Raw genomic sequence first — 993,648 nt, forward strand, 5'->3', positions numbered from 1 at the left:
AACAAAATCCTGAGTATTGGACATGTAAATTGGAGGAGAGGCTTTCATATTATTTTAACTGACGTTTTCTTATTTAGTTCCAAAAATTTCAATTCAATGTACTATTCACATAAATTTTAGCTGTTTAATTATGCACTTAAAACTAGTCATATAGCACATAAGTAATCAATATAACCATGTTATGACCAAGCCATCCCACCTAAACATGGTCATTTAAAAGTACCCCAAAGATATCTTCACCCCTTTGCAATTTGCCTCGTTCACACCCTCATCTTCCTGGAGAATTACTTGGGATGGTCCAGGAGTCTAGAGGGATTCCTGAAGTGTGTGCCTGACATATTTATTGTACATCAAGTGTAATGTGGCCATAGCTAATAAATTAGAGCATCAGCGCATTCACTATGTTTCCCCTCGCTTGACTCTGATTATTATTATGAAGCCAGGGAGGGAATGGGAATTCCACATAGAAGACTATGTTGTCGTCAACATCACTACCAGTACAGGCGATTTGTCCAGAAAGGGCGCGAATCATGGGTGGAAGGTCCATTGAAAAGGGTGTTTTGGTCAAATTGCGGTTTTATTGGTGATAATTCAATTGGATTGACCACGAAAAGAGATGTAAAGTGTTGAAAAATTACCTAAAACGCCACAAATATTATAAAATAGTGAAACAGTATTTGAAATTACCAAATAATATCAAACAAGACGAAAACAATAAAATAAACATTTTGATACTTTAATTTTTTTTTAAGTTCATATTCCCAAATTTTTGGACTCGCTCTCAATTGGGCAATTGGGGCAAAATGTCATTAAAATTTTCGAGAGATTTGGTCGTTAAAATCATTTTAAATTAAACAAAAAGCGCTCAAATATAAAGAATCATGATAAAACAATAGGCACTACAGCGAATTTAAACAAATTTGCTTTAAAATCAAATGTAAAAATTCTCAACAAAATTTTGCGCCCGATTGAAAAAGAGCCGATTGAGCGAGAGTCTACTGTCAACATTTTTGAAAGATAGTGGTAAAGTATCCCATGTTTTGCATAAGGACCTCGATAGACCTGAGGATTAGCCGAGAGACGGCTTAATATATTAGAAATAATCGTCAAACTGGTCAAACTACATTTCTATCATTTTCCACTAAGTCGTCTCTCGGCTTAAGTCGTAAGTGTGTCTAGGGCATAACGCTCAAACTTGTGACTTCACTTGATACTACATAATTATCTCAAAAGAACTTGTGCATCACTTACAGCTTATTAGTTTACAACCGAATTAAATCGATTCATAAATCACTGAAAAGATCGTCCGAAGTAGCTTATTAGTAATACAATTAATTTTAGGATGAAAACTGCTTATCGGTTGATACCCGATTCAAAACCAATTGAAAGTGATTCAAACTTGCCATAAATTTCAAAACCTTTCTAACAAGACAAGCTTGACCTTATTAGGTTGAAAAATATGCTGTCTATTAGTCTTTTTAATCTTTGACCTTGAAAATATGTTATTAGGAATGTTTCAACGGTGTTTTCGTATATAGACAAAATTTTCACCTATACAATCTATAAACTAAGTAAATTTTTCTTCTGTAAATATAAGATGTTCCGGTGAAGTAAGAAAATTATTTGAGTATTAATTTAATGTGATCATGTTCATTGAGTTCAGTATATGAGACGGATCAATAGTTACGTAATACGGATATGTTCAAATCTTTTGGGGCGCAGTGTCAATCCGGTATCTTTAAAAGCACACCATGTAGCCTTGAATAATTCCTTTCTATTGATTTATTTTAAGTAAGAAGTTAAGACCTTTAATGTGATTTTCTAAATCAATTGGAACAAGTTGTAACTTAAGACTAAAGGCTTTGAATGTCTCTGACAAATATGATTTTCAATTGGTTATCAATCGGTAATAAATCGGTTAAATCCGTTGTTTTTAAATTGAAATTTAATCTACTCTGGATTATTTGCATATTTTATAATCATGTCGAATTGACTGTAAACCGGTAAATATAAAAAATGACATAGTGAAAAAACCATGCAGATAATGGTACTATTCCAAAGAAAAATGAAAAAGAAAAATCCTCTTCCAGGATATTTTTTTATCACTTTCCTGTTCTTAAGAGCTTTTGCATTATCGACTTTTCTTTGTATGGTTTCTGTCTCCACTATTTTTCCCAGTCCTTGCCGTATTCCAAAATCTTAAAACAATCATAATAAGAACCAATCAAAGTCGTTTATGTAAAAGTAGAGGGGAGACTGGGGCAAAAAGTCACAAACGGATATTTTATTTTTTACAAGCTATCCTTAGGAAATTTACTGCTCTACTACTTTGTGAAAGTCATTTTCCTCTATTTTGATAGAAAATACATTTATTGAGCTGTTTTCTAAAAGATAATTTTGTGACCATTCTCAAAAATGCTGGGGCAAATAGTACCAGATATGGGATATTATAACATTTTGATTTGCTTTATTACGGGCTTTCGTAAATTAAAAAAAATAGCTAGGTGACATGTTTTCATAGGAAATTTATTCCTCTACACCTTTCTAAAACACAGTTTTCTCTATCTGAACGAGAAAAGTGCTTTTCAAGCTATTTTAGAAAAAACACACAAGAGACAGCTAATCGTTTGACCAATGCAAACAAAAAGCGGTGAGACGCGAAAATGACGTTTCTTCTCGCCGTGAGACATCAGAAATTGCTTCGGTCACTTTTTGTTCCATACGTTTTGTTACTTTTTACCCCAAGTGGTCATTTTTAATAAAATCATTTCTGGAAAAAAGAATCTTTATAAAAAATTCTAAAATAGATAGTGGTTTCATATTCACAGAATCCAAATCATTTAGGAAATATTTACCAGGGCATCAATTTTGGAAAATAAGTAGGTCAAAATTGATATCTATTGTAAGGAAAACATTTCAAAAATAGGGCTGAAAATTTCGATATTTTTTATTTTCTGAATTCCTTGCTCGAATTCTAAGAAACTTACGACTTTGAAGAAGGTCTATTTAGGCCATCTATGGAAAAACAAATTCAGCCGCTATTTCTTTTATCTTGGAAGATATTGAATTTTCAAATTTTCAATTTGTGACTTTTTGCCCCAGTCTCCCCTACTTGAGATCTCTAAGTATATGAGTTAAAAGGATAAGGAACTTTCTGAGTTTTATACTTCGTTAAATGGAATTGGGGATCTACTTAATGAAATCGCGCACATTACCACAGAAATTACTCCTACCGTACCTATATATAAATAAAATCCTAAGTTGATCGAGTCTACGAACTACTTACACCACTAACTTCATGAATTGAACTAAATTGAATTCTGGAGGGTGTAGGATATCTGACTGACGCGCTTTAAGTATTCTGCAAAGCTTTGAAGCTTTGTCATCCCTTTTCACTATCTACAATTTGGACCAATATTACATTTTGAAATCATACTCAATCCCCACGGCTTTAAATGCACTTTTCTAACACATATGCCCCCATTCATTTTTTTTAAACTTCCCACGACTGTCACACAGGGAGGTTTCATCGGTTCACATGGAAAATGCATTTTGATGCATTGGTCAGTTTTCCATTAATCCAATGATAAATTATCAGTCATCAATCAATGTGACAAGTTTGCACACGGGATATTTATGAATTCATGGGGCTTTAAATGCATCCTCATATTGCACACACTCGGAAAATTTTACCAACCACCACAATATTGGCATAATGACAAAAGTTTTCCACGAAGCCACCATTGTTTGTTAGTATCTAATGATGAATTTTCCATGTAGCCAAACTCTATTTATGCGCTAATCTCGGTATTATTTTATAAAGTCACAACGGGCGCAAATTAAATTTAAATCAACTTCCGTGATAAATTCGTCGAGGTGGAATAATCAAATTTTCCTACCACGAGATGAGGAAACTTTTTACTTGCTAATACAAAATGCACGCCATTAAGGGGGTTTTTAAAAATTAATGTGGAACATCTGCGGATAATATTTTATTATTACTGTCAAGTTTTGTTGCAATTCCAAATCTTTTGAAAGCATTTGCGGAATCCGCTTCCCACCAGGTCTAATTTCTTTTCACTCAAATTACTCAAATACTCAAATACAAAAGGGTAAGTGTGCCAAATTTCGTCCGGCTTTATATTTCGGCCACCTTGAATGTTACTTCGGCCAAACAACTATATTAAATAAAATTAATCTTCGAATAGGCAATGAATTCTCGTTTCTTTTAAATATTTATTCTTTTCAGAATTAAAATTGTGCTGTAGAAATTTCGGTGTGGAAAAAGTCTTACAAAAAATGTGACACATCACTTCTGTTACTAAAAATCTTGTAGTTTGCAGTGAAGTATACAAATGATTTTTCTTTTAGGTTTTTTTATTAAAATTTATTATTGCACAGCACTTTTACGATTATTTTTATTTATGGTAATAGTGAATCGTCCTTCAAATTGCGAGTGAAATTTCCCAGCTGGATCATGCATTTTATGTAAAAAAAAAATAGATATTTCGTGAGAGTCTCTCCAGTTAAGTAATGTTTACTATTTTGGCAACATTTTATGCTTCAAAGCCGGAAATCGTCGGGAAATGGGATCTCTCAAGGAAAACTCATCAACTTTTCTCAACGCTTTCGGCTCAGGCTCCCGAGCCTTCATCAATGATCAAGTCTAATATAATATTTCTCTCCTGTGATTCGTTTATAATAAATCAACGTCAACACTATTGGTTTGATTATTAAGAACGAGTCTCAAGAGAGAAATATTAGACTTGATCATTGATGAAGGCTCGGAGTCTAAGCTGAAAGCTTTGAGAAAAGTTGATGAGTTTTCCTTGAGAGATCCCATTTCCCGACGATTTCCGGTTTTCCCCATCAATATTATTATCCTTACGTCGCGTCGGTTTTTGCTTCACAATTTTATGCTTCTCTAAAATTCTTATTTATTTTAGTTATTTTTCAATTTCTATGTCCTAAAATGCCCAAAGAAAAAAAAATATGATGTGAAAAAGGCGTTGGAAAAAGTCAGAAAAGGCAAGTCGCTCGCTACGGTAATCTGCGCGTAAATTTTGGATGCCAAGATCATCTCGTGAGGTCTTTAGAATAAATTACAAGGGAGATCTCAAGGATAAAGTAGTAAACTCAATATTAAGTTCGTTCCGCATGACGTTTTGAAAATTTCTATCCATGATTTCACAATATAGGTGGTCACAAACAAGGTGGCCGAAATTGCGCTCAAAGTGGCCGGAATATTATCCAAAGCAATGTCAATATTTTTAATTATTTTTAAACTTCAATTTAAATTTATTAAAATCAACTGCTTCTTAACATAAACTTTTGAAGCATACCTTACATACACACACGTACAATCATAAGGTCAGAAAGCGTTAACTTGCGTCCACCTTCTGAATCCACTGAAACCATTTCACTTTGTCAGACTTTCATCTCCGGTTTTCAGCGCTTTCTGACTTTTAGTAAATTGCCCTAGTATACCCAAAAATAACAGTTTAAAAAGTTACAATATAAGGTAAAGTACCCTTTAGTCGGCCGGTTCCTCAACTCGGCCAGTTGAATTATTTAACCAATTTTTTAACGTATTATAGTCAATTTCTATGAAATTTTCACTGATTTACGTTATATATAATATAATACACCTTATAATGTTAAAACGGTAAGACTATATTATAACAAATCTAAGTACATTGAATAAATAGTCGCACTGGCCGAGTTGAGAAACCAGCCGACTACAGGGTACTTTACCTTACCGATTAAAATGAGAAAATATTTATCATTAAAAAACACAGTGACAGCACAGTAAATATTTACGTAAAGCCTTATACTAACATAATTTATTCATACTAAATAATCCGCTTTCTCACTTCAATGTCTTTGTCTTTTGCGTTGGCACTGCAACTGATCCAACTAAAGACTTAATTAATTCAATGACGAGCTCTTGTCACCTTTCAACCTTGTTACCAGAATGGCATCATAAAAACCTTCCTTGTATGATTTGGTGAAGATTTTCTGCATCACTATTCCGCCTCTTTCATGGAACGGACAGAGATGCCTTTTCAGGTGAATTTTAATGAACTAATTCAGTAATTGAATTGCATTTGGAAGGCACCTGGTACGGGAAATGCCGATGCCATGACAACAACCGAGGAGCGCACCATCCTCATTGATGGTACCGAGAGTCTCTTGCTGCTAGAATTTTGCAACAGACACAACTGCACTCTGCTCATTTCCGAAGGTAAAATCTAATGTGTCATATTATATGAAAAGCCATTATCTTGCTTTGAACAATTCACCGTCCATAGTCGATTTATGAAAGTTTTCCATCTTAAGAGCCAATATTATGATGTCAATTCCAAGATTGTACACATTGCCATCAGAGTTATTGAAGGTACGAAGAATTTTCCATAGATAAATCATGTAATTGAAAACAAAATTATTTAAAATATTAAATGTTCGTCAATAAATAGCGTAGAAGTAAGGCGCTGTGAAGCACCTTTCAAATTTGGGCTTTTGGGTTTTATTTGCCCTACTTTGAAGTAGAACTACCTAGACATTATCATAATGCAAATTACTTTCACAATTGGGTTCTGGAACTAAATTATTATAGGAGTATTAGGGTAAGATCCAGTTCCATTTAGAAATAGGAGAAAAAACCGAATTTCAAAGGAGCTCAAATTTAAAGGTACCTCACTTTCTTTTAATAAGAAATCCCTTGAAATAATATAGAGATTTTAAGATTTTTCGTAAGTTCTTTTTTCTGTTTCCAAAATAATTTCACTATGAACTAGAAAAACCTAAAACTGAAAATAAAAAACTCCTAAAATATAGTTAACCATATCCTGTTATTAATTTCTAAATAATAATTAATATAAATTGTCTATAAATTATAACTTAAATTGAAAAAGAATATTGTACTACAACCAATATATGATAAAGAAATAGAAGACTAAAATGTTTAAAATGTATCTTTTTTCTAAAATTTACCCACTCTGTAACTCGTCAATGTGTTTGCAGTACGACAAACTAAGGGATAGATCATACAACTTTGAAGGATTTATAGATCAAACTCAACTCACTGCTGCGTTTGAAAATTCATTTATATTTTTTTAAAGCTCCTGTCTCCATCCATAATATACAGACGAATCGATCTTCAGAACAATTTAATTTTCTTTTAAATTGAATCGTCTTCGGAATATTTTCTGTATCATATTTTTCTGGATTTTCTTTTCCACTTCATGTATTAAATTTCATGGTTGAGGTAAAAAAAAATAAATAAAATTTTGCTTGCAGATGAAGAAGGACAATGGGGCGTAATTTATGAGAATCGCACTGGGAATGGACTCACTGGAGCTGTTGTGGAGAGAAGGGCCGAAGTGACAGTTGGAGCAATTTACATGTGGTAATTCTACACATCACAATTATTTTTGCAAAACGACTTTGAAATAATTATTATGGAAAAGTTCAGCACGTAACGTGAACAAGATGACAAATTAAATAGACAAATGAAACAACATAGGGATACTTGTGATAATATTTGACAAATTGGGAATTTTAATAATTTTAAGAGCTGTATAATGGCGTTATCACACTTGCACATTAAAATTTTAATGTGATTCACATTAATTGTCACTTGTGAGTGTCCAAATATGTTATTTGTGTCTTTGAGTCACTTAATATTTGGGGTTTTTCTATTTATTGATAAAGAAGTGGACTTGGCCTGCAAAAATAAGTTTAAATTTACCTAAAACATAAATATTTTTCACATTAAAAAAATTAAAGAGAAAATCGCATTAATTTTTCGCATTAATGCTATAAATCAATTTATATCAAATTTTGCGGGCCAAGTCTACCTTTTTATCAACAAATAGATCAAATTTTGAATATAAAATGATTCAAACACACAAATTACACATTTGGACTCTCACCAACGACAATTAATGTGAATCATATTAAAATTTTAATGTGAAAGTGTGATAACACAGTAAGACTCTTGAAAAAAATTTAAACTACCTCATTTTTACATAAAATTTACTTTATAAAGGCTGTCCGAAATTTTTTTTTTTTTTGATTTCTCGAAAATGTTTCATCCGATTTAGTCCTTTTCGGATATGTTTTAGAGCTTACCGCCGACATTTCGTCCATATACGAAAATGTCATTGACTAATTCCTAATAACGGGTGTTTTCTAGGTCAAAGGTTTAATTTTAAAGGCTCTAGAGAACGTATTTCTCAACCGAATAAGTTTTTGTTTGAGCACGTTAGAAAGGCTTTGGAACTTCTGCCAAGTCTGAACCTATCTAATTCGATTGTGACCCATTAATAACCTGGTTATAAATCGCTAGGTGATTTTTGACTCAAAATAATCAATATTATTACTCCGAAGTTAATCAAAGCGAGCAATTTTGTATAGTGTAGAGCGTATAATACAGCCTATTCGACACATGTCAACCCAGTCTATGGCCGTATCCCACCAATCCCAAACCTTTATTCCTTGAACACGCCCAACATCAACCATCCTTATGTGTGCTGAAGGTTGTTATATGATGCTCTTGTTGCTTATCGCAATTAACATCAATACTTCAATGAGTGAGCATCAGTCGCCGTGGACAGTTCACTCTCAGGAAGTTGAAATAAGGCTGCACGTGAGAGAAATCCGAAAAAGTTAAAATAACATTCCGGAAATGTTTATTTTACCCTGCAGTATTGATCCGAAATTGGTGTAAATATTACGCATTTTAGGTCTATTAGGGATTAAAGTTACCCTTTTTCATGTTAATTGTACCCTTAAAAAGATGTAAAATCAACATTACAAAATGTTGATATATTTTTACACCTAAAAAGTGTTAAAGTTATGAGGAAAAAAAGTTAATAGTACCCCTGTTTTTTCTCAGTGTGGCAGCCTCAGTTACCCAATTTTTCTTTAGATTTTGTATATTTATGTAGGTGAGCCCCATACACAATACAATAGCTTTTCAGTAAACAACGGATAATTATGAAACTTTTATATTTTCTACAATTATTCTACGGTTATAAATTAATAGAGAATTAATAATACCGCGAAGAACTTAATACTCCAAATAAAACTTGAAAGAGGATTCATTTCAGAAAAAGTGCGTCATCTTGCCTCCCTCCTCCCTACCGCACTGTCAATTAATTTCTGTTTATTTGCAGAAAGAGAAAGCCTCCAAAATACTATCAGTGATAACTCATATCATTGGAAAATTGCCCTATCGCGTATATTTTGGGCACGAACAATATTTGAAATTCAAAGGAAAATGTTCAAAATAGAAATCTTATCGGCAACTGATATAGTTTATCAGAGAATATGAGCAGCAATATATAGTATCTTAATTATATTAATAAATTGTTAATTGCTTCTGGGAAAGTCAACTTTCCCTAAAATAATATAAAGACGAGAAACTAGTCACATTTTATATTATATAAATGGCATCTTGTATCAGTATAGATTTTTTTATGTTTTCAGGATCTTGCATATATCGTCGGTTGAATCAGCAACTGCGTTAACTACATTTGCTTTGTGTCTGCAGGCACAAAGCAAATGAAGTTAGCACAGTTGCTGATCCAACCGACGATATTTAAAGTTCCACTACGGACTAAATTTCTAATTCAATAAAAATGTTCAATTCTCGTAAAAGAACTTTTTAAATCTTAATTTGCCGATTTTTACTAAAACTGAGAGATTTTAACAACAGAGTTTTCTTTTTGTTTATTTTTTTTACTTTCTTATTTAGGTTACTGCAACGTCCCTAGGACCCAGGTTCTTGAATTCACTAACAAAATGACAATGTCATATGACAAATTCTGGTTTAACAGGACAAGATTAAGACTCAATGAGCATCGAAAGGTTATTGCATGGAGTTCTATGAAGCTCTTTGTAACTAACAGGGCATGACATTTCCTATGCTTCCCGTATATTTCTAGCGAGCCGAAAAAACTTTTGAGTTTATTAACTATTTTCTGTCATTGTAGAATGAATTAGCAAAACATACTAATACGAAATAAAAGCCAATTTAATAATGAAGAGGCAACCGAAAACCCTAAATTGGCAACCTACGTAGTTTTGGAGATATCTCGTGAAATGTGTACGAAAACAGGGAAAAAATTACACTAAAACCGGTCGTATTTTTCAGAGCTAATGTGACCCCCTTGGTAACTAACATGAATTCGATTTTCGATAGGTATTTGCTGAATTTACTACATAAAAAATTCAATTTGTCATATGACATTGTCATACTGTTACAGAATTCCCCTACTGGTGATTTTCCGAAACTTCTAGAATCGTAACACTGGCCGCTGTCAAAAAGTCCGTCATATCGGAGGGTCCTTGCGAGTTTTCGTAACAATCTTGCTTTTCAGTGGTCTAGGTGAATATTTCGTCCAAACATACCTATGACCTAAAAAACCCACCATCTTGAATTTTTGAGGGAAAAAGTTTAATTATGTGAAGGGCCTATTTTTCAAGAGATTTGATTAAATTTTGATTTTTTGAAATAGTCTTGAAATTTCCAATCCGACTACATCGGTCACAATCGGTAATGAATCTGTAAAATATCTGTTAATTTAAAGAGATTATTAATTAGGGTTGTAAAGACAGCTGTTCGGCAGGGAATGCTTACTAGCCTTCATCAAGATATTAAAATTTATTTAATGTATCTATAATAATGCTAGAAATATTATGTTTTTCATTAATTTACCATTTTATATGAAGATAGGTGTTCAAATTTCCTATCCCAAGTGGTACGATGTATGGTGCCAATAAGTCCTGACATGAGTACTTAAACTTCCAATAAGTGTACCTTCGACCCTATATCGCAAAATTTATCCAATTAAGCGTACTGTTGTTAAGTCCACATTATCATGACCAATTTTAACCGACTCACGATCTTTCGAAGTAACCCAAAGTAACATAAATATTTTAATTGAATTTCGAAAATTAGATAGTATGTAAGCTGTTCATTATTTTTTTAAGGTTATCTAACTTTTTTTTTAATTCTAAACCTTCCAAATTATTTAAAACATGAATGCTTTATATCTGTTTGGCAAAATATTTCAAAATATAAAAATTTCATTATTTTTTTTGGCTTTTAATAATCTGTTTTATTTATAACTTGGTTTTTGTGGGACCATAAAAAATATTACAAAATGCGGCCTAGTACTTCAATTTAGGGAATGTTTGTTCCCTCCATTCGCTGTCTTCGATCACCCATACGCTTCCATTCTTAGCTTCGTCTAAAAGTCTCACAAGACCAACAGCAATAACTTCAGGGCTGAAAAAAAATATTTGAAAAAGAATCATTAAAACGTATAGTTATAAAGAAAATATTTTAACTTATTACGTTTGTTTCTTTATATTGGCATCCTTCATCATTTTGAGCTTCTCTTCGCCAAAATTAAAATAAAATCCTGGCTTTCTAGCATTCTTGTACAAAGGAGTAGCTGTAAATCCTGGACAAATGCAAATAAACTTGATGCCCATATTGTCATTTCCAAAAGACACTGATCTATGAAAAGCAATGATCGCATGCTTTGTAGCACTATAAGTAGGAATAACACTTGCTGGGTCGAGTCCTAAGATGGAGGATATGTTGACAATCACACCACCGTGTCCTTTAACGTCCTTCCTCATATTTTCAATTGCTCGGAAAGTGGATCCAATTACACCACCAAGATTAACATTGATCATTTTTACATAATCACTCTCATCTAAGATCCCAGCACAATTTATAACGATGTCTAATGTACCGAGATCCTTCGCAATGGCTTCGTAGCATTGCTTAATTTCTTCATCAACGGCAACATTAACCATAAAATATTTGATACTAATTTTTGGATATTGTTCCTTCCAATTGTCTATGCATTCAGGTTTTGAATGAATATCAAGCACAACTAATGTTTTAAGATTGTTTTTGAGCAATTCCTGTGCAATTGCGTAACCTATGCCACTGCAGGCTCCTGTTACCAACACTGCCTTATCACAGAGAGACATTTTTTCTAAAAATATTGATTAACTTCATCAACGACTAGGGCGAAACTGTCTAATTTTATTGCTCGTTCTCTTATGAACTTCACTCAACACTCAACGCGAGGCTTAAGATAATTTTGCAAGATACAGCAGACAGCTTAAATTTAAAGCAACATAGGGGAACGTCGAGCACTCTCATGAACTATTGTGGAGTATTTTTTGAATAGATTGTTTTTCGATAATAATTCTTATAAAATGCTAATTAATAGTATCTTATTTGCCATCTACTAGACTTATGTGAAAAGTTATCGATACAATTTAAATTAAATAAAAATATATGTAGGACAACTACGGATAACTATTACTCTTTAAAAGTACAAAATGTTTTCGCTCAATACAAAATCGAACTTTTTCAGCACTTATTAGAACCTTGAAAACACTTAAACTCTCATACCTGTGTTCCCCTGCAATTATTTAGCTATCAAGTATTTGCAAAAAATAAATATATTTCTTATCAGTGACTGCTAAAATCCTGAAAGAGAAAATCCTGTATCTGTTGAAATCTCGAATGATCAAAATGCAGAAAAGGACCAATCTATACGGAAGATAATAAATAAAAGTGCCCATGCTTCGTACGATCCCAAGCTTCCGAATGACTAATTTTTTCCTATGTTTCTCAATAAATGTAATTCAAAGCACCCATATTTTAAAAACCCGGGGGTAGTAGGAAGCATGGGCGCTTTCCCCTAATTGATATAGTTTTCCAAAATACCGAAAGTTACCCTTTGCCTCCAGCAAGCCCGGGGACAATCGTAGGCCTATGATATTTTTAATAATTCGGGATTATGGCTTTCGGAGTTTTGGCGTTCGGGATTTTGAATATTCGAGATTTTGACTGATTCAGAATATGGCTTTTACAGATTTTGACCCATTCGGGATTTGGGTTTTCGGGATTTCGACCCATTCCGGATTTTGACTTTTCGAGATATTATTATTATTATTTATTAATTTCTCAAACAAATAGGGTTCGCTCCTTTTACAATGTTTGTCAAAAGAATAAAAAAAGGAAAAAAAAATATTAATAAAATTTAAGTAAGTGGATATAAGGTAAAGACAATATTAGAAAAAAAAAATAAAAGTAAATTAAATTATTAGGACTGAGATTGGAAGTAGCCTGTTATTCCGTCAACGGATAGTCTGGCAATGCCTATATATGAATTATATAAAACTATCCCTTTGAAAAAAGTCGTGCGAGAGAGCTGATTCGAGCTAGCTCTAGGAACTAAGAGTCCGCGGACCCTGGCAGCCCCAAGAATCAGGAGTGAGGCTAAGTATTGCGGTCTCCCAGAAATTATTAAACGGAAAAAGAATAACACCGCTCTCAGACGGAGAAGTGACAGGAGATCACAACCCACCAGGATATTACGATGCTCAGAGATATGATCACGGATCATGGCCGAGGCCACAAACGTACCTGACACAACCGTGGAAGGTTACGGATAGCCTCCGCAGCGTCTCACAATCCGCTGCGAAGAACAGTTCAGCCCCGTAGGTTATTGATATGGGTATAAGCAACGCCTTAACCAAAAGTAGTCGAGTATTTTTTGGCGTGAGCTCACGATACCTACGAAGCGTCCGCAGAGTACAATAAACTCTTTGGTTGATATGAGAAATGTGATCTGACCAGGAGAAGGACGAACTGAAGATGACGCCGAGATTGCGTGCTTTCTCAACAAACGGAATGGATTCCCCGTAGATTGTGAGAGGTGGAATCGGACCACACACAGGCCTTTTAGATATTATAAGGGCCTGTGACTTAGAGATATCGGCAAATTCGGAATTTAGCCTTTCGGGATTTTGACCGGGACCCATTTCTTACAAAGATTTTACTGACGATAAATATTTTTTTGCTGAGTAGAAAGATTCAGTTTTTTGAATATACATGTAATTCAGTATAAATAGGTTTATAATAAAAGATTTTGACTCAAATCTGTGACATTGATATTGAAAGTTGTGAAATACATGTTTTATTTTAAGATTACTGCCGTAAAATACGTAAACTTAACGAACGAAATGTCCACTCTAAGATGAATGAGTTTAATATGGGGGGAGGCTGAATTAAGTTTAGGAGTCCATAAATTTGCTGTTTTTGCAATTTATTTTTCTATTATTTTTAATTTTATTTTATTTCATTTTTTATTTATTTATTTACTTTTTTTGAGAAGAAGGAAACGACTAAGTTTTATGAAATTATCGGCAAATTTTTATATATATTTAAAGGGCTAAATTTTTTTTTCAAAGAAAATGATCTAAAATATTGCAATTTTCATAAGTGTATTTCTAGGTAAACCAAGAAACAAAGGGGAAAATCGTCAAACTCGAAATTTTTAACTGGTTTTATAAAATGTGTGTTTTAGGGCAAAATTTTGACTTCAACATGCTATGAAAAAGTATTTTAAAAAATAACTTCAAGACAATAAATCTGAAAAAATAAACCCTAACTCCTTTGAATCGGTTCAAATGGTTTTTTTTTTGCTTTTTTCCGCTAATTCAAAGAAACTGTAAAAATAGTATAAACTGGAATAACACTCCATAGAGTTTTGAACGTACGCTCAAAAGCTTTTGCAAATTTACTCGGCGATCCTTTACTTCCGTCTCAGTATCTTCGAAAACATTTTTATCTCACGTTTTAAGTAATAAAATATATCGCTTTTTTTAACCTAGGCACCCCCTAAATTACATAATTACAATTCATTATAACTTTGGTACACATTTTCTAGAATGATAATTTCTTTAGTAATTTTTGATTTTGAAATACATTTGTGTCTTATGAAGCAATTTATTCGCTACTAAATCAAAGCACCAAAAGACCATGCTGAAAAATAATTCACTGAGAGTTCTATCTGTTTAAAAATACTATTAATATGATCTCTAAAAAATATGTTAAAGATCCAAATTATCTGCAAGAACCACTAGAACTTTTATAATAAATATTTATTAGAATCAGATATTTTTAACATTGGTGTATTATAACCCAATAATAAAACTAACTAATTTTATAATAGATAATCTTAACCAATAATTTTTTCTACATACAACCTACTATAGTCGGGCACTCAATGTGTCAAGTGGTAGAGCACTCGATCTATGATGCAAGTGTCCCGGGTTCGAATCCCCTTTAGGTCACCAGGAATTTTTCTAGTGTTAAAGGTGTTCGAAATAAATCCAGTGGGCTTCACTGCACTTGATTTCACGGATCAGCGGCCTGCCAATCTCATACCGTATAAGAAAAATAGTAATGGATGTTCCGAACTCCCCTTGCGGGAAGGCCTAAGTTTTTCTATGGAATGTTGCCTATAGAATTATTATTATAACCTACTATAGTCGCTTTTTATTCATAATATATAATTTTTATAATATTTTGTAATTACAGGTTCTACGAATCTACTTTTCTCAGTCTTTCAACAATTATTTCTCGTACCGGAATCACTTGTATTGTACCTAGACCGGCGTAAGTTACCTAAAAAAATGTTTTTTATGATTATAAATTTTAATAGCAAAATTTTTCCAGACTGCTTCCTGGTTGGCTGACACCAATCCTTCCATTTTCTGGAAAACTCTGGATGGCTGTTTTAGCATCACTCATCGTGGGAATAATTATCTTACGATTTATTGCTAATTACCGTTCATCTGCAATTGTCCATTCATCAGCTAATCACACCTTTGTTGATTCAGTTGCCACAATGATGGGAATTTATGTTCTTCAACCGACAAAATTCATGTGAGTTTTTATGGAAAATTCCCTAATGATTTTCTAATAAACTAATTTATTTCCTCAGTGACAGAAAATTTGTTGAAAGGACATTATTTGGATGTCTCCTGGTGACTGGATGGTTTATTGGGAACATCTATGGAAGTGGATTGTCAAGTGTTATGACTATTCGTAGGTATCTGGCACCAATTGATACACCTCTTCAACTGGCTGAAAGTAATATGGAATGGTCAGCTACTCATGATGCCTGGATTTTCTCAATACAGTCAGCTACTCATCCTGTTCTTATGACTCTTGTGCACAACTTTCACATTCGAAACCACGAAGAACTAAGATGGAGATCAATCAAGGGGGACATTGGATTCTCAATCGAAAGACTCCAGTATGGGCATTTTGCTATTGGTGAATATATTCAAGAGGACGTTCTTGACAATTATCAGATCATGATTGAGGATATCTACTGGGAGTACTGTGTAGCAATGAGTTATAAAACTTGGTCCCTGATGCCCAGCTTCGATCTTCTAGTGATGCAAGTCGCAGAATCTGGTATTCAGAAATACTGGGAATTGATGGTAGTCCAGAGACACCTCAACAACAAAGTTCAGTTAGGAGTTGCACAATCCCGACATCACGACAATATTGGACCAATACCTCTCGCACCATCCCATATCCTGGGTCTTTTTGCTGTTTGGGGCTTTGGATTGACTCTGGCAACTATTGTTTTTATCATTGAGATATCTTGCTGTAGAAACAAAAGATAATGTGTAACATGTAAAGTTAGACTATTTATTCTTTAAAAAATAGAACAAATACAAATAAAAGCAAAGGCACTGAAGATTAATTGAAGACTAATAGTTGAAATGTACGAACTCGAATCATCGTAAGATTCTTCTCTAAAATCATCTCCGTAATCAGCATTCTTTGCCGTAGTCGTAGTATGACCCGCTAGAACGACAGTTGATCGCTTGAGACTGAAATCTGTACCAGGAATTGTAAGAATGCAGTCCACTGGAGTAGGTGTATCAAGTTTCATCCTGGAAATTTTCCCCACGACAGACACATCATAGAGTCCTTTGTCGGTTCGCCTGACATTTCCATATGTTCTCCGGATAGTTTCGCCTATAACAAAGAGAAATTCTTATACTAATCGTAACAGTTTTAACCCATTTAAAATCTCAACAATTTGTAATAATTCGCGAGGAATTTTTCTTAACAAGAATTAAACTTAAAAGCTTATCTCGGACCACTACTGTAAAAGCGGACAAGAGAAAAAAAAGTAACAGAGAATCCTCCCAACGAAAATACGGTAAGTTGCCTTAATGCTCTTCAGAGTGTTTCTTTTTTCTCTTAATTAATGTTAAGCGGTATTATACTCCTCTAGTTATGTTCCTGTTCACGGGAATACCTAACATCTTCTTTAATATGATTTTGCTTCGGAATAAGATAAAAGGGATAAAAGTGATACCAAAAAATGTACGGAACAATCCTCATATTTTCATTCATTCTTTTCATTCATTCATTTTCAACCGCTTATCACTATTGGGGTCTTGGGCCCATGAGACAAGCAATACACGCTTGTCAATCCTCCGCCACTTCAGGAAGATGTTCAGGTTCGATCCCAAGGCGTTCCAAGGCAAGATTCTGAATTTGATTCAGCCACCTTGTCCTAGGTCTTCCTCGAGGTCGACGCCTTCTCACAATGGATTGCATAGCTTTTCTGGGGAATCTTTTATCCTCATATTTTCATATCCCGAAATTACCGGTTTTAAATATCTAAAGCTCAGAAAGGTTTAAAACATTAAAACCATAAAGAATTGAAAAACAAATCAAATTTTGCTAGTCCATAATCCCTGATTAAGAAACATACAAGCAACTATTGTACACTTATAATCTTTCAATATTATTTTATCTACGGGGACTAGCTATAAAAATGTAATATTCTTATATAATGGGCTACATTAATTTAAAACATATTGAAAAAAAGAAATTGTTCGAAGCTTGAGTTTTCCGAAAGTAGCGCTCTGAGAATCCTACACGAATTAGGGAATATCATGTTCAAGTTAAAATTCCCAGCCAATTTTGAGTCCCTTTTAGAAGTTACTTAGAATCACAAAGTCTAAAAATTTTGATTTTTAAGCAGGAAAAACTTTGTCAAGTATCGTAAAAAAAACTAAAAATCATTTTATTCTTTCTTTTAAAACATGTGACACATTTTTTGCGAAATATAATTCGTTAATAGTTACAAATAATTTTTAGAAATAATTGAATTTTAAGCTATTTAGGGGGAGGTGGGCCTAGATTGATATTCGATTTTTCGCATATCAAATATCAATATCATATTTCTCAAGGGAAAAGAATTTTTATAAGTAGCACAGGCTCTTCACAGAAGTCCTAGAATGCCTAGAACATGGTAATGATGATTCTCGATCTGGACATCAAAAACCAATGAAAATGTCGAAGTAGTGAAGACATTTTTTATAGAAAATTGTGGAATCGCTATTAAAGAAGTGTTTGAGCTTATCGGCATATCAGTGCGTTTATTCCATCCAATTCTTTTTAGATGTTTTGGGCATGAAACATGTGGTAGAGAAGTTTGCTCGGAAAGCTTCTTTATACAAGCGCCTGGCAAGTTGGCCTTAGTATATGAAGCTATTTGAAGCCAATTCCTAAATTGATCTCGGACTCAGCTCACAGTGCTCCAAGGAAAAAATTTATTTAAACAAAAATTTAGTATATTTATTCCTCCATACGGAAAGGCATCTTATAATACGGAAAAACTTCTTTTTCTTTAAATATTTAGCATAACGATCACGAGTGCAGAAAAATTCCCATACGCATTTGTATGTGAAAGTAAGAAATTGGCTTCAAATTTGAAGGCCACTCGCCGGGGAATAGTTTTTATACATCCCTGTTTGTTCGTGATTTTTTGGCCAAAAACAAGGTCTCAATTATACCTCCGTCATTGTTTTTACTAGAATTGATCCCTAGAGACATTTTCCTATTCATAGAACTGAAAAGCCGAAACGGGAACGGGTGGTAGGTTCCAGTGCCGGATACAAGGTGAAAGGCCTAGACAGTAAAATGGGTTAAGGTGGGCCCAAAGATACTAAGATCGAATTTGTGAATACAAAATTGTATATACATAGATTGAGTTTCCCATCAATCAGGATTAATAAGAGACTCTATTTTAGTGTTAAGGGTGTAGCCAAGATTTTAGTAAGAGGAATTATCATATTGGATAATTATCTCCAAAAGAAAGGTTTTTCGAACGCAAAATAGAGTTTTCTCGAAAATTTGCAGCAATAAGTCCAATTTTTACGTATTTTACTTTATTAAAAAATCAATAAAATCTTTAATAAAGACATTTAGGAAAACTAAATCCACTCTTATGCCCTAGACACACTTACGACTAAAGTCCAGAGACTACTAAGTTAGTTTATAGCCAAGTCAGTTCCTGACACACTACGAACGAGGATTAGCGTTCATTGGTATCCACAAAACATAACTTTCCTGGGTTTTTATGCAGATATTTCTACTGCAATGCACTAATACTCCTCTGAAAGTGAAACTATTTGTAATATCATGTCTCAGTACACGTCCAATAATTATTGTTAATTACAACTATTTGTGAGGTGGAAGCTAACTCGCGACTTAAGCCAATTTAGGCGATTGTAGTGAATAATTCTTGTTGTTATACTTGAATTGTGAAGTAAATTTAAAATTAGTTTCATTTTCAAAGGAGTGCTAGTACATTTCAGTAGAAATATCTGCAGAAAACCCACGAAAGTTATGTTTTGTGAGTGTCAGAAAATGCTAAGCCTCGTTTGTAGTGTGTCAGGAACTGACTTGGCTATGAACGAGCTTAGTCGTCTCTGGACTTTAGTCGTAAGTGTGTCCAGGACATTATAAGAACTGTTTTTCGAGGAAACTGTTTTTGTACTGCTCGAACTCAAAGAGAGGGCAGTTACATAATCGACTTTTTTTCAACTTGTCACTGTTCTCTAGCTTAAACGGTAAGAGATATCGACTTCCAGTCTTCGATGGCCCCCAATAAAAAAACAAAATCTCTCGACGTTTGCTTTTCCCCCTCTCCACCCCCTCTATCCCCTCTATCCCCACCAAAAACCATGTTTTTTTGTTTTTCTCAAAATTGGTCCATGCTTTTTCAGTGATTTTCGGATATGTCTTAGAGCTAATCCAGGCGAACATTTCGTCCAACATACCTATGACCGGAAAATTCGCCATTTTGAATTATTGAAGGTCAAATGTCAACCACTTGGGAGGCTCATTTTTCAACCCATTTGGTTAAATTTGGATTTTTTGGAAAGGTATTGCAATTTCGAATATGGCTGCATCGGTCTTTATCGGTAGTGAACCGGTTAACTATCGATTTTTTGATTTTCAAATGCTTTTGTGATTTATTAATCAATTTGATCTCTAGTAGATCAGTGATACCAAAACATTATGCAAAAAAAATAATTCACGGTGAGCTCTATCTCGAGAGTTCAAGCATTCCGTTTATTTTATTTCTGCCATTATTTTTATGGATTTAGACAAAAGGGTAGAAAAACGTTCTCATCGATCTGGAAAGCTTTTTTTTAGAAAAAAATTATATTAGAAGGTTTTGAAAATGATGTCTAAAAACGATATTTCTGGACATTTTAGGCTTTTCGACTCTTTATCGACATAAGTCTTATTTTAATTCGATTTTGATGATTTTAAGTGGTTCAGATAGTTCATAAACAGTCTTCAAATAGTTTTTCAAAAGTAAATATTAGCCAACTTTAGTTTTTCTTTATCGAAACTACTTTAGGAAGATTTTAGCCAGATTTCCGTTTAAAATACACCATCAAACCCAGGCGCCCATCAAGCCCAAGAAAAAGTGAAGATATTTTTCATTTTCCTTGTAAAAATTTTGAAGCTATTGCACCGTGACTTCAACAAATTTCCTCGTAGTTCTTGTATTATTTCGGCGAGCATTATGAAATATGTAGTTTTAGATAGCTTTTAATGCACGATTTCGAGATATATCGGAGTGATAAGTTAATTCTCTTTAGGAAAAAACTTGTCAATAGTCTTCAGTGCCTCTATGCAAAAACGTATGGGAAAATGAGATATCGATAGGCCCCTGATCAAACCACTATTGCATCGTTTTTTTATGATCCCATTTATTTGCAAAGACAAGAACAGTTCCTCAAGAAAGTGTGTAAAACTTCTAAAATATCTTCAAAATGGGCTATATTTGGTGGAAATTGCGATAAAGAAAAGAAGTGTTCTTTTTGATGTGTTTTAAATTAAAAATTTAAACAAGAAAAATTTAATCCAAGACAACATTGTGACTTTTTTTGAGAAAACCCAATTTTGAAAAATTAAAAAAAAAGTCTGATTCGTTCGCTATGCACCTCTTCAGCGTATAATTAAAATAGAATAAATAGTAAAGTCGAACATTAAAACTTGTAATATCCAAGGGACCGAATGGATAATTTAAGTGATATAAAGAACAAAAGATGATATTACTATACTCCTATATGCAGCAGGTAAGAAAAAAATTTCTCTTGATTTTCATTTAAAAAATTTAATTTTTGTGTGATTGTTATATACTGATACACGTTTGTAAAGTCCACACATTTTTGTGTGTAGAAACGATTTTAGTTATGGCGTGTGTATTTGGTCAAACAAAAACCGCTTTGGGGCATTTTGGGAAAGCACAATATCTTTTGTCAAGGGAGAGGATGAGCAGAATACTTCAAATTAGATGAAACCGAAGGAATTCAGAAGATTTTCAAGACGTTCAAGACATCTTTGAGACTTCACTTGCCTCCCTGAACTATTAGTTATCCCCTAACAATAAGTAATTCAAATATTGAATATCTGATATCTGATAGCCAAATTGTCCCAATTGAATGATTAAATTAGGAAATTAAATACCACATGGAGCTTGTCGTTCCACTAGGGTTAAATTTCTCCATTTTACAACCCCACGTTCATACAAATATTTTAACAGAGCTTTTTCTTTACCTGATTTCTTATTATTATCACCTTTAGAAGTATAATAAATTAGTCGTTAGCAATAAATGCTGAACTTAGAACTGTCATATTGAGAAAACGAAGAGATAAACATAAAAATAAGAACATACTGAAGCACAAAACAAAAGCTTGACTTTGAAGAACTTCCTTGTAGGTCCTTTTAATTAATTTACAAAGATTGATTAGTAAAGACTCACCGTTTCGGAATTGAAGGCTAAGCTGAGGTTCAGGATATGCATCATCAGCTTCACAAGTGACTTCCGCCTCCTCTTCATTCTCAGTTTCTGCCTCTTTCTTCTCCCTGATGGAAAGTTCCTCTGGCGGTACGACAATCTGCAAAATGGAAGATTTTCTGGCACTGCTCTGGAAAGAATCCACAACGCATGTGTACTCCCCAGACATATTCCATGTGGGTTTGGCAATCACGAGAGCCCTATGAGCCTTTTCGGGTTCCGTAGAAGCCTCGTGCTTCTCATCAATACGATTCCGCATTACGTTTAGCGAATATGGTCGAGATCCTGGAATCCACTGATACACTTGTTGCTCGTTCAGCAGCCACTTCACCACCAATTTTGTCTCATCCGGTGCCAATTCATACACACAGTCCAGCATCAAGGGATCACCGTTGACGACATGCGTTGCTGGCACGCGCAGATCGGTGATATTGACGGCCGAGCAGGTGCCTGCAATACGCGAAAATAAAACGCGGGCATCGTCTGATTTATTTCCGGAATGGAAAGCGCGTGATCTCACTGATGCTATTGCGTAATATCAAAGTGTTTTTAATTCTTCAAGGAAAATTTGGCGGGAAATCTGTGACAAATGATTTCAATTGCAAAAATCAACAAATCAATTGCTCGATGAAAGATTTAGAGACTCTGAGCAATTTTACAAAACTAAACAAATCTTGAATTAATTATTATTACAAAGCAAAATTTTCTCAATTTTAATTTCAACTAAAATTGATAAAATAAATGGAATTTAAGAAAAGAACATTAATGTCTTTTATCAAAAACTTATTTCGAATGCTGCTAAATGTTTGGCCTCTCAGAATTGAAAGATTTCAACACTTTAAACTTTTTTGGGTCATTTGAAAAAAACCTGAGTTCAAAAGGAATTAGTAAACAGACCAAAGAGTAAAACAATCTTTTAGAATAATTTCACACATTGTATATTTATAGTCCATCAACTTTTGTAATTTACATGATCTCAAAACACTTCAAAATGTCATGAAAATCGTTTTACAGCCACCACGGCATTTCTCAATTGTTTGCAACATTAGATGCCACACTTGAATTACAAATTTTTATTTTTAGAAATAGACAAATAATTCCACTTTTTGGCCTAAACAACTTTAACAATAACAGTTTTTCTGCAAATTTTCACTCCTCATGAAAGGATAATTTACTACAATTTTTTTTTTCAGTTTCAACTTTTAGCAATAATTACCTGCAACGAAGAGCCAAAATGTGAAAAATTTTATCAAAATCTTATCCATTTTTTTTTCTCCTGGACCACTCTTTGATTTGTCACAGGAAAAAGGCAGAGAAACGAAAAACTTTTACTCCTTTTCACAACAGATCTAACTTAAGGTGGACGTCGATACTAACTGAGTGTCCCTTCCTAAACGTTCTTCTCCACTCCACAAAATCACAAGATCGTATGTGGTTTAAATATAGATCAAGTTTAACAAATCGACCAGATGCTTTTGGGTCATCTGCGGAACAACACGAGGGTTATAAATAGATTCAAAATTTGCCTGTTTGATCGCGAATGAGTCTCGATTTTGGCTTGGTGTGTCCTCAATGCACTCTCACTTTCCGAATGACAAACACCGTAATCACAGCTACAACCGGAACTGAATAGACCAGGTACTTCCTCCATCTCTCCTTTATGCGCTTTCGCCTGAGAGCTTCATGATCAATGTTGAGAATGGGTTTGGGATTGAAGGATTGAATCTGGAAAGACACAGAGAGAGATCACCACAAAAATGAGCGTCAAAACACTGAAAATTCTTGGCACTCATTCTAGCCAATTTGTCAACGTTTTGTGAATTGTGTGCCAAAATCACCTCGCGGGGCAACATTTTGACTTTTTCAAGACACTGATCGGGCACACTGGGAGATCATAAAAATATGAAAAAAGAGATGACAAAGTAGAAAAAGCTTTGCAAAATACTTGAGCTTAAAATTATGAAAATATGAAATATTTCCTTTATTATCCTCTAACTTCCCCTTTTTTAGGATAAAAATTTTTTAAACCCAGATAAAAATCTCGAAACAGATGAAGAAGTATCAAAACCACAATAATAGATTAACGTCGTTTCAAAAGAGATGGTAAAATTGCAGAGCGGAATACTTCAAAGATTTACCAATATGAAATGGAAAATGAATCACGTGTAAAATGTAAAACATAAAGCTTCATAAAAAGTTTATTACACTGCTCGCACTCCGAAGAAAGAACCATATTTCTCTATTTTTAACCCCTCGAAATTTCCACTTCCCACCTCGAGTGGATTTTTTTGTTAAAGCATTTTTGATGCTTGTTCATCTGTACAGTACCAACGATTAGGGATAGTGACTTAGATTCTTCGAAGACCCCCTACATAAATCAACGAAATCAACCTTTGCATTACTTTGATCCTACCCGACCACTTTCACTCTAAAACCGCACATTAGAGAAAGAGCAATTATATAATAGGCTTTTTTGTAACTTATCACCGTGGGGCCGGATCCTCCAGATGTGAGAATTTGATTTTGTGGGAAAAGCCAACTCTCCGTGTGGAACTCGCGTATTTGGTATCCATGAAATTTTCGATTGGAAATTTTCTCATGAAAAACCGGAGAGAATTCCCGAGTGATATTCCCGGTGAGAGATTGATTAATTTTCATAGAAAATAAGCAAATAAAATAAAATATCGCGTTTTTTTAAGTTTTAAATTGTTTTTAAATGATTATTTCACTTAATAAATACAGTTTCCGTATATTAGGTGAGATTCTTAACAATCTCACCTACTATTTATAATAAATTTCAATGAAGTGTTTTTCTTAATAAACTGGGCAGGAATTTTAATGTTTGATACCAATAATTTTCCAAATTATTATTATTTTAGTTTTATTTTGTTTCAGCTCTCGTGAATAAGAAAACGGTTGTGGTCATTTAACGATTAGATCTTTGAATAACCTATTTATATTCTTAATAAATACGAAATTGAACAGATTTTTAGCAGTTTACTTGGCCGTGAACTCTTTAAAATACTTAATTTTTGTTTTAAATAAAACCGGAGAAAAAAGATCGCATAATTTATAGGAAGTTTATCAGGAAAAGGTTCTTCTTTAGTAAGTTGAATTGAAATTGTTAAATCTCAAGAACCAACAAAACAAATATTTTAAACATTTTTTTTTATTTTTTATATTTAGATGTTCTTCGTTAAATTAGGAAAAAATATAATGAGTGAGATTCTTGATATTCGCATCTATATTATCCTTTTATATTCGACATAAAATCTAAGAAAAATTGTAACTTTTCTATTGAAAAACTTACAATACCTGAAACGGTTTTCTTTCGGTTAATAAAGTTTTTATTTGAGAAAATTCCTTTAAATACTGCATGTAAAATAGAAAATAAAACGGATAATGTCTAGAATTTTCCGCGGAAAACATCAATTTTGTTCTCAAATTGACTATAGTTCTTATATTTGTTCTTATATAGATAAAGCCGGATTCTGAAAGGGAATAAAATTCTATATCTAATTCTATAATAATAGAAAAATCAAAAAATCCTCAAACTGCCATTAAAATAGCGGAAGTGCGAATTGATTATTAAACATTGCGAAAATATCATGAATATGTATTTGTCGTGGTTCTCAAGTATTGCAAAAATGTTACAAAAATACTCGTCAAATCTGAAAACACTACCAAATTAGCGACTAGAAAACTTTTCTTGGCAAAAACTCGTAACCTCTTAACATTTAATATGCCTTTTCGCTTGAAAATTGGTTCGAAAAATCACAAAAAAAATACAAGAAAATGTGAAAATATTGAAGATAATCCTTGTCAAATCGCTTAAAAAAAGAAAAATTAAATGGAAATTGGCTTTTTGTTACAAAAATCTCTCAAAATTCATTTTAGCAATATTTGACAATTTTCAGAAAATTTATACAAAACCACAAGAAAATGAAACCACAAGAATCTTTATACACATACGTATAAATACGTGAATTAGTACAAATGCAAAGGGTTTTTTTTAAGTTTTTTTTTACTGTAGCAAAATATTAAAAAGAAAAATTTGGCAAAAATTCCGTTGCAGTCATTTAAGTGTTAAGAGGAGTCGCGATGAATAAATCAAAGTTTATAACAATGTTATTTAATGGTTTATTCATTCATTGAATGTATAATTACTTCAGTATTAAATTTTTTTTGTGACCAAACACAACGAGCGGAATGTAAAAAAAACAATTTCCACAAAGAGTTCCACACGAAAATCTCACCTGATTCTCTCCGATATTCGTGGATACGGAGAACGGGCAGGTGGGAAAAATAGGAGAAAATGTCACGGAGAGAAGCTCGCGTAAAGTCTTCTCTCACAAAATGGAGGATACGGGCCCTGGAACTTAAACGGTAAAAGATATCAACTTCCGGTTCATCAAAAGATATCCATTACTCTTTATCCCATCAAAAGCCACGTTTTTTTTTGTGTTTTTCTCAAAATTGGTCCAAGCTTTTTCAATAATCTTTGTACATGTTTTTGAGGCACCCCCGGGGAACATTGACATTTCGAATCCGGATGCATCGGTCTTTATCGGTTCGGTAATGAATCGGGTAAGTACTTACAAGTATTTGATTCATTTTTCGTGGAAATTATTTTTTTGTTTCACCTTACCTAGGTTTGTTCCCCTAGAGGTCTAACAGTAAAGGATATAGGCCTTTGGTCTCAGTGACTCCCCCCCCCCCCATCACAGTGTACATTATCTCGTAGAGTATTTTTTCCGTTTTCCTCTCACTCCCCTCAAAAACCAGATTTTTGGCTGTTTTTAGAATTGGCCCAAATCTGTCAATAATTTTTGGATATGTTTTAGAGGTTTTAGAAGTGCCCCAGGCGAAAATTTCGTCCGTACATACTTATGACCGGAAAACTCATTATTTTGAATTATTGAGGGCAAAATTTTTCAATCGATACGGTTAAATTTGGATTTTTTGGTAGTCTTGATATTTCTTATCCGGCCATCCTTATCCAGTCCATATTCCATTCTGTAATGAATTGGTTAAGTAACCTTACTTTAACCTTGCACGTAAGCATGTTACTAATGTCAAGAAAATATTAAAATGCACACTTATACTTTTCAGCCAATTTTCTAGTTTAGAATAGTTTTCCGATTTCTGAATGAACTGGAACAGTATAAATCGGGGATACACAGAAAAAAAATGTACAAAAAGTTAATTCACGGATAGTTCTATCTCGTGAATTCGAGCGTTCTGCAAATCTGGGACGCTTTACTATCCCTTTTTTGCGAAAACAAAAATATCGTTGAATCACTCCTAATAACGATTTTCCAAGCTAAAAATTATTAAAGAGCTTGTCATACGATAGCTCGTTTTTCAATAGATATGGGTAATTTTGGATCCATTGGGAAGATCTTCAAATTATTGATTGTGTTTAACTTGTTTCTAACCGGTTATGTATCGATAAAAAAATATATTATAAACAGATTAAAAATTAAATATGAAATTAAATGCAAGATAAAAATGTGAAAACCGCTTGTCACAGGTTTTCGTCAATACGAATTAAATTCAAATAGAACAAATTAAATTATCTTTAAAAGGATATAAATTATTGAACTAAATGACACAAATTTATCGTAATTGTATTAATCATAACTTTATTAAGCATAACGTGAAAAATGCGGAAAATCATGACAAATCAATCATGGACAAAAATTAATTATAGATTAAAAGAAAAAAATTGTATTATTAATTTAAAAAAAAATCAGTTTGAAAGCAAGCAAAAATATTTTAATAACATACTTTGGTGATACGCGTACCGATGCTGGATGGAAAATCGACCCTTTTTCTTGCATTTAAAATTGAAGAATTCCGAAAAAAAGCCAAAGGCAAATCTCTGGGAGGCTTTGAACTTTCGCATACAAAAATGATGTTCAAGTTCAGTGATTTTTTCTGACTACCATGCAAACTGTATGGATTCTCCAACTATGCCAAAAAAATGTCTTACTTATAAGGTTTATAATCCCACCAAACAAAATTCCAGGAAATCCTTAGATTTTCCTCCAGAGGAAAATGAAAATTTAATGGCGATTTATCCGATAGATGAATCAAGTTTCTATTATCGCACACGATTCACGCCATCATTGAACACCCCATTTTCACCGTAAATTTTGCACCGGACACTAAAAGTTGCACATCATTGTTTAAAGGGAACTCTAATCTACTTGATTAAACCATTTTTATATAGAATAAAACATTTTAATATCACTTTTTTGGAACTTTTCTGAGAGATGTTTTATTGACATTAAAAACCATTTTTTTGATTGGTTCTACGAGAATTTCACTCCGGAAACGGTTAAATCTGATGAATACTTTCTTAAAAAGTCCAAATATCACCAAATTTACACGAATCAATAAGTTTTTAAAGCTAAAAATTGACTAAAACTCTGCAAGCGAGAAGACCACACAAGATTCCACCATTCCTCCACGGAGCCGGATATGCACAAAAACGTTTGAATGCGCATCATTGAAGATTTCTCTGTTCCTGCAGCTGCAGGAATCGGGATTTAGCACAGATATTGAGCTTCAGCAGGTGAACAAGCTAAAATTTTCACAAAACATCTTCTTACGGACGCAATTTATTTTCCTTGTCATGCAAAACAACACAATAGTGAGGTTATGTCAAAGATTGTCAAAAAACCAGTTGTAAACTGTATGAGCTTATTGCAGATGTGATTCTTTCATTGCACATTCAGTTTGTGCAAGCTTGAAAAATATTTTTATATCAAAGAAATGCAAAATTGCTTAATAATTACTCAACTGCAGCCTATTTGAGTCAAATTACTTCTTGTTTATCAGCTTTACGATTTTTAAGTTTTCCTTTTTAGTGGTGGATCAAATCGGTAGATTACAATAGATGTGAATATGAGGGATCGTATCTAAAATGAAGTTTCCTGGAAAATATCTGAAAGAAGCAGTCTTCTATGTGCGATCGATGAATCTGAGTCAAGTTTGTGAATTTTGTTCCACCCACAAAAAGTGCCTGTTCAGCCTAAAAGATTTTTACATAAATCTGATTCCTAATAACCCTTCTACCCTTTGTGATAGTAGTTTTTCAGAAAAGTGATATTAATTCTGCACAATCGTATGAAATATTGCACAGCAAAATTACAGTTTTGGACCTGTTTTTATTTTTTGTTTCCTGAAACTAGGAAAAAAGGATTAGACTCTCAATTTTTTCAGGAAAGATGGGATTTAAGGTTAGCTATTACAATATATAGCCATATGTGAGATTCATAAAGGAATATGGGAGAAATATGAAGTATCTGAAGGTAGCGTATGTGCGAACGATCAAAGCTTCCCCCATAGAGTAGAATGGGGTAGGAGGTTCCACTCTTAAAATTGTAAATTGGATAAAGAGATCGTATTATAAAAAAAAATGATGAACAGAAAATAAAACTTGATATATTCTTTAAGTTACAGTTAGTTACAGCTTTTTGTTTTGACCTTGTAATTAAGTACAATTGGATTTGGGGATAATAAAATTAGTGTTGTCAATTGTAGGGAAATGGCACAATGCGTGAAAGCCCCAAACATCAGGCAACTTCACGCACACATGGATCAGTTCATAAGAAATCAAAATTTTCATTCATTTTAAACTTGAGATACCAAAATGGATTTAAATGACTATTTCAAAAATTTATAAGGCTTTAAAACACAAAAATATAATCGAGAAAGGATTTCTTTTAAATAGTTATAAGCGTTATAGGCTTTTCAAAAGTTCGGAAACTTAAGATGTTGTCACAGTTCCTTATACGTTCCTCAATTTTAATAATTTCGTCTGTGAATGCACTGCCTTTATTAGTGCAAAACTATTTTTTAACGTTCCAAGATCTATATAACGCTTTATAAGTTGCCCTTTTTCAGTATAACAGTCATTTACCAACATTCTAAATTGATGAGTCCTTATACTACTACCGAAATTGCAATATAATAATAATTTGCAAAATTATCCTCTAAAAAAATATTATTATTATTAAATTATTAACAATTTAACTTTTCGGAAATTTAATCTATTTAATCGATTAAAATAGCTAACAAAACCTTTTCCATTAAGATTTAAAATTGTTTTTAATTGAAATAATTTATTATTGGTCACAGAAAAATGCTGAATAACTTTGCACGGAACTGCCCCTCACGTACTGTCTGAAACTAGAAACTCTTTCTCAGATAAAGAATGAAGCATTTTAATAGGAAAATGCATGCAAAGGAGGCCACTCTTGCTTTGGGCGCCGCAATTGGCAAAACAATCATGTTAGAACTGTTAGAATTTATTCAATAGGTATTAAATACCTTAATATTACTGGTGAAAACGGATTAAGACCTCTTTTCGCTTGTTTCAATTTTTATACGCTATTTTATTCTGAGCTGAGAATAAAAATTGAAAGAAGCGAAAAGAGGTTTTAATCCGTTTTCACCAGATATTGCACTCCACCAGACCGTAACATAGTGAACTATTACAATTATCTTATTCATCTTATTACTTCCTTAGATAACTGCAATTGTTCATAAATTGACGAAAATATGACATCCCAAAAAGTTTCAATTTGATGCAACTTTGTAAAAGCAATTGCAGACCTTGAACGAGAAGCCTTACGAAAAATCTATGGAATTTCTTAATTTACCGCGTAATCTATAGATCTATAGGAAAAATCCCGTTTTGGTATTTAATAATTAAATTTTCTTTTAATTATATGAGAAAATTATCTTAAAATTGATTCAATACATTTTATATACATTATTCAATGGATAGGTTTCGTTATCTTTCTGAGTAAAACTCGTGTAATTGGTTGCGGAAGTTACCGCGTCTGTGTTGCGCCGAGTTTTCACCTTAAGGCTATAATTCTTGCGAGCAACACAAAATACTTTTATAGACTATGTAGTGTCAATCCCTTTAACACTTTAGAAGGAAAATCTGTGAGACTCGCTATTCTTCCGTGTTTCCGCGAAAAAACACTTTTAAATGAAACTACATTTATTAAACATTCTTTTAAAATATATAAAAGGTTTTTCAGAAATAATAATGTTGATACAGAATATTTTAAGAATTTTTCATTGATAGATTTCGATATCTTTTTGGACAAGTTCCGCGAATTCGCGTATGTTGCGCACAGTTTTCACCTTAACGCTATAATTCTTGCGAGCAACACAAAATACTTTTATAAACTATGTAGTGTCAAGCCCCTTTAACACTTTAGAAGGAAAATCTGTGAGACTCGCTATTTCTCCGTGTTTCCACGAAAAAAAACTTTTAATAATTGATATTACATTTATTAAACATTCTTTTAAAATATATAAAAGGTTTTTCGGAAATAATAATATTGATACAGAATATTTTAAGACATTTTTCATTAATAGATTTCGATATCATTTTGGACAAATTCCGCGAATTCGCGTATGTTGCGCACAGTTTTCACCTTAACGCTATAATTCTTGCGAGCAACACAAAATACCATGAAAGACAATGTAGTGTCAATCTCTGAAAGAATCAATATGATTTTTAAGAAGTGTTTATAGTTGAACACTCCAAGAAGTTATTGGCTAATTTATCAAGAACTTATTTCAAGATTTTTTTTTATTTTATTAATTTTATCAAGAATTATTATAAGCGAATGTTTCATTACAAAAATACATGAAAAAAAATATTGGAAATATCATGCAATTCGGACAATTTATTTCTGAAATCTGCCAAATAGGGAACAGTTAAGTAAATTAAAATGCAAATAAAACTTTACAGCCTCTGGAAAAAAATCTTGGATAAGACTTATATTATCAGGGAATAAAAGGATTTATTATTTAACATCTCTGTATATTTTTCCCCGGTTTCCCCTAGTCTTGGAAATTTTTACGTGATATTTTTCACTTTTCACTACAGAAAAAAAATTGAAGAATTAAAATTCTTGCACTTACATATGTGATCCTGTCCTTGAGGATGGATACGGCTTCAATGAGCTGATGTATAGCGTATCTACATCTTGCCACAGTTTGTGCATCTGGTGCCTGTAACTTCATCTCCATGGCATTCTTGATGTGTCTTTGAGTAGCCTTAAGAACGACCAAGTGCTTGAGATTACTCGCACTTATCCGGAAGAGATCAAGCATGTCAATCTTGTCTTCTTTCTTAAATTGAGGCACACTGGTCGTCTTCCACTCGCGCATGTGAAAGAGAAAGATGCCCCTCAGGATTTTCTTTCTCTGGAATGGCAGTTTTATGCCCCACTCCTTGAGCTGCACTTCATCGGCTGAGAGAAAATCCTCGAGGCTGACGCTGCGGAGAGCAAAGATGGGCAGCAGCTGATCACAGTCCATGCCAAAGAGGATAGTTTTGAGGTCTGGAAAATATGCGGGAACTTTGGAATCTCCCACGAGACCAGGAACAACATCCTCCAATTTTGAGTATGTCAGGAAATTGGTGGGAATGTCAATGGCAATTCTGCTTCGTGGAATGAGATCTAGGATCTCAGTATGGCCACAGAATTCTGCAAGACGTTTTGGCGTGAAGCCCTTGAAATCTACAATATCCTTGCATACTCCATGCTCCAACAAAGCTATTACAACTTCCTTCTGCTTCCATTCGATTGCATGAAAAAGGGCAGTTCTTCCGGAGCTATCGATTATTTCTGGATCAGTGATTTGCAGGAGCTTCAGGACAACGGACAAGTGACCCCTCTGACAGGCATACATGAGTGGTGTGAAGCCATATCTGTCAGATACCGCAGCAGAAGCTCCTTTTTCCATCAGCAATTCCACGATTTTCAATACAGCTTCCTGATCACGATTCTCCGAATTACAAGCCATTAACAGAGGTCTCATAGATTCACCCATCAAATGTACATCAGCTCCCAATGTCTCCACAAGAAACTGGACACATGGCAAACTCCCAACATGACAGGCCCAGAATAAAGGTGTCCAATTACTCCTGGGAAATGCCTCATCAACTCCGAATGATTGTTCTTCATCTTCAAAACATTTCTTCACAGTTTCAAGGTCTCCATCCCTCAGTGCATTCTCCAGAGTTTCCAGAAAGATTTCCTTGGCACTTTTGCTAGGAATCTCTCGAGGAACTGTTGCCTGGAAAGATCACAGAGAGTCAATGAGACTTGAAAATGAAAGCTGAAAAATACATTTACTTACTTTTGGAAAAGCAAAATCAAACTCAGAATCAGAGTCTGTGTAGTCTGACTCTGGACATGGATGGTATGCCATCTTCCAAAGGGACTGACCTGTGTTGGAAAAACTCTGCCCAAGTTCAAGAAAAAATGCACAAAATTCGCGACTACCCTGAAATTTTTACCCAACTCAAAAATCATACCCAAAAACAGCACAACTGAGCAATTTCAAAATGACAGTTAATACAGAATAAAATACCTCCACAAAAAGAAGTGAAAAAAGATATTTAATTTCATAATATAATTAAAATACTTAAAAAAATATATAAGAATAAATATTAGGGAATAAAAAAATTGATCCAGACCACAATATTGAGAATTTTATATATAATATTTGCTCTAGGAAGTTTATTTGGTATGCAGGCAAAATGGAAGTTGGGGGTTTGGCCACGAACCGTAAAAACTTACTCAATGATTTCAGTGCAGGATGATAGTGGGATAGATACCGAATCTGATGCACCACATGAGAATTCCCAGTCAACCGTCAAAGTCTCCCAGATCCTCATCCCAACTTCCAGAATCCCCATTTTGTATGTAAGCATTTTGGAAGTTAGGTAGCTGGTCAGCACCAGCAAAAACTTACTCAATGATTTTAATGCAGGATGATAGTGGGATAGATACCGAATCTGGTGCACCACATGAGAATTCCCAGTCAACCGTCAAAGTCTCCCAGATCCTCATCCCAACTTCCAGAATCCCCATTTTGTATGTATTTGGAAGTTAGGTAGCTGGTCAGCACCAGCAAAAACTTACTCAATGATTTTAATGCAGGATGATAGTGGGATAGATACCGAATCTGGTGCACCACATGAGAATTCCCAGTCAACCGTCAAAGTCTCCCAGATCCTCATCCCAACTTCCAGAATCTCCATTTTGTATGTAAGCATTTTGGAAGTTAGGTAGCTGGTCAGCACCAGCAAAAACTTACTCAATGATTTTAATGCAGGATGATAGTGGGATAGATACCGAATCTGGTGCACCACATGAGAATTCCCAGTCAACCGTCAAAGTCTCCCAGATCCTCATCCCAACTTCCAGAATCCCCATTTTGTATGTATTTGGAAGTTAGGTAGCTGGTCAGCACCAGCAAAAACTTACTCAATGATTTTAATGCAGGATGATAGTGGGATAGATACCGAATCTGGTGCACCACATGAGAATTCCCAGTCAACCGTCAAAGTCTCCCAGATCCTCATCCCAACTTCCAGAATCCCCATTTTGTATGTATTTGGAAGTTAGGTAGCTGGTCAGCACCAGCAAAAACTTACTCAATGATTTTAATGCAGGATGATAGTGGGATAGATACCGAATCTGGTGCACCACATGAGAATTCCCAGTCAACCGTCAAAGTCTCCCAGATCCTCATCCCAACTTCCAGAATCTCCATTTTGTATGTAAGCATTTTGGAAGTTAGGTAGCTGGTCAGCACCAGCAAAAACTTACTCAATGATTTTAATGCAGGATGATAGTGGGATAGATACCGAATCTGGTGCACCACATGAGAATTCCCAGTCAACCGTCAAAGTCTCCCAGATCCTCATCCCAACTTCCAGAATCCCCATTTTGTATGTATTTGGAAGTTAGGTAGCTGGTCAGCACCAGCAAAAACTTACTCAATGATTTTAATGCAGGATGATAGTGGGATAGATACCGAATCTGGTGCACCACATGAGAATTCCCAGTCAACCGTCAAAGTCTCCCAGATCCTCATCCCAACTTCCAGAATCCCCATTTTGTATGTATTTGGAAGTTAGGTAGCTGGTCAGCACCAGCAAAAACTTACTCAATGATTTTAATGCAGGATGATAGTGGGATAGATACCGAATCTGGTGCACCACATGAGAATTCCCAGTCAACCGTCAAAGTCTCCCAGATCCTCATCCCAACTTCCACAATCTCCATTTTGTATGTAAGCATTTTGGAAGTTAGGTAGCTGGTCAGCACCAGCAAAAACTTACTCAATGATTTCAGTGCAGGATGATAGTGGGATAGATACCGAATCTGGTGCACCACATGAGAATTCCCAGTCAACCGTCAAAGTCTCCCAGATCCTCATCCCAACTTCCAGAATCTCCATTTTGTATGTAAGCATTTTGGAAGTTAGGTAGCTGGTCAGCACCAGCAAAAACTTACTCAATGATTTTAATGCAGGATGATAGTGGGATAGATACCGAATCTGGTGCACCACATGAGAATTCCCAGTCAACCGTCAAAGTCTCCCAGATCCTCATCCCAACTTCCACAATCTCCATTTTGTATGTAAGCATTTTGGAAGTTAGGTAGCTGGTCAGCACCAGCAAAAACTTACTCAATGATTTTAATGCAGGATGATAGTGGGATAGATACCGAATCTGGTGCACCACATGAGAATTCCCAGTCAACCGTCAAAGTCTCCCAGATCCTCATCCCAACTTCCAGAATCCCCATTTTGTATGTATTTGGAAGTTAGGTAGCTGGTCAGCACCAGCAAAAACTTACTCAATGATTTTAATGCAGGATGATAGTGGGATAGATACCGAATCTGGTGCACCACATGAGAATTCCCAGTCAACCGTCAAAGTCTCCCAGATCCTCATCCCAACTTCCAGAATCCCCATTTTGTATGTATTTGGAAGTTAGGTAGCTGGTCAGCACCAGCAAAAACTTACTCAATGATTTCAGTGCAGGATGATAGTGGGATAGATACCGAATCTGGTGCACCACATGAGAATTCCCAGTCAACCGTCAAAGTCTCCCAGATCCTCATCCCAACTTCCAGAATCTCCATTTTGTATGTAAGCATTTTGGAAGTTAGGTAGCTGGTCAGCACCAGCAAAAACTTACTCAATGATTTTAATGCAGGATGATAGTGGGATAGATACCGAATCTGGTGCACCACATGAGAATTCCCAGTCAACCGTCAAAGTCTCCCAGATCCTCATCCCAACTTCCACAATCTCCATTTTGTATGTAAGCATTTTGGAAGTTAGGTAGCTGGTCAGCACCAGCAAAAACTTACTCAATGATTTTAATGCAGGATGATAGTGGGATAGATACCGAATCTGGTGCACCACATGAGAATTCCCAGTCAACCGTCAAAGTCTCCCAGATCCTCATCCCAACTTCCAGAATCCCCATTTTGTATGTATTTGGAAGTTAGGTAGCTGGTCAGCACCAGCAAAAACTTACTCAATGATTTTAATGCAGGATGATAGTGGGATAGATACCGAATCTGGTGCACCACATGAGAATTCCCAGTCAACCGTCAAAGTCTCCCAGATCCTCATCCCAACTTCCAGAATCCCCATTTTGTATGTATTTGGAAGTTAGGTAGCTGGTCAGCACCAGCAAAAACTTACTCAATGATTTCAGTGCAGGATGATAGTGGGAAAGATAACGAATCTGGTGCACCACATGAGAATTCCCAGTCAACCGTCAAAGTCTCCCAGATCCTCATCCCAACTTCCAGAATCCCCATTTTGCATGTATTTGGAAGTTAGGTAGCTGGTCAGCACCAGCAAAAACTTACTCAATGATTTCAGTGCAGGATGATAGTGGGATAGATACCGAATCTGGTGCACCACATGAGAATTCCCAGTCAACCGTCAAAGTCTCCCAGATCCTCATCCCAACTTCCAGAATCCCCATTTTGCATGTATTTGGAAGTTAGGTAGCTGGTCAGCACCAGCAAAAACTTACTCAATGATTTTAATGCAGGATGATAGTGGGATAGATAACGAATCTGGTGCACCACATGAGAATTCCCAGTCAACCGTCAAAGTCTCCCAGATCCTCATCCCAACTTCCAGAATCCCCATTTTGCATGTAAGCATTTTGGAAGTTAGGTAGCTGGTCAGCACCAGCAAAAACTTACTCAATGATTTCAGTGCAGGATGATAGTGGGATAGATACCGAATCTGGTGCACCACATGAGAATTCCCAGTCAACCGTCAAAGTCTCCCAGATCCTCATCCCAACTTCCAGAATCCCCATTTTGCATGTATTTGGAAGTTAGGTAGCTGGTCAGCACCAGCAAAAACTTACTCAATGATTTCAGTGCAGGATGATAGTGGGATAGATAACGAATCTGGTGCACCACATGAGAATTCCCAGTCAACCGTCAAAGTCTCCCAGATCCTCATCCCAACTTCCAGAATCCCCATTTTGCATGTATTTGGAAGTTAGGTAGCTGGTCAGCACCAGCAAAAACTTACTCAATGATTTCAGTGCAGGATGATAGTGGGATAGATACCGAATCTGGTGCACCACATGAGAATTCCCAGTCAACCGTCAAAGTCTCCCAGATCCTCATCCCAACTTCCAGAATCCCCATTTTGCATGTATTTGGAAGTTAGGTAGCTGGTCAGCACCAGCAAAAACTTACTCAATGATTTCAGTGCAGGATGATAGTGGGATAGATACCGAATCTGGTGCACCACATGAGAATTCCCAGTCAACCGTCAAAGTCTCCCAGATCCTCATCCCAACTTCCAGAATCCCCATTTTGTATGTATTTGGAAGTTAGGTAGCTGGTCAGCACCAGCAAAAACTTACTCAATGATTTTAATGCAGGATGATAGTGGGATAGATACCGAATCTGGTGCACCACATGAGAATTCCCAGTCAACCGTCAAAGTCTCCCAGATCCTCATCCCAACTTCCAGAATCCCCATTTTGTATGTATTTGGAAGTTAGGTAGCTGGTCAGCACCAGCAAAAACTTACTCAATGATTTTAATGCAGGATGATAGTGGGATAGATACCGAATCTGGTGCACCACATGAGAATTCCCAGTCAACCGTCAAAGTCTCCCAGATCCTCATCCCAACTTCCAGAATCCCCATTTTGTATGTATTTGGAAGTTAGGTAGCTGGTCAGCACCAGCAAAAACTTACTCAATGATTTTAATGCAGGATGATAGTGGGATAGATAACGAATCTGGTGCACCACATGAGAATTCCCAGTCAACCGTCAAAGTCTCCCAGATCCTCATCCCAACTTCCAGAATCCCCATTTTGTATGTATTTGGAAGTTAGGTAGCTGGTCAGCACCAGCAAAAACTTACTCAATGATTTTAATGCAGGATGATAGTGGGATAGATACCGAATCTGGTGCACCACATGAGAATTCCCAGTCAACCGTCAAAGTCTCCCAGATCCTCATCCCAACTTCCAGAATCCCCATTTTGTATGTATTTGGAAGTTAGGTAGCTGGTCAGTAGGGTGTTTCAAAAAAAATAGATTCTTTTGGCCCGGCCGGAAAATTGTTCTATATGATGAGACAATAAAATGCTTCTTAGACAAGAATAAGTTTGGACGCTGTTTAGAGGTTCCTCAACGGCAATCTTTGTAGTGAAAAATCACGAAAATTCACAAATTCGCCAGGAATAAATTTCTCTGCGGAAGACTTTCTTCTCAATATTTTAGAGGAACATTGCTCATTTAGTGGACAATGTTTTTGGAAAATTTCATTGAAATCGGATAAGAAATAGATTTTTAAAAAAAAATTGGTAAGTTCAAAATGTTCAGAAATTAAAATGTACCAACTCACATATTCGCTTCTAATTCATGTTCTAGTGATCAGAAATTAATCAATGAGGGCTTGTTGGAAAGCTATTGAGTTATCCTACAAATTTAAGAACATATCAACTATCAATTGGAATTCTTTAAGGGGTCTCCTTAACTCTTTCGTCTCTTTTGGGACCCAAAGCAGCATATGAATGTTCTGTGAAAAACAATGTTTTTTTTTTTTAATTATTATTTAGAACTGAGAAAAATCCGATTCTTGTGGATGATTTACAAACTATAATAATGTCAAAATGTAAGATATTTTTTGTAGGACCTCAATTATTTTCTGAGCTTAGATATTTTTGATTAAAAAATTATGAAATTGACTTGCAGCATATGCTGCGTGCGGTCCGAAAAAAGTTAATATCTATTTACAAAGGAAATTTCTTGATGAAAATTCTGGCGTTCCAAAAATGTTCATTTCTTTTTTTTGGTTCTCTTTTTAAACTGCTCTATATAAATAAAGAGTAAAAAATGGCCTTCAAGTTGGTTAAAAAATCAGGAAAATATGAAGATTGTCAAGAAATAAATTTTTATACTGGAACCCAAACAAAATATTTAAGAAGTCTCTTTTTCTTCTTATAAGGAACACATAGAACAGCATTTCGTCTGTACCTAAACTCCTGCTTTGATTAATAGAAAGCCCTCATTTCAGTGATTCAGGCATGGATAGAGTCACCGGAGTCACCTTATAAAAAAAATTATATAAAAATCCAAATCTGTCCTCTTCTTTTTAGATAAATTATGTTCCACATTATTTGAAGATATCTAAAAAGAATCCCTTAATTTCTGATTGTTTTAAAATCACATCTATCGCTATTTTTATTGATTTGGATTCCTCAGGAGACCCATGAGTTAAATCAAGTACTATTCATTATCCTTAGCTCTTTTTATCTCACCAAAACACAATAAAAGCAGAAAATACCTAAAATTTAGGTATTTTCTAAATAAAATTCGGTAAATTTACCGAAAAACTTAGATTTTTCATGATATTTTTTTGTGTTTAGCTAAATCGCAAAATTCTTTTCTCAATTTTTTTATTGATATTTTTTTGCCATAAAACTCCATTTTTTCTTGCTTCTACTTTGTTTTCGCTTCAGCCCAAATCACAAAATCCTTTCCTCCTGACACATTTTTTTAGCCTTCAATAGACTTTCACGTAAATTTTTCACGAAGCTTTTTTTAATTTACCCAAGTAGCGAAATTTTCTTTTTTCGTTTTTAATTTTTTTTTGACCCTGTTTTTATAGACTTAAAACACAAAATCCTTTCCTCGTAAGACCAGTCCCTGACACATTTTTTTAGCCCTCAATAGACTTTCACGTAAATTTTTCACGAAGCTTTTTTTAATTTACCCAAGTAGCGAAATTTTCTTTTTTTTTTGTTTTTAATTTTTTTTGACCCTGTTTTTACATAGACTTAAAGCACAAAATCCTTTCCTCCTAAGACCTCTCCTTGACATTTTTTTTTTGCTCCCAAAATACTTAGATTTTTCACGATTCTTCGAATTCACTCAAAATGCAAAATTCTCTACACTAAATTTTCTCTTTGACATTTATTTTTTTTCGACATTGTTTTTGCTTCTACCTGGAGAATTCGACAAATTATTAGTTGATATAAGTCATTTAATTTAGTTATTAGAGATATTTTTCAAATTTTTCCTCTTTTTTAATTGCTTATGCAATTAATAAAGGAGCATGAATTAGTAATTATCATTCATATTTTTATGAAACAAAAGGAACTAAATAAAGGAAAATGTTCCCTTATCATTCTTATTAAGGCCAATCCATCTCACGACGACCATAGAGGTACCCTTCATGGTCTCAGATGTTTCTGAATTTTACATATGGTTAAATACACGATCAAATGCAAGATAAAAATAAATACAATACAATACAATACAATAATATACCGTTATTTTTTTTCGACCAAAAATTTTCTGGCCGGAGATACATGGCGCCAAAGGTGGCGTCTCGCGCTTCATTCGTCAAATGAGATTTTTGGCAAATATTTCAAAATGCTCTATCTCGTGAACGGGTTGAGATTTCTTCTTCTTTTTTTTAACTGCTCGAACTCCAAGAGAGAGCAGTTTTCACAATCGACTTTTTTTTTCAACTTTGCAACATCCTAGCTGCTAAACGGTAAGAGATATTGACTTCCAGTCTTCGGTGACCCCCTAAGAAGTCAATACATTATATCTAACTAACTTACTCAAATTACCCCCTACCCTTTCTAACCCCTCCAAAAAACATGTTTTATGACCTTGTAAAAAATTGGCCTTGACGATTTACTTCATTTTTGGATATGTTATGGAGGTAGTCCAGCTGAACATTTCGTCGTTTGACATCTATCACCGGAAAATTCGCCATCTTGAATTATTCAAGGTCAAAGGTCAACCACCTTGGAGGGCCTAATTTTCAACGCATTTGGACAAATTTGGACATTTTTGAAAGATCTGTTAATTCTGAACCCGACTGCATCGGTCACAATCGGTGATAGATCGGGAAAGTAACTGTAATAGCCTTATTTTAAAAATACTGTTTTTTGCACTTTCTCAGTCTTTTGTCTCATATAAAATTCAAACGGTAAGAGATATCAACTTCCAGTCTTCGGTGACCCCTCCTCAAACAACATTATCTCGAAAGTAATCTCTTTGTTTTTACCCCCTCCCCCTTCATGAGTTCCCTATCCCCCAAAAATAGGTAAAAAATGAGGTTTTTCTAATTTTGCAAAAAATTGGCCCTGACGATTTCCTTCATTTTTGAATTCAAGGTTATTCAAGGTTAAAGCTTAATTTTCACCTGATTTGTAAAATGAAATTTGTTTTTAATTCTAGGTTAAAAGAAATTCAACATTTTAACACGTGTGTTAAATCGTCAGTTAAATCAGCATTTGTCGTAACTTCCTTTTGACAACTTTTCAGGAGACGAAATTTTCAATTCAATATTATTTTTCTTAAAAATGAGCCCCGAATGCGATACTTTTGAGTCAAAATAATGAAAGTGGCACTAATAAACTGTAAGTTAACTCGAGAAAATCTTTATACAATTATTTAAAAGCTGCAATATTGAGAAATATGTTAGAAGAAACACAATAATATTTTATCGTAACTTCCATCGTTTATAAAGCCGTAACTTCCAATGTATGGAGATCTTGGAAGTTACGACAATTTTCAAAAACACATTATATCAATTTTAATTACTCTAGTGATAATGAGTGCCCTTATTTCACTAAATTAGTCAATTAAACTGTGGTCCCTGTCCCTAAAAGCTTTTATTTCATAAGTTTTATTGAATAAATTTTGTGCGCCACGTCGCTTGTTTTGTTTTGAATTAATGGCAGATAGGTAGGGGTTTTTTCTCACTTTTTTCTCGCAAATATTGAATAAAAATGATTTCATGTTACACTATTCGCACTGTCTTTCGATATTTGGAAGAGTTTATAAACGTTTTATTGAGAAATATTGCAATTTTGCTGCAAATTACAAGCCACGCAAGTAAACAAAAGAAGTTACGGCAAATGCTGATTATTGAAAATTTTGTATGGAAATTTGTCGTAACTTCCTCAAAAATGGAAGTTACGACAAATTCTGATACATTTTTGTTAATTAAAGGCACTTACGATAATTTTTATTTAAAATAATTTTTATTGGGCTTATAAAAGTTTCTTTTTCACAAGTGCGTTTGATAAACAAAATTACGCTGATTCCTAATATGTATATATCTCAAAATCGCAAAAATGAAGTTACGATAAATGCTGATTTAACTGACGTAAATGTATCTTAAAGATGTAAATTTGTCAATAAAAGGCATTTTTATTTGAAAATAAGAAAAATTATTTTTTTCAAAAACGATAGATTGAAAATTTTTGATTTTTTAACCCTTTAAGGACGATTGGAACACCGGTGTCCCATAAAGAAAATAATTTTTCCTGACTACCTAAAGTTATTTTTTTCTTATGTCTCTACGTAATTGTAAAGTAGAAGGTTGAAGGAATCTAGAATATTTTTTGCAAGTCGCTAGCTATTTGTTATGTAGTATATATTTAAGCTCAAAAATGGCGAATTTTTAAATTCTCAAATTCATAATTGATTTTATTCATTTTTTTATACTTCCAATTTTTTTAAGCAAACCCCTTTTGCCAATAAAAACTACAAAACTCATACGTAATATTTTTCATTAAAGCGAAAAATATTGTTCATTGGTATTGTCAGAAAAATACTTAAATTTTTAGGCTATTTTCGTTCCTATCATTCATAGATGCAAGAAACATACCGAATCAGACTCTGTTGGACTTTCCAAGATTAGATGTAAGATTTATCATTGATTATGTTTCCCAGATTAACTTTTATTGTTGATTTTCAGTCCGTAAAAAGTGTCTCGTCGTTAAAGGGTTAATTGTTTATAAGTATTGTGGAGTACTGTACTCCCTGAAAAAATTGAACTCAAAATTTTGAGTTTAACTGGTATTTTTCCTTTTCTGAAAAAATTCAAAAAATCATTAATCTTTTAATAAATTAATTGAGCAAATCGGGTGAAAATTAAGCTTCAACCTTGAATAATTCAAGATGGCGAATTTTCCGGTGATAGATGTCAAACGACGAAATGTTCAGCTGGACTACCTCCATAACATATCCAAAAATGAAGTAAATCGTCAAGGCCAATTTTTTACAAGGTCATAAAACATGTTTTTTGGAGGGGTTAGAAAGGGTAGGGGGTAATTTGAGTAAGTTAGTTAGATATAATGTATTGACTTCTTAGGGGGTCACCGAAGACTGGAAGTCAATATCTCTTACCGTTTAGCAGCTAGGATGTTGCAAAGTTGAAAAAAAAAGTCGATTGTGAAAACTGCTCTCTCTTGGAGTTCGAGCAGTTAAAAAAAAGAGTAAGAAGAAATCTCAACCCGTTCACGAGATAGAGCATTTTGAAATATTTGCCAAAAATCTCATTTGACGAATGAAGCGCGAGACGCCACCTTTGGCGCCATGTATCTCCGGCCAGAAAATTTTTGGTCGAAAAAAAATAACGGTATATTATTGTATTGTATTGTATTGTATTTATTTTTATCTTGCATTTGATCGTGTATTTAACCATATGTAAAATTCAGAAACATCTGAGACCATGAAGGGTACCTCTATGGTCGTCGTGAGATGGATTGGCCTTAATAAGAATGATAAGGGAACATTTTCCTTTATTTAGTTCCTTTTGTTTCATAAAAATATGAATGATAATTACTAATTCATGCTCCTTTATTAATTGCATAAGCAATTAAAAAAGAGGAAAAATTTGAAAAATATCTCTAATAACTAAATTAAATGACTTATATCAACTAATAATTTGTCGAATTCTCCAGGTAGAAGCAAAAACAATGTCGAAAAAAAATAAATGTCAAAGAGAAAATTTAGTGTAGAGAATTTTGCATTTTGAGTGAATTCGAAGAATCGTGAAAAATCTAAGTATTTTGGGAGCAAAAAAAAAATGTCAAGGAGAGGTCTTAGGAGGAAAGGATTTTGTGCTTTAAGTCTATGTAAAAACAGGGTCAAAAAAAATTAAAAACAAAAAAAAAAAAGAAAATTTCGCTACTTGGGTAAATTAAAAAAAGCTTCGTGAAAAATTTACGTGAAAGTCTATTGAGGGCTAAAAAAATGTGTCAGGGACTGGTCTTACGAGGAAAGGATTTTGTGTTTTAAGTCTATAAAAACAGGGTCAAAAAAAAAATTAAAAACGAAAAAAGAAAATTTCGCTACTTGGGTAAATTAAAAAAAGCTTCGTGAAAAATTTACGTGAAAGTCTATTGAAGGCTAAAAAAATGTGTCAGGAGGAAAGGATTTTGTGATTTGGGCTGAAGCGAAAACAAAGTAGAAGCAAGAAAAAATGGAGTTTTATGGCAAAAAAATATCAATAAAAAAATTGAGAAAAGAATTTTGCGATTTAGCTAAACACAAAAAAATATCATGAAAAATCTAAGTTTTTCGGTAAATTTACCGAATTTTATTTAGAAAATACCTAAATTTTAGGTATTTTCTGCTTTTATTGTGTTTTGGTGAGATAAAAAGAGCTAAGGATAATGAATAGTACTTGATTTAACTCATGGGTCTCCTGAGGAATCCAAATCAATAAAAATAGCGATAGATGTGATTTTAAAACAATCAGAAATTAAGGGATTCTTTTTAGATATCTTCAAATAATGTGGAACATAATTTATCTAAAAAGAAGAGGACAGATTTGGATTTTTATATAATTTTTTTTATAAGGTGACTCCGGTGACTCTATCCATGCCTGAATCACTGAAATGAGGGCTTTCTATTAATCAAAGCAGGAGTTTAGGTACAGACGAAATGCTGTTCTATGTGTTCCTTATAAGAAGAAAAAGAGACTTCTTAAATATTTTGTTTGGGTTCCAGTATAAAAATTTATTTCTTGACAATCTTCATATTTTCCTGATTTTTTAACCAACTTGAAGGCCATTTTTTACTCTTTATTTATATAGAGCAGTTTAAAAAGAGAACCAAAAAAAAGAAATGAACATTTTTGGAACGCCAGAATTTTCATCAAGAAATTTCCTTTGTAAATAGATATTAACTTTTTTCGGACCGCACGCAGCATATGCTGCAAGTCAATTTCATAATTTTTTAATCAAAAATATCTAAGCTCAGAAAATAATTGAGGTCCTACAAAAAATATCTTACATTTTGACATTATTATAGTTTGTAAATCATCCACAAGAATCGGATTTTTCTCAGTTCTAAATAATAATTAAAAAAAAAAACATTGTTTTTCACAGAACATTCATATGCTGCTTTGGGTCCCAAAAGAGACGAAAGAGTTAAGGAGACCCCTTAAAGAATTCCAATTGATAGTTGATATGTTCTTAAATTTGTAGGATAACTCAATAGCTTTCCAACAAGCCCTCATTGATTAATTTCTGATCACTAGAACATGAATTAGAAGCGAATATGTGAGTTGGTACATTTTAATTTCTGAACATTTTGAACTTACCAATTTTTTTTTAAAAATCTATTTCTTATCCGATTTCAATGAAATTTTGCAAAAACATTGTCCACTAAATGAGCAATGTTCCTCTAAAATATTGAGAAGAAAGTCTTCCGCAGAGAAATTTATTCCTGGCGAATTTGTGAATTTTCGTGATTTTTCACTACAAAGATTGCCGTTGAGGAACCTCTAAACAGCGTCCAAACTTATTCTTGTCTAAGAAGCATTTTATTGTCTCATCATATAGAACAATTTTCCGGCCGGGCCAAAAGAATCTATTTTTTTTGAAACACCCTACTGACCAGCTACCTAACTTCCAAATACATACAAAATGGGGATTCTGGAAGTTGGGATGAGGATCTGGGAGACTTTGACGGTTGACTGGGAATTCCCATGTGGTGCTCCAGATTCGGTATCTATCCCACTATCATCCTGCACTGAAATCATTGAGTAAGTTTTTGCTGGTGCTGACCAGCTACCTAACTTCCAAATACATACAAAATGGGGATTCTGGAAGTTGGGATGAGGATCTGGGAGACTTTGACGGTTGACTGGGAATTCTCATGTGGTGCACCAGATTCGGTATCTATCCCACTATCATCCTGCACTGAAATCATTGAGTAAGTTTTTGCTGGTGCTGACCAGCTACCTAACTTCCAAAATGCTTACATGCAAAATGGGGATTCTGGAAGTTGGGATGAGGATCTGGGAGACTTTGACGGTTGACTGGGAATTCTCATGTGGTGCACCAGATTCGGTATCTATCCCACTATCATCCTGCATTAAAATCATTGAGTAAGTTTTTGCTGGTGCTGACCAGCTACCTAACTTCCAAATACATACAAAATGGGGATTCTGGAAGTTGGGATGAGGATCTGGGAGACTTTGACGGTTGACTGGGAATTCTCATGTGGTGCACCAGATTCGGTATCTATCCCACTATCATCCTGCATTAAAATCATTGAGTAAGTTTTTGCTGGTGCTGACCAGCTACCTAACTTCCAAATACATACAAAATGGGGATTCTGGAAGTTGGGATGAGGATCTGGGAGACTTTGACGGTTGACTGGGAATTCTCATGTGGTGCACCAGATTCGGTATCTATCCCACTATCATCCTGCACTGAAATCATTGAGTAAGTTTTTGCTGGTGCTGACCAGCTACCTAACTTCCAAATACATGCAAAATGGGGATTCTGGAAGTTGGGATGAGGATCTGGGAGACTTTGACGGTTGACTGGGAATTCTCATGTGGTGCACCAGATTCGGTATCTATCCCACTATCATCCTGCACTGAAATCATTGAGTAAGTTTTTGCTGGTGCTGACCAGCTACCTAACTTCCAAATACATGCAAAATGGGGATTCTGGAAGTTGGGATGAGGATCTGGGAGACTTTGACGGTTGACTGGGAATTCTCATGTGGTGCACCAGATTCGTTATCTATCCCACTATCATCCTGCACTGAAATCATTGAGTAAGTTTTTGCTGGTGCTGACCAGCTACCTAACTTCCAAATACATGCAAAATGGGGATTCTGGAAGTTGGGATGAGGATCTGGGAGACTTTGACGGTTGACTGGGAATTCTCATGTGGTGCACCAGATTCGGTATCTATCCCACTATCATCCTGCACTGAAATCATTGAGTAAGTTTTTGCTGGTGCTGACCAGCTACCTAACTTCCAAATACATGCAAAATGGGGATTCTGGAAGTTGGGATGAGGATCTGGGAGACTTTGACGGTTGACTGGGAATTCTCATGTGGTGCACCAGATTCGGTATCTATCCCACTATCATCCTGCACTGAAATCATTGAGTAAGTTTTTGCTGGTGCTGACCAGCTACCTAACTTCCAAATACATGCAAAATGGGGATTCTGGAAGTTGGGATGAGGATCTGGGAGACTTTGACGGTTGACTGGGAATTCTCATGTGGTGCACCAGATTCGGTATCTATCCCACTATCATCCTGCACTGAAATCATTGAGTAAGTTTTTGCTGGTGCTGACCAGCTACCTAACTTCCAAATACATGCAAAATGGGGATTCTGGAAGTTGGGATGAGGATCTGGGAGACTTTGACGGTTGACTGGGAATTCTCATGTGGTGCACCAGATTCGGTATCTATCCCACTATCATCCTGCACTGAAATCATTGAGTAAGTTTTTGCTGGTGCTGACCAGCTACCTAACTTCCAAATACATGCAAAATGGGGATTCTGGAAGTTGGGATGAGGATCTGGGAGACTTTGACGGTTGACTGGGAATTCTCATGTGGTGCACCAGATTCGTTATCTATCCCACTATCATCCTGCACTGAAATCATTGAGTAAGTTTTTGCTGGTGCTGACCAGCTACCTAACTTCCAAATACATACAAAATGGGGATTCTGGAAGTTGGGATGAGGATCTGGGAGACTTTGACGGTTGACTGGGAATTCTCATGTGGTGCACCAGATTCGGTATCTATCCCACTATCATCCTGCATTAAAATCATTGAGTAAGTTTTTGCTGGTGCTGACCAGCTACCTAACTTCCAAATACATACAAAATGGGGATTCTGGAAGTTGGGATGAGGATCTGGGAGACTTTGACGGTTGACTGGGAATTCTCATGTGGTGCACCAGATTCGGTATCTATCCCACTATCATCCTGCATTAAAATCATTGAGTAAGTTTTTGCTGGTGCTGACCAGCTACCTAACTTCCAAAATGCTTACATACAAAATGGAGATTCTGGAAGTTGGGATGAGGATCTGGGAGACTTTGACGGTTGACTGGGAATTCTCATGTGGTGCACCAGATTCGGTATCTATCCCACTATCATCCTGCATTAAAATCATTGAGTAAGTTTTTGCTGGTGCTGACCAGCTACCTAACTTCCAAAATGCTTACATACAAAATGGAGATTCTGGAAGTTGGGATGAGGATCTGGGAGACTTTGACGGTTGACTGGGAATTCTCATGTGGTGCACCAGATTCGGTATCTATCCCACTATCATCCTGCACTGAAATCATTGAGTAAGTTTTTGCTGGTGCTGACCAGCTACCTAACTTCCAAAATGCTTACATACAAAATGGAGATTGTGGAAGTTGGGATGAGGATCTGGGAGACTTTAACGGTTGACTGGGAATTCTCATGTGGTGCACCAGATTCGGTATCTATCCCACTATCATCCTGCATTAAAATCATTGAGTAAGTTTTTGCTGGTGCTGACCAGCTACCTAACTTCCAAATACATACAAAATGGGGATTCTGGAAGTTGGGATGAGGATCTGGGAGACTTTGACGGTTGACTGGGAATTCTCATGTGGTGCACCAGATTCGGTATCTATCCCACTATCATCCTGCATTAAAATCATTGAGTAAGTTTTTGCTGGTGCTGACCAGCTACCTAACTTCCAAATACATACAAAATGGGGATTCTGGAAGTTGGGATGAGGATCTGGGAGACTTTGACGGTTGACTGGGAATTCTCATGTGGTGCACCAGATTCGGTATCTATCCCACTATCATCCTGCATTAAAATCATTGAGTAAGTTTTTGCTGGTGCTGACCAGCTACCTAACTTCCAAATACATACAAAATGGGGATTCTGGAAGTTGGGATGAGGATCTGGGAGACTTTGACGGTTGACTGGGAATTCTCATGTGGTGCACCAGATTCGGTATCTATCCCACTATCATCCTGCATTAAAATCATTGAGTAAGTTTTTGCTGGTGCTGACCAGCTACCTAACTTCCAAATACATACAAAATGGGGATTCTGGAAGTTGGGATGAGGATCTGGGAGACTTTGACGGTTGACTGGGAATTCTCATGTGGTGCACCAGATTCGGTATCTATCCCACTATCATCCTGCATTAAAATCATTGAGTAAGTTTTTGCTGGTGCTGACCAGCTACCTAACTTCCAAATACATACAAAATGGGGATTCTGGAAGTTGGGATGAGGATCTGGGAGACTTTGACGGTTGACTGGGAATTCTCATGTGGTGCACCAGATTCGGTATCTATCCCACTATCATCCTGCACTGAAATCATTGAGTAAGTTTTTGCTGGTGCTGACCAGCTACCTAACTTCCAAATACATGCAAAATGGGGATTCTGGAAGTTGGGATGAGGATCTGGGAGACTTTGACGGTTGACTGGGAATTCTCATGTGGTGCACCAGATTCGGTATCTATCCCACTATCATCCTGCACTGAAATCATTGAGTAAGTTTTTGCTGGTGCTGACCAGCTACCTAACTTCCAAAATGCTTACATGCAAAATGGGGATTCTGGAAGTTGGGATGAGGATCTGGGAGACTTTGACGGTTGACTGGGAATTCTCATGTGGTGCACCAGATTCGGTATCTATCCCACTATCATCCTGCACTGAAATCATTGAGTAAGTTTTTGCTGGTGCTGACCAGCTACCTAACTTCCAAAATGCTTACATGCAAAATGGGGATTCTGGAAGTTGGGATGAGGATCTGGGAGACTTTGACGGTTGACTGGGAATTCTCATGTGGTGCACCAGATTCGGTATCTATCCCACTATCATCCTGCATTAAAATCATTGAGTAAGTTTTTGCTGGTGCTGACCAGCTACCTAACTTCCAAATACATACAAAATGGGGATTCTGGAAGTTGGGATGAGGATCTGGGAGACTTTGACGGTTGACTGGGAATTCTCATGTGGTGCACCAGATTCGGTATCTATCCCACTATCATCCTGCACTGAAATCATTGAGTAAGTTTTTGCTGGTGCTGACCAGCTACCTAACTTCCAAAATGCTTACATGCAAAATGGGGATTCTGGAAGTTGGGATGAGGATCTGGGAGACTTTGACGGTTGACTGGGAATTCTCATGTGGTGCACCAGATTCGGTATCTATCCCACTATCATCCTGCATTAAAATCATTGAGTAAGTTTTTGCTGGTGCTGACCAGCTACCTAACTTCCAAAATGCTTACATGCAAAATGGGGATTCTGGAAGTTGGGATGAGGATCTGGGAGACTTTGACGGTTGACTGGGAATTCCCATGTGGTGCTCCAGATTCGGTATCTATCCCACTATCATCCTGCACTGAAATCATTGAGTAAGTTTTTGCTGGTGCTGACCAGCTACCTAACTTCCAAATACATGCAAAATGGGGATTCTGGAAGTTGGGATGAGGATCTGGGAGACTTTGACGGTTGACTGGGAATTCTCATGTGGTGCACCAGATTCGGTATCTATCCCACTATCATCCTGCACTGAAATCATTGAGTAAGTTTTTGCTGGTGCTGACCAGCTACCTAACTTCCAAATACATGCAAAATGGGGATTCTGGAAGTTGGGATGAGGATCTGGGAGACTTTGACGGTTGACTGGGAATTCTCATGTGGTGCACCAGATTCGGTATCTATCCCACTATCATCCTGCACTGAAATCATTGAGTAAGTTTTTGCTGGTGCTGACCAGCTACCTAACTTCCAAATACATGCAAAATGGGGATTCTGGAAGTTGGGATGAGGATCTGGGAGACTTTGACGGTTGACTGGGAATTCTCATGTGGTGCACCAGATTCAGTATCTATCCCACTATCATCCTGCACCAGAATCACTGATTATGGTTTCACGGTTCCTGGCCAAATACCCAACTTCCATTTTGCCTACATGCAAAATGCCCCTTCCTAGAGATTGGGATGAGGAGCTGAGGGACACTTACTGTCGACTGGGCATTCCCACATGGTGCACCAGATGCGGTATTTATCGTACTCTCATCCTGCACCAGAATCACTGAGTAAGGTTTTAGGGTTCCTGGCCAGGGTCTCCTGAAGTAATGTTTCTGGAGTGGAACTTCCTTGAGATTGAAATGGATATCTCTTTGTCTCACACTAGACTCTTCGCATATTTACCTTAGATGGTAATAATTTCCTGGTTTTACAACTTAATTGATTTGTATTCTCATCATTTATTCGTTTTTTGTTTGTTTTTACACTCACTATTTTTTTCTGTGTAACTTTGCTCAGAGTTGCTCAAATGGGTAAAATCTGTCAAAATTTTTTGGGTAATTTTTTCAGGGTAGTAAATTCGCGGTTATACGCACAGAGATTGACATTCAGGCAGGCAACTGTTGCCACTAAAAATACACAGTTACAAACAGTTTGTTGTAATTTTTAAAAGTTTAAAACTTAAAATTTTAAAACTTAGAGAAGAAAGTTCAGATAGGACAAGGAGTACAAAAATATAATAGTATCTGATCCGCTATCCTGCAGGATAACAGAAAATGATCTAAGAAGACTGTTAACCCTTTAAGGACGACTGGGTCACCCGGGTCACCCGTATGACATGATTCAGAGAAAATAATTTTTCTTGACTACCTAAAAGTAATTTCTTTCTAATATTTGTGCGTAATCGCAAAGTAGAAGATTGTAGGAATCTAGGATATTTTTTGCATATATCCAACTACAGTGCCCTCTGTGTAATCCGAATGATTGGGAGACAATATGACAGATGTCTACAGTAGACTCTCTCTCAATCGGGAATATGGGGCAAAATGTCATCCGGTTTAGCGATAGAATTGAGCGTCAAAGCCTTTGTAAATTCCACAAAAAGCGCTCAATTATAAAGACTCACGATAAAATAGGAAGAACTATAGCGAATTTGAGCGAATTAGCTTCATAATTAAACGTGAAAATTGTCAACAAAATTTGTCGCCCGATTGAGAAAGAGCCGATTGAGTGAGAGTCTACTGTACTTCGTAATCCGGATGGATTTTTTTGAATTTGTTCAACGTCTTGCAAATATAATACAAGTTTTTTTTTGTAGAATTAGAATAAAAGTTTTAAAAAAGATCAAAAAGACATAATTAGAGAATTCTATGCTATTATACCTCATTTATTAAACAAAAACATCACAGGACATCACAATTAAACAAATTAAACAAATTAATCACAATTAAACAAAAACATCACATTTTCATTGCTGAAAGAACACACAAACGTTAAAAAAATGTACGGATACACATCTAAAAAATTACTCAAAAATTACACATTTTCCAAAATTACAACTATATTAGTAATGTAAAAAATTATCCACTATTTTATGTTTTTTTTTTTCAATACCCTTAAGGAGTAATATAAATCGAATTTCGAATAAAAATTAATACAGTAGAGTCTCGCTATAGGCCATCGCTCTATAGTCCACAATTTATCGACCGTTGATTTCAAAACACTGATTTTAAGTTAGGTTATGTTTTTTTGTATGCGACATGCATAATTATTTTAATATTTTTGGCAAACTTTATTAAGTAGTTGTGATAATTGTGATCCACAATGAAGAGAGCAAGGACAAGTACCACAATCGCAAAGAAAGTGGAAGCCGTCGAGCAAATTTCAATACTAAAAGTCGTTGATAATTTCAAAAAATGACATAGACTATAGTGTGCGACCCAAGTGTCAAATTTGAAACCAAATATGGACTATAGCGAGACTCTACTGTAATTGTTTATGAACCGCTTCATAACCAGTTCATGATCGATTGGCCTCGATTCATGCTTGTCAGGAATTCCAAGACCTTTCCAACGACCCCATATATGACACGATTAGTTTGAGATCTATCTAGAAAGCCTTTTAAACTTTCGACCTTGAAACGAACAGCGTGACATGATTTCTTAGAAACCATCTAAAACACGAAGATATATGTTGAGAAAAGTGATTCCCGGGTCGTGGAAGGTGAAAAATCAAGCATTCCACATATTTAATACTGCTATATCTGCACAGTTAAAGCAGTAAAATAAATTTAAAAAAAAAACATTTTCTTGTATGGGGAATGATTCCACATAGACTCCCGACCAATTTTGGGACTCAATCAATGAGAAAATGGCATTAATTTCTTATTAGAAAATGTGCAATGTCTTCATATATATCGCGATATTACTTACAGAAACTCAAGAATACCCTCCATTAAACCTTAAATAGGTGGTATACTAAACCTTAAATAGAAAATATATAGGTGGAAGTGGAGTACCTTTGAAATAGGGCAGCTTTGAAATTGGGCTTTTTCTCCTAGAAACTGGACATTATCATGATATAATTTAGCTCCACAAAGCAATTCCGAAGATAAATTGCATTATGATAAGGTTCAATTCCGTTTAAAAATAGGAGAAGAAAGCCCAATTTTAAAAAGCTGCCCAAATTCAAAGGTACTCAACTTCTTCCCAGAGAATAGAGAGATTCTTCGTGAACATTTTAAGCCATCCCTAAGACTTAGTCTGAGTGGCCCCAAATGTATTTTACAAATTTGATTTTTTCTAAAAAATTTATTTTTTGTATTTACACGTTCCGTAGATATTTTTTCTATTATCCACTTAGTGTGTATTCCCGAGGGCGAGGACTTGGAGAGGACTGAGGCTAGACAACAAGGGGATATACGTATGTGCAATTCTAAACAAAGAAAAGGCGTCTAGCACTTTGAATTAGTATTTGATGTACTATTTGATTAGTATTTGATGATAGCAGATAGATTCAGATAAAGACACGGATTTTGACCCAAATCTTTCTCCTTTATTACTGAAACAAGCTCCGAAACGTTGTTTCAGTAATAAGGAGAAAAAGGATTTAGGTCAAAATCCGTATCTTTTTAACTGAAATAATTTGAACTTTACGACAATAAAATAATATTATGGCTTATAATGCACCAAGTTGCAATTTTCACCCCATAACCTTTGCCGAACACCGCAAGTAGATTATCATTTTTAGTTTAAGAGCTATTTATTAAGCTTTAAAAAAACGGCCAGACGGACGGGAACGGTTTTTAGCCATCCATATGTTCGTGATCAGGAAGTGGCCAAACACATTTTGTCAAAGTTTGGGGCCGATCGGTGGGCATGATATTTTGTTAAGATTATTGTAGGAGAGATTGTCAAGAATCTCACCCAATAGAAGCAAACTGTCTCCTATAAGGTTAGTTTTTTAGGGAATTGTGTTTTCGAACAAAGTTAATTCTTTGTCTTTGGAGTAGGGGAATGTACTCTACCTACGAACGTTCATACTTTCGAATAATGTGAATTTTCTTTAAGTTTTTCTAAGAGACTTAAACATTTCTATTAAATATTAGTTAGTAAAACAAATTCTCATTATTCAAAGGCATGAACGTTCGAAGGGAGAGTACTTTCCCCTATGGACGACCAGATGAAAAACTACCTAGAGAAGCTGGAAACTGTGAAGAAGTCAAATAGTCAATAAATTATTTGATTTTTTAAGATTAATAAGCTCTTTATGAAAATTATAGTGGTCCTGAAAAGGATCGTTTTTGTGGCCCTGAAAAGGTCCGTTTTTTGAAAAGAAATTTTTTAATGACTTACAAAATGTAAGTCATTGCATGGATCTTTTGTTTCACATCTTGTTTTACAAGATATGCTTGATCGGGATCCATGGTATTGCCTTCGATTGCATTGAGAAGATCTTCACACATGGCTCGAACGACCATTATTTTTTCCAGGTAGGGGAAAGTACTCTCCCTTCGAACGTTCATGCCTTCGAATAATGTGAATTTTTTTTACTTTTCTAATAGATTTCCACATAATTGTCACATAATTATCAATAATTTGATAATAAGCTAACTAATATTTAATAGAAATGTTTAAGTCTCTTAGGAAAACTTAAAGGCAATTCACATTATTCGAAGGTATGAACGTTCAAAGGGAGAATACTTTCCCCTATAGGTCCCCCTAGCTAGGCTCTCAATTCCTCCAGCGGTTCATCTGCGTGTTGTTGGAATTCCCTCATCCTCGTAACAATCTCAGCTGTTCCTTCCGCCATGTTGATTTCCTTCGTTGGGCGTTCTTTACTGTATCACTTTCTGTGTTCAGTTGTCTACTGCCCTAACGTCACAAGTACAGCAGTATTATTTATATCAATATGTGAATGCAAGTGTGAATGCACGATATGTTTCGGGTCACATCCTAAAAAGTTCTTGCTTCAAGCTGAAAAACCCGATATATTTCGGATCTTAGAGATTCAAATGTAACACAAAGAATAACTTGAAAAAAAATCTACCCAAATGAAGAATTAAATTGGATATTATCCAAAACAATTAACCAATTTCCCAACAGACAAATAAAGAATACAATTAAAGAACAAATTAAGACAAATAAAAAAATACATTTATGAAAATTAAATAATTTTGCGGAGAAATATAGGAAAAGCTTGATCAAATTTAAGGTTAAGAAATATGGCTTAACTTTTTTGATTTCTCAACAGACAAGATTAAAAAAAATGACTGGAGTTTGAATAGGGCAATTACCATCCATTAGGTTTTGAAAAACCACTAGAATTGTGCTTGTTATTCAGTATTTTGAGATCTTTGGGAACTGAGATAATTTCCAGTCTGATACCCGTGTAATTCTATTTTTTTAAGGTTCATCCAAACTCTTTAAATATTGTTTTACAGACCTAAAAAGGGCTGTTTTTTGTTTTTTTATTTTATTTCATTTCAGTTTCTTCAATTCAGCCAACTGTCCATTGTATTTTTTGTCAATGCGACTGTACTCTGAAAACAAAAGAAAATTATTTAAATAGTTAATAATTTTTTTTACTTACTATCTTTAGTGTTGTGGTCCTTATCATATTTAAGGAACTCGTTGACTGCCCTCTTAGTTTCACGGTATGATTTTTCATACTCTCTCTTCTCTCGCATTATCTCACGGTAGTTGTCTTCGGTCTCTTGAAAATCATTCAAAACTCCGTCCGCATTCATCCTTCTGCTGTTTGTAGTCCTTCTTAAATTGTTGAGCACTGAATGATTTTTGAAATCAAAACGTCGGTGTATTTATAGATAACTTGCATATGAAATCCATACAAACATTTCGGGTCACAGAGAAATTGATCTTGACTGGAAATTAATTTAGTTTCCAAAGATTTCAAAATACTGAATAACAAGCACAATTCTAGTGATTTTTCAAAACCTAATGGATCACACTTGCTCTATATTTCAAGTCCCAGTCAATTTTTTTAAATCTTGTCTGTTGAAAAATCAAAGAAGTTAAGCCATATGGTTTAACTTCTTAGTTAGTCTTAGGATGCTATCTAAGGGCCTCGACAGACCTGAGGATTATCCGAGAGACGGCTTAGTGTAATTATACTCGACATAATGGTTAAACTTCATTTCCATCATTTTCCACTAAGTCGTCTCTCGGCTTAAGTCGTAAGTGTGTCCAGGCAGGGCATAAGCCCGCGAGCGTCAAGATCGTACTCTGCACGATTATAGTGGACAAATGTATACATCATCTTACAAAAAACGGTTCTTCTTAGGGCCACAACAATTCAAAGAGTGAAATTAAATCTTTGAAGTAAATTTCTTAATTTTAATGAATAACTCTTTATGGAATAATTGTTGTGACGTAAAACCTTATACTTCTTCGGGGTATTCTTTTTTTCTGGATGATTCCATTACGTTTCGTTATTGCGTATTTACTATTGGAAACCTTATGCTTTTATTTCACATGCAAGGGTGATGTGGCATGATTCGCATGCAGATAATACAGTTAACCTTCGAAAGATGCGAATTTTCTCTTTAATTGCAAAGAGCTAGTTCATTATTTATCACTTTCATGCGTCAGGTTTATGATTACCTGGCTCAGAAATGACAAACCAGCTCCTTGCAATCAAAGGGAAAATTCGCATCGTTTGAAGGTTCACTGCGAGCGAATCATGACTTATATTTCTTTTTTGATCACAATTAGGGCATCCGGTAAATGCTTCATGACGAATTTTGAAATGTTTCAGAGGACATTCTTTTCTATCGCATATATACAGTGAGTGTCAATAGTTTGTTGCCTAATGGATGTTTGAGAAATCAAGTGAAAAAAATGATAGAAAAAAATACTTTTCCAAATTTTTCTTTTTGCAGATGAGTTCCTTGTAATCCGTAGATATTATTTATAGTTTTCAAAAAAAATAATTAATTTTATTTCATATCAAAAATAATTGTTTTCCAAAAGTTGGTCATTTTTGAAAAATCAAAAGTTTGTTGCCTCATTAAAAAAACTAATTCAAAATGGTGAAAACGTGCAACCAACTTTATGTAAACCGGTTACATTTTGAGCTTATGTCATTTGATAGGCAAATGGTGGATTTGTACATTTTTAAGGCTGTCAATGTTAAATATATAGGTTTAAGAGTGATGATAAATAACAAGAAATAATCAGTTTTTTGATAATTCATAATTTAGGTTATAATGGCAAATTACAAAAAGTTGAAAGGTGGGATATTGTCCAGAGATACTGCTGGAAGGAATCGGCGTCGCTTAATTGCCAAATTTTATGGAAATTCATGAAAAGTTATACATAAAATGGTCAAATATTATAGTTATGAGGCACGAGTACATCTGAAACACGCTACTGGTAGACCCAGGGTTTCGACTCAGAAAGTCGATAACCGCATTCTAGGTATCTCTGATAGTAACCCCATGATGTTTGCTTCAAAAATTCAAAGTCGGCTGGTTACAGAAGGCATACAGGCTTCAAATGCTTCGAAAATCAAACTCAAAATGAAAGAAAATATAAGAATAGGTACTTGGCTCGCAAGATTCCATTGGTAAGCAAAACCAAACTGCGTAAGAGGTTGTATTTTTACGTTTTTAGCATGCTCCAAGTGAATTTACAACCTTTTAACCAGATTGGTTTTGTTTACCAATGGAAACCTGCAAACCAAGTAATTATTCTTACCACTTTCATTAAATTGCGGTTGGTTTTGAAGCCTGTATGCCTTCTTTAACCAGCCGACTCTGAATTTTTGAAGCAAACATCATGGGGTTACTATCAGAGATACCTAGAATGCGGTTATCGACTTTCTGAGTCGAAACCCTGGGTCTACCAGTAGCGCTTTTCAGATGTACTCGTGCCTCATAACTATAATATTTGACCATTTTATGTATAACTTTTCATGAATTTCCATAAAATTTGGCAATTAAGCGACGCCGATTCCTTCCAGCAGTATCTCTGGACAATATCCCGCCTTTCAACTTTTTGTAATTTGCCATTATAACCTAAATTATGAATTATCAAAAAACTGATTATTTCTTGTTATTTATCATCACTTTTACACCTATATATTTACCATTGACAGCCTTAAAAATGTACAAATCCACCATTTGCCTATCAAATGACATAAGCTCAAAATGTAACCGGTTTACATAAAGTTGGTTGCACGTTTTCACCATTTTGAATTAGTTTTTTTAATGAGGCAACAAACTTTTGATTTTTCAAAAATGACCAACTTTTGGAAAACAATTATTTTTGATATGAAATAAAATTAATTATTTTTTTTGAAAACTATAAATAATATCTACGGATTACAAGGAACTCATCTGCAAAAAGAAAAATTTGGAAAAGTATTTTTTTCTATCATTTTTTTCACTTGATTTCTCAAACATCCATTAGGCAACAAACTATTGACACTCACTGTACATCCTTTGTGCCATCAAAGCATTTAATTCCTTCACAAAATCACACAAGTATCGGTTTTGGGGACACTCTTTAATAAAGATCTCCTTGTTCATCGTGCCCGTTGAGAAGAATTCAATGCTGTGATGGCCACAAGAACATGGCTTTCAATTTCAAAATCAATCCCTATAGCTAAAAACAATATCACGATCTAATCGTATTGTCCGCAGTATGTCTCAATATGAAGACCTATCGTCGGCTGGATCAACAACTGTGGCAACTGCATTTGCTTTGTGTTTGTATTCGTTGTAAAAAAAAATACAACGCTTCGTGGCATTTAAAACGAATGCAAATACAAAATAAATGCAATTAGCATAGTTGTTGATCCAGCCGATGATGTATTTTGCATTTAATTCCCCTACTTATTGAAATTTGTTTGACTTACCTTGGTACTCTATTTTAAAGAACCCACAGGAAAATAATTTTAACATTACTTTCTTTGATTTGCTCACAGAGGTGCTTCGTACGCCCGCGATGAACCAGTTTTGAAAATTAAATCTACTCAAGATCAGAAGCGCTCGATTCAATTAAGAAAATATTATATATACAGGTTTACTATTAAAGAACCATTATTTCTATTAGAAGTTACTTCTGCTCTGGAATCACCAAAATCTATCATTATGGTTTTCAAAATGTAGAGCTTATTTTCAAATTTATTATGTTGAAAATCAAATAGGTCTATAAAGACCTATAGAAATATTCCAAAATTATCAGATCCAAGCTAACAGTAGTCTCTCGAGTCTCTCATACTACTAGAACTACTACAACATCAAAATTTCATATCATATATCAAATCTAACAATGAATGTCCGATTAGATTTATTTGGAAATACATTGCCCCTATTGAATTGCAACATATTGGGACTATACAATATTCAACAACTATTTTTCAAAGTTGAAAGACAGTGCAATATGTGCAACAGGCTTGCAAAAACATATTCATTCGCATATAGCATTCTCATGCACTTATGAGTTATCTCATTCAACTCAAAAATTTCAAAATCGCTACTCGTATCACTCTCACCCGGTGGCAGCCAAAATCCAGAAAGCCAAAATCCCGAACGCCAAAATCCCGAATGTTCAAAATCCTGAAAGGGATGAAATTATGTGGCGGAAAATGTTTAGAATAATTTCCCATCAAGACACAGAAGATTTCCCTTTGCCTCCAGCAGCACACGCGTGCAATCATGGGATTAGCTATGACACTTTTAAGAATTCGGGATTTTGGTTTTCGGGATTTTGGCCCATTCGGGATTTTGGCTTTCGGGATTTTGGCTTTCCGGATTTTGACCGAGACCCCTCTCACAATTATTGAATCTACTGGATAATCAAAAAAGGGTTGTCGATTTGTATATCTCTGAACAACAACAAACGTTTCAATTGACTCTTTTCAAAAAACCGAAAATCTTTGCCGGTATTTTCTCATAAATTAAACCAAAAATTATCGCGCTAATTTACTTTGAAGTTAAAGTCGGTAAATGTGCCGGTGCTATTTACGAATTCACAATCCAAAAACTTTTCGATTTTAATGTTTCATTAGAATTCTCGTCATTAGGGAAAGGTTTTCATGCTTTGCAAACACACTGGCTTGGAACACTTCATATTTTCCAATATTCCCAGAGGCGTGCAAGAACCGTTGAAACCGAATAAACGTCAAACGAAACATGTACGGCAATGGTCAAAGCGCTACTAGAACAAACTTATTTTGACGTTTATTCGGATTCAACGGTTCTTGCACACCTCTGCTTTAATGAGTCTGACCTATTTTATTTTTTCAGGAAATACGTGACTTAAGACTAGCTATTAAGTAATTGCCATAAATACGTCAGATCCATTAAAGGAATATGGGAAAAATAAAAAAATACTCTAAGCCAAAGTACGAGCGAAGCCTCAAAGCCTTTCCGTATTTGAGTTTGCAATCCCTTGCTCTAAGAGACGATTACTTATTAATTTGGTTTAAGACACTTTTTCCTGAAATCTGAGGGAGGTTCTGTGTTCTCCTCAACTCTTTAAAATTTCGCCAGAATTTCTTGTACATATGACCAATCGATGTCAATCTTCATTATTAAAGTATGTAGTAAAATACATAAATTCTCTTGTAACTCAGTCTTTTAATTGTACCACTCTTTGGCGTTTCGCGGCAGACTTTAATTATCTTTCAAAATAAAATATTCATTTTTTTCTCCAGAGCTTTGTAGAAAGTGAAGGGGATAAAAAAATGATCCTCAAATAAAATTTATTTTCTCAGTACACCTGTAAAAGACCCACATCAAGGATCGAAAGCTCTGGAGAAAATTACAATTTATTTTGAAAGAAGAATAAATTCTGACGAACACCGAAAGAGTTGAGGAGAACACAAAACATTTTAGTTCGTCTTAATGATTTTTTTTTAATATCACTAAGACAATTTTCAGATTTGTACGCGGAAAATGAATTTAAGTGCCCAAATGAAAAAGCATTGTGATCTTTATGTAACGGAATCTGGCCCATAAAAGTTGAATTAATCCTTAGCAAAAATGTTCAAACAATTGTGGGCAAAATTTATTTAATTTATTCAATTAAATTTTTGTGCAATGAGAAAACCCAGATAACGGTCAATATAAGACAAAATTATGTTGCCTTAAATTGCTTTACTTCATCAAAGCTTCTTGGTTTACTTTTGAAATCATTGGTCACCAAAGTTCCCAGACGAGAAACGTAGGGGGAAGTGGGGCACCTTTGAAAGTGGGGTACCTATGAAATTGGTATTTTTCACCTATATTTAAATAGAATTGAGCCTTATCGTGATTTAACTTAGCTGCACAAACAGATTAAGAAGCTAAATTACATTATGATATGGCTCAGTTCCACTTAAACGTAGGAGAAAAACCCCAATTTCATAGGTGCCCCACTTTCAAAGGTACCCCACTTCACCCTATTGTTGTTCGTTAATCTTTTTATCATAGCAGTGCGGACATCGCCCTTTCACTTCCAGAGCCTTTTCGTAACGCCAAAATCACAAACATGCATTGGCTCCACATACGGACAACTCTACTAATGGATAGTATGTAGAAATTTCCATGCTCCAGTGCACCCAGGAATAATGCAATTTGATGATCAGAAATTTAATTCAGCATTTGGAAGGCTCTCGAATTTAAGAGTATCAAAATCTAAAAGGAGGAATGGGGTGTCTTTGGGAAGAACTCTCCGCTAGGATGGTTTCTAAAGCATATCTAAAACTGAAAGAAACAAATGGTTCAGTTCTTTGGCCAAGTACCTCCATCTCCTGAAAAATATCTTTTTCAGACATATCTGAAGAACTAAACCATTTAATCCGTTCAGTCTTAGACATATTTTAGAGGCTATACAAGCGGAATTTCCTATATGTCCCAGAATGCCTCATTCCTCCTTTTTCATTTTTTTGAGTCTGAAAGCTTCCCAAACACTAATGCATATAATTTCAGGACATCAAATCCCATTAGGGAGAAAGTGGGGCACCTTTGAATGTGGAGCAGCTTTGAAATTGGGATTTTTCTCCTGTTTTTAAATAACATTGAACCATATCACAATATAATTTAGCTACACAAATAGATTGTGAAGTCAAATTACATTTTGATTTGGCTCAGTTCCACTTAGACATAAGAGAAAAATACCAATTTCAAAGGTACCCCACTTTCAAAGCTGCCCCACTTCCCCCTATTACTGAATGCACTTTTATTTGCCTTGTTTGCACTACTAAGAGACACGGAAATTCCTACCCACTATCCATAGTAGAGTTATCCCTGGTCAATAGCAATTTGTGTGACCAGCTATTATTTTTCCCAACCCTGAAGCGGTAATGGAACGGTGATCATTTGGATTTGTACGTGAACGAAAAGACCCATCAGTAGACATTGTACCGCTTGCATTCGAAAAAACAGTCACGCTATTAATTTTCACCCCCACTTCATCGCAATTAAGGCATTCATCAAACGCTCCATGACCTTTGATATTCATCACGAAAACGTTTTCGGGAGCATTGCGAAAATTATCGCGAGAATTTTAAAATGTTCGAGGATGTTCTTCTCCGTCACATAAACATCACTTTGTTCAAACCGCTCTATGAATTCATTTCCCAACGAACACAGTTAGCTAAAAAATGCAAAATTTTCAGCACAGTGGGAAGTGGAGCACCTTTGAAAGTGGGGTATGTTTGAAATTGGGATTTTTCTCCTATGTTTAAGTGGAAATGAGCCATATCAAAATATAGCTTCTTAATCTGTTTCTGAAGCTAAATTATATCACGATTAAGGCTCAATTTTATTTAATAATAGGTGAAAAATCCCAATTTCAAATGTGCCCCACTTTCAAAGGTGCCCCACTTCCCCCTATTTTTGCTGAAAACGTTGCCTTTTTTTAGCTAACTGTGCTCGCTTGACAAAATTGACAAAATTGGTTAAATACTTATCCACATTTAACGGTTTAGAAAATCCTACACATAACAAGAAACAGTTGCTGATTTAAAAAAAAAGATGCCAAAATTGGCCACACATTCAATTTTGATCTCTTGCTTAATGGCAATCCATCAATCTCAAAATCAAGCTCGACTATCTCAAGATTTGCTAGCAATGAATCGTGATGGAATTACCTCAAAGTATCTTGAGATCCAAAATGGATATATTCGTCAGGATTGCAAGATTGCGCTAGAATTTTTCTCGTGGAGTTTTCAAGAAGGTTTCTTTTCTTTGGGAAGGTTTGGATGACCATTGTTTCTCAAGACATTCAAAATGGCATTAACATCTCCAAGTGAAAAATCCGGATATACATTACTATTCTTGTGGGTGGAATTTTCTCAACCAAGCAATCAGTCCAGCACTTTTTCCATAGCTCTGGATTTTTATGATTTTTATGATTTTTAGCTCCTTCTATCCTGGTGAGAATTCTATAATGTCGGCTGTATCGTCGCACGGATAAGCAATTACCGTAACTTTCTCGTCGTCTAATTCAGCAATTCTCGTAGAAACTATGTATTTCCTCTTAAGTTACAAGAATTGCTGATTTAGATGCCGAGTAAGTTACGATAATTGCCTATTCGGGTAATGAAATTTAAAGATTTTCGCTGGCAGTAAAAAAAAATATGCGAGTTACGCGAATGACTATTATTACGTTATTATGCTAAGCCTATTCACCAGCACTAAGGTAGTAATTCTTTGAGGGATTGAGTTATATTATTAATGCATATGGACCACAGCACAATATCTTTCTGACGATTTCTTTATTAAGGTCTCTACACATTGACAGCACTTTTCGTCAAAAATTGTATTTTTGACAGAATTTTGACGTTTCCACCTACAACAGTGCAGACAAATTTCTTAAAAAAAAACAATTTTTGATGAAAAGTGCTTCCAATGTGTAGGCGGCTTTAAGTATCATGGTGTACTCCAAATGTTTTTCAAGATCCTCATCTTTCCTTCTTCGCATCAAAGCGATTTGCAAAAGACCTTTAGTCTACGATGCGACAGATTTGCCCGTGTCTTAGTTTTTGTCTGTCGATAATGGAAAATCCAGCTTCACATCTTTATGTTGTCGGGAAAATTGACATGTAGCTTCTCAGTATTGCAGTGTCCTCATTGTCTTCTTCCGGGAGCAATTTAGGAAATTCAGGATATTTCCGTGAGATATTCCTGATTTTATTGTATTTGGCAAATCTTTTCTGAAACTCATCATGAAGATTTTGAACTTCTCTGGCAAGGCGAGAAAATCTCCAGACAACAACTTATTAGAGCACGCGAAGTCACCAAAATCATTGGTGATAAGATCATTGTTCAAACAGTTCAACTTATCAGAGAGGAGAACCTTATCAATTTTTTCACGTGATTGAAAATATTTTGATTTGGACCCTGAAGCTGAAGGTTTAGCTGATTGAGGTAATTCGAGATATTGCGTAAAAATGCATCACCTCTTCCCTGAATGTCGTGCCAGCTCGCAAGTCTTCCTTAATTTGCTCGTCGTGTGCAATTTCTGTGTGCAATCTCCTGACACAGGCTAAAAAATCTCGAAATGTTTTGTTCTTTTGACAGCCATCATACTTCTGTGAACATTTTTAGATTAATAAATTCTGCACCGCATTCTGTTAGGAAGGTCCGCAGTTATCGTCGTTGGATCTATACGTTGTCTCTTCTTGGAGTCTGTTGATAATCTTAACGACTATTGTAAATGTGTTATGGAAAGAGAAAACCATTAAGCAACGAGAAACTATATATCTCGACGGCTACATTCCATACTATTCTATGTCAACTTAAAATTATATTACTCCAAGATATATGTTATTCCTGGGACCGAGATCTACAACTGATGAAAATTTGGTGGTCATCCAACGCTCGGATAACGAGATATTAAATTTTTTCGAAAAAATTATACAGGCAGCATAGGCAATCACTCACTTCAAATAGCTCTCCTAAAAAGTTGTCATTTTGAAATAGAATAGTATGGAATGGAACCGTCGATGTTGCATATATATATATAATATATATCTTCGATTAAAATACTTTTATTCACGTACCTCGAACATTATTATTTATTGTATGGTGCACTTCTTTGTTGAGGGCTTCTTAAGGTTATTCGGATAAATGTCCGATATGGCCTCTACACACTAAAGCAATTTATGTCCATATTGAAGAGTTTTTCCTACACAAGCGTAGGGAATTTACTTCAATGTGGACATAAATTTCTCTATTGTGTAGAGGCCAATAGAAAATTAACTCTTCTCAAAAATTTGATGCCCATGAAATACAAGTTTGTGAAGCGTTGGAGCCATTTTGAACCAACCATATTTCTTTACAAAAATTCAGCAGTTTCATAGGACTATTGCTTTGACTTTCTCTTGATCCAAGAATTTTCCACATGATATGGCCATGAGTAAGTTACGAAGTCGGGTTATAAGCTCTTCTTTAAATCCGTGATCTCGGAGGAAACCTGATAATTGGTTTGGTTTAAACATAAATGTCAGGTTCCGGAGATCCTCGGACACTACTGATGCCAACACGATCATAGACCTGGAAAGTAAGTAAATACTTCACCAAGTACTTTACTTGCTATGTCAATAATTATTCATAATACCTTGCATAATACCTATAATAATTCTTGTTCCAGATTCTGAAACAAGAAAATAGATTAAAAAAATAGTGAAGGATATAAAGATAAAATAAAAACTAACATGCTTTATTGATGTTCTAAAAATATCAGTAATAGCCTCTACACATTAAAGAAATTTATGTCCATATTGAAGAGTTTTTCCTATACTAGCGTATGGAATTTGCTTCAATATGGACATAAATTTCTCTAGTGTGTAGAGTCCATAAGTCTCCAAGTCTACATAGAGATAACGCATTTATACAAAATACGAATTACACAACCTTAAATCATTTTGTTTTACTTAACATCGGGTTCTGACACTTAGAAATTTCGCTAAAGCTTTTCATTCCGACGACATCACGTACACATTCACTCAAATCTCGAAGATGTATTTGCCTAACTTCCCCCTTTTCAATTTTTTTCGCGTTCCGACGTTTAATAATTTCGCCATAGTTTCTCGTTCCGACGACGCCAACGTTACGTATGCTTTCATCCAAATTTCGAAACTACATTTCCTTAACATCCCCCATTTCAATTTTTTTCGCGTTTCGATAAAATTGAATAAAATCAAAATGGATTATTCTAGCCCGATCACTTTTTCACACAGCACTTCATTCTTGTCTATAGAACAAGAATTCTAATTCTAGTTTTATGTTTCTAGGAGAATTCTTCAATGATATTAAACCACACACCAACCCGACAAGAAAAAGAAAAACAATGATAAATTCATTGCTTCAGAACACTTGATTGCATTTCAGTTTTTGAGGTCGCTCCACTGTCTCCTTAGGAAAATGTTCATCTTGTTCTATCCGTAGGTTTATATCTATGAGTAGAGATGGTAAAATTTCAGAAATTTCACAGCAGTCGCCACCTACTTTAGGCGCAAATTCATGAAATTTCTTGAAATTTACCAACTCTATCTATGATCCAGATAAATTTAGAATCTATCGAACAAATTTATTAATGTGAAACCGCTTTTAGAATTAGATTTTTATCACAGAGCCGTTTTTTTGGCAAAATACCTATAAGGTAATGTGCCTTCACTCGACCGGTTCCCCGACTCGACCGGTAGAGTTATTTATTCAATTTATTTATATTTTCTATAATATTTAGCGTATTATCTAACATTAATAAGTCAATTTTTCCATAAATATAATAATACGAATCAATGACAATTTCATAGAAATTGACTATCAAACATTCAAAAATTGACCCACCGGTCGAGTCGAGGAACTGGCCGAATGAGGGCACTTCACCTAATATGCATTTCATAGATTATTATTGAAATTGGATTAGATTGGATTAGATTTCAGTTTATTTCATGCCTTTTAGATCTACAGATCTCTTCTTAAGACTATATTACAAATATCCTTTTGAGGATCTTTGTACCCTATTTGGTACGTACCATATCCCTATGTACTTTGACATTGTAAACTTAGACCAACTCAGCGAAGATCATTAATAAGTGCTAGAATTAAATGGAAGTCATAAGGACAGCAGAGTGCAAAGTCATCCCCCAAATGCAAAGTCACCCGCAACGACGCGACGGTAGATCAATCATTTTTTGTTGTTGCCTTTCCCTGTTTTCAAATTTTCACGTTTTTACTGCGTTTTGCTACATTTTGTTGAAAGGTTCTCTAATATAATTCAACAAAATAGTTTAATTTACCTAAAGATACGTCTGTTCACTAATGTAAGACTATTGGCATAAAACCAACTTTTCACATGTCATTATTTTATTTTCCGATAGAGGCATTGCATACGATTAACCTGAACTTTGCTGTGGTTGCGGAAGCTTAAATTAATCAAGAACAAACTAGTGGTGCCCTTGCATGGGGCAGCTAAGTATATAGGGAAAAGTACCATCCCTTCGAAAGTTCATGCTTCCGAATAATGTGAATTTCTTTTACTTTTCCTAAGAGATTTTCACATAATTATCAATAATTTGATAATAAGCTAACTAATATTTAATAGAAATGTGTAAGTCTCTAAGGAAAACTTAAAGAAAATTCACATTATTCGAAGGTATGAACGTTCGAAGGGAGAGTACTTTCCCCTGCCATTGTAACATTCATATCCTACCATTCAGATGTCATTTTCGTATTTATCCAGCAAATTGGTGTCTTTCCATAAAATAAAAAGGCGGCCCAATTCATAACAGTTTCACCACCGAAATTTTGGCTAAGCGTAGTATTTTTGTCCTTCCACATGTCATGCCAATATAATACTTAAAACCATCTAGCCCATCCAGGTTTAATTTTTTTCATCGGAAAAAATAACTTTATTCCAATTTAACTTTATGTATTGATCTCCATTGCTTAGGAGCCGTAAATCCATATAGATTTACTTGATAATACCTCTAGGAGGAAGTGGGCACCTTTGAATGTAGGGCAGCTTTGAAATTGGAATTTTTTATCTAATTTTAAATAAAATTGAGCCTTATCTTTATATAATTTCGCAACACAAACAGACTGAGAAGCTAAATTACATTATGATACGGCTCAGTTCCATTTAAATATATGTGAAAAATCTTAATTTCAAAGCAGCCCCACATTCAAAGGTGCCCCACTTCCCCTAATGTTAAAGATATTATCATTTTCAAAAAAATTGTAATTATTTTAAACGATAGTAAATCACATGAAAATTCTTTTTTTTAGCTTTTGATATTATCAAAAATTGGCAAATTGACAATTGGCAGTAGGGGAGACTGGGGCAAAATTTGTCAAAACGAAAATTTCAATATTCACTATTTTCTAAAATAAAAGAGACTGAGGCTTAAAATTTTTATTATAGATAGCCTTCATGAACCTTCTTAAACTTACAAAGTTTCAAGGTATTCGAGGAAGGATTATGTAAAATAAAAACTAATTAAATTTTGAGCCCTATTTTTGGAATATTTGGCTTACAGAAAATATCAATACTGATTAGCTCAATTTAAGCACATTTATCGTTAAGATAGACAAAAATTATCTTCGACAAAGTTGTAGAGGAATAAATTTCCTATAAAAATATGTCTATTTGATATTTTTAACGTTTGCGAGAGTAAAACGTCACAAATTATCCGAAGACTAACAAAATTTTCCCCAGCAATTTTGAGAATCTCCACAAAATCGACTTTTAGAAAATGTTTCGAAAATCACATTTCTTTCGAGATAGAGGAAAATAGTCTTCTGCAATGTTGTAGAGCAGTAAATTTCCTATAAGAATATGCTCATTATAAAACGTTTAAGTCTTCTGAGAGCTCGTTAAAGAATTAAATATGCGTTTCGACAAGTTTTGCCCCAGCCTCCCCTATTTTAGCAATTTGCTATAAATAAGTTAATAGAATCCACATAAAAAAATTCAAAAGATCATAAAAATGTGTCTTTGGAAAAAATTATGAAAATTGTGAAAATTTCAGGAAAAAATAAAGACTTAAATTAAATGTTTTCTGGTCAATTAAACGAAAGGTATGTGTATTAGATAAATACATTGAAGGGAAGTACCCAAGCCATTCAAACTGAACACAACGAAAGGATGGAGTCGCCTGGTTTTACTCCACAAGGGATGCAGCGCTAATCTGAGAGAACGTCTCTCTCTCTCTCTCAATTTTTCTCGATTTTCCGACACTCATTGAGACTTTTCCAGGCTCGTGCCCGTCAGTTCTCCGAGTCATGGCAGGCTGTTCGGAAGCACAGCTAAGCTCCTGGTCGTCACTTCCGATTTGTGCTCCAGAGTGAAATTGAGAAGAGTAAAGTAGTTTCCGGGGCGAATGGTCTGTGTGGGTGTAAAATTCACTGAAATCATATAAAATAAAAGTTCTTGATTTAAATAAAGTCTAACGTGCCAAATGGATCCCAGGGGATGCTCCCAGGTAGTGAGGGGCCCCTGCGCCATCGATCGACAATCGAGGCGCCCCGGAGAGTGGTAAGTTTTGGCGTGGGTAACCACAATCAGTGAGATAAATCAGGGAGATTAGGTCACAAAACATATGGACGCCTTCTCACACCAGGCGCCGCCACTGTTATGATACGTCGCGAATTTTGGACTTGAACTCTTCAGCGGCTTCCTCGAGAAGTAGGTATAGGGTTGAAGAGGTGAAGACTAGATGCCAAAGGAAGTAGGTCAACAATGAAATTTTCCAATAATTGGGATATCATTTCGTCTGGAAGAGACGAATTCTTCCTTATCCACCAACTTTCTATTCCCTTTCAATTTTTTTTAAAGGGGCGTTCCACTGCTGTTATTCGATGTTCTTAACAATATACTAACAAGCTAATGTTAAAATTTAAATAATAAAATAGATCTTCTTTGTCGTAGGAAAAAACTGAAATCTTTTGCGACTTAATTTTAAGCAATTCTTACTTCAAAGTCAGATACTGAGCAATTATACAATAATATTTCTATGAAATGAATTACTGAATACCTTATGTTATTCCTTGATCACATATAAGAAGTATTTAAAAACAAAAAATACAAATTAAAGTTTTCGAATGCGCTAAACGATCATGGTATCATCTACTCCAAACTTCGCTGTTAATTTTATTTTGGTAAGATATATAAATATCTTAATAATTCTTATAAATCTACTCAATTTCGATAAACATTGATTAACTTAAAAAGGGCCATAAATCTTAATAAGGACTGCATGTTATACGCAAATTTGTTGTTATACATGCAAACAAACCTTAAATAATATATTAGGGCTTAGTACAAAACAGAGTTCGAATATTCTATGATGTCTTATACCCTTCTCCACTCCTTTAATCTTAATGTATTATTCTTTATATATTTTTTTTATTTTACCAATTACAATAGCAATGAATAAAAAAGTTCCTTTACCTGGAAAACAAAAAAAAAAGAAAAAAAGCTTTATATAAACGTTTAAGATACGGCCGTTAATTTTTTCAATTTTACAAATGCAAAGAAAGCTTCCAACACAGAATTAAAAAAAATTATTGTGAAATAAATTGATTTAATGCTGATTTTCTTTTTTCTAATAAACACCAATTTTTCAATGATATATCATTCATTTAATTCATTTCCCACACCTGTCTTGTGACGTTACTGTAAATTCGATTTTGACAAAAGATTTTATGTTCAAATCTTCATTTTTATTCGTCATATTTATTGTGAAATTAATCTTATCAAAAGTATTTTTCTGTATACACAAAATCTCTGAATAATCAGCTTCTGTGTACAAGTTGTTCAAACCAGCTTATCAATATTCGATAATATTTTTTATTACACTGCCAATTATCATGTTAAGTACGAAAACAAATCGTAGAACAGTGCAAGAACATATTTTAATTTCACTCTAATTCAAACACATGAACTCAGGGACATCTTCATCCTCATCTCCCGACTCATGTTTACACTCTGTGCTCCTGCACAGATGGATGCACGGCTGACGGTCTCGACCTTGTGCACTCATGGATCCGTGTGAGCTGTGAGCGTGTATTTGGGAGGGATGAGGTTCCCTCATGAAGAAAGGCTACAAGGACGCAAGCGCACAAATGGCTAGATGAATCTCTACAGTCGGCCAATTTTCTTCAGAATAAGAACGCTCCTTCAAAATATTCCAAAGAACCAACAGAAATGTTTGTAAGCGGAACAACATTCCGGATACCGATTCAGTGTCGCATCCAAAATAAACTTAAAGAAAATATTGTCTTTGCAATCAGTGCCAATTTTCACGATCATCAAAGAATTATTATGTGTTTGTCTTACCTTGCGCGGCATCATTATTCAATTTCAATCCTAAAATTGCAATGTGGAAAGTTATGCTCTAAGAGGCAGACAACTTTATTAATAATAGTAGAAAATATTTTTTCTTTATTTTTAAAGACAAATTTACAGATTTTATTTCTTTATAAATGTATAAACGAATGAAAATTATCAAGTTTCTCTTAACACTCGGAAAAACATTGCTTATTGTAATACGATTAAAATCTCTTAATTAACAGTTTTAACTTACTGTATATGTCATGTCACCCACATTCAATCCTCCTTTGTCCTTGTTCATGTGCAGGGAAATGTTTTCCTCTGAAAATTATTCGCAATAAAATCCTCGTAAACATTACCTTGGGTGCAATTAAAATTTTCCAAGGTTACGCGAAAATTCATACTCAATTGTTAAACAAAGTTTTTGCGGATGCTTGGAGTTGGATTTCTGTTCTTTCACGAAAGGTGCACGGATTCCCAAGATGAAAGAAAACTAATTGTAAATTTGTAAAGTTCTCGGAATACCATCAACATATATAAGTATTTTATCATTCCTTTTTACAATAAGTGCATTTCTTTTCTTTTTCCAGAACATTCTAACTCACTAATATATTTTTTGTAAAACTGATTCAAGTAGGGGGAAGTAGGGCTACATTGAAAACGCTATTTTATCGCAACTTGTACTGGACCTAGCTATAGAATGTAATATAGATACACGATTATAAAGCAAAAAACTATTATTGAAAATACCTAATTTTTATGGATTCTTTTTCTCTTTTGTAGTCCGTATGTTTGTCATATATATAATGTAGTGGCTTAAGAGGATATATTGAATTCGACACTTTATAATAATAATAATAATATTAATGGTGGCACAACATTCCATAGAGGAACTTAGGCCTTCCCACAAGGGGAGTTCGGGACATCCATTATTATTTTTCCTTATACATGGATGGGGTTGTCAGTCCCATGCCCCGTAGAATCAAGTGCAGTGAAGCTCACTGGATGCAATTCAAGCCCCTTTAACGCAAGAAAAATTCCTGGTGACCTAAAAGGGATTCGAACCCGGGACACTTGCATCATAGAGCGAGTGCTCTACCACTTGACACATTGAATGCCCAAGTTGACACTTTGCTTTTATATATTTTCCTAAAATTGTATTAGACAATTTCTTAATATTGTTATTTATTAATTTCTTGATGTTGTGGGCTCTTTCGTCACTTTGTGCATTATTCAGATTATAAAAACTTTTTATTTAGTTTAGAATGTATCATGAAAGGTAACCCTCTTCAAACGTTTCAATCTCTTGCACCGGGCGAAATTTGAACTCATAACTGTGGCAGATCGAGTTAGAGACCACCTCGCCCAAGGGCCGTATATCCTTACAAATTGCACCACAGAATACTTTTATAGTTAGAAATTTGGGTAGAGGAGTTTCCGTCTAAGTAACAATTGAACAATGGTGAACCGACTACCCCTAAGGGATGAAGAATCCCATGTGAACTCCATGGTATTAAAAATATTGTAGCTTTACTTAGTATAGTGTTTAGTGATACTTTATTGTCTAATTTCTGAACTCCTGAGGAAAAATCCAAAAGATTTCAAGGGTGATCCTCATGTCTCATCTCTTTATAGAAAAAGCTCTTCATCTTAAATCCAAAGAAACTTAATGCCTGACAAAATCTTTTTACTGTAGGATTTAACGATCACCTGTTCGACAGGGAACCTCTAATGACACTTTTGTCAAAATGTTGAAATTTATTAAATGTATTTAATAAAGTCTAAGTAATATGGCGTATTTTCATTATTCCACGTGTTTCAATAAGGATAAGTGTTCAAATTTCGTATTACAAATGGTACAGATAGAGTAGCATAAAGTATCAAAAGGTGTTCCTTTCACCCTATATGCAATATCAACCTAAACCTCAAAATTACAGAAAAGGATTTTCTCTCACACTGGAATAAAGGGTATACTCGTGCCTGATGAGGGTTGAAAATACCAAGCGAAAATTTCATCATGAACACGTTAAGATGCCTGTGGGCGCATATATTTGAGGTCTGCTTCAAGAGCTTATGTTCAAAAGTAGTTGATTTTAATAAATTGAAATCGAAAACAAGTGGACTGTATCACAAACAAGAGTTACAGCTGGTTCATAGAGGAATAAATGTTACCTCCTTTCCTTTTCTCTCTGAACTTCACTGGCATTCAATTCATTGCCAATCAAACGCATATTCTTTGACCTCCCGAAGTATAGGCTTAAGTATAAAAATTTTTATTCCAGCTAATATACTCAAATTTTCGCCCCAAATCGGGTATTTGGGGCTATGAGTTATACAAGGGCACATCGTTGACGAAGGAGAAATCGTCTGTCCTAAACCGCACTTAGGCATTTATGGCATTTATGAGGCAAAATTCTTCAGAATGTAAATATTTGTTTTATTTGGGATCATTCAATAATTTCAAAATCCTGCCAGTGAGACCTGATTCCCGGAAATCCTTTTATAAAAAAAACTATTATTGCAATTGTCAGCATAATTAACTTTTTGCTAACAGATTTATGATTATGAATTATGATTTATAAAAATTAAAAAGCCAAATATTTCTTGGGATTAAGTAAAAGAGTTCTGAAAAAATCGAAATATATTTCTGAAAAATATAACAAAATTTATCAAATTCAATATTCCTTTGAATGCGAATATTTCTTTGAAAATAACACTTTATCCTAATATTTTTGTGAATGTTTGTTTTAAAGTTTCAATTTAGATTCTATTTGATATCACACTAGCATTAAACACAGTATTCAAAGTACTTTACAAAATATTCTACAAAAAGTGAATCTGGGTCATATACTTTTGCATATTGCTTTTCTGAGAATTTTATGCATCAGTATATTTTCCCAGGACTTTACAACAAAAACAATATAAAGCTATGTATATAAAGGGAATTTGATGAGTAATTTCACCAATTTATCTGTTTGATTGAACTGTATCTGTAACACCAAGTACTTAATTAAAAGCATTTAACCGAACTAAAAAAGCCCAAACCATTTAAGTCATTAAAATCCTACAGTAGATTAAAACAGACTTTTTCTGGTCTGCAAATAAAGCTGAAAAAAAATAAAGAGAGGATTGTGTACACAACCCACTCTTCTGGACAATTTTGCTGAGACTGATGGTCGGTAAATCCCACCCAAAAAGCTTATAGAGGACTTTGCGTTGGTGCGAGTATTTTGCTGAGAATCCCCTTTGGCTATTGTAGAAAATTCTGGGGAAATGTAAAGTAATACGGGAAGTTATGGAGAGGATGGAATTCGGACAGGATAGGTTTAAAATAAATTCTAGAAATTTATCAACCGAGATAAATGGAAAAGTGTGAACATGGAGAGCTTCCAGTGAGATTTTCACAAGAATTTATAAGAAGCACTTTAAACAAATCTTAAAATTTCATTAAACGCAATATCTTGAATATTATAGTATAATGATTTTTGGCAGGAAATTTCCGGAAGATACCTGAGTAGACATCTAATTAATTTCAATTTAATTACTTGTAAATTATCTAGCGTATAAATTTTCTTTTAACTGACCTACTTTTTCCCCTAGACTTTCCCTTTCTTATTCTCCAGGCGAAGCCCCCCTATCAAGGAAATTCCGCGAGATTGTTGTATGGAGTGCTGAAAAGTGCCAGATTAATCGTAGGACTTTACAAATTGTTTTCCAAGTCGAAGGAAATTATATATGCAAATAATGTTGAGGAACCTATTTTTCAAGCTACCCTCATACTCCACGCAGCGTGAATTCCTCTGCATAGTATAATAAAAAAATTCTAACAATAACTGCGCCATTAATGCTTTATTAAAAGATTTGAGATTTGAATTCTGTAGTACTTTTTACAACCATCATTTTTCGTGCTCTTGGTCCGCTTATTAAGATGTCTTCAATCACTAATCTTCATGATGAAATCTTTCAATAAATGATTTAAAAAAATTGATTCCCCAGAAAAGCCATGCAAGCCATTGTGAGGAAGCGTCGACCCGGGGCAGACCTAGGGTAAAGTGGTACAATTTGGAGAATGGTACAAGTTGAACAGGGCTTTTTTTCTTGATAAATTTAGTACTTCATTTTTATTTGTATATTTTTAATGCTTTAGTTTTATAATTTGGTTTCTTGTGCTTAAAAACAAATTCTGTACTGTATTTATCAAGAAAAAATCCCTGTCCAACTTGTACCGGCGAATTGTCCAACTTGTATCACTTTAACCTAAGACAACATCGGTTAAACGGTTGAAAACAATTATGAATAATGAAATGGTTATGGCTGAAAGAGCTCTTCATTCATTCAATGTTAATTAATTAATATCTCAAGAAAACATGCTGAAATTATTTGTGAAAAACAATTTAGAGGAACTGTATTCACTTTAGAACAGCCTGCAAAATTGGACATTTCTTTTTTTCTTAAAATTCCATAAAGTTTAGTTTTCTTATGTTTGTAACTTACGTTGTCAAAACAAACTGTCGACCCAAAAAGAAAACAGGGGTGGCAAAGCGTCCCAGACTTTGCGAAATGCTCGAATTCGTGACTTAGATGCTATACCTCAAAAGTACTTTCGCATCATTTACCGTTTATCGGTACTCAATCGATTTGAATCGATTCATACGTCACTCAATAGATTCCACAAAATAGTTTAAAGAGTAATAAAAATTATATTCGAACAAAAATTACTTATCGGTAAATAACCGGTTTACAACCAATTTGAACCGACTTATAAATCACTCAAAATATTTTCCAAAATACACCCCAGGAGTAATTTAATTTAATTTCGTATAAATATATATATATATAGGTTATGAACCGGTTCATTACCGATTCAAAACTGATCGGAACCGATTCAGTTTTGTCGGAAATTCCAAGACCTTTCCAACGATCCCAAACATGACCCCATTCGCTTGATAAATGCGCTCTCTAGTGTGTTTTTAATCTTTGACTTTGGAAAACCGTTATTAGGAATGATTTAACGCTATTTTCGTCTAAAAACGAAATGTCCGCCTGGGTAATCTCTAAAACATATCCAAAAATGAAAAAAATCGCACGATGCGTTTTCGAGCAATCCCAAAAATAAACATGGTTTTGGAAGGGAAGGGAGGGGTGGGGGAAAATGAGGGGCATGTTAACGATCCTTGGGTCGACTTTTGGGAGGTCGTATAAGAGTCGGTAAGAGATAGCCAAGTCGCTATCTCTTACCGTTTGGTCTCTAGAGCTGGCGACAGCCGGACGAACAGACGGACAGACGAACAAACAGCGTGACGCCAAAAAACTCGAAACTTCAAATTTCCAAAATTCTACCACAATCTCCTTGGGGGGGGAGGTAAGGAGTCGAAATATATATAACTCAAAATCGAGGTATTATATACTGCTCTCTCCGTGGAGTTCGAGCAGTAAAAGAAATGAAGTCCGAAAAAAAATAGGGGAGACCGGGGAGTTTGGGACACTTTTTCATGTTTTGACTTTGAGACACTATTCCAAAAAATCACAATAGTGTATTACAATTTTATGCGGTCTATAGGGATACTTATGGGTATTGACTTTATAAAAAGTACTCGATAGAACTTGGAAAACAAATGGGTTTTCTTGGAGAAGATAAAACATTTAACTTGACGCTTTGTCCCAAACCTCCCTGATACGGGGAAGTATGGGACGCAAAGGGGATGTTTGGGACGTACTTTTCTCGCATAATTTGAATCACTGGAGCACGTTAATTAATTTTAAATACTAGACTAAAAATATTTCTGATAGAAATAAAAATGTTTCATCTTTTATTTCATACTTAAAAATTAATATCAATTTTGTTTGTACAGTAGAGTCATTTGTTGTCAATCAATTATTTAAAGAATTTTCTCCTTATTTTCCATCGACATTTCTTTGCTTTTTTTATTCTAAATATTGCAATTATGATAATCAAATTCCTCAGGCGAGTGGATTCTCTTAACACTTTTGGTTTTAAACTCATTGGCGGATTCATGTTTGATTTTTCGACAACTGCATGGTACCTGTTTTTCCTTATTTCTCTGAATTAGCTCTCGCCTTACCTTTTCTGGAAAACTTTTTTTTCTGGAGAAATTTTCGAGAAAATAGTTTTTTAAGAGATTGGGCAAAAATCGAATATCCTCTGAGAAGAAATTATTGATTTCTAAGATATTGATGGTTTAATTATCCCTGTAGTTAGAGAAATCTGCTCCACTGGTAAAGTTTGCACAAGTCTGTTTAACTGCCTATGTAATTCTTACGTCAAGAATAGATTTCCAGTTTTGAATATAAGTATCAACAAAAATTCTCACCACCGCAATGTTAAAATCGTCATTAAACTTGTCGATATCAAAGTCAATGTCAATGATGTTAATACCATAAGCTATCTAATTGAAATTTATCAGAAACCTCTTGCTAAACTGTGATTTCTTCTCTTTCACTTAAAGGTCTCACCAACTGGAATGAGGAAGTGGAGCCAAAGTGTCAGAGGACTCATCATTTGCTGTTTCTTTCATGTGCTTCAAAGTGCTTATAGTGAATGATTTAAAAAAATATATACAAGAAAGACTGAGTGAAAAACTTTTCCTCATACTTTTCTCAAATTCAGCTCAATTAATTTCCCAAATATGGATTAAGTGTAAAATGCCATTGGAAATTTTTAACAAAGCATCATTATTTTGATGATGTTAATAAGTGTTATGGAAATGAAAATAACGAAAGTTTGGTGCTTCGAATGAATAGAAATTGTGGGGAGAGTTAACGTGAAAAATATATAAAATAATCCAAAGTTAACGCGAAAAGTAATTTCCGATGGGAAAATGTGTTTAAGGTGCTCAAACTTGGAGAAAAATTGAAACACTATTCTCCAATAAAAAGAAATTAATAATATATTAAGGTGCTAAAAAAAAATTATATTTCGAGATAACAAACGAGAAACATGGCGAAGACACCAAAGGAGTCGAAAAAGAAAAATCAGGAAAAGAAGCGGAATGAAACCAGGAATATGATGACAGATGTTGATCTTGATATGTGGGAGGTGAGATTTATTTTCTTGAAATTTTTCAACTTAAACTCATCGTAATATGGTTACTCGATACCTTCACCATGAAAAGGAGGAAGGCAAATTCACTGCAGTCAGCTCTCAAGTACCACTATCGAGTGCAGACAATACCAATGCCGAGACTGATACTTTTCCTGAAAGAGGAAATTGGACGGGAAGATTTGATTTTCTCCTTTCACTTCTTGGATACTCGGTCGGACTGGGAAATGTTTGGAGATTTCCCTATTTGGCCTATAATAATGGTGGTGGTAAGTTACTTCCTTAAAGAATTTCCCTATCATTTCAGATTTTTTTTTTTATTTGAAAAAGAATTTCCTAGGATTTTATTAAAAAAAATCAACTTAGCAAACGAAATGTTCTTAAAAAATCAGACGAAATTCTTACTTACCTACTCAGGCTACACGGAAAAAATATATTTCGTAAAATTATTCGTAAATTTTTATGAATTCCTACTGAGGACTTACGAAACACTCTTAAATCGTATAACCTGTTAATAAGTTCCTAAAAGCTAGTACCTTTTCACAAACATTCTTCGTAACATCTTCAATTGACTAGCATTTTTGTTCTTTTAAAAACATTTTTCATACTTTCATGTGTATCTTGCAAAACTTTACGAACAAATGACAAAATTTTACGAAAATTTGTGTGTTTACGAACATTTACGAACAAATGTATCTTGTTCGCCACATCTTCACTGAACGAGCATTTTTGTTCTTTTAAAAACATTTTTTTTCATACTTTTCTGTGTATCTTGCAAAACTTCACGAACAAATGACAAAATTTTATTTAATTTTAATTTATTTTTTTTTGCTGGAGTGCCTTTCTAGCCCCGCCTATTTCTGGGGTCTCTTTCGGGCCTTCTGCCTTTTCTCTACCCAATATTGTACATATGACGGGTTACAACGGAGTATCCGGATATGAGATTCTATTTTTTTTTTGTCTCCGACTCTACCGCAGTTCCGGATCGTCCCTTTGGTCCGGGTGTCAGGGTCTCCTTGTATATTATCTCCTAAATTCTTTTTCTTTATCTTAATTCAGAGTATCTAAATTTTTAAATTTTTATTTTTTAATTTTCATAACTACGGCAACAATATGTGCTACATCCTAGCCTCGTTGTCGTATCACCCATGTGTCTTATCTGATTCCTTCCCACCTTCCCATATAACCCAGTGAGTTCCACATACTTGAATTTGTGTGTTTACGAACACACAAGTACAAAAAATGCTCGTCAAGTGATCATCTTACGAACGTTTGTGAAAAAAAGTACAAACTTATACGAATTTCTTTGTGGATTATACGATTTACGAGCAATTAGTAAGTCCCCAATAGGAATTCACAAACATTTACGAACAATTTTACAAAATATTTTTTTCTTTGTATTCTACGCTGATTTAAATAATAGAAAGGACAGGAGGATACAAGACAGAAAAACGTTGAACTTACGACGTTATTGGCTGAGACTTCCGACCATATATGGACGGTTCTATTCGTTATCCCAAAATAAAAGCCTTTCAGGAGGGCTAATTGAAAACGGGAGTTTATATTGTGCACTTATACTTTAAATCAACAGGATTACGAATTGACTACTGTGTAATATGTTTAATTTGTTGTAGAAAAAGATCCTCAAGGCTCGAATAAAAAATAATGTTTGTCAGTTCCTTGAGTTTCAGCATCTCAGGGACTAAAAATACCTCACAATAGTTACCTAACATCCTTTAAGAGTCTCCTGACGACTGAAATGTTTTTTTTTTTTGCTTTGAGCGTTGCATAAAAATTTTCCACTTCAATTTTCCTTCGCGCAAAACATCGAAATGCTCTCAGTGTAAAAATATTTTAGCATGAGGAGCTGCATAAATTTCCAAGACAGACTTGTGCTATAAGATTGAAGATTGCTATAAGAGAAAGTTAAAAGATCTTCCCTAATTAGTGCTTTGCTTACCATAGAGTGGAAAATGCAAATAGGCGTTGTGATATCGTCTGTAAATTAACTATATATTAAATTTAATTAGTTGAGGATGTTGAATACCAAAATGAATGTGATGGTGCTTCAAATCCTCCCACACTTGCAAAAATCTTCCCACTTTTCCTTTCAATCGCTGAGGTAAGCTTCTTCAAGGAAAGTTAATCTGCCAAATGAAGATGGTAATGACTACTTTGGGGATTTACTTACTCCTGAGAACTGAGTCTCATTCATATTCCCGCGATTTAGACATATTATATTGAAAATCAATACGACAGTGAGCTTACAGTACCAAATGAAAGCTGGAGTGTCCTTATATGTAACAATCGGTGGTGTTTTATTTAAAGACACCCTCTCAATCTATATAATAATGTGAAAATTAAACACATTCTCACCGTCGAATATCACTGATGCTGGTTTTTGTGCGATTTTCACGTCTCATGAGCGTGATATGAATGTGATTGATGCGGTGTGACTCACTTCTATCTAGTCTCCTCAAGTCCTCCCAGAAAAAGATTATGTTATGGTGCCACATAAAAAATGTATGAGGTGAGAAAGTGGAAAATATCAGTGATAAAATTCCAGTACGCTTCTCCAGTTTCACTCTCTCATGGAAAAATGAGACACATCACATCCCATTTTCTTGCCACATTTGCCACTTCTTCTTGCTAGACACCTTCGCCCATTTACCCAGTATTCCGAGTCTTCCCCATGAAAAATTCTGGGAAATCGATACAATCGTTCTTTTGTCATGTAAATCAGATATGTACTAAAATGGTGCGGGAGTCCTTTTATCTCTTCAACACATAGTTTTAATAAGGAAATATTTGTGTTTATAAACATTTTTCAATTTGAAATTTTAAAAGTTGTGAAGCTTAAACGTACTCGAAAAAAAATTAATAACTCGAATTTTAAGAAGAAGCAACATTAAAATTTTTGTGAACTTTCATTCTAATTCATAGAAATTCTAATAATTGGTTAAGAAAATATCGTCATTAGTTTTCTAAATACGTCGTTTACCCTATTTTCGTTTTCTTGTACTTGTTGAATCCATTGTTTCCCAAAAAATATATCTTTCAGATTTGCAGTGCGCCCTTGAAAAAGTTCTAAAGGGTGCAATGTCAGATACCAAAAATAAGGACCTGTGTCTACATCTGAAGATTAGCCAAGAAACTATTCAATGGAAAGTTTTTTGAATCTAGTTTAAACATTATTTCGATTACAATTACACTAACGCTAAGCTATCAGTCGCCTAATCCTCAGATTTGAATGAATCCTAACAACCCTAACAACATTTTGTGTGATTTTTCCCCATTCTAAGGAACTAGGGGAAACTGGGGCACAACCGAACATGGGGTAGTACCGAACACTGCAATTTTTAGTTATTGGACTTCCGAGGACGAGAGACCCATATGAATTCATAGATACTATAGGGATGTTATAACATAGTAGTTTAGGAACGAACACCTATTGACACTTTAAGAATTTGTTGTAAACATACCTATTGACACTTTCAGTACCATTTTGGATATGAAATTTGACAGATTGTGTGTCGGTAGCGCGTTTGTGACCCGTCTCCATTGCCTGTTTTTTCTTAGTACTTTATTATGCTTGCGCTTGTTAAGTTGGTAATTTATAACATCTTTTGACAAATTTTGCCACTGAAACAACATTTATCAATGTAGGGTTGAAGAAACACCTATTGCCACTTTAAGAAATCGTATCCTAATCTATTGGCACCCTATCTTGTACCATTTGGGATATAAAATTTGAGTATCCATCCTTATAGCAAGTAGTAGATTAACTAAAAAACACGTCCAATTAGTTGCATTTCATTAGATACATATTGTTACGAATATGGGTAGAGGAGCCCCCACCCCTGTATCAAATGCACCCTGGCGGACCGACTACCCTCTGGAGGGTGAAGAGCCCATCCGTGGACTCCAACGGGTAAAAACATCGTGGCTTTACTTAGTGATAATTTATTTCCTAACTTATAATCTTGATCTAGGCATGAATTCCAATCCTGGGGCTGCCGTAGACGTAGTTAGGGGTTGATAGAGAGCTCTCTGTATTGCTGGCGGCAGTCATTGGGGCATCTTCAGTGTCCTCAGAGGTTAAGGGGTGGTTCCACACGTTAAATCCCCTTATGGAAGAGGTTCTTCATCTCAACTACCGATGAGCCCCAAGGCGACTCGCTTGACTAAATGCTTTCACAGCAGGCGGATTCAACTTGAACCGTGGAATTGTAGACACTCCATTCACAAGAGCAAGTGGATGAGCGTGTCTGGTAAGGGTTGACACGGCTATTGCAACCCAGGAGCTTCCCATTCACACGGCAGGCGACTTCAGCATGAACTGTAATTGGTACCACAGGCAATGAATTGCCTGGGTCATAAAGGGACAATTTAACCCTTTAAGGACGATTGGAACACCGGTGTCCCATAAAGAAAACAATTTTTCCTGACTACCTAAAGTTACTTTTTTCATATGTCTGTACAAATTTGTAAAGTAAAATGTTGAAGGAATCTAGAATATTTCTTGCAAGTCTCTAGCTATTTGCTATGTAGTAAATATTTAAGCTCAAACATGGCGAATTTTTAAATTCTCAAATTTATAATTGATTTTATTTATTTTTTATACTTCCAATTTTTTTTAAGCAAAACCCTCTTGGCAATGAAAACTACAATACTCATACGTAATATTTTTCATTAAAGCGAATAATATTATTCATTGGTATTTTCAGAAAAATTACTTAAATTTTTGGGCTATTTTTGTCCCTATCGTTCATAGAAGCACAAAATACACCGAATCAGACTCTGTTGGACCTTCCAAGGTTAGATGTTAGACTTATCATTGATTATGTTTCTCAGTTTAATTTTTATTGTTGATTTTCAGTCGGTAAAAAGTGTCTCGTCGCTCCCCCCTTCTCTATCTTCTCCACAGACAATGCGTTCCATGTCTTATAAAGGCATATGCGTGGCCCTCCCGAAGTATAGGGCTTAACTGTAAAAATGACACCAAAGCTACTATTCTGCAATTTTCGCCCTAAAACGGGTAGTTGGGGCTATAAAGGGCACAAGGGCGCATTGTGGAAGTAGGGGGGGGGGGATCTTTCGTGAATAATTCACTGCCCCCAGCCATTTGAGAGGCAAATTCGTCACAATATAATTAAGGGAAGAGCACCCCGGATCGGAATGTTAAGAGACATGCTCGAAATTTATTTGAAAATATAAGCCTTAAAATCCTATTTGATATTTTTGTGTTTGCTAATCGGCATATTAGTGATCCATTTAACTACATATGTGCATTTGAATTTTAAACTTTTGCTGTAAATTAATAAAAACAGGTGTAATTGCAACTCTGTACTCTGTACCTCGGATCGTCACGAATTTGATCAGGTGTCTTATGGAAAATTGCTTTTATAAATTAAATCTGAGTTAAAAATCACTCGAATTGGTGCAATAATATGGTAATAACTTGACGATCCGAGCAACACTACCGATCGCTGGTGCTCTTCCCTTATATATGTATAATATTTTTTTTTACAAAATTGTCAATAGATATTCCTTGCCGAATAGGTATATAGGGGAAAGTACTCTCCCTTCGAACGTTCATGCCTTCGAATAATGTGAATTTCTTTTGTTTTCGTAAGAGATTTTCACTAAATTATCATAGAATTATCAACAATTGATGATAAACTACCTAATATTTAATAAAAATGTGTAAATCTCTTTGGAAAACTAAAAGAAAATTAACATTATTCGCAGGCATGAACGTTCGAAGGGAGAGTACTTTCCCTTATCACGTTTCGAATTTATTTTGAAAAGATCACTGCCCCACATCAACATGGATCAACAACCATCTGGATTTAGTTTGCTTAAGCATAAACGTTAGAAATTTCCCGATATTAATAATAATAATAATTTGTAAGTTTTTTTTGTAAACTAGACTTAGAACCTCTATAGTCAGAGTAGAATGTTTTTGCAATTAATACAACAGTTAGAGATTTTTACAAGTTTGAATTTTTCCTGAAAAAACATTCTGAGCAATAGCTTTTTAGGGATAGATAGAGAGAAGTTGGTGAGATATCTATTCCTCTCTCTACAACAAAATCTTATAGAATGGATTCCCGGTAAAGAACTGAATTGGGTTACGATTTTGATGGGTGCCAATTCCCAAGACAAAGAATGATCCTGAACATAATTTCAAGAGTTTGCTAAAACTTCTAATTTAATCAAGTATTTTACTTATTTATTTATCCTCAGAGTTTATTACTTTTTGATGAGCCACTTCTGCCAAATAAAGTTATTTTGACGGCCAATCGAAAATACTATACAAAAGAGTCGATGCTGAAGTGGGTATTAAAAGTTCAAAAGGCTAAGCCACAACCTTTCGATATATACGCAAATAGCAATTTTTGACCTCAATGTCATCATATAACTCAATTGTTATATCAAATTGCAGGCTTATAATGGGATTCCAACCACATTTTAATTTGCATATGGCTATTGCAGGTGCGTTTCTCATCCCCTTCTGCATCATGCTCATCATCGCAGGTCTTCCGCTCATGTTCATGGAGTTGTCATTTGGTCAATTTGCCGCCCTCGGCCCTGTTGCCATTTATAAGCGGTTCTGTCCACTAATGCGAGGCCTCGGGTACGGTATGATCATTGTATCAGCCGTAGTGATGCTGTATTACAATATCATCATCGGCTGGACCATATTCTATATGGTAGCATCATTCACCATGGGCGAACTACCCTGGCAGAGTTGCAAGTCTGAATGGAGCACAGATTGTAAGTTTGATTATGAATGTAAATTTATATAAAGTTTTTGAAACACACAATATTCACATGTGACCATTATGCAACTTAGACTATGACCTTGATTTAAATGAGAACAAAGGGGCTGCAGTTCTAACAATGCCAATCTACAGTATAGAGTAAAATTAACACAAGAGAGTTTTCATATAAACTAGGGAATGAAGAGAGGTGTATATGTCCATCATGAGAAAATCTCTTGTCATTATTAATGCAAATTAGATTCTCTGAAAACAAGTTGAAATGCAGTGTCCTTCCTCATCGTCAAATAGTTCCTGCAAATGGCAGGTGGACATATCTGACAAGATTTAATTTATTCTTTAATTCTTTAGATTGCTATTCCTATGCCAAGGCTGATCTGTGTGAGGCAATCAATGGGACATACTACCTTAGGACATGCTACAATGGGTCAATGCTTGAAGAAAGAAATATCACAAAATTTGCTACTGATGTACCAAAAAGACCTCCAGCTGAGGAATACTTCACGTAAGAATACTTCATTACTGAAGTATAGTCATAAAATTTAAAAAAAAAACATTTATTTTAAGGAACTACGTGTTAGGATTGTCAAGTGGAATTGAGACAACGGGAAACATAAAAATAAGTCTGGCGTTGTGCCTCCTCGCAGCATGGATTATTGTATTTCTCTGCCTCTGCAAAGGTGTTCAGTCATCAGGAAAGGTAATTTTCCCATCAACCACCTTTTTACGCATTCTCAACATTCAGTGAATTTGATTTCGGTGTCTCTGACAAATATGTTTTTCTAGGTCGTTTACTTCACTGCACTCTTTCCATACTTGGTTCTTGTTATACTATTTGTGAGGGGTGTGACACTGCCAGGAGCTTCTACTGGTATTCTATTCTATTTGACGCCAGATTGGACACAATTGTGCAACGCCCAAGTATGGGGTGATGCAGCCGTTCAAATCTTTTTTGCTTTAAGTCCAGCTTGGGGTGGCCTAATAACGTTGTCATCTTACAATAAGTTCACCAACAACTGCTACAAGTGAGAAAATATTCAATAATTCTTGCAATGTAGAAGAAACTGGTGCAGTAGTAAACATGAGGTACCGTAAGTGCGGGTAATTTTGTCCCCTGCGGGTGACTATTTGACACTGTCCTGTTCGTAAGCTTTTCTTTACTTCTAGAACTTAAGGATGATCAGTGGAAATTTTCGGAGGGAAGTTCTGTCCGGACGCGGTAACACAAGCTCTGGAGTTTTCAACCCAAAGAGATCAAAAAAAAACTCACTCTTATCCAGAGCTTTCGACATGCTCCGTATGTTCCTCAGTGGTAGAGTGATGTGAAAGATCACTGGATTTCGTTAGTTGGGAGATTTTACAAACTCGCCGGGAGGGTTCCAGATCTCACACAAAGATCTCGGAGTCAGAGCACCAGACACTCTTCAATCATCAGGAGACCAGTTGTCTCCTGAAGTCTCCTGATGATTGAAGAGTGTCTAGTGCTGTGTCTCCGAGATCTTTGTGTGAGCATCCTGGAACCCTCCCGCCAAGTTTGTAAGATCCTCCAACTAACGAAACCCAGTGATCTTAGACATCACTCGACCATTGAGGACAAGGGGTGAATAAGTGGTTCTCAGAGTGCACCGTGAGCGGCAGTCGGCAAAATTGTGCCGATCTGGAGCTAAAAATCGACAGACCGGCATTATTTTGCTAAGCAATTAACAGATCGGCACAACTTGGTCAGAGAGCGACTAATCGGCGTGTTCATTAGCAAAAATCGGCAGATCGGCACGATTTTAGAGAAGCATCGGTTGATTTAAATGAAGTATAGAATTCGTTTAAACTTGTATAACATCATAAATTTCCTACAGACAATAATACCTCTGCAAATTATGTCTAGAAGACCCTAATCTTTTAGAGTTACTCGGCAGACCGGCACGAGATCGACAAAATTCGTGCGAAATCGGCAAATTGGCACAATTTTTACAAAAGATCGGCACTGGAGTGAACCCTGAGCGGCACAGTCATCTACCCCTCGATTGAGGAAGACACGGAGTGTGTCGAAAGCTCTGGAGAAGAGTGAGTTTTTGATCTTTTTGGGTTGAAGACTCCACAACAGCTTGTGTTACCGCGTCCGGACGGAGCTTCCCTCCGAAAATTTCCACTGAAGCAGAACGGCAATTTCCCCCACGATAGTTAAGGATGATCTTTACCATCTTTACCGATCCGATCTACCATGTCTGATTGCTAAGAAATGTTCTTAAACATCAGAATTAAAGAAAAGCTTACGCACAGGAGGGGCTTAAAGTCACCCAAATATTCGGTAGTTGTAAACAGTGCGATTTTTAATTGGATAATTCACTTCTAAGGACGAACCTATTTAAATTCATAGTTTTTATAGGGATCCTTGTCCACCAAAAAGATTGTCGACATAAGTCTAAGATAAAAACAAAAATGTTGTGTTTACAACTACCCCATGTTTACTACTGCCCATAGTTTCCCCTACTCTGAATAAAATCTTTAATTAAAGTTTATATCCTTAGTTCAATTGTAACTTCCTAACCAATTCGGAACCATTTCAGGGATTCTTTGATTGTTGCTTTTTCGAACATCGCAACATCATTCTTTGCCGGACTCGTTATTTTTTCCATCATTGGCTTCCTGGCACATGAATTGCACGAAGATGTTAAGGAAGTAGTTGACCAAGGAGCGGGATTGGCATTTATTGTATACCCTGAAGTGGTTACACGTCTTCCAGTGGCTCCTCTTTGGTCCATCCTATTCTTCGTGATGCTCCTGACACTGGGCTTGGATTCACAGGTGAGCCTTAAACATAACTTCAAAATTATCTCCAAAAAAATAATTACTTCCTTCCAGTTTGCACTGATGGAGACTGTAACCACAGCGATTCTTGACAAATTTCCCAAATTGCGTCAATTGAAAATATGGGTAGTGCTAGTCGTGGCGATCCTAGGCTATTTGGGTGGTTTGGGATTCACCACAAATGTAAGTATTTCACTGAAGCTAATTGCAAGCTATATACAACCTAATTATTTGTAGAGTGGCATGTACTGGCTTCAATTGATGGATAAGTACGCTGCCAATTGGTCAGTTCTTTTGATTGCCATAATGGAATGTATCCTCATATCCTGGCTCTACGGTTCAGAACGCTTTCTAGGAGACATCCAAAGTATGATTGGCAAAAGATCTAGAATGTGGAATCTCTTCTGGTCCTGGATGTGGAGAGCAATAACTCCACTAACTCTACTTGTAAGATATTCTTCACTTTATCAATTTCTTTCATAACAAAATTTTATTCTTCAGTTTATCTTGTTCTTCAACTGGGTTGAGTACAAACCAGCGTCCTACGGCCATTACGTATACCCATTGTGGGCTGATGCTATAGGATGGATCGTGGGATTACTTCCAGTTCTTGTGATTATTGTTGCTGCCATCCAACAAATTATTCTAGCACCTCATAATCTAACTTTTCTTGAGGTAATAAGTTTTTGCATTTTTAATGTTCAACCGAGAGAAGTATAATATGATATCTGTTTTTTTTTTTAATTTTTGGATTGTTTAGGATTTACGTTTTTCGTACATAGGCAGAAATTTTCGTGAATCCTTCCTAGTAACGGTTTTACAAGGGCAAAGGGTAAAAAGACATTAGATAGCGTATTTATCAACCAATTGGGACAATCGTAAAAAATTTGGAATAGATTCGTTGAAAAGGTCTTGGAATTCCAGATAAAGCGTGTCCACGATAAAATTGTTCCCAAGAATAATGCTTTAAAAATGAAGTCTACATAATATTAAAAAAAAGAAAAATAATTTTTTGAAACTTTAATACATTGTAGATTTATTAGATATATTAGTTTTTCATTCAAGTATTTGATTGGCGAAATCTCAAATCTTCTTCTTGAGTCCTCTCATTAAGGTCTGTACAAGATCATCACCGCGGTTCTTGGTTGTTTCATTCCATTTTTTCTTGAAGTTCTCGATGTTCTCGACGCGTTTAGCCGTCTTCAGATCGTATTTGATAATAGCTTAATATGTTTCAACTGAATGGAGATTTAAAGTGTTTGGCGGATTAATTTCCTTGGGTACATAACGAACGTCTTTCACCTTGTACCATACTTTGGTTGCTTTTGAGTAATGGCACGACGCCAAATCTGGCCAAAAGATCGGGGGTATGTCATGGCATCTGTACAGAGGAAACAGGCGTTTCTCGAGGCACTCCGTGATGTAAATTGACGAGTTCATATTGCCCTGCATGAAGAATTCCTTGCTCTGACGTCAACATGAGCAGATCGCCATCCAAATTATGCATTGTTTTGGAAACTTTTCATATTTTTTGTACCTGTACTCTTTCTTACATCCTGTGCGAGACTTTACGGTGTAATATTGCTGTCCTGGTAATTGTTTGAAGTCTCCATTTACGTATGTTTAATCATCCATCAAGATGCACCCACTAAAACCAGACATCATCTTATCGTGCAGCCTTCGAGCTCGTGTTTTAGCTGACTGACTTTGTGAATCCGTACAATGAGGGGCTGTTTGGGCCTTAAAAGTCTTCAGTCCATTCCCCTGTTTGATTTTGTGCACAAGACTGGGAGATCATTTAAGTTTTTTAGCCATATCCCTCACACATGTCGAAGATAGTTCTTGTAGCGTATGATCACCTTTTCCTCCAAATCTCGATCTCCAATATCCCGATTTTTTCCACATTCAGGTTTCTGGGCAGTGGTTTTACTCTCGAGGAATCGAAGAATCACCTTCCGGACGGTCTGGCGTAAGGTTGTTGTGAGTTTTACAAGGTCCGCGTAATTGACTCCAGGATTTTTTAAATACGTGTATACGATCAGTTCCCTTCTCTTTTCCATTATTATTTCGTATCTCAGTGAAAAATAAACAGAATTTGATGAGAGTTTCACCAAAAGAAAAGTAACAACACGTGTTACAATGTTTACATACAACGAAAATGCTGAGCTAGTGACATCTGTCTCTACGTCTGTCATTTGGTACAATCTTATCGTGGACACGCTTTAGAAGCATTCGACTCTTGGACAGTAATATGGGCTTCAGACTTAAGGCTTAAGCGGTCTTCATACTAGAGGTTTAGCCCAGTTCTTGAAGGTCTCTATATCCTAAATAGCTAATAGCTAAATAGTTTAATTGGTAATTACAAGCGGTCTTCAGACTAGAGGTTTATCCCAGTTCTTGAAGGTCTCTAAATCCTAAATACCAACCAATTTTATTGATTTTTCAGAATCTAATAGGTTATTTGTCCATAATAATCCAATCCTGAGTTACATTTTCCCAAAAAATATTGATTGAAAAGAAATACACTCAGTCCCGGCATTATGCACATTTTCAGGACCGAAAACAAACGCGCGAAATGGCATTATGCATCGAGAAAATTTGCCTTTTGAATAAATCTGGCGTAGAACGAATTTTGCGCGGAGTATAAGTAGTCAAAACAAAAAGATTCAACTGTTTAATAAAATGCATTAACAATCAGTAGTTTTTTGGCCAGAGTTTTTCAATAAATGGTAAGAATATTTAAAAATTTTACCTTATTAAAAGAAACTAAATTTTTATTCTGCTGAAGAAGCACAGTGTTTTCAAATTTCCCGCTTCGCAAAATAGTATACATTCAGGCGTATTTCAAAACCGATTTCATAAATTGACTCTCAATTGTAGGCAAACTTGCATTATTGTATGTGCATAATTTCGTCAGGTGCATAATCCCGAAGTTCATAATGCCGGGACTGAGTGTAAGACCAGTTAAGCCATATGGCTAAGTCGTAAATCTGAAGCCCGTATTAACCAAATGGCTTAACTTCTCTAACTGTCGTAAAGGTTTTTATGAAAATTTTGATTTAGGATTAAATATTGAAAGCAAATAATAAATGAGATTTTCAAAAACCAGTAAAAGCGTTTGCTATTTAAGATTTAGAAACCTTCGGGAACTGGGCTAAACCTTTAGTCTGAAGACTACTTAAGGCTCCGTTTCGATTGTCACAGTTTTATGAGTTTGAGTTACTCCCGGTGGAAAAATTAAAACCTCTGAAGGGTAGTTTTTCGCGATAAACAAGCAGTCATAAGTTTAGGGGAAAGCCCGCTACCTTCGAAGATCTATACTTCGAACGATTAATTTTTTTCAATGTGTTATAAATTAATTTGGCTCATTATAATATTATATTTTACATAGAATATTTCTGAACATAGAGAAAAAATTGAATTGTCTGCCGAATGTAGCGCGCTTTCCCCTATAATGATTAATTCTGAAAACTCAGAAAAACATAACTTAAAGTAATAAATTTTAATTGAGACAAAAAATTATTTCACAGAAAATCAAATTGCTGATCAAACCTACAGCCGAATGGGGTCCAGCTGGGAATCCAAGGTACATGGACCCATCTATGCAGAGGTATGAAAATGTCACTAATACGGTGGTGCTGGTGAATGGAATGCCAATCGATGGTGATGAGACTCAAGTGACGTTTGAGAACGAGGACGAGGGACTGCAGCTCTGAGAACGGGCTCTGGTCCCATCATCCTCAGTGGCCCACAAAGTCACAGGTCGTTCCTGCGGTAGCACCTCGAGTGACTTCTGCCCAAGTGATGGTGACCAGAGACGAGAACCTAAGACATTAGAGAAAGCGTCTGATCCCGTAAGTATTCTCAAAAATGTAAAATCGGACAATAGTCCCAGTAAACAGCCGTTAATCAAGAATGACGACAAAGATTCAAGTTCGCCCAGTCGATTGCACTTTAAGAAAAAGTAAACTTGGGCTGAAAATATATAGATAGGGTTTAATAATCGCGGATTCGGAAAGCCATAATTAAGAAATTTACGCAAATAAAACACGAATTGACACGTGAAGCGTCATCTCCTCAAATCTTAAAAAAAAAAACAAACTGTCAATTTGATGTTCCTCGTTTACTCGGAACGTTAAATTGACTTCCTAGGCACTTTTTGATGTATTTTGGATGTTTTATCAATGGGACAGAATTTATGTTCTAATTTTTTAGATGAAAAAAACTTATTTTGAAAAATATTGTGTACCTATATATACAAAGAAGAAATATATTTACTAATGAATGTATTGTCCAAATGTACCTAATGTTAAGATAAATTTATTGTTTATAGTAACGCAGTGACAAACGATTTAGAGTCTGTGTTAGAAAATTGTACCAATTATAAACAAGCATAAATGAAACAGATGCTGTAGAATGAGTTGAGAATAACAAGCTTAATTCTCAGCTCAAACCTATCGTAAACCCATCAAAAACCTGTAAAATATGTGTACCTGCATCATAGAATTTTCACACAAGTTAGAATCTTGAATATATTAAAAAAAATATATTATCCAAAAGAGAAACCAAATCCAATAATTTTAAATGAAATGGAAAGAATTTGGCTTAATATGAAGTGTGAGGTACAAAAATCCAAAGCTTTTTCAGTATTAGAAAAAAAATGATAAATAGAAGAAATTGGTTAAAATGGGAGGACGTTAGAATCTTATGAGATGAATAGTCAATGTTAACAAATTAGAAAAAAACTGGAAAGTTGAGATAAAAAAGAAACTAGAAAGACAAAATTAAAATTTGGCAATGATTTTGAAAAAAAATTCAAATATGAAAACTTTCAATTTGAAGACAGGGTGTAATCTGAATATCAATTTGATAAAATGCAGTCAATTTGATATCAATATCAAGAAGAAAACATATTGGAAGCCACCAAGACGTTATCAATTTTATTTTTACAGAAAATGTTACTATATTTTAAACCAAATATACTAAGTATTTTTTGATATTCTATATAAAATGTATTTTGAAAGAGATATTTTTTCTTAGAAAAAAAAATAAATAAAAATATTTTATAGTAAGTTTTTTTAGGAAAACTTTTCACAACAGTGAATTTTTCAAAGAAAATATCAACCAAATGTGAGGGTATATTTTATTAGGACAATAAATGGAAATTGAAAGTATTTTAAAAAGTATAAAAAAAAAGTTTTAGACAGAAGCAAATACCCTAAATGAGTAGTTTTGACAAATTGTTGAACTTAGATGAGCTTATAGTGTAAACTCTAGTTGTAAATCATTAAGAACTGACTTATTTTTGTAAGCTGAAAAGAATGGAACTTGAGTAGGAAACGTCCAAGAATCAGAGAAAGCTAAAAGCATGTTAGTCAAATTTTATTTTCTTATTTCCAAGAAAAAGAAGCATTGTTAATAACATAACTGTTAACGAGATGAATGTTCTAACAGTAAGTTAATACCCTAAAAATTCTATTTGAGAACGTTAATAGTTGTTCCATAAAACAGCAACAAGTATATATCGTGAACAAAATGTGTAAAATATTTAAGTAAATAAAAAGTATGAAGGAAGGAGATTTGTTTTTGCAATCATGCCATAAAGAATTCCGTAATGAACATCTTTCTCCATGAATGAATTTTTCCATCGTCCCACACTCATCAACAATGCTTGCAAAGCTTCGAGAGACTAGACTTATGAACATTGTACTAAAAGTCAAGATACGAACCGGCGTTCAAAGCTTACGTAAGTTAACTCTTCAAATAAGCTTTGCTATTATACACTGTTAAAAATCAAACAAAAGTTTATAAACCAAAAAAATAAATTTATAAATAAAAAAAGTCTAGGTAAAAAGATGTATCGAAATGATTTATGATTTCTCACAATGCCTGAACTCGAGTAAGGATCCAAATAGATTCAGGCTGATCCTCGAGAATATTGAGCCTGTAAATATTGGCAGTAAAGGTTTATTCCAATGTGCCATACATTAAGGACTTAGCTTAGAATCATAGATTAGATGTCCTTTACATAAATATCGTGAACTTAATCCTTTACTTTCTTTAGTATACAAATCCTTTATCCTTTACTTTACAAATTTTTTAGGTCAAAGTTGCGAGACCAAGTAAGGATGGTAGTTGGAAGTTCGACCACTATCGATGTCCTATCCATCTCAATTTAGTCCCCATTAGGATTAGAAGTGTGAAATCAAAATAACCGAGGACTTAGGAAAGCGGTTAGAGAAGCACAACTGGTGGTGGTGGACCGACAAGATTTCTCTTGTTAATGATATGTTCGTGTTGATGTACACATAGCTCAAGATCGACTGACTGTCTGTTGAGAACGCACTATCTAAAGCACATAAGCTCTCTTTTTTAAAGATGCACGCACACCCTTCACCTCCTACTCAGAGGGCTGGCCCTAGGGACGAGATTGGACGAGATACATTGTGTGTGTACCCAATCAATCTTTAGGGATTCAAAATAACGGCAGGGATTAGCCGCGGAACCGGTTAGTCTTATAGAATCGTTAAAAATTTTCATCTTTACGGAATTATGACATTTCCCATTACAAGTAGTAAAAACAATTTCGGCAATTTCTTTCAAAAAATCAATTTTTAACTAAAATTGCTTTAAATGTGTCTGATGACCGGATAAGTGTATCTTTATCTAAATCCAATGTTTTCCCGATGTATCCTTTTTACACACAGAAAAATTTTAACTCTGAATTGAAAAATATAAAGACCCTCGACAACTTAAATTGGACGTAAAGCCCCGTGGCGTTTAAGTTTAGAAGCTCTGAGCGAATAACATGAGCTAAGAAGAGATCGGTAACTTAAGTTCAGCATTAGCTGAAAAATGTCTTGAAATTTGCAAATTCCAACTGAGACTAAAAGATCAAGGATTAGAAATAGGGCATTGGCATTCATCGGATTGGATTTAAAATTCAATTTCTGGGTATTTCTGTTTAACAATTTTCCATCTTTCTGTGTGTAAGGACAAAGCATTCGAAAACGAGAAATTTCAGAGGCTCATAACGATTTTTACTACTGGTAAAAGAGTATTATAAATAGAAATAATATTCGTGTTTTCATGTCCTAAATGGCTAAAAATACTCCTGACAGGGTCTCAGTCAAAATCTCCAAACCCTAAATCTTAAATTCTTGAAAGTGTCATAGCTACTCCCAGATTGCAAATATGCTTACCTACTAAAGGCAAAGAATAATCTACAGTGTATAGGAAAATAACTCCACACATTATCCTCTAATATAATTTCCACTCTTTCAGGATTTGGGCTTTTCGGATTTTAGTATTCGGGATTTTGGCTGCCATCGTTCCTGACGTACCTGAAAGAAGCTTATCTCCTTACAACTCTTTTTGAAATTGTAGACAGAAAACAACAAAATAAATAAATAAAATCTCACTTAATAAACCCTCTTTCGATAATCCCTCAAAATCCAGCTAATCACATTGGTTGTCTTTTAAGAATATTTAAATAAATATTTTGACTTCTAATTTTAACAGATAAAACAATAATCCCAACAAAATCCTATTACTAATAGCTCAAACAAAATCATATTTCAGGTGAAAATTGCACGAAATACCACAACAAAGAAACTTAATGAAATATTCGTCTTGTATAATTCAGAGTTATGTCGGCATGTTTAATAATTTCCTTCAGTACCTTTAAAACACCATTGAAAGTGATGCAACTTTTCGGAAATTTAATATGTAATTTATAAAAATCCATTTAAATAATCATAATTAGGCGAGAGTTACACCATCATTAGCATTTACTACATTGAGTGATTTTTTCGCTAAATCTCCACCCTATTTTCTTCTTTGCCAAAAAGAAATTTATGTAATTGTATAATTGATTTATTGTTACTTTAAAGTTAAAGTTCAGTGCTTGTTCTCAGAGCATCAAATGTGGGAGATTTCCCCGGAAATCGCTTAAAGGTTGACCTCCAATTGATCATTCATCTTTCTTGATTTCTAAATTATGTTATTCGCATTTCATTATATAAAAAAAAAACAATTTTAACATGTTTAAAAAAATGATGGTGTTGAATATTCAAATATAATATACATCAATTCAAATGTTTCTTTAGGGTCTAATGTCACGTTAAATTATGTATCACAAACTACAACTTTAATATGTTCTTTGAGTAGTTTATTGTTTACAATATTTATCACACCTTTATAGCAGTAATTAATTTAAATTCTGATAGACTTGCAGTTCAATTTGATTGAATTGTCATCAATGTCACTGTGACATTTCTTTTTTTTCAATTTGAATATTCAAATGCGACGGATTCACTTCAGTGAATAGGGAAATGCAGGCACATACTGCTACACCATTAATATTATGTAGAGTATATTAAATACCTGCGAATTTCTACCAAACAATGATCACCACAGTTATGCAAAATAATTGTGAGTGTTACCTATTGCGCTCAGTTAGATAAAAATATTAAGTATGTTTCATTTTTATGACTTCATAAGAAGGCGGAAAAGTGTGATAGATTAATTTGTCTAAAACTGCACTCGCAAAGTTTAATGGTTCACCGAGACGCTGGAGCGCATGAGCCTTGTTATACCTAACAGTGAAAAAAATCAGCGATAAACCCAGTTAAGCATATTGCAGCTGAGATTCTTACATACCGCCTCGGAATGCTTGGAACTGGGTGTAACAACGGTAACAACCCTATAGGGGAAATGCTCATAATTTTGTCCAGTTTCTTATTTTGGACACTTTGAGGATAACATTGGACACTAAAAATAAATTGATTAAAATGATGGATTTTTATTCCAATATTTGATGAATAATGAATTCTATCTAAATATTTGTTCATTTTGGAAGATTTTAACACTAAATACGTTAAAATTTGAATATGATTTGAGTTGAAATTGCTTTGTTGAAAATTCAGTGTGATCAATTGTTTACGAGAAATATGACAGAACTTCGTGGCTTACTTCAGTCTTATTTAGTTTTGGTGAAGTACTAACAAAGTTTGTTCGCTGTTTTTGAGTGATATTATTGAATATTCATTGAATATTGTGTTGATTCACGTTACTGATGATTTGTACATTTGACCTGAAGTGAGATTTGCCCTGTGAATTATATTTTTCGTGTGAAAAATGGGAAATTTTTTAAGACATTCACCAGTGAGGTGATGATTCTTATTTTGGACAGGTGTTTTTCTCACGAAATTTCGTGAAGTTTTAGCTTTTGTGATGACTAGGTTGGACAAATGCTTGGAGAAACAAAGGAGCATCATCTCTACGAAAGAGATGTAGCGAGAAATGCCTTGAAAGGCTCCCGGAAAGGTCAGGGAATGAGCGAATCCGCACGTACTTGGAGCACCGAAGTCAACTCACTTTAATGAATGATATGGAAAGTTTCCGGGCTTCTTGTGACATTCTACGTTTCCCTTACATGAACAGGAAGAGGACTTGGTAAGATTGGTTCATCAAATGAAGAACAATGGGCATCCTATTGAGGCGGATTAGCTGTCCAAATTTACAGCCAAGTTGGACAAATTAATAAACAAGTTGTCCAAAATAAGAGCCAAGGTCACCTCTACTTATCAATTCATTTTTAAACGTATTAAAACTAATTTTAATAAAAATAAGACGATAAATAGCTTGCTAAGTTTCTAAACAACCCTTCTGAAAAGAGAGTAACAAAAAATGTCAATTAGTATAGAAAATATCGCACTTCAAACTTGGAACTTCGATGCTTATAAGCAGACTGTCCAAAATTATAAGCACTTCCCCTACCTCTCTACATTTACAAAGCTCTTACGATTAATGCAGTAGGGTTATTTCACGCGGCTGAGAGTTTTTTAAAGACGCATTCGCCAAATATTTATGTGTTATATCTATACATGCTGATCAAGTTCAATTAATCTGTCTTGTAGGGTAAGGTGGAGTAATTTGGAATCATGTCTAATTTGGAACTTTGGGATTTTCGAATAGTTTTAGATGGTAAAGTAAAAAACACCGAAGACGTAGTCTCGAATGTAAAGTCTTGCACTTTTTCATAATTTTCTTTTTCTCTTTGACCACCTGAAACAGTGAGAAAATCACAAAATTCCAAAATAGACGTGATTCCGAATTACCCCATCTTACCCTATATACCAAGAAAAATTTTGATGGTATTTTCTATAAATCGTGTCTTCAGATTCTACTGCACCAAAAAATAGTAGAAAACCATCCTCCATAGACACTTTCCTTTATAATCTCTACCTGGACATTTTACAATTCAATATTTTATGGATAGTAAATTCTAATATCCGGATGGTAAAGTCTACTATCCTCCTTTAGATATAACCTCAAGCTTCCCCTAGATACTAATATCCGGATAGTAAACTTTACTAGCTTCATAACAGATTTTAGAATTTAATTGGAAGAGCGTAAAACTTAACGGTTTGAAAGTAATTTGGATTGAAATTACTATACAAGCTAGTAAAATTTACTATCCGGCTAGTAAAATCTACTATCACTATATTAGAAGCTAAGAGAAGCTTAAGGTAAAGTGTACTAAAAAGTAAAAGCTATTAAAATTTACTATCCATTTGATAGTAAATTCTACACACAGAAAAATTTTGACTCTAAATTTAAGAATATATAAGACTCCGGGAACTTAAATTGGACGTAAATCCTCGAGGCGTTTAAGTTTAGAAGCTCTGAGCGAATGAAATGGACTAGAATCCGTACCTCTTTCACGTTAAGAGAACGAGAGTTTAAGTTCAGCATTAGCTGAAAAATGAAAAATGTCTTGAGATTTGAAAATTACAGTTAAATCTAAATGATAAAGGGATTTAGGATTAGGGCATTGGCATTCATTGGATAGGATTTGAAATTAAATTCCTGGGTGTTTCTGTTTAAGAATTTTCCATATTTCCGTGTGTAAAGACAAGAACGTATATTCTACAATATTTGACTGTCCGATCTAATATCCCTTTTGCTGGGTGACTTTTTTACTATCCGGCTATAAAAATTTTGTATGGAGAATGGTAAATTTTATTATCCTAGTTTTCTCGGTGTATTAATAATTATGCTTGCACATCATTAGATAGAGGATCTTAGAACTAGGCCTTCTCGCAAGCGGGAGTTCTAAATTATTTACTATTATTTTTGTTATGCAGAAATTAGGTTGTCAGACTCATGCCCAAAAATATCAAGTGTAGTGAAACTTACTGGATGAAATTCAAAGACTTTTCAACACCAGACAAATTCCTGATGACCTTAAAATGATTCAAACCCGGCACATTTGCATCAGTGATTTATTAAGTGACTAGGTCTTGGGTATTGGATCTTGGATTACATATAATATAATAAATATACAGAAAAATTTTAGTAAAATAATTATCAAACCAGAACTTTGTACTTTCGAAAGGTATGCATGTCTAAAACTGCCCCATTTCACCATCTTGGAACAAATAATTTTCTATTTTGAATTAAAAAGTGACGGAAATGGTGAGATTACAGTTGAATCTAACATCACCATCCGATTTTTTAAAATCGCTTGTCGATACGTCTTTCCGTTTACTCTTAAGAAGTATTTATGAAACGGCCGGTCGGACAGTCACAAAACTCCAATTTTTAGCGCATATCATATTCGTTATCTACAAGCGTCAAGAAGTATTTCTACAAGGTTTAAGCCAGATCAAATGAAATAGTATTTCATCCCAGACCACAAAAGCTCAGTTTGTAAAGAACTTCAACTGAAACTGTGATAATTTTCGTGTCAGGAACATGAAGAAAAGGTGAGAAAAGAGAATTGGAGAAATGAGTTAGCTCATAATAATTGCATTGTAATTATTCATTCTTAGAGGTATCTATTTCATAATCACAGTGAAAGAAAGGTGTATAGATGCACACAAAATTCCATTTCCGCTCTAAAGACTTTGCTCAAAAGGTAAGTACTTGTGAGGTGAGAGACTTTCTTTGCTCACTATTGTTGCATTGTGAGAGACTGCGAGAAGAAAAGTAAAAGTGATGGGCTCGGTATGGGAGGTTTCATTAGCTTTTAGCGGGTATTATGACATGAGCCCCCATATTTGTGCCTCGGTCTCTTGGCTGCTTTCTGGGACGACCTTGACGATCGCCGTGTTGGGCCAACAAATGCTCCACGCAAAAGTAAGACAAAGAGATCTCTATGATGCCATTTCGAAAGTAAGCCATCGACCATCTACTTTCTGATCATCTTGGCCAAACACACTGACGAGATCAACCAAATTATGCGTTTGATATGTGCATTTTCGAGAAAATTTAGATATTTTTAAATAAATTAAAATTCACTTTTTAATTAAAGATAAGTGAATGTGAGCGTACTTTATAATGCGAAGTTTTTACACCAGTTTTGTGTACAAAATAATGTGCAATAGGTGGACAAAATTCAATTGCGTACTTTATGGACTCTTATATAAAAGTTCATTGGTTTCTTCAAATTATTTGTTTGAATGATTAAGATTTTTTTAACAGCAATAAGTCTTAGTATAGCTTTGTGCTTATGAGTAAAAGCATTTTGCAAACTCTCTTCAATTTCGTATATTTTGTAATTTTTTTCGTATAGTAAGTAAAACTAAATACTTCAGTTTCACATTGAAATCTCGAAATTTTCTTTAAAAAAACATTCAAATTTATCCTAAAGAAAACAAAAATAGGAAAGGTTTTTAGTAATTATCTGGTCAGATACCTCACTGAGAGAAATCTGAAAAATAACATTGCAGAAATGTTAAGTTTACTCTACGCAATTGACACTAAATCGGTGTAGATATTCCTATCATATCCTAGATATTCCTATCCCTTGTGACTGCTTCCTTCTTCCTTACCAATCCAAATGATATAATGCTATATTGGCACTTATTCATTTATTTTAACTTTAGGTAAAGTGCCCTCAAGTCGACCGGTTCCTCAATTCGACCGGTAGAGTTATTTATTCAATTTATTTATATTTGCACTAATATTTGGCGTATGATCTAACATTAATAGGTCAATTATTCCATATATATAAATACGAATCAGTGACAATTTTATAGAAATTTACCATTAAAACATTCAAATATTGACCACGGGTCAAGTCGAGGAACCGGTCGACTCGAGGGCACTTTACCTTATGTATATTTATACTCAATTGTATGAGTTGACATACAAGGTCTGTGATCCAGGGTTTCTGTCGTTTACCTGGTGGGGCCGATTTTAGTAAGTTGGCGGCACTCGAAACGACCAAATAGATAGGGTGCCAAATTCCGGCCAGCTTGCAATCTCGGCCACATTCTTTATTCCTCAAATTTCCATGAATTTTTTAGTTTTCGCATACTCTAGAGATTATACAATGCAAGGAAATAACAAAAAATATCGCTTCGACAAGGAAGATGATTTGAAAAAGGCATTGGAAGAATTCCGGAAGGGCAAGGAACTACGAGAATAAAGGTGGCCAGAATAGGCCACCAATGCCCTGTCTACATTTTTATTCATTTTGAAATGTATTAAGAATAATTTTAGTGAAAATAGGGACGATAAACTGTCTACAAGGTTCTAAGCAACACTCCTTATAAAAAAGTAACAAAAAAATCAATTTGTATTGAAAATATTACATTTCAAACTTGAGACTTTGGCGCTTGCATGAAACTATGCCGAAATTTGGCACACTTACCCTATATGGAAAAATAAATATTTTCATATATTACCCTTTTCAGGTGTATTAGAGGTTAAAGTTTCCATTTTCCATGCTAATTTTACCCCTAAGAACGTGTTAAATTAACGTGAAAACATGTTAAAATTATTTTTACACTAAAAAGTGTTACCTTTTCCAATACCGCCATATAAAATTGAAACTAATTTTACTATATATAAGCTGCCTTAATACTTTAAAAAAGATTGGAACACCGATGTCCCAAAAAAAATCCTACTGCCTTCTAAAGTTTTGTTTTGCTCTAAGAAATCAGAAAAAGTGACTTTTATGTCCCCCAATTTTTGACACTCTCATCCTTAAAGGGTTAAGATGCTTACCCGTATTTATTATTTTCAAAATATTTAAGCAAAATACTGCTTTTGTACTTATACAGATTTTAAGTTAGCCATATTTAACTAAGTATGACCCCTACCGTCTTATTTATTGGTTTTATGTAATAAAATTTAATATCAATAGCATTTTTTTGCTGCGAGTGCAAAAGTTCAGTGAGAAGTGTGAACAAGGTTAGAATTAAAACAAACATGATGAAAAATGTGTTGAGCAGAGATCAAAGAAATGACAAGAATCAGTTATGTGTTTGGAAACAGAAGGAAGCACTCATCTTTATGAAAATTGAAATAAATAATAAAAAAAAGGTGTTGAGGAAGAAAGATTGTATTATTGTCTGACCTTGCTGCTCTTCCGCAAAATTGATTGATCTCCATTTGATTTGCTTCACCCGCGACGTCTGCAGATTATCCACAAAACACTCAGCAGAAATTACCAATAATCATCATAATTACCTCAACGAAACAGTTAAGTGTCGAAGACGATAGCAATCAGTGTGCTAAAAGCACAAAGTTGCCGCAAATTTAGAAGAAAATCGTTTGAGTAGGTGTCTTCCTTGAGGGAAAAAACTAGATTTCTCACATAACCCCAGCTTTTTGAAGACAATAAACCTGTGAGATTTTTTTTAAGATACCAAAAAGTGCCTGATCAAGCACAAAAATTAAGCAAATCACAACAATTTTCGATAATATGTTGACTAATAGCACCTCATTAGAACAATTAGCTTTTAGCTTTGTCTCAATTCCCTTAAAACACGGCAGAAAAAGTAAATTTAAAACATAATGTCCTATCAACATTGTTGGAGAAAAAAACATATTGAGAAATAGCATTGAATGTGAAAATTATTCAAATGAGAAATTAAACGTTTGAGCCAATTAAAGCTTATTATTCTGCTTCAATTGCTGTTCTGTCTATGTAATTTTGTATGTCGATATTACATAAGGAAATAAAAATTCCCTAAAAGGCGTATTACATGGTTCATAAGTGATTATTAGAACGTTACTGAAAGCTGTAAACTATGAAATTTTACTAATAAATCTTCAAAATATATTGAAATTCCCTCTTGGGCTGAAATCCAGCTGAAAAACCTTGCCTGGACAATGAGTACAATTGCAAGAGAGCGGAAAGATCCTTCTGACTTCCACTCGGTCGTGGATCGCGTCCAAGTTGAAGTACTCAGCATTGACCCTATGAGTTGTTTGATTGAAATTAATATTGATGCTGAATGAATCAACGTCGGATGTTGAAGTTATGAAAAAAAAGCTCGTTGTCATTCATGTTTTCAACAAATACTTCTTAAGCCATCTGAAATCTAAGGCTTTTGTTCCGTGCTCATCAATAAATCAATGCTCAGCGAAAATATTTTCTCACAATTTCAGCCCGGTGTGAAAAGTTGATGTACTCGAGGCAATAGGAAGGAGTTGATTATCACGGTAATTTAATTAACGAGAATACTCAATTGATATGACAAAGTCTGGGCACAAGGCAAGTGTCAAGAATCCAGGGTTCACGGTTTTCCATCACAATATATGTAAATATTGACTGTCCTGCAAATGCAAACTCAGCATTTTTAATCACTTGCCGATAGCAATCTCCCACTTTTGGGGAATGAAGATTCACAACAGTTTCTTTTTGAAAAAAAAAATTGCGCCAAGATGAACGAGTTCAATGGACATTGAAGCTGCGGTGCGCAATACTTATTTCAAAGGCACAAGTGCACTGTTTTTCGAGGCTGCCAACAACATAAAAGACTTGATGTGAATCACCATTCTCCTGTGCTCAAAGTATTCTCTAATTGGGAATTGAATGTCTCTCTGGACAGGAGAGTTTATGTAAATATTTGGATGAGGCATTAGCGCAGCAGAATCTCTAAAAGAATTGATTCTTTGTTGGCTGAAGGCGCGCAGATTTGGCCAAAACAAAAAAAAAACCAGGGAGATGGATAAATATTTGCATGGATTAATTTAGGTCACATGGTAATTATTTGGAAAAATCCAGAAAAGACGCTAAATCAATAGAAAACAGTTAATGAACAACATGCGCAGAGCTTTTGAATGAATCTACCATAAGTTCGGGTGACTTTGACACTTGACACCCCCCTGTTCGTAAGTTTTTCTTTATTTCTAGAACTTAAGGATGGTCTTTACCGATCCGATCTACGTCTGATCGACAAAGACCATCTTTAAGATCTAGAAATAAAGAAAAAGCTTACGAACAGAGGGGTATCAAAGTCATCCGCACATACGGTACGTTGGTATTCTACGAATGAGTTGCTCCAGCGAAGTTTAACTATACGGCGAAAATTTATAAAAATATATAGGGGAAAGGCTCATAATTTTGTCCAGTTTCTTATTTCGGACACTTTGAGGATAAAATTGGACACTAAAAATAAATTGATTAAAATGATGTATTTTTATTCCAATATTTGATGAATAGTGAATTCTATCTAAATATTTGTTCTTTTTGGAAGATTTTAACATTAAATAAGTTAAATTTTGAATATGATTTCAGTTGAAATTGCTTTGTTGAAAATTCAGTGTGAGCAATTGCTTACGAGAAATATGACAGAACTTTGTGTTTACTTCAGTCTTATTTAGTTTTGGTGAAGTACTAACAATGTTTCTTCGCTTTTTTTTAGTGATACTATTGAATATTCATTGAATATTGTGTTGATTCACGTTAGTGGTGATTTGTACATTTGACCCGAAGTGAGATTTGCCTTGTGAATTAGATTTTTCGTGTGAAAAATGGGAAATTTTCTAAGAGATTCACAAGTGAGTTGATACTCCTTATTTTGGACAGGTGTTTTCTCTCGAAATTTCGTGAAGTTTTAGCTTTTGTGATGACTAAGTTGGACAAATGCCTGGAGAAACAAAGGAGCATCATCCCTACGAAAGAGATGTAGTGAGAAAAGCCATGAAAGGCTCCCGGAAAGGCCAGAGAATGTGCGAATCCGCACGTACTTAAAGTACCGAAGTCAAGTCACTTTAATGAATGATATGGAAAGTTTCCGGGCTTCTGTGACATTCTACGTTTCCCATGAACAGGAAGAGGACTTGGTAAGATTGGTTCATGAAATGAAGAACAATAGGCATCCTGTTAAGGCGGATTAGCTGTCCAAATATACAGCTATGTTGTCGAAATTAATAACCAAGTTGTCCAACATTCCAGTCAAATTCACCTCTACATATCAATTCATTTTTAAACGTATTAAGACTAATTTTAGTAAAAGCAAAGACAATAAACCCTTGCCAAGTTTCTAAACAACCCTTCTGAAAAGAGAGTAACAAAAAAAGTCAATTTAGTATTGAAAATATCGTACTTCAAACTCAATAGGGTAATTGTGCCAAATTCCGGTCAGCTTGCCATTCCGGTCACATTTTTTGTTCCTCGAATTTCGATGAACTTTTAGATTTTACGTACTCTAGAGATTATGCAATGCAAAAGAATAACAAAAAATGTAGCTTCGACAAACGAGATGACGTGAAAAAGAAATTGGAAGAATTCCCGAAGGGCAAGGAACTATGAAAATGAAGGTGGCCGAAATAGGGCACCAAAGCTATGTCTAAAATGTATTAAGAATGATTTTAAAGTAAATAAAGACGGTAAACTCTTTACAAGTTTCCAAGCAACATTCTTAGAGAAGAAAGAATAAAAAAAATCAATTTGTATTTAAAATATTACATTTCAAACTTGAGACTTTCACACTTGCATGCAACTATGCCGAAATTTTTAGGGCACACTTACCCTATATTGGTGCTTATAAGCACCTTGTCCAAAATTATGAGCCCTTACCCTACAACTGATTAAGCAATAGCAAGCAAAAGCTTCTTTTCTAAAGTTGATGTTTTCTAATAAATCCTGCTATGCCCTTCAACACTGTATAGATTGATGTTCATCAAATATGTTCACAAATCTCAAATTGATTGACCAATTATTCTGCGATATTCTGTTACATAAATAACGTCAAAATCGGACGAGATGAAAATGATTAATAGAATGTTGTCATGCTTGTAACTCCGGAAGTTAAATTGAATAACATACGCAATTAGTTTTTTTTTCTACAAATAAAGATAAATAATTCCAGAAAACTCTTAACAGAATCATTTTAGTAATAGGATGAAAGAGAAGTGGATTAAAGTGCGTGATTTTCAAGTGTTTTGATGTTGAATTGTTATTGCACCGTTTCTCACTTCTTGGTGAGAATTTATGCTTTTCACTTCCTCTCTTATATCATCTCTGATTAAATTGTTACGTTAGTTCTTTTCCTCAAATAGTTAAAATACTGCATACATAGAGTTGTAACTACAAAAACAAATCCCATTCAAAAATAATAATAATGCTAAATAAAGGGTGGAGTAACCACTTACCGCCACTTTCAGGAAAAAGTGAAATTAACTGTATTATAACTTTTGACCCCTTATTATCAGATAACTGAAATTTTACACATAGTTACTTAGATATATTGGCTCTAGATTCGTCAAAACTATAGTCCTACAATTTAACGCTGGAGTACATAAAAAACTGATTTTTATTAATAATGCAAAATTAACCACTTCGTCGCCACTTTTTACCACTTTTCGTCAATTTTGTAACCACTTCTCGCCACCCACTTGGAAAGGTTCAAACTCGATTATTTTGAGCAATACTATGCAAAGAATACATCCAGCATTTCTTTTTACTCATGATCACCTTATTATTACTCACATTAAAAGATTTTTCTTCACTTTTGTTTGAGAAATCAAAGTATTAGATTATTGTAGAAAGTAAACAAAGCAGAGTGCAAATTATTGAAATCGTACTCGCAGCCGTCAGCTCTTTGGTGGCCGAGAGAAATCCACTCGCACAACCCTCAGATTCTTGAGTACGTGCAACAAGTACTTCATATTATAAAGAAGTCATTACAAAAGGATTTGAATCTGAGTGGTGTGCGAGTGGATTTCTCTTGGCCTCTAAAGAGCTGACGAGTACGAGTGTAATTTCAAGAATTTCCCCTCAGATTTGACAACTGACAATCTGTGAAGTGAAGTTAGCGTCGCCTATTGAAAAGCTTTGGCGACAGGTGGTGAATCAATTTTAGAATATTGCCACTTTCCGCCATGGTTCATTTTTACATAAAAATAATATAAAATGAAACATTAACTAACTAAATACAAATTGTATGTACTCGCCGAATGTAATTAAATGTTCAATAAACAAATTATTTATTCAAAATCGAAATTTTTATTCGATAAAAGTTTCATGACACTTACTATATTTGGTAAGAAATATTGGATTCGATGCACTTGCTTAAAATATTCCTCTAAAAAATGCTCAAACATTTAAATTCAAAACAAAAAATAGTGTTTTTCGACTATATAGGAGAATGTAGACATGGTTCGCACAGAGTGAACCTTCAAACGATGAGAATTTTCTCTTTGTTTGCGAAGAGCTGACTTACCATTTCTCATATCGTTTCGTTAGCTTAATAATTATCTATTTTATGGCTAAGAAATTACGAACTAGCTCTTTGCAAACAAAGAGAAAATTTGCTTTATTTGAAGGTTCACTCTGTTCGAACCATGCCAACATTCCCCTAAATAACAGCAGTAGAGATACAAATTATTTCATGGCTAATTAATTTCACAAATAATGGAAAAATAGCAATGTCAATACAAGTGGCGAAAAGTGGGGTACTGGCGAGAAGTGGTGATTCCACCCTAACTGCAGAAAATTCCAATTCTAACTAATTAGAACTCTTTCTTGCATGTGATTTTGTAGAACAGAAGAAAAAAATGTTAAGCAGAAGAAATGTTTAGAAGATTTTTTGTTCTGATCTATTACTGTTAATTTGTCTCACCTTGCGACGAATTTACGGGCTATAATTGCTGATACGTTAAATGATATCATTACTCTTACGTCTGTCCAGAAGATATAATTATAGTGTCAAATTTTCCAGACATTTTGTGGCCAGTTTTCTTCCTCTCCATGTTCGGCATTTTGTTACTGTCTTACATTACGTCTGTCGAAAAATTTATTGCTCCAGTTTTGATTACGAGACTAGTCAAAGAATACTTCTTTGCTGCATATTATTGTTTAAGTTTGAAAGATAAGGAAATAAAATACGAAACTATAACAATAAAAAGTCTCACTTTTGCCCTTCCAAACATAACTTTTCATTTCTCTAACAATAATTACCATTATTGAGCTGGGGGGGTCTGAGAATTATAAAGCAGCAAAAGAGACGGGGGGAAGTGGTGTAAAATGGGAAATATTCGCGTATTTGTTTCATGTCTGTTCCATTCAGTTGATGCCACATCCATTGCTCACGTTTGTGTGTAACAATTAGTTTTCTATGATGCAATTGTAGCAAATTGAAAGAAGCAAATATTAAAAAAAAAACCTAAGAGAGCAAAAATCATAGAAGAAAAAATTTTCAAAGATGAAGAAAGAGAAAAAAGAGATAATTAAGTTATTTCGGAAGTTGCGGGAATGGAAATCACTTCTTGCACAGCTTATGTAATTTCATACGGAGGTGGACTGAAGGTGCACATTTTCACATCAACATTTCGTTGGACTGCATCAGAGCTATGCTTGCATAGCATTTGGGCTTCAGACGTCGGGGCATTGAAAGTGAGTTAATGATATACATCAGGAAGTTTTAGGTAACAGGCCGAATCGGCCTAATCTCCGCTTTAAATGAAGCTATAACTTCCATGGAATTTCATACGGATAAAATAAAAGAAATTTCATTTACAACAAAATCCAAGATAATACATTGGATAGTTTATTATTAGTTTATTGAAGCTTTTAAGATTTTAGAAATAATTCCGCCAATTATAATGCTATCTATAAATTTAATTTCCCTCGCTACTTTAAAAATTATTTTCCAGCAATAGGATTAGACCGACTATACCAAAATTTATCCAAAATCTTCAAGATGTCTTGAGCACCTTTAACTTATATTTTTGTAACTGTGAATTAACAAAGATATATATATATAATACAAAAAAATATAGAAAATTGCCCAAGCGAGTCTGAATAATGAAATCTTCACAAAATTTTAATATTTCTCAACAGCCTAATCTTGGACGAAACGTGAGTATCATTTCTCTATTCCATGGTCCATTTGTCTTGTGTCATAAAGGCCAGAAAATAATTGAATTAAATTTTTATACAAAAAGTCTCTCACCTTTCTTCCAACAAACGATTGTGATAATCTGTGCAGAAATTTGTGAAAATTTCCCACACAGCAAATGCGTTATTTTCACATGAAAAATATCAGAATCACCAGGTGATTTTGGACGATTAACATGATTTATATTGTGCCCTGTCCTCCAGCGACTCCCTCAGACTCACAGCTGGACAATTCTCTGAAATACCTCTGCATCTCGTGAATTGGGCACATTCAGCGAATCACGAGGAAAAAAAAAGATCAAGAAGGTGTCCAGGTCGATGACCATTTTTGAATCTTCAGTATGCATTTGTCTGTATTTGCTTTGTGGTTCTTGCACGCTTAACTTTCGCTGTGGGATTCAGAGAAGGATAAAACTGAATGCATTATTTTATTTTATTTTTTTTTATAAATATACTAATTGAATTTTCTCGTATGCTTGGTCTGATTGCCTCAGCCGTAAAAATCTTCGGGAATTTATGGGACATGTTTTTGATTTACATGAAACCTACTGATTTACAGGATTACTCCTTCAGGAAGTTTTAGCACTTTAGCTGTATTTGTTAGTATTGGATAGTTCTGAAGAGACTTTTCAAAAGTATTGCAAATGAGTTTTTAAGCTGATCATTTAAAACAACAATAAATCACATATTAGTTTAATGCTGATAAATTGAACAGATTTACTTTCGGCATACGATAAAAATCGCAATTAATGATTTACATATGAAATTTTATTATTATCATGCTTTACTTATCAAATATATAATTTTTGTTTTACATTTAATGCAAAACTTAGCTATTTCACGTTAAGCGTATAATTCATCTCAGCAACATATAGGGCACTCAATGGGTCAAGTGGTAGGGCACTCGCTCTATGATGCAAGTGTCCCGGGTCCCGGGTTCGAATTCGAATCCCCTTTAGGTCACCAGGAAAGTCTTCAGTCCAGGCGGTCTTCACAAAAATCACATTTACAGCGACAATAAAGGTTTTATTTATTTAAAAGTGCTATAGTGTCCTCGGTAATAGTCTTATAAACATCTCTTGAAAGTTTGAACTCATTTTGACTCTTCGTTTTGTTGCTATTACCAGTTTTGTGTGACAATTCAGAGAAAAAGCAACAAAAAATATTTGTGCAAAAAAACTCATTTCCAATTTCCATAAAAATACCGATTTAAAGTTATCTGACTAAAATAAATTTATTTTTTGCTGAAAGATATGTTATTCTACTTTATATATTTTATTTAAAAAATTTGGAAAAACTAAAAATGTGAATTTTAGAAGCAAAAGGAGTTTCAAAAAAAATTTATATTTTCTCACCTAGCGCCTAAACTAAAAGAGATAATGAAGAATGGATGGTTTTTTCGACTTTATTGGACCATAATTATCCTAGAAAACATTGTTTTAGAACTTTTTCTCGCATATTAAAGAAAACACCGTTAGAGGGTTAAAGAGAATCATAAAATACATTTTTTGTCCTTCTTGTAATTGAAGAGATTTTGGCTTCGTTCAGTAATAACCTTTCGAAGAGGCAAAGCCGTTCCAAAGCCAAGCCATAACCTAGCCCCCGGCGAAGTGTTTTTTTATATGGAGCTGTTTGAAGCCAACTCAAAAATTGATCAGAAACTCAGCTTACACTTCTCAGAACAAGACCGCATTTAGACAGATATATAGTTATTTATCCCTCTTTATAAGAACCAGAGTCTTTTACACAAGGCCCTCCTCAATTTTGACATATATCGTGCAACGCTCACGAGTGTAGAAAAATTCTCATACGCATTTGTATGTGAAAGTAAGAAATTAGCTTCAACTTTGAAAGCCTCTCGCCGAGGACTAGGCCAACCCTGTTCGAACATCTACTGAAAGCCTAAAGTGCAAGTTCATGTTATCTCCGTTTTAGTGCTGATTGTTCTTTCATTTCGAATTTCGGTATTCTTGACACGTCATCAATCATCAACAATTTCAACAACAGTATGTAAACGTTTGCTGGGAAAAGTGAATTTTTGTGTAGTTTTGTAAAAATGTAGGATGGCAGAACGTTTAATTTGCAATTTCATTAAAATAAATGTGGGAATGATTTTGGAATTTGGAATGATTTCACTGGGAACGTAGTACCCGATCAGTAGAACAAATAACATTATAGAGTTCTGTTCAAGGGAGGAGACGTGATGAAGTTGCATAGTACTGAATTAAACCATTTATTAAATTAAAAGGAGAGTTTTCCCTCGACATCCCCCTTTCCCAAATCCTACATAAATGTCCTTTTTGCTCGACTTAACGTTACTCGTCGGTATAAACGTTCGAACTTTCAAGATGTTTTCAGGTAAGTTCTCTCTGATATACCTTCGAATTGGTAAAGGAAAAAACCACAACCGTAGAGAGCTGTCAAATCAAGAAAACTATTACTGAACAAGAGGTTTACAAATTCGATTCATTATTTCATCTTTTATTTCTAAAAATAAAAAAAATTGGTAGAGCATATTAACAAAAAATCTTGATAAATAAAATGATATTTAGATGAAAACTAAAAAATCCATAATTTCATAACTTGAAGGTAAATCGTACTGAAAAGTAAACAGTTAGTGCTATCCTCCAACATAATTCGCACATGATAATGAAGACTGTTCAGCGAAAATATTTCAGCTGTATGATAGAACTACATGAGGACGCAAGAGTGTTGTTCGCATGAAGTATATCATGAGTTGTAAAAAGCATATTTTACATGGCCTAGCAACCAAATTAATTTTCTTACTCCACTAAATAATTAAATGTTGCTCTCATGAATTATATCTGCAATGTAAAAACCCGCGATTTTTACTCAAATCTATAATTAATTAATTTTAGACGATAATATCACGTGATATGGAAGAGGATAGTGCTGTTGGAGAGTCCCAAATTAACATTTCAAATTCAATCAGGAATATTCTATTGTTACTTTTTGACTTTTGATAACACCATGAATTTTAAATTATTGATATATCTTCACACTTCGGTTTCTCTTTGGGAAATCTCGATTTTTTTTTGTAAAACAATAAATTGAGATGAAAAGCAAGCTTTTAATGTGATTTGAAATTAATATTAAAATATATTTTAATTTATTCTTTAGCATAACATTCGGCTGTTCTGTTTTTTTCTCCCAAACCAATTGTTGAAATGCGCAGAAATTGGGATTGATATTTTTAAATCTTTTCTTTTGATCAATGTCGTTCACTTTGACAACAGTTTTAAGAAGATCACAGGTGAGAGGCACACCTGTTCCTGCCGACAGTCTACTCAGACAATATCTCACCATTCTTTGGTTTTTTGGTAATCCTCTGAAAGTTGGAAATTTGCATAAAATTTCCAGAATTTCTTGATTTCCCACAGTGGTTGAATTTAATCATCCAGCTCCCATCACAAATACCATCAAAATCATCAAAGAATAGCTCGATAAATTCTTTTTCATCTCAAATAGCGCGCAATTATTGTCTATTCACTCTTGATGGCAGATTTTAGCATTTAAGAGTGAGCTCGTAAACTTTTATGTCAGGCCATTGGCATTTTCACCTTTCTTCTTAAACTCTGAATTAATCTTTTGAACAGAAATTAACCTCTCAACATGACTGATTAATTCTCAAAAATTCAATGTCAAGTGCACGTGGATTTGTTACTTAAAACTTTTTTGATACTCTGACCTTTCTTTGAAGTTTGTCTCTATTGTCAGAAAAAACGAAATTTCAGATATTAGAGATGGGGATTTAAGAATAAAAAAGAATAAATTTTGCTTTTATTCAAATTAGCACCTTTTTAAGACGATATGATGAAACCAAATTTACAAGAGATGATTTTACCTCTTTGGTCTTTTCTCTCTCATGCAAATTAACTATCAGTGTTGGAAGGTAGTGCTCGAAAAGGCACAGATATAGCATATGGTTGGTAAAAATGTTTCGTAATTAAAATAATAAAAGAATTTTAAAAAAAATCTAACTATAGAAACAGGATCGTGATTTATAGCACGATATAGTCATTGCTTATTTGGAGTTTTTTTTTTAAATTAAGAACACTTGGCATCTTATCAATGACAATAACTATTTTGCCTAATTGAGTAATGACCAGCGCACAATAACTTTTGTTTGTAAACATGTTTTCAAAATTTCCCATAAGAGTGAGCGAGATGACTAGATCTACATCTCACTCACTCTCATTGAAATGTCAAAAACATGTTTACTAAACTAAAGTTATTGTGCGTTGGGCATAAGAATTAAAAAAAAAATCAAAAAATATATTACAATGCCTGAATGACAGGTTACGATTTTCCCGAATTTATAACAGGCGATTAAAAATAAAAAGTCATAGGGAAAACTGGGGCAGCAGTAAACATGGGATAGTTGTAAACACTGCGATTTTTTTTTAAATCAGATATTAGGCTTTAAAGGACGAGACTTATATGAATGCAAAGATACTGTAAGGATCCTTTGCCCACTGAAGAAATGGTTGACATAAGTTCAAGTTATACAGCTATAAAAGTTAGAGAGAATTTTGCGAACTTTTTGTTAAATGTATTTATGAACATTTTATTTGTATTTATGTACAGAGGATCGTTAAGCAGAGCAATTGCAGTGCACAATGCAATTGGTTAAGGTCGTGTAGCAAGTCAAGCAGAGCATGTGATCTCTAATAGCTCAGTTGGTAGAGCACTGAGAGAAATCCGAAAAACTCAAAATAACATTCCGGAAATGTTAATTTTACTCTGCAGTATTGATCCGAAATCGGTGTAAATATTACCCTTTTTAGGTGTATTATGGGTTAAAGTTACCCTTTTTCATGTTGATTTTACCCTCAAAAGGTGTAAAATTAACACTAAAAAATATTGATATATTTTTACACCCGAAAACTGCTAAAGTCATGACGAAAAAAAGTTAATGGTAGCCTCTTTTTTTCTCAGTGAAGTTGAGGCAAGATTTTTTCCTATCTCCACTGAGAAAAAACTGGATGATTTGAGTGTCACTTATTCTATAAAAGTAAGTGTTTCCAAGTACTCCGTGTTTAATATTGCCCCAGTTTCCCCTATACAGTCGTCATCGTATGAAGAATTACAAAGTTAAAGAATTTTCAACAAAAACGCTTTAAGAATCTTTTTGACGTGAAAGCATAACATGTATCATTAGTTTTTGGATATTTCCACTGCGAATCAAAAAAGCGATACCTCTCTTTCGCACATCTCAGCATGGTGATAAAATTTTTGTAAGTCGCGCTTCTGCCTTATTTAAATCGATGAGAAGAAACAAAACTCCAGCCAGACACACCGGCTATAACACTAATCGGATCCATTAATTATTTATTTAATTGAATTCAATCTGAGACCTTTTTGTGCGATGTTTCTTTCTTAACAGCCTCTCTTTCGTCCCTCCCTAATTTCATTCATAAATTTCAGTTTCTGTACAAAATATCACATGAAAAACATCAAATTTAATCTTATGGAGTACGCTATTCTGCTGAAATCTCTGGGTAAAAATATGACAATAAAATTAACGCAAAACTACAGATGTTATCATTAAGCTAGGCAGGTTAGATTTATTATATGTGAATTTTTCATTAAAGAATTTCTTTTCTAAGTCTTAAAATCTCGTAACTAAAGTTCCAGCAACGACTCCTGTGTTAAAACACTTTTAAGAATCCTTGATTCCAGGCTAAAAGAAGAAAGTTATAATAATAAAAGTACTAGCCTGGCATGAGATTTTAATTCATTTTATTAGATTTATTAATTTCCAGAAAAATTAATGAAATAACCTATTAATTTTCGATAATTTTTTTCGAAATTTTGTTCTTTCCTGGGAGAAATGTTTTAATTAATCTTACTTCTGTGAGAAAAAAATGTAATGGTATTTTTCCATTGCCATATGTTCAAACATTTCGAAACTAGTTAGTTGTTCTACAACGACTAATAAACTATAAGATATTACAGTATGATATTAATTTAAGTACTTACATTTAAGGATAAGAAAGAAAATACAAAGGTCATCACCGTGTATCCATTCCTGAATCCATTTCATTGATCGACCACACTTAAAGTACTTAATATTTAAGAATATTGTAACATCCCATCCTTGAAAGTTCTTTGAGCCCAAGGAGCTTATTCCGTTTTTTGCCACCAACTTTATAACGAGAGGTTTAAAAATTTTCTTTAAAAGTGTACCAGATAAATTTGAAACATGAGAATTTAAACTTTAATTCAAATATGTTGAGATATTCATCAGTATTTTTTAACAATCCTTATTTATTGGACATTCAGAAAGTTATTAAGCGAATTCTTTTCTGACTTCAAAGATCATTTACACAGGAAGTTAAATTGCCAAAAGAGAAGCCAAAGAATTAAATTTGTGCCATTCTGAAAACCACCTGAAGACGATCGAGTCGTGGGCGTTTCCCCAACGATTAATAGTCAACCTGTTCGAAAATTCTCAGAAGAGGAAAGTCCAGTGATTCCCTGGTAAATAAAAAAAATGTGATGCTTACGACGAACTGGTTGAATTTATAAGATTCTAAACAAAATTCTCCCCAAAAGAATTCTTATATTTTAGCGAATTCCCAAATTTCAAATGACTCAGACATATTGGCCCCATTAAGTGCAATCGAGTTGGAAGAAGAACTATATTTTAGATATTCCCAGCAATTTATTTCACAAAGAGATTATTCTTCAGAGTCCAAAGTTTTCAAACGACAAAATAAAGTAACATACACAGATATACTTCTTAAACTTGTAAATTTAAAGTTTTATTCCCATAAGATCATTTTTTTTTATTTATTTCACTGCTGGATTCTTATATCTGTACTCGCAATTTCAAATCAATATTTTCTGCAAAAACTAAAACATTTTTATAAAAACGATTTTTTTATTGCATAAAGCAAAGGAATGGAATTTTCCATTTGTAAGATTAAACTTCAGAAGTTATTTAGCTAAAATATTAAAACTGACCCAGCTGAGAGGTGTTTCATCTCTTTAAAGCACTCAATGAATTTCTTCTCAGACATCCAATCGGCTAATCTTAGGTAATACAATAAATTTGGTGTAGCCAATGGTCGTTTTTGGAGCATTTTGTCTCAACACAATGTAACTCAGGCACGTGGTCAGCAAAAATCACAAGTCATTTGAGTGATACAAAAAAGAAGTCCTTTTCTAGAGAACCACTTAACGCCCCACAAATGGCCAAAACAAATTAAGTCACTATCAATTTAGCATATGGGTTTGGCTCGAAAATCACACAAATTATGTCGATCAAATGGCTGTAAAAAAAACAAGCTGAGATAAAATAATAAAAAAAAGAAATAGATTGATCACTGGAATTGATTGTGGGATTTGGAAATAGAGATGAATCACCAACAAGAATGTCAATACCTTTTGGCAAAACCATTATCGTGATTATATTAAAAAAAATTCAACGCTTAATCGATTTATGCGAGCCACTCAAGAGTCATTTATGCCGACAAAAAGTCTAACATGTTGTGGGTTTAACTACCAAGTATCATCAACACGTGGATAAATCATGATGGTGTTAAGAAGAGAATCCACAAGTAAATTCAATTAAATCTTCTTTGCTAGCTAGATTATTTTATCAATCAATTGACTTACTGAATCTACTAATTGTATGCAAACAAATTGGTGGATATGCTTAAAATGGACTCTAATTGTATTCTGGTTTTCAAAACGACAGGAATTGCCTTAATCAAATACACGATATTCACAACCAAAAATTATTTTCTGATCAACCTTGACCTCTACTATCGAAGCACTTGTTCAAAAATCTTTACAGCCTTTTTTTTTATTTATACTGGCTATAAGATAGTTAATACTTCTAGTCTGACCAAATAAATAGGTTTTTAAAATAGTTATTGTGTGTTGATATTATTACAATATCAGTTTCATAAATCCCACTCTTCCACCTTTCCGTTTCTCTGTTGTTTTACCACTAATTAAAAAGAAGAACGGGAGAACGTTACGATCTGCAATTTTCGGTTAAGGTAATTTATTAGCCAGTTAATACATCAAGAAAATCCCTTTCAATTTCTCAATAAGTCACTTTTTAAAGTATGAATTAAATACAAATATTAATAAAAATAATAATAATAATAATAATATTGCTGGCACAACATTCCATATAGGAACAAGGCCTTCCCGCAAAGGAATTTCTAAAAAGACATTATATTTTTTCTTATACGGGACGAGATTGTCAGTCCCATGCCACGTGGAATCAAGTTCAGTGAAGTTCACTGGATACAATTTGAACACCTTTAACGTCAGAAAAAATCCTCGTGACCTAAAGAGGATTCGAACCCGGGACACTTGCATCATCGAACGAGTGCTCTAACACTTGACCCATTGAGTGCCCACACAAATATTAATATTTGTAGGAATTTAGATTGAGGAGCACATATCCTTGTAGTAAATGAGGTCTGGTCTGGCCTCATTGAATAAAAACATTGTATCGGGACTTTGATTAAAGAAGGTACCTGTGTAGGCAAACGGATATGTGTTCACATCCTGAAGTTTAGGCTTAATTGTAAAACTCATGCTTCAAGCCCTTCAAACCATTACAGGGTGCGTGCTTTAAATTGAGACTGACTGTTGGCGGTCATTCCTTTGCTCGATAGATGTCTCTACTTAGCTTTCTTACAAGGTAGGTACATCAACTGATAGACTACTCTCTGACTATGATTTGTGAAGATCCAATTTGAGTGATCACACGATGCGTCAGAGTAGCGTCCACGAAAATTTGTCATAAGACATTGTCATATCGTTACAGAATTCCCCTACAGGATGTGTGAATGAATTTTCGAAACAAACTTTGTCAAACTTTGCTACTATACGTTTCAAACGCAAAACATTAAAAATGTATTTTCAATACAGTTATTAGACAGTTTTCCATAATAATTGTCCGCACTACTTCAATGTTTTAATCGGTTTTTAATGTCCAGCATTAGCATTGTCAATTATTATGTTCTAGACTAGACCTTTTGTGAAGAGCTCATACCAATTTTAAATTTTATTTTTGCTCAAAATAGACCCTAATGCAATACTTGTAACACTTTAGGATGTTCGAGAGTTTAATTTTTTCGCAGAAATTTAAATACAGATTCTTTTATCCATTTTTTCAGTAAAAAATCGTCAAAAACTCTAAAACAGTCTAACGTTTACAAATCTGTAGAAAACAAATTAAAAACACGAAAGCTGGAATAATCAAGAATCGAATGTACGTAGCCCTTAAAGCTTGAAAATTAACCTTTTACCTTTTGAACACAGTGTTACTACTGCTATATCCATTTTGTTATTCGAATTTCAACCAAAGACAGAGAGCAATAATATTTAAGAAAGCTGTATTAGCAAGCAAACATAATGAACACTGACAAAATTACTTTAATTAGTTATTTTTAGATAAATTTACTTGTGCGTAAAATTGAAAAAAAAATGCAAAAGGAATCACACCTAAAAATAATGCATATATTATATTTCGCTAAAAAAACTTGAAAATTAGTTAAGTATTATGCTTTAAATTGTTTTAATTTTCAGTAAAATTTATTACCTTATTTTTATTGTCGCTAATGCTAACCATTCCCATTTTCACACTTTAGCTTAATACTTTTTCTTTGAGGACTGATGAGCACTAAAAGTATACGCATTTAGCAAAAAATAAGCTAAAGAACCCGCTATTTAAGTTGTTGTATTAACATTAGAACATTCTACTTCTAAACCATAATAAAGTTAAACTGGATAGAATAAGTTGATCATTAGCAATAAAAACTTTATTTTATATCAATTTTCTGTAATCAAATGTTCAAATTGACAAATCATGGAATGACGCAATATTTGTATATCACGAAGAAAGTATGACTAAATGGTTCATTGATTGGTGAAAAGAGTAAGCAAAATCAAGAAAGTGAAATGCCATTTAATTGGCAGGCTGACATAGGAGAAGTGGACAATTATCTTGTACAGCCGCGTATATTAGTAATTATCTCAATGCCACTTCTGGGGCTATTTGGTGGGAGTCTGTAAAATTGAGAATTGCTTTGTTATCGAAGGTTGAGGTCACTTCATAGCAAAAAAAAAATTACCTGTGGTGTTTGCATGATGTTTGTTTAAAATAAGAATGCATCGAGTGTTTTCTGAAACAAGGAAACTGATAAAATGTTCAATTTTTCCTCCAAGGCATCTTCTGCGGACAGTCTGCAATTTTTTTGCATTATTATCTCGTGCGGTTTAGATGAGAAAAACAAGATCACAAACATCATAGATTAGAAAAAAATGCTCAATGTATCTAATTGCTGTAGCATTGATTCTACATTACAATTGAACATCCCACAATATTTCATAATTGCACATCCATTTATGTTTAATTAATACTCACAATATTTATAATTAGTTAAGAGTAAATTTGCAAATTCAACAGCAAGAGGAGACTTTTTGCAAGGTGACACGTGATTCAAACATTATCACTTGAAATTTCGTGAGTATTACAATCTGCAAGGAGAAGTCAATTTGTTGAAATTTATCTTGAAAACACATTCTAAATTTCTTTGCTACATCTCTAAATAAGTATACCTATTGAATATCTAACAAATAACATTATTTTAATAGCAAAAAAAATCCGGAAAAGGATCCATATTCCTCAAAATTTAACTTATTAAGAACTTATCATCTTTGCAGCTTGGAAATTTTTCTACGGAAATAACTCAATGAATTTAGAGAACATTTCTCTCAGTGTAGGGAACTTTTATGAATGAAATCCCTCTCTATATTCTGACACCCATTATCCAGTATTCACCTCAAATGTTTGAACAAAATCACCTCCCATAGTTTAGAATGTTATCCCGAGTATTGATTGCATAACACATGGACGGTTTTAGTGCTAAGTAATTGAGAAAACATGATGCGGGGAACAAAAGACATCAACGAGCTGCGAGGCAGCGAACCCGCCGAATAGCACTAAAAGCCATTTACGTCACAACCACAGAATAATGCCCAAAAATTTCATTTGCCGCAAATATTATTATTATCAATTACTGATGTAACTTGATCAGAATCTTCGTGGGAAGACACACCGGAAATTGTGACGACGTGGTCAAGAGTGCGCAATTCTTCCAACGAAATCACACAAATAAATCATCTTGCAAGTCCAAAGAACTCCCCAAGTGGTTTAAGAAAAATAATTCCCAGAATATCAATCATATAGAAATTTGTTTATGCGCTATAGAATCACTTTCAGACGAACTGGCGACTTTATGGATGTTTTATTATCACCTTGCGTGTTCTTTCAAACTTTCGGAGAAGATTGGAAGTGTTATCTGATCTTAAAAAAAATCTTAACGGTGGGGAGTAAATCTCTTAAAGAGGTAAAAAATGAGAAAAATATGGGAAGAGTGTTTTGAATGAAATGTGGGCATAAAAGTGCGTGATTAATAACTTTAGTGGAATCACATAAGAAAACAATTAAAACTCAATGATTTTCCCAGTGAAATATTTCCTTGTGATTCACGCTGAATTTCGCAATAAAATCTACAAATTAGATTTGTTTATGAGGTAATTTTTAATAATTGAAATTTAATTATTTTAATTATTTGGATGTATCAAAAAGTTTACAGTTTCAAATAAAACTCTAAGTAATTTCTAAAATCAAAGTGATTTACATCTATTCTCAAATACCTAAAAATCACAGTATAATGGTTAATAATTTTTGCAACTTATGTAAACTTATATAGGGTCGAAGGAACAACTGTTCGGCATGGAACACTTACTGACAAATTTGAAATTTATTTATTGTTTCTAAAAAATCAATACTATGACGTTTTTTTTTTAATAGAGTGCTAATAAGTCCTGACATGAGTTCTTAAAGTGCCCATAGGTGTACCTTTAACCCTACTATAAAAATTAAATATTTAAATTACATTGCACTCATAAAAATTAATATTGAAATTCAGATCAATCATAAATATTTATTGGATCACCTTTCTTTAACTGGATATCTAAATGCATTGACAGCTTAGTAATAATTGGTAATTAGTTAATAAACTAAGTAACATTTATTTAGTAATAAACTGATGCAACAAATATTTATTTTAATACATAATTTTACAAGATACTTTTTATATAGTACAGATATTAAATTTTCTTCAGGCTCTTTGGGGCACTTGATGTGAAAGTAGTGTAGCTGTTAACATTAGTTTTATGGGTCCATCCATGCCGATGTACTACCGCTTTAAACTATTATATAAATAAAAAAAACAATTCTGAAATAGAGAATCAATCGAGAAGTGAGAATTTTAGAATACACTTATCTTGAAACGAAAGAGCAACCTTAAGCCTTTAAGGACAGATTATCCACCAGTAAGAAGATATTCTTCATAAAATTATTTATATACTTCTTGCCGTTTTAGAAAAATTAATGGTTTTGGGAAGGCAAAGGAGGTAAGGGAAGAAAGGTGAAAATCTCTGTAGTTAATATTGTCACCGAAGACCCAGTGACCAACGGGGGTCACTGAAGACCATAAGTCAATATCTTGCACTGTTTGGCCTCTAGCACAGTAAGAAACAAATAAATTAAAAAGACAATACTAAAAAAAACTTAAAAACTAATTAGGGGGAAGTGAGGCACCTTTGAAAATGGGGTATTTTTGAAATTGGGATTTTTCACCTATTTTTAAATAAAATTAAGCCTTATCATGATTTAATTTAGCTGCGCAGATTGAGAAACTAAATTATATCACAATAAGGCTCTATTTTATTTAAAAATAAGTGAAAAATTCCAATTTCAAAGGTGCCCTACTTCCCCCTAACGGTACTTTATAGATTCATTGCTGGTTGAGGCCGACAAGGGATTACAAATTTCAAAACCTTTAAATTAAAGCCAAATTTTACAATCGGGTGAGAACATAATTCTTGAAAAATTTATATTGAAAAATTCAAAATTAGGAATGTTCTGGGCAATGGTATCTACACTGAGAGAAATCCGAAAAAGCTGAAATAACATTCCGGAAATGTTAATTTTACCCTGCAGTATTGATCCGAAATCGGTGTAAATATTACCCTTTTTAGATGTATTAGGGATTAAAGGTACCCTTTTTTATGTTAATTTTAGCATTAATAAGGTGTAAAATTAACATTAAAAAATGTTGATATATTTTTACACCTAAAAAGTGTTAAAGTTCTGAAGAAAAAATGTTAATCACACCCTCTTTTTTCTCAGTGTATGGACGAAATATTTACCTGGGAGATTTCCGAAATTGTATATCCGAAAATTTAATAAATCCTCGGAGGCACTTAAGAAACCAAAACCATCGACCTACTTTTAACAAAAAACTGCGGCAGATTAGACAGATAGATAGAGATATTTATTAAAATTTATTAAAAGCGCAACAATTTACAGGAACGGATTTTCGTTCTATTGCGTCCGCCGTCGTCTTACCATTGGTGATCAACCTCTAGAGGTAAACGATGGAAATCCTCTTTCACAGATTTTATAAGCCGTTGCAAAAACTTTTTTTTTTATGTTTCACCTTCCTTACACAATTACACTTTAAGAATTTTGTAAAGAAAAGGCAAAACAGTCCACTACTTCTCTGTTTGTTTCCGCAAATTAAAACATTACGGGAGTAGGATTAGCTGGCTGTATACCAAGAGCTGTATACCAAACGGGCATGCACCCAAGTGTAGAAATCATACAGTTTAGAAGTTAAATTGTGCGAACGAAATATGAGAAACACAAAATGAAAAGGACGATTACGGTAAGTAATTTTGTAAAAATCACAAGTAAAAATTTAAAAAAAAAATTGTAAGTACCGTAAGCGCAAGTGACATTTGTCCCTTGCGAGTGACTTTGACACCCTCCTGTTGGTAAGCTTTTCTTTACTTTTAGAACTTAAGGATTATCTTTACCGATCCGATCTACCATGCTTGATCGGTAAGAACCATTCTTAAACAATAGAATTAAAGACAAGCTTACGAACAGGAAGGTATCAAAGTCGCCCTCAGGAGACAAAGTCACCCGTACTTACGGTAGATTAGGGGAGACTGGGGCAAAAAGTCACAAATCGAAAAATTCAATATATTCCAAGGTAAAAAGATAGAGGCTCAATTTTTTTCTATAGATAGCCTCCATAGACCTTCTTCAATGTCGTAAGTTTCTTAGAATTCGGACAAGGAATTTAGAAAATAAAAAATATCGAAATTTTTAGCCCTATTTTTGAAATATTTTCCTTGCAGAAGATAACAATTATTACCTACTTAAAAGCGTTTTTCTCGTTTTCTCACTTTTCTCGTAGAGAAAACGGTGTTTTCCAAAGATGTAGATGAATAAATTTTCTATGAAAATATGTCCTCTAGGTATTTTTTCAAATTTACGGAAGCCTGTAATGAAGCGAATCAAAATATGATAATACCCCATATCTGGTACTATTTACCCCAGCATTTTTGAGAATAGTCACAAAATTACCTTTTAGAAATTGGCTCGATAAACGTATTTCCTTACAAAATAGAGGAAAATTACTTTTACAAAGTTGTAGAGCGGTAAATTTTACATAAAACTGCGCTAATTATAAATTTTTGAAGCACTCGAGTAGCTTGTAAAAAAATGAAATATCCGTTTTGTGAATTTTTGGCCCAGTCTCCCCTAACAAATTTGATTAGTAGCGATGGCAAAGGAAAAATAAAAAAATGAACTATTTTTAAATTATACTTAACAAAACGGACTTTTTTACTTATCAAAATTGAATTTTTACTTACCAAAATTGGTAATTTATGGCTCTGCAACACCTTTATAAATTCTTGAAATTCAGTCATTTGAAATTTTAGATCTTTCTCTTTCAAACTTAAATTAGATATAATTGTGTCTTTCTGATAAATGAAAAATTAAATTTTAATTTCATTTTCAGTTTCAAATTTAATTTCATTTGACAGTAAAAGACAATTGTATTTAATTTCAGTTTAAAAGAGTAAGAGGTAAAATGTCATTCGATTAAATTTCACGAAAGGTGAGAAGGTGTGTCTGTGCCATTACTTACCATTTTGATTTTTTATTTACCAAGATTGCTAATTTACTTACCAAAACTGTTTTACCCCTTATCAATATGCCCAATCTTCTAAAACCTTTAAAAACAAAATATACAGTAGACTCTCTCAAATTCGAGCATTTGGGACCAAAATGTCACACGAATTAGAGAGAAATTCGGACGACAAACTGTTTGAAATGCAACAATTTTTTATATTTTTCATATTTATAGTAAATTTCATGAAAATCCCTTAATATTGCAAAGTCACCTCAAAACTAAGGCAATACCATGGCAAATTTGAGCATATTTGCTTCATTTGATAATGGTAATCAAACTTGAAAAATAACAACAAACTTCTTTCCAAATTTAACTGCTGCCCGAATCAAAAAGTAGCCAGATCTTAAAAGAGCCGAATTAGCGAGAGTCTACTGTACATATATATCTCATTCCAGTAATATACTTTAAAAACTTAATTTATTGTAGTAATTTGTTTTTTTTTTTCTTTGAAAAATCAGTTTTCAAAGCGAATATGGTAATCTGGCAAAATTAAGCCCAACAGCACTAAAATTTATGTAATTTCTCTATACAATGATCGCTTCACATTGAAAACTTTCGTTGAGAAATTTCGAAAATTTCAACTCTGTGCCAATTTCTCATTATCCAATTAAGGTTTTTACGGGAAGAAAGAATAAATTGAGCTTCCTGTTGATCGGACATTATAGCATTATTTAAGCCATTTATTGAGTAACAGCAAGAATATAATCTTACGTGATCTTTTGGTGAATTTTCACAAGAACACTGCCCGACAGGGAAATGTTACTGTTGGCTAGGTGCAAGAAAAAAGTCAGTGAGGTGTTTTCCTCTCACTGTTTTGATGTGAACCCTGTTTGGTTAAAATGGTAAATTGGCTGAAAGAGTGGGAAACGACGCGATTCCCCACTCCGTGTGATTGTTCCCCTGCCACAAACCTTAAGAAATACCTTGCAATTCTTAAGTTTTCAATTTAGTCTATGCCGACCTGTACACGAAGACGGTCTCTGCCGTCGTCTTTCGTTTTTAGTGGACTTGAGTCAAGTTTTTTTTTCGGTGAAACGCGAGAGTTTAGTTACTGAAAATCATTTCCATCTTTTGCACAAAACCATCTTTTTTAAAATAATTCCTTTTCAATTAATCTAAGTGCTTATTTTTTTCTGATTTTGGAAAAGTGCTTTCATTTTTCACGGATAACAAATTTGAGAATATCTCTCAGTGAAATTGCAAGTGTTTCGTTTGCCTGAATTCATGGGAAGATTTCTACAACCTTGGACAATTGTGAATGTGCAGCATTTTGGAGCTCATGAGATTTAAAGAAAACGAAAAGTTCACGCCAGTGAATACAAATTTTTTGACCATCAACGAACACCTCGCGATATCTCTTAGTGCTTCAATTTCGGGACAAATTTATCGAATTTAGGAAAATTGTCTGAGGAACGAGAGGTGGAAAAAAAAGAAGTTTGTGAAGCTTTCAAATACATTTCAATAGATTGAGGTGTGTTAGTGCCTTGAAAATTTATCCACAAATGTATAGAGTTCACAATATCGTTCGAGAGAAAGTGAATTTTCATATCAGACACGTATAAGAGCTGCCTGGGAGTTTTACACTAAGAAAAAAGCCACCTCACAACTGCAAATGCCAAGTCTTGTGCCTTTTCTTTCCACCCAACACACTGCTTAATACCATTAACACCATCAACTAAAAGTACTTGTGAGGTGACTGAATAGATTATATTTTTTTTTTCTTGCCTCAAACACTTTTAATTCCTCAACTTTTGTGTGTTTCTCACTCTATAAAAAACTGATATTGGGACCCCTAAAACCCATAAGATAATCTAAGGATAAACCCTCATATATGACCTCCTGAATGGATGTAGCTGTTGGAAAAATAGGGATTACAGTTCAACATTAAATGACAAAGTTAACCAGTTGCAAAGGTAAGATTGTCACTTTGAATAATTCAAATTGTGTGTGGTTTAGTTTTCGCGTGCAATTTTTATTCACTTTGAGATTGATTGTCATGAGGGATTTATGTTAAAATTCACATGGTGAAGGAATTGGCTTTTTATTTACCATCCACGACGCAAAAGCCATTCGAAGTTTGCAGAATTTATAACCCCTTACCTGTTTTCCGGGTTGTTTTCAGTCACAGCTTTAATAAAAAGTATTCTATCGCAAAATCTTTAACTCGAAGTACATACAATTTCCTTACAATCTTTCAAGTTGTTTTTTCTCAAAAAGTTTTAATATCGGGAATAAGTGATCCTCGATAGTGATCATTTTATTAACAAGAGGAAATTCACCAATTTCCTTCAGTTTGAAAGTTCCATTTGGCGATCGCAAGAAAGTGTTGAAATCGCAACTTAGTTGATAGTGATCTTCATGGAATTGATTTTTTTTTCTGAAAAAATATGAAGTTAAATGAGTTATATTCCTCCCCAGCGATCTCATCAAATCTGCGAGTTGCTCACGATCACTTTCGATCTTGTTGATGGGTGAAAATTGAAAGAGTGCCAGTGACACCATCTGAAGATGTCTAGTAAAATCAAACAAATTTTTTTTTCTGTTAAATTGAAATTTCACGATCTTATTTTTTAGAAGATATTGGGAGTGATAGTGAGGAGGAGATGTTAATTTCCTCCCAATTTATGTTTCCAACTTGCAAATAATTGAACGATGTTCAATGAACTAAGAAAGGTTTTGAACAGAAATATTTCGAAAAAGTATTTTGAAAAAAAAAATTAATGAAAATTCATCAATCGAAGTCTAGTGTTGATCACTGTGAAACTCGCACCATTACAGTGAAAGAGAAATGAGAACCATCATCGCTGTCGTTGTTGAGATATTTAAAAGCCAAACATGAGAAACACGTTTTTCATTCGAAATTATGCAATCTGCGGACTCTGGGTCTGATCATAGCCAATTCCAACTGCAAGTCGTGATCTCACATTTTCAATTTCTGGTCGTTCTTTTGCATATACCAATTGGACAGAGTCTGGCAGAGAGAGAGAGATTTCATCTCAGCAAAAGTTCCCAATCTCACAGAAAAAAAAATCACCAAAGTGGCGCCATTTCTTTGTGGGGTGCAAACTGAGGCACAAGAAAAAACACCTAAAAAGTAGGAAATGTGTTGCAAATATTTGCACAAGACACACGTGCTAAAGGCGCAAAAATTGCTGATTAACCTGATACTCCAGTTTGAGAGGTTTATCACCCAAAAACACGAAAGTATTTATCCAAATCACTGCCCTTTATTGAGCACATAAGAGAGAGATCTCACAATTGGACACACTTTTACAAAATTATCCAATAAAATGGTGAATTGTTGAAATTTTGGTGAATAAATGGTAAATAAGTAGCTTTGAATTGTTCAATCTATTAAGTGGTTGGCTCTATTGAAATATCCAAAGTGTTGAAAATAGATTGAAAAGGTATGGAGTGTTGACTTATTGATCAATCATATACAAATAGAAAGCACACTAATGCTAAGAAATCATATTTTAGACCATCAACATCAAAATAAATGGCAATTAATTTGAAAATGATTACAAAAAAAACACTTGCCAAAAATTTCGCTGAGATTTTCGTTTTTTTTCGAATATAGAAACTTTATAAACACAATTTAAGATTATTTTTATATTTAAGGAAAGGTAATAAGCTTTCAAATAAACTAGCCTTCAAGTATTACATCTTTTCAATTCTTTGCAAAAATTTTTTTATATATTGAACATAATTTCTTAATCGAAAGCAGATCGTTCAGTTAAGAGTATAAAGTTTTTGTTTTGGGAAAAATTCAACCGTCGAAGATTGACGAGATCGAAAGTATATCATCTTCCCCAGACTCTGAATTCTTAAATTAATACAATTTAATCTACATATCAATTCATATTTAATACCTTAAAATCTATTAGTTGTGATGCATTTCCTGATTGGTCAAAGCTTTGGAAGTTTTATTTTAGTCCCATCGCATTATCTAATTAGTTAGAGTTTGTAAATATTCCAAACATAAACTAATAAGAGAACAAGAATATTTTATGACAATCAATGTTTATTTATGTGGACGATACTTTTTTTTAAGTAAATTCTAATTAATTAATGCTCTAGACCAGAGGTGTGTAAGAACCGTTGAAACCGAATAAACGTTAAAATAAGTTTGTTCAGGTAGCGTTTTGACAATTGACGTCCAAGTTTCATTCGACGTTTGTTCGGTTTCAAACGGTTCTTGCACACCTCTGCTCTAGACGCACTTACGACTTATGCCAAAAGACGATTTAATATCATTATAATCGAATTAATGATTTTACTTAATTCTCATCAGTTTCCCACTAACTAAGCCGTCTCTCGGCTTAGGACGAGAGACGGGTTAGTCAGAAACTGATTGAAATCATTATTTATCATTATTTTGATTTAATTACGTTTAGCCGTCTCTCGACTTAAGTCGTAAGGGTACCTAGAGCATAAGCAGCAGAAAATAATACTTTTTATTTTTATATTTTACCGACATTTGCATTTGGTTACTTACTTCGAACCTAAACCCCGTCTAAGCAATCTAACGGCCTTACTGTTCTTTCTGTGTCTATAGTCGTTAGACAGAATGTTATACTTCAGCTAGAAAACACTTTTTTGGACTTAGAAGTGATTATGAACTAATATTACATTTTATTGAAATTCAGCGTTACCTACTAGCAGTATAATATGTAAAACTTTATAATATACTTCGGCTAAGCTGAGGTTAGCTTTTTCGACTATACAAGAATTTTTAGTAATTCCAAAAGACAGGCAGTCCAAAAAAATTATTTCGTGTGCTTTATTATAACGACTTATTAGCCGAAAGCTTTCAGAATTCACACAAACTCTGGCTTTGAATTCGAACACTTCTCATTTTTCCCATATTCATTTAATGAATCTGACCTATCTATTTCAATATATTTTAATAGCTGATCTCAAATCACCCATTTCCTGAAAAAAATTAATACAGATTCATTAAAGGAATATGAGAAAAATGTGAAGTTTTCGAAGCCAGAGTTTGAGCGAAAGGTGCAAGCCCTAACAGCCTTCCTCTACATCTCTTATTGAAATAAAACTGCTTTTAACTCTTTCGCGTCTTTAGGGTCATATATGACCCGGGGAAAAAAGTTTCTTTTTGGCTATTTACATTAATTGAAATCTAACTGGAGTCTTGAGAAAATGAGCCAAGAATCTTACATCCTTCTATTATGATGTCGTGCACGAACAGATAGATTTCAATTAATGTAAATACCCAAAAAAAAACTTTTTTCCCCGAGTCATGACATTACCCTAAAGACGCGAAAGAGTTAAAACATGTGATAGAAAGTTACGAAAAAGGATTTTGTTAATGAAATATTGAAAACTTAACAAGAAGTCTACTCGATAAATAAGCACTGTGTCACATCATCCGATATACAGAATTATATTTAGGCTTGTAAGAATTTCAAAATTTTCAAGTTTATAAGAGCGTAACTTAAACTAACCAAAATTTATTTAATTCTTATTCATCCCTAATACGTGTTCGACTTAAATCATATTAACTATTAAAAAAACTAAACTTCAAGTCCTTGTTCTGCTTTACTAAATGTTGCGAAAATATTAAAAAATGCAAATATTAACTTAATTAAATTCAAATGTATTTTTTTTTTGTTTCCTAATATAAAGATCTTGAATTATTACACAGATTTCTGTAATCCACTTTTATTTACGTTTGGTGTACATTTTACTGCTCGAACTCTACAGATTTGTGTATATATGATGTTCTGGCAAAGTAATCAAACAATTTGTTTGGCTCCTGCTATCCATTATTTTAAGTTTTACATTCGACGTTATAATTCAGCCCCACAAAACTTTTCAAAATACTTTATCATAAAATGAAAAAGATTATCCATCAATATTGAATTTAAATTTTTATAGATAAATCTTATGATTTATATTGATAAGTTTTATGATACGCTTCAGGCATTGAACAAGTAGTAAAAGAGAAACTTATTATAAGTCTCTATCTCGTTTTGCTAATAGATCTTCTTACTTAAAAAAAAAGGTTAGAAAACAATAAAAATATATGAAAAAATAAATTGAAATACAAAATATTATTTCAGGAACTGTTCTTTTTTTTTTTTGAAGAAGTTATTGATTGAGAATTTTTCAATTATGAAAAATCAAGACTTTCAATTCGAATCAATTGTGTCTCGTGACTTTTTAGGCTTCAACGTAACTTTAGGCATTTGCACAAATATTTATAGGCCTGTTGCCACATTTGACGACTTCATTAAACTTCTTCTTCTCACGACAGTTCCCTCAAAAGATCACGACACTTTTTCTCGCACAGCAAATCCATCATTCGAGTATAGAGAATGGTTTTGCTAATTTCTTCTTATTTACCCGTGATGTAATGTGAAGAATTAAAAATACCACACAGGTTTTCTTCTTTATTACCTAACAAGAAATGACATCAATGCTTCTTCTCTTCTGTTTAATTTAATGTATTCTGTTCTTGTGTCTCTATGTAGTAAAAATTATTCAATATTCATTGTCACATTCATTGATACTTGATTCAATTGGTAAATAAATGAGAGAATGTTATAAAACTTATGTCTTCCCAACATCCTTTCAGCATGAGAAAAAAGAACATAAAATTGTGAAGAATGTTTTGAGATGATTCTCATATTTTGTATTTCTAAAATTGATCCCATCGGTATTTCATGTGGATGATTACTTCAGACAAATTGTACAATGAAGGTCGAAACCTTCCGAGATTAATTAGTGCAATTAATCATGTTATGAGATTTGTGATTGCCCTTCTCGGGATTTCTTCGGAAGTGTCTGTCATCGAAACTTTCCCCACCTTTAGACCCCTTGTCAGATGTTAGATAAATAATAAATTTTCATTTAAGATGCATATTGATTTTGTTGGATATAATTAATCTCCTCCTTGAAATTTTCACGATTTTGCTTAATTGCAACAAATATTTATATTGTTTTGGAAATTAATTATTTTCCATGAAATGTGATATGACTCACTCAAATGTGGAGTTTTCCAGACATTTTTCCTTCAAAAGTGAAAAAAATTATTGCATGATAGATGAAAATTTCATTACATCAATTACTATAACGGAGAAAAAAATCCTAATATCACAGTCATATAGCAATTGGAAATTAAAATATAGTCAAGGTTAGAAAACATACTTCATGTTAACTTGCTCTTTCACTTTCAGTTAAAGCCACTTGAAATCTTATCAAAAACTTGCCGTGCACAATTTTCAGTACGGAAAGTCGATGAACAGGAAGCAAAAGACTCACGTTCCGGTTGAACTTAAACCATCTGTATAAACTCTGCACCTTTTGCAACTTTATGGCAAAAAGTGACATTTTTTCGGGGAAAAGCTCCATTTGTCGTCACAGCAAATAAACACACATCTACCCAAGGAAATCTGCAAAAGACTACACAGACAACGCCAGTCTGTGAGCAATTTCCCTTTCACACAACGCATTTGTTATAAGCTTAACCACGGATATGTGGGTTTTCTCAAGAAAGAAAGAAATAATATTAAAAAAATGTAGAGAAGTGTGTGTAGTGAAGAAAATTGTTAACGAATCCGTTGCGCATTGGTGAACGCGTCAAAGTCAATGATTTTGAAAGAGAAAATTCTGCCGCGATTTTGCGGATTTTTACCCGTGGTTGTCCAAGTAAATTTTCTTGTCGAGGTCTTGGCAAATTACCGTGGGTTATATATAATATTTTCCTCACAAGTGGTATTCTTTGGGAGATTCAGTGAGTGTGTATGAAAGCATTTAGACAATAAAAATTAAACATCAACCACCAAGATTGGAGTAATTGCAAAGAGATTTGTCTTGAGAGTTAAGAGGTGATTCCCAATTGAAAGTGAAACTTTTCTACAAAAGCATCTATTGTTGTTAGTAGTAACTGTTAAAATGCACAAATGGGACTTATTATAACATCATAAATATACACATCATAAAATTGTGTCATCACTTTGCGCAGACACAGCTATGTAGACATTTTTGCTGCTGAGAGAGTCACAAAAAGCACCGTAAATTTGCATATTTTCCAATCAACTACTTCATCCCAATTCACACCCACTCTATCTTTTCAAAAAAATGAAATATTTTCCAACTCCCATAGAGCCTTCAACTCAACTCTATATTTTATAAAGAAAAGTACCGCACTTTTAATATTTTCCATCCAAATATAGAACAGCTGTGTCATGCTTTTAGGTAGACAATGGTGAAAAGTTATAACAGAGAATGTGGGCCTTTAAAATTATGAGGCCCATTAATCGGTTAGCTCGAATTGCAACATTGTTTGTGTGTTGACAAATTTTCTCAATTTTTGCACAATTACCAATATTTAAATATGGCCCAATTAAATGCTTGAAGCCAAATTTGAACAAAATGTCCCTCTTGCAGAAATATTTAATTTATCATTGTAACGCAGATGTGGAGCAAAATGTGATCGGTCGATGGGAAAAATCATTCAATTGATCCACAGATTGCAATTTACTCGTGAAATGATTTATTACAGCACGACTTTTTAAAACGCCACAGAGATAGGATCTTGCATAAAAAATCAGGATTATTTAAGTGATTGGAATATAAATTGAGTTAAAGGAGATGTACATAAACAGATGAACAAAAACTATTAATTAAAAAAAAAGATAGATCAGCTTAAATGCCAAAAGATACGCGATTATTGATGCAAGAACTTTGCAATCTTGCAAATAAATTATTTAAAATTATTCCAAAAACAGTCATTTATCAAATTTCTCAATAAGCACACTAACCAAAAAATATAGTAAAATAATGGTCGTCTTATTTTTTACATGCTTTGCATTGTATAACCCTTTAAAGATTAGGGGAAACCGGGGCAAAATTAGCCAGCAAATGATTTTTTCTTTGCTTATAATTTGTCAATTTGAATCAGTATGATAAATATTTCAATGAAGGCAGGAAGGGTATTATTCCGAATAAATAATAATTGGATCAATAGGGGAGACTGGGGCAAAAAGTCACAAAACGGATATTTTATTTTTTTACAAGCTACTCGAGCGCTTCAAAAATTTCTAATTAGCACAGTTTTATAGGAAATTTACCGCTCTACAACTTTGTGAAAGTAATTTTCCTCTATTTTGTAAGGAAATACGTTTATCGAGCCAATTTCTAAAAGGTAATTTTGTAACTATTCTCAAAAATTCTGGGGCAATAGTACCAGACATTGAGTATTATCATATTTTTATTCGCTTCATTACAGGCTTCCGTAAATTTAAAAAAAAAATACCTAGAGGACATTTCATAGAAAATTTATTCATCTACACCTGCGCTTTTCAAGCTATTTTAGAAAAAAACACACAAAAGACTGCAAATCGTTTGACCAATGCAAACAACAAGCGGCGAGACATGATAATGACGTTTCTTTTCGCCGTGAGACATTAGAAATTGCTTCGCTTTTTTGTTACTTTTTGCTCTATACCTTTTGTTACTTTTTACCCCAAGTGGCCATTTTTAATAAAAGGATTTCTGGAGAAAAGAACTTTTGTGAAATTATAAAATAGATAGCGGCTTCGTATTCAAAAAATCCAAATTATTTAGAAAATATTCACCAGTGCATCAATCTTGGAAAATAAGTAGGTAATAATTGTTATCTTCTGCAAGGAAAATATTTCAAAAATAGGGCTAAAAATTTCGATATTTTTTATTTTCTAAATTCCTTGTTCGAATTCTAATAAACTTACGACATTGAAGAAGGTCTATGGAGGCTATCTATAGAAAAAAATTTGAGCCTCTATCTTTTTTACCTTGGAAGATATTGAATTTTGAATTTTTCGATTTGTGACTTTTTGCCCCAGTCTCCCCTATTCTTTCTAAGGAAAACTTTAACACCCTACTGTCTAATTCTACTTGTTAAAATGGTTTGGAAAAATCATAGTAATTTATGAAATAAAACAAGTCATTGAAAATTTTTCAACTCGAAAGGAAGCAATTTAGTATTAGCTCTGCCAACTGACTAAAAACTAAACTTTTATATCTTGCTACGTCCCCAACACTACCCCTGACTAAATCTGCCCCTGTCTCCCCTAAAAAGTATATTATTCCTCTATGATAGAAAGCAAAATAATTTTTACTTTCGCTTATCCGCATATTGAGAACCAAAATGTCACCAAGATTATACAATCAAACGTCAAACCGTTCGAAATCCAAAAATTTTTTGATTGCGTAAGAAGTTTTTAGAGTGAATCCTGATCCCGCCGAATCGACACTCGTCCTGAATATGTGTACGTTTCAAAAAAGTTACAGAGAAAAAGATAACCAGATTAGTGCAGAATAGAAACTATAGAAAGTTATTTTGTTATTTAGATAGTCAGAATAATTGGTTTTTGTTTTTGGGATTACCGGTATTTCGATCATTCTTAAAGGCCTAACAAAGAAAAAACCTCAAACACGCGAATAATATCAACTGTATCTGATGTGCGAGTACTTGTATATTATCTTCAGTTTCTTCCGGTGTTCGTCAGAGGATTATCTTCTTCTCAAAACCAAAAAACGCTCAATTTTCTCCAAAGCTTTCGACCATTTAAATCATTTAAAATCTTTTAAATGATTATGAGTAGCTATGTGTAATGTTAAGAGGACAAAAGACGATTCCAAATCATTCAAAGGATTTTAATTGACCCACTGAGGAAGACCCATACCGAGGGTCGAAAGCTTTGGAGAAAATTGAGTCTTTTTGGTTTTGAGAAGAAGACAATCCTCTGATGAACACCAGAAATAACTGAAAATAAAATATCAACAAAACCGTTTAACATTTAACTAAGGTCCTTGGCAGACTTGCGACTTAAGCTGAGACATGACTTAGTGGAAAATTATGGAAAAGTGGTTTAATCATTATTTCGAATATAATTACGCTAAACCGTCACTGGACTAATCCTCAGGTCAGTCAAGGCTCTAATACCCGGATTATTTTTTGCAACCGAACGAAGTGCAACCGGTCAAGCGAGAATCTACTGGATTTATCCCCCTTCTAAAAGTTTCCAACTTCCACCCAGGATCGGCACGGCCCTTATCCTGAGCTAAATATCCTAAAGACCAATTTTTGATATATCGGCACAAACTGGATGATTCTTAACAAGAATTACATTATTATTCTACTTAACGTCCATCTATCTGCTTGTGTAATTCTTATTAAAGCTATAGGTAAAACGGTTAGAGATAATGATATGGGATCTTCGGGGATCACCCGAAAGTTTATTTTCCACTCACCCCACTCCATAGCTTCCTTAATGTATCTTTCTTTTTTTAAGATTGAACTATTCTTCAAAGGTTAATCGATCCAGAGTTTCTCAAGATCAGAGATTAAAACCAATTCAGAAAGCATATTTCTTCAACGAATGAGGCAAGTTTTGGGATCTCTGACAAGTCTAAATCAATTCCAATCGGTAATGAATCGGTAATAATCCAATAAATGATTCAATAATGAATTTTTATTAAAAATTAAATTGGGACTTTTGCGAAATTTTACACAAATTTGGAATTTGTCGACGAATTATTTTATATCGACGTTAACTGACCGATTGCATAAAAATAACGTATTAGAAAAACTTTACTAAATTCTCAATTACGTAAACACGGTTTATCTCCCATACGTTGGACCACTAAACTACTTTATAACTTATAGAGCTTTTCCATGGGGGATCAATTGGACATTACTCACTCTATGATGCTAGTGTCTTGGATTCGAATCCTTTATAGATTTACCAGGATTTTTTCTGAAGGTAATGGCGTTCGAATTGCATCCAGGACTAAAAACCCAATCCCTGTATAAAAAATAATAGTACATGTTCCGAACTTCCGTTTGCGGGAATGCCTATATTTCTGTGAAATGTTCTGCCAAATTTATTATTATTATTATCTAAGTCATGAGTTCGAGAATTCTGCAAGGCAGAGACAGTATCATACATCCTGAAATTCGTTAATTAGAAACTCTTTAACATAATTTTCCAATAATTTTGCCTCTTACATTAAAAGTATTCTTAAAAAGAGTTTTATTAATATTATTTAGAAAGTATAAAAGGATTTTGTGTACTGAGTTTTGACAAAGATGTACGAAAATAATCCTTTTTACATTTTATGGACAGAAACTTACTTCTTGTATTTTTCATTGAAAAAAGATTAAATGTCAGTAATTGGTTCTCCGCAAGGTTCTCCGTAATTTTTCTCGTCTTAATAGATTAACAACAATGTTTATCTGTGCCACAAGTTCCAAATCAACTAAAATGCGGAAAATTATCTCTTGAGTGACTTCTTGTGCGCAATAGAAACATGTGTTTTAGGAAGTTTCTCTTCCAAGTGATGCTTCACTTCCCTTAACTGTGAGAAAGATCCAACATTGTTTCTATTTAAGTAAAAAAAAAAGAATATGCAAAGGGATGTCTTCAGCTAATGCGAATGCCTCTTTATCTCATGAATCAGAAAGCAATGTTTCAAGTGTCTGAACAAGGTCTCAATTTCAATTTATAATTTTCTCTCGATTGCAGAATTCATTGTGTAATGTCGCGAATTTTTTTTTCTTGCGTTTTCATACAACAGTCCAATTGTTATATTTCTTTGAGCTCTAGAGTCTCTCTTCTTGGATTTTATAGCTAGTGCAATTGATTTCGTAAGATGCCTTAAGTATTGAATTGTTCTTGAATATTTTCCTCATCATTGTGACCATTTGTTATGTGAACGAGTATGAACATTTGAAAGTAACAATCGCAATGTTAAATATAGCAAAATCGGAACTATAGAGGAAATTCCATAGGTAAATGTGTAACATGGGAAATCGTCAATGAAATGTCAATCGTCTTTCAAAAATAATTACTTTTGCTTTTTGTGATTAAATTGAATTCTCCTAAAAGTGAAATTTTTATTCATTCGCCGTAAAAATCAATCTCACTTAAATGCAATTAGGAAATACACACTCTGGGGAGTCACAGAGTGATTTGGAAAGGTTAATATTTTAAAATTCGTTATATTCGTTGACTTTTTTATGGTCATTTTGTGATGCAATCGAATTTTTCTTACTCTACTGAATGGGGATTTCTTTGAAGACACATGTTCAGAAAGTACACTTGAAGATGCAACATTAAAGTTTATAATGGTTTTTCATCCTGAAACTAATGACTTATTACAGCTAATGTCTATGAAAGAGTCTATAAATTATCATTTTTTCGGCACATTTTGCCATTAACCCATAATCCATCGTGGAATGCAAATGTCGTAAAGATTGGGCAAGGAATCAGTATTTCTATTGTTAGCTCTGCATATTTTATATGTCCATTTAATAGTTAATTGTCAAGTGAGTCTTTTATAGTCAGCACCTGAATATTTCCACAAAAAAAAAACTTCATCTTGATCTTTAACACCCAAATACATTAATAAACCCTTTTACAATAAAGATATGCACTCTGAATATTTAGGTAGAAACACGAAAAAAAACCCAGATTGTAATTTAGTCCATTGTGCATTTAATTTATTTATTCATGGTTAATGAATGACTTTACTGAATAATTTCGAGGTTTCTTAGCCGAAACAAAATATTATATAAATTAATTGCGGGTATTGCATAAAATCATATTCTGCGATTAAATGTTCCAGAGGATTTATTTACCATCTAAAGTCCACCACTAAATATTTTCAATTTTATTCCGCGTACCAAAAATGAAAGTATAACTCTAAATAAATTCATTTAAAACAACAATGTAGTGTATAACGATGATTTATTGATATTCAAAGAGTATTAAACGTAACGTCACCGGCAGGTTGGTTTTAAGAAACTTTTACAAATACATTTTCACACAGGAAGCTGGATTAATTGGTTTACGATTCTACTACGTACAGTCATTATTTTATGTTGTTCAACTAGTATAATGACTGCTTTGTAAATTTCTTGAAATTTTCCTTGCAACTTTTTAGAGCCAATAAACGCGTTTTCACTCAATCTTGCAAAATGCATGGTAAATAGTTCATCAAAGTTCAAAGCCAGCAATAATTCTAGAAACACCTTAAGGGATCTATTCCATTTCTCAATGTACCCTTCGCAATTTCCATATTGAAACCCGCGTGATTGCGTACTTTTCACACTTTCGTGATCGTGTGCAAATCAATATCTAATTTGAAAGTGAACCCAAAGTAAGAATTTGAATTCTTACGCATTACATCATAATTGATAGTCGCGTAACGTGCGGCGCAATTAAATAATCCAGTTCAGCAAATCAGACAAATTAATGACAATTTCTGCACATATCTCAAGTATTGGATTGACAATTAAATTGGTGGATTTGCTGTAATTTGTATTTTTGTTTCTCACCTTTTGCAGACAAATACAAAATGATGAATCTGGGACTGTTGATGACGACATGGACACTAATCTGCACATGTTCAGCACTGCCAGATGTAAGTAAATAAATTCTTAAAGACATATCTTTCAGGAAAAGTTTCTGTGAGGCCTCGCGAAATTGCCCAATGTGCAAGAATGTCGCTCAACGTAACACATTATTGCTACAAAATAATAATTGCATATTTCAAGCATTGTGAACCACACTATACAATGTCTCGAATTTTTTTTTTTGAGGGGACAACATAGCATTTCAAAATGATCAATTATGCATGATTAGTGGTCCGCAACAGATCGAGACTCATGCAATTTCGGGATAGAAATTCCTCGCAAGAATATCTTAGAAATTGATTACCTTACGCTTTCGATTTTTTTGTCATCCATGTCGCAAAAAAATTAAAGAAAAAAAACCTCAGTTGACAGAATTTTTCTCATACAACATCTTACATAACCATAAGAGATTATTTAAGAGAGTTGTAAAAAAAATCGCCACGGTCGTAAACGAAAGACTTCAATGCGCCAGAAAGGAAACCCTTAACCCACAACCTTCCTTCGATTTAAAATTGCAGTTTTAAACAATCTTCTCACTGTTCAACTAAACTATTAAAAAGATAACAAATGTGCTCTGAGAAACTCCCAAAAAAAATCTGTTGTAAATGAACCACGAAAAAAAACATGGCATTAAAAACATGAAATAAATTGAATTGTCAAGGTTTCAACCACTAAAAATTCACTGTGCATCCAAAATAAATCCAATGAAAGACAGTAAATTTGATGAAATAGTCCTTCTGAGCAGATTAAACAATTTACAGCATGGTGATTTTTCTTGCAATTTCCTCAAATATTGCAAGTCAAATTTTATTCATCGTGTGGCATGAATTTATATCGCTTTTTGAATTTTATTTGAATTCACTAACGATTAACATTCGTGTTTGACTAAAGTGAAATAGCTCAGACACGGAATATAAATTTCGGTTTGTCATACAAAGTTAATCAAATTTGAAAGAAATGCTTTAAACAAGTATTTATATGATAACTTTCTACCAAATATCCTAATAACGTCATGAACTTGTAATAAATAATTACAATAAAAATGACACTAGTTCAGGCAATAAAAAGTCTCTAATATTCTTAAAATCAGAGAAAATCGAGGTTAAGAAAAATGGATGATCTTGAGAATTAAATATATCTTGTTCCATTTGATTTAGAGAGATTCTATCTTGAAAATAATGCGTATAAGGTTACATCCATCCAAATTACGCCAATCAATTCAATCTAGTGCAGAAAATTACCTATTTTAAATTTTAATACCCTAGCAATGTCACTTCTTTTATAGTACTTGAGTTCCCTTACTTATTCACCACGCAAATTTGATACTAAAGCTTGTTTTTAAGACTTCCGTGCAGCTAATTGGTGTCAACGTAGGAAATGTGCGTATTTTTTTTTAATGATTCCAAACAAAAATTCTCATTAGAGCAGGTCAGTGTCAGCGAATTGTCGAAATGGCTAATTGTTTTAGCTCTCGATGTCATTCTTTTTTTTAAATTTGTTTAAGTTGCACAATTCAGAAATAAAATTTCAATGTCTTCGGTGGCGCAATTTGGTTACATTTTTATTGCAAATTATATTTTTACAAAGAAAGCCACCACCTTCTTGAATACTAAAAAGCTGACTTCAGTCAATAGAGCAAATGCTTAAAATTGTGCAATTGGTGCATAAATTTTTTTTTTCATTTTGCCATGGACAATAATACATTTTCTGATACATATAGCACAGTTCTTGGCAATTATCTGTGATACACTCGATGGCATATGCAGAGCAATTGAGGTTCTCGACGTGGATTGTGAGTAAATATTATAAACTTCCATTGAGTCAAAACTATTACACTTGTCCCTCAAGGTCGGACTTTACTGTATCACATATACATAAATATGTTGTAAGACACGTTAGTTGTCACTTGGTGCAAGACATTCATCAAGACCTTTTTAATTGATATGGACAACATTTAAAAGATATTTGTCATCAAAACACCGACAACTCGCAATAATGCTTTTAGGAATCAAAGAAGTTACACTATCCTCCAGTGATATCTTTGTACTCACTTTAAGTAGTTAGATCTTGGTTTCTCCTGTTCTTTTGTTATTTGTTAGCAATAGACCGTTGGCGTATTGCAACCTGATTTACCTTGGATTAGAAAACATTCTAAATAAATAGACGTGGAACTTTATAATAGCAAATAAGATAACAATTATAAAGAAATGTGCAAAATAGGCATCAATGAACTGTGGTCATATGCGAATAAATTAATTTAGAGAGATAAGAAATACAAATATCTTTTTAAAGTGTTTTTTTTTTTCAATTTGCCCATTAAAAGTTTTAAGAAGATATGATATTGAATGACAAAATAAAAAATAAATAAATTAAATGAAATGAAATTTTTTTCAGAGTGGAAAAAAAAAAATAGAAATTATAAGAAAACATGTGCACAATTAAGACAAAATGTATGACAAAATTTGAACGAAATTCAACTAACTTCTTTAAGTTAAATTAGATTCCGATTTATTTTCTGGATCTTAGATTAATAAAATCTCATTTTAATACTATTTATATAAATAAATAAATATATCAAAATAATTATAAAGTAAAAGTTAAAATCGTGACTTTAATCACATAACGTCATGAGACCGACATTACTTTATTCTTCAATTGAACGATCACAGTGTTATGGCCCCTACACACCAGAGTAATTTATGTCCATATTGAAACAAATGCCCTACGCTTGTGTAGGAAAAACTCTTCAATATGGACATAAATTTCTCTAGTGTGTAGAGGCCAATCTAAGTTTTTAGTTTCAATCTTTAATCTCAGAATAAGTTTCCAAAGAAATAAAAACACTTATCGCTTTTGCGAAATGTTAGAACTCGCAACTTATAGAACCAATTTTGGTTTTTGATAACAAAGCTTTCAATCTTTTCCTGTTCAAACTCTATTGAAAGAATAAATAGTGTATAATATCTCGATTTTTGTCCCTCCATAATTTTCTTTTTCCATCTACCCCGCGAAGACCACTGTCTGACCCGTCTATCCGTCCAGGCGTCAACTGACTCAAATACCAAACGATTAAGAACAGTGACTTAAAATAAAGGGATCAAATTGATCCAAATTTTATCCTTTTGCAAAGGATGGATCAAATTAACATGTTCTGTTATGATAAATGTACATTCAAAATTTGAAATTTGATCCATCCTTTGCAAAAGGATAAAATTTGGATCAATTTAATCCTTTTATTTTTACCAGTGTAGGATCATCATGGTTTAATGGTTACCTAGATAAGCATTTCAGTCATACACGAAAATATCGTTGAACTACTCTTACTAACGGAGTTTTAACCCTTTAAGGACGATTGGAACACCGGTGTCCCATAAAGAAAATAATTTTTCCTGAAAACCTGAAGTTATTTATTTCTTATGTTTGTACGTAATTGCAAAGTAGAAGGTTGAAGGAATCTAGGATATTTTTTGCAAGTCTCCAACTATTTGCTATATAGTAAATTTTTAATAGTAGTAAATTTTTAATTTATAGTAAAATTAATTTTAATTATTCTTTATACTTCCAATTGTTTTTAAGCAAAACCGTTTTAGAACAAGAAACTACAATACTCAAACATAATATTTCTCTTTAGAGTGAACATTATCTATCATAGGTATCGTCACAAAAATTACTTAAATTTTTTAGCTAGTTTTGTCCCTATTGTTCATAGAGACAAAAAATACACCAAATCAGATTCTGTTGGCTTTTCGAAGGTTAGATGTAAGACGTTTTACAAGTTTTGTTTATCGGTTTCATTTTTATTGCTGATTTTCGGTCAGCGAAAACTGTCTCGTCGTTAAAGTGTTAAAGGCGTCAAAAACCTAATTGGGAACCCTAATAAATCTTAACCAGTTCTAAACAGTTATGAACCGATGAATAAGTTTTATTCGAGATTCAGTTCAATTATTCCTAATTTATTTTAGGCGATCTTGTTATTATTTATAAATCTATTCCTATCGGCTGTGAAACTGTAAGTTTAAAAACGAAATGCATGATAGATAAAAGACTTTCCGAACTCTTCTAATTATAGTACCCATCGTACCCATAGTACCTTTGTCCACGGATATTGAAGCTCTTTTAGGGGTATAGAACCTTAAACCAGGAATTTAAACGTTTCGCAAAATCGAGACACTTAAAACATTCTCTTTTGAAAACTAAAATAGACTAATTAAATAATTTAGGTAATTTTAAAAAGCGAAAAACTTTGTATCCCCTTTATGTTTGAATGACTATATTTTGATTGAAAAAAACAGTACACTACAGATATTCAGTTTTTTCAAAAAATTCAGTTATTTTCCGAGTTCTCACTCAACATTTTTTTAAGTAATGAGCTGTCCCAGCCACTAATAGGTACTACCTTGAAATATGGAAGATATTACAGTATAACATTACAATTTTCTCTAACCGCATAATATTTATAAGGTTTAAGGAGAAATATTATCTTAAATCTATTTGCCCTTTTTTATTTTTATTTTAAAAAACTTTAATTTTATTTTAGATTCACCTGCAAATGTCCCCAGAACAGCTGCACACGATATTCCATGTGGATAGTGTAGAAAAAGTGCCAAACTATGAAGTTGTGGAGCTCACACATCATACCCCATCCACTCATCACTTGCGAAAGCGCCACATTGACTCGGGCAATGCTTTAGATGGCCCCAATCAACTGCCACATCATGTAAAGAAGGACCTCAGTAAGACACCCTTCTACAGTGTCCCTAAGACATCTCTAGGCAAAAATAGTAGTGATAGTGCAAGGAACAGTGTTAATGAAATTCCCGGTGTCGTTAATTTAAGTGACGTGAAAGAACACAAAGTGTCATTTGAAGCCTTTGGTGAAAAAGTGAAATTGCAATTGAAACCGACAGAAGGATTGTTCAAGGATGGACCACAAAATTTGAGGATGTGGGCAGTCAAATCGGATCCAAATGCAACACAGGGACTCAACTATGAAGAAATTACACAGGTAAGACCAGTCTTTGTTCATTCATGCTGAGAGTCTGTCATTGGAGACCAACAATAAAAATCAAAGATATGCTTTGCTTCTATTCTTGCACATTTCTTGAATTTATGGTAACGTCAATTTTCCAGCAAACCAACTCGGTTTCACAGAGAAAACTGGTTCAAGGTTACCACGGAGTGGCTTTTGTATCTCTGAAAAAGAATTTATGCTCCGTTTTTTTCAATTCTTAACTACTTACCACTCTTGCTGCCAAATGGCATCTAAACGCGATCGCACAATTGGATAATAAATTGCATTTCAATAAAGATTGGTGTTCTTGCACAAATATGACGAAATATTTAAATGCTTTAAATGCGTTGCCGTGGATGATTGGCAAGAGAAGACCAGCTACTATAGTTGATTTGAGTTACTTGAGAGATGTTTCCAAAGAGATTTTATGGTCAATGCAATAATTATGGCGTTTCCAATGTGGTTTATTGCAATTAATTTCATCCCAATTGAAAATCCACTGAATTGATGTAAAGAGGTTGATAAATGTCTTAATCAAAGGATTTTCTTCACAAAACACTAAATATTAGAATAAAAGTTGATAATGAAATCTAGCAGACATTAATGGTGCTATTCCAATAAAAAATGTACATGGTTTTTTTTACACTTTACTGTTCTCAAGTGCTTCTGCATTATCGACTTTTTTAATGGTTCCCATTTTTGACCCCCCCCCATCCCTTTCAGCCCCCTTATTCAGGTCTTAAATCTTAGACCTAAGTGTGTTCTAGAACGATCAAACAGTCGTGACGGAAACCAACACAAAGAAAAGTCGATTATGCAGCTACACTTGAGAACAGGAAAAAGCTAAAAAGTATATGTTAATTTTTTTATTGGATTACCAATATAAAGCTATTTTTTTGTTAGGAAAAAGACTCTTCCTCTCTAATATTAGAGAGGAAATCGACATTTTAAAAGTTAAGCTCATAACATTAAAGCCTTTTCCTACTTTTAACTTTAAGAAAGCTTTTTCAGTAAATATTATGCCCTAGACAGACTTACGACTTAAGCCGAGAGACGGCTTAGTGGAAAATGATGTAAAAGTAGTTTTACCACTATAGCGAATATAATTGCGCTAAGCCGTCTCTCGGCTAATCCTCAGGTCTGTTGAGGCCCTTATACAAGCTTCAGACTTAAGGCTTAGCCATCTGGCTTAACTCCTCTAATTCCTAATCAGGCACGATTTTTTAGAAAATTGTTGTTTACAATTGGATATTAAAAGCAAATGATCCAATAGATTTTGAAAAATGAATAAAATTGCTTGTTATTTAGCTTTTTGAGACTTTCGGGAACTGGGCTAAACCTCCAGTCTGAAGCCGGCATTACACTCTAATTTTCGAAAGCATAATTGTATATTAAGCTTAAACCCTTTCTTCTATTTAACACCACTATTACAATTCTAACTAAAAAGGTACAATCAGTAATAGAACATTGCTCTCGTTTCCTCTAGGGGCCAAATCAACGCTAAGATGGCGATGGACTTATAGAAAAATAGAAAAATAAAAAGAAATAAAAATAAATTTAAAGTATTTTTAGAAAAACGATATATTCAGTCACTGGTAACTAATATCTCTGATATCAGTTATAATTTTCTGTTATAAATTCTTTTTAATTATAACTCGCTTTTCAGATACTAAAAATAAATATTAATCATATCGAGAGTAGACAATTTTAAATGATTAATAAAATTACTTGGAACTAATTATACTGAGAGCTATTTGTTTGCATTTGCATCGAAATGGGTTGAATTTTTATTAGGAGACACAAATGCCTTGTTTTGGATTTTTCCCCTAGCTCATGAGAATATTAATGGGCATTATTAATTTTATTTAAGTAATTAGTCAGTTAATTGCCACGACAAAAGCGACTGTCTAATGAATTTTGAACAGATGATAAATCTCAATTCAGGAGATTTTTCTTATACAAACGCACAGTGGTGTCTAAACTGATTACCACATCAGGAAAAAAAATATATTTTGATGTATTATGCATTCCACTGTCATGTATTTACAATTTTAAGGAAGTCTTGACAAAAAGTTTATGCGTAAAAAATATTCAGCAACTTTTTTTTCTTGTTGTGGGAATTTATTGCTTCGTAGACAAATAAATAATCATGAAAATTCTTTACAGTGGAATGAGTTCATATCTTTTTACTTTGACTTAAGAAGTGGAAAAATGACCTCAAATTAGTAAAAATTGAGAGCAAATTACTAAATATTTATACTTGAGTTGAAAAATCACATTTTTTAAACAAAATGTCAACTATGACATGGATGATTCTTTGAAGAATAAAAGTTTTTTATCTTTCTTTTAAGAAAATAAAGTTTAATAGTAATATCCATATTTAGAAAAATCGGAATAAAATAAAATTAAATAATTCAATGGGACAGAATAGGACATTTTCATAACTCACAGAGAAATTTACGTCTATATTGCAGGAAAGTACCCAAGCTTATTAGAAAATTCCTCTAGGGGGAGGCGGGGCTACTTTGAACTGTGGGGTTAAACTATTATACGATTTTTTCGCATATTTCTAAAAGAAACTGGGTTTTAACATGATGTAATTTGGTTAGATAAAACAAATGTGGATTTAAATAAAATAATTGTAAAAACCAGCTTCATTTAGAAATAAGCGAAAAAATTAGACATCAATGTAGCTCCACAGCTCAAAATAGTCCCACCTCCCCCTAGTGTGTATATATATAGGCCATTAGATATATTTTTCCCAAATTCCTTTAATGGACTTGTGACTTAAGACTAGATATTAAAATATATTGCAGTAGATAGGTCAGACTCATTAAAGGAATACCAAATAATATGAAGTGTTCGAAGTCAGTGTGTGTGCAAAAGTATAAAGTCTTCCCCTAAGTGGTGAAAAACAAATGACCGGCGAGAAGTAGTTATACCACCCTAACTAGTTGATTTTAAAAAAGTCCACCAACATAAAACGTTGCAGAATTTAATATTTCAATAAATTTTTGACCCTGTACAGTTATTATATTTATCATAGTAAAACAAGCTTAAAATATTTACCGATAGTATTTATAAGGCAGTGTTTATAATTAAGATATGTATGTTTAAGAATTACGAAAGACCTGCATTTAAAATTAATAAAATCAAGCAATAAATAATAAATATGTCACAAATTATAATTTCTTCATTTATATGGTAGTAAAATTCTGTCGTAAAATACTTAAAGTCATATATTTTTATTTGGAAGTGTTACAAACTTATATTACCTTAAATTAAATCTTCTCTAGTTACTCAAAGTATCGCATTAAAAGCTGATTATTCTTCTCGTAAATTCTGCCAATTCAGAGTGAAATTATTACATATTAACGGATTTTCATGCATTTTTCATTCATCTTTTCCATCACAGGCCAATAGAATTCAAGATTTTATTGGTTACACTTTTATTAACCCTAAATAAAACTTACAAGATTTGCTAAATTTTACTTCAGTATGAACGACACGGTTGAATTCAAAAATGTTAAATTTCAGGTTATGTGAAGAAAGTTGCCTATGTAGTTTGTATTAGAACCATTCTCCGACAAATTATATTTATTTAACAATAATTACGATGATAAATTCTATAAATTTATTTTCCTTGCTTTAAGGTTAAATGTATCTCATATAAATTCTGTTCAATGTGCTGGAAAAACCTACGGCTTAAGCCGAGAAACGGTTTAACGTAATAATCAAAATAATGATTAGACTACATCCCCATCAGTTTCATACTAAGCCATCTTTCAGCTTAAGTCGTAAGCCTGTCTAGGGTAACGTGTGGTATTTCGGAACACTTTTTGGCATCATCGAGAATAAGATTCTTACCGAAAAATGTTAAAAAAATGCATCATTTTTCATACAAAATAGCAAAAAAATGTAAAGAAGTAAAAATGGTACATTTCGGGACAATTGGGTATTTTGGGACAAACAAAAGTGCTATTATACAAATGATACAAATAAATTTCACTGAGTCTGATTATTTTCCTTCGAGTAGAAGACGCAAAATTCACTCCTTTATAAAAATCTTGTTTAAATTTCACTTGTAAAGTAGCTCAAATCGAAAAAAGACTCAGCCTGTTTGTGTTGACATCTGCAAAATTTTACCATTCACAATTCACGCATATTTCACACTTTAAATTAAATAAAATTTCAGAAGAATTATATTTATCTGATACGTAAAGACAGGGGCATGACATTTCCTATGTTTCCCATATGTTTCTACCGAGCCGAAAAAACTTTTGAGTTTATTAGCTGTTTTCTGTCATTGTAGAATGAATTGACAAAAAATACTAATACAAAATAAAAGCCAATTTAATGACGAAAAGGCAACCGAAAACCCTAAATTGGCAACCTACGTAGTTTTGGAAATATCTCGTGAAATGTGTACGAATACAGGGAAAAAATTACACTAAAACTGGTCGCATTTTTCAGAGCTAATGTCAGCTCACTGCGTAAAGAGCTTAATATTTCATATAAAGCTTAAAAATAATAAGAAAACAAATATTTATAGGATTTTTAATGTGTCCAAAAATACCCATATTATGGCCCGAAAAGCACCTTGTCCGGAAATACCACACATTGCCCTAATATTGTTCATATATGAGGATTGTGTCATCTAACACCCCCAAATGCTCATATTTGAGGAATTTAGCTATATTTTTTACAGTCATAAAGTTCAAATTCAAATTCAGGCGTTAAATGCCTCATCCTCCCCTACGTGTCCATCTCTTAAAGTTTTGAATGTGTGTTGAGCTGAAAGACGTGTGTCAATGGAACATGAACGTGGAATTATGTAATGATCAACTTGAACTACCACTTGGTTAATCTTTTACAATTTTCCACGTCTTTATCGTGTGAATCTCTCACATCAAATTGATTATTTGTGATTGTGAGTCAATTTCTCAATCAATAATTGTCACGCACTCAGCGAGCAAACAAATTAACACCATCTTCGGTTAAAAGGCCCATAGTGTTTAAACTTTTAAAGGGGGACAGTGTTATGTAGTGTTATGTGTCTGAACTCTTGGAGGAGTCATTTGAGTAATCTCAACAATTCACTTTTCATTGTGTGCATTTTAGCGTTAGTAGAACGGAAATTTTGCACTCTCTGTGTACATAAATATTACTCCATGCAAACAATTGTATAGAGTTCCATTTTTCTTTGGCATTGCGACTTTTTTTTATTTTTTATTTAATTAAACTATGAAATAATCTTTGTTTAAAAGGATTCAATGTATAGAGGTCTCTTTAAGGACGAAGTACCCTCAAACTTTTACAGCATTTCAACCATGAAACATACAATATGCAGATTGATAGAGAGACAAATCCATTACAAAACATTCATATTGCACATAGCAAATGATGAAAAATGTTGCTCTTTGTGCAGCTAACAGAAAACAATTGGTTGTCTGTTTGATGAAAAAACTCCACTTACAAACACCTTCAGTGTCTCAGCAATTTTTTTTTCGTATATATGTACACCTTTCCAAATAGATACCCCACGATCAGACCAATATCTTTATGGCAATATTATGCTTTGGGAATAAAAGTGAGAACCTTGTGCCAGACTTCTGCCATCGTATTTGCATAACTCGATTTTTGTTCGAAACACCAACAAAAGATCTCCCGGCCAAACCCAAAAAACACCGCCAAAAAATAACTTTCGAGATTTTTATTCATCTATCGCAAGCAGGTTTTTCTTTTCGTAAAGTTCAAGCCTCACTTAACCCTACGCTGCACTCACAGAGACACTTCTTTCAATACCAACCAGTAACTACTGGGGAAACACCTCTGATGCATGCATTAAGATAGCCAGGGTATTGCTTCTGTATTTGGAGTATTTACTTATACATACATGTGTTTTCCCGACTTCAGTTCCACTCCAAAAAAAAAAAACACTTTACTGTAAATTCCTTAGGAAATAGTTTCAGAATATGCCTTAATGCCCTAGACACACTTACGATTTAAGCCGAGAGACGACTTAGTGGAAAATGATGGAAATGTATTTTAACCACTATTTCTAATATAATTACGCTAAGCCGTCTCTCGGCTAATCGTCATGTCTGTCAAGGCCCTAAGCCCCTGACAAATCTTTAGATTAAGCTAAGAAATATATTAACGCAATAAGTTGACTCTTGACTAATCAGCGGGATTTACTACCTCTTTATAAACTCAGATTGATCCTCCAGAATATTTAGCCCTTAAAATTTGATAGTAAAGAATCAGTCCAAAGTATCATCCAGTGACAGTTGAGGATGAGGATTAAAGGCTTCTTGAATATATTTGTTCTACCTGAGTAATAAATAACAAATATATGAAAAAATGTTTTTAGCACGTAAGAAAACAAAAAAAACTAGTTAAATTATATTTTAAAACTCTTTTTGTATTTTAAAAGAATAAAAATACTTAATATAATAATTTAAAATCAGTCTCATTTTAAAGTAAATGATAATCTTTACTTATCTAAAAATGTCTAAATTTCGCGTGCATTATTCTGCTTAGAGACTTCTAGAGGGTCTATCATTCAGTTAAAATCATCTACTAGACTAAGAAAAAAACGGGGGTGCGATTAACTTTTTTTCGTCATAACTTTAACACTTTTTGGGTGTAAAAATATATCAACATTTTTTAATGTTAATTTTACACCTTTTAAGAGTAAAATCAACATAAAAGAAGGCTAACTTTAACCCATAATACACCTAAAAAGGATAATATTTACACCGTTTTCAGATCAATACTGCAGGGTAAAATTAACATTTCCGGAATGTTATTTTGACTTTTTCGGATTTCTTTCAGTGTACTAATAATACTCAAGGATTATTCTTACTTAGTTACTTTCAATATCCCTAGGAGCAGGTGCGGCTACACTAAGCTGAGGATACATTGAAAAACTTATTTTTGTAGAGCACATGGCCTATTCGACAGTTGTTAACCCAGTCGACGGCCAAACCAACCAATCCTAATCCTTTATTCCTATGACACACCCAACACATCATCCCTAGGCGGGTGCTGAAGGTTGTTATATGGTGCTCTTGTTGCGTATGGCAATTACCACTAGTACTTCAGCGAGTGCACATCAGTCGCCGTGGACAATTCACTCCGAGGAAGTTGAAAGATGGGTGGCACCTTCAGTTCCTCATTTTCCCTTAATAAGTTATATTAATTATTTCAATGAGCCCCCCTAAAGGCTTATGCCCTAGACACACTTACGACTAAATTCCAGAGACGACTAAAGCTAGTTCATAGACAAGTCAGTTCCTGACAGACTACAAACGAGGCTTAACATTTTCTGGCACTCAGAAAACATAACTTTCGTGGTTTTTTTGCAGATATTTCTATTGAAATGCACTAATTACTCCTCTGAAAATGAAACTATTTGTAATATCATGTCTCAGTACACGTCCAATAATTATTTTTAATAACAATTATTTGTGAGGTGGAAGCTAACTCGCGACTTAAGCCAATTTTGGTTATTCTAGTGAATAATTCTTGTTGTTATACGTGAATTTTGAAGTAAATTTAAAAGTAGTTTCCCTTTCAAAGGACTACTAGTGCATTTCAGTAGAAACATCTGCATAAAAACCCACCAAAGTTATGTTTTGTGAGTGCCAGAAAATATTAAGCCTCGTTTGTAGTGTGTCAGGAGCTGACTTGGCTATGAACGAGCTTAGTCGTCTCTGAACTTTAGTCGTAAGTGTATCCAGGACATTATATTTTGTTGTCCTGAGCCCTAGGATAACCAATTATCCACTCCTCCGGGCCCAGATCACGAAGATCCATCCTCCCGTAGCCACGGCCAAATCCTGACTGACTTCCTTTCCCCACGAAAACTCTATTGCGGTACCGTTTTAGAGAGGGGATGTAATACGGGCTTCAGACCTAAGGCTTAGCCATCTGGTTTAACTCCTCTAATTCCTCATCAAGCATAAAGTTTTAGGAAATTGTTGTTTAGAATTGAGTATTAAGGACAAATGATTTATTAGATTTTGAAAAATCAATGAAATTGCTTGTTATTAAGATGAGATCTTCGCGAAATGGGCTACACCTCCAGTCTGAAGCCGGCATAACTCAGGATTTACAAATATTGACCGTTGTAATCTTAGTAAAAAAATTGATTTTATATTTTATTTATTTTAATTATATTACAATAAAGCCGAGATTCCTTTAAAAATATACGAAGAAATAACTTTTCAATGTACCTTAACTCTATGTATCCCCACCTCACGATTTACTTGATTTACTGAATTCGAAGAACAAATCCGGTGACTGTCGGATGGGGGGAAACTCAGTCCAGAATAAAAATTATTTTCTTCCCAGAACTTTTGGTGCTCTATTCACCTAAGCACTCTAAGCATTTAAGCACCTGAAGCTCTAAAAAGAAAATAATTTTTATTCTGGACTCAAGCCCCTCCCATTCGATGATCACCGGATTTGTTCTTTGAATTAATATCAACGTCAGTTCACTACCTTCTGATTAACTTAATTTTTGCTTCTTTTTATAATTTTTCCGAAAAAATATTCTGAAAGCTCAATTTAAAATTACTCGGTGAAAGGGCCGTACCCTTTCCTGTTTTAAATTATATTCGGTTTTATGAAGAACGTTATGTTTTTTTTTATGGAACTTCAAACAAGGCATTTAGCATAAATTGTGAATGCTTTGGAAGCTCAAAATAAAATGAAAATAAAGAAAATTTTCAAAATATAGGCTAAGTGTGCCAAATTTCGGCATAGTTGCATACAAGCGTCAAAGTCTCAAGTTTGAAATGTAATATTTTAAATACAAATTGATTTTTTTTATTCTTTCTTCTGAAAGAGTGTTGCTTGGAACCTTGTAAAGAGTTTACAGTCTTTATTTACTCTAAAATCATTCTTAATACATTTTAAAATTAATAAAAATATAGACATTGCTTTGGTGCCCTATTTCGGCCACCTTCATTCTCATAGTTCCTTGCTCTTCGGGAATTCTTCCAATATCTTTTTCACGTCATCTCGTTTGTCGAAGCTACATTTTTTTGTTATTCTTTTTCATTGTATAATCTCTAGAGTACGTAAAATCTAAAAGTTCATGGAAATTCGAGGAACAAAAAATGTGGCCGAAATTGCAAGCTGGCCGGAATTTGGCACACTTACCCTAATTACTGAATTGATTTTACTTTATTATTACTTTTTTAATAAATTTATTAAGTGTAAGACCTGTGGCTATTTCTGTAATCTGAGTCATCCATTGCAAACCTGAGCATAAGCCAACATAAGTCCAAAGACGATTTACCACAGTAAAGAATTTTAAGTGAATCACCACCAAATAAAGCAATTCTTCACCGAAACACCTCTTGGATTATTCTTATTTTCTTTCACTATGTTAACAAAAACATCATATTAAATTCACCAGGCGGCTCCACCGCAATAATTTCCGTAACAATTTTTATGCACAAGCAATTGAAAAATGATTTCCATTAATAGTTCATATTACTGCAAAATAATTCTAATTTTCCTTACTGGATTCTTCTACTAAAATAGACTCTAGCAAAGTTATTCATTCACAACAAGCTTTTCTAGAGTAATTAGGTAAATAAGTTTTATGCAAATATACGGGACTAATGGGACTTGTAATTGAGAATGTTGTTATTGCATTAAAATATTATAAATTTTTAGTAGAAATATTCAGAAATTTTTGATAAATTGCTGAAAGCGGCAGAAGGTTGATGCAACTAATGACCCAACATAAAAAAGATGATTTTTTGCTAAATGTCCAAAAGTGTTGTTTCATCTTCATCGTCTAACAGTATTAATTGACCACATGTTGAGGAAATCCTTGAGAGTTTGTTTACTCTCAAAATATCACTAAAGTTGAATTACTCACGTGGTAGCAGTGTGAAATGATAGAGTATTGAAAAATTGGCCAAAGATGCTTTAGAGCCAAAAATAGATAGGTGAGAGAGAGAGAAAAAAAAACTTTTACATAAATTATAGAGAAGGTTTTCAAGCACTTCTTAAAAACACAATTCTGCAGACAATTTTAACATAGAGGAGCGCCCATTTTTGCCACCATTCAACAATCAATCATCACAGAGAGAAGATTATCGTGATTGTTGCGTTTCCGTGTTTCGAAGACTCACTTTTCGGCCTAAACAAAAAGACAATTAATTTTTTTTAAGATACTGAATCACTCTAATAATAACTTTCATTCTTAGAGACATTTCATAAGAATTAATATACATTTCCATTACACATTATATATTACTTTTATTATTTGCGTGTCTAATTTTACATGATTTCATTCCTTCCTCAAAATATTCTGCGATCTTTTAGCATTTTCCAAATATTCAGAATTTCATTGAACATTATTTTGAGATGATTTCTATGAAATATCAACACTTTTTGCAGATTCATTGTGAAGTAATAATTTTCTAAATTTCCACCCAAATTCGCTAAAAGCTAATCAGTTCAATAAATATTTAGCATTTCATGTGAACAATTACTACACACTCTCAACTAATTTTATTTATATTGAAGGTTTTTGAGCTGCAGCAGCAGCGCAACAATAACTTCAAGTAATGCAAAATGAATTTCCTTGTGTATCGTGAAAGTTTTCACCAAATGTGTGCATAAAAGGGAGCTCAACAGATTTTGCTACATTTCTCACAGAGATACAACACTTCCTGGATCTTAAGCTGATCTTATTTCTTGCACAGGAGACTTTTTGCTTTCGCTAACTATGATAATCAATTTTTCTGATTAACCGTAATACACTAGCGGACAACTTTAAACTATAAAGCCCTTCACTTTTAGTTGATTTGGTGCTGGAGGCCAAAGGGTGTATGGGTATGATTAAAGATGGGCTGATACATTACAGTGTGAAAATAAAGAAATAATGCAACGTAAACAATGCACAATAAGATAAGCCTATACACTGAGAGAAATCCGAAAATTGTAAAATAACATTCCGGAAATGTTAATTTTACCCTGCAGTCTTGATCCGAAATCGTTGTAAATATTACCCTTAATAAGGTGTATTGGGGGTTAAAGTTACCCTTTTTTCATGTTGATTTTACCCTTAATAAGGTGTAAAATTAACATTAAAAAATGTTGATATATTTTTACACCTAAAAAGTGTTAAAGTTATGAGGAAAAAAAGTTAATCGCACCCTCTTTTTTTCTCAGTGTACAACAAATAAAAATTACTTGTCAAAAAATTAAGAAGTCATCTAAGGAAAATCCGGAGATCCCTCTCGAATCTCAGATTCACAAAAGCAAAACTTTAAGAAAGGTATATAGTCAAGTGTGCTAATCCGTGCGCTTCGCTATCTGGATCGTTTATGACTAATCCACTTAAAATAATATTTTTATTTTTATTTCCATAATATAGTCACTACAGTAATGACCAACGCACAATAACTTATGTTTAGTAAACATGTTTTTGACATTTCAATGAGAGTGAGTGAGATCTAGATCTAGTCATCTCGCTCACTCTCATGGGAAATTTTGAAAACATGTTTACAAACAAAAGTTATTGTGCGCTGGTCATAATGCCCAACGCACAATTACTTTTGTTTTGTAAACATGTTTTTGACATTTCAATGAGAGTGAATGAAACCGAGATTAGTCATCTTGCTCTCTCTCATATGAAATTTTGAAAACATGTTTACAAACAAAATTTATTGTGCGTTGGGCATAACATAATATAACTATTCAAGTTTCAGAAAAAGCAAAAATAATATTTTTATCCATTAAATAAGTGAGTGTAATCGACTCATTTCAATCTTGTGCCAGCTAGGTTCTTCACTAAAAATTTTCTAGCAGTGATATTTTCACTAATGACAGCTGGTTGATTGAAAACATTTATTGTTTTTCCTTGTGAAAAAGTATTTTAAATTCAAAGGTTTAATTAAAAGTGAATTAGCGAAAAGGCGACCCAGTTAGTGCATGCTAACTTATTTCAGTATTATCATTATTTTATAAATTTTCTTTAATATTTTTGATATTTTTTTATACTATGTTTCTGAATGAAATAGTGAATAATTCTATGGATTTAGAAGAAGTAAAAAAAGAATTTCATCAGTCCGAAAACAAGCGTTTAAGTAGCACTCTTCATAAAACGATCCAGTTACCCCACCTTACTATAATGCTTAAACAATCATAAAGCATTTAATATAGACATTAAAGGGGGAACTTTATTTACAAGGTCTAAAGTGGTCTATAAATGGTAGTTTAAATCGACAACTAAGCTATCCAAGAATATACCATGAAAATTTCAGAAGTCAATTCGAAGTATTTCCGAAGAAACAGTGACGAAAAAAAGGAGCATCGAGCAGATTTTCAAACGTTCAGGCGAACATCCAAAACTTGGAAGCGCATTTTCTCCACTTCCCATTTTGATAATTCCTTCGAATTGGCGGGAAAGATTAAGAAAAAAAACTTATGGATCGATTTAAATGAATAAAGGCTTATTCTTTTCAGTATTAAATTCTCTTCTAGTTGAACATAAATAGCATTTTAACAATTATTTTTAATATCTTTTAATAAAGTCAATATTTCGTCTCAAAAAACGCATTTTTAAACCATTAAAAAAGTTCCTATTTCACAAATTTCTCCATTTTTTTAGTTTAGATACGAAATATGGAAATTGAAAGTATTTTTTTCTCAAACAAGAATTATAAGTTGTAGATTTTCTGCCAATTAGGGAGTAATGCAACAAAACGCTCCAGTAAACTCATCATTCCACCATTTTGTAAAACTTTTTTTTCGAAAAAAATTATTTAAATACTTTTGAAATATGTATAAACTATAAACATTATGCCAAAAATATCATAAATTTTGGTCCTTTCCAACTCCTTCCAAAAAAAATTGCCTTGCTAATTCAGACTGCCCCTTAAAAGAAAGTTTTTCCATGCGTTAAAAAAACGTTCTTTCAAAGTCCTTTTAAAGGTAATGTTACAAAGAAAATTGAGATGAAAAAGTGTAAAATAGATGTTGGTTGTACATAAATTTCAATATGTGTATATATTCTCAAATCGAACTTAAAATAATATGAAACGAAAACAATCAAATTTTCTATCAAAATTCCATCAGTAATTAATCATTAGAATATGAAGATCTAGAACCAGATCAAACTTTCTAAAAAGATCATTTAAATAAATTTAATTTTAATCAAGAGAAAAAAAGCATTTAAAAAAATGATTTTTTTGCACACAATATGGGAAGTTGCTGTCTTTAACCGTTGTCTTCTCGATGTGTAACAATGGATATACGAACAAATACGGAAGTTTGTATTCTGCCTAAAACTGAGAATACTCACAAAATTCAGTGTGAATAAGGGAAGAGCACCAGCGATCGGCAATGTTCTTCGAATCGTCAGGTTATTACTATATTGTTGCACCAATTCAAATGCAATTTTAAAAATTGATACCTACTTTTTACGATTTAACTCTTACCAAAATGCAGTGTATTGGCTCAAATTTAATTTATAAAACCAATTTTCCGTGAGACACCTGATTAAAGTCGTAACGATCCGAGGTACAGAATACATAGTTGCATTTACATCTATTTTTTTACTATTTTATTATAAAAACTGAAAATTCAAATGCTCAGATATAGTTAAATGGATCATTAATATACTATTAATTACCTTAGATTATAAAGTAAATAAAATCTAACTTTAGTAACTTTTTACAATGCAAAATTTGCACTTTTCAATTCAATTCAATTAACGCTTTGCTACCGGCGATAATACGGTCTTCAGACCCAAGGCTTAGCCATATGGCTTACCTGCTTTAAAATCTTAATAGTCAAGATTTTTTGGAAAAATTTAACTTAGGATTGGATTATTAAAGTTAAGTGATCTATTAGGTTCTCAAAGTCAACAAAATTGCTCGCTATTTAGGATTTAAAGACCATCGGGAACTGAGTTAAACCTTCAGCCTGAAGACTGCTTAAGTCTTTCATTCGAAAACTCAAAACCTGTATCAATCCTAAGTTTTAGCCGAGAAACTTCTTGCAGAAAAATTTACTAAAATGAAAATAATCTATCGGCTAAATGTATACAGACCCTTACGTTTCTTACGATGATATTCTTAAAGAAACACATTTTTAGGTTAGTAAATTAGCAAATTTAGTAAGTAAGTATTTCGAAACGGTCTGTATAAAATTCAATCTTAGAAAGTAAAAAAAAATGGTCTGCAAAAAACTACAATGATTCATAAATTTTTAAATTTTACATTTGCCGATAATATTTCACCATACTTACCAATTTTCATTTTTTCTGACCATTTTTACCAAAATACTACCCTATCTTCTGCTGCCTATTTTTTAATCATTTCTGATAATTCAATGCTTACAGAAACAATGAGTCTTCTCCACTTCCCCTCTAGGACATACTTAATTATTCTAAAATAACACTCCAGGGTAGATGATTGTATTGCAAAAATTGTAAGATTATATAATATAATAAAAAAATATTGTTCAGTTCGATAAAAGAATATTAAGCAATAAAGTCATAACATTTTTAAAAGTCACTATTCGATCAGAAAGCTACTTCAAAACAATTTATTTATAATTTTATAATAGCCAAAAAAATGGTGAAATAAAAACCACTCAATATTTGTTTAAATTATCTGAAAAAGAATTATACTGTAAAAAAAACAGGGCGTTTAGCAAAAATCTCATTAATCAAGAGTCTCAATTTCACTTGTAGCTACCTTTTCTGCTCCGCTCAATCAATCATCATATGGGAGTCGTGAATTTGCTGAAAAGCAATATGAAACTCCCCTACGAAGAAGGAAGTAATATGGGTTCAATTGAAAAGTTACACAAAATATGAGTAGAATAAATCACAACTCTGTTTCACATGATTTCCTTTCGATTGCATGAATTGCCCACATTCTTTTCACCTTCTGATATCATTCAATTTATTTCTTTTTTTTTTAATTGAATCTTTTTTTCTCGGTTCTGGGATTGGCCAAAAGGACGAGGAGTCACAAGAGGAAGTTGGTCACGTTTTTCAAGACGAAAGCAACATGGCAGCTATTCTCATGAGGAGACAATTGGAGACTGGAGATCTTATGATGGTAATTTTTTGTATATCTAATTCTCTAAAAGGAATCCCAATGAGGATTTCCTAGTGAAAAATAGTGGTATTATTCCAATTGAAAATGATTCTTGTGATTGGAGCTGGTTTTTCTGCAATTTCCATTTTCGGGAAAGTCTTAAAATATATATCATTCCTTTTATTCAAATTTATTTTAGCAAAATTAAAGGCGTTTTTGTTGAGAAGATAAAAGTGACAGATAGTGCTGAGCACTTTAACTGTCTGCCAAACGCTAATGAATAACCAATATTTTATACCACCACAATTAATACTAATCTTTGTTGTTTCGGACTTCTCACGAATGTTTCTGCGACTTGACGTGTGATTTTAAAATATTTCAGTCTTTTGTCATTCATGAATTCCAAGTTTTTTCTTAAGTCTAAACATCGATAAAAAATTTTATTAAAATTTAGCGTGATATTACTTGTGTTCCCTAATTTCAAAATATGGTTTTTAGGCTTTAGAACAACTTTTTCAAAAAGTTCTAGTACATTTGCAAATAAAATTACAATAGTAATTTGAAACATTGAATTTTATGATCCCCGGCAAAATCTATTGCAATTTTCAATCAATTTCAACACTGACTGTGAAACCTTACAATTATCACGTAAATAAAGTATAAAAAATGTTCTATTTGAAAGGTATCCCACTTCTCTTATCATTGTTCTAAGCCCAATCCGTGAATTTTCGATGAACTACATTTTTTAAAAATATACTCTAGTACCTATAGTTTCGCATAAACCTAATCGAAAATATTGAATAATTAAAATTAACAAGAATAACGAAACCAGTGCGATATTCTCCAATTTTAAAAATCTTGTTTAAATTCCTGATATATTTCCAGGAATAACTCTTGACCAACTTTTCAATTTCAAGAAGCTATAACTTAACATAAAGATTCACTAAGTAGTGACATTCAACTTGTCTAAAAACATAAGGCAATTATCAACGTAAATTTTCTGATTTTATTTAAGACTTCTCGTGCTAATTTTCTATTTTAATAGAATTTTTAATGACATTTATAAAACATTTTTATATGAAATCTTCTCAGTATTTTGAAATAGAAAATTTCATTCATTGTTTCCATGAAAACAATTATATTCCACAGTAAAATTAAAAAGAAAGTGACTGGCAAAAACAAAGTAAAACTTGACCAAAAGTCACGCTCAGAAGAATGCAAGAAAATCTTCATTGTCTTCGACAACCATCTTCAAGACACCAACAAATCACCTTGACCGAATTTTGTTGCACCTATGCCATGTGTTATACACATGCTAAATAGTTCAAGAATTTTTCCCTGCTCATTTCAAAACTCTTTAGCTGCAAAATCCGAGCCCACTTTGAATGGCATCGGCATGATGTCTGAATGATGAATAGATGGGAATTTGGTATTTCAATTGAGTCTGGGAGCTTCGTCTTTAATTCACCATTAATCGATCAATGATATTCCATCAATTAAGCATTGGTGTTTCTCTTGGGACTCCTGAGCCTCAAAAGTAGTCTACCTTCATGGTTGATTTTAATCTGGCCACTTTCATGTTACGTGATCGTACTCTTCTGAAGTACACTTTGACTAAGATGGCCTCAAATAATAAATTGAAATGTCTTCAACTGCCCATTAAATCCATCTGCACTTGGGATTCCACGGAAATATTTTTTTTTAAACAATGTTGCGAATTCACACTTAAATTACACATTACTTTCGATTTCGCTGGAAGATGTCAACTCGATGCTTCAGTTATATGAAGCAATTAAAGTATCCTACACAATACATGTACAGTCTTTAAAAGTAGAATTGATACACCTCACCAAAAACAGTTGTCTTTAGTGGGCTCTACTACACTGAGTTTCATATTGCTCAAACTTTACGAAAACAATAAAAATTATAATATTTGTTCGAAATTTATGTGTCGAAATCTTGATTTTCGATACGATACAAATAATAGGGTAACTATACCAAATTTCGGCCAGTTTACAATTTCGGCCACTTCCTTTTTTCCTAAAATTTCCATGAATTTTTAGATTTTGCATACTCTAGAGATTATGCAATGTAAAAAGAAAATAAAAATGTCACCTCGGCAAACGAGATCATGTAAAAAAGACTTTGGTAGAATTCCGGAAGGGCAAGGAACTATGAGAATTAAGGTGGCCGAAATATTACTAAAACCTATGTCTATATTTTTATTCATTTTAAAATGTATTAAGAATGATTTTAGAAAAACAAATACGATAAACTGTCCACAAAGTTCCAAGCAACACACCTTAAAAACAAATAACGAAAAAATTAATTTGTATTAAAAATATTAGATTTAAAACTTAAGATTTTGGCGCTTGCATGCAACTATGTCGAAATTCAATACAATTACCCTATTTTCTATTCCTACACTCTCAACACAATTTTTGCAGATCTACAAGGCAAAATAGGGTAATTCGGATTTTAATTTCTATAAAAGAATTATAAGATTTCATTTTAATTTTCGAATATGTTTTAAAAAAATTTCCAAGCAAGTTACCAATTTTCCTGTTCAAGTTTATTCGCTAATGACCTTGACTTATATCTTAATGTTTTTTTTAAAAGGTCACGAATCGAACGCTTTTAGGAATTATACCATGAGTCAAATGGATAATGAAAGGATGTCAAGAAAACATAATTTTAAAGAAAAGTTTTTTTTTATTCTTTGATCAAATTTCTTAAAACTTCATACGTTTAACCCTTTAAGGACCAGTATGTCAACGGTGATCAAAAAAAAAACAAAAACGATTTTCTTAACTATAGAAAGTTATCGGTATTGCACTTGACCCATTAAAGATTAAAGGGCTTTATGAAGGCTACCCCTGATTACAATTTGAAGGCTCGGTCTTATTTGTCGTGGAAGGTATCAAACTTTAAAATGTTCGCAAAAGTTTAGAACTTGTCCTATTCTACCCCAAGTACCCATATTTAATCGTAAACAATAAACTGTAGAGTAAATGAAACGGGTAGCTACTTTTTACGAAAAACTAATACCAGTTTGCTATAATATTTCATAAGTAAGTCTTGATGGTAGGGAGAACAGGGGCAATAGGAAAAATGGGTTATTTGCGGTAGTTGTAAATATTGCGCTATTTTGAATTAGATATTAAATTTCGGAGAACGAGACCTAGGTGAAACTGGGGCACCACTGAACATGGGGTAGCTCCGAACAGTGATATTTATTTCCAAACTACTTGGACAATAACGAACAATTCTTCAGTGGACAAGAATCTCTATAGTATCTATGAATTCATACAGGTCTCATCCTATGAAGTTTAATGTATAATTTTAAAAAAATCACAGTGTTCGGTACTACCCCATTTTCGGTGGTACCCCAGTTTCTCCTATATAAAATTATAGATACTAAAAAGATACTTGTCCAATGTCCATTAAAGAAGTGGCCGACATAGAGCGAAATATTGTAGACAAAACTTACTGTTTACAACTACCCCATGTTTACTACTGCCCTACTTTCCCCTATATCAGCACTATAAAGAAAGCGAGAGTAAAATTGTCTTTATAAAAACCGTGCGTATGTCATATTTTTTCGCATAATAACATCAATTTTTGTCATTACACAGGTGTCCGATTAACTGTCACATTCCGTTTCTCAAGGTCGTACTGCATAAGATGAATTTCTGGTCCAATTTGACTAAAATTGATCTACTTTTGTAGGTCATATATTTTTTCAATGATCTGTACCTTGCTCACGGATTTTTTCACACGCTTTGACTAAGTGTGTGAACCATAAAATCAAATGGAGATCACTGTGGTCACACGATGATCTGACGGGAGGCGGAGAAATGTGTTCAGCTAACTTTCCTGCAGAGCCTGCAGAAATAATTAATGAGCGCATAAGTGCTCATCACTCATCTTCATTGCCATCCAATTAGCACAGATCGGCCCTAAATTGATCTGGACGTGTTGAGAAATTATGCAAAGCCGAATGTGTGAGATTCCATTTGGTGTTTTCTGGGTATCATGAGGCGTATCTGAACTAAATGAAGTAATTTTGGATAAGAGAAACAACAAAAAAAAAACAGACGGAGTGGAATGTGGGCACCATCTGACTCTCTCGAAAAAGTCAAATGACTGTCCAGTTGAGAAAAAAAGTGCCTCCAACTATTAGGTAACTTTCGGTCAGTGTAAGTTTTGGCCTTTTTTCTTAATTCACCTCTCTCAGAGTCCATTGAATCTCTTCTATCAGATTGGCTCTTTTTTTTGTACTTTTATGCCATGATCTTTCTCAGCTTATTTTTAATTGTTTTTTTTTTACTATGACGTTTCCTCCAATAAATTTCTGACTTGGGATCTATCTTCGACCGCATTGCTGTGTAAATTTCAAGAGGCACAGAAGAAAAAAAACATCACACATAGCCCCGTAAAAAGCAAAAGTTTTTCTCAACCGAAGGAGAAAGTCGAACACTTTAAAATCATGTTGTTGGTAACGTACAACTCCTTGTGACTATGAGTCAATGGGATTAAACTTTGGTAATAGAAGAAGAGGGCAAGCAAAAAAGCATGTAACACAGAATGCAACACTTGTCAGCAGCACGATATTATTTTTGCTCTTTCTCACTCACAACTCAAAAATTTATTACATAAAAATCACAATAGAATTCATTGGCGTTAAATTAAATTTTTACACATGTACTAAGGCTTGTATTTTAAGTCTTGGTGGAAAAAAAATTATCTGCAAGTACCGCATAAAGTGGCATAATTTGTTTTATAAGACAATCGTATAATTCAGGGAGGTTTTTTGCGGTGTGTCGAAATGCAAGTGAGATAATTCATGTGACTGAAATTATTTACCTGCACTTATTGGACTTTTTTGCTTGCCCAAGAAAACACTATTTATTGCTTATAAATGAATTTCCTCCTGAATACAATCGACATGAAACCTGATGAAATATTATACTTGATTTTTCAAGCATATTGCAAAAGTTCATGGCAATAACATTATTTTGGAAAAGAATATCAATAATTTGTAGATTGTTCAAACATGTATAGAAGACCACCTATGGCCGACTTCTGTAAATATTTTAACATTAACCTTGAAATTTACGAAGAACTAAACTTCAAAAAACCGCAATCTTCAAATCAAGCCAAAAAAATAACAGCCTAATTCATCATTCGATTAACAATAAGGTAGTACCATAAATTTTTTTCTAAAAAAAAATTCTTCAGATTTTCCCAATTAGAAGAGCAGAAGTAGAGCATTTTAAGGGATTATGGAAATCCTAGAATTTTCTTAAGACATTAGATATGGATAAATTTGCTACATTAACTTATTTTATTCCCATTTTCTCTTACGATGAAACCTTTTATGATAAATACTTAACCCTTTTTTAACTAAACAGGAACAAGAAATAAAAAGTAGATTTAAAGGGTATCTACATAGAAGTTTCATGAATTGAATTTAGGTTCTTAAACTGCAGTCTTTTATCTTCACTCCAGGCAAACATGACTTTTCAAGTGGCAGATTAAAAAATATCTAGTATACCGCCTTTAGGGAAGCTTTAGACTTTGTAGAACCATATGGGGGCTTCAAACGTAAGATTTAGCCATCTGGCTTAACTAGTCTAATTTCTTATCAATCAAGATTTTTTGAAAAAAATTATTTCAGTATTGGATTATTAAAAGGATCTATTACACTCTAAGATAACAGTAAAATTCTTGCTATTTATGATTTTGAGACTTTGGTAACTGGGCTAAAGCTCTAGTCTAGAGACTTTATAAGATTTTTTTAAGGTCGACAAAAAGACATTTAAAATATTTTTTCTTATAACACAAGTAATACCTAATTTTTTTCTTCCACAAGTCTGTATTATATACTAATGATTTGGTTTTTTATATAAAACGTCAAATAAGGCAAACTGTAATTTCGATCGATTTTTGATGTTTTTTTAATATATTTTAAAAGCCATTATTCTTAAAAAGTGTGGCAAAGCATTCCAGGCTTTGGAAAATTCTCGAACTCATGACTTAATGATATTTTCCAAACCAATATTAATAAAATTTTTGTTTATAACATTTATAAGGTAAAGTACCCTCACTCGACCGGGTTCCTCCATTCGACCGGTGGGTCAAATTTTGAATATTTGATGGTCAATTTCGTCAATTTCTATGAATTTATCACTGTTTCGTATTATTCATGGAATAATTGACCTATTAATGTTTGATCATACGCAATAATTATAGCAAATATAAATAAATTGAATAAATAAATCTACCGGTCGAGCAAGGGCACTTTACCTTATTAATAAAATTCTTTAGAGGTCTACTGTTCAGGAGAATGATGGTTATCTATTTTTTTTCCTTTTCGATTTTATTTAATCTTTCGATTTACAACCGATATGAACCGATTTCATAAGTCACTTAGTAGATCACCCAGTAGCTTAGAAGTACCGCCGAGTTCCTCAAATATGAACTTTTGGGGGTACAGATAATATTTCTCAATCCTCACATGTGAACAATATATTCAAAAATAAGGAAAAAAAAGAATATTAAAAAAGATAGGTCATTTACGGGTACTTACTTAATCGATTCATTACCGATTGTGGTCGATGCTGCTGGGTTGGAAACTTAAAGACCTTTCCGAAAAATCCAAATTTAATCAAATTGGTGATGGTTAAACTTTGATCTTCAAAAATTCAAAATGGCGATTTTTTGTGGTCATAGGTGTGTTTGAACGAAACGTTTACCTGGACTACTTCCAAAAGATAACAAGAATAAAAGAAATCGCAGGAGCTGTTTTTCAAATAAATCAAAAAAACATAGTTTTGGAGAGGATGAAGGGGGTGGGGGAAAAAGACCAAAAACGTGTAGAGATATTGTCTTTTTGATGTGATCACCGAAGACCGGAAGTTGATATCTTTTACCGGTTGGTTTAAATCGAAAAAAATCGAATTGTTCTCTTTTTGAGTTCGAGTACTAAAACGATTCTACTTCAAACTATGCAAAAGTTACTTAAGATAACCTCAAGTATTACTATAATTAAAACACGGATATGACCTTTGGTTTCTTCTCCTTTACTTTCTCAAAACCGACTTTTCAGAGGGGTTTTCCTCCTTCCTCAGGTATGGAAATGACTGGGAAAGAACTTGTCACAAAGGATTTTGTTCCATTGTGAGAATCCAATGAGAAAACAGTCCAGTGAGAAAAGTCCAAAAAGCACTGTGTAACAAAATTCTTTGTGACAAGTTCTTTCCCAATTATTTCCATACCTGAGGAAGGAGGAAAACCCCTCCGAAACGTCGGTTTTGAGAAAGTAAAGGAGAAGAAACCAAATATCCGTGTTTTAATTATTGCGAAATCAACCTATTGGCCGAAAATCATCTAGTAATTCAAATTTTACATTTAGAATTCAACCATCGTTAATATTTGCAATAAGATTTTGAGTAAAATAGTCTTCGGTTCATAGCCGGCTTATTACTGGTTTATAGCCAATTGGAACCAGTACAAGGCTTGTCAATGAATCCATTTTTTTTATCGAGCCTAAATGGGTTTCGATTCGGGTGAAAGCTATGCTCTTTAGAGCCTTTTTAACCTTTAGCCTTGAAAACCCAATTATAGAAGTTATTCAAAGGTCTATCATCAAAGATAAAAACTTTTAGTCCTTCCAAAAGTATTATACCTAAAAATGCTTTTCATATTAAATAAAAATAATCCTCCTTTAAAGTAATCATTTCATTGACCCAAGTTAAGGTTCCCATGTAATGGAACTTTAAATGTTTAATTCGACCTTTATAAGAAATTAGCTTTTAATAGTATACTTCGAGAGAAAAATCCTGAAAGAATTGGTTAAGTAAAATACTCTGCCAAGAGTAAGGTAAATTTGATCCTCAGAATGTGTTCAGTGAATTTATCAAATTTGAATTAGTAAACAAAGGCACTTGTCAAGTAAGATAGAATTAATATTCATAGATTCTATGTTCATTATTGCAGCTGCAATAATGGACATAGAAAAGGGGAAAAAGCTCAAAAGAAGCTCATTAAGCTCAGAATTAGATGCGTGAGAAGAGTGAAGAAGTAAATTAGTGAAAAAGGGATAAAAAATTCAAAAGAAGTAAGTTATTTTATAGAGAGAAATTAAATGAAATGTAAGAGATTAAATTGTTATAGGAATCCAGAAGACAGAGAGGAGAGGGAAGGAATTAGGTGTAGGAAAAGTTCAAGGTCTTAAAGGAGACTGTAAGTGCATATAGCCATAGTTTTTTAGAATTTGTTTTATATTAGAAAATTTATATTTATTCCATCAGGAAAAACCTCTTTCAATACTTATTATAACCAAGTTGATTTATAATAAAACTACACCTGAAAATCATACCCCAATTGCCCTCAAACCCCCTGGAATTCTCTAAATTAAAAACCCAAAAGCTATCGAAAAATAACAAAAAATCAAAGACTCTGCCACTGAAAATTAAAAATTAAAAATCCCACTTTTCCACGCACAGAATGGATGAGGAAAAATACAAAAAATAAACCTTTTATTTTACTGATCGATTATACATAAATAAATCTACATCAAATAATTATACTGAATGGTCCACATACCGTATTGATCTAATTCCATTAGTATACTTTTTCAAAAGTTATGTTACTCCTGGTACTGAACTAATTACCTGTTATAAATTTTAGAAAAGGTATGCATGTAGAGTAGACTTAGCACAAAATGTATGAATCAAATTCAGAATCTTGCCAAGAAACTTATTGAAATTGACCTCGAATACCTTCCTGATGTGACAGGGATCGTCAGGTGTAGGCTGCTAAACTGAATGTCCTAAGCCCGCAACCCTGATAGGGATAATAAATGAATGAATTAATGAAGAAAAAATTTGATGGTCATCAGATGTTAAGGTTATGCAATATTCAAGTTTTCAATCTACAGTACCGTTTTATATATGATAGAGTTTTAGATTTGTCGATATAAATAGTAGGGGAGACAGGGGTAGAATTAGCCAGCAAATGAAGCTTTTTTTTCGCGAGTGGCTTGTGAAAAAATGATAAGTTTTGTCTAATATTTTTATGTTTCATAAGTAGCATTAGGATATTGGCTATATGAAACAGTGTAGTTCAAAGCTCTAAAATCCTTGGCTTTTTCTTGAGAGGATAATGAAAAAAGTACTGCATATTGGCTACACTTACCCCTGCCTGGGTAGAAATAGCCACTTTTGGGGTACTAATTGCCACCAGTTTTGCAGACGAAATTTTAAACTGGAGATACCAAATATTGTTTCACTTGATACACTGAAGCCCACTGATGCTAAATATGTTACTTAAACCTAAAGAAAAGGGCTTTAGCCAACTTTTTTATGACATTTTTGTAATTGAGGCAAAATTAATGCAAACATTCTGAAAAAATCTATTTCTCAAGTTGCTCATACAAATGGCAATATTGCTTGGAATATCAATAGTACTTTTTCATCTAACAATTATCCATCTATTAGTGAAAAATCATTGATAGTTTTAGCCCGCCACGGAAGAGTGACTACAACTGCCCCGAGGGCTGTTTCAGTGTTTATCATCTTATATAAAAAAGTGGATAATTATTATCCAAGTGAAAAATATTTTTTAATTAGGTTTATTAAACCAGAAACGAGGTAAAACTATGAAATCTTGACTAGAAACTCAGAAAACCAAATGCTGGTCCAAAAACTGTAACATCAAAACTACAATTTTATACCCATTTTATAAAAATGCTTCTAAATTGTAGGATAACAGGATCAGAGTTATAAATATTTCTGGGAATATGGGGATGTGTTCCTACTTTCATTAAAAAATACTTTGCTTGATGTACATTTTAAGAAAAACGAGAAAAATCCACTGTCTACTTCTACCCCTGGCTATAGGTACCCCGGTCTCCCCTATGTATAAAATCACACTGAATTTGAGCTGTAAAATATTTTTTCTAATTACTTTTCTTTAATCATCCCACGAACACCCGTAGCTTTGGCTATCTAAAGGCTCAATCATACTTTATGTCCCCTATTTGCTCGTGATATATGCTGAGTAATTTTAGGGTAGAGCTCTGACTCAAGACACCACAGAATCTCTAATCTAAAGAGGAAAGTTACGGCAAAAAGTCCAAGTATTTTTGCGTCAATAAATGAAATGCCAGAGAAAAGAAATCATTGGCAGTAACGTGTGGCAAGAACTGATTGCGAGTAATTTGATATCTCTTAGACCACATAACAGACACTTTTACTTTTCTCGCTCTTACTTTTTTGCCGCCATAAACACACCAAGACATCAGCTGGTGGGATGTTAAGTGTAAATTGCAATTACCATTTATTGTGTTCTCTTTGTGGGTCATCGAAATGTCATCAAACTCTTTGTGCGAAAGAATGTTTTTATGCATTCTTTGCTGTTAATATTCTAATGAAACCAACAAATTTAATTTAATGCTAGAGAATATCGTGTTGGGTCATTACAAAATTTCACGTAATTATATCACCTCAATATTATTCCGGTTTCGAGCAATACTTCTGACTTTTTGCTCGCTATGGATTGTTACCAAACCAGTGCATTATGGGCAAGAATGTGCACAAAAGACTTCAACAATTGCATGCCAAAAGTGGCGGCCACGGAAAAAAAATGCTACACGAGTGGGTGGCAAATACATTAAGATAGCCATTAGTGACGTGTTCAGTGAAATTGCAAAACAATTTGCTCCATATTTGTCTTAATATTTTCATGTCTTTCTCTCGTATATACTCTATCATTGAATTCCATTGCAGGAGGGAAGTATTGGTCATGAACTAGTAATTCGTCCGCTGCCAACTGAAATATCATCTCCACTGAATAGTTCAAGTGTTCAACACGTTGTCTTCAGAAGACAATCTGATCCTATGGATCAATTGAGTGATTTTGGTAAGTTAATTTTCAAAGTAGAATTAAACATTTTAAAAAGAATGAATCACCAATAATGACCTATATTTCAAAGGAATTTACTTTTATGTAAAAGTAAGCTCTTTTAATAGGGGAAAGCTTTCAGGCTCCGAGCACTTCATTTTTTTCCTATATTCCTTTAATGAATATGGCCTATGGCAATATATTTTAATAGCTAGTATTAAGTCACACAATATCTGAAAAAATAAGTTAGATTTATTAAATATGGGAAAATTGTGAAGTGTTCGAAGCCAGAGTATGTCCGAAACTTGAAATTCTTCCCCTATAAAATAAATTATAACTATAATTATTTAAAATATAAATAGATAATTAAAGAATTTTTAAGTTGTAAAAAATATTCAGCCAATTCCTGTTTAAATTCAATTTTGCTTTTAAATTAAATCCAATTTAAAAGCAAAACGGGTTTAAACTTAATTGCTTTTATGAAATACTGTTTCGAAAAATACAATAAACTATCAGATTGTTTAATAATGAGCTACCGGTTTAGTCGCTAAATAAAAATATATACTAATAAAAACTACTTTTTTCGGAACAGAAGGAATATTTTTTAACTTATTTAAAAAAAAATTTAATTCGAACTCTTTAACATACAAAAATACATCAGAGGTTTTTTTTAGAAAAACCTACTTTGCGGTGATCACGCAAATAAAATATTTTATGTTTGCAGATGAGTTAAACTCGTACTTGAACGAAGTATTTTTTTCCTTGATTACAACTTATTTTACAATACTAAGCGTGTTATAAAATACACCGCAACTTGTAAATTTTTGTACAATTTTTTTTAAAAAGTCCAAATTTAATTTTTCCAAAAATTCTTCATTCAAGAACGAGTTTAACTCATCTGCTAATAGGAAACATTTTGGTTTTTGACTTCTGATGAATCTACTCTGTGAGTGATCATGACTACCTAAAATTAAGTTTAAAAAAAAAACGGTCTCCGAATATTAGCTTCAAATGGATGAATTTTAAAGTTTTTTGAAAGACAATTTCAAAAAATATAGTCTGATTTAAGATCTTTAAGTAATTTTTTTTCATAATGTTGAAAAATTAGAGAAAATATCGTGATCCACACAACCCCTTAAGTTCATATCCGATAGAAGATTAATTTAATATAGTTTATACCGAATGTGAAAAATTTTCATCAAAATAGAACATTTTGACATGATAAAACATCAAAAAAAAAACTTTTATATTAATTTGGCGTAATTATGTTAACCTTAACTTTATTAAATAAAGCGGTGGAAATTATGTAAACAAGCATCCGGCAACTCATTATATAATGACCTAAATATTTAATAACGAGTTTTCTCTAATATTACAAATACTTTAATTTTCCCGGGTTAAGCTTTTAAGAACATGAGCACTGCGGTTACACCAAAAGTCTCAGTTTTAGTCACATTAGTTAATAAGAATGTATAGAGCTCTCTCTTTGAGTTCAAGCAGTATAAACTATAAATCTATACTGAAAAACGAAATTTTAATATAAGAATTAGCTCATCAAATTTCTCGCCGTTATTAAAAAATTAAAATAATGGACCTTTTTACATTTATAAGGCAATAGGGAAAATGACCTCCTTTGAGGTGCGTCAGAGACAAAACAACAATATTTTTTTCGCCAAAGCTTTCGGCACGACAGTGCGCGTTTTTCCCGCCTTTCTATTATATTTTTAATAAATTTCCCGCCTTTTAGCTACTAAATAAAGTGCACTGTCGTGCCGAAAGCGAAAAATATTGTTGTTTGGTCTCTGAAAGGATCAGCATCCCTGACACACCCGGAAGAAGGTCATCTCTCTATTGCATTATACATATTCTTCGTCAGTTATTCTATTGACTTTTTATATTTCTTTATTTTGTTTTCCATAATTTATTAATGTGTCAAGGGTTTTAGCATCACCTTTCAACCAAATACATTGTAGATCACATTTTTTTCTGATAATATTTAATTTTAAACATTATTTTTTTGCTAAACTTTGTACACTTTGTACATATCGAAATTTCGCACATTAAATAGAGTATACAAATATTTAACTGTCAGTCATTTCTGATAACTTTCCATTAAATATATGTTATGACATTCGACTTTTTTGTGGTAAGATATCATATAGTTATTTTATTTTATATTTTTGCAGCGTATATGGAGCCTGATCGATTGCAAAAGCGATATAGAAGGGGAGACTATTCGAATTTCACACGATCAGGACGCGCCAAAAGGGCTGTGCCACATATTATTTATCCTGAAATACTCGTTATTGTCGATCATGATGGTTACCGGTTACACGGCGGTGACAACATTCAGGTGAGAAATCAAATTCCCAGACACTTGGCGCAGTACTTTGCTCAACGACTTTACCCGTTCGACATGCTCGATTTGACCCAATGAATGTAAAATGCAATGGGTCAAATAAGTACTTAAAATTTACGTTGCATTGCTCACGATTGAAAACCATAAGGAATTTCTTTTGTGCTCCAGAAAAAAAAGATCTTTCAATGATTAAATTGCATTGAGAGTTTAACAGGAAATGTAGGAAAACCTTGAATTATATTTCCCATTTACCATGGATTAAAGAAATAGGATAAACTTTCGAATAAGATTGGACTTGCAGATGAAAACGAAAGTACACTTCCAGGCAAGAAAATTCCAAATGGTGGCCATACGGCAAAGAATGGATTTTATGTGAATGGAGGAAGCCTTCAGGCATCATAGTAATTTGTTGACGAAAACTCGGTGAAAACAATCCATCTGCGAGACGATACGTCTGCATATTGGCCACGAACTCGTAAAGTATCAAGGCATAAAGTGGTTTAGTGGTGAAAATTGCATAAGAAAGTGTCATGTGAATTTAATCGTGAGGGAGAACCACACCAAGTACATAAAATATGCTTTTTGTGGTGCCTTTTTCAGCACAGAAGCAAAGAATGTAAACAGAAAATGCTGAAGGAGATAGATTTATGTGATTTTGTGGTAAAGGTTGAGAAAGAGCCAGTAAAAAAAAGTTGAAAGTTCAATTTCAGAACTCGTTCAGACTATAATAATATCATAAATTTATGTCTCTTTAAATAATTTGTTACAGTGTAAAATGAAAGACAAAATCAAGGAATTATTGAGGTATGTGACCTATATAATCTCGAACTCTTATAACTTTGAACGTTTTATGAATTTTCTTTAATCGTTGCATATCTAAGAAAATGTTCATTCTATTAACAATAAAGGAATCATTTTGGTATTCATTAGGATTTTTATATAGATTCCTAAAAAAAAAAACTTTATATTAATTTAAAAGAACTTTGAATCCAGTACAAAATCACCCAGGTTCTCAATGGTTATTAACCTTTAAAGGGCTTGTAATTGTTTTTTAAAGCTTTAATGTATGTATTATTTTTATTCTTGATTTTGAAATGATTTTCAAATTTTATCGAAAAATTTTTAAATTTAAAAACATAATGTTGTAAAACAAACTTTAAGAATCGCTCCTCAAGTTCGAAATACGATAGTTTAACGCTCTAATACTATTTCGAGTTTAAACTTATTATGGGTTCGAGGTTTCCGTAAAAATCCTTTTCAGTTCATATTTTTCTTTATTTGCCAGTGTACTTATTAAAGTTTTCCCTAGTTTACATAACAGTCATACAATTGCATTTTGAATAAATTTACTATCGATGTATAAGGATTTGTTTATTCATAACCGATTGAATGAAACTGGTCCAGACTTATGCCCTAAACACACTTACGACTTAAGCCGAGAGACGACTTAGTGGAAAATGATGAAAATATAGTTTGACCATTATTTTTAATATAATTACGCTAAGCCGTCTCTCGCCTAATCTTCAAGTCTGCCAAGGGCCTTATCATTAAAAGGAATGATTCAAGACCACGTATATGCCACCCAAAAGAAGAAAATAGAAAATTGTCCTGTTTCCGCTGTTGTATGAATTGAAATTAGGTTGTGTCACTTATTATTATTGACCCTGTTTTATGAAATTATTTATATTCAAAAAATCAGTTTTTTAAATACTTAGTGCGGAGTTTACAATGATTAAGAAATACTGATAAAACTTACCTGCTATTCGAAAACTTTTCTGCAATTCCAACACTTTATAGGACCGAACTACCATATCCGATCAACGAAAACCACTATAGTGTTTTTCGTGCTAGATTTAACCCTTTAACGTCGAGACACTTTTTACGGACTGAAAATCAATAATAAAAATTAAACTGGGAAACATAATCAATGATAAGTCTTACATCTAACCTTGGAAGGTCCAACAGAGTCCCATTCGGTGTATTTTGTGCTTCCATGAACAATAGAGACAAAAATAGCCCAAAAATTTAAGTAATTTTTCCGACAATACCAATGAATAATATTTTTCGCTTTAATGAAAAATATTATGTATGAGTATTGTAGTTTTTATTGCCAAAAGGGTTTTGCTTAAAAAAAATTGAAAGTATAAAAAATAAATAAAATCAATTATGAATTTAAGAATTTAAAAAATCACCATTTTTGAGCTTAATTATTTACTACATAGCAAATAGCTAGAGACTTGCAAAAAATATTCTAGTTTTCTTCAACCTTCTACTTTACAATTATGTAACAAATATTAGAAAAAAATAACTTTAGGAAGTCAGGAAAAATTATTTTCTTTATGGGACACCGGTGTTCCAATCGTCCTTCCAAATCCCAAGGGTTAAAGAAAAGTTAACGAACAAGAGGGGGTCAAAGTCACCCGCAGGGAACAAAGTCTCCCGCACTTAAAGTACTTTATAGAAGATAAAATTACAATTCGAACCATTATAATGTTTAAGAAAATAACATGTGAAGAAGGCCTATTATTCTGGGTTGCTATACAATTTCTAATGTAGCTTATTTTAATATATCACTGAAGATCAGATTATCTAATAACAAGTGATCAATTTGTCTAAAAGACTGAATTTTGTGGTCAATGCACTCGCTATATATTATGCTAGTAGATGATTGATGAATGATCATAAGTTTGTATTTAGACGCAAGTACAGTGAATTCAATAACGACTAATGACTTACCAAAATAAATAGCCCGGTTACTCGCCTAATTATTTGGTATACCAAATTTATTGCTTTTCAATGATCACGTCTATCAAATTGCGCACGAGCACCATAAGTATAGCATCACCATTTTCAAACTATTAAATAGTTAAACTACACAAACTTGCATTAATATTATCTTATTAATCTTATTTCTTAATATTGCTGCCAAGGCTTTTTCTAGAAAAAAAGTACATGAATGTATGAATGACAATATGTATTTAAAATTAAATTGTTATCACAATATTATTCCAAATGGACAGATCAATTTTTATGTTATGACTGACAAATTTGTCATGATTCAATTTGAAATTTTTACACTTGAATTTCCGAAAAAGACTCCGCTGGAAGCCGTCCAAGAATGTCCCAAGGAGAAAGAGAGACAGTTCAAGTGTACTGAAGTAACCAACCAAGTTCAAAACTCTTTCATATTACAATTACTAATTATGCAAGCATTCAACTAGTTAAATCTATCAAATTCCAATAGATTTTTTCTTAGACTCTTAAGACCAAAACAGACAGTCAATGACAAATTGCTGCGCCCTCGGATGGTTTTTTTTCTTTTAGTACAAAAAAAAATGAATATTTTGTGTACAATAATAAAACTGATCTCAATTTCCTTCTTCTCCCACATCTGACAGGTTAAGCGGTACTTTGTGTCATTCTGGAATGGTGTTGACTTACGTTATCGCCTACTGAAAGGTCCCCGCATTCGGATCAGCATTGCTGGCATTATAATTTCAAGGGTAAGTGTCATTTATCTAACTTCTGGAGAGATGTTTGTCCAAAATGCAATTATAGCCGTACTAAATACCTATAGTCTTTTAATATTAAACACCCGTGAAGGACAAGTTTTAACAATAGGACCCAAATTACTCTCTCAAAACAGAAGAATTCCACCTCCAATCAAAGAATTTTCTGTGAAAAATCCATTTGATACACGTAGTCATTCACAAAACAAATTTATTTAGAGTAAAATAAATTCTTTGAGAAAAAAAACACGTTGTAAGATGGTTAACAATTATTTTGCCTTTGAAAAAAAAACTGACGAAGAAAATCGCGTGTCTCAATTTACCAATAAACATCGACAATTACTTGGCGCATCTTCGTGAGCCTCATAGTTGAATGCTTTGTGACTTAATTGGTTCCTTAATTTTGCCATAATGTCGAAAGATTTGAAAATGTGGAATATACCGGGGAACATTTGACAGAGGAAAAACACTAACAATAATCCAACCTTGAGGTTTTTCGCGTGTAATTGGACTCAAATTAAATTTACACCCTTGTATTACTTGCACAATTGCTGCCCAATTTACCTTCTGTTTCATATTATACTCTGCAACTACTTATGGACATCTATAGGGATAGCAATATCACTAATCTACATTTATCCGTATTTGTATTTATTCTTCTTACGGATTTAGTTTTACTGATTACTGTTTCTGATCCGAAGAAAAACTAATCAGAACTATCACCTACTAGCGTTCGATGACAGCCACAGAAATTCTCTAAAAACGTTTTTATTGTCAAATTCCAAAATTTCTTGTCGTATTTTGCCCAACGCACAATAGTTTTTGTTTTGTAAACATGTTTTCGGAACTGCCTATAGGGGTGAATGAGATGACTAGATTTATATCTCACTCACTCTCACTGAAGTGTCAAAAACATGTTTACAAAACAAAAGTTATTGTGCGTTGAGCATTATGTCCAACGCACAATAACTTTTATTTTGTAAACATGTTTTTGACATTTCAGTGAGAGTGAGTGAGATCTAGATCTAGTCATCTCGCCCATTCTCATAGGAAATGTTGAAAACATGTTTACAAACAAAAGTTATTGTGCGCTGGGCATTATATTGAAATAAAAACAAGATAAAAATAAAAACACTCAAATTTAAAATAAATACATTTTAGTTCATTGTGGTTTCCTTTTATCTTAATAAAATTACCTTAAATAAATCGGTCAAACATGCATCACGGACTACACGAATTTGAGGCTTTGAAATGAGCTATCATTCCCTGCGAAGTTTTATCACGGGCGCATATTTTTTTAGTTTTTTCTTAATAACCTTGAACTCCAAAAGCCCAATATGTAGAAGTCAAACGAATTTGGATCCGCTAGCCATGTAAGCTATTAGGTCGCAATGAAGAACGAAACGTTGTTTTTAACTAATCCGAGTACCGAATCTTATTGGAATGTGCACTCTCTTTCAAAGAAATGTGTGGCAGTCCATAACTTCAAAGCTCCCTCAACAGTTGAGGATTTATTCGAGATAGGACGACCATTGCTAATTGGCAAGTTTAGATTAATTAATCTAAACTTATCCTAATCGGTTTTAACATTTGGCCTTGAGATACAGTCTAATAATACTAATAATACTGATGCGTACCTCTGCACTTGCCCCATCTTTTTCCGTAGCAGAGTACGAAGCTGAAGTATGGCAGACATCCGCGCACGCTAAGCAAGTTAACGGCGGTCTTAACGATACTGCCCGTATTATAACAGAATGCTTAAAAAGCACTCCGGTGAACAAACTCTCTCCCTTAACAGGAGTTGCTCCACCACGAGTGAGAAGACAAATCATTTACAGTAGAGAGATGTCAAAGGTTCTTTCTGAACCGAGGCATCTTCTCTATGGTCACAAAAAACCAAGAGGGAGGCTAAAATCTCGTAAGAGCTTTTGCGACTCTGTCAAACCACTTGACGAATCTCCGGAGGAGGCTAGACTCAATATGTGGAAGGAAGTCTTTCCATCAGATTTTATCGAACTAAGGGAAGGCCTTCCTCCAGGTAGTGACTAAGACTGGAAGACATGAAAATCTCTCAATCACTTGGTACGCTGCGTAGCGCGGTCGAGAGACAACAGACGCTAGAATTCGAGATTTTGGCTTTTGAGATTTTGGATCATTCGGGATTTTGGCTTTCAGGATTTTGGTTTTCGGGATTTTGGCTTTCGAGATTCTGACCGGGACCCGTTATTATTAATAGTGTTGAGGTCTAAAATTAGGTTTTTCATTGCCTAAAAACGGGCCACGTCAATGACCAAGCGGACTTGCCGACATCAAATCCTCTGTTTCGCATGAGGCAGAGGATAATGGACAAGTGGAGGGGCGGTTTGGATCACCCTACAGTCACATAGGATGGCATATTCGAAGGGGTCCCGGTCAAAATCTCAAAAGCCAAAATCCCGAACACCAACATCCCGAAAGCCAAAATCCCGAATGGTCCAAAATCTCAAAAGCCAAAATCTCGAATTCTTAAAAGTATCATAGCTCTTCCCACGATTGCCTCCACTTGCTGGAGGCTGGAGGCAAAGGGAAGTTTTCTGTGGCTTGGGAAATTATTCTACAGACTATACTCCATTTAATTTCATCCCTTTCAGGATTTTGGCTTTCGGGATTTTGATTTTCGGGATTTTGCCCCTTTCGGGATTTTGGCTTTCGAGATTTTAGCTGCCTCCGATAATAACTAATAAATAATAATGCGTCGGCTAATATACAAAGAATATGCAGTATTTTCGAATATATGAGTGTCCCGATCCCCTAAAACGTGCTTAAGCATGCATCTAAACAATGTAAGGCAACTTTTGAGAATTAAGATATAACTGTTTTGAATTCACAAATTCGAACATTGGGGAAAGTTGAGTTACTTTGTGATGGGGCTACAATGAAAACTAATTTTTTTGCATATTTTAAAAGAAGCTGAAAATCTAGACTTAATTTAATTTATATTCACAATTTTTTTGTCGTTCTAAATTGCATTACATTAAAGCCCAACTTCCTAAATATGCGAAAAAATAGCGTTTTCAGTGTAGGCTCTCTTCCCCTTTCTTCTGAATGTTTTGCACTAGGTCACTCCTTATAAATAACATTTCCAACTTAAAATGAAATTAAATACCTACAAAAACTCTCACTCTCACTTGCTATATAATGTCCGAAAAAGGCACTTTGAGCATGTTGTTAACAGCATCATAAACTCTAATAGTAATTTTCACACATTAATCACCGTGCTGTAATTTGAAATATTGCTGAACACCATCATTGAAGGCAATTTGTGGGAGAGATAACGAAGAAAGTCGTCTTACAATATCTTAGCTCCGGTGCTCTCGATCTGATAAGTGTTCCTAAAGTGGCCCAAGATGTGTACCTCCAGCTTCTGGTAAAACGTTGCAGAGGCATGTCATGTCTTATAATAGATGCTGATCATGCGAATAGCGTTATGTAAAGTGTACTTTACGAGAAATTGTGTTCATGTCAGACACAATTAAGAGAAACATTGAATAATAGTTTTGAGGCATTATGAATAATCCAAATGTATACTCTTGTAGAGAGCAACATGAGAAATTGTGCCAACATCAGAGGAAGATCAAACAGTGAGAGTGTTTAATTGAAAAGCCATATTCATTTAATTGTTTTTACATAAGATTGCGATTAATTATAAAAATCAGCGATTGTTATTGCGATTGTAAGTTTACCATTATGACATAGATTCTGATGTTGACTATTCCCTCTCTTTATATTGCTCTTTCAGTAAACCTTTTTTCACCAGACATTTCCTTCATCACACGATATACTCTTATGGAATTTTATTAATTGTTTGTCTTATTCTCGATATCAATCAAATTTAATTGCCATTCAATTTGCTCTATAACTCGACGAGATGAATAAGATAAACCATGAAGAATTCCCAGTGAATAGAAAAGAGATTTTACTGCAAATTCTTAACTATCAAAGAAACATCAAATAAAATCGTCAAATTGCGATTTACAATAATTTTAAACTATGTTACTAACATTCTCAAGAAAAAGCTCTAGGAGTGAAAGAGACAGAGATAGAGGAGTATAAGAAAATGAATAATGCAAACAATACAGACATAGCTTGGGAGTTTTATGCACCGAATGCACTTTTACTTTCAATGCGACCGGAAACTTGCTGTTGGCTTTATTGTTGGCTCAATGAGAGAGAGAATTGTTGTAAGAGGAGCGAAGTATGTTATTTTGTTATTACCTTATACACATAAGTAACTAGCAACATGGATAACTGTTTGGGGTTAGCAAATGCAAGTTTAAATTGACTTTTATGTTCTTAACATAAATTATATAGATAGATAAATTTAATTCAATGTGTTATAATAATTATACTCTCCTGTGTACATGTGAATGAAAGTTGAAAAATTCGTTGAAAGATTTCGAAAGGAGGCCTAACAAGTAGGGGAGACCGGGGCAGAATTATTCAGTGATAGAATAAGGTAATGGGGTGTTATAGTTTTTGTTAGAAAGAATATTAATCAACGGGTCAAAATCCCTAAAATCAAAATCCCGAAAACCAAAGCCACGAAGAAACAAAATTCAAAGTAGGTCGAAATTCCAAAAGTCAAAATCCCAAATGGCCAAATTTCCGAATAGCCAAAATTAGGAAAGCTAAAATTCCGAACGCCAAAATCCCGAACGCCAGAATTCCGAAAACCAAAGTCTCGAAGAAACAAAATTCGAAGTAGGTCGAAATCCCAAAAGCCAAAATCCCAAATAGTCAAATTCCCAAATGGCCAAATTCCCGAATACCCAAAATCACGAAAGCTAAAATCCCGAACGCTAGAATCCCGAAACCAAAAATACCGAATGGTCAAAGTCCTGAAAGAGATGAAATTATCCGGAGGATAATGCGTGAGATAATTTCCCCAAATACAAAAAAATCTTATAGCCTCCAGAAAGCGCTGGTGCAATCTCGAAATTAGCTATTTGGGATTTTGGCTAGGGATCTTGACTTGGAATTATGACTTTCGAGATTTTGGCCTATTCGATCTTTTTGCTTTTAGGAATTTTGAGCCATTCAGGATTTTTGCTATTCGGGATTTACCCGACCACCTTATTTCCAGTTCTCTTTCTTGCTCTTTCTAGAGATCTCTCTTGGAGATTTGTCCTTTTCGGGATTTTGACTCTCAGGATTTTTGCTTCCGAGATTTTGACCGGTATCCAAAAATTATCTTCCAAGAAAATTTTCGAAATTTTCAGAAATGCAAAATAATACCAAAAAACGTTTAAAAAAAATGCCATGGAGTATTGAATGTGAAGATATCAAAACATCAGAGGATTACTTTACCGTTCAAACTCAAAAAGACAACTTTTAGAAATATGTTACCAAGCTAGAAGTAAAACGGTAAGAAATGTCAATCTTCGGTCTACAGTGGCCCACCATAAAAAAATGACTAAACCCCTTTTTCGCTTTTATCTTTCTTTTTTTTTAATTCGAGCAATAAAATTCCTCAGTAAATACCAATTAGTCGCCCCTCTACATCGCAATTATGTGCTCGATTAAAGCTTTGAAAGCCCCAATACATGGACTCTCAGACGAGAGTGAAAAAGCATGAGACGTGCAGATATTACTTCTAACAAAACAGGGACTTCGATCATCCAGTTTCCACCACAAAAGTAGGTACTCTAGCCAAATGAAATTGAGAGTTAAATCGTGCCACGACAAATCCATAAGCGCTCCCATTTTTCACCTCAATCAGATAGTTACTGAATTTGCAATGATTCAAGTTGGACTGTTGTCAAATGTAGGCCAGATTTTTGAATAAAACCAAATTGGTATTTATACCGTCTGGGTTAAAATCAAGAGAGGGATAATGATACTAAAAAGGAGTAAAATGTCTTGTAAATCGTGTTCTTTCAAAAACATTTTGCACACTCTCTTTTTATGAGAAACATGTCAATTTGAAGCGATTTGAAATGTTTTGAAGAAATTATAAGGAAATTGAGGCTATATTTCGTTGAAATCTCATACGGTATTCAACTCATAACGACTATAGAAAACGTGTCAAAAGTTACATTTATTGATTGGCATGTACCAACATATATCCCATAAAATTTAGTTTACTGAAAGAGATTTTCAAGGAAAATGCCGAACATCAGGTGAACTTTTTACTACCAAAACGTTATTATTTTGCCTTAAATTTCTTACATAAATTTCTTTTGAGAATCTACAGTGATTTTTTTTCGAAATTCTCTGACATAACGCATGGCTTATATAGCATAGGGGAAGGTAGGGCAGTACTCAATACATTTCTCAAAATTTTTGAAATTGTACTGTATGCATTTTCAAATATCCAATACCCAAGAGAAACTAGCAGGACTCAGTTTGAAGTTACGTTAATTTGCCAAATAGGTTTTACAAAAAATATGGAAAGAATCTCATTTAAAGAATCTTCAACTGTCTGTAGGGGAAACTGGGGCACCGCCAAACACGGGGTAGCACCAAACACTACGATTTTTTAATCAAATATTCAACTTCTAAGGACAAGACCTATAGGAATTTATAGGCACTATAGGGATGCTTGTCCACTGAAGAAATGGTTGAGATGGTCCAAGTAGTTAAGAAATAAAAATTAGTGTTTGGTGCTACCCCGTGTTTGGTAGTGCCCCAGTTTCTTCTAATTGTTCTACCATTTTTTAATCCGAAAACAGTCGCGTTTTATTCGTCTAAAATAAAAATTATATTATTAAAATAAATTTGCGATTCCATTTAGGAAAAAAATCAATATCACAAATTTGAGTTTTCCACAAAGTTCTTCTCCATTTCATAATTTTGTTTACTCGAAACATTTTCCCAAAATTTCACAGATGTACTACTAACTGCATTGTAATGGGAATTCGAGCAATAAAAAGTTCTAAATTGGCTTATAACTTCTAAAATTCTATATATAGATTCTGTTTCCTGATTATCTATTATATTCAATAGAACATCTGATAATTGCACTGAATACTATCATATTTAACATCAAATTGTAGTGGAAAAGATCATAATTTAGGTTGAAAACAATGCGAAATCAACCTTCAGAAAACAGCTTTTGAAGCATTTTGTGCTTCTTCGGAAGCATGTGGTGTTTCCGGAAGGGCAAAACAATTGGTTATCGATGGGATTCCATTTGCATAAACAACTCATTTAAATCTCTATTTTGTCACCTAACTGCGCATCGTTGGAATGTTTAAGTGATCAGAATATCTTATGAAGCTGGACCATTTTGAGTTCATTTCAGTTCATTCCGCCAGATGTTTTGACTTATTTGGCAAAAAGCTTCGACAATACTGAGGAATTGTTTGTGATTGAATCCGGCATTTATTAGCATATTTTATTCATAATCGTCAAACGCTTCTCATAAGCTATTTAAAAAAAAAAACCAAAGAGCTTGTAAACTTGATCATCGATAACTCTGATCATATTTCAGCACAACAGACAGGTGTCAAGGGTCAAATGGAATACTAAATTGTTGAATATTTGAGGAAGCTCGCGATGAGTCAAGAGTTTACTAAATAAATTCAAGATTTAGGCTCAGAAGTTGAAACTAGTAATAAGCCTAGATAAGCTTAGAATAATCGAGATTCTCTTGGAACAAACTCGCAGATTGCTTGCAAATCAGAATTATGATCAAAGAGATGAGCTCGTTTATCTCGGTAGACTATCAACTCCCAATTAGACTTGCATACCTTTCGCCTTGTAACGATTTTCGAACTGAAAGCTTTTCGATGTTACCTGGCAAATAATCTCAGCTACAATAAGCTTATTTGGTTCTGTCTCTATTTAATTTATTTCAAGTTAATTTTGAGACAAAGTAGATTCGAGTTCAATCCACCTTTCGGAAGGCCTCGACAAATAACAATGGATATACAAAGTATATTGTTGAAATCGAAAATGAAGATTCCGAGATATTGGACATCGAAATTTTAAAATCGATTTTATGATTGATCGCCTAAATGATGAAATGATGAAATTATGTTTTGAAGAATTGTTTCAAAACATTAAAAAAAAGGGTTTCAAAGAATCCTTAATTTGCGACACCGATGATCGAATTTGACTAAAACCACAAGTCGATATCTATTATTGTTCTCTTTCTAGAAGCAATTGTACGATGAATAAACAGACCGGTATACCAATGAACGGACGAACATATAAAAAATCGATTCTTATCGGGCAATCAATTCGTCACCTGACAAAGTATAAGCTTGATCAATTGGAATTACCTTTGACTACGGACCACAAAAGCTGAGATTGTAAAGAATCTTAGCTATAAGAAAAACCACCCGAGCTTCTTGAATGTTGCGTTGTTTTTTCTTCAAGTGTCTGAATACACAAAAAAAACATCCATCCAATATTCAATAGAAAAGCTCGAACATTTGCCGTATTCGTCCAAACTTATTATTCATATTGGTAGTCAATCATTAGTGTTTAATTCACTTTTACTTCAGCCGGTGGCATTTTCAGTTACAAACTGTACTTCATTATTTCTTGTGTCTTGTCATTGAAATCATTGAGCCGCCGTTCATTGCCACTTCCCACTTGAGCACTTTGTACAATATCTTTTATTTTGCTTTGGAATGAATTACACTTTTGCAAATGCCAATTGCCTCTTTTTTTTCGTGTCAAATCCCTAGCTTCTTTTGTGTTGATGATGGCAAAAATTGCGTGTGTCCAAAACGGGGTAAAATGTGCAATTGGGCACAAGAAGCCTAAAGAGGACAATATACAACACCCAGTCGAGATGACATTTTCTACAACTGCCGTAATTTTGGTCAATCAATAATAATTCACAGCTTCTTTCTCAATAACTTGGTGATATTTATTAGTAGCAAGGGGGCTTATAAGTTCGTCAATTGACTGACAATATAAATGTATTCGGTTTTGCGTAACATATCAAGTATATTTATATTTCAATAAAATTAAATGTAAGAAAAAACGCGCGTGATTTAAATGCTAAAAGTAGTATATTATAGTAAAACATTTCAGATCAGTAAAATGCGTAAAATTGACCTGAAATTATTTTAACCTTTTTGAAGACCAGTTGACCACAGATGCACCTCCTAGAAAATATTTTTGACTACTTAGGGAAAACTGGAGCACCACCAAACACTGCGATTTTTTAATCGGATATTCGACTTCAGAGGATAAGACCTATAGGAATTTATAGGCACTGTAGGGATGCTTGTCTACTGAAGGAATGGTCGAGATAGTCCAAGTAGTTTAGAAATAAAAATTAGTGTTTGGTGGTACGCCATGTTTGGTGGTGCCCCAGTTTCCCATAAAGCTTTTTTCTCTAAATAGTCAGAAAAAAAATTTTCTGGTGACCCACTGATCCTCAAAGGATTAAAACGATGAGTGAGACGTCATGATTGCTGATATCTTCTTAATTTGCAATCTGGCAACATTGGAATATTTAACATTTTTAAATTGCTGTTTACTGACCATTTTTATCAATCTACTGCTCAATTTAATGCAGTCATTAATAATGTCCTTAGATTTAGAGGACGAATTCATCAAGATAAGCATCTTAATCGCTAGGTTGAGCATTTCGCAGAGTTTTTTGGCACTGAGTAAACCGGTTCACAATCTATTTGAACCGATTTACAAATTACAATAAAACTTAGTTGTTGGATCATAAATGAGTCATTACCGGTTCATAATTGATTAAAAGCGCTTCAAAATTGTCAGCAATTCCACGACCATTTCTATGAACCCAGCATGACCCTGACATGTTAGGAAATACGTTCTCTAAGGTCTTTCTAACCTTTGATAATTTTTGTTTTGTAAACATGTTTTGGATATTTCAATGAGAGTGAGTGAGATCTAAATCTAGTCATCTCACTCACTCTCACAGAAAATTTTCAAAACATATTTATATACAAAAGTTATTGTGCGCTGGGCATAATGCTTTCATATATGGACGTCTTAAATATTTTATATTCAAAGAACTAAAAAATAAATGAATAAATCTACAGTATGTTTTTGAAGTATCCAGAAAAACATGGTTATAGAGGGAAGTTTGAAGAGCCACCCGCACTTACGGTAAATTAAAAATTCCTTTAGAGAATAAGTAGTCAAAAATCGAGAGCCAGAAATTTTTTTCTCTCTTTTTAGAGAATATCATAACTTCAGATAGCTGTAGGGCAACTTTTTGCATGACCAGCGATCCTACTGTTTTTAAAGGGTTAATGAACATTTTATGACTATCAAATATTATTATATAGTTATTGAACCCGGTTCTAAGTAGTAGCTTAGCTGTCATGCTAAGTGAAACTATTCTGAGTTGACTTAGAAATAATAAGGCCGGCAATGCGTACATGTACACACACATATCAGTCATTGGAAATTACAAAGGGGCTGATTCAGTTCTCAAAAAAATTCTATATTAGAAGCAATTTTCGTCAAAAATTTAGATTTTTAAAAAAAAATTACGTTTCTGCCCACAATGATAGGGGGACGGGGATATTCTTAAAAAAAAGCATTTTTTTTAATTACTCGTATTTAGATGTCCTTAATAAGGCATGTACGTGAACCCGACATATAGATCTAATAGATACTTAAAAAATGCAACATTTTTTTGAAATTTTAATAAAAAAAAATTTATGTCTGTTATTACACTTTTCATTAACTCAATGAGTACTTCATTAATTCATTAACGGAAAATATTATGGAAAATGAGGAACACAAAGGGCTCTTTTGAGCCTAACTGTCCAATATCAGTCGGAAAGTCTTAAAGTCTACAAATCTTATAAAAACACATTTCCATTAACTTAAGAATTTCTAGTAAAACAGTGTAGTAAGCGAATAATAAAAAAAAAACATTATTTAATTAATTAAGAAAATTTTGAAAAATTTGATTTTTGGCAGTAAGACGCTTTTTTTGGAATTTGTCCACCTCTTAAAATGGTTGATTTAAAGTTTTGAGTGACTCTCGAACATCTTTCTCATCTTTCCATCAGCAAAACAAGTATTTCACAATGCAGTATCATCTGCAAACCTTTCATTGCGCACTTCTTAGCTCCGCATGTTCCGGCAAATTAAAATCGTTTTTTATCTATAAACCTCTCCCACTAATTCAATTAAGTGAATGGCAATTTGCGAGAGATTGTGATGCGAAAAACACGAAAAATAAACAATCTGCTGAAAAACTTCTCAAGTGAAGGTGATTTTAACCGATAATAATTTTGCAAATTCCCCTCTCTTGATTAGAAGTATGAGGAAATAGTTGCGATAAACGCACCAATTCAATTTACATTGGAAATCACTGTCTTTTCCATTCAACCTTCCATGTCTCATTGCACGCAATCGATTTGATTGTTGATGTTCTGACAGAAATTGGGCCAAAATGGAGGAAGTTTACAATCAATCAGTAATTTAATTATATATACTTCATGTGCTCAAGTTTGGTCCATTGAATGCATTTATACAATTAATTACCATGAAATGAACAAACCCATTCTCAGATAAATCATATCAAAAAGTCTGGTCATTGCATCCCTTTTTTAATACAATTTCGCAACTTTAAATGCATTTTTCATGTACCAAATTGATACTTTATGCCACTTTCTGACTGAGAAATTTTCAGCATGATACTCAATCTCTGACAACCACCAAACCGTGGAGACAATTTATTGGACAATTGCGGCAGTTGGAAAAGTTAATTTTGCAATAAATGTACCCATTCCATCGATATCTCTCCTTAACATTTTATTGGAGATCATAATAATATAATTATTAATGTTGCGTAGCGTATCACATATCTGTCGAATCATTAAATTCTCTATTTTTTTGTAGATTATTTTTTTCATATTTTTTTTTGCAAAGGTATCCAATCGCGAATTTATTATGAAACTTTATTTAAAAAAAAGTCAAATAAAGTTAAATGTGTTAAAAATAAAATATTTGTCAAATCAATAAATTTTTCGAAATATTTCTTTCTATTCTTCTTATGCGACAGTTGAGAAAATTTTCGCAAGATTCAGTCGCAATTTTTTGTAAATTTAAAAATTCTATAACAGAAATTTGCAACGCGTGAAGAAAAAGTAAATTATTTGGAATTATGTTAGTCATTCTTAATGTGTTTTAGAATAAAATTATTCAAGGAAGTATCATCAATTAATTTCCAAATGGATGTTCTTCTCCTTGCAGGGACGAGATGCCACGCCATATTTAGAAAGAAATCGTGTTGGACGTGATGCCATCGATTCTGCTGCAGCGCTTACGGACATGGGAAAGTATCTGTTCCGGGAACGACGACTACCAGTTTATGACATCGCTGTGGCAATTACAAAGTAATTCATATGACAATTCACAAGTCAATTTCCCAATATTTCATTTCAGGCGACACCCCAGAAAAACATAATCAAACAAAAATATTCCATCGGGTTTAGTTTAATGTTTATAATAGGCACACATTTCAGTTTGGGATTCCCTGCGGAGCCACTAACTTCATCAAAAGAAGTGAATGACATCGATGACGATGTGACTTAACCACAAATCAACCTTATTTGAATGTTACACAACACAGTAAATCTTCTTCCTCATGATCATCCATCAACAACTATTTTTTTGTGTCCTCATTGCGGATATTTGCAAAAACATCATCCCTTCACACTCATTTTCAAACCCAACAAACAATATTAATTATTCAGAATAATTACATATATAATGTACTAAAAAAAAACTCGTACTCAAGTTCAGTGATCGCCAACCTAAAATTTGCACTTCTGAATTATGCAATTTTTGGTTTTAGAAAAAAATGTGATTTATGCAGATTTGTATAGGAAAGGAATGAGATTACTCACAGAGATTGCGTATTTTATTGAACGTATTTAAACGACAATTTAAATTCATTGATTTTTAATAGATGCGCAGTACCATCATTAATAATATTTAATTTGCAGTACTCCCTATTGAGACATTTTAATAAATATGGATAAACATCAAATTAATAGAATAAAATTACTTTTATTTATAAAATATACAATCACTGAGAATCTTGATAGTCAAGTGTAATTTCAATTGTATTTTATTTTCTTACACTAGAATTGATAGCTTAATTTATTTTATTTTATATACAAGAAGATGAGATAAGGATCAGGTTTCAATAAACGTTTTTTTTTCAATTTCTAAAAACATAAATTAAAAATTGATATGACTCAATACAAGTAATGCAGGGAATTGTTATAAATATTGACTTTATCACGGTTTATTAATCAAAGAGAGTATTAGTACATTTCATTTTTTTATTAGAGCAAACCCAAAAAAATCTAAATAAGCATTTTACTGAAGTGAAATTAAAGAATGGAATAGTATCAATTAACACTTTGAATCCTTAAACCCCATATAGGTATCGTCCTTTGAAGTGTAATATCCAGTTTTTAAAAAATCGAATTGTTTACAACTACCCCGTGTTTACTACTATCCCGTTCTCACTAAGGCCCAGAAAAAACCTCAAATAAGTGCCGTACCATTAACTGAAGAAAAAAACGAAAATTCGATAAACGGTGAGCAAAATAAGGTAATCTGGTAATCGAGAATTTGCGTAAGAATTGCAATGAAAATGCGTAAATTAACGAAATACGGTGAGAATCTTACTGTCAATGTGATTCTGCCCTAAATCTATTCGTAACGTGTTTAAATATGAATAAAAATATAAACATTTCTTTGGGTAGTATTTCGGCCACTTTGAGTGGAATTCCGGCCGCCTTGCTTGTGACCACCTTGTGTAAAACAATGAATAGAAAAGTTCAAAGCGTCGTATCGAACGAGTTTAATTATTAGTTTAATACATTTAGACGACCTAGAGCCGTAAGATTTTCCGTGTAATTGATCCTGAAAAGATCTAAAGGGTTCACCTTGGCACCCTAAATTTACGTGCAGATTCTATAATTTTGATTAATTTAGTTGCTTGGCCGAAGTTGCACTCAAAGTGGCCAAAATTCAAAGCTGCCCAAAATTTGGGACACTTACCCTTAAAGTTAAAAATCCTTAATAATAATATTCATTTAAATATTAAATAGGGGAAAGTCGTCTGCCTTCAAACGAAAAATGGAGTTCCAAATTTAAGATTTTTTTCTGAAGAATCCACAAAATGGATTTTATTTTCTACTACACAAAAAAATTCTCTTGTTCATTCAGCGTATATGCTTACCTCATTTAGCACTTACAAGTCCTCAGTTTTTCCTTCTGAGAAAATTAAAAAAGTGATGTCGATTTGTATGAAGGCAGCTGGCATAGTCTGCCTTCAAACGCGAGGCAGCTGCCTTTCAATGTTTTTTTTCACTGAGAATATTGAATCAATAAAACTAAATGGGCTATAAATGAATAGGTTGAAGCCTAACGCACTCACTAAAATCATCACTGCAGTCAAAAGACATTACACAATAACTTTTCTTCACATTTTTCTGAAGCACTGTTTTGCACATGAAAATTTGGAAGAAGAAGCCATTGAAGTTGAAAATTGTCAACTTGAAACATCCCGGCCGGAGCAAGATAGCAGGTTATAAGTATTTGTATGACGTTCGTCAGAGAAAAGTAGGAGTTCGATTTCACATGTTTTGATGTATGGAAAGATAGGATTTAAAGGCACACGACATTAGCATTTAAAGGCTGCTGCAGGGTGATATTTGCAAATTTTTGCCACCCACAAAAATTGTGTCATCTGAACCAAAATGTATTAACAGAAATATTAAGCCTGATTAACCTTCTATGTGTCACAATGGAAGATTTATTTGTAAAATGATTTTTACTATGAAAAATAACATGATTTGTGGAACATCAAAATTACAGTTTAGAGCTCATTTTCATTTTTTTTTTTTTTGATCTAGCATCTAGGTAATAGGAGCTAGGCTCTCCATTTTTTGATGATTTGTGAGGATGATGGATATCTACCTAATAGTTAATAGAATATAATTTATGCTTTTGAGAACAACGAAAAAATCGCAACATTTGAAGGCTGCTGCATTTAAAGGCAGACGACTTTCCCCTAATGAAAAAATTACAAAAGCGATTTTTATATCGGAAGAATTATCCCATTCCCTCAATCAGGGATTTTTTCGACCTTTAATTGAATCTAACTTGATAAAGATTGACTGAAGATTAAAGTTAGAAGATATGACTGAAGGATCATTGTCAAAGATGAAAGATATGTTGACCTAAACAATTTTAAAATTTTATTGAAAAATAAGCAGTTCCATCCGTTCTAGAAATAAACTAAAAAAAAACATACACTTAGAAAAATAATCGAGTAAAACTTACTCGAATCGATGTTAAATTAACTCTTTTTCGTTGTGATTTTCGATTAACTATATTTTATAGTTGATTTTACTTCTATTTAGGTGTAATATTCGGAAGAGTTGTTTTAACCTTTTTGTCCTAAAATTTACATGACAAAAGAATGTAAAAAACTCTTTTTAAGAGTTAAAATAACTCGTTTCAAGCATTAAAAAATATCTTTTTTTTGAGTTAATATCTCTTTCAAATCCCAAAATGGATAGATTTTGCAATTTTATTTTTTGTGTAATTTTTAATTTTTTTTTCCTTATAATTATTTTCTTGACCTCAAATTCTTTATATTCCGAGCGAAATGTCTTCATGAAACACTGTTAGACATATTTCTAGTTGATGTTCCATATGAACTTTGTCACACGAAAATCTTCTTGACTGAAGTATATTCTTAAAACGAAAGCATTTAAGCATATACTTCAGTCAAGATGAAATTTTATATCGAAAAAGAGTAATAATTACATCGATATCCGACGAATTAATTCAACTCCCACGAAGTGTTCTTTCAACTCTATTTACTAAAATTTACAACGAAAAAGAGTAACAATTACATCGATATTCTACGTGTTAATTCAACTCGGAGATACAGTTGTTTCAATTCTACAGTTTTTTTTAGTGTAGGGTAAAGTGATATAATTTGGAATTAGTGTTACAAGTTGGACAATTCGCCGAGTTGGACATGGCTTATTTCTTGATAAATACATTACAAAATTTGTTTTTAAGCACAAGGGACCAAATTATAAAACTAAAGCATTGAAAATATACAAATAAAAGTGAAGTACTAAATTTATTAAGACAAAAAGCCCTGTCCAAATTGTACCATTGTCCAACTTGTACCACTGTCCAACTTGTACCATTTTACCCTAGCTAGGGGGAAGTGGCGCGCCTTTTAATTTGGAGTATATTTGAAATTACACATTTTTCTCTTATTTAAAAAACAGAGATTTATTTTAATGTAATTTAGTTTCATAATTGATTTGTGGAGCTAAATTATATGACGGTAATATTCACTTCTATTTGAAAATAGGAGAAAAATGCTCAATTTTAAAGCTGTCCCAATTCAAAGGTGCCCTACTTCTCCCTAGTCTAAGAAGAACTGAAGCAGTGGGAAGTATACCTTCAGAAAATAGATTTTTATGGGGAGCCACTAAATGCTGAAAATCGATATGTATAACCGTTTGAGCTTCATAAGAAATTAAATACAGAACATTTGGATTACGTAAATTGCTCTTCCTCTTTCACTTTGAACAAAAAAAAATGAAATTGAAAGAAAACAATAAGTGTTATAGTACCAAAATGAAGAAAGTAATCTCTAGAAGTGTCAATGTACTTTATTCCGGTTTTACACGGTTGATGATCACTGAACCATGTTTTAAAAAGTATGAACTATTACAGAACACAACACTTTCTCAAAATAAACATCAAATGACCTCAAACCTTTCACACTCATTGATAGACAAAAAAAGATGAACGTCTTATGCAAGGTTTAAGCATAAAAAATGACAGAAGATCTCAATATTTTGACAAGAACTGAGGCAGTAAAAAATCTGCACATTTAAGTAGTGATGTAAAATTTTAAAGTTTACGAGTTCAAATTTCATCTCGTCCATTTTTTTTACTTCCACCATGTCTAATTATATTTTTCCACCATACAGGTATGATATGTGCCGCAGAAGAAAAGGCGGTAGATGCACCAAAGGCACAGCGGGTAAAGACACTTAAAAAAAGAACATGGCAAATGTATTGATTTGTTGGGAACCAGCAAGATGATCTCAGCATTATCCATTTAATAATTCCCCCCTCCGCAAAATTGTACATACGTTTTGTATTGTTCGCATTCTCATAACCTCATCCATCCTTAATTGACAAAGCAGAGACATTTGGTGTACCAAAAGCGCAGGGTTTACAGAGCTTTATGAAGAGCTTTTGACTGCGCAAGGTTCATGTTTGGATGTTATGTTTATTTATTTTTTTCTAAATTTTTTTAAAGGCCATAAACGGAATACTAACACATATTTAAAAATATAATCCAAAAGAGGATTTTCAAAATGAGAAAATCTTATACAGGTCACTCAAATTGAGCAAAAGATCTATGAAGAAAATAATTCTTTTGCAGCCATACTTGACACGAGAAAATGACAATTCACGACAATCGTCGGCATTTCCCGTTGTTGCCAGCACAAACAAAATATTCCAACCATCTATCATACGATGATGATAATAATGAATACGAAGACCTTCATTGTGAAATTCACCAATTTATTTTATGTAAATTATTCATTCACAGACTTGATATGTGCAGAAGGCAATACGCGAATGACGTATGCAATCGCGGTACTGCAGGTAATAAAGCATCTCCACATCTTGCCAATTTCTGTGTGAGCTTTTTCCTGTATTTTACTCTCCTCCCTTGTATTTTTTCTGTATTTTATTTTTATTCTTTCCACTGTGCAAAATCACACATCCTTACTGCAAATATTTCTATCATGTTGAGGGGTATATAACTCTACAAACGATCTGAGTATTTGTAAATCATTTTCAAGAGGCTTTTCATACACATAAAAAATAATAATAAATAAATGAAAAGTAAAATTTGTTTTTATTAAAAAAAAATACTCGGTATATTGAATCTTTTGATTAAGTAATTTTCGCTATTTTTCCGAAATATGTAGCTTAATGCCCAACGCACAATAACTTTTGTTTAGTAAACATGTTTTTGACATTTCAATGAGAGTGAGTGAGATCTAGATCTAGTCATCTCCCTCACACTTATGCCCAACGCACAATAACTTTTGTTTAGTAAACATGTTTTTGATATTTCAATGAGAGTGAGTGAGATCTAGATCTAGTCATCTCGCTCATTCTCATCGGAAATTTTGAAAACATGTTTACAAACAAAAGTTATTCTGCGCTGGTCATTATAGAAAATTTTGAAAACATGTTTACAAACAAAAGTTATTGTGCGTTGCGCATAATGCCCAGCGCACAATAACTTTTGTTTATAAACATGTTTTCAAAATTTGGTATGGGAGTGAGCGAGATGACTAGATCTAGATTTCATTGACTCTCACTGAAATATCAATAACATGTTTACAAAACAAAAGTTATTGTGAGTTGGGCATAATTCCCAACGCACAATAACTTTTGTTTGTAAACATATTTTCAAAATTTTTTATAAGAGTGAGGCAGATGACTAGATCTAGATCTAACTCACTCTCATTGAAATGTCAAAGACATGTTTACAAAACAAAAGTTATTGTGCGCTAAGCATAATATTTCCATGAGTAATATTAAGCTCCAATAGAAAGCTTTTATATAAATATTTATATAATTAACGATCTGTCCTTATTTTAATTTGAGAACTAATAAATGCGCTAATCCTGATTTCGTAATTGTTTAAATTAATTTTTTTATCAAAAAAATAAATTAAAACTAGGATTTTATATCAAGATAATAAAAGTGTGTTTAGATATCCACAAAGTACATAAAATATTTCAAGGGTAGGCAAGAGCCGTTTAAAACCGAATAAAGATCAAAATAAGTTTATCCTGGTACCCTTTGATCATTGACGTACAATTTTCATTTGACGTTTGTTCGATTTCAAACGGTTTTAATGCTTACCTCTGAAATATTTATTCCTAAGTTCAAATTCATACGAGAAATCAAACTAAATTTACTGACTGATTAATTTATTTAATATAATTAATTAGGATGAAACTATCGATTGATTACATATTGAAATTACCCCATTACACTATATTCTATTAATCCGAGACACCTTTCCCTCTTATAAAGAGGGAGGCAAAATTTTCTTTATAATATTTATGAAACAGACTGCAACCAGGAAAATTTTTCACCGGTTACGATGGTGAAGTTAATCTCTGATGTACCTAAACCAGTTTCAATCAATTTTTTTATTAGGGGTCTATCTGGAAGATGATTGCCCTGCAATCAAATTTTAAATAAATATGTACTCCCTCTAGTGAGGAGAGTATGTAATTCTTTAAGGGCATAAAAACGAATGAGTTATATACCCCCTAACAAGCAACAATAGCCAGAGGAAATTGGATCAAATTCTGCAAAAGAAAAACACTTGTTCACAAACCACCAAAGAATCACCAATAAATTGAGTGAATGCTTGAACTTTGGGGTCTTTAAACCCCAAAATCACCGTGTTTTGTTTGCTATCTGAATGGATTTTTATTGTAAGAACAATGAAAAAAGGAAGACTGAAAAACTGCACATCAATTTACACCAGCAAGCAAGAAGATCTTTCCTGTACAGATGTAATTTATTATTACATTTTTCACCTTACACCTTTTCCCAAAGCAAAAAAACAAGCAATATTTAGCACGTGTTTATGTAAATTTTTTTTCCCTGGTACATGAAATATCTTTACTCTTCTTCACATCTTCACCAACACAGACACTCCCCATCATCTCTGCCAGCAGCTCAATGAGATACAAGAAACATAAATCAATGATGTTATATTACCTCACAATGTGTAACTTCGTTTACTACGGTGAATCAATCACGTAAGAAATTCCGTAGTATAACGAATACGTCAGAGGGATTACAATTAGTGGTTACATTTAGTGATCTTTCATTCTATTGTTGTGCACAATCCATCAAAAATCTGTGAACAGACACAGACGCCTTAACAACTTTAAAATCGAAAAAAATGAATAACATTCTTTGCAGACAATTTAAGCTTGGAAAAAAGAATAAAAAGTTGTTCAATTCCTTTGTTGAAACTTTAATGAAAAAACATCGTAACTCAACATTGAATCTGACATATTCAGCCAGTAAAATTAAGCTTAAAATTACAGTTGACAAAGTCTTATAACTTTTTTTACTCGATCTTGTAAGTCTCATACGGAATAGAAATATAAATTTGCAGATTGAGAGAAATGGGATTATTTTAAGGACTTCGGCCTGATGGGATTTAGCACAAATTAATTATAATTAAGAATTATTCGATATAAGAGATGACACAGCGTGCAAGCTTTGCGGGATGCTCGAACTCACGAGTTAGAACTTTCCTTGAATCATCTTTCCGTATGGTTATTTGGTGGAGACCGGTTTTGCTGCCGGTATAAAGAAATTGATTTATAAATAAGAAAACTATTCCGAAATTGAAAATTGGTTAAGAAGCGCGTATAGGAAAGTCTGGGGCAAAATTAGCCAGTTATAGATTCAAACTATAATATTGATTCAATATTGAGCAAACTACTATTTATTCAGAGTAATTACCTTGCTTCCTATCCATTGAAATATTTATCAGCTTAAATTAAACTTTCAAATTAAAAGCGAAAAAAATTTCATTTGCTGACTAATTCTTTCCCGGTCTCCCCTTTCAATATTGTATTATTAATAAGAATGCGGTCGGATTGGGAATTTCAAGATCTTTCCAAAAAATCAGATTTAAATAATTGCGCTGAAAATTGAACCTTCTAGAGGGATTGACATTTGACTCTCGAAAATTCAAAGTTAAAAATTTTCCGGTTTTTAGTATCTATGGACAAAATATCCGACTAGTCTATTTTCATAAAATATCTAAAAACTAAGGAAATCGCAAGAGTAAATTTAGAAATATACAAAAGAAACATGAGGGATGAGGACAAAAATCAAAAAAAAAAATTTCAAGAGATAAATGTTTTTTGTGGGGTCACGGAAGTCCGGAATTGAATATATTTTACCATTTAAGCTGCAGATCAGTGTTAAGCTGAAAAAGAGAATTACTGCTCTCTTAATGTCTCTACACACTAGGAGCATATTAGGTGAGATTCTTAACAATCTCACCTACTATAATCCTAACAAAATTTCATGTCGTCCGATCGACCTCAAACTTGGCCAAAATGTGTTTCAGCACTTCCTGATCACGAATATATATGTGGCTATTTTACGTTCCCGGCCGGCCGGCCGGCCGCTCTTTGGAGCTTAATAGCTCCTAAACTAAAAAAGATATCGACTTGCGGTTTTCGGCAAAGGTTATATATCGGGTGAAAATTGCAACTTGGTGCATTGACCCCCCACCCCCCACCCCTCCTTCAGCCATTTTGAAGACCCCCCTTTTTTTGTTTTCTCAATAGCTCAGCCCCTATGGCATCGAGCGGGCTCAAATTTTAGTATGTTATAGCTGGGCCTTAGAGCTTTCCATCAATACCAAACTTAAGGTCCCCCAACCCCCCTGACCCGAGCTATAAGGGTCCAAAAAAAATTTCTTAAAATGGCCATAACTCCGGTTCTAATTGTCAGAATTTAAAAAGTGAGGGCTTTTTGGAAAGCTCTCGTGAAATGCCACTTCCCCTTCTAACATCGCAAGTTCATAAAACCACCGCTAGGGGCGCTATTATTAAAAAGAAAATTTTTAAATCTTATAAGTTAAATAACTCAAAAATTCCATTGTGCATCGGGCTGAAAATTTAGTATGTTGTAGCCGTTGATTATACCTATCAAACAAAAAAAACCTTAAGTCGATCCATAACCCCTGACCCGAGCTATAAGGGGTCAAAGTTCGAACATTGACCGGCCTCTATCTCCGGTTCTAACTAACATGGCGACCTAAATTTTACCTTTTTGGTTTCGTCTTGATGAGCACTTTCAGATGGAAGTTCAAAAAGTCCCCATAGGTGGCGCTGCGATAGCGTCAAAATTCATCGAAATTCAAACTAATTTTTCTCAATAACGGCATTGTGCAAGTTAATGAAATTTTAGTATGTTGTAGTCCAGTCTAGGACGTTTCCAAAATGGTGCGTATGTGCGCTGTGGTTAAAACAGAACCGGAGATATGAGGGGTCAAAGTTCACAAAATTCAAAAAATCATATCTCCGGTTCTATGTGACCGATTTTGATGAATGAGGGCTTAAACGAAAGATCTCACCAAATGCTACAACTTTCTAGAATATTTGAACTTCGTGAGACCAACACCAGGGGCGCCACAGTCGAAAAACCAATTTCAATATCACATAACCTCAATTATCTCGACTGTTGCTGAACCGATTTTGATGATTACTTCAACATAATTGTAGAGGACATTTGTCTCTACATTTCGTCCATACATCATTTTCCACTCAGACTACGCTATCACTCCGATTTTGCCGTTTAAGTGTGAAAAAATTGATTTTTCCCATAATAACGCTTTGAAATCACTCAGATGCCAATTTGACTGCCTCTACTCCACCAAGACACTTAAAATAGGGTTTTAAATGGAAAGTCCCGCAAAATACAACAATTCTTTAATATAGTTGAAGTTCAACAAATGACTACTTGGGGAACTCTGGATGAAAAAACGAGTTAAGAAACAAAAAACCTCGCTTATCTTGGCTTCTGAGTAATCGATGAGATCATGTTCTATGGGAAAATTATAGAGAACATTCTGGTCTACATTTCACCCATATATTACTTTTGTGCCAGTTCATCCAAATCCTTGATATTTTGGTTTAAATACAAAATTTGTATAATTTCACGAATTTGATTCAAGATAACTGAATGGCGTCTCCCAACTTCAGCTCCAAATCGAATTTGCATGCACTCCGAGTTAGCTCACGTTAAGAATCTCACCTACATAAGCCGGTTAGGATTATCTGTCCCTTTTAAATGCTTTCTTTAAAGCAAATTTTCCCTATTATAGTAAGGTAGAAACGTCAATTAGCTGAGATTCTCTATTTTTTAAGGTAGTTTTTGACGAAAATTGCTTGAAAGGCTTCAAGTGTGCAGATGCCATTATAGTTTGAGGTTTGAGCAGTAAAAAAATCAAAAAAGTCTGACAGTCAACTGGAAATTGAAATTTTGTATCAAATTTTGTTCTATTTTGATTCTATATTTCACATTGTTTTATACGGGACGGTTTGTAATTATGATTATGAACCGGTACTAGCAAAGAAAGTGAAAGGCCGGATCTTGTAAGAATTCAAACACCGTTTTTCTTGTAAAACCAGTCTTCACCGCTTTTTTTTTTTCAAATGAATGTTGATAATCCTTAGCAGGTACGACATGACAATATCTGAGTATTTGGAATTCGAAGTAACATATTTGATTTATTAACTGAATTTAGGACATAAGAGTCAAATAAACCGGGTAAGCAAGAGATTGTTTTAGCCATGTGGCTTAACTACTATAATTACTTATTACGCAAGATTTTTGGGAAAATTTTGACTTAGCATTGGATATTATGGACAAATACTCCATTAGATTTTTTAATTTATTAGTTAATATTGTTAATTAAATGAAATCGACTTGTCCGAATATAAGTCGAATAAGTCGATTTTCTGAAAAATTCCTTTCACTTTTCGGGTACTCCATGATCTTCCCTATGAATATTATAGGGGAAAGTGCCCTGCCCATGCTTTGCACGGCCCCAAGCATTATAATAACAATTTTTTTTCTGTTTCTCAATAAATGTGACTCCGCAATATAATTTAAAAACAGGACACTTTCTCCTAGTTATTAAAATTTGGGTGCGATGACTCATATTTTTTGAAAAACATAGGAAAAATTTAATCATTTTAAAGCTTGAGACCGTGCAAAGCATGGGCACTTTCCTCTCTCGGAAAGTTAATTATTTCCAAAGTTATAGAGATTTAAATCTCAAAAATTCTATACTCAGCATAAACTGTAAAGTTGATCAATCGCGACTTATTCGTTGTATATCGGTCAAGATCTGATTTTATGGTTAAGTATATAAGGCATTTCCCGAAAGCTACAAAGCGATATCCAACATCTTCACTCGTTATTTCCCCAGAATCAGAAAGACAGCGGAAATCGTGGGAATGATTGATTTTTTCCGTATATTGAAAATGATCAGTATTATAGTTTTTATACAAATTACCAATCAAATTAATGAATGACAGTTTTATTTCATTCCAAATTTCTATGAGGGTAATTTTCTAAGTTGTACAGTGCTCAAAGTCGGACACACCGAAAGTCGGACTATTCAATGCGGCTTCAGCATACACACACCGCCTTTCTTCATTTCGACTTGTCAAAATATAAGTCGAATAAGTCGATTTTTTTTGCAAAATTCGCTTTTTGACTTTTCGGGTACTCCTTGACAACCTCTACCTTCCCTGTAAATATTATACTGGAAAGTTAATTATTCCCAAAGTTATAGGGTTTTCTAATCTTAATAATCCTATACTCAGCATGTAAAATCTCAGCTTGAAATCGATCTCCTGCAAAGTTTGCCATTCCCGACTTATGCGTTTTATATTCTGAGCCGTCGAATTTATCCTATGGTCTCTTCTCTACACATTGTCGAAAATTTTCGTCAAATTAGAGCATTTTGAAGTAAATGGCTAGCAAAATTTGCGTAAATCGCATCAAAACGCTAAATTTTGACAAAAATTTCTCAAAAATGAATAGAGGATGTTAAATCAAACCTTATTTGCATAAAAATTAGTAAACTAACAAAACTATTCATTGTACATGTCATGGCATCATGACATAGAATGACGCCATTGTAAACAGAGAGTTCTTTCCTTAAGCGTCTGCCACAAGTCTGGAGAACACTCTTAAGAAGTGTAATTGATAGTCCGACGATTAAAAGTCTGGGAGGAAGAGTAATAAATTTCTTCATCTCTTTATGATCTCTCAGCAGATAAACAACTAAGGGTAATTAAACATCACTGACTTGGTTTCCCGACTGTGTCTCAATTGTAATTACATGTATCTCTAATTCACTGTAAATACTATATTTTGATGAAGATGTCGAACGTTAGTCATTCATGGGACTATAATTTCCCAATAAATTGCTGTCAATAAGAAATGTTGTGACGGCATGAAGAATGAATTATCATGTGCTTTGACGAAATGATGGGGAGCTGTTATTTTGGCGTCCGACACTTTTAATTGCAAATAAATGTGTTTACGTGAGATTTCAGGGTGAAGAGAGAAAAATACACCATTTACATCATAATAAATTGAAGAAACATTTTTGCCAGCATAATTCGCACAATTAATTGAAATTATGCACTTGTGAAGTGTTAGGAAAAAAAATCTGTGAGAAAAATAATTACGAAATATCTGGAATTGTAATAGCAATTGTTCCTCTCAATTTCTCAAATACCGCAACCAAGTTTTATTTCCTCAATGCGCGAATGTTTAAAAGATCGATTGAAAATAATGTAAAGAGATTGAAGGAAATGTGATTTGCATTTTTCATTTTTCTCCCTTCTCCTTCGCTCTGCATTTTTATTTTTCTCTATATATTTTCCCTTTTCAACAAAAATATTTTATTTTATGCAAGAGGAAAGAATCTACATACGGAAATTCACAAACCTCTTATAACTTCTCTCTAAAAATATAAAATATATTCTTCTGCACACAAAAGTGATAGTATTACAAAAGTCATTTTTCATATTGAGAAGGAAAAGTCAGAGAAACGACTTCCTTCGAAAAGCATTTCAATGCCACTTCATAAATCTTAAAACTCTATATGCCACTATCACCTGTTTCTTCTCCTCAAATTTCCCCGCAATTCTTATGCAAAATGTGAATATTATTATCACTTCTAAATCACTTTTTTACTTACCCTTTTTTATGTATTCTACGACCTGTATCTGATTCAAAATTTCTCTTTTATTTTAATTCATTTAGCATTATTTTTGGTAGCCCAATAACTTGATTAGAATATCAGAACTAATACAGAAATTAAATAATTTTCTATTTAATCTCTTTTAATTTTTAATATTGCCTCATAAATGAGCCTTTCCAGAGAATTTGGTAAGTTTTTCTCAATGAATCCTGTTTTCTTTTAATTCAGTATGAGTATTAAAACTTTGTGAGGGTGTTTGGTGATGGTTTAGCTTAAGTTTTCTTATTTAAGGATAAAGGAAATTTAATCTTAAATTTACTTTTGGATCTGAAAAGTTATTAAGGAAAATAATTACTATCTTTAAAATTATTAAATATCATATTCTCAAAGTGTTATGTGAGCATAAGGCTGGAGATAATGACCCCAAATCGCGAGTCTGCAATTTTAAATTCTTTTAAAATTAATGGGTCATAAATCACTCATTTTTTATTTTTTCAAGGTATTCTTTTACATAATTTTTCATGCTTAAACAAATTCGGACCAGCTCTAATAGCTGCAGCAGCAGATAAAACATGGTGAATATTTTTGCTAAGAACTTTTTTGATAAACGGCGAATTAAGTAATTATCTAAAATAATCTCCAAAAAATTAATTTAAAAAAAACACTATAAATTTCACAAAAGCAAGCTTTCTAATTGTAGTGGCTCCGCTACACCTTTTAGATCAGGAAAATTTCATGAAGTCGAAATTGGAATCCCTTTCTTTCTCACATGCTTTGCATATGTCTATCTCATTCTCTCGCACTCTTCTTCTTCTTTTAAACATAATACCAAATTCAATTTAGCTCAACCGAATTTGGTATGCGAAAGAATGAGATAGCCATATGCGAAACATGTAAGGGATGCGAATTTCGACTTCATGAAATTTTCCTTATCTTAAAGGTGTTCCGGAGTCATTAAGAAAACTTTGACTAAATATCCTAAGTACAAAGAGTTTTTCACAATTTTTAAATGAAGAAAATAATTTGGAAATTTGTTTTGGAATAGTAACACCACTAGGTCCCCTATATTTAGTCAATAGCTTGAGATCTGCAAAAATATCTTAGATTCCTACAAACCTAGAAAATTTAGAAATCGAGAAAAAAATTGAGCTTAATGCCTCCGGCACATATTTTCGATCAAGTAAATCTTCAGGATAAAATCGTGCTTCCGGTGAGCATCGGTGAGGTGGTTTAATCCAAAATTAAAACACTCAAGGTTCCAGGGCTTTCGACACTGTATCGTATCTTCTTCGGTGGCTGTTTGAAGGAATTTTTATTTGAAATTTAACGAATTTTTCAATTTTCTGGAACCTTGAATGTTTTAATTTTGGATTAAGCCACCTGACCGATGCTTACTGGAAGAACAGTTTTGTCCTGAAATAGCATAATAAAAGACTCACCGTCGCGGTTTATCTACCAAAACCAAGAAAATTTTATGCAATAGAAATTCACATCTCTTTCTTTCTCAAAGGTTTTTCGTATGTTTATCCCATTCATTCACACTCTTCTTCTTTTTTTGAACATCAAACCAAACTAAATCAGGGGCGCCCACTTTACCGGTTTTATTCAAACGGAATTTAGTCACATTACATCGTAGTTTTTCGCTTATTGTTCGGGACAAATTGTGAAAATTTAACCCAAAAAACATTAATTACGCGTAATAATTAATCCAGAATTTATTACACCATGTAAATTATTAATATTTTTATTTATTTATTTATTTTTTTGAAAAATGCGACTGAAGAATGTACTGGGACTCAATAGTATAAATATAAATGCTTGTGGTGTTATTAAATTACAAATATGATTTTAAAGCTAAAATAACCGAAAAAGCTTTTTTTAAATTTTAACAAAATAGGGTAAGTGCTCATAATTTTGGACAGTTTCTAAATTTGGACACTTTGAGGGTAAAATTGGACACTAAAAATAAATTGATTAAAATGATGGATTTTTATTCCAATATTTGATGAAAAATGAATTCTATCTAAATATTTGTTCTTTTTGGAAGATTTTAACACTAAATACGTTAAATTTTGAATATGATTTGAGTTGAAATTGCTTTGTTGAAAATTCAGTGTGAGCAATTGCTTACGAGAAATATAACAGAACTTCGTGGCTTACTTCAGTCTTATTTAGATTTGGTGAAGTACTAACAAAGTTTGTTCGCTGTTTTTGAGTGATATTATTGAATATTCATTGAATATTGTGTTGATTCACGTTACTGATGATTTGTACATTTGACCTGAAGTGAGATTTGCCTTGTGAATTATATTTTTCGTGTGAAAAATGGGAAATTTTTTAAGACATTCACCAGTGAGGTGATGATTCTTATTTTGGACAGGTGTTTTTCACACGAAATTTCGTGAAGTTTTAGCTTTTGTGATGACTAGGTTGGACAAATGCCTGGAGAAACAAAGGAGCATCATCTCTACGAAAGAGATGTAGCGAGAAATGCCTTGAAAGTCTCCCGGAAAGGTCAGGGAATGAGCGAATCCGCACGTACTTGGAGTGCCCAAGTCAACTCACTTTAATGAATGATATGGAAAGTTTCCAGGCTTCTTGTGACATTCCACGTTTCCCTTACATGACCAGGAAGAGGACTTGGTAAGATTGGTTCATGAAATGAAGGACAATGGGCATCCTGTTGAGGCGGATTAGATGTCCAAATTTACAGACAAGTTGTAAAAATTAATAAACAAGTTGTCCAAAATAAGAGCCAAGGTCACCTCTACTTATCAATTCATTTTTAAACGTATTAAAACTAATTTTAATAAAAATAAGACGATAAATAGCTTGCTAAGTTTCTAAACAACCCTTCTGAAAAGAGAGTAACAAGAAATGTCAATTAGTATAGAAAATATCGCACTTCAAACTTGGAACTTCGATGCTTATAAGCAGACTGTCCAAAATTATAAGCACTTCCCCTATTTGTCATATAAAACAACTCTGTTGAATGAGTTTTAAGCGAGAATTTTCTCATACTTTAATTTTGTAAGAGAGTGCTAGTCCGAGTTTATTTTTTTAGTGTCTTTCTTGATAAATAAATCAAATAGGCAACAATTCTTATATAATATTAAATTTTAAAACACAATACTAATTTCAATACTTATTTAATCTGATATTTTTATGTACCTAATTATTTTAATTTTCTTTATTACCTATTCATTTTTCACATCACATTTTCTTTAGTAAATTTGGAAGAGGATGTGTGATATTGAAATGTTCATACGTGCGAAACAGAACAAAACGCAGACTGTCAACTCCAAAAATATACAATACATACAAACGAGGACTTATTGCTCGAAAACGTCTAAAAAAAAGCTTGCGAAATAGGACAAAATGGGAATTGTTAGTCCGAAAATGTCCAGAGTACTTGCAAAATAGGACAAAACGAGGTCTTTCAGTCTGAAAATGTCTAGAATACTGGCGATATAAGACAAAACGGGGAATGTTAGCTCGAAAATGTCTAGAACTAAATGTTTGAAAGCGTCCAGAATACTTGAGAAATACGGCACAATGGAAACTGAAAAACCGAAAGTTTCAAAACGTCCAGAATACGTGCCAAATAGGACAAACCGGAGACTATACTTCGAAAACGTCCAGAATTCAATTCAAATAAATTTGAAGTTAATTTTATACCTAAAGATACAATGATGTTTCTGTTTAAGGCTACAAAAAACTCATAAGTTTTGATTTTTTTTAGTTTTGTGTAATTTATGATTTACAAAAGTTCAATTACATTTCTTTTAAAATTTTATTGTATATTCTTCAGAATTTTTTTTAATTCATAGAAGGCTATTGTAAATAGCTTTTGAGTTAAGAATACTTGCTAAATAAGAAAAAATGAGGACTTTTAGTACGAGAACGTACAGAATGCTTTCGAAATAGAACAAAATGAAGACTATTAGTACGAAAACGTCCAGAATATTTGCTAAATAGGACAAAACGGGGACTGCATTGCCGAAAACGTTCAGAATATACTTGCTAAATAGGACAAAACGAGGACTTTTAATCCAAAAACGTCCAGAATGCTTACGAAATAGGACTAAACGGAGACTATTAGTTCGAAAACGTCTAGAATGTTTGCTAAATAGGACAAAACGAAAATTTTCAGTTCGAAAACGTCCAGAATGCTAGAGAAATAGAACAAAACAGAGACTATTAGTTCGGAAACGCCCAGAGTACTCGCTAAATAGGACAAAGCGAGGATTTTCAGTCAGAAAACGTCCAGAATCTTGCGAGATGATACAAATTAGCACGAAAAAAACTTATCTTAGGGCAGATTGTCCTTCTAGTCAGCGTCGGTGTTTGGAATAAAAGTATCATCCATCATCAACCCATATTTCTCTATTAGCTCGAAAACGTCTAAAAGACTTGCCAGATAAGACAAAATGGGAATTGTTAGTTCGAAAACGTCCCGAATATATTTGCAAAATAGGACAACACGGGAACTCTGAGTCTAAAAGGGTCAAAATTCTTGACAGAAAGGATGAAACGAGAACTGTTATTCTGAAAATGTCCAGAATATTAGTGAAATGAGACAAAATGGGGACTGTTAGTTCAGAATACTTGCGAAATTAGACAAAACTTAGATAGTTAATCTATAAATAGTCTCCGTTTCATCTTATATTGCGTTATTCTAGAAGTTTACCAGTGTATATTCTAGAAGCTTAGCAGATGATAATTCATATCTTGCCTTCTCTCGTTCGTATTCCAGGCGTTTAATAAATAAATGTAATAATTATGAAATAAAAGTCACCGTTTTATATAATATATCGAGGGTATTGTGAACTAAGAATTCCTGTACTGCCCTATCTCGAAAGTATTCTGGAATTTAACGGACTGATAGTCTTTATTTTATTTTATCTTCCAAGTATTCACAGTAATGGCCAAATTTCAGAATCCAGCGAGCACAGTTAGATGAATAATGCAGTGCTTTCGGTATATTTTTGCTGAGTAGATTAGCAAAAATATGCTGACTGGTCAGCAATTCTCGAATAAAGTTCTTACCAAATATATGGAAATTCCAACAGTCTCGCGAGCATCGTCAACTGAATTGAAAACGGTTAGCATTTGGTGCTCGCTGGGAAATTGGATATTTATTACACTTTTAGTGAAATTTGAAAGGGTCACAATTGTGTATAAAATCTGCACTGCTGTAGCATAAAATGGTTAATATTAAGTACAAAACCTTCACTTCTCTAGTATAAAACAATATAAATTATGGATAAAACCCGCACAGCGTGACCCAAAACGGAGACGTTTTGTCCCAACTTGCAAGTATTCTAGAAGTTTTCGAACTAAAAGTCCACATTTGTCCTATCTCCGTTTTGTCCTATCCTGTTATTTGTACGTACAGTCCCCGTTTTGTCCTATCTTACAAGTCTTTTAGATGTTTTCGAGGTTAATTGAATTATTAAATGATATTAATCAATAATTCGTAAGTTAAATCAGCATTTATCGTAACTTCATTTTTGCGATTTTGAGATAATATATACATATTTGGAATCAGCGTAAATTTGTTTATTAAACGCACTTGTGAAAAAGAAACTTTTATAAGCCCAATAAAAATTATTTTAAACAAAAATTATCGTAAGTGCCCTTAATTAACAAAAATTTATCAGAATTTGTCGTAACTTCCATTTTTGGGGAAGTTATGACAAATTTCCATACAAAATTTTCAATAATCAGCATTTGTCGTAACTTCTTTTGCTTACTTGCGTGGCTTATAATTTGCAGCAAAATTGCAATATTTCTCAATAAAACGTTTATAAACTCTTCCAAATATCGAAAGACAGTGCGAATAGTGTAACATGAAAGCATTTTAATTCAATATTCGCGAGAAAAAAGTGAGAAAAAATCCCTACCCATCTGTCATTAATTCAAAACAAAACAAGCGACGTGGCGCACAAAATTTATTCAATAAAATTTATGAAATAAAAGCTTTTTGGGACAGGGATGACAGTATTATTGACTAATTTAGTCAAATAATGGCGCTTATTATCAATATTGCAGCTTTTAAATAATTTTATAAAGATTTTCTCGAGTTAACTTACAGTTTATTAGTGCCACTTTCATTATTTTGACTCAAAAGTATCGCATTCGGGGCTCATTTTTAAGAAAAATAATATTGAACTGAAAATTTCGTCTCCTGAAAAGTTGTTAAAAGGAAGTTACGATAAATGCTGATTTATCTGACGACTTGTCAAAAATAAATACCCTGACGCAATAATTATTGTCTGGTATTTCCGCTTAAGAATTCAAAACTATGACAGTTTTGAGAATAATAAGAATTAAGTATTAAAAATTGCGTTTTTGTACTTAGTAATGCACGTATACATTTTTTGGAGACTTTGTTTTTGTTAAGTTTTTTCATATATTTTAGGTGGAATTATAAATATTTCCACTACTGTACAATCCTTTAGCCTTTAGCGACTCAGAATGGTTGCAAAATAAAATTTTCTAAATTATGTTTTTTTACATATTTTACACCAGCCATATAATATTTTTATGCCGCGTAAAAAATAACCATATTGCAAAAATTCTTCCAGAAGAAGAGTGACAAAAAATGCACTGGAAAATTTATGAAATTATGAAAAGAAAAACTATTCCATCGACATTCTTTGCGTCAGATCACCTCAGAAAGCCCATACTCGAAGGGACTCGTTGATTGAAATAGCATGGAATGGCAGAAATATGTTTTTTCGATGGCACCTTCCATATGTTTACATTTATTTTTATTTTGTGAGGTTACGGATGATACCGGATGACCCCATGAAATATTTTACATGACAAAACCAACACGAAAGTACACGAAGATCGACTCGAAGTCAGGAATTTGATCACCCATTCTTTTTGTCAAATTTGACACAGAATGAAAACGTCAGGGCGCCCCTGAACTAAATTTATACTTTAGTCCAATTTGAGGCCGAAAGAACGATATAGACACATGCAAAAAGTTTGAGAAAGAGAGAGAGAGAGATGTGAATTTAATTTTAGAAAATTTTCCTGAACTAAAAGATGTGTCGTAGCGGTCGTAGCCCTAAAAAATTATTTTTAAAAAATTTTTGTTATTGTTAAAAATAAAAAAAAAGGTCCTGGCATGAGGCACTTGCAGATTATAAAATATTTATCCATATTCTCCATGAATTTACCCAAAAGAAAAGAACTTCTTTGTTGATAAAAGTTTTCCCCAGACTTACGGCTTTTTTTTTTAATAGGAACAGTATGAAATTTCACATAAAACTTTTATGAAAAGTTGCTCATTAAAATTTCTAGAAATTACTCGTAATTGCTCATTCAATCAGTTACATATCCGCTAATATTTCCCATTTGAACACATATTAGCAATAATTAATACGAATCACATTAAAATTGTAATGCGAAAATCTGTAGTGTGATATCTGAGTTAGAAAAAAAACTTTTGATAATAATAATTGTGCCACAGGTGAAACAACGTTACATATAAGAATAAAGCCTTCTTGCCAGCAATATTTTTGGGGATATGTATTATTTCATTAACCCTTTAAGGACGATTGGGTCACCGATGACCCAAAAATGAAATTCTTCCTACGGTCATCTAAAGTTGTGTTTTGATCTAAAGTCAGGAAAAGTGATTTTTTCTGACCCTCGATTTTTGACCTTCTCGTTCTTAAAGGGTTAAAGAGGAATCTGTCAATCGCATACCCTGTAAAATCTAATGCAGTGAGGCTTATGCCGGCTTCAGACTGGAGGTTTAGTCCAGTTCCCGAAGGTCTCAAAAATCTAAATAACAAGCACTTTTATTGATTTTTCAAAATCTAATTGATCTTTTTCTCTTAATATTTAATCATAAACAACAATTCCCTAAAAATCATGCCTGATAAGGAATTAGAGGAGTTAAGCCAGATGGCTAAGCCTTAGGTCTGAAGCCCGTATTACTGGATGCAATTCAATCACTTGATTTAGTGCTAAAAAATAACTTAAGATAATCAGAAAAAAAAAACATTTTTTCAATGAGTCACCGTTGATCCCAATCGTTTTTAAAGGTTTAAAGGTGCTATTCTAATGCAAATGAAAAGGGAAAATCTCCCTCCTGAACATTCTTTTAACACTTAACTGTTCTCAAATGCTTCTGCATTATCGACTATTCTTTGTGTTTTGGGCTTTTGAAAAAGGCTTGGAATATGATCCGAAAGCTTTGGAAAAAGTCAGAATTTTCTAAGCTAACCCTTCTTTTCCCGATGCTCAACGGTTCCCATTATTTCTTTGTGTTGGTTCCTGTCTCAACTATTTCCCCAGACGTAACAGGAACCAACACAAAGAAAAGTCGATTATGTAGGAGCACTCAAGAACAGTAAAGTGTTAAAAATAATATTCGTTTTTCATTGGAATAGCACTTCTTCTTCTTGTATAATCTGATATTGAGGAAGAATATCAAATTAATTTAAGGTACCATCAAGTAGCGACACCACCGTACATTTTGTAAAAAACGTAAAGATCTCCTAGGGTCCAAGATTTGGACTCCAAATCGATTCAGGCAGAAGCTGATCCTGGTAAATATTTAGTTTGTAAAATTTGATAGTAAAGAAAATTTACGCAAGTGACTTTTAATCGATGATCCTAAGTTTGGAATCTTTACTGCCAAATTTTACAGGTCAAATATTCTCGAGGATCAACCTGAGTCTATTTGGGTCCTTATGCTGCAATTCATTGGCCGAATTCCTCATGATTCGAGATTACAAAAGAGGAAATACACTTACCTTACCCAAAAATACAATCAATTTCTGTTATTTTACGTAAAATAATAAAACACCTGGTTAGAATAATGATATGCAGACTTGTATGGTTCTTTCAAAAGTGATTGCAAACCTTATTATTTAACAACTTTAATTAACGATTCTATTCCAAAATCTTTTCAGATCCAAATACCAATGCTTTCTAGTTTGGGCTTATTGGTAACTTCCTCTAAAAACTCACTCTAAATCACATCAACCATTTACTCACATCTATTATTGCGATTTATGAGTTTTTCAAGTTATATTCTGGAAAACGTTCCCAAACAAACAATTAATCAGTGGTTTGAGGATAATTGATGAATGCCATTGAGAGATGTGGTGTAATTTCGCAGGTTTCGCGTACGTCGGTGGGGCCTGTGTAGTCAACAAGAGATTGGAGAAGGTGAATAGCGTGGCAATCATCGAAGACACAGGTGGTTTCAGTGGCATAATTGTGGCAGCTCATGAAGTTGGACACCTGTGAGTTCAAGCACCTTCTCTGAAGATCTTTGGTGACTTTGATGCCATTCTTTTGCATTTTTCAGGCTAGGCGCCGTGCACGATGGTTCACCACCGCCCAGCTACTTGGGTGGTCCGGGAGCTGAGAAATGCCGCTGGGAGGACGGATACATTATGTCAGATTTACGACATACAGAACGTGGCTTCCGATGGTCCCCATGCAGCATTCAAAGCTTTCATCATTTCCTCAAGTACGTTTACAAAATACCGTTTCTAATTCAAATTTGAATATTGACTTGTCATCATCTGTCAAAATTCTAACCAAAAACTTTGTACAACTATAGCGGCGACACTGCCAGTTGCCTTCATAATGCCCCCCATGAGGATGAAGCTCTTGGGAGAGCTCTGCCCGGTACTCTATTGTCACTGGATGCCCAGTGCAGAAGAGATCGAGGTACATCAGCCTGCTTTAAGGATGAGCGAGTATGCGCTCAATTATTTTGCTTCGATGCTGCCAGTGGTTACTGTGTAGCCTACCGACCTGCAGCCGAAGGATCATCTTGTGGTGACGGATTGGTAAATTCCCCTATTAACATTCCTCATCCAGAAATACTAATCGATACCCTGATTTACAGCATTGTCTCGATGGAAGATGTGTACCCGAAAACGAAAACATTATTCCCGACTATTCACAACACACCCCTAGCTATGCTAGTCCGAATGCATACAATTCTCAACTTAGGTAAGATCCCATCTTGAATCTTTTGAAACAGAAAAAAAGTAGAACCTATATAACCCAAACCCAAAGCTTTGTTTAATAAACCCAAAATAATGAGCTTGAAAATTTGCTGAACAGCACTGAATCGTACAGTTTCGGGGATGAACATTCACCGGTACAGCCAACAACACGTCCACCGCCTCCACCGCCAACATTTACCACAATAACAACGCCCAGCACAACATCCCGTCTCCCATTCCCCAATTTCTTCCAAACCACTCCCTCGACAACGACACGTGCACCCTTTACATTCAAATTCAAATCCTTCTTCGAGACATCCGCACCACCTGCCCCCTATCCACTCTACCAATGGCAGAAACAGACAACACCAGCTCCAACCTATCCGCCTTTTCCTGTAACAACAACTACTACAACGACCACAACCACAACTACAACAACACCTCCTCCTCCACCCTCCACAACATCCATGTATTGGCCGTTCAGTACAAAAATCAATCCCTTTTACTACGGCCTCCACCATCACAATTCGGTGTCCTCGACACCGCGTTCAACTACCCGAAATGCCCTCTTTGATCTCTATCTGAGTCGCATAGCCACAACAACCAAAAACCCCTACAACTTTGAGAACTTCGGATTGTATTCCAAGAGCACAACAAAAAACCCACCCTCGTACTTAAATAATTTCCTGGGCTCAAACACAAATACCATGCGGGTATCATTGCCGCAAATGACCCAGACTTAGACATAGACGCACGCGTCCCCCTAGCCCAAAAAAAAAAACAAATTCACCCCCTGAAGACTTTTCTGTGTGTATTAGATTGACAAAGAACATTGAGAGAACATGGTAAGCAGCTGAGTGATCAAGCAATCATACATCACTCGCCAGTCGACTTTCATCTTCCTCAACACTTTCACCTTCAAAAGTCTATTCTCCTGACTTCTCCGTTGTGTCTTTCATTTTTTTATCTTTCTATCTTGTTCTCTCTATGTCTGAAGAGTATCTTCATCAATTTATCTTCTCTAAGGATGATTTTTCCGAGATTTTCTCTTCTTCTTTAGTCATCAAATAAAGGAATAAGGAACAAAAAAAGAGCCAAAAATGAGGAATTGTTTTCTGAAATTTCATTTTTAATTTATTTGCATTTGGAACTTTATTTATTGATCTCATTTATTATTTTCTAAGATATACTTACCAATCCTTTTTAATCTTTATGAATCTTATGTACAGAACACCGAAACAATATGATTACTAATTTCTAGAATAGACTGATTTCAGTAAACATTAGGGATTTTCAATTGCAAAAAGTATTATTTTAATAAAATTTAACTAGATCCTTTTTTTCGAAAAATAGAAATATTTTTGAAAATAACTCTCTAGGTTAAATCCCCAATCCTAATTTAGAAAGAACATTTAAGATTTAACTTAGTTTAGGGTCAAAACTCTGATGATTCTGATGAGGGTTTCTGATTATGTTAATGATGCTTCATCTCTTAGAATTTTACCCTCGAAATTTTCTATTTAAAAACGGTCCCTTCGACCAGCTTTGACATAAGTGAAGTCTAAAAGGATTTTCATATTTCCATTTTAGTTTTCTTATTCACTGAGAGAAATCCGAAAAAGTTAAAATAACATTCCGGAAATGTTAATTTTACCCTGCAGTATTGATCCAAAATCGGTGTAAATATTACCCTTTGTAGGTGTATTGGGGGTTAAAGTTACTCTTTTTCATGTTAATTTTACCCTTAAAAAGGTGTAAAACTAACATTAAAAATGTTGATATATTTTAAATAAATGTATAAATGTATTTAAATAAATTTATAAAATTCTATAAACGGTGAGCAAAAAAAACTATACGATTAATTTCTCTTACAGTTTTTTTGATCACCATTTATCGAATTTTCGTTTTATTTCTTCAGTTTTCTTATATTATTTTTAACTATTGCCACCGAGTATGAGATAAGGTAATACGGTAATTGAGAATTTGCGTAAGAATTGCAATGAAAATGCGTAAATTAACAAAATATGGTGAGCATTTTACTGTCAATGTGATTCTGCCCTTAACTGAAGAGCTTTGAGACATTTAACAATTCAAAATTAACAGTTCTATATATGTTCAAAAGATTTTTTAAGTTTATTTTAGTTTTTTCTCTGTGAGATGTTGGAAATATTAATTGTGATTTATCAGCATTTTCTTTCTCTGCAAATTTTGCAAAGAAAGTGTTAATAAATTTGTAGAAGAAAATGTACAATCGTCTTTTTGAACACAAGAACTCTTGGGAATGTTTTACGCTAATATAATGAAAAACCTAAGGAATAGTCAGATCAGAAAATAGATAGGATAAATAAAGCAAGATCAGAATGCACGAAGAAATCTAAATGTAGAGCTCACAAAAAAAATTCAACATGTCCAATGGCGACTTTTATTCTGAGCTCCACAATTAAAAATATGTTGGCTAGATAAAAATCACTGATTACACTTCAAAGAAAAATTGAAAAAATTAACAGGCGGAAAAGAAATAAAAATATACAATAAATATATAACATTTAAAAATAAATCTAACTACTCTTTTTCGAGTGACTTTTATGAGTTTTACCTGTTTACTAAATCTTTGCCAAAATCCGTTAAAAAAAGTAACTTCTTTGGAAAATGCAAAATTAATTGCCTTTGCCTCACAGTTCAAAGAGTTCCATTTTATTTTCACATGATTATCAGGAATTGAAAAATTTTTAAAGTATTTCGTCGAGGATGGTTTGCTTGCTTTCAAAGCGATAATCTATAAATCTGCATAAGTTTATAAATCAAAAATTTCATTAGTCAATAACATGTCAAGTTCTGTGCATATAGGTAGGTACACCTATTAATTCAAAATTAATAACAACCATTTTAAACGCTAATAAATTAATTTAAAAGATCTTTTAAAATCATAAAACTTGTTTAAATATTAGTATTAGAAGATTCTTAGATCTTGTTAGAAGTTGTTTTTTTTTTACAAATTTTAAGCCCTAAAACTTCATTCATACAAAGCTGGACACCTTTAAAGGACGTAACGAAAGAGGGTCAAAGAAGGATCATAATCCTCTTTCTCTTATTCTTATATGATATTCAATTAATTTAAAAAAAAAACATAATTCAAAAACGCTTTAATTAAGCCTTAAGTTAAACTCACCTTAAAGGTATTTTTACCTAAGAATAGCGCCTTTACATTCTTCTTGAATTTTATAAGCTTTTCAAAAGGCCCAAAGTAACTCAATTTGGAGTAAATATATAATAATAGTTAATTAAAAAAAACAGTGCATAAAACATTAAAAACTTCAAACTAATTTTTGGAAGGACATTGGGGTAGCTTTTGATCAAAATTTCTTTGAGAAAACGAAAATGTCATTTTAGAAGAAATTTAACCCTTTAAGGATGATTGGGTCACTCGTGTCCTATAGATAAACTCATTTTTCCTGACTACCTAAAGTTCTTTCTTTGTAATGCTTGTACGTAATCGTAAAGTAGGAAATTCTAGGAATCTAGGATATATTGGAAAAAATTTAAATTTATATGGAAATATTTTCATTTTTACAAATAATTTGATGTCATTAAAATGAATGCGAAAATGAAGATATGGTAAATTTTTAACAGAAATATCTAAGAAAAACAGTTCCACGGGGAGCTTCAAGGTCTTTAAAAAATCTAATATTCGATTTTTTTAAATCAATGAAAAAGTTCATAGAAAGTTTAAGCTATATTCGAAACAATTAAAATCATCGAAATCGGATTAAAGTAGAATGTAATATAGCAAATTTTCAAGTCAAGCCCCCTAAAGCCTTTCTGCTCTAAAAACATTTCTTTTGGGGCAATATTGTCAATTTTAAACGCAATTTTTATCCACGAAAAGTAACTCAGATCCATGAGAACATTTCAGCAATTTCAAAAAATTATTGAATTTTGTAAGAATTTTCTTTTAAATCTTTATTAATAACGTAGTCGAGTAAAAACGGTCATATCGGCACTTGTGTACTTTCACAGTGTTATTGGGGGAAAAAATAATTTTTTTACACTAACGGCAAAATTGATTAGATTGCATAACCTGAGCAAAAAGATGATGTTTGGACGAAATATAGATATAAATGTCCTCTCTGCAATTATACCGAAGTAATCATCAAAATCAGTTTAGCAAGAGTCGAGATAATTGAGTTCATGTGATATGAAAATTGGTTTTTCGACTGTGGCGCCCTAGCGTTGGTCGTACGAAGTTCAAATGTTCTAAAAAGTTATAGCGCTTTGCGAGACTTTTAGTTTGCGCTCACTCGTCAAAATCGGTCAAATGGATCCGGAGATATGGTGTATTGAATTTCGTGAACTTTAACCCCCCTTATTTTCGATTTTATTGTAACCACAGCGAACCCAGATCACTTTTTGTAAATTTCTTGTAAACGCAGCAATTCAGATAGCAATTGTGTAGAAAAAAATTATTGAAAAGCACTCAATTTGCGTATGATGTGTAATGCCCCTCATTTTTCCCCCAAAACCTCCTCTTCCCCCCAAAACCATGTTTTTTGGGATTGACCGAAAACACAAGAGATTTTTTTTTCGTTATCATTTTTAGATAAAGGCTGTGTGGATGTTATCAGAACGTCCGGCCTAAAACTATAAAGCGAAGAAGAAGAATAAGAACTTTTGGATATGTTTATTGGTTGCCTAGTCAGACATTTCGTCCTTATACGAAAATACCCTTGAATCATTCCTAATAACGGTTTTTCAAGGTCAAAACTTAAAAAGACTCTAACTAAGAGCGTGTATTATTCAACCGAATGGGGTAATTTTTCGGCTTGTTACAAAGGCATTGAATTTTCCGGTAAGACAGAACCGGTTACAATCGGTTCTAAACCGGAAATGATCTAATAACTAATTTTTATCCGAAATTTTTTTTAAAAAAATTTACAAACTTTGGGCGAATTTTTGAATTACTTATGAATCGATTTAATTTTGTGAACTGCCAAACAGTAAAAAATCTTTTAAAGTATATGGGAAAGTGCCCATGCTTGATACCATTGGAAGTTTCGTAATGACTAAATTTTTCCTATGTCTCTCAATAAACGTGACGCCGCAATATATTTTAAAAACTGGCCACTTTTCCATAGTTTTTAAAATATGGTTGCGATGAGTCACATATATATTGTGAAACATAGAAAATTTAGTCATTACGAAGCTTCCAATGGTATCAAGCATGGGCACTTTCCCCTAGCATTTAAAGTCTCGAGGTCGAGCATAACTCAAAGCAGGAGGCGGATTTGCCATTTTTTGGAAATTATTCTCAAGCTACGCAATTTCTTCCAAGAAAAGGAACTCATATCTATGAAAAAATTTTTGTACCTTTGAAAAAATACATGAAAATTGTCAATATCAATGCGAAAATAAATCAAAAAACAAAACTTCCAAAATAAAAGGATTTTTTAATAACTAAAAATTAAAAGTAATGATAAAGTATTTAATTGGTTTTTCACTCAAAATCACAAACATTAGATTAAAATTGTTTTTTTGCGAATTTTCGAAAAACTTTTCTGTACTCAAAAAACGATACTTTCACAAATTTTAGCTAACATATAATGTCGAATTTGGCCCCTCCTATCTTAATAAACCCCTGGCTAAATCATTGCAAATTATTATCATAAAACTATTAAAAAGTAGAAATCTTCAATAAAAGGATCCACTTTGTATCCCATTACTAAGTTATTTTACTGTTCGAACTCAAAGAGAAATCAATTAATAATCGCCTTTTTTCAACTTGTCACCGTCTTAGAGCTTAAACGGTAAGAGATATCAAGTTCCGGTATTCGGTGACCCCCAATAAAAAAACCGATATCTCTAGACGTTTCTGCAATAATAGACAATAAAATATCCTAAATAAGTTCGGTGTCTTCTAAAAAAAATTGGCAAAAGTTCCCTTTTTAAATTTAGAATATATTAATTTTTAGAAAGATCAATTCCTCATTTTTTGCACAAACCCAAAAATCTACCACCCAAGGACTACTTTCCACTAATTATCGCAAAATACACATTATTATTACATTGTAACGTGGCTCAATGTTACAAACAACTGTTTCAGCGACATTTGTGACCATCCAAAAAAGACTCTCCTTAAAATTCTTCTTTATAAAAAAAAAACTTTTCTACTTGAAAATCGAAATCCTTCAATTTGCGAATAAAAAAAATATATTTTTTATTTGTAAAACTATATGAAACTTTATTAAACTATTTGAGAAAAAAAATCACTTTTACCTTGTGTCCAACACCAAAATATAATTGATAAAATTTTAGACTTCTGCTTGTTCTTCCTCATTTTGATCGGATTTGCCGGAAGAACTGAAAGAAAGGCAATAAAATTTGCACATTGAAGGATTTGTATCTCTTTGTGAAAATCGCATTTTCATTTCTCGAATTTATTTTTAAAAATTAATGTTTTTTTTTTTAATTTTCTTAACAATTTTTTCTACTTTTTTTAGTGGACGTATTTAATCGATGAGCATTGCCATTACAACGACAACGAATGGGAAAGACATTTTAGAGAATAGAAAGAGAGAGAGAGAGTGAAATGGAGTGAAACGCAGATTATTTGTCTACAATTAACAAAAAAAAACACAAGTATTTTTATAAGAAATCTTAGTTGTAAATTTTAGGAAGTATATACCATGATGAGAACCACCAAGAAGAGTGTGGGAAACTTTTTTTTACATCTTAATGTTATTTGTAGTGTGAGCTGAGCAAGAATGTTTTAATTAAGTTAAAAATTGTGATAGACGGTTCAATTAAACGTAAAAATTAAAAAATTAAAAAAAACAAATTTGTACTTGACGAAAAAGTGAGAAAAAAATGTGTAAAACACATTTTTTTAGGAGTGAAATTTTCATTCAAATAGAGAATTTAATAGGAGACTCTCGCAAGAATTTACCGTGATTGTCCCTTGAAAACAAAAAAAGAAACTAAAAAGAAATCACCTCAAGCACGAAATGTTTTTTTGCAATAAGGAGATTCTCAAGTGCGAGATGATCTATTCTCATTGATATTTTGACCACACAGAAAAAAAATATTTTGTAAAAATGTTCGTAAATGTTTGTGAATTCCTGTAGGGGGAGTTACAAAATGCTCGTGAGTCGTATAACCCACAAATAAGTTCGTAAAAGTTTGTTTTTTCACAAACATTGTTCGTAAAATGATCATTTAACGAACATTTTTTGTACTTTTACAAACATTTGTTCGTAAATGTTCGTAAACACACAAAAAATGTTCGTAAAATTTTGTCATTTGTTCGTAAATGTTTGTTTTCCTGTCGAACATATTACGAACATTTACGAACAAATGACCAAATTTTACGAACATTTTTTGTGTGTTTACGAACATTTACGAACAAATCTTTGTAAAAGTACAAAAAATGTTCGTCAAATGATCATGTTACGAACATTGTTCGTAAAATTTTGTCGTAAACATAATTGTCGTAAATGTTCGTAAACACACAAAAAATGTTCGTAAAATTTTGTCATTTGTTCGTAAATATTTGTTTTCCTGTCGAACATATTACGAACATTTACAAACAAATGACAAAATTTTACGAACATTTTTTGTGTGTTTACGAACATTTACGAACAAATGTTTGTAAAAGTACAAAAAATGTTTGTCAAATGATCATGTTACGAACAATGTTTGTGAAAAAAGTACAAATTTTTACGAACTTGTTTGTGGGTTATACGATTTACGAGCATTTTGTAACTCCCCGATAGGAATTCACAAACATTTACGAACATTTTTACAAAATATTTTTTTTCTGTGCATTGTCAGCCTTAAGATTTAATTTTATTTCTCTATCCTAATTATTAAAAAAAAATACCTAGATTTGCTGTAAATCAAAAAAAATCTTTCCCCATTTTTTTTGCATTTTGCCCTGAAGATCAAATCATTCCTTTTTTCTTTAAATATTTTACCCGAAGCACAAAATGAGATTTTTTCCTCCAGGTTTGCCACAATAAAAAATATGTAAATATTACATTGCCGTTTAATAATCAATTGTAACATGACTGTAATAGGTAATGATTCATTTGTATGACTGGAAAATGAAAAAATATATACATTTTAGACAAGAATCAGAGCTCCCGGATGACTTTCATTTGATAAGAAATTAAAAAGATAAGATTTCCCATCCCTAAATCCACTTGCAATTTTCAAAAAACTCACCTCTGGTCCTATTGGCGACTTCCTGGCCACAAATGCTGATTGTACACATAGACGCCCCGCACAAAAGTGGCCACTGAGAGGATACAAACAAGTCCGGGTGGCATCATTTTACCAGACTTGGCCCAGCGTGCCCCCATCATTCCGGCAAGAACGAGGCTTGTGCCTAACTGTAGCAGTGGACGTGGGGGATTTTGGGAGTTTAGGTGAGCTCCATACCCCAGAATCGCCCCAAAAGCCAATCCGGCTGAAAGAGAGGGCACGGAAGCTGGAAAAATAAAAACAAATTCAATGGGATGTTTTTTTTTATCAATTTCTAAAGGAGCCTCACCTGCTTTCACGTATCCAATTATTCCACCAGCAGCTACAGTTGCGGCGTAAATATATCCAATCAAATCCACTGGCATTTTATTGGGTAATTTCACTAGGAAATGCAAAAATTCTTATTTTTTGTTCAAATCCGGGAGGAGGTATTTTAGGTTATGTTTTTCCAGGCTGAATTGAATAGCCATATGAAGTTGGCTGAGTATTTTGAATAATCAAATTCTTAACGGATGGAAAACGCGCCAAATTGGCCCATCAAGGAAGGATCCCAGGAACTGAATCCTTGGCAACCCAGACTCAGACTTGTTTAGATCGATTAAACGGATTGAAATTAAACCCTTCAGGTATACCTGTAAAATGGACGAAGCTGTGAAAAACGTAATATATCCCGAAGAAATCGATTTCCACGTAAAAAGCATCCGGACATTCAGAATATCTAGCATTGGAAGGAGTTCCTGGTTGGATAATCATGAGATTCTCATGAAAGTGCATCAGCAAACCATTTTGGAAGCCAAAGAATCCCGTGAAGAAATCCTAAAAGACAGCTTGATTCTAGAGGGGAAAATAAAGGTTTTTGTTCACAATGCCTACGCAATTCTCATTTGGAGGAATAAAATTCTTCCTGAATTGCTGAAAGAGGGCCTTCAAGCCCCATCAACTATTGTCCTTTACACAATCTTCTTCCACGAGGCCACCCTTATTGGGCTCTTGGAAACTTTACTGTTTCACCCTGACGCCTGTGAAGCTTTGGAAGAGACATCTCTGGATCTGATAGATTACTCGGTTCAAGGGATCATCCGGCTAATAGCTATAGGACAGGAGGGACAGGAGGAATCAACAGACGAGGAGGAGGATAGAGAAATTGAGAAGCATGAGAAAAATCTTCAATTTCGAATTGGACTGAGATGTCTGTCCATTCTCAGTTTTCTCGTAGACAATCTGGACAGGATTTCTCTCAGTGCAGTTGGTAGATTGGTTGAGATTCACGATACTCCCTGTCTTCTGAGTGAGATTCTACATCTGAGACCTTGGATGCGCTCTGGAAAACAATCCCTGGAGAAATTTATCAATGACGAATGGATTCCAGTGGCTGGAGATGAGATTTCCCGGGTGACGAAGCCAGAAGCTCATGCATGGTTTTGTCTAAGGGAGATTTTGCTGAATCCCCGTCTCTTTAACAGCTACGAGGTCAACAATTTCCGCCAGAGAGAAATATCCAAATGCCAGGGATTGCTCAATGAAACACTTCTGGATCAATTGCCTCCTCTTGCAGATTTGAAGCATTTCCTCGTGACCCTTGCAGTGTCCAAAGATGTAGGCAATCAAAAGGAGAAGAAACTCCTGCTTGAAGAACTTCCACAGATCAAGGATAAACTTCTGGCAGAGATTTCAGAAGAGGGGCTCGAGAAGATTGTCAGGGAGCAAGTTGAAGCAATTGCTTCAACGGATTTCAAGGAAATTGCCGGAAAACTCAGCAAAGCTTTCAATTTGGATGCCATGGAAGATCTTGGGCAGGAATCGCCAGCTAAAGCCTCCACCTGCAAACAATGTGGGATTCCAGCCACTAAGAAATGCTCAAGATGCCTCAGCGTCAATTACTGTTCCAAGGAGTGTCAAGTGAAGAATTGGAAAACCCACAAAATAAATTGCAAAAAATAATTTTTGTATTGAAGAATTTTTATTAAATAAAATTCTTTAGCTTTGCGCCCTGAGATGCTCCTTGATGACATCCAGAGCTGGAGTTTCCTCTCCGAAATCCTTAATGACCACCACAGAGCAGCCGCAAACCTTTCGGGGTTTGCCCTCCTTGTCAATCTTACACAATCCTGACCACTCACCGAGCTTCTTATTGGAATCCACACGGATCAGGGGGATCTGATGTTCGTGGCAAAGAGCCGTGACCAGTTTCTTGTACTGCGGCTCATCGCAACTCTCAGCCAGGATGCACAGAACTGCCTGACGCCTGATCAGAAAAGAGAATCTCCCATGTGAATCCCCACGTGAAAATAAACCCAAAAGAACTTACTTGTCCAGAGATTTGCAGGCCTGGTGGATACCATGAACAAGTCCATCGGCAATCAGGGATTTCTTCAGCACCTCCTGGAGAGCTGTATTGATGTCCATAGGGCCCCCAATGACGGGGTCCGAGGATGGAGTCACATCTCTGGAAAGAATGACAACAATATCAGCATGTTATCATTGATTCCGTCCTTGACATGACCACTTTTAAAGGGGCACTCAGGGCGGCATCTCAAAGATTTGAGGTTATGTTGCACTTACACTTCAGTATCAGACATTTTTGGGTTTTTTCACGTGCAGTCCGTAGGCAAACCTGCAGAATGGTAAAAGAAATCAAATTCAGTAAGAAATTCTAATTATTTTATCCATTTTTATAAGAAAACTTGGGGCAAAATATATCAACAATGTGACTCCACATTTAAGTCAAATTTTAAGGCGAAATCTTTCAGAATTGGTCAAAATTTCACTTGATCTTGATAAAACTCACTTAGAGGAATAAAATAAAAGTGTTTTTGGAAAGAATTTCAAATGGGAAAACACGGAAAATTGAGAAAAACTCGAGACACACGTTGCAAACTCACCTCACACGAACACCGGAAGGGAGAAAGAGAGATTTTGAGTTGCCAGATGTAAGCTGAGCGACTATCGCTAAACTGAGCGACAAAAATTTACCCTCCAGACCCGGCTGACCAGGTGTTAACAGTTGACGAACACCTGTAACAACTCTATTAACACTTCGTAGAACCCTAACTAAAAGTGTCACGGAAGGACCAAGTGGCAGCCGCTGCCATTTATCGAATTTTACATAATATTTTGATATTTTTACTTATATTTTAATATTCGAAGCTTTAGTCAGTTCTTTTCTGGTGTCTGAATCAGAAATTTCATCTCCTTGGATACTGTATCTAAAGATTTTTAACCATTCGATGTTTTCATCTTTATCAGAATCATGGAGTCAGGGAAAGTGGTGTGCCTTTGGATGCGGCAGCCTTTGAATTTTTAATTTTTCTCTTATTTTTCAAAGGAAAAATTCTACTTTATGAACAATAGTTGATACTATTAACTATTTTCTATTAACTTCGCTTAACAAAATGGATTTTGAGCTTTGGTAAATAAGAGAAAAATTGAATAATTCCCATAATTATTCATATTTCATACATATTTCCCAATTCAATATTTCCCATAATTCTTCCCAATAATTTGCAAAAACACTTTCAATTTGTTCTTTTAAGGCTTTTATACACTAACAATCAAGAAAATTACATCTGCAGAACGTCAAACTGCCATATAAAATGCATATGGCAGCTACTGCCACTTGGTCCTTCCGAGTGCAGTTTTTTGTTTTTGCAATATATTTACTGTAATATTTAATTTTTATTAAAAATTTTATAACGAAAAAATAGCCAGATAAATTCTGCACGCATTCAATCAGGCCTCCAGGCGAAATGATATATTCTTCCCCGGATAACGAAGTGCCGGATAACGAAGAGCTGAGTGTACACATTTCGAGACAATTTCGATATTTGTTTCGAAATGGAATACAAACTATATTTAAAAATTTAGTTTGTACCCAGCGAGCACCAAATGCTAAGCTTTTTCAAATCAGCTGAAAACATATATTTTTTCAGCTGAGCTCTGCTGACCTCGAAGTTACACTAGCGATCGCAGTGGCAATTAGTCAAAGTTATTCTTTTTCCCCAATCGAGTGAGAGACTTTAATGCACTTGGTTTTTGTCTTTGCTGAGTTGAGTAGAAGCTAAGGTTAACCTTTTCCATTATTACAATTTTATGATTCTTACAATAACCACATTTGACATTAAAAAATAAAGCAAAAAATGTAAAATTCACAAAAATTTTAAAAAATCATATTTATAATATATTTTGAATAATATGTATTCTTAAACCTTTTCCGACCAATAAATTTAATTTTTTTTGTCTAATTTTATCAAAAAATATTGTGAATTCATTTATAAAAAAATATACTACACCTAAATTAAAATTGCATTGCCAAGAATTCTTGTCCGCTGTGATTTTAGAAAATTAATAACCCAAGAAATTCTTGGGAATTCTCAAGATATTTTGATATTTAATGAATTCTAAATTCGAGAAATATTGAAAAAACTTCGGAACCTCATGGAAATACCAAGAAGATCAAGAACATATAGAATTTAGAGCCTCTATAATTTTTATTTAATGGTATACAAAGTCTACTCAAAATTATTTGAAATGATTTCCAACAAATTAGCATATTTTCCTGACTTTAAAGGTATTTAAAAACTCTCTTCTAAAAAATATAAATGCATATCATTTTAATTTAAAAAATGAATCATCAAATTGAATAAATTTTTCATTTAAAAAAGAATACGTACAGTATTAAAAAAACGATAATTGTTGGTTTGTTATTTTACCACGATAATAAAAGTAGTTTTTTGCGTAAAAATGCGCTTTAGAAAATTTATAATCGAAAATTTATAAATAGAAAAGTGCAGCATATACATTATGCATATGCATCGTGCACGGATCATACATTTATTTCACTTGTAAAATATAAAACATTTTATAACATAAAAAATATATATTTTCCGCATTTGCCGCAACAAACAAAAACGCTTTTATGTAAATTTTTCAACTTAAATTGTGATAAAACAATTATATTTTATTTTGTAGTATCCATAGAAATTTTTTTGTAGTATTTTTAAAAGGCATTATTGAACTCATTAACTCTTTCCGGACCGCAGCATATACTGTAAGCCAATTTCACTTTTTTTTAAATCAAAAATATCTTTGCTCAGAAATTAATTGAGGTCCTACAAAAAAATATTTTACATTTAGACATCCTTATAGTTTGTAATCAGTCACAAGAATAGGATTTTTATCAGTTCTGAATAATTAAAAAAAAAAACATTGTTTTCCACAAAGTATTCATATGCTGCTTTGTGTACTCAGAGTCCCAAAAGAGGCGAAAGTGTTAAGTGGGGGAGTCACAACTTTTAAATGGATTTTTTTAAATGCATCTGCAACTTTATTTACCATAAAAAAGTAAAAAAAGTAAAAAAAATCCTGTTTCAAGATCAATTACAATAGTTGTGACCGACTGTGAGCATAATACATCAATGGCTGTTCCAGAAAGATGCCAATATTTAATTGCGAAAATTGAGGAAAATATGCTTTTTGCAAAAGAAAAAACATATTTTTTATAAATAATGAATAATTTTATAACCCCCGACTGAATATTTGCTCAGAAAAAAATATTTTTTTTCTCGGGAAAATAATGACGCAATTCACTAAAAAATGCAACATTTTTGGTCGGGAGTATGTTTAATACACCTATTAGACCATTCTCTATAGACAGCATACCGCAGCATAATTCCTATAATAATATAAGTAATAAAAATCGTGATTATATTATCCCCCAAGTTGATAAATAATTTAACAGGAAATTCCAAGTCCATTTTGACATTATGAGAGAAAAAGAAAAAAAATGAAAGAGAAAATTTGCTGCTAAATGCTTCCTGGCGCCATCTAGCGGCAGTATTTAGTTCTGCCATCATCCACTGCGAGCGCTAAACAGTGCCATTTTCATGTATTTGCTTAGCACTTTTTGTTCGAGAGCTGCTGATTGGCCAGCAGACCGATTCAGCAAAAAAATGCTGAAAATCCTATTTTATTCTGCTAACTGTGCTCGCTGGGTAGTAAAGTTTTGAAACCGTTTCGAAACATAGTTTTAGTACACAGTACACATGTTTTATAAACTGCGCAGCCGAAATGTTTTGAAAACGTATCGAAATAGTTTATGAAACAGTTAGTTTTCGAAATCTTTGTAACCTAAATTGGTCCTGGGAAAAATGACAAATCTAGAAACCCGCACGAAACAATTAATTTTCATATTTTTTGATTTTCTTTTCACATTTTTCAGTACACTGTACTTTTCTCAAATTATCCTCATGATTTTTTATTTAATTATTTAATATTGCAGCTAACTTCATTCGTAATTGCACACATGGCAACCCTAATTAATGTCATCTCCCGTTTTTTTTTGTAGGCCTTTTCTCGGGAGTGTGTGTTGTGTGAAAAAGTGCTGAAGAATTTTTGACCAAAATCGCAGTAAAAAGCCGCAGAAAGTATCCGTGTAAAATGATAAAAGGTGCTGTGGATGATGGTGCATGGTATAGTGTGAAAAATTCCGGAATAATCTGCTCAACAGGTAAGAAAAGTGACTGGGAAAAGTGCTGAGAGAAAGTTACTGGGTGTATTTTTCCCAATGATGATGTCATATTCCTCACCAAAAAGTCTCAATTGCAGCACTGCGGTTTGTCTAACTGCCCCGGGTGCCCATCAGTCACGCCCTGGGGCACCACCTAAGTTCGCAAAGTGATAGAAAAGTGTCCGGAAGGGGTGTCCGGACGTGGCAATGGAGTTAGAAGCGACTGGGGAGGGTATAAGTGGACTGGTAAAGAGTCCAGAGGGGCTGTCAAAACGTGAGAAGTGCAATAGAAATGCCGAAGTGGCAGGTGGTAGTGCCCCAGAGGAGCCAGAGAGCTCAGATTCCATGGAAAAGTGTGATGTGAGTCCGGAGAATAGCACAAAAAAGGACACACCGCCGACAAATGGCCCAAGTAGGATGACCACTTCGGCTTCGGCAATTCTGGCAGCAGCACCTCAGGAACCCCAAGGGGCCGGGAGTTGTGTGCAATTTGAGAATATCCCCAAAAGCATCTCCCTGTTTGACGTGTGTCCCGGGCAGCCCGCGCAGACATCGCCAAAGCATGCAATGGCCTTCACAATTGACTTTGGGGAACGGGTTGTCGATGAGCAGCGATATCGAAGCATGTACGAACGCTTTCAGAATCGCCACAGGCGAGGAGTGTCCCTTACGAAATTCGAAGATCCCCAGACACCTCGCACAAAAATCCCAATGAGCGCAAAACTGCCCAGAAAACAGATGCAACCGACTCAAACTTCCACTCAAGAGAAAAATCCCGTCAAATTGAGGGACAAGAGTCGCTTGCAAGCACCCCAGGATGCCTCAAAGAGACACTCCTGGAGTCCAAGATCTAGCACTGTGGTGCCAGAAGTCAAAGCAACACCGTCTCCGGATGTCCGGACAAAATTCATCCCGCGCTCTTTGACACTGGCTAAGGCCCTGGAGGTCAAGAAATCCCAGGAAATTGAGGAATTCACCTGCCCAGCACCACCCCTGGAAGACATTAAGCTTCCCGATGATGATCAAGTGTCTGAAGCTGGCACCTACACATTGGACGCCGACAATTACACGGAGGAACAGAAGGAGCGCATGAATATTGATCTCCTGGAAGCGAATGACGAGCTAAAAATCAACGAAAGCCCACAGCACAGTCCACAGGTAAAACCCGAGAGGCCGACCTGCTTTGAGACCAACTTGGAGGTGAGTGCCAAAAATTTCAGAACCTTGAAGGTTATTGGGGAATTTTCAGGGCTAAATCCCATTCATTTTTTTGTCCATTTATTATGGGGCGTTCTGAGTTAATTGCCTTCATTTTTTTCTATTTTTAAATCCGAAAAGAAAGAGGAGAAAACACTCGAAAAAGTGCTTATTAAAAAAGGGTTATTGAACGTGTCTCTCTTCTGGTTGTTATTAGGCTTCTAATGATAAGCCTGAGATAAGACGATAAATCATGCAATAAATTAAAATCACTTTTCCAATTATTAAAAGCTTCGATAAATTGGCAGAGATTTTTATAATGTTTGATAATTTTCTCCCCAAAATTTGATTTAATCATTAGGGAACACCGGGTCAGTTTATTAAGGGGCAGAATTAGACAGTGAGAATATTGAGCAAACTGTTTTTCAATGTAATAAATTCCCTTCTTATTCATTATAATTTTTATCAACCTGAATCAAACAAAGTCAAAGAAAAATGTCATTTGCTGCCTAATCTGCCCTGGCCTCCTCTATCCAGATGGGGGATTGGGTTTTTTGATTGGCTAAAGCTTTGAGAGCTTTCAATCTCTGACCAATCAGCGTTTACCAATGAAATTAAATATTTTAAAAGACTACATTTTTAATGCATTTTTAAAATAGTTCAAAGTTTACTAGAGCTCCCAGAAAAGAAACATAAATATACTTGGTTAGGATGATACCAGGAACAACCTAGACAAATAATTTTCTGAGAAACAAAATTGTATTTTTATGTTTTTTGAAAATTTTAGAAAGAACGTAAAATGAAACGATTTTGACATTTTTCCTAAAAAGAAATTTATTTTTTTTGTAAAAATACGGCAAAACTCGGTCAAAAAAGTGCTTCCACAAAATGACAAAGTCGATGGGGACACAATATTTCATAAAAGGAACAAGGCCTTTCCACAGGGGGACTTCTAGACACGCATTATTGTTTTTTCTTATATGGAATAAAATTGTCAGTCTCATGCCCCGTGAAATCAAGTACAGTGAAGCTCAATGGATCCAATCCGAACACCTTTAACGCCAGAAAAATTCCTGGTGATCTAAAAAGTACTCGAATCTAAGACATTTGCATCATCGAGGGAACCATTTGACCCATTGAGTGTACAATATTGCCTACTTTTTAGAGGTTAGGTCACACATAACCTAAAATTTTAGGTCAGAATCTGTGCGCGAAATAAAATAGTCACGCTCACTATTTCTTCCTCATTTATAATCAGAAACTGTTCGAACATTTTAAATTTTTAATGTGAAAAAAGATTTTCACATTACAACGAAACCTTCCACATTAAAAAAAATTACGATAGGTTTTGTAACCTAAATTTATGACTGTATGTCAGTGGTGTGCAAGAACCGTTGAAACCGAATAAACGTCAAAATGAGTTTGCTCAGGTAGCGTTTTGACCATTGACGAACAAGCGCTTTATTTGACGTTTTTTCGGTTTCCAACGGTTCTTGCACACCTCTGCTGTATGTACTCCAAAAAAAATCCTATTCTTCTAGTTAGACGAAGCATTTTTACTATAAATAATTTTACAAGAAACATTGAGCGTTTTTGGTTGTTTCACGATAAATTCTAGTCCTCTACATTAAACGGTGTTTCAAATTTCCCGCAGAATAATCTATGAAAATAAATATTTTGGTTTTGAAACATAACCAAGAATACTTAAAAAATGAGTTTTGTACATTAAAAAAAAAATAAAAAAAATGAGGAAAATGCTCATACTTCGTACGATCCCAAGTTTCGAAATGACTAAATTTTTCCTATGTTTCTCGATAATTTGTGATTAATCGCACAAGTGCCCAGTTTTTAAAATATATTTGAGTCATATTTTTTCAGAAATATAGGAAAAATTTAGTCATTACGAAAGTTGGGATCGTACGAAGTATGGGCATGGGAACTTTCCCTTATTAACATAATTTTAAAATCTTCGTGACAATTTTTAAAGAAGCAGAAAAAATTTCGTAAAATTGTTCGTAAATGTTTTTGAATTTCTAGGGACTTACGAAATGCTCGTAATGTTTGCATTTTTTCACACGCATTGTTCGTAAATTGTTCACTTAACTAGCATTTTTTTTGTTCTTTTACAAACATGTCTTCGTATATGTTCTTAAGTACACAAAAGTGTTCGTAAAATTTTGCCATTTGTTTGTAAATTTTCGGAAGACAAACGGAAATGCACGAACAAATGTTTGTAAAAAAAAATGCTAGTCAAGTGCTCACATTACGATCAATTTTGTGAAAAAGTACAAACTTTTACGAACTTTTTTGTGGCTTACACGATTTAAGAACATTTCGTAATGCTCTCCTTGACACACTTAAACGATCTTCAGACTAGAGGTTCCTCAAGGTCTCAAATTCCTAAATATCAACCAATTATATTGCTTTTTCAGAATCTAATAGGTCACTTGCCCTTAATAATCCAATTCTATGTTATTTTTTTCCAAAAAAATTTGATAAGAATTTAGAGCAGTTAAACCCTGGATAAGTATTAGATTATGAAGCCCGTATTGCGAATTAAGCCGAGAGACGGCTTAACGTAATTATAATCAAAATAATGATTTGACTAAGTTTTCATCAGTTTCCTACTAACTAAACCGAGAGATGGATTAATTAGAAATCGATGGAAATGTAATCTGATCATTATTTTTATTAAAATTACGTTAAAACGTCGTTCGGTTTAACTCGTAAGTGTGGTAATTTGGAATCATGTCTAATTTGGAACTGCGATTTCCTAACAGTTTTAAATGGCAAAAGGAAAAAAAAACGTCAGAGAAGTAGTCTCGAATGTAAAGTCTTGTATTTCTTCGTAGTTTTCTCTGCTCTTTGACCATTTGAATCTGTAAGAAAATCTTAAAATTTCAAAATAGACATGACTGCAAATTATCCCAACTTACCCTATTCCCTTCCCTTCCTCGCCAAAACCATGTGTTTTTTTTTGGGACTGCTCGAATACGAGTCGTTTTTCATTTTAACATATATTTTAGAGTTTAGAGATTAGGCGAACATTTTCGTCTTGATACGAAAATACCGTTGAACCATTCGTAATAACGTTTTTTGAAGGTCAAAGTTTAAAAAGGCCCTATATAGCGTATTGCAATCCGAATGGCATCTTGCTGGGGCTCGTTGGAAAGGTCTTAGTCTTCAAAATTCCAAAATAAATATGATTCCAAATTACCCGATCTTACCCTAAGTCCCAGTAGGAATTCACAAACATTTACGAACAATTTCACGAAATGCTTTTTTTCTGTGTAGAAATTCCTGATTTAAGGATAATACATAGAGCTTTCCGGTATTCGCGAAACACATGAGAAAGTCAAAAAATCCCCCTTCTCGAATGGATTTTTATCTGTTTTTTTTTTTCGGTCCTAATTAACCGAATATCGGAGACCTAAATAATGTAGAAACATTCAATTGTTTTCAGGTTATTTTATTAGGTTAATAATAATAATAATGCTGGCACAACATTCCATGAAGGAACAAGGCCTTCCCGCAAGGGGATTTCTAGACATGCATTATTATTTTTTCTTGCACGGGATGAGGTTGTCAATCCCATAACCCGTGAAATCAAGTGCAGTGAAGCTCACTGGATGCAATCCGAATACCTTTAAAGCCAGAAAAATTCCTGGTGACCTAAGGGATTCGAACCCGGGACACTGGCATCATAGAGCGAGTGCTCTACCACTTGACCCATTGAGTGCCCATTTTATTAGGTTAGCTTTAAGTTATTTTGTTTGTTTAGGCTAGATTCGGCATATCAGAGTTCTCAAATTTTTATACATTCTGTGAACATAATTCCTTAATTCCATTTTAGAAGATTTTTAATCAATAATTTAGTCGTGAAACAACCCTTTAAAGTCTTTAAATAGAATAAAACAAACATTTAAATCAATCCAATCCTAACCTATGCAACATAATAGATCCTGGATCCTGGTAGTTTAAAATGTTTCCGGTGTGGTTCTAAAATTTTCAAAATGAAATTTTGATAAAATTAGATTTAGATTTTTGAATTTGTGGAAATAATTTCATGGTTATGAAAAAATCTTGTTATAAAATAACATTCTTTATCGAGGTTAGATCTTACATAACCTCAAATTTTACAATATTTTTTTTATTAAAACAGAGAATAAAGCCCATTATATTAATTTTCCACTCAAAAATAACGTGATAAATTAGAATATAAAGAAAAATATCACAAAAAAAAAATTAAAAAAAAAACACTTTAATTTCACAAAGTAAAACCATTCAAAAAACCTGTAAGTATTTTTAGAAACCACAATTTCTTTTAAATAACTATAATATTATTAAACATAATTTTAAATCTACTCTGAATATGTAGGGAAAAGCGCGCTACCTTCGGATGACTCAAGCTTCGGACAACCTAATTTTTTTCCTATGTTTTTAATGCATTTCTCCAGTAGTGGCACTTTTTTAAAAGTTTGAAGCATTGGAATCAGCTATTAAAATTCTTTTAAAGCACATTAAAAGAAATTAATTGTTCGAAGCTTGAGTCGTCCGAAGGTAGCGCGCTTTCCCTTAACCCTTTAACGACGATACAGTTTTTACTGACCGAAAATTATCAATAAAAATGAAACCGATAAACAAAACTTGTGAAGCGTTTTACGTCTAAACTTTGCAGAGCCAACAGAGTCTGATTTGGTGTATTTTTTGTCTCTATGTACGATAGGGACAAAAATCAAAAATTTAAATAATTTTTCTGACGATACCAATGGCAGATAATTTTCACTTTAATGAAAAATATAATGTTTGAGTATTGTAGCTTCTTTTTCCAGAACGGTTTTGCTTAAAAAAAAATTGGAAGTATAATAAATAATTTAAAAAAATTTTCTATATGAGAATTTAAAAAATTGCCATTTTTGAACTTAAAAATTTACTATTTAGCAAATAACTGGGACTTGCAAAAAATATCCTAGATTCCTTCAACCTTCTACTTTACAATTATGTACAGACATCAGAAAAAAATAACTTTAGGTAGTCAGGAAAATTTATTTTCTTTATGGGACACCGGTGTTCCAGCCGTCCTTAAAGGGTTAATGTAGTTTCTTTAATGAATAAAATAATTTATCAGACTTCTGATAGTCCCTAATAAGGGATTTTAAAACTTCGTCGGATGGTATTTTTTGAAAATTTCAATTTAGCATCTTTCGTAGATAATTACTCATTTTGTAAACAATTTCTGTTGATAGATTGTAAGGATTTTCAGCTCAATTTTTATCGTTTTAGTCAGAGAAATTAATCCAAAGCTGAGATTACGCATAAATCTATGAGATAATTATTGCTTATCTCAAAATTACGTAATATCGATTCCATAGAAAGAAAAAATATCTTCAGACAACACTTTTCTTTCATTCAGTATGATAAACATTTGCTTAATTTGACTCTAATTCCGATTGGATACGTTAATTGAAATGGTAAACGAAAGAATGATGGTCAAAATTGATGGTCAAGGCAACAAATTTACGTATTGTGTAACTGCTCAAAGCAGCGCACCCTCCTAATTTCCATTTCCAGTGAAAATCTTTTAATACGTATCAATTGACCTTTTTTTGGAGAGATTATACTGTCATCAACAATTAAACTGACATTTTTCTCCTCTTTGGGATTTCTCTCTTATTATAAGTAATGAAAAATTTATTTTGCAGAAAAATAAGGCGAAATTTTATTTTTTTGATCAATTTCAATTTTGATGCATTTCCTGGGGGAAGAAAGTTTATCACAAATTCACTTTCGCTTTGCCAATTAAATTGAAAAAAAAAAATCATCTCACGGTCAAATTCATTGCTCTTTCCCAATTTATAGTTGTATTATTATTATTTTTTTTTGTTGAAACATTAATTTGTAACAAAATAAATTACAACACAGAAGAGAACGTCATTAAAGGTGTAACAAAAGCAATAAATTTAGTGTGTGTTAATAGTCTCGGGGTTTGTTTGTTTGGTTGAGAATGGGAAAGTGAGAAATGTTTTTTTTTCTTTTGTATGTCTTGCTTCCAGGCATTTGACTACGATTTATCCCAAAGAGACGAAAAACTCATGGATGAAAAATCCAAGAGGAAAAATGTCCTGGAGATCTCATGTTCCCATGAGACTTCCACGGCAAAACCCAAAGTGTCCTATTTGGAGCGTCTGAAGAATCGTGTAAAGAATATTAGTGATCGAACTTTTCACAAATCACGCTCACCGGACAAATTGTTGCCCTCTCCGGATGTGGGTACTTTTACAAGTGTCACCACAAGTGGAATTCTCAGTGTAAAACCGACACTGGAGAGTAAACCGCGGCTGACACGAAAGAATAGTTTGACAAAGAGTCAGATTGATAGTTCAGAGTACGTTCAGGGTGTTAGTCGGTTGAATTTGGGCAATGAATCGCCCAGGAGGACGACATCAAGTGAAGTGTCGGCCATCAAATCGGCCGCCACGAAGAGTGATTGGATTCAAGAGTGGGCAAGGCATGCGAGGCAACATCAAATGTCCAGAAGTTATAATTTTGAATCACCCACGGAGGATACAGCTCCTGGATTTGACCAGGATGCCATGAGTAGGAGTCACTATGAGGGTTTTGTGAGGGGACAAGGGGGTAGAGCTTCCATGCAAAGGCGATTCAATGAGGGCTTCTACGGAGGGTACAATGATGTACCGGAACGACGGAAGAAGGAAATGTTAGATGGTAGACCACCATTGAGCCCCACAAAGATCCCAAGTCCCATTGGAACCCTTCAGAGACGTCCCAGGAGCCGTAGCAGCAGCACCAGAAGCCATCAAGGGAGTAAAACGGATCTCACAATGAAGGTATTTAGCCTACTTTGCAATTTTTGTCGATTTTCAAATGATTTGCAGGGAACAAACTGTGATAGATCGAAACTTGGAGTTTTCAGTTTCAGAGAAAATTTCTATTTTCATGAAATAAATTGTCTTGAAGGATAATTTAGATTACAAAAAAAAAGCTTAAGATAACTTTAATAAGAAATGATTAATGAATGTCATTATTCTTTTAATTATTTTAAAACTCATATTTTACTCTTCTTTTGAGTTTTTCTTTAAATTTTGAAAGATTTTGTGGTATTTCTTGAGCAAGTTTTCTCTGTAATTTTATCAAAAAGATTTTATAAAACATAATAAAAATTAGGCCACACCCTCTATAATTTTTGTCGTGTAAAAATCAAAAATAATATGATTTTTCAATTTTTTAGAATATCTTGCAAAAAAAAAATCTTTTTTGTGTTTCCTATTTTGAATTTTCAATGGAGATTTTGATTAACCCTTTAAAGACGATTGGGTTACCGTTGACCCAAAAACAAAGTTTTCCTACGGGCTTCTAAAGTTTCGTTTTGCTCTAAAAAGTCAGAAAAAATGATTTTTTTTCGGACATCCGATTTTTGACCCTCTCGTCCTAAAGGGTTAAAAATAATTTCAAATTGTAATTAAAAAAAAATAAAACGTTTTTTTAATGTTTTATTTTTGAGATCTTCTTTCTGGAGATTCAGTCAATTAGAAAGATTTTTTTTAATTTCTTTCGATAATTCAGTGTTACTATCCTAGCTATCCACTCCCATTACTTAATTAATTTTTCGGGAGAAATATAGAAATAGGCCACGCCCCCACGCCCTTTATGGAATCCATAGTTAGAGCAATATCTCCATTTTCAATTTCCATTTCAAGATCTTCCCTACTCAAAAAAAATATTCTGACATTATTTTGCTAGTGTAATCAGTGATACAATAAATAAGAGAAGGTGAGGCAGTTTGACGCAATTGACCGTTTTTTTAAAGGTTTATTTGCTAAACAAATAAGAATCATATTGGCTGTATTCAGTAACGATCTTTCGAAGGGACAAAGCCATTGCAAGCCCCAAACCTTTACGAAAGTCGAACAGGAAGATTGATGTGCAAGTTCACATATTCGCCGCTTTAGCGCTGGTAGTTCTTCCATTTCGAATTTTCGGTAATCTTGATCTAATCATCAACGACAGTGCATAAAAGTGTACTCCAAAATGTGAATTTTTATGTAGTTTTGTGGAATTTCAAAATAGCAGCAAAACGTTTGAATTATAATTTTATTAAAATTAACGTCATTTTCATGAATTTATTCACTTCTGTTCGACCCGGTGTTCGGGTTAAATTTTCGAACTTTGAATTGGTATAGTATAAACCTTAACCGGAAAGAGCTTTCAAATTGGGAAGGTTATTACTGAACGTATGGATCCTTCTCAATCATATCTGAAGTTTAACTTTCCAAGAGTGGCTTGGAAAAAAACGTAAGTGGAAGTTGACTTGATAAGGAATCGTTGATGTTCGAAACATTCAAACTCAATTTCGAAATTTCAAACACTTTTCGCCGAAGATTTGGATAAATTCACTACAAAAGCATTACTCACTGATTATGAGAGGAATTATAATGTAACCAAAATATTGAAGCAATGAACATCATTGCTTTGTTTTTCTTCTTAACCAAGTGAAGTCTGACACTCGAGACACCTCAAAGTTCGAACAGGAAGTATTTCAGCCACCATGCGGACAAAATGGGAAATAAAAATGTCTTCTTTGACTTTTGATACAGCACTTCGAATTTTGGAAGTTCCAGCTGTGAATGCAAGAATTCAATCTAACCAAACCCAGTGAGTTTATCTTGGGTATTGGCTTTATGAAAGTATTTAGCAAAGTTCTTATATAATTTTTATTCCAAAAATTGTTTAATTCCCAACTCGAATTTAAAGGATTCAAAGATCTGTTTCGAAAGCCAAAAAATGCAGTCTTTTCAGAGGAGGCTTTTCGTGTCGTTCGCAAAATGGTCGTAGTACTTCCTGTTGGTATTTCGAATTTTTATCAAAAAGATTTGATAAAACATTGTAAAAATTAGGCCACGCCCTCTATAATTTTTTTTGGTTCAAAATCAAACAATATGATTTTTCAAAGTTTTTGGAATCTCTTGCAAAAAAAAGATCTCTTTTTTATGTTTCTTATCTTGAGTTTTCAATCGATATTTTCATGAAAAGAAATTTGGAACTCAGTTGGAATTTCGAAATGTCTACGCCCTACTTTTACCAGCTTCTTTATTAGGTACTTCACAAATTTTACCCACCTTATTGTGCGAAACTTTAATTTAAAATTCGAAACTGAGTTCAAATTTTTCGAACATCAACGACTATGTCTGCAAAAAGAGTTCTATTTACCTTTTATTTAAAACACTATTGGAGAATCAAACTTCAAATTTATGAATTGCTTCATTCACACTGGAATTTTAAAAATTCGAAAATCGGTATCAAAAGTCACTTTTACATTTTTACTTTCGGTTTCGTCCGTCTTGTGCCTGAAATACTTCCAGTTCGAATTTCAAAGTATCTTGAGTGTAAATGCGTTCACTTTGCTATGAGGAAACACACAGCAATAATGCTCGTAACATTTTTGTGTCGGTATTATTCCTCTCATAATCACTGAGTAATTCTTTTATTTAGTCAGATATTTCACGAATTTTCCCAATCTTGTACGAAAATTCAGTTTGAAATTTCGAAATCGAGTTTGAATTTTTCGAACATCAATGATTTTTTGTGCATATGAAATTTCATTTACCTTTTATCCAAGACACTCTTGGAGAACTAAACTCCAGCTTTGAATGGGCAGAATTTCTATTTTCGAAAATAAAGCCTGAAACTGACCCACTATTCCCCTACTGGAATAACATTCGTTATGTGTTCAAGAAGCTAAACGGTTACAGATATAGATTTGGTTTCTTCACTAAATTTTTAATCTAATTTTCAAAAATATTAAATAAAAAATAAATCAGTGGGCGCAAACGCTAGAAATGCAAAAAAAATCGAAGTTTTTATCAATTAGACAAGATTGTCTTCGAACAGAATATCTCCTAATTTGCTATTAATTCGATAGGATGCAAACGATACGGAAATGTATTTGCAAAAGACAGCTGCAGCCATCACCACTCTTCAAAAAATCCACAGGGATTCCCTGCAAAATTCTCCCCAGAGTCCCCAAAGTCCCAAAATGTCCTCACCTGCTGACGGACGACCAAGTCCAACTGAGGAATTTCTCCTGATGCAACTGGCCCGGATGCAAAGGCACCACCGGAGAAATTTTTCACTGGACGGTACTGAAGGTCCACAATTGCAGCAGGAATCCTACAGGAGGCACACAAGGCACCATTCTTTCGAGAGTAACGACAATCTCCCGCCACGACCACTGCGGACAACTCACGGTTTTGTCGATGGTGATGTAGAAGCTCTGGTTGCCAAGAGACGTCCTGAATTGATTAAACATCCCGTTAGTGCTCCGCCCAGAGATACTCAGAGGTCACAGTGTTCACCAATACGGCGTTCGACGTCATTTTCGGCAAAAACACCATCCGTGGGAACACCCAAAATGCCCTCGAAAATTCCCCCAAAATCTCAATCAATCCAAAAATCTGCAAGTAGCACAAATTTCCGCACTGTTGTAGCTTGCTACGGGGATGATGATGTTATGGAGTTCTACATTAATGACAATGTGGATTTGGATCCTGGACAATTGTCTTCGGAGTCCGATTTGAGTGGACAGGAGAGTTCGTCAAATTCTCGAGAACCCATCTCAAATACGCGTTGCAATAAGGCATTCTTGATGCGAATGGAACAAAATAGAAGACCAACCCAGGGCAATGCAACAGCAACATCTTCAGCTAAACCGGGAGTTATAGCTTGTCCAAATACCCCGGAAATGCGCAGAAGAGAGCCAAATGTACGAACGTCCTTCAGGGAGAGAATGTCAATGCCCAGAGATTCCAGTCTGAATCGAATGAAACAAGATTTGGCCAGGAGGCAACAAACGCCAAAGCCTGAACAGAAACAACTGCAAAAGGTCCAACCGAAGTATATGGACATTTCCAAGTATAAACCGGCCACAGGGCAGAATTTCCTGAAGAAGGACGAGAGCAAAAGCTATCTTTTGCACAAGGAAGTGCGAAAGAGTCCAAGTAGTGCTTCGGTGAATCTCAACAGGGGTGATGCTTCGAGAACAAGCAACAGGAGCATCAAATCAGCAGGAATGCGACCGTCATCAGGAAAGAAGGAGCCAAATGGTAAGTAATCTTTTTTTTATTAAATTTCTTTTACACGACGAAATTTTGAGAAAATTTAAATTTTTATTAAAATTACCTTTTTGATACTTAGCAGATATTAGAAAAAAACACAAACAAAAAAGAAAATAATTTACAAATTATATTTAAAATATATAAATTTTTATTTAAACAAAACGTTCCAAGCTTTGTGAAGCGCTCGAACTCGAGATTTAGATGCTATACTTTAAAAGTATTTTCTCATCATTTACCGGTTGTCAAACGATTTGAACCGATTCATCACTCAAAAGATCCACAGAATAATTTTAAAAGTAATAGAAATAATTTTCAGATAAAAAATAGTTATCAGCTATGAAGCGGTTCATTACCGGTTCAGAAACGATTACAATCGGTTCAGTTTCATAGGAAATTCCAAGACCTTTCCAACGAGCGCAAATAGGTACCATTCTGTTGAAAAATGCGCTCTCTTGTGTCTTTAAACCTTTGACCTTGAAAACCCGTTATTAGGAATGATTTAACGGTATTTTCGTCTAAGGACGAAATGTCCGCCTGGGTAATCTGTACAACATATCCAAAAACGTAAAAAAATCGCACAACGCGTTTTCGAGCAATCTTAAAATATCGTTTTGGATGGGAAGGGGGGGGGGAATGAGGGGCATGTTAACGATCCTTGGGTCGTTTTATAGGGGGTTCCCCGAAGGTCCTAAGTCGCTATCTCTGACCGTTTGGCCTCTAGAGCTGATGACAGCCGGACGGACAGGCAGACGGACAGACGGACAAAGAGCAGGGTAACTTCAGATTTCCAAAATTCTACCAAAATACGAACCCTTGGGGGGTAAGGAGTCAAAATATATAAATAACTCAAAATCGAGGGAATATAGGGGAGACTGGGGCAAAATTTGTCAAAACGAAAATTTCAATAGTCACTATTTTCTAAAATAAAAGAGACTGAGGCTAGAAATTTTTATTAACTATAGATAGCCTTCATGAACCTTTTTAAATTTACAAAGTTTCAAGGGATTCGAGGAAGGATTATGTAAAATAAAAAATAATAAAATTTTGAGCCCTATTTTTGGAATATTTGGCTTACAGAAAATATCAATACTGATTAGCTAAATTTAAGCACATTTCTCGTTAAGATAGAGAAAAATTTTCTGCGAGAAAGTTGTAGAGGAATAAATTTCCTATAAGAATATGCTCATTATAAAGTTTTCTCAGAGCCCGTAAAAGAATTAAATATGCGTTTTGCCCCAGTCTCCCCTACTGCTCTCTCCGTGGAGTTCGAGCAGTAAAAAAATTAACCGTTTTGCAAAATTGTGCTGACTATTTTTCATTTTTGTTTACTAAATTTGTCATTAGGGTAAAGTCATATAAGTTGGAATTAGTGTTACAAGTTGGACAATTCGCCGGTACAAGTTGGACATGGCTTTTTTCTTGATAAATACAGTACAAAATTTGTTTTTAAGCACAAGGAACCAAATTATAAAACTAAAGCATTAAAAATATACAAATAAAAATAAGGTACTAAATTTATCAAGAAAAAAACCTTGTCTAAATTGTACCATTGCATTGTTCAACTTGTACCACTTTACCCTCCTACAATATCAAAAAGTGTCGGATTTTGATGAACTTTGTAGTTTTGGAACGGTTTTAAAATTATGTTTTATGGCTCCGGCACACCATTTAGATCAGAAAAATTTCATGAAGTCGAAATTCGAATCCTTTTCTTCAGATACAATAATATCCTAAAATTTCATCAAAATCACTTCATAAACACTGAAAAAAATATGGTCCGGTAAAGACATTTTCGATTATAGCTCGGGACAGGGAACATCGACGAAGGAGTGAGACCCACCGTTAGAAATGTCTCGATTTTAGCTACAACTTACTAAAATTTAAAGAAAAGGCATGGTCTGGTTTTCGAAATATTTGAAATCGAAATTTCGAAAAACGATTTTTCGGTTAATCGAACCTTCGATTAAATCGGATGAAATTGGGGTGTCATAAGAGTTATAGTACTCCACGAGAACTTTCCAAAACACTAAAATTTTTCAAATTCCGAATTAGAACCGAAGATGGCCATTTGAAAATTGAATTTATGACCCCTTCTACCTGGGGTCAGGGGGGTCGAGGACTTAATAACATACTAAAATTTGAGATTGATCGATGCCATAGGGACTGAGTTATTGAAAAAAACAAAATTTTGGGGGTTTTCCAAAATGGCGGAAGGGAGGGAGGTGGATCTGACATAACCTACTTTTAGCCAATCATCGACATTTAACCTTTGCCGAAAACCGCTTGTCGATATCTCTTTCCGTTCTCTCTCCAGATTTTAGCGCATGTGATATTCGAGATGTATGAATGTCAAATTAGACCTGATTAGACCTGTAACCACAAAAGCTGAGAAAAGAATCTTAGCTAAAAATGGTGGTATTCAAAATGGCGGAAGATGGGGTTGAGGTGGGGATTCACCGGATTTACCCGAATATATAACCTTTGCCGAAAACCGCAAGTCGACATTTTTCTTAGTTCGGGAGCTATTAAGCTCCAGAGAGCTTAGAAGAGTGCCTGGAACGTAAAGGCCTTGACAGACTTGAGGATCAGCCGAGAGACGACTTAGTGTAATTATACCCGAAATAATCGTTAAACCACATTTTTTTCATTTCCCACTAAGCCGTCTCTCGGCTTAAGTCGTAAGTGTGTTTAGGGCATAACTTAGTCATCCATATATTCGTGATCAGTAAGTGTCAAAACACGTTTTAGAAAAATTTGGAGTCGATCGGAGGACATGAAATTTTGGTAAACTTGTAATAAATAGGTAGGGGAGACTGGGGCAAAAAGTCACAAATCGAAAAATACAAAATTCAATATCTTCCAAGGTAAAAAAATAGAGGCTCAAATTTTTTCTATAGATAGCCGCCATAGACCTTCTTCAATGTCGTAAGTTTCTTAGAATTCGAACAAGGAATTTAGAAAATAAAAAATATCGAAATTTTTAGCCCTATTTTTGAAATATTTTCCTTGCAGAAGATATCAATTATTACCTACTTATTTTCCAAAATTGATGCACTGGTGAATATTTCCCAAATTATCTGGATATTCTTTGAATACGAATCCGCTATCTATTTTAGAATTTTACAAAGATTCTTTTCTCCAGAAATCCTTTTAATAAAAATGGCCACTTGGGGTAAAAAGTAACAAAAGGTATAGAGCAAAAAGTAACAAAAATCGAAGCAATTTCTGATGTGTCCCGGCGAAAATAAAACGTCATTATCATGTCTCGCCGCTAGTTGTTTGCATTGGTCAAACGATTTGCAGTCTTTGTGTGTTTTTCTCTAAAATAGCTCGGAAAACGCTTTTCTCGTTTTCTCACTTTTCTCGCAGAGAAAACGGTGTTTTACAGAGGTGTAGATGAATAAATTTTCTATGAAAATATGTCCTCTATTTTTTCAAATTTAAGGAAGCCCGTAATGAAACGAATCAAAATATGATAATACCCAATGTCTGGTACTATTTGCCCCAGCATTTTTGAGAATGATCACAAAATTACCTTTTAGAAATTGGCTCGATAAACGTATTTCCTTACAAAATAGAGGAAAATTACTTTCACAAAGTTGTAGAGCAGTAAATTTCCTATAAAACTGCGCTAATTAGAAATTTTTGAAGCGCTCGAGTACCTTGTAAAAAAATAAAATATCCGTTTTGTGACTTTTTGCCCCAGTCTCCCCTAATAAAAATTTATGCAAAGGACCTCTAATCGATCATCCTAAGCCCTCAGTGTATGACAGATTGGAATAAATCCTTTACTGTAAAATTTTAGAGAGTAAATATTCTCGAGGATCAACCTGAGTCTATATGAGTCATTACAATTCGGCTATAAATGCTCTATCTGGGGATAAATTCCTCGATGGAAATTTATCCAAAATACTCTTTAAAATTCTGTATCACTTTTTTAGGCTTTCAGGACTTCATCCAAATGGGATTTTTTTTGTATTTCTTTCTTATAAAATAATTATGCATTGTACCTGTACTAAAATATTTGCCAACTAGTGTTTTATAAGAGATTTCTCTTAATTTAAGATGTTTTTTTTATTTGAATGGTATTCATCATCTGCAGCTACCCAGAAGCAGGCAAAAGAAGCCGAATTGGCCATGTGGAAGCGGCGAGCTAGCTATGATCCGATGAAGGCAGCCCAAGAAGGCAAAAGGAAGCAGGAAGAAGCCCGAAGATTGGCGCAGCAGCAACAGCAACAAAGTAAATTGGGTGAAAGGTGTGAAGCTTCTAATATGCTTTCCTAATCATTTTCTTTTTGAGTGATTTATTTGATTTTTTTTGGCATTTTTAACTATAAAGAGCTCTTAAGGAAAATTATTTTTTTTTCCGAGTGATTTTTTGGTAACTGTGTTTCTATTTCTTGAAGTTCATCGGCCGTCCTGAGATCCCAATCCTTCCACAGTGGTGTATCGAGTCAACTAAGAACAGGAAATATGGCAAAGACAACGATTGATAACCAATGGTCAACGCTAACATTGAGTGATTCCAGTGATGCTGAATCATAAATGCAATCTTTTTTCCATCTTTTTGCAAGATTTTTGGCACATTTTTTCCTGCATTTTGTGTAAATTCTCTTCAACTCGAGATGAAAATCCTTCCTCAAAGTTCCCCTTGTTTTATTTTGTGAATGGATTTTTTTTGAAAATTTGAAACTCCAATCCCTCCTTCTAATTTTTAGAAATGAAATTGAATTGTGATTAACAATTTTATTTATTTCCTTTTAATGTTTAAATAACTGGTTTTATGTCCTTCGAATCTATCTTTAAAGAGATTTTTTTTAAATAAGCCTGAAACTTTTGTAGTTGAAATAAAAAAAAAATCATTGTCACTATTTAAATAATTTTTACTCACCCCATTTTTTCAATTGAATGCATCGTCCTTTTTTATAGAACTTAATAAAATTATTAAAAAAAAATAAACATGAAATGTTTAAAAAAAGAAGTAATAAAGTATTGTGAAAAAAAATTGAAAAAAAGGAACAGAGAATGATAGGAAACTCAAAATTGTAACCACTCAAAGTGTCAAAGTGATTTTTGGTTTTTATTATGATTTCAATGAAAAGATATTATTTATGATAAGTTGGTTATTTATTTGCTAAGATATGAAGATAAAAAAAAGCATGAAAACGAAACTTAATTGCAAAATACCATTTTTACTGTTGCTTCACTTGGATAAATTGTTACAAGTAGTTTTTTTTTAAGTTTCAATTTTTAGGGATTTTTTCCTCTTTCTCCCTCTATGAAATCCATTTAAACGAAAATAGCTTGATAAGAAATGTTTCTGTGCTGAAGCTTTAAGATGAGAATGGAAATAAATCAAAATGTGAAGATATCTGCTTGACTTTTTAATATTTCTCACACTTTCTTCTTCAGGATCCTCGAGTTTTGCCGCTGAGTAAAATGAAAATGATAAACAACTTCATTTCTACCAGATCAACTTCAATTTATTGCAAGTTTACTTGAAATTCCTTGACAATTTGTTTTAGGCTCTTTTCTTGCATGCAAAAACAAAATTCATGTTTTTTTTTTTTTAAATTAAAATTGAAATTTTGAACATCACACTTCAAATTGAGTTAAAAGGGGAATTCATTTTTTAAAATACATAAGACGCTAATTCATACTAAAAAAAATGTTTAAAAATAAGGTGGAGACTTAAAAAAAAACTGTTTGAGTTGAAAACCTAAGGGAATTAGGAACTATTTCGAAATCAACCATTTCTCTAATTGTCCTTGGCAGCATTTTTGTTTGAATTATGTCTTCTCCTGTGGTGAATTCTGGCTGAGTAAGTCAAGAAACATTTCACCAATTTCTCTGGACAGCTCTTCACCGTCGTTCCACAAGAAAGGACCCACTTTTTGACGCTTCACCATTTCTCTAACAGTCTTGAAGTTGCAGCATCCATCACGAATCCTTCGTACTCCAATTTGTCCATGTTTCTGATACACTTGACCCATGCAGTAGAACTTTTGGGCAGCTCCAACATGAAATACCACGATTACATCCACATCGGATCGCTGAAAGGTAATTCATTTTTACTACAGTACACGCCTTACCAACCTTATATGCATTACACACAATAAATTAAATAAAAATAACAAATTAATAGTACGTTCTTTATAAAACGGTCTCTACACATTGAACAATTAAAAAAAGAGTGGCAAAGGGTCCCAGGTTTTGCAAAATGCTCGAACTCATGACTTGAATAGATGCTATACCTCAAAAGTACTTTCGCATCATTTACCATTTACCGGTTCTCAACCGATTTGAACCGATTCATAAATCTCTCAAAAGATCCCTCAAAATAGTTTTAAAATTAATAGAATTGATTTTCAGATAAATTTTTTTATCGGTTATGAACCGGTTCATTACCGATTCAAAACCGATTGAAACCGGTTCAGTTTTGTCGGAAATTCCAAGACCTTTCCAACGACCCCAAACATGACTCCATTTGCTTAAAAAATGCGCTCTTTAGTGTCTTTTTAACCTTTGACCTTAAAAAACCGTTATTAGGAATAATTGTGAAGCAAAAACCGACGTGAGGATAGCTATATTGATGGGGAAACCGGAAATCGTCGGGAAATGGGATCTCTCAAGGAAAACTCATCAACTTTTCTCAAAGCTTTCGGCTCAGGCTTCGAGCGTTTTTTAGCTCCGCTCCTATATGGCATCGATCGGGCTCAAATTTTAGTATGTTATAGTTGGACCTTAGAGCTTTCGATTAATACCAAACTTAAGGTCCCCCGACCCCCTTGACCCGAGCTGAAATGATCCAAAAAAAAATTTCTTAAAATGACCATAACACCGGTTCTAATTGTCAGAATTTAGAAAGTGACGGCGTTTTGGAAAGCTCTCATGAAATTCCACTTCCCCTTCTGACATCGCAAGTTCATAAAACTACCGCTAGGGGCGTTATTATTAAAAAGAATATTTTTCAATTTTCTAAGTTAAATAATTCAAAAATTCCTTTGTGCATCGGGCTGAAATTGTAGTACGTTGTAGCCGCTGATTAGACCTATATCAAACAAAGAAATACTTAAGTCGATCCATAACCCCTGACCCGAGCTATGAGGGGTCAAAGTTCGAATATTGACCAGCCTCTATTTTTGGTTCCAATTAACATTTTGAGCTAAATTTTGGGTTTTTGGTTTCGTCTCGATGAGCACTTTCAGATGGAAGTTAAGATGGAAAATTCAAGCTCATTCTTCTCAAAAAACTGCATTGTGCAAGTTAATCACATTTTAGAGTTTTGTAGTCTAGTCTAGGACGTTTCCAAAATGGGGCATAAGTGCGCTGTGGTTTCAATAGAACCGGAGATATGAGGGGTCAAAGTTCACGAAATTCAAAAAATCATATCTCCGGTTCTATTTGACCGATTTTGACGAGTGAGGGCTTAGACGAAAGGCCTCACAAAATCCTATAACTTTCTAGAACATTTGAACTTCGTGAGATCAACACCAGGGGCGCCACAATAAAAAAACCAATTTCAATATCACATAACCTCAATTATCACGATACGTGCTTAACCGATCTTGATGATTACTTCGACATAATTGTAGAGGACATTTGTCTCTACATTTCGTCCATACGTAATTTTTTGATCAGATAATGGGATCTGTCCGATTTTGTCGTTTAAGTGATGATTTTTCCCATAATAACGCTTTGAAATCACTCAGATGCCAATTTGAATACTTCTACTCGACCAAGACACTTAAAATAGGGTTTTAAATGGAAAGTCTCACAAAATACAACAATTCTTTCATATAGTTGAAGTTCATCAAATGAATACTTGGGGCGCTCTGGTCGAAAAATGAGTTCAGAAACAAAAAAACCGCGCTTATCTTGGCTTTTGAGTAATCGATGAGATCAAATTCTTCGGCAAAATTATAGAGAACATTCTGGTCCACATTTCAGCCATTATCACTTTTCTGTCAGTCCATCCAAATCCTTGATATTTTGGTTTAAATACAAAATTTGTATAATTTCACGAATTTGATTCAAGATAACTGAATGGCGTCCCCCAACTTCAGCTCTAAATCGAGTTTGCACGTATTCCGAGTTAGCTCGCGTTAAGAATCTCACTTACATAAGCCGGTTAGTTTCTTAGTTTGGGAGATATTAAGCTCCAAAGAGTGGCCGGGAAAGTAAGTTAGCCACAAATATATTTGGGATAAAAAAGTCGCGAAACACATTCTGGCAAAGTTTGGGGCCGATCAGAGGACATGAGATTTTGTTAGAATTATAGTAGGTGAGATTGTTGAGAATCTCACCTAATATTCGCACAAGTCTCAGAGTAATCCGGAAAGAACGTGCTAGAATATTTTTTAAGGATAAAGTGAAATGACTTCAAAAATTGAAATGTAATCGAGTTTCCTCAGTGCATGTGTTTTTTATTTGTTCTCCAGAGTGTAAATAAAATTTGGTGAACAGTTCTTAAGGCCAGGATTACCTTTCTGGTCAAGAACTGGAGTGAATAGTGTTTAGTGATGAAGTACAGTGCTAGGACGTGAAAAAATAAATTTCCAAGATCAGTGAAAAGCTGGAATCTGAGGGTTTCTTTTAGTGAGTACATCTTGAACTTTCTTTTTAAATATATCCAACCACCGAGGGCCGCTATAAAAAAAAATGTTTTTCCACAAAAGGAAGAGAATATCTTTCCTGATTTTTGGTAAAACCCCACACAATTGGACATCAATTTAATATAAAAACTACCAATTTACAAAAAAAAGAACGTGAAGTGATAAAATTCGTTATAAAAGTGCACAGATTGCCCGAGAAATCAGTGCCGCTTACTCAAAATTGTTACAGATTTTTTGTTAGAACGTCCTCTACGTTACTCTAACACACAAACACTTTTTGTATCATATCCGAAAATAAAAGAAATTGCTAGGACTGTTTATGATATAAATCAGAATAACGTGATTTTGATAGGAATGCAAAACGCTTAGGAGAAAAGGAAAAAAGACGTGGGGGTCATCTAAGATCGAAAGTCGATATCTCATACCGTTTAGCCTGAGGGCAAAAATAAAAAAAAAAACATCAAATTAATGCTCAACGCACAATAACTTTTGTTTGTAAACATGTGTTCAAAATTTCCTATGAGAGTGAGCGAGATGACTAGATCAAGATCTCACTGATTCTCATTGAAATGCCAAAAACATGTTTACAGAACAAAAGTTATTGTGCGTTGGGCATAACTTTATCGATTTATTACAGATTAAGACCAATGCAGCCTTCTTGGAAATATTAAATTCTTTTCAAAAACCCCAAATTAAGGCAAATCGATTGAGAAATCTGCTGTCCAGAGTGATTGAAATTTAACTTTCAAAAATTCAAATTGATGAATTTTCCGGTCATAGCTTTGTACGGAGGAAATGTTCACATGGGCTAGGCTACATCCAAAACATATCCAAAAATCAGAGTAAAAGCTTGCGCCAATTTTAAGAAAAACCAAAAACTCAGTTCGGGGTTGAGGGGTCACCGAAGTCCGAATTTTGATATCTCTTACCTTTTAATCTTAAGAATGATAAAAGTTTATTTAAAGGAAAAAATGTATATACCGTTGAATTATTCCTTATAACGGGTTTTCAAGGTCAAAGGTTAAAAAGACACTTGAATGCGCATTTATCAAGCGAATGGGGCCATGTTTGGGGTCGTTGGAAAGGCCTTGGAATTTCCGACAAAACTAAATCGGTTCCAATCGGTTTTGAATCGGTAATGAACCGGTTCATAACCGACAAATAATTTTTATCTGAAGAAAATCAATCCTATTACTTTTAAAACTATTTTGGGGGATCTTTTGAGAGATTTATGAATCGGTTCAAATCGGTTGAGAACCGGTAAACGGTAAATTATGCGATACTTTTGCGGTATAGCATCTAAGTCACGAGTTCGAGCATTTCGCAAAGCCTGGGACGCTTTGCCACCCCTTTTAGTACGAATACTCAATCATCTGAGTTGCTTCAAAAAATACATGTTAAAGAGAATATCAATAATTGTTTAGCATCTAAGTCAGTAATAGACAATCAGAAAGACGAAAAATGAAATGATATTAATTATTTGAAAACTTGGGATCAGTAGGTAAAACACTGTTTATATGACACTGAGCTAATGATATTATATCAGTTTTGAATCCTTCCATTTCCATTCATTCATTCATTTTTTTTTAAATAATATTTTGAAAAAACAATATTTTGAAAAATATAATGAGAGAAGATAAAAGCACTCACCTTAAGGCATCTTTTGAATATCTGAAAGACATTGCTTGAGAAGCACCATTCCTTCCCATCGAGAATATGCCTGACTTGCTCCGTTGAAACTGCTTTTATCAAAAAGAACTTGGTTGGACCATTATGTTCTCTCTCATTTGGCAGATCTACTGGATCCCTTGGATTTACAAACTTCTTATTGCCTCTCTTATTCCTCCTCAGCCCGTCATTTTTGTAATTAGTCACTTGGAGATCTTTAAGGGCATCACTCAAAGACCACTGTATGGGTTTGGAAGATCTAGGTTCCTCTTGAATTCCATAATTGACATCAGCCGAAAAGTCCAGGGGAACCGCTTGGGGTCTCTCCCCAATGCCCTCAGGTATCGGAAATTTGTACTCTGTCTCCTCTGCCAGTAGAATTTCCACAATGGACGCAATGATTTGGCCATCGGGTCCATTGGTGGTCAGGTGAAAAGAATCAGGTTTCTGGATAAGCATCAGCAGCAAATAATTCAGTTTGTGCCTCACGTGAAACAACAAATAAGCCGCTTCGTCTGACAGGGTGAAATCAATGTTATCATCAACATGAAAAATCACCTCATTGCCATTCAAATCCTCCTCATTCTCCAATTCAGAGTCGGATTCCAGAGGTTCCACGGGAATGAGATTTTGCTCCTCACTGATGTGAATGGCACCCGCAAAGAGTGCCACAGTCACTGGAGTCACAACGGTATTACAGCGAATTAATGCTGATGATCCAACCCGAACCTTTTCCTCAAAAGCCACCCAATCCGATGGGAAAGTCTTGATTTTGACTTTGGACTCTGGTGGCCTCTTAGCACCCAGAATGCTATGTGGATGTGGCAGTACTTTCTCATTATTTTCACATCTCAATTTACAAGATCGATTATTGATATCCCTCACTGATACATTGGGATACAGACCAGCCACTAGGCAAGCCTTCACCACAGCCCAATGCCTTGAATACTGATTGAGATCATGGATATTCCCCTTCCCCTTGGACTTTATCAATCCATTTGCACGCAAATGTCCCAAAATCTGCGATCTCACTCCACAAATTGTCTGCATGGCTCCATTGCTGAGGAAATTCTCCTCACAAAAGGCCCTTTTACGCCTGGCCGAAGTGTCTAACCACTTTTGGAAGACCCTGATCAGTATCATATGATCACTGAATGATTTCTCAGCAAATTTCTCTTTAACATCAAGGACTCGAGCACGATCTCGAGCTCCACTTGGCAAGATAAATGGGTCCCTGACAGAGAGAGCACTTACAATTGTGAGAATGGGATCCACGCATTTCATCAAAATACTGTAGATTACCATTTTTCCTGTGGAAAAACTTTTGTAGTCAGATCTTGTGTCTAGATTTTAAAATTTGATATGAACAGTGATAAGCCCAGATAAATTTATGGTAGCTTATATTCTTTACAAGGGACTTAGAAATGCATGTAAACTGCATTTGGGGGATCAATCTGACATCAGCTACTTCTATTCGTCTATCAACATTTAACCTTTTTCGAGAACCGCTCGTCGAAATCTCTCTTTGTTCTCTCTCTATAAATAATGATATGATGGACGAGACAAACAGGACGGACTGAACAGATGAGCCGGACGAAACAAACGGGATGGACGGAAGGTATGGGATGGTCGTTGGATGGCACGAACGGACGGACGAGCTGACGGAATGGACGAGACGAATGAGGCGAACAGAACGACGAGACGGACATGACGAACGAGACGGACGGATGAACAGGGTAGGCAGAACGGATGGAATGGACGGGACAGACGCGACGGACGGAACAGACGGGACAGACGGAAGGAATAGAACGAAAGGTTGAACAGAACAGAAGGGACAGGACGAACGAGACGGACGTACGGACAAGACAGACACAATGAACGGGACGGACGGGGACGAACAGAACAACAGGACGACGAGACAAACAGGACGGACGGGACGAAGAGGACGGACGGGACGAACAGGAAGACGGGACGAACAGGACGACGAGACAAACAGGACGGACGGGACGAAGAGGACGGACGGGACGAAGAGGACGGACGGGACGAAGATGACGGACGGGACGAAGAGGACGGACGCGACGAAGAGGACGGACGGGACGAAGAGGACGGACGGGACGAAGAGGACGGACGGGACGAAGAGGACGGACGGGACGAACAGGACGGATGGATCAGACAGGATGAACGAGACACTATGAACGAAATGGACGGGACGAACAAGAAGGACGGCAAGGCGGAACGAACGAGAAGGATGGACTGAACGAGCGAGACGGACGGGACGGACAGGACAATAGGACGAACGAAACAAACAGGACAGATGGGACGAAGAGGACGGACGGAACAAACAGGACGACGAGACGAATAGTATTGACGGGCCGAAAAGGACGGACGGAACGGTGGGACGAACGAGACAGACGGATCGGATGGGACGAACGAGACAGACGGATCGGACGGGATGAACGAGACGGATGGATCGGATAGGATGAACGAGACAGTACGAACGAAGTGGATAGGACGAACAGGACGGACAGGACGAACAAGACGGACGGAAAGGCGGGACGAACGAAACGAGCGAGAAGGACGGGACGGACGAGACGAACAGGACAACAGGACGAACGAGACAAACAGGACGAAGAGGACGGACGGAACGAAAAGGACGACGGAACGAACAGTACGGATGGGCCGAAAAGAACAGATGGAGCGGACGGGACGAACGAGACGGATGGATCAGATAGGATGAACGAGACAGTACGAACGAAATGGACGGGACGAACAGGACGGACGGAACGAACAAGATGGACGGAAAGACGAGACAGACGGGACGAACGGACGAACGAGATAGACGGATCGGACGGGACGAACACGACGGATGTATCAGACAGGATGAACGAGACAGTATTATTATTATTAATCGTGTCGAGGCTTTATAAAAAATTAAGTATGTCTTGCCCAGAAACGGGCCACGTCAATGACAAGAGGACTTGTCGACATCAAATCTTCTGCTCCCCAAGGGGCTGGGGACAACGGACAAACACACAAATGGGGGGTTGGTTTGGATCACCCCACAGTCACAAAGGACGTCACAATTGGAGAAACCCCATCGCTGCCTGTTATGTCTCGAACGCGCTACGCCGCTTCTCAAACGATTGAGAGACTTCCAAGTCTTCCAGTCTTGGTCACCACCAGGAGGAAGGCCTTCCTTTAGTTCGACAAAATCTGGTGGAAAGACTTCCTTCCACAGATTAAGTCTGGCCTCCTCTGGAGATTTGTCAAGTGGTTTCACAGAGTGGCAAAAGCTCTTGCGAGACTTCAGCCTTGCTCTTGGTTCGGAAAGAACCTTGGACATCTCTCTACTGGAGATGATTTGTCTCCTCAACCATGGTAGAGCAGTTCCTGCTAAGCGATAGAGTTTGTCCACTGGAGTGCCCTTTAGGCACCCTGTTACTATACGGGCGGTATCGTTAAGAGCGACGTCAACTTGTTTCGCGTGCGCAGACTTTCCCCATACTGTGATTTTGCCTTCCTCAAACCCGTCCTCGAATGAGGTTCAGTACTTGACCAGAGATGGATTTCCCAGAGCGGTAAACCGCTTGCGCTCTGATCAGCTTGTCCTCTACGGCAGGTGCAACGAGACAGTACGAACGAAATGGATGGTAAGACGGGACAAACAAGACAAACCAAAATTACGGATCGGACAGGACGAACGAGACGGACAGACGAGCAGGACAGATTGAACGGATGCAACAGACGGGTCGGAACAGGCGGGGTGGATAGAACAGACGAAATGGGCGGCACAAACCAGGCGGACTTAAGTGGGACAGATTGGACGGACAAGACGGACGGTACGGAAAGAACCAGACATTCGCAAAAATCAATTTAAGCGCATAATGACATTCGAGATCTATGAATGCCAACAAGAATAAATCCAACTTTTGGGCTCAATCTGGCAAGATCGGATTTCACATTGGATCACAAATTAAAGCTGGGATTGTAAAGAATCTCAGCTAAAGTATAAAAACCAAGCTCATGAAAGTAAATAGTAAAGTAGGAAACTTACCTAAATGAGCATCGATGGGCAAATCAGCCAGATGAATACCCAAATCCGTGATGGTTTCCTGCTCATCGAGGGCTCCCATTGTCTTCAAAAGTGCCACACTTCTTCGAACACTTACAGCAGCCGGTGGCTGCAATGCCTTCTCCAAATACTCTGCAATTGGCTTTTGGGGTTCAATTAGCTTGGCACTCAGGCAAATTTCAGTTAGTGGCACCCTCAGGAGTTCAGGAATTGTGAATTCGTCCATGATGGCATATCTTGCATGCGAATAGAGTTTGAAACAGATACCTTCAGTGACTCTTCCAGCTCTTCCGGCTCTCTGCTTGGCACAAGCCTGTGACACCCAACAAGTTTCAAGGCCCGTTGTACCACAGAGAGGATCAAAGATCGTTTGCTTGACCTTCCCACAATCAATCACATACACAACATCATCAATTGTGATAGAAGTCTCAGCGATATTGGTAGACAAAATGATTTTCCTACAACCCTGGGGAATTCTCTCAAAGACAGCCTTTTGATCGCTGATCTTCATATTGCTGTGCAACATGTAGGTTCTAATATTTGATTGCATTTCGCAACGATTGATAGAATCCAAAATCATTTCATTTTGCTTCAAAATAGCCTCATAGCCTGGTAGAAAAATCAAAATACTCCCTGCAGGTTTCTGCATGTGGATCATCTGAATCAATGTGAGAAGGAGTCTGTGATCAATTTCCTCCTCATATACAGACTTTGTTGACTGATAGACTTCCAACAGCATATTTGTATACTCATCACTAATCTTTTCCGTTGGATTGGCATCTTGATTTTGAACTGCCATCTCCAACAAAGTTGCACAACCTCCATGACCCAATCTTCTGGCCCAATCAATGGCCTTCATACCATGCAAAGACGTTATACTGGGATTAGCTCCCATTTGCAACAGAATCTCTACAAATTCTTCCATTCCACGACCAGCTGCAATCATCAAAGCTGTCATATCAGTTTCTGTATGCTTAAAATCCACCGGAACATTCTCTCCGGCCACTAAATACAGAAACTGCTGGAAATTCTCCTCATCACAGTTATTCCAGCACATTTCTAGAGTCTCATTGATTAGTTTAATGGTCTCCTCGTCCAGAGCTTCCTGAATGGGCTTTGAAGCAACTGGACTTTCACCTCCCTAAACACGAAGGTCAAATGTTAAAGACTCTAGATAGCGTGTTTATCAACCGTATGGGACAATCATGGGTTTATTTGAAAGGTCTTGGAATTCCTGGCAAATTTGAACCAGTTCCAATAGACAAAAATCAAAATTTTTATTTAGAGTAAGTGTGCAAAATTTCGGCATAGTTGCATGCAAGCGCTAAAGTCTCAAGTTTAAAATGTAATATTTTTAATACAAATTGATTTTTTTTTGTTACTTTTTTTATAAGAAGTGTTGCTTGGAACCTTGTAGACAGTTTATCGTCTTTATTTTCTCTAAAATCATTCTTAATATTTTTTAAATTGAATAAAAATGTAGACATAGCTTTGGTGTCCTATTCCGGCCACCTTCATTGTAATAGTTCCATGCCCTTCCGGAATAAGCGATAGTTTCTGTTATTTATTTTTTGCATTACATAATTACTAGTATGCAAAAACTAAAAATTCATGGAAATTTGAGGAACAAAAAATGTGGCCGGAATTGCAGGCTGGCCTTAATTTGGTACACTTACTCTAAATCGAAATGAAATCGATATGACGTAAATTTGGTACATGGGTGCCTACTATCAGCCCTTCTAATATAAATCAAGTTCAAAATTGTTATAGGTCGATTTTTGTTTTACAACAAAAGAGTATTCCAATCTTGAGAAATACTGGGCATATCCATAAAGGGTCAATGTTTGAAAAAATTACCATTTTGAATTATTGAACGTCAAAAATCAATATCGCTTTGGAGTTACTGATTTTTTTTAACCGATTTGGTTAAATTTGAATTCTTAAGAAAAATGTATTGGAATTTAGAACTCGAATGTTTTAGTCCCAATCGGTAATGAATTGGTAATGTAATCGTAATTGATTTACTTTTCGCGAATATCCCTAATCCCTATTAGGTGAGATTCTCAACAATCTCACCTAAAGTGAGGGCGTTTTGGAAAGCTCTCGTAAAATTCCACTTCCCCTTCTAACATTGCAAGTTCATAAAACTACCGCTAGGGGCGCTATTATTAAAAAAAGATTTTTTTATTTTCTAAGTTAAATAACTCAGAAATTCCTTCGTGCATCGGGCTGAAATTTTAGTATGTTGTAGCCGCATATTATACCTATCAAACAAAAAAATACTTAAATCGATCGATAAACCCTGACCCGAGCTATAAGGGGTCAAATTTCGAATATTGACCGGCTTCTATCTCCGGTTCTAATTAATATTTTAAGCTAAATTTTGGGTTTTTGGTTTCGTCTCGATAAGCACTTTCAGATGGAAGTTCAATTTCGTTAATTTACGAATTTCCATTGAGATTCTTACGCAAATTCTCGATTACCGTATTACCTTATCTCATACTCGGTGGCACTAGGTGAAAATAATATAAGAAAATTGAAGAAATAGAACGAAAATGCGATAAACGGTGACCAAAAAAGAACTGTACGATTAATTTCTCTTACGGTTTTTTCGTTCACCGTTTATCGAATTTTCGTTTTATTTATTCAATTTTCTTATATAATTTTCACATAGTGCCACCGAGTATGAGATAAGGTAATACGGTAATCAAGAATTTGCCTAAGAATTGCAATGAAAATGCGTAAATTAACGAAATACGGTGAGGCTATTTCGAGCATATTATTGTCAATGTGATTCTGCCCTAAGTGTGAAAAAAATGATTTTTCCCATAATAACGCTTTGAAACCACTCAGATGCCAATTTGACTGCCTCTACTCCACCAAGACACTTAAAATAGGGTTTTAAATGGAAAGTTCCACAAAATACAACAATTCTTTCATATAGTTGAAGTTCATCAAATGAACACTTGGGACGTTCTGGTCGAAAAACGAGTTCAGAAACAAACAATCTCGGTTATGTCGTCTTCTGAGTAATTGATGAGATCAAGTTCTACGGCAAAATTATAGAGAGCATTCTGGTCTATATTTCACCCATATATCACTTTTGTGCCAGTCCATCCAAATCCTTGATATTTTGATTTAAATACAAAATTTGTATAATTTCACGAATTTGATTCAAGATAACTGAATGGCGTCTCCCAACTTCAGCTCTAAATCGAATTTGCACGCATTCCGAGTTAGCTCACGTTAAGAATCTCACCTACATAAGCCGGTTAGGATTATCTGTCCCTTTATCTCTCTCTCTCTCTCTCTCTCTCTCTCTCTATCTCTTGACTTCGAGCATTCCGCAAAGCTGGATCGCTTTGTTTTTATTTTTATTTTCCAAATCCTGTTTGGAAACCTCAAAACTTTAAACGTCTGAGAAGCAAGAAAGCAATTTGTGTTGAAAATTATACGAAGTTATATAATTTATAAAATTATAAAAAAAAACTTCAAATATTCCTAATATCGGGTTTTCAAGGTCAAATTTAAAATGGTTCTAGGAAGCGTATTTCTCAATCAATTGGGACATGTATGGGCTCGTTAGAAAGGTCTTGGAATCCCTGAAATATCTGAACCGTTCCAAACCGGTTTTTAATCGGTAAAAATCGGTGATGAACCGATAATTTTAATTTTTCAAAACTTTTACTGAGTTAAAGCAAAGATAGTGGAAGATTACTTACAACTGCTCCAGAAACAGCTCCGTATTGAATCCTCCTGTCCATTTGGGGTTTACAGTAGTCAGTCATGTGAAGTACATGCTCCAGGTAGTAATTGGTGACCTCATAGATCCTTCCTGGGATGTTGATTACCGGGCAGTTGTTGAAGTATTGGGAAAATAATTGTGAGTCAATTGTGGCAGACATGAGGATAACCTTGAGGTGAGGATTCACAGCCAGTGCCTCCTTGAGTGAGATCAAGAGGAAGTCAGAGTGTTTATCACGCTCGTGGACTTCATCCACAATGACATGGGTGATTTTAGCAAAAACTTTCTGGTAGTGTCCACCCATTAGACACCTCACCAGAATACCATTTGTACAATAGATGAGATTCGAACTGGGACTGGTCTTGCTCTCCAAGCGAATCTGGTAGCCTATTGTGTCCCCAACTTGTTCACCACGCTCAAAAGCCACACGATCGGCAACGGACAGAGCTGCCAAGCGTCGCGGTTGAGTGCAGACGATACGGCAGGCTTCATTTCGTGTCGTGGCCTCTTCGAGGAGATACTGAGGCACTTGTGTTGTCTTTCCTGATCCAGTCTCACTGACAATCACAATAACTTGATGAGATGACACAGTGTTCAGTATCTGCGAGCGCATCTGAAAGATGGGCAACTGTCTCCTCAGCTGCCTCACGTGATTCCCTTGAGCCTGCGGGGGCACAACCATGTACCCATTCGTCAGGGTGCTCACATTGAATTGACTCCGATTGATGGAATTGGCTTTCTTTCTGCTTTTTACTTCTTCAATTTCCCTCTCGGAGACCGGCAAGGCTTCCAACAGCTTATAGCATGCCTGCCTTGTGGTCTCTGTAAACTTAAAGGAGCACTTTTGCTTCCTGGCAATATTCTTTTTGGGTTTGTATACCGTAAGCACCCTCACAGCCTTCCCTCTGGACTTTGAGGTTAAACCTTTGGTTTTAACAAACTCATGAATAAAAGCTCGATTCTCGCGGGTTAGCGTACTAGGGAAGGATAATTCTTCCTCGTCACTCATCAGGAAGCGATTGAGCTCCACCTCAATGGCTATTTGGAAGCATTCAGTAACGTTAGGAGGGATTTTCTTTCTCCGATGCGCCATCCTAAATCTTTTAAAAAATTATTCTTAATTAGTTTTCCCATATCTGATGAATTAAACTATTTACTACCTATTCTCCTTGGTTTAATAAGTATTTTCTTATCAAATTACACAGTTTTTGTGGCCAGAATTCCCCGGATAAACAGTCTAACAAATTGCAGAACACATTCACTCAATTTTCTTGCCTTTGGTTTTTAAAAATTCACAAGATGAGTAGTTTTTTACGTGTAATTTTTTCCATTTATTTTATTACACAGAGGGCAAAATTACAGTAGACTCTCGTTAATTCAGCTGTTTTAAGATCGCGATACTTTTTAATTTGGGCAGCAATTAAAATTTGAAAAAAGTTTGCGCAAAATCCTTTCAGAAGATTTTTTGTTAATAACAATGTAAATTTCTAATTTTATGCATTGATTTTAATTACGTTTTCATAATTTCAATGTTTTCAGATTACTGTTATAGTTGTTGTTACTTTTTTTTAGAATCTACATTACTGTTTTTGTAATACTTTCAAATAATATGTTTACGATTTTTTAGGAATTTAAAATATTTCATAATAATTAAAAGTCTCACTACTTTTTCCTTTTTTATGAAAATGGAAAGATTATTTCATGATAATCTACTTATTATTCTAATTATTTTTGATATTCCTATTTTAAGAACTAGTTTTTTGTCTTATTTGGCATGGTTTCCTAATATCTTCTTTCATAATTTTCTTTTACTTAATTCCAAATCTTTTCAATATTTTAGTATATAATTTACGTTCTATGCTTTTGATCAATTTTTTTTTAATTTGACTTTAACTATTAATGTTTTTTACAAGTTTCACTTATACAATTCTTTCGTCGTTAGTTCAAAATATCCTGATCATATTCAATGGCATATACAACCTCTCAAAGAGTTTTCCACCGTTTTCACTCTGGAGGTTGATCATCAACACTAAGACGGCGCTGGCTGCAGAAAACACTACAAACTCTTGCATCTGCAATCTGTACTTCTAAATCACGTTGGGCGAGATATGAGCGACTAAAAAGGCTGTGCATTTGTTGGCTAAAGCAAACAAAGGGACCCTCTATTTCTGGAAAACTCGTAAAGTGGGTGATCTATGGTTACAAGTTTTTAAGATTACTTTCTCTTCTAGACGGTCGTGAAATTAGAGCTCGCACCAAGAAAGCAATCAAATCCTAAAAAGAAATGGGGACAAGGATGACAAACGATCGAAAAGGTGTGTGATCCTCGGTCATCTCAATTAAACACCCCCTTTCTTAAGAATATAGAAAGTGTTGGAGAAAACTCTACTAGAGATAGCAAAAGTGGATAGTTGGATATTTTTATAAGCGCTTAACGATCGTCTCCAGACAAAAAGGGTAGCTAAATTCAAGAGGTTGGTGCAGTCACAGTGTAAAAGTAGCCCAGGCTACTGGGTAGTGTAACAGTCTTCACAAAAAAAAAGAAGTGTAGCAGCCGAAAATAGCATTTTAGTAAAAAGTTCATTTGGATCTGGAAGCAACAAGGTGGCCTCAGTTAGGGTCACCACATTGGTTTGGGAAAGAAAAATCTTACCCTGAATTTGATCATGAAGAGTTTCACGGTTTTAAGAAGTGTGAAACATCTGAAGTAAATCTTGATTTGCTCCATCGGTGTTACCCTTTTGTAAACTGGATCCCACTTAGTTAGCCATTCTTTCGACCTTTCTGGTTTGAAAGGCTTCAAGGATTTCTTCAGCTGAATGATTTATAGTTACATTGTCAATTATACCAATTGAATTTAGATACATTGGTGGAATATAAACCTTTACATTTTGAAATTTGGCGAAACTCTGGTTTTTGATAAACTAGTTTGCAGAATCAGCGTCCTTTAGTTTCACTTTCACACTGTGAACATCCAGTGTGATATTTTTTTTTTCAATTTTAAACTTTCCAACGTTAATCAATACTATTTTCGCAATTTCAGTAGAGCGCAAATCTTCGTGTCTTGTGAAGAGTAGTCCCTTATCATTCAGCTGATTCAGTTCATACTTCAGTAGAGACTCAGTTTTTGGCTCTGGAGCATTAAGCGTCACCTTTTGACTGGGAGAAGAAACACCACATTGTATAGCTTAAATTTCCCGATAGCATAATAAATTCTCTGCTAAGGCAACCCTAAAATTCGAGACGTAAAATGTTTCTTTTCTAGCAGGCCAGCACCTCTGGATATGATGGAGACGACTGTATTACTTTAGCTTTAGTCGATCGTACGATCTCAGTGAGTACGAACGTGGGTTCGTCATGAGTCGTACAAGTGGTAGCACTTAGTGCAGAGAGCTCGCAACAGGAGCCCACACCAGTCGATTGCATAAGTAGGTCATCTCTTAAATATATTAGACATATTGGACTTAAGAACATATATTGCTTGCCCCCTATAACTTGTAACTGCGTAGAAAGGACGGTGATATCATCCGCCATTTTGATTTGCAGATTTTTGCACTCATTTTGATTGATTTTTGATGCACTCATCTTGGATTTTTCTTCACACTAATCTAATCTGTGCTTATCAAACACTTCACTGTGTTGATATTTTGACTTTGATACTTTGTCTGCGCCGAATTACAGTAGACTCTCGCAAATTCGGCTCTTTTAAGATCGGGCTACTTTTTAATTCGGGCAGCGGTTACATTTGAAAAAAGTTTGTTGTCATTTTTCAAGTTTGATTGTGATTATCAAATGAATCAAATATGCTCAAATTTGGCATGGTTTGTCTTAGTTTTGAGGGGATTTTGCATTATTGAGGGATTTTCATGCAATTTACGTTATACATGAGTGTGTAAACTCAATATCTGTATGCAGATGAATAAAACTCGTTGCATTTCAAAAAGTTGTCGCACGAATTTCTGTCTAATTCGTCTGACATTTCGGTCCCATATGCCCGAATTTGAGAGAGTCTACTGTAAACTGTAACCCTTTTCTATCTTAAGTTTCTTATTTTCATGCATGTAGTCAAAATCTTTATATCAATTATTTCAAGATAAATGTATCAAATCTCGAAATATTTTATTGACCATTCGATTTTAAAAAATTTTGTATACTATTTTCACTGTTTTAATTTATTTTTTTCCCAAGTAAAATTTTTTAACATCAAATTTTTGAGAGGGAATAATATTTTACTCTGAATTTTTTTACACAGCGACAAATCGCGATTGCGCTGGAAAAAAAAAGTCGCTGAGTTGAGCTGGTGACTTGTTGGCAACTTCATTCATGTCAGAAGTTGGGTGTTTTTGTGTTGCGGAATTTTCTCTCCCCGGATATTTTATTTCCTAATTTAATTACAAAGAAGACGGATTGTGTGAAAAAGTGACAATGGAGGCCGTGCCGCGGCTGCCAATGCTGAGCTTTGAGGCCAAACAGAGTCATGAGCCCACCTCCTTCAGCAGTCTCAAGCGAGTGAGTGCGTCTGTGACAAAAGAAAAACTGCAATTGGATGACTCAGACTTTTCCGGGAGGGATATTGACCCTATTTTTTCATTGCAGTACATCGCAGAATTCTACCATGAAGATCCTGAATCGTATGCCAAGGAATTTCATGCACTGGAAAGTCTCAGAAACAGTGCAGTTAGGGCCAGTCATGACATGGATGGATGTTCGACCATCAAGAGGTACTATTGCCAATTGCATTCCCTGGTGCATAGATTCATGAGCCACACTGGAGATCAGATATCCCTGACATTTGCCTGGAAGGAACTGTATTCGGGGACAGCGACAACTTTTACGGACATCAATCATGAGATGGCAGCAATTCTCTACAATGCCGGAGCCTTGCATACACAGCTCGGAGCTGCTGATGCCCGGACCAATGAAGAAGGAATGAAGCTGGTTTGCACCCATTTCCAGTGTGCTGCATGGATTTTTGGGCATTTGCGTGACAATTACAAGAATGTGGACATGGGAGATTTGGGAAGGCATCTCATGTTCTTCATGCAACAACTCTCCTTTGCCCAAGCCCATGAGTGCATCCTGGAGAAAAGTCTGACGGACAACCGAAAGGCAGCTACAGTGTCCACAGTGGCCAGTCTCATTGTCAACTTCTACACAGTCGCCCTGGGGGCTCTGACCACGGGCGGAGATGAGGGAATTGTGTATGAGACAGTCGGAAGTCGCACATTCAAAGAATGGAAGCGCTACGTGAAATTCAAGATTGCCTACCTGACGGCCATTCTCTATCTCTATCAAGGGCAGCAATATGAGGAAATGCAGAAGATGGGCGAGAGAGTAACACTCTACCAGGCAGCTTTTGATAAGCTCGAGGAGGCCAAGAAGGAGAGTAAGGGAATGGCCAATCAGGAACAAATTAATGAAGCCCTCATATTCACAATGGATGTAATTGAGGCCAAGAGGAATGCAGCAAAAAAGGAAAATGAATACATTTACCACGAACAAGTACCAGACTTGGCTACAATTCCGCCAGTTAAAGTGGAAAAGAAGTTGATGATGAATGGAATTGGTTTCAATCCTTCGGATCCGGAATACGTCAACAATGACATTTTTCACAGATTGGTGCCCATGGAGGCTCACGAGGGCAGTTCACTTTACAGCGAGGAAAAAGCAGCCCTCTTGAGGCACGTTGGGGCCAAAGTCGAAGAGAAAGATGCTGAACTCAACGCCTTTGTCAACTCTCTCAATTTGGACTCACTTCAGTTTGATAACACAGTGAAATTGCCTCAAGGTAGGATTCCATTTATTTTATTTTATACGAATGTAGTAAACTTTTAACTTTAGCCAGTTTTAAGTTTTAAGTCACACCAGTCCCAGAAAAAATTAGGTCAATTTCATTAAAGGAATATGGGAAAAATATAATTACTTCTCCAATTTTTTCTAACTTGTTAATAAACTTGAGAATATTTCGTAAATTAAAGAAATAAATTTTTCACCTAAAAAAATTATAGGAATAAAGTTCAGAAAAAATAAGCCACGCCTTCTAGAAAGGTTTTTGTGAAATGTCTTCAACAGAAATTCAAAATTTGTATTACTATGATGAAACTTAAATATTTTATTGTGGAAGCTTCTTATTTTTATCGTTGTGTCGTAAAATTTTATCAAAAATATAGGAATAAAAATAGCCAATATTTTAGTTAGGGGCGTGGCCTATTTTTTAAAAGAAAAATCTGCTATACACAAAATAAAGTTATTTTTTTAATATTATACTGAATGTTTACTTCATTTAAACATTTAGAATTACAGTAGAGTCTCGCTATAGGCCATCGCTCTATAGTCCACAATTTATCGACCGTTTATTTCAAAACACTGATTTTAAGTTAGGTTATGTTTTTTAGTATGCGACATGCAAAATTATTTTAATATTTTTGGCAAATTTTATTGAGTAGTTGTGGTAATTGTGATCAATAATGAAGAGAGCGAGGGCAAGTACCACAATCGCAAAGAAAGTGGAAGCCGTCGAGCAATTTCAATACTAAAAGTCGTTGATAATTTTAAAAAATTACATGGACTATACCCTATAAGAAAAATCCGGCGCGATCCAATGGAAATTCCATTGGTAACAGAATGGAATGTTCCACGTGTCCACTTGGTGAAATCCACCCTTTATCCCCCTGGATTCCCCTGTAGAAGTACATTGTAATTTTGCATTGGCGCGTCACGCAATTTCCATGGGAATCTACCAGCCTCGGTGGTGGTGTTATCCAGTGGAAATCCATGGGCATTCCCGTTGAAATTCTAAAGCTGCCGCATGGTAATTTCCACTGGTACTCTATGGGAAATCCATGAGTACTCTCGGAAAATTGGCCGGTATTTTCCCATGGGACACCAAGGGAATTCCTGTGGTAACTTCCGTACCTGAGAGGGGTAATTTCCACTGGTACTCCACTGGCACTCCATGGGTGATCTCGGAAAACCAGCCGGTATTTTCCCATGGGACACCAAGGGAATTCCTGTGGTAAGTTCCGTACCTGGGAGGGGTAATTTCCACTGGTACTCCACTGGCACTCCATGGGTGATCTCGGAAAACCAGCCGGTATTTTCCCATGGGACACCAAGGGAATTCCTGTGGTAAGTTCCGTACCTGGGAGGGGTAATTTCCACTGGTACTCCACTGGCACTCCATGGGTGATCTCGGAAAACCAGCCGGTATTTTCGCATGGGATACCAATGGAATCCACATGGTAAGAGCTGTACCATGTCATTCCACTGGCAGACCATTGCGTTGGCAATTCATGGATGTTTGCGACTCAAGTGTCAAATTTGAAACCAAATATGGACTATAGCGAGAGACTACTGTATAAATTTATATTCAGCGTAATTAAAAAAAATGACAAGTCAAAATAAGTTTATGGTAGCTGAGATTCTTTATAGGCAAAATCGAAATGCGTGCATCTCGGGGTGCTTGCAACTCGGAATGCCTGAAAATTCGATTATGAATTGAATTTTGGGGGTCATTGGTCACTCTGGCACACCTTTTAGATCGAGTAAGTTTCATGAAAACGAAATTCACATCCCTTTCTTTCTGACACGTTTGGCATATGTCTATCTCATTCATTGGCACTCCAAATTCGATTGATCGCAATTGAATTCGGAGTGATGTTTGAGAGAAGAAGAAGAGTGCGAAAGAGTGAGATAAACATATACAATAGGTGTGAGACAGAAAGAGATGCGAATTTTTACTTCAAGAAATTTTCCTGATCTAAAAGGTGTGCCAGAGCCATAAAGAATCGCGTCGAGCCAATTTTATCCATTTCGCGGTGGCTGAGAACTGTTTGCTCAACGTGAATCTTTACCCCCAAAATTTAACTCACAATCGAATTTTCAAGGACTTCGAGTTGCAAGCACCCCGAGTTGCACGCATTTCGAGTTGACCTGTAAAGAATCTTGGCTATCATAAGCTTATCTGGGATTCTCACTGGTCAAAATTTCACTTGAAAATGAAAAAAATTGGATGAGAAATGCATAAAAGTATATAAAAACCTTTAAAGTCGATTATCTCGGAACTAAACATCCGTTTAGAACCTCAGTCAGCGACCCGTGAAAATCCCGCGAAGATATTCATTACGAAAAATACACGCTCCGCGAAAATCAATAAAAAAAAATACGCGACCCGCGAAAATCTGCCAAAAATTGCGCGCCCCGCGAAAAGCCGCGAAAAAAGTCGCGTCTCGCGAAATCACGCGAAAAAATTCGCGCCTCGCGCAAGAGCGCGAAAAACTGTGCGCCCCGCGAAAATCCGTGAAAAACTCGCGCCCTGCGCCGCGAACATTCGTGAAAAAATTCGCGACTAGCAAAAAATACATTCCCAGTGAAAATCCGCAAAAAACTCGTCACGCAAAAATCCGCGAAAAAATTCATGCCCCGCGAAAATCCGTGAAAAACTACGCACCCCGCGAGAATCCGCGAAAAAATACCTGCCCCGCGAAAATCCACTAAAGAATACGCGACCCGCGAATATTTCTGCGAAAAATTTCGAGCTCCGCGAAAAGCCGCGAAAAAATTCGCGTTTCGCGAAGATACGCGAAAAAATTCGCGACTCGCGAAAAATACACTTCCCGTGAAAATCCGCAAAAAAAACTCGTCACGCAAAAATCCGCGAAAAAATTCGTGCCCCGCGAAAGCCCTAAAGAATTTTATTGATTTTTCAATAAGTTCAAATTCATAATTCTTGGTCAAAATTAGTATATTTGTTTTGCAATTGTTGCATTCGAAAAACTTTTCTTTGGGGAATGCCAACTCAAATGTTGGTTTCAATTCTGAAACCAAGATCAAAATTTCAAGCTGAAAAATATCTTTCTTCCCTTCCAGTACCTATTCTTCTAAAGTTTTTTGATATCATCGTGTTCGTCGAAGCGACATATTTTGTTTTTTTTTACATTGCATAATCTCTAGAATATGTAAAAATTAAAAGATCATGGAAATTTGAGGAACAAAAGAAGTGGCCGAAATTGCAATCTGGCCGAAATTTGGTACGTTTTCCCTAATCCCCCAATTAGGTCCCTGTCATACTAAAATCCTGACTACGCATTAGAAATTTGTAAAATCAATGGATAATTTTATGATTGCTTTCTCGAGTTAAAACAATAAAAAGTTTTATAGAATACCACGGAATAATTTATGCTTAATTGTAGAACTTAAAATTACATGAAAAAACTAATCCAAAATTTAGGTTTTTTCTGTTTTTATTGCATTATATTAGTTTTAAATTTACTTAACATATTTCGTTGACATTTAAATGCTTTTTCTGGAATATTATCTCCAATGCACAATAACTTTTGTTTTGTATACATACTTTTGACATTTCAGTGTGAGTGAATGAATGTAGATCTAGTTATCTCTCTCTCTCACAGAAAATTTTGAAAACGTATTTACAAACAAAAGTTATTGTGCGCTGGTCATTAATGCGTAAAAAATAAATAAGGGAAATCCCTTACGTGCCTTACGCAGTTATAGGGTAAGTGTGCCAAATTTCGGCATAGTTGCATGCAAGCGTCAAAGTCTCAAGTTTGAAATGTAATATTTAAAATACAAATTGATTTTTTTTATTCTTTCTTCTGAAAGAGTGTTGCTGGGAACCTTGTAAAGAGTTTACCGTCTTTATTTACTCTAAAATCATTCTTAATACATTTTAAAATTAATAAAAATATAGACATTGCTTTGGTGTCCTATTTCGGCCACCTTCATTCTCATAGTTCCTTGCCCTTCAGGAGTTCTTCCAATATCTTTTTCATGTCATCTCGTTTGTCGAAGCTACATTTTTTGTTATTCTTTTGCATTGTATAATCTGTAGAGTACGTAAAATCTAAAAGTTCATGGAAATTCGAGGAACAAAAAAGGTGGCCGGAATTTGGCACACTTACCCTATTCATTTTTTTTTATTATTCTTCACCAATTCCTTATCAGTAAGAGCTGTGAATAGCTTCATCTTCATAAAAAATATTTTCAATGAGAATAAAATATATTGAAATTGTCGAAAATTCATTAATACTGTTAATTGGAAACAAATTAATCTAAATGGAGACAAGGGAAAGTTTCTAATTGGAGACAAACAGTGTAAGTGTAACCGCGACGAAGGGCTTCCAAAACCTTGTTTAGTTGCTCCTGAGTGCAGAAATTTGTTCTTATTTCTGGTCTTTTCTCCTTTCCCATCTAAAACAATAAGAAAATCTCTCCAAAAAAATCATATTTCCGGGGTTTCCTATTGAAGCATTTGCAGACACTTCAGAAAAACCCTTTTGGTTCACGAAATAGTTAATTATTTCATTTGAAAAATTCACGTAACGTTAACAATAAAGATTAGCACTTAATTTAACTAAAATTAGCCAGAAATATGACATAAATGTTAAACAAAACGTATAAATAACAGTCACCTTATTGTGTTTTTCATTGGAAAACATGGTCGATCAATGAAAAATTCGATGGTGAAAAGGTACAGTTTTAATTTTTTTGAGAAATTAATAAGTTAAAATTTGTGAATATGAATGGATTTTCGCTTTATTTGGAGCAAAATTAACTAGATAATGAAACTGATGTATAGAAAATAAATAAATATAGTAATTTAGTACTGTATTTATCATGAAAACAGTGACGTTTCCATTTGGAGTAGCGAAAAATTTCCATTTGGAGCAGGTTTTGCATTAGCTTAATTTACCCTATTCCAAAAAGGCACAGAAATTTTCTCAAACTCTCATCATTTCTATATGGAATTATTCATTTTCGAATGCATTATCAATATTAATTAATATCTCTGAATCATACTGCTCATTGGACAATTTTTCAGGGTTTGCAAGCCTACCAGCAACATTGTTTTCTTTGGTACCCAAACTCATTATAAAACATTGATAAGCATTTCGTAATTCGTTTTTATCCATTATGATTTTTTTAAAGTAATTTTTCCCATAACTTTAATTTCAAACTAGAATGTAAAGAGTTTTTTTTGATAACTTTTTTTGGCATTTCGGTTATTATATCGTACGCTTACTAACATTTTGATAAATCCCCAAATCTGTTCCTTATTTCAAAATTTGCAGAACATGCAATAAATTAACCCATTCCTTACCATGGTATTATACATCATACGCAATTTGAGTGATTTTAGATGATTTATTGCTGGGCAATTTTTATCCGAATTTCTATCGAGAATGGATTTTTAGTTACTTTAGTTCTTCAATTACGGAAAAATAGTCAGACAGAGATAAAAATACATTTGTTGTCTTTTTCTCGCTTCGCGGAAAGTCATGCAAATTTTTTTACTCAAAATGGCAAACGGAAAATTCGACCACTCGTCGTTTTTTTTTTTTAAATTAACCGTTTCAAAAAAATCTTCAAATAATCTGTAAGAAACTAATTCCAAAATATGAACAGTCTATCTCAAGTATTTCTGGTACATACATTCTGAATAGGTTAAATAAAATCAGATATTTCAATTACTTCCCCAAAAATAATTTGTTAAGAGCGAATTTTGCCTGGGAAGAGCATTCAAGCATCCTGTATTTTATCTTCAGGCATTGTTGATCGCTGTGCTGCTTTACATGCTCGTCCTAATGCCATTAGTGACTTGGTGTCTTCAATGTCGAGTTTGGCTGAGTCCTGCTCAGACGTTGAGTCAATGCTCCAGGAAATCCGGGAGTTGCTCGAAGAGGAAGATGCTCGAGAGAAATCCTATCAAAAGACAATGGGTTCTCGGCCAAGTGGGCATTTTTCTGAGTTAATTCGTGAATATCAGAAATATCAGGAAGCTCACAATAAAGCTGGAGAAAGCAATGAGACTCTGAGAAAGGCAATGGGTCTGCATGTGTCGAATCTCAAAACTCTGGCACAACCACTGTCAGAAATCACTGGAGTTGTTCCGGTGAATAAAGAGGCAGCTGATGAGAGTCACTTTGCTGAGCTGAAGCATCTCTTGACCAAAGTCAATACGATGAAAGCTCAAAGGGCAACTCTTGTGCAAGAATTTAGAGATGGTGTTACAGCTGATGATATTACAGGGAAAATTGTGACGTGGGAAAAGAAATTGGAGAAGTTGTTTAAGAAGGAACTGGCTAAGCATGACAAAGTTGTGTCTCTCATTGAACAGAATTTGTCAGCTCAGAATAATATTTTGAAGGCACTAACTGATGCCTATGCAAAGTGTGCACCTCAGATGAAGGCTCTAGTGGAGACGAAGCACAAGAGAGAACATTTTTTCTCATCTCTAGCAGCTTCCTATGACATTTACGAGGATTTGCTAGGGAAGAGTGCCAAGGGTCTTGAGTTTTATAGAAAACTCCAGGGAAATGTTCAGAAATTGGTGACGAGAATCAAAGCAGCCAGGGATGTGCAAGAAGAAGAGCGTCAGCAGCGACTCAAATCCACAAACATCACACCATCGCCGAGTCACAGTGTCTCAGAAAATCAATCGGTGTCTGTGAGTAAAAATGGACCCAAATTGAAGGATTATCTAAAGTCGGGGACCTTGACACTGAGCGGTGGCTCATCAACGGCATCCAATGTGGAGCAAACTTCATACATTCCACCTGCAGTGAGACCAAATCCCTTGGGATCAGAGAACACCTCCACGTCAACGTGCGTAACCACTACAACATCAGACAAATTCATGTCACAGACGGTCGTTGGAGGGTATCAGAATATCTATTATCAGCCTGATCCAACACTGCAAAATTACGCTCCTGCCAGCAGTCAATATCAGGATGGAGGTCAGCAGTATTACTCTCAACAGCAGCAGACACTGAGTCAAGCATCACAGGTTCAGTCTGGTTACACGAATCCCATCTATCAATCGCAGTACTACTACACAACGGCTCAAGGTAAAGTGATAATACTTATATTTTTCTTGTATTAATATTCAAACATAATATTTGATTCAGAAGAAAAAATTTAGAACACCTTGAAATGCGTAAAAATTGAGTATTGAGCAAAAGACGAAAACGAATTGAATTGGAACTTTCTTTTACATTCATAAAGAAATACAAATTTTCGCATTAAAACAAACAAAATTGAAAAAGAAAATAAAATGAACTTAGTAGAAAATTATATAAAGGAGAGCGAGGAAAATCCAATATTTTCCAGAAGCCCTGACCGATTTTTAATCACATAAAAGTTTTACCGGTTTTCGTAAACAAAAGGATTATTATGGCGCTGGCACACCTTTTCTATTTAGTGAAATTCAATCGATTGAAATTTTACCTCTTACTCTTTCACACTGAAATCTGATACAGCTGTCTCTTTCTGTCAAAAAATTGAAATTAAAAATGAAATTGAAATTTCAATTTTCATTTGACAGAAAGAGACAAACAACTATTAGTTTTAACATTTTTGTTTTGCTCCTGAAACTTGGTCATAGCCTTCACAGTTTTCTCTATCTCTGGTTAAAAAGAAGCAGAAAAGGCGAACTGGAGACCATTAGACTGTGAAAACTTCACTCAATTGAAAAAATGTGCCAGCGCTGTTAATATTGAAATTGAAAATGAAATTGAAAATGAAATTGAAATTTCAATTTTCATTTGACAGAAAGAGACAAACAACTATTAGTTTTAATATTTTTGTTTTGTTGCTGAAACTTGGTCACAGCCTTCACAGTTTTCTCTATCTCATGTTAAGAAAAAGCAGAAAAGGCAAACTGGAAACCATTAGGCTGTGAAAATTTTACTCTGTTCAAATTTTTCGTCCGGTACTTTTTTACATCAAGTAGGCTTTTTTAAAGAATATCTAAAGGTTCAACTTTTTGCGAAATATAAAATGAACAACAGATACGTGTTTAGCAAGTTAAAATTATTTATAAAACAATTAATAATACATAAAGTTCAGAAAGGGGCACTCAATGGGTCAAGTGGTAGAGCACTCGCTCTATGATGCAAGTGTCCCGGGTTCGAATCCCCTTTAGGTCAACAGGAATTTTTCTGCCGTTAAAAATGTTCGAATTGCATCTAGTGAGCTCCACTGCACTTGATTCCACAGGCATGGGACTGACAACTTCATCCCGTACAAGAAAAAATAATAATGCATATCTAGAAATCCTCTTGCGGGAAGGCTTTGTTCCTTCATAGAATATTGTGCCAGCATTATTATTATTATTATTATTACAGTTCAGAAAATGAAATAATCGCAAAATCAAATCAAGCTCAAGTCTTTTGAAATTTTGAAGTTCAGAGGTCCATTATGGCCTCTACACATTGGGAGCAATTTTTGTCAAAAATTGCTTTTTTGAAGGAAATTTCCTGCAGAGTTGTAGGTGGAAACGTCAAATTTCTGTCAAAAACGCAATTTTTGACGAAAATTGCTCTCAATGTGTAGACGCCTTTAGGACTATCAATGGTTTAAATTTGAAGTCTCGGTCTCTTGTGGAAACATATCGAAGTTTGATTTTTTTTGCCTTGCAACACTTTGCCCCACTTATCCCATTTGGCTTAAAAAAAAACACAGTTTAGCAACTGACGCATGTCGATCCTCCACAACTTCAGGAAGATATTCGGAGTCGATCGCAAGCCGATCCTAGGCAAGATCCTAAATTTGATTCAGCTACTTTATCCTAGGTCCTAGGTCTGCCATGAGGTCTAGGTTCCTCCACAATGGCTTATATAGCTTTTCTGAGGACTCTTTATTCATTCATAAACTGAACATGACCATATTATCAAAATTGTGATATCTTTATATGATGAAGCAGGTCATCGACACTTAGGACCCAAATAGATTTAGGCTGATCCTCGAGAATATTTAGCCTATGAAATCTGGCAGTAAACATTTATCCCAATCTGTCAGACACTCTGAGGAATTAGGATCATCTATTGAGGGCCTTTGCATAAATTTGCCCTCCATTATCTTTGTCCATATATCATTATGAACAACAATGAAGGGAATGTCGCAATAGGCAAGACCGCGAGACCGTTGGTTCGGTTTGACCGGTTTGACTCACAACACAGTTGTGAGTTAGAGTCTCGCCTCCCGCCCAGTGCAAATACTCTAGGAGTTTTTGCACTGGGGAGAAACTTCTGCCCAAAAACTTCAGGAGCATGGAAGAAGCACCCACATTGCGCGAAATGCGCTTCTGGGTGATCTACGATCAGCAAATTCCTCCAATACGAGATTTACGACAACATGATTAAATTGTAATGACCAACGCACAATAACTTTTGTTTAGTAAACATGTTTTTAACATTTCAATGAGAGTGAGTGAGATCTAGATATAATCATCTTGCTCATTTTCATAGGAAATTTTGAAAACATGTTTACAAACAAAAGTTATTGTGCGTTGGGCATAACAAATATATCCTGAATCCCGATACGATTAATAATAAACAACAATGAAAGTGATGAACTGACACAGTCTAACACTCACCTAAAAGCTTTCCGGCGTAGATCCGTTTACATGAACACAGCTACTACAGTCTCTGTACAAGAACCCAATCCTCAAGTACTGCACAATCCCTACTTGTGCAGTATACCTCAAATTTATTCCCTCCGTATTTGATCATTTATGCCTTTTTCAAATCTATAAAAGAAGCATAAATTGGAGTGCCGTATTCCCAATCATTTTCGAAAATCATATTCAAGGTGAAAGACCGATCCTCTATGTTTCTACCAGGTCTGAAAACGCATTGTTCCTCAACCAATCTAGGCTCGACTATATCTTAGTATATTCTCTTAAGGACTTTGGCATTCACTTTGTCGGGTCAGCTCAGGAGGAAAACTTCCCTTTAATTGGGGCCGTCTTACATATTCCTCTTCTTGAATATGAATACCGTATTCAGGAAGAGAAGTTATTCTCCGGGCGTGCCTCTCCCACCCTGCCATTCGTAAGTTTTTCTCTAATTCTAGCATTTTAGGATGGTCTTCTTCGCTGATACTATTTATACCATGTCCGATCGTTAAAGCCATCCGCATCTCCGGTATGATGACATCAATCTGTCAGTCCTTTGATGCTCTCCCACTTTTTCGTGGTTCGCTTTCTATTTTCAAACTCTCCCTAACAATTTCAATTTTCCGTTTCATCACGACTGTTTTCTTCTTCCCCGTGGTACCACACAGACGAAAATCAAAGCGTGTTTCCCTTAGAATTTGAATTTCAAACCAAACTTAGATTTTTCGTACATAGTATTCGTTGACGTATTGCTTGCTCAAGCTATGTTTACTACTAAAACTCTAACAAAATCGGTCAACATTCGTTTTCTTGTAAATTTTTCCTTCAAGGTGCAAATGTATCTCAGTCGTCACAGAGTGGTGTCTCTGACACTTACACTAACCCTGTTACCCAAACATCGTCCAGTTCTTATCAGGCCCAACAGCAACCGGCCCAGCAATACCCCACCTACAACTATTATGATCAACAACATGGTTTTGCTGGTGCATCATCAGTCAATAGCTATTCGGCTAATGTCCAACAAGCTGCTCCAATTACTACACATTCCACCAGTAGCATTCCTGCCGGTGGTCATATGTCCACGTGTGTTGATCCACAGCAATCTTACTACAACCAGTCGAATTATAGCTATCCCTTGACTTACTCTGCAACTGATCAACAGAATCAAATGTATTACCAATCACAACCATCTCCTGCTCCTTCACACTCTAGCGATACTTCCGTCAGCGGAATGACGCAACAGGTGGCTGCGATGTCTTTGAATCAGGGCTTAGGTCAAACCTACAGCCCTCAAACCTGGGATGGAGTAGGTTATACCGGTCAGAAATCAACGCCAGAAGTTGATGGTAAGTTTAAATGTATAATTCAAAGGTTTTATATAGATATTGATTGAATATGTTAAAAATAGGAGCCAATCGAGCTCAATACGGTTATGGGGGTAATCAGTATGAAGCTGCAACGAGTGTTGGTCAAATGTATGGGCAGTATACGACTGGAATGGCTTATGATCAGCAACAACAACAACAACAGTATCCTGTAGTGTCACAGACACAGCAACCTCAGCAAATGGTACAGGATCAGCAAGTTACAAATCAATATGCCATTAACGGTCAAACCCAGTCGTATGCCTCTCATCCTGGCTATGTTTACAATTCAATGACCGGGGAGTATCAATATGCCAGTGGATATCAGATGGATGCAAGCGCAATGTCTCAATATGTTCAGAATCACTATACGAATGCGGGAGAGGGTGGATACGGTCAGACTGTGGCTAGTTCGACATTTAACACAACTGGGTCAACATACGATACTACCCAGGTTAGTCTTTTGGTACCAGGTGAATTTTTGTTAAGATCCTTCACTGAGGACATGGTTGTTTTATTTCTCTTGCAGTACGCGTATCCAGTAACTCAGCCCGTTACGGCCGTTGCAGGTCAGATTTCTGCGACGCAGGTTCAAACAAGCCAGGCTGTAGAACCAGGTGAGTTTATGATAATGATCTATTATTTTTATTAGAAATATTCTGTTCCGACGACATTCCGTAGAACGTAGCGTTTTTGCAAGTGAGATTTCTAGGTATGCATTCTCAGTGGTGCAATAGGCAAGACCATCGGGTCTTGGACGGTGAGATCTCTGATTCGACTCTTATAGTTGTCCGGGTTCAAATCCCGGCCGGTTCAAACAACTGAAATGGGAATCGTTTGGACAATTTTGAATTAGTTAGAAATCTTGGAAATCCTGATATGACCGGTTGAAATGAAACCGACTATGACCTAAATTTTCGAAAGTCACAAAACCGAAAGCCAAAATCCCGAATCGTCAAAATCTTAACAGCAACGAAATTATATGGTGAATAATTTTTCAAAACACAGAAAATTTTCTCCTTTGACCGGGATTATTTTGTTTCTTCGGGATTTTGGATTTTCCGATTTTGTCTCTTCGAGATTTTGGCTTTTCAGAATTTTGACATTCGGAATTTTGGTTTATTGATATTTCGGCTTTTGAAATTTTAGCTTTTCGGGATTTTGACTTAGGCTTTTTGGATTTTGAATCTTCTGGGTTTTTTTTCGTGATTGGTCATTTTGAGATTCCTGCTTCGAGATTTTAGTTTTTCGGGATTTTGGCGGTACGAATTTTGTCTCATCGGAATTTTAGCTTTTCGAGATTTTGATTTTCGGAATTTTGTCTCTTCTGGATTTTAGCTTTTCGAAATTTTGACATTCGGGATTTTGATTTTCCATATTTCGGCTTTCAAGATTTTAGTTTTTCGGGATTTTGACTTGGGCTTTTCGGAATTTGTTTCTTCGGGATTTTTTCGTGATCGGTCTTTTCGAGATTTTGGCTTTTGGGATTTTGACTTTATGGATTACAGCAGAGGTGTGCAAAAACCGTTGAAACCGAATTAACGTCAAAATAAGTTTGTTATAGTAGCGTTTTGAGCATTGACGTACATGTTTTATTTGACGTTTATTCGGTTTCAACGGTTCTTGCACGCCTCAGGATTACAGCTTCGAGATTTAACTTTTCGGTATTTTCGTGGTCGGAATTTTGTCTCTTCGGAGTTTCGGCTTTTCCAGATTTTGGTTTTCGGGATTTTGGGGGTCGGAACTTTGTCTCTTCGGGATTTTGGCTTTTCGAAATTTTGACATTCGGGATTTTAGTTTTCGATTATTCGGCTTTCAAGATTTTAGCTTTTCGGCATTTTTTCGTAATTGGTCTTTTCGCGATTTTGACTTTCTAGATTCCAACTTCAAGATTTTAGCTTTTCGGAATTTTAGCGATCGGAATTTTGTCTCTTCATGATTTTGGCTTTTCGAAATTTTGACATTCGGGATTTTGTTTTTCGATATTTCGGCTTTCAAGATTTTAGGTTTTCGGGATTTTGGCTTGGGCTTTTCGGATTTTGTTTCTTCGAGATTTTTTCGTGATTGGTCTTCGAGATTTTGCCTTTCGGGATTTTGACTTTATAGATTTCAGCTTCGAGATTTAACTTTTCGGGATTTTAGCCGTCGGAATTTTGTCTCTTCGGAGTTTTGGCTTTTCCAGATTTTGGTTTTTCCAGATTTTGGTTTTCGGTATTTTGGCTCTTCGGAATTTTGGCGGTCGGAACTTTGTCTCTTCGGGATTTTGGCTTTTCGAAATTTTGACATTCGGAATTTTAGTTTTCGATATTTCGGCTTTCAAGATTTTAGCTTTTCGGATTTTATTTCTTCGGGATTTTTTCGTAATTGGTCTTTTCGCGATTTTGACTTTCTAGATTCCAGCTTCGAGATTTTAGCTTTTAGGGATTTTGGCGGTCGGAATTTTGTCTCTTCGGAATTTTGGTTTTTTCAGATTTTGGTGTTCGGAATTTTGACGGTCGAAATTTTGTCTTTTCGGGATTTTGGCTTTTCCAAATTTTGACATTCGGGATTTTGATTTTCCATATTTCGGCTCCCAAGATTTTAGTTTTTCGGGGTTTTGTCTTGGGCTTTTTAGATTTTGTTTCTTCGGAATTTTTTCGTCATTGGTCTTTTCGAGATTTTGGCTTTCGGGATTTTGACTTTCTAGATTCCAACTTCGAGATTTTCGGGATTTTGCCTTTAGGATTTTGTCTTTTTGAGGTTTGGACTTTGGGAATTTCGTCTTGGTGTTTTCTTATTTTGTTTCTTCGGGATTTTGGCTTTCGGAATTTCAGCTTTCGGAATTTCGGCTTTTCTGAATTTTGGCTGTTGTGTCTGAATATAAAAATATTTACGCAACAAAAATTATTTTGCGTTGGACATCAACCAATTCAAACGCGATAATTCCGAAAACCTATAAATTTATTGATAATAAAATAGTTCTTCCTGATTTTTTTTTGTTAAATTTAAGTTGTAGTTAATCCAGAACCACCTGCAGCTGCAACAGCTGCTGTAGCTGATCCAACTCCTCCTGTGACTCCGGCTAAAACGTCCAATTTGGACTTGCTGTCGGGCATTGATTTTACAACACCAGACATTCCTGTGACTCCACTTCTTCAACCGAAAGTCATCTCAACATCAGCAGCAGCCACAGCCAAAGAAGAACCAGTTAAAGTGGAAAAGAATGTAGACATTCTGAGCAATGTTCTGGCTGCTGAAGCTGAAACTAGTACAGACAAAGGGTCTCTGGAAGTTCTTGAGGCAACTCCAGCTCCAAAATCAATTCCATCGGTTTTTGACAGGAAAATGAGCGGAGAAAATGTCTCTATTCTCTCCCAATTGGATTCTCTTGACCAATTGAGTGAGACATCTAGCGTGAAGAATGAGGAATTGGGAAACAATGAAACTATTTTGGGCAAATACAAATATGCATTTGATGATCCGAATGTACTCAAATGGTTCCACAAGGAAGTTGAGAGAATGGAAAAGTTTATTGAGGGAATAAATATCAAAACATTGAATGGATCGACACCATTGGACACAAAGTGGAAGGAATTGCAGGATTTACTCGTGAAGGATGAATCAAAGCGTACAATAACTGTTGCTAAATGGTTCTATGAGAAGAACTGGAAGAATTTGAAAGAAGATTACGTTCCGTATGATCATGCAAGAGTTATTTTGCCAACAGAAACCGAAGATTATATCAATGCTTCGTACGTGAGGGTGAGTAATTTATTTTTTTTTAATTAATTTATTTTATAGGCTGAGTACAATTGATTTTCACATTCAAAATTAATTATTATATTTTTAGAAATGATTTGTTTGCATTAGGCATAAGGTTTTTTTTAGATCCAATGCAAATTGATGTGATATTTTTTTAACCACTTGCGTGTAAGACTTAAAATTTAAGTCACGCCCATTTTAGAAATTTTAACCACATAAGATTTTTGTATTTATAATTTTAAATATTATTATATTGTGATTGGCTGATGTATTACGAAACTATCACAATATTTTCAATTATAGGCGGGGTTTAATGTATCATGCCCATCATGCCCATTCAAAATAAGCCACACCCAAATCAAAGTTTTTATGAAGAAAGAAAATATAGGGTAAGGGCTCATAAATTTGACCGGTCTGCTTATAAGCATCGATGTTCCAAGTTTGAAGTGCGATATTTTCAATATTAATTGACTGTTTTTGTTACTCTCTTTTCAGAAGGGTTGTTTAGAAACTTGGCAAGCTATTTGTCGTCTTATTTTTACTAAAATTAGTGTTAATACGTTTAAAAATGAATTGATATATAGAGGTGAATTTGACTCGAATTTTGGACAACTTGGCTGTAAATATGGACAGCTAATCCGCCTCAAGAGGATGCCCATTGTTCTTCATTTCATGAACCAATCTTACCAAGTCCTCTTCTTGTTCATGTAAGGGAAACGTAGAATGTCACAAGAAGCCTGGAAAGTTTCCATATCATTCATTAAAGTGAGTTGACTTCGGTACTCCAAGTACGTGCGGATTAGCGTATTCCTTGACCTTCCCGGGAGCCTTTGAAGGCTTTTCTCGCTATATCTTGTTCGTAGAGATGATGCTCCTTTGTTTCTCCAGGCATTTGTCCAACCTAGTCATCACAAAAGCTAAAACTTCACGAAATTTCGTGAGAAAAACACCTGTCCAAAATAAGCACCATCACCTCACTGGTTAATCTCTTAGAAAATTTCCCATTTTTCACACGAAAAATCTAATTCACAAGGCAAATCTTACTTCAGGTTAAATGTACAAATCACCACTAACGTGAATCAACACAATATTCAATGAATATTCAATGATAGGGTAGAGTCAGTACTTTTTCGCCAGTAAGCCCTTTTTCGCAACCTAAATTAAAATCACATTTTAAGAAAATTATGAGTTCGTGGAACTACGAAATGAGTATTATTTCGTGACCTCTAGCCAAATGAATCACCGCGGTGTCACATATAAGATTAATATTAATATTAAGAAAAGCCGGAGAGAGAGGTAGGGGAGACCGGGGAGGTTGGGACACTTTTTTATGTTTTGACTTTGAGACACTATTCCAAAAAACCACGATAGTGTATTACGATTTTATGCGGTCTATAGGATACTTATGGGTATTGACTTTATAAAAAGTACTCGATACAACTTGGAAAACAACTGAGTTTTCTTGGAGAAGATAAAACATTTAACTTGACGCTTTGTCCCAAACCTTCCCGGTGTGGGGCAGTATGAGACGCAAAATTTGATGTTTGGGACGCGTTTTTTCTCGCATAATTTGTATAACTGGAACACGTTAGTAGTAATAATCGCGCAGAGTACTGTTTGGTGGGCGTGGCTTTCCATCGCGCACGATACTGTTTGCTGACGCCACATTGATAACTCTGGTCGATGGGCTACCTTCAGGCCCTTCCCCCCCCAGCCCCTGTTGCCCCTCCCCACTTCATTATTCTGATATTTTGTTAATAATTTTAACTGAATATCGCGCAGAGTACTGTTTGGTGGGCGTGGCTTTCCATCGCGCACGATACTGTTTGGTGAGGCCACATCGATAACTCTGGTCGATGGGCTACCTTCAGGCCCTTCCCCCCCCAGCCCCTGTTGCCCCTCCCCACTTCATTATTCTGATATTTTGTTAATAATTTTAACTGAATATCGCGCAGAGTACTGTTTGGTGGGCGTGGCTTTCCATCGCGCACGATACTGTTTGGTGAGGCCACATCGATAACTCTGGTCGATGGGCTACCTTCAGGCCCTTCCCCCCCCCAGCCCCTGTTGCCCCTCCCCACTTCATTATTCTGATATTTTGTTAATAATTTTAACTGAATATCGCGCAGAGTACTGTTTGGTGGGCGTGGCTTTCCATCGCGCACGATACTGTTTGGTGAGGCCACATCGATAACTCTGGTCGATGGGCTACCTTCAGGCCCTTCCCCCCAGGCCCTGTTGCCCCTCCCCGCTTCATTATTCTTATATTTTGTTAATAATTTTAACTGAATATCGCGCAGATTACTGTTGATGAATGATTTTCATTGGATATCGCGCAGACTACTGATGATTCTTATTGGCTATCGCGCAGACTACTGTTGATTCTTATTGGCTATCGCGCAGATTACTGTTGAGGAATGATTTCCATTGGATATCGCGCAGACTACTGTTGATTCTTATTGGCTATCGCGCAGATTACTGTTGATGAATGATTTTCATTGGATATCGCGCAGATTAATATTTGAATTAACGGAAATTAGCTTGGTGGACTCTTTCTCATGTAATTTTTTCTCCCTATACAATGCGCAGATGACTGTGCACTTTATCCGCACGTGATATAAAAAAATGTGTTGTGGTTTTTTTCGCTATCAATGAATGAAATTTTAGGTGAGATTCTTCATAATAATTTTTCCTCTGCAGTGTCCAAGTGTGGAAAAATGCAAATGCAATATGAGACCTTTTCGCGCGCTCGCTATCATATGGGAAAGAATTTGCTGAGCGCGAGAATTTGATTCCTTCAGACGGAGGAAGCAACACGGGAAAAAAGTCTTGGGTGTGCGATGCAATTGTAGCACCTCAATGAAAAATGAAGATCACCAACAAATGATCATTGAAAGAAAAGAAACACATATTTTCACAATTTATAAATTCTTTATTGGCAGACAAAAAATAATCTAATGCATATTAGTTTATGACAAAATGATATTCCTATTTTTATCAATTTCCAACTTCGCATCATATTCCGCATACACGATGCAAGTAATAGTTTTTGGAATTGTCTCAGAAAAACGAGCTTCTATGCGAATAGAGCCCTGATCTAGTAGAGAAAGGCATCCACCTGAATGAGCATCAGGGTTCAGATCATATGCCAATATGAAAAATCCATTTTTAAAGTCTTCATATGTGATGTCATGCCCTTTGTCATCATAGTGAATGCCTGTTCCTGTAAAGAGAGTCTGGTATGCTTTTGCATATTGATCTTTAGGAAAATCCATGTGTAGAGGATTAATTGGATATGGTGTGCCATTTACAAGTAGGGCGAAATCTGAGATATTATAATGCTGAAAATTAAATGGATCTTGAGATTTTTGTCCATTATATGCAGAATTGTCAACCATAGCAAAAATTACTCTGCGAGGCAAAATTCCATGAAGAATATTGTCCAAATTTATGGAATTAGAACCCGCGGGAACAGTGAGTGTCTTAATTTCAACTTTTTTATAATGATATTCTGCATTCTTGTGCTCCAACACTTTGTTATGGGCAAGAAGAATATTTGGATTTAAAGTTATCTGTTTCATATACATTGTTGCATCGTGTATGCGAAATTGTGGATTAAGATTATCATTACAAAGAAGAAAGAAAGATGATTTTTCAAGAGTAATAATAACCCTTAGGTCTACATTGTTAATTAAGAATATTGGCTGATTGAACATATCACAATGCAGCCGACCCAAAACCTCAATTACTTTGCTATTTTTAATCAAATTCTTTCTTTTTGATTGATCTTTTATCCATCCCGAGTTGCGTAGGAAAGTATTCTTGGCATCTTGTCCATAAGACAAAAGTGTCTCAAAATAGCTCCTGTAATGATAATCTCCTTCACTCTGGGAAATGATCCTTCCATTCAGTGAAACAGACACCGATCGAATGAGTGAATGCAGGATGTTGTTTACAATTCCTGGTTGATCAATATCCTCATCTGTGTATCTTTCTCCATTTTCATTTAACAGTTGAATTTTAAATTTCACGTAGATTGAAGATAGATCGCGATAGCAATCTCCATTGGATACAGAATAAAATTCAATCACTGATGTATTATCTAGGCTGGCAAGGGGTTGATAAGAGATTTCATCGGCTCGGAGAATAGATGTTTGCAAGGGTGGAGATAGAAAAATATCCAGTTCGCTCTTCATGCATTCTGTATATTGTGCCATTATGAAAAAATATCCAAGACTCTAGGTTTTTTATTTTGCTTGGCTTTGACCTTTTTGAGCTTTGATCTCTTTTTAATAATTTTTTCCTGAATTTTGTTAAGAATATTTTTGGCTTTATTCCTTTTCTTCGATCTGGACCTCACTAAGGATGATGAGGGAATAGAGGATCCTCTCTGTGGACTCGTATATATACCTTCTCCAGTCATAGTTTTGAATTTTTTAATAGCTTTTTGTCTTAAATCATCTCGAGCTTCTCTACCCCGCTCCAGAAGAATATCTTTAAGGGGTTTTGTACCAATATCTGTTAAAATTTCAGCTCCTGTTTTTGCAGCTTGTGATTTCAATGCAGACAATCCTCTAATAAAAAGTGGTTTTAAGAATCGAATTAGGCCCCCAAGAACTGAACCCAGTCCTCGACCTCTTTGTACGCCATAGAAATCAGGAACATAAACATTTCCAATTTCTCCACGGCCAATTTGTCTCATATAATATGAAGTGTATAGGTTAGCCATCTTTGAGATAGTGAAGAAATCAATAATAACAGGAGTATTTATATCTTTTCATAACATCATTTATTTCTCTTAAAATGAAGTACTAACATTGTTGGTGTTGAGCTTGCTTGAAAATTGTAGGGTTTCCCATTTTGGGATGTGATTAAAATTTCAATCGTATCAAAATCATTTTTTTCTACAGGAAAATATTGAATTCTCTCAAATGATTTATAAACTTCATTGTTCTGAATTAAAAGTATGGTCCTCAGGCATCTTGCAAAAGTATTGCTTACAAGTTGAGGCCTAATTATATCAGTGTACACAAACATTAAGTCCCTGGTGTGACTTGTTGTAAATGGGACTGGAGAAATCGATGGATGCAAAAATGATGAAACAAAATCATCCCTGTTCACATCATGTATGATTGGAGGTAATTTTGAATGTTCTAAAATTTTTAAAAGTTCATCTTTGTTGCGTGCAGATTGTGGAACAGATGCAAATATTGTTTTCATAAGATCATCAATAGATTCATAATTATCTCTGTACAGTGGAATATCAAACATTGTGTCATTTAAATACATGTTGATTGTGGTCAAAGGTTCAGACACCTCATCAAAAGATTGTTTTACAATTATATCAGCTGGCTCGCATTGTTGTTTTGGTCTCAGAAGAGCTGCGAGTTTGGCATTTCCACTATTTCCACTCATCTCCTCGTGCGCAGTGTCATATGTACACTTTGTGCATTCCTCAATAAGCTGCTCGAGTTTCATTTCAATGTTGAATGCCTCGAAAGAAGATCCCACAGTTGGATTGTCCATTGCAGAATTATGATTAAAAGCATTTTTCACCAAGTAGAGAAGACTTCTTAGAGGTGTTTGTGGTGTGTAAATGGGAATTGTTATCGGCTTTCTCGCTCCCTGATTATTTATTATGGTGATGGTTTTTGGCTTTACAGCTTTAGGTTTTTCCCTATCACCAGATGATTCTGCCACATTAAATGATATTTCAGCAAGTCCAACAATCCATTCACCGGGCAAGAATATTTTTGTTGGCAATTTGGTATAAAAATTTGCCAGAGTGTTATGAGGAAAATATCTCTGAGAGGAATTGCTCAACAGAGTCAAGTAAAAATCATTTTTCATGTCGCTCGATGCCATATTGATTTAAAATATCTGCCTGATTTATCCAATGAGATGTATCATCTCCTTTGAATTTTACATAATACTGAAGATTTTTCCCCAATCCTCGCGTTTTTATAATCTTTTCAATGGGAGGATGGCCATCTTTAATCTTCACCTTTTGCAATTGTTGTTTATAAAATCTTCCAGAAATCGGAGTATTTTTGTAATCACGCAAAATGTATATGGGGAAGGGTTTCTTGGTGATTATTTTGTCTATGTGAAATTTTTCGACTGTCCAATGTTGCTGAAATCCTCTGTCAAATGATGGTTTAGATTTTGCGACTCTCACCAAATCATCTACTTGAAGATTATTTGCATTCTTTGAATATTTTGATAAAAAATCCAAATGTTGGTCTCTATATCTTTTATTTAAATTTGCAACATCATCATCTGTTACATCGTTAGGTGTCATTCCTATAGTTCTATGATAAGAATTATTATAGACAAAAATCAATTGATTCAGAACATCGATATATCTCTCTGTCTTTTTATGTGTAAAATATCTAAACATTTTCTGTTTAAACGTTCTGTTGAATCTTTCCACGACGGCACATTTAATTGATGGGTTATAAGAAAAATTTTGTTGAATATTTTTGCTTTTTAGGTAATTTTTGAAAATTGAGTTTTTAAATTCTTTCCCATGGTCAGACTGTACTTTTTCAGGAATTTTCCCACTCTTTTTAATAATATTGGCAAAAGCTTTAGTAACCTCTTCTGCAGATTTATTCTTAAGTGGGCGCACAAATGCAAATTTGGAAAATACATCAATCACGGTTAGAATGAAAGAGTAATTGTCATTATGCTTTTTATACTGTCTCATATCAACCAAATCAATTTCCCATAACTCATCAATATTTGTAACAATATATTTATTTTTTGGATAATTCTTTATTACAGGATGATGCAAAGTATACACATCTTGTTTTTGCAAATAATTTGTTATGTCTTTTTTGCTGACAATATTTTTCAAATTTTCAAACAGTTTCTGTGGTCTGGCATACAAGTTTTTACTGTTTAAATTCAAATATTCCTCATCTAAGGTACTGGAGTCCATGATAATTTCTTTTGCACAGGAAAAATGATTTCAGATTGACCAGAGCCTTGTGGCATCTTCCTTATATAGCTTCGAGTCCGTTTCGGCGAACGTGGTGTAATTTTTCTGGCCCTCTTTGGTTTAGCAGGTGTTTTCTCAGGCTCATCTTTATTTGTAGGCACACTGTATACATTTCCCTCATTATCTTCAATTGTTATACATGCTGGAATGCTAGATCTTTGAGATGGATCCCGCTCATATTTCGACAATTTTTTTAAAAGCTTTTGTTGAGCACTTCTCGGGAGTCCATCAAAATGTTCATCATCAACAAGATTAGTGGTTTCGAAAATATCCTCCTCTCCTAAATTGATCAGGGAATCTTCTTTTTGAGAAAGTTCATTTTCTTGAACAATATCTTGAATTTCATCATCAATGAACATATCATCATTTTCAAACGCCGTTGTAGTAGATTTATCCAACGTTGGTGGTCCATTGTATCTTGTTTGGGTACCCACTGAATATGTTGGTAAAATTTTTCTCTGCTTTTCACGATGCAAATTGATAGATCGAGGAAAATTTTGCTTTTTGCGTTTCAATTCTGATTGCTTTGCAAGAGAATGTCTGTATCTGTACCATTTCTCAACATTGTTCATTTTTTTGTTTGAGAGAATTTTATATATCTCACGATCCAGAGATGTCAAATTTTTCTCAAAATTTATGAAAGGCTTTAATTCATCAAACAACTCGGGTGTGACTACTACATATCGTTGTAGAGAATTTTTCTTCCTATTCATTATGATCCCAAAAATTTTCCAATCGCTCCTGATAATAAAGTTGAAATTAGGATTGGTAAAAATCCTGATCCTCTCTGCACTAGTAATTTCCTCCTGGAGCACTGTGATGTTTTTGAGCATGCAATTTTGCGGATCTCATTTTTATACTTTTTCAGAGGTCCAATACGCTTAGGCTGAATTTGAAGATTTCCATTTAAAGTATTTTGTACGATTTCTTGCAAAGCTTTGATACTTGATTGGGAACAATTTTGGATAATAGATTTCCTCAATGCTGGAGATGCATCTTTAAGCACATACAAAATATGCTTGTTTTCCTTCAATCTCTTGAAACAATTCCTGTGATTTACCTTCTTCTTCTTCTGTTTCATTTTTGGATAGATATTCGGGATTAGCAAAACACTCGCAAAAAGATTTATTGAAAATATTGGAACGATATCTAAAAATATCTGGTGTCTCCTGGTTTAGATCAATCATAAGATAGCCAAAAGGTTGTTCAGTGCACTCCTTATATACGTTCAACAAATGTCCAGGATTTTCTGGGTGCAGTTGACGAGCGAGAGGAAAAAATTGTGATTTATCACGCACATTTTTGAAGATCACAAGATATTTTGCATTAAGAGAAATGGTTCGCGAGAATCTCGATTGATAGAAAATGTTTTGACAAATAAAAATTATTGAAATGTTTCGATGATGTGATTCTTTGATAAACATGTCACAAATTCTCTGCTCATATCTTTTATCAGTCATCATATCATCAATAATCACCAATTTAGCATTTTTATCATTGCTACCTATTCTATCGGGAATGCCTTGACAAATTTTAAGATTTTGAATTTTTGGTAAATTGCCAACACTCCCTTGTTCAGAGAAACACCAATAAATGTTCTCAAAGTCCGTGTCAGTGTACTCTCTCAAGTTTCTCAAGAGATCGAGAGCAAAAGTTGTTTTCCCACACCCCGATGGGCCAGCCAGAATTATCGAGAAAGGCAATAGAAATTTAAACATCTTCTTTCAAGAGCATAATCAAATGATGAAAGTTCGGATAGAGGCTGAAGTATTTATACTTTTTCCTATCATGATCTTTGAAGAAATTTGAAAGTGAAAACGGAAAATGCGACCAAAAAGAGAAAAACAACCCCATAGAAGATTCCCAAGGAAAGAAATTGAGTATATTTTACAAAATCTTTTATTTGTCAAGCCACAAAAAGATTAAATCAATTACTCTTCTTTCTTACATCCAAATTAACAAAATTTCCTCCTGCATCTTTGCCAAGATAGGCCAGCTCCCACATATCGTCTGGTGCAACTTTTATCAGTTCATCTCCGTTCATCCGCTTTGTCCATGATTTCGGGAGCCAAATACTAATATTTTCCTCCAACTCTGCAATGTACGTTTTCCCGAACTTTGTGTTCACCATCCTTATTGCCTGGATATGATAATATCTTCCTTCGGTCAGGCTGCTTGCAGTAATTGCCTTCTGCATTTTGACTTCCTTCCTAGCTTGATCGAACATTTTCTGAAGATCCTGTAACAAAAATAAAGAGCAATATAAGTTTTGATCGTCTTCAAATAAATCAAATTAATAAAATCTTACCATTTTGTCTGAGATTTCTAAGTAGATGACAGCAAACGTAAATGTTGATACTCTGACTGCTGATTGTAGAATAATTAAAATTTTAAAAGTTCGATTGCATTATATACTGGCAAGAAGTGCACCGATTAAAAAATTATCCCACGGGAAATTGAAATATGATTTTTCATCATAAGAAAATGCAAAATTGTGAAATAAATTCCTGGAAAAACATCAGCTCAGATAAAAAATGAAATTTGAGATTTTTCCTCTTTGTCTGCATTAGGACATGTTTCGAACATGTCTGGATGACGCTATCAAAATGCATTTTCGCGATCGCAACTTTTCTCGGAAAAAATTCCATTCCCACCTGAAATATGATCCACTGCACACGTGCAATAAAAAAGTCTCACATAAAGTGCAAAATTGTGAAATAATTTCCTGGAAAAGCATCATTTGCGAAAATGAAATTGGACACTTTTCCTCTGCATGGACTAAGTTTATCGCGAAGACACTGCTGAATTTTTCGCGATCGCGACTTTTTCTTGGAAAAAGTGAATTCCATTCCCACTTGAAATATGATCCTTTGCACACGTGCAATAAAAGTCTAATGGAAAATGCAAAATTGTGAAATAATTTCCTGGAAAAGCATCATTTGCGAAAATGAAATTGGACACTTTTCCTCTGCATGGACTAAGTTTATCGCGAAGACACTGCTGAATTTTTCGCGATCGCAACTTTTTCTTGGAAAAAAGTGAATTCCATTCCCACTTGAAATATGATCCTTTGCACACGTGCAATAAAAGTCTCATAGAAAATGCAAAATTGTGAAATAATTTCCTGGAAGAGCATCATTTGCAAAAAATGAAATTGGACACTTTTCCTCTGCATGGAATAAGCGTTGAAGACACTAGTGAATTTTCGCGATCGCGACTTTTTTCTTGGAATAAGAAATTCTAATCCCACGTGCAATTGAAATTAGAGATTTTTGTCTGGACAAAGTTTGTCCATTCTATGGGAAAATGCATTTTCGCGATAGATGAATGGGAGTATAAAAACCCATCGCGGAATGCAATTTTGTCACAGTCGCTGCAAATTTGGTGATTACACTATCTCGTGCTCTATAAGTGAAGAAGTCAAGTTTTGGTGAAAAATGAGTGAAAGTAATTTGAAAGTTGTGATGGAAACCCTTGCCCAGGAGAAGTCCGAAGTCGAATTGCTCAACTTCTTATTCAAAGATAAAAGTGTGATGGAGATGATTGAGATGCTGAACAAAGGTGATGAAGTGCTATCTCGTGGAATCCTGACAAAACTCAAGTCTGACATGGAACAAGGCCTGCAATTGCTGATATCTGATAAGAAGAAACTCGTAAAAAACCTATGTTGGCAGCCAATATCTGAAAATTTGATGGAGCTGCTCAACGAGATTTTATTCTTCAGCAAGATCAGCAATGACCATGTTCAGACTGGGGGAGGAAGTGGAGATGTCAATATTCAAGCTGGGACATCTGATGATATGGGGGTATGTACACAAATTTTTTTAAAATAATCTTGAGGGTTATAAAACTAAATCAAATTATTTAATTCAAGGATCGGGAAGCTGAAAACGATGCTTTTGGGGCAGATGCTACAGGAGAAGATGCTGAAGAAGATTTGGTCAAATTTATTCGAAAAACCAAATCTTTCAACAAGCGATACAGGAGCACCCAACTTGAGCTGACTTTCAAGCTTCAATGTCCCACAAGGAACATCTCTACGGATTGGCTAGAACAGGCTTTCACCAAAGTTATTTCAACTGTTCAGCAGGAGGGAGACCCCGGGGATAAAGTAATCCTCGAGGTATTTCTTGAGGAGAACCCATTCAACAAGCCCATATTTTTGGGTCTTCGTCCTTTGGGGTCTTTATCAGCAGAGGCTATATTTTCTGCCATGGAAAAGGTTCATCAGAGTACACCTGTATTCAGTACATCCGATGTACTAGGTGTTACGGCTTATTTACTCCATCAAATGGAAGGTAAGCAAACATTATAATATTTAGGATTTTTTTGTTGCATTTGAATGCCACAACATAAATGTATTAAACAATATGACGAAAAAATAATTTAGTTTCAAATAAATTATTTGATAGGACGTGGAAGACACCATAACCCAAGCAGGATGAATCTGAATGAGATGAGGAAGTACAAGCAGAAAAGTATAATAGACATCTCTGGATCATCTAATTGTTTGCCAACATCAATTCTTGTTGGTAAGTGTCTTTTAATTAATGACAGTGAAGAACGTAAAAAACAATTACATCGTCTTAGACGATATCCCATCGCTCTCAAGAGAGAAGTTTTACAGTTAATCAAAAATATAGGAGGGCCTGTTAGTGAAGAGGGTTCTTACGGGCTTGATTTTGTTAACAGATTTGACAAAAAATTTGGAAATCAATTTAGAATCAATATTTATGATGATGCCGGAAATTTTGAAAGCATAGCATATAAATCGCGGAGGACCAAGGAAAATCAGAATAGAGTAATTAATTTATTTTATGATAAAACGGAAAAGCATTATTTTTGTATCAAATCAGTACATGGATTTTTTAATTTTAAATTTCAATGTAGCATTTGCGACATTTTATACAATAACACCCATATCTGCCCTGAAACGTGTAAATATTGCACAAATACCCCACCATGTCCCTCTGTCAGGGATATGATCCCCTGTATTGCCTGTAATCGTTCATTCAGGGGTACTAATTGTCTTCAACACCATATTGATAAGGGGGTATGCAACAATAGAAAATTGTGCGATCAATGCTTTATCATATACGATCCCAGCACACCACATGACTGCAACTCTCGAACTTGTGATATCTGCTTTAAAGTTTGTCCACTGCCACATTTTTGCTATATGCAAGCATATAAGAAAAGAGTTTCTAGAGAATATACCCTTATTTTTTACGATTTTGAGTCAGAGTTTGTAGATATGGGGAATGGATTTTCAAAACATGTTCCTAATCTTTGTATTTCTTACACTGTATGTCACTTGTGCAGTCATTCGCCTTTAGATTCGAATTGCCGTAATTGTACTCCCGTGGAACATGTTTTTGAGAGCGATAGCAACAGGTCAGCGGTAGCAAAATTTGTAGATTATGCTCTAACTTTCAGGCCTATGCCCACTGTTGCTATCGCTCACAATGCCAAAGGCTACGATGGGCAGTTCATACTTGAGGAACTGTGTCAGAGAGAAGAGAAAATCGAACCTGTTTTACAGGGTTGCAAAATATTATTTGCAAAAGTTAAAGGGGTCACATTTCTAGACTCTCTATCGTTTATTCCCTTCCCTCTGTCACAATTCTCAAAGAGTTTTGGGCTGCCTGAATGCGATAAAGGATATTATCCGTATAAATTCAACACCAAGGAAAACCGCTCTTATATTGGACCTTATCCTCCAATTGAAATGTACCCAATCGAATCCATGTCCTCCCAGCAATATGCCGAATTTTTAGAATGGTATGAGCAAGTCAAAGAACTCCCCTTTGACAACCGCAAAGAACTCATCCATTACTGCCGTCAGGATGTTAAAATTCTGATGATGGGATGCCTCAACTTTATGTTTTCCTTCATCGAAACCACATTTCTAAATCCCTTCCTGCAGGCTATCACCATAGCAGATGCTGTGATGAAAGCCTACAGGAAAAATTACCTTACCCCAAATACCCTTGCAATTACTCCCAAAAACAATTATAATTCCAATTTCCTTCAAATGCAGAGCAAAATTTCTTTGAAATGGCTTGTGTATATGAAGGAAACTTCCAATCCTAACATAAAGTATGAGGTCAAACTGCGCGGCTCTCGATACATTGCTGATGGATATGATGAGGCCTCTAACACTGTGTATAGTTTTGAGGGCTGTTTCTTCCATGGGCATACATGCTTTTTAAATAGAGGGCATGCATTCTCGAAGAAGCCCAATGATACTATGCAGAGTCGTTATGAAGGCACTCTAAAACGGTTGGATCACATTCGTCAATTGGGGTATAACCTTGTCTCAATTTGGGAGTGTGAATTCCGTCGGATGTTAGAATCGGACCCTGTGCTTACGGAGAGATTGAACAATCACCCTGAAGTTGTCGATTCAGGGTTTGATTTGCGATCAGCGGTTTACGGGGGCCGAACTGAGGTTTTTCGCACATATTACAAATGTCGCCCCGGGGATAAAATTTATTACTATGACTTTACGTCTCTCTACCCGTGGGCGAACAAATATTCGAAGTATTTTGTCGGGCACCCAAGAATTATCAAAGACATCCCAAGTCAGGAGGATGTATTGAAGCATGACGGTGTGGTGAAATGCACTATTCTCCCACCAAGAGGCTTGTATATCCCCTGTCTTCCCTTCAGGTGCAATAACCGACTCTTCTTCACTCTCTGTCGAAAATGTGCGGAAGATCTTAATACTGATCGATGTCTCCACTCAGACGATGAAAGATCCCTCACAGGAACATGGTCCATTGACGAGGTACGTCTCGCAGTTGATCATGGGTACGTGATCACAAAATGCTTTGAAGTTTGGGCATATGAAACTTCTCAATACAATCGCGAGACGGGCGAACGTGGACTTTTTGCTGATTACGTCGATAACTTTCTCAAAATTAAACAGGAGGCTAGTGGATGGCCCTCGGGAGTTGAATCCGATTCCGATAAAGATAATTATATCCGCGAATTCTTTGAAAATGAAGGAATACAACTTGATAAAGAAAATATTCGCGTTAATAAAGGTATGCGTTCCCTTGCAAAAATAATGTTGAACAGTTTGTGGGGTAGATTCATAATGCGGGAGAATTTCACGAAAACTACAATTTGCAATTCTCCTGAGGAATTGAATGAACTTCTTTCTTCAGAAGCAATTGAAATTGTACAGTTTTATCCCGCAAGTGACAACCAATATTTAGTTTCATGGAAGCATATTCATGATTCTGAGCCTCCATCGAAATATGTAAATATGGGTGTCGGAATCTGCACCACAACCAATGCAAGGATCAAGTTGTATTCCATCTTATCAAAGATAGGACATAATATTTTATATTGTGACACGGATTCAGTCATCTACATAGTCCCTGCAGGGGAAGAGAATCCTCTTTCCACTGGTAAATTTTTGGGAGAATTAACAGACGAATTGGATGATTTCGGTGAGGGAGCCTTCATCGATGAGTTTGTAAGCACAGGGCCAAAAGCCTATGGTTTGAAAATCTACTCCCCATCTACAAACTCTTACTCATACAAAGTAGTGTGCAAGGGGATATCACAAAACAGGGAAGTTGCAAAAGATATAAATTTTGATAGTCTGAAATCCTTGGTCCTCTGCGACGATACAGAAATCAAAATAACCTACCCTAACAAAATTCAGCGCCAGAAACATTTTAAAATCATATCAGGACCCTCTTCAAAAACAGCCCGATTTACTTTAATAAAAAGACGGTGCATTGACAATAATGTCACTTTGCCATTCGGATTTTAGATTTAGATTTATAATAATATTTATCCTTAATAGTTTAAAAATAGATTATCTTTTATAATATAATTTTTGTATATCCATATTTTTGTATATATATATATATATTATATATGTAGAATATGTTATATGTATACTTTAAGTTTTTATTGTCTAATAAATGATTTTATATAGAAAATAAATATCTTTAATTTTCCACTGAATTGCAACGTTGATGTTTTTCCACTTTGAGAAGTTGAAGAAGTGAGGAAAAGACAGCAAGTAATTTGAGAATAATTTTCTTTATTTTTAAAAATCATAGAATTACATTTTCTCCTTATCTAATTTTGTGGATGAATTAATTTTTTCAATATAAAAACTTATTTCGGTAAATAATCTGAAGTAATTTATCGGCGAGCGATCTTCTACAGGAGGTGTAAATGAAGTAGCTTCAAGTTTATTTACTCCTGCTATTTTACATGTTTGTATATAATTCTCAAAATATTGTTGAATGTAATTCTGAATGGAATGATTATAAATCAAAGTAACATTTATGAAATACTTTAAATTCATGAGACAATCAAATTCTTTTTCGTTTAAGAGAATTGTATTTCCATTTTGAGACAACATTATTGGTTTCATATTTTCAACTTGAATAAAATTAAATTCCAAATTTTCAAATCTTGAATTAATATATCCAGCATTCATGAGGTCTGTCTCTCCATTCTTCAGGATATCTCTGATATTCGCCTCGCTGGAACACAGCATATTCCATGACTTTTGGGTAAAGTAAACAGTGTCAGATCCAAGCCAGTAGTTTGTTGCAGAAATTTTCACGATCGGTGTAAATTCATGTGTCCAGAATCCAACAGTGACAAAAGTAGTATTCAAATCATTTAGAAAGTATGTGTATCCATTTAGAATAGTCATATCAGTCAGTAATTTGGGTTCCTTTTCCATAAATGGTCCAATGTCCATGGAAATTGGCTCTGCAGCTGAATTATGACCTGAAGTTCCTTCTTCTACATGTTCAGATCTTTTATTTTGAGATTGTTTCGGTGGGATCGCTTTTGCACTTTGCTTTTTAGTAACTTTTTTATTCTTTTTATTCTCCACAATCTTTCCCATTTTAGACTGTGTATTACCCATTACTTCACTCTTCGAATTCTAATGACAAACTGACAAAAGTCCTTATTTGATTTTATTGATATACGTTTCTGAAGAGTTTTAGTATTTTCCGATCATTTGCATATGTATTTGTGCCGAATATTCGGAGAAATTCGGACATAGACTTTCCCTTTGATCGAAAATACGCATACATACAACAATATTGTCCACACACTGAAGAAAACTCAGCCTGAAGTTTTTTCTTATTGTAAATAACTGTTCTGTGATGAACATGTTGCTTTATAAATCTAGCTAAATATTTATTTCTCAGAAAACGGCCATATGAATCAAAAATTTCAACTGGATTATTATCTGTAGGTAGATAAATCGCAATCCAATGTTTACCGGGATGATGCGAAGGGGCCGTGTTGACGATTATTATAGAAGGAAATTTGACATTATATTTGGGAAGTTTGTCTATAGGGTAAACTCCACCAAAAAAATTTCTTGTATGAGTATTACCAAGCAATTTCTCCCTAATTTGGAGAGTATTCATGGTTAAATAACTTATTTTATCAAAATTAACGTCTATTTATACTTATTGTGAAATTCACAAAATAAGATTTTCAAAATATTGTGAAATTGCACACACAAGACATATTTCCCGTGTAGCTTCCTCCGTCTCCAGGAATCAAATTCTCGCGCCCAGCGATGGCATACTCTTTCTCATATGATCTCGAGCGCGCGAAAAGGTCTCATATTGCATTTGCATTTTTCCACACTTGGACACTGCAGAGGAAAAATTATTATGAAGAATCTCACCTAAAATTTCATTCATTGATAGCGAAAAAAACCACAACACATTTTTTTATATCACGTGCGGATAAAGTGCACAGTCATCTGCGCATTGTATAGGGAGAAAAAATTACATGAGAAAGAGTCCACCAAGCTAATTTCCGTTAATTCAAATATTAATCTGCGCGATATCCAATGAAAATCATTCATCAACAGTAATCTGCGCGATAGCCAATAAGAATCAACAGTAGTCTGCGCGATATCCAATGGAAATCATTCATCAACAGTAATCTGCGCGATAGCCAATAAGAATCAACAGTAGTCTGCGCGATATCCAATAAGAATCAACAGTAGTCTGCGCGATATCCAATGAAAATCATTCATCAACAGTAATCTGCGCGATATTCAGTTAAAATTATTAACAAAATATAAGAATAATGAAGCGGGGGAGGGGCAACAGGGGCTGGGGGGAAGGGCCTGAAGGTAGCCCATCGACCAGAGTTATCGATGTGGCCTCACCAAACAGTATCGTGCGCGATGGAAAGCCACGCCCACCAAACAGTACTCTGCGCGATTATTACTACTCACGTTAATTAATTTAAAATACCAGATGAAAAATATTTCTGATAGAAATAAAAATATTTCATCTTTTATTTACACTTAGAAATTAATATCAATTTTATTTGTACAGTATAGTCATTTATTGTCAATCAATTATTTAAAGGATTTTCTTCTTACTTTCCATCTACCTTTCTTTTCTTTTTTTTACTCTAAATCTTGCAATCATGATTATCAAATTCCTCAGGCGAGTAGATTTTCTTGCAACTCTTAGTTTTGAACTCATTGATGGATTCCTGTTTGATTTTACGACAACTGCATTGTACCTGTTTTCTCATTATTTCTCTGAATTAGCTCTCGCCTTACCTTTTCTGGAGAACTTGTTCGAGAAATTTTCGAAAAAAAAAATAGTTTTTAACTAGTTTGGGCAAAGATCGAATATCCTCTGAGAAGGAATTATTGATTCCCAAGACAATAATGGTTTAATTGTCCCTGTAATTAGAGAAATCTGCTCTACTGGTAAACTTTGCACAAGAGGGAGATTTCCAGTAGAAACTGGGCATTACTCTTCATTTTGACAATAAACAATTGCATACCACCTACAATCTTGTCGAAAATCAACGTCCCATTCATCCCCTTTCAGGTGTCCCAAACATCCCCACGTGTAGTTTTGGTATTTAAAACCTTTATGCAAAAAACAAGAGCGTATAATCTCTGAAACTTTTATAAAAATATGTTCCCAGATTACACTGCTACCTAATAAGATAAAAGAGTTTTGATTATATATCGCTGATATAAAATACAAAGAGGAAAACTGAGACGTCAAAATAGATTATTGTTATCATTTTTTAAAAAAGTGTTCATAGAATTAAAACAATAAAACTGAGGATATCCATTCTTTTAGTCAAGATACATCTTGATATTGCTTACGATACAGTAATGGTTAAATCCCACTGATTTCAAAAATTAATTGAAAAAATCGCCTTGTCCCACACTACCCCTGTCCCAAAACCTCCCCGGTCTCTCCTATATAGTATTCAAAATTCAAATGGAATATCACGTGTGTTAGAAAGAGTACACTCTAGTGGAGTAATACGATGAGTAAGATATTACTGTTCGTATTAATTGCTTTCTGAATCGTATTACAGGTTACAGGCAATTCGAGCAATTTTCCATGCGTGCCAACTGTGATTCGGTCAGTTTTCGAGTGAAACGTGAAAGAGAGGCAAGATAAAACACTTGCTATCTTTTTTTGGCATTCTCGTAGTTCAGAAAGTATTAATCTTATATGTGAAATGGTCATACAAACAGGCAAAATATCACCGAATTCTCCTATTTATCTATTAAATTTTCATTTTTTGAGTATTTCGAAAGATTGCACTATTCTATATTTTTCTCTTTCTGACACATATATAGTAGGGTGTTCCAAAAAATTTTTTTTTTAATTTCTTTTTGCCCCGGCCAGAAAATTGTTCTATATGATGAGACAATAAAATGCTTCTTAGATAAGAATAAGATTGGACGCTGTTTAGAGGTGGCTCAACGGCAATCTTTGTAGTGAAAAATCACGAAAATTCACAGATTCGCCAGGAATAAATTTCTCTGCGGAAGACTATTGAGAATTTCTTCTCAATATTTTAGAGGAACATTGCTTATGTAGTGGACAATGTTTTTGCAAAATTTCATTGAGATCGGATAAGAAATAGATTTTGAAAAAAATGCTAAGTTCAAAATGTTCAGAAATTAAAATGTACCAACTCACATATTCACTTCTAATTCATGTTCTAGTGATCAGAATTTAATAAATGAGGGCTTGTTGGAAAGCTATGGAGTTATACTACAAATTTAAGAACATACCAAGTTTGAGAAATTACCGCTAGGTGGCTCACATATGAAATTTCACTAAAAATCACCAAAATTTCACCCTAGAGTTGGTCACTTGAAAATTCATATACAGAAAATGTAACAAAAAATTGAGGTGCTGTCCTTTGCTAATTGTAAAGGATACTTAGGACTACTTATCATCTACATGAGCCCTCGCTCCGACTACTAGAAATGCCTCACTTGTGTGATAAAGGCTCCTTGCAAAAATACAAAGACTCTAGCTTAGAACAAAATTCACTGTGAGGGGGCAATGCGGATTAATACTTTATTTAAATGGGGAATGGACCGGCTTGCGAACGATTAACTGGGGTGGGCCCCAGACTGTACGCGAGGAGCTATCCCTAAACACGTCTGCACTGCACGACGGTCCGCCAAGAAGAGAGAGAGTTCTCCCTTTCTCTACTTGCATGCCTATTCGTTAATAGTCCTATAAGATACTCGCTTGACAGTCTTCTTCACCACCCTCAGAGGTTCTGGTCCTGGGAAGGAGACTATTGTCTCGAAAAGAGTGGGAATTTTGCCAAAGCAGAGCCTTTGTTGCTTATGGCGGGTTTTATTGCTTCTACAACTGGAAATTCCTTAGAGCGAATTCTTAACCGTTTTATGATTGAGCTGTGCGTGATTTTAAGCACATTTACCGTTTTATGATTGAGCTGTGCGTAATTTTAAGCGCATTTACCATTTTCTAATTGAGCTGTGCGTGATTTTAAGCGCATTCTTAACCATTTTATAATCGTGCTGTGCGTGTTTTGCAAACGATTCTAGGTATGTTTTTTACTAGCCCTGTGCGTATTTTACACACGATTTTAGAGAGCGTTTGGAAAATAAAAAAATAGAAAATTAAAAGAATTATAAAAGACAGCATCGTGAAATATTTACGTGAAAAAGTTAGTCTTTTTGTGGCAAAAAAAATTGTGGAGCATAGGTTTCAAAAGATAGCGCTTATGAAATTTGAGTAAATAAATATGGTCAATAAAAAAAATAAAGTTTTGAATGCAAAAAATTGTGAAAGAATATTTAATATAAATATTTTTGTATAAACCTCTTTTAGAAAAAAGAGGCGACAAAGCGTCCCAGGCTTTGCGAGGTGATCAAACTCGTGACTTCGATGGTATACTGCAAAAGTACTTTAAATTTACCCAAAACAATTTCAATTTTTTTTTGTGGCAAAAAATTTCAAGGACAGGTTATTTAGTGTAGTAAAGTTTTAGGTGTTTTCTAATTTTATTGTGTTTTGGCAAGATGAAAAAGTGCTGAGGTTAATGAATAGTACTTGATTTAACTCATGGGTCCCCTGAGGAATCCCAGTCAATAAAAATAGCAGTAGATGTGATTTTAAAAAAATCAGGAAATTAAGGCATTCTTTTTAAATATCTTCAAATAATGTGGAACATAATTTCTCTGAAAAGGAGAGGACAGATTTGAATTTTTATATAATTTTTTTTATAAGGTGACTCTGGTGACTCTAGCCATGCCTCAATCACTGAAATGAGGGCTTTCTATTAATCAAAGCAGGAATTTGGGTACAGACGAAATACTGTTCTATGTGTTTCTTATAAGAAGAAAAAGAGACTTCTTAAATATTTTATTTGGGTTCCAGTATAAAAATTTATTTCTTGACAATCCTTTATATTTTCCTGATTTTATAACCAACTTGAAGACCATTGAACCACTGTAACACCATAATAATTCTCAAGCTTAGTTTCTAAAGAGGGCGTGACCTAAATGAATATTTAATTTTATTTTCTTGTTTTATTACTAAAATGTGCAAAATCATTTGTAACTCACCTTATAAAGTTTATTATGGCTTTTCTCACGTGAATTTTTGGCAAAGATTGTGGTGTTTATTTGTATTCTGTTGATCTTTCGCAAAATGATAAAGATCCCAGCGGATGGAACTGTGGTAAGTGGATGATGAATCACTGCCATGGTAATATCCCTCCAGAAATTTTCATTATTTTTTTTTCGCAAATGCATAAATTCATTTTTCATTGAAATTTTACACAAAAAAGAAACATGTTTTTGGTGCATCAATTAAAAGAGTTCCTCTCTGCTGGTGTTTCAGGAACTAGGACCTGGGTGTCCTCAGTTGATATTGGCACAGACGCCAAAGGCAACAACTTTCAAAGATTTTTGGTTTATGGTGTGGTCACAAAAGTCTCAAGTTGTTGTATGTCTGCATCCTCCAACTGAGGTATATTTTTGTTTTTAGATAAAAGAAAAATTAGAAAGAAAAAGAAAATAAGAATTTATCTCATGTTTGGTAGATTTTGGATACTTTCTGGCCAACACAGGTAAATTCGGAAGTGACTCATGGAGACTTTTCGGTTACGCTCTTGCGCCAATTTGATCTGTCACATTGCCTGGAAATGAGTCTCAAGGTGACAATGGTGGGCAGTGATGCCATCCTCAGTCTCAGTCTCTTGCAAATGAAGAGTCCCTGGGGTAAAGGATCTTGTGGGCAGATCTTGGGAATTGCCCAGAATGTCATTGACACTCTCAAGAGACATCAGGCTCAGGATGGTGGTGCTGGAAAGTCCTGGCCAGTTGTTATTAATTCATTAACTGGAGCTGATAGATCTGGATGTCTTTCGGTGGCCATAACAGCTATTCTGGCTACACAAGTTAGACGTCCTGTTCTCATCAATGTCATTGATGCATGGTACAGAATTTGTTCGCAAAGAAAAGGTGCACTGGAAGATGCTGAGAATCTGCTTCTCTCTTACAAATTGGTTTTATCCCATGGGCATGAACTTCTCAATAAACGTAAGGAGTCTTCTTGGATTACTATACCTAAAAAGTCTTTTATGTTAATGTATTTTTTTTGTGGATTTTGTAGATGGTATTATGACATCGTATCAAATGAAAACAGCTCAGACGGCAACGGTTGAAGCTAAGGAAGAGATCATAGATCCCCTGAGTCAACTCGATCCGCTCTGGAAGCTGAAATGAAACGCTGATTGGGTGGAATTGTTGATAAAGATTGTGCATTGTTTCTTATTCATACATTTTATTATCCTGAATTTATATTAGCTCAAGAGTATATTAATCTATGAATATTTAACCATGATTATAGAAATTTATTATAAATTGACTAAAAAGTTTAGTATTGTTTTATTTGTCGGTCAAAAGAAATCTGTAGTCCTCCGTGGAATCAAGCTGAAGGGCAATGCTGGAAGTTGAAAAGATCCCATTGGTGGGATTTTCAGGGAGAGTCTGCATCGTCAGCATCTCCTCAGGATGCTTCTCATCGAGGATCCTGATGATGTTATCAGTGGATGGAGCTGCAGAAGAATCTTTAGGTAGAATTGTCTGATCTTTCGGAGGATAGGTCGTCACGAAAATTATATTGTTCTCCCCTCCAAGGCCATTTTGATTGAGGATCTGATAGACAATGGGAACATCTGCTGGAGTTTCCTGAGTATTTTTGGCATCTGCCGAAGTTTCCTGTCAAATGAAAGGGAAGTATAAATGATATTTTGTAGAAGGAGGAAATTAATAAAAATTCTTTGCAAAAAGGTTAGTATTTCACTTCCTGATTAAAGTTTGACCAAAAACAATTTTAGACCACGCCCCCTTCTGGAGCAGTGGCTAATAAAATTTTAAATGTTCAGATTTTTTTTTAATATTGAATAAGAATACTACAATAACTGCCCAATTAAATTATTACCAACAATTTAATTTTACAAGGAATTTAAAGAAACAACCCTTTAAAATTTAGACCACGCCCAAAATAAGTCTTAGGACAGAACCACATTGACAATAAAATGCTCGCCGTAGCCTCACCGTATTTCTTTCATTTACGCATTTTCATTGCAATTCTTACGCAAATTTCCATTACCATATTACCTTATCGCATACTCGGTGGAACTACAGTGCCCGCTTCGTTATCCGGATGATTGGGAGACAATATGACAGATGCCCGCTTCGTAATCCGGATGGATTTTTTGAATTTGTTCAACGTCTCAAAAATATAATATAATACAAGATTTTTATCTAGAATTACAATAAATGTTTTAACGAAGCTTATAAAGACATAATTAGAGAATTCTATGCTATTAGGGCAGAATCACATTGACAGTGAAATGCTCACCGTCACCGTCAAAGCCCTCACCGTATTTCGTTGATTTACGCATTTTCATTGCAATTCTTACGCAAATTTTCCATTACGATATTACCTTGTCTCATACTCGGTGGCACTAGGTGAAAATAGTATAAGAAAATTGAATAAATAAAGCGAACATGCGATAAACGGTAAGCAAAAAAAACTGTAGGATTTTTTTGCTACAGTTTTTCGCACAGTTTTTTTTGCTCACCGTTTCTCGTGTTTTCGTTTTATTTCTTTAATTTTCTTATACTATTTTCACCTAGCGCCACCGAGTATGAGATAATGTAACACGGTAAATTGAGAATTTGCGTAAAAATTACAATGAAAACGCGTAAATCAACGAAATACGGTGAGGGATTTGACGGTGACGGTGAGCATTTTACTGTCAATGTGATTCTGCCCTTATACTTAATTTATTAAACAAAAATATCGCAGGATAATTCATTTTCATTGCTGAACCTACATGCATACATGACCTCAAAATGATTTTAAATGTACCCGTCGACAAGTCATCAGGATTACGGCAATCCGGATTAGAGAGCGGGCACTGTAGGTGAAAATAATATAAGAAAATTGAAGAAATAAAACAAAAATGCAATAAACGGTGAGCAAAAAAATTGTACGATTAATTTCTCTTAAAGTTTTTTGCTCACCGTTTATCGTATTTTCGTTTTATTTCTTCAATTTTCTTATTTTATTTTCACCTAGTGCCACTGAGTATGAGATAAGGTAATACGGTAATGGAAAATTTGCGTAGGAATTGCAATGAAAATGGGTAAATTAACGAAATACGGTGAGCATTTTACTGTTAATGTGATTCTGCCCTTATTTGAAAAATGAAACTATTACGAGTCACAGAAATATTTTCTTAATTAAAAACGACTTTTACGTAGGTTGACGTGCGACATAAGGTTCAATCACATTTTCTTTTACCTGCAATTTTCTTTTTAATGTAATTTTTAGAGGCGTGGTTTATATTTAGGCAAGGAGGAACGTCATGTCTTTCAATAGATTCATTTAGTGGTGAAGCTATTCTTGAGTTGTGATGTAACTTTTTGTCTTCTTATTTAACTTTTATAATTTAAAAAAAATATATTTTGTAGACTGTTATGATTATGTGAAGAAGCATGATCAAAAATTTTTTTTAGGAAAATTCATAAAATCAAACCTATTTTTATAAAATATATGACACTTAAAATAACTACGGTGCTGTAAAGATCTGACAACAGGCAACCCAAGAAGCAAAATAGCTGCCTTATATAACCAAGTATTAAGACAAGTCTTTTAGTGCACTTCTAAAAGACTTAGACTAGTTGTAAATGATTCAAACGAGTCTAAATTGCGTTATGTATGAATATGATGAATATTCACTCAATCTTTAATCCTTTAACGACGAGACAGTTTTCGCAGACCGAAAATCAGCAATAAAAATTAAACCGATAAGCAAGATCAGTAAAAGGTCTTACACCTATCCTTAGAAAATCCAACAAAGTCTGATTGGTGTATTTTTTTGTCTCTATGAACGGTAGGGACAAAAAATGCCCAAAAATTTTAGTAATTTCTCTGACAATTCCAGTGAATGATAATTTTTACTCTAATGAAAAATATTATGTTTGAGTATTGTAGTTTCTTTTCCCGAGACGGTTTTGTTTAAAAAAAAATTGGAAGTATAAAAAATAATTAAAATAATTTTTCAATATGAGAATTTAAAAATTCGTCATTTTTAAGCTTAAAAATTTACTATATAGCCAATAGCTGGAAATTTGCAAAAAATATCCTAGATTTCTTCAACATTCTACTTTGCAATTACGTATAAACGTAAGAAAAAAATAACTTTATGTAGTCAGGAAAAATTATTTTCTTTATGGGACACTGGTGTTCCAATCGTCCGTAAATGGTTAAAAGCAATTTTGACTATATATGGATTTTTTAGAAATTCTGTTTTATGTCCTAGCATTCAAATTTGAGGAACTTAACTGTATTTTGAAAAAAGTAACGTTAAGATTTTAGTACTGGGGTTGATTGTCTTTATATAAGCTTATTCTGGAAATCGAAGTTATAGAATGGTTGAACTTTGAAAAAGAAGGTCACTCCACAACAATAAATTTCTATCCTAAATTAGAACTTTATCTCATTCAAAAATCTATTAGGGGAAAGTACTCTCCCTTCGAACGTTCATGCCTTCGAATAAAGTGAATTGTCTTTTAGTTTTCCTAAGAGACTTACACATTTCTATCAAATATTAGTTGGCTTATCATCAATTGTTGATAATTCCGTGATAATTTAGTGTAAATCTCTTACGAAAAACAAAAGAAATTCACATTATTCGAAGGCATGAACGTTCAAAGGGAGAACACTTTTCCCTAATACTATTTTCGAAAATTGAATAAAAATCGAAAATAATTCAAAGGTTCGGTTAAAGTTTAATTAGTCCGGGGCGATTTTTTTCTCACACGAAATGATAGTTTACTGAAAACTTTATCTTAAGAGTTCGAGCTCGAGCATTCCACTAAGCTGGGATGTTTTGCCATCTCTTTTGCCGTAATTACTTCTTACATGCTAAATTTTAGGCTTCTTAGTTTTTTCTCTCTCTAAAAATACTTAAAAAGCTAAAAAAAAAGTGGCAAATGTCCCTACTCAGTTTACACCGGAGTCGATTAAAATCCCAAAAAAATGTCAAATTCGGGTCGAAATCCCGAAAAGCCAAAATCCCGGTATGGCGAAAATACCAAAAGGGCCATAATTCCGAAAGAGTCATAATCCCGAAAGGGCCAAAACCTTAAATAGTCAAAATCCTTAGGGGCCAAATTATACGGAGGACAATGTGTAAAATAATTTCCTAAAACAGAAAATTTCCCTTTGCTCCTAACGCGAACACACAATCGTGAGAGTATAGCTATGATCGCTATGATACTTTCAAAAATTCGAGATTTTGGCCCCTTCGGGATTTTGTCGTTCAGGATTTTGGGCTTACAGATTTCGTTCTTTGAGATTTTAGCTTTCGGAATTTCTGCTTTTCGGGATTTTGGCTGTAAGGATTTTAGCTCTTCGAATTTTGTCTCTTTGGTATTTCGATCCGTTCGGGATTTTAACTTTTAGGATTTTGGCGTTGCGGATGTTAGCCATTTCAGACTTTGGAGAGACCCGTTTACACGACCAACTTGTTTCCAGTTGGTTTCTCCCTTTCTAAACCAAACAGACATTTTTTGCAAAAAACAGATTTTTGGAAATGCCTTGAAAAGCACATTTCTCGCTAAGATAGAGAAAAATAATCAGACATAGTTTTAGAAGAATTTCCTTTAAAAATAAGAATTTTTTGAGAATAAGTGAATCAAAATGTCATAAAATCCTGGTCAAGAAATAAAAAAAAATCCCTTTTGTCATCTAATAATAATTTATTCCAATTAATTAAATATTCTGCATTAATTGCAAATTACTTCATAATAGCAATTGTAAATGCTTTAAATTTATCAGTTATTTTATATTAACCCTTTAAGGACGATTGTAACACCGGTGTCCCATAAAGAAAATAATTTTTCCTGACTACCTAAAGTTATTTTTGTCTTATGTCTGTACATAATTGTAAAGTAGAAGGTTGAAGGAATCTAGAATATTTTTTGCAAGTCTCTAACTATTTGCTATTTAGTAAATATTTAAGCTCAAAAATGGCGAATTTTTAAATCTAAAATTCATAATTGATTTTATTTATGTTTTATACTTCCAATTTTTTTTTTAAGAAAAACTCTTTTGGCAATAAAAACTACAATACTATATAATACGTAATATTTTTCATTAAAGCGAAAAGTATTATTCATTGGTATTGTCAGAAAAATTACTTAAATTTTTGGGCTATTTTTGTCCCTATCGTTCATAGAAGCACAAAACACACCGAATCAGACTCTGTTGGACCTTCCAAGGTTAGATGTAAGACTTATCATTGATTATGTTTCTCAGTTTAATTTTTATTGTTGACTTTCAGTCCGGAAAAAGTGTCTCGTCGTTAAAGGGTTAAGCCTCTAATTTGATTTAAAAAAATCTGCATAAAATAAAAAAAAAATGAAAAAACTTCTTACCGTATTTTGTTGATTGATTTCAGTTGAAGTTTCAGTCGTGGCCTCAACAGAAACCTTGGTCGTAGTTTCACTGTGCAGCCTCATATGCTTAATCATGTTAGAACGATCCCCAAAGGATTTTCCGCAAGTAGCACACTTGAATGGCCTTTCTCCCGTGTGAGTCCTCAAGTGTTTCTTGAGAGCATACTGCTCGGCAAATCCCTTCTGACAGACGTCACACACAAAGATTTTCTCATTCCTGTGGCGCCTCATGTGAATCTTGTAAGATTCTAACTTCAAGAAATTCTTGCCGCATATATCACAGCCCCAAGGGAAGTCGCTCGTGTGCCTCTGTGTGTGCATCCTGCACTGTGAGCCCGTTTTGAAGGACATATCGCAGTGACTGCAACTGTACGGTCTCTCTCCAGTATGAATGCGAATATGCTCCTTGAGAATGCCCCGCTGCAGGAAGGATTTTTCACAAATAGGACACTTGAAAGGACGATATCCAGAGTGCCACTTGTAGTGATGCTTGAGGGCGCCATTGTAGTGAAATCTCTGACCACAGATGTCACATGAGAATCTTTTATCTTGTGAATGGCACAGAGCATGGTACTGCAAATGAGGCTTGGTTTTGAATCTCTTCTTGCACACAGTGCATTCAAAAAGCCTCAATGCGATGTGAACATTCTGATGCCTCTGCAGTTGATGCTTCAGCATAAATTCCTTGTCGCACTTGTTGCAGGCAAATCTCCGTGTATTACTGTGCTCAGACTCCTTGTGGAACACCACAACGGAGGGATCATTGAATCTCTTCTGGCAGATATCGCAGAAATATTCCGGAGGTGTCCTGTGGCTACTCATGTGATTCCTAAGTTCTTGCATGTACGAAAAAGCCATTTTGCACAAGCTGCAAACAAATTTTTTAGTTGCTGCAAAACTAGCCTGAGTCTCCAAAGTTGGATCAAAGGCCGAGAGGTCAGGAACCTCCTCGAGAGCCTGCAATTCTGGCATATTCATAAAGTCTTCATCAATTTCGCCCATTTGAGAGATTTCTTGAGGCCTGATTGAGTCATTCTGGAGATCATAAAGGGCCTTGGCAGCCTCAGCAACAGCACTAGATTCCTTGACTTCAACACTTTCCACGATACCCTGTCCACGGTGCCCTGTAAGGACTTGATGCTCCTTCAGCAAATCCTTCTTCATGAAGTTTTCAAGGCACTCGGTACATTCATATCTGAAAATTTTTATTAAAATACCATAAAAGTCCTGTGAATGTAAACTGATCAGGGAAAATTAACTGAACTGTAGCATCGCAGTCCTGTGATTATGAAAATGCCCGTTCTCAAAACTTGTAAAAAATTTAATAAGTCATAGCTATAATCTCAAGATAAACTTAAAAAAAATGGAATACAATAAAGGCCCAAATGGACTCAGGCTTGATCTTTACCCTGTAAAACTTGGCATTAAGATTTATCCCAACTGAGAAAAAAAGAGGCTGCGATTAACTTTTTTTGTCATAATTTTAATACTTTTTGGGTGTAAAAATATATCAACATTTTTTTATGTTAATTTTACACCTTTTAAGGGTAAAATCAACATGAAATAAGGGTAACTTTAACCCATAATACACCTAAAAAGCATAATATTTAACCGGTTTCGGATCAATAATGCAGGGTAAAATCAATATTTCCGGAATGTTATTTTAACTTTTTCGGATTTCTCTCAGTGAAACTGTAATTCAATTAGGACATAGGATCATCAATTAGAAGTCCTTTGCATAAATTACCTTTTTCTAATTCTTTATTGACCAATTTTAAGAGCCAAATATTTTCTTACTTCTGTTACTGCAAAATATAATATTTAAAACCTAAGATTGTAATGCCCTACCTAGACATACTTATGCCGGCTTCAAACTGGAGGTTTAGTCTAGTTCCCGAAGGTCTCAAAAATCTTAATAACAAGCAATTTTATTATTTTTTATTAGCTTAAGCCGAGAGGCGGATTAGTCAGAAGCTGATGAAAATATAATCTATAATAATAATTATGTTAAGCTATCTCTCAGCTTAAGTCGTAAGTCTGCCTAGGGCATAAAGAACCTCAGCTACAAAGAAGATTAAAGATTGGTTTTCTAAGATTTGTTACAAATGGGCAATGTATTAATTTCCTAAAACAATTAAAAAGATCGAATAAAGAACTACTCAATTAAAAGTTTGAAAATTCCGTAATGAGACATTTTTAACGATTAGAGTAAGATTTTCAGGCTTCGCACACATTCTTTGTTTAATAAATCTGACTTATCTAAAGCGATATATTTTAATACATAGTCTCAAGTCATACATTTCCTAAAAAAAATTAGGTCAGGGGGTCAGGTCAAATTCATTAAAGGAATATGGGAAAAATATGAAGTGTTAGAAGCCTGAAAGCCTTCCCCTACTGAAATTACTGCTCGTAAAATTACAAAAATTGGAAGATAAATCAAAAACAGCAGCTAAGCATTGCAGCTACGCAAAATTTTTGGACTCTCAAGACAGAGATTATGCAAATTTTCCTATACTACTACTTCTTTAGGGTGCATACTGATTTACTTATCGTTTTAAACTAATTTTAAAATAAACAGAAAACTATTGCAAAATTAAAAATTAATTTAGTAACCTATTTCTAAGTAATCTTAACATAGATTTGGAGAAGAAAGGACACAAAAGTGAGAGAGAATATAAAGTTATGAGGGAGCATCAGAAAAATTTATGTCTGAAAATCGTGTCTGTTGTAGGTCGTAAAAATTTATGTCTAAAATAATTGTAAAATTCGAAAAGATACCGGTCTTTTACAGATTCCTAAGTGATTTGAGGCCGATATAGACAAGTTGATAAATTCATTGCATTTCAATTAATTTCAATCTTAAGCAAATTTATCGAAAAATACTCCGTCTAAAATGGTATAACGTTGATCTCAAAAATTCAAAATGAACTGAATTATAATAGGTTATACACAACAAAATTACAGTTTTAGAACCGTTTTTAATTTTTGCTTCCTGAAACCAGAGAAAAGGAGCTAGACTCTCAATTTTTTAGGGAAAGCTGTGATTTAAGACTAGCTATTAAAATATATAATTATAGGTTGGATTCAGTTCAGTTCTTTATTCTTTAAATCAAAGTATACAGTAAAGTAGGAAAATTGTTCTTGAAAAGTACAATTTGTGATTGACAGAGATGGCACGATTTTAAGAAATAAACGGCTTAAATCAAGGACTTCAAGGGGATTGGCTTAACAATTAAAGCCATTACGGAGAGAACGAGCCGTTCAGAAAAGATAATTTGTTGATTCATCGACAAAAAGGATTCCTAGGGATGAAACTACGGTATTTTCATAAAGGTACTCCCATGATACCTGATAAAGATTTAGTACGAATTTGCTGCAAAGTGGTGCCTTTTTTATTAATACCAAACCAAACCACCCCTTTAAAAAACTACCTATTTAAATTACACACTGTTTCTTTAAGTCTTATGAACAAAATATCTACTTGAACAACGTCCAAAACATATCCTAAAAAAGAAATTTTTAGATCTGTTAAAAAATTGTTTTTGAGAATGTAGGGGGGGGATGTACAAAAACCATTCACAAAGGATTAAAGACCGATATCGTAGAAGCCTAAATCTTCGATTCATAGTACCAACTAATGCCAATCAGACCGAGTTTATTGCAATTAAAACGATTGTTCTTATCATTTAACCACTAGACCTGCAAGAGATCGGACAGATGGAAAAAGGACACACACAAAAACTCGAATTCGTAGAATTCTGAAATTTTGCCAAAAAATGATCTCTCAGAGGATATCAAAATTGATATTTTTTTCTTTTCATTTCAATTCAACCAATAAAAAAATCATCGATGAATGCATTTCGCTTTCACACTTTACTAGAATTCAAGGCCTTTTAAATTAATATAAACTTATCCTATTCTGTTGAGAAATGCGCTCTTCAGAACTCTTATCGTATGACTATGAAAAAAGCAAAAAAAAGGTTTAACTCTTTCGCGTCATTAGGGTCATGTATCATCCGGGGAAAAAACAATTTTTTTTGACTACTTATATTAATTGAAATCTATCGGTTTGTGCACGATATCATAATAGAAGGATGTAAGATTCTTGGCTAATTTTCTCAAGACTCCAGATATTCAGGAAAAGAAAATATTTGAGATCAAAAATCACTCATTTCGAACTTTGTGAAAAGACTTTTCTTTTTCAAAATTTTTTATATTAATTTTTTTTTCAGCAAAAAGTTCTTTAGAAACACAAAATAGAATATCCAAAGATTGTATATTGCATATTTTGATATAATAAACTACTCTCAATTTTCCAGAAAAGCATGTAGAATTTTCCGGGTCATATATGACCCTATTGTCGGCAAGGGTAACAGTGTTTTCGTCCCAAACCTACAGCGAAATGTAATTGGGACATTGTTTTTCTTTGTAAAATGCAGGTGGGACATCTTGCTCCTGGACATTTCATTTTATATCAGATGAATTATAACATATTTTGCAATATTTTAGAGTATTCTGCAAGCGTCTCATATTGTGCAATTGTATTGTGTGTGAATAAATATGTGGATATGTTTATTTTTGCTAAATAACCACTCAAAATATTGTGACAGTGACTGTTCAAGGGATTACCAGGAAGATTCCTTGAACACCAGGAGTACAGTGTTCATCAAGACAATCCAGTTTTCCATGGTTTTGGCCAAATTAATAACTTCAAGCAAAAACTCTTAGAAAGCTCATTTGAAAATGGTATGTATAACTTGCCTTGCGGACAATAGGGTCATATATGACCTGGGGGTTTTCCGAGTTTTCACGCATTGGAAAACTTTTTCCTCTCAGAACTATTATATTTGATCAAAAAGCATTAGGAAAAACTCAGTTTTACATGAATTCATCTGCTGAATAAAAGTGTGACGCGAAAGAGTTAAACGCTCAGTTCTTTATAACTAATACATATTTTCATACAAGAAATGCAATAACTTCTTTTACAGAGGCTGCAGCATTTTTGTGATGAAGAAGATTATCAGGATATTTTCCCTAGTAATATTTTTACTCAGAGATTGCTTAGACAGATTTAATCATTCTTAATAACGATTTTTTCAAGGTCAAATGTTAAAAAGGCTCTAAAGAACGTTTTTCTCAAACGAATAGAGTCATATTTGGGCTCTTTGGAAAGGTCTTGGAATTTCTAACAATTTTAAACCGGTTTGAATTGATTAAGAACCAATAACTAATTTTTATCCGAAAATCAATTTTATTCCTGCTACGCCATTTTGGGAAGTCTTTTGAATAATTTATCAATCGGTTTAATTGGTAAATGATTTGAAAGTACTTTTAAGATTACCCTAGAAGTCACGATTTCGAGCATTTCGCAAAGCATGGGGCAGATGTGGCATTTTGCCACCTCTTTATACTTTGCTTTGAAGTTTCTTGGAGAGCAAAATATTAATCAATTTTTCTAAAAAAAAAAGATATATTTACCTTACATTCTGATGAGTAGCCCTGTGTGTGAGAAATCTCAATTCTTGAGAGAAACTCTTACTGCAAACATCGCACATAAATCGAGTCTTGAGTCTCGCCACGCGTCCTTTCCGATGAAACTGTGTCTTTTGCGTCACTACCAAATCACTCAGAACAACACCATCCGATGATTTTAGGTGTCCAATAATCTGACTTCCCCTACCTTCCTCACCATCTGTGGCATTTTCAATTATCGGAGCATTGTCTTCGGTGTCAGAGATGTCTGTTTTATCAATAACTCCTTCAGCCACGTAAGCCTTCTCGAGTTCCTTTCCCTGTACCACGCTCTGGAAGCGAGCTGGAATCCTAACTCTACGCTTCCGGCGTCCCTCTTCGAGAGATTCTTCTATTTCTCTTAGCTCCTGAGCTTCTTTTCTCTGCTTGGCTAGGAATTCTTCCTCTGCCTTCAATCGTTGAGCTTCTAGCTCTTCTGGTGGAAGTTTTGGCGGTCTACCGCGTTTTCTCTTTGGCTTCTCACAGCCCCTCATTTTCAGGGACAGTTCATGGGATTGGGGAAATAATACACTATCCTCGCAGAAATCCCCGTAATCATATTTTGAAGCCTCATCCAAGTTATCGCTTTGAGTCTCTTTGAGCAACTGCCTAAGTCTTTCCTGTCCTCTGATGATAAGATCAAAGAAATCAACCGTTGATTCCACTTGAATATTGCATCCTGGACAAATCCACCGGGGAAACTTCCGATCGTTTTTCACCTGAAAAGTTCAAAGGGAAAGTAGGTCAACATAACCTTTCTAAAAACATCATTGAGAAAGAATTAAATTTTTCAACATACTTTAACCGGGAGATACTGGTTTATGAGGTTACTGAGTCGTGAAGGTGTCTCTTCATCCTCTGGTTCAAATAAATGGTATCCCATTTGGTTATTTTCACCACATAATCGACAAATCCTAGAGTCACATAGAAGTTCAACACTTTCCATTTTCACATGTCCAATAACCCTTTTAATAGAGAAAATTGGTAATACTTTGCACTAAATCAGAAGAAGGAATATTTATTGAAGCTTTTCACTGATTTTTCAAGGGAATTAGATGATTGTCTTGTTTTTCAAGTCGTTTTATCTTTGCAAGACACAAAATGCAAGCCTTTCACCATTGCACAAAAAAAAACGTAAACAAACTTTCCGAATTTTCGGAAACGCGTAAACACTTACGAAAACTCACGAAAGTTGACGATGTGCTTCTCGGAAATTGACCACTTTGACAGTTGACGTGCATTTTTTTGGTGTCTCAGGCATTTTTCCTGAATCAGTGCAAAGTTTATCAGTGATTTTCATCCCTTTATTCAACTCTAAAACAATGGTAGGATACTTTTGGAGCTTCTTGAGATCATGTAGATTAGTAATTGAGATGATTTTTGTGCTTTGCAGGAGAGCATCACGGAGAAATTTGTGAGTTTAATGGCTCGACCCGGCCAGGAAAATGTTCCCAAAGATGATGTCCCTTGGTATCTCAAGTATGGTGCACGAGTTCTTGGAATTGTTGGAGCATTCTGTGAGTTTTCTTCCCATTTTCAAAATATCAAAGAATATAGATCTTTCAGTAGATAGGTTTGCTCTAAAAGAATAACTCTATTGGCAATGGACACACGTATTGAATTTGATGACACGGCAAGGGAAAATCGATGCATCTGCTCCATTGGGAAGTGGGGGAGGATATTTTTTCCAAATTAGTTATCTTCAACTTTTCAAGATATTCAGCTTGCCCAATTTCAAAAACTGAAATAAAGACCAAGAGACCAGAAAATCCCTGTTTGGACTTGCGCTAAGATATTTCCGTAATGCTTTTCAGTTTGCGTTCTTTTTGGTCTCTGGAATTGCGTGAGCATCGTTTTTGGGGGCGTTGGATGCCTGGTATCAGGAGTTCTGCAAGTATGTCTTGGACTTCTAGTGTTGATTGTTGAAGCGCCCTGTTGCTGCATGTTCGTTGACTTTGTCCAGAAGGTAGCCGATCTGGCAGACTCCAAGCCATATTGGTATCGAGCTGCTATTTATTGTGTGTAAGTTTACTAAATTCTTATCACTTGATTCACTTCATTTTTCGGGGAGTTTTTGGGGCTTTCCGAAAAGCAAATACAATTCCTTGTCTCTCTAATCTGCCCCCAACGGGAAGATAACAACTATGTGCCTTCACGCAGTAGCAATATCTTTTTATAAAAAGAAAAAATCAAAGACATTTTTGGCATTGACCCTTTCTCAAATTCAGCTTTATTTAGACTTTTATTTAGGCAAAACATCAAGAATCGATATCATTTTATCGTGATGTACCTGTCCCGTTGCTATGCTTTTCATTGATAATAAACATAATGAATAAACTTATTGTATAAATAAAATCATTCACAGAAAAGTTTTTTTATCTACAGATATATCAATATTATTATAAACAAATTTTAAACTTCCGTGGTCTTTTGTAAAATTAAATCTTGTTCTATTGGCCTGGAAAATAATCTCATAAAATTCCATACCCCAAGATCTCGAACCCGTAACGTTAAAATGATTACAACTTAGGGCCTTGACAGACCTTAGGATTAGCCGAGAGACGGCTTAGCGTAATTATAATCTACATAATGGTTAAACTTCATTTCCATCATTTTCCACTAAGTCGTCTCTCGGCTTAAGTCGTAAGTGTGTCTAGGGCATTACATTTTAGAAGTTTCACTAAAAGCTTAATCAAGTTCTCGAATGTCTTGGAATCTTTTTCAAAAAAAAATCAACCTGTGTCTGCTTGGTCCTTTAACGACGATAGGGACATTAGTATCCCCAAAAAAAAATTACTTAAGGTCTTCTGTTATATTTTGCCCTAAGAAATCAGAAAATGTGATATCTTCTGATCCCTAATTTTTGACATCTCGTCCCTAAAGGGTCTATAAATCTAAAGGTCTAGCTAGAGTAAAGTGATAGAATTTTATCAGTTTCGAGTAAGTTCGTGCCCCATTTTCGTATTACGCTTTTGCAGCCTATCTCCTGGTTAACCCTTACTTCTTACTACTTTTATTTAATTACATACATGCACCAGAAAGTTTAGTCTTGCATTCCCTTATTGCTCATTAATCTTTCAAATGGGTCTCATTTAAAATTCCGAAAGCTAAAATCCTGAAATCAAAAACTCCGAAAGGGTGAAAATCCTGAAAATCAAAATTTCGAACACTAAAACCGCGAAGGCCAAAGTGCCGAATTGGTAGAAAATCCGAATAGCCAAAATCTCGAATTCTTAAAAGTGGAATAGGTAGATGTTCTCACAATTGCATCCGCGCTTGTTGGAGAAGCCAAGATAATTTTTTTTGTGTCCTGGGAAAATATCCCAGATGTTATCCTCCGTACAATTTCGTCCCTTTCAGAATTTTGCCCATTCGTGATTTAACTTTCAGGATTTTGGTTTTCGGAATTTTGACATTTAAGATTTTTGAGAAGTGAAAACACAGGAGGGGTCTCGATAGCTCAATAGGCAAAGTGTTGGCTTTGTGACGCAGAGGCCCTCGGTTCGATCCTTGATCGAAGCGCGTCCGGTGAATAATTGGAAAACAATTTTTCACCGTCCTTAAAAGCTCCAAATTGAACGCAAAAATATCAAGAAGGAAGTATGATAAAAGATAAGGGAGCAAAAAATAGGATTTGTGATGGAGCAAAAAGAAAAAATGATAAGGAGAGATGAGTAAATAAGAGTGAGCGAAATGGCTAATATGGACCTGATTGAGTCTGACAGCCAAAAAAACATAAAAAGAAGAGAGAGAGAGAGAAAACACAGGATTTTGACCTTTGATCTTCTCCTTTATTCCTTGCCAACGTTTCGGAGCTTGATGACTCCTTCTTTTTAAAAATCAAGCAGGTGGCTAGTTGACTTTTTTTATATGGAGCTATTTGAAGCCAAGTCTCTAAATTGATCTCGAACTCAGCTCAGAGTGCTCCAAGGAAAAATTTATTTAAACAAAAATTTAGTATATTTATCCCTCGACGCGGTAAGGTGTCTTATAATGTGAAAAAACTTCTTAATTTTTAGATATTTAGCGTAACGGTCGCGAATACAAAAAAAATCCCATACCTATAAATTTAAATCGAAGTATGAGAAAGTGGCTTCAAATTTCAGGCAACTTGCCAGGGGCTAGTTAAAAACTATTTCATTGGCCGAAAATCATTATATACATTCAGGATTTTTGTTTTCGGGTTTATGGCTTCCAGGCCTTCCAGGATTATAGCTTTCGATAATTTGTCCCTTTCGAAATTTTGGCGTTCGGGATTTTGGCTGCCGATTGAAGGAAATTTTTTCCAAACGAATTTTGAAAATGTGTATATTGTGAACTTGCATAAAAAACATTTTGAGCGTTTATTTAGATCGTGTTTTTGCTCTCAAAATGATTAAAAAGTGGCTTAAAAAACATCAAAATATGAATTTGTCTCTTAATGGCTCAGGCACACCTTTTAGATTACGAAAACTTCATGAAGTGCAAATTGGAATCCCTTTCTTTCTCACATGTTTTGTATATGACTATCTCATTCTTTCGCATACCAAATTCGATTGAGCTAAATTGAATTTGGAGTGATGTTTAAAAGAAGAAAAAGAGTTCGAGAGAATGAGATAGACATATGCAAATATATGAGAAAGAAAGGGATTCGAATTTCGACTTCATGAAATTTTCCTGATCTAAAAGGTGTGCCGGAGCCATAAAAAATCAAATCCATTTTGAGTTACCCACCATTGATGGCGGGGGGTATCCTTTTGGTCAGGGGGTGACATTAGCTCTGAAAAATGCGACCAATTTTTGTGTAAATTTTTTCCTGTTTTCATACACATTTCACGAGATATCTTCAAAACTACGTAGATTGCCAATTTGGGGTTTTCGGTTGCCTCTTCGCTATTAAATTGGCTTTTATTTTGTATTAGTATTTTTTGCTAATGCCCAACGCACAATAACTTTTGTTTGTAAACATGTTTTCAAAATTTTCTATACGTGTGAGGGAGATGACTAGATCTAGATCTCACTCACTCTCATTGAAATATCAAAAACATGTTTACTAAACAAAAGTTATTGTGCGATGGGCATAATTCATTCTACAATGACAGAAAACAGCTAATAAACACAAAAGTTTTTTCGGCACGCTAGAAACATATGGGAAACATAGGAAATGTCATGCCCCTGCTTTTAGTAGTAAATTTATGGATTGCGTTTAAAGAGATTTTTAAGAGGCGAAAAAGCTTATGTATGAGATTTAATAATATTGTCTGGAGGACGAAGAGCACAATATTCACATCCTGAACTACTGTCTGGTATTTGGGATACAGTTGGGGATGTCTCTGTCTCTAGACATTGCCTTGTCTCTGTAATTTAAACATTTTTTGTCAGCAAAAAATCAAATTTGACAAAAACTCAATTTAGGGAGCCAAAATAGAGCTCTAACAAATAAATGGGATGGGTATAGACCGACGAGTTGCGATGCACAGCCTAGGCCTGCTATTGGGACCGTTTTGACGCACGTAAAGATAAGGTTAACGGTTAAAAAACTAAAAGATTTCCAAAATCAATAGAAAGGTGCCGCATCTTTTGACTGAATTGAAAAAAATGAGGTTACCCGTTATATACGTGCTAAATTTCTATCAAAATCTAAATTGAGGATTTCAAGACCGTCGACATGGAAAAAATTTATTTAAGCACCCTTGGTGTCCCTAGTGGTTGTCACATGAAGTTGCGATGTTATAGAAATTACAGTGGGACCTCGATAGAGTTTACTAATTATTTCCAGGCCTGTTGACTCCATTGAATTCGGTGACACTATCGGAGTCCGAAAAAAATCAATTAAAATGTGAAATTTTTATATAAAGGGGTATTATTTTATGTTTGTACTAGATAATTGATAAATTCAACACGATAGTAGAATATTTCATTTACTAAACCCATAAATTCTACACCCTCTGGTCCAAAAAAGTCATATGTTTGGGCAAAAGTTGAAGATTAAGGAATGATTCTATAGAATGTTTTTATTATTAGCATTAGTAAGTATCTTAAGTGAACATTACTATCCATGTGATAATATAGTCCATCCACGATTTTAAGATAAGGAAATGGTGTCTTAAAGATTTCTTTTTTCACTTTTTTTAGAAGAGCTCTGGTAGATATTTAATTGTTGAAAATTTTGATGCAATTAACGTTATTAATTAGAATTTATTTTAAACTTTTATTGTATAAAAGAAGAGATTGATAGTTGTTCTTTTCGTTATGACATAATTATGGCTCTAAACTTCACAAAAAGAGCAATAAAACCATTTTTTTTTCATTTTCTTCTTGCTCTGAAAAATGGGCGCTAAATGGTTAGAAAGGGACAGATAATCCTAACCGGCTTATGTAGGTGAGATTCTTAACGTGAGCTAACTCGGAGTGCATGCAAATTCGATTTAAAGCTGAAGTTGGGAGACGCCATTCAGTTATCTTGAATCAAATTCGTGAAATTATACAAATTTTGTATTTAAACCAAAATATCAAGGATTTGGATGAACTGACTGAAAAGTGTTATATGGGTGAAATGTAGACCAGAATGTTCTCTATAATTTTGCCGTAGAACTTGAACTCATCGATTACTCAGAAGCCAAGATAAGCGAGGTTTTTTGTTTCTTAACTCGTTTTTTCATCCAGAGTGCCCCAAGTGTTCATTTGTTGAACTTCAACTATATCAAAGAATTGTTGTATTTTGCGGGACTTTCCATTTAAACCCCTATTTTAAGTGTCTTGGTGGAGTAGAGGCAGTCAAATTGGCATCTGAGTGATTTCAAAGCGTTATTATTGGAAAAATCAATTTTTTCACACTTAAACGGCAAAATCGGAGTGATAGCGTAGTCTGAGCGGAAAATGATGTATGGACGAAATGTAGAGACAAATGTGCTCTATAATTATGTTGAAGTAATCATCAAAATCGGTTTAGCGACAGTCGAGATAATTGAGGTTATGTGATATTGAAATTGGTTTTTCGACTGTGGCGCCCCTGGTGTTGATCCCACGAAGTTCAAATATTCTAGAAAGTTGTAGCATTTGGTGAGATCTTTCGTTTAAGCCCTCATTCATCAAAATCGGTCACATAGAACCGGAGATATGATTTTTTGAATTTCGTGAACTTTGACCCCTCATATCTCCGGTTCTATTGAAACCACAGCGGGCATACGCACCATTTTGGAAACGTCCTAGACTGGACTACAACATACTAAAATTTCATTAACTTGCACAATGCCGTTTTTGAGAAAAGTGACTTTGAATTTCGATGAATTTTGACGCTATCACAGCGCCACCTGTGGTGACCTTTTGAACTTCCATCTGAAAGTGCTCATCGAGACGAAACCAAAAAGGTAAAATTTAGGTCGCTATGTTAATTAGAACCGGAGATAGAGGCCGGTCAATGTTCGAACTTTGACCCCTTATAGCTCGGGTCAGGGGTTATGGATCGACTTAAGGTTTTTTTTGTTTGATAGGTATAATCAACGGCTACAACATACTAAATTTTCAGCCCGATGCACAATGGAATTTTTGAGTTATTTAACTTTTAAGATTTAAAAATTTTCTTTTTAAAAAAAGCGCCCCTAGCGGTGGTTTTATGAACTTGCGATGTTAGAAGGGGAAGTGGCATTTCACGAGAGCTTTCCAAAAAGCCCTCACTTTTTAAATTCTGACAATTAGAACCGGAGTTATGGCCATTTTAAGAAATTTTTTTTGGACCCTTATAGCTCGGGTCAGGGGGGTCAGGGGACCTTAAGTTTGGTATTGATGGAAAGCTCTAAGGCCCAGCTATAACATACTAAAATTTGAGCCCGCTCGATGCCATAGGGGCTGAGCTATTGAGAAAACAAAAAAGGGGGGTCTTCAAAATGGCGGAAGGAGGGGTGGGGGGTGGGGGGTCAATGCACCAAGTTGCAATTTTCACCCGATATATAACCTTTGCCGAAAACCGCAAGTCGATATCTTTTTTAGTTTAGGAGCTATTAAGCTCCAAAGAGCGGCCGGCCGGCCTGCCGGGAAAAAGCCCCCCATATATTCGTGATCATCGACACATTTTGCGGAGGTCGATTTCGGCAAAGGTCAACCTATATATCGGGCCAAAATCGAAAATTGCAACTTGGTGCATTGACCCCCACGACCCCCATTGGTACACCCCTGATTTTAATTTCGAAAAAGTCCTTCCGCCATTTTGAAGACCCCCGGGGGTTGACTTTTTTTTAGTTTTCTCAATAGCTCCGTCCCTATGGCATCGAGCGGGCTCAAATTTTAGTATGTTATAGCTGGGCCTTAGAGCTTTCCATCAATACCAAACTTAAGGTCCCCCGTCCCTATGGCATCGAGCGGGCTCAAATTTTAGTATGTTATAGCTGGGCCTTAGAGCTTTCCATCAATACCAAACTTAAGGTCCCCCGACCCCCCTGACCCGAGCTATAAGGGTCCAAAAAAAATTTCTTAAAATGACCATAACTCCGGTTCTAATTATCAGAATTTAAAAAGTGAGGGCTTTTTGGAAAGCTCTCGTGAAATGCCACTTCCCCTTCTAACATCGCAAGTTCATAAAACCACCGCTAGGGGCGCTATTATTAAAAAGAAAATTTTTAAATCTTATAAGTTAAATAACTCAAAAATTCCATTGTGCATCGGGCTGAAATTTTAGTATGCTGTAGTCGTTGATTATACCTATCAAACAAAAAAAACCTTAAGTCGATCTAAAACCCCTGACCCGAGCTATAAGGGGTCAAAGTTCGAACATTGACCGGTCTCTATCTCCGGTTCTAATTAATATAGCGACCTAAATTTTACCTTTTTGGTTTCGTCTCGATGAGCACTTTCAGATGGAAGTTCAAAAATTTACCACAGGTGGCGCTGCGATAGCGTCAAAATTCCTCGAAATTCAAAGTCACTTTTCTCAAAAACGGCATTGTGCAAGTTAATGAAATTTTAGTATGTTGTAGTCCAGTCTAGGACGTTTCCAAAATGGTGCAAATGTGCGCTGTGGTTAAAATAGAACCGGAGATATGAGGGGTCAAAGTTCACGAAATTCAAAAAATCATATCTCCGGTTCTATGTGACCGATTTTGATGAATGAGGGCTTAAACGAAAGATCTCACCAAATGCTACAACTTTCTAGAACATTTGAACTTTGTGGGACCAACACCAGGGGCGCCACAGTCGAAAAACCAATTTCAATATCACATAACCTCAATTATCTCGACTGTCGCTAAACCGATTTTGATGATTACTTCGACATAATTGTAGAGCACATTTGTCTCTACATTTCGTCCATACATCATTTTCCACTCAGACTACGCTATCACTCCGATTTTGCCGTTTAAGTGTGAAAAAATTGATTTTTCCCATAATAACGCTTTGAAATCCCTCAGATGCCAATTTGACTGCCTCTACTCCACCAAGACACTTAAAATATGGTTTTAAATGGAAAGTCCCACAAAATACAACAATTCTTTGATATAGTTGAAGTTCAACAAATGACTACTTGGGGCACTCTGGATGAAAAAACGAGTTAAGAAACAAAAAACCTCGCTTATCTTGACTTCTGAGTAATCGATGAGATCATGTTCTATAGGAAAATTATAGAGTACATTCTGGTCTACATTTCACCCATATATCACTTTTCTGTCAGTTCATCCAAATCCTTGATATTTTGGTTTAAATACAAAATTTGTATAATTTCACGAATTTGATTCAAGATAACTGAATGGCGACTCACAATTTCAGCTCTAAATCGAATTTGCATGCACTCCGATTTAGCTCACGTTAAGAATCTCACCTACATAAGCCGGTTAGGATTATCTGTCCCTTTCACCTGAAACCTCTAAAAAAAGACTATAAAATATTAAAATCTAAATCAGGTTATTGAGAAAATAAAATGTTTAGGTAATCCAAAGTGGCCAAATACAGAAAACGCCAACTTGTAACCACTTATCAATATTTAATCTTAACCGCAAACCTCGTGTCGATATTTTTTACCGTTGTGCCTCTAGAAACGGATTATACAACGAACGACGAGACGGAGGGACACGAAAGTCGTTTTTAGTGGGCTAAATATTCAAGGACCATAGAAGCTGTGATTTTAAAGAATTTAGATTAAACAGAGAACTTTATTATCTTGTTAAGAAAAAGAGAAAAAATTTTAAACCATTTCAGCAGATCATAAAATTTGTACTTTCGAACAGGTGCTTTATTTCTTTCTATTCAAATAGACTATAGAAAAATCGCAAGTTACAATAACTCATAAAATAAATTTAAAGTTATTAAAATTGAAAAAAAAAGTAAAATGAAGAGTTTTAAAAATTTAAATTTAAATCTAGAAATCTCGAATTCTTCATTTTAACAAATTAAGTATATTATAAAACAATGGCTTTATAAAAAATTAATGATTTGCATTCTTTTCAGCATTGCAATACCGCCAGTTGCTTTATGCCCTGGATTGGGCAGCATTTTTGCATGTGGCCTAATTTTTGGCACTGGTGTTCTCTACGGGATGATGTCATTGGGCAAAAAGTGAGTAAAACTGAATACTTATTTTTTTTTTTTACTTAAAATTGCTTAACTTAAATTTGTATGTGATCGTCAGAGGTGAGGTTTAATCCAATTTGTGAATATTTTTATTTTCTAAATTATCTAAATTAAAAAATTCGAGAATAATTGTTTTTTTTTTCAAGTCATCGTAAAAAAGCAAATAACAAATTATTTAATTTATAAATTAGTAGAATTAAAAAAAAGAATTGGTTTAAACCCTCATTCTCTGAGACATAAGAAAAATCAACTATAAACAACATTTAGCCCATGCTATCTAATGACCATTTTAAAAATGAAATCCCTGAGAAATTTTGTCGGCTTTTCTAATCTTACTAACTAATGGTCCATTAACGCCTCCGAAGGGGATCACGTCAAGATATGGCAGCAATTGCATCTCCTAATGCCATGTCTCCTGGCCAGGGACCAACACTTGATCAAAGGTCAACATTAATGGAGGATCCAGACGTTTGGCGTCCAACATAAAGCGCTAGATCCTCTAGTTTGCTAACCAAAAGCACACAAAAGAAAAGAAAGAACATTAAAACACAGCCACAATACACAAACATACCTCCATCATCATTCATTAATCCCAAGAAAAAGAAAGTGTCAAACAAATATATTTGCAAAGAACATTTTGAAATTTTGCGAACAGTTTAAGAAAAAAAAAGTCAAAGAAAAACAATAATTCCAAAAATTACAAAAGGCACGAAAAGTATACATACATATATTTTGAACATCTTTAAACTTTACTGGCATTTTTCAATATTATTTCGTCGTTCAACCTTTCTGCGAATCACCATCAAAATTTTTCTCACCAAGGATCACACATTTTTGCAAAAAAAAATATCCATTCATAAAGGCAATTAATTTTCTTTTCACATTTATTAATGGTGTGTGCTTTCTGTGTGTGTGTAATGTTTTGTGTTTTGTATTACAATTAGTCGATTTTGCCAAGTATTTTAGGTAAATGGAAAACACATTGACATAGAACAATCATGAAATTAATTTCAAGTTAAAATATGCTTTTTTTCACTAACCAAGAGGTAATTTCGCACAAAGTACACTTTAGCACAGATTAGTACAGATTGAAGTACAGATTGTTGACTGTAATGTAGATTATGTCCAACACACAATAACTTTTATTTTCTAAACATTATTACGAAACACTCTGTGAGAATATGGTCTCTGCACACTAAAGAAATTTATGTCCATATTGAAATAAATTGCTTACACTTGGGTAAGAAAAATGTAAAATATGGACATAAATTTCTTTAGAGTGTAGAGGTTATAAGCGAGATTACTTATAGGTCTTACATTGAATAATACTTAATTGAAATGTCTAATGCATGTTAACAAAAGTTATTATTTGTTGCCAAACGCGCAATAACTTTTGTAAACATGTTTTCATAATTTCTTATAAGTATGAGCGAGATGACTAGATCTAGGTTCCATTCACTCCTCATTCAATTGTCAAAAACATATTTACAAAATAAAAGTTATTGTACGCTTGACAATATGCTCAACGCACGATAACTTTTGTTTTGTAAACATGCTTTTGAAACTGCCTATAATGCCCAGCACACAATAACTTTTGTTTTATAAACATGTTTTTTGACATTTCAATGAGAGTGAATGAAATCTCGATCTAGTCATCTCGCTCACTCACATAGGCAATTTTAAAAACATGTTTACAAACAAAAATTATTGTGTGTTGGGCATAATGCTCAGTGCACAATTGTTTTTGTTGTGTAAACATGTTTTTTACATTTCAGTGAGAGTGAATGAAATCTATATATAGTCATTTCGTTCACTCTCATAGGCAATTCCGAAAACAAGTTTACCATAACAAAAGTTATTGTGCGATGGGCATAAGAGTGAGCGTAATGACTGGATCTGTTTCATTCACTGTCACTAAATCGATAAAAAAACATGTTTACAAAATAATCTCTACTTTAAAAATATGTTTTTAAAATTGCTTGAGAGAGTAAGTAAGATGACTACATCTGGGTTTAATTCACTTTCGTAGAGAAGTCAAAAACGTTTACAAAACAAAAGTTGTTGTGCGCTGGACAAATTTCAAAATATGAATAATTGTGTGTTTTCCATTATTTATATTAAATGTAGCACTAATTAGTTATGACATTTTCAAACTGCAAACCTATTTTTGGTTTATTAAACTGGTTGAATTTAGGATTAAAAAAAATTAAACTCATTTTATTAATACGGTTTGGCTATTGTATACGGGTTTCATTTATGCGGATTTAGACTAAAGCTTTAGATCAGTTTACAAAGGTCTCGAAACTTAGTGATTTTACAACAAATTTTCTGAAAATTTTCACCCGTTAATTAATTAGAGAAATTAAGCCATATGGCTAGACTTTAAGAAGTTACGTGGGTCACGAAAAATTAATGCATGGTTATGAAAAATTGAAAACAGCATATTTTCTCTATTTTCTCTTTAAATATTTAATTCCAGCTGTTAGGCATACAACATTTACAGTATTATCCATGGTAATATCTGAAACTTTCATTTAAAATTTTTAAAAATTAAATACCAGGAACCTGATTTTCGGAGACCGTTTTGAATGAAAACTTACTCTTCGGCAGACAAGATTATTCACAGTAAATTCATCCGAAAGCAAAAACCTAAATAATTTTTGTTAGCAGATGAGTTTGAGTCGGTCTTGAATGAAGGATTAAAAAAAAAAAGATATTTAGATTTTTTGGAGAATTTTATACAAACGAAATAACCTTCAATGAGGCTATTTACATCGCCGCATTAGATTGGGATTGAACTGTTCCAAAATTGGATCTCGGATAATTAAGTCTTAATCTAATGCCCTAGACACACTTACGACTTAAGCCGAGAGACGACTTAATGGAAAGCCGATACGCTAAGCCGTCTCTCGGCTAATCATCATGTCTGTCAAGGCCCTAAGGCCGCAATCTGAAGGATTTCATTGAGGTCATTTAGACTGACGTATTAGATTCTGACTAACTTATCCCAAAAACCGATTTTGGCACAATTCAATCCCAATCCAATGCGGCGGTGTAAATGGCCTCAGTGAAACAAAAAAAAACAAAAAACGAATACAATTCTTGTGGTAACAGAAAATATTATTTTTTTTTTCTGGGAAATATTGTTCAATGAAAAGTTTTTTTTTTCAAAAAAAAATATCCAAAAACCCGGCTACAATGCCTAATTATTTAATATTTTTAATTAAAAAATTTATAAAATATAGCTAGGTGTAGTTGGTTCAGTATTTCATGTACTTAAAAGCTTGAATTAAATAAATTTTTATTAGGCTGCGAACAAATTAGAGAAAATGTGCTGTTTTTTAGTCTTCATGACCGACGTAACCACTTAAGTTCGTGTAATAGAATGATAATAACCAGATAAACCTTTTTTGATTTTCAGCCACTTAAATCGTATCATATAACCATTAGATATTTTTATTCATTGATGAAAGCAAGTCTTACGAATTTCTCCTCATGGCACACGGAATTAGGATTTTAGGTTTTTTTTTTTAAATATTTGACTTAGGACGAAAACACGATGTAAATTTATATTAGGTTGTACCATGCTAATACTTTAATATCTAATTTACTATCATGTTTACGCTACATAAGAGAACAATAGTTGTTTTCTTTTTTAAATTAATATCCGCTCGAAGCCTCTGAGTGTCAAATAAACGTTCACAAAGTAGAAGAGTTCTAGCTAAAACAAGAAATTAGTTACCAAATTTAAGATTAAGGAAAGTTAAGTTCATTTGAGTTAAAATTTAGGTTTTCATATTTTGGACTCAAACCTTAATGATGTTTAATAATTTTAAATATGAAAGGTCTTAACCCTTTAGGGACGAAAAGATAATCACTGGCTAAAAATCAACTACAAAAATAAAACCGATAAACAAAAACAATGAATGTCCAGTCCCCAACCTCGACCCTTAAAAATCCATCTATAGCAGATTCGGCGTTTTTCTTAGCTCTATGGATGATTTTACCGTGTAGTTCAACCAAAAGAGAATTTACTGCTAAAGAGAATAACCTTTTAATTATTGCGATCAGTTCATAAGTTTCAATATTTCCCACAAATTCGAAAAATTTGTAAAAATGAGGAGAAAATGCGATTCAAATTTTTGTATGTTTTCACCTGAACGCTTGCAAATCTGTTCGATGCTCCTTTGCTTTCATCTCTTTATTTTCGGAAATACTTCGAATTGGCTTCTGACATTCTTATGGTATATTGTTAGATAGTTTATCTGTTGATTTAAACAACAAAATAATATAATACCACTTTTAACCTCCTATTTGACACTACCCCATAAGTGATGGTTACTTATCAATTTATAAATCGTTACTGGAGAATATAAAATCAATCTTTTTAAAGACTCGTTTAAAGATTCAACGCTAAAAGTTTATTTTAATATAAAAGGGTTCATTTAATATTTCTTTAATAAATTCAAAAACGATATTTTGCATTGCGTAAATAAATATATTTTGCAGTTTTTTATAAACAAAAAAAACAGTAAATACGAAATACTAAAAAAAAATTGGATGCGAAATTACTTTTTTTGTTTACAACTCTTTGTGAATTTATCAAGACTCAGTTCACCGTTTAACCAATTTAGTTATCAACCTGTTTGTATTGTTTAGTTGTTTTTTAATTGATTTTGCATGATAAGCACGACCACAATATAATTTAAATGCAAATCGTCATTGCGTATAGTTTTATTGTCTGTTTTACAAACTTGGCAGAAGAAGAAAATTGAATTGCGTGGCAATAATTGTACATTTGCCCTTTTTATCATCACAATATAATTAATTTGCTTAACAGTTTTATTTTGTAGAATAGTGTATCCTTCTATTGTGTTGGGATTTTGGGGAATATTGCAATTGATTTTTTAATTATTTCTCCTTCTACAATAGGGCATCTCTGCAAGAAATGCGAAATGCAGCTGTTGCTGCTGACAACAGCAGACCAATTCAGACAACATCGGGCATGCGATCGAATCTTGTGGACAATGCTCAACCTGTCGCATTTACAGGCCCACCTGCGTATGATAGCAATGTTTGATAAACTTAGCCAATAATAGAAAAGACGTTTTACCTGTTAAGAAATAGAATGGATAATGTGCTGAGATCCAGAATAATCCAGGTATGTTAACAAAATTACATTTCATTGAAAAAAAAATAGATTGAAAATACACTCAAAGAACACTAGAGAAAAAAGTGAGAGAAATGATGAGAAAATGAAGATAATATATTTTAAAAATAAATAAATAAAAATACATAACGATTAAACTAGACATGTTGAACTTAATGTTATTTATTGATGATTAATGAGAAAGAAAATTGATAGAACAAAATATAGAGACGAAATAATTATTGAAAAAAGGTTGCTAAAAAAAAAAACAAATAAAAAGATTTACACATTAGAAATTTTACAAGACTTATAAAAAAAACACAAAAATGTGAAGGTTTAGAAAGATAAATATATTTTAATTTTTTCATTAGAATATATTTTTTTCGCAGATATTTTGTGAGATTATACACATTTTAATTCTAATATTTTTTCTCCTTTATATTATGTGATAAATTAACTAAGAAAACTATCGAAACAAAGTAATTTTGATTATTCATTTTTCCATATTATTTATTATTTTTTTTCTTAATTTGAATAATCATTAATTTTTTTTGGGGTTTTTTTTTTGGTTAATTTGGATGTTATGGTTGTTAATGGAAATGTGAAAAAAATATCTTCCCTTTTCCGACACGCAAATTGATTTTTTTTTAAATGATCAATTTTAGCAAAATAATTTATTCAGTTAGTAATAATTTATTTGCGCAAAAACTCCTTATTTTTTGTGGATTTTTTGAGTCAATTACGCAGTTTGTTAATTGCAAAGAGACAAGAGAAAATAATATTGTGTCGGCGATAAAAATATTAATAATAAAAAAAGTCGTATGATATAATCACATAATTCCATATTGTAATAAATTATTCAAATTAAAAAAAGAAGTAAACGAAAAAAAAATTGCTAGAATAATAATGAAATGAAGTTGATTTAAGATATAAAAAAATATTAGTGGTATTTCTTGAGAAAAAAAATAAAAGAAGGAAAATACAAATATAGTAATTTACACGTGAAAATTTAATTATTAGTAATCATGGGATATTTAGATAGATAATCCAAGATTCAGCATAATTTATCATCAATCTTGGGAGTGCTTTCTTGGGGAATACTTCAATTGAAATTCTTAATGTTTGGAGATTGCATTATCTTGTAATTTCTTATTTAAATTGAGCCAATATTATGGATTTATTCAAGCAGGTAAAGTGAGTGACTAACCAATTAAACCTACCTACAGTCTGCTAAGTAAGAGCGTAATCTGCATAAATGGCAGTAGACTTTGAATATTATACTATTTTTTTTCTGAACTAGATGGCATCATTGTCGTCAATGCTTCTGTCATAAAATATTTAGTTGACGTCGAATTCTAACCTCAAAAATACGTTATCCGCCTTGATGGCGCGTCGCTCCAGAAGGCTCTTTTTCTCAGATTTAACCCCAAAGAACCAAAAATTTCACAACCAGTGACTGATAAATACACAGGAAACCTAGAACTGTTCATCGTCAGGTGAATTAAGTAATTTAAAGAGTTGAGAAATGTCGATTACTTGTCATAATATGGCTAAAACGGGTAAAATGACGCGAAATATGAACAAATTGGTAATTTGTTTAAGAATGCTCCAATAAACAGTAAAATTGATTCACGAAGAGATAGAAATATCGTATATAACCATTCAAACCCATTTCCATTCGCAAAACCTCAAATATTGAAGTACAATAGAGAAAAAACTGTAAATCCACAAAAAAGAAAAACAAGAATGCGTTTTTGAGCAAATACATAATCACTCTTAATTGAGCTATTACAGTCGACAGATGTAAATTTTAATTTAAAAAAAATGGGTAGGGAAGACTGGGTCAAAAAGTCACAAGTCGAAAATTTCAAAATTCAATATCTTCCAAGACAAAAAACATAGCGGATTAAGATTTTTCCTAAAGATAGCCTCCATAGACCTTCTTCAAAGTCGTAAGTTTCTTAGAAATCAAACAAGGAATTTATAAAAAAAAATATTGAAATTTTTAGTCATGTTTTTTAAAATATTTTCCTTACAGCAGATATCAATTTTTAATATAAAAAATATTTTTACTTATTTATTTTCCAAAATTGATGCACTACACTGGTGAATATTTCCTAAATGATTTGGATTCTCTTAATATCGAAACCGCTATCAGTTTTAGCATTGTCTAAAGATTCCTTTCTTCTGAAATCCTTTTATTAAAAATGCCCACTTGGGGTAAAAAGTAATAAAAGGGACATGTAGTCCCGGGATTATCCATATCGGAATTATGCAAATACATTTATACATTTTCGCCTACCTTAAGGAGCTAATTTGTGAAATCATTTTTGAAATACCCATAAATGTATGTAAAATTTTTGAGAACGTTTTTCATAATAAAATGCGTTTATTATGAACCCTTAGCGCTCAAAATAACCCAAGAAATTGACGTCAACAATATTTTTTGCATATTTCACGGTGTTTCTGTGACTTATTCAAAAGAAATCTCCTGAAGGTATGCAAAATTTCTGTATGCATAAAACCATTTCGTGAGGTTTTTCTCGGTCCCGAAAATATGCATAATCCTGAAACCCCCTGTACGGGGTAAAAAGTAACAAATGCCCGAAGCAATTTCTGATGGCTCACGGCGAAAAGAAACGTCATTGCCATGTGTCGCTGCTTGTTGTTGAAGACAGTGATGGTAATGAAGATCCGAAAAAATTAAATACAGTAGAGTTCCTCAAATTTGAACATTTGGGGGGTGTAGGTAGGTGACATTTCTCACTCCTCAAATTTGAACAATATTTTCAAAAACGTAACGGAATTCATGTGAAATGCACTTTCCCTAAATTAAGATAAATAACTTTAGAGAATATATCAAAGTAATTCGTTGTGAAATATATAGAATTTGTTGCGGAAGTTAATATAATGCGATAATAATGAGGAAATAACAGAGAAAAATAGTTGTAATTCAGACTCCAAGCAAAACTTTCTTCACATAACCTCAAATTTTACATTTTGAACTCAACCGTCGTTCAAATTTGAGGAACTCGACTGTAATACGAACAGTCCAATGTATATTCTGTATATTCTGGAGGATAAATATTCTGTCGAGCTTTACTGAATCTAAGATATTTAATTTAAAAAGTTTTAAAAGGACGCAAAAGACTTCTTTCGATCATTTATTTTTGTTTTGTTTTTATTCTGCACTTAAGTGACATTTACTCAACAATTTTTCGGCAAATTTCGTCAAATTCAACTCGCCCAATTCGGTATTTTCGCCTTTTCAGAATGGTTGAACAGAATTTTCTTGCCAGAAATAGTCTTTGAAAAACAACTTGAAAAGCGCTTTTCTCGTTCAGATAGAGGAAACGCTGTTCTACAAAGGTGTAGAGGAATAAATTTCCTATGAAAATATGTCATTTAGGTATTTTTTAAACTTCCGGGAGCCTGTAGTAAAGCGAATTAAAATGTGATAATTTTACCCCATGCCTGATACTATTTGTTCCAGCATTTTTGAAACTAGTCACAAAATTATCTTTTAGAAAGCGGCTAGATAAATTTATAGTAAATTGCTTATAAAAGTGCACTAATTAGAAATTTCTAGGCCACTCAGGTAGCTTGTAAAAAAAATAAAATGTCCGTTTTGTGACTTTTTGCCCCAGTCATCCTTATTAAGCACGTGGTTCAAGTAAATAGAGTACTTTTAAGAATTTGACAGGACGAATTCGTCTCATTTTGAGGTCCTTACCGAAAAATGTTGTAAATTTTAGTGGAATATAGGGTAAGTGTGCCAAATTTCGGCATAGTTGCATGCAAGCGTCAAAGTCTCAAGTTTCAAATGTAATATTTTAAATACAAATTGACTTTTTTATTCTTTCTTCTGAAAGAGTGTTGCTTGGAACCTTGTAAAGAGTTTACCGCCTTAATTTACTCTAAAATCATTCTTAATACATTTTAAAATGAATAAAAATATAGACATAGCTTTGGTGCCCTATTTCGGCCATCTTCATTCTCATAGTTCCTTGCCCTTTGGGAATTCTTCTAATATCTCTTTCATCTCGTTTGTCGAAGCTACATTATTTGTTATTCTTTTGCATTGTATAATTTCTAGAGTACGTAAAATCTAAAAGTTCAAGGAAATTCAAGGAACAAAAAAGGTGGCCGAAATTGCAAGCTGGCCTGAATTTGACACACTTACTTTACCTCGGAAAATCAGGCAATTGTCAATGTCGGTGTGGACTGGAACAATTATAAGGGATCAAGCATTTTGGTCCTTAAGAAGTACAATAAATTAATGCACTTGAAAATCATTAAACATAAATTCTTCTATACATTAGCCCGATTACGCTCTTACTTAACAGACAAGAGTCTTTTTTTCTCAATTTTTAAATATATTTTTTAATACTTTTATTTTATTTGTGGAATAAAACTTTTCTGTGGATCTAAAGTATCCTAAATATTTTCCTCTCAAATTAAATACTGTGACGATACATTTTTCATTACTTTAAGTGAAATATAATATAAATTATACTACATTTAACTTGCCACAAGTTTGTCCAGAGAATTTCGTCAAAACACTTTTGTAAACGACGTCAATAAGAATTTAGTATATGCAATAAAAACTTGATAACGACCCACTTGAGCGACGTGTAGTATTTGTTTTCTAAATAAGAAAATGAAATGCAAATAAATGATGAAGGATATTTTTAGTGAAATGGAATTTCAACAGAAGAATTCCTCCTAGAACACCCTCAATTGAATTATTGTAGAAGTTAATAAAAAAAAAATAACGTAAAAAAGATATCATATAGCGTTAATTCTAAAGGCTTCAGTAATTAAATTTTTGGTTTTGTGGAAATTATTGAGAGATTAAGAAAAGAAACATTCCATTGCAAATTTTAGATATGACTTCCAAGGTATTGTTCCATCAATGAAACATACATATCGGAAAAGAAAGACGTTTCATCAATAATTATTAAAAAAAAAAGATAGAAAAGAAAATGTTAAAGGTCTACACGGTCTACACACATTACACAAAATACAAAAAAGAAAATTAGCAATTAACGGAAAAGGCTTAAATAAAATTTTTGCTTAATTTAAATTAAATTTAAAAGAAAAAAATATGATATTTGCTCATCAAGATGTCAAGAGAAAAAGAAAAAAAAAACAAATCAGGAAGTGCTTGATAGTATCAAATTTCAATAATTATTCTAATGTTGATATTCACGTGAACATTTTTTTCGTTATAAAATATTAGAAGATTATTTGCTAAATCCATAATAAGCAAAGATAATCCAAAAAGTCGTTCTTTTTTTTTCTTGATGTAAATGTAATGTACTAAATGTGTATAAAAAAAATATATATGTATATACGATAAGTAGCTGGTGTTACTTCAAAATTAATGCTCAACATTTAAATTTTAATGTTTAATTTTGGTGTTGTCCCCTTGTGCAAACAATTCACGAAATTACTCCAATAATATTCCTGTTGCGCTCATCCAGGCTCCCCCCACATGCGTGTCAAGAAGAATCAAATGAAACAACAAAAAATGTCCTCAGCATCCCAAAATACATATTTATAATGCTGCTTGTCTTTTGGTCTCTCCGCGCTTTCTGTACAGAGTATTTCATGTCGGCAAAGGGCGTTCAGTGGAAACGTGGCAAGAATTGCAATATAATTTTCCACCCTCCTTCGTCATCATGAGCAATTCGTGGCATATGTGCAATTGTCTCTCCAGCCACCCCCTCAACAGTTCAGAATTTCTCATTGTCACGCATGAGTCTGAGGGATTTTGATTTTAAATCAACTTTTTGGGATGGAAGAAATGAGTGCTTGGGTCCTTTTGCAGTGGGCACAAAAACCCAGGGATGTCAGTGGCTACATTATTCTTGCACCCCATGCGAATATCGCATTTAACCCTCAAAATCGTTTTGTTCTCCCGTGTTGGGCAATTCCCTCGCGCCAAAAAAGAAGAGTAGAATGAGAAATTCCATTAAATGCAATCGTCATTGAAAAGGAGGATGTGGAGGATTTTTATCATTCATCCCCCTTTGGCTTTTGTGCACATCGTCAGAAGCAATAATTCGAATGCTGACACTCTCTCCTGCACTTTCGCAATTCACATGATTCTTCTTATTTTCTATTGCATTAACATTTCTGCATATCGCTCACATCTTTCACTCCCTCAACTTGTGAGTCAACTATGTGGCACGTTCAAGTGTACAAGAGGGTCATTGAGCAGGTGGAAATATTGATGAAATGTTTCTTTGGAAAATTTCATGGATATTTATGTGAACTCTATTAAATTTATTGGGAAGAAAGAAAATTTAAATTGTAGAATACCTTCACTGAGAAAGAAAAGAGGGTGCGATTAACTTTTTTTCTTAATAATTTTAACACTTTTTAGGTGTAAAAATATATCAACATTTTTTAATGTTAATTTTACACCTTTTTAAGGGTAAAATTAACATTAAAAAGGGTCATTTTAACCCCAACTACACCTAAAAAGGGTAATATTTACACCGATTTTGGATCAATACTGCAGGGTAAAATTAACATTTTCGCAATGTTATTTTAACCTTTTCGGATTTCTCTGTGTGGGAATCACAAAAAAATCTCACATTAAAAACGGAGAGCCGGATGGTCGGTCGAGTTCGAAAATGCCGGCTTATCATTCTCGGCATCAGGGATGTTCGAAACACATACCCTGTGAAGGACAGACCGATCTGAGCACTCTGAGAAAATCGGAGTATCGAAATAGGTGTGATTATGAAGGAACCACACCTTATTGAATCCCATCCAATGAGCTTCACCCATTTCACCATAAATTTAAATTTCAGGGACTCTATCCACCAGGAATTTTTTGTAGTTAATCTTGTAGGATATTATCAATCGTTGGAAAGAATTTTTAAAAAAACGACGAGTTTTTGAAGCACTTCCCAGCTTTTGCTGAGTCAATCAGCAAAAATAAGCTGACCAGTCAGTAGATCTCGAATAAAAAGTGCTAACCAAATATGTGGAAATGGCACTGCCTCGCGAATGTCATTTTAAAGTCAACAGAATTCAGCTGAAACAGCTGAATTGAAATCGGTTAGCATTGGTGCTCGCTAAATTCGAACGAAAACGCATATGTTAAACACTGAGAAATATCCGAAAAAGTTAAAATAACATTCCGGAAATGTTAATTTTACCCTGCAGTATTGATCCAAAATCGGTGTAAATATTACCCTTTTTAGGTGTATTGGGAGTTAAAGTTACACTTTTTCATGTTAATTTTACCCTTAAAAAGGTGTAAAATTAACATGAAAAAATGTTGATATATTTTTACACCTAAAAAGTGTTAAAGTTACGAGGAAAAAAGTTAATCGTATCCTCTTTTTTTTCTCAGTGAACTTTAAATGCATTTTTCTCGAAACTACGTTTTTAACCACGGCTAGCAGTAAAACTCGAGTAATTTTAAAATTTTCAGCGTAGCTGCTTACTACATAGAATTTTTAAGATTTATAAACGATTGCATTAGCTATAAATAAACAAATGAAGTGATTTTTTTAGTCCAAAAATCGTATTTCTTACTTAATCATTTAAACGTTTTACATATCACATTGGAAAATTTAAGATAGTCCGATTCGGTGTATTTTTGCTTCTATGGACGATAGGGACAAAAATAATCCAAAAATGAAAATAAGTTTTTTGACAATGCCAATGAATCATAATTTTTACTCTATTGGAAAATATTATGTATTAGTTGTAGTTCCTTTTCCCAAAATGGTTTTGCGTAAAAAAGGGGGTGGAAACCGCCCCAGACTTTGCGAAGTGCTCGTGACTTAGATGGCTTAGATGCTATATCTAAAAAGTTACTTTCGCATCATTTATTGTTTACCGATTCTCAACCGATTTGAACCAATTCATAAATCACTCAAAAGATCCCCCAAAATAGTTTTAAGAGCAACAAAATTGATTGTCTGATATAAATTAGTCATCGGTTACCGGATCAAACCCGAGTGGAACTGGTTCTGACGTGTCATAAATTCCAAGACCTTTCCAATGAGTCCAAATATGATACAGTTCGGTTAAGAAATACGCTCTGTAGAACTTTTTAAACCTTTGACCTTGAAAAACCGTTATTAGGAATGATTCAACGGTATTTTCGTATAAAGACGAAATATCCGCCTGGATTCCGCTTGGCAGGAAAGGGAATTGATGGGGAAAATGAGGGGCATGTTAATGACCTTAGGGCCGGCTTAAGGTCACAAGTCTCTATCTCTAACCGTTTGACTTTTAGGTGTGGTAGCGACCGGACGGACAAACAGCGTAACAGGGATCATATACTACATATGCTCTCTCTGTGGAGTTCAAGCAGTAAAATTGGAAATATCAAAAAAAAATGTAATAAAATAATTCATCAATACCGTAATTTTGATTACACGAGTTGTACTTCTAGCCGTGGAACGCCTCAAAAAATGACCTTTAATCTGTGCACTGAAGCTATTTGTATTCAAAACTGAAATAAAAAAATATTTTTGTGTTCCTCAAGACACATTTAATAACCCTTAAAAATTTCATATTGCCCGATTTACTAGCAAAGTCACAAAAAGCCTATTTTTTGGCGTTCTTTTAGATAAATTTAACGTGACAGAGCTTGAGACTGTTAACTCTTTCGTCTCTTTTGGGACTCTGAGTATCCAAAGCAGCATATGAATGTTCTGTGAAAAATAATGTTTTTTTAATTATTCAGAACTGATAAAAATCCTATTCTTCTGGATGATTACAAATTATAAGGATGTCCAAATGTAAGATATTTTTTGTAAGACCTCAATTAATTCCTGAGCTTAGATATTTTTGATTAAAAAATTGTGAAATTAGCTTGCAGCATATGCTGCGGTCCGGAAAGAGTTAATCCTATTTTATATTCCTGTAAAATAAAAAAAATATATATAGTTCTTTGCGGGATATTCGAACTTGTAAGAAAGAGCCCACCGTAAATTAATTTTACATTATTTTTGAGTTCATATGGATTTATTACTGGTTTTAAAGTTGACCTTTGTCCTTTCATAATTCAAGATGGTGGAAATCATAGTTTCGAAATGAGAGTAGTAGGCTCTGGGGGCTATAAGAAAAAAGAAATAGGCTGTCCAAGATAATATCGATTTATAGGGGGTCGTCGGAAAAAGGAATTCGATATCTCTTTCCGTTTAACTCTAACCCTGTTACTAGCTTTCAGACAATTAAAAAGAAATTTAAGAATATTCGTGAAAAATACATGAATTGCGGTTACATTATGCGGTATCGAATATTACCGATGCGGTAGGGTTAGAAATTTCAAGATCTTTGACAAAAATCCTAATTTGAGCAAATCGGTTTAGAAAGAGGTTCTCCAGAACTTTCAGAGTGATTTACTTTTGTTCTTTGAAAGTTCGATATCGAAATGTTTTTCGGTTCAAAGCTGTCAATTGACGAAATATTCCCCATGACCGCTTTTCCGTTGTTTAAATTTTTTTTCACCAGAAATCCGTTTAACTAAAATCACATCTCGGGGTAAAAAGTGTCATAGAGCAATGGGAAAAATGTGACAGAAATCTGTACTGGATTGTACTGACTTTACTTCATCAATTTATGAAACAAATCAACAAATGTTTAAACCCAGATAAAGAAATATTGAGGTAATTGAAAGTCCTGTTAAAGACTTGTACACTGAGAAAAAACGAGGTGCGATTAACTTTTTTTCCTCATAACTTTAATACTTTTTAGGTGTAAAAATATATCAACATTTTTTAATGTTAATTTTACACCTTTTCAAGGGTAAAATTAACATGAAAAAGGGTAACTTTAACCCCTAATACACCTAAAAAGCATAATATTTACACCGATTTCGGATCAATACTGCAGGGTAAAATTAACATTTCCGGAATGTTATTTTAACTTTTTCGGATTTCTCTCTCAGTGTAAGTAATACTCTTGAGGGGGAGAATGATCGTTGAAAACGTGACAAATGGTAGTCCATACAGTCCATATCATTAACCATTTGGTCTTAGCCCGGTTAAAGATTCACGAAGAACTGGTAAAGTATACTAAAGGTACCTACTTTTTCTTACAGATAAGGGGTCCTTTTTAATTCTATAAAAAAAATGTATTGATCTTCCACGAAAATTTGAAAATTATTATTCATCATTTTTTTTAATATAATTTTTATATACCCCGATTAATCCATGAAACCTTTTCATCATTAGATAAAATATGAAGTATATTTTCGAGAACAACATTTCATACTTTTGCAAAATTTCTTGAAATGTTGAACCTTTGCCTATTTTGGTGCATCAAAACGAATAATGGGGTCGGAGAATTCGAAAGGAGGGGCCTCAGAGGGTGAGAGAGAGTTCTTGGATTTTGATTACTGGTTTAGAGAACTACCCCATTCCAACAGTACAACTTCCACAACCCCTCACATGTTCCTCGAGGGTAGTTGCAGCCCTCAATTGGATATTCTTACACATCTCGTCCTTCCACTATTGGCATCCCACAGGGCGGTGGTGTTATTAATCTCCGGAAAAATGATGAAATTCACGCGCTCCTGCTTTTGTCCCTTACTTTTGCCATTGATGAGGATGGAAGGGTGTATGTTCTGGCTTTTCCACCATGAAATGCGGAGGAATTGCCTCACGAATTTGCATTTAAATAAATTTATTACAATCCAGCACACTCTTATCCCTCTCTCTTTCGGCATTTTGTTGCTCTTTTCGAAAAGGGACATAATTCCTCTGGCATTCATGGTGGTGTTTAATCAATTTAATTGAAAAAAAGTAACCCTCCCAGAGATCGTATTAATCCGCAGAAGTGATGAGGAAATGTGTATGAAATAATTTTATATGAGACAAGATGAAGCATCAATCTTTTTTGCCAACAAAATAGGCAAATAGTTTGTCCAAATAATTCAACAAAATAAATTGCTTCCTGAATTCAAAGTAAAAAAGGAGCTATGTTATTCAAAAGTCATTCTTTAGCCTATTTAATGGTGAATAATTCTTCAATGGCCATACAAATTTCACGAAGCAGCAGGAAAGGAAGCCTGAGGACAACAAAGGCCATACGGCTGCCATAAATTACCTAATTGGTCGCTCTTCCACCTAAAATGTCCTGAATCCCGAACCATCCTACAGAGAGACCAACAATGCAAGCGGAACGTGACACATTTTGAGTCTCTCTTCTCTTCCTTTTTTTTGGTGCTCCCCAAAGCAGAAATTATTGCACTGTGTGCAAAAGAGAAGACAGAGGTCAGAATAAAATGTTTGTGAATTTTTAATGCCCAAGCCACACTCTGCTTCTTTTTTTATGTGGCAAACTCAGCTGGAAATGAACTCTAAAGTGGAACAGGACACGGAAAATATATCAAAATTTCCAAGGAGGATACATTAAGTGGAAGAGATCTACTCGAATTTCAAGACAGAGTCACTGAAAAATACACGCCTACCAAAAGGATGATATAGAGGGAAAGTTCTCCGAAGGGAATTCTTCGTAAAAGTCTTTTTTATAAATTAAATTTATACTGCATTCGAGAATTTTGCAACAGTATAAAATAGTTGAGAGAGGGTAGATTTGCCTTAGAGAGATCTTATCTGAAGAATAGGTCAAACGATTGACTCAAATGAAAAATAACACGTGTTGAAAAATAAGACAAGATAAAGATAATCCAAAGAATTTATGTGTGATTTTTTGGTCAATAAAAATAAATATATTTAGTCAGTACACTGAGAGAAATCCGAAAAAGTTAAAATAACATTCAGGAAATGTTAATTTTACCCTGCATTATTGATCCGAAATCTGTGTAAATATTACCCTTTTGAGGTGTATTATGGGTTAAATTAACCCTTTTTCATGTTGATTTTACTCTTAAAAAGGTGTAAAATTAACATTAAAAAATGTTGATATATTTTTACACCTAAAAAGTGTTAAAGTTACGAGGAAAAAAAGTTAATCGCACCCCCTTTTTTTTGTCAGTGTAGAAAAAAGGGGTGGCAAAACGTACCATCACAGTAAAGAAAAGACTACACACAGAAAAATGGAAAATTCTTAAACAGAAACACCCAGGAATTTAATTTCAAATCCCATCCAATGAATGCCAATGCCCTAATTCTAAATCCTTGATCATTTAGTTTTAGTTGCAATTTGCAAATCTGTAGACATTTTTCATTTTCCAGGTAATGCTGAACTTAAGTTCCCGATCTCTTAGCTTGAAAGAGCTAGGGATTCTAGCCTATTTCTTTTGCTCAGAGCTTCTAAACTTAAACGCCTCGGGAATTCACATCCACTGGTAAAAATGAATGGATCATCAGGGATCATTTCAAAAGAATCATGGCCTAAAAGGTTCATTTTCATCAAATCACTTGAATTGAATTGATTCTTCTTTAATGAATCACTTCAGTGATCCAAGTAAAGGATCACATTCAATGATACATTGAAAGGTTCCTCGAATCGATCATTTCAGAAAGATCGATGTTCAAGAATATTTTTCTGCCAACTAATAAAAGGAAAACAGCGAAAATGAGTTTTTAGGTTTAAAGGAATAATATAACAAGGCAGAATGAGACATTTTTGAGACAACTATTTTCAATCTTCAGGATATTACGCCAAAAAATATAGAAAATATGGGATACATTCAAATGGATCAAATTGAACATTTCAATTGGATCACTATTGCGATTATTTTCTATGAATTTTCTTACTAAATAAAACCATTGAAACAGTAAAAAAATATGTTTACTGTATTTGCTCATATAAGGGGAACGTGTCTAAACTAATAAATTGATAGCTTTAAAATTTTAACCGTGATATTTCAGCGATTGAAAATTTGGTACGATATGTCAAAAGTGATACATTTGAATGGATCACTTGGATAATCACGCCACTTTTAGTGACGTCAGTGACAGACGCCGAGACTCGCTGAGCTCATAAATAAATGGGGTGCTCTTGTCGTGGAATTTGTGTCCTTTTAGATATTCAGTGACGCTTTTCTACAAATTATTATGTTATAAGTAAAACGGATTAAGTTTGCGAACTTGTGAAAACATGAAAAATTTACCAAAAGTGAGTAAAATAAGTGAAAAATAAAATAATCCGTTGCACGGATTTGTACAATTCTAAGAAATTGTGTCGGTGTTCCGCCCCCGGAAAAAAATCTCTTGTCAAAATGTGTTTACAAATAAAAAATAATAATGTAAAAACTCTAACTAAATTGTAAAAAAATAAAAATACAAATTCATTTGCTGGACAATAATAATGTTTTTCTTTTAATTTATTTTGAAGGGCAAATGCATTACATTTAAAAAAGATTAAAAAGTCATTTCAAAAGTTCCATTTGATCAATTTTAGAGTATCGCTCACTGATCCATTGAAAAGCTCCTCAAAGTAAACCATTCAAAGTATCAAAATTTGATTCTTTTGTAATGGATCAAAACGATCTTTCGAAAAAGGATCGAAATGAAACATTTGAAATGATGGATCATATTTGATTCACCAAATGGATCGCGAATGAATCAAAATGATCCACCTTTTTTTACCAGTGTCCAATTTAAGTTCCCAGGATCTTATATATTCTTAAATTTAGAGTCAAAATTTTTCTGTGTGTAGAAGAATAATCGTTGGTTTGCTTTTTTACACCGATTATTATCGTAAAGTTACTCAAATATGTATTTCAGCAAAAGGCGTAATCTGAAAATGTGTAATTTAAAATTCTATGTAAGTGTAATCAACTGCGAATTATTACACAGTACATTTTCTTACATATTTCGTGTGAAATTACAGTCTTCAGACAAAATGTGTACAAATTACACAAACATGTCTATGTGAAAGTTACAATGAAAATCATGGTGAAGTAGCTAATTTTTTTTTACTTCGCGAAGTGCTCGAACTCGTCACTTAGATTCTTACACTGAAAAAAAAGGGTGCGAATAACTTTTTTCCTCATAACTTTTAACACCTTTTAGGTGTAAAAATATATCAACATTTTTTAATGTTAATTTTACACCTTTTTAAGGGTAAAATTAACATGAAAAAGAGTAATTTTAACCCCTAATACACATAAAAAGGGTAATATTTACACCGATTTTGGATCAATACTGCAGGGTAAAATTAACATTTCCGGAATGTTATTTTAACTTTTTCGGATTTCTCTCAGTATAGTTAGAAGATGCTATACCTCAAAAGTACTTTTGCATCATTTACCGTTCACCGGTTCTCAACCGATTTATAAATCACTCAAAACATTTCCTAAAATACCTTAGGAGTAATATTATATAATTGATTATCCTATAAAACTTAGTTATATGATTTGAATCTGTTTGTAAATAATTTAAATTGGTTCAGGTTTGTCAGAAATTCCAAAACCTTTCATGTCCTGAATATGAAGCACGAAAAAATGTGCGAAGGCTGCCTACATTCCTCTAAATTTCTCCAGTGTGTAGAGGCCATTAAGCTTGATATTGTTCTATGTGTTTTCCGATTTTTTTATTAGTAAAGTTTTTCGCTTTTTTAGTGAGATAAAAACACTTTTTGTGATATTTCAAGAGCCTTTATTATTTGTAATTCTTTTTAAAAAATATCTAAACGGGATTTTGATAGTTGAGTCTAATTGACGTTCTCAAAAAGTTGTAGGAAACTTTCAAAAGTTTCTCTCAGTAACCTTGTTTTTTGTTTTAAACAAACAAATTTAATATTTTTCGTTTTTTAAATGCTGAAAAAAACGAAAATACTTTGCACTTTATTAAATACTTATTAATAACAAGATGTAATTAAATATTATATTATTTTCTTTAAAATATTTTAGTCAGTCCTATGGCGTTCACTGACTGTCTAGCATTTTAAAGCATTCAAAAGTTCAAAGGTATGATTTTTTAGCCAATCAGAGAACGAAGAATTAAATTACTACAGGGAATAAAATATTTACATGTGGACAAAGCCTTAGCGACTCTAGCAATAAGAACTTTGAGCGATTTCATTATTCCTTTAGAATTGTAATAAATCAATATTTTGTTCTAAATAAATTAAAAGCAGATTCATTATCAGATTTTATTCCTTATAATGAAGATAAGAAACTGAGCTATATTACATTTTTTATAATTGCTCAATACTCATATAAATTACTATATAATGAATATTCAACATGTTCCATACAATAATGCTACAATATTTGTTTTATTAATGAAAATTGGATATTAAAACAATTCAACATAATAATTTGACGTGCAATACCTCAAAGACGTAATAAGTAGAATTATTTTTGAATTTTTATACAACGAAAAAGCATGCCCGAAACCGAGAACTGATAATAACTTCTTCTCATACGTAATTTTGCTGGCGTATTTTGATGCTTTTTTGTGAGTTTCTCAACATCATTGCACTCTGATATTTTTCTTCATTACAAGGCAATCTCGGGAATAATTAAAAAAAAAATAATAATAAAGCACGTGTCGTCAGAGTGCAATTGTAATTGGATCAGAAGACTGAGAGCGAAAGTGATATGTCTACATAATCATCTCAGGTAATCACCGTTTTATTTAATGGACTCATTATGATGACTCAAAATGAAATTGATAACAATATTGTGGGCTTTTTTTTATCAAGAGACAGGAAATGCTTCACTTGTATCTTCTTCTTTCGTATAAGTTGTAAATCTTTCTAAAATCCAGTTCCATCAAATATAAAAGAAAAAGAAGGTGAAAAGACAAGGATACACAAGAAAAAGATAAATATTTGGAATTCCTTTGGTATCGCACACTTTCTCATTAGTTCCATTTGTTTGAGGTGTTTAGGGATGTAGGGGATTTTGTGAGGAATTGGAGTAAGAATTAGCAGATATAGGTCAGTTTCTCACCATTGTTCTGTTTTATTAGTGACTAAAAGAGGAAAAAAACTGAACCTTTTGTTATCGAAATGGGATTTTTTGTGACTCTCGCAGGGAATGTTTGAAGTGGAATTTTCAAATAAAAATCCCAAGGAAGAAATTTGGAAGTGATTGAAAAAAATAGAGAATTTCCCACGTTTAGTATAAAACCACATGAAAGTCTCATGCAAATTGTGTACGGAAAATTGCCATTGATTAAGTGAGAGAGATTCAAGTTGAAGGTGGAACAGAGTTGCTCACATGAGTGATAAATCTATGTCAAGATCGAAGATAAATTTGTGCCAGTAATGGGAGTGAAATTGCTTAAACATCTGATTGCCTTCTATTTCTGCATTTTCCCCTTCGAAATTTCCATCGCCAGGGATAATTTGGCACCCAGAAATAATTGAATTCACCAGTTGAAAAGGCAAATTGGCTGACCCTCATTAACACGCAGCAGTTGGGCCTTTAGTTCAATTGATCGACTTCAAAACTATCACACAAATTTGCTCGAAACTACCCCATAAATTTGCCCTAAAACACGGAACTCGGAACTACACCCGTGCGATTTGCTGAAAGAGATAAGATGGTCGGAGTGAATGAAATTCATGAATTATTTCCATCGAGATCTCTCATGCACCAAATGTTGTTCCACACAAATTTATTTCTTCAGAAATTCTATACGAAAAATTTAAAATTAAATATAATTTGCCTCAATGGTTTGTAATTGCTAATTTCGCCCTGTGAAAATCCAACCCTAAGAATTAAATGAAACTGTGCGAAAACGTTTAATGAAGCGTCTCCAACGCAACCTACAAATTGGCCATCCAGCACACGACGACGATGAATCTCCAGGTAACATTTTCGGAAGAAGGTGCAAATATGTAATTTTCGCAGTGAAAATTCAAATATCGCTTGAATGATTGTCAGTCCATTCATTAAATTAGAACGCCCTGGAAACTGGAGCTAAAATGTGAAATTCGTTATGCAAATAGACAGTCGCAGTCGGTAGGAAGGTGAAAATGGGATGAGACATTCACCTCTCATCCGCTTGCCTCAGCATTTTCTGCCCTCAAATTACCATCCACCGGGTGTGTGCGTATGGCTGGTGTGTGTGTTTGTTGGAAAACTGCAAATTGAGGTTCCATACAATCACACCAATTTTCCAATCAAATGTATTCATGGGGAACTTTTAATTGATTCCACACACTTTCCCGGGATTCCATGTAAGAGGGGGCTGTATGATTATTTTGTCCAGGAATTTGAAATTGTTTCATCATTTATAAGTAAATATTTAACACGAAAGTGCTTCATCAGGTAAATTTTGCCGTGCGATGAAACATTAAACTATATCTGGACCAGAAAATTCGTCACTTGATGACTCAGATGACAGACACGCTGAGACCTCAAATCTACCAGTAAACAGTGATGTTGAATAAAACCACGAATAGTGTCCAAATAAATATGAATAAATGACTCCTATTCTTTTCTTTGTGTTTACTCAAATAGGGGAATGTGGGTATAGTTCGCACAGAGTGAACCTTTAAAACGATGTTAATTTTCTCTTTGTTTGCAAAGAGCTGACTTACCATTTCTCATCGTGTCTCATGAACTTAATAATTATCCATCTTATGACTAAAAAATTACAAACTAGCTCTTTGTAAACAAAGAGAAAATTTGCGTTGTTTGAAGGTTTACTCTGTGCGAACCATACCAACATTCCCCTATACCGGCAAATGTTAATTTTGATGAAATATTTTCATAATCTCCCACGTGGTTTTCAGTATTGAAAACTAAATGAAATATAGCCAAAGTTATTATGCAATGGCTAAAGTGGCTTCTTAAGAAGTATATTGTATAGAACTGGCCTTCGACAGAAGCAAAAAGGTATAGAATTTGCTTGTGAAACATTGTTAAATTTTATGTGTTAACAAACAACGATGTTCTACCTTGTTTGGGGAATATGAAAAATGTAGAGCAAGCTCACTATTTGAATTTTAATACAATTCGAAAATAAGACTTAACACTTCTTGCGATGATCCAAATTAAGTTATGGCCTCTACACACAGGAGCAATTTATTTAAAAAATGCCTTTTTAAAGAAAATTTCCCCTAATCCTTGTAGGCATAAACGTCAGAATTTTTTAAAAAAGGCATTTTTTTATGAGAATTGTTTCTAGTGTGTAGACACCATTAGGTAGAAAATTTCTTTATGATCAAAATATTCTATAGCACTAAATCTAAATTAAATCGATTAATATAAAATGCAACTTGAGCTACACAAACCAACAACATCACATTTTCAATTTTATGGAATTTGAAATGTTAGTTTTTTTTCTTTAAAATTTGAATAGTTTTTTCCGGTTTATTAATGTCATAACTTTCCAAAATGACGCACTTCCAATCAATGTAATACAGTAGAAAAGAATTTAGTTTACTAGAGCACTTTAAACATAAAAGAAATATTGCACAATATTAAGACAATATATCAAGTTAACAATTTAAATCAAATCCGCTTTTACAGTTACACCGGAAAAACTATTGGGAGCAGGGTCATGTAAATTCTAAACTTTCATCAATTAGATAAAATTTAAAATTACTAAAAAATAGATATTCTACTCATATTACAGCCTCTCAGTTACAACACAGTGAAAACAAGTTGAAACGTCTTAGTTGAAAATAAACCAATAAAATAGTATAATTTGCAGGATCCAAATCTCTGTTGAAAAATAATCCAGGGAACAGGAAGTTCATTTATAAGTTCAGATTCTCTTAAGTCTAATTTCAACCTTATGGTTGTATAATACTGCTCGAGCTCAAAGAGAGGAACTGTATAGACTGCGAGGTAATTGAACTGCAATTTTCCAAAGCGCGATATTTTTATTTTACTTCAAATGAACTTTACTGATGCTGTGAGAAATCTGTCAGAACTGTACCAAATTTCGACCAGCTTGTAATTTCGGCCATTTCTTTTTCTCCTCAAATTTCCATGAATTTTTAGTTTTTGAATACTCTGGAGATTATATTACAAAAAAATTAAAAGTTGCTACGACGAACGAAATCATGTGAAAGACTCTGGAAGAATTCCAGAAGGGCAAGGAACTATGAAAATCAAGGTGGCCGAAATATTACCCAAAGCTATGTCTATATTTTTGTTAATTTTAAAGTGTATTAAGAATGGTTTTAAAGGAAACAAAGACGATAAACTGTCTAGAATGTTTCAAGCAGCACTCCTTAAAAAGAAGTAACAAAAAGTTCAATTTGCAATAAAAATATTACATTTCAAATTTAAGTTTTTAGTGCTCGCATACAACTATGCCGAAATTTGATACAGTTACCCTATTTGAGAATCTTTTTGAAATTTTCGACGTAACCACCTTTGGTATGGACTACGGACTGCGGTCCTGAAAATACAATAGACTCTCTCTCAATCGGGCATATGGGACAAAATGGTATCCAAATTATCGAGAGATTTGGGCATCAAAATCATTATAAATTCCACAAAAAACGCTGAAATTTAAAGAATCACGATAAAACAAATACAGAAAATTTGAACAAATTTGCTTTAAAATCAAACGTGAAAATCGTCAACAAAATTTTGCGCCCGATTGAAAAAGAGCCGATTGAGTGAGAGTCTACTGTAATTCTGAAATACGAATCAATTCACGAAGAAGGGCTCTCTTCAGCTAGTTGGCATTGGTATTTTTTAGACCTGCTTTGTATCTGGGGACCATGGAAGATGTGTCAAGTCTTGTTAGAACTTCCAGTATCTTTTACCGAAATATTTGTGTGCCCACGGCATCAGAACTCCCTTTAGGGCAATTTCCCGATATATTGCCATTTATTTGGATTTTACAGATCACAAATCCCACTTAAAAACGATAATATGGCGTTACAGAAGCCCATATCATAAAAAAATATTTTTGACTTCCAACAATCATTATAATTTATAATTTATCGTACGACCTTTACCGAAAATAAACACGATCGTTTTGTTTATTAAAGAATCGTTCAATTGCAGAAAAAAAGTTCTCATCCGAGTTCTCATCTGTTCGGCAACTAGTCTCTAAAGCAGTCTTCAGACTAGAGGTTTCACCTAGTTCCCGAAGGTCTCAAAACCCCAAATAACGAACAATTTTATTGCTTTTTGTGAACCTGATAGACCATTTATCTGTAATATCCAATCCTAAGTTATATTTCTCCAAAAAATCATGATTGATAATAAATTAGAGCAGATAAATTAGAGCATATGGCTAGACCGTAGATCTGAAGCCTGTATAACGTGTAGACAAAGCAACTCCTTCGCTCTATCAAGCATAATTTTTTTTTGAGCAGTGGTAGGATCTTATCATTTTGGAATTCCTAAGACTTTACATACAGGTTCTTTTCTAATATTAGTCTCATGGTTGTTCGCGATATGTCCATCTCACTGACCATTAACTTCACTTTAAGGACGATGTTTGGCGATTATGCTTTTTTCAAATTTCCATAATAGCGTTTCGCAATTTTCCTAGTATCCCTGTATCACATTATGTTTCGAAACACACGACAGATATAATCACATTTAAGTGTTAAATGGCTCTAATAGTAATCCGGTAATCATTTGAGCCTTTTCGGTCACATAAAACTCAATCATTCCGTCAAGTTTGAACTCCATTACTGATTAAAGAAAATATTCACAAATGCTTTTAGCTTGTAGAAAATAAAATAAACTATCACTAAACACTGTACTAAATAATAGCATGCTGTCACGAACGGTTTCAAAGTTACAGCGATCTAAGTTTAGTTGCAGTTGAATTACCTTACCCTATATATTGCACCTACCTTAATTATGGTAATATCGTTTTAAGATATAAGGGGTGTTTCGAAAAGTTCTCAAACATTAACGTACAATTTTTCATAGAATTTATTATTAAAATTTATAGTTAAACTTTTTACTTTTTACTTACGTAGTTAAAGTAAGTTTAAAACACTGAAAATTCATATATATTTCGCTTTTAAAAGACTTATTTTCAAGTTTTGTTTTAAAAGTGTTACTAAACTTAAATTCAGTTGAATATTGCCTCTTTTACTAACATTTCTAAAAAAAAAATCTTAAAATCTTCAACTCTATGAAAAATAAAGTGTTTCGCAAATGCGAAATGGTGGAAAATCTTCAGTATAGCTTTTTTTTTAAGTAAAACCAGATACCAAAAATACATTAAATTCTCTATCTATTTATATAATAATCATAAAGTCCTCATTATGGGATTAAAGTCATCACAATGCGATATATAATCTGCTTGTTTCTCAACTTTCTACTAGTCTCGAGTTAAAACAAGCTAAAGCTGGTTTCCGGTTTTCGGCGATCCGTGATCCCCCAAAAGCAATATCTCCAAACGTTTTTATTTTTCTAACCTCCGTACCACTTTTTCCTTACAAAGTCATGTTATTTTGGTTTATTTCGAAAACAGATCAAAAGACTTCCTTTATTTTTGAATAATTTTTGGAAATTATCCAAGCGAACATTTCGTTCATAAATACATTACCTATGTCCCGTATGTCATAAAAAATCTTTATTTTGAATTTTCAAAGTCAAATTTCAAACACTTATCTCGAGGGATTATTTTTCAAACGATTCATTCAAATTTGGATCTTTGAAAAAGTTGAAATTAAACACGGATTATGACTTGTCTTCGGATGTATTCCTGCATTTGACGATCATAGTGTTCACTTGACCTGGATTATATGAACTGATAGCACTTTAAATTTTCTTGATCCGATTTATCCCATCTATCTCCATACCTGAAGAAGCAAAGCTAGTTAGGGGAAATTGGGGCACCACCAAACACGGGGTACCACCAAACAGTAATTTTTATTTCTAAACTACTTGGACTATCTCGATCACTCCTTCAGTGGACAAGCTTCCCTATAGTGCCTATAAATTCCTATCGGTCTTATCCTCTGATATCCAATATCCAATTAAAAAATCGCAGTGTTTGGTGGTGCCCCAGTGTCATCTCCTATGTAATAAATCCAAACCCAAGTCATAATCCGTGATAAAATCTTCCGCAAGAAAAATCCAATCGAAATTATTCCAACATTACACCGATCCTGAAATTTGTGAATTTCAACTGAGAAAATAATACGGATAAATTAATAAAACATAGCTAATTTTTTACAGTGTAAAGCTTTGTGCGCTTTTAAGCTCTAACAGCCAATGGAAAAGCGTAAGGATAAAAATATATTATGACATGAGAATAAATATTCAATAAAATGTGGATAATATCTTAAGTCTGCTTATTAGGATAAACAATTTCTATTAGGTGAGATTCTTAACAATCTCACCTACTATAATCCTAACAAAATTTCATGTCGTCCGATCGACCTCAAATTTGGCCAAAATGTGTTTCAGCACTTCCTGATCACGAATATATATGTGGCTAATTTACGTTCCCGGCCGGCCGGCCGGCCGCTCTTTGGAGCTTAATAGCTCCTAAACTAAAAAAGATATCGACTTGCGGTTTTCGGCAAAGGTTATATATCGGGTGAAAATTGCAACTTGGTGCATAGACCCCCCACCCCCCACCCCTCCTTCCGCCATTTTGAAGACCCCCCTTTTTTTGTTTTCTCAATAGCTCCGCCCCTATGGCATTCAGCGGACTCAAATTTTAGTATGTTATAGCTGGGCCTTAGAGCTTTCCATCAATACCAAACTTAAGGTCCCCCGACCCCCCTGACCCGAGCTATAAGGGTCCAAAAAAAATTTCTTAAAATGGCCATAACTCCGGTTCTAATTGTCAGAATTTAAAAAGTGAGGGCTTTTTGGAAAGCTCTCGTGAAATGCCACTTCTCCTTCTAACATCGCAAGTTCATAAAACCACCGCTAGGGGCGCTTTTTTTAAAAAGAAAATTTTTAAATCTTAAAAGTTAAATAACTCAAAAATTCCATTGTGCATCGGGCTGAAAATTTAGTATGTTGTAGCCGTTGATTATACCTATCAAACAAAAAAAACCTTAAGTCGATCCATAACCCCTGACCCGAGCTATAAGGGGTCAAAGTTCGAACATTGACCGGCCTCTATCTCCGGTTCTAATTAACATAGCGGCCTAAATTTTACCTTTTTGGTTTCGTCTCGATGAGCACTTTCAGATGGAAGTTCAAAAAGTCACCACAGGTGGCGCTGTGATAGCGTCAAAATTCATCGAAATTCAAAGTCACTTTTCTCAAAAACGGCATTGTGCAAGTTAATGAAATTTTAGTATGTTGTAGTCCAGTCAAAGGTCAAAGTTCACGAAATTTAAAAAATCATATCTCCGGTTCTATGTGACCGATTTTGATGAATGAGGGCTTAAACGAAAGATCTCACCAAATGCTACAACTTTCTAGAATATTTGAACTTCGTGGGACCAACACCAGGGGCGCCACAGTCGAAAAACCAATTTCAATATCACATAACCTCAATTATCTCGACTGTCGCTGAACCGATTTTGATGATTACTTCTACATAATTATAGAGCACATTTGTCTCTACATTTCGTCCATACATCATTTTCTGCTCAGACTACGCTATCACTCCGATTTTGCCGTTTAAGTGTGAAAAAATTGATTTTTCCCATAATAACGCTTTGAAATCACTCAGATGCCAATTTGACTGCCTCTACTCCACCAAGACACTTAAAATAGGGGTTTAAATGGAAAGTCCCGCAAAATACAACAATTCTTTGATTTAGTTGAAGTTCAACAAATGAACACTTGGGGCACTCTGGATGAAAAAACGAGTTAAGAAACAAAAAACCTCTCTTATCTTGACTTCTGAGTAATCGATGAGTTCAAGTTCTACGGCAAAATTATAAAGAACATTCTGGTCTACATTTCACCCATATATCACTTTTCTGTCAGTTCATCCAAATCCTTGATATTTTGGTTTAAATACAAAATTTGTATAATTTCACGAATTTGATTCAAGATAACTGAATGGCGTCTCCCAACTTCAGCTCCAAATCGAATTTGCATGCACTCCCAGTTAGCTCACGTTAAGAATCTCACCTACATAAGCCGGTTAGGATTATCTGTCCCTTTAAAATTAAATTTCTGAAGAATTAACCGGAAATATTCTAGGAAAATCATAACAAATAAAACCCAGAAACTATTACAACTTCATAACGATTCAGTGAAAGAATTATATTCTCTTTGAATTATATTCTCATAAAAATTAATAATTTTCAGTGAATATTTATACGTTCTTTGCTCCCACAATTAAGTCAATTCTTGAAAGGAAGACTATATACCTCGAGAGTCTCGTGATTTTCATTCGCGTTTCACAGAATGTAACTTGTGAATCAAATTTTACTTCTCCAACACGAAGTCCAACTTGGCAGAAATTGTGAAATTCCGATCCATTTCATCTCCAAGTTTGTTCAAATAAATGGTATCCAGGTGGGTACGGTACGTGACGTTCAGACTGAATTTTCTAGCTCATCTCTTTTCAAAAATTCTATCGAAAAAAAACAGACACATCAACAAGTGAAACTGTGTCGCTAACCGCTAATCATTTTAGCAATCAATACGGTCTACGCGAAAAATTGCGTATCAGACACCTTTTTTCTGATGAACCTTTCAAGTAGAATGCCAATAAACTCTCTCACCCACCGAACACGCCCGGGAGATTCTTTTGGGCTGTTTTATCCATAATTGCACTGTATGGCTCAATAAAGGCACCTGAGAAGTTTCTCTGGTACGTTGAAATATTTCTCTTTGGCACAGACACAATCATTGTGTATAGAAGACAATGTCTCAATATTGAAAGAGAAGAAAAACATTTTACGAAATACTCTCATATACAGTGTGACAAGATATCCGCGCAAATTAAATAAACTCGCGGGGAGAGGTGTGACTTATATTTTGCACGCGAAAACTTTATATTTTGAATTTACAATGGATATTTGTCTGGATCGGACTCGATTATCTGACTGTGAAGGTCTTTTGAATATAAAAAAAAAACACTACACAAACACTAATGTGTTGTAAAAAAAGAAAATATAACGCAAAAATATTGCAAATCTTAATTAGTTGGTAATCTGGCAGAAAAATGATAACTTATCATTTTATGAGAATACTTAAGCACCTTAATGTCTAACTTGTTGTATATAACGTTTGTAATATGGAACTGTTATATAAAGTTACTTCCATTTTGAGAATAATATTTAAAATCACATGAGCAATATCAGGTTGAATTAATATGATTTATATCAGAGATATCTAACAATAAAATTACGTATAATTAATCTGTATTTTTTTTAAAAATATTTTTAACCCTTTAGCGATATTAAAAAAAAATATGTGAATATTTTTTTCTACCCTTACACTTCACAGTTTTATTTTTTTGTGGATTCTGATTATTTCAGTTTAATTAATGATCGTAACCTAAATAAATTTCGGCTTTTTGGTTTCGTTCTATGTAAATATCTTTTAGGTTTTTAAGACATTCAATTATAACCTGGAACAATAGTCATTTAAATTCTTTCTGAACCGTAAGATATCCAGGAAACAAATATTATTAAACCCTTGACTTATGACTTAAGCCGAGAGACGGCTTAGTCGGAAACTAATGGAAATGTAATTTAATCAATATTTTGGTTATAATTACGTTAGAATGTCTTTCAGATTAAGCCGTAGGTGTATCCAGCACAATACTCTTTCAATGGTTCCAGTTCTCAATAAAAATTAATGATTAAAAAATCCAAATCAACGTTCTTAGTAATTAGCTTTAAAACATTTACCGTTTCGAGAGCGTCACAAAAAAGTATATCTAAATTTGTATTACAAAGGTCTTATATGGCTAATTCTCCTCCTAAAACGTTTTAGAATGAAAATAAATACTTATGATTTCAAAGATTGTTAAAAATATGAATTTGAAAGCACTTGAAATTTTGATAAATCAGTAAAGACTCTGTTTTAAGACAATAAAAGAAATATGCTTCTCTGAAAAAAAAAAATATTTTCAAAAAGTGTTGATCTTAACGAAAATTACCTTAGGTTAGGATCGGAGGCAGCCAGAAAAAGCCCGAAAGCCAAAATCCCAAATATTCAGAATCCTGAAAGGGATGAAATTATATAGAAGGTAATGTATAGAATAATTTCCAAAGCACAGAAAATTTTCCTGTGCTTCCAGCAAGTAGGAGTTGCTATGACACTTTTAAGAAATCAGGATTTTGGTTTTCGGGATTTTGGCCCATTCGGGATTTTAGCTTTCAGGATTTTAGCTTCCAGGCTTTTGGCGTTCGGGATTTTGGCTTTCGGGATTTTGATCAGGACCCGTTAGGATAACTTTTTATTTTACAATTATCCATAAGAACATTTTTTATAATTCGAAATTGGGTACCTATTGTCCCAAAAGAGACAAAAATGTTGATGTAGATTCGTACCCTCTGATCTTAATAAAGATCCTTAATTTACAAAATTTAAACTGAATTAAATATTTTTAGAGTTTTCTTTAATTTTAATGCTGATCACGAAGATCATTTTTTAAATAATTTCAAAGGTTCATTTTTAAATAGGAAAAATTTTGAGATAGTCTTTTTTAAGCCTTTAACATGTCTTTAAATTCTAATAACAATCTTTAAGTTTTAAGTCTTAAAATACTGTTTTAAAAAAATATTTTAAAGTGACAATTTTCATTATGCAACAAATTTTACAATATTTGTACTGAAATGCAAATTACTAATTTCTTTAAATAGTTTTTAACCTAAACTCGAAAGCCCTTAAGTCTTTAAATACTAAAGAAAAAAATAACTTTCAAAAATATCAAAGACCATTTGTTTTTAATTTAGAATAAGAAATCTAAAACTCATTATCTCATGTGAATACTAACACATGAAATTATTAACTAAAATCTTAAAGCTTTCTATATCTCATAAAATTGACCAGTATTTATTTGAATAAAGTTAATAATGAATACTGTCAGGACAAAGTAATTTTTTATTCAGTAAAATAGAATAAAATAAAAAATAAGTATTTTTTAATAATAAGAGGCTGATAATGTATAAAGTTTCGATCTCAAAGCCCTAAGCCCTTAAAATTTGTTTTTTTTTCAAAGTTTTATTTAATATGAGGAAAATTAGAACAATATAAATTTACTTAAGATAGAATAAAATATTTTTATAAATTTTAAATATATTTTTCTTCGAATTTAGAATTATTTTATTTCTTTTCAAAATCTTTTAACTTTTGCAGAAATCTAGATGAAGAAAAATGTGAAGTATTTTAAACAAGAAAAGCAAACTAGGAACTTAAATTGATGACAAAAAAAACGTAAATTTCCTCATTCGTAATCGAATATTTTTGTTGAAATTGGTCCAATGGCATTTTTGCCATATATTGGTGAACAAACATAATCTAATCCCATTTGAATATTTTTTCTTGTGCAAATTCTTCCTCCCAAAAATTTATTGCTGATCCAGCTAAACACGAAAATAAATAGTGTTATACCTCAACATTTACCCAATGACTCAAACGGATTCAAGTGAGATGTTTAATTTGAATTTAATGTAAAACTCATTCGAATCAAAAGTGCAAAACGCATTTCAAAAAGCCCCAAATAATCTCACATGCCTCACCCTCGTGCTGAACGAATTCTCAAACACACTCTTGAAGAGGAATCCTGCCGAAGAAGCTCAAGTGAATCACCCCTTGGGTTTGAGCTCACGTCTCTGAGTTGCTTCACTTCATTCAGTCTCGAGACACCGGACCGACCACAAGGTGTTGGAGCTCACAGTCTGTAGTCGGTTTTCTTTTGTACTTGAAGGTTTCTCATTGTGCTTTTTACACATTTTATACTTAATTGCTCTTCAGTGATGATTATTGCCTTGTGGAGATTGCGTCACTGGTTTTGGGTGTGAAGAATTTTTTTCTTTTAATTTAATTTTCCAAAAAGAGAAAAAAACAATTATACGTGTGTCCCAGGTGTGCCAGTGAGGAAGGCACATTTTAAAACAATTCAACGATTTTTGTTCAGAGCGAATCTAAAATTGAAGGTCAACCTGTATGTGTGTGGATTATTCGATGGATACCAAGTGTGACGATCCAGGTGAAAAACGCGCCAAAAGACAGCACCTGTGACAACGGAGACTTCCTACTTGAACCTCATAAATTTTTATCTTGCACAGAGAAGTGTTGAAACAATTACTCAGTGTAGTGCTATAGTGTTTGATGGATTTTTTTCCTGGTTTGCTGAAGTGTTTGGTTTTAAGCCCTGCAACCTATAAAAATATCTCTTCTAAAGAACTAATATCGAATCGAAGTGTTATCAAGTCGAGAGCTTTTGAACTTGCGAGTGTTTCCAATTCGAATTTATTTTGGTTCTTATCACTAATTTCCTGCTGATAGGAAGAAAAGAGTGCCAAATTGTTTGTGGAAAACCCTTCAAAGTGTCTTCTTAAGCTTTTTTTTTTGTCTGAAGAAAAAAAAGGGGATGAACTGAAGGTGTTGCCTGACCAAAGAAGATGCTGGACAATTTTGAAAGCAAAATCACTTTTGAAATCCCAACTAATTTGGACTTTCAAACCCTAGCTATGTCCAATAACTACACAGTCCTCCTCACCGGAGTCGGTGAGATGGACCTCAGCTCGACATTGGGTGACACATCCACTAGTATCAGTGGGACTCGAGGTGGATTGGCCAGAGATGGCCTCCTAACTGGAGATGCTGAGTATGATCGATTTATCGGAGACGTTTGGGTGGGAATTCTGCTCACTCTCATGATTGTCTCCTCAATCTTCTGCATGTGTGCCTGTTTCCTGTATCATAAATTTCTCCAGTGGAAAACAAGCCGTAAGTCCCCTTTAACTAAAGCTCCTATAAAAAAAATTTCAAGTGGTTTTGTTGCGCATTTTTCCGGTAAAAACACTCTCAAAGATTACACTGATAAATTGTTCAGCAATTGATTGTGAAGTAAAACGGTTCCCATAGAGAATTTTTCTCTATAATATTGATCTTGAAATCAAATTGATTTATTCACTGGGTGACTTTAAATTTTTATTTACCATGACCCTCATTTCTCGTGCAATTGATAGAGAGAGAGATCCCCTTCACCAAGCTGCACTCCGTCAGTAAATAAAGTAATTAATTTTTGTATCTTTGCCTTTCTTCAGGGCTTCTTCTTCAGATTTTGAAAATGAGATTTTGAGGGGATGATTGATTCAAAATGACACGTTGTTAATTCCATGCGGGTTTGATTAATGGTCAAAATAGCACATAGAATTCGATAAAAAAAATATTCAAAGATTCTAACACGCAAAAGGTCACCGCTATCAAGATCAAACAATAACACTGATAATATCTTCAGAGGAAGGCAATAAACCGAATTGTATCACACTATAAAATTTATTGATACGTACCTTCTGATAGAATTGATTCACTTTGAAACTTTGTGGTTTTATTGGAGCTGTGGAATAATGGATAATATTTATAACAAGCAATCACGATGAATAATACAAGATTTAATAAATTGGTAATATAGGCCATTATTGCTATTTTTAAATATTATGAATTACCACCTTGACATTCATCAATCATTTTCTATAGCACCGTATCGTATCATATCTCATTGGAAATCTATTGGTTTCTATTCCTTGTCCATGATTACGATTAGACAGCAGGTGTTTAAATTTTCACAGAAATGTATATTGCATTAATTAAGGTATGCAGCTCTTTATGTGTCTTTTACAGTCAATTAGCAGAAAATCAGAGAAAGAAATATGTAAAACAATCATACAATGGTATTTTAATATTTTATTTGAGTTTTCATCCGTCTGTTCATGCTCAATTAGGATGAAGTTTAAATATTCTCTACGTATGATTTTGAATTTTAATTCTATATTTACAAGCAACAAAAAAATATATAATACTTATTATTTATTAAAATCAGAAATTTATTTTAAAATATCTACAAATAGGGAAGACTAGAGCAAAAGGTCCTCATGAAACGCCTTAAATGTTGAAAGTTCTTAAAGGGTTCCTGCAAAAAATACAGAAGATATATTGATAGTTCAAGTCTTGTAAGCCTAAACTTTCTATTCACGAATTATCAATAATAACCATACTGGTTTACCAAAATTTGTGCAGTAATGATTGTTTCCGTAATCCGTTGTCCGGTTATGAATTTTCCGAAGAGTTTTCCTTCTAGAAATTCTTTTATCAAAAATAACCTTCAGGGATAAAAAAAAATAACAGAAGACATGGGGTAAAAAGTAACAAAATTAACACTGATATATCCTAAGCCCATTGTTATCTATATCGAATTAGAATATCTTTGTAGGAAATTTATTCTTTGTCTTCCACTATTTTTCTCTATTTTAATAAAAAATGTGGTTTTTAAATCATTTTTCAAAAGTCGTGTTTTCCCTGAGTTTTCTTTTGCTTATTCTTAATCAACAAAGTAAAACAGCTTTTAGAAAATTGATCTTCCGTAAAGTTGTAAAGAATGAAATTTTCTATTAACGTAATGTCATCTGGACTTCATGTCTGTTATTATTGATAATCTAAAAAAAACATTTTTTTAAAACGGCTCGTACGGCACATTTCCCTTTAAGATAAACAAGAATGGTATTCAGGAAATTTATAGAGCAATAAATTTCTTATCAAGACTGTTTTGCTTTGTGACTTTTTGCCCCAGTCTCTTATAATAAAAAAAAGCAGCAATATCACATTGTCTACAAAAATCAAATTTGGTCAAAAATACTAAATTTTGGTCAGTGTTTGAATATTTTAAAAAATCCTACTTGTAAATCTGATATTTTTTTTCTTATAGGGGGAAGTGGGGCACCTTTGAAATGGGGTACCTTTGAAATACGTTTTTTTCTCGCTTATTTTTAGTTTGATCTCGATTCCATTATAATTTTATAATAAAATGACTTTACCTACACAACTGGTGATAATTTGATGATCCTAGTTCTTAGATTTTAAAATCTACGAGCACTTTTCCAAAAACAGTATGAAAGTGTAATTCTGCTCCCGAAGTTTTTGTTAATTTTCTTCACTTTAACAATCACTACCCAAAAAAGCACTGTTACAGAGGATAAAGGGTTAACGTGCATAAAAGATTATTGCAAAAAATTGGATCAAACTAAGATTGTTTTTTTATAAATTAGAAATATTATCAGGAATATCTCTTGGGGCACCTTTAAAAGTCAAAATGGGGTTCTTTTGAAACACCGCTGGCAAGACTATTTTCAAGTGACATTTTCTCAGTGTATGCAGAGTTCAAACTAACACAAAACTACTCAATTAAAATCAAAATAAATGTCTAGTGCTGAGTTGAATTCCTTTTATTTTTCCAATAAGATTTCTTATATTTTCAGTCAACAAACTCAGACTTTTGTTTTTCACTCCCGCTATCATCATCATGGTCCTTATTCTTCAGCTTAGAGCGCCTAGTTCCGCTACCATCATTTCCTTCTTGTGCTTAAGCTCCATAACTCAGGACCAATTCCCTCACATTTTCTTCAGTTTCATCAATTTGTCTCTCGGACATTTCTGACCTTCAGCGTTTATTGGATTTGACTTTTTGGTAGCTTCTTAGTATTCCCACTGACATCTTTCCCATCCCTCCTCAATGAGATCTTTGTATTCTTGATGATTTTCACACTTGAAATACCTTACAAGATCGTCGAGGAAGCCTTCCGGAAGCGCTTCCTCCTTGCTCGCAGGTTTCACTTCCATTTCTTCTTCGCTTGTTAGGATCAGCAAACATCACATATGACGGAATTCTTTGTAAACATTTTACCGCACTGCACAAATTTTTCCGGCTATTTCTCGAAATGCGAAAAACTCAAAGCACAAGTAAATGTTGTTTACATTTTTTTCTGTTGAGAGCATATCAGCTGACAGCTGCCATTAGTGTTACCATACGTGATGCACACCGAAAAATGATTTTCACCTGCATTATTTTATGCACGGAACATGATCTCAAAAAGTCCTTTAAAAAATTATTTAACAACTTCTTTCACTTTTTAAACTCGACTTATTATGTTCTTTACACTATGTTCTATCCGTTAGGCTGCGTAAAATTGATTTTATTATAAAACAATGGGTAAAAAAGTCGATTTCAAACTTACCCCGAATCATTTCAAAGTTACCCCACAAGGGGCACCTTTGAAAAAAATGTCATGTTCTTTTAATTTGCCATTTTTGGAAATATCAGAAGTTTTTACGCCTAAAAGTTAAATATGTTGTGAATCACAATTAGCAAGAGATTTTATTTGTGATATAATTGATTTCTTAAATTATACCTATAACACAGGAAAAAACTGCAAATTGGGAACTTCATTCTCATTTTAAAGGTGCCCCACTTCCCCCTACCATGTTACTATAGTTACTAATATTTCACTGCATTTAAAATTGTAATTTTTTTCTGAACAAATTGTCTTTTTACTGATCAAAAAAGCAACACCCTTTCCTTATTTATTTTTTTAGGGTCGTACAATTTAAATCAGATACTCCAGTATACAAAAAGTCAATTGTAAATATTTTAAGGAACCAGTTTATAGTCAACATTTGCCTGGTTTAAATTTAATAATCCGTGTTAAATCCTCCTAATCCGATAAATAAACTACAGAAAGAAGATTGACATTTCTCGTGTTAATTTAAAAAGTAACCATGTCGTGTCCTTTTAACGTCTGCGTGTCGTTTACCTTTCCCGTAACTTGATATGCTAAATTTGTTGAAACTCAACCATCATCTCTTATGTTAGTCTGAGGGATGCTCAAACAGAGTCCCTTATTGACACGTTTGGGAAAATCCATAGTGTCTCATCAAACTCATCATATCTTGATTGATCGCCAGAAGCAAACACGGTCGCAAAGGGGCCCGCATGGGAAAATGTGGGGAAAGTGTCGAAAAGAAGTGATAAGATAGAGACTTAAGACTTATAAATAGGAGATGGAGATTACACATTATTGAGTTCATGCTTGATATTCCTCAAAGTGTGATAAAATATTAATTCACTAGCTTAAAAGCTGGATGGGTTTTTACTTATGAGAGAATCGTTATCATTTCGTGAAATTATTCAGGGTTAATTTAATGTTGAAAATGCGCACAAATGGTTCGAGATGGATTTATATACAAGAGTGGCCTTACCCAAATAGCAATTTGGAGTAAGATTACCGTTGGATGTATGTATTCTGGATTCCAAAAACGGGTCCTATGATGGTCGTCAGAGAGTCGAATGACGGAAAGTGGGGAATAATATGACGGTAATTACGGAAGTCATTTGGCGTCATAATAACTCTGAGATTACCCGCCTACGACTAAAATATGACGCCGTCTTCCAATGTACTAATAAAAATTCTTCTCCTCACTGGATATATTTGAGGGGAAATTTCACTTGTCAAATGGCAAATAGAACTATTCAGAGCTGTGAATTCGCAAAGTAATTGATATTTTCGCGTGTTTTCTCAACAATATAGTAGTGTACATTGGGAGGAAAAGCTCCTTCAGTAGAGATGTGTGTTGTGATTCGAAAAAGTACAGTGCCGACAGAAGTTAAGTGAAAATTAGGCAATTTTTTGCATGATAAACACACAAACATTTTTTTTGCAAAATGAAATTTTGTGATTTAGGAGTTTGCTCCAGTCTCTGGAGAGTCCTGTGATTAAAATTTTGTGTCGAAAAGACCTATTTAGTGAAAATTTTAAAAGATTTTTTTGTGTTGTTGCCATTCAATGGGAAAATTTTCGACATGTCGGATGGCTCATTCAGCAATAGGAACGGCAAAAATCTTCGCAAATGCGAGTAGTGAATTAGGGAAAAATTAGAGAAATTTACATAGAACGTAGTAGAAAACGGTGGAAAATGTGAAGAATTGTTGAGAAAATATCGTCTACAGTGGTAATGCAATACAAAGTTGTGAAGTGCACTAAACGTTTTCATTCAAAATGTGTATGTCAATTTCGTACCTATGCGTTAGAGAAGGACGCCAAATGCATTGTTTTTGGCGCGTCATATTTTGTACGGAAAAATACCGTCATTTGGAGTCGCTTTTGTTACTGCATGGTAGAGTAAATTTTAGAACCGTAAAATAACGATAATATTACTAATTCAATCTTGAGTAATGCTGTGACCAAAATTCGACGCGAATACGACTAATTTTTAAGATTCCAATTAGGAGTAATTTTTTTGACCATTTATTAACCAGTCATTTTTGAGTCAGAGTAATTTTTTGCGGATTGGGTAAGCTATAGTGACAAATCCTTTCGGCAAATACCATTTCACTCTCAGTGGCACAAATAACAATATCAGTTTGTACCATTCATGGTCCACAATGGACTCCGATGGATTCATCACGAATGGCAAATATTTATTTGGGATCAATCCGTGACAGATGCTCTGAAGTCAGTGCGAAAGTGCAGAGAATTTGCCAAAAGGTATATATACCTTTTTGTATGCATTTACGGTTCAAGATCGAATTTCGCATCATTCGCCTTGATGAGTCTCTTCACTGTCTGGAGCCAGATTGATGCGAATAAAAGGCAGACTATAAGCAAGAAGATACTTGTTAAAATTCAAAGAATTATTACAGAGGAATAACCACTGCATCAGACTCTTCATCTTCCTCAAAGTATCTTCCGTAAACTGCTAGCCTTGACGCATTTTACTGGCGCTAGATCTTAATTAAAAATCACTGCTATAGATATTGAATAAGATTTAGGACGTGAGATAAAATTCTGTCTGATCTCTTCTGTTCATATTATTAGTAGGGTGAAAGGAACAACTATTGACACTTTAAGAAGTCGTGTCAGGACTTATTGACACCCTACTCTGTACCATTTTGGAATACGAAATTTGAACACCTATCCTTATCAGAAAACGTAGACTAAGGAGAAACGTCATATTGTAGCAGTAAAATTTCCCGCCTAATAGCAATAAATGCTCTGCTAAGGCAAACCGAATATTCGAGACGCAATGAGCCTAAAAAGAAGTAGATTTTGATTCTCCAATAGTGTCTTGGATAAAAGGTAAATGTAACTCTATTTGCACAAAAAGTCGTTGAAATTCGAGGAATTCAAATTCAATTTCGAATTTTCATACTAAATTTTCGAACAAGGTGGGAAAAATTTATCAAATATCACACTAAAAAGCTGGCAAAAGAGTTACTATAAATGATTATGGAGTGATTCGAAGCAAGAACAGTAAACGTCGTTGTTCTGTTTTTTCCTCACAAGAATACGAAGACCGACACATTTTGACACTTGAGCACTTCGAAATTCGAACAGGATCTAACTTCCGCCTCTTTGCGAAAGCATTAAGAAGTAAAAAGTCTCTTTTTTGGATCTTCAAATAGATTTTCGAATTTTTCAAGATCTACTTCTGTACGGAAAGAATGTCTCCTTTCTAGGCCAGGGCCTCTTGTGATGGAGAAGACGACTGTGTTAGAATTAGTCGATAGTACGATCTCAGTGAGTACGGACGTGAGTTCTTGTGAGTCGTGAAAGTTTTAGGACGTGAAAGTGTTTGCGGAAGCTCGCAACAGTCTGGAGCCCACACCAGTCGATGCATAAGTAGACCACTCCCAATTATTATAGATATTAGAACACACAGAAAAATGGAAAATTTTTAAACAGAAACACCCAGGAATTTAATTTCAAATCCCATCGAATGAATGCCAATGCCCTAATTCTAAATCCTTGATCATTTGGTTTTAGTTGCAATTTGCAAATCTGTAGACATTTTTCATTTACCAGCTAATGCTGAACTTAAGTTCCCGATCTCTTAACTTGAAAGAGCTAGGGATTCTAGCTTATTTCTTTCGCTCAGAGCTTCTAAACTTAAACACCTCGGGGATTCACGTCCAATTTAAGTTCCCAGGATCTTATATATTCTTAAATTTAGAGTCAAAATTTTTCTGTATGAATGGATTGTTGATTTGTCCCTTACAATATTATTTACATTTTATTAGATACTTTTTTAAATAAATTTCAAGATTTTGACAGAAGTGTCAATAGGGGTTCCCTGTCGAAGAGGTGTTCCTTCGACCCTACCTGTCATTATTCTGATCTGTTCAAGGATTTAGCAAATCTAGTCGACGCGACCAAAACTAAAATAAATTAGTTTTTCCAATTTTAGTTAGAAAATTATAAGTCAAAGTTAATTAAATATGTTAATTATCTTTTTAAAAAAAGGTTTAGGGGAGTGCCTGTGTGTTTGAGATGGGGTGGATTATTTTTTGATTATTTAAACAAATGTGACAAAAACACTAATCGAGTTATTTTAATACAGTCTATACTGGAGAGTATACCAAGTGCTATACAAAATTTCAAGATAATTTTCTAAATTTTGGAAATTATTACTTAAAGTCAAAATATGAAAAAGTGTCTCAAACATCCCGGCTCTCCCGTATTATTGGTATAACAACTCTATCAATCTTTTTTTTTTATATATGAATAAATTTAATAAGTTTAATTCAAACAAATGCGATAAAATTTAGCAATTTGGAGTGGAAGACATAAAAATCACATCAATAATAAACTTACATGTTTTACCATTATTTCTGTTGCCCTCCAACTCAAACTAAACGCAGAGTCACTCGCGAGGAGGATAAACAGCAGCCGCCACATAAATAATTCCCACAATAGAAGGTTCGGAATGAAGTTTCTAAGGAGAACCCAATGATTAGGGGAAAACCTAAAATGTTAAATAAAAATAATTAGTGACTTTTCCAATTTGTGGTTAAATTTATGATAGAGAGAGGCAAGTGGCTTTTGCCACTTGCCACAATATGGTTTCAATGGAACACAGTGTAAATAAACTAAATGTTTGCTTCATCTTTGTCAATTATTTAATACATTTAATACAAGTTTATCCCTTGTGAGAGTTCATATCTCTACTAAATTATATCAACTTCAAATAATTAAATTTTCAATTGAACAATCATTAAATAGATAAAGTTATCAAACTGTAATTTTCCAAAAAAAAAAAAATATGTTAAAAAATTTCCAGTGGTTAGAAATTCTTTAGTAATTACCTAACAATTATTAAGAAATCGACGACTTAGAATATAAGTCGAACAACTCGATTTAAAAAAAATCGTTTAATTCGCTTTTTTGATATAGTTCTTTATACCCTGTAACTTCCCTGTGAATATTATACTTGAAAGATAGGGGAGACTGGGACAAAAAGTCACAAATCGAAAATTTTAAAATTCAATATCTTTTATGATAAATAAGATAGCGGCTTAAAATTTTTTCTATAGATAGCCGCCATAAGTCTTCTTCAATGTCGTAAGTTTGTTAGAATTTGAACAAGGAATTTAGAAAATAAAAATATCGAAATTGTTAGCCCTATTTTTGAAATATTTTCCGTGCAGAAGATATCAATTATTAGCTACTTATACTAAATTTAATGCACTGGTGAATATTTCCCAAATTATCTGGCTATTCTTTGAATACGAATCCGCTATCTATTTTAGAATTTTACAAAGATTCTTTTTTCCAGAAATCCTTTTATTAAAAATGGCCACTTGGGGTAAAAAGTAACAAAAGGTACAGAGCAAAAAGTAACAAAAACCGAAACAATTTTTGATGTCCCACGGTGAAAAGAAACGTCAATGCTATGTGTCGCCGCTTGTTATTTGCATTGGTCAAGCGATTTGCAGTCTTTTGTGTGTTTTTTGTAAAATAGCTTAAAATGCACTTTTCTCGCTCAGATAGAGGAAACTGTGTTTTACAAAGGTGTAGAAAAATAAATTTCCTATGAAAATATGTAATCTAGGTATTTTACTTAAATTTACCGAATCCCGTAATAAAGCGAATTAAAATGTGATAGTATCTTATGCCTGATACTATTTGCCCCAGCATTTTTGAGAATTATCACAAAATTACCTTTTAGAAAACGGCTCGATAAATAAATTTCCTTACAAAATAGAGGAAAATGGCTTTCACAGAGTTATAGAGCGGTAAATTTCCTATAAAACTGTGCTAATTAGAAATTTTGGAGGTGCTCGGGTAGCTTGTAAAAAAATAAAATATCCGTTTTGTGACTTTTTGCCCCAGTCTCCCCTAATTATTTTCAAAGTTACACTGGTAAAAATAAAAGGATCAAATCTGACCAAGTTTGATCCTTTTTCAAATGATGAATCAAATTAAGATGTTCTATTATGATAAATGTGCATTCAACGTTTAAAATTTGATCCGTATTTTGCAAAAGGATCAAATTTGGATCAATTTGATCCTTTTATTTTTACCAGTGTTATAGAGATTTTAAATCTAAAAAATCCTATACTCTGCATGTAAAATCTCAGTTTCAAATCGCTCTTCTGTAAAATTTTGTTTTCAGGGAGTTATTCGTGTCTTATTCTGAGCGATCGAAATATAAAATATGAAATATTAAGAGAAAAGTTTCCAATTGAAGTCAATAAACTAGACCTTCTCTAAAGAGCGAGAATAACAAGACAAATTGTTAAAAAACAAACCACAGATGGAATTTGATCATTAATGACAGATGGAGCATCATTTTCCTCTTAATTATCACTACCTTCTCCACTTTATTTACTGAAGGAGTTATTTTTGTAATTGATTAAATCCACCCGGTTTATATGACAAGATCATTAAAGAAAATATTATTTGAAGTGTGCGGGAGAAATGGTAGAAAGTGAATGTTTACACAAAAGAAGATTTTTCTGGATGATCTTTCGTGGAATGATCTTTTTTTCTAATCACTCTCTTTCACTTAAAACCAAGTCAAAAACAACCTCAAATTGACCGTGAATTTCTGAATTTTCTCATCCAATAAATACGTCTTTTTCGGGCATATTTGAGCATTATATTGGTGAAATAGATCCCTTCGAAAAACCCAGGTAAAATTGCAACGAGGGCACTGCAGCTGAAGATGAAAGGATCCTCAACAAAAGATCCATTAAAATCATATTGAATTTTGATAATTTCTTACATTCTTCACCCATTTCCATCGCCTGAAGCTGAATGGGAATAAATGGTGAAGGATGTTTGAGGGGCTGTTGAGGGATGAAAATCAAGACAGCACCAAGATCATGATCCCAAGATAAACATACAGAAAAAAAATAAGAGAGGATCGACTGACAGCCATATGGTTTTTGGTATAAATTCTCAATGGCAGAAACATTTTTTTGTTGAAAATTTGAGGAGGGTTTCTTCTTCATTTTATTCCACATAATACTGTTAATGCAAATGCTAAGGAATGATCAGACAATTGAGCAAGATCGTGTAATATCTTCATGAATCTTTTAATTTTTACTGTTTTCTTCATTTAAAAATAAATACTCTTGACAATTAAATATTATATAATATTTTTGTGACAATTCCAATCTTGCATGAGGCAAAGACTTAGTTAACCTTCGAGAATTCATACTCTGAAAATCTCAACAAAATGATATTCTGTAAGATACTCAATTTCAAACCTAATAAAATTGAAAGGGACAGATAATCCTAACCGGCTTATGTAGGTGAGATTCTTAACGTGAGCTAACTCGGAGTGCATGCAAATTCGATTTGATGCTGAAGTTGGGAGACGCCATTCAGTTATCTTGAATCAAATTCGCGAAATTATACAAGTTTTGTATTTGAACCAAAATGTCAAGGATTTGGATGAACTGACAGAAAAGTGTTATATGGGTGAAATGTAAACCAGAATGTTCTCTATAATTTTGCCGTAGAACTTGAACTCATCGATTACTCAGAAGCCAAGATAAGCGAGGTTTTTTGTTTCTTAACTCGTTTTTTCATCCAGAGTGCCCCAAGTAGTCATTTGTTGAGCTTCAACTATTTCAAAGAATTGTTGTATTTTGTGGGACTTTCCATTTAAACCCCTATTTTAAGTGTCTCGGTGGAGTAGGGGCAGTCAAATTGGCATCTGAGTGATTTCAAAGCGTTATTATGGGAAAAATCATTTTTTTCACACTTAAACGGCAAAATCGGAGTGATAGCGTAGTCTGAGCGGAAAATGATGTATGGATGAAATGTAGAGACAAATGTGCTCTACAATTATGTTGAAGTAATCATCAAAATCGGTTCAGCGACAGTCGAGATAATTGAGGTTATGTGATATTGAAATTGGTTTTTCGACTGTGGCGCCCCTGGTGTTGGTCCCACGAAGTTCAAACATTCTAGAAAGTTGTAGCATTTGGTGAGATCTTTCGTTTAAGCCCTCATTCATCAAAATCGGTTACATAGAACCGGAGATATGATTTTTTGAATTTCGTGAACTTTGACCCCTCATATCTCCGGTTCTATTGAAACCACAGCGCACATACGCACCATTTTGGAAACAACCTAGACTGGACTACAACATACTAAAATTTGATTAACTTGCACAATGCCGTTTTTGAGAAAAATTAGTTTGAATTTCGATGAATTTTGACGCTATCACATCGCCACCTGTGGTGACTTTTTGAACTTCCATCTGAAAGTGCTCATCGAGACGAAACCAAAAAGGTAAAATTTAGGTCGCTATGTTAATTAGAACCGGAGATAGAGGCCGGTCAATGTTCGAACTTTGACCCCTTATAGCTCGGGTCAGGGCTTATGGATCGACTTAAGGTTTTTTTGTTTGATAGGTATAATCAACGGCTACAACATACTAAATTTTCAGCCCGATGCACAATGGAATTTTTGAGTTATTTAACTTTTAATATTTAAAAATTTTCTTTTTAAAAAAAGCGCCCCTAGCGGTGGTTTTATGAACTTGCGATGTTAGAAGAAGAAGTGGCATTTCACAAGAGCTTTCCAAAAAGCCCTCACTTTTTAAATTCTGAAAATTATAACCGGAGTTATGGCCATTTTAAGAAATTTTTTTTGGACCCTTATAGCTCGGGTCAGGGGGGTCGGGGGCCCTTAAGTTTGGTATTGATGGAAAGCTCTAAGGCCCAGCTATAACATACTAAAATTTGAGTCCGCTGAATGCCATAGGGGCGGAGCTATTGAGAAAACAAAAAAAGGGGGGTCTTCAAAATGGCGGAAGGAGGGGTGGGGGGTGGGGGGTCTATGCACCAAGTTGCAATTTTCACCCGATATATAACCTTTGCCGAAAACCGCAAGTCGATATCTTTTTTAGTTTAGGAGCTATTAAGCTCCAAAGAGCGGCCGGCCGGCCGGCCGGCCGGGAACGTAAATTAGCCACATATATATTCGTGATCAGGAAGTGCTGAAACACGTTTTGGCCAAGTTTGAGCTCGATCGGACGACATGAAATTTTGTTAGGATTATAGTAGGTGAGATTGTTAAGAATCTCACCTAATAGGATCATTGTTACAGGGTCACAATGCTATCACATGACAATTTTTTTTAGGTATTCAAGCAGCATTTCATAAAATATATTAAAGGCTACCAATTGAATTTTATTGAGTGCATGCAGAATATCTTGAATGTGTTTTTCTGGTAAAACTTGTCCTCGCAAAAAGGTCAAATTTTGGCAATTTTAACACCGAAACAAGACTGAATTATACTTTCTCTTAATTTTTGTCAATACAAGTAATTTTTTGTATATTGAAAACTGTTCTATTTCTTCATTCATTTTTTTTCTCATTCGATAATACCAAATCAGTAAAATACCGGATGGAGAAAGTTAATTGTGCAATTTATTGTTGCGGCATAATAATATTCCCACATGATCTTTTATGGTCATATTGGTAATCATATTGTAAACTATTAACCTTGAGACACTCCACAAAAGACAAACATGACTTTTTATTTTATTTTATATCTTGAAATAACTGTGATTAATGCTTACGTGCAAGATAATTCGTAATTTAACATTTAACATGTTAGAAAAGCATCTTTGCAATGAATTTTTGTACACATTGTTTTGTACACAAAGCTAAGTGCAAAATTTTCCAGAGATTTTATGCTAAGTGAATTAGAAAATTTGTGATTTGAGGAATGACATCTTAATTTTCTGTGGAAAAAACACAAAACACATCAACACGTGTTAATTCAGTTCAACTATTAGCGGTCAAATTCCAAGTTTTGCTTGCAAAATATACTAATTGAATCATAAAAGAACTATTAAGAATTGTAACTCTTAAATAAAGGATATACAATTAGTACAAAAAAATCAAGATGTTATAGAAAAGAGGTTTTTCGCCATAGAAAACTTACGTGAATCACTAATTTTTGTCATATTAACACTTGATTTGATGGAAATGAGACTTTTCCTTGGTACCCAACATGGGTAATTTGCATTTTACCACTAATAAATGGTTCAAATATATTCGTGGCAAAATTGTAATTTTCCGTCGCATTTTTCAAGCGGGCCTTTATAAGGTGGGAAATTCTGACGAAGTGCTAAGTGAATTCTTCACATTTTACATGTGCGTCCAAGGAAGTGCCTACAAATATTTCTAATACGATATTCACATTCCTTAATTGTGCGGAAATTATTGAAAAATATCATCTTAAGGGGTTATATGGGTGTCTCAGGTCAAAAAATAGGCCTTTTTTCTGATAATAATTTGTTGTGTCGAAAATATTTTAGAAATTCCAACTTTTGGGATATGAAAGAGTAACTTTAGGTTTAGAACAAAATTTAGAAAAAAATTGAAAAATTTTGAAAATTCGACCGTTGGTAGCTGATTTTTTGAACAATTTCTCAAGAAACAGACCTTGAGGTAGGCAGGATTTCTCCCAGTAGGTTCATCTGAAATCAAAAAACCAAATATACTCTGTTAGAGGATTAGTTGGACCCCTAGATGAACGAAAGATTTAAAAAAAAAAAAAACAAAATTTGGATTTTTGGCAAAAGTTTTTGTAAAAAGTATCAATTTTACCCTATTTTTGAACACATTTTGTATTGTAAAAATGGTTCTGATTAAAGAAAGTGCAAATACTTCATTCAAACAGTAGATAATACTTTTCAAAACAAGTAATGTAAAATTTCAGAATGATCAGTTCAGTAGACTCTGAGTAATCTTGACTACCGCATTGTAAAACGGTGTTTTGAGAAAAAAAACAAGTTTAAAGTTTTACAACAATATGCGTGCGCGGGCAGAATGCATAGCTAAAACTGCTCTACCTCCGAGAGTTTTACTCCGATTAACTTGAAATTTTTAGAAAATATTTTTCAAGGGTCCCGGTCAAAATCCCGAATGCCAAAATCTCGAACGGCATAATCCCGAACGCCAAAATCCCGAAATCCAAAATCCCGAATGGGCCAAAATCCCGAAAACCAAAATCCCGAATTCTTAAAAGTGTCATAGCTACTTCCACGATTGCACCTGCGCTTGCTGGAGGCAAACGGAAATCTTCTGTGTCTTGGGAAATTATTCTATATATTGTCCTCCATCTAATTTCATCCCTTTCACGATTTTGAACATTCGGGATTTTGGTTTTCGTGATTTTGAACATTCGGGATTTTGGCCTTTTCGGGATTTTGGCGTTCGGGATTTTGGCTTTAGGGATTTTGGTTTTCGGGATTTTGGCTGCCACCGATTTTTCAAATGTTATACTATAAAATAAAAAAATAAAAAAAAAATTATTTTTGTGACCTGACAGACCCATGTAACCCCTTAACAAATAAAAAGAAAATAAATATAAAAATAAATAAAAATAAAAAAATAAAATGTAATCTCTTAAGTCATTTAAAATATTCAAGATCTATCAACACTGAAGATGAAATTTTTGGGAGACATCCGTAGTATTTGTCACCACAGAAAAATAAAATTGCACAGCAGGAGCTCATCAGAAACTCAAGACACTTCCTGGAAATTACCCAGTTCCAAAATATCACCCATGACGATGAACATGTTAGACATTTCCTCCCAACGGTTACTTTTGGTGAGAACTTGTGGCAATGAAGGAGATTTCCAGTGACTTGCCTTGTCCCCCAAAAAATTGAACAATTGTGCAAGAGGAGGTTAACATCTTGCACAGCTTCAAGTTGGGGAAGGTCGTGGATTTTAAGAGAAACAGAGCAAAAATATATCTTTCAACATTTTTCCTATAAGATCTATTTTTTTTTTCAACATTTGGAAATCAGATCCTTAAATAAATAAATAGAGAAAGGATCAATGTGACGACAGGTTATTTTCCAAAAATTTAAGCACTTTTGCAGTCTCAAGGATTTTTTTTCAGTTTTTCTTACCAGCATTTTCATTTCTGTGGCTGATTTCCAAGAGAAAAGAATAACAATCGCACAATGTGAAGTTAGACTTGTGGGAACTTTATTTGTGTTTAGTTAGAAAATCAACACAGAAGTGCCATTCTCTGCAATTTCCTGCCACATCTTCTGCACAAAATCAACCACTTGTGAATGGATTTATTGAGCTCTGAATCACTCTGTGAGACATCAATTAAAACAGGGACTTGTCCAAACATTTAGAGATTCTGCCCAAACACCCCATCTTGAAGTAATTGTGAGATTCAGAAGGGAATTTATGGGAAATGCTAATGTGAAAGTTCAGGAGGAAGATTTCGGGAAAAATTATGACGATGGGATCTTGTCGGGAAATTTGATCTTCAAAATTGTAATTTTCCTGAATGCGCCACTTAATCCACAGGATCGAGCTCTTTTAGGAACCAAGAAGGAAAGGGAGAGAAAAAAAACCGAAAAGAAATGCTACACCCTAATGGAATGTGAGGTTGCACCCAAATAAGGGGTCCTTGCAATGATGAAGGAGAGATTGAGGGATATGTGAAATGAGTTGGAATATTTATAAATAAATATGATGAAGTGGATCGAAGGGAAGCACAGCGAGGGGTTGAAGATGTTTTTGGGAGAACCACAATAAGGTGGATATTTCCCTCAAGAACGTCATCTGCGGCATATAAGGACTGTGGGAAGAATTCCAGAGTGTGTTCCTTCGGCTGTTTCTCTAATTGATGATTTCCACCAAACGCGACACTTTTGCATTTCTTCAGTTCAGGAGGCTCAAGAAATGTGAGGGATGATGGTGGATATTTCCCTTCTAATCAATCATCCGAATATGTGGTATTTCTTCATGTTAGATGTCCCTTATCCGTTTCTGAATCATACAGAGTTATTCTATTGAACTGTTCTAGACTAAAAGTTGAAAAATACCGAAAACTCAAGAATATTGTTCTGTATATTGTACTGAAAACCGAGGGATTATAATACTGATCTCTCTGTGGATCTCTCTGTGGGAAGGCTTTCCGGCTTCGCATACATTCTGGCTTTGAACACTTCATATTTTTCCTATATTCCTCTAATGGTCTAATTAATCTGACTTATTTTTTTCAAAAAATCATAATGAATTTCCTCAAAACTGAACCAGTTCCAGTCGGTAATAAACCGGTTTATAACCGATAACTAATTTTTATTCGAAATTCAATCGTATTAGTCCTAAGTTATTTTGGGCAATGTTTTGACTTTTGAGTGATTTATAAATCCGTTCCAATCGGTTGTGAACCGGTAATGAACCGATAAGTAACTTTTGTCTGAAAATCAATTTTATTACTCTTAAAATTCTTTTGTGGGATCTTTTGAATGATTTACAAATCAGTTAGATTGGTTGAGAACCTGCAGTAAACGGTAAATGATGCGAAAGTACTTTTAAGGGATAGCATCTAAATCACGAATTCGAGCACTTCGCAAAGCCTGGTTCGCGTTGCCACCGCTTTATTATTATTATTTTGAAGTTTTCATGAGCTGTTATAAATTTGTCATCCTAGAAAATAATCTGAAGGCTCCAAGTCGATATATATCTCTAATCATTTAGCGCCCATATTATAGAACATGAAGAAAATGCGAAATATTGGTTTTATTGCTCTTTTTGTGAAGTTTACAGCTGTCACAATGAAAAGAACTATCAATTTCTTCGTATATATTATATAAAAAAAGTTTAAAAGAATTTCTAGTTAATAACGTTAATTTCATTAGAATTTTCAATAAAAGTAAAAAAAAGAAATCTTTAAAACACCATTTCCTGATCTTAACATCCTGGGTGAACCTCAATATTACTACACGGAGAGTAGTTAGACTTAAGATATTTACTAATAAAAAATATTTCGGAAAGTCATTCCTTAATCTCCAACTTTTGCTCCAACGTACCACTTTTTTTGGAGCCAGAGGGTGTAGAATATATGTGCTAATTAAATAAAACATTCCACTATCGTGTTGAATTTATCAATAATCGAGTACAAACATAAAGTAATACCCCTATTAAAATTTTACATTTTAATTGATTTTTTTCGACTGCAATAGAGTCAACGAATCCAATACTGTCAACAGGCATAGAGAGGAATTCTGTAACGCTCTGACAATGTCATATGACAAATTAGGTTTGAATCTCAGGAGAGCTTTTTCGAAAATGCGATTCTGTAGCCGTGACATTGCCATTTCGGCTCACGTGACATTGTCAGAAATCACATATTTAAGATTTCTTGCAGTTAAAATAACAATAAATGTTGTTAAACAAATCAACCAAGACAGACTGTATTTGCATAATATCACTAAGTAAAGGCATTTCATTAAAAAATCAGTGAATTGCATTTTCGAACTCATATCATATGACAAAAAAAGTTCGATTGGCATTGTCAGGTTTCGAACTCACGCGTGACAATGCCACGAAAATTACAGAATTCCCCTACTGGAAATTATTAGTTGACTCTAACGAGGTCCCACTGTACATTTTAATGTTCTTTTTCGCTTTACGGAAAGTTGTGCAAAGTTCTGCTCAATCAAAATGACGCAAGGAAAGTTTGACATCGCGTCGATTTTGATAATATTTTCCTTCATTCTTTTTCCTGATTTGAATTCTGGGTAACAAATTCTATTCTTAGATAGTTGCACAATATTAATAAATTGTGTTTGAGTGAATTAATGGAATTAATGTAAAGATCTGTGACCCTTAAGATGCTGGTTTTAACAGAGATAATTTTTAAATATTTAGGATCTAATCCCAAAATCAGAATCTTTTCAGTCCAGTATTTTTATTACATTTCTCAAATGGGCTAAATGAGCCAAAATCTATTCTAAAAGGATCAATAATTTTTTTTGTTAGTATTAATCATGTCGAGGCATAAAATTTACACACGTCTAGCCCAATAACGGGCCACGTAAATGGTAAGCGGACTTGCTGACTTTTCGACACTCAAATTTTAGCCTCATGATGGAAGGATCAGTTCTAAATAAATGCCCTAAGTAAACGTGGAGGTTCCTTCTTTGCTCTCATCTTTCTGTTGAACTTTATACAAATAAAAAAGAAATTCACTGGCAATTTCAATAATAAAATTGCAATTCAACTACCACATTCTGTACTTCATACGTTCTCCCCTGTTCAATCAGCACCACATATCAATGGAATTATCAACGCATTATTATTCTTTCAACCCCACTGCCGACGCCCACGTCATCGGCAACGACCCCTAAAATTGCAATCGCACCCACAATCACAGAGAGCTCCCGCCATCGGCAATATTGGTCCTTTCACAAAGAACTCCAGGGAAGTATTTTGTGGGATTTTGGCCCAAGAGTCATATTGAGAGGACACCTGTAAGGAATTGGGGAATCATGTCAAATAATCTCAAGGGATTTCCAAGAAAAACGGTGATTGTGGGAGAAATTGAAATATCTATGGCTATTGAATTGTATTTTGAAAGAGAAATCTTTTGTTAAATGCTTTTGTGACCACGAAGGAACATAGGGGAGACCGGGGTACCTATAGCCAGGGGTAAAAGTAGACAGTGGATTTTTCTCGTTTTTCTTAAAATGTACATCGAGCAAAGTATTTTTTAATGAAAGTAGGAACACATCCCCATATTACCAGAAATATTTATAACTCTGATCCTGTTATACTACAATTTGGAAGCATTTTTATAAAATGGGTATAAAATTGTAGATTTGATGTTACAGTTTTTGGACCAGCATTTGGTTTTCTGAGTTTCTAGTCAAGATTTCATAGTTTTACCTCATTTCTGATTTAATAAACTTAATTAAAAAATATTTTTCACTTGGATAATAATTATCCACTTTTTTATATAAGATGATAAGCACTGAAACAGCCCTCGGGGCAGTTGTAGTCACTCTTCCACGGCGGCCTAAAACTATCAATGATTTTTCACTAATCCATGGATAATTGTTAGATGAAAAAGTACTATTGATATTCCAAGCAATATTGCCATTTGTATGAGGAACTTGAGAAATAGATTTTTTCAGAATGTTTGCTTCATTTTGCCTCAATTACAAAAATGTCATAAAAAAGTTGGCTAAAGCCCTTTTCTTTAGGTTTAAGTAACATGTTTAGAATCAGTGGGCTTCAGTGTATCAAGTGAAACAATATTTGGTATCTCCAGTTTAAAATTTAATCTGGGAAACTAGTGGCAATTAGTACCCCAAAAGTGGCTATTTCTACCCAGGCCGGGGCAAGTGTAACCAATGTGTCATACTTTTTTCATATTCCTCTCCAGAAAAAGGCAAGGATTTTAGAGCTTTGAACTACACTGTTTCATATAGCCAATATCCTAATGCTACTTATGAAACATAAAAATATTAGACAAACCTTATCATTTTTTCACAAGTCACTCGCGAAAAAAAAGCTTCATTTGCTGGCTAATTCTACCCCTGTCTCCCCTAAGTGTTTCATGCAGAGTGTCGATAAATTACTGGTGTGGTCATCAAATGATTAAGAAAACCTTTTGAAAACAGGATGAACAATTGAGTAACATTCTCTCATTGTTATATTCAACTTCAAAATAGAAATTTTAAAATTGAAATAATAAATCAGAGAAATTCTGAAAACTCTGTTATCCAAACTCATACTATAATTAAAATCGAATTATTGTAATTAGATTATTACCAACAAAAAAAATTTAAAAGCTCTTTTTGGAAAAACATTCGTAAAACCTTCTATTTTACTGAGTTCTTCCGATCAGTTTACAACAAGTTTTCAGACGACAATGTTCGTGTTAATTCTTCAAATCTACTTAATCGTACTAGTAAGTTCCACAATATTCAATGGGACGTGTCCAGAAGATCAACAAGAACATATGGAACTCATCGGATTTTATTTCAAAGTTGTTCTGCTTATGCCTGGACAATTGACTCAAAACCACATTTTTCGCAACATATTTGGACACTGTCCGGATTGCTATACAATGTCCGTGATGATCGGTAATGAATCATTTACTGATGTAACGATAAATTTTAAGAGGGATGCTGTGAAATACCCTTTTCTTGAAAGGAGCACTTGTACTGAAATCTACACAATTGATGATCAGATAATTGCTGAAATTCAGGAATCACAGGTTACTTTTTGGAGTATTTTTGCAAACATCTTTAAAGGTCGTCTCCCTCTCCGTTGTACGAATAAACTGAGTTGGAAGTCCAAAATTAATGCAATTACATACAACATAAGTACTGAAACTAATATCATTAAAGAACTATATATTGTTCTTTGGGCTTGTGAAGAACTTCCTGGTGGACAGTATGATTTGGGCATAGTTACAGGATTCAACTCAATATTCACCGAAAATCTCACTGCAATGATGTACGAAAGAAATAGGATACTACAGACATCGCTGAAAGTCTTAAAAACTCTTCCATTTGCTGCTAATTTTACTTTTGAGGATTTTCAAACTGCAAAGTTCCACAGCGGTGTATTGTGTGAACTATGTGAAAAATTTGAGTGCAATTAAGTTTTTTAATTGGTTTATAAAAACTAAAATATAATTTTGGATGAGTAAATTAAAAAGAAAGCGAAATAAAAAAAGTAGGGGAGACTGGGGCAAAAAGTCACAAAACGGATATTTTATTTTTTTACAAGGTACTCGAGCGCTTCAAAAATTTCTAATTAGCGCAGTTTTATAGGAAATTTACCGCTCTACAGCTTTGTGAAAGTAATTTTCCTCTATTTTGTAAGGAAATACGTTTATCGAGCCAATTTCTAAAAAGTAATTTTGTAATTTTCTAAAAAGTAATGACGTTTCTTTTCGTCGTGAGACATCAGAAATTGCTTCGTTTTTTTTGTTACTTTTTGCTCTATACCTTTTGTTACTTTTTACCCCAAGTGGCCATTTTTAATAAAAGGATTTCAGGAAAAAAGAACTTTTGTGAAATTCTAAAATAGATAGCACATTCGTATTCAAAAAATCCAAATTATTTAGAAAATATTCACCAGTGCATCAATTTTGGAAAATAACTAGGTAATAATTGTTATCTTCTGCAATGAAAATATTCCAAAAATAGGGCTAAAAATTTAGATATTTTTTATTTTCCAAATTTCTTGTTCGAATTCTAAGAAACTTACGACATTGAAGAAGGTCTATGGAGGCTATCTATGGAAAAAAATTTGAGCCGCTATCCTTTTTAACTTGGAAGATATTGAATTTTGAATTTTTCGATTTGTGACTTTTTGCCCCAGTCTCCCCTAATGCTTTGAAGAATTTATACTTAAGAATTCTTATTGCAGTATCAAGTGACTTCTGATGAAAATTTCTTATATCAATAAAATTATATTTGCTGATAATTTTCATTTTCATTTTAAAATTTTTTTTTCACACTTCCTTTGCAACTCGATTATACTGATTTTTCATTACTTTGCATCTTTGTGTAAATTTGTCAATTATGACAATGTGAAACTGGTCAAGCGTTAAATTTGCGAAAGCTCAATAACCTTGATCGTCAATGCAGGTGAGAGAAAGATTGGCCACACTATATATCGTCTGCTTGAGAATCAATTTCAAGGCAAGTCCCTTCCTCAAACATGGCAAGAAAATGCGAATTGAACTAATTTCTATAATACACAGACATGTTTCATCATCACGATGCATTTTAGACGGATTTGTTGCAACAATTTGTGCATTCTATAACGTGACTTTGGATTATTGTGCAACAGCGAAAAAGTAGATCAATTGATGTCATTGCCAAGACGTTGAGGAGACTCCACAAGAGGTCACAATTTTTAGTGACCACTCGTGAAAAATGCATTAGCGTGCAGCAGGGAAAGCCAAACACGGCAATTATCTATCAGTGACCCTCAAATCCATATGTTTCACCTAATATCGCACCTGTGCTTTGCCTCAAAGACATCGCACTATATACACACGATCACCTCGAAATTATTATGTTTATATCGATCGCATCCGAAGCTTTTTTTAATCGCTTCCCGCGAGATCGCAACAATTTCTCTTTTAAAATAGAATCACTTCCATTTAAGCAATAATTTCCAGATGAGATTTCCCCAAAACGCAAACAATTGTTAGATTTCTGCCTCAAAAAAAATCTTCTTAATTGTCTTAATTGTCGCCTGAGGCACGAGTGATCATTAAACTTTGTTTTTCCTATTCCACGAAAATTTTAATTAAAAAGCTAAAATTACGCACAAGGTTCTAACTTATTTTCTATACGATATTTCCATCATAATAGTCAAAACATGTTTTTAGCCGTGGTATTTGAACTAAAAAACGGTTTTTTTTTGTTTAATTGTGGATAATTACAAAAACATTGGATCGTTTGGCATGTATTATACTCATTTAGAAAAAAATATAGCCAAAGAGAAAAAACTTTGTGGAATGCTTGAACTCACATTGTTTAACTGGAAAAAGTAAATTCAATTTTAAAATTTAATTGCGATTTTTTAAATATTTGATAAATGTGTTTAACTAAATATGCTCTGTATATATGACTTTAATCATGAAGATGTCTAAGCAATGATGAATGGAGTTTATTGAAATATTTGGATGATACGAATCAAATGTCAGTATAAAAATGGGTTTAGAACGGTTTGAAGAATTGTCTCATATTTTTCAAATCTGGAAAATTTTATGAATTCAAACTTTACATCCCTTTCTTTTTCAAAAATTTTGCATATGTCTATCCCACTCTGTCGTACTCAAAATTGGATTGATCTTAACTGAATTCTTGTGATATTTAAAAGAAGAAAAAGAAGAGTGTTAAAGAATGGAACAGACATATGCAGAACATTTGAGAAAGGGATGTTTTTCATATATATTTATCCTACTCTTTCGCACTCTTCTTCTTCTTTTGAACATCACAATAAATTAAATTTAATCTAGTCGAATTTTGATCCCAAAGAACATGCAAATCTTTTGATTAAAAAATGAGACGCGAATTTCGACTTCATGAAATTTTATTCGGTCAAAAAGTTGTGTCGGAAATATAATGGCTCCAGCACATCATTTAGATCAGAAAAAATCACGAAGTCAAGATTTACAGCCTTTTCTTTCTCAAATATTTTACATATATCTATCTAACTCTCTTACACTCTTCTTTTTTCAACGTCTTATCAAATTCAATTTACTTCAACCAAATTTTGAATGCAAGAGAATAGGATAGACATATCCAAAGAGAAAGAAAGAGATGTGAATTTCGATTTCATGAAATTTTCCTGATCTAAAAGGTGTGTCGGACCCACAAAGAAACAATTTTACAAACAAATCAGCTTAGGATAAAATTTAAAATTTAAAATACAAACCAATTAGGACTACGGAAAACTTTCATAAAACTAGAAGACAGTCAATGAAATAATCTTCAAAATACTCTTAATTGTATAATTAATAAATTATTACAAGATTATTAAATTCAGAGCTTTCAAATTGGTTTATTTAAAATTGTATAATATTAAATTTTACCTTACAGGTTATTTTAGTTATTAAGTTCGGCGATTCTCTTCACAATATTAATTGCGGCTGGTCCGCCTTAAGTGACAATGAAATGAAATATATGACGTTGAAAATAAGTCGAAATATTGGCACTAAAAATGTGTTGCATATGTTACGGCGGTTTCACGACGTCTTTGTGGCTTATTCCTATATCCAATGCGTATGCAATTTTTCTGCATCACTGAATATGGATTTGTACACTTCTTTTTCGCTCCTGACAGTGTCACTCAAGACGACTCCAACTTCTTCCTTTAAGAACGAATGGGACACCGGCATTCCAAAAACAAAAATAATTTTTTCAACTATAAAAAGTGATTTTTCCCTCTAAATCAGAGGCATGCAAAAACCGTTGAAACCGAATAAACGTCAAATGAATCATGTACGTCAATGGTCAAAACGCTACTATAACAAACTTATTTTGACGTTAATTCGGTTTCAACGGTTTTTGCACACCTCTGCTCTAAATAATCAGATAAAATGGTTTTTAATTTGGGTAAGCGGTATCCGAGGTATCCCATTCGTCTTTAAAGGGTAATTGGCTCTTTGATTGTTATTTTAGTTCTGAATTTACATAAATGTACAATTTAAGTGTACTGCTAACACATTTTGTCTAATTTTTTTTTATATTATGGCCTCTACACATTGGGAGCAATTTTTGTCAAAAATTGCTTTTTTGAAGGAAATTCCCCGCAGCGTTGTAGGGGGAAACGTCAAATTTCTGTCAAAAACGCAATTTTTGACAAAAATTGCTCCCAATGTGTAGACGCCTTTACACAAAATGGGTAATAAAAAACACACAACGGTGTAATAAGTTGCTACTGATTACAAAGTTTACTATCACACAAAATTGTATTACACATTTTTAGATTACATATTACTCAAGTACATAGTTGTGTAACTTAACAAAACTAATTGTAATAAAAAAAGAAAATCAACGACAATCTACCAACAACATCATACCATTTTTCTTAATCCGTGACACTTTTCGATGTTAGAGACGATATTTTGTCTAACTCTTTGGTCTGGTTTGATGACTTTGATCTCTCATACCGGCAACAGAGATCCCCCCAAAAAAATAATTTGTACATTTTGCCCTTCTTTTCAAGCAATAAAAAAAAAGATCTTGAAGGGTAGAGCTTCTGAAATAGCTACTTGATGAAACATCTTCTCAAGTGGTTTCCTCCCTTTCCACAATATTCTTTCTAATTCATATTTGTCCTAATTTGTGTGTTTGGGTTTTTTTTAAAATCCTTAAGACAAATGCTACTTGAGGCATCAAGAGACTGAAAATGAATTAATTAATGAAGGAAGTCGACAGCAACTGCTTCATCTGCATTGGAAAATAACAAAATTAAGAAAAAGAACTTCAAAAACAATGTATATATGAGTTTAAGAAAAATACATGAGATTATGGCAAAGTTCTATATACATTTAATAAAAGATTCACGCGGAATTGGCAGACAATATGGTTCATTAGCATAACAATCTTCCTATATCTTTTGAAGTGAATCTCTCTGAAATAAATTATCACAATCTCGCTGAACATTGACTCATTTCAGTTTTTTTTTATTTCTTAAATTTATGACTATCGTAATCTTTTTGTACAATTTACTTATTTTAATTTCACAACAATGTAAACTTAAAAAAAATCCTTATCTTTTCAGTACACCAAAGTCACCAAGGAGCCAATGACAACCTGGAAGCAGGCCTGCATCACTTCGATAGTGATTCATTACCTAGCTATACTCTTGTCTCAGGACTGCCAAGTTACGATGATGCGTTAGAGTCCTTCAGGTATCCTAACACAGCCTCAACGACACGTCCCTCAATCATAAAGCTTTTCGCTTTCGAACCTAATCCCAAGGGGCAGGATTATGGACCTCAGAAAGACAAAGGAGTTATGGAAGAAGCGCCTAGCTACGATGATGCTGTAGGTGGACACCAGATGGCACGAAAAGTGCTACAGTGTCGCGTTCCCAGCTATGAGGAAGCCACCAGGGCGCCTAGATTATGTGTTAACCTGCCTAGATCCTTAATTGCGGGTCGGGAACTCGCACAGCTGCACAAAGTCCCCTCAGCGGGCGATGTGAGCAGTCAGAGTGCAATAAGTAGGTCCCCGATACGCCACAACAGCCTGCCCCGCAACTTTAGTCGTCAGTTGGACCTGTGACTCTCATCTGTGATACCTCAGCAACATAATTCAATATTATAGCAATAGAATAACTGAAAGACTCTGTAACCAAGGAGAACAAGGTTGCACTGAGGAAGATGTTAAAACATATGCTGTGACTTTTACCATGTAGTTTTTGAGATGAGGATGATATTTTACTTAATTTAAGCTATAGATGAATTTTTAGATTAAAATGTGATTTCTCACGTGAAATCCTTAATTGGTGCTCTTCGGAAGGATTGAGAAATATAAGACAGATATTTTTTCTTTGTATAAAGTCAAAAAAAAATAGTCAATAAAGTAATTGTATTTGCAAATTTTATTTGATTGTGCTTGATTCAAATTGACCGTTTGGCTCGCCATCTTGGACGCTGAGTGAAAAATCTCTTCAGACAGGACATTTTCTATGACTTTCGACTTCTAAAAGATTTATTCTGTTGATTTTTTTTACATGATTTTAATCGTTTGTTTTCACTCTATGTGTGTATATACCAGAAGGATTAAAAATTCAAGGAAAATTACCAAATAGCTAGCAAAAAATAAATGACAGAAAAATGGTAAAATTTGGAAAATATCGCGAAACTCTTAATTTTCTACTAAATAACCTGCAATCGAGATTTACGACAAACTATTTCTTGAATGGAGCATCATCAAAAGGTAAGAAATGTAACAATTTTATATCTCAAAGTCAAATACGTATTCCAAAGAACTCATTCTTTTCTTAATTTTCGGGCGAAAAACGTAAAGTCAATCTACAGTGGCGGCCAAAATAATAGAATCACTTTGCAAAGCTTATATTTTTTTAACTTTTGTATTTTTTCCCAATTTGTTGATATAATTCTGAAATAAAAATCTTCAAATTATTAGAATCGTAGAATAAGGGTTGTTTTGGCCGCTAGAGGTCTCTATTTTACACAGAATACGTCAATAGTGAAATTCATTTCGGCCAAAAAAAATTGGAAAACTGTCATTTATGGTTTCTAAATATGGCTTTATTTAAGCTTATTCGATATATAAACCACATTCTTTAATTTAAATGAAAGTGGTCCTATCGTGTTGTTCAAACCAAATTTCACTATTGATCTATTCTGTGAAAAATAGAGATCTCTAGCCGCCAAAACAATACTCATTTGACGTAAGGTAATTATTTGAACATTTCTATATCAAAATTATTTCAACGAATTGGAATAAACCAAAATTCTAAAGGTAAAATAGTGATTTTTGCGAAGCTGATTCTATTATTTTGGCCGCCACTGTATGTGCTCTAGCTCTATTTTGATGATAAAAACAACAAAAAGATCTTTTTTATTAGTTGAATCGTTGGATTTATTCTCTTAATAATTGTCTGGGCGATTTAGAAGTGTTATGATTGATAAAAAAAACAATCTTTCACTATTATTTTTGTTATTTAAAATTTTCTTTCTTTTAACACGTATGTAAGTAACGTGAAATAGAATTCTAGAAAAATCCCCAGCCAGTTCATTGTGGTGCAATAATTTCCACAAATTTCATTTTTTCCTGGAACCTTTTTAGTTTAATTTTATTCTTTGTTTTTCTCTCATAACTTCCCCGAAATGTATAAACAGGAATATTGAAAAATAAAACAAGAAATTAAAAAAAATAAATCCTTTGAAATGCTAAGAATTTTATTGCTCGAACTCTGCAGAGAAAAAGAGCAGTATAATCCCTCGTTTTTGAGTTATAAATATGTTTTCCCTAAGGGATCGTATTTTGGTATAATTTTATAAATGTGAAGTTTGAGTTTTTTTTTTGATATTACTCTATTTGTCCGACCATCCGTTTATTCATTCGGCCATTATCACAAACCATTAGATATCGTCGGTTGCGTCTACCTCTGTCGTATCTGCATTTGTTTTGTATCTGCATTCGATGCAAGCTACAATACAGGACGTCCCCTCTTGCGTCAAATGCTGACACAAAAGAAATGCAGATACGATAGAGGTAAACGCAACCGACGATATAACAAAAAGTTAAAGATAACGGTTAAATCCTTCGGGAGGCCCTCCATTAGTCGATCCGGGGACCATTAGCATGATTCACATTTTTTGTCACCCGTCCCTTACCCTTCCAAAACCATGTTTTCTGGGATTACTCGATTTTTGAATATGTTTTAGATATTACCCAGGCGTTCATATAAGAAAACACCGTTGAATCATTCCTAATAACGGTTTTTCAATGTCAAAAGTCATTAAGGCTCCACAAAACGTATTTCTTAACCGAGTGATATTATGTTAGGGCTCATTCGAAAGGTCTTCGAATTTCTGACAAGTCTGAAATGGTTCCAATCGGTTAAAAGTGAATAAACCAGTTATGAACCAATAAGTAGCTTTTACCTGAAAATCAATTATACAGGGAGTACCGCTTTCAAATAAATTCTCGGGACCGAAAAAGCCCGAGAATTCACTTCAGTAGAACAGAAAAATTGCATACCCACAGGAGAGGTCTTTGGAATAAGTTACGGAAACGCCGTGATGTATACAAAACATTTTCGGCGCCAATTTTCCCAGTAGGGGAAAGTGACCATGCTTGATACTGTAAAATGATGTCCAAGGTTTGTGATTTTTTTCTGATTAACACACAAACCGAAGCGATTCTTCCACTATGACAAAAAAATGTCTCACTTATTAGGTTCATAGTCCTACCTCACATAGTTCCTGGAAATCCTTAGATTTTCCTCAAGAAGAAAATGAAAATTCAGTGGCGACTTTTATACAAGTCGGGTCCGGGGCCTTCCTGTATAATGATTGATTCGACAAATCGGAGGCCTATTTTCACTGCAAAAATTTCACCGGATACAAAAAATTGCACATCAATATTTAGACGGAACTCTAATCTATCTGCTTAAATCGTTTGTACGACTGGTTATTAGTTTTAAAATGACTTTTATGTAATTTTTTTAAGTCGTGTTTTTGTGACATTAGGGCACTAGCGAAAACCATTTTTTCACTTAGAGTCCATGAAAATGTCACTCTGCAACCTTAAAATTCAGGCAACGGGGTTGAAGGCTATGTCAATTGTCGATGAAATTAGAGGATTACAATGGGTGTAATTATGAAAGAATCTCATCTAATGATAGAGTTGCCACAATTAAATTATCATTCATGGACCCTTCTTAGAATATAGGATGGACACAAGTAGAATTTATGAATTTGTCACCACCCACAAAAACAGTGTCCCCAAGTAAAAATATTTTTACATAAATATTAATACTGATGAACCCTCTATGTGCCTATGATAGTAGTTTTCCTGAACAGCGACATTAATTAAGAAATACTTATGAAATATCCTGTATCGAAATTACAGTTTTGGACCTATTTTTGATTTTTGCTTCCCGAAACTAGGAAAGAAGAGCTAGGATCCTAATTTTTTTTAGGAAATGTGAGGCTTAGCACCAGCTATTGAAATATATTGCGATAAGTCGTAACTATTGATTAACATAGAAAATAAATAGTTATTATTAAGCTTGGATCGTATCAAGCATGGTCACTTTCCCCTATTAGAATTTACAGCGTGAAAAATATTTGCATACAGTTACGGGCATTTTAAAAATTATTTAATAAATGAGCTCCCAATAATAGGCAATTTATTTAAAATTCTTTCAATCCGTTTTTACTGAAGCCGGAACTTCTTGTATTGTTCCTCAGATATTTTTGGCGATTATTTGAGTGATTTATGAATCGGTTCAAATAAGTTACAAATCGGTAAATGGTAAATACTTAAAAATTACTTTTGAGGTAGGGAAAAGTTTTCAGGCTTCGTACACACTCTGCCTTCAAACACTTCATATTTTCCCCATATTCCTTTAATGAATTTAATTTATTTTTTTAAGAAATGTGAAACATGTTAGCTATAAAAATATTGCCATAGACAAAGATTTATTAAAAAATATGGGAAAAATATGAAGTGTTCGAAGCCAGAGTGTGTTCAAAACCTGAAAGCCTTTCCCTCTATACAGCATCCAAGTCACGAGTTCAAGTATGTCGTAAAGCAAGGGACGCTTTGCCATTCGATCACCCCTTTTATTGTGGTTTTTTGTCTCAAATTTCTTATAATGTAAATACATTCAGTAAATAAAGAATAAAACATATCCATTAAAAGTTTTCTTATCAAATGCCATCAGAGTGCTTTAAATTCATTTCATTCATTTATTTATTGCAGTCTGAAAATTTATATTTTGTCCATAAATCAAATTTATTGAAAATTCTTAAAGTATTTGTAATAATATTTTGACCTTTCTTTTTCTGTTTGTTGTATAAAAACCTTTGTGGAAGTTAATAATCTATCAGTGTTCAGTTGAAGTTACAAAGATACGTTTAAGAGGTTTAAGAGTTTAAGATGAAAATACTTTTGTGTGCATTTGTCCTGTTTCTGGTCCTAAGTGTGACCATTGAAGCCAGAAAATTGTCTAAAAAACAACCACATAAAGGCCGTAACAATTGCGACAGTATAGGAAGTGGAGGACTGCCAGTTCCAGGTTTTACTAAAAATGAAACATTTCGGAAGAATCCCTACAGATAGTGATCACTGAATCTTTTTTAGGACTCGATATAGGCCTCATTACCCAGGTAAAGGATCAATTTTGTTGCCATGCATGTGAATTCCTCAACAATGAAGGTATACTCCCTGAATTCATTACTCCAATTGTTCTGGCTATTTGTGGATGTTACCATTGAATAAACAATGTAAATGAGAAAAATAATAAAATAATAGTTTTATATTTATGTAAATTCTTAATTTGGAATAGATCATTGTATTTCCATTAAGATGTCTCTATTTTATTGGCAGGTATTGTGATAAAATTGGTGAAGGAAAATGAAAAATGGTAGGGTAAGTGTACCAAATTCCGGCCAGCTTGCAATTTCGGCCACTATTTTTGTTCCTCAAATTTCCATGAATTCTTAGTTTTTGCATAATCTATCTAGAGATTATACAATGCAAAAAATATCGCTTTGACGAACGATATGATGTGAAAAAGACGTTGGAAGAATTCCGGAATTGCAAGGAACTATGAAAATGAAGGTGGCCCAAATAGGCCACCGAAGCTATGTCTACATTTTTATTCATTTAAAAATGTATTAAGAATTATTTTAGAGAAAATGAAGACGATAAACCATCTACAAGGTTTCAAACAACACTCCTTAAAAAGATGTAACAAAAAAAAACTATTTACAGTAGGCTCTCGCTCAATCGAGCGAAAAATTTTCAATAAAATGAAAATAAACTAAATTTTCAATAAACTAAATTCAATTTGGTATGATGTTCAAAAGAAGAAGAAGACTGCAAAAATCAAAATGTTCAAATTTTACTAATTAAAATGGATTTTTGTACATACCAATATTTCGATCATTCAGAATAAGAAACGAATAGGCTGAATCACATTGACAATAAAATACTCGGCGTAGCCTCACCGTACAGTGCCCGCTCTCTAATCCGGATTGGCGTAATCCGGACGAGTTATCAATGGTTACATTTAAAATAATTTTCAGGACATGTATGGACATGTGTGTTCAGCAATGAAAATGAATTATCCTGTGATGTTTTTGTTTAACTCTTTCGCGTCGCACTTTTATTCAGGAGATGAATTCATGTAAAATTTAGTTTTTCCTAATGCTTTATGATCAAATATAATAGTTCGGAGAGGAAAAAAATTTTCCATTGCGTGAAAACTCAGAAAAACCCCGGGTCATATATGACCCTGTTGTCCTCAAGGGAAGTGTACATACCATTTTCAAAATCTATATCACGGGCTTTTTAATAAATTAAGTATAATAGCATAGAATTCACTAATTATGTCTTTTTAATCTTCTTTAAAACTTTTATTCTAATTCTACAAAAAAAATGTATTATATTTTCGATATGTTGAACAAATTCAAAAAATCCATACAGAGTACGAAACGGACATCTGTCATATTGTCTCCCAATCATCCGGATAACGCATTTTCATTGCAACTTTTACGCAAATTCTCGATTACTGTATTACAGTAGAGCCTCGCTATAGGCAATATTTGGTTCCAGATTTGACACTTGAGTCGCACTATAGTCCAGGTCATTTTTTAAAATTATCAACGACTTTTAGGACTTTTAGTATTGACATTGCTCGACGGCTTCTACTTTCTTTACGATTGTGGTACTTGCCCTCGTTCTCTTCATTATGGATCACAATTATCTCAACTACTCAATAAAGTTTGCCAAAAATATTAAAATAATTATGACAACATTGCAAACATAACCTAAATAAAAAAAAAACATAACCTAACTTAAAATCAGTGTTTTGAAATCAACGGTCGATAAATTGTGGGCTATAGGACAATGACCTATAGCGGGGTTTTACTGTAGTGTTATTTTTCAAGCTGTGTATGGAAAAAATTTTCACTGGCTTCACCGACAAAGTGAAACACATAACCTCAAAGTGATCGTTTCCGATCAGCTATCGTAAGTCACAGTCACAGAATCTCTTTTGCTATCCTTTTAGTGAAGCGTTCACCAATTTTGACAGGTGATCACTTCACAGTGTTACAGAATTCCCCCTCTGATTGATTGAAAACATTTACAGTAGAGTCTCTTAAATCTGAATCTCTCAAATTCGAACGACGTTTGGATTCAAAATGTCAATTGTGGGATGTTAAAAAATTTGTATTCCTGGATGATTGAAAATCATATTTATTTATGTACTTCTTCCTGAATGTTTACATACATTATGATCGTGTAAAATAAAAGGAAGTACCTATATGTTACCACTAAAACTTGTGAGAAAGTACGGGAATTTAATTCAAAGTACAATTTAATCTCACATAAATTTCGTTGGTTTTGAAAAAATCGTTCGAATTTGGGAGGTGAGAAATGTCAAAAATTCCCCCTGAGCGTTCGAATTTACAGTAGACTCTCTCTCAATCGGGAATATGGGGCAAAATGTCATCCGGTTTAGCGATAGAATTGAGCGTCAAAGCCTTTGTAAATTCCACAAAAAGCGCTCAATTATAAAGAATCACGATAAAATAGGAAAAACTACAGCGAATTTGAGCGAATTAGCTTCATAATTAAACGTGAAAATTGTCAACAAAATTTGGCGCCCGATTGAAAAAGAGCCGATTGAGTGAGAGTCTACTGTAGAAGACTCTAGTCTACTGTATACAGTAGACTCTCACTCAATCGGCTCTTTTTCAATCGGGCGCCAAATTTTGTTGACAATTTTCACGTTTAATTATGAAGCTAATTCGCTCAAATTCGCTGTAGTTCTTCCTATTTTATCGTGATTCTTTATAATTGAGCGCTTTTTGTGGAATTTACAAAGGCTTTGACGCTCAATTCTATCGCTAAACCGGATGACATTTTGCCCCATATTCCCGATTGAGAGAGAGTCTACTGTATTTATTGTTTTTTTCTTGTAAAAAAAGTATTTTAAATCCAAAGGTTTAATTAAAAGTGAATTATCGAGTTAGTGCATGCTGACTTATTTCAGTATTATAATTATTTTATAAATTTTCTTTAATATTTTTTGATAATTTTTTTTATATTATGTTTCTGAATGAAACAGTGAATAATTCTATGGATTTAGAAGATGTAAAAAAGACTTTCATCAGTTCAAAATAAGCGTTTAAGTAGCACTCTTCGGAAAACGATCCGGTTACCCTACCTTACTATATACCAATTTTACTAATTTACTTACCTAGAGACCCAAGAGTAGGATATTTCTTCCTTCAATGATTACCTCCCTGGGAGCCGGATGCATACTAAAAAATTTGAATTTAAATTTATAGTACCTACGAATACCGTTTGGCGCTGTAGTCGCTGCGCTGCTTCCCCTCCACTCTGACATGTGTCTATTTATTTACATAAAAAATAGCTGTTGTTTGAGGTGCTTTTTGTGATTTTTCGAGGGTTTTCTCGCAATTTTCCACTGTAAAAGTGTATTTTCCGTGGCATAGCAATGCATTCCACTGGACTGCAGTGTGAGATTGTGCAAAAAAGTATAGAAAATGCGTAAAAGCGTGTTTGTTTGTTTTGGCTGAGTCCCGGACAATTTGTCAGTTTTTTTTTTTTGGAGGGTATCCGGCTCTTTTCCAGCGGGCTGTTTGTGGTGTGATAAATTCCAAGTATGAATCCCACAAGTCTATATGTATCTGTGTCGCGTCTTGTCTTTCAAACGGACGCATTGGAGCAGAATTGGGGAGACCTTTTTAGGCTCATTCCCTATCTACGTCAATCTCTATCATGCTGCGTCTGCGGCAATCTCCTGATGGAACCCTATTCCCCTGACTCTCCATGCCAGCACCATGAGTGTAAGATGTGCATTGGCGGAAGGAAGAATCTAAAGCCATCTTGTACCTGGTGCAGGGAGTATCAGAAGTATGAGGAAAATGTTCAGTTGAGGATCCTGCTGCAGTGCTACAAAAGCCTGTGTGAGCATATCAAATCCTCGGGAATCTATCAGAATATGCAGAAGCAGCTTCAGGCAGCATCAATGGTTAATGGAAATAGTGCTGGTACCAGTTTAATTGACATCATTGAGGAAGGTGTGCGGTTTCAGGACAATTTCAAGAGTACAGCTGGACTAACCAAATCCGCCTATTCAATCCTGCCCTGTCTCTATACTTCCATCCCAGCCCCATCGACCATTCGGGAGACAAGTAAAGTGGTCGAAAGAGTCAGTGTTTGTCCCTCGACTGTCACTACGGCACCCTCAATGCCCAGTACTCGGCCCCAAATCCCAACTCCTCCCGTACAGCCAGCCATCAAGACAGTGTCAAATGGCTCAGCCATGTACTCGGTCTTGTATGCGGGAAATGGCAACAAGATAACCATCAAGCGTAAGACAGCTGAACCGGCACCCGCTCCACCGCCTCCTCCACCAGATCCCCAACAGATCCTCCCGCCTAAGGCCACCCTGCCGTGCTTCAAGAAGCCTCTACAGGTTAGTTTTCAAGAATACCTCCCTCCAATACTAGGTCAATCCGAAGGGCAACTTTGCAATAAACTTATCAAAATGTCCCAGGCTACGACAAAGGCAGCTGCCGCCGCGGCTAAAGCAGCCGCAAAGCGCAAGGGCTGCCGGTGTGGAAATGCAACAGCCACGCCGGGAAAGCTGACTTGCTGTGGACAACGGTGTCCGTGCTATGTAGAGTCCAAAGCATGCCTGGACTGCAAATGTCGCGGTTGCCGGAATCCTCACAGGCCGGATGGCTTCAAAGTGCGCCCGAGGATCCCAGAACTGGAAAATCTCGAGCTGAGTCTAGATGCAGCAACATCAATGCCTGACTTCAGTGGCCAGTCTACGGAAACTTTTCACACGATCGATCAGGAATGCACCATTGACCACAATCCACCCAGTCCAGTTGTCTTCACATCCACCAGCATCCAAGGGAACATTCAAGGTAGGAAAAATTATTTTAAATTCGTTAAATATTTAAAAAATTTGATTTTCGTAAAAAAATGAAAATCGGTGATAAGCTCAGATAAGCTTATGCCGGCTTCAGACTGGGGGTTTAGCCCAGTTCCCAAAGATCTCAAAAATCTAAATAACAAGCCATTTTATTGATTTTTCAAAATCTAATAGAATATTTGTCATTAATATTCAATCCTAAACAACAATTTCCTAAAAAATCTTGCCAAATAAGTGAAATGTATGAGACAAAGATGGGTCCAATGTACCATCCATTGGAGAATACCCACAAAGAGGTGGCAAAGTCCATCAGGACTATGAAGTAGCGGTCCTGATGTTAGGATCAGAATTGTATATAAACCCAGGAAGAAATAAACGTTCAGTTCAGTTCACCCCAAACCAACCAGCTATTACTTCCACTCGGATGCCACATTTTGGCGACGAGAATAAAAGTCTAAAAAGTGTAAAATTTGAAGAAAAAGTTCGTGAGTGAATCTCGTGCGTGATGGCAAATTCCGCGACAGAGACTGCGTCAGCTGCATCGGGCTTCAACAAACCTCTGGTGGGGCAAATCGAAGAATTTTCCGCAGATGGTGATTTCAACGTGTATTGTGAGAGGATTGAGAACTTGTTCTATATGAACTCAGTCTCAGAAGATCGCATGAAATGCGCGATTTTCCTAAGCTTTGTGGGAGCGGAGACCTACAAGACTCTCAAGGCTGCAATATATCCAGAGGCTGTGAGATCCAAGACATACACGGAGATCATTGAGGTGCTAAAGGGAAAATTTGCGCCAAAAAGAAGCATCATTGGCGAGCGGTTTGTTTTCTACAAGCGTGACCAACTGGAGGGAGAAACGATCTCAGAGTTCGTGATGGCTCTGCAGACCCTGGCAGAGACTTGTGATTTTGGGGAGTTCCTTCTCTGGGCGCTTCGTGATAGGCTTGTGATGGGCTTATCAAATGAACGCATCAAGGAAAAGCTCATTTCTCTGGATAAAGGGTTCGATGAATCTCTAAAAAGTGCTTTAGCCGCAGAGCTTACCAGCTCTAGTGTTGGGCTCATGAAAACCACAAAGGTGAACTTTGTTGGTAGAAAAAGGCACAGGGATCGATCAGCTGGGCGTTCTTCTGGGAGAGATTCCGGCGGGAGAAAGAGGCGTCGATCAGCTGGTCAAAGTCAAAGGCAGGAGTCCAGTTCCAGAAGTGGGTCAATGTCACGAGAGAAAAAGAGGGAAGTACAATGCTATCATTGCCAAAAATGGGGAAACCATTATGCATATAATTGCCCTCAAAAGAAGTCCCGTTCGAGAGTGAACCACACTGACCGCACTGACCAGTCGAGTGATAGCGAGCGTGAGGATAACATCTCCTCAATGTTTCTCAATAGCGTGGTCGTGAAAGTGGACCCGGAGAGAAACCCGCGAATTGGGAGTGAGCGGAGTATCAGTGTTCGTGATGGTGGCAGTGGCAATGGGAAGAAAAGTGCAAAGAGCCAGGAAGGTGATCTTCCAGATGGCCGCACTAAAAAGTGCAGTGCAGTGAATGGCTGTGAAAGTCAACGTGTGGTGGTGCGCAGCGTCTTCTCCAGCTCAGAAAAGGAGCTACGTGAAGTGGAGAAACTCCTGGATGAGGATATGCCGGAGGAAGCCATCCTTAATTGTGATTTGGAGGAGGAAGAGCGTCTGCTGGGGGAAATAAATTCTGTGAGTAGTACCATAAATGTCTCAGTTGAGAAACCCCCTAAAGCTCAATTTTTAACCACCGTTGCTTGTGATACAGAGATAAAATATGAGATTGATTCGGGTGCTTGTGTCTCTTGTATTCATGAAGATTTGTACAAAAAATATTTCCATAATTGCCCACTGCAAAATTGTGAGTTGAATCTCAATGTTGTGACGGGAAACAGATTAAGTGTGTTAGGGCTAATAAAAATTGCTTTTGTTTCGGTGATCGATGGTAAGAGAAGGCACTATCAAAATATGCCATTGGTGGTGTTCCGAAGTCCCAGAGCATTTATTCCTCTTTGTGGGAGAAACTGGATTGATCAGATGTTTCCCCACTGGCGTGATGCGTTTATGAATAAATGTGGGATTAATCAAGTCTTTCGTGAAGATGCGATCATAAAGCAATTTTCGAGTGTTTTTAAGCCTAGTGAGACAGAGGTAATTAAAGGGCATAAAGCCTCAATCGTGATGAAAGATAATGCCATCCCTGTTTTTCACAAACCTTACTCTGTTCCCTATGGTACACGCGACAAAGTAGCAGCTGAGTTGGACCGTTTGAAGGATGTGGGGATAATAAAGTCGGTAGATTACGCGGACTGGGCGAGTCCGATAGTCGTTGTGCCCAAGAAAAATGGTGATATTCGTTTATGCGTTGATTGTTCCGTGACGATCAATAAATCAGTGGAATTAGCCCACTATCCTCTACCTACCCTGCAAGAGATTTTCAATAAGTTGACGAAAGCGAAATATTTTTGCGTCTTGGACTTAACGGGTGCGTATCAGCAATTAGAGGTGATCCCGGAATGTCAGAAATTTTTAACAATAAACACGCACTTGGGACTTTTCCAGTTCACACGACTAATTTTTGGGTTAAATTCTTCACCGGCAATTTTCCAAAAGACAATTGATAGTATCCTTCACGGATTGCCAATGACAGCCGCGTACATTGATGATATTATCGTTGGCGGTAGCACGTTAGAAGAATGTCACGATAACTTGATAAAAGTGCTCCAGCGATTGGAATCTTACAATGTCAAGGTTAACCGTAAAAAATGTGTTTTTTATAAGGAAGAAGTGGAATTTTTAGGCCATATATTGAGTGGTGAAGGTGTGAAACCTATTCCACAAAAGCTCGAGGAGATTAGGAAGGCAAGCCGTCCAGTAGATGTGACGTCACTCAAGGCTTACCTGGGGTTGTTGTCTTATTATGGAAAATTCATTAGGAATTTGTCCATGAAACTTGCTCCTCTATATACCTTGTTGAAATCTGGTGAACAGTTTAAATGGAATGAGGAACTGGAGAGGGTGTTTCAAGACAGCAAAAATTGGCTCAAAGAAGATGATTTGTTAACCCACTACAATCCTGACTTGCCGTTAATTATTTCCGTAGATGCGAGTGGGCAGGGCGTAGGCGCGGTATTAAGCCACATTGTTGATGGTGTGAAAAGCCAATTTTAATGGTCTCATCTACCCTTTCTCCTAGCGAGAAAAATTATTCAATTGTTGAGCGTGAAGCTTTGGCCTTGGTTTTCGCGGTGAAAAAGTTCCACTTATACATTTATGGCCGAAAAGTTACGGTATTTACGGATCATCAATGTCTTCGCGAATTGTTTGGCGGTGATCGTAAACAATCGGCAGTTGCTGCGGCTAGAATTCAACGATGGGCTGTGTTTTTGGGAATGTATGATCTTGACATTAAGTACAAGAAGGGAATTCTTAACGGTAATGCCGATTTTTTGTCGAGATTCCCATCGAGTGAATCGACTGGAGTAAATCATTTGCTAGTGAGTTTTGTAGACACAGCAGGAGAAATCGCGCTTGATGAAAAGCAGATTCGTGATGAATCACTACGCGATCCTGTGTTGATAAAACTTCGTGACTATGTTATCAATGGCTTCCCACCACAGCACATTTTAAATAAAGACGAGGCATTATTGCCATTTATCAGATTTAGACATGGATTTTCTGTGAATGAAAATATAATTTATCTTGGACAAAGGATTGTTGTGCCTAAAAATTTGCAAGATAGGGTTTTAAAGCTCATCCATGAGGGCCATGATGGTATCGTGAGAATGAAGGCGATTGCGCGAGGCTGTGTTTGGTGGCCAGGATTGGAGGGTCAGATTGAGCAGGTTACTCGCGTGTGTGAAACATGCCAGGTTATTGCGCCAAAACCTCGTAACGTGACGTTGTCGAAGTGGTCTGATACTAAGTATCCTTACGAGAGAGTCCACATTGATTTTTTCCACTTGGAAGGGAAAAATTTCCTCATAATCGTAGATGACTTTACTAAGTTAATAGACGTTAAATACATGAAAAAGACTGATGTATCGTCAACGATTGAGGCTCTACAAAGCAATTTTGCTATATATGGACTTCCTTATAAATTAGTATCTGACAATGGCAGTCCTTTCCAGTCTGGGGAATTTGCAAAGTTTTGTTCTGCGAATAGAATTTTGCACGAGACATCTCCACCTTACCATCCTCAATCAAATGGAGCAGCAGAACGAGCGGTGCAAACCGTTAAAAAAGCATTTAAAAAATACCTTCATGATGGCAGCAAAAAATTCAAGACTTTGAGTTCAAGAATATCCTTTTTTCTGTTCAGGCACAATAATACGCCATCCACGGTGACCGGGGTGGAGCCAAATAATTTGGCACTAAACTTCCGCCCGAGAACATTGATGACAATGCTTAACAGAGGGGGAGAAGATGCAGAGCAAAAGAAGCAGTGCAAGCCGAAAATTAAGAGGCCCGTGAAGGAGTCCTCAAGAGGATCTGTGAAAGATTCTAGAGACAGGCGAGAAGTCAAGGAGTCTAAAGGAAAGCAAGAACATAATGGAAGTCTGGAGGAAGGTCAAGAAGTTCTATACTTCCATACTCTTGGACAGCAATGGGCGCGAGCGAAGGTGAAGAAACGGCTCAGCAAGACAGTCTATCAGATAGACATCCGTGGAACTCTTAAGAAGGTTCATCGGGACCAAATAAAACCCTTTATAAAACGAGTAAGGTTCCTGGATGGTCTTCCACCGCAGCCCCAAGCTCACCATGAGACACCTGTGTCAGACAATCAGGATGACTTTCACACACCGCCTTTGACAACAAGAACACCTGTACAACGCAGAAGAAGACGGCGAATAGCAGATGATGTTTCAACTCCCACCTTAAGGCGATCCAAACGCATACAGAAGAAATTATCATTTGATATATAGATTTTATTATTTTTGAAGTAGTTGCATGATTTTGAATTGTAAGTCTTAGCTAAAAGGGGGGAAATGAAATGTATGAGACAAAGATGGGTCCAATGTACCATCCATTGGAGAATACCCACAAAGAGGTGGCAAAGTCCATCAGGACTATGAAGTAGCGGTCCTGATGTTAGGATCAGAATTGTATATAAACCCAGGAAGAAATAAACGTTCAGTTCAGTTCACCCCAAACCAACCAGCTATTACTTCCACTCGGATGCCACAATAAGGAATTAGAGGACTTAAGCCAGATGGCTAAGCCTTAGGTTTGAAGCCCGTATTATGGTATCTGAGATCCTTTACAGGCACCTCAGATTGCTTGGAACTCGAAATTCGTGCAAATTCGGCTGTGAGTTGAATTTTGGGAATAAAGCTCCGGCACACTTTTAGATCGGTAAAATTTCATGAGATCAAAATTTGTGTCCCTTTCTTTCTCAAAAGATTTGCATATGTCTATCTCATTCTTTCGCACTTTAAAATCGATTGAGCTAAATCGATTTTATTGTGATGTTCAAAAGAAGAAGAAGAGTGCGAAAGAAAGAGACAGATATATGCAAAGCGCGTGAGAAAGAGATTCGAATTTCGACTTCATGAAATTTTCCTGATCAAAAAGGTGATCTCGACGGGAGAAATGAAAAATATCGCCTCTACACGAGGATTTACTCCCAAAATTTAATTCAGAATTGAATTTTCACGCATTTGCAGGTCGCTTGTAAAGAATCACAGCTATTGTAAGCTTATTCTAGGTTTCCATTTCAAATATTTTGAATACAGAAAAAATAGTTCGGAAATTTTGACATAATAAAGGTCGGGGTGTACTGTACATTGCATTGAGATGAATTGGTGTCGATACGACCGATGTATCGTTAGATAGACCTCAATCCTCAATCTCAGGTACAACATAATTGAAATTTCATAGAATTATGATATTTATAAACAAACACCGAAAATAAAATCTTCTGAAGTTATTTTCGAATATACCTCCGATCGAGTAAGAATCGGGACATTAGTTCGCCCCGTTCGCCCCCTTTGTTGGAAAGGTCTCGTCTCGACCTCAGCTAGAACATACTAAAATTTAGTCAAAATCGAAAAATCGAATCGTTAAATATTCGACATCGAATATTCGAAAAACGACCTTTCGATTTTAGTGCCCCTAGTGGCAGTCATATGAAATCGATGTGTGCTAAGGAGTTTTAGCATTTTATGAAACTTTTCCAAATTACCATTCAGAATCAAAATTTTGACAATTGCAAACAGGGTTATGTCGCCGGGATCGCATGACTCCATATAGAAACTTTTTTATTGGATGTGATTTAACAACACTTTTGAAAATGAGAGCTGTACTGTTCCTGTTATTTATTTCTGGATGTCCCGAGTACCTGTCGAGTCTTCTAGTTAGGGGGGGGGGGTGTCAGCCAGGGTTCGGGGACTATTGGTGCTTAATAAGCGAACAGTGACTGTCTTTACAGGACTCTGTTCGTTAAAGGCGTCACTGGTTTTAATAGTGTCCCGAATGACGATAGACGCTCTTCTGCTGCTTCCATTAGATTTTTTTTCAAAACGAAGCCTGAGAAGCTTAGGTATTTTTCTTTACTTTTTTCTTATTATTCATGCTTAAATTTAAACTCCTGAATTTGTTAACTTCTTTTTTTTATTTTCATTTTTTTTTCTCTTTTTCTTTCACAATTGTAAAAGGGATGTTCCTAATTTTGTGAATAAATATATAATAATAATAATTATTATTATTATATCTAAGTAGACCATAAAGTCTATCTATGGACAATGTTTTAAGTGTCAAACGATTTTAGCATTGAATATTTTAAATTTCCACTTGTTACATTTTGCCCCAGGTTCCCCTAAATAACATAAAATTGATCCGAAAACACTTTAAACCACCCCCTTAACACTTTCATATCTCATAGAGCACTGAGGGCTTAGGGCCTGCCTTACACTGAATTTCAAAGTCAAAGAAGCCTATTTTATTTTTAATTACAAAAAGTTAGACAATTAGTAGACTACAAAAAGTTCAGAAGCGAATCGGAAGTATTTTTGAAGATACAGGGACGAAAGCAAAAGAGAGCAAAGGAGATTTCCAAGCACTTCGTTCAAGTCTGTTTGAGCCATGACTCTACTTGGACCTAGTCCCTAAGGGCCCAAATAGACCCAGGCTGATCCTCGAGAATATTTAGCCTGTAAAATTTTGCAGTAAAGATTTTTCTTAAATTGTCTTACACTGCGGGCTTAAGATCATCGATTAGAGATACTTTGCACAAATTTTCTTCACCTAATCCATTACTGTCCAATTTTATAAGCTAAATATTCTGGAGGATCAGCCTGAGTCTATTAGGGCTCTAACCCCACGATATTTCATAACATCTAAATATCCCTTTACTATTTTACTGCTCGAACTCTACAGATAGAGCAGTAATCCCTCGATTTTTAGTTACAATATTTGACTTCTTTACCGTCTAAATGAGTTATGTTTTGGTAGAATTTTGGAAATCTGAACTTTAGAGTTTTTGACATCATGCTACCATCTGTGTGCGTCTGTCAGTCCGGCCCTTACCACGCAAAGAGCCCAAACGGTTAGAGATAGCGACTTGAGATTTTCCAAGGAACCACTCCATAAGTCGCCCTGTGACCATTAATATGCCCTCATTTTCCTCCATCCCTTTCCGCGTCATGCGATTTTTTTTCATTTTTAGATATGTTTTAGAGATTCTCCAGGCGAAAATTATAAGGTCTGTTATACGTAATCCCGTTTAATCATTCCTTATAACGGTTTTCCAATGTCAAAGGTTAAAAAGGGCTTAAATAGAGCGCATTTCTCAACTGAATGCTATCTTTTTTATTCTTTTTTTGGGCTCGTCGGAAAGATCTTGGAATTCCTGACAAGCCTGAAATAATTCTAATTGGTTATCAACCGGTTCATACCTGATAACAAATTCTTATCCGTAAATCAATTGCATTCAATGCATTACTCCTAAGATATTTTGGTCAATGTTTTGAGTCTTATGAGTGATTTGAAAACCGGTTATAGTTGGTTGAGAAGTAAAAAACGGTAAATGATGTGAAAATGCTTTTGAGATACCGTCGTTGCGGGTGACTTTGCACGTTTTTTCACTGTTTTTCAACTTTACCCTCTAAAAACGGTCAGTTAAAGTGAAGGGAGGGGGGTTTTTGAGTAAAATTATTTGTATTCAGTTTTTAATCAATGGATTTTGTGCCACTAGCATTAATTTTATAAAATTTTACTATGTTTAAAAAAATCAAGAAAAAAGGCTTGCACTGGGGATAAGGTGCGGGTGACTTTGCACTTTTTAATAAATACTAAAAAATCAACAATTTCTGATAATAAACGACAATGAAGATCTTCACATCTAAGGGTAAGATGCACGAGATCTACAAGATGACGTGGTCGCCATCTTGATTTGACGTTTCTGTCCGCCATTTTGAATAACTGTCAAAACCTAAAACTCGTCCGATTGGGTTGAAATTTTAGTATGTTGTAGCTGATGTCAAGACCTTTTCAAAACGTATCTATGTTCCAGTCTACGTCAAGTATTTACCTAGATACAGAGGCTCAAAGTTTAAAATTTTGAAATATTCATATTTGAGCGATCTTTGTTTCCTAATTTTGAATTTTAAAACCTAAACAATATGCCTCAGTAACCATAGAAAATGGCTGAGGCTTTTATTTTACTTATTTATTTACTCTTACATAATTAAAAAAATAAACGAAAAGTGCATTTATTTATTTATTTCCTTTTTTCTTCTTTGCAAAAACAGTTTTTCATATACTCAAATAATTTTCGCTGTTATAAACAAAAACATTACTTTTCTTTTTGTTTGTTCATTAGATCTCATCGCCTAACGATACCGCTGCCTTTTTTGTGATGGTTTCGATAAAAGAAGCTCCCGGTAGTTCTGTGTATTCATGAAAATGTCAAAATTTTGAACTTAGAGCCCTTGCATCCAGACAATCGCTTGACCTACATTTTACTTTATATATGTTCTGAAAAGGCCTTGACATCAGCTTGAACATATAAAAATTTCAGCTCAATCGGATGAGATTTTTGTTTTGACAGATATTCAAAATGGCGGACAGAAACGTCAAATCAAGATGGCGACCATACCATCTTGTAGATCTCGGTCATTTTATCATAAATTATCAAAAAAATGGATAATTTTAAGCCAAATACTTCTATAATAAAGCTTTAGAAAGATCATTATATGCAATTTTATAACATAAATCATGCGCTCTTAGGAAGATAATTGTGAAAAAAATTATTTTAATAAAATCAATTAACAAAATCGAAGTGGATTGTTCTAACCAGATAAATTTAGAATAGATTTGGGCTATTTACTACTCTGAAATTGATTTTAGAATTGCACCTCCAGATAACTTTTTCACGGAGTTGTTTTTTAACAAAATACCTATACTAGGATTTCATTGACTATTACTGAAACTACAAGAATCCTTTTGAGGATCATTGTACCTTATTTGATACATAACATATCCCTATATACTTTGACATGGTAGACCAGATCGACGAAGACTATCAATAAGTTCTAGAATTAATGAAAGTCTCGCGAACAACAGAATGCAAAGTCACCCCCCGAGTGCAAAGTCACCCGCAACGACGGTATAGCATATATAGAGATATAGCATTGAGATAAAGTGGTTAAACTTTGATTTTCGAAAATTCGACATTGAAATGGTTTTCAAACATGAGAAATTAATCGTAAGAGAAATTAATCGTAGTTTTCTTTGCTCATCGTTTATCAAATTTCCGTTTTATTTCTTCAATTTTCTTATATTATTTTCACCTAGTGCCACCGAGTATGAGATATTGTAACACGGTAATTGAGAATCTGCGTAAGAAATACAATGGAAATGCGTATATTAACGAAATACGGTGAGGCTACGGCGAGCATTTTACTGTCAATGTGATTCTGCCCTAATGTTAACTTATGGAGGGGTCGTCGAAGTCCGATAGTAGATTACTTTTTACCGTTTGGCCTCTAGCCGTGTCACAAGTTGAAAATAGAGTGGATTACAGAACTGCTATCTCTCTTTGATTTCGAGCAGTAAAATGTTGAAGCTATTAAATATATTCGAGTATAAAGAAAATAGCAACAAATTTAGGTAAAAGAATATTTTGCCAGGAAGTATTAATAACTAAAATTTTCTGGTTAGTGTTGAACGTGTACTCGGGGAGTCTGTCACCAGCTTCAACGACTGTCCCTGCAATTTTAATGAGCGAAACTCCAGCTACTTCATCATCGTCAATCTCTTCAATTTCCTCAGCCAGTTCAAGCTCAACATCTTCCTCAACTTACGCACTTAAAGACAACTATGGCCTGTTGAATGCGGTTTTTGCAGAGGAAATTGTCGATTCCCAGGATTCCCTGCTGACAGACGATGACTCTCGTGGGCAGCCCTCAGAAGAGGACGATATGGAACAGAGTGATGTTGAGATTGATGTGTAAGAAGCATTTAAAAAAAAAAGAAATAGGAGGAAATCGACAGGAAGTGCAATCTTTTTGTGTGGGAATAGCCAAAAAAAAAATTAAGAAAACTTTAAGAAAATGAATCCATTGATGTTGAAGAAGAATTTTCTAAAGAAAAAAAATCTCCTAAGTGTGAAAGTAGAAAGAAAACCTCTTTTAGCGAAGAAAAAAATTGACTAGTTTTTTTTTTGCTTTTTTACCGAGATAAAAAGAAACATTCATTTTTACAATTTTATGCTTTTAAAACACAAAAGAAAAAAAATATTGTGAATCCAGTTTTGTACACATGCATCATGTTGGAAAATATTTGGAGTTTAAAGAGAAGAAAAAAATACACGTAAATTGTTGTTTAGGTGGGATTTAAAAAAAAATATTAAATTGAAAAACAGATACACAAAACTACAAAAAAAATTGTAAATTATTTTTTATAATAAAAATAAGGCTCTATTGTAAGATTTCCATCTATCAAAGTCACAATTTTTCTTTTACTTTTCATAAAAAAAAATTTTAGGACAAAGTTATTGCTTCACCATTCCTCAGATTCATTCTTTACATCCACAAAATCAATCGTTTCATCTTTGTTTACTCTCCGGCGCTTCCGGTCTGCATCGGAACTGGTCGAATCTTCCTCCCGGAGGATCCCTATTTCGTTGTTCTGATGATGTCTCTTGATATGCCCCACGAAGTTTGATACAGAGATTAAAGGAATGCCAGTTTTGCGACCTCTTCGACGATCCCGGCTCAATTTGATGAATTTGCTGCAGATGGTACAGTAAACACTCGACACCACGTCATTCTCTTCCAAATGGACATTGACCTGAAGTTCCTGGTCCAGGCAATTCTGCAGATTTGTCTTCTCAAGTAGGCCATAAATGGATTGTTTGATTTTGTTTGCCATCTCTGCACAATCAATGTTAGACACTAAAAGTGGTAAAAGCAGAGGATCTTGGGATTCCTGAGAATGTCTCTGAGGCATCTTCTGCTCCACTGTTTCTTCAGTAGAGTCTTCAACATCTTCCCTAGGGCTACAAATGAGCCTGAAAAGCTGCTTACGATGCCCAATGGGAATCTTAAAATGCTGAATGCAGGACGAGAAAAAGCAAAAGTATTCCGAAGTATGAGGACAATATTGTGACATTTCCTCTCGACACATTCTCTCCATTTCCGGCAAATCCTCCTCCTGGATACTCCCAAAGGTCTCAAATGATCCGAAACCATTGAGAAAAATCAGATTTTTAAGGTATTCCGGAAGAACACTATGATGCTTTGCCTCTAGATTCTCAAAGAACTCCACGGCCTTCTCATCACTTCTATATCCAATTATACTCTCACTCATTGAACCGGAATAGGATTGTGATAGATTGTCCTGAACCGTGCTATTTGCGTCCTGGGGAAAGGGTCAAAGTGTCAGTTTGCTTAATGCTGAATAACCCATCAACATTCTACCTGTGCAGCTTTATCTATCTTGTTCTTATCATTATTCTTGTTAATTCCCTCCTTCACTGTTCCATCCATTTCAAGTACCACGGATTTTCGTGAAATTCAAATCCAGAAAACTTTTTCCAATAAAAACAATAAACATAACCTCCAAAAGAGAAAGGTCTCTCCTGAAGAAAATTATTCAACTTCACAGCATTGATCGAAGATAAAATGGAATTGCTTAGACTTATTCCCTGTTTTAAAAACAATTCTGAATGTTTAATTACTTCTTTATAGAAGTGTTTTATATAAAATTAAATAAAAATATAAAAAAAATGTTTTGGAAAGTAATTCCATCAGCGCTCTTGGTGTAAAAACCGCGTATTACTTTATTGCATGCCAGTCCGGAAAATAGCAACATAACCTCCAATTTGCTGACGTTTCACTGGAATTTTTCTTCTGAAAATTGTGATTTCTTATCAAATTATTGTCCTTTAGTCCATTTTCCTAGTCAATTATATGTTTAAGGCTAAGAAGGATCCTTGCAAATTGACAGCTTGCAAAATTCAGACGTGCCTCAAGGGTAATTTGAAGTAGAAATGTTGCATAATTCCCCGGATCCCGTCCCGGGTTCCTGGGTATCATAACTCATTTCTTATCATTTTTATCGTTTTTATCCCTCTGCAGAAAACAACTTTCAGGAGGATGCATGCCTTGAGGTTCTAGAGGAAATGCGCCAGTGTTGCCTGAAGTGGCACAAGGAATCACTGTGTTGTTCAGGAATAAAACTCGATAAGAATTACTTAGAGAAGCGCGAAAAGAATTAATTTTTGGGAAATGGATAAACCTGATCGCCGAAGGGGTCTTCAACCGCGTCGTACTCTGATAAATAAATATCCAAGAGTGTTTATCGTGAGCATGACAACAGTCTGTTTGCTGGTATTCTTCTCCAGACCCATCTACGACGCCTTCATCCGTACAGATCGTGTGCCCCATCCAAAGTGGGGTCCCAAGTAACTTTTAGTCCTTTTGAGATTAAAATAAACAATGGAATCAGTGAAGAAAGCAAAAGCTAGACTTAGAAACTATCCGGTGTTGATGGCAAAGTGTGGTGAAGCAGCTGCCAAGTATGCTGCATGTGTTACCAAAGACTTCAATGTGAAGCACAAAAGTTGTCAGAGTGAATTTGATGCCCTCAAGTCCTGCCTCGAGCGTCAGGCTAAGAGTCTGAAGACACGTCTCTAAAATCTAAAAGCCAAGTGAAAAAGTTAATAAGAAATGTTTGCAGTGTTCTTCAGGAAACTGTCCTTCGGGACCCATTTGGCCATCAATTTTCTCCTGAGGATTACTCTTATACTGTACGGTGATTTTATGGACCAGTACTCTCAGGTGCCCTACACAGATGTCGACTACAAGGTAATTTTTTTTTTATAAATTCATAATTAGGTGAGATTCTTAACAATTTTTCTCTAACTGTAATCAGCAAAAAATCTCATGTCCTCCGATCGGGCTTAAACTTTGCCAAAATGTGTTTCGTCACTCCCTAATAAATGGGTAGTTAAAAAACTTTCTCGGTCGTCTCGTCGATGTTTCGTGTTTAATAAATCGTAAATTAAGAGATATGAATGGTTTTCGAAAATATAGATCGGATGATAATTGCAACTTTAGTGTTTTCCTAAAGCTAAAAGAAAACCCGAAGTAAATTTGGTGGTGCCTGTTGGCATTCTTCGAAATGCCGCGAAAATTCACGTAGAGAACGTAAAAATTTTTTAATGTGAAAATTGTTTAATTCCTTAGAGTTAAGTCATTTTCACAAGAAAAACCTTTTAATAATTTAGTTGAATACAGTTATTTGGGTTAATTGTGAATAATTGTCAATATTACAACAAAAACATTGGGATGAAATTTTAAGCTGGAAGACTTATATTCTTTTGAGCTGTCTCAAAATTCAGGATAGGTTGGAGAAAAACCCTTGTGTACAACACTGTTTTGATTAATAAGGAATGCTAAAATACGTATTACGAGAAGATACAAGACCTGCTAATAAGGATAAAATAGAAAAGATTTTGTCGCATTTCAGAGATTTTTTGCAACCGCAGCGCCGCCAGACGTTTGTCAAGTGAGTTATTTGTGTCTCTATCTCTCTCTCGAGTTGAATTGCGCGCGATTTAGGAAGTTTGGAATTTGAAATGATATTTTCTTTAAATTGCTTCATATTTTCCGCAAGATTCAAGTAAAATTGTGTTTAGTGAACAGATATCCGTCTTCCGACAAAGATATCAAGAAGACAATTTATTTTTATGAGAGTTTTTCTTTCTATTATGTCTTTTTGGAGCAAAAATATTCATCATGGCACCGTGAGTCAGCGGGATTAGTGTTACCAGCACGTCTATCTGCAATTTACATTAGAATATCAACACAAAATTTCCGATACTACACGACTTTTAATAAGCACAGCAGGTCTGCTTGAAGACTCACCTTTTTTAATTTTCAGTATTAGTCCACTTCTATGATGGATGGATGAATGGATTAAATTGGATCGATGTGATTTTACCCTCAAAATTCAACTCACAATCGAATTTTCTCGCTACCCGAGTTGAACGCGGTGCTATCACACTAGGATTTTTCACGTTTTATTTTTAAATTCAATTGAGCCAATTGAGCAATAAGATTTCTAGAATTTACTTGAAAATTATCACAGCCAGGACGCATTTTGCAAGAAATTTGCTCAATTTTAAATAGTGCCGCGAGATTTTTGATTGTGAATGACTCCGGAAAATGTGTGATAGTACTTAAAATGTCTTATAAAGTCTTATAAAGGGCTCATGCAGCGACTCTCATACAGTCTTATTGAAAATCTGCATGAAATCCTCCCAACTCCCAACTGAAATTTCTTAATATAACAATTTCCTTCGAATGGCTTTGGAGGAACATAATGAATTACTCCCGATACTTAAGCTTCACTTCATGCAAGTTTATCACTAAAACACTACTTATCTTATATTTTCGCCACAAATAATATTAATTATGAGTAAATAAATTTAATAAGAACAAATTTCTTCAAAAGACTACTTGTGTAACTGCAATAAAATTGAAATTAATGAGCAATTTTAATAACGCTGGCACACCTTTTCAATTGAGTGAATTTCAACAGATTGAAATTTTACCTCTTACTCTTTCAAAGTAAAATCAGATTAGGTGTCTCTTTCTGTAAAATAAAATTTAAAATTGAAATTGAACTTGAAATTTCAATTTCAATTTTCATTTGACAGAAAGAGACACATATATCTTATTTCGCTTTGAAAGAGTAGGAGGTAAAATTTCAATCGATTGAAATTCACCCAATTGAAAAGGTGTGCCAGCGCCATAACATTTTAATTTGCTGAAATCAAATTTATTTGAACAACCACATTTGGTATTTTAACATATTTAAACAGGTTTTTCTGGACCAAGTATTAGTTTTTATTAATAAATAAGTGCAGATCTATCAATTCAATTGGTTTTTAGTGGAAAATAACGCATAGGAACAAATCATCTGAAAATTAAATTGAATTTACAAATTGAAAAAATCCTAGTGTGAAAGCACGGTGAGATTGTAAAGAATCTCAGCCAAAAAAGGCATTGAAACTGAAAAGATCAGAGAATTTTTTGATATGGTCTTATGTGGCGCAATTTATTCTCTATTTTACCATTTAGTGAGAAAAAAATCTTGAAAATTGTGCTCGAGAAAATGTAAGAATATTGCTTACCTTCCCTTAATATTGTTCTTCGGAAAAATTCACTCGACTTTCATGATTGTATACAGTATCATGATCGAATTGCTCTAAAATCCGGATTAGATTAGATAAGATTACAGTGGGGGCGGTTCCTCGCGGAACCGCTGCACCCAGGCCTCCTTTTGGGCCCATTGTGCATCCCCGGTTAAATTAAATCCTGTTAAGAGAAAGATGTTTCAAGCAAGCCCGTTTTTCGGATAAACTCCATTAAACAGGGCGGCTCCAATCGATAGGTCTTCATCAGACAGTACCGCTTTACCTAGCAGCACTCGTCTGATGTTAAAATCCGGATTATAAATTTCATCTCCAAAATTCTGAATTTGAAAGGATCTATTGTTTTTTTGGTTTTAAATGCAAAAAATTGGATTTATTTCACAAACGTGATTCAAAATAATAGCCTGACCGTCCATGGTAGAGAACTGGGCTGTTTCTAATGGATTGGTTCTCAATCCCAAAAAGTCCCTTTTCCTTGTGATTGGAAATAGGCAAACTAAGCCGTCCCCTAGCCCCGTTTTACTCTCTGGCGAGTCTATCCCTGTATCAGATCATGCTCGGAATCTTGGTGTCATTTTTAATGACACTCTTACATGGCATGATCATGTCTCTGCTATCTGCCGTAAGGTTAATTTTGCTCTTTACACTCTACGTAGAGTTGCTTTTTACACACCAGAAGATATTCGCTTGCTCTTGGTCCGCTCCCTTGTTCCACACTTTCTTTATGCTGTGGAGCTCTTTTATTTCTGTGACACTGACTCAAGACGTCGTCTGAATAGACGACGTCTTGAGCTATAACTCCTGTGTCAGGTATGTCTTTGATCTGCGAAAGTATGACTAATATCTCTGCTCATGCGAATGCCGCTCTTGGTTGTCCGCTTTTCACTTACCTCCGATCCAGAATCACTACTTTTATCACGCGTTTACTGCAGACTGCCACTCCTAATTACCTGGCTGAGCTTCTTGATGTGGACTCATCTGTCAGGGCTTCGTGCCTGACCGTGCCGTTGTCGAGGAGCCATCTCTTTCATGAAACTCTTTTTGTGGCGGGTATTTCCATTTGGAATACTCTCCCAAGGATAGAGAGGCAGAGACTTCTTCTGGACTTTGTTTCTTTTAGAGCTGCTTAGCTGTTTTCTTCTATTTTGTATTCTTTGTTTTTGGACCTCAGACTTTCGTTTTTTTTTTTGTAGAATGTAAAATACTCTGTATAGACATTCTTATTTTTAATAAATCTAAATCTAAATAAATCTAAATCTAAAATAACTTCATAACATATCCCAACTTCAGCTCCAAATTGAATTTGCACGCAATTTGATTTGACTCATTTTAAGAATCTCATCTACAATAAGCTGACCTAGACTTATCACTAGCATTCTCGCATAAACTTTTGCCCCATTTTTTGATGAAATTCTTTTTAAATTAATTTGTAAAAATTGATTTTTTTTCAGGTGATTACTGATGGTGCTGCTCAGGTCTTGAACGGAAGCAGCCCCTATCGTCGTCATACATTTCGCTATTCACCTCTTCTGGCCTACATTGTCCTTCCTAATCATTTGGTTAATCGCAATGCCGGTAAATTCCTTTTTGTACTCTTTGATCTCGCTGTTGGAATCCTCATTCGCAGCATTGTGGATGATGAGTACATGATGATTTACCAGAAGAATGCACAGATGATGGTGGAGGCTTTACCGGAAAGGGCGAAGAAGAAGGGAGCTAAAGCAAAAATGGAGGAAGCTGTGACAGTGACTGTGAAGAGGAGAAAATCCCGAATGGGTCAGTTGAGTGCCTATTTGTGGTTGTACAATCCTCTGACGATGGTGATTGCCACAAGAGGAAATGGTGATGCAATTGCCAGCTTTTTCATCCTCTTGGCACTGCATTTTGTGCAAAAACCCAAAATATCCGTGGGAAATTGTTTTCTTGCTGGCATTTTTCATGGTATCTCCATTCACTTACGCCTATTCCCACTGGCATTTAGTCTGCCCTACTATCTCAGTGTTTCGGGAAATTCTTTTCGTGCACTGAAGGATTTAATGCCGAACAGGAGACAAGTGGCTCTTGTGCTGGGAACAATTGGGGCTCTTGTGAGTCTCACTGGACTTTTCTATGGGATGTACGGTCAGGAATTCATCCATGAGACGTATTTGTACCATTTAACGAGGAAGGATACTCGTCATAATTTTTCAGTGTTCTTCTATATGCAGTACTTGAGGTGGAATGTGGCAGGAAGTGCTCTCGATAAAGTTTTTACTGCAACTCCAGGGATACTAGTGCTTCTGATGCTGTCTTTGGTGTTTGGTAGGAGTCGTCAGAGTTTGTCCTTTTGCCTCTTTGCTCAGGCTTTTACGATGGTTACATTTAATTCTGTGGTGACATCACAGTATTTTATTTGGTTTCTGGCCTTATTGCCCATTTCTACGAAAAATGTGACAAGGATGGGAGCTAAATCTGCTGTGGCGTACACAGTTTTGTGGTTCTTAGGACAGGCTGCATGGCTACTTCCGGCTTATTTGCTGGAATTTAAAGGATGGAATACTTTTGAATTTATCTGGCTTCAGGGATTAATGTTCTTCAGTGTCAACATTTTTATTCTGCAGCGTCTCATCGCGAATTATGATACACCAATGGATTTTGCAGTCAAGCAAAAATAGATACAAATGGTAGAAAAAAATTATGTAGTGTCTGAATAAAAAATAAATAAAGAGAAAAAAATCGATCCTGCCAGGAGTCGAACCTGGAATCTTCTGATCCGTAGTCAGACGCGTTATCCATTGCGCCACAGGACCACACGTCATCAACACGCCAATTTGCTGTATATTAAAAGATGACTCATGTGTTACAGGGTGTTCCAAATGAATTCTTGAAGATTATTGCAGAAATTTATAGAAAGCGCTTGGATTTTAAACAATTTTATTCAGTTTTGGAGAGAATATTTGCATAATAGAAGTGAATAATCAAGATAAAATTATACTTAGAATGAGAAAAAAAGGTGGAAAAAGTCGATCCTGCCAGGAGTCGAACCTGGAATCTTCTGATCCGTAGTCAGACGCGTTATCCATTGCGCCACAGGACCATATGCAAGTGCCTCAACAAGATGTTCAATATATTCTCAGTAGGTTTTTTGATTTTAAATTATGAGAAGTGTAACTGACGGATTTTTCATTATTTTATTTATTTATTTAATTATTTCTAATTTTTAAATATTACGAGGTCATTGTTCTAAAAACTTACTTGCCTATCCGGTTTTCTGATAAGAAATTCCTGTAAGTTTCATTCTTCCTGAAGAAACCATTTTAGAACTGTTTATCCTTGAAGAGATCATCGAATTGGAAAAGTAGGCTATTTTTTTGGACAAAATGTTTGGATAAAAAAAGGTAACTAGATCACACTCGTAGAAAACTTACCATCTCAGTGATCCTCCAGTCAAAGGGAATACATTGATGGTGTCTTTTGTGTTTCTAATAAAAAAGAACGATCATCAAAAGGAATCCAAAAACGATCCTGCCAGGAGTCGAACCTGGAATCTTCTGATCCGTAGTCAGACGCGTTATCCATTGCGCCACAGGACCTCACGGCATCAATCAGTCAACCAAATGCCCCGATTTCTCTTATCACGCTTGAGGTCAAAAATAGATTTCGAGATGATTTTATGATTATTTCTTTATGGAGGAAATTCTCTGTACACGGAAGATCAATTGTACAATTGTGAGTTTACCAAGCTATATTTTGAGAAATATTTATCACTAGGGAAATGCTACCAAATTCACTATTTGGCCTCTTGGCCCATTTTCTTCATTAAATCTTCATCCTGGACAGACATTGCAGTCAACTTCTTGCCAATGCGTTCGTGAATATCAAGGAACTTTGCTACACAGCGATCGATGCAAACATTCTCCCCTTTCCCTGAAAGAATTTAATCATCAGTCATCTTTTTTTTCAATAAGATCCTCGGAGAGCTTACCAAGTTCTGCATCATTGTATTTCGGTGGTATGCACTTCCTGTGGCATGCATTGGTCATTCTATTGTACAAATCTGACATCATTTCAATCTCCATCTCTTGCATCAATTGCAATTTGGCCTGCTCTGCAGGCTTTAGCTGTGCGGCTGCCATTCTTTAAAATATTTTCTTTGGAAACTCTCTCGAGGAATCTCAGAGTCAATCAAACTTCCGGGTACTTGGTGTGTAATCTCCGTAATTGGCTTTCTTCATGCGCTCTCGCACTTTCATACTCTCATGACGGTGCTTGTCTATTGAACGTTTCGAGAGAACAAATGCATACACTCCAGTTGCTGTAATCACTGTCCTGAAAGGCAAAAAAACACAAAAGTGGTCAGGAAAAACCCCAAACATAACCTCAACAGGTGATGAAATAGCGATACTATTCGTAATTTGCAATATTTTACGGATTTTTCAACTAATTCACAAAGAGTCCCATAAGAAGATGTGAAAAGGATCTCCCCTGGCAATAATACTCACCAACCAACGCCAATTTTTCCTAATTTTCCAAGTTTCATGGGAAAATTCTTATTCATACACACACGCCTTCAAGACACCACATGATTTTGACAGCTGCACTTTTTGGCGGTGCTCACAACCCAAATGTTTTTCTCAATATTTTCCTACAATATCACAAAATTTCAGACAAAAATCTATAATTAAAAAAGTTATTAGATTATTTACTTTCATTATCCACCTTTATCGGCTATAATCAAGTCAAAAGGTTCGAGAAAATCCATATTCAGCGGAATGACTGCTTTTTTTGTAAGACAATCGTAGATGGCGCTGGAGGATATTGATGTCAAATTGCATTTTTTCCGGAATAGAAAAAAGCAGTTTTGTGTGCTGTTTTCTGATCATTTTGCGGTTTGTTAGACTCGTTAGACTGACCGTGACGAAAAACACTTTTCACGACAATAAAAAAAAACCACGGAGTGTTTCTTTCTCAAGATTAATTCAAGCCAAAGTGTTGTGAAGTGGAATTGTGGTGGAGGATCCGTGGGGTGATCCACTGGAAATTGTCGAATATATTTCAAAGTATTTTTGAGAGTGGGAAAACTTCGTAAACATCACAATTATGGCCTCAATTCCTCTACCTCGAGTCCTACAGCCGAAGAAATCCCATGCGGAGATTGAACAGGAACAATTTCTCAAATGCCTGGTGAGTTGTTCACTTCTAAATCAATGTTCTTGGGCTTCTTGGGTGTCCGGGTGTGGCTGCAACACTCTGCTTGCACTCAATTGTATTGCTCGTTTTTTTTTTCGCCCACACTCATGTTTCATTCATCTATATTTATTCATTCACAACTTCCTCTGACCACATTTCTAACGCACTCCACTCTCTTCAGAGATACGCACAGTCACTCATATAAACACGGTGTTTTTCAGTGGCTTTTGTGAATTTGCTCGATTGGGAAATGCTTTGTAGAAAAATGCGCGCAAATTGCAAAATTTCAGGTACAGGGTGTATCTGCATCAGCAGAAAAATTTAAAGAAATAAAGACAATCCAGAAGTATTAAAATTCCACCAAAATATAAATGATTTCCTAACTGAAACACCAATATATATAAACACGAAAAATCGTCTTGCGTGCTGTGAATTAATTTTTACTAATCAAATCACTGAACGGCACTTCAATTAGGGATTCTAAATTGCTTTGAGCATGCGAATATATTGGCGTTAAATTTATCAAATTTGCAACATAATTTTAGAAGTCGATCGTGAATGAAAATGATTCACCTTTAGCAAATTGTTTCTAACAAAGTGCATATTAATTAAATCAGTTGAGAGACAGGAGGCAACAGAGCGATTCTCAACGAGTTGCTCCTCTCTGTAACTAATAAGTGCAAATTATCGCGATAAGACCTTCACATTTCTCTTCGATGCTCTCGAGGGGAATCAGACTAAGTTTGTATAACTTCTAAAAGAGAATTCGTTTGAGCACCTGCATAAAATTTCCCAAATAAAAAAAATTCATTCAATTTCATAACGTTTTGAGAAGTATGTTTATGTGTGTGTATTGTAAAAATCAAAAGAGAGAGGTAAGATTAATATTTTACGAGTTACAATAAAAATAAATACCGTTTACATGAAAAATTAACAGTGCACTACATCTGAGACCAGTACTTGCTGTAGTTAATTTAATTTTAAAGCCGAATTAGTTTGATTAGTTCTTTTATTCATATTAAGCCAATAATATGGGTCCAGCTGCAGTTACAATTTTTGGTAACAAGACAACAAAAACAAACATAACCACGATTAAAGCTACTGCAGCTACACCCACCTGAATAACTGTGGCTGATTTTTCTGCAATTGGAGCTTCAGTAGTAACCGTAGTAGCACTATCAGTGCTCATTGTCGTAGATTCTTGTATTCCGCTGGTTGATGAATTCTGGGTAGTTGTTTCCTGAACAGTTGTTGAAGATTCTTCAGTACTTGTGTCTTGTACAGATGTTGAAGATTCTTCGGTAGTTGTGTCCTGAACAGTTGTTGAAGATTCTTCAGTAGTTGTGTCCTGAACAGTTGTTGAAGATTCTTTAGTAGTTGTATCCTGTACAGTTGTTGAAGATTCTTCAGTAGTTGTGTCCTGAACAGTTGTTGAAGAGTCTTCAGTAGTTGTGTCCTGAACAGTTGTTGAAGATTCTTCAGTAGTTGTGTCCTGAACAGTTGTTGAAGAGTCTTCAGTAGTTGTGTCCTGAACAGTTGTTGAAAATTCTACAGTAGTTGAGTCCTGAACAGTTGTTGAAAATTCTTCAGTATTTGTGTCCTGATCAGTTGTTGAAGATTCTTCAGTAGTTGTATCCTGAACAGTTGTTGAAGATTCTTCAGTAGTTGTCGAAGATTCTTCAGTAGTTGTCGAAGATTCTTCAGTAGTTGCGTCCTGAACAGTTGTTGAAAATTCTTCAGTAGTTGTGTCCTGAACAGTTGTTGAAAATTCTTCAGTATTTGTGTCCTGATCAGTTGTTGAAGATTCTTCAGTAGTTGTCGAAGATTCTTCGGTAGTTGTGTCCTGTACAGTCTTTGACGATTCTTCAGTAGTTGTGTCCTGAACAGTTGTTGAAGATTCTTCAGTAGTTGTATCCTGAACAGTTGTTGAAGATTCTTCAGTAGTTGTGTCCTGAACAGTTGTTGAAGATTCTTTAGTAGTTGTATCCTGTACAGTTGTTGAAGATTCTTCAGTAGTTGTGTCCTGAACAGTTGTTGAAGAGTCTTCAGTAGTTGTGTCCTGAACAGTTGTTGAAGATTCTTCAGTAGTTGTGTCCTGAACAGTTGTTGAAGAGTCTTCAGTAGTTGTGTCCTGAACAGTTGTTGAAAATTCTACAGTAGTTGAGTCCTGAACAGTTGTTGAAAATTCTTCAGTATTTGTGTCCTGATCAGTTGTTGAAGATTCTTCAGTAGTTGTATCCTGAACAGTTGTTGAAGATTCTTCAGTAGTTGTCGAAGATTCTTCAGTAGTTGTGTCCTGAACAGTTGTTGAAAATTCTTCAGTAGTTGTGTCCTGAACAGTTGTTGAAAATTCTTCAGTATTTGTGTCCTGATCAGTTGTTGAAGATTCTTCAGTAGTTGTCGAAGATTCTTCGGTAGTTGTGTCCTGTACAGTCTTTGACGATTCTTCAGTAGTTGTGTCCTGAACAGTTGTTGAAGATTCTTCAGTAGTTGTATCCTGTACAGTTGTTGAAGATTCTTCAGTAGTTGTGTCCTGAACAGTTGTTGAAGATTCTTTAGTAGTTGTATCCTGTACAGTTGTTGAAGATTCTTCAGTAGTTGTGTCCTGAACAGTTGTTGAAGAGTCTTCAGTAGTTGTGTCCTGAACAGTTGTTGAAGATTCTTCAGTAGTTGTGTCCTGAACAGTTGTTGAAGAGTCTTCAGTAGTTGTGTCCTGAACAGTTGTTGAAAATTCTACAGTAGTTGAGTCCTGAACAGTTGTTGAAAATTCTTCAGTATTTGTGTCCTGATCAGTTGTTGAAGATTCTTCAGTAGTTGTATCCTGAACAGTTGTTGAAGATTCTTCAGTAGTTGTCGAAGATTCTTCAGTAGTTGTGTCCTGAACAGTTGTTGAAGATTCTTCAGTAGTTGTGTCCTGAACAGTTGTTGAAAATTCTACAGTAGTTGTATCCTGAACAGTTGTTGAAAATTCTTCAGTATGTGTGTCCTGATCAGTTGTTGAAGATTCTTCAGTAGTTGTATCCTGAACAGTTGTTGAAGATTCTTCAGTAGTTGTGTCCTGAACAGTTGTTGAAAATTCTTCAGTAGTTGTGTCCTGAACAGTTGTTGAAAATTCTTCAGTAGTTGTGTCCTGAACAGTTGTTGAAAATTCTTCAGTAGTTGTGTCCTGAACAGTTGTTGAAAATTTTTCAGTATTTGTGTCATGATCAGTTGTTGAAGATTCTTCAGTAGTTGTCGAAGATTCTTCGGTAGTTGTGTCCTGTACAGTCGTTGACGATTCTTCAGTAGTTGTGTCCTGAACAGTTGTTGGAGATTCTTCAGTAGTTGTATCCTGAACAGTTGTTGAAGATTCTTCAGTAGTTGTCGAAGATTCTTCAGTAGTTGTGTCCTGAACAGTTGTTGAAGATTCTTCTGTAGTTGTGTCCTGAACAGTTGTTGAAGATTCTTCAGTAGTTGTATCCTGTACAGTTGTTGAAGATTCTTCAGTAGTTGTGTCCTGAACAGTTGTTGAAGAGTCTTCAGTAGTTGTGTCCTGAACAGTTGTTGAAGATTCTTCAGTAGTTGTATCCTGAACAGTTGTTGAAAATTCTTCAGTATTTGTGTCCTGATCAGTTGTTGAAGATTCTTCAGTAATTGTATCCTGAACAGTTGTTGAAGATTCTTCAGTAGTTGTGTCCTGAACAGTTGTTGAAAATTCTTCAGTATTTGTGTCATGATCAGTTGTTGAAGATTCTTCAGTAGTTGTCGAAGATTCTTCGGTAGTTGTGTCCTGTACAGTCGTTGACGATTCTTCAGTAGTTGTGTCCTGAACAGTTGTTGGAGATTCTTCGGTAGTTGTATCCTGAACAGTTGTTGAAGATTCTTCAGTAGTTGTCGAAGATTCTTCAGTAGTTGTGTCCTGAACAGTTGTTGAAGATTCTTCAGTAGTTGTGTCCTGAACAGTTGTTGAAGAGTCTTCAGTAGTTGTGTCCTGAACAGTTGTTGAAGATTCTTCAGTAGTTGTATCCTGAACAGTTGTTGAAGATTCTTCAGTAGTTGTTGAAGATTCTTCTGTAGTTGTGTCCTGAACAGTTGTTGAAGATTCTTCTGTAGTTGTGTCCTGTACAGTCGTTGACGATTCTTCAGTAGTTGTGTCCTGAACAGTTGTTGAAAATTCTTCAGTAGTTGTGTCCTGAACAGATGTTGAAGATCCTTCAGTAGTTGTGTCCTGAACAGTTGTTGAAGATTCTTCAGTAGTTGTGTCCTGAACAGTTGTTGAAGATTCTTCTGTAGTTGTGTCCTGTACAGTCGTTGACGATTCTTCAGTAGTTGTGTCCTGAACAGTTGTTGAAAATTCTTCAGTAGTTGTGTCCTGAACAGATGTTGAAGATCCTTCAGTAGTTGTGTCCTGAACAGTTGTTGAAGATTCTTCAGTAGTTGTGTCCTGAACAGTTGTTGAAGATTCTTCAGTAGTTGTGTCCTGAACAGTTGTTGAAAATTCTTCAGTAGTTGTCGAAGATTCTTCAGTAGTTGTGTCCTGAACAGTTGTTGAAAATTCTTCAGTAGTCGTGTCCTGAACACTTGTTGAAGATTCTTCAGTAGTTGTGTCCTGAACAGTTGTTGAAGATTCTTCAGTAGTTGTGTCCTGAACAGTTGTTGAAAATTCTTCAGTAGTTGTGTACTGAACAGTTGTTGAAGATTCTTCAGTAGTTGTATCCTGAACAGTTGTTGAAGATTCTTCAGTAGTTGTCGAAGATTCTTCAGTAGTTGTGTCCTGAACAGTTGTTGAAGATTCTTCAGTAGTTGTGTCCTGAACAGTTGTTGAAGAGTCTTCAGTAGTTGTGTCCTGAACAGTTGTTGAAAATTCTACAGTAGTTGTGTCCTGAACAGTTGTTGAAGATTCTTCTGTAGTTGTGTCCTGAACAGTTGTTGAAGATTCTTTAGTAGTTGTATCCTGTACAGTTGTTGAAGATTCTTCAGTAGTTGTATCCTGAACAGTTGTTGAAGATTCTTCAGTAGTTGTCGAAGATTCTTCAGTAGTTGTGTCCTGAACAGTTGTTGAGGATTCTTCCGTAGTTGTTTCCTGAACAGTTGTTGAAGATTCTTCAGTAGTTGTCGAAGATTCTTCAGTAGTTGTGTCCTGAACAGTTGTTGAAGATTCTTCAGTAGTTGTGTCCTGAACAGTTGTTGAAGATTCTTTAGTAGTTGTATCCTGAACAGTTGTTGAAGATTCTTCTGTAGTTGTGTCCTGAACAGGTGTTGAAGATTCTTCTGTAGTTGTGTCCTGAACAGTTGTTGAAGATTCTTCTGTAGTTGTATCCTGAACAGTTGTTGAAGATTCTTCAGTAGTTGTGTCCTGAACAGTTGTTGAAGATTCTTTAGTAGTTGTATCCTATACAGTTGTTGAAGATTCTTCAGTAGTTGTGTCCTGAACAGTTGTTGAAGAGTCTTCAGTAGTTGTGTCCTGAACAGTTGTTGAAGATTCTTCAGTAGTTGTGTCCTGAACAGTTGTTGAAGAGTCTTCAGTAGTTGTGTCCTGAACAGTTGTTGAAAATTCTACAGTAGTTGAGTCCTGAACAGTTGTTGAAAATTCTTCAGTATTTGTGTCCTGATCAGTTGTTGAAGATTCTTCAGTAGTTGTATCCTGAACAGTTGTTGAAGATTCTTCAGTAGTTGTCGAAGATTCTTCAGTAGTTGTGTCCTGAACAGTTGTTGAAAATTCTTCAGTAGTTGTGTCCTGAACAGTTGTTGAAAATTCTTCAGTATTTGTGTCCTGATCAGTTGTTGAAGATTCTTCAGTAGTTGTCGAAGATTCTTCGGTAGTTGTGTCCTGTACAGTCTTTGACGATTCTTCAGTAGTTGTGTCCTGAACAGTTGTTGAAGATTCTTCAGTAGTTGTATCCTGTACAGTTGTTGAAGATTCTTCAGTAGTTGTGTCCTGAACAGTTGTTGAAGATTCTTTAGTAGTTGTATCCTGTACAGTTGTTGAAGATTCTTCAGTAGTTGTGTCCTGAACAGTTGTTGAAGAGTCTTCAGTAGTTGTGTCCTGAACAGTTGTTGAAGATTCTTCAGTAGTTGTGTCCTGAACAGTTGTTGAAGAGTCTTCAGTAGTTGTGTCCTGAACAGTTGTTGAAAATTCTACAGTAGTTGAGTCCTGAACAGTTGTTGAAAATTCTTCAGTATTTGTGTCCTGATCAGTTGTTGAAGATTCTTCAGTAGTTGTATCCTGAACAGTTGTTGAAGATTCTTCAGTAGTTGTCGAAGATTCTTCAGTAGTTGTGTCCTGAACAGTTGTTGAAGATTCTTCAGTAGTTGTGTCCTGAACAGTTGTTGAAAATTCTACAGTAGTTGTATCCTGAACAGTTGTTGAAAATTCTTCAGTATGTGTGTCCTGATCAGTTGTTGAAGATTCTTCAGTAGTTGTATCCTGAACAGTTGTTGAAGATTCTTCAGTAGTTGTGTCCTGAACAGTTGTTGAAAATTCTTCAGTAGTTGTGTCCTGAACAGTTGTTGAAAATTCTTCAGTAGTTGTGTCCTGAACAGTTGTTGAAAATTCTTCAGTAGTTGTGTCCTGAACAGTTGTTGAAAATTTTTCAGTATTTGTGTCATGATCAGTTGTTGAAGATTCTTCAGTAGTTGTCGAAGATTCTTCGGTAGTTGTGTCCTGTACAGTCGTTGACGATTCTTCAGTAGTTGTGTCCTGAACAGTTGTTGGAGATTCTTCAGTAGTTGTATCCTGAACAGTTGTTGAAGATTCTTCAGTAGTTGTCGAAGATTCTTCAGTAGTTGTGTCCTGAACAGTTGTTGAAGATTCTTCTGTAGTTGTGTCCTGAACAGTTGTTGAAGATTCTTCAGTAGTTGTATCCTGTACAGTTGTTGAAGATTCTTCAGTAGTTGTGTCCTGAACAGTTGTTGAAGAGTCTTCAGTAGTTGTGTCCTGAACAGTTGTTGAAGATTCTTCAGTAGTTGTATCCTGAACAGTTGTTGAAAATTCTTCAGTATTTGTGTCCTGATCAGTTGTTGAAGATTCTTCAGTAATTGTATCCTGAACAGTTGTTGAAGATTCTTCAGTAGTTGTGTCCTGAACAGTTGTTGAAAATTCTTCAGTATTTGTGTCATGATCAGTTGTTGAAGATTCTTCAGTAGTTGTCGAAGATTCTTCGGTAGTTGTGTCCTGTACAGTCGTTGACGATTCTTCAGTAGTTGTGTCCTGAACAGTTGTTGGAGATTCTTCGGTAGTTGTATCCTGAACAGTTGTTGAAGATTCTTCAGTAGTTGTCGAAGATTCTTCAGTAGTTGTGTCCTGAACAGTTGTTGAAGATTCTTCAGTAGTTGTGTCCTGAACAGTTGTTGAAGAGTCTTCAGTAGTTGTGTCCTGAACAGTTGTTGAAGATTCTTCAGTAGTTGTATCCTGAACAGTTGTTGAAGATTCTTCAGTAGTTGTTGAAGATTCTTCTGTAGTTGTGTCCTGAACAGTTGTTGAAGATTCTTCTGTAGTTGTGTCCTGTACAGTCGTTGACGATTCTTCAGTAGTTGTGTCCTGAACAGTTGTTGAAAATTCTTCAGTAGTTGTGTCCTGAACAGATGTTGAAGATCCTTCAGTAGTTGTGTCCTGAACAGTTGTTGAAGATTCTTCAGTAGTTGTGTCCTGAACAGTTGTTGAAGATTCTTCTGTAGTTGTGTCCTGTACAGTCGTTGACGATTCTTCAGTAGTTGTGTCCTGAACAGTTGTTGAAAATTCTTCAGTAGTTGTGTCCTGAACAGATGTTGAAGATCCTTCAGTAGTTGTGTCCTGAACAGTTGTTGAAGATTCTTCAGTAGTTGTGTCCTGAACAGTTGTTGAAGATTCTTCAGTAGTTGTGTCCTGAACAGTTGTTGAAAATTCTTCAGTAGTTGTCGAAGATTCTTCAGTAGTTGTGTCCTGAACAGTTGTTGAAAATTCTTCAGTAGTCGTGTCCTGAACACTTGTTGAAGATTCTTCAGTAGTTGTGTCCTGAACAGTTGTTGAAGATTCTTCAGTAGTTGTGTCCTGAACAGTTGTTGAAAATTCTTCAGTAGTTGTGTACTGAACAGTTGTTGAAGATTCTTCAGTAGTTGTATCCTGAACAGTTGTTGAAGATTCTTCAGTAGTTGTCGAAGATTCTTCAGTAGTTGTGTCCTGAACAGTTGTTGAAGATTCTTCAGTAGTTGTGTCCTGAACAGTTGTTGAAGAGTCTTCAGTAGTTGTGTCCTGAACAGTTGTTGAAAATTCTACAGTAGTTGTGTCCTGAACAGTTGTTGAAGATTCTTCTGTAGTTGTGTCCTGAACAGTTGTTGAAGATTCTTTAGTAGTTGTATCCTGTACAGTTGTTGAAGATTCTTCAGTAGTTGTATCCTGAACAGTTGTTGAAGATTCTTCAGTAGTTGTCGAAGATTCTTCAGTAGTTGTGTCCTGAACAGTTGTTGAGGATTCTTCCGTAGTTGTGTCCTGAACAGTTGTTGAAGATTCTTCAGTAGTTGTCGAAGATTCTTCAGTAGTTGTGTCCTGAACAGTTGTTGAAGATTCTTCAGTAGTTGTGTCCTGAACAGTTGTTGAAGATTCTTTAGTAGTTGTATCCTGAACAGTTGTTGAAGATTCTTCTGTAGTTGTGTCCTGAACAGGTGTTGAAGATTCTTCTGTAGTTGTGTCCTGAACAGTTGTTGAAGATTCTTCTGTAGTTGTGTCCTGAACAGTTGTTGAAGATTCTTCAGTAGTTGTCGAAGATTCTTCAGTAGTTGTGTCCTGAACAGTTGTTGAAGATTCTTCAGTAGTTGTGTCCTGAACAGTTGTTGAAGAGTCTTCAGTAGTTGTGTCCTGAACAGTTGTTGAAAATTCTACAGTAGTCGTGTCCTGAACAGTTGTTGAAGATTCTTCTGTAGTTGTGTCCTGAACAGTTGTTGAAGATTCTTTAGTAGTTGTATCCTGTACAGTTGTTGAAGATTCTTCAGTAGTTGTATCCTGAACAGTTGTTGAAGATTCTTCAGTAGTTGTCGAAGATTCTTCAGTAGTTGTGTCCTGAACAGTTGTTGAGGATTCTTCCGTAGTTGTGTCCTGAACAGTTGTTGAAGATTCTTCAGTAGTTGTCGAAGATTCTTCAGTAGTTGTGTCCTGAACAGTTGTTGAAGATTCTTCAGTAGTTGTGTCCTGAACAGTTGTTGAAGATTCTTCAGTAGTTGTATCCTGAACAGTTGTTGAAGATTCTTCTGTAGTTGTGTCCTGAACAGGTGTTGAAGATTCTTCTGTAGTTGTATCCTGAACAGTTGTTGAAGATTCTTCAGTAGTTGTCGAAGATTCTTCAGTAGTTGTGTCCTGAACAGTTGTTGAAGATTCTTCAGTAGTTGTGTCCTGAACAGTTGTTGAAGAGTCTTCAGTAGTTGTGTCCTGAACAGTTGTTGAAGATTCTTCAGTAGTTGTATCCTGAACAGTTGTTGAAGATTCTTCAGTAGTTGTTGAAGATTCTTCTGTAGTTGTGTCCTGAACAGTTGTTGAAGATTCTTCTGTAGTTGTGTCCTGTACAGTCGTTGACGATTCTTCAGTAGTTGTGTCCTGAACAGTTGTTGAAAATTCTTCAGTAGTTGTGTCCTGAACAGATGTTGAAGATCCTTCAGTAGTTGTGTCCTGAACAGTTGTTGAAGATTCTTCAGTAGTTGTGTCCTGAACAGTTGTTGAAGATTCTTCTGTAGTTGTGTCCTGTACAGTCGTTGACGATTCTTCAGTAGTTGTGTCCTGAACAGTTGTTGAAAATTCTTCAGTAGTTGTGTCCTGAACAGATGTTGAAGATCCTTCAGTAGTTGTGTCCTGAACAGTTGTTGAAGATTCTTCAGTAGTTGTGTCCTGAACAGTTGTTGAAGATTCTTCAGTAGTTGTGTCCTGAACAGTTGTTGAAAATTCTTCAGTAGTTGTCGAAGATTCTTCAGTAGTTGTGTCCTGAACAGTTGTTGAAAATTCTTCAGTAGTCGTGTCCTGAACACTTGTTGAAGATTCTTCAGTAGTTGTGTCCTGAACAGTTGTTGAAGATTCTTCAGTAGTTGTGTCCTGAACAGTTGTTGAAAATTCTTCAGTAGTTGTGTACTGAACAGTTGTTGAAGATTCTTCAGTAGTTGTATCCTGAACAGTTGTTGAAGATTCTTCAGTAGTTGTCGAAGATTCTTCAGTAGTTGTGTCCTGAACAGTTGTTGAAGATTCTTCAGTAGTTGTGTCCTGAACAGTTGTTGAAGAGTCTTCAGTAGTTGTGTCCTGAACAGTTGTTGAAAATTCTACAGTAGTTGTGTCCTGAACAGTTGTTGAAGATTCTTCTGTAGTTGTGTCCTGAACAGTTGTTGAAGATTCTTTAGTAGTTGTATCCTGTACAGTTGTTGAAGATTCTTCAGTAGTTGTATCCTGAACAGTTGTTGAAGATTCTTCAGTAGTTGTCGAAGATTCTTCAGTAGTTGTGTCCTGAACAGTTGTTGAGGATTCTTCCGTAGTTGTGTCCTGAACAGTTGTTGAAGATTCTTCAGTAGTTGTCGAAGATTCTTCAGTAGTTGTGTCCTGAACAGTTGTTGAAGATTCTTCAGTAGTTGTGTCCTGAACAGTTGTTGAAGATTCTTTAGTAGTTGTATCCTGAACAGTTGTTGAAGATTCTTCTGTAGTTGTGTCCTGAACAGGTGTTGAAGATTCTTCTGTAGTTGTGTCCTGAACAGTTGTTGAAGATTCTTCTGTAGTTGTGTCCTGAACAGGTGTTGAAGATTCTTCTGTAGTTGTATCCTGTACAGTTGTTGAAGATTCTTCAGTAGTTGTGTCCTGAACAGTTGTTGAAGATTCTTCAGTAGTTGTGTCCTGAACAGTTGTTGAAGAGTCTTCAGTAGTTGTGTCCTGAACAGTTGTTGAAGATTCTTCAGTAGTTGTGTCCTGAACAGTTGTTGAAAATTCTACAGTAGTTGAGTCCTGAACAGTTGTTGATAATTCTTCAGTATTTGTGTCCTGATCAGTTGTTGAAGATTCTTCAGTAGTTGTATCCTGAACAGTTGTTGAAGATTCTTCAGTAGTTGTTGAAGATTCTTCAGTAGTTGTGTCCTGAACAGTTGTTGAAAATTCTTCAGTAGTTGTGTCCTGAACAGTTGTTGAAAATTCTTCAGTATTTGTGTCCTGATCAGTTGTTGAAGATTCTTCAGTAGTTGTCGAAGATTCTTCGGTAGTTGTGTCCTGTACAGTTGTTGACGATTCTTCAGTAGTTGTGTCCTGAACAGTTGTTGAAGATCCTTCAGTAGTTGTGTCCTGAACAGTTGTTGAAAATTCTTCAGCAGTTGTGTCCTGAACAGTTGTTGAAGATTCTTCAGTAGTTGTGTCCCGAACAGTTGTTGAAGATTCTTCAGTAGTTGTATCCTGAACAGTTGTTGAAGATTCTTCAGTAGTTGTCGAAGATTCTTCAGTAGTTGTGTCCTGAACAGTTGTTGAAGATTCTTCAGTAGTTGTGTCCTGAACAGTTGTTGAAGAGTCTTCAGTAGTTGTGTCCTGAACAGTTGTTGAAGATTCTACAGTAGTTGTGTCCTGAACAGTTGGTGAAGATTCTTCAGTAGTTGTATCCTGAACAGTTGTTGAAGATTCTTCAGTAGTTGTTGAAGATTCTTCGGTAGTTGTGTCCTGAACAGTTGTTGAAAATTCTTCAGTAGTTGTGTCCTGAACAGTTGTTGAAAATTCTTCAGTATTTGTGTCCTGATCAGTTGTTGAAGATTCTTCAGTAGTTGTCGAAGATTCTTCGGTAGTTGTGTCCTGTACAGTCGTTGACGATTCTTCAGTAGTTGTGTCCTGAACAGTTGTTGAAGATTCTTCAGTAGTTGTATCCTGAACAGTTGTTGAAGATTCTTCAGTAGTTGTCGAAGATTCTTCAGTAGTTGTGTCCTGAACAGTTGTTGAAAATTCTTCAGTAGTTGTATCCTGAACAGTTGTTGAAGAGTCTTCAGTAGTTGTGTCCTGAACAGTTGTTGAAGATTCTTCTGTAGTTGTGTCCTGAACAGTTGTTGAAGATTCTTCTGTAGTTGTGTCCTGAACAGTTGTTGAAGATTCTTTAGTAGTTGTATCCTGTACAGTTGTTGAAGATTCTTCAGTAATTGTGTCCTGAACAGTTGTTGAAGATTCTTCAGTAGTTGTGTCCTGAACAGTTGTTGAAGATTCTTCAGTAGTTGTGTCCTGAACAGTTGTTGAAGATTCTTCAGTAGTTGTGTCCTGAACAGTTGTTGAAGATTCTTCAGTAGTTGTGTCCTGAACAGTTGTTGAAGATTCTTCAGTAGTTGTGTCCTGAACAGTTGTTGAAGATTCTTTAGTAGTTGTATCCTGTACAGTTGTTGAAGATTCTTCAGTAGTTGTGTCCTGAACAGTTGTTGAAGAGTCTTCAGTAGTTGTCGAAGATTCTTCGGTAGTTGTGTCCTGTACAGTCGTTGACGGTTCTTCAGTAGTTGTGTCCTGAACAGTTGTTGAAAATTCTTCAGTAGTTGTGTCCTGAACAGTTGTTGAAGATCCTTCAGTAGTTGTGTCCTGAACAGTTGTTGAAGATTCTTCAGTAGTTGTGCCCTGAACAGTTGTTGAAAATTCTTCAGTAGTTGTCGAAGATTCTTCAGTAGTTGTGTCCTGAACAGTTGTTGAAAATTCTTCAGTAGTTGTGTCCTGAACAGTTGTTGAAGATTCTTCAGTAGTTGTGTCCTGAACAGTTGTTGAAAATTCTCCAGTAGTTGTTGAAGATCCTTCAGTAGTTGTGTCCTTAACAGTTGTTGAAAATTCTTCAGTAGTTGTGTCCTGAACAGTTGTTGAAGAGTCTTCAGTAGTTGTGTCCTGAACAGTTGTTGAAAATTCTTCTGTAGTTGTGTCCTGAACAGGTGTTGAAGATTCTTCTGTAGTTGTGTCCTGAACAGGTGTTGAAGATTCTTCAGTAGTTGTGTCCTGAACAGTTGTTGAAAATTCTTCAGTAGTTGTTGAAGATCCTTCAGTAGTTGTGTCCTGAACAGTTGTTGAAAATTCTTCAGTAGTTGTGTCCTGAACAGTTGTTGAAGAGTCTTCAGTAGTTGTGTCCTGAACAGTTGTTGAAAATTCTTCTGTAGTTGTGTCCTGAACAGGTGTTGAAGATTCTTCTGTAGTTGTGTCCTGAACAGTTGTTGAAGATTCTTCAGTAGTTGTGTCTTGAACAGTTGTTGAAGATTCTTTAGTAGTTGTGTCCTCAACAGTTGTTGAAGATTCTTCAGTAGTTGTGTCCTGAACAGTTGTTGAAGATTCTTCAGTAGTTGTATCCTGAACACTTGTTGAAGATTCTTCAGTAGTTGTGTCCTCTACAGTTGTTGAAGATTCTTCAGTAGTTGTGTCCTGGACAGTTGTTGAACGTTCTTCAGTAGTCGTGTCCTGAACAGTTGTTGAAGATTCTTCAGTAGTTGTGTCCTGAACAGTTGTTGAGGGTTCTTCAGTAGTCGTGTCCTGAACAGTTGTTGAAGATTCTTCTGTAGTTGTGTCCTGAACAGTTGTTGAAGATTCTTCAGTAGTTGTGTCCTGAACAGTTGTTGAAGATTCTTCAGTAGTTGTGTCCTCTACAGTTGTTGAAGATTCGTCAGTAGTCGTGTCGTGAACACTTGTTGAAAATTCTTCAGTAGTTGTGTCCTGAACAGTTGTTGAAGATCTTTCAGTATTTGTGTCCTGAACAGTTGTTGAAGATTCTTCAGTAGTTGTGTCCTGAACAGTTGTTGAAAATTCTTCAGTAGTTGTTGAAGATCCTTCAGTAGTTGTATCCTGAAATGTTGTTGAAAATTCTTCAGTAGTTGTGTCCTGAACAGTTGTTGAAGAGTCTTCAGTAGTTGTGTCCTGAACAGTTGTTGAAAATTCTTCTGTAGTTGTGTCCTGAACAGGTGTTGAAGATTCTTCTGTAGTTGTGTCCTGAACAGTTGTTGAAGATTCTTCAGTAGTTGTGTCTTGAACAGTTGTTGAAGATTCTTTAGTAGTTGTGTCCTCAACAGTTGTTGAAGATTCTTGAGTAGTTGTGTCCTGAACAGTTGTTGAAGATTCTTCAGTAGTTGTATCCTGAACACTTGTTGAAGATTCTTCAGTAGTTGTGTCCTCTACAGTTGTTGAAGATTCTTCAGTAGTTGTGTCCTGAACAGTTGTTGAACTTTCTTCAGTAGTCGTGTCCTGAACAGTTGTTGAAGATTCTTCAGTAGTTGTGTCCTGAACAGTTGTTGAAGGTTCTTCAGTAGTCGTGTCCTGAACAGTTGTTGAAGATTCTTCTGTAGTTGTGTCCTGAACAGTTGTTGAAGATTCTTCAGTAGTTGTGTCCTGAACAGTTGTTGAAGATTCTTCAGTAGTTGTGTCCTCTACAGTTGTTGAAGATTCTTCAGTAGTCGTGTGGTGAACACTTGTTGAAAATTCTTCAGTAGTTGTGTCCTGAACAGTTGTTGAAGATCTTTCAGTATTTGTGTCCTGAATAGTTGTTGAAGATTCTTCAGTAGTTGTGTCCTGAACAGTTGTTGAAAATTCTTCAGTAGTTGTGTCCTGAACAGTTGTTGAAAATTCTTCAGTAGTTGTGTCCTGAACAGTTGTTGAAGATTCTTCAGTAGTTGTATCCTGAACAGTTGTTGAAGATTCTTCAGTAGTTGTGTCCTCTACAGTTGTTGAAGATTCTTCAGTAGTTGTGTCCTGAACAGTTGTTGAAGATTCTTCAGTAGTTGTGTCCTGGACAGTTGTTGAAGAGTCTTCGGTAATTGTGTCCTGAAGAGTTGTTGAAGATTCTTCAGTAGTTGTATCCTGAACAGTTGTTGAAGATTCTTCAGTAGTTGTATCCTGAACAGTTGTTGAAGATTCTTCAGTAGTTGTGTCCTGAACAGTTGTTGAAGATTCTTCAGTAGTTGTGTCCTCAAGAGTTGTTGAAGATTCTTCAGAAGTCGTGTCCTGTACAGTTGTTGAAGATTCTTCAGTAGTCGTGTCGTGAACACTTGTTGAAGATTCTTCAGTAGTTGTGTCCTCTACAGTTGTTGAAGATTCTTCAGTAGTTGTGTCCTGAACAGTTGTTGAAGAGTCTTCAGTGGTTATGTCCTGAACAGTTGTTGAGGATTCTTCAGTAGTTGTGTCCTGAACAGTTGTTGAAGATTCTTCAGTAGTTGTGTCCTGAACAGTTGTTGAAGAGTCTTCAGTAGTTGTATCCTGAACAGTTGTTGAAGATTCTTCAGTAGTTGTATCCTGAACAGTTGTTGAAGATTCTTCAGTAGTTGTGTCCTGAACAGTTGTTGAAGAGTCTTCAGTAGTTGTGTACTGAACAGTTGTTGAAGATTCTTCAGTAGTTGTGTCCTCAACAGTTGTTGAAGATTCTTCAGTAGCTGTGGCATGTACAGTGCTGGTTAATGTTAAAATGCTCACTATTTTGAATGTAAGAAATATTAAAATAAAAAAACTGTTTATATTTCCTCTTCTCATGATTGACAAATTCAGACAATTCTTTATACTCTGACTCTCCAAACCTTACTGATAGGCTCGGAAGCAAACTTCCTGTTTATAATGTTAGCTCTCTCTTAAAATGAAACTCTTGCTAATGCAAAGCAAAGAAATGTTAGTAATATAGGTGAAACCGGGATAGAGTTATGCAGATGTAGAATTTAAAAAGAGTGAAATTTTATAGTTTGCCTTAGAGGGAATATTGAGCAAATCCCTATTTATTTAGAGTAAACACCATCCTTTAAAATATTTGGCTTTGGCAGTCTAATTCAATTGTCTTTTTCAACAATTATACGCTATGAAAATTTCATTTTCTAGCTAGGTCTGCCCCGGTCTTCCCTACTTTGTAGTGATCAGATAACAGGCACTTGAGCATTTTTAAACAAAAATCAATCAATGTAATGTAATTTAATATTATTGTAATATCGATTCTGGTTTCTTTCATATTTTGCTCTTTACTTGAATTATTATTGTTCGTACTCCACAGAGAGTAAGCTGTATTTTTATAATTCGTCGATTTTGAGATATACATTTCGATTTCTAAGGGGTCATATTTTGGTAAAATTTTATAAATCTGAAATTACGATTTTTTTTGTTGTCACGTTGTTTATCCGTCTATTCTGTCGATTGTTGACCGTTAGAGGCCAAACGGTTAATAATAGTGATTTGGAATATTCGGAGAATCCTCTATGAGTCGATCCAAATATCGTTAGTATGCCGCCCATTTTCTCACTTCCGCCTCATTCTCCAAAACCATGTTCTTTGGAGATTGCTCGAAAACGCGTCGTATGAGTCTTTCATTTCTGGATATGTTGTAGAGATTTTACCTAAGCGGATATTTTGTCCAGACACGAAAATACCCTTAAATCATTCCTAATGGCTCTGGCACACCTTTTAGATCAGGAAAATTTCATGAAGTCGAAATTTACATTCCTTTCTTTCTCACCCGTTTTGCATATGTCTATCCCACTCTTTCGAACTCTTCTTCTTCATTTAAACATCAGACCAATTTGAATTTAGTTTAATCAAATTTGGAATGCAAAAGAATAAGTCAGACAGTGTGAGAAAGAAAGGGATGTGAATTTTGATTTCATGGAATTTTCTCGATCTAAAAGGTGTGCCGGAGCCATAATAAATTTTTTTCAAAGTCAAAATTCAAAATTGCTCTAAACAGCGTATTTGTCAAGCGAAGTGGGTCATGTTTGAGCTCCTTGGAAAGGTCTTGGAATTTCTGGCAATTACAATCCAGTTCCAATCGGTTTTCTACCCGTAATGAATCACATATGAAGCGATAACTAATTTTTGACCAAAAATCAATTGTACAGTGCTGTCTCTCTATAAGCACACTCTCTATATGCACAGCTTTTGTGTCGGTTGCATTCAAAATCAATTTGTTTACATTTTGACAAAGTAATAAAGAAAATTATTTTCTTGGTAACTAATTTTTCTTGTTTTTAATTTTCTTAATTTTATTTGTTCTGTCTCATATTATATTTAAAATAACACGGGAAATTCTAGATCAATAAAAAAAAGATAATTTATTAAAAGAAAGAAAAAAACCGTTGGGAATTTCAAAAAAAGTTGTGCATATTCAGAGAGAGAACTGTCAAAAAAAGTACCCAAATTGTGCATATAGCGAGACAGCACTGTATATTGCTCCTAAGCTGTTTTCATTTTAGCTGATATTTTGAGTGATTTATGAATCGGTTCAAATCGGTTGCGAACTGACATGGGATGCTTTGCCACCGATTTTTTTAAAAATAATTTTTATAAATTTTATTGTTTAAATTAAAAGGGTATTCCCTTCTATTTTATACCGTGTCGTCTTTCTAATATGAGATGTTCAAATTAACATATAACTTCTATGAATTAAATCATAAAAAAATATTGTTAAAAAATTAAAAAGGGAATGAATAGTAAAAAGCTTTAGAGTACTTTGGAATATAAGATCAAAAATTGAGAATATTAGAAATCTTGTCTGATAGAGTAACAGAACTATATGAAAGGTGTCGGCTACAATAAAAGTAACGCTAGTTCACCAATTTCATTACATTTCCCCTTCTTTATAATCCATCTCGAGCACTTTTCATCTTCCGAACTCGCTCAGTATAAAAAAAGTAGATTTACAGATGGTGTAATATGTTGAATTATTAGTTCTTTGCAGCAGTGCATGAAGCATAAGTGAAATTATATTGTTAAAGGTCATACAATTTCTATTTTTTTTGACAATATCATGCCGAGCTATTCACGATCAGATCTTAACAGAATCGTGAGACACATGAGGACTATGGTATTATTATTTCACTTTGTAAACTTTGTGGTGTCATTTAGGAAAACAAAAGAGTGTATTCTTTTTCGATTGAATTTGCAAAAAAAAAATATTGAATCGATGACTAATTTATTTACTTTTGTGTTGGGAAATGTTGATGGAATTTTCAAGAAGGGTCTTTTTTTGTAATACTGTGAATATCCACATAATCATTATATACGAAAATTTTTTACTTATCGGCTTCTGATTCATACATAGACTATACGTTCTGTGATAAGCTTTTTTTCGTGCCCTCAATCAGTCAGAGGCTTCAGTAGATGGTGGTTCTCTTGAAACACTCAAACAGGTGTTTTCTTTCGTTCTGTTCTTTTCTTCTGTAATTCAATTAGGCAAATCATGTGTTTTTTTTAAAGAACAATTTTTAGAGTGTTTTTTTGTTAATATTTTAAAATTTATGCAGACTTTGGTGGTGTAATTAATTTGTGTGTGCGTGTACTTTTTCGAATATTTCGCTAGCTTTACACCTTTGTAGAATATCAGTAAATCAGTTACTGATAAGAGTGGAAATCGATTTTATTCTGTGTGACACTGTCCTGCAGTGATATTGCTTTAATGTTTGTGCAGTTTTTTACCCAATAATTTATAAAGTTCTTGTGTTTTTTTAGACATTCTTTTTATTCAATTTAAAATAATTTTGAATGTAAAAAATACTTTCTTTCATATTTTTACAGGTGCCTTGCAAAAGTGACTAAGAATATTACAATTATATTAGTGATTAATACACTTCTTAGAACACACACCCTTTGTCTCTCTTATGCGCTTTACTAACTAAAAAAAAATCTGTGAAAAAGAATCAATTTAAAAAAAAAACGCCTAAGCAATTATGTCACAAACTGATAAAGCGTTTTATCAATTGGTAAGATAATCACACTTTCTATCTCTCTCACTTTTCGCTATCATTTTTTGCATGGATTAGCACGTTATTTTTAGGTTTAATCCCAGGTCTTATCTCAAAAGTTTCATTTTATCTCTTTCTTGGGAAATTGAAAAAAAAAAAAATAAAACAGACCATCAGCATCCAGAAAGCCCTTAGTCCAGCTGAATTTCCTCTAAAGGTCAAACATGCTAGGGCAGCAATTATTGGGACATTCCATAGTGGAGGAGCACATTCCTTCTGGGCCATTGCTGTGCGGCAACCACTTCAAGAAAATCGAATTACAGCATGGAAATTTTGCCATTTATTGCACAAAGTCCTGAGGGAGGGTCATCCTAATGCATGTCAGCATTCAATGAGACAGAGAGGAATGCTGACAGAACTGGGAAAACTTTGGGGTCACCTCAAAGATGGATATGGGACTTGTATTAAGCAGTATACAAAGTTACTAGTGACAAAACTAGAATTTCATGATCGGAATCCCAGATTCCCAGGGAGCATGGCAATGAAAAAGGAAGAATTGGAGCAAATTGGTGGCAATGACATTAACTATTAGTGAGTCTGATTTTTCTTTTTAGCTGTTGTAAAGATTGTTTTTTAATTTTCCATTTTTTCATCTTGAAGTTTTCATTTGGCCGTGGAAATGTTTGACTATTTGGATGAAATTATCGCTCTCCAAGATGCTGGTTAGTCTGTGAAGAATTCTTTGATATTATTACCTTTAAAAATCCAAAACAAAATGTTGATTTCAGTGTTTAAGAGTCTGACCACTTTTCATGTGAGCTCAATGACATCAGCCGGACAATGTAGAGTAGCACCTCTGATTCCCTGTATTCAAGATTCCAGTCCACTTTATGACTTTCTCGTTCGAATAATGTTCAAATTGCACTCAAATCTACCAAGTGAACTCCTTACTGGCCATCGTGAACGTTTCCGGACGGCTTTCAATCAATTGGCAAAATTCTATGATGAATCCAGAAGTTTGCAGTATTTTGTGAGTTTGATCACAGTGCCACAATTGCCACCACATGCTCCCAATTTTTCATCTCAAGTGGACTTTGGGGAGTATCAGGCACCCGTTGTGGTGATACCTAATAGTGAACCAGAGCCAGAAGTTGAGGAATTTGTGGACAATTTGGTGGATATGTCGATGCAACAGCAAGCAGTTCAACCGCCACCACCGCAACCATCTATTGATTTTGAAAAGCTTATAATCGAAAGGGATGAACTTATCAGGCATTTGCAGTTGGAAGTTGAGAGATTAGGGTAAAAATATTTATTAGTTTTATTATTCAAAATGTTTTTTCCGGTGCCGGCTAAAATCCCGATTGGTCATAGTCCTGAAAGGATCGAAATTATACGGAGGATTAATTTCTCAAAACACAGAAAAAAACGCGAGTGCAACCGTGGGAGTATCTATGACACTTTTAAGAATTCCGGATTAAGGCTATTGGGGTTTTGGTTTTTGGAATTTTGGCGTTCAGGATTTTGGCTTTCGAGATTTTGGCGTTCAGAATTTTGGCTTTCGGGATTATGGGCGTTCGGGATTTCGGTTTTTCAAGATTTTGACCCATTCCGGGATTTTGGCAATTTGGGATTTTGCCTTTCCGGGATCTTAGTTTTTCAAAATTTTGACTCATTCAGGAATTCAACTCATTTTGAATTCAGAACCATTTGGAATTTTGAATTTTTGGGATTTTAGCTTTGCGGAATTTTGGCTTTTCCGGATTTTGGCTATTCGGGACATTAGCTACTCAGAATCTTGGCTTGTGGGATTCTGATCCATTCGGAATTTTGGATTTTTGGGATTTTGATCCATTCGGGATATTGGCTTTTCGGGATTTGACCAATTGAGAAATTCGACCCATTCGAGATTATGATTCATTCGGGATTTTGGTTTTTTTTGGAATTTTGACCCATTCGGAATTTTGGTATTATGAGTCATTCGGGGATTTTGGCTTTCCGGATTTTAACTTTCAGGATTTTGGCTTTCGCGATTTTAGCGTTAAGGATTATGGCGATCGGGATTTCGGTTTTTCGGGATTTTGACCCAATCAGGAATTCGACCCATTCAGGATTCTGACCTATTTGGGATTTTGGATTTTTGGGATTTTGAGTCATTCGAGCTTTGCGGGATTTTAGCTTTTCAGGATTTGGACCAATTCACCAATTGGACCAAAAATTTAGCTTTTCGGAATTTTGGTTTTTTGGGATTTTGAATAATTCGGAATTGTAGCGTTAAGGATTTTGGCTATTGGGATTATGGTGATCGGGGTTTCGGCTTTTCGTGATTTTGACCCATTCGGGATCTTGGCTTTTGGGATTTTGGCTTGTGGGATATTGACCTATTCGGGATTTTGGCTTCTCGGGATTTTGACCAATTCAGGAATTCGACCCATTCGGGATCCTGATCCATTCGGGGTTTTAGCTTTGCGGGATTTTGGCTTTTTAGAATTTTGACCTATTCAGGAATTCGATCCATTCAGAATTTTAGTTTTTCGGGATTTTGAGTCATTCGGAATCTTAGCTTTCACGATTTTGCTTTCGAGATTTTAGTGTTTAGGATTTTGGCTTTTGGGATTATGGCGATCAGGATTTCGGCTTTTCGAGATTTTGACCCATTCTGGATTTTCGCGGATTCGGGATTTTCACCCATTTAGGAATTCAACCAATTCGGGATTCTGACCCATTCGAGATTTTGGATTTTTGAGATTTTGACTCACTCGGAATTTTAGCTTTGCGGGATATTTTGGCTTTTCCGGATTTTGATCTATTCAGGAACTCGATCCAATCGGAATTTTGGATTTTTGGGATTTTGCCTTTTCGGGATTTTAGCTTTTCATAATTTTGACTCATTCGGGATTTGGGCTTTCCGGGATTTTGACCCATTTAGGAATTCGACCCATTCGGGATTGTGACCCACTTGGGATTTTGCATTTTTGGGATTTTATAGCTTTGCCGGATTTCGACTTTTCGGGATTTTGGCTATTCGGAATTTTGGTTATTCGGAATTTTGGTTTTTGGGATTTGGGATTTCCGGGATTTTGATCCATTCGGGATTTTCGCTTTTCGGAATATTGACCCATTCGGGAAATTGGCTTTTCGGGACTTGACCCATTGAAGAATTCGACCCATTCGGGATTCTGATTCATTCTAGATTTTGGTTTTTTGGGATTTCAGGAATTCGACCCATTCGGAATTTTGAGATTATGAGTCATACGGGATTTTGGCTTTCAGAATTTAGGCTTTCAGGATTTTGGCTTTAGGGATTAGGGCGATCGGAATTTCGGTTTTTCGAGATTTTGATCCATTCGGGATTTTGACCCACTCGAGATTTTGGATTTTTTGAGATTTTGATTCATTCGGGAATTTAGCTTTACGGGATTTTGGTTTTTCAGGATTTTGACCCATTCAAGATTTTGGCTTTTCGTGATTTTGACCTATTCGAGATTTTGGCTACTCGGGATTCTGGCTTTTGGGATTTTAGCGTTCGGGAGTTTGGCTTTTTCGGAATTTTGGTGTTCGTCATTCTCTCTTTCAGGATTTTGACCGGGATCCGTTTCATTCATGATGAAAATGTTCAAATTTCAGGAGATCTCTAAAAAGTAGCTCAGTGGAAAATCGGGAACTTCAGTCTCGTTTTGAGGAACAATTAACGGCTATGAACTCGGAATTGTCTCAAGCGCAGGAGGAAATGGAATTGATAAAGGCTGAGAAGGAAGAATTAGAAATGAAAGCGCAAACTGCACCAACTTTAGAACGTAAATGATACAAATTTTCGAAAAATCTTGCTTTAAGAATGTGTTTTAATTGAGTTAAATTTTTTATGTGATATTTTTTGCAGAAAAAGCAATGGCTGAGGAAGAACGTGCCAAAGCCAGCGAAGAAAAATTCCAGAAATTAAAGACAATGTACTCTCAAATTCGGGATGAGCATGTTAAACTCTTGAGAACTGTAAGTAGTTTTATTTTTCTCTCATGGCGCATTATATTGAAGATTTCTAAAGTAATTTGTGACTTTTGAAGCATGGAGAAGTGAGTAAAAAATTGGCATCTTCATCAAAAATAGTCACAGAGGTGACTAGAGAGAAAGAAGAATTGAGATGTCAACTTGAAGACATTCAGCATCAGCAGGCAAAAGTTGAGGAGACTCTGCAGCAGAGTTCCAGTGAAGCACATCGAGAGAAGGATGAATTGCAGGGGAAATTGAAGGAACTTGAGGAGAAATTTGAAGATATGGAAGCTAATAAATCAGCAGAAATTGCCGAATTGAGAATAAAGTGTGACAATTTGGCCAGAGAAGTGGATGAAGCTAAGAGCGAAAATGAACAACTTGTGTCTTTTAAAGACAATTTATCATCAGATAAGGAAACCCTTGTAGCTGATCTGGAGGCTTTGAAGGAGAGTCACAGAAAGGAACTTACAAATTTGCAAGAAGAAATTGATCATTTGAAGCATGAAGTTGAGAAGAATTCCAAAGAAAGCGGTGAATTACAGGAAGATCTTGAGAAGCAAGTAGCTTCTTTGCAGAACGACAAAGGTGATTTAGAGGCCAAATTGAGTGAATTGACTGCTGAAAAGGAGTCAGAAATTGAGGTGCTAAATTGTAAATATGATGAAGAAGTGAAAAAGAGTGAAGATTTGAAGGTGGAATTAGAGCAGAAGATTCAGGAAGTTGAACAAGAAAAGGAAGCACTTATTAGTGAAAAGGAAGATCTTTGCCAGCAACTTGAAGCCGTTAAAAGTGATGTTCAGGCAAAATCTGAAGAAATTGAAAGTGTTAGGGAAAATTTGGAGAAGGAATTGAGCGATGCAAATGCACAAATTGAAACCTTGAAGGGTAATATGGAAGAGATGCAAGCTAAACATGAGGTAAGTTTCTTAAAATACTTCAGAAGCAGAGATGTCGGTAGTTGATGAATAATGGTGCTATTTCAGTGAAAAATGGTCACGTTTTTTTATTAGATCTTTACTGTTCCCAAGTGCGTCTACATTATCGACTTTTCTTTACAGTGTTTCCTGTCTCGACTATTTGGTGCTGAGGAAAACAGTCGAGACGGGAACCAATACAAAGATAAGTCGGTAATGCATAAGCTTTTGAGAACAGTCATGTACTAAAAAAACTTTTTCCCTTTTCAATTTTTCATAATGGTGCATTGCCAATGCAAAGTTTCTTTTAGTACATGACTGTTCTCAAGTGCTGCATTATCGACTTTTCTTGTATTGATCCCTCTTTCGACTGTTTTCTCCATTCCTAGTCGTGTTTTAAAACCATGAAACAGTCGTGATAGGAACTAGAACCAACAGAAAGAAAAGTCGATTATGTAGGAGCACTTGAGAACAGTAGAGTGCTAAAAAAAAATATTTTCTAAACACAAAGATTTTCATGCAAGACTTGCTCAAATTTGTAGAGTTTGAAAACCTATTTTTTTATTTTCGAAAATCGAATTTTATATAATATTTTCAATGTTAAAATTTTGATATGGCATTATAATAAGTCCGACATCTCTAACAAAAAAAAAACAAGTGAATTCTTTCAGTTTTACAACAGTTTTCACACCACATGCAGACAAAATAGTTCAGACACGGTAACAAAAAAGAAAAACTCAATCATCCTACTCAAAACACTTCCTCATTCATTTTTTCCCCCTAAATCCACAATATTGATATTTGCAAATTCCCATTTTCTTTTCGCTGGAAACAAAAAAAATGAAATGATTCTAGCTCCTCGTGCAGAACTATGATCGTCTGATGGTGGACAAATCTGATATTGAGTGTGAATTGCAAGATTTACTTCATCAACAGACAGAATTGGAGGAGCAGCATACAGCCACTCTGCAAACTGTGGGTAATCTCGAATCAGCTCTTAAGGATGCACAAATCCATGGAGAGGTCGTGGTTAGATCTCTTCTGGAGGCCTGCATTAAGTCTTCTGAGAGTCTGGCTACTCGAGCTATCTCTGAGGATGAGTTCAACAGCAGAGCATCAGGAAGTCCGACATATTTTGGGCTGTTAGCCGATGAATTGCTGGATGTACTGACCAAACTGGGACTCAGTCATGGTCAGTATGTGACAGACAATGCCAGTGTGGAGCCTTTTGCCCGGAAAGTTATTCTGGCAGGGCATCTGATGGCTACAGTTCAAATGCAAGGTGCCATCGTTTGCAATTCAACTTCGGACATTGAATACGGTGAACGTAAGTAGACTGAACATTTATTAAAATATTTTCCACTTTTTCAAATAAGTTAAAATTCGTGTGTCTTCGAATACGTTAGCTATCTGCACAGTCAATTATTTGTCAAGAGAGCGAGAGGTCCGCAATTCAATCATGGACGGAAGCATGACATTTTCTTATCTCTGACCTCGTATAAATTGAAGAATAGGCTTCTCTTTCCATTAATAGTTTTACAAGTGACTTGAACACTGTTTAGCACTACTGTTCTCAATTGCTTCTGCATTATCGACTTTTTTGTTACTTTCTCTCTCGACTGTTTGGTGGTTTTAGAACACGACGAGAACTGGCGAAATCAGTCAGGACAAGAACCAACACAAACGAAAGTGGATAATGGTGCTATTCCAATGAAAAAATGAGCATGTTTTTAGTACATTACTATTCTCAAGGTACTAAAAAAGACCATGACTGTTCCCACATGTAATTTCAATGAATGACAGATGGCATTGTGATCGGGTGAAAGCTTGTTCAGCAGCGGGAATATTCGAATTACTATAAATCGACAATATAAATTTAATTATTTTCATTCCCATAGTGTTTTATATTTCCTTTATCATGAAATACAAGATGATAGGTTCTTCTCTCCACACAAAAACTTTATATTTTTCTCAATTCTCGTCATGTTCTAAAATCATCAAATAATCGTGATAGGAACTAACACAAAGAAAAGTGGATCTGTTTTTTTGCTTTGGAGCTAAAGTTAAAAAAAAAGATCGTTTCGATTGATAGTGAAGTTATAAATTGATATGTTTTCAATAAAATTGAATAGAAATGTGCAGGCAATAGATGAGAACTGGGGAAAATATCAAGTTTTTGTATAGAGAGAAGAACCTATCATCTTGTCTTTCATGATAAAGGAAATCCACTACAAAACACTATGAGAACGAAAATATTAAATTTATATTGTCGATTTTCCAATTGAAATCCGAATTCGAATCATTGGTTACGGTCTGTTTTTAGTACTTAAGAACAGTAATGTGCTAAAAATCATGCTCATTTTTCATTGGAATAGCACCAAAATACAGAAGCACTTGAGAACAGTCATGTGTCTTGTGCTAAAAAAAAATTAGGAGAAAGATTTCCCCTTTTCAATTTTCATTCGAATAGCACCATCATATTTTTTCAAACCTTGTAAATGTAAATGGTAGTAGTAGTGTTTATGAGAAGTTATGAAATAAGGTTAAAATTAAATTGCCAAACAGTTGATTAGATTAGCTTGGCAATATTGCTCTCTCTCTCTTTTTGATTGGCCTATCCCCAATGAAATGAAAAATATATTGTAAAACCGAAACAAACAACAAGAGAAAGGGCATTTCCAACCAACACTAAGACGGCTGTGGACGCAAGGGGGTGGGAAAGATCATGAATGAGATAAAATAAATTCAAATTCAATTCAAAATTTAAATCGTCGACTTTCCTGGTGAATCATTCACAATAATAAGAGATCCTGGTACGAATTGAGGAATAGGCTTCTCTTTACCGGTTTTGTAACTAACTTGAACATTATTCATTATTCTCATTGTTTGCATTATGGTGTTATTTCAATAAAAAAATAATAAAATGGGAAAATCTTTCTCCTGAACATATTTTTTGCACATGACTGTTCGGAAGTGCTTCTGCTTTATCCACTTTTCTTTGTTTTGGTTTCTGTCTCGAGTTTTGACTGTTTCCATTTTGCATTAGCATAGCACCATTATGAAAAATGAAAAAGGGAAAAACAGGCTTTTTAGAACATGACTGTTCTCAAAAGCTTCCGCATTATTGACTTTTCTTTGTATCTATTCATATCTTAACTGTTTTTCTCAGTCCTCGCCGTGTTCTAAAATCACCAAACAATCGTGACAGGAACCAACACAATGAAAAGTCGATTATGTAGGAACTCCTGAGAACAGTTAAATAAATAAAAAATGTGAGAATTTTTACGAACTTTAGTTCAATGTTAATTGTATTTATGTACAGAAAAATCGTCAAACAGAGCAAGTGACACTCAAATCATCTAGTTTTTTCTGTGAAAAAAAAATGTTCAGGAAAAAGATTTCTCCTTTTCATTTTTCTGTGGAATACCACCATTATTTGCCTTATGAGTTTCCCAAAATAACGTGGAAGTAACTGATTGGAATTTCGGTGAAATTTTATTGATTTATTCATTAATTTTAACATAGGCCTCCCCGCAAGGGGAGTTCGAGACATTCATTATTATATTTTCTTATACAGGGATGGGGTATTAGTCTCATGCCCCGTCAAATCATTGCTCTACCTGTCGATTTTACTCGGAGGTTTTTTGAATTTTAACGGTATATTCTAGTACATTCAGAGAAAATCTGTAGATTTTCGGCAGAATTTCTGCGTAGAAAATCTGTAGATTTTCGGCAAATCTACAGATTCTCGGCAGAATTTCTCCCTAGAAAATCTGCATAACCTCCATTACTTCACAAAAATATTGTTGATTTATGAAGAAACTGTAGAAGCTATAAAGAAAATGGTATGCTCTGCTTAACAAGCATTACCGAGTACACATTTTAGATAACTAAAAAGTTGCGAGCAAAAATAATAATTTCTTAAAAATCGCCAATTGAATGATACAAAAACACGAAATTTAGGTTGACATTCTGCTTAAAGTTTTCACTTCACTATTCTCTACTTAGAACACGGCGTCGCAGAATTCTTCATTTTATATAAACACTGTGATATCACTAAGAATAACTCTATAGAATTTTGCAAACTTCAGTGAAAAATATTCTATCATTTCTGACACATCTGTCTGGAAAGTCTGGAATGTAGAAAAATCGACAGAAAATCGGCAAAATATCTACAATAATTCGTCAGAGTATGCACCAGGATTGGTCAGAAAATCTGCAAAAATTTCTGACGAATTTTGTCCCAAGCCCAAATAAAATTCGTAGGAATATCTACAGATTTCTCGGCAGATTTTCGGCAGAGGTGTAGATATTTTCTGCAGAAAACTTAAAGATATCTGACGAAATTATTTGACGGGGCCTCCTGGAATCAAATGCAGTGAAGCTCACTGGATTCAATTCGTACACCTTTAATGCCAGAAAAATTCTTGGCTTTACCCAATGCTTTACCATTTGAACCATTGAGTGCCTATATTCCAATAAAAAAGGAAAAATGTAAATTTTTTTTTGAATATTTTAGTACATGACTACAGTAGAGTCTCGCTATAGTCCATATTTGGTTTCAAATTTGACACTTGGGTCGCACTATAGTCCATGTAATTTTTTAAAATTATCAACGATTTTTAGTATTGAAATTGCTCGACGGCTTCCACTTTCTTTGCAATTGTGGTACTTGTCCTTGCTCTCTTCATTATGGATCACAATTATCACAACTACTTAATAAAGTTTGCCAAAAATATTAAAATAATTATGCATGTCGCATACTAAAAAACATAACCTAACTTAAAATCAGTGTTTTTAAATCAACGGTCGATAAATTGTGGACTATAGAGCGATGGCCTATAGCGAGACTCTACTGTATTCTCAAGTGTCTCTGCATTATCGACTTTTCTTTGTATTGGTTCTTATCAAGACTGTTTGACGGTTTTGAAACCCGACAAGGACTGCGCTAAAGATGAAATGAAATCTATGACTCAGCCTCAACACTAAGTACTCAATTAAGGCTTTTGTAAGTCCTTAATTAACGAGTTTGTGTTAAGGCTCATGAAAAGTATTTTAATTGAGTACTTAAATAAGGCCTTACAATTAAGCACTTTTTAATTAGTTGCCTTAATCTCTTGGGTAACTTATGCTTCCGGATCACGAGCTAAAGAAAATTTTTTGATGGAATTAGCTGGGATTCTTTACAATTTCAGCTGTGTTTTTGGCGCTTTTTGGCGAAATTTTTGACGAACATTGTTCTCAATTTGTAGAGGCCTTTATACTTCCGAATAGCTGAAATTTGCCAAAAACAGATAGTACTGAAAGTCAGACACACAGAAGTCGTACTATGACAAGTGGCTTCACCACTCAAAAATATGAAGTTATTTTTTAAGTGTCCTCTTTTCCAAATTTTACTCTATTACAAACTGATAAAAAATTGCGAATGGATAACACGAACATTTTTTGATAACAGTTTAATAGAAGTACGCTTTTGTGACAAATTATACTTTTATTATTAAATAGTTAAATAATGGTCCACCAGATGTCATTACTTTCTCTTAAAAAGTGTCATAATTAAGGACTTTATAAGTACTTATTAAGGACTTATTTTATGTACTTAAATAAAGATCTTGTTTAAGAGGCTGATCAATGTAACACCTTACCTAGCGCTATGCGGATCATTTGGTTTCGTATACAAATTCGACTAAAAAGTTATACTTTCGAGTATTCAAAAAGAATTAAAAAAGAAGAATTTTAGTTTACATAAAATTCTTTTTTTTTCGGCTTTTATAGAAATTGCTGAAGAACTGAAAGAATGGTACACTAAGCACCATATTCGGCTCTTTGAAAGTCTCTTGAGCACAAAGGATACAACATCTGCTGCTGCTGCCCTGGAAGAAGTCAAGACGCATCTTCAGGCGATTGCTGATAGAATTGGAGCCCTGAGCAAAAAGTTGGATCCCACTGAGAATATTGGGGATCTCTTTGAGACGGAACTGGCCAGCATGGACAAGGCAATTGAAGAGGCAGCCACGAAAATTGAGGATATGCTCTCGCAGTCCAGAGCATCAGATTCTGGAGTGAAGTTAGAAGTGAATGAAAAGATTCTGGATGCCTGCACAATATTGATGCAGTCTATCAGGATACTAGTGCAGAAATCACGGCTCGTACAGGGAGAAATTGTGGCTGTGGGGAAGGGTACAGCAACAGCCAAGGAGTTCTATAAGAGAAACCATCAATGGACGGAGGGTTTGATATCGGCGGCTAAGAGTGTAGCACAGGGAGCTAATTTCCTGGTGACAGCGGCCAATAAAACAGTTTCAGGGGAAGTTAAACATCAGTTGGATTTAGTTGTGGCTGCCCAGGAGATTGCTGCATCTACTACTCAACTTGTTGTGGCCAGCCGGGTGAAGGCTCCACGAGGATCCAGTAATTTGTCTGCTCTTGGAACAGCTTCCAAGGGTGTAACGCAGTCAACAGCAGCCGTTGTGGCAACAGCCAAAGATTGCACAAAACGAATGGAGGACTCACAGGATTTGGATCTAGAGAAGCTCACGGTGCACCAGGCCAAGATGATGGAGATGGAATTGAAGGTTCGTGTCTTGGAGTTGGAGCAGTCTTTGGAGTCTGAGAGGCTTCTCTTGGCGGCATTTAGGAGGAAAAACTATCAATCTGGCGAGGATGGAGCTAAAAACTAACATCATTTCCACATACATCACCTTAGGGCATCACAGTCTCTTCATCCCCACTACCTAACACCACCCTTTTTATACCGAAATTTTCCTCAAGCTTGTTTTGTCTGGAAAATAAAAGATTATATATATATCAAGATTTTTTTGATGAATAAATGATAATATTACAGAAAATTTAGTCTATGATTCACAAACAATTTATCTTCAAATTTCTGTCGATACTTTTCTACTTCATTTGCAAGGTCCTGATTTTATTATCTATCACTAGTTTCCTATCGGTTTAATTTCAATTTAAACCAATTGGCTTATTCACAAATCAATTTAATTTAAATCTTCGCAAAAATAGCGGAGAAGAAGTTCGAATTAAAATTAATTTTTAATTTACCCGAAACCGGTTCATTTTTAGAAGCTTCAAGACTTCGAATTAACCAGGCTTATTCAATTAAATTAAGAAATTAATAATCACGCTTTTGATTTTCGACTTGCAAAGATAATAATATTAAAGTTAATCGTGTATTTAAAAGCCTTAACTCTTTCGTCTCTTTTGGGACTCTGAGTACCCAAAGCAGCATATGAATATTCTGTGAAAAACAGTGTTTTTTAATTATTCAGAACTGAGAAAAATTCTTTTCTTGTGAATGATTACCAACTATAAGGATGTCCAAATGTAAGATATTTTTTGTAGGACCTCAATTAATTCCTGAGCTTAGATATTTTTGATTAAAAAATTGTGAAATTGGCTTGCACCATATGCTGCGGTCCGGAAAGAGTTAAAGAAATGTCTTTCCAACGCGATAAACCAGAGTTCAAAACAATCGCATAATGTCCAATTTTAATAATTTTAATCCAATCCAATCTTTGTCATTTGAGCATATTGAAAAATCATTAAAATTCTTTACCAGAACATTTTCGAAGAAATTCCACTAATGTTCTTCGATCAATTTCTGCATCGATTTTTGATGGTTTTGACCGATTTTGACAAAAAAATACTTTTTCTGAATCAAAAATTAAGTTTACGTTTGAGATCATAACTGTGTTATCACACTTGTACATTAAAATTTTAATATTATTCACATTAATTGTCGCTGGTGAGAGTCCAAATGTGTAATTTGTGTGTTTGAATCATTTTATATTTTAAATTTGATCTATTTGTTGATAAAAGGGTAGACTTGGCCCGCAAAATTTGATATAAATTGATTTATAGCATTAATGCGAAAAATTAATGCGATTTTCTCTTTAATATTTTAATGTGAAAAATATTTGTGATTTAGGTAAATTTAAACTTATTTTTGCAGGCCAAGTCCACTTCTTTATCAATAAATAGAAAAATCCCAAATATTAAGTGACTCAAAGACACAAATAACATATTTGGACGCTCACAAGCGACAATTAATGTGAATCACATTAAAATTTTAATGTTCAAGTGTAATAACGCCGTAAAAAATATTCTTAGATTTTAAAAGGGTTAGATAGCTGATAAACTTTTTTATTTGTTTTTTAAAGAAAGATTTTTTTTATGAAAATAGATCAGAAATTGCTTCGATTTCCCTTTGTAACTTCTAATTTAGCTTAAAGTTTTATTTTTGTAAAATACAGAAATTTTTATTTGAAAAATCAAAAGATCTTTTTTTCAAAAACGCGAAACCCAAAAGTATTGATTTTTTAACTGTAGTAAGTGGTATACTAATATTCCCTAAAAAGTTTATTTTTAATTTTGAGTTTAGCAGATTTTATTTAATTTTAAAAATGTTGAGAAATCTTATTTATTCATACGATTTCTCATTCGAGTAATCATTCTCATTTCTCATTTCTTCATTCGATGCATAATGCCATTTTGCGCGTTTTTTTTCGATCCCGAAAATGTGCATATCCCAGGACGGAGTATACCCCCAACCACCTTAGTACAACCATTACACCGCCAAAACTTTCATACGCGCTGATTTGTCTCGAAAATTATTCCCATTCGTTTCGTTTTTGAATATTTCACATTTTATTACAAGTTTTGTAGGACACATTCTTCTTTTTAAATCTTGAAGATATAAATCCTCCAAAAAAATTCTCAAATAAACAGCTGACATTATTTTAAATTTGATCCCTATCCTGACTCTGCCCTTGGTTTGACTATGTTACATGATAATGATCCGTAGTAGATCATTAACAGGTAACTGAAGCATAATGGATACCTAGTGCATAATTTGCATATAAAAGAAATTTAATTGATCATGGGCCCAGGACATCCTAGTTAGTAGCCTTTAACGATCTTCCGTCATTTCAGGAAGATTGTAAGAATTGATCCTATTGTGAAAATAAAAGATTTGTTAAATTAACATGAAAAGTTTGTCAAAAGGATGTTTTTCTGTACAGAATATGGGAATGTTTTAATGGACGGCCAACTAGATCTTGTTAAAAGTTTGTCAACAGTCTTTCCACACTGAAAAAAATATTTTGTAAAATTGGTTATGAATTCAACAAGCATTTTTTGTTCTTTCATCATCAACTTGACAAGCATTTTTTGTTCTTTTTGTAAAAAGTTGTTCGTACATTTTTGTTTGTCTATCAAGAATTTACGAACAAATGACAAAATTTTACGAACTTTTTTTGTGTGTTTACAAGCATTTACGAACAAAAGTTTGTAAAAGTACAAAAAATGCTCGTCAAATAATCATTTTACGAACAATGTTTGTCAAAAAAGTACAAACTTTTACGAACTTGTTTGTGGGTTATACGATTTACGAGTATTTCGTACGTCCCCAATAGGAATTCACAAACATTTACGAACAATTTTATGAAATTATTTTTTTCTGTGCATATTACATGTGAAAAAAAAGTTTTGTCAAATTGGTAAACAACATCCTTTTGACAAAATTTGAACATCACTTTGACTGTTTAACAAAACTTTTTTTCGGAGTTAAATGAGGAAAATTTGGGGAAATTATATGAACTCTGCGACCATTCGTAATCTTAAACCGTGTTAAACCTTTTTATTTTTTATACATTTTCTTCCTTTTCTAAAACGCATTTTTCTGATTAATATTTTTAGTGCTCGAACTCCACGGAGAAAGCAGTATATATAAATCCCTCGATTTCCCCCCGCCCCCAATTTCCACCTTTCACCCCCCGGAGACCGGAGACCACTTTTGTCAACAAATCTTCAAGTTTCAGACGATTTACTGAGAAATGTTGCTGTTTGTCCGTCTGTCCGTCTGACTGTCGCCAGCTCTAGAGGCCAAACGGTTAAAGATAGAGGCTTAGGACCTTCAGGGGACCCCCATAAATCGATCCAAGGATCGTTAATATGCCCCTCATTTTCCTCCCACTCCGCCCCTTCCCCTCCAAAACTATGTTTTTTTGGAATTGCTCGAAAACGCGTTGTGCGATTTTTTTTCATTTTTGGATATGTTTTAGAGATTACCCAGGCGGACATTTCGTCCTTAGATGAAAATAGCGTTGAATCTAGGGGTATGACGTTTCCTATGTTTCTAGCGTGCTGAAAAAGCTTTGGAGTTTATACGGTGTTTTCTGTTATTGTGGAATGAATTAGAGAAAATATACAAATACAATCTAAAAGCCAATATAATGGAATAGGCAACCGAAAACCCCAAATTGCCATCCTATGTACTTTCGGAGATATCTCGTGAAATGTGTACGAAAATAGGGAAAAATTTACAGTAAAACCGATCGCATTTTTCAGAGCTAATGTCACCCGGTCACCCCCCCCCCCCCTGGTTGAATCATTCCTAATAACGGTTTTTCAAGGTTAAAGGTTAAAAAGGCTCTAGAGAGCGCATCTATCAAGCGAATGGGGTCATGTTTCGGCTCGTTGGAAAGGTCTTGGAGTTTCCGACAAAACTGAACCGGTTCCAATCGGTTTTGAATCGGTAATGAACCGTTTCATAAACCGATAAATAATTTTTATACGAAATTCAATTAAATTACTCCTGAGGTGTATTTTGGGAAATATTTTGAGTGATATATAAGTCGGTTCAAATCGGTTGTGAACCGGTAATGATCCGAATTTTTACCGATAAGTAATTTTTGTTCAAATTTTTATTACTCTTCAAACTATTTTGTGGAACCTTATGAATCGATTCAATTGAGTACCGGTTGGTACTGGTAAACGGTAAATGATGCAAAAATACTTTTGAGGTATAGCATGTTACGAGTTCGAGCATTTCGCAAAGCCTGGCACGCTTTTCCATCCCTTTTATTCATAATTTACCAAAGAAGAAGATTTTTTTGTAAGTCATTCGTCTGTTTTATTACATAAAAGTCTTTTTATACAATCTATTTGTCGAAGATACTCTGAATAAGTTGCATTCGTTCCTGAACAATAAATTGGGCCACCAGAACATCAATTTCCTCGCCACTGCGTGCTATTTGTTGCCTTATAATATGCTTAAAATCCTCCTTGACGCCCTTATCCTGTCCCCTTGTGCCAATTCTGTGGGGTTTTGGTGCTTGAGGCACCGTCAATTCCAGTCGGATTTCCTCTCCCTGAGGATTCCACATGTACGTAAATTCCTCAATCATGTCCACATTGATGATGTAACTGGAGAACAGTGGGTACGTAAAGGCTCTTCTTGAGCGAATTATGTCAAAGATTGTCTCGGCAAATTGGGTTTCTAGGGGCCAATCAAGTTGCAGCAGAACAAGGAGATTCCCCAAAATGGCACTGCTGCAGTTACTGTCCAGGAGAACTTTCTGCTTTAGCACAGTGACTAGGACTTTTGTGCAATACTGCGTGACTGCTTTACGCGTGAGTGGTAACAGGACAAGGTGACGTCCTGGAGAGATGCTACAGAGATTTTTGAGATATTCTGTCCCAGAATTTGTGGGCAGTTCAGTAAGAATATTGACAATTTGATTGAAAGCTGTGACATTGATATTTCCTTGGCTGACTGAGAGGCTCAAGAGCCTCACTTGCTTGTCCAGAGTATCTTTCTGGGTTTGTAGATTTGCGTGGATGTCGTCATTTCGTCCTAGATAGACTGCCAAGTCCAGCAGGAAGCGATTTACCCATTCCGTTATGGGAAGATTCATCAGTAACTGCCCAAAATCCATCTGTAGAATTTCATTGGAGTGCAAAAGTTGCCAACAGTGAGCAGCGGTTATGAGACAATTGGGCGTTTCGACATTGCATGGAGGATTCACGGCAATTTTTACAGCTTCCACCGGTCCTGGCATTCCATCTGATAATCTCCTCTTGGTCACTGGTCCCTCCCTGAAGCCCTCAACCAGAATATAATTGACTTCTGTGTCATGGATCTTGTGGCTTATGTTGTCAATGTACTCCTGCAGGGAGAATATGAACAGAATTGAGCCCCAAAAGAGGATTTGTTTATTTTCAGAGGGTTTTGGTGGAGCTGATGACACAATCTTTATCAATTTCTGCCAGTAAACCTCCTTGCTCCATGTACGATTGTACGGCAGGAATTGTTCCCATTTCAGGACACCCCCGAGGGTCTCTACAATCTCGAAGATCTTCCTCCAGCATTCGGTCTTGTCCTTCTCGTCGTCTTCCTTCAGAAGCTGCTGAATGTAGTGCTCGAGGCAAATGTTCAGAATTCTATGAACCAGATCACTAGACAGCTCTACCGGACGTGTCAGGATCAGGGGGAGTGTCTCATTAATCAACATCGTACGATACTGAGGATTTGTGGGAACACCCTGTACCAGAGTCTCAAGGAGTCGTGGAATGTGCGTAGAAATGGCCTGTGGGAATCTCTTGAGGAGCAATAGAATCATTCTGCAGTGATCTAAATTGCTTTCAGAGTGATTAGCTGTGAGCAGGAGGATTTTGTGCTGGACTTCCGATGAGATGTGCTGAAACATTTTGAAGTAAAAATCCTGTTCACCAGATATTCCCCCTTCCGGAACACGCCTTAGAGCAGCTGTGAGATTGGAAATCTCCACCGAGAGCTCATTCCACAGATCTACTGATTGATTCTGGAAGGTAATGACAATGTAGCTGAAGCATTTTGCTGCCTCCTCGTAATTATTCTCTGATTTTTCCAACTTGTAGGCCTCAAATTGGATACCAAAGTCATTAGGGTAGAGGGTTTTTGCTGTTATTATCCATGCCTTTGCCTCATATGGGTCCTTGAGGAGTCCACTCTTTGCTCTGGATATCAAATATTGTTCTCCCGTAAACACATCCATCTCCTGGCCTGCTTGGTTTTGTATTTATTTACTTCTCGATTGACACTCCAAATCCCAAGAAATTTTTATGGTTGCACTACATAACCTAATTTTTCGGAAACGCTGAATATGCCATAACCTCACATTCTCCAGAATTGCGCAACAGGTGTTTTTGCTAACTGCCCGGAAAATAGTTAAAAATTGTTTTAAAAAAATGTCTGAATTGGTTTTTCTCGTGATCACAGGTAAAAAAAATTGTTTCCCAATCCAAATGATATGTAAATTTATTGAAAACAACTTTTAGTAAGTGATACTTGTGCGGAAAATGCAGCTCATGATCGCAGTGGACCGGCCTTGAAGGAAAAACTTTTAGAATTGTTTCCTGCGTGTCGCGTGGAAAATGTAATTTGTCCGGATGAACATGAGAAAATAGAGAATATTCTTACCTCTGGCTGTGATAATTCAGCATACCATGCAATTTTTACAACGGGTGGGACAGGATTTGCACCCAGAGATGTCACACCAGAAGCCACGAGGAAGGTGATTGAGAAGGAGGCTCCACAGTTGGCTCAAGCCATGCTCATTTCCAGTCTGGCAGTTACCCCAATGGCTTCCCTTTCTAGAGCGGTTTGTGGTGTGAGAAAAAGCACCTTGATCGTCAACCTCCCGGGTAGCCCAAAAGCTGTCAAGGAGTGCTTGGATGCGATCTCTCGTGTGTTGCCTCATGCAATCAGCCTCTTGGGCAATGATTCTAAAACCGTGGCACGCGATCACAAAGAGATCCAAAAAGGTCGATGCGATTGTTCAAAGAACGATCTTCCTGGTGGAAAGGTATCTGAACGTGCATCAAAGTATCCCATGGTAGAGCTTCAAGATGCCCTTGAGGCAGTCTTCAGAGTAGCTGGTTCATGTGAGTAGCCTCTTATTGAATTATCTGCAACATTTTTTTATTGCTAAATATAAAAAAGCCATAAATGCTGACTAAGCGAGCCCTATCTTTTCAAGTGAAACTGTAAACACAATACAGAATCCACGTAATAAATAACGCTTCAAAACAGTTACTTCCTATATTTTTCATTTGCGAGATGAAGAAGATGGAAAATAATTCTAGTAACGATTCAGGATTATATTTTGTTTTATCTATTCATTTTGTCTGAATTTAAAATCATACAAGGGATTAGATAGTTGTTAAGACGAGGAAGGCTGCGTAAGAGAAAGCCGGTGATAAGCCTAAGTCAGCTTATAGAAGTGAGATTCTTCCGTTGTAAATTCGAATTGTGGCAAACTCGACAGATATTTGAATAATGTAACTTTTGTTTAACATTCACTAAATGGATCAGAAATGCACATAAGTAGGGGAATGTGGGGCAGTTTCACGTATGCAATATTTTCGAAAATGTAAAATTTTAGGATTTGGGAAATATGCAGAATATTTTCAATTAGCCAAAATAAAGTAGTTGAATTTAGGTAGCTTGATCCTAGGATGATTAACTAACAGATGGAGCATTTTAATTCACAAATGGTATATTTTTCTTAAATTCTTTATAATTTTTAAGTTTTAGATCCCACAAAAAGAAATATAACACGAAATGGTAGGCACATGTACAGAGAATATATTTTTATTGAAGTTAAAATGTTACTGGTGTTACAAATAGAAAATTTGTCAGAAAAATTCAAAAAATTGCGAATTTTACGTCTTTTCCATATAGATTTTAGGAACTGTTATCCTCGTGCAATCATTATTAATTTTGAGCCAATAACATAACATTAGATACTCTTTCATTTGGTAAGAGTTTTAAAATGATTGCATTTGGTTTGTACTAAAACTAAAAAGTCACTTAAGAAAAAATATACCATACTTTTGTACGAAAAATGTATGAGAATGCTTCGCCCTGGCTTGATCATAATTTATAAATGTTTTTAAAATGATTTTCGGAAGAGACTTCTCGTGCATGACACTGCCCCACCCTCCTCTATTTTAAAATTTGGTGTAAATTATTTTGGAAACTAAGAAAGTATGAAACACTTTATATCAATGTAGAACCTTACTTAAGCTTGAGATGTGCTAATTTTCGCTTGAAAATGAGGAAAATTCAATGAGAAATGCATAAATGTTTGAGGAAAAATGTAACGTCGATTTTCTCGAAAATTATGAAAGACATTTAGGCTTGAATTGTGCGAAATTGCACTTGAAAATCAGGAAAGTTGGAATTGAGATTTATAGAAGTATTTGAAAAACTTTAACGACGATTTTCTGTTGAAAAAAAAAAACGCATAAAAAATGCAGTCTGCGAAAAAAATTCACGGGCTACGAAAAATCCGCAAAAAATTGCTCGATACGCATAGATTCGCGAAAAATTCTACTGACCGCAAAGATCAGCGAATAATTTTGTAGTTCGCGCACATTCGCGAAAAAATTGCGTTTGATAAGGCTCAGTTCTAAAGATGCCCCACTTTCCCCTAGCGAAAATTCACGAAAAATTTTCGCGGTCCGCAGATAATGTTATGTAAAAAAAAAAGAATGCAATCAGATGCTGGGGTTCCCACTTTTTTTCTTACCAGTAACATTAAAAAAATATCTTAAAATTACTAGTCTTGAGAAATTGTAAACTGTTATAGATTTCTTTTACCTTGGTCACCTTGGTCTACTCAATTACAGGTCGGGTGAAAAGGTCTGAGAGCGACACCTATAAACCTTATAAACAATTGGGAGAAATATAAATCATAGTTAATAATTTAGTATCACTCCTACTATGGATCTATAGGGGGAAGTGGAGCAGCTTTGAAAGTGGGGCACCTTTAAAATTGGGATTTTTTTATCAATGTTTAAGTGAAATTGAGCCATATCATAATGTAAATTAGTTTCTCAAACTGTTTGTGCAGATAAATTATATCACGATATAGGCCTCAATTTTATTTAAAAAAAGACATAATCCTAACCGGCTTATGTAGGTGAGATTCTTAACGTGAGCTAACTCGGAGTGCATGCAAATTCGATTTAGAGCTGAAGTTGGGAGACGCCATTCAGTTATCTTGAATAAAATTCGTGAAATTATACAAATTTTGTATTTGAACCAAAATGTCAAGGATTTGGATGAACTGACAGAAAAGTGTTATATGCGTGAAATGTAGACCAGAATGTTCTCTATAATTTTGCCGTAGAACTTGAACTCATCGATTACTCAGAAGCCAAGATAAGCGAGGTTTTTTGTTTTTTAACTCGTTTTTTCATCCAGAGTGCCCCAAGTAGTCATTTGTTGAACTTCAACTAAATCAAAGAATTGTTGTATTTTGCGGGACTTTCCATTTAAACCCCTATTTTAAGTGTCTTGGTGGAGTAGAAGCAGTCAAATTGGCATCTGAGTGATTTCAAAGCGTTATTATGGGAAAAATCAATTTTTTCACACTTAAACGGCAAAATCGGAGTGATAGCGTAGTCTGAGCGGAAAATAATGTATGGACGAAATGTAGAGACAAATGTGCTCTACAATTATGTTGAAGTAATCATCAAAATCGGTTCAGCGACAGTCGAGATAATTGAGGTTATGTGATATTGAAATTGGTTTTTCGACTGTGGCGCCCCTGGTGTTGGTCCCACGAAGTTCAAACATTCTAGAAAGTTGTAGCATTTGGTGAGATCTTTCGTTTAAGCCCTCATTCATCAAAATCGGTCACATAGAACCGGAGATATGATTTTTTGAATTTCGTGAACTTTGACCCCTCATATCTCCGGTTCTATTGAAACCACAGCGCGCATACGCACCATTTTGGAAACGTCCTAGACTGGACTACAACATACTAAAATTTCATTAACTTGCACAATGCCGTTTTTGAGAAAAGTGACTTTGAATTTCGATGAATTTTGACGCTATCACAGCGCCATCTGTGGTGACTTTTTGAACTTCCATCTGAAAGTGCTCATCGAGACGAAACCAAAAAGGTAAAATTTAGGTCGCTATGTTAATTAGAACCGGAGATAGAGGCCGGTCAATGTTCGAACTTTGACCCCTTATAGCTCGGGTCAGGGGTTATGGATCGACTTAAGGTTTTTTTTGTTTGATAGGTATAATCAACGGCTACAACATACTAAATTTTCAGCCCGATGCACAATGGAATTTTTGAGTTATTTAACTTTTGAGATTTAAAAATTTTCTTTTCAAAAAAAGCGCCCCTAGCGGTGGTTTTATGAACTTGCGATGTTAGAAGGGGAAGTGGCATTTCACGAGAGCTTTCCAAAAAGCCCTCACTTTTTAAATTCTGACAATTAGAACCGGAGTTATGGCCATTTTAAGAAATTTTTTTTGGACCCTTATAGCTCGGGTCAGGGGGGTCGGGGGACCTTAAGTTTGGTATTGATGGAAAGCTCTAAGGCCCAGCTATAACATACTAAAATTTGAGTCCGCTGAATGCCATAGGGGCGGAGCTATTGAGAAAACAAAAAAAGGGGGGTCTTCAAAATGGCGGAAGGAGGGGTGGGGGGTGGGGGGTCTATGCACCAAGTTGCAATTTTCGCCCGATATATAACCTTTGCCGAAAACCGCAAGTCGATATCTTTTTTAGTTTAGGAGCTATTAAGCTCCAAAGAGCGGCCGGCCGGCCGGCCGGCCGGGAACGTAAATTAGCCACATATATATTCGTGATCAGGAAGTGCTGAAACACATTTTGGCCAAATTTGAGGTCGATCGGACGACATGAAATTTTGTTAGGATTATAGTAGGTGAGATTGTTAAGAATCTCACCTAATATGTGAAAAATCCCAACTTCAAAGGTGCCCGACTTCCCCCTACCAAGCTTAATTTCCATCTGGAAATTCTTACCTTTCAAGGCAATTGAAGTTGGTGTGTCGATGTTTTTTATTTTCAAAATGGAAAAACTTAACTTAGTGTAGTGAATCAAAAGCAAATTTAGAAGCAGTCGAAATTAATTCCAAAATAATTGAATATGAAAAATATGATTGAAAAAGTGGTGCCGCATACGTAAATTTTTTTATGGAAACTTGCTTCAACACTAATCCGAAATTTGAATATTATTATTTGATGTTCGTATTGTTTGATCATCCATCATTATTAACTAGATTTGACTTCTAGATGAATTAGATTTGAAAACGTGAAAAAATTTCTCTGTAGGCAACACTTTAAGCCTAATAAAGAAGCAATAGCAGCCTCAGAAGTATATTTTGTAGATGTTCCAGAAATACGCTTATGTCATGGTTTAGAATTATTGGAGGGTCATTCGGTCCAGTACGTCAAAGTTATAGGAGATTATTGATTAAAAAAAGATCTTGGAATTATGTATTCCCTTTTTCCTGTCTGGTCTTAGAACTTTTAATTCAACCTATAGATGTGCAACAGCTACCTAAAATGTTCTAAACCTCAAAACATTGCTTAAGCTAAATAAGAAAATAAATTAGAAAAAGAAGGTCCTAGTAGTTCGATTCTTTTTTTGTTACATTAAAATTATCTCGAAAATTAAGATACCGTCACAGTAAATTTTAAAATAATTCTACTCCAGTAGCTCTACAAAATAAAAATAAAATGTTTGAAAACGTTTAGTCAGATTTCGAGATAATTCATGAAATTTTCTCAAAATGTTTTTAAAACGCGAAAATTTCATAAAAAAAGCACCACTAATTATCGGCATCAGGAATGCTGGTAAAACATCTCATCTACCCTGTAAATTGTGAATAAAAGTATTAGATCGATCGAAGAAAGTCGACCAAACTGATGATTACAATAGGTGTGATTATGTAAAAATCAGATGTAAATATTATATTTTTTTTAAATATCCTATGAAGAATATTTTCTGAAAAGCCGAAATCACTATAACTATTTAAAGAAAGACTTTGAAAGTATTTTATTTCACACTATTTTTAATAAATAAATAAAAAATCATATTTTATTGTTGAAAGAGAATAACTTAGCAGAGGTTTTTAACGACTATTAAATTCAAAAGTGCTGACAATAATTCCGAAAATTAGAACAAAGTGAAGTTGGTCACAAATGAAGTAATTCTTGTCTCCTCGTGGCTATAAAAATGCGACGTCGTCATCGACTCGGCCATTTCGTTCTGGGCTTCAGTAGTGAAAAGTCGTGATGCAGTTTTGCTCTGAATTTTGTTAGATAAATTCAACAATTTCATTTTTATCATCATGCTAAATAGTTCTCTCAATCGACATAGAGTAGTTTTCCATAGAAATTATAGTGGTTTTTATGTAAAATAGTGTCTAAAAATGCGGTGATATCTGGCGTCTCAATGCGTTCAATTTTGGTAAGTTTTATTTTCATTTCATTAATGCCGGTATTTGGGAGTAAATCTACAGATTTCTTGGCAATCATTTATTTCAGCACACGATAAATATAATTAATTAGCTATTCCAACGATAATAAATGCAGTGTTTGGGGTATTATTAGGTTAATCGGGCGGTTTTGGTCGATGATGCTTGGTTTTTTTTTCCTTTGAGACGCCCATGTTGGATTTTTCTAGAAAGCCGGCGTTCATAAAAATGCCGCAAAAATTTCAGAGAACACTGTGAGTTCAATGGAATTTTTTTCTGAGAAATTGCAATTTTTTGTAGTTTGTGCACTTTTTTTTTATTGATTGCAATGGGATTTTAAGACGGAATCTGGAATTTAAATAATTTACAAACTCCATTGATTAGTATTTTTTGGCAAAAATGTTAAACAAAATAAAATTGAAATCGTTTATGGCTTGCTTATATCAGAGGCTTATCCAAGGTTTAATTCGCTTGATTCCTTTTTTTCGAATTTTCAATAATATTCAATGTTTAAAATATTTTAAAATGAAAATTTGTCGATATTTTATTTCTGCAAATATTCTATTTAATAGTTCAAGAGATATCTTAGTGGAATATTGTTAAAAAAAAATAGTCATTATGATTAGTTTAATTATAATTGCAATAATCCGTCTTTAGGCTAATCCTCAGCTCAGAGGTTTAGCCCAGTTCCCGATGGTCTCACAATCCTAAAGAGCAACTAATTTTATTGCTTTTTCACAATTTAATAGGTCATTTGTCTAATCCAATTCTGAATTATTTTTTTTTCCAAAAATCTTGATTGTTAAAAAATTAGAGCAGTTAGGTAAGCCATATAGCTCAGTCTCAGGTCTGAAGCCCGTGTAAGACCCTCGACACACTTACGACTTAAGCCGAGAGATAGCTTAGTGGAAAATGATAGAAATATGGTTTAAACATTATTTCGAATTATTACGCTAAGCCGTCTCTCGGCTAATCCTCAGGTCTGTTAAGGCCCTAAGGCTTTAGGTCTTCTCAACTGATTTTTAACTATGATCCTTATCTAAAATGGTTAATAATTACCTTTTCAAAGTCATTTATAGTCCTTCCATAAGTCCATTTTATTTTAATTTGCAAGAAAAAATATTGAAGAGAGGAGGAGGGTTGGGTATAAATTCTTGCCAGCTTTCACGTTCAGGGTTAGTTTGAGTTTGCAATTCAATACCTCAACATCGTGTTACGCTGTATAGGCAAAAAATTATCAAGTTTGTGCACAAGTCTTGCATGGCTGTAAGTCTCAAGTCTCTTTTATTTTAAATCGTTGGATTTCCCCTTTTTAATTTTTTTTATTGACCTTTCTGTGTAAAAAGTCTTTCGAAAAGATTTCAATGGGTGTATTTTGTCCCTTGTTGCAGATCGCAAATCTTGTTCGTGGATCAAAAGTCCTGTGAATCTTCCACCTTTTCGGGCATCAATAAAAGATGGATATGCTGTTAAATCTTCAGGGGGAGGTGGTAAAAAGAGAGTACTGGGAAGTGTCTCTGCGGGTAATCCAACAGTTAATGTTGATTTCCCAATTGATGCTTGTTTTAAGATAAATACCGGAGCACCTTTGCCTCATTATGCTGATGCCGTTGTTCAAGTTGAGGATACAAAACTCCTCGAAATGGACGGTAATCAGGAGGTTCTTATTGAAATTCTAACAATTCCTGAAAAGAATACTGATATCCGACAAATTGGATCTGACATTGCAAAGGGTGATGTGCTTTTCTCAACTACGCCACCTCTGTGTGCTGGAAAATTGGCTCTTGCTGCATCAATTGGCACGGCTTTACCACAAGAAACACCCATTACAATTGCCATAGTTTCTACGGGTGATGAAATTGTACAGACGGGCGAAGAGCTCAAAGATGGACAAATCTACGATAGTAATACGCCAATGTTGAAAAAATTACTGGAGGACTTTGGCTTTCAAGTAAATTGCACAGAGATTGCTAGAGACACCTTCGATGGCTTGAAAGAAACATTGGAGCGGATGTTTGAGCAGAATTCCTTTGTCATTTGCTCAGGAGGTGTCTCAATGGGTGACAGGGATTTTGTGAAATCTGTCCTAAAAGAGATGCAAATGGACATTCTCTTTGGTCGTGTCAATATGAAACCCGGAAAACCACTCACATTTGCCTGCAAGGAGTCTGAGGGGAAGATGTTCTTTGGACTTCCGGGGAATCCAGTGTCAACATTCGTAACATTCCATCTTCTGGTTCTCCCAGCCCTTCGCTTCGTCAGCAATCATTCAGAAGCTAAATGTCGTCTTCCAGTCATCAAAGTCAAAATTGCTCAGAATATTGAGTTAGATCCTCGTCCGGAATACATGAGGGCCACCATCAAGTCAATCAACGGAGAATTGTGGGCATCAGTTACTGGAAATCAGGTTAGTAGCCCTTAAATTTTTTTGTGCAATTTTGGACAGTAAGAAATTGAATTTTAGAAACCCATTCCGTAATTTTTGTCCAGTTTTTATTTATTGAATATTTCTTTTTTATAATCTAAAATTTCAATCCGAATAATAGAGAAACTGATGCAAGTCACATTTGCGGAATGATCGAATTCACGAGACAGAACTCTCAGTGAATTAGTTTTTCGCATGATTTTTGGGTTATAATGTTTTATTACTGATTATTTCGATTTATAAATCATAAAAGCATTTCAAAATCGATAATTAGTAGGGGAAAATGGTCTGCGTTTGAATGTGGCAGCCTTTGAATGCTTCAATTTTCTTCTTATTTCCCAAAGTTAAAATTCCATTTTGTTAATCGAAATTAATAGAAAATAGTTGATAGTATTATAATACTCGCTCCGTTCCGAAATAAGTCTTACGTTTGGGGAAAAATTAGGGATTAAGGAATGGTTTCAGAGAATGTTTTTGTTATTTGCAAATATCTTATGTATGAACTATCCTCCATGCTCAGGGATAATATGGGGATCCTTTCACGATGGTAAGTTGAGGAATCCATATGTTGAAGTTGTCCATTTTTCGCGTTTTTTTCAAAGAGCTCCGGTAGATAGTTAATTACTAAAAAATGGACTGTGATTAACATTACAGGCTAGAATTTGTTCTAAATTTTTAGTATGCACAAGTAGAACTCAACAGTTATTACTGATATGACATTTTTTATATCTCAAATTTTGCAGAATGAGCAATAAAAAGAACATCCTTTTTTATGTGTTCGAATATCTGGGTGCAAAATGGTGAGAGATAGGGACTTGGGACCTTCAGCGGACCCCTCATAAGTTAACCCTGGGACCATTTATATGTTTCTCTAAAACATATCTAGAATTGAAAAAAAATCGCACGACGTGTTTTCGAGCAATCCCGAAAAACATGATTTTGGAGGGGAAGGGGAGGGGTGTTGGCAAAATGAAGGACATATTAATGGTCTCAGGGTCAACTTATGGGGGGTCCCCCGAAGGTCCCAAGTCTGTATCTCTCACCATTCTGCACCTATTTTAGATTGAAAATAAAACTCAAAAAATAAGACATTTTTAAGACATTCGTTCCTCAACTTACCATGAAGATTGAATCCCAATTTTAGTTCTGAACATTAACAATAGTCCTTTGGAAGAGATATTGTTGATACACAAAACTTTTACCAACAAACTTTCCCTTAATCCCATTTTTTTCCCAAACGTATGACTTATTTCGGAACAAAAATTTTTCCCAAACGTACGACTTATTTCGGAACGGAGGGAGTAGTTCACAAGATAGAATTTTTGTTTTGAGAAATAAAAGAAAAATTGAAACATTCAAAAGCTGCCGCATTCAAAGGCAGACCACTTTCCCCTATATTAGATTTTTGCCGAAACTATTTTGGTCTGCGAGCTCTGTGAGTTGAGTCGATGAGCTGGTTCAAGTGCTCCATATAAAAAAGACAATTTGTCATAGAGCTGGTAACAAGCATACGGACACGGGCAAATAAAAACAGTAAATACGATGAGGATAAGTTTGCAGAAGGAAAAATCGAGTCAACCACTCTAAAATAATGTGCAGTTCTCGATTTTTCTACTCGCGCAAGATACTCCCGAATAGCAGACTTTGCCCCCTGCACCATCTCCAAAACATTCAAAAAAAAAAAAGATCGTAGGAGCCGTTTTTGAAATAAATTAAAGAAAAACATGATTTTTGAGGGGTTGGAAGAAAAGCAGAAGGAAAGGAAAAATATGTCTAAAAGCCATTTTTTTTTAAACTGGGGGGTCACTTAAAATCGGAAGTTGATATCTCTTACCGTTTAACTCTTTCGCGTCCCACTTTTATTCAGCAGATGAATTCATGCAAAATTGAGTTTTTCCTAATGCTTTATGATCAAATATAATAATTCAGAGAGGAAAAAAAAATTCCATTGCGTGAAAACTCGGAAAAACCCCGGGTCATATATGACCCTGTTGTCCTCAAGGGAAGTGTATTTACCATTTTCAAAATCTATATCACGGGCTTTTTAAGAGGTTTTTTTGCTTGAAGTTATTAATTTGGCCAAAACCATGACAAACTGGATTGTCTTGATGAACACTGTACTCCTGGTGTTCAAGGAATCTTCCTGGTAATCCCTTGAACAGTCACTGTCACAATATTTTGAGTGGTATTTGGCAAAAATAAACTTATCCACATATTTATTCACACACAATACAATTGCACAATATGAGACGCTTGCAGAATACTCTAAAATATTGCAAAATATGTTATAATTCATCAGATATAAGATGAAATGTCCAGGAGCAAGATGTGTCCCACCTGCATTTAACAAAGAAAAACAATGTCCCAACTACATTTCGCTGCAGGTTTTGTACGAAAACACTGTTACCCTTGGGGACTATAGGGTCATATATGACCCGGAAAATTCTACACGCTTTTCTGGAAAATTGAGAGTAGTTTATTATATCAAAATATGCAATATACAATCTTTGGATATTCTACTTTGTGTTTCTAAAGAACTTTTTGCTGAAAAAAATAAATGAATATAAAAAATTTTGAAAAAGGAAAGTCATTTCACGAAGTTCGAAATTCGTGATTTCTGATCTCAAATATTTTCTTTTCCTGAATATTTGGAGTCATGAGAAAATTAGCCAAGAATCTTACATCCTTCTATTATGATGTCATGCACAAACCGATATATTTCAATTAATGTAAATAGTCAAAAGAAATTGTTTTTTCCCCGGGTCATATATGACCCTAATGACGCGAAAGAGTTAAGACTCCAAGTCGATTATGAGTTCAAAAAGACGGATTATACTGTTTTGGCTCTCTTTGAGTTCGAGCACGGAAAGAAAAAAAGAACATTTTCAAAAGGGAAAGTCGGATAGTTAAAAAAAAGCTCAAATTTATTTTAAATCTGAGTGTTTTTTTTTAAATTTATTACTGCTCGAACTGAATCAAATTCAGAATCTTGCCTTGGAGCACCTTGGGATCGCACCCGAACATCTTCCTGAAGTGGCGGAGGATCGACAAGCGTGGACTGCTAAATTGGATGTCATTGGTCCGCGACCGTAATGGCCTCTACACATTGGGAGAAATTTTTGTCAAAAATTGCTTTTTTGAAGGAAATTCCCTGCAGCGTTGTAGGGGGAAACGTCAAATTTCTGTCAAAAACGCAATTTTTGACGAAAATTGCTCCCAATGTGTAGACGCCTTAAAAGGGCTAAGCTGTTGAAAATGGTGACTGCTCGAACTCAAAAAGAAAGCAGTTGTATAATCGACTTTGTTGACCTTATCACCGTTCTAGAGCTTAAACGGTAAGAGGTATCAACTTCCGGTCTTCGATGACCCCCAATGTTCCTTCATCCCCTTTACCCCCTCCTAACCCCAACAAATCAAAGTTTTTTTTTTGTTTTTCTCAAAGACTGCTCCTACGATTTCTTTTATTTTTGAGTATGTTTTGGAGTTGATTCTAGGCGCATATTTCGTCCAACAATAAAGAAAATGATTGGGAAATTTTGAAAACATGTTTACAAACAAAAGTTATTGGGCGCTGGTCATAACTCATGCCAATACATTCTAAAACGATCATTTATTTACCAAATTTGATTTTGAAATGTTTTTATGATTTTTGAAGCAATTTGATTTCTAGTTGACCAATAAGAACCATAAGGTAATGCGAAAAACTAATTCACAGAGAGCTCTATCTCGTGAGTTCACTGAGAGAAATCCGAAAAAATTAAAATAACATTACGGAAATGTTAGTTCTACCTTGCAGTATTGGTCGAAAATCGGTGTAAATATTACCCTTTTTAGGTGTATTGGGGGTTAAAGTTACACTTTTTAATGTAAATTTTACCCTTAAAAAGGTGTAAAATCAACATTAAAAAATGTTGATATATTTTTACACCTGAAAAGTGTTAAAGTTATTAGGAAAAAAAGTTAATCGCACCCTCTCTTTTTCTAAGTGTTCAAGCATTCCGCAAATCTAACTCTTTGCCATCTCTTTTTCCTTCGCATAATCACATCGAACAGACTGGGCTTTTTTACATGGTCATTGCTTTTTTACACGTGGAAAAAATATTCAGAAAATTGCGGCATCAAACCAATTTTTGCATCAATTTGATCTTTTTCCGTTCTCTGAGACAATATTCTGTAAAAAGAAAATGATATTTTAGTAAAATTAGCCAAATTTAAATACATTGAACAATAAGCAAAAAGCAATTGCCCGGTCAATTGCTTTTTCTTGACAATTCCATATCACATAGTCCGTTAACATTCTCTATTTGAATTCATTGTTCGAAATTTCATCGACCACCATCGAAATCAGCTGATGCCAGGAAAAATCAAAACAAAGGAAATTTTACTCATAAAACTCTTGTGAAAACCTTTGAAATACATTTAAAATGAGTCTAGGCTTAGTGAAATTAAAGTTTAGTATAAAATACATGTGAATAATGTGAACTATTATTGTTTTAAACAGTTGAAAATATTTCCCGCCTTGGACATTTTACTTACACTAGATGGCGCTGTTCTCAGTTAGTTCTCTAATCGAAAACAATGAAGGTGTCATATTCACTTCTCCATTGCTTTTTTGAAAATCGATTAAAAGAGCAATGGCCCAGTCTGTTCGATGCTAATGTCTTTTAAAAAATTGTCTTCACAGTTTATTTTTATTTTAATCGAATAATAGAAAAACTGGCGCAAATTAGGACATACAGCAAATAATGAGAAATTGAACAAGAATTTATGAAATGGAATCTAAGTAGTTGGAAAGTCGGACATAGGAAATAATGACAGCTTTCCGATGTAAATATTTCCAATTTGGAGTGTAATGCTATTACAGTAGACTCTCACTCAATCGGCTCTTTTTCAATCGGGCGCAAAATTTTGTTGACAATTTTCACGTTTAATTATGAAGCTAATTCGCTCAAATTCACTGTAGTTCTTCCTATTTTATCGTGATTCTTTATAATTGAGCGCTTTTTGTGAAATTTACAAAGGCTTTGACGCTCAATTCTATCGCTAAACCGGATGACATTTCGCCCCATATTCCCGATTGAGAGAGAGTCTACTGTATCTCCTTTATCTTCCGGTAACACTTGAGGAAACTTAAGTAACCATGAACTTCCTAGACATCTCACAAAGAAAAGGTTCCACGAGGATACAACTACTCAGTACATTCCAATACTCAATTCGCCAGGTTCCTTTCCACCTGCTTTAAGAAGTACCAGGTGGTCCTCTGCCTTTTTCCAGATATTTTTACTAATCACTCTGTCAAAATGATCTTCGGAATTTAGGTTTTGTAAGCCTTTCACAAGGGCATCCTTCGGATAATTAAGGACCTTTTTCTACCTCGGTAACATTAATTTCTTGCACAAAGAACGAAATTCCAAACAAAGAATTTGTCCGAGATTTTATAAGGCTTGCTTTGAATGCAACAAAAAAAAATGAATTAGTTTCCCTTTTTTATCTTCAATATTCACCTTTTACGTGTATTTCTACAGTTTTTCACTTATTATTAATTAAAAAAAAAGGAACAGGTATAAAAGTATTTTTAAAGAAAAATAAAACTAAATGATTTTTTATCCAATTTTACGGAAGGTGTCCGACTTTTCCGATTGGTTGGTCCGAATTTCATTGCTGGCTGAAATTCTAAATTTTATCCGAAATCTTTCAAGTTATATTAATTTAAGAATTAGATTAAAAATATTTATCCTTTTGATTTCGACGATTTTTAAGTATCTATCAAATATATTAGCTCTAGTTTTTACTGTCCAAAAATATGTAGGATATTTACAAAAAAAGAAAATGATTGTTAATATCACGGTTTTTCCTAATTCTTGTTTTATTTATTTTTTATTGAATTAGATTAGCAGCAATCTCAGGAGCCTCATCGATGCTGATGTTCTTCTTCACATTCCCATGACGACAGCAGCAAGAACTTCAATTGCAAAAGGTACTGTCGTCAATGCAACAATTCTAAAGCACGATTTTATCTCAGAATTTATTTAGAAAGCTTAGTTTAAGATAAAAAAAAAGATCAAAAAATCAGATAAGATAAAAAAAGAAAAGTTAAAATTAGTAAAGTCGAATCCAATATTTTCACGAATTTAAGTAACAAAGATTTAGATGCTGACTTTATAAAACTATAAAGTTAATAACTTAAAAAAAAATCGCATGGATTGTAAATTGTATTTATTGACTTTTATGATTACGAGGGAACTAATTGCTTTTAATTATCTTACCATGGAAAAATCAAACTAAAAGAATTGAAATTTTGATTTGAAGGATTGCTTAGAGAAATAATTAATCTCCGGCTCGAAGGACCAAATATGATATTGGCAATTTATTTATGAGGACTTTAATATGTAATATTGATTTCAAATAGATCAAGATTATTATTTTTTTTTGATAAGCGATGGAGTCAGGTTAGGAGTGGCTTGTTTAATGTGGTCTTTGCGACGACTTCGGCTAAGCCACGGGATTGGGTCGTGTTTGAGCGTAAAACCATTTTGTGTAGTCAAAATGGTTATTTTGATTATTTTAATTTAAAAAAAAAATATGGGAGATTTTTATATGTCGTATCAAAAAGTGATCTTTGTATTCTTGAGAGTACTAATTAATCTCCGGCTCGAAGGACCAAAAAATGTTATTGATGAGCGTTTCATCTCATGGGTTTTTTTTTGTCTCTGGTATTTCTAAGAGAAATTATTATTGTACCAAAATTTGTTTTGGTAACTAAAATATTATGGATGACATCTTTTTTGTCATCATAGATTTTGTTTTTTTAGAGCATACTAATTAATCTCCGGCTCGAAGGACCAAAAATGCTATTGGTAAAGAATTTATTTGTTGACGGTATTTATCGTTTTTAGTGCAACGCTCTAGCATTTCAAGGAGATTTAATTTTTGTCCGGCTCGAAGGACCAAATATGATATTAATGAAAAATTTATTAATACACATTTTATCATTTGCTAAAATATGGCGAATTAGAGAAATAATTGATTTCCGGCTCGAAGGACCAAATTGTTTATTGGTGAAGCAAATATTTTTAGGACAGTTTTTGACGTTGTGAAGTGTCCTTGTACTTTTGAGAGTACTAATTAATGTCCGGCTCGAAGGACCAAAAATGATATTGGTAAAACAATTATTTATGAAGGCATTTATTGAATGATTTTTAACATTTTTAAGAGAAATAATTAATTTCCGGCTCGAAGGACCAAATTGTATATTGATTTAAATTGATTCTGCCAAACATGGTTATTACATTAAAATATTGTTTCCTAAAAAAAATTTGGTGGATTGCTATAGAAGTTTTCCATCTTTTGTCATGTGAAGTTAAGTTATATATGTACATTTTCTTGAACATGACTTTACAAGAGAATTAATATTTATCCGGCTCGAAGGACCAAAAACATGTATGGTTTCACACATTAATCTATCCTGGATAGTAGGTAGAAATTTAGTAATGCAGGTTTTCATAATTCTCTTGTTTGAGATTTAATTTTTATCCGGCTCGAAGGACCAAAAAATGATATTTATGATATAACAAATAAATGTACTTCGAATGTGTAACACTTTTTAAATGAGTATTCTCCTTATGGAGGGAAAATAACATTGTTATTTTCGTATTTAAAATTTACCTGAAAATACTACTAATATTTGTCAACAAATAATGGATGTATTTTCATTGAAATTTTTGTGTAAAAGGACCGTACTGTTCGTGGTAAATCTTCTGCTATTTTAAAACTGAACTAAACTTGGTATTTTTACAATCTATCTTTAATAAAATTATGAACAAAATAAGAAACATATAAATAAACAAACATAAAAATAATTTTTGACCTTTTTTTTTTATAACCTAGAAAAATCTGTGTATCTAATTTTTATCGAATTTAACCGATTTCCATTAATTAAAAAAAAATGTAAAATAAAAGTCAATAAGTATTATTTTATCTCGTTTAACAATCCATGTATCACTACGGAAATTACACAATTCCTGAAAAAGACTTTTCAATTTTGCTTTTCATTCATTTCGTTTATATGACAATATTGCAATTTGTTACTATATTGAGACTTATTAGTTGTGGGTGATATATTTAAAAGATCAAAATACAATTTTGTGGCTCAAGTTTATTGTAAAATGTTATTTTTTTCACCTGAATTGTGAAATAAAATAAATGTTAAAATTGAAGTTGATGTCTTTCCTTTCTGTTATATATGTATCCAGCCTGACCTTACAATGTCGCAATACATTTTTCTCGGACTCTCTCTTAAAATAAAAGAATTATTTTAGGACAACAGCTTCAAAACATTCCCAAGCTTCAGATGAAAATTATCCAGGTAGCGGAGTCAATTTTTCTAAGACACATCATTTTATCCCAGAGATAAGATTCAGTTTGCCCCCCATAAAAAATCATTCAGAAGGAAATCTCGTCAGGGGATTCCCTATAGAAATTTCACCAGGTACCAAAGGAATTTTCCTTCAAAAGTCTCCAAGATTACCCATCATAGGACTTCGAGTGGAATTGCTCGAGAAATTACCCACTAAAGAGAGCAAATTTCCCAATTAGATCATAGGGATCATTACATTTGAATTTTTCTTTGGTAAATATGGTAACTTCCTATGGAATTTCAATGGAATTCCTTGTGAAATTTCTATGTGCAATTTCCATTATCGTTCTCTAAGATTTCCCACCGAAATTTCAATATTTTTATGGCGCTGGCACACCTTTTCAATAATTGAGTGAATTTCAACCGATTGAAATTTTACCTCTTACTCTTTCAAAGTCAAATCAGATGTGGGTGTCCCTTTCTGTCAAATGAAATTTAAAATTGAAATTGAACATGAAATTCAAGTTTCAATTTTCGTTTAACAGAAAGAGACAAACATATCTTATTTCAGATTAAAAAAGTAAGAGGTAAAATTTCAATCAATTGAATTTCAATCAATTGAATTTCACTCAATTAAAAAGGTGTGCCAACGCCATTACGTCAGGGCTTTGCTCACTAAAATCTCCGACGATTTCAACAACGAGAATTAGGGCAGAATCTCTGAAAAAATTACACCGCTAAGGTATCGACCTTTTCCAAAGAGACCGTTTAAATTGCTTTACGAAATTTACCCTAAAAATTAAGTCTTGGAAAATTTGGCTGACATCCCAGTGAATTCCCGATGAATTCAAAGAGAAATTTTACAGTGAAGTTTCTACCGGCGTTCTTGGGGATTTAAAAGGGAGATTTCTTCCTAATGGTTGAGAAAATTCCCTGGCCATTCCTAGAGGATTCCTCCAATTTTTTCAAAGCATTCTCGAAATTTCCCAGGGAAATCGAGAGGAAATTTTTTTTCCGGAGATACATGGAAATTCTTGTTCGAGTTCAGGGGAAATTCTGTGAAATGGGAATTCAAGCAGCCGTGTGAAGGAGCACCATACATACGAGTCATCAACTGTAACAAAAAGGAAAAGGTAAAAAAAGGGAAAAATTGAAGAGACCTAAAAGAAAATACAAAAATTAAATAAATACAAAATACAAAAAAATACAGTAGACTCTCGCTAATTCGGCTCTTTTAAAATCGGGCTACTTTTTAATTCGGGCGGCAGTTAAATTCGATAAAAGTTTGTCGACATTTTTCAAGTTGTCGAATGAAACAAATATCATTAAATTTGCCATGTTTTGATTTAGTTATGATGTGATTTCGCATTATTATGGGGTTTTCATGAAATTTATAATAAATATGAGTATGTAAACTTAATATTTTCATACAGTTGAAAGAAAAATCGTTGCATTTCAAACAGTTTGACGCCCGAATTTCTATCTAATTCGGGTGACATATCGGTCCCAATTGCCCGAATTTGAGAGAGTCTACTGTAGACCACTTTTGACGTCATAATTGACACTTTCCCCTTAACTCTTTAAGGACGATTGGGTCACCGGTGACCCAAAAATGAAACTTCCTACGGTTTTCTTAAGTTGTATTTTGCTCTAAAAAGTTAGAAAAAAATGATATTTCTGTCCCTCAATTTTTGATCTTCTCGTCCTTTTAAAGGGTTAAAGAGTAACCGGGTTATTCTTCGTTTATATAAGTTAGAATGCTATGCCCTAGAACACTTACGACTTAAGTCGAGAGACGGCTTAATTAGTGGGAAACTAATGAGGATTTAGTATTTATTTAAATTAATATTTTGATTATAATTACGTTAAGTGGTGTCTTAGCTTAAGTCGTAAGTGTGTCTAGGGCACTAATCTGTTCCTGTGGCATCCGAATGGTAATAAGGTGTTGGGTGAGATTGAACTACAGTACAGTCTCGCTATAGTCCATATTTGGTTCCAAATTTGACACTTGGGTCGTATAGTCCATGTCATTTTTTAAAATTATCAACGATTTTTAGTATTGAAATTGCTCGACGGCTTCCACTTTCTTTGCGATTGTGGTACTTGTCCTGGCTCTCTTCATTCTGGATCACAATTATCACAACTACTCAATAAAGTTTACCAAAAATATTAAAATGATTATGAAAATATTGCATGTCGCGTACTAAAAAACATTACCTAGGGTAAATGTCCTAATTCAAAACCATTTCCAGACGCTTTAACTTTAACAGAAGATTAAACACATTCACATCGAACAGACTGGGCTTTTTTACATGGTCATTGCTTTTTTACTCCTTCATTGCTTTTTTACACGTGGAAAAAATATTCAAAAAATTGAGGCATCAAACCAATTTTTGCATCAATTTGATCTTTTTCCGTTCTCTGAGACAATATTCTGTAAAAAGAAAATGATATTTTAGTAAAATTAGCCAAATTTAAATACCTTGAACAAAAAGCAAAAAGCAATTGCCCGGTCAATTGCTTTTTCTTGACACTTTCATATTACATAGTCCGTTAACATTCTCTATTTTGAATTCACTGTTCGAAATTTCATCGATCACAATCGAAATCAGCTGATGCCAGGAAAAATCAAAACAAAGGATATTTTACTCATAAAACTCTTGTGAAAACTTTTGAAATACATTTAAAATGAGTATAGGCTTAGTGAAATTAAAGTTTAGTATAAAATACATGTGAATAATGTGAATTACATTGTTTTGAACAACTGAAAATATTTCCCGCCTTGGAAATTTTTCTTACACTAGATGGCGCTGTTCTCAGTGAGTTATCCAATCGAAAAAAATGAAGGTGTCATATCACTTCTCCATTGCTTCTTTGAAAATCGATTAAAAGAGCAATGGCCCAGTCTGTTCAATGCTATTAAGTTCATATTTTTTCTGAAGAGATTTACATAAATTTGCTCCTTGACTCTTCTAGAATGTTACTGTTTAGTGAAAATTCTTTAGATAAAATTTGAAAACTTCTTAAATACAACTAAAATATGCGAGTGTAAAATGCTTATATTGGAAACAAATTAATCCAAATGGAGACAAGGGAATGTTTCTAATTGGAAACAAACAGTATAAGTGAAACCGCGACGAAAGGCTCCCAAAACCTTGTTGAGTTGCTACTGAGTGCAGGATTTGTTCTTATTCCTGGTCATTTCTCCTTTCCCATCTAAAACAATAAGAAAATCTCTCCAAAAAAAAAATCATATTTCCGGGGTTTCCAATTGAAGCATTTGCAGACACTTCAGAAAAACCCTTTTTGTTCACGAAATATGTAATTATTTCATTTGAAAACTTCACGTACCGTTAACAATAAAGATTAGCACTTAATTTAACCAAAATTAGCCAGAAATATGACATAAATGTTAAATAAAACGAATAAACAGTCACCTCATTGTGTTTTTCATTGAAAAACATGGTCGATCGATGAAAAATTCGATGATGAAAAGGTACACTGTTAATTTTTCTGAGAAATTAACAAATTAAAATTTGTGAATATGAATGGTTTTTCACTTTATTTGGAGCAAAATTAACTAAATAATGGAACTGTGGTATAGAAAATATATAAATATAGTAATTTAGTACAGTATTTATCATGAAAACAGTGACGTTTCCATTTGGAGTAGAGAAAAATTTCCATTTGGAGCAGGTTTTGAATTAGCTTAATTTACCCTAACTTAAAATCAGTGTTTTAAAATCAACGGTCGATAAATTGTGGACTATAGAGCGATGGCCTATAGCGGGACTCTACTGTACTGAGTTGTTCAAGCTATAGTTTATATCAGAGGTGTGCAAGAAACCGTTGAAACCGAATTAACGTCAAATGAAACATGTAAGTCAATGGTCAAAACGCTACTATAACAAACTTATTTTGACGTTAATTCGGTTTCAACGGTTTCTTGCACACCTCTGGTTTATATATATACATTACGTGATCCTTCGCCAGGACCGCTACTCTATAGTCCTAATGGACTTTGCCGTCTTATTGTGGGCCATCTGCAATGGGTGGTAAAGATTGCACTTTCTTTATCATACAGTACAGTTCCGCGGTTAACCCTTTAAGGACGATTGGGTCACCGGTGACCCAAAAATTAAATTTTCCTACGGTCATCTAAAGTTGTGTTTTGCTCTAAAAGTCAGAAAAAGTGATTTTTTCTAACCCCCGATTTTTGACCCTCTCGTCCTTAAAGGATTAAAGTCCCTGCTATTATTGTGAATCCCCAAAGATTGATTCGGTTCACATGCCCCATGTCCCTTGTCCTTAGGGTTAGCTGTCTAAGTCTTCCGATGAGTATAAGGGCCCAAATAGACGCAGGCTGATCCTCGAGAATATTTAGCTTATAAAATTTGACCTATAAAAATTGACCTCTAATTGATGATCTTGAGTCCTCAGTGTATGACTGTTTGGGATAAATCTTTATTACCAAATTTTACATGCTAAATATTCTGGAGGATCAGCATGTGTCTAGTTTAGGCTTAAGACTTTAGGTCGAGAACTAATATGCCTTCCGATAATGCGATCTCAACAGACTGTCAGTTGATCTTGAGCTGTGAATACGTCAACACATTCCTAAAAAGAGTACTTAACCTTGTTGGGTCACCATCACCAATTTGCTCCCGATGTCTGTTCTTCCAAAACCTCGGTTATTTTGATCTCACAATAAGGAGTAGGGTGGAGTCTACACTTATGGATGTTGTACACACTTATGGACAACACAAAAATCTTAAGTTATTACATTAAACAGATTTCGAAAAATCAAAAAAATTGTTAATTACATCATAAACTAATAATTTTATAACTTTTCGAAATCTGTTTTACGTTAGAACTTAAGATTCTTGCACTCTGTCCATAAGTGTAGACTCCACCCTATAGGACAATAAGAGACAATTTTTATAATCGTTTTCATATGTTTTATTGAATGTTATCAGTTTTCAGTTTGTTTTCTTTTCAATTATTTATCGCTATTTTTACTTTTCTTTAAAGATTTTTGTTTTTATTAGTCACTTAAATTGCTAGAGATAGTTTACAGGTTAATTCCCAATATGTATAATTTTCTTAAATGCTTTTCTAAATTCGGGATTAAAAACAGTGTAAATCACTGGGTTCACAAAACTATTCATGTATCCCAACCATGTTGTGAGGATAAAAGCTGTGACACCGGGTGAGCAACTCAGGTCCAGCTTTGTACAGATGGCATCCATGATGTTACATGTGAAGAATGGTACCCAGCAAATAAGGAAAACACCTGCAATCGGGAAAGCAAAATTAGTAATTAATTCTATTATAAAGTATAGGGAAGTTTTATGGTAATATAATATTACTAGGTGACGATCAATAAGACATTTAGTGATACCAAGAAGATGATTTAAGACTTTATCAAGCGTTATGCTTCATTTAAAAAAAAATGTAAAACCTAGTCATAGAATCATATTATCTTACGGTTTTAATGTTTTATAACTCATAAAAATTTCGATAGGACTCCTTAAAAAAGTCTTTTTACATAATTTTATTTTTTTTTAATACAAATTCACTTATTCTGACAATTCTGTCATTATTCTGTCAACATTATTCTGTCAAATTCTTGAATGTTGGAAATTTTGCAGTCCATAAGAGAGATTATGATCTTGAACATGAATTGCTCTTATCCATTTAAAAAAAGTATAAAAATCTATATCGGTTATGCCCAACGCACAATAACTTTTGTTTTGTAAACATGTTTTTGACATTTTAATGAGAGTGAGTGAGATCTAGGTCTAGTCATCTCACTCACTCTCATAAAAAAATTTGAAAACATTTACAAACAAAAGTTATTGTGCACTGGGCATTATTCATAGAAAAATAAATTGGTGAATACGAATAACCTTTTTAACTTTTTTTGTTTACAGTTTTTTTTGTTTTTCTTTAAATTAATTTTCACACAAAACAAAGATTTAATGAGAGTTTTTAATGTTTTATCGTATTAAGTGAGATTCTTAATAATCTCACCTACTTTTTTTATTGTGCTACAATTTTTTGTTCTATTTCTATTAAATAATAATATAAATTAATTAAATGAATATCAATTTAATTTGCATAAAATTAGTTTTTGGATTCAATTTGGTCTAGTAGAAGAAAGAATTCTAATTTTGTGACTCACTTAAACTAAAAGAATTCTACAATTAAAATTAAAGATTTTATCAAGGCAGCCACTAATCTATTCCACTCCCATAGATTAGAGAGAGTGCAGATACTGGGGCAGTTGGGTGGGGCTGTTTCAATATTAGCACACTTTTGATTTCTTTGAAAGGAATGGGATAAAACTTTAAAGTTACTAAAGCAAAATCTGAGTCCATGCTAGCAAAAATTATTAATTTTGTACGCTTCTCGTTTGACTTTTGCAATTGATTTTATAACTGTGCTATAACACTAGAACTTTTCAATTTGCAAATTCAATTTAATTTTCACATTAATTGTTTCTATGCGTTATTTTGCGACAATAATCAGTTGAAATGGCAGATTTTCACTAATTTATTGATATAAACTAATATTTGGTCCACGAAAACAACTTTAACTAAGTTATAATACTATAAAATGTAATTGCACAAATAATTGTATTCAGCAAATTAAAATGTTAAAATTGCTCATTAATTTAAATTTTATTTTAGATAAATAAGTAGACTTTTGAACCAAATTGTTCTTGTTACATTTATTCACTCGTAATTAATACTATTTGTGGCCAAAAAATAAACTGTGATTTAGTGATAAACTTGTATGAAGTGAAGGTGGAGCAATATGTTAAGTTCCTCCAAAGCCATTCAAAGAAAAAATTGTTGTGCCTAAAATCTTCAGTCAAGAGATTTTCATCAAGACTGAGAGTCGTTTTAGGAGCCCTATAACTCTTCTTGGTGGGGATCCTTCTGCATAACAGATAAGTAATTTATAAGGGGCATTTTAAGTACTATCAGGCATTTTCCGGAGTTATTCACAATCAAAAATGTCACGCACTATATTTACAGGTCGGGTGAAAAGTTCTGAGAGGAACACTTATAAACAATTAGAATTATAAATTGTGGTCAATATTTTAATATCACTCCTAATATGGATCTATACCAAGTTTCAATTCCACCTGGAAATTCTTTCTTATCTTTCAAGACAATTGAAGTTGATTTGTCGATTCATTTTTTTTTCAAAATGGAAATACTTCGTGCAGTGAATAAGTCCTTTGCTAAAAAAAATTTAAAGGCAGTGGAAATTAATTACAAAATAGTAAAAATACTAGGGACATCTCTCCTCTGTCAAGATCAATTGTTTGCAGTTGGTCACTTGAGTTTCAAGGTGGTCTGCAAACCCTAAAAGTGGTCCATGAAGTCAAAGTCCAAAATGCGTATTAACCCAATAACACTGCGACAAAATTTAGGTTTTTGTGGGTGTCTTTGACGAGAGTGCCAAAACTTGTTGAAAGGTCATTTAACGATTTTACCCTTTAAGGACAATTGGGTCACAGATGACCCAAAAATGAAATTTTTCCTACGGTCATTTGAAGTTGTGTTTTGCTTTAAAAAGTCAGAAAAGTGATTTTTTCTGACCCTCGATTTTTGACCCTCTCGTCCTTAAAGAGTTAAGGGTCTCAAATCTGAAATCCGTTTGTCCGGGTCACGTTTTGGGTTTTTTGAAATATGCATTTTTAGTTTTTTGCTGTTTTCTAAAATTCAAAAATTTATATCTCCGGTCCTAATTATCCGGTGGTAGTCACATAAAGCTAAAATGACGCGCAATTTCATTCCCTATATCAAGAACCTACGATGAAAATAAAGTATATGTTTTGAAGATTTTTGGAATATTTTTTGAAAAAGTGCACCCAAAATTGTTCATTTTCTCTGTTTTTTTCGATCTTGGAATAATTCTTCCACTTAAATACAACATTTTATGCGCCAATTACTATGCCTAAAAGTTACAGAATTTAATATTCTTTCATATCCTTCTAGTTTGAATTTTCTATTTTAATTAGTTTATTCACAAAAATTTATTGAAAATAAAATGCATTAAAATCTATATAAGGGAAGAGCACCCCGGATCGGAATGTTAAGAGACATGTTCGATATTTAGTTGAAAATATACGCCTTAAAGTACTATTTGGTATTTTTGTGTATGCTAATCGGTATATTAGTGATCAATTAACTGTATCTGTGTATTTGAATTTTAAATTTTTACAATAAATCAATAAAAAATAGATGTAATTGCAACTATGTATCCTGCACCTCGGATCGTCAGAAACTTAATCAGGTGTTTCACGGAAAATTTGTTTTTATAAATTAAATCTGAGCTAATGCACTGCATTCTTGTGAGAATTAGGGTAAGTGTGCTAAATTTCGGCATAGTTGCATGCAAGCGCCAAAGTCTTAAGTTTGAAATGTTATATTTTTAATAGAAATTGAATTATTTTATTACTTCTTCTTAAGGAGTGTTCACTGGAACTTTGCAGACAGTTCATCATTTTTATTTTCTCTAAAATCATTTTTAGTACATTTTAAAGTGAATAAAAATGTAGACATAGCATTGGTGGCCTATTCCGGCCACCTTCATTCTTATAGTTCCTTCTCCCTCCGGAATTCTACTTTTTCAAGTCATCTTGCTCGTCGATGCGACATTTTTTGTTATTTTTTGCATAGTATAATATGTAGAGTTTGCAAAAACTGAAAATTAATGGAAATTCGATGAACAAAAAATGTGACCGAAATTGCAAACTGGCCGGAATTTGGCACACTTACCCTAATTGGTAAAAAGTAGCTAATAAATTTTAAAAAATTATTTTAATTAGTGCAACAATACGGTAATAATCTGACGATCTGAGGAACACTGCCGATCGCTGGTGCTCTTCTCTTATATATTTGCCGAAAAATACTGGTATCTTCGCGTTACTCAGTAAGGAATAAGCGTTGTCTTTTTCCAGACCTCCTTTTTAATGAAGATGATGAACTTAAAAAAATAATTTCTTGAAATGTATCTCAAAATACCGTAGAAGTAGAATTTAATAGGGGATAGCGCGCTACCTTCGGACGATTCAAGCTTTGCTTAACTCATTTTTTTCAATATGTTTTTAATAAATTTTACCCATTATAATATGATAATTTAATAGCCTATCCAATGCAATAAATTTCCTGAAAAGAGCCATGTGTTAAATCGCTCAAATCCATTAAGAACATAGAAAACAAATTGAGTTGTCCGAAGCTTGAGTCATTCGAAGGTAGCGCACTTTCCCCTACTCCCGAAATATTGGAGCTAGAGATGGTAAAACTTCAGAAATTTCACAGCAGTTGCCACCAACCTTAGGCGGAAATTCATGAAACTTCTTGAAATTTACCAACTCTAATCGGAGCCCTTTTAATACCAAAAGTATCTCATAAATGCATTGGTTCTAGAGGGTATTTTTTCTCTGCGTGGTATGTTCTAATAACAAAAGTGGCACATTGCGGTAAAAGAACATGTATTGCTTCAAAATATTCATTTTTTTCTCACAACTCTACAAATCTCTTTATGTTTTATAAAGTTGCATAAAATAAAATTATTTGCATTTGAACGCGAAAGCAACATGGGACATGTCAGGAAACACGTTTAGCAAATAACATTTCTATATCTCGATTACATGATGACTGAAATTGTGTGTAATAGTGACACTTTAGAGTAAAAACGGAAAATGGACATTTTAAAAGCTAAATTTGTGTTAAATTTGAGTATTTCAAGCTCGTTCCAACATTATACATATGTCGCTTCCCAGCGAGCGCCAACTGGTAATAAAGCTAAAAATATTTGTACACTGAGTGAGTGAGAGAAATCCGAAAAAGTTAAAATAACATTCCGGAAATGTTAATTTTACCCAGCAGTATTGATCCAAAATCGGTGTAAATATTACCCTTTTTAGGTGTATTGGGGGTTAAAATTACCCTTTTTCATGTTAATTTTACCCTTAAAAAGGTATAAAATTAACATTAGAAAAATGTTGATATATTTTTACACCTAAAAAGTGTTAAAGTTATGAGAAAAAAAGTTAATCGCACCATCTTTTTTTTTCTCAATGTATGTTCAGTTGAATTCTGCTAAGCCTAAACGAAAATTCGCGAGTCAGCGCCATTTCCATATGTTTAGTTAGCACTTTTTGTTCGGCGACTGCTGACCGGTCAGCACATTTTTGCTGATGGATTCAGCAAAAATATGCTGAACACGCATCTTTTTTCAGCTAACTGTGCTCGCTGGTTTGTAAAAATTCCACTTTAAATAATATATACAACTTGTTGTTTAATGTTTAGGGACTTTTTATTAAAAGTCTTCAATCCTGATGCCATAGCGGAAGTGTGATATCTTTTAGAGTATTACACTGAGAAAAAAAGAGGGCGTGATTAACATTTTTTCCTCATAAATTTAACACTTTTTAGGTGTAAAAATATGTCAACATTTTTTAATGTTAATTTTACACCTTTTTCAGGACAAAATTAACATGAAAAAGGGTAATTTTAACCCCCAATACACCTAAAAAGGGTAATATTTACACCGATTATGGATCAATACTGCAGGGTAAAATTAACATTTCCGGAATGTTATTTTAACTTTTTCGGATTTCTCTCAGTGTATGCCGAGTCGACTTATAGAATAGTAATTTTCTCATTGTTTTAGATATTTAAAAGGAAGAAACCTGTTCCGTTTCTTCTTAAACGTCTTTTTCTTCCATTTTGCGGTCTTTGTTTTCTCTTTGCTCCTCTGTAACAGTGAGAAAATCTCATGTGTCCCAAATTGTAAATGGTTCCAAATTACCTCATTTTACCCTACAGTTTTTAACTTTGAAAACTAATCTCACATTTCAGAAAATAGTAAAACTTAACGTTTGAGAACAAATTAAATTGAGACCAAACAAGTACATTAAGAATAAGAACAATCATTTGAAAACTGGAGCTCTATTAGTACTTTTAATATTAGCTTTAGTGACAATAAGGTTTGCAGCCAAAAAATAGTTTTGTACTCTATATCTGAAATATAATGAGCTTGTTCAGTGAACCAATTCTTGCATGAAGTTCTGAATGGGTAGAGAATTTGGCAATGTTTTCTCAAAAAGCCCTTTTTAATTTTTGTAGATTCACAACTAATTTGAGCATTTATAAATTAAGAATAAAATGGCCCAAAATAGTGCAGGAGTAAAAACAATAGAACTACAGACAAAACCTAATTTTGGGTTCACAATCCCCTTGGAATCGATTCAGTTTTTTCAGGAATTAATTTTCTCATGAATAAGTGAATCTTAAATAAATTTTAAATGGGATTGCGGATGGTTTAAATTTACCTAAAACTATAGCCAAAGTTTTCGTGGCTTTTCTCTCTTTCTTAGCGGACGATTTCTCACGTTTCTTCTTGGAAGCTTTGTGGACCTTGTATATTGTGAACCTGAAATGAAATATCCAAATTAAATCATATTTTATTTTCTTTAAACAAATTAATATTTAAAATATTAATAATATCACATGTTTTTGGAATGGTATGATCTACTCGGGATATCTACCTAGATGCTTGTGAGTTTTTATTCTCCTTCCTGGAGCCGCCGGATGAGATGGTCGATAGGGTGGAACTGTGCCTAGCAAGTGTTATTGCCTCTTGGAAGCCTCGTTTATCGAAGGGCATGGGTTTAACAGTCACACTACGGGTTGGTGATAGGGGTTAGAGGAAATTCAAATACCAAGTGTGAGTTGTACTAAGGATCACTCACTTCAACTGTTCAGATTTTGAAGATTTGCTTCCTTTGAGATCGTTCCCTGACGTCACATTGCGATTTATGAGAATACTTCCGATAGCCAGTTCTGAAGTACATGGAGGGGCTACCATGATTTCGTCAGTTGGATGAGGGGCAGCTTTGGGAGAGTATCGGGCCTCGTGCTTTCCATTACCTTCCTTGGTCATCTGGGTGGGTGATGATATTTGGGCCATGACACTGTGAATTAATCGAGATATTAGATGCCAATTAATGGGATTTTTTTTCGAGGGCATGTCTCTTACTTTCCAGCCTCCTCGACGACTGTTGCCAGGATAAATTCTGTAGATTTATCATTAACAATCACATGGCAATCGTCAACGTCTGGAGATCTGAAAAACAGAGAGACGCTAAAAATCTCTGGAACTAAAAGTATCACTAATGATTTTTCAGAAATTTGCCTTGAAGTTTTGTTTTATTTGTTTTTGCATTTGTATTTTTAATGGATTTTAAATGGTGAAAACCGCGAAAACATATGTAGGGGAGACCGGGGAGTTTGGGACAGGGGTAGTGTGGGACAAGGCGATTTTTTCAATTAATTTTTGAAATAAATGGGATTTAACCATTACTGTATCGTAGGCAATATTAAGATGTATCTTGACTAAAAGAATGGATATCCTCAGTTTTATTGTTTTAATACTATGAACATTTTTTTTTAAATTTATAAAAATCGTATATTTTGACGTCTCAGTTTTCCTCTTTGTATTTTATATCAGCGATATATAATCAAAACTTTTTTATCTCATTAGGTAGCAGTGTAATCTTGGAACATATTTTTATAAAAGTTTCAGAGATTATACGCTCTTGTTTTTTTCATAAAAGTTTTAAATACCAAATGTACACGTGGGGATGTTTGGGACACCTGAAAGGGGATGAATGGGACGTTGATTTTCGACAAGATTGTAGGTGGCGTGCAATTTTTTATTGTCAAAATGGAAAGTAATGCCAAGTTTCTACTGAAAATCTCCCTGTTGTGCAAACTTTACCAATTGAGCAGTTGTTTACAGGGACAATTATACCATCAATGTCTTGGGAATCAATAATTCCTTCTCAGAGGATATTCGATCTTTGCCCAATCTAGTTAAAAACTATTTTTTTCGAAAATGTCTCGAACAAGTTCTCCAGAAAAGGCAAGGCGAGAGCTAATTCAGAGAGATAATGAGAAAACAGGTACAATGCAGTTGTCGTAAAATCAAACAGGATGCCATCAATGAGTTCGAAACTAAGAGTTGCAAGAAAATCTACCAGCCTGAGGAATTTGATAATCATGATTGCAATATTTAGAATAAAAAGAAGAAAAGAAAGGTAGATGGAAAATAAGAAGAAAATACTTTAAATAATTGATTGACAATAAATGACTCTACTGTACAAATAAAATTGATATTAATTTCTAAGTGTAAATAAAAGATGAAACATTTTTATTTCTATCAGAAATATTTTTAATCTGGTATTTAAAATTAATTAACGTGTTCCAGTAATACAAATTATGCGAGAAAAAATGCGTCCCAAAAATCCACTTTTGCGTCCCATACTGCCCCACATCGGGGATGTTTGGGACAAAGCGTCAAGTAAAATGTTTTATCTTCTCCAAGAAAACTCAGTTTGTTTTCCAAGTTCTATCGAGTACATTTTATAAAGTCAATACCCATAAGTATCCTATAGACCGCATAAAATTGTAATACACTATGGTGGTTTTTTGGAATAGTGTCTGAAAGTCAAAACATGAAAAAGTGTCCCAAACCTCCCCGGTCTCCCCTAGTCCCAAATTTTTTTTAATAATATTTGAAAATAAGGACCAGTGTATTACCGGCGACCTAAATGGTCCTTAAAGGGTTAACGAAATTTACCAAAATATTGACCCCAAATATTTATGTCAATTTATAGCCAAAGTCAATATTCCAATGGCAATGAAAGTAAAATGCATAATGTTTCTTTTATTGCTCGAATTTAATGAAAGAGCAATATATAACGAAGGTACCATTCCATAGTATTCTGTCTCAAAATGACAGCACTTTAGGAAAACCATCAGCTAAGGAATTTGTATACTGTGCATGTTTTTGTTTTGTTTGAAAGCATTAAATATTTTACTACCCGAACATCTGATGACCTCCAAATTATATGAGTTATAGAGCTCTACTGAATGCCTGACGACAAGGAGAATTTAATTGATTTATTTAATTACATGAGAATAAACAATATTGATTTATAAGTGTGAAGAGCGGAGTAACAATACACTAAAATCTGTATTAAATTTTGGCATTTGGGACCAGAAATGTCGTCAGAATTATAGATAAATTTAGGCGTAAACTGTTTGAAATTTTAATGATTTTTTGTTTGTCTATGACGTATATATACTCATATTAAATATTCACACTTCACAAGAGGTATATCGTTTCATTTTTTTTACTCTTCACTCCAATCCATCCTCTGTAAATTATTTCTTTTTAGATGTCGTCAGTTAAATCAGCATTTGTCGTACCTTTATTTTTGTGATATTTACATATTTCGATTCGATATTCGATATTACAAATTTCCATATAAAATTTTTCTAATCAGCATGTGCCGTAACTTTTTTAGCACACTTGCTTGTCTTGTGAGAAAGAGCCTTTCCACTATTTTGCACTGGAGATTGGACACCAACACTAAGACGGCGGTGGACGTCGAAAACTAGACGGGATCTCATTAAAACGAAACAGTTTCGAAAGTGTTGTTGATGAATAAATTTATCTATCCCTCTAACTATCTATTTCTATATCTTTACTCTTAAAAAAAATCTATATGTTTTTTCGAGTTTATTTACAGTTTATTAGTTATATAGGATGATTGCAAAAGTTCGTAGGCCACTTTCATAGGCGTGATTACAGTGTATTCTATAGTTTATCATCGTTATTTTTAATAACTTTTGCACGCACTGGAAAGATTATAATGTCTTACATCCCTCTGATGTCAAGTGTCCGTCAAATAAGGCGATATGTCCTTTAGAGGACTTTTCCAAAATGTGGAACAAAAAAGTGCATTTACAACATTTAATGTTAGGCGAATTTTGGGAAGGTTCAAGTAATGGACTTCTACGGAAAAGCACTCTAGCAATTTATATTTAGATCATGTTCTTCCTCTTAGAATGATTAAAAAGTGTTTTGGAAAATTTCGAAATAGAGGTTTATCCTTCGAAAGATCAACTCCATTTTAGACGGCCTCTAACATTGATAACGTTACTCTGAGTATCCTATAATGGAAGAAAGTTTGTGGATAACATTTCAAAAGATTGTTAAAATGTTGGAAAATAATTATTCGATTTTATTTCGCTATTTTGGCCATTTTTATCCTCTTTTTTTTATGATAAAAACTGTTTTTTAGACCGATTGGAAACAAATGATGGAAAATGGCTCCAATACAACAACATACAGTCGAAAAGGTCTCGGAAAAAACAGTCAAACCTGTTGCAATTGCAAGAGCTGATCTGCATCTCACGAAGGTGATGCTGCAAGTTTGATGAGATTTTAGGAAAATTATTGACTTTAGGCTACCCAAACTCAACGAAACAATTATAGAAGACAAGAAATTTGAGCATTTTGTTAGTTTCGATGAGTATTTTTAAGAAAAAATCCATTTTTGGGTAAAAGAAAAAGCATAATTTTCGAAGGCAATAACGCGAAGTTGTGAGTCTCATAAGAAACGCTGTCAAAATACCAAAGGTGTTGTAGTGGGAAATTCTTTAGCACCTAGAATATTCTTCATGCATTGAGCCTTCCGATTATCATTTGTTCCAATTTTTATCAAATTGATAAATGTGCAAAAATATGAATTTTCCAAAGGCTGTCAAAAATGACCTTTCGAACTATCTTCAAGAAAAAAGAGTTTTTTCTTTAAAAACTGAAATAGATAAGCTTATATATCTTTGGAGGACAAGTGTTAAGATCGATTGAGACTACAGTGGACTCTCTCTCAATTATGGGCATTTGGGGCAAAATATCATCCGGTTTATCGATAGATTTGGGCGTCAAAGACTTTAAATTCCACAAAAAGCGCTCAATTATAAAGAATCACGATAAAATAGGAAGAACTAGGGTGGAATCACCAGTTCTCGCCAGTGCCCCACTTCTCGCCACTTACATTGAAATCGCTATTTTTCGCAATTTATGAAATAAATGAGTCGCAATTTTTTTTGTATTGTTTCTGCTTCTACGCATAGAATCGAAAAATAATAATTATTCGTTTTGGATTCACGATTTTGATCACTTTTTAGAGCAATATTTTAAGCAAGTGCATCGAATCCAACATCTCTTACTAAATGTACTAAGTGTCGTCAAATTTTCATCAGGCCAAAAATACCTATTTGGGTAAATAATTTGTCTATTGAATATTTAATTGCACTTGTGGAATACATAAAATTTGTATTTAGTCAATTAATATTTCATTTTATATTATTTTTGTATAAAAATTAGGCATGGCGAGAAGTGGTAATATTCTGGAATTGATTTTACCACCTGTCGCCATATCTTTTCAATAGGCGACGCTAACTTCACTTCGTACATTCTCAGTTGTCAAATCTGCATTGTTTACTTTCTGCAAAAGCCCCATAATTTGATTTCTCAAATAAAAGTGAAGAAAAATCATTTAAAGAGAGTAATAATAAAGTGATCACAAGGAAAGAGAAATGGTGAATGTATTCTTTTCATAGCATTGCCTAAAATAACCGAGTGTGGTTCTTTTCAAGTGGGTGGCGAGAAGTGGTTACAAATTTTACAAAACTGGCGAAAAGTGGTAAAAAGTGGCGACGAAATGGTTATTTTAGCATTATTAATAAAAATCAGTTTTTTAAGTAGTCCAGCGTTATGTTATGATTATTGTTTTCACGTATCTAGAGCCAATACATCTAAGTAACTTTGTGTCAAATTTGACTTATCTTGTAACAAGGATTCAAAAGTTATGATTAAATGAATTTAATTTTTTCCTAAACATGGCGATAGCCGGTTATTCCACCCTACAGCGAATTTGAGCAAATTGTTAACAAAATTTTTCGCACGATTTAAAAAGAGCCGATTGAGCGAGAGTCATACTGTATACTCTTAACCCTTTCACGACGAGACATTTTTTACGGACTGAAAATCAACAATAAAAATTAAACTGAGAAACATAATCAATGATAAGTTTTACATCTAACCTTGGAAAGTCCAACCGAGTCTGATTCGGTGTATTTTGTGCTTCTATGAACGATAGGGACAAAAATAGCCCAAAAATTTAAGTAATTTTACTGACAATACCAATGAATAATATTTATCGCTTTAATGAAAAATATTACGTATGAGTATTGTAGTTTTTATTGCCAAAAGGGTTTTGCTTAAAAAATCAGAAGTATAAAAAATAAATAAAATCAATTATGAATTTGAGAATTTAAAAATTCGTCATTTTTGAGCTTAAATATTTACTGCATAGCAAATAACTAGAGACTTGCAAAAAATATTCTAGATTCCTTCAACCTTCTACTTTACAGTTATGTATAGACATAAGAAAAAAATAACTTTAGGTAGTCAGGAAAAATTATTTTCTTTATGGGACACCGGTGTTCCAATTGTCCTTAAAGGGTTAATTTAAAATTAACTGTTGAAATTTGCCTTTTGGTGGCCCACGAACTTATGCAATCATCCAATACTTTCTTTATTTTGCTTCAAAAGTGTCGCAGTCAGGGCTCATAAGAAAAAATGGAATTTCATTGAAAACGTCTCCTAAAACTTTTCAAAAGGAAATTACGACAAATGCTTGTAAAGTTGACGATATGGCGAGAATGCTTCCTACAATTTTTTTGTTTGCGTATAATTTTATTTGAGGGTAGGATGATAGTTAATAGATAGAACTTTAGAACCACCAAATGATGTATTTTTTGAGCACATGCCTCTGCACTTTACTGCATCTGTAATATTTGCCGTGGCAGCAAAAAGGAGTAAAACTGTTTGCGAGAATTGAGTGCAAACTCGTTAATAGTATTACCGGTATTTCCTGAATGGGGCACAGTTTTGCGACTGATGTCGAAAAGCAATAATTATCATCGTTATCATGACAGACTTAAAATCTTGTTAAAAAAAAGTCCAAGTTTATGTGCGGAAAAATCTAAAAAAAAAACCTTTTAAAATATCTCAGTCTAGAGAACTGCAGTTTTCATTTTTGTTGTCTTTAAAAATTTAAGATTGGCAATCCCAAAAAGGATTTTTTTTCATTGGAGCTTTATTGGATTTTGAAGATATCACACCATGTTGAGATAACGCCAACACACGCTTAACTATAAAATATATCTTTAGGAGTTCCTATTTAGGCAAAATACTTTAATCCTTTTAATCTACAAATAATTTCCATAACATGTTGCTCAGAAGAAGATAATATCATCTTTGTACTTAGATTGCTTTCCATAATATTTAATCATGCTAAGCTTGAATTTTGCAAAGATTTTAATATAAAATCATTTGATTTTAGGCTAAAAATAAATTGCCATATATTCACTCACATGAAATATTTCAATTAGTGAAAGAGACAACTATTAGGTGAGATTCTTAACAATCTCACCTACTATAATCCTAACAAAATTTCATGTCCTCCGATCGCGCTCAAACTTGGCCAAAATGTGTTTCGCCACTTCCTGATCACGAATATATGGGGGGCTAAGTTACGTTCCCGGCCGGCCGGCCGTCCGGCCGCTCTTTGGAGCTTAATAGCTCCTAAACTAAAAAAGATATCGACTTGCGGTTTTCGGCAAAGGTTATATATCGCATGAAAATTGCAACTTGGTGCATTGACCCCCCACCCCCCACCCCTCCTTCCGCCATTTTGAAGACCCCCCTTTTTTTGTTTTCTCAATAGCTCCGCCCCTATGGCATCGATCGGGCTCAAATTTTAGTATGTTATAGCTGGGCCTTAGAGCTTTCCATCAATACCAAACTTAAGGTCCCCCGACCCCCCTGACCCGAGCTATAAGGGTCCAAAAAAAATTTCTTAAAATGGCCATAACTCCGGTTCTAATTGTCAGAATTTAAAAAATGAGGGCTTTTTGGAAAGCTCTCGTGAAATGCCACTTCCTCTTCTAACATCGCAAGTTCATAAAACCACCGCTAGGGGCGCTATTATTAAAAAGAAAATTTTTAAATCTTAAAAGTTAAATAACTCAAAAATTCCTTATGCAATCGGGCTGAAATTTTAGTATGTTGTAGCCGTTGATTATACCTATCAAACAAAAAAAACCTTAAGTCGATCCATAACCCCTGACCCGAGCTATAAGGGCTCAAAGTTCGAACATTGACCGGCCTCTATCTCCGGTTCTAATTAACATATCGACATAAATTTTACCTTTTTGGTTTCGTCTCGATGAGCACTTTCAGATGGAAGTTCAAAAAGTCACCACAGGTGGCGCTGTGATAGCGTCAAAATTCATCGAAATTCAAAATCATTTTTCTCAAAAACGGCATTGTGCAAGTTAATGAAATTTTAATATGTTGTAGTCCAGTCTAGGACGTTTCCAAAATGGTGCGTATGTGCGCTGTGGTTTCAATAGAACCGGAGATATGAGGGGTCAAATTTCACGAAATTCAAAAAATCATATCTCCGGTTCTATGTGACCGATTTTGATGAATGAGAGCTTAAACGAAAGATCTCACCAAATGCTACAACTTTCTAGAATATTTGAACTTCGTGGGACCAACACCAGGGGCGCCACAGTCGAAAAACCAATTTCAATATCACATAACCTCAATTATCTCGACTGTCGCTGAACCGATTTTGATGATTACTTCGACATAATTGTAGAGGACATTTGTCTCTACATTTCGTCCATACATCATTTTCCGGTTAGACTACGCTGTCACTCCGATTTTGCCGTTTAAGTGTGAAAAAATTGATTTTTCCCATAATAACGCTTTGAAATCACTCAGATGCCAATTTGACTGCCTCTACTCCACCAAGTCACTTAAAATAGGGTTTTAAATGGAAAGTCCCACAAAATACAACAATTCTTTGATATAGTTGAAGTTCAACAAATGACTACTTGGGGCACTCTGGATGAAAAAACGAGTTAAGAAACAAAAAACCTCGATTATCTTGGCTTCTGAGTAATCGATGAGTTCAAGTTCTACGGCAAAATTATAGAGAACATTCTGGTCTACATTTCACCCATATAACACTTTTCTGTCAGTTCATCCAAATCCTTGATATTTTGGTTTAAATACAAAATTTGTATAATTTCACGAATTTGATTCAAGATAACTGAATGGCGTCTCCCAACTTCAGCTCCAAATCGAATTTGCATGCACTCCGAGTTAGCTCACGTTAAGAATCTCACCTACATAAGCCGGTTAGGATTATCTGTCCCTTTCTTTTTGAAATATCATCGGTATTTTATAGAGAATTATCTAGTAGAATAATATCTTACTACTATTACTACTCCATCAGTGTACCCCTTCTAACACACGAATTTTCCCATTTGTAGTTTAGAATATCTCATACTTAGTCCCCCTTTTCTTAATCTTATTCATGTTATTCTTATTTGTTATACCGGTGATACCACTGGCCATCCATATTTAGTAGGGGAGATTGGGGCAAAAAGTCACAAAACGAATATTTTATTTATTTTTACAAGCTGCTCGAGCACTTCAAAAATTTCTAATTAGCGTGGTTTTATAGGAAATTTACCGCTCTACAACTTTGTGAAAGTAATTTTCCTCTATTTTGTAAGGAAATACATTTATCGAGCAGTTTTCTAAAAGTAAATTTTGTGACTATTCTCAAAAATGCTGGGGCAAATAGTACCAGACATTGGGTATTATCATATTTTGATTCGCTTCATTACAGGCTTCCGTAAATTTGAAAAAATACTTAGAGGACATATTTTCATAGAAAATTTATTCATTTACACCTTTGTAAAACACCGTTTTCAATGCGAGAATAGTGAGAAAACGAGGAAAGCGCTTTTCAAGCTTTTTTAGAAAAAACACACAAAAGACTGCAAATCCTTTGACCAATGCAAACAACAAGCGGCGAGACATAATAATGACGTTTCTTTTCGCCGTGAAACATCAGAAATTGCTTCGCTTTTTTGTTACTTTTTGCTCTATACCTTTTGTTACTTTTTATCCCAAGTGGGCATTTTTAATAAAAGAATTTTTGGAGAAAAGAACTTTTGTGCAATTCTAAAATAGCTAGCGGATTCGTATTCAAAAAATCCAAATTATTTAGAAAATATTCACCAGTGCATCAATTTTGGAAAATAATAATTGTTGTCGTCTGCAAGGAAAATATAATATTTCAAAAATAGGGCTAAAAATTTCGATATTTTTTATTTTCTAAATTCTTTGTTCGAATTCTAAGAAACTTACGACATTGATGAAGGTCTATGAAGGCTATCTATAGAAAAAAATTTGAGCCGCTATCTTTTTTGCCTTGGAAGATATTGAATTTTGAATTTTTCAATTTGTGACTTATTTGTGACTTTTTGCCCCAGTCTCCCCTAGTCAATTTACAACTTACATTACATTAACCTGGGACGATTGGTTACCGGTAATATCTAGAAAAACTTTTTCCTACGGTCCTTACGGTCATATAAAGTTATGTTTCGAACTGAAAAAGAGTTTTTACTGATCCCCAATTTTTTACCCTTTCGTCTTCGTATCGTTACCCAAGAAGTTGTGGATTAACTTTTGGTATATGAATAAATAATACCAGTTACCTAATTGAACATCATTTTATGGTTTTTCAAACTCAAATATTTTAAAACCTTCAAAATAATGGGTTTCTCAATTAAAAAGTATTCATTTCTAAGTTTGAAAAAAGAAAATCAGCAAGTCAGGGATGTTTCTATCTGGCAATGAATCGAAAAACAACCCGCAATTAAAATTTTAATGATAAAATTTAATTAATTATACTTTCGAGAAATTGAGGAAATAATTTTTGAACTGATTTTTTGAACAAGTGGTTCATTTATTTAAAAAGCTTGACTGCTCGAAAAATATTTAACTAATGACGAATATGTTAAAAATGCATTTTATTTTATGAATTTATTAATTAGGCACTAATTTTGGCAATTGTTAATTTTTCCATTTATAGGACTTGAACTAAATAAATTAAATCATGGTGAAAGGCTTCAAGCTCATTGAATTACACCTAATATACTTTACTGTTCATGTTTTGTGTACATTTCTTTTACCCTCAACTTTATTGTATTACATATTCTTTGGCCAAATATGAAATTTTTCTGCTAACGTTGTCACTTTTCTCCACCCTCACGTGGACACAATTTCAAAAGCTTCCGTGTCAGCGAATTTTTCTTCATAAAACTATTTTATGAGCTTAGGTGCTTTAAAAAAAAAGATACTAAAGTTACAGCCCTATGGCATCCGGAATATACTCTTAAAAAGGGCACGTTTTTCGAGAGGAATGCAAAGTGCTCCTCAAGAATTCACTTGTCTTTTGTCACAAAGGAAAGGAGCAAACAGTATAATCTTGGATGGCTTTGACAAAGTTTTCCTTACCCAATAACGTCATCTTCTGCCTCCCCAGAACCCGAAGCTGTATTTGTAAGTCTTTCCTCATCTGCAATTGGGTTAGACCCATTCTTGCTGAGCATGGTCTCGGCAAACTTTCGCGTCTCTGCAATGTTTTCAATTACACTACCGCCTGTTTCCAAATCTGATATGTTCTGCTTCCTGGCTGCCCTCTGCTTTCGCGCTCGACATCTTAGGGCTTTGAAGATATTCCAATACAAGAATACCATGATTATGCAGGGAATGTAGAAACTGCTCAGTGATGAGTACACTATGAAGTCGCTGTTGTAGAAAACGCACAGGTCCGGGACACGTTCTGGTGTATTGTTGAGGCCCAGCACAATAGGAGACCCAATAGCAGCTGAGATAGCCCATACTAACAATATAGTCAGGCTCACGCGACCATTGTTGCGATGTTTTGCGTATTTTATCGGTTGCGTCACGGCGATATATCTGCAAAAAAAGAATGTTTCATTGACAAAATCCTCTTCATAAAAATAATAAAAGCTTATTCAGATTTTAGATAAATGCAATGGGCTTGATAGTTTAAAAAAAAACATAGGGGGAATCTGGGGCACTACTAAGCATGGGGTAGTTGTAAAGGCCGATTTTTATGACTACACTACTTGGACGACTTGGACTTATGTCCAGCAATTTCTTCAGTGGACAAGAATTCTTATACGGGCTTCAGACCTGAAGGGGAATTCTGTAACTATATGGCAATGTCATATGATAAATTTTCATGACAAATTCGCGAGAAGGACAACATCAGAGTTGAGTGAGCATGGAATTATCATTTTCTAGGAGCTACATGAAGCTCTTAGTAAATGATATGAATGTGTTTTTCAATTATTTTTTTCCAAAATTTACCACAAAAAAACATTTTTAAATTTGTCATATCATACTGTTACAGAATTCCCCTACTGGGCACAATTAAGCTGATCCTCAAGCATATTTAGACTGTAAAATTTGGCGCTAAAGATTTATCCCAAACAGTCATACACTGAGAACTTAGGATTATCGATTGTTCTTCGCATAATTTTCCTTTATCCAATTTTGTATTGCCAAACAGGCTAAATATTCTTGAGAATCAGCCTGTATTTATATGGGCGCTAAGGCTTAGCCATATGGCGTAACTTCTCTAATTTGTTATCATGCAAGATTTTTTGGAAAATTTTGACTTAGGATTTGATTATTCAAGGCAAATGACCTATTAGAATCTGAAAAAGCCATCAAATTGGTTGATATTTATGATTTTGAGATTTTTGGGAACTGGACTAAACTTCCAGTCTGACCATGGTGTCACATATAAGATTAATATTAATATTAAGAAAAGTCGGAGGGAGAGGTATATAGTATGCAAACTTTCAAATGGAAAATCACGTGTGTAAGAAAGAGTACACTATAGTGGAATAATACGATGAGTAAGATATTACTGTTCGTATTAATTGTTTTATGAATTGTATTATAGGCAATTCGAGCAATTTTCCATGCGTGCCAACTGTGATTCGGTCAGTTTTCGAGCGAAACACGAGAGAGAGGCAAGAGAAAACACGTGCTATCTTTTTTTTGGCATTCTCGCAGTTCAGAAAGTATTAATCTTAATATTAATCTTAAATGTGACATGATCATGAAGCCTGCTTTATGGTATCTAATTTCTATAAGAATTCATATAAGTCTCGCCGTCTGAAGTCTAATATCTGCTATAAAATATCGCAGTATTTAAAACTACCCCATGTTTACTACTGCCCCAGTTTTCCCTATAAAAAAAATTATGAACTTTTATTCAATTTGATCAAAGTGTTCGACTAAAAGATTGATAATTAAAAAATGATAGGTTACTAATGCTACTTGCGGCAGAAAGTAAAGTTCTTACATAGATAAATAGCTTTGCGGAGTGCTCGACCTCACAAGAAAGACGAATTTCTGTGTGTATTATGTTTCCGTATGGTTTTTGAGTACATACCGCATTACTATCGATTAAATTAATTCATAAATTTAAAAAAAATCCGAAATAAGAAATTACTAAAGAAAAGAAGATTTTAGAATATTTTAGCATGAGTAACAAACATAGGGCCAAATAAAAAGTAAATCCGAGAAAGATAAATCATTTACGGGTACTTTACCGACTCATGAACAATTAAGTCCGATGCAATCGGATTGAAAATTTCAAGATCTTTCAAAGAAATCCAAATTTCGATCGCTCAGAATAAGAAACGAATAACTCGCAGTAGGCAAATTTGACAGGACAGCGATTTGAAGCTGAGATTTTACATGCAGAGTATAGGATTTTGGAGATTTAAAATCTCTACAACTTTCAAAATAATTATTCTGTAAAAAATCGAGTTGTTTGACTTATATTCTGAGTGGTCGATTTAAGAAAATTGGTTGAAAAATAGGCCTTCCAAAGTGGGTAAACTTTGACCTTCGAAAATTCGATATCGAAGTATTTTTCGAACGTAGATATCTAAGGACGAAATATTCGCCATGACCACCTCCAAAACATATTCGGAAATGAAAATAAAATTCTAGGAAGCGGTTTTGAAATAAACCAAAAAACCAGGTCTTGGGGGGGGACTAGGGGAAAAAGTAAAAACGACTACCCTAGATAATGTTAACTTATAGGAGGGTCATCGAACGCAAGTCGATATCTTTTACCGTTTAGCCTCTAGCCATATTAAAAGTTGAAAAAAGTGGATTATATAATTGCTCTCTCTTTAAGTTCGAGTAGTAAAAAATACTAGATTAGTGTATTCTCAGCAATTTATTTGTTTTCATTTCACTCTAATATTGTTTTTTTCCGTACAGTGATTCCTCTTAGCATTTCAATAGAGACTCTGTACAATTTCAGTTTGAATAGTGAAAAAACTTTTCTATTCAACCTTTAGCAATTAATATAATATTATTCAAATGCCAGGGAGTTATAAAAACTTAAATTGAATATGAGCGTTGTTTCAAGCGAAGCTTGCAATAAGGAAATGGAAAAAATTTTAAAAAGAAATTGTGTCTTCATTGCGGTATTTGCGTCAAATGCAGATACAAAAGGAATCGACTTGTCAGAATATAAGTCGAATAAGTCGATTTTAGTAAAATTTGTTTTTTCGCTTTTCGGGTACTCCTTGACGCCCTTTACATTCCCTGTGCGTATTATACCGGAAAGTTAAATATTCCAAAGTTATAGGGCTTGCAAATCTAAGAAATCCCATACTCAGAATATAAAATGTCAGCTTGAAATCGTTCTCCTGTAAAGTTGGCCATTCGCCACTTGTTCGTTTTATATTCTGAGCCGTCGAAATGAAAATAGTTCATTTGTCAATAACTAAGCTATACGTTAATAGACCGAAAATAATTTAGTAGAGTGAAATAGAGTAAGTTGGAATTATATCCAATTTGGAATTTAAGATTATCTTTCTCTTTCAGATTTGAAATGAGAAAAAGAAGGGGAGGAAAAAAGGACCAGTAGGGTAACTGTGCCAAATTTCGGCATAGTTGCATGCAAGCGTCAAAGTCTCAAGTCTGAAATGTAATATTTTAAATACAAATTGATTTTTTTATTCTTTCTTTTGTAAGAGTGTAGCTTGGAACCTTGTAAAGAGTTTACCATCTTTACTCTAAAATCATTCTTAATACATTTTAAAATGAATAAAAATATAGACATAGCTTTGGTGCCTTATTTCGGCCACCTTCATTCTCATAGTTCCTTGCCCTTCCGAAATTCTTCCAATATCTTTTTTCACGTCATCTCGTTTATCGAAGCTACATTTTTGTTATTCTTTTGCATTGTAGGGTGGAATAACCGGCTATCGCCATGTTTAGGAAAAAATTAAATTCATTTAATAATAACTTTTGAATCCTTGTTACAAGATAAGTCAAAATTGACACAAAGTTACTTAGATGTATTGGCTCTAGATACGTGAAAACAATAATCCTAGAACATAACGCTGGACTACTTAAAAACTACTACTAACTTACCACTTCTCGCCATGCCTCATTTTTATACAAAAATAATATAAAATGAAATATTAATTGACTAAATACAAGTTTTATGTATTCCACAAGTGCAATTAAATATGCAATAGACAAATTATTTACCCAAAGGTATTTTTGGCCTGATGAAAATTTGACGACACTTAGTACATTTGGTAAGAGATGTTGGATTCGATGCACTTGCTTAAAATATTGCTCTAAAAAGTGATCAAAATCGTGAATCCAAAACGAATAATTATTATTTTTCGATTCTATGTGTAGAAGCAGAAACAATACAAAAAAATTGCGACTCATTTATTTCATAAATTGCGAAAAATAGCGATTTCAATGTAAGTGGCGAGAAGTGGGGCACTGGCGAGAACTGGTGATTCCACCCTATAGTCTCTAGAGTACGTAAAATCTAAAAGTTCATGGAAATTCGAGGAACAAAAAAGGTGGCCGAAATTGCAAACTAGCCGGAATTTGGCACACTTACCCTACTTCTTAGTGTTTTTTTTTCTTTTTTTCCCATTTATAACAGTAAAAAAATCTAAAAATTCCAAATTAGAAATCTTTCCAAATTACTCGCCGTTCCTTAGGGTAACACTTGTTGAGAGTTTCGTCAGAATATTGAAATTAATTTCATAATCTAATAAAATGCATAATATTACGATTTTCAATAATGTAATTTTTCCTATAGGGATAGGTGTTCAAATTTTGTAGTCCAAATGGTACACAATGGGGTGCCAAAGGTCCTGGCACATTAAAGCGCCAATAGGTGTTCCTTCTACCCTATTATAACATAAGATCAACTGATCAAAAATCTTACAGTTACTGTCAATCGATTTTTAATTTGCTCGCATTGATAAAAACTAATTTCACTATTCAAATATTTATTGATATCAATATCAAATAAATTTGATTTGCTTTTCTATACTTTCTGAATGGAGTAAGTACTTTTCGCTTCTATGAGATGAAATTTGTAGAAAGATGCTTTGAAAGTGTTTCTCCATTTATTTATTAGAGAGTACCCGAGAATTTTTGAAAAAATATGTTTTTCGTAATTATGAATATTGCAACAGTTATCGCTATTTGTTTTAAAGTAAATTTAATTCCTTCATTCCATCCATTTTATCGTTTTAACAAGTCACAATTAGGGGAAACTGGGGCATCACCAAACACGGGGTAGCACGAAATACTGCCATTTTTTAATCAGATACTCGACTTCAAAGGACAAGACTTATAGAAATTTATTGGCATTATAGGGATGCTTGTCCACTGAAGAAATGGTTGAGATACTCCAAATAGTTTAGAAATAAAAATTATTATTTGATGTTACACCGTGTTTGGTGGTGCCCCAGTTTCCCCTATATCTTTAATTGTTAATTGTATTAAATGGTCTAGAAGAATTTGAATAGAGTAAATGTTTGACCAATTTAATTACTAGATTCCTAATGTGGCGCTTCACAGATCCTAAATACTTCTCAAATATCAAGTTTTCATGAATGCCAGAAGCTTGAAATTCTTTCTAAAAACAAATAACATTTAGGAAATAGTTGTTTTGTGAGCATATTTGGTTCGTGTTAGGATTTTTGGAATGGATAAATTAAGAATGAATAAAACCGCATTATTTTTCCTCAAACTCTTTATATAGACTCTAATGTCATTGCCATGGTTAATTCTTCCATCAGAATGTGAATTTTTTAAAAGCCTAATAAATTTATTATTTCCATATCCTTTTTTAACCATTTTCTTTTATATAACCATGAATATTTTTTCAGAAAAGTTAATTGAAAAAAAGAATTGAACAAAAAAATATCTTTATTACTAAAATTCAAAACAATGGAAGTATCAATTTATTTTTGAAAGAAATTACATATATATTTAATACTTAAAGATAGAATTTTTTATATAAAACATTATTCTAATTTCATAATAATTTATACTGATAAAATTTAATAATATTTATGTAATTGTTTTAATTGTTTTCTGCAGGATATTAGTTCCTATCTGAAGATGAAAAACAGCTTTTTTACTATTATATTTTTGGAACTACTTTAGAATTGGATTTTGTTGGGTAAATAAATGATACTTTTCTTAAATAAAAAAATAGAGGGAGGTGGGGCAACATTGAAAATGCTATTTTGCTACTCGAACTTCCCAGAGAGACAGAAGTAGAGGAAAGGCTCATAATTTTGTCCAGTTTCTTATTTTGTACACTGTGAGGATAAAATTGGACACTAAAAATAAATTGATTAAAATTATGGATTTTTATTCCAATATTTGATGAATAATGAATTCTATTTAAATATTTGTTCTCTTTGGAAGATTTTAACACTAAATACGTTAAATTTTGAATATGATTTGAGTTAAAATTGCTTTTTGTTGAAAATTCAGTGTGAGCGATTGCTTACGAGAAATATGACAGAACTTCGTGTTTACTTCAGTCTTATTTAGCTGTGGTGACGGATTAACAATGTTTCTTCGCTTTTTTTAGTGATATTTTTGAATATTCATTGAATATTGTGTTGATTCACGTAAGTGGTGATTTGTAAATTAGACCTGTAGCCGAATTTTACAATATCAAATATGAGAATAAGGTTTTCAAATGTGAGAATCCTATCCTCAAACTCACACTACTCACATTAATTTGAGAACGTTTTGTTCGAAAAATCGCATGCAACTTGCACAATGAGGTGCTCAGAGCAAAAGTGGACCGTTCTAATAGGGAATGGCATACAATGGAGACCACTTTTGCTCCAAGCGTCTCCAATGTGAGTTGAGTTTCAACTCAATGTGAGTAAAATTGTGTGAGTTTGAGCAAAAAAGTTTGAGTTTGGTAATTGAGTAAACTCAACATTTTCATCTTTCACATTTACTAAAAACAAATATGTTCAAAAACATCTAAAATGATACTATTTATTATTTTTTATGAATATTGCAATATGATTGAGCATCTTATTGTGCGATTTGCATGCGATTTTTCGAACAACGTTCTCAATCAATGTGAGTAGTGTGAGTTTGAGAATAGGATTCTCACATTTGAAAATGTCATTCTCATATTTGATATTGTAAAATTCGGCTACTTGAAGTGAGATTTGCCTTGTGAATTAGATTTTTCGTGTGAAAAATGGGAAATTTTTTAAGACATTTAGCAGTGAGGTGATACTCCTTATTTTGGACAGGTGTTTTTCTCACGAAATTTCGTGAAGTTTTAGCTTTTGTGATGACTAGGTTGAACAAATGCCTGAAGAAACAAAGGAGTATCATCTCTATGAAAGAGATGTAGCGAGAAAAGCCTTGAAAGGCTCCCGGAAAGGCCAGGGAATGAGCGAATCCGAAGTCACCTACTTTAATGAATGATATGGAAAGTTTCCGGGCTTCTTGTGACATTCTACGTTTCCCTTACATGAACAGGAAGAGGACTTGGTAAAATTGGTTCATGAAATGAAGAACAATGGGCATCCTGTTGAGGCGGATTAGCTGTTCAAATTTACAGCCAAGCTGTCCAAATTAATAACCAAGTTGTCCAAAATAAGAGTCAAATTCACCTCTACATATCAATTCATTTTTAAACCTATTAAAACTAATTTTTGTGAAAATAAGACGATAAATTGCTTGACAAGTTTCTAAACAACCCTTCTGAAAAGAGAGTAACAAGAAAAGTCAATTAGTATTGAGAATATCGCACTTCAAACTTGGTACATCGATGCTTATAAGCAGACTGGACAAAATTATGAGCCTTTACCCTATAACAATTCTACGAATTTTGAGTTATATATGTATATTTCGACTACTTATCTTTCATCCAAGGGGTCGTATTGCCAAGACGGACATTTTGTCCATATACAAAAATACCGTTGAATAATTCCTAATAACGTTTTTCAAAGTCAAAGATTGAAAAAAGCTCTGGAGAGCGTATTTCTGAACTGAATAGTATCATGCTTGGGCTCGTTGGACAGGTCTTGGAATTTCTGACAAGCTTGAGCCAATTTAAATTAAGATAACTACTTTTAATTCAAGACTCACTTTTATTACACTAAAGGTAAGTATTTTGGGCAATGTTTTAAGTGATTTATGAATCGGTTCAAATCGATTGTGAACCGGTAAAAGGTAAAGAATGCGAAAGTAATAGAATCTAAATCACGAGTTCAAATACTTCGGAAAGCCTAGGATGTTTTACACCTCTTTTTCTTGTCTTTCTAAAGAAAGCTGGTCTTTAGATAGGCAGAATAATTGTGAATTTAAATTAAATTATATTTAAGTCCAGCTTCCTTTAGAAATAAATTGTGAAAAAATAATGTTTTCTGTAAGACTAATCGGTTCCGCGGCTAAAGACCCTGCCGTTATTTTGAATCCCCAAAGGACTGATTGGGTACGTAATGTGCCTTGTCCCTTAGGGTTAGCCCTCTGAGTGGGAGGTGAAGGGTGTGCATCTTTAAGAAAGCCTATTAGTGAACATGCCTTCCGATGAGCATAAGACTTTAGGCAGAGAGCCAATGTGCCTTCCGATGGTGCGCTCTCACAAACAGGCAGTCGATCCTGAGCTACGAGTTCATCAACACACCCTTAACAAGAGTAATCTTGTCGGGCCACCACCACCAGTTGTGCTTCTCTGCCCGCTTTCCAAGATCTCGGTTATTTTAATCTCACATATTCAGAAGTGGAATCAGAATTATACGCCCTCAGTAGCGCGAATAAAATTGATAAATACGATTAAGTAACATTAATTTGAAAAAAAGTGTTGAGTTGTGATTTTGAGTATTAGTCATGAAGGTGTTGTGATATAGCCGAACACTTGAAAAAAATGATTAAGAAAACAATGTAGATGTGATCGTTTGGACTTTGGAGGATCATGGTTCAAGAGAAGCTCCAAAAGAAACGTTCTGAGGGGGATGCAGAAAGGAGGAATGCCGCTAACACGATCGTGCCGAAAATGTCCATCGAAGTAGAGTAAATTGCAACAAGATAAGTGAAACCCTCTATATATTGGCAGATATGTACAGAATTCATTCCAAGGAATTTCCCAATCATTAATAGGAGAATAGAATTATTTAATAGTCTCTCCTTGATAAAAAAAAACAGTCGCTAAATGAACAATTTCAGAAACAAAGATCGATTAGCTTTAGAGTGTTATGTTTTGGATGATCTTTACAAGTATTTCATTTGGGAAATAAAATAAGACATTGAATTAAAATAATTTCAGTTAAAAGGGTTCAAATGCAGAAAATAGAAAGCATGAATGATCTTAAAGAAATTTAAACTTCGGGAAGATACTAAACTGGTGTAGAACATGAATTATTTGCCCTGGGAATCCTTTTCGGTGATCTTTACAAGAGTTTTACGAGAATAATAAAAGATTCTTCAACAAGTAGCTAAATTGAGAATAAATCCAAGTGCTTTCAATTTAAGCGAATATAATCCAGAACTATAAACTTCGCGAAAATGGAATAGAATTGTAATAAAAAAAAAAAAAAAGAAGTTAAAAAAAATCGACATGCCCAGGAATGTGTCAAATATTTGATTGTGGAAACTTCAGGATAGGATCGCGAAAACACTATTTATTAGCATCACTCCATGATCATTATAAATTTATGTACAGAAAGTTGAAAGAGTAGGAAAATTCCCAAAGAAAAAAATGTGTTTTCGTGAGGTGGTAAAATATACCCAATATGTTCAAAAAAATGCCAAAAATGTATGCAAATGATCTAATGAGCAAAGACCCTCATTTTTGCAGTTTATGATAGGGCCGAAAGTAGAGTGAAATGAAAAATGCACATTTTCTTTACCAGTGCAATAAAAAAGGGAACATTCCTAATGCATGGGCAAATAAACCGACCAAAATTTTGGTATTCCAAAAGAATATCATTTTATAGCTTAAAAAAAAAGATTAGGAAACGAAAAAATTAAGAGCCATGTGTGGTTAAAACTGGAAAAATGTGCGAAAATAATGTGTGATTGAATGAATGTAAGTGGCGCCACTGCTTGAAGGTGAATGGAAAGTTGCTTGAAAAATGAGAATGCATAGAGATATTTTTCAGTTGTCCTCGCTAAAAGAATTTTGGGAAGAGGAAGCATAAAGAAGAAATGAATGAAGTAATTCTTGAATGATAAATTTTGTCTATGAAAAAGAAGATCTACAATATTCCACGGCGTAAGCTGAAAATAAAAAAAATGCAGGATATTTATATTCACGGAGAATTGTATTAGTAACATGATAAAAATTAAGAGGTCGGAGTTCATTAGGGGTTGAAAAAATGGGGATTTCCAACAAATGGCAAAAAAAAAATTTATAGCTTTGAAGAGTTGCAACATATTTACACAGGAAAGAGGTTTAACAATTCTTAACAATTGTTTTGAGACCTCAGATGGTTTGGATTTAAAAGATAGAAGAAAGGTCTATAAAAGAAAATTTCCATTAGGAGCGGCAAAGCATAAGGTAATAAATGAACTCAAAAAAAGAAGGACGCGTTCAGAAAATAGTTGAAAGGAAATTGGTAATAAAAGAATTTCAGTAAATCTGTAGATTTTGAGAGTAGATTTTTGAAGAACTTAAGAGTAGCTTCAACAAATTGATTCAGGAAACTTTAAACAAATTCAATAACGAACGATTTAATAAGTAACGATTTACTGATTTCAACTTGAAAATCTTGTAAGCAAATTTTGCTAAAATAAAAACATAATTACCGCGCGAAAAAAAGATAGGATAATTCTGCATAATAAATTTTGCATGTTCCACGGTGTGTAGAAGTCTGAACATTAACAAGAAGACAGGATTAATATACATGAAAATTATTTGGTCAATGGTGCGGAATACTTGCAAAGCAGATCTTCTCATATGAGCATTCCCAACATAAACTCTGAAGTACATGTATATAGAAAGATGGTTAAATAAAACAAGTATGTCGTGTTTTGGGAGATAAAGATGAAAATTATTAAATGATCTGTGATTTCAAAGAAATAAAGAAAGATCACCGACAAGTCAGAATTGTTCAAACTATTCGAGTACGAAGAAAATGATCAATATGGAAATTAAAGTTGAATTAGATCACTGAATTGATAGAAGTTCAGAATTGCAGTTATCCATGAAATAATTACGAGTACAATGATTAGATTAAAAAAAAAAGGATAATGGGGATAATGTCAGAAATGATGATCAAGGAAATTCGGAGATCAGTGATAAATTCTAAAGTTCAAGCTCTATATATAAAACGTAAATCTAACCAAAACAAATGAAATAATTGAATTGAAAACTCTATAAAAATCACAGTGATATAGGGAATTAAATCAAAAAGTCCAGTACCGAAATGAAATAAGACGGTTTTTAGGAAACGGCAATGGCCTTATATTTCAGAGAAAAATATAAAATTGGTAAATTTGAATGATTGTCAACCATATGGAAATAACAGAAAAGGGAGGTAAAGAAATTAATAATGAATTTCATTCGAAAAGATGGTTGCCACATTGAGGAAACGTTATGAAAAAAATTACCTAAAAGGAGAAAACAGTTTATTACGGTCTGGCTTATATTTCTGAAAAGAACTAAGGAAAGGGGCTTCACATGCTGAAGAGAAACGCGAAGCGGTATCGTCAGGGAATGGAATATTACAAACAACGAAATTTGAAGGAGTTAAGTTGAGATTCATATTCAGACCATATTATGATGTTGAAGAATAACGTAAGTCAAATATTGGAAGTAAATCCGAATAATTAATATTATATTTAAAATTGGAAGCATATATTTCATAAATTTTATTTCATATCGCTTAGTCCAACATTCAAAGCATAGTACTTGACGTATTGTTAACTTAATATTCAGAAAATGTTGCAAATCAATGGCTGGAAGTAGATAAATCGGGCGCGAAAGCATTTTGAATACCATGAAACATGAAATTGAAATATCCATACAAAAAATTAATTTCGAATTTAAATGAAAAGAAAACGGACAATATTGAAGAAGATCAAAACCTTCATGCTGTCTAACCGAATGAATTATTATAGATTAAAAAAAAAGTCTAGTAGAATTGAAAAAAAAGAACAAATTTAACTATTCCTAATCAAATTGAATCACAAGCTTCATGTCTTCACTTCATAAAATGTTCCACGAAAATATCTTGGTCAAAATTTAATACAAAATCACCGGCTTAATATTAAAAACCATATAAATTCAAGAAAGCGAATTTTGGAGATGCAACTTAAAGCAAAGGGATATATATAAAATAAAGAAATTGCATAAGGCCTATGGGAACCAATTGTGCTATAAATGACCATCATTTTGAATTAAAAAAAAAGAGATTAAGGAATCCTTCCAGGTCAATAGTTAATTTGATTTTCATATGACAATACTGCAATTTCGGTAGATAATCCTTAGTTATTAAAGCAAGGGCTGAACAAACCGATAATTCATATGATTATACAAAAAAGGGTATCCTGAATTGTTACTGAAGATACAGTTATGAATTAAATACTCCGTAATATATTTGCATCTGTCAAATGGTAAATTCAGTAAAAAAAAAAAAAAGAATGTGGTTTTCAGATGCATAGTCTGCTAATGTCACAAAATGACTTGTGAGAAAAAAAATATTGTTATAAAATTATACGTTAACAGCCAAGGAAATGTAGCTCAGTTGTATAATGATTTAAATTATAATTGTTGATAACACTTGAATATCACGTTAGCCATAACAACATCAATTTTGAGATTGGATAGCAACAGAATTATAAAATAAGATAGCTGAAAAGAGAAAAGATAAAAGATCTGTTGATTTAGATTCGTTATTCAAGAAATTGCTTGCAATATATAATAATTTCACTTAATTAAACAAATTCATGTAAGTAGATACCAATAACGAATGATCAGACTAAATTTAAAAAAAAAACAGTTTTTTAGAAAACTAAGAACTTTAGTAGAGAATATCGAAGTCTTTTCACCAAAGTGGCTGTTGAACCGGCTGGAATGAAAATTGCAATTAAAATCACACAAAAAAAAATCTAATTTGAATCTAGGAATATCTGTATAAAAGTGCTCGAGTTACTTATTTCCCAACAATGCCTAATGGAAAAATAAGGAAATCCGTGATTCCAAAAAAATAGTAGATGATCTAGAAGTTAATCGAAAATGTCTATGAAATCACGGAAAGTGAAGAGAAAACACACGACAATAGGAATTAAAGGTAGTTACATGCCCAAGTAAAATTAAAAAAAAAGAACTGATTCTATTTAAAATTAATGGAATAAATTACGTAAGAGATAACCTATATAATAAATTGAAATTGAAATGATGATATAAATGAAATTAGTAAGAGGCAAGAAATATTTTCTAAGACTAGTGATCAAATTCAGACGTAGGCGAAACGGATATCGATGATCTATGAACAGATTTCATATGGTCTATTATGCGGTTGATGAATGAATGCAAGTAATATAGTAAGGGATGAAGTCTGCACAAGTTTATTTTGGAAGAAAAAATATATAAATGAATGTTTGGATTGGTGATCTATATATCGAAGGATATTTGCAAATGATTTGTATGAATAATGTTCTAAATACTGTTGAATAAAATTCGTGAATCTTTTACTTAGTACTCAATGTATATAATGTAATTAAAGAAAATACTATTGTTGTCTGGCCGTATTCTGATAAAAAAATGATAAATTGATAATGATGTTCTATATAAATCCATTTATATGAATGCAAGTCTAGTGATTGAGTCCGAATATGAGTCCTATAAGAAACTTGTTCAGTGATTGAGTTACCGAAGCGGTGAGATCTAGTACAAGATTTTGTTGAGAGACTGAAGCAACTACGACTTGACAAAATTGACTGTTAGAAAGAATTATATGCGGCAGAAACGATTTGCGTCTCAGATTCACTGCTAAAATGAAATTAAGCGACTTGAGTCGCCTTGAATTGAACAACGTTTGAATCGAACTGAGTTGAAATAATTTGACTATAGATTGAATTGATCTAATTGCAGTTGAATTACAATGAATTGAATTGAATACAATTTTGATTGCATCGAACCGGTCAACTTTAACATATGCCTTCCGATGGTATCGAACCGGTCAACTTTAAAATATGCCTTCCGATGGCATCGCCCTGGACAACTATAACATATGCCTTCCGATGGCATCGCCCTGGACAACTATAACATATGCCTTCCGATGGCATCGCCTGGACAACTTTAAAATATGCCTTCCGATGGCATCGCCCTGAACAACTATAACATATGCCTTCCGATGGCATCACACTGGACAACTATAACATATGCCTTTCGATGGTATCGCCCTGGACAACTATAGCATATGCCTTTCGATGGTATTGCACTGGACAGCTTTAATATATGCCTTTCGATGGCATCACACTAGACAACTTTAGTAATGTCCTTAATGGTACTGAAAAAATATGGACAACTTGCAATGCTCTATCTTGAATTGTCGAATTGAAACAAAATGCATTGATTGAAATGAATTGAACGACTATATGAATGGGAACGACTAAAATGAAATGCAATATTTGACATGATATAACCAGTATGAAATGAAATGTAATAATATGAGATAATATGATCGAAAAGCAAATTGAATGAAAATGGAACGATAGCGTCGCTTATTACGATAAGGAACCGATAGGCATTCCATTTCCTTCTATTGTTTCTCCAAGATCATGGCCTCTGTTCGAAATTTTATATTAACTCCTCAAAGAAAAATCAATGAGGTCATTGATCCAGTCAGGATGGCCGAATGTAAGACTAATCGGTTCCGCGGCTAAAGACCCTGCCGTTATTTTGAATCCCCAAAGGACTGATTGGGTACGTAATGTGCCTTGTCCCTTAGGGTTAGCCCTCTGAGTGGGAGGTGAAGGGTGTGCATCTTTAAGAAAGCCTATTAGTGAACATGCCTTCCGATGAGCATAAGACTTTAGGCAGAGAGCCAATGTGCCTTCCGATGGTGCGCTCTCACAAACAGGCAGTCGATCCTGAGCTACGAGTTCATCAACACACCCTTAACAAGAGTAATCTTGTCGGGCCACCACCACCAGTTGTGCTTCTCTGCCCGCTTTCCAAGATCTCGGTTATTTTAATCTCACATTTCAATGTTAACACAGCTCATACTGTAGGCCTACCTCCCCCTACTCTTAAAATATGGATAAAAATATGCAAACGTATATGTATGAAGATAAACATGAAATATGACAAAATATACTTTTCCATATGTATGTATATTTAACAGCTATAGAAACAAAAATATAATTCATGCAGATAGTGGGTTAAATAGAGTCCCGAATACATAATTAAAACACGTAAAAACTTATTTTAAGTTCACTTATAATGTAGAGAGGGCCATTCGCAATACAGTTCATTTACAATAATTTTGTCAAAAGATAATTCTGATTGATTTTTTATTAATTATTGTGATATTTATATTGTATTGTCCAATCGATGGCTAATATTTTTTCGTTCCTGTTTTCGATTCATTCATTTTTCATTCATTTTCAACAGCTGAACATGTCCATACCATCGAAGTTGTGATCTCTCGACCCGAAGAAGCAGCTTCTCGACTCTTAGTTCCTCACGAACAGCCACATTCCTCACTCGATCTTGACGAGTGATTCCCTTAACCGCCCGAACGTTACCTCATCTCGGCAGCTTGCACTCGCGATCTTATACTTTCGGTCATTACCCAAATCTCATGACCATAGGTGAGAAAAGGAATGAACACAGCTTTGAAAACCGATAATTTAGCCGATCGATTACTTCCCCTATCAATATGATAAACAAGTAGATTCAGGCTCATCCGCAATAAAGTTTAGCCTATAAAATTTGGCGATAAGGGATCAGTATAGGGGAAATTATGCAAAGAACCTGTTATCCTTGCTACTAAACTTTCAGTACATGATAATTTGAACTGATCCTTTACAGTTAAATTTTATTTGTGAAATCCTTTAGAAGATCAGCCTGAGTCTATTTCGGGCTTTTGAGGCTTTCAAACCTATTTAAACTAACACCCGGATGCTGACAAGAGTATATATTATACAGAATTATGGAGGTACTAAAATAACTAAAATCTCACAATATCAATAAAATTTAATATGTTTTACCATCTGAGATGACAAGAGCGTAGCCTGATTAGTCTTAAGAAGAGGTAAATTTAAAATAATGTCAGTTGGTATTTGAAGAGAATATTTTTGAGGATTATCCTCCAAAGAGACGTTTTCCAAACGCAAAGAACAAGAGTTTCCTCTAAAGAGGTCGCAAGAAATCCAATTTCAATCCAATCTTTATTAAATTCAGCTTATTGGAAAAATAATTATTAATTTTGTACTAAGGATATTCATGGGAAAAGTTAATTTAGGCACTGTTCTTTAAGGAAATTATGTTCCTTTTGTTCTATTTCAGTACCGATTTTGCTGATTTAGATACATTTAGACTAAGGTATAAAAACTTTCTCGTGAATGCCAGTGTAGTCATTCTCAAAAAATAACTCAAAATAACGTTTTTAAAGCAAAAAACTTTAACATTTAAGTGCTTCGGATTAGGATTAGAAATAATATCTTTAATTACTGCTTGAACTTAGAGAGAGCAGTTATATAATCGAAATCGACTTTTCTTTAACTTTTCACTGTCCTAGAGCTTAAACGGTAAGAGATAGCAAGTTCCGGTCATCATTGAGTTCGAGCATTCCGCAAAGCTGGGACGCTTTGTTATCTCTCTTTTTTTTCTTTTGAAACTCTTTAGAAATTTTCTATAATCCTCTGTTTAAAATTTACCATAAATTCATTTCCAAAACGATAATTGTGATCTCAAATTATTTTTAAGGACTAAAACATTTTCAGAAAAATTTCCACACTTAGACAATTTCGAAACGGACTTTTCTTGATGGGGAAATTGGCTCAAAATACGAATGAAAAAATGGGACAAAGTTTTTATGTGTTTAGAAATCTAATTATACTCAATCTTGATAACTTGGAGGATTTTCTTAAGTAGAAAGCTTGGTAAAGACAACCAAGGAAACTTTTCTTTGAAGAAAATGCCAGGCACTTTATCAAGAATTGGATGGAAAATAGCTTTTTCAAGTTTGGAAAGCTTTTTCTGCAAAGTTTCTTTCAAAAATTCACAAAAAATTCCATGCTAGACCGATTATAATAATTTTGAGAAGATATGGAAAGCTTGAGATTTTGTCTAAAAACTCTTTTAAGACAAAGTTATATGCTGTCTTTAAGAAAAATCAAAGAAAACCAAAAACTTTCCAAAAATTAATTTAAAGTTAGCTGAGTTTTTTAATATTGAATTTTGAGTATTATTTTTAAAATCACTATAAATTCATTTATTTAATTAAATTGAATAATTTTGGGGTTTTTGGAAAGTTCATGAGAAGAATTAACATACGATCTTTCAAACGCCATTAAAGACGGTTTTCTTGGCTGAATATGTCCTTAATGTGAGTTAAATCTTGGTGTTCCCGAGTTATTTTTAAATTTAGATTTTTTTTTAAATCTATTTAATGTCATAGGGGTCGTAGGGGAGAGGACAATGGCCCCCCTTGTCTCCCCCACGCTACGCCTTTGTCATTTGATAAAAAAAGAAACAATAAAAAAAGCTGATCCTGATTCTTCAAGTTATTCCTAAATATTCTCGGTTCAAAAAGCATCTTACCTGTCAATAGATATTGCGACGAGATTGAAGATTGATGACGTTGAGCAAATTACGTCCATTGCTATATAAAAATCACACACAAAATTGGGCAAAGACCACGTTCCGTTTACCTGTTGATGAGAATTGCACAGAAAATTAGTATAAACATTCAGCGGAAAAGTTTTTATATCAACAACGTGTAATATGTATTAAATATAATAATGACTATCCATCTGCACTGCAGGTTAAACTTTTGCTCGTAAATGTGTTCCATTGAAATTTGATGCTGCAGAATAGATTAATGGACTTGCATTCTGTTATTTTACTGATTAATTATTAGGCAATTAACACAAAATATATAAACTTCCTCTGTAATTTCTCAACATACTACAGTTAGTAATTTTCACATGGTGGTTATTTTGGTGAAAAACATTGTATGATATATTCGTTATATACCCAGCAGGACATGGTGAACTTTTAATCAACTCGAAATGGGGGTGTTGAAAATTAATAATGAATGCGGTAAAATTATTTTCTTTTGAGTGAATTTTAAATTACTGCTGAACTCTAGATGAACATTTTAGTCACATTGAAAATTAATAAATTCGAAAATTATGAGATTATTGCAACTGAGTTATGTTCAGTGTAAAAGTCTTGAAATTTATGCTTTTGAATGCAAGATGTGCCAAAAGCAGTGTTAATGCAATTGTTTATATTCAATTGCTATAGATAGAGAGAAATTGTAGATGAAATTATGTAAATGGAATTTTACCAAAATGTATACACCAAATGGCATCACAACGACAGCTACAAGCAAGTCCGCTATTGCTAGAGATACGATAAAGTAGTTGGTCACAGTTTGCAGAGTCCTCTCACGGCACACCGACAGAATAACGAGGACATTGCCAAAAAGCGTAAAAAATGGGAAGAGAATGAGAAGGAGGGCCCAGTAGTTGTACTCAACTGTAAAGAAAAAAAGCATAGGATTAAAAATCAGTAGAATTTCATATAGGGAAAACCGGGGTACCATTAGCCAGGGGTAGAATTAGACAGTGGATTTTTCCCGTTTCCCTTAAAACGTACATTGAGCGAATTATTTTTTAATGAAAGCAAAAACACATCCCCATATTCCCAGAAATATTTATAAGTCTGATCCTCTTATCCTATAATTTACAAGCATTTTTATAAAATCTTTATAAACTTGTAATTTTGATGTTACAGTTTTTGGCCCAGCATTTGTTTTTCTAAGTTGTTAGTCAAAATCTCAGAGTTTTACTTTGCTTCTGGTTTAATAAAGTTAATTAAGAGATATTTTTCATTTGGACAATAATTATCTCATTTTTTATATAATTTTATAAACACTGAAACAGCCCTAAAAGCAGATGTAGCCACTTTTCCGTGGCGCGCTAAAACTATCAATGATTTTTCATTAATACATGGATAATTGTTAGATAAAAAAGAAGATTAGATGTAATTAAAGATCTTTTACAGAGAAAATAAATCAACATTTAAATGTCGATTTTCAGATTTACGGTAGATACGGGTGATATTTCCCTCCGGGGTGAATTTTTCATCGTCTAGATGGTCTTCCTTGATCTTATGTGTCCTATTTGATCAATAAAGACTATTCCTAAATGCTAGAAAGAAAGAAAAGCTTTTGAACAGCAGGGTAGGAAAGTCACCCATATCTACGGTAACGTTTAACCCTTTATGGTGTCTACACACTAGAAACAATTTTCGTCAAAAATTGCCTTTTTTAAAAAAATCTGACGTTTCTGCCTACAAGGATAGGGGAAATTTTCTTTAAAAAGGCATTTTTTAAAGAAATTTCTCCTTGAGTGTCCCGAATTCTTAAAAGTGTCATAGCTACTTCCACGATTGCACTCGGGCCTTCAAAGTACGTGAAAAATCAAAAATATCAAATATACTGCTATTAATTGCTGATACGAGCGCTATATACTTGCAAAATCCTTATATCTATTGTAAACTCACCTGGCGTGGTACTTGGACATGTGGTATTGAGCAATGTACAGTTGAGTGGAAAGTCAAAATCGGTTCCGGTAAAGTTACTGGAATTGGTTAGATCATCTTCGGTTCCATTATAATTATAGAAGTACTCGCCAAATTCCTCAAGGAGCAACATAAAGTTAGTTCCAGTATCAAAACTTTGTTCATACTTGTGATACTTTCCACCTCCTGTTGTCTCGTAAAATAACACCCATGTTCGATTTGTTTCTCGTGGTGTTCCACTGCCCGTAGTGGCATCTGTCATCTCTGATGTGAGAGCTGTGGAGAGTGTGGCCACATCCACGGCATTCGTTGATGCATTTCTAACTGCCGCAGTTGCATTGAAGGCTGACTTCGTCATTTTATTATGCCTTATCTATTTCCCTATCACTCTCAAAGAGCTCACTGATTGAATTTCCTGTCTCTCCTCAGCTCAGTCTTATTTCCTAATTCCCTGCTGTATTTTTTTGAGCGAAGGTTCTCTTCTATCTATCCTCGATATTTTTTATATTAAAGAGATATAATTCTTATCTAGTTTTGCATTGTTGCTCTTGCTTTAAGAAATACTGATGAAGCTGTTAGGATTGTTCTTTTAATACTTTTTCAAATGATTTCACTTTGATGAAAATTAAACAATGTGGTTGTTTTGGTATAATGCTAAATAGCTGCAGGGAATGATTAATCTGAAAAGAAAAGTGAATTACATTTAAACATGTTTTTCCTCATTCTCTTTAATTACATATTACAGAAAGGAGGGGCAATTTAATTTTACTGCTCGAACTCAAAAAAGAATATTTGAATACAGAACAATTATTATGACTTTAAGAACTTGTGTAGTGACATATTGTTACTCTATTCTGTTCTATTTGGGATAGTAATTTAAAATTTAAACACCAAGGAAAATTTTATTATACAGAGTTCAGACATAAGCCTTAACTTCTCTAATTTCTTATCAAATAAGGTTTCTGGTAAAATTTTGATCTAGGATTGGGTTGTTTCTTAATTAAGATTTTGAGACCTTTGGGAATTAGGCTAAGCCTCTAGTCTGAAGACCTATCGTTAAAGAAGTTTCAATATTTTAACCAAACTACCTACAAGTGCTCCCTACCGAAAAATTGTTCTTTTGACCCTAATACTTTTGCGATATTTTTTTTAATAATATCTTTGAGAGCTATGAGTTGCTAGAATCTCAAAGTTACGTGAACAGTATAACCCTCCATCATCATTTGAAGTTTTTAAATAAATTTATTAAAAGGAAAATTTTCCCAAATTTTGGTCTTTCACAAATTTGCAGTGGTCATTTATAAAAATAATAGTATTATAAATACGAAAAATATTCTAATAAAAATGATATTAAGAGCATTTCGTCGAGCAGCTGGTTTAAGTTCTGAAAGCACTTGAGGTGAAGTTTCATATAAGGTTACAGTAAATTGGGCAGCATTGGTTAAAAAGGCCCATAAAATAATAGGTTTAATAGACTCATTATTATCAAATTAAAAATTAAGTAGGAGAAAGTGCACATGCTTTACACGGTCCCAAGCTTTACAATGACTAAATTTTTCGTATGTTTTTCAATAAATGTGACTCATCTCACTTGTATTTTGAAAAATAGGAGAAAGTGCCTTGTGTTTAAAATATATCGCAGAGCCGCATTTATTAAGAAACATATGAAAAATTTAGTCATTGTAAAGCTTGGGACCGTGTAAAGCATGGGCACTTTGCCCTAGATATGAACCATTCGAACTTTTGCTATTAAATTGAATTATCATAAAATTAAGCTAAATTCCTAGAATTTCAAGTGAACTAACATAAAATCAGTAACGATATATGAGCCTAAATATCTTACAGAATTTTCCAAAAATTCGTCTAAATTCTGGGTATTCCAATAGGTGAGATTATTATTCCTGCAAAGTCCATCACGTGTCCATAAAAAAATACTAATATTTTTATTGTTTAAATTAACATTAACTTTATCGCATATACCTTCTGTAGAAAAATAATAGTAAGACATGATTTAGTGCACCAAAGCAAATTTAAAAGGATAAAAATTTTATTATCACAGTAAATCTAACTTATTTGATGGTACCTCTCAGTAGGGGAGACTGGGGCAAACGTCACAAATCGAAAATTGAAAATTCAATATCTTCCAAGATAAAACGACCAATTGGGGCAAAAAGCAAAAAAAAAAAACGAAGCAATTTCTGATGTCTCACGGTGAAAATAAATGTCATTGCCATGTCTCGCCGCTTGTTGTTTGCATTGGACAAACGATTTGCAGTCTCTTGTGTTTTTTTTTTCTAAAATAGTTTGAAAAGCGCTTTTCTCGTTCAGATAGAGAAAACGGTGTTTTATAAATGTATAGAGAAATAAATTTCCTTTGAAAATATGTCCTCTAGGTATTTGTTTTTAATTTATGGAAGTCCGTAATAAAGCGAATCAAAATGTGATATACGGATATACTACCCCAGGGGCACGATGTTTCCTATGTTTCCCATATGTTTCTAGCGTGCCGAAAAAACTTTGGAGTCTATTAGGTGTTTTCTGTCGTTGTGTAATGAATTAGTAAAAAAAAAATACAAATACAAAATAAAAGTCCTTAATACTGAATAGGCAACCGAAAACTCCAAATTGGCAACCTACGTAGTGTCGGAGATGTCTCGTGAAATGTGTTCGAAAACAGGAAAAAAATTACACTAAAACTGGTCGCATTTTTCAGAGCTAATGTCACCCCCCCCCTCCCTGTACTACCCCATGCCTGGTACTATTTGCCCCAGCATTTTTGAGAATGGTCACAAAATTAACTTTCAGAAAACGGATTGATAAATGGATATACATATTTCCTTACAAAATAGAGGAAAATTACTTTCACAAAGTTGTAGAGCAGTAAATTTCCTTTAAAACTGCGCTAATTAGAAAATTCTGGGGCGCTCGGATAGCTTGTAAAAGAATAAAATATCCCTTTTGCGATTTTTTGCCCCAGCCTCCCCTACCCATTATTCTTTAAGGGCTTTAGAATCTGACTAATATGACTAATATCCAATATACGGAAATTGAATTAAGCGAAATTACCTCAAATTTGGAAAAAAACATTGGCGCAAAAGTAGATTCTTCTTAATTTTTTCAGTTTTATTCAGGGTGAAAGGAACACTTAACAATTGCAATTTGAAATTTGAATTGGAAACCTCTCTTTTTAGAAAAATTAGATTAGTGAAAACATATCAGACTAATTTGCATTTTATTAGATGGGGTTGTGGCATAATATAAGGCTTGGTCTATAGCCTCTTCGGTCTTTTCGTAAAAATCTTCGATTTCTGTCACAAAATAATTTTTAAAAGAACCGCAAAATTAAGAACTATATGCTAAGGTAAAGTGTCCTTAAGTCGGCCGGTTCCTCAATTCGACCGCTAGAGTTATTTATAAAATTTATTTATATTTGCTACAATATTTAGTGGATGATCTAACATTAGGGGAATGTAGGCAGCCTTCGCACATTTTTTCGTGCTTCATATTCAGGACTTTTTTCTCTATAAACTGTAAAATGGGCAGTGAATTGCACTACACCAGAAAGTTCTCTGACCTTTTAGGTTTCTATGCATGCCTATTTCACTATCACAGAATTGTTGGTTTTTCCTGGACAGGAAAATGAAAAAAATAAGACGATTTGTGCGATTCTTGCCCCCGGGAGCAGCATTCACACGATGGGGGTTTGGGTTCGTCATTGCTTTTTTTCTCGAAATAAATTTTATCTATAATTAAAAATTATTTTCCGATTGTTATACTGTATCCCGTGAACCCGCGGAAACTATCACTGCACTAAAAGAAGATCTTTGAAACACATTTTTCACATTTTCTGGAGCACTGTTTTTTCTTCCAAATGAATATTGAAAAATCGACTATGAACATGTTCACACGGTTCACACTGTCAATAACCGTCATCTCATGGAGATGGGAAGGAGACTATACGCCTGTCGAAGAGGATATGACCACGAATGTCTCACTGTGGCTTATGAGGCTTTTGTGAGGTTATGATTTTCAAGCTGGAAATATCTGATGGATGTGCGAACGCTCACACATTCAGTGTTTGAAACCACACACAGTGTAGTACTTGCAAATTTTCCGCCACCGTGAAAATGATTTCCCTCCGATGCAAAAAATTATTATGTAAATACTCTCAAGTATACTCTTCATGCACTGTGTAAGTGAGTTTTTTTAAGAAATGAGTTAAATTATGAGAAATCAAATGAAATGTACGCCATCAAAATTACCCATTTTGGGTAAATTTCCTATTTGTGATCCTTAGCACCTAGGAAAAAAGGGCTTGGCTGCCTATTTTTACAATGAAGTTAAGGTTCATAAATATTTAACTTGTGGCTAAGAAATGTGGAACCAACTCTTTGGAAATAAAGAGAAAATTCGCATCGTTCGAAAGCTCACACGTACGAAGCCTGCCTACATTCCCCTAATTAGTTCAATTATTTCATAAATGATACAAATCAGTAACAAATTTATGGAAACTGGCCATAAAACATTGAAACATTGACCACCAGTCGAGTTGAGGAACCGGTCGACTTTAGGGCACTTTGCCTTATGATAGAACATTAAAAATTTTCTGATTTTTTGTTTCTTAAGAAACATTTTGTGATAAAAAATGAAGATTTCTGAGAGGGGGCATAAAAATGGTTAAGCTAAGTTATGCTGTAATCCTAAATAAAATAATTTTGAATATTTTGACGAAAGTATCAATAAGGTTTATCTGTTAATGTGGTTTGACTCTAACAAGTTTCGAGGATTGATATGCTATCCATCAGGTCTATAAATGCATGTAAATTAACTCTAAGAAGTTCTATTTCAATCCTTAAAAACATAGACATTAAACATACAGTGAGTGTCAATAGTTTGTTGCCTAATGGATGTTTGAGAAATCAAGTGAAAAAAATGATAGAAAAAAATACTTTTCCAAATTTTTCTTTTTGCAGATGAGTTCCTTGTAATCCGTAGATATTATTTATAATTTTCAAAAAAAATAATTAATTTTATTTCATATCAAAAATAATTGTTTTCCAAAAGTTGGTCATTTTTGAAAAATCAAAAGTTTGTTGCCTCATTAAAAAAACTAATTCAAAATGGTGAAAACGTGCAACCAACTTTATGTAAACCGGTTACATTTTGAGCTTATGTCATTTGACAGGCAAATGGTAGATTTGTACATTTTTAAGGCTGTCAGTGGTAAATATATAGGTGTAAAAGTGATGATAAATAACAAGAAATAATCATTTTTTTGATAATTCATAATTTAGGTTATAATGGCAAATTACAAAAAGTTGGAAGGTGGGATATTGTCCAGAGATACTGCCGGAACGAATCTGCGTAGTTAATTGCGAAATTTAATAGAAAATTACGAAAGGTTATACATAAAATATTCAAATATTATAGTTATGAGGCACGAGTACATCTGAAAAACGTTACTGGCAGACCTAGGGTATCGACTCAGAGGGTTGATAACAGCATTGTAAGTATCTCTGATAGTGACCCGATGATGTCTGCTTCATAAATTAAAAGATAGTTGGTTACTGAAGGAACACAGGTCCCTACAGTTACAAAAACGAGCTCATATTGAAAGAAAATGGTAAGAATGTTTGGGTGGCTCTCAATATTCCATTGGTAAGCAAGACCAATCTGAATAAAAAGTTGTAAATTTACTTGAAACATGTTAAACAAGTAAAACTACAATATTTTAACCAGATTAAACTAGCTAACCAATGGAATATTGAGAGCCACCCAAACATTCTTACCATTTTCTTTCAATATGAGCTCGTTTTTGTAACTGTAGGGACCTGTGTTCCTTCAGTAACCAACTATCTTTTAATTTATGAAGCAGACATCATTGGGTCACTATCAGAGATACTTACAATGCTGTTATCACCCCTCTGAGTCGATACCCTAGGTCTGCCAGTAGCGTTTTTCAGATGTACTCGTACCTCATTATTATAATATTTGATTATTTTATGTATAACCTTTAGTGATTTTCTATAAAATTTCGCAATTAACTACGCAGATTCGTTCCGGCAGTATCTCTGGACAATATCCCACCTTTCAACTTTTTGTAATTTGCCATTATAACCTAAATTATGAATTATCAAAAAACTGATTATTTCTTGTTATTTATCATCACTTTTACACCTATATATTTACCATTGACAGCCTTAAAAATGTACAAATTCCCCATTTGCCTATCAAATGACATAAGCTCAAAATGTAACCGGTTTACATAAAGTTGGTTGCACGTTTTCACCATTTTGAATTAGTTTTTTTAATGAGGCAACAAACTTTTGATTTTTCAAAAATGACCAACTTTTGGAAAATAATTATTTTTGATATGAAATATAATTAATTATTTTTTTTGAAAACTATAAATAATATCTACGGATTACAAGGAACTCATCTGCAAAAAGAAAAATTTGGAAAAGTATTTTTTTCTATCATTTTTTTCACTTGATTTTTCAAACATTCATTAGGCAACAAACTATTGACACTCACTGTACATAGACGTTAAAAACATAAAAAATAAATTAGAAAAACTTAATTTTAATTAATGTTTTAAGACAAGTTTTATCTACTTTTGAAGACTTGATAAAGAAGACAATAACTTCTAAATGTCCTAGAAGAAATAGAACAAAGAATCAAGAAGGGAATAATTTTGCCATTCATTCAGAATGAAAAATTTTTGCGACTTTGAAGTTTTGAAATGTTCTGTAGTCTATAAATAAATTTAGCAGTCTATAAATGAAACTAAGGGGTGTAGGATAACGTTCTTGGCATCATCTCGAGAATAAATCTCATTTAGTTCACCCTAAAATGGAGTAGTACTCCAAATAGCTCTGTTTTTTATACCACTCTGGGCAAGAGAGGGTGGGGCAGTTTCAAGAAGTTTGAATGAGTATACAAAAAAAAATCATAAAGAACCGGGTATTTAATAGCTGGTTGAAATTCAATTGCACTATCTTCTGAGTAATTTTGTGCGAGTATCATGGGGATTGCAATTAAGATTGGTTATAAAATGGTATATATAGATGTAAAAAACAGCAGTGAAGGAAAATTCGTGTAATACCATAAAGCCCTTTCACAACTTTTCAACTTGTCAACTTTTCCGATTAAATCCACTTGAAAAAGTTGTCTAATTTTTTTTTCTCTTTTTCCCACCTGAAACTTGACTTTCTTTCCCATCTTTATGGTTGATGATTTTCAAGGGTTTACTCCTCATCCTTATTATAAGAAAGTGTCTTGGGATATTTGAGATATTCACAGAGGTTTTATTTTCATCTGTTTCTTTTTTTTTCTGGTGAAGAGACTTGCGGAGTTCGGATCTTGACATGAGGATTTGGGATTTAGAAGAGTTTACTTTGGTTAAAGTTTGTATAGTCTATGTCCTTAAAAGTTGATAAAAACAAATTGAAGTACGACTTTACCATTTGGAATTTTAGGGAAAAGTTGTTAAATATTTTATATTAAATTGTATTAGGGTTGGAATATTTATTGTAGATCTCATATGCAACATTTGTAGTACTGTGAAAAATGTTTACCAACTAATTTAGTTATAGGAGGAAGTGGGGCAGCTTTGAAATTGAGATTTTTGTCCTAGGTTTAAATGGAACTGAGCCATATCATAATGTAATTTAGCTTCTCAATCTGTTTGTGCAGCTTAATTGGTGAGGTTCAATTGTATTTAAAAATACGTGAAAAATTCCAATTTCAAAGCTGCCCCACATTCAAAGGTTCGCCATGTTCCCTTGGTTTATTAGCTCTGCTCTAAACGAGTTTAACAAAAAAATGTCTTTTCCTTGTATTTTCAAGAATAAAAAAAATCTATAACATCGAATTATGATGCAAATTTATCCAAAGTAAAGCAACAAAATATCCTCCATGATCTAACCTTGGACTTGTGGAGGTGCAAGGTTGAGTCATTTGCAAGTGACCCCCAGAGGTAAGAGGGTCGCGTGGTGCCGAACCCCTTTCTATTTGCACCGTGTCAGAAACTAAAGGTTCCATTGAAGTGTGTGATACTTTGCAATTAAAATCAATTTTAGCTCATTCGTCCAAGAACATTTTTCTGTTCTTGATTTTCTTCTCATCAGGAGTAAAAAAAAGAACAGTATATTTGTATCTGATACATACAACAACAAAAAATAAGAATAATTTATTTTTCATTTCCATCGCGTGTTTTGCCTGAGAAACACACTTCAAAATGATTTACTGTTAGAAAGTGTTCGTTTCGATAGAGGTGGTAATTGCTTTTGGTAATCGCTACCATTTAAAAGTACCATTCCCGCACATTTTCAAGCAATTATACACTCATTAAGGATATATTTGTTAATTTCTGGTATGTTGAGTGTGTCTTTTGTGCCTCTGGGGAAAATTGAGACATTTGTATCAATATTTACTTCCCTAGCACCAAACTTTCTTCCCATTTCCTCACTAATTTTCCAGATATATATAACGATTCCCGTTTTCGTACCCTCACTTTCAATTTATGAGCATCATGTGGGATTATTTGGCTTAGGAGCATTTCGTATCGTCCATTGTGTGCATCTGAATGGAAATTGGGACACCACCGTCTTTACCTCCATGGCTTTTGTGTATTTCATTTCATTAGAATGCAGGCACATTCACTTTGTGTCTTTGTTGTGTTTTTCATTTCCTCCTCTACTAAATATCTCCTTTATCTCAACCGGCAAAGTGCAATGAATTTGCTAATTCAAATTTATACTCTAAAATTACTTAGGAAGAATGCATAGCGTATATGTTGGTGGAATATAATAGATTATTTCTTTTAAAAATATCATTTTCTTAAAAGATTGTAGAAACAGCTCTCACGTTGGGAGTTTGAGCAGTTAAAAACGGAAAATAAAACCATAATTTTCTGACAAACAATTTTAATTTTTATATTGCCATGCTCAGCTCCCAATGTCCTAGATTTCATCAAAGCCAAGATGAATATCCATATACGAAAGTAATTTATGAAACGATCTCTAATTTATCAAAAGATATGCAATAAATTGAGACAGTTTTTGAAAATGGTAATTTCATCATCAGTCATTTTCCCATACCTAAAGAGATAAAGCTTTCAGACTAAAACAGTGTCTAAACCTCATGTGCACTAAAATTATTAACTTCGTAGTGCTTGCAGTTTTGCAATTGTTTTTCTAAAAGTACATGAATATGAAACTTTTCAGGATTTCAGACTTCCAACAATATTGAACTATATGCAATTATCTGGAACATAATTGCAATTGTTTTTCAGTAGTTTCATGAGAATCATTGCATAAGTTCGTATACGACTTAAAGGGAAGTTTTAATAGGTACATTTTTATTGCTCGAACGCGAAGAGTCACGCCCCTGGCAAGTTGCTTGAAATTTGAAGCCACTTTCTCATACTTCGATTTAAATTTATATGGGAATTTTTTTGCACTCGCAGCCGTTACACTAAATAACAAAAAATTGAGAAGTTTTTCCGTATTATAAGATACCTTTCCGTATGGAGGGATAAATATACTAAATTTTTGTTTAAATAAATTTTTTCCTCGGAGGACTGTGAGCTGAGTCCGAGATCAATTTAGAAATTGGCTTCAAATAGCTCCATATAAAAAATTAACTTGCCACATGCTTGCGAAGAGTGAGCAGGTCTCCAATTTGCTTTTTCTCAACTTATCAACGGCGTAGAGCACAAATGGTAAGAGATTATCGTGAAAGCGGTTGAACAGACTTCTGTTCGCTTGGTACGTAAATCCCTAGAAATTTTGTGTTGCACAGAGAACGACAATCAGAACAAGTGATTCCCAACCCACAATTTAACCCAAATAGAGACAGGAAAAATTCCTGCCTCCACCTAGGCTTGGACTGGGGACCTTTCGCTATCTAGGCGAATGCTCTACCAACTGAGCTATGGAGGCACTGGCTCTGATTGTTTTTACCACTGATCTCAACCAATTGCCATGTGCACTTCAACTCGTTTTCGACTCACTGTGAGTCTTGAGAAACGGTATCATGCGTACAATTGAACCAGCAGCCCATGTTTTTCATAGAGAATTAATTTATTGTTTATTGTTATTATTTAAGAGATTATCGACTTTTAGTTTTCAGTGACCGTGACCCGCCATAAATGAACATTATCTCCAGACTTTTTAGCTGATTTTCTTCTCTGTCTTTCTTTGGTTTATTTCGAAAATGGTTCCTAAATGTTGTTTTTTTTTATTTTCGAATATGTTTTGTAGATTAAGATTAAGATTATATAATTACGGGACTTTGATACCTAAGCTTTAATAGCCCTCTATATCTCCCGCGCTCCTTCTTTGATCAAAACCACTCAGATTGCTGAATGCATTTTAAAATCTTTCCTGGCATGCAATCTTGCTGTTTTGTAGATGGTCAAGGTGAATATTGTCCATAGATATCCATGAACGAAAAACATTTCGATATCGAGTTTTTGAAGATCAAAGTTTAAACTAGCTTTTCGAGGGCATATTTCTCAACCAATTTGTTTAAAATTAGGATTTTTTTTGAAAGGCCTTGCAATTTTCAACCCGATAGCATCGGTTTCAATTGACAATGAATCGGTAAAGTGTACCCGTAAAATTTATTTTTATTTGTTAGCATGCTTATTACTCATTCCGAAACATTTCAAAATATGCTCTCCTTAAGAAATTTTCAATTTCGGAACGGTTTTCTTATTTATGAATCAATTTAATCCGTACACTGAGAAAAAACGGGGGTGCGATTAACTTTTTTTCCACATAACTGTAACAATTTTTTAGGTCTAAAAATATATCAACATTTTTTAATGTTAATTTTGCACCTTTTTAAGGGTAAAATTAACATGAAAAAGGTAACTTTAACCCCTAATACACCTAAAAAGGGTAATATATACACCGATTTTGGATCAATACTGCAGGGTAAAATTAACATTTCCGAAATGTTATTTTAACTTTTTCGGATTTCTCTCAGTGTTATATGGAACATATACTGCTAGTAATAATTATGTTCAGATTTTGAAATCCTCGTAACCTTCTTAGTACTTATTTTATTCAAAACCTTAAGAAGAAAACTATAAGTTTTGCTCTCCTGAAGTTTATGTTTAATTTTAAATTTTCCCTTCCTACACTTCCAAGCTCAATAAAATGCCGAAAATTATTATCAGAAACCCAGAAGTAAGACTTGGGCAATTGTAAAATTGTAAGTTATATAAATATAATGTTGCTGCTAATTGTATCAGTTGTATTAAAAATTTATATTAATATTGAGATAAAATAAAAATTTTAATCCAAAAATTGATGGGAAATAAAATAATGAGCATACTTGGAGTAGAATCAGCTCATTATACGGAGAGTCCGCTGCCTAAGCGGCAAATATTCAGTTCTGTACTGACTTATGCTTTAAGAAAAAAGGCAACTTTAACCCCTAATACACCTAAAAAGGGTAATATATAGGGGAGACAGGGGTAGAATTAGCCAGCAAATGAAGCTTTTTTTTCGCGAGTGGCTTGTGAAAAAATGATAAGTTTTGTCTAATATTTTTATGTTTCATAAGTAGCATTAGGATATTGGCTATATGAAACAGTGTAGTTCAAAGCTCTAAAATCCTTGGCTTTTTCTTGAGAGGATAATGAAAAAAGTACTGCACATTGGCTACACTTACCCCTGCCTGGGTAGAAATAGCCACTTTTGGGGTACTAATTGCCACTAGTTTCCCAGATGAAATTTTAAACTGGAGATACCAAATATTGTTTCACTTGATACACTGAAGCCCACTGATGCTAAATATGTTACTTAAACCTAAAGAAAAGGGCTTTAGCCAACTTTTTTATGACATTTTTGTAATTGAGGCAAAATTAATGCAAACATTCTGAAAAAATCTATTTCTCAAGTTGCTCATACAAATGGCAATATTGCTTGGAATATCAATAGTACTTTTTCATCTAACAATTATCCATCTATTAGTGAAAAATCATTGATAGTTTTAGCCCGCCACGGAAGAGTGACTACAACTGCCCCGAGGGCTGTTTCAGTGTTTATCATCTTATATAAAAAAGTGGATAATTATTATCCAAGTGAAAAATATTTTTTAATTAGGTTTATTAAACCAGAAACGAGGTAAAACTATGAAATCTTGACTAGAAACTCAGAAAACCAAATGCTGGTCCAAAAACTGTAACATCAAATCTACAATTTTATACCCATTTTATAAAAATGCTCCTAAATTGTAGGATAACAGGATCAGACTTATGAATATTTCTGGGAATATGGGGATGTGTTCCTACTTTCATTAAAAAATACTTTGCTCGATGTACATTTTAAGAAAAACGAGAAAAATCCACTGTCTACTTTTACCCCTGGCTATAGGTACCCCGGTCTCCCCTACACCGATTTTGGATCAATACTGCAGGATAAAATTAACATTTCCGGAATGTTATTTTAACTTTTTCGGATTTCTCTCAGTGTAGTAAACCGGTGTTCTCCCAAAAAGTGTGCGAAAAGATAATTCACGGAAAGCTCTTTCTCGTGAGTTCGAGCACTCCGCAAAGTTGGGACGCCTTGCTACCTCTGTTTTCTTTTTAAAAAAAATGCCAATTTATTAGGGGTGGCTTTCAATGGGACATATCATTAAATTGTTTCTTGTTTCTACTATATCTAATATCAAATAAAGAATATAGGAGCGACCGGGGCAAAATTACCTTGCAAATGAAATTACAAACGATATTAAAGAGTAAGGGTGATTGTTATATGATCTCGAGAGTGTACCGAATGCTCTAGAATTTGTCGAAATTTTAGTCGCGATTATTTGGTGACATGTAATTTTACTATCGTGGTGGAAGATTACAGTTTTCCAATTGACCTAAAATAAACGTTTTGCCATAGTACTTATCTGTTGTGGTTGTTTCGTATATCGGAGTAGTTCAAAGTAAATAATTCCTTTGGAATCCCACTAAACACACTACAATATCACTATGGGATATCAGATCTTGCAACAGGCTTTGAAAATAAAACTGCTTTTCTCTGGTCCCTCTATGTACTTCGTGTACGTTGTTATATAAGATCCGTTTCTGATAGTTTGTTATCAATTTAGCCAAAAGAATCTCCTTATCGTAAAATACGAAGAGAAATTAGACCAGATTCATACGATCATGGTTATTCTTTTTTGTCAGTAAAATGTGGTATCCATGTACCGAGTTTGGAAACGTAACTCTTACTTTTTTATATCGATTAATTGATTTTCAACCACTCGAAAATCTTTGCATTTGTAATCCTTGGGTTTTCTTCCTTTGCGGTTTTCACTATAAGAAGATCGTCAAAAATGGAATTAATCTTCTAAAATTAAGTGTTCTATTCTAAATTTTCCAAAAGGCTTTTCAAAACTGACAGGAATAAAATGGTATAATGCAATGTACACTATAAACTTTTCAGTGCATGCAAAAAGTTAATGTAAATTGCAGAGGGGGGGGGCACAAATCACGGCATACCCTTTAACGATATCTATGAACGTTGTATACGTACTTCTAATTATAAGATAATAGGGGATTGACTTTAGAGACTTATGCCCTATAGAGACTCAAGGTTTAAGCTGAGTGAGAGACGGCTTAGTGGGAAACTGATGGAAATGTAGTCTAATTATTATTTAGATTCACTGAGAAAAAATGGGGGTTCGATTACCTTTTTTTTCTCATAACTTTAACACTTTTTAGGTGTAAAAATATATCAACATTTTTTAATGTTAATTTTACACCTTTTTAAGAGTAAAATTAACGTGAAAAAGGGTAACTTTAACCCGTAATACACCTAAAAAGCATAATATTTACACCGATTTCGGATCAATACTGCAGTGTAAAATTAATATTTCCGGAATGTTAATATAGCATTCCGGAAATGTTAATTTTACCCTGCAGTATTGATCCAAAATCGGTGTAAATATTACCCTTTTTAGGTGTATTAGGGGTTAAAGGTACCATTTTTCATGTTAATTTTACCCTTAATAAGGTGTAAAATTAACATTTAAAAAATGTTGATATATTTTTACACCTAAAAAGTGTTAGTTCTGAGGAAATAATGTTAATCGCACCCACTTTTTTCTCAGTGTAGGATTAATTGATAAAGTCATAATTTCTGAAATTTCTACAAAAAAAAAACACACACTGATTTTGAAGTTAAAAGGTTAAACCATTTAGCTAAACTTAAAGTCTGAAGACTGCATAAGGCATCGCATTTTATACTGGAAAACTCTAAGATGGTGTTTTATCATTTCACTTTAAGATTCGGAAGTACATGAGGGCTCTTTCATCAAAAACCATGAGAAAGGTTCTCGAAAAACTTCAAAATTTAAAAAAAAAACATACATTTCATAAAAGCCTAAAAAGCAAAAATAAAGTTTTAGGGTGATTTTTGTTAGAATTATGGGTAATCTAGACCTTAAAATGTATCTTTAAACTGTTGAGGACCAAATAGATTTAGGCCGCTCCTAGAGAATATTGTATTTAGCCTGTCAAATTTTCCAGTAAAGGATTAGGTAAAGGAAATTGACGTAAAGGACCTTTGATTGATGATCCTAAGCCTTCAGTGTACGACAGCTGGAGATAAATCTTTAAAGCCAAATTTTACGGGCTATTTAAACTCTTATGCTAAAAATAGCTCTAAAACAATATAGGGAGAGGTGGGGCTATATTAAAAACACTATTTTTTCGCGTATTTTTAAAGGAAGCTGGGTTTTAACGCAATGTCAAAACCAAACAATAAAGAATTTAAAATGAATTATGGCTAGACCAACTTCCTTTAGAAATATGCGAAAAATGGCGTGTTCAATGTAGCCCCACCTCTCTGTAATGGTCCTTTAATATTAAAATAATCTTCCGCTTCAAATTAGCTTTAATTTGCGTATGATAATTATAAAAATCTATCAGTTTAAGAGAAATAATTTCTTCAAGCCTTGCTTTAGATAGGCTCCTTGGGCCTTTTTTTCATTTTGAGTGATCCGTATTTTTTAATCGATTTAGAATAATTAAGATTTAGGGAAAATTTTCAGGCGGCCTAAATGGATAAAATTGTCATTTGAGAGATTTTTGAGTTGAATTATGGAGAGTTCTCTGAGGAAATCAAATTCTTATTTCTTAAAATATATCAGGGACAAAGTGTTCTCTTTTTGAGTTCGAGTACGAATTATAATTAAGAAAAAAAATAAAACTTTTTTTAATGTGAATACATTCCCAAAACAATGTTGAACGTATCTTGGTGATTTAATAATATGGAGGACTAACACATGAAACTCTAAATTATATCTGGGAAATATACATACATTATATCCTTTCTTCAACTGTTGATAAGTTAATTTCGTGCTCAAGTACTCTTAATTTCTAAATTACTCCGCAACGCGAAGCAGAAGAACGATAGAACATTAACACTTGGATTTTAAAGCATTGAGATTTCTTTTGAGTTATTTCTTTCTCTTGGTGTGAAGATTTATCACAGTCACAATAGGAAGATTTAAGGATGTCTCTGCACTTTATACACTTGCTGTTTTATGTTTATGAGATTTAAAAAGCTTTTCAGTTAAATTTTTTACAGTAGTTTAATTTATTTATTTTAGTAATGCAAATTATTTTAGTATTCTCACTCATTTATATAAATTATTTCGAAAACATTTAATTGCTTTCAAACAAATCACCATATTTTGTAGTCTCACTATCAGTTGTTATTATGTACAGTAACTTTTCTTGCTATATAGTTTCCTATTAAATGCTCAGCAATTGCCTCAATGACTTCACACAAAATTCAATTATCACTTAATTTTCTTCTCTTAATAAAATGAACTTTCTCGTGGGTGAAGAATGTTGTAAGAAAACCCACTTATTGGATGATGTTGTAGCTTAGTGTGTGAAGATCAATTTTGTACATTTGATATCTATCTTCCTCAACTCGCTCTGACTTATCCCACTCTCCTTGCAGCCAAAGAGTGTCCTGCAACAGAAGAGAAATGGAAGAAAATTGTGATGAGATAATCCTCGAGGCGTAACATATAATATATCAGCGATTTACTCGCCCTATGTATAATATTTGCTATGTGCAGAATCGTTTTCTAGAGTCAAAATGAGTTCATAAGAGCGAGGGAGAGATATTATCATCCTTACTCAATCTTTCGTACAAGATTCATGTGCTGAGTCACAAGTGGATTGGATTGAACTGTGTCACACTTTCTTTTTCATCATATTTCGCCTTTCACCCATATTACTAGACTTTGGCATCGTTTACATAGATTGAGATATCCTATCCACATCCCCTTCTGCAATAAGCACACGATTTCACATATGGACCAAATCAGTTTCTAAGAGACGAAATAATACCAATGATACGAATTTGTTGAGATTTTGCAGCCATTGGAGATGATACGACAGAAAATGGTACAGAAATTGAAAAATCAGTAAAGTAGAAATTTTGCGGGAAAATGATTAGCAATTGAGAAACATTTTAAGGACGTGCAATGTGACGTTCTATGACGCAAGAGTCCCAGATTCGAATATATCCTAGGTAACCACCAGATACTTATAACGTGACTTTAGTATCTTCTGCTTAGATTTTTAAAGCTATCGTGGAATTTGATTCTATTGGACTTTTTTAACTCATGCAATGGGAATTGTAAAGAATTGCACAGAAATTTCAATGAACAGCTAAGGGAAGAGTACCAGCGATCGGCAGTGTTCCTCGGATCGCAAGGTTATTACCATATTGTTGTTCCAAATCAAATGAATTATTAAAAATTATTAGGTAATTTTTACCAATTAACTCTTACAAGGATGCACTGCATTAGCTCTGATTTAATTTATAAAATCAAATTTCAGTGAGACACCTGATTGAATTCGTGACGATCCGAGGTACAGATTGCAGGTTTGTAAATACACCTAATTTTTATTAATTTATTGTAAAAATTAAAAATCAAAATGCACATTTATAGTTAAATGGATTACTAATATACCAATTAGCTTGCACAAAAATACCAAATAGTATTTTGAGGCTTAAATTTTCAACTAAATATCGAGCATGTCTCTTAACATTCCGATCCGGGGTGCTCTTCCCTTATAACTAATTCTGCGCCATGATTTCTAATAGCACTAAAGTAAAAAAAAAAACAAATTTTAAGTAATATAATTCGACATTTTAATTTTTAATCTTGATATTATGAGGCCACGCCCCTGGCAAGTTGTCTGAAATTTGAAGCCACTTTCTCATATTTCGATTTAAATTTATATGGGAATTTTTTTACACTCGCGACCGTTACGCTAAATATCTAAAAAGTAAAAAGTTTTTCCGTATTATAAGATACCTTTCCGTATGGAGGGATAAATATACTAATTTTTTGTTTAAATAATTTTTTTCCTCGGAGCATTGTGAGCTGAGTCCGAGATCAATTTAGGAATTGGCTTCAAATATCTCCATATAAAAAAATTAACTTGCCACATGCTTGTATTAGGCAATTTCAATACAGTAGTAGAGTCTCTCAAATTCAACGGAAACCAACGGTTGAATTTAAATTGTCAGAAAATCGCGCTGTGTATGATAAAAATATCAATCTTATTTCTTAAATATTTACAGACATTATAGTTGTATAATTTAATGACTAGTTGAAAAAAAATCATTGGATTTTAAACCGTTTCTTTGAAATTCGGATGACATTTCGGTCTCAAATGCCCGCATTATTAAAAAATATCGTTCGAATTTAGGAGGTGAGAGATGTCTTTCGTACTCCTCAAGCGTTCAAATTCGGAAGACTCTACTGTCAGGGGCCCACCAAGTCTAATAAAAATATTATTTTTCACTTTTCCTTGTAAAATTTTACAGATATTGCACTGCGACTTAAACAAATTTGCTTCTGGGTCTTGTATTATTTCAGCGAACAGTATGAAATATTCTATGAGGACACCTTCGGTCTTCGGTAATCGCCAGTGGAAATTTTGTTTTGTTAGACTAGGTTTATTGATTTCCCGAAGTTCGTTATATTTGGAAAATGGAAGATCATTTTTAGTAGCAAGAAAACCGATTACCTCCTATTTAAAACCTTCTCAAGTGATTTATTGCTCATGATGATTCTCCATTTTCCAAATATAACGAACTTCAGGAAATCAAAAAACATAGTCTAGTCGACTACAGAAGAAGGTTCACATCGGGGACCGAAAGCTCTGGGCAAGACAGAAAATTTGTTTTTCTTCTTGAGGTGAAACAAAGTTTCCACTGGCGATTACCGGAGGTGTCCTCATAGAATATCCATCATGCCAGGTCCTAAAGAAACAAAATTTTGAATAAGTTGAAATCCCGAAATCCAAAATTTCGTGTAGGTCGAGATTCCGAACAGCCAAAATCTCGAATGAGCTAGAATCCCGAATAGCCATAATCCCGAAGAAGCCAAAGTTAGGAACGCAAAAATCCGAAAAAACAAAAACCCGAATAGTAAAAATCTTCAAAGGGAGGAAATATAGAGAGAATGGGGAGAATAATGTGTGAAATAATTTTCCAAAACACAGAAAATTTCCCTTTGCCTTCAACAAACTCGAGTCAAATCGTGGGAGTAGCTATAACACTTTTAAGAATTCAGGATTTTGGCTTTTTGGAATTTTGACCCAATCTGGCCAATCTGGATTTCAACGCATTCGGAGTTTCGACCTAATCGGGATTTTAGCTTTTTGAGATTTAGGATTTTCGGGATTTCGACTTATTCGAAATATTGGCTGTTTTGGATTATGACCCATTCGGAATTTCTGTCCATTCGGAATTTTGGCTTTTCGGGTTTTTGATCTGTTCGGTATTTTGGCTATTCAGGATTTAGACCCATTTTAGATTTTGGATTTTGTGTGTTTAACGTTCCAAACTTTGGCTTTTAGAATTCTGACCAGAAGCCATATGGTTTTAAAGGTTTTAATTTTAAATATCTAATGGAAGCAATACTTATTTCAAGTACTCATGTTTTCAATCAATTGGTTGCAGAATAAAATATAAGCAATAATCTAAATAAATGTCAGCACATAAAATAATACCCAAAAGAAATTAGGTGAAAAACCCGAGGGGAAATGAGAGAAAGGGGTTGGAAAATTGATTATTTTCACCCAACTGCCTCTCGCATGGTATAAACCCTCCTCTTAGCAGGTGTATTAAATTAATCTCCACAGTAAATAAATCCGTATTCCCACATTAAATGGGATTTCCGCTTCGGCATCTCCCTCATCCAGTTTCACAATGGAGTGTGAATTATTTAAATTAAACGATAAAATGGATAGTATAATTCTAATGTATTTATAGAATCAATCAACACTATAGTATTTTTTTTGCAGAGCAGTACTGCAGAAAGGAAAGTGTTTGAAAGAAATTAACAATACTCGAAATTACTGCGAAGTTTAGTAACTCTAACCTGATTTTTTTTACACTTGTTATATTCCTCAATCAATTTGCAATCATTCAGTTTGAAAGCCCGGGGCAGAAAATCCAACCCATCGCACAATTTTGCCTCAACCCATCGTCATTCTACATTCCTCTCACAGAGATTTTCTTCATGACTCGATCTGTGCACTTCTCGATGATTAAAGACATGGATCAAACCGATGAAACATTAAAATTCATATATGAATGAGATATCGAGGAAAATTCCTCCCTTTCAAAGAATAAATAATGAGCTGAGTGGATTTAGATTCATAAAATATGAGACCAAGGCATTTATGCAATGATGAAAAAGGAATATATTACAGAAAGATTGGCGCAAAAATTGAATTTTCAATTTTATTCACATCCTTCATTATTTTTAACAAAGACCATTCCGTCGTCTTTAAGGAATCCATCCACAACGTATAAATCAATCTCAACTAATTTGCTCGTATATTTCATACAAAGAGGTGAATAATAGTTGACGAACTTTTCTATAAGCATTATATACTCACAATATGTAGCATATTATACTCATTTGTTGGGTGCTTCATGGGTTGTTTGTACAGAAAACTTTTCTATTGTTTTTCTTGCAATTTCAAAGCAAATAGTTTTCAATATTTATGGTTATTTTTCATAGAGAAGTTTCGTGTTTGTCCAAAATAAGTTTATTTAAACATATTTACGAATTTTCATTAGAGTCTTGCATATTTATATTTATTCAATTAACTCATAACACAAAACATTCCTTGGCAAAGTGAGACATAAATTTATGAAATATGAAATATTGTGCAACCATATAATTTTCATAATTATTTTTATTGCTTAAGTAGGGTAAAGTGGTACAAGTTGGACAATATGGTACAATTTGGACAGGGCTTTTTGTCTTGATAAATTTAGTACTTCATTTTTATTTGTATATTTTTAATGCTTTAGTTTTATAATTTTCTTCCTTGTGCTTAAAAACAAATTTTGTACTGTATTTTTCAAGAAAAAAGCCATGTCCAACTTGTACCGGCGAATTGTCCAACTTGTAACACTAATTCCAAATTATATCACTTTACCCTACCTACCGTAGATGAAGGTGATTTTGTATTCTGGGGGTGACTTTGCACCCCTTCTTTTCTTAGGATCTTCTTTAGTTCTAACACTTAAGAATGGTCTAAAGATCATCCTAATTAACGTCTAACTGGTCTAAAAATCATCCTTAAGTGCTAGAATTAAAGAAAAGCTTTCGAAAAAGAGCGGTGCAAAGTAACCCCCTAAGTGCAAAGTCGTCCGCATCTACGGTAATGTTCAAAGTTCAAACATTGAGATATGTAAAATAATTAGATAATTACACATTTCAAGGTCATTTATAAGATCTTTTTTTTAGGTTATGAAAATAGAATCAGTTATGTAGGACCTTTTACGTCTTCTTCTTTTCAAGTTTTATTTCAAGGGCCGGATATCATTTGAGAGTCACATAGCCCGTTAGGACCCAAAATTGGAAATTTGATGAATTTTGAGATTTTGGACGTATTCTAAAAGTGACTTAAATTAGGAAAAATGGGAGAAGCACTGGGAAAATCTGTTTCTTTGGATAAAAAGCCTTTGAAGTGTTGCAAGCTTTATCTAGATGCTTTAAAAAAATACCATAACACTTTAAAACCCAAAATGGAATTTTACTTCAATTTTAAATTTAGAGCTTCACAATAGGAATTCTATTCAATATTATGCTAAAGTGATAACACGAGTTTGTAGAGAATTTAATTAGCTTTCGCTTAGTGGAAAAAATAATTAATAACTTTTCTATTATTTAAAAAATTGGGAAACAACCAAAAAACGGGCGTAGAATACCAATTTTTATATGGAGTTGGCATCCGAAATGAATATTTGAATGCCTTATTCATACATAACCTAAAAAATATTAACATTTTCTGAGTTTTGTCACGATTCCAAAAAATCGTAAAAATCGTGGAAATGTTAAAATAATTGTTAAAAATTAAGTAATATAAGACCTAGAATTGTTGTAAAGTGGTAACTGCAAAAAAATAAGGTGAAAATTCAATTTATGCCATGTTTTTCTTTTTCGAATTCCTGTTGGAATTTCACTTTTAAAAAAAGCGCAAACTATATATGAGAATTTGAAAATTTTACAGAAAAATATATTAATATGAGTCCTGAAATCCTTGCCAAAGTGCTAAGAAAAAGGAAAGCAATAGAAAATGGCTTTTTGCTACAAAAATCTGTAAAAATTCACCTTAGCATTTTTTTTGTCAATTTTCAGAAAATTTATATAAAAATGACAAGAAAATGGGAAAATATTTAATGGCAAATTAATTTATGAGTCCTAGAACTGCTGTAGAATTCTTACGGAACAAAAAACTATTGAAAATATGCTTTTTTGTTGATAATATCAGCGCTGGTATTTTATGCCAGTTTGGTATTTTACGTGGTTTTTTGCCTCGGGTTTTTAAGTATTAAAGGAGAACGGTCAAATTCGGTCCCGGAATCGCCACGAATGGGACCTATGTTAATGGATATACGGGTAACAACTTTTGTTCTGAGACCAATGTTTTAAATTTAGACGCATTTTGTGCGCAAAAATTGCGGGGACCCAGCACGATAAACGCTGAGAATCCTTGTGAAAAAGCCTTTATCCTTCTGAAAAATAGCTGTTTTGACAAGGAATTGTTCAAGAACTGGTAAAGCATTCTTGATGAAATTCTGTACAGGGTCAGTGTATGACTTAAACTTTTTATTCTTGCATACCACCCCTTCCTCTCATTCCCCATTCTGATATCCCCCATACAAAAAAGAGAGTATTTTGCCTTATAACTCCTTTCTGAGAAGAAGTATTTTCAACAATCTTCATACGAAGACCTTTTCGATTGAGCTTGACTGAATAAAAAAATTGAATAACAAATAACGTTAACAATCATTTTCTAGATTTTTAGATGGTTCTATAGACAGCTTTTTTATATTTCATTTTTCGTCTCGTTAAGATCTGTTGGTACGTGAAAAAAGTAACACGTATCAGTACTAGTAATCAATACAATTTTCTGTGTCACGAATAAGTGGTGAATTATTATTGCCATTTATATTGATGATTTTTTTGATATTGTAATCAAGTTTTAGGAGATGCTTCCCAATTTATTGTCTACAGAAGTTGTACTAATATGCAATTCAGTGCTTTAATAACAATTCGTGCGAAGGCATTCAATTTATATTGGGACTATCAGACGGGTGGTTGAGGGAGTAGGTGACATGCATAGTTAAAGAGTCTTTACTAAACTTTGTGCCCATGTCAAATATCAGCTTTCTACCTCCACTCAGAAAGGAGTTATAAAGTAAAATGCTCTCATTTTGTATGGTGGCTACCAGAAGGGGTGATGGAGGAAGGGGTTGGTATGCATGGTTAAAAAGTCTTCTTTAAGCCTTATTCCCATGCCGTGTTTCACCTTTCTACTTCTTCTCTCAGAAAGAACTTATAAGGTAAAGTGTTCTTATTTTGTATGGTGGTTACTAGAATGGAGGGTGGGGTGAGGGATGGTATGCATAAATAAAAAGTTTAAGTCTTACACTGACCGTGTACCAAATTTCATCAAGATCGCTTTAGCATTTCTTGCGTAATTCGTTGTCAAAACAGCGATTTTTCGGAAGAATAAAGACTTTTTTACAAGGACTCGCAGCAGTCGGATTTAGAAATGTGGAAGCCCAATGCCCATTTGTGGGGGCCACAAAAATTTTACGTTTAAAATTCAAAATTCGTTCAAAAATTTTATACAATATAATGCTTTTCAATCCTACAGGTAAATTTAAGCAACTTTAAGTTTACTTAAAACCAGAGACTTTGCTTTTACTACTCGAACTATACCAAGAAAACAGTAGAATTCCTTGATTTTTTGCCTATAAATTAGACAAGTTCACTAAAATTATATCATTGAAATTTCGAGTGATTCGAACTCTGGTTCAATTCATTTATATAAGTTTAACAGATGGATACAAAAAATACGCAAAAAAAGAAATTCTACTAAATTCTCAGACTCGAGAGCACAATACCTTTAAAACCTTTAAAGGTACTTTTAAAAGTATTTCGTGTTGATTTCATCCAGAAATATTGAGAATTACGGCTATTAGAGCAGATTTTAGATTTAAAAAAAAAAAATTAAAAATCGCAAGGTAGGGAAGGGGTCGTGAGGTTTTTCGGTCAAAATTTTTCCGAGATGAAAATTAAATCAATGAAATGATAATAATGGCATTGAATAAATGAGCAGTAAAAAGTCAAATATAGTCAACAAAAAATTCCAAATAATTAGTACAAAATAAAAAAATGTTCAGTGAAAAATTAAAAAAGGGCAGTAAGAAATTAAAAAGAGCAGTATTTTATTAAAAGCGGCCAGTAAAAAATGAAAGGCGATCAGTAAGAAGTGAAACATGATCAGCACAAAATAAAAAGTGATCAGCAAAAAATAAAACATGATCAGATGATCAATAAAAAATAAAAATTGGTCAGAAAAAAAATAAAAAGTGGTCAGTAAAAAATTACAAACAAACAGTAAAAAATTTAAAAAAGCAGTAAAAATTAAAAATGAGCAGTAGAAATATTCGAGTAGATCAGTGAAAAATTAAAAAGTGATCAGTAAAAAAAATTAAAAATCAGCAGTAAAAATTATAAATCGGTCAGAAAAAATAAAAAAGTGGTCAGTAAAAATTAAAAACGATCAGCAGAAATATTCGAGATGATCAGTAAAAAATTAATAAGTGATCAGTGAAGAATTAAAATGAGCTGTAAAAAATAAAAAATGGCCAGTAAAAAATGAATGTTCTTTATCGCTAATAGAAGTTTAATGTGCAGTTTTTTTTGTTGATAATTTTTATTTTCTGACAATTGTAACCATGGTAGACTTTATTAAATGTGGGGGCCCCTAAAATGTGGAGGCCTGGTGCCGTGTCCTCAGGGAACCCACCTAAATCCGGCACTGCTCACATTATTACCTATACTGAACTTGATATAGATTTATCAATAAACGTAACTTCTAATAGTTAAATTTTGATAAGTTTCGTATTGGCTCAATATAGAGGAAAGTACCCATGCTTCGTACGATTCCATGCTTCGTAATGACTAAATTTTTCCTATATTTTTCAATAAATATGACTCATCGCACCCATATTTTAAAAACTAGGGGAAAGTGTTTCGTTCTTAAAATAAATATGTTATGGTGACACATTTGGTCAGAAACATGGGAAAAATTTAGTCATTACGAATCTTGGGATCGTACTAAGCATGGGCACGGGCACTTCCCCTTACATTTCATATCTTACTTTCTTTAACTCGAATTGAGGGTGCTTTTTCGCTTTATATTAATTTTTCAGCCTTTAAGAAATCATATGTAATTCGAATTAACTGAGAATTTAGCATAGAAAATCTGCGTATCAGTAGTAGCTGAGTTAATCCCAGGCTTACCAAATAACACGTGTTAGATAACTTTTGGCATCCCAAATGACACATTAAATTGTTGTTTACTGTAAAGTCTTAAAGGCTTTAGTGGAAGAGACTTAGTCATTTGCTGTGAATTTTGGCATGCAATGTCTTTGTCCCTTGAGAGGAAACAAATGGTAAAAGTTCTGAGCAACTCTGAGAGTAATTTTTCTTGAAATGTCTCCTAATATAATATCTTAATGGTTATACAGGAAAAAGGGTATAAGTTCCACCTTAATGTGGTATACCTTTATATCCTCTTGGGAAATGAGGAAGAAAAACTTACGGAAAATTGATTTGATATGCGTAGATTTTGGGACTGTTTCTGATTTATTATACTTTTTTGTATATATAGGATCAAAGTTTCTTGCGTGTATAAATCTCCAGAATTTCCACATGATTGTACTAACCTGAGAATTCTTCTTGAATTCTTTTGAACTTACATGAGACAGTGATCCCGCAGTAATCCACCCATTTCGACAAACACTCCAAAATGAAATTGTACCCTGAGGATGACTTTAGAAACATCCCTCAATTGTCAGTAATGGTCCTATATATAGACTTCTCAGACTGAGATTTTACAAGGTATGTTCAAGGGATAATTTGAGAGATCAAAACGCTGTTCACAAATTGGGTAGGAATTTCCGTAAATAAAAGAATGATTTTCCCTCCTCAAAAGCTCCCGTACACTTGTTTCGTTTGCAACTCACGCAAACTACATACTGCCAATAAAAAGGCGTAATATACATATTGAACGAGATTTTTCTCATGTTTCGACGTATGTTGAATGTGTATAAAAGTTTTATATAGAATTGCTCCCAAGCCACCCTTGGAATTACTCTGCTGTGCGTGAAATATACTGTCACATATTGAAAATAAAGATTTACCCTCAGAAAAATCCCATGAAATATAAAATAAAAGTCAATATATTTCTGAATTGAGAGTTTTTTTTTGTAATAAAAAAATTTCCTAAATTATTTGGGTAGGTATGTAAAACTATATATATATATATATATATATATATATGCAAAGCAGGAGTGAGTAAATGGTTTATGAGGCTTTTCAACCAAAATTTCTATTTGCTTCAATGGACATGGATGGGTAACATTATTTTGATTTCCCTTCCCATGTTCAGTGCGTGTCCAAATTATGCTGACCTAAATTTATTTGAGATTAAATTTTGAGTTTAATCTATAGCCTTTATTTTTCCCCTGTTACAGCAAAACAAGGACATTCAGATATGCTTCAATTGATATCTCGAATTATATTACATAAAAATTCCCATAGTGAATATCAAATGTTCATTTAATACATAAAAAATTGGCATCTTGCGCATTAAGTTGGTTGCCAATAAAATCTTCTGCAATATCATGTGCATCCCGTGATATGGTTCAAATTGCAGAAAAATGTATTTCGACCATCTCAACAAATCCTCTGGTGTGTGCTAGGGAAACAATTTTGAGTCTTGGAGGAGAGGAAAGAAATCAGAAGCGAGAAAAATTTCACAGCTTGGTGCTCGGTTTAAAGCTATAACAGGAATGTAAAGTATTCCGGTATAGCCACCATATTGGACGGAAAAATTCCATCTCTGAACGAAATATCTCAGCGGAAAGTCACTTTCAATATATAGAGCATTATATAGTATACAATTTGAAATTACAGTAGATAATTTCTTCAGTTAGTAAATGTTATTTGTGATACAAAGATCAAAGAGGGTTCAATGTACCACCCATTGGAAATGACCCACAATAGGATGGCAAAGTCCATTGGGAGTATAGGGTAGCGGTCCTGCCCAAGGATCACAAAATGTATATAGCTTGAATAAATCAGCACTTTAGTCTAGTTTCACCACACATCTTGTTTGTTATTACTCAGATGCCGATGTTACAGTAAATAAAATGGGTAGGACAAAGTGCGCTACCTTCGGACGACTCAAGCTTCGGACAATTCAATTTTTTCTCTATGTTCCTTATGGATTGCTCCCATAGCTTTTTCTGAAAATTTGAGGCATTGGACTAGCTATTAAAAGGGACAGATAATCCTAACCGGCTTATGTAGGTGAGATTCTTAACATGAGCTAACTCGGAATGCATGCAAATTCGATTTAGAGCTAAAGTTGGGGGACGCCATTCAGTTATTTTGAATCAAATTCGTGAAATTATACAAATTTTGTATTTAAACCAAAATATCAAGGATTTGGATGAACTGACAGAAAAGTGATATATGGGTAAAATGTAGACCAGAATGTTCTCTATCTGTAAAACTAAATATTTAATCTGAAATGGCTCATCGAGGCGAAACCAAAAACCCAAAATTTAGGTCAAAATGTTATTTCTAACCGTAGATATAGGCCGGTCAATTTTCGAACTTTAACTCCTTATAGCTCGGGTCAGGGGTTATGGATCGACTTAAGTATTTTTTTGTTTGATAGGTATAATGGGCGGCTACAACATACCAAATTTTCAGCCGGATGCACAAAGGAATTTCTGAGTTATTTAACTTAGAAAATTAAAAAAAATCTTCTTTTTAATACACCGAGAAAAATGGAATTTATTTAAATTGAATATTTTGTATTTAATGTTAAAAATTCTGGGTAAATATTCGAATCAATTGACTTTTCTTTCAATACAAACGAAATAATTTTGATTTTGAAAGTAATCACAATAATTTCAAATATTTGTGCATTCATACGGAGAATAAATAATTTTTCTTTTAGCGTGAATGTTTAAATATTTGAAATAAATACCTCAGCTTTTGAATCAAAGATAATATATGTTAAAAATAACAATTATACATTGAAAATGAAAAACTACACATTTATATTAAATGTGCAACGTTGTGTTGTCAAAAATAAAATTTTACTTTTGATTTAAAAGTACTGTTTTATGAAATCAAATGCAACAAGCATTTATTTAATGGGTAAAATTTAATATTGACATTTTTGTTTACGTCTTAATATTATCTGTATTTATTTCAAATGAAAAAGACTTTTTAAACAATTGTTTCAAAATTTTATTTCAAATGATTTTTTTTTCTATCTAAACATTAAATGACCAGGTATTAAATTGAATTGTGAGAAACTTTTCTGTATAAAATATGCATTTCATTTAAATGTAAAAATGAAATAACTTTGAGTAAATATTTGATACGAATGGTTTTTGTCGTTAAATATAAATAACAGTGGTTTTTACATTTACTGCAGTCGTCATAATTTGAAAAATTATTCATTTAAATTAGGGTGAAAATTAAATTCCTTTCATCATAAATATCAATACGTTTTAAGTGAATAACTACTTATTCTAATCGAATACAATATGTAAAAATAATTACATTTTATTATTTAAACTTAAACTTTAGCCAAATGAAACAACATGTCATTTGCAATTAATTTCACATTTTCGTAAAAACCCTCTTTTTCTCATAAGTTCGTAAAACTACAGCTAGGGGTGCTATAATTAAAAAGAAAACTTTCCAATTTTCTAAGTTAATTAGCTCCGGCTCTATAGCACGGATCGGGCTGAAATTTTGGTAGAGGGAGCGGATTGAGCTAAAAATTCTTCATGAATCTCTCTTAAACATGCCTAAGAAACTTACTTATGTTATAAAGAATAAGGTAAATACCAATTATTAAAGCATTCTTATTGATTAGGTTTTTTAAATTTTCATTTTAAAAAAATTGAATGAATTTCGCTCTAAATCATCCAAAAATTTAATATTTGGCTGGCGTACACGCACGAACGCAAATGCACGAGGGTCAGTGTATTGTGTTCTTCAAATGACGTGATTTGCATAAAATAAATAATATTACTTTCTATATGCATTGATTATAACAATTAATAATTTGAATGAAATTTATATTTATTTAGAATGAAAAACCAATCAAATCTAATACTATTTTTTGAATCAATAGCATAAGTATTTGAAAAAAAGGAAACTACATTCAGATCTATGACTGATTCCATCAGTACGGAAAACATTAAAACGAGTCAGTCTTGAAGAAGCCGCTGAGTTGAAAAGTTGTCACACAAATTATTTCCAATCTATTTGAAAATGAAAAAAAACTAAAAAATGGTTACAGTGGATAAGTAAACTTATAAAGTTGCAAAAATCATCAAGTGATCGACAAAGAAATTTGATAAAGTGTTGGAAATCGTTAGATTGGGTAAGTAAAAAAATGTTTGCCAGAAAAGTATTAACCATATTCGGTAAATTAAATTAAATTTATTTCTTCTTTTAAGCTAAAATGGAATGTCAAACTTTTTATTATTTTATTTAAATTTAAAATTCGTCGTAAGAATTTTTTATTATTTAATATTTTACTAACGATTTGTAATTTTCGATATTGTTCAAGTTCAATCGATCATCCTGATTGCAAGTCATTGTTGATTGGAAACGTCCGTGAGCAGAAGCTGGAAAATTATCACCATATCTGTTTTATCGAACTACTTTTCTTCAAAAATTCCATCTAGGAGAGACCTAAATAGTATCAAGGTAAGAAAATTGATTTTTTTTGTAATGCAATAAGAATTACATAATTTGTGAAAGTTAGCATTGATCTTTACAAAGAAATATTGGACCTCGCATAATTTTTTTAATATAAAAATGTTAATTATATCAACTTATTTATGTTGAATATGTATTTTCAATTATCGCTTTGGAAAATATCATACTGGAAAAGTTTTTAATTTCATTTTTATTTTTATTCTTTCTTTTATCAATCGTGGTAACCGTTGAATCCGTTCACTAGGCAAAGGACAATCATTGTCTTTTCCATGGAATTGGAAAAGTGATTCGCAGATAGCAGCAGAACTCAGAGCAAACAGTAAAGGACGTAAATCTGCAAAACACAACTTAGAAAAGTGAGCGCTGTAATAAAAGTAGACGAGGAGCACTACCACTGATCAAGTAAGTTACATTGAATTATTAAAAATTATTAACCGCCATTGGTGAAAAATAAATACTGTAGCCCTACAATTATTACCTGGAATTATAATTATCACCAGAATAAAAAACGAAATTCTACTAAAGTTTTGAGAAAACAAGATTCTATAATCAAAATTAATTTTTTATGATTAACATAAAAGGACATCATATTATACGTATAAGTTTTTTCGAGACTTATTGTTGGGTTCTTTTAAAGATTATGGGATAGGACAATAATTATTTCCACCACTCTATTTTCAATAGTTATTTCCGCTATTTCAATAGATACCATATAGATTCAGATTTTTAATTCCATTTAATTTTATTTTCTGTCTTTCAGATTTCATTATGTCATCGTTTATCTTTACGGGGCAAAAGACAATCAGTCTTTTGAAGTATCTTATTTCTTCTGAAACTGGTAAACACTATTGGGAGAAAGCAGAAGAGCATACATCCAAAAGCTGAGAAGAAGACTTCACGAAACTACTAGAAAGTCGTGCAACACCCCATAGAAATTAATGTAATACAATTTTATTGTGAATACACATTATTTATGTCAAATAAATTTATTTTTGAAATCATAGCAAGAGTTTTTTAAATATACCCTGGTACTGTTATATCTACCCGAGGATATTATTTGAATTAATGTGGACGAATATCAAAGCAAACATATTTGCCATTGAATCTATGGTAAAGAACATTTAAATATACCAAGGAAATTTTTAATTTTACCCATTGTGTATTTAAATTAATGGTAACTCGTAGTTAAAACAAATATTTCTACTATTGAAACTATGGTAGTGTTACCCAGAAATTTTTGATTCTACCCATGAAAGTGTTTAAAATCCACTTTAGAAATAAAGTGCAAATGTATTTGATTTAAAAGACATGTTTTCTTTTCAAATACAGTGCCATTCAAAATAAATACAAATATATTTGTTGTGGCTATGATTACTGCCTTTCAGATCAAATGTAAAAATATTTGAAGTAAAAGTCGTCTGTATTCAAATCAAATAAAACATTAGAAACAAATGTATTCTACCATTGGGGCCAAAATACCCATAATTTCATTTGATTTTACCCAGAAAAACATTAATACTACCCATAAAATTTTTCTCGGTGTAATAGCGCCCCTAGCGGTAGTTTTATGAACTTGCAATGTTACAGTGGAAGTGACATTTCGCAAGAGCGGCCGGCCGGGAAAGTAACTTAGCCACCCATATATTCGTGATCAGGAAGTGATGAAACACATTTTGGCAAAGTTTGGGCTCGATCGGAGGACATGAAATTTTGGTAAGATTATAGTAGGTAAGATTGTAAAGAATCTCATCTAATATAATATTAATGGGCCAAATTCATTTATAATACATTGAAAAAGATAAAAAAAAAATGAATTGTTCGAAGCATAAATCGTCCGAAAGTAGCGCGCTTTTCCTTATAGGGGAAAGTACTCTCCCTTCGAACGTTTATGCTTTCGAATAATGTGAATTTCTTTTGTTTTTCGTAAGAAATTTACACTATTACGGAATTATCAACAATTGATGATAAGCCAACTAATATTTAATAGAAATGTGCAAGTCTCTTAGGAAAACCTAAAGAAAATTCATATTATTCGAAGGCATGAACGTTCGAAGGGAGAGTACTTTCCCCTACATATATAATAATAAGTTGGTTCATTGTACATGAAATTCTCACTGATGTCAACTCAAAGTGTCTGAAAACTAAAATTAGATCAAAAGTTGAGAACACAAGGGCATAAATTTTACTAAATCGAAATGTTATGCTATAAAGTCTAAAAACCTCTGTACAATTTTGCCAAAAACAAATAAATCGGTTATTCTTGAAGTAGAAATATTTGACATTTCATTCCTAATCGATCCGGCACATCTTTGAGATCAGGAAAATTTCGTGAAACTGAAATTCACATCTCTTTCTTCCTCAAACGTTTTGCATTATGTATATCTCATTCATATGTACTCCAAATTTGCTTCAGCTAAATTAATTTTTGTTATTATGTTTAAAAGAAGAAGAGCACAAAACAGTGAGATAGACATATTCAATAGATTTGAGAAAGAAAGTGATGCAAATTTCGACTTCATGAAATTAAAATTCACATCCCTTTCATTCTCATAAATCTTGCATATGTCTATCTCAATCTTTCGTACTTCAAATTCGATTGAGCTAAATTGAATTTGTTCTGACGTTTAAAAGGAGAAGAAGAGTGTGAAGGAATGTGATTAACACATGCAAAGGGTGTGAGAAAGAAAGGGTTTCGAAATTCGACTTCATGAAATTCCTGATCTAAGAAAGGTGTGTCGGATCCATAATAATGGTTTTTTAAGATCAAAATTGAAAAGGCTCTAAAGAGCATAATCGTCGTATCATTTGGAATCTTAGCATATCTAACAAGTCTGATTAGTTATGAAAAGAAAACTAATTTGTATCCTAAGGGCTCCGGCACACCTTTTAGATCAGGAAAATTTCACAAGGTCAAAATTTAAATCACTCTCTTTCTTAAAAGCTTTGTATACATGTCTGTTCCGCTATTTCGAAATCTTCTTCTTCTTTTGAACATCCTACTATATTAAATTAAGTTCAGTCTGATTTCGAAATTGAAACAGTGGGATAGACTTATGCAAGTCTTTTGAGAAAGAAAAAGACGCGAATTTCGATTTCGTGATATTATACCGATCTAAAAGGTATGTCGGAGTCATAAGTTTTTATTTATTTGGATGTACCGGGCTTTTATTGCCATTTTGTACATTGTTTAGTTTACATATTTTTATTCGGTTTACATTGACTATGGAAAATATGTTCCTTTAGATTCTTCAATGATTTGTACCGGACGGGACTCGAATTCATAACTGTGACAGTCGTGGATGGTGTGACCCTCAGGTCACACCACGCAAGAGCCGAACGCTCTTACCAATTGCACCACGGAACACCTCCCCCTCTGTATCCCAAATTCAACTTTATTCTTTATTTTTGAGATATTTTGCATAATATTTTGAGTGATTTCTAAATTTGTTCAAATTCACTGCTCCTCGGAAAACTAAAAAGAAAAAAATATTGGCATTAATAGAAAATTTTCGAAATACTTAAACTCATGAACACGGTATGTTTCCCAGTGAGTTGGTACTCAAAAGGACTTTATTAATATAGGTAAATTATGCAAAACTACTTTTATGTTATATCATCTTAACGAGTTCGAATATTTCGCAAAATTGGGACGCTTTCCCACTCCATTTTTCCAACTAGACAATTTTCTTTAAAGCAAGAATAAATTTAGAAGCACATTGAAACTACTCGAAAAGTGATTAAGAGAGTTTTCCGCTTCTCACTGGCTTTTTAAATTAAATTATTCCGTAATAATATATATATAAAAAAAACAACAAGCATTTTAAAAATAAAAATTCAGTCACAAAAGCACGTGATAAATTTATGCGAATCAATACAAAATTGTGTTAGTGTCTTTTTTATTTATTTTGCTACATCGCCGCATCCATCATTCCAATGCAGTGCTGTATATAAAGTATTTTATTAAATTTTGTTATGCTTTTTTGTATACATATTTGTATATAGGGGAGGATAAAGCAGTTTCACCAAGTAAGACTTTCATTTGCTAAACGAATATGAACCGCATATTTAAAATGTAAATTAACTAATTCCGATTAGTTTTTTAGGTCGTTATTTTAAAATATGCAGCATACAGTACAGCCCCGCTTTTATTTATCGACCGTTGATTTCAAAACACTGATTTTAAGTTAGGTTATGTTTTTTAGTACACGACATGCAATATTTTCATAATCATTTTAACATTTTTGGCAAACTTTATTGAGTAGTTGTGATAATTGTGACCCATAATGAAGAGAGCGAGGACAAGTACCACAATCGCAAAGAAAGTGGAAGCCGTCGAGCAATTTCAATACTAAAAGTCGTTGATAATTTTAAAAAATGACATGGGCTATACTGCGACCCAAGTGTCAAATCTGGAACCAAATGTGGCCTATAGCGGGGCTCTACTGTAGTTCCAAGATAATTTATTTATGATACTAAAAATCTATGAATTGAGAAGTATTGCATGTGTCAAACTACCCCAGCCTCTCCTATACGTTTATATGTTTTTTTTTGTATTTTCAAATGCATTCAAAAAATATTTTCTAAAAAAAAATTATAAATAAACAAAAACAGTGAAAAAAAGGACTTCGGAAGTACCGCTGTTTGTTGTGCGCCCCAGTTTCCCTATAACTCAAAATCGAGGGAAATGTACTGCTCTCTCTGTGGAGTTCGATCAGTAAAATTTACATGTTCCTTTATGCATTTTTTGAAATATTAGCAAACATTTTTTTTGTCTAGAGGCCGTTATAGAGAATCGATTATATATTTTAGTATAAAAGACCAAAAAGACCAAAAATATAAACCCTGATGCGGCTCACCTAAATAAAATTACAAGTTTATTGAGGGAAAAAATGGGGAACTGAAGGTGCCACCCTTTTTTTTACTTCACTAGAATGTACCGTTCACAGCGACTGATGCTCAATGCTCACTCACTGAAGACTGATGACAGCTACGTAACAATAAGAGCCCCAAAGCAACTTTTCAGTACCCATAAGGGTGGTAAAGGTTGGGTGTGTCAAAGTAATAAAGGATTAGGATTGGTGGGTTATGGCCGTCGACTGGGTTGACATGTGTCGAATAGGCCAGACGCTATACAAAAATTAATGTAATACTTATAAGGGAAGAGCACCAGCGATCGGCAGTGTTCCTCGGATCGTCACGTTAGTATCGTATCGTTGCTCCAGATAATTTTTTTTAAAAAATTTTTTAGCTACTCTGAAAAAAATGTCTTGTTAAACGAACAAATGGATTTTGTTGAAATTTTGTCAAAAGGATGTTATTTATCAATTTTACAAAACTTTTTCTTGCATTTTATATGGAAAAGCACCCTTTTTACAAATTTTTAACAAGATCCAGTTGGCCGCCGATTTGACAAAACTTTTCCATATTCTGTATGGAAGAACATCCTTTTTACAAACTTGTCTTGTTAATTTGGCAAAACATTTTTTTCAGAGTACTTTTTACCATTTTACTCTCATAATAATGCACTTCAATAATTTAGATTTAATTTATAAAGCCAGTTTTCTATTAGACACCTGATTAAATTCGTGACGATCCGAGGTACAGAGTGCATGCAAGTTTGCAATAACACCTATTTTTTATTACTTTATTGTTAATATTTCAAAATGAAATGTACAGATATAGGGAAACGGATAATTAATAGACTAATTAGTAAAACCAAAAATACCAAAACGTTTTTTGGGGCTTATGTTTTCAAATAGATATCGATCATATCTCTAAACATTCCGATCCGTGGTGCTCTTCTCTTATTAGGTGAGATTCTTAACAATCTCACCTACTATAATCCTAACAAAATTTCATGTCCTCCGATCGCGCTCAAACTTGGCCAAAATGTGTTTCGCCACTTCCTGATCACGAATATATGGGGGGCTAAGTTACGTTCCCGGCCGGCCGGCCGGCCGGCCGCTCTTTGGAGCTTAATAGCTCCTAAACTAAAAAAGATATCGACTTGCGGTTTTCGGCAAAGGTTAAATATCGTATGAAAATTGCAACATGGTGCATTGACCCCCCACCCCCCACCCCTCCTTCCGCCATTTTGAAGACCCCCCTTTTTTTGTTTTCTCAATAGCTCCGGCCCTATGGCATCGAGCGGGCTCAAATTTTAGTATGTTATAGCTGGGCCTTAGAGCTTTCCATCAACACCAAACTTAAGGTCCCCCGACCCCCCTGACCCGAGCTATAAGGGTCCAAAAAAATTTTCTTAAAATGGCCATAACTCCGGTTCTAATTGTCAGAATTTAAAAAATGAGGGCTTTTTGGAAAGCTCTCGTGAAATTCCACTTCCTCTTCTAACATCGCAAGTTCATAAAACCACCGCTAGGGGCGTTATTATTAAAAAGAAAATTTTTAAATCTTAAAAGTTAAATAACTCAAAAATTCCTTATGCGATCGGGCTGAAATTTTAGTATGTTGTAGCCGTTGATTATACCTATCAAACAAAAAAAACCTTAAGTCGATCCATAACCCCTGACCCGAGCTATAAGGGGTCAAAGTTCGAACATTGACCGGCCTCTATCTCCGGTTCTAATTAACATAGCGGCCTAAATTTTACCTTTTTGGTTTCGTCTCGATGAGCACTTTCAGATGGAAGTTCAAAAAGTCACCACAGGTGGCGCTGTGATAGCGTCAAAATTCATCGAAATTCAAAGTCACTTTTCTCAAAAACGGCATTGTGCAAGTTAATGAAATTTTAGTATGTTGTAGTCCAGTCTAGGACGTTTCCAAAATGGTGCGTATGTGCGCTGTGGTTTCAATAGAACCAGAGATATGAGGGGTCAAAGTTCACGAAATTCAAAAAATCATATCTCCGGTTCTATGTGACCGATTTTGATGAATGAGGGCTCAAACGAAAGATCTCACCAAATGCTACAACTTTCTAGAATATTTGAACTTCGTGGGACCAACACCAGGGGCGCCACAGTCGAAAAACCAATTTCAATATCACATAACCTCAATTATCTCGACTGTCGCTTAACCGATTTTGATGATTACTTCGACATAATTGTAGAGCACATTTGTCTCTACATTTCGTCCATACATCATTTTCCACTCAGACCACGCTATCATTCCGATTTTGCCGTTTAAGTGTGAAAAAATTGATTTTTCCAATAATAACGCTTTGAAATCACTCAGATGCCAATTTGACTGCCTCTACTCCACCAAGACACTTAAAATAGGGTTTTAAATGGAAAGTCTCACAAAAGACAACAATTCTTTGATATAGTTGAAGTTCAACAAATGACTACTTGGGGCATTCTGGATGAAAAAACGAGTTAAGAAACAAAAAACCTCGCTTATCTTGACTTCTGAGTAATCGATGAGATCATGTTCTATGGGAAAATTATAGAGAACATTCTGGTCTACATTTCACCCATATAACACTTTTCTGTCAGTTCATCCAAATCCTTGATATTTTGGTTGAAATACAAAATTTGTATAATTTCACGAATTTGATTCAAGATAACTGAATGGCGTCTCCCAACTTCAGCTCTAAATCGAATTTGCATGCACTCCGAGTTAGCTCACGTTAAGAATCTCACCTACATAAGCCGGTTAGGATTATCTGTCCCTTTAAAAAATATACAATTTTAACATTTTATTTTAATGAGAAACTCATTTATTAATTTCATTCTTTAATCATAGTCTGTAATAAAATTAATTATATTCTAATAATTTATTATTTCACGCCTTTATCACATAATTTTAAAGGTAAAGTCCCAATTGGCTAATACATATGTACTATTTATAATTTACAATTTAAGTTTCAGTATAATGTTTTTGAAACAATTACCCATAAATTACTGATTTATTTTCGTGTATCCTACGAAATGTTTTCATAAACCCCAGGGGAAACAAAAAAATATGTCATGCATTGATTTTTTTCAAACTCTTTCCAAACACAAATCAATTAAAACTTTAAAATACCCATACCCCTAAATTATCCCATACAAAGGGAAAATTGTTTAAAACTTTGTATTTGACCTAAATTACTCTACGATCATATTTAGATAATTTGATTTCTTTCCACTACGAGCAAATATCCCGGAGTCCACCACATGGGAATGCCTTGGAAGTTTCCCTCTCGGAAAACTCTAACCAAATGGTTTCGTTGTCTGATTTGAATTTTAAAACTACCCTCTCCCTTCACCAAAAGTTTTCTTGCCACCCCAAGAAGTGGGACATTTTGGGGAAACATTTTCTAATCTATTGCATACAGCAATAGTAAAGTGCCAATTCGAGTATATGTCTGATTAGTCGTGTGTGAAATAACCAATTGATAAAATGAGCACAGTCAATTGACATGTGCAAAGATATTGCCCACAATATTGGTAAAAGGAAATCACTAAACAAATAGTGAACCACTCGAATGGTAAGTCCTCACCCCTTCAAAATCACAAAACGTATTAAATTACTCACCTCCACATGTTGTCGAACAGACTTTAGGAATGTGTGATATGAAAATTCATATGAATTGTTAGTTAATATTATTATCAGTCACAACGGAAATACATAGGAAACTTAGAAAAAAGTTTGAATCGAAAATAGGGTTTTTAGGGTAAGTGTGCGAAATTTCGGCATAGTTGCATATAAGCACCGAAGTCCTAAGTTTGAAATGCAATATTTTTAATTTATATTTATATTTTTTGTTACTTCATTTTTGGAAAGGTTGTGTGGAACCTTGAAAACTAGTTTATCATCTTTGTTTTCTTTAAATCACTTCTTAAAATATTGAAAAATTAATAAAAATATGGACATTGCTTTGGGTAGTATTCCGGCCACTTTGTGTGAAATACTGGCCACCTTTTTTCTGACCACCTTTTGTGACGCAACGGATAGAAAATTTCAAACCGTCAAACGGAACGAGTTTATTATTTAGTTTAATACGTTTATATGACCCAAGCCCTGAGATCTTCCATGTAATTTGTCCTGAAAACCTGAAGAGTATCATCTGAAATTTACGCGCAGATTCCCGTAACAATTTGCTCTTCTTGAACTCTTCCAAGGCCTTTTCCACATCATCTTTTTCATAGAAGCGATGGTTTTTTCTATGGACATTGTAGAACTCAAAAATTGAAAAAAAAACATAAAATTGACTATTCGAAGATTACGTACATAATTTTAATTAATTTATTTGCATGACCGAAATTAGAAGCTGGCCGAAATTTGGCACACTTCCCCTATAATACTTATAATATTGTCCGTTTGGTAGTTAGAGAGCTAAACGTAAAAGTCATACGATTACAGATTGCAAGTTTGTAGTTTAGATTCCTAAGAATAATCGCCGCTCTACCCTGTCTCGAAAAAGAGTCGTTCATTTTTTTCATATTCGGATATGTTAATTAATTAAATATTAATGATTTTATTAACGGGCATCATCCAGAGAATGGTTAAATCAGTACATTTAATGGTTTTAGAAGTTTGAGGGTTGAAGAACGTTAAAAGGCGTTTTTTAAAAAACGTTTAAAAAAACCAATTTTGACAAGTTTCGATTTCTTATTTTGTATTTCTCGATTTGTATTCCTGATAAGTTTGAATAAATTGTAGTCATCAATATACCACTATGGTCGTTCTTGGACAATTCTTTCGGTGATACAAATTATTTCACAGTAGTTGCATTCGGTAGGGTAAAGTGATACAAGTTGGACAGTGTGGTACAAGTTGGATAATTGGTACAATTTGGACAGGGCTTTTTGTCTTGATATATTTAGTACTTAATTTTTATTTGTATATTTTTAATGCTTTAGTTTTATAATTTGGTTCCTTGTGCTTAAAAACAAATTTTGTACTGTATTTATCAAGAAAAAATCTCTGTCCAACTTGTACCGGCGAATTGTCCAACTTGTAACACTAATTCCAAATTATATCACTTTACCCTAGTACGCGCTAAATACTAAAAAAAAGCGATTAAAAATACTTTTAGAAATTACCGATCTTAAGAATGAAATAATAAATACATGTTTATGAGATGGACTCCTAAAGAAATTTTATTCATCCCCATACGAAATCGTTTTGAAATTATTCAAAGTCAAGAGTTCAAACCATTGTGCATTCTAGGACGCATTGCTATCCCCTTTTATATCACGTTTTAGCATTTTACAGCTCGAACTTTACAGAGAGAGCGGTATTATGTATATATTCTCTATATTTTGAGTTACACATATATTTCGGCAACTTACACCCTAAGGGGTCGTATTATGGTAGAATTTTGGAAATCTGAAGTTTCGAGTTTTTTAATGTCACGCTGATTGTCATTTGTCCGTCCGGCCGTTATCACGTCTACAGCCCAAACGGTCTTGCAACTTGGGACCTTCGGTAGACCCTCCCCAATAAGTATAACCTTGAACCATTAACATGCCCCTATTTTCTTCCCAATCCTTCCCACTCCCCTGCAAAACCAAAGTTTTTTTTGTTGTTTAAAAACGCATCGCGCGATTGTTTTAAATTTTCGATATGTTTTAAAGATTGCCCAGGCGGATATTTCAAAGGTTTAAAAGGCTCTAGAGATGGCATTTCTCAATCGAATAGTATCATGTTTGCGCTCATTGGAACGGTCTTGGAATTTCTGACAAATCTGAACCGGTTCCCATCGGTTCAGAACCGATTCAGAACCGGTAACTAATTTTTATTTACTCTTAAGCTATTACAGGCGATTTTTTGAGTAACTTATGAATCGGTTTAAATCGGTTGAGAACTGGTAAACGGTAAGGTAAAGTGCCCTCGAGTTGACCGGTTCCTCTACTCGACCGGTGGTCAATATTTGATTGTTTTAATGGTGAATTTCTATAAAATTGTCACTGATTCGTATTTATTTATGGAATAATTGACCTATTAATGTTAGATCATACGCCAAATATTAGTGCAAATATAAATAAATTGAATAAATAATTCTACCGGTCGAATTGAGGAACCGGTCGACTCGGGGGCACTTTACCTTAAATCATGCGAAAATACTTGTGAGGTATAACATCTAAGTCACGTGTTTGAGCATTCCGCAAAGCCTGGGATGCTTTGTCACCCCTTTTTCGAAAATAATGGAGCTATTTAACTCAGCAATTTTTTGTAGCAAAAATTATTTCTTTCTCTTTGGCTTCGAGCTATAAAATTGAAACGCTTTGAACAGTGATAGAGGCACTTTATTTCATGAAGATACTTTGCTCTCGAAAATTTTTGTATGTGCATTTATTTTTATTTGAATTCAAGAGAGCAATATAATTATCAAAGACTTTTTGATACCTCATTTTCTCTACTATCCATACTCATGGAATTATATTTTGTCACAGTTTTGTAAATTTAAATGTTTTAGAAAAATATATATATTTCAGTATTCCTTTTTGTTTTCCTCTTGCTTGTTCAACTGGCTAGTTTAAATGGATAAAGATTCACTGTATATGGTAATTGTTCCTACACAAAGATGATTTTCGCATATCTCGATAATAAGTTCCATGAATTTTTTTCGGAAATGTTTTTAAAACAGTCCAGGTGAACAGATAAAGTTTTCAATTTATGTGATAATTTTCTCAGGTGTACATAGGACACACGCAGTGTACAAAAGTTAAATTTGCCGCCCTAAATTTAATTTCCATCATTTTTATTCAGTGTAAGCAAACTGGTCCTCTTGGTGATCCTAAAAATACACAAAAAAGTTCCGTCTCTGCGTTCTTAATTTAGAGGAGTATTCAACGTATATTCATCATTTTAAGTTCTATGGCTATATAGAATATTTCGCTATAAGGATGCTTTAAAATTCTCAGTCATGTATAGAGATAAAGGTTTTCTAACCTAACACAAAAAAACAAAGGATTCCAAACATAGATGTTTGATTAACTGCCCCCTTTGTTAGACACGTAATAGATATTTTCTCATTCTTGTACAAAAATTTTCCTCTTCGGAACATATTGAAGATTCCCACAAATGACACAGTAGGAATTTTCAAGCAACTTCCAGAGTGATTTTATTAATTTAACGTTTAATTTTTAGGAAAAACACATAGGTATTCTTTGGCCGTGTGTAACATATAAAATTGTTTCTGCCGAATCACAAAAAAACAATGCTGAAATATAATATCATCACATTTATGTGATTCGGCCAAAAAATATTAATGTTTACTCATTTTTATTTATTCGTTTTATATTTTATTTGTATTTGTTAAATAAAATAGGAGGCAAACCGATCCATATTTGCGAAATACTTGTACTCGTGATTTTGATGCCATTTACTCTAAAAAAACCGTAGATGCGGGTGATTTTGTGCCTTGTGGGTGACTTTGACTCCCTACTGTTCGTAGGGGGAGGTGGGGCTACTTTGAGCTGTGGGGCTAGATTGTTATATGACTTTTTCGCCAATTTATAAATGAAGCTGGTTCTTACAATTATTTTATTTAGATCCACAATTATTTTGTCTATCCAAATTACATCATGTTTAAGTCCAGTTTCCATTAGAAATATGCGAAAAAATCGTATAACAATATAGCCCCGCAGCTCAAAGTAGCCCCACCTCCCCCTAAGTTTTTTCTTTAATTCTAATGTATATAAGAACGGTCACCGATCTGACACGGTAGACTGGATCAGTAAATACCATCCTTAAGTTCTAGAAGTAAAGAAACACTGAGAAAAAAAGAGGCTGCGATTAACTTTTTTTCGTCATAACGTTAACAATTTTTGGGTGTAAAAATATATCAACATTTTTTAATGTTAATCACTGAGTGAGAGAAATCCGAAAAAGTTAAAATAACATTCCGGAAATGTTAATTTTGCCCTGCAGTATTGATCCAAAATCGGTGTAAATATTACCCGTTTTAGGTGTATTAGGAGTTAAAGGTACCCTTTTCGTGTTAATTTTACCCTTAATAATGTGTAAAATTAACATTAAAGAATGTTGATATATTTTTACACCTAAAAAGTGTTAAATTTCTGAGGAAAAAATGTTAATCACACCCTTTTTTTCTCAGTGATTTTAGACCTTTTAAGGGTAAAATCAACATGAAAGAAGAGCAACTTTAACTTAAGGGTAATATTTACACCGTTTTCGGATCAATACTGCAGGGTAAAATTAACATTTTCGGAATGTTATTTTGAGTTTTTCGGATTTCTTTCAGTGAAAGCTTACGAACAGGAAGGGGGCAAAGTCCCCCACGGGGGACAAAGTCACTCGTATTTACAGTATCTGTATTGACCATATTAATAAAGGTCCAATTCATGGAGGAGGCATTATACTGACATATTCGAACATTTCAAAAAGTTTATTCTTTTGTACGATGTACCTTTAACCCTTTAAGGATGATTGGAACACCGGTGTCCCATAAAGAAAATAATTTTTCCTGATTACCCAAAGTTATTTTTTTTCTTATGTCTGTACATAATTGTAAAGTAGAAGGTTGAAGGAATCTCGAATATATTTTTGGAAGTCCCTAGCTATTTGATATGTAGTAAACACTTAAGCTCAAAAATGGCGAATTTTTAAATTCTCAAATTCATAATTGATTTTATTTATTTTTTATACTTCTAATTTTTTTTAAGCAAAACCCTCTTGGCAATAAAGACTACAAAACTCATACATAATATTTTTCATTAAAGCGAAAAATATTATTCATTAGTATTGTCAGAAAAATTACTTAAATTTTTGGGCTATTTTTGTCCCAATCGTTCATAGAAGCACAAAATACACCGAATCAGACTCTGTTGGACTTTCCAAGGTTAGATGTAAGACTTACAATTCATTATGTTTCTCAGTTTAATTTTTATTGTTGATTTTCAGTCCGCAAAAAGTGTCTCGTCGTTAAAGGGTTAATGTTTAACAATTCGCAACCGAATTGAACTGTGTCATAATTTTTTCAAACGATTGCTTTAAATGCAGAAGAAGTGTATTGAATTTCATTTATAAAAATACATTGGCTATTAACCGATTATCATTACCGTTTCATTATAGGTTTATAAACAATATTAGAACCTGTTTGGACTTATTAAAGAATCCAAAACCAACCTCTCTAACGAGGCAAAACATGACCCTAATTATATATGGAAAAAAATCCTATTTTAATAACTTAAAATTTTACATTACATGGATAAAACGTTCGCCTAAGGTAACCTCTTAAAGATATCCAAGTCCAAAAAAAGGAAAACGTGTCATTACCGAGCAATTTTGAAAAACATGGTTTTGGAAGGTTTGGGGGAGTGTATGTCGTTATTGGTCTTTGGGTCGACTTATGGGGATACTTCCGAACGTCTGATGTTCATGTCCCGATCTGGACAAACATAAAAATCTGACGCTTAGAATTACGTCTAACAACTCGAAACTTCAGATTTTCAAAGTTCTACCAAATTCTAACCTCTTAAGTGATTAGAATTTGAAACAGCTTTGGGAGAATATAGAATTAAAAATTAAGGATTTATACCTACTACTTTCTAGGTAGAACCCGGAAAGTAAAAAATAACAATTAAATTAAAAAGAACTTTCTTGAAAAAATTATTTTTTCTTTAATTTCAGATCTTATAAGGGATCACGTGGAATAGTTGTAAGAGCGAGAGTCAGCTCCATGGCGGTGAGATCCTTGACTTGACTCTCACTGTTACGAAAGAGTTCTGTCTTATGCATATATCTGAATGTCCACAAGGAACTTCTTCGTGATAATAACGTAAAAATGCATTGCATTTGTCGAAAAACCGGGAGCAAGACGAAAAGTACCTCATATTGACAAACAATAGCAATACGAATATCAACGAAAATAATTATTCGTTCTATAAATAGGAATAGAAAATTCTTGAGAATTTTCAAGAGTAAAAGTATGGAAAATTCATGAAATTTAAATTTAATTTTTATTGTTTCTTCTTGGAAATATGCAAACATAATTCTTTTCCTGAAATGTGCACAGTGTACATTCCATCTAAAATGTCAATAGAATCCATTATTCAACGCATAACTTTCCCACAGTTACATATAATTTTGGGATAAAAAGATTATTTCGGTTCATTAAAATACTTTTGAATTTTCTTTTTTTAAAATAAAATCCTGGCAAAATTTATTGTTTGAAAAAACTTTCTCTTTATTTTTTTGAGGAGCTGAATTTCGCAAAGTTCAGATACGAAGGTTTTCATCATAAAGTTTTGTTCGCATCTTTTTCAAAGATTTGCTTTTGTGGAAAATGCAAGTTTTTTGTGCTTTATATGTCAATATGAGTGGAAATTTATATTTTTCTTTAAAACTTGGTAATAAATTTGATTTCAGTTTGCAATGATAAGTTTTATTGATATTTTTAAAGTTTGCAAAATGAATCAAATGTATTTTTTTCTCAAGATTCCAAGAATTGCGCCAATTTATTTTCCGAAATTAAAAAAATAAGAATGATTTTCTTTTGCACTCGTTAAATACGAAAAATTTGGCGATTTTTTGCTAAGAAAAAAACTTCAACTCGCTATCCAATCAATACAGTAGTGACGAATTTATTTGAAAAGAAAAACCATGACTATTAATGACTAATTAAATTGTTTGTATTTCGCCTCACGTATATAAATTAATTTAATTTGAACTTAGGTAACATCATTAAGAATCTCACTAAATATGCACGGAATATCCTGACGAAAATCTACTCCTGCGCCCCTAAAAGCTAGATGAAGTTTTTATTTTATTTGGAGGTTGGTTTTCCGTGAGTATTTTTTCAAATTGTATTTTCTCACGCATATACACAGTGTCTTATTTCTCAAAATTATCAATAAAAATAGTATTGAGACTATTAAGAAACATAAATTGAATTTATGGCAAGAAAGAAAATAGTGTCTCTGGGAAAGTGTTTGTTTTAAAAGGTGAAAGGATAATACTTTTCTCTCCATTTTGTGACTGAAGTTTTCAAACAACTATTTCGGAGGAAAACCTAAAATAAATATAAGCCTTGCTTAGCTTATTGTAATTGGAATTTTTAATATCGGCATAATTAAAATTTCTAGAAATCCGATTTGTATCTGAGGATAGGAAATAGAGTACACAAAAAATATTTTGTAAAATAGTTCTTAAATCTTTGTGAATTCTTATTGGAGACATACGAAATGTTCGTAAATCGTATAACCAACAAACAAGTTTGTAAATGTTTGTACCTTTTTAAGAAAAGCATATTAAGTTATAAACATACATAAGTTCGTAATATGTTCACTTGACGAGCATTTTTTGTAATTTTACAAACGTTTATTCGTAAACACACAAAAAAAAGTTTGCAAAATTTTGTAACTTGTTCGTAAATTTTTACACGCCAAACAAAAATCTACGAACAAATGTTTGTAAAAGTACAAAAAATGCTTGTCAAATGTTTATGGAAAAATACAAACTTTTACGATCTTGTTTGTGGGTCTTACGATTTACGAGCATTTCGTAAGTTCCCAGTAGGAATTTACAAACATTTACGAACAATTTGGCAAAATATTTTTTTTAGTGTAGAGAATAACATTTTCAGTCAGTAAATTAACAGATGTGGTAATTAAATAATTTTGACAGTAAATGAATTAAAATGGTCAGTACAAAAAAACTACTTTGATAAGAAAAAAATCCCATTTTGGTCAAGTGAAATATTAAAATGGTTTATAACTATTAATTTAACTTTTGCAAATAATTTTTCATTAGGGTAAAATGGGATAATTCGGAATCATGTCTTTTTTGGAATTTTGAGATTTTCTCACTGTATCAAATGGTCAAGGACAAAGAGAAAAAGAAAACCACGAAAAAGTACAAGACTTTACATTCCAGAGTACTTCTTTGTTATTTTATTTCCTTTTGTCATCTAAAATTGTTAGGAAATCTCAAACTTCCAAATTAGGCATGATTCCAAATTACCCCATCTTACCGCACTTACGAAATTTCGTTTTTACTAACAATTTTTACTAAATACTGCCCAATCTTATTTAAATTTGTTTATTTATTTTTAATACAGTGATTTTTAGTGATTCTTTTCTATATAATTATAAGATAAATATCTTAAAATTACAGTAGAGTTCGTTAAATTTGAACTCCTCGAATTTGAACGACTGTTGAATTCAAAATGTAATATTTGAGGTTATGCGAAGAAAGTTTTTCGTGCAGTCTGAATTAACCCATTCAATGAATGTACCAGAAATACTTGAGATAGAATGTTCAAATATTGGAATTAGTTTAATACAGACTAATAGATGATTTTTTTTAAAATAGAAAGATTTTTTATCTATTATGAGGGCTCAGGGCGCCGCTGTCAAACACGCGTCTTAACGGTCACTGAAAATAAATTCTTTACACTAATTTATTACAAATTCTATTGATTTAGATAATGTAACTATCCAAGAAAACACATGGGCAACCAGAATTCAAATCGGGAAAGAGTATGAAGGCCAATTTTAACAAATTCGAGGGGATGTCGAATTATCCGTTCACCATTTTGAGCAAAATTTTTGCATGATTTCACGCGAAACGAGGAAAGAACAACTAAATGTATTCCCATTTCTGTCGGACTATTTTTTCCAAGTAACTGAAGGACTAAAGAATTTAAAATCCATTCGCGACAGAAATTCGAACATTAACTGCCCAGGAATAAATCGTTTAAAATCACTCAATTTACGTATGATGTATAATACCATGGTAAGGAATGGGTTAATACCATTTTCCTCTGGTGTTCCTCAACATTATCATATTATATTAACTTCCGCAACAAATTCCATTTATTTCACAATAAAATTCACAAATTCAAAAGTGCATTTCACATCAATTCCTTTACGTTTTTCAAAATATTGTTCAGATTTGAGGAGTGGGAAATGTTATCTATACCCTCTACATGTTCAAATTTGAGAAACTCTACTGTATATACTTTTATAATTTATTGAAATTTATAACAGAGAGATATGGTTATTGATTTCGATTATATAAATTCGTATTAGAAAATTTTCATCCGAACTTTATTCTGAATAAATTCAAACTAAAATAATAAATTAAATAATTTAAATAAATGTTCCTGAGGAACAATAAAGAGCTCTACTAATTTAGAAAATGAAAAGCTATTCCACAACCGATAGAAATAAAGTCTTCTTTTCATGAATTTATTATTATCTGGAGATCTCCTTATTTCTATTTTGAGAGCATAATAATCATTGTCGTTAATCATGGGTAATTGCACGAAGATGGATTGATATTTTCAGGGTGTTAGAGTTGGAATTTCATAAAATTCCGACAACCTTCCTAAATTGACTCTCAAGTTCGTCTAATTTTTCTGATCAATTTCTCACAAAACATGACTTTTTATCCAACTTTTCTGATGGATTTCCTTCTTCTAAAACTTCCGTGGATGATTTGTGCGTAAATTAATTGGAGGATATGGTGGAGGTTATGGTCGAGAAGTACTGAATTTATGAAAGACCTCGAAGGTTAGTAGTATATATTTTGCTAGTGGTGGCTAAAGAAACTGGCAATTAAATATCAGGGATTTCCATTAATTGAATAATTTATGATATCATTTGGACTTTCACTGAACTTTCCACGCATCTCTTCACCTTCAGGCCACACTTTTGCCTCCTATTCCAAGGGGGAACCGTCACCCATTCCCATATGGCGGACAAAGAAAGAGAACGCCTGAGGGAAATTAATGCGGGAACTTGGCGGAGATCCTTCTGTCTCTGTCTCCTACTTTTTTGCCAAAGCTCACAAGTGGCTTTGGGAAGAAGTGACATAGAAGAGAGACAAGGAGCGGAATTTTCAACTCAACATTTGCTTATCGATTTTGTTTGACAAAATACTCCAACATCACCCTCTTATTTGGCATGGCATGTATTTATGTTCTCTCTTTTTGGAAAATTTATGCTGATGGAAAAAGGCGAAGAGTGAGTGAGAGAGAATATTTTCGGCACTTCACATACGACTCCACGCTTAAGAATTGCCCACGATTCCCTTTGCAAAAGCTCACTTCACACGCCAAACTACACTTCCGTTAATAATTATAACTCCAAAAGCGACAGATTATTAGGACAGAAGATAAACTTAGGTATTTCGTGAGATTGTTAATTAATTCTATTTATGTCATACCACAGTTTCTGTGATCCTATAATTCAGTGAATGATTTCGGACACAGTCCGATCTTTTAACCCTTTAAGGACGATTGGAACACCGGTGTCCCATAAAGAAAATAATTTTTCCTGACTACCTGAAGTTATTTTTTCTTGTGTTTGTACGTAATTGCAAAGTAGAAGGATGAAGAAATCTACGATATACTTTTGCAAATCTAGAGAAATTTGCTATTTAATAAATATTTAAGCTAAAAATGACGAATTTTTTTTTTATTTCTCTCATATTGAAAATTGTTTTTAATTATTTTTTATACTCCTAATTTTTTTCTAAGCAAAACCGTTTAGGGAAATGAAACTACAATTCTCATACGTAATGTTTTTCATAAGAGTGAAAATTATCACTCATTGGTATTGTCAGAAAATTGATTTAAATTTATGGGCTATTTTTGTCCCTATCGTTCATAGAGGCAAAAAATACATTGAATCAGACTCTGTTGGACTTTTCAAGGTTAGATGCAAGACATTTTACAAGTTTTGTTTATCGATTTGTCTTTTATTGTTGATTTTCGGTCCGTAGAAAGTGTCTCGTCGTTAAAGGGTTAATTCAAAGCCGCAATAATGGGTTCTATCCGCCGGTGTACACAATGTGAGATTTAAAAAAAGTGTTTTTGAAATTCCACAAAGAGGGGTAACAAAGTGTCCTGTTATCTCCTGTACACAACCGATTTAAACCGATTCATAAGTTAGTCAAAAACTGCACTGCCCAAAATAGATCAGGAGTAATCTTAATTGTTTTTTGATTCGAATCGTTGAGTCTTGTTAATAATTTCAAGACCTTTCTAACGAACCCTAATATGATCCCATTCTGTTAACAATACGCCCTCTAGAGCTATTTTGACCTTTGATTATGAAAAACCGTAATCTCTAAACATATTCAAAAATGAAGAAATTGTTCCATTGCAAAAAAACATGCCTTGAATGGGAAGGGAAGGGGTGGGGGAAATAAGGAACATGGTAACGACACAGAGACCGACTTATGGGGAGTTCCCTGAAAATTCTAAATCTGTATCTCTAACCGTTTGGCCTCTAGAGTTGGCGACAGCAGGACGGACAAACAGTGTGAATTTCTCGTAAACCGTCTGAAATGCGAATGTATGTTAAGAAAAGTAGCCCAGGAGGTTGGATAGTGGAAATTTTGAGGGTGAAAAAATCGAAGGATAATATATACTATTCTCTCTGTGGAGTTCTAAGAATAAAAGAGTTCAAAATATTCAGTGCGACTCGATTAATGCAAGCTGAAGAAATTCCATATTTGGAACAAGTGAAATTGTTGCATAAATAGCAAACTTTTGAACCTCTTCTGTTAAATAAGAACTTGAGACAACTTTTAAAGAATAAACTATTATAATCACACCAATGGAGTAAATTGATGTTTATTCGTTCATCCTTTCATTTATTTATCCGCTGTTATGTCGGAAATGTAGGATTTAGGTAAGAGAACAATCTACATTTTTTTTATTTTTGAACTATAATATTGTTTTTAAATTTATTCAATTATATTTATGTTGGCTTTCAAATCAAATACAGTCAAGTGTGCTAATCCGGGCGCTTCGCTATCTGGATCGTTTATGACTAATTCACTTAAAATAATATTTTTATTTTTATTTCCGTAATATAGTCACTACAATAACATAAAATAACTATTCAAGTTTGAGAAAAAGCAAAAATAATATTTTTATCCATTAAATAAGTGAGTGTAATCGACTCATTTCAATCTTGTGCCAGATGGGTTCTTCACTAAAAAATTTTCTAGCAGTGATATTTTCGCTGGTTGATTGAAAACATTTATTGTTTTTTTCCTTGTGAAAAAAGTATTTTAAATCCAAAGGTTTAAATAAAAGTAAATTAGCGAAAAGGCGACCCAGTTAGTGCATGCTGACATATTTCAGTATTATCATTATTTTGTACATTTTCTTTAATATTTCTAATATTTTTTATATTATGTTTCTGAATGAAACAGTGAATAATTCTATGGATTTAGAAGAAGTAAAAAAGAATTTCATCAGTCCAAAAACAAGCGTTTAAGTAGCACTCTTCGGAAAACGATCCAGTTACCCCACCTTACTATATATGTTATCAATATTTAGAATTCGGAGGTACAATTTTTTAAAAAGTAAGGTTTTAATAAGCTTTAGTTTTCATTTTTTAAGACAGCGAGGTTGCTTGGGTTGCTTGTGCAAACTAGAGGAATTTATTAGGACAAATAATAAGTAAAATAATAATAAGTAAAATAAGTTCTTTGGAAAAAATGTATCAAAAAGATACAACTAATTCAATCATATTATAGTTAACGTGATCTTTATTTTTTCCCATACGTTTTCGATTATCCCGAAAATGGCTTAAAGGAATTTTCATGTTTATGACATATTTGTTTTCCGTAGAAATTGTTTTGATGGATATTGTGTTTATAAAGCAAATGATATGTCACTGCATTTTTCATCTAACGAATCTCAATGCCAAATGTTAAATAACTATGACAAGCTATAAACCCATTTAACAAATATTGAATTCATTTTTGAGGTATATAAAATCTAGTAAAATCTCTGTCGACCCAAAGCTGTTATAAAACAGTAATTCCAAAACTTTTTATCATATTTTTTTTGTGTTGTTTCGGAAAATAAGTTAAAATTTTAATTTCTGTTCTTAGTGGTGTCGTGGTGTAACTGATAAGGGGGTTCGGCTCTTTGGCGGCGTAAGACCTACGCCGTGATTGCCTCAGTTGTAAGTTCAAGTTCCGTCTAGTGTACCAATTGAATGAAGGGATGTTTTTCACAAATACTTTGTAAACTTAATGATCAAAATATTCCAGTATATAAAAAATAAAATAAAAAGTTTTATGTTTTTTAGATTTGTTTGAAAATTCACTCATAATGGCCAGCTCACAATAACTTTTGTTTGGTAAACATGTTTTTGACATTTCAGAGAGAGTGAATGAAACGTAGATCTAGTCATCTCGCCCTCTCTCATAGGAAATTATAAAAACATGTTTACAAACAAAAGTTATTGTGCGCTGGGCATAAGGTAAAGTGCCCTCAGTCGACTGGTTCCTCAACTCGACGGGTAGAGTGAGAGTTATTTATTCAATTTATTTATATTTTCTATAATATTTAGCTTATGATGCAACATTAATAAGTCAATTATTCCATAAATAAATACGAATCAGTGACAGTTTCATAGAAATTGACCATCAAATATTTAAATATTTAATTAAACATTTAAATTAACAATTAAAGGATCAAATTAACATGTTCTATTATGATAAATGTGCATTGAAAGTTTGAAATTTAATTCATCCTTTGTAAAAAGATCAAATTTGGATCAATTTGATCCTTTTAATTTTACCAAGTGATAGAAATATAGACAAGGCGCCATTAATTTCGTATTAAGGAATGTCAAAATATACTGTCTTGAGAGTCTTAACCTCAAAAGTCAAGTTTGAGATACTGAATTTTTATACAATCAAGAAATTTAAAGTTAAACAGCCTAAACTGTGAAGAACAAAAGGTATCGTACACTTTGCAGTCAAACAACTTGAAGGATATCGAATGAGAGTGGGACACCGGTCTCCCAAAAATAAAAAAGTTTTGGCTGTTAGAAAGTAAAGGTAAAATCACCTAATTCAGAACCAAGTCCGAAAAAAAGTTTCACAATTTCTAATGGAATACTTCTTCAATAAACACATAGGGTAGACTGGGGCAAAACTTTTATTTTAGAAAATAGTGAATATTGAAATTTTCGTTTTTACAAATTTTGCCACAGTATAGAGTTTTATTTATATTATTATCTATACACTAAGAAAACAAAGTGAGTACGATTGACTTTTTTTCGTCCATAACGATACCATTTTTAGGCGTAAAAATATATCAACATTTTTTCATGTTGATTTTACACTCTTTTAGGGGTAGGATTAACATGAAAAAATGTAAATTTAATCCCTAATACCCCTGAGAAAGACAATATTTACACCGATTTCGGATCAACACCGCTGGGTAAAATTAACATTTCCGTAATGTTATTTTAAATTTTCGAATTTCTCTCTGTGTTATATAACAAATAACTAGACAAATCGAAAATATGTTCATTTGAATAGTTTTAAGAGTATTAATGAAAAGTTTCAATTGAAAGTTGGTTATGAATCAGGAATTAGGCCATTCTACCCTATTTTGCTCTGGTGGGTTTTGTTATCGTAACATCGGTGTTCCAATCGTCCGTAGGGGATTAATCTTATAGTTAGGGGGAAGTGTGACACCTTTGAATGAGGGGAAGCTTTGAAATTGGGATTTTTCATTTATTTTTAAATAACATTGAGCCCTATAATGATTTAATTTAGTTGCACAAAAATATTGAGAAGCTAAATTACATTATTGTATAGTCAGGTCCATTCAAACATAAGAAAAATCCCAATTTCAAAGCTGCCCCGCATTTATAGGTCCCCCACTTTCCCCTATGCTTATTACGGTTAATATTGTTTTTACTCGTGGAGGCTGTTGTTAAGACGGCGGCGGCCGCCGCTTGAGTACCAGCGTCAGGGTATGGGCGGGCTGTGGGTTTAGTGGTATGGGGCGCATTGGGCTCGAGTGTTCAAATAAATAAATTGTTTTTTGTATAGTCTACAAAAGAGTTTTTAATACCAATTTTCTCGGGAGGTGGTAGCCAAGGCTAAGACGGCGAAGGATAATAAACAAGCAGTAATCCGTAAAATGTCAAATTTGCGTTTTGAAAGTATTTGTTGAAGGATTAATTTAGCAATTAATAATAAAAAAATAATATATATGTCTATTTGTCTATTTTGATCATTACTCATTTATATCTAGTTAATTAATTCATATTAAATCAAAAATGAATTATGTTTAATGAGTATTAATAATGCACGCAATTTATGGAGCAATAAATATAGGGGAAGGTTGGCATGGTTCGCACAGAGTGAACCTTCAAACAACGCAAATTTTCTCTTTGCAAAAAGCTAGTTTTTATTAAGCTCATGAGACGAGATGAGAAATGGTAAGTCAGCTCCTTGCAAACAAATAGAAAATTCGCATCGTTTGAAGGTTCACTCTGTGCGAACCATGCCTACATTCCCCTATTTAAGCTTTTTTGGTTGTTTTATTAAAAAATATTTCTTCTCATTTAACTGTTCAAACTCAAAGAGAATGCAGTGTATATATATGTTTTGTGATCGAAAGCTCTGGATTTGTATTAACAAAATTCTTTCCTCCTAAAATAAAATTCTAAGACTTCTTGAAAGCATTATAATTTCGTGATATTCCAATGAATCTAAAATTAGGATTGTCACATAATATTAGTATTGAAATTACAAATATTCCCTGTACTGTATACGTTGCCGATGGAAATATGCGGGAGGCCACTACCGCCCATTTTCACCATACAATTTCCTTTTCATGTCCTTTCCTAGCCCACAACAAGGTGTATTAGGCAATAGGTAGGCCAGAGGTAAAAAAAATTATATTGCCATCGTACATTGGGAAATGGAATAAAGTTATAGGTCTGTGGTATTGGGAATCGAGCCCACGCATCGAAAGTCACTCTCAGGTGTTTGCAATAGAGAATCGGGTGGTCGTTTGGGCAAAAAAAAAACTACATAATTGGATACTTGCCAGAAAAAAAGAGTTTCTCCTTTCACATTCTTATCCCTTCTTGATTCTTTTTTGCACACGTGAAGGATTCACCATCCACAATCACTTGAAAAATCCACTGGGAGAATTGCTATAGCTGAATTTTTTTCTTTTTTGTTAAAATCAGCACCTCATCCTTTCCAACATTCACCGAGAGAGTATTTTAGCCTTTTTTCACATGAAAATTCTCACACATTTTATCTTCATTCACCTTTCACCCCCCATTATAGTCACCCTCTGGTCCTGGAGAGCCATAGGAATTTTTCAGGACACTGTCACATTAAGTCACTGAGGGATGCCACTTGGGAAAAGCAGACGACAATAGTATCCCTTTGGAGAGCTCCTTGAGCCAGAGTCAGGGGTTACAGTGAAATCCGTGAAATACTATCCAGTATATCCGACGCACCATTTCCCCAAATTACATAATTTTCAATCAGTGCTCCTAAATCCTGTGAGATTTCCATTTTGGGGATTCTCTCGCGTCATGTGTCAGCATCACAATCCCATTTAGAAAAAACTTGGTACTACACATCCCACCCACAAAAAGTCCAATTAACAGGACTCCCTGTGGCTATTTTCGAGTTGTCCAACAGAAACTTCACACAAAATTGTCTCTCACAGTAAATTCTATAAGTTAAAGTTTTCTAAGCACAGAACAGAAAAAAAAGTTCAAGGAGCTTTTGCAACACACAACACACTTTGAGAGAGATCTGAACGAACTCATACACGCTCCACAATTATGGCGAAACTCCCACAAAATGTTCTCTCGCCGAGAGATTTTCCTACATCCATCGATATCCAAGGACCATAAGCGGAGAAAGGGCAGGCGCACCACATTTTTGGGTTCACACACGAGTCAGACAGAGAGGATGATGTCAAATGGATGAGAGAGAAAAGTTCGATCCCCCTGCGGAGCTTTTGCTAACTCTCTCTCTCTTCACAAACTTCTCTTTGGCGATAATCACAATTTTCTCAGGAATGAGAGTCGCAAAGTCTTTCAAGACGGATATGTTTATCTACCTCCTTAAAAAATGTTCGAAGAAAATTAGTTTACTTTTATTTAGCTGAAAAGTCCTTGGTATAAAGTAATAAGATTTTTATAGTAGATTTTACAAATTTCAACAATTCTTAGATCATTTCAGCTTCGTCAGGCTAACTCTAGAGGCCCTTTACTCATAAAACCAAATATTAGGTGAGGCTCTTAACAATCTCGGGCACTCAATGGGTCAATTGGTAGAGCACTCGCTCTATGATGCAAGTGTCCCGGGTTCGAATCCCCTTTAGGTCACCAGGAATTTTTCTGGCGTTAAAGGTGTTCGGATCCCATCCAGTGAGCTTCACTGCACTTGATTCCACGGGCATGGGACTGACAATCTCATCCCGTACAAGAAAAAATAATAATGGATGTCTAGAAATCCCCTTACGGGAAGACCTTGTTCCTTCATGGAATGTTGTGCCAGCATTATTATTATATTATTGTCTTAACAATCTCACCTACAATATACCTAAGAATATCTCATGTTCTTTGATCGCGTCCAAACGTTGCCAGAATGTGTTTGGCCCGTTTGCCCAATCCCTAATCATGGATATGGGTGGCTAAACAATTTTCCCGGCCGCCCGGCCGTCCATCCGGTTTTTCAAGCTCAATGACTCTCAAACTGAGAGAGATATCGACTTGCGGTTTTCGGCAGAAGTTATTACATCGGGTGAAAATTGGTTTTGGTGCATTGACCCTACCACCCCCACCCTTACTTTTGCCGTTTTGGAAACCCCATTTTTTGTTTTTTTTTTTTAATTAACTTGGCCCTTATGACATAGATCAATCTCAAATTTTAGCATGTTATAACTGGGCCTCAGAGCTTTCGATAAAAAATCAAGCCCTCCGATCCTGACGCTAGCTAGAGGTCAATTTTTTTTATGTTAAAATGGCTTTAATTTTAGTTTTAGAAAGATCTCGTGATATGCCACATCTTCTTCTAACATTAGAAGTTCGTAAAATTGAATCAAAAACTAACTAAATTCCCATCAGATTTCCACTTACTAAGCCGTTTCTCGACTTAAGCCGAGAGACGGATTATTCATAAATTGATGGAAATTGTAATCTGATCATTACTTTGATTATAATTACGTTAAGCCGTCTCTAGGCTTAAGTCGTAAGTGTGTCTAATGGCCTCTACACACTAGAGAAATTTATGTCCATATTGAAGAGGTTTTTCCTACATAAGCATAGGGAATTTAAAGTCAAGAAACATGGTATAGGGTAGAGTCAGCCCTTTTGGCCATGTAAGCACTTTTGGCTACGTAAAGTAAAATCGGTAAAATCACATTGTAAGGCAATTATGAGTTTATTTAGAACAGGAAAATGGGTCTTATTTCGTGACCTCTAATCTAACGAATCAGAAAACCATATTTGATTTTGTATCGACTTGATTAATTCTAACTTATTGAGAGAAATTCTCCACAAGATAAACAATCACTAAAAAAACATGGGATTCTTAAGAAACTTGTTAAGGTTAAGAGAAATTGTTTTGCATTATTTCATATTTTTGATGAAAATATTTGTTGCTATTCAATGAAAGTCCATTTCTTAATTTACTAAATTTTATTGTGATATCATCCTTAATAAGATTTTCTAACAAATTAAATGAAAATCGGATGTGGCTAAAAGAGCTTACTTTTTCGGCTGTGTAAGTACTTTTGGCCATTCATTTTCCCATACATTTTACACGTGGCGCACGTGGATTTCAGTGAAAACAATCGTGGCTTTTGACTGATTTTTACATCAAATAGAAAATGTGTAAAAATAAAAAGTCGTTTAAAGTACTCTAATAATCACATAAAATTGGTTTTATATAAAAATAGGACTTGTGCTGTGTATTTGTGAAAGTGTTCTTCTGTTATTTTATTAAAATTCTATTGGAAACAAGTGGCTAAACATGCATAGTTGCATAAAATGCATTTTTCACTAAAATATGCAAAAAAAAATTGCGAATTCTCTTGGATTATTAGGAAGAAACGGCTTTAAGGTATCTTTCTACAAAATTTCATTTTATTTAAATAAAGATTATAAAAATTACAAGCACATGAAACCATAAAGTGGCCAAAAGTACTTACTCTACCCTAGACCTTTTTAAAATTTCTTTATTTCCTACTCTTACGACGGCGACGTTGCGGAGATAGGTTGTCCCCTTACTTAAGTATGAATAGGTATGGGGAAGTTTTAGTTAGGTTTCTGGGAAATTACTTGGACAATTACACACTTGGACTTCATCACATTCTGGAACGATGTCACTATTTGGACGATTTGACACAGAAATGGTGACATCGTTCCAGAAATCTAATAAGAACTTCCCCATACCTACTCAATACGAGTACCTGAGGAAGGAGACAACCTATCTCCGTAACATCGTAAGAGTCTATACCGTGTTTCTTGACTCCAAATTATCCAGAAAAGACTGAGAATACCATTCAGTAGGGAATTTACTTCAATATGGACATAGGGGAAAGTGTTCTTCGAACGTTCATGCCTTCGAATAATGTGAATTTTCTTTTAGTTTCATAAGAAATTTACACATTTCTATCAAATATTAGGTGGCTTATCATCAATTGTTGATAATTTCGTGATAATTTAGTGTAAATCTCTTATGAAAAACAAAAGAAATTCACATTATTCTAAGGCATGATCGTTCGAAGGGAGAGCACTTTCCCCTACATTTCTCGAGTGTGTAGAGGTCATAAAGTAGAACGCCGGATATGACTAGCTCAAGAATTATTTTCACAGGGATATGGGGATTGACGACATAATCTTTGTTCTTGTACCGGATGTAAGCAAATTTTTATTCATATTTTGGAAAAAAAAATAACAAGAAGATAAGGCCACTCCTTTTCAGCCACATTGACTCTCATCTCCTCATTCGCTCTCTATAAACTTTGAATGTGTCTCTCAAAAGTCTGCTACGGAATTTCCCAAACAGCTCACGCGCTTCACAAGAGCTTTCCACTCAAGCACTTTGCGAAGAGCAAAAAAAAAATTTTAGGGGAAAAAGATAGATATAAGGGTATGAAAGTTTATACAGCGCAAAGATACTAAAACGCACCATCAAGCCATCTCTGTTCCTAGTCAGTTTGTTTCACTCACACGACTTTTGAGAGACTTTCCGTTCTCTCTTTATTGCAACCCCTGATTGGCAATTGAGATTGGACTCTAATAAATTGGAACCACTTTGGTGTTATGATTGTCATTGATTGAAGCTACTTTGCGATTTCGATTCACAACGACAAATAACTCTCACGACCAATTCACTTTCATTAAAAGCTGCATGAGTGTCCAAACCCCTGTGAGAATACTGAATGGGTGGGGTTCAGCATGTTCGAAGTTCCATGAATATTTTGGATATTTTTCCATAATAAAAAAAAATATTTGCTGTATTTTGTAGGTAAATTGTGCTTCTAAAATTTTCCATTTTCATCCTCCGCATCCTCCGTCATGTATTAGAGTAGAAAATGAGAAAACCCCAGGAGATAAGAAAATTGAGAAGACATCACCTTTGTCCGAAAGTTTAGCAAAATCTATGTTTAGGTATAACCTGACCTAACTAACCCTGTGTGTAGAAAACCGAGTAAACTCAGGGGATTACTACAAATTGTCCTACCAATTAGTACCGCTTTTTGGGGTGTGTATTAAGATGATGCGTTTGTGTCTATTATTAACAATTGACAATTTATTTTAATTAATTCAACTACTTGGCATTCTCGCCCATTTGATACCTATCAAATAATGAATGAATTTGTTTAATTATTTATTGAATGACAGCTTTATTGAATGTTCAGATTACAACAAGGGATAATTAATTAATTATCTAAGGTAGGCAAAAGCATTGTAATAAAACAATGCTTTGTGTTAGACAATTTTCTGCTTAGGACAGCATTTTTTTCAATGCGAATTATCAATGAAAAAAAGGTTCGTGTGCGGGCATTTATTTTGACTTGATAATAAAATATTTATACGAGTATTGCATTTTCTGAGACAAAAATACTGTACACGATTCTCCAATGGATTTTCAAAATTTATATAAAAAAATGTTAAAAATAGTTTCTGGAAACTTTCATACTTGCACAACGTGCACAACCAACCAATATTGTTTTGAAATTTGATATAAATCTAAAATAAAATTATAATGATCTGAAATGTAGTGAAACATTGAGAAACCTTGCGGCACAGAGTGTAAGATTTTTGTGGTGGAAGAAGACAAAATTCGTTTTGGGTTTCTTTTCCAAACCATAAATATTTCATATAATATGGATCTTTTATGCAAGCTCGTGGTAGTTATGGGTTATGTTATGTTCGGTCTTCTTCAGAAATAGGGATTCACCCATGTTTAATCTTCCAAATTTCTATTTGTCTTTCCGTTCAATGGCTAAAGGGTGAAAAATAGCGATTCCAAGTAGAAAATTCCGATAAGATTTTCATCGAAATAGAAATCCCCTTTACTAGTCTTTACTAGTGTATGGATAACATTTAAAAAATTAGATAGAAAAGCACGCCTAAAAGGTATCACGTATCAGGAGTATTCAGCGGATAGTTTGCTTTTGTCGTTTTTGTACTACTTTTGTTTTTTGTTCTTGTTCTTGATTTCTTATATTATTTATCTCAAATACGTATTTGGCTTGAAACACTTGATTCTGTGTTAGTCGTTTGATTTTTGAATGGTGTTTTCAAAGTGCCTGATCTGTGATTCAGTCCAAGTAGAGTGTTAACATTTCCCATCTGTACGAGAACTTTCCTGCGAAATTGATACCTGGCTGAAGAAAATAAGGGCCTTGACAGACCTGAGGGTTAGCCGAGAGACGGCTTAGCGTAATTATATTAGAAATAATGGTCAAACTGCATTTCCATCATTTTCCACTAAGTCGTCTCTCAGCTTAAGTCGTAAGTGTGTCAAGGGCATAACAATCCTCGAAACAGGGTTGTAGTAGAATAAAACACCAAAAATCAAGAAATATAGGGGAATGTAGGCATGGTTCGCACAGAGTGAACCTTCAAACAATGTGAATTTTCTCTTCGTTTGCAAAGAGCTGACTTACCATTTCTCATCTCGTCTCATGAGCTTATTAATTATCTATCTTGGCTAAGAAAAGACGAACTCTTTGTAAACAAAAAGAAAATTTGCGTTGTTTGAAGGTTCACTCTGTGCGAACCATGCCAACAATTCCCTACAGGTTTTCCGTCTACTGCCTTTCATTCGTCTCGACACAATAAATAAATTAAGCAAGTAAGGTAGAGATCCGGTAGTCGGTCAGTTCCTCAACTCAGTCAGTGTATTTAACCAATTTTTAACGTTTTATAGTCAATTTCTATGAAATTTTCACTGATTTGCATTATGTGTAATAGACATTATAATGTTAGACCGGTTAGACCATATTATAGCAAATCTTACTAAATTGAATAAATAACACCACTGGCCGTCTTGAAATAAATCTTTAATAAATCTAATCTAATTTAATAAATATAATCTTTAAATAAATGAAAATTGAATACCAAATTAATCGATTTGATATTTTTGGTTTTTGCTTTACGATTTGGTTTTGGATTTTGTCTTTATTATCTTCCTGATTTAATTTATAATTTCTTTTACCAAAGCAAATTTATTGCATATCTTAATTATCTTAGTTTAAAAAAGTAATTTTACGTTTTACAATTTTTTGACAGTCTATCTGAACCTCAAATATTAATTAATGAAGCATTAGTTTACAAATATAACTCGAAATTACTGCATGTCGTCCTCCAAATTCAACTCCAAATTGAATTTTCTAGACTTTATCATTGGCTTTTGTTTTGAAAATATATATAATGTAAAAAAATTCATGACCATTTTACCATAAACTCATGTTTTCTAGTCAATTTATATAGAATTCAATTTTTTTCGGGCGGATACGTTCTAATAGCCTCTTTCTACGAAATAGTCTTCATTAAGGGGTTGCGTGGATTAAAAACGGCATTATTAAAAATATTTTTTCAACATAATTAAAAATTTAATAATTTTCAGTTCTTAAGAATATAAAAGTATAACATTTAATTTTTTTATATTTTCTGTAATTTTTATTTAAAAGTATTGAAAATTCTGCCGTAGGGACCTGATTTTCGTAGACCTTTTTCAAGTCAAAAAAAATCTGTTTCGTAATAGCAGATGTATTCAGCTCGTACGAACGAAGCATATTTTGTGTCCTTAATCACAACTTACCAATTATTTAACTAGATGAAACATCTTATAAAATACGCCGAAAACATAAATTTCATTTTTTTCTTCAAAATTCTTCGTTCAAGTACGAGTTTAATTTTCCATAGGAAATATTTGACTTTTTTAATTTCAGATAAACCTAGGTACTTAGATAATTAGATAATACCCAGATTAGGTAATACCTAACCTAGGTTTTTTTCAAAAAGGTCTCCGAAAATCAGATCCTAATGCCTTCGGTACACCTTTTAGCTCGGTATAATTTCATAAAATCAAAATTCGCATGCCTTTCTTTCTAAAAAGATTTGCATAAGTGTCTTACTTTTTCGGTCTCAAAATTGGACTGAACTAAATTTAATTCGCTGTGCTGTTCAAAAGAAGAAGAAAAACATACGAAAGAGTAGGATAGATTATATACAAAGCTTTTAAGAAAGAAAGGAATGTGAATTTAGACTTTATGAAATTTTCCTGATCTAAAAGGCGTGTCGGAGCCATAAGGGCTGAATTTATAATAACAAAACTATATTTTATTGCGCTTATGCGTTGTGCGATTTAACTTTTAATTTTAGATGTTTGAAAGTTGTCTAGGCCAACGTTTTGTCTATATATATCCAATCTGGCAGGAACCGGTTAAGAACTAATAATTATTTTTTATATGAAATACAATTAGGGTAAAGTGGTACAAGTTGGACAGGGCTTTTTGTCATGATAAATTTAGTACTTCACTTTTATTTGTATTTTTTTATTGCTTTAGTTTTATAATTTGGTTCCTTGTGCTTAAAAACAAATTTTGTACTGTATTTATCAAGAAAAAAGTCATGTCCATCTTGTACCGGCGAATTGTCCAACTTGTAACACTAATTCCAAATTATATCATTTTACCCTACATTAATCCTGAGCTTAGTTATTTATTTTTTCATTCATTTATTTTCAATTCAACCGCTTATCCCTATTGGGGTCGCGGGCCCATGACACCCAAATTAGCAGCCCACGCTTGTCGATCCTCCGCGCCACTTCAGGAAGATGTTCGGGTTCGATCCGAAAGCGCTCCCATGCAAAATTCTAAATTTTATTCAGCCACCTTGTCCTAGGTCTGCCCTGAGGTCGAGGTCTCCTCACAATGGCTTGCATAGCTTTTCTGGGGAATCTTTCTTGCTAGTTATTTATATATTTATTAACATTTCTTTAGTGAAATGGATCTATAAAGAACTGAATTTAAAGGTAAAAGATGATGGGGTATACAGCATCTAAATAACGTGTTCTAGCATTTTGCAAATCTAAGACATTTTACCACCCTTCTTTAATCTAAATTCAATTCTCTTGAATTTTGCTGCTATGGGCAAAATTTTAAAGTTTTGAGTCACCATTATTAATTAGTTCAATGCGATTGTGAACTGTTTAAAAATATAAAATAAAGGACACGGTAGAAAAGCTTATCCAAATATTTGGAACCATTATTTACTTGATTTGCAGAAGTGTAGGACAGCTAAACTACATTTATTTTGTTCAAAAAAAATTTTGGCATTAAAAATCACGAGTTCCAACATTCTCTGTGGAGCCTGAGGCTCTCTGCTATCCCCTTCCAAGAATGCAGAAAAATGCTCCAATTTCGTCTGATTTACTTTAGTGTATAGTACCGTTACGAGATAATGTTCTGCAGGTTCTGCATCACTAATTCTTGGTATTTGTAAATATGAGATTGTTAATTCGCTTTTACATTGAACTTTTTTCCATGACTTGGAGTTTATTTTCCGTACTTGAAACTTTTTTTCTCCTACCTAATATAGTCACAAATTTTCATAAGACGGTATTGTTATGTTCTATGGGTTCTATGGAAAATTCTGGTAAGGCGATGAACAACAAATTGATGCAAATTAATTTTTGTGTTAATTAGAAGGAATGCGCGAATTTCATTCCTTCAGTACATGCTACTCGTGGTTTACTTGCGTAATTTGCATATTTCATAATTAGTGAAAAACACGATTCTGCATAGAAATAATTATACATTGGATTTAGGGTGTTATACTGGTATATACAATGGAAAGGTGACACAAGAGAAAGGACGTTCTTTTACATCATTTAAGCCGGCAGTGTTATCTGAAAATGCATTAAGTAACATAAATTTTGGTAGGATAAAAGCACACGAATGGTAACTACAGAATTTACTACTTTATACAATCAATCTTTACATTATTCCTAGATATTCGAATTGCTGCAGATACCAAGTGATCTGTGTGCTAGGGGAGACTGGGGTAAAATTTGTCAAAACGAAAATTTCAATATTCACTATTTTCTAAAATAAAAGAGACTGAGGCTTGAAATTTTTATTATAGATAGCCTTTATGAACCTTCTTAAATTTACAAAGTTACAAGGGATCCGAGGAAGGATTATGTAAAATAAAAAATAATGAAATTTTGAGCCCTATTTATGGAATATTTGGCTTACAGAAAATATCAATACTGATTAGCTCAATTTAAGCGCATATTTCTCAATAAGATAGAGAAAAATTATTTTCGACAAAGTTGTAGAGGAATAAATTTCCTATAAAAATATTTTTAAAGTTTGCGAGGGTAAAATGTTACAAATTATCCAAAGACTGATAAAATTTGCCCCAGCAATTTTGAGAATCTCCACAAAATCGACTTTTAGAAAATTATTCAAAAATCACATTTCTTTTGAGATAGAGGAAAATAGTCCTATTAGATACAGTAAATTTCCTATAAGAATATGCTCATTATAAAACGTTTAGGGTAAGTGTGCCAAATTTCGGCATAGTTGCATATAAGCAACGAAGGCCTTAGTTTGAAATGCAATATTTTTAATTCATTTGATATTTTTTGTTACCTCCTTTTCGGGAGGGTTGTATGGAACCTTGAAGTCTAGTTTGTTTTCTTCAAATCACTTCTTAAAATATTGAAAAATTCATAATAATATGGACATTGCTTTGGGTAGTATTCCGGCCACTTTGAGTGAAATACCGGCCACCTTTTTTCTTACCATCTTTTATGACGCAACGGATAGAAAATTTCAAAACGTCAAACGGAACGAGTTTAATATTTAGTTTAATACATTTATATGACCCACAAGCCTTGAGATCTTCCGTGTAATTTGTCCTGAAGACCTGAAGAGTAGCATCTCAAATTTACGCGCAGATTCCCGTAGTAATTTGCCCTTCCTGAACTCTTCCAATGTCTTTTCCACATCATCTTTTTCATAGAAGCTATGGTTTTTTTCTATGGACATTGTAGAATTCAGAAATTGAAAAAGAAAACATAAAATGAATAAGAAATTTAGGAAAGCAAAAGATGTTGCCGGAATAGGCAACACTACCTCACCGGAGAGACGCTCAAAAAGTATATACTTTTTTACGCGAATCACCGGATCCAGCTAGGAAATTTTACCCGAAATTTAAAGATTGATTCACTATTAACATAAACAGAAACGATCTTTTATGAAAACTAATCAATTTTCATTAAAAACACCGAAAGAAAACCTTCTGCACTTCACCACAAATCACAAGACGGCTAGAAACACAATCGATCTGTCACATTTTTTGTAAGACTCTTTCCACACTGAGCTTTTGCAACGCAATTTAAATTCAAATTATACCTCAAATTTTACGGTCTTTGTGTTAATACATCTTAAAATGAATAAATATTTAAAAGCAAAATGAATTCATTGACTATTCGAAGATTACATACATTATTTTAATTAATTTATTTGCATGTCCGAAATTACACTCAAAGTGGCTGAAATTAGAAGCTGGCCGAAATTTGGCACACTTCCTCTAAGTTTTCTCAGAGTTCGTGAAAGAATTAAGTATGCGTTTTGACAAGTTTTGCCCCAGTTTCCCCTACTTCTTTTCCTACGCGTAATTTACCATCAGTGTTGTCCAAAACCAAGTCTCGTCTCATTAATAAAGATTCATATATGAAATTTAATTTCTTCCCTTTTGGCACTTCCTTCCTCAACAACTGGGATTCACCCCAAACCATATCCCCATCGTCAGAGTTGCGTGCCTGTGTCCTACAACTATTTTATGCCCTGCTTATACGTGTGTCTAATGGAATACTGTGGGGATCTTTTTTCGTACGTTTTCCTACACCCCTCCCCCCCCCTGCCCCCCTCAAGCAAGGAATTTATGTGAGAATCTCTTTATCCCTTTACCTCTGTGCCAGTGGTAACAATTGTGCGTGGTTGGGTGTGTTTGGGTGAAGGATGGAACTTCAAAGTGCTTCAACTGTTGCCACAGCAATTCAATGCGTATGTTTTCCCGATGAACACGATGGTAAAGAGGCGCCTTTTTAGCCCCGTAAGCTCGTGATAAATCTTAATAAACGTGTGGTAGTTGTGATGCCTTTAAAGTTATCCGGTAAGATTTTACAGAAAGTAGAACATTTTTTTTGGCCATCTTCAGAGCTAGGTTATACATCCAAAGCTTTGTTGGGTTAACGGTTGCGTGTCTTACAGATATAGACAGCATTATGTAAAAGCTTTAGAGACGAAAATCAGATTTTTTTTAGATTTAGAATAATGCTTGGGATATAAATCACAATATCTGTGATTTTCTGTAAATGCCATCGAAAAGTGAGAGGTGCTTGTTGCTGAAAAGTCATGAGAGGTGGTGGAAAAGCCCCAGCCATAAAGTTTCACTTTAAAAGGGGACGCCGAGAGCCTTGGCTACAATTTGATTGGATGAATATGGAGGGTAAATTTCTTTTGCCTCTCGAAACGTTGTCCAATTTTTTTTACTGATTGATTTTTACGATTCCACTCCCAAATCCATAAGGTCCTTCAATTCTCACCACACCTCTATGCCTCACCCTAATGTGATTATTGCTGTATGATTTGCCATGGTTTAAGTCTGTGTTCTCGTATTGAATTTTCTATGAAAAAAAAAAAGAAAAAAGCGCGAATGTTTTATGAAAGATTAAGACAGAATTCTATTGTCACTGATACTTTTCCACTTCTCTTGTTCACTTGAATTCCTCAGATGGTCGTCAAGAAAGCTCTCTATAAAAGAAGATGTGCACAAGAAAAAAAAATCAATTTACATCACTTGCCTCTTATTGAAACTTACATAAAGTTTTAATACAAGTCAATATGAAGGGATCCAGCCACATTTTCGCTCTCTCGCGATAAAAGTTATAATAGTAAGAGGAAACAAAAACTTTTTAATTAAATGATTTTGCTGCTACACAAAATTATCTTCATTCACGCATTTTCCATAAAATTGGAACAAGCTGGCAAAGAATTTTTACGCTCATATACAATCCCAAAAGTATTCTTCTTCTTTATCTCCTCCAAGAGAAATTCTTCTTATAAGGAGGTTCGTTCTTGACAATGTGAAGAGGATTTCATTGACCTCCATTTGAATTGCCCAACCCCACTGACTTTCAATGTTATACTATACCCCAGAAATTAGCTTGTTGTTTTTCAGCTAAAACATGGTAACTTCTTGAGAAAGGAGGAAGCTTCATATGCCCATTTATTTGGGCTATAGTAGAAAATCTCGCAGCTGCTCCCATACTTTACAAACCTCTAATATAAGCTAATATTAAATATTTATAAATTATCTTCTCATAATTATTATCATTATATTATTATTCGTTTATCTGCAGTGTCAAATGTTTAAGTGAAAAACTTGAACAACATATACCTATATGATGAATATACATTTAAAATTCCCTCTAGTCCACTTTCATTTATGGAAATACCTCTTTTGAGAATAGTTGCAGTATATACATATGAAGATATTCATTTGTCTTTGAACAGAAAGCTAATTATTATAGAGAAAAGAAAAAATACCAGAAGAAACCAAGTGAAACGTTTGAGTATTCTCTCAAAGTTTTTTTTACAGAATTTTAATCCTGGAACTCAAGGTTAAAGGAATATTATAATCGATTTTGAGTTATTATTATATTTCTATGATTTCTATTCCTTTCATTCTGAAGGGCGAGGGTGCTTTCTGAAATTATTATCCATGGATAATAATTTCTAAAATAGATTATATGAAAAAAATCATGGCATGATCTTTGAATGATTTTCAATCGTTAGCTACTGACCTAACCTAAATTACTGGTCTAAACCGTAAATGATAATTTCCAGGTTTTACTGATCAGCTCTATGAATAGACATCATTATATTAGGAGAGACCGGGGTACATTTAACCAGCAAATGAAGCTTCTTCTTCGCATATACTTTGTGGAAAAATGATAAGGTTTGTCTAATGTTTTTATATTTCATAGGTAGCATTAGGATATTGGCTGTAAAAACGTGTAGTCCAAAGCTCTAAAATCTTTGTTTTTTTCTAGGGAGAATAATGAAGAACGTATGACACATAGGTAGGGGGAACTGGGGCAGTAGTAAACAGGGGTAGTTGTAAACACTGTGATTTTTTCATTAATTTTAAGACTCCAGAGGATAAAACCCATAAGCATTCATAGATACCATGGGGATGTATGCACACAGATGAATTGGTCAATAAAATCCTAGTACTTTAAAAATAAAAATCATTTTTCTTGAAAATGTTAATATTTCGATTATTTTGGTCATTTGGATTTCCACCTAGAAATTGAGAACTGTGTAAAATAATCGAAATGTAGCAATACCAGTTCTTTCCTACAACCTTTAGGGTTATATTAATGTATTTACTAAAGATATTGAGATTCTCAATTTTTTAAAAGAAGTAACAATTGGACAGAAAACAGCATTTGGGGTAGATGTAAACAGGCAATTTTCCTGTAATTGTAGATGTCGTGAGTGTAGAATAAATGGCAATTTTTTTTTGTTTTCATGCAAAATTTCTAATTAATTGACTACGAAAAAATTGGTGGCTCTGTGTTCAATAAAAAGTCACATGATGTCAAAATATAGGGAAAATCCATTGAAAAATGTCTTTGATTTGCATGCTTTTAGTTTTTTTTTGCTATTTTAATTATTCTTTGTTAAAGTGTAGTGATTTTTTGAAAATATACAGTCTTTATATATCTCTGAAGTAATTGAAATAATTGAAAGTGGTGCAAAGTTAATTTGAAGGGTGGAAAAAAGGGTGTTTACATCCTCCCTAGAAAGTGTTTACTTCTACCCCAGGTATTTTGTGAAAAGAGAAAAATGCATAGTAACACAAATTTTATTTTTATGGAAAACTTAAAAGTTTTCCAGCATCCGCATTACCCTCGATGTATTGCCTATACCCAAGGGTAAAACATGAGATAAGAAAAATTTTCCAAAAAACCACTGTGTGCTTGGAAAATCGCCTCAAATACGCATCTATCGAAAATGGTTACATGTGCCCCAGTCTCCCCTACAGTCGTCTTTTAATTCATTGGTGTATTGGAGTATTGGTGTATTGGAGAGAAAATGATTTCAACCGCATGGTATAGTATTCTTAAATGCCCCTAAGGTGGTCTTCAGACTAGATGTTTAGCCCAGTTCCCGAAGGTCTCAAAATTCTATATAGTGAATCCTAAATAATAAGTCTTTACTCTTAATATCAATTCTTTAAGTCAAAATTTTCAAAAAAAAAAAAAATCCTGACACATAAGAAATTTTAGAAGTTAAGCCATATGGCTAAACCTTAGGTCGGAAGCCCGTATAGCGCGAGGAAATTTCATCCAAAAAATGGGTCAGTTCTTAAGAAAATTGCGTTTATTTAAAATTTGAGATACTACATAGAATGTATATTAAGGGCGTTTCAACTAGGAAAAAAAATCTTTGGCACTATTCTCACGGTGCTGTATTTGATGAGACAAGAAAGTTTTTCTTCTAGAACAAATTTCTGATTTTACCGGATTTTACACTACAGAGAGGGTCGTTCAGCCACCTCTAAACAGCGTCTGATCATATGGTCGTAGAAGAAAAATTCTTGTCTCATCAAATACAGCACCCTGAGAATAGTACCAAAAAAATTTTTTCCTAGTTGAAACGCCCTAATGTATATTATACTAGAGGAGACTGGGAAAAATATGTCAAAATGAAAATTTCAATATTCACTATTTTCTAAAATAAAAGAGACTGAGGCTTGAACTTTTTATTTATAGATAGCCTTCATGAACCTTCTTAAACTTTTGTAATTCTTCTTCTAGGGATTCTAGGAAGGATTATGTAAAATAAAAAAAATAATGAAATTTTGAGCCCTATTTTTAAAATATTTGACACAGAAAATATCAATACTAATTAGCTGAATTTAAGCACATTTCTCGTTAAGATAGAGAAAAATTAGCTTCAACAAAGTTGTAGAGGAATAAATTTCCTATAAAAATATGTCAATTTGATATTTTTAAAGTTTGCGAGAGTAAAACGTCACAAATTATCCTAAGACTGACAAAATTTGTCCCAGCAATTTTGGGAATCTCCACAAAATCGACTTTTAGATAATGATTCGAAAATCACATTTCTTTTGAGATAGAGGAAAATAGTCTTCTGCAATGTTGTAGAGCAGTAAATTTTAAAATAAGTTTAAGTTTTAAGTTTTAATGTTCTTATTAAATGCTAGATTTTGACAATTTTATCTGCGGGCACAAGGTCTTTTCTCGGTGCAAAACTACTTCTGAGAAAGATCTTTATAATGTTTAAAAACTTGTCCTTGTTAATTGGGGAGGCTGGAACAAAGCTTGTTATCAAATAGAAAATTTCAAAATTCTATATTTTCCAAAATAAATGACACCAAGGCATAAAATTTGTTATTATAGATAGTCGTCATGAACCTACTTGAACGTGGAAAGTTTAAGGGAATTCATAAGAAATATGGAAAAATAGTATTGAAATCCTAAGACCAATTTTTGAAATATTTGCCTTTTATGTAGATCAATATTAATTAACTTTATTAAAACTATTTTTTCTTTAAGTTAGAGAAAAAATGGTCTTTGACAAAGTTATAGTAGAATAAATTTCCTATAAATATATGTCAATTCGATATTTTTTGATTTTTTGAATTTTCGGTTACAAATTATCCAACATGTGACAATATTTCCCCTTAGAAGTTTTGTCTATCTTCTCAAAATCGACTTCTTGAAAATGGATCGAAAAGCACATTAACTTCCAGTATACAGGAAATTAGATTGTAGAAAAAGTTGTAGATCGATTAGTTTCCTATATAAGAATATGTTTATTATATATCGATATGAGCTCAAGAAAAAATTAAATATCCGTTTTGACAAATTTTGTTCCTGTCTATCCTATAATAGTCTTTTTGATAACCTTTTAAAATCCAGACTGCTCCCAATGCTAACTAAAGTACAGAATATTTCGTAGCGAATATTTAAAAAATTTATATAGGGTCGAAGGAACACCTCTTCGACAGTGAATCCCTATATTGACACTATTGTCAAAATGTTGAAATTTATTTAATGCATCCAATAAAATCTATGTAATATAACGTTTTTTCATTAATCTGCGTTTTTCGATAAGGATAAGTGTTCGAGTTTCGTATTCCAAATGGTGCAGAGTAGAGTGTCAATAAATCCTGATACGAGTTCTTAAAATGTCAATAAGTGTTATTTTCACCCTACTAATACACTCGAATTTACAAATTTGAAAACACTCATAAAGCATTATAGATTTTTTGTGTTAAATGAGTTTTTTTTAAAGAAACATTTGATAACAATTGAAGTTGTTATTAATAAAAATAGTTAAATTATTTCCCATTGAAAGCTTTCCCATAAGCTTTTATAAACTGTCCCTTTCGTACTTTCACAGCGTACTTTCGCTTTGTTTCTTCATATTTTTTGAGTTAAAGGAAAAGCGATCGAACTTTATGAAATATTTGGTATACTTCGATAGATTAACTACAATGGCTCATAAATCAGTGAAATTAATTAAGACACAGTAAAATGTTTCAATTTAGTACAGTTTTATAATTTAATTGTCAATTGCATAACTCAAACGAGAACCGTTGTGGAGTTAACGATATTTGTGAATGCATTTTAGTAACATAAAAGCTTTACCCTATTCCTTTCAAAGAATTAAGAAAAATGTACAAAAATTGAAAGTGCCTCTTTACTGAGAGAAATCCGAAAAAGTTAAAATAACATTCCGGAAATGTTAATTTTGCCCTGCGGTATTGATCCGAAATCGGTGTAAATATTATGCTTTTTAGGTGTATTAGGGGTTAAAGTTACCCTTTTTCATGTTAATTTTACTCTTAAAAAGGTGTAAATTTAACATTATAAAATGTTAATATATTTTTACACCTAAAAAGTGTTAAAGTTATGAGGAAAAAAAGTTAATCACAACCTCTTTTTTTCTCAGTGTTGGCTAAGCTCCATTATATTAGATGAGATCATATATTCTGTCAGTAGAAGAGGTAAAAAGTTTGGAGTGGTATATCTCAGCTCCTGATGAACATAATTGGATGGGTGAACTATTGTTGGAAAGCTTGGCTCATTAGCTTTTAGAATCTGGTATATGTAGTCTGCTATGAGTAAACCATGGTCATCCAGAACCATTTATGTCGAAGAAGACACTTTTTGCAGCGTCATTTTTGACCATCTACTTCTGGGACCAGGAGTGACCCACAATTCTAACATATGGACTATTTGTTAGAGGAACTCAAAGGGTATAATTTGTGGAAGAAACTTTTTTTTTTGGACGTCTTACTTTTTTTTATTCATCGACTTTTGCAAGAATTTTAACATTTTATACGCATAGAAAAAAATGACAGAAATCCTTCTATCTCATTTTCTGGACAAACTAATGAAGATATCGACTTGGAATGTTCTAAGTACTCCCCCATAAGTTGATCCAAGGAATCCAAATATTATATCAATTTCATCCCCACGTCTATCCTTCCCCTCCAGAAACCACTCTTTTAGGATTTTTGTAATTTTTTCCTTGCGTGTAAAATGTTAAAATTCTTGCAAAAGTCGATGAATAAAAAAAAGTAAGACGTCCAAAAAAAAGTTTCTTCCACAAATTATACCCCTTGAGTTCCTCTAACGAACAGTCCAAGTGCGAGAATTGTGGGTCACTCCTGGTCCCAGCAGTAGATGGTCAAAAATGACGCTGCAAAAAGTGTCTTCTTCGACATAAATGGTTCTGGATGACCATGGTTTACTCATAGCAGATTATATATACCAGATTCTTAAAGCTAATGAACCAAGCTTTCCAACAATAGTTCACTCATCCAATTATGTTCATCAGGAGCTGAGATATACCACTCCAAACTTTTTACCTCTTCTACTGACAGAATATATGATCTCATCTAATATATTCCAAATTTAGCCCCATATCAAATTTGCTATAAATTTTTAATTGGTTCGCAAAAAAATCTTACACAATATAGAATAATCTAGACTTTTGTGATACTTGTGACCGACTTTCTTTATACTTCCTTATAAAAATTCTCTGAAGCACGGAGAGCTCTTACTATGGATAGTATAAGGTAGAAAAATTTTCTTGTCCCATAATAGTGCAAACAAAGCGAATAAAAGTGCATCATGGAATAATGCGATTAGAGTTATCCATGCCTGAAGGCATAATTTAATTTGATAATTTTTTTGTGCATATATTTGTTGCTTTAGCGATATCACTTTATTACACTTTGAAATGCATTCCCCAACTATCTTCTACAATTTCATATTTTCTCACTCGGAGATCTTGTTGTACATCGCAACCACAGATTGTCCACAATGCCTGGTATCATATTACTTATGTTTACTTTTCGCCGGATGAGTTTCCTGGACACAAACACGGAAAACGTTCAAGGATGGCAAAAAGGCGAATTTATAATTGCGATTGCGCACATAGTGGTATAATAGTTTCTATTAACGTAAAATGAGTTTCAGAGCCATAAATTCTCAACTGACATGCAGCATTTGCATCTTTGTCACTAAACTAAACGGTTCAGTTGCAATCTCATGTTAAAACAGTAAAGTGTCGGAGTGTCTTGTGCAAACAGCCTTGTATTGTGGATAAAGTTTTTTTTTCTTAGATGTACAGTGACTACTTCCTACCATCACATTTTCTAAATTATTCAACAAATAGCACCAATTTTTCCATAGGATTACACATTTCTTAAGACAAAATCTCCTGGTACATTCAAACATCAGCCAAAACCTGTTACAATATTCTCCAACGGACATTTTCTTATGCCGAGGCACTGTGAGTGGTCCTCAGCCAGGAATACTTAAGCTTTAATGTGTAATTTATGATTATTATTTTATGACCCATCTATTTTCATAACTTTCTCTCGCGTCGTTAAAAATACGCAGCTTCACAAGAAGGTGTGAGTAGGATTTTTCCTTTACTTAATTGGGTGGTTGTTTATTGAAGACATTATACTCTGGGTATCACCACATAAAAGGATACGTTACTTTCTTAGGAGGTCCTTTGCGTTCTCATGGAAAATTAGTTGAAGAAGTTGTAGATTGAGAAGCTATTAAAATTGATCCCCTAAAAATACCACTTGAAACTTTCGAGGAGTTTTTGAGGTCATTGTTCTCTCACTGCGACATTATATTTCAAAGAGGAAACGTTTTGAGAATTTATATCACCGGAAATATTATATTTAGGGTAAAACATTTTCTTCATCATGAGAATTTGTCTTATGAAATTGTTAAGTGTGAAAGACATATATAATCACTAGGAAAAAGGAAATTATCCTGTGAAAATTAAGAACACACATCTAATGATAAGGTGGTTGAAAAAAGAACATTTTGAAGAAAAATTGTGCTATTGAAATACCAAAATTTTCAAACTAATGCACTCTTAACATAGTGATGCTTTTCAATTTTATTTAAACATCCTGAGAAAATATAAGAAGTTTCATAAAATATAACATGTTCACTTGGTCGGATATTAATCCAGAGTTTATTGTTTAGCTTTCTCAAATTTCCTTTCAGCGTAGGGGAAAGTGCTCTTCCTTCGAACGTTCAAGCCTTCGAATAATATGAATTTCTTTTGTTTTTCTTAAGAGATTTACACTAAATTATCACGGAATTATCAACAATTAATGATAAGCCAAGTAATATTTAATAGAAATTTGTAAGTCTCCTAGGAAAACCAAAAGAAAACTCACATTATTCGAGGGCATGAACGTTCGAATGGTGAGTACTTTCCCCTATTAAATAAACAATCATCCTCAGCACACAGCATTTTCTGCAATATTATTATTATTATTTTTATAGATTGTAATTGAGAAAGAAACAAGCAATTTCTGACGTTTTTTTTTATTTGTTTCTTTTTCTTGTTAGTGAAGAAAGATTCTCATTTATCCTTTGCATTTCTACAAGATAGAGAACTATTTGTGATTGGAGTAAAGTGTATGACCGTTTAATTTTTAGTGCCTAAAGGACTTTACTCTCCTACTCCGAATGTGTTTAATAAGAATTTTGTGATTTTAATGAAGCAAAAAAAATATATAAAATGGACATCAAATTTTAAGAAGAACAAGACCTAAGATGGGATTGTTAATTTTTGGGAAAATAAAAATGTAATGAAAGAGTGAAACCTCTCTGAAATTTGGACACTTTTAACCCTTTACGAAACTGACCAAAAAAAGCGTTTTCTTTCTGACTTTTTCTGAGAGGAAATAACATATTTTTCGGTAGGTCACCGGTGACCTACTCGTTCTCAAAGAGTAAACACCAAAAAATCTGTAATGGCCTAACATGGTGTTCAAGGCTGAGGATTAGCCCAATTCTCGAAAATCTTGAATTTCTAAATTCTTCTAAACTCTATAAGTAATTTCTGTCATTTTTTAAAGCTTTATAGGTCCTAGACAGAGGTGCTGTACTAAGTCAGAATTTTCACAGAACTTGTAAATTGTATTAGAATAAAATAAAATGGTCTTAAGATTACAAATTTAACTCATTTTCCTAGGACCTCGAATTTCAAAATAACAATAAGTTGTAATGATTTTCAAAATTTCTTAGATCGATAGCTATATAATATAAATAATTAAACAAATGGTTAATGTGGTTAATATAAATATTAATCAAAAATTCTACATTTTAATTAAATAATAATAGTGAATCCACATAGGTAAAACATCTGAAGACCGCATAATCCTAATTAAGCAATGCGGTGTGTTATTTAGTACACTGAGAGAAATCCGAAAAAGTTAAAATAACATTCCGGAAATGTTAATTTTATCCTGCAGTATTGATCCAAAATCGGTGTAAATATTACCCTTTTTAGGTGTATTGGGGGTTAAATTTGCCCTTTTTCATGTTAATTTTACCCTTAAAAAGGTGTAAAATTAACATTAAAAAATGTTGATATATTTTTACACCTAAAAAGTGTTAAAGTTATGAGAAAAAAAGGTAATCGAACCCTCTTTTTTTTCTCAGTGTATGAACCAATATTAAATAAGTAACTCAGTTTTTTTTTACAATTTTGAGATTTTAATGCACATGAAAAGAGAATTAAATAAATTTTCAAATGCTATGAGTCACTAAATTTCGTTATTAGATTTTGTTTTTCAAAATTTAACTAATTTGATTGCTTGAGCGATTTGTTAGAATTAGAAGTAAAGGTACACAAAATAGATTTATCGTTCAAATATTTGTAAAACAAAGAAGTAGCATATTGAGAATCTGAAATTTTGGATAAAGACAAGGTTCGTCCGTCTGGCAATTTAATGATGAACTATAGGTCATCCGTTAAGGATTGCTTGGAATCTCTGGAAAGTTGCCTTAACTCGATCATCGCAAAATGAAACCTCAGATAAGCATGATAGCTGAAATTCTTTACATGCGAACTACGAATATCTAAATTAGAATGCGTCCAAATTCGATTGAGAATTGAATTTTGGCGAAGAAAAATTGATTTCACTCAATTTTATCAATTTCAGTCCCTGAGGATAGTTTATTTGACGCGATTTTTAACCCTATAAATTCAATTCACACTCGAATTTGCAGGCACTTTGAATTGCAGGGTATTCCGATTGAGATTGCCTGTAAAGACTCTTAGGACATCGACAGACCTGAGAATTAGCCGAGAGACATCTTAGCATAATTGCATTCGAAATAATGATAAAACTACATTTCCATAATTTTCCACTAAGCCGTCTCTCGGCTTAAGTCATAAAAGTGTCTAGGGCATTAGCTACCATAAGCTTATCTTGGCTTATCATTGGTTCTATTACTGTAATATTGTTTGTTTAGTTACTCAAGGAATACATCCATCACAAATTTGCTCTACGATTTGAAGAGAATTTTATCCTGAAAATTAAAAAAAAATATTCTGGAATTATATGTTCTGCTTTGTCAAAGAAACTTTCTGAAAAAAATATAATAGAGATAAATAATTTTATGATAGGGATTTACAAAATTTTCTTACAAGTAATGAATTCATTAATTCATGAACCATCAACAGAGATTGTTAGGATGATTTATAATATGTAAGTTGTCACGAGAAGAGTTTGGCGATCTTAGAAAAAAAAATCACCGCAAAACAATCTTTGAAGTTGAAAATTGTTTAAGAAGAGGGTTTCAAAAAGTCATTAACCTTTTAATTAATTAATTGACCAAATCGGGTAAAAATTAGGCATTTGACCTTGAATAATTCAAGATGGCGATTTATCCGGTAATAGGTGTGTAAGGACGAAATGTTCAGCTGGACTACCTCCAAAACATTTCCAAAAATGAACGAAATCGTCAGGGCCAATTTTTTTTTAAATTAGAAAAACCTAATTTTTTGCCTATTTTTGGGGGACAGGGAACGCATGAAAGGGGAGGGGGGAAAAATAAAGAGGTTGGGTTCGAGATAAGGTCATTTGAGGAGGGGTCATCGAAGACCGGAAGTTGATATCTTGAATTCTGTTCAATCACTTTCATATCTTTTACCGTTTGAATTTTTTAAGGGTTAAGAGACTGAAAAAGTTCGAAAAATAGTATTTTTGAAATTACCGTTACTTTCCCGATCCATCACCGATTGTGACCGATGCAGTCGGGTTCAAAATTAAAAGATCTTTTAAAAATGTCGAAATTTGTTCAAATCCGTTGAAAATTAGGCCCTACAGGGTGGTTGACTTTTGACCTTCAATAATTCAAGATGGCGATTTTTTCCGGTGAAAGATGTCTAAGAACGAAATGTTCAGCTCGACTAACTACAAAACATATCTGAAAATCATTGAAATCGCTAGGGCCAATTTTTTGCAAAGTAAAAAAAAAACATGTTTTTGAAGAAGATAGAAGGGGAGGGGTGTACTTGGGGTAAAGTTCGCTATAGGATGCTGGCTTGTGAGGGGGTCACAGAAGACCGTAAGTCAATATCTCTTACCGTTTGGCAGCCAGGATGGAGAAATTGAAAAAAAACACGATTGTTAAAATTGCTCTCTCTTGGAGTTCGAGCAGTTAAATTTGATGGAGCATTATGCATGGATGAATCGTGACGCACCTATTTCGGACATTTATAATCCATTTTGTTCGCGACATACTAACGAAAACCTGGGGTGAAATGATAACTTTTCGATACTATCGAATCGATAGTATCGATAAATCTATATCTGTTAGATTAAGTGAAAGTCGACATTTTACGCATTGTTAAGCCATTCATTATGATATTCTTAAAAGAATGAGACTGTTGATAAACATTTATATTAGTTACAGGAAGTGTTTAAATTGTTTAAATTTTTCAGAATCGACAGTCGATAGTATCGAAAATAAGTTATCATGTCACCCCTGGGGTGGAATTATGTTTTTTCGATACTCGAATCGATAGTATCGATAAATCTGAATTTGTTAAATTAAGTGAATGACAGCTATTCGCGCATTATTGGACCATTAATCGAGCAATTCTTAAAGGAATGTGATTATTGATAAATATTCATATTAGCTACTGAAGGAAGCAAGAAAAATAAAATTTGTGATTGGTGGTGGAAGTAATGTGGTAACGGCTGCCGAGAACTTAGGCTACGACATACTTGATTGGCTCAGAGCCTTCTTACACAAAAAAAAAATTGTAAAAATTTTCGTAAATGTTTGTGAATTTGTAAGGGGGACTTACGAAATGCTCGTAAATCGTAACCCACAAGCAAGTTCCTAAAAGTTTGTAATTTTTTCACAAACATTGTTCGTAAAATGATCATTTGACGAACATTTTTGTATTTTTACAAACATTTGTTCGTAAATGTTTGTAAACACACAAAAAAATGTTCGTAATATTTTGTCATTTGTTCGTAAACGTTCGTAATATGTTCGTCAGGTAAACAAAAATTTACGAACAAATGACAACATTTTACGAACATTTTTTGTGTGGTTACGAACATTTACGGACAAATGTTTATAAAAATACAAAAAAAATGCTCATCAAGTGATCATATTACGAACAATGTTTGTGAAAAAAGTACAAACTTTTACAAACTTGTTTGTGGGTTATACGATTTAGGAGCATTTCGTAAGTCTCCATAGGAATTCACAAACATTTACGAACAATTTTACAAAATATTTTTTTCTGTGTAGGATTTCTATTCATACGGTTTTTGATGATGCGACAATGACCAACATAAAGAATATCATTACAAAAAGCAGTGATAAATCCTGATAAACTTATGGTAGCTGAGATTCTTTCACAGATACCATAAGCTTATCTGGGCTTATCACTGGTCATTTTCAATTTTGAAATAGTTTAAGTAGAGAAGACCAAAATGAAGCAGCCAGAGGGGTTGGTGGCGTCATAAACTCGCGAAGGAGGATAGGGAGAACGAATGATTGCTTCATTGTGGTTAGATGGAAATGTTTGATCCAGTAGAAATGCGTATGGCAAGTTGACGATATGAGTAGATATTTCTATTCGATTCTGCCAAATTGTAATCAAGTCTCGTATAAGGGGATGGGAGATGTAAACTGCGAGTGCATGTCAATTATAAGCCGACTCCTAATTAATTAAAATAGATTAAAGGCTAATTTTAGTAGAATTAGTGCAGTTGAGGACCCACTGTGCTAGACATGACACACATATGAGGACATAGATCATATCCTGTTTAGGTGTAATCGATATACGATAGTCTCGAGGAACTGATTGACTTGTGCAATTCTACATGCCCTTAGAGACACACATTAGGATTGTGTTTAGATTTCAAACGCACTGAATCTCTAAAAATGATAGTGAGTTTTATAAAATCCAATAATGTGAATGTATAAGCCAAATGCAATACGGCTATTAATGCATGGGGTTCCTCTTTCGTTATTTATTGCTTTTACCTCACCATTTGACAAAAATTAATTTTATTGATTGATTGTTTTGGTATAGCTTAGATTAGGGTAGACCTAGGACAAAGTGCGACTTACGTGTTTATATAAAGTTTGGGCGTGATCTGAGGAGGTCGCATTTCACCTCGAACCACAGATACTGTACAGTAAAGAATCTCAATATTAGATTTAATTTTTCTATTTTAGCTGAGATTCATTACAATCTCAGCTTTTGTGGTCCTAGGTGAAATTCAACCTTGTCAGATCGGGCCAAAATTTTGGATTTACAGGTTTTGACACTCATAGATCACGAATATCATATGCGCCAAAAATCGATTTTTCGATTTTCGTGGACGGCGTCCTGTCCGTCCGTCGTATAACCGATTCTAGAGAGAGAACGGACAGAGATATCTCTGGTAGGTGAAACCGACGGTGAGATTTCTATTCTGCTGTTTCAGGACAAAATTGTCCTTCCGGTGAGCGTCGGTGAGGTGGTTTAATCCAAAATTAAAACACTCAAGGTTCCAGAGCTTTCGACACTATATCGTGTCTTCTTCAGTGGTTCCACTGAACCACTGTTCCACTGAACCACTGATGAAGACACGATATAGTGTCGAAAGCTCTGGAACCTTGAGTGTTTTAATTTTAGATTAAACCACCTCACCGACGCTCATCGGAAGGACAATTTTGTCTTGAAACAGCAGAGGAGAGAGATATCAACAAGCGGTTTTCGGCGAAGGTTAAATGTCAATGGGTGGCTAGAAATAGGTGATGTCAGATCCACCACCCCACACCCCCCCCCTTCTGCCACTTTGGAATACCACTAAGTTTTGTTTATAGCTGGGCCTAAGAGCTTTCGATCAGTACCAAACTTAAGCCCCCAACCCCCCTGACCCGAGCTATAAGGGATTAAAAATTCAATTTTCGAATTACCATATCTCCGGTTCTTATTATCGGAATTTCAAAAATTTTGGTGTCTTGTAAAGCTCTCGTAGAGTACTACAACCTTTATGACACCCCGATTTCATCCGATTTAATCGAAGGTCCGATTAATTAAAAAAATCGATTTTCGATTAATCGATCTCGAATATTTCCAAAACTAGACGTTGCTTTTTCTTTAAATTTTAGTATGTTGTAGCTGAGGTTGAAACCTTTCCAACGGTGGATCGCACACTTTCCTCGATGTTCCCTGACCCGAGCTATAACCAAAAATGTCTCGACCGGACTGTATTTTTGGTGTTTCTGAAGCGGTTTTGATAAAATTTTAGTATATATTATATCTGAGATCAAGATCTTTCTAACGATGGACCCCATCCGTCACTACTACAAACCACTTCACCCCGACCCTTATGGCCTTGACAGACATGAGGATTAGCCTAGAGGCGGTTTAGGGTAATTATATTAGAAATAATGGTTAAAGTGCATTTCCATCATTTTTCACTAAGCCGTCTCTCGGCTTAAATCGTAAGTATGTCTAGGGCAATACACTATCCGAATAGACCGAACTCTATCTCTAATTTTTATTAACCGATTTCAATGAACTTTTTTTCTTTTGTTCGCCATCGCCACCCGGACTATTTAAATAGAAAATGACCAGATATAAGCCCAGATAAGCTTATGGTAGCTGAGATTCTTTATAGGCGACCTCGAAATGCGTGCAACTCGGAGTGCTTGCAACTTGGAATGCGTGGAAATTCGATTGTGAGTTGAATTTTGGGGGTAAAAAATCGCGTCGAGCCAATTTTATCCATTTCGGTGGCCAAGATCCGTTTGTTCGACGCGATTTTTTACCCCCAAAATTCAGATAATCGAATTTCCACGCATTCCAAGCTGCAAGCACCCGAGTTGCACACATTTCGAGGTCACCTGTAAAGAATCTCAGCTACTATAAACTTATCTGGACTTATCACTGGTTTTAATATTCGGATATTCTTTATGCGGTTTCGGTCAACATTTTCAGATTCGCAAAAAAAGACTTAAATCTTTCAGAATTAGTAAGTTCAAAGACTAGAATTAAACAATTTTAGAAAGCCTTTTTTAATTGATTAGGGGAAGTCTAAGCTCATTTGAATAGTTTCGGAATACTTGAGAAAAGTCGAAATCAAACTGTTTATATAAGCGGTTATATCAAGCTTATCATTTCTAATGAAAATTATATACCGTGATATTTTTTTTCTAATCGAAATTATATTGTGATCTGTTCAAACTAGGGTTATAAATTAATAACCAATAAATATTATTAATAAAATATTTTCATTATTTTCTCTATTATTTTTGTTTCGACTGGGAATGAAAGTTAATAACAGGCAATTGAAAATTCTGTTGTTCAGAGCAAAAAGCATTTATCGTGCATTTTCCTACTAAAAAAAAGGCATTTTTTGTTTTGAGCGACTCAATTAACGATTTATTGTCCTTAGGATTGTCAATTGCCCAAGAGAAATACTATTACCCACGCTTTACAATTCACAGAAATTCACGGTGAAAGAATCATTGTTCTCATGAACTAAAACGAGTTTATGCTTTATATTGCTCTGTGACATTTCCCCCAAGCAATTTTCTTTTTCTGCAAATGACTTCTATATGAGTTTTCTACCAAAGGCAGTGAAACTTTATAAAAGTCTAGTGATTTTCAATGGGGTTTTAAACCTAATAAGTTTTTGGATAATTTATTAAATAGTTTTGAGCTTCAGAATTTACAGTTTCATTGTATTTTAATTATATAAGTCGAAAGTCTAAAAATCTTTCATAAATTTGGTTCATACCGTTCATACTGTAGTTGTATATAATGATACCTATCTATCAGTGTCTGACTGAATGTATATCAGACAGAAATGAAGAGGTTTGAATTGAAACTGTTATATTCATCTTTTCTTTATAAATTTAATTCTTCATTTATTTCTTTAAAAATATTATTTGTAATTAGCTCTTTTTCTTTATAATTAGCTTAAAAGAAACAAAATCTTTTAGGTCTAGTAAAAAACTATTTTAAATAGGGTCATCTCATATATTAAATTTTGGTCTGTAAACTGTATCTGTACAAAAATAGATCTAATTTATAACGAAAGAGCGTAGGTGTCTTCTTCCTTATGATAATTTCACTGTTTTTAAATTTCAAAATTATGTACTTTTATTGCATTTATTATGTAATTTTATTGAATTCACCATTTTTTATCTTTCCAAACATAAATAGTAGCTTTCTTTTAACAATAACGCCTTATATATCGTTGTATTAATAAAATTCTAAAGAGAATTTGAAAATTATAAATCTTTCTTGTAACCCAAGTTAAGCAAAAAATGAAAACTGACCTTTTTAGATATAGTCAAGATAAAAATAACCATTTCTCCACAGTCATACAAAATCACATAAGTTATTTAACTTGTTTTGGCCGAGTAAACAATAAAGAAGAAAAATACAAAGCGATAGAGCAGTTGAATTGCTGCAGTGAATGCGGAAAACTTGCTAACGATGTGGGAAATATTCTCAGCCACGTGATTGAACCCTCGTGTGTTACCCTCCCTTATCTCCCCAAACAACTCCTGTACACCCATTTCTCTATTTCGTTATTACATGATGATATTTTGTATTAAATTCCATTGCGTAACACGGTCATGGAGGATTTGTGGGTGAAGAAGCATAGTATTTGCCAGTAAATGTCCTGATTCTAAATACCATATAGAAATTTTACTTAAAGGATTTATTTCTTTTTAAAGCACTACAACACCCTCACATCAATAAAAGAGAAATATATGAAATGCATAATTTTATCCTCATGAAACATAGAACAATGATATAAAGTTCATAAAGGTCTGTTGTATTGCATAACGTAACACGATATAATTGGTACAGAGAGTTCTCCATGCCGACAGCAGGATTTTGAAACAAGGAAATATGTATACGTAACACCATTTATCAAAAGAAGTGGGAAGTGATTTTTTTTTAGCACTCAATACAAAAATATCAAGCGATAAGTGACGTAATTGAAACGATAATAGATTTTTTTTGCACAAAAGGAAGTGAATTAGGACGATAGTCATGTGAATATTGACACCTGTTGAGGTGTTTCAACCATGAAAATGCTGTTCAAAAGTGAGGCCCTAGTGATAGACAGAAACTATAGCTTGGAATATTGTATACATGGCTTACCTATAACCTATTTTAAACAACCTTACCGGCTTAAGTTTTAAACTATTATAGGTAGTAAAAAATAATTTATGTACGATATCTGAAAAATTTTTATTTTACTAATCCTCCGGAAGGACCATCTAGTGCCCTGTTTCAGATTTATGGTAAAAAAATAATTTGCAAATTTGTTAACTAAGTAATAATGCTGAAAAAATCATTTAAAATTTAAGTTTTAAACAGTTTAGAGTTTGTTATGATTGCAGCTAAATTTCGTACCACAGTATTTTAAAGCTGTGTATATAATATATTGAGAATTTTTAAGTAGGGTATATATAAGTGATACAAGTTGGACATAGTGTTACAAGTTGGACAGGGTTTTTCCTTGATAAATACAGTACAAAATTTGTTTTTAAGCACAAGGAACCAAATTATAAAACTAAAGCATTAAAAATATACAAATAATAATGAAGTACTAAATTTATCAAGAAAAAAAACTCTGTCCAACTTGTACCACTTTACCCTACTATCTCATTTACGAAAAACATCCTAACTATAAAAATTTCTGCACTCTCCTTTACGCAGTTAAAAGTAAATATTAAATAAATTCAAAATGTAATAACTCTTTATACCACATAAAACAATAGGGGAGACTGGGGCAAAAAGTCACAAAAGGGATATTTTTGTTTTACAAGCTACCCGAGCGCCCCAGAAATTTCTAATCAGCACAGTTTTATAGGAAATTTACCGCTCTGCAAGACTGGTACTATTTTCCCCAGCATTTTTGAGAATGGTCACAAAATTACCTTTTAGAAAATGACTCGATAAATCGTCGTTTGCGTCTACCTCTGTCGTATCTGCGTTTGTTTTGTATCTGCATTTGGTGCAAGTTACAATACAGACGTCCCCTCTTGCGTTAAATGCTGACACAAAAGAAATCCAGATACGACAGAGGTAGACGCAACCAACGAAATGTATTTCCGTACAAAATAGAGGAAAATGATTTTTATTAAGGGGCTATTGTCACATTTTGATTCGCTTTATTACGGGCTTCCGTAAATTAAAAAAAAATTATACCTAGAGGACATAATTCATATGAAATTTATTCTTCTACATCTTTGTAAAACACCGTTTTCTATATCTTAACGAGAAAACCACTTTTTAAGCTATTCAAAAAAACACACACACACACAAGAGCTTGGAAATCGTTTGACCAATGCAAACAATACACGGCGACACATGGCAATAATCGGTGGCAGAGCCAAAATCCCTAAAGCCAAAATCCCGAATTTTCAAAATCCTGAAAGGGATGAAATTATATGGAGGAAAATGTTTAGAATAATTTCCTAAGACACAGAAAATTTGCCTTTGCCTCCAGCAAGCGCAGGTACAATCGTGGGAGTAGCTGTGACACTTCTAAGAATTCGGGATTTTGGCTTTCAGGATTTTGGCGTTCGGGATTTTGGCTTTCGGGACTTTGGCATTCGGGATTTTGACCGGGACCTGACAATGATGTTTCTTTTCGCCGTGAGACATCAGAAATTGTTTCGGTTTTTATTACTTTTTGCTCCATAACCTTTGTTACATTTTACCCTAAGTGCGGTCGTTTTTAATAAAAGAATTTTTTTTGGAGAAAAGAATCTTTGTAAAATTCTAAAATGGATAGCGGATTCGTATTCAAGAAATCCAAATTATTTAGGAAATATTCACCAGTGCATCAATTTTGGAAAATAAGTGGGTAATAATTGATATCTTCTGCATAGAAAATATTTCAAAAATAGGGCTAAAAATTACGACATTTCTTATTTTTGAAATTCCTTGATCAAATTCTAAGAAACTTACGACATTGAAGAAGGTTTATGGTGGCTATCTATGGAAAAAAAATTAAGCCACTATCTTCTTTTTCATCTTGGAAGATACAGTGCTCGCTTCCTAATCCGGATCGCCGTAATCCGGATGAGTTTCCGACGAAGTTTTTGTTTAATAAATGAAGTATAATAGCATAGAATTCACTAATTATGTCTTTTTAATCTTCTTTAAAACTTTTATACTAATCTACAAAAAATCTTGTATTATATTTTCAAGACATTGAACAAATTCAATAAATCCATCCGGATAACAAAGCGGACATCTGTTATATTGTTTCCCAATCATCCGGATTAGAAAGCGGGCACTGTATTGAATTTTGAAATTTTGTGACTTTTTGCCCCAGTCTCCCCTACTCATATTGTAGTTCTGTAAACTCATACAAATTCTATTAAATTAGTGACTTAAATAGATTGACTGATTGACTAAAAGAGACTATTTTTATCTGCAAAAGTTAAGGCTCTAACATATCTTTTCGATTTAGTGCTAGTCAATTGTGTAACTCAAATGCAGCATTTGCTTACCTTTTCTTATTAAATCGTGAAATTGAATTCTTTGAATTGAATTGAATTGAATGAAATTGAATAAGTCTAAAAAATCCTTCAATTGGTATTTAAAACTAATGAATACAACTTACACTTTCACAGTTTTGAAAGAAAAATTAAGTTTAGAAAATTGAAGTAGTATGATGAAGAGGAAAATTTTATCTAACAGTTCAATGAGATTTTAAAGTAATTCGCGTTGTCGCTCAATTTTCCTGACAGTTTTAAAATTAAATTTGTCTAGTGCAAAAGCAATTTCCTCTGAGTCAAAATTGAAATTCACTAAACCTAAGGCAATAAGGTGTGCATGGGGTATTTGACGATTTTAGGCAGAAGTGTCCTATTAACCTTTTACTTCGAAATTTTTATACTCATGGTAATATAAAAACAAATTAGTTCAGAAAGGCAAGAATACAATTCAAAATTGTAATTCAATGATTTTTTTTGGCGGCTTAATACTCTTATGCCCAACACACAATAACTTTTGTTTTGTAAACATGTTTTTGACATTTCAGTGAGAGTGAGTGAGATCTAGATCTATTCATCTCGCTCACTCTCATAGGAAATTTTGAAAACATGTTTTCAAAATTTCCAATGAGAATGAGCGAGATGACTAGATCTATGTTTCATTCACTCTTATTGAAATGTCAAAAACATGTTTACAAAACAAAAGTTATTGCATTATGTTAGTGTTATGTTAGTACGTTGGGCATTATGCCCAACGCACAATAACTTTTATTTGTAAACATGTTTTAAAAATTTTCTATAAGAATGAGCGGAATGACTAGATATAGATCCTCTAGATCTCACTTAACCTAATTGAAATGTTAACAACATCATTCTTTTGAAAATCTTATGATTCTTCTGAGAGGTATCCCTGAGGAGTCAAATAAGGATTTTTTGATTAAGTGCATGGCTTGTGCCAAATTTCAGCCAGCTTGCAATTTCGTCCACTATTTTTTTTAATCAAATTTCCATGAATTTTTTTCATACTCTAAAAATTATACAAAAAAAAACAAAAAATGTCACTTCTACCAATTATATTAGGGTAGAGTCAGTACTTTTTCGCCAGTAAGCACTTTTTCGCCACCTACAAATAAAATCACTTTTTCAGGGAAATATGTGCTCATGGAACTACGAAATGACTATTACTTCGTAACCTCTAGTCCAACGGATCAGAAAACCATAACTGGTGCTCCATCGACTAGATTATTTGCAAGTTAATTGAAGAAATTGTCGACAAGGTGAACAGTCACCAAAAAAATATGGAGTTCTTAATAAACTTGTCAACGCTCAGACAAATTGTCTTGCAATATTTTATGTTTTTGCAGTACAGTATTTGATATTTTTTCACTGAAAGTCACTTTGTTATTCACTAAGCTTCGCTCTAATATCATTATTTAATAATGTTTTCCAAAAAAATAAATAAAGGACAGATAATCCTAACCGGCTTATGTAGGTGAGATTCTTAACGTGAGCTAACTCGAAGTGCATGCAAATTCGATTTGATGCTGAAGTAGGGAGACGCCATTCAGTTATCTTGAATCAAATTCGTGAAATTATACAAGTTTTGTATTTGAACCAAAATGTCAAGGATTTGGATGAACTGACAGAAAAGTGTTATATGGGTGAAATGTAGACCAGAATGTTCTCTATAATTTTGCCGTAGAACTTGAACTCATCGATTACTCAGAAGCCAAGATAAGCGAGGTTTTTTGTTTCTTAACTCGTTTTTTCATCCAGAGTGCCCCAAGTAGTCATTTGTTGAACTTCAACTAAATCAAAGAATTGTTGTATTTTGCGGGACTTTCCATTTAAACCCCTATTTTAAGTGTCTTGGTGGAGTAGAGGCAGTCAAATTGGCATCTGAGTGATTTCAAAGCGTTATTATGGGAAAAATCAATTTTTTCACACTTAAACGGCAAAATCGGAGTGATAGCGTAGTCTGAGCGGAAAATGATGTATGGACGAAATGTAGAGACAAATGTGCTCTACAATTATGTCGAAGTAATCATCAAAATCGGTTCAGCGACAGTCGAGATAATTGAGGTTATGTGATATTGAAATTGGTTTTTCGACTGTGGCGCCCCTGGTGTTGGTCCCACGAAGTTCAAACATTCTAGAAAGTTGTAGCATTTGGTGAGATCTTTCGTTTAAGCCCTCATTCATCAAAATCGGTCACATAGAACCGGAGATATGATTTTTTGAATTTCGTGAACTTTGACCCCTCATATCTCCGGTTCTATTGAAACCACAGCGCGCATACGCACCATTTTGGAAACGTCCTAGACTGGACTACAACATACTAAAATTTCATTAACTTGCACAATGCCGTTTTTGAGAAAAGTGACTTTGAATTTCGATGAATTTTGACGCTATCACAGCGCCACCTGTGGTGACTTTTTGAACTTCCATCTGAAAGTACTCATCGAGACGAAACCAAAAAGGTAAAATTTAGGTCGCTATGTTAATTAGAACCGGAGATAGAGGCCGGTCAATGTTCGAACTTTGACCCCTTATAGCTCGGGTCAGGGGTTATGGATCGACTTAAGGTTTTTTTTGTTTGATAGGTATAATCAACGGCTACAACATACTAAATTTTCAGCCCGATGCACAATGGAATTTTTGAGTTATTTAACTTTTAAGATTTAAAAATTTTCTTTTTAAAAAAAGCGCCCCTAGCGGTGGTTTTATGAACTTGCGATGTTAGAAGGGGAAGTGGCATTTCACGAGAGCTTTCCAAAAAGCCCTCACTTTTTAAATTCTGACAATTAGAACCGGAGTTATGGCCATTTTAAGAAATTTTTTTTGGACCCTTATAGCTCGGGTCAGGGGGGTCGGGGGACCTTAAGTTTGGTATTGATGGAAAGCTCTAAGGCCCAGCTATAACATACTAAAATTTGAGTCCGCTGAATGCCATAGGGGCGGAGCTATTGAGAAAACAAAAAAAGGGGGTCTTCAAAATGGGGGAAGGAGGGGTGGGGGGTGGGGGGTCTATGCACCAAGTTGCAATTTTCACCCGATATATAACCTTTGCCGAAAACCGCAAGTCGATATCTTTTTTAGTTTAGGAGCTATTAAGCTCCAAAGAGCGGCCGGCCGGCCGGCCGGCTGGGAACGTAAATTAGCCACATTTATATTCGTGATCAGGAAGTGCTGAAACACATTTTGGCCAAATTTGAGGTCGATCGGACGACATGAAATTTTGTTAGGATTATAGTAGGTGAGATTGTTAAGAATCTCACCTAATACGGATGTGGTGAAATAGGGCTTACTTTTTTCGGTTGTGTAAGTACTTTTCGCCACTCATTTTTCCAAGCATTTTACAAGTGGCGCACCTCGCGGAATTTAGTTGAAACAGGCGTAATTGTCAATTGATTTTTGTCGCAAACAAAAAATGTGCAAAAAATCATACGAAATACTCTAATAATTGTCTAATATAGGTGTTAAATAAGAAAAGTACTGTGCAATGTACTTTTGCGGGTTTTCGAAAGCTGCTATTTCTTAAAAATCAATTAAAAACAAGTGGCGAAAAAGTGCTTACACAGTGGCGGAAAAGTGTTTACAAAGTGGCGAAAAGTACTGAAACATGCATTGTTGCAGGAAATGTATTTTTTCAACTAGATGCCCAAAAATTCCCGGAAAGTCTCCTGGTTCATTAGAGAGACAATGCTTCAAAGCACTTGTACAGAAAATTTCTTTTTATTTCGACAAAAATTGTAAGAATTACAAGGGTACAAAACCTTAAGGTGGCGAAAAGGGCTTACTCTACCCTATATGAAAAAATTTTGGAAGAATTCCGGAAGGGCAAGAAACTATGAAAATCAAAGTGGCCGAAATATTACCTAAAGCTATGGCTAAACAAAAGTTATTGTACGCTGGTCATTATCGTGATATAATTTAGCTGCACAAACAGATTGAGACGCTAAATTACATTATGATATGGCTCAATTACATATAAAAATAAGAGAAAAATCCAATTTTAAAAGTGTCCCACTTTCAAAGGTGCCTTACTTCCCCCTACTAAATTTCAAACTTCAGACTTTCGCGCTTGTATGCAACTAAGCCGAAATTTGGTACAGTTCCCCTAATACCAAGAAATACTAATTTTTCTCTAAAAGAGAATTTTGAATCCAAAATTCGAAAGATATATAATATTTCTATGTGTGTTTAGGTCTTGGTTTGATCCTTTATGTTTCACAAAAATAAATCTTCTGGAAGCAATATTCCTCTTATTCAACACTCAGACATTTCTTGCCATTTTTTGCATAATATTCAAGTCAATTCCATAATCTCTCACAACCATTCGATGTTAATTTATACATATTCTTGTTCTTAAGAAACCACACTGTTAGCATTCATTAACCAAGACCTTCAACAAGATACCACTAAGCATCGTCATTTTGTGTGATTTTGTAGCTGAGCATAGAAAAGGCAGAAAAAAGTTGAAAGATCCTTCCGCATGGAGCTCTTATGGAATCTTAAGTCATCGAAATGAGTGAATGAAGGATCAAAAAAAAAAAATTCTGAAGAATTTTTCAAGTGATTTTCAATGGTTGTAGCTAAGGAATAAAATTGCAGAGATTGTCGCAATAAAGTGGGCAAAGCGGATGCTTAGGAAGAAAATTTTCAAGAGTAGATTCATTCAAGTGGTCTTTTAATAATACGTTTTTTTTTCCGCCGTATGCATATTGATTTTTATGCCAGAAATCTCATGCGAAAATTGTGCAACAATATTTTAAAATGCCATTTGTGCGTTGTCTTTTCAGGATAACAGTATATTCAGAACATTGGAGTGCCAATGACAGAGGGAAAACACTGACACAGTGAGGAACAATGTCCATGGAGAGTGACGGAGACTTAAACTATTTCTTACTGAATCGGACCTTTGAATCATGTGCACTTAAGTATGAAGACTATGTTATGCCAGTGACAGGTGAGTCCTTGAACAGAGCACAACATTAATTTGACAAACACACAAATCCCCTTATTCCCCGAAGAAAGAACATTCGTCATTTTGAATTTGGGAATCGTGATAAGAAAAGGCAATTTCCTTCTGAGTATTCTTTAAGATTCAGAAGAGATTTGGATGTTTGTTTGCTCGCAAAAGTTGAGTAGTCTATAGCAAGTATACCAGATAATTCGTTAGGAAAATCACAAATAATTTTTGGTTCACTACCTTCTATTCATTATCTGTGTTCCAAACTCAATAATGAATTTATATTGAGATTCTTAATAATTATAAAAATGAATGACTTCTGGAATATGATAAAACTTTTTGACAATATTTCTTGCAAATTTCCTATCCCAAATATAAATAATTTTTTAAGTTTATTTGATTTACAGACTAGCTTACTAGCTTACGTATTTGACATCATTTTAAAGCTTATTATAACTCTAAAAGGGGTGGCAAAGTTCTCCACGCTGTGCGAAATACTCGAATTCGTGACTTAGATGCTGTACCTCAATAGTACTTTCACATCATTTATCGTTTACCGGTTCACAATAGATTTAAACTGATTCATGAATTACTTAAAAGATCGCCCAAAATGGCATAGGAGTAATAAAATTGATTTTCGGACAAAAATTAGTTATCGTTTTATAAATCGGTTCAGGTTCATTACGGATTTAGAACCTATTAAAACCTTTAATCTCATCGGAAATTTCAAGACCTTTCCAATGATCTCAAACATGAACCTATTCGATAGAGAAATACGTTCTCTAAAGCCTTTTAAAATTTGATCATAAACATAAACATATCCAATTAGAGATGGCAAAGTGTTTCAGCTTTGCGGAGTGCTCTAAATCACGAGTGTATTATTTTTCTCACGCTTTTTTGGTACATATCGCTTTTATACCGAATAAATTGATTGATAAATTAAAAAAAAAAACATTTCGAAATGAGAAATACGGTCAAAAAGTAAATCCGAGAAAGGTAAATTATTTACACTACAGGTATATGAACGATTCACTACGGATTGAGTCCGATGCAGTCGGGATAGAAATTTCAAAATTTTTCAAAGAAATCCCAATTTAAGCAAATCGGTTGCAAAATAGGCCTTTCAAAGTGCTTAAACTTTGCCCTTCGAAAATTTGATATCAATTATTACAATTGACATGAATTATGAGTGCAAAACGATTTACTACGAATTAATTTGGTTCATAAATTTAAAAACCATGACGATATGAAACATTGGCCTCAATTCTAAAACCAAGATCAAGATCCAGATCAAGAAAATTTCAAGATTTTGGTATTCTGAAATCAAAAAATCAAGATCAATATGTCAAATCTGTCAAATTTTTTGGAATCTTGAAATCCAAGACACAAACCGTGTGGATACAGTAGAGTCTCGCTATAGGCCATCGCTCTATAGTCCACAATTTATCGACCGTTGATTTCAAAACACTGATTTTAAGTTAGCTTATGTTTTTTAGTATGCGACATGCATAATTATTTTAATATTTTTGGCAAACTTTATTGAGTAGTTGTGATAATTGTGATCCACAATGAAGAGAGCAAGGACAAGTACCACAATCACAAAGAAAGTGGAAGCCGTAGAGCAATTTCAATACTAAAAATCGTTGATAATTTTAAAAAATTACATGGACTATAGTGCGACCCAAGTGTCAAATTTGAAACCAAATATGGACTATAGCGAGACTCTACTGTATCAAGATTTGGAATTCTGAAACCAATATTTCAATATTTCAAGACGTCAAATATCTTGTTTTCTTGAAATAATTCCAAGAACCTCTCGGAGGTGCTTGGAATTTTCAAGATACTATCAATTTGAAGAGTTTCATACGGAAATGACTATATTGATGATAAATATTTCTATAAGAGATGGTACAAAAAGAGAATTACTATGAAAAATACTGCGTTTGGCTTTGTAATTTAATCGAAATAGTACATATTTTTAGATGTTCGTATCCAAGTACAACACTCTGAGAATACCTGAAAAAAAATCACATCTTGCATAAGAATTTCAAGGTTTATTACAGGTCACAAGTTTGGTTTGCACATTTACACTTTCTGTATTCCCGTTCATGGGCTCTCATTTATTCTTTAATACGTCCTATTATTCATTTTCATAATTTATATGACGAAATATTAACAAATTCGGCAAAGAAAGATATTTGTCAGAAGTGACGTTTAGTTAAGTGTGGAAAATCTTGAAATCTTGGTTCTTAGCTAAGACATTTTAAGTTCCATAAATGCTTTGCATCAGAATATGAAATCTTGATCTTGGAAAAATTTGACAGCTTGAAATTTTGATCTTGATCTTGGTCTCAGAATTGAGGCCATTGCTTCAGAAAAGCATATTTTAGGATATTTTAGCATGAGTAACAAGCATAAGGATAACTGAAAAAGTAAATTCAAGAAACGTATATCATTTACGGATCTTTCACCGATTCACTACTAATTAAGTTCACTGCAGACGGGTTGGAAATTTCAAGATCTTTCAAAAAAATCCAAATTTAAGCAAAGGTAAAGGTTGACCTTAAAAAATTCGATATCGAACTGTTTTCCGATCATAGATGTCTATGGTGTCTAAAGACGAAATACTGACCTTGACTACCTCCAAAACATTTTCGAAAACAAAAAAATTCTAAGAGCCGTTTTCGGAATAAACCAAAAACATGGTTTTGCTGAGAAGGGAGAGGGGTTGCAGGAAAAAGAAAAGAACACTGTTCTAGATAATATTGACTTAAGGGAGGAGGGAGGTGGCCGACGAAGTCTGGAAGTCGATATCTCTTACTTTTTGGTCTCTAGCCGTGTCACAAGTTGAAACAGAACTGGATTATATAACTGCACTATCTTTGAGTTCGAGCTGTAATATCGAAAAAATCACACGACGCGTTATCGTGCATTCCCAAAAAAAAACATGGTTTTGGTGGAGAATGAAAACATTGGTGAAGAATGGAACATGGTTTTGTTGGATGGGCGACTTATGGAGGTGGTCCCCCGAAAGCCACAAGGCTCTATTTCTAACCGTTTGGGCTCTAGATGTGGTAACGGCCGGACAGACAGACGCATAGGCAGAGAGACGGATAAAGGAACGTTATGTAAACACAAATAAAAGGTTCTTTTTTTTTTGTGGAAAATTATTCCAAGAATACAAATTTCGTTTTTTTTTCAAAAATACTTCCTTAAATGCAGTTTAACTCTTCTTCTAACAGGAAATTTTTGGTTTCAGATGAATGTTCATTGAGTTATCGCAAAGTAAGGTTTTTTTTCAAAATGATGTGCAAAAATCAGGCTTCAATGGCTAAATTTCCAAAATATTTAAATGAAAATTTCAGAAAATATAATATTTTAAATGTTACATTTTCATATTAATACAAAAGTTCCAATTATTGTTTTTAATGTGCTAAAAAAACATTTAGAAAAAATTGTATTTTTTAGCCTTCTTAATAACCCACGTAACAAATAAAAAAAAATCATAAATTCATATAAAGCAAGTGAAACTTTTAAAGCTTTAACTTTCAAATTTGAGTTCAACATATTTGAAATCTATAGCCAGTATATACGATTTTAGAATTCAGAGTATCCGTGAAAAGAGCTGTTCTTAGCGATGAATAGTGTTCTTGAGTATCCTAGAAAGAACCTATCGTCTGTATAAGACAAGGACGTTGAATAACCTTTTCTAATGGTTTACGAAAGTCAAAAATTGATAAGGTTCTAAAGATGGCATTTATTTAATAACCGATTGAATCCAGTAGGGGAAACTGTGGTAGTAGTAAACATTTTCGAAGGGTTTAAATTTGACTACATGAAAGCTATTCATAAAACTGGAAAATAAGTATGATTTACGAGAAAACTAAAATTACAATAGTGCTATTTCAACTTTTCATTTAACTATTTTTTTTTTCAATCTGAAAATGTTGCATTGCATTGAGAACTCACAACTTTGAGAATTCCATAAAGACTGGGTCAGTTTGGCATACATCTCTATACCGAAAACATTTACACATTTGGGTAAAAGTTTTCTTTGTCTTTTCAAGTAAAATCATTGAGTAAGGGAATTTATTTAATGCTCTGAAAATATGTCATGTATGAACTTTATAAGAGACCAATAACAAAAGAGTTCATTGAAACCTTCTTAATCCCTAAAAGTTCTTCAAACGTACGACTTTTTTCAGAGCAAGGAGAGTATTGTTCAATTTTCAAAGTCAAATAAAAAGCCCTTTTAAAATTTGTTATTCGTATAAAAGCTAAAAATTTAATCAACTGAAGGCTAATCTTGCAAAATTTCAATACTTTGCTTTGTATATAAGTTCTTACCAGAGGAAAAAAACTCAAGAGGAAAAGTCAATTAGGTATAATATTTACAAAGAGAAAGAACTAAAGTGAATATGAAACTTGTTCTGAAAGAACTGCACCTTATTTTTTTTTAACTACTTCAATAGTTAGCTGAAATTCTTTACAAAATAATTTTTTTCTGTAATTAACTTTATATGATAATTATTCATTTTTTTGTATTTTTTTAACACGATTCCTAACTTAAAAATCCAATAAGTAATTTGCAATGACTGCCACTTTTTTGAAATTGGCCCACAAATCAGATTTCCAGATCTTATAAACTGAACAACTAGCTAAAGAGTTTATCAAGAGTTTTTACTTAATCACCTCTTTCTTTTAAAGTTTGACCATAGCCGAAGTTTTCTTTTGAAAAAGGATAAAACTTTTGTTTATATTTTTCAGCGTCTTATTGCAATTGGACATGGGATAGTGTTCTGTGCTGGCCACCAACTCCTGCAGGCACTATCATAAGACAGAGATGTCCTTTTCGACACGGTCTCGATCCCACCAGTAAGAACACTTTTTAAATAATGTTTTGGAATATTAACGATTTTAATTAAACCTAAAAGAATAATAAGGGATTTATGATTGATGTGAGAAACTGAAACAATTCTCCAATTCTATCATACAAGATAAAAATCTTATAACCGTCACAAATTCATGAATCATTAATCATTCTTAGCTCAATGGAAACGCTTTCTAAATCACACTTATCAATCTAATTGTATACGAAAAAATGTCAAACTTAAATTTAGAAGCTTTACTAACGCAAGATTATTCAAATGATAACTTTATATTAGCAAAATATGTAAATAGACTCCATGGATGTAGTATAAAATTCTAAGTATAATACAATGTTTAAAAATTAAAATAAATTTCAATATTTATGCGTTTCTTTCCTGTGTAGGATATGCTGAAAGGAGGTGCAGTACCAAAGGTGAATGGATCGGAAGAAATGTAACGTCTGATGCACAGACTCAAGCAGGATGGACGAATTACACACCTTGCTACACTCCCGAAATGCAGCATATCATGAATATGCTCTACCTCAACAGAGATACAGCCAAAGTGAGCTCAGTCATAACTTAAATTAGTGTGCTCTTGCCAATTTAATTAACAGAAATGCAGCACATATCTTATCCACTAAACTTGCGCATACTAAACATTGACGAAACTTTGCGTTTTACGACTAAAGCACCCACAGTTAATATAATAAAATTGACATGTTCTTAAACGGGGAATTATGTGCAGTCCTCAGATGTGGTGGACTGCGAACACGGATGTGATCTCTATTTTTTCTTTTGTTGCGGAGTATGGATGCTTTTGAGGAAATAAGGTAAAGTACCCTTTATTCGACCGGTTCCTCTATTCGACCGGTAGATTTATTTATTCAATTTAATTATATTTGCTATAATATTTTGTGTATGATCTAACATTAATAGGTCAATTATTCTTTAAATAATACGAATCAGTGACAAATTCATAGAAATTGATTAAATTCACCATCAAATATTCAAAAATTGACCCACCGGTCGAATAGAGGAACCCGGTCGAGTAAGGGTACTTTACCTTACGGGGTAAATACTCTGTTACATTTGTAGTGGGAAAGAAAAACATTTATGTAAGTACATGGTAATATTCACTGAAGAGAAATCCGAAAAAGTTAAAATAACATTCCGGAAATGTTGATTTTACCTTGCAGTATTGATCCAAAATCGGTGTAAATATTACCCTTTTTAGGTGTATTGGGGGTTAAAATTACCCTTTTTCACGTTAATTTTACCCTTAAAAAGGTGTAAGATTAACATTAAAAAATTTTGATATATTTTTACACCTAAAAAGTGTTAAAATTATGAGGAAAAAAAGTCAATCACACCCTCTTTTTTTCTCAGTGTTATAATAAAATTCGTATATTAACAGCGTGTAAGCCGTGTAATCATTTTTCAACAAAATAATTTTCTTTTCGTGATTTTTAAATATTTTGACCGATTGAAAGTTCCCTTGTTTTTCTCTCTTGTCTTAAGATTTTTGATTGAGCCTATGATCGCAATGTAATAAATTTTGAGCCACTATTAATTTGGAAGTCAATATTATATTATGACACAAACAAATAAAAATATAAACACGAATTAAAGAAAAGAAAAACGTACAGGATACTAGATTTTTTGAGTATAACATAGCGTAGAATTTTTTTCTAAATTTATTCAAACTATTTAAAGAACTTACTTGTTTAAAAAATGTACATGATAAACGATCATAAAAATCACCCGTCTAGAGAAAACGTGTAAATTTATTTTAAGTTACAATTTTAATGCAAAAGATTAGTATCTAAAAAAATTGGCTATCAAAAACAAATAAGCAACAGAAAATTAAAATTGGTTAGGGTGGAGTAACCACTTATCGCCATGTTTAGAAAAAAAACGGGAATTAATTTTACTATAACTTTTGAACCCTTATTACGAGATAACTCAAATTTGACACAAGGTTACTTAATTGTATTGTCTGTAGATTCGTAAAACAATAGTCCTCCAATTTAATCCTGGACTACTTTAAAAACTGATTTTTATTAACAATGCAAAAACCACTTCGTCACCACTTTTTACCACTTTTCGCCAGTTCTGTAACCACTTCTCGCCACCCACTTGGAAAGGTTCAAACTCAATTATTTTGGGAAATATTATGCAGAGATTACATTCAGTATTTCTCTTTCCTCATGATCACCCTATTATTACTCATTTTAAATTATTTTTCTACGCTTTTATTTGAGAAATCAAACCATTGGACTATTGCATAAAGTAAACAATCAAGATTTGACAACTGAGAATCTACGAAGTGAAGTTAGCGTCACCTGTTGAAAAGAGATGGCGACAGGTGGTAAAATTATTCCAAAATATTACCACTTTTCGCCATGCCTCATTTTTATATAAACATAATAAAAAATGAAATATTAATTAACTAAATACAAATTTTATCTATTCCACAAGTGTAATTAAATACTCAATAAACAAATTATTTATCCAAAAAGGTACATTTTGCTTGATGAAAATTTGATGACACTTAGTATATTGGATAAGAAATATTGGATTCGATGCACTTGCTTAAAATATTACTTTAAAAAATGCTCAAAATCGTTAATTCAAATCGAATAATTACTTTTTTTCGACTCTATACGTAGCAGCAGTAAAAATACAAGTAACTTTGCAGCTCATTTATTTCATAAATCGCGAAAAATAGCGATTTCAATTTAAGTGACGAAAAGTGGGGCACTGGCACTGGCGAGAAGTGGTGATTCCACTCTAGCAAAAAACGGTTTACACTTTCTTCTTTTGTTCATTTATAATTTAAGTGCTGAATGGTTAAAGATATTGACCTGAAGTCTTCGGACGATCCGCCATAAGTCCATTGGAAGATTATTAATACGACCATCATTTCCACGGTATACCTCCCCTTCATCTTCCGAAATAATCCGTATTACATGTTTTCTTGTAATCACAAGAAATACGATTTTGGCGGTGAACTGGAAGGTTGGGAAGAAATGAGGGTCATGTTTATAAGACTCAGTTTGACTTATTAGGGGGTCATCTGAAAACTGCAAGTCGAAATCTCTAACCTAACAGAACAAGAAGAAAATGAGAAAAATTGGTTATATTGCCATTTTTGTGAAGTTTAGAGCCGTAGTTAATGTCATAACGAAAAGAACAACTAACAATCTCTTCCTTTATACCAGAGGCGTGCAAGAAACTTTGAAACCGAATAAACGTCAAATGAAACATGTACGTCAATGGTCAAAACGCTGCCAGAACAAACTTATTTTGACGTTTATTCGGTTTCAACGGTTCTTGTACATCTCTGTTTTATACACTAAAAGTTTAAACCTTTAAGGACGAGAAGGTCAAAAACTGGGAATCAGAAAAAATCACTTTTTCTGGCTTCTTAGAGCAAAGCATAATTTTATAAGATCGCAGGAAAAATTTCATTTTTGGGTCACCGGTGACCCAATCGTCCATAAAGGGTTAAAGAAATTCTAGTTAATAACGTTAATTGCATTAGAATTTTTAAAAATTAGGTATCTACCGGAGCTCTTCTAAAAAAAGTGAAAAGGGAAATTTTTAAGACACCATTTCCTTATCTTAATATTATAATTAATATTATTATTATTATCTTAATACCTCAATATTGCCCAACGCACAATAACTTTTGTTATGTAAACATGTTTTTGACATTTCAATGAGAGTGAGTGAGATCTAGATCTAGTAATCTCGCTCACTCTCATAGCTAATATTGAAAACATTTTTACAAACAAAAATTATTGTGCGCTGAGCATATTATCGCACGGAGAGTATTATACTTAAGATATTTACTAATAATAAAAAACGTAAAATCATTCCTTAATCTCCAACTTTTGCCCAAATATACGACTTTTTTTGAGTCAGAGGGTGTAAAATTTATGAGTTAATTAAATATAATATTTTTCTACTATTGATTTGAATTTGCTAATGAAACATAAAATAATACCCCTTTCTTACAAAATTTCACATTTTAATAGATTTTGGTCACACTCCAATAGAGTCAACGAATCCAATAGAGTCAACAGGCCTGGAAATAATTAGTTGACTCTATATAGGTCCCACTGTAGTACTTTTTGGATTTTTCATTAATAGGTCTCAGTCGTATCGTACACATAAAATCGAAAATATTTCATATAATGAATTACAGTACGACTCAAATAGTTAACGTATTTGCTTCTTATATTTCGCCAATATTCTAAGTTATTACTTGTTGTAGTTACTATTTCAATTGTTAAAGTTGTCTCAGGTTCTGACTTAACAAAAGTAGTTTAAAAGTTTGACATTAAACCTGAAATTTTACATATTTTTCACGATGTTTTAAAATTTTTAGGGGTTTACTCTATCGGAGTCGTACTGTAATTTCCTCTACTAAAAATGGCATTAAAACGCCTTTAATATTGATGATACTTGTTGACGATTTCCAGAAAAGACGTCGTGTAATTTGTTTTTCATTTTTGGATATGTTATATAGGTTGCATAGGCGGACATTCTGTCTAAGTAAATACCGTTGAATCATTCCTAATATCGATTTTCTAAGGTCAAAGATCAAACTGGCTATAGAGAGAGTATTTTTTATCAAATGGAGTCATTCTAGGAATCGTTAGAAAGGTTTTGGAATTAGTGACAAGTCTAAACCTGTTTCAATCGGTAGTGAACCGGTTATGAACCGATAATCTATTTTAATCAAAAATTCAATTGTTTTTTTTCTAAACTATTGAGAGCGGACTCTTGACTGATATATAAATCAGTTCAAATCAGTTATGAACCAGTAAGCGGTAGATGAAAGTAGTTTTAAAGTGTAATATCCAAAATTTTAATCAATGATTCGAGCATTCTACAAAGCATGAGACGCTTCGCCACCCTCTTTCCTGACAAAATTTGATTTTTTACTATCCAAAATTATTCTTTAGTGCCCATCTTTTTTGTCATGAAATAATAATATCAGCTAAAGTTAGATATGATGAAAATTTCAATTAAAATATACTTTTCAGGACAAATTCAACATAGCTGAGAGAACACGTATTCTGGAAATAGTGGGTTTCAGCATATCTTTAACAGCACTGATTGTCTCCTTGATAATCTTCTGGCGGTTTAGAAGCCTGAGGAACAATAGGACACGCATCCACAAGAATCTCTTTGTAGCAATGGTGATTCAAGTACTAATCCGATTGATACTCTACATTGATCAGGCACTCATCCGGGCTAATTATGGTGATGGAACAATGGGCCGCCAAGGCATCGATAACACGGTTTGTATTTCTAAATTATTTATTTATTACAATCTGAAAATCTGGTGCTTCACATTGAACTTGAGAAATCTTTGGAAAGAATTGTGTTTAGTTAATCATGAGAATTTTCATGCACCTTTTTACACGAAGATTTTCATCTCAGATTTACCGCACATTTCCGTTTTCCGTGGATTTTATTACACCCAATTTTTGAATTATTGTTGAGCATACTCGAGCTATGTGCTGACTAACCCCCCTGAGTCACGTTTAACATAAAGCACACAGTGGATGCCCCTTTTCTTTCCAGCTGTTCTTGCCACCATAAACACCACAAGGCATGATGAAACTTTAATAATTTTCGTATTCCATGGTGATGATAAAAATTTCAAAACACACATTTTGTCCTTTTTTTTGCATCTTTGGAGAGTAATCGAGAGATTTTCTAACTGATGACTCTCAAGCACGGATTTTTCCCACTTTAGCAGATTTTATCTTTTATCTGCACACATCAGTATTGAAGCGCAAATGTAGTTAATGGATATTTTCTCTTTGAATTGCTATACAAGAGGACTCAATTTGAAAACGAAAAAACCACTCAAAGATTCCTTGCACACTCCTCGAATAGACAACTTTTGGTATTTCTAAATCTGTCCTACTGTATTGCAAATAATGGTCATACAACGTTATTTCCTCATGTTTGAAAAACATTTTTTTATACAATAAAAAAACAATGCATATGGCAAGAAATCATAGTTCGAACAAATGTTTAAGTTTATGGTACTGCATGAGTCAAAAAAGATTAAAAACAGCATATTTTCTCTAATTTTTTTACAACATAATAAAAAAGGAATATCAAAGCGTTCCGAAGAGTTCTCAAACTAAATACTTTCATACCATTTGTCGTTTACCGGTTCTCAACCGACTTCAACCCATTCATAAATCACTTAAAACATTCCTGAAGTAATATCATTGAATTTCGGATAAAAATTAGTTAATTTGTTGTAAATCGGTTCATTACCGATTCATAATCATTTGGAATCGGTTTAAGTCTATCAGTAATTCCAAGACCTTTCTAACGATCCCTAACATGACCCTATCCAGTTAAAAATACTCTCTCTAGAGCCATTTTGATCTATGACCTTGAAAAATCGTTATTAAGAATGATTCAACGGTATTTACGTATATGAATAACCTATAAAACATATCCAAAAATGAAAAAGAAATCTCACGATGTCTTTTTGAGCATTCCTTAAAAAAACATGATTTTGTTAGGGAAGGGTATGGGTGAGGGAAAATGAGGGACATGGTCGCAAAGTCGACTTATGGGGGTCCCACGAAGGTTCCATGTCTCTATCACTAATCGTTTGGGCTTAAGGTGTGCTAACGGATACACGTACAGATGCACAGACGGACAAACAGCATTACATCATTTCTCAGAAATCGTCTGAAACTTGAAGATATATTCAGCATAGAGATCCTGCGGGGCTGAAAGGTAAAAATTTTGGGGAGTGAAAAAATTATGGGACTATCTATATTGCTCCCTCTGTGGAGTTCGAGCAGTAAAAATAGAGAAAATATTCTGTTTTTAAGTCTTGGTGGCTCACGTAACCCCTTAAGCAAAATGGTTAGAGATAGGAACTTGTAGTTTCTGGGAAATTTTCTTTAAGTAGGGTAAGTGTGCCAAATTTCGGCATAGTTGCATGCAAGCGTCAAAGTCTCAAGTTTGAAATGGAATATTTTAAATACAAATTGATTTTTTTCCTCTTAAAAAGTGTTGCTTGGAACCTTGTAAAGAGTTTACCGTCTTTATTTACTCTAAAATCATTCTTAATATATTTTAAAATGAATAAAAATATAGACATAGCTTTGGTGCCTTATTTCGGCCACCTTCAATCTCATAGTTCCTTGCCCTTCCAGAATTCTTCCAATGTTTTTTCACGTCATCTCGTTTGTCGAAGCTACATTTTTTGTTATTCTTTTGCATTGTATAATCTCTAGAGTGTGTAAAATCTAAAAGTTCATGGAAATTCTAGGAACAAAAAAGGTGGCCGAAATTGCAAGCTGGCCGGAATTTGGCACACTTACCCTAAATTTGCACATTTTGAGTTTTGAGAGTCTAATTTTTTCTGTTTTTTTTTTCGGTTACGATCATTCGTTTTTCTTGCTTATTCTTCATTTCATGTAGGGAAAACTGGGGCACCACCAAACACGGTGTAGCACTAAACACTAATTTTTATTTCTAAACTACTTGGACTATCCCGGCTATTTCTTCACTGAACAAGCATCTCTATAGTGCCTATAAATTCCTATAGGCCTTGTCCTAAGAAGTCGAATATCTGATTAAAAAATCGCAGTGTTTGGTGCTACCCCGTGTTTAGTGGTGCCCCAGTTTTCCCTATCTCTTTTTCTTCTATTCTTTTTCTTTTTTATTTTTTTTCTTTATCAAACAATATAAGAGGGGTGTACCTATATATTTGAAATAAATATAAATATCATGTCTTTAAAAGGCTTAAAATGACATTCTTAGTGACTTATTACTTGTTTATAAATTCTCAGCCCTTCCTCTGCGAAGCGTGTTACATTTTATTGGAGTACGCTAGAACAGCAATGTTTATGTGGATGTTCATCGAAGGTCTCTATCTTCACAACATGGTAACAGTGACGGTCTTCCAAGTGCAATTTCCCTTCGTGAGCTACGTGATTATAGGCTGGGGTGGCCCCATCATCCTGACAGCGCTTTGGGGATTTATCACGGCCAAATATAAATCTCATCAGCAGTGCTGGTGGGGCTATAATCTCACGTATTACTACTGGATCCTCGAAGGACCTAGACTTACGGTCATCCTGGTAAGCACCGCTCTTAATATTAAAAATGACCTATAAGGGGCTACCTGGGTCACAAAGGCTAAAAAACAACATATTTTCTAAAGTTAAATGCGTTTACACACTAATTAAAATAGTTCTTTTTTAAAGAAAATTTTCCCGATCATTGTAGTAAGAAACGTCAAATTTTTTTTTTTAAAAATAGACAAATTTTGATGAAAATTGCTTCTAATATTTAGCTTCGCAATTGGTTTGTTAAGCTAAATTATATCATAATAAGGTCCAGTTTATTTTTTCTCATATTTAAAAATATGAGAAAAAGCCCAATTTCAAAGCTGCCTCACTTCCCCTATCAGATGGGTTGAAATCGTACTTGAACGAAAGATTTTTTGTTTCTTTGATGGCCCAAAAATATAAGTTTCTTGTTTTTCAAAAATCCTTCGTTCAAGTACGAGTTTAATTCTTCTGCTAAAAAATAATAGTTGAGTTTTTGACTTCTAGTAAATCTACTCTCAGTATATTTGTCTTCCGTAAAGCAATTTATTCAAAAAAAAGTCTCGGAATATCTAGCACCAACTAAGGTAAAGTGCTCTCAAGTCGACCGGTTCCTCAATTCGACCGGTAGAGTTATTTATTCAAATTATTTATATTTGCACTAATATTTGGCGTATGATCTAACATTAATAGGTCAATTATTCCATAAATAAATACGAATCAGTGACAATTTTATAGAAATTCATCATTAAAATATTTAAATATTGACCACCGGTTGAGTCGAGGAACCAGTCGACTCGAAGGCACTTTACCTTACTGAATTTTGAAAATCTTTCAACGAAAGTGTCAGAAAATATAATCTAATTTTGTACCTTTATGTTGTATTTCGTGAACCATCTGTAATATATGATCATAAATTAAAAACAACTTTATTTGAAACATAATTAAATAGAATGGAATAAAAATAAATAGAATAAATAATTATAAATTATTATAAAAAATTAATTTTCATTAATGTAAAAGTAATACAAAGGCTCCGCTTTAGGGCAGAATCACATTGACAGTAAAATGCTCACCGTCACCGTCAAAGCTCTCACCGTATTTCGTTGATTTACGCATTTTCATTGCAATTGTAACGTAAATTTTCCAATACGATATTACCTTGTCTCATACTCGGTGGCACTAGGTGAAAATAATATAAGAAAATTGAATAAATAAAGCAAAAATGCGATAAACGGTAAGCAAAACAAAAAACTGTAGGATTTTTTTGCTACAGTTTTTCGTACAGTTATTTTCTCACCGTTTATCGCATTTTCGTTTTATTTCTTCTATTTTCTTATATTATTTTCACCTAGTGCCACCGAGTATGAGATAATGTAACACGGTAATTGAGAACTTGCGTAAAAATTACAATGAAAATGCATAAATCAACGAAATACGGTGAGGGCTTTGACGGTGACGGTGAGCATTTTACTGTCAATGTGATTCTGCCCTTACTCAGTATTTTCATATAATTTGAGAATTTAGAAATAAATTCGATATAAAAAAATTCGTTAAATCGCGATGACATCAATTATGATATGATAATCACACATATTTCCTTTCTTAAATGTTAATTGTATGAATATATCACATTTTTACACACTATATAAGGTTGTTAAATTTAGTCCTTTACTTTATTAGTACCTTTTTCAATTTTTATTTTTTTACTGAATATTTTATTAAAAAAAACATATTGAGTTAAGTGGATTTAAAGCATAATCTACTACGGAATCAAAAATTCAAAATTAGATTACCTTCTAAGCGAGGTTTCATTTTTTTGCTAATATAGGGGAATTCATTGCTAATAGAATTTTCTTGCCAAAAATAACTTCTGATAAATGGTTTGGAAAAAGAAACAATTTTTTATGAGATTAAATGGTTTTTGGCAAAGTTGTAGAGCGATAAAATTCTTTTCAAGCTGGATTAAGTCATGGATTATAAAGACCAAGCATCGCACATAGGAACTCGGGCAAATTTGGAAAGTTGTTTTAATCTCTTTAGAATCTATAGAAAACTTTTTCTAATTACATTATGCTAACTGTATCAATATTGTCAAAACGAACAACTCCTTCTTGCTATTTTTCGAAATGTTATACACTTTGAAAATTCAATTATTTTTAGAAACGTAATTTCAGCTTTTGTTAGCAAAATTTATTTTATCAAGAATGGGATGATTTGGCAAACTTTAGATTTTAGATCATTAATTCGTATAGAATTCTGGGGCAAAAAATCATTAAACGTATATTTTATGTTTTCAGTAGTTACCATTGGATCCGAGAAATTTTTAATCCGAATAATTGTACAACCATTTTTTTTACTCTATAACTTTTCCGACGACCATTTTCCCAATTGAAAATTTCATAGAAATAGACAAGATTATAGAAACACACATTACTGTACAATTTTTAAAAAATAAATTAGGTCTTATTCTCAGAATAAATCTGTGTCAGTTTTGATATAAATATAAAATAATTATCCTCAAATTGAATAAAAAGAATGTAACCGGGAACTGATTTCTCGGGCGATGCACGCATTTTTGTAACGTATTTAATCACTTCACGCTTTTTTTGTTTTTTTTTTTCTAATTAGTAGCTCGTTATTAAATTGATGTCCCATTGCATGGGGTTCACCAAAAAAAACCGCTAAAAATATTTTCTTGCTTTTGTGGAAGAACATTTTTTATTATAGCGGCCCTTAGTGGTCGGACAAGTAAAAAGAAAGTTCAAGATGTACTCACTAAATGAAACCCTCAGATTCGAGCTTTTCACTGATCTTGGAAATTTATTTTTTCACACCCTAGCACTGTACTTCATCATTAAACACTATTCACTTCAGTTCTTGGCCAAAAAGGTCATCCTGGCCTTAAGAACTGTACACCAAATTTTATTTGCACTCTGGAGAACAAATAAAAAACACATGTATTCAGGAAACTCGATTACATTTCAATTTTTAATATTATTTTACTTTCTCCTTTAAAAAAATGTTCTAGCACGTCATCTCCGTGTATTACTCTGGGATCTTATTGAAATATGCTGAAAAGAAAATATTAAAAAAAAGGGGAATGGCAAAGCGTCCCAGGCTTTGTGAAGTGCTCGAACTCGTGACTTATCTACACACAGAAAAATTTTGACTCTAAATTTAAGAATATATAACATCCTGGAAACTTAAATTGGACGTGAATCCCCGAGGCGTTTAAGTTTAGAAGCTCTGAGCGAAAGAAATGGGCTAGAATCCCTAGCTCTTTCAAGTTAAGAGATCGGGAACTTAAGTTCAGCATTAGCTGGAAAATGAAAAAATGTCTACAGATTTGCAAATTGCAACTAAAACTAAATGATCAAGGATTTACAATTAGGGCATTGGCATTCATTGGATGGGATTTGAAATTAAATTCCTGGGTGTTTCTGTTTAAGAATTTTCCATTTTTCTGTGTGTACTAACTATATCTAAAAAAATTGAATTATTTACCGTTTACCGGTTCTTAACCGTTTTGATCCGATTTATAAATGTCTCAAAAGAGCCTCCAATTCTCGATAGAAAAATTGCTTATGGGTTCATAACCAGTTCATTACCGGTTCACAACCGATTTAAACCAATTTATAAATGGCATTGAATAAACGAGCAGTAAAAAGTCAAATTTGGTCAGCAAAAAATTCGAAATGATCAGTATAAAATAAAAAAAATGGTCAGTAAAAAATAAAATTTGATCAGTAGAAAATCAATAGTGGTTAGCAAAAAGTAAAAAGTGGTCAGTAAAAAATAAAAATTGTGTTTTTTGGAGATTTTTAGTTTCGTACTTTGGGACAACGAAAAATTTTCTGCGCTTTGGGAAATTTTTAGTTTCGCCTTTGGGACAAAGGGAAATTTTCTGAGTTTAGGGAAGTTATCAGTATCGTTTATCGGGGCAAAAGGAAATAAACCTAAAAACTAAAACTAAGAACCTCCAGTTTCGTACTTTATTTTTTATTTATTTCCAAAATGACGGGACGTCATCCATTGGATAGTCTCCCGTAGTTTCGTACTTTGGGGCAAAGGGAAATTCTCTGTGGTTTGGGAAGTTATTAGTTTCGTCCATTCATTGGGGCAAATGGAAATTTTTTGAGAAAAAGGAAATTTTTGGAAAGTTATAAAATATAAAATATACTTGTGCAAAATGTGTTACAGACAAAATTTATGAAAATTGTGAAAAATGTATGAAAGACAAGATTTCCAAAGACGAAGTTTTCAAAAAACAAAAGTTACCGAAGATAAGGATTCCAAAGAAAAAACTGGGAAAAAACAAAAGTGTAAAAACCAAAATGGAAAAAACGAAGATCCCGATCCCGAAGGAAATGCACTTCTACAAGCTGATTTAGGATTATCACTGGCTTAATTCTTCGCTGACCAATTTATATTTATTACTGACCAATTTTAATTTTTTACTGACCAATTTTAATTTTTTACTGACCTTTCTTAATTTTTTGCCGACCACATTTCATATTTTACTGACCACTTTTAATTTTTTACTGGCCACATTTAATTTTTTATTGTTTACTTTTAATTTTTTACTGACCAATTTTTATTTTTTGCTGACCATTTTTGATTTTCTACACTGATCAAATATAATTTTTTACTGACCAATTTTTATTTTTTACAGACAACTTTTAATTTTTTACTGACCATATTTAATTTTTTACTGTTCACTTTTAATTTTTTACTGACCAATTTTTTATTTTACTGACCACTTTTAATTCGTTACTGACCGATTTTTATTTTTTACTGACCACTTTTAATTTTTTACTGACCTCTTTTAATTTTTGGCTGACCAATTTGTATTTTTTACTGCTCCTTTTTAATTTTTTGCTGACCACTTTTTATTTTTTACTGCTCGTTTTTAATTTTTTACTGTTTTTTTTAAATTTCTTTTTGCTGCTCATTTTTAATTTTTTACTGATCAACTCGAATATATCTACTGATCAATTTTACAGACCAAATTTAACTTTTTACTGACCATTTGTTTTTTGCCAATCTTTTTTACCTTGGAAGATATTGAATTTTGATTTTTTCGATTTGTGACTTTTTGCCCCAGCTACCCCTAATAAATAATAATATTCTTATATATTTAAAATTGTTTTGGTGCACTTAGTCATAGTCTTACATCTAGTCATAGTCTCTTATCATTTAAATTTAAATGGTGAAAATATTTTTTTAACGCAGGGCAGGGAGATGCTATCAAACACGTGCTTTACCGATCTCTGAATTTAAATTCTTTACATTAATTCACTACAAGCACGATTTTTTAATGTAGTGCAACTATCTGAGAAAAGAATTTGTCATCCAGAATTTAAATTAGGGAAGAGAATCAAGGAAAATATTATCAAAATCGACGCAGTGTCAAATTGTCGACATAACTTAGAAGAACCTAATATTTTTCTGACTACATTTCGATGACAGCATTTAACTTAAAAAAAAAGGACGATTGTTTTAATGGTTTCAATCGACTTTAGGGGTATAATGGAATAAAAACTATTGAAAAAAGTTAAAAATGAATTATTTTAGCATTTTCAAGTGAATAATATTTTTCTGGCAGCTAAACTTCTGCTTTCTGCTCAACATCATTCGAGTTCTCGTTGTGAAACTCCGTCAATCTCATACAAGTGACATCGAGCAGGTGAGGAAGGCAGTAAGGGCAGCTGTTGTCCTGCTACCTCTGCTGGGAATCACGAATATCTTATCAATGACGGCGGCACCACTGACCAAATCCGTCTTGGAATTTGCACTGTGGTCATATACCACCCACTTCCTCACGTCCTTTCAGGGCTTCTTCATCGCCCTCCTGTACTGTTTTCTCAACGGCGAAGTACGTTCGGCCCTTCTGAAGAGCTTTCGCTCCTACCTGGACTTTCGAGGCGGTTGGGCTAACACTCAGCAACCACCCCGACGACAGTCATTCTACAGTGTCGCCTACACGCCAGCTGTATCGGTACCCAATAATATCGCAAATAATGCAACCTACATTCAGAGATTCACATAATTTTACAGAAAAGTGCAAGTGAACAAGGAAAAATCTGTACAATTTTACACAAGTTATTAAAGGAGCTTTTTTGTGCAAGAAAATTGAGATTTGTTAATTCAAAAGACTTCGATAGTGTCTACAAAAGGGATAATTTATTCATTTCAATTAATACATCTAAATTAAAATAAAATTACAAACTAAACCCTATCCTAGATACTTATTTGTACGACGGCCTGAATGAAAGAAATTTCAATTTCCCTGAATAATTTTGAGAGAGAGGAATAATTTTACTGCAACATTATTCAGCATCACAAAGTATCTAATTCCGGAGGAAGAGGAATTTTCTGGGCAATGGCAAATTTTCTCAGAGCCTCAAATTTGCTTTTCCAAGTCTCAACATCTTCTCGGATTTTCCTGTTATTCTCTTGCATAATTTCCATATCATTCCACTCCTGAGACTTTTCTGTCTCTAGTTCATCCTTCTGTTCGATCCTCTTAATCCGGCAACTTGCAGCATACCCGCGATTCTTAAGTGTTCTCCGTCTCTGTTTCATTCTTACAATCTCCTCTCTAGTTAGTCCTCTCAGCTTCAGTGTTCGATTGAGATCTCGAACAGAGATTGAAACCAACTCATCGTCACTGATGTCCGGAATGGGACAAGGTGACAGAGGAGCCTGCAAATGGGAAAGACTCTTTGTCAATTTTAAAGCATTTCCATGACTCTCTTCTGCCCATACCTGAGCACCCTTGCGTTCCCTTTTTGACTCCTGTGGCATCATGAATCTCTCCTGTATTCACTGTGAAGCCTCAATCAAGCTGAAAATCGTCAAAAAATCTTATTTTGTCGATGCATTAAAAAGTGCAAGTCATTCTGCTTACAAAGAAATGTACTTTATCACTTTGATTCCACTAAATTTCGTTACAAATCTCTTTGTATACTTATTCAGAATCTAATTTGAATGCTTTTGCCTAGATTAATCATTAAGAAAACTGAGAAAATCCACAATATAAAGATTTCTTTTAGAAGAATATTTTCCAACACCCCGAAATTTTACCACGCTGAAATTTTTACCAAACTCAAAATCTTAACCAAAACTGAGCAATTTTAAAATGACCGTTAATACACTGTAAAAGTTCTACACAGTAAAATACAGAGTTAAATGTAGTAAATAGAGGATAAATTAAGCTAATTCAAAACCTGTTCCAAATGGAAACTTTTCGCATCTCCAAATGGAAACACCATGATAAATGCAGTATTCAATTTTTATTTTTTATATTTTCTATACTTCAGTTCCATTATTTAGTTAATTTTATTCCAAATAAATTGAAAATCAATTCATATTCACAAATTTTAATTTATGAATTTCTCAGAAAAATTAAAAGTGTACGTTTTCACCATCAAATTTTTCATCTATGAACCATGTTTTCTAATGAAAAACACAATTAGGCTGATTGTTCTTTATTCGTTTTTTTTATACATTTGTGTACTATTTTTTGCCAGAATTATGTGAAATTAAGTGTTAATCTATACTGGGAACGGTACGTGAAGTTTTCAAATGAAATAATAACCTATTTCATCAACATAAAGAGCTTTTCTGAAGTATCTACAAGTGCTTCAATAGGAAACCCCGGAAATATGATTTTTTTTTTGGAGAGATTTTCTTATTGTTTTAGATGGGAAAGAAGAAAATACCAGGAATAAAAACAAATCCTGCGCTCAAGAGCAACTCAACAATGTTTTGGAAGCCTTTCGTCGGGGTTTCACTTACACTGTTTGTCTCCAATTAGAAATTTTCCCTTGTCTCCATTTGGATTAATATCGTCAGTTAAATCAGCATTTATCGTAACTTCATTTTTGCGATTTTGGGATATATACATATTTGGAATCAGCGTAATTTTGTTTATTAAACGCACTCGAGAAAAAGAAACTTTTATAATCCCAATAAAAATTATTTTAAACAAAAATTATCGTAAGTGCCCTTAATTAAGAAAAAATTATCAGAATTTGTCGTAACTTCCATTTTTGGGGAAGTTACGACAAATTTCCATACAAAATTTTTAGTAATCAGCATTTGTCGTAACTTTTTTTGCTTTTTTTGCGTGGCTTGTCATTTGCAGCAAAAATGTAATATTTCTCAATAAAACGTTCACAAACTCTTCCAAATATCCAAAGACAGTGAGAATAATGTAACATTAAATCATGTTAATTCAATGTTTGCGAGAAAAAAGTGAGAAAAAATCCTTACCCACCTGTCATTAATTCAAAACAAAATGTTTCGGCTCCAAACAGCTGAAAAGCCGAAGCTAGAGGAAGAGAATAATCCGAATCCCGTCAGATTATTCCCTTGCTCTGGTGAGAACTTCCTGGGGAATTCTTCCACTGTTTGGACTGACTCTCGGCTGTTTTCACGGCCTCTAGTAACGGCTCTTTCGAGCCACCGGGCTTAAGGCAGTAATGCCCCCTTGTGTAGGCTACCCCCGGGGGTGCCTCGAGAGAGTTTAACCAAGGTTAGAAATAAATTTCCAACCTTGAAGTCCGGCAAATGAATGCCTCTAGGGAAAAATTCCTCCAGAAATATTCTCAAAGCCTGCCCTAGGTCTTAAGGCTTCTTGAAGAGAAGCCGCTGTTTCCTGGCAGTAGGGAGCCAATTGGCCGCTGGTAATCCTTAGGCAATAGGATGCCGCTGGTCTTGGGCCAAAAGGGAGATGCGATTTCTCTGGAACAAGCACTCTCGTGCTGCTAGAAGTGAAACTCAGGAATCTCTATCGCAATCTGATTTATTTAACAAAAATTAACCCTCTTTATACAAAATCATTTTTACCCCACTTAATTACTAAGGTGAACTTCGTGAACCCATAATGTGTCATTGCAAAATTGCACATTCTTTATTTTGCTGACGAAAAAATGCTGATCAAGAAGTGAATGAACGGGTGTCATTAGCACTAAGCATAATGACCTACTTTCAATAAGAATTTGACAATTTTCAATCTCTAATATCATAGAAACTACTTGTTAGAATGGTAGCAAATTGATATCAGATAGAGTTAAGGATATAGAAAATAGGATGGTAAAAGTTTAGGAACGTTTAGCATCAGTTTCTTCAATATTTGCCGTTAAAGTGAGGCTTGTTTTGTATACTTCGTGAAATGACTCGATTTAACCAAAACTAAAATCCGTATATTAGTTAAACTATTCGTCTCCAATTGAAATGACAGGACATTCCTAGTAGTAAAAGTATTTAAAAATAGTGTAATAGTCCTTAAATCCTTTAAGGATAAGTCATTGATTTAAAAAGTAGGGGTAACGAAAACCCTTGTAAAGTCTTGGTGAAGCCAAAACTTTCCAACTTTTGTGTTGAATTATTCGTACCCTTTTTAGGATGTGAGGACTTATGATGAATATCTTGGCGATTTAACTATTCAAAAGTAGTTCGATATGAATTAAAACCTATTATTATCCCTCAAAGATTAAAAAATCCTAATTTGAAAATAATTTGTATGAACGTGCATGTTCATCTTGAACACAAAACAAGCGACGTGGCGCACGAAATTTATTCAATAAAAGTTACGAAATAAAAGCTTTTAATGACAGGGATAACAATTTAATTGACTAATTTAGTCAAATCAAGGCGCTTATTATCACTAGAATAATTCAAATTAATATAATGCGTTTTAGAAAATTGTCGTAACTTCCAAGATTTCCATACATTGGAAGTTACGGCTTTATAAACGATGGAACTTACGATAAAATATTATTGTGTTTCTCCTAAAATATTTCTCAATATTTCAGCTTTTAAATCATTTTGTAAAGATTTTCTCGAGTTAACTTACAGTTTATTAGTGTCACTCTTATTATTTTGACTCAAAAGTATCGCATTCGGGGCTCATTATTAAGAAAAATAAAGCTGAACTCAAAATTTCGTCTCCTGAAAAGTTGTCAAAAGGAAGTTACGACAAATGCTGATTTAACTGACGATATGTTTCCAATAGAATCATTTTACACTCGCGTATTTTTCTTGTATTTAAGAAGTTTTCAAATTATATCTAAAGAATTTTCAGTAAACAGTAACATTCTAGAAGTGTCAAGGAGCAAATTTATATAATTTTCTTCAGAAAAAATATGAACTTAATGTGTTGAATCTTCTGTCAAAGTTAAAGCGTCTGGAAATGGTTTTGAATTAGGACATTTACCCTACAGTAAATAAAAGATGACATTTGCAGGTGCTGAAAGTTGAATTCTACTACCCGTCTGACACAGTAAGGAGGATATAGCGTTGAGCCATTAATTAACACCCAGCTTTAAGCACTATTTTAGCCCTCATTGGCAAGATCTGAACCGCGGGCTCGGAAGGACTATAGTCGAATGAAACTGTGAAATACATCTCTTGATTTCACTTCCAAATATTATAAAGTAGACTCTCTCAAATTCGGGAATTTGGGACCGAAATATCACCCTAATTTGAGAGGAATTCGAGCATCAAATTGTTTGAAATGCAAAGAGTTTTTGTTTTTATTGCATACTAATAAGCAGAAGAAGCTACAAATCGACGGTTGCCTCAGCAACTGTGCTAACTGCATTTGCTTTGTGTCAGCATTCGACAAAAAAGAAAATGACTGATAAAAATGCACTATTCAAGAATAAAGCCCGGTAATCATAATATCCTCCATATCAAGCAAAGCCAAGCTCAAATCAGCAAACGAGAAAGAACCTCCTCCGAGAGCACCAAATAAAGAATTAATTAGTCTTGGTGCGCATTATACAAAACAGTGCTTAAAATAGTCGAAATTATTCGATAACGATTATCGAAATTATTCGATAACGTCGAACGAATTATAGTAATTTTCAAATTTCAAATTATTTTACTGTGCAATTCAGCTTTACTTTTTTTTGTTTATTTTTATAATCACCATAATTTACAGTGTATTTTGGTAAAAGTTGCTCAATAATTTTGTAAAAGCTAACAGCAATTTTTGGGGAATTTTCAGGGTGGTAATATTTGGAAGACCAAATTTGACAGGAAAACAAACACCCGAGTGCACCCTACCGGATTTTCAAAGAAAATATTTGAATTTAAAAATACTGGGTTTTGCACGTTTTGCATCAATACTAAAATGAAAAAATAGGTGTGAGTGTGATTAGAAGGAATCACACCTAATAGTGAATGTGGTCAAAGTAAATGGTTAAAAGACTTGATAGAGCATATTCTTCAATCGAACACTGAGAGAAATCCGAAAAAGTTAAAATAACATTCCAGTAATGTTAATTTTTACCTTGAATTATTGATCCGTAATCGGTGTAAATATTATGCTTTTTAAGTGTATTATGGGTTAAAGTTACCCCTCTTTCATGTTAATTTTACACTTAAAAATGTATAAAATTCACATTAAAAAATATTGATATATTTTTACACCTAAAAAGTGTTAAAGTTATGAGGAAAAAAAGTTAATCGCACCCTCTTTTTTTCTCAGTGAATGGTATTATGTTTGGGCTCGTTGGAAAGGTCTCGGGGATTGAGACTGCTGACAAGACTGAATCTGTTCCAATTTGTTATGGTTCGGTAATGAACCGGTTATAAACCGATATTTTATTGTTATCAGAATTTCAATTGTATCTCTTCTAAGCTATTTTAAGCGAAATTTGAGTGATTTATGAATCATTTTCAAATCAGTTGTGCATCTATAAACGGTAAATACAGTAGACTCTCGCAAATTCGGCTCTTTTAAGATCGGGCTACTTTTTAATTCGGGCAGCGGTTACATTTGAAAAAAATTTGTTGTCATTTTTCAAGTTTGATTATGATTATCAAATGAATCAAATATGCTCAAATTTGGCATGGTTTGTCTTAGTTTTGATGTGATTTTGCATTATTGAGGGATTTTCATGCAATTTACGTTATATATGAGTGTCTAAACTCAATATCTATATGCACATGAATAAAAAATCGTTGCATTTCAAAAAGTTTGTCGCCCGAATTTCTGTGGAATTCGGCTGACATTTCGGTCCTATATGCCCGAATTTGAGAGAGTCTACTGTAATATCGAAATCGCTAGTTTTGCAAAACATGGGAGCCTTTTCTATTCCTTTTAGGAATAAAATTTTAAATCTTTAAGTATGACATTGTTTTTTTTTAAGAGATGCACATTTTAATTTTTTCTTGAATAACTAAAACAATATAAAAATTTACTGTATTTAAAAAAGGGTAAAAAAAAACCGTTGTCAATCTATTCCAAGAAGTGTAAAAAGACATAACAGACTATTTTTATTTTAAAAAATTGATTTATTTTCAAACTTTGTAATTAACCTCGATGCAATAGCTTCCTATATCCAAATGTAAAATATAAAGAACTCAGGTAAAATTAGTTATGATACAATATTTTTTTAGTTCTACAGTTTTCTTAAAAACACAAGTCAAAATCACCCTGGCTTCTCCTATTTAGTAGAATATCGATCCACATTGTTTAAATTTACTTATTTATAATTTTAAGTTGTGTTAAACGTTAAGGCCTAGCTTTACTCAAAAGATTTTTTATGTACAAAATATGTTCTTATTCAGTCTTTTGATAGACTTGTGCTTTGATCAGCAAAGGCTATGGAGACACTGATCTAGAATTAAAGTTTTTTTAATATAATTGTAAATGAAATTCATTAAACGATAATATAAAAAATCTACATAACCAAACCAAAAACCAATAAATAGCTCTAAAATTTTTCATACTTTTAGCTACAACTATTTTATACGGCATGCATGTAAGATTTTTATGAAGATATTTCATGAGGTGAGAAGATTGTTATAACTGGAGATACTTAACACATTGTCTGCAGAGAGTCTTCCCAGGCAAAATGATCAGACACTCTCACTTTCTTTTGAATTGCTCCAATCCAGAGATTTTATTGTAATTCAAATGAATACCACCCACTGGCAAATCGACTGAGATCAACATTCCGCGGTTTTGGCGGTCGTGAGAGATGCAAATCTTCTATCTAATTCCTCGAAATGCTTTCTAATTTCTTGCAATTGACCTAAAATATGAGGTCATCATGACTGTGTATCAGTCAATTGTTAACGAATTTGTCCTTTAATGAAAATAACTTGCATTAAAATACACTCAGAAAAATATATTCAACACACCAATTGTTATGTTTAAAAGGCTTAGTATCTAGATGTAATGCCCTAGACACACTTACGACTTAAGCCGAGAGATGGCTTAGTGGAAAATGATGGAAATGTAGTTTGACCATTATTTCTAATATAATTGCGCTAAGTCGTGTCTCGGCTAATCCTCAGGTCTGACAAAGCCCTAAGGTTCTCCTAAAAAGGATCACAAACTGTACCCAGAATCGCATCAGATGCCTTTACACGGAATGTCCTAGAGTTAATCTCCAGCATATTAAGCGGTGTATGAGTAAGGAAAATAATAGGAACCTGATTAGAATGAAACCATAAGTAGCCATCCGAATCAAGGAACATTGCAGAGACGAATTCAAGGTTATTTGATTCAAAAACGACACCAACAGTGTCTGGACTTAGAGGTAGCCTGGTATTCCAACAACTAATCCTTTTTGATTGCATTTCTCCAAAGAAAATTACACCAGTAGACTTATCGAAGACTTGCCGGTAGCTTTGAGTGTTACAGCCACGATAACCGATTAGGGTGAAGTCTTCTAAACTATGTTTGAGGAAAGATCGTTTCGAACTCTTTAGAACTTTCGTATTGACAACATATTCACCCAAACTTGATCCAGGAGCAAAATAAGCTAAACGATTACCGAATTTGTCTAGCCAACCTAGTGCTACATTTCCAATTCCAATGGGAAGCTGGTAGGTATTACCTTTGAACAGGACGTACGACTCACTCATGATGGGTTTCATGGAGTTATCAGTAGTAGACCAAAAATTGCCTGTCTTATAGTCATAGGAAATTACATTGCTGTCAAACGTATTCGTAATATATAGGATAAGATCGTCACAAGAACCCTTCTTTTGATAATCCAACGTTATTATACTAAAACCAGCTTGATTTTTCCAAAGATGCCCGGGAATTTCTGCCCTACGGATCAGGGGAAATTCCCTTATTTGACATCCATTCCCAGGAAGATCGAAAACAATCAAAGCAGGACTCTGCACTTCATAGATTTCAGTTGGAGAATACTGAAGGACCCCTGTGTCAACAACAAAAAGTCGATTGCAACGATCATCCACGATTGGATAATAAACCGATATTATATTAAAGTCCTCGAAAGGATTACTGGGACTGTAGACTGGTTGCTTATGTCCAGCAAAGGAAAATCCATTCTGGTAATTAAAATGACTACCGATACTAAAAAAGTGTTGATAGTATCCAGGAGAATATTTTCCTAGCTTTTGAGTCAAACTTCGAGCTTGGTTATTAGGTACTTCCTCTCCATAGAAAGACGCCTCCAGAACATTCTTTTCCTGATTGGGGAAACCCCAGAGATGTGGACTGGTTCCTTTTGGATAATCAGATACACAGAAAGCATTAAGTGTCGAAGGTACTCCAGGTCTTAATCGAGCAACTGCAACCACCATTAGATCACTCATAGCATGATATTCCATTCCCAAAACATCATTATTGTGTGGAATGTGGTATGGATACTGTCCAATGTATTCATCATCTGGAAATACATTAAATTAATTATTAATTAGATGGGAATGTTGAAATTGAATCACCATTCATCACTAAGTCCTCGTAAATCACATTTCGCCAATGGTAAACTTCTTCAGCGCCAAGATTCTCAAAAAGAATAAAAAACACTCCGAGGTAAAACAAATTCATGTTGATGTCTTCACAAACACTGATTCTCCAACTATTTCTGTCGCCCTTTTATACCCTAGTCAAAAAGAATGTCATTCATTCCATATTCTGATGGCTTATCAAGGGCTATTTCCAGTCTTCAAACTCTATTTGATCTCATCTGTTAATGGGGAAATTTTTGTCATTAAAAACCGCTTTTCATCGGGCGTGCCGTTTCAGCCAGTCTTGTATTTACGCTTGTTTATTTTTATTGCACACTTATGCAAGCAAAGAATTTCTCTGAGTACATTGTCAAACCTCGAGTGTTAGACATGAGTTTTGTGCCAATTTTCGCTACAGCTCGAACTCTACAGAGAGACCAGTAGGGGGAAAGTGACCATGCTTGATAATGTCCAACCTTGATAATAACTAATTTTTTCCTATGTTAATCAATAATTGTGACTCATGGCAATATATTTTAATAGCTAGTCCTAAGCCTCACATTTCCTGAAAAAATTAGGAGCGTAGCCCTTTTTTCCCAGTTTTGGGAAGCAAAAATCAAAAATAGACCCAAATCTGTAATTTCGATGGATGATATTTCATACGATTTTTTATAGTTAATATTATTTATCAAAAGAAATTTCAATTACAGGTCATTGAGGGTTGACCATGGTTAATATTTCTGGAAAAATCTTTTTCCTAAGAAAGCTTTGTTGTGTAGGTGGTGAAAAATTAATAAATCCTGCCTGTGTCCATGCTTTAAAATAAGAAAGAGCCATGCTTGATAATTCACTATCATTATGTCAGATTCTTTCGTCCTCACACCTATTGCAATCATGCGATTTGATCGAATACTAGAATCTAGAAAGAAAAAAACTTAAAGTCAATAAACCAAAAATAATCTGTCTCAGTTATGCCGCAGTTGAGTATTTATGGAACAAATTTGCATTATTTTCACATAAGAATATTTTTTCAAGATTGCAAAAACCGATTTCATTGTGTAATCACATCTCCCATAAGCTCCTACAGCTTATAACTGATTTTTGTGTATCTTTAACATAACCTCACTTTCATATTTTGTTTTTTTTTTTTTTTTTCAAAAGAAGTAAGTTCATGAAGATTGTGAAACATTTTGTGATTCAGTTCAAAGTAAGGTGAGTTAATTATTTTATTCATTTTAGCGATAAATACAATATAAAATATATTCTATTTATTTACGCAGAAGATCCAGAAGATGGTGAAAAACAAAGTGAGAAGCGAGAAACGCAACAGTTTGGATGAGACAGTCAATGCAGACTAATCTTCAGGAAATTTCCCAAAACAGAACGAAAACTAGGGACAGGACACTTCTGCAGCCTTTGGAATCCTGATCTTCCGGAAAGTCAGCAGTGGACTTTGAGTTCAATGGTTTCCGGAAGTGGTATCTTACTCAATGAAATCTTACGAAAATCTTACTCAATGAAAACCGCTTGAGATGCTCAACTGCCCCTGAGGGTTTCTCAAAATCTATACTGATGGTCCTGTTCATCCGATAAAGCTTTAATCCTGAGCCAAATCCCTAATTCTGCTACTGTGTAGATTGGATATCTTCAGGGAGTTGTGCGTGCCTCCAAAGAAATTTTTAGAGGATATCAGGCTTCACAAGGCAACGGTGGAACTTAGGTGGTCTTCCTCTCCACGTTTCTATACTCACTTATTAACTTAAAAATTCATAAAACATTGGAAAATAGAATTGTTTAGTAATATTATTCATCAGATGTTTTATTTTCGTTTATGTTAATTGACATAACCTTCAACTTTCGTGTCCATATTTTAGAAGAATGGTTTCATTTTTGTTGTGAAAATACGTCCTAGAAAAATTGCTTAAAAGTGATTCTTTATTATCTTATCCCTTGTGCAAACAAATTAATCAGGTAGATTAGAGTTCTGTCTAAATATTATTGTGTAATTTTTTGTGTCCGGTGTAATATTTACAGCGGAAAATGGGCTTATATAGGTAGGGAAAATCTCTATACAGGTAGGCATCTGGTCCAACCTTTATAAAAATCGCCACTGTATTTTCATTTTCCTTCTGAGGAAATTAGAAGGATTTCCAGGAATTACTTCAGGTGGGATTGTAAACCTTATAAGTAAAACATTTTTTTGTCATAGTGGAAAAAACGCTGCGATTTATGTGGTAGTCAGAAAAAAAATCCAAAACTCGGACATCATTTTACAGTATCAAGCATGGTCACTTTCCCCTAGATAAATCCATAGATTTTGAAATATTTATATTTTACGATTTCTTACATCCAAAGGGGTCGTATTTTGATACACTCAGTCCCGGGACTATGCCCATTTTCGGGATCGAAAAAAATGCGCGAATTGAAATTTTGCATAGAGAAAATTTGTTGCATACTCGCGGGAGATTTCTTTTGAAGAAATCGGCCGTAGAACGAATTCCGCACAAAGCAAACGCAGACAGAACAAAAAGATTTAACTGTTTAAAAGAAATTCATCAACAAGTAGTACTTTTTGGCCAAAGTTATTCAATAAATTGTTAGAATATTTAAAAATTTTAATTTAACAAAAGAAATTAAAGTTTTATTCGGAAAAATAAGCATAGTGTTTTCAAATTTGCCGCGCCACAAAATAGTGCAGGCAGTTCCGGCTTGAGAGAAAACGGACTGAAAGAATTTGATATGAATTGCCTACTATTGGGAGCTCATTTATAAAATAATTTTTGAAATGCCCCTAAATGTATGCAAATTTTTTACGCGGTAATTTTGAAATACATTTCTTATGAACCGTTGGCACTGAAAATAGACTGAAAATTGGCGCCGAAAAATGGCTTACATATATTACGGTGTTTTCATAACTTACACTCAGTCCCGGGATTATGCACGTTTTTCGGACCGAAAAAAATTCGCGAAATGGCTTTATGCATCGGGAAATTTGCATACTCACAGGCGATTTCTTTTGAATGAATCGGCCGTAGAACGAATTTTGCGAGGAATAAAAGTAGTCAGCCCAAAAAGATTCAGCTGTATAAAAGAAATTCATTAACAAACAGTAGTCTTTGGCCAGAGTTCTTTAATAAATTGTTAGAATATTTAAAATATTTAACTTAATAAAAGAAATTAAAGTTTTATTCGGAAAAATAAGCATAGTACTTTCAAATTTCCCGCGTCACAATATAGTATGCATTCAGGCGTATTTCAAAAATTATTTCATAAATTGACTTCCAAAAGTAGGCAAACTTGCAAAATTGTATGTCCATAATTTCATCAGGTGCATAATGCCGGGACTGAGTGTATTGTGTATCCCAAAAAATACCTCCTGCAGATATGCAATATTACTGGGTTAATTCATGGGCTATTTTCGGTTCCGAAAAATTCTTTCAAAGCGGAACTTCCTGTATAGGGGAGACTGAGGCAAAATTTGTCAAAACGAAAATTTCAATATTCACTATTTTCTGAAATAAAAGAGACTGAGGCTTGAAATTTTTATTCTTAGATAGCCTTCATGAATCTTCTTAAACTTACTAAGTCTCAAAGGATTCGAGAAAGGATTATGTAAAATATAAAATAATGAAATTTTGAGGAAAAAAAAGGAAATGGAGCAAAAAAAAGGTAGAGACATCGTCGATCCTCATATATGCTCGATCGACGAAGGAGTAAATTCGCTTACACATCCATGGTCAGTTCCAGAATGTCTTTTTATCTGATAAGAAAAATTTTCAATTGAGCAATTGGTGTTCAAACAAAATGATTGTGTCTATCTGAAGGAAAGATCATATGGTAATTTAAACGTTCGAATGACCACCGGAAGTCAAGGACCACCTTATTTGAAGGTCTGGACTTCCTTTAAGACAAATTATCGCTTTCCACAGGGGTTTTTAGGCTGTACCGCATGGGCGTACCCAGCTAAGGGCAGGGGGGGCAGCTGCCCCCCCCCCCCTAGAAGCGTCAAAAAATTCAAAAACAAGTGAAAAGCAAAAAATATATTTATTCAGCAAAAAAAATTAATTCGACCAGTAAAAAATCCAAATCTTTCCAAAAATGGGCCTAATTTTTTAATTCATAAAGATCGAAACTTTCATGAAAATTGTATTGCTTTTTAAAGTTGTAAATTTAGTCACTTCTCAAATTTAATGTTTTACTGCTCATTTGTAGAAGGTCACTACAAAAATGAACTTATAAAAACTCAAAAACTATTAAAAACTCAATTGGGGGGGGGGGCAGGACAAGGCGCTTGTCCGTACTGTTACACTGTATGTATATCCGTCCGATGGTTGTGGACAGAATTTAGGCCATACAGTTATAGAGATAGCGATTTCGGAGCTTTGCGAGACAGTTTTCGCGGACCGAAAATCAGCAATAAAAATGAAACGCATAAACAAAATCGGTAAAGGTCTTACATCTAACCTTAGAAAATCCAACAGAGACTGATTCGGTGTATTTTTTCTTCTAGGAGCCATAGTGACAAAAATAGCCTAAAAATTTAAGTAATTTTTCTGACAATACCAATGCATAATAATTTTCACTCTAATGAAAAATATTATGTTTGAGTATTTTTGAGTAGTTTTTTTTTCAAAACGGTCATTCTTTAAAAAATTGGGAGTATAAAAAAATTTAAAATTAATTTTCATTATGAGAATTTAAAAATTAGCCAATTTTGAGATTAAAAATTTACTATATAGCAAATAGCTGGATACTTGCAAAAAAAAATATCCTAGATTCCTTCAACCTTCTACTTTGAAAAAAAAAAAACGTACAAACATAAGGAAAAAAATAATTTTAGGTAGTCAGGAAAAATTATTTTCTTTATGGGACACCGGTGTTCCAATTGTCCTTAGAGGGTTAACAAAATTTCAAGTGTATTTCTCTAAGCTGTTTTAGAGGAAACTTGAATTTTTTATAACTCGTTTTAAATCAATTGCGAACTGGTAAACGGTATATGATTACAAAAGTATTTTTGAGATATAACATCGAAATCACAAGTTCGAGCATTTGGCAAAGCATTGGACGTTTTGCCTTCTCTTTTTAATTAACAAGTTTCATTATGACTTCTTTAAAATAAGATTCTGTCGTAAAATAGTGAGAATTTAATGAGATTGATTGATAAACTAACTAACGGTCACTAGAAAATAGTTTTCTATAAAGTGATAATTAAATAGTATTTTGATCAGAAAGGGGAATAAATAAAAATTTAGAATTTAAGACGTTAGGCTACACACGAGAATTTCTGTCCCATTAAAGGTCATTAATTAGCAAGTTTAATGCAGAGCAATTCAATCTCTCAGCAGCACGTCGATGCCTTTCGTTCTTCTTCTTAGCATAAACGGTGATAACAATTGGAAGCAACTGGAAAACACCAAAAATTTAATTTTAATAAATCATTTTAATCTTTTTAGTAATTTACTTAACATAAATAGAAGATCTATAAAAGGGTGAAGAAACGTGTAAGACTTCAACGAATGCTCAAACTTTTTTAATAAGTAATTTGTGAAATTGGGTACGTTTTATAAATTTTCGCATTCGAGCTTCACGCGAAAAGTTCTTATTATTTTATGTTTCAACGGAAACCAATAATCCCAGATAAGCTTACGGTATATGAGATTCTCTATCTGGTAACCTCAAATTGCTTGCAAAAAAATAACGCGTGTAAAACTTAATGATAGTTAAACTTTGGGGACAATAATTTATAAACTTTATCTCACAATCGATTTTTCACGTATTTAGAGTTTTTTTTTTTAAATAATGTCTGCTAGCAAAAGCTTATCTGATATTATCATTTATTTATGTATTTTAAATATTTCTCACAAAGGAGACATAGAAAAAAATTATCCAGATCGGTTGATATACGAAAATATGAGTTAGACTAAATACTCATTCAGCCCGCATCAAGTCAGGGTGCTCCCCTAGAACATACTAAAATATTAGTGAAATATCATAGATAACGAAAATATTTATTGAAATATTAGACAAAAAAATTGCTATAATAAATTGTAATGTTTATAAAGTTCTGAAGCATTGTTACATTATTATTTTTATAAGACCTCTTATTTACGTCTTCGTAAATTCAGAATTATTATCACTTTTTGCCATGTTTAAATTTTGTATTAATATAATGTGATGAATTTGCATCATATGAGTGCCAAAGGGAGTTAATGAATTAACTCTTTCGCGTCTTTAGGGTCATATATGACCCGGGGAAAAAAGTTTCTTTTTGGCTATTTACATTAATTGAAATCTAACTGGAGTCTTGAGAAAATGAGCCAAGAATCTTACATCCTTCTATTATGATGTCGTGCACGAACAGATAGTGTTGGAAACGCGAGCGCTAACTGGCGGAAATATTTGAAGATTTATTATGTAAGCCCTTCCGGCACATTTGTCAGTCTTTTTGTAGAAAACGTGGCGTGACGTGCATTTGTGAATTTTCATAGGAAAAGAATTTGCGTAAGTTAGGATATTTCCTCATGTTAAAAATCTATTTAATTTAGTAATATTTATTGGTTAGATTTGGCTGAACTCCTTGGGAGACGATCAAGCTAGTCCTGAGTCAGGAAAAAGAGTTATATAACTTGGTAGGTTCGATAAACGATTGAAAGAAATTTAAAATGGCGTCAGGATAAAAATTATTAATTGAATTACAGGTTGTAAACTTTCAAAAAGCTTGAGGTTGGTGGAAGCAAACGGAGGCCGTTTGAGATTAAAGTAAGGATTGAATTGTTTGAATTAAAGAAATGAATTGAAGTGTATATTTATTTTAGGGACCACCAACATTCATTCATTCATTTGTAATCAGCCATTTAGTCATCGCCAAAGTAATCAAGTCCTTGCAGTCCGCCACGGGGAAATTGAGTTAATAAAAATAAATACAGTCCACTATCTCTTGATTTGTTTGACCCAGGGGACTTGGTCCCCAACAAGTGGTCCTTCTCACCGTGGATCAGTGACTGCAACGGACTGCAGAGGATTTGATTGTTCTGTCCGGAAAGGACCGCGATTGTCGCGATTGTGATTCTTGATTTGTGAGGGCTTTCCAGACGAATAGCACGATGCCTCGCAAGAGCCAAAGGGCAACAAAAGGTCGACCTCCAACTCGTTATGGCTTTGATGAGGAGGATAACGACCTTGAACTGACTCTCACTCAGGCTAAGATTGAGAGAACTCGTAAGGAAATGGAGTTTTTGTCATTGCGGGAAAAGGAACTTGAGTTGCGCCAAAGTATGATGAAATCTAAGCGGATGAATTCACCAACAATTCTGGGGGATGTCCAGGGGGATATTCCAAGGACCTCAACACCTTTTTCATCGAATTCACGCAAGAAAGTTGAACTTTTCAACCCTCTGGTTACGAGGGGAAATGTCGTGTCTGATGATGAAGAGGCACCAGTGAATCTGGACGTGATCGTTGACAGGTTTGCAGAGTTCCAGAAGAAACTGATTGACGACGCAGCCCCGAAGAAGGAAGTTCTCACAATGACAAATGATCAGTTCCATTCGGCAATTCAGGAAGCTGTGAAGGCTAAAGAAAGAGAAATTGACACCAAACTTACTGGCTCCAAAGTGAAGCAAAATGCCACTAATGATGTGGACAAACACTCAAAAACGTCATCGGATGTTTTGGAGGTTATGGAGCGTTTTCTTGTACGCCAATCTTTTGGAACAGATGTACAAAAGTTTGATGGGAGTGTGAAGGAATGGCCGTTGTTCCGTGCTTGGTACGAGAACACTACCCAGACGTGTGGATATACGGATGTTGAGAGACTCAACCTGCTTCAGAGGTGTCTCACTGGAGAAGCCAAAGAAACAGTCAGATTTCTTCTCTACTCAGCATCGAATGTGAACAAGGCTTTGTCGTCACTGGAAGAGCGATATGGACAACCTGAACATCTGATTCGCACCATGATTGCACAGGTGAAGGCTTACCCACCTGTAAGAGTAGACAAGCCGGAGAGCTTGGTTGAATTTTCCACTATGATGGTGAACATGGTAGCAGCGATTGAGGAATTCAACCGAATGTGCTACATTGATAATCCCCAGCTGCTGGATGAGCTTGTGCTAAAGCTCCCGATGTCAATGCAGATTTCTTGGTCAGAATTCCAGGTGACCAAGAGCTACGTGACAGTGAAAACCTTGTGTGACTGGATTGCGGTAAAGGCCAGGGCGGCGAATTATCGTGTACAGGTTAGGGACTCAGCGAAAATTGAGCAGAAACCTGTCAAAGGCAAAACCGTGGCAACTGTCAATGAATTGACCGAGCTGAGAGCCGAAATGGCGGCATGCAGCCTTTGCAAGGGAAAACATGCCCCACAAAATTGTGAGACTTTTAAGAAGCTCAAAATAAGCGACAGATGGAAGATTGTGAGAGAAAAGGGAGTTTGTTTCAGATGCTTGAAGCCAAATCATTCTCTCTCAACTTGTAGTGATAACGGAAAATGTCCAAAACCTGGTTGTGGTCAGAAACACCACAATCTTCTCCACAGAGATGACAAGCAGCAAATGTTCTCTCTAGCTCAGAGAGAAGATGAGGAGAAGCTAGATGCTTCAGATTTCCCTACTGAGACTGATCAGGACTCGGATCAGGAAGATGAAATTTCCCCACAGAGGGGAATTGTGATGACTGGAGCCACAGTGGCTCATGCCAATACGAGTAATAAGATTCTCATGAAGATACTTCCGGTGTATGTTACTGGACCGAAAGGTACCTTGAAGGTCTACGCCTTTTTGGATGAGGGCTCCATGCTGACAATGATGAAGGCATCTCTAGCAGAGAAATTGGGGCTTAGTGGACCAAAGTGCCCTCTGACGTGGCAAGGAGCTGGACCGACAGCATGTACTGATCTGACATCGACTGTTGTCAACTGTAGAATCAGAGGTACTCATCCCAAAGCCAAGGAGTATTTAATGCAGAAAGTTAGGACTGTCTGTGAGTTAAGTCTCCCTAGGCAGACAGTGGATATGGAAGCACTGTCACGGGACTGGAAACATATGGCCGATGGTCATTCTGAATCCATGGTGGATGCAGAGCCCGATCTGCTGATAGGGCTGGACAACACTCCCTTGATTGTGTCACGGGAGATTATCCACGGACCGTGGAACGCTCCCTATCTGGCTTTAACTTGGTTAGGCTGGGTAGTAATGGGAAAATTGAATAATCAAACCTCATGTGAGGTAAAGACCTACTCCTACTCTATTGTGGAACGCAAAGATGAGCTGTATGAAATGGTGAAGAATTCCTTTTCCTTGGAGGGCTTTGGTACTGAAGGTCAAGAGAAGGTACTCTCTCGTGAAGATAAGAGAGCTCTTGAAATCATGAAGCGCACCACCCGTAGGACGAGTGATGGGCGTTTCGAGACTGGATTGCTGTGGAAGCAAGGTCATCAACCAATTGTGCCAGAGTCAAGAGATGTAGCTGTCAAGCGCTTGTACACCATGGAGAGGAAACTAGACAGAGATCCGGCATTGGCCGAGGCTTACTGTGCCAAGATAAGTGATCATCTTGAGAAGGGATACTTGATAAAGCTCACAGAAGAAGATAGGATGACTCCTACTGGAAATACTTGGTATCTTCCACACTTTGCGGTTTTTCACCCGGCTAAGGGAAAAATTCGAGTGGTATTTGACTGTGCGGCTAAGTCAGGGAATGTATCACTTAACGATCTGCTGATGAGCGGGCCAGACTTATTGAAATCACTTCCGGCAGTGTTGGAAAACTTCAGAAAGGGTAAATTCGCATTCACTGGAGACATCAAGGAGATGTTTCATAGAGTTTATGTTAGGGCAGAAGATACCAACTATCAAAGAATCCTATGGAGAGGAATGGATAGGAAAAATGAGCCAGAAGAGTACAAGATGAATGTGATGACATTTGGGGCATCTTGTTCTCCCACTCTAGCGTCATATGTGAAGAATCTAAATGCCCAAGAATATGCCGAAGAATTCCCAGAGGCAGTGAAGGGAATACTACACAATACATACTGTGACGATTATCTGGGATGTGCAGATACCATTGAGGAGTCTCGCGGATTGATCAAGGATATTGTTCAGGTTCATAAAGCCGGTGGCTTTGATATAGTGAACTGGACAGCCAATGACAGCAGAATTCTTAATTGTGTGAGTGACACGATGAAAAGTTTGAATGCGAAGGATGAACCTGAAAGAATTCTTGGCTTGTGGTGGGACTCTTCTGAAGATGTCTTCACTTTCAAGACCACATTCCATCGCGTCGCATCTGATATTCTGTCTGGAGAGAAGATACCCACAATGAGAGAAGTATTACGGCTGGTAATGTCAATCTTCGATCCATTGGGATTTTTGGCTATGTTTTCGGTGAAAGGAAAGATGATTCTCCAAGAGATTTGGCGTCAGAAAATTGGATGGGACGACATCATTTATGGTGTGGCTTTGGAGCAGTGGCAAGCATTCATCAAGGAGCTAAAAATGATTGACACAGTGAAGATACCGAGATGTTATTCTCCGAAACTTCCGGAAGCAACTTCAATCCAGCTACACGTCTTTGGAGACGCCAGCGAGAGTGCCTATGCATCTGTTGCATATTTACGGATTGAAAGTGAAAATAGTGTTGAAGTGGCTTTTGTGTGTGCTAGAACTAAAGTTGCTCCATTGAAAGCTACCAGTATCCCAAGACTTGAGTTACAAGCTGCAGTGCTTAGTGCGCGAGTTAGCGTTGCGGTAAAAACATCTTTGGATCTTGAATTTGATCGAGTGGTTTTGTGGACGGATTCCCTAACGGTGATGGGGTGGATCAAAAGTGATTCTCGTAGATACAAGCAGTTTGTTGGACACAGAATAAGTGAAATTGACCAACTGACAGAGATTCATCAATGGAGATGGATTTCGACTACACAGAATCCAGCTGATTTGGCCACGCGTAGAAAGCCGTGTGATTTCAGTGCGTCCTCTAAATGGTTCACTGGGGCGCCCTTCCTGAAATTGGAGGAGGAACAATGGCCTCAAGATGATAAAAAACAAAAAGTTGCAGACAATGGAGACATTGAGGTGTTTCAAGTGTTAGTGAACGTTGAAAGGTTTATTGGAAATCGTCTGATTCCAGAGATGAGTCGTTTTTCCCGCTGGAATCGACTTGTCAGAGCGACTGCTCAAGTGAAAAATTGTGCGCAGTTTTGGTTGAAAAAGTGGCGTAAAGCGAAAGAAAATCTAAAAACAAGTGAATTACCCGGACTCAAAGTGAGTGATTTGATAGAAGCAGAAAAAGTGTTGCTTCAGGAAATACAGTCAGTGTACAGAAGAGAAATACAGTGTCTCCAAGAGGGAAAAGTAATTCCCAAAGAAAGTGATTTGTATCATTTGACGCCGTTTGTGGATTCTGATGGATTATTGAAAATGAGATCACGTTTGCAAAATAGTGAAGTGCGAGTAAAGTGCCCCATTATTCTTCCGCCGAAGCACGTGGGGACAAAGTTGATTATTAGTGATTTTCATGTTCGGAATCATCACCAAGGACGAGAACAAGTTGTAAACAACGTTCGTGAAAGATTTTATATTCCAAGAGTGAGAGTGGCAGTCAAGAGGGCTTGGCATGAGTGTCAAATTTGCAAAAACAAACGCGCCCAACCTTTGATTCCTGAAATGGCCGTGCTTCCATCCGCAAGAGTTAATGATTCAGTGTATCCCTTTGTAAAGAGTGGAATGGATTATTTTGGACCATTAGAAGTGAAGGTGGGTCGTCGTGTGGAGAAAAGATGGGGAGTAATCTTCACTTGCCTAGCGACTCGTGCTGTGCACTTGGAAGTCGCACACTCCCTGACGACAGACAGTGCCATCATGGCAATTAGACGTTTCATGAATCGACGCGGATCTATAACTGATATGTTCTGTGATAATGGAACAAATCTTCGAGGAGCTGATAACGAATTTCGACGACTTTATGCAGCCGTAGATGAAAAGAAGATTCAGGAAACCTTCTCCGAAAAGCGTGTGGAATTTCACTTTAATCCACCAGCCGCACCACATATGGGCGGTGTTTGGGAAAGACTTGTCCGTTCCGTCAAAGTTGTATTGAAAGAGGTCATGAGGACACGGCATCCCACTGATGAGGAGTTGCACACATTCTTTATTGAAGTGGAGTATATTCTAAATAACCGGCCTTTAACTTATGTGTCGATTGATCCTGATGACGAGACTGCCATCACTCCCAATCATTTCTTGATTGGAAGATCTGGAGAGAACCGACCGATTGGGACCTTTGATGACAGCGATTTGTTCCTCCGCAAAGCATGGAGACGAGCTCAGTATTACGCAGACCATTTTTGGCGTAGATGGATGCGTGAGTACCTTCCCGAGTTGACAAGACGAACTAAGTGGTATTCTACCACTAAAACTATCAAGATTGGAGATGTCGTTGTTGTGTGTGATGAACAGTTACCTCGCAACCAGTGGCCCTTGGGTCGAGTGGAAGAAGTATTTCCTGCCCCTGATGGGAAAATTCGTTCAGCGATGGTAAGAACTCGTTACGGCCTATACAAGAGACCAGTTGCAAAGCTTGCTGTGCTGGACGTGGAGTAGGTGGGTGCAGGAGCACCAGAGGGGAAAATGTTGGAAACGCGAGCGCTAACTGGCGGAAATATTTGAAGATTTATTATGTAAGCCCTTCCGGCACATTTGTCAGTCTTTTTGTAGAAAACGTGGCGTGACGTGCATTTGTGAATTTTCATAGGAAAAGAATTTGCGTAAGTTAGGATATTTCCTCATGTTAAAAATCTATTTAATTTAGTAATATTTATTGGTTAGATTTGGCTGAACTCCTTGGGAGACGATCAAGCTAGTCCTGAGTCAGGAAAAAGAGTTATATAACTTGGTAGGTTCGATAAACGATTGAAAGAAATTTAAAATGGCGTCAGGATAAAAATTATTAATTGAATTACAGGTTGTAAACTTTCAAAAAGCTTGAGGTTGGTGGAAGCAAACGGAGGCCGTTTGAGATTAAAGTAAGGATTGAATTGTTTGAATTAAAGAAATGAATTGAAGTGTATATTTATTTTAGGGACCACCAACATTCATTCATTCATTTGTAATCAGCCATTTAGTCATCGCCAAAGTAATCAAGTCCTTGCAGTCCGCCACGGGGAAATTGAGTTAATAAAAATAAATACAGTCCACTATCTCTTGATTTGTTTGACCCAGGGGACTTGGTCCCCAACAGATAGATTTCAATTAATGTAAATACCCAAAAAAAACTTTTTTCCCCGAGTCATGACATTACCCTAAAGACGCGAAAGAGTTAAGACCTATCCTCCCCGAACTTCCCCAAAATACTTTTGAGTCTCTAAGAACCCCATGTATAGATTTAGAATTTATGAGGATGTAAAATTTTTCACTTAAGCCCATACTAAAGAAGGCCAACGCATATGCCTTTGCCTATGCAGGGACTTTGTTTATGGTATATTGAAAGTGAGAAGTAGAATAACTAAAGATTCATCTCAACAATAGAAAACCGATCAGTATCGGGGGATGGTGTAGCTTAGAAAAAGAGGATTTTTCCCAAAGCTTTCGGCTCGGGCTCTAAGCCTCCCTCAGTGAGTGGTCAAATCTAGAATTTTCTTTCTTTGTCAATTGGTCTAGGGTTTCACTGAGCATGGGATTTGGGGGCTCTGCACTTCAAATTATTGATATTTTGATGTGGATTTCTTTGTGAGTCTGACATAAAAAAAACCAAGAAAAAAACTTTAAAAGCTACAATTAAGAAAAATATAAATAATTCAAAGTGCATAGCCCTCAAGTCCCAAGTCCGAGTCGAAAGCTTTGGGGAAAATCGTCTTTTTCTAAGCTACCCCATACCCCGACGCTCACAGTTTCTCTATTATTTAAATTATTTGTCGGACTCAAAATTCATCTCAACTCAACAGTTCGCATGCAAATTGTCCGCTGTATAATTTTACAGTCCATAGATTAAGTACTGTATACTGTGTAAATGACGAAGCTGCTAGAGTTGCAATAGCTGTGATAGCCTTCACCAGGCTCGTATAACCCCAAGGGATTTCTCATTTCAGGAAACTCTAGCCAAGCTGACTACCTGACTAGGGAACCCATAGAGAATTCGGGCAATATTTTTTAGAGAACCCGGCGAACTCACAGGGAACTCGGGAAACTTCCTTTTTTTTAGGGAACCCGGGAACTCATACATTTTTTCAGTGAATCCGGAGAACCCATACACTTTTTGAGAGAACTTGAGGAATCCATATAGTTTTTCAGGAAACCCGGGAGTAACAATAAAGATTAGCACTTAATTTAACTAAAATTAGCCAAAAATGTGACATTAAATGTTAAACAAAATGAATAAACAACAGTCACCACATTGTGTGTTTCATTGGAAAACATGGTCGATCGATGAAAAATTCGATAGTGAAAAGGTACACCTTTAATTTTTCTGAAAAATTAACAAATTAAAATTTGTGAATATGAATTTATTTTCGCTTTATTTGGAGCAAAATTAACTAAATAATGAAACTGTGGTATAGAAAATTATATAAATAAAATAATTCAGTACTGAAAACAATGACGTTTCCATTTGGAGTAGCAAAAATTTCCATTTGGAGCAGGTTTTGAATTAGCTTAATTTACCCTAGAGGAGATTTTTCATAAACAAGAAGTCTTCAACCCTTGTACGTTTAAAAGAAAAAAATATAAAAATTTTGATTTCATTAAATTGGAGGCATTAGTAGTATATTTCACCCTCTCTGTAGAGTTCGAGCAACATACATAAAATGTCGGTTTCATTTCCAAAACTACCTTTTATACCTCAGGAGTTTACCGCAACCAATTTAAATTCGTACAAAAAAGTTCGATGGCCAAGAACTTCATGGTATCCACAAATCAGTAACTTAATCAAAGAATATAAACGTGAAACAAGAAATTTTATAAGCAAATGCAACAAGTTCTTAAATGGACACAATCTGGGACAAAAAGTATAAAAGTATGAGATGGACCAGAAGACGAAACAGTTCTCGTCTGAATTTAAGATGAAATTGTGGTTCTTAGGAGTGTTTGCAATTTTTGGGCATTTCGACAGAGTCGTTATTGCCAAAAAGAATCAAGTTGAATCAGTGTACTATTGGAAAAAAGTGATCTTTGATGATTTACCTTTCGATGGTATGGCCTTTTTTTGTTAAAAAAGGGAACAAAGAATTTTTGTCTATAAATTTATACACATTTCTAGATGATACATACATTGGAAAGTACCCTTATCATATACCTCACAATAACGATATCATTGGATTGGAGCATCATGCTCAAAGTGGATTAATGTTTGCAGCAATTGTGCGCCTTAGACCAGGAATACCTTCGACATTGAATGCCTTCTGTGTATCGGACTATCCTCAGGGAAGTAGTCCACATCTCTGGGGCTTCCCCAACTATGATCAGAATACTATAAAGGCGTCTTTTTATGGTGAAGCTGATGATGATAGTCGTCGTACTGGTGTTAAGGAGACAAAGTACTCCGCTGGATACTACAATCACTTTTTCAGGAGCTTCCGTCGCGGATCGCATCATAGTGATTACAGAAAACCAGTTTTTCAATATTACAATCCCAAGGAAGATTTCAGCATTGTGTCAGCTCATCATTCTGCAGTAGACAATCAATGCAATAGATTATTCACTTTAGATTCTGGCGCCCTTCGTTACTCCGAAGATGAATTTTATAGAGTACAAAATCCTGCCCTGATTGTATTCCATCTTCCATCTAATGGATGCACAACGCGCCAATTCCCAGTGGTTAGAAGAGTAGAAATTCCTGAATATCTCTGGTCAAATTCTATTGGTTACAACGTTATGACAGTTGACCATCAACCTAAGGGATCCTGTGATGATATTTTCGTGTACTTCTGTAATGCCTTTGATAATCGCGTCCTTGTCTACGACTTCAAAAAGGATAATTTCTGGAATATTGAACATTCCCTATCCATGACGCCCGTCATGTCGGAATCTTACATGATTTTCCGCGGTGACTACAAGTATCAACTACCCTTGGGTATCACAAGTATAGGACTAGGATGGCCAGATAAGCAGGGTAATCGCCTTGCTTACTACTCATCGGGATCTAGTCTAGCACAATACGTGGTCTCTACGAAATATTTCAAGAATCCTAAGAAATATTCCTACAAGTACAACTCAGAAGAGCCCTCTCTTTTGGGATATCGTGGTTGTGGATCTCAAGCTTATCGTCAATTTTTCGATCATCTGACTGGTGTGGTCTTCTTTGCAGAAATGCAATCTCACAGGCTTAGTTGCTGGAATCCTCAAAAACCTCTAAATCCTGATACAGTAGGGGTGATTTATGAATCGAAAGAATTGGATTTCATTTCGGGTCTTTTTGTTGATTCAAATGGATATCTTTGGTTTCATTCAAGTCAAGTTCCTATTGACTATCTTACAAATATACCGTTGGATTTGTCGGAGGTTAATTCCCAAGTATTCCGAATTGATGTATACGAAGCTATTAAGGGAACGGTCTGTGAGCCTTATTATTAATTATTTATCAACGGTTTCAAAATTATGCACAACGTTTTGAACATAGTTTAACTATACTCTGTAAAATTTAACACAGTGTTACTGCTTTTATTATTATTTTTTTTATTATATAGTTTATACTTCGTATAGAATGACTAAAGTTATGATAAATGATAAAACCTAGCGGTAGTTTTACGAACTTGCGATGTTATAAGGGGAAGTGGCATTTCACGAGAGCTTTCCAAAAAGCCCTCGCTTTTTAAATTCTGATAATTAGAACCGGAGTTATGGCCATTTTAAGAATTTTTTTTGGACCCTTATAGCTCGGGTCAGGGGGGTCGGGAGACCTTAAGTTTGGTATTGATCGAAAGCCCTAAGGCCCAGCTATAACAAACTAAAATTTGAGCCCGATCGATGCCATAGGGGCGGAGCCATTAAGAAAACAAAAAAAGGGGGTATTCAAAATGGTGGAAGGAGGGGTGGGGGGTCAATGCACTAAGTTGCAATTTTCATGCGATATATAACCTTTGCCGAAAACCGCAAGTCGATATCTCTTTTAGTTTAGGAGCTATTAAGCTCCAAAGAGCGGCCGGACGGACGGACGGATATGTGGTTTCGATTGGCAGCGTGAAGTGATTTAAAATAAAAATAAAATAGTCAAAAAAATAAGAAGAAGCTTATTTCAATATCTTTATTTATGATTACTATTTATTGGTTTTATAATTTTACTTATTTATATAAAAATATCCAAACTGTAAAAGACCAACGTTTCAATTTACAAATATTTCTAAGCTTCATTCGATGCACAGTAAGAATAATGATTAAAATGATAAATCTTTAATTTGCTTTTTTACCACGATTATTGTTGCAAATTTACACAAATTATATACTTCAGAAAAACGTGTAATCTAAAAGTGTGTAATGATAATATTGCGTAATGTGAAATAAATAACGCAAGCCTGAGCGGTGAATCTTGGTTCATGTCTCCTCACGAATCCGGGTAAGTCTCGGTATCCCAGAAATTTTTCAGAAAACTGGAAAATTTTCGACAACTTTCGCAATCTTCGAAATATTGCAGAACTAACTGTCAGACACCCTTGTACGGGCTTAAAACCTAAGGGCTTAGCCACATGGCTTAAGTTTTTTAATTTCTTAACAGTCAAGATTTTTTGAATGAAAATAGAATTGGATTAAGTATTAAGAGCAAATTGATCTATTGGATTCTGCAATCAAATAAAATGGATTGCTATTTAGAATTTTGAATCTTTCGGGAATTGGGATAGGGGAAAGTACTCTACCTTCGAACGTTCATGCCTTCGAATAATGTGAATGGCTCCTTTTTTTCTAAAGAGACTTACACAGTTCTATCAAACATTAGTTAGCTTATCGTCAGTTATTGATAATTACGCGATAAATATTTATAAGTCTCATGCTGTCTACACACTAGAAGTAATTTTCGTAAAAAATTGTCTCTTTTAAAAAATTCTGACGTTTCTGCCTACAAGGAATTGGGGAAATTTTCTTTAAAAAGATATTTTTTTAAAAATTTCTACTAGTGTGTAGAGGCCTATAAGGTAAGATAAAAGAAAATCACATTATTCGAAGGCACGAACGTTCGAAGGGAGAGTACTATCCCCTATATCTCTAGTTTCAAGACCGCCTTGGTAACCTTGAACATTTCGAGAATTTGAGAACTAGGGATAGCCTTCGAAATCGTCTAGAAATCGGGGAAATCTTGAAGAAACCTTAAGAACACATGGAAATGCGAGATCCCTTGGTAACCTGGGGATCTTTTATGAAACTGGGGAACCTTCATGAACACAGAGAAATTCTCAAGAACTAAGTGTGTAAATGGGTTACCTGCAAACAGAAAAGAATGTATCAATAGAGAACCAATATCATCCGGCTTGGAGTATCCGCTGGAATGTTATCTTCGATGAATGTGTTCTTCGTATCCTTATCACTTGAAATACACCTTTTACATTCAAATCACAATTTATTCTCTCTTAATAGAAACTTGTCTTTTTCACTGCTTTTTACATACTACTTTTTTATGGCAATTTTTATTATTATTAATTTTTTTATTACTATTTTTATCACTAAACTGTAACACTAAAAGTAAAGTAAATCCTAAGAAATCCTTAGGATCTTTACTAACGCTAACCAATATTTCTTACATCTAAACAGTACTACAACACTCACTTCCCTATTTTTTTATTCCGTCTCTTTTTTTTATCTCGACTGCGTATTTATTACAATTACTGCACATAATTCTTAATATTATTAATATTACACAATTTTTACACATTTTGTGTAAAATGACGTAAATTTTAGACAAAATGTGTAACACAAAAAATAATATTTATGTAAATTTTGAAATCAGAGTAAAACTGAAAATAATTTTTTACAATGCAGCAAAGGATTTTAATTTCTTATGTATAATAGGTAAATTTCGACCACGTTGTTAATCTAAACCATTTGATACTGCTCAATAAACGATTTTTTTTCAATTTTTCTTGTCTTTGATTTCTTTTTTCTTTCTTGCAGTTACAGTCTATAATTGCATTTATATTTGTACTACGTGATCTCGGAAAGTAAGTAATTGCAAGATGCATATTGATAATCGCCGTACCCTACCCCTACCCCCATATATCGTCGGTTGCGTCTACCTCTGTCGTATCTACATTTCTTTTATGTCAGCATTTCTCGCAAGAGGGGACGTCTGAATTGTAGCTTGCACCAAATGCAGATACAAAACAAATGTAGATACGACAGAGGTAGACGCAACCGACGATATGTCTTATTTAGGGTGTTTTGTTTTAACACAACTTCACAAACCGTTCAGAATTTACCAGTGTATGTTCTTTTTCTTATTTGAAACGGACCAAACGAACCAAACGCTCAGAACAAGCGCCTGGCAAGTTGGTCAGCTCACAGTGCTGCAAGGAAAAAAATTTATTTAAACAAAAATTTAGTATATTTATCCCTCCATATGGAAAGGTATCTTATAATACGGAAAAACTTCTCACTTTTTAAATATTTAGCATAACGATCACGAGTGTAGAAAAATTCCCATACACATTTGTATGTGAAAGTAAGAAATTGGCTTCAACTTTGAAGGCCACTCGCCGGGGACTAGGCTCAGAAATATCGACTTCGAGTTTTCGGTTAACCCTCCACTGCATCAAGATACTGTTCTTTTTCTCCATTCTTTATCGTTTTCCTTTAAAAAAAAAAACTTGATTCAGATATGCTTATTATTATTTGAGGTTATTTGAGGTTCACTTCATGAAGTTAGAACTTCTGAATTTTGCCCATTTATACTCCTATATTTCTTTCATGAAGAATAACATTTCACACAGTTACACTTCCATGCTCATTTATCAAAAAATATTATACCTTTTTTATGCACATCATTTTGGTCTTTCCAACTCTCACGTTTCGTTCTTGTGATTGTTTTAAATTATGTCATTTTTATTCAATTTATATGAGTTGGTTTTCTTGGTTTTTTTGGTCTATCTTTAGAGGATATTTATGAATGAAACTTCTTCAGGGCGGAACATTTTCAATGCGCAAGAAAGTAAAAGTGCGGAAGAATTACCGCAGACAAAACTTTAGGTCAAGGGTGATTAAGTTTTATTGGTATGACCCTTCTCACCAATTTCACCTGCATTTTATCATCTTAAGGTGGATAGGCATCCAGGAAAGTGAAAAAATGGCTTTGGCGGTAGAAGATGTATTCAATCTAGACAGAGAATTGCGTATTTTTTCTAAAAATTATTAATTGTGCTCACGCGAGAAATGCAAATTTCACTTAGAGGCTCAATCAATTTCAAGAACAATAAATTTCTTTTATTATTTGTTCATCGTAAATCGTTAGACTCTCTCTCTATTCTTCACTTTCTTTAAAAAAGCCCATAGAGCCCAAAACACCTCTCAATCAATGGTTAGCAATACTCTCTTGTGAGTTACAGGATTGTGGTAACCCTTAGTGCCATTGGTAAGGTATACCGCGGATATATAGAGTATATTGGAATACCGGGCACTGAGCAAAAATGTCCAACTACAAATCTATTTGACTGCTCGAACTCCATAGAGATAGTAGTATAAATTCCTCAATTTTGAGTTCTAACACTGAGAAAAAAAGAGGGTGCGATTAACTTTTTTTCCTCGTAACTTTAACAATTTTAGGTGTAAAAATATATCAACATTTTTTAATGTTAATTTTGCACCTTTTTAAGGGTAAAATTAACATGAAAAAGGGTAACTTTTACCCCCGATACACCTAAAAAGGGTAATATTTACACCGATTTCGGATCAATAATGCAGGGTAAAATTAACATTTCCGGAATGTTATTTTAACTTTTTCGGATTTCTTTCACTCAGTGTACCGATTTTTGAATAATTTTACATCCCCCATTTTATTAACATTGCCTAAAAACCATGTTTTTCGGTTTTTTCAAAATTATTCAAAGCTTTTTCAATGATTTTCAGATATCTTTTAGTGGTAGTCCAGGCGAACGTTTCGTCCAAACATACCTATGAAAGGAAAATTCGCCATTATAAATTATTGAATGTCAAAGGTCAAAGGACAACCACTTTGAAGAACCCATTTTTCAACCGATTTGGTTAAATTTGAATTTTTTGGACATGTATTGAAATTTCGAACCCGGCTGCATTGGTCTTCATTGGTAATAAATCGCCTAAGCACCGATTTTTTTTTAAATTTTCAAATGCTTTTGTGATTTATGAATAAATTTGAACTCTAGAAGACCAGTAATCACCAAAAATCATGCGAAAAACTAACTCACGGTCAGCTCTACCTCATGAATTCGAGCATTCCGCAAAGCTGGGACGCTTTGCCATCTCTTTTTGTTAATGAAAACGTCAATTTATAGAGGTCTTTCGATCGAAAACTCCATATCATTAATGCCAAGGGGGAGATATAATAGGGAAATATGTACATCATTCGGCATTTCAACTTGCATTTCAACACTTTAATCTTATGTATCTGTAGGGTGGAGTAACCACTTATCGCCATGTTTAGGAAAAAGAGGGATTAATTTTATTATAACTTTTAAACTCTTATTACAAAATAACTCAAATTTGACACAAAACTACTTAGATGTATTGGCTTTTGATTCGTGAAAACAATAGCCTTAGAATTTAACGCTGGACTACTTAAAAAACTAATTTTTATTAACAATGCAAAAATAACCACTTCGTCGCCACTTTTTAAGCACTTTTCGCCAGTTTTGTAACCACTTCTCGCCACTCACTTGAAAAGGTCCAAACTCGATTATTTTAGACAATTTTATAAAAAGAATACATTCAGCATTTCTTTTTCCTCATGATCACCTTATTTTTACTCACTTTAAACGATTTTTCTTCACTTTTATTTGAGAAATCAAATTATAGGTCTATTGCAGAAAGTAAACAATGCAGATTTGACAATTGACAATCTGCGAAGTGAAGTTAGCGTCGCCTATTGAAAGGAGATGGCGACAGGTGGTAAAAACAACTCCAGAATATTACCACTTTTCGCCATGCCCCATTTTTATATAAAAATAATATAAAATGAAATATTAATTAACTTAATACAAATTTTATCTATTCCACAAGTGTAATTAAATATTCAATGGACAAATTATTGATCCAAATAGGTATTTTTTGCTTGATGAAAATTTGATTCGATGCACTTGCTAAAAATATCACTCTAAAAAATGCTCAAAATTGTAAATCCAAAACAAATAATTATTATTTTTCGACTCTATACGTAGCAGCAGTAAAAATACAAAGAAATTTATTTCACAAATGTCGAAAACTAGCGATTTTAATATAAGTAGCGAAAAGTGGGGCACTGACGAGAAGTGGTGATTCCACCCTACACCATTTCTAACCATAATATCTCCCCCTTGTACACCGAGAAAAATTTGGATGGTATTTTCTACAAATCGTGTTTTTAAATTCTACTATCTCAAAAGATAGTAGAAAATACCATCCTCCATAGAAACTTTCCTTTAGAATCTACCATCTTGACATTTTAAAATTTACTATCCTATGGATAGTAAATTCTAACAGCCGGATGGTAAAATTTACTATCCTCATTTAGATTTTACCTTGACCTCTCTTAGATTCTAATATCCGGGAAGTAAATTTTACTGGCCGCATATTAGATGTTAAAATTTAACTGGAAGACAGTAAATTTTAACGGAGGATAGTAATTTGGATTGAAATTACCATCCAAGCCAGTAAAATTTGCCATCCTGCTGTTAGAATGTCATTTTGGAATATCGTGTGTGCCGATGCAACGGTTCCCGATATGCTTTGAATACATTATAGGAATTCGTGGCGCAGCTGGAAGATGCTGGACTGTCATCACAAAGGTCGCGTGTTCAAATCTCGGCGCAGTCGTCAATTTTCACGCACCAAAATGGCTTGAAATACAGAGAATATCATCCAAGAAGGGCCCCAAGCCCTCAAACAATGGCCAAAAAGCAATGAAAATAAGGAAAAATAAATTTTTCCGACATTTTTCATTCTAATATCCGGCTAGTAAAATTTACTATCCTGCCAGTAAAATTTACCATCCGGCTAGTAAAATCTAACATCCGGGGATATTAGAATTTACCATCCGGCTATTAGAATTTACTATCCATGCAATAGATTCTACAATTTTTGACAGTCCAATTTAATATCACGTTTGCTGGGTGACTTTTTTACTATCCGGCCATTAGAATTTTGTATGGAGGATGGTAAATTTTACCATCCACATTTTTCTCGGTGTACAATTCCATAGTACTTTATTGACACATTTTTATCAGAGTGTATTTAAAATAGATTTTAATTAAAGCCTTCCTTATCCTTATTATTTTGCATTTCCATAAAAAAAATAATTTTCGTTTGCACTTAAGTTTCTGATTTTGCGATTAACCTTTATGATCTTGTCTGCATGATCATTGTGGAGGTCTCATCGATAATTTTTATTATAAGATTTTCTGCTAAATTTCCTGGCAATTTTGCGTGAAATTTATTAAACCTAGAGGTAAATGTTTATAATGCGAGAAATGCGGAAAATATTGGCAAAGCACGAAGTGCATGAACTCTGCAAACATTTGACTTCTTTGCGAAATTTCCCTTCTTTTGGACCAGAGATGAGGCACAAAAGGTACCTCCTGATCGGATGATTAACAGCGGGCAATTAGCGATTGCCGCGTGATGTCTTAATAGATGCACTGGCAGAAGGAGGCATGGATTGCGCTGGTCTTGTTTCTGCGAATGGTCGTGCAGAAAAAAAGTGCCGCGTGTGAAATTCACATGATGAAGATGAAATTTATTTGACTCATTTTCACACACTCCATTTCAATTGTTGATGTTGCACAAAAAAAAAGAACGCGATAGCCAATATTGACTTGGGGCTTTAACACTTTTGCTCTCGACACTCTTCCAACTTCCAAGCAGTGGACCTAACTTTAAAGTCAGGATGGTAAAAATTTGGGTCAGTGGAACGATGAATGGTATTATATTGGTTCTGGAGATGAAAGATTTTACAATCATTCCTTTCTAAAGTTCTAGTGACTGATCTTAACAGTTTACGCACTTTGGTGGTTTTGCAACAGGTACTTGTGTGATGATCTTCGATACATCTGTTACAATTGCATTCATGGCAACATTTATCAAAATGAAAGCTAAATTGTTGGCATATGAAGCATTCCGTTTCCCTTATAAAAAGTGCAATTAACACCATTAACACATATTTCCGTTATTATTAATAGTATCAGGATGTTAAATGTAATCATGTTTATATGTTACATTGTTTTTGTATCCCGTGTTGGAAGAATCTGCTAAGTCAGTTTGTAGACCGCTCAGGAGAGCCTTCCCCTTTATGTTAAGAAAATATCTTTTCCTTAACATTTAGTTGTTTACACCGAGCGGGACTCGAACTCATAAATGTGAGAGTTGCGTCACGGATCTCATCCGCCCAAGACCTACTGGTCTTGCATATTGCACCACTGAGATCCCCATTTGCAGATTTTACAAGATCTTTAGAAGACATAATTCTAAGAAATTTCACGTCAATTACATGAATTTATACTAGTAATATTCGTCAGATGTTACAGCGTTATACAACTTTAATTAGTTTAAAATGTTTTTCATTTTTATTTATTTTTTATTTCTAAAATAATTATGCATTTTTTGTCTTTCACAAAACCTTGTTAGATGATGTTTGGTACATTTAATGCAACCAACCAGTCTAATTACATTTATTTCAGATAGTTAACAGTCAAGACTCAAGACAGTTAATAATATGATTACTATCTTTATTTTTAAAGAAAAATATTACTATTTCTTAAGACTTAAGTATAGTGACGTCCTGTGAAAAAAGTCAAAGGTATCTGGTCACTCGTTACAACCCAGGTGTCCAAGTAATAAGTCAAAAATTCCGCACAAAATTCACTTCTCTGTCTCCAACATTCTTTGGCCACTGTTCATTCTTTTTTTTCCATCGCTCTCAGCCTCCGTTCTTGCCGGTTAAAGCAATCAAAGAAGATTTAATCAAGGCGACTTTTTGCTGTAGTTGATCTACATGGAAATTTGTCGCGCAAGAAGTAGTTAATCAAGGACAATTAATCGAGTGTGATGGGGTCAAAGAAGGTGGTTCGCTCACGCGTGACAATCACGGATGTTACCGGGGATTTTTGCAGAGAAGGAACGTTACCATGTTCGCCGGTTTAGCGATACGATCTCTGACGCGTCTTCGTGGATTCCCTCCCTACTCTTCAAAAACTCTGCAGCTAGATCACCAGGTGATCGGTGAGCTAGTGTGCGACACGCAGAGAGTGAAACATCCAAAAGAAACTAAAAAAAAAGAAGTCAGATTTGAAACTTTGAGGCACTCATGGTGTTGATTTTGAATTTAGTTGGGAACTGTCGATCGTCGTGGTAACTTTCGATTTTTGCCTCCGTCGCGAAAAGTATTTGGTGTTTGAAATTTCTCATAAGCAGACTTTTGGGCCAGATTGTGGTAGCCCCGAGGGCTCAATTGTGCACCTTTCAGGAGGCCAGTCCTCTTTGACTCGATCGGGAAATCGGTCACCAAAAGTGTCTTAAGTTGTGTCTTGAATTTTGAGACTTGTTTCGCAGTGATTCACGTGAAGGTGAAAAGTAAAAGTTTTTTTCTGGCTTTGTCGTCTCTTCTTCACTAAAAACATTTCTTCGTCCACGAAATTCAAACAAAAAGACGCGACAAGCATGCAAAATCTTCTGATCAACAATACAATTTGAAAAGAGATTTTGAGAGCCAATTTTTGTGGGCGACAAATGGTTTCACCTTTTTTCGCGCCAAAAAAAAGACCACCACAATATTTCTTAGATTGACATCCACGGATGACCACAAAAAAAAGAGCCATCATACAGTGACTTAATGAGCCCCTGTCCATTTACCTTTAATGAGATTGCGGATGCGCAAAAAAAGGTGAACGCGACATTCGCAGCGGGGGGTTTCTCGAGCAATTGTCGCGGAATTTCATTGATCAAGGATTAATTGCCTGTCAACATAAGTATCAAGGTTTCATATCAATTGGCTCATTTAATCAATAAGAGACAATTAGACTTGTGCCGGATATTTTGTGGGCGAGCTACTAGAAAAAGTGGGATAGTGAGAAAAAAAGAGAAGTGTTAAAATAAGCTAACAATGTGAATTGTGGAAATTTTATCGATTAATTCGGCTTATGGCTTCTTGATTATTGATTCCTCGATCGCGTCTTTCAATTTTATTTGTTTTTGATTGCGTGCACTCAGAAAAATTGAAGTTTTTAGAAAAGTTCTTATACATCATTACTCAACGAATTATTTTCACGCTATCAATTTTGAAATAGTTCTTTTTTTAACTAGGGAGATAGAGTCTCATATAATAAATAATAAAGACTTATTTAATAACATTATGTGTAGTGATTGGGATATATAATTATTGATAATAAAATCAGGCACATAATGCATTTTTTGGCTTGAAAAATATTGTTAGCTACGTCTCATTTGATTAAAAAAACTCTGACGTGTAGTGTGAAACTTGCAAAAACAGTTTTAAAAATTACCACAATTTTTGTTCCAATTGACAGAATTTGATGATAGATGGTAAAAATGAAAGGTCTTGTTAAATATTACAACTCTTCAGAACATCATGACTTAGTAGAATGACTTGGTATTCCTGACGAAAAATGTAATAGCTTAAAACGAAATATCGATTTTCAGAATTTCCAAATCGAATATTCAAATGTACATATTTTTCTGTTCTCTGAAATTTTAGTATATTGTAGCTAACCTTTCCTCCGAAAGATTGAATGCCCATTACGCCTTGGCACCTAATCCGCTATAAGAATCAAGCCTGACCTAACCTAATCTATAAATCTGTCATAAACCGATTTTAGTGATTTTTTCTGCAAACTTTTTTTTATTTAATTTAGATTGAAAAAAAAACAGTGAACCCTTTAACTCTTGAGACTTGAGACTTTATAAAGGGAAGGGAGCCCATGTCTCAATCGATTGCGACAAATTTAGGTTCGCTGGAAATATTTTTGAATTCCAAAAAAATTAATGAAATGATTCCAACCGGTTTTAACCAATATGTTATATCAGTATAAAAACAGCCATGAACCGATAATTAAGCTCATTCCGTCAAAACTTTAACTGCCTATCAGTTAATCTACACTAACATTGTTGAGGTTGATGTACATATGGGACGGATGCACTCAATCGTTAGAAAGGCCTCCACCTCAGATTAAGTCGAAAATTTCATCGAAATCGCTTCACAAATACTGGAAATACGGTATGGTCAAGATATTTTCATTTATTGATAGCTCCGTTAAGGAACACTGTGAGTGTAAAGCGAGACCTATTGTTTTAACTGTGTTATAACACTTGCACATTAAAATTATAATATGATTCACATTAATTGTCGCCGGTGAGAGTCCAAATGTGTAATTTGTGTGTTTGAATCATTTTATATTCAAAATTTGATCTATTTGTTGATAAAAAGGTAAACTTGGCCCGCAAAATTTGATATAAATTGATTTATAGCATTAATGCGAAAAATTAATGCGATTTTCTCTTTAATTTTTTAATTTGAAAAATATTTATGATTTAGGTAAATTTAAACTTATTTTTGCAGTCCAAGTCCACTTCTTTATCAATAAATAGAAAAACCCCAAATATTAAGTGACTCAAAGACACAAATAACATATTTGGACGCTTAAAAGCGACAATTAATGTGAATCACATTAAAATTTTAATGTGCAAGTGTGATAACGCCGTAAAGGGCTCGATCTTAGCTTAAACAAATTACAAATTCATCGTAAAATCTCGCATAATTTTCGAAATACTTTGCATTGAATTTTCGAAAATCGATTGTTCGGTTAATCGAACGTTCGATTAAATCAGATGTAGTTAAAATGTTCAGATGAGTTGTAGCATTTAACGAGAGCTTTCCCAATCATCAATGTTTTGAAATTCTAGCAACTAAAACAGAAGTTATAGAAATTTTAAAATTAATTAAACCCAGCTGAGTTATGAGTTTGAGGTACTGAGGTGGGGGGGGGGTCTGGCATCGCCTACGTCTAGCCACCTACCGTCATGCAACCTTAGCAAAAAAACTGCTTGTCGATATTTCCTTGTGTTCTTCCTACAGAAATGGTTATACAATGTACGGAGTTAAAAAAAATGGTTGAATTGGAAAATAAGTCTTGAAAAAGACTTTAAGACTTTAAGCAGGATCACGCCGTTTTCATTTTCATAGACTCAGCTCTTCGAGATCCGGATGACAGCTGTCAAACACTCGAGAAATTAAAAATAGTCACCCTTTTCCACTATTTTCAACCACAATCATCCGGATAAGTGAAAGTTTATTAGTGTATATGAGTAAGAATTGTTCAGATATAAAATTATTGGTTTTAAAATATATTTTAAAATTCATTGTTGTGCGAAACTACCCCATCTTCCCCTATACAAGATTTTTAGATGGTAAAAAATTATAATTGGTATAATTATTATGATTTTTGAGAAATTGCATTCGTCAAAAGAAATATGTTTAAAATAGTTTTATAATGCGAATTACGTATAGCGTGTCTTGAAGATGGACTAATGTGATTCATTAAGAGACTGACACCATCAATAAATTAATTCCTATTTTTTTTAATTCAATTTGACTTATATGATCTCCCATTTCATATTAAACATGAAAATGATAAAATTCACAAAAATCCATGATCATAAAAATTAAACAGTAATAATTTAGAAAAATTTACCTCAATTGCTCTTTATTTCGGTCAATTTTCTCTGAGTGCATAATTAATTGGTAAACAGTAGCGATATTTGGGGGCTCATCGCGTCTCGTCTTTCATGTCTTGTTCCGGGAATTATGCAAGCTTTCTCACTTGAAGAAGATCCTCTCACTTTTCACTAAATCCAATGAGTCGCCTAATCCTTCTAATAATTTATTGGGCTGTTAATTAAATTAGACAGAAATACTAAATATCTTCATTGTTTGTCTCAGAAAATTCGAAGTACATTGACTTTAAGAGTGTCCAAAAAAGTCGTGGAAAAAATATGAGTATGTTTGTGGAAATATTTGGCCTGAAATTTCTCGAGACCATCGAGTGTCTTGTGGTGAGAATTGTGAGACAATGAAAGTGTAAACGGTGCCTCTTTTGTACTCACTTAAGTCCAAAAGAAGTATTTGGAGGTACAGAATTTTCAAGAACTTGGTTCTTTGACGAGCATAAGATAAACTTTTCAACACAACCGAGGATCTCATCCAAGAGTCGAATGATGCATAAGTTGCTGTGGCTTTTTGTGGTAAGAGATGGCAACTGGATATTTGGTCGACAAACACTCCCGCATCTTTCTCATCTCTCTCTCTTCCAAGATAATCAAATTAGTGAGCTCAGAGGCTCCATATCCCCACCATCATCAACATCAGCAGTACATTCCGTACCAACAGCAAAAGCCCCAACTTCAGTGCGGACTGTATGGGGCGCCACCGTGTGAATACGTCCCGGCGCCACCTGGAAATACCCCAACTTGTGCTGGTCCCGGAAAGACTTACTGCGAACATGTGGATCACTATCCTGTGTAAGTTTATTACAAAGACCATCACAGTAATTTTGAAACTCTAATCTAAAGTTTACTTTATCATTATCAGAAAGCACAGTAACGGCGTTATCACACTTGTTCATTAAAATTTTAATGTGATTCACATTAATTGTCGCTTGTGAGCGCCCAAATATGTTATTTGTGTCTTTGAGTCACTTAATATTTGGGGTTTTTCTATTTATTGATAAAGAAGTGGACTTGGCCTGCAAAAATAAGTTTAAATTTACCTAAAGCATAAATATTTTTCACATTAAAAAATTAAAGAGAAAATCGCATTAATTTTTTGCATTAATGCTATAAATCAATTTATATCAAATTTTGCGGGCCAAGTCTACCTTTTTATCAACAAATAGATCAAATTTTGAATATAAAATTATTCAAACACACAAATTACAGATTTGGACTCTCACCAGCGACAATTAATGTAAATCATATTAAAATTTTAATGTGCAAGTGTGGTAACAGAGTAAGGGAAAGTGAGACACCTTTGAATTAGGGCAGCTTTAAAATTAGACTTTTTTCTCTTACTTTTAAATGAAACTGGATCTTATCATGATATTATTTAAATTAAATTAAATTACAAAATAAAATTAAAATACATTATGATAAGGCTGAATTCCAAATGAAAGAAGCCCAATTTCAAAGCTACCCCTATACAACGGTGCCCCATTTTCCCTACTATTAAATAGGAAAAGATTATTGGTTGGTCTAAAATCAAATTTGATTAGTACCTATTTAGTCCTGAATTTAGAAAATAATGTCCCTGGCCCATCTTTTGGATCAGGAAAATTTCATGAAATCGAAATTGAAATCCCTTTTTTTCTCAAAAATTTTGTATGTCTATCCTACTTTTTCATATTCTTCTATTTAAATTTAAATTTAAAAATCACAACAAATTTAATTCAATCCAATATAATTTTGCAAGTGCGAAAAAGTGAAACAGATGTAAATGGAACTTTGAAAAAAAAGAGATGTGAATTTTGATTTCACGAAATTTTCCTGATCTGCCGCAGCCATTAGTACTGAATTTAGAACTTTATATCCCTGGCACACATTTTAGATCAGGAAAATCTCAATCCATATAATTTTTCTCAAAAGTGGTGCATATGTCAAAGGACCTTGACAGACATGAGGATCAGCCGAGAGACGCCTTAGCGTAATTATATTAGAAATAATGGTTAAAGTGCATTTCCATCATTTTCCACTAAGTCGCCTCTCGGCTTAAGTCCTAAGTGTGTCTAGGGCATAACTCTATACTCTTCTTCTTCATTTAAACATCACAATAAGTTCAATTTGAATTTTAAGCGTAAGTCTATTCCATTCGTTTGCACTCAAAATTACATTGGACTAAATTAAATTTGTTGTATTATACTCAAAAGAAGAAGAAGAGAACAAAAGAGTGGGATAGACATATACAAAAATTGTGAATTTTGATTTCATAAATTTTCCTGGTCTATAAGATGTGCCATTTAACGATTTTTGATTTTTACTTGCTATAAACAATAATCTTATCAAAATTGGTCTAAGAATGAATAAACTTGTTTGCAATGTACGAAAGAAAATTAAAAATTCAAAATATATTTTTTTCCAATATTAAAACACATGACCATTACTTTTAGCAACTGAGACTTAAATTTAGATCACACTGCTAAGTTATCATAAAACATTCTAAAATAATTTTGAGAAACTTACAATATTTGTTATTCCTTTAAGCTTTTTTGTGGGCGTGGTCTATTTCTCCAAAAATCGTATTTTGGATTTCACCTAGAACCCAGTTTATGTTTATGGCTCATCTGAATTATGTTAGAATATATTCCCTCTAACTACAGTAGTCTCTCACTCAATCGGCTCCTTTTCAATCGGGTGACAAATTTTGTTGACAATTTTCACGTTTAATTATGAAGCTAATTTGCTCAAATTCACTGTAGTTCTTCCTATTTTATCGTGATTCTTTATAATTGAGCGGTTTTTGTGGAATTTACAAAGGCTTTGACGCCCAAATCTATCGATAAACCGGATGACATTTTGCCCCATATTCCCGATTGGGAGAGAGTCTACTGTATATCATTTTAAACACAGAAAAAAAAATTAAAAAAAAAAACAAAAAATAGTTCAAAAAATTTTAAGAAAAGCACAGTGAATATTTTTTAGAACTTTGAAGACAACTTCTAAGCAAATTTGACAGTTAGAAAGACAGGACAAAAGCTTTCTATTTATGCTTCGCACAAATAATTTTTTTCAATGTGTTAGAAATGAATTTGACCCATTATAATATTATATTTTAATAGCCAGTCCAATGCCTCAAATGTTCAGTAAAGGGCTGTGAAAGCATTTCAAAATCGAAAAATTGGTAAAGAAACGGTTATTTTCGAATGTTCTTGCATGAGTTACAAATATACGAACAAACAAAAAATGTAAACACAAGAAAGAAAAAGCCATTTTCGGATATTTAACCGATTCATTGCAGATTTCAAGACCAGTTAAACTTTGATCTTCGAAAATTCAAGATGGCGATTTTTTTATGTTTGGGCGAAATGTGCGCCTGGACCACCTCCAAAACATTTTCAAAAATAAAAGAAATTGCGTAAGAGCAGTTTTCGAGAAAAACCAATAAAACATGGTTTCGGTGAGAATGGAGGGGATGGGGGGAAAATAAAAATCATAAAAATCATAATCATGTTCCTTGGGTCGACTTATGGGAGGGGGGGTCCTCCGAAGATAGGAAGTTCATATGTCTTACCGTATCAGTACTTAACAGATGAGTGAATCGTATGTATCGGTACTTAACTTCTCTAGATGGCCTCTAGATAGGTAACAAGTTTACGGACAAAGAAAGAATATTTAAGAAAAATAGGTCATCTACCAGTATACTTTACCGATTCATTGCCGATTTCGACAGATGCATTCGGGTTGGAAATTTCAAGACTTTTGCAAAAATTGCATTAATACACTATTTTTCTATTTTTTTCTATATTTACTGACCTAATAGGATTATTACTGATCGAAACAACCAAAAGGTCAGTACCCGCGAATACGTGCGGCATTGTGTCAAATACCTTTCTATTTTCTCTGCAAATTTTCATTAGATCGAGGTCATTGTATTGAGAATCACTTAGCTTAAATTAACTTAGATCTACGTGCCACCCCCTTCTATTTATCCTTCTCATTAAGCAGAACTTTCCAGGGGAGATCGAGTGGAAAAGTTGCAGAAGAGATCAAATATTGCGCGATTTGAGGCTTTGTCAAATGCTTTGCCGGTCAAGTGGGACTTTCCCAGATCTAAAAGACATCATAAAGTCTCAAAGTCTCAATCAATGGCTGTTGCTTTTTTTTATGGTGGTTCTCCTCGGAAAGCCAAAAGAAAATCCAACAATGCGTGCGAATTAGTAAATTCAACATGATCTTCTCCATCGACTTTTTTTTCATTCACTTCTTCTAACATCACAAAATCGTCTCAAGCAGCCACCTTAAAAGAGAATTACATAATGGAAAGTGATGCTAATATTTTTCATTTCTCTCTCATCTTTTTGTTCTTCATCTCCATCATTTTGCTCAATCTCACCTCTTTTCCCACCGAAATATGCGAAATTTAATAGAATGTTGCATTAGTGACTGTTTTAACATTGCGCACATCTCAATTGTGCGGGCTCAATTAAAGCTTCTGAAGTGGCTTGGGATGCCACTTTGCCAACCGATGATCAATTGATTTAGAAATGCCGCGAATTTTCGTGCTCTGTTTCTCCTTCTGCAATTTTCACGACCTTCTTTCCATATCTCTTTTTTTTCTTTAGTCAAACAATAACATATTGCGACTTTGTAACCCTTTTAGTGTTATTGCTGGAAAATTCATTAGAATTAAATGAAAAGGTTTATAATAAAAATCAGTCTATATGGTTTATAAAGTTGCCAATCTCAATGTGGAGCACTATTGAAATGTATTATTTCAAACTTATCGATTTTTTTTGTAAAGGAACTTGCGTGACTGTGCAAGCGTGATAACACCTATAATTTTTAAATTAATTTTTTTACAATTTTTTTTTCAGAAGTTTGTTGTTCGGAACTTTGAAAAGTCATCTTTGTTTTCTCTAAAATAATTCTTAAAATATTTAATAATTGACTAAAAGTCTAGAGATTGCTTTGAGTAATATATCGGACACTTTTATTGTAATATCGTCCACACTGTATGAATTATCCTGTAAGTTTTTGCCCTGCCGAAGCTCATCCAAAGTTTTAGTCATTGTCATTGTCTTTACAAAAATTGAAAGAGAAAATAATTTTGTTGAATGTGAAGAAACAAAAATCTAAGTGGACGATATTAGAGACATAAACTGACTTGTGAATGGCGAAACGCTGTAAAAATATCTATTATCACTATGGTCACACGATAAAAGCAATCCATTTACCAAATTTAACTAGAAATCTACAGAATTAAATTATAGTAAACACAAAATTAAGACAATAATTCTTTATTTAAGAATATTATTTAAAGCCAGTGATAAGTCTAGATCAGCTTATAGAAGTGTGATTTCTTCATTGCAAATTTGGATTGTGGCAAACTCGAACGATATTTATACATAAATAATGCAAATTTAGTTTAAACTTAAACCGTATGTAACATATTATCGTTATTAATGGGGAAAATTGGATGAGAAATGCATAAAAGTATCTGAAAATCTTTAAAATAGGTTATCTCGGAAACTATGAGAGATAGAGGCCTCAAATTTTACATCCATTTAGAGCCTCTTTCAGGCTTGATATGTGGAAAATTTCACTTGAAAATGAAAAAAATTGGAAGAAAAATGCATAAAATTGTGTAAAAAAACTTTAAAATCGATTTTCTCAGAAACTATGAGAGATCAAGGCCTCCAACTTGACATCACACTAGAGTTTCGTTTAGGCTTAACAAGTGCAAAATCCGCGAAATTTTTCACGACCCGCGAAAATTCGCGAAAAATTTGGCGGCCCGCGAAAATTCGCGAAATTGCAATCTTCAACTTGAAATATCTCGAGAAATCATGGAGCAATCTCGATCTAGATAAGCTTATAGAATTGGGATTCCTTCATTGCAAATTTGGATTGTGGCAAGCTCGAACGATATTTAGGGGAAAGTGCCCATGCTTGATACTGCAAAATGATGTCCAATGTTTGTGATTATTTTATGATTAACACACAAACAGAAGCGATTCTTCCACTATGACAAAAAAATGTCTCACTTATTAGGTTCATAATCCAACCTCAAATAGTTCCTGGAAATCCTTAGATTTTCTTCAAGAAGAAAATGAAAATTCAGGAGCGATTTTTATACAAGTTGGGTCCGGGGTCTCCCTGTGTAATGATTGATTCGACAACTCGGAGGCCCATTTTCACTGTAAAAATTTCACCGGATACAAAAAATTGAACATCAATATCTAGACGGAACTCTAATCTATCTGCCTAAATAGTTTGTAAGACTGGTTATTAGTTTTAAAATCACTTTTATGTAATTTTTCTAAGCCATGTTTTTATGAAATTAGGGCGCTAGCGAAAACCATTTTTTCACTTTGAGTCCATGAAAATGTCATTCTGCAACCTTAAAATTCAGGCAACAGGGTTGAAGGCTATGTCAATTCTCGATAAAATTGGAGGTTTACAATTTGCGTAATTATAAAATAATCACATTTAATGATAGAGTTGCCACATTAAGATTATCATTCATGGACCCTTCTTAAAATATAGGATGGACACAGATAGAATTTATGAAATTGTCACCTACCACAAAAACAGTGTCCACCAATTAAAAATATTTTTACATAAATATTAGTACTGATGAACCCTCTATGTGCCTATGATAGTAGTTTTCCTGAACAGCGACATTAATTAAGAAATAATTATGAAATATCATGTATCGAAATTACGGTTTTGAACCCATTTTTGAATTGTGCATCCTGAAACTAGGAAAAAAGAGCTGGGATCCTAATTTTTTTTTAGGAAATGTGAGGCTTAGCACCAGCTATTGAAATATTATATATTGCTTTGGGTCATAACTATTGATTAACATAGGAAAAAAATAGTTTTTATTAAGCTTGGGTCGTATCAAGCATGGGCACTTTCGAAAGATGTCTAACAGCAATTAATGTGAATAATCATACAATTTTTATGTAGGAGTAGGAACTGTGTGATATCAAGGTTTTGTATTAATATATAAAATTATCTTAAAAATTACATTTCCTGACATCATGAAACTGTCCCACCTTCCCCTATTTAATTTAAATTTGTATTACGGGAAAATGTGTAATTTTCCCAAGATGTCGAATCATCTTCTGGCCAAAAATCAACTCAAGAGTGACCTTGAGGTGAGCGGTGAAAAGCAAGCAAAAGCCGGTTTTTCATTTCTTTCTCTGCTTCCACTATTTTGCTTCTTTGCAAACTCAAGTAAAGTTGTCCATCTACTTCTTAAACATCACCAATCAATATCAATCAATCAATTAATAGTTTTTTGCCCCATGTGTGTAATTGTAAAACAAATAAGGTAACTTTTTTATTTAATTAAATTGCTTTAATTTTGTTTTGTATTTATTTATTATGAAATTTACCGGTCATTAACGTTCCATGCTTTGTTTGCAAAGCTTTAAATTTTAAAAGTAATTAAATTAGATCCATACATTTTGAAATTACATAATTTTTTTCACAGCCAAGTCATTAAGACTCTGATCGACAAATGGGGCTACGACATCAATCCCCATCTCGTGGATGAGACTGGGGATGAATTTCATGATCGAACAGCTACTCCTCATCCTACTTATGGACCACCAACTCCGACGTATGGGCCCCCATCGCCAACTTACGGTGTACCTGGTACACCGCCAGTTCCTGCTTCATATCAACCGCCTCCGCCACCCCCGGACACTTCAACGCCGGCTCCAGTGTTCAACGCAAATCTTGTGGCCCCGACGAACAATTATGTACCTTTCGGACGGACAAATACAGCTGGTGGTTATTCAAACGACGGAGGATACAATTACAATCCTCCAAGGACTTCATTTACCGGCAATAAGCCTCAACAGCAAGAGTTCTTTACTCCCTTAACTGGCATCAACAGGGATCAATTTAATGGATTGGGTGAGATTTTTTTTCTTAATTAAATTCATTTGTCTCTCTGTGAATGCTCTACACTACAGTCTACATTGTCCTTTTCGTAGTCATACTTACTTCTCCTAAGCCCAGGACGTAATTTTTTTTCTAGATTAATATGGAAAAATTATTCTAGAGATAATGAAAAAAAATCCATGAATTGATCTCTGAGCTTGACGAACATTAGGGTACAAAAGATTAATTATTGCGAACAGAATCTTGTCCTGATCTTTGAGATCTTCAATGTTTCATGGGCAAAGAGAAAAGAAAGAACTTCACTCTAGAACACTTCTTTGTTGTATTTTTCTTTTAACAATCTGAAACAGTGAGGAAATCTAAAAGTTCAGGACTAAATTCGGTTCATAATTAGCCTATGGTACCCTAATCTTTTGTACTAACACAGTGCAAAAAATTTAATCTAATTCAGGAACTACAAATGGAAAAAATGGCAACAGTCTCAATGGAAATGGATTTAATGGACAACCGATCAATGTAATATTCACAGAAGCACTTAGAGCACCTCCAGCTCCACAGGACAACAATTTTCTTTCACAACGATCAGGAAATCAGCAGACATTTGCTTCCCAACAACAGGTTCCTTTCAATGTTCCTGCAAATCCTACCCAAGTTTCTCCCTCTCAAACCACCTTCACGAACCCACCTCCTGCTTCTGGAATCAATCAGAACTACTACAGTACTTTCAATCAACCGACCGTCAATCAACAAGCTAGATCACAGCCTCAGACAACCAACTACAATCCCGCAGATTGGTTCAGAAGATATGGAAGGAGTGTTACTGAAGTTGAAGAAAAGCCAAAACCTGTAGTGAGAACAGAAATCCTGCGACAGGAAATCCGGAGTTTCAACGAAAGTCTAGTGAGAGTTAAGAGACAACCCTTGGAAAGTCTCTTGTTGGATGAGAGTAAGCTTCCAGAAAATGCGGGCTTGAGAAATAAAAGACAATCATTTGACCAGGAAGCTCTCTGTCAAGTGCGGACACAGTTCATCCAGCCTCAGGCAGCCCTCAATAACAAAGGTAAGGTTTATTGAGTGTAAATTGTTTTTTTTAAAGAATTTTATATGATTTTTGCACTTACTGATTAACGCCCAAAATAAGTTTGAGTTCAAGCCCACCAAGACCCATATACGGGCTTCAGACCTAAGGGCTTTGACAGACATGAGGATTAGCCGACAGACGGCTTAGCGTAATTATATTAGAAATGATGGTTAAACTACATTTCTATCATTTTCCACTAAGTCGTCTCTCGGCTTAAGTCGTAAGTGTGTCTAGGGCATAAGGCTTAGTCATATGGCTTAACTTCTCTAATATCTTATCAGTCAAGATCTTTTGGAAAATTTTGACTTAGAACTGGATTATTAGGGCAAATGACCTATTACATTTTGAAAAAAAAATCAATAAAACCGGTTGCTGTTTAAGGTTTTGAGACCCTCGGGAATTGGGCTAAGCCTCTAGTCTGAAGACGGTCATACAATGCTACATAAAATTAAAGTTTAATATTCCACATTTCACAAGGAAGTTCGAAAGTATTATTCAAACAAACTAGCACCAGAAATTTAATCTCATATTTAGTTTAAAAATCTCCGCCCATTGCAAATAAGACCACGCCCCTTATCGGATTTGCATAGAAGTCAAAGAAAATTAGATGACTGTATTTTTTTTGCATGACTTCTAAATGAAAAGTGAGTCTAGTTATCAAAATATTTACAAAGTAAATTTACAATAATTAACACTTGTAGAAGAATATAATTAGGATCCTTTCAAAAGAATAAAATGGTTCAAGAGGATACTTTTGATCAAAGCATTTGGATGATTTTATCCTGGTTTATTTAAATTTAAAGTATCACTTCAGCAATCAAAGTAAAGACATCCGAAAAGTGATACTTTCAAAGCCTCCTCAATTTCATCTGTTCAAATGGATTGACATTTAAGTGTATACTTCGGGAGAGAAAGCCACAACGAATTAACTAAATAAAACACTCTACCAAAAGAAAGGTCAGTTACGTATTACGTCCTATATGCAAAATTGGGGAAAATGTGACTAAAATTATGGGAAAAACCGAAGAAACCTTTTACGGACCTAAAACTCTCTCTAATTTGGACAACAGAAAAAATAGATTGATTTTGTGGAATATTTAAGGTGAAGAAGTAAAGCGATTTTGAGCCGATTGAGTAATATTCATACTCAACGGTTATCAGATGGACACACAAAGGAAAATCCTCGACTGTTCTCCTTTCACAAATCGAAAATTCATATCATCGGGTCAGGCACGCTATGGCAGAACCGTAATTTTGGATACGGTTTGTTCTTGCAGTAGCGATTGCATCTAGATGGACTACAACGATTCATCCTGTTGTCATCTCTCTAATCAAGTTTTTGAAAAGGAAGGAAACAGCAATTGATTGCAATTGCTTGAGCAATTTGATTTAATGGTAAAATGCCTGCTCTATTATGCAAGAGTCCTAGGTTTGAATTATTTTTAGATCGCTAAAAATTTTCCATAATGAAAAATGTTCTTATTCTTATCACATTCTGAGTGATAAGATCAGAGTGATTTTTCGTGCTTTGACTTTGAAGGCATTATTCCAAAGAACCAAGAAATTGTTTTAGAATTTTATATGGGCAATAGTATTCCCACAGATATTAACTTCAATGAAAGGATTCTATTGAACTTAGGAAATAAATAGGCTTTCTTGGAGAAGGAAAAATATTTAATCTATCATTCTATTCCTAAAAACCCCGATCCGGGGTACCGTGGGACAAGAAAGGGGATGTTAGGGACATGCTGTTTTTGAGAAAATTCGGTATGTCCAACTAAGGAGCTACAGCCCTGCTTTACGTAATATCTAAGGAACTATCTTATCCGTGGAGAACTTCCTTAAATCAATGAAAAAGTCACCTTGTCCCACACTACCCCTGTCCCAAACCTCCCCGGTCTCCCCTACTTGATAATTTTACTGCCTTAATCCTTAAAGTAGGACACCATCGTTATAAAATCAATTTTTTTTTTGAATAGGAACTTATTTTGTCATTTTAATAGTCCCAATAGTTTAATTTAAAAATTGTTGAATTTTAATTTCATTTCGTTTATTTTAGTTTTTTTTGCCTTTTTAGACATATTTGTAATGTTTTTTCCTGTACTCAGGATCCTCCCTAATGCGAGATAATTGCATCTGATGCTCGGATCCTCACGGTATCTTATTATGCTTGTACATATTTGATGTTCTATATGACATCTGCACAATAAAAAGCATCTCGACTGAAGTATATGTCTTAAATGGAAATTCAATCATTTTTACACAACTTTTGTAAAAAAAATTCAACTTTTGTCTGAAAATTCAACAACTTTTGTTTTAAAATTCAACAACTTTAGTTGAAATACACAAAGCTTCTCACTATAATAGTGTGAAAAATTATGATCAAACTATAATAATGTTAATTTTTAGAATTTTTCAATAGTTTTAAATTACAAAACATTGTTGAAAATTTTTTTATGACTAGAATAGTGAGAAATTTTGCACAGATAGCAATTAAATAATTAATTTGTCCGGTTTCACACTATTATAGTGTTAAAATTTTACACATTTTCAAATTAAACAACGTTGTTGAAAATTTTTCAACCACGATAATGGTAATTTTCAATCACGTGACAACAAATTACCAAAATGTTGTGTATTTTTTAAACATTTTTAAATTAAACAACTAAAATGGTCGATTTTGCACTATTACAGTAGTAAAATTTTACACATTTTATCAGTGTGTAGTTTTTATTTTTGGGACATCGGTGTCCCATTCGTCCTTAAAGGGTTTAAAAGTTCTAAACTGATACTGTTCAAATTTTAATTTTTGCTGATCAAATTTATATTTTTACTGCTGGTTTACACAGTGAAAACGGAATACCACTTGTAAGAATGCCTCTCTCTTTCTCTATACGATGTTATTTTCATACAGGTCTTAAGGGGGTGTGGCTTATATTCATTCAGATTTGCGATTCTTTAATACCACTCTCATATTTAAATTGATGAAAGTTGCTCATTCCTGAATTGCTATTGTAACCTAATCCGATTATAAAAATTGAAGAATCAAAAGGGTGACTTTTTTAGTACTGTCTTCCAAAGAGGGCGTGACCTGACCAAATATCATTTTTGGGCCGAGCTTAAAAAATATATGAAGATACCTTCCTGCATAATTCTTAAATCACGATAGAATTGTATTCTCGGTCTTTTGTGGATAATTTTGAGTCAAGAAACACGGTATAGACCTTTTTAAAAACTTCTCTATTTTCTCCTGCTACGACGTTTCGGAGATTGGTTGTCTCCTTCCTCAGGTATGGGTAGGTATGGGGAAGCTCTTATCAGGTTTCTGGGGAATCACTTGAACAATTACATACACTTGGACTTCATAAAACACATTCTGGGACGATGTCACCATTTGGACGGTTTGACGCAGAATACGTTTCTGCGCAGAATACCAATCTCCGAAACGTCGTAGCAGGAGGAAATAAAGAAGTTTTTAAAAAGGTCTATATCGTGTTTCTTGACTCAAAATAAATCACCATATTTCTATAGGAGAATCTAAAATCGTATTTTTTTTTAATTTCAGGCAACTGGATGTTTGTAGTGAATCAAGTAGAAACTGCTAGGCAGTTGGTTAAAACAGAAACTTGCGCGTAAGTTTTTTTTATAATTACAGTAGACTCTTCTCAATCGGGCATATGGGGCAAAATGTCATCCAAATTATCGAGAGATTTTGGCATCAAAATCATTGTAAATTACACAAAAAACGCTCAAATATAAAGAATCACGATAAAACAAGAGGAACTACAGCGAATTTGAACAAATTTGCTTTAAAATTAAACGTCAAAATTGTTAACAAAATTTTGAGCCCGATTGAAAAGGAGCCGATTGAGCGAGAGTCTACTGTGCTTTATGTCTAAAAGCATCTACTGGAAATATTCACATCTATTTTTTCAGTTCTACTGTCTGCTCGAATCTATGCCAAATTCCGCCTGGTTATAATTCTCGCTGTGAACAGAAATATGTTCAGAAACGCCTTGTTGCTTTGGATGCAAATGGTCAGAGACTCTACACTGACACCTTTTGGTTTCCCTCATGCTGCGTCTGCACCATCGCTCCTCAATAAAATGCCGCCACCAGGAAACCCGTCCACAATGTCATCAACGAATTTATGTTAATAAGGACAAAAAAAAAAGACCTGTTGAACTGATTTGAACCTGAAGATCATGAAGAAAAGTGCTAAAGAAAATTCTCCAAGAGAGCTGAAGTTACTGCCAAGATAAATCACTAATTTAATTGCTTATTTAAGAATGCGACAATTTTTTTTCGACAAAAAAAAGCCCGTAGATACTCTTAAGATTATCCACAAGTAGATTTTTTTTGTTATTAGGTGAAAACAAGATTTATTAATATTGAGATTATGTGTAAAAATTGTGAATGTAAATGAAAATGTTGTCTGTTTAGAAGAATACTTAGATATTATTTTTTTCCTTGTTTGTGTTATTTGTGTGGGAAAATCAAGAGAGAGAGAGAGAGAGCGAAGCAAAATGCCAATAAAAATTCTCTTCGGTCACTGATAACGGATTCGTCGCGACACTCGCGCGCGATCATTTTCAGCTAAAACATCTCGCACAGTTTCAAAACACCTTCCGAGCGAGTGACAATAAAATTGGGGAAAAAAATCCACAAAAATGATTCCCACGGGAGATGATCTGAAAATTATTAGTGTTGACGTGAAGGATATTCGTTTTCCCACTTCCCTGGGAGCTCATGGATCAGATGCAATGGTAAGTTTTCTTTCAATTCCTTCAATACCAAAGAGATTTTCATATGGAACATTCATGCTTCATGAGATCAACAACAAGGGAGTATTAATAAATTTTGCCGAATGTTATCTTCAAGCAATTCGCCAAATCATTGTTTTACTTAGTGACATGTGTTGATTAGGTGTTGAATTTTAATTGTGCAATAAGCTGTTTTATCTGGCATTTTTTTAATCTTGAAATTCGAGTGCATTGCCATTAAACTTTTGAAGAATTGTGACTGATATGTACATAGTGGGAAGAGGGGTACATTTGAACTGGGACATCTCTGATAGCTCTTTTTTCTTCTATTTTAAAACGGAACTGAGCCTTATCATAATGGAATTTAGATTCAGAATTGGCTTGCGTAGCTTAATTTTGTTATGGTAAGTTCTAGTTTTACTGGAAAATAGGAGAAAAAAGTCCTATTTCAAAGGTGCCCCAATTCAAAGGTACCCCACTTCCCTCTATTGCTTTTAGGTGAAAGAAAAGTTTAATAAAATGCTATTTTATTCCTAACGTAAATTGTCTTTCCACATAATACGCTTCCGTTTATCATCCAACTATGAAACTCATCTAAAAATAATTAGTTTTCCTTAAAACAACGCAGATGATTATTCGAACAGCATTTAGCACTGATTTTTCAATATCTTTTAAGAGATTATCATTTATTTACTGTTTTCTGTTGAATTGTACGATATTTTCGAATTGTCTGCCATTAGGTTCAGTTAATGTTACTAACTGCATATGGGACACTTTTCAAAAGATGATCTTTGTATCGGCAATAGGGGAGTATGGGGCAGTTCAGACAGATAATATATTTAAGATGAGATTCTTTACCATCTCAGCTTCTGTGGTCCGAGATTAAATGAGACCTCGTCAGATCGGGCTCAAAAATCACGAATATCATACCTGCCAAAAACCAATTAATGGCATTATGCATCGAGAAAATTTGCATAGGGTAAATTAAGCTAATTCAAAACCTGCTCCAAATGGAAATTTTTAGCTACTCCAAATGGAAACGTCATTGTTTTCATGACAAATACAGTAGTAAATTATTATATTTATATATTTTCTATACCTCATTTCATTATTTAGTTAATTTTGCTCCAAATAAAGCGAAAATCCATTGATATTCACAAATTCTGATTTGTTAATTTCTCAGAAAAATTAAAAGTGTACCTTTTCACCATCGAATTTTTCATCGATCGACCATGTTTTCCAATGAAAATCACAATAAAATGACTGTTGTTTATTCATTTTGTTTAACATTCATGTCATATTTCTGACTAATTTTAGTTAAATTAAGTGCTAATCTTTATTGTTAACTGTACCTGAAGTTTTCGAATGAAATAATTACCTATTTCGTGAACAAAAAGGGTTTTTTCTGAAGTGTCTGCAAATGCTTCAATAGGAAACCCCGGAAAAATGATGTTTTTGGAGAGATTTTCTTATTTTTTTAAATCGGAAAGGAGAAAAGACCAGGAATAAGAACAAATCCTGCACTCAAGAGCAACTCAACAAGGTTTTGGAAGCCTTTCGTCGCAGTTTCAGTTACACCGTTTGTCTCCAATTAGAAACTTTCCCTTGTCTCCATTTGGAATAATATGTTTCCAATAGAAGTATTTTACGCTCGCGTATTTTTATTGTATTTAAGAAATTTTCAAATTATGTCCAAAGAATTTTCACTAAACAGTAACATTCTTGAAGATACAAGGAGCAAATTTATGTAATTCTCTTCAGAAAAAAATTGAATTTAATGTGTTGAATCTTCTGTCAAAGTCAAAGCGTCTGGAAATGGTTTTGAATTAGGACATTTACCCTACAAACAGGCGATTTCTTTTGAATGACTTGGCCGTAGAACGAATTTCGCGCGGAGTAAAAATAGTCAGAGCAAAAAGATTCAACTGTTTAAAAGAAATTCATCAACAAACAATACTCTATGGCCAGAGTTCTTCAATAAATTGTTAGAATATTTAAAATTTTTAGAAATTGACTTTCTTTTTCTTTTGTTGGCCTTCTATATTCAAACCATTTCAAACAGAAAATAAACAGTGATAAATCCAGCTAAGCTTATGGTAGCTGAGATTCTTTACAGGCGACTGCGGACTGTTTGCAACTCGGAATCCTTGGAATACGTACAAATTCGATTGTGAGGAGAATTTTAAGAGTAAAGAATCGTGTTGACCCAATTTGATCAATTTCGAGTGCCAAGAACAGTTTGCTAGACGTAATTTTTACTGCTCAAACGGAAAATACCGTTGAATAATCATAATAACGGTTTTTCAAGGTCAAAAGTTAAAAAACACCCTAAAGAGCGCATTTATCAAGCCAATACAGTCATGTTTGGACTCATTGGAAAGGTCTTGGAATTTCAGATAAAACTGTACCGGTTCCAATAGGTTTGAATCCGGTTATGAACCGGTAATGAACCGGTTCATAACCGATAACTAATTTTTATACAAAATTCAAATATATTACTCCTAAGCTATTTTGGAAAATATTTTGCATGATTTATAAATCGGTTGAAATCGGTTGTGAACCGGTAAACGGTAAACGATGCGAAAGTAACTTTAGAGGTACAGCTCTCTCATTATTTAATAAACTCGAGGATAACCAAAAAAAAAAACAAAAGAAAATCGTGAAATCGAAACTTTTTCTATACTTATAAAAAATACATTTTGGGGCAAAATTTTGACTTTAACATGATGTAAATAAAATTGAAAAATAAGTGTTCAACTTGTTTTAGTTCAACAAAGGGCATTCAATTCCGAGAAGAATGACGCTTTATTAGTTTAATTCGGTCAATAATTTTTTTTGCTATCGTGTTCGTTAATTTGACAAAATCGTAAAAATGAGAAGTCAAGAGCTTTTGGATGTTCTCTCCCAAGTGTTTGCAAATCTGCTCAGTGCAACACCCAGTGCTCCTTTTCTTTCGTCTCTGTATCTTTGAAAATAGACCGAATTGACTTCTGAAATTTTTATCGTATAGGGGAAGTGAGGCACCTTTGAAATTAGAATTTTTCACCTATGTTTAAGTGGAACTGAGATATATCGTAATATATTTTAGCTTTTCAATCTGTTTGTGCAACTAAATTAAATCACGATAAGGCTTAATTTTATTTAAAAATAGGTGAAAAATTCTTATTTCAAAGGTACCCCACTTTCAAACGTGCCTCACTTCCCCTATTCTTAGATAGTTCATCTATCGATTTAATCAAAAACACTGTGCAACAGTGATTTTGTCCCTGGGTTCTCATGCTATTTTTTCTATTGCTAGGGTAAAATGATTTGCGTAAATACTTATCATTTTGATTTCATTTTGTTTTTGCGCCTGGAATCTAGGCAAAAGCGTTTTTCCCATTTTTTGATACTTGGGCGCCTATATCTCCGATTCTGCTGAACCGATTTATTTTTTAATATGGGAACATTTGTTCTCCTTTACATGCCCGATAATCCTTTTGACAGATGGAGTTCGTACAACTAACACCAGGGGCGCTGTAGTCTCATTTATGTCAGAAAACATGGAAAAATCGATCTTTTTAGCAGCTTTAATAAAAAATATCTCGAAAACTAGGAGTGTCCCTTACAATTTGTTTTGTAGGTTTGATAGAGAATTTTATTAGCTACATTTTCATCCTTGTGCAACTTTTCTCTCAGATTGTTTTTTAACCTCAATATTGAAGTTCAATCGAAAATCGAGCACTATGCCAATTAGAGAAAATCTTAACTATTTCACAGATTTTCACTATTTCTTTTCAAGTTCAGAAAACCAAGGGTATTTCTTTAACTTTTTTTTAACAACTGTAGAAGTTTGATATTTTTTTCTGTTTTATAAAGTTTGTTTAAATATAATACTAGTTAATAACTCAAAAAATATCTTTAGTAGCAATAGAAAAAATAGCATGAGAACCCAAGGACAAAAAAAAGTTTAAAATTGTTGCACAGTGTAATAATTAAAATCGATTCTTCTGACCCTTGTGACCTTATAATTCAAGCTCCTCCTTAACCTTTTAAGGACGATTGGAACACCGGTGTTCCATAAAGAAAATATTTTTTCCTGACTAACCTAAAGTTATTTTTTTTCTTATGTCTGTACAGAATTGTAAAGTTGAAGGTTGAAGGAATCTAGAATATTTTTTGTAAGTCTCTAGCCATTTGCTATGTAGTAAACATTTAAGCTCAAAAATAGTGAATTTTTAAATTCTCAAATTCATAATTGATTTTATTTATTTTTTATACTTCCAATTTTTTTAAGCAAAACCCTTTTGGCAATGAAAACTACAATAATCATACGTAATATTTTTCATTAAAGCGAAAAATATTATTCATTGGTATTGTCAGAAAAATTACTTAAATTTTTGGGCTATTTTTGTCCCTATCGTCCATAGAAGCACAAAATACACCGAATCAGACTCTGTTGGACTTTCCAAGGTTAGATGTAAGACTTATCATTGATTATGTGTCCCAGTTTAATTTTTATTGTTGATTTTCAGTCCGTAAAAAGTGTCTCGTCGTTAAAGGGATAAAGAACATTACAAAATTCTATGTACGTACCTGAACGATTAGAAGTTTCGAAAATTGGTGTGTGTCTCGGCTTAAATTTTAATTTTCGATGATATGAGTCCACTGAAAATTCACAATAATTCTAGCACTTTTGTTGTAAAATTAACGGTGACATTTTCATTTTCACAAAGAATAAAAAACGAGAACTGAATAAATAAAACTGGAAATAAGAATGTCTTATCACAAACTTCACTTTTTGCCTGAAGCACACTGATCCTGACTACTCTTGCGTCTACGTGACTCTGGAGACTCTCCGTGGAGTCAATGGAAACGGTCTGACCTTCACTCTGGGCCGTGGAACTGACGTCGTGCGACTAAGTGTCATGTCCATGAAGCATCTTCTTGAGGGACGCAATGCCGGCGAGATTTTCCGCAATTTCTCCCAAACCTGGCGTTCTCTGACCAGTGAGTCTCAATTGCGATGGATTGGTCCCGAAAAGGGCGTAACACATCTCGCCGTAGCCGCCATCGTGAATGCCCTCTGGGATCTCTGGGCAAAACTCGAGGGTGTCCCACTTTGGCGCCTTCTCACCAATATGGACCCCGAGGTAAGTCAATTTTTTACACTGACCATTTTTTTTCCCTCATAAGAGGCATTTTGTCCGTTAAACATGTTATTGAAAAATTTTATTTAAAAATCTTCAAAAGTTCCTCGCAGCAACAGAGTTAAGAATTAATTTTGTTTTTTTTTTCTTTTTTTTCTTGTCAAAAAAATTCTCATTCTAAAATTATTACAATCTCCGTTCTTCTTCTTCTTCTTTTCTGTTTATGCTCTCTAAAAAAAAACAAATTCTAACGCAATGTGACATTTAAAAAAAAAATGAAGTTTACATGTAATAGATAAAAAGGGAAGAAAGAAGAACATTAAATTTTACAAAGAGATAATAATTTCTCATCACTTGTCCACTCGCACTTGTTGATTTTTCATTTTGTTTTTTTGCACAATTTCTCTTTCTTTCTTTCTCTTTTTTTCGTGATGAATTCTTTTGTCCATGAACTACTAAAATTAAATGCACATTCTGCCACATTTGGCAGGATTTTCTTCGCATGATTTTTTTTTCTTCTTGATGGGCGAGGGGTTTTGGTGGTCAAAAAAAAATGGGATGATTGAAATGACAAAAAAGTTTTTATGGGGCAGAGGGGCGGGGCGTGATATGGATTTAAAAGTAAAGATGATACCTAGGATTTATGGTGGTCAGATGTGTGCCCTAGTCCTCGTCATCGTCATCGGCAAAGGCGTTGTCCGGTGGCTCCGTGAAGCACTGACTCATGGAGAGATTTTTCGTATTGGACGGCCTCAGGGGAACCAGAGCCGCCGTAGATTTTGGAAAACGACTCAGATATCTCTCCAGTCGTAGGAATTTTATGGACACCAGACGATTGTCAAACCACCAACCATTGATCTCATCATGAACAATCCCAGCATCCTTGGGCGTCTCGCAGCGTACATAAACACAGCACGCTGTCTTCTCCAGCTGCACATCCAAGATTCGACACTTGGGGCCCACCTGCATTACACAAATTGCCAATTAACTTTGAGAGAAAAGAAAGAACCACATCATTTTGGTCTCTGAAGAGCTTTAAAAGGATTTTATTGCAGAACTAAAACTGATCAAGAGAAATCTACTCCCTAAAGAGACTATTCCAATATTGAATATCATAACACGAATGTCATAATCGTTAAAAATCGATTTTCCTAGCCGGTCGTCTGTCCGTTCATGGTATAAACACTTTCCGCCTCCAATGATGGGGGAATTTTTTTTTTTAAATCATTTTTTACAAAAATTGTTCCCAATGTGTAGAGGCATTTACTGTACCGAAATTGACCGAATTTTGGGTTGCAAGTACTCTGAGGTTATCTGTAAAAATCTCAGCTATTAAACTTAGCTTATTATGGTCTTATAACTGGTTTTTAAAACCAGAAAATCCGGTGTAAATCCATCTCTTAAACCGCTATTTGTAAGCTTTTCTTTAATGGTCTCTACACAACACTGGAGAAATACATGTTTGTAGAGAGGAGTAACCACTTTTGAACTCTTATTACAAGATAACTCAAATTTGACACAAAACTACTTAGATGTATTGGCTCTAGATTCGTGAAAACAATAGTCCTACAATTTAACACTGGACTACTTAAAAAACTGGTTTTTATTAACAATGCAAAAATAACCACTTCGTCGCCACCTTTCACCACTTTTCGCCAGTTCTGTAACCACTTCTCGCCACCCACTTGAAAAGGTTCAAACTCGATTATTTTAGGCAGTGTTATAAAAAGAATACATTCAGCGTTTCTTTTTCCTCATGATCACCTTATTATTACTCACTTTAAATAATTTTCTTCAATTTTATTTGAGAAATCAAATTATAGGGTAAATGTCCTAATTCAAAACCATTTCCAGACGCTTTAACTTTGACAGAAGGTTCAACACATTAAGTTCAATTTTTTCTGAAGAGAATTACATGAATTTACTCCTTGACTCTTCTAGAATGTTCCTACAGTAGACTCTCTCTCAATCGGGAATATGGGGCAAAGTGTCATCCGGTTTAGCGATAAAATTCAGCGTCAAAGCCTTTGTAAATTCCACAAAAAGCGCCTAATTATAAAGAATCACGATAAAATAGGAAGAAATACAGCGAATTCAGGAAATTAGCTAATTAAACGTGAAAATTGTCAACAAAATTTTTCGCCTGATTGAGAAAGAGCCGATTGAGTGAGAGTTTACTGTATTTAGTGAAAATTCTTTAAATATAATTTGAAAACTTCTTAAATACAAGAAAAATACGCGAGTGTAAAGTGCAGCTATTGGAAACAAATTAATCCAAATGGAGACAAGGGAAATTTTCTAATTGGACACAAACAGTGTAAGTGAAACCGCTACGAAAGGCTTCCACAACCTTGTTGAGTTGCTTTTGAGCGCAGAATTTGTTCTTATTTCTGGTCTTTTCTCATTTCTCATCTAAAACAAAAAGAAAATCTCTCCAAAAAATCATATTTACAGGGTTTCCTATTGAAGCATTTGCAGACACTTCAGAAAAACCCTTTTTGTTCACGAAATAGGTAATTATTTCATTTGAAAAATTCACGTACCGTTAGCAATAAAGATTAGCACTTAAGTAAAATTAGCCAGAAATATGACATAAATGTTAAACAAAACGAATAAACAACAGTCATTTTATTGTGTTTATGATTGGAAAACATGGTCGATCGATGAGAAATTCGATGGTGAAAAGGTACACTTTTAATTTTTCCGAGAAATTTACAAATTAAAATTTGTGAATATGAATGGATTTTCGCTTTATTTGGAGCAAAATTAACTAAATAATGAAACTGTGGTACAGAAAATATATAAATATAATAATTTAGTACTGTATTTATCATGAAAACAATGACGTTTCCATTTGGAGTAGCGAAAAATTTCCATTTAGAGCAGGTTTTGAATTAGATTAAGTTACCCTACTTATTTTTGCAGTAAAATTCAGCATAGGGGCTCTATTCTGCGAATAAAGATAAAGATATATATAAAGAAATAAAGATAAATATAAAGATTTGGTATTCTATAATCAAGATTTCAAAATAAAGCTGTCAAATATCTTTATTTTTAGCTTGGATAAAAACTTTTCAAGATTTGGTATTCTGCGCCCAAGATTTCAAGGTAATTCTAACCTCAATATTCTTTCATTTTCATAAAGATTTCAAAGGTGGTCTCGAGGTGCTTTGAAATCTTTATTTGCGTTTTGAAACTCGTTTGAAAAGCATTAAAGCCATGGAAGATCTTTTAATTTATTAGAAAATTGCAGAGGCAGTATAACGAAGGTAATACGCTAATACATTAGGAACACAATAAATACAACTTTTTTTTTTATTTCAACAAAAAGGGACAGATAATCCTAACCGGCTTATGTAGGTGAGATTCTTAACGTGAGCTAACTCGGAGTTCATGCAAATTCGATTTAGAGCTGAAATTGTGAGTCGCCATTCAGTTATCTTGAATCAAATTCGTGAACTTATACAAATTTTGTATTTAAACCAAAATATCAAGGATTTGGATGAACTGGCACAAAAGTGATATATGGGTAAAATGTAGACCAGAATATACTCTATAATTTTCCTATAGAACATGATCTCATCGATTACTCAGAAGCCAAGATAAGCGAGGTTTTTTGTTTCTGAACTAGTTTTTTCATCCAGAGTGCCCCAAGTAGTCATTTGTTGAACTTCAACTATATCAAAGAATTGTTGTATTTTGTGGGACTTTCCATTTAAAACCATATTTTAAGTGTCTTTGTGGAGTAGAGGCAGTCAAATTGGCATCTGAGTGATTTCAAAGCGTTATTATGGGAAAAATCAATTTTTTCACACTTAAACGGCAAAATCGGAGTGATAGCGTAGTCTGAGTGGAAAATGATGTATGGGCGAAATGTAGAGACAAATGTCCTCTACAATTATGTCGAAGTAATCATCAAAATCGGTTCAGCGACAGTCGAGATAATTGAGGTTATGTGATATTGAAATTGGTTTTTCGACTGTGGCGCCCCTGGTGTTGGTCCCACGAAGTTCAAATATTCTAGAAAGTTGTAGTATTTGGTGAGATCTTTCGTTTAAGCCCTCATTCATCAAAATCGGTCACATAGAACCGGAGATATGATTTTTTGAATTTTGTGAACTTTGACCCCTCATATCTCCGGTTCTATTAAAACCACAGCGCACATACGCACCATTTTGGAAACGTCCTAGACTGGACTACAACATACTAAAATTTCATTAACTTGCACAATGCCGTTTTTGAAAAAAGTGACTTTGAATTTCGATGAATTTTGACGCTATCACAGCGCCACCTGTGGTGACTTTTTGAACTTCCATCTGAAAGTGCTCATCGAGACGAAACCAAAAAGGTAAAATTTAGTTCGCTATGTTAGTTAGAACCGGAGATAGAGGCCGGTCAATGTTCGAACTTTGACCCCTTATAGCTCGGGTCAGGGGTTTTAGATAGACTTAAGGTTTTTTTTGTTTGATAGGTATAATCAACGGCTACAACATACTAAAATTTCAGCCCGATGCACAATGGAATTTTTGAGTTATTTAACTTATAAGATTTAAAAATTTTCTTTTTAATAATAGCGCCCCTAGCGGTGGTTTTATGAACTTGCGATGTTAGAAGGGGAAGTGGCATTTCACGAGAGCTTTCCAAAGAGCCCTCACTTTTTAAATTCTGACAATTAGAACAGGAGTTATGGCCATTTTAAGAAATTTTTTTTGGACCCTTATAGCTCGGGTCAGGGGGGTCGGGGGACCTTAAGTTTGGTATTGATGGAAAGCTCTAAGGCCCAGCTATAACATACTAAAATTTGAGTCCGCTGAATACCATAGGGGCGGAGCTATTGAGAAAACAAAAAGAGGGGGGTCTTCAAAATGGCGGAAGGAGGGGTGGAGGGTGGGGGGTCTATGCACCAAGTTGCAATTTTCACCCGATATATAACCTTTGCCGAAAACCGCAAGTCGATATCTTTTTTAGTTTAGGAGCTATTAAGCTCCAAAGAGCGGCCGGCCGGCCGGCCGGCCAGCCGGCCGGCCGGGAACGTAAAATAGCCACATATATATTCGTGATCAGGAAGTGGCGAAACACATTTTGGCTAAGTTTGAGGTCGATCGGACGACATGAAATTTTGTTAGGATTATAGTAGGTGAGATTGTTAAGAATCTCACCTAATACTTATATTCAGTCATACTTCGAAAAAATGTACTATTTCAGAAGAAGGTAAAATTTTGATGAATTAAAAATCTGAGCTGAATTTATTCTCTAAATCTTATAGTTCAACAAAGATTGTGGAAACTGCTCTCTCTTGGAGTTCGAGCAGTTAAAATCGTTGGTATTAGCGAGAAATGATCCTTTGTACCCTTATGTATCCATTTCTTATTTTTAAAAATTGTTAAAGGTAGGGCTCGCCAAGGAGTTCCCAAGCTTTTCCCATTCAATCATCTCACTTTCTTTTCTCTATGCCTGGCGTTCCGTTTTTATTTGAATGAGTCAGGCTAGACTTTTCCTAAGAACGTCCAGTTTGCTTTTTTTATGGTTGTCTTCTTCCTACACAATCCTAGCCCTCGTTATTGTTACAGGTACTTTATGTGCCGGCCGAAGCTTCAGGTTTAGGATCTAGAGGAATTTCCTCGACTAGAACCTCATACGTTTTATAACAGTGATCATTATTTTTCCTTCTAATGACAATGACAGTGATGAACCGGTATCTGAGAGTTATCTGGGTTCTCTATGACTGACTTGAAGTTGAAGGGCTCCCTTGTATATTTGTATGTTGTTAGTCAAAATTTTAATTTTTGACTAACTAACTATGTTTTGCTGCCAGGTGTTTCCTGATTCTCAAACCGGTAAATCCATCTAAGAAATTTTGTGAAAAGTGCACTCATAAATCTACACTAAAAACAATTGAACATGAAATTCGGGGTTTCTGTACCTTAATCCAATCGTCTAAAATTTATAAAACATTCCCTCTGATTTCTTGCTGTTCAATCAATTTCAAGCTCTTTTTATTCCGGAAATATTTTTTTCTCAAAGTACCTGAGAAGTGTATGAAAAGTGAAATTATTTCTAGGACTTTTGCACTTCATTCAATTTCATACCACTCGAAAGATTTTCCTCGCCCACCACAATTTTAAAAGAAAATTAACTAGAAAAAATATCTCCTACTCCTACCAAGAAATCGGCTTGGTTGACTAAACTAAAGTGCCAAAATGACAAGGCATAAGTGACAGTTTGGATATTGAAATCTTTATTTGCGTTTCTTCGACTTTTTATCCAAGATCGCAGAATGCCAAATCTTGAAATTTTTAAAATCTTTATTTCGAAACTTTATCTTTATCATTATTCGCAGAATAGGGCCCAGAATCGAATTTTCAGGCATTTCTGAGTTTGCCTTTAAAAAATCGTATCATCATACGAATTTGCAATGAAAATATCACCAGAGATTTCAAGCCGATTTAGCCTTATCACTAAACTTATGATACTCATATTGGTCGAAAATGCAAAGTGAAATTTAAATTTAAAAGAAAAATTGTAATGAACTTACCTTCTCGAGAATGGCATCCGTGACGATTGTCTTGAGATTGGGATTATTGGTCTCGAATTTCTCAAACATGTGCCGAATTTTGAGGCACTCCGTGGGTGGATCCTTGATTTTGTTGCTCTTATCAATGGCTGGACTCTGCCATTTCTTCACTGCATTCCCAACACTTCCTGGCCCAGCTGAATTCCTGTGATGCAGCAATGACGGTGAAACTGTATCAATCCACCGCATCATTCGGCAATCCTCCCCATTGCGTGTTCCCATCTCAAATTGAATTCTACTCTCATTCTTGGCCAGATACTCAATAGCCTCCTGCCAAGCTGCATCCAATTCCTTTCGCTGTGCCACAGGAATGAGTTTGTCACGCAAATGATTCACCACAACCAATCCACCAGCTTCATTTGTTGCCTGTTCCATGAGAACTGTAATGATTTCACTAATCATCCTATCCACTTTGGCCTGTCGCATCCTCTTCACATAGATGACAAACTTCCAAAAGAGATTTCCAGCATACACCATAATGCCCAAAAGGGCCATTGTGCCCACAATCAGGAAGAATTTCTGCATTTTACTGCGCAACAGACAACTCAGTGGCAAACGTGGATTAAGAATACCAAAACAATTCCCACGGGATTCTCTCAGTTGGACCACCTCATCGAATGTCAGTGCCTCCCCATCGGCATTAACATGATTCACTCCCCATTGTGGATTGCGCTCAATCAGGTACTCCATATTGTGCAACTGCTGCACAATTCGCCCTACACTCACGCCCTCATTGTGCCTCGACGCCAGCTGAATCACTTCACTGGCTGTCATTGTAAACGGACGCCCCGGATCCCGACACCGATTCCCCTCAACGCGCGCCTGCAATTCCGGCGCTATTGCCTTGAGCATCTCCAGCGCCGGTTCCACATCTCCTCGTTCAATGCACGCATACCCTGGCCTCTTTAGTCCCATTCCCTCGCCACACAGCTCCACAGACGCCACCTCAGCACTCAACGTATTGACGAGGTCAGGACTGATGGTCAAATAGGCAAAGATGACAAACATGATGAAGACAATGAATGTGGTCACGAGGAGGCATGGCACGAGAGTCTGCTTGAAACCATACTGCTCATCCAAGCGACTCACAAGATTCGACAGGGCAGTCTGGACACTCTGCGGTGCCGCATGGCTAACCGCTGAGTGACGGGGAAGCGTTGGGGTCTCTGGGGCATGATGGACAATGCTGTCAATTGACGAACTCGAGGAATTTACATCAGGCACCTGAACACCAAAATATCTGGAGGAATGCAAATTTATATAATGTCCTTCGATTCGCAAAAAAAAAATATGAGAATTTCCAATTAATTATACTGGAGTTATCTTTCTATTTAAACAAATAAAAGTTTTGAATAAATAAAAAACAGGGTTTGAAAACAAAATTAAAATGAAATGCTCTACTTGAAATGTCGCGGACTCTAGAGGCTACAGGACAAACGGTTAGAGATAGCGACTTGAGATATTCGGAGGACCCCCCCATAATAATGTTCATTGACTTCCTTTGGAAATTATTAACTTCAAGTTCGACTCAATGATTAATTAACACCTCAAAAACCATTTTTTAAACTTACTGAAAAATGCATTTTGCGATTTTTTTCCATTTTTATATGTTTCAAAAGTCGCCTACATAGTATATAAAATTTACTACGATTATCGTGTGTAACGGAAGTAATAGGCTAAGTGTTTCAAGTTTCGGAATTTTTACAAATAAGCACCAAAAAGTCTAGAGGTGGCCAAAACGGGGAGGTCATAAGTAAAGACAGAGGCTACAAGTAATGCCGCTACCCTAGTTATAAATAGGGCCTCGACAGACCTGAGGATTAGCCGAGAGACGGCTTAGCGTAATTTTATTAGAAATAATCGTCAAACTACATTTCTATCATTTTCCACTAAGTCGTCTCTCGTAAGCCGTAAGTGTGTCTAGGCCTTAAGCACCAAAGTCCCAAGTTTGAAATGCAATATTTTTAATACATATATTGAAATTTCTTGTTACTTCTTTTTAGGAGGGTTGATTGGAACCTTGAAAAGTAGTTTATTATCTTTGTTTTCTTTAAATTAGTTCCTCAAATATTGAAAAAATAATAATAAAAGATATAGACATTGCTTTGTGTGCTATTCCGACCACTTTGAATAGAATTTCGACCACCTTGTTTGTGACCATCTTGTGCAAAACAACGGATAGAAAATTGAGTAATATCATACGGAACGAGTTTGATATTTAATTTAAAACATTTATATAATCCACAAGCCCTGAAATTTTCCGTGTAATTTATCTTGAAGACCTAAAGAGTTGACCTTGATATCCCAAATTTACGCTCAGATTCCCGTAGCTGTTTGACCTTCCTGAACTCATATAAGACCTTTTTCAGAGGCGATGCTTTCTTCTTACTTTGGGCCTTTACAAACCCAGAAATCAAAAAAGAACTTAAAAAATTAAGAATTTTGGAGAAATAAAAAATGTGGTCAAAATAGTAAACATAATCTCACAGGAGAGACGCTCACAAAATGTTTTTTTTTTTGACACAAAATACGTGGTCCAGCTAGGAAATTCCACTCGGAAACTAAAGAAGGATCCCCTATTAATATCAACTAAAACAATCTTTAATGTAGACTAATCAATTTTAATAAAAAAAACTTCGAAGGAAAAATATTTGCACTTCACTACAAACTACCAGGCTCCCAGCAACACAAGCGATCTGCTATATTTCTTTGTAAGACTTTTTCCACATAGAAGTTTCTATAACACAATTATAAATAAAATCATTGACTATTTCGAAGAATAAAATCTATAATAAACTAATTTAGTTGCTTTGCCGAAGTTACACTCAAAGTGGCCGAAATTGAAAGAAGGCCGAAATTAGACACTCTTACCCTATGATTATTGTAGAAATATTTGCAACGATTACTAAAAGTTGAAATTTCAAACTATAAAATCGTTAATAAACCTTTTCCTTACGATAAATCATACTTTTCAAATACACACGATAATACTAATTTGTTTCACTCTTGAAAATTATTGTATTTTTGGGAATTCATCTAAAGAAATATCAACTCGTTTTTACTGTGTGTAGACAGATATTTGTTTTCTATAAGAAAATACCGTTGGATCATTTCTAATAAAGGGTTTTCAAGGTCAAAGGTTAAAAGGCTTTAGAGAGCGTATTTCTCAACCGAATGGGCTTATGTTTGGGCTCGTCGGGCTCGTCGGAACGCTCTTTGATTTTCGGAAAAATCTAAAGTACTTCCAATCGGTTATGAACAAGTAATGAAACAAAACTATTTTTTATACGAAATTAAATTGTATAACTTCTGGATTGTTTCTGATAAATTCTGAGGTGAGCTATAAATTGGTGTCAATTGGTTGGATACCGATAAAAATTAAAAATGATTTAATGAAAAAAAATTTTGCGAAATGCTTGAAGTGGTGACTATTATGACTTTCCCCATGAAGTGAATACTTGTAAATCGGACCAAAACGCCAAAATCTCGAAAAGACAAGATCCCGGCTGGGTCAAAACGGTCAAAATTCCGAAAGCCAAAATCCCAAATGGTCAAAATCCTGAAAAGGGCCTCTAAATTATATAGAGGATAATGGCCTTAATTCTGAGACCAAAGTAAAGATCAAGATTAAGAAAATTTCAAGATTTTGGTATTCTGAAATCAAAAAATCAAGATATCAAATTTGTCAAAGGTATTTTTGAATTTCAACAAATTCAAAAGAGAAATGAAGATATTTGTGACAAGTGACATTTCGTTAAGTGTGGAAAATCTTGAAATCTTGGTTCTTAGCTAAGATACTTTAAGTTCCATAAATACTTCGCGTCAGAATATGAAATCTTGATTTTGGAAATATTTGACAGCTTGAAATTTTGATTTTGGTCTCAGAATTGAGATCTGTGTGAAATAATTTTGGATTTTGTGATTTTGGCGTTAGGGATTTTGGCTTTCGGGATTTTGATTTTCAGAATTTTTGCTTTTCGGGATTATGACATATTCGAGATCTTGGTCGTCGGGATCTAGGGCTTTTCAGAATTTTGTCTTTTTCAGAATATTTGTCCGTTCGATCACCATAATGAAAGGAGATAAAAAATAAAATGGTATATATATAAAACTAAAATTATACCCGAATCTTTTCCGTCAGACGTCTTTCTTCAGTTTTTTGTGACATCGCTTCTGATATCAATGTTAAATCTACTTTGAAAGTTAGTATTTCAATAATTAAGTGGTTAGTAATCATGTAATATTAGATTTGCTTTGAAGTTATTTCTTGTATTTTTTTGTCAAGTTTTAAGGGAAATAATAAACTTAAAAATCAGTTTGTCTGGCGTTCTGCATTGTATACTCTAGAAATTGTGAAATTTACAGGTATCATAACCGGTTTAATCACATTAAAGATCTAAGGGCCTTTTCAAATAATCAAAATTTGTTTTAATCGGTTCAGTAATAGGTCTTCAGAACTGTTTAACTTTTGACTTTGGAAAAGAATCATTATTAGGAAGGATTCATTCAAAGCAATTTTCGAATATGAACTAAAAATAGACCACCCTCTAATTTATTCAAAAATTTAAAAAAATAATCACAAAACCAGTTTTTAAGATCTTTGAAAACAAGTTTTAAAATGCAATTTGTGATTCAAAAAAAGAAAAATATGTTCTGCAAATGCGGAAAGGTATTTTTTCTATTTGTGTTATTTTCCTTGTCCCTTTATAAAAAAATAGCTGTAGGGGAAAACGTGCTACCTACGGACAACTCAAGCTTCGAACAACTCTCTTTTTGCAATTTGTTTTTAATGAATTTGACACAATATAATTCTACATTTTAATAGCTAGTCCAATACCTCAAATTTTCAGAAAAGAGCCATAGATAAAATCCATTAGGAACATAGAAAAAAATCAACTTGTCCGAAACTTGAGTCATCCAAAATTAGCGCGCTTTCTCCTATATAAAAGAATAAAATTATTTGTTTAGGGAAAAAACGGGGATGCGATCAACTTTTTTTCCTCATAACTTTAACACTTTTTAGGTGTAAAAATATATCAACATTTTTTAATGTTAATATTACACCTTTTTAAGGGCAAAATTAACATGAAAAAGGGTAACTTTAACCCCTAATACATATAAAAAACATAATATTTACACCGATTTCGGATAAATAATGCAGGGTAAACTAAACATTTCCGGAATGCTATTTTAACTTTTTCGGATTTCTCTCAGTGAATGAATAATATAAAGAATCCCTTGCAATATTGCACTGAAATCTGCAATTTACAATTTTCCTGAGATTAAGCAAAATTTTAGATCAAAAAAATGCTTTTCTGGAATAACTTCCAAGTCAGAAAGCTTCAAATTGACTTCCTGATTTTTTCTATAATTTTTTTTAAATTAAAATTAGAAATTCCTTTTAGGTATAAATGGCCATACGAAAATTACTATAAATTAAAAGGACAGATAATCCTAACCGGCTTATGTAGGTGAGATTCTTAACGTGAGCTAACTCGGAGTGCATGCAAATTCGATTTGGAGCTGAAGTTGGGAGACGCCATTCAGTTATCTTGAATCAAATTCGTGAAATTATACAAATTTTGTATTTAAACCAAAATATCAAGGATTTGGATGAACTGGCAGAAAAGTGTTATATGGGTGAAATGTAGACCAGAATGTTCTCTATAATTTTGCCGTAGAACTTGAACTCATCGATTACTCAGAAGCCAAGATAAGCGAGGTTTTTTGTTTCTTAACTCGTTTTTTCATCCAGAGTGCCCCAAGTAGTCATTTGTTGAACTTCAACTATATCAAAGAATTGTTGTATTTTGTGGGACTTTCCATTTAAACCCCTATTTTAAGTGTCTTGGTGGAGTAGAGGCAGTCAAATTGGCATCTGAGTGATTTCAAAGCGTTATTATTGGAAAAATCAATTTTTTCACACTTAAACGGCAAAATCGGAGTGATAGCGTAGTCTGAGTGGAAAATGATGTATGGACGAAATGTAGAGACAAATGTGCTCTACAATTATGTTGAAGTAATCATCAAAATCGGTTCAGCGACAGTCGAGATAATTGAGGTTATGTGATATTGAAATTGGTTTTTCGACTGTGGCGCCCCTGGTGTTGGTCCCACGAAGTTCAAATATTCTAGAAAGTTGTAGCATTTGGTGAGATCTTTCGTTTAAGCCCTCACTCATCAAAATCGGTCACATAGAACCGGAGATATGATTTTTTGAATTTCGTGAACTTTGACCCCTCATATCTCCGGTTCTATTGAAACCACAGCGCGCATACGCACCATTTTGGAAACGTCCTAGACTGGACTACAACATACTAAAATTTGATTAACTTGCACAATGCCGTTTTTGAGAAAAGTGACTTTGAATTTCGATGAATTTTGACGCTATCACAGCGCCACCTGTGGTGACTTTTTGAACTTCCATCTGAAAGTGCTCATTGAGACGAAACCAAAAAGGTAAAATTTATGTCGCTATGTTAATTACAACCGGAGATAGAGGCCGGTCAATGTTCGAACTTTGACCCCTTATAGCTCGGGTCAGGGGTTTTAGATCGACTTAAGGTTTTTTTTTGTTTGATAGGTATAATCAACGGCTACAACATACTAAAATTTCAGCCCGATGCACAATGGAATTTTTGAGTTATTTAACTTATAAGATTTAAAAATTTTCTTTTTAATAATAGCGCCCCTAGCGGTGGTTTTATGAACTTGCGATGTTAGAAGGGGAAGTGGCATTTCACGAGAGCTTTCCAAAAAGTCCTCACTTTTTAAATTCTGACAATTAGAACCGGGGTTATGGTCATTTTAAGAAATTTTTTTTGGACCCTTATAGCTCGGGTCAGGGGGGTCGGGGGACCTTAAGTTTGGTATTGATGGAAAGCTCTAAGGCCCAGCTATAACATACTAAAATTTGAGACCGCTCGATGCCATAGGGGCGGAGCTATTGAGAAAATAAAAAAAGGGGGGTCTTCAAAATGGCGGAAGGAGGGGTGGGGGGTGGGGGGTCAATGCACCAAGTTGCAATTTTCATGCGATATATAACCTTTGCCGAAAACCGCAAGTCGATATCTTTTTTAGTTTAGGAGTTATTAAGCTCCAAAGAGCGGCCAGCCGGCCGGCCGGGAACGTAAAATAGCCACATATATATTCGTGATCAGGAAGTGCTGAAACACATTTTGGCCAAGTTTGAGGTCGATCGGACGACATGAAATTTTGTTAGGATTATAGTAGGTGAGATTGTTAAGAATCTCACCTAATATAAGTCACTTTGTCTGGATAAATCTGTGAGGCATTCGAGGATAAATGGTAACCAGAATATATTTTTTAAATACCTGTTGCTGGGACTCCTCCTGGTAGAAGCTGCTTCCTTGCTCACGGTTTCCCCGCGCAGCCGAAGGAGCCGTTTGGTGAAATCACTAAGATATGGTGACTCCTCGGCTGAATTGTGCCCATTCGACGACGACGAGGTGTTAATGCCGGAGAATCTGTTGGATGTCACTCCAGCATCTAAGTACTGTCCGTCTGCAGCATCCGCCTGTGGCGTATAGCGCTTCCGGAAGTTGAATCCCGACAGGCGGCTGCTGGCATACGAGTTGTGCTTGTAGTCGGGCGGCAGGTGGATATCTGAGTCCTCATCCGTGTCCGGAGCCACAATTGGCGGCGGCACAAACACCGCACTTCGCGGCTGAATGGGCACCTTGACCGTGGGATAGTTGCTATGTACCGTGTGGCGTTTGTTTTTAGCTGGGGGCGGGAGCATTGTGCCAAAGGATGTGGACTTGTGCGGGCGTCCGTGGGCAAATGAGGTCCCGTCAATCTGATGGCGACTGTGGGTGCTTGTGTCAAGATCCGATTCCTCTCCACTCGAATACCTTGTCACATACGATGTGTCCTTGCGCAGCTTCTCCTGATCCTGCTGCATACGCGTCCGTAGCCGTGATATCAGCACCTTCCTTGTTGTTGCTGTCACGGGTGTATTGGGGAAGCCGTACTGCACCAACAACTGACCCACTTCCGCATTACTCAGACGCTCAAGTTGATTTCTCGACTTGTTCATCATTCACTGTGTCACTTCCTGTGTGCCCCAACACACCAAAATCCCCAAATTTTTCCGTGAGAAACAAAATACCAAATGTCAAAGCAGGCCCCCCTATCACATAACCTCACTTTCCCCCCTCAATGATGCTATTTTTAGTTGTGCGTCATACGATACTAACCATCTGCTTTACCACCTATTGGTGTCTCCAGCCAGTTCAATTGCACCCTCTGGAAGTCTTTGTGGTGCCGTAGGGCACAATATGGGGGCACTTTCACGACGAAAACTCACAAGAAAGTCACAGAAAAACGCAATTTTTTCAGGCGAGCGAGACACACAATCCAAAACTGATTACAGCGCCACAAGTGTTTACTAGCTGAATTAAACTCCAATGCTTTTTTTTATCCAGAAAAACAGATTTTCACAATAAATTTTTGCTTTTTTCCCCAGCTTCTTGTCTCTACGATCGACTTCCGCTACATCAGTGATGTCCTGACCCCAAGAGAAGCAATAGAAATGCTCAAAAATGCTCAAGAGGGAAAACAAGAGAGAATTGAAGAACTCCTAGAGAGAGGTTATCCCGCCTATACTACCCAAGTTGGCTGGATGGGATACAGCGATGGAAAAATCCGTGAATTGTGCACGAAATATATGGATATGGGCTTCCGGGCGTTTAAACTTAAAGTCGGAAGGGATATCAGTAGCGATGTGAAACGCTGCGAGTTGGTTCGAAAAGAAATTGGCTATGAAAATACCCTCATGATTGATGCTAATCAAATCTGGGATGTTAATGAGGCTATCGAGTGGGTAAAGAAGCTGGCCCACTTTAAACCACTATTTATCGAAGAACCAACTTCTCCGGATGATGTTCTAGGACATGCAGCAATTGCCAGAGCTCTTAGGTAAGGCACAATATATTTTTCCTGAGTTACCCAGCGCAATTTTTCTTCTCTTGTTCAGACCTCTAGGAATTGGTGTGGCAACCGGAGAAATGTGCTGCAACCGCGTACTCTTCAAGCAATTCCTACAAGCTGGTGCAATGCAGTACTGCCAGATAGATTCAGCTAGGATTGGAGGAGTTAATGAAATTCTGAGTGTCTATTTAATGGCTAAAAAATTCAATGTCCCCGTCATTCCTCATGCTGGTGGTGTGGGATTGTGTGAAATGGTGCAGCATCTGCAAATGTGGGAATATACTTCACTGTGCAAATCTCAGAAAATGATTGAATTTGTGGATCAGCAGCATGATCAATTTGTCCATCCCGCCAGAGTGATCGATGCTAAATACACTGCTCCCACTGATCCCGGTTACAGCACTGAATTAACAGCTGAAGCTATTGAAAATTATGAGTATCCCAGTGGAAAAGAGTGGCAGAGAATGTTTCAAGAGGGAATCTTCCAGGAAATCAAATATTGAGGCATTTTTTTGGCGCAATTTTTACATCCCATTTTTTATCCAAGATTTCAGCCATTTTCAGCCATTATTATCCAAAGGGTTATTTTTTGGAGGGAAACGTGACACTTTTGTAAGGTTTGAGGTTAGATTCTGAGGAATAAAAGCGTTGATTTGGAGGATTTTTATGTAATTTTTGTGCAAAATTATGAAATTCGAACGTTCTCTTACTCGTTATGGGCACGGAAGTGGCTACACTTCCGTCTGCTATGAATCCGGGACTGAGTAAGTATTTTTTTTGATGCATAAAAGCTTTGAAATTACTTGGAAAATCAATCTGCATTCATTTTGGTGTCCAGGAACATCATCTCTTCTGGTAGTGATGGTGATATTCACATCTGGAAGGGTGTGGAGGATGATGACCCAGTGACTGGATGTGCTGGGGAGTTTATTTCATGCTTGGGCTTCTATGACGATCGCATTTTTGTGGGAACCGAACTGAATGTCGTGCAGATTCTCACGCACAGGGATTTTGACCGGGATGGAACACAGTTCCGTTTTACAGCCCCAGCGACTGCCCTTAAGATCACTGACAAATACATCGCCGCAGGATCTGAGGACACAACCATTAAGGTAACTATTCGGGAGAATTCAGAAGAGATTGATTTGTCTGGACATTCTGGTCCAATTTTGGCTCTTGACTTGAGTCCTGAGGGATTTCTAGCCTCAAGTTCTGGGGATGGGAGTTTGAGGATTTGGAAGCTCGATGACCAGAGTGTTGTGAAAAAGATTGAAGGATTTCCTCTGGTTAAGACGGTTTCCCTAGCCGAAGGATATGCAACGCCATCCTTCTTCCCAAAATTCGGGAAATATCTGGCCTATCCAAAGGACAAGGAAATTATCGTTCTGGAATCGACAAACTGGACACAGAAACACATCCTGAAGAATGATAAAATCTCCGGAAAGTACTCAGTGTGTATGTTCTCGCCATGTGGCAAGTTCATCTGCGCAGGAAGTACAACTGGAGAAATCAGCGTTTGGGATTTCAACACCCTCGAGAGTGTCAAGGGGCCAACGAAAGGGGATAACAGTGACATGATCACATCCATTGACTGGTGCTCAAGTTCCGGAGATCAAATTGTTTTTGCAGACAAAGCTGGTCAGATTGCATGCATCACCCTGAAAAACAGCGAGGGAAAGCGTTTGGCTGAAGTGGCAGAGGACAGAGAGAATTTCCTGGAAGAAGAAGCTTTCGGGGAGTCTGATACGGAGTCTGACGGCAGCGAAGATGAGGACAATGAGAATTGTATCTCACTCAGACGCCTCAAAAAGGCGACCATGGGCAAACTTCCTGAACACGACGAAGAGGTCAAGAGTATAGACATCCCGCGCGAACCTCAGATAAAACTCTCCCCACTCCAGGGACCCTTCCAACCCGGAGCAACTCCTGACCATCTCGAACATCGGTATATGGCTTGGAATGGCGTGGGCATTGTCAAAGCTAATCGAACTGATTCTGAGAATTCCATTGAAGTGGAATTCCACGATGTCACAGTCCATCATGCCATCCACATGAACAATTTCCTGGGTCACACTCTAGCAGCTCTCAGCGAGCGAGTTCTTGCCCTCTCGGGCTGTTCTCCATGCAAAGTCGTGGGAATTGCCTTAGGAGCAGGAAGCAGGGAATGGTCTGTGAGCTTACCGGGATGTGAAGAAGCCCTAGCTCTCACGGCATCTGACAAACTCGTTGCAGTGGCCACAGATGAGCGCCTTCTTAGGATCTTCACTACCCTAGGCACTCAGAGAGAAGTTGTATCAATACCTGGAGCTCCAGTAGCTCTTGCCAGTCATTCCTCTCGCATCATTGCCATTCACCATACAACTTCTACCGCCCTGGACGCCGATCAGCATCTCAATGCGATGCTGATTGATGCGCTTGGGCTTCAGCTGCGCTCTCGCGACATCAGACTCCCCCTCTCACCAAAATCCCGACTAACCTGGATCGGATTCACAGATTCCGGTTCCCCAGCCTCTTTCGATTCCGCCGGAATGCTGAGGATCTTCCAGCGCAGCTCCAATCTCTGGTATCCAGTCTGCGACTTCGCGCAGCACAGCAACGGAGCCTCAGACACTTTCTACATCGTCGAAGTGTCAGAGGAGAAACAACTGGTCAGAGCTATTCTCTGCAGAGGAACATCCTACCCATTAACATCCCCTCGACCTATCGTCATGGAAATCCCCATGCAGATGCCAATGTGCGAAATTGAAGCAGAAAAATCCGCCTGGGAAGATGCTCTGGTGCGTCAGGCAATCTTCAATGTGGACAACAGGGAGAAATTGATGCGTGAGACTGCCATTAAACTCTTTGCGGTGAGTTGAAATCTTCTCTAAATTCATTGACAATGCAAAATAACTCTGGGATTGATTTGCAGCTGGCCTGCAGGAATGAAATGGAAGCCAGGGCAAGTGATCTGATTGAGATGATAGGATGTCCTCAATTGGTGCCTTTGGCAGCTAAATACGCTAATAAATTGGGAAGGATTCATCTGGCTGAGAAATTGGGGCAGATGTTGCCACAAATTGAAGAAATTGTAAGTAATCCATTTTAAAAAATATTTTTTTTAAATAGCGACATCTAGGGGAAATATTGCAAAGGTGTCATGTTCTAGAAAGTTTCATGCAAAATTATTAAATTATCGTTATTGAATACAGTAGACTCTCACTCAATCGGCTCTTTTTCAATCGGGCGACAAATTTTGTTGACAATTTTCACGTTTAATTATGAAGCTAATTCGCTCAAATTCGCTGTAGTTCTTCCTATTTTATCGTGATTCTTTATAATTGAGCGCTTTTTGTGGAATTTACAAAGGCTTTGACGCTCAATTCTATCTCTAAACCGGATGACATTTTGCCCCAAATGCCCAATTGAGAGAGAGTCTACTGTAGAAATTTGTTACTGTTAGCTACACTGAGAAAAAAACGGGGGTGCGATTAACTTTTTTTCCTCATAACTTCAACACATTTTTAATGTTAATTTTGCACCTTTTTAAGGGTAAAATTAAAATGAAAAAGGGTTACTTTAACCCCTAATACACCTAAAAAAACATTATATTTACACCGATTTCGGATCAATACTGCAGGGTAAAATTAACATTTCCAGAATGTTATTTTAACTTTTCGGATTTCTCTCACTCAGTGTAGAAACTTCAATTCCAATAAATTAGGCAATATTGCTATATTAAATTCGATTCAAATGATTACAAAGAAAATCTTTCTTGATATCCTTTTACCGATAAGAAAATTCTTTGACTTTTACTATTGGCATATTTCTCCAATAAAAATTTTGGACATTTTTTGGGACAGAAAAAAGTCGTTAAAGCTGATCATTGAGACGATTAAGACCATTATTGAGGCAAAAAGACTTTTATCAAAATTATCAAACTAGAAATATTTTAATCACAGCATTTGTTCTAAAAATCTTTTATAAGGAGTCGCAAAATTTACTCAAACTCCCAAGAAGGAACTCCGAGAAAAATATTCATTTTCACAAATTTCTTGTGTGCATCGGGCGCATCAGTATAATATATAAATAGCTTTAAATTTGTCTATAAATTATTATCAAATGATCTTGAAGTTGAAAATTGAGCAAAAAGATGATATTTAAAAAAAAAACCATAACCTTTAACCCTTTAACGACGAGACACTTTTTACGGACTGAAAATCAACAATAAAAATTAATCTGAGAAACATAATCAATGATAAGTCTTACATCTAACCTTGGAAAGTCCAACAGAGTCTGATTCGGTTATATTTTTTGTGCTTCTATGAACGATAGGGACAAAAATAGCCCAAAAACTTAAGTAATTTTTCTGACAATACCAATGAATAATATTTTTCGTTTTAATGAAAAATATTACGTATGAGTATTGTAGTTTATATTGCCAAAAGGGTTTTGCTTTAAAAAAATTAGAAGTATAAAAAATAAATAAAATCAATTATGAATTTGAGAATTTAAAAATTCGCCATTTTTGAGCTTAAATATTTACTACATAGCAAATAGCTAGAGACTTGCAAAAAATATTCTAGTTTCCTTCAACCTTCTACTTTACAATTATGTACAGACATAAGAAAAAAATAAGTTTAGGTAGTCAGGAAAAATTATTTTCTTTATGGGATACCGGTGTTCCAATCGTCCTTAAAGGGTTAATTTAATATTAGAAGTAAGTAACCTTAGAAATACCGGTTGGGACCTATACAATCATCAGATGAAGAATTTCTAAAACCTTCGAATGAACCCAAATTTGACAAAATCCGTTGATAAATAAGCACTCAAATGTGGTTGATCCGGGTGGTTCAGCCCTATATGTTATATGATGGGTATAAGCGGTATAAGCAATGCCTTAACCAAGAGTAGTAGAGTATTTTTTGGCGTGAGCTCGCGATAGCCACGAAGCGTTCGCAAAGTACAATAAACTCTTTAGTTAATATGACAAATGTAGTCTGACGAGAAGAAGGACGATTTCAAGATGATGCCGAGATTGCGTGCTTTCTCAACAAACGGAATGGATAAATAAATTTACCGGAACGGTAAATTGAGAGAGGTGAACCTCGGACCACACAACGGTCTTTTAGATACAGTAGACTCTCGCAAATTCGGCTCTTTTAAGATCGGGCTACCGGGCAACGGTTACATTTGAAAAAAGTTTGTTGTCATTTTTCAAGTTTGATTATGATTATCAAATGAATCAAATATGCTCAAATTTGACATGGTTCAATATCTATATGCACATGAATAAAAAATCGTTGCATTTCAAAAAGTTTGTCGCCCGAATTTCTGTCTAATTCGGCTGACATTTCGGTCCCATATGCCCGAATTTGAGAGAGTCCACTGTACTGCTCTCTTTCAGTTTGAGCAGTAAAAATACCTTACCTTTCTTCGGTAAATTTCCTATGAAAATCAATCTGCTTAACCTTTTAAGGACGATTAGGTCACGATTTGTCCTATCGCCTTCTAAAGCTGTATTTTGCTCTAAAAAGTTAGAAAAAATGATTTTTTTCTGACTCGATTTTTGACCTTCTCCTCCTTAAAGGGTTAAACGGTAATAGATTCATTTTGAAAATACTGTTTTTCGCATTTTTTTTTAGACTATTGCTCTACTGACCCATATAAAAATCGAACGGTAAGAGATATCGGCTTCCGGTCTTCAATGACCTCTCCTAAAATGACATCTCGAGATTATATCTTTCTTTTCTCTTACTCTCTCTCTCTCTTTATTTGCCCCCTGTCCACCTCAAACACGTCAAAAAAGGGTTTTTTTTCTTTTTTTTCATAATTGACCTAAGTTTATTAAATGATTTTAGGATATGTTGCATAAGTAGTCCAACTGAACATTTCGTCCATAACACAGTAAAAACTTTCGGCCACTGTCCGAAATATTGGAATAAATTTACTTTGGAACAAATATTTTTGAAACAAAATTATGTATCTGAAGAAGACATTTTAATCCCAAATACATACAAATTTGTCCTAAATAGATATAAAATTGTCCCAAAAACTTGGGTGTCCGTAGACGAGGTTTTTTTTTTGAAACAAATACCTGCCGAAATTTTTTACCGTGTAGACCACCCACAAGTGAAATTGCCATCTTGAATTATGCAAGACCAAAGATCAACACGGATCTAAACAAACATTTGAATAGGATGGGTGTCCAGTCTAATGTATAACATAATGTGCATGCAATAATGAGGATGCAATCAAACTGAGGAGATGGTCACTAGGATGTTTCAACAAGGAAAAAAGGAGAATGGTCAAATCCGGTCCCGGAATCGCCACGAACGGGACCTATGTCAATGGATAGACATTGGTATAGGTAACAACATTTGTTCTGGGACCAATGTTCTAAACTATGGAGGAAAAATTCTAGAGAATAAAAACTATTTCTTAGAAGGAAGAATGGTCAAAAATATGGGCACCGATTCATCTTTATCCAGAGATGAGTGTAGGCGCATTTTGCAGATACTGGTATAAGATTAAAAAAAATTTCGGGACCCAGGACGATAAACGCTGAAAGTCCTTGTAAAAAAGCCTCTATCTTTCCGATAAATCACTATTTTGACAGCAAATTACGCAAGAACTGCTAAAGCGATCTTGATGAAATTCGGTATAGGGTCAGTGTATTACTTAAACTTTTTATCCATGCATACCATCTCCCCCCCCCCCACCCTCCATTCTGATAGCCCCCATACAAATTGAGAGCATTTTACTTTATAACTCCTTTCTGAGAAGAGGTATTTTCAACAATCCTCACGAAGAACTTTTTTATCGAGCTTGATTGAATGAAAATAAATGAATAAGTAATAACGTTAACAATCATTTTCCAGATTTTTTATATTTCATTTTTCGCCTCATTAAGATCTGTTGGTACGTGAAAGATAGAAACATATCCTCATTGTATAATCTACTTTGCATTAGTGGTATATTTTTATATTGTAATCAAGGTTATGGAGTTGCTTCTCGATTTATTGTCTACAGAAGTTGTACTAATATACAATTCAGTAGATTAATAACAATTTGTGCGAAGGAATTCTATCTATATTGGGACTATCAGACAGGTGGGTGTTGGGGTGGTATGCTAGATAAAGAGTCTTCCTTAAGCTTTTTTCCCATGTCGAATTTCAGCTTTTTACCTCCTCTCAGAAAGGAATTATAAGGTAAAATGCTCTCATTTTGTATGGAGGCTACCAGAAGGGATGATGGAAGAAGGGTTCGGTTTGTATGGTTAAAAAGTTTTCTTTAAGCCGTGTTCGCATGGTCGCAAATGGCCTCATTTTGTATGGGGGCTATCAGAATGGAGGGTGGGAGGAGGGGGTGATATGCATGGACAAAAACTTTAAGTCATACAGTGACCCTATACCGAATTTCATCAAGATCACTTTAGCAGTTCTTGTATAATTCGTTGTCAAAACAGCGATTTATCGAAAGGATAAAGGCATTTTTACAAGGACTCCCAGCGTTTATCGTCCTGGGTCCCGGCAATTTTTCAATCTTATATCAGTACCTACAAAATGCGCCTACTCTCGTTTGTGGCGATTCCGGGACCAGCGCCCATATAGTTTTGACCATTTTCCTTTTTTGGCACTATTCTCAGGGTGCTGTATTTGATGAGACAAGAAAGTTTTCTTCGACGATCATGATCAGAACGCCGTTTAGAGGTGCCTGAACGACCTTCTCTGTAGTGTAAAATCAGAAAAATGTTCTACAGCTAGTTTGATCATGTTCGTCGAAGAAAAACTTTCTTGTCTCATCAAATACAGCACCCTGAGAATAGTGCCATTTTTTCCTTCTTGAAACACCCTAATGGTCACTCACGCCACTCACTATGTGTGTGACTGCTCTAACTTATAAAACATCAGACGAGTGCTGCTAGGTAAAGCGGTGCTGTCTGATGAAAACCTATCAAGATTGAAGCCGCTCTGTTTAATGGAGTTTATCCGAAAAACGGGCTGTCTTAAACTATCTTGCCCTTAACAGGGATTAATTTAATTGAGGATGCATAATGGACCCAAAAGGAGGTCTGGGTGTAGCGGTTCCGCAACAAACCGCCCTCACTGTAATCTAATCTAAAAAAAACCTAATCTAGTTCCGCAATTCTTTTGCAGAGCTAAAGAACATTACGTTAAAGCTCATTTTCTTTTAGAAATATGCGAAAAAACCCTATATCAATCCAGCCCTACCTTCCCCCGCTTTTATGAGTATTTTGATAATAAGAAACTTACAAAAAGGGAAAAATATGATAAATTATTAAATTTACTTTGCAGGAACGTGAACGTGAAAAAGAAAACCGTTCTTCTTCCCCGGACATCCTCGAGGAAACCCAGAACATTCTAACATTCACATCGACTTTGGCAACAAAGACCCCCACCGCTAGCCCCATTGTGGCCCCCAAACCCATGCTCAAGAGTTCCGTAAAGCGAAATCCCTTCCGTAAATCCAACATATCCTCTCCTGTAACTCCCAATTCTGACCCTTTGAGTCATCTCACTGAGAAAATTGTTGGTTTTCCCCTCAATAATTCCTTCACCCCAAAATCCACAAATGACGAGTCTCAAGCTGAAAATGCTCCCAAAACCTTCATGGCATGGTTCACGGAGAATCGCGAGGAATTGATTAGGGAAATGCCAGATGAACATACTCCAGCCCAATTGACATCCTTTGCAATGCGGAAGTACAAAGGTTTGGTTCAAGGCACCCCAACATCCAAGCGAAAACTTGAGGATGAAGGAAGTGGATCAGCTAAAAAAGTTTGTTAAATCACTGCAACTTTATTCTTCACAAGTCTGCCATTTCGTCATTATTTTTTTCTCTCTCTTCACTTGTAATCTTCGTGGTTTTTTTTCTGTCAATGTTTTTTTCTTTTTATATAATAAACATTTAAATTCAATAATATCTATTTTTTAAATAGATTATTTTCACTAATCGATAGATGGGGGAGCAAGAAATTTATACTAGATAAAAGTGGAAGTGAGTTTTTTTTTGCAGCATTGCAGGTGTGAAAATAAATTGAGGATTAAAACTCTTTTTTCCACACCCTTTTCCTCTCTCTTTCTTTTACTTCTCTATCGTTTATTTCTTTTTGTCAAATTTATTTATATTTATTCATTTGCAGAAAATAAACCTTAAAAATAAATCTATTTTGTAAAAAAAAAAATATGGCGCATGGTAAGAACTAATAATCCTAAAAATGGTGAAAAGAATAATAAAATGAAAAAAATATATATAAATTATAATAATATTGGATTTCTCCCAATCACTTTTGCGACAGTTCATCAAACGTAAACAGTGTCTTTGTACATAATATCATTTGTTAGTTATTATTAATTGGTTTACATCACTTAGAAATGTTCGTCTAACAAGGAAGGAAATGACACAGAATATCATAAGAAAATTATAGTAGAAAAATAATTAATATTTCGCGAGTTAATAAAAATATAACGCGTCAAGTGGAGTTATTCATTCTTTAAAACAAAGAAAAAATTATATTGAAAGATTTTTAAAAGAAAAACAAAGTTTAATTTTTATTAAACAAAAAAAAATTATTTTGGGAATATTTAAAAAAGAAACATAATAAATTTAATTTAAAAAAATGTATTTTTAACTATTTTTTATATGCAAAAAAATAGAATTTTCTCTTAAAAATCTTTCAATATTTTTTTTCATGTTGTTTTCCCATTCAAAATAACGATCATCAACTAGTTTTATAATAAATCTAGTAAAAGCTATAATACTCAGGAATTCATTTAGCATTCAAGCCAATTATTTTTTTGAGTTGATAGAGAATTTTCACGTTCTGTTTTTTTTTTTATTTTTTAATTTTTGATTAATTCAAGTTACTCGATCAATTTCATCAATATGAAATTTCATTTTTTTTTCATTAGCTAATTTTTTAATCTTCACCTTCTCTTTTTTTTCTTTTACTAATTTCGCGCCCAAAAGAGTTATCTATCCTTAATTGCACACTACTTAAATTTAAATACTTATTGTTGATTAAGTACAAAACATTTTTTTTCATCATCTTAAATCTCAAATTACTAATAAATATTTCATTATATTCATACATTTCTTTCTCATTATCTCCTTAATTTATTTCTTCTTTTTTTTTTACTTTCATTTCATTTAATACGAATATTTTTTCTTTTTTGCCTTTGAAAAAAATTATCTTCATTTTTCTTTTTGTTTTGGGGAAACATTCAATCTCTCACATTGAAAAAAACTTTTGGAATTCTTTTTTTTCTCATTTTCTTTCATTCAAAATAAAAACACGAATAAATTGAGGAAGATAGAAGACAAAATCGCCATAGAGAGTCCAATTAAACCCATCGAAAAATCCCAATTATTTAAAATGTTATCATGTGAATCCTTACCTTTTTGTCCAAGGATTTATTTTTTTTTCTTCTTTTTTTTTCAAAATTGATTATTAGTGCAACGAATTCTTGAGTAGCAATGGAAGTCCAGTTTTGGTTTTGTTCTTGGAAACCAGAATTGTCGCTGTATTCTTAGTCTTTGATTCACTGCCAGATGTAGATGACACCCTTCCAGTAGTGCTCCTAGACACAGTCAAGGGTTGATTGTTGTTGCACTTGGTGGAGTCAGGACTGCTAGAACCTTTATCGGCGGCAGCAGCTGAAGCTGCTGCTAGAAGTGACATGGTTTCCTTCTTAAGTTGATCATGCTTCAACAGTAGCATCTTTTGGGCTTCTTCGAGACTCTTCTGGCCATTTCCATTGTTAATACTTCTGATGACTGCATCAAAGTCCCAATTCATATTTGAGCTGTTATCAAAAATTCCCTTCGACTCAGAAAGCTCCATTGGCTGCAACAGCAACAAATCAAAAATAAGAAACCAGTTGAATCAAAACTCTTCAGGCTTTGATCTTCGGAATTTAAATCTATACAGAATTCAGCACTGGTTGTCCACCAAAGGACCTCTCTTGCATCCTAAGAAATCACAAACCCTAGTAATTTCCAAAAAATTGAAACTGACATTACAGAGCTGACTTGGGCGCTCTTATATAATATTATTTTCCTTTGGAAATCAGTAAAGCGTAAGTGTTTCAAGGATTTCGAGTAAATATGGTTCCTAAGTCAGGTCAAAACCAGCAACTAGGTAAGTATCACCGGTTAAGTAAGTAAGTAAGTATGTTGTGTCTACTAGAGCCCTAAAGATCATATTCCTGCTCGTTCTCAAACAAGAGAGTTACATAATCTTTTTTTCAACCTTTGAGACGGCTAGATCACAAACGGTAAGAGATAGGAAGTTTCGGTCTTCGACGATCCCCCCCCCCCATAAGTCAACATTATCTAGAACAGTCTTTCTTTTCTTCCCCCTCCTCACTCCGCTCCAAAACTATATTTTTGATTCATTTCGAAAACAGCTTCTAGTTTTTTTTTCATTTTCAAATATGTTTTGGAGGTAATCAAAGTAAATGTATCGTCCTTAGACATGTTAGACACCTATGCTCGAAAACATATCGTTATCGAATTTTCAAAGGCCAAAGTTTAAGCACTTTGGAGGCTTTGCAAGGCCTAGACTTAATCGGTAAGGTAAGGAACGCGTCATTGATGTATTTTTCTCAATTATTTTTCAAAAATCCTTTTTATTTGTTCGAAAGCTTGTGATACGGCTAGAAGCCAAACAATAAGAGATAGCGACTTTTAGTCTTCGACGACCTCTACATAAGCCAACGTTTTTTAGGACAGTCTTTTCCTTTTTTCCCCACACCCCTCCTTCCCAATAAAAACATGTTTTTCTTTGGTTTTCTTCGAAAAGGATTCCTAATTTTTTTTTTCATTTCCGAATATTTACTGCTACTCTACGGAGAGAGCAGTATATACATTATAATCCCTCGATTTTTTCACCCCCCAAAATTTCAATCATCCACCCCCCGGAGACCACTTTTTTCAACAAATCTTCACGTTTCAGAAGATTTCTGTGAGAAATGTCGTCACGCTGTTTGTCCGTCTGTCTGTCTGCCCGTCCAACTGTCATCAGTTCTAAAGGCTAAACGGTTAGAGATAGAGACTTGGGACCTTCGCGGGACCCCCCATAAGTCGACCCAAGGATCGTTAACATGCCCCTCATTTTCCCCCCACCCCTCTCCTTCCCCTCAAAAACCATGTTTTTTGGAATTGCTCGAAAACGCGTGGTGCGATTTTTTTTTTATTTTTGGATATGTTTTAGAGATTAACCAGGCGAACATTTCGTTCATATACGAAAATACCGTTGAATCATACCTAATAACGGCTTTTCAAGGTCAAAGATTAAAAAGACACTGAGAGCGCATTTATCAAGCGAATGGGATCATGTTTGGGTTCGTTGGAAAGGTATTGGAATTTCCGACAAAACTGAACCGGTTTCAATAGGTTTTGAATCGGTAATGAACCGGTTCATAACCGATAACAAATTTTATTTGAAAATTAATCATATTACTATTTTGGGGGATCTTTTGAGAGATTTATGAATCGATTCAAATCGGTTGAGTACCGGTAAACGGTAAATGATGCAAATGTACTTTTGCGGTATAGCATCTCAGTTACGAGTCCGAGCATTTCGCAAAGCCTGGGACGCTTTGCCAACCCTTTTTTGGAGGTAGTCAAGATGAATATTTCGTTCTTGACACTTATATTCGAGCTTTTGAAGAGGATCCTTTTAGTGATGCTTCGATAGAGCTTGATGCTGTTGCGAGGAGCCGTCTAGAACGCTGGGTGTCGACTGTCGAGGGTCTCAATCGCATTTACAGTAGCCATCAGGCTTGGAGCTTGATACGACACCTCGGCAACGACCTCAACACCGCCAAGACTCTTCCATAAGTCACTGCGAACGCTGCGAACCAAATTGCTCTTGAATGGCAAAGTTGGTAAGACCGTGGCTAAGCCAAAAATAATTCGGAATGTTGCCTCTGAGGTCGATCGCCTGTCCGCACCTTTTTTGTGGACGAGTTCACTTCGGCTATTAAAGCGATGAAAAACAGGAATTCGGTAGGCATTGACGGCATGTATACTGAACAGATAAAAAATTTTGGACTCGTCACTGTTGATTGGATCCTTAAATTCTTGAACCATTGCTTGTATCATCGCAAAATACCGAGTGAGTGGCGAATAGCTCATGTGGTGGTAATTCTGAAGCCCGGAAAAGATGTCAACGATCCGAGGAGCTACGCCCGATTTCTCTTTTTGAAAGTATGCTGTTGCAAAAGATTGCCCCTGCCGTAGAGGACAACCTGGTCGGAGAGCAAGCTGGGTACTGCTCTGGAAAATCCAGCTCTGGTCAACTTTTGAACCTTACTGAATTTATTGAGAATGGTTTCGAGGAAGGCAAAATAACAACTGTTGCCTTCATCGACCTCTTGGCAGCTTTTGACACAGTAAACCACAAAATCCTTCTCTCAAAGATCTACAATCTGACAAACGACTACGGCCTCGTACGGATGATTGGGGTTCTTTTAAAGAACCGCAGATTCTTTGTTGAGTTCCGTAGTCAGAAAAGCAGATGGAGACTGCAAGAAATGGCCTACCGCTAGGTATTTTCCTGGCTCCTACTTTGTTTAATATCTACACAAATGATCAGCCACTGCCGTCTCCTTCAAAGGCCTTCTTGTACGCAGATGATTTGGCTTTAGCTGTTAAGGAAAACACGTTTCAAGACGTGGAGTCCCAGCTTGAAACCTGCCTTGGTGAATTTTCCAAATTCTACAAGGAGAATCAACTAAAGCCAAATCCCTCTAAAACAGAGTTGTTTCCATCAGCGTCACAAGAGGGCCAAGACTCGCTTGAATGTAAGATGGGAGGGAAACTTTCTAAGTACCTTGGAGTAACTCTCGATCGAACTCTCACGTACAAGACCCACTGCAGTAATGTTAAAAACAAGATCAAGACACGAAATAACATACTGCGAAGACTTATCAACGTTCAGTGGGGAGCTCAGCCAAAACTGATGCGTACTTCTGCACTTGCCCTATCTTTTTCCGTACGCAAGTGAAGTACGGGAGAGATCCGCGCACGCTAATGGCCTCTACACACTAGGAGCAATTTCTTTAAAAAATGCCTTTTTAAAGAAAATTTCTCTTATTCTTGTAGGCAGACACGTCAGAATTAAAAAAAAAAGGAAATGACGGAGTCGCCAGAACTGGAGGAGGTTATTGCGAAAGGCCCGGTCCCTTAAAGGAACGTTGCAGCCACGTAATTAAGTCGCCGATCACGATTAACCAGTAATGAAAAAATAAATAATTTTTGACCAGTTTCACTGGTTCTAGAATATTTTAAGTAGTCTTTGTATTCTTTAAGTTTAAACTCCTCGTTAAAATTTAGAATTCACTTTGAAAATTGTGATTTTATTCTTTCATTCAGCTACTTTTCACTTTAAATTTTTTTTATTCGCATATTTCTCATTTCAAGTTACATAATTATTTCAAATTCTTTCCTTTTGAAATATCCGTTCTTGTAACCCAACGCTTCTTTTCAATTCTAAATACAAAATATCTGTTGCAGGAGAATATTGAAAGGGTTTTCAAATAAAAAGCTTTGACATTTCATAGGGTTGAGCGTCAGATATCAGAGAAAATTCTTTTCTCTTTAATCTATCTTCAAATAAATTAAAGACTTTCTTCAGAAAATCCATTTGGAAGAATTAAATAGCAATTTGCTGAAAGATTCAGTGTAGTAATGTATGATCAAAAATTGAGCACTCACCTCATTTGTCTGCCTCCATGAATCTCAAGTAGATTTATTGCCCATGAGAATTTTGTCCATTTCCTTTTGTACTAGCGCAATATCATTAAGATGCTTGGCAAATTGAGCATTGAGATGCATGAGTTGCTTCATCTGTTCTCGAACAAAAAAAAAAACAAGAAAGAGAAAGAACAATAAATTACCATTTAGTTATGAAATTACTGCACATCATAGGAGAAACATTACTTTTACGGATTGATCATTGCTTCTGTCCTTGAGACTCATATTAGCTCCTCTGAGTTCAATTTCCTGATTCTTGAGTTCACTCTCCAACGACTCAATCTTTCCCTTGAGTGAAATAACTTCTTTCCTCAAATCATCTGCCATTTCTCCTCCATCTTTTGAGCAACCTTCCATCTCCTGAATTCTCGCTTTCATCCGAATATTCTCCTCCTTGTACGTATGCAACTGTCTCTTCCACTCATCGACATTCTGTGTTGATTCCTGTTCCCCATCAACGAAAAAAAAAATAACATTGATTCCCTATCAATCTCTGGATCACTTTTCATCAAAATCAAGATTCTAAAACACAAACCTGAAGAGCACTCGTGAGGCGTAGATTGTTGCTCTTGAGTGTATTCAGTTCAATTTCCCATTTTTTGGCATTTGCTGAACTCTGTGCCAATGCCAGTTTCAAACGTTCATTCTCATACTTGAGTTGCTGCTCAGACGATGACAATCCATCCATATTGCCCAATTTTGAGTCATTCCCCACACTTCCCAGGGATACAACATTCTTGTGTGATGGACTCTCTGGCTTCACCATTGGCTGAATATAATCAAAATCAGACCATAAGAATTATTCTGAAGGCATCAGAAGAATTGAATGAATAAAATATTTTGCAAATGCATTATGGTGATCTTCACAATTATTGTCGCTATGATAAATTGCTTTGTTCCCATTAAAATTCCACTGCACTGCATCACTAACTTAGTAATAGCCATGGAATAATGTCTCTTTGATCTCTCTCATTTTTATGGAAAATATCGAGCTTGTAAACACAACACTGAGAAAAAAAGAGGGTGTGATTAACTTTTTTTCGTCATAACTTTAACACTTTTAGGTGTAAAAATATATCAACATTTTTTAATGTTAATTTTACACCTTTATTAAAGGTAAAATTAACATGAAAAAGGTTAACTTTAACCCCCAATACACCTAAAAAGGGTAATATTTACACCGATTTCTGATCAATACTGCAGGGTAAAATTAACATTTCCGAAATGCTATTTTAACTTTTTCGGATTTCTCTCAGTGAAGGATTAAAGATTTATACAGTGAAAATATTTTTAGTCAAATTTTGAGTCTGTAAAATTAAATTCTTTTAGCTCGGTATAATATCTTGGAATCAAAATTCGCATCCCTTTCTTTCTCAAAAGATTTGCATAAGTCTATCTCACTCCTTCAGTCTCAAAATTGGACTGAACTAAATTTAATTTGGTGTGATGTTCAAAAGAAGAAGAAGAAGAGTGCGAGAGAGTAGGATAGACATATACAAAACTTTTAAGAAAAGAATGCAAATTTCATATAATCGAAATTCACTTCGAAATTTTAGATCAGGAAAATTTCATACAATCAAAATTTACATCCCTTTCTTTCTTAAAAATTTAGCATATGTTTATCCTACTCTTTTGCACTCTTCTTCTTCTTTTGAACTTCACACCAAATTAAATTTAATTCAATCGAATTTTGAGTACGAAAGAATGAAACATCTATATGCAAATTTTGAGAAAGAAGGAGATGTGAATTTCAATCACATGAAATTTTACCGATCTAAAAGGTGTGCCCGAGCCATTAGAATTCAAAATTGAGGAATTTATACTGCTCTCTCTCTCTCTCTATGGAGTTCGAGAAGTGAAGCATCACACCAAATTAAATCTAGTTCTGTCCAATTTGGAGTCGAAAGAGTGGGATAGACTTATACAAATCTTTTGAGAAAGAATGAAAAGTGAATTTTGATTCCATGAAATTATTCCTAGCTAAAAGACGTGACCAAGGCATACAAGCTTTGCACATGTCTAGTCTATCCTACTCTTTCAAACTCTTCTTCTTTTGAACCTCATAACAAATTCAATTTAGTTCAATCTAATTTTGAGACCAAGAGTGGGTTAGGCTTATACAAATCTTTTGCGAAAGAAAGGAACGAGAATTTTGCGTTTATGAAATTATACTGAGCTAAACGATGCGCCAGAGCAATAAATTTAAACATTCTTATAGAAAATTTAAATTTTAAATAAAATGATATACTTTTAAAAAAATATATTTCTCTGCATAGGACCACATATCAAGTGTGTCAAATTTACAATTAAATTAATTTAAATTAGGGTAAGTGTGCCAAATTCTGGCCAGCTTGCAATTTCGACCACCTTTTTTGTTCCTCGAATTTATATGAACATTTAGATTTCACGTACTCTAAAGATTATACAATGCAAAAGAATAACAAAAAATGTTGCTTCGACAAACGAGATGACGTGAAAAAGATATTGGAAGAATTCCCGAAGAGCAAGGAACTATGACAATGAAGGTGGTCGAAATAGGGCACCAAAGCTATGTCTATATTTTTATTCATTTTAAAATGTATTAAGAATGATTTTAGAGTAAATAAAGACGGTAAACTCTTTACAAGGTTCCAAGCAACACTCTTTCAGAAGAAAGAATAAAAAAATCTATTTGTATTTGAAGTATTACATTTCAAATATGAGACTTTGACGCTTGCATGCAACTTTGCCGAAATTAGGCACAGTTACCCTAAAATGATTTTTTTTTCAGAAAATTTTAAATTACTTTAAAATTTTGCTGTGAATTAACCCTAAATTGTAAAATTCAACGAAAAGACTTTTTTTTGTAAAATGTAGAAAAACGATAAGTAAGCACTACCAAAAAAGATTCTAAGCCACGCCCTGTTCTAGATTTTTAGTCAAATTAATTACAATTTTGGAGAAACAACGTTTTACTGTGTAATGCCAAGGAAAATCCCTTACAAATTTATTTATTAAGCCTAAATAAAACTACCATTCTCCTAATAGTAAATAAGACGCGCCCCTTCAAAAATTTCAGAAATGTAAGATCATTAAGTATGGGAAATGAATGTTTTTAGTTTTTAGTAATGAAAAATCAAATAATCAAATCAAATTAATATAATTTTTTTTTCAATGTAAAAAATGTAAATTTTTTAAAACATGGAGAATAAGTAGACTATCCCTAGCATGACATAATTTTTCGAGAAAATGCTGAGAGAATATTCTATATAGAGGATTTTCTTAAGAAGTTAAAATTGAAGGTAATTTATATTTTTGGCAAGAGAAATGATGAAGGAATCAACACTGAAGAGCGGATTGTCATTTTAAAATAAAATGATTTTAAAAAAATTATTTGTTTCTTTTTACGAATGAATTTTGCATTATGTGTAATACATTAGTTACTGAGGGGACAAAATGTTTATTATACAGAAAATAAATGGCAATATTCAACGAATAATTAAAAAAAATCCATGCTTCAGTATATCGATATCGATCATTCAAGTGCTTCACTTATTATAAAAAAAAAAAGAAAAAAAATTCACCAAACTCTATTCATGTAAAAATTGCTCAATTTCAATTGCGATTGCCAATTAACAAAACTAACCTTTTTTATACATTGTGAAAACGACAGTTCGCAAAATGTAACGCCCGCCCTTGCGATAAATGTTACAGCCTTATTGAAGAAAATTCTCTACGCTTGTGTATGAAAAACTCTTGAATATGGACATAAATTTCTGTAGTGTGTAGGCGTCATAAGGGGCCAGGTCACGCCCAGTTGTAAAATTTATACAAGTCTTAATGGGGGCGTGGTCTACATGTTAGGATCCATTCAAGATTAAATTTCTGTTAATGGTTTCCTAGAATTATTAATCTAGAATAACCTTTTACTGCTTGAACTCCACAGAATACACAGAGAGCACTATTTACAATCCCTCGATTCCCCCCCCCCCCAAAAAATTCCACTTTCCACTCCCCGGGGAACACATTTTTCAACAAATCTTCGCGTTCCAGACGATTTCTGAGAAATGTCGTCACGCTGTTTGTCCGTCCGACTGTCGCCAGCTCTAGAGGCCAAACGGTAAGAGGTAGCGACTTGGGATCTTCGGGGACCCCCCCATAAGTCGACCCAAGGATCGTTAACATGCCCCTAATTTTCCTCTCACCCCTCCCCTTCCCCTCCAATACCATGTTTTTTGCGATTGCTCGAAAACGCGTCCTGCGATTTTTTTCATTTTTGGATATCTTTTAGAGATTACTCAGACGGACATTTCGTTCTTAGACGAAAATACTGTTGAATCATTCCTAATAACGGTTTTTCAAGGTCAAAGATTTAAAAGGCTCTGGAAAACGTATTTCTCATCAGAATGGTATCATGTTTGAGCTCGTTGGAAAGGTCTAAGAATTTCCGATTAAACTGAATCGGTTCCAATCTGTTCTGAATGAACTGATAATGAACCGCTTCATAATCTTTATCCGAAATTTAATTATATTATGAGGTGTATTTTGAGCAATATTTTGAGTGATTTATAAATCGGTTCTATTAATCTTAAAAGTATTTTGTGGGATCTTTTGAGTGATCTATGAATCCTTTTAAGGGCAGAATCACATTGACAGTAAAATGCTCACCGTCAACGTCAAAGCCCTCACCGTATTTTGTTAATTTACGCATTTTCATTATAATTCTTACGCAAATTCTTAATTACCGTGTTACATTATCTCATACTCGGTGACGCTAGGTGAAAATAATATAAGAAAACTGAGGAAATAAAACGAAAATGCGATAAACGGTGAGCAAAAAAACTGTACGAAAAACTGTAGTAAAAAAATCCTAGTTTTTTTGCTTACCGTTTATCGCATTTTAGTTTTATTTATTCAATTTTCTTATACTATTTTCACCTTGTGCCACCGAGTATGAGACAAGGTAATATCGTAATGGAAAATTTCGTAAGAATTGCAAGGAAAATGCGTAAATCAAAGAAATACGGTGAGGGCTTTGACGGTGACGGTGAGCATTTTACTGTCAATGTGATTCTGCCCTAAATCGGTTGAGAACCGGTAAACGGGTTTGAGCAATTGGCAAAGCCTGGGACGATTTGCCACCCTTTTTATAAAACAGATAAATATTACTATATCGGTGATTGATAACCAAAATCTCAAAAGTTATTATTTCGAAGAACTAAAATCGTAAATTTTCGCTTTTCGGGATTTTGGTTCTCTCGGGATTTTGTCATTTCAGGATCTTTACCCTTATTTAAACCCTTTTATCATTGAAATTAAAAAAAAAATGTTTCAGTTGGTCATAAAAAATACAAATGAAGTGGAAATCTAATCTAAAAGTTAATTTCGACTAAACTTATTAAAGAAATTTACGGTTTTACAAAAAAGTAAATGAAAGCATTGTACATCATATTTTGCCTTCTTCTCATTATTGGTAATTCAAAAATTGTAGTAAGTTTTTTTTAATAAATTATAATTATTTTATTATTATCTTAAAAAAATAAATAAAATAGAAATATATAATAAAAGTAATCATAGAAAAAAAAACGGATATGATTTTTTTTAATTTACTCAAAATCTTATTAACAAATTAAAAATTGAAAAAAGTTGAATAAACAGAAAATGTTTTGAAATAGAGTTAAAGGAGTTAAAGTGTTTGAAATATGTAAAAAAAAAAACACCATAAGACTTTAATCTCTCTAAGACCACCACAAATCTTGACTAAGCTAAGCTGACACTCATCCCTAATTTTATTTGTTCACTGAGAAAAGAAAAGAGGGTGCGATTAACATTTTTTCCTCAGAACTTTAACACTTTTTAGATGTCAAAATATATCAACATTTTTTAATGTTAATTTTACACCTTATTAAGGGTAAAATTAACATGAAAAAGGGTACCTTTAACCCCGAATACACCTAAAAAGGGTAATATTTACACCGATTTTGGATCAATACTGCAGGGTAAAATTAACATTTCCGGAATGTTATTTTAAATTTTTTGGATTTCTGGAAAGTTAAAATAACATTCCGGAAATGTTAATTTTACCCTGCAGAATTGATCCGAAATCGGTGTAAATATTACCCTTTTTAGGTGTATTGGGGGTTAAAGTTAACCTTTTTCGTGTTAATTTTACCCTTAAAAAGGTGTAAAATTAACATTAAAAAATGTTGATATATTTTTACATCTAAAAAGTGTTAAAGTTCTGAGGAATGTTAATCGCACCCTCTTTTTTTCTCAGTGCATATTAAAATTAACCCCACACAAGAACTTCCACAAGTAATTTAATTAAAAGCTTTTTTTGGTAATATATAATAAATTCAGAATAAACAAATATTGGAATATACGATTCATGTTTTGGTTTTTATTCTATTTTTCTGATGAGATTGGACAATAAAAATTGAAGATCAATAAATTGAATTTTGGTTTAATTTAATTAAAGATTTAATTTGTCTCAATTAAAATTTAATTGAGACAAAGTTTAGAAAAATAACCCGCCCAAATTTTATTTCAAAAATAAAAAAAATAGTAAAAATTCATATTAAAGCCACTTAAGTCAATTCTACAAATTTTCTAACACCAAATAAAACCTAAACTATTTCCTCTGACTGTATGACGAATTGTTTCCTCTTGCGAATTAAGATTAATGAAGTGTGATGAATTCTCTGGTTAAATCTCACAACTCATAGCCCTTCCCCCCTCCCAAAGAAAAATAAATAAACAAAAACAAAAAGACTCACCTGACCCGAAACAGCTGAAGATGGTGGTTCAACAAGATCAGAATTATTATCATTCTGCATTATTGATGATCGTGATGTTATTGGTGAGGTGTTAGCCGATGTAACAGGAGTAGCTCCTGTTGAACTTCCTGCGGGAAAAAGATCATGGGAAAATTTAAAATTTCTCCCAAGAAAAAAAAAAACACCAAAGATGATCTATTACTAACCGTTGGCATTCTTGGACATGGCATTTTTAGTGGCTTCCTTAACCTCCTTGAATTTCTCCACAAACTTGAGCAATTCCGATTCCGATGAGAATCCCAGGCCATAAACTGTATTAGCCCTAACATCACTCCACTGTCCAAACTTCTGGGAAGTCTGAGTGAAGGACATATTGGGTGTGATGGTTGAATTAATGACAGCCTTACTACCCTCCACACTAATAATTCTATAGAGATTCCTGGAGGAGTCATAGAAGAAGCTCACGGAAACAGCTTTTGTGCTTGCCGTTATCCACGTTCTCTTTGTCTTAGGATCGATGTGAAACACATGAGCATTGCAGGTGAAAATTGGCTGTTCGCTAATCATGATAAAAGAAGGAAGAAGAAAAAAAACAACCATCAGAACACGCGCTGTGATACATCAATTTCAACAGGAAATACCACACAGACACTCAATGTGTCATTATCTATTATCGCAGAGGAGGAAAACCCAGAGAGGATGAGGTTTGGAAAGGCACAATTTTTTTTTTTGCACCACAAGCCACCACATGGCATAATATTTATGTATATGTAATAAAAAAAAGTAAAATAAAATTGGAGCATCAATTGAGAACGTTACGAAAATATCTCATGAGATCGAATCACTCTTTGCTCCTTCTCTCACACTCTCAGAGGCACAATTATTTAACAATTTCATTAAAGAGACAATTCAATTCACTGCGAATGTCGCCCATTGTGTCTCAAATGTGGTACACTTTTTTTTATTCCTCTCTCCCACATTTCTCACTGTTTGCGCCTCAATATCATCACACCCCAAAAAATTGTCGTAATAAAGCTGCCAAAGGACAAGAAAAACTTTACAACTCTACATAGATTAGGATTTCATAGATATGGGTAGAAATTTTCATTAAATTTATTTAGCATTGTAAATAAAGACAGAAAAAAACTTTCAAAGAAAATCTATAAATATTTGTTTTAAATTCTTATAAAAAATATAAAAAAAGCACATTGAATATTTCACATCTTTTCTTTTGAGGCTTCTTTTGATGTTTTTATCTTATTTATGATCAGTAAATGAACTTTGATAAAGGCACATTTTTGCTAAACAAAGTCATCCTGAGTTTAGTTACCGCATTCTACAGCAATATAATAATCCAGAAATTACTTTACATTTATAAATAAAACGTATATGTGTAATAAACTTTTTAGACATTTCACTGAGTTAATGAATGTTAGGTTGTTAATAGCTACACACAAACAAGTTTATATCGTTTTGAATAATGGAGAACGTACAATAACTTGTCTTGTTAACATGTTTTTTGACATTTCAATAAGAAGGAATGAAATTTACATCTAGTTAACTCGCTCATTCTCATAGGAAATTTTGAAAACCTGTTTAAAAACATATGGTAAGGAACCGACGTAATAATTTTTGACAATAATCCGGTAATCGTCGGATGGGAAATTTCAGCCCAGAATAAAAAAATCTTCTTCCCAAACAAAACAAACAAAAGTTATTATGTCCAACGCATAATAACTTTTGCTTGTAAACATCTTTTCGAAAATGCCTATGAGAGTGAGCGAGATGACTAGATCTACGTTTCATTTACTCTCACTGAAATGTCAAAAACATGTTTACAAAACAAAAGTTATTGTGGGTTGAACATAAAAGAAAATAAAATCAAGATCCAGTTATATCGCTCATCTTAATACACCTACACATTAGAAAAATTTATGTCCATATTTGATAGTTTTTTCTATACAGCGTAAGCAACTTTGCTTCAATATGGACATAAATTTCTCTAATGGCATCTACACACTAGAGAAATGTATGTCCATTGTAGAGTTTGTCCTACACAAGCGTAGGGAATTTGCTTCAATATGGACATAAATTTCTCTAGTGTGTAGAGGCCATTATAGGTAGTGTTGAAAACATGTTTACAAAGCAAAAGTTATTGTAATAATAATAATAATAATAATAATAATAATAATAACACTTGCATTATAGAGAGAGTACTGTACCACTTTACGCAATGAATTCCCTAAAATATTATCGTGCGTTGAGCATACAGTAGACTCTCGCTAATTCGGCTCTTTTAAGATCGGGCTATTTTTGAATTCGTGCAGCAGTTGAATTTGAAAAAAAAAGTTTGTTGACATGTTTAAAGTTTCATTATGATTATCAAATGAAAGAAATATGCTCCAATTTACCATGGTTTGGCTTAGTTTTGATGTGATTTTGCATTATTAAGGGATTTTTATAAAGTTTACAATATATATGAGTATGTAAACTCAATACGTGTATGCAGATGAATAAAAGATTGTTCCATTTCAAAAAGTTTGTCGCCCGAATTTCTCTCTAATTCGGGTGACATTTTAGTCCTAAATGCCTGAAATTGAGAGAGTCTACTAGCTTTGGTTCAAAGAACATATTTATATATTTGATTTTTTGACAGTTAGATTGGCAGTAACTTTTGACGTCACGTAAATTACAATAGTCAAAAATAGTACTTGGAGTTTGAAGATTTAAAAATAGTGATTTTGCGAATTTTTGAATCAAATTGCAATTTACTAAATTCACTGTGCTGCTATAGAGAAAACGTCTGGACTATAATAGTTAAAATCGTGGTTTGAGTCTGTGATATTTCTTGCAAATGCTCCCGCGTATGGAATGGAATTCAAGAGCAATATGGAATAAAGAGAAAACAAGACAGGAAACAATAAACAACTTTTATTTTGCGTAGTCACAACTTATTTTACACAAAATATTATGGAAATCGGTTTCAAAAGTCATAAATGAAAGACTTTTTTACTTCTTGTTTTGTCGAGTACTGGATGTATGTATTGTTCGAATTTCAAAGTGTCTCAAGTATAACATGGATAACGTGAAGGTGAAAGTACTCTCCCTTCGAACGTTCATGCCTTCGAATAATGTGAAATTTCTTTTATTTTTCCTAGAGACTTATACACAATTATCACATAATTATCAATAATTGATGATAAGCTAACTAATATTTAATAAAAATGTGTAAGTCTTTTAGGAAAATCAAAAGAAAATTCACATTATTCGAAGGGATGAACGTTCGAAGGGAGAGCACTTTCCTCTACGTTTTCGCATTGTTGTGGGGAGAATCACCGCGGTGTCACATATAAGATTAATATTAATATTAAGAAAAGCCAGAGAGAGAGGTATATAGTATTCAAAATTCAAATGGATTATCACGTGTGTTAGAAAGAGTACACTCTAGTAGAGTAATACCATGAGTAAGATATTACTGTTCGTATTAATTGCTTTGTGAATCGTATTATACAGGCAATACGAGCAATTTTCCATGCGTGCCAATTGTGATTCGGTCAGTTTTCGAGCGAAACGCGAGAGAGAGGCATGATAAAACAGTTGCTATCTTTTTTGGCATTCTCGCAGTTCAGAAAGTATTAATCTTAATATTAATCTTATATGTGACATGGTCATGAGTAACAATGGATTGAAACAATTGAAACAGTCGGCATTGACAATGATTCAAAAATGTCACTCAAGCCGGACGGGCCGGACGCCCTCCTTAAAAAAATTTAAGGCATCAAAAAAATCAAAGATCTTATTTCGAAAGATAAAGGAAAAATACATTTCGTTCGCGTAAGTATATTTTCTTCAAATTTGGATCTGTCTCGAGTATTTTGAATGCTAAATGGATGCCAGTTGGATCTGTCTCGAGTGTCTGAATGCCAAATATGGACATAAAATGTTGTTTAAAATTTATGTCCATATTGAAGCAAATTGATTAAGCTTATGTATGAAAAACTATTCAATATGGATATAAATCTAGTGTGTAGAGACCATAAGAAATCGATATCGATATGTTTTAATCGATTTTAGCTGAATATTTCTAAAAATAATTTTTATAAAACCTTTAAATTAATTGCTTCTACACACTTTAAGCATATTTTGCCAATATCTAACACTGAAAAAAATAGAAGTGACAAAATTACTGCAGTATTTAATATGGACATTGGACATACATTTCTCTAGTATGTAAAAAAGATTATCTTAAGGCTTGGATGGAACTTCAAAGTAATCTGAAATTTTTGAATACGTGCGTGCAACCTAGGCCTAAGATCGTCAGGTAGTAATTTTCAATAATAATTCAAGATATCCTCATGATCTATGTAAAATGCGTTACTTATAGTAAGGCCATGTAACTCCGACGATTGCAAAACTCGGATGCCGCGACCGATTTAACTCCGATACATCCACTTAAAATATAATTTATATTTTTATTTCTGTAATTAATTACTGAAGTATCATATTATAACTATTCTACTTTAAGAAAAACCAAAAATTATATTTTTATCGGTTTAATAAGTGGGTAAGAGAAATATTTTTTAAGCTCGGGTCAGCTGGGTTGTGTACTAAAAATTTAATTTCTGAGAAAATTTTGCTGTTGACAGCTCGTCGCTGGAAAAAGTTTAGTGTTTTTTCTATATAATAAAACATTATTTGCAATCAAAATTATTAATAAAAGTTAGTGTAGTTATTGATCTACAAGGTGAGTAAGAGTTTATTGATAATATATTAATAATTCATACAGAAATAAGTGATTTTTGTGAATGTTTACATTTCGATGCATGTCGGATGCGGTGAAAGTCAATGTTTTGGTTCAGAATTTGCATTGTTCAGGACTCTTTTTCTGTTTCAGATGCCAAAGGGAACAAAAGAAAAGACCTATAAGGACAAGCCCGACTCTAAGGAAGGTATTAGGAATGCCTTGCAGTGTGTACGAGATGGTTCTACCATAGCATATGCATCCAAAACATTTAATGTCCCAAGAACAACACTGCACAACAAATTGACCGGCAAATACCCAGAGGAGTGCCCCAATGGCAGGCCAACAATTCTTTCAAAAGAACAGGAAAAAGAACTTGTCAAATGGATCCTGGGATGTGCGGATGGCTGGCATCCCATCGGGAAGGAACAAGTTCTGGACAGCGTTAAACTCATCTGTGAGGTCTACAAAATTCCAAACCATTTTACAGCTGGAAGACCCGGAGACGTTTAGTTCAGGAATTTTCTTAAGCGTCATCCAGAGCTCAGCATGCGCAAGCCAAAATCCTTCTCATTGGAAAGAGCTACTGTTACTGCTGAAGACCTCACGGAATGGTTTCAGAATTGTCTTAAATATTTCACAGAACACAACCTTCTGAGCATTTCACCAGACCGTGTTTTTAATTGCGACGAAAGTGCCTTCTTTGACACCGGAAGATGGAAATGTCCTGTCCAGGAGAGGTTCACGTGTAGTTCCATCTCTTAAAAATTCAGGACCGAAGCAATGTATCACAGTACTCCTCAGGGTGTCAGCTACTGGCGAACTTGCTCCTCCAATGGCTGTTCATAAAACTGACATTACTCCAAAAATTGCCATTCACAACGCAGAAGGATGGAAAATGGGAACGTCACCACAGAGTGGCTGGATGGATGGGCCACTTTTCTATGCTGGTCTTTATTTCCCGAAAATTGTTTTCCAACATTCAGAGGAGTCCATTATCAATAACCAGCACGATCAGGCCACCGACAATAATCCTTCAAATGATCCAGTCATCCCTGGAAACCAACTCTCTGCAACTTCTGAGACTCAACCGATCTTCGACACACTAAAACAATGCTATTTCTGGCCAGGAGAAATTCCAAAACGTCGTCAGAAGAAGAGGGTCAAAGCCAGCAATGTCAAACACCAGTATATTGTATCTTCCGAGGAAATTATCGCGGAACAGGAGGAAAAATTGAGGCAGGATTTACAAAAAAAAGAAAGAAATTGCTGAACGGAAGTTGACCAGAGAGAGGAACAAAAAAATAAGGGCAGAAGAAAAGGAGATAAAACTAAAGGAGAAACACATGGTAAAGGAAAAGGCTCAAATGCCAATTGAAGCTGAAAAGAAAAAACGTGGAAGGAAGTCAGCCAAGAAAACCGAGGAAAAATCAAAGAATTGAGTGCAATCTTAAAATAAATAAAAATATATATAATTAAATAATAAATTAATGAAATGAATTGATGGAATAAAACTCTAAAAAATGTTTTTGAAATAATATCTTCTCATTTTTATGCATTAAACTTTTCCTTAAAATGAGCATCCGAGTTTCATCGAATTCAACGGAGTTACATAAAAGCGTCGCAGTAACATTCTTGCGCATATATTAATATTATCGTAATTTTATTAATTTTCATCAATATTATTGCTAAAATTCTATTTCTATTATCATTCTAAATTAAACAAAGAATAATTCTATTGATTTGGAATGGGGAAAAAAATATTTCATCAGTCCAAAAACAAGCATTAAAGTCGCACTCAATGAAAAGTATCCGGATTACCTCTCTTTACTATAGTCCTTGTCAAATAAAATCTCTTATCTCTAATCTACATATTTTTCAACTCAAATCAAGTTCACAATGAAGAGTAAATCTCTGCATAAAATCGATTGAAAAATTCAGTGCAAAAAATAATCCCATCAATTTAAAAGCATCCAAAATCTCCTTTGCCTAATGTTCCTGAACAAATAAAAACATCCTGAATTCTCTGGGAATTCTTATGGGGAATCTGATGGATGAATGTCTTTTCTCCAATATCAGCAAAATAACAATCAATTTTCCGCTCTTGTCGTCGGGAAAATCATCATTAGGTGGGCGCGTGGTAATTGTTCATCCGCATTAATTAACATGCCACAGATGATTGCCTTAAAAAGCACTTCTAATGGGATTTTGGTGTTAAATATCTTACATTTTGTGAATTATTGAAGTGATTGGAGAAGCTGAATTCGGTGAAATAGACAACTTTTGAGGGTTTTCTTGAGGGAATTTCAAGGAAAATGAGCATCTTAAGAAGATTATGTGGGAAGGCACTAAAGGAGAAGATCAAATAACTGTTTCTGGATGATTTCTAAGGTTCCCAAAGGTACAAAAGAATGTTCCTGGAGAATAAATATCACGAAATTCTTAGAATTTCTGTCAATAATCAGAGAATTTTGCTACATTTCGAGGCAGCTCATTGAAATTCTTGCTCGGGGGAGTCTGCCCGAATGAGTGGGTGGGGTGGTAGACCCAGAGAAAGCCGAAAACTGTGGGTGAGAAGAAAAATGTGCGAGAATCTTCGGGAGAACCTTCCATTTCTCACACTCCCACCTGCTAAAGTGCTCGAGAAAACCAATATTTATGTCTTTCAAGACCCACAAAAGGCATACAAAATTCCACAAAGGCTTCCTTATGATCAAAAATAACTATCTAAGAGCAATGGGGCACCCAAAAGGGGCTCAAAAAAGCACCTAACAAGATTTTTTGGGTGGAGTTTCCAACGCAGACACTTTTTCCGTGGTCTCCGGATTTTGTTCGTTTTTCGAGGATATTGAGACTTTTTGGAAGATTAAAGATAGTATTTACCCAATATTCTCCTTTCCCGACGTCATTTTATCCACTTTCCGCACACTTTTGTTTACTCACTGATGGAGAAATTTCACTTTTTCCCCGACACACTCGCACACACCAGCTCCCGCACCAACTTGATTTTTTTTACCTCTGACCCCCAGCTTTTGTAAACTGCTTGTTTTGGCAAAACTTCAGTGGCCATTTTAACCTCAAAATCTTTATTCACCATTTTCGCCGCAGTGTAGTAAATGTACAAATTATGATGTAATGTAAAGTAAAATAATGTAAATTATTTTTAAAAAAAATTATATTTGTTTTGTAGATTTGTAGACTAAAAATATGATTAAAAACACGAAACAACATTTTGTTTTATCAATATTAAGTATTTAAATAAAAAATTGTTACTAAAATAAACCAAAACTTTTTTTTTCAATATTCAATTATGAAAACTATAATATTATTTTTTAACGAAGGAGGGATCCCAGAACCCAGTAAACTATACTGCTGATTCTCGATCATATTTAGCCGATTTAGCCAGTATAGTTTGGCACTAAAGTTTTATCCTAAACTGTCATATACCAAATGCTGAGGACTTTGGATTATCAATTAAATTACCTTTGCAAAAATTGCTCTTACGTAATCTAGTTTAAAAAAATTGAGGAATAAAGATTACAAAATAGTTTCATAATAAACCCATTTGACTTTTCAAGGACGATTGAGTTACCCGTAACTCTAAAATAAAATTTTTCCTACACTGAGAAAAAAGAGGGTGCGATTAACTTTTTGTCCTCATAATTTTAACACCTTCTAGGTGTAAAAATATATCAACATTTTTTAATGTTATTTTTTCACCTTTTTAAGGGTAAAATTAATATGGAAAAGGTTAATTTTAACCCCCAATACAACTAAAAAGGGTAATATTTACACCGATTTTGGATCAATACTGCAAGGTAAAATAAATATTTCCGGAATGTTATTTTAACTTTTTCGGATTTCCCTCAGTGTGTGTACACAGCCATCTTATGTTGTATTTTAAAAAATTTAATACCTTTTGACTTCTTCTGGATTTTATTTCTTCTCGAGTTGTTCAGTTGCTTTTTATTTTCCCTACGGGGTAATTAATATTGTGAAACCCTTGTCAATTGTCCGATAAACGCTTTCCTGAAACCTGAGAAACCAACTATTTGCATCGCGAAACCCAAGAAAACCTATTTTTAGGTTTTGGGTAGACGCTAAACCCGAGAATTGTAACGCTTAAATGGGAATGAGTCACCATTTTATTCTTTATTTTTGCTCCTCCGACTTCCCTTAGATTTTCAGAAAGTAAAATACGCTTCTTGTATAGACATTCTTTTCCTATTGAACTGAAATCTAAATCTAAAAATTATTGACCAAATATGACTTTCTTGATTTTTGATTCACCAAATTTATTTTTCTACTGATCAAAGGAAAGAGAAGAGCACAACAGTCACGGTATTAGTAATCCATTTGACTATATCTGTGAATTTGAATTTTTAATATTCATAATAAATTAAGAACAATAGGTGTAATTGCAAACTTGTACTGGGTGCACAAGCAGAGTTTGATTCTGTATTAGTATCTTGGCTAAAAATTAATGGAACTCTATTTGCACAAAAAGTCGTTGATGTTCGAAGAATTCAAACTCAATTTCGAATTTCCATACTAAATTTTTGCACAAGATGGGGAAAATTTCTGAAGCATCACACTAATAAGCTTGCAAAGGAGTTACTCAGTGATTATGGAGTGATTAGATAATATGACAGAAGCAGTAAACGTAGTTACTTTGTATTTTTTCGTATAACAAAGTGAAGATCAACATATTTTGACTCTTTAATACTTCGAAGTTCGAACAGGATATACTTCAGCGACCTTCGGAAAATATCAAGATGTAAGAATGTCACTTTTTTGGCTTTTCAAATAGATATTTCAATTTTACAAGCTCTACTTCTGAGTGATGAGACTCTGTACCTCTGATTCTGATTATCACGAATTTAATCCCGTCTATCATGAAAAATTGGTTTTATATATTAAATATGAACTCTTCTGAACTAATGCAGTGCATTTTCTGAGAGTTAAATTGCAAAATGTAACTAATATATAAAAATTCTTTTTTTATGAGCAACAAAACAATAGGGTATTGCCCTGATGATCTGAGGAACACTGCCGATTGCTGGTGCTCTTCCCTTATACTCCCTCCGTTCCGAAATAAGTCGTACATTTGGGAAAAATTCTTGTTCCGAAATAAGTCATACGTTTGGGAAAAAATGGGATTAAGGGAAAATTTGTTGGTAAATGTTTTGTGTATCAATAATTATCTCTTGTAAAAAACTATTGCTAATGTTCAACACTAAAATTGGGGTCCAGTCTTCATGGTAAGTTGAGGAACGAATGTCTTAAAAATGTCTTATTTTTGCGTTTTATGTTCAATCTAAACTAACTGCAAAGTGGTGAGAGATAGATACTTGGGACCTTCGGAGGATTCCACCCCCCCCCCCCATAAGTTGACCCTGGGATCATTAGTCCCTACTTTTTCTCCCGCCCCTCCCCTTCCCCTGAAAAAATCGCTCGACATGTTTTCGACCAATACCAAGAAATATGGTTTTGGATGGGAAGGGGAGGGGTGGGGGGGTAAAATGAGGCACATATTAATGATCCCAGGGCCAACTTATATGGGGTCCGCCGAAAGTCCCAAGTCCCTATCTCTAACCATCTAGCACCCAGATATTCGTACACATAAAAAAGAATGTTTTTTTATTGCTTATTCTTCAAAATTTGAGCAATAAAAAATGTCATATCGGTAATAACTGTTGAATTCTCCTTGTGCATACTAAAAATTTAGAACAAATTCTAGCCTGTAGCCTGTAATGTTAATCACAGTCCATTTTTTAGTAATTAACTATCTATCGGAGCTCTTTGAAAAAAAAACACGAAAAATGAACAACTTCAACATATGGATTCCTCAACTTACCATCGTCGAAAGATCCCCATACTATCCCTGAACATGGAGGATAGTTCATACATAAGATATTTACAAATAACAAAAACATTCTCTGAAACCATTTCTTAACCCCTAGTTTTTCCCTAAACGTACGACTTATTTCGGAACGGAAGGAGTACTATTTTTCCGCGTAATATAGAAATATTCTAAAATGTAGAATATGTATGAACATGTAAAATTACGTCGCATAAAATTACTTTTATTACGTGTAATATATTCTCGTCGTATTTCGCCGCACACTAGCGCCACCACTTCCTGTCGACGTCAAGTGGCAGCTGTCATTCGCTCTTTCCCAAAGTCTACGCCATTGTGTGAGATAGTGTTTCGTGCTAAAGACGTGAAAATCTCCAAACATCCAAGATGGTAAGCTAGTTTTATGCCAATAAACACCAATTCAATAATCAGGGATATCCACTGCAGTGATATTCAGTGCGATATTGATGGTAGATGATGGGCAAAGGGGTGAAAATTGATTGAAAGTGTCGCAATGGATGTCTTTGGTGTTGTGTGTCAGTGTGGTGCTCTTTGGGGGGACTTTTCTCACCTTTCTGCCCTTCCAGGTGAACTTTACCGTAGACGAAATCCGAAATATGATGGACAAGAAGCGGAATATCCGCAACATGTCCGTCATTGCCCACGTAGATCATGGAAAATCGACGCTGACGGATTCTCTGGTAAGTTTTTGTCTTGTTCCGGAAAGAGACTGGCCCGGCATTCGTGGATTCATGGTCATGCTTGATTTCTTGCAGGTGAGCAAAGCCGGGATTATTGCTGGTGCTAAGGCTGGTGAGACTCGCTTCACGGACACCCGGAAGGACGAACAGGAGCGCTGCATCACCATTAAGTCCACGTAAGTGCAAGGGAGAGGGCTAGATGCCCTGGGATGTGGGATGAAAGAAGAAAAAGTGCCAACGTCAGACAAAACACACACAGCGTCAGAGCTATAGTAGGTTTCATTGAGAGAATTCTTGCTTCTCGTGCGATTCATCTTTTCATGCACGCACACACACACGCGCACAGATTTGATATTATTGTGAAATTGCGGCGAGAAAGAGACAAATGATATTTTTTCAGTGCACTTTTGTGCCACGTGAATGCAAAAATCTCGGTATTTCTGCTGAAGAAAGTGCCTCCATGGAGCACGGAAAATTCCTCTTGGCGTTGGAATTGTCTGGGAAAGCTTCAGAGATTTGAAGTCAAATGATGGGGAAGGATGAGAATTTCTCAGAAGAATATTAAGAATACTTTGGAATGCATCGAAAAAATACCCTGAGAATTTAGGTCAGGTCATATTGATTTTTACGTAGTTGAGCATCATCCCCCAAAAATTTCTTTGACTCTCACCGTTTCTCAGAATTGTCACAGAAAATTGGTGGATTCGCAATAATTCTTGAGAAATTATTACCGCCTTACCGCGAAATCAATAATAAATAATTTTCTTAAAATTTCGTAGCAGGCGTGAATATTTCAAAGAGAACAAATATTAAAAATATTGTTTAAAAAAAATTACAGAAATAGTGCACTTCTTTAGGAAAAAAAAGAAAAAAATATCCACAAAGAAGGTAAAATAAGGGTAATTGCTGCAAATGCTTATTAGAGGTAATAAAAAGATATTTTTCCCGCAAATTGTGACAATTTATTCTTAAATTAAGAATCTGAAAGAATTTGGTTAGTTTTTAAATAGACATAAAAGGTTGGAATTTTAAAGATTTATCTCAGAATTGAGGAACATGTCCAATAAAAAAGCTAAATTATAAGGGATCAATCTTATTAGAAAATCTCCTAAATTCTGACAGAAAAATCTTTAAAGCTTGAATACTTAATTGGACTTTGAAAATCTGGTTCAAATTTTAAGTGAAAAAATTTAGTCTTAGTTAAAATGGAAATGTCGAACTTTTTCTTATCGTTTTCATCTCAGACCTAATCGCAATGACCTGCCATATTTGAAAACACTTTAAATTTTTGATATGAAATCATAAAAGAAGAATTTACCTAAGATTTTACACTACCAGCTGAATGTTGCGATAAAATTATGTTTATCTAAACTAAAAGAAGAATGATAAACATCCCAGATTTGCGGAAAACCCGAACTTGTACCTCGAAAATTTACCCCAAAATTTCAAAAACGTGTGATATGATAAGCCCAGATAAGCTTATGGTAGCTGGCATTCTTTACGGGGGACCTCAGTGTAGGGGAGACTCCGGCAAAATTTGTCAAAACGAAAATTCAATATTCACTATTTTCTAAAATAAAAGAGACTGAGGATTGAAATTTTTATTATAGATTGCCTTCATGAACCTTCTTATACTTACAAAGTTTCAAAAGATTCGAAGAAGGAATATGTAAAATAAAAAATAATGAAATTTTGAGTCCTATTTTTGGAATATTTGGCTTACAGAAAATATCAATACTGATTAGCTCAATTTAAGCACATTTCTTGTTAAGATAGAGAAAAATTATCTTCGGCAAAGTTGTAGAGGAATAAATTTCCTTTAAAAATATGTCTATTTGATATTTTTAACGTTTGCGAGAGTTAAACGTCACAAATTATCCGAAGACTGACAAAATTTGCCCCAGCAATTTTGAGAATCTCCACAAAATAGACTTTTAGAAAATGATTCGAAAATCACATTTCTTTCGAGATAGAGGAAAATAGTCTTCTGCAATGTTGTTGAGCAGTACATTTCCTATAAGAATATGCTCATTATAAAACGTTTAAGTTTTATAATGTGAAAGAATTTAAATATGCGTTTTGACAAGTTTTGCCCCAGTCTCCTCTACTTGCAAATTGAAATACTTGAAAATTCGATTGTGAATTGAATTTTTAGGGAAGAATCTTGCCGAACAAACTGTTCTTGGCGGAAGGAACGGATAAAATTTGCTCGACAAGACTGCCCCAAATTCAACTCGAAATCGAATTTTCACGCACAATGAGTTGCACGCATTTTGAGGTCGCCTGTAAAGAATCTCAGCAACCGTAAATGTGGGTGACTTTGCCCTCTTCCTATTCGTAAGCTTTTATTTAATTCTAACAATTAAGGATGGTCTTTACTGATCTTACCCCGTTGCGAAGACCATTCTTACATATTAGAATTAACCCTCTAACGGGTTAGACCGCCTCCAGGCGGTTTTCACAACAATCACATTTACAGCGACAATAAAGGTTTTATTTATTTAAAAGTGCTATAGTGTCCTCGGTAATAGTCTTATAAACATATCTTGAAAGTTTGAACTCATTTTGACTCCTCGTTTCGTTGCTATTCCCAGTTTTGAGTGACAGGTCAGAGAAAAAGCAACAAAAAATATTTGTGCAAAAAAACTCATTTCCAAATTCCATAAAAATACCGATTTAAAGTTATCTGACTAAAATAAATTTAATTTTTACTGAAAGATATGTCATTCTACCTTGTATATTTTATTTAAAAAAATTGGAAAAAACAATAATGTGAATTTTAGAAGCAAAAAGAATTTCAAAAAAAATTTATATTTTCTCACCTTGCGCCTAAACTAAAAGAGATAATGAAAAATGGATGGTTTTTTCGACTTTATTGGATCATAATTATCCTAGAAAACATTGTTTTAGAACTTTTTTCGCATATTAAAGAAAACACTGTTAGAGGGTTAATTCTAGCACTTATTGATAGTCTTCATCGATCCGGTCTACCATGTCAAAGTATATAAGGATATGTTATGTATCAAGGAAGGTACAATGATCCTCAAAAGGATTCTTGTAGTTTCAGTAAAAGTCAATGAAATGCTAGTCCCCTAAATCCCGGGATCCTGTAAATCCCGGGACCCTGTATATTCCGGGACCCCGAAAATCCCGGGATCCCGAAAAACCCGAGATCCCGAAAATCCCGGGACCTCGAAAATCCCGGGATCCCGAAAATCTCGGGACCCAGAAAATCCCGAGATCCCGAAAATCTCGGGACGGGACCCAGAAAATCCCGGGCGGGATTTCGGGATCGTAATATTTAGGAATTTCGGGATCTCGAAATACCGTTTTATCAATGCATCGATCCCGGGATTAATCCCGATCCAAAAAAGGGCTGAAATCCCGGTATTTCGGGATCCCGGGATACCGTATTGGAAACCCTAGAGCCAATATCATCCAAATCCCGACCGAGGTGTGAGTTCCGGCGATTGGTGACTCATTTTGTCGCAAACAACCTGAAAACCATCAGATCGGCTGCCTCTATTTTTGTATTCTCGGCAGTTGCAGTCCCAACTGACGGTTTCCTGATGCACAGTAGGGCGTTTCAACTAGGAAAATTTTTTTTTGGCTCTATTCTCACGGTGCTGTATTTGATGAGACAAGAAAGTTTTTCTTCTATGATCATATGATCAGACGCTGTTTAGAGGTGGCTGAACGACCCTCTCTGTAGAACAAATTTCTGATTTTCCGGGATTTTACACTACAGAGAGAGTCGTTCAGCCACCTCTAAACAGCGTCTGATCATATGCAAGGAGTTTCAAGTATAAGGTGGGCCAAATCGAACTGCCAGTGACGTAGATACTTTTACCCGACTAGTACAGTGTTGACAACTCAGATTTATGAAATATTTGTAATAGAAAAATAAGAATTGAATAATTTTGAAAATATTATTCTCGTTATTTCTCAATTTATATAATAATTTTCTGATAATTTTTGTGAAATATATTTTAAATTGTTATTAAATTTAGTACGCTTACGTACCCAAAAACTGTGTAACATTTTAATTTACGGAGAGCTACATCTCGTGAGTTTTAGCATACTGTAAAATTGGGAGAGACTCTTTGTAGTAGTGTCCTTCGTTTTATCAAAACTTAAATATTTCGAAGAAGGTTAAATTTTATTTAATTTTTAATGGTGCTGGCACACCTTTTCAATTGAGTGAATTTCAAACGATTGAAATTTTACCTCTCTTACTCTTTCAAACTAAAATCAGATATAGCTATCTCTTTCTGTCAAATGGATATTAAATTTCAATGTCATTTTCAATTTTAATTTTCATTTGGCAGAAAGAGACAACTATATCTGATTAAAGTTTGAAAGAGTAAGAGGTAAAATTTCTAACGATTGAATTTCACTCAATTGAAAAGGTGTGCCAGCGCCATAAGATTGTACTTTACATTTTTCTTTATTTAATTTATTTTTGAGTTTCTCCAAAAAAACATATATGAGTATTGAATGTTCTGACACATTTGTGATATGCTCATATGATGTATGGTCCACCGGGTTTCGTGCAAATAATTTTTGTCAAGTAGAATTTTGTGGAAAAATAGTATAAGAAAAGGAGAAAAAACATTGAATATCCGTTTAATTGATAAGAACAATTATTAATGTTAACAAATAAATTAGAAATTTTGATACATTCCCAACATTTTACTGAAATGTTTTCGCATTAGATTTTGGCGCGAGGCAAGAACCGATGACTTTTGACATAACCTCCAAAAAGTATCTACGTCATCACCAGTCCGATCTGGCCCACCTTATTACTTTGTTATTTGTTTTTATTCATCTTGGATCATATGGTCGTAGAAGAAAACTTTCTTGTCTCATCAAATACAGCACCGTGAGAATAGTGCCAAAAAATTTTTTTCCTAGTTGAAACGCCCTAATGCACAGCCTCAATTAATTCGGCCACCATCTCATTTGACCACAAAATCCTAGAAGTTTATGAAGGAATATAAAATATAAATCGAACAAATTTTTGTTTAGCTTTTTTCTTATTTACCCTCTTCACCGATCTTTTTCAATGTCTTTTGTCCTTTCTCAATCTCGTTTACGATAAATTGGCACTACTTTTAATCACAATTTAATCACGAATAAACTGGTGAGAAAATTGTGGCGCAGAAAATACCCGAATGACTGCAATAAAGCAGTACCTGATGAAAGTTTAATGAGCAAATTTTGCTCATAAATTTGCTCAATTCTCATTAACTTGCTCATTAATTATCAATCGTATTTATGCTATTTTAATCTACTTAAACAATTTTTGTGACTCGAGTCCACTTTTTTATCACTAAATGAATTGATTACTAAAAGCTCTTGACGAAAATTGCACATTAGGACACATATCAGCAACAATTAATGTGAATCACATTAAAATTTTAATGTGAAATTCTCTAGTGTCTTATCACGGTAAAAGAAGTGCTTTTCTAATAAGAAAATGCATAGATAAAATACCCCTTAGGGCCTCTACACACTAGAGAAATTTATGTCTATGTTGAAGTAAATTAAGTCCTTAAGAGGCTAAGGATATGCTTTTGAACAATTCACTAAAGGCACTAGCAACAATAAGAAGTATTCACAGACGGAAATTCTAATTAGAATCTTTCGGTGTTAACTGTTTAGGGCTATCTCGATGTACTTCGAGTTGGAGGATAAGGATTTGGTATTCATCACGAATGCCGATCAGCGTGAGAAGGATTTGAAGGGTTTCCTCATCAATTTGATTGATTCACCTGGGCACGTAGACTTTTCGTCCGAAGTGACAGCCGCTCTGCGTGTCACTGACGGAGCTCTCGTGGTGGTGGACTGTGTGTCTGGTGTGTGCGTCCAGACGGAGACGGTGTTGCGTCAGGCAATTGCCGAACGTATTAAGCCTGTTTTGTTCATGAACAAGATGGACCGTGCTCTGTTGGAGCTGCAGTTGGGCGCTGAGGAGTTGTACCAGACTTTCCAGCGTATCGTGGAGAATGTGAATGTGATCATTGCGACGTATAGTGATGACAGTGGTCCCATGGGGGAGGTTCGTGTTGATCCAAGCAAGGGTTCCGTGGGCTTTGGATCGGGTTTGCATGGATGGGCATTCACCCTTAAGCAATTTGCCGAGATGTATGCTGATAAGTTTAAGATTGATGTGGTGAAACTCATGAATCGTCTCTGGGGTGAGAATTTCTTCAATCCCAAGACAAAGAAATGGAGCAAACAGAAGGAGGATGACAACAAACGTTCATTCTGTATGTACATCTTGGATCCCATCTACAAGGTCTTCGATGCCATCATGAACTACAAGAAGGAGGAAATTGAGGCTCTTTTGCCCAAAATTGGTGTTACCCTGAAGCATGATGATAAGGATAAGGATGGCAAGAGTTTGCTCAAGGTTATCATGCGTTCATGGTTGCCAGCTGGTGAGGCTCTACTTCAGATGATTGCCATTCATCTGCCATCGCCAGTTGTGGCACAGAAGTACCGTATGGAGATGCTGTACGAAGGTCCTCATGATGATGAGGCTGCCATTGCTGTGAAGAATTGCGATCCCGAAGGACCATTGATGATGTATGTGTCCAAGATGGTGCCAACATCCGATAAGGGACGTTTCTATGCCTTTGGTCGTGTATTTTCGGGCAAAGTGGCCACAGGACAGAAGGCACGAATTATGGGACCCAATTACATTCCTGGCAAGAAGGAGGATCTCTACGAGAAAGCCATCCAACGTACCATTCTCATGATGGGACGCTATGTGGAGGCTATTGAAGATGTTCCATGTGGTAATATCTGTGGTCTGGTTGGAGTTGATCAGTTTTTGGTTAAGACTGGAACCATTTCCACCTTCAAGGATGCTCACAACATGAAGGTAGGTTGTTTTTTTTATTAATTCTAAATCTATTTATTTAACTATAACGTTATTTTTCTAAGGTATTTGGGTCAAATAATATGCAAGAATTTGACTTTCGTCGATTTATAACTAAATTCTTGAAGTTTCAGGGAAGTATGGTAAAGTGTTGTAATTCGGATTGTGAGGAAATCTCAAAATTTCGAATTAGAAAAGATTCCAAATTTCCTAATTTTACCTTAGTCCTGTGGAGACTTACCTATTAGTGTAGATAAATTAAAATTAAGATACAAAATTCCTCAATTTTTCTACTTCTCAATTAGTGGTAGGCTTTTCTTCAACAAGAAAAAAGTGAACGACTTTACATTTAAAAAAATCCAGCAGTAGAGTAACTGCTTGTAATTTGGGATAGCTTGTAATTTGGGACACTTTGAGGGTAAAGTTCGACACTACAAATAAATTAATTAAAATTGTAAAAATTTTCTTCTAATATTTAATGAATAATATAGTCTATTTAAATTATTATTTTTAGAAGATTATAACATTAAAAGATTCTAATTTTGGACACTTGTAATTTTGGACAGCTCATATTTCGTAATAGAAGTCCTATTAGGTGAGATTCTTAACAATCTCACCTACTATAATCCTAACAAAATTTCATGTCGTCCGATCGACCTCAAACTTGGCCAAAATGTGTTTCAGCACTTCCTGATCACGAATATATATATGGCTATTTTACGTTCCCGGCCGGCCGGCTGGCCGGCCGGCCGGCCGCTCTTTGGAGCTTAATAGCTCCTAAACTAAAAAAGATATCGACTTGCGGTTTTCGGCAAAGGTTATATATCGGGTGAAAATTGCAACTTGGTGCATTGACCCCCCACCCCCCACCCCTCCTTCCGCCATTTTGAAGACCCCCCTTTTTTTGTTTTCTCAATAGCTCTGCCCCTATTGCATCGAGCGGGCTCAAATTTTAGTATGTTATAGCTGGGCCTTAGAGCTTTCCATCAATGCCAAACTTAAGGTCCCCCGACCCCCCTGACCCGAGCTATAAGGGTCCAAAAAAATTTTCTTAAAATGGCCATAACTCCGGTTCTAATCGTCAGAATTTAAAAAGTGAGGGCTTTTTGGAAAGCTTTCGTGAAATGCCACTTCCCCTTCTAACATCGCAAGTTCATAAAACTACCGCTAGGGGCGCTATTATTAAAAAGAAAATTTTTAAATCTTATAAGTTAAATAACTCAAAAATTCCATTGTGCATCGGGCTGAAATTTTAGTATGTTGTAGCCGTTGATTATACCTATCAAACAAAAAAAACCTTAAGTCGATCTAAAACCCCTGACCCGAGCTATAATGGGTCAAAGTTCGAACATTGACCGGCCTCTATCTCCGGTTCTAATTAACATAGCGATATAAATTTTACCTTTTTGGTTTCGTCTCGATGAGCACTTTCAGATGGAAGTTCAAAAAGTCACCACAGGTGGCGCTGTAATAGCGTCAAAATTCATCGAAATTCAAAGTCACTTTTCTCAAAAACGGCATTGTGCAAGTTAATGAAATTTTAGTATGTTGTAGTCCAGTCTAGGACGTTTCCAAAATGGTGCGTATGTGCGCTGTGGTTTCAATAGAACCGGAGATATGAGGGGTCAAAGTTCACGAAATTCAAAAAATCATATCTCCGGTTCTATGTGACCGATTTTGATGAATGAGGGCTTAAACGAAAGATCTCACCAAATGCTACAACTTTCTAGAATATTTGAACTTCGTGGGACCAACACCAGGGGCGCCACAGTCGAAAAACCAATTTCAATATCACATAACCTCAATTATCTCGACTGTCGCTGAACCGATTTTGATGATTACTTCGACATAATTGTAGAGGACATTTGTCTCTACATTTCGTCCATACATCATTTTCCGCTCAGACTACGCTATCACTCCGATTTTGCCGTTTAAGTGTGAAAAAATTGATTTTTCCAATAATAACGCTTTGAAATCACTCAGATGCCAATTTGTCTGCCTCTACTCCACCAAGACACTTAAAATAGGGGTTTAAATGGAAAGTCCCGCAAAATACAACAATTCTTTGATTTAGTTGAAGTTCAACAAATGACTACTTGGGGCACTCTGGATGAAAAAACGAGTTAAGAAACAAAAAACCTCGCTTATCTTGGCTTCTGAGTAATCGATGAGTTCAAGTTCTACGGCAAAATTATAGAGAACATTCTGGTCTACATTTCACCCATATATCACTTTTCTGTCGGTTCATCCAAATCCTTGATATTTTGGTTTAAATACAAAATTTGTATAATTTCACGAATTTGATTCAAGATAACTGAATGGCGTCTCCCAACTTCAGCTCCAAATCGAATTTGCATGCACTCCGAGTTAGTTCACGTTAAGAATCTCACCTACATAAGCCGGTTAGGATTATCTGTCCCTTTTCGTTCATTTCAAGAACCTAACTTACCAAATCGTCTTCCGGTTTCGGGACTCCTAAGGCGTTTTGCATTTCATCTCGTTCGTAAAGATTATGCTATTTTGTTCTTTCAGGCATTCCTTACACCTTAGTAGTCATCATATGTTTTTAAAATGTCCTGTGAGAGTGAGCGAGATGACTAGATCTAGGTCTCACTCACTCTCATATAAATGTCGAAAACAGGTTTACAAAAGTTATTGTGCGTTGGGCATATAATCAAAGAAAATTTCATAATTTTAATCAATTTGTTTGTTGTGTGCAAAATTACCCTCAAAGTGTACGAAATTACAAACTGTTTTACATTACAAGTTCCCCTAAGGAATATTTCCTAAAATTTTTATTTAATTTTTTTGAAAATTTAATTGTTTGGACAAGGTATTTTTTCAAAGATCTCTGTGAATGAAATACTATCAAAGTAGTTTTATTTTTCTTTATAAAATAATCCGAGATCACAAATGTAGGGGGAGATTGTGCAGCTTCGTACGGAAAATGATGTCCAAGATTTAAGATTTTTTTACTGAATGCCACACAAACCAAATCAATTGTACCACTATGTCAAAAAAAATCTCTTATTAGTTTCATCATTCCGAACGAACTAAACGATGGTAATGTCATTGTTACATTTGCTTTGGAAGCATGAAGAAAAAAACTAAAAAGTTAAAACAACTCTATGGCAGACTTGAATTAACTCTACGATTATCGATGTAATTATTACTCTTTTTCGATGTAAAATTTCATCTCGACTGAAGTATATGCTTAAGTGTTTTCGTTTTAAGAATATACTTCAGTCAACAAGATTTTCGTGTGACAAAGTTCATATGGAACATCAACTAGAAATATGCCTAACAGTGTTTCATGAAGACATGTGCGTGCGTCATACGTCACTGAGAGAAATCAGAAAAAGTTAAAATAATATTCCGGAAATGTTAATTTCACCCTGCATTATTGATCCGATATCGGTGTAAATATTATGCTTTTTAGGTGTATTAGGGGTTAAGGTTACCCTTTTTATGTTAATTTTACACTTGAAAAAGTGTAAAATTAGCATTAAAAATGTTGATACAGTAGAGTCTCGCTATAGTCCATATTTGGTTCCAGATTTGACACTTGGGTCACACTATAATCCATGTCATTTTTTAAAATTATCAACGACTTCTAGTATTGAAATTGCTCGACGGCTTCCACTTTCTTTGCGGTTGTGGTACTTGTCCTCGCTCTCTTCATTATGGATCACAATTATCACAACTACTCAGTAAAGTTTGCCAAAAATATTAAAATAATTATGCATGTCGCGTACTAAAAAACATAACCTAACTTAAAATCAGTGTTTTGAAATCAACGGTCGATAAATTGTGGACTATAGAGCGATGGCTTATAGCGAGACTCTACTGTATATTTTTACACCTAAAAAATGTTAAAGTTATGGGGAAAAAAATTAATCGCACCCTCTTTTTTTCTCAGTGGTGATTTTTCGCTCGGAATATAGGGAACTTGAGATCAAGAAAATATTAATAAAGAAAATTATAAAATAGAAAAAACATAAAATTGCAAAATCTATCCATTGGGAACGAGTTATTTTAACTCTTAAAACAAGCTATATTCAGTCTTAAAAAGAGTTATTTACGCTCTTTTGTCATGCAAATTTTAGGAAAAAAAGTTAAAACAACTCTTCTGAATATTATACCTAAATAGAACACTAAGAAAAAGGGGGTGCGATTAACATTTTTTTCCTCATAACTAACACTTTTAGGTGTAAAACTATATCAACATTTTTTAAATGTTAATTTTACACCTTTTTAAGGGTAAAATTAATATGAAAAGGGTAACATTAACCCCTAATACATCTAAAAAGCATAATATTTACACCGATTTCGGATCAATACTGCAAGGTAAAATAAACATTTCCGGAATGTTATGTTACAATTTGCAAAATTTAAAAATAAATGTTAAAAAAAAGTTGGTATAGTCAAATGTGCTAATCCGGGCGCTTCGCTATCTGGATCGTTTATGACTAATCCACTTAAAATATTTTTATTTTTATTTTCGTAATATAGTCACTACAATAACATAATATAACTATTCAAGTTTGAGAAATAGCAAAAATAATATTTTTATCCATTAAATAAGTGAGTGTAATCGACTCCTTTCAATCTTCTGCCAGCTGGGTTTTTCACTAAAAATTTTCTAGCAATGATATTTTCGCTAATGACAGCTGGTTGATTGAAAACATTAATTTATTGTTTTTTCCTTGTAAAAAAAGTATTTTAAATCCAAAGGTTTAATTAAAAGTGAATTAGCGAAAAGGCGACCCAGTTAGTGCTTGCTGACTTATTTCAGTATTATCATTATTTTAGGGTAAATTAAACTAATTCAAAACCTGCTCCAAATGGAAATTTTTCGCTACTCCAAATGGAAACGTAATTGTTTTCATGATAAATACAGTACTAAATTATTATATTTGTATATTTTCTTTACCTCAGTAAATTTTTTATTTAGCTAATTTTGCTCCGAATAAAGCGAAAATCCATTCATATTCACAAATTTTAATTTGTTAATTTCTCAGAAAAATTAAAAGTGTAACTTTTCACCATCGAATTTTTCATCGATCGACCATGTTTTCCAATGAAAAACACAATAAAGTGACTGTTGTTTATTCGTTTTGTTTAACATTTATGTCATATTTCTGGCTATTTAAATTAAGTGCTAATCTTTATTGTTAACGGTACGTGAAGTTTTCAAATTAAATAATTACCTTTCGTGAACAAAAAGGGTTTTTTGAAGTGTCTGCAAATGCTTCAATAGGAATCCCCGGAAATATGATTTTTTTTTTGGAGAGATTTTCTTATTGTTTTAGATGAGAAAGGAGAAAAGACCAGGAATAAGCACAAATCCTGCACTCAAGAGCAACTCAACAAGGTTTTGAAAGCCTTTTGTCACGGTTTCACTTACACTGTTTGTCTCCAATTAGAAACTTTCCCTTGTCTCCATTTGGATTGATATGTTTCCAATTGAAGCATTTTACGCTCGCGTATTTTTCTTGTATTTAAGAAGTTTTCAAATTATATCTAGAGAATTTTCACTAAACAGTAACATTCCAGAAGAGTCAAGGAGCAAATTTATGTAATTCTCTTCAAAAAAGAATTGAACTTAATGTGTTGAATCTTCTGTCAAAGTTAAAGCGTCTGGAAATGGTTTTGAATTAGGACATTTACCGTATAAATTTTCTTAAATATTTTTGATATTTTATTTTATATTATGTTTCTGAATTAAACAGTGAATAAATGGATTTAGAAGAAGTAAAAAAGAATTTTATCAGTCCAAAAACAAGTGTTTCAAGTAGCACTCTTCGGAAAACGATCCATTTACCCCATCTTACTATAGCGAAAACAATTTTTAATTTTTTGGATTGAAGTTTAAATTCGAATTTGACTCATATACCTAGAAAAATGATTATTTTTTCCTTAAATGATGATAAAACACAGACCTGTCCTGAATCTACCGTGTTTGAAATCAATTTCACGTCTGATAGCAAATAATTATAATCAAATTGAGAATCAAATATCTCCTTTTCTGACCGAATACTTTTTTTTGTTTTCTTTTTGATTGACAACAAAAAAAAGGTGATGAAATTCAGTGTGTCTCCTGTGGTGCGTGTTGCCGTGGAGCCCAAGAATCCGGCTGATTTGCCAAAATTGGTGGAAGGACTCAAGCGTCTGGCCAAGTCAGATCCCATGGTGCAGTGCATCATTGAGGAATCTGGTGAGCATATTATTGCTGGAGCTGGTGAATTGCACTTGGAGATTTGCTTGAAGGATCTCGAGGAAGATCATGCTTGTGTGCCGATCAAGAAGTCCGATCCTGTTGTGTCCTATCGTGAGACAGTATCTGAGGAATCTGATCAGATGTGTCTGTCCAAATCACCCAATAAGCACAATCGTTTGTTCATGAAGGCTTGCCCCATGCCCGATGGTTTGGCTGAGGACATTGACAAGGGTGATGTCAATAGCAGGGATGACTTCAAGGTGCGTGCCAGATATTTGGCTGAAAAGTATGACTACGATGTGTCCGAAGCCAGGAAGATCTGGTGCTTTGGACCCGACGGCACAGGACCCAATATCATTCTGGATTGCACAAAGGGAGTGCAGTACTTGAATGAAATCAAGGACAGCGTTGTGGCTGGTTTCCAGTGGGCCACCAAGGAAGGTGTCCTGGCTGAGGAGAATATGCGTGCTGTACGCTTCAACATCTACGACGTGACTCTCCATGCTGATGCCATCCATCGTGGTGGTGGACAGATCATCCCGACCACTAGGCGTGTCCTCTATGCTTCGGTCATTACGGCTCAGCCGCGTCTCATGGAACCAGTCTATCTGTGTGAGATTCAGTGTCCAGAAGTGGCTGTTGGTGGCATCTATGGAGTCCTCAACAGGAGACGTGGACACGTCTTTGAGGAATGTCAAGTGGCTGGAACACCCATGTTCGTCGTCAAGGCCTACTTGCCTGTCAACGAATCATTCGGTTTCACGGCTGATTTGAGGTGAGTCCCATTCCTTTCCTTCTATTTTTTTCTTCAATTTTTGAATTTAGAATTCAGAATAATTTTTTTAACTTATCATTTTATTTATTTATTTGTTTAGTTTATTATTTAGTTAAATGCAAAATAATTTGGTATAGGGAAAAGTGCCCATGCTTTCGACGGTCCCAAGCTCCATAATAACTAATTTTTTCCTATGTTTCTGAATAAATGTTACTTCGCGATATATTTTATAAACAAGACAGTTTCACCTAGTTTTTAAAATATGGGTGCAATGAGTCACATTCATTGAAAAACATAGGAAAAATTTAGTCATTATAAAGCTTTAGAACCGTGTAAAGCATGGGCACTTTCCCCATAATGATTTAAAAATTACCCAGGACCAAGTCTAAAAGGATTGTCAGTCCTTGGGAAATTAACGATATCTTTCTGAATAGGGTGGATTGTAAAAAGGGAGACACTTAAGAAAAGGTTCAATTTCAAATGCATTTTTAAGCCGAATAGGGTAAAGTGGTACAACTTGCACAGTGGTACAAGTTGGACAATGGTACAATTTGGACAGGGCTTTTTGTCTTGATAAATTTAGTACTTCATTTTTATTTTTGTATATTTTTAATGCTTTAGTTTTCTAATTTGGTTTCTTGTGCTTAAAAATAAATTTTGTACTGTATTTATCAAGAAAAAAGCCATGTCCAACTTGTACCGGTGAATTGTCTAACTTGTAACACTAATTCCAAATTATATCACTTTACCCTAAATATATATATATTTTTTTAAATTTTCTTTGCATCATGAGATTGCTTGTGAAATATTCTAACAGAATCTTAACAGTTTTTAATAGATATTTCAATCAATTAATTGGAGTATTCCATCAAATTAAAAAATAACACATTTTGAAAAGATGGATAACATTTTGGAAATCGGGACAAAAATTTTTGGAAAGATGGACATACTGATATTAATGACAAAATATTATACGAAATATGTAGAAAATCAAATGTTGAGGGTTTTCTGCGTATACTTGCACATTGGATGGTTATGCTAATCCCTCCTTTATGTCCGGGTAACAGTTGAGGAATTCTAATTACCAAGAACTTCCTGGACATCCAACCAAAACGAGGTTCTGTAAATTTCACAGACGCCTCGTGCTGTCCAATAGTTATAGCTTTAAAGCGGATGCAACTTCTTAGCAGATTTGGATACCTCATCCGGCCACCTCCTTTTCCACTTGCTTTGGGAGTTCTGTAAAGGCTCCTCTTTGTCTTTTTCCAACCGTTTTTGCGATATTTACTACCCACTCTATCAGAAAAAGTGGTCTTAGGAATCTGGAAATCTGGGCAGCCTTTCTCCAGGAGATTTTCTCCTTATCAGCTACTAACTGCTGTTGCAACTATTTCTCCGGGTACTTAAGGATCTTTGTCTTCCTTGTTGCCATGATTTCACTGCACAAAACCACCAAATTCATTCACAAAATCAACTTATCCAAGATTTCATAAAACTTGTTTTGAATGCAAGACGAAATTAAATTACTTTTCTCTCCTTTCTAACTTTAATATTTCACAAATATTTTTTATTAACCTTTTAAATGGATGTATGACCTTCGATTTTCACTGCGGACTTTATAATATTTCACAAATTATGCCGAAAAATCAAGCAAAACATTTTGATATTTTCCTAGCAACTTCCATATGAAACAGGGAACATAACAACTACCATGTGAAGGTTATGAATATCACGCATGCAATACATTTTTTAAATTCTTCTTGCAAGTCACTCTTTGAGTGTTTAATAGCGACTTTTATCGAAAATTGTAATATTTAATTGATTTATTATCAAGTTTTTAAGAAGCTGTCTCACATTCCACACTGCTTTTTCCAATTTTCCAAACTGTCTCGCTTTAGACAAATTACCCTATTCACAAATTTGACACTTTATTTCTTGAAAACAGCTTAACTGACTTTAATGAAATTCGGGCCCCAAAGATGATGTATGACTTAAGCTTTAAATAAATATTTTAAGATTTTCCTTCTAATTAGTCCATCTGGTAGCTCAACTCCCATACAAACTTATCGCTTTTAGATCGAAACCATCTAATTTTTTCGAGTCCTTGCTGTATCTTGCATATATCTCTTCTGCATGGAGAAATTTGTAATCCATCACGTCAAGATTCTTGAGAGCTATCTTAAAATGAATTTTCCTCTTAATTTTTAATAACTGTAAATGTCGTAAGTTCTTTTGATGCCAAAGAACGATTTCTAAAGAAAAACTCAAGAAACATTTTCCTAGAAGAAATCATATCCCTATCTCTTTATTTGCCTTGTAATTTTCCAGATTTTTCTTTTTAATATCCTTGAACGTCCGTTAATTCCATGAAAAGAATTGCGTATAATGACATGAGCTCTTTTACAGAATCTGAAAAAGGTACTGATATGGCTTTATTAAAATATATTTACTCTGAATTTACTACTCAAAGTTTTTGAGTAATGGCTTCTTTTAGTACCCAACAATCTTCAGAAAGAAGCCTTACCATGCTTATAATACTAGGATTTTTTCAATTTGTAAATTCAAATTAATTTTCAGATGAATGGTTAATATGCGTTATTTTGCATTAAAAATCATTTGAATTGATAGATTTTCGCTTATTTATTGATATAAATTAATACTTGGCCCACCAAAACATGTTTCAATTTGCTAAAATAGCATAAATGTGGTTGCTCAATTAAATTTGAATTTCTGCAAATTAAAAAATACTATCAACACAAGGATTTTTACACTTAGTTTTAAATTCAATTGAGCCAATTGATCATTATAAGATTTCTAGAATTTACTTGAAAATTCACACAGCTTGGATACATTTTGCAAGAAATTTGCTCAATTTTAAATAGTGCCGCGAGGTTTTTGATTGTGAATAACTCCGGAAAATGGGTGGGTGAAGTCATACAAACAGGAGATTTCTTGGCACAATAACTTATTTCGAATGTCGTTTTCACTCTGGAGGTTGGTCATCAACACTAAGACGGCGGTGGCCGCAGAAAGAAAAAACTACATACTCACGCATGATCAACAATTTGTACTTCTAAAACATTGTGATGAATAAATTATCTATCTATCTATCTATCTATCTATGCCTTTGGAGGAACTTAGCAAATTGCTCTTGATACTGAAGCTTCACTCGCGTACAAGTTTATCACTAATCACTGTACTTTTTTTTCGCCACAAATAATAATAAATTACGAGTGAATAAATTCAATAAGAATAATATGGTTCAAAAGACTACTTCTTCAACTGCAATAAAATTGAAATTAATGAGCAATTTTAACGTTTTAATTTGCTGAATTCAAATTTAATTGAGCAACCACATTTCTGCTATTTTAGCATGTTTAAACATGTTTTGGTGGGCCAAGTATTAGTTTATATCAATAAATAAGCGAAAATCTACCATTTTAAATGATTTTTAATGCAAAATAATGCATAGGAACAATGGGAGCAATTCATCTGAAAATTAATTTTAATTTATCCAATTTTATCCTCAAAGTGTCCAAAATAAGAAACTGGACAAAATTATGAGCCTTTCCCCTACCGATCAAATTTCTTGAAATTTTTGGATGTTCGACCGAACGCTTGTTGCTCGCTTAGAGCTCTTTTGCTCTCATCTCTGTATCTTCGGAAATAATTCGAATTGACTTCTGGAATTTTTATGGTAAATTCATAGATGCCTTATCTATCGATTTAATCAATAAAAAAATATTGACCTCCTGATACTTCCCACTATATCTCACTCAATAAGAATATTTAGAAAAAAGAGTTTTTATTTTTAAGTTGAACTACTCATTTTTTATTAATTAAGTAGTTCATCCCAAAAGTGGAAGCTCTTTTTTCGACGGAATGTAGTACTTAATGTTACTGATGACCAGTGAAAAAAAATCAGAGTTTTTGAGATTAGCTATTTCGAGAAATAATTTTCTTAAATTAAAAAAATTAAAAGGATGTTATAAAAAAAATTAAACATATAATTTAAAAAAGAACATTATCATCTTAAAAGACCAAGAAAAGAATCTTAACCGTTCCCGAGATAGAGCAGAGTACTTTCAAGTTTTTGAGCGAGATGGGAGGACATGAGATTTTGTGATGATTATAATAAATGAGATTGTTAAGAATCTCACCTAGGGTGGAGTAAGTACTTTTGGCCACTTTAAGGTTTCATGTGCTTGTAATTTTTATAATCTTTATTTAAATAAAATTAAATTTTGTACAAAGATACCTTAAAGCCGTTTCTTCCTAATAATCCAAGAGAATTCCCAAAATTTTTTGGATATTTTAGTGAAAAATGCATTTTATGCAACTATGCATGTTTCAGTACTTTTGGCCACTCTGTAAGTACTTTTGGCCATTGTGTGTAAACACTTTTAGCCACTTGTTTCCAATAGAATTTTAATGAAATAGGGTAGAGTCAGTACTTTTTCACCAGTAAGCCCTTTTTAGCCACCTAAATTAAAATCACATTTTAAGAAAATTATGAGTTCGTGGAACTACGAAATTAATGTTATTTCGTAACCTCTAGCCAAATGAATCAGAAAACCATATCAGATGCTCCACCGACTAGATTATTTGCAAGTTAATTAAAGAAATTGTCGGCAAGGTGATCAGTCACCAAAAAATATGGAGTTTTTAATAAACTTGTCAACGCTCAGACAAATTGTCTTGCATTATTTTATGTTTTTGCAGTACAGTATTTGATATTTTTTCACTAAAAGTCAATCTGCTATTAACTAAGCTTCGTTCGAATATCATTTTTTAATAATGTTTTCCAAAAAAATAAAGAAATACGGATGTGGTGAAATAGGGCTTACTTTTTTCGGATGTGTAAGTACTTTTCGCCACTCATTTTTCCAAGCATTTTACTAGTGGCGCACCTCGCGGAATTTAGTTGAAGCAGGCGTAATTTGCAATTGATTTTTGTCGCAAATAAAAAATGTGCAAAAAATCACTGAAAATACTGTAATAATTGTTTAATATCGGTGTTAAATAAGAAAAGTACTGTGCCGTGTACTTTTAGAAGTTTTCGAAAGCTGCTGTTTCTTAAAAATCAATTGAAAACAAGTGCCGAAAAAGTGCTTACACAATGGCGAAAAAGTGTTTACAAGGTGGCGAAAAGTACTGAAACATGCATTGTTGCAGGAAATGTACTTTTTCAACCAGATACTCAAAAGTTCCCGGAAAGTCTCCTGGTTCAGTAGATAGACAATGCTTCAAAGCACTTGTACACAAAATTTCATTTTATTTGGACAAAAAGTGTAAGAATTATAAGGGTGTCAAACCTTAAGGTGGCGAAAAGTACTTACTCTACCCTAACAGAAAAAATAGCTCTCGAAAGCTTTCACAAATACACAGCACAAGTCCTATTTTTATTTAACACCAATTTTATGTGATTATTAGAGTATTTTAAACGACTTTTTGCACATTTTCTATTTGATGTAAAAATCAGTCAAAAGTCATGATTGTTTTTATTTTTATTTGATTGCCACGTGTAAAATGTATGGGAAAATGAATGGCCAAAAGTACTTACACAGCCGAAAAAAGTGAGCTCTTTTAGCCATATCCGATTTTCATTTAATTTGTTAGAAAATCTTATTAAGGATGATATCACAATAAAATTTAGTTAATTAAGAAATGTACTTTCATTGAATAGCAACAAATATTTTCATCAAAAATATGAAATAATGCAAAACAATTTCTCTTAACATTAACAAGTTTCTTAAGAATCCCATGTTTTTTTAGTGATTGTTTACCTTGTCGAAAGTTTCTCTCAATAAGTTAGAATTAATCAAGTCGATATAAAATTAAATATGGTTTTCTGATTCGTTAGATTAGAGGTCACGAAATAAGACCCATTTTCCTGTTCTAAATAAACTTATAATTGCCTTACAATGTGATTTTACTTTAGGTGGCCAAAAATGCTTGCATGGCCAAAAGAGCTGACTCTACCCTAATTCAATGTTGTCAGTGCAGAGATAAAGAGATTTCTTACGAAAACGAAGCTTATTATTTCTCTACGTTTTTTTAATTTCTTCAGGGGAAGGTTTACTTGGAAAATGAAAAGAAGAAAATATCTTTTGTTAGAAAAACCTTTTTCAATACTTAGAAAATTGAAGCAAACACAAAATTAGTTGTTGATAATCTTTTTTCCAGGAAATTGGTCAGTGTAGAAAATGTGAGAAGAAAGTTTTTATTAAATCCTTGTTTTTGTGTGTTAATTTTTCTTTTTAGATCCAACACTGGCGGCCAAGCTTTCCCGCAGTGCGTCTTCGATCATTGGCAAGTGTTGCCTGGTGATCCAGCTGAGCCTAGCAGCAAGCCCTACCAAATTGTGCAGGACACGAGAAAACGCAAGGGACTCAAGGAGGGACTTCCGGACTTGACTCAATATCTAGATAAATTGTAATTCATTCTTTGTTCTTCTTTAAAACAAAATTTAAAAGAAAAAAAAAACAGAAAAAAGAAACAAATTTATCCTCCTCGACTTTTTTTGTGAGACAAAAAGAAAGAAAAAAAAGAAGCAAAAGAAATTTTTGCAGGAGGAATTCACATGCAAACTTCAATACACTCAATCTTTATTTTTTGTTATTTTTTTAATTGCTAACGCGCGCGAGAGAGAGGGTGAATCCTTTGATGGGATGAAAGAGAGAATTGTTTGAGAGTCGTTTCCTATTTTTTTTCTTCTGTGTACTAGCATTTTTGGGATGAAGTTTTTAATTATTTTCCGTTTAGAAAAGTCTACCCTTATTTTCCGCGGTTTTTTTTAGCAATGCTCTGTAGATGTTTAAATTATATATTAAAAAAAAGATAAAAGAAAATTGTACTACTCTAGAAATTGATGAAAGCCTGGAGAGAAGCAGCAGCAAAAAGAAAAGAAAGAAAAAAACTCCTCGAGAGAAGATCCAATAAAGAAGATAAAAACGATCAATTTTGGTGTTTTTTGTGTCACGAAGAACATTTATTTTAGGTATAAATCCTTCAGAATCTCACTGGAACTGAGCAGCATGCAAAAGAAGAAGAGGTTGGAGTGTTATGTGGGGATGTTGTGGCGTATTGTGGAATCTCATGAAATACTTTTTCGTGTGCTGCCTTCGGAGCGTTTCGACAGGGAACTCAGCTGATTCATAATCACGCGGTCGCGCTTGCGGCGAATGTTGTAGATGCCATAAACAATAGGATTCATGCAAGAATTGGTGCAGGCGAAGAGGTACAGCAACTTCTGGAGGCGCTGATCGACATTCTGGGCATTTTCGCGGTCCATAAAGTACCTAAAAGATGCGAAAGAAGTGTTTAAAAAATGCTCTAGATGGGAAAATTAAAAACGACTCACCAGAAGCACATGATGTGATAAGGAGTCCAGCACACCACAAAAACAATTACGATTGTGATGGTCATCCGTAGAGTACGTCTCTTGGCTCTGCCCAAAACTGTGCTGCTGGATCGACGGAAAGTTACTGGAAAGAGAAGGAAATTGAAATTTGGAAGCTTTGTTCCTCATTTTCAAGAAAAAATGTTTAAGTTTTCAGAGTAAAAATTTAAAATTTATTAAAAATCAAATCACAGAACTCAATGAACAAATTCGATTTCAATTTGTTAAATTTCTCATCGCAATTGAAAAAAGAGATAAAAATAAAGAGAAGTGTTTATTCCATTTGCTCTTTCATGACTAGAGGAACTTTTGCTTGTAATTTTGGACACTTTTGAAGATAAAATTGGACACTACAAATAGGGTAAAGTGGTACAAGTTGGACAGGGCTTTTTTTCTTGATAAATTTAGTACTTCATTTTTATTTGTATATTTTTAATGCTTTAGTTTTATAATTTGGTTCCTTTGTACTTTTGTTGTACTGTATTTATCAAGAAAAAAGCCATGTCCAACTTGTACCGGCGAATTGTCCAACTTGTAACACTTATTCCAAATTATATCACTTTACCCTAAATCGATTAAAATTTTGGTATTAGCTTCCAGTATTTAATGAAAAGGAGTGGCAAAGCATCCCAGGTTTTGCGAAATGCTCGAACTCGTGTCTTAGATGCTATGATATACACCCCCTCAAAAATATACTTTCACATCATTTACCATTTACCGGTTCTCAACCGATTCATAAATCATTCAAAAGATCCTCCAAAATTGTTTTAAAAGTAAATAGAATTGATTTTCGGATCGGCTATGAACCGGTTCAGAAACGATTGGAACCAGTTCAGTTTTCTCGGAAATTCCAAGACCTTTCCAACGAGCCCAAACATGACCCCATTTGCTTGATAAATGCGCTCTCTAGTGCCTTTTTAATCTTTGACCTTGAAAAACCGTTATTAGGAATGATTCAACCGATTCAAAAAGTCACAAATCGAAAAATTCAAAAATCAATATCTTCCAAGGTAAAAAAGATAGCGGCTCAAATTATAGATAGCCTACTAGATCTTCTTCAATGTCGTAAGTTTCTTAGAATTCGAACAAGGAATTTAGAAAATAAAAAATATCGAAATTTTTAGTCCTATTTTTGAAATATTTTCCTTGCAGAAGATAACAATAATTACCTACTTATTTTCCAAAATTGATGCACTGGTGAATATTTTCTAAATAATTTGGATTATTTGAATACGAAGCTGCTATCCGTTTTAGCATTTTCTAAAGATTATTTTCCCTAGAAACCCTTTTATTAAAATGACCACTTGGGGTAAAAAGTAACAAAAAGCGAAGCAATTTCTGATGTCTCACGCCGAAAAGAAACGTCATTATCATGTCTCGCCGCGTGTTGTTTGCATTGGTCAAACGATTTGCAGTCTTTTGTGTGTTTAGCTTGAAAAGTGCTTTTCTCGTTTTCTCACTTTTCTCGCAAAGAAAACGGTGTTTTACAAAGGTGTAGATGAATAAATTTTCTATGAAAATATGTCCTCTAGGTATTTTTTCAAATTTACGGAAGTCCGTAATAAAGTTAATCAAAATATGATAATATCCCACATCTGGTACTATTTGCCCCAGCATTTTTGAGAATGGACACAAAATTACCTTTTATAAATTGGCTCGATAAACATATTTCCTTACAAAATAGAGGAAAATTACTTTCACAAAGCTGTAGAGCGGTAAATTTCCTATAAAACTGCGCCAATTAGAAATTTTTGAAGCGCTCGAGTAGCTTGTAAAAAATAAAATATCCGTTTTGTGACTTTTTGCCCCAGTCTCCCCTACTAGGGGCATTTCAATGAACTCCCAATAGTAGGCAATTTATATCAAATTCTTTCATTCTATTTTCACTAAGCCAGAATTCTCTGCGATTTCTGGCAATTCAAATGACAATATCAAATAATAATATCATAACTAATTGCATAATATCATTAAGTAAAGATATTTCATCTATAGAATATAGAGATGACATATGTACAGGAGGTCCCGGGATTATGCATATAATGGAATTATGCAAATACGAATCTTTACCTATACCATTACACACTTTCGGGACCGAAAAAACGCGCGAAATGACATTATGCATCGAGAAAATTTGCATACCCAGAGGGGCTTTCTTTTGAATAAATCTTCCGTAGAACGAATTTCGCGCGGAGTAAAAGTAGTTCAAACAAAAAAAAGTCAACTGTTTAATAGAAATCCATTAACACAGTACTTTTTGGCCAGAGTTCTTCAATAAATGGTTAGAATATTGAAAAAATTTACCTTAATAAAAGAAATTAAAGTTTTATTCTGAAAAAGTATCAAAATGTTTTCAAATTTCCCGCGTCGCAACATAGTACATTCAGGTGTATTTCAAAAATGATTTCATAAATTGACTCCCAAGGGTAGGCAAACTTGCATAATTGTATGTGCATAATTCCGTCAGGTGCATAATCCAGAAGGACTCAATGCCGGGACTGAGTGTACGAGCTTATTTTGTGTAATCATTCTTGAAATACCCCTAAATGTACGTAGTTTTTTTGAAGCCGTAAATTTGAATTGCGTAACTTATGAACAGTTGGAGCTGAAAATAGTCCAAGACGTCCGAGAAATTGAAAGAAATCTCCTGGGGGTATGCAAAATTTCTGTATGCATAAAGCCATTTCACGCGATTTTCTTCGATCTCGAAAATATGCACAATGCCCGGACCCCCTGTAACGACAATGCCACATGAGCTCAAATGACAATACCACGCTTACAGAATCATTTTTTTTTTTTTCGAAAAAGCTCTCCTGAGATTCTAACTTATTCTAACTTATCTAACTAAATTATATCACGATAGGGCTCAAGTTCATTTTAAAATTGGTGAAAAATCCCAATTTCAAAGGTGCCCCACTTCCCCCAACATAGCCCAATAGGTAACAGAATTATCCTACTGGATTTTAATTTGACTTGTGAATTATGTATTTCGTGTGAATAATAGACAATTTTGTCAGATTCACCACTCTGGGATTGTGCTTGTTATTTCGGACAGGTGTTTTCTTCTTGAAATTTTATTAATTTTTAGTTTTTGCGAAAATTAGGTTGTATAAATGCCTAAAGAAATTAAGAATCACCATCCTAAAGAACAAGATAGGGTGCAAAAAGCCTTAAAAATGTATGTCTACATTTTTATTTGTTTTTAAACGTATGATAACTGTACCAAATTTCGATCAGCTTTCAATTTCGGCCACTTATTTTGCCCTTCAAATTTTCATGAATTTTTATTATTATATATTTTTATTATATAAAAAATGTGGCTTCGATGAAAGAGATGATATGAAAACGATTTTGAAAGAATTCCAGAAAGACAAGGAACTATGCGAATTAAGGTGGGCGAAATATTACCAATATGAAAATATTGCATATTTTACATATTATACAATGCAAAAAAATGTCGCTTTGACGAACGAGATCTTGTGAAAAAGGCTCTGGAAGAATTTCAGAAAGATAAAGAACTGAGAATCAAGGTGGCCGAAATAGTACCCAAAGCTATGTTTATATTTTTATTCATTTTACAATGTATTATGAATGATTTTAGAGAAAAAAAAAGATGATTAACTGTCTATTAAGTTCCAAGCAACACTTCTTAAAAAGAAGTAACAAAAAATTCAATTTGTATTAAAAATTTTAAATTTCCAACTTAAGACTTTGGCGCTTTCATGCAACTATGCTGAAATTTGGTGCAGTTACTCTATTAAGATTAGTTAAGAAAAAGCAAGAACGATAGACTGCCTGTCAAGATTCTAAAAAACACTTCTAAAAAGGAAGTAACAAACATTTTTAATTTGTATAGAAAATATTGCACTTCAAAAGGACATTGATTCTTATATGCACACCGTTCCAAATTACAAGCACTTCCCCTATGGTCTCTACACATTGGGAGCAATTTTTGTCAAAAATTGCTTTTTTGAAGGAAATTCCCTGCAGCGTTGTAGGGGGAATCGTCTAATTTCTGTCAAAAACGCAATTTTTGACGAAAATTGCTCCCAATGTGTAGACGCCTTAAACCTATTTTGCCACAGATAAAGTTTTTTTTCTCAGATATGGTGTCATGGTTAAAAATGTAAAATTTTCAATAATAATAATCTCAGGTAGAGGGAAGAGGAGCAGCATTGAAATTGCTTTTTCCTGTATCTTTTAAATGAAATTGAGCCTTACCATATTTTGAATTAGCTTCACAATACCTTTGTGAAGCTAAATTATATCATGATAAGGTTTAGTTTCATTTAAAAAAAAAAAACTATTTTCAAAGGTGTTCCAATTCAAAGGTGCTAAACTTCCCCCAAATCAATTAAAAATTAACAGAAACTGCATTAAGAATTGTTATTCACTTTCATCTGCAGCTGGATAGCTTCCTTAAAAGAAAAACTCAAAGAGAACTTCTATCATAAAGTTTACTAATTAAAATCAAATTAACAAGTGATGTGTGGAGTTATAAATAAATTTTTTGAGGCATTTCAGTGGCACACACAAAAAATACCTAATTTAATATTCAAAAATTTAATAAAAGGTAAACAAAAAGGAGCAATAAATCAATTGAACAGCACACGGTGATCAGAAATGTTTTGGCGCTGAAGGAGAACACGTCTTTGGGGCCCAAAAGAACACTTTTACGTGGGTGTCCATCAAAAACTCGTGGCAGAAATGATTATCGTGTGAGTTATTCATAACAAATTCATTTGGACACACCAAATGTTGTCATCGAAATTTCTACCGTGAAAAATTGTGTGTGTGATCCATTGAGGAAGAGATTAATTTATCGCTCAATTTGCAAAATTAACTGGCATCAAGAGACAGAAAATTGTGTAAAAATGGGGTTTCCTCTTCATCTTTGATCAGGAGGAACCAAGATTACAAGCTTGTGGTTCTGAGAACGAGGCCATTAAAGGAGTAGGAATCTAGGTGGATTTGTTTTTGCCACTTTTGGGCGGGAAACTCTCATGCAAATTCAATGTTAATTCAAACGGTGGGTGTATGAATTCTAAAGAGAACGTTTAAAGACAACAACTCTGGAGCCTCTGCAAAAAGACAAGTTTCATTCTGTGTAAATACCACAAGATCACCTCTTATGAGTTTCGAGGCACAATTATTTTCCCATTATTCTATACAAGAAATAATTGAATAACTGCAGTTTAATGTTTGAAGATTTTTCTTAAGGTAAAAACCTTCAAAAGAAATTTCTCTTTTGAACATGAAGATTTATGTAAATTGGATATTTTGTTAATCCCTCAGTTATTTTATATAAAAAAAAAAATATTTTAATATACATATGAGATCATACTTATTAACTTCTTGGAGAAAATTTGATTGCTAACCATATTTCGCAAAAAACCATTTGTTATTAAATACCTCCTTCGTAATATCTTCAATTAATTAATAATAATAACAAAAGTATGACAGAATTGGAATTTTTTTATCATTAATTTTTAAAGGCTCTATATAACAGCAGTGAGAGAAATCCGAAAAAGTTAAAATAACATTCCGGAAATGTTTATTTTACCCTGCAGTATTGATCCGAAATCGGTGTAAATATTACCCTTTTTAGGTGTATTGGGGGTTAAAATTAACCTTTTTAGTGTTAATTTTACCATTAAAAAGGTGTAAAATTAACATTAAAAAATGTTGATATATTTTTACACCTAAAAAGTGTTAAAGTTATGGGGAAAAAAAGTTAATCGCACCCTGTTTTTTTTTCTCAGTGTAGGAGCAATTTCTTTAAAAAATGACTTTAAGGAAAATTTCCTCTATCCTTGTAGGCAGAAATGTCAGATTTAAAAAAGGCAATTTTTGACGAAAATTGCTTCTAGTGTGTAGACACCATAAAATTAGATATTTTTTTTGGTATGCTATAAAGCTTTGAATGCTTTGAAAATGCTTTAGTCGTCTAGATCTAGATAATTACAGAAAAGCCAGAACAGGGACTCAATGGAACTTGTGTAATTCACGGAAATTAATAAATTATTCACGTGAAATAAAACTTTTGAATATAAAACCTTTTTTACTGAAAAGAGAGCTTCTTATGCATTAGTTTATCATAGAATTTATAGAAAATTTGCAAGAATCACCGCAAAAAGAACAAAAGAGTATAAAAAATCTTTACATATAACAAAGTTTTCACGAAATTGAGGAAAATTGTATTTACAGTTATAGTGTCGCAAGTCAATAAAGTTCTTCTTGGAAAAAATAAAGCATCTTTAGCATAATTTATTTCAATTTCAAGATTTTTGAGAATTTTGTTGTTCACTTTTAATCTTGTGTTGGAATGAAAACATTATTTTCTAATTTATGAATTGCAAATGTTGTGTTTTATTTTTTTTTTGTATTTTTTCCGACAATTTGCATTATAAACATCAATTTTAAAATTGAATTCAAGATAAGTTCAATTGTTCGACATTATTTCTGGCACGTATTTTTTGCGCAATATGCAATGCATAATACAAAATGAAATTAAAAACTAAAAACTTTTCATGAGATAGAGCACTCAGAATATTTTTTCTGTTTTCTTGTGTATTTAAAGGGAGGAGAGGGGGATTACCAAACATCGGAAGTTCATATTTTTTACTATTTTGCTTTAAGTGTTGTTCCCGTTGTCCGTTATCGTGCAATAGGGGAATGTTGGCATGGTTCGCACAGAGTGAACCTTCAAACAATGCAAATTTTCTCTTAACCCTTTAAGGACGATTGAAACACCGGTGTCCCATAAAGAAAATAATTTTTCCTGACTACCTAAAGTTACTTTTTTCTTATGTCTGTACATAATTGTAAAGTAGAAGGTTGAATAAATCTAGATTTTTTTTTTGCAAGTCTCTAGCTATTTGCTCATGAGACGAGATGAGAAACGATAAGTCAGCTCTTTGCAAACAAAGAGAAAATTCACATAATTTGAAGGTTCACTCTGTGCGAACCATGTCTACATTCCCCTAAATTGCGTAAAATTACAGAGTAAGATCACAACAATTTTAAGGCAACTTCTTAAGAACCTAATGCCCTAGACACAATAACGAGTTCATGATCAAATTAATGATTATAATACATAATTAATATACAATTAATGATTATTCGAAACGAATGGTGATTGGCGATGTAAAATGGATCACATAAACGAGAACAAGTGTTGGAAAGATCAGATCCATTACGAGCTGCTGTTCAAAAGGCCCAATGCTTAATTCAGACCTCTAGTCTAGTGCCAACACAACTAACCAAATTGAAGCTTGCGATCAACCAGAAGATCCCAGAATTGGTCAATAGTCAATATGAAAGTTCTTGTCGCCTATCAAGATAATGCTAGAGTGCACACGTCTTTAACAATGTGCCAGGTCAGAGTCAGAAGTTCCGAGAGCTTGGATGGGAGGTATTATCACATTTGCTGTATAGTCCAGATTTGGCACCAAGCGATTATCATCTTTTCAATCATTTGCAAAATTTTCTTAATGGTACAAAACTGCCCCTAAGAGAGGCTTGCGAAATTGATCTAATCAAGATTTTTACCAGTAAGGGCAAGAACTTCTTTAACTCTTTCTTCTCTTTTGGGACTCTGAGTATATAAAACAGCAAATGAATATTCAGTGAAAAACAATGTTTTTTTTTAATTATTCAGAACTGATAAAAAGATATTTTTTGTAGAACCTCAATTAATTCCTGAGCTTAGATATTTTTGATTAAAAAATCGTGAAATTGTCTTGCAGCATATGCTGTGGTCCGGAAAGAGTTAATCGTGGAATTATGAAATTGTGGCTAATAGGGATGGAGGAACGTCTGTTCGACAGGGAACCCCTATTGACACTTTTGTCAAAATGTTGAAAATTATTTAATGTATCTAGTAAAATATAAGTAATATAACGGTTTTTCTGTAATACCTTTTACTATAAACAGAGATGTTCAAATTTCATATCCCAAATGGTACAGAGTAGGATGTCAATAGGTGCTGACATGAGTTCTTAAAGTGTCAATAGACGTTCCCTTCACCCTACGTAAACATAGGTAGAACATGTGAGAAATCTTCTCCTCAAAATGAAACTGTTTTAAGTGCATTTATTTTGTATTAGCAAATGTTGCTACACTGAGAAAAAACAAAGGTGCGATTAACCTTTTTTCCTCATAACTTTAACACTTTTTAGGTGTAAAAATATATCAACATTTTTTAATGTTAATTTTACACCTTTTTAAGAGTAAAATTAACATGAAAAAGGGTAACTTTAACCCATAATACACCTAAAAAGCATAATATTTACACCAATTTCGGATCAATACTGCAGGGTAAAATAAACATTTCCGGAATATTATTTTAATTTTTTCGGATTTCTCTCAGAATAACGACGCATCATGGCACATCACTTGTTACTATTGCAGATTCAAAGAAAATTAATTTAGAACACCTTCATTTTGAAAAGATGAAGTGCATGAGCATTGTTGGAGTCGCAATCAAAGGGTAAGTCTACCAAATTTCGGCTGATTGCAATTTCGGCTGCTTGCAATTTCGACCACTTCTTTTATTCCTCAAATTTCCATGAATTTTTAGTCTTTGCATAATCTCAAGATTATACAATGCAAAAGAAAACCAAAAAATGTTGCTTCGACAAATGAGATTATGTGAAAAAGACTTAAAGAATTCCGAAAGGCTAAGGAACTATGAAAATCAAAGTATCCGAAATAGAACCCAAAGCTATGGCTATATTTTTATTCATTTTAAAATGTATAAAGAATGATTTTAGAGAAAACAAAGACGATAAACTATCTACAAGGTTTCAAGCAACATTTCTTAAAAAGAATTAACAAAAAATTCAAATTTATTAAAAATTTTAAATTACCAACTTAAGACTTTGGCGCTTTCACGCAACTATGCTGAAATTTGGTACACTTACCCTAGAAATCATAGTTAATTGCCATTATAGATCAATGGAATTCAGCAATTTCTGTTACTATTTTTTAACTTTAAATCCAATTGAATTTGCAATTATCTAATTATCATCTTTCCTTTTTGTAAAAAAAAAAAAACAGTTTTAGAGTTCAATTTAAAATTAAGACTCAAAACTGCCCTATTTTCCTCTATTTATGCTCCTGAGTCGTTTAGGTTGTTTCACATTGGATTAAAAATGCATTGAAATATTCGGAAAGAGAACAGACTTACCGGAAATAGTATTTTTGGTCTTTTTATAGATCTCAAAGTAGATGGAGGCATAGCAGAAGATGATGATGACTAGAGGTAGTCCGTACATGAACATAACGGTGGAGACGCTGTAGAGGACCTCGAGGGTCTGGCTGTTGCCGAAAGAATGGTATGTGACGCATTGAGTGTACCAGGTGGCATTGGGATGAGCCTCCACGTGGAAAATATATGCCTGAGGGGCGCTACAAACCACTGACATTATCCATGCTGTCAGCAGCATTACACGCCCTCGGCGGTCGATGCCCGAAAAATTGAGCGGTCGCAGGATCGCGTAGTATCTGGGAAAAGGGAAATGATCATCACATCTTTCTTTTATTGCTCCATAAAAATTCTAATTTTGGCGCTCTTTGCCCAAAAGCACCAACAAGAGTAAAAAAAAATCTTCGCCCATCTGATTGATGTCTCTGGCACCTCCACTTTGAGGATTGAACAATTAATATCATGGCTCCTTTTACAGCTTCATCACAAATATTAACACTTTGAGACATGTTCTTTTAAACTGGGCCACAACCAGAGCAATAAAGTCCCATGAATGTTGGTTGGGGGAACGTGTCATTGTGGAAAAGAAAATTCTAATTTCTCACTTAAAATTCAAATATATATATTGTGGAATTTTATAAAACACTAAATTTCATTAACAATAATTCTTTTAGAGAAGAATATTCTTTGGGAAAGCAATTAATCATGTGAAGAATCCAATCTGGTTGACTCCAAAGAATTCTTTCCTCTATCATACGAGAGTTAATAAATCTTTCGGATGAGACATCATTCAGCAGGAGGATATTTAATTAAGAAACTCTCTAAATAATTTAATAATTTGAATAATATTTCTAAAGAAGGGGATTTGCTCAAGATGTTTCTCTCCAAAAAAAAAAGATGAGAGTTTATTATTAAGAATGAATCAAAATGACATTCGATTGACCTTTTTTGATTATAAATTGACTCATTGCTGAACTTGTTGGTAAACACTTCAAAACATTTTAAAATTATGGAAAGCACAAATTTTGAAAATTTACCTGTCCAGGGAGATGCACACGAGGATAAATCCTGAAAGATACAGGCCAAAAGTGCGAAAGAAGGACATTACACGGCACAGAAGATCGCCACCATACCACTGGACTGTGTAGGCCCAGGCAATCTCCAGGGGCATTAGGAGGAAGGTGACAAGGAGGTCAGCAATGGCTAAATGCATAAGCATTGCATCGATGCGGGAGGATGCCTTGAGGCGTTTCCGAATCAATAGGACCAGAACAGTGACATTCCCAATTGTTGATGCCACCATCAGGAAGCTAGAGAAAGAAAGAGAGGAGTGTTTTCAGTGGGTGGTCAAGAGAGTCCAGACAGCCTAATCAGTTTATTATCCCAGTGGCCAGTCATCTCTCACCACGACGACACTTTGTATTTGTGGGTCACTTTTTTGTGGCCATTCGTGCCAAACAAGCTTCTTCTCAAGTGATAAAAAGTGTTTGTGTAACATGCGAATTATTTGCTGCCTATCTTCGCAAAGACTCAGTTGAAAATTATTGACACAAGAATGGAAATTTTCCTTTTCTTTAATCTGAATTTGCTGTTTGTTATGTGCTGAACACACCTACGACTTAAACCGGGAGACAGCTTAACGTAATTATAATCAAAATAAATATAGATTACATTTGTTTTATTTTGTCGAACTCGTTAGAGTATTTCATTTACGGTCTTGGTTTCTATGTATGTTGTGATATCTTGTTACATTCTAATGGCCAAAGCCAAACAGCTACTATAGCTAGGCCTCTACTCTTATCATTGACTTAGGCATTCATGGACAAACTCAGGAATTGATATAAAAATGTAAAAGAGTAAACCTGACAATATACAACCTGTGAAAGAGGTTTTCCATCGTTTAAGACGGCAATGGCCGCAAGGTATGATAGGTTGAACATGAGCAAAATATTGTCAATGGTAATGAAAATTAAATACAATACAATTCCTATCAGTTTCCCACTAATCCGTCTCACGGCGTAAGCGATAAGTCTGTCTAGGGCATTACTTTGCAGAGTGAATTTTCCATTTTACTTGGAAACGATGTGAACTTACGAAAAAAAATTGATAAAACAATTTAACTTATTAACAAAATATACTAGAAATACTGGAAGTAGCATATTCATATTTTGGTATTAACTTCTTAAGGATTATCAGATTATTATCATAAAAGGAAAAGAAAGTGGATGCGGAGAAATGATATCAAATACTTATCTTAACGGTTACTGAATTTAAATTCTTTATGTTAATTCCGTAAAAAGACCATTTAATTATATAGTGCAACTATCTAAGAGAAGAATTTTCCATTTAGTATTTATATAAAGAAAGAGAATTAAGGAAAATATTATCAAAATCGACACGGTGCCAAATAGCTTTACGTAACTTCATGCAAAAAATTGCACAAGTTTTCGCGAAGCAAGAAAAGTGCAACAATATACATTTCCACCCATATCGGGCAATTTTTACTGTATTATTGAAGTTTAAGAAAATCAGAGAATAACAATAGATGAGTATGAAAGTATTAGGGTAAGTGTGCCAAATTCCGGCCAGTTTGCAATTTCGGCCACCTTTTTTGTTCCTCGAATTTTCATGAACTTATAGATTTTACGTACTCTAGATATTATATAATGCAAAAGAATTACAAAAAATGTAGCTTCGACAAACGAGATGACGTGAAAAAGATATTGGAAGAATTTCCGAAGGGCAAGGAACTGTGAGAATGAAGGTGGCCGAAATAGGGCACCAAAGCTAAGTTTATATTTTTATTCATTTTAAAATGTATTAAGAATGATTTTAGAGTAAATAAAGACCGTAAACTCTTTACAAGGTTCCAAGCAACAGTCTCACAAAAGAAAAAAGAAAAAAAACCATTTGTATTTAAAATATTACATTTCAAACTTGAGACTTTGATGCTTGCATGCAACTATGCCGAAATTTGGCACACTTACCCTACACTTAAAAAATCTTTTCCTGGCAGCAATTCTGATATCATTTACCTGGAAATAATAATTTGAAATCGGTCAATTTGCGTTTTCAGTATAATGCGCGATAGTCGTAAATGGGTAATAAATGGTAAATATCTTTTTTGGCATGAAAATTTAGGAAAAAGAAAAATATATTTATAATTCGATTGAAAAGAGGGTATTTTATTTTCGAAGACTCTTCGGTGATGGCTTTTTGATTCGAAATATAAAACTCTCTGAACTGTATGACGGTTTAATTTTGCTAATGTTTTCGCATATAAATTACCGGTAAGGAGATTCAATCTCAATTATAAACCGCTAATAGAAATGTTTCAAGTTTCATCATTGTATAGCCCAGTAAATTGAATTTTGAATATAAGCTTTCGTTTAAAAAAGTCCTTAAGAAGACATATAAAGTACCTAAAGCTGATATAATTGATGTGAGGTAAAGTTCAATAAGGGATTTTGAAATGCACTTCACTGTGTATTTTTACTGAATTCTAGAAGAGCAGAAGTGGTCTACTTTGTATGCATTTCCCTATTAAAACAGTCCACTTCTGCTCTGAGCGTCTCAATTATGAAACCTTTTCTCGATAAATCTACCACTTAGAACTTTGAAATTATTTTTTTTTAATTTTCTTTTTAAAGCTAATTAAAAAACACGTCTGAGACAGTTTTTGTCCCTGAAGTAGGTTTTCTTCCCGGTCTGGCTTTATTGATCGAGGTTGAAATCAATATTAAGACGGCGATGACCGCATGGAAAGTGGATTAAAAAGGAAAAGGAATGAAAATAAGTAAAATTGAATCTTCTGACCTTCTATTTGCATTAGTCGTTGATTTGATTTTTTTTTGTTTTAGCAGGGCTGGAATGATAACTTTCCGACACTATCGAATCGATAGTATCGATCATATGAATTCGATAGAGATTTAGTGAATAACGGTTTTTTACTCTCTTTTGCACTATTTATCGTGCCATTATGATAAAAATGTGACTGTTGATAACTATTTATATTATCTGCAAAAAGTGCAATTATCATTTCAGTTTTTCAGAATCAACAGTCGCTACTGTCGAAAAGATTTTACCATGTCACCAAAGATAAATTAAATATTTTTAAAATAATTTCGCTTTTGCTGGATCGAAAAAGCCAACCGGTGGAAGCTCTCTAATTGAAATTATTGTTTTTGAATATATGAAATAATCTCTTAAAGAGTAAAGTAAAATAATAGATTTGAATATTAACCACATGTAATTACCGGTGGCAGCCAAAATACCGAAAGCCAAAATCCCGAAACCTAAAATCCCGAACGCCAAAATCCCGAAAGTCAAAATCCTGAAAGCCAAAACCCCGAATGTTCAAAATCGTGAAAGGGATATAATTATATGGAGGAAAATGTTTAGAATAATTTTCCAAAACACAGAAGATTTCCCTTTGCCTCCAGCAAGCGCAGGTGCAATCGTGGAAGTAGCTATGACACTTTTAAGAATTCGGGATTTTGGCTTTCAGGATTTTGACCGGGACCCGTAATTACATATTTAATTTCATAAAATATCTTAGTACTATTGCATAATTTGATTTTCTGAGTTTTCAATGCATTTAACCTAATAGCTTAGCCAAATATTTAAAACAAAATTTTAAACTAATATGTTCGGGAAAAGTTATTAGAAGAGTTGTACATTTCAAAATAGTTTTAACTGGAGAAGATATTCAATTGACAAACTCTATATATAATTTTCAATAAATCATATTGAAATTCTTGTTTATAATGTCATACTGTATTATTTTTTTTATTAAATGATAATAGCTTTTAAGTTTATCGTTTGATAAGTTATTTAATAAGGTCAATTTCGTATAAATTTCACAAACAAATTTCATGATTTTTTTTCTTCTGAAAAATGCAAATGAAGTTCATTCCCACAAATACATCAAAGGTCAAATTTTATCAAAACTGACTTCACAAACACTTTATGCTTAATCAATATTTATTTTCACAGTCTTATTGTTGCACTTTTCAATTGAAAAAGAAAAAGAATACACATTACTTTGCAAATTCTATTCGTTGAATCATTCTTTAGTGAATAGGATATGGATATGGTGTTAAATCTTTATGGAAAGACCTGAAAGCTTTTAAAGTAATTTTTTACAATTTTTCCGGATTTTTTTTTTGGAAAAAAATCTATTATCAATAGTTAGTAAACTGTTTACATAATTTTCAACACAATCCCTGTGTTTCGTTAGCGAATAATTGGGAAATCAGAGACCAATGTGCTGAAATAGCTTTGGAAAAATTCCATCCCTGAGCGATTCTTCAGTGGATTGGATCATACCCCCCCTCACCTGTAACCAAAGATAGATAGAAGATGTCCATCGTTGAATCTCATGTCGATTGGAAGAAAAGTTGTATTAGACTGAGTGTCATTTGCCGCCTCAGACCAATCCATTAGATTCCTGTGATCCTGTACGCCCGTATTGGTGCCGGAATTGGGCATTTTGGATGGGCAGAGATTGAGGAACTTTCACAAAAGAAAACCACTAAAACTTTTTTTTCTGTTTTTTTTTTTTTTTGAGAAGAGAATGTCTCTTCTGCAGAACAACACACCCACAAGTATCACTATGAAAATTTCACCTATAAATCTCTTCAAGTGGACTTTATTTGTTTATCTTAACACTTTGAGCATTTTCACTGTAACAGGCATTGTAGTGCTTGGATGGTCTTGTGCAGAGCCATCAGATGGACCACTTGTTGAAGGGAAAAATACACCAAAAAGATAGGAAGAGAGAGAGAATGTTCTATAGGTAAGAACTGAGAACGACTGATTTTCATGGAAGAATTAGAGACACTGCATCCCACAATTCATACATGAAATAGTCTCAGACTTTTAAAGGGTCACCAGGTTATCAAGAAAATTGTTGAGCTTCAACTACAGCAATTCCCGCCAGTATTAAAATACATTCACAAAATTCTCCAATTCATTCACAAAATCCTATATGTGAAATAGAAATGTGATGTGTCCTGCAGTAAATATCTCAACGAACTAAAGGCTCTGCCATCTGAGCAGTTCCTTTTAAGTACTTATTCTCAGCAAACATGAGACAAATAGTCAGGACTCCCGGAGCAAAACCTCCCCACAGACTCCTCAACATTCAATGTCCAGCAGTGTTTAAGTTAAGAGCTTATGGGTGGAAGTAAAAAAGCCCACCCCGGACTCACACTGTCTCTCCTTTTGCAATCGCATGGGCAAAACAATGATATCATGCTACAATTTTCTATCTTTGGGCATTTTTTCCAATGGATTGCGCATCACTTTTCTAGCCCTATGGGAAGGAGTTGCACTTTCAAAAAGAAGCTTTACACAGGGTGCTTTAGCAGTATATTGACTATTTTTAAAATGTTATTCTATTGCCAAGAAGTCTCTTGTAAACAACCTGGAAGATATTTAGAAATTTCAAGGCTTCTGTGTAATTCTTTTATATATTTTTTTAGTTCATGTATAAAAGTTGAGTATTTTTCACTAAGCATTATTGGGAAGTGTAAAACTATATCATGAGCCGCTTAGAGCTATTTAATAAGAAAATGCATACACGATAGGGGAGACTGGGGCAAAAAGTCACAAATTGAAAATTTGAAAATTCAATATCTTTCAAGATAAAAGAGACAGCAAAATTTTTTTCCACAGATGGCCTCCATAGACCTTCTTCAAAGTCGTAAGTTTCTTAGAATTCGAACAGGGATTTCAGAAAATAAAAAATATTGAAATTTTTAGCCCTATTTTTAAAATGTTTTCCTTACAGCAGATATCAATTTTGACCTACTTATTTTCCAAAATTGATGCACTGGTAAATATTTCCTAAATGATTTAGACTCTTTGAATACGAAACCACTATCTATTTTAGAATTTTACGAAGATTCTTTTCTGCAAAAATCCTTTTATTAAAAATGACCACTTGGGGTAAAAAGTAACAAAAGGTATGGAACAAAAAGTAACAAAGGCCGAAGCAATTTCCGATATCTCACGGCGAGAAGAAACGTCATTTCCGCATCTCGACGCTTTTTGTTTGTATTGGTCAAACGATTAGCAGTCTCTTGTGTGTTTTTTTTTCTAAAATAGCTGGAAAAGCACTTTTCTCGTTCAGATAGAGAAAACTGTGTTTTAAAAAGGTGTAGAAGATTAAATTATCTATAAAAATATGTCACCTAGCTATTTTTTTAAATTTACGAAAGTCCGTAATAAAGCAAATAAAAATATGATAATATCCCATACCTGATACTATTTGCCCCAGCATTTTTGAGAATGGTCACAAAATTAACTGTCAGAAAACAGCTCGATAAATGTATTTCCTTACACAATAGACGAAAATGACTTTCACAAAGTTGTAGAGCAGTAAATTTCCTATAAAACTGCACTAATTAGAAATTTCTAATTAGTGTTTTTTTTTCTTTCTAATTTTTTTATAATTATATATATATAAAATTATATATATATAAAAATAAAAAAATTTCTAATAAAAAAAAAAACACTAATTAGAAAGGTAGCGTGTAAAAAAAATAAAATATCCGTTTTGTGACTTTTTGCCACAGTATCCCCTATAGTCTGTTTTTAGTCACTCTCCTACTTCTAGATATAACGTTACTTTCACCGGATATAATTGCATGAAAATGGACCAAAAAAATAGTACTGGTTTATCGAAAGCTTTACTTTTCACTCATTCAGTTTAAACTTCTTTTGATCGGAAAAAAGTAAGTTTATTCCAATTTTTATCCATTGAGATATATTTTTCTGTAAATGGTAGACGAGCTTTAATATGACGTTTTAGTCATTTTATGTAAATACACGAAACCGTTGAATCACCACTAAAATTATATCTGAAAAGTGTTGAATATTATTTGAAGATGCACCGGTGGCATTTTTCGAAGTTTAAACTAGTGGTAATATCAAATTCCAGCAGAATAATGCGGGAATTCACGAAGAAAGTCTTGTAATGAAATGGTTTCAGGACAAAAAACTACACATTTTGTATTAGTCAGATGATTTACCTTGCCCAAATCATATTGAAAATCTGTAAGGAATCATTGCAAGATAATTTAACGCAGAAGTTAAGCAGTATCCGACCGTGGGGAACGTAGATGAACTCAAGAACGCTATCAGTAGCGCATGGCGCTAATTAAGCAAGAAACTCTTCATGAATTGGTCTTAAGTGTAGCTAAAAGACCTTATTTCTGGCATAAAGAATAAGAGATCAAGTCCACAATATTAAAATAATTCTCATTGATCTGATTTGTTTCACTTTTATTTAAAAAATCGGGATCGTCCCTATTAGAATTTCGCTCAAAAATCACCTAAAAATTTGATATTTGGCTGGCGTTCACGCACGAACGCAATTGCGCATGGGTCACTACACTACCATAAAAAGTCTTGTTGGATAGGCCTATATTATACAAAAAAATATTAGGTCGATCCGATTTACAGACCACCCACACCACACACTTATAAGTCCGTCCCTATTTGAATTTCGCTCACTGTATCTAGGGCATATTGCTCTATTATCCGAAAGTTCTCCATTTGGATTCTAATTCACGAAATTCTTCTCATATGTCCAAATCGTTTATGTTTAGGGTGGAATCACCAGTTCTCGCCAGTGCCCCACTTCTCGCCACTTACATTGAAATCGCTATTTTTCGTAATTTATGAAATAAATGAGTCGCAATTTTTTTGTATTGTTTCTGCTTCTACGCATAGAATCGAAAAATAATAATTACTCGTTTTGGATTCACGATTTTGATCACTTTTTAGAGCAATATTTTAACCCTCTAACGGTGTTTTCTTTAATATCCAAAAAAAGTAGTTAAATAATTTTGTCTTGGGTAATTAATGGTCCACTGAACTCAAAAATACCATCCATTCTTCATTATCTCTTTCCGTTTGGGCGCCAGGTGAGAAAAGGTAAAGACCGCCTCCAGGCGGTCATATCGGTTTAAGGCATAAAAAGACTGAAATATTTTTATTGAAAAATAGTGAACAAATAGTAAAATAAATGAATTTTAAACGTTTTTTATGGATGAATGTTGTATGATTATCTAAGGAATGATAATTTTTAGGAAAAAAACGTTTATAACTTTTATAATTAGATGTTAATGAAGTTCAAGGTGTTTCAATGAGACTGATTTTACCGAATAGGTCACAGATCAGCTATGAAAATGTCACCTTCTTGTATAATTCGAAGGTCCTTTGAAATACATTGCTCATCTTCTGGTTCTATTTCACGATCTGGGGCATTAAAGGACGAATTAGGGAACTCATCATCACTGTTGAAGTCTTCTTCTTTATCAATTTCGCTTAATTCGCAGAAATCGACCATTTTACTAATTCTGGACAGTCTTCGTGTAATCTCAATTGTTTTTCATGATTAATATCTTGCAAAATAATAATATATTTTACCAGAACAACCAAAAAATTAAATAAAAATATCGGTAATTTTTGAAAATTTTACCCTTGAACCGATAAGACCGCCCACAGGCGGTCTTCCTTTTTTTCTTCTAAAACTCTTACTTCTATTTTTTTCACACTTATCAATTGAAATATACAAACTAGAAGAACATATCTTTCAGGAAATAAGATTCTTACTACAGTTAGATTACTTTAAAACAATCTTTTTTGCACTTGAAAACGCAAAATGTCGCGAGCGACATTTTGTTGTTTTTTCTCTGACCTTTCACACAAAACTGAAGATTGTAAGCAAACGAAAGGTCAAAATGAGTTCAGCGTCAGAAAATAAGTTAGTAAGACTATAACTGAGGACACTGTACATATATCAACTTCAAATAAGTAATATTATCGCAGTAAATGCGATTTATAGAATGACCGCCCTGAGGCGGTCTTACCCGTTAGAGGGTTAAGCAAGTGCATCGAATCCAACATCTCTTACCAAATGTACTAAGTGTCGTCAAATTTTCATCAGGCCGAAAATACCTATTTGGGTAAATAATTTGTCTATTGAATATTTAATTGCACTTGTGGAATACATAAAATTTGTATTTAGTCAATTAATATTTCATTTTATATTATTTTTGTATAAAAATGAGGCATGGCGAGAAGTGGTAATATTCTGGAATTGATTTTACCACCTGTCGCCATATCTTTTCAATAGGCGACGCTAACTTCACTTCGTACATTCTCAGTTGTCAAATCTGCATTGTTTACTTTCTGCAAAAGCCCCATAATTTGATTTCTCAAATAAAAGTGAAGAAAAATCATTTAAAGAGAGTAATAATAAAGTGATCACAAGGAAAGAGGAATGGTGAATGTATTCTTTTCATAACATTGCCTAAAATAACCGAGTGTGGTTCTTTTCAAGTGGGTGGCGAGAAGTGGTTACAAATTTTACAAAACTGGCGAAAAGTGGTAAAAAGTGGCGTCGCCACTGGTTATTTTTGCATTATTAATAAAAATCAGTTTTTTAAGTAGTCCAGCGTTATGTTCTAGGATTATTGTTTTCACGTATCTAGAGCCAATACATCTAAGTAACTTTGTGTCAAATTTGACTTATATTGTAACAAGGATTCAAAAGTTATGATTAAATGAATTTAATTTTTTCCTAAACATGGCGATAGCCGGTTATTCCACCCTACCATTCAGAGTGAAGCTTTGTTCTAGACCCGTGGTGCAAGGCGCCACACATTATAGCAATTTGTAAATAAAATCAAATCAAAATCAAACATTTAGAAATAACTCGTAAGTTGCAGACATAAGAGTCACAACAATTTCTGGTTATAAGGTTTTGAAGTTTTAGATCAAAGTATTCAGGTAATGGAAGAAATTTTCTATTATCAGGACGTCGAAAATTCTTAAAAACTCAAGCGCGGTAAATCTTCAAATGACTCCAACTAAACCTTACATTATGTCCCACTCTGCAGTGTTGCAGTCGAACTAAAAGGAATATCTAATACTAAAATGACTAAAATGAATGAATGTCTTTCGACCAGTAAAAAAATCATTGAATTAAGAATAATCTGAAAAACCAACTACATTTCCGCGAGATGAGGAAGAAATTTTTATTTGAAATCGAGATTGAAACCTATTTTTTTTTAAAGATATTTTATAAATTCAGAGAAGATCTTACGAAAATTATAAAAGAAGATATCACGAAAATTAGAAAAAAATTAAAAAATGTCTCTATCTTTTAAAAATGCATTTTTTTACTTAAATATATTGTTTTTCTGGAGTGGCTTAAAAGAGGGCGTGGCAAGGCTCAAATCAACTTCTGCCACGTACCTAATGTTTTTTTTTGTTATAAATAGTGTCTCTAGTGATCGAAATTGACTAGTTTCTGAATATTAGTTTAAAAAGAAATCCTAAAGGTATAAGCGTGGTCTATCGTGTACGTCTTGACATTTAAGTTGTGGGAGTTACCTGAAATAACATGGGTGGAGCTTATTTATCTTGCTATATCTATCCAAAAGCATAAGAAAAAGTAAGATTATTAAAACTATTAATAAATAGTTAACATCAGTAGATAGTAATCCCTGACTGATAAAAGAATTGTAAATCAAATTCCTAAAATAGTCTATAAGAAAATCCTTTAAGAATTGGACACCCTGCATATATTTATAACCCACACACGACGCTCTTATCGTAATCATAATTACTATCAGCATAGTCATTATAATCCGCCCCATGAGGAAATATCGCACGACTGAAGGCGAAATTCTTCATAATACACAACAAGGCTCATGCAAAGCGAGAGACATTGTCAACAAAGCCAGAGAGTCGCAGCTCAATTGCTGGATGTTGGCCAGCTTCCTGTTTGTCCTGACTAATTAGTTGGTCAAAGACAAAGACTTTATGTGAAAAGGGCAAAGACTCCGACAGGATTCAATTGACTGCTCAACTTGAGTTTCCAAGCAGATGGAAATAATTGCTCGTACTCGAATGTTTTTGTGCGCCTTTTATCACCAATGTTATGGAGTTTAATTGCTCAAGTCCAAAGTTACAACAAGATTTTCCTCAGCACGCCAAAATGTGTGAAAATCAATTTGATTCTCGTGCGATGATCGAGGGAGACTCCTTATCTTTTACCAACATTCCATTTACTCACACTCACATTCTTCACAATTTATAAAAAGCATTTAAAAAATTTTTCACTATTATCACAAAAAAAACTTTGTATATAATAAGGAAAACTGTCTCTGTCAGCGAAAAACGTGCTCAGGCTCGATGGAAAAAATGTACTAAATCATTTTGTTATGTCTATATTGCAATTGCAATTTATCTTAATAATATCATAGCAAAAAAAAAAGAGAAAGAGGAATTAATTGAAATCCAAGGGGGAGAAGAATGGGGCAACCGGGTGTATGATTGAGGAGACGATCATATATTGAGATGATGACAAAAAATTGCTTTATGACCTTGTTATATTTCTCTTTGCCTTTTTTTCGCTCGCGCAATAGAAAATTGAGAAGTGATGTTTATTGATTTCAATACATATTGCTCAAGTTCAAGTTCTAACGATGGTGTTTGGTAATTTTTTTTCCAGAGTCACATATTCTTTATGAGGTGTTTTTCACCCCAAATGCCCGAGACACAACATACACAATAAGATCATGTCGTCTGATAGAATCACACTCCCTGTCACGGGATCCAATGAATGGAGGGTGAAAGGAGAGACAAAACACCAGGGAAAGGGGCAGATAAGTCACAAACAGAAGCAATTGCTATCCGGAATATTCGAATTTGCGAATTAATAACGAACGGTATCACACGAATTAGGGTAGATAAACTACTTTTCGTCACTATAATATCTGCTTTGGATCTAAGGTTTACCAATGTGGTCTTAAATACTTTAAATTCTTACGTAATTCTGTTGTATATTGAATGTACTTAGAAACAGTATGCATTTATCAATTCAGTAAATTGTTTATAAATAGTAACTTTTATCTATTTTTTTCGTCATCATTGTAACTCGTACTAATCCCGACAACTAATATTAACACTAAAGCTACCAAGACCGGGCAAATTGACCGGTTTCAAAACTTTTTAAAATTAAGAAATATTTAAACAATTTAAACAGTATAATGCCACTATCGAACTTTATTAATTTAATTTTTTATTCTATTTCAAGAAAGATTTGTTGAGTATCCTAATCCACCGCGGTCTATCATTTGACCGAACGCGCTAGGAAAAACGACCAAAAACGGTCGGTAGATTTAGTGTTAAAAGCATTTAAAAACACGAAATATTGACATACTAAGAGGAATCCGAAAAAATTAAAATAACATTCCGGAAATGTTAATTTTACCCTGCAGTATGGATCCAAAATCGATGTAAATATTACTCTTTTTAGGTGTATTATGGATTAAAAAAGTAACCCATTTTCATGTTAATTTCATCCTTAAAAAGGTTTTTGCTCGCATTGTGTCTTGGGTAATTCTAAATGAACTTTCATTAAACCCAAAAAAGTCGTAGGCTTGTAATATGCAAAAGACCGCTATGTGGATCAATCTGTCACAATTTACGGACAACTCATTCTGTTTGTTGAGAAAGCTCGCGATCTCGGTGTCATCTTCAACTCGGTCTTTTCTTAGGTCAGACAATACGATACCCCAGATGCGAGGGATCTTTCCACCCCCTGCTATTCCTAAGTTGTTCTTCATTTCTAACACTTGGTATTTGATGGTCTTTATCGATCTAATCTGCCATGTCCGATCGGTGAAGATCATCTTTAAGAGCTAGAATCAAAGAATAGCCTACGAACAGCAATGTCAAAGTCACCACTGGAGAGTAAATAATCTACACTAACGGCCAAAACATTAAATACACCCTTCGTAAGCTTAAATACACGTGATTTGGACCGGGAAAACGCTGTAATATCCAGTTCTATTGACTGAAATAGTTTCATATATAAACTTAAGAACAGTTTTAAACAAGATTTGAGAAAATACATGAGCTACAAAATTTATAATTTAAAGATCAGTCAAAAATTAGCTTTTTGGAAAAAAATGCAAAAGTAGCCCCACATTCTAAAACTGATCTAATCTTTTAATAATCATTTAATATAAGCTAAATACTATTAGTAAATATTATTAAGAGTCAGAAAAACTGAAAATAATACCGAGGGAATATTTTTGGTACGGATTGTGGTCGGTTTCCGGTGTGATGTGTTCTGAAAGGGGTTTCTTCTTTGAATATTGAAATTTTCAGCCCAAATTCTACTTTTTCATATATTTTTTATTATTTTTCAAATTTCTTCTTATTATTGTTGCAATTTCATTTTTTTACTTCATTATTTTATTTAAATAAACATGAATAAAATCATCAAATTTAGTTTTCCTCGAAGAATCCTCCTTTAACTTTGATAAGCCCCTCACATATTCGAGGCATCCTGTTGATCAATTTCTACAAAATGTCTGAAGGAACTTTGCCCACACATCCTGAAGTGTTTCCACCAAGATTGGAACTAATGTCGCGCATAATCTCGAACCTTGTGGTCGAGAAAATCCAAGAGAATTGCAATGAGGCTACAATCGGGTGACTGGCGTGGCTAATGCATGTAGTTTAGAACCCTGCGTTTCTCTTTCTCAAGAAGGAAACCTCTACAAAGCTTTGAGGAATGCTTGGGATCGTTATCCTCTTGAAAAAACCCACGCCCAATAAACCGAATGTCCGAAGGTAGCGCGCTTTCCCTTACTTAGCTTCATTTATTATTCCTGGTGTCTCTTGGTGTTACGATTAGTTTTGTGTGGCGATTAGTTTGACTATAGCTAATAGTTCTTGGACATTGCTTTTTTGTAATTTTTTTTTATGTAAAAAAACACCCACTTTCCAAACAGCATTTGGCTCGGAAGTGGTCTTTCTTCCTCTCTCAATTCTGTCTGGCCTATTCCCAAAGCAAATGTAACAATGATATTGTAACGAATAACATACAGCCTGCAAAGGGACATTTCCATCGTTTAGTCCTGGAGGCTGGAATCAACACTAATACAGTGATGGACGCATGGGAAGGGGGGAGAAAGACGAAATTAGATGAAAATAAATCGAATTGAATTGAACTGAAATTACAACCAACTCGAATCAGCTAGCAACTTTCTTGTACGCTCTTTGTCAAATGGTTAGTTGTACTTCATTTTCTAACTCCGAGTACCACATTGTCTGTTGACGGAATAGTAGGATAGGTATCACTTGCATTGACCCTTGTTTTTTTATGTAGGACTATTAATTTTAATTTTTTACTTGTTCTTATGAGAAACCTTATATAGACCAAAGCAATGTAAGGTAACGAGGGGAATGTATAGCAGGCCTATATGAAGGCCTGGGTGGAAACTACGTGTACCTCAGGGTTAGGTGCGAATGCAAGGAGCTTTATCAATCTAATAAAGCTTGTGTCGATTATCAAACTGAAGTGAATGATAGAACAAATATCCTTACTGCTCCTTATTTCTCTAATCTAATTTAATGTAATGCCCTAGACACACTTACGACTTAAGCGAGAGACGACTTAGTGCACTGAGAGAAATCCGAAAAAGTTAAAATAACATTCCGGAAATGTTAATTTTACCCTGCAGTATTGATCCTAAATCGGTGTAAATATTACCCTTTTTAGGTGTATTAGGGGTTAAAGTTACCCATTTTCATGTTAATTTTACTCTTAAAAAGGTGTAAAATTAACATTAAAAAATGTTGATATTATATATTTTTACACCTAAAAAGTGTTAAAGTTATGAGGAAAAAAAGTTAATCGCACCCTCTTTTTTTTCTCAGTGTGGAAAATTATGGAAACGAAGTCTAAGTATTATTTCGAATATAATTACGCTAAGCCGTCTCTCGGCTAATCCTCAGGTCTGTCAAGGCCCTAACGTTTAGTCAAAGTGATAGAAAGTTGTTAATTTATTCTTCGAGGACTATTATATCAAAGTTTGGGAAAATTAATTAAACATTCAATTTTAAATTAGGTAATTTATTTCTCCTTAATTTTTGGTAATGACTGCCGCCCGCCGGTTACACTACCAATTTCATAAGGTAAATATTTAATACTCCAAATCTTTGAACAATACTCAAGGGATTAAGTGATAGGATTAAGTAGATACAAGTGAACACTTGTATCATTCCATGATACAAGTGTTCCGGGTTCGTATCCTATTTAAATCACCAGAAATTGTTTTTAAAAATGTTAGAAACACATACAATGAACTTTTCTGTCTTAATTCCAATGCATGGAACTCATGATCCTATTTCTTCGTATGCAAGAAAACCTAGTTCCTCTATGGATGTTATTATGCATTAATTTTTTTTTTTCATTTTACTCGTTAAGAATCCTTTCTATATGAACGAATACAAGAATCCACGGTAGTGTACGGGTAGTTTTCAACCCTTAATGTCTTAGGGATATTTGGTGTGAAAAGCCACCTCGTGGAAGGGTCACATGTGTCTTTCTTCACGCGCCAAAATACCCACCCGACGAAATAATTGACATTGAGCGATGGCACATTGTTCTTTGGATGGAAAACCACCAGCAACTTCTTTTGCAAATCCGGCGCGTGCTCTCGCAGCACTTGGCAACTTGTTGATATGAGTGTGATTAATGATGAATCCACTGCAACAATTCGAATCAGATACAATGACTTGTTGACTTGAAGTAATATCCAGAGAATTTCAAATCCAATTATTTACAGTGGAATAATTGGATTTCTAAATGGTACATTCCAGGAACTTTTGTCCTAGTTTGCAATTGGATAGGGATTTTCTATAAAGTCAATTGGATATTTCTATTTGAGAGATGATTCTATGTTGCAAGAAGTGACCTTAAAAATAAATTGCATTTCTGTAGGAAAGATCATTAAGAGAAATGTTTGCGCGCGAGCTACAATTGCGCTCCAAATTGAAAATTATCTGTCCAAACACCTCCATATTCCACTTATAATTGGATCAAATAAGAGGATATGGTCTTTTGTTAGTGATTCTCAACAAAAAGCGTGAAAAATTGCTCACTCTCCAGCATGAATTCATCACACAGAGCACATGAGAATAGTAAACAATTGATTAATGCATGAAAGAAGTCTTGAGCAAAATGCAACATAATTCACTGGATGTTAAAAAGTGCAAGAGTGTCTCGTTGACAATATGCTGGGTGAGATGAGGTAATTTGTATTGGGTCTTGAGCCACCTCATTTGCTCTCCTCCCCATTGAACGTGAGACTTTTCCACCTTCTTGTTATCATTTCAACTTTATTGGCATCCCACTCTCTCTCTCTCTCGCGAATATCTCTCACATTTTCTTGTTCAATTTAATTGCCCGCCAGCTGAAGAGGCGCCTTCCAGACACATCGATGGACCACGTCAGGGCTCCTCTCAGCTGCAATGCAAATCACAGACGTGAATCTTGCTCACCAGATATTGCTTTATTGGCTCATTCTGAAGGAAGACCAACAAAAATGCTTGAACTTCGTCAACTTGGAAATTTTCCTCTGATTATTGGATCGCGATAATGTAGGTAAAAACACCACAAATGATGAAGATTTATCGATTTCTCAGGTGTGGAAGAAATTACTTTAAAATATTCTTTAGTATCAATTTGCAAAATCGCAACTTCTTGGAATCAACTAAAAATTGACCCGAACTTAAGGCTTAAAAAAAATCAAATTACTCGTTGATTTAAAAAGAAAATAGATCATGCGCTTAGTTTAATTTAGAACAAAATATCAGATATCTTCTTCTATATTTAAATGCATAATTTCGGTGTAAACGATTTCAAATGAAAATGAAAAGGGAAAAGCTGGTTGAAAGATATTATTTAAAAATTCGTTATATAATATTAGATCAAATAAAAAAATAATAAACATTTAGATTTTACTTTTTTATCCTACACGGAAAAAAATATTTTGTAAAATTGTTCGTAAATGTTTGTGAAATCCTATGGAGGACTTACGAAATGCTCGTGAATCGTATAACCCACAAACAAGTTTGTAAAATGTTGTACTTTTTCCACAAACATTGTTCGTAAAATGATCATTTGACGAACATTAAAAACATTAAAATTTTGCCATTTGTTGTTGTTTGTTCGTAAATTTTTGTTTGTCTGGCATTTGGTCATTTTACGAACAATGTTTGTGAAAAAAGTACAAAATTTTGCGAACTTGTTTGTGAGTTATACGATTCACGAGCATTTCGTAAGTCCTCCATAGGATTTCACAAACATTTACGAACAATTTTACAAAATATTTTTTTCTGTGTACACTGACAAGGAAATTTTTCTTTTCAGTAAGAAAAAGTTTTATTTTGCAACTTTTTCCTTTCTTAAAACTTAACCCACATGATCCGAGATGGAATTACAAAATTCATAATAAAATGACCAAAGGTTTGCTTGGAATTGTCAGAATTTGATCAATAAAGGTGCTTTAGAAAATTTCAGTGAAATTTCACATCTCCATCATACATCGAAAGTTTGTAAAACCATCCCTGGGGTCCTATTATTAAAAGGACATTTTTCAATTTTCCATGTTAAAGCTTTAAAGCCCTATGATGCGGTTTGGGTGAAATTTTAGTATGTTTAAGCTGCACTTTATTATTTAACAAACAAAAAAACTTAAGTACCTCGAATTGTTCTGGTCCCACGGGATATATGGGGCCAATTTCAAAATTTAACCGACCTGTATCTCCGATTCTAATTAACATTTTGATCTTTTTTTAGTCTTCTTGATGAGTATTTTAATATAGCAGTTCAACAATTCACCACTGACTGGTAAATTTAAACACGTTTTTCTCATAAAATGTATTGTATAAATTAATCAATTTATAGATCATTCTAGTCTAGGTAATTAAGTTTCCAAACCGAAGATACAGGGGTCAAAGTGTAAAGATCACGAAATTCAAATCGCCGTATCTCCTGCTCTCTTTGGCCGAACTTAATCAGAAAAAGCGAAAATCAAAGTCTTTACAAAATACTACAACTTTATAAAACACTTAAGCATCATAGGACAAATGCTATGTGTGCCATAGTCGGAAACGAAATTTAATAAAAAAAAGATCTTTAGTCTAGGTGTAGCCGAGTTCCTAAATTTCTAAAAAAAAAACATAAATAACAAATATTATTATTGTCTTTTTTTTAAATCTATTGAATCATTTGCCTTTATTTTACCTAAAAATGTTTTGCAATAATCTTGCTTGAGTAGGATATTAGAGAAGTTAAGTCATATGGCTAAATCCTAGGTCTGAAGCCTGTGTAATACCGGCTTCAGACTGGAGGTATAGCCCAGTTCTGGAAGGCCTCAAAAATCTAAATAACAAAAAATTTTGTAGATTTTTGAAAATCTAATGGATAATTTGAGCTTAATATTCAATCCAAAGCAACAATTTCTTCTAAAATTTTGCCTGATAAGAAATTAAAGGATTAAATTCATATGGCTAAGCGTAAGGTCTCTGAAGCCCGTATATCACTCAATTAGCTTGACTCTAGTTTAACCGATTTTGATGATTCTTTTGACATGATCGTAGCGAACATTTAAGTCTTATACCTGCAAGACTTAGATGTATTGTAAATTTTATCGACAAAATTATATAAGATATACTGATCAAAGTTTTACCCACATAGGGTAGAGTAAGTACTTTTCGCCTCCTTAAGGTTTGACATCCTTATAATTCTTACACTTTTTGTCGAAATAAAAAGAAATTTTGTGTACAAGTGCTTTGAAGCATTGTCTCTCTATTGAACCAGGAGACTTCCCGGGAACTTTTGATTATCTAATTGAAAAAATACATTTCCTGCAACAATGCATGTTTCAGTACTTTTCACCACCTTATAAACACTTTTTCGCCATTATGTAACCCATTTTTCGCCACATGTTTTCAATTGATTTTTAAGAAACAGCAGCTTTCGAAAACTCCTAAAAGTACACGGCACAGTACTTTTCTTATTTAACACCGATATTAGACAATTATTAGAGTATTTCTAATGATTTTTTGCACATTTTTTATTTGCGACAAAAATCAATTGAAAATTACGCCTGTTTCAACTAAATTTCGCGAGGTTCGCCACTTGTAAAATGCTTGGAAAAATGAGTGGCGAAAAGTACTTACACCGCCGAGAAAAGTAAGCCCTATTTCACCACATCCGAATTTCTTTAATTTTTTTTAGAAAACATTTTTAAAAATAGTATTAGAACAAAGCTTAATGAAGAACAGATTGACTTTCAGTGAAAAAATATCAAATGCTGTACAGCAAAAACATAAAAAAAATGCAAGACAATTTATCCTAGCGTTGACAGATTTCTTAAGAACTTCATACTTTTTTGGTGATTGTTCATCTTGTCGAGAATTTCTTTTAATTACTTGCAAATAATCTAATCGGTAAAGAACCTGATATGGTTTTTTGATTCATTAGGCTAGAGGTTATGGAATAACAGTCATTTCGTAGTTGCACGAACTCATAATTCTCTTAAAATGTGATTTTAATTTAGGTGGCGAAAAAGTACTGACCCTACCCTATCATGCTTCAGTCAGTCCATCCGAAAGGTATAATGGTTTAAATACAAAAGTTACATTATTTTACGAATTTGACTCGGAATTAGTGCGTTACACCCTACAACTTCATATCTAAATTGAATTTATATACCTTGCCTGCATTGCGAGTTGCCTCAGGTTAAGATAAGTATCTCATTTGCAAAAAGCTGATATAGGTTTATAAAAAGTTTTCCCTAAACACTCTCGAAGCTTAAGTTTATGTCTTATATCTACCACTAGACTTACAATTTTGCACAAATTTAGGTTGAGACTAAAATTTTAAAACTAACATTACTCTGTAATTAATTTTAAGTAAAACTAATAATTATATGTCTGAAGATGTTTTTATTGTGCTTAAAGTGCCAGGAAGGAGGATACCTACCTCCTCCCAGTTACGCATTATTTTTATTGAAGGGTATGTGAGAAGCTTTTGCGATAATCAGTGATATTTACCTCCTTCAACACACATTAACCTTTTTATACTATACTTGGACGCCTGGGATGAATTTCTCTTTGAGCCGTGTGAATAATTACTTAGTCGTGGCTGAAGCGCAGACAAATGGGATTTGCATTGGGAGATTTGTTTGCAAACTCCTCGCCAGACATCCCAACAAGCAGTGCAATTTTGCTTTGATTGAATTTATGACTAGGGCATTTTCTTCATGAGTCCTCAGTGGAAAGTTGCAGTGTCACCAGAACCCTTAACCATGATCATCTGGACTTGATGATTTTGGGATAATTTGCATTAAAGCGCATCTATTGACATGTCTTGGAGCGTCCTGTTTCCGATGCTCGAGGGTGATTTAGCTACTTTTTCTACCAGATGTTGCTCCCCTCATGAGATGACGAGGTGCAAAAATGGCTATTAACCATGGCAAAAGAGAGTCAACGAGAAGTGATTGTGTGGGTAAATTGCACAAAGCTCCACACGAGAAAATAAATAATGAAAAGTTAAATGAGGTGTGTGTTCAATCCACTATCCCTCCATCCATGTGTCTCACCAGAGACTTTCCCACACGTGATATCAGCCTGCGCTCCTCAACTTCTTATAGATCTCCCACAAGAAGTTCTTCGCGAGAGAGAGAGAGACACGAGAGCACTGGTTTCGAGAAGAGAACCAGAGAGTATCTAGGAGACTGGCAATAAAATCAATTCACTCTCATACGACTTTTTCTTATGCTCTGTCTTTGTTAATTGTCGATCGTGGCACATGCTTAAGACAAGAGTTGGGTCATCGAGAGATGTCAATTCCCGATTGTTTACTTTCCACTGAAGTGTGGATCGGTCAACTTTGATGAGGAGAGCTCTTGAGGATAATTTGTGCATAAAAGTATCTATAATCTTTATTAGGAATTAACTGTTAAAATTTATTAGTATTTTGAGAGCTGTGCAAATTTCTTAAGTTAATTAAACGCATGTAATATTTTTTTTGCGCTGAATTCATTGCATAAAAAATGTTACGAATAATTATGGAAGTGGCCTAATTTATGATGGATGAGGTCATTTAGATCCTATACCCCCTATGCCCTTTAAGACGGCTTTGTTTAAGAAAATTCTATTGCTAAAAATTATTCTAAATAAAAATTGATTCTGTTAAGTGATAAAGTGCTCGTTCTGTGATGCAAGTGTCCTGCGTTTGAATCCTATACAGGACTTGAAGTTAACAACCCCATCCTTGTATGAGGAAAACATATAATTCAGGCCTAGATGTGTCGCTTATGAGAAGGCGTGTAACTTGTCTTTACGTTAAACTTGAAGCTCACGTAAAGGTCTGCATCTGCACAGACCTAAGGATAAGCTGAGAGATGGCTTAACGTAATTTTAATTCTAAGTATAGTGTAAATTATGTTATCTTCAAGTTTCCACTAAGAATGCTCTCGAAGTAAACCGTAGATACGTCAAGGTCCTAAACTAGAGATTTAGCCCAGTTCTAAAGGATCAGATTTTTAAAATAATAAAAAATTGAAATGATTTTTCAAAACCTAATAAATCAATCAGGTAACTTCGAAATATTCCAAAAATAAAAAAAACATCTCCATGTTTTTTTTTTCAAAATTTGAAAATTTGAAATACCAAGGCTTGACTAGTACACAGCGATGAACATGTTATTTTTCTCTTACAATATTCGATGCGTTTTGGGATGGACCTTGAAGTGACCTCAGGGGTCCCGGTCAAAATCCCAAAAGCTAAAATCCCGAAAGCTAAAATCCTGAAAGCCAAAATCCCGAATTGGCCAGAATCCCAAAAGTCAAATTCGCGAATTCTTAAAAGTGCCATAGCAACTCCCACGATTGCACCCGCGCTTGCTGGAGGCAAAGGGAAATTTTCAGTGTCTTGGGAAATTATTCTATACATTCTACACATTATCCTCCATATAATTTCATCCCTTTCAGGATTTTGAACATTCTTGGTTTTGGCTTGCGGGATTTTGGCTTTCGGGATTTTGGCTTTTAGGATTTTGGCGTTCGGGATTTTGGCTGCCTCCCACCTTAGAACATCGAATAACTGCTTAAATCGAATTTAAATGAGGGTATTTTGATTTCAGAGGGATGTCTCCGGTGATTGCCAGTGAAAATGTTAGTCATCATAAGACGAAAACACTTTTTTGGTTTTGCCCAGAGCTTTTGATCCTGATGGGGATCATCTTCAGTGGTCAACTAAATTGTATTTCCAGAGTCTTTCTTAGGTATCGTGTGATTCTTGGGGTTCCAGATCATCACTAGCAGGATGTCAGTGTAGGGCGGCTTTCCTTCTGGAGTACTTTTCTCACTATTTTTGGACCTTGTCGGTGATTTTCTCTGAGAAAAACTAACTTTCAGAGAGAAATTTTTTTTTGTTAGAGTCAAAGACAAAGGCCAACCGCTACAAAAAGTTAAAAAAGTTAGTTTTTCTCAGAGAAAACCACAAAAAAGTTCAAAAATGGTGAGAAAAGTGCTCCAGAAGGAAAGCCGCCCCACACTGACATCCTGCTAGTGATGGTCTGGAACCTCATGAATCACACGATAACTAAGAAAGACTCTGGAAACACAATTTAGTTGACCACTGAAGAAGATCTCCATCAGGATCGAAAGCTGTGGGCAAAACCAAAAAAGATTTTTTATCTTAGGGTGACTAACAACAGCTCATCGTTGAGAGAGGGTATTTTGATTCGATTCGATATATCTGTTTCGAAATACAAAAAAAGAACTATGAGCTTTATCCCGTGTAATTTTATCTATCTTTCCAATTTTTAAACTAGAATATATACCAAGGGGTAACTCATTCCCAATTTTTTGACATGGGTTTCTGGTTTCTCGGGTTTCGCTATGCAATTTTTGGGTTTCTCGGGTTTCGCGATGCAATTCTTGGATTTCTCGGGTTTCGCGATGCAAAAAGTGGGTTTCTCGGGTTTCGCGAAGTGTTTCTCGGACAATTGACGAGGGTTTCTCAATATGAGGTACCCCTTGAAATATACAAAAAAATCTATTTTAGCTAAGACACATTTGGGGGATTATAACAGATAGCAAGGAATTTTCGTCTTAGAAACAAACCACTAAAGGAGGTTTTCCAAGACTTCCTAGTGATAAGAATAGTTGAATGTATTTCGAAATGCCCCCGGTTTAAATAAGCTGAAAGCCATTATATTTCATCAAATTAACAATTTTCTACGCGTATTTGTTTAGTCAACAATGCCAACACTGATCAGCCGTCGTCTCATATGAAAAACGCTATTTACGTAGGACGAAACTGATTATCTCTCGTTGAATTCTCTCCGCAACATGATTTCTTTACCTTGATCAGCGCCACAGCAAGAACCTCATCAAATCTCCCCCCTCTGGGACCATCTCATGAGGTAACGAACGTGAGGAGAGGAAGAAACGATCAAGTGCCACCACTTTTGACGATGGATCTCTGAATCAGTGCACCGTTGGATGTCACTGGGATTGGAGTGATATTTTGGTTGGATCGTCAAACGATCTTCGAGTTCTTGGGATCAACGGTGGAAAAACGCGCGCGCGAATTTCCATCAGATCTTTTGGGAGAATTTTTGGCATTTTCTGAAAGTGTTTTGAAGTGATTGAGAATTTTCTGAGGAATTTCTTAAGTGGTGATATAAATCTTTTAATTATAAAGTTTTTTTTGTGAATTTAGTGCAAAGGGATTTTTTTAAAATATATTTTTAAATATTGTGGTGAATACGTGAGAAATTGTGACCCAAGTTGGGCAGGAGATTTTTTTTCTTTTCAACAAAATCTTGGAGAGAAGGTAATTTTTCTGCTGCAAATCACTTTCGCGCCCAATTTTCAAGCCATCGACAATAATGCAGAGTGATTTATTAACCATTTACATTTCCCACCTCAAAAGTGATCAATAAAATGTTCGATGCTGTTGGATTTTCTGGTTATATGAAAAATGAATTTTTTTTTTAATACATTGCACAAAAGACCCCAAACAGCTGTAGTAAAATGCTGTGTTTTCTACTGTTTGTGGCGACATAAAAATAAATATGTTTTGAATTTTCATCCCAATGATGGCAATCATGATGCTTTGGCCATAATAGAGACACGTATTTGATGTTTGTTGGATGCGGTTTGTCGAAGAATTGTTATAAAGAATACGAGACCCAGCCACTGAGTAGGTGTCTAAAGAACGCCCACAATTTGCATTCTTCCGGGACTGGAGTTCTCTATGTCATGTCTCACATGCCATCTCCCCCTCGTTACCTTTCTCTCTTCCCATATCATGACATCGTCAATTTACTCACCCGCCACATATGCCACAAGACACCCAATTTTGGAGCCCCAAATATTCACCAATTGGATGATTTCTTGCCCCATAAAATTCCCAAAAGATGGAAAAATGTCATTATTTGTTTGGAAAGTGGCACACCAAAGAATTTTCCCATAAATTTTCCCCCTTATAACCACCAAAAAAGAAAATTTTTCACGCGCGACACTTGCATTTGATGAATTTTTCACGGTGCTATTTCCGTTTGGTGGACATATTCCTTCCCATATTATAGCAAGAAGAATCTTCACTTAAGAAGTGTTTGAGCTTCAATTTCATCATCATGGGTGCGCGCCTTTTGCCCAGCCATCCTCCACCGCACACAAAATATGCCCCAGAGGAGAGATTTGAAGTCATTCCTCGGATTCTAGTTAATTTGTGCGAGTGTGGAAAAAACACGTAAATTATTCCGTGAAAAGAAATGAGTTGTGTGTCTTCTTCATAAATTAATTCTCATTGCAAGTTGCCCACGGAAATTTCTCTCTATGCGCGCACTCTTTCACTTTGTTAAGGACACCAAAGATAAAAGGGGGAGGCAGAAAATCACTCACTTCTGTTGTTTAGAATAATTAAATAAATTCCTCGTAAAATTCAATCCACATACCAGAGTGATGAAGGGAATGTGGGCAAATTCACACGTCCCATGTGGAGAGCATTATAGTTTCATTTGGAGTTGTTGCAAAAGTCAAAGGATGGCTTTTTCTAGATCAGATTTTGAAAACGCTTTTAGAACAGTTGAAAGACTAAGTTAATTAGAAAACCTAATTTTCGGAAAGCTAGAAATGTTTAAAGATCTAGCGATCTAGCCATTCAGAGAAAGAGAAGGGACCATAAATTACTATTACACAATTACACTATAAATTAACAAGCAAATGAGAAAGTATATGTTGAAATTTACTATTTTATATCAAATCATTTTAATTGCGATTCCAATAAATTTTTTGCATTAAAAAATATAAATAATCAATTATATCTCTTATCTAATATCTAAAAATTTAGAAAAAAAATCTTCATAAAAGAAAATTCTTGATATAAGCAATTCTTAACGCTTAATCTCTAAAATGGCATTTTATGCTAATTTAAAATTTATGACTATTAATTCATAAATAAATGTGAAACTTCCATAAAAAACGTTTAATTTCCAATAAAATTCAGTTATATGACATGTAAAATATTTTTTATAAGTATAGTAGAAATAATAAACTTCGAGCATTTAAGTGGACATTTTCTAATAAAGTGTTGCTATATATTGAGATCTATTACTAAATCATTTAAATTTGCAATTGAAATTTTTGTGATGCTACAGGTTTATACAATCTTATGAACTTATGAGATTTTAGTAGAAATAATAGGGCATAGGGAAAGATTGGGTAATTTGGAATCTTAAATTTTTAAATTTAAATCTTAATTTTGAATTTAAAACCTTAATTTGGAATCTTTTGCCATCTTAAACTATTAGAAAATCACACAGTTCCAAAATAGACATGACGCCAAATTACCTCATCCTACCCTATACGGTTGTTCCGCATATCCTGAATTTAGTTCCATGGTTTTTTGAGCGTCCTTGCTTTTGTTTCTTTAGTAAGGGACGTCATGCATAAGTTTTAAAAAATAAAAAAAAAATGAGAGAATAAATTAATATGTAGGAAATACTCGAGAGAAACTAACTGAAGTTATCTTTGCAATCTCGAAGACACCTTGCAAGAACACTTAAAGCATTTAAGCATTTGAGTGTGAAAATCCTAGCCAAAAAGATATTTGAGGTTATAAAGTAAATTTACCTAAAGTCTAAAGGCAAAGTTTACGTATTTGTCAGTGTTGATCTGGTCGTAAATACGTTCTATGTACTTTCGACTAATCACACCACAAATAGCCCATTTTGAACTATTGTATTACATTACATTCATTTTTTTTTAGATTATTTAACAAGTTTTCAAAGTTTTCGATAGACAGAAAATGTTAGAATTCATCTCTGACTTTTTTTTTATTACACTTTGTGTATTAGGTGAGTTTATTAACAATCTCCACCTAATCTTGATTTTCTTCTGAATCGTGAAAATCTTAAAGAAATTATGTTTTAAGATTGCCACTAAAAGCTAAGTCGCGTTTGTAGTGTATCAGGAACTGACTTGGCAATATACGAGCTCAATCGTCTCTGGACTTTAGTCGTAGGTGTCTGCATATAAGGGCCCAAGTTGGTCCAAATAGACTCAGGGTGATCCTCGAAAATTGGCACTAAAATTTGGCATTAAAGATTGATCGCTAACTGTCATACAATGATGACTTACGATCATAGGTTACATGTGCTAGACACACGTAAGACTTAAGCCGAGACCCAGCTTAACGTAATTCTAATCAAAATGATCAGGTTACATTTCTATCAGTTTCTGACAAATACGTTTCTCAGCTTCAGCCGAGAAATAGCTTAGTTAGTGGGAAACTGATAGGAATTTACTCAAATCTTTATTTTGATTAAAACGTTAAGCCAGCTCTAGGATTAAGTCGTAAGTGTGTCCGGCACAATAGGTCATTTGCATATATTTCCTTATCGTAGATGCGGGTGATTTCGACACCCTTCTGTTCGTATGCTTTTCTTTAATTCTAATGTTTAAGAACGGTTCTCACCGATCAGACATGGTAGACCGAATCGGTAAAGACCATCCTTAGAAGTAAAGAATAGCTTACAGACAGGAGGGTTTCAAAGTCACCTGCAGGAGACAAGTAACCCGCACTTACGGTACCTAATCCTTTATTGCTAAATTTTATTGGCTAAATGTTCTCAAGGATTAACTTGAGTCTATTTGGGTCCTTGGAAGGGGCACAACGTCTTTTTGGGCTCGATGTTTAGTATTATCCCGAGCATCAACTTGAGTATTAATTATTTTAAGTATTCAAATATAAAAGTTACATTAACATTCGAATAATGCTTCAAGTTACCCCACATTGTCTCTGAACAATGCACAAATAGAAATTTAAGTAGTTTCAAAGAATATCTGAATTCCTAAAGATTCACAGAGTTTTGAGGGTTTCCTATAGATGTTTAGTTTAGATTACTAAATGGTTCCTAGAATTTCCCGAATTTACGATTATTTCCTTGGGTTCATAAAAGGTCCCTTAGTTCTAAAATAGATCCTGGGGTTACCAAGAGTTTAACCGGTGAGTTTTTAAGGATTTTCCAGATTCCTTACAGTTTCGGTTTTTTTTCGGATTATAGGAGTTTCGAAATATCCTAAACAACTTTCCGAATTCCTAAAGAATTCGTAAGATTTCTGGCATACCAAAGAATAAGTACATGTTTTTCTGAAGTACATTTTTGTATCATTTTACAATAATATTCGTGGTATGAAAGAAAACTTATTGCTGCAATTCTATTTCATATACTGGGATTAGTGACTAGGGTAAAGTGATATAATTTGGAATTAGTGTTATAAGTTTGCCGGTATAATTTTGTTATATATTTGCCGGTACAAGTTGGACATGGCTTTTTTCTTGATAAATACAGTACAAAATTTGTTTTTAAGCACAAGGAACCAAATTATAAAACTAAAGCATTAAAAATATACAATTAAAAATGAAGTACTAAATTTATCAAGACAAAAAGCCCTGTCCAAATTGTACCACTTTACGATACCCAAATATTACATACTATATTTTTTCAAAGTATAAGACTTGTACAGGTAAAAGCATTTCTTTAAATAGATGACAATGGCTCTGAAAAATATTAGAGTTTTTAGAGTAATTTTTGAACATTATCGAATTATGTAAAAAAAATGAATTGAGAAAAGGAAAAAGTAAAACAAAAAACAACGTTAAAGAATATCTTTCTTCTTTCAAAGATATTTTGCGATCTTAAAATATGCCCCCAAATGATTTACAACGTTTATAAGTTAAAGAATTCAGAGAATGTATTATGCGTGACATTAAATCTTAATCTGTCATCTAGAATTTTCTCATTTATATATATTCTGTGCTAAACGCCACGAGCCTTTTGATCCTTTCTCTACTGTGCATACGTTCAATTAAGTCATGTCCAAATGATGGTGAATAAAGTTCCATGTAGAAGCAATAAAATTTACAAGATTTGTTGAGAAAATTATGGTGTTAGATCGACAGGAATTGACTTTTAACACACAATTTATATCAATTCACGCCGAATTAGTGTGATTTATTTCCGCCCTTTTTGCTGAGCATATCTTTGTCGGTTTCTTTAGCGGGAGAGCCTCTCTCTCATCCCATCAAGAGGAATCCCATCCCCAGGAGGAAGGGAGAATGTGATAAAAAATTTTCTTGTTAACACAATTGTAAAATGTCAACTTCACACATGATTTTTCTCTCATTTCACACAGTCAGATATATAACTTATTTTATTTATGATACTCGTGATCCTTGTGCATGTCTCTGCACGCAAAAAAGCAGCGCGACATTTCAAAGGCGGCGCATTATAACGAATAACGAATAATATTCTGTGTTGGCGTCTTTTAAGTACATTCCTGTTGGGCTTGATTGTGAGGTGATTTTTTTTTTTTCAACAATGTCTCATTTTGGATTTTCGAGGAATAATTTGTGTGCAACAGACAAATCAATTCACGCACAGCTTGACAAAAGTTCTCTTCACTTTGGAAATCCTCATTGAAAATAAACCATTTTGCCCTTTATTCTTCTCCTCTTAAGTCACTCGCGCACACACATTTTTGCGCCTTTTGTCGTGGGAATTGTAAATTAATTTGGTAAAGTCTCTCTCTTTTTATGGGTGCGACAATAACACATTAAACTACAATAGAACACATTAATAACAATTCTTTTGAGGGCCTCCTCTTGTGGTCGTTTTGTTTTTACATATTCTCAATTTGGAGAAAAAAAGAATCACTTTAGGATGATGATTTCGTAAAGGCATTTTATTGAGGACTGAAGGGGAGATATGAGAAAAAATTGTGAGTCAATTGCTCAATTCAAAACAAGATAATATAATAAAACTATCAAATAAATCTTCGTTGAACAGAAAGTGTGGAAAGATTAAATAGAATCGCTCAAGTTGGTTAATTTGACGCAATCGTCCATATCACCGGGTCAGTGTATTAATTCCAGCGCATCATTAATCTAAAAGTAAAATATTATGGCTACGACATTTTGTTTAGTATTTTAATAATTTTAGTCAGCAAAATGCAAATTTGATAAGCAGATAATAAAACAATAGTAAATTTCTTAAAGTTAGAGAAATATTTTTGCAAAGAAAAAATTAAGAAAGATATGAACCTAATTTTTCAATGAATGCGGTCTTCTTATCAGAGGTTTATCCCAGTTACTGAGGCGATCAGAAATGTTTCAACAACAAGATATTTCAGTAATTTTTCAAGACGATATTTCTTAGTTTTATTTTTTTCAATTAGACATATTTTCTAGTCTTTCTAGTAGGAAAGACTAGGGTAAATTTGGAAAGATGGACACTTAAGAAAACCGTTTTTTTTACTATCCTACTTTCGGTGTGTCCTTTAAGCACTATTTGACTTTTAGCAAATTACGTTATGGCCTCTATACATTGATAGCAATTTTCGTCAAAAACTGCCTTCTTTCAAAAATTTTGAGGTTTCTGCTTATAATAATAGGTGAAATTTTCTTAAAAAAAAGGCATTTTTTTACAAAACTTGCTCCGGTGTGTATAGGCATTTAGGGCAAAATATCACTAAATGGATTTTTTTCACTAACTCCTATAAGACCTGCGAAAATTTGCAATCAGAACATTTTTATAGGAAATTTGTCGTTCTAAAAATCTACCACTTTCCTACATTAATAAGCATGTAGGAGGCGTGGTCTATTCTTCTTGAAGGCCTCTACAAACTAGAAACAATTTCTTTAAAAAATGCCTTTTGAAAGAAAATTTCTCCTATCCTTGTAGACAGAGACGTAAGATTTTTTTTTAAAAAGGCAATTTTTGACGAAAATTGCTTTTAGTGTGTAGACACCATTAGTCATAGCTATTGAAATCCCTTCCTAGATTATTGATATTAAAAGTAATCGTTGGATGTAAGTCTTTAAAGATGCAAGATTGACAATAGGCGGAACATGCTTTTTGATTTCAAATACTACCTCCTTGTAAAAATAACATAAGTCCAACGAATTTGATCATTTTAAATTTGAAGTAAAAGATATATCCCACAGTTTTGCTATTCATCTTTGATTTGATAACAAAAGGGTGGAAAAGCGCCAAATGCTTTGGAAAATGCTCATACGCAGGGCCCGCGGGGCTTAGGTGGTATATCTCCAAAATACTTTCGCATCAACGTACTAACGGTTCACATTCACATTGAACCGATTCATAAATCGTTTAAAACATCCCCTAAAATAATTTAGGAGTAATAGAATTGATTTCCGGACAGAAAATCCCGATCGATTCATAACCAGTTTACTACCGGCTTATAACTAATTGAAACCGGTTAAGTCTTGTCTGAAATTCCAAGGCCTTTCAAACGAGCCCAATATGATCCTATTCGGTTGAGATATACGGTCTCAATAGCCTTTTTAGTCTTTAATCTTGAAAAATTGTTGTTAGAAATGATACAACTGTGTTTTCGTACTGGAACGAAAATAAACGCACAAAGTATTTTCGAGCAAACTCATAAAACATGGTTGGTTTGAGGAAGGGAAGGGGTGAAAGAAAATTAGGGGCATGTTATTGATCCCAGGGTCAACTTATGGGGAGTCTACAGAAGTTTCCAAGTCTCTATCTTTAACCTCTAGTCGTTGTAACGACCGGACAGATGTTAAACAGCGTGACGTCAAAAATTCCGAAATTTCAGATTTCCAAAATTCTACCAAAATATGATCCCTTACTAGGAGCAATTTCTTTAAAAAATGCCTTTTTAAAGAAAATTTCCCCTATCCTTGTAGGCAGAAACGTCGGAATTTTAAAAAAAGCAATTTTTGACGAAAATTGCTTCTAGTGTGTAGACACCATTAGGGGCTAATGAGTCGAAATATATATAACTATATATCGCTCCTTGGAAATTACAAGGGGTCAACTCACTTTTTAGCGATTTTGAGGTTTTAATGCACTCAGACAGAGAATTTAATAGAATTTCAGATGATATGAGTCAATAAATTTCTTTATTAGAAAAGTTTTTCAAAATTTTACTCTGTATGATTGCTTGCGCGGTTTTGTTTGAAGTCAAGGGGCACAAAATAGATTTATCGTTCAAATTTTTGTGAAACAAGGGACTAACTCAAGCAAGTTGATCCCGTGTCATTCTAATTTCATGAAAATTTGCGCATCATTTAGAATGACAAAGAGCTAACTCATAAAAAAACATATTTTAAAAGGTAAAAATATGTATTCTTTCGATGTTTATAATAATGCTCATACAAATAGAAAAGAATTAAATTGTTTTTATTAACATACTTAATTGAGATTTATACAAAGTTGAATCTTTCATGCTGTCTCCTGAAAAATGGCTCAGATTGAGTTGGCCCCTTGTAATTTCCAAGGAGCGATATATAACTCAAAATCAAGGAATTATAACTGCTCTCCCTGTCGAGTTCAAGCTGTAAAAATACAGAAATATAGGCAAAAAAGTTTATGAAAGCTGAGAATTAATCGACTCGATGATCCTTAGCATCAGAAAATTATTATTCTTACAATCAAATTCAATAAGTTCTTTAATGTAGTAGCCACGATTGTTAATTCGTCCATTAACGGCAATGACTTGAATAATTATATTATCTCCTCCTATTTTTTCAAAGTTAAAATATAATAATTTTAAAAGTTATAGTCTTTTAACCGATTTTGCATTTACTTGTCTTACTTCTAAATCTTTTGTGTTCTGATTAAGTCAGAAGTTAGAAATATATCCTTTCAAATAAAATATGAATTACTATTATCGATCAAACTAGTGAAGCCATGTCTTAATTTGTAATTTAGACAGTCGAAGCGATAAGGGGCGCCTATGTAGATAAGGCCTTGTAAAATTCTTAATCTTTATCAAATTAACAACTATAATATTGGTTTAAACTTCACTGTCGGTTTGTCGAAAGCATAATATTGGGGTTAATTGCGGAAAATTTATCACCATTCATTTTATGCCTAGGAACTTAATGGCAAACCGTAGATTACCCGATATTGAAAGCCTTTGGCGCATGCGATATGACAAGAAAATTGTTTAATTTTAATTAATTTGATGATTTTTCTCCACCATCGAAAGATCACATTGAATTCATTAAGGCAGTCTACAGCATGTTGAATAATTTAATTAAATATTTATGAGAATTGGCTGCGTATTTGGCTGCCAGACCAGAGTTTTTCTTCATTTTGCACTTGAAGTGAGAGAAAGCTCAACTGTGAGGAAATATTTATTTTACATTTTTTCCACTATAAACTTTTCTCCCTCACACCACTTCAAACCAAACTGACCAAAAGGCCTCAAGAGATACCCAAGTGAATTTTTCTCACAATGTTCACTTCTGTTTTTTTTCGCGCTTAAAGCTTAAAATGTATGTGGTTAAAAAAAATGAAGAAAAACGAGACCATGAGAGTGTTTGCGGAAGAAAATCCACAAGAATTTCAATAATTAGACAAACACATCCCAAATATAGTGCGTCTGGAAGTGAAGCGACAAGAGAAAAAGAGAAGTGAAATATTTTATTTAAATAAGATACCTCATTTTGGAGGCATTTGAATTTTTTGGACTTTAACAAATTGCCAATAAGCCCATTTGTTGATCATTCAACATTTTTGCCATGACAAAAAGAGCCTCTTAAGTGATGTTTTCTGGTCAATATGAGGCAAAAAAAGTCGTCTACAAATCTTCATCAGCAAATTGATCACTCAACACACTGATCCGCAGTCTCTCAGCTGTGAGTGCTGGAAGCTCTTTATGGGGATTGGATTGTGCTCCAACGCATTCCTCACCATCCACACAGTCCAATCATGACCTTACCAAGTGTTGATTTTCATCAAATCACTTTGATTTATGCTCTTGCCACTTCTTCTCACGCGAAAATGAGACAGTTTTGTGTAATTTAATTGAGGGCAATTTGAATAACAAAAATACAATCAATTTTAAATTAAAATCAAACAAAAGAAAATTGCTTTGCGGAGGATGTTGATCGAAAATTAGAATGAATCGATTTTTGATAATTTTGAATAAAAGAAAAAAAAAAAACAATAATAATAAATTTTGTAAGAGGTTGATTTTATTTTTTGTATTGTTTATTTGGAAATTTATTTACTAAAATTAGCAGAACAACTTGAATCAACTGAATACGAATCCGTTGCATGCTTTAGGATTTTCCAAAGACGTTCTTTTTTTTTGGGTAAAACATGGTAGAATGACATGGGGTAAAATGTGACAAATGCAATTCTGTTCACACTATTTGTACCTTTTAACAAAACACCTGTCTGAAAATGACTTTAAAAGTAGATTTTTGTGAAGATACAAAAAAAATTATCTGTGAGAAAATTGTAGAGAAATTAATTTTCTATAAAAATATATTATCAATTGGAAATTTATTTTAATTACGTGAGCTTCTAGAAAAGGTATTTAAAACCCCCGAAATTTCCTTCTTCAGTAGTTTATCTTAAAACTTTTAAGAGTTTTCACAAAATCAACTTTTGGAAAATGAGTTGAAAAACACTTTTTCCTTCAAGAGCGGAACATAATCTTGACTTCTATAAAATTTGTTAATTACAAATTCTCTAGGTCTTCTGATAAGTTTGTAAAAAAACCAATGATTAATTTACATTTTATTTTAGTTTTGTCTAATTATTTTGAATAATTGCAAAATTAATAAATGGTTGGCCTGTTTTTTTATTGATTTTTATTACTAGAAAGGTCCAAGTGATGGATTTCCCCGGAAAATCATTTTGGGCGTTTATTTAGATCATGTTCTTCCTTTTAGAATCGTTAAAAAGTGTTTTGGAAATTTTGAAATAAGAATTTATCCTTCGAAGCATCAATTCCATTTTAAACGGCCTCTAACATTGATGGCAATATTGTGAGTATCCTGATGGAAGAAAATTTGTCGATAACATTTTAACACATTGCTAAGATGTTGGACAACAATAATTCGATCGTATTCCGCTATTTAAAAAAAGCTTTCACATGTTTAAAAGCTCGATACATGGGTGCCACATCTTTTGACTGAAAGGAGTAAGAGGAACCGTATGGGTTTAGGGAATGTAGCCATTTTTCTTTTGATATACTGCGATGAAGAAACCTTTTCTGGATCGATTTGTGACAGGTGATAAGAAATGGATCTAATACAACAAGATACAGCGGAAAAGGTCCTGGAAAGAACAACCAACCTTCCTGCAAAAGATAATTTGCATAAATTCTAAACTTGATGGGATTCAAAGAAAGGGCATGGTCTTTCAAAATGACAACCACTAAATCGTACATCTAATAACAGACGCTGCCAAAATTACAGAAGTTGCAATAGAAAATTGTCCAGAACCTAGAATATTCTTCAGATATTGATCCTTCAGATTATCATATGTTCCAATTTGTACAGAATATTTTAGTGTGTTAAAATATGGATTCTTTGGAAGCTGTTTAAAACCACCTTACGAACTTTTTTCAAGAAAAAAACAGGAAATGGAAATGGAAAAAATGGAATTGATAAGTTTTTGTTTCTTTGGAGGACAAGTCTTAAGATCAATGGAGACTATATTCTTGATTATACAAATTATATAATATTCATTCATTCATTTTCAACCGCTTATCCCTATTGGGGTCGCGGGCCCATGACATCCAAATTAGCAGCCCACGCTTGTCGATCCTCCGCCACTTCAGGAAGATGTTCGGGTTCGATCCCGAGGCGTTCCAAGGCAAGATTCTGAATTTGATTCAGCCACCTTGTCCTAGGTCTGCCTCGAGGCCGAGGTCTCCTCACAATGGTTTGCATAGCTTTTCTGGGGAATCTTTCTTCATTCATGCGTTGAACATGTCCATACCATCGAAGTTGTGATCTCTCAACCCGAAGAAGCAGCTCCTCGACTCTTAGTTCCTCATGAACGGCCACATTCCTCACTCGATCTCTACGAGTGATTCCCTTAACCGCTCGAAGGTACCTCATCTCGGCAGCTTGTACTCGCGATCTTACCCTTTCGGTCATTACCCAAATCTCATGACCATAGGTGAGAATAGGAATGAACACAGCTTTAAAGACCGATAATTTAACCGATCGACTAAGCTCGACCTTCCTCAGCACGCTTCTGCCAAGCTCCCTCATTACTGCAGAAGCCTGACCGATTCGCGACGAGAGTTCTGCCTCCATCCTACCATCACTCGTGAATAACACCCCGAGATACTTGAACTTCTCCACCTGTGTCAATGAGTCTCCACTAACATGTAGAGTGCATTCCACAGATTGTCGGGAAATCACCATTACTTCCGACTTACCCACGTGAACTCATCTAATATTTCTGAGCAAAATTATCTGTTGAAATTTTCCTTTGAGAGTCCCACGAACTTATTCCCAATATTAGAAATATGGGGTAAAAAATTAATGTAGGGGAAGGTGGTCTGCCTTTGAATGCGGCAGCCTTTGAATATTTATTTTTTCTCTTATTTCCCAAAGCAAAAATTCTATTTTGTTAATCGAAGTTAATAGAGAACAACTAGTTTTATTGATTATTATAGTTTGTTTAGAGAATAGGGATTTGCTTCGGAAAATAAGAGAAAAATTGATATATTCAAAGGCTGCCGCATTCAAAGGCAGGCCACTTTCCCTTAAATTAATTGAAAAAAAGTTCAAGCTATATTTTTTTAATCTTCCGTGTGCCTTTGCTTTTTCTTTATTTTACATTTGGTTGGAAATAATAAGGAGAGCAAAAGTGTTTAAGTAGTTTAATGATATACATTATAAAATGCATCTAAAAATAACGACTGTTATTTTTAGATTTGTTACTGTAACTTCACTTGAACAAAAGAAATTCTAAAGTTGTGTAAACAAACTTATGCTTAATATTGCTACAATATGGCAATATGGGCTAAGACCTAAGTCTTAGCATTCTTAGCCATATGGCTTAACTTCACTAAATTCTTATCAGCTTAGATTTTTTGGAAAATTTTCACTTGAGATTGGATTACTGAAGGCAAATACCTACATTTACTAGATTTTGAAAAACTAATAAAATCGGGTTTTTGAGTTAAAAAAGTTTAAATATTATAAAGATATTCATATTAAATTGTCGCTGATATGGTTTTAAAAGCGTATCTGTTCTTTCTTTCTTTAGCTGAGATTCTTTACAATCTCAACTTAATAAGTTAATTTGCTATAGACTTCAATTAATTTGTGATAAAAAATTGGACTTTTCCCACAAAAATTGGTTGAAATAAATTTAAATTAAGTCGAATAAATAAATAAAAATCTTCTAAAATGACACCTTTACACTTTAAAAATTACACTTTTGATCGCATAATAATGATATTAACGAAATTAATGTTAGTCGCCTTACAATCTTTATATGGATAGCGATATCAGTGATAGACATTTGATATAAATGCAAAAATTGAAATTTTTTTGAAAAAATAAATCGAGAATTTCTGAACATGATCCATAATTTCAGTTTCAAAAGTTTTTTTAAGCAGCCGAAACTTCCTTATTCCTAAACAATATCACTTGCCGTTAGATAATCTAGCTTTATCACCGTCAGATCAAAAGACTAATCGGTTAAGACTTCTGTTATTTTTCTCTACAAATATTCTTGAAAATTTATTTGTTTGTAAATTTTTCATATAGGGATCCTTTATTGAGCAAATAATATCCAAAATGAAAAAGGAATATTATAATATTCTAAGAAATTGTAATCTAAACATCTTTGCTAAGGAACTTTCGCGAAAAATATTATCACGCATATAATGTATAGTCTTCTTCTTTGACGTGCTTGGAACCAACCTATGCAAACCTTCTACTAAATAAAATTAGATGGGAAAATATCAATTTCAATATTTCTCTTATGGAATTAGTTCTTTAATTGAAAAACTTGGTGGGATGATTTATAGTTCAGGAGAACCCGTGAAGTGATTTCGCGAAGATCGCACCTCAATCGCATTCCGATGATCTCTTTCGTGTCCCGGGATACCTTCTCATCTCACACAAGAATTCAGTGGGGACTATTTGGTCAATATTGCAATATGGAGATAAATTGAAATGGATCCCAAAAATCGAGGGAGCAGATTCGCGCGACAAGGCGCCGAATGATCACCCACGGGGCTGATCACGGAACCCCATCGCGCAATTCTGATCATCATATACAGTAAAGTTCCCATGTTGAGATTATGCGCAAAAAAAACTAACTCTCTGCCCTTCTTTCCCTTCCCAAATCGTCAGGTTGTCGATGAAAGATGAAGAACATCGGTGCAATTTGCCTCTCCACGGTGCTGCTCATCTTTTTGCTGGACGGACTCCACGGTTTGTCAGTGGATCCCGGTGAGTGGATGGAATCTCGTTTATTTATCTTGGAAGCAAGTGGAATTTCTCTGACCATTTCTGTACCTTGCATTCTGCACAGTTGCATCATCTGATTTGGAGCAACACATTAAAGATGACTTTGTTATCTCCATTCGACACATTAGGTAAGAATATTCTCTCATAAAATGTCCACACGTGACATCATCAAATGTCTCCCAGGAACGTCATAAAACGATGAGGAAAAATCACAAAACATCCCAAGAGACATTATGAATATTCACTCTCGATGAGAGAATAAATCACAATATTTTAAATAAATAGCATGGAGAGAGAATATTATCCATACCAAGTAATATTAACATAAAATATCCATAAAATAGACCACGCCGAAAGCTACAAATTCCATTGGAGGCCCTCTTCCTGATTGACTTTCCCGCCACGAAGCACAAATTCAGTTTCTTCCTCGATCGGAAGAATAAGCGCGTCACCGTAGACATTACATCCGGGACAAGATTCTACTCCAAACACTTCACTGTGGCATCACTCAATGAAACCACAACTGTTCGATCACTTGCCATTCTATTCCACAAGAACAATGCCACCCTCTACATGGACTGCAAAAAACATACTGAACAGGATCTCGAAGTTAACATTTCAGAACTCTATGCAAGTTCAGAGGAACCCATCATTAAATTGGTAAGTTTTTTTTTTTTTAAAGAAAAAACAATATAGGGGAAACTGGGTCACCACCAAACGCGGGGTAGCACCAAACACTAATTTTTATTTCTAAACTACTTGGACTATCTCAACCATTTCTTCAGTAGACAAGCATCCCTATTAGTGCCTATAAATTCCCATAGGTCTTGTCTTTAAAAGTCGAATAGCTGATTAAAAAATCGCAATGTTTAGTGCTACCCCGTGTTTGGTGGTTCCCCAGTTTCTCCTGACAATTAAGTTCCCACTTAAGATAAAAGATTTTGAAAGAAATTCGAAAAATTAGAATGTTGGGAAAACTTAAATTTCTTCGTTTATACGTTTGATATCGTTTATACTTTTGGTTTATTATGGGCTAAACAGTTACATGGTCTTCGGATGAGACTTATTTTTTTTTAATAATAAGGTAGCACTTATTTTTTCTAACTATAGGTCAAATTTAATCCGAAGTCAGAGTTTTCTTCTTAAGATATCTCTGGATAAGTCTTAAGTATAAAGAACGCTTATTAGAGTTTTTGTGGAAAATTAAAGTTATTAATTTTACTCACACATTTTCTGCCATAGAAACATGTTCTTATAGTATACTCAAAATTTGAAATTCACACTTCAACAAATTCTTTGAAGTAGGGCTCCTACTTTTAAGAGGAACTGAGCCTTATTATAATTTAATTTTAGCTTCACAATTGGTTAGTGGAATTACATTATTTCATGGTACGGTCCAGTTCCATTTAAAAATAAGAAAAAGCTGATTTCAAAGGTGCCCCAATACAAAGGTACCCCCTTTCCCTAAATTAAACAACCTTATAAGGGCTTCAGACCTGGCTTAGCCATATGATAATGGCCTATCAGGCAAGATTTTCGGAAAAAAATTAATTTACGATTGAAGACTCGTATATAGCTGTCACCAAGTCAACAGTTCAAATGTTTAGAGAAAGCGATTGGAGATCTTCGAGGAACCCTACCCCATGACTCACGGACAATTGATACAATCCTGTATTTCCTAGGGGAAGTTTTCTTTTATATTCAAAAATACCCATGAATTCCTTTAATAGTGGTTTTCTAGATAGATCGAATTTTAAAAAGGCCCTACATAGCGTAAGTGTGCCAAATTTCGGCATAGTTGCATAAAAGCACCGAAGTCCGTTTGAAATGCAATAATTTTAATTCATATTGATATTTTTTGTTACTTCCTTTTTGGAAGGGTTGTGTGGAACCTTGAAAACTAGTTTATCATCTTTATTTTCTTTAAATCACTTTCTAAAATATTGAAAAATTAATAAAAATATGGGCATTGCTTTGGGTAGAATTCCGGCCACTTTGAGTGAAATTCCGGCCACCTTTTTTCTGGCCACCTTTTGTAACGCAACGGATAGAAAATTTCAATACGTCAAACGGAACGAGTTTAATATTTAGTTTAGGAAAGCAAAAGATGTTGCCGGAATAGGCAACACTACCTCATCGGAGAAACGCTCACAAAGTATATACTTTTTTACGCGAAATACAGGATCCAGCTGGGAAATTTTACCCGCAATTTAAAGATTGATTCATTATTAACATAAACAGAAACAATCTTTAATGAAAACTATTCAATTTTCATGAAAAATACCGAAGTAGGGTAAAGTGGTACAAGTTGGACAGTGGTACAAGTTGGACAATGGTACAATTTGGACAGGGCTTTTTGTCTTGATAAGTTTAGTACTTCATTTTTATGTGTATATCTTTAATGCTTTAGTTTTATAATTTGGTTCCTTGTGCTTAGAAACAAATTTTGTACTCTATTTATCAAGAAAAAAGCCATGTCCAACTTGTACCGGCGAATTGTCCAACTTGTAACACTAATTCCAAATTATAAACTTTACCCTAAAACCTTTGCACTTCTCCACAAATCAGAAGACTGCTAGAAACACAATCTATCTGTCACATTTTTTATAAGACTCTTTCCACTCTGAGTTTTTACAACGCAATTTAAATTCAAATTATACCTAAAATTTAACGGTCTTTGTGATAATACATCCTAAAATGAATAAATATTTAAAAACAAAATGAATTCATTGACTATTCGCAGATTACATACATCATTTTAATCAATTTATTTGCATGGCCGAAATTACACTCAAAATGGCCGAAATTTGGCACACTTCCCCTATTCCTTGGCCGATTGAAGCAACATAAAGTTTCATTGGAATGGTCTAGAAATGGCTAGCCAGCCAGTCTTAACTGGGATTGAAATCTTAAAATAGTAATAAGCAAGTTTAGTGATTTTTCGAAATCCTGTGTCTTATTAGTTCTTAAAGACCAGCCCAATCATATTGCTTGGTGAGAATGTAGCTATATCACATTGCTAAATCCTAAATCTGAAGCCCATATAATTCACTCGTTATGATGAGCTCCTAATTAATTTTTCCCTATAATGAAATTTTAATTACGGTATTTACTGGTGGAAATGATGATTATAGTAAAAGCTTGTAGTTTGCTTGAATAAAATTTCTTATAAATATTTGACAAATTAATCTTAGGGCCAAATAGACTCAGACAGATCCTCGGAAATACTTAATTCGTAAAGTTTGGCTGTGAATGATCATTTAAAGAAATTAATGAAAAGAACCTTTTTATCGTTGAGCTTAAACTCTTCAGTATATGACTTACCATCAAATTTTACAGGATAAATATTCTCGGGGATTAACCTGCGTTTATTTGTGTTTAAAAGAAAAACTTTAGCTGTCTCAAACATCCAACTCTTCCTTAGTGTATTACATCTGAAGATCACCATTATTGTTTAGGCATTAGAAACAAGATAAAATTAGAACCGTTTTTTTTCCAACTTAACATCCTGATTTGATGCGCCACACCATGTAACATATAATTTGCTAAACAGTTTAGGGAAAGAAAATACCCGTTGCACTTCGATGGAAATGTCGAGAGTGCCTTGTTCAGAGCTAATTGCCAGAAAGCCGCCCACCGTCGAGAAAATCGTCGCTACCTTAACCTCAAGGATGGCCGTTTGGAGAAGAGACAAAGAAATCGCCACGGCAGCAATCAACAGAGGTACATGCGCTTCGAAACGGACAACCTCATCAGTGACCAAGCCATGTCGCCGCTGGACAAGAACAAGAAGCGCGATATCCGCGACTGGGATGATAGATATCGGAATTTGCCCACGGAAAGCAGTACTAATGTACATCGTCGTGGTGACATCCCAGTCCTGCATGGCGATTGTGATGGTGAGTATCAATCAAATTTCACCTTGATGAAATAAGTTCAATAAATTCCTCCCTTTTCTCCCCTAACCCCTCAAAACCCAATCGTGTCATGTGCATCCCAAAAGATGCCATGACGAAAGCCCTGTCAGAGTTGCTGGCTCTGGTAAAGCAGCTGAGAGATGAGGTCGGACAGCAGCGTAACGAAATCGCATACTTGAGGCAATTAATCGAAAATTGTGCTGGATGTCAACATCGGGCGGAACCACTTAAGGAAACATGTGAATTAAATAATCCATGCTTCCCCGGTGAGTTTACACATTTCTTCCCATCACCTCTTCTTTTTTTTTCACGCCCCCATACCCAACCCCGGGGCACGTGAAAAGATTGGGTGATCTTCTGAGTGAGTGGCATATGAACAATAGGATGATTGTGTCTCCCTGCAGGTGTCCATTGTTACGATTCAACATCGGGAATTCGGTGTGGACACTGTCCCAGAGGCTACATTGGCGATGGCAAGCACTGTAAGCCTGGTCTTACATGCGCCGATAAGCCATGCTTCGGGTAAGAAATATTCCTCAAAAAAATACTTATAATCTTTTTTTCAATGTGATAATTATTCCGCCCTGAATTTTCGTGTGAAACAATGGATGACTGTTTTCTGGGCAGTTCTCAGATATAGCAAGCAAAAGAAGAATATAATACACCTTAAATATATCACAAGTAAATTTTCTTTCCGGCACGAATTTTGACTAAATTACTTTCCCTTCCATGTTATTTTGAAAAAAATTAATTGATTAAGCGGTAAGGGATACAAACTGTCCTATCTCTAATAGGTTTTCTATCAATCTAATTTCTTCCCCATCATAAATACGCGAATATTCGAAACGCCAAGCTCATATCTCTTAATATGATATTTTTGTCACGAGATAGAAGATTTTTGCGTATACTTAACGAAAATAGGGTAAGTTTAGTCTACGCCCCTTTTAGGAGTTATGATAAACTGAAGTTAGCATTTTTTATTTCAATTTTTTTAATTGAGTAAAATATAACATCACATAAGCAAAATTTATACAACTTAATCTGATTTATTCAAAAAATTTTATAGAGTCTACTATACAATGAAAACAAAAAAAATCCCAATTGACCGTAAAAGTAAAAGGGGCGTGGCCTAAAATTATTTATCAGCAAAGCTTATTAAAACGGTCGAATATCTTTGCGAAATACGAGATTTAATAAATTATAATTGAGGATTAGGGGGAGGTGGGGCTACTTTGAGCTGTGGGGCTAGATTGTTATACGAGTTTTTCGCCTATTTCTAAATGAAGTTGGTCCTTACAATAATTTTATTTAGATCCAGAATTATTTTGTTTATCCAATTTGCATAATCTTAAAACCCAGTTTTCATTAGAAATATACGAAAATATCGTATAACAATGTAGCACCACAACTCAAAGTAGCCCCACCTCCCCCTATTACGCGAAACTTCCACTTTTTTGTTACATTTTTATTACATGTGAAGATTAGGATCACAGGATAATTTAAAAATCATTTTAAAAGTATTGCCCAATTTAGTATCTTTATTACTAGTAAAAAATTTAATTTGGCCAGCAAAAAATAAAAATTTCGTCAGTTAAACATAAAATTTTATCAGTACTCTTCCCGGCACACCTTTTAGATCAGAAAAATTTCATGAAAAAAAATCATATCCCTTTCTTTCCCAAATGTTTTGCATATGTGTAACTCATTCTTTCGCACTCCAAATTCGATTAAGCTAAATTGAATTTGTTGTGATCTTTAAAAGAAGAAGAAGAGTGCGAAAAAGTGAGATAGACCAAAACGTTTGAGAGAAATAGAGAACCAAATTTCGACTTCCTGAAATTTTCCTGATCTAAAAAGCGTGCCGAAGCCATAAAATATAATATTAAATTTTAACTCAGTTAAAAACGTAATTCTTTACTAAAATAGGTTTTTTATATAATTAATCTACCAAGGCGGTAGTAGGTAAAATGAAAAACTCTTTATTTCGTCTTTACAGAAATTTACATCATGTTTTGACTACTTTAAAAGCATTAAAATTGTATGGTTTCTTTAATAAATAAAATAAAATAAAATAAATTAAGCACAAATTGGTCAAATTTGAATTTGTTGTTGACTAAATTTAGTTTTTCATGCCTATCAGGAAAATTTCATGAAATCTAAATTCATATTCCTTTTTTTCAAATATTCTGCTATGTCTATCTATCTCTCCTACCTTTAAAACTCCAAATGGACTGAACTAAATTGAATTTAGTTCAGCGAAAGACCGTAATAGACATAATAAAAAGGTTTGAGGAAGAAAAGGATATGAATTTTGATTTCATTAAATTTTTCTGATCTATAAGCTGTGTCGGACCTATTAAAGCTCATTACTACAGTGCCTTTTTCTGGTGAATATTCCAATATAATTCACCGAAAAAATTGTTTTTTAGCCTCATTAAGAAGAAATAATTATGACGTGGGTAGTGTATCGACATGAATCACTCTCTCTATTGTGATGAAATAATACGTATAAATTTTTAAGACAGGGATTTACTCATTTTAAAGACATAAAATGTTTCTTTTTGAAGAGAAGATCTTATTACTTTTCACGTTTTAAAGTAATCTTTATAGCGTATTTGTCAATTAATTATTACGAGGTAGATTAATTTACTGCTCGTAAATACCAAAAGTAGTTTAGTACTATTTTCTTATATTTATAGTAAATAAAATAGTTTATCGGTCTGACTGAAAAGGAGTAATTATGAGCATTTTGCTAAGTTTTTTTTCCATTGCATGTCTACCGTAGAAAATTGACCAAATTTTTTTTAGCGAAAATAAAGTAGTGGTTCAGAAGCGATTTTGTTATATAGGTTCCAAAATTAGTGGATAAACATGCTCTTCAATGCCTTTTTATCCTCTGAATAAAAAATATTCGCTTGAAAAACCTTAAAAAAAATAATAACCACAAATAAAAAAAATATTAAAATTGCAATCTTCAACTTGAAATATCTCGAGAAATCATGGAGCAATCTCCATTTTTTTTTAATTGGTCTACTCAAGTAGCGCTACAACTTGAACATAAAACAAGCCTGGTTCAAATTGCATTGGCCAATTTCCGAGAAAACCTAGAAAAACCGGTTTTAATCCGGTTTAGAACCGTTTTTTTTTTTTTCAAAAAACTAATTGCATAGAAATCGTCGTACGCGCAAGTAGATATATTTTTAAAAAATATGAAGGTATCTCTTTCCAAACCGAAGATATTGCGTACTACGGACGGCCGGACCCGAAAATGGCGGCCTACCATTTTCGGCATCAGGGATGTTCAAAACATATACCCTGTGAATTTCAGCTCGATCGGAGCACTTTTAGAAAATCGGAGTATCACAATAGGTGTGATTATGAACGAATCACACCTAACATGAAGGTAATATTAATCATCCTTGATCCTTGAGACACTTTATGGGGAGGTCCCCGAAAACTACAAGCAGCTATCTCTAGCCGATTGACATCTAGCTTCGGTGAAAATCAGGTGGACGTAATAGCGTGATATCATTTTCAGAAATCGCCTAATTCACGAATATTTATTAAAAAATTTGGATCCTCAGGGGATGGAAGATAATAATCTTGAGAAGTCCAAAATAGAGAGGTTATATAAGTATATGGCTCTCTCTGTGGAATCCGAGCAATAATAAATAACCTTAAGGGTATTTATATCGAAATTATAAGTTTGAGCTTAGTCCTAACACTTTGCTATTCAATTATAAGAATAATAGCAAATGTGATTTCTAATTTCAGAGTTTAAATTATATATATTTGTATTCAAATCTCTTTCTAGCCTTTCTAAACCATGCGCTGAAGAATGGCATTAAATTGGAGTTAGAATACATAAACTCATCTAAATAGGGTATTTACATGAGTTAAAATTATGTTTTAATTGAATGTCAATTAAGCAGATACAGCATCTTCAAAAGCCAATTTCACAAGAATTGCATTAGGTTAGCCTTTTATTACAGAAATCTAGTAATATAATATCGTAAAAACGGAATTGCAATTTCTAATTGAAATGGCAATTTTGCAAATCCGTATTAAAATCTATATGGAAAAAGATAAAGATGTTAATTTCATCAACAATTTGACTCTCTCTTTAACTTGAAAGAATTCATCAATTTTCCAACCTACCAAAAATTGAATAAAGAAATAAAATTGTTGATCATGTCGAGAATAAAGACATGAAAAATAAGGTGCGTATTCATAGAGAAATTGCGGTTCTTGAGCTTTTTTTTTCTACCCGTCTTGTCTTCATCTTCACACAATGTGATGTTGGAGGATCAAGAGGGCAGATTAAATAAATGCATTAAAAAAGTTTTATTCCCTTTTTTCTGAGTTCCACAAAACACTTTTTTTTCACAAACTATTATTATTATTCATAATCCGAGAGTCTCTTGATACATCGAATGGCAGAATGTCGGTTGTTGTATATAAAATGCTTGTGGAAGTTGTAAGAGTGGATGGGAGGTTTGAGAAGCGATGGAATGGGATTGTGGCAGAGCGGAAAGTGCGTAGGCGAACTTGATGTGTCCGCCGTATAGTCAGTTTAATGGCAGATGGAGTGAATGATGTGGATTTCTCACTAATATATACCACCAAGTTTGAATGTTTTCTGGTATATAGTTGTACAAAAGAATATATCGAGAAATCTTCCCAAGGCAGATAGACTCTATATCCAAGTATTCCAGCAGCTTAGCCACATTTTAGCTTGTCTCATTTTCTTGGACATTTTCGACGCAATAAAATTTAAAAAAAAAGGACAGAATAGAAAAATAAGAGACAGAAACCTAATCACATGTTATTCCCTCTTTCGAAATCGACAAGACCAACCGCAAAGGTTTTCACAACAGCCACACCGAAGGACAAAATACCTCCTGACCCTCATCATTTAGCCCTCAACAATGCTTTTTTGATATGATTCCGTTGGTGGGAGATGAGATTGTGATCTTTTTTTTCTTTTCTGTGGCGGTCAACATTTGTTGATAAACACTCTTCTGGGCCATATTATAGGTGAAAGGGAGGAGATGCCACAAAGGCACGAGCAATTAATTACATGTCTCGCGATCACTTCCATACAATCGATAATTCAATTTCATTTTGTTCTTTGGCGCTTTTATCTCTCGAGGGAGCGCCAGTAAATCTTTTCTTTCCTGCCTCTCCTGTGGGAAGGTCTCAGTTGAACACTTTTACCACCGCACAGGATTTGTTTGAATAGCATGTCACTTCCATATGAAATGTGCCTGAGAGAATGGGGAGCACGATAGATTGAAAAGAATAGGAATTCCAGTAAGAGGCATATAATTTATACCATTTATACAAACGATTTTATTTAACTAGTTTCCTATTCACCAATTTATGATCATTATAAACTATAAACTTTTGGAGAAGAGCTTTGCGGAATGTTCGTGCTCTTGACTATGGCTTATTGGTTATACTCGTTAGACTGTTAGTACTTCAAAGATCTAACGATCCTAAACTAGCCCATATCTATTAGGGTCAAATGAACACCTCTTCGACAGGGAACCCCTATTGACACTTTTGTCAAAATGTTGAAATTTATTTAATGTATCTAATAAAATCTAAGTAAATATAGCGTTATTTTTTCATTAATCTACGTTTTTATATAAGGATAAGTGTTCAAATTTCCTATTCCCATAATGATACAGAGTAGGGTGTCAGTTCTGATACGAGTTCTTAAAGTGTCAATAGGTGTAACTTTCACCCTAGTGCTGCTTATTTTTTATCTTGACTTTTTAAAGAGGTTTTTCCTAGTGAACCTTCAAGACATATCCGGAAATGAAAATAATCCACAAGTCGTTTTGAATACATCCCAAAAAGCACATTGTTGGAAAAGAAACAAAGGGACAGGAAAATGATTAAAGATGATTATCATAATACGGAGAACGATTAATGCGAGGGAGGAGGCGGGGTCCCCCAAAGACAACAAGTCGCTATGTCTAACCGTTTGATCTCTGTATCTGGTAACGCCGAACAGAATTCGAATATTTCGATTATAAGAACCAAGCGTTTTCGGGAGAAGCAATCCGGTTTCCAGGAGCGTCCTCTTCAACCAAACCATTTACTCTACTTTAGCTTCTCCTGGCACGGATAATGTTGGTACCGGAGGCAGCCAAAATCCCGAAAGCGAAAATCCCGAAAATGCCAAAATCTCGAAAGCCAAAATCCAAAAAGCCGATCCGGAATACTTAAAACCCTGAAAGGGATGAAATTATATAGACAAGGGGCATTTGATATCCAAATAATGTATGTCTCAAATGTAACCAACATATTTTAAACGTAGTCGATCTATTTCTAAAAAATATAATGTATGAACATGATGGAAGTATATTATCTAAAAATTATATGCGTTGTATACCAGAAAAATAACTTACCTGAAAGATACCTAGAAAATATCACTTATTTTCTTTTAATAAGAATAATACATTTTATTTGATAAATTCCAGTTAATATATTGGTATTTTTCTCTAAAATGACGACTAAATATTTTTAGATCCATAAACAAGTCATAATATGATCTATATTTGAGTGAAAATGTGTAAATCTATGTCGGAAATATCGAAAGTATATTTATCTTACATAATCTTGTTTTTATGTTCATATAATGTCCTGAAATTGTATGAACATTATGTTCTGATGTATTTTAGTTACATTTGTTCCATTAAAGACACAAGTTATATACAACTTGTGTTCTTTTTGTATGACGCTGCCAGATTGTCAAATTCTGCTTTGTTTATCAAGCAGATATTCATTTCTGAGTAAAAACTTGTGAAAAAAGTGATGCTTATTATAAGCTAAAGTCTTCAAGTGCACCAGCGTGTACAGTAAAGTCGAATACACACATAGAAGAGGTCAAATTTGACAAAGTAAGGATAATTGATAGAAAAATAGTGAATTAATACTTTATTCGTGAGAGCTAATATTTTGTTTCCTTAATTGCAGTGTAGCGAAAATACAAGCATTACAACAACTTCCTGATCTTCTGTCGTGAAATTAAATTGCAGAAGGTGTGTTCAAAGTGCAGAAAAAGTCCATAAAATGCATATCATTTCACTGTTTCACATTATTTATTGTGGAGTGCTATTTTTGATAAAAGAAATCTGAAATGTATACATAATGTACGACATAATAAGAATATAATCACAAAAATATGTAAAAACGTGTTTTCTTCTATATTTCTTATTCATTCGAGTTATAATATCTTGATTTTATTTTATGGAGACAAAAAGAAAATGATGGCGTGGAAAATTATAGAAAATTGGTGACACAAAACCCAATTTAATGAAGAACTTATGCAAAAAACATTTGTGTGTGCTGATATTTGTTCACAATTTTATTTAGAGTGATGCATTCTATCAATACACGCAAGAAAAATCTGAAATCCATAAGTTTTTTCTGCGATACAATGGGAAAAGCAATAAATTTACTCAATTTTATTTTCTTTAATTTCACAGCTTTCCCTTGAGAATTTCAGATCGGGAAGGAAATTTTGTTCACTAATATTGTGTCCTCCAACGTAAAACAGTCGTTGCATTAAATCTTCATACGCAATAAAAGTGCACGAGTCACAGGAAATCTGACTGAATCATTGAGGGTAACTAATTACTCATTTGAGAAAAATATTTAAGCAAGTCTTAAATGAAAATGGAAAAGAAATGACAAGTCTACGATCAGCAGTTATAAAATTGATATTGTATAGTGATTATATTTTATTCAGTTATAATTGATACTTTTTACCGTTACACGATGTCGTGATTATATCTTAAATAAATAATTGTTATATTTTGGATGTAAAAATTCCCCATTCACTCAAATATGGACCTCTTTTATTCGGTTATATAGAAGAAATATGTAAAGTCTTCGCCATAATTTTTGTATAGATATCAGATATCTCTACTTGTTTATAGCGATAAATGCTCCTTGGGAGAGGATAATGTGTAGAATAGTTTACCAAGACACAGAACATCTCCCTTTGTCTCCAGCAAGCGCGGGTGCAATCGTAGGATGAGCTATGATATACTTTTAAGAATTCGGGATTTTGGCCCATTTGGGATTCTGGCTTTCAGGATTTCTGCGTTAGGAGATTTTGACTTTCGGGATTTTGGCTTTCGGGATTTTGACCGGGACCCCTTTTCCCGATAGACCGAGAAGCGGATGCGGACATAAGGGAAATAAAAGCTTCAGAATTTCAAAATTTATGGAGAGCTTTTCTTTGCTTTGCTAACTTAATTCCAAGACTTTTTAAGCCCTATTTATAATAAGGATCAAATTTAATGTTTTACTAACCACGTGTAGTATATTTTTTAGCATAATATTTCAGTGATCTTTAAAATCTGCTCAAAATCGGGTACAAGTTGTACACTATATTATAATTTTGGTTAAACATGTTCGTGATTCAGACGGGTTGTAATTGTCCAAAAATTTATCTAAAACGACTATTTTTTATTAATTATTAATACTTGATCTTAAAAAAAACATATATGAAATGTTTTAAAATTATTGGCGTACAGGGACGAAATGTTCACAGAAAACATTTTTACTACGTATATCTCGAAATTAATAAAAAAAGAATCGAATTTTCGATATTACATACAGAAATAAATTTTCGAAGAGGATGGAGAGTTAATACTTAAAGAGCAAGTTTGCGTAGCTCCATTCAAACAGTTTGACAAAAATCTATTATCTGTTATATAGATAGAACAACTAAATATCCTGACTTATTTTTTGGCAAAATGTCTTATTCTTAAAAACTTTACTTCCTTTAGAGGGATACATTAAGAGTCTTAAGTTTAAAAAATAACTATAAATTTATTGCTTCTTGAGTAGTTTGAAAATTAAAATGACGAACCCCTTCTTCTCCTACCAAGCTAGAATAACTTTTTAATTTAGTGAAAAATTATCAATTTTCAGCTGTAAATAGTTTCTTTAAGAGCTCATAAATATTTTTGCACAATAGAGAAACCCCAGAGATGAGCTCATCTTGCCCCTCATACAAAATTGTATGGCGAAACAATGTCGGGGACATTTGTTGGAAACTAGTGCGCGCATAGAGAGCGAATAGAGAAACAAGTTCGTGCTTAAGATGCAAAGTGGAGGGTTTTTAAAATAATCATTGGGATGTCCGAGGCGACTCTATAATGAGAATAAGATTTGTCGATTAAATGAGAAAATTTATGTATCTCCTTATTGTCATTTAAATGGCCATCCATTTGGACATTTTGATGCCTTTTCACATCACTTTATGCCCTCACTCTTTCACTCTGTACACCTTTTTATATCTTCAACAGCGATGTCCAGTGCTACGATACTGTTGAGGGTGCCCAGTGCGGACCCTGTCCCAGTGGCTACGAAGGAGACGGACGCTCCTGCACTCGCCAAGACGCCTGCACAGATCAGTCTTGTGCCCCAGGTAAATTCAATAAATTCACATTCTTATGCTACTTTGCAAAAAACTAATATTCCTATACCTGATACATCCAAGAGAAGGAATTGAGGGAGCCATTCATGTAAAATCATACAGTAATTGAGTATCAAGTGACAGTGATTACTTTGTATAGGAAAGTTAATTGAGCTGACTGTAGAGGAAGGCTGAGACAGATTTATGGAAAAATTTAAAATTTTCCTTTGCAAAAGTTTCATAAAATCAAATAAACAGTAAATACAAAAAGCTTTAGTATTAGTAGTATTGTGTTTAGAGAAGTTACAAGACAGGATGAGTTAATAAAAATATTAACAAGAATCCTTGAATTGCATTGATCTGTGATTGGAAAAACTATTTTATTTAAATAAAAAAAATGTCTGAAACTTCTTCATTGTGCAGCAATTTCAGGCAAAAAGAAGCAGTTTTTCAGAAAAAAAACTTTAATTTTTAAACTTGTGATACCAGAATGGATTTAAATTACTATTAATCATATATTTCCAAAAATGCAAAAAATTAATATGTGATTTTACTTGTATTTTGTACACAAAATACAATTAAAGTACATAAAAAGTACAAAGTTACAAAAAAGTACAAAGTTACACAAAAAGTAAAAGATGTTTTAGACAGACATTTATTATTTATTACTTGATTTAAATAATTTTTTATTCAAACGTAAGGCCAAGTAAAATGCTATTTAAGTATTAAATGGTTACTATATTATTTTAAAAACCTGCAAGTTTCATTTGTTTTCTTTTCCTAATTTTCATTTTTTTAAATACAAAAAATTGAAAAAGATAGATTGGCTTTAATAATCCTTCCACAAAATTATAATTACAAATATAAATATTCCGAATTTACAAAAAAAAAAATAAAAAGATTTAAGTTCCTTTTTTCTTAAAAACTGTAATGATCTATTGGTACTCTTTCAGAATCAGAATCAGAAGCAAAACTCCATATTAGTTGCATTTTATTGGATTAAATAAATTACAATATTTGAGAGAAACAGCCAAGCAAGTGAACCCAGTCGAAGAGGTGGTTCTTCGCCTTAGATGCATGTTTTTTTTTTAATAGTTCAAGAACAACAGCTTGAAATGCTCGCAAAACTTTCTAAATGATAATTTTAAATTCTTTTAAAATAGAATATGTAATTAGGGGACACGAAAAACTGCTCTACGAGCCTTCGTTTAACTTTCAAGTACTTTCAAAGCTTAAAATAGTTTTGCCAAAACTGTCTTAGTATCCATCCAATACTAGGATAAACAGGAGGATTAAAGGTCTTGGCGAAAGGGGGCGGAATGGGAATGGTGCCCCCTATGTGATATATTCAATAAATTTAAAAAAAAATTAATCATTCAAGAATACCAATGCCTTTTGAATGAAGTATCCAAAAAGCTCAATATCATTTAACTGGAATTAAAAATTAATTTACAGTGAATTTTTGAAATTTAAATGAAACGTTATACAGAATCTAATAACTATAATAACTTTAATTGAATTTTTGGGAGAACAGTAGAAGCATTTGTTCAACTTTAAAGAAAGTTGCAGTGCCAACTTTAGAGAAATTTTAAGCAATCTTTATAGTTTTCCTCACCGAAAATAATCAAAATCAGTTTAACATTGAATTCTTGAAAGAAATTTTGCAGAAGTGCTTTTGAGACTCTAAAAAGCATTTTCCATTAAATTTTTGATCAATTTCCTGGAATTTTCTCTAAGAAAAGTCTTCCTAGTGCCTTAAGCAAGCTTTCAGATTTATCAAGCTGATTTAAGTGGATTTCTTAATCATTCCGGTTCATTAAGAAGATTGGGATAGAATTAGATTTTTAAATAAAAAAGGGCATATTTCTTTAATGTAATTGTCTTGATTTTCAGTTCGTTTTTCCAGCCAAATATGTACTATCTAAGAAAAGCCCATTTGAAAATATTTTAGAGAATTTTTATGGAAAAGTTTTTATCTTTATAGCTTCGGCACCTTTTAGATAAGGAAAATTTTAAAAAGTCAAAATTTACTTCTGTTTATTTTTCTCAAAAGATTTGCATAAGATTTATGACCGGCGCACAATGACTTTTGTTTGTAAACATGTTTTCAAAATTTCCCATGAGAATGAGCGAGATGACTAGATCTAGATCTCACTCACTCTCATTGAGATGTCAAAAACATGTTTACTAAACAAAAGTTATTGTGCGTTGGACATTATACCTCTTTCAGTCTCAAAATTGGACAGAAGTAAACTTAATGTAGTTTAATGTTCAAAAGAAGAAGAAGAGTGCAAAATAGAATAGATATGTGCAAAGATTTTAAGAAAGAAAGAATGTGAATTTTGCCTTTATGAAATTTTCTTGATCTAAAAGATGTGCCGAAGGTATTATGAATAAAATTTGAGATCATAAAAATCGATGAGGAAATGAATTTTATGGTGAATTTTAAATCTAAATCTTGTTTGGGGATTTCCAAAGGAAAATTGAAAGTCCTCTTGATTTCTCTGCCTTAAAAATGCTAATGTTCACTATTTGAAAAAAAAAACTAATGAAAAAATGTTTGCTATACGAACCGCTTAATACCTATCAAAAAATTAATTTTCTAGTACAGTATAAAGAATTGTTGGTGTAAGAACACTTATTTTGAAACTTTATTCACGAGTTAAATTGCAATTTCCTTTAATAAAATCCTGTTATAGATTCATTAGAACATTTTTGTGCTAGTGTTTAAAGCCGTAAAAATTGTTAAAATCAGTGTAGCAATTGATCAAAGAACAAAATCTCTTAAAATCCTGAATCATAATCTGAAGATTTAAAGTCTTCGTAAAGGATTTTAATGATTTTTTGTTATAACATTTTTTTTGGGGGGATAATCCTTCAAAAATATTCCCTTTGAATACTAGGTGACATAATTTTAATTTTTACCCTACTTGTACTAAAATCCGTTGACCAGACCTTTCAACTTTACTTAAATTCGATTAATTTGTTTTCTTTTTTGACTTTGCTAATAAAAACTTTTGTTCTTAGCGTTTGAAAAACGTTTCTTTGTTAGATAATAAATTCTCCAAAAATATTACATAGATATATTCATCAACAATGCTTTCAAAGTACACAGTTTCGTTTTGATGACATGCTGTTTAGTTTTTAGCGTCCACCGCCGTCTTAGGGGTGGTGTCCAACCTCCAGAGTAAAACGGTGGAAAAGCTCTTTCTCTGGTTGTATATGCCAGTGATGAAAGCACATGTTCAAATTTTTCGAATATACAAAGTCTCAATAAACAGAAGGAAAAACAAAAACAGAAAATTCTTCTCTGTTTTACAAATTTACTCCGCTTAACCGGGCTACAAGCTGCTAAATCGAATCATTTTGACATCGGATAGATATACAATTACTGATTAATACTAGCTTTTAAACGGTTCAAACTATAAGACATTTCGAATGAATAAAAATGTATCACACTTGTTTAAGACGTAAGTTCCTCACGGCATCTTGTAAAACTGCTAGAAGGAATGCTGCAATGCCATGGACAGAAATTGACGGAATGTTCCACTTGGAAAAATATCATAAGACAATTTTTTAAGGTTCAGAGCTCGCAAGGAATTGATAACAGTGCTCGCTCAATGATGTAAGTGTCCCGGGTTCAAATTTCTGCTGGGATACTCACTGAAATTAGTCCCATAAGGCACGATACCGCCAAATTCATTCCTCTTTTAAAAACCTTCTAAATATCTCGCTTGCTAGAAAGCCTAGTTCCTCTTTAGAATCTTGTGCTGCTTTATTAAATAATGTTTCTCAATTTAAACAGAAATTACATTTTCTAAAACATTTTGCTCTGATCAATGAATATATTAGAGACCTTTAAGAGAGTTTAGTAAAATAGATTTTCACACGAATGGCTACCCTCCTTCTATACGATTATACCACATCAATATGCAAAATCTATCGTATCGATAAAATATCGAATTTACAGTGCATGGTTTGCAAATTAACTTTCTGAAATTATTAAAATATCATGTAATCTCATAACACACGACTTTATAACATCAAAAATGTCCCACAAACAGCCCAGTTTTAGTATTCTCCATTTATGAAGTTGAGAATATGAAATTGAGTTATCTGCATTTGTCATATTAACCACTTAATCCAACCATCACACAACTCAAGAGATAGACACTAATGTGCCACTGATGACTATCCGACTCTCTTAACCATGCTGAGCGCCGAATCACGCGGATTAATATCACACTTCACAAGAGCTTCTTGCTTCTTCAATTTCCTCCATATTATTTATACAAGTCCAACTGTGTGAGACATTTTAAAAGCTCAAATGGCGATCTTGCAATTTTTTCTTCAACTTTGTTCACACTTTAACATTTAAAGAAAAAAGTCAAGATGCAAAGTGTCTCAAGAGACACTTTACTTGCGTTAAAAACTTAGATGGAAAGTCTGAGTATGTTCCTAACCCATAAATTCCTGTGGCATTTTTTTCTTACACCTCTCTCTGTAACATCTCTTACACGGAAATACGGCATGGATGAGAGTCAAAAGAATCAATTGTGTCCAGCATTTTTAAGAAGTCATAAATTTTTTTCAATGGCATTTTTTCTCCATGAACTTTTTTATTTATTTATTTATTTTTTCATCATCTCGTGTGGTATATTCATGTGTACAAATAAAAAAAATTAATCAATTGTTAAGAAGATGTGTCAAGAGTTTCAACTTCTCTCATATATAAATTACATTATACACTTTTTTCCTAAATTCTTTTACTCCAAAAATATCTACATATTTTTCTCAAAAAAAAAACTTTTCTCACAATTTTTCTTCCCATTCACTATTGAATCTTCCTAAATTACATTTAAAGTACTTAGTTCTTACTGCAAGGTTATTTATGAAGTTTGTAACCAAATAATTAAAAAAAAAATTTATAGAAAGCAATATTTAAAAATTTGTTTCTCCAAAAACCATTATTTAAAGAAAATAATTTTTAATTATTTATTAATGATTTATTTTTTCACTTTAATATCTCAAATTCAAATATAATATTTCTATGCATTAGCTACGAGCTACAATCTTCAATCTTCAATTTAGAAAATATGAAATAGTAAAGTCTAGCTATTAGTAAAAAACCCCAAGTCAATTTATTTTACAGTTTAACATCTAAGGCGTCGATATTATTTAGGAAAATGGAAAACCGAACAAATACCGTAACATATTTCTATTGAAACCTCAGAATTTCAAAGTTTTGGTATAATAATGATTCCTTGATAAATTATAAAAGGTCGAAATGTTTTCTGCTTGAATTTGAGCAGAATATTATTTTTTAAAGAATGATTTTTTTTGTTTTTTGAGTTATTAAATTTCGGGTTTTCAATGATCGCTCTTCATTAACGTATATTCCTTATAAACATGTTTTTTTTATCCTTCCTTTAACCTTTTTTATCCTCTTCTATTAAAGGCCCTTGGAATATATTGAAATGCTATTTTCTTAAATTTTTGGATTCTTCAGAAGTACTCCAATCAATTTCTTTAATTAATTTTTGCAAATAAAATTTCAAATCCTTCTGAAATACGTATTTTTCACTTAATTCGATTAAAATTGTATTAAGTTAAACGTCTTTGAGATACCCACCAAGTCAGTTAGGATTTTGATGGATAAAGAATAATGGAACCGACTCATTTTAGATCAGGAGAGTTTCAAGAAATCAAAATTTGCATCTCTCTCTTTCTCAAACGTGTTGTATACGGCTACGCTACTCTTTTGCAGTCTTTTCTTCTTTTTCTTGAACATCACAACAATTTGAATTTAGTTCATTCCAAATTTTAGTACGAAAGAATGGGATAGACATATGCAAAATATTTGAGAAAGAAAGGCTCATGAATTTTGATTTCATTAAATTTTTTTTGATTTAAATCTAAAAGCTGTACTAGAAGTATAAAGTCTCCGGCACAGCTTTTAGATCGGGAAAATTTCATGAAATCAAAATTAGCATTCATTTCTCAAATGTTTTGCATATATCTATACCAGTCTTTCAAACTCGAAATTCAATTGAAGTAGAACTAGTTTGGTGTGATGTTCAAAAGAAGAGGAAAAGCCTAAAAAATTGGGATAGATGTAAGCAAAACTTTTGTGAATTTCATACAGTCAAAATTCACAATCCTTTCGCTCTTAAAAGTTTTGCAGAGGTCTATCCTACTGTTATTCTTTTGAATATCACATCAAATTAAATTAAGTTCAGTCCAATTTGGAGTCTGAAAGACTTTGATAGACTTATATAAATCTTGTGAAAAAGAAAGGGACGCGAATTTCAATTTTATGAAATTTTACCGTTCTAAAAGTCGTGCCGGAGACATAATGCCTCTGGCACACCTTTTAGCTCAGTATAATTTCATGAAATCAAAATTCGCGTCCCTTTCTTTCTCAAAGTTTTGCGAAAGTCTATCTCACTTTTTCTGACTCCAAATTGGACAGTACTAAATTTAATTTGGTGTGATATTCAAAAGGAGAAGAAGAACAGCGCGAAAGAGTAGGATAGACATATGCTAAACTTTTAAGAAAGAAAGGAATGTGAATTTTGACTTTATGAAATTTTTCCGATCTAGAAGGACTGTCGAAGCCATAATAGCTCTGGCACACCTTTTAGATCAGGAAAATTTCATAAAGTCAAAATTCAAATATCTTTCTTTCTTAAAAGATTTGCATATGTCTATCCTACTTTTTTGTACTCTTCTTCTTTTTTCAAACATCACACAAATTAAATTTAGTTTAGTCCAATTTTGTGACCGAAAGAGTGGGATAGACTTACGCAATCTTCTGAGAGAAAAAGAGACACAAAATTTGATTTCATGAAATCATACCGAGCTAAAAGGTGTGCCGAAGACCTAAAGGCTCCGGCGCATCTTTTAGATCAGGAAAATTTCATGAAATCAAAATTCGAAACACTTTCTTTCTCACATGTTTTGCATATGACTATCTCATTCTTTCGCATACCAAATTCGATTGAGCTAAATTGAATTTGGAGTGATGTTTAAGAGAAGAAGAAGAGTGCGAGAGAATGAAATAGACATATTCAAAACATGTGAGAAAGAAAGGGATCCGAATTTCGACTTCGTGAAATTTTCAAATAAAATTGAATTTAGATTTAATACATCATTTTGGGTTGGTTTCAAGATGATTTCGTTACCGGCTTAAATCGGTTTTAAACCAGTACCGCTTTTTCGTCTATTTTCTTTTCCTCACTCATTTTTTTTTTAATTTCTATTTTAGTTGTAATAAAAATTTATTGTTGATCCGTATTTGAAAATTTTAGTTTTATATTGATTACGATTTATTACCCACAATATCACATGTTAAAGTTATTCTTATTCAAATCAATTTTAGAGTAAATTGTTTTACTTCATTTAAATAAAAAAATTATTAAGAACTTATTTCAATTTATTTAATTCAATTACAAAACTCCATAAATAACCCTGTAGATCTTTTTTGATATTAAATGGAAAGGAACAACAATAAACATATTTTCTTACTATTATTCTTTTTCAGCTTACTCATCCGGTTGGTTATTGAAGAGAAAACATGAACATCATGTTCGAACTTCTGTGGTAACGACAACTTGATGAAGTCTCCTTCTTGCTTTACAAATTTCCACACAAACACCTTTCCTCCTTCAAATTGCGCAGATACACTATCAATAAGAATTAAAAAGAAAGAGAAATAGAAGAAAAACAAAAATACATCTTCTATCGGAATGTGTACAAAAGAAGAAATTGACAGTACTTAAAAGAAAGCACACTTTATCACCTTTAATCCAACACTTTAAAAAAAAAGCACAAAGCACAAAACCGAAATATAAAAAAAGCATAAATGCAAGGCATGTGGGAGGGCAAATGGAATGTCTCTTTATCCAAAATCTCCCTCAGAAAAAGAAACTTTTGACACATCACAAATTTTTGTTTTTTTTTGTACAAAAGAAAAAGAAGAAGGCAAAAGCAGCTAATGACTTATCAAATAAGTTAAATGATTAAATATTTACACAATAAAATTAAATTATTAGTTTGTACAATCAATTGAGGCATTTTGCTTTTGATGTCGTTTTTTTTGTCATTCTCTCCTAGAGATGTTAGAAAAAGAAAAGTTATAATGTATATGATAATCGCCATTTGAGATTATAGTAAGCCCCAATATTAATGCCATCAACCACACAGAAATGACTTTATAAAAAAAATATCATAATAAACTCACCAGAAGCTTAAGTACAAAAAAGAAAAGTTCATTATAATTTTGAGATATTACTGTAAATTTTTTTTTAATTTTTGTGAAGAGAGAAACACAATAAACCAGAAGCTAAGACATTTTAAGGCTTTTTCTTTCTTAATCATCACAAAAAAATTATGTTTTATGTGGGAATTTTCGCTGGATGTTAAAGAATATTTGTGACATTTTAGGCGTCAGGTGCTATCCTTCGGACGTTTATCCTTTCTTCAGATGCGGATCATGTCCACATGGAACATCTGGGAATGGAACTTACTGCTTTGACATTGACGAGGTAAGATCAAGGCAATTTTTAACAGAAATATCTTAACTAAAATTGATGTGAAGAAAATATCCTAAATAATCTATTAATATTGGGATTGAGATATCAATTCGAACATTTAAAAATATTTTCTTTGCAATTTTTGAAAAAAAAAAACTGAAAAACTCAGTTTTGCATGAAATAATACCCTAGACCTAAACACCCTCACGACTTAATCCGAGAGATGGTTTAACGTTTTTATAATCAAAATAATGATTTGACTAAATTTCCAGCAGTTTCTCACTAACTAAGTCGTTTCTCAGTTTAAGCCGAGAGACGGCTTAGTTATAATCTGATGGAAATGTAATCTGATCATTATTTCAATTATAATTAAAGAGTGTCGATGAAAATTTTTCCCAACGCTTGACATGAATTTACATGAGTCACAGTAGGCTTTGGATTTATTTTGATGTCGTTTGAAGAGAATTTAATCACCTTTCTTTTGGAGAAATCCCTGTTAAAAAATATTGATTTTTGACTGAGTAATTGCTAAAAGATTGACAGCATGCGAAGATTAAAAGTTGACAATAATCACAAAAATCCAAATGCGAGTTATGACTAACGCACAATAACTTTTGTTTGTATGTTTTCGAAATTTTCTATGAGAATGAGCGAGATGACTAGATCTAATCTCACTCACTCTCATTGAAATGTCGAAAACGTGTTTACAAAACAAAAGTTATCGTGCGTTGAGCATTATACTTAAATCACGACAGGGAAGTGTTCCGGCTCCACTGTCTGGAAGATTATAATTCGGTTCAAGGTATTCAAGATTGTTGCTCAGAATCCAAGAGGAAGTAGCCGAAAGCCTGGGACTCAGAATAAGAGGATAGAAAAGAGAGTTCTTGAGCTTTTCGAGAATCAACTCAATCTTTCTGAGCGAGCTGTTACCAAAAAGCTGGGAATACATTCGAGTTTGGTCCATAAAAATAAGAAGAGGAATGGTTTGATAACCTACAAAGCCCATTCTGCTTCCCATCGGACCAACAAATAGCGTCAAAGTGCTAAAACAAGGTCGTGGAACCTCAACGATCATCTTTTAAAGAGATTCCAAGGCTATGGGAAAGATGTTTAACTCGTCCTGCACTCCAGAAGATTAAGAAATACTGGGGAATTTTGACGACAAATGTCAGGAAGACGGGTCAGACAGCCTAAAACTTGCTGGATTTCGAGATTAAGTGGAAGAAAGCCGTCCGATACCGTGGAGACGGGTTTGTCAAGTCCTTAATGAAGGGAATTAAGAAGAAGGTGCGAGAATTTGGCGAGAAGTCATTCGATTAAAAAAAAACCAAAATCCCAGAAAAATTTCAATACATCTTTCCAAAAACATACTTGTTTTTTTCATAATATTACTGTGGTTCACATGTGAGATCCTTTTTTTGATAGGGAAAATTTTTCTTTGACACGCATTACGTTAAGCCGTCTCTCGGCTTAAGTCGGTGTCTAGAGCATGGTCGAGTTAAATTTGAAAATTAGGGTAAGTTTTAAATTGATCCTTTCGGAAAATTGAAATGCTAGCTTGAGAAAAAATGAAGTAATGTACGAAATCTAGATAAATGGTTCTTGGTCAAAATCCCAAAAGTCAAAATCCCGAACGCCAAAATTCCGTAATCCAATATCCAGTCTCATAGCTACCCTTGATTGCATCCACGCTTGTTGGAGACAAAGAAAAATTTTCCGTGTTTTGAAAAATCATTCCATACATTAACCTACCTCTGTGCGATTTCGACCTCTTCAGGATATTGATCGTTCGGGATTTTGATTACCACGAATATAAATGTCCTCTATATGTCGCTGCAATCATCAAAATCGGTTAATCGGATGTCGGGTAATTGAGGTTATATGTTATAGAAACTGGCTTTTCGTCTGCATGTTTACGACCTAGACACACTTACGACTTAAACCGAGAGACGGCTTAGTGGAAAATTATGGAAATGTAGTTTAATCATTACTTTGAATACAATTACGCTAAGCCGTTTCTCGGCTAATCCTCAGGTCTGTCGAGGCCCTTAGTCTCACGAAGTTCAGGACGATGTATTGTTTTGTGTGAGCTTTCATTTGCGCTCTTAGTCATTAATTTTTTCGGTAAAATTAGAACTACCAGATTGAAAAAATTTTAAAATCAATACAGAATTTTCGGGTTCCCCATACGTCTCAAACCATATGTCCAAAAATATATCTCAATTTGCTGCGAAATACGCCCCAAGAGACCTTATAAATGTGTTTGATAATATTTGGCTCTGAAAAATATTCATCTCATTGTAAATTCGCCTGGACAATCTCTTTAAAAAAAATCAGAGAAAATCATCAGATACGTTATTAAGAGAAACTTGACTGGACCTTGGGAACCATTTTTTTAAAAAAAAAATTTACGAGACCTTTGGAAGACTAACAAAAGTGGCGAAAATATTAAGGTTACCCTAAACAATCCCATAGTAACTTATGGGAGGTCCTTTCAACAATCTGAGGACGCTATCTCTAACTTTTTGGTCTCTATAGATCTGATAACAGTTTAATGGGCACGCATGGTAATATCAAAAAAAAAATCAGATTAGCATAATTATTTCAAAATCTGATTTCTTATAAGAAAACAAAAACAAATAATTTTAAAAGTGGGTAGGAAACGTCTTTTTCCTGATATGCTCTCTACAACAAAATGAATTTTCCTTTTGTTTTAATAATGTGAGGAAGTCTTGTTTCGGAATTTCAAACTCTGTCATTTTTCTAAAGCCGCGGCTTGTTTTAACAATAAAATAATTTAATAAGAATTTGGAGACACTATAATTCGTATCTACTTCGATCAGATAAATCAGATAGGGGAACGTATGCTTTGCAGGGCTCCAAGCTTCATAATGACTGAATTTTTCCTATGTTTCGGAATAAATGTGACTCCGCAATATATTATAAAAAGAGGACACTTTTCCCTAGTTGTTAAAATATAGGTGCAATTAGTCAAATTTATTCAAAAACATAGGAAAAATTTAGCCATTATAAAGCTTGGGACCATGTGAAGCATGTAGTTGTAGAGAATATGTCTTCTAAATTTAAGTACAAAGACCTAGTTGAAGGTTTTAAAATTTAATAAATGGTCTTCTTTTCGTAAGAAAAGCTTACGAAAAGCAAGAGTGCAAAGTCACCCTCGAAGTGCTAAGTCAGCCCTATCTATGATACTCAAAATTTATAGAGAACTTTTAGTAAGTCCTTGATTTTTTTTCACTTCAGTGTGACCTGCGACAACCTTGTGACTCGAAAGTCCGCTGCGTAAATCTACTACCAGGTTTCGCTTGTGATCCCTGTCCACCTGGATACCATGGTCACCATGCTCTAGGGGTCCGAGTAGCTCACTGGGAGCACTCCTTCCGCCGTCAAACCTGTCACGATATCGATGAGTGTTCAACGGGGACAGCTCAGTGTCCACCAAATTCACATTGTATCAACACCGAAGGTTCCTATCATTGCCAATGTGCACGTGGCTTCCACCTAAACTCCACCTACGGCTGTATTCCACTTGAAGGAGTCTGTCCCGATGGAACAATTTGTGATCGAAATGCTGTATGTCGGGCAATAACTGAATATTCCTTTACGTGTAAATGTCGCGTGGGATGGGCAGGAGATGGTTTTCAATGTGCCCCAGATAAGGATTTGGACGGATGGCCTGACTACAATCTGAATTGTACCAGTCCTAGATGCCACATGGACAACTGCATCTTTGTACCGAATTCAGGCCAAGAGGATGCCGATCGAGATGGAATAGGAGATGTTTGTGATCCAGATGCCGATAACGATGGAATTTTGAACAATCCTGATAATTGTCCATTGGTATCTAATCCAGATCAGAGGGATACCGAATACGGGGGTGGTGATAAACAAGGAGACGCTTGCGATAATTGCCCTACAATCAGAAATCCCGATCAACTGGATACAGATAATGACGGATTGGGTAAGCGTTGCAAAAATCCGGAATTAGCGGATTTTGAAGATAATTTGAGATTCTCTGTTGTAGGCAATGCTTGTGATGATGATATCGACAACGACGGATTGCTCAACAGCCACGACAACTGCCCCTTAATCGCCAATGAGCGTCAGCTGGATTCTGACGGAGACGGATTTGGCGATGTTTGCGACAATTGCCCATTCATTCCAAATCCTAGTCAAGCTGATCAAGACAATGATCTGATAGGAGACGCTTGTGATAGTGATATCGATCGAGATCGTGATGGAATTCAGGATTCTCAAGACAATTGCCCAAAGGTGGATAAAGATTCAGACATTTTGGAATGATCTTGATTCTAATTGATTTTTTCAGATCGCAAACTCAGACCAATTGGATACTGATGGAGATGGAAGAGGAGATATGTGTGACAATGACATCGACAATGATGGAATCCTAAATGAAAAGGATAACTGTCCGTTGGTTTATAACCCCGATCAAACAGATAACAACCGTAAGATCTACCACAATCAAGCTTTATTGAAACCCTTGAAAACCTATATTCCCTGTAACTACCTGTACTTAAATCTTTTTTTTTGCAGATGACGGAATTGGAGATATTTGCGAAGATGATTACGATTTAGATACTGTTCCTAATTACCTGGATAACTGCCCTAATAATTCAAAGATTTATTCAACCGACTTCCGAACCTACCAAACGGTTGTCCTAGATCCTGAAGGTGATTCTCAAATCGATCCCAACTGGATGATCTACAACAAGGGAGCTGAGATTGTTCAGACTCAAAATAGCGATCCAGGACTTGCTGTTGGTTACGATTCGTTTGGAGGAGTAGACTTCGAGGGCACATTCTTTGTCGACACAGAAATTGACGATGACTACGTAGGTTTCATTTTCAGCTACCAGAACAACCACAAATTCTACACGGTAATGTGGAAGAAGAATATTCAGACCTATTGGCAAGCTACACCCTTCCGAGCTTCAGCTGAACCAGGAATCCAACTTAAACTTGTAGACAGTACAACAGGACCTGGACAAATGCTACGAAACAGTCTTTGGCACACAGGGGACACCAAGGATCAAGTTAGACTACTTTGGAAGGATCCTAGGAATGTGGGATGGAAGGAAAGAACAGCCTATAGATGGCTCCTGCTTCATCGTCCAAAGATTGGTCTGATTCGTTTGAGGATTTTCGAGGGAGAAGAAATGGTGGCTGATTCAGGGAATGTCTTTGATTCAACACTCAAGGGAGGACGTCTGGGAGTATTTTGCTTCTCCCAAGAAATGATCATTTGGTCAGATCTTGTATACAGATGCAATGGTAGGATTTTTCGCGAATGCTCTCAAACTCTTAGATTTTTAGCATTAATTTAAATATGTTTACAGATAACATCCCAGAGACAATCTACAATGAACTTCCTATACGATTGAGGCAGGAAGTGCATGTGGATTACAGAAATTAGTGCTGCAGGAGGATTCATGCAGGGTGCTTCAAAAAACATAATCCTAAGACAGAGTTGTAAATGCGAAATAATTGGCATTAAGATTAATTTCTATTGAGATTAAAGGACTACTTGAGGACTCTTGTACTCAATGAGACCTTGCTGTACACATCAATTTTTTTCCTGCTTAGTAAACTTCACCCATTCATCATTATAAGTCACGCCTCTTTCTGAGAGTATGGCGATTTTCGTTATGAATTTTAAATATTAAAGAAAAATTGTAATAATCCATGAAAACACCAAAACAAGTATTGAAATTAAAGAAAGTAGTTTGCGTGGCCTCATCCTTCAAAATTTAGGCCACGCCACTTTTAATACTCGTTAACGAATAAGCCATAATGAACACAATAAAGTCTTCGAAATTTGTTAAAATCACAAAGTTTTATTAATGTCATGCCTATTCTTTTAGACAACATAAATGTTTTAAATTTGCGAAGGTAATCAATTTGTGTATCGACATATGGCATAATTCTCTTATTTGGCTAATAAATTAATTTTAGAAGTAAAATTATTAATAGGCATTACCTCGAAAATAGAATTTCTTTCCCAAATGTTTTAAAATTCCAATTGAAGTCCAACTTTTTATCAGTAATCCGTAGGGGAATTCTGTAATTTTCGTGGCATTGTCACGCAAGAGTTCGAAACCTGACAATGCCATTCGACCTTTTTTTGTCATATCATATGAGTTCGAAAATACAATTCATTGAATTTTTAATGAAATCCCTTTACTTGATGATTTTATGAAAATACAGTACGCCTTGGTGGATTGTTTAACAAAATTCATTGCTATTTGAATTACCAGAAATCTCAAATATGTGACTTCTGACAATGCCACGTAAGTTGAAATGGCAATGTCACGGCTACAGAATCGCATTTTCGAAAAAGCTCTCCTAAGATTCGAACCCAATTTGTCATATGGCATTGCCAGAGCGTTACAGAATTCCCTGAATCTTAGGAGAGCTTTTTCGAAAATGCACTCTGCACTGGGAGGGAGTCTAACTCACAATGCTCACATCTGTCCCAGCGAGCACAATTTGCTTTAAAAATATGCTTTAAAAAAGCAAAAATATGCTGATCGGTCAGCAGTTCTCAAAGAAAAAGTACTAACCAATTATATGGAAATGGCACTGCCTTGAGACTTTTCGTTCAGGGTTAGCAAAATTTAGCTGAAAACACAAATATTTTCAACTGAATTGAAATCAGTTAGCATTTGGTGCACACTGACACTGGGGTGAATCAAGCCGGGGATCTATCCGTGAAAGACCCAACGGTCTTGCTCTTGCCTATTGCGCCACTGAGATCACTACAAATTCAAATAATCCGTGAAGGTGCCAAAACCGTACATGAAAATATTTTTTCTTTTTATATTTTTTGATCTTCCGGATCCTCCGGATCAAAAAAAAAATTTTGAAATATAACGGTAGAAAAAGAAAGGTTAAACTTTTGAGGTTAGGGTTAATATTTCAAATTCAACATAAACAAATTCGTGAATTACTTCGCTGATGATTTAAAACTAACTTTTATGTTCTCCAGACAGTATTAATATGTCAAAACGTTCAATTCTGAAGTAAATTTATCGCAGACTGTAGAGATTCTTAGTATACATCGATCATAACCTCAAATTTTGTACCAATATCCTTATCAAATAAACAAATCCGTCTCGTAATGGATCTATGGTTAGGTTATCCTAATTTAAAACTGTTCCGGAGTATTATTCGAATGATAAGAACACCCATTGTAAAACACAAACCTACGTAATACAGTTAACTAGATGACGATTCCGGTCCAGCCACTGATGAAAGCTATGGAAAAAGTTGATTTGTTTTCCCTGAATAAATTTCCCCATCTACCAAAGATCACAATTTGTTAGATTTTTACATCAATTTGAAAGAAATGTCAATGAAATCATGTATTTGATTCTGCATTAAGTCGTATCCCATTTTATTTATAGCTTAGATTTTTTTTTAACTTCTCAGCTTGATACAGCTTTAAAATAAAAACTGTGTAAGATTACTCAATTTTACCTCTGAAGTTCTCAAAATTGCTTTTAAAAATATAGAAGCTTCTATTTGCCAGAAATTGTCTGGTTTTTTGAGGTTAAATACAATTTTAAATTCTTTTAATAATAAGAAAATTAATCTCCATTAATAGAATATCGATAAGAAATACGGTCCACAAGTTCAACAATAAGAAAAAAATATTTGTTTTCTAGGTTAAATATGAAACCTAAAAAAAATAATAAGTGTGGTTCTGTAAAGACATTGAGGTTAGAATTTTAATTTATTTCAAATTTAGATAATTTTAATTGATTCGTTTTCTTTTTGTTCTGGTTGATTCGCTTCAACCTTTATGAAGCATATTAAAAGACCTTGCTATAAAAAATATGTTTTAAATTTTGAAAATTAAGCATTATCCTAAATTATTTAAATTAATTTACTGGCCAAATATGAGAATTAGTCCTTATTTTTATTATTTATCTCGTCACTATTTACTGAAAATAAGGACAGGAAACATTTAAGGATATAAATAAATTTTTGTCGTTTTAGTGTTTTACACAAAAAAATCTAAGTGAAGAAAATTTGCCTTCCTTTGAATCCAATCCCGACTTTGGGCGTGGCATAAAATTATTAATGGGCAAAGTCTACTAAGATTAAATATTTCTATTAAAAAATGTTGATAAAATTTAAAAATTAACACTATTGAGAAAACCATATCATTTTCTTAAAAAAAAATCTTTATCTTAAATCTATAAAAATTGACATTATCAACTCTGTCTTGAGGATTTCATCAAAAGCCAAACTAAATATTCGTTGCGACTATTTTCCTAATAAATTACGAAAACGTTTAGAATTTTTGTCCTACCTTCTGTTTCAGTGATTGGCCCCAAAGATTGAAGAGAACAGCTCATCTTTAGCTTCATCGGTCCAGGAAGAATACGGATTCGGCGCCATAAAATTCACCATTTTCTTGTGAACGACGTACCTGAACAAAAATCCTCAATTACTGATTACTCCTACTGAGATTTTCCTGTGAAATTATTTTACCTTATCCTTCGTCCTTTCGAAGCTTTAGTGTCTACAATTTTTTTCGTGGAGTTTCTAGCTTTCTTCTGCAGAGTACTGGAAGTGATTCCATCGAGGTTCTGGGAAGATTTTGCCTCTATTAGCTCGCTGAGAATTTCTTGGTAAAAATCAGTATCATCGTAAACTTCAGGGCTACTTTTCCTGCCAGATTCTTCTGAAATCTCTTCTGAAGTCACCCGGAAGAGGCTATAATTCCCTTTGCAAGTCCTACTGTTCTCCACAAGATCACTTTTCCTGGACAGCACCTTGTCAATTTGATCAATTGGGGTTCCGGAAGATTTTCCCAAGTTTGTTTTCTCAGTCCATTTCCCAATAACATTCCTGTACAATTTTCTGAAGGACTCTGAGCTGGTATTTGAGGAGAATTCAAGCTTTGGCTTCTTCGGGGTGGCTTCTAGATCATCATCTTCATTTTCCGAGAGGGAAGCTTTACTGTAAAGCCCTCGTTTGAGGGAATCTCTTGTGTCCGGAAAGGCAGAAATAAGGGTATTTTGTGCTTCTATCAGTTGATTTAGGACATTTGCGAGATTGTTCTGGACCTCTGAGGCTAGAGAAGAGAAATCTTCTGAAGACTCTTGCAACACCCGGAACGTATCCGGGAAGGGAAGGCGATTGGAAAGTGTCATCAGGGACTGAGAACGTATTCTAACCTCCAAAAGATTTTCCCACATTTTCAGCTGATTTTTCACGCAGTGTCCCTTGACATCACTCTCCTTGGACTTCTGAGAGATTAATTTAATGTTATTTGGAGTAGTTTCTCCTGCATCGGCCTCACCAGAGATTTCCTGGACACTTTCACTTCCACTTTCATCATCTTCTGCGCTTTCACCTTCAGAAACATCTTCTTCCTCTTCCACTTCCTCATCTTCTTCATCTTCACTGTCTTCTGCATCTTCTTCTCCTGAAGAATCACTGTCAATATCCCTGGAAGATGGGATTCCTTTGTATCTGGAGCTGATTTCCTCAAGCAAAGGTGCATTTTGTTTATGGATGTCTCCCACTTGTTTCTCTCCTTGAATCTCCACTGATTCTGCTAAATTCAACTCTCCATCACTGTCTGACTCCGCGAGGGATTTTCTGGTGAATAAACTCGAAATTTCATCAGAAATTGACTTATTTTTTGCTTTCTTTAACATTTTTATTGCAAGCACGTGGAGAGGAAAACAAAAACACTCACACCCCAATAAATAAATTTAAGTTGGATCTGGAGAATTGTTAGACAAATCCATCCTTGGGGTGGAAAGCTGTGAGATTTGTCCAAATTACTTGGGAATTGTTGATTCTTGATTTCTGCTTTAGAATATTCAAATTCTTGCTCAAATTTACCAGATTGGTCCTTTAAATCTTAATTTTAAATTAAACGAGACATTTTATGTAGCTAATGGAGAAAAAAACATTTTTTTGCAAAAATATTTCCTCTTATAAACTCACAGCATTTCATCACCCGGCCGGCCAACACAGTGTTAACAACTAGCTGCTAGTTGTTAACAGCAATAGTAACAGGAGTTGTTAATGTGCGGAGCAAATATCACCAAACTTTAACATGAAAATGTCATAGAAGCAGCACTCATGATGGATGATAGATGAACTACCTAACAGAATTCTAACTTCTAACAGCGCTGTTACCATTCTGGTATTTTTTTTCTACTTTCCATTGGCCCATTTTTTTCTTAATTTTATTAAAAAAAAACATGAATTCACTGTAAAAAAATATTTATTTATTTAAATATTATAATTGTGTTATATTTAAAAAGTAACTTCTTTAGTATTTGATCATTTAATTCCTTTTTATATTGACTGCTACGTAAAAAATGACATGGATTTCATGAATTATTTATGAATTGCAAAAAACAAACAAACAAGAATTACAAAAAAAAAATCAACTTAACTTTGGGAATTACATTAGGCTTTAGAATAAGATCGCTGCTTTAACGCCCTCGAGACTCGTTGATTATGGGAGATGCAGTGGTAGCTTCGGAAGTTGTAGAGGACTGTCATTTAAATACTTTTTGCAGGATTTTATTGTGAGTTGTAACGTCAGGAACCTTGTTGCTTGATTCTCCTTGTGCAAGAACATTCTTGAAAATTCTGGAGCAGTATCTTTGGGAACGTCCATCGGTTTCTTGAACACCATATCTGTTCCAAAGAAAAAAAAAGAATGTAAGAGATTGTAAGATCAGATGAGGGCGTGAATAGAGGAGAAATGAGATTTTCCCAATTCTCTTGACCAGGATTCTTGTTAAACAGCAAAAAAAAAAGTTCTAAATCGCGATTTATAACTCTCCTTCTCTTGGTCTTGACTAGAAACTTATCAAAGAGACGAATTTGAAATTTTTGAGGTTTCTTCAGATCAAACTTACTAGACAAACATTACTGAAAAAGAAAGAACTTTCCTGGAACTTTCCCGATCAAGAATTTTCAAAACAGAGTGAAACGGAGTACTATAGATTTTCCCTATTTTCCAAGGTTGCAGACTAAACTTCCTGGGCAAACGTATCTGAAATAGGAGGAATTATAGTACAAAGGTTTGAGGTTAAATTGAGGCTAAAATCCACATCCAGATGGTCTCCTGACCAAGAATTTGGAGAATTGATTTCCTCAATTATTTGAGGTGTCAGTCCAGATTTCCTGGACAAATGTTTCTGGAAGAGTAGGAGATGTTGAATAGAAGATTAATTAGGAAGAAAATCCACTCCCGGTGGTCTTTTGACCAGGAATTTGTTAGAAAACAAGAAAGAAATTTTATATCGCCGGGATTCCAGGAATGTCCTCAATTTTTTGAGATTCCAGTCCAAACTTCCTGGACATACGTTACTGGGAAAGTAGGAAATGTTGAAGACAGGGATAATTCAGACTAAAATCCACTCTCGGGGGTCTTCTGACCAGGAATTTGTCAATGAATAAGAGGAAAACAATGAATTGCAGGATTACACAGATTGTCCTCAATTTCTTGAGGTTTCACCTCAAAGTTCTTGGAAAAACGCTACTCTATGAGGAGGAGCTATTGAGGACAGGGATAGTTGAGACTCACATCCACTCCCAGTGGTGTTCTCAACAGGAAATTGTGAAAAAACAGAAGGAAATCTTTGACTCGCGGGATTCCACAGGTTTTCCACAATTTTTTGAGGTTTCACCTCAAAGTTCCAGGAAAAACGCCACTGGATGAGGAGCAGCTATTGTGGACAGTCATAATTGAGACTAATATCCACTCCCGGTGGTGTTCTGATGAAAAACACGAGGAAGACTCTGCATAGTGAAATTTCTCAGATTTTCCTCAATGTTTCTCAACTCTGTTATTTCTTTTTTGGGTACTTACCTCATTAATTTTTACAGAACACTTGGATCAGATCAGGACACAGGATTTATTCACTTTTTTTTGTATAAAATTGCACAATCTTACACCGCGGCGAGCTGAACCAAACGTCAAAAGCGTTCAATTTTTGCGATCGACCGCTGGAGCGGTAAAATAGCTGAAAAACCTAACAGCACTGGCATTAATTCATGCCAACCGTCACCTACTTTCCACTTGCATGAAATTGGTACGGCTGTTAACATTCTGTTACTTTTCGGTGTTCCTAGCCGGGCGCAATTACCAACTCACAGCATTTATTCCCGCCAAGAAAACATAACCTCACAAATTCCTTTCTCTGTTTCCCGGACAAACTCAGATTCCTCAAAATGCAAGAAAAAACCAACAGAAAATGATCAAAAAAATGTATTTTATTGCTGTATAACAGACTCGGTATAAATTTGTATTTCTTAAACATTCGCCACGAATATATTAGACATTTAGAAATTGAAAACATTATAATAAACTATTAAATCTCAAAATCACCCATTTTTAAACTATTCCAACAAGTTTTTTTTCTTTATTTCTACAAAGATTATTTTTCTTCTATATGATTTAGAAGAAAAAAGGCACTAAAAATATTGCCACTGTCTCACTGTTCCAGCCAGAGTATCAATATAGTAAAAAAAAAAGATGATTGCAACAAACTCTTCCTCGTTTCTTTTTTTTCTCTCTCTCTTTTACAAATTCTCTTTTCACTTACAAGATATACACCTTAAAAAATAACTTTCACTTTACAAAATTACATAGGTTTGATAAGAAAAAATATATATTGATAATAAACCCCCCGCACTCAAGAAGATAAACTCTTTTTTTTGTGGTAAATTCATCCTAGAGGAACATGAAAAAAAAGTGTCTGGTAAAAGACAATTTTTCCTCCGTGGATCAAAATCTGTGATCCGGTTCCTGTTTGAAATTGGTCCGAAGGCCAATAGGGCCCACATTGGACCCTTCGAGGCCCATCTGGTGAGCACATGTGGTCACTTTTCTTTGTGCTGCCACTTCATACATTGCGGCATGTTCCTGTGCATGAGACACATTCCCATTGCTCCCTGGTCCCATATTCCCATACTCCATGTCACCAGGCTGCTGGGCAAATTCCCCCATGCTCGAATACGACACCTGGGAACCCATAAAACACTTTTCATCCTTCACTGGAGGCGGCGAAAGATTGAATGCCGCAGCAGCGACACCTTCTGAACGCCTGTAGATATCCTCACTGGCTCCTGAATCCATGGGCATCATGGGAACATCCAGGGAATTCTCCAGGCTGGTATGCATCGTATGCTCAGACATGAGCTGTTCTGGAGATGATACTGGCTCCTGCGGTGAAGGCACTTGGTCACACATTTGCTGGTGCGACTGCGATGGACTGTAGCTGTTCATGACCGGGGGCAGGGGAGATGAGTTGTCTGCTAATAGATCCAAAACCAAAACAGAATAATGCGATTATTTTAAAGTTAAACAAATAATATTCAATAAAAAATTAAATTTTTCGATTTTTTTTTTTAAAGTTTCATCCACATGCCATTAAATATTCAATCCTATGAAATATTTTAGTATAATCCCGTTCTCTGATTGGCCGGACCTTTAATGCACCCTAAGCCTTTGCAAATTTAAACAATCCTTGGAGAAATTGACAATGTCAATTTCTTCAAGTCATGTCAAATGTGGGCAAAAAACAAACGAGCAATAAAATATTAAATTTTGTTTAGTGAAAAAAAAACTTTATAAAAAGGGTTTCATTTTGTAGAATAACAACCAGAGCACAATAACTTTTATTTGTAAACATGTTTTCAAAATTTTCAATGAGAGTGAGCGAGATGACTACACAGTAAAAAAAATTAACACTATACAGTAAAAAATGTGTAAAATTTTACTACTATAATAGTGCAAAATCGACCATTTTAGTTGTTTAATTTAAAAATGTTTAAAAAATGCACAACATTTTGGTAATTTATTGTCACGTGATTGAAAGTTACCACTATTATAGTTGAAAAATTTTCAACAATGTTGTTTAATTTGAAAATGTGTAAAATTTTAACACTATAATATAGTGTGAAATTGGATAAATTAATTATTTAATTGCGATCTGTGTAAAATTTCTCACTGTTATAATCATAAAATTTTTTCAACAATGTTTCGTCATTTAAAACTGTTTGATAAATTCTAAAAATTACCACCAAATTTGTTGAATTTTTAAACAAAAGTTGTTGAATTTTGAGACAAAAGTTGTTGAATTTTTAAACAAAAGTTGTGTAAAAATTGTTGAATTTCCAATAAGGACTTATACTTCAGTCGAGATGCTTTTCAATGGGCAAAAGTCATATAGAACATCAAATATTTATATGCTTAATAAGTATATCGTGAAGATACGAGCATCAGATGTAATCATTTTGCATTAGGGGGGATCCCGAGTACAGGAAAAACCAATAAAAATGTCTAAAAAGGCAAAAAAAAAATCAAAATCTTCGAAATTAAAAGAAAATTGAACAATAAACAGAATTCAACAATTTTTGAGTTTACACATAAAAATTCAACAATTTTTAAATTCAACATCTTGAAATTCAACAACTTTAAATTAAACAATTTTAAATTAAACATTTTTTCCAAATTTAAAAATATAATAGTGGTGTGAAAAATTACATATACTATAATAGTGTTAATTTTTGTGTAGTGTGTAATCTTTAACACCACTATTATAGTGTTACATTTGGAAAGAGTGTTTAATTTAAAATTGTTTAATTTAAAGTTGTTGAATTTCAAGATGTTGAATTTGGAATTGTTGAATTTAAAAATTGTTGAATTTTTATGTGTAAACTCAAAAATTGTTGAATTCTGTTTATGTTGAATTTTCATTTCATTTCAAAGATTTTGATTTTTTTGCCTTTTTAAACATTTCTAATGTTTTTTCCTGGTACTCGGGATCCCTCCCCCCTAATACGAAATTATTACATCTAATGCTCGGTTCTTCACAATATACTTATTAAGCATATAAATATTTGATGTTCTATATGACTTTTGCCCACTGAAAATCATCTCGACTGAAGTATAAGTCTTAAATGGACATTCAACAATTTTTACACAACTTTTGTTTAAAAATTCAACAACTTTTGTCTGAAAATTCAACAAATTTTGTTTAAAAATTCAACAACTTTGGTTGAAATACACAATGCTTCACACTATAATAGTGTGGAAAATTATGGTAAAACTATAATAGTGTTAATTTTTGATCATGTGACAAAAAATACCATAAAGTTGTGTATTTTTCACACTGCAATAATGTGAAAACTTTAATCATACTATAACAGTGGTAATTTTTAGATTTTTTCAACAGTTTTAAATCACGAAACATTGTAAAAAAAAAATTTATGACTATAATTGTGAGAAATTTTACACATATCGCAATTAAATAATTAATTTATCCGATTTCACACTATTATAGTGTTAAAATTTTACACGTTTTCAAATTAAACAATATTGTTGAAAATTTTTCAATCAATTTGTCAATTACGTGACAATAAATTACTAAAATGTTGTGTATTTTTAAAACATTTTTAAATTAAACAACTAAAATGGTCGATTTTCCACTATTATAATAGTAAAACTTTACACATTTTTTTTACTGTGTATATCTACATATCTCTACACGTATCTGTGTAAATTCCCCTGTCAGAAATGTGTTAGATAGTTCATTAAAAAGAAAGGTAAACTATTAGTTATTATAATTTTATATTCACAGTAAAATAATGTGTAAAATTTTACTACTATAATAGTACAAAATCTACTATTTTAGTTGTTTAATTTAAAAATGTTTAAAAAATGCACAACATTTTGGTAATTTATTGTCACGTGATTGAAAATTACCACTATTATAGTTGAAAAAATTTTCAACAATGTTGTTTAATTTGAAAATGTGTAAAATTTTAACACTATAATATTGTGAAATCGAGTAAATTTTAATTGCGATTTGTGTAAAATTTCTCACTGTTATAATCATAAAAATTTTTCAACAATGTTTCGTGATTTAAAACTGTTTGACAAATTCTAAAAATTACCACTATTATAGTATGATTACAGTTTTTCACATTAATATAGTGTGAAAAAATACACAACTTTATAGTATTTTTTGTCACATGATCAAAAATTAACACTATTATAGTGTGAAGCCTTGTGTATTTCAACTAAATTTGTTGAATTTTTAAACAAAAGTTAAGGATATGGTTCGTTCTTGGAATATTTTCCTTGAATCCTGCTCTACACATCCTTGAGTCATTCTTTGACGCCAACATCCTAGGATGTACCATTTTTGAGATAAAGCAAATTTCACAAAATATTTCTAACCAATTTCTTAAAGATTTTCATCTTAATCTAGCTCAGAAACCAGACATTATGGAGCATAACTTTCTTCGCGATATGTACTCGGGAGACACCAAGGAACCCGAAAACACCGGTTGTTTGAAAAAAACATTTTTTGCTGTTGCGTTGCACAGTGTAATTAAAGAGTTTAATGTTCGACTCTAAACTCAGATCCAACCAAAGTGCATAACACCCTTAGCCTTACAAAGTTCCAATTCTATTTTTAAATACTTGATATTTGTATGAGTGTGAAATGTGCATCTTTAGATCTTTGGCTATTCGAAATATTGGCCTATTAAGGATTTTAGCCTATTCGGGATTTTGGCTCTTTGGAACCTTCGCTATTTGGAATATTTGAACCCATTCGCGATTTTGGCCCTTTCGGAATTTTAGTTCTTTCAGAATTTAGGCTTTTTGGAGCGTGAGTCTATTCGAGATTCTGACTTTTTGAAATTTTGAATATTCAGGATTTTGGTTTTTCGGAATTTTGACCCATTCGGGATTTAAGCTTTTCGGAATTGTGACCCATTCGAAATTTCACTGTTGGAACGCTGTCTATTCCGGATTTTAGCTTATTGGAATTTTGCTCGATTCGGAATTTTTGCTCTTTGGAACGTTGACAATTCCGGATTTTGACCCATTTGAGATTTTAGCTCTTTGGAACGTTAGCTATTCGGGGTTTCGACCCATAAAACATTTTGGCGTTTCGCAATTGTAACCCAGTCGATATTTTCACTCTTTGGGACGTTGTCTATTCAGGGGATTTTGCCTTTTCGGGATTTTGATCCATTCTAGATTTTTACTCTTTGAAATGTTGGCTATTTGAGATCTTGACCCATTCAAGATTTTGGCTCTTTGGAACGTTGACTATTCCGAATTTCGACCCATACGGGATTTTGGCCATTCTGGATTTTGCCTGTTCGGGATTTTGGCTCTTTGAAATGTCCGCTATTTCGGATTTTGAGCCATTTGGGATTTTAACTCTTTGGAACGTTGGCTATTCGCAATTTCAACCCATTCGGGATTTTGGCTTTTCGGAATTTTGACCCATTTGAGATTTTAATTCCTTGGAATTTTGGCTATTCGGGATCTTGACCCATTCGAGATTGTGGCTCTTTGGAACGTTGATTTTTTCGGGATTTCGATCCATTCGGGATTTTGGCCGTTCTGGATTTTTGCCTGTTCGGGATTTTGGCTCTTTGAAACGTCCGTTACTTCGGATTTTGAACCATTTGGAATTTTGGCTTTTTGGATCGTTGGCTATTCGGGATTTTGAGTCAAAAATGGAATGGCCCCGAATGAGTCAAAATTCAGGACTTTGACCTTTTTAGGTGTTTGACTATTTGGAATTTCGACCGGGACCCATTAAAAGAAACGGTGTTCTACAAATTAACAGTAAAGTTAAAATTCTACAGTGCCTTTTAAGATACCTCGAAAATGTCTCCAACGACTTTTCATTTATATAAAAAAAATATATATATTTATATAAAAATTGTTTAATAATCTTTATCCGTATCTGTTATCGGCTTATAGAACAAATAACTAACTCCATAAAATATATATTTCCCACATAATTGTTGTCGCAATTGCACGTATTTCAAAGTATTTAAAGTTATTCCTAAAAAGTTTGAAATGGATCCAACTGTTAATAAATCGAGATTGAAACTGTTATTGAAAAGGTTATTGATTTTTTACTGATATTTGAGGCTGATTTTCAGTTATAATTTGTCAACCATACCATGCATTCCCAAGATTTCAATTATAATTTTTTTAAAAGATTTTTTGAATAAATATTGTATTAAAAACTTTATTGAAAGTTTTATGGTAACTATCAGAGACCCTGTTAAGTGTAATTTTGCATATTTGAATAATGTGCTGAAAACAAGGAAATCTTCGTAGAATTTTGAACTTCGGAATGATTTACAAATCCCAACGTTTTTTTTTATTGGTTTTATTTTTCGGTTTTCTTGGCGATTGTTCTTCAAAAGACTAAGAGGGATTTTGTGTAAAACATTAGAGCGTCTGAGGACATAATTCTAAAAGAAATGTATCTGGACTTTCTGAAGAAGGAATAGTATTAAAATAAAATTAGGTATTTTTTGGATTCCTTGACTTACTAGGGAGGTATTCTAAAAATTCTAAGTGACTAAAGGCATCTACACATTGGGAGCAAGTTTCGGCAAAAAATGCTTTTTTTTTCTTTTGAAGGAAATTGTCTACACTTGTGCATATGAAAATTATTGCCAATGTGTAGATGCTTTAACTCTGTCTTTTTGATCAAATGATTAATAGGAAAAAAATCCACCTCTTCGAATCAGGCTATTATCATAGGGATGCGACATCTTATTCCGAAAGTTTAAGCATTTAGCTTAGATTCAATAAAAGCTCCGCGAGAGGAATAAAACACTAATTAACTGAACAAATCGTTCAAGTCGAATACCCCTGATAGTATCCAAAAGTTTTCTTGTTAAGAAAATCCCTACTTCCACTGATAACGTTTAATACAAAAATGAAAATCCTCTAAAAGGAAAATCCTTGAGACCCCTTGTAAATTTCGCTATGTATTAATAATTTTCTTCAATGACAAATAAATCATTCAATTTATACTTCTAATCATTTTAAGAGAAAGCTCTTCTAAGATTAACAACATTATTAAACAACAACAAAAAAAAAACTTCAATACCACTCCCTATCGATTAAAAGTACCATCATAAATGGTTAATCAACTGTGATAACATTCCGCACAAGTACTCAATCATTTGGTTAATTTATGAGTGTAGCAAACAAACCAATTGATAGATTTGCACACTTTTTTTTCTTGACCACCACATCAGTGTAATTAGCCATCAATTGGGAGGGAATCTTTGCACTATGACGTGTAAGTGAGTCATATTCCTCAGGGAATTTCTTTCTTTTAATTTCTTTTGTAATTTGCACAAGTCAAACTTACCTCCAAGAAGCATCTCTTGCAGCAAATTATCAATATGAGCCACTCCGAAGAGTTTGGCAAATTGTATTTGTTCAATCATTTGCCATGTTATCGACTGCAGTACCGGCAAAATCAGTAGAATCTCCCCAAATCGACCCCTGAAATCAGTGAGTCAGACTTTTACACACCAAACTCTTTTGGACTAAATGGAATGGATAAGAGAAATAATATTCACCTTGAACTGTACAGACGATCTGAAATATAATCTTCCAGATTATTTAATATTTGATGACGAATCGCCCGAATTCTATTAGGTTCATTGAGTCCTTTGGCGTTTGGATCAAAAAAGACAAGGGCTTTTACACACGCCAATTCCGTATCATCCAAATTGATGTCTTTCATTGCACGCACCAATTCATCAATTATTCTGGCGCCTATCCTCGAGATGTCTAAGTTTGGCGAGATGCATGCATCTGAAAAGTGTAGGAAGAAACAGCGGATTTTGGCATGGGAAAGTCCTTCTTACAGTTAACACGAAAGATGAACGATGAACAGCGAATTCTTCCTCTCTGTATCTCTTTTTTTCCCGCGCATAAACGTATCACAATTATTTATAAATTTTTTTCCGAAATTTTGTAAACAAAAAAAATGGGGCCAAATATTTTACCAATTTGAAATTATTTTCTTTAGTAAGACACACAAATAACAAATGGCAAAATGGGAATAAAATTGAAAAGAAATTTTTTTTCTAAAAGTGAATTGAATTGAGTAATTTTACCTGGGCAATGTTTTGTAATGATGCAATTATTGCTGAGCAGGAGAACGTCTTTTAAATGCATCGAACGACGCGACAAACCCAGAAGGAGATGTTCACCGGCATGTGCTCGCAACAGAGCCACCTGAAAGAGAAGTCATTCATTAAAAAGAAACATGCAAAACACTGAAAAACTAAATTATGGTACTATTCCAATAAAAAATTAACATGTCTGTTTCAGTATTTTACTGTTCTCAAGTGTTTCTGCATTATCGACTTTTTTGTGTTCGTTCCTGTTACGACTGTTTAGTGGATTTCAAACACGACAAGAACTAGAGCAAACAGTCGAGACAGGAACCAACACAAAGAAAAATCGATAATGCAGTGGCACTTGAGAACAGTAAAATGCTAAAAAATGTTCAGGACAAAAATTGTTGTACTGAATATTTCTTGCACCACATGACTGTTCCCAAGTCCTTCTGTATTATCGACTTTTCTTGGTATTGGTTCCTGGCACGACTGTTTGGTGATTTTAAAACACGGTGTGGACTAGGGAGAACAGTCGAGACAGAAACCAACAAAAAGAAAAGTCGATTATGCAGAAGCACTTGAAGACACTAAAACAGACTTGTGCTCGTTAAAAATCGTGTAATATCGGAAATTTTGTGTTGATAATTTAAATGGAAATTACAGATAGCCATACTGGTAACACTAATCCCGCTCATTCACGGTGCCATGATTAATATTTTGGCGCCAAAAACACATAAGACATAAAAACTCATATAGAAAGAAATTGTTTTCTTAATATGTATCTTTGTCGGAAGACCCCTTTTACACACCCTTTTACTTGAATCTTGTAGAAATACAAAGAAATTAAATGCAAATATCACTTCAAATGGAAAGTTCTTAAATCGCGCGCAATTCAACTGTGTGAGAGAGACACAAATAACTCACTTGACAAACGTTTGGCGGCGCTGCGGTTGCAAAAAATCACTGAAATGCGACAAAATATTTTCTTCTCTATTTTATCCTTATTAGCAGGTCGTGTCCCTTCTTGCAATATGTACTTTTGCATTCCTTATTAATAAAAATAGTGTTGCACAAAAGGGTTTTTCTCAAACCTATCCTGAATTTTGGGACAGCTCAAAAGAATATGAGTCTTCCAGCTCAAAATTTCATCCCAAGGTTTTTGTTGTAAATATCGAAGAGTATTTACAATTAACCCAAATAGCTGTATTCAACTAAATTATTAAAAGAATTTTCTTATGAAAATGACTTAACTCTAAGAAATTAAACAATTTTCACATTAAAAAAACCTGTCATTTTCTCTACGTGAATTTCCGCGGCATTTCAAAGAATGTCAACAGGCACCATCAATCTCACTTCGGCTTTTCTTTTAGCTCAGGCCTGCAGTAAAGTGTTAAGAAATGTTCAGGAGAAAAATTTTCCCTTTTCATCGAGAGGAAATTTTTGTACTGAACATTTTTTGTAGCAGAGAGGCGACAATAATAACCAGTGATTCCCAACTGCACCAATTACACCCGAATAGAGACAGGAAAAATTCCTGCCTCCACCCAGGATTGAACATTCGCCTAGACAGCGAAAGGCCCCTAGTTCAATCCTGGGTGGAGGCAGGAATTTTTTCTGTCTCTATTCGGTTATAATTGGTGGAGTTGGGAATCATTGGTTATGATTGTCGCCTCTCTGTGCATAAACACAGAATTTCTTGGGCTTACATACAAAGCGAGCAGGAGTCTGTTCAAAAACACTCACAATTTTTTGTAGCACATGAGTGTTCCCAAGTGCTTCTGTATTATCGACTTTTCTTCATGTTGGTTTCTGTCAAAAAACAGTGTTTTCCCTCTGTTATAGTCGCAACAGGAACCAACACAAAGAAAAGTCGATAATGCAGAAGCATTTGAGAACAGTAGGCGGAAGTGGGACAACTTTGAAATTTGGATTTTTCACCAATTTTTAAATAAAATTGAGCCTTATCGTGATATAATTTAGGTACACAAACAGATTGAGAAGCTAAATTTCATTTGATATGGCCCAGTTTCACTTAAATATAGGAGAAAAATCCCAATTTCAAAAATGCCCCACTTCGTGCTACAATGCTAAAAAAAACATGTTCAGGAAAAAGATTTTCTCTTTTCATTTTTTTATTGAAATATCACCATTAAACTCTTAAAAAATAGACCACGCCCCTTTACGAATTTGTGATAAAGTTTATACACATTATTTTTAGGCAATATTTCCTATATTTCCTAATTGTTTCGATAATTTTACGAAACTATGAATGGCATAAAAGTTTTCGGTAGAGAAATATATGGAGAGTGGGCGTGACATTGAGAAGGCGTGGCTTAATCAAATTGTCCCTTTTCGTTTCTTCTTTCGTTTTTTATTGTTTTTTAATAGTGTTGCGGATTTAAAATATCTAGGATAACTTTCTACGCCTCATGACCCTTCTTCGTATCAAAAATGTGTCCGGAAACAATTTCGAGCAACCCCTAGGAGGGATTCTAAATTTACTTCTGCTATCTTCGCCTGGGTCTTGACTTCCTACTATAAAGGATTGCAAAGCTTTTCTAGACAATTCTTAAGTTGACACACGGACCGTTAATATGCCCCCCATTTTCATCCTGACTTTTTCCCTTCCTCTCCAAAGCCATCATATTCGGATCTAGTTTAGAGGTTATTCCTAATAATAGTTTTAGAAGGGCAAAGCTCAAAAAATATTTTGTATTTCCGAAAGTTTTCAAAGAGAGTAGCGGAATATTGGTAACAAAGGTCGCGAAATGTAGGAAAAAATCGATATTTTAGAAAGATTTTAAAAGTTTTTACAACTTCTTGTAGCATTGCAAGTTCGTAATATTACCGTAAGACCGCAAGAGACACTTTTCTTCTGGTAAAACTTCAAGTTCGAACTCAAAGAGAGAGCAGTTGTATAATACGCTTTTTTTCTTGTCACCGACCTAGAGCTAAAACGCTAAAACATATCTGCTATAACAGTAAGAAAAACGGTCATAGATAGGTCAGACTTACATGTCATAAAAAATCGCCATTTTGAATTTTTAGCGGTCAAAGTTTAACGACTCTAGATGGCTTATTTTTCAACCGATTTGATTAAATTTGAATTTTTTGGAAAGGTTTTGAAATTTGCAGACCGGCTACATCAGTCACAATCGATAATGAATCGGTCAGGGGCCCATCAAGCCTAATAAAAAGTGAAAATATTTTTTTCACTTTTCCTTGTAAAAATTTTGCAAATATTGCACCGCGATTTAAACAAATTTCCTCGTAGTTCTTGTATTATTTCGGCGAGCATTATGAAATATGTATTTTTAGATAGCTTTCAATGCATAATTTCGAAATATACCAGACTGATAAGTCAATTCTTTTTAGGAAAAAACTTGCCAATAGTCTTCAGTGCCTCTATGCAAAAACGTATGGAAAAATAAAATGTCGAGAGGTCCCTGGAATCGGTAAAGTACTCGTAAATGGCTTATTTTTCATAAATATTCTTTTTTGGTCCGTAAACTAGTTACCCATCTAGAGGCCAAATGGTAACAGATACAAACTTACGGTTTTTGTGGGACCCCCCTATAAGTCGACACAAAGAGCATTATTATAGCCTTTATTATTATATATCCCCGAAAACCATGTTTTTTGGTTTGTTTCGAAAACGGCTCCAACGATTTCATTTAATTTTCTGGATATTTTTTTAGGTGATCCAGGCGATCATTTTGTCCAAACACACCTGTGACCTAAAAAAAATCGCCATCTTGAATTTTTGAAGGTCGAAGTTTAACCTATTTTTCAATCGATTTGATTGAATAGATTTTTGGAAAGTCATCAAAACAGTAATGAATCGGTAAAATATTCTTAAATGATTTATCTTTCTCGTATTTGCATTTTTTTATTTGCCTAGTAAGCATCAAAATCTCGTGAGTTCGAGCATTCTGCAAAGTTACGAATGGCTTTGCCATCTCTTTTTGTTTAGTGAGACAGAAAGAGGCAGTTTGAAATAGTAAGAGTTAAAATTTCAATCCGGGGTGACATTAGCTCTGAAAAATGCGATCAGTTTTAGTGTAATTTTTTCCCTGTTTTCGTACACATTTCACGAGATATCTCCAAAACTAAGTAGGTTGCCAATTTAGGGTTTTCGGTTGCCTCTTCGTTATTAAATTGGCTTTCATTTTGTATAAGTATTTTTTGTTAATTCATTCTACAAGACAGAAAATAGCTAATGAACTCAAAAGTTTTTTCGGCTCGCTAGAAACATATGGGAAACATGGGAAATGTCATGCCCCTATTTCAATCAATTTATATTTCATTCAATTGAAAAGATATACCAGCGGCATAATAATTTTAAAAATTCACAGTGAATTTCAAGATTCAGAGTCAGGTGAGAACAAAAAAATAACAAGACTCACCTGATCATCCAGTTGAAGTTCATTGAAGGCTGGTATGTGTTTGGCCCATTCGACTAAATTCAGCAATTGCTGCTTCATCGACTCACACACATCATTAATACTGGCGAATTGTTTGTTCTCCAGATTCTCTGTTGTACTCTCGAGGATCACACCAATCTTCGACTGACGACACTCCATCTCTGCCCTCAGCAGTGACATCACAGAAAGTCCATTTCCCGTGTCCCTATCTTCTGTACTGGACCTCCTACAACTGATTCTATCCCTCTCATTTTGCACTGCCTCCTTCTTCATGCCAGCCTTGAAGCATTTCCTGAGCCGACAGTACCGACACTGATTCCTTTTATCCTTGTCGACTACACAATTCCTCGAGAAGCGACATGTGTACAGGTGATTTTTCCGGACACTTCGCCGAAAGAAACCTTTGCAACCATCACAACTCGGTGCACCGTAGTGCTTTCCAGTGGCTCGATCACCGCAAATTGCACAGCAACTACCGACAATTCCAACACCACTCTGACCATTGCTCGTCCCATTTACACCAGTCGGACTCGCCAATTCTGGAGGAGGATTTCCGCCCGGGAGGATGGCGGCTGTGTCATGATCTTGAAGGAAGAAAAGAAAAGGAAACCTACTATAGGGAGTTTCTTTTAGATTTTATCCATAGGTTTATTTAAGAATTTTATTAATTTAATTTGTTAATTTGTAAATTGTCAAACGACTAAATATGAAAATATATTACTCGTATAATAAATCTACTAAAATGCTCCTTTGAACAGCTAGAATATTAATTTCAGGTAGAAAATTAATTTTAAAAATTTATTCAAAAATTGCAAATTTTGTATTGAAAAATAGAAATTTTAAGAATATTTTAATTTTTTTGTCAATTTAGCCGAACATTTGGATAAAAAATTAAGAGAATTTAATAGGAACAGTTGCCAGCGCCATCAATGAGTGAAAATAGTGCCCTCATGCGGAGGATACATTTGACAGTTTAACAGCGTTATCACACTTGCACATTAAAATTTTAATATGATTCACATTAATTGTCGCTTGTGAGCGCCCAAATATGTTATTTGTGTCTTTGAGTCACTTAATATTTGGGGTTTTTCTATTTATTGATAAAGAAGTGGACTTGACCTGCAAAAATAAGTTTAAATTTACCTAAAGCATAAATATTTTTCACATTAAAAAATTGAAGAGAAAATCGCATTAATTTTTCGCATTATGGCCTCTACACATTGGGAGTAATTTTTGTCAAAAATTGCTTTTTTGAAGGAAATTCCCTGCAGCGTTGTAGGGGGAAACGTCAAATTTCTGTCAAAAACGCAATTTTTGACGAAAATTGCTCCCAATGTGTAGACACCTTTAATGCTATAAATCAATTTATATCAAATTTTACGGGCCAAGTCTACCTTTTTATCAACAAATAGATCAAATTTTGAATATAAAATGATTCAAACACACAAATTACACATTTGGACTCTCACCAGCGACAATTAATGTGAATCATATTAAAATTTTAATGTGCAAGTGTGATAACACAGTAAGTATCTGTAAATTGTCAAAAATTTTACATCTTTTCATTTGACAGTAGAAATATTTTTTAAAAATGAATTAGTAACAAAAATTTAAATATATAATATCTATTTATTTTCGTCAATTAATATTGCAAAACAAAATAACAATAAAATGTCAGAGATATTTCAATTAAATTCTATTGGGTGAGATTTTAATGGCCTCGACAGACCTGAGAATTAGCCGAGAGACAGCTTAGCGTAATTATATTATTAATAACGGTTAAAGTGCATTTCCATAATTTTCCACTAAGTCGTCTCTCGGCTTAAGTTGTAAGTGTGTCTAGGGCATAAGTCAACTGTCAAACAGAAAAATTTAATTTATTGTAAATACTTAGGGGAAGATTTGGCAGTAGTAAACATGACAAAAATACGAAATCTCCTTTATTTAAAGTAAATTACAATCTTCAGGAGAGAACAAGATCTAATATGAATTCATAGATACTATAATTTAAGAAAATGGTTGATTCTGACATTCAAAAATATCCACCAAATTGCCAAAAAAAAATACCCAAAATTTGTTTGTTGAATGTTATTAACCTCAGTCATTTAAATGTTAAATAAAATTAACTTTACCATATAGCAAAGTAAAAGAAAAGCAATTCAAGTATACAATATTTTTCTAGGTTATGAGATTTCCCTAAATTTTTCTATTCAACATAACCCCTTGATATTCTTATTATAACCTCACTTATTAGTACGAATAAGGTTTTAAAATATTACTTTAAAAAGACATAGAGAAGTCTGATTCTTGAGTGGAGCCATGCCAAGAACATTTCCCATTTCTCGACATTTTCCCATTGGTTTTATATTTTTTTTTAAAAAAAAGAAATAACCTGAGAAATTAAGTGATAAATTTGAAAAATTCAGTATCCAACATTTTTTTTTAACTTCTAAATATTTGAGAAATAAATGAAATATTTTTAATGAGAAATTAATAAAAATCTATTCCCAAAAAAATATTTTTCCAAAAAAGTTGTGTTTAATTTGTCAAAAAATCTAACTTAAAAAAAAACAGATTTTTTTTAGCATTAGGGGAGACCGGGGCAGAATTAGCCACGTATAGTATTAGATAGTGGTATCTTAAAGTTTGCCTTCGAAGGAGTATTAAGAAAACCACTCTTTATTCTAGATAGGATAAGTGTGCCAAATTTCGGCATAGTTGCATGCAAGCGCCAAAGTCTCAAGTTTGAAATGTAATATCTTTAATAGAAATTGATTTTTTTATTCCTTCTACTTAAGAAGTGTTGCTTAGAACCTTGTAGACAGTTTATCGTCTTTATTTACTCTAAAATCATTCTTAATACATTTCAAAATGAATAAAAATGTAGACATAGCTTTGGTGCCCTATTTCGGCCACCTTCATTCTCATAGTTCCTTGCCCTTCGGGAATTCTTTCAATGCCTTTTTCACGTCATCTCGTTTGTCGAAGCTACATTTTTTGTTATTCTTTTGCATTGTATAATCTCTAAAGTATGTAAAAACTAAAAATTCATGGAAATTCAAGGAACAAAAAAGGTGGCCGAAATTGCAAGGTGGCCGGAATTTGGCACACTAACCCTATATACTTCCCTTACTATTCATTAAAACATTTATCAGCTTCATATAAACATTTTTTGTACAAATTATACGCAATGAAAAATTTAATTTTGTGGATAATTCTACCCCGGTCTCCCTACTAGAAACTGGTTTTGAGGTTATGTCTCATACATCTTATACATAACCTTTATCAAACTTTTTTGTTTACTGAAACTAGAGAACGAAAACTAATATAAATCAACCACTTAAAATCATTTCTAAAATTTGTTCACGGATTTTTTTATCATTGTCTTTTAAGGCCTTTACAAATTGAGAACAACTTTCGTCAAAAAATTTGTTTTTGACGGAATTTTGACATTTCAACTGGTTACTTTGACATTTCGCACACATTGCATCCCCCAATATACAGAGGCTTTTCAGTAAGCACAAGAGCTTGACTAGATCCGTTTTTTGCACATTTTCTATATTCTTTTTTTTTTTAATAAAATGATCTGAACTTTCTTCCAATCCTATAATCAAAGAAAAACCGTAGAATGTTATCATTTCAAAATGATTCACTACACATTCTGCTATCTTTGAGAGTCATTAAGAGTCCAATTCTTGGTCCAATTATAGACGTTGCAAAAATTTAATCCGACTTTCGTATCGATCTTTCAGCAGATAAAAAGCTAAAAATGTGCACATTACGTGTACACTTCTGAAAATTAACTTTTTAAGGTGTAATTAGACAAAAATATTTTTAGTTATCATTTATTTCTGTAGTATTGCATATTTTATTTCAGTTACTATTATTGAGCACTGACCTTTTAAATAAAAACATTAAGCTGATGCATCTATTTCTTTGTCCCAGTACTGTCTTCGTGTGTAAGATTATAATGTTTGTGGAAATATTTTCCAGTAAATAAAAAGAAAATTAAGATGATTTGCTGAATAGTGGTTTTATATTTTATTTCTATTTTCTATTGACTCATTTTTTTGCCTGGTTTATTTTGCCATGGTATATTTACAGTCTCAACATCATTTAATTTATTACACATTTCTCTACACGATAGCCCCTTTGAATGCCTGGTACGCTACATCGTTTTCTATGTGGGATGTTTTGTATTATTAAACTTATCTATCACCATCATAATCTAGCACATTTTTTGTTGCATTTATCAGTATAAAATATTCTTGCCATGTGATTGTGATTTTCTAAGTTAAACAATAAGAAAAATATTTACTGTCAGCACATCAAACATAAAATTGATAATCTTGCCAGAGGGAGGAAAATGATTAGAGATTGATGCAGTTTTATATTTTTGCTTTTTAGTATGTGAATGCTAAAAAAGGGGGAAAATATCGTCTGGCATGTCTAGGTCGTAACTGAGTGATGTTTCAAATATAAATGAGACAGCAAATCACATTGAGCTTTATCATTTTTCAATGCGACTTTTAACCTATATATAAAAAAGCTCTTTGTCACTTTACAAAATTGCTATTTACACTGTGAGAGAAATTGTTGAGATTAATTTGCATTGCAATCTCAGGGAATTCCTTATAAAATAATCTCGTATTTTTCCACTCTGAGATGACTCAAAAAAAAAGAGCGTAAGAGAGCAAAAGATTTCTAACAGCGATTAGTGCGAATACTGGAAAATCTACGTCATGTCTCTAATTTGTGACCAAAATATAAAATTGTACTTTGATTCCATTTTGATACCAATTGATATGACAAACAATAAATCCCCAAATTATTTTGCACGTGAAAAGCAACCGAGAAAACAGTGAAATATTTCTCTTGATAAGAAACATTTTTTTTTCGTAAAGTTTAAAAAGCTCTTCAGTACAACTTTCCAAGTAAAAGATATATACATACAACATTCTTTTTAATATCTTCATCTTTCGTATTTTAAATGTTTTTCTTATCACTAATTTCAAAGCCCAGGTCGTAAATTTTCCTCTTACTAAGGAGTAATTTTCAAATATTCTGCGTATTCGGTGGTTTTTTTCTTCTTATTTTTTTTTCTATATAATACAAGACATTATCGCACCTTGAGGGGGCATTCATAAAGAGAAAGAGACAGCAAAAAAAAAGTTCGTACCAAAAGAGAGACATGAAAAAAAATATATGAGTTAAGAATTATCAATCTTCATAAATTTGCTTTCGCGATAAAGGAAACGCCACGGAGTAAAGAAAAATGACAAGTTGAGAAGAGACTGAAGGGGAAGATAGCCAAGAAAAATTTCGCAAAACTCGATTGAACCAATATTCTCAGTCAAGCATATCATAAACCATGTTCAAAAGCGTGCTATAAAAAGAATTTTGAGCTGATAATTTCTCTTCAAACACAGATTAGAGATGGACGGACACATACTACTGAAGAAAATCCAAATGATTCAGGAGAAAAATGTGCATGTGAAAAAAAACCTAAAATAAAAAAAATAGACTAGAACGGAAAATCTGGGCATTAATTTTAATTGATGGTTCCGGGATGAATTTGAGAGAATTTTTTTTTTCGGATGTCTCATGACAAAATTATACTGTAATCAAATTTATTAGTCGACTTATAAGACAAAACGACATCCCGGTTCATGGCATTAAGAATGATTTTCAATCTCATATCTCGTCTCTGATGCTTTTTTTCTGTCTCATTCATGCCTCTCAAATTTCGATATTTACTTAGACAGCTTAATCAAATATATACACAAAAATTGTTTCTTAAAACTGCCAAAATTATCAATTTATTGTATCAATTTTTCAAATGCATCTTGTTAAGTTTGTCAAAAGATTTTTTTTCTTAATACAAGAAAAAGTTTTGTCAAATGAACAACATCCTTTTGCAAAAACTTTAACAAGACCCATTTGTCCGCTTAACAAAACTATTTTCGGAGTTGACACGTGATTAAGTTTTATTTATATGCTTCCATTTTAGAAAGAACTAATTGGCTATTTTTCATGATATTCATTTCAAATTCACTACAAATAAATAATTGAGAAAAAGACTAATTTTTATTAACAACTGCAATAGCAAACAATAATAGCAATTCATAAATTTCGAATTTTCGATCAAGCAATTCTTTTGATAGCGCGCGTGGCATCACTTTTACAAGCAGTTTTTCTTGGGGAATTCTTTTTTGTAATTACTCAATCACTTGAGACGCCAATGGTACGGTATATAAGCAATTTAATGCGTAGTTACACTTAAATCATCAGTTTATCAATAAATTTTTCGATAGCTTTTTGAACATTAAGGGCTTGCAAGATCACCTTGAAACTTTAGTATCCGTTTTTAAACTATTGACTTTGAAAGAGCGATCATCATTGTACGATGTTCAAGATTTACCATGTTTGAAAATAAAGTTATTAGCTCGTCCACTTCAACTAAGCTGAACTTAAAAACAATGCTAAATGGAAGTAAAACTTACAAAATGAAATAAGTTATTCTTAAATGGGCCTCACGTTCAGACAAGATTTTTGGGAAAATTTTGACTTAAAATTAGATATTAAATGGGAAATGATCCACTGTAATTTAAAAAGAGGTGGCATAACGTCCCAGGCTTCACGAAGTGCTCGAACTTGTGAGTTAAATGCTATACCTGCTAAATCTCTCCTCCTGGTTCTCAACCATTTTGAACCAATTTATAAATCACTCAAAAGATCCATCAAAATAGTTTTAAAAATAATAGAATTGATTTTCGGACAAAAATTACTTATCGGTTCATAACTGCGGTTGATATCCGATTTGAACAGTTTTATAAATCACTCAAAACATTGCCCAAAATACTTTAGGAGTAATAATAATTTGAATTTATGGTAAAAATTAATTATCGGTTAAGAATCGGTTTAATACCAGATCATAACCAAGATTGGAATCAGTTCAGACTTATCAGGAATTCCAAGATCTTTCCAATTCCAACAAGCACAAACATGATACCAATTCGGTTGAGAAATACGCTCTCTAGAGTCTTTTTAACCTTTGACCTTGAAAACGGTCATTAAGAACAAGATGCCCGTCTGTGTAATCTCTAAAACGGGTCCCGGTCAAAATCCCGAAAGCCAAAATCCCGAACGCCAAAATCCCGAACGCCAAAATCCCGAACGCCAAAATCCCGAACGCCAAAATCCCGAAAGCCAAAATCCCGAAAGGGCCAAAATTCCGAAAGCCAAAATCCCGAATTCTTAAAAATGTTATAGCTACTCCCACGATTGTACCTGCGCTTGCTGGAGGCAAAGGGAAATCTTCTATGTCTTGGGAAATTATTCTAAACATTTTCCTCCATATAATTTCATTCCTATCAGGATTTTGAACATTCGGGATTTTGGCTTTCGGGATTTTGGCTTTCGGGATTTTGGCCTTTTCGGGATTTTGGCGTTCGGGATTTTGGCTTTTGGGATTTTGGCTTTCGGGATTTTGGCTGCCACCGTCTAAAACATTATGCAAAAATCGCACGATGTGTTTTTGTAAAATCGCAAAATACATGGTTTTGGTGGGAAGGGGGAAAATGTCCCAGGACGACTTATGCCGCCCCCCCCCCAAGTTTCTATCCCTAATTGTTTAGGCTTTAGGTGTGGTAAAGTCGTCAAAAACGTGGAGAAGTAGAAGATAGATATTTTGGGGGGTGAAAAAACCGAGGGATTTTATATACTGCTCTTTCTTTAGTAAAATTTTTCTCTTGGCGTAAAATGACGAACGAATATTAGTAAAAAAAAAAGAGTAAAAGATTCAAGAGATCATGTTAGGAACAATGTGAAAAAAACAACTTTTTACGAATTTGATATGGAAAGAACACAACGGATCAGCATGTCAAGAAAAATTCTCCGTATTTAGTTGAAAACAATTCGAAAAAGACTTTAGTATTTTTAATTCCTTCGTAATATCTTTCTACTATATCGCAAGTCCCTTTTTAAAAAATGCAGGATTCCTACTGAACAGATTTTGTCTATATTTTCATCAAGATTTTAAATATATATATATTTTTTTAAATTTATGAATGGAACTAACATTGCTCGAACTCAAAGAGAGAGCAGTTCATAATTTTTTTTTTTCAACTTGTGACACGACCAGAGGCCAAACGGTAAGAGATATCGATTTCCGGTCTTCGACGACCCCCCGTAAGTCAATATTATATAGGACAGTCTTTGCTTCTTATCCCTCTACCCCTTCAACTCTCCAAAACCACATTTTTTGGTTTATTTCGAAAGCGGCTTCTACGATTTCATTCATTTTCAAATATGTTTCAGAGGTGTCCAAGGTGAATATTTCGACCTTGGACACCTATATTCGAAAACCATTTCAATATCGAATTTTCGAAGATCAAAGTTTAACAACTTTTGAGTGCGTATTTAGAATCTTTCTTCATTAACTAATTTTTCAAGAATATTATATTTTAAAGATCATTCATAAACATTTCGTGAAAATTAGTATTTGAGAGACATTTTACTTAAAATCAATATCGTACAATTTTGAAAAATAATTAAATGTTAAATAGCGTAATGTATTTCCTAGAAAAAATTTCAAAATCGTGCTACCTTCGGACGACTCAAGTTTCGGACAGCTAATTTTTTTATATGAGATAATTTATTCTAAATAACTAATAAAAAGAAAATGATTCTCAAAGTAAGGTATTCCAAAATTAATTTTATTGCCTTTAGAGAAATTTATGTCCAAGTTGGAGAATTTTTCCTGTACAAGCGTAGGGACTTTGCTTCAGGACATAAATTTCTCTAGTGTGTAGAGGCCATTATTCAGATATTCAATATAGCAAAAGTTCTATTAATAAGTCTGAAAACGCACCATTTTAATTAAATATTGAAAAGAACGTTAAAAGAGTAATCAAGTAAATTTTAATTAGATCAATAAATAAATTCTTGACTTGTAAATAAATTGTTGTCGTTTTGAGATTGAAAACTTTAATTTTCCCGCCTAATAGATAACGCCGCAGCCCAATAGGAAGCTCTTAAAAATAGTGCCCGATAACCTTGCACTGATAAAAAAAAGAAAAACTGTAAAAGTCCTCGGCGTGGCGTCAGTTTTACGAGACGGCACTGTAATCCAACCAATGTTCTTAAGAAATTCTCTATATGTATACAACATGAGAAAAGATTGATTAATAAAATAAGTGGTGGAAAATAGCATTAAAAAAAAGTGAATATTCTATTGAGCACAATTCCATCATATGTTATCAGTTTTTGTCCACACAGCAACATTCTTCCCTCTCTCGCAGTTTTATATATTGGAAAAATGTGATATAGACTGAGAGAAATTCCCGGACAACGAGTATATTTGAGACTCTCTGAAGAAAGTCACTGTGTTATCTTTTAGTGGCTTCTTCAAATTTTTTCTTTCTCTGATAAATTTCCAATACAAAATTCTACACCATGTCATTGACAGTCTTTCTCTCCCACTTTTGCATATTTAATAGACGCATATTTAACTTCAGAAATTTTGCCAAACACAATTGTATATTTATTTTAAAAATTTGTACATTTTGTAAAATTTGTATTTTGATGTTGCACAAAAACTCACCAAGAATTTGAAAGATATTCTCATCAAAGGTGGGATTGAGGATAAAGTTGGCATTTTCAAAATTGGACATAAATTCACTTTTCATCATCACTAATTATTATTATTATTTTTTATATTTTAACTTTAAGTAAATTAATCGCACTATTTTAAAAAAATATATTTATATGACTAAACAATATTTTGCTTGAACACTGAGAGATCTCACAATTTTAAATTAGGAAAAAAAACTTTGGAGGAATTTGTTGAGGTCTTTTTTTCTTATCTTTGTTTTAAAATTTGAAAAACAAAACTAACAAATTGCACAGAGATCACAGACGATGCGAGAAATAACAAACACACTCAATTGAAAAAAAATCTTTATATAAGTTAAGAAAAACAGGAAAGTTTTTTAACCAAAAAACTATTCAGCTCCATTGAATATTTTGCGTAGAAAAAATTCACACACTCTGAAGTAATAAAATTCATGTAGAAAAAAAATATTATGTTGTCAATGAAAAGTGTTTGGTAGCACTTTAGAATGACTGTATCGGTTAGATGTTTAATGAAAACTGTTTCACTTCAGAGATGGAAAAAAGGCAATCTATTGAACGAAGAAGGAGACAGGCTGATGTGTAGTAATTATCGAATCACAAAATTCATTATCAGTAAAGTAATCATCGACTTTTCTTATCACTTTTTCCTTTGAGGCTGTCGTCGTCGTCGTATAACAATTTCGACCCAACACATTACTAGACTATATTAATTTTATAACATTTCACCGATCATCTATTTTTTTTCTCTAATCTCAACAACTTTCAAATACCGGACACTTCCACTCTTATAAATTCACTTGAGGAAATTCTCGATTGTAAAGAAAACTTAAAGTCAAAAGCTTTATTCTCCCTCTCTCAATAATCATTAGGATTTGGTGACTCTTCCAGCCCCTTTTCCCTCCACAATATTTGTGTCATTTATTTACAAAAACAATCCCAATTCCCAATATTTAAATGTTCTCCAATTTCGTACTGAAAATACATCATGAGTGGCGTCACACAAAAGTACACCTCAAACATTACGCAATGAATCATAAATTCTTGAAAAAGAACAAGTAATTACAAAAGCTCATCTTTTCTTTATGGAAGATCATTAATGTCTTGGGTGGTACTGGTACACAAAAAAAAGAGAAGGAGAGAGAATATGTTAATTAGAAAGATAAATGCGTGGTTCACAAAAATATTATCTCGTTTTTATGTTAAATTCAATTTCCTTTCGATATGCGCATTCTGATGAAATGTTTCAATAAATTTTCATTTGAGATCACTTCAACAGATGCCCTTTTACTGCTCTCTTTCTCTTTAAATCTTGTTTGAAAAGTTTTCGAAGTTTTTTGATTTAGACTGAAATATACAAAAAAAATTCTATAGCTATTCAAGATTATTTGTGATAGGACATAAAGAACATTTATGTTTTATTTGCTAATTATTTTTAACGACCTGTCATTTTTTTTCTCACCTAAAATTGCAAATTACTCTGGTGTAATTACAAATTAAATATCGACACATAAAAACCATCCATTAAGAGAATATACACTCATCTTATTTTCGCATATTCATCATCATTCTTGTAACCAATGAAAATCATAATTTTGTGGTATTAATTGACGTTAAATTTTTTTATCATAGATTTGGGATTTTATTATTTTTCTCTTTAGTTTTGCTATCGAAAAGCAAAATCGACGAAGATTTTTTTTTAATATTAATAATACTTGCAGTATTAAAATCAAATGATATGAATGAGCCATCAATTCCATTTTAGGGCGTGGTGTATCAAAACTGCTTCCCATTGAACACATCCCTTCCTAAACATAGGGGAGACCGAGGCAGCATTAGTCAGGGGTATAGAAATAGACAGTGGAGTGTGAAAGAATATTGAGCAAACTCCAATTTAATTAGAGTATTTAACTTCCTTTCTATTCATTTAAGTAGTTATTAATCTGATTTAAACGTGATTTTCACAAATTACAGGCAAAAAATTTCATTTGCTGGCTAATTCTTCACCGGTCTACCCTAATTATTTATAAAATGAAAATATCAAAAGAGATATAGAGTAGAATAGCCTAATTCAAAATCTGATCCAAATTAGATTTTTTATTAATTAAAACCTATCAATATGAATGGATTTTCGAATTACCTGGTGGAGCGTAAGAAGTCAAATACTAAAATAATTACTGAGCTCTAGTTAACATTTTTTTATTTCTTTCACAAAACTGCCGAAAATGCTAAAAAAATCGAAAATCAAATGGATTTTTTTTTGTATGAAAATTACATGATTCCGTTGTCACAAAAACCAAAAGGGACGTAATTTTGAGTTTGAAGTTAAGTTTTTTGGGACTTCCTATAAATCAAGGGGTCCCGGTCAAAATCTCGAAAGCCAAAATCCTGAAATCCAAAATCCCGAAAGCCAAAATCCCGAATTCTTAAAAGTGTCATAGGTACTCCCACGATTGTACCTGCGCTTGCTGGAGGCAAAAGGAAATCTTCTGTGTCTTGGAAAATTATTCTAAACATTTTCCTCTGTATAATTTCATCCCTTTCAGGATTTCGAAGGATTTCAGGATTTTGGCTTTCGGGATTTTGGCTTTTGAGATTTTGGCCCTTTCGGGATTTTGGCGTTCGGGATTTTGGCTTTCAGGATTTTGGCTGCCACCGAAATCAAGTAGTACATGTGACTGACTCCGTGGGGTATTGTATCAATATATTTTTTTCGGAGGCAGTCAAAATCCCGAACGCCAAAATCACGAAAGTCAAAATCCCAAATGTTAAAAATCCTGAAAGGGATGAAATTATATGGAGGATAATATGTAGAATAATTTCCCAAGACACAAAAAAATTCCCTTTTCCTCCAGCAAACGCTATGAGAGTAGCTATCACACTTAAGAATTCGGGTTTTTGGCTTTCGGAATTTTGGCTTTAGGGATTTTGGTGTTCTGGATCTTGGCTTTCGGGATTTTGACCGGGACCCGAATATATCTTGAAAGACCGATTAAAAGATTAGCGCTTAAATTAAAGATTTATTTCAGAATACGGAGGGGATTAGAATATATAAAACGCTATTAGCTTTAAACCTGAATTGGAAATCTTTAATTTTGACAATAAATATTTAAGCTTTAAGCTTTCTTCATCTCAGATTTAAGAGATGAAAGGGAAGATCCACTCGCATATTTTTTTAAAGAAAACCGGTCCTGGCCATAATTTAATTCAGATCCAAAATCGTTTTGTCTATCTAAATTACATTAAGTTATAGCCCAGCTTACTTTAAAAATATACGAAAACATAACGTTTTCAATATAGCCCCCATAGCCCCAATTTATCATAACCCTACCTTCTCCTGTCTAAAAATCGTTGAGGTAGTACAGTAGACCCTCTCAAATTCGGGCATTTGGGACCGAAATGCCAACCGAATTAGAGAGAAATTCGGGCGTCAAGTTGTTTGAAATGTAACGATTTTTTGTTCATTTGTATACTCATATTGAGTTTACATGCTCATTGCTATTACAGTAGACTCTTCGTTATCCGGCTGACTGGGGGACAAAATTACATTTAGGTTTTTTGAATGATCAACGGTTTTTCTATTTTGTGCAGTGTGAATTTATTTTCTGTCTGACAAAGAAAAAGAGAATTTTCTTTATGGTGTGCTTATGTTTCATTTTTTATCACAATTATGTATTAAAAACTTCGATACAATGTTAATAATACTTTAATTCACTCTGGACAAACTTCATGTTTAGTGAAAATAATTTTGAATATATCAACCGCCAGTGTTTGGCAGCTGTCACCCAGATAACGAAATGCCGGATAACGAAGCGTTGAGTGTATAAATTGCATGAAAACCACTTAATAATGCAAAATCACATCAAAGCTAAGACAAATCATGACAAATTTGAGCATATTTGGTTCATTTGATAATCATAATCGAACTTGAAAAATGTCAACAAACTATTTTCGAATTTAACTGCCGCCCGAATTAAAAAGTAGCCCGATCTTAAAAGAGCCAAATTAGCGAGAGTCTACTGTATATGGGACAAATTTCATCATAGAAATGATTAAAGATATTGAATAGCTTAATGAATTGAAACTGAAATTCTCTAATTTTCTTGATATTTTTAATAATTAAAAAAATAGTAATTAACTACAAATTAGCAAAAATATGGCTTCTGAAAAGGCAAATATACCAAGATAACCATATTTTGTCCAAATCACACCATTAATATCCAGGAAACGAAATAGCTACCATTGGTGAAGGAAGAACATCGCGAAAGGAAAGAAAGGAAGAACGGCGAAAATCCTCCGAAGTAATTCTTTAGAATAATATTTTTTGAGTACTAAAGAGATTTTCAAGTTTGTCAAGGCATTAATCAGTCATTCTTGTCAAGACCTCGTGCAAAATTCAATTGGAGTTTAAAGTTAAGAAGTCTGCAATTATCTTATGAATTTAGTTATTCTTTTGTTTTAAAAGTTGTGTAAAGGAAGGATAAAACCAAGACCTTGACATGTCTTTTAATACACTTTTAAAAGCCACTACAATTTTAGTAGTCTCAGTAATGGAACCAAGAACAGTATGAGCAGGTTATAAGAATTTTGGTTCCATAAAGCCTTACTTTAAGAGAATTCTACAAGACTGAAGCAAAAATTGTTTCTTGTTTACGTTTATTACAGTAAAAATTTAAATCTTTGATAACCTGTATATAGCTGACTGCTAACTAAAATTTTGTATCACTAAGAAATTGAGACGAACAATTTTTTTTTAGAATATCAAGAAGTTAATTTAATTAACTATTTTTTAAAAGTTATATAGTTTTAGCATGATCTGTGTAAATCTATTATGCATATCTTTCCTCCCTTATTCGAATAGCACGTGTCATTTATATCGAAAATTAAAAAAAAAATCTTTCATAATATAACACAAACACAAATAAAACACTTGGACAGTCGAATGAAAATAATTATCAAAAAATCTTCTTTACGTGACAGCTACAAAGAGAATATGTTTGATGATTAAGTTCGCTTTTATAGAGACTTTTCCTTAAAGACATTTAAGACCACTTAAACATTTTTTAATTATCTAAATTTTCTTTATATAATTTAAGTAAAATAATATAAATATATAAAACATAATTTAAACTTGCTAAAGCAACACGAAACTTCTTCATTAAAAAGTTTTTACACTTAATTCTATGTTTTTGTTTCACAATTTAATCAGGTTTCAAAAATTATCTGAAATATTTAATTAGGGTTCTGTGTGATTAAATTATCGTAGAATAGAAAAATTAACTTTAAAGTCGTTTACTTGCACAAGATTTTCATTGATCTTTAATGCTAATATCTTGTCATCTAATTGCTATTCTATTAGTTTCTAATTTCACAGTCGTCTGTATTTAATTCACTCAATCGGTTATATACAAAAATGCAACTATTTTATCAAACCTTGAAGAACCATTTCAAGAATGCATGTAAAATAAGTCTTAGAATTATATTTTGTTCTCGCAACAACTAGATAAATCCGTCCGATTGCTGTAAAAGCTCACAAACAACTGAGATTAGTAATAAGCAAGCACGCCACTGAAAGGATAAGTAAATATATAAATTGGATTGGTAATTACTCAAATTCCATGACAGAAAAAAACGATTGCAAGAAATTTGTATTAAAACAAAAACTAAAAATCGAGTATGGTCAAATTTTGTGCCACGTACATTATAGATCTTTTGTGATCTTTTGTGTTGGAAAAAGATTTCAAGTACCAAAAGTAAGTTCGCGAAAAAAGCATTAAGAGCTAGTGCACAGGTTTTTCTAAGTAAGATTCCAAGAGACAGTATAATAAAATGACTATTAAAAAATACAAATATATTGTTAAACAAATTATATGAAGTGAAATTAAAAGTCGTAATAGATTTTTTTCTCATTGACCATTAGAAAACTTAAAAGTATAGTAATATATTTCATCGCAAAACCGGGTTAAACCCACAATGATTCTTCAAAAATTCTGCACACAACCTTTTTGAATTGGAGAATCTCTAATGTCAAGATAAAGAAGCGATATTGCGACTAATAATAATTTACAATATGAAGTACTGAGAGACTGTGAGGGACATTTTTCTGCACAATTTTCTTATTGATTTCATCAATCAGGTGTAGGTTGAGAGATATGAGTTTTTGGGTGCTATAAACACTTCTTAAATTCTTTTATCGAAAATCTCCTTATCGTAAAAACAAAAATGTTGCTCATGAAAACTCCGATAAGATTTCTTTGGTGTATAATACACCAGTTTTCTTCTCACCCACAGCAACGTTCCCTTTTATTTTTTGAGTAGAAGATCCCTAATCTTCAATTCACTTTGAGCTTTCGCCGATAATACTTCTACCACAAATTTCATAAGACACCCATCATCTCTCTTGATACCCAAATGCTGAGTGGTATCAAAAGTCTAAGGAGGTATTAACAGCGATAGGGTTTTTTTCCTTTAGCTTTCTTTTCTAGATTTAACCCTCTAGGGTCCATTTAATGAAAGGTATTTCGAAATTCATTTCAATGTGCTATACACACCTGTGAGTCTCAGAAAATCTCTCCAAGTGGTGCGTTCCTTGGATAAAATTTCACCCAGGTGTGTCTCGACTAAAATTAAAGGTCTGGTCTACCTGTCATTGAATTTTAATATTTTAATGGTTTATTAATATTTTAAGGAATAATTAAAGATTATACTTTTGTTAAGAACTTGAAGCAAGTTTAATTATTGTTATTTGACAATGCAAAGTTGTCATTCAAGCCTTTTAGATTTTAGAAGCACTAGCAGATCTCCTATCGTTTAGGTGTAGGGTAAATGTCCTAATTCAAAACCATTTCCAGATGCTTTAACTTTGACAGAAGATTCAGCACATTAACTTAAATTTTTTCTGAAGAAAATTACATAAATTTGCTCCTTGACTCTTATAGAATGTTATTGTTTAGTGAAAATTCTTTTAATATAATTTGAAAACTTCTTAAATACAAGAAAAATACGCAAGTGTAAAATGCTTCTATTGGAAACAAATTAATCCAAATGGAGACAAGGAAAAGTTTCTAATTGGAGACAAACAGTGTAAGTGAAACCGCGAGGAAAGGCTTCCAAAACCGTGTTGAATTGCGCTTGAATGTAAGATTTGTTTCTATTCTTGGTATTGTCGTGGTGCGTTGTGGAGGGTATCCTGATGTTCCTCACTTAAAACACTATTTTTACTTTTATAACTACATTTTTAGTCACTACAGTATTTTCTCCTTTCCGATCTAAAACAATAAGAAAATCTCTCCAAAAAATCATATTTCCGGGGTTTCCTAATGAAGCATTTGCAGATACTTTAGAAAAAATCTTTATGATAACGAAATAGGTTATTATTTCATTTGAAAACTTCACGTACCGTTAACAATATAGATTAACACTTAATTTCACATAATTCTGTCAAAAATATCACACAAATGTAAGAAAAAAACGAATAAAGAAAAATCAGCTTAATTGTATTTTTCATTAGAAAACGTGGTTGATAGATGAAAAATTCGATGATGAAAAGGTACACTTTTAATTTTTCTGAGAAATTTATAAATTAAAATCTGTGAATATGGATTGATTTTCGCTTCATTTGGAGTAAAATTAACTAAATAATTAAACTGTGGTATAGAAAATTTATAAATATAATAATTTAGTACGTTTCCATTTGGAGTAGCGAAAAGTTTCCACTTGGAACAGGTTTTGAATTATCTTAATTTACCCTATGCGATACAGTTTCGAAAAAGCAACTTTCATATCCAGATATCAGTCCAATTTAAAAAAGAGTTTGCAGACATTTTTGGTGTTTGGTTATGTTTGTCGTATGAAACAAATGTTGTAATTTTACGATAAAATTTACATAATCAAGAAAATTATTTGATTACAAATAGTGTAACATTCTAATAAACTCGCAAAACAAATGACATTTCGCTTCCTAAAGCACGGATAATCGAAATATAGGTGTAGTTGGATTTGTAATATTTTCCTTGGAAAAACTTCAATATTTTCTTGTTGGGATTTTCGAAAATATTTCGAATCTCATCATTCACAAGTATAGACTTGAAAAATTCGAAGATAGATAGATAAATATTTTCATTTTCCTGATTTTCTTCAAGAATCTTGATTCGAAATCTCAATTTCTAAATCTTAGCTACCCGATATACTTATATACCCGATGACAGCTGCCAAAGACGTGAGACATTAAAAAAGTCCCTCTTCATTTTATGAGTTTTATCTGTCATTTTCAGTTGCAATCTTCCGGATAACAGAGAGCTGAGTGTAAAATTCTCACTGAGCTTTAGTCCGGTATACTTTTTCTTATATATCGGTATATAAAAATCTACCTCTTCGAAGACTCCATTTGTTTATGTTCGATATTTTTTTGATATTCAAATGATCCTAAATTGACCATTTTTTTTTGTTTTTCGAGAAATGTTTTACAGGCAAATTGTTTTAGATTATAAAAAAAACTGCAGTGATTTATTTGAGTAAACTGCAATTATTCTTGAAAAAAAGAATTCAAGTTCTAAAAAAAGAATCTGAACACCTTGTGACATAATTTCGAAATTCGAAATAAGAAAGTAAGTCTGTCAGACTATCAATTTTAGTGAGGGTAACACTTGGAGAAATTGCAACAGAGCATGGTGAAAATATATCTCAGAAATGAACCACTAAAGGAGATTTCCCGAGACTCACTTCTACATAACACAGTGTAGTGCATTTCGAAACTCCCCGGTATGAAAGAGGCCTTAAAAGTTTAATGCGAAATGAATATTTCGAATCAAAATATCCATGCTTAAAATGTGTTCTTTTGTATGAGGCTTCTACAGAAGGCATCTGGCAGAAATGAATAGTCATCTGAAGAAGCAATTGTTGAAAAACGTTGCTTTCTTTTTGTATTACAATCATAATAAATTGCGTGAATATAAATATTTCTGCTCATCTAGAAAAACTACATTTTCTGTATTTTAAGAAAATATATAATTTTCTTATGAGTTTTGTATGAATCATTCGTTATTAAAGGGTTAAAAAATGTTGTTTTAGAACCCCTTTTTGAAGACTCATCATCTATTTTCAGTTGTTTTCTAAATTCAAAAAAAAAAAAAAATACATTGATCCTCTTGTCTTTAAGGGTGTTCTTTTTTGGTGTATTAAGGCATGTTCGTCTTTTGTGATATCTAGCCGAGAGAGTGATAAAGAAAAAAAAATCCAAATGGAAAGCCTTAGCGATGACCTTTGGTCTGACTTCGTCATCGCGTCACTCTCTTTTGACTCAACACAAATCGCAGAAATGGCATAAGAGAGACACAACAAAACCAATGTAGAAGACGCCGGAAAGTGTGAAAAATGTCGTATGCTTTTGACTCATTCGCAACTTTTTCCGCGTCACAACCCCTCTCCTCTCTCCATTGTAAAAATCAAGTGCGGAAAATTATTTAATAGAGAACATAAACTTACCATTTGAAGCCATTGAGGAGTCTGGCTCTCCTTTGAGGGGCAAATTGTTATTCTCCATAACATTTGTCGTCATATCAGCAACTCTTGATGTTCAAAATATTCATGATCTGCAAGAAATGAGAGGGAAAAAAATGTAGGGTGATTCCCACTTCTGATGAAATGAATGCCAACAAATTGTTCTAAGGCATATTCTAAACTTCCAAGTCTCTCTTCCTCTCGCACTCATCTTTAATAAATTGGAGACAATTTTCAAGATCAAACAAGAGAGATGGGAATGTAAGACAATAATTGAGAAAAGACATGTTATTGTGATTTATACGAAACACACCAGTATCACACATAATTGCCTCTCCGCGTCACCACAACGTGTGAGAACAAAAAAAAAATAAAGAGTCAATTTTTACATGATCACTCTCCATGTGATTATTCATACATATCATGCAATAATAAAATACTTTTTTCCCCGCCAGAAAAATCTGTTTAGAGAAAAACTCGTTTTCTTCGCAATATCAACTTCACATACAAACATCTTGAAGCTTTTCTTCAACTGATTTCACGTGTATTTTTCAGTCTCATTAATTCTACAGTACCTTCCAGGACAATTCCAAACATATATACATAATTCAAAATCAACATTCATCAAAAATATCTAACAACTATATTTGTCAAATTTATCAGTGTTGCAAGTAACTGGAGGGTATACTTGAGAAATTTTGGCTTGTTGTGAAATTGATAATTTTTCTCATGTTTACGAGGAATAAATACATTTTCCACACTATTGTGCTAAATAAGTATTTGTAGGGGGGCTATTATTTGCTATTTACCACATTTTTATTTTCATTTTTAATTTTCAAAATTACGTCGAATTTATGATATTAAGAAGTCATGCTTTCAATTTTATGAAAAATAACAAAACGTATCAAAATTTGTTGATATTCACCCAATTAATTTAAAATCAAAATTAATTTATAAATCAAATCCAGAATGGTCTAAATGTAATAAGATCGAAGTGGATAAGGCTTTGTGGATTACTAAAAACTCATCAAAATTCGCATTATTATTTTGGTTGAATACAAAGCATTTTAGTAGTTTTACTTTAGATTGTGAATAGCTTCGTGTTCACGATTTTAAGAAATTCGCAGAATATTATCTGCTTCGCTATTCTTCTTTGCATTTACAGGTTTATTACCGATTGAAACCGGTTCAAACTTATTCACTACACAAAGACCTTTCAAATAAGTCTCATTTTATTGGAAATACATACAGAAACACGCTATTAGGAGCTCTTAAAAATTTAAAAGATAAAATCTTTTGAAGGGGATGGAAGAAATGCGAACGCCATCTGGTGGAATTTACTCTACACTCTCTCTACTCTACTCAATTTATCAAATAATTTTTCAAATACCCCTATGCGATACGTAAGCAAATATTTTTGAGGCGTTAAATTTGAAATGTAAATTAATTAAGATGATTCTGTAACGTATTCGTTTTTTCGGTCCTGTCAGTGCATGATCCCGGGACCTTCTCTAAGTTTAGAAACTTTATGTTAACCCTTCCAAAACAAAGGTTATAGTTCCACGGCAATTATTAGTAAAAATCCATTCAATGAACTTAGCTACAATTCTTGAGAGAACAGTTTAAAAGGCTAATTCTGGAACAGAATAAGGAATTTCACAGCTTGGTTCTTCAAAAGAGTGCGTTTGAAAATGAATCAAGTAACTCGGGATTTTAAAAGAATATAGGAGAAAGTGTCCATGCTTTGCACTGTCCCAAGCTTCATAATTAAATAAATTTTTCCTATGTTTCTGAATAAATGTGACTCCGCAATATATTTTAAAAACAGGACACTTTCCCCTATTATGATTTCAATTACTTCTAACAACCACCTCTTTGTTAAAATTATTACTCTCTTGGATTATATTACTAAACTTGAGGGCGCAGCCTGACTAACAGATTTTTTTTAAAGATTATCCGTAAATGAAAAATATATATTTTGTGTAATTTATTTTAAGATACTCAAGCGGTCAAGTCGTAGAATATTCGCTCTATGATGCCAGTGTCCCGTGGTCAAATGAATAATTAATACCTTTTTAAATGACTTATGGGTTATAGTTGTCTTCATGAAAAAAATTACCCATAAAAAGTTATAAAATTAGCATGAATATATTTTTACAGCTTAAAGTGTAACCTTTTTTTATGTAAAAAAAAGAATATATACAGTGGAGTTCCTCAAATTTGAACTCCTTAAATTTAAACGACGGGTTGAGTTGGATAATTTCCTATAAGAATTTTTTTATTAAGTATGTGGCTATCAAATAGTTGAAACATTTTTCTTACAATAATCGTATGTACCTACAACGAGCAGGGGAGGGCCTTATCATATTGTTTTTTCTGGAAATTGGAAGCAACGCTAAGACGGCGATGGTTACAAAAAAAGAGAAAATGTGCTAATTAATATGAATCTAAATAGTATTAGAAATTTTTAAGGTCTACTCGGAACTCGTGGAAAAATCCATTTGGTCACATTTTTCCCAGAAATGGAATGATAACATTTGGATACTCCGTATCGATAGTATTGATAAATCTATATCTGATAGATTTAACAAATTTAGTCAATGTACTAGAAATATTTTAGATAAATTGTTCATATTTTGAAAATGTTTAGAGATTAATAGATTTTTTAAAACCTATTATGGGGGTATAGGGAGACGCTGTCAACACGCATCTTAAGGATCACTGAATTTAAATTAAATTCTTTACCTTAATTGATTACAAACTCCATTGATTTAGATAGAGTAACCATCCTAGAAAACAAATTGACAACCAGAATTCAAATCAGGAAAGAGGAAAGAGGCCAATTTTAACAAATTCGACAAGATGTCGAGTTTTCCGTCCGCCATTTTGAGCAAAAATGTTACATGACTCCGCGAAATCAAAAAAATAAGCAACAACAAAATGTATTTCCATCTGTGTCGGAACTCGGAACAAGTAATTGAAGGACTAAAGTTACTAAACTTACTAAAAATCCATTCCCGACAGCAATTTGGATATTTACGCAGAAATAAATTTTCCAAAATCGTTCAATTCGAAATCTTAAAAGAATATGCGACTGTCGGTAAGTTATCTATTTTTTTTAAGAAAAGAGAGTGCAAAATCTCATCGTACTAAAAGCATTTTAAAAACATCTACAATTATAGAATTTTTAACAGAATTGGAGTAGAAGTAGAGGTTGTCATTTAGACTAAACGACTCAAAAGAGCCTAGGTGCTGATTGCCTGCTAACTCATATACACTCTGTTTTTCAATCTATCTATCTATTTTAATTACAAAAAGTGCACCTATCGTTTAAATTTTTCAGAATCGACAGTCGATACTGTCGAAAATAAGTTATCATGTCATCTCAGGTTCTCTTACTTAAACCAATGACTTGATATCTTTTTCTCCTAATAATTTTTCGAGGTTTTCAGAGTAAAAAAAACTCTAGTGAATATATTTTAAAACCGATTGAGGCAGATTAGATTTCATTTCAAAGGTTTTAAAATCCTTTACTGGTTTGAACAGTTATATGCTTTTATTAGGGTGTAGAGTAGTAACGTATGGCCAGTGAAATCTGCACAAAAGTTTGAAGGCTTGAAAAAAATTAAAATGTATACCAGTCACTTTTATACCACTTTAGAGTGTTGCCAGATGTGTTCTTAACATGACATGAAAGTTTTGCTAGATTTAGTTAGGAAACATGGCTCCCACAAATAATAATGAAGAGTATAGACGAAAATTAGTTTGTAATTTTCAGAACAGTCATCCCACATTGAATAAATCTGAAGTCGTAAAACATTTTGTGACTATGGGAACGCGAAGGAGTATTTATAGCATCCTGTCGAACTATGGGAAGCGAAAAATCACTACACGAGCTAAGGGATCTGGAAATTTTAGCACCCTTAGTCAATCGAAGATGCGGGCTCGACTTGCAAGTTAACATCCAATAAAGTTGCAAAGTCGTACCGTGAGCTTGGTAACAAACTTGAATGTAGCAAAACAACGGTGAAGAAGTATCTGAAGTCTATGGGAATCAAGAGGAGAACCAGAAAACCGAAGCCAGCTGTCTCAGAAACTCAGGAAAAGACTCAGAAAATTCGTTTGTCTCTTTTGATCCAAAATGTTTTTCACGCTCAGAACGACATTGTTTGTGTCATGGATGATGAGTCCTATTTCACCATGGATGGTAATAAGTGGCAGGGGCAGTATTATTATGTACGTGACGACAATGTAGACAAGAAAGATAACTACGTTGAGCATACTAAGTACCCGAAAAAGGTCCTTTAGTGGCTTGCAATCAGTGCTGCTGGAATGTCTGAGCCCGCGTTCCTCACAAAGAGTCTAACGCAAAATTCTGACGTCTATATCAGAGATTGCTTGCCTAAGCTGGAAGCTTTCATCAATAAGTATCATCGAAGGGACAATGTGATCTTCTGGCCAGACCTAGCACCCAGCCATTACTCAAGGAAGACAATGAACGCATTGGAGGAACTTGACATACCTGTTGTCAAGAAGGAAGAAAGCTCCCCCTAACGTCCCCCAATTGAGGCCTATTAAATCATTTTGGGCTAATATTAAGTGAAAGGTGTATGCCCGAAACTTTCGACCCAAAACCGAAGTCACGCTGAAGGGAAAAATAAAACGAGAGTTGAAGAAGATGCCAACATCCACATTTTCGACATCAATGGCGGAAGTTCCCCGAATGTGCTGAAAAGCTCATCGGATCGGACCGGATTTTTTCATGAAATAAGTTCATACATATACCTTTCAAAACATGTAAAAAAGTTATAATAAAACTATGTACAAATATTAGAAAATTGTGTTTGAACTTTGTGCAGATTTCACTGGCCATACGTTAGATGTCAGACATCTCTACTCATTTCTAGCGATAAATGCTCATTGGGGTGCAATTGAATATATGACTGCGTGTAATATTTCAAGAAGATACTGTTCAGGTACTTAATAGTTAAGCAGTCATACGTAATATTTACAATTTGCTATTGACTGGGGGCAACTGATGAGGGGCAGAGGAATGTTGTGGAAAACCCGGGAGCCGGAGAGATGATACTGGAGGGGTATTCTCTGACCAGAAGAAGAGATCCAAGCGACCTTCGAGAGGAGAGGTTTTTTTTTTGGAGACTCTTCGGAAGCGGCTCGTTTTGGCCAAAACGAGACAGAGGCTAATAAGTGGAAGGGGGGAGGGAGCAAAAAGTGGGAGCCAGTGCTGGAAAAAAAACCAGCCTGGGATAAGTAAAAATAATGATGAGTTGAGGAATTGCTGAGATTGATGACGACATGTCTGAGGCGGAATTGTGGACAATTCCAGGGAATGTTTGAGCCTCCATGGATGGGTCTGTGTGTGGCAAGAGCCAAAAGCCTCTCCGGGAATGATAAGATAGTGCCGATAAGAGCCCTCCCGGACACATTTGCCATTCTTCCCACCAAAAGATTATCTCCTCTTTGAGACACTCTCACAAGTTTTTCCTGCACAAACCATATAATTTTTTTTCCTTCTCATTATTTATAGCGCCTTCATTTTCTCACACTCTCGCACACGCCAATTTTACCATTTAACACAGCGAAGAGAGTCAAGAAAATTATTAAATAATCTATTTCATCAATCTTGTGTCGCATGCAACAAGTTGGGTGAAAATTTCCTCCTTCGTGGGGACTTTTCGATGGGGATTATTGGGCGAAAATGGAGTCAGCTGGGGGTGATTTTTGTTAAATTGAATAGTATACCTGGGACTGCAACTGATGATACTTCATGACACCCTCAACTATTGCATTATCACAGAAAAAATAGTGAAAAACTTTAACCAAAATATTTTCACAATCACTTCGCGATTTGGCATTTGCACCCACTTGAAGGTGCTGTTCTTACAAAACCATTTAAAATGACCGTTATATTGCAGGTTTTGTAAAAATGTTTTATGTCTACTGTGTTTTTTGTGAAGTTTTTACTTGGAATTTTTACCAAACCGTCTGGGATTTCCAGTGGAAAGTCATTGCTAGGGCCTGGAAAGAAATGTCATCATTCAGTGTTCAATGGCGATTTTGTGTATTTGTGGCGCAATCCTGAAATAAAATGATATTTCCATGATAGAGGATGCCGTGTGAAAATTGCAGTGCCCAATTCTCAGTCTTCAAGATCAAGCGTTCCTGTTCAGAGTGCAGGTAAGTCTGTGACTTGAGGGGAAATTGGTGAAAATTGAGGGTGAAAATGAGCTTTTATTTGCAGACGTCTCTATTGCAAACAATGCCTGGTGAAGAAGAAGGATAGATTTCTCTGTGAAAGATGCGTCATCTTCACCACAAGACCACTCTCGAGGGTGGATTTGCTTCAGCTCAAACCCAAGGATTTGATCTTCTACTGCCAGAGCAAGCATATCTCCACAATTGGATGCGTGGGTGAGTTTTTCCCTCGGATGAGAAATCCTTTTTGGCAAAACATTCACAGCTATTGTCATCGATTTCATGGAATTTTCCTTTGAAAAAAAAATTTACAGAGAAAGAAGAATTGGTAGACTTGGTCCTGGCTCATGGGAATTCTACTCAGGATGCCAGTCAGAGGGGCAGGACCTCGATGGAGAGTGGAAATAGGGATATAAATGATGAGGACAATTGTACCAATCCATTTGATCAGATCAAACAAACATGCCAGAATTTCTTCAATAGCGTCGCCGAGAGGATCAATAATGACTTCAACTTTGACCTAAAGACTTCTTCATCCTTCTCACCGCGCCAGCAGCCAAGTCCACCACGACAGAGTGCTCCAATTGTAACGGATGTTCGAAGTGGAGGTTCTCCTGCTTCGGAAGTCTTCTCCTCCAGCTACACTTCTAGTCACCCAGCCAGTTCCTCGGCCTCTCTCACGTCCGAGCACAGTCGCAAAGGCGCCCCTAAGCCGTCCGGACACGCCAGGAGTCAGAGTGTGGACAAAACGAAGGATGAACTCAGTGATTTGCACGAGTTCGAGGTCATTCAGTCCACCAGTGACCTCACGCCAGACGCAGGCCCAGGGACTAGCCGAGGGGGTGGTCTGAGGTCGAAGCAGAAGACTGGCATTGCCAATTCGGACAGTTCGTCGTCATTTGAGGAACTGGGAGCCGTTGGTGGAAGTGATTCTTTCAGTGCTGTGACCAATAATGATAAGAGCAACTCGGAGACGCTGCACATCAGCAATGACTTGGATGGGCAGATGACATCGTCCAGTGAGGTGAGTTTTCATAAAAATAAAACAAATTGGAATCTTATCAGATGTCTCTTATCATAGAGACAGAATTTCCACTGGGAATGTTTATTGATTTTGAAGGCTAATTTTAGGTGAAGGGAGTGGTAGAGATTACCTCTTGGGGAAATAGATTTAATTATTATGTAGCGGAAATTCGATTTAAAATAATTTATTTAACATTTCTGACCTATCATTTATTTTTCTCCATGGCGTCTACACATTAGTAGAATTTTTTTTTTAAATGCCTTTTTAAAGAAAATTTTCCCTACCCTTGTAGGCAGAAACGTCAGAATTTTTTAAAAAAGGCATTTAAAAAAAATTCTACTAATGTGTAGACGCCAAATGCGAGAATTTGACTTTAAAAAGATACAATTTGAAGCACTTGACCTTTGATCTATTTAAAAAAGAATGATTAATACGATGATTCTGGAAAATATTGCTTTTTTTTATCAGCCTCTTAACTGAAGTATGAACTTCGCTACAGAAGAAACATCACGATTTTTTACTCACTACGTACTTTTGTGATATGGCAAGGATTTTGTCATGCTAGACATTTTATAAATACATTTAAAATTTTAAACTAATATTTTTGGAAAAAAATCAAAATTGGGGCAGAATCAGATTGACAGTAAAATGCTCGCCGTATTTCGTTAATTTACGTATTTTCATTGCAATTCTTACGCATATTTTCCATTACTGTATTACCTTATCTCATGCTAAGAAAAGTGAAGAAATAAAAAGGAAAATTCCATAAACGATGAGCAAAAAAAAACTACGATTAATTTCTCGTAGTTTTTTTCCTAACCGTTTATCGAATTTTCGTTTTATTTCTTCAATTTCCTTATATTATTTTCACCTAGTGCCACCGAGTATGAGATAAGGTAATATGGTTATGGAGAATTTGCGTAAGAATTGCAATGAAAATGCGTAAATTAACGAAATACGGTGAGCGTTTTATTGTCAATGTGATTCTGCCCTTATTCATAAAGTTGCTGAACAAAAACTTGCAAAATAATCCTTTAAGCTTTGCGGAATGCTTGAAATTCTGACGTCGAATTTACGATTCAAATATTGACTGTACCAAAATTATTTAGCGGTAACAAAAAGGAAAAAATCGCAAACACAGCTTGAGCTTTTCTATTTTGCAATTTGTTTGTTAATTTGTTCATAATTTACTTAAAATGACTTAGAGGTCATTTAAAAATTAGCCCGAAATTCTGTTTAACTAATCCAATTGAACTTCAGATAAAAAAGGGGTGGCAAAGCGTCCCATTTACCGTTTACCGGTTCTCAACCGATTTGAACCGATTCATAAATCTCTCAAAACATCCCCCAAACTAGTTTTAAAAGTAATATGGCTCGGGCACACCTTTTAGATCAGGAAAATTTCATGAAGCCGAAATTCGAAACCCTTTCTTTCTCACGTATTTTGCATATGACTATCTCATTCTTTCACATACCAAATTCGTTTGAGCTAAATTGAATTTGAAGTGATGTTTAAGAGAAGAAGAAGAGTGCGAGAGAATGAGATAGACATATGCAAAACATGCGAGAAAGAAAGGGATCCGAATTTCAACTTCATTAAATTTTCCTGATCTAAAAGGTGTGCCGGAGCCAATAGGATTGATTTTCAGATAAAATTTTTTTATCGGTTATGAACCGGTTCATTACCTATTCAAAACCGATTGGAACTGGTTTAGTTTTATAGGAAATTCCAAGACCTTTCCAATGATCCCAAACATGACCCCATTTGCTTGATAAATGCGCACTCTGGTGTTTTTTTAATCTTTGACCTTGAAAAACCGTTATTAGGAATGATTCAACGGTATTTTCGTCTAAGGACGAAATGTCCGCATGGGTAATCTCTAAAACATATCCAAAAATCAAAAAAAATCGTACGACGCGTTTTCGAGAAATTCCAAAAAACATAGTTTTGGAGGGGAAAGGGAGAGGTGGGGGAAAAATTAGGGGCATGTTAATGATCCTTGGGTCAACTTATGGGGGGGGGGTCCACCGAAGGTCCCAAGTCGCTATCTCTAACCGTTTGGCCTCTAGAGCTGATGACAGCCGGACGGACAGACGGATAAACAGCGTGACGACATTTCTCAGAAATCGTCTGAAACGTGAAGATTTGTTAAGAAAAGTGGTCTCCGGGGGGTGGAAGATGGAAATTTGGGGGGTTAAAAAAATCGAGGGATTATAATACTGCTCTCTCCGTAGAGTTCGAGCAGTAAAATTAATATCGGCAAATTACCGATTCAGAATCGATTAAAGCTTTCCAAGCTTTCGGTTTGAACGAAAAGTCAAAATATTTCTGAACTGAAAATTAGAAAAAATAAATAAATTAATAAATCGCGTGTTTCTGAAATATTCTAATTTTTTGGTGAAGAAGGAGGGAATGTGAAGATCATGTCGCACATTTGTGATTTTAGTGGCACTTTAATCATCTTGGTGTTTTGAGTTAGAAGCCCTCAAAATTAAATTATATTTTTTCTATATTGTATTTAATGTTTTATGTGGTTTTTTTTAAAGTCACAGTAGGTGCCAAAAGTTTGTTGCCTCATACAGGGGCATTACGTTTCCTATATTTCCCATATGTTTCTAGCGTGCCGAAAAAACTTGGGTTCATTAGCTGTTTTCTGTCATTGTGGAATGAATTAGCAAAAAATACAAATAGAAAATAAAAGCCGACTTAATACTGAATAGGTAACCGAAAACCCCAAATTGGCAACTTACGTAGTTTCGGAGATATCTCGTGAAATGTGTACGAAAACAGGAAAAAAATTACAAGATTCCACCATTCCTCCACGGAGCCGGATATACACAAAAACGTTTGAATGTGCATCATTGAAGATTTCTCTGTTCCTGCATCGTATGAAGCAGAGGTGTGCAAGAACTGTTGAAACCGAACAAACGTCAAAATAAGTTTGTTCTGGTAGCGTTTTGACCACTGACGTACATGTTTCATTTGACGTTTTTCGGTTTCAACGGTTCTTGCACGCCTCTGGTATGAAGTGTATTACACATCAAAATTACAGTTTTGGACCTGTTTATTTTTTGCTTCCTGAAACTAGGAAAAAAGGATTAGACTCTCAATTTTTTCAGGAAAGATGGGATTTAAGGCTAGCTATTACAATATATAGCCATATGTGAGATTCATAAAGAAATATGGGAGAAATATGAAGTGTTTGAAGGTAGCGTATGTGCGAACGATCAAAGCCTTCCCCTACAGTAGGCTTTCGCTAATATCGGCTCCTTTAAGATTGGGCTGCTACTTTTTAACCCTTTAAGGACGAGAGGGTAAAAAATCAAGGGTCAGAAAAAATCACTTTTTACGACTTTTTAGAGCAAAACGCAACTTTAGAAGGCTGTAGGAAAAATTTCATTTTTGGGTCACCGGTGACCCAATCGTCCTTAAAGGGTTAATTCGGGCGGCAGTTAAATTCGAAAAAAGTTTGTTCACATTTTTCAAGTTCGATTATGAATATCGAATGAAGCAAATATGCTCAAATTTGCCATGTTTTGTCTCAGTTGTGATGGGATTTTGCATTATTAAGGGGCTTTCAATAAATTTACAATTAATATGAGTATGTAAACTTAATATGAGTATGCAGTTGAATAAAAAATCGTTGCATTTCAAACAATGTGATGCCCGAATTTCTCTCTAATTCGGGTGACATTTCGGTCCCAAATGTCCGAATTTGAGAGAGTCTACTGTATTTTGAATCTGAGATCGCGACCTTTTTGATGATTAGGGTAAATTGAGCTAATTCAAAACCTGCTCCAAATGGAAATTTTTCGTTACTTCAAATGGAAACGTTATTGTTTTCACAATAAATACAGTAGATTGTCTGCAAATGTTTCAATAGGAAACCCCGGAAATATCATTTTTGTTTTGGAGAGATTTTCTTATTGTTTTAGATGAGAAAGGAGAAAAGACCAGGAATAAGAACAAATCCTGTACTCAAGAGCAACTCAACAAGGTTTTGGAAGCCTTTCGTTGCGGTTTCACTTACACTGTTTGTCTCCAATTAGAAACATTCCCTTGTCTCCATTTGGATTAATATGTTTCCAATAGGAGCATTTTACGCTCGCGTATTTTTCTTGTATTTAAGAAGTTTTCAAATTATATCTAAAGAATTTTCACTAAACAGTAACATTCTAGAAGAGTCAAGGAGCTAATTTATGTAATTTTCTTCGGAAAAAATTTAATGTGTTGAATCTTCTGTCAAAGTTAAACCGTCTGGAAATGGTTTTGAATTAGGACATTTACCCTATTATGATCAGTGGTTAGCCCAGATAAGCTTATGGTAGCCGAGATTCTTTACAGGCGACCGCGAAATGCGTGCAACTCTAGACGCTTGCGATTTAGAATGCGTACAAATTCGGCTGTGCGTTGGATTTTGGGGGAAAAGAATCACGTCCAAAATTCAACTCACATCGAATTTTGAGTACATTCTCAGTCGCAAGTATCCCGAGTCGCACGCATTTCGTAAAAGGTTCTGCAAAAGTTCTCTGGGCTTATCACTAAAGTGGGCTGAAAGATACGCTTTTCTTTTATATTTATTTAAATAATGTTTCTTCTAAAATGGTTATCCGGAGAAAATATGTAGTAGAGCATTTTAAAATCAATAAACTTCTCATTTGAAGCATTTTAGCAATATCCGGAAGCATTAGGGGAAAGTGGCCTGCCTTTGAATGCTTCAATTTTTCTCTTATTACCCAAAGCTAAAATTCCATTTTGTTAATCGATGTGGGCTTTACCGACCTGTGTAATGATAAATAACCCTTAGAAGTATCCCAATAGTGGAATGAATTACCCCTTTGGTAGTAACACCAACCTGTGTAATAAGCAATGACCCGTTAAAGTACTATAACCTTGGATTGAAACACCCCTTCGAGTTTAACAACCAACCTGCAAATGGAAAATCTCCTTTAAGATAATCCGGTCGAAATGACCGATTCCCGCAGGCTCCAGATCTTGGTTGAGTGGCCACAACAATCTGCCTATCTCGAAGACACTCTTGCCGCACTCGGTAAGCCCAAAACCTAAGACGCAAGCGCTCGCCTTTCCTTTTCTTCAGAGGCTGTCAGCAAAATCTGCCAGCTGGATGTCTGGCGGTCTATCCGGGATATTTCTCCACAAGAACTCAATTTAACTTCTAAATTTCTTTATTACACAACTTGATCTAACACCTTTCTAACGATTAACGAAACTAATTCAATCCTGAAGGGAATATTTCATCAATTTTCTTTGAGTCGTTTTACACGCGTTGCACTTCTCCTATTGCGTCAGCCGCACTCTCTCTACACACTGTGAAGATTTTACAAAGGCGTCTTACAAATACCGTCGCTCAGTCCGCTCAGTTCAAATGTTTGCGACGGTTGGCCTTTTGTTCGTCTTCATTTCCCACATTTTCCCCCTCTTGAGTCCTGGAGGGGCTCAAGAAACCGTCTGTGGGCAGCCAGGCCAAGGTATTGACTGCCCGTTTCTGCATGCCGTCGGATGTCTTCACTGTTGCGACCCGAACGATGTCATCTTTGCCCGGATGGACAGCAGTGACTCTTCCCATTCTGCAGTAAGTGGGTTTGAGAAGGTTATCTCGAAGCAGCACTAAATCTCCAACACAGAAGTTCCTCTTCTTCTCGTACCATTTGGGTCTGTGTTGAAGCGATGTGATATACTCCATATGCCAGCGCTTCCAGAAATGTTGCACCATGCGCTGAAGTAGTAACCATCGGCTTAAACGGTTGGGATTAACTTCAAGCAAATCTGGGCCAGGGGTCAGATTCATGGCGTGTCCGACCAGGAAATGGCCGGGTGTCAATGGTTCGTTGTCATCTAGGTCCGAAGACTTCGCACAGAGTGGGCGTGAGTTCAGGCACGCTTCTATTTGTGCCAGAACTGTTGCTAGTTCCTCGAAAGTCAGCAGACTTTCCCCCAGCACTCGTCGTAGATGAGATTTCACACTGGAAACCCCACGTTCCCAAAGACCTCCAAACGTGGGTGAATGGGCTGGAATGAAACTAAATCGTGTTCCATTACCTGACATCTCTGAAGTCACCTTGTGCTGGTGGGTACGGATTCCCTTGAGCCTTTCTTCACGGGATGTCCCTGATGCTCCAAGGAAATTAGTACCATTGTCACAGAAAATTGTGTGACAATGCCCTCTACGTGCAGTAAATCTCCGTAGACTCGCCAGGAAAGCGTCAGTGGTCAGATCACTGACGGCCTCAAGATGCATCGCCTTCGTGGTCATGCATATGAATACACATATGTAGGCCTTCATGACCGGAGCCTTCCTCAGCTTGGATGCGCGAATCTTGATGGGTCCCGCGAAATCACAACCCGTCTGGTAAAATGGCCTGTTCTGTTGGACTCTAGCTGCAGGCAAGTCACCCATAAACGGTGTCTCAGTGGTTGGTTTCGCCTTGATGCACTTCACACACTTCCTGGTGATGCCCTTGACAAGATTCCTGAGCCCAAGAATCCAATATTTCGTGCGTAAAGTGTTCATCAGAATCGCCGGTCCAGCATGAAGATTCATCTCATGGGTGAACACTATCAGGTCTCTCACAAATTTGGCAGCAGATGGCAAAATGATGGGGTGCTGTGTGGAGTAATCCATGTTTGAGTTTGCCAGTCGGCCCTGAACCCGCATCAATCCATCTTTGTCCAGGAAAGGAACAAGTTTCAACAACTTGCTCGATCTCGGAAGAGGGTGTCCTTGTCCACAGCTCTTGTATTCAACCGGAAATACTTTCTGCTGAATATGTTTCAGAATACAAGTTGTGGCATTCTGCAACTCACTAACTGTCAGGAAACCCGTTTTTCGCTCCTCTTTCTTGACTCTCAAATTCCCAATAAAACGGAGCCAGTAAGCTAGATACCGCACAGTCTTCAGATGTCCGGAAGTTCTCTCAATCAGCAGATCAAGAGGGTCGACTTGGTTTTGCGTCACGAGGGAAACTGCATGGGATGATCTCTCTTCGCCTGTTTTCCCCCTCTTCACCTTGTTCTCTGGCCACTTCTCTTCATTCTCACTGAGCCATTGTGGTCCATGCCACCACAAGGTGTGCTCCGAAAGCTCCTTTGGGGATACTCCTCTGGAAATGCAATCTGCAGGATTCTGTGCCGTAGGCACATGGCGCCAATGAGTAGGTGGAACGACCTCTTGAATAGCGTAAACACGCCTAGCTACATAATTGTTCCATGTCCTGGGTGGTTCTTGAAGCCATTGAAGAACAATTGTTGAATCAGACCACGCATGAACTTCCACCATCTTGTTTCCCAGAGAATCTTTGACCTTTGTGACCAGTTGTGTAAGCAAAACAGCAGCATTTAGCTCCATTCTTGGGATTGTGATTGGTTTTAGGGGAGCCACTTTGGATTTGGCAATCACAATGTTGATCTCGATGTTCCCATCAGCATCCATACCCTTTGCGTAGATGACAGCTCCGTACGCTCGTTCTGATGCATCAGCGAATCCATGAATTTCAATCACATCTTTCTGGGTTGGAATCGCTCTCGGAATGACTATTTTCTGAATTAAGGAAAATTCAGTCTGCACTCTCTCATACGATTTCGCTGTATCATCTGGCAGTTCATCGTCCCATTGAAGATTAGGAATCAGCCAAAGAGATTGGAACATCATCTTTAGATTTATCGTGACAGGGCAGATAAATCCCAATGGGTCAAACACCTTCGCTGCAGCAGCACACAAATCGCGTTTCGTCCTTACCAGTGGTAGAGCATCAATAACCAAAGAAAAGTTGTCTGGACCTGGTGACCACTTAAGCCCAAGGGCTGAGATCGATTTGGTGTGTGCTTTGACCTCGTCGGGTGTAATAGCTTGGAGATCAGGCGGAACTTGATCTAGAACCTCACTAGAGTTAGATGCCCATTTTCTAAGAACAAAATGTCCCTTGCCTAGAACATCCTGGATCTCCTTTTGAAGTTTCTTGCCGTCTTCGATGGACTCAGCTCCACATAGCAAATCATCCATGTAAAATGATGTGGAGATAACTTCACAGGCCTCTGGATAATCATCCTTGTAGTCCATAGCTATTTGATGAAGAACTCTCACAGCAAGAAACGGTGCACTTGACGTACCATACGTCACGGTACAGAGTCGAAAGATCTGAATCTTCTCCTGAGAATTTGTCCTCCAGAACACTCTTTGGTAATCTCTGTCCTCGCTTGCAACCAGGATCTGTCTGTACATCTTCTCTACGTCAGCGGACATAGCTACTTTGTGCGTTCGAAAACGCAAAAGCAACACAAGCAGATCATCTTGTCGGGTAGGACCAATCGCCAGTATATCATTGAGCGAAGGATTGTTCGGGCGAGTGGTTGCTGACGCATCAAAGACAACTCTCAGTTTGGTTGTCTCACTTGTAGGTCTGAGAACAGCTTGATGTGGCAAGAAATACGATTCATCCTCAGGTTTCAGATCATGTCCAGTCACTAGTTCCATATGATTCAAGCCGATATATTCCCCCATGAACGCCTTGTATTGCTCATGGAAGTCTGGGTCTCGGGATAGCTTTTTTTCCAATGATTGGAAACGAGCTAGCGCTGTTGAGCTTGAATTTCCCAATGGTTTGTGATCCTTTTTGAATGGTAATTTGACGACATAACGGCCTGTGTCGTCCCTTGAGTGTGTTTGTGTGAAGTGTTCTTCACACATGACTTCTTCCTCTGTAAGTAGAGGTTGTTTGTCGAGGTGGCTTTCCTCAACCTCCCAAAATCTCTTTAGCATCTCATCCAAATTGTAATGCGTATGCAGTGAAGTGATGCTGTTGAGTGGGCTATCGATCCGACCACCCACAATCCATCCGAAAATGGTAAGCTGAGCTATTGGTTGTCCAGAGTCCCCTTTGAGTGTTTGCGGCAAGTTGATCTCAAAAGCGTATTCAGCCCCAAGAATGATGTCTATCTTTCCCGGAACGGTATATTGAGGATCAGCAAGCTGCAGGCTCTTGATATGATCCCACTTAAACCCTGAGAGATCCACGGAAGGCAACTTGGAAGTAACCTTCTCCATAACATAAGCTTGAACCTCGATTTTGTCATTCGGATCATATCTTGAGACGACTTCCAGGTGGACTAGCCCCCTTGTGTAGCCTACATTCACTTCTCCAGCTCCATGAACAGCAATCCTAGCTTTGGATCTAGGCAACGCAAGTCTCTGAGCGCACTCTTCTGACATCATCGTGCACTCTCCTCCGCCATCAATAAGCACTCGACAAGCCTGATACTTGCCGTAAACATCCCTCACGTTGACAATAGCGGTTGGCAGTAATGCCTTGCGGTGAACTGAGGAGTGATGAGTTGTGATGGTTGAAGAAGTAGTTGGTGACTGTTCAGGAGTCTTCTGTGACTGAGGTACAACTTCCTTTGCGGCTACTGGTTTCACCTGAGGTTTCACAGATTGATCAATCTCTTCCGGAACTGGATCCATCTTTGGAGGGTGTAGCAGAGTGTGATGCCTCCTACCGCACTTCTGACACTTCCCCTTGGATTGACACTTGGCAGCTGAATGATGTGGTTTCATACAGTTGTAGCAAAGATGATGTTGTGCCATCCTTTCACGCCTCTCGTAGAGCGAAAGTGCCAGGAACTTCTCACATTGTGGCAAAGCATGTTCACCCTCGCATTCCGGACATTTTGTAGCATTCGTGTGGTGGGTCTTAAACCCAGACTTGTTTGACTTGTTGGTAGTCTTTTGCACTGAAGGTGGGCCAGGAGAAGTGCCATGAGAAGCACGTTCCATAACATCTGTCACGTCACTCATGAATTTGAAGAATTCATCGATTGTTGACATCTGATCTGCACTTCGTCCTTTCTCCCACTCTTGCCTGAAGTTCTCGCTCATATTTAATTTCATCAAATAAATGAGCCACATGTCGAGCGAGAAGCACTCGGGTCCCAAAGCTCTGAGACCATCAACGATCTGCTTGTATCTCCTACTAGCAGATTGCAAATCTGACGCATTTTCGACCTTCTTTTGAGTTTGTGCCATAAACTGTTGGATGTATGCATTCACGAGGTGAACCTTTTTGTTGTACTGAGCCTTCAGACTGTCCCAGGTAGATTGATAAGTCTGATTGGAGATCGGTATAGTACTGATGTCCGCAGCAGCACCTCCAGTTAGATACATCTTCAAATACTGCATCTTTTCACTATCTCTGAGAGAATCGTTGTTGTGAATGGCATTCTCAAATGCGTCCCTGAATTGCGGCCAATCTATGTATTTTCCATCAAAAGACGGAAGGTTCAATTGTGGCAGTTTGGAGCGTGTTGCACTACTCTCAGAATTGGTTGCTCCTGGGCTAGACCTCTGCCACTCAGCGATCTTATCCAAAAGATCCGTTTGTTTCAGTAGAACATCAGCGATGCTACTGTCCAAAGCCTCTTGCTGTGGAAGACTTCCGTTCGAACTCCCTTTGCATGTTTCAGCAATGTGCCCAAGTTTGAGTCGAAGATCCACGCATCTGTTGTTGAATGAGTCACCCTCATTCTCTTCGTGAACTTTCAATTTGGGATCGTCATCAACGAAAATCTCAATTTGTGTCTGAATTGGTGTAAACCTATTCAGTGTAGACTGGACTTCGCCAAGAAGTACATCAATCAACTGCTCAGTGAAGCTTGAAGTCTCAGAGACTCTTCTCTCAATGTTTGTGAGCATCCTCTTGCAGATACCTCTTTCGATATGGAGAGCTTTCAGCTCGATACTCGCCATCTTGAAGCAGTGTTGACGAGGGCAGGTGTAGAAGGACAAGCAATTCAATCCTTAGCAAGGAGCAATGCCGACGTTGGCGAAGAAGGATTGATTCTCGATAGTCCTTAGCAATGAAAGGGCGTCTGCTTTGTCGATGATTCTGTCCAGTTCCCTCGAAGGACCAGTAATATGTGGGCTTTACCGACCTGTGTAATGATAAATAACCCTTAGAAGTATCCCAATAGTGGAATGAATTACCCCTTTGGTAGTAACACCAACCTGTGTAATAAGCAATGACCCGTTAAAGTACTATAACCTTGGATTGAAACACCCCTTCGAGTTTAACAACCAACCTGCAAATGGAAAATCTCCTTTAAGATAATCCGGTCGAAATGACCAGTAATATGTGGGCTTTACCGACCTGTGTAATGATAAATAACCCTTAGAAGTATCCCAATAGTGGAATGAATTACCCCTTTGGTAGTAACACCAACCTGTGTAATAAGCAATGACCCGTTAAAGTACTATAACCTTGGATTGAAACACCCCTTCGAGTTTAACAACCAACCTGCAAATGGAAAATCTCCTTTAAGATAATCCGGTCGAAATGACCGATTCCCGCAGGCTCCAGATCTTGGTTGAGTGGCCACAACAATCTGCCTATCTCGAAGACACTCTTGCCGCACTCGGTAAGCCCAAAACCTAAGACGCAAGCGCTCGCCTTTCCTTTTCTTCAGAGGCTGTCAGCAAAATCTGCCAGCTGGATGTCTGGCGGTCTATCCGGGATATTTCTCCACAAGAACTCAATTTAACTTCTAAATTTCTTTATTACACAACTTGATCTAACACCTTTCTAACGATTAACGAAACTAATTCAATCCTGAAGGGAATATTTCATCAATTTTCTTTGAGTCGTTTTACACGCGTTGCACTTCTCCTATTGCGTCAGCCGCACTCTCTCTACACACTGTGAAGATTTTACAAAGGCGTCTTACAAATACCGTCGCTCAGTCCGCTCAGTTCAAATGTTTGCGACGGTTGGCCTTTTGTTCGTCTTAATTTCCCACAATCGAAGTTAATATAAAATAGTTAATAGTATTAACTATAGTTCACAAAATAGAATTTTTGCTTTGAGAAATGAGAGAAAAAAGTGAAACATTCAAAGGCTGCCGCATTCGAAGACAGACCACTTTCCCCTACTGATAAAAATTTGTTAAATTTGGTGTAGGGTGTTCAGGAGAATGGTCGAAGGGAAAAGGCAAATTCGGCCGAATGTAGCTTTAATGTAAGAGAACTTGAGGCTCTCCGTGGTGCAATTTATGCTACGAGAAGTCATCCATGTGGCGAGGGAATGTCCCTATCGACTAGCATCGATTCCACACCAGTCCATAGATCTCGACGTCTCATCCGGAGGCGTTCGGATAGTTACATCATTGATACGGGAGTCATTGAGCGTGATATTTCGGCCATGTTTGAGGATGAGAGTTCGAGGAAGCGTTCGAGAACTTCGTCTCAGCGAAGTGGGAAGGAAAGGGAGGTCCTTCGGGGAAAATTGGCACAATTTAAGAATGAAATGGCAGCTTTGGGACTCAGTGATGCCAGTGTTCAGGAGCAATTGGATGCTGTGTTGAAGTATTTGGAGGAGAGAAAGTTGTCGTCAACTCTGGAACCTTCAACGTCTGCCGTTAGTCCGCCATGGGAGATCCAGGCTGAAAGGGAAGAAATTGGAGAATTTGTGGCTTCCACAAGTGACAATGATGGTATTCATGTCTATCCTATGGGCGAAACTGAGATTTTCGATGGGATTCCAGTGATTAATGTGGAGAAACAGGCTAATTCTGGAGATCTCCATGCCAGAAGATACACAAGACTCGATGACATCACCTCAAGGTGACTTGGAATTTTTTTTCCTGGCATTTCAATTAGGATGAAATGGTTATCCTTTTTGCCATTTTATCTGCTTTTTATTATTAAGGTTGTTTCTCTATAAATTTTTCTAATGGTTTCTTCTTGAGTGGACATTGCAGTGCTGAGCTGGAGAAGTTGTCAGTGAAGCAACTCAAGGAGATCCTAATGCTCAATCGGGTGGATTTTAAGGGGTGCTGCGAGAAGAATGAACTCCTGGAGCGTGTTACACGGCTGTGGAATGATCATCGAACATATCCATGTAAGTGTTCAAAAAAATTATTAATTTTATTTGCAAGTTTTCAGCTGATTTCTATGTATCTGATAGCCGTTGATAAGCTCCAGCCGGACGATCTGTGCAAGATCTGCATGGATGCGCCTATTGAGTGCGTTATCCTCGAGTGTGGACACATGGCTACGTGCACAAATTGCGGCAAAATTCTCCATGAGTGTCCCATTTGCCGACAATACATTGTTAGAGTTGTTAGATTTTTTAAGGCGTAAGCACATGTGCAAATTAAATTCTCCGTGTTTCTTGACGTTCTAACGCGCGCTCTGGAGATGCTTAACAGTGGAGGAAATTCTTATTGCCATTCACTTGTCTATTTTTTTTTTTTTCAAATATTTTTATATTGAATTTATCAGTGATTATGGGCAACGCACATTTGGTTTTGTTTTGTCAACAAATGTTTGAAATTTCAGCGAGTGTGAAAGAGGTGAAAGACCTCTCTCTAGTCATCTCGCTTACACGCAAAGGTATGCAAACCGATTAGAAAATAAAAAAATGCGTATATCATTTTTTTTTTTAAAATTCTTTGTAAAAAAAAAACAAGTGAAATTTTGAAAAAAAAATGAATTTGATTTTAATTACAGACGCAATCACAGAATTTTAATGGCGTGCCAAAATAATATTTTGTTTCAAATTCTTTTGAAAAATTAGTTAATTTTTTTTTTACAAAATTTTAATGAATATGCACAAATTTTAGTTAATTAAAAAATTCCGATTATTGTTTTAGAGGGAATAAAAAAAACAAAGTTTAAAGATCAGAGGTTGCTTACAGAGGTTGCTGAGTTATTAAATTTAGCACAATGATGTACTAAATTTATTTTCGATAGAAAATGGAATTTTCCAAATAAAGCCAACATAAAGAAGAGCTCTATAAACAGTATTTCCATTCATTTTGAGTAGGGTTTCCAAAATCCCGGGATTTTTTAAATTTCGGGATCTCGGGATTTAAATATTTCACTAATCCTGAATTTCGGGATCCCGAAAATCTAGGATTTTAGGATCCCGGTTTTCGGATTCCCGGTATTAAGAACCATTCGCGATCCCGGAATCTTCGTGGCCCCATTTTCTTCGGGATCCCGGGATTTTAGGAATCCTGGGATTTTTGGGGTCCCGGGATTTCGGGATTTTTCAAGTTCCGGGATTTTCGAGATCCCGGGATTTTCGGAATCCCGGGATTTTCGGAATCCTGGGATTTTTGGGGTCCCGGGATTTTCCGGATCCCGGGATTTTCAAAGTTCAAGGATTTTCGAGATCCCGGAATTTTCGGAATCCCGGGATTTTCGGAATCCTGGGATTTTTGGGGTCCCGGGATTTTCCGGATCCCGGGATTTTCAAAGTTCAAGGATTTTCGAGATCCCGGAATTTTCGGAATCCCGGGATTTTCGGAATCCCGGGATTTTCGGGATCCCAGGATCCCGTATTGGAAACCCTCTTTTGAGTATTTGAGAATTTAGAAATAAAAAAAAATATATATTTGTAAAACTTCACCAATTAACCCCATCAAAAAATACAGATTTTTTAGAACAAAGAACTGTTCTAAAAATATACAGATATATTTTTTTATGAAAAGTATTTGAATAACTTGAATTTAGTTTTATAAGCACTGATGATTTCTTTAGGATGATTTCTCAGAAATATCGCTCCTTGGATATTACAGGGGCTAAGCTCCAGGCAGATATAAACTTTAAATGTTGTCCCCTTTTTTTCTTTTTTCTTTACTTAAAATTTTTAACCTGTTCAAAAAACTTACAAAAAAAGACAAATTATAAGAAAATTGACAAAATTTTCAGTTTTGCTATATTTCTTTTACATATTACATTGTTTTTAGTTTGAAGTTTAAACAAAAGAGTATTTAGTACATAGATTTCAGGAGCAATTTGGCAATCAAGAGCGTATAGTTGTTGAAGTTCTCTCATTACATCACACGAGACCCAGAGAAAATTTTTTTTAATAGATCTCTTTAAAATTCTCTCGAATCCCTGTACTAAAACATTTTGCTTACATTTCAGATGAAAAAAAAAATGGAAATGTTTCAAAATGTTCACAATATTATCGTTGGAAAAGGAAAAAAACAGAAATAGAACAGAAAATAGAGAAATATAATAAGCTTGTCGTGCGATTTCACCTTATATGTACTTTATGCACTGATTTTAGTACATCATTTAAATTTGTAAAAATGATGAAAAATATTACAAGTAATTAAATAATTACTGTCTCTAGCCTCTTCTAATCAGTATTTATCTTGATAATTTTAGTATTTCATGTGAAAATCCCATTTTGTGCTTTGAATTGATCTAGATCAGTCATATGTACTAAAAATGTTAATTATGGTGCACCTTTTTAAATTTTTAACGTATTTTTCAAATCATTTGTATGAGTAACATGATCTCATATTTGTACTAAATTTCATTTCAATTTCACGACGTTTCAGTATCCGACGATTTTTTTAGTACATAATTTCTGTGACAAATAAAATTACCTTGATATTTTCAGTATTTCATGTGAAAATTCCAAATATGTGCTGGAAATTGATTTAGAGCAGTTTTGTGCTAAAAAAGTATTAATTGTGCCCATTTTTTTATTTTTAAAATATTTTTCAATGCTTTATTAGTGACCTGATCTTTTTTGTTCTAAATCTCAATCTTGGTAAAAAAAAGTATTTAACGATTTTTTAATACATTAATTCAGGAACATATTTATAACCTTGTTATTTTCAGTATATCATGCGAAAATTATCAATTTGTGTTAGACACTAATTTAGATCAGTTATGTTCTAAAAATTTTTAATGAGGTGGAGATTTCTATTTTTTTTTAAATGTTTTTAATATGGATTTATGATTGATTCTTTCTTATATTTTGTACTAAATCTCAATATCATTATAAAAGTGGCCGACGGATTTTTTTTAGTACACCATTTTTGGAGCTAAATAATATTTGGCTTTTAAAATATAAAAGAATGATACGTATAAATTCTATTTCATATTATGGAATGTCATACAATATGTGTACTAAAAAAATAGCACTAATTTAAAATAAAATTTTGGTACTTGATTTAGTATAAAAAAATTGAAACGGTGTTTTAAATGGCCGGTGTTTTAAATCTCAATATCATTATAAAAGTGGCCAACGGATTTTTTTAGTACACAATTTTTAGAACTAAATAATATTTAGCTTTCAAAATATAAAAGAATGATACGTATAAATTCTATTTTATATTTTATCAATAGCGGCACATTGGAATGTCATACAATATGTGTACTAAAAAAATAGCACTAATTTAAAATAAAATTTTGGTACTTGATTTAGTACAAAAAATTGAAACGGTGTTTCAAATAGCCGGTGTTTTAAATCTCAATATCGTTATAAAAATAGCCGACAGATTTTTTTAGTACACAATAATATTTAGCTTTCAAAATATAAAAGAATGATACGTGCAAATTCTATTTCATATTTTTTTCAATAGCGGCACATTAGAATGTCATACAATATGTGTACTAAAAAAAATAGTACTAATTTAAACTAAAATTTTAGTACTAGATTTAGTACAAAAAAATTAAACGGTGTTTTAAATAGCCAGTTTCGAGGTTCGTAAAAAAAAACAAGATACAAATATTTCGTGGTACTAAAAGAAACAAAATGCAATGATCAATAATAAGTAGAATTTTTTTTATTATTTATTTTAAAATAACGATTTTTTATGAAAATGTTCCTTTTTATTTATTTTTTTTAACGTATTTGATTGATTAGAAAATTGTTTTTCCATTTTAAATGGTTTACATTTTTAATCAAATTTATTTAGATATTCTTTTTTATCATTCTGCTTTACTAGCAGTTTTTTTTTCTTCAAAATGTCACAAAGCACTTTTTTGTATTTTTTTCTCAACAGGTTTTTATGAAATAAATAAAAACTTTTAAATCGATCTCAAATAGTGATTGCGTCTCCAATTTTTGCATTTTTTTTCTTTGTGTAATAATCATAAAAGTTTTAAAAAAATCGGTGAAAATAAAGACCTAATATAAAAATTTCCTCCACTGTTTTGTAAACTTGCAAAGAATTTATTTAAAGAAAAAAATCGTACAACACAATGCAGCATAGCTGAAGACTTTTTCCATGTTTAAAAAGCCTAAAATCATTACAAAAAAAAAATAACATTCCCCCACAAAAAAAACTCTGTGAAAATTAGTAAAAAAAAAGCATTCTTAGGCGGATTTTATTCCTGTTCCTCAAAAAAAATAAGAAAATTTAGTGTTGCAATTGTCACTAAAAGAGGCAATTTTTATGATGAATGTAGGAAGAATTAAAGAGAGAGAGTGAGACATTATAGTTATTTAGAGAAAAAATTATGAAGAGAGAAAATTACAAGAGGAATTATTCATTTATTTCATTCTTCTTTTTGTATAAAGATTTATTAAAATTGAAATGTAACTACTGAAAAAAAATGTTTCCTTATCAATCTCGTCCAAATTTATGAGTTACTTTGGGTTTGTCAATCCGGAAAAGCTTCTGGCCAATGCCAAAGTATCCTTCGTACTCAACGGTGTCCGGAGTGGTGTCGTAGTGATAGTGTCCGGCCCACTGGGACGATGAGAAGCTGTGGAAGTGCTGCAGGCGCAGATCTAGATCCATTTCGTTTGTCACGAGTGTCCCAACGGCGACAAGAGGAGCTGGCATATCGTAGAATTTTAGCCAAGTATTTAGTTCTTCTTCAGTGTAGATGGGCGTCTTGGAGAAGTCCTGCATCACGTGTTGATAAACCTTGCCACTTCGCAGGAGAAATGCTCCTCCTAGTCCTGATAAAAATGGTAGAAAAGGGTTTTATTTTAAATTAGAAAAAAAGAAAAAAGGCAAAAAAGCGAGCGCCCCCGGGTGGGCTCGAACCACCAACCTTTCGGTTAACAGCCGAACGCGCTAGCCAATTGCGCCACGGAGGCTTGTACAAAAGCTCTTAAGATATTCATCATAAGAATCAGCAGAAACTAATACACTCACAATTGACTGATACCAGAGTTGAAATAGCAATAGATAAGAGATAAATTTTGCTCTATCTAAATACCACCCATAAATTTTCTTCATGAGATTAATTCGCAGTTTAATTTGTTTATTGCCGTACTTTCATGTGATAAATAAGTTGAGAATAAAAAAGAAAATCTCACCTATGTCCTTGTCCACAAAATGATTAGTCAGACTTTCTCTTATTTGAGTGATGAAATTATTCGATCCAGTGCGTTTTTTGCAGTGAACCCTCAAAATCTGCAAAAAGAAATTGATTTAAACGAGTAAAACGCATAAAGAATACATTAAAAAAAACTCTTCATAATGTTCATAATAGAAAAATAAAGATTTAAAAAAATCCCCTACCTGTCCACCTTTGCCTTCACTCAAATAGACATTCCCAAGGAGTGCAGATCGTGTCTCTGACGAAGGAATACTCCTCCTTTCACAATTCTTCTCAGCATTCACAAGAGCCAGATGACTCTTGGACACAATGCTTCCGTCGGCATTCCTTTTCAAATTGAATATTCCTTCGGCATTTGTGTTACACAATACGTAGGGTCCAGCCCCAGCACCAACTGCCAGATACTCGCTAATGTTTCGAAAACGACAGATCTTCTGGCAGATCTCATCGAGATCATAGAGCTTGTCTCGTTGGACAAGGGGCAAGAGAAACGGTGCACCTCCGTATTCAATGATTGTGGGATTTCCACAGAGTCCCGAACTAGCAAGATTAAAAGGTTCCTTTGAGAGGTCTGGACACTCCACAAAGTCCACAGAAACCTCTTCGAAATTCTTCTTGAGACCCAAGGTTAGAACTGTAAAAGAAAAAAAATGAGAGATCGCTAAAAGGAAAACGTTTAATGAATTGATATATCGAGACAAAAAACATTTTTATAAAAATTTTTAAATTGATTTAATAAATTAAGTTACTAAATCAAATTACTTGCAATTTTTTGACAATAAGAGAAATAAACTAAACATCTATGAATTGTGCTTCAACTGGACCTTCTGACTAGAAATTTTTAAAAAATTGCAACCTAAAAAAAATCTGAGTGTTATAATATTGAAACCGAAAATATTGAAGGATTTAAAATTTAGAGTGAGTTCAAAACAGTGGCAAAAACAGTCAATTGTTTTTAAACTCTTGCCGTCTCCACGGCGCCTCAATGTCTATCACTAGCATATAGGTTACTCGGATGAATTATTACCTTAACTGTAAATAACTTAATTTTGATGCAGATTGATGCTTTTTTTCGCATTTTCGCCAAGGAACTTTAGTTGTGTGTTTACGGAGATTCTTCGAGATTTTCACGACACAATATTGTTGAATTTGGAAATATACTCAGTCTTGGGAGTATGCACTATTCGGAATTATTCACGAATTGGGAGTCAATTCGTGAAATCATTTTTAAAATACAGTAGACTTTCAATCGGGTAAATGGGGAAAAATGTCATCCATACTGTCAAGTGATTTGGGAGTCAAAGTCATTGTAAATTTCATAAAGAGCGCTCATTTATAAAGAATCACGATAAAATAAGAGAAACTAAGCGAATTTGAGTAAATTTGCTTCAAAATAAACGTGAAAATTGCCAAAAAAAATTTTCGTTCTATTGAAAAAGAACCGATTGAGCGAGAGTCTACTGTACGCCTGAATGTATATATACTAATTTGTGACGCGGGATATTTGAAAAAACTATGCTAATATTATATTATTCACAATATAACTTAAATTCCCTTTATTAAGTTAAAAATTTTAAATATTCTAACAATTTATTGAAGCACTCTTGCCAAAGAGTACTGTTAATGCTTTTTTTTAAACAGTTGAATCTTTTTCTGACTACTTTTACTCCGCGCGAAATTCGTTCTAAGACCGATTTATTTAAAAGAAATCGCCTACGTGTATATGCCAATTTTCTCGATGCATAATGCCATTTCGCGCTTGTTTTCGGTCTCGAAAATGTACATAATCCCGGGACTGAATATAATAATTAGCTATGGACTCATAACCGGCTGTTACTGATTCAGGATTGTCTGAGAGACTCCAGCACCTTTCCAAAGAAGTCAATTTTGGCCAAAAAGACTAAGAAAAAAACTCTGTAGAACCTTTTCAGCCTCTGACCTTGCAAAAAAATTGCTAGATGATTCAAAGAGAACTAATCGCATGAGATCCATTACATGTTTTCGATATAATTCCTGAAAACATGCTTTCGAGTCCCGCGTAGACTTAAAGTTACGGACAAATGGAAAAGCAGCCTGACGTTGTAAAATTCAAAACTTCAGAAATCTAAAATTTTGCATTCTGAATCTCAAAAAACATTTTATTGTTAATATTGTCTTGTACACTTCTCTAATAAGGTATTACAGATCAAAATTCTTATAATCTGCTTCGCTTTTGGTTCCATCTCCGTAAACTGTGCACGGTTAAAAGTGACGCACTCTTATGGGTTTTAAAAGCTACTCTATAGGAAAGTAACTTCACAAAATTATCATAAGCATTTTAAATATGTATTAAACGGCTTGTCAAAATCTTGGTTCTATAAGACAGCTTATTTTGCTTCTTGTATAGTTTGCGCAATAAGAGTTTGCAAAGTATCTTGTTTTGTGGTGCTTTAAATTCAAGAGACAAATCCGTGTATTAAATTTATCGCATAAATTTTGTATTCTTGGCAGGTGACTATCGATTTAAATTGGTTCATAAATTACAAGAAAGTCATCTCAAAATTTACAATTGTTAATAAATTGTGTTTTTTTTCAAAAAAATTTAACTTTAAACTTTAATCTTTAACCTTCGAAAATTAGATGTCGAAAACTATTTTGGTATACGAATTTTTTGGACGAAATATTTGCTTGGCCAAAGCATATTCAAAAATAAAAGAATCATAGCAGACGTGTTTGAAATTAAGCAAAAAACACGTATTTGTTGGAGAAGGAGGGGATGACGGGAAAAAGGAGAAAAAATTCTCGGGATAATATTGATTTTTGCCGGCATGACCGAAAATCGAAAGTCAATATCTTTTATCTAGCCAGGTAACAAACACACATTCGGACAAAAAAATTTATTGAAAGATAAACCAATTACGAGTACTATATCGATTCATTGTCGATTGTAATGGAACCGATGCAATGCAGTTATTGCAAATTCCAAGATCTTTGCAAAAAAATCAAATTTAAGCAAATCGGTTAAAAAATGAACCCTTGCTTCGGCGTGGTTAAACCTTTCTGATCTTTAAAAATTGTATTTCGAAAAATCGATGTCGAAAATTTTTTCGATCATAGACGAAATGTTTGCTTGGGCTTACCTGGAGGGGAATTCTGTAACGCTCTGCCAATGCCATATGGCAAATTGGGTTTGAATCTTAGGAGAGCTTTTTCGATAATGCGATTCTGTAGCCGTGACATTGCCATTTCAGCTCACGTGGCATTGTCAAAAGTCACATATTTGAGATTTCTGGCAATTCAAATGACAATTAATTTTGTTAAACAAATCAACCAAGATGTACTGCATTTTTATAAAATCATCAAGTAAAGAGATTTCATTAAAAATTCAATGAATTGCATTTTCGAACTCATATGATACGACAAAAAAAAGCTCGAATGGCATTGTAAGTTTTCGAACTCACGCGTGACAATGCCACGAAAATTACAGAATTCCCCTACTGGGCTACCTCCTTCAAAACATATTTGAAACCAAAAGAAATGGTAGGATGCGTTTTCGAAATAAATAAACCAAAAAATGTGGTTTTGGGGGGAAAGGAAGAGGGTGCTGCAGATCGGTGACAAATTCGAAAGAAGCGGATAGGCGAAGGCTTTCCGGCTTCGAACATTTTATATTTTTTTCTGTATTTTTTTAATGAATCAGACCTATGACAATATATTTTATTAGCTATAGTCTTAAGTCACACATTTCCTAAGAAAAGTAGGTCAGATTCACTAAAGATTACAGATTAAAAGAACATGGGAAAAATATGAAATGTTCGAAGCTAGAATATGTACGACGCCTGAAAGCTTTCCCCTAATCTCTTTGAGTTCGAGCAGTAAAAAGTGCAAGTGATCTTTTTACGATTTAATTAATTTCCAAATGGCATTTCTTATAATACTTTTTTTGTTATATATAAATATTTTTCAATGTCGTAATGGACTTCTAATACCGATTTTCTCTTATCATTTCTACATTATATAAATTTCTAAATTTTGAAGTTCTAAGTAAGCATAAACGACAATAGAATTGCCCGAATTGCCAGTCTTAATTAATTATTGTGAGCAAAAACACTTGAGCTGCCGCTACGGAAAAAGCAAAGCATGAAAGTGCGACAAAAGAGAGGGGCAATAGAAAACCGGATAAATGAGAAAGCAATTTAAAATCAAGTGAATTTTTGTGCAAGAGAAACTGCTGTCCATTTTGGACAAAAACTTTTGTGCGGGAGTGTAAATGGCGCGGGAAAAGGATGTTCTAGGAAGAAGGTAAAAATAGTCTAATTTCTGGAGAAAAGAAAACACCAATATCTCTCCGGGGATGCTCAAGGTCACTTTAACATTCCACAAAGTTACACAAAAGGGGATTTAATTGAAAATATTGATTGATGTTTTGAAGATCTGTACCTTCCTTGAGCTCCTGGATATCCGGCACGAATAGTTCCTTTTGCTCAAAAGTCACATTTTCCACGCTCAGAGTCGTCATTTTCGCGTAAAATTCCTCACTTTCGATGCTTCACGATTGAATGGGAGACAGATACTGAAGCGCATCATTACGTGGAGTCTCCGTTGTTGACCTGAAACGACGCGGAGACCTTATTTACCAAATCAACACAAATGATAGCGATTATTTACAATTTCGCCGCTTTATCACTCTCTTGACTGTTTTGTTGCACAATGAAGGGTGGATTTTGCTCTAAAAGGTATTGCAAATCACTCAGTGGATTCTAAACTAAATAGTGATGCTGAGGAGGAGAGAAAAGGGTGCAAAATTTGCCGGGAAAAGTCGAAAATTATGGGAAATTCCTAACTAGGTTTTTTTTTTTAAATCCCTCCCAATTAGTTTTGCATACTTTCCGGCGTTTTCCCATGATGTCCCAAAAAGTGAAAGTTAACCGGTAAAAATATCTGCCTGGCTATTTGGAGGATTTGGGAAATGTCCATGGTAGAAATCCTATTTTAATATGGAAATGTCTGAATTTCGTCCGTTGCTAAATGCCGGTTTTCAAATGAGACTTGGGACAATCCCCAGATGAGACAGAATTGTCCGGTGATAAATCTAAGAAACTCCCACAATCAAACTTGATGGTTGTTTTTAGTAAATATTTTTCAATGTCGTAATGGACTTCTAATACCGATTTTCTCTTATCATTTCTACATTATATACCACGTGTTTTGTGCCAATCACACTTAAAAGAGCTTCCATCTCACCTTTACGGTGATTCTATTATAAGTGAGTGATTTTTCTGTGTGTTTTTTACGGTGAATTCTTCCGCCAAGAAAAGTCCAAAGAACACGGGAGTCATTGAACTTTTTCGCAAGGAATTCAGGTCAAAACATGGCAATAAATCTCATTAAATTCAGTACTAATAGTTATATTAAATCGCAAATCAGATTAGTAAGTTGAGTAGATACTTGATGGACTTTGCCCACTGGTCTCTAGCAATCTCTTTTGCGATTTCAGGTGAGAAATATGAGTACGGTCGAAGTGAATGTGAAGCAGGGAAGGATTCGTGGTCTCAAGGGCAGTCTCCGCAATGGGGCACCATTTTATGCCTTCAAGGGCATCCCCTATGCCCATCCACCCATTGGACAGCTGAGATTCAGGCCCCCTGTGGCTCTAGAAAGCTTTCCGGATGAAGTTCTTGACTGCACGAAGGAGGGAGATCCCTCTGTCCACAAGGATCCCTACACAGCAAAATTAGTGGGATCCGAGAACTGCCTGTTCTTGAATGTTTACACTCCAAAATTGGAGGATCGGGCTCGGGCAGGAGCTTGCAAATTGCCGGTAATGGTCTGGATCCATGGAGGAGCCTTTATGATGGATTCCGGGAGTGAGAATCTTTACTGTCCGGAATATCTCATCCAAGTAAGTGGACTCTTGATAATTTTGACACCAAAGCACATTCTCGGTTTGATAATTTGCATTTTGGCTTCAATAATAATTCTCAGTGATCAGGAAAATATCTTTTTTTGGTAGAAAAATATTTACTGCACTTATTTGTCCTTAATGTTCTCTTACTAAAAATAGAAAAAAAAAATATTTTGAAGCAATAAAATTTATTATTTTCTTTTCAATTTTATTTAAATTAAACTTTTAATTGCGCATTTAAATGTTGCAGTGAGAAACAAATTTATTATCTAACATAAAATTTTTAAAATAAAGAAGAAAAACTTTATAAATCTCAGTAGATCTTAGTAAAGAAAAAATTGTTGGAAAAAAAACAGTGAAATATTGCGATTGAAGAGAGAGGTATGCGAATCACGTCATTAATCCAACTCTAAGTAAGAATAAAAACACTTAAAAAATGTAATTAAAAATCTAATACTGCGGCGTTTCGCATTGGGATCTCGAGGAGTAGAGTTTCACGCAGAGAGTGATATATGAGAAATCTCTGGTGTTAATATTATTTGTATCCGGAAAGCACTTAAAAGGGGGGGTTAAATGGGTTAACGGGAGTGGGGGCCGGAGGTTGCAGTAGGATAAGAAGATTCTTCGCCCTGATAAATCTAGCAATGGGAGTCCAATATCACTTTACCCGCACACAATAAATCTCAGTTTTGGGAAATAAAGGAAATAAGGGAGAGCTTCATAAGGGAATAAGGAAGTGGACCCCATCCCCTTATCAAAATTTCGTCCTTCTATCTCTTATCGTTTGGGGAACACTGGATGTCTTAATCAAAACCCATCTAAATTACGATGAGAAAGGTTTTGGGCCCAGTTTTTTTTTAAAAAAATCATCTAAATCGAAAGGGGAAATTTGGAGACTACACGGTAAAAAATTTCGGCACATATTTGTTCCAAAAATTAGTTCGTCCACGGACACCATAATTTTTGGAACAATTATGTTCCAAATGTAGGAATAATATTGTAATAAAAACATCCATATTTTTTATTCAGAATTTCAGTCTTATATTTTCTTGTACTATTATTTCATACATTTTTACACAAATTCGTTTTCACATAGATAATACAGTGGGACCTCGATAGAGTCAAATAATTATTTCTAGGCCTGTTGACTCCATTGGATTCGGTGACTCTATAGGAGTCTAAAAAAAATCAATTAAAATGTAAAATTTTGATGTAAAGGGGTATTATTTTATGTTTGTACTAGACAATTGATAAATTTAACACGATAGTAGAATATTTCATTTACTAAACCCATAAATTCTACACCCTATGGTCCAAAAAAGTCGTAATGTTTAGGCGAAAGTTGGAGATTAAGGAATCATTTTACAGAATGTTTTTATTATTAGTAAGTGTCTTAAGTCAAAATTAATATCCATGTGGTAATATTGGGGTATATTCACGATGTTAAAATAATAACACGATGTTAAGATATTTAAATTGTGTTTGAAATATTTCTTTTTTCACTTTTTTTTAGAAGAGCTCCGGTAGATATTTATTTGTTGAAAATTCTGATACAATAAACGTTATTAATTAGAATTTATTTTAAACTTTTATTGTATGAAAGAAGAGATTGATAGTTGTTCTTTTCGTTATGACACAATTATGGCTTTAAACTTCACAAAAAGGGCAATAAAACCATTTTTTCTCACTTTTATCTTGTTTAGAAAAATGGGCGCTAAATGTTTAGAGATATCTTATTTAGAGTTTTCAGATGACCCCCTAATAAGTCAACTTGGGGATTATTATCATGACCCTAATTTCCTCCCTACCCAGCCCCTTCACCGCCAAAATCGTTTTTTTGTGATTACAGGAATACACGTCGTACGGGGTCATAGGGCTTAATCAAAAAACCTTGAGACAAGAGCGAAAAGACAAGAGAACTTTCAATTGGTCAAAACGCTTAAAATCACGAAAAGAAAATTATTTTGTCGAAAATTGATTACACGGTTAATATACGAATTTTATCATAATATTGTTTTTTTTTGTGTTAAAAACGTTACATTGATACACCAAAACATTAATTTTAATTTCGAAAAAGTCGTACAATATTGTTACAGTAGACTCTCCCAAATTCGGGCATTTGGAACCTAAATGTCAGACGAATTAGAAATAAATTCGGGCATCAAATTGTTTGAAATGCAATGATTTTTTGTTTACCTGCATACTCATATTAAGGTTTACATGCTATTATTAACTGTAAATTTCTTGAAAGCCCCTTAATAATGCAAAAACACATCAGAACTAAGAACATCATGGCAAATTTCAGCATATTTGCATCATTCGATAATCATAATCGAACTCGAAAAATGTCAACAAACTTTTTTCAAATTTAACTGCTGCCCGAATTAAAAAGTAGCCCGATCTTAAAAGAGCCGAATTTGCGAGAGTCTACTGTAGTTCAATAATGGTGGAAAAGTTGACTATCGGAGTCCGTAGAGTAAAAAAATAGTTCTTTTGACTCTATCGGGGGTTGACTCTATCGAGGTCTCACTGTAGTTTGTAATTACATAAATCGAGGAATTTGTAAATATCGGGGACATTATATGCGTAGTATATTTGTTAATTTAATAACCGCCTTAATGTCATGTTCATTTTCATAAAGCTCATATTCGATTACGAAAATTTGAAAATTCGATACCTAATTAAAAATTTGCCTCGAAGTGTCAAAGCAGTTAAATTAGAATGAGTGATTCATTCTTATTTTACTACTCGAACTCAAAGAGAGAGAGAGCAGTTATAGGGGAGACCGAGGAGGTTTGGGACACTTTTTCATGTTTTGACTTTGAGACAGTATTCCAAAAAACCACGATAGTGTATTACAATTTTATGCAGTCTATAGGATACATATGGGTATTGACTTTATAAAAAGTACTCGATAGAACTTGGAAAACAACTGAGTTTTCCTGGAGAAGATAAAACATTTTACTTGACGCTTTGTCTCAAACCTCCCCGATGTGGGGCAGTATGGGACGCAAAAGGGGATGTTTGGGACGCGTTTTTCCTCGCATAATTTGTATTACTTGAACACGTTAATTAATTTTAAATACCAGATTAAAAATATTTCTGATAGAAATAAAAATGTTTCATCTTTTATTTCCACTTAGAAATTAATATCAATTTTATTTGTACAGTAGAGTCATTTATTGTCAATCAATTATTTAATGTATTTTCTTCTTATTTTCCATCTACCTTTCTTTCTTTTTATTCTAAATATTGCAATCATGATTATCAAATTCCTCAGGCGAGTAGATTTTCTTGCAACTCTTAGTTTTGAACTCATTGATGGATTCCTGTTTGATTTTACGACAACTGCATTGTACCTGTTTTCTCATTATTTCTCTGAATTAGCTCTCGCCTTGTCTTTTCTGGAGAATTTGTTCGAGAAATTTTCGAAAAAAATAGTTTTTAACTAGATTGGGCAGAGATCGAATATCCTCTGAGAAGGAATTATTGATTCCCAAAACAATGATGGTTTAATTGTCCCTGTAGTTAGAGAAATCTGCTGCACTGATAAACTTTGCACAAGAGGGAGATTTCCAGTAGAAACTGGGCATTACTCTTCATTTTGACAATAAACAATTGTATATCATCTACAATCTTGTCGAAAATCAACGTCCCATTCATCCCCATTCAGGTGTCCCAAACATCCCCACGTGTAGTTTTGGTATTTAAAACCTTTATGTAAAAAACAAGAGCGTATAATCTCTAAAACTTTTATAAAAATATGTTCCCATATTACACTGCTACCTAATCAAATAATTAAGTTTTGATTATACAGTAGAGTCTCGCTATCTATAGGCCATCGCTCTATAGTCCCCAATTTATCGACCGTTGATTTCAAAACACTGAGGTTAAGTTAGGTTATGTTTTATAGTATGCGACATGCATAATTATTTTAATATTTTTGGCAAACTTTATTAAGTAGTTGTGATAATTATGATCCACAATAAAGAGAGCAAGGACAAGTACCACAATCGCAAAGAAAGTGGAAGCCGTCGAGCAATTTCAATACTAAAAATCGTTGATAATTTTAAAAAATTACATGGACTATAGTGCGACCCAAGTGTCAAATTTGAAACCAAATATGGACTATAGCGAGACTCTACTGTATATCGCTGATATAAAATACAAAGAGGAAAACTGAGACGTCAAAATATACGTTTTTTATCAATTTTTAAAAAAATGTTCATAGAATTAAAACAATAAAACTGAGGATATTTATTCTTTTAGTCAAGATCAACCCCCTGGCAAGTTGCCTGAAATTTGAAGTCACTTTCTCATACTTCGATTTAAATTTATATGGGAATTTTTTTTTGCACTCGCGACCGTAATGCTAAATATTTAAAAAGTGAGAAGTTTTTTCGCATTGTAAGATACCTTTCCGTATGGAGGGATAAATATACTAAATTTTTGTTTAAATACATTTTTTTCTCGGAATACTGTCAGCTGAGTCCGAGATCAATTTATGAGTTGGCTTCAAATAGCTCCATATAAAAATGCCAACTTGCCAGGCGCTTGGTCAAGATACATCTTAATATTGCCTACGACACAGTAATGGTTATATCCCATTTATTTCAAAAATTAATTGAAAAAATCGCCTTGTCCCACACTACCCCTGTCCCAAAAATCCCCGGTCTCCCCTATTCTGTTAGCTGAGATTCTTTACAATCTCAGCTTTTATGGTCACAGGTTAAATGCGACCTCGTCAGATCGGGCCCAAATTTTGGATATACACGTTTTGACACTCATAGATCACGAATATCATATGCGCCAAAAAACGATTTTCGTGGACGTCCCGTCCCGTCCGTCTGTCCGTCCGTCCGTCCGTCCGTCCGTCCGTCCGTCGTATAACCACTTCTGGAGAGAGAACGGAAAGAGATATCGACAACCGGTTTTCAGTAAAGGTTAAATGTCGATGGGCGGCTAGAATTTGATGATGTCAGACCCACCCCCCACCCCTTCCGCCATTTTGGAACACTCCCAAAATTTGTTTTCTCAATAACTCAGTCCCTATGGCATAGATCAATCTCAAATTTTAGTATGTTATAGCTGGGTCTAAGAGCTTTTGATCGATACCAAATTTAAGGTCCCCCGACCCCCCTGACCCGAGGTATAAGGGGTCAAAAATTGAATTTTTGAATGGTCATATCTCCGCTTCTAATTAACGGATTTGGAAAAATTTTGGTGTTTTAGAAAACTCTCGTGGAGCACTACAACACTTGTGACACCCCAACTTTATCCGATTTAATCGAAGGTCCGATTAATCGAAAAATCGATTTTCGATTAATCGATCTCGAATATTTCGAATATTTGACGATGCTTTTACTCTAAATTTTAATATGTTGTAGCTAAGGTCGAGACCTTTCCAACGGTTGGTCGCACTCCTCCCTCGATGTTCCCTGACCCGAGCTATAGCCCAAAAAGTTTTGCCCGGACTGCATTTTTGGTGTTTATGAGGCGATTTTGATTAAATTTTAGTATATGTTGTATCTGAGAGCAAGATCTTTCTAATAATGGGTCCCATCTGTCTCTGCCCCAACCCACTGTACCCCGACCCTTACCATATCCATATGGACCGGACTCTATCTCCAATATTTATTAACCGATTTCAATGAACTTTTCTTATTTTGTTGGTCTTCCCCACTCAGACTATTTAAAATAGAAAATGACCAGTGATAAGCCCAGATAAGCTTATGGTAGCTGAGATTCTTTACATGCGACATCGAAATACGTGCAACTCGGGATGCTTGCACCTCGGAATGCGTGAAAATTCGATTGTGAATTGAATTTTGAGGGTGAAGAATCGCGTCGAGCCTATTTTATCCATTTTGGGTGGCCGAAAACCATTTGCTCGATGCGATTCTTTACCCCAAAATTCAATTCACAATCGAATTTTCACACATTCCGAGTTGCACGCATTTCGAAGTCGCATATAAAGAATCTCAGCTACCATAAGCTTATCTGGGCTTATCACTTATCACTGGTTTTTAAAGTGAGATCGGGCGGACGTGCACATGAAGTGGTGAAACCGGTGGAACACATTTTCGCATGAGGCCAATCGAAGGACATTAGATATTGTTAGGATTATAGAGGAATGTAGGCATGGTTCGCATACAGTGAACCTTCAAACGATGCAAATTTTCTCTTTGTTTGCAAAGAGCTGGTTAACCATTTCTCATCTCGTCTAATGAAGGTAATAATTATCTATCTTGTGTTTAAGAAATGACTAACAATCCCTTTGCAAACAAAGAGAAAATTTGCATAGTTTGAAGGTAGGGGCTACTCTCCCTTCGAACGTTCATGCCTTCGAATAATCTGAATTTTCTTTTAGTTTTCCTAAGAGACTTACACATTTCTATTAAATATTAGTTGGCTTATCATCAGTTGTTGATAATTTCGTGATAATTTAGTGTAAATCTCTTACGAAAAATAAAAGAAATTGACATTATTCCAAGGCATGAACGTTCGAATGGAGAGCACTTTCCCCTACACTGTTTGCGAACCATGCCTACACTCCCTTAATAGGTGTGATTGTTAGTAATCTCATCTAATATGAGAAACACCGATTTAAAACTAATTTTCTATCAATCAATTTTCTAATAGAAATGTATAGAATTTAGAAATTGATTAACAATGAATAAATTGAAATATTCATTGACGTGAAAACACGTTCATTGATAAATTGCATTATTTCTGTAAGTAGCGAAATATTGTCAAACAGTTTTATTTTCTTTGGTACATTGTAAAAACGAGCAATTTGTATTAAATAACAATGATGTATCGAATTTGAAAAAAAAAGAAAATTTACAGGAATCCTTTTGCTATCCCTTCTTGACCAGGAGGATGTCATTGTTGTGACTCTGAACTATCGTTTGGGTCCCCTTGGGTTCCTTTTCTATCCTCGAAAAGGCATCACGGGCAATGCAGGGCTGAAGGATCAACTTTTGGCCCTGAAATGGGTCAATGAAAATATTGAAAAATTCGGTGGAGATTCCCAAAATATTACGTTGTTTGGGGAAAGTGCTGGAGGAGCATCAACTCATCTTCACTTGCTCTGTCCTAAATCTCAGCCATATTTCCACAAGGTTATTTGCCAAAGTGGAACGTCGCTGATGGAATGGGTGATGCAGGAAGATCCTGAGGGTAAAGCTGAACGCCTGGCAAAAATTGTTGGATGTCAGTCTAATTCAGATGAGGAGATTTTTGCATCCCTAATGAGTGCAACTCCTGAAGATTTGGCTATAGGGGCTATTAGAACATTGTCTGAGGATGAGAAACGCCGGGGATTGCCTATTCCCTTTAAGCCAGTTGTTGAACCTCCTGGTGATGATGCTTTGCTCACAGATACTCCTCTCAATCTTGCTACAGCCCTCAAATCCATTGAAAAACCCATGATTATTGGGCATAACGCTAAGGAAGGCATTATAATGCTTCTGGATGCTGTGAGAAAAATTGATCTTTTTGACGAGGACTTAGCGAGAATCGTTCCGAAATCCTTAAATGTTGTCCAGGGGAGTAGGACGTGTGAGAGAGTGACTGAAGAAATGAGAAAATTCTATTTTTCCGGTGATAAAATTACAAAAAAATCCATTGTTGAACTTACGGATTTGCTCTCGGACTACCATTTCGTGATTGCCAACCATGTAACGGCCGAAATTCACGCGAGGAAAGAGCACAGGTGAATTTATGGGTTTTTCTGAAGACAATTGCAAAGTGGAAATTTATCTTCATTATTTCCCTTCCAATTACATTAACCACAGATCCCCCATGTTCTTCTACCGATTTTCATACGATGGAGAACTCAATCTGCCCAAGAGACTCTTTGGACTGGGTCAGAACAAGGGAGCTTGCCACGGTGATGATATGTTTTACCTTTTCAAGTAAGTTGAACAAATAAAAAAAAAATTATGTACATTTTGCATGGAAGAATCTGTAAAATTTAAATATTTGTCTGGGTAAATTGGCCTTTTTTTATTGCATGACTATTAAATTAGCTTTCAAAAATTTGATATAGCAAACTTTTGTGTTGAAATAATAAAAAAAAAGCTTGCGAGTTTACGAAAGTACGAGCTTTGAATAGTAAAAATTTTCATTGAAATTAGAATTGCAGTGCATTGCACGTTCTATTGTCTGAATAGCCATTCTTGTGAATGAACAACATGCTTTTCGAACATTCATTGTTAAAACAAATTTTCAAATAGAAATAAAATTTCAGGAATTTGCATACTTCAATTGAGAGAGTACATATCATAAAAATTTAACTCAAAAATTCTCTGTTGATTTGATTTTAAAAATTCTGATTTGAAAAATAGTTTATCATAAATCATCGCAAAATCTCGCACCAAAATAGTGGAAAAGTATTAAAATTCAATTTCTAATAAAAATTTAATCGATTCTTTATTATTTACCAATCGGGGCTATTTTAATCCTGCAAGCAATTCCAGAGCTATAGCCTCCTATCTTGCCGGAAATCAGTTCATAAATTGGTTGCCGCGATGATTTGACCTCTGACCTATAAAACTAAATTAGGAGAAATGATTAGAGGCAATTAGAGTTATAAATTTTATGAATGAAATATGGCTTTAGATAGATAAATACCCTAATATATCACAACATTGTGATGAATAAAATTATCTATCTTATAAGGCTAGAAACTGATTTCAGGAGGTTGAGGGGGGTTATCGAAGTAATAAAGTCGAAATCTCATACTGTTTGCCTTCTAGAAATTTGTAAAAATACACCAAAATATGATACTTTGGGAAGGGGAGGAGCATCAGTAAAGATATAAAGAGGTATCAAATACAAGTTCACTGAAAGATCTATATAGTATGAAAAATAGTAAATGAGTAAAATCAGTGAATCAATCAAAATTTCACCAAAACTGCTCAGGAATAATATAAATTGATTTACTGGTTTATTACTGGTTCAAAACCGATTTGAATTGGTTAAGATTTATCACAGATCCCAAGACCTTTTTAACGGATGTAAACTTGCCCAAATCAGTTGAGTAATAAGCTCTCTGGAGACTTTTTAACGTTTGACCTTGAAAAATCGTTATTAGGAATAATTCAGCGGATTCAACAATATTAGTTTAAATTCTTAATAATCTTAGTTACTTTAGAGTTTTGATAGAAGAACGGTAATCTGAGCTATAAGAGGTCACAAACTTATCTCTAGTTTAATAAAAATATCATTATAAAATGTAATTTCTTCTAACATTAGAAATTAAAATCTTCGATAGGGGCTCTATTATCAAAAAGAAAATTTTAAAATAGCAGAATCTCTTTGTTACGGATCGTGCTGAAATTTTAGCTGAACTTTATATCCATCAAATTATAAAATCAAATCCTTTTGATACCTGACCCGATCTATAAATGGTCAAAGTTCAAAAATTGTCCGGCGTTTGTCATCCGTGCTAATTAACATTTTAATCTAAACTTCGATAAGGATTTTATGGTTTATGAAATTATTGTTTTAAAGCAGGCCTGAGCTAAAATAAAAGCCGAAGTGAATTTGGTGGTGCCAGTTGGGATTCTTCGAAATGCCGCGAAAAATTCACGTAGAGAAAATGAGAGGTTTTTAATGTGAAAACTGTTTAATTCTTTAGAGTTAAGTCATTTTCACAAGAAAGTCCTTTTAATAATTTAGTTGAATACAGCTATTTGGGTTAATTGTAAATACTCTTCGATATTTACAACAAAAACATTGGCATGAAATTTTGAGCTAGAAGACTCATATTCTTTTGAGCTGTCCCAAAATTCAGGATAGGTTTGAGAAAAACCCTTTTGTACAACACTATTTTGGTTAATAAGGAATTCGAAAGTACATATTACAAGAAGGGACACGACCTGCTAATAAGGATAAAATTTCAGAGATTTTTTGCAACCGCAGCGTCGCCAGACGTTTGTCAATTGAGTTATTTGTGTCTCTGTCTCTCTCTCGAGTTGAATTGCGCGCGATTTAGGAAGCTTGTCATTTGAAATGATATTTTCTTTAAATTTCTTCATATTTCCGCAAGATTCAAGTAAAAGGGTGTTTAGTGAACAGCTATCCGTCTTCCGACAAAGATATCAAGAAGACAATTTATTTTTATGAGAGTTTTTCTTTCTATTATGTCTTTTTGGCGCAAAAATATTCATCATGGCACCGTGAATAAGCGGGATTAGTGTTACCAGTATGGCTATCTGCAATTTCCATTAGAACTATCAACACAAAATTTCCGATACTACACGACTTTTAATAAGCACAGGTCTGTTTTAAAGTTTATGAATTCGTAACGTCATGGGAGAAGGTGGGGCACTTTCACGCAGCAAAAAATTTTTTTACGAATCATTTGCTAAACGAATATAAACCATATTCAAACCAATTATGTTTGGTTACTTTCTTTTGAGCATTGACTATCTGAAAATATACAGAACACTTGCTAAATGCTAAATACTCCCTCCGTTCCGAAAAACGTCGTACATTTGGGATAAAATTAAATTTGAGGGATAAGATAAATGAGTTGTCCCCTTCTCTTTTAAAAATATATATTTTTGTTATATCTTCTGAACGGTTAAAAGATCTATTTTTTAATTTTTGGATATACCTTAAGCGGTCTTCAGACTAGAGGTTTAGCCCAGTTCCCGAAGGTCTCCAAATCCTATATAGCGAGCAATTTTATTGCTTTTTGAGAGCCTAATTGGTTAATTATTTTTAATAATTCAATCCCAAGTTAAATCTTTCCAAAAAAAAAATCGTGATTGATAATGATGTAGAGCATTTAAGCTACATGGCTAAGCCTTAGGTCTAAAGCCCGTATTAGATAATGACCAGTCGAACATTTCGTCCATTCGCCAATGACGTTAATGCCACTCTTTCTAACGGTTTCGACAAAAAGGCAAATTTAATACTCTCGTTACTCAATTTACAATCCAGGGAGGACCCTTACATTATCCCTGAACATAGAGGGTAGTTCATACATAAGATATTTACCAATAACAAAAACATTCCCTGAAAATATTCCTTAATCTTTAATTTTTCTTCAAACGTACGACTTTTTTCGGTACGAAGAGAGTAATTTATTTTCGGTTTAAGAAAGTTCATTTTCGAAAGTAGGGAAGACTGCGGCAAAACTTGTCAAAACGCATATTTAATTCTTTTACGAGCTCTGAGAAAACTTAACCCTTTAAAGTAATTACGATTTTATTGACCAATTCATCTGTGGACATACATCCCCATGGTATCTATGAATGCTTATGGGTTTTATCCTCTGGAGTCTTAAAATTAATGGAAAAAATCACAGTGTTTACAACTGCCCCTGTTTACTACTGCCCCAGTTCCCCCTAAGTGTTTCCAGTGCATAAGTCATGAGTCGACTTCAAGCATTTCGCAAAGCTTGGGATGCTTTGCCGCCTCTTTTATAAATAAATAGGTCAAATTCCAAATGCTAAGTGACTCAAAGATACAAATGACACTTTGGAATGCTAAGTTAGAGTAAATTAATCCGATTCACATTGCATTTTTAATAAACAAGTGTGATAATATTGCTAAACGTGTTGGAATTTTATATAATGTTGCTGAATTGGAAATGTTAAACTTCTTTAAATCTTTTTTTGTTCTAGAGTTTGAGAAAGGAATTTTTAAACCTTTTAATATTGAAAATTATTATTACTGGAGTTCGTAATTATGTCAAATAACATTATTTAATTCAAAATAGCGATTTTTTAAATTTTGACAAATAGGGGAGACTGGGGCACATGTAAACATTTTCAATAGATGCGAATTTGAGGTGATTTTCCAAGCACACAGTGATTTTTTGGAAAATATTTCTTAGCTAATGTGTTACCCTTGGGTATAGGCAATACATCGAAGGTAATGCGGATGCTGGAAAACAATTGAGTTTTCCATAAAAATAAAATTTGTGTCACTGTGCATTTTTCTCTTTTCACAAAATACCTGGGGTAGAAGTAAACACTTTCTGGGAAGGATGTAAACACCCTTTTTTCCACCCTTGAAATTAACTTTGCACCACTATCAATTATTTTAATTACTTAAGAGATATATAAAGACTGTTTATTTTTCAAAAAATCACTACACTTTTTACAAAGAATAATTTAAAAAGCGAAAAAGGCATGCAAATCACAGACATTTGAGGAGCTCGGAGCAAAAAAACGCTATTTTAATAGGGAAATGCATACGACTTAGTTAGAGTTTTTTGCTCTGAGAGCCTCATTTAGGTGTGATTCTTTCATAATCACGCCTATTTTCAATGAATTTTCCCCATATTTTGACATCATGTGACTTCATGTGGCAGCTGTCAAACGAATGAAATGAAGAAGAAGAATACAAAATATTTTGCCATTCATTCTACACTCGCGACATCTACAATTCCAGGGAAATTGCCTGTTTACATCTACCCCAAATGCTTTTTTCTCACCAATTATTAATTCTTTTAAAATAATGAGAATCTCAATTTCTCTAGTAAATGCATTAATATAATCCTAAAAGATGTAGGAAAGAACTGGTATTGCTATATTTCGGTTATTTTACACAGTTTTTAATTTCCAGGTGGAAATCCAAATGACCAAAATAATCGAAATATCAACATTTTCGAGAAAAATGATTTTTATTTTTAAAGTATTAGGATTTCATTGGCCAATTCATCTGTGGACATACATCCCCATGGTATCTATGAATGCTTATGGGTTTTATCCTCTGGAGTGTTAAAATTAATAAAAAAAATCACAGTGTTTACAACTACCCCAGTTTACTACTGCCCCAGTTCCCCCTATTTATCTTAAAACTTTAAGTTTTCTTTATGTAATGTGAAGAGCAGACCTACGGCTTAAACCGCGTGACTATTTAACGTAATTATAATCAAAATTATTACAATAAATTTCCATCAGTTTCTCACTAAGGTGCCTCTCGGCTTAATCGTAAATATGTCTAGGGCACTTGATTGAAGGGATACCTTTTACACCTTTCCAACGGATACCAAGTCATTATATTTTGTACACTAAAACCATAGTTATAAAGGATAGTATAACGGTGCAATAATATTAAGATTTTTCACGATTTAATTTTAAATTCAATTGAGCCAATTGAGCATTATAAGATTTCTAGAATTAACTTGAAAATTCTCACAGCCAGGACACGTTTTGCAAGAAATTTGCTCAATTTTAAATAGTGCCGCGAGATCGAATTACTTTTGAGGAACTTAACAAATTAATCCCGATACTGAAGCTTCACTCGCGTACAAGTTTATCACTAATCACTGTAACTCATTTTATTTTCTTGGCCACAAATAATAATTAATTACGAGTGAATAATTAATTTAACATTTTAATTTGCTGAATTCAAATTTAATTGAGCAACCACATTTATGCTATTTTAGCATGTTTAAACATGTTTTGGTGGATCAAATATTAGTTTATAGAAATAAATAAGCGAAAATCTATCAATTCAAATGATTTTTAATGCAAAATATTCCATAGAAACAATTCATCTGAAAATTAAATTGAATTTACAAATTGAAAAAATTCTAGTGTGATAGCACAGTAAGATTAAATAGTAATGGCGCAGGCACACCATTTCAATTTAGTGAATTTCAATCAATAGAAATTTTACCTCTTGCGGCGTTATCACACTTGCACATTAAAATTTTAATGTAATTTACATTAATTGTCGCTTGTGAGCGTCCAAATATGTTATTTGTGTCTTTGAGTCACTTAATATTTGGGGTTTTTCTATTTATTGATAAACAAGTGGACTTGGCCTGCAAAAATAAGTTTAAATTTACCTAAAGCATAAATATTTTTCACATTAAAAAATTAAAGAGAAAATCGCATTAATGCTATAAATCAATTTATACCAAATTTTACGGGCCAAGTCTACCTTTTTATCAACAAATAGATCAAATTTTGAATATAAAATGATTCAAACACACAAATAACACATTTGGACTCTCACCAGCGACAATTAATGTGAATCATATTAAAATTTTAATGTGCAAGTGTGATAACACAGTTACTCTTTCAAATTGAAATTAGTTACAGTTGTCTCTTTCTGTCAAATGCAAATTGAAATTTCAATTTAGATTTGCATTTGACAGAAAGAGACAACTATATCTAATTTAAATTTGACAAATTGAGGGGTAAAATTTCAATCGATTGGATTTTACTAAATTGAAAAGGTGTGCCAGCGCCATAAGAATCGAAATTGAACAAGGTGGGGCAGTTTTGAAAATAAAAAAAAAATTTCAAGTACTAAATATATGAGAAATGTTTTATATTTAAATAACCGAGAAACTAGCTGAATTTAATTAGCTGCTCTATTGTTCATAACAATTTGGGAAATGAGTTTTGAAAAAGATTTTAGCTGTCTGAAATTGCCCCACTCCCTCCTAGTGTCACTAGTGACAAGGGACTCAACGGGAGAGACGCGTAATGAAATTGCCTTCAAAATTTTGATAAATGATTGAATATGACGCATATTTGACATAATTATATTAACCTTAACTTTATTAAATAAATCATTAAATAAATTATTTATTCGTTCAAATGGACTTGTTTTTTAGGTTTTGGTAATATTTGTATTTTATGTTTGAAGGGGTTTGAATAAACATTTCTGCTGGTGTACCATTACAATTTTAAGAAATCCATTTGGGCAAAACATGAAATCCAAAATAAGCTTTTATAGAATTATATTTTACGTATTGAATGTATCGTAACAAATGAAGGTATGTGGCAATTTACCCCCTTTTTCTCAAGCTATTTTCTCTCTCTCTCTCTCCACAATCTCATGTCTTAATTTTCCTCCCAATAAAATCCAAACTTTATGTCATGAGCAACAGGTAATCTTGTGATGTGGGAAAAGGGATTTACCCAAGGTCGTAAAGGTCATATATTTAGGCTTTATCTTTTGAAGGATCAATTTCCCTGTGGAAGATTATCATGATACTAAAACTTATTGAACTGTTTAAATATTTATCTTTGGGTGCGAGGAGAAGGAAAAAAAAACTGTATATAATGCGATGTCCTGTCAGTTTACAATTCGTGCCCTTTTTCAGGATGAAGATGATGGACATGGATGTGGATGAAAAGTCAGAAGCTTTCAAAATGCGGGCGACTATGTGTCGTCTATGGGCAAATTTTGCTAAATATGGGAATCCAACACCACCACAGGATACCAGTCTACCATTCAAGTGGACTCCTGTGGAGCCAGTGCCAAAGGGAGGACAATATAGACTCAATGCTCTGGACATTGACCGGGACATTGGGATGATTGTGGAGCCGGAAAAGGAGAGAATGGACTTTTGGCGAAAACAATTTAAACTCTGGAATGAGAGTTTTCTAAAGCCTAAACTATAAAAGGTAAGTCCTTTTCTATTTGTAAATTTTCTCAGAAATTTACCCTCTCTCTCTCTCTCTCTCGCTCATACGGTTTTATACTTGTGGGAAATTTTCTCTATTGAAAATAGAAAGTGAAGGGGGGTATAGGCGGGGGCAGGGAAACAGGGCATTCTCCCCTATACTTTGGGGAGGAATTAGTGACGGCATATCTCAAGCCATACGGCATTAATAAATAATTCGTTTGGAAGTGGATCGATTGGATGTTCTCAAATTAAAATTTGATGCATGTCAGGATTCCCTTTTCGGTTAATTCACATTCTCTGCACACTGTAAGTTGGAAAAACAAAGTGTGGATATGAGAAAGAGATGGTAGAGAAAGTAATGAAGGAAAAAAAAGGAAAATAAAGCACTATATAGAGATAGGAGGAGGCAAATAGAGGAAATTTATCTATTTAGAGCAGCACATTTGCCTCTTGCCCAAATATTTCTCTCTCAAGCTCATAGCTTTTACTTTATATTTTATGTGGGATTTCTTCTGGTGGGCCGAGGATAGGGGCAGGGGAGTATTATTGAGGAAAAGAGGGATTGGTTTTGTGAAAATCTATTTTCGGAGAGACAATGTAATACTGAGGAATTGCAGAATTATTGACTCGCCAGGAGAGAAGATAATTTACATTCTCATCGTGTTTACACATCAGTTAACTAAACATTTGATTTATAAAGGAGGAGAAAATGAGATGATCCACCACAGATTCGTCATAAATCGCTCAAGATTCATTTGAGCTCTCAATTGAATTTCAATGTTGAATTTTTCATCACATGAAGGTGGCTAACAGTGAAGGATTTTGCTCTAAGATCAATTAAGGTGAAGATATTATATCCGGTAGATTTTTTTATGACCTTTAGATTAATGTACAATTGATAAATATGCGATTGATACTTCTTTTTCGAGACTTAAAACTAAAATTGAAGAAAAAGCATTAAAAAAAAAGAACTTACCTTTTTTTTAATTAATAGAATATAAAACAAGTAGGGCAAGTGTGTTAAATTTCGGCATAGTTGCATATAAGCACCTAAGTCCTAAGTTTGAATTGCAATATTTTTAATTAATATTGATATTTTTTGTTACTTCCTTTACGGGAGGGTTGTGTGGAACCTTGAAAATTAGTTTATCATCTTTGTTTTCTTTAAATCACTTCATAAAATATTGAAAAATCAATAAAAATATGGGCATTGCTTTGGGTAGTATTCCGGCCACTTTGAGTGAAATTCCGGCCACCTTTTTTCTGTCTACCTTTTGTGCAACGGATAGAAAAATTTAAAACGCCAAACGCAACGAGATTAATATTTAATTTAATACGTTTATATGACCCACAAGCCTTGAGATCTTCCGTGTAATTTGTCCTGAAGACCTGAAGAGTAGCATCTCAAATTTACGCGCAGATTCCCGTAGTAATTTGCCCTTCCTGAACTCTTACAAGGCCTTTTCCACATCATCTTTTTCATAGAAGCGATGGTGTTTATCTTTGGACATTGTAGAACTCATAAATTGAAAAAAAAACATAAAATAAGAAATTTAGGAAAGCTAAAGATGTTACAGGAATAGGCAACACTTCCTCAACGGAGAGACGCTCACAAAGTATATACTTTTTTACGCGAAATAAAGGATCCAGCTGGGAAATTTTACCCGAAATTTAAAGATTGATTCACTATTAACATAAACAGAAACAATCTTTAATGAAAACTAATCAATTTTTATGAAAAACATCGAAGGAAAACCTTTTGCACTTCACCACAAATTACAAGACTACTAGAAACACAAGTGATCTGTCACACTTTTTGTAAGACTCTTTCCACACTCTTAAATATTTCCTATAGCTGAGTATTAATTAAGACCACAGCGTGAAGGTCTCCGCAATTTAAATTCAAATTGTACCTAAAATTTAACGGTCTTTGTGTTAATACATCCTAAATGAATAAATAATTAAAAGCAAAATGAATTCACTGACTATTCGAAGATTACATACATAATTTTAATTAATTTATTTGCACGGCCGAAATTACACTCAAAGTGGCCGTAATTAGAAGCTGGCCGAAATTTGGCACACTTCCCCTATTAAATAAAAAATACAAACTAATTTCTTACCAAAGCTAAACACGAACTTTTCAATACCTAAAAAGACATAATTTGCAGAATTCTAACCATACAAAAACAAAGGCGATTAAATGAAGCCTTACACACAGAAAAATCGCAAATTCTTAAACAGAAACACCCAGGAATTTAATTTCAAATCCCATCCAATGAATGCCAATGCCCTAATTCTAAATCATTGATCATTTAATTTTAGTTGCAATTTGCAAATCTGTAGACATTTTTCATTTTCCAGCTAATGCTGAACTTAAGTTCCCGATCTCTTAATTTGAAAGAGCTAGGGATTCTAGCCCATTTCTTTCGCTCAGAGCTTCTAAACTTAAATGCCTCGGGGATTCACGTCCAATTTGAGTTCCCAGGATCTTATATATTCTTAAATTTAGAGTCAAAATTTTTCTGTGTGTAAAAATTATCAATTTATAGTAAAATTGTTTTTTTTTTTAATAAAAATTAAGCTTTTTGAAATATTAGATTTTCTCTTTTAAAAGTAAAACAGCCGTAAATTGTAATAATCGAGAAATTTTAGCTTATTATATGTATCATAAAACGCGTTACTTTTTTAAGGGGTTAAGTGGATCACGCAGACTTAAAGAATAGCATATTTTCTCTATATATTTTTTCAACATTATAAAAAATATATTTAATTCCATCTTATAAGAATATACAGGTACAAAATATCAGGTATATTTTCTGAAATTTTCGTTTAAAAATTTAAAAATTTAGTCGTTGAGACCTTATTATTGGAGACGGTTTTTGAAATAAAACGACGTCATAAAACTTAATATTTCCTATTAGCAAATATTTCCTATTAGCAAATTTGGATTTTTGAAAGAATTTTGTATAAAAAAAACATATTTGCCATATTTTAGACCACTTTTCGTCTTGTAAAATAAGTTGCGATCAAGGCAAAAAATCCACCGTTCAAGTAGGGGAAAGTACTCTCCATTTGAACGTTCATGCCTTCGAATAATGTGAATTTCTTTTATGTTTCCTAAAAGACTTACACAGCATTATGACATGATTATCAGTAATTGATAAGAAAGAACCTAACTAATATGTAGTTGAAATGTGTAAATCTCTTAGAAAAAAAATAAAAGAAAATTTACATTATTCGAAGGCATGAACGTTCGAAGGGAGAGTACCTGCCCCTAGGACTTCAATTCATCTGCTAACAAAAAATATTTAAGTGTTTGACTTCAAATATTGAATATATACTCTGAGAAATCTTATCCACAGCAAAATAGTTTTGTTTTTCAAAAAGATCTTCGAAAATCAAGCCCGTATTGCTGAATTTTTAAGATTTTGAAACGGAAATTTCAGAAAATATAGTTTAAAATTCCGTACTCTACGAACTTGAATTAAAATTAAAATTTATTATGTTAAAAAATGTAAGTTAGAGAAAATATGCTGTTTACGAAACTTGCTTGACCCATGCAACCCCTTAAGAAATTTTGAACTAATGCCAATTATAGAATTTCATTTATTTCAAACAGATTTTTTTTCAAATACAAGTTAGAAAAGTGTAATTTAGACTTTAACGAGACAAAAAAAATTGTTTTTGTGATTATAATGCCCAACGCACAATAACTTTTGTTTAGTAAACATGTTTTTGACATTTCGATGAGAATGAGTGAGATCTAGATCTAGTCATCTCGCTCATTCTCCCTTAGAATCAGATTCCCTTAGAAATATGCAAAAAAAAACACATACACTAACGGCCAAAACATTAAAATGAAACTATTTCAGTCAATAGAACTGGATATTACAGCGGTTTCCCGGTCCAAATCACGTGTATTTAAGCTTACGAAGGGTGTATTTAATATTTTGGCCGTTAGTGTATCAATGCAGACCCACAGTTGTTAAAAGTAGCCTCACCTCCCCTTGCACAGAAAAAGATACTTCGTAAAATTGTTTGTAAATTCTTACAAAATGCTCGTAAAGCGTATAACTCACTAAAAAGTTCGTAAAAGTTTGTGCTTTTTTTCACCAACATTGTTCGTAATATGATCACTTCGGTGCCGGCCAAAGCCAAAATCCCTAACGCCAAAATCCCGAGAGCGGAAATCTCAGAGGCCAAAATTTCCAAAAAGCCCAGAGTCCCGAAAGCCAAAATCTCTACTCTAATGGTCTAAATCTCTAAATCCTGAAAGGGACAAAGTTCTGCGGAGGGTAATGTATAAAAAAAATTTCTAAAAAACAGAAAATTTCCCCTTGACTCCAATAAGCGCGAATAGAATCATGGAGGTAGCTATGACACTTTCGGGATTGTGGCTTTACCGTATTTTGGCCCATTTGAGATTTTACTTTTTCAGAATTTTGCCTTTTCGGGATTTTGGCGTTCGGGATTTTGGCGTTCGGGATTTTGGCTTTCGGGATTCCCAGTCACTCAACTAGTACTTTTTGTTCATTTACAAACAGTTTTTCGCACATTTTTACGAACAAAATGACAAAATTTTGCAGATATTTTTTTTGTGTCATGTTTGTAAAAGAAGAAAAAATGCACGTCAAGTAATTACATTACGAACAATGTTAAGTATAACGGTGCTATCACACTAGGATTTTCACAATTTAATTTTAAATTCAATTGCGCCAATTGAGCATTATAAGATTTCTAGAATTTACTTGAACATTGTCACAGCCTGGACACATTTTACAAAAAAATTGCTCAATTTCAAACAGTGCCGCGAGATTTTTGATTGTGTGATAGTACTTAAAATGTCTTATAAGTCACTTATCTGTTATGCAGAAGGATCCCCAAAGCCAGAAGAAAGTATTACAGGCAAGGAGGCTCATGAAAAGACTCTCACACAGTCTTGTTGAAAATCTATATGAAATCATCCCAATTGCGATTTCTTGACGCAACAAATTCCTTCGAATTGCTTTGAAGGAACTTAGAAAATTACTGCCGATACTGAAGCTTCACTCGCGTACAAGTTTATCACTAATCAGAGCACTTACTTATTTTATTTTTTGGTCACAAATAATAATTAATTACGAGTGAATAAATTTAACAGGAATAATTTGGTTCAAAAGGCTACTTATTTAACTGGAATAAAATTAAAATTAATGAGCAATTTTAACATTTTAATTTGCTGAATTCAAATTTAATTGAGCAATCACATTTATGCTATTTTAGCATGTTAAAACATGTTTTGGTGACCAAGTATTACTTTATATCAATAAATAAGCGAAAATCTATCAATCCAAATGATTTTGAATACAAAATAACGCATAGGCACAATTCATCTGAAAATAATTGAAATTTACAAATTGAAAAAATCCTATTGTAATAGCACGGTAAACTTTTACAAACTTGTTTATGAGTTATACGATTTACGAGCATTTTGGAGTTTCCATTAGGAATTCACAAACATTTACGAACAATTTTACGAAATATTTTTCTGTGCACAGGAAATCTATTCATATTATTCACCTGTTGAAAACCTGGTGCAATTTCTAATTTAGCCAAGACACACTCAATTTTTTATGTAATGTAATTGGGCTTCGGAGTAAGTTGGTCACCTTACACTAAGACGGTGATGGACGCAAAAACTTCTTGCTCGTTATTTTTCTTTAAAGAAGTGCGTCGTTTCAAAGGCAATCTCATTTCAAAATCAATAAAAAAATTATATATGAATAGGGGGAGGTGGGGCTATTTTGAGCTGTGGGTCTACATTGTTATACGATTTTTTCGTATATTTCAAATGGAAACTGGGTTTTAACATGATGTAATTTGGATGGACAAAACAATTATGGATCTAAATAAAATAATCATAAGAACCAGCTTCATTTAGAAATAGGCGAATAAGGTGAAAGCAAGATAATTTCATCTCAGGATCGAATCACTAGGGGAGATTTACGAAGATTTATCGATGCTTTTTGATATAGGTATATTTTCTTAACCCTTTAAGGACTATTGGATCACCGGTGATCCAAAAATTAATTTTTTCCTACGACCTTTTAAAGTTGCGTTTTGCTATAAAAAGTCAGAAAAAATTATTTTTCCGACCCTCAATTTTTGACCTTCTCGTCCTTAAAGGGTTAAACAACCCTTACTGAAAATTCATGATGATAAAGCGCATAGGGGAAATGGGGTACCTTTGAATATGGGGCACCTTTGAAATTTGGATTTTTATCCTAGAACTGAGCCATATCATGATGTAATTAGTTTCTCAATCTGTTTGTGCAGCTATATTATATCATGATAAGGCTCAATTTTATTTAAATTAGGTAAAAAAGCGTAATTTCAAAGGTGCCCCACATTCAAAGGAGCTTCATTTCCACCTACAGGAATTTCTCATTGTTGTATTTTGCTTGTTGAACTATGTATGTTGGGTTAAGAAGTAAGTTAAATGGCTTTGAAGCCAAATTAATGAGTTCTCTGATGAGAGAAAATTTCTACGAAAAGATAATGAAATTCATAACGCTAGACTGACCTTACACATGTATAATATTTATTCTCTTAGTCCAATATTCTCTCAGAGTGGTGTTTAAAATTTAAATTTAAGTGCATTAAGTCCTCTCTATGGTTATCTATTTTATTTGATAAAGAGAGGCAAAAGTAGGGAAATTATTTAATAATGTTCTATTATGCTCAAACAATTGAACCACTCTGTGTGTTGATTGAAGCATTCTAAATCAATTTTCGGCTTTGCCTTTGCCTTTTTACTTTAATTTTAAATGTAGACTGAACGTTTTCCTAACGTTAGGAATATGGTTTCAAAAATTCAAAAGGGAAATGAGAGAAAATGAGAAGAGAGCTATATCCCGGAGAAAGGATGGTATGTACATGTATAATGTGCATGGAATAACAGAGAATGTTGGAAAATGTTAAGAGAGGAGATAGAGAAATAAGGAGTGAAAATTTGAGGTGTATACTCGTGCTCGTCTTATATTTTGTATATAGTTTTGACGCATATTCCCAACAACATCGCGCATCAAACTCTCTTTTTCTCCCTTCGTCTCTTTCATATGACCCGTTTCAGTGCTCTTTCTCTTTATTTTCTTGAAAATTTTCCCCGACATCCACTCAGTTTGCATTTAACTACTGGATGAATCTGAGCCTTTTTCGTGGCACTACGGATTCCACTTTGGCACGATGTGAAAAGTTGAGGAATAAAAAAAAAAAAAGAATTATATAAAAGTGGGGGAATATTTTGCACTTGAAGGAAAAGCCCAGGCATATCAATTATTTTCATCAGTGTCCTCAGTAAATTTGTCGGAGAAATTATACCATTTTATTTAATATGTGACCACATTTTGTTGTGATCTCAAAAGAAAAAGTGTTTGTGGTGTTCTTAGTGAGTTTAATTCCACCTACTTATCATAATCATTGATTTATGGAATAAGTAATATTTTGTGACAAAAGTGATGTTACAACTAAATGGGGGGACACTGGAAGATGATATATTTATTAGACATAAAGGGAGGGAAAATGGGCAAGAAAATGTGATATTTCATAGACATTTGGGGCTTGACCTACAGTACATTAATTAGAAGTTTTTGGGGTAGCTTTTCAGGGAGAAGAGACCCCTTAATGGCTGTAATAATAGTCTTTAGATGGGAATTAAAATAGGAACATTTAGCCTACAATTTTAACCATTTAGTATATCTCATTACTCTGTAAATTTTTTTTTGGTGATCCTCATAATTCCCAAATGGAAAATATTTTTAATTAAATCACACCCCCAAATGATCCCTGAAATGTCAACCAACAAAAAAAAAAAGAATTGCATCATAATTAATTAATTAAATTGTAACAATGACAAATTAATTGAGTGTAAATTTTCCACTTGAATCCCAAAATGTGACACAGCATTTTTCATTAATACATTTTCCATTATGGGATTTATTGATGCTTGATATTTTGTGGGGTAATCTACATCAGAGAGTGTATTAAACTAATATATATAAAATTTTATTATGTGTGAATTTACAACTCTCAATTCACACAATAACTCCGTATATATAGCACCCTTGGAAATGGTGTGAAAGCACAGAAAAAAAAGGAACTGCCCCAATGAAAACACAAACTTTTATTTTACACTATAAATATATATTTAAATAAGGGAATATAAATTGAAAAGTTCATACATCAGCAGGAATACTAAAGAGAAAGAAAAGAAAAATCACAAACTCAACAAAATTCATTCTTATGTCGTAGTAAAATTGAGATAGACTAGGGTAAGATGGGGCAAATTGACAAAAAAAGCTATATTATTTCTTCGCTAGCTTGCAGAAGTTTTGAGACGTTTCTAATCAGCACGTTCACTATATAAAATTTACCGCTCAACAACTTTTCTTAAAAGTATTTGCTTCCTTCTCGAAGAAAAATGTGCTTTCGAGAGTCATCTTGTGAAAGTTGATCTTGTAAAGATGCTTCAAAATGTTCGAGCAAATATTGATATGAATGGGGTAATTTGTGACATTTTCATTTGCTTTATTACAAGTTTTCGAAATTGAAAGAAAAAGTTTTCTGTTTATAGATTTTCTGCACAGTTACCACTTTTAGAAGCTTTTTTTTGAAATATCAAGGTGGGTAAAAAGAAATACAAGGAACGGGGTAAAAAGTGACAAGTAGAACAAGTCCTATGAAATTGAATCACTTGTCTCTAGTTCGCCTTTTCTGCATTTTCTACGTCAGCGAAGAGATTTTTCTTTCCAAAAGCAATGCCAAACTATTCCAGTTTTGCGGAGTGCTCAAACTCACGAGAAAGAGCTCTCCGTGCATTATCTTTTCGCATGGTCTTTGGATACATACCGGTTTACTACGGATTAAATTGATTCATAAATTGAAAAAAAAACATTCCGAAATATAAAATTGCTTAAGAAAAGCACATTTTAGAATATTTTAGCATGAGTAAGAAGTATACGGACGAAACGGACAAATAAAAAAGTAAATTGAAGAGTGATATATCATTTACGCGTACTTCATATTACCGATTAATTCCGATGTAGCTGGGTTGGAAATTTCAAAATCTTTAAAAAAATCACATTTTAAGAAATTGGTTGAAAAATAGGCCTTCCAAAGTGGTTAGAATCTTTGACTTTTGAAAATTCGATATCGAAATGGTTTTTGAACATAGGTGTCCAAGGACGAAATTCGCCTTGACTACCTCTAAAACATTCGAAAAAAGAAATCGTAGGATCCGTTTTCGAAATAAATTGTTCGAAATACATGGTTTTGGAGGGATAGACGAGGGTGGGAGAAGCAGGAAAACAGACTGTTCGAGATATTGTTCACTTATGGGGGATCGTCGAAGACCGTAATTCTATATCTCTTATCGTTTGGCCTCTAGCTGTGTCACAAGTTGAAAAAAGTCGATTATAACTACTCTCTCTTTGAGTTCGAGCAGTAACTCGATGTGTTTTTCGAGTTTTTTATTAGAAAAGAAAAATCTCTTCACTGAGATGCCTTTTGTGCGTAGAGAAGACAGAAAAGGCGAACTGGGAAAATGTGTACAAAGTGTGTGGCATTTATTTTAGTGTCTTTCCCAAGGGCCTATCGACATTTCATTTTTCCATACATTTTTGCATAGAGGCACTGAAGACTATTGGCAAGTTGTTTCCTAAAGAGAATTGACTTATCAGTCTGATATATTTCAAAATCGTGCATAAAAACCTATCTAAAAATACATATTTCATAATGCTCGCCGAAATATTACAAAAACTATTAGGAAATTTGTTTAAGTCGCGGTGCAATATCTGCAAAATTTTTACAAGGAAAACTGAAAAATAGCTTCACTTTTTATTAGGCTTGATGGGCTTCTGGTATTTCCACTTTTTGTCTCATGCCTTGTGTTTCCTTTTGATCTGAGTAGTAACTAAAAACAAAAATATGAAAGGAAAATCTTCAGAAAGGCCTCAAACGGAAAAAAAATCTTGTTTAGTAGATCCAAATTATTGGTAAAACACTCACTAGTGTACTACTACAATCCAAAAAACTCTCCATAATTTCCTTATCCCATTTGAGAGTAGATAAAGATCATATATAACCTTATCCTTTTCTATCCTTTCTGTATCGAGTGACTGTGCTACTGTGGAAACCAGTTCTTACAGGTGGGATGCCTCTCTGATACCGGACAGAACGATAACGCTTTTTGTAGAGATTGGTAGTGTTCCACAGATATTCCGGTCATTTTGAAAATTCTCTTAGGTGTCCGCCACACTGAGAAAATAAATTGATCATAATCAATAACCTTCTAAGTAAAGAAATAACCTTTTCGGTCAGTGAATTAAAAATTTGTCAGTAAAAAAAAATAAAAATCATCGGTAATGCTGCCAGCGCACACCTTTCAAATCAGGAAAATTTAATGAAATCGAAATTTACATCTTCCTTCTGAAAAGTTTTGCATATTTCTATCTCTGTCTTCTTTTGAGCATTTAAATGTAAACGAATTTAATTTAGTTCAATCTAATTTTAAATACAAAATTACGGAGTAGAGTGTAAAACGTTTGAGATAGAAAGAAATGTGAATTTTGATTTCATGAAATTTTCCTGGCCCAAAAGGTGTGTTGGAGCCATAAATAATTCTAAATGATCAGTAATGGCTCTGGTCGCTCTGGCATTCCTTTTAGATCAGGCGAATTTCATGTGATCAAAATTCACATCCCTTTCCTTTTCAAACGATATGCATATATCTATTCCACTCTTTTGGGACTCTTCTTCTTATTTTGAACATCAAACCCCATTAAATTTGGTTCAAACGAATTTTGAGTACGAAAGAATTAGGATGTTAATTTTTGTTTCACGAAATTCTTCCGATCTAAAACGTGTGCCAGAGACTTAAAAATCCAATTTTAGTCAAGAAAAAGTTAAAAATGCTCACAAAAATCCCTTTAAACCAAACCGTAATTCCAAGTTTCATAAATTCTCCATATTTCCTTTCCCAAGATAATTTCACAACTTTTATGCATTTACAATTTATCATTTTAGTTTCAGACCATTTCTACCACATTTACTACCCAATCTACTGCAACCAAATTGTGTACGTTAAGCAAGTTCATGAAAGTTTTATATGCCAAAAAAGTCTCGGTCTCTTTTATCATAGAAATATTGAGTTTTGGAAGTATTTTATTAATCACATTTTACTCTGAGTACCCCTAGACTACAAAATATCCTTCATTATTGCACCATCTTCATCGATATCGTCCATTTGAGAATGTTTATAGACAGTCTCTTCAACAGTGAATGTTGATGCGATTATTTATAAAATTTGCATACACACTCCCTTAATGCAACATGTTCTAAAATAAGATTTGCTTGTATTGAAATTTGCCCAGAGATACATCATCTTATACATTCCGTGTCAGGTGAAGAAACGTTACTAGGTGCCAGAAAGAATTATAGAGAAAAACATTTCCTATAATTCATTCACCTCAAAACATCTCAGTTTATCAGGATTAATTGGGTATTTTTACTTAAAGTGCTATTTGCGATTTATATTCCTGTAAATTGATGTTAAGCAATTTAGTACGCTTCTCAAGACACGTTATTGTGACACTTGGGAGTGTAATTGCAGACATTTGTCACAGGGAATATTGCTCCTTATCGTGCAGAAAACAGAGATTTTGGATAAGACTTCATAAAGTCTTCCAAGTGATTTTCATTGTGAAATTCAATTAAGTTGAAAATTCTCGATTAATGCTGCTTACGTGTTATATTCTGTGGGAGTTTCACCATTCTTGTGATAATTTAAAGGGGATTGGGGGGATTGTGTAAATCCTGCCTGAGTTTGTATCACGCCTTTTTAAAAAGCTTATTGTTAATGCTTTTGACATTTCTAAAGAAATGTTGCGATTTTGAGTAAATAAGGATGTCAATTCTCATTGAAATGAAAAATGGAACTGATCTAAAATCCATATTTTTTTATTTGTTGTTTCATTGAATTTTTAAAAGTAGTACAACCGTTTTTAAATCATCTGTGAGAGCAATTTTGGTTTATTTTTTATGGAAGTCTTCTTTGAAAATTTGTCTTATTGGAAACGCTGTTTCTTTTTTAGTGGGTGGATTCTTTCTACTATCACGGTAAAAAATATCGGCACATATTTGTTCCAAAAAATAGCTCGTCGACGGACACCATAATTTTTGACACAATCTTGTTCATTTTACGAGACTCAAAAAGATAATCAATATTAGTAACGAATTTGTTCCAAAACGTAGCTCGTCCACGGACACCGAAAATTTTTGGAATAAATTTGTACCTTCTAGGAGAAACAAAAAGATACCCAATTGGTAACGAATTTGTTCCAAAAAATAGCTTGTCTAGTATAAAATCGTATACCTCCTCTCACACTCAGTCACCCGTCACCAATGAAGTGAGGAGAACGCCAAATCTGTGGCAATTTTCGTGCTACATGGTTTCGCTTTTTTAATTTGAGATTCCCTTCCCCTCCGCATTCGCTCCGCATTCCCTCAGCACTCGCATATGATTTCGTCATGCACGCATCTGTATAAAACACTCTTAAGTTGATTTTTATTTCATGTTTCTTATGAACTTTCGCCACCGAAATCCATCTCGACTGAAGTATAGGCCTTAACTGTAAGACGAAATCTTTTACACGAATTTGTTCCCGACAATGAGAACAAAAAGATTCCTCATATGAGTAACACTTTCGTTCCAAAAATTACCTCGTCCGCGGACACCGAAAATTTTTGGAACAAATATGTTACAGATATATGAATAATATTGTTATAAAAAAAATGTACCAATTTGTTCCTGACAGTTGGAACAAAACAGCCGAATGCAACAAATTCTGTTCCAATTTTCAGGAACAAATTTGTATAAAACGAAATTAACTCAAATTTGTATTCATTCCACCGTATCAAAACGGTTCCAAAAGAAAACTAACTAAATTGTAACTGTATTTCGTAACAAAACTGTAAAGAAAACTTCTTGGAACAAACAAATATCTTCTCTAGGTACAAATTGATTCCAAAAAAATTTCTCCAAGGAAAACTTGTTCCAATATTTAGGTCAGTGTCCAAAAGTTTTTACCGTGTACATAAAATTGTATTAATTCTATTGATAGTATTACCGGTATTATTATATTTAGGAACGATTGAAGTATCCTAGTTAATTTTAAAAATTGAAAAGTTTAACTTTAATTAGTTAGTTTGCAGAGGGAGTGAACAGTTTTTTAGAGAGGGGCTTAAATTTACGATCTAAAACTATTTCCACGAAAAAAAACATATGCTATTTTGATATTTTGAATGTTTTTAAATAATTTTGGACGTTTAAGTAATGTGATACATCTTACAAATTAAAAGATTTTTTTAATGTAAATTTACAATATTTAAATCAGAAAACAATATTTAATTGTTAACTTTTGTTAGATATTGGGGTTGCATACTTCCAAGTTTTAATTACAACATGCGCATGCATATCTGCAATACTTTAAGCCTCATTTTGGCAATGGAAGTTGCAAAGTGAAAGACTTCACACGTATTTCTGAAACATGGTAAGAGCTGCCTCAATAACGCTCTAGCGCTGAGAAGAATAAAAATCAATTTTCATTACACACATAATTTCAAATATCTTGACTTCTAAAATAAACCAATATTTTAGATAATTCTTTTGTGTAAATTTAAGAAATTCAGACTTTAAAGGACATTGGGCAAAATGGTCCAATCTTTCGCCACGAATGAAACCTATACCATCGAATAGGTATTGGCAAAGGTAACGACTTTTGTTCCGGGACCAATCCCAAAAGTATGTACGAAAAACACTAGAGCATAAAACATACATATAATGTATAAGAACTGTAATGATTTTTTTGCAAAACTCCTTTTATACAATAACGGTTAATCGTATATTAGTCGTTTCTAAGAATAATTTCTAAAGAATGACTGAAAGAAAATTTTCCTGGAACAAACCATTTATCTCTTCATATTCCCTTTAATTTTCCAGATCTTCCTTATTAATCTTTTACGATCCTTCAAACTCATAAAATAAGGATTGTATTTAGGGAAATGTCTCTTATGTAGTAATATTCTTTCTGAAAAAAGAATTAAAACCTCTAAAGATCTCAGGGTCTTAAAAGATACCGTTATTTAAATACTTTGAGTAATAAATTCAGTGAAAAAAATGTTTTAATTAATTATACCCAGAACCTTTTGTTATAATTCTTTAGTAACGGTACCCTTACAACCTTATGAACTTCAGAAATCCTGGCTCCTTTTTTAAGGAGAATATTTCTCTAAAGACGACATAAGAACGCAATCGAGGAAATACGTTTAACGGAATTAAAGAATATTCTAGGATATTTGAGGAAAATTAGGATACAAGAAAAATGAAGCGATAGGGATACGGTTTCTTTTAGGAAAATGTTCCTTGAGTTCAGTTCTCTTTTTGAAAACGTTATTTAGTATCAACAACTTACGATATACCATATTTTTAAAAAAAATCAAGTTTCACAAAAACAGTTCGGTCCATTTTTTATGAATTCTTCCTTTAAGATATCTGAAAGAGTTGGCGTGATGGACCATAAGTTTCTTTCGGGTCATATGTTAAAGATGGGTCCCGGTCAAAATCGCGAAAGCCAAAATCCCGAAAGCCAAAATCCCGAATTGGCCAAAATCCCGAATTCTTAAAAATGTCACAGCTACTCCCACGATTGTACCCGCGCTTGCTGGAGGCAAAGGGAAATCTTCTGTGTCTTAGGAAATTATTCTAAACACTTTCCTCCATATAATTTCATCCCTTTCAAGATTTTGAAAATTCGGGATTTTGGCTTTCGGGATTTTGTCTTTCAGGATTTTGGCTTTCGGGATTTTGGCTGCCACCGGTTAAAGATACATCAAGGACTCCGAAAATACCTGTGATTTGCCATTAAACGAAAAAAGTTTTCATTTTGTTGCCCTGTAATGTGCGATGGCTTTAAAACATGGCAAGTTTGTATGGGAGCTACCAGTTAGAGCAGTCAGAGGGAAAATCTAAAAATATTTGTTTCAAGCCGAAGTCATACATCGACTTTGACCCGAGTTTCATTAAGATCGGTTAAGCTGTTTTCGATAAATAAAATGTCAAAGTTGTGAATTTTCAGAAGGATGTAGTTAATTTCCCAAGGACTGACAGTCCTTTTTGATTTTGGCCTCGGTAAATTTTAAGTCATACACCATCACCTACAATCCCATCTCTGGCGAAAGGTTGGACCAGCTCCCATACATTTCTGCCCATTGTCCTTTATTTCATACGTAACATCATATTAATTTTAATAAATTTCACATCACGTTTCGTCTTGTATTTGATTTAAGGAATATTGTTCTGTTAAATGGAGTTTAAGCATGTAAGAAGGGATATTTTTAGTGTTCAAACTTTATACAATCCCGATATTTTTTGTTGTTTTCTTTTAATAACATCGTTTAGAACATTAGAGTGGAGTCATCACTTATGGAAGTTATCCACTTATGGATAGCGTGCAAAAATCTTAAGTTCTTACCTAAAACAGATTTGGAAAAATCACAAAATTATTAGTTTATAATGTGTTTAGCAATTTTGTGATTTTTCGAAATCTTTTTTAAGTAAAAACTTACGATTTTGCGAGCTGTCTATAAAGGCCACTACGCATCGAGAGCAGTTTTCGTTAAAAATTTCTTTTTCTGAAGGAAAACATCTGCACTTTCTGTAGGTAAAAACGTCAAAATTCTGTCAAAAGTGAGATTTTTGACGAAAATTCCTACCAATGTGTAGAGGCCTTTAGTGTATTACGTCCATAAGTGATGACTAAACCCTAAAGTTTTTCGTGCTAGATTTTTGTAGTATTTTTTTTTAACCTTTTTGTGCCCAGAAATTCTGTACAAGTCATACAAATTTGTTGTTGAATTCGTGGAAGAGATGGGATTTAAAATATTAACTTAGACTTGAACTCAGAGGTAGATTAATTAAGGAAAATTACATCAGGCTAAAAGCACAATTTTTTTTTAAAAATATGAGATGTCCGACTATGTCCTCAGTTATCTATGTAAAGTATAGATTTCGATATGATTTCGCGAAACATTTTCAGATTTCTGTATAAAGAAGGTAAGATTTCTTTCGTGATTGAAACAACAAAAATTAAATTATTGAGTTTCAATTCTGTTTTATCACAATTAATAATTCAAATAATATTTTTGAACTTTCTTACAATGGATTACATTGTGTGATACAGAAGAAAATCAAATTACAAAGCATATCACAAAGAAGAAATCTATGTAGCTGTTGACGTGTATCTAATTAAATATTCTTGTTGTATTAAGCCATTCTTATTCCAAGATCTGTTAAACTTGGGGAGCTTTTTGGTAAAATAACAATATACAATTTCGTATTTCTTTTTAATTGCCCTTCCAGCATTTTCATTTCCTCCCGGACAATTCTCACAGCACAAACATAATGACTTCTTTATTATCAAACTTGATGAAAGTATTATGTACTTGTTATTTGGGATGATACGTCAGACATAATTTTCCTTCAACTCTTCTTGACTTTTTAACTGAATTTTCGGCTAATTAATTCCATGATATTAAATATTAGTTGGATAATCAGTAAGTTTATTAAGAATTTGAAGGGAATATTGTGAAAAATATTGATTTTATAATAAATTAAAGTTTATAAAAGTTATAGAAAATTAATTGAAATGTCGATTTTTCGTCCATTTCTACTGCTTCGGGCACATTTCGAAAGTTTCACATCTCTGCCCTGTTAATTGCTTCCATTGCTTCAGTTGACGATTTAATTGAATTTCATGTGCAAATAGGTAAATTTACCAAAATGTGCCTGAATTATCCAATTATAGATTTTTAATCAATTTTTATAGCTGCTGAAAATTTATTTGTATAATGACATTTCGTTTTGATAAAATTTTGTCTGCGGGAAATTTATATTCTATCTCTGAATAATTGTTTCTGTCGTAAATTTTATGATTCAATAGACCTCGTCAGAACAGTTATGAATATTTCAGTTGTTTATGTTAAAACTTTTTTTTTCGTCTGTTGCCTTGAACCTGCACATAATTTTTGTGGACAAATTTGCAATTTTCAATTTTCAGTTGAATCTTAATTGAAAAAAAAGGGGGAGAGAGAAAAAGAAATTTACCAAATTAATTATGCAGAATATAATTTAAATGAGAGGAACAATTCAAGTGAAAAAGGTGATTTAGACATTTTCTGGTATACATAGGATTCTGGGAATTTTCATCTTTATGATGTGTAGATATGGGCTTGCTTTTAAAATCTACCCCAAAATTTTAATAATTTAGCATGCAAAAAGGAATATTCCTTATTTCGAAACATTTTCTGTTTATTACATACGTAGCATACGTATATAAACATTGTACACTTTAAGATACAAAGTTGGTGCATTTGGAGCAAAATTTTATCACATTTGTGGGATATTGCATATTTCATGAGGAGTGGTGTAGTCCCGAAAGGTCGGTCAATTAGCGTTGGGCATACATTATTAAGAGCTATCAGTAAAGGTGTTTTTGAGATACAGTTCCAGGGTTTTTTATTCCACTTTACCAACAACAGTAGATATGGAAATAAATGAAAGAAAAAAAAAGATACTTTGCTCGTATAACTGATGAATATAATATACTACAAAATTTGAATGAAAAAGGAGAGAAAGCATTTTTTATATGTATACATACATTCTGTTGACCTGCGAGTGGATAACAATTTTTTAATGATTTCACTTTTAGTCTCTGTGTACATTAAATGACGATGGTAGTTAGCATTTGGTGTATACAAGGATCAATAAAATTGTGTACACATGACTTCTTTTTTTGAAATGGTTAAAATTGAGAACATAGGTTATAGAGAGGTGGGAAAAAGGTGTGAAATGTGGATATATGCGACTGCAGGGTGTATTTTTGATTTTTCATTGAAAACTTATTTTTGTTGAATGTATTTTCAATGTTTAACTGCGAAAACCACTTATAAGTTCAAAAAAAAAAAAATAGAAATACATTTTACAGTGAATGATAGAAGTTTCGAGACTTATTTTTTGACACCTGTTATTTTTGAAGTATGATTATTTATATAGAATTTTAATGCAAGTTAAGCACAATTTTAAAATATTACATTTATTTTATCGAAAATTTTGTAGAGAGGTAGTTTAAAACTTTACAAGTGAACTCTACACTGAGAGAAATCCGAAAAAGCCAAAATAACATTCCGGAAATGTTAATTTTACCCTGCAGTTTTGATCCGAAAACAGTGTAAATATTACCCTTTTTAGGTGTATTGTGGGTTAAAGTTACCCTTCTTTCATGTTGATTTTACCCTTAAAAGGTGTAAAATTAACACTAAAAAATGTTGATATATTTTTACACCCAAAAAGTGTTAAAATTATGACGAAAAAAAGTTAATCGCAGCCTCTTTTTTCTCAGTGTATGGTAAGTGTGCCAAATTCCGGCCAGTTTGCAATTTCGGCCACCTTTTTTGTTCCGCGAATTTCCATGAACTTTTAGATTTTACGTACTCTAGAGATTATACAATGCAAAAGAATAACAAAAAATGTAGCTTCGACAAACGAGATGACGTGAAAAAGACTTTGGAAGAATTCCTGAGGGGTAAGCAACTAAGAGAATGAAGGTGGCCGAAATAGGGCACCAAAGCTATGTCTACATTTTTATTCATTTTAAAATGTATTAAGACTGATTTTAGAGTAAATAAAGACGGTAAACTCTTTACAAGGTTCCAAGCAACACTTTTACAAAAGAAAGAATAAAAAAATTAATTTGTATTTAAAATATTACTTTTCAAACTTGAGAATTTAACGCTTGCATGCAACTATGCCGAAATTTGGCACACTTACCATATCTAAAATTTATTTTAAATCACACTCCCTGCAAGAATTATATTTACTGAAAGTTTAAGTTAATTGTTGTGAATTAAATACCTGCAGATAAATTCAAGATAAAATTAGTAAATTGCAAATTAATTTGAAAGGCTTGCAGGCTTCACAGACATTCTGGTTTCGAACACTTTATATTTTTTTCCCATGTCTCTTTAATGAATCTGACCTATCAATAATGGCATATTTTAATAGGCAGCCTTAAGTCACAAATTTCCTGAAAAACATTAGGTTATATTCATTGTGAAATATGAGAAAAATATGAAATGTTCGATGCCAGAGTATGTAAGAAGTCTGAAAGACTTGCTTTTGTCGATAAATCTTCCCTTCTTGAAAATTATCCACAATCTTGTATTAAAATGAGCTTTTATATAACCAACACTAATCTTTCTGTCGTTTTCACAACAGACTTTTTTGAATTCATATTTTTAAGACCACGATTTTTCTAAAAGTTTTAATGAATATTATTAAACTACACACAGTTTATTTTAGTTTCAAAGTTAATCTCGCTTGTTCAAAGGACTAGGGCTAGATCCTCTCGTACGCTGATTCTTATTAAGTCGAACTTGGGGCAAAAAGTAACAAAATGTGTCTAAAGCCACTCAGTAAAAAAAATTACAAGGATAATCGTTGGTTTGCTTTTTTTACCACGATTATTCTTGTAAAGTTACACAAATTATGTATTTCAACAAAACGTGTAATCTGAAAATGTGTAATTTAAATTTTATGTAATTGTAAACCGTGTAATCAACTGGGAATGATTACACAGTTTTGTATATTTTCTTACATCTTTCGTGTAAAATTACACAGTTTTCAAATAAAAAGTGTACAAATTACACAGTTTTCAGACAAAATGTGTACAAATTACACAAATATGTATTAGTACATACGATTACATGTTTAATGTCAAATTTACAATGAAAATCATAGTAAAGCAGCCAAAATTTTTTTTACTGTGCACTTAAGAAATTTCAACACAATTCTTTGGAAAATGTATCGCTCTATATCTTTTCCATAAACCATTTTTTCTGAATTAAAAGAGAATTTGCTTTCCGAGACACTTTCTGAAATTAATTTTAGATAAGAAACAGATAAAATCATCTTTTTGCTGGTTTAGAAGAGGCAGAAAAGTTGAACTGGAAATAAATGCGCGGAATAAATGTCATTATGTGCTGATTATTTTTATTTTTAAAATAATTTCTGGAAGGAATATTGTTCAGAAGATCTAAATAATTTTGAAATTATATTGCCTGCCCCTTCAAGAGGTTCATGAAGGCTTTAGATATGATCAAAATTTGAAGCTTCAATCTGTTTTACTTTTGAATTTTGAAATTTACTGTGTCATCTTGCTTCAGGTTCCACTATTATTTAAAAAAGTGATGCAAAAACTTTGCAAAATGCTCGAATTATCGTGTACAGATTCACAAACGCTTGAACCTATTTATAAATTATTCAGAAGATCGCCCAAAATAACTTTGAAAAAAGTACACTTGAATTTCTGATAAAAAGAAATTATCGGTTCATGATTCATTACCAGGTTTCAACCGGTTCAGCCTTGTTGACAATTCGAAAATCTTTCCAATGTCCCCAAACATGACACTATTCGGTTGAGAAATACGTTCTCTAGAACCTTTTTGATTCTTAACCTTGGAAAAACGTTTTTAGGAAATATTCAATGGTGTTTTCTTATAAATGGACGAAATGAATGAAATATTGCACGACGAGTTTTCGAACAATCCAAAGCAAAAAACATAATTTTGGAGACTGAGGGAGGGTTGGAGAAAAAATGGGGGACATGTTAATGGTCCTTGGGTCGATTTATGGAGGGTCTCTCGGTTGTTCCGAGTCGCTTTCTCTAACATTTTGACTTCTAGGTATGGCCGATGGATAGACAGACAAACAGCGTGCTAGGGAAAAGTACCCTCCCTTCGAACGTTCATGCCTTTGAATAATGTGATTTTTTTTTTACTTTTCCTAAGAGATTTCCACATGATTGTCACATAATTATCAATAATTTGTAATAACCTAACTAATGCTTGATAGAAATCTTTAAGTCTCTTAGGAAAACTAAAAGAAAATTCACATTATTCGAAGGTATGAACGTTCGAAGGGAGAGTACTTTCCCTTATTATTTTTCAGAAATCGCTTGAAAACAAAAATAATTTGGCCAGACTGTATGTTTAGTGTTTAATTACCGTTTTCGGTGAAATTTTATTATATTATATCTGAGATCGAGACCTTTCCAACGAAAGGTCGCATCACTCTGCAGTTCACCCCATCATCGAGATAAAAAGAGGGTGCGATTAACTTTTTTTCCTCATAACTTTAACATTTTTTAGGTGTAAAAATATATCTACATTTTTTAATGTTAATTTTACACCTTTTTAAGGGTAAAATTAAGATGAAAAAGGGTACATTTTACCCATAATACACCTAAAAATGGTAATATTTACACCGATTTCGGATCAATACTTCAGGGTAAAATTAACATTTCTGGAATGTTATTTTAATTTTTTCGGATTTCTCTCAGTGATTGTACTCTGAACTTTAAGATACCGAAATCATCCGAATTCTATCTCTGACGTTTTTAATGTGATTTCAATAAACTTTTTATCTTTTGTTATTCAGTTGCATTTTGCAATTTGCAATTTTGATTGTGAGCAGAATCTAAAGGTTGCATGTTAAGAATATCAGTTACCATAAACTTCTTTGGGCTTATTACTAGTCATTTTGAGTCTCAATTAAATTGGAAGTCTAGAAGCTTCTAATTTAAATTAAGGTTAAGACAATCATTGAATATTTAGTTTGTGTATTCTAAATCCTTGTACCAAATAGCTTGGAATTTAAATGGAGATTTATAAATGGATTATTCGGTTTCGAGTACGTGAACAAGCATTGCCAATTGTTTCGTTTTGTATTTTCCAGATATACAAATCCATTTTGCGAAAGCTTATCCCAAAAGCCTCGTATTATCATTTTCTCAACAATTGTCGTGGTTATCAGATTCAGGAATCATTGTTGTTTTTTTTTTTGAATGGTAATTGTTCCTATTTAGATTTGCTTTTTGTAAAAACTTTTGGTGCAGCGGAAGCTCAAATTTTGACGAATAAATGAGTGTTTTAGGCAAGTTCAAAAAGTCAAGGTTTTACTTTCGGTAGTTGCAGAGATTATTTGATAGAGATAAGCATTGTGTGGCTGCAGTTCCGTAATACTGCAATATATTTTTTTTCTCTCACAAATTCATGCTGTAGTTACACCCTTTTCTGCAGGATTAATCATGGGGTATGTTGCCTGCAATATTGGAAGAATAATGTGAAGGAAACACGGAATTTGAACTCAATTATAAAAGCCTTTCCCAGCTTTCATTTCCATGCTTTTAGGTTGTAATAGAGTTTAGAAATTCCTTATAATGGGATTATTTGTCACTAATCTTCTCTTATTCACTGTATATATCAAAATCCATTGTGTACGTCCTCGTGGCATGTTGTATATAAGTATTTCGCGGATTTTCACTCACGTTTTAGTTATGCACTACAAGTAAAAATGATAAAACACATTTTTGGCATTATAAATTCAATGTTTTTATGGAGAAACTTTAAAACCGCACTAAAACACTTTTTGTGCATAAGAAAATTGTTATGTTGTGGGAATTTCTATTTAATAAATTTGTAAAGGCATGGAATAAAAGGTTTGTTTTATAGTAATATTTTTTTTAAGTGTGGTTGGTTTTTTGTTATATATTTTAAATTCCTCAAATATAATTAAAGTTTCTCAGGTTAGTTTAATGAATAGAAAAAGCAATTCTAGGGTGATGAGAGAGAGGGATAGTTTTACTGCAAAAAACAGCATAATATTGAATTCTATGGTATATGTATAACAATTTATTCATGAGTGTCACGCTATTTTAATATATTCCCCGAAATAATTGCCCTCGGAAATGTATGTTTTTTTTTGGAGTGTATATGTGCGCAGGGAATAAATTAAAAGTTAAATGACAAATTTACAGAGTTCGACGAAGCGAGAGTTGGATATAATTTGAATATCTTCCTCCTTATATTTGCAGATATACTCAAATTTTGTGAAATGGGGAAAAGGGACAATTCGGAAATACATATATACATATATATCAGAAGCGATAAAATTAATTAAAGTGCTCATTTAGAGGCAAAACAGACCCCTAGGACATATAGGAAAGGAGAAAGGGACTCCAATATTAAAAGACCTAAGCAATAACAATGGTTAATGGGAATATTGATTGAAAATGAAGAGAGGTATTGAATAAACAGTGCGGTGTCTTTTTTTTTTGGATATTTTACAAAAAAGCAGACAACATAGACGTAAAAAAAATTATTAAGTGTCTCAATAATGAGAAGAGAAAGAACTATTATATCGATTTCTAATCCAGCTCATGGAAGCTTCTTCGAATGCGCCATGCGATAAATAGACTTGTGGATGGTGTAAGTGGAAATTGTTGGAAAGACAAGTGCTTTTCCCATTGTTTCTTTCACCTCTCAAGTGATTCTCGATCGATTTCATTGAATTTTTAATGCGAATGTGAAATATCAGGTCGTCCATTCGTGTATATAATAAGATATTACTTGTGAGGCTTGTGCTTCGAGGACATTTACTGACACCGCTAAAATTGTGCTCCACGTGCTTGCTCAGCAATCCAGAGACAGATGACTTGGCTGTATTCCTCCAGAGTCTCCACTTAGAGGCCACCGAGATGCTCGTTTTGGCCACACTTTTAGCCATCTATGTCGTTATTGTTGGTGCGTATTATTGATCCTTTTTTACCTTTTCAAAACATTCATTTGTTATTCTCAACCCAAGCAGCAATTTTTGTCACACTTTTTTATTGTGGACCGTAATAATATGGTAACCCGGTGGCAGCCAAAATCCCGAAAGCCAAAATTCCGAATGTTCAAAATCGTGAAAGGATGAAATTATATAGAGGAAAATGAATAGAATAATTTCCCAAGACACAGAAAATTTCCCTTTGCCTCCAGCAAGCGCAGATGCAATCGTGGGAGTAGCTAAGTCACTTTTAAGAATTCTGGATTTTGGCTTTCGGGATTTTGGCGTTCGGGATTTTGGCTTTCTGGATTTTGGCTTTCGGGCTTTTGACCTGGACCCTATTGACCTATTGGGAACCATATTGCCAAATGAGTAGTAATTTATTGATCTTTAACCCTTTAAGGACAATTCAAACAACGGTGATTTAAAAAAAAAAATCCTACGAAAATCTAAATTTATGTGTTCCCCTAAAATGATTTTTTTTCTGACTTTCAATGTTCGACATTCTAGGTATTAAAGGGTTAAAATAAAATTGTTTGTCAGAAATAAATTTAATTTGGCCAGTTAAAACTGTAACAACCCTGTAGGAAAATTAGTGAAATTTTCAATTTGAGTAAGTGTACCATATTCCGGACAGCTTTGAATTTCGGCCACTTTGAGTGTAACTTCGGCTAAGCAACTAAATTAATTAAAATTATAGATTTAATCTACGAATAGCCTACACTGAGAAAAAAACGGGGCTGCGATTAACTTTTTGTCCTCATAACTTTAATACTTTTTAGGAATAAAAATATATCAACATTTTTAATGTTAATATTACACCTTTTTAAGGGTAAAATTAACATGAAAAGGGGTAACTTTAACCCCTAATACACCTAAAAAGCGTAATATTTACACCGATTTCGGATCGATACTGCAGGGTAAAATTAACATTTCTGGAATGTTATTTTAACTTTTTCGGATTTCTCTCAGTGTATGGTTTTTTTTAAAATAAATATTTACTCTTTTTAGAATGCTTTAACACAAGATCGTTAAAATTTGGATATAATTTGAATTAAAATTGTTTTATAGAAACTTCGGTGTGGAAAAAGCTCTACAAAAAATATGAGAGTCTTGTGGATTGTGACACAGTATAAATGATTTTTCTTCGAGGTTTTTCATTAAAATTAATTAGTGTTCATTTTAGATTGTTTTTGTTTATGTTAATAGTGAATCGCTTGTTAGATTCCGAGTGAAATTTCACAGCTTGATCATGTATTTCGTGTAACAAAATAGACATTTTATGAGCATCTCTCCAGTGAAGTATTGTTTATTATTACAATACATCTTTGCTTCCCCAAAATTCTTATTTATTTTAGTTATTTTTTTAATTTATATGTTGTAAAATGCCTGAAGAAAGAAAAAAAAACAATCGCCTCTATGAAAAAGATGATGTGGAAAAGGCCTTAGAAAAGTTCAGGAAGAGCAAAAGTCGCTATGATAACCTGCGCATACATTTGTGATGTCCAGGTCAACTTTTCAAGATTTCCACGGCTCTGGGTCATATAAATATGTTAAACTGCCCAACAGTTAACTGAAAAGAGCAGTGTTTTCAGCATATTTTTGCTGGTCGATCAGCAAAAGTATGCTGGCCGAACTGGAGTAAACTGCTAACCGAATATGGAAATTGAACTCCCTCGTGAGTGTCGTTTTTAGGTTAGCAGAGTTCATCTGAAAATACCTATGTTTTCAGATGAATTGAAATCGGTTTACATTTTGTGCTTGCTGGGTAATTTCGTTCAGTATGACGTTTTGAACTTTTCTATCCGTTCTTTTACACGGGGCGGTTATAAACACGGTGACCGAAATTCCACTCAATATTTCCGAAATACTACCCAAAGCAATGTCTATATTTATATTATTTTTTAAACATTTTAGGAATTACATTAAAGGAAAAAAAAATGATAAACAACTTTTCAATGTTCCAAACAACACTCCTTAAAAAGAAGTAATAAAAAATTGCATTAAATTTTAAACTTAGGGTTTTGGTGCTTATTTGCAACTATGCCAAAGTTTGGTACACGTACCCTTGATGAGTAATGTCTAAGGCACACCTTCTAGATAAGGAATTCATGAAATCAAAATTCATATTCCTTTTTTCTCAAAGGTTTTGCATATGTTTATATCATATTTTCGGACCTAAAAAACTCGATTGAACTAAATTAAATTTGTTGTGATAAGGTAAATGACCCTATGTCGACCACTTAAGGAGGTGTTTTGTGAAAAACTTATGAAAAAACAGTTATAATTTGTCTTTTTAGATAGGGTTTTTATCTAAAACTATAGAATAGATCCTTATCTATCTTATGGTGAACTTCATTTAGACATAATATAATTTTAAATTACAAAAAAATTAAACTGTTTTATAAATGCGATGTGTTCCTCTACTCGACCACTCTGATATCAGAGTGCCTTTACTCGACCGCCTGGGGTTCCTCTACTCGACCACCCATTTTTTTCTAAGAAATTAAATAAAACACAAAACTATAAAGTCATGCATTTAACTTTGGCTTTCTAACACTTCATGAATAACGCTTAAAATTAAGTCAATCATTAATATAAAATAGGAAAACTCAGTTTTATGAATTTATTCAGAAGTAGTAAAACATTTAACTGAAAAAGCTCCACTTCCTATGATTCGTCGACAGGTCGAATTGAGGAACATTATATTTGAAATGCACTTTCAATTTTAAGACCTTAAATTTAATGTTTAACTTAATCGTAGAACTAAAATTTTTGCACAGAATAAAGATAAAGTCCTCAACTTGCGATTAGACTTAAAATTTGAATTCTCAAGTAATCTATAAGAATAATAATTGAAATAATTCCTTAAGAAAACAATTAAGAATATCAATAAGAATGCTATAAATTGATGAAAAATTGCGAATTTTTATTTAAGAAATACTTTTAACACTTCGTAAAAGTGCTTTTTTCAGTGTTCTATGGTCAATTTCTATGATATTTTCACTGATTTGTATTAATTATAAAATAACTGACCCTATGATGTTAAACTATTTGCCAAATATTATTGCAAATGTAAATAATTTGAACAAATATTTCGTCTGGTCGACCTGAGGAACCTAGGGTGGTCGAATAGAGAGGCGGTCGAATAGAGGATACTTTACCTTACTTAAAATAAGAAGAAGAGTGCGAAAGAGTAGGATGGTGTGCAAAACCTTTGAGAGGTAACGTAAATTTTGTTTTATGACATAGTCCTAATCTAAAAGGTGTAACAAAGACACCTCCATGGCAAGTTCTCTCTTTTATTTGGAGATATTTGAAGCCATCTCCTTTACTTAGCTCACAGAGCCGTTATGGAAAAGTTATTTATACAGAAATCTAGTATATTTGAGGACCTTATTGCAAAAACCCTGTATCTTTTTTGTCAGAGCAAAAAAACTGTCAAAAAATCTTACGAGCAAAAAACGGCCACAGTTTTTTAACGAGCTAAAAACCATTTATCAATCATTTCTCGCAGTGTAATTGAATTAGAATTTGCAAGAAAAATCAATTTCATGATCTACGAACATAAGACGTCCTTCTCATCATTATCTTAGACATCCCCAAATCTTCTTTATCCACAAGATGACCATCCCTGGAAAAGCTCTGGACATGGTATTATCCTACTTTTCCTCATTTTTCCTCCAGATATGATCAGTTTTGAGCCCATCCATATGATGACTATCCCCAGCATTGTTCCGGATATGGAGTTCCCTAGCTTTTTCGCCATCTCTCTTCCAGAAATGGCCAGATCTGAGTCCATCCACATGGTGATCATCTCCAGCACTGTTCCGGATATGGAATTCCCTAGCATTTTCGCCATCTCTCTTCCAGAAATTGTCAGATCTGAGTCCATCCACATGGTGATCATCTCCAGCACTGTTCCGGATATAGAATTCCCTAGCTTTTTCGCCATCTCTCTTCCTGAAATGGTCAGATCTGAGTCCATCCACATGGTGACCGTCTCCAGCACTGTTCCGGATATGGAATTCCCTAGCTTTTTCGCCATCTCTCTTCCAGAAATGGCCAGATCTGAGTCCATCCACATGGTGATCATCTCCAGCACTGTTCCGGATATGGAATTCCCTAGCTTTTTCGCCATCTCTCTTCCAGAAATGGTCAGATCTGAGTCCATCCACATGGTGATCATCTCCAGCACTGTTCCGGATATGGAATTCCCTAGCTTTTTCGCCATCTCTCTTCCAGAAATGGTCAGATCTGAGTCCATCCACATGGGGACCATCTCCAGCACTGTTCCGGATATAGAATTCCCTAGCTTTTTCGCCATCTCTCTTCCTGAAATGGTCAGATCTGAGTCCATCCACATGGTGACCATCTCCAGCACTGTTCTGGATATGGAATTCCCTAGCTTTTTCGCCATCTCTCTTCCAGAAATGGTCAGATCTGAGTCCATCCACATGGTGATCATCTCCAGCACTGTTCCGGATATGGAATTCCCTAGCTTTTTCGCCATCTCTCTTCCAGAAATGGTCAGATCTGAGTCCATCCACATGGGGACCATCTCCAGCACTGTTCCGGATATAGAATTCCCTAGCTTTTTCGCCATCTCTCTTCCAGAAATGGCCAGATCTGAGTCCATCCACATGGTGATCATCTCCAGCACTGTTCCGGATATGGAATTCCCTAGCTTTTTCGCCATCTCTCTTCCAGAAATGGTCAGATCTGAGTCCATCCACATGGTGACCATCTCCAGCACTGCTCCGGATATGGAATTCCCTAGCTTTTTCGCCATCTCTCTTCCAGAAATGGTCAGATCTGGGTCCATCCACATGGGGACCATCTCCAGCACTGTTCCGGATATGGAATTCCCTAGCTTTTTCGCCATCTCTCTTCCAGAAATGGTCAGATCTGGGTCCATCCACATGGGGACCATCTCCAGCACTGTTCCGGATATGGAATTCCCTAGCTTTTTCGCCATCTCTCTTCCAGAAATGGTCAGATCTGAGTCCATCCACATGGTGATCATCTCCAGCATTGTTCCGGATATGGAATTCCCTAGCTTTTTCACCATCTCTCTTCCAGAAATGGTCAGATCTGAGTCCATCCACATGGTGATCATCTCCAGCACTGTTCCGGATATGGAATTCCCTAGCTTTTTCGCCATCTCTCTTCCAGAAATGGTCAGATCTGAGTCCATCCACATGGTGACCGTCTCCAGCACTGTTCCGGATATGGAATTCCCTAGCTTTTTCGCCATCTCTCTTCCAGAAATGGTCAGATCTGGGTCCATCCACATGGGGACCATCTGCAGCACTGTTCCGGATATGGAATTCCCCTAGCTTTTTCGCCATCTCTCTTCCAGAAATGGCCAGATCTGAGTCCATCCACATGGTGATCATCTCCAGCACTGTTCCGGATATGGAATTCCCTAGCTTTTTCGCCATCTCTCTTCCAGAAATGGTCAGATCTGAGTCCATCCACATGGTGACCATCTCCAGCACTGTTCCGGATATGGAATTCCCTAGCTTTTTCGCCATCTCTCTTCCAGAAATGGTCAGATCTGGAATTCCCTAGCTCCATCCACATGGGGACCATCTCCAGCACTGTTCCGGATATGGAATTCCCTAGCTTTTTCGCCATCTCTCTTCCAGAAATGGTCAGATCTGGGTCCATCCACATGGGGACCATCTCCAGCACTGTTCCGGATATGGAATTCCCTAGCTTTTTCGCCATCTCTCTTCCAGAAATGGTCAGATCTGAGTCCATCCACATGGTGATCATCTCCAGCATTGTTCCGGATATGGAATTCCCTAGCTTTTTCACCATCTCTCTTCCAGAAATGGTCAGATCTGAGTCCATCCACATGGTGATCATCTCCAGCACTGTTCCGGATATGGAATTCCCTAGCTTTTTCGCCATCTCTCTTCCAGAAATGGTCAGATCTGAGTCCATCCACATGGTGACCGTCTCCAGCACTGTTCCGGATATGGAATTCCCTAGCTTTTTCGCCATCTCTCTTCCAGAAATGGTCAGATCTGGGTCCATCCACATGGGGACCATCTGCAGCACTGTTCCGGATATGGAATTCCCCTAGCTTTTTCGCCATCTCTCTTCCAGAAATGGCCAGATCTGAGTCCATCCACATGGTGATCATCTCCAGCACTGTTCCGGATATGGAATTCCCTAGCTTTTTCGCCATCTCTCTTCCAGAAATGGTCAGATCTGAGTCCATCCACATGGTGACCATCTCCAGCACTGGTCCGGATATGGAATTCCCTAGCTTTTTCGCCATTTCTCTTCCTGAAATGGTCAGATCTGAGTCCATCCACATGGTGACCATCTCCAGCACTGTTCCGGATATAGAATTCCCTAGCTTTTTCGCCATCTCTCTTCCTGAAATGGTCAGATCTGAGTCCATCCACATGGGGACCATCTCCAGCACTGTTCCGGATATGGAATTCCCTAGCTTTTTCGCCATCTCTCTTCCTGAAATGGTCAGATCTGAGTCCATCCACATGGGGAACATCTCCAGCACTGTTCCGGATATGGAATTCCCTAGCGTTTTCGCAATTTTTCGCGATATTCCTCCAGGAAATCCCAGATTTTCTAAGATTTTCTTGCATATTATGCCCAAAACACTTCAGCTACCTTTTGTGGTCTGAGGATTTCCGGAGCTTCCTCCAGCAATCTTCTGGGATTTTCTTGTATCCCAGATTTTTGTGGTCATTTTGGAGCTTGTATATTATGTCCAAAACACTTCAGATACCTTTTGTGGTCAGAGGATTTCTGGAGCTTCCTCCAGAAATCCCAGATATTCTGGGATTTTCTTGTATATTATGCCCAAAACACATCAGATACCTTTTGTGGTCAGAGGATTTCTGGAGCTTCCTCCAGGAAATCCCAGATCTTCTGGGATTTTCTTGTATATTATGCCCAAAACACTTCAGATACCTTTTGTGGTCAGAGGATTTCTGGAGCTTCCTCCAGAAATCCCAGATCTTCTGTGATTTTCTTGCATATTATGTTTAAAACCCTTCTGATACCTTTTGTGGTCAGAGGATTTCTGGATCTTCCTCCAGGAAATCCCAGATCTTCTGGGATTTTCTTGTATATTATGCCCAAAACACTCCAGATACCTTTTGTGGTTAGAGGATTTCTGGACATTCCTCCAGGAAATCCCAGATCTTCTGGGATTTTCTTGTATATTACGCCCAAAACACTTCAGATACCTTTTGTGGTCAAAGGATTTCTGGAGCTTCCTCCAGGAAATCCCGGATCTTCTGGGATTTTCTTGTATATTATGCCCAAAACACTTCAGATACCTTTTGTGGTCAGAGGATTTCTGGACTTCCTCCAGAAATCCCAGATCTTCTGGGATTTTCTTGCATATTAGTCCAAAACACTTCAGATACCTTTTGTGGTCAGAGGATTTCTGGAGCTTCCTCCAGGAAATCCCAGATCTTCCGCGATTTCCTTGTATATTATGCCCAAAACACTTCAGATACCTTTTGTGGTCAGAGGATTTCTGGAGCTTCCTCCAGGAAATCCCAGATCTTCTGGGATTTTCTTGCATATTATGTCCAAAGCACTTCAGATACCTTTTGTGGTCAGAGGATTTCTGGAGCTTCCTCCAGGAATTCCCAGATCTTCTGGGATTTTCCTTGTATATTATGCCCAGAACACTTCAGATACCTTTTGTGGTCAGAGGATTTCTGGAGCTTCCTCCAGAAATTCCAGATCTTCTGGGATTTTCTTACATATTATGTCCCAAACACTTCAGATACCTTTTGTGGTCAGAGGATTTCTGGAGCTTCCTCCAGAAATCCCAGATCTTCTGCGATTTTCTTGTATATTATGTCCAAAACACTTCAGATACCTTTTGTGGTCTGAGGATTTCTGGAGCTTCCTCCAGCAAATTCCAGATCTTCTGGGATTTTCTTGTATATTACGCCCAAAACACTTCAGATACCTTTTGTGGTCAGAGGATTTCTGGAGCTTCCTCCAGAAATCCCAGATCTTCTGGGATTTTCTTGCATATTACGCCCAAAACACTTCAGATACCTTTTGTGGTCAGAGGATTTCTGGAGCTTCCTCCAGAAATCCCAGATCTTCTGGGATTTTCTTGTATATTATGCCCAAAACACTTCAGATACCTTTTGTGGTCAGAGGATTTCTGGAGCTTCCTCCAGAAATCCCAAATCTTCCGAGATTTCCTTGTATATTACGCCCAAAACACTTCAGATACCTTTTGTGGTCAGAGGATTTCTGGAGCTTCCTCCAGGAAATCCCAGATCTTCTGGGATTTCCTTGTATATTATGCCCAAAACACTTCAGATACCTTTTGTGGTCAGAGGATTTCTGGACTTCCTCCAGGAAATCCCAGATCTTCTGGGATTTTCTTGTATATTATGCCCAAAACACTTCAGATACCTTTTGTGATCAGAAGATTTCTGGAGCTTCCTCCAGCGAATCCCAGATCTTCTGGGATTTTCTTGTATATTATGCCCAAAAACACTTCAGATACCTTTTGTGGTCAAAGGATTTCTGGAGCTTCCTCCAGAAATCCCAGATCTTCCGGGATTTTCCTTGCATATTATGTCCAAAGCACTTCAGATACCTTTTGTGGTCAGAGGATTTCTGGAGCTTCCTCCAGAAATCCCAGATCTTCTGGGATTTCCTTGCATATTATGTCCAAAACACTTCAGATACCTTTTGTGGTCAGAGGATTTCTGGAGCTTCCTCCAGAAATTCCAGATCTTCTGGGATTTTCTTGTATATTATGCCCCAAACACTTCAGATACCTTTTGTGGTCAGAGGATTTCTGGAGCTTCCTCCAGAAATCCCAGATCTTCTGCGATTTTCTTGCATATTACGCCCGAAACACTTTAGATACCTTTTGTGGTCAGAGGATTTCTGGAGCTTCCTCCAGAAATCCCAGATCTTCTGGGATTTTCTTGCATATTATGTCCAAAACACTTCAGATACCTTTTGTGGTCAGAGGATTTCTGGAGCTTCCTCCAGAAATCCCAGATCTTCTGCGATTTTCTTGTATATTATGCCCAAAACACTTCAGATACCTTTTGTGGTCAGAGGATTTCTGGAGCTTCCTCCAGAAATCCCAGATCTTCCAGGATTTCCTTGTATATTACGCCCGAAACACTTTAGATACCTTTTGTGGTCAGAGGATTCCTGGACCTTCCTCATGGAAATTCCAGATCTTAGCACAGTTCAAGTTAAAAGAAGGTTCTAAATGGATTTAAAGTTATAGGCCTCTTTCACTCATAGTTTTTCTCATAGTTAGATAATCGACTTTAAAGATTTTCAGACACTTTTATGGATTTCTCGTCCAAATTTCCTTATTTCCAAGTGAAATTTTGCACATCTCAAGCATGAAGTAGGCTCTAAACAGATGTAAAGTTTGGTTCGAGGGCCCTAATCTCTCATAGTTTCCGAGATAATCGATTTCAAAAATTTTCAGACACTTTTATGCATTTCTCGTCCAATTTTCCTCATTTCCAAGTGAAATTTTGCACATCTCAAGCCTGAAGGAGGCTCTAAACAAATGTAATGTTTGAGGCCCCTATCTCTCATAGTTTCCGAGATAATCGACTTTAAAGATTTTCAGACACTTTTATGCATTTCTCGTCCAATTTTCCTCATTTCCAAGTGAAATTTTGCACATCTCAAGCCTGAAGGAGGCTCTAAACAAATGTAAAGCTTGAGGCCCTTATCTCTCATAGTTTCCGAGATAATCGACTTTAAAGATTTTCAAGCACTTTTATGCATTTCTCGTCCAATTTTCCTCATTTCCGAGTTAAATTCTGCACATCTCAAGCCTGAAGGAGGCTCTAAACAAATGTAAAGTTTGAGGCCCCTATCTCTCATAGTTTTCGAGATAATCGACTTTAAAGATTTTCAGACACTTTTGTGCATTTCTCGTCCAATTTTCCTTATTTCCGAGTGAAATTTTGCACATCTCAAGCCTGAAGGAGGCTCTAAACAAATGTAATGTTTGAGGCCCCTATCTCTCATAGTTTCCGAGATAATCGACTTTAAAGATTTTCAGACACACTTATGCATTTCTCGTCCAATTTTCTTCATTTTCAAGTGAAATTTTGCACATCTCAAGCCTGAAGGAGGCTCTAAACAAATGTAAAGCTTGAGGCCCTTATCTCTCATAGTTTCCGAGATAATCGACTTTAAAGATTTTCAAGCACTTTTATGCATTTCTCGTCCAATTTTCCTCATTTCCGAGTTAAATTCTGCACATCTCAAGCCTGAAGGAGGCTCTAAACAAATGTAAAGTTTGAGGCCCCTATCTCTCATAGTTTTCGAGATAATCGACTTTAAAGATTTTCAGACACTTTTGTGCATTTCTCGTCCAATTTTCCTTATTTCCGAGTGAAATTTTGCACATCTCAAGCCTGAAGGAGGCTCTAAACAAATGTAAAGTTTGAGGCCCCTATCTCTCATAGTTTCCGAGATAATCGACTTTAAAGATTTTCAGACACACTTATGCATTTCTCGTCCAATTTTCTTCATTTTCAAGTGAAATTTTGCACATCTCAAGCCTGAAGGAGGCTCTAAACAGATTTTGAAAATTTGACGAGAAATGCACAAAAGTGTTTGAAAATCTTTAAAGTCGATTATCTCGGAAACTATGAGAGATAGGGGCCTCAAACTTTACATTTGTTTAGAGCCTCCTTCAGGCTTGAGATGTGCAGAATTTAACTCGGAAATAAGGAAAATTGGACGAGAAATGCACAAAAGTGTTTGAAAATCTTTAAAGTCGATAATCTCGGAAACTATGAGAGATAGGGGCCTCAAACTTTGCATTTGTTTAGGGCCTTCTTCATGCTTGAGATGTGCCGAATTTAACTCGGAAATGAGGAAAAATGGACGAGAAATGCACGAAACTGTTTGAAAATCTTTAAAGTCGATTATCTAACTATGAGAAAAACTGTGAGTGAAGGAGGGCTATAACTTTAAATCCATTTAGAACCTTCTTTTAACTTGAACTGTGCTAAGATCTATAATTTCCAGGAGGAAGCTTCAGAAATCCTCTGACCACAAAAGGTATCTGAAGTGTTTTGTACCTAATATGCAAGAAAATCCCAGAAGATATCTGGAGATTTCCTGGACATAATATGGAATATCCCAGTCCTGGAGAAGCTCCAGAAATCCTCTGACCACAAAAGGTATCTGAAGTGTTTTGGACATAATATGCATCCCAAAGATATTTCCTGGAGGAAGCTCCAGAAATCCTCTGACCACAAAAGGTATCTGAAGTGTTTTGGGCATAATATACAAGAAAATCCCAAAATATCTGGGATTTCCTGGAGGAATGTCCAGAAATCCTCTGACCACAAAAGGTATCTGAAGTGTTTTGGGCATAATATACAAGGAAATCCCAGAAGATCTGGGATTTCCTGGAGGAAGCTCCAGAAATCCTCTGACCACAAAAGGTATCTGAAGTCTTTTGGGCATAATATACAAGGAAATCCCGGAAGGTCTGGGATTTCCTGGAGGAAGCTCCGGAGATCCTCTGACCACAAAAGGTATCTGAATTATTTTGGGCATAACGTGCAAGAAAATCACAGAAGATCTGGGATTTCTGGAGGAAGCTCCAGAAATCCTCTGACCACAAAAGGTATCTGAAGTGTTTTGGGCATAATATACAAGGAAATCCCGGAAGGTCTGGGATTTCCTGGAGGAAGCTCCAGAAATCCTCTGACCACAAAAGGTATCTGAATTGTTTTGGGCATAATATGCAAGAAAATCACAGAAGATCTGGGATTTCTGGAGGAAGCTCCAGAAATCCTCTAACCACAAAAGGTATCTGAAGTGTTTTGGGCATAATATACAAGGAAATCCCGGAAGGTCTGGGATTTCCTGGAGGAAGCTCCAGAAATCCTCTGACCACAAAAGGTATCTGAATTGTTTTGGGCATAATATGCAAGAAAATCACAGAAGATCTGGGATTTCCTGGAAGAAGCTCCAGAGATCCTCTGACCACAAAAGGTATCTGAATTATTTTGGGCATAACGTGCAAGAAAATCACAGAAAATCTGGGATTTCTGGAGGAAGCTCCAGAAATCCTCTGACCACAAAAGGTATCTGAAGTGTTTTGGGCATAATATACAAGGAAATCCCGGAAGGTCTGGGATTTCCTGGAGGAAGCTCCAGAAATCCTCTGACCACAAAAGGTATCTGAATTGTTTTGGGCATAATATGCAAGAAAATCACAGAAGATCTGGGATTTCTGGAGGAAGCTCCAGAAATCCTCTGACCACAAAAGGTATCTGAAGTGTTTTGGGCATAATATGCAAGAAAATCCCAGAAGATCTGGGATTTCTGGAGGAAGCTCCAGAAATCCTCTGACCACAAAAGGTATCTGAAGTGTTTTGGGCATAATATACAAGGAAATCGCAGAAGATCTGGGATTTCTGGAGGAAGCTCCAGAAATCCTCTGACCACAAAAGGTATCTGAAGTGTTTTGGGCATAATATGCAAGAAAATCTTAGAAGATGTGGGATTTCCTGGAGGAAGATCGCGAAAAATTGCGAAAAAGCTAGGGAATTCCCTGTCCGGAACAGTGCTGGAGATGATCCCCATGTGGATGGACTCAGATCTAACCATTTCAGGAAGAGAGTTGGCGAAAAAGCTAGGGAATTCCATATCCGGAACAGTGCTGGAGATGGTCCCCATGTGGATGGACTCAGATCAGACCATTTCAGGAAGAGAGATGGCGAAAAAGCTAGGGAATTCCATATCCGGAACAGTGCTGGAGATGATCACCATGTTGATGGACTCAGATCTAACCATTTCTGGGAGAGAGATGGCGAAAAAGCTAGGGAATTCTATATCCGGAACAGTGCTGGAGATGGTCCCCATGTGGATGGACTCAGATCTGACCATTTCAGGAAGAGAGATGGCGAAAAAGCTAGGGAATTCCATATCCGGAACAGTGCTGGAGATGATCCCCATGTGGATGGACTCAGATCTAACCATTTCAGGAAGAGAGATGGCGAAAAAGCTAGGGAATTCCATATCCGGAACAGTGCTGGAGACGGTCACCATGTGGATGGACTCAGATCTGGCCATTTCTGGAAGAGAGATGGCGAAAAAGCTAGGGAATTCCATATCCGGAACAGTGCTGGAGACGGTCACCATGTGGATGGACTCAGATCTGACCATTTCAGGAAGAGAGATGGCGAAAAAGCTAGGGAATTCTATATCCGGAACAGTGCTGGAGATGATCACCATGTGGATGGACTCAGATCTGACAATTTCTGGAAGAGAGATGGCGAAAAAGCTAGGGAATTCCATATCCGGAACAGTGCTGGAGATGATCACCATGTTGATGGACTCAGATCTAACCATTTCTGGGAGAGAGATGGCGAAAAAGCTAGGGAATTCTATATCCGGAACAGTGCTGGAGATGGTCCCCATGTGGATGGACTCAGATCTGACCATTTCAGGAAGAGAGATGGCGAAAAAGCTAGGGAATTCCATATCCGGAACAGTGCTGGAGATGATCACCATGTGGATGGACTCAGATCTGACAATTTCTGGAAGAGAGATGGCGAAAAAGCTAGGGAATTCCATATCCGGAACAGTGCTGGAGATGATCACCATGTGGATGGACTCAGATCTGACAATTTCTGGAAGAGAGATGGCGAAAATGCTAGGGAATTCCATATCCGGAACAGTGCTGGAGATGATCACCATGTGGATGGACTCAGATCTGGCCATTTCTGGAAGAGAGATGGCGAAAAAGCTAGGGAACTCCATATCCGGAACAATGCTGGGGATAGTCATCATATGGATGGGCTCAAAACTGATCATATCTGGAGGAAAAATGAGGAAAAGTAGGATAATACCATGTCCAGAGCTTTTCCAGGGATGGTCATCTTGTGGATAAAGAAGATTTGGGGATGTCTAAGATAATGATGAGAAGGACGTCTTATGTTCGTATATCATGAAATTGATTTTTCTTGCAAATTCTAATTCAATTACACTGCGAGAAATTATTGATAAATGGTTTTTAGCTCGTTAAAAAACTGTGGCCGTTTTTTGCTCGTAAGATTTCTCTAGAGGTTTTTTGAAGTCACCAAAAAAGATACAGGGTTTTTGCAATAAGGTCCTCATTTATCCCTCCACAGGGAACAGTCATTTCCGAAAGAGGAACAGTCCCTACTTTTAAGATATTTCGCGTAACGGTTGCAAATACAGAGACATTACAACACGCCTATATATGTGAAAATGAGCTTTGATGAACAGAGACATAATAAATAAAATATAATTAGTAACATAACTTTTAAATCAAAAAAATTGCGTGAAATTAAATTTTTTTGTCCATTTCTTTTTCAAACATATCGCATAATGTCTTTTACACTCTTTCATCCTCTTCTTATTTTACCTTTACAACAAATTCAATTTGGTTTGGATAAAAATTGATTACAAAAAATAGACCGATCTCTGACGTCATAATTACTTCAATATGTCTACATATTGACTTTTATACTAAATGAATTAAATGGGAAATTGCGTTCATTTCTTTAGGAGCTATACAGATCATTTCAATTTATTTAAAGGTATTTATCACAATAAAATGGTTATATAGCAAAATATGAACATGCTGCTTGGGTACAAAATTAATGACTTGCATTTTTCATCAAATTTATAGCAATTTATTGAGTTGTACATACAAATAATAAATTATTTAAGATGAGTTTATCCTTGAAATCCCTTAGAAAAATCCTTCCTTCAATTGAATTATCTTGCTAATTATTTTATCTTATTGGCCTCTTAAGGTTCCTACTCATCATATGCTCCTGAGAATATTACGGTGACCTTTATCAATCCAACTTCAGTTCGTGTCTCTTGGCAAACATCGCTCAACTACAACAGCTCGAAGCCCATTCAGAAATATGATGTTACATACAAACCGACTGATGCCAGGTAAATGCTTCTTTCCCATCTATTTCCTGTCCCATTTTATTTCACTTCAAATCACCTTCCATCTTGAGCCTCATTGTACCCCCCGGTGGAGTCTTTCCGTGCCAAAAATTTTTCTGTGCATTTTTCATGTAATCTCCCCCTTTTTTTCTCCATACAAGAAAAATATTTATTGATATTTCTTGCCAAAGAGACAGTTAAATATTTTTCTCCAGATTTCTTCGGCATTACATTCAATTCAATATACAATTTTTGCAATTTTTCTTCCCTTCAATTTTATTCTCTTTAGAATTCAATTGCATTTTAATGAACTTCTAAGAACATTATTAAATTTTGTGGGGTAGCATAAGGGAGAAATTGACATGAAATTGAAGGTAATTGAAAAGGAATGTGCCTTTCAACACTGTCTTTTATTTTGGTGAATGTGCTGAAGGCTGAGTCCTTTTCAATTTTCTCTATTCTTATCTCTTGTCCTTTGTAAAGATAATCCATTGGTTGACGTGATAAAAGTTGTTTTCAATAGAAAATTTGAAGGCTTTTGCACTAAAGTCTAACAAGAATATGTATATCACAAATCATAAATTGTGGCATTTATGCTGAGAGGCAATGAAAGACGGATTTTGATGAAATATCTATTGAAGCATCTCACTTGTGAAGACTTTATATTGATGGAAAAATTCCATTGATATTATAGAAATGTTTGCATGCTATATTAAAAATATTTTGTATTGTGATTTATAAAATCTGAAAAATAGTGGAGATTTTATGAGTTTAAAATTGAAATAAGCTGTATGAATTTCAACAAATACCATATTAAACTTATATTAAGTAAGTTGATTAAATATTTTTCTAAATAATTATTGTTATTGAAAGATACCTCAAAGAAACTATAAATTGTTACGTTTAATTTTAAATAAGATTTCTGACTTTTCCATTGCAAAGAAACTTAAAGTTTTGACTTTCTGTCAATAATATATTTCTAGTGCTCTAACAAATTGACAAATCAAATTTACCCATAAACAAACTCGTTTATGTTCTTCCACTCACAGAATTCTGATTAATTCTTGAGAGTTAGACAAGAAACTTTCTCGTTAGTTCCTTGAGAAATTCTGAAGTGACTAATTTGAAGAGGAAACGAAACACATGGATATTCATATTCTTGATTAAATTTACTATCGGAAAACCCACAATCTTCTGTAACCAACCGAGATACATAAGATAAAAAAAAGACACAAAATAAAAAGGGGATGGAACAGCGTCTCTGCTTTGAGAAATGCTCGTATTCGTGACTTTGATACAAATACCTAAGCGGAAGTTGTTTATCAGGAAAGAATCGAATGTAAAAGTTCAAGCTTTCCGTATCGTTTTTTTTTGTATTTCGTCCTTTTTTGAAGTATCTCGATTCACAACGGAGATCAAAACTATTAATAAAAAGACTTGAAAATTGATCAAAAATCCAAAAATGAGATTACTGATTCATAACCGGTTTTTAACCGTAGTTCAGATAATATACGAAATTCTAAGACCTTTCAAATGAATCTATTATTATCCTATTCAGTTGAGAACCCTGGAGATGTTTAATTTTTGGATTTCAAAAACAATTAAAAAGAATGGTTGTAAAGTACAAGCTGAGATTCTTTATGATCTCAGCTTTAGTGTTCCGAGATGATATTCGTATATGGTCGAAAAATTGTCCTATAAAATTTTTCAGATTCGAAAAACTCTAAAGAACATGATTTTGAGACGCTTACCCTAGACACGCTTACGACTTAAGCGGAGAGACAACTTAACCCATTTGTACTCATCGATTAATATATTAATCAAAAAATAGACGATTTTTGATCATTTATTTCTGCGCAATTGATGTCCGAATTTCTGTCGGGAATGGATTTTTCGTTACTTTTGTAAGTCCAGATGGGGCTCACTTGAATAAAATTACAAACTTGTAGAGGGAAATTGAAGAACTGAAGGTGCCACCCATTTTTCACTTCATGAGAGTGAACCGTCCACGGCGACTGATGCTCACTCACATTTACCTAACAATAAAAGCCCCAAAGCAACCTTTCAGCACCCATAAGGATGGTAGGGGTTGGGCGTGTCAAAGGAATGAAGGATTAGGATTGGTAGGTTATGGTCGTTGACTGGGTTGACATGTGTCGAATAGGCCACACGCTCTACACTTTGGTCTTTCAATTACTTCGAAAAAATAGTCCGACAGCGATGGAAATACATTTTGTTGTTCTTTTCTCGCTTCGCGGAAAGTCATGCAAAATTTTTGCTCAAAATGGCGAACGGAAAATACGACATACCGTCGAATTTCTTAAAATTGACCTCCATCCTCTTTCCTGATTTGAATTCTGATTGCGAATTCATGTTCTTAGATCTTCTACTCTATCTAAATCAAAAGAGTTTGTAATTAATTAATGTACAGAATTTAAATTCAGTGACCGTTAAGACGCGTGTTTGACAAGGATGATGATAGATTTTTTTTTCTTTTCAAAAAAATCATCTATTAATCTGTATAAAATTAATTCCAAAATATGAAAAATCTATTTCAAGTATTTCTGGTACATTGGCTGAATGGGTTAACGTAATAGTAATCAAATTAATGATCAGATCACATTACATTACATCAGTTTCTGACTATGTTGCATCTCAGCTTAAGCCAAGAAATGGCTTAGTTAGTGGGAAATTGATGGGAATTTAGTCAAGCCATTTTTTTAAAATATATTTAAGTTAAGCCGTCTTTCGGCTTAAATCATAAGTGTGTGCGTAGAGTATAATGTAATGCTTGACTTATGGAAAGGTTCCAAAGAGTCTCGAAGTTGGTGTTCTCACAGTTGGAGTATGATTCTCCAAAAGTGTCTTGGCTAAAAAATAAATGGAACTCTATTTAGGGCAGAATCACATTGACAGTGAAAAGCTCACCGTATTTCGTTAATTTACGCATTTTCATTGCAATTCTTACGCAAATATTCCACTACCGTATTACCTTATCTCATACTCGATGGCACTAGGTGAAAATAATCTAAGAAAATTTAAGAAAAAATGAAAATTCGATAAACGGTGAGAAAAATAAAACTGTAAGAGAAATTAAGCGTACAGTTTTTTTTGCTCACCGTTTTTCGCATTTTCGTTTTATTTCTTAAATTTTTTTTAATATTATTTTCACCTAGTGCCAATGCAATCGAGTATGAGATAAGATAATACGGTAATGGAATATTTGCGTAAGAATTGCAATGAAAATACGTAAATTAATGAAATACGGTGAGGCTACGGCGAGCATTTTATTGTCAATGTGATATTACCCTACACAAAATCTTTTTGATGTTCGAAAAATTAAGACCGGATTTCGAATTTTCGTATTAAAAATTTGTATATGGTTGTCAAATTTTATGAACTACTACTGTAAAAAGCACTCAAAGTATATACTCAGTAGTTATGAGGGCATTTAATATAATTGAAGAGCCAAATTATGAGCCTTATTTCCTGGGATGATCTCTTCAACAAAGCGGAGATTGACACATCATGATAATCGAGACAGTTCTAAATTCGAACAAGATAGACCTCATTATCACGTGAACAGAACTACAAAGTTAAAATATAATTTTCTTAGTTTTCGAAACCGATCTTCGGATATAATTTTCGCTGGGGAAAATCTCGTTGTGAGCATTTTGACTTAGTGGAAAGTGGTCTGCTTTTCAATGGGGCAACCTTTGAACATTTATTATTTTGTCTTATTTCACAAAGCAAAAATTCTATTTTGTTAATCGAGGTTAATAGAAAATAATCAATTGTATTGACTATAGTTTACAGAATAGGGTTTTTGCTTTGGAAAATAAGAGAAAAATTGAAATATTCAAAGGCAGGCCAGTTTCCCCTACTATCTCAAAATTCTCTAACTACAGTAGACTCTCACTCAATCGGCTCTTTCTCAATCGGGCGTCAAATTTTGTTGACAATTTTCACGCTTAATTATGGAGCTAATTCGCTCAAATTCGCTATAAGTTCTTCCTATTTTATCGTGATTATTTATAATTGAGCGCTTTTTGTGGAATTTACAAAGGCTTTGACGCCCAAATCTATCGATAAACCGGATGACATTTCACCCCATATTCCCGACTGAGTGAGAGTCTACTGTATTTGGTTTCCAAATTCTGCTTACTAATTTCTATTACAACGTTCTTTCCCTTTAAAGTTCCACAATAACTGAAACTATTTCCTAAAATTCTAAAGACACTGAGGTTCAATAGGATTATATTAAAATATTTCTGAAGTAATTCTCTTAAATAATAACTGCTTTCTCTATGAGTTCGAGCAGTAGTAAGTACGGAAGTAAGAGAAAGGGACCTTAAGTTATAAAGTTTGTTATTTTATTAAAAAAAAAAAGATTACATGAAATTCAGACGAAGAAAAAATCTCTTATTTTGCGTGTTTTAAAGCTTTTTAGATATCCATTCAGGAAATTTAATTTCAGCTTCTAGCATCTCGCCATAATAGAGCTAAACGAGCTAAAGTATACGCTAATTTGTTTAGTTTTTTTTTTTGCTCAAGCACAAAGGAAGAGCAATATTTGCACAAAATCCCTCAACAGTCAGTTACCATCATACAAATCATGAGCTTCACCACCCAAGGAATCAAATGTTGTAATAATTTTGGGAAAGTGATGAGAAAATTGCGTTGTGGTGTTTGTGCGTTCCGTCGTCTGCTGAGCTAAACGATAATGGTGCAGGCAGGGTATTAATGGAGCAACTAAATATTGGCTCGGGATAACGAAACACAACCTTCATTTTCCACCAACTTTCTCTTCTCCTCCAGAAACATGTTCTTGCGAATATAATGAAAACTCTGAAGATTGTTAACACAACAGTGAAAGAAAATATATGAAATGTAGCAATATGAAAATTTTCCTCCGACATTGAATTTATATTTGCATTCAGTTTAGAATTGATTTTAATTAGTTCATCTCTCCAAAAAAAATTAAAAGTACATTTTTACTAGAATTCTATTGAGACAAAAATTTACATATAACGTACTCTGAAAGAAACAGTTTGTAAAGCGGTCAACTAAATCTTGTGAAAATTTTGTCAAAAGGATATTGTTTCCCAGTTTGAAAAAAAAACAATTTCTACATTTTATACGAAAAATATCCTTTTGATTAATTTTTCTCAAAATCTAGATTAACGCCGATTTATCAAACCTCTTTAATTTTTTTCTTGAACATCTTTTTGGCCAACTTCTTTTGTTAAAGTGACAAAACTGTTTTGGTCAGGGTTTAATTCCTCTCTGGGTACTTAAATTTTCAACAAATCATGGCAAATAAATCTATTTCTGAAAAATTATATTAAATCCGTCTCTCCGTCCATCTGTTTGTCTGGCTGTCATCAGACTAAGAGGTCGAACGATTAGAGATAGTAAATAGAGTTCTTTGGGTGACCCAATGACCCAACCATAAGTCGAACCATAACCTTACATAACATTCATTTCCTCGCACTCCATTCCATAACCCATTTTTTTTTAATGTTTTAGAAGTTGTATAGGTAGACATTTCATCTGTGTTGTTGTTAAAATTATTTTCCCAATAACAGAATTTCCGATAGGAATGAGTTGTGTCTACAATAAAAAAAAGGGTAGTGAAGCATCCCAGGCTTTGCGAAGTGCTCAAACTCGTGACTTAGATGCTATACCGCAAAAGTACTTTCGCATCATTTACCGTTTGTCGGTTTTCAACCAATTTGAACCGATTCATAAATCAATTAAAAGATCCCACAAAATAGTTTTAAGAGAAATACAATTGATTTTCATATTCAAAATATTCAAAAATGAACGAAATCGCTTAGGTCAATTTTGAGATAAGTCAAAAAACATGTTTTTAGAGGGATTGAAAGAGGTGGAGGGTGATTTGGGTAAATTAGTTTGATATAAGGAATGTTGATTTTGAGGGGGAGGGGTCATAGGAAAACGGAAGTCAATATCTCGTACCGTTTGGAAGCTAGGACGGTGAGAAAAAATTTCGTAGAGTTCGAACAGTTAAAATAGTAAAAGATCAGTCCAGTCATACTTATCTCTCAGATTTAATATAAAAAGACTTAGGGGTAAGCGCGCTACCTTCTTACGACTCAAACTTCGGAAAATTCAATTTTTTCTCTATATTTCTTACGGATTTCATCCATAGGTCTTTTCTGAAAATTTGAGGCATTGGACTAGCTATTAAAATATAATATTATAATGGACCAAATTGATTTACAACACATTGAAAAAAATGATTTGTGCGAAGCATAAATCGTCCGAAGGTAGCGCGCTTTCCCATACATTTAAAAACAGAAAATTTGTTTCTCCTCCACAAATTTTAATGTCCTTGATCTTATCGTTTTGTTTTTAATCCTCATCCTCAATAATGAATAATAGTAGATATTCTAAATTGAAAATGTCCATGAATTCAATACTAACAATGGTTTCTCATGGATGGACAAAGGTTAAAACTTAAAAAGGCTTTAGAAAGCCTTTTCATAGCGGATTTTTGCAATTTTGGGTTCGATCGAAAGATGTTCGGATCTCAAACAAGTCTGATAAACGAATTGAGCTTTATTTATTCTCAACCAAATTGGACAAGTATGGGGGTTTTTTGGACAACTTTTGAAATTGCGAACATAAGCTTGGACGGATTCCAATCGATTTACCCTTCTAATTTATTTTCAAACTCGATTTAATGAATCAATAAATTAATTTCGATACGAATTTCAATTGCCTTACTTTGCAACTTTTTCAGGCAGTATTTCAGTGATTTAAAAATTCGTTTGAAAAGTTTAAAATTTGCCATGAAACGGTAAGCAAATTTTGAGAAATGCTAAAACGTCAAGAAATGCTCCAAACTCGTTACGTTCTTAATGAGTTTTGCGCCACTAAATAACTTTATTAATACAAGACTAAATTTATGCCTTAGTTTCTAAGTTTCGAATTCGAACATTTCGCAAAATGGGACATTATGCAATACTTTTTTTCAGTTTTTCATAATGCCTTAGACAAACTTACAATAAACGTATTATAGAATATAAAAATTATATTTTTGTGTTTATATTTCAAGTTATTTTTGTTGGGTGCAATAAATTAAGAAAATGATTTATTAAATATTTCGTTATAATTTTGATTTTGCGTCTGTGATCTAGCCAAAAATACTTTATCGTTTTTTGATTTTTAAAATTATCATATCTCCAATTCTATACTGAATACATTTTATTTTCTGAAGAGGAATTCGGAAGTCTTCAAGTGCTTAATAATTCCCTATAACTTGGAAAGTTAGTGGTGTAAATTTTTCTTTTTTAATCAATTTAAGGTTGAAAACCAATGCGGGTTTTTCCTATCTTCATCTGAAGGAAAATTTTAGTACTGAGATTTTTTATAATAATGTAATAATGTAAAAATTGTATTTTAGGCTTTCTGGAAATATTTTTGGGATACAAAGAAAATTTTAAGTTATTAATATTGATTAATATTAAAAAAATAATTGTAACAGCAAGACATGACGTGTTTTATGCAAACCCCAGTTGTAAAGATTGTTAAAATTCCGTAAAATTCTATTAAAGATTAAAGTGTTAAATGGCACGTTAAAAAAGTCACTTGTGATGTGCCTTAAAGCTCTTGTAACTTTGCCATTTGATGTCAAAAAGTAAACTTTTCGCGTCAAATTAACTTTCACGACGCTGTCTCCCACGCTTTTTATTTCTTGGTTATATGCGAAGTGGGGAAAAATCACAGTTAAAGCCCTTCTTTTCATTTAAATTTATGTGTTGAGAAAAGAAATCGATTTGAATGTTAACAAATTGAAGTGAATCACTTGAATACTATTCACAATTCACATGATTGGTTTTTCTTTGTAAGAATGAGAGATACATAATTGAATAAATTGGATGAATTGCACCGTTTTGAAATGATTATGCTTGAGGGAAGTCATATGAGGATAAATTAACCTGAAGAATATTGTGCAGAATATAACATTTAATTGGGAACTTTGGGGAGAAAGTGGGGGACGACTGGAATTTCCTTGGGGAGAATGGATGAGTCCTCGACCGAATAAAATTATTGGTAGCTTTTACGGTATAAATGGTTGATGTAGCGTGGAACTTCAGTGTCCTTTATTATTGTCCTTAACAAATTACATACATACAAGGCAAGTGGCGTATCTAAATGACCATATGACTATATATTGGAGTGTCTTCCCTTTCGGTCTTGCCTTCCACGTATAAGATTTTCCGTTCAATTCCGTGACGAGGCTCGATAGACGGAAATAGGAATTCAAACAGTTCAGTCATATCTTGTCTTAGAGTCCAATCAATTCTTATTGCAAAAGAAAGTGCATTCTATATAGTGCCATGGTGAGGGCTTCTTCTTTTATTTTTAGTGTTTTCTTTTAAAAAAATAATTTGGCAAGTTTCATTAATCATTGACAAGATTCCTTATAAAAGGAGAATAAAAAAAAATACGTCTCATGTTCGTGATTCCCAAATGTGAAAGTCACTTTTTATTTAAAAGATTACAAGTTTTTATTGTGGTGAAATTGAACGCAAAAAAGTTGAAAATTGTTTTTTCAATAATAGAGAGCAATTGTGCCATTTTTCTCCGAAAAAATTTTCGGGGAAAAAACACGAATTTTCTCTTGAATTTTTGATCCTTTCAATAAATCAGTGATGTGAAAAAAAGACTGATAGGAGAAATTGAGTCACTTTCGACATCCTCTCTCCTTTGTGTATCGATTTGACCATTTTCTATGTGAGGCAATCAATTGCCCACGTACATGAGACATGGACTGAGGATAGAAAAAAAGAACCACAAATATAGGAAGGGGGACACGAGGCATTCTGTATAACTTGTATGCGTTTCTGATAAAGAATATTTATTGGGGAAAATTTGTTCTGTAATTACAATACAAACACATATTACAGGGGATGACAAATTAACTGGTAAAGTGAAAGTGTTCAAATTTGCTGTTTTGGATAGATTGTTGACTATAAAGCAGTAAATATCTTTAATATATTATTTATTGCAATGAATAAATTCGAGCTATAAGACAATATATTGCACATGCAAAGTCAGGTAATTATGCATAGAACATGGACAATATCCTGTTTTGTTTCTGATTGCTGATAGCAGTATCCATAATGCTTCTTATCAAGATTGAAGAAAATACACGCAAGTCCAACAAGAAAAATCACATTAAGTTAACATAAACATTATAGCTCATTATTCATGTTGAGGTTGATATTATGATTTAAAATTTTAATTTTAAGAAAACTTGTGGTTGAAATTTTGTTATGTCTAAAATGATTTATGATATTTGAGAATAATTTACCAAATTTCGAATGGGATAATATGATAAGGACTTTTATTTAGGGGTTGATGAATATATTCCTCAAAAGTTTCAAACTAAACTTTATGTAAATGTATGGCATATGTAGCATATTGAACTTTTTTGTGGGAAGTACATGGAGATATTAGAAAGTATTTTTGATCGTCTCGACGGTCTCTACGGATTCGACTATAAGGGAAACTGGGGCAGTAATAAACATGAATTAGTTGTAAACACTACGATTTTTTAAGTTAGATTTTGAACTTGAGAGGATGAGATCTCTATGAATTTATAGATAATATAAGGGATCTTTGATAACTAATAAAATGGTCAACCTAAGTCCAAGTGGTGTAGAAATAAAAATCAGTGTTTACAACTACCCCATGTTTACCACTGCTCCAGACACCCCAAATACTGCACGGAGAAAAATATTATCTAATTTTTGAGATATTTTTTTGATCTATTGGTTATGAAAATGTTAGATACGAATATAATTATAGTAGTTTTACAAAACACTAGCCTAATTTTGGCAATGTACTCTTAATATTATTCTTTCTGTTATAAAAGCAACTATCTGTGGTAATTTTTTTCTAATGGGTATTTTTTATCAGTATGAGTATTTTAAAACTAAAATAATTATAATTGTTTTTAATATGCCTATATTCAAGATATCATAATCATACGCATTAAAATCAGACTCCATTTTCACATTAATATTTTGAGAATATATTTTATTGTTTTTATTTTTTATTTTTACTACTGGAATTAAAACTATAATAAATTAATATAGTATAACCGTATAACTTGTGGCATATTTGATCCTCAAATATGATTCCAACTAATATTCAGATGTTCTTTGATATTCTTGTGCACCATGATTCTTAAGTAAGAATTGTTTAATTAAACACTAGTAAAATATCGTTGCTTTATTCAGCATTAACCGTAAGTTCCTCATCGTCTGTTTCAAAAATTCTTATAACAGAATGGAGACACACAGTAGGGCGTTTCAACTAGGAAAAAAATTTTTGGCACTATTCTCACGGTGCTGTATTTGATGAGACAAGAAAGTTTTTCTTCTACGACCATATGATCAGACGCTGTTTAGAGGTGGCTGAACGACCCTCTTTGTAGTGTAAAATCCGGTAATATCAGAAATTTGTTCTACAGATAGGGTCGTTCAGCCACCTCTAAACAGCGTCTGATCATATGGTCGTAGAAGAAAAATTTTCTTGTCTCATCAAATACAGCACCCTGAGAATAGTGCCAAAAAAAATTTTTTCCTAGTTGAAACGCCCTAATACACAGCCTATATAAGAATTGATGATTTAGGTAATAAGTTGCAACAATCCTCAAAAAATACTATAATGATATATTGTTGGAATCTCATCTGAAGCTATACTAATTTTATTTAAATTGAAATTTCATTAAGTCTATTCATAAAATAAAATTGTATAACAAATTACTAAAATTATCGTGTATAAAGAGAGTAGCACGATAAGCATAGTAATATTTCCAACGATTATTGTTTGAAATTTTATCTTTTTGGATGAATTTGGATAATTACTACTGAATGGGTGAATTGTTAAAAATATTACTATGATAATCATGATCGTCTCATAACACAGGATAATTATATGTACTATTTTTTTATAGTGTACTTCAAAATCATAAATTATTCAATAGTGTTGAAAAGTAAGCAGAATTTGTAGCAATCATCATCCCGCTTTATTATCGTTTAAAACTCTTTTAGAGCTGTACTTAATTTTGATATCTTTTAAACTAATTATAATACTTCTCAAATTATTATTTGCTTTAAGGAACTTCATATAGAGCAAATTTGTGCGATTTTTTTGGAGAAGTAATATATCGTCGGTTGCCTCAGCAACTGTGCTAACTGCATCTGCTTTGTGTCTGCATTCATTGCAAACGCCGCGCAGCGAAGCGTTGCTTACAACGAATGCTGACACAAACCAAATGCAGTTAGCACAGTTGCTGAGGCAACCGACGATATTTTGCCCAAGGGTGTCTAAAATAAATATTAATATTCAAAACTTTCTTTTCTTTGAACTTCATAAAGTTTTCAAGGGAACTTAAATATGAAGATAACTTTAAAGTAAACAAAATTATGTATTGTATTTCTCCATAGTAATATTACAGTATATCTCACAACTCTGATAGTCGAGATTTTAACACTAAACCTACCAAGACCGGTCAAATTAACATGTTTATAAACTTTTTAAAATTAACACATATTTAACCCTTTAAGGAAGAATGGGACACCGGTGCTCCAAAAACGAAAATATTTTTTTCTGACAATTTATAGAGGGCAAAATAACTTTCTATAATGATTTTGTTTTTGGGATACCGGTGTCCCACTCTTCCTTTAAGGGTTAAATGGTACAATGTCGCTATCAAACTTTATAGATTTCTTAAAATATTATTATTATTTTTTTTATGTTCTGGACTTTTTCTGCCATTTTGTACATTTTTCAGTATAGACATTTTTATTCAGATTAGATTGTGTATGAGAAATATGTCCATTCAGACGCTTCAGTCATTTGCACCGGGCGGGACTCGAACTCACAACTGTGACAGTCGTGCCGGGGGTCACACCACCCAAGAGCCGAACGCTCTTACCAAATGCACTACGGACCCCCTATTACTTACAATATGGATGACATATATTTTTAATGGTTTGAATTCTAATTTTATCCTCTTTTTCAAGAAATATTTGTTGAATATCATACCTACAGCGGTCTGTCATTTGACCGAGCTTGCTAGGAAGAGCGACCAAAAATGGTCGGTAGGTTTAATTTTAAGATTATGTGAACATCAATTTTAAATTTATAGATGAAGTTCGCATTTTATGAATTTTGACTCTTTCGACTCATTTGGGATTTTTACTCTTCGGGATTTCAGCTCATTAAGGGCTTTGATCCATTTGGATTTTGGCTCCTCAAGACTTTAGGGAAAACTGGGGCACCACCAAGCACGGGGTACCACCAAACACTGCGATCTGTTAATCGTATATTGAATATTAGAGGATAAGATTGATAGGAATTAATAGGCACTATAGGGATGCTTGCCCACTGAAGGAATGGTCGAGATAGTCCAAGTAGTTTAGAAATAAAAATTAGTGTTTGGTGGTACCCCATGTTTGGTGGTGCCCCAGTTTCCCCTAACCCGTTCAAGAATTTAATTCTGAATTTTTGACCCATTTGGAATTTTGGGTTTTCGGGACTTTAACCTATTCGGGATTTAAGCTCATCGAGATTTTCATACATTCGGGATTTTGGCTCTCTAGGGTTTTAATCAGTTCGGGATTTTTTTTGGTTCTGTGGAATTTTGATTAATTTAAGATTTAGACTCTTCGGGGTTTTGACCTTTCGGGATCTTAACGTTCAGTATTTTGACCCTTTCGGGATTTTGACCACTTCAATGGGATGTCAATCCATTCGAGATTTTGGTTGTCACATGACACTAAAACATTACAAAATAAGACTACAATTTTATTTTTCAATACGATCCTGTAAAATTATGGTGGCTTAGTAGGATGATCGTGTAATTTTATGTATGGAACACTTAAAAGTTTTATACTTTAAACTTTAGTTAGTCGTAACATCTTGATTATTTTTAGGAGCAGCTTAATCGAAAAGACTTGTGAAATGTGTGAATTTTATAATAAAAGTGAAGTATTTTATAGGAGACCTTTCCACTTTATTGAACTTACATAAAATGCTTGGAATATATAAAGCTTTTACAATTTATTGTGTTGAGAAAACCATTGAGAAACAACCACTTATTTTGTCCCATTCTGTGTGGTAGGTTAAATGTCGAGAAAATCGTTAAAGTCAACTGCTTGTTTTTCCACCGTTGTGTTTGAACACGTACATACAAATAGTACATAAAGTGAGACATGCACTTATTTATGATGCTTTTAAAATTAGATGAAACATTAGTGGTACTCGCGTTTTTTCGTGTATGTCAATATGTGGGCACATAAAATAAACATTGAACAAATGAAATTGAATTGATATAAAAGAAACCTTTTCGTCCCGACCGAAGGTTCTTTGTTAATTGAAAATTGTGCTAGTGAAAGTTCACCGTAGGAGATCAGAAAGGGCCTTCCTCTCTTTTTGTTAAAACTTATTAAGGACTATGGGAGTACAAACCACATAAGCCACAGTTTGAAGCTAAAAGTGATTAAAATGTGCCTTCAACAGGCATTTTGAGCAAAAAGCCACTTTATAGCATGGATTTGTAAGGTATATAATGCAAAATAAATTGTTCATGTTCAAGTGAAAGTCCAGCTGAAAGTAACTTCAGAGGATAACGCGGTTAATCGATTGTTTGTGGGGCAAAAGTCCTGCTGGCTAATTTATCATCGGTTGAGGTAATACGATTAAATCCTCTCAATTTTAATTGGAAAATATGGCTTGTTGGCTTTCAGCAAAAGTTGATACCCATTTTGTGAATTGTTGTATTTATCACAGTCGAATGAAATTTATCTGGATTTCTAATCCAGTTGATTCAAATGCCAGTATCATATCTTCCTAAATTAATCACCCTTCTTTATATCAATGGAAAATATAGAGTATTATTATGATAATAAATTAAAGATAAGACAACTACCCTCTGTGCCGTCAAATTCATGAGACTCCCTTTTTCCTCTCCATCAAGATAAAACTGCGAAAGGATAATTAATACATTTTTCGTGTCAAAAAAGGGAAATATAACAGAAAGGCCATTATATCAAGTTACAGGGTTGTGGCCGAAGTCGCAGGAAATAGTGAAGCAGTTACACTCATCAATTTGTTGCCAGACACACAATATCAACTCACTGTCGCGGCACTTTTCAACGGAAAAAAATTCAGGAGTCGACCGATAGTATTTCGCACATTGGGTGAGTTTTCTTTTCATTTCTGCAATTTTTGAAATGGACTAAGAGGGAGATTTTTTATCTGTAGAACCACCAAAGTCGTCAGCACATCAGGGATCGGGTATCGCGGGGGGCCCATTTAACGCAATAGGCCCTCCGATGTCATCCCAGGGATTCCCAGATGCCAACTATCCCATGATTGGGACGTATGATGAGTTTGGCAATCTAACAAATAATTCTACTACAAGAGAACTTCCAACGGTAAGTTTTCTTTTTTAGCACTAGAAAGTGATGGAGAAATTTAATAATCATAGAAAGTGTTTAGTAATGCCTCGAGGTTTAATCTGTTCTCAAAATCAATAAGACAATTGCTGTAGTTTTAAAATTAAACAACGTAACATAAAGCGTTGATATTAGGTTTTATTCTCCTTTTTAGGCATTAGGATAATTCAAAGAGCTTTGGGTTATGTAAAGCTTAACCTAAAAAAAAATCAAGACATTATATTATGGGACAGATTCTCTAATGTTGAGAAACTTCATATCATTGGATCTTGGGACGACTTTTTGGAATTTAAGGATATACAGTAGAGTTCCTCAAATTTGAATATGACATTTCTCACTCCTCAAATTTAATCAATATTTTCAAATACGTAATGGAATTCATGTAAAATTCACTTTTCCTAATTAAGGGAAATAACTTTAGAGAAGTTTATCAATTTAATTTGTTGTTAAATTGGCGAAATTTGTTAAGGACATTAACATAATACAATAATATTGAAGAAACACCAGAGATAAATACAGTCGAATTTCTCAAATTTGAACGACCGGACGGTTGCATTTAAAATGTAAAATATGAGGTTATGGAAAAGAAATTTTGCATGGACTCTGAATTAGAACTATTTTTCTCTGATGTTTCCTCAATATTGTCGTATTATATCAATTTCCTCAACAAATTCAACCTATTTAACATCAAATTCAATTGATAAAATTATCTAAAGTTATTTTCCTTAATTTAGGAAAAGTGAATTTTAAATGAATTCCGTTACGTTTTTGAAAAGGGACAGATAATCCTAACCGGCTTATGTAGGTGAGATTCTTAACGTGAGCTAACTCGGAGTGCATGCAAATTCGATTTAGAGCTGAAGTTGGGAGACGCCATTCAGTTATCTTGAATAAAATTCGTGAAATTATACAAATTTTGTATTTAAACCAAAATATCAAGGATTTGGATGAACTGACAGAAAAGTGATATATGGGTGAAATGTAGACCAGAATGTTCTCTATAATTTTCTCATAGAACATGATCTCATCGATTACTCAGAAGTCAAGATAAGCGAGGTCTTTTGTTTCTTAACTCGTTTTTTCATCCAGAGTTCCCCAAGTAGTCATTTGTTGAACTTCAACTATATCAAAGAATTGTTGTATTTTGCGGGACTTTCCATTTAAACCCCTATTTTAAGTGTCTTGGTGGAGTAGAGGCAGTCAAATTGGCATCTGAGTGATTTCAAAGCGTTATTATGGGAAAAATCAATTTTTTCACACTTAAACGGCAAAATCGGAGTGATAGCGTAGTCTGAGTGGAAAATGATGTATGGACGAAATGTAGAGACAAATGTGCTCTACAATTATGTCGAAGTAATCATCAAAATCGGTTTAGCGACAGTCGAGATAATTGAGGTTATGTGGCGACTGTGGCGCCCCTGGTGTTGGTCCCACGAAGTTCAAATATTCTAGAAAGTTGTAGCATTTGGTGAGATCTTTCGTTTAAGCCCAAATTCATCAAAATCGGTAACATAGAACCGGAGATATGATTTTTTGAATGTTGTGAACTTTGACCCCTCATATCTCCGGTTCTATTGAAACCACAGCGCACATACGCACCATTTTGGAACCGTCCTAGACTGGACTACAACATACTAAAATTTCATTAACTTGCACAATGCCGTTTTTGAGAAAAGTGACTTTGAATTTCGATGAATTTTGACGCTATCACAGCGCCACCTGTGGTGACTTTTCGAACTTCCATCTGAAAGTGCTCATCGAGACGAAACCAAAAAGGTAAAATTTATGTCGCTATGTTAATTAGAACCGGAGATAGAGGCCGGTCAATGTTCGAACTTTGACCCCTTATAGCTCGGGTCAGGGGTTATGGATCGACTTAAGGTTTTTTTTGTTTGATAGGTATAATCAACGGCTACAACATACTAAAATTTCATCCCGATTGCATAAGGAATTTTTGAGTTATTTAACTTTTAAGATTTAAAAATTTTCTTTAAAAAAAAAGCGCCCCTAGCGGTGGTTTTATGAACTTGCGATGTTAGAAGGGGAAGTGGCATTTCACGAGAGCTTTCCAAAAAGCCCTCACTTTTTAAATTCTGACAATTAGAACCGGAGTTATGGCCATTTTAAGAAAATTTTTTTGGACCCTTATAGCTCGGGTCAGGGGGGTCGGGGGACCCTAAGTTTGGTACTGATGGAAAGCTCTAAGGCCCAGCTATAACATACTAAAATTTGAGCCCGCTCGATGCCATAGGGGCGGAGCTATTGAGAAAACAAAAAAAGGGGGGTCTTCAAAATGGCGGAAGGAGGGGTGGGGGGGTGGGGGGTCAATGCACCAAGTTGCAATTTTCATACGATATTTAACCTTTGCCGAAAACCGCAAGTCGATATCTTTTTTAGTTTAGGAGCTATTAAGCTCCAAAGAGCGGCCGGACGGCCGGCCGGCCGGGAACGTAACTTAGCCCCCCATATATTCGGAATCAGGAAGTGGCGAAACACATTTTGGCCAAGTTTGAGCGCGATCGGACGACATGAAATTTTGTTAGGATTATAGTAGGTGAGATTGTTAAGAATCTCACCTAATACTGTTCAAATTTGAGGAACTCTACTGTAGTTCTAATTCAGACTCTATGTAAAATTTATTTTACATAACCTAATATTTTACATATTGAATGCAACCATCATTCAAATTTGAGGAATTCAAATGTGAGGAACTCGACTGTATTTATAACTTAACCTCAAAACAAATGGTCATATGACAACAGGGAATTTCTAAGATCAATGTAATATTGAGTATACTTTTTCAGTACAAAAATCGACAGTATTTTTATTACAGAGTGTAATAAGAACTACAGTTTTTTTTTTAATTTAGCAAAGATCTGTTGTATTTTCGAGGTTAAAATTTGACATATTTTAAATTTGAAGAATATTTAGGGCATTTTTTATCTTTGCTAAATTATTGATCAAAAAGTCTTTGACACTGTGTCTGTATCTAAAATGATTGAGTCCCACTAAATACTTCTTGAATTTTTTAGGTTCGGATCAACATAACCTAAAACTTCTTTGTATTAACCTCCTTCTTTTTCAAATATGAATTAGTTAGAATAATAGGAAGATACCACTATTGATATCATTAAACAATAGAAGAAAGCATATTTGTGGCAGAAATTTTGAAGAACGAACATGAAAAATTTGAACTTGAAAACAATCTATGAGCAAATTGGAATACCCGGAAGTAAAGAGTTTCAATTTGCAGGAAAATTCAGATTAAAGTGAAAGTGGACATGATGGAGATTTTAAGAGAAAAAATTAAGGCTCAGTTAATTTCAAAAGATGTTTTAGATTTTCAAAGCTTCAATGCCTCTTTTTCCCTCTGAATCCTTGGTTATTATCCACGTAGAAAAAGTGCAACATAACCTGACATAACCTATTAGCTGAAATTAGCTAAATAAAATGAGGCCTAATAGTCACGATGAAAGCAAAATATTGTTGAAGTAGAATTTAGTTAGAAGAAAGTGGAGCACCTTTGAAATTGGGATTTTTCACCAATTTTTATATAAAATTGAGCCTTATCGTGATATAATTTAGCTGCACTAATGGATTGAGAAGCTAAATTTTATTATGATATGGCTCAGTTCCACTTAAACATAGGAAAAAAATCCCAATTTCAAAGGTTCCCTACTTTCTCCTACATCTCGAACTCAAAGTTATATAATCGTTGTTTTTTTTATCTTGTGAACCTCTTGGAGCTTAAACGGTAAAAGATATCAACTTCCGGTCTTTGATGACCCAAAAAAATGACCAGTGATAAGCCCAGATAAACTTGTAGTAGCTGAGATTCTTTACAGGCGAGCTCGAAATGCGTGCAACTCGGGGTGTTCGCTACTCGGAATGCGTAAAAATTCGATTGTGAGTTCAATTTGGGGGTAAAGAATCGCGTCGGGCAAACTGTTCTTGTCGGTCAAAATAGATAAAATTGGCTCGACGCGATTCTTTACACATTTTTGATTGCAGCTCGGGTTAGGGAACATCGAAGGAGGAGTGCGACCCACCATTGGAAATGTCTCAATCTCAGCTACAACATATTACAATTTAAAGAAAAATTATCGTCTAGTTTTCGAAATATTGGAAATCGAAATTTCGAAAATCGTTTTTTTTTGATTAATCAAACCTTCGATTAAATCGTATGAAATTGGCGTGACACAAGGGTTATAGTACTCCACGTGGGTTTTCCAAAACAACAAAACTTTTCAAATTCAGATAATTAGAACCGGAGATATGGTCATTTGAAAATTGAATTTTTGGCCCCTTCTAGCTCTGGTCAGGAGGGTCGGGGTTCGGGGTACCTTAAGTTTGGTATTGATCGAAAGCTCTTAGGCCCAGCTGTAACATACTACAATTTGAGATCGATCGATGCCATAGGGGCTGAGTTATGGCGAAAATGAAATTTAGGGGTATTCCAAAATGGTGGAAGGGAGGGTGGGGGGTGAATCTGACATCACCTACTTCTGGCCACCTATCTACATTCAACCTTTGCCGAAAACCGCTTGTTGTTCATTTTTGATTTTCCTCAAAAGTGACCCAAACTTCTTCAATGATTTTCGGATATATTTTAGAGGTAGTCCGGGCTAACATTTCGTCCAAACATACCTATGATCGGAAAATTCGCCATTTTGAATTATTGAAGGTCAAATGTCAACCACTTTAAAGGGTCCATTTGCCAACCGATTTGGTTAAATTGGGTTTTTTTGGAAATGTATTAAAATTATGAACCCGATTACATCGGTCTTTATCGGTAATGCTCCGGTTATGTGCCGATTTTGAAATATTTTTTTTTCGCATTTTTTTTTACTTAACCTTAAGTTTGTTCCCGAGCTAGTGGTCAAACGGTAAGAAATATTGATTTCTGGTCTTCGATTACTCCACCATAATTTTAATGGCTTTCGCATTATCTATAAACACGAGAGGATCGCAATGCAGGGACTCTTTGCCATCTTTTTTTTTATAATGTAAAATATCAGACATATAACAAGTCCTGACTATTTAGAATGTTTCTAAAGTATTTTATAAAATTTGAAAAAAAAATAAGTTTGAATATTTTTTTTAATTTTGGAGACATTTTCGGTTATGAGATAATCTTATTTTTCGAGGTTAGGCCATACATAACCTCCAATTCTATAAATCAATCTAACTAAAGTCAGTCAGTAAAGACAAAGGCTATTAAAAAAAATGCTCCTATTTCAATAGGAATTAAAAAAGAATAATTTATAGTCTTTTATTTCTTCAAAATGATTTTTCCGTAATTAAAAAAAATGATTTTATATTTTCCAAAGAACATTATCTTGACTGACTTAGGGTAAGTGTGCCAAATTTCGGCATAGTTGCATGCAAGCGCCAAGGTCTCAAGTTTTAAATGCAATATTATTAATACAAATTGAATATTTTTATTACTTCTTCCTAAGGAGTGTTGCTTGGAACCTTTTAGACAGTTTATCATCTTTACTTACTCTAATCATTCTTAATACATTTTAAAATAAATAAAAATGTTGACATAGCTTTGGTGCCTTATTTCAGCCACCTTCATTCTCATAGTTCTTTGCCCATCGGGAATTCTTCAAATGTCTTTTTTACGTCATCTCATTTGTCGAAGCTACATTTTTTGTTATTCTTTTGCATTGTATAATCTCCAGAGTGTGTGAAAACCAAAAATTCAAGAAAATTCGAGGAACAAAAAATTTGGCCGAAATTGTAAGCTGGCCGGAATTTGGCACACTTACCCTAACAAACAGTCTGAAAAATCTTTTGTCAAAATAAATCCAGCTCTTCTCTTCTCTGCAGAGAACAGTTTAAACGTTAAAAAGAGTTTAAATCTGGATTCGTATCATTCAGAGGACTTTTAATATTTTTTTTTAGATTCGTGGAGTTGAGGTGGGCATTGTAGTGTTAGTGCTGTTTGTCTGGGCTGGAGCTATAGCTCTGTTCTTCAATCGATGGGGTAAAATCCGTATGCTGCTTCCATATCAACCTGATTATAAGCAGGAGCAGGGCCTCAAAGTACCCGGAACGGGTGTTTGTTCTTCAGGCGCCTGCAACGGACAACATTCTCATCAGGTGAGTTCCTGTTTTTCCCCTTAGTTTGGATTTAAGCTCTTAACAAAAGCTCCATTCTGTATTGAGAAGAGTATCTCGGGGTTAATTTGAGAATGTGTAACAATTGCTATCATGGGAAATTATGGAACAAATTGAGAGAGGAATTGTTGTCAAGAAACATATCTCAAATTATATCTTAGTTTATAAAATAACATTTTGAGAGTTTCAATTATCATAATTAATCACTAAATTGATGTTCTTTCCAAGGCTTATTAATTTCTTGAGACGCTATTGAAAAAAAATAATACAAAGAAAAAAAAAACAAGAATTTCCAATCATAAATCAATTTCACTAAATTGAAATTTCATATGAATCGACAAGTTGTTGCTTTACTACCACAATAATTTCATGCTAATCAATGTAAAATGTTTACAGATCGTAATTATTTCAAGTCATTTTGGAAGTATTTATCCAAAATGACTGTTGACAACGTATTATTCGAAATACAGAAATTTATGGTCAATTGCGTGTGATGAATAAATTGGACATTCAATGAGAATTTTCTCTTTGGGAAAAAAAGTAATAATATATTGGAATTATACTTGGTGTAACTTTTGATATTTCCTTAATTTAATGTCACTGACCTGATTTATTATCATTACTGTAGGATGGTTTTGACTCCCTTTAATACTTTCGTGTCGACATGTCATTATGAATCCCTGTGGGAGATGGATTTTAATAATATTTCACATTCTGTACTGCCCTTTTGTAATTTAAGTTATTGTTAGTAAATTTTCGACAAAGGAGCATGAACATCAAATGTATCTGAGAGCAACTAATATGTACAAGGAATATACAACTTCATAACGAATTCTGCACAGTAGAATTCGAGAAAATTTTATCTTACTTAGTTGAGAGCTTTATGATACCTCCTGGCTATTTCTCTTTGTGTGAAAATAGCAGAGACATATCATCATATCAGGTTTTTTTCCTCGAAATTAGTGCAATATGCTGTTACAAAATATTACAACTGTTTCTGAGAATAATTAATTTGTTGTCGTGCTGTAAAATACAATGAAAAATTTAAGAAAAGAGTAAAGAGAACTCAAAACTAAAGCATTTTTTTTGAAACTTTTTAAAAATAAAAAATCATAATAAATATCAAAATAAAAAAGTTCGAATTCATAGAAGAATTTGTTTTTGTTAGAGAAAAAAGCTGGAAAATTTGCAGTTTGCTGCTATTTTAAAAATTTTTAGAAGCCTTTTAATCGTCGCAAATTATTCTAATGAACTTAAAAAGCAAAAGCAACAAATTATTCTTAAATGATCTGAAAACCTGTCATAACTATTGTAGAAAAGAAGTAAGAGAACCTATAGGGCAAAATTTGTCAAAATTGATAATTTTTTTTTTCAGAAGCTAAGAAAATATTTGAGAGATTCAATTACTGTATTCTTATTGGAAGCTTACCACTCTACAACTTCACCGAAAACCGTTTTTATCTCCTAGTTTCCGAAGGACTCAAAATGCTAAATAGCAACCCATTTAATTTGTGTTTTTGATTCAAATAGATTAATTCCCCTTAATAGTCTATTTCTAAGTCAAAATTTTACAAAAAAAAATTCGACTGATAAGAATCTAGAGAAGTTAAGCCTTATGGCTAAACCTTAGGAATGAAGTCCGTATTAGGACCTTCGAGGGCGCCCCCATAAGTCTACTTTGGGGCTATTAACAATGCCCTAATTTTTCTTTTCTTCAAAACGCATCGTGAGATTTTTTCATTATTGGATATGTTTTAGAGATTATCCAGACGGACATTTTGTCCTTATACGAAAATACCGTTGAATCCGATTCGAATTCGGTCCAATTCAAATCCGATTCGAGTTGGAATCCGTTGAAAAACTGATTCCAATAACTAATAACCGATTCCGATGATTATTTTTTAACCGAAATTCACTTATATTACTGCTAAAATAGTTTGAACAATGTTTTGAGTAATTTATGGATCAGTTCAAATCGGTTGAGAACCGGTAAACGATAAGGATACGAAAGTATTTTTGAAGTATAGCATCTAAGTTGTGAGTTCGAAAACTTCGCAAAATTTGGGACGCTTTGCTATTCCTTTTTTATGTTCCTTGATTGAATCTCTTAAAGTTTTAGGTGCAAGAAGATTGAAAATTGCTACCTGTGGTATAAAGTTTAAGCCTCGGTCTCTTTTATTTAGGAAAATATGGAATTTTGAAATTTTCGGATTGTCATATTTTGTCGTAGGTTCTCCAGATATATTGATTTTTGAGTAAAATTCAATCAGTGGTTTGTTTCTGATTCATTATCGGTTCAAATTGTTCCAAATTTGTTCGGGATGTGAAAACCTCCCTAGTGAATGCAATTTTGCTTCAATTTGTTAATGAGATAAATGTGTTCAATAGAGTTATCAACGCTAGAAGGAATTATGGCGACTGTTGAATAGGAAGGAAATTGTCCGCTTGCATAATCTTTCGACAATATTCACGCCGTTTTTGAGATATTCCAGATAAACATTAATTTAGTAAAATAAATAAACATGATGAAAAAAAACTTCTCGCTTATTGTTATGCCATGAAATGGATTTGAAACTATTTAAATATCAATAAAAAGTTGAGTTTGTGAAATGATATTGAATGAAATAGGAACATAAAAGTTTTATGAAAAAAAGAAAAATAAAATATTATTATAATAGCTGCTGCACTATAAAATTTCATTTTAAAATATTCATTTTGCAATAAAAAATTTTACAATAAGAATAGAAATTATATTGGTTTTAGAATCTAGGAAGTGCTTATATTGCTATAGTGCTTATTGCAAATACGTTTCATGGTATTACCTAAATTTTATTTATGGTATATATTCATTATTTCTCAGAATGAATTGTATTTTATTTGCACGAAAACAATTAATTCACCTTTGAAGTATTTACTCCATTAAGGAGATGTTTTGCTTAATTAACATTGTATCTTATCCAATTGATGTAGCGTTTGAATTTTAGGTATAAAGTCTACCTAAATTCTTTTGAAAACCCCTTTGAGAAAATGTATAGAAAAATAATAAATAAAGGTTTAACATGGCATACAAATTATTCTGCTTCATAAAAGGCTAAAGAAGGTAGTCAATTAAATTATGCATAGGGTCAAGTGGCCACTAATTAGTCACATTCTACTTTCTGGCTTGGTAATTTAATTTGGCTCAGTATTCCTATATGTGAAGTTTAGTTTAGTTTTACTACAAGAGTTCCACACTTAATGGCAGCTTAAATAATTTTGTATCTTCATAGTTTTCTTCAGTTCATTATATGAGCTTCAAACTAAAAGTTTAACTATTATACATTAATAACTTGTCTAATTTCCTATTAGGCAAGATTTTGCTAAATTTTGAAAAATCAGTACAGTTGCTTGAAAAGACCTAGATTTCCGGGAATAAGAAGAAACTAGTCTGAAGTTTGTGTTACGTTCTTTAAGAATTTCAATACAGAATACAGTGATTTTGCAATTCTCAAATTTCGCAATATTGATAACATTTTATTAAAGGTGGAATTGAATATGGCGCTGGCAGATAATTACAGAATTAATAAATTAATTAAAATGGCCAAAAAGTGGTTACAGAGGTGGCCAAAAAGTGTGAAATTTTTTGTAGTGGATGCATTAAGAAAAGTTAATTTCACAAACTTATAGTGCAAGTACCTCTTGATTGTTTAATACCTGGATACCCTGGATAGATAGGGGACTCTACGGTGATGGCTACTGGATTTGAAATCACCTCACAAAAATTTTCTAAAAAAGTTTAAATCAGTGAAAATAATTTTCTAAAAAATACCTTTCCAATTGATAACTAGAAAGTGATGATAACTTTTTCAAACTCACACGGAATAACAATCCTCATAAAATATAAAAACATAGTTTTGTCGAGCGAGGAGAAGTTTGAATTGTCCAAAGAAAAAACGACCTTGTATTTAAATATAATTTCTTAAATAAATTTATAAATCCTTGTAGCCACTGAAGAAAGTCTATATCCGGAGGACCGAAAGCTCTGGATTGAAGAAGTGTTCTTTTTTGTGGGGTGACTTCAAATCCACTGGCCATGTGCCCATCACCGGAGAGTCTTCTATCTATACGTATCCCGCCAGTCCTTCATATTAACCATGGATATTTCTAATTTGGGTCCCGGTCAAAATCCCAAAAGCCACAATCCCGAAAGCCAAAATCCCGAACGCCAAAATCCCGAATGGACCAAAATCCCGAATGGACCAAAATCCCGAATCGGCCAAAATCCCGACAGCCAAAATCCCGAATTCTTAAAAGTGTCATAGCTACACCCACAATTGCATCCACACTTGCTGGAGGCAACTTCTGTGTCTTAGGAACTTATTATAAACATTTTCCTCCATATAATTTCATCCCTTTCAGGATTTTGAACATTCGGGATTTTGGCTTTCGGGATTTTGGCCTTTTCGGGATTTTGGCGTACGGGATTTTGGCTGCCACCGCTAATATATACCCTAAATGAATTGATTTTTGAAATATTTTAATTTTGGAGTAATTCCTAATGGTTAGCTGTGTCTACGAAAAACTAAATCGTTTAAAATAGAGACCTATTGATACGTTCTCTCAACTATACAAACCTTCGCATTGATAATTTGAACTCTTTTATCGCCGCGTGTTATATGTCTTCCATGAATATATTTTTCGGAATATTTGAAAGACATCGTACATTATTGTTATAATTTAATTGTTATAATTTCTTACCAGTCAAGATATTTTGGAAGATTTAACTTAGGATTGGATTATTAAAAACAAGAGACGTATTAGGTTCTGAAAGAGCAATAAAATTGGTTGCTATTCAGGATTCTGAGACTTTTTGAAAGTAGGCTAAATCTTTGGTCTGAAGACGGCTTAAGTCGACTTTTCATTCAAATACGACAATACCCTTCAATCATTCTTTCTAATGATTTTTTTAAAGTTAAGAGATAGATAAACAGCTCTAGATAGAGCAGATTTCTTAACCGATTAGCGCAAATGTGGATTCACTTGAAACTTTTTCGAAATTCGAAACTAATGTGAAGCGGTATAAATCAGTAAGGATCTGGTTATAAGTCTATAACCTAAGGTATTTTGGATCATTTTTTGAGTGATATATGAAACGATATATGGAACGAATCTTTTATGGAACGGTACTAAGATTTTATACAAAATTAGTATATCTCTTATTACTGAAATGACCAATAAGTGGACCTTTGACCCTATGAATATCGTGGGATTAAACACAAATGCTTTCGAACTTACTATAAGAGAAATGAGCTGAACGGTGTGAAGGTATTTTTAAAGTTAAAAAGGAGATACAAAAAAAAAAGAAAAAACGTAGAAAAGTCGTATGCAAATCTGACCTAAGGATATTTTCCTTTTTTTTTTCTTTGAATTCCTTTTTTTCGCTCACTGACTTGGAAATTGTTCTGTATAAATAAAAAGAAAAAGAGTTTAAGAGAACAAAAAGAAAAGAAAAGTTGTCTTGATATAGAAAGAATGTCTAAAGGGAAAAACTCTTGAACTTCCTCTCTCAATTTCACACTCGTGGTATTATGTTGTCTCAGGAGATGTTTTTTTTTTTCATCTTCAAACACTCCAAAAGTCTAAAGTTAGAGAATTTAGTGAATGCGTTGATGTTAAAATTGTTGCGTGAGTAAGATACACTCAAAATGCCAGAATGGAGGCTTTTTAGGGGTGGGATGTGGATGGTTGTGAAAGAACAACCAAACTTCCCAAGAGTGAGATGTGTACAAGATTGATGTGATGGAGGGAAATGGTTATGTGGAAGGAGATTGGTGTGAGATTCTGAATCACGCAATTGACTTGTCTGATGCTGCCCTATGAGGTTTATCTTCCATTCCCCAAAAGTAGTTTGTCCCTGAATTAGAAAAGAAGATTAAAAAAAAAAAAAAACAGAAAGCAATTGTGGTAAAAAGCAAAAAACCCTGGTCTTCCTGAAGTTCCTGCCGAGGTGCGAGGGCTGTGGGCTCCTGGATCGATGTTTCCACTGCCCACGACGCTCTCGGGACTCGCGCGACTGTGGCTGCCAGTTTGCCTTGCTGCATCGCGCGGATACAGAGAGCTAGCACATGGATCTGTCCGGCAATCATCCCAGGTCGCACCTCACGCAGCAGCAGCGCATCCGAAAGTTCCGGCAGCAGCGCTACTCGCGTCACAGCACGAGGTGCTCGCGGGATCAGCCGGTGGGCATTGACGAAGATGTTGAATTGCGCGTAAGTGAGCTGAGACAAGTCATGCACCCACAAAAAATCATCGTCACCTCTCTGTGTTTCTTTTTCGTTTTTTTTTTACTTTATATCACCTCAGACAATCATACAAGAAAAAGAAAAAAAAAACAAAAAGAATACAGAGAAGACATCCTTAATCCCATATATTCCCTTTTCTATAAACCCATTCGACAGATCATGTACAGAGCATTGCCTTAGGGACATTTTCTTCTCTGTTTTCTCCATTTCCTCCCCATATTTATAAGGATTCATTTCCTTGAATGATATGCTCATGCAATCCCATCCACTCTGAAAGCTTCCTTTTCGCATTATGTCTGAGCATTTTTCCAAACTACTGGGCAATCATAAAAGTCCTTGTTTCATGATAGTGGAATGCTGTGAAGATAGAAACCAAGGGGTGAATAACACGAGAAATTATTTAAGTGGCGCAAGAACATAAAAATTACATTTCATTGTTGGGACTAAGTATGATGAAAGGATTTTATGTGGTTCGTGGCACATGGTGTGATACAATTATCCTAAATTGTGCTTCGAAGCATTTCTAACATTGGAAATTACTTAAGAAACAATAGCAAAGTGAAATCTTGCAAAGTTTATTTCTATATACATTTTTTGGTTAGTGAAATAAAATTAAAATCAGTAAAAAAAAATCAAATTGGTCAGACAATAACTTGAAAATTACGGCACTGTACAAATGAGCAGTAAAAGACTGAATTCCGTTAGCAAGATCAAATTTGAGGAGCAACTAAATCAAAGAGAAAGAAGAGGTTTTTTGCAAGTATTTTATATTATTTATTATATAAACTAGATCAATTTTTATAAAGATTTAGATTTAGTACTCACCAAAATTTAATATTTTACTGAATGAAGTTCATCTTGTACTGACTACTGATCACTTGATTTTTTGCTGACTAAATTAAATGCTGTAGGGTGAAAGGAACGTCTATTGACACTTTAAGAACTCGTGTCAGCACCTATTGACACCCTACTCTATATCATTTTTGATACGAAATTTGAATATCTCTGTTTATAGTAAAAGGCATATTACAGAAAAAACGTTATATTACTTATATTTTACTAGATACATTAAATAATTTTCAACATTTTGATAAAAGTGTCAATAGGGGTTCCCTGTCGAACAGACGTTCCTCCGACACTACTGTTTTAATTTTTTACTGATCAAATTTAATATGACTACCCAAAATTGACATATTAATGACAAATTTTAAATTTTTACTGATCAAATTTACTTTTCCGAAAAATATTACTTTTTTTGTACTCTTTCTTTCCAAAATTGATCGGAAATATATCTAAATTTTTGAACTCCTAGAGTAAAGACTTAAGACTTTATAATACATATTAAACAAAAGAAACTCAAGATCTAAACATGGCTTAAGTTTAAAGTCATGGCTTAATAAGTAGTTGTAACGAGCATAACTCTATTTTTTTTATTTCTAAGAAATGTTAATAGCCCAAAGCAATCATCAATTTAACTTTAATTTTGTTATGTTCTGAATAGTTTTGTTGACTAAAAAATAGGCCACGCCTGCAGTAATAGGTGACACAGGGTAACCTGGTCTTACTTCTAAGATCTGAAATAACTTCAAGTTTATAGGGACTATTTAAGGTCTTTAGAGTAAAATCTGAGTAGTAGACCTTAACTAAGGACTGGGGTGATATGATAACTTCTTTTCGATAGTATTGACTTCATTTTTGTAGCTAATATAAATGTTTATCAACTGACACATTTTTTAAGAACGGGAAAGTAAATAATCTAATAACGCTTTAAAATCTGTCATTCACTAAATCGAGCAGATACAGATTTATCAATATTATCGATTCAATATCGAAAAGTTATCCTTCCTTCCCTGCATTTTTAAGCGTGCATAAATAGCGGACGAATAAAGTTGTCTGATGCACCTCTTGCTTTTACTTCCGAATATTGTAGAATAGTAATTACAAATCCATCGATATGTTTAATTTAATCAGTCATAACGCTTTCGGGTAAAAATTAGGTTTGCAATTCGTTTAATGCTATCACTATATTTTATATAAAACACAGCGTTATATAAATTCAAATTATGCTTCTATCAATTGAATATCGCTGAAATTAAAATAAAGTTAGTCTCATCAAATTATTTTCAAGTATCACAGGGATTAAGGTTTATTGAGAGGAAAATGCGGTCCTTTGTTGGAAAGGTTATGACCTCTACCATATATGCAAAATTTTCATTGAAATTGAAAATGTGGCTTCTGAGAAGTTAGACATTGAATTTTCAAAAGTCATTTTTTTCGATTTTAGTTCTGTAATGCTTTGATGATTTGAAGAATTGTAGTAGTTTTACAAAAAAATTCTAAATAACCCAAAATCTTTAAATTCTTACTATTAGAACGGTAGTTTATAACTTTTTAAAGATTCATTTTTTTATTAGTTTTGGCTCAGGTTTAGGGCGATTAAAAGGAATCAAATCTTTTTACTCCTCGAACTTAAAGAAAAAGCAGTATATGTTATCAGTTATTTTTTTTAACTTACCGTTCTCATCAGAGATATCAACTTACTGTCCTAGAGGGAAGGGGCCTCCCCTAAAAAAACATTATCTGGATTTGTTTTCTCCTTTTTTCCCTAAACCCAACCACTTCCTTCAAAACCATGTTTGATTTCTTCTCGAAAGCGGCTCCAGCGATTTTGTTTATTTCCGGATATATTTTAATGGTTTCACGCAAACATTTTTTCGATTTTTTCCATAAAATAGACACTTTTGATCGAAAAAAATTGACGTCGAATTTTCAAAGGTCAAAGTTAAACCACTTTGGGGAATCTTTTTTTTTTAATTAATTTGATTAAATTTAGATTTTTTGGAAAGGTCTTAAAATTTCCAACCCGACATAAATATTACAACGATTCCAAAACCGGATTGTACCGAACTTAATTGACAATAAATCAGTAAAGTATCCGTACAATATTTATTTTGTTTTGAATTTTTTATTTATTGATTGTAGGGGAGAACCAGCATATTTGGAACACTTTTTTTAAGTTTTGGCTTTGAGACATTACTTTCAAAACTCAGAAAATGATCTTGAAATTTTGTATAGCGCTTAATATACTCTCTAGATTAGACTTTATTAAAATAACTCGACTAGTGTTTTTGTAACATTTATTTAAATAATCAAAGAATGATCCACCGCATCTCAAACTACCCGCGTCTCAAACCTGCAAGCTCTCCCCCACAATTAATAAATAAAAATTTTCAATCAAAATAATTAAATATACAGGTAATTTAATTATTTATTGCCGATTAAGTTCGGTACAATCCGGTTTTGGAAAAGTTTCAATCGGTCGAGTTGGAAATTTCAAAATGTTTCCAAAAAATTCAAATGTAGAAAGTCAAGTAAGGCTTGTGGCTTCTAATATACAAGTCAGTTGGTAGAGCGCCGTTTAGTTAACAAAAGGTCTTTAGTTCGATCCTAGGTGGAAGCAGGAATTCCTCCTATCTCTACTTCGGAGAAGACTGAATGATTTAAAAGTCACTTGCTTTGATTAACGATTCCCTGTACATTAATTGCAATTAATATTGAACAAAAAGTTTGCAATTTCGCACAATATATACAAGCAGGCTCTCCTTTACATATTTTTCGATCTATAGAGGCTAAACTGTAGAGATATCGACTTCCGGTCTTCGGTAACCCCCCTATATGCCTTTAATTTTTTTTTTTGAAAACAGACCGAAACAGTTTTCAATATCAAATTTTCGAAGATTAAAGTTAAACCACTTTGGAGAGCCTATTTCTCAATTGATTTTCTTAAATTTGGTAAATAAATGGAAAGTAAAACGAAAGTAAACTTTTATGGACGAAAAATCTCGCGAAAAGTTAACTTACGGAGAACTTTATTTCGTGAGTTTGGGCATTCCTTAAAGCTGGGACGCTTTGTCATTTCTTTGTATCAAACACCTTACATAAATAAAAATTTGAGATTGATTCGTGCTAATGCGGCAGAATTATTGAGAAAACAAAAATTGGGAATATTTCAAAGGGGCCAACATCATCAACTTCATTCTCTTCAGAAGTAGTCTATGGTGGACATTTTTGCTCATATATAAAAATGCCATTGAATTATTCTAAATAGGGGAGACCGGGGTAGAATTATTCACGTATAGCATTAGACAGTGGCACCTTATAGTTTGCCTGGGATGGAATACTGAGGAAACCACTCCCTATTCTAAATATTTATTGAAATATTTATCAGCTTCATACAAATTATACGCAATAAAAAATTTCATTTGGTGGCTAATTCTACCCCGGTCTCCCCTAATGGTTTTTCAAGGCTAAAGTCTAAAATGGCTCAAACTTTTAGCATAGAGAGTGCATTTCTCGATCGAATGGGCTCATATTTCGCGTCATTGGAAAGGTCTTGGAGTATCTGATAAAAGACTGAGTTGGTCTTAATCGATTATGAACCAAAAGATAATTTCTGTCCAAAAATTAATTCTATTACTCCTTAGCTATTTTGGACGATGTTTTGAGTGATTTGTAAATCAGGTTAAATCGATTGTGAACAGATAAACTATTAAATTTCGCTAAGCATGACGTTTTTCCATCCCTTTTGAATTTGCATAACTGCTCAAATGCATTATGTATGATGATAAGAGTTCCATCATACAGAAATATCTCAATGTGAAGTAATGCCATTTGCACTATGATAATTTGAGTGTTAATGGAAGCATAAGTAAATATTGTTGTGCATAATTTGAAATGTAATATTACGGATAGTTTGCAAAATTGGCAATTCCTGGTCAAATGGGATGCTGTTAAAATATATAATATGCACACACGTTGTGCTTCTCAGGGCTTTTGGTTATTTTCATATTGAATTTCCGATCTCATTTACCACCAACCACAATATTTCCTGTTTTATATTGGTATTGTTTGCAGATATATGTCAGGGGAAAATGCAATTTTCTATTAATGCGCCTTTGTAAATTAGCTTGACCTATTTGTACAGATTATTTTGTAAATATTTCGGATATTTCCAATTTATGTAAGTACTTGGTTTTTTTTGCTTAGAATTGATAAGTTTTACTGTTTTTTGCAAAATACTCTTTAATTTTTTCTCCTGCAACCATCTTTCTTGCAATAATCTTCGGTAGTGAAATATATTTGAAAATTAAAGAACCATTTTTATAGCCACTAAATCCCTAGTCTCTATCTTCTAAATCATCCCACAAGATCCCCATATAAAGTGCCAGTGACTATTTATGAGGTGTAAAAATGAGATGGACTGGGATTAATTTTGCAGCAATTGCCAGACGTGTTATTTGCCCCTTGAGAAAATAAAATTCATCCCTGTATTAGTGAAAAATGTACATTTCCCACTCATGACATTTTTATTAAAAAAAAAGATGAAGCATTACATTATGTAATCTTTTAATATAAAACCTTGTAATAATGCTAAAAGTAAGAATAATACTTTACGATTTATAGGTAGAATAAAAACATAATGATGGTTAAAAATCCAACTGCAACTTATAAAATATGTGAAGATGTTAGCGAAATGACAGACAAAGTAATTGATTATTCTTTTTTCTCTGTACAAAATATTCTTAGCATTACCTTTATATATTTATATGTATCTGCCTTAGAGCACCATCAGTGAACGCATACAGCAAACAAAAAACGCTTTGAAGAAGTTTTATCATTAGTTTTGGTAGAATGTTTTTTCTTTTGTGATATTTCTACTAGAGAAATTGTCCAAGACATTTTTTTTTTAAATAAAAGAAAAAAAGTGATATTAAGGAGAATTTTTTGTATGATAGAAAATACAATATAGAAATTTACACCATTTTGCTGCTATATAACAACTGTGAAAAAGTATGTTAATATTTTGTGATGGAAATGTTATTAATTTAAAATTTGCACCACAATTTGACTCACAAAAATTTTGTACAAACAATTAATTACTGTGTGTGTACACGGCAAATTTAAGATTATATATGTAGCACCCAAGCTTCTGGTAAATTTAATTAGAAAGCAACATAGAGGCAGAGAGAGAGTACAAAAGGAGAGAATTGGATGATGTTTACTTGAGAAGTTAAAAGTAAAAAAAAAGAAAAGAAAAAAAAGAAAAAATCACACTGCTGTATCAACACAAATTTTCATATTACGTGATTTTCTTGTACTGTTTTTATTTTTTTTAATTCTTTAAAATTTGCTGGCTTTCAATTGTACTGATGAGAAAAAAAAAAGATTAACTCTTAGTTCACAAATGTAATTTCACCAAATAATTCACCAAACAAGAAACAAAATCTTGATGATGTTTACCAAGGGGCTTGAGTGATTAAATTTAATGTCTATCTTGTTAAACTTTCAGTCGTATTTCCGACAACATTGGCCCGAGGAGCAATCCACGGTGATTGAGGATCGGTGCACAAGAAATAGGATTAATTCGGCGATTTTTGTGTCGTCGGAGGGAAAAGGATTTGACTCAATTGAATTCTTGAGGCGATACGGCTCCCAGAGTGTTCTCTGCCGGAAGGCTCGCAGTGCTGAGAACATTACTTCGGCGGATCAGAGGGTGAGTCTTCATTCCAAAATTGTAAGTACAGACTAACTCTTCTCTCTATACTATCAGCATTTGGTCAATTTCCACCAAATGCATTTCAAATCAAGAGCATCAATTCTGGACATCTCCATCATCATGTAATTATGTGTTTGTTTTACATTGCCACTTTTGCAATACTTTTTAATATATACTTACTTTTTTATATCTTGGAGAAAGATAAAATATCAAACCTCTTAGCATAACTTGATATAGCTATATACTAATTGTGCTTTAATCTTAGAATTTGCATAAAAGTAGTATTTGAGCTCAAGAATAATCCTCAGAAATAAAATAATAATAAAGCTGCCTTTTGAGGAGTTTTGGTTAATTAAAAGTTATATTTGAATATTTTATTTGTTCGGCCAAACTATTCTTTCTAGTTTATTTGTCAATGATTCCTTATGCCACAACTTAAATTAGGAGAAAATGTGACTAATCGTTGTAAAGGTTTCGACCTTAGCTACTACGATTTAAATAAAATCGTAAATAAGGATTTCGAAATATTCGACATAGAATTTTTGAATCGAAAATTGATTTTTCGATTTTAGCGCTTACTGATGATCGTATATGTTTCCGTACAGAAGTAGATCTTGAAAAATTCGAAAATCTATTTGAATATCCAAGAAAGAAACTTTTTTACTTCCTAAGACTTTCGCAAGGTAGTGGAAGTTACATCCTGTTCGAATTTCGAAGTGCTCAAGTGTCAAAATGTGACGATCTTCACATGTTGTGAGGAAAAAAACAGAACAACAACTTTTACTGTTCTTGCCCCAGTATTTAATCACTGAGTAACTCTTTTTCCAGATTTTTAGTGTGATATTTAATAAAATTTCCCCATCTTGTTCGAAAATGTAGTATGAAAATTCGAAATTGAATTTGAATTCTTCGAACTCCAACGACTTTTTGTGCAAATAGAGTTCCATTTACCTTTATCAAAGACACTATTGGAGAATCAAAATCTACTTCTGTTTGGGCTCTATATAGGCTTTCGGTGTTCTGAAAAGTTGTAACGCTTCACGAAACCTTTGTAATATCATCATCTAAAATCAAATTCTGCAATTTGATCCACAGCTATAGCAATTTTAAGATTCATTTATTAATTTCTTATTTATTACTCGGATCAAGTGGATATGGGAGTCATTTTTTAAGGTATCAGGCCTAGCTGTGAGATACTAATATTTAAAACCAAACCGTGCCAGTTATTTATTCAGAAAAAAATTGGAGATGTATACCATAATGAAAGAAAACCAGCTCGTCGTCGATATCATTTTCCGTTTTTTGCCAGAATTATTTATACTAAAAAGAATCAACCGGACAGCTGGAAAATCAATTTATTGGGGTATTATAAACGAGTGTCAAGACGTGTATTTGGGCTCGAAATGAGGCTGCAAATTACATAGGACCACGAAAGCTGAGATTGTAAAGAATCTCAGCTAAAAAGACTGCGCCCAAAGTAAAACGCCCCTTTAAGTATTTTGCCAAGATTGATGGGAATATATTATCATTGTATTATACACCAAATTTCAATGAACCTTCTTATACTTGCTTTTTTAATAATCTCCTCAATTTTGAGATAAAGAACGCTTAAATATTTAAGTTTATTTTAGTAATAACAATTAATTAGTTACAATTATGAGCCAGAAGCTAAAGACGCTTCATCAATACCAAGATTACCTTAAAGTTTTCTGTGTTTAAATGCCTTAAAGCTACTCCCGAGCAGCTTTAAAATTAAAAAAAACATTTAGAATTTGAAATTTCCCTTTTTAATTTGTAATTTTAAAATTTCACATTTTAAAATTAAAGATTTAACTTTATAATACACAGAAAAAATATTTACGATCAATGTTTGTAAAAAAATAGAAAATTTTATGAACTTGTTTGTGGGTTATATGATTCACGAGCATTTCGTAAGTCTTTTATAGGATTTCACAAACATTTACGAACAATTTTGCAAAATATTTTTTTCTGTGTAGAATACGGATCAAACTTTTAAGGTCGATTTAAGGATTTACATCTTAAATAATTTACCAAAGAATTGAAGGAAATATTGAATAACAGTATTAAGTACAAGCCTAGAACTTTTAAGAAATGTATAAGATTGCAGACGAACATTAACCCTTTAAGGACGACTGGAACACCGGTGTCCCATAAAGAAAATAATTTTTCCTGACTACCTAAAGTTATTTTTTCTTATGTTTATACGTAATTGCAAAGTAGAAGGTTGAAGGAATCTAGGATATTTTTTACAAGTCTCTAGCTATTTGCTATCTAGTAATTATTTAAGCTCAAAAATGGCGAATTTTTAAATTCTGAAATTCATAATTGATTTTATTTATTTTTTATACTTCTAATATTTTTTAAGCAAAGCCTTTTTGGCAATAAAAACTACAATACTCATACGTTATAGTTTTCATTAAAGCGAAAAATATTATTCATTGGTATTGTCAGAAAAGTTACTTAAATTTTGGGCTATTTTTGTCGCTATCGTTCATAGAAACACAAAATACACCGAATAAGACTCTGTTGGACTTTCCAAGGTTAGACGTAAGACTTATCATTGATTATGTTTTTCAGTTTAATTTTAATTGTTGATTTTCAGTCCGTAAAAAGTGTCACGTCTTTAAAGGGTTAATTTCAATACAAATTAATTTTGGTTATATTTTGATTTTGAAAAATTAAAAATTTGAATTTTCAGATCGTAAATGGACGAGACGTTCCCGTGGACATTTAAAAACTAAAGAAATTGCTAGAATCATTTTCTTGAAAACTTCAAATAAATTTTGTCTAAAAACGTTCTCTTTAAGGGGAGGATGGCATATGGAAAAGTAAGGAAAACGTATCCCAGACAATGTTTTTATTTTAATAAGGGAGGGAGGTCATCAAAAAACGAAAGTTGATACCTCTTACTGTTTGACCTCTATAAAGGTCACAAGTTGTAAGAATGCGGATTGTTTATATTCGTCTTTTTTGAAATCAAGCAATAATATTTATAATAATAATATGAAGCGGCGGGAGACGTGTGAGGGAAGTAAATATAGCTATATATATCAATAATGAGATGAAAATAAACTCAAATAAAAAAAAATCAAAATATTTAATATTTTTTTAAATGAGAAGTATAGAAAGAGAAAATACATAATTAAGTAATACAAAGCACAATTAAATAAACAAATGAGAAATAAATCTTTAAATGAGAAAGGAAGAATTAAAATCTAAACCTAAAGCTTCTCCAGCTTCATTCAGTAAAAAGTTCCAGAATGTTATCTATCATTCGGCAAGCTATTAAAAGCAATACCCATTGGCAAACAAATAACAATAATGATGAGATATTAAATTTCTTGTGAAAAAAATTCTTATAGAAAATTGCGAAACACTGAAATCTAGCCTTTGTATATTTACTATCTTGAGTTTGATAAATTCAACTTAAAGGGATATTTTTGTTGGAACTGCAAACGGCAAATTTTAGGTTTTGCTTTAATTTTTAAAATATGATTTTCTTATTTTTTTTTTACATCAATTGACCTTATTATTTCATTGCAGAGTATTTCCTTATTACATTGGAATATTGTTTAATTATTTTAACTCTATTATTGTATTCTTGAAATGATATATAAATATTATTTTACATTTTCCTCTTGCATGATTATAATTTCTCAAGATACATTTCTCATCTTTCTCATTCTATTGTCCATTAAGATGTTCTCGAAAACTTTTCTGGAATGGTTTATGAAATGTTGATAACTTGAAGTGCATGAAACTTTATTTTTGAAGTGCAGAAATAGAGTAAGATATGGAAGAGAATCACTGGAAGAGAGTAGTGCAATGAAAATATTTTATGCAAATACTCTCTGTTTAATTTAAAGTTCCACCTTTTCCGGTTGATCAATATAAAACCATCCTTTCGGCTATTTGCATGAGCACAAAGTTATTTTTCTTGTATTTTCAACACAAGTATATTTGTCAAGTTTATGCAAACTTTGTATGAACTCTTGAACATTTTGATCATAATATCTTTCCATTGTTTTCGAGGATGAATATGGGATAAATTGAAGGAAATTCCATAGCAATTTCCTTTGGTTTTCATCCATGTAAAATGTGAACATCTCTATTGTTTTATTTTCAATAAAGTTGAATTTAACTGAGAATGTGGTTTGTCCTCTTGGTTTTGCAGCGTCGACTGTCTGAGCATCAGAACTGGAATTCGAGCCTACGGGAGCAGGATAACTCCTTGAATGAGACGTTCGAATTGGTGGAATGCCATACACCCCAGATTGAAGAACAAGCCACAGAGACAGCAACTTCCGTGGTTGTTTCCGTGTCGGCTGTTCCCTCAATCAGTGGCGAATTTACCACTACAACAGCCAATAATGCAGCTGCTCAAATGTCCCAGAAGACACGGCAGAAGGTTACAAACTTACCTACATTGTCCATTTCGGGACCATCGCCACCCCATGAGGAATTCCTCTAGGAGGATTGTTCCACAGTAAACAGCCAACACCATATCAACTATAATATCGTTCCGGGATGATGTTCACGGGAAATACATAGCACAACTTTCAGTGCAATTAGCACGCGAAATCCATCGAATTTTAACTTTATCAAGAAGGATAATTTAGTTTATCGGAAGTTCAGTTGAAGATGGTATTGCATTGAGGAATGCTTTCGGATACTCAATGGTGAGATTTCCACATATTATTGATTCCAATTTATCTTTCTATAAATTAAATTAATTGGTAATCTACGAAAAGTTCGATAAAATTGAATTGATGGGGGAAATTTCGTTTTCTCAAGTTAATTGATATCCTTTAAATTATTATAAAGGATGGTTTTTGGTAGGGTAAGTGTGCCAAATTTCGGCATAGTTGCATGCAAGCGTCAAAGTCTCAAGTTTGAAATGTAATATTTTTAATACAAATTGATTTTTTGTTACGTCTTTTTAAGAACTGTTTCCTGGAATCTTGTAGATAGTTTATAGTCTTTATTTTCTCTAAAATCATTCTTAATACATATAAAATTAATGAAAATTTAAACACAGCATTGGTGGCCTATTCCGGCCAACTTCATTCTCATAGTTCCTTGCCCTTCTGGAATTCTTCCAATGCCTTTTTCAGATCATCTTGTTCGTCTAAACGATATGTTTTATTATTTTTTTGCATTGTAGAGTATGCAAAAACTAAAAATTCATGAAAATTTGAGGAACAAAAAATGTGGCCGGAATTGCAAGCTGGCCGGAATTTGGTACACTTACCCTAAATGAAGAGTTATTGAACAAATAAATTAGAACAGAGGAGTGCAAGAACCGTTGATACCGAATAAAAGTCAAATGAAACACTTACGTCAATGGTCAAAACGTTACTATAACAAACTTATTTTGACGTTAATTCGGTTTCAACGGTTTTTGCACACCTCTGAATTAGAACAAAATTAAAAAGAACATGTGAAAACACAAATTACGTCTACAAACCCAAAAACTCATAAAATTCAGAAGTACGAAAACCGAAAGCTATGTTAACTCTTTCAGGACCGCAGCATTATATGCTGCAAGCCAATTTTACCATTTTTTATTCAAAAATATCTAAGCTCAGGAATTAATTGAGGTCCTACAAAAAATATCTTACATTTGGACATCCTTATAGTTTGTAATCATCCACAAGAATCGGATTTTTATCAGTTCTAAATAATTAAAAAACATGGTTTTTCACAGAACATTCATGTGCTGCTTTGGGTACTTAGAGTCTCAAAAGAGACGAAAGAGTTAATAAAACTTTAGAAATTACTAATAGCAATGACAAAATTTCAATATGTTCAATTTTACAATTTAATAATTATGCCCAAAATGCTTTAATGCTGTTTAAGTTCTCAAACTATTTTTATATCGATTAGGTCTAGATGATAATCCTTACCGTTTTTATTACAATTTTACGCCCGCAAATTAGGAAACTGGTTTTTGTACGTTTTTGCTACAAAATTAACCATATCTCCAATTTTACTTATTCGAGTTCATTTTTCACTAAGAGAAATTGAAAGACTTTTAAACTTGCCTTTAAATGACTCATAATTCTCCAGAACTTGTGAAATTTCCAAAATCAACACCAGAGGCGCTGTAGTAACATATTTGTAAAGAACGTAAAGAAATGAAAAATTGTATTTTTTTTAATCAATTTTACTGTTCAAACTCAAAGGGAGAGCAGTTATAATAATCTGCTAATTTTCAACTTATCACCGGCCTGGAGCACAAACGGTTTGAGATATCCACTTTTGGTCTCCGGTGACCCCCAATAAAAAACAATATCTCCAGAAGTTTTTTTCCTTTTTCCCCTCAGCCCCCTCCAATCCCTCCTAAATCATGTTTATTGGTTTATTTAAAAAACGGCACAATATATTTCTTTCATTTTCGAATGTGTTTTAGAGATAGTCTAGGCGAACATTTTGTCGAAACATACCTATGACCGGAAAAATCGCTATCTTGAATTATTGAAGGTCAAAGTCAATCACTGTGGAAGGCTTATTTTTAACCGATTTAGTGAAGTTATTTCCTTTTTCCCTTCACCGAGCTTCTTGGTTGATCTTGAAAACAACTCTTAGTTTTATTTTCGAATATATTTTGAAGGCTGTCAAGGGAATATTTCGTTCATAGACACCTATGATCGAAAAACATTTCGATATCGATTTTTCGAAGGTTAAAGCTAAACCACTTTGACAAGCCTATTTCTCAACTGATTTGCTTAAATATGGTTTTTTTTCGAAAGGTTTTGAAATTTTCAACCCGATTCCGTCAGAATTAATCGGTAATGAATCGGTAAAGTACCCGTAAATCTTTTTCGAATTTCCTTTTTTTTGTTCGTATGCTTGCTACTTATGCCAAAGCATTCTAAAGTGCGCTCTTCTTAAGCAATTTTCTTTTCCAGAATCGCTTTCTTTAATCGGTAGTAAGCCGATATGCACCCAAAAACCATGGCAGAGGATAATTCACAAAGAGCTCTTTCTCGTGAGTTAGAGCACTCCGCAAAACTTTCTCACCTCTTTTTTAGATTCGGATATATCAACAACCAAAACGAATTGTAACATTTTCCTTAAACAGAAAAAAATATTTTGTAAAAATGTTTGTAAATGTTTGTAAATTCCTATGGGGAAGTTACGAAATGCTCGTGAATCGTAAAACCCACAAACAAGTTCGTAAAAGTTTTGTACTTTTTTCACAAACATTGTTCGTAGCATGATCATTTGACGCAAATTTTTACTTTTACAAACATTTGTTCGTAAATGTTCGTAAACACACAAAAAATTTTCGTAAAATTTTATCATTTGTTCGTAAATGTTCGTCAAATGTTCGACAGGAAAACAAACATTTACGAACATTTTTTTGTCTGTTTACGAATGTTTGTAAAAGTACAGAAAATGCTCGTCAAATGATCATGTTACGAACAATGTTTGTAAAAAAAAAGTACAAACTTTTACGAACTTGTTTGTGGGTTATACGATTCACGAGCATTTCGTAACTCCCCCATTGGAATTCACAAACATTTACGAAAATTTTTACAAACTATTTTTCTCTGTGTAGACAGAAGTTTATAGGCTACATTTGGCGATTCCTTGTATTTTATCATTTTCTTTCCAAGCCTGACTTTAGAATCCCAATCAAAATCGAGAATTTACGTAAATAGAGAAAATCTTCTGAATATATCACGAAGGCCTTTTCTTTTTTCTTTATGAAATTAAAATTGTTGTATAAATTTACCTAGGAAGAATCTTAAAAATGCTTTTGGACAAAACTTTTAATGACCATAAAGTTAGCAATAATATTAATAATAAGTTTTTCGGTTCATGGCCAGGATACAAAAGCAACATGTAGGACTATATAAGTTCGGATGGTCCTTTTCACATTGCATGGAATTAGGTAGATCTACAATAACGTTCAAATATTTGAATATTATTTGAAACATTTTCTAGTGGGAAATGGGGAAAATGCGAGTTTAAAACAATTTATTTTACCAAAACTTTTCAGTATACAAAATTGCCTTTGAAGAAAAGCTTTAAAGCTTTTACAAAGAAATGGCCTAAGGTTCTAGTTTTGAGGAATGCTCGATAAACCGAAATAGAGTTTACCGTAAATTTTCTTTTCGTGCATTTTTTGAGTCCATAACGGTGTTCTATCCGTTCTATCAATTCATATTAACTTGTCAAAAAACCATTCAAAAATTGGAATTTTGTAAGAAAGTGCTAATTTTTAATGATTTAACTCTTAAACTTGACGCAATCTTAATCCACATTACCTATTAAATAATTTTAGAGCACTTTATTTTTTTTAATCTTATTCGAAAATAAAAGAGATTACTGAAGTTAGTTTAGAAATGAACCAAAAAACATATTGTAGGAAGTATGCACAAGATGAAGAGTAAAAGGAGGAAAGGCGTCCCTATCTCATATCGATTTGTTAGGGAGCTTTGGGGGGGGGGGGGCTCTAAAGACCACTAGCCGACATCTCTTATCGTTTGGCCTATAGGGAATAAATATATACATACGAACATTAAATAAATGATTTCCAGAAAAATATAATTAAAAGTACTCTACTGATTCACTCCCAATGCAGTCAGATTAGAAAATGCAAGACCTCTCCAAAAACTCTAAAATCGAGAAAATCGGTTGAGAAATAAGCTTTGAGGAGCGATTATATTTCGACTATGCAAAATTTCATGTCGATCTTTTCGGTCATGCATGGCTATTGACGAAATTTCCACATGAGCTATCTGTAAAACAAATTTGAAAATAAAATAAATACCTTGAGCTGTTTTCGAAGGGATCGGCAATCTTCGTTTTTAACATTTTGTTTTTTTTTTTACACCAACGGACGAAACTAAAAACTTCAAAAAACACCGTTCTAATTTCATTGAATAATATATACTTGTGCAAAATATATGAACGACAAGATTTTCAAAGACAAAGTTTCCAAAAAAAACAAAGATTACCCAGGACATAGGTTCCATAGACAAACTGGGAAAAACAAAAATGTTAAAAACAAATTGGAAAAAAATGAAGACTCTGCAATCCGTTTTCGAAATCGAAAGGGGGCTACCGAATACTGCAAGCTTATACTTTTTTACGTCTTGAGCTCTAGACTCTAGACCAGTGTGATAAGTTGGAAAAAAGCGGATCGTATTATTGCTCTCTGTTTGAGTAATAAAATGAACTACAAAAAGACTTCTTCCTGAAATTATGCCCGGAAGGGTTATGGCATGAAGTTTATGATTTTTATTTATTTTTTATTGAAATGATTCGTTCGCTTATCAATATTTGGTTTAGCATATACTAAAAAAAATGAAAAAATGATGAAGAAATTTTCATGGACAAGTAAACAAACAAGTTAAAATTATCTTGATATCTCTTCCACTGAGTGAGAGAAATCCGAAAAAGTTAAAATAACATTGCGGAAATGTTAATTTTACCATGCAGTATTGATCCGAAATTGGTGTAAATATTACCCTTTTCAGGTGTATTAGGGGTAGAAGGTACCCTTTTTCATGTTAATTTTACCCTTAATAAGGTGTAAAATTAACATTAAAAAATGTTCATATATTTTTACACCTAAAAAGTGTTAAATTTCTGAGGAAAAAATGTTAATCGCACCCTCTTTTTTTCTCAGCCCAAAGCCGAAATATAAAGAATTACGTTCAGTGGGAAAAAGTTTCAAATTCGAATTCACGATGCCAATTATCTCAGACAGCACACCATTTCTCCATTAATCTGAGACACTTTCTCTTCTACGCAAACACATGAAATAAATCATAATATTCAAATAGTGACTTGCCAACATTGTGTAAAATATTCGAAAATTTGACTTTAAGATTCCATAAAACATCTATCTTGTGAATTTAAGCTCAATCAGAACTTGTTAATTCATTTGAAAAATCACAATTGCTGTTGAAAGGATCACAACTGAAATCCAAGAATTTATCAAAGATTAATCGCTTCGGGCTATTTTTTGCAATAGTAACTTCAAATTTATCAACTATGTCATTCTGTGATTTTATTTTAATCACAGTACCATATCAATCCAAATATAACCTCAGGCATCTATCTGCCAATTTAATATTGCAAGCTTCATTTGTGAATTTTTAATGAAAAATTTGGTCAATAGAATAATTTACAAAAAAAAATATTATTGTTGCTCAATCATCCTGTAGCCAGAACAAATATTAATCATTTAACAACAAACACGGTTTCGTTTATGTATTTTTAATTGAAATTATTTCTTTTTAATTAAATTGTTGAGTGATATAGCCAAAATCCCATTTATGTTAAAACGAATGTTTAGAATGTTAAATTTTAGATTTTGTCTTTTATACAAAATTAATTGGACAAACTTTATCCTTTTTTGATTCAAAACATTATATGCAATTCAATTAGAGTACTCCCAAATCAGTCTTCTCAGTTTTAAAACAAAGTATCAGTCTTAAAATATTAAAAAAAAGTAGTTTATGAGAGTGCCTGAGACAGAATTTCCATTTTTATTTGTAGTGCAGGAAAATGTGCTTTTTCAGCAATTTATAAAAGTCTATTTTGCGGTAATCCTATGTTAGAGTTTAGAATACTTTTCTCACCCTTTTTATACCCTGCATTCCGAGCTTTTGTAAATGAAATATATATCCAGATGACATAAATTGATAAAAAAAAATTATTTATTTTTTCATAACTTAATTGAAAACCAATTTTTTTCTGTCTTGAGAGTAAATGCGCTTTTCAAGCCATTTTCCAAAGCTTCTTATTGAAAGTCTCTTTGCAAAATGGAGACAAGTCGGCAGAATAAATGATACTTATGTAAGGGGGCGGTTAAAATAAAATTTAATTTTAAGAGATTTTTAAAAGTTATTGGTGAAAATATAGTTAACAATCACTTTGCTCTCATTTAATGCTTAATTGTTAACATTCGACTAACAGAACCAGTAATGCTACTGCACTCAGAGAAATCCGAAAAAGTTAAAATAACATTCTGGAAATGTTCATTTTACCCTGCAGTATTGATCCTAAATCGGTGTAAATATTACTCTTTTAGGTATATTAGGGGTTAAAGTTACCCTTTTTCATGTTAATTTTACTCTTAAAAAGGTGTAAAATCTGCATTAAAAAATGTTGATATATTTTTTACACCTAAAAAAGTGTTAAAGTTTTGAGGAAAAAAAAAGTTAATCGCACCCTCTTTTTTTCTCAGTGTGTTTATAGCTTTTTATAAATTCGACAAATTAATATACAATTGTACACAAGAAGAAATAGTGGTGTGGAGTGATCTCCGAGTTGAATTAAGGAGGTTCCCCGAATTAGAAACCCAATACTTAGCTGTTTTTCGCGATTTTTTTGGAGGAGAAGGAAACGACTAAGCTTTATGAAATGTTTGGTATATATTTATAGACATTCAAAGTGCGTAAATAATTTTTTTTCGAAAAAAAATACAATATCGCGGATTAATGAGTAATTTACTGGAGTGCTTTGTCACAGTATACACCCTAATTGGCGGGAAATCTGCAGCTTATAATTTTTGTCTGAAAAAAAACAGATTAATTTTCAAAATTCTTAAATTTATTTTATAGCTAAACCACGAAAAACTGAAGAAAATCATAAAATTCGACCTTTTTCGCAGGTTTTTTTTTTAAATTAGGTTTTTCGGATGAAATTTTGACTTTAACATGCTGTAAAAAATAGAAAAAAATAGATTTTCTGAAATCATTTAGGTTCAACTAGAAAAGCATTTAATTCTGAAGCAAATAAGCCCTTATGCGTTTCAATCGGTCCATAAGTTTTTTTTGATAAATTTCCCGCCAATTCGACTAAATCTTAAAAATGAGAAGTGGAGAAAACGAGCTTCAAAGTTTTGTATGTTCGTCCAGGCGCTTGCAAAACTGCTACGCGCTCCTTTGCTTTCGGCTCTCTATCTTCGAAAATACTTGGAATTGAGTTCTGAAAATTTGTTAGATAGTTTATCTATCGATTTAAGCAATAACAAAAAATATCGATTTCTTTTGACCTTGTAATTCGGGAAACCCTTGACTTGATGGATATCGATAAAATTCAATCTCGACTGAAGTATATGTTTAAATGTTTTAGTTCTAAGTATATATTTTATAAAATATTATTTTATATATTATATATTATTTTATAAATTTTTTTTTTAATTTATATTATTTTATAAAAGTTGAAATAACTCTTGAAGTCTCTTCTTTCTCTTCTTTTTTTACCAATAAATAAAAGTAAAATTAACTCTAAATTATATAGTTCACCGAAAATCACAACGAAAAGAGTTAGGGCAGAATCACAATGACAGTAAAATGCTCACCGTCACCGTCAAAGCCCTCACCGTATTTCGTTAATTTATGCATTTTCATTGCAATTCTTACGCAAATTTTATATTACCGTGTTACAGTATCTCATACTCGGTGGCACTAGGTGAAAATAATATAAGAAAATTGAAGAAATAAAACGAAAATGCGATAAACGGTGAGCAAAAAAACTATGCGAAAAACTGTAGCAAAAAATCCTACAGTTTTTTTTTTGCTTACCGTTTATCGCGTTCTCGTTTTATTTCTTCAATTTTCTTATACTATTTTCACCTAGTGCCACCGAGTATGAGACAAGGTAATATCGTAATGGAAAATTTGCGTAAGAATTGCAATGAAAATGCGTAAATCAACGAAATACGGTGAGGGCTTTGACGGTGACGGTGAGCATTTTACTGTCAATGTGATTCTGGCCTTAATTTAACATCTATTTGAGTAAGTTTTACTCGTTTTTTTTCTGGATGTAAAAAAAATATTCCTCTGCAAACTTCGTCTAATTTTGTCTGTCCTAACGAGAAATGTGCTTATTAATTAAATTGGTCAATATCGATATCTCATCCTTAAAGAAAAACCCATAAAACGAGAAAAAAATCAATTTATTATTTATTTTCCATATTCTTTGCTCGAAACCCTTTAAACCTTGAACGTTTATCTCTTTGGCCTCTTTTGAAGATTCTCCTAAGTAACCCAAGAAGGTAACATTTTTTTAATTATTTATAATTTGTCCTTAGAGTTAATTGTGAATTACAAGGATATTTGAATCTAAGATAATTTTTGTAAGTACGGAAATGCTCGTTACCTGGACGACTCTAGCTCAATGAATTTGACTCAATTTGGGTAATTTGAGCTATTGGACTTAGGTATAAAAATGTAATATTATAATGATCCAATTTCATTTAAAATACATTAAAAAATGTATCGTTCGAAGCCTTGAGTCGTCCGAAGATAGCTTTCTCCTATCTGGTTAAACTGGTTAAACTCTACAACGTTTTTTACAAATTTTCTTTTGGGAAAGCAGATTATTTCAATCTTTAAAGAGTTTAAAGTGTCATTCCTGATTCACCAAAACTCTTAATTTGTTTTAAATCTCAATTTTTATTTAAATATTTGAAATAAAGTGTATTATATTTTGATTTTGTAACTCTCTAAAAAGAGAATTATGACCTCTGTAATTCGAACTAAGATATACTATTTTGTGATTCTCTCAAACATTGACATTGACAGTTAAATGCTCACCGTATTTCGTTAAATTTACGCATTTTCATTGCAATTCTTACGCAAATTTTCCATTACCGTATTACCTTATCTTATACTCGGTGATACTAGGTGAAAATAATATAAGAAAATTGAAGAAATAAAACGAAAATGCGATAAACGGTGAGCAAAAAAAACTGTGCGATTAATTTCTCTTACAGTTTTCTTGCTCACCGTTTTCGAATTTTCGTTTTATTTCTTCAATTTTCTTATATTACTTTCACTTAGTGCCACCGAGTATGAGATAAGGTAATACGGTAATGGAAAATTTGCGTAAGAATTGCAATGAAAATGCGGAAAGTAACGAAATACGGTGAAGCTACGGCGAGCATTGTATTGTTAATGTGATTCTGCCCTAAATTATTAAAATCTTTTGGATCGAAAAAAAAAACTTTTTTATTAGAAACTTTTTATTGAGTAGATTGAGAACCTAAAACCTTTGAAAAAATAAGGTTCAATTAAATTGGCTTAATTCATATTATATGGTCCGGAAAAGTTAAGGAAGTTCATGGAAAAATGGTAAAAGTTTAAAGCTTCTGTTTTTGTTCTTGGAAAATATGGTATTTTAAATTTTTCGGATTGTTGCATTTTGATGTTTTTCAAAGTTAAGGGCTAATAACGCTTGATATATTGCAATATAGTTACAAAAATTTTAGTATGTCTTGGTATATGTATGATTTAAAATTCATAGTAACAAGTTTTAAAATTAAAACGACTTACAGAACTTGGTTTTTCTTTTTCGATTTACACTTATTAAAGTAAGTGAAGCAGATATTGAGACTGAAGGTCGGCGGATAGTCCCCTAAAAAAAGCGTGGTTCTCTTAAATTATTCGTCGCTTTTTACTAATTATTTTTGCATAAGATAATTGGTAAAAAGCGGCAGATAATTTTCAAAAAATAGCTTTTTTTTCTTAGGTGACGATCTGACCTACACAGCCGATACATAACTCCGCTTACCTCATTAAGATCGTTACGTTTCAATTTTGAGATTTAAAAAAATGACATTTTTTATAGGTTATTCTTTTATATTTTACTGCATCCTTTTGGTACTCCGTTGGGTACCCAAAGAATAATTTGGATACTCTTTAAAAAGCATTTTTTTTAGTCTATTTAAAATCGATAAGAATCCGATTCTTGTTAATGATTACAGTCCATAAGAATATCCATATCTAGGACATTTTTTGCAGGAGCTTGAACAATTTCTGAGTTAAAATAATTTTGATCAAAAATCGTGAAATTAGCTAGCTAGATATGTTACGCTGTAGCAATAGTTAAAGAGAACATAAATGAGATTTCTAAGACCAAAATTTGGAACTTGAAGACTTAGTTCCGAATTTTTAATTTTAATATTTTAAAAATTGCAAAAACAGCATTTTTTACGCAGGTTGGTCAAGTTTTTAATTAGTGAAAAAATTATAATAATTTGTATTTTAAAGAATCTTTGAAAAAAATAACTAATAATTTCCAAATTGTTATTATAATTCAAATTCTTCAATGTGAAATATTAAAATCAGCTTAGTATTAGAATATTTCTGTAAAATATTCAAGTGGATGCGATTTGCACAGTTTATGATTCCACAGGGCATTTTGCGGCCTGATTTTAAAATTCATTATCGTGCTGTAAATTCAATCACAGAATGGCATTAAGTTAATTTAGTAAATTTTCATGTAAATGTTTTTATTGGTTATTTAACTCCAAAATATGTAAATTTTGACAGCTGATTGGCATGTTCTAAAAGCATTAAATTGTAATTATCCATCCAAACAGTTAAATGCTAAACTCCTCTACTAGTCACATAATAGAGTATCAATGCACTAAAATCAATTATTTAATTATCATTACCAATTATTTGACCCATTTATGAAGATAATTTTCAGTCCATTGCGGAGATAATTTTATCTGTTTTGTAAAACACTTGTACCAATATATTCTACTAATACACGTTTATTCTGTATTTTAAGTAAATTTCAAGAGAACTTATTTTCTTTCTCAATTGAGAAAAGATCCAGTTTTGCATTTTTGGTAAAGACGTGTTTTTTTTGACATGACAACCTTCTCTGGAAGTCTCAAATTCTGAGAAAAAAAAGAGCAAAGACAAAAAACACCGACTAAAAGTACAATCTTCAACTGAACTTGCCCAAAAACGTATAATTCAATATCGTCAATATATCAATGATAGACCAAAATTACAAGTTTCGAGTGAAATTGAACCATCAAATATGTAAAATGCAATTATATTTTTGCCTTAACACTTCGAAAATCGAATTTCAACACTTTAAGAATGGTGTTTTAAACGGGGAGAGAGAGGCAATTGTAAATATACTTAAAGGAATAATCTTAAATATATCTTCTTTAAATACTGTGAAAAAGACATGAATGAAATATTAGAGCTCTAATTTTGACTTGAAAATGTTAGTTGATAGGTAATTTTTATCTTTACAGAAGTATTTAGAATATTCTTGCTAATTCAATGTAGACTTTAAGAGGTTGATCTTAATCGGTGGTTTTATCAAATGAAACTGTATTGGGATTACGCACAATTAGCTTTGTTTGGTAAACAGGTTTTTGGAAATTGCGTATGTAATGCACTGTGCTGTGCAGTTACTTTTCTTATTTTAAAATTATGTCTGATTTACGATGAAATTCACAAGCATAATCAAACAAAACTCAGTCATTTCCATTAAATTCTGCAGTTTTGTTTGTTTGCAAAAATTTAGCGGTGAAAAATACCAATTATCTCGTACAACACACAATTTTTCGGTAATCCGAGACACTTTCTCCTCATCTAAATTTAGAAGCGAAATTAGTTTCATATACTCATTTACTAATATTTAGTTAATTTAAACTGACAAATAATATTTCAAAGGAACGTGTTCCACAAGACCATTTCCACAGTCAATAGGAGACACTACGCGTCTCAGTCTAAATTCCACATGACATTCTTTCGATGAGGAGAATGGGATTTGTTTTTCGGAACATAATTGTCACTTTCGCAACGAAGTGCTAAAACGATTTTTAGCTTGGCAACGGTAAGATATATAATCACTATTTTTTTAAGTTTAAAGAAATTACTTTATTTCTCGAGATTCGCTGTGCTCACAACCGGAGTGTGGAATTCAAAAAAGTGTCTCAGCTAAAATGTAAAAGCTTCTATTTACGAAAAATATCGTTGAGAATCGAGGAATTTAAACAGAATTTCAAATTTTTATACTAAAAATTCGACTAAAGGTAAAATAAGAAAAATTATTTTGTGAAATTGTTTGTAAATGTTTATTAATTAGGGCAGAATCACATTGACAGTAAAATGCTCACCGTCACCGTCAAAGCCTCACCATATTTCGTTAATTTACGCATTCTCACTGCAATTCTTACGCAAATTCTCAATTACCGTATTTCCTTATGTCATACTCGGTGGCCCTAGGTGAAAATAATATAAGAAAATAAAGAAATAAAAGGAAAAATTCGATAAACGGAGAGCAAAAAAACTGTCCGATTACTTTCTCGTACAGTTTTTTTTGCTCACCGTTTATCGTATTTTCGTTTTATTTCTTCAATTTTCTTACATTATTTTCACGTAGTGCCGCCGAGTATGAGATAAGGTAATACGGTAATTGAAAATTTGCGTAAGAATTGCAATGAAAATGCATAAATTGATGAAATACGGTGAGAATTTGACCGTCAATGTGATTCTGCCCTTACTACAGAGAACACACGAAATACTCCTTAAAAAATCCACAAAAAATTAATAATAGTTTAGACTTTTTTACGAACTTTATTCGTCACATGATCACTTAACGAACGTTGTTATACAAATATTTGTTCATGAAATTTTGTTTTGTTGACAAAACTTTACGAATAAATTACAAAGTTTTACGGACATTTACGAACACATGTTTATAAAATAACAAAAAATGCTCCTTAAGTGATCATGTTCACAAACAATATTGGTGAAATAGTTACAAACATTTACGAACTTTTTAGTGGGTTATACAATTTAGGAGCACTTTGTAAGTTCCCAGTAGGAATTCACAAACAATTAAGAAAAACCAGTAAGATGTTAAAGGATTTACAGTTATTATGAAAAGGTTTTACTATAAAACACAAATGTTCCAGCGAGCAAAAGACACCGTTTTCAGCATATTTTTGCTGAAAACGCTGCCTTTTATAGCTAACTGTGTTCGCTGGGAAATCTCATTGTTTTAATTTTTTTTGGGGAGTTTCGAAATTCGAAAAGGAAGTATTTCAGCCATTATGTTGATAAAGTAATGGTTGCATTCACAAGTAGAGCTTATATCTCCAACTAAAAGATAAATGGACCTCTAATTCTACAAAATCTCGTTGATATTCGAAGATTTAAACCCACTTTCGAAATTTTGTATCAACACAAAGGTGGGGAAAGCTTTAGAAATATTAAACTAAAAAACTGGGAAAAAATTACTGAGTGATTAATAAGGGATTTAATAATGGGACAGGAATATTAAACATCGTTGCCATCGTACTCACAATATAGCGGAGACCGTGGAGACAGACACACTTTGACGCCCGAGCATTTCGAAATTCGAACAAGAAGTACTTCAGCCATCTTGCGGAATTATAATTATCAAGAAATAAAAATATCTCTTGGCATTTGATTTTTGCGCAAACTTTCCCGAAATTAGAATGAAAAAGGATCAACTTGCTTGAGTTAGTCCCTTGTTTCACAAAAATTTGAACGATAAATTTATTTTGTGCTCCTTAACTTCAAACAAATTGCGCAAGCAATAAAAAAGAGTAAAATTTTGAAAAACTTTTCAAATAATGAAATTTAATGACTTATATCATCTGATAATTTATTAAATTCTCTTTCTAAGTGCATTAAAGTCTGAAAATCGTAAAAAAAACATTAGTTGTCCCCTTGTAATTTCCAAGAAGCGACATGTTCTCTTGGGAAAGCTCCAGGTGTAAGCGCTCGGATTGCATCTCAAAATTGCTTTTCCAAAATAAGCTGTTCTGTCTTGATCCGGAAGTTTACTTCAATTATTAACTAATCAGTATTTTCCATTACTTTACACCTGTTTATTAGATAATTTACAATCGAATTCCAGTGAATGTTTCTAATCTTTCTAATGTGCAAGTAATTAATTCTGTAGGACGTGCTTTAATTTATATTATTTCATTTTAAATTACCAATTGCCCAATGGGACAAAAGAAAGTATGAAAAATCATACATTTTTTCATTAAACTCCCAAGTCGCAATCATGTGAAATAATTTTTTGACAAATTGAATAAACAAAAATCAATTTCATTAATTTAGCGCGAAGAACACGAATTTAGATTGCTTTTCT

At 34.1% G+C, this 993,648-nt stretch overlaps 44 protein-coding genes, 2 long non-coding RNA genes and 4 other non-coding genes across 86 annotated transcripts; 27 read left to right on the top strand and 23 right to left on the bottom strand.

The window, feature by feature from the left end:
• Window positions 1–6,131: 6,131 nt before the first annotated feature.
• Window positions 6,132–16,568, top strand: LOC129801147 (uncharacterized). Its single transcript, XM_055845915.1, has 5 exons — window positions 6,132–6,244; window positions 7,300–7,408; window positions 15,425–15,502; window positions 15,563–15,772; window positions 15,831–16,568. Exons 1-5 carry the CDS (start codon window positions 6,142–6,144, stop codon window positions 16,522–16,524), a joined length of 1,194 nt encoding a protein of 397 aa, XP_055701890.1. The 5' UTR covers window positions 6,132–6,141; the 3' UTR covers window positions 16,525–16,568.
• Window positions 11,101–12,066, bottom strand: LOC129801150 (development-specific 25 kDa protein-like). Its single transcript, XM_055845918.1, has 2 exons — window positions 11,366–12,066; window positions 11,101–11,296 (listed from the first exon to the last, which is right to left on the bottom strand). The coding sequence occupies exons 1-2, from the start codon at window positions 12,013–12,015 to the stop codon at window positions 11,179–11,181; spliced, it is 768 nt and encodes a 255-aa protein (XP_055701893.1). The 5' UTR covers window positions 12,016–12,066; the 3' UTR covers window positions 11,101–11,178.
• On the bottom strand, window positions 16,529–23,300 carry LOC129801149 (uncharacterized). Its single transcript, XM_055845917.1, has 3 exons — window positions 23,240–23,300; window positions 21,988–22,473; window positions 16,529–16,882 (listed from the first exon to the last, which is right to left on the bottom strand). Exons 1-3 carry the CDS (start codon window positions 23,286–23,288, stop codon window positions 16,557–16,559), a joined length of 861 nt encoding a protein of 286 aa, XP_055701892.1. The 5' UTR covers window positions 23,289–23,300; the 3' UTR covers window positions 16,529–16,556.
• LOC129801148 (ankyrin repeat domain-containing protein 27) lies at window positions 22,938–51,842 on the bottom strand. Its single transcript, XM_055845916.1, has 4 exons — window positions 51,828–51,842; window positions 33,205–33,336; window positions 31,981–33,141; window positions 22,938–23,748 (listed from the first exon to the last, which is right to left on the bottom strand). Exons 2-4 carry the CDS (start codon window positions 33,274–33,276, stop codon window positions 23,593–23,595), a joined length of 1,389 nt encoding a protein of 462 aa, XP_055701891.1. The 5' UTR covers window positions 33,277–33,336; window positions 51,828–51,842; the 3' UTR covers window positions 22,938–23,592.
• An 18,135-nt stretch (window positions 51,843–69,977) lies between these two features.
• Window positions 69,978–94,267, top strand: LOC129801151 (sodium- and chloride-dependent glycine transporter 1-like). The gene is made up of 12 exons (XM_055845919.1): window positions 69,978–70,243; window positions 78,508–79,097; window positions 79,174–79,369; window positions 85,599–85,880; window positions 86,237–86,390; window positions 86,453–86,585; window positions 86,672–86,910; window positions 88,450–88,687; window positions 88,745–88,873; window positions 88,928–89,137; window positions 89,192–89,365; window positions 92,221–94,267. Exons 2-12 carry the CDS (start codon window positions 78,999–79,001, stop codon window positions 92,404–92,406), a joined length of 2,040 nt encoding a protein of 679 aa, XP_055701894.1. The 5' UTR covers window positions 69,978–70,243; window positions 78,508–78,998; the 3' UTR covers window positions 92,407–94,267.
• Window positions 94,268–125,893: 31,626 nt separating this feature from the next.
• On the top strand, window positions 125,894–220,222 carry LOC129801152 (A disintegrin and metalloproteinase with thrombospondin motifs like). 3 transcript variants are annotated; one of them, XM_055845920.1, is made up of 15 exons: window positions 125,894–126,858; window positions 139,305–139,381; window positions 143,911–144,378; window positions 159,387–159,488; window positions 170,261–170,393; window positions 172,562–172,728; window positions 176,133–176,237; window positions 188,433–188,575; window positions 193,226–193,278; window positions 211,253–211,379; window positions 211,445–211,609; window positions 211,703–211,934; window positions 211,994–212,100; window positions 212,215–212,941; window positions 218,591–220,222. In XM_055845920.1, the coding sequence occupies exons 1-14, from the start codon at window positions 126,834–126,836 to the stop codon at window positions 212,837–212,839; spliced, it is 2,529 nt and encodes an 842-aa protein (XP_055701895.1). In that variant the 5' UTR covers window positions 125,894–126,833; the 3' UTR covers window positions 212,840–212,941; window positions 218,591–220,222. The 3 variants fall into 3 exon arrangements, with proteins under 3 accessions (XP_055701895.1, XP_055701898.1, XP_055701897.1); XM_055845923.1 differs by lacking the exon at window positions 212,215–212,941; XM_055845922.1 differs by lacking the exons at window positions 193,226–193,278; window positions 212,215–212,941 and adding an exon at window positions 193,858–193,913.
• LOC129801153 (transmembrane protein 14 homolog) lies at window positions 218,287–220,804 on the bottom strand. Its single transcript, XM_055845924.1, has 3 exons — window positions 220,642–220,804; window positions 220,314–220,578; window positions 218,287–218,450 (listed from the first exon to the last, which is right to left on the bottom strand). The coding sequence occupies exons 1-2, from the start codon at window positions 220,715–220,717 to the stop codon at window positions 220,322–220,324; spliced, it is 333 nt and encodes a 110-aa protein (XP_055701899.1). The 5' UTR covers window positions 220,718–220,804; the 3' UTR covers window positions 218,287–218,450; window positions 220,314–220,321.
• A 178-nt stretch (window positions 220,805–220,982) lies between these two features.
• Window positions 220,983–222,432, top strand: LOC129801169 (zinc finger MYND domain-containing protein 10 homolog). Its single transcript, XM_055845950.1, has one exon. The coding sequence runs from the start codon at window positions 220,992–220,994 to the stop codon at window positions 222,291–222,293; it is 1,302 nt and encodes a 433-aa protein (XP_055701925.1). The 5' UTR covers window positions 220,983–220,991; the 3' UTR covers window positions 222,294–222,432.
• Window positions 222,291–644,623, bottom strand: LOC129801176 (40S ribosomal protein S12). Its single transcript, XM_055845960.1, has 4 exons — window positions 644,614–644,623; window positions 222,915–222,968; window positions 222,661–222,798; window positions 222,291–222,597 (listed from the first exon to the last, which is right to left on the bottom strand). The coding sequence occupies exons 2-4, from the start codon at window positions 222,929–222,931 to the stop codon at window positions 222,330–222,332; spliced, it is 423 nt and encodes a 140-aa protein (XP_055701935.1). The 5' UTR covers window positions 222,932–222,968; window positions 644,614–644,623; the 3' UTR covers window positions 222,291–222,329.
• Window positions 226,685–244,557, top strand: LOC129801159 (uncharacterized). Of its 2 annotated transcripts, none has more exons than XM_055845937.1 (6): window positions 226,685–226,857; window positions 226,944–228,057; window positions 234,108–234,902; window positions 237,995–239,174; window positions 243,289–243,442; window positions 243,593–244,557. In XM_055845937.1, exons 2-6 carry the CDS (start codon window positions 227,065–227,067, stop codon window positions 243,729–243,731), a joined length of 3,261 nt encoding a protein of 1,086 aa, XP_055701912.1. In that variant the 5' UTR covers window positions 226,685–226,857; window positions 226,944–227,064; the 3' UTR covers window positions 243,732–244,557. The 2 variants fall into 2 exon arrangements, with proteins under 2 accessions (XP_055701912.1, XP_055701911.1); XM_055845936.1 differs by having other exon boundaries at window positions 226,956–228,057.
• LOC129801156 (3'-5' RNA helicase YTHDC2-like) lies at window positions 244,648–258,587 on the bottom strand. The gene is made up of 5 exons (XM_055845929.1): window positions 258,447–258,587; window positions 257,264–258,386; window positions 253,524–254,682; window positions 249,452–250,779; window positions 244,648–245,239 (listed from the first exon to the last, which is right to left on the bottom strand). The coding sequence occupies exons 2-5, from the start codon at window positions 258,377–258,379 to the stop codon at window positions 244,976–244,978; spliced, it is 3,867 nt and encodes a 1,288-aa protein (XP_055701904.1). The 5' UTR covers window positions 258,380–258,386; window positions 258,447–258,587; the 3' UTR covers window positions 244,648–244,975.
• Window positions 261,597–300,019, top strand: LOC129801154 (tyrosine-protein phosphatase non-receptor type 23). 4 transcript variants are annotated; one of them, XM_055845925.1, is made up of 11 exons: window positions 261,605–261,795; window positions 261,883–263,074; window positions 268,851–270,152; window positions 273,532–274,047; window positions 274,110–274,519; window positions 274,595–274,682; window positions 277,055–277,806; window positions 298,798–298,818; window positions 298,981–299,109; window positions 299,183–299,681; window positions 299,755–300,019. In XM_055845925.1, exons 1-11 carry the CDS (start codon window positions 261,712–261,714, stop codon window positions 299,865–299,867), a joined length of 5,106 nt encoding a protein of 1,701 aa, XP_055701900.1. In that variant the 5' UTR covers window positions 261,605–261,711; the 3' UTR covers window positions 299,868–300,019. The 4 variants fall into 4 exon arrangements, with proteins under 4 accessions (XP_055701902.1, XP_055701903.1, XP_055701900.1 ...); XM_055845926.1 differs by having other exon boundaries at window positions 277,061–277,806; XM_055845927.1 differs by lacking the exon at window positions 298,798–298,818 and having other exon boundaries at window positions 261,597–261,795.
• LOC129801161 (oocyte zinc finger protein XlCOF6-like) lies at window positions 299,906–311,772 on the bottom strand. The gene is made up of 4 exons (XM_055845939.1): window positions 311,428–311,772; window positions 310,596–311,347; window positions 305,097–306,312; window positions 299,906–300,362 (listed from the first exon to the last, which is right to left on the bottom strand). The coding sequence occupies exons 1-4, from the start codon at window positions 311,572–311,574 to the stop codon at window positions 300,030–300,032; spliced, it is 2,448 nt and encodes an 815-aa protein (XP_055701914.1). The 5' UTR covers window positions 311,575–311,772; the 3' UTR covers window positions 299,906–300,029.
• LOC129801173 (calcium channel flower) lies at window positions 311,843–331,675 on the top strand. Of its 2 annotated transcripts, none has more exons than XM_055845955.1 (5): window positions 311,843–311,953; window positions 312,022–312,145; window positions 312,443–312,650; window positions 321,042–321,149; window positions 321,530–321,770. In XM_055845955.1, the coding sequence occupies exons 1-5, from the start codon at window positions 311,951–311,953 to the stop codon at window positions 321,648–321,650; spliced, it is 564 nt and encodes a 187-aa protein (XP_055701930.1). In that variant the 5' UTR covers window positions 311,843–311,950; the 3' UTR covers window positions 321,651–321,770. The 2 variants fall into 2 exon arrangements, with proteins under 2 accessions (XP_055701930.1, XP_055701929.1); XM_055845954.1 differs by lacking the exon at window positions 321,530–321,770 and adding an exon at window positions 326,097–331,675 and having other exon boundaries at window positions 311,845–311,953.
• LOC129801172 (protein commissureless 2 homolog) lies at window positions 353,770–381,239 on the top strand. Its single transcript, XM_055845953.1, has 2 exons — window positions 353,770–354,979; window positions 380,412–381,239. Exons 1-2 carry the CDS (start codon window positions 354,652–354,654, stop codon window positions 380,915–380,917), a joined length of 834 nt encoding a protein of 277 aa, XP_055701928.1. The 5' UTR covers window positions 353,770–354,651; the 3' UTR covers window positions 380,918–381,239.
• On the top strand, window positions 385,230–385,701 carry LOC129801178 (uncharacterized). The gene is made up of 2 exons (XR_008751666.1): window positions 385,230–385,412; window positions 385,478–385,701. It is a non-coding gene; the product is annotated as an uncharacterized LOC129801178 (long non-coding RNA).
• Window positions 388,738–401,282, top strand: LOC129801166 (E3 ubiquitin-protein ligase MSL2). The gene is made up of 3 exons (XM_055845945.1): window positions 388,738–389,849; window positions 389,931–390,309; window positions 400,492–401,282. Exons 1-3 carry the CDS (start codon window positions 389,034–389,036, stop codon window positions 400,782–400,784), a joined length of 1,488 nt encoding a protein of 495 aa, XP_055701920.1. The 5' UTR covers window positions 388,738–389,033; the 3' UTR covers window positions 400,785–401,282.
• On the top strand, window positions 390,555–395,483 carry LOC129801170 (uncharacterized). The gene is made up of 2 exons (XM_055845951.1): window positions 390,555–392,022; window positions 394,652–395,483. Exons 1-2 carry the CDS (start codon window positions 390,823–390,825, stop codon window positions 394,658–394,660), a joined length of 1,209 nt encoding a protein of 402 aa, XP_055701926.1. The 5' UTR covers window positions 390,555–390,822; the 3' UTR covers window positions 394,661–395,483.
• LOC129801171 (uncharacterized) lies at window positions 400,960–402,611 on the bottom strand. The gene is made up of 2 exons (XM_055845952.1): window positions 402,252–402,611; window positions 400,960–402,192 (listed from the first exon to the last, which is right to left on the bottom strand). The coding sequence occupies exons 1-2, from the start codon at window positions 402,318–402,320 to the stop codon at window positions 401,332–401,334; spliced, it is 930 nt and encodes a 309-aa protein (XP_055701927.1). The 5' UTR covers window positions 402,321–402,611; the 3' UTR covers window positions 400,960–401,331.
• LOC129801168 (GPI mannosyltransferase 1) lies at window positions 402,911–408,713 on the top strand. Its single transcript, XM_055845949.1, has 2 exons — window positions 402,911–403,640; window positions 407,446–408,713. The coding sequence occupies exons 1-2, from the start codon at window positions 403,503–403,505 to the stop codon at window positions 408,646–408,648; spliced, it is 1,341 nt and encodes a 446-aa protein (XP_055701924.1). The 5' UTR covers window positions 402,911–403,502; the 3' UTR covers window positions 408,649–408,713.
• Trnar-acg (transfer RNA arginine (anticodon ACG)) lies at window positions 408,711–408,783 on the bottom strand. Its single transcript has one exon. It is a non-coding gene; the product is annotated as a tRNA-Arg (tRNA).
• On the bottom strand, window positions 408,998–409,070 carry Trnar-acg (transfer RNA arginine (anticodon ACG)). Its single transcript has one exon. It is a non-coding gene; the product is annotated as a tRNA-Arg (tRNA).
• On the bottom strand, window positions 409,494–409,566 carry Trnar-acg (transfer RNA arginine (anticodon ACG)). The gene has a single exon. It is a non-coding gene; the product is annotated as a tRNA-Arg (tRNA).
• Window positions 409,632–410,182, bottom strand: LOC129801177 (mitochondrial import inner membrane translocase subunit Tim10). Its single transcript, XM_055845961.1, has 2 exons — window positions 409,959–410,182; window positions 409,632–409,900 (listed from the first exon to the last, which is right to left on the bottom strand). The coding sequence occupies exons 1-2, from the start codon at window positions 410,107–410,109 to the stop codon at window positions 409,764–409,766; spliced, it is 288 nt and encodes a 95-aa protein (XP_055701936.1). The 5' UTR covers window positions 410,110–410,182; the 3' UTR covers window positions 409,632–409,763.
• LOC129801157 (huntingtin-interacting protein 1) lies at window positions 410,832–441,525 on the top strand. 5 transcript variants are annotated; one of them, XM_055845932.1, is made up of 10 exons: window positions 429,172–429,217; window positions 429,603–429,787; window positions 429,939–430,360; window positions 430,430–430,491; window positions 430,558–431,071; window positions 433,397–433,566; window positions 433,650–433,759; window positions 433,831–434,676; window positions 435,529–436,000; window positions 440,449–441,525. In XM_055845932.1, exons 2-10 carry the CDS (start codon window positions 429,755–429,757, stop codon window positions 441,351–441,353), a joined length of 3,534 nt encoding a protein of 1,177 aa, XP_055701907.1. In that variant the 5' UTR covers window positions 429,172–429,217; window positions 429,603–429,754; the 3' UTR covers window positions 441,354–441,525. The 5 variants fall into 5 exon arrangements, with proteins under 5 accessions (XP_055701905.1, XP_055701908.1, XP_055701907.1 ...); XM_055845934.1 differs by having other exon boundaries at window positions 435,610–436,000; XM_055845931.1 differs by having other exon boundaries at window positions 429,189–429,485.
• Window positions 445,579–447,608, bottom strand: LOC129801163 (integrator complex subunit 10). Its single transcript, XM_055845943.1, has one exon. The coding sequence runs from the start codon at window positions 447,504–447,506 to the stop codon at window positions 445,632–445,634; it is 1,875 nt and encodes a 624-aa protein (XP_055701918.1). The 5' UTR covers window positions 447,507–447,608; the 3' UTR covers window positions 445,579–445,631.
• LOC129801165 (molybdenum cofactor synthesis protein cinnamon) lies at window positions 447,561–463,777 on the top strand. Its single transcript, XM_055845944.1, has 4 exons — window positions 447,561–447,730; window positions 447,790–448,395; window positions 455,151–456,166; window positions 462,074–463,777. Exons 1-4 carry the CDS (start codon window positions 447,700–447,702, stop codon window positions 462,215–462,217), a joined length of 1,797 nt encoding a protein of 598 aa, XP_055701919.1. The 5' UTR covers window positions 447,561–447,699; the 3' UTR covers window positions 462,218–463,777.
• LOC129801162 (dopamine D2-like receptor) lies at window positions 469,476–561,409 on the bottom strand. Of its 3 annotated transcripts, XM_055845940.1 has the most exons (11): window positions 560,627–561,408; window positions 521,818–522,479; window positions 506,470–507,167; window positions 505,250–505,440; window positions 504,499–504,608; window positions 486,867–487,331; window positions 476,604–476,690; window positions 476,317–476,538; window positions 476,113–476,247; window positions 475,897–475,997; window positions 469,476–469,833 (listed from the first exon to the last, which is right to left on the bottom strand). In XM_055845940.1, the coding sequence occupies exons 3-11, from the start codon at window positions 506,843–506,845 to the stop codon at window positions 469,619–469,621; spliced, it is 1,902 nt and encodes a 633-aa protein (XP_055701915.1). In that variant the 5' UTR covers window positions 506,846–507,167; window positions 521,818–522,479; window positions 560,627–561,408; the 3' UTR covers window positions 469,476–469,618. The 3 variants fall into 3 exon arrangements, with proteins under 3 accessions (XP_055701915.1, XP_055701917.1, XP_055701916.1); XM_055845942.1 differs by lacking the exon at window positions 476,113–476,247 and having other exon boundaries at window positions 560,627–561,409; XM_055845941.1 differs by lacking the exons at window positions 476,604–476,690; window positions 560,627–561,408.
• LOC129801179 (uncharacterized) lies at window positions 534,788–537,420 on the top strand. 2 transcript variants are annotated; one of them, XR_008751668.1, is made up of 4 exons: window positions 534,788–535,549; window positions 535,739–535,878; window positions 536,141–536,292; window positions 536,651–537,420. It is a non-coding gene; the product is annotated as an uncharacterized LOC129801179 (long non-coding RNA). The 2 variants fall into 2 exon arrangements; XR_008751667.1 differs by having other exon boundaries at window positions 534,788–535,878.
• On the top strand, window positions 579,701–616,595 carry LOC129801167 (PDF receptor). Of its 2 annotated transcripts, XM_055845948.1 has the most exons (7): window positions 579,701–580,021; window positions 597,312–597,478; window positions 602,249–602,356; window positions 602,754–602,914; window positions 607,407–607,664; window positions 610,200–610,490; window positions 616,069–616,595. In XM_055845948.1, exons 2-7 carry the CDS (start codon window positions 597,379–597,381, stop codon window positions 616,510–616,512), a joined length of 1,362 nt encoding a protein of 453 aa, XP_055701923.1. In that variant the 5' UTR covers window positions 579,701–580,021; window positions 597,312–597,378; the 3' UTR covers window positions 616,513–616,595. The 2 variants fall into 2 exon arrangements, with proteins under 2 accessions (XP_055701923.1, XP_055701921.1); XM_055845946.1 differs by lacking the exon at window positions 579,701–580,021 and having other exon boundaries at window positions 596,979–597,478.
• LOC129801175 (transcription factor MafK) lies at window positions 616,625–617,558 on the bottom strand. 3 transcript variants are annotated; one of them, XM_055845958.1, is made up of 3 exons: window positions 617,374–617,558; window positions 617,232–617,310; window positions 616,625–617,168 (listed from the first exon to the last, which is right to left on the bottom strand). In XM_055845958.1, exons 2-3 carry the CDS (start codon window positions 617,271–617,273, stop codon window positions 616,803–616,805), a joined length of 408 nt encoding a protein of 135 aa, XP_055701933.1. In that variant the 5' UTR covers window positions 617,274–617,310; window positions 617,374–617,558; the 3' UTR covers window positions 616,625–616,802. The 3 variants fall into 3 exon arrangements, with proteins under 3 accessions (XP_055701933.1, XP_055701932.1, XP_055701931.1); XM_055845957.1 differs by having other exon boundaries at window positions 616,625–617,186; window positions 617,374–617,550; XM_055845956.1 differs by having other exon boundaries at window positions 616,625–617,310; window positions 617,374–617,549.
• Window positions 632,417–634,530, top strand: LOC129800967 (uncharacterized). Its single transcript, XM_055845715.1, has 2 exons — window positions 632,417–634,455; window positions 634,506–634,530. The coding sequence occupies exons 1-2, from the start codon at window positions 632,417–632,419 to the stop codon at window positions 634,528–634,530; spliced, it is 2,064 nt and encodes a 687-aa protein (XP_055701690.1).
• LOC129801160 (uncharacterized) lies at window positions 634,537–638,384 on the top strand. Its single transcript, XM_055845938.1, has 2 exons — window positions 634,537–638,208; window positions 638,265–638,384. The coding sequence occupies exon 1, from the start codon at window positions 634,553–634,555 to the stop codon at window positions 637,784–637,786; it is 3,234 nt and encodes a 1,077-aa protein (XP_055701913.1). The 5' UTR covers window positions 634,537–634,552; the 3' UTR covers window positions 637,787–638,208; window positions 638,265–638,384.
• On the top strand, window positions 640,201–644,238 carry LOC129800968 (L-dopachrome tautomerase yellow-f-like). Its single transcript, XM_055845716.1, has 2 exons — window positions 640,201–640,369; window positions 640,437–644,238. Exons 1-2 carry the CDS (start codon window positions 640,201–640,203, stop codon window positions 641,747–641,749), a joined length of 1,482 nt encoding a protein of 493 aa, XP_055701691.1. The 3' UTR covers window positions 641,750–644,238.
• Window positions 644,624–650,647: 6,024 nt separating the features above from the next.
• On the top strand, window positions 650,648–667,489 carry LOC129801182 (protein spaetzle 5). 3 transcript variants are annotated; one of them, XM_055845969.1, is made up of 7 exons: window positions 650,648–651,296; window positions 654,276–654,577; window positions 654,648–654,853; window positions 661,545–661,972; window positions 662,412–663,020; window positions 666,607–666,673; window positions 666,978–667,489. In XM_055845969.1, the coding sequence occupies exons 2-7, from the start codon at window positions 654,548–654,550 to the stop codon at window positions 667,144–667,146; spliced, it is 1,509 nt and encodes a 502-aa protein (XP_055701944.1). In that variant the 5' UTR covers window positions 650,648–651,296; window positions 654,276–654,547; the 3' UTR covers window positions 667,147–667,489. The 3 variants fall into 3 exon arrangements, with proteins under 3 accessions (XP_055701944.1, XP_055701943.1, XP_055701940.1); XM_055845968.1 differs by having other exon boundaries at window positions 650,648–650,886; XM_055845965.1 differs by lacking the exon at window positions 650,648–651,296 and having other exon boundaries at window positions 654,084–654,577.
• Window positions 667,490–667,549: 60 nt separating this feature from the next.
• On the top strand, window positions 667,550–689,120 carry LOC129801184 (mitochondrial enolase superfamily member 1-like). Its single transcript, XM_055845970.1, has 4 exons — window positions 667,550–667,807; window positions 672,595–672,936; window positions 687,996–688,447; window positions 688,506–689,120. The coding sequence occupies exons 1-4, from the start codon at window positions 667,712–667,714 to the stop codon at window positions 688,960–688,962; spliced, it is 1,347 nt and encodes a 448-aa protein (XP_055701945.1). The 5' UTR covers window positions 667,550–667,711; the 3' UTR covers window positions 688,963–689,120.
• On the bottom strand, window positions 672,985–687,921 carry LOC129801181 (inner nuclear membrane protein Man1). 2 transcript variants are annotated; one of them, XM_055845964.1, is made up of 4 exons: window positions 687,727–687,921; window positions 686,842–687,584; window positions 679,469–680,747; window positions 672,985–673,896 (listed from the first exon to the last, which is right to left on the bottom strand). In XM_055845964.1, exons 2-4 carry the CDS (start codon window positions 687,567–687,569, stop codon window positions 673,597–673,599), a joined length of 2,307 nt encoding a protein of 768 aa, XP_055701939.1. In that variant the 5' UTR covers window positions 687,570–687,584; window positions 687,727–687,921; the 3' UTR covers window positions 672,985–673,596. The 2 variants fall into 2 exon arrangements, with proteins under 2 accessions (XP_055701939.1, XP_055701938.1); XM_055845963.1 differs by having other exon boundaries at window positions 686,842–687,916.
• Window positions 689,038–697,382, top strand: LOC129801180 (WD repeat and HMG-box DNA-binding protein 1). Its single transcript, XM_055845962.1, has 4 exons — window positions 689,038–689,223; window positions 689,298–691,308; window positions 691,371–691,529; window positions 696,757–697,382. The coding sequence occupies exons 1-4, from the start codon at window positions 689,147–689,149 to the stop codon at window positions 697,246–697,248; spliced, it is 2,739 nt and encodes a 912-aa protein (XP_055701937.1). The 5' UTR covers window positions 689,038–689,146; the 3' UTR covers window positions 697,249–697,382.
• A 1,277-nt stretch (window positions 697,383–698,659) lies between these two features.
• Window positions 698,660–717,761, bottom strand: LOC129801185 (homer protein homolog 2). Its single transcript, XM_055845971.1, has 7 exons — window positions 717,602–717,761; window positions 710,184–710,536; window positions 709,978–710,105; window positions 703,758–703,991; window positions 703,409–703,666; window positions 703,184–703,315; window positions 698,660–699,308 (listed from the first exon to the last, which is right to left on the bottom strand). The coding sequence occupies exons 1-6, from the start codon at window positions 717,625–717,627 to the stop codon at window positions 703,208–703,210; spliced, it is 1,107 nt and encodes a 368-aa protein (XP_055701946.1). The 5' UTR covers window positions 717,628–717,761; the 3' UTR covers window positions 698,660–699,308; window positions 703,184–703,207.
• Window positions 717,762–720,829: 3,068 nt separating this feature from the next.
• LOC129801187 (eukaryotic translation elongation factor 2) lies at window positions 720,830–742,121 on the top strand. The gene is made up of 6 exons (XM_055845974.1): window positions 720,830–720,968; window positions 721,166–721,279; window positions 721,355–721,455; window positions 726,944–728,168; window positions 734,244–735,160; window positions 741,425–742,121. The coding sequence occupies exons 1-6, from the start codon at window positions 720,966–720,968 to the stop codon at window positions 741,597–741,599; spliced, it is 2,535 nt and encodes an 844-aa protein (XP_055701949.1). The 5' UTR covers window positions 720,830–720,965; the 3' UTR covers window positions 741,600–742,121.
• On the bottom strand, window positions 742,122–757,792 carry LOC129801189 (adipokinetic hormone/corazonin-related peptide receptor variant I). The gene is made up of 5 exons (XM_055845976.1): window positions 757,106–757,792; window positions 752,805–753,077; window positions 751,750–752,066; window positions 742,524–742,647; window positions 742,122–742,461 (listed from the first exon to the last, which is right to left on the bottom strand). The coding sequence occupies exons 1-5, from the start codon at window positions 757,255–757,257 to the stop codon at window positions 742,257–742,259; spliced, it is 1,071 nt and encodes a 356-aa protein (XP_055701951.1). The 5' UTR covers window positions 757,258–757,792; the 3' UTR covers window positions 742,122–742,256.
• Window positions 757,793–776,047: 18,255 nt separating this feature from the next.
• Window positions 776,048–818,224, top strand: LOC129801186 (cartilage oligomeric matrix protein). The gene is made up of 14 exons (XM_055845973.1): window positions 776,048–776,499; window positions 790,345–790,443; window positions 790,526–790,589; window positions 790,806–791,121; window positions 794,015–794,360; window positions 794,465–794,644; window positions 794,783–794,900; window positions 803,711–803,832; window positions 812,266–812,366; window positions 815,616–816,333; window positions 816,397–816,644; window positions 816,700–816,838; window positions 816,927–817,664; window positions 817,730–818,224. The coding sequence occupies exons 2-14, from the start codon at window positions 790,359–790,361 to the stop codon at window positions 817,804–817,806; spliced, it is 3,252 nt and encodes a 1,083-aa protein (XP_055701948.1). The 5' UTR covers window positions 776,048–776,499; window positions 790,345–790,358; the 3' UTR covers window positions 817,807–818,224.
• LOC129801188 (protein Aatf) lies at window positions 807,710–822,362 on the bottom strand. 3 transcript variants are annotated; one of them, XR_008751670.1, is made up of 4 exons: window positions 820,890–822,118; window positions 820,708–820,827; window positions 811,348–811,505; window positions 807,710–808,613 (listed from the first exon to the last, which is right to left on the bottom strand). XR_008751670.1 is itself a non-coding variant. In XM_055845975.1 (3 exons), exons 1-2 carry the CDS (start codon window positions 822,062–822,064, stop codon window positions 820,716–820,718), a joined length of 1,287 nt encoding a protein of 428 aa, XP_055701950.1. In that variant the 5' UTR covers window positions 822,065–822,362; the 3' UTR covers window positions 811,235–811,505; window positions 820,708–820,715. The 3 variants fall into 3 exon arrangements, 1 of the variants encoding a protein (XP_055701950.1); XR_008751669.1 differs by having other exon boundaries at window positions 807,710–808,667; XM_055845975.1 differs by lacking the exon at window positions 807,710–808,613 and having other exon boundaries at window positions 811,235–811,505; window positions 820,890–822,362.
• A 2,268-nt stretch (window positions 822,363–824,630) lies between these two features.
• On the bottom strand, window positions 824,631–861,838 carry LOC129801190 (transcription factor HNF-4 homolog). Of its 8 annotated transcripts, none has more exons than XM_055845979.1 (7): window positions 861,668–861,838; window positions 855,890–855,996; window positions 836,756–837,357; window positions 832,344–832,464; window positions 831,801–832,038; window positions 831,587–831,723; window positions 824,631–825,692 (listed from the first exon to the last, which is right to left on the bottom strand). In XM_055845979.1, exons 2-7 carry the CDS (start codon window positions 855,960–855,962, stop codon window positions 825,163–825,165), a joined length of 1,701 nt encoding a protein of 566 aa, XP_055701954.1. In that variant the 5' UTR covers window positions 855,963–855,996; window positions 861,668–861,838; the 3' UTR covers window positions 824,631–825,162. The 8 variants fall into 8 exon arrangements, with proteins under 8 accessions (XP_055701954.1, XP_055701960.1, XP_055701958.1 ...); XM_055845985.1 differs by having other exon boundaries at window positions 824,631–825,689; window positions 831,801–832,014; window positions 861,668–861,812; XM_055845983.1 differs by having other exon boundaries at window positions 831,801–832,014; window positions 861,668–861,812.
• Window positions 861,839–861,932: 94 nt separating this feature from the next.
• On the top strand, window positions 861,933–880,517 carry LOC129801193 (uncharacterized). Of its 4 annotated transcripts, none has more exons than XR_008751671.1 (7): window positions 861,946–862,102; window positions 862,167–862,336; window positions 862,435–863,144; window positions 875,112–875,773; window positions 875,911–876,050; window positions 876,117–877,209; window positions 877,415–880,517. XR_008751671.1 is itself a non-coding variant. In XM_055845989.1 (6 exons), the coding sequence occupies exons 1-6, from the start codon at window positions 862,035–862,037 to the stop codon at window positions 876,290–876,292; spliced, it is 1,926 nt and encodes a 641-aa protein (XP_055701964.1). In that variant the 5' UTR covers window positions 861,933–862,034; the 3' UTR covers window positions 876,293–880,517. The 4 variants fall into 4 exon arrangements, 2 of the variants coding, with proteins under 2 accessions (XP_055701964.1, XP_055701963.1); XR_008751672.1 differs by having other exon boundaries at window positions 876,117–876,544; window positions 880,144–880,517; XM_055845989.1 differs by having other exon boundaries at window positions 861,933–862,102; window positions 876,117–880,517.
• On the bottom strand, window positions 868,314–874,934 carry LOC129801192 (uncharacterized). Of its 2 annotated transcripts, XM_055845987.1 has the most exons (4): window positions 874,452–874,934; window positions 874,305–874,377; window positions 874,163–874,236; window positions 868,314–874,089 (listed from the first exon to the last, which is right to left on the bottom strand). In XM_055845987.1, the coding sequence occupies exon 4, from the start codon at window positions 873,902–873,904 to the stop codon at window positions 868,523–868,525; it is 5,382 nt and encodes a 1,793-aa protein (XP_055701962.1). In that variant the 5' UTR covers window positions 873,905–874,089; window positions 874,163–874,236; window positions 874,305–874,377; window positions 874,452–874,934; the 3' UTR covers window positions 868,314–868,522. The 2 variants fall into 2 exon arrangements, with proteins under 2 accessions (XP_055701962.1, XP_055701961.1); XM_055845986.1 differs by having other exon boundaries at window positions 874,305–874,934.
• Window positions 880,435–886,054, bottom strand: LOC129801194 (ester hydrolase C11orf54 homolog). The gene is made up of 5 exons (XM_055845990.1): window positions 885,902–886,054; window positions 885,674–885,843; window positions 881,437–881,888; window positions 881,232–881,328; window positions 880,435–880,868 (listed from the first exon to the last, which is right to left on the bottom strand). The coding sequence occupies exons 2-5, from the start codon at window positions 885,750–885,752 to the stop codon at window positions 880,528–880,530; spliced, it is 969 nt and encodes a 322-aa protein (XP_055701965.1). The 5' UTR covers window positions 885,753–885,843; window positions 885,902–886,054; the 3' UTR covers window positions 880,435–880,527.
• Trnan-guu (transfer RNA asparagine (anticodon GUU)) lies at window positions 880,936–881,009 on the bottom strand. The gene has a single exon. It is a non-coding gene; the product is annotated as a tRNA-Asn (tRNA).
• A 303-nt stretch (window positions 886,055–886,357) lies between the features above and the next one.
• Window positions 886,358–925,622, top strand: LOC129801195 (acetylcholinesterase). 2 transcript variants are annotated; one of them, XM_055845991.1, is made up of 6 exons: window positions 886,358–886,664; window positions 886,731–887,135; window positions 894,017–894,855; window positions 894,938–895,057; window positions 902,227–902,530; window positions 925,557–925,622. In XM_055845991.1, exons 1-5 carry the CDS (start codon window positions 886,605–886,607, stop codon window positions 902,525–902,527), a joined length of 1,725 nt encoding a protein of 574 aa, XP_055701966.1. In that variant the 5' UTR covers window positions 886,358–886,604; the 3' UTR covers window positions 902,528–902,530; window positions 925,557–925,622. The 2 variants fall into 2 exon arrangements, with proteins under 2 accessions (XP_055701966.1, XP_055701968.1); XM_055845993.1 differs by having other exon boundaries at window positions 886,367–886,499.
• A 344-nt stretch (window positions 925,623–925,966) lies between these two features.
• Window positions 925,967–979,481, top strand: LOC129801196 (uncharacterized). 3 transcript variants are annotated; one of them, XM_055845994.1, is made up of 7 exons: window positions 925,967–926,265; window positions 941,107–941,254; window positions 955,352–955,497; window positions 955,562–955,734; window positions 961,666–961,863; window positions 974,512–974,736; window positions 978,914–979,481. In XM_055845994.1, the coding sequence occupies exons 1-7, from the start codon at window positions 926,220–926,222 to the stop codon at window positions 979,208–979,210; spliced, it is 1,233 nt and encodes a 410-aa protein (XP_055701969.1). In that variant the 5' UTR covers window positions 925,967–926,219; the 3' UTR covers window positions 979,211–979,481. The 3 variants fall into 3 exon arrangements, with proteins under 3 accessions (XP_055701969.1, XP_055701971.1, XP_055701970.1); XM_055845996.1 differs by having other exon boundaries at window positions 974,512–974,715; XM_055845995.1 differs by having other exon boundaries at window positions 955,358–955,497.
• The last annotated feature ends 14,167 nt before the right edge of the window (window positions 979,482–993,648 follow it).

This window comes from Phlebotomus papatasi, chromosome 2 (assembly GCF_024763615.1).
Source record: "Phlebotomus papatasi isolate M1 chromosome 2, Ppap_2.1, whole genome shotgun sequence".
In the NCBI taxonomy this organism is placed as follows: Eukaryota; Metazoa; Arthropoda; class Insecta; order Diptera; family Psychodidae; genus Phlebotomus; species Phlebotomus papatasi.

Coding starts and splice junctions, on each gene's coding strand:
- LOC129801147 (XM_055845915.1), top strand. CDS start 6,142: ATGACAACAACCGAGGAGCGCACCATCCTCATTGATGGTACCGAGAGT. Junction 6,245..7,299: donor CACTCTGCTCATTTCCGAAG/GTAAAATCTAAT, acceptor TTTTGCTTGCAG/ATGAAGAAGGACAATGGGGC. Junction 7,409..15,424: donor GTTGGAGCAATTTACATGTG/GTAATTCTACAC, acceptor TTGTAATTACAG/GTTCTACGAATCTACTTTTC.
- LOC129801150 (XM_055845918.1), bottom strand. CDS start 12,015: ATGTCTCTCTGTGATAAGGCAGTGTTGGTAACAGGAGCCTGCAGTGGC. Junction 11,297..11,365: donor GCCAATATAAAGAAACAAAC/GTAATAAGTTAA, acceptor ATTTTTTTTCAG/CCCTGAAGTTATTGCTGTTG.
- LOC129801149 (XM_055845917.1), bottom strand. CDS start 23,288: ATGGATAAGATTTTGATAAAATTTTTCACATTTTGGCTCTTCGTTGCA. Junction 22,474..23,239: donor ATTTTGGCTCTTCGTTGCAG/GTAATTATTGCT, acceptor CGCGTATTGCAG/GCACCTGCTCGGCCGTCAAT. Junction 16,883..21,987: donor TAGCCTTCAATTCCGAAACG/GTGAGTCTTTAC, acceptor TCTTTGTTATAG/GCGAAACTATCCGGAGAACA.
- LOC129801148 (XM_055845916.1), bottom strand. CDS start 33,276: ATGGCATACCATCCATGTCCAGAGTCAGACTACACAGACTCTGATTCT. Junction 33,142..33,204: donor TTGATTTTGCTTTTCCAAAA/GTAAGTAAATGT, acceptor TGATCTTTCCAG/GCAACAGTTCCTCGAGAGAT. Junction 23,749..31,980: donor TCAAGGACAGGATCACATAT/GTAAGTGCAAGA, acceptor GTGTCTTTCCAG/ATTCAATCCTTCAATCCCAA.
- LOC129801151 (XM_055845919.1), top strand. CDS start 78,999: ATGGCGAAGACACCAAAGGAGTCGAAAAAGAAAAATCAGGAAAAGAAG. Junction 79,370..85,598: donor GGCCTATAATAATGGTGGTG/GTAAGTTACTTC, acceptor TGGCTATTGCAG/GTGCGTTTCTCATCCCCTTC. Junction 89,366..92,220: donor ATAATCTAACTTTTCTTGAG/GTAATAAGTTTT, acceptor ATTATTTCACAG/AAAATCAAATTGCTGATCAA.
- LOC129801152 (XM_055845920.1), top strand. CDS start 126,834: ATGACAAAGTTAACCAGTTGCAAAG. Junction 139,382..143,910: donor CATGTTCAGCACTGCCAGAT/GTAAGTAAATAA, acceptor ATTTTATTTTAG/ATTCACCTGCAAATGTCCCC. Junction 193,279..211,252: donor ATGCACCAAAGGCACAGCGG/GTAAAGACACTT, acceptor GTAATTTCGCAG/GTTTCGCGTACGTCGGTGGG.
- LOC129801153 (XM_055845924.1), bottom strand. CDS start 220,717: ATGCCAGTGGATTTGATTGGATATATTTACGCCGCAACTGTAGCTGCT. Junction 220,579..220,641: donor AATTGGATACGTGAAAGCAG/GTGAGGCTCCTT, acceptor TTATTTTTCCAG/CTTCCGTGCCCTCTCTTTCA.
- LOC129801169 (XM_055845950.1), top strand. CDS start 220,992: ATGGACGAAGCTGTGAAAAACGTAATATATCCCGAAGAAATCGATTTC.
- LOC129801176 (XM_055845960.1), bottom strand. Junction 222,598..222,660: donor GCCTGCAAATCTCTGGACAA/GTAAGTTCTTTT, acceptor TTTTCTGATCAG/GCGTCAGGCAGTTCTGTGCA.
- LOC129801159 (XM_055845937.1), top strand. CDS start 227,065: ATGGAGTTAGAAGCGACTGGGGAGGGTATAAGTGGACTGGTAAAGAGT. Junction 234,903..237,994: donor AAACGGATCTCACAATGAAG/GTATTTAGCCTA, acceptor TTAATTCGATAG/GATGCAAACGATACGGAAAT. Junction 239,175..243,288: donor AGGAAAGAAGGAGCCAAATG/GTAAGTAATCTT, acceptor CATCATCTGCAG/CTACCCAGAAGCAGGCAAAA.
- LOC129801156 (XM_055845929.1), bottom strand. CDS start 258,379: ATGGCGCATCGGAGAAAGAAAATCCCTCCTAACGTTACTGAATGCTTC. Junction 250,780..253,523: donor GCCCATCGATGCTCATTTAG/GTAAGTTTCCTA, acceptor GTTTTTCCACAG/GAAAAATGGTAATCTACAGT. Junction 245,240..249,451: donor TATTCAAAAGATGCCTTAAG/GTGAGTGCTTTT, acceptor ATTACCTTTCAG/CGATCCGATGTGGATGTAAT.
- LOC129801154 (XM_055845925.1), top strand. CDS start 261,712: ATGGAGGCCGTGCCGCGGCTGCCAATGCTGAGCTTTGAGGCCAAACAG. Junction 263,075..268,850: donor CACAGTGAAATTGCCTCAAG/GTAGGATTCCAT, acceptor TTTTATCTTCAG/GCATTGTTGATCGCTGTGCT. Junction 274,683..277,054: donor AAGCCAGGCTGTAGAACCAG/GTGAGTTTATGA, acceptor GTTAAATTTAAG/TTGTAGTTAATCCAGAACCA.
- LOC129801161 (XM_055845939.1), bottom strand. CDS start 311,574: ATGGAAAGTGTTGAACTTCTATGTGACTCTAGGATTTGTCGATTATGT. Junction 311,348..311,427: donor ACCAGTATCTCCCGGTTAAA/GTATGTTGAAAA, acceptor TGAACTTTTCAG/GTGAAAAACGATCGGAAGTT. Junction 306,313..310,595: donor GCTACTCATCAGAATGTAAG/GTAAATATATCT, acceptor AAAAATTTTCAG/ATATGAATGTACCGAGTGCC.
- LOC129801173 (XM_055845954.1), top strand. Junction 312,146..312,442: donor TGGAATTGTTGGAGCATTCT/GTGAGTTTTCTT, acceptor AATGCTTTTCAG/TTTGCGTTCTTTTTGGTCTC. Junction 321,150..326,096: donor ATGATGTCATTGGGCAAAAA/GTGAGTAAAACT, acceptor CTTCTACAATAG/GGCATCTCTGCAAGAAATGC.
- LOC129801172 (XM_055845953.1), top strand. CDS start 354,652: ATGCTGGACAATTTTGAAAGCAAAATCACTTTTGAAATCCCAACTAAT. Junction 354,980..380,411: donor TCTCCAGTGGAAAACAAGCC/GTAAGTCCCCTT, acceptor TTATCTTTTCAG/TACACCAAAGTCACCAAGGA.
- LOC129801166 (XM_055845945.1), top strand. CDS start 389,034: ATGAATCCCACAAGTCTATATGTATCTGTGTCGCGTCTTGTCTTTCAA. Junction 389,850..389,930: donor GCTTCAAGAAGCCTCTACAG/GTTAGTTTTCAA, acceptor AAAATGTCCCAG/GCTACGACAAAGGCAGCTGC. Junction 390,310..400,491: donor CATCCAAGGGAACATTCAAG/GTAGGAAAAATT, acceptor TTTTCTGGTTAG/TGTTGAACGTGTACTCGGGG.
- LOC129801170 (XM_055845951.1), top strand. CDS start 390,823: ATGGCAAATTCCGCGACAGAGACTGCGTCAGCTGCATCGGGCTTCAAC.
- LOC129801171 (XM_055845952.1), bottom strand. CDS start 402,320: ATGGATGGAACAGTGAAGGAGGGAATTAACAAGAATAATGATAAGAAC. Junction 402,193..402,251: donor AGATAGATAAAGCTGCACAG/GTAGAATGTTGA, acceptor CCCTTTCCCCAG/GACGCAAATAGCACGGTTCA.
- LOC129801168 (XM_055845949.1), top strand. CDS start 403,503: ATGTTTGCAGTGTTCTTCAGGAAACTGTCCTTCGGGACCCATTTGGCC. Junction 403,641..407,445: donor ACACAGATGTCGACTACAAG/GTAATTTTTTTT, acceptor ATTTTTTTTCAG/GTGATTACTGATGGTGCTGC.
- LOC129801177 (XM_055845961.1), bottom strand. CDS start 410,109: ATGGCAGCCGCACAGCTAAAGCCTGCAGAGCAGGCCAAATTGCAATTG. Junction 409,901..409,958: donor ATACAATGATGCAGAACTTG/GTAAGCTCTCCG, acceptor AAATTCTTTCAG/GGAAAGGGGAGAATGTTTGC.
- LOC129801157 (XM_055845930.1), top strand. CDS start 411,074: ATGGCCTCAATTCCTCTACCTCGAGTCCTACAGCCGAAGAAATCCCAT. Junction 433,567..433,649: donor AACTGCACCAACTTTAGAAC/GTAAATGATACA, acceptor TATTTTTTGCAG/AAAAAGCAATGGCTGAGGAA. Junction 434,677..435,528: donor AGATGCAAGCTAAACATGAG/GTAAGTTTCTTA, acceptor AAATGATTCTAG/CTCCTCGTGCAGAACTATGA.
- LOC129801163 (XM_055845943.1), bottom strand. CDS start 447,506: ATGGATGTGTTTACGGGAGAACAATATTTGATATCCAGAGCAAAGAGT.
- LOC129801165 (XM_055845944.1), top strand. CDS start 447,700: ATGTCTGAATTGGTTTTTCTCGTGATCACAG. Junction 447,731..447,789: donor GGTTTTTCTCGTGATCACAG/GTAAAAAAAATT, acceptor AACAACTTTTAG/TAAGTGATACTTGTGCGGAA. Junction 448,396..455,150: donor CTTCAGAGTAGCTGGTTCAT/GTGAGTAGCCTC, acceptor CCCTTGTTGCAG/ATCGCAAATCTTGTTCGTGG.
- LOC129801162 (XM_055845940.1), bottom strand. CDS start 506,845: ATGACGAAGTCAGCCTTCAATGCAACTGCGGCAGTTAGAAATGCATCA. Junction 505,441..506,469: donor ATGTCCAAGTACCACGCCAG/GTGAGTTTACAA, acceptor TTTTCTTTACAG/TTGAGTACAACTACTGGGCC. Junction 476,248..476,316: donor TCAAAATCTGAACAGTTGAA/GTGAGTGATCCT, acceptor ACCAACCCGTAG/TGTGACTGTTAAACCCATGC.
- LOC129801167 (XM_055845948.1), top strand. CDS start 597,379: ATGTCCATGGAGAGTGACGGAGACTTAAACTATTTCTTACTGAATCGG. Junction 602,915..607,406: donor TCAACAGAGATACAGCCAAA/GTGAGCTCAGTC, acceptor TATACTTTTCAG/GACAAATTCAACATAGCTGA. Junction 610,491..616,068: donor CTAGACTTACGGTCATCCTG/GTAAGCACCGCT, acceptor TTTTTCTGGCAG/CTAAACTTCTGCTTTCTGCT.
- LOC129801175 (XM_055845956.1), bottom strand. CDS start 617,273: ATGATGCCACAGGAGTCAAAAAGGGAACGCAAGGGTGCTCAGGTATGG.
- LOC129800967 (XM_055845715.1), top strand. CDS start 632,417: ATGGAGTTTTTGTCATTGCGGGAAAAGGAACTTGAGTTGCGCCAAAGT. Junction 634,456..634,505: donor GTGGAACGCAAAGATGAGCT/GTATGAAATGGT, acceptor TTGGTACTGAAG/GTCAAGAGAAGGTACTCTCT.
- LOC129801160 (XM_055845938.1), top strand. CDS start 634,553: ATGAAGCGCACCACCCGTAGGACGAGTGATGGGCGTTTCGAGACTGGA.
- LOC129800968 (XM_055845716.1), top strand. CDS start 640,201: ATGGACCAGAAGACGAAACAGTTCTCGTCTGAATTTAAGATGAAATTG. Junction 640,370..640,436: donor TGATGATTTACCTTTCGATG/GTATGGCCTTTT, acceptor ACACATTTCTAG/ATGATACATACATTGGAAAG.
- LOC129801182 (XM_055845969.1), top strand. CDS start 654,548: ATGATGCATAAGTTGCTGTGGCTTTTTGTG. Junction 654,578..654,647: donor AGTTGCTGTGGCTTTTTGTG/GTAAGAGATGGC, acceptor CTCTCTTCCAAG/ATAATCAAATTAGTGAGCTC. Junction 666,674..666,977: donor GTTAAAACAGAAACTTGCGC/GTAAGTTTTTTT, acceptor CTATTTTTTCAG/TTCTACTGTCTGCTCGAATC.
- LOC129801184 (XM_055845970.1), top strand. CDS start 667,712: ATGATTCCCACGGGAGATGATCTGAAAATTATTAGTGTTGACGTGAAG. Junction 667,808..672,594: donor CTCATGGATCAGATGCAATG/GTAAGTTTTCTT, acceptor TTTTGCCTGAAG/CACACTGATCCTGACTACTC. Junction 688,448..688,505: donor GCAATTGCCAGAGCTCTTAG/GTAAGGCACAAT, acceptor TCTCTTGTTCAG/ACCTCTAGGAATTGGTGTGG.
- LOC129801181 (XM_055845964.1), bottom strand. CDS start 687,569: ATGATGAACAAGTCGAGAAATCAACTTGAGCGTCTGAGTAATGCGGAA. Junction 680,748..686,841: donor AGGAGGAGTCCCAGCAACAG/GTATTTAAAAAA, acceptor GCATTCCTCCAG/ATATTTTGGTGTTCAGGTGC. Junction 673,897..679,468: donor CGGATGCCATTCTCGAGAAG/GTAAGTTCATTA, acceptor TGTGTAATGCAG/GTGGGCCCCAAGTGTCGAAT.
- LOC129801180 (XM_055845962.1), top strand. CDS start 689,147: ATGAAATTCGAACGTTCTCTTACTCGTTATGGGCACGGAAGTGGCTAC. Junction 689,224..689,297: donor TGCTATGAATCCGGGACTGA/GTAAGTATTTTT, acceptor TTTGGTGTCCAG/GAACATCATCTCTTCTGGTA. Junction 691,530..696,756: donor TGCCACAAATTGAAGAAATT/GTAAGTAATCCA, acceptor TTTACTTTGCAG/GAACGTGAACGTGAAAAAGA.
- LOC129801185 (XM_055845971.1), bottom strand. CDS start 717,627: ATGACGTCGGGAAAGGAGAATATTGG. Junction 710,537..717,601: donor TCGGGAAAGGAGAATATTGG/GTAAATACTATC, acceptor TATCATGATTAG/CGAACAGCCAATTTTCACCT. Junction 703,316..703,408: donor GCAATGATCAATCCGTAAAA/GTAATGTTTCTC, acceptor GTTCGAGAACAG/ATGAAGCAACTCATGCATCT.
- LOC129801187 (XM_055845974.1), top strand. Junction 721,280..721,354: donor CGACGCTGACGGATTCTCTG/GTAAGTTTTTGT, acceptor GATTTCTTGCAG/GTGAGCAAAGCCGGGATTAT. Junction 721,456..726,943: donor TGCATCACCATTAAGTCCAC/GTAAGTGCAAGG, acceptor TTAACTGTTTAG/GGCTATCTCGATGTACTTCG.
- LOC129801189 (XM_055845976.1), bottom strand. CDS start 757,257: ATGCCCAATTCCGGCACCAATACGGGCGTACAGGATCACAGGAATCTA. Junction 753,078..757,105: donor CTATCTATCTTTGGTTACAG/GTGAGGGGGGGT, acceptor TTCTTTCTCTAG/CTTCCTGATGGTGGCATCAA. Junction 742,462..742,523: donor TATCACATCATGTGCTTCTG/GTGAGTCGTTTT, acceptor CGCATCTTTTAG/GTACTTTATGGACCGCGAAA.
- LOC129801186 (XM_055845973.1), top strand. CDS start 790,359: ATGAAGAACATCGGTGCAATTTGCCTCTCCACGGTGCTGCTCATCTTT. Junction 816,839..816,926: donor CGATCAAACAGATAACAACC/GTAAGATCTACC, acceptor TTTTTTTTGCAG/ATGACGGAATTGGAGATATT. Junction 817,665..817,729: donor TCTTGTATACAGATGCAATG/GTAGGATTTTTC, acceptor ATATGTTTACAG/ATAACATCCCAGAGACAATC.
- LOC129801188 (XM_055845975.1), bottom strand. CDS start 822,064: ATGTTAAAGAAAGCAAAAAATAAGTCAATTTCTGATGAAATTTCGAGT. Junction 820,828..820,889: donor TCGAAAGGACGAAGGATAAG/GTAAAATAATTT, acceptor ATTTTTGTTCAG/GTACGTCGTTCACAAGAAAA.
- LOC129801190 (XM_055845977.1), bottom strand. CDS start 846,465: ATGATGAAAAGTGAATTTATGTCCAATTTTGAAAATGCCAACTTTATC. Junction 831,724..831,800: donor GATCGTCTGTACAGTTCAAG/GTGAATATTATT, acceptor CACTGATTTCAG/GGGTCGATTTGGGGAGATTC. Junction 825,693..831,586: donor GCAAGAGATGCTTCTTGGAG/GTAAGTTTGACT, acceptor TGGATCTATTAG/CAGACAACTCATCTCCCCTG.
- LOC129801193 (XM_055845988.1), top strand. CDS start 862,035: ATGCCGTGTGAAAATTGCAGTGCCCAATTCTCAGTCTTCAAGATCAAG. Junction 863,145..875,111: donor AGATGACATCGTCCAGTGAG/GTGAGTTTTCAT, acceptor AATTTGGTGTAG/GGTGTTCAGGAGAATGGTCG. Junction 876,051..876,116: donor TGATCATCGAACATATCCAT/GTAAGTGTTCAA, acceptor TGTATCTGATAG/CCGTTGATAAGCTCCAGCCG.
- LOC129801192 (XM_055845987.1), bottom strand. CDS start 873,904: ATGGCGAGTATCGAGCTGAAAGCTCTCCATATCGAAAGAGGTATCTGC.
- LOC129801194 (XM_055845990.1), bottom strand. CDS start 885,752: ATGACGACTCTGAGCGTGGAAAATGTGACTTTTGAGCAAAAGGAACTA. Junction 881,889..885,673: donor TATCCAGGAGCTCAAGGAAG/GTACAGATCTTC, acceptor TTTCTTTTACAG/TTCTAACCTTGGGTCTCAAG. Junction 880,869..881,231: donor TTTTGTGGACAAGGACATAG/GTGAGATTTTCT, acceptor CATTTTTATCAG/GACTAGGAGGAGCATTTCTC.
- LOC129801195 (XM_055845991.1), top strand. CDS start 886,605: ATGGCAATAAATCTCATTAAATTCAGTACTAATAGTTATATTAAATCG. Junction 887,136..894,016: donor GTCCGGAATATCTCATCCAA/GTAAGTGGACTC, acceptor CTTCTTGACCAG/GAGGATGTCATTGTTGTGAC. Junction 895,058..902,226: donor GATATGTTTTACCTTTTCAA/GTAAGTTGAACA, acceptor GCCCTTTTTCAG/GATGAAGATGATGGACATGG.
- LOC129801196 (XM_055845994.1), top strand. CDS start 926,220: ATGCTCGTTTTGGCCACACTTTTAGCCATCTATGTCGTTATTGTTG. Junction 955,498..955,561: donor GATAGTATTTCGCACATTGG/GTGAGTTTTCTT, acceptor TTTTATCTGTAG/AACCACCAAAGTCGTCAGCA. Junction 974,737..978,913: donor TGAGTCTTCATTCCAAAATT/GTAAGTACAGAC, acceptor TTGGTTTTGCAG/CGTCGACTGTCTGAGCATCA.